The 1,142,758-nt window shown below is 43.2% G+C and overlaps 15 protein-coding genes across 50 annotated transcripts; 10 read left to right on the top strand and 5 right to left on the bottom strand.

Annotated features, from left to right (window-relative positions):
- Window positions 1–36,333: 36,333 nt before the first annotated feature.
- On the top strand, window positions 36,334–89,646 carry LRRC56 (leucine rich repeat containing 56; the record flags this gene model as incomplete). Its single annotated transcript, XM_080618202.1, has 12 exons — window positions 36,334–36,492; window positions 46,681–46,768; window positions 53,187–53,247; window positions 74,011–74,107; window positions 74,499–74,696; window positions 78,672–78,849; window positions 80,974–81,174; window positions 83,482–83,546; window positions 84,743–84,873; window positions 85,564–85,757; window positions 88,991–88,997; window positions 89,457–89,646. Exons 1-12 carry the CDS (start codon window positions 36,337–36,339, stop codon window positions 89,644–89,646), a joined length of 1,566 nt encoding a protein of 521 aa, XP_080474328.1. The 5' UTR covers window positions 36,334–36,336.
- Window positions 89,647–141,906: 52,260 nt separating this feature from the next.
- Window positions 141,907–145,759, top strand: RASSF7 (Ras association domain family member 7; the record flags this gene model as incomplete). Its single annotated transcript, XM_080618773.1, has 5 exons — window positions 141,907–142,009; window positions 142,178–143,076; window positions 144,065–144,233; window positions 144,918–145,028; window positions 145,728–145,759. 5 exons carry the CDS (start codon window positions 141,907–141,909, stop codon window positions 145,757–145,759), a joined length of 1,314 nt encoding a protein of 437 aa, XP_080474899.1.
- Window positions 145,760–156,433: 10,674 nt separating this feature from the next.
- PHRF1 (PHD and ring finger domains 1) lies at window positions 156,434–188,021 on the top strand. 9 transcript variants are annotated; one of them, XR_013957077.1, is made up of 19 exons: window positions 156,752–157,044; window positions 162,954–163,068; window positions 163,399–163,515; window positions 164,946–165,178; window positions 166,128–166,211; window positions 167,174–167,295; window positions 171,058–171,155; window positions 171,663–171,835; window positions 173,250–173,472; window positions 173,834–173,973; window positions 174,802–174,989; window positions 175,692–175,811; window positions 177,607–177,761; window positions 178,620–181,424; window positions 182,150–182,301; window positions 182,829–183,089; window positions 184,221–184,349; window positions 185,531–185,860; window positions 186,564–188,021. XR_013957077.1 is itself a non-coding variant. In XM_080619793.1 (18 exons), exons 2-18 carry the CDS (start codon window positions 162,978–162,980, stop codon window positions 185,696–185,698), a joined length of 5,259 nt encoding a protein of 1,752 aa, XP_080475919.1. In that variant the 5' UTR covers window positions 156,434–156,519; window positions 162,954–162,977; the 3' UTR covers window positions 185,699–186,277. The 9 variants fall into 9 exon arrangements, 7 of the variants coding, with proteins under 7 accessions (XP_080475919.1, XP_080475921.1, XP_080475916.1 ...); XM_080619793.1 differs by lacking the exons at window positions 156,752–157,044; window positions 186,564–188,021 and adding an exon at window positions 156,434–156,519 and having other exon boundaries at window positions 185,531–186,277; XM_080619795.1 differs by lacking the exon at window positions 186,564–188,021 and having other exon boundaries at window positions 173,834–173,961; window positions 182,150–182,226; window positions 185,531–186,277.
- Window positions 188,022–188,654: 633 nt separating this feature from the next.
- LOC308221215 (malignant fibrous histiocytoma-amplified sequence 1 homolog) lies at window positions 188,655–196,421 on the top strand (the record flags this gene model as incomplete). Its single annotated transcript, XM_080618201.1, is given in 12 exon segments — window positions 188,655–188,796; window positions 189,712–190,442; window positions 190,446–190,591; window positions 191,272–191,563; window positions 191,985–192,175; window positions 193,178–193,373; window positions 193,474–193,781; window positions 193,783–193,947; window positions 195,112–195,223; window positions 195,227–195,269; window positions 196,046–196,132; window positions 196,237–196,421. Coding segments are annotated over 12 exon segments (2,598 nt in total).
- Window positions 196,422–196,698: 277 nt separating this feature from the next.
- IRF7 (interferon regulatory factor 7) lies at window positions 196,699–200,423 on the bottom strand. 7 transcript variants are annotated; one of them, XM_080619069.1, is made up of 11 exons: window positions 200,365–200,423; window positions 200,120–200,282; window positions 199,723–199,885; window positions 199,571–199,650; window positions 199,349–199,394; window positions 199,112–199,225; window positions 198,868–199,023; window positions 198,595–198,714; window positions 198,080–198,460; window positions 197,828–197,946; window positions 196,699–197,340 (listed from the first exon to the last, which is right to left on the bottom strand). In XM_080619069.1, exons 1-11 carry the CDS (start codon window positions 200,376–200,378, stop codon window positions 197,194–197,196), a joined length of 1,503 nt encoding a protein of 500 aa, XP_080475195.1. In that variant the 5' UTR covers window positions 200,379–200,423; the 3' UTR covers window positions 196,699–197,193. The 7 variants fall into 7 exon arrangements, 6 of the variants coding, with proteins under 6 accessions (XP_080475195.1, XP_080475194.1, XP_080475193.1 ...); XR_013956988.1 differs by having other exon boundaries at window positions 196,699–196,929; window positions 197,103–197,340; window positions 198,595–198,736; window positions 199,349–199,885; XM_080619068.1 differs by having other exon boundaries at window positions 199,571–199,885.
- A 5,606-nt stretch (window positions 200,424–206,029) lies between these two features.
- SLC25A22 (solute carrier family 25 member 22) lies at window positions 206,030–255,811 on the bottom strand (the record flags this gene model as incomplete). Its single annotated transcript, XM_080619588.1, has 10 exons — window positions 255,741–255,811; window positions 235,804–235,919; window positions 231,561–231,686; window positions 228,531–228,586; window positions 223,031–223,121; window positions 211,108–211,226; window positions 209,282–209,453; window positions 207,967–208,121; window positions 207,063–207,138; window positions 206,030–206,183 (listed from the first exon to the last, which is right to left on the bottom strand). The coding sequence occupies exons 2-10, from the start codon at window positions 235,821–235,823 to the stop codon at window positions 206,030–206,032; spliced, it is 969 nt and encodes a 322-aa protein (XP_080475714.1). The 5' UTR covers window positions 235,824–235,919; window positions 255,741–255,811.
- Window positions 255,812–264,343: 8,532 nt separating this feature from the next.
- Window positions 264,344–281,352, bottom strand: PIDD1 (p53-induced death domain protein 1). Its single transcript, XM_080619135.1, has 16 exons — window positions 281,196–281,352; window positions 279,256–279,627; window positions 277,158–277,571; window positions 276,238–276,441; window positions 275,351–275,405; window positions 274,955–275,156; window positions 274,159–274,287; window positions 273,670–273,849; window positions 272,944–273,091; window positions 271,817–271,952; window positions 271,427–271,577; window positions 269,755–269,878; window positions 268,466–268,584; window positions 267,902–268,009; window positions 266,756–266,961; window positions 264,344–265,985 (listed from the first exon to the last, which is right to left on the bottom strand). The coding sequence occupies exons 2-16, from the start codon at window positions 279,518–279,520 to the stop codon at window positions 265,748–265,750; spliced, it is 2,679 nt and encodes an 892-aa protein (XP_080475261.1). The 5' UTR covers window positions 279,521–279,627; window positions 281,196–281,352; the 3' UTR covers window positions 264,344–265,747.
- A 1,692-nt stretch (window positions 281,353–283,044) lies between these two features.
- On the top strand, window positions 283,045–288,322 carry RPLP2 (ribosomal protein lateral stalk subunit P2). 2 transcript variants are annotated; one of them, XM_080618842.1, is made up of 5 exons: window positions 283,045–283,201; window positions 283,742–283,865; window positions 285,852–285,900; window positions 287,675–287,773; window positions 288,201–288,322. In XM_080618842.1, the coding sequence occupies exons 2-5, from the start codon at window positions 283,743–283,745 to the stop codon at window positions 288,275–288,277; spliced, it is 348 nt and encodes a 115-aa protein (XP_080474968.1). In that variant the 5' UTR covers window positions 283,045–283,201; window position 283,742; the 3' UTR covers window positions 288,278–288,322. The 2 variants fall into 2 exon arrangements, with proteins under 2 accessions (XP_080474968.1, XP_080474969.1); XM_080618843.1 differs by lacking the exon at window positions 283,045–283,201 and adding an exon at window positions 283,404–283,649 and having other exon boundaries at window positions 288,201–288,318.
- A 4,624-nt stretch (window positions 288,323–292,946) lies between these two features.
- PNPLA2 (patatin like domain 2, triacylglycerol lipase) lies at window positions 292,947–323,793 on the top strand. Its single transcript, XM_080618772.1, has 10 exons — window positions 292,947–293,016; window positions 293,385–293,981; window positions 309,778–310,010; window positions 310,197–310,262; window positions 313,363–313,572; window positions 314,491–314,551; window positions 315,474–315,641; window positions 316,092–316,224; window positions 317,108–317,230; window positions 318,063–323,793. The coding sequence occupies exons 2-10, from the start codon at window positions 293,795–293,797 to the stop codon at window positions 318,325–318,327; spliced, it is 1,446 nt and encodes a 481-aa protein (XP_080474898.1). The 5' UTR covers window positions 292,947–293,016; window positions 293,385–293,794; the 3' UTR covers window positions 318,328–323,793.
- A 7,896-nt stretch (window positions 323,794–331,689) lies between these two features.
- CRACR2B (calcium release activated channel regulator 2B) lies at window positions 331,690–369,736 on the top strand (the record flags this gene model as incomplete). The annotated part of the gene is given in 20 exon segments (XM_080618705.1): window positions 331,690–331,725; window positions 331,727–331,816; window positions 331,818–331,840; window positions 343,883–344,138; window positions 345,607–345,718; window positions 347,882–348,053; window positions 350,192–350,338; window positions 350,642–350,732; window positions 350,860–350,952; window positions 353,828–354,015; window positions 354,679–354,750; window positions 355,156–355,210; window positions 359,275–359,354; window positions 361,982–362,276; window positions 362,456–362,597; window positions 362,821–362,902; window positions 365,440–365,554; window positions 367,769–367,876; window positions 368,600–368,676; window positions 369,652–369,736. Coding segments are annotated over 20 exon segments (2,319 nt in total).
- A 10,826-nt stretch (window positions 369,737–380,562) lies between these two features.
- Window positions 380,563–414,423, top strand: CD151 (CD151 molecule (Raph blood group)). Of its 4 annotated transcripts, XM_080619941.1 has the most exons (10): window positions 380,579–380,633; window positions 391,326–391,392; window positions 394,540–394,659; window positions 399,627–399,730; window positions 400,859–401,050; window positions 405,665–405,739; window positions 408,169–408,273; window positions 409,160–409,315; window positions 411,432–411,518; window positions 412,306–414,423. In XM_080619941.1, exons 4-10 carry the CDS (start codon window positions 399,647–399,649, stop codon window positions 412,363–412,365), a joined length of 759 nt encoding a protein of 252 aa, XP_080476067.1. In that variant the 5' UTR covers window positions 380,579–380,633; window positions 391,326–391,392; window positions 394,540–394,659; window positions 399,627–399,646; the 3' UTR covers window positions 412,366–414,423. The 4 variants fall into 4 exon arrangements, with proteins under 4 accessions (XP_080476066.1, XP_080476067.1, XP_080476069.1 ...); XM_080619940.1 differs by lacking the exon at window positions 391,326–391,392 and having other exon boundaries at window positions 380,563–380,633; XM_080619943.1 differs by lacking the exons at window positions 391,326–391,392; window positions 394,540–394,659 and having other exon boundaries at window positions 380,589–380,633.
- A 16,031-nt stretch (window positions 414,424–430,454) lies between these two features.
- POLR2L (RNA polymerase II, I and III subunit L) lies at window positions 430,455–435,451 on the bottom strand. The gene is made up of 3 exons (XM_080617785.1): window positions 435,120–435,451; window positions 434,536–434,643; window positions 430,455–430,936 (listed from the first exon to the last, which is right to left on the bottom strand). The coding sequence occupies exons 2-3, from the start codon at window positions 434,628–434,630 to the stop codon at window positions 430,828–430,830; spliced, it is 204 nt and encodes a 67-aa protein (XP_080473911.1). The 5' UTR covers window positions 434,631–434,643; window positions 435,120–435,451; the 3' UTR covers window positions 430,455–430,827.
- Window positions 435,422–914,726, top strand: TSPAN4 (tetraspanin 4; the record flags this gene model as incomplete). Of its 15 annotated transcripts, none has more annotated exons than XM_080617776.1 (11): window positions 435,422–435,541; window positions 502,979–503,096; window positions 508,851–508,942; window positions 607,494–607,575; window positions 694,353–694,432; window positions 830,822–831,013; window positions 847,034–847,108; window positions 889,983–890,084; window positions 909,185–909,316; window positions 911,155–911,238; window positions 914,086–914,726. In XM_080617776.1, the coding sequence occupies 7 exons, from the start codon at window positions 694,370–694,372 to the stop codon at window positions 914,152–914,154; spliced, it is 717 nt and encodes a 238-aa protein (XP_080473902.1). In that variant the 3' UTR covers window positions 914,155–914,726. The 15 variants fall into 15 exon arrangements, with proteins under 15 accessions (XP_080473902.1, XP_080473896.1, XP_080473909.1 ...); XM_080617778.1 differs by lacking the exon at window positions 502,979–503,096 and adding an exon at window positions 454,186–454,304 and having other exon boundaries at window positions 435,499–435,541; XM_080617771.1 differs by lacking the exons at window positions 435,422–435,541; window positions 502,979–503,096 and adding exons at window positions 495,961–496,011; window positions 497,321–497,386 and having other exon boundaries at window positions 830,826–831,013.
- A 24,121-nt stretch (window positions 914,727–938,847) lies between these two features.
- On the bottom strand, window positions 938,848–1,074,768 carry CHID1 (chitinase domain containing 1; the record flags this gene model as incomplete). The annotated part of the gene is made up of 12 exons (XM_080619788.1): window positions 938,848–938,946; window positions 942,090–942,132; window positions 950,442–950,522; window positions 1,030,769–1,030,924; window positions 1,033,276–1,033,377; window positions 1,059,025–1,059,117; window positions 1,067,816–1,067,877; window positions 1,069,329–1,069,435; window positions 1,070,759–1,070,803; window positions 1,071,787–1,071,919; window positions 1,072,777–1,072,926; window positions 1,074,643–1,074,768. The coding sequence occupies 12 exons, from the start codon at window positions 1,074,766–1,074,768 to the stop codon at window positions 938,848–938,850; spliced, it is 1,197 nt and encodes a 398-aa protein (XP_080475914.1).
- A 9,266-nt stretch (window positions 1,074,769–1,084,034) lies between these two features.
- AP2A2 (adaptor related protein complex 2 subunit alpha 2) lies at window positions 1,084,035–1,134,186 on the top strand. 4 transcript variants are annotated; one of them, XM_080618953.1, is made up of 23 exons: window positions 1,084,035–1,084,189; window positions 1,100,487–1,100,555; window positions 1,110,024–1,110,166; window positions 1,110,682–1,110,875; window positions 1,113,314–1,113,443; window positions 1,114,305–1,114,406; window positions 1,115,170–1,115,278; window positions 1,115,769–1,115,916; window positions 1,116,360–1,116,528; window positions 1,117,647–1,117,784; window positions 1,118,929–1,119,111; window positions 1,120,288–1,120,385; window positions 1,120,563–1,120,794; window positions 1,121,576–1,121,749; window positions 1,123,702–1,123,865; window positions 1,125,514–1,125,591; window positions 1,126,472–1,126,554; window positions 1,127,329–1,127,413; window positions 1,128,183–1,128,326; window positions 1,129,105–1,129,221; window positions 1,129,421–1,129,490; window positions 1,130,136–1,130,270; window positions 1,131,077–1,134,186. In XM_080618953.1, exons 1-23 carry the CDS (start codon window positions 1,084,123–1,084,125, stop codon window positions 1,131,152–1,131,154), a joined length of 2,910 nt encoding a protein of 969 aa, XP_080475079.1. In that variant the 5' UTR covers window positions 1,084,035–1,084,122; the 3' UTR covers window positions 1,131,155–1,134,186. The 4 variants fall into 4 exon arrangements, with proteins under 4 accessions (XP_080475079.1, XP_080475078.1, XP_080475077.1 ...); XM_080618952.1 differs by having other exon boundaries at window positions 1,115,766–1,115,916; XM_080618951.1 differs by lacking the exon at window positions 1,125,514–1,125,591.
- The last annotated feature ends 8,572 nt before the right edge of the window (window positions 1,134,187–1,142,758 follow it).

The raw sequence follows: 1,142,758 nt of genomic DNA, 5'->3' as shown, positions 1-1,142,758 counted from the left end.
GGCCCGCCGCCTCGCCTGGGCGTTTGACCTCCCCTTCCGCGCCCCTGCTCTTGGGAGCCGCGGCGATCTCGTTGTGCGCCGTTGGCGCCGTGTCTGTGCTTCCCGCCCCTCCGCGGCTCCTCTTCAGCTCCCCGTGCTCGGGGTGAGAGGAAGGCCTGGCGGCCGCTGCCCACCCAAGCCCTTCAGCCCGCCCTTCCCATGGCGGCGGGGGTGTTCTGCGCGTGGGGGTACCGACAGCTGCCGCGGCTTTCCCGGTAGCCAGCGGGCGGGCAGCAAAAGCTGCCCAGGCACGGCGCGTGGGGCGGGAAATCACCTCAACGCCCCGTTTGTCCCGGGGCCTGCGAGCCGCCGCTCGCCTGCCCCTGCCAGCCGCGGAACAGGGCTGCTGCCGTCGAAAGGGCACGGCCCTCCAGGTAACGCGGCAAGCTGAGCACCCGCCCTGCCGTCGCCCTACAGGCGATGCTCCGCGCCGCACGCTGGAGGCGCTGCCCTGGGGTGAGCTGCCGTTCTCGGCTCCCTGGGAGATCTGGCGAACAGCATGTTTTAGGGGAAGAATACCAGAGACTGCTGAAAAGCAGTGTTTGTTACCAGTCACAGGCCCTGATAACCTTTAGGCTAAACCCAGCTCACAGAATGGTTTTAGCTGGCCCCTGGAAATGCCTAGGAAAATAGATGACTCCAAATTATCCAGGTGCAATTTAGGCCACAAAAAGAAAGACACCTGAATTGTCTCTGTGTAAGACAGCTGGGGTCCAATTAAGCTTAGCAGCAGAGCTATGCATCTTGTGAACAGCATTGCTCCAATTACAGGCAAAGGTCCAAGTGTGGCAAGAAGGACTTGTCTGGTCGTATTTGGATCCCACAAGAAGCACCGCTAAGTCAGAGCTAGTAAACCTTGATGGGCTCAAGCTTCATTCCACTAATACAGGTCTATTAGTGGGGTACTTTCAGTCCTATCACAGTATGCTTATGTTACCTATGCTTATGTTTTCTACCATCAGGCTCCATGATTGCCCTGTTACTTTGGAGAGTGGATAGTGGATTGCATAGTCACCTTGTTAGCCGGGAGCATGCAGAAGTGATCAAGCTTTGAATGCAGAATGGTACCAAATAAAGTATACATTCATGGTACTGGAAAAGCACTGTTCGCTCTGACATACGTTTCAAGCACACTGCCACAATTTATTGTTTATGTTAGAAAAATAGTAATCTGAAAATGGATCTAGAAACCAGTGTTCTAGATACCACACTTGACACATAATAAAAAGAAAGCTCATGCCCTGCAGACCTGTTAGCGAGTGTAGATTAGGCGAGTTCTAAGGATACCCATTGAGAGAGCTGTGCAGGTTTTTTCAGGTCTTATAGACACGTTGCACCAGCACAAACAAACCTGCCAGAGCACTTTCTAAAAGCCAGCATGCAAACAGGCAGATACAAACAAAAAAGCTGAAGCTTTAACCTACCTCAAAACTCTTGCGTGCTTCTAACAAGCCCTCCTGATTCTGAACAACCTCTCAGCTCTCCACAGATGCAAGAACCACAGCTCACAGAAGCACAGCATCTCTCCTGACCAAGCCAACAGCAGGAACATTAGCACACACAAAGGTGATGGTTTTCTTCACAGGCAGACACATGTATACACAGAGCACCGCCTCTCTGCACTACCTGTCTTGTCTTGTTTTAGCCGTTTTTGGCGAGCCAGCAGGGTACTGGAGCATGCAGAAATTCTGCTTTTTGAAGCACCTTGAAAGCGGGCTCATATTTTTCAGTACGTAGGTGACCCTAAGAACTTACCAGGAAGCAAGAACCAAATATGTAGTGTAATAGACACAGCTATGGGTGAACCTCAGTTTCATGCTTTTTGGGCTTCTCAGTGTCATACAAGAACCAAGAAACACAAGAAGATGCAGCCAAAACTGCCTCTTTCTTGCTCATTCTTCAATGCCAGATCACATCAGGATATAACATACCTGAGGACTACTTGTTTGCAGACTGCTGGAAGATGGAGGCATAATCACATATTGGTGAGTCTCATGACCACACAATTGTGTAGGGGTGATGACACAAACTTGCAAGGACAGAAGGAGTGATACAGCTTAAAGATGTCTTCTCCCCATTCTATTTTCAGATTAAAAAAGCAAAATACAGAAGATACTCAGTTGTTGCAAAGCTGCATAGCTCCTTTGCTTTTGGCAAAGCTGAGCACATTTGAACTTGCTGAGGTTATAGGCCATTCTGTCTGTAAAAAAAAACCCAAACATTCTGCTTGGACAGATTCTTCCTTCCTTTCTCTAAACTTGAATTTAATTCTAGGAAAATGCCTAGCCTGTCTAAGGCCTCTGGAAGACGGAACTCTCTCTTTTAAACATGGGACGTGCAGTGTCACAGCAACAGCGGTGCAAATGCCATCAGGAGAAGATGGTTCAGTCTACTGACTAGCTACTCTGCTATCTCATCCTATGGTGTCTCCAGCTGGACTGCGAGCAAACTCCTCCAGCTACCCATCAGGCATCAGTGCAGCTCCTGTGATCTGTGGCAAACCTCAAGGCAGGGAAAGAGAAATGCATAGAGCTCTAGAAATCCTGCAGTGCTACTAACTGTTGCAAGCCTTGCTTGACAGGAGAGGAAAGCTAATCAAATGCTGGGCTCACTGGCATGCAGAGCACTGCAAAGGACATGGAGAGAATCTCAGAAGATCCTTACTGCCACAGTAATACTGCCAAAGTAAAATCTGCAGCTGGTTTGAGAAGCTGTCCTGTCATTTCCATGCCTTGAGTTTTTCCTGATAGTCTTCACCAAACTGACCAAACTGTACGTAGCCTGCAGGTGGGAGGCCATAACTCGTGGACATGCTTTTACCATCATGACTTTTCGTAACAACACTCTAAATTCACTCTAGGAAGTTATGTAGCTGATTTTTGTAGGTGCTGTGACCCAAAAAATAACTCCATGTTGCTGTTCCTACTTTAACCTCTGCAAGAGGGAAGTCATAGACAAAGCATGGGCTTTGCTCTCCAGTGTATGACATACGAACTTATGCCAAGGGCTTAGTTAGCAACTGAACTTGATAATCAGCTACAGATCAAGGCTGTCCCCACTGGTTTTGAAGTGTTAATCTTTTTTAGAGTTATTTCTAATAGAAACACCCAGGCAATGGCCAAGTTGCACTATTCGTTCTTTCCCCTTAAAAGAAAAGAAACAAACAAGCAAAAAAAAGAAACAACAAAAAAACCCCAAACAAACCAAAACAAGCAACTTTTAAGTACGCAAATTGCTTCCTGGTTCTTTCCATGGCTTTGAGTGATCCATGCACTCAGCCAGTCCATTTTCCTGGATGCATACTTTCTCTTTCTTTCTTCTGAAAGGAAGACTGTATCACTGTGTTCTCTTTAACATTGTCCCTGAGAGCGTACTGAGAGAAACAGAGGTCCTCATGAGTTTTCTTCCCCACAGCACCATGTTCTTCATGACTTTTTCATTTATTCCTCCTGCAAATACACCAAACTCAAGAGACCTGCAAGTACTTCTCCCATACTGGGGTGTTTTTCTTGCTCATCCCTCCCTGAGCTTACAGGATGCATAGTGTCATGGCAGAAAGCTAGCAGATACTCAGCAGACTTCTTAAACGCTGGGTTTTCTAGAGAATGCAAATTGTTTCCTCTTAGTATTTGACAATGTAACACAAGTAACTTGCCATGGCAACCCACTTATGAAACAGACAAAAAATTATTGTCACAAGGTATTTTGTTGCTATAGCAAGGAAAGAAGCTGAGACTTTATCCTTTTTGTTCACTGGTGGGCCATGCACCATCTAAGTAGCAGAACCTGTGAGTAGAAGTTTGTGTTATATTCAGTACAAGTGAGGTGCCTCGTGGGCCTATCTGATACTTGGATCAAAACTGAAGTACAGTCAGAAGGAAACAAGGAAGTGTTCAGAAGAATTGAAACAAGGCTGGATTCTCAGAAGTACAAGGCCAAATCCATTTCCGCACCAAGCTGATGCAACTCTGAAGATGCCAGTAAGGGATGAATGAATTTCATCAGAAATTAAATTGGCTTCCATCCTCTGACAGTCTCCATCCTCCTCCCTTGCCTCTTTCTTTTTTTTTTTTTTTTTTTTTTTTTTTTAGTGGAATAACTGCAGATATGAGAGTATTATGGAGTTACCTGGAACAGAGGATTGAATAGGCTTGCAGTCTTCAAATGCATTCTCTTTACAGCGATGCTTCTGAGAAGGCAGACTTACTGCTATGCAGGTTACTTCTGTTAGTGAGTGAATTTAAAAATGGCAAAGGGAATTGGCTAAGTGCAGAGAGGGGAAACTCTTATAATTATCACTGTGGGAAGAAATAAAAACTGAGCTTTGTTAGCTTAGAAGAGGACAATTTTGAAAACTGTTATATATGCAAGTAGCCACAGAAGCCAGTGGAAATACCCTGTGCTTAAGACAGGCTTATTTGTACATCTGGAGTGGGTCTGGGTTATACACAAAATGTTTGCTTTACTCCCAAGCTGGAAAGGGTGCCTTCTGTGGAGTAGTCTTGAAAAACTGGAAGTTTCTTAATCTCTAGACTACTGATGTGAGCTACAAGAAACACATCTCCAACTGTGTGATGGAATGAAGTGTATGCTCACCCTTTTTGTTTTAGAAACACTCCCAGTTTTCATTGTTGATATAGTAGTATCAAGCTTGAGAAACAGTGGCCAGCTGCCTGGGGGCTTAACTGAATTTACAGGTAAAATTATTGTGACTCATGGACAATCCACTTTAGCTTCCTGGTGAGGCTGTAGAGGAAATACTGCTGGATCACAAACCCCAACAATAGCATGACTTGGAAAGCAGCCTTTGAGAGAAGCTCTTAATGTATCGGGTAAACCTATGTGGAGATGCAAGGCTGGAATGTACTCCTGACAATGAAGTGTTATACTGCAAGTGACTGACTATAAAAAGACTATGGGGAAAATCTGAGTCTTCCGCAGCACAAAGAAATTATGAGATAAAATAAAGTAGTCTCAAAGAAACTATGATAAAACTATGCAATGCTATAATTTAACACAGTCTCCTAGAGACTGGGAAAAGTCTGTGGGCTAATCCTTACTTCCAGTCACACCAAGAGAGACATAGCCACAAGAGACATTGCAGCTGTGAAATTCTGTAGGCATGTACCATCATCCCAAGGGCCTGGAACTCTCAGAGATGCTTAAGATTTGGCAGCTGAAGTCCAGCTGAGAGACCACAGAAGAAAAGAGAAGACCCATCAGTCCCAGTTTCAAAAGGCTTTCTAAGATGGACACTAACTGGAGAGATCTCTTGCAGTAACCAGCTAACAAAACAGACCCCTGAATTAATCAACACTCAGTCAATAAGGGGGAAAAGAAAAATCTTCCTCTGTATCATCTCTAAAACATCACTTTGTTTCGGATGACCCAACCAGTGAGTGGGACCACTTGGTTTTTAGTGCCCCAAATAATGACATTAAGATTGGATTAAATTCTACTGAATAGAATGCTCAGGCTTCTTTAAACACATTGCACATTAGACACATTTCGAAAGACTCTGAGTGGACAGAGTAAACTCATCAGGTATGGAGAGTTGTCTAATCAAGGACAGAATCTTTCTCATCACAGATTTCTTTCTCAAAATAAGCAGGGAAACCAGGCAGTGCCTTGCCAGATGCCTGGCCCATGTTCCACCAGAGCTAGAGAAAGCAAAGATTCCTGTTGACTGAAATGAATTCTGCTACCAGTTGGATTTCATCAATTATGCAGTGAAAATAGAAGCTTGCAGAGATGAGATGCTCTGGAATCACAGAAGGGAAAGACTTTGTAATCAGAGCTTGGAAGTGGAAGGAGGTCTGCTTTCCACAATTTAAAAATACTGCTGATTCCTTTTTTCTACTAAAAAAACCCCAACCCAAACACACACACAAAAATGACGTAATTCAAAGACTGGTCATTTCCACTGAGTCATCCTCCTTGTAGAGACACGATAGGAATGAACAACAATCACATCTCTCTATACTAATGATATGCAGTAGTAAGTAATGTGAAGCCCTCACCTGAGTGGATGGTGGGATGTTTGGACCCAGATTTTGCTGGGTGGTGGGAGACATAAGATACAAGTTACAACTCGGAGACAGTATTTATACGCAGTGTTGCTTTCTACAACTGCCTGCTAGTTTCACTGTGATATGAAGCACACTGCCCTCTACAGAAAGTGTCCTGTTTATTCCTATGGGTGTTTGCTTAAGTCTCCAATAAATGTTCTTTCCTCCTTTTTCCCAGGAGTTATGGCTGATCAGATGGTGACTCTAGAGCCTGAGTTGCTTAGAAATGACACTGATTCTTTCATGAAATGCCCTCACCTGACCAAGAGTGACTACGGTTGGTAAGGCCCTGTGTTGTCTTCCACTGTCTGCTGAGCCTGCCAATGTAGGTCAGCAAGGGCCAGATAGGGTGGAGGTCTAGTAATGCAGAAATCTGCAAGTTGGGAGCCACACTGATTTTCCTAACAGAGGTTTGCTGGCATATGTACAGGAGCTTTTGTTACCTGTCAGCTTGAATTGAATGTCTATCATTCCCTTGGAGCCTGATCCTCACATCACTGCACTCTGAGAGGTTTATGCCTTTGTCTTCATACAGTGGTAACTCAGGTCTTTAGAAGTTGAAAGCCTCATTCTTTCTTAACAATCCCTTGTGATATTTAGGTCCTGTGTGATTTTCATTTTCAAACTGTACAGAAAAGTTTGAACACTTTGCAGTTTGTGTGCTACCAGTTTCTTAATTGTACAGTTTGGATCATTTACTGTGCTCTGGGTTATCTGTCACTTTTGCTGGCAGGAGCCAGTATTCCAAGAGTGCAAACCACATAAGTTGCTAAGAGATGTCTTGCACTCTGTGTCATTTCTGCAGTCACTGATGTGTAACAGATTTATCTGTGTAGTTCAAGGCCTCTCTATACCAGATGACAGAATTGTACAGAAATCTCAGACCATCCCATGTGTTCTCCTGGAGGAGACACTAAGGTTATTCCTATTCTTTTTAAAAGAATCTTCTTACTTCCTCATCAGCTAATGCAGATTTTCTTCTCCTCAACATCAAGGAACAATTGCCAATTACATTTGTTTCTTGCAGAAATTTCAAAGCAGTATTACGCTGCATGACTCAGGCATGCACACATGGTAGAACTAGATAGAATTAAAGACATTTGTGTTTAGTTTGTCCAGGTAAAGTACGGGATTTTTTTTCCTTTGATTGCTTTTTAATGTATTGGGTGCACATTGTCTCTATCCCTGCCACACAGCCCTCCTTCTCATCCTCACAGTCAAGCTACTGAGCCTTCTCTTCTATCAAGTTCTTCACTAAATTTCAGTTTTCCTTCTTCTGTAATGAACTGCCCTGAACCTCGGTTCCTGTCTTTACAAGCACGTAAAGCTGATGCAAAGCAGTACTCACATAAAATGTAGTTACTCTGTAGACTTAAAGATCTTTAATAAAGAACTTTCCCAAGCTGAAGCCATAAAGTAGACCCCCAGTGTAATTTTTAGTCTGCAGTTTAGTCATTCTCTTTCTTCTGCTGCTTCTCTATCAGGGAAGGTGAAAGGCAGATGAGGACCTGCAGCTATTTTCATCTTGCAGGACTGGTGCGTATTTCTAGGTAACATTTCAGGCATGTGTTTATGAGCTCAACAGTGATATAAGTGTGTGTGGACACACAGATCAGTCAGATACTGTATGATGGCTTTCAGAGGGCAAACGCTAAACATTTCTGAAGTCAGATGTCCTGCAAGATTCCTAAACTAAGATGGCCAAATCAGCATGTTGCAAATTTCTTCTCTGGCCTCAGACTTTTGACTTTGCCTTTTCCACTTCCAGTCAGCGAACTTCAGTTAGGGAAATACTGAGACTAACATACCAAAACACTGATCAGAAATGTTACAGGAATCCAAATGATTGATGGAATTTCAGCCATTGATTACAAAAACATGAGTAAGCTAATGTTAATCTACAGATGTATTAGCAGTGAATGATTTCCCAGTCCTCATTAGCAATATGCTTTGATGAGGGTAGAAAGCGTTAGCTGTAGTTTCCCTTCAGTAAGCTGTTTAATCATCAGAGCTTACTGGCAGTGGGATTCGGGAGACTTACATGATCACAAAGTGAATTAAAACAATACCTTCCCTCTAGCTTCTCTGGGATAGCACACAGGAGAGAATGGTCTCTGAGCTGCTCTCTTGTCCCATTTAAGTGGCACTGGCATTCTCCAGCGAGGACTAGGCAGAAAGCTGCTGCCTCCTTAGTCAAGATCTTCCTCATTTTCAGGAGCACATTTAAACCACCTCTCCTGCAATGATCAGCACATGCTGGTGAACTTGTTATAGCATGTTCAGGAGCATGTTCTCACTGGTTTCCTGAGGTCTCATCCCAAGCTTACTGCAGATACAGGGAAGATTCATGGACTTCTTCAGTGGCCTTTGGGACTGCTCTGTGGAGGCAAAAATACAACAGCAGTAGAGACATGGGTGAGAGGACTTTACATTAGCATCATATTTCACTCTGAAAAGATGGCAAAAGAGATTCTGCAGCCCAACCGTGTGCTTCCCAGAGCAGTAAAATCAACCTGAATCCTACTTAGTAAGTAATTCAAAATTACACTCTGGTTTGTGAATCATCTGCATCTCAGCCTTTCTGAAGATCTTAGGTAATATCTTAGGTAATGAGATGAGAACAGTGCAGCTTCTGTGGTCATCTCTACCTGCTCACAGGGCTGCTAGCCTGCTGTGGCCCTGATTTCCAGCTGCTGTTTTAAAACACACTCTGCCACTGAGCAGTTTGCATCTAGAGATCTCAGACATGAAGTAATCCTCCTAGCTTTCCTAGAAAAAAGCCAATCAACATTAAATCTGTTTTACAGGTAGGTAGGCTGAGCTCCAGTCTGCTTGAGATCACAAAGTGTTATTTAGGGGCTGACACGTTCCTGCAGTAGGGATGATCTCCTAGGAGGAATATTAACCTCTTTCGTTAAAGGAGAAGAGTGCCCAGGCAGAGGACAGGGCTGGCCACACAGACTCTGTTTACATGCATGCTTTGCACATGACTACAAAGCAAATAAACCTCACTGGCTGCGTGGCTTTGAATCCAGGTGTCCCTCAGATGAAGACACAAGCATAGGGTGAGCCCAAATGCTATGCTTGGCCCTTTGGCTGAGCCATCTGGCAGGTGGGAACGTAAAACTTGCTGATTGCTTTATGCCTGAGTCACCTCCTTTAGCATTTGTTATTGCCTAGCACGTTAGCATGCTGCCTGCTGGATAATAAATGACTTCATTCGCTGCGGCAGTGAGGACACTATTAAAAATTAACCCTGGCAAATGGTCCTGCATATTTTCTTTTTTTCAGTAAGAGCCAGACAAGGGGAAGAAGAGGAATGCTGTTGAAATCTGATTTGCAGAAAAGGCAAGTGGTGAGTTTAAGTAATGGGGATGGTTCAGGCTTCAGTTTAATCACTGCAGTTGTTGGCAATCAGTGATCAAAATTCAGAGGGCTTAAGGCACTTGTTAAAGTTAAAAGCAATGCAAGTAAAGAAGACGTAAAAGGCCTATTGCAGCGAAGGTCAAAGAATAGGATATATGGGGATTACTATTCTGACATGTAAGGTATGACTAGTTTGCAGAAAAAAATGAATTTATCACATGAATGTTATTACCACATGTAAAGAATTTGGTCCACAGCTGAGAAACTCTTCAGTTTTGATTCATGTATTGCACCCTTTTCTCACAGTATCACACTTGCAACCATACCATATCTATAGCAGCATGCAGAGTATATTTACAGAAGTGAAGGGTTTGCATTAAATATCTGAGGGAATAAATCAGCTGACAGACAGATCCCTCATTTTCTTGGCTTCTCTTGCCTCCAGCACCCACACAGTATCCATTAAATTGTCTCAAGTCAAACCCTCACAGGCTGCATTTGAAACTTGGGCAAGGAGCCAGGCAGGCTTAGACAGCAGAGACTTTTCTGTCCACACACACTTCCCACCATCTGTACGCTGCAGTCCAGATCAGGGGAGCTCAGCTTCACGCTCAACAAAAAAATCTCTCTTACCCCCTTTGCGTCACTCCAAAAGAGGGATTTGATCTGAAGCCTGCTGACAGTCACATTAATGATCCTCTTGTTGACACAAAAATTGCACCTTGTTCTGAGACGTCATTCAGCTGGCTTTGTCACAGCAGTGAGCAGCACGCCCTATCCTGAGCCCACAGTTCCTCAGGTCTGTCCCAGACCCTTAAGCAGATCCACCCATAGATGTCTGATACCCGTAGCTAATCTAGATGGTAACGTAAGCTGTGATGCCAGGTGCAGTGACAGTGCAAGCAGATCTATCCTCTGGCTGGCATGCTTTTTTCCAGAAGCATATCATAGCTGAACTGAGGTATGACGGCATCCGTCAAAGGGCCATGCTGAGGTCTGCATGCTAGTACTGAATCACCTGCACATCTCCATGTGGCAGAGGTATTTTAAAATGTTGGGCTTAAGCAGACATTATGCTGCAGCAGGGAAGATCATATAAAGTTCCTGCATAAACAGTGTACATATTTGCTGGCTGAAAGGTACTTGGGTGTTGCTATGTTCAAGTTGGAGATGTTTCTTACTCTAAAGATCTTTCCTTCTCTTTGGCATTTCAGGGACTGTGATTGAAATATTCCTCAGTTTAATTCCTGGGTTTCATTTATTTTCTCTCTATCCAGACAGAGCTGTCACTAGCCCTAGTCCCTGGCTATCTTGATCAGATACCCAAGCCCCAAAGCACAAAAATCCCTCCTGATCCCTGGTCCTGCCCATCGCATCAAAGAGAAGTGCACCTCCAGAACAAGCAGCCCTGTTTCCCATGTATCTGGGACTTGGCCGTGCATCAGGCCACACAGCAGGAAGACTTCCAGACTTATCAGCAGGGTAGGGCGATCCAAGGGATCTTTGTTTCTCAGCATCTAACATATTTGACTAATGTCTTGGTAAAAAAAAAAGGCATATCGGAAAGCTGTGCTTGCAAGTGCTAGAATACTCCCTGAGCGTTTCCTAGATAGCTGCTGTATAAATGATGAGGAAGCAATTCAAGCATGTGACCACAAACAAGAAGGCATGTGGTGTGGTACGGGAACTGCCCTTGCTGGGATGTTCACTCTGTGACAAACGGGGTTTCAACTCTATGTTTTAAGATCCTGTACTCATTGCACGCAGCAGGCAACAGTTTCACTGAAGTCTTGCTGCAGCCAAGCATGCTGCTGGAACAGGGATTCTATTTTAATGATCACTGACTGGGAGATATCACAGCTGTTGTGAGTCAACACAACAACATTTTATAAATACGGTCTTTCTGGAGGTGGTAGTTTTGGAAAGCCCAATATCTTAAAGTTAGTTTGGCACTTCTTTGTAGGCTAGATGGTGGATGTGATCTGAAATCACTTCCTTTAGCTGTAGTAGGTCTGGGTTCACACTCAAAAGGTGTGGTTATTTATGTATATAGTTATTTCCCCTAAGTCTTTATATTTTACTTGCCAGGCCTCCAAGGGCTAGATGTGTTGTGAAGCAAGCATCTTGAAGGAGAAAGAAGTGTTGTATGCAAACATCTGTAGGCATACATCCAGCTGCTCAATTCACTAGAAAACAAAGTAGTAAACTGCACCTGGAAAATCTGCCTTCCACAAACCAGGAGCTAGCTGGTAAACACTGCATACATAGTTGAGTGCTGCACACTTGTGTTTCCACTGGCTTTTAAGGAGAATGAGAAGCAAATGTATTTTTAACACTAATTGAACTTGTACCCTGATCTACTACTGCAGACAGTGATCAACTGATAGCTTAAAAATTAGCCATCTGCAAGTGTTTGGTCCACAACATTACTGCCAATGGTCTGTTAATGAATGTCCCTGTGTTAGCACATCTGCAACATGACAAGGGGAGTAACCAGTGTAGGACAGGACAGAGGAGGCTTGTGTGCACTCCAAGAAAGACAGGTTCTGGCAATGATAATCTGTTGGGAGTTGTTGTGGGGGGGACCAGATTTTACCGCCCTGCTTGGTAGGACTTTAGACGTATCTGTCTACATTGGCCTTTGCTACAAAACAGCAAGACCCAAATACTGCACAGAGTTGTGCTATTGTAATGCTAATGCAATGCATGAACTTCTGCTTGTCTCATTACAGCAATACTTTTGAATGCATGAAGTCTCTGCATCTCATCATACTAGAAAAGGCCAAATCTGGCATTAGCTTTGCCCCCTTTATGTTTTCCAAAAATTCAGATCCAAATTTGTCCTGGTTTAGCAGTAGCAGTCATTTTTTCTACTGGTGCAGTGCTGTGTTTTGACTTTTGGCCTGGGAATAATACTGATAAAGCTGATGTTTTCAGTTGCTGGTCAGAATGTTTACCCTGAGCAAGGACTTGGTGAGTCTCATGCTCTGCCAGGGAGGAGGAGAAGCCGGGAGGAAGCAGGGACAGGACACCTGACCCAAACTAGCCAAAGAGGTATTCCATACCATAGCACGTCATGCCCGGGATGTAGAACTGAGAGTTCCCGGAAGGGCTGGATCATGGCAGGTGGGGGCGAGGTACCAGTTGGTGAGCGGTTGTATTCTCTTCCTTGTTATTTCCTTTATCATTATTACTATTAGTGGTAGCAGTAGTGATTTGTGTTATACCTTAGTTATTAAACTGTTCTTATCTCAACCCGTGGGAGTTGCATTCTTTTGATTCTCCTCCCCGTCCCTCCAGAAGCGGAGGGAAGAAAGGTGGAGGGGGAAGTGGACTTCGTGGCTCTGATTTACGGCCTGGGCTTAAACCATGACAGTTCTTTTTGGTGCCCAACGTGGGGCTCGAAGGGTTGAGATAACGACAGAACTGACCAAGGCACAATGCTGATTTATTGGCTCTCAAAGTTGTTTCTCTTGATGTCACAGTTTCAGTATGCTGTAGCTTACTTAGAGCTGATATTTGCTGTGTTAGTGTTTATCAAGTGTGGGTCTTGGGCTAAGGTTCTTGTTTCATTGTATTTTACGGTAATGGCTTGTAATACGGGGGGGCTCCGGCAGCAGGGCGGGATGGACGTGGCCGTGGACTTGTACCTCGCCGTCCCGCTGCTCTCCACTGTCCTGGCCCTCGTCCTCGCGTCCGTCTTTGTGAGGCTGCGGGGAGCTGAGGGGGAGCGGCCCCGGGGGCCGGCGGCGGCCGAAGCGGCCCGGGAGAGGGGCCCCGGGGACCAAGCGGCGGCGGGAGCGGGGCCGGAGGCCGGGAAGGAGGCGGCTGCCGAGCAGCGGGAGGAGGCGGCGGAGGAGTCGAGCCCCACGGCCGAGCCCAGCCCCGCGGCGGCCGAGAGCATCCCCCAGCAGCCGTCTGCCGAGCCCCGTGAGCCTGAGCCGCAGGAGGATGCAGGAGACCCCGCAGCACTTTCCAGCAAGGCAAAGGAGGAAGATCTGGACTCAGAAAAAGAGAAGCTGGTGGTGAGAAAGCCTTCAAGCACAGCAGCTACAGCCCCAGTGACAAGTACAGCAGCAGCATTTGAGAGTTTTGAAGGTTTTGAATGGCCTTTGGGTACCCTTGGGACCTGCCTGCTGATTGTGATGGGGATCACCATGTTGGCACACACACAGAGTGTGTTCTACCCACGGCCATTTTGTCTGATCCCGAGAGTTAAGCAGAGTCAGGTTTGGGTCTTGTCTGGGTTTAGACAATACAGGGGGACCGAGAGGTTTTCCCCAAGGCTGGACAGCCATGAGTGTCACGGTGTGTGGGACAGCATGGGCGAGTATCTAATCCACTGGGCCCCTCCAGTGCTTTGGAAGCATCGGAGATGGAAGGCAGCTGTGTGGAGTCCCCGACGACAAGTTGCAGAGACTGCTGCAGGGGAGGGTGAATTATTTTGAGCCTGATGGGCCCATGACACTTCAGGCCATCAGGGCAGAGATGCAACATAGAGATGGACTCATGATCGAGGGGTGGACTTTGCAATGGGCCTCACCTGCTCTGAAAGACTGTTACAAGAGATGGAGCCCACCATCATGGACCGAATGGACTCAGCAGCTTTATAGGGATTGGTCTGTGCACTAAGATAACAGTGCACTGAGATGAGAGTGAGGGTATATTGAAAATGTGGGATCTGAGCATGACGTGAATGGTATGGAATAAGGGGTGGATACTGTCCTGGTTTAGCAGTAGCAGTCATTTTTTCTACTGGTGTAGTGCTGTGTTTTGACTTTTGGCCTGGGAATAATACTGATAAAGCTGATGTTTTCAGTTGCTGGTCAGAATGTTTACCCTGAGCAAGGACTTGGTGAGTCTCATGCTCTGCCAGGGAGGAGGAGAAGCCGGGAGGAAGCAGGGACAGGATACCTGACCCAAACTAGCCAAAGAGGTATTCCATACCATAGCACGTCATGCCCGGGATGTAGAACTGAGAGTTCCCAGAAGGGCTGGATCACTGCGGGGTGGGGGCGAGGTACCAGTTGGTGAGCGGTTGTATTCTCTTCCTTGTTATTTCCTTTATCATTATTACTATTAGTGGTAGCAGCAGTGATTTGTGTTATACCTTAGTTATTAAACTGTTCTTATCTCAACCTGTGGGAGTTGCATTCTTTTGATTCTCCTCCCCGTCCCTCCAGAAGCAGAGGGAAGAAAGGTGGGGGGGGAAGTGGACTTCGTGGCTCTGATTTACGGCCTGGGCTTAAACCACGACAAAATTGAAACAGAGATTGTCAAAGGTCTATCTCCACTGCTAACAGTGGTGGGCAAGTCTGGAACTGCAAGGTCTTTGCTCAGACCATAGGAAGTGAATGGAGATGAGCCACAGTACTACAGAAGCACCATGACTCCTCCAGGTAACAGTAGTTTGTGGTCATCATTCTGTATTTCTGTCTTCTGCTGAAGGGATTTGCTCAGTCAAATGCAGACCACTCAGCTCAGGCACTAGGAGTTTCTATTAAAACACTATAAAGGTTTACCCCAGGGTCTCTTCTAAGATCTTTCAAGGAAAGAGGATACTGGGATGGAGTGTTTAGCCAGAAGTGCAAGCATGCAGTGATGAAGTGCAGGTTTTCATGGCCAAAGAGCTGTCCTACTAGCACGGCTGAGTCCTGTGTAGCGTACAACATGCTGTGTTCACTGCCATGTGCTGTCACCAGCCGGTGGGGCTGCTGACAGATCCAGGCTTGAAAACAAATTGTCAAGCAAGGTGTTTGAGGTAGGAGTAAGATTTGTGTGGACCACCATGTGTTTTATTGTTTTCAGCAGTCTGAAACACTACCTAAGCATCTGCCTTGGTATCGCTCAGCATGCTGAGCTAGGTAAATGAGCTGTATTTTACTGAAAATGCAAGACAGTGTATAAAAAGTACAGAAGCATACCAACAATCCATCTTCTCTCATCACTAATCTAACTTAGCTGCTAAAACAGCAAAGTACATAGTTCTTTTTCTAAGCACACATTATGCAAAATCAGAGCCCGAGTTGTAAGGAGAGTATTTGGAAATCAGGCTCTCCTGTCGTTTTGAGGACAGGGAAATATCCTTTCCTCTCTATGAGGAGAGGATTCCTTCTAGTAGTCTACAGGAAGTTACACACAACAATGACCCAAATGCAGATGAATCCTAAGGCTTTCCAAAGAGGCTACCCATGGAAAAGGCAATTTGAGCCTTTTGAATCCTAGCGAAAATCCCAGTTTAGGATGGTGGTTTGTTGCATCACTTCTCATTCCTGCGTAGTACCTGCTGGACTAGAATCCAGGCTGCACAAAGCAGAAGCAGATGTGTAGGGTCAAGGGTTTCCTGTCACGTAGCAGACACGACCATTTTTGTCTTTGCTCAGCTCATTTACCGATGCTGAGCCAGAAGCAGGTACAAATCACCTAGTAGGCCATGAAGCTGAAACACTACTGGGAGTACTGGGGATGGGCAAAGCACTTCAGGCAAAAGAAGTACTTTGACTCTTATCATGTTAGGACAGAGAGCCATGTCATATAGGCTATAGATGCTTGCCCTAGGATTACATAGGTGTGTATGAGGGTGCACAGAATATGCAGTGCTTGTTCCAGTTTGCAGAACTTTCTGACCCCTCATCTATATGCTGATCTCCTCCATCCACTACTGCAGACTGTGCCTCAAACACTTTATTTCCTCCGCTGTATGACAGGGATTTATGAAGGACTTTTCCAGAGCTGTTGTCTATAGCGTGGCTCGCAGTGGTGCTATTGCTGTGATGGCTGAAAGCCTTGATGTACATGAGTTGCATTCAGAGTAAGCTTTGAACTTACATGTGCAAAGTGCGTGCAAAGTATTGTGTAAGGCATGCAAACTGGTGCTTTGTCCTGATTAATTTTTTTTAAAGTCCTGGTTTCTCCACTGTTTCATACATGGATGGGAAGTGACTATAAATCAACACCTTTCTGATTTGGCAGCTGTCATGGTTTAAGCCCAGCCAGTAACTCAGAACCATGCAGCCGCTAGCTCACTGCCTCCCTTCTCCCTCCCCCCACTCCCGGAGGAATGGGGAGGAGAGTTGAAATTATCCATGGGTTGAGATAAGAACAGTCTGGTAACTAAGGTATAACACAAAACTATTACTGCTACCACCAATAATAATAACGATAAGGGAAATAACAAGGGAAGAGAATACAACTGCTCACCACCCACCAACCAATACCCAGCCTGACCCAAGCAGTGATCTAGCCCTTCTGGGTAACTGCCCCCAGCTTATATACTGGGCATGGCATGCTGTGGTATGGAATACTCCTTTGGCTAGTTTGGGTCAGGTGTCCTGTCTCTTCTTCCTCCCGACTTCCCCTCTTCCCTGGCAAAGCATGAGACTGAGAATGTCCTTGGTCAGAGTAGATATTACATAGCAACAACTAAAAACATCGGTGTTATCAGCGCTGTTCCCAGGCTGAAAGTCAAAAACACAGCACTGCACCCGCTACTAACAAGGAGAAAAATGACTGCTACTGCTGAAACCAGGACAGTAGCATTTTGTGATGGCTTTGCACTGGCATAAAAAGCAAGTGCACATTGTAAGGCTGCTAGTTCCCCTGCCTGAAGACAGCTAGATGAATTTCACAACTAATGCTTGCTTGGCAAAACAGACCTAAAAGCACAGCGAAGCCACAGGTTTCTTTACACTGCAAAGAACAAGTGATGCTCCTGAGAAACAGTGGTGAAATGGTCATTGACCTTAACTCCTTTCCAACATCAATAAATTTTTATCTTAGTTTGATGTTGAAAACAAAGTTGTAACTCAATCATTGGCTGTGGAATTCAACCCAGAAGAAATAGAAGGACCACCAACAACGTGGACTAGGTGTGAATTATAAAGAACATCAGCAAGAAACCTTCTGTATCCCAAGGGCATTAATCCCGCAGCCAATGCTATTCCTTTTATATTTTCCTTTTAAGCCTGCCATTTTTAAGCCCTTTCAGCAAGACGTTTTCTTGCTGAGGATTTCTACCACAGCAAGCACTAATGCCCCTAAAATGAAGATTGCCCCTAAACTGAATGAAATCTCTATAGTGGTACTACAGTTGTAACGATGTTGAGTTTTGTACCTGCTAGTTCTTTAATAAAAATGACCATCTGACAGCTGTAGAGAAGCTTTAGACTTGCCCCATACACTGGGACAGGGTGCCATACCTTGGAAGAGCAGATGCACACAGTTATCACTCTTTCCCAAACCAGGAAATAGTTTGAAAAGAAACTGAGAAAGGTAGATGGCCTTGAAGAGACACACAAAACAATCATCTTTATTTATATACACAGGCATTTCAAGTCACAATTGATTCAACTTTGAGTCAGGAATGATACAAACAAGGGACTGCAAGCATGCTTTTCTGGTTCTCAGTATTTTTTTTTTCAGGTAAGAAAGAAAAACTTTTTTACTTTTTTTTCCTGTAAAAATGGAAAGGGAGAGAAATCCTACATTTTTTAATTAATTTATTTATCCATTTATTTACAACTCTTCATTAAAATTAAAGCAGAATTAGGAGATAAACCCCTCTGGAATTAGGAAATCCTGCCTTGGTGGCTCAGATATTAATACAGTACACTGTTTCACGTTTGCTACCTCGTGTCTTTCATCCTGATCAATTATCTGGACTGCACTGTTATGCAGCCACTTTTGGGTAGAATCCCTTTGTCGTGAACCTGCCTTTTTAAAGCAATAGTACAAAGGAAAGAAAGAACCCTCTGGTGTGCCATCTACACTGGGTATTTCTTGAAAGTAAGTGGGATTCCACCAGAGTTCTTTCCTCCCAGTACAGCTGAATCAGGGCTTAAGCTAATGAGATATCCCAACACAACTGAAGCCTGCCTTAAGCTTACTTTTCTTTAAAAGACCCTTTACCATCGGAAGGTGCCATTTGCTGTTTTTATTGCCTTCTAGTACCTCCACAATGTACCCCAAAACTCCACCAAGACAAGGAGGGGGGCTGTTTTCTTTGAGTGAGCATGCAGCAGTGAGAGAAGACAGGCTCTGTCACTCAGAAACTAGCTCAGGACTGCCATCAGACACCACGCATAATTTCTGTATGACTTTGATGGCTTCAGTAGTTTGGTTTACTTGTTCACAGAAGCAAGGACAAAGAAAAATGATGGCCCATATTTCAGTGTGGGTTAAAATACTCTATAAAAACTGTTAGCAGAAGTCTTTCTAGGTCTAGTTCAGCTTGAAAAGATACACCTTTGTACAAAATGCCGTACGTTGCCTGATAAAGATGTCCTTTTAGATTGCAGCTTATGAATTCACGTAAGCCAGTGAAAACCAAATGCTTGATTCAGTGACTCAGAAAAGACACTTCTTGTTTACTGGATCTTCTCATTGCCCTTTCTTCTCATGCCAGGTGCAGTGTCAGCAAAATAAATCTAATTCACAGACTCCTGTCAACCTCTGGATCTTTGGATAGGTTCTTTCTCCCTCCTGGCCTCATTCATTGCTTCTGAGGATGAAGTCCTACACACCTGCCATGGTTGAAACTGTTCTTATATCATGTTCTGAATGCAGGGACTTCAAGCATATGAAATTGTGAGGTTAATGCCATAGCCAAGGCTTCAACCGAAGCTGTTGCTGCAGACCTGAGCTGATTTTTTTGAGAATGCCATGGTAGTTGCTAGTTCTTAACAGATAAAGGAATTGTCAAAGATAGTGTTCTGCTTATCATGCAATACAAGTGTGAGTTTTCCAGCAGAACAGCAGTCTGGATGGGGGTGGCAGTACCATAGGATGAATTCCTCACTTAATCTCATATTAGTTTTGATTTTTTCTCCATTTGTATACAATGGATATAAATATCCTTGCTTTGTATTTTCTACTTCAAATTATAAGTTTCTGGAGGCACGTCTTTTACCACACATTCATGTACTCATCTAGTAGGGTTAGCTGTATTGAAACCATTTGTGTAAAGATTAAGAATCACTGAAAATAAAAACCAAGCGGGGCAAGCCTGAAGATCATCTAGATCATCATCTGGATGTACAACTAAAATAATTTCTGTTCCTCTGCTTTCAATAGAGAATAACACAGTGGCAGTGTTATTGTGTTGGATGTGTTAGATGGCTAATGAAAACTGCACAGAAATGAAAGTTATCCAAGGGAAAGCAAAATTTCAGGAGTTTAATACACTTCACTTGGCAAATGAGTAATTTCTGCCTTGCTGTGCTGAAAGAACAAAATTGTCACATTTGTGATGATGCTACAGAAATAAAGGACTAAAAGTGCATGCCAGTTCTGAAGAAGTTGAGAGGCAAGAGAGAGGAGATGTAGACCAACACACATCCATGAGTCTAACCCCTAACTGCATGCAACATTTAAGAACAAATGTTGACTGTGAGCAGAATTAAAGACATGGGAAAATATGTCAAGAGTTTACCAAAAGGGTATTATAGCTACCTCTGGTAGCTATATGAAAAATGAAAAAAATACAACTAGTTTGTGACTTTAGGACAGCCTTCAGTACTGTGTCCCAAAGGAAATTGATAGTTCTGCTGGAAAAGGGATTCTGACTAGACAAAAATGCGATTACAGGGCTGGTTAATGGGGACTGTCAGGCTGCATGCTGCAAAGGAACTGTCAGGCTGAAAGATAGTTTGTAGTCAGGGTTCTTTTGGACAATACTCATCTTAGTTTCAGTTAGTGCCATTTGGAAAAGACAGAAGCATGCTAATGACATTTCCTAATGATTAAGGGGAATTATCAGAGGAAGACGGGAAGAAGGGGTTGGTGTAATAGGAATTAGAATAGAATGTAGTGGTACACAGTGCAGGATCATATGCTTACAAAACCTTTTTAGTACAGTGGGGACTTCCATTCCACTTGCATTTGCACCTGGGGAGGACAAAGAAAAAGAGGAACCCTATCTTAATAATCAATTTGATATGACCTTGATAAGGTGACTCAGGATATACCAGACATTTACAGTACAGAAAGGAGAGTATTTATTCCACTGCACAAGACATATGGAGTAAATTATATAAAGAAAAAATGGGATGATAAAAAAAATTGCAAGCCTGTCCTTAATGACAGGAGATTTTGAGCTTGGCTTGTATTACTTAGCAAAATAAATGTCAAGAGGAGATGACAGTGGGCCCTATAAATATATCAGGAATGCAAACATCAGAGGGTAAGAGTTATTTTAAGATGAAAAATAATTTGGAAAAAAAACCAAGTAGGTATGACTTGTCAATAAATAATTTTGGCCTATAAATTAGGCAGTCTGTAATCTTCAGAGAGAGGTTTTCAGAACAAAGAAGGAGAGACTGACAGGTATCTAAATGCATCTGATGTGATTACCTGCAATAGCAGAAAACTGGTTCCTCTGATCAGAAAGCCCCTTCTGGTCCTGCATTTCTAGGTTGTAGCACAATGGAGTTCCTATATGTTAATAATGCAAGTGACAACAGCAATGAGCTCTTAATCAATAGTATTAATCAGGATAACTGGATGTTGCTTGTGACGGGATCAAACCGGGAGGACAGACAAATGTCTTCTTTGTAAGATAAAAACCTGAAGGAAAACATCTCCATCCAGGCTTGGTTTTCAGAGAAATTTACCCCTGATTCCTATTCATTTTGGTAGTAGCAATGTAATTAATCAAGACTAACCTGTTTTGTGGAGTTTCTGTGATGGTGAGATCAGAATCAGGTCCAACATCTGTGAATAGGTCCTGGGACTGAGTTGTCAATATTAAGATTTAAAATTTTTAAACATTTCTTATAAAAACTGAAACATAAATTTTGTCTCCTATAAAGCTTCATGAATGTACAATGTGATTCCTGGATAGAGATCACATCAGCTCCACACTTACTAATTTACAGGTTTCTCACTGACCTTAGCTCAGCTTTGGGAATGATGCCAGCACAATTACAGTAACTCTGAGCAGGGCAAACATAAAGCTCCTCTATCTACCCTGAAACTGTGCCAGATCTTTCTCTTGCTCAATAAAGGGAAGATGCATTTCTTCTTTGTTTGGTTTCAGATAGTTCAGGCTAGGTTGGCCATAACAAGATTATTTCCAGCAAAAGAAGTGAAAGAAGTAGACTACCATGGAGATGGGTACACACACGATACACTTACTCCATGGATAACCTTTGGGAAGTGTATCTCAGGAAGAGGTGTGGAGGAAAACTGAGTCAAGGTGACCTGAGCTAGTTACCTGGAAGATAAATGGCAGAGTCCGGAATAAAATTCAAGGGGCAGAATCTTGATTCAGTGTTGTTTCCACTGAATCATGTTACCTCCCTGGAGCACGTCAAGGCCCATTGCTTTCCTTCCTGTGAAGATGGGCAGCTGGACTGCAATGACACCAGGTGGAGCTGAGTGAGTTCATCACCTTGAAAAATCAGGCCTCTGGTGATTTTCTTTGATGTTAATTGGGCATCAGACCCTGCAAGAGAGGAGTCAACACGTTTCCTGATCTATGGTCTAAGATAGCGCTTTCCAAACCACAGGGTAAATTTAATGTTGCTGCAGAGGAAATGCTGATGCAACCCACCAACAGCTGCTACTCTCCAATATCCTCGCAAAGGTACGGTATATGTGGGAGGTGTGAGAGGGTAAGTGCATGTAAATAGGGCATTTAAAACCCCAGCCTCTTCTACATGGCAGGTGAGACTCTGTGTCTTCCCTCCAGGCCTCCAGTCTTCCTGCCCCCAAGAGAAGCACTGCTAAGGACTGCTCCCAAGAAAACGCTGAGTGCCATCCTGAAAGTAAACCCGTGAAAAAGCAGGCTTTTCATGTGGGAAAACCAAGGGTGTGACCGCATTTCCTATGTGCTCAATTTATGAATCCTACATCTAAAGTGTGCAGATGTGGATCCCTCCTAAGTGTGAGTGAGAATGGCAAGAGCAACGTTCAAATATATTGTGATAAGTCTAAAAGATCAGGTAATGCGTGTGTTCAAATAGGCAAATCTAATTTATGAACAGATGAGTCTGGATGATTGAATTAACCCGGTTTAATGGATTACTGCCTCTCAGTGGAGCTGTGAAAACTGACTGCATTGTGCTTTAATCCCTTGCTTTTTAAAATAGATCATCTTAAGAGAAAGCAAACATGTTTGGTTTAGACAGTGGAGAGTCTGCATGGTAACTCATCAAACAGGACAAGGTTAATCCTGTGCGTTAGCCTGTCTGTGCCATGGGTGTGCATTTGGCACTGATGGCTCTATGTCATTTTCTGCTGCCCAAGAAAATTCCCCCAACAAATCAGTGAGTATCCTTTATTTGTATCGAGGTTGAGTAGTGGAAAAGGAATATGATGATGCCATGGCAATCTCCAACCAGGAAATGGTGGACAGGGAAAGAACAGTGCATTGCCATTCACGGAGCTGGACTAGAGTTGTACTCTTGCACCAAAAGAGCTGTCTGATCGTGACACCAACAAAAGCTGAATTATGTCCTAGTCTTTCGGCCACTCTGATCTGGAACTTTAGTCTTTTAATCTGTTTCTCATTTTTAAAAAATGCAAAGCCATTTGCTAAAACCAGCCTTGTTATACACCACAAGTTGTATTTTCCAGTCCTCAACACATCACAGGAGTGTAGAGTCACCTTTCTGCACGATGGCAGTGTTAATTACCTGTCAGCCCACAAAGAACATTTCAGATGCCCTCAACTCCCCTCCTACTGCCACCCCAACACCTTCAGCTGTATGGTCACTTGCCACCCAGATCCTGCTGTCTTTCCCGTTCCGTTCCTATCCTCCCTGTACCCACCCCTGCTTTCCCCACTCGGGCGATGACATTCATACTCCTCCTTCTCCGGGCATCCATCGCCCCACGCTCCTTCCACACAGGGAGGGGGGGTGGGCGGAGCATCTGAGCGGTAGGCGGGGGCTCGGGGCTGTAGGCGGGGCCTCGTGGCGATAGGCGGGGCTTGTTGCGGTGGGCGGGGCCGGGTGAGACTACTTGGCAGAGCGCCGCCGCGGCAGCGGTTGCCGGGTAATGGTCGGTCGCGGTGTGCCTCAGAGGTTCCGGCCCGGCCGGTAGGTAAGTGCCGGCCTCCCCCTGCCACCAGCAGTCAGCCCCGTGCAGAGGGGTCGTGCTTCTCGGGGCTGGGGTGGGGGTACAGCCTGGAGGTGGCTTTGTGCGTGTGGCAGGGACTGGCTGAGGGGTGGTTTCCCCTTTGTTACCCAGTGTTTGCAACTATGTTTAGGAGTCTTTAAGAAAGGCTCTTGTGGTGAGTGACCATGCTGAGCGATATGATACACGTCCAGTGCGTGCCAGGGCTTGAAGGTCCCGAGTCGATGGAAAGCACCTGGGGGTCTTTGTTCATGTTGTCATTGATGTTGGAGATGATTCTGGTAGGTTTAACAGCGTGTTTAGATTTTGTGCTTTGGTATAGCTCTGAGGAGGAAAGTGCTGATGAATAAATAGTCCTGGGCCCTTGCAAGCTGTAGAAGCATCCCTGGGTATTTCATGTTGAGAGAACGTGGCACCTCCATGGTGCCTGCTCAGCTTCTCCAGAATGATGGGAGAGCCTTGCCAGTGCCAAGATTATAGGCTTCAAGCTTTGTTCAGCTTCTTGCAGAAAGGGCTCAGGTATGGTCCTTGTCCTACTTATGGCCCCTCTGTGGGATGGAGAACGGTTTGGAGATGAACCCACGATCAGCAAGACAGTCACAATACCTGCCCGTAGTTTTAGCAGACAGTAATTGGTTAATTGGATATCTTAAGCTCTCCCTTTGGCCTGTCTGTGAGGCTCTGCATCCATTCTTCTATAGGGATTGTTTTCTGATGTGAATGTTCCTGCTCACCTATCACTTTCCATTCTGACAGCTTTTACAAGGCAAAATTTTCTGATGAGAAATACAGTGAAAATGTATTAAATGTTGACTTCAACCTATTACTCCTTGCTAGTTTTCTCTAACACAGATTCAACTTACTCCTACAGCCAAGGAAATAACTGTTATTTGAGTAAATAATTTGCCAATGAATAACTGCTTTTGCAAATATGTAGATTCTTCTGTATCAAACCCTTCACATTCTCATGATCTCCTTGGGGAACTGCTTTCAGTTACCTTTTCATTAAGCTCTTCTGGGCTGTGCAGCTTCGCATCCTGTTACACTTCTAAGATCTATTGAGCATGGAGTTCAACTGCTACAGTGGATGAAGTACTCATTATTAATTGTGGAACACTCAGACTCTTTGGATTTGGTTTTGGGGGGTTTTTGTTTGTTTGTTTCCTTTTTGCTTTTATTGTTGTGTTTTTCTATTGAAGGTTGTGTTCTTATTATTGTTTTAGCAGGATATGGAGCAGCCAAACGAGAAGTTGCACTGGAGATGAATGGCTGTGACTAGTAAATGAAAATCTTTATAGGAGAGGGATGGGAAATAATGCTGAACAGCAGTGGCATTGGAAGAAAAGGTAAAATAATTTCAAATATACAGAATGTTTCATAACTTTTTTTTTTTTTCAAATACCCTCCTATACTCTTTTATTTCACAAAATCATGGAATGTTTTGGGTTGGAAGGAACCTTAAAGCTCATCCAGTTCCAGCCCCCTGCCATGGTCAGAGACACCTTCCACTAGACCAGGTTACTCAAAGCCTTGTGCAACCTGGCCTTGAACACTGCCAGGGACAGGGCAGCCACAGCTTCTCTGGGCAACCTGTGCCAGTGTCTCACCACCCTCATAGTGAAGAACTTTTTCCTGATATCTAATATAAATCTACCCTCTTTCATCTTAAAGCCATTGCCCCTTGTCCTGTTACTATATGTCCTTGTAAAAGTCCCTCTCCTGATTCCTTGTTTAGATTTTATTGGGGAAGGAAGGGTGGTTTGTTTGGTTTTCTTCCCTCTGCTTGGCCTTTGCATTCTCTGTCTTGGCTTTAACACTGAGAATTGCTGTGCTCCTGTAGGTCTGACTTTTCAAGGGATTGATATGTGGATATGTCCACCTACAGGCAATTAAATTTGTTCTTTTAGTTGTACTCTCCACTCAATAGAAGAGAGAACAGGCCTGGGATGCTGTCAGCCTGTTCTTACACAGCTCAAGGGACCTGATCCTATATAAAAGCAGAATTTTGATTCAGTGTGAGACCAGATGAGAGTTTAGCACTGAACTGGAGTGATATTATTGTTTATTTTGACAATGAAGCATGTGCTTATCTAACTGAAGCTCCTTAGAGAGCTTAAAGAAACCACATCTATTGTCTGAGTTTGAAGTCATATAATTTAGTGCTGCAAAATAGTAACATTATGTAATATACCATAAATTTGGGATTGCTATGTTTGTCACTGATTTAAATGGTTTAATATCTATTCAGGAGGAATTATGAAGAGTTTTTTTGTTTGTTTAAATTAGAAAATTCATGAGCTTTTCACAGAAATAGATTTAGTTATATCTGCATAATTTTAATTTGCTAGATTCATATGTTGGCTTGAAAAACAATTGAGAGCAAAACCTAGGGCTAAATTACTTGCTATAATAAGTAGTATAGTACTTGCTGTAATAAGTACTGGCTATAATACAAATCAGAAGACCAGATTTGCCATGGCAGATACAATAAAGGCTAATATAGCTGTATTGAAAAGAAAAGACTGTGGGCCCTGGCCAGTTCAAAGGAGCATTATCTGATATTTAAAAAGAAAAAAGTCAGAAGGCACTCATTTCTTTGATTGTAGTGTCTCACATCAGGAAGCAGTGTTTGAAGTATAGAGTAATGCTGGCTGTTTATCTTACGTTTTTTGCTTCTCAAGTTTATATTTTTCAGAGTTACTAGCGTAAGTAGTCCTTCAGTATATTTTTGTTTTTGTTGGTTTTTTTTTTTAATAAAGCACCCACCCAAGTTCAAAGTGATGAATGTGGGGGAAACAAACATATATAGAATGGGGAGTTACATGTAAATTATTGCTATTTGGGAAAGACCATTAAGCTACTGTGGTAGTTCTCTGAAAATATCATCTTGCAGCTAGCCGAAAGACAAAGAGTGTTAAAATTTTGAAGAAGAGGAATTGAAAACACTGATAATTCATGTACTGTCTCTCTGGCCATTTTCTTGAATCTTGCATTCAGTTTTGATCATCCTGGAGGGTAAATGGCAGGCCTGAAACTGTTTCTGTGAAATACAACAAGATGGGAAATGGGAAATGGACAAAATATGAGACTTTCCAGCTAGGAGAGGAGATTAAAAAGGAGGTGGTGCAAAAGAAAGCTATGAATTACTGGATAGCATGGACATGTGGATGAATCTGCCATAGTTCTACCTAATTGCTTTTGACTTCATTTATAATTTTAGCCTCCACAACAACCTATGCCAGTGTTTTCTATGATTTAAACAAATATAAAAATGCACTTTCCTCATTTTAGAAACTGATTTCCAATAAAATTCCTGATGTTTCTTTAGTCAATGGATGACTATTTGTCATGTCTTGAGGCATGACAAATAATTGCTTCCCTGTGTATCTGCGCAGCTGTCAAACACAACACACCTTTTGGCTTGGTAGCTGATTGCTAGAAATTAAAACCGTGTGTCAGGGGAATTACCACTTTGGACTACTTCTGATCCTGTTTTTTATGTATCTGTTTCTGATTATAGTAGCTAGGTGGACATCTGCCTTGATCTAGGAGGACAGCTATAATTCAACCTCATTAATAGCCTATATTGAATTTGCAAAGTTATTTTTCTGCCCTTGCTAAAATTTTGGGAGTATTTGTTAGTAAATAAGCTCCTGTGCCATCTTCCACTGTTCAGTATTTTCCTATGAGTTCAGCTAGAATTAATCTCTTTTTGTACAATGTATTCCATGTGAGCAACACATTGGTACTTGGAAACATCCCAGTGTTGAAAATGGCTCTTCAAATGGCTTTGTAGGCCGTGGAATCTCTTGCTTCTATCATATAATTACCTAATAAAATGGACTGAAAATTGTTTGGGGATAAGAGAGCACTTTGAAACTCAAAAATGCCATGTATGATGAATTTTCATCCTAGGCAGAAGTTTGGATTTCAAAGGGCTCATAAAAGCAATTCAACAGTAGCCAGAAAAAAAAAAAAAAAACCAAAATGGGTTTCACTGTCCTTTTCTTAGCTGGAATCTGGAAATGCTTCTAAATGGTGGGTACTGAAGATGCTTTGAAGACCAAAAACATGGCTTTTCTTCTCTGCAGCTTTGGACTGTCACTTAGCTCTGAGTCCATGGGTTAGAGTGGCCTGCGAATGAGCAGCCAGCACTATCGGATATGAGGATGTGCTCACCTGTGCAGGGAGACAGTCAGCTCTTTGTGTCTCAGAAAACTGAGCTGCACTGTTGTATTATCCTAATGAATGGAGAGAGCCTGCAAGATCTTTGTGCATGTGGGAGACATGGGGAAAGGTGCTGGAGAGAGATCAGTATACAGGTGATTTATTCAGTTTCTTCATGATGAGATGGGAAAGTGTCACCTGATGTGAAAGCCTCTTGCTGCTGGTAAAGACAGCAAAGCCAGGTTAGAAGCAGTATTTGTGCAGGGTGAGCAGAATTTACATGTGACAGGAAAGGATAATTAGTGTAACACTAAGGCAAAACCAAGTTTGCAGTGAGAGAGAGAGCTTCTTTTTTTATTTGTCCCATCTTTGCAAGAATTGATCCTGCCTTGTATATAGTATTTTTTAAAATGAGTGAAATCTTGAGCCTATGTGGGACATGCTAACTTATTCTTTGGCTCTCATCACTTACAGAAGATTAATCTCAAACATTTTGTGCCATGTGGCCACCAGTGGAATATGGTACAATCTATGCAAATAAGTTGAAAAATTTGTTTATTCACTTGCAAAAGCTTTGTTCAGTAAGAAGGTATCTTTACAGTGATACCAGAATAGATCCAAAGGCCTCATCCACAAGCACTAATCCAGGGAAATTATTGCTTGGGTGATGAATTAGCCCTAAGCCACTCAAATCTTGATTAATTTTTTTTTTGTTCCCCCCTAAAATATGATTTCATCATGCTGCTTCTTACTGTTTAAATATATATATTGCAGGCTTTGTGCTGAGACAGTATTGATTATTTTTCCAGATGTTAAATATATATCATAAGTGGAGAGCTCCCTGAAGGTAACTTTTAACACACTCAAACTTGCATACAGAGTGGTTGTAGGACGTGCAGTGCGCATCTTGGGCACGTGGGCTCTCTGACTGCTTTTTTTTTTTTTTTCAGCAGCAGCTCAGAAATAATACACTGGGATTCATGTTTTCAACTCTTCTCAGTTAAATTGGAAGCTAAAAGAGATACAATTTGGGCAAATTTTACTTAAGTGTGAGCCTTGACCTATGGGACTTCATATAACATGGCTGATGAAGAGCCGAGAGATGTTCTACCTGCTTGTGGACCACCTCTTGCATAGGTGTGGTGGTGAAATAATACACATCTGGAGAAGGCTGTTGGGAATGCTTTTAATAATACTGTTATAATATACCAGTGGTCTTGGATTAGACACACGATGAACTTCACATTTGGTTCATCTCTCTATTTGCTCTGTGCAAAGTTCTTCGCGTAAATGACTCTTTCGCAGGATGGGGACCTAAATCCTATGGTGCGGACATAGATTTACATTTTGAGCTTGAAAAGTATAGATGCCTGCCCATGACATGAAGAGGGACTTGCGTGCCTTAAAATTTTTCTTGTTTTCTTAAATGTATCTGTTGAACTTAAAAAGATGCTAACTCTGCAAACCCTGACTTTGTTCATGTCCTTCCTTGATGTGTACAGTAACACATGAGCATCTGCAATTTAAGTAGTTGCTGAATTAGGCCTTTTGAATGCAAGAAAGGTAAATGAATGACCTGGCTGATGTTTTAGAAAAAAATAGTTGCTGGGGTTATATAAAAAATAGTTGCTTGGGATATTAAGATAACCTGTGGATTATTAGACATGAGATCAAATCCTAATTCAGCCTGGCAGGATTCACTTGCCTGTACATTCTATCTTCTGAAATGAGACTAGAATATCGTATGTAAAGCCCCAAAATAAGGATATTAAGCATTTCCTGACAAAAGACTTCATTGAGCAGGTGCTGTGGTTTAAATTAGTATCTATACCTTGGCAATAGTTTAAAAGAATAACATTATAGTTGAGTACTTTTTATTCTAGCAAAGCTGAAAGTGTTATGTTAGAATTGCCTAAACTAATTACTTTCTCTGATCTTCTGCTCCAGTGACATCTACATTTAAGGCAGGATCTATGTCTGTGACAAGCACAGGTATGCTGGTTCCTGTGTACCTTTGCATTAGCTATCTGTGACAGGATCCCTGTGTAAGGACAGGAGGATTTTAAACAGAGCATCCTTGTTTCTCCCTCGTTTAACATGTGAACACTGCTGCATTAAAACTTATGGTCATAAAGAACCAAATGTAGCTTCCTGATCCCTGGCTAGCCTGCCGAAGTTAAAATAGTGAGAGACTTATTCTTATCTCTCCCACTAACTGAAATGATAAGATCATTTGGCAGCCTTCTAGGCACATAAGGTTCACACAAGGTGAACATAGGCACCTTGGAGCTCTGTTTTTCCATAACCCCTGCTGTTCATCAGCTATCCCCCAATTTACCCCCTACTTTGCTTTCCTTAGGCTGATTGTGGGAAGGAGTGGGAACAGACAGCAGAAGAGCCATTTGAGATATTTTCTTGCAGTAGGAAGTTCAACTATATAAGAAAAAGAAAATCATCTCAGTCTGTAGCATCTTGCAGCTTCAGCAAAGGTTTCAGATAATCCATGCTCATTCATAGCCGCTGTCTGGAAGCTTGCACTGCAGAGAGTACCAATGAATGTTTGTAGCCAGGCAGAAATTGCCACTGATCCCCTCACACCACAGGACTCTAAGAACCAAACACAGTTGTTTGGATACTGGTCTATTGTTTCATTGACACCTAATAGCACATAAAATAGAGTGATCTGCTTTTTACCCTGCTGTTGGACAGCATTTGACAAGCTAGCTTCAGAATTATTTAATTTAAAGGCATATCCAGCTCACATGATAGAGAATTTCTCATCACCTTACAACCTCCTCAGCAGGATTTGGGAAAGTATTATATATCCTGCTTTTTTAATGCATGTAATTTGTAGATAAATAAAGGAGAAATGGGTGGCATTTAAATACATTGCCTTTTTATTTATTACTGCTATGGTTTTTTAAGATTATGAAACACCTTCTATTTCAAGCTTGTTGGCTCAAACCTAGTCTGGGTTTATAGCATGCATTTTCTTCTGCATGATCATGGCTGCTTTAGTTTCCAAGAATTTTCACCGAGGACTGTGTGGGACATAGATCTCAAGGCTCACCTATCATGGTCATGGCAACTGTAGAGTAGGATTTGTATGTAGTACCAAGGGACTTTCTGGCACTTAAATAACAACAAGACAAATTGGTACACTTGCTTTATATTTGCAAATTTGGATGCTTGAGCTAAAGCCTCAAATTGGCTGAAGTGTTAAATAAACCAAACATTGTAAGAATTTGAGTCATTCAATGACTTTGAGGTCAGTGAATTTTTGATTAAACAGGATAGTGATATCATGATATTTCAGCATTCTTATAAAATCTTTTTTCTTTAGTGGGGCACACAAGTGGAATATTTATATGTGCTCTTTATAGTGTTTACATGATCCCTTGATATTAAAGTAGCATTACTGAAGTACTCATTACCTCCTTCTGCTTAACAAAAACAGAAGATTAGAACAAGATTGTTTTGTCCTATACAGAAAAGATTCACACTGGTATCAGGTCAGATGTTTTATTTTTCAGCTTTTTGGAAATTACACCTGCTAAAATAGATTGATGTGTTGTAGGATGCTTTGTATTACATAAATGTAGCAGGAACTGGTTTTGCCATTAGGGGTGGATTATTTTAACAGCAGTTTCCTGATGACATCATAGTAAATTCCAGCTGCTCAAACGGTTATTTTCCAGAAGAGGTTATCTGTAGTGCACTTGCACAAGATTACACTTAAAAGGGCACTCATAGTTCCCTTGGGACTTATAAACCAAACCTTTTGTTAAATCCTTAGTCAACACAGAATTCTTTGTTTTCCTTCCATGGTAGTGGTATCAGTATAGGCACTACTGTAATTTGTGATTCTGGATTAAAAAAATAAAAATTACATTATGCAGGGCAAGAGAAATAGAAGTCTGCAGTGCAAGCTTCTTGTTATGAAGGAATAGATAGCGTAATGGCTCTCCAATGTTTTTTTCCTAGATAATTTTTAGGCTGGTGACAAAGCTAAGAGCATACAGATTGCGGTACGTTACCTGCACTGGCAATCCTCCCTGTCCACTGAAGCTTTTTGAAGGCATGGGAAGCCACAGAAGTAGAGGATGCTGGTTGAGAAGCTGGCCTAAGGGAGTAGAGATTCATTCTTGTATGGGATGTTAATATATAGAGGTATATGTCTTTCCTATAGTGAATTAGATTGATTACTGTTGTTGTTTTCATTTTTAAATGGCAATGTATTTGCTTGGACAAGCTCTTTAGGTAATGTCTTGGCTACATTAGAAATTATCATGCCTAGTCACACTACTCAGAGGGTCTTTCCCAGACTCAAGAAACCATAATTAATATGAAGTCAAACATTTCTGGCAATTGCTGTATTTGAAATGCATATTAATATATATTTAATGAGAATACATGATCCCATCATTGACTCTTTGATAAATCTTGTAGCAGGAAAAGAAAACCTTGGAGTTTTACCAGTTTGTTAGACCCTAAGAACATCAAATAACTATGCTCTGCCAATTTCTGTCTAGCAAATTACAGTATTCTGCAGGATTTTGAATAACATGTTCCAAGGATCATATAATTTTGATAATAATCTTTATTAGCTGTATTACTCTATATATGTTGACAATGTTGCACAGTTTTTGGTGAACATTCACAACATGTATGTGAATTGAATAGCTTACCATCATCATGCTTGCTTTGGGATGTGGCAGCAGTGGGGGAAGTTGGTAGATTAACTGTTTGTAAAATTCAAGACACTGATTAGCTGCTTCTAGTCATCCACATGTGCAAGAGGCTGCAAAGTCTAGACCTATGATACAAAGCCTGCAAAATCTAATTTGTTGATTTCTTTCTCTTATTCTTGTCAATGTTCACATGCAGGACAAAGCACCATGGTTTTTTAATCCATCTTCTTTCCTGACACTCTCATCTACTCACTGATGTTACTTTGCTCTCCCATTGAATTTATTGAAGGTTTTTGTTAGGTGCAGTTAGCTTCCATCCTTGTTGGTCCTACAAAGTCTTGCAGCAATTGTCTGCATTCCATTGAGAATATAAATCCAATGTATATCCAATGTGACTGTCTTCTCTGTGGAGTAAATCTTCAGTTTCATGACTTCTCAGACCTCTTTAATGACAATGAAGTCTTTCCAGTCCCTGTAAACTGTCCCACTGAAGCTGATACTAGTTTGGGTCAGTGATTGCTTGTCCTGTGCATTTGACAGAGCCATAGATTTTTGTTGTGGTTTCACCCCAGCTGGCAACTAAACACAATGCAGCTGCTTGCTCACTCACACACATACCCCCTCACACCCAGTGGGATGAGAATTGGGAAAATTGTTGAGATAAGAACAGTTTAATATCTGAAATAAGGTATAAAACACTAATAATAATAATAATGAAAGGGAAATAACAAAGAGAGAGAGAAAACAAACAACCCCCCCAACAGAAAACAGTGACACCCAGTACAATTGCTCACCACTCACTGACTGATGCCCAGCCTGTCCTTGAGCAGTGCTTGGCCCCTCCTAGCCAACTCCTCCCGTTTTATGTGCTGAGCATAATATGCTGTTGTATGGAGCATCCCCTTGGCTAGTTTGAATCAGGTGTCCTGTCTCTGCTTCTTCCCAGCTTCTTGTGCCCCTCCTCACTGGCACAGCATGAAAGACTGAAAAGCCTTTGATCAGGTAAGTGCTACTTAGCAACAACTAAAACATTGGTGTGTTATCAGCATTATTCTCACACTAAATCCAAACACAGCACTGTACCAGCTGTTAGGAAGAAAATTAACTCTATCCCAGCCTAAACCAGTACAACTTCTCATTGCTTCTTGGCATTTTAAGTCAGTGAGTGAGGTGGCTTTACAGGAATGATTTTACCTGTCTCAGAAAATCAGGTGGACCTGATAAACATGAGCAATCTAACTCCTGTATTTGTAGGGGGATAAGTGTTGTGCTACGCCCCTTTCTCACTCCTATGCAGTACAGGAGATTTTAGAGGTTTATGGACTTTTATGTAGGATTGGTACCTTACTACTAGGATTCCTGCACTCTTAGCTTTTCTGTATTCCTCATTTTGAGGATGTTATTTTGATCTACATTCAGGAGAAGATTCCTCTCTGGAGAAACTTCTAAAGTGATGGAAGCACGTGAAAAAAAACTAGTTTTGTTTGCTGACAATAACTCAATTTGTAATGAAAATACTTTTCTCCTCACTAATCCAATGTTACAATAATTGCAAGCAGCAGATCAATAGCGGGAACTATAGAACTGGAAGTGTTACTGAGATATTAAGCCACAAATTGATCCCCCTGTCAAACCTTAAGTAAGTGCTGTATCAGCACAAGATTGGAGAGTGTTCTGAAATGTAATAGTGATGGACTGAAATAATTTGTTTTATGAAAGTGTATCAACTTTTCACAGCCTGAATCTACACAATCCTGCTGTTACCTCATTATGTTTTGCGCTCACACATTACATCAGTGATTTCTGACTGTTGCTCCACTTGACTCCAATAACATACGGGATTAGTTCTGGATAATCACAATCCTCACTTGAATTAGAAAGAACCACCAGTACTTGCACGGGATCCAACACAAGTCATGTGCAACTGTCGAAGTATTCCAGCATTTATATGGCAGATATTCTAATCCAAGTCTATTACTGACCAAAATAATTCTTTTTTAGGAAAATAAAGACAACACTAGAAGACCTTCATAGCGCATAAGATTCCTGAATTTCCTTGGGCAACTAATGACTGTTGCAGCTCAGTGTGCTGACTGATCTGCTCTAGAGAATGTAGAGGAAAACATCTGAGAAATTATAGAATGCTTTGGAAAAAGGAACAGAAATCTATGGGTTGGTTGTAGTGCTTCTCCCAAAAACTAAGACACACAGTGTTTTTTAGATCTTTTTCCCTCTTAATGGGCAGAAGTATGAAAGTTGTCCTTATACTACTATAGGCATGCTGAGGTTTTAGAAGCTGCAAAGGTCAATGCTCAATTCACTTTATGGTGTTTCTTTTATAAGCCATTAAGAAAGATTGAAAGGAGTAATGTGTCTGAAGAATTTCTTCTTGATTATGTTTTAAGAACATTTAAGAATGTTGCTGTGGCTCAGACATCGCACATTTGAGAAGTCAGCTACTCCTGTAGGAATGCTTGCAGTGATCTGAGAAAAATAGTTGTTGCTTTCTGTGGGTTGCCTCTTTCCTAATGAATGAGAAGCATGTGGAGTGTGAGGTTTTGGTTCCTCTCTTCCCAGTGCTAGTAGATCCCGCAGGGAGAGGTATGGTGGCTCATTAATTTTTTGTTGTTACTCTTCTTCAGATAAGGGCTGCCTTTTTTTCTGATAGTACTGAGTCTTTTGAATTTCTTTTGTTAGTGCAAAATTGAAGACTTCTGACTGGACATGAGTAGCCAGAGCAAGAAGTCTGTTTGGTGTAAACCCCTCTCACCTGCTAACCATTCAGTCCTCTCGAGTAGAGATGACTAGCTGACCAGTCAGAACTTGTATTTTACCTAACAGATTTCACTCCTGCATTTAACTATTAGTATAAGTGGGAAGGAAGGTGGTAATTCTCAGGGTCTGGCCACCACTGAAGCCCCGTCAGCCAATTATGATTAGCTTGATTATTTAATTACTTTTCCAGCATGAAGAAAAAGTATTGCTTCACAGTGGAGAACAGAGAAAAACTGCAGGTGTCCCTTCAGCAGTGAGAAGGCTTTTCTCTAGTCTAGCCTTTTGTTGTTACAGCAATGTTTCCAGCTGTGATACTTCCTTGCTGCCAAGTAGTACTGAATAGCTGTATAAATCATAGTAATGCTTGTACCATTCGGGTGCAGCTGATTTGCTTTTTGACTCTTAATGGATGTACATACACTTATTCTCATATTTCAAAGTTAATTGTTAATATTTCTGTGAAAGTAGTATCTTTAGGAGTTGAAGATTGAGCATTTCTGAACTGCTTCATCTTCAACTTTGTATTTAATTCTCACTTGAAGCATAGACGGTTTTGTTTGGATTGTATTTTAGTTTTATTTTCTCCAAAACTCTCTTCAGAACATGAAGTCAGTAGCCATGGCCTGCCTGATGAGAGGGCAGTCAGTAACAGTGCAGGTATGTTTAATTTAGGACAGCAAATAGAGACTGCTGTTGTCCATGCTACCTACAGGCAGAGCTCAAAACTGCAGAGAAGTGGTGACATGTCTTGATGCTGGCACTTGCAGCCTAGAGCCTGGCAGAGTTTTGCTGTGTGCTATTTCCAGAGAAGACTGGAAAGGACTGGTGTCCTGGTTTGCTTGTTCTTGACTGCCTTCTTTGTAGAAAGACATAGGTATGCCTGACTTTTTGTATAACTGCAAATGATAGCTTGCTGTAAAAGCTTACACTCAAAGCTGAATGAGATGTAGGACTACAATAGCTCTTGAAGGTAAAGGACAGGAAGGATATATGTTACATAATGCATTGGGTTCTTTCTGATTAAAGAAACCTATATCTCTATGGCCATTTTCTGACTTGCAGTGGGAGTCAAAATAGATTTTGCTGAAGGGAAAATAATAAATACAGGAAAAAAATCAGACCACATGTTATTCTTTTATTCAGAGCATATTGAGATGGACCTGAAGTGGAATACTGGCAGGGTTTCTCATCCAGACTCAGCTGCAGACCAGGTGACTGATTTGAGTTGGCGAGGCAACCTAAATCCCAATTCACTGATTAAAGATGATGGAGAGCTACTTGTGGATGAATACCTTTCCCCCAGGAAACTGGTGAGTAGACATCCAGCTTTTTAATGAAGTACAAGAGGCAAACTGGCATATACAGAGCTGTATTAACTTTCCAACTGCCTTTGTGATGATTGCAGATTGTTGCATATCTGACAGTTAGACTTCTGCATAAAGTAGATTCTGTCTTATGGAAATTTATCAAATGCTTGTCCTCCTTTCACCTTGTTTCATATAAAAAAATACTCCCAGCATGAATGCTGCTGTCTTTATTGTTAGGTTTCTTGAAGCAGCATGAAGAAAAGTAAGGGTAGCATAATTATAATTTAAACAGATCTCATTAATGCCATCTGAAGCACCTTGAATCTTAGCATTAGAAAAAGCCTTTTGCATTAACCTTGTTCTAGAGATTGGAAATGTAACTTTAAAAGCACAACTTTTTTCTGAATTAGTGAAATCTTCTGTCCTCCTAAGAAGCCAATTAAAATATTCTGCAAGTGCTGGAAGTACTTTCTATATATATCAAAGTGTGTGAAATTTCAAAGCACATTTGAAAGCCATGTTCATTTTTGACAGGAGGGAGATGATTTTGGCATGCAGCCTGTTGAAAGAGAATAACATGCTGAAATCTTCATGAAGGAATTCACTTCGTGAAATACTTGTGAAGGAATACTTGGTTGTATATTGTGCTTTATTTGCTCAGGAGTAATTAAGGATGAAATCCTTTAGGATGAGTAGGGGCTGAGAAAATAACCTCATTTATTCTTGCTAAAGGAAGAAAGAGGTGAGAGCAGCTTTCTGTGTTGCAGGATTGTGTAGAGCTTAGTGAGGAAGAGCTGGGGCCAAGCCTATGGTTCAGATGCTCCCAGTAGGCAGGATGATGATCCCTGTAACCACAATCCTCTGTGCATCCATTGCACCAGTGGAGAGACACTAGTTTCTGCAGGGGGCGCATTCCAGGTGCAGTTTTACACTGCTCCCTGACTAGATACCAGCCAGAATTTTAACTGTGTGCTGTAGATTAGACAGCAGGTTCTTCTCAGAACTACTTTTAGCAGCTAAGTTTTCCAGTGTTTATAAGATGGTTGGAGATGTAGAAGTCATTTTCTGCAGAATGTCTATTTAAGCATTCTGAGGAAATCTGATATATGGTCTATGCCGTTCATTTTCCTTTGGCACATATGAACCTCTGACAGCTTCTTTGTCTTTTGCTAAAATCTGGCATACATTTTGGCCAGTCTAATGTGTTTGTGGCCTATAATACCCTGTATAAATCCAATGGGAAGCTCTCAGATTAATTTGTTTTCTTGGGGCATGAACCAAAGTCCATTAGAGTAACTAGAAGAGCTGCCCTCTGACTTCAATAATCTCTGAATTAAACCCTTAGGAAGTTCTTTCATAGGCATGAAATTCTTCTTCAAAAGCTCTGCTGCTTTTAGTTCACAGTAAGTTGTAAGTGTACATAGGGCGATGTTACCCACATCCTATGAAGTTGAGTTCATTATTTAATAATATTTTTCAAAATGCAGATCAGAAGTTAAATTCTCCCATAATTATAGGCTGTTTTTGAAAATGGAAAAAACACATTATTCGTATGTACCCTCTTGGAATTAATCAAACCTTGCTTATTTAAGGATTGTGTACATTAACGTTTGCACTGAATTCCATTTCAAAAAGCCTTTTAAATGGATATCCACTATCCTACCTATTTTTCTAGACAGAGCTATTTGCTGGCCCTGGAACCCAACATTTGTGTTGGCACAGTGGGGATACTTCCTGCTCAGAGGAAAAATTATATGACATCATCAAGGAAACATTTGCAATTTTTATAGCTTATTTTAATAACTTATCCAATATATCTATTCTTTGACCTTTATATTGATCAAATGGAAACCGCTGCTTCCATAAATTTACTTCCTCTGGATTTGCAAATGTAAAAATAGAGACACTGTTCAAACATTTAATCAGAAACAAGTTTTCACATGCGTATTTTTTAAGGAGCCACATGCCATTGGTAGCCAAATGTTTTGAATGGTTGTTTTGCTTGAATCAATAGATTTGCTTGCAATACCTTCTTGATTGTCTTTTAGTTGTATTTTAGGAGTTATTGATTGTATTTACTGAAATGCTCTAAGAAGGAAATTAACACACTTTTAAAATACAAGCTCACTAAACTAAAATTCTTTTACATTCAAATAAGGACATAGGCCTCAGTTCTGCAGTGTTGTGTAGGCAGATATGTAGATACCTAATAGAGGTTCCCAAGGAATGTTTTTGTCCTGAGGTATACTCAGCTTTACTTCTTGCCTTTGCAGTGTTCTGTCTTGTACCAGTTCAGTTTAAGCTCGGGAAGGCTAGAAGGTCTAGCTGTGCAGAATCTGTGAAGACTGGGCACCTTGAATTGCAGCCTGTGGCCTCATCTCTACCTGCATGTTTCACTAATTTTGCCCTTTTTTCCAGGGATATGGCAGTCTGTTTAGTAGTGAAAACATTAGCAGTCCTCATTATTAAGGTCTTTGTGAAAGGTATGATACTTGTATTCCTTCTTTTTACTCTTTCCATTTGCCAGGTTGTTTTCCTCAAAGCGAGGAAAGTTTGGCTCAAACTGATCCTCTTCCTTTTTTTTTTTTTTTTTTTTTCCCTTTTTGCCTCCTTGGATCCTGTTGCACATTAAACAGCTCTTACAAAACCATTGATCCCTTTCCTATTCTCTTCCTCTGAGTTGTAGATCCTCACCTTACTTAAATCTTATGCTCACGCACTACAGGATTTGTGGTATTCTGTGGCCTCATTTCAGTAGAAGGTTCAGTTTAAAGTCCTGTGTGATTCCATATTTCCATTATGTTAATCACATCTTGAGTAGTTTCTGCTTGTTGCCATTTCTCTTGCTCCAATGTCACGTAATGTCCCTTTATATCTGAATACTCTTCATCCAGGCTACAGGTCAAAAGCTTTTGATGCAAGGGTTGGTACCATTAGATGTTCTTTTTATTCTTTGTGCTATTATCAATGTCAGTTTTCTGTTGTACTGTGTAATCTTCATCTATACGAATAGGCATTCCTGCTTTTCCATTTGTGCCCAGCCAGTTAATACTTCCAGCTCCCTGCTCTGCCTGTACTTGTTTTGTGCATTCATGTTATTGACAAATGATGCAGAATACCAGAGTGAGCAAATTCACCATTCCCCCTTTATTCTGAAAACTGGCTATTAATGTGCAATACATTGCAGATAGTTTTTAACTTTGTTAGGGCTGTGGCACGGATTCCTCATTAAGTGTAGAGGAACTGAAATTAAGGGCTTCACCTGTCTTGAATCAGATTTTTTTGTTCTATTAACCCCCATCTCCTTCCTGCCATTTGCAAAGGATCTTCTCCTGACTTCCACAAAAAGCATTCCAATTCTCAGAATAAACTTATTTTACAAGGTCAAATGATCTTCCAGATATTGTCATGTTATCAAAACTAATCACATTTTTGTGTGATCTTTTGAGAAGAAAGGAAGTAGTATTCTGATTTCACTATTTATTGATCCTGCTCCAATTAATCATGTTTTCTAAACTTACGAACACGTGTTCGGATGTGGTGTTTAGTTTTGTTGCTCGGGAGGTTAGGGTGTATTTCATATGGTATGCACTCATCCTCAGGGGGACAAGAAAATCCTGGAGGGTCCTGGAACAACAGACTGGATTCCTGCTGAAATGACTCAGTCATTTCCTTTTTTCCTTTACAGAAAGTTTTCCTTTCAGTTTTAAGCTAAATGGATTTGAGGAAAAAAAAAAGTTAATCATGGAAGCAAGTGCAAAATCATGTTAAATGGAGTCTAGGAGATGGAAGTAACTGAGCAGATTTGGATCTGCTGAATCCTGTATCAGAATTATTAGAATTGTATAATCATTTAAAAAATAAAACTGAAAAGATTTGAAGGGACCTCTGGAGGTGGTCCAGTTCAATCTTCTGCTCAAAGCACAGCTAGCAAGTTTCAAGATTAGATCAGATTGGTCAGGGCAGCAGATAGTAATAAACATAATACTGTGAATGGGAAAAAAATTACAAAGCCTCATTTAGTTTCAGAGCTTTTCTTTTTTATGTTCTTGTACTAACAAAAATGCCTTTACTATAGTTAAGGCTAGTAGTTGTTATATTGGTGTTCATCCTGCTACCTCAGATGGTTTATGTTCAAATTGTCACATCAGAAATCTTTATATGTATACACACACATTTGCATGCCTTTATATGAAAAACCCAGATTTTCATTTGCACACAGTCACAGCCTCTTAGCTAACGTAAAACTCAAGACTAATCTGCTATTTTATATGTTCAGTGACACAGCACTGAGCACTGATTGCAGCTACTTATGCATCTAATTGCTAGATAGGAAAAAAGAATTAATGTTAGGTATGGCTTTTTTAATATGTATGTAAGGGAAAGTAAATCTTTAAAAGGAATTTAGAGCAAAAATTGATGTCAGAATATTTACCATCCTGTCCACTCCTCACCTGTGTATTAATTCAGCACATAGTTGAAACTGAGCTTGCTTCCTCCTACCGAAATGATACAGGCTATTTCTGGGAGATCAGCAAACCTCCCATATAGTTTCCCGTGCCCCATGTGCCCACTGAGGTTTGTGACAGTTAAAAGAACTATCATCAACTTTCAACATCAGATCCTTAATGCTGGTTTAAAAAAGGTGTCAGTACTGTGAATCCCCAGCATGAGTCAGTGAGGAGCTGAACTGGAGATGGCAAGACTACGCAGAGGCCCGTCCATGCAGATCTGTTGGTGTAACCTGGGGGCTTTGGCATGAGAATAAGGACATTTTTATTAATGTATCCACCATTTAAGTTTCATAATTATTGCCCTCATCTATATTTTTCATACAAGCCAAGAAGATTTCTTTATCACAGATTGAACACCTAGCTAATCTCTTCATCTGAGCTGAGAGAAGAATGTATTTGTATGTGTATGTAGAAAACAGTGAAATATAGCTAAATATTGTAACTATGGACATCTGCAGCATTTTAGCCATTTTGAAAAGAAGGTTGCATGTTGGGACCACAGGGAAGTTCTGCTCCCTCTCATTGAAAATCCCTTACTTAGAATCACTTAAAACCTTGTGAACATCCTGGTAATTTTCTAGTTAGAAGCAATATTTTGTCATACTTTCAGCAACTTTAGGAGTTTTGTGCAGGGAGAGATGGGATTTAAAAATAAATTTACTGCAAAAAGCAATGAACACATGAATGGACATGATTCTAGTATTTGCATACAGGTGTAGTATTAAAAGAGAATAAGCTCACCACTCAGGAATTCCTTTCTTAGCCAAATTAACCAGGATCAGCAAAATAAATGAACAGCTGGAAATGCTTCTCTAACAGCTGCACACAACATGCACTTCAGTAACCTATCCACTTTTCTTGGAGTATGTGAAAAATCTAGGGAAGAGGGAAGAAAACAGTTGTGTACACCAGCTTTAATTGAACAGATATTATTTACCAATTAAGGAATTTACAGAGAGCTGCAAGTGGGACTTGAACTGGGTTTCCCAGCATCCCCAGGTGACTGTTCTGCCAGTTGGGAAGCTTTGCAAGCACACAAGTATTTTTCATTTGCTATTCTTTACAGAATATTTACTGGCTTTTCTTGCCAGTCAGAGGAAAAGCTTTCCAAACTAGTGCACAGTCTCCTCTGAGATGTTGGCCAAACATTTTGCACGGTGGGAATGATTTGTGAGCCATTGTGCAGTTGCTTTTTAAATTACTGGCTAAATTATTTACCAATATGTTCTGCATGATCTCCCATTAGATAGTTTTACTCCTGTTTTGAAGGAGATGCAAAAATATAAAGAGAACTTTATCTGTTCTTGTTTTACTTATCATGTATTCATCTTAAAGGAATTGTGCAGTGCTTTACCATGGAAATTTATCTTCTCGAATAAACAAATTTAGGGTGAAATATACTGCTTGCTGTCAGGCCACATTCTCAAACATCATGTGCCAGAAAGGATTTGATGTTTGATTCTTCAGAAAACATCTTCCTTCTCTATCTTGCTTTGCAGGCAGTAGATCGGTGGCAAGCAGAATCCTCTTTGAACACCAACAATCAACCTGGAATTATAGTTATTTTTTTTCAAAGTATCTTTTTGGTGTAAGATAACTCTGAGTATATCCAGTTCTTTGCCTAGAACAGATCCTTGGTACATTTTGTCTGCTCTACATTGAGGCTGAGCAGCTGCTCACAGACAAAGAAATCCGTAGATGGCACAGCACCTTCATGTGTGTAGCATTCCTTGGGGACATGCAGAGGGACATTCTGTTCCTGGCTGTCAAAACAGCCCTTTGAACTGTGGGCAGGCAGTCATTACCTGAAGCCACAGTGGGATACCTCTGAATTAGTGCAGCAGCCTGCCCTAGGCCTGTCATGGCCCTAGGAATGAAAAGATTTAGAGCACCTTAGCATCACTTCAACCTTTGTGGTGCCAGGTGTCTCTGTATCCAAGCTGATGATCCCTTCAATGTCTTTGGAGATTTTTATGTATTTTTTCTTTTTTCTTTTCTTTTTTTTTTTTTTCTTTTCCCTTTTCACAGTATCACACAGTATGTTAAAGATTGGAAGGGACCTCAAAAGATCATCTAGTCCAATCCCCCTGCCAGAGCAGGAACACCTAGATGAGGTTACACAGGAATGTGTCCAGGCGGGCCTTGAATGTCTCCAGAGAAGGAGACTTTTACTACTCAATAGCAATAAAATTACTCCTAAATATCCTTCCTTTCAAATTTTGGTGAAGGTTCCTGTGCTTTGGCATTAAACAACAACATAAAAAGGAGATCCTGCTAAATGTGTGTCATGTTTGTTTAAATGTTTCCACATCCTTCCCTAAATCTCCCTCATTCCTGCTGCCATAATTTTAGCTATGACACGAGCCATGTCACACTTCCAGCTGCACCAGTATGCCAAGAAAGATGTCTGGGCAGTAGGAGTGTCCTAATTATCTTCCAAAGGAACCAGCACCACAAAACTTTCTCTAGCTGCCGCCCTGGCCTTTTGCTTGCTAACTAGCTTGTAGTCAACACGTGGGATCTCTGTGCTTCTAGTGCCTTTCAGTGAGCTCACCCCCAAGAGCATTTCTTGTTTCCTTCATGTAGTATGATAGCTTTTGCATCCCATGGCAAACCTGGTTCCACACTTTCCAGCCATCTCCTCAGCATCAGCAGGTGGAAGGACAGTGATTTTTCACAGAGACTTTTGGAAAAGCAGAACAGGGAAGTGGGGACTGAGCACATGGTGTCTGGTTAGCGCATGCTTCAAGGCAGCTGTCTATAGTTCAGAGTTGGTGATAGCAGTCAATAACCCTTTTCAGTGCTGGAGCCACAGCTGTGCCTGTTGCAGTACAAAATGCAGATGTGCTAAGATGCTCATCTCTCAGACAGGGGAAAAAGTACAAATGGTGGATCTGAAAGAGGAAAAGGAGGGCAAAAAATCACACTAATATCCCTGGTATGAGGAAAAGGAATAGGGAACCCTAGAAGAGAATATATGCAGTTTTTATGCTTAGATTTTGAAAGAGGAGGACAACGAGCAGAACTGTGAGAGGAGGCTGTCTAGAATACAGCAGCGGGAAGGACAGCATGCAGGGAACTTGCAGACAGCAGAGGAGAAAGGCAAAGCCAGGAGCTTTTGCTACTCTACTTAAAACCTGTATGAACCTAAGCGTATTGCTTGTTCTGAGATCTTCCTATTCTGTCTTCTAATGATGTAGGCTCTTAAGACTGTTTTGACGGTGAGGGGGGAGATGTTTTTCAGAAGCAGCTTCCTTTCATGACCAAAGCTTGTGTCCAAGTCCAGCAATCCAAGTGTGTGCTTGTGTGCCAGGACATCAGCGAGCTCTCATTTCACACGTAGTCTTGTGCTATATGACAGACAGTGTCAGCTGCTGAAAAGAATTACTGCAAAATATATCTTGCAGTGAGGGATTTTGTGTTTACTTGGGGGCAGAAAGCAGTCTGTAGTTGGTGAGCGTGGCTTCTTTGCAGGAGCAAAACTGTTTTTGTGGTGGCTGCATCTGGGGATAGAAAGTAAATTTCTGAATGCCATTGAAGACTCACAGGTTTTCACCTTAGGCCTTTGTTTCTCATACTTTAGGGGGAAAGCAGGAAAGTAAGAAGACTTCTTAGGTTCAGCCTGCTTAAAATCACAGGTTTTTAAAAAATAAGATTAAAAATAATTTCAAAAACAGTGTTATAAAGACAATTCAAAAGTAAATGAAGATTTTTGATAATTCTGTTTCTTAGGAGTCCAATTCAAAACCTTACAAAGGGAGCCAGATTTTCAGGGAGAGATGCTCATCCTTTTCAAGAAACCATGCCCTTTTAAGCTGTTATCTCATTTACACACAGATTGTGTTTGATCCTTTGTAAAAGGATGAAGAGCTATCATAGAATCATAGAATAGGGTTAGAAAGGACCTTAAGATCATCTATTTCCAGCCCCCCTCACACTCACACTAGACCATGTCACCCAGAACTCCATCCAACCTGGCCTTGAACACTGCTGGGGATGGCGCATTTACCACTTCTTTGGGCAGCCTATTCCAGTGTCTCACCACCCTCACAGTAAAGAACTTCTTCCTTATATCTAACCTGAGCTTCACTGTTTAAGTTTGAACCCATTATTCCTTGACCTATCACTGCAGTTCTGTCAGGGTAAATGAAGTTGTAGTTGCTTGCATGCAGTGAGCAGGAACGTTGCAACTGCTGTTTTTCTCTGCAAAATGAACTGGATGTTCTTGTGGTTATTTTTACTTCTCCAAACTCATAAACTGAAGTGGTCCTACACATTCCCTTCTAATGAATAATTCCCCCCTTATTAAACAAAATAAAGAATGTTGTAACTTTTAATAGGAAGAAAACTTGTCTCCTGTATGTGGAGGGTGTTGAATGACTTCCTGCCTTCATCTTAAATAGAGGGGCAAAAGGCAGGTGACACTACTGACCCATGCTATTGATTTCATTATTGAGGGGGAAACGCTGATGCCAGGGTCGGTCAGCCATTTCTTTGAAGTGGGTTTTTTTTAGCCCCACATCCTAACTTCTTTGGCATGGAAAGGTAAAAATGTAGCAGTTGTATCACTACACAGAGCCACCGACTCTTTCAGGCAGTTATTGTGACACAAAAGCCTTGTTTTTCATCTTTCAGGGAGTGTTTCAGGCCCCTTCATGAACCACTAACACATCAGGGACAAAATATATAGTTCCCTCCTGGTCTGTTTTGATGAATCCATGCATGGAAGGATCCACTAAGCACCCAATGATGATGCAAAGGACATGGTGGAACATGTAGCCTGGATGAGGGAAACTGGGGAGAGAGGATCTAGTCATAGCAGGAAGGAATAGGGGATAAAATCAGTGGTAACACAAGATTGCTTCAGCTGCTTGTGGAATTGCAGCCTGGCATCTTAGGACTCTATAGCCTTGCTGTAATTTTCATTGGCTGTCCTAGAGCTTCCCTCTCTCCTCTGTGTATAACTTCTGCTTGTTTCTGTCTTCCTGCTTACCTCTGCCAAGGCAAAACTTACATGTATACATCAATGCAGACTTTAAGATATTAGGAAAGATCCTGCATTCACACACTTACTCTTGCTTAATGCAGTGGTTGACCCCGTTACTAAGATTTTGCAAAAATAATGGAGTATTTTGGAGGCTTCTGTTTGCATTGCCTAGATATCGAAGGAATTTGCAATTCTTGTAATTAGTGCTGTCTTCTTTCAGAAAAGTGAGCTGCTTGTGCTAAAATCATGTCTTTTTTCATGATTTTGGATTAAAAGGCTGAACAATGTGTTTTGTTGAGTGTTGCTACCTAGTATCTTTTTGATTACAGGTGACAGAGTAACTTTGTATCTGCTGAGGATTAGTACAAGACTTATGCAAATCTTAAAGCTTGGACATACTGTTTAAATGAAGTTAATTGGCATGTACGTCTGTCGATTTGCAGCTTGAATGTAATCCTCAGCTTTGACTCGAAGAGACTAGAATAATTTGGAGCTATGAGGAAGAAATTATCTTTGAATGCTAAATTTATTTCAATGTGATTGCACATCTAGCCATTTTGACCTGGCGTATATCTAGACAAAGCACTGGTTGAAAGCCTTTCTACACCTTTTTACTTCTCATCTGGTTTATTGCATGTCATCTGGTTTATTGCAATGAAAGTATACATATATTTCTGCTTATCTTTACAGAAAATTTTGACAGGGGTAGATGATCTGCAGCAAGTGAATGCCCTAGAGGTGCGAGTAGATACAAGAGAGAACAGCTTGGGGAACTTCGGTAAGAAAACACTTTATCTTCTGCTCACTGTCTCAAATTTTCCTTTATTGTGTCTTGAAGCATGACTGGGGACTCAGAAACTAACAACCACTGTAAAGTACTTTCCTGCTCAAGAGCTCCTGATACATGGTCTCCCTGGAGCCTCTCATTCCTTGATCTCTGTTTTCTGTGAAGCTCTAAACAGGACTGAAAACTATGGCAGTGGGATGAGTGATGCCGTTTCTGTCTAAAGCAAATTAGTTTGAACACATTCCTCTTGAATGACACGCTTCCAAGCCCTAAATGAGCATTTATTAACTACCTTGCCCTCTAACTACTTGACACTCTAACAAAGCAGTAGCCAAAGTTCAGCTTCTCTCCACTGTAAGGTTTTCCTGTGAGTGGGAAATTGCTAGTGGTATCAGGCTACTCATGCTGCCAGCGGCCTGTCTTTGCATCCTGTACTGCCTCATCGAGCTGCGCTGGATTATGTGACAGAGGAAGGTCCTATAGATACGTCATTTTGATAAGTCCTAAACAGCCCTAATGCTTGCCCTTAGTTTCTATGTTGTCATCACTGCACTGGGGAAGTAAGGAAGTACCAAAGGAATTACCTGTATAGCAGAGTTAACACTGAGAATATGAAACCTTCCTTTTTCCCACTACTGGCAGTCGTTTTGTGTCACGTGGATGCCCATCACAACCAAGTCTTCTGCAACCAAGCCTCCTGCAGGGTAATATTTTCTGTGCCAAAAGGAGTCACATCCCCAAAAGTGGGTGCTGGTATTTTCAGCCAAGCAGTTCATTTTTATATGCAAGGGACTACAATGTAACAGCCAATTAGCTTTAGTGGATTGATTGATGTCTATTTGTCAAGAATGGTGAAGCAAGTACAGTGAAGGGGGCTTTTGTCTTGAATTATATAACCGCTTTGCATTGGTTGTTCTGTTTATTTTGTAAATAGTTCTCTTTATGACAGGCACTTGATAATTTAAGGTAAATTACATGCATTTCAGAAATCGTAATCTATTCAGGCATGTTTCCTCCACTTGATAAGAAATTCTGATTACGCCTTTTCTGTAATGCTTGAAAGTGCCGCTCCCATTTCAATGCTGTTTCACATAAGCTGTAACAAGCAAGCAAAATATTTCACTCTTTTCACTCTGTACTTCCCTTGCCTTTCCATTACTGGATATAAATCCCTTTCTGCTCCCTGTGGTTAGGCTCTTGCAACTTTTACAGAATGTGGAGTGCTATTCCCATATTTCAGACAATTTCCATCTTGTTTCTATCCCACCATTTGCACCAAGACTTGGCCCTTAAGGGCTATAAAACTCAGCAGCTGCAGGTGCCCACTTCTGTTGAGAATAACAGAACGTCAAGACCAAACAAAATTTCTTTTTTTTACATGAAGCTGATTTTTAGGTGCATGGAGTAAGGTCTACATTTTTAGGGGTACCACAGGACAGTTTGCACCTTCAATGTGAATAGTGTAAGCAGGTCTGCTGTTGGAGGTATTGGGCTTGTCGCATGCTCCTCGTCTGCCTGCCCCTAGAACTCTGCTGCTGACCTGGTCTCTACTCACAGGGGTCTGGAGGGAAGGAGGAGGGTAAGAATCAGCCCAGCTGGAATGACAGAAGTTACAGTGTGACAAGAAAGAGAAGCTTTTCCACCATTAGGACAGTTAAGCAATAGGGGCATCCAAAGAGGTTTGAGTCTCCACCCTTGAAGGTTTTCAAGATCCAGCTGGGTGAAGACCTGAGCACCCTGGTCTGATCTCACAGAAGACCTGGCTCCCAGCAGGAGTCTGGGCTTGGGACCTCTGGCTTTCTCCTCCAGACTGCATTGCTTTGCAATTTGGTGGTTTTACTTGCATTCCAGACCTAGCTAATTAACTTTCTTTATAGCCATATTAAATCAGTTAACTTTGCTCTCACTGTGTTCCTCAGTTGCAGAAGGTGGGTAAGAGCATCTCTGTCATCAAAGAGTTCTTTATTTCTATGATCAGTTTGCACTCGATAAACAATATTGTTTGACTGGTTTTATATGTAAAAATAAAATGGGCTGTGCAAGCTCTTAAATGGCCAGGTAAAATAGTTGCAAGTTACTAGACTGCACATAACTCTGGGTCACCTGGAACCTTCCAGCACTCAAATCCCAAATTTACACTGCAATTTCTACTTGAGAAACATTTCAGTGTTTGCAGCCATACACAGACTGCAACACAAGCCCTCAGGACCTACATCTCCGTTAGCATGGTTTCCAGAGTGATTTAAAACATGTGACTTGGGTTTTTCTCATGAGCATTCCAGTTTGGGATGTGCTAAACTTCAAAGCTCCATCTTGCTGAGCTTTCCCAGTTTGTCAGATCAGCCTCTATACAATGCTGTGACATAGTGGGGAGGAACAGCTGCGTTTCTTAGGGGTAGAGTGTGGGCTAAAACTCAAAAAGACCAATACTACAGTATTTTCATGTGATCAGTTTTAAAATTAAGGAAAGGCTTTGTGCCAGAACTGGAATCGGAGTCTCAACGCTTGGGATAATTGCTGACATCTTTAGCTGTTCGTTTTCTGTGCACCCTGCTGAGTGACAGGTAAAACACTGAATCACCCTGGCAAGTCTTGTATCCAACTTCGCAGATCTTGGACTTCACTTCTGTGCTCTTCAGTTTGCATGTAGGCTTTAGTTCATACTAAAACAGATGGACTATTTTTCTTTTCATTAGCTGATCCCTTCAGTTCTGATTGATTGCTGACAGATCTGGGACTGCATTCATGCCCAGCTCGTAGAAATTCCTGTTGAAAGTAATGGTGGGATGCAGTCATTTAAGACACTACATAGTCTTCTTCTTTCTAAGTGATTTTAATAGCTACAAATCAAGTTACCCACAATGCTGTTCTCTGGTACTTATTGAATTGTTGCCTGCTGGTGGCCAGGCTAAGTTGATTATGTGTCTGAAGACTGCTGCTTCCTTTGCACGTATTTTATCAAGAAAAAGCTCTGCTAAAGGTTCAGAAATAGGCACATGCTACTTTTCACTCAGAGTCATCATCTCTCTTTCCTCTTGTTCTATTTGTGGATATTCCTGATGTGAAGCTGAGAGACATTTGTTGGCGGCTAGCGTTGCAGCGGCAGGTACTTGTGTGATCAGGAGGCCAGTGTGGAAGTAACATCAAGGTGATGGATCTTACTTGATTAAACACACCTTAAGTGAATTAAATAGCCTGTTTAATTTACGTATCATGTTGCTGTTGCTAGAAGAGTGCAGCCTGTGTTCACATGTTCTGTAGGATCACATGTACTGTAGGATCAATAAAACATATAGGAGTCCTGGTAGCAATGCAACTATTTGGCAGTAATTTCTTTTGCGTATATTTTTCTCTAGTCCATATTCCAGAAGGCATAAGAAGTCAAGCTATAATGATTTTTTTTTGCTAACAATAGAATACATTGTAATGTCAACAACAAGTTTTATAAAAATACAGCTTGTAGAATATAATATAACCAGCATCTTGCCTATATTTCTCCTTACTTCTAGTCAGTTATCTAAACTTCATCTGCTGTACCAAAACAGCTCAGAAAGACATCTGCGTTGTACCTTGCTTGTGAAATGCAGCGCTTAAGGCAACATTGTTGAGTGTGCATGTATCACTTCTATTCACCTGCCTTACACTTCGATTTCTTTTGCTCTTCATTTAGTTTTGTTCCACTGGGATAGTACAGTAGAATAGTTTAACATTAGCACATTGTTGGTGGTTAGTAGTTTCAGAGACATGTAGCAAAAAGGGTATTTAGTGAAAGGGGATCTTAGACCTATGCGATAACATTGTTCACCATTCTAAATTCTCAGCCTTGTACTGTGGTCGTCAGTATTTTTCTGGACCATTCTTATTTTAGAAAGGCAGTTTCAAGATGAGGAATATATTGTTTGTACTTTAAAAATTATTGGAAGCTAATATTGTTGATATTTTAGAGTATATTTATGTTAGTATAAGAATAAATTTCATCCTTGCCCTCAGGAAAGATGCCATGAGGGTTAAAATTAAGAAAATTAGAAGTATGTTGCTATATTTGGATAGATCTCTTATATCTGTCATCTTCATTCTGCAATATTCTTTCAACTTGATCTTGCAGTCTCAAATATATATATATATATATATATATATATGGATGGAATTGGGACTATAAAACCATGCAAAATTAAGTGGGCAATGAATTCTTAGCAGCAAAGAGCAATTATGTATCAAATATAAACCTTAAAGGAGAGAAGAACCTGCAGAATTGGATAAATATGCAAAAATCTTGTTGGTAGAATTTTGCACCACTGCACATAGCATACTTTTATTTCAGTCTATTAAACAGCATATTAGAGCTTAACACTCTACAAGTTCCCAGGAATAGATTGTGCCAAAATACAATAAAATGTTTGAGATGAAGGATCAGGCTACAATAATGAAATAACTAGATGTGAAAATGGTGTTGTCAGCCTGTCACTCTGCCTCTTTGTGTTCTTTAATAGTTGCTTTTTTCCTGAACCAACTCTGAATGCATTCAGTGGGAGGCTTTTTCTTGAGCAAGTCTCTCTTTTTTCTCTGAGGTAGTCTTGTCTCCTCATTCAAATCTTCTGCTTGATACTAGTTTTTAAAACTCATTTACTTTGTAATGCTTTGCAATAGCTTTTGCTTGGTAACCCTTTAACCTCTCCAGTTGAACCTGTGGCAAAGCTCTTACCCACTGCTGTGCTGGGACTAGAGAGGCTACTGCATCCTTCTTGTTCTTTCCTTTAACGCTTTTGGGGAGGTCATTTCGTCTCTCTGCACTTGAGGTTTTTTATAGAAACATGGTAGCAATCTAGATTAATTAACAGAGATCCTAGTATCAACCCTGTCAGGACTCCAAATTGTTTTGTTGCCATACTTTATAAAACTTATTTGATGTAAGAAAGTATGTCCTGCAGGATGAGGATGGTATGTTATAATTTGTACACTTTTTAGGGGTTATGAAAAATTATAAAAAAAAAGGCTAGAAATGTGTTTTGAATTTTTAGTATTTTATAAAGAGCTTTGCAAAGACATGAAGTTCAATATCTGCAGTATAGCATGAAGATTTATATGTATTATATGTGTTGTAATCAATATATGTGTGAAGGTTGATATGCATTATAATCATTCCCAACTAGCATTAGATATACATAATGCTTCTATTAAACCATGATTTATTAAAATCTTTTTGCTGTAAATGCTCTTGTTATGTTTGGGGAAATGGGATGAACAACATAACCTGCTTTGTTTGCTTTTGAAATCCCATTCCTCTTTTCATTTGTTTGTTTGTTTTGTTTCATTTTGATCCTTTGCAAAGAGCTGGAATGATGTCCCTCTGGACACTGCTAAGTCAGCCGTGCTAGAGAAAGATTACTCAGAAGACTTATAAAAATATTTGCTTAGAACAGATTTTAATGTTTTAGCAATGATCCAGTTTGTCTGAAATTGCTGTTACCTTTACATGGTTGCATGTTATAATGGAGGGTGCTCACCAGCCACAGGTAAACTCCTCTAGTGGGAATGGGTGAAATTTTGCTGTTGTCAATACCTAATGTTTCCCAGGACTAGACCTTATGTCTGAGTTACTTGGTAGCTTGGAGAGATTTTGTGTATGATTTTGGTTCAGAGATACCTGTAGAAACAACCAAAAAGGGAAATCTGTCTTGGGAACAGAAAAAAGCATGAATCAAAATAACAACAAAATACTGAGGTGTTCATAGATATGAAATTTGTACAGTTGAATAGTAAGCAATAGATGAGATCCAGAAAATTAGAAGGAGATGACAATGCATATCAAAACAAAGTAGGATTTTGGGGACCTCTGAACTATAAATGGTGAAGTTATGACATGAGAAATTATACTATTGTTGTTTGAGTCAAAATTATTTTGAAGAAGTGTTACCCAGCTGTGTATCCAATAAATTCATCACTACTTGACATTAAATTGGTAGAAGAATATTTCTGAGGAGAGGAGCAAGAGCATTATGTAGAAATCAGAGGTCATGGATTGCTATACCCTGAGCATCCCTTACTTCTTCAGAGGAATCAGTCAGTTAACAGGCAATGACTGTTGGGAATCAGACCAAAGAAAGCATCACCCATCAAGCCAGTTTCTGTTGTTGTCTGTCTGGAAAGGTGTTCTGTCAGAATTGTCAGAGCGGGGTTCCAAAAATTATAGCAGGGTAGTCATGCAGACAATACGTATATGGTGCAAAAATGCGAAGGGTAAAATATTTTTTGAGTGAAATAATCTCATTAATTTTCTTAGAAGAGTTCCAGCACAAGTCTGGGAGAAACAGGTAAGAAATGCATGTAGAATTAGATGCTTCAACTTGTAATTTTCAGCAGTCTCCTTTACTCCCAGATCTGCAAAGTGATTTTTATTCTGTTCCCATAGGTGCCTATCTACCTAATCTGAGAGAACTGAAGTTGAATAATAGCTTGCTTATGTCTGTGAGGTAAGGAATTAATGATAACTGAAATAAACATAAAGAATAACAGTCCTCTATTTTATTTAAGTGATAAAATCTTCATTTGTGCTGCTGTGCTGCTTTCATTTCTTCCATTTCCCCATGCCATGATAATGGATTAAGTCATGAATATATGATCCACAAGCACATAAGTTTAAGGACAAGACCTTAGCTGGAATGAATCAGTGTAGCTGCAATGGTACCAACGAATTAGCCCCAGTATACCACCAGGGAAGTTCCTGCCATGCTGAAGCCCATGGAAATTTGTTACAAAGAGCTAGAAATTCACCTCTTACCCATGTCTAGGCACTTGGATTTTGGAGTGTTTCAGCCTTTGGGCTTTTATTGTGCACAGTAGTGTGTTCTGTACAGGTCAGACCAGTTCTTCAGCTGATAAAAATCACTTTGGCTTTATTTGAAGTCAATGAAGTTGGGTTTATGAGAGCTGCTATGAAGACTGCGTGTCCCTGGCTTGCTGAGCTTCACGAAAACATCACACATTTTCTTGCAGAGAACTAGGGAGCTGGCAGGTAGAGAAGGTAGAAGTGAAAACCATCACAATGAGGAGGCAGACCTGCCTTCTCTGTCGTGTGCTGATATCTGTATTACCCTTGCTAATTAATGCATAATGGAAAAGTACAGTTCATATCCATAAAGGGCTGTGTAAAAGGCCATCCTTATATTAAATAGGACTGCTTTCTGGCTTTGCATAGCTATCTGCTAAATTTTTTTTGGGAAAAAATAAAAAAGAAAAATAGTGCTTTTATAAATTCTTGTTAAAGAGAGTATGTTCCCTGATGGTAAATAGCAGCAAATTCTTCCCAGTCGCATGCACCATAACTGAAGTAGCTAATGAACTTCAGTTGTCACACTTTGATCTTATTTTCTGTTGGTCTGGCAATGAGATTAAGTATTTGCAGTGTAATTTTTTTTGCTCACCTTCTAGTCCGTAACATGGAAAAGTAGTGATTCTACATTGCTGTGATTATTTTACTGGCAACCAACCACTATCATAACCATGAAAGTGATCTATGATTGCAATGGAGGAGTAAGTAGTGGGTGAAAAAAATAATTTTTACAATATCAAAAAGTATTTTAGTATATTAAAAAAAAAAAAAAGGTGTTCTGTTTGGTCAGAAATCCATATTCTTTTAAAATGTGTCAATGGAAAATGTTTTGATAAGTCCTGTTGGTCCTGAATACAGGGTGCAGTTCAGGGAAACTAAACTGTTTTGTTTGACTTATGGCTTTAGTAGGATTTTGCATATCCCTTTGTATTCTGAGACGCTAGTTTCTATCATGAAAAGTTTTGTTAAACCATTTTGTGACCTGTCATCCTTGTGGTCCTCGGTGCAGGTAATATTTGATCTTAAGTTGAGTTTTGATTTGATCAACTATAGTGTAAATATATGCTATTTTTTGGTTTGGATATCAAGTCTAATATTGTGATAATTTCCAGGCACACAAACCCTAGAAGCTATCCATTCCTCCTTTAAATAAGCATGCTTTTTGTGTGCCAGTTGAATGCAATTGTCAGAGAACAGGTAAAGGAAGAAGATAACTCTCTTAGGTCTCCCTGTCCAGAGCTCAGTCAGTATAGTTACAGCAGTAGCTTCCCTTTATTAATTCCTACCTTTGACAATCTGTCATTGATAAACACAGATCACTTAAAGGCACAGTCCATGCAAGCACAGCCTGGGTACTTGAACTTTATTTTTGGATGTCTGCATCATGTCAAATTAATGCCCATTAAAACAACACTGCAGCCATGGCAATAGTGATGTCTGGTATAGCTAATGTAACTTAGCTGCTTCCATTGTAGCAGGCTGTTGCCATTTACTTAATAAGGTTTAGAAATCTTATTTCTAAATTAACTTGTTGATGGTTGAATTCTGTCAAAAAGTGATTCTTTTGTTGTATTTGACTAAACCCTGGCAACTGAGGTTTTTGATGATAGGAAAAATGTTCTTTTCACTAAAAGCAATTCCCACAGACTTTCTGAGCCATAAGGTCAGAATCATTGTGGTTGTAATTTGAAAATGGGCAGCAGATAATAGGAAATGTCTCGTAAGGACAGACTGGAAGATTGGTTTGTTTACTGAAAAGAAGGTAAGGGCAGAAAAGCAGGCAAAAGGTAGAGATTATCTCGTATATACTTGGGGTGTTGAAAGAAGACATTCTGTTCATGCTATATTACGTGAAAAAAAATTATTATGATGAATCATTATAAACAAAAGACTGTCAGTGTGTATGCATGAGTGGTTAATAAGATGAGAAACTTGCTTTTTGTCACTTTAGTTTTGTTTTGTTCTGTCTTGCAGAGTAGAATTTCCTAATTATTTTAGGATGAAAAGCAATTAAAACATCGTTTTCAGTTCGAAAATTGAGGAAGAATTCTCTTAATAGTTAACTGCATATAGGGAGATGTCAAAATAAGGATTTAGTATCCTGACTTTGGTTACTGATTTTTTTTATAATTTTTTATATATTTTTTTTTTGGAAACATTTACTCCTGTCAACCTCACATAGGAACTGAAGTTGTGAGGATGCTGAGGTGTGTGTTGATTCGATAGAAATCAAAGGAGGGATGTTCTGGGCTTGAGGAATCAAGGTACTCGTGTATTACAGTTTTGCATGGAAGGGCAAGGCTTGCTACCTCAGTGAGTTTGGATATTGGCTTTTCCTGGTAGTTCCTGAAGGAGCTCTGATTTCTTTGACGGGGAATGTAGTGGAACTACTTTAGTTGTAAATTCATGGTCCCTCCCCAACTCTCCTAAAGCTTGTGTTAATTTCGAATACTTGAAACTTTGAAAGGTTATATATAAGTGCAGGATATCATTATCAACTACTTCATTTAATCTATAAGGAAAATGTATCCAAATTTATTTGCACATAATCCAGCCAGGCAGTTGAAAAGGAATTTCTTTTCTGGCTGTTTCTGGGTTTTAGTTTTTACTAAAAACTAAACTAGAGGAACAACTCCGGAAAATCTAGTGTACTGTGGAAAGAAATTAGTTCAGATTGTGGTTAATTTTCCAAATTGCACTAATTTTATGACGTCCTTTTTTTGGTGACCTTTGCCCATCTGCTAGCAGCTAAGAAATTCTAGATTGATGAACTGATAATTGAGGGTGAAACATGGAGCCTATTCTAAAGAGTGCCTGTTAAAAATTGCTCCCCTTTTTTTTTTGTGATGACACACGGTCCTCATCTTCATCTCATCTTCGTAATGTTTCCAGTAAAAGAACTATATTTCAAGGCCAATGAATTACTACTTCTGTTTTTGGCATGTAGCCTACGTATTTTTTTATCAGATTGCTTTTATCCTCAATTCAGGGATGAATTAAAAGATCTGTTCAAAAATGTTAGAGAGATACCTTTATGAAAGGGCTTTTAAATCAGATATGGGGATCTCAGGACCTGGTTCCCATAAGTTTATAGCACAAGCTGTTTCACCGGATGAAGTTCATTTCCCCCCATTCAGCTGTATGCATTGTAGCCAACAGAAGACTGATCGGCTCCCAGGACTACTTAAGCAACTGCTTGTAACAGGGGGAAGTTACTGTATTTTAAGTCAGATGAAACGCAGAAACTACAGAATGTGGGGACAAAAGTAAGTATGAGGGATATAGGAAAAAGAAAGCATATTTCCTTCATCTAGACAGAGTTAACAATTCTTTCTGCAGTATGTGTTGCATGCAGTTCTCAAATTGCTCTTGGCCTATTGCAGAAGAGTCCCCCAAAACAAGAGGACAGTAATCCTGGTCCATCTTAGTCAGTAAAGTCATCATGGAAATGGATAGCTCTCCTGAAGGCTCAAATGACCAAGGTGCAGAGTACATTCAAATTCAACAGCTCTCATGCTTTTATGAGTCTTAGGATAGATTTTTTTACTATTATTATTATTTTTTTTTTTTTTTTTTTTTTTTTAACACCAGCTCCTGGGGACAAGATTAAGCTACATTTTAGGATGTAGCTAATCTCTGCATTCACTTTTCAAATCTCTGCATTCACTTTTTGAAAGTTTCAAGCCCTCTTAACTATGAAAAAAATTACTGCAAATGTGAGCCAAGTGATTTGAGTAGGGATTTTACTGATCATTTCATGACTCTAAGAAATCAGAGCCAAACTGATTCTTTCTTAATTGAGGGTAAGGGCTTTAAACCCGTGTTTAAAAATATTTTGGAGACCTGAATTAGGATCTCTAGGAATTCGAATAGAGCAATAATACTCCTTGGTACTTATCCAACAAAGAGTTTAGGCAAATGCTCACCTCCTGAAGTCACAAAAAGTTTGACTTCGGTGGAACTGCTCACAAGTGGAAAATAGAACATTAGCCCAAGTGCTTTGCTGGATCTGGACCAAGTTATACCATCTTGTATAAGGCTAAGCCATGATACTGATCAGCCCAAAATTTGGTGTATTGTTGATAGCGTGTGTCTAGACATCCACTGTTTGCTGCATAGTTTTCTTTCAAACAGAAGAAATTTAGGGCCATTTTCCCCTTAAGTTTCCTCCTAAGTTTGTTTTTTCCTTGTCATTTTTGCTTATTCCTTTTCTTGCTCTTTTTCTTCTCCAGTTTGCTTTTTCTTCTGCCTGTCATTTCTCCTGGGTTTTCGGTTAGTGTTTTGTTGTTTGGTTGTCTTTTTTTCCAGTTACTGGACTACTATGTCTTTAGCATAGGTCCTACACATAAATGCAATGAGTTTTGTGCAACAGGGATCAGCGTTATTTTGATGATAGGTAAAATCCCAAGATGTTATCTAAAATCAATTCAGTTTAGTTTGCATTAAAGATGCAAATGTTTGTCAGGAGATGGTTTATTTGTGTTACAGTATTTGCCTATATTGTTTAATGAGGGATCAGGTGCTCTTGCTCTAAGCTGTGCTTAAACATGCAGTCAGAGAGCCATTGCTCTCATTTGGTCTGGGTGAATCCCTTCATGTTCTTATTCCAGTGCCCAGAGCATCACTGTTTACTTTGGCGCTTGCTTTTCTGGATGGGGAAAGCATTTAGTTTCAAATGCAGTCTAGTTTCTTTAGGAAGAAACTGTTCTGTTATTTCTTCTGTGTAGACAACCTGAAAGTCCTTCAGTGGTTAAGATTGCTATGAAGTCTATCTCAAGAACATGTTCTTTGAGGACTTTGGGTGCTTGCCAGGAGCTAGGAAAGCATTTGAGTTGATTCTTAATCTCTGTATTAATAAGCCTTCTCTGTATTAATGCCTGCAGACCCCTGGGAATATTACAAACCTTGGCTACATTATGGTAGCCTCAGGTTTTACTTACCATTGACAGCTTTAAGGACATTCGTATCATTGATAAAACGTAGTGATCTGGGGACAGAAATGCAGCTACTTTTAGTTGAGTGGATTATTTTCAGTAAAGCACAGCCTGTCTGCATTAGGCCCTAGGGAAATCTGATTGCTTTGACCATTTTATCTGTTCTGGGTAGACCTCTCTGAGATGCCTAGCTCTCCCTTGACTAGGAAGGCAATGTGTTGCTTCTGTCTTTTCTTGCTTTAATTTCACCAGGTCAGGTGCCCAAAGTAGAGAGTGTGACTGTCTTTGCAACTTTAGATATCAGAGAGTCAGGCTGATTCACCAGCAAGGAAAGCTGAACTTGTTTTCTGTACAAATACACCGCTGTGGTTCTGGAGGTCAGGCTCCATTCTACAGCAAGCATGGAGGACACCAGCACAAGTTCATGGCCTTACAGTACCTTTCCATGGTTCTTGCCTTCAACATCATGTTTTATGCCACCTTCCCTAGCTGAAATTCTCCTGCCACTGATTTCAGGCTGCCAGGTACAGAGCATACCTGTAAGGAACAGGGTTATACAATCATAGAATCATAGAACAGTTAGGGTTGGAAAGGACCTTAAGATCATCTAGTTCCAACCCCCCTGCCATGGGCAGGGACACCCCACACTAAACCATGTCACCCAAGGCCTCATCCAACCTGGCCTTGAACACCGCCAAGGATGGAGCATTCACAACCTCCCTGGGCAACCCATTCCAGTGCCTCACCACCCTCACAGTAAAGAATTTCTTCCTTATATCCAATCTAAACTTCCCCTGTTTAAGTTTGAACCCGTTACCTCTTGTCCTGTCACTACAGTCCCTGATGAAGAGTCCATCCCCAGCATCCTTGGAGGCCCCCTTCAGATACTGGAAGGCTGCTAGGAGGTCTCCACGCAGCCTTCTCTGCTCCAGGCTGAACAGCCCCAACTTTCTCAGCCTGTCTCCATACGGGAGGTGCTCCAGTCCCCTGATCATCCTCGTGGCCCTCCTCTGGACTTGTTCCAACAGTTCCATGTCCTGTTTATGCTGAGGACACCAGAACTGCACACAATACTCCAAGTGCGGTCTCACGAGAGCAGAGTAGAGGGGCAGGATCACCTCCTTCGACCTGCTGGTTCGACCCAGGATACGGTTGGCTTTCTGGGCTGCGAGCGCACACTGGATCCGGCTCATGTTCATTTTCTCATCAACCAACACCCCCAAGTCCTTCTCCGCAGGGCTGCTCTGAATCTCTTCTCTGCCCAACCTGTAGCTGTGCCTGGGATTGCTCTGACCCAGGTGTAGGACCTTGCACTTGGCATGGTTAAACTTCATCAGGTTGGCATCAACCCACCTCACAAGCGTGTCGAGGTCCCTCTGGATGGCATCCCTTCCCTCCGGCGTATCAACCGAACCACACAGCTTGGTGTCATCGGCAAACTTGCTGAGGGCACACTCGATCCCACTGTCCATGTCACCGACAAAGATGTTGAACAAGACCGGTCCCAACACCGATCCCTGAGGGACACCACTTGTTACCGGTCTCCAGCCGGACATTGAGCCATTGACCACAACTCTTCGTGTGTGCCCATCCAGCCAGTTCTTTATCCACCGAGTGGTCCACCCATCAAATTGATGTCTCTCCAATTTAGAGACAAGGATGTCGTGTGGGACAGTGTCGAAGGCTTTGCACAAGTCCAGGTAGATGACGTCAACTGCTCTGCCCCTGTCCATCAGTTCCGTAGCCCCATCATAGAAGGCCACCAAATTGGTCAGGCAGGATTTCCCCTTAGTGAAGCCATGCTGGCTGTCACCAAGCACCTCCTTGTTTTTCATGTGCCTTAGCATGCCTTCCAGCAGAATCTGCTCCAAGATTTTGCCAGGCACAGAGGTGAGACTGACTGGTCTGTAATTCCCCGGGTCATCCATTTTCCCCTTCTTGAAAATGGGGGTTATATTTCCCTTTTTCCAGTAGTCGGGAACTCCACCTGACTGCCATGATTTTTCAAATATGATGGCCAGTGGCTTAGCAACTTCATGAGATAGGTCCTACTATTGCAGCTCCAAGTTAAAAGTCTCCTGGTCATGACAAGGTCAGTGGGGAGGGTCTAGTGCATTCATGTCATCTTAGAGCAGAGAGGATCTGCTTTCACTGTCACCTGAGCAGTTCCATGGAGGTAGTTTTCTTCCCCAGGGGCACTGCTATCATGTTTCTGTTTTGTGATCCAAGCTGTGGTACAATACAGGGTATGAAAACCTTAACAGGATCATCAGAGACTGAAACACTTTTTACAGAGTGAATGTGGCTAGTGAAATAACAAAGTAAATAAATAATAGATAAAGTATGGAGCAAGTCTGCCAGTAAACATCTGCAAGTTAAGGTAAACCCATCGTTTAATAAGTAACTGTGCCCCTTTTCTCTGCCCATCTAAGTAAGCACACCGCTTTGAATATGTTTGATAAAAAGTGTCCTTTCCTTTCAGGGTGCTTTCTTGTGCCACACACCTATCTGAGATGAGAGTTCAGCTTCTCTTTACTGCTGCCTCAGCCACTACCTTGCCAATGTAGCTCTGTTGAATATTTGATCAGTAAACACCTCTGCTGGAGCCTGGGCTCGTTGACATGGATGCCTCAAACGTTTTCCATGTATAATTTTCTCTGGGGTCCAGCTTCACTTGGTGTTGTCCACCCAGCAGATGTGGCTCATCTCAAAGCAAGAAGTCCCCAAGTTGTGGATGTGGTGACAGTAGGGTGTATTGCAGGGTGTCAGTGAGTTAAAGGGAAGACCTATAGTTCTCAGCTTTCCCTTTCTGAGAAGAGAGGTTTCCTGCCTTCCTTCTCTGACATTTGAGGGTAGACTCTTTGGTCCCATGGGAAGGATTCAGCCCTCACTCTTTTAAGGTCAGTGAGCAGAAGTAAGTGCATGCATCCACACCAGTGAAAGCCACATCTCTGTCTCCTCACATGCTCTATACACCATGTCTCATTTCCTTGATCAAGAAAATACATAGATAAAAGCTTTTGTCATTTCCAAAGGGAACATATGAAGTTCTGTACAAATACTATTTGCTTACAAGTAGTGATTACTTAAGATGCACCAATTTGTTTTTAGTGAATGAGGAACCTTTTAGGGGTCCATCATCTCACCTGATTCCAGTCTCTGGGATTACAGGGGCAGCTTTACTTTTTGAACCAAGTGGATATAGCAATGGTAATGACTAGGGGCTTTGTGGTTGACTAGGCTTTGACTAGACTAGGTTGTGGCAAGACTTGGCTTTGTGGATGAGCCGCTGAACTAGGACTTTAAAAATATGACTCAGTTCCTGTGTTAGCTATTGTTTCTACAGCATCCTGTGTTAACTATAGAAATTCACTGTATTTTCAATCCCAGTTTCAGTCTCCAGGGCAGACACAGTCTTTTGAATGAGTTTTGTACAAGGCTTTGCCTGATGGGATCATGATCTCACTTACATGCTCTGGATGGCTACTATAATATGATAAATAAAAACATTGGTAATAACTAGTTGATGTCTGCGAGCAACTAAGTACTTCCAATACTTCCATACATATTAGGGTTTGCAGCTGCTCTGATTCAGCTGTCAATGTCAGGGATCACTAATGAAAATTTACACCTAAATGTTCTTTTTAGTCAATGATGAGAAAGAATGGTTATAATTGTCGTCTGAGAAAATCCGAAGAACTGGGATGGGAGGGAGTAGTAATTACCCAATTGCCAGTGGAGCTATCCAGCTGTGGAATTGTCGTCTTCATGGAAATAGGTAGGAAAATAATCTGAGCATTGGTTTAATGGGTTTGTAAGTTGCTTCAATTCTCTTGTACAAGAGCTGCTTGTCTGCAGCTTGGTTTTGGTTTTTTTTAATTGAAAATAATTACATTCAGTGGGAAATTATGTTCTTGGAATGCTGATTTTAAAAAAGCAAGAGTGTCAGGTTGGAGGGGAGAGTAAGCTGTGTGGTTGTATTCATCAGTTGTTAACTGCCAAGCAATATGAATAAACAATGAAGAAATAAATAGAATTTCAGTGTGCAATCAGTTTTTACAATCTAATTTCTATAAAATATTCTCCTAGAAGTGAATTTATTTGTTCTTTTTTTTTCTGTGGACACATCACGGCACGCAAAGGACCTGCTGCTATTTTTTTCCTAAAATACATGCACACTTTTTCGATAGATTTATTTCTGATTTGCTGTTTGACACAGTTTTATCTTTCTGTCTTGAGATCTTTACAGGGTGCACCAGGTCTCTCAGGGGTGGATCAGTAAGTGCCAAAGGAAATTAGAAATGCCTTTGTGTTTTAGGATAAGTTTGCAATTCCATCAGCAGGTATTAATGTGTGTACATTCTTCACCTTTGCCTTAAGCTGCACTTTATGTTCTTCTTGTGGAGGTGAGAACCTGAAAATAATGTCTGATAATGAAGCCTGCAACCCACTTTTGGTACCAGAAGTTTTACGAAGGATTGTATGTTTGAAAGACCATTTGGTCCCATCTCCTGGTTCGAACTTCATCAGCCTCACAGTCCTACTCCTCACTTTCCTCACTTCATCTCACCATAGGCAACAACTTACAGTGCTTTGTGTTACTTTACTTGTTGTTTAGTTTATCTTGCCCTTATTTATAATTATAGTAATTATCCCTAGTAAGGTCCCAGACTTTAAGTTCTTGCTCCTAGCATCCCAAGGTAAACCCAGTTTTTAAATGTAACATTTGTTGCATAAAAACTTATTAAATTAAAGAAAAGAAGGGTTTATTGCCACATGTTAAATTTTGATCCTAGAAATAATAAGAATCAGTAGCATAATTTTTCTCCTTATAGAATAAACACATTATAGTTGCTGAATCATACTGGAGGATCTTAAAAATAGTTGAAAATGTGCTTATTTGTGTAATGAGTCTTACTTTGTCACTCATATGTGTTTAAACAATACAGCCGCCATTGTTGAAAATGCCTTCTGTAAGGTTCATCTATGTGAATAAGAAAATTTTGTATATTTTGAGTATTTGCTCTCATCTGCAATATACAATGATTCTTCCCATTGCTTTAAGGTAAAAGTGCATTTTGGTTTTTTTTCCTGAGTGGATTGGGGTTTTTTGTTTTCAAGAATCTCACTACTTTTTATTAAACAGTTTAGGTTAACTGGTATTTACTTCTAAACTCACAAAGCATCATAATCAGGGGGAGTCATCTTTCTCTACCTTTTACACTCATTAATATTAAATACCACTCATAGCCATCATCACTGAGGTTTCTTTTCTTTTTGCATTCCCAAGCTAACTTAATGGAGTGCAAGAAATTTTAGTCTCAACATAGTTTGAAAGAAAACTGTATATGTGTATATCTGTATATTTGTTTCTTGTGAAATAGTTATTTCATTTCCTACTGTCTGTACTTAACAGTGATACCATATTATTGTACAATACATTTCAGTTAGCATATGTAAAAATTGGTAGGTATGTCAATTTGGAAACCTTTGTCTTCACCGGAGAGATATAGAGAGCCACCGAAATTCATGGTATGAGTGTCTGCTTTTGAATAATGTGGCTGGGGAGCTACTGTACTCACATGTGATGAGGTTTCTCCGTTGATCAGGGGAACTTCTGTGGCAACTGGAAGCCCTTGTGAGGGTTTGCACCTCTGCCATAAGGCTCATCTCCGTGACTGAGAACATGTTACAACACCCACTGCTAGATCCCGCTGGAGTGGGAATTAGCTTGAAAGGAGTCAAGCTACGGGGTGTGGAATTTACTGTATGTCCAGTTAAAATACCAGCACCAGATCTGAGATGTCTATTGGTGTGCTGTGAATTAATGCTGAGGTTCTGTGTTGTAGCAACTCTCTCAGTATGGAAACCAATAAGGTCTCATCTGCTTCAGTAGTCAGGCTGATGGGCTCAGGGGTCCCCCCAAGCTTCTTTTCTGCATCATTCGCTTGTCACAAAAGAACATCAGGAGGCCAGCAGGAGCAGAGAATGTCTCCCTTGAACCTATCATTTAAGGAAAAAGTCTTGACCTGAGAAATATGTAGACAAGTCTATCATGCCAAATCTGGGGTGAACATTAGAAGCTGAGAGAGAAAATAAATTCGGAGGAAATTAACTGGCATTTGCCAGCCATTCACAGGCACAAGTTGTTCCTGTATCTGTTCCTTGCAAGCTTCTGTGTTTATTCTGTTTTTTTTACAGAATATATGCACAGATAAAAAAAGAAAGGAAAGAAGAAATGCTCATCAGCCATGGAAGAAAATCATTAGTATCTTACAAATGTGCCAAATCAAAAGAAGCTTAAGAACCTGCATTCCCATCACTGTACATTCAGACTAAATCACTTTAATTTACTTTTTTTCCTCTAGGTTTTCATATCAACCCATTTCTGCAGCATCTCAAGTTTTGGTTGTTTTTCCCAGTGGAAGCTCTATAGCCATTACCATGACAAAAGTTGAATAGGAGCTCACAGCTGATCCAATTCTTTAGTTCTGTATGGTCAATTAATCTAGAATTCAAATTTTTTTTGGTACTTAGAAGCATGGGTTTGGAGGCTTTTTTATTTGTGTGTCTTAGCATCACTGAATCTGTCAACTGATTTGGATCTTTTACAGAATATTCCTTCTGCTTACCCTACAGAATTTAAAGTTTCAAGTGTTGATTTTGAAGGATGAGATCTATACTAAATCAAAGCTGCAAGATATCTGTCTTACTCTGCCAAAGCTCTGACCTGGAGCATGCTGTGAAACAGGCACACAACGTGTGGGAGACTGAAAAGTTATTCATGCAGGAAATTTTAAAGCACTGTGGGATTCATTCCTTTAATGTAAATAATTCATTCTGTAACCACAGTTTCATTATCTTTTATTTTTTTAATATGTAGACTTTTAACAATGAGAATGAATGATTGCCAAAGCTGTAGGAACTGTCAGTAGCTCTGGGGCTAAATTGAGGAGCAATGGATATGTGGGTGTGAGAGTTTTATTTACTATCTCAGCTTTATCCTATTTGAAAATTCACTTGCTGTTGTGGAAGATGGAATGCACCCAGTGAGATGCAGCACAGTGCAGTGGGTTTCTACAGCATTTCTGAGGTGCAGCTTCATGCCAAGGGCGGGAGCTGGAGTAGGGTGGAAAAAATAGATCAAGGGCAGGCCTTGGCCCACAGAACCACACTTTGACAACCACTACTCCTTTCAGACTGTGGGACCTGAGTTAAAGCAACTGATCTTTCATTGTTAAAATGCTACCAGTAAGTAAGCTGACAAGAAGTTTTAATGATCAAAAGGAAATTAACACAAAATTACGTTATCCTTCCCACGCACACTGTATATTCGTGTGTTAGGGAATTGCTGTTCCTAACTCCAAGCACATCAACTTTGATCAAACCCATTATTCTGCTTAAAGTTTTTTGACAGCAACTAAAAATGAGAACACTTGAAACTGAATCTATATTTCATGTGTATTAACTTTAACAGAAGTGTCTGGGTTAACTTAAGCGTGATTATGAGGAGTTGCAGAAGTGTGTGTATCAGCACTCAATTTAATTTACAAATACCTCTCTCTTCTTGGTCTCAGTAAGCACTTTTGGTTTAAATGAGGTATAATCTGACATGGAAAATAAAGTGCTTGCAAGTAGCATAGCACTTAGTGTAATATTGTGGTTGCTACAGTGAGTTCAATGAGGCAATGAAAAACAACGATGAGTGAAAATGTTGTAAGTGAAGAACAGCCCAGAGATGTATCTCATTGGGATTGGATTTTTCCTTTGTTGTCGTCTCCTGTCTCTAGATGCCATCTTAGCCCGCTGGCACCAGAGAGGGAGATCTCAGCCCCACTGAAGGCAGGTGGAGTTTTGGCATTGGTGTTAGTGGAACAAGGATTTTTATGGAGTGTCTCTGGTTGAAGCTTTGGTCACAGATGTGTCACGGCAGAGCTCAAGTACTCTATCAGGACCACCAGCATGGTATCTGGCTCCAGTCCTCTACAAAAACCAAACTGCCTTGAACCATTTGTGACTTTGCTGTAGTTGGGTAGTCTTCTGTCCTTCCTTTCAGGCTTTCACTATAGAGAAAGTGCTGGCCAAAAGCATGTGGCTCCTTGATAATCACAAGCTGATTTAGCAAGCCCATGAAAGCTGCAGCAACTGGCTTTCCCTTTGGCATAATAAAACTGAGAAGGCAGAGTTGGGGGCCGGACGAAGCACGAAACCCTGACTGCTCTTTGCAACTTACCCATTGTGCAGCACCATGGGAGTTGCATCTCCTGCTGTCAGCAAAGTGTGCAGCAGAGACCCACAGGTAAAAAAGCAATATGCCAGTCCTTTGCCCCTTTCCAAACTTGAAACTTAAAACAAAAGCTACCAAGGAGCAACAAAACCAACCAAACAAAAAAGGAATAAAACCATAAAATCCTTTTGTTGGGAGAAATATGGCCAGTAGCATCACCACTGCAGCCCATTTGGGAAACAGCTTCTTACTGATGTGAAGGTTGCCTCAAAAAGATGAGACAATAGAGACACCCTACTGCAAAGACTTTTGTCAACAATAACTGTTCATTCACACAGAAATTCTTCATTTGCATGTAAAAGGGAGTTATTTAAAAAGACATTTTGTAAATGGATGCTTTCTGTTCAGCCCCAAACATGTTTGCCTTTCGCTGATGTGTTTGAGCTTAGGAGCTGAGAATTGCCTAGCAAAGTTTCTTTTTGCTTAGTTTTTGAAGTCTCCAATAACACATCTCAGCAGGGTTAAGAACCCTTACTTGGAAAAGTGGAAAAGCTGCAGAGTTCAGAATGAAGCCAGAATATTAGGTGCTACATTTCCATGGCGTTTCAGCCTAAAAGTGGGCTTCTGGCAGCAAAAGATGGGACATGATCCTTGTTAGCTTACACCTTGGGCAGTGGTTCATATTTGCTCAAGTAAGCTTAAAATTCTAAAGGCAGCCTATGTGCCGTGACTGTGAGGTGCAAGACAGAGGAGACCCAAGACAATGGTATTTATTGTATTGCTACTTGAATTTCGAAGAGTAAGTACAAAACCAGCCAATGCTGCAATACTGCAAAGCCAGTCGGTTCTTCACATTCAGATGACATTCGTCTGACTGCAAAAGGACACGGGAGGGATATAAGGACTTGGCCTCAGCACTGCTTGATGACTTGGGGCCTGTGTCATGGTTTTGATCAAGTACGAGTATCACATGCATACAATCAGTTTTACAATTTTGAATACAGCTATTTGAGAGTACAATGAAACTATTATGTAAGCTTCCTATTAGGACATATGTTACTGATTTAAATAACATTCAGGCTTTTAAAGTTTTTGCTTCTGATGTCAGAATTATCTACACAACCAAACCATTGTGTGCTGACATATGGACCGGATCATTGTTATCACAGTGCTGCTTGATAAATTCTACTTGATTTCTGTAGATCAGAGATGAGATTTCTTTTTTTCCTTTATTTTGGAAGAGCGTAGTTTGGTCACTTTTTAAAAATCCGAACCTCTTCAATTACCAATGCATCTGTGTTCAGAGCAACCTTAAAACCAAAAAATACCCACATTAATGGCTATTTTAGATACGTTGCTACTGAAGATTTATTCAACAGATGCATGTGTGCTTTGAGATAGTTTGCAAGTTCAGTGGATTTAGTGTTTTATTTCAAGGTGAATGATTCAAAAACAGCTTCCAAAAGAAACTACGATTTTAAAGCTGATGAATGTGTTCAGGGTTGTGCTGTTGTAAGTGTTTACTGGGTAGCTTGATCTCAGTGGAGCTATTCAAGATTTATTGTGGTCAAACCAAGAGCAGGATTTGGCTCTCTAGGTCTGGTCTCTGTCCAGTAAAATTTTGGCTGGAACGAATCAATCCCTGAAGAACAAGGATGTTGGATTAATGGAAGAACATATTATTTCTCAAACTTGTTATTAGGTGTTGTAAGCCAAACTGTTCCTTGCCCCTCTGTTCTCCCCCAGGCTGGGGGAGTGATGACAAGATGGGAGCATCAGATTTCATGGGAAAGAAATCCTAAAGGGTTGTGCACAAGTGCGGAGGGTGTTGCCAAGACCCTCTCAGAAACGCAGAGTTGTTTGATTTATTCCCACCCTTACAGCAGTATCTGGAGATAGTCAGAACCCAGGTTTCAAACTCTTCAGTTTATTATTATTACTTTTTAAAAATCAATTATAAATGCAAAGTTATGGGTCCAAGGTGAAACTATATGTTGGTTTCTTGGCACTTTTGGATACTAAAAACATGGTCTGGTATTCAGTGTGTGTTCTTCAGGCAAGTGCATAGGTGCGTGTGGAGTAATTGCTCCGGAGGACAGTGGTTTGGCAACCTCAGAGGCTGTAATCCTCTGTTGATCACAACTGAAAGATGTGACATACGCATTCCTACCACATGCCCTGTCTCTGCTTCAAATCTGAGCTGCAGGATATGCAGTTTCTTTACCTATTACTTCCTTGCCCTTCCTGTAAAGTTCTCAGCTTCCACGTCACTCAGGACGGGAAACTTGTCTACTGGAATTGAATTATCCGTTGTGTATATTAATGGGAGCTGTATTTCCTCTACAGTGTCCTCTGCTTCTTTCAATATGGTCTTTGTTGTTTGCACATCACTGGGTCACTCCTGTGCTGCACCATATGACCAACTGCCACCAGCTTTGTACAATGCATCATTTTTTTCCTATTTCAGCTGTCAAACTTCTCAATCATATTCTCAACCCCATTTTTTTAATAGGAACTGTCACTTCCTATATATTTGTGTCATGCCTAATACAGGAGGGTTCTGATCTCTGACTTGTGTCTCATTAACCTTTGTCTCAGTCAATGATTATTTTGGGGGGAGTGTTTTGTTACACCACATATAATTTTAGTGGATTTTCTCTCTTGCTAACCTGGTAATCTGTTATACAGAGTTTATTACTGTAATTAATAACAACATAAATAACAATTTACCCTGGTGAATTATTATCAGGGAGATTCCCGTTGATTCCATTTCTTGTTAAAAAGTCATGAGATGCATCTGCCTGGTTTGATCTGATCTGACCCTCTGCACTCGACATAAATGAAAACATACCCATGTGCACACTTGCATGCACATGGCAGTCACGCGTGCTCACACAGCTCCTTGCTTTGCTCCAGCCCCCTCCGAGGTGGACGTGCTGGATGCAATAGGGCTGGTCCCAGAGGAGGCACTCCTGTCTCTTGCAAGCTCTTAAGTTCCCTTCTCACCAGCCAGAATATTTCAGAAGTATTTTCAGAAATGCAGGTGCATGGGGCTGCGGGGAGCAGCTTGCTTTGACTTACATTGCCATTTCACCTTACAGCAGACATGCTTTTGGGAGCAATTATCTGTGCAGTAATTAACAAGGGAGTTTTTTTCTGATGCTGCAGCGTGATTCACACAGATTCCAAAAGATTAGTTTGTTAGTTACCGAATAAAATACTTGCAGATGTACTTTGCTGTGATAACATCTCTGACTGGAGATGACTTGTTATGGACGCAGGAGTAAAGATCTGCAGGGCCAAAATGTGACTGCATGATCCAGAATTTTAGGCTATTCCGGCAGCGAGCATGACCCCAGAGTCAGCGAGGGGAACTTTGTTCATGGCTTTAACATGCAGCAAAGTTCTGTGATCAGGGCTGGGCACAGGAAAAAGTCCTTTTGCCTCTTCTTCTCGCTGCTGCTTGTCTACATCACAGGGAAGGAGAGACAGCAGTCATTTGCCCTTCCTAGGAGGTGAAGTGCTCTTCTGAAGAGGAAGAGGACAAAGATGCCTTGGCTTGCTAGCTCCCTTTCCTGAAATAAAGGGCAAATGTGGGCTGAGTGATACCAAACAGTGCAACCAAATTCATGCTTTCCTAGTATATTGTGGCATGAGTTAAAGGGGAGCTTGGGACAGCCAACTTCTGTCTCATAAGAAACCAGTTTCCATTAGCTTCCTTTTTTTTTTCTTTTCTGCAGCATTGCCTGTATAAGCATTTCTTAGTAACGAGACCATTATCAAACACTGGGTTGTACTGCAAACAAATGCAGCAGTTCTGCCTTTTGCAAGTACTCAAGACGTGGGATATACAACTGAACTGTTTTCTCTGCAGTACTGATACTAATCAACCAGTTTAAAAAGTTTTAATACTTTGATTAGTATTGACCTTATTAAACAATGCTGCCCCTGACTTGTGCTGAAGTTAGCTGTAGGAGTCAGAGCTGCAACCAGTGAATGAAAATGGTACAAATTTGAGACTGTAGCCATGGCAGTGTAAATTGTAAAGAATAAGGTAAGTATGTTTTAGAAGTAATTTAAATTAGTGTCTTCTGATGGTGTCTGCGGCAGGAGAATGTTTGAAGACTTGTTGGCTAACAATTCATAGTGAATATGTGCTGTGCGTGACTTAGCAGGTGCTGTGAGTAGGTGCTGTGACCCCATTCATGTGCACTGGTTTAGCCATAGCCAGCACTGAAACTGAAAACCATAACACACAGAGGGAAATATGATTTAACTGTGTGAGTCTTTGACCTCTGAGTAGGAGGAGGGAACTGCTTCTTCAAAACCCATGAAGTGATACAGGTTTTAGCAATGGAGGGGATAGCTGTTTCTTCTCAGGGCCTTGTATAAAATCTGCTTGGGAAGTAATCCATTGCTTTATTTTGGCAGCCTTTATATTGACAGAGAAATGTTAAGAACAAGCATGTTGCTGAAAGCTCCTTCTGTGGCAAAAGACCTGCAGTTAGGAAGTACAAGACAAACAAAAATAAAAATAGAATTCATTAATCATAGCTTACCATACACATGTAAAATAATCAGGTTAGGTTGTCTTCAGTTTTGCTGGCCTAATAAGCAGAGCGTCTATCAGAAACACTGTTCCAATGATACAAAAATGAGCAGGACCACTTTCTTTAGCTATGTTCAGCCGTTTACAGAAAAGAAAATTCTGCACCAAAATTTGCCTGACATTTGAAAAACTCATCAGTGGTTTAAGTGGGTTGTAAAATGAGCAATGTAGTTCCTTCACATTACTCCTAATGCCATATTTATGTTTATGGATGTGTTGGCCTTGGTTGGTGGTAGGTTCTACTTTTGTAATTTAATTTAATTTCTTTCCTATTATAGGCATGCAGCTTGCAGATCTAATAATAAATTTATGTAAATATTACTTTGGAGACATCTGTTCCTTAAGGAAGCCTTAGGAACCAGTGTTTGTTTTATTTATAAGATACACGTAAATAGTCCCTGGAAGATCTTCTGCAAGGCTGGGTATGTGGTAACATACAGGGACATTACAATCCTTCAGGACAGGCAAATCTGAATGAGTACTTTGACGGAAATGTGATAAACTCCCATCTTTTTAGGTCCTTATCTGGTCACAGGTTCAGTGACACAATGCCAAGTGTTCCCCTTTGCCCTGATAGCTGTAAAAGGTACAGGTAAAGTAAGCTTGCAGCAAATTGGCAAAGGAGCTGTATTGTTTATACATGAAGGGAGTTTCTGTGTGTGCTTGGCTTGCTTTACCCATGTGTCTCTGCTAGACAGCAATGTCCTGTGTCAGTACGGGCAAGCTGCCTAGATACACAAAATTCAGTTGTGGTTTATGTCAGTTGAGGGTTTTCTCCTGTAAGGAGGAGTAGCCTTAGACAGAAAGAGATGTGCTGTGTGACTGAGATTTTTCTTATTGGTTTTGTTCTGGCCATTAGATAAACTGCACTGTTTGTACTTCAAAGGCTATAAAATGCTATGCAAACACATTGTATGATGTATCTATCATGAGCTTACTTAAGTTTGCAGCATCTGAAGAAGAGACGATCAGAGGCACTCAAAGCATGGAGCTCTGCAGTGGTGGAGGATGGATGAAGTGAGATAGGTCTGAATGATGCCCGTGGACAAACCCAGAAGGCAGAGAAGTGAAAATCCCCAGTTTCACGCTAGAAACTCCTGTTCAATCTTGTGTTGGGGAAATTGCAGGAGAGAGGCATCTAGGCATGTTTTTCCATGCATCCATGCTTTATGCAACCATTCATTATGCATCCATTCAGCTTTATGCAGTCTCCTTGCTCCTGATGTGGCCCTTCCAAAGTGTTCAGATAGTGGAGAAACAACAAAAAAAAAAGCCAGGCAAGAATACAACCCCACTTGTAAAAGTACTGTTCCTGGCCTCTTGGCCTGGCTGGCTGTGCAGTATCCCTGAAACAGGCAATTTGTAGGGTTATTTTCTGCAGGGCTGCATCAAAGCTGCAGGAGGTTCTCAGGGGGGAATGCAAAGCTGCTCTTTTCCCCCATGATCCATAGAGAGAAGACATGAGTAAGGGAACTGTATTCCAAGATTAGAAGGGACCCCATGACCATATTATTTTCTCTTCTTCAGTTTTGCCTAGACAGTGCATTAAAGTATTATTTCATTCTTCTTATTATTTATTTATTATAACATACATTATAAAGATTGATATTATTAAAAAATAGCTAATCCACCATTTTTAAGTCCAAGAATCTCTATTTAAGAACTATTTTAGCAGTTTGAATGTGGTCCCTGGGCAACTGACCCTGCCTGAGAAGGACTGGACAAGATTACTTCCAGGGGTCCCTTCCAACATTAGCCATTGCTGTGATTCTGTGAACTCCTCTCTATCTCCTCTGATAAACTGTCCTCATATACAGTTCCCCACTGATTAACTGTTTAGTATTCAGGTAGCCTGACATGATGGCTACAGTAGAGAATTCTGAGTTTCTGATTGGTTTGTTATTTCATAAAGTGTTGTATTTTGTTTGTGATCGAGTAGTGGCTTTATGCAACTTAATGTTGCCAAAACAGAAGGTGGTTCAGCACCACTGTGATTTGCCACCATTTTTGCATTTTGCATTATCTTTGTATTGCACACTGTGGCAACGGACTTAAGCAGATCAGTATGTGGTTTTCCAGGTTAGGACCAGAAAGGTTGGAATTTGTATAAATGATCTTTTATTTATATTTTGCTAGACCTAAAGGGTAGGCAAATATGATGGAAAGGATTATAATTTTCTGCTGATTCAAAAAATGTTATTTGGCAAGAGTGCTAAAAATCTGAAAGAAAGGTAACTCCATCAGAGAACAGAGTGTGGTGACTTTGCAGTCAGATGAGATATGTTAATTTGGGTTATGTGTGTAGAGCAAATGATGCCAGCATAAACAAACTTCACTTAATTCTTAGCAGTTAGCTGCGATTTATGACAGAATTACTGTGATGTCGGTCTTGGAAGAATCTTAATCAAGCTGAACTGGAGCGACATATTGTCATACAAGAACAAAGATGTCTGAGAGAGAGGTAGAGAGGGGTATAATTTTTTTCTCCACCTTTGAAGGTGAACATTTTTAATGACATTTATTGTAACAATGTGAAATTTGAAGGAAGTAGCAATGGCCTAGTCTTAGGAAAAAGAAGCAAGTTTTGAGTTCCTTCATCCATTCAAATAGAGCTTGAATTGTTTCTTTTATAAGGGATCTTGGAACCACATTGTCCCATCTCTACGTCCTGTGGATGGCTCACTGTGGGCTCTCAGATTTAGATGGGATCTCTTCCTGCAGCTCTCTAAGAGTAAGTCTAGATGTGTCCTGCCAAATGACAATCTCAAAACTATCTCTTCAGTTGATACTTTTTACTTGTAGTCTTTTTTCTCTTCTGACTCTTTGTTTTTCTAAAGGACTTTAGTTAGATGCCTTGAATTGCATATGTTAAGAGATGCCACAGTATTTTTTTTAATAAGGTGTGATATTCAGGTCTGATCCTGAAGATGCCTCATGCAGAACAGTGATCGTTGCCATATTAGCCCTAGTTATTTAAGGTGGCAACAGCCACACTTGTTCACTTGCATGCTAATTTCATACTGTCATGTAGTATTTCAAATATTAGAAAACATTTTGCAAAGCTTAGGTGTTGCTTGTGCAAGCCTATGGTTTACATATTTATTTTGTCTACTTCTGCTGAGGAACTCTACATAGCCTATAACAATATCTCTGACCTGAGCCAGCTGCCCTGGCTGGATCACCTTGAGGTTTTGGACCTGGAAGGGAACAATATTGAGGACACCAACCAGATGCAGTACCTGGGACTTTGTTGCAAGTTGAGCCGCCTGACAGTGGAGGGCAACCCTATCTGTCTGAAGCCAAATGCAGAATCTGCAGAGGTGAGGAACTTAGTTTACATACATTGTGTTAATGTTTGGCAATGTATTTTTAGTTTTGAGTTGGAAATTAGAAATTTTTTCTTCATCTTCTTATTGTATCATTCTGAGTGATGGTATGGGATGTATTTCCCAATTTTCATTTCTGTTGATATTGTCTTCTCATGGGTATTGTCTACAAGATGAGCACAAATGAAATACAAAGAGTGCTAGTGAAGACTCAGGCCTGTTTCCTAGCAATATGTTTCTTCTTACCTATGAGAATGGGATTAAAGCTAGAAATGAGCTTTTACTGATCCATACAGCTGTTCTGTCTACTCCCAGCTTGCAGTGCAAACAGGCATCGTAAAGGAAGACCAAGGACAGCATGGACCCCAGCTATTTGGATCTTTCTAGCTTGTAGGGATCTTGGAGCAGGTTAGAAGGTAGCCAATATTTTTCTTACAAGATGTGCCAGTTGCAATGTCTCAATTACCTGTCTGTCTTTGGGCTTTTACATTTCTTTTAGGAGGCTCTCTGGTCCAACAGCAAGTACTCCAGGACCACCACACTCAAAAGTTGAACCCTCAGACAAATAAGCTTGAGATAACTAGGAAAAACAGTATTGTAGGAACTGTTACTTGTCATTTCCCCTAAAAGGTTAAAATCAAATGACCAAAAACTACAGTAGTTCACCCCTTATGTACTGAAACGATATAACCTTTTCTGTGGAGGTTCTGTGGAGGTTGTTGAGAGCATGAGATCCTCTGTGTCACAAAGATGAAAACACAGTGATAAATGATCTGTTGGGATATAAAAACAAGCATCTTGGCATATACTAAAAAGGTAATTGGAGGAAAAGCAGAGTTTAAAAAACTTGGTTGAATTAGGCTGTTCCTCATTTTGGTCATGTAATGTCTAATGCATATCATCAGATGACAGTTTATGGCCTGTTTAGTGCACAATATATTGTCATCCACGTCTTTTGGAAGGTCACAGGCCTATGCACATACACATAGGTATGTAATACACAGCACTCACTTTGAATGCTGCAATCCCCAAAAACAGCTGATAATGCAGAGGTTAGAAAGCAGAGCAGGTGTTGGTGCTGTAACTCCACTGTGCCATGTTCCATAGCTTTGCTGTGCATTTCAAAGTGATCATGCCCATGCTACTAATTTTCATAAAAGGCTGGGTTTGATATTTGTCCTGGATTTAGACTTGAAAACCGAGGTGCTGTCACTAACAGTCAATTGTGTAGCAGGCATACACGTATTTTAAATATCCTCACTTCTTAGATACATGAGTTGTTCACATTTTTCAGATTTAATTGTTGGCTTGATCATATCCCTCAGTAAAATGAGCCACAGAAGGCAGTGCTTTAGCTATGATAATATTCCTCTCTGGAATCCAAAAGAAAATATTGTACTCTTGCCTTTCTGTTTTGAACTGGTAGAAGTATACTTCAGAGACTACACTTGTAACTATTTGTAACCAAAAGATGCAATCATGAGAGGAAAACACATATTCCTACACTAAGGAAGCACTGCCTGCTTCTGATGGACAAAGTATGCTTAATTTTTTTGCTTTCATGGAGCCAAATACAGCTTCCGACACTTCCTTATCATAGCTTCCTGGCATGAAAATGGTGCAGTATATCCCAACAGCATAGAAAGTCTATTTCTATTCTCTCATCATTCCTGCTCAGCGAAAGTGGTGATTTTGGAGAATGTCGTTTTCACTTGGCATCTTCAGTCCTTACGTGTACTTGTAATGGAGAAATGTCAGATTGCCCTTGGTTTGTTTAGCTGAGGAAATGAGTCCTTGGGATGCCGCTGCATGTTGTCATGTAACAGAAGTTCAAGAGGAGTGGTATGTGGAGGTGTGCCCTACTGCTTTTCTCCGCGCTGAATGGCTGTCTCTACTCCTGTACTATCAGTTGCATTCAAATGCCAGCCAGAATTTGTTGAGGGGTTTTACACAGAACAGTAACAGAGACAGACTGTAAGTTCACTGTAGTCCCTTACCCAGCCTCCATGCTGGGAAGCTGCTCAGCTCCAGGGAGGTTACAAAGGTGGCCCTTCCCCTCAGCTGCTGAGAGCTTTTCCGCGGACTTTGCTGCTTTCTCGGTTCCAGCTGAAGTTTGTATCTCTTCAGGGTATAGAACCTGAAATATATAAAAGAATAGATGTGGGCTTATTTTGGTGTGCCTTAGATGGCCAGCTCTAATTCCTCAAGCTCCTTCTTGCAATCTGGCCCTTGCTACAGCCCTGTAAAAAGCTCTTCTATTTATTTACTTTCAATCTACAGAATGCTCTAGCTAAATTTACTGCTTTTTTTTTTTTTTTCTCAGACAGCCTGTTTGCTCTCTGTAATTTGATTTTCAGATGAGCTCATCTTTCCCTGTTATCTAAACCAAGAGCACCAACCTGATGATAAATCCTGCAGCCTCTGCTGCACTAATGTAACACGAGTGTAACATGACGCCCCTCTCCAATAGGACATGGCTGGAAATTGGCTGTAGCTCAGACACTGTTTGGAGTACGTGTGGTACAGGGCAGCATGGTGATTGGTTGACTCATTTTCTAAATTAAGATTAAAGGCTTAGTTAGAGAACTCCAGTGTTTGCCTCTCAACAAGAAAAAAACACACCCTCTATTTGGTGAGTTCCCCTGCCAGCCTCAGTGCTGCATTGTGCAGAAGGAGGGAGCGTACAGCCAGCCAGGTCCCACAGAAACATTTCTGTTTGTGACAGCTCTGTACTGAATGAGGACTTGGCTTTGTGAGGTTTTCTAATATTGCATGCAACGTCTTGAAAAGCATAACATTTATCTGGATGAAGCAACTGATTTGCAGGGAGCTGTCCATTCATATTCTGCCACTCGCAGTGTGCTCTTGTTTTATATTTTCTTTTAGTATCATTCATCATTGTTTACTGCTTTTTGTAATCTTAGACTATTTTAACCAGAAATATTCCCACTGCAAAGCAGCACAACCCAGTCAGCCCTGCTGTATTGCTAACTTTTCCCAAAGACAAAGGTGCCACATGAAGGTGTCTACACCACCTGAACCCACCAAAACAGCCCAATTTGCAGTGTGCTCTGAGCACAGTTGTAACTGTTCTGGATTGCCTTGCTGCTCAGGGATCCCAAAGCATTGGCATGTGCTCATGAATCATATTATAACATGTCAGCTCCCCACATATATGCAGAAGGGGCTACACCCGTGCTTTCCCCCATGGCTGTCACACTGAGTCTGTGTGCTTTGGAAGCAATGGCATTGTTTTTCCAGCACAGAGAAAAGAAACCCAAGTGCAGTCCATTTTAGCCTTCTGTGTACCTGCTGTTGGTATGTGACTTTTTGCAGAAGCAAATGGAGTGTGAAGTAAGCCATCACTTCTAACAGTGTATAAAATCACACACCAAGCCCCTGAAGACTGCCCCAGAAGACCAGTGCAGTTCACTCGCTGTACCTGGTTTATGGGTGTGCCTAAAAACACAATCCATGAAAATGCTCTTTTTCCATCAGCAGGTGTAGCGACATTCATCACATGTTTTCAAGTCTTCCTATCACCCAAGTATTGATGCAGCAACCAGAGAATCACAAAAGCAGGGAAAGAGGCTGGCTAAATGCTGAGGGTGCCCAGGCTTTCCATGGACATTAGTAGCTTTGTACACTTTCGTACATTATACATAGTAAAACAGAGACAAATGCCACAATCACCAATGGGTAAACAGCAAAGGAGCCTTTGGGCAGGTGTCATGTGTTTGCACTGCTCAGGGCATGTTCACAATAAATTTTAGTAGTAATTATGCAAGGAGAAAGCACAGTGAAACAAAAGTCTTGACTATTTATTTCTGTTGAATTAATAGGTTTGCCTCGTAGAAGGCATTTCAAATTATATGGCAGTCATACAAATTGAACACTGCTGTGCTGCTGGTGGAAGTCCACAGCCGGTTAAATCAACTGTTCAAGTGACCACTTTCTCAATTTCACCAGGAACCAGATTATAATTACAGAGCTGAAGTAAAAAAACTCATTCCCCACTTGGAATATTTGGATGAGATACCAGCAAGCCAGACTGCTCTCCTTCCTTCCAATAAGATGAATGAGGACTGGCTAATCATCAAGGAATCCATCAAGGAAGGTGGTTTAGCTGGAGACATTTCATGGTTAGGTATGTCAGGTTTCCTGTCGCGGTTCATTTTTCAGGCTATGATGTGCAAAAAAGAAAGATGAAGAGCAAACTGGCCTCTTCAAAGCCAACATTTAATTACAGTGAAGGGACAAAGGATGTTGTTGTGACTCGGAAAGTGAGGCAGCTAGAATTCAGCACTGTGTAGGCTTAAATGAAAGCTGTCCAAAGCTGGGCATCAAGATCAGAAAAATGCAGATGACTTCTAGAGCATCAAGCAAATCCAGTAGTAGCTGGGAGTCTGTGCTTAGCATTAATTCTGCGTGACTGGAAAAAGCAAAGCTTGGAAAGCAATGTTTCAACGGCAGCTCTTCATAGCCCTTTCCATAGCAGCAGTCAATCCTACACTGGGTGGATGTAGCAGGATTTCCTTCTCCAATTTAATAATAGGAAAGGCAATTTGGTCACCACCCGCAATGGTAGCAACGTCCTAGCAACTGAGATTGCATGGAGATCTGTTCCATTTTCCTCTGCCTCTGTGATTAAGTCCGTTACATTCATTAGTAGGGAGTAAATGGTTTGAAAAAAAATATCTGTTGTCCCCTTGCCTGTAGCCTTGGTTATAGTTCAGTTATCCAGGCTTTTATGCATCAATCATCCTACATGCATTTTACTGCGTACCATTAAATATTACCAAGTATTTCCTAAAACTGCTCTTGTTGCTCCCCATTAGTGTGGGCAATTCACTTGGCTTCCCAGCCCTCTCCCCCACCCCCATTGTGGTTTGCCTGCCAAGTGTATTCCATTAAATATTTAATTTGTTTTGGAATAAGTACATATATTTGTCATTTATTTAATCCCTATGGGTACAAATCAGTAGTTGTAATAGAAGTTATTGTAGGAAAAATAATCCATTAAAATCTGATCCCTCAATGATCCTGCTTTGGCAAACATCAGCTATGGTTCAGAAAACTGGTTAACTAAAGTAAGCTGCCAGAAACACTAAAGACAGGGCACAAAATTGTAAGTTCATATTATATCCTAGTGCAACCAGACTCATATTCTTGCCTTCAGCTCTAAACTGATGAGCTGGTATGGTTAGGTGGGAACATCCTCGTATTTGTTTCTTTCCTAGAGCAATGTTGACTCGAGTGCTTTTAACGCACTGTGTATTTCATGAGTGTGTATTAACAACTATGGCCCGGATATTTTACAGGTCCCGAACACTCTGCCCTTAAGGAAATGGCCATATTATTACAGAGCTGATTCCTCCACTGTTAAGCTGGTAGATGCTCAACACTTTTCAGTGCCTAGATGAATGGCATGCTTTGTAATGAAATTTGCTTTCCTATGGGTTGTTGGCTGCACATGCTGCTCTTACAGCTGTGATGTGCTCCCAGGGCAGCCAGTGATTGGGCAGGCAGGAGGACAGGGCTCTATCTGCCTCAGTTAGCTTCTGTATTATCCCCCCTGCCTGTAGCATTATGAAACCTCAGTTTTCACCTTTCTTTCTATGGTAGAGAAGTATCTGTCTCTGATGCAATACTGGAAAAATCTGTCACTGCCATTCTCAGATTTCTATAACTCCTAGTATATAGTTTGCCCTGATTGTTTAATAGCTCTGGTAGCAGTGTCACCATCTGCATTATGCCTGGGCATTTAAGCAATATATTTTAAGACCCGTAGCAAACCCACAGTGGTTCCCCCGCAGGCAGATGGGCAGCAAATGAGAAGCAGCATGCTCTTACCCTGGATATGCAGACAGGAGAAGTAGCAGAGCCCTGGATATGTTCAGGCTCACCTGTGGGGCAATTGGAGTTGAGTGGTGAGCACAGAACAGTTCCTGACCCCGTCCGTATTCAGCCAGCAATCGGTCTCTGGTGTTCAGAAACAGGAGGAGGGCGGGAAGGCACTTTGGCTTAATTGGGGACCCCCCGGGTTCTACTGTCTGCAGAGGATGGATGGGGGACTGCATGCAGCACCAGGAAGCCTTCTGTCCCTGGGCTTGACTCATTCCAGCATGTTTCTTGTATCTGCAATGACATGTTTTATCGTCTCCTACAGCTCCAGGTGTGCAGCAGCAGTCCTCGTATTGGCAGTGTACAGTGATGGTGTGGTTTGAAGCCTTGAATGACTGTGCTTACTCTAGCAAAATCTCTCTCTTAGATCCGTGTCTTGGGACAGTAGCAAGGCAGTCTAGATGGAGCCCAAGACCCCCGACAACTTCCAGACCTGGCACTGCGCAGTCGTCTGCTCATGCAGGGAGATCTAGCAGTGTCTGCCTCTTGTATGGTGGCTGTCCTCTTCCAGATGCCACTGTTTCTGATGAGCTGTTCACAGAAGATGACCCCAGTGATTTGATAGATGGTAACATATGTTTTTTAATCCTGTTCTTTCTCACACCTCCACCTCCTTCTGATTATTATTGCTGATGAAAGCCTGAGTACGTTGAATACCACCTACCCATGGTGCTGCTAATCAGGTTCAGCACATGTTTTCTTCCGTGGGACTCACTTGCTTTAGCATGGGATTTCCTTTATTTCCTCCTGCAGAAGGAGGTGCATGTCATCTGGGCTTCCCCCTCCTCAGCCCCTCACCCCCATCTATTATGTGTTGCTGTGCTTCTTTAACAGCCCTGAACTGCAGTGCTGCTCCCTCACTGAAGTTGCCTTTCACACCTTGTCAAAAGCTGTTCTGCTCAATCCTTCAAGTTACACATCAGCCTAGCTGGAGCTCACTTAAGTCACATCTGGCACATCTCATTCAGTCACAGGAATGTGGTCCAAGGTAGTACTCTAGAAAGGCACGGTGATGCATCACTCCCTGTGGGATCATGTGCCCCAACAACAGGTACTGCAGTCTCATACTGCAGCAGCCTCGCTGCTGTCAAGGAGCACTTTCTTTTGGGTTTCCAGGAGTGGGTCCCTCAGAAAAAGGGGTCAGTTCCTTGACTTCACATACCTGATCTACAGGCTCACCCAAAACACAGGTGTACCACTTCCCTTTGTGCCCTGGCTACCTGGAAGTTCTGCCAAGTTAGCAGCTCCTGGAGACAGCTGGATGGAAAGGGAGCTCACTTCTGGTACAATATTTGGCACTTGCCAAAATGTCTTTTCCTGGCTCCTGAAAATATCTTGATGGTGCAACTCCACTGGTCCATGGAGTGCAGACTAGATAGGAAGATGGTGTTTGCTTTCCCAGCATTGTGAGCTGCTTCTCTCAGATGCCAGTCTCAGCTCAGTTCTTTGCTGTAGAAAGACTCAGGATAATGAACTAGATGAAGTGATGTAGTGTCAACTGAGTGCTCATTTGGAAAAGAACATGGAAACTGAATGCAGCTTGCCAGGGAATGAGACCATCCAGAAGCACCTTGACAGGCTTGAGAGGTAGACCCATGCAAACCTCATGAAGTTCAATAAGGCCAAATGCAAGGTCCTGCACCTGGGTCAAGGAAATCCCACAAACAGATATAGGCTGGGTGGAGACTGGATTGAGAGCAGCCCTGAGGAGAAGGACCTGGAGGCGTTGGTCAATGAGAAACCGATCATGACCCATCAGTGTGTGCTCGCAGCCCAGAAAGTCAACTATATACTGGGCTGTGTCAGAAGAAGTGTGACCAGCAGGTCAAGAGAGGTGATTCTGCCCCTCTACTCTGCTCTCATGAGACCAAATCTGCAGTACTGCATTCAGCTCTGGAGCCCCTAAACAAGCAGGATTTGGACCTGTGCAAGTGAGTCCAGAGGAGGCCATGAAGATGCTCCAAGTGCTGGAGCACCTCTCCTATTGAAGACAGTCTGATAGAGCTGGGGTTGTTCTGCTTGGAGAAGAGAAGGCTCCAGGGAGACCTTATAGCAACCTTCCAGTGCCTAAAGAAGCCAACAAGAAATTTGGAGACAGACTTCTGACGTGGGTCTGTAGGTATAGGACAAGGGGGAATGGTTTTAAACTGAAAAAGGATAGATTTAGATTAGAAAGAAGGAAGTTCTTTAGTGTGAGGACGGTGAGACACTGGCACAGGTTGCCCAGAAAAGCTTTGGACACCCAGTTCCTGGCAGTGTTCAAGACAAGGTTGGACATGACTTTGAGAAACCTGGTCTAGTGAAAGGTGTCCCTGCCCATGGCAGTGGTGTTGGAACGAGATAATCTTTAAGGTCCCTTCCAACCCAAACCATTCTATTATTCTACCACAATTTTACATGCACTTTCAGGTAGCTGGCACTACTGACAGAGACAGTTTCACCCTACACTCACTGCTTCTTCCTGCCCCTTTGTTGCCTTGCGTCTTTTTTGGCAAGAATATCTGCATAGCCACATGGGGAACCTGATACTGATTGAGATCCAGCTGAAAAATAATCCAGCAAAACAAACACACACCCCACAAAAACCAAATTTAGTTTTGATCTGGATCTGTTCCCTGATCTGACTCACCGTGTGGCCACACAAATGTTTGCAGCAGCACAGTTGAGGAGGCAGGGCAGAAGCAGAAGGAAACAGATTCTGGCAGAAGCAGAGAAATGCCTCTTAGCAGTGGTGTCAGGCCATACCAGCTCACACCGTGAACCTACACCGTGAAATATTACATCTTCCTGTCTGTGGACATGATATTGACTGATTTCAAAGACAGCACCATTTGTTAAATGCTGGAATAAAACGTTCTTTTTCCTTTTTTCTTAGGACTCAGTCAAATTACATGTGGGAACCACATCAAGGCTCTTTGTGCAAGGAGGCAAAAGCTAGGTGTACGTTTTTCTTCTATATGTCGTATTCCTGCCTGGTAAACCCCAGGATCCTGGGACAAACTGAACTCACACTGTGGCTTGTGGCAGCTTACTCTCTTCTCCACCGCAAAAGCCCCCCAAGATGCAATTGACCTTGAGGAGGACAGAGTCTCTTTCCCTAAGGTTACAAATGCTCCCATGTGCTAGCAACAATTAACCATCAGCCTTAAAGGAACACATGGAAATAAGGCATCAGCTGATGGTGGTGCATTTCATATTGTCCTGACTGAGCAGAGCACAAGGCAGGATTGCAAAATTTGACAGTATTTCTGCAGCAGCTATTAAGCAAAAGATTTTTTTTCAGCAGTGTTTTTTTGATGTTGGTGTAAATAGCCAAATTGCTGCAGTCATTCCTGTGGACTAAACAAAGTTTGTTCCTCTTGGCAGTGGGGTGATACCTCAGCCCTGTGGGTCAGCCTGCTCACTTCAGTGGTAACTTAGTGAGAGTATGCCCATGTGTGTAAAGGGGTGCAGTATGGGTCATCACGGTTAGCTTCTATGGGTCATCACGGTTAGCTTCTATGGGCCATGAGGTTCAACGCAGCACAAATGCACACACACGTTTTTAAACAGGCTGTACTAAACCAGGGAAACAGCATGCACAAGACACCTGCATCACTACATTATCAGCAGCCTCACTTAATGCTGACAACAGATGTTAAAGAACCACTGGAAAAAAAGTGTCCCTCCCTTGTCTCTCCACTGCCACTGCACAAGCACTGGGAGCTTTTCTGAAACAAATTTGAACATTGGAAATAGATGATCTTTAAGGTCCCTTCTAACTCAAACCATTCTATGATTTGAGTGAATTACTGTGTTATAAACGAGGATGTGGAAGGGACTGCAGTCACATGCTGAATGATGCAGTTTCTGTGGTACTGGTCTTAATGTGCTTATTGTCATAGATACTACAGGCTTATACACCAGTGAGATATAAGTCAACATCTGTCTTACTGCCACCCTGGGTTCCTCAAGCTGTAACGGCGCACATGACTGAGGTGTGGGGCTTCTTAAAACTGAGGAGCAAGAAAATAGTGAGGTGTGATCTGAAGATTCAGGAGTAACAGCGGACTTTGATGCCTTCTAAAATCCACAATCTAGAAGCAGAGTTGGAGAGACCTCCTGAGGTTATCAAAATAATTTCTGTCATTTTCCAGCCACCTGCAGTGAGCCCTTTGAAACTCTGTGATCTGAGGACTGAAAACCTTTACAGCTCTGCAGGAGAAGGAAGTCTGCACCAAGAAGATGTGTTCTCTGAACTGAGCGCCAAGAGAGAGCAGCAAAAGAGGTGAGACTGCAGGAGAAATCTTCTCGTGCAATAAAGCGGGCATTCGTTTTCTGCTGTAATAATAAAATAAACTCCTTGGCCACCTGGTGGCGGTTTCGAGGGATAGTCTTGGCCTCCTGCCTTCCTGTCCCTGCGGTGGCAATCCATCCATCAGTCCTCCTCACTGGATCATCTGCAGGATGGGCAAGGGAGAAGAAACCTCTGACTTTTCTCTAGAGCAGGCTGAAGACCTGCATAGTCAGGGTGGGCTCACTTGCTTAGTGAGAGCAAGGAAATGACTTTTCACAACTAATGAAACATTCTTGGCCCTGACAGTGCCTACCTTCAGGCACTAAAAGAAGTGAAAGTGGATGAGGTTTTCTGCAAACATCACATTGGCCTAACCAAATGAAAGGCTGAAAGGATAATAAGACCCAGCTGAAATTCTCCCACCTCATAGACAATTAATGGTTGTTTTGGAAGGAAAAACAGCTTCATATCTCTGAGCTTACTTCACTGTGCAGTTCACAGCTTAGATGGCTGATCCATTTAGAACGATTTTCCATTTCTCTGGGATAGTGGGAAATCACAGTGACTGACTAAATCCACTTCCTGGGTGTTTGCCCTTGTGGCCATGCCAAGCTGCACGTGGCTGGCTCCGTATTCACAACTCAAAGGCTAATTAAAGGTGTGATATTTGATATTGTCCAGGTGCCTGCGTAAAGGACAGCAAGAGAAAGTCACCCAAGGACTGAGGATAACTCCCAGTGATAAGGAAGAGAGTGAAGACTCCAGCCTGACTGACAGTTGTGAAGGTGCATTGAGTGAGACCTCTGATAAGGACCTCATTGAAAGGATTTCTCTTGATTCTTCTTGCCACTCCTGTCTCTCCCAGTCTTCCTCAGGTACTGGACCTAAACCTCTGGGGAAGGATCAGCATTAGGTAGTGATACTTGCAACTAACCATTTGTAGATTGGTATATTAGTAACTGCAGTGTTTTAAGAGATCTGGCTTCTGTGCTCTAGAGCAGCAATTCGGAAATATCATTGGAGAGCCAGACCCTATGAAATCCATTCTAGTTTTTAAGCAGGACATGGTGGCTGCTGTGTTCACCATCAGTTGATCCATCAACATGGGTCTGTAGAATTAAGAGGAGCAAAGCTGATCTTAAACCAGCTTAGCATCAAGTCTAGAGGAAGGACATGCCTCTGTCTTCTACCTTGTATTGTTAATTTATGGCAGTGACAAGTAAGTCTAAAACACTGGTGTTCCACCTGAGCTATATTTTAACCCAGTTGGCACTGGTGGAAGTATTGGCTGAGCTAATGATTAAGGTTTAACTGGGCAGCTGGGAATTCTAGAAAGACATGCACCCAAAGGGATGCATTCAATAAACAGTTTAAAAATTAAATGTGTTCTTCTGCTCATCAAAAACAAAGCCAAAGGCCTCTCCAGAATTGCACTTACATAAATGAAAGCAGAATTCCTGCTCTTCACCACTTATTGAATGTTATATTTAAGAATATTAGAAACATTAATAATGATTATTCCAAATACATATTAAGTAGAGTACAAAAGCACAACTTTGCTACTGTTGTTAATGATAACTTTTTTTTGGGTCTCAGTAAATACTGGCATGTGAGGTTTTGCTTTATGTTTCTTTCAAGGGCAAAATTGAGCTATTAAAATTTAGAAAAACAAATGTTTTGGAAAAAACAGAAGTATCATTAAACCATTCAAAGCCTCTGTGTACTAACGGTAATATAAGCAATATCTCTTTAATAAGAACAGAAACGGTTTGGAAAAATCTAAAGGCATGGCCAATTGTCCAGTGACCACAGAGGTCTTAGATTATGATCTTGTGGTCTCTTTAGGTTTAATCAGATCTTTTTTAGATTTAATATGATTTCCATGAATTGAGTATGATTTATTATGATCTCATCATCTTTGTAGATTGAGTAAACAATGCCCCAGGTATCTCACAGTGCAGCAGGGTAATGCCTTATAGGACTATTAAAGTGAATGCTTGGGCATAAATCTGCCCATCTGGTAACCAAATCTGCTAGCATTTGGTTACAAGATTGTTGGAGTGGTTTGAAATCTAGTATTACATAGGGGATGGGGGTTGTGCAGATGACCCAGATCCCAAATTACAAGCAGCTGGCCATAATAACCAAGATTCAAATAATCACAAGCACAGTAGCCTTTGTCTGCTGTCACCAATAGACATATGTGTTTTGCAGAGCAAAATACCTGATAAAACTTTAGCAACTGATGGATTTTATTCAGCAAGGCAATTAAAAATTTACGTGACCTCTGTGACTTGAAACTGTGTCAAGGTTTGGAGAGGCATTTAAATGCCTCAACACTTAACTTCAGAAATGTGTTCTACCCAATGTGATTTTCTCACAGAAGAACTTGTTGCTGAAAACAGTCCTTCTGATCAGGAAAGGAGAAGTCATTTGAGCAAAACCACTGTTATTTAAAAGTAGTTGCAGCAACACATCCATATAATCTGCACCCTTTAGAAGCTGTTGAGTGTTATTTTGGACTCTTGAGTCAGGCATACCAGTCTTTCGGAATGTCTTTACTTAAATTAAAACCCCTGTGAAATTTAGACATTTTTAAAGTATAGCATTATGGAAATTGTTCGGTGAAAATTTTGCATCGGCTTTAAGTTGTTACCTGAGCAGTAAAATACATGCCCATCAATTAGGAGCTATGAAGCTGAACTCTCTGGGCTTGGGCTTGGTGGCACATTCTTTAGACTGTGTTCCTGCCCTGGACCCTGCACATCAGGCGCTTAGGTACAGTTGATTCTTTTAATAAACAAGAGGAATTAGACCCCTGCTACATATAGCATCATTTTAAGCATGCATACATGCATGTTATATTCATAAGTCAGGAACAAGACTTTTCTTCTCTATACGTTGCACCTGAGATTATACGGGCTAACATATGAACAGCCAGGTAGTAGTCCTGTATGTAGGACAATATTTTCCTTATTAGTCAGGCAATTTCCATAGTTTTAAGGCTAATCTCAAGATCTTATTCTTACACCTCTGCCTCTGATTAAAAAAATCCTCTGATTAAAAAGTGAATCCACTCATCTGCAGTTATTCCTGTACCTTGAACTTCCAATCACTGGATGAGATCCTCAGGTATTTAAACAACTCAGTGCAAATGCTGGCCAGGAGTGATGCATATACGATCCTGCCTGAGAACAAGGGGATGGGTGAGCTGGTTTGCTCCACTTGAGCTGTGCGTGGCTCATGAGCAGTTCCAGTTCCAGTTCCAGTGCTTGGCATGTCACCAGCAGGGAGGCTGCCAAGTAACCCAAACCCCTGGCTCTCAGAGGAAGCAATTCAACAAGGCCAGGGACACATCTGCCCACCCATCTCCATCACACAGCATCCTCCAATACATTTTTCTCACCAAGTCAGTCATTTAGGAATAAGTTGAACTGGTAAATCACTGTGCTTCCCTCCCTGTTTCAGGTTCATCACAGGCTCAGGAAAGTGCAGTGTTCTCCAACCCAAACCACTGCCTAATTCCGTCTCCTCCAAAAACCCCTTCACCTGCATCTGTAATAGGTGTTGCAGCAAGACCCTGGAAAAAAAGGAACCACAGGATAAGATGCCTAAAAACACCCAGCCAAGAGGACAGGCAGTGGATACAGCAATGCCAGCCAAGGACTCATCAAGAAACTTCAGCCCAGCCTCTGGTCAAGAACTTTGCTCTTCTGAACCAGCACAGCATGCTGGCTGCCTCTGGATCTCCAGGGCAGCACCAGCCTGCTGGGACCACCGGCTGGCAAAGGCCTATTTCAATGCCAACAGCTGTTGGATCAACAAGCATTAGGTATGCACACTGCCAGCAGCAGTGCCTGCAGTGTGTCTGGGGAAAGCGGAAGGGACTTCACAGCAGGAAAAAGCAGACTCCTGTGTTGTCTCTGGAGTCGCCTGTCTGTTCTGTAAAAAACCCTCCATTTATTTGTGCTGACATTTACTTTTGTGCATCTAGTGCTAAACTAAACATTTCCTCATGTAGCTTGAACATTGGAAATTTTGTATATTCTTAAATAATAGCCCAGAATTTTCTTGTGTTCTTACTGACTGATGCCTATGTCTATTGCAGAGTTCCTGTAGTGGCAGTTGTTCAAGACTCTCCTTAGCTAAACGCCAGCACAAGTTCCTGACATCACACTTCTTATTTTTTTCTCCCCTTAAAACTTACATTAATTCATGTTAGAATGAGCTTTGGAAAATAAAGTAGGTATTAGAGAAGTGTTACATGCACCAAAACATGGTTATTTATGAACCTGCTTACTGTAAGATTAGCATCTTGTTGCTTCTTTGAAGAAATAAAACTGAGGAGCTGTGAATGACACTTTGATTTTGAAGTTAACATAGGCATTATAGAGCAGTATAGGCAGAGAGTACATGCCTTGTGTGGGAAGCTGGTGTGTCTTCTGCTGCTCCCAAGCCTGGCAGCTTTCAGTTGAGTTTTCAGAGTGAGAGACAGCAGAGCTGGTGGGGAGAATGCAGATATCCAGACCCTGAGTGCAATTTCACCACAGTGTTTCTTCTCTCTTTTCTCTCAGGCCCATCGTGGATGAGAGCCCTCCTGGAAAGATCAACCACCACCAGCCAGCTGTCTGCTCATCCACAAAAGCCTCACAGAGGTCTGGACTGATGAACATTGCTTGGCCCCTGACTGCCAGGGCCATGCTGCAGCCATTGCCACACAGACCCACTTCCTCAACATCCCAGAAGAGAAGTCCTCAGTCGTAGAAGTTACCTAGGTGGCAGTATGTGTTGGATCTACATACACAGCACAGTCTTGAAGGACTGAGGCTATCTTCTTTCAGCTTCTTCTACAAGCTAAATGCAGAGCTGTGCAAGTAGAGCAGTTCAAACAAATGACATGATTTGCCTCAATTAAGGCTACAGCTGGTCCAGAACTGCTTTCTTCAAAGAGCACCTGCTGACCAACAGAAGAGCTAATAAACCTCTTATTATAGACAAACATGGTTATTTTTGCAGCCTTCATGCACTAAAACAGAGCAAGTCCTAGTGTATTTCCTCTCATCCACACTACGCTCTGCTCTGTGAGTCAAGCAGGGACACTGAACCAAGCAGAGCATGGAGCTTGCAGTTTGTGGAGTGGGCTGGAGGAGGTGAGGGACAGAGAGTTCTCTCTCATTCCTATCCCCCTGATCTAGCAGCAGTCCGCAATGCATCTTATACAGCCCTGGATGTTTAACATGTAAGGGACAAGCCAAGGGCTTGAGAGGAAGCAATGTCTGGAGCGGGTTGTAAGGGAAGCATGCGTGGCTTGAGGAAGAGCCCAGGAAGGTTGGGTGTTTGCAGAGCTTACGCTCCCCCAGGAGCTCTCCTATTCACAGACATCTGAGAATCTTGTTGCCTACATTGCTATGGGAGACAATGCTAACAAAGTGGCTTGCAATATTAACGTGTTTGTTTGCTCCATAGCTACCTGGAAGGATTTATCTTGTTTCCTATGGATAGAGGCATACTAGAATGTCATTAGCATGTAAGCAGATGTCAAGAGCATCCTCTGCATGTGCCTTTAGTGTCAGGCATCCCATCTCTAGCTTTTTAGACCAAATAGACTTTCTAATTTCATAGAACTGAATAATTTTAAATAATGCTGCCACAAAGACAAGGCAGGGAAGTAAGGGGAAAATCTGGTTTTGTTTGTTTGGTTTTTTTTTTAATAGGGCATTTGTTTTACATTTGGGTGAGACTCAAACCATTGGTTTGAGTGACTGCAGACTGAGATGCTGATCCAGATGACTGTGCCTTAAAGCTTCATTGATGTTGCAGTCTGAAACCATGCATCATTGCATTTTGTCCAGTTTAAATTACTACGTTAGAGATATATTTTTAAATTGGTTGATAAACAGTGATTACATGATAGGTTAATGAATTGGTTTATGTTTTCTTTCTGCTGGTCAGCTTAATGTAGAGGAGCAGATTAATGCAGAAAACACCAAAACTTTGTCTCATCATGGTTATACTTGTACCACTTTTTCCTACAAAATAGTCTGGAGCTTTAAGCTAATTTGTCCAGTTTTGGCAAGTCCTACAGGAATTCATCTATCAAAAATCATTAAAACCTATGAGATATGTGATCCTGTGCAATACTATGGACGCAGGCAGGATTTCCCATCAGGTGTCACCCAGCACCAGTGCCTGTGTCCCTAAACAGGCTCCTAAAATTCACTTTTTGCCAGTGTCACTGACCATGACCACCACCAAAACGAAAATTTGGCACAGGGAATTGGAGAAGACTCATTAGTTCTAAGCACATGAAACCTTAGCAGGTAGCAGAGCCAAGCATTGGTGGACAGCTCTGTTCCAGGCTTGAGTTTTTGTGTACCACCTTCATTGTGTCCTTTCTGGGTGATCTGGCCTGCTGAGTAGTATGTGCAAGAGTATGTGCTCTGAAGCTAAACGCATAACATGACTCAGTGCCAGGCTGTCATGCTTGGAGCAGCAGGGATGCCTGTTAATACAGCAAGCTTGTTATCAGAGACAGACCCGATGGCTGGAAGAAGGGCTGGTTGTCTCCTCTGCCAGTAGTGGGTGCACCTCAAGGCTGCCACACCGTTGTTTGTTGCAGTTTCCAGGACAAGCAAAATAAATAAGGCTGTTGCAGATCAGATCTGCACAGCTGTAACAGATCCACGGAGGAAATTGTTCTCTGGCTTTAGCCTCTGTTCATCCGCCTTCCACCTTTTTCATCTAGAAAATGTAAAAGCCAGCCAGGGCTTTATGTGCTTGTTAGGAAATGTCAAGCATGATGGGCTACCCAGGAATTCTGTTCTCTTGTCCCAGAAAGGAAATATACGGGGAGTTTCACTCTGAGTTTTCTTGTCACTTGTTCCTCTGCTAAAATTCTGTGTTGGTCTATTGAATATGGACAAAATCCTTTAATGAATGAGCTTATTCCTATCCCTGCCTTTGTAAACTCTAATAATTTGTCTCAGTAGGATCCTTGCTTTCGGTTGGATGCAACTAATTTCATATGTACATTACCGGCATCCATCCCCTCATTCTTGTAAGGAGTTGCTGATGGCTTTAAGTATCTCACTGCCTTAATGGGATTTGCTGCCAGCTGTCAAATTGATATCGAGAGTGTAAGCAGGAGAGAGGGGTGAGAACTACTCCCCCCCCCCCCAGCTATTAATAAATCAGCACCGCAGGGAAGTGCTTTCTGCCGGGAGCTGAGTCTCATCAGCACATGCTGCTGAGGGAGGGAATGGTTAGATGGGGCAGCTGCCCTACAGTGAGCAGGGCTAGCAGCAAAGGGATGTGGTCCAAAGTGATACTGCTGTGGCGTTAGCAGAAGCACGGTCCACCCAGGAGGCCTCTCAGCCTCTTAGCTTGTGTCCTGCGAGCCCCTCTGCTGGAGTGCCTGGTAGCGCTCTGCATACTGAAAGGCTCTGCTCAGCCAGAGCTTTAGAAAATAGCTGAGAAAGAAGCATGGACTGCATGCCATCCAGCCAGTTACTGCAGTGTCTAACAACCCTTCCTCATCCTGAAGGGAGCATGGCTGGGACAGCATCCCACCCAAATGGGCTCTGACCCGTCCACCTAACAAAGCATCCACCACTGACACATCCTCTCCCCATAGCCATCAGGAGCCTTGCTGTGCCTGCACATCCCCAGCTAAGCTCAGCCTGATTGTGCTAAAATTAAGGGAGTAATTGAGATGATTTTTTAAGCATGTCGGGGGGGACGGCCTTGCAACAGGATCCTCCCGCATGGCGCAGTGTAAACCAGAAAATGAAATGTTGAACTCCTGGGTGGAGAGTTGCAGTATCATTTATAATGTAAAACCTGTGCCTCAGGAAGAGAGTGACTGCACATGCGATCAGGCGAGCCGCCGCTTTGCTTGAAGAGCAAGAAGAACGTCTTGAAATGGACGCTAGAGGGAAGAAGAGAGTCTCACAAGTGTAACTTTCAAAAGACTCGAAAACCAACCGCAAACAGCTCCAGAGCGTTTGGGAGGTGTTCGGCACTCCCTGGGCTCAGCATTTTCTTTCGTACCTTCTCCAGCATCCAGTGTTCTGGCCTTGTATGACGCTCCTGAATGCACCGTGCTGTATCACATACGATTTTGATTTATTTGGAAATACTTCCTTAGGAAACCGGCAGTGCCCACAAAATGTAATGGAGAACATCCTGGGCCCTCCCTCGGCATGGAATAGCCGTGGTGCTATAGAGCATCCATGGTGCTACGGGGCATCTGATGATGCCATGTGCAACCCTTCATGTCTTAAAGAGATGATTTTTGTCACAGGCCATAGCTGCAAGCAGGCTCTAGACTGCATGGCTTGATCTCAAGCCATATCCTCATCCTGCCTCTTGCCATGCCCAGCTGAACTGAGGTGGTCTGGGGAGGGGAAGGGGGTTATCCACACAAGACCTGGGTGCTCCTACAGTTGCAGCAGGAGCAAGTCCCTGTTGAACCCGTGGCTCAGCAGCCGGCCTGGCCATCTCAGCTGTCAGGCTCTGGTGGACAATGCTCCAGGAGCACTACACAGTGTGTCAGGCTGTGCTGCGCTGTGTCCCCTCCTAGGGAGATGCGTCTGTGTGTCCAGGCTCTGGAGCACGGGGCACATGGGATGTCTGCACGAAATGCTGCCGGGCCTGAGCGGGGGGGGCTGCGCTGCCCACACAAATGGGCAGGGACGGAGAGGGGCTGTGGTGTCATGCTGGCATTTGGGATGGTGGCCAAAAGTGCCAGAGGGGGACTTTGTGTGCGCGCATGTGTGTGCGGCTGTGTGTGTACGTGCATCTGCTCCCTGCCAGGTATTGAGCCCGGATGAGAACTGCTCTGGCATCACTGCCACCGTGCCCTCAGCCAAGAGCAGAGGGCATGGGAGGTTGAACCAGGGCAGCAGGGGGGGTTCAGGCTGCAGGAGGGCTTACCCAGCAGGACGTTGATTATTCTGAGTCAACCATTGCCAATCCGGGGCCAACGTGGAAATAGCAAAGAGCTGCAAAAGCACTCCTCCTCCATTTGCGGGTCTTGGCAGGATTTGTGTCTCCCGCTGCATGCTTCAGCCGGCAGTCCCCCAGGGAGGCTCTGGCAGAAAGGCTGTGAGAATCCTTTCATGTGAGATGCCCCAAGAGCTGTCCTACCTCAGGGCACAGTCCCCATCTGCCCTGCTGCAGCCCTTCCCTGGCTCTGGGTCACCATAGATGGAGGCGATGAGGACCAAGCAGCTCTGCAAGTCGCAGCCTCACTGCTTCCCTCTCCTTTGAGGTGTCAGTGCAGTGAGGAGCACCTCCAGGGTCAGCGGTGTAGTTGGGTCATCCCAGCATCTTCAGTGGTCAAGCAGCATTTCAGCCTCACAGGAAGGCAGCAGGAGTCCTTTTCTCCTGCCTGTGGCCAAGGTAAGCTCTTGAGTAGCAGCCTGGGGTGCATGGGGTTGGGGTCAGCCTTTCTGGTTTACAAAGCCTCAGGCCAGATTCCCAGCTGGTGCAAACTGGTGTTGTCTCCCCAATTTTCACGCATATGTGCTAGCTGCAGAGCTGGTCCTTCCCTCTCTGAGCACTGTGCCCATCTCAGCAAGGATCCTGGAAGGCTGGCAGGGTTTGACTGGCTTATTTGATGGGCACTGGGGTTGTTGCTGCCACATCAATTTATTTCTGTTCTGGATCATGGAGCTTGAACCATCTTTGCTATTTTCAGTGCCTCTGCCATGGCTTCATTTGCAGCAGCATCGCTGTTCAGCAGCTGCCTGTGCTGCGTGTCCAAGTAGGGCACCAGAGCTGAAGGGCAACTCCCAGGCTCCCATGGGACCAGCAGGTTTTCAGCAGCCACCCACATCTGTGTCCTGCCCACCTCCAGGAGGCATTGCTCAAAGCCTGTAGCTTCAGTCCAGGAGCAGTGTGCTTTGCTCCTGGAATGTTGTTGATCCAGTGGGTCCACAGTTCCCTATCTGCTCAGGCTTTTCATGGAGGCAACCAGCTTTTTGTGACGGGATCAGGCTGGCTTAGGATGAGAGACCCAGGGACATGCTGGTGTTGATCTAGGTGAGGAGGCAGGTGCCAATTCACCGGCTCTGAGGGTATTTGTGATGCTGTCAGGGAGGAGGCAGCAGACAGAAAATAAATACAGCTCAAACACAGAAGAGAGGTGAATATAAGGAACCACAAGAATACCTCTGCAGGGTAAATCCTAACCCCCTAAACCCTCACCTCTGGTCCTGTGTCATCTCCAACTGTAGCAACTAGCAGATACCCAGAGAAAAGCCGTCAGAGCATAGGAACAGGACAAGTAATTTCTCCTCCTTGTCTTGCCCCATCTATCAGCTAAGTGCCTGTTGCACATGACAAATGAAAGTCAAAATGGGCCAAAAATGCTCTCCTAGCCTCCAGCAATCTGTGAATTTAATTAGTGAATTTGAATCTTTGCATTTAATACATGGCATTGGTTAGATATTGTTAGATTGGGCTGGTTTTGGGGGGAGCATCCTTCCACAGCTCCTTGTCCCCATGCCACAGCCTGAGGGTGGGATGCAGCTGGCATGACTGCCAGTGGCTCTACATTTCCAAAGACTTGGTGTCGTTTTGTCTCTTTTTGAGTAACAAAAGCCCAGAATAACAGCCAGGAGGGGACACAATGTGTGTTTGCCAAGAGGAATGGAAATCCAGAGAGGCTGCCATTGCTGCTCGTTCTCAGACTGTTAATCACCTCCAAGTCTCCCCACTCCTCCCCAGCACTGCCGCATGCCACCTCTCCCCTGCTCCACGGCTTCCCTGAGCAGGCTGTCCCGTGTAGGACCCGCCCCTGAGGCTTTCCCCTTTCTGCTCTGCTTTGGCTTGCTGGGGCTCATTGGCGCATCCTGCCAGTTTGCTCTGGCTCCGCACACTTCTGCCTTGTCTTGCAGGGGCTGGTGTGAGCAGCTATGCTTCATGCTGCCATCACTGTCTCCCTGCGCAGCATCCCTAGATGAGAAATGTGGGTGCTCTCCCTTCAAACTGTGACGTGCAGGCAGTTTGTGCTCCAGTGTTATCACTGGCTGCCTGCAGCCCCGCTGCCCAACTCGTGCACAGTAGCTGGTATCTCCTGCCAAACTGCAGAGCGAGCAACAGAATCATGCATGGGAGAAGGGAAAAGCACACCAGGCTCCATCCCTCTGTAACATCCCAGCAAGTGTCACGCTCTCCCTGGCATGCCCATGCCCCTGCATGCGCAGCAGGCGCCGTGTCTGATAGGTGAGTACCTAGGGCTGTGGGTGCAAATACATGCATCCAAATTCCTGTCAGTGCTGCAGAGGGTAAGAGCCGTCCCAGCCACATCCCCCGATGACCTTATCACCCGGTGAGGACCTGCCACAGTGCCAAGTGCTGCTCTTCCCCGTGGCTCAACCCTGCAGCGTCCCGCCTTTTCCTTATTTGTTTTTCTCCCCTTGAGAGCTATTCTTTCCCTCCCATATGCTGTAATAATTACAAGCGATAACTCAGCAGCTGCTCTGCTATTCCAGGCTCAGCAGAGCCACGCGCCTCCGCCTTCCCTCCCTCCCACGGCTCCAGGTCAGTGTCTTGGCTCTGGCAGTCAGGGATTCCTGTGATTTCTGCCACTTGGGAGGATCTGGACCCTTCTCCCCTCCGTTGCCATCTGGCTCCTGCACGCCCGCCCCAGCATCACCAAGGGGGATGGGGCTGCGACATCCATCTGTTACCATGGAGAAAGCTAAGCCAACAAAGGGATGCGCTCTGCCTCCTGGGTGAAGGCTATAGTGGAGTGGGGGCAAAAGGGATTTTCTTGTGTACTTGTTTTATTGTCATGTGTCAGTGTCACCCGTGAGATCTGCTGCAGCTGACAACCACCACCATTGCTCGTGATGGACGGTACCTCCTAAGATCTCCCACTGGAAGAGGCCGTGGCCTTAGACGTGGTGTGGCAGCTGCCACCATCGTAGCTGGTAGACCAAGTCCCCATCTCTCAGATGAATGCGGTGCCTCCTGCACAACACTGGCAGTGCAAAAGTGATTACAGGAAAAAACAGCTTCTTGGGTTCAGCTGCTTTGGTAGCAGCCCAACACTGCAGGCTGCAGCCAACTGAGCTAAAAATGGTGCAGAGATGGAGAGCAGAGCAGGGCCAAGAAGGCCAAACGCAGCTCTTTGGTGGTGAGAAATACTAGTTGCAAAACCAGACTCGTGTAATTAAAGGTTGCATCTTGTGTTGGCCTGGGCTGACCCCAGAGATGCCTTTGCTAAAGAGATAAGAGAAGAGCAAGGAACCTGCCCATTGCCTGGAGGTGCTCTTCACTGTCCTGTGCTGCATGCTGCTCCAGCTGCACTGACACATGCACACACAGCCCATAGCCCCCGCTGGGCGTGCCATGCTATCCTCAGCACTGCACCACATCACATCCCATCCTGGCAGACTTCCAAGGAGGTGATTGCCCCTCATGCAGCATTCCTGGGGCCCAGGGTAGCATCCGGCCCTCCTGCTCTGGGTGTGAAAGGGGTTTTCTTCTCCCTTTACGAGAGACTTCTGCCTATGGACTATCCGATTGCTGAGAGCTCAGCGTGAAAGCACGGCAGGAAGAGGTGTTTCTGCCTGCTTCCCTCCTCAAAGAAATCTCTGCCTCTCTGACAATCCCAGCCTCCCCCCAGTCAGTCAGGCTGCCGAGGCCAGAAGCTCATCTCCAGCACGGATGAAGCTTCCCAGAGATGTGCCAAGACAGCCTGATCTGTGCCAATGGCAGCGAGACGTGAGAGTCTGCTTTCCACTCACCCATCCCATGGAAGGCTGCGCTCCACTTCCCAGGAGGTGCAAATCCGATGCTTGCCTGCTCCTGTGTGATCCTATACCTGCTGCTTCTCATCTCTCAAAGGTGGCATTCCCAGCCCAGTTACAGTGGGCTTGGGACAGTGACAAAGCCTCACGGCAATGTGAGGCAAGTGTCTGCAGCGTGGCCAGCACCTGAATTCATTCTTGGGAAGCTGGGGTGCAGGCAAGCTGCCTGTTCTTGCTTCCTCTTGTGTGCTTCTCCTTACTGAGATAGCAAAATGCTGGGAGTTAAAGACAGGGTTTTACTTAGGGATGGGATTTGCCACAGCCACCAGTTCACAGTGGTCCTGGCTCTTCTCACCTCGTTTCCACATGGAGATGTGTACCACAGCAGTGACATCAGCCAGCCTGTCCCTGCAGGCAGTGGATCCTGCAGGATGCATGGGGCAAGTCTCTCTAAGGGACAGGGGTGGATGCTCTTTCTCATGGTCCTCCCGAAGCTGTATAAGTCTGCAAGGAGGAGGGTCTTTCCAGGGATTTAGCTTCCCAGGTTGGGAATGATGCTGCTGAAACCACTTCAGTGTGGCGGTGGGCAAGGTCAGGGTCTGTGGCTGAGGATTTTGTGCCACAGAGGTGCAAAGGTAACCATGAAAACTGCATCCCTCTGCTTTCGGGCCAGCAGCCACAATGAATTCCTCTCCACCCAGAAGAAGCCTTGAATTCCTCTCCACCCAGAGGGCGCTTGGAAGAGGTGACATGGTGCTTGTCTGAGCTGGCTTTGATGCCTCACACTCTGCGAGACCCAAGCACAGTCTTCAGCGCCGGCGCTGGTGGGACTGGGACGTGCTGGAGAACCACTCACCGGGGAAGCGACACGTGCCTCAGTTACACCTCCCACACAGGAGTAGGCAGCCCCAGGAAGAGGCAGCTTGAGCAGCCTGTGCCATCTCGTACAGGCGAGCTGGCAGCTCCATCTGGCTCCGCTTCGGTGGAGCCGCCGAGGGCGACCGGCAGCGGCTGTGGGTGACGTGCCGGGAGCGGGCGAGGAGGAGGAGAAAGAGGAGGAGGAGGAGGGACACACGTGCCCCACACTGCCAGATTCCTCTTGGTGGGCGCTAACCCTCCATGAAATCACCTGTTCTGCCCCATGAGAGCGGTGATGGGATTAGGGGCCCATTTACGGTGGGTTGCTGGAGCTCAGCTGGGCAGGAAGGTGCTATAGGGGCCGCAGCTGGCCCACACGCAGTGACCCGGGGCTGGGCTTCTTGCCCAGGAGCTCCAGCTGCCGCGTGCATTGGCCATACGGCGAAGTCTCTTTGTGGCTCTGCTCATTTTTGCGGGTCTCGCACTTTGCTTTTACTCTCCCGAGAGGCGGTGAAGTTTTTGCTTGAAGCTGGAGATGCGAGAGCAGGCTCCTCACTGCAACAGGGCAGCTGGGGCGCTGATTAGGATAAAACCACACAGGGTTAGCGCTGCATCCCTTGCCTTTCTGAGCCCAGGCTAATTCACAGCAAAACTACAGCCCTTATCTCCATCCAAGCTTTGCAGCAGGGTAACTGCAGCCGCTCGGTTATTGGTTTCTTCATTTCAATCTCTTTGATCATGTGCCACGATTAATCTGATCTCCACGAGGCGAGATGAGTAGGAGTCAAAAGAGAAATTGCAGTTGTCTGTGCCTTTGGCATGCCAGAATGGAATAATTCCCTAGGCTCATCTCCACCCTGGTAGCTGTAGAAAAAGCCCCATCACTTTAATGGCCAACAACACTGTGCAAGGCTGAGAGACACTGATATAAATGGAAATACTCGATCCATCTACTTGTGTAGCTCTCTTCAAGGGTTTCTTACCTCTCTTGAAAAGCATCACCAGCACAGAGCAGAGATGACCGTGCCTGTTTTACACTGACCACCATGACGTGATTAACCCATATCATGGATTATGATCCAAAGCATACTCTGTATAGAAATTCTTTCTCTTATCCTGTATTTATCCAACTGATTATTCCAGCTAGGACAACTCTGTCCACCCTCCATTTGTCCAACTGATTATCCCATCTCACCTCACCCTCACTTCTGTTGAATTATGTTCTGTGGGGTTTTTTCCAGCTTCTTTCTCTGATTTCTCAAGACCATTTTGCATTATAATCCAATCCTCAGGTGTGCTGGCCATTCCTCCTGTTGCTGTTATATCCAAACGGAGTACCTGAACGGGTTAACAGTCTTGGGCCCTCTCTGTTTTGACCTGAGCAACCAATATTCACTCTGTGCACTCCCTGTATAGTATTTTTCACCTCTGTAACCGTTCCCCAGGCTTACCTACGAGAATCCATACATACATACATTGTTACATACATACATACATACAATCCATCCATACATACATTGTTATCCATAACAAAGCCTAAAGTCTTACAGCAAAGTACATTGTCTGCTGCTTTTCCTCCCTGCAAAGCTGGTGGGTCCACAGCGGGAGGACGTTGAATGAGTCTGACACAGCTCACCTTCAACAAATCCCTGTTGGTGATGACAGGGGATAGTCTACACTTGTTCACTCGCTGGAGCAAAAGCAAGAATCAGGTAGAATACATGAGCAATGGGGGCTGCTGTTCATCCAGTGCTTCACTGTATGGTCTTGGTTGCATTGGAGAGTAGCCCAGCGTGTCATGCCCGTTCTGACCAGCCTTGCTAATGGGGCATGATAATAAGATCTGCTGCGGATTGCACGTCCTTGCAGTCTCCCATGCACTTCACTGCCACACCAGCACCCCCCTGCCAGGCAAATGCTGCGTGGTCTCAAAAAGAAGTATATCGCAGGGGAAGAGTGAAGATGAAGGCTGTCCTGTCCCTCTGGACCTGTTCCCCAGCATCTCTGTGGTGTCTCTTGCCACTTGCCACCTATCATTGCTGGTTGCCAATAACCCTCATCTCTCACTGCCCCCAGAGCCCGGCTCTTCTGGGGAACAGCCAGTACATTTCATGTCCGTACTTTTTCCAGGAGCAAAACCTGGCTCGTTGTCAGCCTCCTCAGCGTCCCCCACGTGGAGCAGACCTTCTTTGAAAAGCAGTTTTAGAAGGAAGCCCATTGAGAAGCAGCTTAGGCTGAGAAGCCCAAATGGGCCCTTACAAAAACACCTTCAGAGGACGATTTTCACAAAGAACCTGACTCTCACCTGGGACTTACCTGACACCAGAAGCAAATACAGAGGAAGAGGCTGTTAATGCAGGTTTACTGGCAGAAGGGTGGCTCACAAGTCCCTGCAGCCTCTTGTGTGGATCAGGCTGGGCTCAGCCCCGCTCCTGGCTGTTCTCTGCCCTCGGCCTGCCCGAAGGCTGATGAATGGGGCTGGGGCTGGCTGCTCCTGTGCCCGTCTCCACTGTGGAGGGATGGGCGGGAGCCGAGCAGAGCCATGCTTCCTCCTTTCTGGCATTGTGGGACACAGATGTCGATTGCTCCCTTTCTGTTTCTGGCTGGGCTAGGGTGCCCAAATATCCCAAGCTGATGCTGGCTTCAGGGAAGAAGCCTAATTGCCTTACAAGTGATGATGGACAGCTACCTAGTGATTGGCAAGGTACAATTTTGGGGTTTGTATCTGCTGTGTGCAGTAAACTCCAGCCCTGGGCACATGCATAACGTTAATGTGCACCCATGCAGTTCTGAAAAAACTCTGAGAACTGATCCCTGCCGTTCTGCGTCCCTGTGGGGATGGAGGGTGAGCTCCCTCCCCACACAGCCTTAGGAAGTGAGCAATTCACTTCCTAAGCCCTGTCAGAGGACAGCAGGGACCAGGGAGGTGGGAAGATGTTGAGACCGGAGAGCCCAAAAGGGCCATTTCTCTGCTCAAGCAGTTGCGCTTCTGTTTGCAGCACCAGGGCTGAAGAAAAGACTTGGATACTTCACCAGTGCCCCCAGGTCCCCCTCACAGAACAGAGGATTTCTTGGCTGCCCAGGGGAGCTCCCAGGTGATCGTGTTCTGCTGTGGTTATAACAGGCAATATAAAATCAGCTGAGAGTTGTACTGGCAGCGTCATTTGGAACATAATGGACTAATGCTCCCTTTAGCTTGATTGAGGGTTTTTCTTTTAATGAATTAAAAGTTAACCTGCGTTAAGAGTGTTTATTCAGAATTTCAAATGACAGTCGAAAAAGACTATGGTTCCACTAATCCAGATCTGCAATCTTACTTATTTTGGATTCGTTTTCCAACATATCTATTGGTATAAAACACCAGTCACACATGATGCGGTGTTTTGAAAGTGAAACATTTTTGTCTGTTAAGGCCTGCAACACTTGATATAAACACCTCTTCTGAGCATCTTGTACCAGTCCCTCCTTCCCCGGCAAAATAAGCTATGCTAATGTGAAAGGTGCTGATTTAGTTTTACAGGGAGATAGATACATGTGTGCACAAAGAAATGACTGAGAAAGCTGTTCCACTTTAGCTACTCCAATAGCTGTAAATCAGTGCAACTTCTGAGCGCTAACAAGGCTTGAAGCAGTGGCCAGAAGGCAATGGCAGAAGTATTTGTGGTAGTTTATGATCTGTTTTAACTCCTGTTCCCTTCCCTCTCCCTCTTCTCCAAAGCTACTCCATACTCTTCTGACTGCTTGGGATTGATGCATCTGTAGCAGAGATGGTGGGAAGGGCTGGGGAACTTTTTCTCATCTCCATAACACACTCAGCTGGGTTTAGCTTAGACAGCCCTGCTCCCCTCTGAAGCTCCCCCACTGCCCAGCTGGATCCTCTTAGGAAGCAGGCCCCACAAGTGACTTTTCTGCACAGGGGCAGCTGCCCCAAAGCCCTCCATCCAAAGCAGCTGCTGGGTCAGCACTTCACAAGGTGTGTGGTAATTGTGCTCATCAAACTCTGCATTGCAAAGAAGAGCTTTATAAGGTAGCATGTTCTGCTCTACTGTCCTTAGTGCTGCTGATGAGACTGGGTGGGTTTGGGTGCAGGCCGGTGCAGTCCACATCCCCCTGCGCAGCAGCGCCAGGAGAAACACCCCACTGGTTGTGTTTGAGCTGCGGTACCGCCCAGGTGACCAAACAGGAACCACTGCTCCGCTGGGGACGTCACCATCTCGGCATGCACCACAGGGGGGGCAGGGGGACGGGTGATGACCTTTGCTTTGGAGAAGAGGCTCCAGAGCCCGGTACAAGGAAGCGTGCGGGTGGCTGAGTCAGTCCGCGAGCAGCCTGCCTGGCATCGTCACCAGGGCACCAGCTGCGCAGCCAGGAGCTGCAGCCTGCTCGTCCCAGTGCAGCTCGGGTGCCTGCAGACACTTGCAGGCACGTAGGAGTGAGCTCTTCCTGGGAAAGAGACCGGTGGACTTCAGATGGGAGAACAGCCGTGGCTTCCCAGTGATCCCACATCCTGCCAGCCCACGGCAAAGCAGCGACCAAGGTGTCCTTCAAACCCAGGGCAGCTCATCTGCAGGAAAGGGAAAAGGACAGAAAGAAAGGAGAGCTGCCTTTTTAAAAGTGCTGGCTCTGGGTGATCCCCCTGCCTCGGGGTCTTGGGGCTGAAAGGCAGAGAAAAAGGGCTTGTTGACCTGATGTTAACCTTCAGCTGTCAGCCATTCAGCTCCCTGGTCCTCACATGCCGCTGCTTAATCCAGGAGGAAAAAAGTACAAAGCCTGCCCAGGGCCTGTGCCATCTCATTAACATTTGGCTTAAGTGCGATTTCTATCCTGCACTGCCAGTGCAGCGGCTCCAGCTTAAGGAGTGTTTTCCTCTGCCTTTGGCTTTCCAGGCTGTGCTGGCAGCATAGAGGTTTATCACAGCTTCTGCAGCACCATGCGTCAGGGCTGGGGTCCCCGAGATGAACACTGGATAGTGAAATGTAAGCCACGTGGAGGCACTGGCATCTTTTGGCTTCATGAAAACTTGAAAAGAGCTCTCTGTGAGGTTGCATCATCCTTCTTTTGGCCAAGGTGAGGTGGTTCCCAGCAGGTACAAGACACAGACCAAATGGGTTTGGCTGTTGCTTGGTACCTTTTGTTGGGGGTGGTGGTTCCACAAAGCCATAAAAGCAAAACCGCAGTGTCTGGCTTGCCATCATGTCCCTCATCGTGTGTATCCAGAGGAAGGGAAGGTCAGAGGGATGGTCAAGGAAAGCATCACATGGGAGAGACAGCAAGGAGCACATGGGCATGTTGAGCTTCAGTCAGCTGTCTCCTGCCCCCACACCTGTGCAGACTTCATTATACATTAAAGTTCTGCAGCTGCCTGAGCTAGCAAGTGTTACATGTGGTTCAGCACTCGTGAAGCTGGTGGGGGGACCTGCTGCCCTGGGGGTTGGCATGGGGCTGGCAAAGGTTTCCTTTTCTTAGCCAGGAGCTGGTGCTGCTGAGGGTGCTCCCATCTGACAAGCGGGTCAGAGGAGGAAGGCTTTATGCTGTCTAACATGAGCAGCGTGCTCTTAGTGGTGGAGGAACACAGCCGCGCGCTGAATAGGGTTGCACGAGCTTGGAGACGGAGCTTCAACCCTATAAAGATGGATGGCTTCCTGTAGGCTTGATGAAATTCTTCAGTGGAAGGACCTCTGTTTCTGTTGAGTATAACATAGTGTCCTATAGCAATAAGTCTTTTGGGGCTGAAGCTTTGTTTCTTTGGTGTAGGTTAGTTCTACATCAAAGCCTAACTGAGGACGCACACTACATGAAGAAATCACTTGCTGTCAGGCTTTCCCGGTGATCAGCTGTAGAACAGCTTTGAACCTGGGAAACCTAATGGGACAAGACTGGAATCCACATTGCTGCTTAGCCATGAGTAAGGAGAAACCCCTGTACCATGTCAGCCCAAGGATCTGGAATTGCTGAGCATCCTAGGGAGCCTTCAGGGAGCAGTAGGTGTTCCTAAGGGCATGTTCCTCAGCACTCCCTTGATTCCACCGCTTGTCATCTCTTCTCCAGGAGTGAGACCCGTATGTCCCCTCACCATTCTCTACTAACACAGGTCAAGAGCAAAGCCCCCAGTCTTCCTAAACAGCATGCGCCTGTATTTATTAACCCAGGTGATTCTTCATTCCCCACCAGTTTGTCCAGTCTTGTCTTGAACCCATGCAAATGCTCACAGCTGATGGCATCCTTGGGCAAGGAGTTCCCAGGTCTGTCTCCCACTACACAGGGACCTGAGTGCTTTGAAAGTAGCCCCAGTTTTGCACTGGGGAGAAGCAGGGAGCCTTCTTTGGGCCATGCATGATTTTGTAGCCCTCTACCGTAACATCTTCAGTCATGTCTTTTCTAGACTGCACAGGTCCTTGCTTGCAGGGGAGCTCCTCCAGACCTTTGATCCTCCTTCATCCCGTTCTCCATGTTCCTCTGTTGTATTTTGGGTCCGAGGCAGCAAAGAGGAGCCTTTTGGGGCACAGGTCAACGCAATGGCTTGGCAAGCATGCCTGCTCCACAGCGCGTGTGCCAGATGCTGCTGTTTCTTGGCCGCAGGCTGTGCCAGCTCCTGCAATCCCATTTGCTGAAGCAATTGGCACCACACACCATGCATAACCTGTTTGTTATGATATAGAGAGAGAGAGTCTCTTTTTTGGTACCCAGGATTCTTTCTCCTCTGAAGGGTAGAGGTGACATCTCTGAGGTTGTTTTATGTGCATTGGGCTGTTTCCTGACCACAAAGTCATCCTTCCAGTGCTAAATCTCCTTTGTTTTCCTGCAGAGACCCCATGGTGCATAAGGACCTTAGGTGAGAGCCTGGTGTTACCCAAGAACTGAGAGGAGCATGTTTAGTGCTGTACCAGCTTCCGCCCTTTGCTTTTATCCCAAGTAAAATGTATTTACAAGACAACACAGTAAAGCAAAGCAAGCAAGCAAACAAACCTCACTGTGGTGAATTATCTCCTGGCTTATTTCATGCTGATAAGTCAGATGGACTCCAACTGGAACTTCAAACTTCTTTGAAGGCATTCAGACTATTACAAAAGCAAGAACACAGTTTGGGTCCTGAGATGAACTTTGCAGCAGGTAAGGCTGTAATGTGATTCTGTCTTAAGGAATGATAACATTTTTTTCCCCCGGTGATTTTTCCCTCCTCTTGGCCCCACCACAGTTTTGCTCTCACCACTCAGCTCTAATCTTTTCTTTGGCAGCTGAAACTATTATCTTTATTGTTTCGGGGCTTGCCTTCTTCCTGTTAGATCTCCTAATTGGATTTTTACTCTCCGATCCATTTAATCTCCTCTTTGCATTCAGTAAAACCTTTTAACCCTTTGGCACCCCTCCACCTTGCTAACTGGTTACCCTTGAAGGTGCTGTTCTCCTCATGCCACTCTGATTCACCTTATGTCCCTGATTTGCATGGGTACAGGCTGCCATCTCCAGTCTCACTGTCAGTAGATAGCGTGCTTCACCACCATCTCCTTCACTCTTTGCAGGCTGCAAAGACTTGTTGGGTTTTAACCAACACTAAGCAAAACAACCCACATCACACTTTAAAAGAAGGTTTGAGGTCACTGTAGGGCCAAAATCATCCAGAAACTGTGACATTTTAGCAGTGGCTAGCAAAAGGCTGCTGCTACATTTGATTGCCCAAAAAAGCTGTGGCTGCCCCATCCCTGGCAGTGTTCAAAGCCAGGTTGGACAGGGCTTGGAGCAACCTGCTCTAGTGGAAGATGTCTCTGCCCGTGGCAGGGGGTTGGAGCTGGATGAGTTCATTTCAACCCAGAAATTGTGATTTGCGTCCCACCTTAGTGGAGAGCCCAGTCCATCAAGACCAGGTGTCAGTTCTGTGTCTCTGGCTGTGTCTTAAATTACGGGCAGCCACAAGAGGAGTGATGGAGCAGGGGGACTGCATCCACTTCTGGCTCTGGCATGGGCATCTGGGCTGACTGTGGGCATGTTGCCCAACCCTTCCACTTCTCTACGTCCTCTCTGGAAATGCAAATCATACAACATGCTTTCTTCCACCTCCTATCAATCTTCCTCCTTCGGATCTCAAGCTCTGCAGGATGGAGTCTTGTCTATGCAGTGCCTCACGTAATGGGGTCAGGGAGGCTTCCTTCACTGGAGGCTTCGAGCATGCCAAGAATGATCCAGTTGGTGCTTTCTGTACAGCTGCAATGATCTCAGTCCTCCATACCAGCAATTTGTCCTCTCCATGAGTAAATTGATGCAAACACAGGAAAATTGTGCTCTGATTTATCCAGGCAGAAGGAGTGCTCAAAGCTATCCTATGAGCACAGGTGAGATGGTGATGGGGTCTGGCATGGATGGGACTTGGGTACCCCCATATCCGAAGAAGGAGCTGTTTAATTTCATAGCCTGAGCCATGCAGCTCAGCTCACAGGAGGAGAATGGAGCTGAGACAATAGCATCATGCCACTGGTCTGCTTTTAATGTTAGGCCACGCAGAGATGCAGTGCTGTGATTTTCACGCAGCTGGGATTTTCAGTTGTAACACATCTTGTTTACAACCCAGGGCACAGTGGAGCAAGCTCTACCCCAAGTCATTTGAGCCTAGTGGTGGAATAAGACCTCTGCTTAGCAAAATGCTGAGATGTAAGTACAAAGGGAGGAAAGCGAGGCAGAAGGGGTACCAACATCCCTACTACCTGACTGCTTAACCTAGGTCCAGGTGCCTGGCTTCTGACAAGCCTTGAGGGACCTGGTCTCTCTCCTCCTTTCATGCTTTTTTCCAGCTTTTTTACAACCTTGGTGCCTTTGTTTTTGTAATGTTGGTTGCCATGGTTAAAGCTGTTATTCACAGCAGGGTTTGCATCTTACCCATGAGACAGATATGGAGATGGAGATGTGCATGAATACAAGTGTTTATCCTCATTCCAGTTGCCCCTGGACATGTGGAAAAACAAATCTGATGGGGAAGGAAAACCCTTCAGGGGAATGGAAAGAGAGAGAGAGAGTTACCTTGGAGGATTTTGTCCAATTAAGACATAGATTAAGCCAAAAGTATGGTAAAGAAGAGATATCACCTGAGAGCAGTGGATGCGGGAGGGCAGAGGCTGGCTTAGGTTTGTTGGAGGTATTATTGGATAGGGAAAATACACAACTTCAAGTCTATTCTAAGGGTGCAGCGCACATCTGGAAAAGTGGGGGTCATGGTTACCTTCCTGTACACCATTCCCCTGTTTGGCAGAGCCAACATGATTCTCTTCCTCATCCCTGGTGTTTTCCTGGTTGCTCCAAGTGCTAAAGGGGTTTGAAAGGGTTTATTTGTCTTTTTTCCGAATGTGCTTGTCAAATACATATATTCTTGGTTTTACTTTATTATTCTTCTTCTTTTGTAATATTAACTATCCAAGGAAAGGGGGAGATGTGGAATTGGGTCTTGGGCACAATTCACATAGGGTATGTTTCTCCAGAGAAAAGTGATAGCAGAAACTTTGGCTTTTAGACTTTGAGAGGTTTTGGATTTGGTGTATCAGGCCGAGATCATCTTATTGTTGTAACTTAGGGATTGATTCAGAAGAATGAATCTGTTAGGAAAGAGGGACCAAGCTCCTGAGTTTTGTGGCTAATGTTCTTGCACAAGTCTGAATTGATGGGACAGTTCTGAATTGCTTCACTCAAACATGCACTGAACGAAGAATTGCATCAATAACTGCTGGGCCTTCTTCCAGCCCCTCCAGAAACAGCTCATTTATTTCTCTCCTTTCACCAGCTCACCAGCTCTGGTGTTGTCTAGCTGGGGATTTTGGGCAGCTCCCAAAGGAATAACCGATTGTAGGGAATTCACACTTCGCTGCTGCATCCAGATGCAGTCTTATCCCATCATGCCACTGCATCAGTGTGTGTCCCGTCCACAGCCACTGATGCTGGTGCACATCTGCACAGATAACAGGTAGAGAAGATCTGGCTTAGAGAAGCAAGAAGGGGCAAAACTAAGCCACTTGACCCTGGAAAAAACTACCCGCTTGCTGGCCCAGATGGTAAACTGGCTGATTTCACTCTGCCCCATCACTGAGTTGGTTTAGCACATTTCATTGCTATTTTTTAGCCTTGTCATGCGATGACTCGTAATGACATGGTGGAGGAGGTTTCTGCTGGGACCCTTTTCCATTGTAACCCTTTCAAAGGGACCACTGGTCAGATGACCCATCTGTCCTGATGGATGTCTGTTGTCCAGCAGCACAACAGCTTTGCTGACAGCTGAGCTGTGGGAGAGCTGTGCAAAAGGGGATTTTGTGCTCCCTCCCGTGCTGGCAGCAGCATCAGCGTTGTCTTCAGCGCTGGAAGTTGCTGGTGAGTCCTAGAGGAGGGAGCTGAGCTCACTCACCCAATCCACCAGTGATGCCCATACCTGGACAACATGCGTGGGGCTGGTCCGTGGTAGCTCCTAGGTAAGAAGTGAGCCCAGGTCCTCTGGGAATTTTGGTATCTCATATCCTTTGACTTTGCCTGGAGGCAGGACTTGTCTCTCGTGTAACATGAGGGGCTTGACTATGCCTGGTTATCCCTGGCTCCTGCCTACCCAGAGGAGGGAGATGGCATCCTCAGGAGCTGAGTCAGCCACTTAAGAGACGAGTCACTCTCCAGTGTGCTTTTATCATTGACTGGAAATCTCCCCAGGAGACTGGAACCCAAGGTTAGCTGCTGACTTTAAAACCTGAGATAAGAGATCCTGAGTTGAGGGGCTGGAAATTCACTTCTGGCTTGGGTGGGGACAGGTGGGTAGAGGATAAAGGGGACTACTCCTAAATCGTATGCAGGAAGTGCAGAAATGGCTCTTTCTCCACCAGAGCAATGCTGGTACAACCCCAGCTGAGCAATTTCGACAGCCTCAGCCTTATGTCCAACTGCTGGCCAGGGCTGGCCATTTGCCTCTTGATCGGGTGCAACGTTGCAGCTCACTGCCATGTGTTTCTACACCACAGCGATGCCCAGCCAGCCAGGTATTAGTGCTCTGCAATTTTGTCCAGCCCTCATAACCTGCTGCAGCAAGCACTGACAGCACTGGTGAGGATGTTGTCCATACTCACCTGGCTCCGTGCTGATAGGCACCTGCTGTCTTACCACACTGTCTGTTCCCTTTGGGAAGACCCCCAGAAATGTTGTTTTCTCACCCTCCTGCACTGTGTGTGCCGGTGGGGCTGCATCCCTGCCTGACAGCTGCCACCCTCCCCAAGCTTTGTAATTGGGATGATGGAGCTAATGAGAGAGTGAAATCCATCCCATAGCTTTCTGTGATTGTTTTTTCCCTTCTCCTCCATTGAGTAGAAATGGAAAAATCTGATATCTGAGCCAAACAAGGGATGTCTGTAACCATGGTCCTACCAGCATGGGTGGAGGTTGATGCCAAGGAAGAGCAGAGCAACCGCAGAGCCACATGGACACCTCCCTGTGCTTTTGTCTTCTCCATAAAGTCACCACAAATTAACTGTGGGTATATCCTGAAAACGAATGAGTTAAAGTCATTTACAACCTCACATGGGCCATCTTCTGCAGAACGTGTCCTTAATTCAATCCTACTTCATTCCTGAGGTGCTGTATTGAGCCTGATGGCAGAAAGGCAGTTTGATTGCCTGGAGCTGTACAGGCAATAAGCAGGTCCACTGGGAAAAGCCTGCTAGAGCTCATGTGCATCCTTCTGCGGAGCAGAACAGGGTGAGGAGCCAGCCTGGATTCATTAATGGTTGTCAACACTGTGTGACAAGCAGGCCAGCCCAAGTGCCAGCCACAGGAGTGGATCACACCTCGGCAGTGTAGCTAATTAACGAAGTGAAATGAGTGTTTGGGAGATTCTGTAGTGGAGATGTGACTCAGGCACAGCACCACACGTAGCTGATCCTGTGGTTCCTTCCTCCAGCATGCTTTTCTGTTGGGAGCAGGCAAAACCTCAGTTATCTTCTTCTGGGGAGAATCAGTGGCAGGCAGCAGGGTTAGCAGGAGCCAGGTATGCTTATCCCAGAGGCTCACATCTGCTTTGAGCATGGAGGACGTTACCCTGCAACTTTGCCCCATGAGCAGGAAGGAGATCCACATAGATTCCTGGGTTGGACAGTTTAAGTGGCTCGAGGGGAGGAACTCTGCCAGGATACCTGTGTCCCTGTTGTCATCCCTGCTGTCCATCCCCCTACCAGCACCACCAAGGTGACGTGGAGAGCTCTCTTCAGTATCAGCTCTGGCATCTGCACCTACCCTACCTTGAGAAGAAGCCTGGTGGGTCTAACCCTCTCCACCTGTGGGCAACCAAAATGCACTGGTTCCCACCACTGGCACTGAAGGAGCAAAGACAATGCAGCTTCTTTCACCCACGTGTGCACCTTGGCAGCAGCTGAAGAGCAGGTAAGACAGCACCAAGGATGGTCTGTCTGCATTATGCACCTGAGTCCCTTGTGCTCATCAGGGGCTTAGGGTTCCAGGTCTGGGCTCTATACAAAACATCTTGTAGGACCTCGCTAGGACAAAAAGTACCCTTATGGCATCTGAGCCTGAAAGCATCCCTGAAGCTGTGAGTCTGTGGATCCATGCCCATGCTCCGTGGTCTGGAGCAGAGCTATGCAGATGGAAGTGGCTGCACTGGGGGCAGAAGGAGCCCCCTGCCAGCGCTGAGGAAGCTTCATTGCTCCTGGACAGAAATGACCCGGGTGCTGTCTCTCCCGGGTGAGGTGACCCCCAGGGTCTGGGCTGGAGCTGGAGAAAGAGCACATGCAAAGAGCGCTTTCCTCTTCTCTTCGCCGCCGCTCTTTTGTTCTGCACAGCCTGGCAGAAGAGGCTTCCAGCAAGCGGCCGGGGCGGGGGCAGCCCGGTCCGCACAAAGGCAGCGCCCCACGGGCTGTGTGACCGCTGTCACGCTTTTTCGCTCCGACAAACGCCGGTGGCGGATGACGTGGGGCTGGTGCTCCCCAGCCCCGGGGCTGATTGGTCCCAGCTCAGGTTTGAACGCCAAGGTGTCCTGGCAACGAGAAGCAGAGGAGCCAGACTTCCCCGTCCCAGCTGCCCGTGCTGGGGAACGGCAGTCGCTGCGGAGCGAGGAGCGGCGCACGGGGCCACCCGCCCCAGGTACCCCCAGCGCGGTCCCGGCGCATACCCCATTCCCAGCGCTGGAGTCGGGGTGAGTTTCTCCCAGTGTGGGTGCCGTCAGCAGTGACTTTGCAGGTCGCTCAGCCGGCACCTGCACATCCTCACAGCTAAGAAGCTTGTTTTAAGTGGGAGAAGGGCAAGGGCACATCACTGAGGCTTTGGGGGTCTTGAAAGTGGGGCATGCGGGAGGGGTGCTCGGGGAGAAGCTGGGGGGGGGAGGGGAGTTGAGGGGCCTTCAGACAGTTGTGGGATCAGCTCTTTTGCCCCAAGAAGGCGGTGCAGGCGATTTTGGGTAGGTTTGGCTTTGCTTGATTAATCAAACTCAAGAAAGCTCTGCAGGGCACCTAGGGCTAAGAGCTATGCTAGAAGAAGGTGGCTTTAAACTAAACCTAAATTAAAGAGGTTTTCCTGCTGATAGAGAACTGCTCTGCTTTTGCCTCAGTGAGAGATGCCTGCATGTCTGTTCCCTGGAGCAAGGGGGATGAAGGGAGAAGGGGCCTCACGGCTCAGCTGTGTGCAGGGAAGCAAGGGGCATTTTTGGAGGGTGTGCTATAAAGAAAGGGGATTTTCCTCCATTTCAGAGGTGGGAACAGAGGTGCAAGGAGCTGGCAGCGGATGGATGCTTGCCTGCATGGGGAGGCAGTGCTCAGCACAGTGCATTTTGCACCCATCGCAACTATGCCAGCTGTTAATGATGGGTCAGGTCTGAGAAGCCCCCTCCACAGGGTAACATCCATCCCAGTGGAGCCTCCTGGCCCAGTCGCAGGTCATGAGCTTCAGAAGGGCTGGCATCCTGCATGGGTGCAGCGGCACGTGTTGAAAAGCAGAGCCACGACTCAGAAAAGTCTTGGTGCCACAAGTGGGGGACAGAGAGGGCTGGCAATGCCAAATCATTCTGGCTTACAGCATACGGTATTTATCAGGGCACAGGCCTGGGGGCTGCCTGAACAAGCCTTTCTCATAGACTTGAATGCGCAGGGAGACTTGGAGATCCCTAACATCATGCTTGTGGCAGAAGAGCAGTTTCTTGGCACCCTGGTGGCAGGGGAAGGCAGAGGGACATCACAAAAGGAGCAGAGAGGGGTTTGCTGACAAGCGTGTCAAGCAGAGCTGGAGCAGCAGGGGAGGATCCTGGGGCTGAGGGGGAATATTTGATTTGCCTCGTCCTTTAAACAGCATTTGGACGCTTTGCCCAGAGATCCCCTGGGAGCACACCTGGCACAGGGCACATGCTTTGGCAAAGTGACTGCAGCCATAGATCTGTTTCCCTCCACCCCCCAGCCAGATGACAGCTGGATCTGTCCCTGGGGCGGGGTGATGGAGCATAGAAGCCATCCCAGACCATTTTCCATACAGAGGCACAGGGCTTTGGGAGCAGGAAGTGGCAAGGTCTCCTCTGGCAAAGGAATTTCCAAACCAGTGTTGCAATCACCAAGTAGCCTTGTGATGGGGAGCAAACTGCCGATTATCGCTGACCTGGATTTGCACTGGTGACCTGGAGGTGTAAGATTAGCACAGACAGCCCATCCCAGGGCTGTGGGGGGAATTAGAGAGAGGGAAAGTGTCGTGCCTGTTACATAGATCATTTTTCACTGTTGCAATGGGAATACGTAGCACAGGTTATCAGCTAAAACATAAATAAATCCTGCAGCATGCAGTGTTGCCGAAGTTTACAGTTTTAGGCAGAGCTTTAGAGCAGGATAGGCTTTGCCTTGAAGACCCAGTTACTGGACCTGTGAGAATCAATGACGCCTTTTGTATCTCAATAAAAGCTAGGGAAAAACACCTGTCCACGTTAGAGGAGGTTTGACCTGGGTGAGCCTGGACATTCAGAAGCCTAAAGGTGAATGAAATGAGTTGAGTATTTTAATTTATGGTTTTTCAACAATCGTGTTTTTAGAGCCAAATTTTAGAGTTCAATGACTCCCACTTGGACCAACAGCTCTCCCTGCTCCAGTTACTTCAAACGAGCCTCGTTTCTTTGAAGGGCTAAGAAAAGCACATTCTTTAGGCTTTATTAAATCCATGAACAGTAATGTCAGTCTGAAACCCAAGAGAGAGGAAAACATACCCACACCTTGCAGGCCATAAACAGGAATAAATTCAGCTTTTGCTGTATCCCCCCAGCAGTTCTGTTGAGGCAGTTTATGAACTGGGAACGCTAGCCCCAACGAAGCAGGACTTTCCCAGATAGTAATTAAATAACTTGTCTTTCCTGGTGTTTCATGGAATAAACACTGCCTGTTGCTTGCTAATAGCATCTGCTATGAGTGGGATCATATTTTATAACAATCCTTCTGCTCAGTTTGCATGTTTGCAGTGACCCCAGCAAGTAATCACTCTGTGGCTGGTAGTAAACTCACTCCCAGATGTTTAATGATAGTATTTACTGTCAACTGTAGGAGCTACCAGTTTTAGGGCTGTAGCAATGATGTAGCTATTAGGGTGGGTTGATGGGACACAGGCAGTTGGGTAATTGCTAGCGACGAGCTAGTGAACTCCCAGGTAATTGCGCCTTACCTGAAGAGGTGTGTTGTTATGAGTGGTGTTTTAAAGGCAAAGCTGTGAGGTGTATAAAGGACAGTCACTGATTCCATATGACAGTGCTGAATCATGACCAGGAAATTATCCCTTCTCCTCACCAAGAAAAATAATGCTTGATCTGTTTTCTTTCCTCTTGCTTTACTGAAAAAAGAGACACTCATGACAAGACTCATGTGCCTGTCAGTCTGTGCCCCTTCCTTTTCTTCATACCCTTGAAACGTTGTTGAGAAGTAGAGATGCCTGTGGCTGGAGATCTGAAAGTGTCCCAGAAATGAATCTCTGGGGAGGAAACAGAAACACAATCTCACTCACTGCCCCTAGGAAGACCCAGCATAAACCCAGCCTCTTTTAGACACCACGAAGTCGTTGTAGCAGAGGGACCCTGGCAAAGCTCACTCATCAGAAGGTTTCAGCATAAGCTCAGATCTTCTCCACAGACACAAGCCCCAAGCAATCCTTGTTGCTAGGAGAGCAGACATCATTAATGAGGTTATTAAGGAGAGACATTTATTTTATGTTTAATGAGTATGGGATCTGCAGGAGTTTGAGTGGTCACTCACTAGAGCCTCGCTGGCCCTTGGGCAAGATTTCCCAAGTCCCAACCATCTCCGTGGGCATTTGGGCTCCTTGGGATATTACTCAGCCTGAGCATACCCAATGCTGAACTAGCCCTAATGTCTGGGGCTGCCTCCAGCTCTGCATCACACCAACGCCTGTGGTCTCCAGCCTTAGCACACTATATTTGGTCACCTTGTGTAGCCATCAGTGGAGAAGCCAAAATTGCTTTGACCTCCCTGTTTATGGAGGAGAAGGCTGGAGACTCAATTCTTATAATTGCCACCTTCTCCTACCCCTGGAAGGAGTAATCCCCAAAGCAATGGTGATACTAAGGTCCTCTAATGCTTCTGGAGTCTTCATCAGCAAGTCCTGGATGGCTTTGGGAACGGCACTGTATGCATTATATACGTTCTACAGCTGAGAGAATGGAAGTGGGGGGCAGAGACTTGACACACACTGCCAGGAGAAGAGAAAATGGGAGGTTTAGCTGGGGGCTCTCACCAGTAGAGCCAAGGGGCTGATAGTGTTGCTCTCACTTCACCCATGGGAGCAGCTTGTCAGGTGGGTCTGGTACCGGGAATGCCCTGGTTGAGTGGCTCATTACCTGCTAGAGACTTCATTTTGCCTCATGATTAAGAGACAAAGACAGAGCGTGTGTCTCTTCTCTCCATTTTAGTGAGCTTTCCCCAACCTCTGTGGCAACAGAGAAAAATTGCAGGAAAACCAGCAAAACAATCTTTAGTAAGAGGTAGTTCCAATGACAGGGAGAAAATAAGTAGTTTATGAGCCCAGGACCACCCAGGAGAGGCTGCTGTTGGCCCAACAATGATATAGTAAGTCAGGAATACTGATGATAAGGCTGTGGCAGGGTTATCAATATATTATCAGCTTTGGGCAACTGGACCAGATATTTCCAGGTGCAGGCTGATACAAATGACAGTGCTGGTCTGGGTGTCTGGGTTGCTGTAGCTCCATCGACGTGACTGGAGCTGCTCTACTGCTATGGTTAGCAACGGGAAAAGTGTTCTAAACTGTTCTCATCCCCCAGCCTGGTCCAAGCACTCGCTCTTCCACCTTTTCCTTTGTTGGCATCAGCATTTCCTGAGCTCCTGATGCAGAGGCACTGTCTGACCAAATAAAAATTAACTGTTTTTTCCCATGGGGTTTTTCTACAGCTGGACCAGCCTTTGATCTGGTCCTCTGCGGAGTAGTGCCAGTGTGATGGAGGGGGCAGCGCAGGCTGCCGGGCCACCACTGCCTGCTTTAACCACTCCAAAATATCGGCTGGAATGAGAGGTCACAAAAGGATCATTTCCCTTCTCTTGTCTGTGGTGCTGTTAAGGGAAACACTTGCTGATCGTGTTTGCTCTGTCCACTGCTAGATGTTTGAAATTGTTTCGTTTAATCACTGGTCCAGTGTCTGTGACCGCAGGAGTGCTGAGCTGAAGCAAATCCCTTGAAATCTGCTCCTTGGTACCAAGATGAGCACCAGGCTTCCCGACACTATTTTTAAACCTGAAGGCAGTGAGGTACAGGCAAAGATAGGAGCATGAAATTCAAAAGCAGGCGCTGCTGAGTGCTAATCCTGGCTCTACTGGTGGCTCCTTTTGTCCCGAGGCAATTTATTTAGCTTTCCTTTGCCCTGCCCCCTATCCATCCCCTTTCCAAAACCTTTGTCACATGAAAGTTAGGGAGAAGTGTGCAAAACATCTGCTGAAGTGCTTTGAAGATGGAAAGCAATATGCACAAATGATAAGTTGCACAGCCAACATAAACAAACCTGGCTATATATCTCCTAGGCTAAGTGAGGAAGAAGGAGGGATTAACTGGTGGGTGGCATCCACCTTCTAATTACAAGGCTTGTCTCTGGATCCCTTCAGTGTGAAGCATCCTCTTGGCTGAAAAACAGCTGACACGGTCACACATGAGCAGAGGTAGGGGATGAAAAACTTGTCCCACGAGTGAACTGGAGTGGCCGGAAATTTCCTTTGGGAAAAGGAAGTGGGGGAGCAGTGGGTGCTGGCAGTGGGTTGGAGATGGTATCCCGGACCACCTCCAGACATACTGGCTCTGCTGTATCTCCTCTTGCTGCTTGTCTGGTGAGTTTTTCCAAGTGGTTGCTATATGGTCCTGAGAGTCCCATAGGATCTAGCAAAGACCCTCCTGTAGCTGGCATTAGACTCCTTTTATCCTCTCTGGCACCTGATATGGGGCGGGGGGATACACCTCTGGTATTTCAGTACTCTGTTGTTCCCACATCAGTCTGGCAACTTGGAAAGCAACACACTGCTGAAGTGTAAGATTTAAGAAGTTATGGGTGTGCTTTGCTTTCTGAACCTTGGCAGTGTTTCTAGGTCACACTTCTAATGTGTCTTCGCAACAGTGAGTTAAAACCTGATGGTGCTTGTACATGTGCTAAGAAAAGTGAGATACCCATGTAATCAGCTACTGTTGGAGTGACAAGAAACACAGCAGATGCCATGAGGGCTGCTGGATCTTCTGAGATCAGCCCCAGCCAGATGCCTTGGTCCTCTTCCACAGTGCCTGTGGCGCTCTCCTCACTGCTGCTGCTTGCATTTCACACGTGCTTATGACCTTGCTAAATCTAAGTTATTCTTGCAGGCGTAGCACCCTCTGAAGAGCACCTGGGATAGGTTTGCAGGTCTGGCCCCTTGTTTCGGCCTAGTGCAGCAGCAGTTTTCTGCACAGGCAGGGAAGTGCAGGTTTAGCAGCCTGGGACCAGGGAAAGCAGTTGCAATTTGTGTCTCTGCCTTTGATGCTTTGTAGCTTAGGCAAAAATCAGTCAGGACCAGTTGCGTGAAGACAGGTAAGTACCTAAAAGTGCAGGTTGATGTCTATGTACTGGTTATTTTGCTTCTAAGCTGAATCTGAGAATTTTATCCTCTGTTTGGGAGATAGGAAGAAGTATCTTTTCTCTCCCTGTTTATTAGTCTTCTCCAGCCTGGAAGCTTCTGGGCTAGGACATGTCCGCATATGTGTGCAAGTGCATGTTGCTGGCCCTGATCTCAGCTGCAGACACAAAACCAGCTCTGGAGCTCAGCAGCCCAAGGTGCTCTTTAAGCCTCACAGAACTACATGCAGTTGAGGGTATTTTTTCCCTGCTGAGTGATTCCTGCAGCACTATGGGAAGAAGGGGATATCCGCACCACTTGGGTGTTCCTCCATCACTCGCTGGGGCAGAGCAGCACCCGTTCACAATGGCTGCTTCACCTTGGAAACCCCTGAGGGGTGCCAAATCTATCTGCTGCCTAATATCTCTCTTAGTCTGCATATGATAGCCTGAGAGATTATTGCCCCCACGCATCCTGCTTTCCAGACAGATGTTAAGAGACAGTGATGGATCTATTTGCTCTCAGATTAAAAAGCTGTTTAGAATGCATCCCCAGCCAGCTGTGGCCCTCTGCCCTGTTAGCTTTCAAGTGCTCTCTTGAAGAAATCCTCTTTTTTTAACTCAGCCTTACTCTTTCCTACAGTAGTCTGCTGATTTCTGCCTGGCAAAGCCCCAGTAGCAGCCCCCGAGCAATGTGGCACGTGTGGTGGAAATGACTTTGGCTGACTAGGATGCTTTTGCAAGGGAGCCCAGGTGCTGCACACAGCACAGTGGGTAGGAGAAGACGCCTCCAGATGGAAGTTAGAGATCTCCTTCTCCTCCCTTTTCCCTCCTGGATCCAGCAATTCAGTGGTTGTGTCAGCATAACTCAGCAGTGTGGAGATAGGGAGGAGCTGGAGCTTCCACCGCATCAAATAAAAGCCTCGCTTTGCTCTCAGTTGCCTTTTGCAGGCACCTATTTATGCCTCCTTACAGTGGGAGAAAAGGAGCTGCATGGAGAGGACACATTAGGACAACTCCTTTATGGGGAGGGTAGACTCTTTCTCCCCTGCATAGAGGGAAAGGTAATCCAGCTTGCCCTGCCCCGATGTGTCTACACAGGCAAACTCTCCCTTGGTGTGGATTTTCCTGCCTTTCCCCAGGGACCCTGAGAGCTGGTCATCCCTGGGCTGCCTTTCCAGGGCTTTTCATCCTGTCAGTGACTGTAACAGCATGGGCTGTGGTGCAGGTCTCATTCCTTCCCTCAATTTGCCCTGCCGTGTGAGCAGAGAGGACTTGCTGGTCCTTTTGCCTAGGTGGATTTAAAGGTCTAAGAGCAACAATCCTCAAAAAAAAAATACCTCTTCCCTTGATAGGAAATCTGGGTAAGAAATTCTGACTGGGGCTGATGCTGTGTTGAGACAGGGATGCTGGGATGGCAGCATTAGTGGGGGATGACCCGGCAGGGGTGAGGGGAAATCCTTAACCTGGAAAAGAAACATGTAAATTAGATGTGTTCTATAGATAGATAAAGTATTATTTCTATCACTACTGTAAATTCAGCCATTTCTCCCCACCTCCTCCCAGACTTTACCAGGCTAAACTGGAATCTTCTGTGCAATATTTATTTTCCCCACTAACACTTGAAGGAATTCTATTTTCTAGCAGCCAGGGATTTTTTTTTTCTTCTAAAAATCTCAATTTTCCCTCAGAGCACCTGTCTGTTGGAAAACCAGGCCCCTTTAAGATGTCTCAGGCTGCTTTGAATCACTAATTGCTTCTGAATAGGCAGGCCAAATGTTTTATCACTTCAAACTCCCATAGCAATGCAAATCTATACAGCTGAGAAGCCTCTTTCCAGCAAGGGGGTGATGGGTATAGATAAGGATTAAAAATGGAAACAAATTCAGCCTGGGGGTCCTCTTTGTTCCTCCCTGCCTCGAAGGGGTTGCCAGGGCTACATTTGTTCCCCTGCATCTTTTTTGGATGGGATCCAGCCACCCTTGAATGCAAAGGCAAGAGGTACAGTGGCTGGAGGGGGCTGGATGAGGTCCTAGGTACATACATATTTCATTGCCTGTGCCAGGCTCTGTATTGACTTCTCTCTCTGGTTTCACAAAGGTGGTGTTTTCTAAAACTCCCCCTTGTTGGGGGTGACTGGGTCCAGGCTTCATCCTGTCTAAAGTTTCAGGCTGTTCAGTTGTTTTCCGCCTTCCCTGAATGCCAGCCAGGCATATTTCCCATGCCTGGTGGGAAAAGGGGGGGATGCTTGGTGGGAAAGGCAGGACCTGCCAGAGAGCCATTTGGAAGTGGCAACACCTGCCATGGCACCTCCTTCTCAGGGTTGTTGCATGTGTTTTGAGGCTATGCTGGTTCTTGCAAGGTACGGGAGATAAGCAACAATTTGCAGAGCCTCCTGGGTGCTGAGTTGCCCCTGACCCTGAAGGCAAATCTTGATCATTAAGAGGTGGAAAATATCTGTGAGCAAGGGCAGTCTAAATCCTCCTTTCTGCTTAGATCACCTGTTATTAGAGCTGCTTGCCATGTGCTGAGTATGGCTGCACTCAAAAATTGTCAAGAGCTCAGCATTATGGAAGCAAAAGCCAATTTACTGATTTTCCGATAGAAAGGAAGATACATGCTGAATATGCATCTGTTGGATGATATTTCTATTTCAGGCATGCTGCTAACATACAAATGGAAAGACAACTTTGTTGGCATTATTTATTTATGTTACTCGAAAACCTTGGGTTAAGAATACAGCAATGCTTTGTAGGCATTGGGTACTATTTATTTTTAGCATAGTAGGTAATAAATCTATTTTCTCTTTGGCTTTCCAAATGAATTCCAGTTGAGTGAGACACATTACCTAACCTAAATCATGTACTCTGGATGTGGAGAGCAAATAAAGTATCCTGAAAAACAGTATCTTCACAAAAAATCCATAGCTAGTAAGAAATTAGTCCCTTGAAGATAATAACAATTTACCTTTAAAATTAAAAGAAAAACTGCAGAATTTTGACAAAGAGGAAAAAAAAAACCCCATTCTGCTCCTCTTCAGGTGTTATTCTTTCTGTGTTTCAGGTGCATATAAGACCCAGTTAGGACTTGAAATAACTAAGGGCAACTATTGTTACATTCATTGTACTCATACAAGAAATAGCTGCTTGGATGTTTTCCCAGCAGACTGGGATTTCCAGGAAGGCACAGCTGAAGCGAGAGGATGTGCCAGTCACCTCTCCCTGGAGCAACTTTAGGCCTCCATTCACACTTGTTCACTGAAGAGCTTTGACTCAACAAGACTGAAACCCATGCTTAAATCCTGCAGGGGTTTAAGTTTTTGATGATGTGCTCCAGACAAGGCATAACTATCTTGCTGAATAGGGTCTTCCTACATAACCCTGGGCTTCCTAGCTGGAAAAACATATGAAATAGTCACGAGTATAAATGTAATACAGGATAATTAGAAACTAGAGAACTTGTCTGTCCTTTGCAGGTTTGGTGTCTAGAAGTGGTCTTGGATGTCCAGGTTAGTACCCAAAGCGATTTGGGCTTGGGACTCTCCTCATTTCTGTATGAGGTCCCCACTTGGGTACCATCAAGGGACAGGCCTGATGCAGGACTGTGCTGTGTTCTAATGCCTGGCATCAGCAACCGCAGCAGAGTGAGGCTGTGGGAGAGGACCTGGTTTAGGTGGCATGAGAGAGAGGACTGTGAGGCTGGAGATGTGGGGCTGGCCATCTGTAACATGGAGTTTTCTGAAAGCATAGGCTGGCAGGTGGCTTCTGAGGCATGGTGTTGGAAAAGCAATTTGGGACCAACGGGAATGGCACAGGTAGAGAGCAGGAAAAGGTGTCCCAAAGGATGGAAGCCAGGCTCCTCCCAGGCTCAGGTGCCCTCCCAGTGTGAAATTAGGAGCCCAGGCAGGGGAGGAGGGGTAAAGTCTGCAGCGAGAACCAGAAAAACCTGCTCATACCAGCCCTTGATTCACATTACTCACACTGGTTTAAAACAGGTCAGGCTCTCTGGTTTCAAGGCAGAGATGGTCAAACTGCCTGAAGACTCTTTTCAGCCCAGCTAAGAGCTCCTGCGTGCCTGTTTGCTGTGTCACTGACCCCATGCTCTCCTAACCCATTGCCAGTGCAAGGTCTTACAGAGAATTTAAGCCTTTCTAAACAAAGGCTGGGCTAGGGACATTCACATGTGCGTGTTTGCCAGCCCCTCTGAGGGGAGGTGACCATGAGCACAAGGGATCACATCTGGGCGCTCACACCTCCTGACCTGCAGTGGGCTTTGAAGAAGCTCAGCCAGCAAGCTTGCTGGTTGAAGCTGGATAAGAGTCGACTTCTGGGAATGCTCCCCATTGCAAAAGAAGAGTGGTCTGTCTCCACCAAATACCATTACAGGTGAGAAGCTCATGGCGGTGGTGGAAGTTGAAGCTGCTGTACTGCAGGTCTCATTTTTGCTATCGCTGAGGTTGGCTGCATCATCCTTCTTTCCACCAGAAGATGGGAGAGATGGGTCAGACCCATATGATTTATTGGGTTATTATATTCAACTGGGTGAGAGTAGCAGGGGTGAAACCACACTCTTGTGGGGAAGGAGATGAAAAGAAGCTAACAGAATTAGAAATCAGATTGACCAAGGCTAATGGCTGTATCTGCTTATTAAGCAGCAATAACAATAATTTACCTTTGAATTGCAATAATTCATCATAATGCTTTGCACCTACCTCATGAATCCTTTCTGCTTATCTCACCTTTCTTGTTCACAGATCTGAAAGCACTTCATAAACATTAATTAAACAGTCTTCCACACCCCTGCAAGCAAAGTAAACATTATCCCCATTTTGCAGCTAGGGAAGCTGAGCTCACCTAAGGAGATAATAACTGAGCAGGGTTTCAGGAGCCCAGAGAACAGGTACCTACCCCAGCTTCTACCACAAGCACCTTTCTGCAGAGAGCTCTGCAGCGTGGATGCTCGGGACATAAACCAGGGCAACTGAGACCCTCACCCATGCACGTTTCTGTGCTTACCACCGGTTTCAGGTGGCGGGACAGTTGTAAAAAGGGTGAGGGCTGCTCCTGCTCTGGAGATGTCTGCAGGAAGGAGCTCAAACCTTCAAGCCTCCACCACAGGGACCAGGCACCTGCCAGTGTGAAGCGCCTGTCGTTATTCACAGCAGGACTCTCCCTTTTTTAATGACTGTGTTAATGACCCTTATGTGTTGGTGTGAATGTGGTTAATCCCAAAACTCTAGGGACTGGCAATTCAGAAACTTTTCCTCTCCTGCCTCCTCACACCTCATTTTGCATCCTAACTTAATGCTTTATCACTGGGTTGGGCTGGTGGAACTTCTGCAAAGCAGAAAGCTCTGACCCCTGTCCTGCTTTGAAATCAGGCTGCTGTGAGTAAATATGCAGGATTCAACAGTAATGAATCAGGCCTAGCTTCTCAGCTAGGGGATGCGCGACGCACAGTGTTATCCTGAAACCAGACGCTTGAAGTTAAAACTCTGCTCAAGTGCTTTGCTGATATTGGTCCTTGAGGAAGGGGATTCTGGCACCATGGATGCAGTGTGTGACAAAGATATAAATTAAGGGGAGTCCTCTGAAAATAATGAGTCTTGACAGTGGAGGGGAGGATGAAGCACCACATGTCCATGTGAGCCCAACGGTAGCCTGTTGGGAGGGAGTTTATACTTACATTTTTTTTTTCAGAAACCAACAGTTGGCTTTTGAAAGCCAAATGGATGCCAGCATCAGAGCAGGAGGAGGGTCATGTTTCATAGACAAGTCACAGTGGATTAAATGTAAATGAATCTGCAGCTTGGTGGACAAATGGGATCAGTGCCGGGAACCCCAGCCCCTGGTGGGGGATGGATTAGTAACGGGTACCAGTGCCTTTGCATGCAGGGAGGGAATGAATGGCAAGGCAGGGAGGTTTCCAGCATTGCACTGCCTGTAGCGCTGCAAGAAAGAGACATCTCTGCGCTCAGAGAAGAGAGGTCAAGCCTCGATAAACACCAGTTTGGTCCCCCATCAGAGAATCACTGAGGCATGAAGAAAAACTTTAACAGCTGCAATGCTGCTTTTGAACCTCCTAGTAAAAGGGAAGGTCAGAAGGTCAAAACTTTCAATGCCTCTGGGAAGGAGAGGACTTTTTCTGGCAAGCCTTTGAAAAACCTGAACTAAATTAGCATGACCGCACTGCTAAACGCTTGGGAAACCCGGACAGCTCGGGTCACAGGCTCCGCCAGCAGCAGAACAGCAAAGAGCTGCTGCATTCCCATACTCAACAGCCATAATTAATGGGGCTATTTCCTAGGTGAAAGGCAGATCTTGAGAATCCTACACAGCACATGGACAGGAAATAAAGGTCTACGGGATGTGTCCTGGGCATCTTTTCTCCTCCTGACACTGTTGCCATTTCCCTTTCTATTTCTGTTCTCCATTTTCGTCCATATTTCTCTTAATTTTCATCCACTGTTGTTAAGGCTGTTTCTTCCTCCCCTGTTGTCACACAGCTGAGCTGCTGTTGAAGCGGGGAATGGCAATGAAGGTGTAATAACCCAGCCATACTCTCCCCTGGGAACACTGGACAGGAATGCAGGAGCTCCAAACTAATTATATCCTTTTTTTTATTTTTCTATTTTTTTGCTGCAAAGGTGTAAGTGGGAGCCCTGCTCCACATTTTGAGTTATTCCCTTCCTCTTTAAAGGTAGATTTTGCTGATCTGGACCTTTCGCAGGAGCCATTCTAGCAAAGGGCAGGCAATGCAGGTTTCTGGAGGATATACGTTCCTAAGATTTCTGGGCCTGACCCCATCATGGTTTTTTACAATGCTGCCTTTCTACTTGGCTCTCATTTGTCTGCACTGTGAGTTTCCTGGGCACCACTTTTCACGAGACCCTTTGCAGGTCATCACCCTTCACAGCTCCCACCACCATCGGTGTGGAAAGCAGACAGACACACACTGCTGTTATTGTTTCCAGAAAACCGCTGTATACCTATGAGGTGCAATCCAAATACATAAGAAAACCAGTGTAGCCAAAAAGTTTGCTGTCTGGGGCTGCAATCCCACAGGATGCTGTTGAGCATCCCGGCTCCTACTGCAGCTGCAGGACACAAGTGCTCAGCAACTTCTGCAGGCTTGCTGCAGAAGCAGAATGAATACTTCATTGAATAAAGGAGGCGGACAGGAAATATACCAAGTTTCATAGTCCAGAAGGCTTGCCCTTGAAGGAGAATGGCTAGTCTTCCCACCAGACCAAGGTTTTCCCACCAGACCAAGGTTTCTCCTTCCTGCAAGTTCTAACCCAAGCAGGCATGCAGGAGGGAATGATGGGGTGCAGTCCATGGTACACTGGCAGTCAGCTGCAGTGGCTTTGCAGTGCTGAGCCCAATTCAGCTTTCTTGTGATGCTGCAGCATCTTTTTCTTTCTCATGTCTCTTGTTGTCCTAGAAACAGAGGAAAAAATTCTTCCAGACAAGCCCTTTTGTTAGACTCAAGGCAGCATCTTCTGTTTCTTGGTAGAGCAGTGTGTGATTGCATAATAAAACCCTTGCCAGAAAAACAATGGTGGGTTCGAAACCTTCCAAAGAAACCTGTAAAGACTTCACATCCTCCAAACTTTCCTGAAGTCCTAAGACTGCTGCAAGGGTCAACAGGCACTTCCCAACGCTGTTACCAGTATATGCTGAGCAACAGGAGGCAGTCCTTCCCTGGAAATGCTGGGATCTGGGGGGCAATTGTTTCAATTTGAGGAGGAAGCTCATCTTTTGGAGGAAATGCGCCCTTCTGTGTGCTGACTCAGGCAAGGGTTATTTCTCTGTGGTGTATTAAACGTCATGGCTGTGTTGGGAAGGGGTGATGACTGACAAGTTTCTTGGGGCTCACAGGGTCCGGAAGCAAATTCCCAAGGTTTCAAGGAACCCATGGCAAGGGGAGAAGGAGAGGAAAGCACAGTGAGAACCATGCAGCGCTTGTTCCCCAGGAGGAAGGGGACTGCAGCTCCTGTCTCCAGCAGCGCCTGGTGGGAGATAGTGAAAGAACAGATGACCTTCAGGCCAGCAAGAAGGTTTGATAGCCTGATAGCTGGGTGATGCTGACCACATTCAGCTCCTGTGGATACCAGTGGATGTGGAGCACCTCTGACTTTCTCCTTTTTGAGATGGGCTTGCAAAATTAACTTTCCTCTACTCTCCCCACCCTGCCTCAGCTCAGGCGGTTTTAGTTTTCAGCTCAAAAGCTAAAACCCAGCATCTCTGCAGATTCTGATGCCTCAATTGCCTGTTTTCCCCTTATTCCCAGTGCTGACTATTCAGTGCTACGTTGTATCAGGGGCTAACACTGCTGTGCTTCAGCTGGCTCGAGTGGCCCTCTCAGTGGAGGTATGCTTTGTTAAAAGAGACATCAGCTGGTCACCAAATGATGACTTGCTGCTAGCACACAGTACGTTTGTATTCATGAGAGGGGGTTTTGTGTGAACAAATTCTGTATGTTAAAGAGCATCAGAACAAGGAGTCTTCTCGTTGCACTCCTGAGTAGATCAGCAAGACAGCATCACATTCTTTGGGGAAACTCAGATAGGGTTACTATCTCATCTGCAATAGGGAGGCTGCTGGAGAAACCAAAGGACCTGTTTGGTTATAATTCAGCTGCTCAAGACGCTGAGATAGCTCCACTCTCCTCCTGAAAGCAGCTTGGCTGCTCAGTGTACAAGTACACCTTTAGAAAAGCCAGCGAGGAACCAGTGAGCAGAAGTCAGAAATCAGCTCAGCCGCTGTTACTAGGTCTGTCCCTGAGGATGGCCTTGGCACCACAGGAGCTTCGGGAATAAATCTGGAGGTTGGGCTGAGACACTGCAAGTGTTGGAGAAGGTGGTCCATGAGTGGCTGGTCTGGAAGGGCTCACCAGTATGAAACTGTCCCCTGGAAACTTTCATCCATCTCGGCCGATGGAAGGCATGGAGAACTCTTTGTAGGGTGGGGCATCAAGGGTTCATGTAGACGCACAGGTGCAGTTTGAAGTTTATTTTAGAGTAATAGCTTTACTTTTACAAGCGAAAAGAGATTTCCCATCTTTTTACAAGCTGCTAAAGGTAGAAAGATTTAAAACTCAAAATCTTTTCATTAAAGGCAGACAGCATACCTCACTAGTGGCAAATGAACCTCTGCTCAATTTGTGTCCGATTAGGATCTCAGAAGAGTATCCAAGCTAATAAATAAGATATGTATCTCCTGAGAACAGCTTTTGTTGTTTTTTTATAGAGATCTTTGTTCCTCCTGTGCTGTAAGGTCTCCAGGGCATGGCCCGTGTTACGGAGCACCAGATCCATTATCTGATTTTAGGAGATCATAATTATGAGGAATACGTCAGGACAACAGAAAACTTCATTTAAAAACCCAATTAAAGCTGCCGAGTGACGGCTACATACTCATGTGTTGCATCACCTTTTAATCCCAGCATCTTGGATGTGGAGAAGCAAGTAGCTAAGGTTGTCATAAATATGGTGAGGTCCACATGAGATGGGGATTTTTCTGATTATACGTAAAAATTAACACACATTTCATGATGGAGCAGCAGTTTTGAAATCCGTTTTAGAGCAGCCACCTCGGGACCTGTGGCCTGATGGGTAGGTTATTCTTTCTCATGAGTGGTAGGACATTTCACAAGAGCTTCTGGATAAAGAAATATACAGTGTGTCCGCCCCACTGCAGGAAATGTTTGGCACTGGGGTTGTACCTGCACAGGCATGGCTGAAGCACCTTTGCTGTGGAGACATCACCATCACAGCCACCCTCATTGCTCGGTGGGCCATTGAGGAAAGGCATTCTCGTGCAAGGCATGAGGAGCTTTTGAGTGGGTTTTTGGGGAGCTAGAATGGGAAAAGCAGGTGGAGGCAGGAGGTGAGGAATCTCCGAAGCCTCAGACACTGCAGCAGGCACCTGCTTCTTCCCAAACTGGCTGAACCGGTCTCCCTCCCATTTCCTCTCTGCAGTTTTAGGGCGTTTGAAGCCCCTGGACAACTGAAGGGCACCGGGTGCAGGAGCTATGCCCACCTTCTTGCTCAGGCCGAGCTCTCCCTCTGTGAAAAGGGATTGCCTCCTGCTGGGGCAGGTGGAGTCCTGGGCCCTGCCACTGGACAGGCACTGGCTTTTGGGTACAGCTGAGCGCTTCCAGATGAGAATGAGCCTGTCTGCATGGCCCCACGGGGCCGGGAGCTGGGGGTAGAGAAATACAGTGTGGCTTTGGTTGGTTTTCGTACTAAAAAAGGAGAATTTGAGACTTCTTTTAAAAATACGTGATAATGATTTAAGTCTTTTTTATTATTATGTTTAAGAAAATTTACGACCTCTTTTTTAAATGGAAGGAGAATTTGGTACTTTTTTTTTTTTTTAAAAAAAAAAGAGAGGATTTTTAAAAGGAGAATTTAAGCCTTTGGGGGAAAAAAGGAGAATTTAAGAGTTCTTTTTTGGTAAAAAGATGGGAGAATTTACGACTTTAAAAATAAAAGAATTTAAGTAGGTTTTTATTAAAAAAATAAGAATTTGATACTGTTTTGTTACAAGAGAATCAGCGATTTCCTTTCCCAGCACCCGGGATCCTGCAGGACTTGGGGTGCTGGGAGCGGGGGGGGGGGATGGGGCTCACCTGCCGGGGGGGCGTGGCATGAGGAGGGGGCGTGTCTCACCTGGCGGGGGCGGGGCCGGGGGCGGGTCGCGCGGCGGGAAGGGCTGTGGTGGCGGAGCTGCGGGTCGCTGCGGCTCCGCGCTGCGGAGCGGAGCGGCGGGGCCAGGCTGGGCCGGGCTGGAGGAGAGCGGCCGCCTCAGAGGAGAGGAACTGCAGCCGCGTAGCCGTGGCTGGGCCGGCGGCAGGTGAGTGCGCACCGGTGCGCTGGGGCCTGGCAGGGCCTCCCGCCTAGGGACCGCCGCTGCTTTGCGGTACATGGACGCGGCGAGGCCCTGGCCGCAGCAGGGCCAGCAGCCCCAGGAAGGGTGGTTGCTGCGGCGGAGGGGTCTCCTCGGATCGAGCCCCCCCCCCCACCGGGGACAGCGGGCGCGTCGCTCGCCGGGTAGGGCCCACCGTCGTCGGTGATAACCCCATCCTGTCGGAGCTGTGAAGTGCCACGATGTGCCCGGGTGTACGGAGCAGGGCAGGGATGGCGAAGAGGTGACTTGGGGGCAGAGTACCCCCTGCAGAAACCCAAAATCCATTAACGAGAGCCCGGGCTCGGATGACTGGGATCAGCGTTCAGCGTTACGAGCCCCCGAGTCCTTGTGCTAACTGCCCAGTGCTGTGCTGGTTGTGTCTGAGCCGGTCGAGCCCTGAGTGGCTTTGCACCGCGAGCTGGCACCACATCCCTGGCAGCTTTGCCACCGATATGGCACACCCAAGCCCAACTTGAAGGAGCAGCATCACGGTCCCTCTTAGCACTGAAAATGCCGGCCAGAGCCCACGGTGGAAGAGCAGCCGAAGTGGTGTCAGGTCTCAGCTATCCGTGTCAGGAGTCTCCCCTCACAGTCTGCATCCACAGAGCAAAGCTGTCCATCCTCCCCCCGTTCAGAGATGTCTCCAGCTCCCTGAGGAGAGGGGTTAAATTCCTCGATAAGAGCCTGGTTCCTGGCTGCATACTTCTGATGCTTTCTGTGAACTCTGCCAGCAGGTTGTTTCGTAACTCTGCTTGTGGCCCGCTGCTGGTGGGAGAACAAACTCCTCTCCCTGTTTTTTTTTCCCTGCCCTGTAACAGCACTTCGTCATTGCATGTTAAAATCCCAATGGCAGGTTAAAAACCCAAATGTGGGTTCGATGGTGGCATTACATGGAGAATGGGGGCATGCACCTTGCACTCAGAGCCGCTGCCTCCAGCAAAGCCCATGGCACTCACCCCTGGATGGCCGATTTCAGGAGAAATAAGGAAAAGGCAGGTGAAAATGGATGAGAAATGATCCAAGGAGGTGAGATGGGAGCTGCGGGTGCTCGTTGCAGTAAGCCAGGGCCTGTTCCCAGGGGTGCCGGTGCTAACGGCGCACTTGCGGGCCCTGGCTTGGTGCTCTGCCGAAACTTGCCGGGCAGGCGCCGAGCCCCGGAACATGTGGCAGCACGAATATCAGAGTTCAGCTGTCAAATGGTGGGGCGCTGGATACAGCCAGGATGGGACAGGGATGCTACATGCAGTTGTCAGCTCATCTTGCAGGGTAGCTGTGTGGGGCCACACTGCTTGTGCAGCAGGAACTGCAGCTCTTCCTAGGGAGAAGAGAACAAATGCATGTGTGCACATGCTCTGTCTGCAGTAGTTATGAGCAAGAAGCATATCTCAATGCTGCTTGCCTTCCTTACCGGGCAGTGCTGGCAGTGTCTGCTTGGGAAGGGGTTTTGGGGAAGGGGGGATTGCTCTTACTTTCTGCTGGTGCTGCTGGAATGCCAGGAATCCTCCCACGTCTTGGTTATCTGCCTCTTATCTGTTGAGAGAGCCTGAGAACAGTGCCTGGTCTCCCTCTCACCATAGCTCTGCTGGCTTCTCTATGCCCTCTTGAAACAAATAGCATTGAAACCAAGAAGCACCCCCCACCAAGTGCCTGCATCTTCCTCTTCCACCTTTTCACAGGCCAGGGAATACTGCAGCTTGAAGAGCCTGCAGGTGCCCAGCACCCTGCAGCATTGAGCACTGGGAGTCCAGGGGTTCTGCAGTCTTGAAATGCCCTAGCAAGCGTGTGCCAGTTGCTCTAAAAATTAAGACTCTTTGCGAATGAGTGCAAGAGAGATGTGGGAGTTAGCTCTACCCAAGGCTTGAAGGGTGGGACCTGTTCAACAGTCTGACCATGAGATAATAAACCAGCTTAAGAACTAAATCTGATTTATTTTAAATGCCTTATCCTTACGATTAAGAAAAAGTTAGAGCTGTGCTCAGGTGCCCTGTAGCTTTGGCTACCTGCAAGCCCCAGTGAGCATGCTGGGGAGCTTGCCAGGCTTGACCAAACCTTTTGGCAGCAAGTGGTGGCTGGCCAAAGCCATGCAGCAATGGCTGGTCTGAATCATCCCGGGGTGCTCCTGTGCCTGCTCTTTGAAACATGACTTAACCAAAAGAGGTAGTGTGGTGTAATTGCTGAAGATGCACGATTTACTGCATCCAGGCAAATAGAGGGGCTTCTGTGATGAAGTGTTTTGGGGACTGAAGGTAAAATGGGAGCTGGTGTGCTTCGACAATGTATGTTGTCCACCTCTATAGTGGAGGCGTGTCGTGATTGCCTTCACCATTGCCGTGCGCTGCAGACAAGTATTGCCTTACTAGTTCATCTCATCCATGTTTTAAACATCTCTCTGCCCTGTCCTGTGTGTGTCCTGCGCTATGGAAAAAACCTCCAGTGGTGGTTTGCCAGTGACCCGAGCCATTCTGCTATATGCTTTGGGACCAAATCCAGACAAGTGGTTAATCCTCCCTGGCTGGGAGGCCATGGTGTGTGTGCCAAGGCTTCAGAGCAGAGTCTGTGATGTCGGGTGCTGTGGTGAGCTAGGAAGAAGTCCAGGTGCTGCTTGGAGATGGGTTGCTCCATGCCCGAGTTTAAATAAAGGTGTGAGGGATGTTTAAAGTATTAGCTGTGTTTGTATGCATTGTTTTTAAGAGCATCTTTTTAAGGGATATTCCGTGATCTGTCCCAACTTGTCTATGCCCTTGTAAACCTGTGTAGTCAAATTAAGGCATAAGCGTGTCTCCACGGAAAGTTTTTAACAAAATCCTATTATTGTAAATGATTGCTAAAAATTTCATGCCCTTCCATTTTTCAGATGCCAAGTTCATGAGTGTCTAAAAGCAGCTGATTATCTGCCTTTTTGTGGACTGGAGTCAGCACTTTCTTGAGGGCTGAGGTGCTTCCAGATGCCCCAGGCTAGTCATCTACAATAAGAAAAAAAAAAGGGGGGGGGAATGCCACAACACAACACTTCTTACCTGAAGACATGAGTGGATCAGCCGTGAGCTGGGGCAGCTGAGCGCTGCCTCGATTTGGGAAGGCTTCCTCTGCTCTGCTTTGTAACCCTGTGCAGCACAGGACCTGCTGGAGCTCTTGGTCTTAAAAGTCACATGCACAAACTTTCCTATGTCTCCCAGATGCCTTCTGCATAACTGGCAGGATATGCCACCATGTATTAGGGTCCCCTTGGAGGTCCCCCATCTTGTTAGACCTAGCACTGTGCTCCTGAGCACAGGGACTTTAGAGGCACCTATAGCATCCTATAGACGAGTAGCTGTGTCAGCAGAGAATCCTGATGAGCAGCAGCCTCCCCTTTGCTCCCTGCTCTTCCTGCCATTATGGGGAAGCCATTGGCAAGGGGTGGAAGCTCTTGCTTGTTTAATGATTCCGGCTGGGAATATTGCCTTCCCTGGGAGGTGTGAGCATGCAGCAGGGAGCTGGTCTCTGCCTCTGGATGCTTGCCTGAGGCAGTTGTTGGTGTGCAGGGTGTTGAGTGAACACCACAGACATATCTAGATAAGAATGAAAATGAGTTGGGTTGGTTTTGTTGGAGTCTCTGAGGTTACTGTTTTCACTTGCTGATTTTTACTTTTTTCCTCAAGTTCTGACAGTTTTGGGAGGTGGCAGTGCTCCTCTCTGCAAAGAGCCAAGCATACCTGCAGTGGGAAAGCTGGGTGGACCAGGCTTTTTCCTCTTAGCATGTTGTGATTGGTGCTGGCTAGTTCCTGCAAGGTGATGCACCCCTTGCTTCTCTGAGGAAACCCTTGAGCTTAATTGTCAGCAAGCAGCTTGTGGTCTCCTTGACCAGTATGCTCAGGTCTTTGCCTAATGGTTTGTGACTGTAGAAAGTCAGGTATTTCCTAGGCTTGCTTCAGGTCCCTTCTTCCTCTCCTCCTTGGCCTCATTCCTCTGGGACAGAGCTTTCTCAGGGCAGCTTGTCGAGTCCTCAGGGTCCCATCCCAAAGGGGTGGCTCTGTGAGGCTTTCCCAGGGCTAACCCAGTCCGGGCACCAAGTTGTGCCACATCCTACCTGGTCCAAGGTATTCCCATCTGCACTTCCATTGGTGGGAAAGAAAGCTGTATCTGAACAGGGATTTGTACCATGGGAAGTATTCCTATAGGGTTTATTTGTTTGGCTTTTTTTTTTTTTTTTTTTTTGTGGTTGTGGGTTTTTGTTCTTCTCCTGTTGCTCTTTCTAATCTTTTAAGAGTCTTACAAACTCAGTATCTCACATTGTGAAAGGATGTTTGCTCTCCCACTCTGGAAGGGAAATATCCCTGGGATTTGGGATTAGATGCGCTAGAAACAACATAGCTTTGCATCTTCGAGGTGCTGCACGCTGAGGATTAGTTGTCCCTCAAATCTACTCCACCTTAAGTAATTATTGGAGTGTTTTAATGCGGTTTGAGGGTTGCCTAGGATGTGACATTGGACTTGGTGTTGTCCTCTTTGAATTCATTTGGCTTTTTAATGACTTGCTGGGAGTTTAAAGAAGTTTGGGTAGGAGGTTCAAAAGGCTGAATTTCCCCAAAGCAATCCCAGGTGAGCATGAGTTGCATGAGGATTAAGTTCCTCAATCCTTCTGGAAAACACAAGATATTTTTATAGCATCTCCCTCTCCATGCAGGCAAGAGGGCCAGTGCCATTCCTGGCACCAGTTTCCATCCCATCTTGGTCCTCCAGGTAACACCAAGTGCCAGTGGAGCTCTTGACCACCAGCATTTGTGAGGAGAACACCTATGTGTGGAGCGAGAGATAGAGACCTTTGCCAGCATCAAAACCCCTTCAGCCAGAGATTCACCACCTCCCAGCAAGGTGATTTCAGGGGTTAAAGTTGGCCATGCAGCCATGATATCCATCACTTATTGAAGGGCAGTGACTTGTACCATTCCCTGCTGGTGGATGGCCCCTTATATTTTAGTGCCAGATAGGGGATTGAGTTGCCTCTCCAGAGATATGTCTCCATTTTAGTGCTTTAAAGGGCTTATTATCTCTGGGTGGGTTCAGGCGGGGATTGATAGCACCTCTGCCTAATTAATCATGTGCCAGGTAGCGTGAAAGCAGAGACCTCTAAAATACCTAAGTGTCTTATCAAAGGTTTCAGCCTGGATTAATTCTGGGTCTCTTCTTTATTTGACTCTGTGCCTCTGTGTGTGAGAGAAAGGAGTGACTTCAGCTCTCGGCAAATGGTCATTAAGGGCCTTTTTAATCTTACAAAGTTATAAATAAATATCTGTGGCAGCATGCACCTGCATATTCATCAATGAATCCTCTTTTCTGGAGACCCAGCAGTGTGTTCTTGATGTGTGACTGCTTTCCAAGGCAGAGTAGGAACCTGAAAGCTATTCTGGAAATGGAAAACAAAATCCGGAAGGTTTATCCCCAGTTTTGCCTTGCTAAATTGTTAATTACCCTCTCCCCTAGGATGAGAATTGGAGTGGAAAGAGGTTTGCTGCTGGCTGATGCCAGCTGTTCTGAAGAAGGCTGGAAGGCAGGTTGAGGAGGAGAGTATTTGTGGGCCCTTTGGCTTTTTCTGGTTCTACTCAGAGGAGAGGTGCAGAGCCTGAAATTTCCTGTAATCCTATGGAAATAAAATCCTTGATCACTTTGAGATGAGACAGGGAAAGTGGCAGGTCAGTGTTTGTCTCTGTTTGGCTTGTAGGTGGCCAAGGTGTACCTCATCCTCTGGGCTGGACCAGGCAAGCATCACAAGCTGCATTTTGAGGGTCATTTCTGGCTTTTTGGAGGCACTGGGAAAAACAGATCATTGATTGGGCTTTCCCCATTTTGTTCTCACCCTTGGATTGGGGAAGTGGAAGTTTGCAGAAAGTTGAAATGCTTCCTCTCTTTGGCTGGGGAGGAGAAAGCAGGTACTCTGGGTATTTCAGACTATTTCCAAGGCTCGAACAAGCTCTTGCGCCTCCAGATTTGCAGCATTTCTCCTGCGTGACAAGAAATAAAAGCTGTTTTCTGACTTGGGGAATGGGCTGTTTATAATAACGGGGGAATAGTCACAAACTGCATCATGCTTTCCCTGATGACTGCTGTGGAAGATGAATGCTACAGAGATGCTGGACCTGCTGGCAGATGTGTGGATGGGTTGTGTTTGCATGTGGATGGTCTGGCAAATACCCCTCAGAGCCTGGCTTTTAGGAGCTGGATTGTGAGTCTTCCACTGAAGAAAATGAGCATTTGGGCATCCCAGCGCTGCTGTGCTGGAGCTTGCAGCTGGGCCGTGGCTGCTCAGTGCAGCAGTGCCTGGAACTATGAGGCAATAGTTTTATGGAAAAATTGTGGGGTGGACTCAACCCTGAAAGGTTTTCAAGTACAAGCCCTAATCCTCAAGCCTAATCTAGGTCAGCCTAGAGCCCAAAGGTACCTACACCCAGCCTGGGTACCTACACCTTGCCCCTGTGCTGGGAGCTGGGCACCCAAACACTTCCCCAGCCCTTCCTGGACAGGTTCAATTGCACAAGAAAAAAGGAGCGTGGCAGTGCAAGAGCCTTTCCTCTTTCCCCTCTAAGCTAAACATTGCTAATTTTGCTTCACCCCCTTGAGAAGAAACTGTGAATTTACTCTCGGCTGTTTCCATGAAGTTGCTCTTCACTCACGCATCTGTGGTTGATGGTAATGGTTACAGCAATAGCAGGTGCTGCTATTCATCTTTACAGCAGACTGTACTAGCCAGCCTTGCCAGCTCTACTCCCCCTGTGGACAGTAGTGCTTCAAGGGAGAAATACAATGTAATAAGGTGAGGAAGATGATCCTTCCCCTTCCAGGCTGAAGTGCTGTAACATGAGTGTGTGCAGTAGGTGAAGGGGGTTTTTTTGCTTCTTTTAGTTTATAATGGGCTTTTAGTTGGTTGCTCGTTTGTGGAGTGAACTGGCTAGTAAACATCCCTGACATGCCACTGCTGCCCACAATCCTTGATGTTTCAACGTAGCTCTCAATACTTGCCTGCCATGGTCACCAACTGTGGTTTAAGACAGGGGAAAAAGGTCCCCCAGCTCCTTCCCAGTGCTGTTTCTGAAGCCTTCATGTAGGTCTAATGCTGTAGCAGAGCCAAAAGCTTGGGTGGTAAAAATGGTGACAGAAGTCTCTGCAGGTAGAGCTGGGATGGGGTGAGCTGCTTCTGCATCAGCTGGGTTGTGAGCCTCCCTGCCCTAAATCCCTATGAAAGGCCATCACCCGAAGGCCAGTCGCCATCCTGCATCATACTGAAGGGCAGGATTTGTCACTGGCTCTTCCCACCCTGCTCAGCTTTGGCCAGGCTTGCCTGTACACGCTGGGCATGTTAACATGGGTCTGTAATTTTGGGGAGGAAGTGAAGCAGAAAATACATAACCCTCTAATTTGCTCTTAATGGGGGGTTGCTGGCATGGTGCTTATGGCTCTCCAGAAATCTGTCTCTTCAGGCATTTCCTGCAAGATCCTAATACATGGGACATGTCTGCCTTGGGATGCCAGGGGACTTCGACAGTGATCTGTGGCTTCAAGCTCAAGTGATTTTTCTTGGTAATGCAAGTACCACAGGACTTTGTTTTCCTGGTCTTGGCCATTCAATCTCCTTCAGGTTCAAAAAGCCTTTGAAACATGAATGTAACTTCTGGAGATGCCAAGTGTGTGTTATGCATCATAAGATGCCTCCAGCAGGAGCTGCTTGCTATCGAAGTGCAATAGGGACTGGTAGTGCATGTGGGTTGGGATCCATCTGCACCTTTCTGCTAAAGCTGCACCTTCAGGGTACATTTGCAGTGATAATCCCTGTCCCCAGCTGAGGCTTCTCCAGCTGAAGGAGGAGAAAAAAGTGGAGTTCTCAAAGTCCTTGTGGTTTTAAAATTACTGATTTCAGTACTTGCTGATTTTTAGGACTTGCTGTCAGGCATGCTGTGGCAGAGCAGGGAGCTGGATGGGACATGATGGGTGGACCACAGATGCAGGGATTATTATGGCTACCCCTAAATAAGACGTTTGGGTGTGAATTAGAGCCCTGTGTCTGCTGCTTCCTTGCTCCTGGGTGCTTGTGGCCACCTTGCGTAAGAGCTGGTGGCTTCAATAGGCCTGTGGGGTGAGTAACACTTGCACACCCTCCCTGTGACAGGATGCTGCCTCTCTGGGCTGTGACTGCTCTGGTAGGACTTGTTTGTCACCTCTTGAGTTTTTTTAACCCCTGTCAGCTCTTTGCATGGGGATAAAGTAATCCATTTGCTGGCCTGGGCTGGAGCCCCGTGCCTGTGTCCTGCTTGCACCCTCATGGCCTCCACACTGCAGAAGATGATGACCTCTTTTGGCAGGTGGTGCTCTTGGCTGCTTTGCACTAGGCTACGAGATGGTGTCTGCTTAGGATTCCAGGGCCAGCATCCTCAGTATGAACATGGCTCTGTGGAAAGGTCCTGCACCACAAGGCTGGGTTCTGCCTGGTGCTCTCTGCTGCAGTGGCAGCAACCATCAGTGGTAGCCAGATTCTGTGGCACAGAGCTGTGGATGATCATCTCTACCCAGCATGGGACCTGCCAGCCAAGGAAGAGCCACAGTGTCAAGCTTTGCCGTGGCTGATCTTTGCCCAGCATTGAACCTGCCAGTGGTGTCAACCCTTGCTGACGGCCTCAAGCTTTGACTTTGGTCACCTTCTGGCCTGGAATGGACATGGTCTAGAAAGCTCAGCAGAGCTGCTCTATCCCTGCAACAGCCCAGCCGAGGGCAAGTGATGCCGCTCCAAAAGAGGGACCTAAGACGGGAGGACACTGTCAATGGGCTGGAGGAGAGCCTGGATGAAGACCCATCGCCTCCAACCTGCTGCAGGATGAGCACCATCAGGAGGATCTTCTCGATCTTCATCTTCTCGATCTTCATCTTCTCAATGAACCTCTCCACACCTGAGTAATGGCAAGGCTTCTGCCCCACTAGAAGGTTTCAGCATGTGGGCAAGTACCATCTCTTCCCTTTGGTGTCCGTGCTCGGGGCAGGGAGAGACCTCAGGAAGCATTAAATAGCTGTTGGATGCATCACCACAGCAGCTGATCCCAGGCAGTGAGTCAGAGCCAGCCTGCCGGTGTTCGGGCATGCAGGATGGTGGCACGAGTGACTCCTCCCCTCACCACTTGCTGTTTACTCATGTATTGGGGTTTTTTCTTTATCTGTGTGTCTACACATGGCTGGGATGAGCATACCCCCAGCGCAGGGCAGGAGAGGAGTGAGAGGGTCAGATTCAAAGCAGGAATAAAATGACCAAGAGTACCCCAGCATCTGCCTGGAGCACATCCAAAGGGATGCACTGCTGCTGGCCCTGTAGACATCTTGGTCCTCTTTGGATGGTGAGCTCATCATAGCCTGCTCTCAAGTACAAATACATCTTTATTTATTAGTTACAAGTCTTTAGGCTTGCTGGGAAGCTCTTGCTGTGCTTCCTGCCTGCCCAGTGCTGTACCCAGCCCTCTGCCAGGGGTGGACATACCAAGTGAACCCCCCCAAAATGGGTGAAACCCCAGCACTGGTGGGATGCTTGGCTCAAAACCTTCATGCTGGTACCAGACAGTACTTGTTAGGAGGCCTGTTAGAGGTGTTTGGGATGCAGCCGAGAGGCATTTGGGATGCTTTGGGATTTGGGTTGCAGCTGGCCTTGCTGTTGCGTGCAAAACTGGTAGTTTTTTTCCTCCTAACCAAATATGATTCTTTTTTCTTCTGTGTGAGAGAAACACACTTGCAAACTGTTTGCAGTCCTTGGCTGGAAGGTGCTGTCTCAGCTTCTCAGAATTCCTGTGGAGGATATAGGGGGAGTCCCTGCAAACTGATGGTGGTCCTCACTTGTGTAAGGAGGATGGCTGGCCAGTTTTCTTGGCTGGCCATATATTATTTCAGGTTCTGGGACATCACCAAACCCTTGTGAGTCCCGGCAGCCATTAGGATGGTGGTTTGCAGGAGCTGTGCAAAATGTGCATCCCCCTCCTGCACATGCAGAAATGCTCCTTCAGCTCCTCTTTAGCCCGACAGCTTTGGGGAGACTGGGAGATGGCAGTGCCAGGAAACAAAATAAAGCTGCAGGATCTGAGATTGTTAATTAAAAAGCACTAACAACAAATAAACAACAACAAACAAACAAAAAAACCCCTTCCCCTCCCCCCTTCGTCCCCCTGCCAGTGTCAGCATTTGAAATTCCAACTCCCAGTTAGGAAATTTGGTGAAATTGTGCTATGAATCATCCTTACCCTCAATTTTAGGACCCATTGCATGGGGAAGGGAGCAGAAAGTCACTGTTAATCTGTTTCCAATAAAAGTTATTTATAAATCTATGGAGGGGGGTTGCAAGAATAAAATGAGAGCAGCTTTTGGGCTGCTTCCTGGTGCCTACAGCCACCTGCTCACTTCCCTGTGCTGGTTTTGGGACAGCCAGCAGGACCTGGCAGCTGCCTGCACTTCTGGTTCATGGTCAAAGTGACCTCCTAGGGCAACTACAAACAGAGGCAGCTGGAAACCGTCCTCCTGCTGAGAAGTGCTGCTTCCCCAAGGAAAGTGATTCTTGTCCAAAAACCAAGAGCCCATTTTGCTACCTCGTGGTGTAACAAAGGCACTTGCTAATTAAAGCAGGGGGTCAGCAGTAAACCTTGGAGAGACGAGGGTCATGTTTGTAAATGGAGGAATAACAGTGCCCCCCAGCTGCTTATTATTTTAGAAGTGATGGTAAAGAGCTGAGTGCGGCTACAGCAGAGGTGATGTTGGTGTGATGGGTTATTGGAGACAAGATGCTGCATGCACGTTGTGATGTGTGCAGGGAGCATTGCTATCCTCCCATATGAGGATGAGCCGTCGTCCTGTCGGCTCCTCTATGAGGGCCAGGGCTTTGAGGGAAGAGGGGCAGCCAGGCAGATTTTGGATGGGCTGGGGGAACAGATCCTGAAATTCTTCATGATGAGGGTGGCGAGACACTGGAATAGGCTGCCCAGAGAAGTTGTGGATGCCCCATTCCTGGCAGTGTTCAGGGCCAGGTTGGACGGGGCTTTGAGCATCCTGGTCTAGTGGAAGGTGTCCCTGCCCATGGCAGGGGGGTTGGAACTGGATGAGCTTGAAGGTCCCTTCCAACCCAAAACATTCTATGATCCTACCCTGGAAGGGGTGAGGAGGGCAGGCCGAGGAGGCAGCAGCTCCCAGCCATATTTACCACACCCCTGCAAGGGGACTGATAACATCTCCTATCTGGCTATGAGCTGGGGACAGCAACCCCCAAGGAAAACTTGGGTTACGGTGAGCAATTGGTTAACAGGGCTGCCCTATGCTTGCCAGGATTTAAGGACATAGTAATAAAAAGACTGGATTTTTGGGTGCCTGGGGATGTGTCCAGAAGAGGTGCACCAGCTGCTTTTTGGGTGGTTTCCCCTGTATCAGGAGAGAAGCTGCTACTCCCAGCTCTTTGGCAGCAGTGCTGCTGGTAAATGATTGCCGAGGTGGGGCCGGAGGTTGGTGCCGGGTTTGAACCCAGGCAGGTGCATGGGACTGGTGTGCCAGCAGCCATCCTGCTCCCACACCCAGCAGCGTTCGGCAACCACTGGAACTTCCAGGCTAAGTAAGGCTGTTCGATACCTGGGTTATTGCTTTCTTATTTCTTTCCAAGCTCCTGGCCTCCCCCTGTGGTCAGGGCAGGAGAAGCTGTGTTTGATGTTGGCAGGGTCCCTGGCTGGGGTGGGGGTGCTGCTCACCAGTATGCGTTGCCACCCCAGATTTGGCATTAGGGTGCTGTGTTGGGAGGAACCAGTGTCTTCAGGGTGAGCTGGGTGGTGCCGTGGAGGTGCTTGAACTTTGCTCTGTACCAGGGGCCACTTGTGGCTTTGAACGCACAGGGTATGGGGTGTGGTGGCAAAGCCCAGCTTTGGGATGAAATTGGGCTGAACTTTGCAAATCTGAGTGGGTTTGGGCTCACAGGGAGAGCAGCCGAGCACAGGGTGCCCTTCACCCCCACCGGTTTTCCCCGGCCACCCAGCCAAGGCAAACATGAGCTCAGCACCAAGGTATTTGCGGCAGCCACTCTGTGCCCATGTTTCAGAGGTGAGCAGAGGGGGTGGCACCTATGAGCAGCAGCCTCGACAAGCTGCGTCTTCCCTGGTTTCTCCTTGGTTTTCTCACGTTATGGCTAAACTCCCTCATCACTGGGAATGAGACCCTGTGAGCCCTCCCTTTGGTTACTCAAGCAGGCAGCAAGCAAGAAGTGGTGTTTAACCTGAGGCCAAGCTTTCTTGCAGCCTGGCTACAAACTTGGGAGAGCTGCAGCTGAGGGATGGAAGGGCTGCAACCAGCCAGGTTAGGTTGAGGAAGTGGTTTGGGACCCTCTGCGCAGCAGGCCTGAGGATCTCCTGTATACAGCCCTCTGCTTACAGCTTTCATATGAGCCTGATGCTAGAAAAAGAGAGTGTTATAGAAGGGAAAAATGTACATCTTTGTTTGCACAGTGTTTGAAAACACCATAAGCTCAAATATCTGAGTCCTTTACAGATTGTGCTTAACTTTTTTTATTAGGGGCTTTTTGGGGGTTTTTTTGAAGGCTTTTGCAGTTGTTGAGCTGCTGGAAGAGGCAGGAGTTGGGTGCATCCGGGCTAACGGGTGTTATTTTAACACAGAACAAGAAACTGCTGGGTGGCAGTCGGGCTAGGCGCCAGTGCTGGCAGATCATCCCCCCGGAAGCCCGGGCTTTGCCTGGCTCCACCTCTCAAACACTACCTCCGGTTTTGTGCAGAAAGGGGCTTCATTTTAATCTCTTAATCAATTGATCTCAATCAATTTCTTAATTAAACTCTCTGATAAATTGAGATGGAAGTAAATAGTTTAAAATGTGCACTGTCTGCACCTTCTCTCAATATCCCATTGCGAGCATGTGCAGCCAGTGTTTTCTCTGCCTTTTCTACTATTGTTTGGTGCTGTGCTGCTAAATTGTAAGAGAAATCACAGTGAAAGTCCAGCAAACCCATTAAAGATCTGTGCTTGCAGATGAGATAACCTGGGCATCTTCTTCTGGGCACCATGCAGGCACACAAACCCCATCATTTTCCACCACAGGAAGATTTGAACCCACTGCTCAGACATGAGAAGAAAAAGAAATCAAACAACTTTCTCTTTTTTTGCAGGTAAACACCAGTGTTTTAATAAAATCAACGAATATGCAATCTGTGTGCAGGTTGAGCTGCAGACTGAAGGAGGGCAGCAGCGAGCGACTGCTTGGTCTAGGATAAACCTTAAGGGATGCTGGTGTTAAACGATGATCATTGGCGTTGCTCGTAAAGCTTCTCATATTCCTCATTAGCAGCTTGGGTTGGAAACCTGGTTTCTTTTCTCCCTACAGACCATCCGTCCTGCAATGACCCAGTGCACCTGAGGCCCTGCAGCCGTGGGGATGGAGCTGAAGGTCTGGGTGGATGGGATCCAGAGGGTTGTCTGTGGTGTCTCGGAGCAAACCACCTGCCAAGAAGTGGTTATCGCCTTGGCGCGAGCCATAGGTGAGCCATGTCAATTTGCTGGGGGGGAGGAATGCCCCTTTGCAGGTGCTTTCTGGGAAGAGGAGACCTTGGGTGGGTAGGGGTCCTGCTCTGGGGATGTCAGCAGCCTCAGTACACCGCTGCTGGCCATGGCTTTCCCAGTCTGACGTGCTCACCTCCTCCTGGCAGGTCAGACGGGCCGCTATGTGCTGGTGCAGAAGCTGCGGGAGAAGGAGAGGCAGCTGCTGCCACTGGAGTGCCCATTGGAGTCGCTGGCCAAGTGTGGGCAGTATGCCAACGACGTGCAGTTTGTGCTGCGCCGGACAGGCCCCAGCGTGGCCGAGCGGCCCTCCTCAGAAGGTGCTCCCCAAGCCCCCGAGAGGACGTTCATCCGGGCCAGCTTGCCCATCAAGCCCAGGCCTGCCAGCACGGACGCACCCCGCTCCCGAGAGCCAAAAAAATCCATGACCTTCAACTTGGGTCCTGCAGGTGACCCGTTTGCCATGAGCCGCTGGAGGCACCAAGCACGGGAAGGGATGGACGTGGAGGGTGGTGGGGTCCTCCAGCCCTCCAAGGAGGAGCTGTTTAGGAGGGTGCTGCGGCAGCAGGAGCAGCTGCATTCTTTGGAGGCCCATGGGGACACCCTGGAGATGGACCTACAGCTCTGGGAGCGTGGCCGGTTCACAGGTCAGGAGGATGAGATCCTCTACCTAGAGCACCTGGTGCGGAGGAATGAGACAGAGCTGGGCGAGGAGGAGTTTTGGCAGACTGAGCTCCGGCTGGAGAAGGAGTGCGAGCGGGAGCGGCAGGAGCGCGTTAGGAGCCTCCGTGCCAGTCTGGAGGAGTACACCCAGAGGATCTATGAGCTGAGTGCCCGGACCGAAGCCCTGCAGGAGGAGATCCAGTGGGAGATGGCAGAGAGAGCCAAGAGGGGGAAGGAGATCCCTGTGCCCAGCCCCACAGAGCTGGAGGATATGGCTGCCAAGATGAAAAGGGACCTAGAGGCCAAGGTCAAGCAAGGGACCCAGCTGGAGAGCAACCTGGCCAGTGTGGAGAAGGCCCTGGAGGAAGCTGAAAGGAACCTGCAGGTAGATAGGACCAGGTCAAGCAGCCCCATGGGGGTGGTATGACCTTTGGGAGGTGATGGGACCAGCCTTCCAGCAGCCTGGGGGCTGATGGGTTGTGTGGGGTTGGTCTTGCCACACCTGGCTGGTGAGCGTGGGTCTAGGTATGTGGAGGTGGCTCAGTGGCAGTAATCAGTGTCAGGGAGACACCACTGCTCTTACCCAGCCAGCACAGGGTCCCACACAAATGCAGCTTGACCCTGTGCAAGCTGCATCTGTGCTGGAGCTCCTCCTGGCTGGTGCACAGGAAGCACAGCATCACCCTACTACCGCACGGACAATGGTGCCAGAGCAAATGGTCCATGTGCAGGGTCAGTGGCGTTGGCATAAGGGTTAATATCATCTTGGATAAAGGAGTCTCAGAGGGGGATAGGACAGTGTAGGTCCCATGGTGCCTGTGCATGAAACCTTTTGACCATGCGGACTGTGCAAGGGCCTGCGCAGTGTGATGATGGCAGCTGTGGGGCTGAGCCGTGATGCTTCCTGGCTTGCCTGCCTCCCAGATTCAGGGTGTCCAGATGCTGCATGACGCCTGCTTTCTGCCCACCCCTCCCCTTCGGTGGAGTAAAATGGAGCAGCTTTTGCTCAGCCAGGGAGTGGCAGCTGCCCTTCCCCAGGGTGGCCGCACTTCCAGCATCTTGTCTTGAGCATTTCATTTGTGTCTGGCACCTCCCAGCACCGCAGCGGCCGCAGTTTGATGGCTGCTCACACCCTCTTGTGGAGATGCAGCAAAGCAGGGCTCTTCCCAAAACAATGCCTTCCTCATCCTTTCTTCCCACAGGCTCTCAGAGAGGGGTGGCTGAGCCAAGCCTACCCCCGAGGCCTCTGCTAGCTCTGGCAGGGTAAGCCCCAGCTAGGGGAAGCAGCCCCGGGGTGGGTATGCCAGCTGGTTTTGGGGCATGGGAGGGACATGCAGCTCACCCTGTCCTCCCCCTCGGTGTGTGTTTTGCAGGCCCAGACCCAAGAACTGGAGGAGTTAAATAAGGAGCTGAGGCAGTGTAATTTGCAGCAGTTTATTCAGCAGACGGGGGCCACGGTGACCGTCCTGCAGGCCAGGTCCGAGGAGGATGCCCAGCCGGAGCCGAGCCAGTGCGAGCTGCCAGCCTACCGGAGAAACGGAGGTCAGCACGCTGCCGCCGGCTCGGCCGCGGGGGCTGCTCCGGGGGACTCCTGCCCGCTCCCAGCCTCCCCCTTCAAAGGGGTCAGCACCCCCTCCAAGGGTTCGGCCCCAGAGCTGGCCAGTTCTGCCCTGGGCACTGCGGTTAGGCAGCAGGAATGGAGTTTTGGTGCTGGCACAGCGCCTACTCCCCACCCCGGGGGTCTCTGAGGTTTGCCAGCCTTGGAGCTCCTTCCTCCTCCCCACTGAAGCCTTGGGGTTGCTTGTAGCCACGCTCAGTGGTCAGATCCTGCATTGCTGTTTTGGGGGCTGGGGCAGCTGCAGGGAGCTTTCCTTCACAGCATTGCTGCATGCTGCCGCCACCGCAGGGGCAAAAACGTTGCTCAGGGCCAGTGTCATCCCCCATTGGCTGTGGCCGGTGGGGATGGGCTGCAGCCACCGATGACCTCTTTGTGTTGGGGATGGGTGAGCATGGTGCCTGGGGCCACGTCCGCATCCTCACAGGGGTGAGAGGAGATGGTGGGGGGCTCCTGTGGAAAGGGACAGGGAAAAACAGGGACCTGGTCACTTCTCCTCTGGAGTACCCAGAGAGGATGATGTGGTTGCCCCATAGCACTGCAGCAGCTGTGCCCAGCAAGCGCGGGAGGTGCAAGCCCAGCCTGAGCCAGGCATTTTTCTCCATCTGTAGGTTTTCCTCCCACTACCGGCGCAGACTCACCTCCCCAGGCCAGCACCAAACAGCTCCTCCGCCATCCCAGGACCCTGCCAGAGCCACTGGTGTCCAGCCTGAGCCCTGAGGGTGCGTATGTCCTGTCGGGCGCCCAGGAGCACAAGCTGGGCTGGGGAAGGATGCGTGGGAAGGAGGGGAAAAGGCTTTTGCTGCCCCAAATGAGCTGCAGAGAAAGCGTGTGCTGGGAGCAGGAGGCCAGAGCTATTTATAGATGCCATTAGGAAGAGCAAAGCTTACACCCTGGCAGCCTCCACTCTGCTGCCAGGGGCTCGCGTGCTGGAGGTCCAGCTCTGTGCCGTGCCAGGAGCTGTGGAGAATGCTCCGCATCTCCTCTCCTGCCACTCTGCATCCCCCAGGGCTAAGACCTTGCTAAGGTTAGGGTGGGGAGGATTTAGCTCCCATCTTATACAGGAGTCACTTTTGCTCCATCACGGGGACCAGTTTCCCCCAAAACTCCTCCCACCTACTGTGATCCTAATCCTAACCCTGCACCACAAAAGGGCAAGCTATGATGTCCCTGCTTGCCATGGCAATGGTGGCTGCATGCCGGTATCCCATTCCCACCCACACCACCATTCGTTCAGCAAGACCCTATTGCCGTCCTCCTCACAGCCCAAAACGTCCACCCCTGTCTCAGCAGATGCACTGGCATCTGCATATCCATCTCCCAGCCCAGGCTTTGAGCTCATTTACATCCTGTTTTCCATTCCCCTTTTTCCTTCCCTGCTGTAATGGGGTTGCTCAGGTGGTTTTTGTCTTGTCTTGCAGTTGTATCAACCAGGCAGAACATCTGGAGGTAGAAGGGCCTGGGCAGCGGAGGATCAATTGCCTTGCAAGTGTAACTGTATAAATAAACCATATTTTATATATATATTTTATTTTTTTTTTTTACTGCTTTATATTGTGAATGGATGTGGACGGCCAGAGTATTTTTACAGACTGTAAAATAAAACCAGAGACCAACGACACAAAGCGACCCTCTTCCCTGTGGATGGAAGCAACCTCCTTCTATTTTTATTTTTTAAGAGCTTTCTATGTTCAACAGAAAACAGCGGTGCTCCCTTTCCATGCAGCCTCCTCAAAAGACCCATCGTCCATTTGGAAAAGTCTTTGCTTTTTTGGCTAGAGGAGCGAAGCTGCAGTGGAGACCTGCCTAGAGGCTCACCTGGATGGAGCAAGTTAACAGATTTTACAGCACCTCTCCGCAGCAAGCGGGGCCATGACAAACAACCTTTTCATGGGCTACAGGGGATGCACAAGAGCAGCTCTAAGACAAATTTTTGCTCCCCTCTTTTATAAAAAATCTGTAGTAGAAACCCCCTTATCGCGGTGCCATGGACCAGGCGTCAGGGGAGCAGGGAGCACACAGCAGGGGCTTGTTTTTCTTAAATCCCCTCAAGTTTTCAACTTGTTTCTAAAATACAGTCCTTGAACGAGCCCTTCCCCAGTGGCAGTGCAGACGGGGAGCAGGACCAAAGCGCACTTGGTCACGTTTCACTGATTTATATTTGGTTTTCCACTTGATGGCCAGTAGTTACTTTCGGGTGTTGTTCATCTGTCCCAGTGGGTTGCCTTGTATTTGAATTGCAAAACCAAAGTGGTCTGGGGAGGGGATGGGTTTGTCAAGGAGGTTTTCAACACATCGTATGCAAAAACTGTGACTCGGGCACCCCGCTTTCCCCTACGAATGTAACCCAGTGTGCTGCGGTTTCCGTCTTCAATAAATCTTTGGGAAACGATTTGAGCAAAGCAAGCGTGAGCGTGCTGTTATGGGCCTGGGTGAGTCCTCTCTGATGGCTCCTGGTCAGGTGCCCCATGGGCACATCGCACTCTGTGGCCACCTCTTTCATTTCCAAGCCGTCTCTTCGACTTCGCTGAATTGAAGCTGGAAGTATTTTATGACTGAACACATCTTATGCACATGCTGCTCTTTTCCTTTGTTCTTATTTATTTTTATTTTATTTTTAATCACAAAGTGCTTTACAACCAGTGGATGAAGCTTGTCTCCGGTGAGAGGCCGGCCGTGTCTGGGATGAAACATGGCAGCATTTTAATAATGCACAGCAGCAGCTTGGAGCATTTTAGGACAGGAAGTGAAGGGAATAGCACTTGGCTGCAGATAAAGAGCAGGTAAGGGGGAAACCTCTCATTCGCCTTCAAACACCTCTGTCTACCCCTCATTAACTGCAAGCAAGAACATCTGCTCTTGCTCTCCATGAGTGTCTCCCTGAGACTGCTGGGCTCTGGGCCCTGGGGATGTGCCCCTCTCAAAGCTGATTTTTGAGGTGCCACTGCAGCTCAGCAGGTTGGTCAAGTGATATTGAAGGATTAAAGTGTGCTTTGTTGGGAGAGTGCTGGCGCAACCAGTTACGATGGGAGAGCTCCTGCAGCGAGGAGATGCAATTTCAGAGTTGTCTTTTTTGAATCATGGGTTTTGGGGCTTTTGGGCTGGTTGGTTTTTTTGTTAGTTTTTTTCTTCCTCCTCCGTAAATCACATATATCATGGAAAATAAGGTAAAACTGTTTGCTCCATGCAGCCGCATCTAGGAGTTTCTCTCCTGTTTGCTTCCTTTTGAGGCTTCTTGTGGTCAGCTTTTTGGACTCTCTTGCTTTTAAAAGTGAGACTCCATCTTGATAGGAAGAGCAGCAGAGGGTGATGGAGGTTGTAAAGAGAATTTCAGTGCTGCTTGGGGGGAAAACACCCAAAAAGCAGGTTCAGAAAACCCACTTGCCTTGGACACGGCCAGATTTGTTATGTTGCGAGAAGTCCTCTGTGTGCCCTGAAACGCTCACCTCCACAGGCTAAAAACTGGATCTTCTGGTCTGGGGGCTAAACCTGTAGCTTTGCCTTCCCCAAAATAGATGGGAATAAAGACGAAAGGGTCATTGCTTATGGCACCTCCTGCTGGGAAAAACAGGGCAGAAAATTAATCTCAGTCTCTGATTTTGCATAGGATTTTTGCCCTACACTTCTGCTTATATATTTGATGATTGGTTTTGCGGGTCACTTCCACTCAGCCGTGATCTGACAGGTCAGACCAGCATCAGTCTGCCTTGGGGCGGGGGAATAGGAGGGGAAATACAGGTTTAAAAAACATGCATCACTGCAGATTTTGGTCCTGAGTGCTGGGATGCAGAATTCAGAACTGATGTGTGGGGCGGGGGACAGTGTGACGTGGCTGTGTCTCTCCAAGGTTTAGTAATCACACACGGGGTTAGGGTGAGTGCCATGACACTGAGCTACCTCTGCTTGTCCAGCGCAAGGCTGTGGCATTTTGTGTCCCGTAAACCATCACCCAGCTGCTGCAAAGGAGGCCGTGTTTTCTAAGGTGATAAATTACTTTGATTAACACCTCTCTCCCTGCTGTGGTGCACACCAGAGTGGGGAGAGGTGTTAATCAAACTCATTTATTACCTTGGGAAACCCCACCCGCGGTGATCTATGTTCCTCCTGGCACTGGGGGTGTGCAATGGCATGGTGAACGTGCAGGTCCCCACGTGTTATTTAACCCAGTGAGGCTCGATACCTGCTCTGGCTCCCCTGCCTTTTTCTGCTCCAAAGGCTGTGTCAATAATACATTTCTGCCATTGAATATTTTATTGATGGTTTGACTTTTTTTGCTGCTCGCAATTCCCATTTCAAGGCTGCGTGATTGTTCCTAATTAAAATTTTATGCCCTGGGAGAAGCCTTCTTGCTACAGTGGAGATGATGCTGTCCTTTTCTAGGCCACTACAGAGTGCTAGGAAGGAATTACTCATTGTTATGAGATTAAAACAAAGCAAATGAATTATTGTTTTTTCCCTTAAAAACAAAAACACAAACCAAAAGCCCAGCGTATGATGCCTACTGGAGAGGGAACAACCAGCTGCCTGTGGCTGAGGCAGGGATCCAAGCATACCAGGTGCCTCGAGGATGCTGTGCTTGGGTGAATGGAGGACAGCCATGTCCCCATGTCCCTCAGGAGCTGTGGACCAGCTTCTTCCTTCCCTGTGGCAGGCAGGAATGGGCTTCAGGTCTTCTCCCTCCTTGAATGCTTCTCACCACCAGCTCGAGTGGCACCCAGCAATCACAATGCAAAGGACATACCTGTTTTTTCACTGATGAACAGCCCCAGCATCCTTTTGAGTTTTTATCCAAAAAAACCTCTCAGGCCAAGGCACCGCTGAGGAGAACAGTTCGGCCACCTCCAGCCTCCCTGGGCCTCTTCTCCTTTCTGTGCTACACAATTACTATAATTTCTTTTGATATTGCATAAGCAAATAAAATGGCTCCCAGCTCCTCACCCATCTAACCCTGGGCTGCGCCAGCTCTTTGGGTCAGGCATCGTCTGCAGATGGTGCTGCCCCAGACCAGTACTGTTCCTCAAGGGCAGCACAGCTGCATACATCTGAAAGACACCCAGTTCGCAGTCAGGGGTTTGTACGAGTTCCTCAGTGTCTGCGTTTAGGTTTTTTTCACCCTTAAATCTCACCCAGAGTGCTAGAAGCAAGGATTCGTGCTGCCTCCCAGCCCCTGGACTTGGCAAGCAGCTTTTAAAGCACACGCTTCAGCACCAGTTACATAAGGAAAGGTGTGAATGACTGGAGGAGAAAATGCCTGTTGGTTTTGCTCCCCAAGCTGTGTACAGATGCTCTGCTGCTCACTCCTGGGCGCACGGTTCCTACAAGGGTAGTTCACTGCAGAGAGAGAAGAGAAACTCCTTGAACTGGCACGTGTGTCCATGCAGGGAGCACTGTCTGCTCTCCCTATGATGCTTTTTCCTTTCTCTGTCTCAGGGTAAAGACTGAGTGCATTCTACCTTGCCCTGAGAAAAAAAACAAAACCCTAAAAAGATTTAAAAAATCATAAAGCACTAGAGGAAGCTGGGAAATTTCCTTGTTTATGGATGAGCAAGTTCCTCTCCCAATGGAACCTCCTGCCAGCAGAAATTTTGTTCTTTTTTTTTTTTTAGGATGTATTATGTAAGTCCATGCTTGCATTTAACTGACTGACTCCCTCTTAAACAATTCATGTACTCCTTCTATTCCTCACAGGCCAGCTTGCTCTTTTGGTGAGGCTCGCCACTGACCTGCCACCGGCACACGTTACAGACAGAACAGGGTAGGCACTTCCTAGCACAATGCTTGAAGCGTTAGGCCTGCTCACTTCCCTCTGCAAAGAGCTGAAACAAGAGAACAAAATACATGAGGAGAACAGAGAAGTTCCTTCAGTGTAACGGGCCTGACAGTCAAGCGTCTTCCACTCCTGTAAAGCACGCCCCTGCCTCTCCCCAGAAATCTTACAGCATCAGTTCTGAGCAAGAGCTTTTAGCACCGACTATTCTTGTTACCAGGCTAAGCATCTCCTTACCAATCTGCTTATTAGCTACCATAAACCATGAAGTTAAGGGGTATCTTAGCCCTGGTGCTGGGCTTTCTGCTTGAGAGACAACCAGGTAGCACCCCTTCTGCTCTCCTTTTCAAGCCACCTTCACTGGCTGCAGAGGTAAAATAATAGATAGGAGGCACGGGGCATGCAATGCACATCAGACGTGTCACTGAGAAGGTACAGCTTTCCTCTTCACCTGGTCTAGCACCCAGTACTACAGTAATAAGCACTCAAACACTGGTTTTGCATTATTTATTGAAGACTTCAGGTGACAACACAGCAGCTTAGTTTTGAATCATGCCACAAGAATGTTAAAAACAGGAATTAAGCTGTATACTTACCACCGCTTACTGGAGAGAGACACAAAATAAAATCAAAACCAAACAAACTTCAATTCAACCCCTTGCCTTTGCTTACTGGAGCTGAGCAGGATGGTTCCATAGGTAGTGGGAAATTCATACCACAGTGCTGCTCACGGGAACTGGGATAAACCTTGCCAGGCAACCCACAGAGCTACTTCTGCCAGTGGCATCTCCAGCAACTCCATTCCAGTGGCATCTAACTCCGGTTAGTCATTGGGCAGCACAGTCCCAGACACAGGGATACTTCTTCAAAAAGAAACAAAGCACTTTCATTTTCAGATGCACAGTTACACATGCACAGTTACACATCCTGATGAAATGGGGTGGTAGGGGGCGACGGGGCTTCAGTTTGTGCTCACAGACACGCTCATACACAGGTGTATCTTGCACCAGCTTTCCCTCTCCTTGCTCTCCACGTGGCTACGCTGTGCTCCCGTCTGCTAGGCACTAGCAGTGGGGAGATGCTGTAAGTGTAGCTAGGGAGGAGGAAAGGCTTCTGCGCTGAGAAAGCCGTGAACTTATCTGACCCCCCAGTCAGAAAAGGCCCATCTGGCTTCTGAACAAGTGAGAAAGCAGCTTTGGTGAGTTCAGGTGGTTTTCCTCTCTTTTCACCCTGTTTGAGTACCATGGACTCACCCAGTCTGCGTGAGGCACAGAGGGAGCTGATTTTTTCTTGCAGAAGAGCAGATTCTCATCCAGGACCCAAAGGGAGACACAACAAATGAGTGCGGGCAGGAGAGATGGGGACAGGCAAAATTACTCCGTGACAGTGTGACAGTCTCTATCAGCGCAGAGGACATTGCTCTGCCTTCTGAGGAATTAACTACTTACTGACCAGAGCACTGCTGGCTCTTCCAGATCAAGCCTTTACAACAAGTCCAGGGCTACATGTGAGCAACAAGGAGAAGACCTGAGCCCTTTCAGGAAACCTCAGCAGGCTGTGGTGAATCCTCGCTGGTTATTATGAATTTAAGCTGCTGGTAAAGCTGCTCTGTGCTTTAAAAAAGGTAACTTTCAATTACCCGGCTTCTTCATCAGTCTAAATCTGCAAGAGAGAACTTTGTAGGAGAACCAATCTGCTTCGTCACTTCCTCCGTTTCTAGTGACAGCCACTCTGGGCAGCTGGAGGAGTCCCTGCCCAGCTCGCCTTCCTGCTCCTCGGGGCCATGAAGTCAGAGTCCCCTGTGTGACATCACGGCGTGATGGCACAAGGCAGTTCTGCCAGCACCCAGCCAAAGGCTGGGGACCCAATAGAGCCCTGGTGCAAAGCTGGGTGCAAGGATGAGGGGCTGGGTGGGGAAAAAAATGGCCACAAAAAAGCAAAGTGAAGCTCATCTCTGTTGTTAATTTAACAGACCAGAGAGTCTCTCTTTAAAGGTGACTCATCCGGGGCAATACCAGGCAGTTTCTTCTGTTAACACACCCTTGGCAATAGCAGTTCAGTTAGTCACTGACTGGGTATCAAGACGTCACTGGCTGGGATGAAGCGCCTCTTTAACTTGGTACGGAGTCCACTAGCACTTAATGACTTTGGAGAAGAGCAGGGAAGGAGAAAGGGGGGCACAGCATCCCTCCGGCGCAACTCCACCACCGGCTCCCAGCACCCGCACACCGCCACGGCCCGTTCCACTCATCTCCGTCCGCGCTGGACACACCAAGCCCTGCTGCATGAAACCTTAAATCTTTTCACACTCCACCACGCCGTGTGGCTAACTGCAAGGCGCTATCTCTGCACGTCAGGGGTCTGCCGTGCCAAGGATGGGAAGCTGCTGGAGGCAAGACAGTGGCGTTTCACGGGGGGACGACTTCTTCTCACGCCGAAGCCCCTCACCTGGGTGGCACGGAGGGGATGCAGGCGTCGCGGCACGGGTCCGTGCAGGCGAGGCGGCCGCACAGAGGTGTCCGAGGAGCAGGTTAGCCGCTGTCACACGCACAGTGGAGTCGCCGAGAGCACAATGTGCGTTAGTCAGTGGCTCACCTGCTCCTGGAGGATGACGGGGAGCGGCGGGGCCCGCAAGCAGCACAGGAGACAGCGCGAAGGATGGGTCGGGCGCCGAGGGGGGTCGCGCCGTGCCCGGACTCCGCGACGCATCCCGGCACGGGGTGTTGCAGCTCCGCGGACGCACCGCCGGGACGGTCCCCCCCCCTACCGCCAAAGGGTAGAAGTGCCTCCTCCCGCCCGGGCCGCCGCTCACCTGCGCTCCGCGCCGCCGCGCTCCCACCGCCGCCGCCAACTTCTCGCTCTGCCCCGGCCCGGCCCGGCCCACGCCGCGCGCCGAGGCCCCTCGCCCCGCCCACCGCGCGTCGCCTGCCAATAGCGACGCCGCCCGCCCGCCCGCCGGCCCCACCCCCGTGCCGCGCGGCCCAATGGGGGCTCCGTCACCGCCCGGCGGCAGCGGCCTCCTCCGCCCCCCCGTCAGTGACAGCAGCGGGCGCGGTGCGTTCGCTTCTGCACGTCGCTGCTGCGGGGAGGAACCATTTGTACCTGTTGAACCGCCGCCCGCCTCCTGCTCACCCCGCCCCGCCGACCCCCTCCCCGCCCTCGCCGCTAAGCCTAATGCCGGCGGCCGCTGGCGGCACCCCCTTTACCCCGCCGCCGCCCGCGAGGAGCCCCTTCCCCGCTACACGGAGCCCCGTTGCCCCCCTACTTCTCTCCCTCCTTCCCCTCCGTCCCCTTTCCGCCCCCGCCGCAGCCCGGCCCATGGTACGGTCCGCCGGGGCCGTGCCATCAGGGCAGTGTCGGGGCGCACGTACGCGGGGAGAGGGGGTGTGCTGCGGCTGTGTCCCCCCCGCTACCTCCCTGCACGTCGAGGTGGTGAATTTCACCTCGTTGCATTCATTTGTTACATAGTTGTTACCGTTGTTCCTCTCTAGGTTGGAAAACCTGGCCGCAGAGTGCTGCTCCAGGGGGTCCAGCAGCCTGGAGCCCCCGCTGAACCCCCGGCTCAGGGACCAGACGACCCTGGCGTCTTCTTCCAGTAGTGTCTTTCCCCCCCTCCAAAAAGCACAGCTGGCAGCTTTCTGGACATCCATATTGTGAGAACTCACTCTTGTTCATCAACGTAGAAGCTCTCAGCCAAACAAACGGTTGAAACGCTGACAATGTTAGGGTGCCCCAGCGAGGGTTTTCTCAGCACCAAAGGTAGTGCTCTGTGGATGGACGTAGCACTGTCCTGCGGAGTTGAAGAGCCTTGCTGCACACACACGGAGAGTTGGGTGTCTGGCTGGCTCCCATCTGCCCAAAGGCACACACCTTCCTCCAACAGCCCAGAAACTAGAGCGCGTCTGGGGAGCGGGCACGTGTAGTGAGACCCCCGCCCCTTCATTCACACTGATGGTGTTCAAGATAAAGAACACTTCGGGTACAAAAGTGGCTGCTGACCAGACGGGCCAGACACCACATCCCTGCTGAACTGGTAACACACGCTGTCTAGCAGAAGGCACTGGTTCTGCATCCCTTGAGGAAACTGTCGCGGCTCTGATGGGCGTTCTGTTACCTGGTGCTCTTCCTGCAAGGTGTGGTGCAAGACTTGGAAGCAAAACCTAGTGCGGGCTCCCTGATAGCCGGCGGTGGTTACCGACGGCAAAGGATTCCCCTACGTGTTTTGCTGGAGCGGGTACCAGCCATCCGCGGCTCTGCTCTCCCGCTGCCGGTGGGCAGGGGGGGATGGGACAGCCCCTCTTCTGCGTGACAGCCCGCACAATGACAGCCTCTGTGGTAATTTCGGGAGCGTGTTGTGTGGGGCTTTTTTGTTTTCACCCGGCAGCCATAGGGGGAAAAGTCACGTATTTTAACGTCTTCCCCAGTACAGGGCTGACGCCCAGATTGGAGAGAAATCGGCCACGGCGCACACAGGCCCCTGAACCACCACCGAAAGTGAGGCACGGCCGTGGAAATTGTCACTTTGTTTAAAAACAGGTGTTTTGTGTGGAGCAACGTGGCTGGGCGCTGTCCGGCCGCCCCCTTCCCGGGCTGCTCCGCGGGGCACGCGTGCCGTGGGCTGCCATCTCTTCTTCCAGGCGGTGCTTGACATTTCATGTTTGGTTTTAAAGTAAATAAATAAATACGTTAAATCCTTCCTCCCTCGGCTGCGAGCAGACAGGGAAGGAGTGTGCTTCGCAGCGGTGCTTGCACAGCTGGCTGTCGGCACGTTGCTCGGACCTCCCTGTGCGCCGCATTAAAACGTCTAGCGCGGAGCGGGGCTGGCGGGGGTCCAGCCGAGCGCGGCTGTGGCGGGCGAGCCGCTCGCCTGCTGCCCGAGCGAAGGGTGAGATGGGCCGCTGTGTGTTCCAACGAACAGCAAGACCCCGCAGGGCTTGGAGGAGGGGGCCTGCCATTGCCCTGGCGAGGCTCCGGGCTGGGGTGCTTTGCCCCTGCTCTCCCGACAGCTCCGAACGAGCTCGTGGCTCAGCGCTTAATCTCCGGGATGAAATTTCCTGCTGACGCGGCCGGTGCTTCCCTGGGGAGAGCCCCCACTTATTCCAGCCCTGCGGCTCTTCCCTTTGTTCCCAGCTGGCCGGTGTGAGCGGTGACAGTGAACCGCTCCCGCTGACTACGGGGAAGCGCCGCGGACCTCCCGGCAGCCCCCGGCCCTCATCTCAGGTGCCGTCGTTCAGCAGGGACTGAGCCCGCAGGTTCGGGGAGGAAGCCGAAAGGGGAAACATGACCCCGGGGCCCAGCAACTGCCGTGACATTACTGTGCAATGAAAAAGTTGCCCCCCTGACAGCGCAGATCCCGTCTTCTCAAACATAAGGCGGGTTTTGTTCAGTGGCAACGGCTTCAGCAGGATGCTAACCCTCAACCCCGCCTCGCCTCGCTCCCGAAGCCCTGAGCGGGCAGGCAGCAGCACGGCCGGAGCAGGGGTTGCTCCGCTCTGCGCGGTTAGAAAAAGGCCCTTGCTTTCAACCCTGGCCCCCATCTGATTCCTGACAATGGCCCGAGTGTCTGCGAGGACGTGCGCGCTAGCGCTGGGTCACGTCCGAGCAGACATGGCTGTGCTCCCCGCCCGGCGGAGAGCCGGGGCTTGGGCAGAACACTGCGGCTGGTGGGACACTGCAAGAAGGGGAACAACCCTTCCTCCGGTACGTGCGTGCGATCACCCAGCAGAACGGGAACATTTGGGCTTGGATCAGCCACGCGTACTTAGAGGGAAAAAAAACCAGCCGCGATCTGCATCGCCTGACAGAGGTACTTAAGGCTGATGCGCGCCCGCACGGACCGCACGCTTTCCTCCTCCGAGAACAGCGTGTCTCGGGCGCAGCCTGCTGGGGTGGCAAAGTGCGCTCCACCGGCCTTCCCTACGGCTTCTCTGGGGACCGTAGCCCCGACCCCGATGCTCAGGTCGGGCTGTCAGGGTGCGGCAAGGGAAGGCAGCACCCAGGCCCGGCCCAGCCAGCTCCCCGCCAGCCTCACAGCCTCAACACCGCAAGCCTGAGAACACCGACCGAAGGGACAGCGAGCACCCGGGGATGGCGGGGGGGTGCCCCTGTCCGCCCGGCTCCTGTGGGACAGTCCAGCCCCGCTGAGCGATGCTGCCCACGGAGACTCGGCTCCTTCCCCTCAGGGCTGTGCGGTGGTATAGCCCGGTGCACCCCTCCTCCGATGGTTCAGTCCCGCGGCCGTTCTGATCCCCCCTTCTCTCGAATGGTTCACCCTGTCGCTTCACTCCTTTTCCGCTCCCCCTCCTGCACGCAGTGGCACCGCTGTGCCCCGGATGTGTTCCCGCAGCACTTCCGGGGGGGGCGGTTTCCTGCCGTGCCGTTCACGGTGGTGACGCGGCCTGTCCCTGCCCGGCCCGGTGACGTGAGAGCTGGAGCCTTCTCCTCGTGTGAGTGCCCGAGCACGGGGCGGTAGCTCTGGGGCTGGCCTGGGCCGGGGGAGGGCGAAGGGGCCAGGCTGGGCCTCGCCGCGGGCTGCAGTTGCGCGGGGCCGCCGTCCTCCGCCGCGGAGGGCTGCCAGCTCCTGAGGGGACAGCACCGCGTGCCCGGGCTGTTTATATGTGTTTAATTGAGTCCCTATAGAGGTATTTGCGTAGCGATTTACTCTGAGCAACCGCTGGCGGAAGATGCGGCTGAGCGGGGCCGCTGCGGGGGGGCTGCCGCGGCCTTCCGCGGGGCTGCTTCCGCTCTGTCCGCAGCCGCCTTTATCCCGGAAACGGTCCCAAGAAGCCGTCGAGCAAGCGGTGGCGGCGGCATCCCTCTGCGCGGGGAGGTCCTGCGCGACGGCGGCTCCGTGCTGGGGAGCGATCCGGAGCCGTGCAGCAGCTTCATCTAATGCTGCGAAGACTTACTGCATAAAACCGAGTGTTTCTGGCGTCCCTCTCGCTCCCCTTCCCGTTGTTTGTGCTGCACGTGTGAGTGTGTTTGAAGAAGTTGTAAGCTATTTCAGCCTTCTACAAGGAAGTCAGTGGGTCCCTGGCTAAAAAGCAGAAATAAGGCTTTTTGTGCGAGCGTTTTTTTAACAGATTAACTTATTCCAAAGCATGTTTGGGCTTGAAGACGTAGGCTAGAGGGACCTGTACTTACTGACAGGTTTTAAAGCTGTGTAGCCGGTGCCCCTCATTGTGTGCCCCGTGTTCAGTAACAGTCAGGTGTGGGGCTTTTTGTAGGCTTGGTTACTGTTCTTCCTGCTGGTTGTGATATAGATGTATTGCTGATGTGTTGCAAAGGTGTTTGCTGTGTTATTCCCTTTCTTGAAGGTCAGTAGATCTTGAGACCTTTTGTTGATGGGAATGCACAAAAGACCCCACCCCAGCACATAAAAGTGCAGCGTTTTGTTTTGCTTTTCCCCACAGGCCATAAACAGCAGGGGAAGCTGTAGTTAAAGATGGGAATGGTATGAAAGACTAATGCTGAAAAGGAACTCGCCAGTAAGGGTGACTCTTCCTAAGAAAAGAAGCCTGCTAAGAAAGAGGATGTGCAGCATTGGAGAGTGTTTGATTCCCAGCTGGAAATGGAGCCAGTGGCTTCAGGGAATTGCAGGCTGGGAACTGTGTACATGTTGGCTGCTGCTTTGAATACTGAGGTACAAAACACCTAGCCGCTCCTGGGGTAAAATGCTGCACTTCAAAAGTGCCTTTGCAAAGCCTGTGCTTTGTTTGCATTACAAACATACATACACCCCCGAAGAGTGGGGAGCGCATGTCAGTTCCTGGGGAAGCTTTGATGGACAGTTTTGATCTTGGAATTTAGGGTGGCTAAATTTTAGGGCAGGACCAGGATGGGGGAAAGATAAGTGCCTCCTTACCTACCCCAGGATTAATTTTCTGTGCCTTATCTGCTAGGTTCTTAGGTACATCCATTATTTAAATTGTTGCATGGACAATTCTAATAGTGCTTTTTAAGAGATAATCCTTTTGTGACTTAAACAGGGGAAAGTCAGATCTAAATTTAGATTTAGAGGGCTTTTTTAAAACTCTCTGTGCTTGAGAGGTTGGCACTGTATTGGTTCTAAGCTGTAGGAGACTTGTTAGTTTGAATACTTTCCCTGCTTAGTTCCTCTTACTTTTACCCTTGGAATGTGGTGGTGGCAGATACTAGTCACACCATATCCAGATGTTTTGCAACCAGGTACAACCATGATTTTACAACATTTTTTCAGTGTAGCCTATGAAATTGGAAACAAAACCAGATGCTTTCTGATGTGTGACAGTGGTTTTCCAGAGGGGCCAAACCAAAAAACAGACCGACAAATAAAGCAGATGTGTCAACAAGAACTGAAAGCTTAGGTGTCTGGATATTTAGTAGATTTAAATTTAGTTATAGCTGCTGTTTGTAACATGACTGCTCAGTAACTGCACATTAGATCAGTGTTTAAAAGTACCCCGTGAGAAAGTCCATCTGACTTGCTTCTTTGCCTGTGTATAATCCTAAACATTACCAAAGCAGATTAAAGTAAATGTCTTGTCAAGCAGCTCTTCTGTTTCTAAAAGCTAGACACTACTGTGAGAAGTTGGAAATGGAGGAAAAGGGGTTGGTGCTGGAAAGGAAGGCACACGTGACTGGAAGAATCGCTCACTGTTGTAGGCGGCTCTGTCAGCTTCGTGTCGGAGTGACCCAGAACTTGAGTGTGTTTTGCAGGCCATGGCTCCTCTTATGATTCGAAACCTGCACTTGTCTTCTAGCTGGAACATACTCAAAGTATGTTAAAATACTGGCTTGTGGTAAAAGGATTGTAGTTCAAAAACTGAATGTTTCCTTCAGAACAAGCATTTATCAAACAAGTACTTCAGTAATCAGTCTTCTTTGTTCTTAAAGCCTACAGAAAACCCTGTTGTTAATACAGCTTGAAGAAAGTATTTGTAATTGCTGTTTGATTGTACAGTTTAAATGGCTTAAGACAGCTTGATGTGAAAATGTAATCTGTCTTAATAGCAAAGCCAAAGCTTATGATGTATACGACTGCCCATGCTGCAGGAGGCACAGAGTGCTCAGTGCACATGCCACAGGCCTGAGCGAGGTTGTGCCTTTGTGAAGGGAACCTAGAGCTGGGGAAAAGCGCTGGTACATGTGAAGTGATCAGACACCTGCCACGCACTCACTGGGTTTTTGCAGTTTAATGTTTGATTAAAATATTGTGAGACTCTTCTAAATGAGGATCTGAAAACGAGGATGTTAAGGAGGAGTATAGTATCTGCCTTTAGCAGATGTAGCGTGCAACCTGTAATTCAAACACTGGATGTTCTGTGTGCACACTGCACACTTGTGAATGATGCACCTGCCCAGGGAATTGAAATAGGTTTTGCTGTAAGTGGTGATGTCTTGCATTAGTGTTATTGAGCCCAAAGACAAGGGATCTCTGCCCAAGTTATCCTGCATCTGTGTTTGTGAGCTGCCTGCTGTGGGCGCATCCTAAATTACCCTGAATAGGGTCTTCAAAGTGGGATTCTCTCAGATGAGGGGACAGCGGATGTGAGAGCCTCTGCTGCTGAAGGGCTGCATACAGAGTGCTGCACACTTTGGATTTTCCAAGTGACCAAGGAGTGAGGTGTTGGGTACAGCAGTGAGGGCAGTTCCTTAGTACCCCCCAAACTGAAAGCAGCTGTAATTGCCTCAGTCAAACGGCCTTCAGGGATAACCGGCTGCCTTTTAGCAGTCCAGGCTTTTGTGTTACAGAAGTGCATAGTTAAGGTTTGCCTCAGAGGAATGACTACAGTCTCCTCCTTAACCAAACTTCTTGGTTTAAATAATAATAATAATAATAAAAAAAATGCTTCCTATGTATTTTGTAGCTACTGGTCCTAGCTTTGTGGGGAATGGAAGAATTCTGATGTGTAAGTGCTGGAACAAACACTGGGCTATTGTACAGGTGGATGAGCTCTCTGAAGTATATCATGAATGTGTCTCATAGTGGTGATTTGTCTGAAATGTCTCCCCATAAGAGGAAAAAAAAACCCAAAAAACAAAAAAACCAAACACAAAAGCCAAACACTTGGAAGTACTGCTTATTGTTCTTAAAAAATAGGAGAACAAGCTCTCATTTTAGGTGTGTAGTCAACTTGGGTTTTCTTCTTTCTTTTTTTTCTTTAGAGCAGCTGTCTAGTTTGGAAAAGGTTATTTGTAAAGTAAGATCTGTGATGTTCTTAAAATCTCAAATTTACTTCATCTCTCTTGGTTTCTCTTTGTCTATTCCCAACTGTCCACAAACCAGACTTTACTGACAAGATTTGAAGACTTGATTACTTACTGCGTTACCAGATTTTCTTTAACTCCGAGTTTTGCCTCTGAGCAAAGTACAAGCTTGCATTTGCAGCATAAATGTGTCAGTTTAGATTGTCAAGTCACAAGTGATGATTTGTTTGCCTCTGTGCTTAAAGGATATCTTTCCATGGGGCAGCAGGGCGAAAATAACATGGGTAGTTGTTTTATTCCACAGCAGTGAAGAAATGCATGCTGTTTGGCAATGCAGTTAAGCATATGTCGATCAGAACTGTAGTTTGTGGGAATCGCTTTTAAAAATAAAAAGGTCCTTTCCTCACCGTGCCGATTGCTTTGCTGTAAGGAGAACTAGGGAGCTGGGAAATGAAGGTTATTGTGATGGTGAAGTGGAGGCTCAGCCACAGTTTTACCACAGTGTCTTTGGGTTGGTCTGTGTTGTCCCATGTGGCTCAGGCAGTGATGGGTCAGCAGGAACCCCCTCTGATTCCACAACATGCCAGTGGGAAAGTGGTACAGGCAGAGGTTCTGCATAAAATCCAAATACACGATGTAAATTCACACATAACAAACATGCCTGCTGCTGCCCTGCTGTGGGACTGGTGCTGGCAGACTCTGCCCTTGTGGTGGTGTTACAGCTGGGATACATGAGTTTTGCGCTGCTGTGGCTAGCTTAGCTTTTTGGAGGGTGTTACATAATCGAGTTTAAGTTTGAATAATTCATACGTATGCATTGCTGAAAGTTGAAAAATTCATGATGCTTCTGCCAATTTTTTAAATTTATTTATTTTTTAAGTTACATCATAGAGTCCCTGGCTTTTGATGAGTCTGTGTGTTTTCAGCCAGCATAAACTGTTTTTAAGCACACTTGTATTAACAGTCACAAATTCAGCTAAAAGTTTAAACCTCTTCTTAGGCAAGATTTTTCCTGAAGCTACAAGAAATCTTTACCAGGGAGTTTTTTGTGTTGAAGTTTGATCTTTTTTTCTTTTTAGCCTTTTTTTTTTTTCCCCGAGCATTGAAGACTCCATTTGCAGTTCAGTCTGGTTTAGCGAAGTCTGCATTTTTAAGGCTCTTAAGTGTAGAGCTGTGCTACGTGGCTCAGAAAGGGAGTGTGCAAGTAAAGACACAGATCAAGAGCACTTGAATAAAACATAACATTTTGTTCCAAAGTTTCTGTTAATATGCAAGATGTGTAATGTGGAGCAAGAAGAGTGGGAGAAGAGCACCTGATTGAAACTTCTGTGCTGTGCTTGTTGGAGAATCCAGGGTTTTTTTTCTTGTATTGAGATACAGTATCTAGCTTTATAAGTGTCAGCTAGTTATATTTTTTGAATTACTTGCTTATAGAAGCTTGCAGGGATCTGTCTGTCTGAACACTTTGTAGTGTTATGTATTAAAAGCTCTGGTTTAATTGTCATCATGAATTTAGATCATGAGGCATCTCTCAGTATTTGTCAGTTTTATTGCCAGTCTGTGCTAATGCACAGCAATTAATGTGATTGCATTAATATGCACCAAATCAAGTCTTCTCCTTTCTGTGGGATGATGGTTGTGAGATCTGAGACTTCTCTGTTTCATTACAGCTGTGAAAAGGCCCTTTTTAAAAAAAGATCTAAAATACTTAATCTTTCATAGAATCATAGAATGTTTTGGGTTGGAAGGGACCTTAAAGCTCATCCAGTTCCAACCCCCCTGCCCTGGCAGGGACACCTTCCACTAGACCAGGTTGCTCAAAGCCCCGTCCAACCTGGCCTTGAACACTGCCAGGGATGGGACAGCCACAGCCTCTCTGGGCAACCTGTGCCAGTGTCTCACCACCCTCACAGGGAAGAACTCCTTCCTAATCTAGGTCTATCCTCTGTCAGTTTAAAAGCATTCCCCCTTGTCCTTTTCCTGCAGGCCCATGTCAAAAGTCCCTCTCCAGCTTTCTTGTCAGCCCTTTTAGGTAAGGCTGCTCTGTGATCTTCCTGGAGAATTCTTCAGGCTGTACAACCCCAGCTTTTTCAGCCTGTCTCTAAAGAAGTGGTGCTTCAGCCCCCAGAGCATATTTGTGGCCTCCTCTGGACATGAACCAACAGGTCCGAGTCCTACTTATGGTGGGGGCCCCAGAGTTGAACATTGTTCTTCTTGTTTCTTTTTAATTGGGCAAGACAGTATTTTGATTTGACACACATGCTATCATCCTGTTAGGGCCTCTGATCCCTCTCAGTTCTTTGTTTTGCTGATAGTCCACAGGATAGATGGTTTTGGTGTTTGCAGGTTTTCTATTCCTATTTTCAATGGGGAGTTCTGCTTATAACTTTTTCCGTCATCCAGGAGCCCAGGATAAAGCTGAATCTTGTACCTTAACTGAGTTTCATGAGCTGCTGGCTTCATCTAGCTCAGTAGGGGTGTGAAACTTCATGTAATGATAAATGCTTACTGGTAGCCACCTCTGACTTGAAACTGGGAAAACTGATCAGTGGTGTGAGGAGCCTTTGCTGTAGAGCAATGTCCCCTCTACTGTTCACATCTCTGCAGATGCATTGGGTGCTCTTTGCTGGGCTGATGCCTGCTCTGCTTGTGTAGGTGATGCACTGCTTCACTGAAGTCTGCCTTCTTGCAGAGAGCCAGTTTCCAATGTCCTGCCATGGATGATGACAGCCAGGATGAACTGATAAACAAGAATGCTGCACTGGGCAAGAGCAAAAGACAGAGTCTTGCGCTCCTCAGTGAAACAGGTAAATGAAGCCTCTCTACATGTGCACATCTGTAGTTTAAGGTTGGAGAACCTATTTGGTTTAACCTCCAAAGAGAAGTAAAGATATATTAGTGACTATTTGTTTCTTTTTCCCTGAGAATTGTTTTTGATTTGCTTCCTAAATTCTGTATCTCAGACTGCTGTCATGCTTCCCTTGAGTTACTCAGAACAGTCAGCCTTGATACCAGGCAGAAAATTGGGGTTTCACTTCATATATAACATCCTGAGCAGGAGTTCTGGTGTGACCTTCACTGTTCTGTCTGTCTGCATCAAATAGGTATTTCCTCTCTTCTTCTCTTTTCTTTTTAAGAAAGCAATGGTGGAAATAGTGGTGATTCAGAAGATGATACTGGAAGTGAAGAAGATGCCACTGAGGAAGAGGGAGGCGAAGAGGACAAGGAAGAAAGTGAAGATGAAGAACTAGAAGGTAGGTCTGTTAACGCACATTAACATCCTTTTTTTAATAATTGGAGGAAGAGTGGTAGGAAAACTTTTCCTCCAAAAATTAACCATTAAATATAAATCCACAGATGCTGCTGTGTCAGGCTGATGCTTAAAGCCTGCTGTAGTAAACAAGTAATATTCCGTAGTTTCTAAGCTCTTAAAGCATTTTTCCATTTGAAGACTATCTGCTAGCCAAAGTGATGTATTTATAGTCAGTAGGAGTGAACTCTGTCCCAGCAGGAGTAGAAAAAAAAAAAAAAAAAAAGCCAGAATTGCAGCAATGGCTGATGCTGGTTTTTCACTTGTGAAAAGCAGGTTTGTTTGCTTTGGCATGGGGCTTTAAAGTGAATGTTATGATGAGGAGTTTTGGAAATAAATTGGTTTTGCTTTAAGCCTAGGGAGGAGGGAAGAAGATTTGACTAAGTTTTCTTTGAAAAAGGGGTGTAGATGTTACCTGGATTTGTTAGTTTTACTGAAAACGTACTTTCTAGATGATGCACTTCTGGAACTGCTGCACTCAAATTATTATTTGAATAGACAAAAATAGGTTTTTATCACGTCTTAAAGCTTGATGGGAAGGCAAGAGCCTAGTTAGACTGATTTGAACACAGACTAAAAACTGCATGCCAGGTGCAAAAAAGCTTTATTAATCCTTCATTTAGAGTATTTTCTGCTATGGCCAAACAGGAGAAGGCAAAAGACAAAGACAAAACAGCACCCCCTTCAAAAAAAAAAAAAAAAAAGTATTTTTTTTTAGGTAACTTTTCACTGCTTCTTGAAAATGTCAAATTCATAGGTTTTAGGGAACGACTAACAGACACTTCTGCATTTTGCACTGAAAGTATGAACACCTTTCAACAATGTGTGCGGAGTGCTTAAAATTAACTGTATTCAAACCCAAGTTTTTTTAAGCAGTCTCCACCTAGGCCCCCAGATCTCTTGATTCTTAAAATCATGATTTACTGGTGAAATCTCAAATCCGTTTTTCTGCGGATCAGTGTATTGCTGCTGCTTCTCCTCTGGAGTGCGGTTAAAAAAAAAAAAAAACAAAACCAAAAACTTGCATATATGATAACTTTATTACTTTTATTTTTTAGTGTTTAGTGGTAGCCTGATATATCCTACTCTCCTGTTTTTCTGCTGTCTGTCCTTCTAATCTCTTGCAAGACTAGTCCTGTTATCAGGCTTTATTTTCCACCAGACTAATCCATCGCTTTTTAGTGAAGGGATTTAGGAAAAAAGAAAACAGCAAACATTGTTGCCTCAAACTTGGGAAGTTGTGCTTTGCTCTTGCAGCTCTATAAAATAAGCTTACTTGGACTTTTCTGTGAACTGGTACCTGCCTACCCCCTCTGCCCAAGCTGCTGAAGCCCTGCAGCAGTGAGAGCTGTTTCTTGTCTCTAACTTTTTAAGATTGTGAAGATGATGATGAAGAAGAAGAAGAGGAGGAAGAAACTGAGGCCGGTGGGGAGGGAACGACCGATGGTCTGAAAGCAGAGCCACGCATAAATGGAGCGAGCGTTTCTTCTGATGAGGATGGTGAACACTGCCCCATTTGCCTCAACACGTTTAGGGATCAGGTTGTTGGGACTCCTGAGAACTGTTCCCATTACTTCTGCTTGGACTGTATTGTGGAGTGGTCTAAGGTGAGCTGTTTTGTCCCTGACGTCCTGTGGCCTTCCAGTGTGCTCTGCTCTTTCCCCTCTGATCATGCTGTTTTGCTGTAACGAGAACAAAACACTGTAATATTTATATTTGCTTTCTTAAACTTTTTTACACAGACTTGGGTTACTGCTGCATTTGGCAGGTTTCACATTTGTGAAGTGTGGATCTGTTTTGTACCCATACTGATCTGTTGGGTTTTCTGAAAGCTGTGATGTTGTAAGCAAGTGTGTTTCTAGGCCATCTAAAATTATTTTTTCAAGTCAGAAAATCAGTAATACTGGTTTTCTGTGTATTTCTCTGTATATCTCTTGTTGAATTCTATGTTTTGACTGTTGGATTGGGGGGGATCTGTTGCAGCAGTGAATATTTAAACATAGGAAAGATATAAGAGAATACTAAATCAGCAGTTTGCTCTGAATTCAGTTGTCAGCTAGAGTTCCTTGCAACCTAACTGTAATTCCTGTAATCGTAAACCAGCGTGAGATTTACAACAGAATTTCCTGTGCACACAGCAGTACCAGTGGTAATTAATTAGTTAAATAAACAAATAAGTCACTGTTAATGAGTATATTTGTAAGCCATTCCCACTTGCTGATTCGTCCAAAAGGAAGAAAATGCCCTAATACATGAGCAGTATTTCTAGGCAATGTCTGGAAGGACTTCAGTGTTACTCTGGCAATTGAATAATAATTAAATGACTTTGGTATTATAAATGCTTTTCTGAAAATGCATGTTTTCTCTGATGCAATAGGTTGATTGTAAACCAGATAAGTTGAATTTAAGTACTTAAAGTGTCAAGCCCAGTAGCTGTTAAAATGAGTACTACATTAATGTTTATTGCATTAATAATTGAAGATGTCCTTTTTAAGAATTGAATCAAGAGATGTGCTTATTAACTGTATAGGGATTTATTTTTTTTTATCTTTCTAGAATGCAAACTCCTGTCCAGTGGATCGAATCCTCTTTATGAACATTAACATTCGCGCACATTTTGGTGGTGAAATCTTAAAAAAGGTAAGCTTTCTGCCGTAGCAAACAACAGGGTCAGTTGCTATGAAATATCTGTTTGAAGGTTTACATTTCTAGCATGTTTATCTGATATTTGCTATCTGGATGTATTTTATTTCTTTCCTATTTTGAGATTGCCTTTTAAGGAACTGTTACAATTTTTCTTCTTCCCTAAACACATTTCCTGCAGTACTGTGTGTGGACCGAAGTGTGGCATCGTGTCTGATGGCAGAAAGGGTGGTTTTCATAACTGCCTCTTTTGCATAATGGACATTTGACTTTGAGCTGTTATGCGTTGATAAGCCTGTCTCTGTGGGGAAAATGCCCTCTATACTGCAAGTGCTGCTGTAATATGAATAGGAATAATTAAGGTTATGCATGATCTTTTTCTTATGTCTTGCTGCCAGCTATCCTGTGTATCATTTGGGCTTGTAAGGGGAAGGAGACAGAAGGCAATAGGAGAGCTCTTAAAGGCACAGGTTGAGTGTGCTAATAGTCACTCACAAATGAATATTGAAGAGTCGTTACCACTCTTAGTATCAGAAACATGTTGATTTTCAAGGGACATTTATGAGCTTTTTGCTCTGTTTTCATAAAGTGGTGGTTTATTATTGTGTTTTAACAGAGGTGCAAATTAATATTTAAATCATGCTTAAAGAGGAAAAAAGCTAAGCTTGCTCTCTTTTGTCTTGTTTTTAGTTTATTTGACTACTTTTGATGTTATCAGGGACTTTGTTTTTTGCCTGTTCTTGAAATGCAGTTGGTGTCTGACAGTAAACAAGTTCAGATAGCACATGATCAAATGCTTGAAAACATCTATGTGGGTTGAATGAACTAAATGAAGGTTCAAGTATGTACCAGCCATTTTGGTTCATTCACTTTTAGATTTTGCTGCAGGTACCAATAATGTGACTGTGTTTTAAGAAGTTATACATTCTGCATAAAATGTGAATCCCTTTTTTATTTAGATTCCTGTTGAGAACACAATTATTCAGGGTAATTATGGAGAGGATGACCCAACCTTCTGTGAGGTGTGTGGCAGAAGTGACCGTGAAGATCGCCTGCTGCTGTGTGATGGCTGTGATGCAGGGTAAGAAAGGTTGAAACAAATGTAGCACCTGCATGATTGCAGATGGCACTGCAGGGCTGGCTGGTGTTCGGTCTACGGGCACTATCTGGGATGTAGACTGTCGCTTGCTGGTTTCTTGAAGCTCATGTGGCCAGACTTGTATCCATATGCTTATAGTGCAAACATCCCCATGATGTGATGGATCCTTTTCTGGTCATCTAGCAGCATGTGTGTGGAGAGTCCTGCACACATCAGGCCACTGAAACAGGTGATCATACCTTCAAGTGATGAAGATGTTGCATGGATGAACACAAAAATCTGGCTGCCTGGAGGGTAAAAACATGTATCCTTTATGTCTTTTTGAAAGGTGCATGATTTATCCCAGCTGACTGGGTACTAGCACTGTGCAGGAGAAGTGCTTAAGCTTCACAGTGTCATGAAATTTTGAGGTCTTTTCTTTATAGCCATAGTTATTAAATGACATCCTTACTCTTGCTTACTTCTGTCTCTGCCAAACATGTTTTTTCCCCTCCTTGATAAGTAAAATAAATATTTAAGTAGAAGCATCAAGATACTTGAATGTAACTTCAGGCCTACAGTCTTCTGCTAGAATTTAAAGGTCTTATATAATCACTACTGCAGCATTGTCAGTTTCATGATGTCAAAAGTTACCCATTGAACAAAGAAAGATACTTGCTTGCAGTGAATACACAAAGTAATTTAAAGAAAATACTTCTAGCAAACTAACTAGAGATTTGGTAAGTCTGGTTCTGTCCTTGTATTCTTCAGAGTCTATATACTCTGATTCACCTTTGGGAGAAGAGGCAAAATCAGGAATACTAAATATTGTTAGACATGTCGTGAGAACACTGAATTTAAAATACTTAACCAAAACCAGTGTTTCATAGGTCTTATCTGAAGCCATGTATTTCAGGTCTTTCTGGACTTTCATAAGCCTTATCTCAACCCAAGGTATTGCTTCAGATACAGTAGTTCCCCTGTGACTCCCTGGAAGCATCTGTTCATAACTTAAAGGTACCGGAAAAGTTTGAAATCCATTGGACTTCATTGCCAGTCACAGAGCCCAAGAGACATCTTGAGGACTTGATGGCCAGTGTCTCTTGCCCCCACAAATAATCCTGGCCAGACCACTTAGTTACACAGTCTTCGTGCTTCCGAATGGGTGGCTGCAAGAGCACAAGTAAATGAACCTGAGGGAATGAGTGTGAATAAAATCAGTTTACTTCGAGTGTTTTGATTTTTGTTTGTGTTTTTTGTTTGTCTTTTTAAAACAAAACAAAAAAAAACAAAACCCAAGCAAAACAACCAACAAACAAGTATCACCTTATCCTTCCATAAGATCTGACACTGAGTTTTGTTAGGATGATTTTCTGTGTGATGAGGTTCCTTTGCTGTGCACAGAACTCTAGATATGTGTTGTAATAGATTCTCCAGTGTCCAGAGTTTTAGGGCTGAAAGTTTTTGCTAGTCAAGTGGGTTATAACATGACATCAGAACTCGCAGAGGTCATTTGAAAAGTACATGATTAAGTTGTTGCTACAAGTATCTTTATTATGACTTTGGCCTGAATCTAACAATATTCCTTGTCAGAATACTACTGTGCAGAAATGATCTCATTCCTGATAGCTGGCAGTTGGAGAATAAATTCTCTTTGCCCAGAGAAGGAAAATACTTTGTTATCTTAATTTTAAAGTAATTATCTGTTGCAAACAGAATTTTTCAACCTCATTTCAAGTCTCTGAAAGAGTATAAAATCTAATCTATGTATCTTTAAGTTGAAGAACATGATACTCCATTTTTTATATTGACAATCTATTTTAGTATAAACATAAACTCAATTTGCAGCTTCACCAATATTATCACAACATGGTTGGGAACAGGTTTGGAAGACAATCTGAAGTTGGGGTGATGGGTGGAAAGTAGGTTAACAGCTGTAGTCTCTGTGTGGGTTTTTCTTTTGTATTGCTGTAAAATTGTATTAAAGTGTCAGATGGATGTTCCTTCCCTTTTTCTCTGTGGCCAGCACTGAGATGTATTATCAGGCAGTGGATTTTGGTGTGTGAAAGTGAAACAGAGCTTTACTCTTTTTCCTTGTATCAGTGTTAAATACTGTACTACATCAGAAATAACAGTAGGGTTACCTTTGTTAGAAAAAGAACAAAGTTGGTCATGGAAAAGGTTGCTAATTTGAAGCTGAAACTCTTACTTAGGGCTGTGGTCTCTGTGTTCCTTGCTGTCCTGGGTTCAGCAGTAGCAGTCATTTTTTTTTCTCCTTCTTAGTAGCTGGTGCAGCACTGTGTTTTTGACTTTTGGCCTGGGAACAGAGCTGATAACACCAATGTTTTCAGTTGCTGGTCAGAATGTTTAGTCTGACCAAGGACTTTCTGAGCCTCATGCTCTGCCAGGGAGGAGGGGAAGCTGGGAGGAAGCAGCAACAGGACACCTGACCCAAACTAGCCAAAGAGGTATTCCATACCACAGCACGTCATGCCCAGGATGTAACTGAGAGTTACCCGGAAGGGCTGGATCACTGCTGGGTGGGGACGAGGTATAGGTCAACAGGTCGTGGGGTGTTGTATTCTCTTCCCTTGTTATTTCCCTTATTATTATTGGTGGTAGCAGCAGTGGTTTGTGTTACACCTCAGTTACTAAACTGTTCTGTTCTCAACCCGTGGGAGTTGTATTCTTTTGATTCTCCTTCCCATCCCTCCAGGGTAGGGGGGGAAGTAGACTGCGTGGTTCTAATTTACAGCCTGGGCTTAAACCATGACACTTGCCTTGGGAACTTGATCTGAGCACTTGGTTTTCATTTCATTTGCTTGGAGAATCTGTTTTACTTCTTTTTAGCAGGAACATGAGTTGTTTTAAAACTTCTGTGCTACTAATACATATTGCTTTGGCTGGGCTTTGATTGCTGAAAACAAATTACAGCACTGAAGTTGGCTAATGTTGAGAGGCTTTTCTGGGTAGCTTCCCTGTAAGTGGTTGGTGAGACTGTTAGTCTAGCTGCTCAGCTTTTTGGGTAGAAAACACTGCAAAAGGCCTGCCTCGGGGAGCATCATACCGTTTTCTTTCCCTTTGAGGTATGATAGGGACAAGCACATATCTTGGGTGGTGGTTGGAAGTCAGTGTCGTTAGTCTTCAGTCCTGCAAGCAGCTGTATGAACCCAGTGTCTGACTAAAGCTCTACAACCTGGCTTGTGCAGTTACGCAGACATCCTTATCACCAGTTGTCTTCATTATGCCAGGTGTATGTGTGATACGGTGCATTTATTCAATGTAACAAGGCTTTGCACTTGAGCTGTGTCTGGTCATGCAAATAAAATGTTCATAAGTACCAGTGAGGTTAATGCTATGTTGGTTTGCAGGAACTGATGTTGTTTCCTGATTTTCTGTCTCCCCAGCACCTCAGTACGTCTCTCCTTTCTCTTTGTCACCGTCAGTTTTGTCTCTGCACGTTTCTTGCAGCTTAGGTTCAAATGGCAAGCGATACATCAAACAGCGAGGGGAAACATGCTCACTTTTCTGAGCTTTATTGATCGAAATAATCACCCAGAATTGAAGATCTTTATATAACTATCGGGTAGCATTGTTTCTCTGGAGGTTGGTAGAAGCAGATGGGTAGACCATAGTTTGAAACTTCAGAAAATATGGCTGCCTTATGCAGTGTGTGGATAGAAGTAAAAGGCTCTCTTCCCTTGTAAAGGAGCACATCCTCTGATTTTTATTTTACTTTTGTTTTTTTTTCTTTTCCCCCTTGAGGTATCACATGGAATGCCTTAATCCACCTCTGAGTGAAATTCCTGTAGATGAATGGTTCTGTCCAGCCTGTGCCCCCATGGGTGTCAGTGCTGCTGCAGGTAAGGGTTTTGTGATATCTAATCAAAGTAAATATTTTTCTCCCAAGTTAGATGATGTGAAACATATGCTGTTTTGAAGAGGTGTTTAACCCATGGGTTTATCTATTTTAAATAATTGTTTTGATAGGTATTCTCTCTTTAGGTTCAAAAGTTGACTTGAACTCTTGACTGATAAGAGGGTCTTGTTTATTGAAATTTTCATCTGCAGTTACAACCTGTGAAGCGTATGCATTCTTTAACCTTCATGAGGGAAGCCCAGCACCTTAGTGCAACTGCATGGTATTACATTGGAAAGACTTTGTTAGTATCCTCACCTCAGATTGCCAAGGTAGCAGCAATTTCTGTCACCTAGAAAATTGTCTTTCTCTCTGCAACAGACTTAAGCAGTGGTGTCTGTGCTCGTTTCCTTTTGAGAGGATAATGGCTGCCTTTGGAAGTGGTTGGTTTAAGGAAAGGAATACTGCTCGATTCTCAAAAGACAAGTGACATGGCATCTTTTCTTTCAAGACACAGATCATGTCAGTGATGAAGAGGTTGCTGCCATCATGGCTGATGTTACTCCTACCACCAGCAGGCTACGCCCCCAGGCCCGAACGCGAGCTATTGCTAGAACTCGGCAGAGTGAACGAGTTAGGGCAACAGTGAACAGAAACCGGATAACAACAGCCCAACAAATTCAGGTATTCTGGAAGAACCTTGTGGGAGAGTTGAAATAAGTCCCCTCTTAAGTAGCTCAGCTGTCTGTGTTGTGCAAAGCACAATAGCTAGTAGTTGCAGAGTTCTTTTAAACTGAAATGTAGAATATGTGCAAGTTGAATGCAGCACATGACCAGAACTCTTTATTTTGAAATCTGCAGTAGCTTCCTCTTAATCTACATTTTTATCACCTCGGGTGTGAGCAAAATTGTGTTTTTATTCCCAGTGGCTGTTACGTAGTTTGTGTACCACTTCTGGTTTTTTTTTTTAACATGTTTTTTTGCGGAGACAGGGCATGTTTATTTGACTTCTGTGCATTGGCTTGTTTGTTGTCCTGCCCCCTTTCCTATAGCAGTAGAATCTGTTGGCCATCACTAGCTAAATGGAAGAAAAAAATGTCAGTGTTTTTAAGGTTTCTATGTTTGTGAAAATCAGCGTGTTACTCAAGAGAAACCCAGATGTTAGTGTCCTCAGTGGTGTCGCAGTGTGAGTTCAACCACATTAATAGGCTCCAGAGAATATATTCAAGAAAGTATCCCAAATACCCAAGGTCCCTCAAATCCTTTACTACTTGATTTCACTGGAAATTTCTGCAGCTGTTTGTGGATGTTTCTGCTGACAGGGATAATTACAGTCCTTTAGGTAACTAGTATGCTGCAAGCTGAGAACTTTCAAACTTTGAGATCTCCAGCCTGCTTTGCCCTCTGTCTTTAGCCAAAGCACTCTACTCATCACTTGCATAGATGTAAGAGGCTTTAAATTGCAGAGGAGCACATGGTGATTTAGTGTGGAAGCAGAGCCTGTAAGTAACCTTCATGCGGCTAGTAATGTTACTTGGTTTATTCATGCTGCTGTTGAATTTGGTAGAAGCATGTGAAATTCTACAACTTTTGAAAGGAAGAATAGGATCTGACTTAAAATAAGGAAAAATCTAGAAAATGCTTTCTAGAAAACAATCACAATATCCTAGAATGATTTGGGTTAGGAAGGATCTTAAGATCATCTAGTTCCAGCTCCCCTGCCATGGGCAGGGACACCTTCTACTAGACCAGATTGCTCAAGGCTCTGTCCAACCTGGCCTTGAAGACTGCCAGGGATGGAGCATTCACAACCTCCTTGGGCCGTTCCAGTGCCTCACCACTCTCACAGTAAAGAATTTCTTTCTTATATTTAACCTAAATTGCCCCTGTTTGAATCTGAGACCATGTTCTCCGTAATATGATAGTCAATAGGTGAGAAAGGTGACATAATTGCTTAACTGGCAGCTTGGTGACAAAAGTGCTTCTCATTTGAATCTCAGATCCTTTTTTTATCTTTTTTTTCATTGAATGCTTTTATGACTAGCTTGTTGCTGACCTTTAAATACCTGTATCATATAACTTCCAATCCCCCATGCAGAACGTGCCAGCGTACCTCATGCCCTCTCTTCTGGATGAAACAATTGAGGCAGTTATTTCAGGCATAAACACAGCCATGTATGAGCGTCCTGTTACACCTCTCCCTCCGCCGGTTCCTGATCCCCTCCCTGCACCGCTCTCTACACTGGCTCCTGTGCTGGCTCCTGCACCGGCTCCTGCACCAGCTCCTACACTGGCCTCTACTAGGCAGAGAAGAAAAACAGGTAAGGGCATTGGACACCTTCTGTGTTTCGCATCTGCAATAATAAAATCTTTGGGTAGATGAGCCCGAATCACACAAAATACTCTAGATGAGCTGTATGCTGCCACAGCTCTGCAGCTACCGAAGTATACCACGTGTTTTCTTCTTTCCCCATCCCACCTCTTCCCAGAAGTGTCTTGATGATTGCTTTTGCATAAATCCTAATGGTTTCACTTTTTCTGGTCTGCTGTTTTATACTGTTGCAACACACTGTAGGACTCTGTGAGCTGCTTTGAATGCCATGGGAAGGTGAAAAGAGGAATACCGGGTAAAATGCAGTGCCAGCACTTAGCCAGATACTTGGTTGTCTTTTGTCCCATCAGGCAGGAGGAAGAAAGTAAGAGGCAAAAAAAGAACTCAGACAAAATCTTCTGCTGGGAAGAAGAGTTCAGGGGCACAGCTGAAGAGACGCAAGATTCTCCTAAAGAAGAGAAGGGGGAAAAAGATGAGAGTAAGATCACGTGTGAGTTTCTGCCAGTGTCAGCATCTGCCATTTTTCAGCTATGTGTAAAAGCACTATAATGTGGGATTCAGTGAATAAAATAATTGTCTTGTAATGATTGCTGCTAACTTAATTCTGGTGGGGAGTATGTGCGGGATTTCTCCAGTGTACTGGAGAAAGATGCTGTACATGGAAGTGACTTGCAGCTTCCAGGCAGGCCTGCTGAGTTTGCTGACAAATCCTGTTACCTGAACTGCAGGGATCACACTGTAAAGCATGTCCTGCAGGCTTTGTATTATGCCTTGCCATTCAGCTGTAGTGTTTACTTGGTACTGATGCAAGCTAAGTTAAAATTGCCACCATCTATTTTTTTTCAATAGGCTGTGGATGTTTGTGTTGTTGTAAACCCAGTTAATCAACTGTAAGGGCTCTCAAAATCTCTTTCAGTTGTGGATAATTTTTCGCATGAACTATACTGAATGCTCTGCACCAGCTGCACTTCTGTCTTCAGCCACCTTAACTAGAGTTTACATCCTACAGCCAGAACTGTCCCTCCAGTCTTTAATAAGGAATTAACAATTTCGAATTACATTATTAAAGATTTTTTTTGAAACTTACCTGGTCACTTAAACAGAGACATGCAGTCTCTGTTTGAAGTGACATACAGGCCATAGCTAGAAGTTTCATAAATGCTTTAAAGCAAATATAGACAGTAAATGCACACTGCTGCTGCTACCAGTGGTAGTAACCTGATGACTGTATTTGGCTTAAGAGAAGAATCTGAGGCTTTAATAACAGGGTACATACCTGCCTGAACATGCAAATAACCCAATGTCTTTATCTGTGCAGGTGAAAAATGAGGTTACTACTCGCTCCCGTATTGCAAGAACTCTTGGTCTCAGTAAACCTGTGCGTGGGGCCTCACTTCCTTCAATGTCCAAACCAGCAGAGCCCTCACTTGGCCTGATGAGAGCAGATATCGGTGCAGCTTCTCTCTCTGTGTTTGGAGATCCGTATGAGCTGGATCCTTATGAAAGGTAAGGTATCTCTGGGTTATGATGGGGGACCTAATATTTCACAAGTGTTGGGTTGTTTGTACATATAACTTTCTGCAGAGTGTAGATCTTGCATCTGAAGGCAGCTTTGGATACACAGCTTATAGCAGCATGTTGTCCTGTTCTTCTTGGCTGAGTTTCTGAGCTTTTAAAGAATCAGCCACCTTTAAAGAGGTTTGCTGAAATAATAATCCTCTTGAAAACCTTTAACAAGATCTGCGGGGTTATTCAAAGGCTAGAATTTGAAGGAGTCAGATCCTAATCAGTTTCTATTTATTTATTTCAAGTGAACATAGCTAGTGTATTTGGTATACAATAAAAGGTGACTTCACATAGAATTAAATGGACCTGTGGAATCCTCCACGTTTCTCCTTTTCTCATCTTCACTTTTTCAGATACTTTAAATTCAGGAGGAATCTTACTATACCGTAGTTTGTGTCATTCTTAAGCTTTGGGTTTTGGGGGAGGGCGGTGGAGGGGAGGGTGCTTGGACATCTGAAATTATTATTGGTGAAATTTAGTTTTCCACAGGAAATAAATATATTGCACAAATATTTTGTAATAATAATAGATGACAATCTCTAACTTCATATCTGAAGTAGTAGTATTATCTACTTCATCCATTTGGCATGAAAAGCATTCAGACAGTTTCAGAGTTTCTGTGTGTATGTATCTTACCCACAGTAATGAAGAGGCTTCAGCAAATCCAGATTCACCAGTGAGTGCCAAAAGGAGAGTTCTCTCCCAGTCAGCACTGAGGTCGCACCGTCCTGTAGCTAGACCTATTTCAGTGGGACTTCCCAGGTAAAATTCCATCAAGTTACTTATTTTATTTTCCTTAATTAACTAATGACTCTAACAAAAGAGCAAACTGTTTGATCATCCTGGTTTAACTCTTTTCTTACCTTGAGTATTTTGAAAAGAGTGTGTGTGCATGTGTGCATGCTCATGCATAGATAACTAACCATAGCGCTTTTTTTTTATGTTGAAGGGCACATGCTCGGTCTTTCAGAATAGCTCTAACTATTGTATTGCAATTTCAAATTGGTATTTCTACCTTAACCTGACTTTTGTTCCTTTCTGTTTTGGGATTGTTTAGTAATCCCAAAGTAATTGGGATTGTTTAGTAATCCCATTAGTATGCTTTAAACCTCAGTCTCATTAACCTTTAAAAACCCTCTTGCTTATTTAAGAGGGCTGCAAATCTAATTGCACATTCAGAGGAGGAGATGTAGGATATACCCACCTCAGCCAATTCCTCTGCCATTTGTTGGAGCTCAGAAAACTGAGAGAAACAATTTGTTTGATCCTGCAATTTAACAGTTACTTTGCTGTGCTGGCAAGGGAGCATTGCTGGGTGCCTCCTGCTGACAGCCACAGTGGGTTTTCAGGAATGGGGTGAAGGACATAGGGCAGAGGGATAGGACACAGGGAGCATGAGCGTGATGGGAAGAAGAGGGATGGGGAAAATGACTGAGGCAGGTACCAACCAAATTGGAGGACTGCAAGGCTGGGGGAGCTGAAGACTAGGAGAAGTAGAGGAAGCTCAGCTTAAATAAAGGTGTGAGAGGTTTACATGGCCACTCTGTAATGCGTCTGACTTATGGCGAAGGTTGGTTTCTCAGAATTAAGATAGTACTATTTGAGTAGTACATTGTGTAGAAGGTAGAACTGTTCAGCTGAAATGCAGCTTTTCTGTAGGCTTGGTTTGCCTGCTTTACAGTGAGTTTCCTGGACTGGGCAGCCAATTCTTTTAGCATTCTCTTTTGCCTTTCTGTTGTATCTTATGACAGGTTTTTGGTGTACATTTTTTAGGAAATATGGCTTTGTTGTCATACAGTAATGAAATGCAGCTCCCTCAGAGAGCTGGGGCTCTTGATCCCTTTTGAGGTTTTGGTGGTTTGTTTTGTTTTGTTTTGTTTGTTCTTTTTTAACCCAAACAAAACAACCCCCAAAATCCCACAAACAAAACAAAACAGCCACAACCCAACACAATGTGTTTGTGTTGTCCTGTGTGTGGGAGCATTGCTGTTGTTTTTTCAGTGTAACTCCTCCTATGCCATGCTCTTAGCTGCCCTACCGATAGTCACCTATGTGTATTCTGATTAGTACTAAACACTGGTTTAAGCTGCATCAGTTGTTTTTTAGATAGTGGTGTGTAAGCCTGAGGAATACACTTGTGATTGTGATTTGGTGGGGGTAAGAGAGGCAGCTGGGACAGAAATATCTCTGAAGTGATGAACAACGGTTTACGCTTCAGAAATGCATCTTAAATGCACTGGAAAGTTAACCTTGATACACAGCGCCATTCAGCACCACTCCTATATAAGATCAAAAGCATTTGCTTACCAAAGGTTTCTGGTATGGTTACATGATTTCCTATCTTGTGGTGTTCCTGTGAGAAGTCAGTAAAAGCCTCACCTGCTGTTTATCAGAAGGAGATGAAGGCTGAATGGCTCTAATGAAGCAAAAAATAGTAGTGAACTTCCCTGGCTGACCTCTGTTTATGCCCTTGATTTTGGTTTCTTTTGAATGTAATGTGTGTGTATAGAGCAAGTGCTGTAAGAGTAAAGGAAATATAACCCTCTGAAACATGCAGAAACAGTGTCCCTGCTGTGAGTCCTGAACAACAAGAAGAAGCTGCCCCTGTGCCTGATTTGTTGGGAAGTATCCTGTCTGGACAGAGCCTTCTCATGATGAGTAGTTCGGATGTGGTCATCAACAGAGATGGTTCGCTGACGGCGAAGAAGGCAGGTAAGGGTTTGGCACTTCATAGTGCAGCTGGCCTCTCTGTTTCATCTACGTCTGCCCTGGTCCTACAGGCTGCATAGTTTCAAACATAAGGATGCTTTTATTTGAATATGTAGGATAGATTCAGTGGTTGCCAGCAGTAAGCCAGCTAATAAGATTCTAAGGTATGCTCTGAAATAGTGTTACTTGTCCCTGTTTTAATTGCAGAGCTGAAATGTTACTGGATGATTTTGGTTTTAATAGATAGTTTTCTTCTTTCAAAAGAACTACACTATAGTTTTATGCTTTGTTATAATAAAATGGAGGACTGGATAGAACAGAGGTATCTTAATACCCAGTTTTTATGGTGTTTGTCATGCATTACTGCCATGCCAGTGAACTGTACTTTGGTGTGAAGAACAGTCATGAGGACCTTGGCATGAAGTTTCTTTGCAAAAGTAGAGCTCTAGAATATGTGCTAATATCTCCAGCTTCCAAGCTTCCCTTGGCATGCTATTATTTGGAAAGAATCTCTTCAAATTGAAACTTAGAGCTTTATTCTTAAAATAAATACCTGTAACAGCCTCTGTTGCGGTCATTTTTATCAATCAGCGACTGCAGGATAATAAACACAAATCTGGTGATATCCACAGACCAGAGTAATTTATTTCCAAAACATTTAATGTTTACCTCAAAGATGAGGTTGTCTGGCATTAAGCCCTGAGCATCTGACCGAAAGAACTGTTGGACTGACTTATTACTGTGGTATGTCTGCAAACTAAAATGGAACTTAAAATAATTAGCTCAGTATTTCTTTTAATGTTGGCAGGAAAATGTCCAGTTACATACTGAAAAGCTTAATTATTTGCTTGTATGTCATAGCTCCACTTCATAGAAAATCGGCGAATGACTCAAGAGCAGATGATAGTTCAGGACATAGCACTCAACCAAGTACAGTGCATTCAGGGACCACAGCAAGCAGCTCCACTCCTGGACCTTCAGTTTCCTCAGGGCTGAGTACTCAGACCAGACCCTCCTCCTCTTCCTCCTCCTCAAGCTTGTTTTCATGGCCTTCACCCTCACTGAGCAGGATTGAGCCTGCAGCAAACTCAGCACAGGCCACATCAGAAAAGGCAACTGTAAAATCAGAATATTCAATGACACCCAGATCTGTTCAGACTCAAGCCGTAGCTGCTCTGAGCAGGCATGGCTCCAGGCTAGATGAAATGCCCAGATGTAATGGAAACTCTAAAAGCTTTGCAGCCACTGACTCGTCATCTTCAGAGCCCCTGAGCTGTAATTTGAATTCTGCCTCAAAAGCTGTAACTGTGAGGCAGCCATTAAAACCACCTTCCAAGAGAATTGACATCTTTGAGCTTCCCAGGATACCAAAGATTAAAAAGGAAACCAGCAGCAAGCAGGTGGAGCCAGAACCTGCAGGAAGCCAAAGCTGTGACATCCCCAGCTCCTGTATAATCCAGCTGACTGGCAAAGAGAGCACTAATCAGCCACGAAAGGGTAGCAAGGTGGAAAGTCAGAAGTCAACTGCCAAGGAATATCATCAACAAACGCGTACAAGTGGGTTGTCTTTTTCTACCAATACAGGTGTTCATGGCAGTTCATTGCTACTGGGCACTTCAAGGAGCAAAGGCCCAAGCTCTTTTGAGAGTTTTAAAATCAATATTCCTGGAAATGCAGGGCATCCCAGCAGACTCTCTAACCCAGGATTTTGTAACACCTTCCGCCCTGTGGATGACAAAGTGCAACAGAGAGAGAATCCTTTGCCTCTTTTCTCAGTTAAGAAAAAACAGGTCAAAAGTGAGATATATGATCCCTTTGAGCCAACAGGATCAGACTCGAGTTCAGCAAGCAGCAGTCCTGAAAGGCTTGGCTCAGGGATTCCACTAACTAATATTACCAGGACTATTTCCATTGAAAATCCCAAAGTTCAAACGTTTCAAACTGTCCGTCGTTTCACCCCTTACATGGTAGAAAATGTATTTGGATCTGGGGCTGACTTTGATGTACCGTCTAGTAACACAGAGTCTCATGGTGATGTGACAGTAGAAAGCAGGATTGTAGAACCGATCTCTGATACGGAGGAGCGGGACAATATGGATGAGGAAGACTTTATAAGCAGTCCTTGCACTTCATCTGCTGTTAAAATTTCTAATGCAGAGTGTTTAAAAGGGGAAAGGAGAGAGGGTCCTAATGTGTTCTTTAATGCTGAAGAATTGATTAGACCTAACATTAATGTGAAAGTAGAACCAGATAGTCCCTCAAAGAATGATGAGCAGCAGAATGTCCAAAAGGTAGAACAGACAGACAGGCGATCACGTTCCAGATCCTGTTCAAATTCCAGCTCCCGAAGCAAGAAGAAGTTAAAAAGGAAAAAGGCACTTGTCAAAGAGCATAGGAGATCCCGATCAGGGTCTAGGGATAGGGCACACTCAAGGGACCGAAGCTCCAGATCTGCCTCTTGGTCAGGTGGAGAAGAGTGTAGCAAAACACAAACACCAAAATCCAAGAGCAGGAGGTCTTCTACCGACCGTTCTAGCAGTCATGAAAGATCTAAGAAAAAGAAAATGAAGGATAAAACCAAGGATAAAAAGGCAAAAACTTCTTGGTCTAGGGAGAGAAGAAAATCTAGGTCACGTTCAGGTAGTCCTGGAAGTACTTCTGAGTTTTATGAAAATAAGAAGAAGAAAAGACGGTCTCGATCAAGATCAAGACGGAGGGAACGTTCCCGATCGAACAGCATCGAGAGGACGAAAAGGCGGAAACACAGAAGAGACAAAAGCTATGAGAGGTATGATAAAGATAGTAGCTTGAGGTCAAGGGACAGAAAGAGATCAAGATCCAGGTCTCGGGAGAGGAGAAAATGGAGGTCTCGGTCTCGGTCTACATCTCGATCTCGGGAGCACAAAAGCAGCAAATCAAAGGAGAAAAGACCACGATCAAGATCACGTTCCAAAGAAAGAAAACACAAATCAAAAGAGACATCACTTCCTCCTCCACCAGAAAAGGATCAAAAACCTCCAGTTGAAAGTGTGTCCAGGTGCCTGGAGCAACCCCATTCCTTCAAACAAGAGCCAGAGGAGGAGCTAGTACTAGAAGAGCTTTCCATAACCATCCAACCAAATGTCAAACTTGAGGAAGTACAAGCTGAGACCCCAGTTCAACTCAGAGAGGTCCAAGAAATTATAAAGGTAGAGCCCATCTGTCAGGAGGTGACCTGTGAAACTGCATTCCCTGTGCCAGAGATCACAAACATTCGTGTTCCAATTGGCAATGTGGATTCTTTTGCTGAAACAGAATTAATGGGTAGCAGTGATCCAGGAGTACTTGGTAGCTGTAACAATACAAACCTTGAGATAACAGTTAAAATAGAAAATACTGCATTATGTCCATCTCTGATGGAACCACCCCCAAAGAAGGAAGTTATCATACATGCTCCAGCTGAGGCTGCACCAATTCAAAGCCCATCCAAAAGCAAACTAACAGATTGTGTGAGGGAGCTTAAAGATGAGTGCCTTGTGTCAAATGAGAAAACTGGTAATTTCAGTAAGCCTGAATTGGAGGTGGTGCCTCAGGGTCCTGCATTGAAATCAAAAGCACCAGTGAAAAGAGTTACCTGGAATCTTCAAGAGGAAGAAGGCGGCACATTGTCTGCTGGAAAAGCTCCAAGTAAGTCTCTCATTTGGAAAACAAACAGCAGTTGAAGCTGGCTGTATATGGCTTAGGGTTTCAGTGCCCTAAGTTTCCTAGCTAAACCTGGTTGTAGTGTAACAGCTCTGTCATGTGAGCTGAAGTGTTCCTGTGGTTTCCAGTCCCAAGAGCTGGCATTTTGCACTTGCTGAAATCATGAGGTGAGTTGTGATAGTGAATTGGAGAGGACATGCGGTCAGCACAGCTCAGTGAGCCAACAGCAGCTTGTTTGGCTATGTGCCTATTGCAGCCAGCTCTCTGAAGTGGCAGCCCGTGTTCCACCCTTTCTGCAGTTAGCTAGAATGATGGTTTTGCCTTCAGGACTTATGAAGGTTTCTGGGAACTGAGGAACATGACAGATCTCTGTAGCTTGCTCCTCTGAGCTCTGCTAAACCAAAGCTGCAAGAAACAGCTTGGCTTGGGACCCTCTGCTGCTTCTGCTGACAGAGTTGCTTTTGTGGTTCTCATTGGTTACTTATACAGAAACCCAGGAAAAAGCAATTGCCTCAAGAATGACAAGTCCTCTGTTAGCAGAAGCTTTAAAACATTGATGACTGCTAAACAAAACCCTTCTATAGCTAGCTTTGTTGTTAGATCCTTTTTATTTTAATTGTTTAAAATATAATTGGCTTTTAATCTTTGACCTGTTTATTTTATTCTTAAATGTTCTCAAATGTTTTCCTTTCCTTCTCTTGGGAACCTAGGGATGCCGTTTTACAAACTTCAGCGAGCAAAAGAAGGGGCCTGGAAAGCAGAGGACTTGAACCAAACATTAAATCAGGTGCAGTTAAATGAGCCTCCTCCAACCAATTATATGATTCCTGAGCCTATGTTTCCTGATCTAGATTCTTCTCAGGTTGGTTCCTGTTCCAGCACCCAAGTTTCATGGAAGGCATCCCACCTCATCTGTGCTCTCGTTGTGCAACACCCTCCTCTCATGGCAGAGTTCGCCTTCCTCTGCGTGTGGTACATTTCATGTAGCCCATACACCTCAGCAATCACTCAGTCTCTCAGGTGGCTCTTACTGTTGAAGAAGCACATTTTCTTTAAGTCTGCAGTATACATGCAGCGTCTGTTTTCACTGGTAACTTGTGGAAAGGTGATGCTGTTTGAGAAGCTATGAGCTTCTCCCTGAATTGTGATCAGGCTGTAAAAATTGGCCTGGTGGCATTGGTCCTTGCCATCAAGACTGTGCTGTCCACAAGGTAAAAGGTGAGTGGAGCTGGTGTTAGCTCCTGATGCACAGAGACCTAGGATGTTCGCCTCCCTGATTTAAGCTAGTAATTACGTGTCTGAGTGGATAAAAGATTCTCTGAAAATCATGGTCTCATGATGCTCTGTCTTGTAAGTACAAGCATTTACAGAATTATATCTGTTTCACAGGTGTACTGTCAAAATACACCTTTGACTCCATCTCTGCCCTCCAGCCTTCCCCCCTATGCCCCTGTCAGCCAGCCCACAGTTCAATTTATCATGCAAGGTAGTCTCCCAGCGCTTGTCTGCATGGCAGGACAGAGCCTGACTCCGGAGCCAGGCAGCCTGGCAACTGCATCTGAACCAGGAATCCAAGCTGCTTCTGTTGGAAACGCAGAAGAAGATATCAACGCACCCAAACCTCTTGTGGATAAAACAAAAAATGAGGAAGTGAGTGAATGCTACCAAGTGGCAAATGCATAGCGTTAATGAGATGTCTGAACTTTTAAAGTTGGGGGGGGGGGGGTGTTAGCTTTCTTTGTGTTCTGTTTTCCCAGCCCCTCTTGTCACTGTTGGTTTTGGTGACTGACTGTGCTAACCCAGTAATTGCAGGCAATCCTTTCTTTGATTTCTTTTGGGATTTATTCCGTTTGATGATTCCACTTTCTACTGCTTCATCACAATAAGGCAGAGAGGGATTAAAGCATCTAAAATACATTATTAAAGTTCTGAAACTTTCTTGCGTGAATGCTTGGAAGGGACTTTTCCAGAAGTCAGAATGTCCAAATTTCTCTCAAACACCTGGTTTTCTCCTTTCCCCTCCAGCTTTGAAATTAATGTCAATTCTCAAAACAGTCCTACAGGGAGGTAGGACTATATCTTGCTACTTATCAGCACTGGAAGTGCAGCTACAGTAAAATACTTCGGAGACTTTGCAGTAGTAGTCACTTGCTGCTAAGCTTGGGGTTTGCTGTAGAGACCATCTGCTTAAGCATAGTGGATGTTAACACAAGAACAAAAACTTTCTTGGCCAATTATTTTACTTTCTACCAGAAAACAGTAAGATATTTTCCCCACTGAACCTCCATTTATGAGCAGCAGTTTTTATGAACTTGTCTTTGTGGAATACGTTCTGATGTCATCTACAATCCTTAATTTATAGGCAATTCTGTAGTTTTCTGGATGCTTTTAGAGCTACCTGAATCTTTATATTCTCAGCTATGTCTTGCTGCTTTTAGAATCTGATGCCTCTTGATGGATGTATGTTTACTTCACAGCTATTGGAAGGGAAGGAGGAGACCAAAATTAGTAAGCGGACACTGTGCTTAAGTCACTTGCTTAAAGCACATTCTCTAAGGCACAGAATAAATGTTACATAAAACAAGAGTTCCTTGTAGCGTGAATTAGTATTTGTTTCGATAATGCAAGTTGCAGGAAGGGAAATCATTTGAGGCTAGCTGTTACTTGGGTCATTGAAACCGTGAAATGAGTATTACCATTGTTAGAGCATTTCTAAGAAAAATAAGTTCAGAAACCATTCCCAAGATAGCACAAGTTAATAAACTTCTCTTTACTGTGCAGTATATGAAGAAGCTTCACATGCAGGAAAGGGCTGTGGAAGAAGTGAAACTTGCTATTAAACCCTTTTACCAGAAGAGGGAGATTACAAAGGAGGAGTACAAGAGCATTCTTCGAAAAGCAGTACAAAAGGTAAGGTGACAGTAAAATGGAGAGGAGGAGCTGTGCAGATCGTTTGGTAAGTGCACTTAAGATTGCATTTGCCAGCTTCAGCAATTATGTGCTGTAACTGCATAGCACATCTTTGGACTCATACTCTGCAGTCTTGTGGTAATGTGGTAGTTGCTTTTAGCAGACTGAGTAGTGCCATTGATCAGAGCTGTCAGACTGCTCCTTTTAGAAGATCCTGTTTTCAGTGGTCTGGAATATTGCTAAGCTTAAACCGGCCAAGCTGAAATGTTAAATGGTACATGCCTTGGGTGAGAATGGTCGGATCTCTCTCATTAAGAGCTTAGGTCAGTATCATCAAGCTGTTCTGATTAAAGCGAGAAAATACTATGTGCATTAATTCCTTGAGCATGGGTTGTGTCCCTGAACTTTGGAAGAGGGCCTTGCAATTTGGCTGATGTTGACTTTTGTCTCCAATCTTAGTGCTGACCAGATCGTGGCTAAAAAGGACCTGGTCAGCAGGTAAATGTTGTCTTGTGAGAGCAAGTAGTGCTGCTGTGGCCAAGACAGTTAAATGATACACTGCTGTGCATTTCTGCTATCACTGAGAAAGTCCATCATAAATCAAAATTCCTGAGATAGTGGCTGCAATTTCACATCTTCTACGTGACCCATATGAGCTTCCAATGTGGTTTGTAGGAGAGCTGTGCAACACCAATTGCCGCTGAAGTCACTGTGAACTTATTTCTGAACACTGGTAAAGTTCTTTGTAGGGTCTGTTCTCTTCCCCCATATCTCAAAATGGGCCCTTAAAACTGCCAGAGTCTTTTAATCTGAGCATCATTTCCTCAAAACCATCAGAAAAGTTGAAAATTAACAGTTCCTTGGTTTCCATGGATTGTGTAAAACTGGCTGGGCAGAAGAGCTTGTAGTAAAAATAAATCTCCTTTCAGAGATGCTGCTTCATTCATTCAGTTGGTGCTCAGTAGATAAACTGGTCCATTTTTTGAATGCTTAAAGTAAAATACTACTCTTACCCTCATCAAGTTTTCTGCTTTGTGTATTCTGCCATGAGACTTGAGGGCCTATGCAGGAATCGATTCCTGTGAGAAGCTTAGGGCTTCTCCATCATTGATCTGTTGCCTGCCTGAACTGCCGTAATACTCTGCCGTAATTGACCTAATGCCTTTTCTGATCCCTTGTAGATCTGCCACAGCAAAAGTGGAGAGATCAACCCTATGAAGGTGGCTAATCTGGTGAAGGCATATGTGGAAAAATACAAACATATGAGGAAACATAAGAAATCTGATGGTGATGATACGCAGGAAGTGGAAAACTTAGAGCAAGCCACAGCCAGCACAAGCTTGGACTGAACTTACTTTGGCTGCGAACACTATGCCAGAGAGCATAATAGCTCTGCAGTTGCATCTCATTGAAAATAAAGTGCAGAGAAGCAAGATCATAATAAGACTTATCTGTGGAACCTTCTTCTGAATTGTTTCCATGTGGGAATGAACTCGGGTTTGGGGTTTGGGGTTGGTTTTTTTTGTTGCTTTTTTTTTTTTCTTGATTACCTACAGTTGTAGAACTAAGTAACAATCAAATGTCTCAGACCAGCAGAGTAATTCCAGGGGGAACGCAGAAGAGATTAATGTTTGGGACTCCCGGATTGCTACAGTTTTCAGGGTTACTTTGATCACATTTTTAGGCTGTGTACCCGTCTTGCTAGAAGTTTGAATCTCACACCACTTTTCATATACAGTACATTGAGAACTGTATACTGTTCCCTTGTGTTTATTTATCAAAATATGGATTGTCTTTAGAAACTTCTGATTTAATACTTGAAATGTTGTATTTTTAGCCCGTTTGATGGTGAGCGAAGCTTTACTCGCTCTGTCACTTGGGGATTGCGGAAATGAGTTAACCTTTATAAACTGACTTCAGAAACACTGCTCAAGCCGTGGTGTTTATTTATGTTCTGTTGGAAGCATCTTGTTAGTGAAAAGTTGAGTTTCGGGGTGGGAGACTGCATTGCACTTCTGTAAATAATGCACTGATGGCTGGTTTTGTGTATGCCTTTCAGGAGAAAAATAAACAGAAAGCAAGCATTGTGAATTTTCAGTAGCGGACTGAAGGGATGAGGTTGAACTGATGTACAAAGCAGAAATGTGACAGAATTTATAAAGTTATTTTGAATGGTTTTAGTCCTATAGCGGGTGTCATTTTTTTGTCTTACAGCTGCCTCTTGCCATGGCTGTTCTGTATAAACTGCCACACTTGGCCCTTGCATGAGGAATACTGTGTTTCTAGAAGAGGATGGGAACTGGATAAGGAGCTGTTCCTCCTCCCCTGCAGGAGGACTCGTTTTCTTGTCAAGAAGCAAAGGAGTCCAGCACACACACACACACTGACCTCATCTTGCTTGCTTTAAAAGCGCTCCTTGTCTATAGGTTCTGCAGAGCAATCAGTCTTTAAGTGATCTGTGTACATGACTGAAACAGTCATGTACAGATACATTCTTAATCCTTGCACCTGACAAAAAGCATCATTCCCCATCTAACTGTGTTAGGGAGAAGACAATTGGGTAAGCTGAAGCAAAAAACAGTAACTTACACAATGGAAACTAATTTTCCATTCAGTGAGAACTTGAATGTATGGGGCCTGTTGGAGCAGATGGCAGCAGCATAGCTTAGGTGAGGGCTTTCCCAGCCTCTTAGAGTGCACTTGGAAACTGCTCACTTGGAGGATATCTTGCTGCTTCTCTTCGAAGAAAACAGGCTCTCTGGAATAAGTCTTATAAAGCAAGTAGCTGCAGGTTTGGGGTTTTCTTTTTTGCTTGCTGAGTGTAGGAAAACTCACAGATAGCAAGATGCGTAGACATTCGTTGCTGTGACTCAGAACCGTGCAGCTGCTCACTGACTTCCCCCCCTTCTTGCTCCCCCCGACTCCCCAGGGGGGAGAATCGAAAGAATGTAACTCCCATGGGTTGAGATAAGAACGGTCCAGTAACTAAGGTATAACACAAAACCACTGCTGCTGCCACCAATAATAATAATGATAAGGGAAATCACAAGGGAAGAGAATATGAAACTGAAAGGGGAAAAGGAAAACAATAACTGGCAGTGATGCACAATACAATTGCTCACCCAGCCTGACCAGAGCAGTGATCTGGCCTTCCGGCAGAGCATGAGAGACTGAAAAGTCCTTGATCGGGGTAAGCACTACTGAGCAACAACTGAAAACATGGGTGTGTTATCAGCGTTATTCCCAGGCTGAAAGTCGAAAACACAGCTCTGCATCAGCTACCAGGAAGGAGAAAAATGACTGCTACTGCTAAGCCCAGGACAACCTTTGATCCCTTGTTGGCACTCCTAACTTTTCAGTGAACTTTCATTTCAATCGTAAGATTTTTTGGTCTCATACTGTAATTTTGGCTGTGGTTCCAAGTAGCTGGTGACTGTCTTTTGAAACAAACCGAACTCAGATACCAGTACTATCTGGACTGGCAAAAGACTCCCAGCATTTATGGGTGAGCCCTGAGCATCCTCAGCTCTGTTTTGCTTCTTCTATGAAAGTGCAGCCTGTAGGTACTTCAAGGGATTGATAACTTCAGGCTTTCTCAGAAGATTTTGGAACAAAGGCTCACTAAGACTGCAAAAGAATAATTGAGAGAGAAGCTTTAGTTTTAAAGCTAAACTTGTAGCTGGAGTATATACCTAATAAATGGGTGGGGGTTGTGGATACAAACACTGCTGACAGACTTCTTGAGAAAATGAAGTTCAGAAACTCTGCTGCACTGGTGGCACAAGAATAAGAGAATGTGATCTATCTGTGAATGCGTGTGATCTGGAAATGGGACACCTTCGCATGTATCAGGGCAGCAGTTTACAATGAGAAACTGCCTAAAATACCTAAATAAAATACCTAAAATACCTAAAGAGAATACCTAAAAATGCCTCCTCCACCATGTTCTATAAACCAGTTTTTTCTAGTATACTGTGTACACTACTTGCATTCTGGCTTTTGTTGTTTTTCTTTCTGGTTGACCCTCTTGGATCATGTGCTGCCACTGATTTAAGGGAAGAAAACTTACTTATTCAACACACGTTCAGCAGTAGCATAACTTCTTGTCAGTGTCCTTTCCCTCCTCAGCAACAGTGGTAACACCAAAATCTCCTTTAGCAAAAGCAGGGACGCTGCTGTAAGAAGTTGACTTTGGAGCTACTCTGCCACCATCTTTGTCTTGACCTCCAGTGCTGCTTTTGCGACATACCCATGGCCCTGGTATCTGGCCAGAGGTGCTTGGGGTGTTGGAAGCTGCTCCTGAGGATGGATGGATGGAGAAAAGAGGAGGTGGGGTTCCTGGGTAGAGCCTGGGGAAGTGGGGAACAAAACGAGAGGAGGAAACGAAAGGGGGAGGCCGAAGGACCTGAAGGATCCAGCTCCAGGGCCATGACCCAGCCCAGAGCCTGTGAGTAACTGCCCCAGCTCTTTGCTGTTCTGGTTCAGAGCGGTGGTGGGAGCCCTTGGGCTTGTCTCTGATGGTGCTGGAGGAGAGACTGGGTGTTTGGGAGAGGGTGAAAGCTTAATTCCTGCTGGGCTCATTGCATGAACCAGGTTTGGGTGGTGAGGCTGAGATCTAGTGACAAGTGGGTCCTGAGCCAGCTGCCTTGCGCAAGGCGATGCCGTGATCTGATGAGGAAGTGAAACGAGAGAGAGGAAAGGAAAGCTGACCATGTTTTGTCCCAGTACCATGCGATCCACTTCCCCCCTGGCTCTCTTTTCTCTCCTGCAAACCTCTCTACTCTAAACACCCTCTTTTTTTGGGGATGCCCTTAGCCATCACTGGGTCCCTTCTTGTGCACCTTGTCCTGTGGGAGACATGCTGTCCTGTGTTATTGCCCTGGTCTCCTGGGGCTGGGAGCATCTCTGTGGGGAATTGCAGCATGCATCTGGAGCAGGAAAAGGATGTGAGAGAGGAAGTGTCTGAACTCACTAACCCTGGCCTCAGTGCATCTCTCTCTGGCTGTGGTCAAGAGCTGAGGGCAGGCTGGAGAAGTTATTTGGAGAGCAGCTCTCCTCCTGACGTCAGCTCGTCCCGTGCTGGGATTGGAAACCTGCTGGTTTTGGGGTACACTCATCTGTGGCTGGAGCTCTTGTGGTGCTTTACTGAGAGCAAAGCTGTTAACCTGACACTTTGTCTGGTGGGCACTGTTTCTCCCTGTGTCTTCAGGCCCAGCTGCTCAAGCAGCTCCTCTGTTTTGTCTCTGCTTTTTCTTGCTGGCCAAAACAATCCCAACGTTGCGCAGAGCTCAAGAGAAAAATCAGTCTGCAATCCAAAGGGTGAAAATCTCTCCTAACCACCTTCCCTGTCCCATGCATCCAGGTCACGAGCAGGGGGATGGTTTGCCTGAAATGACTCTCTCTACCCAGATGCTGTGTGTGCTGCCTCCAGCAGTCCTGAGCAATCCCATGCTGGAGAGCCTTGATCTCGACAGGAACAAGCTCAGGAGCATCATCGGTGTTTCTAAGCTTTGCAACCTGAAGAAGCTGATACTGTCCAAGAATGAGACTGTGGACTTTCCCAATGAAATCCAGAGCCTGGTCTGTTTAGAGAAGCTCGAGCTGAATCAGAACCAAATCCGGGTCATCCCAGAGGGAGTTTTCTTCCATCTCCCCAGGCTTAAACACTTGCGGCTGAACAACCACCGTCTCAGTGCCCTCCCCAGGGACCTGGCAGCTTGTCAAGGCAGCCTCCTGTGCCTCAACATCTCCAACAACCTGTTCCGGACCTTCCCCCAGCCTGTCCTGCAGCTGGCACACTTACAGGAGCTCCACGTGCAGAATAATGCCCTTCGCCAGCTCCCCAAGGAGCTCTTCCAGGGGCAGTCTCTGAAAGCGTTCAGGGCCAATGGGAACCCACTCCAGGAGCTGCTCAGTGAAGTGTGCACTGGTGGCACACAGCAGATCCGGAACTACTTCAACCAGCTTCAACACAGTTTGGAGCAGGAGGGGAAGAGAGTCAAGACCACGTTCCTGGGGGCCTCGCTGGCAGGGGGGTCCACCATCTGCAGAAGCCTGAAGCAGGGGCAAACCAAACTGGTGCCCAGGGAAAAGTGAACGGTTGGGATGGAGATCAGCAAGTTCTGGATTGAGGACTTCACGTTTCTCTTCTGGGACTTTGCTGGCCAGCTGGAGTACTGCATGGCTCACCACGTGTTCATCACCCCACAGGCACTTGTCATCCTTGTCATCAATCTCCATATGTAAACGCTGAGCTGGTCTGGATTCAAAGTGGAGCGGGAGAATCAAGAAGGGGCTGGGGAAGTTTTCCCCTGCATGAGTTCACACCATTTCCATTGGACCTCTGTGCTGGTCTTCTCACTGCTGGAGTAGCTGGCTATCCCTTCACTTTTCTGCAGATCACTCTTTCAATTAAGCCACAAGCTCTATCATCACCTTACTGAAGTCCTCTGTTTCGAGAAGTTAGATGAGCATTAACTCCTTATGTGACAATTGATCCTCATCTAAATGGCTTTGCTTTCTGCCTTGGACATACCTCTACAAGCCATAGAATCACAGAATCATAGAATAGTTAGGGTTGGAAAGAACCTTAAGATCATCTGGTTCCAACCCCCCTGCCATCTTGTATCTTGTGGTGCTCCCTGAATGTGGAGGGAGTTATCAGGCTGGGGCTTTGTGCTACAGTGGGATGCTCCTATCCATAGCAGGGACAGACTCTGCTACACCCATAGCTTTAACTGGCTTCGCTTATTGATGGGAAACTTAAGGGTGAGCTTGCATACAGCTTAGGAGATCTGAGCTTTTCTCCAGTAAGCTCTCTGGGGCAGCACAGGGTGCCTGGTCAGGTTTGTGCTGGTGGAACTTGGTTGGAGATCCAGAGGGTTAGACATGAATTTGGGATTTCCTTTCTCTTCCTCCCCAGATACCAAACTGATGACAAGGCTTTCAAGGAGCTTGTTGGTTTCTGGAGCAACAACCTGTCCATGCACATCCCAAAGTCGGTGGTGCTTCCTGTGGGAACCCATGTGTACTGCTGCCAGGAGGAAGAGGTGGAGGAGAAGAGGCGCGACATCATGGCCAAGATTGCAGCGATGCAAGCGGAGGGAGAAAGCAACCTTGCTTACTTCATCAACCACCTGGAGGGCAGTGAGGAGCCCAAGTTCTATGTGGACCTGTGGGAGAGGCTGAAGGAGATGGGGAGGTGCACACTAACCATAGGGCTGAGATTATGGGGGCTCCTTGCTTTCTGTTGTCTCTGGCAGCCAGTGTGCTACTGGGGATGGTGACCTGGTGCTAATGCATCAGACTGCTACTGCAGCCACTCCCTGGGGCTGGGGTGGACATGGTAACTCTTGGCTGTGGCCTGCTGGATGCTTACCCTTACTCGGTGATGGGCATCTTCTCCTGTGGCTTGTAGCAAGAGCCTGAGGAGGAATATGAGGGGTATTTACCATCCGCAGGTGATTTTCTGGAAACTGCTGAAGAGCAAAGGCGTGAAGGAAGCACCCTCCAAAGCTGAGCCAGCCGTGTGTCCATCCTTGGTGACCTGCTTGGCAGTTGGTCCCTCCTTTAGCTCACAGGCTAGGAGACTCCTCTGGATGTGCTTTTGGCAGATATGTGCTTTCTCTCTTCCAGATCTTAAATCTAGTGGCTGTCAACTGCACAGATCACCACGATATCGAAAAGCTCGGGGCCACTGTTCTGGAACATACAAAGAATGAGAAGCAATTCCCCGAGGTCGTCTGGGTGCTGCCGCCTGTCTACGGGCAGGTGGAAGCTGCCATTGTGGATATTGCACAGGGTGAGGAGATGGCAGACCATGGTGAGTGCTCCATCACCCCACTGCACCTTCCTGCACCTGCTGTCCTGCGGCAGGGACAGGGTCCCCAGTGCTTGCTGCACCCTCTGGCCCTGCTCATGTGGGGGCTGGGTCACTCCTGAAGACCTTGCAGTGTTATTGCTGGACCATTAATTGCTACTTGTCTCTGTCATTATGAGCCTCTGCCCCCAAGGCAGGGGAAAAGCATAGGAAAAGGCCAAGTGTGTCTTCACCAGGAGGCTCTGCCAACACCTACCAGCCTGTGGCTGGAGGCATCCTGAGCTGGACACGTTGCCTGGGTTGCCTCTTTCCGGGAGTGGTTTTTTTCCCCTTTGCCCTGTATAAGCAATTAAAAAAATTGCACGGAGGAGCTCCACGGCTTTAATGCTTCTGAGTGGTTCCCAAACCTACATCCTGACAGCTTTATTTAAGGGCCCCTACCTCTTTCTAGCCCCCTCCCCGTGTCCCCTGCGACTTAACAAGTCTAGCAGGCAGCCCCAGCTCCTTGCTTATGTACCTAAAGCAGGTATGAACACCACCAGTGCCTTGTGTCATCTCTGGCTCCCCTGGCCACTGTATGATTAGAGGAAGGGGAGCAAATGGTTTTCTTTTGAGGAGATAAGCTAGGGTTTGTTGCCTGTCTCACTGCATGACTGGATGACAGTCTGAGGTTTTCCAGCTGGAAACAAACCTGCTCTCTCAAACAATGAAACAACCACTACTAGCCTCATTTTTGCGATGCTCCACTGAGGTCCTGGCAGGCTGCTGGCACCACCGAGGTAAGGCAAGACCGTGGGAGCTGCAGGGTGGCAGCGATACAGCTGAGGATGTGGCAGTGATACAGCTGAGGATGGGCAAAGCATTATAGGCTGCAGCACTGGTCCCAGATGCTTCCTGGGCTGGCATGTGTGATGCTGGGTACTGCTGGTGTTTGTTGGCTCTCTAAAGCATCTCCCTTGGAATGCTGGTCCTCGAGAGATGTGTGCTGAGCTGCCACATCTCCCTCTAGGCATGATATGATGGACCTCCAGTACCTGCTCAGCGGACTCTGGCAGTACAAACACCTGGCCAACCTGGGCAGAGAGCTCCTCCAGGACATCTTCAGGTTCCTCCACCACATTGGGCTTGTCGTGTGGTATGAGCAAATCCAGCACCTGGAAAGCACTGTTTTTCTCCAGCCCACCTTCCTAATAACTATGTTCAAGGTGAGTGTGGGGATCAGGCCCATCTTCTCTGCAGGGCCTATGCTATGCACCTCTGCTGGGCTCCTCTCATTGCTGCCTCTTCTCTCCTCTTCCCACCCAGCTCCTTGTGAGGTACCACCTCGTCCAGCAGCTCGAGAGCATCTCTGTGGACACACTGATTGGGGAACATGCCACCATCAGAGACAGGTCCAGCTGGGTGCGGACCTTCAAGTCAAAGGCGATGCTGTGTCACTGGGCTCTGTGTGCCTTGGTGAAGCACCAGCTCTGTTCAGAAGGGATGCAGGACGTCTTTGAGGAAATCATGGGACGCAGGCCCCACAGAGGGAGAGGGAAGCTCTTCAGCCTCCTGAAGCACTTCGGGCTCTGCCTGGAGGTGAGGCACAGTGAGGTTCTCAACCCACAGGCCAGTGAAGCCACGGGAGACAACGTGGGGCCAAGGCGAGTCCTGGTACTTGTTCCCGACCTATCTGAACCAGACCAAAGAGGTCTCTGAGGTGTGGGGAGGAGACGACCTCGAGGACCTCCGCATCTATGCCTACTTCTCACCTGAAATACCTGAGGGTTTCTTCCAGAGGTAACCAGTGGTTTCCAGTGCTCTGTGAGGTTGCATGGGTCAGGGATTGCTCGGCAGCACCAGTAGAATTGTCAGCAAGCCCTCGACTGTTGAGACTGCATCAGCTGAGGAATGAGGCTGGAACCCAGGAGACCAGGGCAGCTTCTCAGCTCTGCCATGACACATGAAGCCCTCGGTGAACCATTTCAATATTCACTGTCTGAATGTGAGCAAGGACCACGCTCCTTCTGGTTCACCTTTCATCTAGGGTGGGTTTTGGCTGGTCTGTGCCCACCCAGCAAGTCAGAGGTCTCCCAGTCCCACCTGCTCCTGTTCCTGCATGTGCTGGGACAGTTTCTGGAAGGTCTCCTGTTCTTGTGCGGTTCTTGACTTGTGCCCAGGGTTGTGTCTGGTGGTGCTGAGGTTTAACCCCAGCTGGGTATTAAGCACTGGACAGCTGCTCAGTCACTTCCCCCCGCGGGGATGGGGGAGAGGATCGCAGGGGTGGAAGTAAGAAAACTCAAGGGCTGGGAACAGTTTAATAATGGAAGTAAAATTTGAAACAACCCAAATGTAATGAAAAGGGAAACAACATGAAGAGAGACAAATGGAACGTGAGCGATGCAAACAATTGATAAACCATTTCTCACCACCCACCAACCGATGCCCAGCCTGTTCCCAGGCAGCAGCTCCCCAGCCAGCTTTCCCCCCAGTGTATTTGCTGAGCATCACGTTCTGTGGTAGAGAACATCCCTCTGGCCAGTCGGGATCAGCTGCCCTGTCCCTTCCCAGCTTCTTGCGCACGCCCAGCCCCCTCGCTGGCAGGGTGGTGTGAGGAGCAGAAAAGGCCTTGGTTAGGGCAAGCGCTGCTCAGCGACGGCTGAAACGGTGGTGTTTTATCAACATTATTCTCAGGCTAAAGCCAAAGCACAGCACTGTACCCGCTACCAGGCACGACTTCAACTCTATCCCAGACAAAACCATGACAGATGGAAGCAGCTCTTGGCTTAAGAGGCTGCTCCTGCTGCCTGAGCTTTCAGTAGGGCAGGTCCTCATTTGGTGTCTGCCCCTGTTTCTGCTGGTGCTGGGTTTACGTTTCCAAGCCCACACTGAAAGCCACGCTTTCTCCCAGCGTGGGAGAAGCAGGGAGGAGGCTGGTGAAAGCCGTGGGCAATCTCCTTGCAGGTTCCTGGTGAAAGCTTGCTCCTTCTACTCCACACACGGGGTGGCCAAGGCTATCTGCCTGCTTGCGTGCAATGGCAAACCTCTGCTGATCAAAGAGTATAACCAGAGAGCCTGACGCTACTTGGAGCTCTGGTGCAGAAAGCCAGCAGGAAGGATAGGTAAGGATCCTTATTTCATGACTCCCAAACACACGCACCCCCTCAGCTCCCCGCTGCCACCTCCATCCCTCTGGACAGAGTGTCCCAGAAAGCCCTGCCACACATCCTAATCTGGCCAGGGCCCACCAGCAGTTCAAGTAAAGATTTCTTTGTTCTCCATGCAACCTGGTCAGATTCCTCTCAAAGTATCACAGGGAAGTGGAAAGTCGAGTTTTCAGTCTTCTCATGGAGCAAATCAGTCATCCTTCCCCATGAGCTCCAGCAGGCCCGGGCTGGGTCTGCAGGTGATCAGCAAAGGGGCCGTCGGAGTTGGGGAGCTCTTACAGCATAGCTTGGACTTCGTGCTGCGTCTTTGACTGGTGTGCTGCGTCCCGCCAAGGGGCCGGGTGGTTGCTCCCGCTGTGCTGGTGGGGCTGGTCAGCTTCTAAAGGCCACGCTGTGAAGTCAGCAGTGACACTGGCTGGGCACTACGGTGCCCTTGTCCTGACCATAGAAGTTCATGTCCAATATGGTGTTAGCAAACGCTTGTGTGAGCAATTCGAGCATGGAAAGGAAGGGGAAAACCTAGAGACTGGGGCTCGGGCACAACATGACCGCTCTGGCTAGGTGCCCACGTGTCTCCTGGTTCATGAAGAACTGAAGGAGCTCAGGCGGCAGCTGTCCCCATCAACAGTGGGACCGCCGGTCAGGGTGGAAAGAGGGAGCCTCTTCCATTGCCTGGCATTGTCTTCCATGGGCAGTGCTGAGGGCAGCTCCTGCTGCTCCTTCCTCTCAAGGCTTTTTCCTCCACAGGGTGAAGGAAGATGTAAAAACCTGTGGGACATGTGGGCACCGCTTTGGCGCAGAGCTGCTCCTGCCTAAAGGTGAGCCCTATGGCCCTGGCTTTGCACTGCAACTGTGCTCAGGACAGGGTGGGAGAAAGGCTGACAGAGCTGAGGTGCTGATCGTGTCCCCCCCATCCCCACAGTGCCCAGGCAGCTGGAGCAGCCCCCAGAGCAGCCCTCTGCTCACCATTTTGTGACAAGCTATGGGACCACCACCTTCGGGAACGGCAGCATCCAGGTCAACCACCAGGTAAGGAGCCTGCCACCTCCCCTTGCCCAGGGTCCAACACTGATGGCCAGACTCGTCTTCCCCTCCCTCCCAAAATGAGGGTGTGCGGCCGCTTCCAGCCCAGGCAGGGGACACCCTCTCTTTGGGCAGTGCTCTGGTTACCACACTCCTCCCTGAGGTACCACCACCTCTGCACCTCAAAGCTGAGCTCTGGGTGCTTCACGCTGTAGTTACTGCCTTGTTGTTCCAGAACATCTCCAGCGAGTAACTCGCAGGCCAGCGGGGAGGGACTTGCTGAAGACCTGTTCTCGTTTAGCCAAGCTGTCCTGAACACACTTTGCCTCCAAGTCATATTTGCAGCCTTAACACACGGAAATAAATGCATCGATAAATGCATCCTTTAATGTGTGGGAAGACACCTCATTTACACAAATGTAAGGGGGAGAAGCTGGTGAGAAGCACTCTGGTACAAGTCCACTGGCAGCAGGGGCTTTGCTGGGATAAGGCTGGCCACAGATCCCATGGTTTTGGGGGTGGGAGGGTGAAGGTCTCAGAGTGATAGTGAGGGCAGATGTCCAGGCAACATCAGCAAGCAGGAAGCACCGTTCTACACATATATATTTAAACTTAGAAAAGTTAAGAAAATAAACCTGAAAATGACCCCCGTCCACAAACACACGCGTTAGCAGCTGATGGAGGGGAAAAGCAAGGTGTCAGCTCCAGGACTGGCCACCGAAGCCGCCCTTGGGGTGCGGGATGCAGAGGAGGAAAGGTCCCCACCATAAGCATCCAGCCGCGGTGTTCCAGAGGGGATGCTGGTTTGCGCTGCCCCTGACGCGTCAGGCTCCGGCTGGTGCCTGTCCCGGGTGGGTCAGTCCAGCTGCATGTTGTACTGCTCGATGAGCTCGAAGAGGCTGAAGGAGTCGGAGAGCTGCAGGCTGACACTGCCGCTGTCCAGGGAGGACGCTCCCTCCCGCAGGACCTGCTCGTACCAGTACTCACAGAACTTGGGCACCAGCTGTGGCAGCAAAACAACCATCAGGGCGAGGGGCAGCTGCCCAGTGGTGCTGCAAAGCCCTGCACAGCCTCGGTGCAGGGCACTCTGTGTCTCCCCCAACCCCTGAGGTTCCCCATCCCTGCCCAGCTCCCTCCTGACCCATCCTGCTGCCCCCTGTCTAATGCGGCACCCTCTGGTCTCCCCCTCCCCAGGCAACTGGCACCCCTGTATGTCCCTTGCTTCCTAAAGGTTCCCCTCCCTGGCATGCAACCACCCACTCCCCCCAGTCCCGAGCACCCGAAGATCCTGCTCCTTGGGCCCCCCTCCCCTGTCACTCAGCTCCCCCATCTCTCCCAGTCCTCAAGGTACCCCCTCCTTGAGTAACCCAGATCCCCACGTGTCCAGACCTCCAGGGTCTCTTTCCTCAGGCACCCAGACCCCTGTCTCCCCTGGCCCCCAGGAAGCCTCCCCTCCCCGGCAGCAGCGGGGCAGCGGTGAGTCCCTGCACCTTGACCAGGATGAGCTTGGACTTCTTGGGCTTGGCCACAGATAAAGACTGCCCAAAGCAGAGGTAGATGGTGAAGTCAGGAGACTGCTTCCTTTTGTCAGTGCGGAACTCCCTCAGCTCTGCAAAGAGAGGCAGGGCTCAGTTTTGGGGTGCACGGAGGGGCTGGGAAGGGTTCAGATGCTTGTGACATCCTGGCGCTGGCTCCCAGGAGCCCCAAAGCCGGCATAGACCCACCCGGGCACCCCTGCCCACCTGTGCAAAACTCGGTGAAGTCAAAGATGGGGGTTTCCTCGTTCCGGCCGAGAGGGTTGGGCGGGAGGTCCCCAATGCCCTCAAGCTGCCGGGACAGGGCCCAGAAGACCCTGCACTGCTTGAGGCGGGTGGCGAAGAGCTTGTGGGCGCGATGCTCCAGCTGCAGCCCCGCGCCGCGCAGCAGCTCCTCGGTGAACCACAGCTGCTTCCGGTCGGGCAGCCTGTCGGGGCTGGGGAAGTGCACCAGGCGGCCGGGGCGCCCGGCCACCGCCGGGTCAGAGCTCTGGTACACCAGCAGGCACCGGCTGCCCGCCACCTCCTCCTGGTGGACGAGCTTCCCCCGGTAGTAGATGCTGACATCCAGGTCGGGGATGAAGCCACCTGCACGGGACAGCGATCAGCAACCACATTTCCCCAAACCCAGATGCCCCCCCGTCCAATATTAACATTATACAATATTTGTTATTAATAGTTATAATACTTATTTGCATCTATTAATAATTAATAACCCTCACCTGTGTTATCCTCCGGTGGCGGCACAGGGGCAGTAGCGGCAGCAGTGAGGAGCATCACTTCCTGTGTAGTTGGCACAGGAACAGGGACCTCTGGCTGGTGGCATGGCAGTGTCATGGCCTCTGCAGCAGGAGACAGCCAGCACTGACATGGTGATTTGGGATGCAGCAGGGCGGAAGGGCTGCTTAGGAGTGGGGTGCACAGGGCAGCTCCCCAGCCCCTTCCCACCCCAATATGGTGCCCAGGGCTGGATCCTGCCCCCCCCCAGCACCTACCTTGCTGCTCCAGCAGCATAGGGTCTGGGGGGCTGTAGGCACCCAAGGGGGGCTGCTCCACTGGAGGCACCCACTGCTGAGGGGGAGGGTGGAGGCAGTTGTTTTGGCTGAGGTCTGGATAAGGCTGGAGCAGGACGTTCTGCTGCAGGGCATCCCCTGCAGAAAAATCACCAGTGGGAAGCGGCCAGGGTCACCCACCCATCGTGTCACCCACCCTGCACCCTGTAAGTGGGGCTGAACTCACCTGCAGGTGCCCAGGATGGGGTTGGGGGGCCAAGGTCACAGGGGGAGATGCCACACTGCTGCAGCACCAACTGCAGCTCCTCCAGAGATAATGGCTGTAGAGGGTCAGCACAGCCTAGTAGGGGATGGGGTAAGAATGGGGAGACAGTGGGTGGGAAGTCTCATAAACCCAAAACCATCCCGGCCAAGCCTACTGGAATGCTCCCCCCAAAAAAAATCCTGGGGGACCAGCACATACCTGAGGGAGCAATTTCTGAGCCCACGTCTTGGGGGTTGAACTCCAGCTGTGGAGGGAAGTGGGATGGGGTCTTACCGCTGCGGATGGGGTCACCCAGCCTCCCCCTGCCCCATGCTTCAGCCAGGTGCTGAGCTCCAGCTCAGGAGCACCCCAAGGACATGGGGGTGCAATGCCTTTCAGTGGCACAGGGGATTCTCCAGCCTGCCGTGCCCACCCTGTTACCTGCAGCTGCTGGTGCAGCGGCTGCTGGTCCACCGCAGGGTTGGGGCTGCTGAAATCTCCCACCTTGCCATGCCAGAAGTCTGGAAGGAGAACGGGTGAGTGGGGTGCCCTGAGATCGCCCCAGCAAGGCCTCCCCATGGGGCCAGGCTCACCTGGGTTAATGGCAAACACCTTGTGTGGGTCATCACTACATTTGGAGTGGTCCTCCAGCTCCACGAACATTTGGGTGCTCTTCAGGGCACAGCGGAAGTTGGTCTTCCACTTGACCGGGTTCTCAGAGCACTCCTCATACCGTCCGCTCACCTTTGCCCAGGCCTGGGGGTGAGGGGAGGTGCACATGGGCACCATGGCTCCATGAGCATAGAAGTTTCAGGGATACCCAGTCGCCAATTCCCACATCCCACCCATCTTAAAGACCTTGAGGTAGCTGCAGGCCACTCCTCCCACCCCACCCGTTTTGGATACCTTGAGCTTGAGGCTGGTCACCCCCTCACCCAACCCACCCTGAGTACCTGGGGGTTGCTTCTGGTGAGTCCCCATCCCACCCACCTTAAAGATCTCCCGGTCGCTGCTGGTGACATCCTTCCTGGAGTTGTGCTTCCAGGGGACGCGGAAGGCGCCGCGGTTCAGGTCTGTCCAGCAGAGCCCCTGGTAGATCCCGCTGGTCACGGCGCCCAGCAGCCAGGGCACGAACCGCAGCTTCGGGGCGTCCCTAAGGATACGGGGCCGTCACCGGCGGGACCGGAGCCACGGGGGCCGGTGATCGGGGCGGGGGGTGCTGGGGCGCTGCTTACCCGTCGCTCGCCATGGTGCCGCGGCACGCCCGCTGTTCGGTCCGAGAAGGGAGCTCTGGGCCGCCTCCCGCCCGGCCCCTTTATAGGCCGGGTTCCTGGAAAACACGTCACCATCCCGAAAGTGACAAGAGACCTTTTCGAAAGTGAAAGCGTGGCCGCCGCGGGGCTGGGGGAGGGATGTGTGTGTGTGTCTGTGTGTGTGTGTGTGTCTGTGTGTGTGTGTGTGTCTGTGTGTGTGTCTGTGTGTGTGTGTGTGTCTGTGTGTGTGTGTGTGTGTGTCTGTGTGTGTGTCTGTGTGTGTGTCTGTGTCTGTGTGTGTGTGTGTGTCTGTGTGTCTGTGTGTGTGAGTCACGTTCCGCTGCCAGCCCGGGGGATGCCCCAGGCTCAGCCTGGTCCCACATCCCCCCGCGGGTGCTGGTTGCCGAGCCCCGCGCTGCCGGCCTCGCGTTCCTGCCTGCATGAACGTGTTCGGCTGGAGGAGAGGGGGCTCCGGGAGACCTTAGGGCAGTTGCAGTGCCTAAAGGGGCCGACAAGAAAGCTGGGGTGGGGCTTTGGACATGGGCCTGTAGGGACAGGACAAGGCGAATGGCTTTAAGCTGAAAGAGGGGAGATTTATATTAGATATGAGGAAGAAGTTCTTCCCTGTGAGGGTGGTGAGGCCCTGGCACAGGCTGCCCAGAGAAGCTGTGGCTGCCCCATCCCTGGCAGTGTTCAAGGCCAGGTTGGACAGGGCTTGATGCAACGTTCTCTAGTGGAACATGTCCCTGCCCATGGCAGGGGGTTGGAACTGAATGAGCTTTAAGATCCCTTCCAACCCAAACCATTCTATGTGTCCTGATCACTGCTCGGGTCGGGCTGGGTATCAGTCAGCAGGTGGTGAGCGGTTGTATTGTGCATCACTGCTGGTTATTGCTTTCTTTTTGCCCTTTTAGTTTTATATTCTCTGCTACCCAGCAGGATATCCTGCTCCAGCCTTATCCAGCCACAAAGAACTGTCATGGTTTAAGCCCAGGTAGTAACTCAGAACTACGCAGGTGCTTGCTCACTTCCTCCCCTTCTTCCTCCCCCCACTCCTGGAGGGATGGGGAGGAGAATCGAAAGAATGTGACTCCCACGGGTTGAGATAAGAACAGTTTAGTAACTAGGGTATAACACAAATCACTACTGCTACCACCAATAATAATAATGATAAGGCAAATAACAAGGGAGGAGAATACAACTGCTCACCACCCGCTGACCAATACCCAGCCCAACCTGAGCAGTGATCAGGACACAAAGAATGGTTTGGGTTGGAAATCAAAAATCCCTGCACGGGCCTGGGACACAGAAGTGGCAGCAGGCCCCAGGCTGAAGGGAGAAGCTCCCAGAGCCCCACACTGGGGCTGCTGTGGCCCCAAAAGTGCCGCTGCAGGATGGCTGCATCCCAAAACAAAACCACACTGGTTTGCAAGGAGCGCAGGGCAGGCAGGCACTGGGGATGTGCCTGGGCTTAGCATGAACGCAGCTGCGCCCACCGCCGCTGGGGTTTCCCAGGGTGCATCCAGCAGCACAGCTCGGGGAACGAGTGGCTGGCCTCCGGCCTGGAAACTCCCGTGCCTGCATTAAACGTCATAAATCAGAAACTATTTTAATCCTTCTCTCAGGATGCCTTGGTTTTCGCTCTCAGGGCATGTGGTAAAACAATGGGAAATGAAAGCAAACCCCAGGAGGGTAGGGCTCCCTACCCAGGAGCCAGTTTTCCAGGTGCTCCCTTTCTCTGTGAAGCCAGGATGCTCCTGGCATCACGCCTGCTCTCTATGCACTTAGCACCACAGGCCCAACAGCCATGAAGGCGAGGGTGGCTCCGTAGTTCTATGCAAAGAAGAAGAAGGGGAAAGAAGCAGCAAAATCAACCTGGGGGTCATGTATCAGCCCCACATACATGTGTGTTGGTGCTGCAAAGGATGCCTTTCACATCCTTGCAAAAGGATGAGAGCCCCGTGGGGGTCCCCACTGGCTATGCCAGTCCTGAAAAGCAAGGAAGGGGCAGGCACAGCAGCCTTTGGTTGGGCGGAGAAGAGATTCAGAGCAGCCCTGCGGAGAAGGACTTGGGGGTGTTGGTCGATGAGAAAATGAACATGAGCCGGCTTCAGTGTGCGCTCGCAGCCCAGAAAGCCTGTTCAAAGCTCAGAAATCCTGGGCTGCATCAGGAGGAGTGTGACCAGCAGGTCGAAGGAGGTGATCCTGCCCCTCTACTCTGCTCTCGTGAGACCTCACTTGGAGTATTGTGTGCAGTTCTGGTGTCCTCAGCATAAACAGGACATGGAACTGTTGGAGCAAGTCCAGAGGAGGGCCACGAGGATGATCAGGGGACTGGAGCACCTCCCGTATGAAGACAGGCTGAGGAAGTTGGGGCTGTTCAGCCTGGAGAAGAGAAGGCTGCGTGGAGAACTCATAGCAGCCTTCCAGTATCTGAAGGGGACCTACAAGGATGCTGGGGAGGGACTGTAGTGATAGGACAAGGAGTAACGCGTTAAAACTTAAACAGGGGAAGTTTAGACTGGATATAAGGAGGAAGTTCTTTGCTGTTAGGGTGGTGAGGCACTGGAATGGGTTGTCTAAGGACGTTGTGAATGCTCCATCCCTGGTGGTGTTCAGGGCCAGGCCGGAAAGAGCCTTGGATGAAATGGTTTATTGCGAGCTGTCCCTGCCCATGGCAGGGGGGTTGGAACTAGATAATCTTAAGGTCCTTTCCAACCCTAACTATTCTATGATTCTGGGAATTCCCCTACTGGTTACCAGGGAAGTTCCCCTGTGCTTCGTAGGGATTTCCCTTCAGGGATTTAGGAATTCTTCTTACTGTATTGCAGGTAATTCCACCAGCCCAAACTGACCCACCTGCCTAAACCTATGACAGGGTGTACAGCACCTCCACCAAACTGTATTTAAGAGCAGTAAACAGCACAAAACCCGAACACAAGAATCACGGTCAGGGCAGGAGCAAGGGACAGGGTTGACATGGGACAAGGTATGACTGCAAAGGGCCTGGGCTCAGTGGACCTTTGCCAGAGGGATGGGGACAGGGTAGGATGCACAAGGAATTGAGCCTATGCTGGTTGTTGTTCCCTGCCCCAGGGACAAGTGGCACCCACAGAGAGAGGAGCAGAGATGAGTTTCTCCATGTGTATTTAGCTACTTTTATTCCTAAATACTGCAACCAGTGCTTAGAGGTTTCTGTTAATCCAGGATTAAGTTGACAGATATTCTCCCAGTTTAAACTCTTTAAACTCCTGCCTGCCTGCGGGGCTCCCATGGGGCCACAATGACTATGCCCTGACACAGCTACGTGTCCTCCTGGATGACGGGCACATCCAAGCAGCTAAAAAATCAGCCCCTTTCAGGTCACCAGCTCCAACGTGGAGGATGAGTCAGTTTTACAAAAGGTTTTTAAAAGCATCCAAAAGCACAAGAAGAGCTTTCCCTGGACCTCAGCCCTTCACTACACCAAATTTTCCTCTGAACATAATCCCACAATACAAACCTGCACCCCACACACCTCTCTGCAGCCACATGGCACTCAGCTTCAGGGGAAATCCTTGCAGGCAGAAGGGCAAGCAGAAACCCTACTACTTTTATGAGCCAAGATTTTGTGTAAATCACCAAGCAGCAAGGAACAGAGCACCTAAAAACCCCCAAACCATCACCCCCAAGAAACCCCTTTCTCTTCTAATCCACCCAAGGGAAAGGCAGAGCAAGAGCAGCATCACAGCACTAAGCACAGCACAGACGTTTATCACCGTCTTCACACAGATACCTTCCCAGATACACAAAGCCATTAAGAAACAAAGAAAGAAAATGATTCACATATGCAAACTGACAAGTAACAAATCAGCCACAGAACAACTTATTTGAAGAGAAAAAGGATGCATTAGGGAACAAGGCCCTCAACATGGAGGTCTTGCAAAAACCTAACCCAAGAACATGGAAACAGAGGTGGGTTTTGTATAAACATTAAAAACAGGGATTTTTTTTCTTTTTAATTAATTTAAATATACATTTGAAACACAAACACCAAGCAAGTGCCTGGAGAACAAAGCAAAAAGAAGGAATGAAAAGTTAATTCAGCCAGTTTAATTTAAACACCAAAGTCAGGTCGATTGCACCAAATTGAATAAATAATGGAGAAGATCACACTGGGTTGGTAGATCTCACAATATCATTTAAGCTAGAATTAATTACACAGCTCAAGAGTACTGAAACAAGGAAGTCCTCTGGCAAGTGGTGCTAGCTGGGGCAGTGTCTCTTTGACACAGGGTGTTGTAGATGTGGATTTGCCCCCAGCCACCCAACAACGATCACCATCCAGAAGCAAACAGGATGATAGTTTTTATGATGCAGAGAACTCGACCCAGCAATCACGTACACACAAACAGCTCCTTGCTTGGGTGCATGAACCCTCTGCCTCTTCGGCACCAGCTGGGTCCAAACACATCCACATCAAACATCAAAGCACAACCAGACCCTGTGTTTTCACCCTGCAAGGTGCACACACAGGCACAGCATTTCTTGCACTGCTCCCTGAGGTCGGGCACCGCAGAAGAGAAGCAGGCATCTCCTTTCACACACCTGGGGCCAGGCTGGAGAAAAAAAACAGACCCAAAATCTGCTAACCTACACTTGCAGCCACAGCTTTATCACCCTAGGGGTGGGCAGGCTGAAGGAATGTAAGTGGTTTCTTCGTTTGGCTTTGACACCCCACAACCCCTGCATTAAAAAAAACCCCAAACACCCAACCCACCCCCCTTCCCTGAACAAAAATAACTTGATCCCAAGTTCCTCTCTCCACCCTGCCTGTAGCCAGGCAGGAAAGCACCTTCAGACTTTTGTGTGATCCCACTGATGTGTTCCCTACAGAGCAGACATCTCATCCCTGTACCTCACCTGGATGTGCCTGTGACACTCAGTTAGGAGGAACATCCCTTTGCTTTAAATCAAAAATGATTACAAAGTCAATAGTAACAATGCCCTTTACCTTCCTCTAATCTCCTAGAACATTTAAGTCCAACTCATTTTTGAGAAACAGAGAAAGGAGGGGTGAGGGTTTCCAGACCAAGGAACTTGTCAGATCCAGCACCTCACCCCACGGTGCCCCTGGCTGCGGTGAGATGAGCCCCTTCTGCACAGTGCCTGCTCTGCTCCCCAGGGGCAACAGGGCTGAGGAGGGGCTTAGGGGAAAGGACACAGCTGCTCCTCCAGCTCCTCATCAGATAGCTGGCAACTGGAAGAAAGAGGGGAACCGAGTGGATGAGGATTCAGACTATTTCTTTCCCATCCCACTTCCTCCCCAGGCCTGGGAGGAGAATTCTGGGTCTGCAAGCCCAGCCTGTGTTTACCAGTGTCCTTAAGAATAACAAGTAAAAAACAAAAAAAAAGGAAAGGAGAAGAAAAAAAGACAATGCATAATTAGGTATTGTCCGTGGAAGGAGCAGGAGTGGGCAGGTTCCAGACTGAGACAGAAAAGGGACTATCTCCCTCACTGCGTTTACTCGTCTAGAGAACACATTCCCTCGGCATCCCTGCGCGAACCCTTTGTGCTGTTGCTCTGACGTCAGTTGACATGGATGATGAACACGGGGATGAATTCAGCGCTGCAGAGGGCAGGAGGGCACACAGAGGTGTGCTGGGGCTAGGCCCGATGCTTGGGGAGCATGTCAAGCAGGAACTCCGCGATGCCGATGAAGTAGACAACTTGTGCAATGCCGAAGAGAGGAGCAATGACCAGGGCTCGGCAGTATGCCCCTTTCAAGAAGGCCATGGGCCCTTCCTTCTGCCAGATCTTCCTGGGGAGAAACGGCACACACAGGTCAGTGTCCATCCCACCACACCAGCAGAACTTCTGGCCATGCCCTGGCTTTTTTGCCTCCTTCCAGAGACTAAACCCAGGCAAACACTGCCACCTGGCGCTGCCTCCACAGCAGATCATTCACCATCCCCAAGTGCTCTGCAAAAGACTCTGCAAGAACGTGCCCCATCCCTGCATCTGGTCAGGAGCAGGAGTGCCTGCCTGGGTCTGGATGGACAGCTAAGACAACCACATGCTTGCATCAAGAGGTTTCCCTGTTCAAAAGGTGGGGCCAACTCCAACCCTCAGCATGGGGGACAGCCAGATCGCAAGAGACTCTGACAACAGCAGCAATACATAGAAGCTGTATTGAGCACTTGTGTTTTGAAACTCCCTTCATGTTCTGAAGCAGTCAGACCACAGTTTTGCAAACGGTCAGAGGAGAGTGCAGCTGAGGACAGCCCACTCACACAGGGCTCCTGCAGCTACTGTTTGGAGTGGTCCCAGGAGGAGTATGAGACAATGTTGTAGGATTTTCAGGCAACAGGGCCTTAGGAGAGACAACCTCAGAGATTTTATTTCTGCCTCCCTTTGCAGAAATAAAATCTCACTGTTACGACTGCTGGGGTTTGGATAGAAGCATTTAAATATAAATGCTGTATTTACCTTGTTCAAAATAGGAAAAATATACATGAACAGTATATCTGGTCATATCTATATATCTATCCATATAGATAGATAAAAGCATATGTTCAGAGGGAAATCAAAACAAAGAAGCTGCTGGTTGGAGGTCTAGAAGCTGCACTGACTGCGTGGCAGCAGGCAGCAGCAGATGCCATACATCTGATATAGGAGCCTGCTTCACAAGGAGGCTTACTTGGTGCAGTCCAGGATTCCTGAGTAGGTGTCCTCGTTCACCCCCCTCTGCAAGGACTGCAGCCGTGTTTTGATCACTGGGAAAAAAGAGAGAAGAAAGACAGGAGTGAGCACTGGGAATGCTCTTCAGCAGGGAAGAGCCACCCTGAAAGTAATGTCTTTGAAACACAGTCAAAACTAAATCACCAAAACCACAGACCATTTTCATACATTTATCAGCACAAAAAAATGAAACCAAACCATTCCTTTAAAAACTGATAAAAGAAAAACACAGCCACCCAAACCCCAACCACGTCCTCTCACTGTGACCAAGGTTTCCAAGGCTGACTTAAGCTTTAAACACTTCCGAATTCAGATATCCTTCTGCAAAGTGGGAACTGATCTTCAAATACTCAGTTCCTTCTCAAGAAGTATCTAAAATATACGAAGCTGCTCTTACATTTCTTCATACCTTGGAGCATCTGCAATGTTGCAGAGAGGATTTACTTTCTGATATTTTTCACATCAGAGAAACCAAGGTGGCATCTTAAGGCAAATGCTGTGGAGCAGGAGAAAAGGCCACATATCTGAGGTCTGATTCTTATTTGCATACATGGAAATGTGCCTTTTCAGGGGCATGTTTGCAGCCATTCCTGTGAAGAATGACTGAAATGGATGACACCCTCTTCCTGACCTACCTAGTGAGTACTGCAAACCTCTGTGTAAGCTGTGGCCAAAGGTATAGCTCAGCTGAAGAAACCACCATCTGAGCTGGAGGCAGCTCGGACAGCAGAGGTCCCCATCTGCACCTCCCTGTGTGCTCATGCTGCGAAAAGGCTGGTACAATCACCCTCCTCTTCACCTAGTCTGCTTCTGTCTCCTGTCACCTGTCACCAGATCACCAGCACAGGCTGCTCAGGACTCACCATCACAAGGATTGACAGCCACCGCAGCTGTACTGCCAGCCACGCATCCGGAGAGGAAGGACACATAGAATGGAGCCTTGACATTGGGGTCTTTCTGGCCCAGCTTGTTCAGGTTTGCAAACAGTGGGAAGTAAACAATAGAGAACGGGACATCCCTGTGGTGGGGAGTGAAGAAGGGAAAAAAGAATAAGGATGAGCAAAGTCAGAGTGGGACACCAGTAAACTGAACATCAAAGGAAGGGCTGCAAGCATCATGCATTGGCAGCACAGCCGCAGGTGCAACACAGACAACCCAGCTCTGCAACTGCAATGCAGATAGGAGCAAAACTAACTGCAAAAATACAACAGGCCCATGGGAGGGATAGAGTCCTGTTGAGTCAATGGCCTCTCCCGGATTTTCAACACTCAAACTGAAAACCATGGCATAGTCAGAATCAATTGTTTGCCCATTTCTGTTATATCAAGAGGATTGCATCCTGCCCCATCCCACTGAGCCTTGCTTTAGCTCTGCCTTTAGTAAGAGGAGAGTCACTCTGTGTAAGGGTAAAGAGTGTCAGAGCAGATACCGACCCTTGCATCCAACATACTCCACAGGCCAGAACCTGTTTTGCACTCTGGAGATTCAGGCTGACAGTTCTGATTCGATAGCTCACAAGGACTTCTCTGCATTGTTAAAATATGGGCCATGTGGGAATAAAATAAAACCTTCCAAAGAAAGCAGCAGACTTAAATCTTCCTGGAACAAAAAGGCAGCTTCCCTCGCTTCCCTGACCTTCCTTTTGTTAATATGCAAAACCTGCACATGGAAACTAAACAAAATCAAACCCATACCCCCTGAAGCAAAGCCCCTTTGCAGGCTCCTCCCCTGGATGGCTGGTGCTTTACGTTCAAGACTGGGAACACTGCCGCGCTCAAACCCACGCCATACTTCCAGTATCTGTAGGGGGCCTATAAGGATGCTGGGGAGGGACTCTTCATTAGGGACTGTAGTGACAGGACAAGGGGTAATGGGTTAAAACTTAAAAAGAGGAAGTTTAGACTGGATATAAGGAGGAAGTTCTTTACTGTAAGGGTGGTGAGGCACTGGAATGGGTTGCCCAGGGAAGTTGTGAGTGCTCCATCCCTGGCGGTGTTCAAGGCCAGGTTAGACAGAGCCTTGGGTGGCATGGTTTAGTGTGAGGTGTCCCTGCCCATGGCAGGGGGGTTGGAACTAGATGATCTTAAGGTCCTTTCCAACCCTAACTATTCTATGATTCTATGATCTTAAGGTCTTTTCCAACCCTAACTATTCTATGAATCTCTGATTCTATCCCACCTTAGCAGTGTGGCTCCCAGGCCCTTGTAGAGTCCTGCAATGCCTTTGCTCCGCAGCAGCTCCCTTGTTATCTGTGTTGCTGTGGTGCGTGTTTCCACCACTGGCTCTGCCACCCTTGTCGCAGAGGAAGAGGAGAGTTGGGCCTGTGCTGCCATCAGCTTCTTCTGTGCCGCTGGGGAGGAGCAAAGAGAGAAGTGATCTGCAAGATGCTCAGCAGCAGTCTCTTGCTGCCTGGTGCCATGGGATGAGGAGGAAGAGGCAGACTGGCACATCAAGCATGCAGACTGAGGCCAGCCAGGTGCCCTGAAAACTTCTGCTCCCACTCTGCCCATCTCCCTCCGCCTGTCCCAGTGTGGGAGCTAGCTGCTGCCACACAACACTGCCCGCTGTACTCTCCTACTGACTGGTTTTACCTAAGCAGGAGCAGCCTGTCACACATGACTTCCACAGTGCAGAGAAAAAGAAATGCCATGAGCAGGCAGAGGATGGTACCTGCTTCCAACTACGTCCCTGAGCCCCCAGTAGGACAAACTAAAGATATTCATAAACAAGAAAGGTTCAACAGTTTTGTTCTTTGCCTCCTTCTCTTGAAAGCAATCATTAACCTGGGAGTTCCTCAGTCACGTTTATAAACTCGACCTGGTTTTCCCAGCCTTTTCACACTGATGCATTTCTGCTCTTTGGACAGAAGATGGAGAGCACATCAACCTGTAGGCAACCCGCCGGCTGCCACCAGCACACCACAGGCCTCTTGCCGCATAGGGAACAGGCTGTTCACAGCAGCGAAAACCTCTTCTGAACCCTGAAACCACAGCTTAATTCCTTCAAACATTTTAAAATAATGCATACAAAGAGGATAAGGTCTGCATTAAAAACAGGGAAGACAGAAAAAATAAATCTGTGATTATTCAGGAATGCCCCATCAAAGAGAGATTAAAGGACAAATTGGCCCATTTTCCAGGAAAGGCTACAAACATGGTATCTGAATGGTGTCACACAGGGCCTCCTGGGGAACAAGGCAATACCCCACCCAGCTGACCTCTGGAAAGGCAACAGCAAACAGCCCTTTGCTCCGGAGACCTCATGTCAGACTCTTGTCTCCATTCTCACCAGAAATGCCCCACAGCTTCGGACAAAAGGCTCACACTCCCTCCGGTCTCTGGCTGCCAGCTCCTGCCCACAGCCCCCACAGCCTGACCCTAAACCTCTTCCAAATCCAGTGAGGTGGGAGAATTTTGTCTACTCTTTTATTTACTTCATTTACAAAAGCTGCTGCTTTTGTCAGGATTAAAAAAAAAAAAAGAGTAAGAGGGGAGACAAGTTATTTGAAAAGGACACATCCCATTGGGAAGCTCTTAAGGAGGTGCTACAAGGAGGCAGAAGAGAGAACAGACATCAGAAAACATGGAGATGGAGGAACTGCCACAGGAAAAGCACTGGAAGATGCTAATCCCTTCTTGGCTGCACAGTACCTAACAAGTTTCAAACACCTGCAAGCTGACCACCCAGTCATCTCTCCCGTCTCTTCCCATCCACCCCAGTATTTACTGTTTCACTTGACAAGGCTGTTGTTTTGACAAAAAAAAACCCCAAACCTTTTACAACTGTAAGGGCTTCTGTAAAGCCAGATGAGCAAAGGGTGGGGGAAAGTGAGCTGGGAAGAGCAGGAGAAACTTCTGCTACAGCCTGAGATACTTTTGACTTAGGAGAGCAGGTGGAAGGCAAAGGGTTTTCTCCACCCATTACCTCCCCTTCTGCCTTGACAGCCCAGTCCCAGCCCTTTTTCCAAAGCTGCTCAGCACCCCAGGGAAGAGAAGCCCACGTACCAATTCGCCCTGCATCCTGCAGCTGGATTTTGAGCATCTCCATGGGAGTGGTGACAATCACTTGGCAGGTACCTGCGCCGCAGCCCGCCAGCATCTCCCTCAGCAGTGTCAGCTTCTTCCTGCCCCAAGAAAAGAGAGAAAGAGTCAGTCGGAGGAGGTGGCCTGGAATAACACTGGGGCAGCTGCCCTAGCAGGGGCTCGGGCACATCTCTGACCCTGGGGGTTATAGGAGAGGCAGCTCGGGGAACAGGAGAAGCTCCTAGGCTTGACAGGTCAGCATAGCCCAGGCTTGGAATCTCTGCCAGCATCACCTGTTCTGGAAGAAGAAACCGATTTTGGCCCCAGAAACAGAACATTGAGAAAAAGCCACAAGCCCAGCCAAAACAGCCTCAGAAGGGAACACACAACCCTCTCCATGCCCAGGGAGAGAACTGCAGCTCTCTTCCAGCACAGTGTTGCCCCTGGTTAGGGCACAGCCTTTAGAAAGGGTATCACTTCAGAGGGCAACAGAGGACCTGAGAATTAGGGGGGATAAGCAGCTTTCCTTCTGCCAGCCTAGTCCTCTAACATTGTCAACATCCCCACAAACAAACAAACCAAATGGCAAGAAGGGAAAATATTGGAGTTGTTGCTTCAGAGTTCTTTGACAAAAGCAAAATAAATAAACAACAAACATGAGAGTCAGGGAGGCATCTGCCCTGTGGTTAGGACCTTCTTTACCTCATCAGCCTTCCCAAATCTGAAAAAGTAGCTTTTGTATTAAACTGGTCCTGCCTGAGGGATGAGGGATGGGATGGACCCCCATCACTGCAGCTTTGTGCATCCTCTCTGCTAGAGAGCAGGCATTATCAGTAACATGTTCTTGCCTAACAAAATCCAGCATTTCAAAGCTCCTTCCATATCAAAGCCGTGGAACAGCCTGGCTAAGACTAAAGAGAGGAATTTAGGATGTAAATGCTCAGAAAGCCTCAATTTTTAGAAACTGATGAGTTTTCACCCTGTTAAAAAAAAATTAAAAAAATCTCACCCTTTGGCACCAGAAAACACTGACTTGATTAAAAGAAGTGCCTCTGACCTGCTCTTTTCTAAAAAGGGAGGAAAAAGCAGCATATATAGATCACACAGCCAGAGGGAAACAGCCTCCTCTTCTTCTGTTTTAAATGCAAGTACTATTTTTACTCCCTCCAGCCCTGCTGCTGCAGCAATACCTCATCTTAACCTACTCAAGGCAAGTCCCACGCTTTGGCAGAAACAGTCCCACAATGGTATACCATGTTCCCTTGCAAAAGGAATAGGGTCAAGTCATACTACCTTACCAGGGGTTTCATATGCACACACAGCAGAGCTGTGGCACTGTGGGCCAGCAGAGAAGTTTCGAAGCCAGCCCTATAGGAAAGGGAGGGGAGATGTACTGTAATCCTGCTGACCTAACCACGTCAGCTGGACCAATTTCTACACTTCTCATCTTCTCCAGGGAGGATACTGGAACAGGGGATTAGAGGCACAGAGCCACAACAGAGATTACCAGCAACTAAATATAGAGCTCTTCTGCGATGCTGAAGGGAAAAACATTTCACAGTCTCCCCTTTCTAAATCACCCCATAGATGAGAAGCTGCAAAGAACAATCCCTTCTGTGGAGTCATCCAAGGGGCCACTGAAGTGTGCGCAGCAATCTCTCCTGAAGGGTATGCAAATATCAGGGTGTGCAAATCCAGACATCCCGGAGGTAGCCAGGACCGAAGGAGCTGGCTGCCAGTCCCCCTCTACAGCACAACAGGGCAACTTCCACTTTAGCAAGAGCTGTGGAGCATCCCTGGAGTACATACCTCCCAGCTTTCAGCTGGGGCAACTGCTTTAATACACAGTTCATAAGATCAGGAAGATCTGCCCTATGTGTTCATCTGTGGACCATTATGTCAACCAACAAAAGTCAGCCTTGATTGAACTCTACCGAGCTATGCCAGCATGACCCAGCAAAGGATTTATGTGCACGGGTGTATTTTAGAGATGTCAAACAGATACATCAAAGCATCTAGAATAAGGGCTTGCAGCTTTTGGTTTGCACATCCTGGGAACTGCAGGGAGTCCAATTAAAAAAAACAGCCCAAGGTAAGCACATCTTTTCTCAGGCATTGCCATACAAGGGTCAAACTCCCTTTGCAAAACATCACCAGTCTGCACATAAAACGAGTTTGAAAATGGTTCATCTCTAGGGGTTTAAATATTTAAGGCACCACAGGTCTTATCCTCAGTAGTTCAAAAACTGGCACATCTCAACTAACTTCAAAAGCTGCAACAACAGAAGCTGGCCCTACAAACGCAGAAACCGTCTTTTACCATAGCAAGAGGGTGTTAAATACAACATATACGCAATAGCCCCAAATTGTACACTGGCAGAAATCAGTTGTTCCACTTTTTAAACTAACATGTAATTAATTAGTGACAAATTAACAATGCCAAGGGGGAGGGGTAGAAGATTCATGCTTGATCTAAATGAGAATTTCAAACTACAGTTGAAAAATAATAAAGTCAAAAAGCAGGAACTATAGGCTTATGAAAGTTTTTCAAGAGCAACATACCATAACATATCATAAGAGGAGAGTTTACAGGTCATGGAAGGAGGGGCTGGCCACTCGGGAGGAATATAAGGCTGCTGCTAGAGGATGTAGGAAGGCAGCTAGGATGGCTAAGGCCTCCTTAGAATTAAATATGGCAAGAGGGGTCAAGGACAGCAGAAAGAGCTTTTTCAAATACATGGCAGATAAAACTAACACCAGAGGCAAGGTAGGCCCACTGGTGAATGGGGTGGGTGCCCTGGTGACAGAAGATACTGAGATGGCAGAGTTATTGAATGCCGCCTTTGTCTCAGTCTACTCTGCAGGAGGCAGTCCTGAAGAGCCCTGTACCCCTGCGACCTCAGATGAAGTCAGGTCAACGGAGCAGTTTGCCTTAGTCGATGAGGAATGGGTTAGAGACCAGTTGATCAATCTGGACATCCATAAATCCATGGGTCCAGATGAGATGCACCCACGGGTACTGAGGGAACTGGCGGAAGTCATTGCTGGACCACTCTCCATCATCTTTACCAAGTCTTGGGAAATGGGAGAGGTGCCTGAGGACTGGAGGAAAGCAAATGTCACTCCAGTCTTCAAAAGGGCAAGAAGGAGGACCCGGGTAACTATAGACCGCTCAGCCTCACCTCCATCCCTGGGAAAGTGATGGAACACCTTATCCTTGGTGCCATCTTAAGGTATATCAAGGATAAGAGGGTTATGAGGGGCAGCCAACATGGCTTTACCAAGGGGAAGTCATGCTTGACCAACCTCATAGCCTTTTATGAGGAAATAACATGGTGGATGGATGATGGCAGAGCGGTGGATGTGGTCTACCTTGACTTCAGCAAAGCATTTGACACAGTCTCCCACAGCATCCTCATAGCTAAACTGAGGAAGTGTGGTCTGGATGATCAGGTGGTGAGGTGGACTGTGAACTGGCTGAAGGATAGAAGCCAGAGAGTTGTAGTCTATGGGGCGGAGTCCAGTTGGAGGCCTGTATCTAGTGGAGTGCCTCAAGGGTCAGTACTGGGACCAGTATTATTTAATATATTCATCAATGATTTAGATGAGGGAATTGAGTGTACTGTCAGCAAGTTTGCTGATGACACTAAGCTGGGAGGAGTGGCTGACACGCCAGAAGGCTGTGCTGCCATCCAGCGAGACCTGGACAGGCTGGAGAGTTGGGCAGGGAATAACTTGATGAAATATAACAAGGGAAAGTGTAGAGTCCTGCATCTGGGCAGGAACAACCCCAGGTTCCAATATAGGTTGGGGAACGACCTGTTAGAGAGCAGTGTAGGGGAGAGAGACCTGGGGGTCCTAGTGGACGGCAGGATGACCATGAGCCAACACTGTGCCCTTGTGGCCAAGAAGGCCAATGGCATCCTGGGGTGTATTAGAAGGGGGGTGGTCAGTAGGTCGAGAGAGGTCCTCCTTCCCCTCTACTCTGCCCTGGTGAGACCGCATCTGGAATATTGTGTCCAGTTCTGGGCCCCTCAGTTCAAGAAGGACAGGGACCTGCTGGAGAGAGTCCAGCGCAGGGCAACTAAGATGATTAAGGGAGTGGAGCATCTCCCTTATGAGGAAAGGCTGAGGGAGCTGGGTCTCTATAGTTTGGAGAAGAGGAGACTGAGGGGTGACCTTATTAGTGTATATAAATACATAAAGGGGGAGTGTCACGAGGATGGAGCCAGGCTCTTCTCAGTGGCAAACTATGATAGGACAAGAGGTAATGGGTATAAACTGGAACACAAGAGGTTCCACTTAAACTTGAGAAGAAACTTCTTCTCAGTGAGGGTGACAGAACACTGGAACAGGCTGCCCAGGGGGGTTGTGGAGTCTCCTTCTCTGGAGACATTCAAAACCCGCCTGGACACATTCCTGTGTAACCTCATCTAGGTGTTCCTGCTCCGGCAGGGGGATTGGACTAGATGATCTTTTGAGGTCCCTTCCAATCTCTAGCATACTGTGATACTGTGATCACTCCAAAGTCAGGATTTCTGAAAGCATTGGAATATTGATGTCACATGGAAATAAATTAGGATTTTTTTTTGAGTTTCTGAAAAATGTTTTCTGTGTTCACTGTGCTTGAACAGGGACTATTTCCATAAACCAGCCATTCTAAAGACAGGAAATCCCTGACCTAAGGAAACATTCACACAAAGCCGCATGTTTCTATCTGCTACCCAAGAGGCTACTGCCCCCAGCTTCCTCACTCACAAAATTACCTCTGCTTCTGGTCTCTTGTGCTGGTTTTGGCTGGGATAATTTTCCCCACAGTAGCTCCTATGGGGTGATGTTTGGGATTTGTGCTGAAAAAATTGTTGATAATACAGGGAAGTTTTAGTTACATTTGAGCAGCACTTACACAGAGTTAAGGCTTTTCTGCTCCTCACAACACCCCACCAGTGAGTAGGCTGGGGGTGCACAAGAAGCTGGGAGGGGGCACAGCTGGGACAGCTGACCCCAACTAACCAAAGGGATATGCCTGACTATGTGGTGTCATGATCAGCATATAAAGCTGTGGGAAGAATATGGAAGAGGGGAAATATCCAGAGTGATGGTGTTTGTCTCCTCAAGCAACCACTACATATGATGGAGCCCCAGTTTCCTGGAGATGGCTGAACACCTGCCTATTAATGGCAAGTGGTGAATGGATTCCTTGGTTTGCTTTGCTTGTGTGCAGCTCTTGCTTTACCTATTAGAGGTAATTATATCTGTCTTATCTCAACCCACGAGTTGTCTCACTTTTCTGATTCTTGCCCCATCTCACTGTGTGGGGGAAGTGGGCAAGGGGCTGCATGAGGCCAAGCTGCCAGCTGGGTTAAACCACAACATCTGTCAATCCAACAGATTGTAGAAGGCTCCCCAGAAGCTTCAAACCAGAGAGAGTAAGCTGCTTTCAAACAATTTAAACAGTGGGTCTTTGGTATGGATTAGGGGACCAACACACGGGAGATGTCCTTCAAAGGGAGGGCAACCTGTCTGCAAAACATGCCTCAGACAAGCAAAAGAAAGCACTGATGTAGGACAGATCCACTTCAAAGTAATGCCACCAGCTCTGGCAGATGTTACTACAGATATGGTACAACCTACCTCTGGCTACTCTGTGTTGCCATTTCGACTAAGCCAAGAGGAAGGTGACTCTGTGTCTGCACCCATTAGATCAGATTTGCTCTGGCAGGAGATCCCAAGTGTTTCGTTCCAATACAAATGTCTGTGGAAGTGAACAATGGACAGGGCAACACAACTGGGGCATCCTGAACATGGACATAACCCGTGTTTTGTTCTAAGACATGCACCTGGAATGAAGACAAGAGCAATGCTCCTTTCATGGGTGTATTCTGTGATCAAACAGCCCATCTCTAGCTCCCTCTAGATTAACAGTTAAAAGTGCATTTACTTTCTGGCTTTGATGACCTTTGATGCCTACAACTTCAACCCACTGCAATTCCCTGAACCTGTGCACTAAATAAAAGCGTCCCACACACCTCTAGTAGCTATCCCTGAACAGGCATAATGAGATTATCAGCTCTGAACTGGCTCTTTCTCTAGGGGAAGGGTTGGATTCCCCCACCTAAAGTCCCAGTGGGTTGGATGAAGGTTATCTGCGTTAAGAAGTGTCCAGGCATCCACTGGTAACTACAGCAGAGGCTGCCTTGGCTCTCAAGGGTTCCTGCCCAGAGAAAGACCTAAGCACAGTGCATGCACGGTAACACAGCAGCTCAGCACCAGGACAAGCAGCATCCTCCCTCCTTCCTATAGGGAGCCTCACTTTATACCCTGTCTGAGTATTCAGCAACTCAAGGATCAACGAGGCTGTGCAATGGCTACCTAAAGACATGCCACAGAAGAGATGGGCAGAATTTTTTTCAGAGAGCCTGAAAGAGAAGCAGACGAAGGAAGGAGCTCTGGGTAGATGCATCAGCTGGGAAGACAATAGAGAACAAGCTCCAATCTCCATGTCTGCATGGGAGAAGTGCCTTCATTGTCTTAGGATTACAGCTGGCTATTTCTCATCTTTACAAAAAGCTACAAGGCAGGGGGAAACAGAAAGTAAGAAAACCTGCTGGCATCAGCAAAGACACCATTAACACAACTGTGCTGGTCTTCCTAGGAATCTGAGCTGCTAAGTCAGCAGATTTCCAGCCTTTACTCCAGAACAGCAAACGAAGTGAAGGTCAAAACTGAAGAGGACAGGAGATGTAAGGGTGTAAACATGCCTTGGAGAAGAGCAGCAGCAAACTTATCCAGGGACACTTGAGAGTTTTTAGGAGCAAGAAATTGCTTTTATAAGAAGCCATGAGACACTTTTTACCACAGCCAAGGCACAGTACTTAACCAAGAACCTGAAAAATGCCCACAAAACCTGGAACACATGCCAAACACAACAACTGTCTGGCACCCACACTTTGGAAATAAACATGAAATCTTGTAGGACACTTTAAAAGGATTGTTTTTTATCAAGTGTTTAACACCCAAATTCAAATGAGGACATAGATGTAAGTATTGACTACTTTCTATCAAAGAGGCCTCACAAACTGAGCACCCAAAACTCAACAAATGCACGCTGGTGTACCACTGATTTGAATTGCTTTGTTAGCTTTATAGCCAAATGCTTCACCTACCCCTAGTGACTCCTTATGTCCTCTGCTCTGGACAACAAAGCTGCTGCTGTTTTAACAGTAGTTGTGAGATTTTGGGTCTCTCAACACATTCAGCTTCAGAAATCTAGAGAAAAAAAAAAATCCCATCTGTTTCCAGCTGCCTAAACGTTTGACGTTTCCCCTTCTCTTATATTCTGCCTTCCCCAGCCATGCAGTCTATCCAGCACAGAGCGCCACAAGAACCAGGACCTGCCTGAAGACTTTTTTGTCTGTAACCTCTTCTACTTCTCTTGGGAATCACAGAGGCTCTCAGGCCAAAATCATTACAGGATAATATTTGACCTTTATTGCCCTTTTCAATCAGGGTCATGGGGTGCCCTTCATGTTTTTCAGTATTTTGTTTTTCCTCCTTTTCTCCAAGGCATAGCAAGGGGGTTTCCTGCACTCATACAACTTGCCCATGCCTCCCTTGTTCCTAAATGATCAGGACACCTTGGGAGGACCAACACAGTCTTGTTTCCTCATAAAACAAGAAGCTGTACCAGTAGGCTGTCATAATGGTCTTGACATCAAAACAGAAACAGGTAAAGAAGCAGAAATCCAGTCCCCTAGCCTGTGAGCACATTCTTCCTGCACCAAAAGGAGAGGAAAAGCCTTTCATGAGCAGAAATGTCCCCCCCAGGCTGGTCCCAGGGCAGAGAGAGCTGCAGGAATACACATCTTCAGACTGAGAGAGATTGGTGCACCAAAAGGGCACAAAGTCCCATGTGAGGTCCTACTGCCCCACTACTCTACCTCTAGCAGCATCCTAGAGCATGGCCAGGGAAAAGGGAGTCTAGCACAAACCTGCTGTGATACATCCCCAAAATACTCTTCCAGCAATTTGCAGCCAGGAGCTTCCTACGCCACAGATGTTGTTTTCAGTCTGGCCTTTTGAAAACACACTTCATGCCACTTCTTTTTTTTCGTAACAGTTTAAAAGCAAGTTCATTTCAACTCTTAAGTTTTAAAAAGGATTAAAAAAAATGCACACTAGAAGTTGTTGTGTAACTTGAGGCTATTTTGGGTTATGCTGGACTTGCCATACTCTCTGTAGTCCTTCTTTCACTTGCACATGGAGGACATGCTCAGCATATTTTAATTAGCAAATACTGGTAGAACATGCACGTTTTATCAGACAAGGATCTCCAATCCATGCAATACATTTCAAGGAAATCAAGTGCTAGAAGCTTAGCATCAAAGGCATTCAATGTCAGAAGGTCTAGAAGACTTCTGCAGCTCTCAGTCAGAAAAGCACCAGAGCATCCTTTGGGATGCTGGCCTAAGAGCACAGCATACTGTGAATGTATAGCAGATAGTCCGGCTTGTGTAAATAGCACTTTGGTGGAGCTATTTGTGGAGCGACCAAAATCTTGGTAGCTCAGCATGAAAAAAAAAAAAAACCCAGCCTTACACTGAGCTTAACTCCGTCAGCTGTGCTTTACACCATATAACACCTTCCCTGTTACAATTACACATCCAGAAATTAAACCGCATTGACATGCCAGGCAGCTTGAATCTTCACCTTTCTAACCCTGCACTCTTTTGTTATTCATACCTAGGCTTTGACTGAAGTTGTGAAATAGGTGGCCCAGCCTTGTGATGTGCTAGCAGGTATGTACCCAGTTTTGCCATGGGTAGGAAATGAGTCTGGATTCCAGCACTGCTAATCCTGCCCTGTCTTACAGAGACAGCTGAGGAGGAGGGGACAGAAGCATCTCAAGGGAGAAACTGTCAGACTGCAAACAGCTTGGAAAGAAGGTAAAAGCAAGGCAAACCCTTGGGGGGGACACAGCTTCATGTGTCAATTAAATGGCCCCTCGCCATCACTTCTATTTGTCATGTGCAACAATAGGAGAAGATCTTGTGAACTGCCAAAGGCAGCATGCAATGACTGCAGCATGGCCAGGCACAACCCTTCCAGCAGGTTACATTCTCCATCTCCAGGCCTGGGATTTCTCTAGCATGGAGAAAAAGGATTCAACAATAAGCAGCTGCCCTACAGTTTCTAAGGGCACCTATCCTCACTGGTAATGTCATGGCCTTTTCCATCACCCCCTGCTCCCAATGTACTAAGCAAGGTCACAATATGCACCAAACCTTCCAGCTAGATCATGGGTTCATAGCCTACGCCAGTCACAGACAGCCTGCAAGGCATTTTCTTTCTCATCACATCTTGGACTGACATTTCTACTTAGAAACACCTCAAACCATCTTTCACAGCAGTACCACAGAGAAGCTCTGCCTCTTCGTCCAGCTCATGCTGTCAATCCTCGTAAGCAGAGCTGACAAGATTTCATTCATCTAAGCCCCTCATAGTAGATGAATGAGATGAGTGACTCTGACTCCACATGCTGTATAGCTTTTGTCATCTAACTTCTAAAAGTTGGTGGCCCAACCTTTATTTCTCTAAAGGAGTAAAGAATGCTTAGTGTCAAGACACAAAGGCTCCTGACTACCTGAGTGGTATCACGCTCCTGCTCCAGGTCACTGTAGTGCCAGTTCCATCAGTGCATGTTTTAGGAGAACAGGGTGTCTTAGTCTTGCCAAAATTCTCTCTCCCCTTTATTGTGATCAAGCACAGCACATCATCTACGTCACGTGTGGATCAGCCAGGAACCCAGAAGTCAAACTGGAAGATGCCTGGGTGAAGACCTCAGCTGCTTGAGGCAACAGCTGCATCCCACTTATCCAAACACTTGCTCAAAGCCTGCCTCAGCACTGACAGGCACAGAGACACGTTTGTCCCATGAGGAAGTCTATACGTCTCATGGAGCAGAACATGTCATGTTTTAATGGCTGAAACATCACAGGAGTGATTGCTCTCATCACAGAACACCAAATACATTGTCATGGTGGTCTGCTCTCTTTCATGAGCCACTCTCTCAGTGGTGGTACAAGGAAAGGCAGCTTTTGTCTTTCCAGTACCATCGACTAAGCTCTCACCTTATACGTGGTGGTAAAGAGCTAGCTGTGCTCCTGTTTACTGCAGTATGCCAAGGCCCATCGCGTTGTCTGCTGCAGGGATCACACCCACCACTTGGTAGAAGTGAGGAGCAACAAGGACACTGTTACCTCCCACTGTCTGAGCAGAGCACAGAAGAGACACTATTTGAAGAGACAGAAAAGTCACGAGCAGCTGCAAGCTGGTGAGTCATACAGGCATATGGTAGCTGCTCCTTTAAAAGACTCCAGAACAAAAAAAGTAGGTACATGAAAAAACTAGATCCCCAACCTGTGTCAGTCCACAGTCTCCACTGAAGTTGTTCAGCCACTCATCTCCAGCAGCCGAGACTGATGTGGTATGTTACGGGAAGCTGTTAAACCAAGTAATTGTGGCAGAGCTTAGCGTTTTCAGTGAGTCAGGATCATATCCCAAGGAGGCTGTTTTCTAACTACTGTCACTGAGAACTGGAGACAGTGCCCTTCACTGGCTGTTTCTGCAGAGAAATCTCTGTCTGAAGGGAGATACAAGTGTTCTCCAAATTGCAGAGAAAATGTCTTGGTGAAAACAACATTAAATATTCAAGGTCCAGCTCCTCTCAACTGCTCAGCTAGCACCTTTTACTCTGTTGTGGTTTAAACTCAGTCAACAACTACGTACCATGCAGCCACGTGCTCACCCCACCAGTGGGACAGGGAGGAGAATCAGAAGGTGGCAAAAACCCAAAGGCTGAGGTAAGAACAATTCAATAATTGAAATAATGTGAAACATGGTAAGAATAGAAATAATAACAATGAGTAACAATAATAATAGGAAAAAAGAAGAAGAGGAATAAAACTCAGGAGACACAAGTGATGCACAATACAACTAACTGATGCCCAGCCAATCTACCGAGTAGGGATCAGCCCCTCCTCGCTAACTCCCCCCGGTTTATATACCGAGCATGATGTGCTGTGGTATGAGTATCTCTTTGGCTAGTTTGGGTCAGGGGTCGTGTCTCTGCTCCCTCCCGGCTTCCTGTGCCCCTCCTCACTGGCAAAGCATGAAACTGAAAAGTCCTTGATGTAGGGTAGGTACTATTTATCAAAAACTAAAACATCAGTGTGTTGCCAACATTATTCTCACACTAAAGCACTGTACAAGCTACTAGGTAGACAATTTACTCTATACCAGATGAAACCAGGATATACTCACATTTTCACATTTAATTTATATGAACTAACCCCCACTTGCAAGCTAAGCAGATAATTTTATTCCTTCAGCACTTATTTGCAGGTCAGCTGCTGGGCAACACTGCAAGTGCCCTTTGTCAATTCAGATTCACTACCTCTCTGAAACTGTTTTCAAGCTACAAAAGGACAAGAAAGACACTAAGTTTGGGGTTTACAGAACTTGACCTTGCCATCTGTTCAAACCAGAAAGAGCGTAAGAGAATCCAAGAGGATGCTGAAAATAAGGGTCCTCCCAGCAGCTGTTTGAGGAGTGATCAGTGCCAGTGGGTTCCTCTCAAATATTCTGCCTACAAATTCTGGACCTGCTAGCCTTGGCTTAGATCTCAGACTATTTTTAGAAGCTTGAATAAAAAGCAGTCATCCAGTGGAATGCTTTTCACTTCCCATTTTAGACATTACATCCTTAGCCCAAATGTAATCACCAGCTGAGCCATTCAAGGTCCACTCGTATTTCAGTCATCACATCACCCCATTTGACCTTTGCCCTGACACCTCACCAGACTGTCTTTCAAGTTGAACATGAAGGGTTTGTACTCCCTACTCACCCGTCCTGGGAGAGGTGGTGCCGGAAGAAGTCATTGGCTGCCAGTTTGATGGCCTTTTCTGGTGTCACAAGAGTCAGGTTCACTGCAGCCCCTGGGCAAGGAAAAGAGGAAGAGGCCATTGGAGAACAAGCATAAAGGAATCATTAACCAGATCTTTCAAGAATGCATTGTAACTCCAGCTCAAACCCAAGGACTTAAGAAGGAGAGCTCTCAAAGCACCAAAGGGCTTCACTACTACCTCCGCACCATGCATACCTGCATCCTCTTTTGTCATCCAAGGATGCATTCCTAAGAATCCAGAAGGATGCAGATCAGACCTTCAGGAAAGGAGCATAAGTTGGTTTAATAACCACTCCCAACTCCCTTACAAATATTTTGAGGCTGAGAAGTGAAAGCCCCACAGCCCATGCTCTTGCTAGTGCTCCTGCACCACTACCACCAAAAGCAGAGCAATTTGCCTACCCAGCAGCCAAGAAAAGGCAGAGCTATTGAAAGACCTGGAGGCTGGTTAAAGTCAGCTGGCTCATCTGCATAGAAGTCAGTCAGCTCTAGATCAAGCCTTGCAGTTAAATGGCTTCCCTTGTATATCACCACTGGGTGTCACCCTCAGAACAGCCACCGCTGAGAAGTGGCTTTTTGTCCATCACAAACTGCAGGATGCAGAAATCCCCCTCTGAGCACCATGGCAAGGCTTGCTGGGGGACCTGGAGTGTAGACAAGCCTTGGCTTCACCACCAACTCCTGCTGGAATGCTCCTTTGTCAGGAGCAAATTCCTGTATTGTGCCTGCCACAATGAAAGGTCTGCGTGGCCTGGCTGGCTGCTGTGGGCCATGGACACCAGTGTTAGTGCAACACAGTGGCTGGGAGGCAGCTTTCAAGCTGCCCTCAGGAACATGTGGTGAGGAGAGAGCCAGTCCCTTCTGAACGTACTAGGTTTTGCAGCAATATATTAACACTCCAGAATATTCTCCTTCCTTTAGATCTTACAGCTTAAAAGGTCCTCCAGTGGATGACTGCAAGATCTCTTTGCCTTCACTGAAGCATTCTGAGTTCTAATGCCCCCGAAGGAGCTTTACTGGAGACTAATGGCCTATGAATACCTTTGCAAGGACAAACAGAAATGTTAGCACACACCTTTTGCCATTATGATTATGGTAGAGATTTAAGCAACTTGTCCCAAACCTCCGTTTTCCAAAAAGAAGCAGAGAAACCTGCACTTCCACTAGGCTCTGAACACTTGCGATTAATTTTCAGAAGCTCTGAATCTGAGCTGACAGGAGTTGTACGGGCTCAACACACCTAAAGAAAGGCAACTCAGTCCTCTGATCGTCAGGATGGACTTCCCTCCCCGCTCTAAAGAACACCTAAATTAGACATGGAAATACATCGGTTTTGGGAGAACTTTCCTCAGATTAGGTAGCAAAATTGCAGCTGGGACTTATGGGACCAGTACAACTGGGACCAAGACATGAGAAACCTTGGCTCCCCATCCTCTGCTCAAAGGACACATCTCCAACATGTGGGAAATTGCACAAGAAAACATACAGCTCTGCTGTGCAGGGCTGTGCAGCCCAACACATTTCCCCTTCTTCCAACTGCCATGTTCAGATTACACAGAAAACAGAGTAACCCTGCCTCGCAGCAAATCAGGTCAGTGCATTCATTCCACACTGGCCATGACATCCAACAAATGCCATCATCTTCTACAGGAGCCGAATTACCTACCCAGGGAGTAGGGTAGCCCTCTCATACTCCAGAGACTTGCAGACTTCAAAGAGTACCAGTGACTGCACTGCTTTAGTTTGATGTGTTTCCTACACATCACATGCCCCTCCAAGGCTCTTGCATGTGATGAGAAGCCATACAGACATGACCCTCATGCTCTATCTCCATTTTTAATGTCAATCACATCAGCATCTACAAAGCAAATCCATGCAGCCTGATATTTATGTGGAAGTGGCTACCCATGAAGTGTTTCCTGGAAATGCACTTGAAAACAACTTCAACCCCACTCCTAATGGCTACAAGGTAAAACACTGGTATATTACTGTCATGCAGCATGAATAACCATTTCCTTGGCAAAACAAGGAGAAAAAGAGAGAAGAATAAACATGCTAATCTAACACCAGTGCAAAGGGTTCGCTGAAAGAAAAAACAAACTCCAAAACACCAAGAAAGAAAGGTAAGCAAGAAGTACACTTCCATGTGCTGACCTCCTCCAGGAGCCAAGAGGCTTTCATAGCAATTCCTCCTTCAACTGCAAATAATGTAGAGGGCAATAACACACAACATACAGAGGAAAGTTAATGAATCTGGGTTTTCTACTGGATCTTTGATATTTTCAGTAAGCTGCTTAGCAGAGAATGGATAATCCCTGTCCTCAATAATCCATAACAGCTTCAATTCACTAGAGGAGGAGAAACAGATACTTCAGCTGATGGCTATATGCTTTCCATGGCATTTTCTACCTTTTTAATAAATCTCCTAGCTCTCCAGTTCTCACTATGCCAATGACTATTTCCCTAACTAAAGCTAACCTTGGCCTATAGGCAACACTACAGGTACCAGAAGCAATGACATACAAACAGAGCGCAAAAGTAAATTACAATCATTAAAAAACAGAAAATATTTTGCAAAGAAGTACAGAAGCACTACAAAGAATAAAATCAAATACAGTCAAAACCAGCTGTTTGCCAACTGAACTCGTAAGTGCCCTCTTCGCACCAAGCCTTGGGTTTCGTTATTAACACACATTTCTCATAAAAGGCATATATGCCACCAGCAACCTACATAACAGGGGAACTGATTCATACCCAGCATAGCACTGGTGCAATATGGAAGGTATTACTAGCAGAAGCTGTGGAAGGCTGCCACACTATGGTAGCTGAACTGTAGCTACCCTCCAAATGCCACCAACAGCAAAGGGCATTTCCCCAGCCTCATTTAGGCCTTTGACTTGCCAGCTAGACTAAATAGCTGGTCTGCAAATAGCAGTGGGACTTCCAGGATGCCTGCTGGGATCTGTAAGTGGCTTCTGGATGTACTGTAGCAGGAAGCAGTGGACTTCTCCAAGGTACCCTTCCACTGATGTCCACATGGTCCAGGAGCTCACACGCACCATGGATTCATTTGCTTGGCATCATGCCTGAAGGCAGCATGCTGTCATCCCCTGAGCACAGACAGGGCTAGACAGCACCACCCAGCTTTGCAGCACTGCTGCTACATAAATGTTATGGAAAAAAACATGAGAAAAACATTCTTTTTCCTCCACCAAGCAAATGTTAAGAATCCCCGTAGCTTGTGAGAAATATTGGGACTGCCTTATGCATCACACAATTCACTATGGCTACTCATACAGAGCAAGGACTGTCTGCCCACATACCCCCCCCCTTAAGGAATGATTTGTGAAAAAGCATCCTACTAGCTCAAGCCTCTCTCTTCTCTATACTGAGGAGCTTTGATTCACAGGTGAAGGAGACCTGAAGTCACACAGTGGGAATGGCTGCACACAAGCAGACCCCTTCTGTCCTCCAACAGAGGCCAAGTACCCTGTGGGGAAGACTGACGCAGTTGTGACTCCTCCATGGGGCATGGCAGGTGGCACTTTAGCACATTAACATATAATCCTCCCAATTTCAGCTTAAAGGCTGCAAATAAGAGCTTATGAGTCATCCCTAGCTTCTGCTAGGGAACTGGGACAGACTGAGGGAGCAGGAACCAATCCACAATCTGATTTCCATCTTCCCCTGCCTGCAAGTCTGAGCTGTCCCTTTACCTTCTTCCAAGAAAATTACTCACATTCTTCATGAATACTGGATGTATTTTATCCACCTATCCTCTCCCCAAGAGGGAGGGAAGGGCTGCTAATGTCAGCTCACAGAACTGAGGCACAGAACCAGGATGGCCGTACTTGGAGGACTCACCTTTGCACCCTGGCCATTGTGAGGTATCTATGAATTTCTGGAGCTATTGACAGAAGCCCTTCCCAAAATCCAGCTCCCCATTTAATCCTAGGAGGTGACAGGTAAATCCAAGCTACTCTCAGCTCCCTGAACAGAGAGGTACAAAGTTAGTGGGACATGCACCAAGCTGACCAGACTCATTATGGCTCCCCACCAATCAGCCTGCCACTGCATATTTGCACCCAAAGTTAATGCAGGCACTGTTCCCAGCTAGGAACAGAGAGGCAGTCAGCTTCTGGGAAAAATCAAAGGGGAACATGTCACTGCTAGCGCTGAAGAAAGACCTTGCCAGGGTTCCTCGGGGTTATTTGTCTTGTTTCCTGCTCCCACGAAAGCTGGAATGAAGCAGCCAATCCATCCCCAGCATCCACTGCACTCCCCGAAAACGCCCACCAGCAAGTTGGGCAAGAGACACTGCCTCAACAGCCAGCACCAGCTCCAAGGCTGGCTGGCTGCAGAAGCTGTGGCTCCTGAGGAGCTATGGAAGAAGTGGCAAGAGATGACAACAGCAAGGTACCAGCATCGTTGGACTCCTGCTTGAAATAACAAAGAGCAGGGACTCAGTTAATCGAAGCAGTACTTTAATCAGGCTTTATCAGTGAATGAGTGCCACAAAGAATGCTACCAGAATGACTCAGAGAAAAAAAAAGCATATTCAGGCAATTGAATACGAGTATATAAAATGAACCAGAGCTCAGTGCTGATTAAGCCAGTTGGACTGTGCCGAAAGCCAAGAAAATATTCCACATTTTCCTCTCTTACAAGTAAAGTCAGAATTTGGCCTGCTGTTCCGCTCTCCTCAAAATCTTCAAAAACTTTCAATGACTTTGTGTTTAAACTAGAAAAGGCATAATGTCAGCTGAGGAACTCACTCCTGCAACAGACAGCCTAAGCCAAGGAGCCAGGAAATTGCTAGCACGTTGGCATACAACAACCAAACACCTGAAGCTCTACCATGAGTAAACCTCTGATTTTCTTATCACCCCAAGGGAGTTTCTTTCTGGGGGCAGGTTAACTTTATTTAATTGCAGCTTATCTTAATACTTGAACAAAGCAGTCAGGCATGCTTGAGAGACAGTTAGTTTTGGAGATAACCTACCAATGAGATGGGACAGCAGGCCTGACCATGTTAGTGGTGGACTTTGACATAAATTCAATCATCAACCACAAAGACACTTCAAGAGGTTTGCTACTGCCCCTCTGACAAAAGTTACTATGCCCAAACTGGGAAACACACACAGAGTCCTGAAACAAAGCCCAGCAGCTTCACTTAAACTGCTAGGAAAGATTAACTTCAGTAAGCGGTTAGGTTTAACACCAAAACAGCCATGGGGAGGACTTAAGTACTCAATGTTGGAGAGCTCAGCAGACACCTAGCATGGAGGAGTTTATTTTCAGAATCAGATGCACCTTCCAACGTCTTACAATATTGCTAGGTTATTGCTTTGTAAGCCTGAGAACATGCGCTTTTCCTCCCACTTACGCACAAGTGCTTCCACCACAAAACCTGCGCCATGCCTGACTCAGCTTTACTTACCTCTGTACATGCCAAAGTAGCCTTCCGACCTAATTGTTTTAATGAGGCAGTCAGACCTGCGGACAAAACAGAGAGAGATAAACTACAGGGGCTCAAAGGTGGCTGACAGCAGAGAAAACCAAAACAAATCTCTTGGAGTGGTTTTTGTTTCTGATCTGTCAGCAAAACCCTGAGCTGAGAAGAGAACCGCTTCAGCCTCTGAATGCACCATTGTTCAGGCCCCAGTCAAATTTTAGCCCCTAATTCACTGGGGCTTTGAAACCTCCGGGTCGCCCTGCATGCGCTGTCTGCTTTCTAGAAACACAAAGGGGAAAAGTGTCACTGCAAGGGCTGTTTATCCAGGGTCTCCTGTGGCAAATGTGCACGAGATGCTTCAACAAGCAGATGCCCATGCACATGATTTTAAATCCAGTTCTGGAAGGGAAAAAAGGGGGGGAGGGGCGCAAAACTCTCAGTGCTGACTTTCTTGACTTACTCCGTGAAATTCGACACAAGCACTAGATGACCCGAACACTCAGTCATCTGTGACCTCCCATGAAGATTAAAGCACTTAGTTTTAATACATCAGGTCCCACAGCAGGCAGAGAGCACTCAAGCTCTTGCCCTGGGGAGAGTGAGGCAGAGTGCTGTGGAGGTGCATTCCAAGGGGAAAACTGTTGCTTTGTTTCAACTACATTTACTGCAATTGGGAAAACTCAAGACTTTTTGAAGGCACAGATACACATCTAACAAGTCTAGAGGCATAGTTCAGGAAGGCAGTGCAGACTCTCTGGCAGTGTTTCCCCCTCTCGGCCACACCTGCAGAGGTTTGGGAACACAAGGAGTAAACTTCATCTCTGCTTTGTAGTACTGCTCATGTGGGAGAGAAGGAAATCAAGGTTCCATGGAGGGCTTTATGGCCTACTTGGGTCAAGGCTGTTCTAGGGTACTCCATGTTATCTGGGCTACAGAACTGATGGATATGGGCAGAGCATGGTCTACCTGGACTTGTGCAAAGTGTCTGACACTGTCCTCCTGCATGCCATCCTTGTGTCTACACTGGAGAGACATGGATATAATGGATGGACCACTTGATGGATAAAGAACTGGCTGGATGGCAGCATGCAGAGAGTCAATGGCTCAATGCCCAAATGGAGACCAGTAACGAGTGGTGTCCCTAAGGGTTGGTGTTGAGACTGATCCTGTTCAACATCTTTGTCAGCAACAAGGACAGCAGGATTGAGTGCACCCTCAGCAAGCTTGCTGGTGACACCAAGCTGTGTGGTTCGGTTGATACGCTGAGGGAAGGAATGCCAACCAGAGGGACCTTGACACGCTTGTGAGGTGGCCAATGCCAACCTCAAGTTCAATCAACGCAAGTGCAAGGTCCTACACCTGGGTCACAGGAATCCCAGGCACAGCTACAGGTTGGGTGGAGAAGAGATTCAGAGCAGCCTGAGAAGGACTCAGAGTGTCGGTTGATGAGAAAATGAACATGAGCTGGCTTCAGTGTGCACTCGCAGCCCAGAAACCAACCATGTGCTGAGCTGCATCAAAAAGAGCATGACCAGCAGGTTGAAGGAGGTGATCCTGCCCCTCTACTCTGCTCTTGTGAGACCCCATTTGGAGCACTGCATTTAGTTCTGGTGTCCTCAACATAAGAAGAACACGGAACTGTTGCAGTAAGTCCAGAGGAGGGCCACGAGGATGATAAGGTGGCTAGAGCATTCACATCCAAGCTTTGTTGCAGATTCTCAGGAGGAGCCAGCTCAAATATACAAGATAAATCCTATGTATTCCTTAATGGTGCCTCATCCCACACCAGCTCCTGGCTAGGGACCAGATCTGCACTTGACTGCTGGAGGTAAAAAGCCTCTCTCCTACTGAGCCCCCCTCCAGAGAGAAGGATCCTGGCATGCACTCCTAAGGGGACCCTACATCCTGCCCAAACTCCTGTTGCTGTTGCCAGGGGGAGAAGTGATCCTCAGAGAGGAGAGGCAATCTACACCAGCAGCAGGAACAGGACAAAACAAAAAGGAGAGGCAAGGCAAGACAGGAGGCTGCGTTCTGCCAACATGCCTGTACACACGAACAGTGCAGGGAGCAGAGAGGGCTGTAACTGTCAAGGGAAACAACAGCTGCTGTGACATGCCAGAGCTTACAACCTAAGCTCATGCACAATTACATGTTGTCAGCCACAGCAAGGAGGCCTGGAGACTCAAACCATCAACGTACAGAGCATTTCCTTCCTATTCTCAGTCTGCCTAAAATTCTTCTGGGCAGGAACGAGGAAAATATTGGTAACACTACTTTTGAACACAGTGGCAGGAGGACAAGACAAAACTTGTCAGTCCCAGTCCCTTCTCCCCCCTCAGTGACACCAGTTCTTTTGGAAAACTAAGGCCTGACTGTGGTTCCTACAATAAAGCATCTTGTGCTGAGTGTGGTGCACATTCCCACAGCAGACACAAAGCCCTAAGCATCCCACACAAATCCCAGGTGAATTTGACAGGCTGTATATATTTATGCCTTCTTTTCACACTGCACTTGATTATTTTGGATGCAGGACTGCTGGGATAACTACAGCATGTGTCAACCTTTGAGCCTTCAAAAGATCTGCATGCAGTGCTCTAGATTGGGAACGAGTGACTGCTTCCTCTTTTTAAAACTGACACAGCAAATGAAGGACCTGCAATAAGAAAGTGATGGAAACAGAAGACAGGCAGAAATTCCCTCATGCACTCAACTGTGGCCCAGCAGAGAAACAAATCAGCTCCTATGTGTTTTGGTCCTGTGCCCTGATCATGCCACCCCTAAAGCAAGGGATAAAGAGATGTGCCCTCTGCACAGATCTCACCTGCTGAGCTCCACAGCTTGAACAGCTGCTTTATTTGCTTTATCTGCACTAGCACAGCTTGGTCCAAGATTGTCCCGTCTTTCCTGAGGAGAGCCCTGTTCCTAGAAATGCTGAACTCACTTGAAAGAGGTAACAAAGTGGAAAGCCTCCCCGCTAAAAGCCCCGAGGGATGCTGCCCGTGCAGGGGTACTCACATGCTGGTGTACAGACGCTGGCCATTCTGCTGGTTCTGCAGGCGAGTTTTTGCCAGGTCAATGGGAAATACACAGGTGACCCCAATCAGCCCAGCTATCCCTCCATTGATCAGCTTGGCAGGTAAACTGTAAGGGGATGAGACATAGAGAAACAGATTTCTTAGCACTGGGATAATGTCAAGGGAGGGAAAGAGGAAAGAATGGAGCTCTTCTGGATGACAAGAGTTAACACATCTCTGTGTGACAAGGCTGTCCTCCTCCCGTAGCATGAAGGGAGCTCTCAAGGCAAAGCTTGGCTCCTGCTGTACACAGGTGGGAAGAGGGGAAAGCAGCACACAGCATCAGGACAAACCACTGACTAGTGGAACGGAGGCAAACAGAGAAAACTAAGAACATGAAAAAACCCCGTTCGCCAGGACCCAAGGGTTTCTGTTGTCCCTAGAGGAGAAAAGAAGACTGCTCAACCATCTTACAACATAAACCGGCTTCAGTTAGGGCCTGACGGCACCCAAGCCCAGAAGGTTTACGGGCAAATACTTTTTAGCACCACAATCAGATATGCATCTAATGAGAGGTTCATGACACATCAGCTGCTCCATCATGTGGGAGTGAGCCCAGAAGCGCCCAGTTGGCAGCTGAGGAGCAGACGGCTGCAGCTCCAGGAAACTGTTTCCAGACCCATTGCCCAGGGCCAGGGGAACACACACAAACCAACAGCACAACCAAACCATCAGACCAGCAGTCTGCATGGCTGCAGACACAGAGGCATGAGCTCATACCTCTCAGGGAAGTCAAAACCTGGCTGGCTCCATGTGCTTCCAAAACAGGGGGTCTTTTCAGCTTGCCTTTGTGTTCTCACAGGGAATTCTTGCAAGTGGTGTTGACTGAAAGCCAGATCAGCTAAACATGGGTTTCCAGCAAATTCAATTACGAAAAGTGTTCAGCACTTTTATGCTTGACAAACCACTACACACAGAGACAGACGAAGCCTGTTTGAGTCAACTCCCTCCAATAAAGCACAGGATATGGCTCCTTGAACACAGGATGTGTCAGATATCAAACTGATGGCAGTCCTAGATTGCAGCTGGGAGAGTGGGCAAGGCTGAGGCCTCCCATGGCAGTAAGGGGCATGCTGCCTTTCATGACAGTGACATGATACTTTGGATGGGGACACAGACTGCATTACCCACTGGTAGCAGCAGTGGCAAGGCCAGCCATAGCATGGTGGGGTGAAGCTCTGCAAATACATTCCACCCAGAAGCACTGCAGAAAGGATCAATAAGCAGCCATACTGAAAGAGCTGCCCCTCAGCTCCAGGCAGGGGGGTTGGAACTTGATGATCTTAAGGTCCTTTCCAACCCTAACTATTCTATGGTTCTACGATTCAGGGTTTCAACTTGAGGTCTCCCTGGGGGAAGCAAACAAAAGAGGGGTGGGGAAAAAAAAAAAGTCTTAGCCCACAGGTGCTAAGCATGACCTTGACGCTCCAGGACACTGTTCAGCCTCTGCTCTCGGCAGCCAGAGCTCCTTCCTCCTCAATGCCTGCACCAATATAGCACACACACGTGGCCCCAGGGCTGGCACAGCTGGAAGAAGAGGAGCCAAAGACAGGCAGACAGACCTGAGCTCAGCCCACATCCCCAAACAAGACTGTGCTGACTGAGATTAAATCAAGCACAGTACATTAGGAAGGCAGGCCCAAATCAGTGCACGAGCTCAACACAGGGCCAGACTGCAAGATCTCACCAGCTCGAGACTCTGTTGCCTCAGGGATCTCTGCACCACAGTCTGAGAAAGGAACAGATTTGCCTGCAAACTCCTACGCTCAACTTCTGAGGACATGGGAAAATTCCGAACAGTGAGCTTCGTATCATGGCACTCTCCTTACTTAACCCATAGTCATACTGAAACAGGAGGTTAGAGACCAGATAAAAGCATGTCAAGACGGAGGCACCACTGGGAAGGAGGGTGTCTCAAGACAAGATCACATCAGCATCCCCAAATTCAGCTCTGAAGTCACCGCTGGCAGGTCACAGACTGCAAAGCACAATCAGCGCCCCTTTCCAGCCTCAGCACTGTCTTTGCTTCTCTAAGTGTCCCTGAAACACCTCGGCCCACAGACACTTGCCTCTTTCAAACCTGTTCTAACAGTAAAATCATCACAGGGTTTGTATCAGATCAGGTGGGAGTGAGACAGAGACACTTGGCAAACATCTTGTCTGCTGGCACCGCAAGTGCAAAAGATTCCTCAATTTCAGCAAAGACCCCAGAAAATGAGGAAATAGCCTGGTGTGCCCGGGCAAGCCAAACATTTGGGCAATGGGAGCTGCAGAAAACCTTTCACTCTGCGGGTGAGAAACCCTTGCTGAAGACCTGTATCACGCCTAAACCCAACATCCAGGTTCCCCCAAGCGCACTATAGAGGGAGACTATCATAGGTGGACTGTGCAGCAGTGTCTGGTGAGACGCTGAGATCAAGTTCCACATGCACTGCTGCTGAAATGCAGTGCCCTTGATCTTACCTTGCAGCAAACCGCTGCTGTGGGTTTTAATCTTTTGGTATCAGTCTCATCTTGCTAAGGGGTGACAGATGCATGCTGCAAGGGAAGAGGGGTTCAGTAGATCCTCCAACCTTAAACACATCTCCTTGGCTCAGCTGCCTGTGACCACTGTAGATTTGTAGTCACACAGATGGGAGAGATAACTTAAGGCAGGAGAACTAAGGGATTTTGAGCACAAAGAATCTGCAATAGAGGGCACTGCACCTGAATCAGAAGCTTTCTCCCTTGTGACCAAGTCATCCCACTTTTCACGTCAGTGTTCCCTGCTCTCTCACGGGGTAAGAATCCACTGTGCTTTGTCTCTCTGTCCTATTTAGCTTCTGCACAGCTACTGCCTCTCACTGCCAAGGTGCACAGGGCTTAGTGTAACAGAGACAACACAGGCTAGCATACAAATAAAGCTGCTTTTCAGTTTAACACAAGAAGGCATCCCAGTTCTAGTGCTCCTCCTCAGCCCTTTTAACTAGTCCCTGTAGCCAGCACGGTCCTGTTTACATTGCTGAGAGCATATTGGAGGGGATGGGGGAGATCTTGGAGGATGGGTCTTCCCTTCCTTCAAAATACCAAGCTTCAAATGGCCATGGACAGGTGGTCCTTTTGGTCTTCCAGGGCTATCAGGGACATGCACTCATCAGGCTCCATGGAGGTGAATCTCAGCATGCCCTTCATGGGTGTTTGAGAAGTGTGCCAAGTACTCTCTAGACTGGGTAGCATGATGAGCAAATAAACACTCCACAATGCTGTCTTGTTATCAGCGCAGCTCAGGATTGCTTTCACTTGCAGAAGGCAGGCATGCAGAAAGATATCCTTATCATAGTAAGCACTAAGAAGGGGCAGCCCTCTTGCCTGCAGGATTCAGGCATTGCCAAGTCCTGGCCATCTGTCACCAGATTTCATTCACCCACTGACCACTATTTGTCTTGAGCTGGTAACTTGGAAAAGTAGATATTAGAAGAGGACCACAAAAAACCCACACAGGAATCCTACAGCATGTAAGAGTCATTTAACTAAAGCAGCTACTCAAGCAGCAGAAAGTTAAACCCACATGCAGGACTGTGCAGATCCACCTAACACAGCTCTTAAGAACCTAAGGGTACAACTCTATCTTTCCAGAAAATGCATCCCAATTCATCTCCAGGGAGGACTCAAATCCAGCCTTTGCATATGCAAGGACGAATGCTCTTAAGTTCCTGCTGCGCACTCAAGTGTCACTAATTATTGTTGGTACTTTATGATCCTGCAAGCACTCAAGCTTTAGAAGAGGGACACAAAGCTGCATCTATGTGGACTTACATTACGAGCACTGCATCCTCGCTGGTCAGGGAGCTGGCTTTGCTCCCCTGATGTCAGCAAGCTGAAGTCAGCAGGTAAAGCTAACCTTTGAAAGAGGAAGCAAAAACGAACAGACTTGTACAGGGTAAAGGGAGAGGGTAGAAAGAAAAAGGCAGTGAGAAAAGAGAACTGAATAAAGCAGAGATGTGACAACATGGCAAAGACAGAAATATAAGAGAAGGTTACAAAAACGCAGGTGCGAAAGGAGCAGAGAAGAAATCAGAACTGTTTAAGGCCAGAAGAGATGAACAGGTGATCTTGTCCAACCTCCTGTATCACAAAAGTGATTGAAAGATTTTAAAAGAAAAATCCAAAGCACAACCAACAGCCCAAACATTTTTTAAAGTTACCTGATCTGTTTATCAGCCATTTAATTCAAACTTGATCTTGTTAAGAAATGAATCTGTTCCTTCAAATTGTTCCTCAATTTCTTTTTCAGTCACTTCTTTTTCACTTCAGTTTCTTCCTGGGAAAGGAGAGAAAGACACCAAGGAGACAAAGTTGAGATACTTTTACTCTTCCTGAAGCTCAGGTCCTCCTGGGCAGCTGCAGGGTGAAGCCAGCTGAGGAACAAGTGACTTAAGGAAACACCTGCCCTCCTTGGAGAGGAGACGTAGCTTCCCAGGGAGCCTTATAAATACGTGCATGTGTATAAATATAGCAGCACATAGGAAGGAAAGAGTTGTCAGAGTGATCAGGCTCCACCAGCACATGAGGAAGGGCAGCAGCCAGACAGTGCACGAGCTCTGCCCAGCATCCAGCACAGCAGTACCCATCACAGCTCTAACTCCAGGGAGCATTTCAAACTGCGCTGTACGGATCTCCAACCCTCTGTAGGTCCACCCAGCCACCCCAAGATAATCACACGCTATTGCAACACCCATTCACTTCCCTCCAACACATGTACTGTCATCAATCTTCAAAAACCTGCTCTTCCACTGATTACGATCCTTCCTTTACTCTCCAGCCCGAAAGGACAGCCCATCCTCAGTCTTGTGCCAACACTGTCTTTAAGCAGCGACTCTCCCTCCCCAGGCTACTGAATTCTGACCTTTGGACCACTCCTTTCAGCTCAGTGCCTACTGGCACAACACTGCAGTTCCAAGTCTGCAAAAAAACCATTCTAAGACTCTCATTTGCTACTGTTTATCAAGAGCTGGTAGAAGTCACCACACAAAGAAATCTGGATGCTGGAGAAAATTTCAGAAGCAGACACAACCTTCAGATTTCTGAAGGCATCTTTGTCTCCTCTTCACCTCCAACCTGGGAATCAGGTGCCCCATGCTTTCTTCAGGCATCTCAGCAGCACCCAGCCACTCTCCTCCCTCTCCATTTCCAGATGACATCTGGGTGGTGAGCCAGAAGCAGAGGAGATATATTGGCCCTCTGCCTCTGGAATGTAATTTGCCCCTTAGCTGCAGATCTCCTAAGCCACACAGAATCTCACATCCAGTAGTGTGGCTCCCAGGCTGACACTTCTGCTCTGGAGATGCAACCTGAGGGCTAGAGGCATTCCTGAGAATAAAAGGACTATGAAAGTGTAAAAAGCTGGTGATGGTACAAACAGGTATGGGAAGGAGAGCAGATGAAGTTACACACAGTTCAGCAACGACGTGCTCCCCTCCCTGTTACATTAAGTGCCAAGGACAGGGCAGCATGAAAGCATTTGTGCAGTCCCACACTTGGACAATGTGAGACTAAAACTGCCTTTTCTGGAGTCCTACCTTTAGCTAAAGCCGTGAGAGACCAGAACATGAAGCTTACTAAGGAAAGGAGCTTCTCTCCAAAACACTGCACACAAACCTCATCCACTGCACTACTACACCTTCCATCCCTTCTGCGACCACCAGGGAAGGGATGCTCCTGCTGCAGCTGCACAGCAGGAAGGGGTAAAAACAGTCTTCCTGGGTTTAAAATCAGACAAACAGGCTGCCTGTGTGGCCAGCAAATGCCAGGACTAGTGCCATCTCCCCTAACACAAGTGACTCAACTCACGGACAAGCGAGGAGAAGAGAACAATGTGATCATTTTACAGCAGACACTAGCACTTGATAACTGTTTATACAGCATCTGGCACAGCAAAGGCCTGAATGTGTCCATGATCAGGGGATTTTAATGCATTAAGGGATTTTAATGCACTGAAGTGGAAAGTTTATTTGAACTGTTTGTTTAAACAGAGCTCCAGCAAATGACCATTTGCAAAACAAATTCGAGTCACTGCAAACTCCATCTGAACACTTTGCTGCAATCTACAGAACTCCCCAAGTCCAAAGGTGAACGCTGAAGCCTCCAGCACCCTGGGAAAAGCTGGACCCCAGAGTCTCCCAGGGCAGGAAAATAGCTGCTGCAATCCTGTAGCCTGAAAGGACGAAAAACACAGGCTGGGAAGAGAATGGCATTAATTTTATAGGATATTCAAAAAACAAATCAAGAACAAATCCATTTAATCTAGAAAGGAAAGAGATTTAGTAAAGAACTGAGTATATCTCCCAAGGAACACAATGCTCTTGGGAACCAGAAAATGCAAACAAAATCAAAGCTTCTGCAGCCAAGCAGCAGTGTTGTCCAGGGCTTCTCATTTGAGCAGGGTCAGAGAGCAGGGCTTGCATTTTCCCAGGAAACCTCCCATCAGCATTTGCACTGGGGCAGCAGACAAGCCAGCAGTACCAGAAAGGTGCTCATGCCTGTTCATGTGGTTAAACTTCACAGCCAGGCAGACAGCAGCACTGCTGGAACTTGGAACAAGAATGGCACAAGGAGCAGAGGAGCTGGTAGGAAACTGATAGTAGGTGGGTAGGGGAAACAAGAGCTGCCAGAGATCCACCTCAAAGCTGAAGAGGCTGAGCAGCCTGCACAGAAGGGGGGTCCTGAATCAAACATCTAGTAATTAAGAGAGTGACAGCTGCACGGGCGATGAATGATGTGGCATTAATTCCTTCCTAGAGTGCTGTTAACACAGCTGGGCACAGATTAATGCCCCATTACTTGCACACCAGGATATCCCTTCTACATTTATTAAAATGATCAAGCAAATTTAGTTTCAGAGTGATGCACACACTGCAGCACAGGGAATCGCCTTCATGCAAGGCAGAGAAGCAGCGTAAACACCCCAAAGCTCACTCTGCTGCACACTGACACCCCAGGACTCCTCTATTCAGCCTCTCCCTTTTCGCAGCTCACAAAATCCAGCTCCAGAGAGTAACAGAGCAGCCAGACTGGATGTACCACACTGCAACCCAAGCCAGCTTTGGATGGTCCTTCATAACCTCAGCACTGCCAAAATGGTGCTGTTTTGCTTCCCTGCCTTGCCATGCACCACACACACTCACGCACCTACGCTACCCAGATGGCAAGATCTTCTTCAGTATGACCAACCTTTGCAGACTGCAGACCTGCTGCACTCCTGATCAGCCCGGAGCACGGGGATGGACTTCTAACCTTCAGTTCTCACCTTATCACCTGAAGGAAAAGTGCTTAATGGAGAATCACAGCCCAGCCTGGGGCATGGAGGAGACAACATATGGAGGAGACTTGATACATGTGCTGATGGCAAGCTTGGATGGAGATATATGCACACATCATCTCCACAACCGGAGACATCACAGGAGAAGGAACAGATTAAGCTTACCCACACCTCTTTGACCACACTGATCACATCTACAGTAACTGCACAGCTCTATGGCTGTAGGTTGCCACCTCCACCCCCAGATACCACTGCTCTGCCCACAGTCTGGCCCTGGGGGTCCCCACAAGCTCAGAACCTTCCTTCTTGTCCTCCTTTCCCTCTACCAGGCTGCCAAAGCCACCACCAGCATCCTCTAAGCCAAGCCAGCCCACCATCTCCCCCAGTCCTGCCAACAGCCCCCACAAAAAGGCCAGCTCTGTGCTTCTGCCCTCTGCCAACCCTCCCATTTCCAGACTCCCCCCTCTCAGCAGCCCAATGCTGCAGCTGAGCACAGCCTCTCAGGCACAGGCTGTCAGACATGCTGATTCATCTGGGTGCACACAGACTGCCATTTTGACAGACCTTTAGCCAACTGGCGCTGCGGCCGAAGGAAGCAATCGTGTCCTCTCCCCACACCCAACCGTGTGTTTCCATCCTGGCTGTCATGCCAGCACAAACATTTGTGCAGAGCGATCAGGCAGGGATGAGACGGAACTGGAAGCCAGCACATGCTGGAGCCATCACTGAAAGCAAACACTCAAACCACAACCTTGACTTGAAAATAAACAGCAGAAGGGGAAGACAGGACTCCCTTCCACATATTTCCATTTGTCTTGAGAAAAGACAAACTCGGTGCCCAGCCAGAGAAGCAGACATCAAGAAGCCAGACTCAAAGGGTGAGAAGGACGGAGCAAAGCTGTGCCAGCATTCACTATGTCAAGAGGACACAGCCATGCAACCGCTCACAATGCAGTGGGCCAGCAATCAGCAACTAGTCCCTGCTGGGAGAGGAAAAACCCTCTGGGACCAGCACACTGTTTTCCTTCACAGACAATGCATGTGAAGGTGCAGACAGCCTGCCAAGTTTTGCTAACGACTGAAGCAAAGCAGCCGTTTCAACAATAATGTTTAAGGAGTGCAAACTGAACTGCAAGTATTTCCTGAGAGAAGCTACCCCATTTACCATCACATAACAGCAGTCAAGAAAACAAAACTGGCCTTGGAAATGCAGCTACCTCCACCAGCCATCAACAAGGGAGAGGGCTCAGCACTCAATAGCTTCTTCTGAGCTGGGCCAACCAACCCTCCCATCTCAGGGACATCAAAAGCCGCATCATGTGCTGGAGACAGCTCACTCTTTCTCTCAAGATTTGCCTGTTGGCCTCAGTCACTGCAAAAGAATTACCAAAAGACATCAGACAGACACTTTACTACACCTAGCAACAGTCCCCCCGCCTGCTTAGCCTCAGCCGCACTGGGAAAAGCCAGCCCACCTGCTGCCTCCAAAGTAAGGACCAGAGTGAGTGGGGGAGCAGGTATTACTGGAAAGGAAAGGCACAAAAGAGCAGAGAAGGAAGTGGGAATCCTCCTGCCTCTGAGCAGTAGAAGCAGAAGGAACACATCCAGTTCTCCCAGTCTTCCTGTGAGCTCTCCATCTTGCTGGAAGTTACAGCTTGGCCCCTGCTCCCAGTACAGTACTTTCCCTACTTTGCTGAGAAACCTTAAGCAGTAAGTCAAGACAACAAGCATCTCCTGTTACTTCTGTGAGAGCTAAGGCTTGGACAAAGGCCTCCAAAGGGCACTGTGAGCAGCCGTCCTGACCTGGAAAGCTTCTCAAGGCAAAACACCCAGCAACTCTCTTAGATTAGTGCAGAAGCTGTTTGCCCTATTGCTTAACAGGAGAAGTCCCGTGGAGGCCGCTCCTTGCATCAACATGGTGTTTCTCCCAGACAAGTCTTCTACCCCTCAGTTCTACTCCAGCACAGCTCAGGAAACAGAGACCAGTTCATAGGTCATAACACCAGATCACACTTCAGTTACTAGAGCACATCCTACTTTGGCTGGGCAAAAAGGTTTGCAAAGGGCAACTGCTCAATGCCAAGCCATCTGCATTCAGGTCAGATAGAAAAACTTGAGCAAGCCTGTGCCAAACTAAAACAAATGCCAGATAATGCCCTTTGACTCTACATGTCTTGGGAAACTGTCCTGGATCAAGAGCCAGAAAGTTGATGTTCACCTTGAAGTTGGGCCCAGGTATCAGCACTGCAGCACAACAAGAGACCCCAGTGCATATCTGGGACCCATTACTTTAAGGGCTGGTCTTTCAGTCAAGAACAGTCCCTGTCCTGGAGGTTTTGCAGCTGAGCTGCAGGATGGGATGAGTGAAGACAGCCGTTAAAAGTGACTCATCCAGGGCTCACGCAGCAAGTCTTGCTGTCCAAGACATCAGGGCTGCCAAGTGGAAAGAATCAGAGGGAAGGTTTCAGAAGGGCAAATGAGTTTGCAGTTATCTCACTGAGAACACATAGCAGAGTCCTGTTCCATAGGAGGGCACATGTTAAAACACTCTCATAAAGCAGTAACTGTGTTATCTTCCCTCACAGGAGAGAGGGAGACAATGGGTCTAAGAGTGCTCACAGCACCCCTGGCAAGACTGAGGGGAGCAAAGGGAGGGGAGCTGTTGGCACTCTTCCCATCTGAACCTGCCTCCTCTCCAAGTTCTCAAAAAAGCAACTGGGTCTAGCGAAAGAGACCTCAGGAGACCTAGCTCTTCTGCTCTCCACAAATGCCACATAAAGCATGCTACAGCCCTCCTCTCCTCATTCATCTGAAACACTTGTAACACAAGTAACAAGCCTTTAAATTATGCTCAAAGACAAACTCAAACTCAGTCTTGTCTCTCTATGGCTTCTACAGAAACATGGACCAAGAGGCACAGGAGCCAGAGGGCCAAAAACCCTTTCCATGCATCTCTTACCATAACATCTTCAGGTATGTGGTGGTACGAGGTCAGAGCATGGCCGCAGCAGAAATTCAGGCCCAGCATTTTGCTTGAAAAGACTACTGTGCTCCAGCCTATGGTCTGTTGGAACCTGCAAGTCTCTGCACTATTTCAAAGGGATCTGTAAGAAGTAGCTACAGAACAACTAATCCATATGCAGACAAAATGAACTACATATATGTGGCAAGTTCTAAGGAAAATTATTACTTAAATTAAGTTTATAATGGTCTATGTTGTTTTGCAGCTGACGATGCAACAGTGGAAGCACAAGTTAACTGACAGATAGTAAAACTGCCCACACACGATCATGCTGGTGTACAAGCAAGTTTGCAGCCTGAACATCTTTGGATGACGTAAGTGGGTGCTTATTGCCAGTGATGCCCCTTTCCAAGTGCCACTTGAGAAATCATGTAGTCACACACAGACCTGGTGCGATTCAAACTATTTTTAAACCCACCTTCCTCTGGATCAATTCTCCATACCAATTTTCACGAAATTACAGATTCAGAGATATGCAGCATTAGCTGGAGAAAGAAGACAGCTTTGCTGAGAAGCTGGAGTCTAGCAGATGGGAGACAGAGCTGGGAAAACAAACAAGAACTTATATATAGCATTTCCTCTTCAATAATCAGTAGTGGTCAAGAAATAGCAGAGCCAACTGAAGGTAACAGACAGACCTGTCTTTGAGCTAAAAGGACTGACCAACCCTTTGATCCAGAAGGACTAATCATGGAGAAACTAAATGGTGCAAATCCCTCACAAGACTGGCAGAGTAGAAGAAAAGGTTTCCCCCTCCCAGTTTAAAATAATTACCATGTAAACAGCAGTAATTAAAAACAACCAACCAGGAAGCCCAAGGGAAAGTGAGGGTTGGATTCTGGATGATGCTTCAGAAATGAGGCAGAGCTCTGAGCTGAGATCCTGGGGTGCAAGACTAATCATTCCCCACCAGCAACCAAACCAGAGATCCTGGCTCTCAGCAGAACCATTTCTTCTGAATGAAAGGGGCACCAGTGGCCTTGCTGGGCATCTTTTTTGGACTGAATTGCAGCAGTATCTCATTAGAGCAACACTCAAACACCCACAGAGCTGTTCCTGTTAGACGCATCCTCCTGGGTTAGTGCCAGCTCATTGCAGCCAAACCCAAGGCTGCAGAGGGGAAGGGCTGACAGTGCAGGTCAGTGCTGTGGCCACTGAGGAGCTCCTGCTGAGAGCTGGTGCTCCTGCCTCAGGGCTAGCACAGGGCATGCAGAATGAACAGGATGCAATTCAAAGCCTCTGGGAGCATAGCGCATGCAGGCTGGACATGAAGCAGATCAAGGCCTCTGGAACCCTGATGATGGCCCTCAAGTCAGAGAGCTTGGCAGCAGCTGTGGCAAGGACTAACTGTTAAGGATGACCACCATCTCCATGACACAAGATGAGTATGGTTTATCTCAGAACACTGCATGCAGACCTGGAAAAGGCTTTTTCTTCTTGAAGAGGGGTGGGGGTGTTGAAATAAAAAAATTCTTCTTCTTTTGAGAAGAAGGAAAAACAACCAAAAAAATCCAGGTTTGCTTCCCCTGCACTGTATTCCTTCAGGCAGATATTGAACGAGACACAAGCCAGAAATAGCCCCAGCTTCAGCTACTCCAGGGCTATAAATTAAACTTCATCCCTTCCAGCCCAGCAGCCAGCCAGGGGCCTGCTGAGCCGACCCTGACATATGGCTGCTCCCACAGTGCAGTGAGAGGGACGGCCAATGAAGTCACTGGGTTAAATTTCAGGTCAAGGTTTCTCCTTCTTTCTCCAAATTCATCCAAGCCAATGAGCAGACAGAATGAAGAGAGAGGGGAACACAACTCTTCACTGGCTAAAAACACTGCCCTGGAAAATGCCCTCTGTTTTGGTGTGCACCAAGCAGCCCACAGATCTGAGTCACCGGGCTGCCGTGATCCTGCACAGAAAGCCTCTACCCACCAAGCCAAGCAGTGTCCCTTACCTACCTTTGAAAAAAAAGGCGGAGGGAAAGGAAGCACCACCTCCAACCAGCATCTGAGGTACCCAGCAACCGTTTCTCCTCTTGCAGACTTTCATTTTTTTTTCATCTTTTATTATTTCCCCACACACCCCACAACGCACCCTGTAGGAGCTGTACAATGTAGACTATCACAGCTTCTCATCCCACTAGCCGCTGACAGTACCTTCATCCAAGCATTGGGCTGATGTGGGAACAGGCTTTGAGGAAGGAGAAATAAATGTATCTGCTCCAACCTACTGCAGACAGATTTGTGTGCAACCCTTGTCACTCCACTGAGACTTTAATTTTCCTACCGTCCCTCCCAGGAGGGCCAGGTCTTCAGCAGATGCAAGCCAGAAGAGCAAGATGTCTCTGCGGGAGTCTGGGAGCTTGATCCTCCACCAGCTGCAGTGAAGACGGCACATTATTACATACACCGTTCTGTCCAGTTTCATGGGATTTCCTTGCCTGTCTGTAACAGCCTCATCTTCTCAATGATGCTTCTGCAAAAGCTCACAACAACCTGGAACAGTTCAGAGCTTTATAGCCCAAGATTACTTGGCAAGGGGGAGAAACAGCAAATGAGGAAAGTAGAAAAAGGGAGCATGAGCAGGAAGGACACCTGCATCTCACCCCAACAGCTACTTGCAGAAAACCTGAGCAAGCTGTGCAAGCACATCAGCTGCTTTTCAGCAGATTCTTCCTACACATCATCACCATGAAAAGCATGACCTGTGATTGTTGCAGGGAGGAGGAGAAGAAATGCAGGAAGCCTCCTTTGTACACATACTGATCTTGGCTGAAAAGAGCCCCCAAAATGCTTAACTCACTAGTTTTAGAAGCAGTACAGGACCTTACTATCCCACATGCAGGGCTACAGGAACACAAACACATGCCACCATCCTGGACTTGCAGACTGCATCATTCCAGGGTGGTGGAGCACAAACTGTCATTTACCCCATAACTTGCATCTTCTGAGAGGGAAAAAAAAAACAACAACAAAAGACACACACACACACACACACACAAAATAAACAATAAACCCCAAACAAACAAAACAAGCAAACAAAACTACCTGGTGGCAAGCATCCCATGGGACCTGGCTAAGCTCTGTATGTGGCAAGACCCAGAGCAGCAAAAGGGACCAAGCACTGCAGAGAATGAAATTGCTTACAACTATTTTTGTTTTTCAAAGAACTTTGCCCTTTCACAGTCTCACTTATGCGCAGCACTAGAATACACCAGCTACTTCCCCTGCCTCAGGATTCACCAAGGGGAAACAGGTTAGACAAAGAAGCAAAATTACCATCAGTACCTAGTTTATAAATTGATTGGAGCAGAGTTCAAGCACAGTTTGCCAAAGTTTATTTCTGTACATTTCCACCTCCCAACCTATGTCATATCATGCTGATTCATTATATAGACCCTTTCCTACAGGCACTGTAGAGCATAGGAAATATTCAGGGCTGGCTGGCTGGCAAACCTCACTGAAAGCTTCCTTCCATCTACTGTGCCTCCTGCTAATTCCCTTCACAGCTCTGCTCATTAATAAAAATACAACACAATAAAAGAGAACCACACACATACACAACTTGCCCAAATTCCCTCCGTACTGGCTGATCCTGAGTCACCACCAGCGATTAACTGTTGCCATGTGCTGAGGAGGACACGGTTATTAAATTAATAGGGGCTGCTTAACCTGGCTACAAATATACATGAGTTCTTTGTGCCTTAGTGAGCTAATAAGGCATGTGCTAATTACATTAATTCAAACAAGCCTAGTGTGCCCTTAGGGCAAAGTGAGAGAAGGGCACAGCAAACCCAAGCTCCTCCATAATAGCTGTGCAAGAGTGGAAAGTACTTGCCTTGACAGAGCTTTCAGAAGAGAAGCATTGGAGCACTGCAGCTTGCACTCTGGAGTTCGCTCAGCTCAGCTGCCTGGCTCACATGAAAAAGCCTTGCTCATTCACCCCTCTCTGAAGGGCCAGCCAGCTTGTTCCCTCCTACCTCTGTGGCCCAGAGCACATCACAAGGCTTGGGATGGGAATGTGCTGCTTTGGGACTGTGAGCATGGGACCGTGAGCATGGGACCCTGCAGGCAGCCCCTTTCCCACAGGCACCACATGGCACGAGCAGCCTCCTGCCACGAAGGAGCACCAGGGGCTGCAAGCCACCCAGCATCCTGCCACATGCCACTCCTCACGCTGACCCATCTCCTCCATGACCCTAGAGTCAGCCACGGGCAGCTTGGTAGGACAGGCTGCAGTGCAAGCTCAACCACGTTAGGCGATCCCAGTTGGCTTCCTAAACCCATCTGCACTGGGGACTGGTGGGACCATGTGCATCTGCCATGTCAAAATAGGAACAGAGACTTCAGAAACAGGAGGGAGAAGGAACAGATCGTGGCAGGAAGGAGCAAAAGGACAGCAAGAAAGACACATGCAGCCCCAGCAAGGTTCAGACATGCTCAGAGAGGAGCCTCCAGTCCCAAGGGAAACCACTTTCCTCACCTCTGCCACCCCTGGCAAGGAGCCTGCCTCAGCATCAGCTGTGCTCACAGTAGGAGTGCCTGCTAGGCACTGCCACCACCTCCTAGTACGAAAGGGAGGGAGAGGAAGAGGAGAGGAAGTCGGTCGTATTTCTTTGCATCTCCAAGGATATGTGCTCACTGAGCACTTTCTAAAGCGTGCACTTGTTCCTGTGAACACTAGGGGAGTGTGCCACAGCAAAGCAAAAGATGGGTTTCCCCCCTCTCTGTTCCCACTTCCTCCACGCACCTGGCGGTACAGAGGGCCGTCACCAGGAGACCTGGAAAAAGCAACCACCTTTCGCTGGCAGCAAGGACTATGCCATGCACATTGCAGAGTGTTCTAAAGACACAATGCTGACTCTTCCCCTCAAAGAGAGACTCTACAATCAGGCACTAAGCAAGACCCAGGGCTGTGAAGGGGTAATACAACACGGCTTGTCCTGCATAGACACTGGTCCAGACTCGATGCAGTCTTGACAGTGTAGTGGCAGAGAAGATGCAAATATTTGCATGAAGGAAATCATACTAGGGATTTTTAGCCCCTGGAAAGTGGATCTCTCTCAAACCATGTGATTCTTTTTTCCCAGCAAAGGCTGTGGTTACTCAACCACTAGTCCAACTTAACTTCAGGCTACTTCCAAAGAGTAGGGAACTCTTCCTTCCCCCAGCAACCAAAGGAACTCATTTCAGACCAGGCCTATTCCCAGGTCAATGCATAGCTGTGAACACGCAAATGCTTGTGCCAGCACAAAAAGAGAGAGGGGCAGGAGTGAGCAGCAGGGCTGCCCCTCCAGCAGCAGCCTCCAGCCTAACTGTTGTATGTACTGGAAAAACTAAAACCAATAAACAACAACAAAATAGAACAAGAACCCCTCCAAGGAAGCCTGGGATATAAGGGCTTCGGGGGCCTAAACAGAATTCAGAGCTCTGGGAGGCTGTATGTCAACCGATAGCTGTCATTTGGAGTCCTCAAGAGGGACTGCACAAGCCTGGCTGGAACAGCAATGAATCCAGCAAACCTTTCACCCTGCCCCTGCAGCAAAGCCACAGCGCACTGACAGCACCAGCCACCAACGTGGGTGCCAATGCCAAAATATTGTAGGTTAATGAAACAGGTCCCCACGGTCTGGAAGGACATAAACCCTCCTGTGTCACCCTCTGGAGTTAGGAGCTGGGCTACACCTAAGGCAATGTGACAGAGAAGCATCAAGCAAGAGCTACCATGCAAGCATACTGCTGTACAGGTTGCAAGCTCAGCTGCTTGCTAGAGCCAAGTCTGTATTTCAGGTGCCTTTTGTACAAAAGACCAGAAATGAGAGTACACAGGATAACAAAAGGACATCTCCCAGCCTCCCAAACACTGCAACAGCAGGTAGACACCTTCCAGAGGAAGGAAGCTTATTACTAATCACTGAAGGCAGAATTTGACCAATGCTCCCAGTACACTAGAAGAATGTCAGTTAAATGTCATGTTAATCAATATTCCTTGCCTCTCAGCCACATGAAGAGCAATACAGGACACTGCTGCTGCCAGTTCCTTTGCTGCAGGGATACATGAATGTACCTGCTCTGCTCCTGCATCACAAACAATTCTCTCCTCCCACCTCAGTTTGCTTTCGCCAAAGCTGTCCAGATCACAGCAAAATGGTTCCTTGCTAAATGCACATCAGCGGCCCCACACTGATGTTTTTGTTGCTCCTAAAGAGGTTAGCAGCTCTTCCAGGGAAAGTCATACATGCTTTGTGACAAGCAGTGGAATTGTCTGCAAGGGGACTGCAGCCACCACCTGACAGCTCAGGAGTCTGTGGCATGATGCATTTACCAGCTCTCTGCTCACCCAGAATACTGTGAACCAGCGGGAAGGCAGGCAAGGAAAAGAAAGAGAATGACAGGTGAAAAGTGAAATAGGTCAAACTTTGAAAGTCATTCTCTGGACATTAAATGTCTTACTTGGCTACCCTGCATGTGTGGTGAAATGCTGATACCTGCCAGATGCATCCACAAGAATTTACCTGACACGGTAAGCATCGTCAGTAAAGCAATTCATTTTGCACTGCTTAAGAATTAGACCTGTTTTCAGAAAGTCAAAAAACCTTACCTGACAGCCCTGCTCTAACTACCAACCAACACTGTCTCACCAAAGAGTGCATAGCAGGAAGAGCAAATAGCATTAGACACAACAAAATTGTGCCAGCGAGCAATGCAACAGGCACATTGTGTGGGAAGACTAACAATGGTTTGGCAATACAGGAACCAGACACACTGCTCTGCTCCAGAGGTCCTTGGACAAGGATTTCTAGGCTCTAATCCATGATCCACACCGGAGACAGCTTTTGCTACTGGCATGGGAACCTGACTGCCCCATAGCAAGGCCCACAAAAGAGGTGGCACAGTCTACTGCTGCTGCCAAAGTTGGTGTCAGGACCCCAGGTCTGCTACCAGCTGAGGAAACCATGTTCTCCTTCCGCTGCATGAGCAGAACCTCATCAGGAGACAGGAGGTTACCCACAGCAGCCAGCTCTGCTATTGCTCTGTAGAGTCCCCAGCCATGACCATGTAAAGCCTCCCTCATTTCATGCCCTCTCAGGCTAACAGCAAGTTTGTCAGCTCACATATATGCATAGGTGTGTCCAAACAGCCCTTTGCCACAGCTGATCAGTTTGCTTCCACCTCCAGACCACCTCAATTTACACTGTCACAGGTAGAGGTAATCGTGTCAGCGCAAGAGACCACCTGACTGCCGGAAGACCACAGTGTGATCTGACATCTCACCTTATCCCATGCCTCTGCAAAAGTAGCCACAGCTCACCTCCACCAGAGCAGCCAAACCTCCCGACAGGAGAAGCAGGAGCTTGCTCAACACCAAGGACCTGGCAGGAGCTGCAGAGACTGAGTCAGCGGTGCACAGATGCCTCCTGAGCAGGCAGGGGCTGCGGGAGCAGCCTGCTCAGCCTCCCCAGGAGCATGCAGGCAAGCAGCACGCTGCACAGTGCACGCAGGCATGCACCCACATACAGTGCAGCAGCGGCCTGGCATTTCTTCCCTCCTTTGCAGAGCCAAATTCAGACCATCTGTTGAGGTATTTCTGCAAATCATCCCTCTTTCAGGAAGGGCCGGGGGCTGAGTTTAGTTGTTTATATAGTGTCTGGCATTTCTGTAGCACTTATCACTTCAGTATTCAAGCTATTTCCTTCAGGCTCTCCATTAGTTTTGAAGAACCAGAGCAGGGCACCAATGTATCTGGATTGTAAGTTTCTGGAGAGATAAAAACAAACAAACAAACAAAAGCAGGACAGTTCAGGGAAAGGGTCAGGCCAGCACAAGGTAGTTTATGTCCTTTAAAAGAACTACCACCCTTACAAAATAGCTATACAAAATAGTTCATAAACAACAGCTGCTCCCAAAGGATGAGATGAACCAACAAGTGCTCCTGTTGCCTTACAGAGAAGGGCTCGGATTACACAGGTCATGGAAAATGAAGCTACCCCCATCTTTGAGGAAGCCAACACAAAATGAAAAACGAAAACGAAGCACCCAGAAGAGATCACTTATGACACCAGATGATATCTTCTGCAACAGCTTGCACTGCCTTTGCTTACAAGTGGCAAAACCCTGGAAGTGCTGCTGTCCCTATTCAATTGTAGGGGCAGGTCAGAGACAGACATTTTACTGCTTATTCAAGGTCATGCTCTGGATCTGTGGCAAAGGCGAACACTGTACCCAAATTCACAGTTAGTCCTGCCATATCCCGTTGCTAAAATATGCTTCCTTCTTTTTTCTTTTGTAAATCCCTGCCTATGACAGATCACAGCACTGAACAGGACATCAAACACACCCCCAGTCCGCATGTGGCCTTGGCGAAGGTGTTTCCATCCCACTCTACCCTTCAGGCAACAGGGAATTGCCCTCATCTCCTCGGCCAAGGTGTGCAGGGAGCACACCTACTAAAGGAAGGAAGGGGTCAGACACCACAGTGGAACGGACAGAGTAATCAGCAGCAACAGAAACAACAGACTAAGGACACCGCATGCTACCACTCCCTTCCACACATTTATCCACGCAAAGCCAGCACTTGCTGGGCACAGCACACAGCACGGACCCTCGATGAAACAAAAAGGTTTCACTATAAGATGCAAATGAATGCAGAAATGAAGGATCACGGCCATCGGCTAGCCTTCTGGGCTGATCTGAATGAAGAGCTCACCTGCACAGCATCTCTCTCCCACTAAAATGACTTGCTGAAAGTCCTGTACCTCCATGTTCTAACCAAAAAAGAAAAGCACACATCTCTCTTGCCAAAGGCCTCCTCCAAGCCAGTTAGTCACTCAGTGTAGCAGCACTGCTGCTCTATATATGAGAGGAAGTTTTCCTTCTCCTTGCCTCCCCTCAATTTGTCCATGAAGCTGGGACAGCCTTTAAATCAAGAGTGTGAGCCTCAACCATGGAGTCAAACTCTGGGTGGGGCAGGCAGCACCTTTGGTGGGACTTCAGTCATCTGCAGCTGCTTGAATTCATGCCATTCTGTGAAACACAGCTGAATCAAAGGAAAAAATAATAAATCCAGACAGCTCTCCTGATACACCACACACCAACATCAGTGCTAAAAGGAAACAGCAGGGCATAGGGAGGTTTGACAAGGCGTAGCCACCCACCCACAACAGCACCACCAAACTGAGAGCAAGAACTGGTTATCAAAAAGTTTAACAAAAGAAGTGTACAACTGCATTGCTGTGAGCAGCTCACCACAGGCTGCATTAAATCAACAGAGACCCCACAAATTAAATAAATGGTATCCCATCACATTTATCCTGACACAGAATAAGCATTGCAGACCAGGTGCCCTTCCCTTCTCCAGGCGCATAATCTCCATGTAGGCGGCCCTCCTAAGACAGCAAATACTGAAAGCTTTTATATTTGCATATGTGTAAGAGGAAACTGCCAAACAGAAATCCAAACTGCCCAGAGTGACAAGGTCTTTTCATGGGGTTGTCTGGGATTTTGCCTTGTTTTCTAAAGCTTTTGTACTCCCTGTTAACTTTATCTTCACAATTGGAGCTACCAATAAAAACTGAGAGGTTAAAGCAACATCCAGTTTCGCGTTGGACAGCTCAATCCACCTCCTCCTTCCTGCTACGTTTGCACTGGAAGGCAAACAGAAGAGGACAGGAAAAAGTTATTTATCTGCTGCTGGGATTAACTTGAGCAGCACAGCATTAGCTCCAGCAACCCACTGTGCTATTAGCTGGATATGGCCAAATGATGGTCCCCACTGCAATCAGGCACAGGCCAGAAGACTCAGCCTTGCAGAAGAAAGGCAGCTTCATCAAATCACAGCACTAGGGAACAAAAACCACACTGTCCTGTTAGACTGCGGGCACCTCTTCAGCAGAGGAGGGGATGCACTTGCAGTCCTGTCCCCGTCTCACTGCACATAGACAGGCTAGAGTCCATGAGAGAAACTGTGCATTTATGAGAAATGCACCATGAAACACACACACTGTGTATGACATGTTCAATAGTAAGAAATTAAGACAATGCACTAGCTCACACAGGCAGCACCCATAGCTCATTGGCCATGAAAGCAACCGATAATTCCAACTGTCCAAAATTCCTGGTAGCGCAGGAAAATGTACAAACATGGGCATTAAAGCAGTCTTCTGCATTTCCTAAAGACATGGTTAAGAATTTAGGTGAATACATACATGGACGTAAAAGGAATAGTAACTAGTCTTTATGTACCCGCAGTAGCAGAAGGCAGGATGCTTTGACCAGGCAGATTCTTCCCCATCCTGCACTGTTGCTATTGAAGGAGCAGCGCAGGTGCTGGTTTTTACACAGTACTGCAGATTTAAACGGGAGCAGAGGCAGCTGGAAGAGAAGCGCGTCCAACTGGAAGCCTAACGGGACATTTACCAAACCTGTAAATGACAGGCTAAACAGGCTGAGTGCCCAGGCGCTTCCTGTAGCTTGAGGGCTTCTACATGACAGCCCAACCTCAGCGGCTGCAAACCAGATTTACTCTGCTGCCTCTACCAGAGCAACATCAACTTACTCCAATCACGGGTGAAGGCACACAGCTCTGGGACACTGCTGAACTGCCAGCAGCTGTGTAGAACAAGGAAAAAAGTTCAAAGCAAACACTCTGAAAAAGGACAACCAAGAAGGTATTAGGAAGAAATGCCTCTCTGTTCTGAAACAGCCTAGAAAAGGGGAGATTGCAGAAACTCCCTTCATAGAACATGAGCATCCTATCATAATGTACATGAACTACAGTACTCTCGATCATAACGAAACTCATTTGTCCCAGCCATTCCAAACCCAGTTTGGTTACATGTCATCTCCTCAGCATAGGATCTCCTAACAACTGAACAAAAATATTTTACATTTTTCCACCTCTTTTCCTTCTTCCTTGGTGCCTAGTTCAATGATTTTTTATGTCATTCTGGCAGGACAATTTGATTTGACACAGGTAGGAACAGCCCATTAAGAGATACACCTGTACAGGGCATCTTACTGACACTGGAAAATTGGCAGTGCAAAAGATTTGCCATTCCCTGCCCTCAAGTGAGCCCAAGGATCAAGTGACAGAATAAAGCATCACACTGGAACAGCCATCACCAAGGGACACAACTCCGCCACATTCAACGCTGCTAACCTTTTTTGGCCACAAACTTCACAAGGACACACCACCTTCCAGCAGCTACTGTGAATATGGCAATTGCCCTCCCAAGAGTGTTTTACTTCCACAGTGGGGTGAAAGAGAGTCAAGAGGCTATAAAACAACTAACCCCCAGTCTAGCAGCAAACCCAAAGCCTGGCCCTTTGGAGGACCAGAGATAGATCACACAGCCTACACCACACCTATGCGCTCCTTGTTGCGGGACAAGGAGCAACTCACTGCTCCTGCCTCTTAAAGCCTCCTGGCTGCAGATTATTCAGATAAAACCCTAAGTGCCAGAGATAATTAACTACTTTTACAGCACTGCATGGTCATCACGCACCCTGTAACAAGGGTGTTTCTTAAACCAGTGTTTACCCCTCATGGAAAAGCTGCTCTTAGGGGAATCTGCAAAATTGCTACCCCAGTCAGGGATGCTGACTCTTAAGTGTCTCTAGCTAAACACAGTACAACATTTTCCCACCTTAAAATGCTGCTGCCCTACTCCAGAAAATGTCTCCCTCCTACTATTTCACAATTCTCAGCATGACAACACTTACGCAAGAACAACTGTATAGGCACATGAAACGCTTACGGCTCCTAAGCAAGACTTTCTCCATTATAACACCCTCACCAGAGCACAGCTCCAAATCCTCACAGCTCCCAGACTTTGAGGCACACCAAGTTCTAGCCACTGTGTCTCAGTACCTCACACCTCTGTCCTGCCAGAGACCAGAAAACAAAACACGACACAGAACCGAGCAGGGGGGCTGCTTCCACATGTACATGTTACTGTCACTGTGGCCAGCCATGTAGGTATTTTCCCTGGTCTTGCCCACTAATTTAAATCTTAGCAGGCAAGAGGGAGCAAACGGCCCTGTCAGGCTATCAGCGATTTCTACCTTCTAGTGACCTAATACAGCACATTCCTACTTCTTAAAATGACATCAGGAGGATCTGCTAGGGCCCTGGCAACTTAGTAAGACATTAACAAGATTCTTGGGCATCAAACAAGGCTGCAGACTTTCCTTTAGAGCAGTGCCAGGCTCCAACTTATGACACAGATTTGCTCCTTACTCCTACTTGGCTCTGCCACGGATCACCCTTGCCCTCAAAACATCACGTTCCTTACTATGATGGGCACTCGCTGAACAAACGAGCCCAAGGGCACAGAACCAGGAGAAAAACTTTGTCTGTGTGAATGACAAGAAGCAGTAGTAGTGCACAGTTAAAAATCTTACAAGCAAGACATTCTAATGGATAAATCCTCATTAAGTACTGGTGTTTATTTTCTGGTGAAGAGGTAAGAGCAACTCCTCCTGTTAGACCTCATCTATACCTTTGTTTATAACAGCCTAAAAAGCATTAACACAAGCTGAGGACAAGAAGATGACCACCCTCCAAGTTCCACATGATACATCGTTATCAGCCAAGCACCACTCTAGTTCAATTGCATTTTGCTTGCCATTGCCAAGAAGCAAGTTTTTGAGAGGCAATGCCACAGTGACTTGCAGTGATAAAAATCACTGCAGATACCATCCCAGCAGCAGCAGCCACACCACAAGAGGTCAGATCCTAACAGCAGAGAGACTAACGGAGATGAACACACTGTGGTAAGAACAACCAACCTTTAACTGTGAACACCTAATACATATTAGGCTAAATAAATATAGCTGAGATTGTGCCCTGATGTTTGTTACTCTGACAGCCTGTCGAGGTGTGGAAAACAAAAGCTGAGAAGACCTGCAGGACAGAGGCCCTGGGCATTGGAAAATCCTATTTCCACAACTGCACCCTCACCCAGCAGGAGCCTAGCTCTGTGGGGGTTGCAGAGAGGAGAGGATGCTTGGGGTCCAGTTTCCAGGGTGACCTTGAGGAAATCCCACAGCCTATCCACATTTTCACATTCCCCATCCACAGGAGGAAGAGCACATTAACCTTGACCTACCTCAGAAAAGCACAGATCTGCCTTAGGAGGGCCTGGAAGGAGCTCAGAGGGGCTTAGATGCAGGATCCCGAGCTGTGACCAGGGTAGCCGGAGGCTCTGAAACCCCGAAGGAACGTGCAAATCGCTTACAATATAAAAAGCGGGAGCTCCGAGGCACTAAAGGGCACGGCTGGGACCACACACGTGTCACCCGCAGTCTCCCCGGCGCGGCAAGGGGGAGGACGGGCAACGCCGCTACAGCACCCAGCACCCGGCAAGGGCAGCCCCGGAGCCAAGGGAAGCACGGGGCGATCTCCCCCAGGCTCGGCGCTGACACAGGCGGACCTGCGCCCCAAATCCAGGCAGACGGACCCCCACCCGCTGGGACCGTCAGGCGGGAGATCGGCACTTCCCAGGGTGAGGGGAGCAAGTGGAGGGCTTACAACCCTCGGGATAAGGGAGGGGAAGTGGGATCCAGGGGAGCCTGCGCCCCCCGGGGTGGGGAGGGTACAAGGGGGCCAGGGAACCCGCAGCCCCCGGGGCGAAGGGCCGGCCCCCCATGGACCAGGGATGCAGGAAGGGGGCTCGGCACAGCCCTGAGGCGAGGGGCCGGTGCAGCTGGAGCCAGGCCGGGGGAGGCGAGCTGCAGCCCGGTGGCAGGAACGCTGCCGGGACACCCAGCAGCACCACCCTAGAGCCGGGGAAAGGCCGCGCCCGCACTTACCGGTCCGGGGCGGCGGCGGCGGGTTCCCGCCGGGGCCGGAGACCGGTGCTGCGCGGGGTGCGGAGCTGCTCGGCGCGGCGCGGCCCGGCCCGGCTCAGCTCTGCCCCCTCTGGCAGCACTCGGCGCAGGAAAAACCTCCGCCGCCGTCCCCGCCGCCGCCGGGCCCTCCCCGCTGGGGCGGCCGCCGCGTCGCCACGGCAACGCGGGCTGGGGCTGCCGGGCCTGGCTGTGGTCTCCCCTGGCGCGGGCACTTCCCGGAGCGCCACGTCACAGGGTTCGGCAGCCGCGGGGTGCCCCGCCGTGCTCGTCGCCTTTCCCCCCGGCAGCAGACACCCCTCGCCCCGCCGCAGGGCGAAGTGCGCGTTCGCTCAGCAAACCCGTCAGCCATCTTGCAGGCACCTGGCGAGGCGGCCCGCGGGTGGAACAACGGGACAAGCGAAAATGGGGGGGTGCGGGGGGCGGTGGTGGTAATAAATGTCATTCCCTTCACAATAAAGATCCTTCAAAATAAAGACCAAGCTGATTGTGGTCAGTTGGGCCACAGTGCTTACTGCGTGCTGCCCCGCTGGACAGCCTCCAGGCCACACGTGGGCATGGCTTTCGGGTTTAATAGGCTCTGTCATGGTTTCCGGAGCGTAATGGGTCCTTGCACAAAAACATCCACAGAGACCATTTCAGTGGCTTTGGAAACTAAGCAAGAAGGTGAGGAACACAGCGGCAGCCAGCCTGTTCTCTGTGTGCCTCTTGGGATGATGTCCCCGGGTGTGACGGCACCAAGGAAAGAGGGGAAGATGTCCAGGGAAAGGCTTCTGAAGAGCATCCTTCACGGTTCACGGGCACCAGGCATGGTGAGCGTGGGGTTACCAGCTCTGTGACAAAGGCTCACAGTAGCCAGCAGGGCGTTAATACACGCCTGTGGAACGAATTGGAGATGGTGGACAGGGAGCAGGGATGGTGGACTGCGTCAGGCTAATGAGGACATCGTGTACATAGGAGAAGCCACAAGTATAGGAAATCACAATGAACAGCCCAGAAACATGACAGATGTGCATACACCTGAAAAAGAGAGGAGCTTGTTATCACAGTTAGGGATCTGTAACCCAAGGGGAGAAGATGTTCACCAGGTATTGGCAAAGCATCAGGGGCCAGTGCTAGTGAGTTGGATGTAGGTGAGAAAGGGAGCAGCATATGCCCTTTTCAACCTGAACTGGGCAAAGCATGAGAAGATAGAGCATAGAAGGTGGAAAGCTCACTCCAGAATGACGGTGCCCGACCAAGGAAGAAGACCTGTGCACCATGGCCGCTTTTTTGGCATGTACTGGATGAGCACCCATCATTGGATGAAAATTCAAGTGCTGTGTGCAGGGAGCCACCGGCACAGTCTGCCCAACCCCACAGCCTTGTCTCCACCACGTCCTTGGGATAGCAGGCAGCAAGGCACGGGTTGCAGGCAGGCTGCTGTGGCAGGCACTGACGAAGGGCTCCCCCAGTTTGAGGAACAGTGAAACAGTGCATGGGAGCTGCAGTCACCCCTTCTCATTCCCCAGCTGCAACAATCCTTCCCAGCCCCTTCCTTGGTGGTGGCAGGTCCCCACTGCCCTGTTTTGCGAAGGCATCAGCGGGTTTCAGTGAGCTGTACCAACTTGGACAAAAGCTGAACTGAACTCGGGGTGAATTGAGGTGCATAGGTTTTACCATTTATCATAATGTGCCATCCCATAGATGTGCAGGTATGACAGCACTATCCCCTGGCAAAGAAGAGGTTAACACTCTCCAGTTTTGTGCTGAGTTTTAAGAGGACTGCAATCACCGGTCTTTATTTTTGGTTCTTCTGCAAAAAAACAACTGCTCTTTATAACCCGCGTGGCACAAAGGAGCCGTTTCTTCCGGCAGCCTTGAAGAGATGGGTTAGAAACAAGCAGAAGAAAGTTCTCATTCAGCGAGTGCCAGGTTGTCAAGGTTTCCTCTGCTCTCAAACACACTTTTTTTTTTTCATCTGGCAGACACAAGAGGGATTTAAAACTGTTTAGTACAAAATGGAGCTTCAAAAGCAGCAATGTCTGTGTCAGACACAAGGTGAACAGCAGAGCTCAGGACCTTCTGTATTGAGGCAATATTATTGTCATCATGGCTCACACAGGAGCATTATACCAGGTTTGTGCTTGTCTTGTCACAAAGCTCCCCGTGCACGAGTCTCCAAATCCTGTGCTGTGTTCAGCCCAGCTGCTGGAGAGGCCATGGGCTCGTTTAGCCCTGCCAAGGATGTGGGTCAAATTCAGTTTGCTGGCAAAGAAAGAGGCTTTCACGAGGTCGCGTTTTTCAGCTTCCTTCCCCATTTGCATTACTTTCTATTTTAATAAACTGTGGCGTGATAGTGACGTCCCCGCGTGCCTGATGAGTGTGGGTATTAAACCAACGCTTAACAAAGCCAAACTGGGCAAGAGTAGTCACTGCTTCCTTGTCCTGGTGGCCATCCTGCAGGCGATTACCAGCTCGCTGATAGACAATTTAACTGATAAAGATTGAAGAGGCAGTAACATATAATTAGCACCGTCAACATCGTTTTCTGGAAAAATCAATCTCAACCGGGCCTGATCTTTTTCTCCATTGGGAGCACAGGATGGGTTACCAAAGGTAACAGCACAGAGGTGATAGGGGAGGCATCCAGCATGCAACTGCTGAGAATACAGCCAAACAGGATGAATAAAACGAACAGATTCACATTTTAAATGCTGAGAATCACCCAGACACTGCTGACCCAGTAGGTCTGGTTTCATTTTCTGTGCAGGCACTTGACATTACAGAAGTGAGAGCGGATGTAGATGCAGCTGGAGAGTGAAGGAGATGCACAAAGGGGACAGCTCCACCTCAAGCCTGGCTCTGTTGTCTCTGAGGGCTCAAGGCCGCAAGATCATGCAGGTGAACCAGCATACATGGTCTGGCTGTCCCCTCCGGCCATCTTCCCTTGGAAGGAGGCTGTGGATGTCTTCTTAGTAGCTATGTGATTTAAATGCCTAACAACTAGTAGGAGGGAAGCCTCTGATGCTCAAGGCACACCAGTGTTTACCACATTGTGAACCACCAGTCACAACCCTCTGAGACTGGTCATTCAGCCAGTGCTCAGTCCACATCACTGTTCGCTCACCCGGCCCACACTTGCCTGATGTTGTGTGAGACAGTGTCAAAAGCCTCGCTGAAGTCCATGTAGATGACTGGTAGACAGCAGATGGAGGCTCAGCAATATTAGCCTCTGAAAAAACAAAAACCAAGCAAAAAGCTTTCAGGCTTCCATCATTAATCATCAACAAGCTAAAAAGGCAACATGTCCCACAGGGCTGGCAACCTCCAGTAAGCACCAGCATCTCACCCTTCCTAGCACCCACAGGGCTCCAGCCTCAGGGCTACCTGACACCCAGCAGCCCTGTTTCCTGCAAGCCCTGGCTCCTTTGGCACCCAGCGCAGGCTCCCACACTCAGCACAGAGAGCACAAGGGAAAGCTGTTCTGTGCCATGCATGCTTATCTCCCGGATAAACCAGCAAGGCACTTTTGTTTATTGAGTGCCGATGAATGGCCGCTGTCTTGGCTGTGAGATCGGCCTCCAGATCCCACTCTGAGCGCAGCTGCTGGCAGGGAGCCCACAGCTGCAGCCACCTATTGCCGCAGGAGCCCTTCACCAGAGTTTACCTCTTCATTCCAGGGAGAAATTGCCCCACAGCATCCCACCATCTGCGTCTGCCCCTGTGCAGAGGTGGCACCAGGTTTATAGGGCACTGCAAGACAGGGAACATCACTGTCTTTCCTAGGGGTATGTGGCCAAGCAACACCAAATGGTGCCATTTGCTCCAGGATTTTATGGTGTTCCCCACTCTCCACAGCATATTTGTTCATCTGCTCTTCCAGCACTGGCAAACAAGTAAGGAAAATCTGCGGCTGCACTAAGCTGCTTTTTGGGCAAGAAAGGTGAGATGGCTCCATGCCACCAGGCTGGAGGGTGAAGTGGACACCCAGGACACTGTCATCCTGCCTTGGGTCAAAATAAAATGGCCTGACATGCAGGGAGAGTCATGGCTTCTTGGGCTCACAGCCTTACAAAGAGCTGCCACAAGCTTCTTTCAGGGCCATGTTATTTTGGGCCCCCAAGAAACCGACGGATCCATTTATGACTGCCTCTGCCCTCCAGCCGTCACTGATGCACAACAGTTGTCACAAATAGCATGTTTCATCAGGAAAAAAAAGGTTTTCTGCATAAGGAACGAAGAGAACTCAACATTTTCTGAAGCTATTTGCGCTTTCATTAGAAATACCAAGGTTTACCCTTGATGGTTCAAGCAGAGAGCTGACAGGGTGGTGAAAGCCTGGAAACTTACAGCAGCTTGAGCAACTAAAAGAAGAGGAATATTAGCTTCCTGTTTTCCCAAGTCACTCACTCAGTGTCTGCAGACAGCATCCCTCAAGTTCTCATGTCCCATTAGCTGAATCAGACCTACTCAACTCCTCCATGTGAGGCTGTCCTGTACCCTTGTGATCAACCTGTGGCCTCCTGTGACCCAGCATTTTATGGCCACACAGGACCTGTGTGGTTCCACCTGGTGACCCACTGCGTGGGAGCAGTGACCCAGTGCTTTGGACTTGGTGAGTCCACAGGCCTCTGATGAGATGCAGTGAAAACAAGGCAGAGTAGTTGTTTTCAAGCTTATCATGTGTAGGGCTTGTCTCTCTCTTTGGGCAGTGATGTCTGGTTTGTTATGAGTCACCACTGATATTGTCAATCCAGGAGCAAAGCTCAGCCACATGGGGTCTAGGTAACAGCCACCCCTGACCCATGAAGGCCTGGTCTCCTTATCCATAGGGTAGCTTCAGCTTCAGCGGAAGCAAGATTGTTTTGTTTTCCTACAGAATGCAAGTAGAGATGTCTGATCTTCCTCCTCTGCCTGCTTTGTTTCTCCACATACTCTGTTGCTGCTGTCTTATTTATCTCCCACCTGAGAAAGGCAGCCTCGCTCTCTTGCTCTTTCCATGTAGGAATGCATTCAGCTTTCTGTATTGGTTTGCTTTTTAGAGGATCTTTTTCCCACCAATTTAACCAATTACTTTCTGAACACAGTATTTATATTTTGCTTTCAAACATGTCACAGCAATGAGTCAGCATTACAAATACGCACAGTGGGGGAAAAATGTATCTCCTCTTGCTTATTTGAAGGTGATGTTGGAGTATTTCATTCAGTGCCACCTAGTTGAGAAGCAGTGGACAGCAAACAGTCTATTCACAGTCTTCATCCTTTCCCAGGAGATGTAACACTCTGCTGTAAAAGTTCCAAATACTCTGTAGTACTTGTGTCTTGGCATCCTTCCTGCCCCTTGCACATTTTCCAGTTTCACTATTTCCTATCTGGAAAAGACAAGAACTGCACTGGTGTTCAATGAGCAAACCAAGCAAAAGGATCTTAGTCCCAGCTTCCTAAAGCAGCCTTCTGCGTGGGCTCAAGCTACAGACCTACAGTGAGGCAGGAAGAGTAGAGGCTGAATTTTCCGTCATCATGATGCCAGCCTGGTTTCTGCATTACCCGGTCACCAAGTTCCTTCACGGGAGCTGAGCACTGAAATGAGCATCAAACTTTCCCCGTGAATTTTCAAACCACACCAGTTTACAGAATAATCATGCTTTAAGGACATACAGTTTATTTCTGTGAAGTTCAGGAAACAGACACATGCTTAATTGTAGCAAAGGCTATTTTCTGCATTTTAACAACATCAAACTGATAAGCATGGTGGGTTCACTTCAAGGCAGCCCTGGGCTGGGGCTCTGATGCACCAGTGGCTGAAAACCAGCCCCACACCCTTCCCAGTGAAAGCAATTCTTGTCTTTAAAGGCTCAAAACACGCTGTGATCCTCCTTTTGGGGGAAAACAGTGAATTTAAGGACCATCAGATTTCCCTTTCAATAGCAACAGCAGCATGATACTGTCAAGTATGGACACTATAGGGTTCCAAAGAGCAGGAAATCTTATAAATTGGCAGGTTATCTCATGATGCTTCCTCAGGTTTGTCTCAAGCTCAGTAGGACCATCCAGCCCTCATTACACCACAGGTATCTCCTTCTCCTTATCACAGCAATCCTATGGATGTGCTGAATTTTACAGTATTGTTGTCTGGCCACAGAAAGCAGACAAACTGAACACAGCCCCTGCGGGTTCCCTCCCACCTTCATATTTCCTTCAGGTCGCTTAGTGGGAATTGTGCATATTTTACTGCTGGGATCATGTAAACAGTTTAACCTCCTGCAGGATACTGTCAGGCTTTGCCTTCCTCTTTTTGTTTTATGGAATTAACACACTGATTTGAGCTTTGCCTGGCCTTTAATTTCTCAGCAATTTCTTTTATTGGTCTGTGCAGGGGCTGGAAGAGCCTTACCTGAATCTGTCTCCAGGCAGCTAGAGGACTGTTGTCATTAGCAGAACCTGGAAGTGGAGAGTGGTGTGGGGGAAACACACTATTCACCTCCCAGGGCCACCTGGTCATTCTACTGAAGATCTGCAAGTTTATGAAGTAGGAAAGGGTTTAACTATGACAGTTAGAGAGGTACAGATGTTACAGTCAAAAAAGGAGAAGGGTAAAATGTTCCCACTCCCAAACAATTTCTCCTTCTATTTCTTTTTTTTTTTTTTTTTTTTTTTTTTTGTAAGGAGGTTTTTCCTGTTTGAAATTTATTTGGGGAAAATTTGGATGCATCAGGATCATGCGCAGTAAAATCCACAAAATCTGCCAGATCATCAGGTAGGACACTGCAAGGTGCTTAGAAGGCACCAGAAAAAGCCAGATAGCTGGCTGGTATGTGATGAATTGATGAAAGAAGCCAGGAAGGAAATCAGTCCTTTAATTCCAAAGAATACATGACACATCAAGGGGAGGGGCAGTTCGCTGCTTCAACCATCTACTGCAACTGTAATCAGTATTTCCTGACCATAGCAACTACAGGCTTATGAAGGAGTTACTGTGCCTCAAAGAGGTTATTGACAAAGATAACATCTGAAAACAACATGCTTTCCTTTGACTTTCATCCAGCTCAAATATTTGCTGCCAAGTCAGCTGAAGGAAAGAGCAGTCGTGCGGTTGCTCTGATTTCCCTCTAGCACCTCTGTATCATCAGCTGGGTGCTTGCTTCAGTGTTTGGCAAGAAACCCAGATGCCAGTGAGGTGGCCCAGCCCAAGGGCTGCCACTCAGCAGTGAAAGACTGGAGATAACAATACTTGTCTGAGGTAGTTACTTACCCTTCCTTAAGTTACTGGCCCAAAACCTGACTACTGATGATACTGCCCAGGGTTTGGTATCCCCTGTCCCTTGGCCTGGTTGCAGCCCATACTCAAAGCAATCTAAACACCTAGCACTAACCTTCTTCTCTGCCAGCCTGATCTATTACCTGGAAGAGGGGTAGCTCTGGCGATTCACAGAGTCCAGCCTAGACATCCCCTATTTTGGCACTGGCTAACTCAGCTGTTGCCTGGCCATCACAAATGGAAATCTAAGTGCAGCCTAGCTTCATCCATGTGGATGCTACCTTATGCTACCTGTAGACTTCCTCAGCCTAGCTTTGCCTAGCCAGAAGCCTCCCACACCTTCACTAGAGGCCAGGCTAAGCCTGTGCACCATCCTCTCTAGATTAGCCTTGTTGCTCCCTACACTTGCACCACCTGAGCCCTAGTCATAGACTCAGCTAGCCAAACCCATGCCCTGAATGTTCTGTTTCCTGCCTTATCCCCACTGCAGGAAGGTCTACAAGGATACCATTAACTCCGCTGCAGTCTGTCCTGTGTTTTGCAGGCAGCAGTACCTCAGAGCTCTTCTCCCATTTCTGTGCAGCACAGCCAAGCTCGCCCATGTCTTTCTGTCAGCAGGTTTGTCTAATACCTTGAGGCATTTATGGGTTAGCAGACCACGCTGTGAAACAGTTAAGTGCTTGTTTTATTCCCAGTGGGAGCAACATGCCCAAATGCATCTCTCCAAAACTGGATGAAAGAACAAATACCTATTGCTATACATCAAAATTACAGACAAGAACACATAACACAGACTACCAGAGAAAACATACATACAAAAGAGACCTGCTGACTCGAACCCAACATGAGACTTGAAGGGCAGCACAGCCTAAGAAATCAGATCTGAGGGAGTCCATATACCCGAGATGACAACTCAAGTCTGCAAGTCTTTGTCCAATGCTCCAGATTGGACACTATAAACACTCCATGGGCTAAGATGATAGAATGGCCTAAAAAACCCCAAACAAACCCAAACCCAAATCAAAACAAACAAAGAAAACCCTAACCCCAAAAGCAGAACGATTTTATGCTTCTCAACAGTCCTGATGGCAGGTCTCAAACACAGCATCAGGGAATTAGAATCATAGAATCGTAGAATAGTTAGGGTTGGAAAGGACCATCTAGTTGGAAAAGATCATCTAGTTCCAACCCCCCTGTCATGGGCAGGGACACCTCACACTAAACCATTTCACCCAAGGCTCTTTCCGACCTGGCCTTGAACACCGCCAGGGATGGAGCATTCACAACCTCCCTGGGCAACCCATTCCAGTGCCTCACCACCCTAACAGTAAAGAATTTCTTCCTTATATCCAATCTAAATTCACCAATGATTCTTCATAGGGGTAAGAAAACACCAGGACTTCTCGGACCTGCAGCTCTGGGTGTTGCAACCTGGTATTTTTATGCAGACTTCTGTTTTTCAGACTGAGAACAGCCCTTTAAACACTGCTTAGAGAGCTACGCTGCATCCAAACCTGCCTTGAAAGAGCTGAGGTTACTTAGATTACAGTAGTCTTTCAAAAAGCTTGCATGGCATTCCCCATTAGTCATTAGTTGAGGCCCATTATGATATGAGGAACAGGAAGAGACAGGCATGTTAGTAGTCAATGACTGAGCAGTTAAAAAGCAATAAACACTTCCAGCCTTATACAGATTGTTCAGACTGCAGAACTGGGAGATTAGCTCCACACTGTTAAAGCCAGCTCCACAACAGTGCCTATTCCCAGCTGGCCAGACCAGTTTCTAAAATGCAAATTTAAGTCATGCTTTCCACCAACCTTCACTACTACACCGGCGTAGTTCATCGGGAGGATGTGAGGAATATCCCTTTGAAGCTGCAAGGGAAATTTTCCTTTCACCTTAATTACAGTCTGTCTCAGAACAGCAAAGTGATGGATTTTTACTTATTTGTAGAATAAAACTAGAACTCTCTCACAGACCAGCAGCACGTAGGTCTCATCTAAAAAGCCTGGCAGATGCAGCAGCCTAGAGACACTGAGGAGTTTTATTTGTTCCAAAATAGCTTTTGGAAAAAGACAAAAAACCAAGAGCGATTCTGCTAGAAATTTGTTTCTTCTCTTTTCCCCACTAATACTTTGGGCTTGGTTTGGGCTTGAGGGAATTGGAAGAGATTTGGCAGAAAACAGAAAACATGTTCGTGATGAATACAGTTCACATTTTCATGTGAGCAAAACATATCATTAACAGAAATAGCTGAACAGTCTCCACTGCACCACAACTCACATCACGACTGCACCTCCCGTTTCCCACCAAGCACTGGAGCACAAACAGACCCAAATGCTCCCATGCAGTGTTTCCAGCAGAACAGAGTTTCAGGAATAAGTTACACATAGATATACATATAACATGAGTATTAATTCATTAATGGGTATTTTAGCCACTACTCAGCTGGCAGACACTTCAGTCTCTGAATTTTTCCATGTTTCTGAGATCTAAATCTCAGGGTCAAGAAATGGAATTGAAGTCTCATAAATGCACTGTAAGCTGCCTGGGACTGGCCAAAGTGGCATGTGAGTATAGACTCAAGAAAGCTCAGTAGTCTGTTCACAAGTAAATCCATGTCCAGCTCCCCAGGAAGACACTGACCCTTGAGGTGGAAAGAGCCTCAAGACATTGTCTCTCCAGCTACGCAGACAGACTTCATATGGAACCCAGTTCCTTGTGCTTGGTGCTACACCATAGCTATTGCAGAGTCCTCAGTGCTGCTGTCCTGCTCCAAGCCCACCCGACGGATGGACTCCCTGTATTTCTGACGGCCCAGCTCAATGATGGTTTCAACCTCATCAGCGATGTCCTGGCGGCCACTCTCTTTCATGGCTGTAATCAGCTTGCTCACACAGTCAGGATCCTCTGAGTTTTGCTGAGCCCATGAGAAAAGCATGTCCAGGATCTGCTTGTCAAGGTCCTCTCTGAAGAAATGGAGAAACACAGAAGTAACCAACACACTTTCCTGACTAGCAACCCAAAGAGGCCTTACCTGAGTCCTAACCCATGACTGGAGGCCCAAAGAAGCCATCCAGACATACAAAGCACTCAGTGGGCCTGCTTTTTCCCCGCCTATACAGGACCTGCAGTTCCTGCACTAAAATCTCTCTATAAAATGTTTTCCTAATGGAAATATCAAATTAAAGCATTCTGCTTTTGAATGTAAATTCCCCACAGGAACAGTACTTTGGTTGTAACAAGTCTAATACTCTCCTACTGCTCTGGCTTTTTGATCAGACTGCATGTCCCATGATGTACTGCAAGCTCTTTTTGAATAAAAATGATATTCACAATTAATACCATAGACCACTGCTCATTGTCAGAGATGGAGTCTGGCCAGGAATCCAGATCACAGAACAAAACAGGAATGTGACTCATCTGAACTACAAAACTCATCAGGTTTGTTATTTCCCAATTTTGTTTTTCAAACATGCAGCTTTGTTTTATAATGGCAAGATAAAACAATCAGTTTTCCATTAAAAAAAAATAAAAGGTAATGTTTTGAGAAGAACCATTAGTCAACCCATCTTTTACTCAGTGAAACAATTCCAGTGGAAAAACTTTGAACCAACCAAGCACTAATTTATACTATTAGATAGATAGATAAATAGATAGATAGATAGATAGATAGATAGACAGACAAACAGACAGATAGATAGAATGCATCACTGTTTGTGTCTGTGTCCTATCTTACCTGTGATTATATCCTATGCGCTCAATCTGCTGATAGGTCAAGCCCAGGTTCAGGCCGATGGTCTGCCAGTCAGCTCCCACGCGCCTGGCAATACTCAGCAGGTTGGCCTGTGTCAGGTAGCCAGTCTCAGCATTGCCCAGGTTCAAGGGAGGGAAGGAGAACCCATTCAGGGCACCAGGGTTCTCACCCCAGCGGGGCTTCAATCGCTGTGTCATGGAGAAGAGGGAGAGAGAATATGCTTAAACAAATTGTTTCTGTAGAGGACAGTGTCTGGCCATTCAGTCTCCTACTAGGGAGGAAGGAAGATTTGTGGCTGAAGAGTCAGGCTTTAAGAAGCAAGGAGCACTCACACTGGCAATGACCCGCAACGCTTACTGCCTCTGAAAAGCATCAGATCATAGTGTTCATGGTCATAGCTCACACTGGAAATTTCCTTTCTTGTCTTTGCAGAGCATTTTTCAATGAACCATCTCCTCAAAGCATATTTGTCTAAGTGGTAACAAAGACTTCGTCTAGATTTGTAGTTGAGGTTGCATGTGTCAGAAAGAGATGTGAGATCATGGCACGTGATCTGAAGGGAAGCATTCAGCCTACAAAGGTATTTATTGTTTTAAGCTTCTCAAAAATCAACTAAATTCCATAAGCAAAAGTTGTATTTCTCACTGTAACATACAGCCTAGCCTTTAAAGCCCGGTGGCTCATACCAGAATACTTACACTCAACACCTATATTCAAATCCAGTCTACCTACCTGACTCTAGACCTTTCTTTTTTTCCTGTTGCATGAGCTGTGTGACTAAGAAGTTTAGAAACAAAACAGACACTTCCCTTAATTACAGACAGCTTCCTCCTGTTGTACATCCCTCATTCATTCAAAGGATCCACCCTCTCTGACCACCTAGCCAACAAGCCTGTGGCTGACAGGCAAGATGAGCAGGAGAGGTGGAGACCACTCCCAACTATTCATGTTTCTCTTTTCGGAAGAGCTCACGGAGACTGGGAAATCACCATGACATGGTTGGGCAGCCATTTCTCGCAGTCATTCATTGCATCTGTTCTCATGGTATAAGACAAAATTAGCTGAGCAGAAAGGCCATGCTCTTACCCTATCTAGATTATTGTTTCTATAGGAGACAAAACAACTCACAGGCAGTTTGATGGGCAAAGTAACGAGCCAGAGGGAGTCTGGTCCTCTCCTCCTCCTGCTGGCCTCTTCAGGGATGCTCTCAGGAACTGCCCCTCGGTAGAAAGAGACCTTTGCAAACAGAAAGCATGCAGTTAGGCTCAGATTCAAGCACAGTGGCCAAGCCTGTTTGCACCATGTATTTTCTGTCTGGGAAAGAATGAATTCAGCATTTCTCACCTATCCTCAGTCCACAGATACGGCCTTCCAATTAAGCGCAACTGGGAGGAGCACTAGGGTTCTGCCGTAAAGGCTGGACTTACTGCCAACACCCCAAGAGTTAATGGCAGGAATGTAAGTCAGAGAGTTAAGTGATGAGTGATCCTTCAAGACTACTATTCTTGCTTATTCAGGGTTTAGTTGGTGCCATGCAAAGCCAAGGGAAAGAGGAGAGGAAAAAAGTCATTCCTGGCACTCAGAGATTATTATGAGAAGCATTGTAAAAGCAGTGATGATGATGATGATGACGATGACGACGACAATGATGATGAAGGAGGAAACAAAGAGTCAAGGTACTCGGTTGCTCACCTGTCCTTTTACAGCTTGGTCCTTCCTGTCCACAGGGGAAGTCACATAGATTTCCTTCATGTTCTTCAAGTGGGAGTAAAAAGTAAACGAGAGACGTCCATCCACGCAGTCAGGGCGATCTGTGCAGAGAAGCAGCAAACACTCAAGTTGTGCAGAAAAATGTGCAGCTTTTCAAGCCTGACCAACAGCCCATCATCCACTAGCAGCCTCTATGCTACTATCTACTGTTTCTACTCATCCCCGAAAGAATTGTAAACCCCGCTCCCCTTCCTCACTGGGGAACACCAGAAACCAGAAAACACGCTGTGGAGAAAGCATGTCCTACAGGTGAAAAAGGAGAATGGCCACAAGGTGGAGATCGAGTTCAAGAATGGAAAGCAAGGCCAAGCAAGACATTCAGATGGAGTCAAGTCCATCCGACTTCCTTCCCATCCGTGGTCCGTTCTGTCCTTTGGTCCTTTGGAGGGGAGAATCAGCAGCAATAGCATCCTGTAATGCACAAACCTAGGTCTGTCTTCACCATTTCTGCAGTGGGTGCAGAAATAAGAATAGAGCTAAAGGGAAAAAATACAATCAGGTACAATATTCATGTATGTAATAGAAATAACTTAAGAGTCCAGCCTAAATCAGGGCAGATGGACAGACTCTGGCCTCATGGCCTCATGAACTGAAAGAGGAGCACATTTTATTATTCTTCAAAGAGTTTTGCTTAGTTTACTGCAGTGAAACTTAGCTATATGTTCAGGTTTTGCAGAAAATGGTTCGATTTGCAGCTGTAACAGGTCTAGACACACTGGGGCATAAAACATCACCTTGAGTTTTGGTCCTGCTCCCTCTTCCCCTCTCTTCTAGTGGCTCCACTACAGGGAATTCTTTGGATTATTTCAGAAATACCTTCTCAAAAAAAAAATCTTAAAGTGCTCTCTCAGAAATGGGCGACATTTAATTGGATCACTATGTGCATTCCATTGTGGTGTCTAAGATGCCAGGAAAAGGGCAAAGCTGGCTGCAGAAGTGGATCTGTCATAAAATAAACACACTTGGCTATTGCCCTCTGCAGGCTACAACATGAGAGGAAATGAAAGCCTGCAAATGCCACTTTCGTAGAGAAAAGTAGACACAAAAGCTGCCTGACTAGAGAATATGACAAGTTCAATGTCCATGGGCTGGCTGCTGGGAGTTGTGGGCAAGCTGGAGACAGAGAGGAATGCTATGGGAGAAATGAGTACAGCCCCCAACAGAAGCACGCACAAAAGGCAGGAGCAGAAAGGAGCCCACTAGTACCATACCCATATCGATGCTGATGCCTCCCTCAAAAGCTGCAAAAAACTGCTCTCCCTCAAACATCTCCACCATGTCGGATGGCTCAGGTCCTCGATAGCGATCCTGCAGCTTCTTCAGCACTGGGTCAACCTGACAAGGATGACAACACAGGACCCTGTGTTTGGTGTGAAGCATGTCTGTCCACTGACCAATGTCCCTATGCCCATGATGTTCCCCTCACCTTCAGCAGGGGAGGTCCATTTTACATGGAAAGGATGTGAACAAATGAATAAACACCCACCCCCTCCTACCCCAAGTACATTCTCTACACAGACAAGGAAGTGGTGCTCTGAGTTTTGTGGCTTCCATATTTCTCTTCTCAAGCAAAAAGCAGAAAAACCTATGTGGACAAACAAAGTTAGGCCATACCAAAGCTGCCATTCAAAAAGCATTTTCAGCAATGTCTCTATCTTTTAAACAGGACAGTAACCTTCAAAGACAGGGAGGGATTTACTTGCTACCTTATCCCCCTCACAGTATGCCATTAAAGACATTTTCTCTGCAAAAAGGACATGCTACATAGCACACAGCTGAGAACACCAGAAAAATAATTTCAGCTTTGCAGCCTGTGATCACACTGGCAGACCTGGGGTCTCAGAGGCAGTGCAAGGGTCAGCCTAGAGCCAAGGTGTTTTTTCTTCTTACTATTTGTATCAATAAATCTTCTTTCTCACCCCATGACCATCCCTGGCAGGAATACAGACACCCCCAAACCCCGATCTCATTGTGAGTGCCATTGCTGCCTTCTCTGGAAACAAGTTTAGCCCAGAACATGAGATAAAAAGAATCCTTACAGGTGTCTTTGCCCACAGGTAATTTCAGTACAGGAGAACACAAAAAGAAAAGAAGTAACCAGACCAGAGGATTATGCAGAGTTGGGTACGCAGCCAAGTTCCAGCAGTCTGATAAAATAACCCTCACCTCACTGAGCTGCACTGTTTGCCAAGCTGTACACACACACATGAACACCTACTTTGTTAACGTCTGAAGCAACACTGCTGAGGGCAGATACCGCTAGGGCAGAAGCGGCAAAAGAGAATGCATGAGCACTTCCCATTTCCTTCCCATCTTCTTTCATACAAAATCAGCCAGATTAGCTCAAACTAGTAGCATTAAACTAACCTGGTGTCACACTGAAGCACATTAAGGAGGGACCGTATGTTCTGTTCCTCTGCTTGAACTGTAAACAGCAAGGAACATTGGGAAAAGTACCATTTCTAACCACTCCAGCTGAAACCAAAGCAGTGCTTCTGCCCACACTACTAGCCCATGTCAGACAAGTGATATGTTAACTTTAGTATCTTTGGCGGAAGTTTAAGTCAACATGTTTTGCCTCATGTTCACTGGATGCTAACAGCACACACATGGCCATTTACTGTGGCTCAGCTGATTTTAGCAGCCCAGTCCTCAGGGTTTGCATGGGAGGAAATCACTGCCTGCCATGCGCAACTATGTAGAATGAACTTTCCTTCCTCTCCCAGACCCCAGTGACCCAGTATCACACTACCAACACAGTGTGATGACAGCATACCCCAGCCATGACCCTGGGGCAGTGAACAGGACCCACTGCTGCCCTTACATCCTACAAAGGGAAGCCCAAGAAGCTCAGGAGCAAGGCAATGCAACCTAAGACCAGACCTTGTGCTTGGGGACACACTGTAGCAGGACTTGCTCGGGGTCCTTCTTCCTCTGCAGAGCAATAAAGTTCACCTGGTACATACGCAGACGCTCATAGACTTTCTTGGCAATGCCTCCAATGTAGGTCTTGGTGGTGTACCACAGCCAATACCTGGCAGAGAAGGAATTAAGAAAAAGGAGGGATCCTGCCTAGGAAGAGAATCCAGTGTCACACCCATGAGACTGTAAAGAATGGTGGGTAGAGACAAACAACTAAGCTAGGTCTGACTGGCAAAGGGAAAAGGGAACAGGTAGGGTTAATAGCATGAACTATGAATTAGAAGTCAGAGTATGGGAAAAGCAAGACTGAAGAAAATCCCATCTTTTCCTCAGGACTAATCCTACACTTACCAGGAGAAGTGGGTGACTTCAAACACTGCATAAAGATGAGTAAATTCCAGCACCACCTGACTGGTAATGTCATCCCAGGTTTGGCCCTCCAGGTCACCATGAAGAAGATGCAGCCTTGACTGATCCAAATTTATGCCTAAAGACAACAACAATCGAGAGATGCTAGATGCAGCAGAAGCCTTTATTCATGGCTTTACAAAGCCAGCCACACTTTTGGGTGATTCACTTTGTAAAAGCACCAAATTAAGGCTCGTGGCCTTCTCTTCAGCATCCAGGACTGAACTTTGGTCAAAGAAGAGCAGCAATAAAAGAATAAGGTTACTCCAATGCTTCCAGGATATTCTGGCAGAATACGCAGACTTAAACTGACAGTGTGCTGATTTCCACCAACAGATTCATTAGATAATTTGCATCACCAATACCTAGGGCTATTAAGTTCTCTCTTTCTAAACATTCATTTGACAGACTTTCCAATGCAGATGCACTTCAGATATAAATACTAGGTAGTGTTACAATCAAGGCCAATCTGTACCTGGAAAGATTTTACATCTTCACAGGAGAGCCAGGAAAGGTCAAATAAAATAGGATTTAGGAGACACAGGGTATTCAGCACACAAACACAGGAATCCCTGGCAAGGGATTGTGGCTGTTTGCTGTTTATAGCAGTATTCAGAGTGGGAAATGCACTTCCAACAGCAGTGGCTTGGCAACTGATTCATGAGCAAGAAAGCAAGAGAGAAGGAAGACCCCTGAAGGCAACACCTTCATCACCTGCTTCAAGCTATTCCCAATCATGAATCAAAGCCCTTTAACAAAGCATCTCCTCTGTTGGCAGGAATGTCTCTTCAATGTATCATATCAAACCCAGCAGAGCAATCCATATGCCAATCCATTCTCCCAGCCTGTGCTGCTGGTCTGTGAAGCCCAGTGCTGATCTGCTGGATCTGAACTACCTTCAGCTGCCACCACCCTGCACCACCATTCACTCAGCAGACACACCTTGCTGTTCCCACAGGAAAAGCCGCAAGCCTTATTATTAACAGGAGAGGCAAACAAAATTCCCAGCTTGTCACTCATGATTTTCCACATGCGGCACTTCTCTTTGCCAATTTTGGGAATAAACTGACCTGTGACCCCGGGTGGGAGGGGCAGCTGAATTCTTACTGGCCTGAGAAAGTCCACCAGGGAGTCCTGGGAGAGGCAGAGCAGGGGACTGGCTCTGCACCCTGCATTGGCTGTGATTTCCTCTAGCTCTCCTGCAGACACTGGCAGCACCTGGATGTGGAAGACAGCACGCTGAGCTGAGCAGGCTAGCACCCAAATTCCCACATCACTTACTCAGTCCCTCATTACCCAGATTGCAAATGCTGCTCTTGGCTCAGGGCACAGTGAGAAATGGAAACGCAGTGAACTCTGGCTGAAGTCTGCTCTGGTGTCAACCAGGCAAGCTGGGACAGATCAAGGAATTACAGTAGCATTTAGCACTATCTAGCAACTCTACAGAAGTTTCCTTTAGTGGGTAACTTTAGAATCAGACCCACATGAATAACCCTCCACCCCAGACTCATTCATTAAGCTGTTCTTCCACTCACAGTATGTTTTGCAAGGGAACAAGAGGCAATATATCCTTGTGTTTCCTTCGCAGCAGCTACATGCTTATCTGCCAGAGATCCCTTTCCCACACAGGGCAGCTTGGAGCAGGAAAGCTAAAGCAGAAGGTGATCTGAGACTGGTCAGCCCATGTCAGACACAAATTACCCTAGGGCAGACATCTCACCTTCAGCCCTGCTACTTTGCATAGGACAACACCTCCACTAGAGCTTACCAAAGTTTGTTTTTTAAAGTGTGCATACCTGCATCTTGACAGTGCGAGTTTGTTCAGTGACTCCAGGAGGAAAAGTCACTTTGATGTTTGGATCCACACTGGAAAAGAGCAATGTCCCCTCTGTTGGCACTTGGCATTCATTTTGCACAAGTCGAGACACAACGAGGAACCAGGAGAAGTGAAGGACACTGCAGTGAGCCACATGCTTCTGTAACAGAAGACAGGGAAGAAAAGAAAACATATAGACATATAACATAATACAATAAAGGTAAGAAAATAAGTGCCAGTAGCAGCAGAGCAGATGAAAGCACTAGAACAGGGATGATGCGTGGTGGAGAGCAAATCATCGTCTTCAGGAGACACACCTCCATGAGAGGAATCCCGGCGCTAAAATCCACATTTTATAGCAGCTGGTCAAAACACAGCTCATGAGATGTTTCAAACAGGCTCACTCATGGCTGGGAAAACCAAAGAGGGGAACAGAAACGTGTGTCACTGGTTGTTCCAAATTGCTTACCTTTGATTTTCTCTTCTGCTCCACTCTTGTTCTCAAATCACTCCAGCTCTGCCCACTGAAGGTCCGCACTACCACCTCGCGCTGGTGAAGGGTTTGAGGAGAGGCATATGGCATCGAGATCTGCACCTCCTGGCAAAAAAGCATTCCTGTGAGACACCAGGAGAAAAGGATAAAACCAAGCCTAGCTCTGCTCTGTGGCTTCCTATGCAGACGAGAAGGTGGAGAACATGGCCTGTATGCAGGGAGTGAAGAAGGAGATAGGAACCTGCTCTGACCTGCAGCTGCAAGGGAGGTGTCATCAGAGATCAGGCCCACTATGTAGTGTGATGGCAGGAAAAGTTCTGTAGCTTGTGGACAGTAAGGGCAAAGCAACTTTTGCTGTGAGTTGCTGTCAGCCATGATGGGGCTGGTGTTATAAGTGCTCACCAGCTTGAATGAAAACCACACAATCAGACTTTTAGAGAAGGATGTGAACTATTCTCCTTGCAGGCTAAGACCAAATGCTGGAACAGTACTTATCTTCCAGCACAGGAGGTGAGTGAGGAAGATTATAGCTCAGCTCAAGCAGGAACAGTGGGGAAGGCAAAGGAGTCAGACCAGCACAGTGCCAGAGAAGCTGGCTGTGTTATTTCTGACTTTCTGCAGCGGGGCTTCTTTGAAAGGCAGTCCTGCAGCTACTTAAAAGCAGTAGTAATGAGGACAGTACTCTCAAAAGTCCCAAAAGACTCTCTCAGAAGACTCTGCCAAGCTACTGCAGAGGCGAATTGATCAGAAGGAAGCCTGGATGCATCCTCACCTGCTGGAATTTGACCCCGTGAGGCTGCAGCTCCAGGACTCTACTCAGCAGGACATCATGGTGTCGCAGCTTTACACACTGAGGGTCCGGTGCAAGAGTTCGGAAGTAGATCTGCAGAGGGTCAGAGGCAGCCCCCGGTGGAAAGTAGAAATGGATGCCACAGGCCAGGATCACTTTGCAGCCTTCAGAGGTGACAGTAAAGCTTCCAGAAAAAATGCATGAATGTATGCAATGACTTCAGCCCTCCAAAAATCAACACAAGAATCTCAAACCTTTCATTTGACTGGCCTACCGAGGCCATAAGCTCCTACACATATGTGCAATACCCACCGTGCACCAGTCGTGTCTGGGACCTTGTTACATGACTGTTATATAAGCTCTTGGTAACAGTCTTACCTGTCCTCTCCTGATGCAAGGAAGATTCTTCGTAGTCTTCCAGCACTGGATTCATCTGTGGCAATAAGAAGGTTTGGGTAGAGGGAGGACACAGATGTTACTTAGATCAGGGTAGACAAGAAAGGCTTAACTTGTATATCAGCTTTGGCTTAACTCTAACCTGACAGAAATAATTAAAGGAACTCTGTTCACACTGCAGCGGGCTTCAGATCAAGCAGCAGGATATGAAGAGGCCTAAGGATCCCAAGACACACTGGAAATGCTGACTCTCCCCCAGAAAAACTCAGAACCCATGTTTGATTGCCTGGGGCCATGTTTGATTGCCTGGGGCCACCCCTGGGAATCTGTGCTTGCTCTTGTGAATATGAGCACCATTAGGAAATCCTGCTCAGATTCCTGCTCACTCATTACCTGCACCTTGGACAAGGAGCTGCTCTTCTGCACCCTGGGAACCACAGGAAATCAGGAGGTAACTGCACAGCAGGATGACCTCTTATTGCTCTCTGTGCTTCTAGCATGAGCCACCACCACCTTAGGGCCATGCAGCAAGTCCAAGAATGGGTGCTTGCCTTCTTTAAAAAGGCTGGACCCCTTTAGGCGCCTCTCCTGATCCACCTCCTGTGAATCCCATTTTCACTTCCACTGTAAAACCTTTCTGAGTAAGACTAATTCCAGGGACCACTGAGCCCTTCAGACTAGGCTTGGTCTTGTAAAAAGAGAACTAGTACCGTCTGTATCCTTACAACCTAATTATTATTACAGACAAATAAATACTGATCTGATTCCCCCCTGCTTGTGTTCTCTAATCCAAACCCATTTACACCATGCTGGGCTGAGTGAGGGAGCAGCTGGTCAAGAACCCAGAGCAGCAGAAGCCTTGCAATTACCAGCCTGTGGGGATGGCTCAGTTTCTCCTAAGGGATTGCCTCGGAGGCGCACGAATGGCGAGGTCTGGATCTCAGGGGGGACAGCACGGAGGCAATTATTCTGCAGATCAAGTCTGGACAAGTTGGGCAAGCTGGCTAGCGAGGCAGGGACAGTCACCAGGAGATTGCTGTGGAGGTGCAGCCGCCGCAGACACTTCAAATTGGCTGCAGGTTAGAACAAGAAGTGACCCCCCTCATCCATGCTGCTAATTGCATTGCACGTAAGTTCTAACACCCTCCACCCCTATTCTCCTCATCACATGTACACAGACACACAATAAAAAACAAGCACACGAGCCCAAACATCTCTTTAGCTCACAAAATAAAGGGGTGCAGGGAATTAGCTAAGAGGCAAGGCAGCCTCCTCCATCCTCTGCTTTTCAGTACCCAGCTACAATTATTGATGTGAGATGCTCCCGTAACAGCACCAACGACAACCCCAGGCACAGGGTAATACAGGACCCAAGAGCCAGGAAGCTGGGCAGCAGAAACCAGAGCCTGGTTCTGTGGACTGGTCCACACCAGACAGCATGATTTCAAGCCCAAATTTGCATCCCATGAAACTCCAGCTCTTCTGTTTCCAGACTTGTGTACTACCCAAAACCAGCCTGGCCAGATCTTCAGTTACTGTAAATTGTATTGAAATCTTACCAGTCTTGCTGATCCACAGAAGCAGAAAGCATGGTCCAGAGGGATTTAATGCTCAAAGGGACTGACTGAACAAAGCATGCTTCTTCTGGATATCCCTCCCATTTGGCTCTAACGTAACAGATGTCTTGTGCTAACAACTCTGGGGACAGAGACCAAGGTCCTCAGGGGTCCTAGACTGTACCAAAAGCTTGGCAAGCCCATGTCCTTCTTTTCCCCTAGAAAATACATACCTAAGGAGTCTGGGATGCACGATAAGCGATTCCCGGAGAGATCCAGCTCTGTGCAGTTATGCAGATTCCCCACTTCTTCAGGGATGAATTCCAAAGCATTTTCAGAGAGATCCAGGTCCTGCAGCACTGCTAGGTCCCCAATGCTCCGAGGTAAGTCCTTCAGCTGATTTTTCATAGCAGAGAAGAAAGTCAGCTTGCTCAGAGAGCCAAAGTCGTCAGGGAGTGCCACAAGTCTGTTGTGGCTCACCAGGAGCACACGAAGGCTGGAGAGATGAAGGATGCAGCTGGGCAAGGTGGACAGGCTGTTGAAAGTGAGATCGAGGTGGGTGAGACACCTCAGGTTCCCCATGTCTGCTGGTAAGCTTGTCAGAGAGCCATGCTGACATGAACCAAACTCATCCCTGGCATGGCCACCTGGGAGTGGAGGGAAGTGAAGGAAGAGGTCAATATGCTACAGGGATGCCTCAACAGCCTCACATGAGACTCCTTAGCACAGAGACACAGAAAATGGGGAGCTATGGATCCCAATGAGCAGCACTGATTACAAAGTACTCATACAGAAATGGGGTTTCTGCTCCTTGCCTCTGTTTCCTGATCAGTGAAAGGGGTATAATGGTGAAGACCTGTTACGAAATCAAGAGATGCCACAGGCAACGAGTAGAGCTCTACTAAACACATCTGGAGTCGAAGCTCAGAAAGAGCCAGGCCACTTCATACATCCACCACCCCTCAGCAGTGAGGCTCATATTCCTCCAAGCCTCCTTCCTACTCACCTTTCCCACCAGCATCAGTGTCCTCTGTCCCTCACCCATACTGTTGAGTGACAAACAGCTTTGAGGACTGAGATCTGCCCTTCCAAGACTGGAGACATGAGGAAAGAAGTGAAAACGTGGGGAAAAAACCCAGGTAATTCAGTATTGCGTAGGCCAGACAGGGCCGAGAGGAAAGGACACAAGCTCCCACCCCAGCCTGTGACACTCAGGCTGGAGAAGGGCTGCACCCATGGAAAGTAAGTCAAGCAAACAAAAGGAAAATTTCCAAAACGTTCCACTTCATCGTGCCCCCTCCATTGCTGTCTATTTGTATACACATACAGCAGAGGGCACCAAACATTTTTTATGCTGCATCACAGTAAAAATTCAGAACAATCAAACTAACAGGCACATTTCACTTTGTACATAAGGAAATCTTAGCAAACTATTTTATTGCCCTTCAGGATGCTCAGGGGGTGTGTACATGTCACAAAACAAGCCTGATAAAAGGTACTGCTGTTACCCTCACCTTACTAAAAGAAGAAAAACAAATGAAATCATTAACATGACAAATCTCTGTGGCAGATACAGAAACAAACCTCAATCTTTTCAGTTTTCAGATAGAACCCTAACATCTGGCCACAAATTCCCCACTTTCTCTCATTTTTATGTTTTTCTTTTTAAAATTCCACCTCCCAAAGAGCAAATTATTCAGTCTGGTACAGAAATTATACCACTTGTATTGAGATCCTTCTATAATAAAGAGATGAGGAAGTCAAAGAATGATCTGATATTTATAGCTATTACAGTTATTACACCTTGCCAAATTACATGCACACCCTGAGTCATACTTTTGATCAAATGTTGAGTAGCCTCTTTTGGTCTGTCTTGAACTCTGTTAAACCTACACCCACTGAGACTAAGCAACAACTAATCTAGGATTGATTCAGATGGAAATGCATCAAAGACAGCTCGTTATACTCCCACAAATTAAAGAGAGGCTGAACATTTACCAAGATATCCAACACCTTTCAATGCCCCTCTTCTTGCATAACTGTACAAAAAATGCTCTTCTTCTAGAGGATGACTTAACAAAATGTTGCACATCAACACAACCAGACTCCAAAACCAGCTTCCCAGGCAGCTGTAGAAACAAAGGAAGGAAATAAAAGTCTAGAAGCTATATCTTGTGGAAATCTGTACGCAAATCTGAGCAAGGCTAAGAGCCACAGCTGTAGTAAGGGGCACTAGAACAAAACAATTCCAAGGGCAGTTTGTTCTGTAGATGTGCAGAGCAGGTTTAAAATAAGAAAAAGCTGAGCCTAGAAAAGTTGGACGGAATTTACCTTTGATCACCAGGGATTTCAGGTGCTTCAGATGAGGAAGGATGTCCAGTGTGGTGCCAAGGAGGCGATCATTGCTGCTGAGCCGGAGGAACTCCACCTGGAGCACCTCTCCCTGTCGCCCCTCAAACAGCTGGAGGAACCTGCGGCAGCCGTCAAGATACACATCCAGGTTCAGCTTGTTGTCTGCAAGGCAGGAGGCAGCAAGGGCAGGAGCTCCTAAAGCCCCCTCCCTGCACTTGTCTCTGAGCCCCAGCAGCTCTGCCATCTTCTGCAGCTGGTCCACAGGGTCCGGACATGCTCTGACTTGCCAGGCAGGCAGGCACCAGCGGCACCACAATGCAGCTGGGACGAGGAGGAGGAGGAAAGATGGTTCTGAAAGAGAACATAAGTGCACAATGAAGGCCTCCTGCCCCAATCCAGGGCAGCTGAAAACAGCTGATAATTACAGCAAGAGGAGAGGAAGGACTGCACACACATTATTGAAAGCTTTGTGGGTACAGAAATGGAGGGTGACAGATGCCACAGAGTTTTCTCCTCCAAGGGAAAACCTATGAGTTCTCCCACCTGGTACCTCAGCAGGGAATGGAGCAATTACCCACCATCAAAATAAATAGCAATATTAACCTTAAAAGATATAAATGTAAATGTGTATGCCTTATGCAGATTTTTAAAGTGCATCAGTGGGAATCTTTACAAGTGTAGGGGGGAAACAGGGACAGGGAGAGCTGAGCCAAGAGGAGAGCCCAGAGGCTGCTCACAGGCTGTGACGGATCCTCATCGAACCCAATTGTGAAACTGGGTACCAATGCGATAAAAGTGAGCATAGATGAAAACAGGCAAAGGGCAGCAAGAGCAAATGTGGCAGGGCCAAGGAGGGGGGGTAGAAAAGGCACGTCAGTGGCACAGGAGCACTGGACTGCCAGTGGGACTGGGGCTTTTGCAGATTTGCCTCCACAGGGATACTCTAATGCAACAAACTGGGCACAACACCATGGCAGGCTAGTTACCAGCTAGTCCTTGTTTCCTCTTCTCACAGCACCCTCCATGTATAAAGAGAAAGGGGAAAAGTAGATAACACATAGTGCATGCTAATAAGGATTTGAACCTGAAGGAGCAGAAGTATGGAATTTGAATATATTAATTATTCCTCTGCCTTCTTAGTGTAAAGAAGCTTTCATTCACCTTGGACTTTCAAAATCAGCCACTACCATCACAGTACACCATAATGCAAAGATAAGCAGAGGCACCACCCTTGTTTTTATATCAGTACTCACAAACTTCCAAGTCCACTGCTCTTCACACCTCCTTCATCTTTTGCAGCTCCTCCTGAGCTTGGCAATTAAACTAGCTAATGGTGTGAATATCAGGAGTTCTTTTTAAAGAACTTTGGATCAAATATGCAAATAGAAGTTTCTTTTGAGTGCATGATTCAGAACTACAAAAATTTCTAACGGCTTTACCATACAAGGCCAGCATAAGCAAGCTAATGTCCCCGCAAAACCCTGAGGAGCACTGCTTTCTACTGGGAACCTGTGGGACATGGCAGCACTGATGTTCCAAGGCACTGTCTGGGGGGAGGCATCTCACCTGGTTCCCTGAAAGAGCAGCAACGTTATGGACACATAAGGACAGGAAGCACAGTTAAATGGAAACTACTGCTTTGGTAAAAAACTAAGTATTTCTTACAAAAAGGCAGTACACAACACATACACCGTGCTCTTACAGATATAGGTAAGCAAACAAGCCATCTGCTGTAGCTTTGTAAAGCTATTGATGGTGAAGGAACCAGATAGTTCTGGTCTGCTCAACTGGCCAGGCTGGAGAGACTGAGTCCACCAATGCAGCCTTAGGCATGTGTACGGGACACGGGCAGGCACCCTTGTGCACATACACACACATGTGCACACGCTCCAACACGCACTCGCCCCGGCTGTCCTCACCTGCTCCCGTTGCCCCGCACCCCGCCGGGCCCCTGAGCCGAGGCTCAGCCCCGGGGACCCCCGGCAGGATCTACAGCCGAGCCGCCAAGCACTCCCCCTGTGCCCCACGGAGCACGGCCACGCTTGTCTCAGCCCTCCGCACCCGGCCCCTGGCACACAAACCCTGGGTCCCGGCAGCCCAGCTGTGCTCGGTTTGGCTCGGCCCGGCTTAGCCCAGGCACTTCCTGCAAAGTTTGCCGTTGATCCGCGCTGCCGGGGCGGGACGAGCCGGAGGAGGTGCCGGATGCAGCGGGACAACGGACAGGCGGCTCTGGGGAGCCAGGCACTGGCGTCCCGCTGTCACGGGATGTCACACAATGAGATGTGTCCAACCCGCCATGGCCTCGGTACCCCGGCTGGTCCCGGTGCAGTCTCCCCGGGCTCAGGCATGAGCTCAGCCTGCAGGAATGGGGGCCACGGGCAGCTGCTGGTGGTGTGCTCCAATTTTCCTGCACTTGAGCAAAGATGTTTCTGGTAAGCCATAGCTGGCCAAAGGCTGTATGTTGTGCAGGTCGGGTCTAGCATCTCTTCCTATAGACTGCTGTCATTGTCCTTGGAAGTCCTGAGCTTTTTGCTTCAGAAGTTCTCCCTTCAGAGAGAGCCTTGTTTGTTGTCAGCTATAACTGGAGGCGTCTGTTCTACTTGTGTTTCTTTTAACTGTGTTGTATTTATCAAATGTTTCCTTCTTGTAAGGAAGAAACAATCCAAGTGCTTCCTGAGCTACATCCATGACTGTCTGTGATTATTTCCCTTTTTTTTTGCTTCTTGCTTTATGTTCCCTTCCCACTTTTATTTGTTACCGCCTTGGTAATAAGAGGCAGGATAGCAGGAGCAGGGGCTGTAAACACCACTGGGTGCTCTTGGCCTGCCCAGAGCCCCGAGGCTCTGCCACTGCTAATCTGCTGCCCTGTGCACTCTGAAGGGTGTCGGACTCCAGCCTTGGAGTGAGGGACAGCGTTTGGTCTAACACTGCATCCTGGTGAGGCCCCGCAGCGTTTGTGCTGCTCTCCATTTCACTGAGAGGGGGAAAGCCCCTTTTCCGTAGCAGCGAGCTTCCAGCTGGTGCCTCAGTGCTGTGGCACAGTGGTCCCTTGGGAGACGTGCCCCTTGCTCAAAGCTGAACACAAGCTGCAGTGCCCTCAGTGAAATTGCTCTTCCCATGAGGAGGAGACAGTAACTGCTGAAAACTGTTTCTCTGAAGCACCTACTTTTATAACTCTGAAGTTATAGAACTGGGAGCATGCTTGTCTTCTGGAGGCACTAGAGAACTGGAGAGCACTCTCACCCACCCCTGGGCTTTCTGTGCAGCCTCCAGGGCAACAAGGCAGGGGCAGCCAAAGCCTCCTCAGAGCCCTATTGCTGCAGCACTTCTGGTGTATTTGGGTCCAGTGGATTTTGGCACAATATGAACTTTACACTTTCATTCATTTCCTTGATCCAGAAAGAAATAACTCCCGTCATTGCCCCTCTACCCTGCTCTGGTGAGACCCCACATGGAGTACTGCATTCTCAGTTCAAGACATGGACATTGAAGAGCAGGTTGCACTAGACGACCTCTGAAGGTCCCGTCCAATCCAAACTGTTCTACGATTAGATGTGACGGCACACAGGCACTACTACTGAGGCGATGTGCTTTACACAGTGAAGTCTATTTGGTCCCCAGCTCTATGCCAGACCTTCCCGCAATGGTTACTAACTCCCGGCACAGGGTACACCTCCCACTCCTTCCTATGAGGGGCGCCCCCTCAGGGTAACGCCATGTGCCTCCCGCCCTGCGCATGCGCCCCTTTCTGCTGGCGGCAGCGGCGAGGCGCGCGGCTCGCTAGGTCGGTCCAATGATAGCGCCCGTTGTTGCGGAGTGACAGGAAGAAGCCGCTGCCGAAGCACCGCCCCTTCCTTTTCACTGCTGTGCAGCCATCGCGAGCGCACGTCCCAGGCCTGTCTCTCGAGCCGCCGCCGCCAACCAAGTAAGCCGGCTGCTGCCCCTTCCCCTCCCCCACGGGGTAATGGTCGCTCCTGGCCGACCAGCTCCAGCCCGCGGCCGCCAGCGGGGCTCGGGCGAGACCACTTGGGGCGGGAGGGGGTGCGGGAAATGGCGGCCATGTGCTCTCCCGGGCTGGGCCTGCGGAGAGAGGGGACAGGGCAGGCTCAGGCGAAGGCTGCGGTGAGCCGTGGTGACGAAGAGGTGTTCGGAAGGCCGCGGTGCCGCTTTTCTTAGGGAGAGGTGTGGGGCGCCGGCGGTGTTAGACCGAGCAGGCGGCTGAGGGAGCAGCGCCCCGGAGCCCGGCGCAGGGCGGGAGCCGCCGCGGCTTTGCGGTGTTACGTGCTGTTGTGCGCTGGCAGGAGGTTGGTACGCTGCCTAGCGTGCCGTGCGGTTTCCTTTAGAAGCAAAACAAAAGCAGTTATAGCGAGAAGGTGAGGTTTGCTTCCCTGCGTGAGGAGATAAACTTCTTCCGAACATGTAACCGGTTCACTGGCACTGAAGATCCAGTTCTATTGTTTTCCAGGATGCGTTACGTCGCAGCTTACCTTCTAGCAGTCCTCGGTGGCAACGAGTCTCCCACGTCAAAGGACTTGAAAAAGATCCTCGACAGCGTCGGCATTGAGACAGATGATGAACGCATGAACAAGGTGGCGTTGCCTCTTAGTTGTTCCAGATGGTCATGGCCCAGTCGGCATCAGACATTGGAGCTGTTTCCTTGGCTTCCGTGTTTTTGTAGTTGCTTTGTTGTTGAACTAGTATTGATTTATTCAGACGTTCACTGATCATTACATATATGATTCCTAAAACACTGCCTAACTGATCAGAACTATTTTTGCAAAGTTTTTGTGGAAGTCTGGCTTTCTTATTTAATGCCTGCCCTCTGCAAAGATTCCCTGTCTGTTGTTGCTGACTTCACAGTATCACAGTATGCTAGAGATTGGAAGGGACCTCAAAAGATCATCTAGTCCAATCCCCCTGCCGGAGCAGGAACACCTAGATGAGGTTACACAGGAATGTGTCCAGGTGGGTTTTGAATGTCTCCAGAGAAGGAGACTCCACAGCCCCCCTGGGCAGCCTGTTCCAGTGTTCCGTCACCCTCACTGAGAAGAAGTTACTTCTGACCATTCAGTCTAATGATTTTCAAGGGTATGGTGGCTAACACAGATAAATGTATTGAAAATAAGTTCTTTTCAGCACTTAACATTTAATGTTTTGGCGTTTAGTCGGTACTGATTAAAAGCTAGTGCTTTCAAAGGTGGTAATATTAAGTTATTCAGTAATAAGTTCTTACTTAGTGTACTGCAAGGAAACTTCTGTTTCTTCACCAAGAAACAAGCAAATTATAACATGGACATTTAAGGTAATAATAATAAGTAGGAAGATTTTGCAAATGAGTGCTGAAACGGTTGTGCTGCAAAACAGGCATTTTAAGAAGAGAGTATCTTAATTAGAGTGTATCTTATGATATAATTGACTTTCAGTCTTGAGGACTTAAAAATAAATGGCCGTTGGCGGGGGAGTGGAGGCAAACCAATAAATGGTCTTACCACCTGCCCCGTACTTGTACATGGAGTGTTTCCAGAGAGGTGGAGGCAAAACCAGGTTACTTTCCCAGTTGGAGACAGTTTTTTACCATAGGCCTGACCAAATGATGGATTGACTGAGCTGATAGCATCCATGTTATGGTTTGGGATGTTGGTTTGAGCTGGTGGTGCTCCTGTTTAATGCCAGGTCTTTCAGCTTTGGCTTGTTTACATTTGTCTTATCCCTTCGTAAATCAGTTGTTTTCCCTGATTCTCCAATATCCGGAAAGCTTCTCTGGAATTTGTTTTGGTCATAATTAATCCTTTTTTGTTTGTGCTGGCTGTATCTTATACCAGTGTAAATCTAATGAAGTCCTAAACCCACCTTCCTTCTGCATGAAGCAAGCACCCAGGCCACTTGCTCTGTGTAAGCAGACGGTGCCTGTTAAAAAGCTCTTGGTTAAAGTCCTTCGGCGACCCAGCAGTGTTCAGCACTGACTTGTGGTAGCAGGGACTTACCAGTAAGGTCTGTGGCATTTCTTTTTTATTATTTTTTTAAAGCGCTTCTTGCTTTAGCAATTTCTGTTGTGTTTTGCCTTTCTCAACACTGGTTATACAACAAAGGTAGTAAAATTGAAGTTGAGACTGCCTGTTCCAGTGCAAGGATACAATAGCCAGCTCAGCTGTAACATTTGGTAAGGCTAGGAATAGAACCTTGAGGTTTTTGGTCTAGCGCCGGGTGCTTCAGAGCCTCCCTGTTGGAATTAAGCAAGAGATGTTGACAGTCCCTCAGTGATTTACAGACCATCAGTGGGGTTTCCTAATTGGCTCCCCAGCATCTGTGTATCCTTCTTTCTGCAAGGTCTTTGGATTTGTTATAAATTGATGGTAACAGATTTAATGAAAAAGCTTTCACAGAAAAGTATAAAATACTTAGCTGAAGTTTTAGTTCCAGTGTTCCATTCCTTCCACTGAGAAACAAGGAATATTGTGGCTGTATCAGCAGCAGGATGGAGGCATTTCACATGATGATTAATCAGTACCTGTTTAAATGTAGCTTATAGTCACGCTGGTTTGAAACTATTAACATTCTAAACTTAATTTACACAGGTTATTAGTGAGCTGAATGGAAAAAATATTGAGGATGTCATTGCTCAGGGTAAGTACAGTCTCTTGAGCGTCACAGATAATTAATTACCTCTACTACTTTGGTAACTTAGACCTGAGAACACAAAATTGCTGCCAACTCCCTGATTATTCAGTTTAGCTCTGTGGTTGAGGACTTCCATTCTGGATCTCGGCTGAAATGCCTGAAATCCAGGTCCATTCTAATTCCCTGCAGGTCAGTGCTAGTACCTGCTGGGTTTCGCTTGTGGACCACATTAAACTGGAGAACTTAAGCATGCATGAGCTGACTGGTAGTCTGCTCATGATGTAGTTTTCTGGACATAGAATCATAGAATAGTTTGGGTTGGAAGGGACCTTCAAAGGTCATCTAGTCCAACCCCCTGTAATGAGCAGGCTCAACTTCAACTAGACATTGGTCAAAGAAAGAATTAGCTGTCCTTCAGGTTCTCTGGGAGGTCTTTTCTTTGTGTTTAACTGATGCCCACAAATGGGTATGTAAAACAGGAAGTACAGACTGTTAAGTAAGTGTCAGCTCCCATTAAGGGTACAGTTACACCCTCTGTGGTTAACATAAGCCTCTCCAGTACACATCTCTTCTAGAGCTTCCCAAGTCTGGCACATCCTTTTCTCTAAAGCAGGACTCTGCTGACTTGTGTAGAAGCTTGTGCTCTTTACTTGCTGGCTTTTGTCAAAGCTGGAACTTTTAACATCGAGTATTAGGCCTAAAATAAAGCAGAGCTGAGGTGGTGCAAAGGTTTCTGATTAATGAATTCCTCTTTTTTTCTTTTTTTTTTTATGCAAGGGTATAGGCACAAGGGCATGTATTTGCTTAAGGGTGGTCAGGACTTTGCCTGGCCTTGCTGTTACGAGCAGTAACTAGATACCGCTATGCATGTGGTCTCAAGACCTCAGAGAGCCATTATATGTGCTTACAACACACTTAAGCTATCACTTTCTGTAATACTTAAATAGTTTTCCTAGAACATACTGACATGCATATGAAACATGTTTGTTTACTTGGCTAATTTATTAGAGCTTGAAGTAATGGAATTATTTAGAAACTGATTCTCAGAAATTGGGATACAGGCAAACATACTGTGTACGTGACTTCTGAGTGCCAAGGGACCTTTGGTATGTGAAAGGCAGATGCCAGAGAATTAGCTAGCTTTCCAAAGACAAGCATAAATCAGAAGTCAGTTTGTTAATCTCAAAGGAGATGCAGTAGGGTTCATAGGGTGCTGGAGAATTTGGTTAAAATACTGTCCTCTTTGCCATAAATAAATCTTTTCCTCTATCCCCTCGTCTCCTGTAAGTAGGATCCAGTCATACCCTCACAGTTCTCTATACCCTTAAAAAAAGGGGGGCAGGGGAGGGTGGAGTGGGAAGCCAGTGCTGCCTATATGTTATTTTTGAGGTATATTGAAATTATAAATTTCTGGGCTATTATGCTGTATTCAGAAAACATACAGCTTTTTCTGTATGCTTAAAATTGGATGTGTTTGACACTATTTTTATACAATAGGTTTGGGGAAAAAAATAGGGGCCTTTGTACAGCAGTAAGCTTACTAATAACATGCTTTTGGTGTTCTTAGGCTAAACCTTTGTGAATCTTAAACTCTTGTTTTCCACAGAACAGTTTATATTTTCTTACCATGGGTGCAGTCTCTTGTTCCTTTCAGCTAATAGTGACAGGTTCAGTCCATGAGTCATGGTATCTTTTTTCTACACTCTCACGTCTCTTCCTTTCCACCTTACCTCTGTGATTGTGATGAGCATTTAAATACTTTCTTCTCTGACCCTCTCAGGTAATGGAAAACTTGCCAGCATGCCGGCTGGGGGAGCTGTGGCGGTGTCTGCTGGAGGGGGCTCTGCTGCTCCTGCTGCAGCTGCTGCCCCTGCTGCCGGTGAGTATTTGTGGAGAGGCATTGTTACATGCAGCTCCAGTTTTCTCTGTTAAAATCTTAATAACTGAGTCCAAATTTCAAAGCTTTCCACTTTGGCAGTTAACTATGTGATTGAAGTGTAAGCTGAAGAGTTACTTCTCTTTGGGTAGTCGGAAGCATTTGATCTTTATCCATCTAAAGATTGGTCTGGCTTAGAACCAAGAATCAGACTTCACTGTGTAAAGCACATCTCTTCAATAGTAGTGTCCATGTCCCCTTAATGTTTGTATTTGGCTATTGAAAGAGAATGAGATGAGCCATGGAGGCTGAAATACCAATAGTATGGAAGCTGAGAACACCAAAACCTTTTTTTTTTTCTGAAACAAAAAATTTGTGGTGCAAAAAATTTAAATACTGACCATTGGCTTGGTCTTTTGTTTTATTTCAGCTGAGGAGAAGAAAGAAGAGAAGAAGGAGGAATCTGAAGAATCTGATGATGACATGGGATTCGGCCTGTTTGATTAATTATTTGTTATAGAGAAATTATTAAAATTCTTTGTTAAAAAGGTTTGTTTTTGGTTTTTTTTTTTTAGTTTATATTATAACTATACAAGTGCTATTAGATTCAGACAGCTGTTTGTAAGATTGCTCTGACACAGCTTTGATTTTTCTGTCTGAAACAGGTACGTGAATTTTATGACAAGCCACGGGACACAGTTGTCTTGAAAGTCCTTATGAAATGGCTATGTTTGTGTGAACCTGGGTGCTTGTTTTGAGACTGCTATTTCTTAAACATTATGTGGAAGCTGAATCTACCTGATGTTAATTGAAGTTCACCTCCATAGTATTTTGCCATCTCAATTACACAGGAGAGAGTCTCATCTATGGAGCAATAAAAGGACTTTATTTTTCAGGATCTGTTTAATCAATTCAGAAACATGTGAAACTAAATGGACAGCAGGTCTGAATTAGTCTCATTATCATTTCAGAACTAGTTATAGTAATTAGTTTTTGTAAATATCTAAAAGTACTGATTCCATTGCTGTGTTAGATTTCCAAGATCTAGGGGCACCACTAATGAAATGTTTGGCTATGCTTGCATTTCATATTACATCTGCATGCTTACCATAGAATCTGTAACAAGGAAAACCTGCATCCTGCTCTTCATGGGCCACTGAGATGAATGCAAGGGTGCTCCTTATAATGAATGGCTCATCTGGGATAGCTGAATTATCAGGACATGAATCACCTTGATCTGAAAAAAAACTGTTTTGAGGAGAATGGTGTTTTGGGATTTTTTTCCAAGAACTGCGTGTGTGCTCAGAGGAAGGGAGCAGTTGAAATGTGGATCCTCGGACCTCAAAAATCAACTAACCCTTGCTGCCCTTAGGTGCCTGCTGCAAGAAAGAGTAACAGGAGATAACAGTGCCAGTACCTTTGATCTACTTTGTCTCCTAAGTTCTAGTATGGTGATATTTGTGGGAGTAAGGAAACTGCTCCTTGTTCACACTAGTTCTCTGACAGTTGTAGCAGCTGTGGTTTGACACTGGAAGGGATGCAGGTATACTTGTGTTTCTTCCCTTGCTGACTTCTCCATTTCACATCCCTGAAAAAGAGCGTTTCCTGGATGTGGTTTTACCGGGAGGTAGCCCTCCTACCCACTCTGATACTGCCTTGTTTAGCTGCTGCAAGAGCAGGGTCAATGTTTTCACAGGAAAGAACTGCCCTGTCACACCACTCAGCAGGATTTTTCCATGCACAAAGGAATTTGTTTCAGTAGCATTGAGCTATTTCATGAGCTTTGCTGTGCCCAGGCCTGTGGGTTGAGACTGAAACCTGTGGTGCCAGCTGCTGGCTACTGTGATGAGGGGAGGACTACATCCAGAAAAACTTCCCCGTTTTTCTCTTCTCCCTGTGACCTGTTAAGTCTTGAGTTATGGACTTGATACTGTGCTGGGTGTCCTCTTATCGCCTTTAAATTCCTTTCTGAAGTGCATAATTTTAATAAAAATGCTCCTCAGTCAGCTTTGAGAAAGACAGCTCATTTGATAAACTCTTTAGAGAAGAAACTTTCCGGGGCAGCTCTGGGAGAAAGCACTGAAAATACAGCACTTGTTGCACTGCCCTGGGGAGCCAGTGTATTTTACATAAGCACCCTGTAGGTGTTCCTTGTGAAGGTCAGGGGCAGGTCTACTCCAAGATTTCACATGCATTTTACAGAATTTGCCAAAACCTCTGCATGATGAGCATTTCTTCTAAATGTAAAATCAAGGTATGTTAAGCTTCTTTCCCTGTATGTACCTCTTTACATTGGCTTTGTACGTGAGCAGTGATGTGCCTGGAAGTCTGTTGCAGACTTGTTCAGTGCTCTGGATGGAGTTCACCACTCTGTTCTGCTGATCTTAGTGACCTTCAGCTATGAAAGATTTGGGATTCCTGTTCTGTGGACAGCGTTCTGAATTTTTAAGTGTCACTGATGCCTTTTCAGACTTAGCAATAATTTCCAAAGGCAAGGGTAGTGGTGGGGTGGATGTGTTGTATTCAGTGATGCTCTCAGAGAAAACTAGGGCCTATAAACACTTGGAGTGGTGGCCTAGTCCGTCCTCTTGCAGAACCAGTATTAGCTAGGATAGATTTTTTCTGACTTCATAAAAAAAGGCTCAAAGGCACTGAAGACAAAGGAAATGATAGCCTCGTGTCTGCAGGTTATGCTGATAACTGATGTTAGGGGAGAGTGATTTAGTCATGAGTTTGATGTTGAAACGTGAGCTTTCCTCACTAGGGCACAAATGCAGTGCCATCTCGAATCGGCTATGACTGAAAATCGTTCCTTACAAACAGCATGGGGCAGGGAGAGTGACATGACATCTTCACTACTTGGAAAGCAGGAAGAACATCCTGGATACTACTGGAAAGCAATAAAAAAAGTTCCCTGGGGGCACTACTAAATTAACTGGTTTCACTCTTAACTACTGAGGCCCAATTTTGCAAGCTGCTACATGGAGGCAGCCCTGTTGAACTCAGTAGGTTTGACTTACATAGGGCAGAGGTATCTGTAGTAGCTTTCCTAGAAGTAACATTCAGTCCCAAGTGAGCAGGACAAGGGGACTGCTGCATTGCCTCAGAAGATGCTCCTATGAAGCAAGTCCCAAGTATTTGCCATGGAATTGTCTGAATATGCAAACATCATAGATAAGATAAAGATGTCAAAGACAGGCTTTCCAGTGACGTTAACAGCACTCAAATTGGGCTTCATGGCCAGTGCCTGGCCTTGCTGACCACAGGCAGCAATACTAAAGTAACATACTGAAGACAAGAGTATAACAGACTGCCTCTCAGCTTCTCTTTAAAATTAATTCCTGTTGGCCACCAACAACCTGAAAAAGAGGTTGTTTGCTTGTACAGTATTATTTTGTATGTACTATCCGCTGACCATTCACTAGACTGGAAGACAAGTGCAACAAACAGATTGCTTGAGAAACTGTCTCTGGCATCACAACATGTAAGGGCATGTGTGAACTTGTAGTGTTCTGACAGGAATTTGATACACGTGAAAAGCTGCCATGTAAATCTTGCTGACCTGGCTTACTGCAGAATTAGAAGCCATTGCAGGATTGTGGCAGCACTTTCTCAATCAGAAGATTAGTTTGGGGGGGTTAATTGATTTTTGAGAAAAACCTGTTTGTGCCAGCCTGTTAGCGCCAGTACCGAGGCAGCCCTCCACAAGAGATTACAGTTCATGTGGTTTATTTCATTAACCTGTTTCAATGGGGCAGCATTAACCTCCTCAAATAAGGTACACTGAAGGCCAAGACAGAGTGATGTAAACAACTCAGGACAAGATCGCTGTTGAGAAGTCAAGTGAAACTAACCCCAGCATTGTCGCAGCATTGTTGTTTCTGTTTTCCAGACACAGTAGGAGCCTTAAGGTTTGTGAAATGCTGAAAGAAGAGGAAGCAGTGCTGGCTCAAGAATGAATCTGTTATTGTGGTTACAAGTGTTAGGGAGGTATCTGCAAACAAAGTTCAATATTTCAGTTTTGCCACAGACTTCTGCTAAAGTCACCGCCCATCAATTAGTTCTTCTGCAGCACAATCCCTGTTCTGGAAAATGAAAGACACAATGTTTTATTTGGTTCTGGCTACATGGAAATACCCTTCTGCATCACCAGAAGCATGGGCTGAAAGCACTATGATTGTCTCAGTGTCAAGGGTCTTTAAAGTGGTCAAGGCTCAGGTGTGCCAATGCTCACCTCTTCAGGTGGAGGAGATGAGGGCTGACAAGGGTTATGCAATCACATCAAACACAAGGAATGAAGGAAATTACAAAGGTAGAGGTATGACAGGAAAAGAAAGAAGGGTGGGTATAGGGCAAAAAGAGAGGACTTGCGATAAATAGGGTTAATTGGTTAGTAGCTGCAGGATGGAGTGAATATGTATCGAGGGTAGTTACTGGCAGCTAGGTGAGGTGCTAGGCTGCAGGATAGGACCTGGAGGAAAGATAAGGCTGGAGTCCTCTCTGTCTGACAGAGGGAAAGAGCAAATATTTAATGAAAAAGTGCTCTGTCTGGAAAGGCTGGAGTACAAGGCCTAAACTGAGCTCAAATACTGGATTTATACAAGGGTTGCTTGCTAAATTGGGGTTGATTTGGTCAGCTATGAGGCAGTAGAGAGCTCTTCTTACAACCTCTATGGGATGTGTACTAGCCTTTGGAGTGCTGGTCCTTTGAAAGAGCACATGGAAAGAACAGGAGATGGGCTACTTGGATAACCACTGCTGACATAAGTGGTGAAAATTCCTGAGGGGAGGAAGGCCGAGCTTTGATTAGTCTGAGAGCTGTTAAAGACAAATGTCCCAAATGAGAAACTTCTAACCAGTTATAAGAAAACTAATGCAAACAGATTTATGACAAGATGAATTAAGGTTCATTAAGGTGAAGGTAAAAAACAAAACCCTGTTGCTTTTTGGTTTGTACCCTTCCAAACCTCCTTCCTGCTGATCTTGCTTCCTTGCTTTGAGTTGAACAGCTGCTTCTCTTGCTGTGCTGATCCTCTTGATGTCCCTGTAAATTTTCACATTTCTAATTGTTTGAATGACTATAGTCTGCACTGTTTATGACAAAGGTATCTTTCCAGCTTCTGCAACCTATTTTCATCTCCTAATAGCACTGGCCTCTCACCCAGTGCTGCTCTGTGGTGAGCTGATATGGTGCCGCCTTGCTTGTGCAGAAGCACCACTGGAAATTGCAGTTGCCCTGACCGAAGGTAAGTGTTTTGGTGTGCTTAGAGCATGTAAAGAAAAATAAGAGGTTAGCAAAGATAAGTTTTGGTGAGTTTAGAGACAGAGAAAGCTGTGAAGAGAGAGGGGTTGCTTCTCTGTTCTTGCGCTGTGTCTGTGGAGAGCCATGCCTCCCTCTGGCTCCTCAGCTTTTTACAAAAGGGGAAAGGTTTTACCTTCCCCTCATGTTTCTTCCCCATCTCCCGAAAAACAAAGGACTGTGGGAAACTCTAACTTTGAGCAAAAGCTGCCAAGAAACAGTATGTTTTGCGAGGGGAAGACAGCCCCAGTACACAGCGACGTTTGGGGTGCTGCCAGGACCCTTAATCCTCTCCTTTCCTCTTTCTCCTCCAAGAAACCTCTGACACTGCAGGGTGGCGCTGGTACGGCTGCTGCGCTTGAACGGGCAGCGAACAGCCGCAATGCCCACGGGGACCGCGGCTGAGAGCGGGGTTCACCGGAGGAAGGGTTGGAAGGAGGAGCCGGCTGCTTCCCGCCCAGGGCCGGGGCCTGCGAGAGGAGAGGCCGAGCCGCCCCGCCCGCCGCGCCGCCTCATATAAGCTGGGCAGCCGCTACCGACAGCCCCGCGGCAAACGTCGCCGTGCTAGTGACCGTCTCGTTTGGCAGCAGCGCTTCTCGGCTCTCGCCTTCCGTCTCGCCTGTCCAGGGCCGTGTAACTCGAGGAGAGCCCCGCGGCTTTCCGTCGCGGCTGCTTCTTCCCCTTTCAACCCCCTCCCCTCCCGCCTACAGCGGGGCGCGGAGGCCATGTTCCCCCCGGACTCCACCTGGAATATCTCCTTCGCCGGCTGCGGCTTCCTGGGGGTCTACCACGTCGGGGTAGCCAGCTGCCTGCAGGAACATGCCCCCTTCCTCGTCGCCAACGCCAGGAAGATCTACGGTGCATCAGCCGGGGCGCTCACCGCCACCGCCCTCGTCAGTGGCGCCTGCCTCGGTAAGCAGTACACCTTGTTGTTACTAATTTATTAATTACCACAGCAGCCGGGAGGGGAGGGGTGGTGGAAGTAGCGCTCCGCCCCCCTCCTCACCCTTCCGACATGCGAGCGGCGCTTTGTTTTTAAGGCCTTTACCTCAGCGTCCCTGCTTTCTGTCTCTTCGCGCCTCAGGCTGAGGTCCGAGGGAGTGATGCAGGGAGGGTGATGCAGGAAGGTAAAGTGGAGATGCAGGGGTCCAAACTGAGCACCTGGCCTCCCTGAGATGAAGGGGGGGAGCAGCTGCCCTCCTCAGAGCAGGCGTCAGGAAGTTAGCAGTGGTTTTGACCTCCACCGTAATAAAAAGTGGACTTGTGGGGCTTGGCTCGGGAGTTTGGCTTGCTTGAGCTGTTGATGAGGAGGTGACCTGTTGACCTGTGGGCACCCACTCTTAGTGGCTGTGAACAAGAGAGAAACAGCTGAGGCTGGAGATGTTGAGCAGTGTGTTGCATGTGTGGATTAGAGTTGAACAGTGTCTCCAAGAAGCCAGGAGATCTATCTTTAGCCTTTCTTAGCATCTTTATTTCTAGAAGAGGGTTATTCCTCAGGATGTAAGGCATTAGGGAATTTTCCTGCCCTCTGCAAGAGCTAGATCTCCAGTTTAGCTAGATGTTACTTCTGTTTTCAAGTTACAGAAGAAGCTGTAAAAGTTACCTCTGAAGCAGGCACACGATGTAGTCTGTCCCTGCTTAGGGCATGTTTAGAGAACAACTGAAGAGAATGGTGTGTGGTGCCTCCTGTTCTTTACTGTTCAGCTGTAAGGTCAGCTGTTTTGCGTGCTGGAGGAGAAGTCAACAAACATGCTAGAGTCTGTACTTGGAAGCTTTCGAGAATAACCAGTTCAGAAAAGTATCTTGAAAGGGGAATGTGGTGTGAGAGAATCAGGCATATCTATTTAGTCTCAGAATTAAGAGCTTCTCCTAAAGCCAAGTGAAACCAGAGCTGTTTACTACTTGAACTCCTCTTGCCTTCATCATAGGTGTCTTTCTGCAGCACTTCCAGTTCTTTGGGGACAGGTGGAGTTTTGAGATGTAGCCTTCATGCAGCAGAAGCATTTTCTGTGTACGTAGGTTTGAAGTTTCTCTCTCCTTAGCATTTTGTTTACAGAAATGTCTGGTGAAGTGTAACTGCTGCTCCTGGAGCTTGATGGGAAGCCATTCAAACCCCAGGCTGGGATCTCAAAGGTTGTAGTCATGCCATGGTGCTAGCTTTTATCATGGACAAGGGAAAAGGCCTCCTCTAGTCCCTTCTCATTTGTTGGTAGCTGCTGGGGGTTTAGTTGCTTTACTTGCTGTTCCTTACGTTAAAGAGGTGGCTGCCCAATCAGTTCCTTAACTGGGTGGTCCCTGTGCTACTCAGGGGTATGGCATGAACATGAGACAGGCTGGCAGTAATGCCCAAATCCTTTGCCTTGCTCAGAAGCCATTACTGTTCTGACCAAGTCTGTTGTTACGTCTGTGTTCTTGCTGTTGTATGTCCAGAGCACCCATGGTGTGCTAAGCGTTGCCCTTGAGGGGGGTTAGTCAGCCTGGTAGAGATTGTTCTGTGAATCCGTGTTGGAATAGGTTTTTCCCACTCGCTGTGAGGTACAAGGAGAGGCATGATAAAGAGGACAGAGTTAGGGGTCACCTAGGCAGCATTTGCTTCCTTCCTGGAAGAAAGCAAAACATGCTGTTTAAAGCCAGCCAAATCTTGGATCTTGGGTGTTCAATTTCTGGTTTAAGTTTGGCTTCTCTGTGATAGTTTCTTTTGACTCTGCCTGTGTGGTTGGCATATATCTTGGATAGAGAGCAGCTCTAAGCAGCAGAGCTTCTGAAAGTAAAAGCAAACAGGGTGCTCAGTTGGGGCATGGGATCACTGTACCTTGTCCCTGTGTAAATCCTCCTGACAGGGCAAATTCCAGCCTGAGGTCCAGGGGTTACAGTGAAATCATAGGGAAGAAGAGAATGATTAGGTGGAAGGTACACCTGCAGCCTGTGCTAGGAGAGCAGTTCATCCTAGTACAGGCTGTTGTAGGATCCTGAGTATATGTGTTTGCTGTGCAGCTGGTTCTGCCTGAGAGTAGGCATTATAGTCTGTGGGCTTTGAAACTTACGGCAACTGCTACCCCACACTGTCTGTTGCCCTGTCCATTAAACTGAAATGCTGAATAGTGTCTCTTGGTGGATGCCAAGCAGAGGGAAGTTTTGTGGAAGCATCGCTTATTTAGGTTCATGTAGATGGGTTTGGCTACATCTGTACTTTGCTCTGAATTCAGTGAGACTATGCTGTGCAAAGATGAATACTTCCTGAGGGGAGGTGTCAACAAACCTCTTTGGGTTTTTTCTTTGGTTCTGATCCTTTGAGAGCCTGATTAGGAAGAACAGAAATTTTCCTGGACTTTAGAGTGCAAGATCACACCTAGTGGTTTCGTTTCTGTCTTTTTTCTTCTTGCTTTTGCACCTGTTCAGGTGCCTTCTCTCTGAATTAATACCACACTGTCATTATTTGTATATGACAGTTAGGCTTTGCTATGGGCTAACACTGAACTGAAAGCTCTGACCAAATGATCTTCAGGCTGATATTGGAATACCAAATAAAACATTTTTGGGCATACATGCTAGCTAGGCAGAGGATATTATTTCTAAATTAGAGGCCAGGAGGTATTTATGGTCTGATGTGACCACACCTAGCTCTTGTTAAACACTTTACTATTAAGCTGTAGTGATCTTGGATTTATTCTCTGGGGCTGTGACAGTGGTATTGTCCCACATCTGAAGTACTCCCTCCAGCCTTGAGATTCTTCTGTTCACTGGCATGAAAAAGCGTTGCTATTTTTCCACTGGAATAATCTCTGTGGCTGTTGAAGTGCATCGGGCAAAGTCTCGCGTGTTTGTATAGGAGTTGCTTGATTGTGCATACTGCAGTATTGGAGTATGAATCACTTACTGTCCTGAGGGTTTTCTGGAAAATGGCCTTCTGTCATGCCTGTGCCTTCTCTTGTGGCTGTTGGAGTCTAGCACACCAGGAAATGCACCCCTATATGCTAAGCAAGTGAAAAAGTCCTTTTGTGCTTACTTTGTGCTCTCTTCCGTAATGCGCACCTCAAATCCTGCAGCTTCTCACAAACTGTAGGCTTGGAGCTCTGAGGATATTTACCTATCTGGAAAAAAAAACCCTTAAGGCACTGGCCAGGATGAGTAAAACTGGCATGTGTGACATGACTAGACTGTCCATTTTCAGTCACAAATAATGTTAGTTAAAATGCAGTCACTGTTGGACTCTTACATCTTTAATACAGAATAGGGGATATGTTTTTTTAAGGATCTTGAATCACATCACTCTAGTGAGCTGCATGGGATTTGGTGTGCCTGTTTTTGAAGTGCAGCAGCCTGGATGAATGATGGGATGTGAACATGTAATCACTGAAAATCTGATTTTAAGTTGATGAGAAGGTCCTGGACTGTGCTTCCTACTCACAGTTAACCAAGAGCGTCTGAATTGTCCGTGTAATGTGTAAATATTGTCCTATACAGCCCTCATCCGAGGGTGGGTTGAACTGCTGAAATGCTGCTTTTTTTGGGGAAGAGGTAGGTTCTGCTGTCAGAGACAAAGCTGGCTATGAATCCTGCATCTGTGGGAGCTAGCTGTTCTCCTAAAGCATGACAGTGTCATCAGAAAACAATAAAGCAAGATGAGGGAATGTTTCAAGTACTAAGAGTACAGAAAGGAGGCTGTATGTCTGCTAGATTGAGAGGTGTTGTGTAGGGTGTTCTTTGGAGAGCTCTTCCTGTGTTGTTGACACGATTTCCTATTTTTTAAACTAGTGCCTTAGCCAGGAGTTGTGTCGGGCTCAACCTGGGATGAAGTAATAGTTATTTGACATTTGGGTTTGCTTGTCAGCTGTCACCATGTGACCACCAGGAAATATGCTGCTGAACTGCAGCCTTTTTCCATTAAGTAGCAGGAGGAGGAGAGAGGAAAAAAAAAACAACCACAACAAAAAAACCAACAACCAAACCCTCTTTTATCTTTTGAAATTGAGACAATGAACGATAGCAGCATCTTAAATGTTGTGCTCCTGAAATTTGGTTATGTGCATGCAAAGGCTTAGGGACTGGCCATGGAGATTATTTTCTTAATGTGTGTGGACTCCTAACACCAAATCCCAGACTGATAGAGGGAAATAAATCAGCTTAGTCTCTATGGAGTCCTCAGAGCAATGCCAGTTTAGGCTGTTCAAAGCGTGACTCATGAAGCTTATCTGAGGGGAAGTATATGTAGTGCAGTCTCGCATGGCTGTGTGAAGAGATCCATAGGTCTCCCCAGGTACGTGAGGGAAAGCTTTATCGCGTTTGTGGCCTCTCAGAACTCAAATTCTTCCCTGCACAAGAGGTTCACTTGCATCTCCTCCAGAGGCCCTAGCTGGGGCAAAAGTTGTTGAGCTCAGCAGCTCCAGCACTGTCAATGAAAGTAGAGGCACCTTTATGTACATACATGGAGATGTGGATGTGATTCATGGGGAACCTTCTGGTGCTCCCTGGAAGCAGTAAAGCTGCTCCTTCCTTTCTGTGGTGGAAAATAGAGGTGCGTGAATGTTCCGTGCTGACATAGTTGGAAATCTCCATTGGCTTGGCGGAGAAGCTGCTGTGCCTGGGTGGGTGCCATGAGTGGTCACAGGGCTGCAGGCTCAGATGTCCAGATGAGTAAGCTGGCATCCGGCATACTGTGCGGTGCCTTTTGCTGGGAGGGAAGGAGCTTGTTCCCACTGTCTGCCTGGCTCTTTTCCATGAGGAGGGGTGCTCTTGCAGGTATCTTGTTGAATGAGTGCAAGGGAAGCCATGCAGCTGCTTTCAGTGAAATGCATATTCCTAGCAGTGCATGTGTTTATTCTTTTGTCACCTCACGTAGACAGGAGGTGTGCAGAGCAGCTTGGTGCCCAGCCTTGCTCCTTCAGCCACAGCAGCAGCTGTGCAAACAGCACAAGCCATCTTTGCATGGTCATTCTTCTGACCCATCATTTCAGCATCTCTCATGAACCTGTAGCCTGTCCAGGCTATTTCGCTTCTTTCTACCTCTTATTTCCCAGACTCTTCAAGGTACCTGCAAGTTCTCCCTATAAAATATGAGAAACTTTTGAGTGTACTTCAGAGTCCTATGTCCAGTATTGATTATGTTTGGAATAAGGTTAGTCCTGATAAATAAAAAAACCATCCTCAGGTTCCTTACTCTGTCTTAGTTTCAAACTCCCACTGCTGTAGTGGCTACACTTCAGTTGCCCATACTCTGCCTTGTTCTTTCTGCTAAGTGTTCCTGGGACTTGAGGTGAATGTCAGGATGTGCTGTCAAGAATCTTGGAGTCAAACCCCTATATATGTATTTGTCTTGGGGTGTCTTTTCTTGTCAAGCAGGCATAAGGCACTAGAGAGGGTGGGAGCTGGTGAAAAGCAGGGGTAGAGGAAATGACTCCATGTAGAAGGTCCTAAATAAATGTGTCCTTGGGAAAAGGCAAAATGTGTCCTGGAAGTGATAAGGTCTGGGGCAGTAAAACATCCTTTTCAGGGAGCATGTAGAAGGGAGGGAATTGATGAGCCTTGGAGTGTAGGAAAGATACCTAGAGGTTGTTGTAGCTCTACCTATTGTAGCTACAAAGACAGGAGAAAAGGAGGAGAGAGTTTGGCATTTCTGGTACAATAGCTACTTGTGACAGGCCTGATCCTGTCCCAGGGGTTGTGCTGCTCTTTGTACAGTGTGTCTGGGAGAGCTGCCTTCAGTGTTCCTGGAGTCCAGGACTCTCCTCAGCTGAAAGGCTCAGAACAAGCCAAGCTCCATGCGATCCCAGAGGTGACGGGTCCGTGCAGGTGGTGTGCACTTTGTTCTTGGTGCTTGGGATATGTCAGGTGTGGAAGCTGCTAGTTTTAGTAGAACCCAGGGCTTTGTGCTGCCCTCTGGCACCTGCCCAAGCCTGAAGCTGTGGTGCTTTCTCATACAGATAAAGGCCAAATCTGCATTGATGGTTTCTGCCTGACAAATCCGCTGGAATCTGCAAGCTTTGTGAAATGTCTTTATGCAGCTGTTTCCCAGGCTTCTGGCTATGCTATCGCTGGAGAACTGAGAATGAGCCATTCTCTTCTTCATACACTATAGCTTGTTTGGATAGATACTGGTTTTGGAAGCCTTTGGGTTAGGATTTAGTAGGATCTAGGGGACCAAGTACCAGTTGAGCACTGGAGGCTATGCCAGTGTCTGAGCTGCCACTCCTGTGGATTATCTAGTTTAGCATCCTGAAGTACAGGAGATGGCATCTGAAGGTGTAGATGGATCGGGAGCCCTTTACATACGTTAATTACAAGAGCTGCTCTTGCCAGCTTCACTGAATGCTGCTGATTCAGGGCTGGGCCTAGCAAAAATTGTTATTCCAGTGTATGGTGGAGGAAGGGTGTGGATTCAGCATGCTGTAGTTATGCCATGCATGGAGAAAGTTAGAGCCCTGTTTCAGAGTGGACTGGCAGCACAAGAGGAAATTGCACTAATTTATTTAGCCCAGTGTTCTTATTCAGCGAGACTGGTAAAAACTCTTTTATAGGAACACAGTAACCGTTTAACTACCAGCCATACTTCTGCACACAGAAGGGTTAATTCTCTGTGTGTGAACTTCAGTTGGACATTGCTACATCTGTCTTGCTGCTCTCCTTGCTTGTGTGCTGCGGGAAGTATTGCACAGAAGCTCTTCCCTTGCAGGGGTCTGTGCAACCTCTGTGAGTCCTACTTTTGGTTGGTTTTGGAATCTGAGTCATCTTGATGGCTAGGAGTTGTGGCTGAGGGACCACTGCTGATATCCATAGAAGAAAGGTAACATCAGTCTCCAGATATTCTTGTGTCATGGCTCCCAAGTAATGCAGCCTGCCTTGTGGTCTGCCAGAAGATGTTTCCCAGTTAAGCTGCTTCTAGATTCCTTCTAGAGCAAAATACCCATGCCCTTCTTCTGAGAACTGCTTTGGGACAAAGCTTCTCATTCTCACTTCCTTGCTGAAGCCTGCTCCTCTCATGCTGTGGGTGGTGGGGGAGAGTTCAGGCATGTAAGGTGACACTTCACATGCCCATGTGAGATGGAAGAAGGGCAAAGCAGGCACAGCAAGCAGCATGCTTGCATGTGCCTGGGGAGGTGCATGGCATGGGTTGGAGCAGTTGGCTAGCTGTGCAAGCATGAAGGAGCTGCACACGGTGCAAGCTAAAGGCCAGTGGGGGGCTTCAGGCCTATTCCTTTTATTCTGTGCCAGGACTTTAGCAGCCACACAAGTGTATAGTGGGAAAGGACAGAGAGAAAGGAGACAGGGTGCTCTGCGTGAGAGAGCCAGCTGTATTTCTGGTAAACATCTCTGATGATCACAAAACAAACACTGCCTGTAAGTGTGCAGGAGAGCGTTCAGCAGAAGTTAGACTGTAAGCCAGTAAAAGCTGTGTGTGGGCCTTGCTTTGGTGTTGGTGAGGGTAGTGATTAGTGTGTGATAAAGCCGAAGGGGTGCTGGAGTGGCAGCTATTTCACTGGGCTCTAGACATACAGATGAGGACTGCTCACTCCACTTTTTCCTCTGTGGATCTGTAGTGCAGGTGCCCGCAAATGTATCTACTGCCCTGTAGCACTGATCTCTTTTTATCCAGAACATCTTACTTCTATTGATACCTCTCCTGTGAAGTGGAAACAGTGCACTCTTTCTGTAGGTGCATGGTGCTGTTCTGAAAACTGACCCTGAGAAGCGAGTATGGAGTGTGTGTACAACATTGTGCATGTGGTTGAGACTTGATCCTTCTGCACCCGTTCCTACTCAGAGTAACAGCCACTGAAAGCTTTGTGTTGGTGGTTTTCACTTGGATGTATAAAGCAAGAGTTGGATGTGGTTCCACTTACGCTGCTGTGCAGTGCAGAGGAGAAGGGCAATTTTGCATTATTACAGTATGGGTTTTGGTCTGTTTCTCCTCCAGTTGCCTTCTCTCGCTGAGTACTTGCTTTTGAAAAAATTACCCCAAACCTAGCATTGCTGTGGCTCAGAGTGAACAGCAGGGATCTGAGCTGTACCTTCTGTTACTCTGTGAATCCCCTTTTCTTGTCATCCCACGCCATTTGAGTTGCACTATAGCATTGACAGGATTGATGACTGAATGAGGACAGGACATGGTTTTCAGTATAGTTTGCCTGGGGTCCTGAACAGCTTTTCCTTTTCATGCACTGTTATACTATATATATTATATATGTTATACTCTCTCTAACGCAGTGAACAGAAATGCAGCATTAAGCCTCGTATTAAGGAATTACAGTGGAGAAAGATTAGGCTAGTGGGGATTGTTGTTGTGGTTGTGGCAGAGAATGATCCTGGCTGGCAGCCTGAACTGAGCTGCCTCTTGGCCTTCCTACTGATTGTTTTGTAATAGCAGCTGCACTGTGTTCTGATTTGTGTTGCAAAAATAAATGCTCCTGTCCTGACCACAGAAACAAAGCGGGCCTCAGCTTGCAGAACACCAGTCACCACGTGAGCCTTTGGTATGCCAAAGCTACGTTAAGTCTGGTGCAGCTTAGAGACATAATCAAGCATGGCAGCTCTTGTGCCTGTTTTCCCAAAGGCTTTCTGCTTCTGTACAAAACAGGAACCTGCCTTAAGGTGAGATGAGGTATGAGCTGTGCTTCTGTGCTTTTGGCTTGTGTGAGGGTCTTATCCTGTAGATACCAATGAGTGGACAGGCAGGCAGCTGTCACTGTGGGCTCTGTGGTGAGCTGCACTTTGCAAGAGGAAAAAACTCGGGCAACTTGAAAGCTGATCTTCTCTTTATGCTCCCCATATCCAGGACATGGCAGTAGTTCTGGTTCATCTATTAACTGGTATCTAGACCACACAAAATAACTATCTCTTTGTCTCTAAGGGGGAAAATTCCTCCTTTTGGTTTGGCTTTATCTAAGCAGAGAGTGACCAACAGTGTTTTGGAGTGTTTTACCCAAATTTTACTTGAAACAGAAAAGCAAACATCTTGGGGACAAACATGTTAATAAGAGGGAGGCTTCTGGCTCTGAAGCAGTTGCAGGTGATTGCATTTACTTTACTGCTGCAGGTTGCGTTGTGGCATGGTTTGTGTCTTGACTTCGCAGTGCTGAGCACTGAGAATCTGAACCAGAAAGAGTTGTGGCCAGAGCCCTTTCTTCAGCATGTGCATCTGGCTGTGAGAGCTGGTGCTGCTTGAAAAGCTGTCACTTCTTGGTGTGTCTACCTGCCCCACCTGTAAGGTGCTTACCACAGTCTGATAGGGTTCCCTAGGAGTTATTCCAATAGAGTACATATCAGTGCCGCTCACTGTTGAAGAAAAGGTGGGAAAGGCCATTATTTACACCTGATGGCTAGGCTTTCTGAGGTCTCCCCTTGGCAAAATCATTAGCTTGATGAGCTCTGGTGTTAAATCCGTGCATAGAGCTCCTGATGAGAAGGGTTACCTGCCACAGAGAGCAAGCGGTAGGGCTGTCTGTAGGCTCAGTGGGTGTATGTTATAGGGGGATTTGTGTTTGCTAGCTGCGTATTGCCAGAAGAGATACAGAAAGGAAGGTTTTCTTATTTGAAGCCAAGTCAGCTGAGCTGTTTCTTATCTGATGGCAAAATAGTCAGAGTGAGGCTGAGTGAAAACCTCAAAACAAATACACCTCAGAGCAACAAAAATTGGGGAAGTCACAGAAGAACAGCTTGTTCTGGGACATGGAGTTTCTCAATATTACTGGCTTACATGAATGTAAATGTGCAGATGTAAAAAAATATTGGTGCCTTTAAAGGCTCCACTGCTGGCTGCCACCCCCCTGCCTCAAACATTTAAAAATGGATAGTTTTACTGTGTTAAATAGTAGCAGTTTTACTGCTTCTGGAAAGTGAGGGGTAAATATCCTTTCTATATCAATGCTTTTAGGCATCTCTCCAGGATTTCACGCAGAAATTAAAGAGCTGTCACAAGCTGTGGGATATATCTGTCACCTGAAATGTCTTACTAGGGCAGATCATAAATCATTACTCTCACTTTATTTCCTGCTGGTATGGATTTCGCCTTGGACCTCCCTTTGACATCCATCCAGCCTCACTTAGAGGCTGTTGGAGAATGTCTTGGGTCAGTTTCCCTTTGGGACGAGTCAGCTTTTGTCTAGCTTAGCTCAGCTGAAGGTCTGTCTGGTTCTTGCTCTCCTGGGAAAATGTGTGGAAACCAGGTTGCTTCAGCATGCGTGTGGGAAGAGGAGCATAAGTCTGGCCAAGCAGTGGGATCTTTCATAGACTGAAGGCACTGCCCACAAGAATAGGGGTTGTCCTTTGGTCACTGGCATGTTGCTAAAAGGGGTGAATGAATGGGCCGTTTCTGGTGGTCTGAGCTCCTTGTGAGGAAACATCCAGTAAAGTTCTCTGTTAATTATTGTGTATATGTCAGTTCCAAACTTTTGTTTCAGTGCCTCTTGTTTACAGCTTTGCATTTTTGGGCTGGTGACAGGACTGTGTTATAATTAGAACTTTATCATCCAGGAGAGGCCAGGCCAGAAAAGCATGTGTTGCTGACTCTCAGTACTTAGAGAAGAGGCAGGTGCAGGAGCTGCGTGTGCTTAGCTGGAGCAGCTTGGGGATTTGTGCCTAGGAAGAACAGATCTCCTGAAACTTGTGCTCATCATTGGAAACTGGCTTTTAGATGAGATACAGGAACATCTGAAATAGTGAGGGACAGGCAGCCAAGTTAAATTAACCTTGGGGGAGACGATGCTGGTGAATTCCTTCTGACTCAGCCTATTCCTAAATTCAGCTCTGGACTGAGATTTACCAGTAGGCAACATGAGAGCTCCAGTGGTGCTCAGCAACCATCTGCGTTGCAAGTGGAGTGTAAAGATTGTAGCTGTAGACTTTTGCAGGGAGCATCTATGCTGAGTAAGGCAGAAACATAGCTTGAACAAATAGCTAAGCAGAACTTAACCAGGGACCTCATTCTGGGGCTTGATTATGCTGAGGAGGAGCTGTCTCTTGTGCTGAAGATCTTGCAGTCAAAATAGCTTGGTCATGGCATCCCAAGCTGACAGGCATTGAGCTCTCATGGTGCAGAAGGAATGCCAGAAACACGTGCCCTTCCTTCTGCTAGCTGGCTGCTTTTCAAAGCTTTTGGTATTGGTGTGTCTGGCCAGTCTGGAGCCATAGCTGGGTAATGGGACTGAGGAGAGAGGAGTGGTGCCACCTTGCTGAGGTGTAGGAAGGAGTCAGTTTGGATTCTTGCTGGTGTTGAATAAGAACAGGTTTAGTGAGGATCTGCATAGTTTCCTTCCTGCCCCACTAGTCCAGGTAAGGTATGGCAACTGCAGTCGGGGGTGTGACCTCTCAGGCTGTGCTTCCTACCATCAGGAACAGGAGATGCTTTTCCTGCATTCATCAGCTGTCTGTGCTGTTCTCTTCTCCATCCCTTTTGAGAGCCCTTCCTTTAAGCTTGCATCATGTTTACTGCTGCACTAGCCAGGGGCAGGAATGTCCCTGGCACAGAGCGTGATCTTTGTGCTGATGTGGAGCTCTCCCAGAGAGAGCTGCAGTGTCATGGCTGAGTTGCAGTCACAGGAGCTGCTGGGTGGAATGTCCACAATACCCCTCTCTCTCTTCAGCCTGTTCTGCTCCTATTTTTGGTTGTGCCTTAGGCTTTTTTTTCCACTTGTAATGCCTCATGGGTCAACTGTCCTTTTGCTGGCTGGCCAATGGCAATCAGTGTGGTCTAACATCAACAGGAGAGCATCATAGTGCCCTTGGTGCAAAAGCCCTGCTGCTGAATATTCGGGTCTGGAGGGGACCTTCTTTCCCCACTTGTCACCCCTTCTGCTGTGGGGTGTTTAACCTTTGGAATGGTTCTCATCCTTATGCATTGCACAGGCTTGAAGTAGCCTTCCTGTTTCATCTCGGAGCTCTTAGCTGCAGATATGGGTCTTCCCAGCAGCCTGGCTAACATCAGTTTTAGGTGGCTGATCTTCAGTTCTTCTTTGCCAGAGGCAGAGTAGCAACATGCTGCTGAGGCTGGAGGTGTTTGTATACAGTTATAAATAGTATGTACTGCTTGAATGCTTTTCTGATTAGTGAAAGGTAGTTTAAGGAGGACGCAAGGCAGTAGAGACTGAGATACTGGGTTATTTTGGAGCTGAGCATGATTGGTAGTGGTGAAAACCAGTCCTTTAAGGGAATGACCTTGCTCTGTCAATAAGCATAGCATAGAATTATATAAAACTGGCTTCATATAGCTTAAAAATTAAATGCCAATTAGCACTGCCTTCAGGTGTTTTCCCCATGGGTAATGGTAACTTGCCCCTTGTAGCTGCTGCATAAAAATCACAGGATGAACCAGCAGAGGTGGAGCAGCTAGCCTCTTTTGTCTGGAAAGGGACACATTGGGATGTTTCAGGACATAACTGCCTGCTGCTCATTTGTGTCATCACAACTGAAATTTGGATAAGGACAATGGTGGTATTCAAATTTATATATAACACCACCCACTGGGGCAGGATAGAAGGGGGATATGGCTTGTCTAATGCAAATGGAATATTCCGCATATTAATATGATTTTTAGAGAAACATTGGCTTAGTAAATCTGTATAAGAGAAAGTGTTGAATTAATTGGTTGGTGAGAGAAGAACAAAATGTTTTCCCAGCAAGCAATACCAACTATTATGGGTTGTCTCTGCCTCTTGGCATGTACTTCAATAAAGGAAGAGAAACTTAATTTAGCTTTTTCACATGACCCAATGTCCTGAACCACCAAATCTCTCAAAAATCATGGAGGACTTTTCTGTGGGCTGGAATTGGCACTGGACTAGTGGTAATTGACAGCTTGTGGTTGACCCCTGTAGGACTCTTCTGTTGACCGTGTCTCATTCAGCTGCTCCCTCTGGCAGGCTGTGGGCAGAATTTGAGCTGGTACTCCTAGAATAGCATTTCTGGTAGTAATGGGATTAAAGCAGTCTTACTGCTTCTGTCTCCTCCCAAATGTATTTTCAGGAGGGCTTGTCATCTGTCGTGGATCTAGCTACATAAACCCAACTCCTTTGGCTGAACCCCTAGCTAGCCTTATTTCCAGGAAGGCTGGTGGTGCTGCTGCAGATCATCCTGTGCCTGTCTCTTCCTGCAGTTCTGCACTCAGCTTTCATAGAATGGGTTGGGTTGGAAAGGACTTTAAAGATCATCTAGATCCAACCCCTCTCCCATTTTCAGGGACACCTTCCATGAGACCAGGTTGGTCCAAGTCCTGTCTAACCTAGCCTTAAACGCTGCCAGGGATGGGGCATCCACTTCTCTGGGCAACCTGTGCCAGCGCCTCAGCACCCTCACCACCTTGCTTTGGTGCAAATGAAACAGCAAGTCCAACAGAATCACAGGTGCCCTTAAACTGAAATACCTCAGAAGCTCCTCTGTGTGTGCATGTATGCAGACATGTACTAAAAAGAACCTAAACCAATGAACGCCCAGAAAGTATTCAAATAATGAAATTGCTAAAATAAGTAATAATTCTTATTTTGTTCTCTTGGCTGTGCAGTGTGATAGAGCAGGCAGCTGCAACTCCAGTCTCCCCTCAAATGCTGTGAGACAGTCTGTTTCCTCTCATAGTTGGGACTTTGCTATTTTGTTTTCCTTAAGTGAACAAAACCTTCCAGCTCACATTTTAGCTCAAGCAGTCAGTCATAAGCTCCATGTAATTGTGGTTGTTTCCAGTATTGCTATCAAATCTTCCTGTACAGTGAGATGCCAAGTGTGAAGGCATCATTCCCTAAGCATCATCTCCTGGGTGATACACACACCTCCACACTCCCACCACCAGAGCTCTCTGTGCATGCAGGCTGTCTCCCTGCAGCTGTGTGCTCAACACCCAGCCTCCCACTGGGTTTTTCAGCGAAGCCAGCAGCTCCCTGCAATGCACTCAGTGCAGTGGAGTTTCCTGGGGTCATGCGGCCAAGGAGCTGGGCTTGGATTCCCTCAGGCTTTCGCTCTATTGCTGCTTCTTCGTGTGCTTTTCCTCACCTTGTCAGATATGAAGATGGCTTAGGGAGCGTTAGGAGTGCTAATGTCATGGTGCTTATAAAATGTAATTCCTGCAAGGCTTGCTTACTTCATATTGGAAAGGATATCAATCCATGTAGCTGCTGTCTGGAACAGGTTGGGCTCAATAGCTTACTGCTAATTCAGTAAGTAAGATCAGAATTAGACTGCTAAACATTGCTCTAGGACAGAGCAAAAGACTGGGATTACAGTGCTAAAAATTGCTACGGGGCGGAACTTTGGATTTTCTGCAAAGTTGCTTCCTCACAGTGCCTAAAATCCTCACCCAGAGTCTCTGGTCATGTTCAAGAGTGCAGTTCTGTGTATGCTTGAGCTACTGGTGCTGATGGGTTTCCAAAGCACAGAATTGCATTGCCAGGCTTTGTTGTTGGAAAACATGTTGCTGACACACATGCATTGCGAAAGAGTGGGATGTGTCAACATAGTATTGAGGGTGTTACTGCTCTTATCTCCATTTTATTTATTAACCTGGGTCTAACTTTGCTTCTTTCATTCTGCTGCCTCCTTTCTGCAGTTGCAGGTTTGTGTGGGAGAGCAAGATGGAGGGATTTCCAGCTGGCTTGAGCTGGTAGTCTTTCCTCTTTCTTCACGAACTGAACTTCAGTGTGATTGAAGTCTTAATGAGTGAAAGCATGTATTTTTTTTCTCCTGTTTCTTTTATTTCCCCCCAATGATATTCTCATGTGTATTCCTGATGCCCCTGGGAGTGCAGTGATTGGCTGATTCTTAGAGGAGCTGTTGCCTTGTGTCTCACCATGGCTAGATGTATGTGGCAGTAACAGTCAGTGTGTGCAAAGAGCAGGATGCTGGCTGCTGGGGTTTGGCTTGGGTTGGTGTTTTTGCTTTGTTTTCTGCCATCCCTCCTTTCCCACTGGAGAGCTCTGATGCTGTTGCCAGGTCAGGCTCCTAGTGACCATGAGATAATGATCTTAGCAGATGCCTTCCCTTTTGTGCAGATCGGATGTCTCCTCTCCTCCAAACCCAGCTGGGTCACTGTGTGAAAGGGTAAAGCAGGCATGGCTTCATGAGTTCTACTTGCCATAAAGGCCTTGTTTAGTGCTGTGGAACTGGATGGGATGGGATCCAAAGACTGCAGGAGGCACTAAGTCACTCATTCCTTAATGGAGCACGGTGTCTGTCTTGTTCACCTGAGTGGTGGCTGACATTTGCAGTCAAGCTGGGAGCATTTAGCTCTAAAGTACAGACATTCCTGTTTACTGGCACTTTCGCTTACAGGCAGATGACTTTTTCATGTCAGAAAAAAGAAGATGCTTACTAGAAAAGCGTTAGTGGAAGATGTTTTGAAGTGGATTTAGCCATAAGCTCAAAGCTGTTAAAGCATCTCCCTTGTTTTCTTTGCTGGTCTGTGCTTTCACTAGCCCTGCATTGACCAGTGAAACAGGATCTAAGAAAAAGTGTGAGGCTTTAGCCAGATGCTAAGGTCTTCCTTGATTTTATAAAACATATGTCAGATGAGAGTAGCTCTTTGCAATGGGGGAGTGTGAGGGCCAAGAGAGCAAACTTCAATGACTCCTGTAACACTGCCTGTAATAGCTTCTTGTCTTGAGTTATATATCAGCCGGTGGGGATAAACCTCTGAGTAAAACTGTGAATGAAGCTTTTTTTGTGCCTTATTCTGTAAAGGAGAAGGCTGTTTTTTCTAGGATTTCATGGTGCATTTTTGTTTCTTTTGTTGCAGGTGAGGCTGGTGCCAGCATTATTCGAGTGTCAAAAGAAGCCCGGAAGAGGTTCTTGGGACCTCTCCACCCATCTTTCAACTTGGTGAAGATCATTCGGATCTGCCTGTCCAAGACCGTGCCAGAGAATGGGCATGAGGTTGCAGCAGGACGCTTGGGTATTTCCCTGACACGGGTCTCTGATGGAGAAAATGTAATACTGTCAGACTTCCATTCCAAGGAGGAACTGATCCAGGTAAATAGAAACTTATTGCAGAGGGCTAGGCAGGAACTGCATGCTGGTTTGTTTTCCCTTGGTCTCCAAATGTCCTTAGTATTGGAGCATAATTGCCAGCACATGCTAGTGTGATGTTCTGAGAAGAGTAATGGGGTAAGTAGGTTTTGATCTGCTGCTTACATTCTGGATCTCTTTCTCCTTCAGGCCTGTGTCTGCAGCGCCTTTATCCCTGTCTACTGTGGGCTGATACCTCCAACCTTGCGCGGAGTGGTAAGTAAGACTGTAGATGATCCTTCATTAAATCATGTGCTAATGAGTAAGAAGGCAGAAATGTTAGTACTCTATTTTGCCTGTCTGCTGGCAGCAATTAGCCTGATGAAGCACAAGAAATTCCCAAATGAACAGTTTCAGCAGTGGATGTGCCTTCTTTCCACTGCTGCCTGCTGGCTATAATATCCTGAAGACTAGAGGATTTAACATGATAGTAATATACAGCAATCTGGGCAGGTACTGACAGACTTAGCTGCTTGGTACAGTGCTGTCCATCACTGAGGCTCCAACCCTCTGTGTGTGGAGAGAACTTGGATCCAGGACAGAAATCATGAGTGCAGTCCCTCTCCCACAAGCCTGTCACTGTTGGGTTTTAACTAGTAGTGTTGATACCTGGCCTTTTGTCCATAGAGTTCTTCCTGTCCTTTCTCTGAAAATAATGTTCTACTGCCTGATAGAGCTTCTTTAACATCCTGTCCAAGGCTGTCCAGAACACTGTCTACCTTCTGTGTTTGCATGTTAGAAATGAAAACATTTGAAAGCTATGAGGAGCTGCAGCATCTCTGAATATTGCAGTTATGCTTAAGGGCCTCAGTTGAGCTTGGACTCCCCTTGTGCTACGTAGGTTAATGCAGACATTAAAAGGAAAGTTTGTTTGGAAACTAGATAGTCAAAAGGGAGAGGGAGAACTGCTATTAATGTATGTGTGCCCTGGTTTCCTGTAAGTGACCTGACCAAGATGCCTCAGTCTGTCAGAGCATAGCATCAAATCTGATCCCACTGCTACGTGTGTCCAAAAAGTGAGGTCAATTTTGCTCCTGCCTAATATATAGCTTGGCTGTCTTTGTCTTGTGCAAGCATTTTGGGCAGAAAATCACCTAGAAGAAATGTCCAATCTGCATGCAGGTTTTTTGTCCCACAGCTGGAGGCTCTTGCCTGATGCTTCTCTGGGGCTAGTTGAGGGCAGTGTGGATCAGGCAAAATCTCAAAATTCCAAAACATCAGGGTTTCTGGAATGTGCAGCTGCCTTGGCACACTGAGGGGTGACTTCTCTTGTCAAGATTCCTCATGGGGAAAGGTGGGGAGGGAATATGTGAGATGAGGAAATTAATTCCTACCTCTTCCCCAGAAAAATCATTGTTCTTTGTGTCTCTCAAGGGGGAGGGTGGTGAGGGCAGAGGTTAAATTAGGTTGGGTATGAGCCTGTGAAAAGTTTTTGAAATGGGACTGCATGGTTCCTAGCATGCCTCTGATGACTGTGACTGTATTTGCCACAGGACAGACTGATAGGCCTGGCATGAGGACAAGTTTTGAAGGCGGTGTGATTGTGTGAAAGGTGTAAAATCTGTATTCTGCCTTCCTCCTCATCTTTTTCCAGTGTTCACTCTCTTGAGCTCTGGTAGCCCCATGGAGTGGATAATGAAGATAGGTGGGGGGAAGGAAAAAAAAGGGAATTCTAAAATACTCAGAAGAGTCAGTAACTGACTTGTCAACACACGCTTTAGCCATGAACAACAGTTCATGTAGCATGTGGATGAGATGAACCCCTAACAAGGGTCAGAAAGCTAAGTGTCAGTTCACGTGAGTGAGGGCCCCTGTAAAAAAAAAGAGGACATGATAAAGGAATGGAACTGGGCAGCCCAGAAATTACCTCAGTCTGCGAACCATCCCCAAAAACTGCTGCTGCTTGCGCCTGAAGCCAGCTGGTGACTTCAGCTTGTGGCTCTGTGCAGTTAGGCTTTTCAGGGGTTTGGAGAGTGGTTAGGCTTGGGTTGCTGGAGGTTCAGGCAAATGCAAAGATGTGGCAGCTGATCTTGAGTCAAGAATGGTAATTGGCACTGCTTGGGGAATAGTGGACCAGAGAGCAGGGTCTGCATGTGTATTCCTAGATTTCCATGCAGTGAGAAGGCTTTGCCTGTCAGATTTATGTAATTAAGCCTTCTTTCTAATGTCATCCGTGTACTCATGCTGCCACCCTGAGGGAAACGTGTGTTTCTGCATCCTTACCGCAAAGCTAGTGTCCTCTTGTGAGACAAAGCAAAGCATGATGCAGAATGGAGCACCTCCTCTTCTGATCAGCAGTTCCATGCTCTGCCTGGATTCAGCCTCTGCCAGCTCAGCTCCTGACCCAGCAGAGAGCTGAACGATGGCACAGCTGCTACTATGGGGCTGTGTAGTTCCTACATGATGGTTTGCATTTGAACCTGTATGAAGGGACAGGTTCCTGTCTGGCAGGATCAACCCTGACACGAAATCAACAGGACGTTTCTGTAACTGAGGTTAAGAGCTTGAATTGTTGCTCTGCAAAGGTTTCACACTTCCTGCTCTTTTGGCTTGACCAAGGCCCTCTCCCTTTTATCTTCTGCATGTTGTTTACACTGCCAAAGGCCTGTGATAGCAATTGTCTTGCTCAGCTCCTTGTGCAGTTATGGTACACCAACAAATACTCTGAATTGAGTACATGCTACTGGGGTTGTCCTTCCTGCAAGGCTAATGCAAATGTGTTTATGGTGTGGAAGTACAGAACATTCTCTGATAAGAGAGTGCCTGTTAAGTGCAAAACACTGGTCCCCTGTGCTCTGTTATCACACCACAGAAAGTAGATTCCAAATGTGTATACATGTGTTGGAATTGCTGCTTGGTAAGCCTGCTAGCAACAAATCAGATCTTAGGTAACAAACCTTCCAGTGGGAAATCGTGTTTGAGCTTATTCATTTTAAACACAAGTGAAAAATGGCACAATGTCACAGTGTGACAACTTAGGTCAGTGCTAATTTGCACTGTAGGTGGTGGTGGTTGTGTCATTTTATTTAATTGGAAAGCTGTCAGAACCCATAGGAGATTTAAGTCAGCAGTCACACAAGTAAATATGCCTTTCTTGTGGAATGCTTGTGACCAACACACGTAACCATAGGAAGAAAGGCACATAGCAAAAGGAGATTATAGACAACACAGCTGTGCTATCACTGGCTTTGACTCCTTCTGTGCTGGTGGGTGTACTCCAATCTCTTCCCAAGTTGGCACAAATATGAATACTGTAAAAAAGCTGCTTGATCAGTTACGAGAATTGAGAGGGCTTCATTTGTCTTGATTTTTTTAGAGATACGTTGATGGAGGGATTTCTGACAACTTGCCACGATATGAGCTGAAGAATACCATCACGGTGTCTCCATTCTCAGGAGAAAGTGATATCTGTCCACGAGATGGTTCCACAAACATGCATGAGCTGAGAGTCACCAATACAAGCATCCAGTTCAACCTTCGCAACCTTTACCGCCTCTCAAAGGCCCTGTTTCCTCCAGAGGCGCATGTGAGTTTCCTGGCAATATCAGAACTTGGACAGTAGATAGGCACTGGCTATACTGGGCACTTTAGCAGAAGAAGATTCCAGACACTATTAGTTTTGTATCTCTTGTTTGTTTTTTAACCTTGACTTTATTAACCCAGTGACTTGGCAAACCTTGACCATTTACACAAGGTTGTATAGGTGGCTTGGTTTTCTTTTGCTACTGGGAGATCTTGAATTTAGGTGATGGCAGTTGCTTGGCAAATATTTTCACGTTGCTGTCTGGAGTAGTTTGCCAGGAGGTTAGGCTCACTTGTAAACAAGGGTGTATCAGCCATCAGAACCGATATGCTCTTGAGTGTTTTATTGTCAGGTTGGACCTAGTAGCCTGCAGCCAGTGGCTGTCTCCTAAAAAGTGCCAGTGGACCAGGTGTGGCTTCTACCAGCTTTGTGTACTTTGAGCAAATGCAACCTCAGATAGCCTTGGTATTTCAGCATAAGTGTGCTTGCATGTGCTGAATTACTTGGACAGGTTTTTTCCTCCCCCTCTCTAGTCTTGTTGACTTTATCTGCAAATGCAGTGGCCCTTCCTGGCACTGCTGAGAAGTATTCTGATCTGCCTGTCAGAGTGACTTGCTGAAGGCTGCACACAATAGCATAAGCTCTAGATGTGGAAATGAAGTTGATGCAAGTCTAAGCTCATTCTTGGGTAGGATTCCAGGTGTCCCTTCCAATCTTGAATTATCATGTGATCCCCATATCCACTGCATTTATGTTAAACCTCCCATATCTGCTCAAAGGCTGGGAAGAGCTGACAAGGATGAGACTTGGTTTTGGGATAGCTCAGGAGTCAGGAAAATTCCTCTAAAGCCAGCATTGAGCTGGTGTTTGCTCACCCAGGGAGTCTCCAAATGACTTGCTGTTGCCTTCCTCTGCCCACAGGTGCTGCGGGATATGTGCAAGCAGGGCTATCAGGATGCACTGCACTTCCTAAAGAAAAATGGTAAGGCTCTGTGTTTGCAGGATACACTGATTTGCTTCCTCTGTGGCAGGCTTGGTATCTTGGGTTTGAGAATAGTCAGTGGTGTGGATGAAAAGTGGAAGGGCAGAATTGAGCTGTGCCTCAGGAACTGGAATATGGGATTTATATTAAGCCTATTTTAGCACTTCAGGATGCAGATGTGGAGTGAACACCTTTCTAGTGCAATGCAGAAGGATTCTAACCATTCTCATACCAGAGTGGTGGTTTTGGCAGATCTAAGTGTTGAAATTACTTAGCATGTACTCTGTGCTACACCGACACAGTTGTTAGGCACTGGTGCCATTTGGACCTTCTGCAGATATCCTGCTTCTCCTTTTTATGTGCAGCTACGGTACGTCTAATGTTGCACAGCAGTGGCAGAGCACAGGCATGCTCTCAGAAGCCCCTCTGCACCTGGCAGTTTGACACTGCTGTTTCACTGCAAGCCACGGACTTCGTAGCTTCTGTTGTAGCAGGTTACGCGTGTGTTTGATGCCACCTAGTGTCAATTTACAGCAGATCGAGCACATCTGTTGGCTCTGTGATGCATACCTCATTGGGATAAGAGCTGTCAATACAGCTGTGTTTGTGGATTAAGCTGCAGGAGGGAAACCCTGCCTGCAAGATGGGTGACTGGCAGATTATAGCAACAAAACACTGCCAAACAGCACCTTGCAGTAATTAAAGGGGAAAAGTAGAATTTCTAGTGGGGAAAAAGAGGATGATCTTAAAGCAGCAAGGTTTCTAATTCATTGTGGTAAGAACTACAATAGGTGTAAGCTAAAGAGGCTGGGTATGATGTCTTTCTAACTGAGGCATGTTAGGGTGAGGACTAACACTAAAGGTCAGGGGAGGCAGGGCACCTAGTTTAAATCAGCCTTATGGTATGACTTCTTTTCCTCAGGTCTCCTTAATCGTCCAAGTCCTGCCCGCCCTCTGCTTGCCATAGAAGCCTCCCCAGTAGAGAAGAAAGAGGAAGAAATGGAAGCTGAGGACCAACTAGAGGACGATACTGAACTTGCTGAAGTTGAAGAGCACATCTTGGAACACTTGCCTCCCAGACTGAACCAAGGTATGATCCAAAGGGAGAGATCTCAGGCAATCTCCCTGTGCTGCCTGGTCCACTTCAGAGGATTACTGGGGATGTGTTGGGTATTGCTTGTGGGTGGGCTTGGCCATACCTAGGGATTTAACTGACACCCACTGATGATGAGATGGAGTTGTGGCCTCTTAGGTAAACTTGTGGCTTGCCCTTTGGAGGCTATTGGGAGAGGTTGACTCATTTGACATTGCTCTGAATGGTAAGGAGAGGATGGGACCTTGTTGCTCACTTCTTTGGGAGTCTGATAAAGCTAAAACCTGCTGTTCTCGGCTGCGCTGGGACAATTACTACCCTGGTCAAGACTTCCTTAAGAAGTGGAAGGTGCAGAGGGGAATCCTCAGGCTAGATAACTTCTGGGGTATGGCAAGGAAAGAGATAGTCCCACTGAGGGGATTCAAGCATATCCTCTTCTGCCTTCAGCTCTTCTGGAGGCTTGTGCTGAAAGAAAAAGTTTCTTCACTGGCATTGCCAACATGCTGCCTATACGTGTGGCCACAGCAATGATGGTGCCCTATATGCTGCCTCTGGAGTCTGCAGTTTCCTTCACTGTCAGGTAAGCCATTGGCTGGTTCCTTTAGTGGTGTTCTTCCTAATGCAGTGAAGTTTTGATGTAGTGAAACATAAATGGCCAGAGGCTAGGGTCCTCTCTGACTCTGCTGTGACCAAATACTTGGAGAAAGAGTTCCTGCCACTTACCAGACATATTAAAAACTTTAAAAAATAAAAGTCCTCCCTACCCCCCCCAAAATAAAAAAAAGGCAAAAGAAAGCAACCCAACAAACACCTCTTCCTACCGTTGTATGTGCATATAGCTACGTATAGCTATATAGCATATGTATATAGCATATATATACACATGTAGCTATATGCTATATATACATAGCATATGGCTACAGCAAATACTTCCAGCTTGAGGGAATATGGCTGTGGGCTGGAACTTGTCTTAGAAAATGGTGATAAATTTTGGAGCCTAGGGAGAAACTTGTGAACTAAGAGCACAGGGATGAAAGTGGGAACCAAATGAGGGGAGGTTCCCCTCTGCAGTGAGGAGTAGAAAATTCCCAGCCATTTCCAGTTCTATGCTTAGTGGGCTAAGAAGATGAGTCTGTCAGACTTGTTCTTTGTACAAAGTACTCTATGAAAAGTTTCTGGAAGGAAATAGCTTGTGATAGAAAAACTTAGAGAAAAACACTTTCAGAATCTGAAAATGGATGAAAAATATGGAAAGTGCAGACAAACCATAAAGAATAAGTTTCTGGGCTGTTTTCAACCTTCATAGCTTCTCCCTATTAATTCTGTGAATGGTAGTGTAAATGGCTCTTTATACATTTGTAATTAAAAATAATGAGTGACCATTGATAGGATGCAAAACTGGTGTCCTTTTCATCCTGCTGTTTGTGTGACCCAACTAATGGTTGTCTCCTGTCTCCTCCCAGGTTGCTGGAATGGCTCCCAGATATTCCAGAGGATATTAGATGGATGAGGGAGCAGATGACTGAAATCTGCAACTATCTTGTGAAGAAAGCCAAGAAGAAACTGGGCAGCCATCTTTCAGCCAGGTATGGCTGCTTTCCTCCACAGAACTGCTCTGGAGCAGCCCTCCATTTCCCCTTTCACCTTTGACTTCTACAGACCCTGCTCCAATGGAGCTGATTAATAACAGCACAAATTGACCAGAAATTGATCTGGTCCATGGTCTCTTGGCTTCCTTAACTGTTGGATAGACCCAGCACATGGTCTCCTTCCTTCTTCTCATTACAGGGTAGACCCTGTAATGAAGCTGTTAATACAGGGATAGGGCAGAAGACGTAGGTCTAATTAAAACAATATGCTAGCTTATTCCATGTTTCCTTTGGAAGACATAGGTGCTGTCTTTGTGGCATTTTCTGGCCCAAAGTCCCATAAAATTCCTTCCAAGAGGTACTTGTGTTCAAATGACCTTTTCTGCCTTGAGATCTAGGCCTGGTTTATGGTGGGGAGGCACTAGGGTGGTCAAGAAACACCAGAAGGTTTCCAAATGAGGCAGAGTACTTAGGTGTGTGTTTGTGCCTGAGCTTCTGAACTGAACTCCCTGCAGTAGGCCGTGGCTTGAGGCTGAGGTAAGACTGTGTTGTGTGGATGAGGATAGACAGCTGAGTATTAACAGGCAGAGGGTTCCAGCTGTGATTCAGATCCTAGTACAAAAGGTTGATTCTTACCCACAAGTGCTCATGGTCTTGAATAATCAAGAGATGTGAGGGGGGCAAATGGGTGCACACAGAGACTTCTAACTCTGCATAAGATTATGCAGTCAGTGGTAGAACAAAATAGCTCTATGGTTCTGGAGCTCTGGTCTGGTGACCTGCTCAAGTCTTCCCATGTACTGATTCTTTGCATGTGTTTGTCTTTCAGGCTTTACTATCACCTCGAGCTTGGACAGCCTCAGAGCCTGCCAATTTCTTCTGCATCAGCTTGTGGTGAAGCATTGCCTGTGTGGATGAGAAGCAACTGTTCTCTGTCGGATGTCATGATGAAGTGGGAGGAGTACCAGCGCCAGCTCATGCTGGGCTTACTCTGCATCAACATGGACATGCAGGCTTCTCTCTTCCCTCGGGAAGGGCTTCAGCTAAAGCTTCCACCCCTAGACTGTGCGAAAGAGTGCCTGCCGCTCTTCTGAGCCTGCTGCCCTGAGGGGATGAGGGTGGGTGGAAGGGGAGAGCATGTAGGGTGGGCCCAGTCTCATCCCTCAGCAGCAGGCTGCCCTGTGCTCATCAATATGCTGCAAAGGGGATTTCCCCGGGATGGAGACTGGTAGAATTGACTGTAGTCATTTTTTGCCCACTGGGCCAGGCAAGGGATCTCTGTGTTCGAAGACACACACGGGCTGATACCTTGCTCTAGGTTTGTGTTGAGGCGTGGCCATTGGTCATGGCCAGGCTGATGCTGACCCAGCTGGGCTTTCCCTGGTAGTGCACTTTGAATTGCCTTTGGCTTTTTACTGCCAAATAATCAGGATGTAGATGATGCTCTCAAGTTCCTTCAGTTTTTAGCCTCCTTTGTTTTTTAGAGAATGAGTCTTGCTTTTGCTTAAATCATTTGACATCCTTTAGCTCTTTGTGCTACTGAAAGATGAAGTAGCCTCTTGCCAAACCAATTTTTCTTGTGGCTTCTTTGCTGGAGTCACATCTTTTCCTCTGTCCCTGAACTGCATCCCCACTGGAAGCCAGAGCTGGCCCTGCTGCAGACTGCACTGGGACTGCAGAAAGGTAGAAAAGTTATGTATTTACTCAGATTTATGTTGTTGTGGTCTCTCCTTTTTGTTTTTTGTCTTCATGGAACTGAGCTCTGAGTGTTACTAAGTAATTGAGCTTATTTGAAGAAGTAATTTAGACAGAATTTTTTTCCAGGGAAACATGTTGAGTTAGAGGCCCCATTCCTGTCACCGTGAATGGAATTGGTGTTGAGTTGCTCTGGGAAAGCTTGGCCTGACCGTTTCAGGATCAGCTTAACAGCTGAAGCAATGCAAAGTGCTTGTAGGAAGGTGAGATTGTGCAGGGCATGTTATTTTTGAGTGGTTGTGGTGGAGTGTCACAGCAAGTGCTGGGGAATGGCTGCCTCTGACAGGGCTTTGTTCCTTAAGGGACTGTACAACTGGAGGAAATTCCAAGCAGATGATACAGAAGGGATCTCTTGCCAAACTGGATGGTTGGCTTTATCGGTTTTTTATTTATTATTTTTTCCTTAAAGAGTTTGAATGTTGAGGCTTTAGAGTGAGAAGGATTTAGGCTTGTAGCTATACCAGCCCTGCAGCTTGCCTGTCTCCTGTTTTGACTCACGGGTACAGCTCTGCAGGTAGCAATAACAGGAGCATGTGAAGTGGAAGTGAAGTTAGGACTGTTGGTGCATGTGCAGTCTGCTTGGAACGGGCTACTTGTGTTGTCCCTTAAAAGACCACAGCTAGTGGGTCTGTAGCAGGGCAGGACTGTGCCTTCTTAACATATTCCTTTTTCAGTGGTGGTCTGGTTGTGACTTGCTGTGCAAAAACATGAACTCTGTTCTTCACAGGGTGAGACACGGCTTCCCGTGGGGATTTTATGTACTTAAGCTTAAATCCTTGCACTATGGCACAAAATCAGCTCCTGGTTTCTTTTTTTTCCTCTTTTATTCTGCAGCATGTCTAGCTGCATGAGGCATCTTCTACCTCTCCTAGCACAAACAGTATGCAATTGGCCAAAGCAAACGTATGCTGTCTTTGCTGGGGAGCAGGACAGGGTATCTGAAGCTGACTACATAGCCTATACAATAGGGTAGTGATTTATAATAGACTCTTTCACACCTTTTGATTTAGAAAGGGAGAATAACCCCAGAAGTTCTACTAACAGCTGGAGAAGGCAGTGAATCTGCTCCATCACGTCTGCATGCGCAGTGTGGGTGATATGGTGAGTGCTATTTCCTACCAGCACAATTGTACTGATAGGATGTTTGTGGTGGAGACTGTGATAAACATCAGGACTTTTCTGCAGTGACCATTGCAAGCTGTGAGGCAATAGACTGGGCAGCTGTGGTGCTAACCAACTGTCCAGGAGATGCTGGTGCACGGATGAACTTGTGACCCGGAGTATCACCCCACTGCCCTTCCTGGGTGTAACCTACATGCGTAACACAAGGGCCTGCTCGCTTATGAAGTGGGCCTGCACTTGGCAGTCAGATGTAGTCTTAAGCTTTGCATAGTTAAGGCATTTAGGGAACAGAAAAGTCATTACAGGAAAAGAGAAAAATTGGAGGATTCTGAATCCAGAATAAGAATATTGGATTATAAAACAAGTCAATCTTGTGATTGTCTAAAGCTCACAGAAAAAGCTTACTCCTAGATATATATAACTCCAATTGAAGTGAACTAGCAACAAGCTACTGTCAGTTACGGGGAGCAGGATGAATTTGATGAAAACTGGAATTAAGAAAAGGTGTTTATTTTGTGGTTTGGTGTGGGATTTTTCTCCCACTTCTCTCTGGGCTACCTTCTCTGGGGTAATGGCACATGCACAGCTGCTTTGTTTGCCAGATGCATTTCTCTTTGTCAGTTACGCACACAGAGCAACTTGCCAGAGCAACTGGCAAGAACCTATAAATGCTTAATGGCAAGAAATGAAGGCATTTCATCCAGAAGCAAAACATCTGTGAGGGTCAGAGCTGGAAAAGGAAAATCTTGTGCTTAGAAGCTGCTGCCCTTTTGACTCTGCCTTGTTTGTGTTAATATATGGGTGGAGAAAATGATGCAACTATTTTTTTTATCCCTTCTTCCTGGACTGGTAAAACCACTGAGTGATTATGTAAACCACTAAACTATGAAACAAAATTCTCCTGGCAACAGAGCATGCTAAGGAATTGCAGCTTGGCACCCTTATCCCCTGGATCTTTTCTGTTTTCCTTTGGCATCAGAACTGACTGGGCTGGTGTCACTGTCTTCCCATGCTCTGACTCAGAAGGCTTGCTGGTTTTGGTCCATGTATTTCAAGAGATGAACCCCTGTGTCTGGTAAAAGGCCTGAGTTTCTTTCTGTTTCACCTCATTTGTTGTTTAGTTAATTGTATTAAACTCTCAAAGAGAAGCTTTTGCACACTTTAAACTGTAACCACAAACCAAAACCTGGCTTTAAATATAATGGTCTAACTCTTAAGGGAGGAAACTCCTGTTTTCCCTATGCTGATTTGCAGGGTGTGAACGGATACTGGGAAAGCACCACACTGTATTAACCCTTTCTTCGTGTTTATTCCTCAAGTCATGAAATGGCTATTGTATGATACTTGTTGGCTTTATAGATATAAGCTCTGATAAAGGAACTGCAGGTCTATCAAAAATACCTCAAATCTACCCTCCTCTTTCTTAAGAGAAATTTCATGCATTTGCTTGAAATCCTTCCTGCTCATTTATCACAGATTGCAAAGGATGAAGAAAGTAGGAAGATCTTGCCTGCTGATACAGAAAAAGGATGTGGCTGCTTTGGAGAACATCTTTTTGCTATGCAGTTCTGCCTCCTCTAGATCAGGGCTCACTTCTTTGAAATCTCTGGAAACCTCTTGATAGGCTCTGGATTGGATATGGAGGGCTTTATTGTGATAACTGGAATTCTTTGAGCCCTTGCTCCACATGTACATCATGGCATGTATTATCTTCTGGGCAGGAGTTGCTGATTAACCTCCCAGTTGTCAAGTTCGTAGGAACGAGGCAATTATCTGTAGCAGTTGGCCCCTTGTTCAGGAAAATGTGTGGCTGGGCAGCCCAGTGGGTAGTTGCCAGGGCCTGTCTGCTCTCCAGAATATGAGGGTTGAGACGTCAGGTTCCAAGACCAACTGTTCAACTCGCAGTCAATGTCCAATTGTCCTTACGGCATTCATTTGAACGCTGCAAGAGTGCCAGCCCTTGCAAGGGTCTTGCATCCAGGAATCCACTTTTTTTTCTCCTCTCCTTCCTGTGGTACTACTTGCTGCTTTTAACAAGGCTAATGGTGAGCTTGTGCATCTAACCAACCCCTAACCTGAACAACACTGGAGTTGTTTTATGTTGCCTATAACGGTCCGTATCTATGGCATGCTCTGTAAGCCATAGGCGTGTGTGGTATATTGGGTTTGGTTTGCTGCCTGCCCTACTGCTAATTTTGTTGCAAGCTGATTTTTCAAGGGGTAGGAGAAAATACTTCACTTTTGACCACTATCTATAGGACCTAGGAGGTGTTTTCTCCTGGCTTTCTGGAAGGCGGTGCACCTGTAACACTCGGACCAGAGGGTAAAAGACAATCTGCTGTCTGCCAGCACTGGGGTGTCCCTAGAACTTACTGTGTATTCACCAGTGGTTTTGCCCACTTTTAAAAATGAATCTAGTAATTCACTGCTTTTTCAGAGAGAAGAGCTCTCACTTTTGCCTGAGTGGTGGTGGGAGAAATACCTGAAGCTCAGTGTGTGTGTTTCCCTTAAGGGTCCATTTCTGCTAAACACACACTAAATGTGGTGGGTAGCAGGGCTGAGTGTTGCCAAAGTAAGAGAGGGCCTTGCCAACAGTTTTCTCAAGCTTTGTTTCCATCTTCTCCTTAACTCAATGAGGGAACAGACCACCTCACCTGGCTGCCACATCAGCTGGGTCGCTTGTGCCAAACATGCCCTGTGCCTTCATGGTGGGCTCTGGCCTACCTGCCCTCTGTGTCTCTGTGGTGGCTGCCGCTTAGACTGCAGCAGTGCTTACTCCCCTCTCCTCTCTCGCCTTCCCCTTGCATGTACCAGTGGGACATTGCTCTGGTTCCAGTCTGCAGGCAGCTTCACCAGGACAGTCTCTAACTGCATCCATCTCGCTATGTAGATCCACATCAGCCCTTCTGCACAGGGAGGGGAAACCTCTAGTTCCAAACAGAAGACTCAGAAAAGTAACTTTGAAATAAATACCTCTTTCTTCTGTGGTTTTCTCTTGCTCTTGAAACCAGCATCAAAAGCAGCTCTTTGAGCTCAGTGTGTCCTGAGGCTCCAGTGCTGTCATTCAGTGTGAGAAGACCCTTAAGCACACAATGCACGTAGAGATCCTGTGGAGATTACTGATGTCAGAGCAGCAACTAGACCAGCAATAGCATACACAAGTTTTGTATTTACTCAGCACTGTCATTAAGTAGTGTTCACAGTCACTTTAAAAGTTCAGTATTAATTTGATGCTTTTTTTTCTCCTTTTTTTTTCTTTTTTTTTTTTCCTAATGTTTTGCTGAAGTAAATGTACCTATTTATTTTGGCAGAAATATAACTTCTAATAAAAACTTCCTCAGTTTATTTACCTGGCTGTGGTAGGTTGCTTGTCTTGCTATTTAAAGGCTTATTAAATATTTTTGAATGCACTTGATGCTGTGGGTTTGTTTTGCTGGGCCCTACCCCATTCTAAGTCCTTTCAGGGTAAATGTGCATCCACCTGTGATGAATGGGGCATCATCTAGAGGTGAAAAATGGAGCATTTTGGCTCAGTTCTTACTCAAGCCAAAATGCCTGTTTTGTTGGAGCTTCTGGGTAGACCCTGGTTTCCAAGAGGAACTGAGCACCATCTTGTGTGAATTGCAGGTGCTTGGCACCTGTTGGTAAAAAGTTAATCACAAAGTTGAAACTTCCCCAATCCCCAGTCATCTTTTGGGGGAAACTGAACCCTGTCACTTATGCCCCTGTTTATCAGTAGGTGAAATGGATCAAACTGGCCGTCATCTGTCTTTCAGCTGGATGCCAAGGTTGCCCTGGTTAATTTCCAGCTGGGCACATGGAAACCACCAGCCCTTGGATCTTGGAAAGCTGGGAGTTTTCCTTGGTGTGAGTCCCTGGCACTGCTGGGCGGGCTGCGGAGCAGGGACACCCAGGACAGGGACAGTAACCCCACACGGGCTGAGGTTTGCTACTGCAGATGCCCGACAGGCGCCGCAGGACTCGGGCTCTTTTTCCGGTCTGTTGACAGCAGTGAACTGTAGAAGTCCACTCTGTTACGTGCAAAAAAAACCAGGACAGGTGCAAGTGCTGTAATTACTGTAGCACGCAGCTGGTACCGCAAACAGCTTTTGTACCTCTGCTGCCAGCAAAGGACGAGCATCCCCGCTCCGTGCCGGCAGCCGCTGAAGTTGCTGTTTCTCCCGTCAGTAGGGCTGTGCTCTGCCGGCGGAGCGGCAGCGGGCAGGGCTGGGTGCGCACGCCGCAGCCTGCGGGCTCCCCGCCTTTTGGGGGCAGTTTGAGGCCGGGATCGGTCCGTGTTGCTGCTCGCCCCGGCCCGGTGCAGCCCGGCTGTGCGGCGGGTTCTCCTCTCGCCCGCCCGCCCGCCCGCCCGCGGCACCGCTCATTTCCGGGTCGGGGCCGCATCCCGCTCTAGCGGCGGCTCCGCTCGCCCGCTGCCCCGCGCAGGGTGGCCGCAGATGCCCGCTCCGCTCTCCGTTGGCCAGACCAGGTAAGCGGTGCGAGGGGCTCCATGGGCCGGGCGGGCTGAGGGCGCGCTGCCCCTGGGCACGGGTCCCCTCACCGGCCCCTCGCCATTTTGTACGGCCGCTGGCGCCCGCGCCGCCGGACAGGACCCCCTCAGGAGCCGGCAGGCGAGGTGCTGGGCAGCGGCCGCCGCAGCGAAGGGCCCCGGCGGTGCCTTCACCCGCGCCTTGGCAGCCTCCGCAGTCCCTCCGTGCGGCCGTGGGGTGAGGGGAGCGGAGGGCTGGGGGTCCTTGCCTGTCCGGGGTGACATACCTGCCTCGGCACCAGCTGTCGGTGGCCCTTGGCTGAGGAAGGACCGGTGTGTCCCACTGCACACTGCTGCTGAGGAGTAGCTGTCACCGTGGCCATGGGATGGGGCGCGCTGCCATGGTAGGGTCTGGGCTTGGGAAGCTGCTGTCTCTTCGCTTCTCCCCTCCTTTGTGGCTCTGAAGTCTGCAGGCTCCTTTGAGATGAGGTCCAGGGACTGCAGGCCTCTTTGAGATGAAGTCCTGTGTGCTGGACCTGAATGGAGATCTTTTATTTTCCTGTTCATTTTTCAGCATCCTCTGCTCAAGGAATGTGCTTTCTTGCCACAACGCAGGTGCAGATGACACTGCACGGTAAAGATGCATCCCTATGGCAGCTGCATTAGTGCTGCTTCTCCTTCTCTTTGGAAGGAAAAGAGAGCAGAGATTTCCCTCTCCTAAGGCTGCAGTGTCTTTCTCTTTAACATCCCATGCATATGGGATGCACTTTGGTGAACTTGTGTGTTGAACCGCAAGTCCTTCCTGTAGGACTTCCTGAAAACAGCAAAGGGGAAAAGAGGCCAGCGACCGCCAGCCTCTGAGACAGGGAGATGGCCGTGTCCGGAGCACGCGGGATAATCCCAACATAGCGTGTTGTTTAGACGTAACCTGCTGAGTCCCTGCTTGTTCTGATGGAGATGATGGCTGTTGTGCATCAAGGGGCTCTCGGAAAACTGGCAACTTGTAACCTTGCCTTACCCGGGTTCAGGGGCAGTGGCATCTTATTCTTCATATTCTAGAGCTGTGTTTATTTCTGAGGATTGTATAAGCAGGTACATACAGATGAATATATATATCTATATACATACACATCTGAGGGACACTGAAATTGCTTGCCTAGATCAAACTGATAACAAGTCTAGTCTGTACTATCACTGGCCAATTTAGGTGGTCCAGAGGAGATTCCGATATGGGCTGGAGTGGAAGAATCCTCTCTTTGCCAGGGCCTCCTGCTGCACAGAGACTGATATGAGGCCTGAGGCATAAAATGTTAGGATCCTTCACCAGACAGTATAAAATCTCCCTGAAGCTACCTTGCCGGGCAAACAATGTTGTTCTTATTCACCGGAGCATCACTCTTCTCTTGGTCTCTCTGCTGTGGCAAGCTAATCTGGATAGTATGAACTGTCTGATTGGAAAGCCTGCTTGGCTCTTTTGTCACCATCAAATATGAACATTTCTCCTCCCACGGCAATTTGATGCATCTAATGAATCAAGACCCTACCATCTACTGATCTAAAGATTGTATTGCAAAGGAGGGCTCCATGTGGGGCTGACTTTGGCAGTACACAGGCAATGCTGAGGGACTGCTGTTAACTCATGACTTTGCCAGGCAGCCTCAGAGAATAAACTAATGGGATGAGGACAGTTGGCAGTAACACAAATCATATGGGCACAGCTCCATGCACAATGTTCTTCATGGTCAGAGAGCTTGCAGATATTGATGCTTCTGTGCAATACGTGAGGTTTGGTTTCTGTAATATAGCCCACATGCTATTCACTGTCTGAATCTTTTTTGGTTTGATAAGGCTGCTCTGGGGACTGAATCCTCCCACCTCTCCTCGCCTGCTTGCGGGAGCTCATCTTGGATTTAAAGACAGCGACAAGAAACTTCAGCTGTAGCAAATGTGTTGTCTTCCATGAAGCAGAGCAGCCTCTTCCCTGTTCCGGCCAGGCGCCTTTGCCTGCCGTCCATATAAAGTCTGAGGTGGAAATACTCGGTTTACTTTGAACGACTGGATCTTGAATGCTCTATATTTTTGTCACATCAAAAGAGCAGAATTGCAACAATTAGCAGGGCTTCTGTCCTTTGTCACTGTGTATCCTTTGAGGTAGGGATAGCCCAGCTGCTTGAAAGTGAGATGCTATCCAAGTTCTGATCACTCCTCTTCATATTTTTCTAGCAGTGTTCTCTTTTCCTCATCCTGCATCCTAAAGCTTTAATTTCTTGGCTGATGCCGAGAAGGATTTCCCTGTGCATGGGCCTAATAGCACATTCTGCTAAGCAAACCTGACCTCTGCTGCTGTGCGTGGACCACTGGGGTGGACCCACTAAGGGTTCCCTGCGTGCGCCTGCTGAGGCAGGGAGCACAGTGTGCTCTTCTCAGGCCATATGCTCGAAAGGTTTGCAGCATGTGTCTTTTCATTAAGAACAAATAAAACCACACACACAAAAATGAACTGATGTTATTAATTTTCTTTCTCGTGCTGATTTCCGATTGTCTTGGAGGTTTCTACGTGTCTGCATAAGCTGCCAGGAATGCTTGAACCTCAGTATTTCACTTGACTGCAGGAACTAGGGCCTCAAGTGGAATAACAAATACTGTGAGCTTTAACCTAAAACCTCAGGTTAATAGCTGGTGTGGATTGTGTGGCCGTGAACTTCCAAATGAAGTTTGGAGCCATGGTGAGTTTGTTCGTGCTTTGTTCAGGTTGTGGAATTGTGACTGGGAAGTCCTGTGGACTTCTCAACCTAGTGTTTTCCTCATAACCATGCATTGCAGAGCCCTGAAACAGGAACAAATACTGTCTTGTGCTCTTAGAGAGTGTGACTTTAATCATAGGTTTGTTTGGGAAGCAATGGGGTATGGTATGATGCTCTGGAAGGGTACAGTGCTGTCATCTGGTTGGCGTAACTGGAGGAAAATCTGTGAAGTAATAAGATTGAGAGCAAAGAGGCTTGTAACATCCTGCTTTCTATCTAATGAAACGTGTGATTGCAGCGAATTTAGCAGAGATGAGATCTGAAGGAGGAGCTGTTGTTCCTGCTTCTGTAGTTCTGAACCTTGTGCTAGTAGAAGACTTTGTATCACTTTTCTGCATCAGTTAATGGCCCCGTTTATGTGGAAGCGACTACCTGGTTTGTGAGGGTGGTTGAGGATTACGTACACCTGAAAGCCCTGCAGGAAAGGTCTGTTTTGTTACAAGGATGGCAGGAGACCTCTAAAAATGTGACTGGCAGCTATGAACGTACTGATATCTATTGTGGTGGTCCAGCACTGCCTGGGCATGGGGCTGGCTGGTGGTGCTGGTGAGATCCTGGCGGATGCAAAGATGTTGCTGTTCACAGCAGACCATGTATCATGGGCTGAAATGCAGAAATGCAGCCTGCATTTCTGAAGAGGACGTGGGAATATGAATAAAGGGAGAGCTCTAAGACATCTTCTATAGCTTGTTGAAAGAATTAGCCTTTATCATGTGTGCTGGATGAAGGCTAAAGCAATGCAGTGAAGGCTTGAAAAATGTCAATTGCAGCTGTGCAATCAAGGTAATAGTGTCTGGCTGTTTATTGCTTCCTATCTCAAGCTCTTCTAAAGAATAACAAGCAGGACATTTGCAGACCTTTGGGGGAGTAGGAGTGGCAGCTGTGTAGTGTTAAAAATAAGATTGTGGAATGTCCAGGTATGTTATTTAGGCTATGGAAAGCAAACCTTTTGGGAAACATCCAACTATGTCTGGGCACAGGGAGGTGAGTCCAGCCCCTGGAAAAGGTGGGTTAGAAGCAGACTGCAGGCTAGCTGCAAGCAGTAGAATGGGTGTAGAGGGAGTTCAGGAGAGGTGCAGGTGCAGAGAGGCAGATCTAACATGTAATACGGGAAAAACTCAGTGGCCCTCACTGCTGTAGTAGCCAAACATCTCTCCATCTCATTCACAAAATCATCTCTATGTAAGAGTAGTGCTTTTATCTGCCTCAGTTTCCACTCTGTAAAATGAAGAGGAGGAAAGCAAGCTCATCTCCAGCTGGGAATTGAAGCTGTAGGTGGCCTGTACGTTGAAAGCATGCTTGATGTTGAAATTTTCTCTCTGGACAAATGGTCTGACCCTCTGTAAAATAAAACTGACTGGCTTATCTATTGGCAAGGACTAGCACGGTTGTGCAGTGCCTAGGGAAGGTGAGCTGTACGCCCGTGCAGGCAGCTGAGGTGAAGGAGAGATGTGTAAATATTGCTGAGCCTTATTTTCCCCATAGCTCTTGCATATGGCCCAAATACTGGTTGTCTGTGGGGTGGGCCGGGCAGACCAGCAGAGCCATCCCGCGCTGCTGTGAATCGCTGCAGGCTGCAGCTCCTGGTCTCTGCCCAGCTCCCCTCCTCCGCAGGTGCAGAGCTGCCGAGCTTTGCCCAAGGAGGAAGACTAGCGTCATCATCATTGCTGAGATAAGATAAAGTGTGCCCGAATCCTTGTTACCCTTGGCAGGAGTGGCTGGATGCTGGCTGGGATTTGTGCAGCTCTGAGGAATAGCCAGGCGCTGTGCCTGTGGGGAGGGTTACAAAGCCTCTTTAAAACATGCAGAGTTGATGCTTTACCTTCTTAGAGGAATTTGCAAGATCTCTGCTCTACCTTTCCTTCCTCCCAACACACAGCCAGAGGAGTAATCCTCTGGTTCAGTACAAATGCAGACACCCCTTTGATTTAATGCATTGCCTATGGCACAAGAGGAATCTTTCGCTTCCCATGCAAATCTGTTTGCTCACTCAAAGCTGCTAAATGCAAATGTACCACTTGTAGCTGTTCTCTATGGGAAGAGTAATGTGGGCTTTATGTAAAGCATGAAGATAAGACCTCAGGAGCATGGAGAGCAGAGCAATAAGCAGATTTGCACTGGAGAGAGGTCAGCATGGCTGTAGTTCATTCACAACCTGTTTCTGGACTCGTGAAGGAGGATATTTCAAGCTGTCAGTATCAAATAAATAAGCATTTAATAGAAACGTATTAATATTTACTAGTTCTGGGGTGTGGGAGCTGGTCAGTTGTTCTCTCCCCACTCTCCTTACCAGCTCCCTGCTGCACCGAAGTGCAGAATCCGTGGTGACTGATACTTGGTGACTCAACCTGTTCTGACGCCTGGATCCCTTTCCTCTATTCAGGTTGGGCAAATAATGTTCAGTCTGTAATCATGCTCGAGAGCTCTTGCTATTGCCCTGGATAATGATACTTAGGTTGGCTTAATCCAATACGATCTGAAAATTTGCTTCTCTGAACAGTAAGTATTGCATGTGAGGGGTGTTATTCAAGTGTCTTTACTAATCAAAAACCTTTTTGGCATCAGTGGTTGAAGCCTTTTTCTTTGTGTACTGCTAAATGCACAGGATATTTGAATTAGCATTACTATGGGAACTGTAACTTTTTGTACTTCCTGACCTTTATCCATGTAATTTCATTATTTCATTTCATTAAGGTGGCTCCAAAATGCTATTTATTTTGTTCTGGTCAGTACTAAGGGAAGCTTTATAAAGGAGCCCAGGAGGAGATTAGAGACAGGGCAGGCTGAAAGGTGCAGAAAAGCAGTTTGCTCCGGGTTTTGTGCTGTTCTAGCAGCATCCCAGCTGAGACCACAGTTCAGTGTAAGCATCGCCTCTGCAGCAGCAGTAAACAAAATGGTGAGTAAACTCTTCTGCTCAGGGACAGGTACCTGGTATGGGTTGGTTTGGGGTTTTTTGTTGTCTCAGCTACACTGCTAGAGCCTCCCCCAAAGGATGTAGTGGTCCCGGGGCTGAGGCAAGGCTGAACCCTTGAGCACTGGAGAGGAGCAGAGATGCCCTCCAGCAGCACAGAGCCCTCTCAGATGGGTTGGGGAAGCTCACTAGCCCTGTTAAAGCTTCATTAAAGACAAATGTGACAGTTTGTAGTAGTCCCCATGTGCACGTTTTTAGTCTGGGTCTTGAAATAATTTAAAAATCTTTAAAATTGGGAAGGACCCACCTTCACCTTTGCTTTCTGCAGGCCTCATTGTTGCTTGCTGCTGGGAGGATGGGGCTATTTGGAGCTCCTCTGTTTGCAGGTTGATGAGGTCTCTGCTGTTCAGACACCAGGAATCTCAGTGGGAATCAATGGAAGACTGAGTTGCTCTCTGTAGAGGCTGGGCTTGCCTGCTCATGAATTGTATGGTATGGCAAAGCTTGTTTGCTGGGCAAATATTATCCTTGAGGGCTGACACAAAGAGGCATTTGGGGCAGGGTTGAGCAGAGGGGACTCTACCCCTGCTAACCATACTGCTCTTCATACCAGGTGATGAAGAGCCAGCTTGCCAGGGTCTCAACGTGCTCTTTTTCTTTGTCACCATCCAAGAAGTCCTCAGGTTTAACTAGTGAGAGCTGACACAGCTCAGGGGCAGCTTCATGCTGCCTGGAGGCTCTGGAGCTGCCACTGGGTGTAAAATCCCCATCATCATCTCCGACTGTCAGCAGGCAGGGGTGGTTTTGCTTCCTGTTGATGGTGCTGTGGGATAGAGGGGTGCTCTGGTCGGTGGCAGGATAGAGGATGACATCTCTGGCTGCTTTAGTGAGGAAGTCCTGGGGTCTGCACCCCACCCCGGGGTATGTTTTAAGGTGCTTTAGAAAGATGCTCCTTGTGCTGTCATCTTTCACTTTGCCTTTCTTTTTTCCTAAGCTCTCTGTGCTTCACTTTGTGAAATAGGTTGCCAGCTATGTAGATGTTGAAGCAAACTTGAGACAGGATTCACAGGGGTAGTTGCCAGCTCTGTCCCTGTTGACATCAGGGAGATAGGCAGCTAGTTACTTACAAAAGAAGGTAGCTGCAGCTACAGGTAGAGTTTCTTAGGGAAGGTAAGGTCAGTGTGAGATGAGAGATCATCTGCTTTCTTACCTCTTCTTTCCCTCTTGCCTAAGGCAGCTCAGAAACCAGCCCTTCTCCTTTACAGCTGCGTTCAAGGCAGGATTACAAGGACTTTACCTTGAGAGCTTAGTGGCAAGTTTTCTTGCACTGCTTTCTGAAGCCGTGGCTGCTAGCCTACATTGGAAGAGGGATGAGATGGGTAGGGAGCATTGCAAACCACACCTCCTAGCTTGGACCTGCTCTGATACTCTATTTACAGTGGCAGTGTTTGTTCTCCACCAGTTTTGTGCTGCGGAATATACTGCTGGTCCCAGGGAAGGGAAGCGATACTGTCCTGCCGCTCCAGGTATCTGGGGACACCTGCAGAGAGAGCAAATGGAGTGGAGGGGGGGAAGAAAGTCTCTCTGATTTGGGCAAGGAATTGCTTCAGAAGGAGGTCTGGACGACTTCGCGAGTTGCGGTGTCTCAGCACAGTTTCTCCCTAGGAACTTTCTGTTCCGACTTCCTGCTTTTGCTTTAAAGCAGCAGAGTAAACCTCAGTGCAGTGTCACTGTATGCTACTGCAGAGAAAAAAATGGTCATTATTCCCACGACAGACGAAGGAAAATTTATGGATTGGTTTTCAGGAGCTGGAGGTGCTTAATTAACAGAGGGTTCATGCTTCAGCCCGGATCACCCAAGGTCTTTGCAAAGTGGAACTGAAGGAACTTGCTCTCAGTTCTGATGTGGTTCTGCAGGTTGCTTAACTAATTCTATTGACTCATTGATTTGGGGAACTGCTGTTTTAGAGTAATAGCTGCAATGATTACATTGCAATGTAAGGATTACTCAAAAGTAGAGGGGGAAAATAAGGGCTTATAATATGTGGGGTTGTAATGTTTTCTTATGAAACGGATGTCTTGAACTGCTTAGAGTGAAAACTAAGGGTTTTCTGCTGCACACTTTGTGAAGACTTAGAAAATTTTCTTTTAAAACATTTGTCAGGGATTTCTCCACTGTCTCTTATAAGCACACCTATGCCTCTGCTCTCCCCCCCCCCCCGCCCACCCCCCTTTAATTCTACATCAGTGTTTCTGCTGTGAGCTTCTGACTCAGTGTAAGCTTTTGTCAAAGAGGGGAATATTCTGCCTTTCACCATCTCTCCTTCTCCCACCCCCCGGTAATTTCTCCTTCTCCCAGAACAGTTGCACAAGTTGAACAAAAGCACTTCTCAGACAGTGTCTGCTTCTGAGTTTGCTTCAAATTCTATTCCTTAATTTTGACTGCTCCTTGCCCTAAGCTGTGCCTGGTATGCAGGAAACATGTGCCTTTCAGTTGTTATCCCACTTTGTGGAAGAGCAGCTCAGGGCTTGTGGCTGCTTAGAACATTCTGCAGTTTTCTGTCTTGTAGAAATCTGAGGATTTAGTATCCCCTGAATGAGAGGGGATGTTTCTGGTATCTTGTATGAGATCCTAGAATTCTTGTACATTAAGACCAATCCCCTGTTCTTTTGGGAGAAAGAGTGGGAATGTTGACTTCACCTGTGATCCCCTCAAAGGTCTGACAACCAAGAGGTGCCTCTACTCACGGCATGGATTTCATCCTTTTCCAGTGCACAGATTACGCTGGTGTTTCAGGAAAGGTGTCTTGCCCAGCACAGCCAACGTCTCCTCAGCTCACAGGAAGGGGCAAATCGTTACCTGTATAACCACTGTTGTCAGGGTAGATCCTTAGCTCAGAGGTAACCAAGTGTCACACACCTATGCTTATGGCCATTTTCATCTCTGTCAGGCAGAGAATGGGTTAAGCATCTTCTTGGAAATTGGCTTCACCCAGCTGCCTCTGCTCTGTTTGTTGTTTTAATAGCATTTGCAGAAAGGTCAAACTGTCTATGGGTCTCACACATCGCTCCTGGGCAAAACCAATGCATCACCAGCCACGCAGAGGCTTCTCCAGGGAGCTGAGGTGCCTAGAAATCCTCTCCATACTCGTTCCTACTCGTTAATCTTTGCAAACCACTTTTGTCCTTTAAGTGCATCTTGCAGATTCAGAGTAGTGATGTAAAGCTTGTCCTCCTGGTCCCATTGCTAACATACAGCCTAGAAAAGATTATGGGAGTGAGATCACTGTGTCCAGTTCTCAAGATATTGGAGGTGAATTTCCTGGGATGAAGAAAAGATGCCTGAACTTCATACTTTATGCATCCCCCTGCAGTTGTGACCCTCTGGTTAAGGAGGTTTCCAGTGCTGCAGAGAACTTGCTGGCTCCACTGGAGAAGAAATCACTGCCTATCACTTGTATTCAGTAAGCAGTGTGAGCGGGTGCTTCTCCAAAAAGAAGTTTCTCCTTTGAAAAGGGATTGGGTGGTCTGATGTTCTGGTTTGATATTTCATCTGTGCATGTGTATGGTGGGGGAGCTATTTGAAGACAACATAAGGCTATGATTATTTTGTTTGTATGAGGCTGATTTCAAGACCAGGGATCTTGATCAACAAAGATAAAGCTCTTGCCCAGTTCTGTGGTACTTCAGCTGAGATGGGATTGTCACAGGATTTTTAGCCTTTGCGCAAAGAGGACACTAAAGTGGCTGAGGAAAACTTGCAGCTGGCCAGGAGGGGCTTGAGCTCAGGATGGTGGGTGGCTGTTGCAAAATGTAATGAAGAAGTGACAGACAAGACCGGGAACTAACTGGGGGCAGCAGTCAACTTTTCTCATTCAGCACCCCAAGGCTGGGTGTCAGAAAGATCATCCTCCATGAATCCAACACCACTTGTATCCCTCTCTTACAACAGAGGTGAAAACTAGTGACAAGATGCCTAGAGAGGGCGATTGACTTACATGATTCTGCTGGATGAGTGTGCGCAGGTAACAGCAGCCCAGGAGGGTTCCTGTTGAGGTTAGACAAGGTGCATGGCTTGTCATAAAGAGATTCAGCTTCTTGCTGGAAAGGAAAACCTCTGTTCTAGTATTGCGTAGCTAGAATCTGAGAACTCTAAGGATGGAGTCTCAGTTGAGTTTGGCACCCAAGTTATGGGTCTGATGGCAGTGATAGTTGTGGGGAGAAGCCTGACCTTTGGCTGATGGAATACCATATCTAGCTCATAGGACTGTCCTTGGTGAAAATGTAGCAAATGCCGTGGTCCTTTTAGCGGAAGACTTTGAGGGTGGTTCCTGCTGTTGAGGAAGGAGCTTCTATTCATGCTGGGGAACAGCCAGGCTGAACCAGCACTGTGTCTCCAACAGCAGCCAATGGCTAATACCCTCATCTTCCCAGCATGAATGTGTAATGATATTTTCCCAGTACACTCTTCTGTCTGTTTGTGGTGCAGACCAAATTGTTTTCTCCCAAACAGACATTTTGTGTAGTAGTCCTTTATGGACAAACTTGGGGAAGAAGAAAACCAGCCACTTCTGCAGCCCATGAACTCCTGTGACAGCCTCAGCATCCCATGTCAGCAAGCCCCATGTTTTAATGGTTTGCAGAGAAGTGCCTCCTCCTGTTTGATGTGCAGCTGCCACCACCTATTTTATCTTAGGCTCCTGGGTTCTTTTCTTAAAGATGACAGTGACTGAGGACAATTCTTCACCATCTCTGCCATTCAGGAACTGGATGCACAGGCAACTCACAAAAAACAACCTTTTGCATTTGAAGCTTTGTGTATCCATTAGAACCTTTTACCTATTTGTTCAACAAAAGGCTGTTTCTGCATAGTATAATTTTGCCCTTGAAGTGTTTCAAGGACACTGGCAGAGTGTCTAACTCACCACCAGCAAGGGCTCAGGCGTGCTCCTGTCAGCCTGAATTTTCTCTGCGGGACACCAAGTGTGATTGCATTCTGAGGGTTGGGGGAGAACCTCATACACCTGTGCCTCTGCTGCTCTTGGGGTGTGAAAGGAGTCTCCACAGCAGCATTTCTGCTGACGTGTCCTTCCTGAGTTGTAGCAGCCAAGGTGGTGCTTGTCATGGGTTGAGTTTTCCTGAATAACATCTTCGCTGTTCAATAACCAGTGGCATGAGCCCAGCAGAAGACTTCTGATTGTTGTCTCTGATACAACCTGCTCTGCACCCGAGTGTTTCCTTTGCTAAAGGGGCAGGTAAGGCAAGAGGAAGTTGCCAGCAATGTTCAATTAAACAGGCTGAGGAGCTGCCCCGGATTTATGTAATTTCCTGTAAAGACTATTTGAAGAGCTTTGAAATGCCAGCTTAGGTCGGAGCTTGTCTTCCTTCTGGGACCTTCCTGCCTGCCACACCATCCCTTGGAAAAGAAGGGTTCCCAGTCCTCAGTTTTCACTTTGATTCAAAAATCATCCAGAGTGTCTGATGTCAAGAGCCAAGCCCTTTGTCTTCTCTTCTCGTTTTCCCACATCTCGGCTGGCAAAGAAAGTTTGTTTGGCTCCTGCCTGCCTGGCCTGTAGGTATCACCAGCAAAGCAGAGCACTTACTCTGCGGTCAACATGCTTGGTGTTACACAGGTGTAATCCTCCTACTTGCAGCATCTGACTGCAACTTCAAAACACTGTTCCACTGATGTGAATCAAGGCTGTATTACCTCTTCACAGCTAAAATATCCTGTCTTTCTCAATTGTGTTCTAGAGCTGATTGTCTCTGTTCTCTAACAACCACATATTTGTGGTAGAACATTAACAGCAGTGGCATCAGTGGGAAACTCAATACTGCTCAGAGCGTTTTCCACTTGGCTAAGTGAATGATGTTTACTTACAGCTGACTAACCATGTCCTTTGTGGATGTGCAGCACGATCTCCAGCCTATGAAAATACAATGAATTCTTCTTCTTGACGCCAAAGGTTTTTCCATTCCTCTGCTGCTTTGGTATGTTAGATGAATCCTTACGTTGTGTTGTATGCGATGTTGCAATGCTCTGTTCTGTCTCTTAAGAAACCTGTAAGCTGTTATAAAAAGTGAAAGGATTTGCAAAAATTAGTTGTTTTTAACCTAGCTGTTGCTATTTGTCATGTCTGATTGCAGACATGCTCTGTATTTTCTCAAAAATCAGCTGTGTACTAGTTGTATTGACAGATCCCAGACCATTTGCTGTTTATGGAAAAAATATGGTTTGGATTTTGCTTTTAATTGCTGAGAATTAACTCTTGGCCCAAATACTGTTAGAGGAAGAATTGATGCTTCCTCTCTGCACTCCCCAAGCAAAATAATCCAACAAAACCAAAACCCCAATTAGCAGGAGCAGTTCCAGTGCAAACACACACCCTCAAGGTTTGCAGCGCCAGTGCTGTGACACTGCCAGTGTGAGAGAGCTGAGAAGCGTCACTGGCTTGCGATGGGCATAGCTGGGGAACAGCATGTGGGTGTGATGGAGGGCTTGTGGCAAAGTTCTGGGGGAAAGAGTGTTGGTTTGGTATGTTGCAGTTACCTATCTGTGTTGAAGCCTTCTTACCTTGATGGTCCTTGGCATGTGTTGGTGCTTTCTGTTGTTCTGTTGAATTGGGAAGCGTCAGTGAATGCAGTTTTAAGAATTTTATTTGTTCACCTCTTGAAATAAGAACAGAATTGTTACCAATCTCAAGGTGCTTGCAGATAGGAGCATAGAGTCCGCATCAAACAAGTGTCTCTGTGACAAGTTTTTTCTAGCAAAGATCAAGAAGTTGGTATGATAAGTTTCTCCTTGCTGAACTTCAGTGAGGGAAATGGTGAACTGCAGCAGAGCACCTTTCTTTAAGATGCTAGTCGGAATGACTGAGCCCCTTGCAGCTGCTGTGTTTCTGGGATATACCTCTGTATTGTACTGGCATATCTCATGATGCAGTCATCCATTGAGATTGCAGCATGGGTCAGCTCAGGGCTATCAAGCTGGGCTAAACTCCTGATGAGTAAACAACACAAAGGTTCCTGGATTTGTTCCTGTTTCCTTAAAGGGATACAATGAAGTGCAGGCAATTAAAAGAGAGAGAGAGAAAGTGAGTGAAGTGTAGCTCTAGATATTACACCTGATTTCAGGCTCTCTGCCCAGGGTGTGGATGGGTTTCTTAGGATTTTTTTAAAAAAAGAAAAAAAAAAACCCTCATAAAACAATCGATGTTTTTCTAATTTTTCAGTGTATTTCTTTTCCTGCTATTCCCTTTGGGAAGGGAGAACCCAACAACCACCCAAACAAATTCCAAACAATGGAAACAAATTTCCTAGAGAAAGGAAAGAAAAAAAATTAGTTTTGAGCAAAGTACACTGTGGAATAACTCTGCTCTGCTCCCAGCCTTGTCAGGCACTGCGCAGAGCCTTTTAAAACGATTTTCACCTAATGGGTGCCCTGTTTCTTTGAGCAACTTTTGGAAATTCAGCCTGTGTGGAAGCCAGTGTGACACAGGGATCAGTGCCATTCCTTGGCAAGACTTCTGCTCTTCACCTGGTCAGATTTGTATGGCTGTGATTTTGTCAATGCATTTAGAGTATGTGCTTTTGGACACTACTAGGATAGTAATTGTAAATATGTGTATTTGATCACTGAATCTCACAGTACTGTAAAATCCGGGATGTATAGATGTGACTGTGTCCTACAACCAATACTTTTTATAGTAATTATTTGCTTTCAAAACATTGGGAGGGAAAGGAAGGTAGAACAAGCAGAGCAAACGGCATATGTTTGATATAAAATGGTATAAGGGCCTGTGAAGCTTTTATTGCCCTTTTCTCTTGAAACATACTTGTTACTCAGCTGCTCCTGAGTGATACTCCCATTCCATGATCAAGCAACAGATGCTTTGTAGTACCGTGTCTTGGCATGCTTTTGCAGTGCATTTGTAATTTGCTGAAGCAACAGGCTTCTGCTGCAGGGATCCCTTATCCCAGCCCTTCATCTCCTTCTCTTTGTGTCATGCTTTCTCATGCATAGGATCAAACCTGTCTCATGCAGCTATGCATCAAGAGCTGATAAATGCACACATAATCACCTGGTGAATTCCTTCCTTTAAAGTTGTAAGACACTTTTTCTGCACCAGGACTAGAAAGGAAAGGGGGAGGAGGGAGAAGTTCTTCTGATCTGTTTAAATAAATGGCTTAAATATTTAGCTTTAGTATGGGGGTGGTTTTGTTGTTTCTCATAATATTGTCTTAGGCAGAGATACAGGAGGATGTCTTCTGGGAAACTTCCTGGCGAGTATTTGAACTAAAGTTTGTGGTATACCTTGGACACCTACTATATACCTATAATGATTCTTCCTTAATATTCCTTTCTACCAACATGTCACCATTAATTCAATGGTACAGGAAAGCGAAAACCTGCTTTCCCTTACAGCTCTTCAGGATCCAAGTGCTGGAATTGCTCTGTAATCTGGGTAAGCCACTTAGCCAGTTGTGCTTGGTTTTTTCTGCCTTGGTTAACTGTTGCTTCATTGTCTTGCACTGGGGCATGACTGCTAGGAATGCTGTGTGTTCAGTGTGTCTACAGTGCCCTGGGGTGACTGGGGTCATCTAAGGACCAGCTGTGGAAAATCTGGCAGCACTCCTCACTTTCCTTTCCTCCTTGTCATTGGGTTGTGGAAAAAAACATCAGACAAATGAAGTTGTCATGTGCACATATGGTGGTGACAGTCACCTAGATGAGGGCTTGGCTGTTGATAGCATTTTAGCCATGACTTTTCTGTACCTGTTTGACACTGCTTACTGCTACAAGAAGCAGCTTTCTGAGACAGTAAATTGGTACTTTGAAAGTAGAATCTCCACTTTTCAGGAAAAGCACCGTGGGTCTGTTCCTCTGTGCGTTGAAATTTGCAGTTTTTTCAAGTTCTGTGTTCAAGTTTCTAGTTCTTCAGTTTTGAGGCTTTGAAAGTATTTTGATGCTTGAGTTTCATGTGTAATTATCAGTCTCCAGGAACTGAGTCTTAAAATAAAGTGCCAGCTGTCACAAGCATCAGAACCAAACTGGAGGAGCTGACAATCTATAAGCATAGGCAGGTGATGTGATTTACCCAGGGCCATACAGCAAGCTGAATCAGGATTAGAATGCAGGTCTTATGTTTCCCTGAAGAATACCGTGCCCATGGGATCCAGCTGACTTTCTGGCACAGTTTTGCATAGGATACTGCGGTTTATGCCTCAGGTGGTCAAAACACACGTTTAAGAGTGGTCTTAGTTACCTCTGTGTAGAAATACAAGACCTGGTGTTAGCTGTCTTTACTGGCACTTGCATTTCCCATTCTGTGCTGTGTCTGAGAAGATCTATGTTTGCTTTCGAGGCTCTGGGAAAATTGTCTTGCAGGAGCAGCTGAATCGCTGGCCCCAGCACACACCGTGGCAGGAGATACCTGGTGTAATCCACAGGTCCCGAAGACTGGCTTTCTCTCAAGCTGTGTATCAGGTTGTTCAGATGTTGGACACTGCCCAGATCTTGACTGTGCAATGTCAGAGCTGACCTTGAGCATAGACAACCAGACCTCTGGGGGTGTGGAAAGGGTGCTGCAGAAGAACATTACACTCTGAGGCTGACCAGGGTGATTGGAGCCCATTGGTGCCCCCATGGTGCTTCCATCTTCCTGGTAGATCTCCCAGGCCCTGGCAGAGGCTTTTTTCGTCTGTGGTGTGGTTTTGAGCTGTGAAGGTGGCAGGAAACATTTGTTTGAGTTGAAGCTGGGACTCTCGTGGAATGGGTGCTGGTCAAACCGTGTACCCAGACATTTGGAATAGTCCCATGAAGCTTTGTCAGGACCCACCGATTGCAGCAGGCACCCTGTGTCTATCAGTGTGTTCATATGAACAGTGGATGTTTTCATACAGATTCAAAGGGAGGCTGGGCAAGTGTCTTTGAGGATGACAGACGAACCCCGTGGCTCTGAAATTGCCCCAGGCTGACAGTGGTTAGAAGCTGGCAGATCTCTTCAGGGAAGCCTCGGAGCCTCTGTGCTTGCCCTGCTGTAATTTTTCCCTCATCAGCCATTCATAGCCACTGTTGAGGGCAAAACGCTGGGCTAGATGAGCTCATGACCCATTGTGGATGTTCTTATGATGGAAGTCAACAGCCCAAGATACAGAGATTGTCCTGACTCCAGGCTAGGTGTAGAAATTAATTCTCAGCTGGTGCTGACTCAGTGACTACCTTGTCCTGCCACAAGAGACCTTGAAAAATGCATCCTATCAGGAAGTTTTGTTAACAACCCCTGGCTTTGTCACTGGAGGAGGCTTAGCTACATCTCACTGGGGAAGCCTGGCAGGCTTGCCTGACCAAAAGCATTAGCTGCCCATACCTATCTTTGCCTTCTCCACTTGTCCAGCAAGAATGGCTCTCCCAAGCTATCTTTCTGCACCCAAACCAGCTCTGCTGGCCTCACTTTTGGTACCAGTCTACAGTTTTAGCACTCTAATGACTTCAGCGTCTTTCAAAGTTGTCTTTCAGTGATGTTCTGAATCTTGCTGATGAAGCTGCTTCCCCAGTAGTTTGCAGTGATGATCTGTGACTGGGGAAGTTATGACAGTGATTATTAGACTGAGATTTGCTTTGTGTCTTACCTGCGTTTATATTCTGCAGTGCCCTTACAAACGGCGATGGAGATGAAGAGCTTCTCAGTAAAAGACCTCTGGGAGAGAAGCCCATCAGAGCTGCAGTCTATTTTGATTACTGGGGATCTCTCTTATTTGATGTTTTGTTTCTCTTCTAATGCTGCCTCGCCATTGAAAGAGCCACATCTGGCTTGAGGCCACTTGAAGCAGCTTGAACAAGTGACTCTGTCCTCCAACCGTTCAATTAATGGGCTTGATCTTTCCCATGTGAGTGAAATCTTTTCAGACTCTTGTCCTGTCAGGCTCCTAGCTCTTCCAATTAAGAGTCTTTTAGCTTAGCCAACATTTGGAAGCTACAGTACAGCTGGGCTTTTGATAAAATGAGGGAATGCTAGAGGTAGGGATGTAATGGGTCTGATTTCAGCTTGCAAATATGTCTTGGAGAGAACAGAACTTCCTCCTCGTACAACCTCTTGTTTGCTGCAGCAGAGCTGGGAGACATCAACTGCGTGGGCTGCTCTGGCTTTTGAAATAGAAATTATGAAGCTAATAATAAGAAAGTAAGATTATCTCTACTTCTGGGGACCTCAGTGTCTCTTGGGCAGCCAGAGCGATGTTCCAGAAAACATGTCTTACTTGTGCTTTCTCTTATTCTGGCTGTTTTCTGCAACGCTGTCGTGGCTCTTGCTTTGAACTCCTGTTTCATTTCCTCCCCTGCTGCTGCCTGTGCTCACCATCTAGTACAGGAGCTGCTTGTGCTGCGACTGGGGCTTTGCAGAAGGAATGGGTCTAGCAAAAAGCTTCAGTGAGGTGGCCTGTAGCAGCCAACAATTATCATTCATCGGTGTGGCCATGTGGTTCCTCCCTGTAATCACCTGTAAAATCTATGCAGCAGAAGGTATTTGGGTTTTTATTTTTAATTTCAAGGCCAGTTTTGCAACTTTTACTTGAATGTGAAAAGTAAGCTGGGGTTCTTTCAGACTTACCATGAGAAGCAAGCTGACCGTGCATCTAATGGATAGAATCAAGTTTTAGTCTCCAATTTTGCTGCAGTGGCTCTATAACACGTAAAAAAAAAAAGCTTGGTAGGAGGATTTGTTTGAGAAAGAGCAGAAGAGACACCTGCTGCCTTCTTGCTGTTTATGCTTTCTTCCCTCTTTTCCTCTACAGTATTCCCCAAGGCTTGGGACCAGCTCTGTGTCCATTGCTTGCCAGGGATGTCTACTTCACTAGAAACACATAAAAGTACCCATTTATTGGTAGTCTTATGCAGAGTTTCACATAAATATCTTCTCAAGTGACAGTAAATGGAGGTGCCCTGAAAAAACACTGATTTTAAAGGGGGAGCAGAGTGTTCTGCTTGTTCTCTGAAGCAAAACCACTCTCTGGCTCACAGACCAGCAGTAATAAATGGAGTCAAATAGCGTAGTACATAATTGCCTTCGCCTTTTGTGTCAGCTTCATATAGTTCTTGCATGTGACATTCTTCCTGGCCATCATGCTCTTTATCCTCCCATTGTACTAAGAGTGCAAACAGAATTACCTTGTTTGTTATCACAGCATCTGAACGTGGCTTTTAATTTCTTAGAGATTAAAAAAACCAAGCCCACAACCCTCAAGCCCTCTTTGGCTAGCACTGTTTAAATCTGCTCTCAGCCTGCTTGCACAGCTCACTTCTGCCCTGCAATGCAGAACACGATCTGCAGAAGGAGAAGTCTAAAGCACTCAGTGCATTGAGGTTTAAGGAATGTGGTGGTGTTGCTGAAGAAAAGCTGTCTGGAGGGTGTTAACGTGGCCTCAGTAAGTCTGAAGGTGGGTTGGGGCAGGGAAGTGTTCTGTGCATCTGCTCAATCACAGTGTTGTGCTTAAAGGGATGCTCTCGTTCCTAGGCTTTTTGGTTTAGGTACTTGTAAGAATGGGAATTATTTTATTTGGCCTGTGAAATCTCTCTCTGTAGTTTTGTGGTTTCCTTCCTATAAAGGTGAACATTTCAGATTAAAATTCTATTTGGCAGCTTATGAGCGCTCAAAACAGAGGCTGGAAGGCAAGGGCGGCAGGAGTGCCCAGCTTATTAAATTTTTCCCAGTGGAGGCATTGCCTGACCTTTCTTTGTGCTGTAAAAACATGAAAGGATATGAAGTTTTTATTTGGGGAGTGTTAACAAGAAAATGTCAGAGGGAGAAGGCAAGCCAGGGGATCTGGGTGGGAGAGGGCTGGGAGAGACATTCCTTCTCTTTCCTCCATCACTTGCACAGACCTTTCTCCTATCTGCCTTTGTCCTGCTCCAGGTTCTTGTAGTTGTGAGGAAGGTTTAGTCTTCAAAGGTGGTGCTGAAAAGCAACAGGAGGAGGAAAAGCACGTTATTGCCAGAGGAACCAAGACCAGAGAGAACCATCCTGGTCAGGGCATTCAGGAAGCTGTGCAATAGCTGGGAGCAGGCCCTGCTCATGGTGTTCTAGGCCCCTGTCTCAGCCCTTCTCCTATGCAGATTTACCTGCGGGCTTTAATATTCCCCTCTCATCCTCTTGTATCAGCCGAAACCTTCCCTTGGCATCTGGCTTTCACCACCAGAGAACTTGGACTGCCCTGTAGGTCTGAGCCAGAGGAGGAAAGATGGCGAAAAGAGCATCCTTGCTCCATTCATGGTCTGGAGGTCATCAGTATGGAGGGTAATGGCTGTGTGGTAGGCTTGGTGACATTCATGTTGTGTACTGTGTGTACCTATGTGTGGTATGTACCTCTGACACAAGCTCCACACCCCCCCGGTAACAGATCATAGAATCACAGAACGGTTTGGTTTGGAACGGACCTTTAAAGATCACGTAGTCCAGATACAGATGCTGAATATTGTTCTTTCAAACTAACAAAGCATGTAACCAGATGATGCATGGGGTGGAAGTGGAGGGTCATGCTTGACTGGGGTTTCTCTGTTTCCTGCCCTGCAGCTCTTCCATTTGCTCTTGCCCTGGGAAAAAAGACTTTGAGAAGATGGAGAACCAGAGTGGAGCGCTCCTGGGATACATACGATGGGAAGGAGAAGAGGAAGGGGATGAGGAGAATGGGGTGGCTCCTGGTGCTTCTCCTTCCAGGCAGATGAGCAAACTGGAAGATGTGCAGGTGGAGATGCTCGAGAAGGCAAGGGAGCTCTTCCAGCTGTGTGACAAGGATGAGAAGGGTTTTATCACCAAGGTGGACATGCAGGTGAGGGAAGAAATCCTTCCTGTGTCCTGGGAGGAGCTGTAAAGGCAGGGGTGTCAGAAGAGGGGAGAATGTTGCGTATCTTTACTTTTGACAAGGGTGGATATGCAGGTGTGCTGTGTCTCATTCAGGTTTCTGGGAGCAAAACTCTGCCACAGCCAGCTGCTAGGAGCCAAAAATCCCAGGAGGGCCTTGGACCTGCAGGGAATTCCTGGGACAAGTGGGATAGCCATTCCAAATTTTTAAGGAATGCATAAAACTAAAAAAAATTGCAACAGTTCCTATGAGCATTAAGCAAGCAGTGGATGGGAAATCTGGGGAGGGGAAAGCTTTGGTTTAATTTGAAAACCTGAAACAACAACCTCCCAGATCATCCCACGATCAACAAGGGGAAAAAAGCCCACCAACCTCTCAAAAAAAAGCTGTATATCTTCTTTGTCTCAATCATAGCTAAAGCCTGACCTCAAAAACTCACTTTAGGCCTGACCTGTAACTTTGCTGTAGAATGATGTTTTGCTTGCTCCTGTTAAAAACAGTATTTGTTAACAGAATCTCTGTAGTTCTTTCTTCGTTTTGTTTTAATGGTTTATCAGGAAGGTTACATGTGGATTGTTTTTCTCCTGTCCCATCTTTCCCACCATCTATAATAAACACTTGGCAGGCCCATGCTGGTTTAATTACTGACTCACTTTGGTTTGGGTTGTTTGATACCTAATTTTGTGTGGTTACATTAATAAATATTTACTAAGCTTTCACCTAAAGCTGCATATTCAACAGACAGTAAGGAGGTTTTAGCCTACCCATCTCGTTATTTGGAAGCTTTTTTTGGTGCCACTTCACATTATGTGTTCTGCACATGTATTATGAAGGAAAGTCTCTCTCTGCTCCTTGTCTATGTTGGGGGAATAATGATGTGGTCCTAACAGGCAGAAGATGACAAAAGAAAGCTTATTCTCTGTTATGGACTGAACATTTTGATTATGATTTGCAAAAATTCCTGCAAGAGCTGGGAACTAAATCCAGACACACGCAAGTCTGTCCTCCCTCTCTGGCCAAAGAGATGGAGCTGGTACCTGATGTGTCCAAAGAGAGCTCTCTTGGTAGCAGCAGTAGTCACAGGAGGCTGGCAATGCCCCAGGGAGCAGCAACCTTTGGGTAGGGGTGGAGGGAGGCAGGCAGTGAGCTTCAGGCAGTGGCTGTGAATTGCAGGAGGAAGAGGGTTGAGCTCCCTCCAAAGAAAATAACCCAAAGTTCCCTCTCTGCAGTCCTGCTTGGATCACCAGTAATGGAAAGTGTCGCCATATCGATGGGTATTTGTGTCATCACTTGGTTGTACTGGCAGACTACCGCATCCTGCCCAGGATGCAGTGCTGAAAGGGCACATCACTGTGGGCCAGAGCTGAAGACGGCAGGGACAGGAGCTAGTCACAGGGAAGACTTAAGTCTTTTGTTTGTTCTTTTGTCTTTGCAGCGGCTCCAGAGTGAACTTCCCCTAACCCTTGAGCAACTGGAGACTGTTTTTGACAGCTTGGAACAGAACAATAAGGGATACCTGACACCCGTGGAGTTCAGCCTGGGGCTAGGTAAGGACTGCACGGAGGCAGAGGAAGGAAAATGTCCACCTGTGACATGATGTTTTATGTTCTGCTCTAGCTATGCAGGGCAATGTTCCGTGCTTATGTGAATATCATTGGAGAAGATGTGTGTGCTATACTGTTATCCCCCTTCCTAAGGCTTTGTGTTGCCTTCTTCCACAACTGTTACCTGCCTACCTGGTAGAGCCAGCTTCTGAACACCTCCTACTGGAGATGGTACATACTTCAGCCTGTATCTGGCTGTATGATCCACAGTTGTTAATCTCAATAAGGACCTTTGCTGGATGAGAGAACAGAAATATGCCTTTTGGTAACTGTCTCCAGCTGGTAACAGTGCTCTTCAAGAATAGTAGAAGTCCTATTAGTGGGCCTCTGTGTTCCCAAATCTCACCATCTGGCACAATTGTCCCAGCCATAGCCATAGATGGACATCATGAGGGTGCCTGCCTCAATGCCATTGCTGGTAGAGATAGGCAAGATTTCTCTTTGTGTCAACCCCCAGTTGTCAGGTACCACCTGTGTTGGCAGCCTGGCTCCATGGGACTTGCTTCAGTCTAGGTAAAACACTTCATTTTTTGCATTCATTTGTGGTAATTTTTCTGTGTCTGGCTTAATTGAAATCCTTTTCAGACTTTGCCCCTAACTCAAGAGTTTGGCTTACATACTGCTGTCTGCCTTCTGGAGTGTCTGGGGGCAGAAATCAAGGGAAGCTGCAATCAAGTCTATTTCTTGAGAGGGCTTCTTGCATGGACTCTGAGAGGTTACAGGGTACATCTGCACTTCTGACAAAAGAACATGCATTTAAATTGTTCAGTTTAAAGCAATCTGAAATCCTTCTAGGATGTCAAAATAATCTTCAGGCCATTCTCTACCTCAATTTTCCCAACTGTAAAAGAGATAATGAGACATAATGACTCTTTCTTTAAAGCAGACACGCAAAGTGCCTAATCTAAGCCTATCTTCTTAATTAATTGTCTGAGCCTCAGGCCTACTCTGAGCTGAGTAGGGCCCTGTATTTCCATATAGCAGTTTTTTTCTAACAGCACATTTCAAGAGTGGGAGAGAAGCGGCTAAATCCTGGACATACAGAACTAAGAACCAAAGAACCATAGAATAGTTTGGGTTGGAAGGGACCTTAAAGATCATCTAGTTCCAACCCTCCTGCCATAGGCAGGGGCGAGAGTGCAAGATCACCCTTAGTAAAATATATCTATAAATTACACTTTGAGGTACACAAATAGTGAATATTTTTTCCCCTTAGAGCAGCTTCATGTTCTCATCTGTGCTCTGAACATCCTTGGCTCTTCGCCTTGTGGTTGGGATGTCATTTATGCTTTTTTAACTAAGCAGATATGTTTTGGAAAGGAAAAGTAGCTGCTGATGGAGGTCTGACCTCTGTATGCAGGAAGGGGGCCTGCATTTTGAGTAGGATTGCTTGATTTGTTTCTTTGAGAATTTGTTCCCAGCACCAGTATTTGTCACGTGCCTTGCATAGCATGGAGTTCTCATGGCGTTAGTGTCTCAGCATGAAACAGGATACAGATAGCTGGAAGCCATCCATACATGGGATGGGGCAGGAGGGAGTGCTCAGGGAGGAAGTTCATTTTGTTCAGACACTATACACAATCCTAGCAAGAGGCGGCCCTTGTCCGGTAGCACTTGAATCAGAACAGATGTAGCACATGAGAAGAGACGGGTAATGATTTCCTCACTTTTTTAAGCTGGGGAACTGAGGCATGGTGTTATTCAGTGCTGGGCTTGCAGTCACAGAAGCAGCTTGTGGGACCATTAACAACTGAACCCTCAGTGCTGCTCCATGGGAGTGAAGTGACCTAATGCTAATGCTTCACATGCACCTAATGCTGCATGCTTCACATGCAAGGGTGGTAGATCATCTTCACACAGATGTGAGCAGAGCCCTAACAGCCTGTTGTTGGGCTGAGAGCCAGTTTCAATCCCAGCATTGCAGACTGGACACTGACATCACCCAGGATGTCAGAACAGAGGCTCCTTACTGATCAGGAGCTGTATTCTACACCAGCAGCAGGCAGGCAGCTTCTCATGGAGCTCTGTTGAGCTGCCATATAAATAGCTTATTAAATGACATCCAATTTGACTTTCTTTATTCTCCTTCCCTCCTTCTTCCATTAGGAAAGTTAATAGGGATTGAATTGTGTCAAGGGGCTGGGAGAATGGATCGTTCCAGACACGAGGAGACCTTTGAATCAGGCTGGTCAGATGACTTGGACCCGGCAGATGATGATGAAGAGAAACGATTCTGTTCCATGATGGAGCAGCTAGGAGCAGTCCAAATGTTTGAAGAGTAAGTAGTCACATGGCGTTACTTCTAACATGTTTTGATCTTGCAATACTAAAACTTCAAAGTGCCAGCAAAGACCAAAGAGGTGAACTGAACTGATTGCTCTCTGAAGCACTGCTTGGGATTTCTGTACTGCTATCTTGGGTTTTCATATGCTTGGTAACGAATGCAGCGAATCTGGGTTTTCTCATCAGTTATCAGTTACTTTTAGTGCAGTGCTTTTTGCAGAGTTTCCCAAACTGGAGTTCATATCACAGATGTAAAATGTAACAATGGCACGGAAGCCCATCTGCACACAGCAAATGAAAAGGAGCATGTGAGGGTTAAACAAGGTAAGGAGGATTAAGTGCGCTGTCTGTTCCAAAATGGTGTGTGACTGTTCACATATGTTCAGACAATCTTAGTTCTGAGAATCTCTGTGAAGGATCTGTGCTCAAAGTGCTGCTTGTGTCTGGGTTGATCTTGAAGAGTGTGGAAGGCTAAACTGGGCAATGGAGCCCTGAAACTTGATATTAATGCTCTTGCATGCGGCCTCAGTAAAGTCTTTTGGCCCCAGTTTCATCCACTGTTTTTTTTAGGGCTTTCCCAAGTGAAGTATAACTGGTCCTTACTGATGCATGTCTGCTGGGGCTGGGGTGCCCAACTGCATCTGTGGGAACCCTTTGTTTCAGATATCATAGTCTGACAGTGTTGTCAATTTGCAGGGAGCAACCCAGGTAGGGCAGGAGACAGACAGGACTGGAGACAGAAGCTGGGAGTGGAGGAGTTTGCTGCTTACAGAGCTGCATCTCTCACAAACCAGATTTTATTTTTTGTCTCGTTTGCAGTGTGATACAAAGCATCTGCATGTGTCTGTTAATGCTAAACAACTTCTGTCCTGAAGAATTCTGTAAAGCTGCTATGCCTCAGATAATGAGATGACACTGTGAAAGGCCATGTTACTGTCCTGGAGAAACTCTCTGCTGTTTATAACTGCTTTGAGAAGCATCAAGTCGTAGAGTGGAATTATCCTGTGGGTTTTTTTGGACCACTTACTTGCAATTTTATGCAATGAGTTCAGTAGCTACTTCATGTCATGCCTTTGTGCCAAGCCAGCTGTTGTAAAGAAGTAATGTAAAACAGAAGCTAATTGGGGTCAGAGCAGGAATCTAAACTACCTTCACTGGTTTTGCTAGAAATAAATTGTTTTGTTTATTAACAGGATTAAAAACGTTCTTTTATCTAAACCATGAAGTTTTTATGAAGTGCTGTTTCAATTTGGGACAGAAAAAGGAGGCTATCATGCAGTGGTGGCAGGGGGCATCAACAACTTTTTGGTTGGAATTTTTGTCTGCTTTTTCATAGAAAGTATTAAGAGAGACACCTAGAAAAAGAAAAATATCTATAGGTATAATTATTCTGTGTATTTCAAGATATATTTCATTTCCTCCAAAGTACTCAATGGATTTAATAAATAAATAAATAAATAAATAAGCTCTTCCCTGAAAAGAAGCATGAAGTGATGTCTGCAGGCTTATAAGACTCTCTAGGAAAGAGTAAGTTCATAAGTGCTGTGTTCAAGTTGCGATGAATTAACTGCCAAAGCAGTGTTGTTACTTCACGTTCAGAAAAGAAGACTTTGGGTTTCCAAGGCTTCCTCCATTGTTATCCTGATGAGACACCTAGGGAAATTTGCTTCTTTTGTTTTTGTGCCCCAGTTTCCATACCTGTAAAATAAATAAATACAGTCCTGAGAAAAAACACCTACGTGAGATGTGCTAAAAGCCCTGTGCTATAACAGTTTGCTGCTTGACCATAGCTCACAGCAGAGTTGCTGAATGTTCTTCTCCAAGTCTTGGGTTAGACACCAAACGTGTTATTGCTGAATACTTAGAAAAATAATAATTCCAGGTTTGTTTCTAAATTTCTTTCTTCATAGTCTTCTTTCAGATGACTTCCTTTATTTTAACCTTACAGTAGATCTCACTTCACATGCATGCTCCATCACTGTCCAACTTCCCTCTTTGCTATGATGATGTAATGGAGGTTGTTACAGGAAAAGAGCAGTTTGTGTCTCCTGAGTGCAGGTTGGAGTTGGAATAACAGTCCATAAGATGACACAAACTCATTTGCTTTCCTTCTCTCCCACATGCTTGCTCCAGTCCACGAGAGATTCGGGAGCTCTGGGCTCGGCTACGAAAAGAGCGTCCGGAGCTCTTATCCAATTTTGAAGAGTTTCTGTTGCGTGTTTCATCATACATAAGAGAGGTGAATCACGAGAAGGAGTCTATGGAACAGGCACTGAAGCGGTAAGAACATCATGACCATTTGCTGTCAAGAACCAGCTGATGCTTGGATGGTGCGTCAAATGCAAGTTGAGGCTGGGTTAGAGGACACAGAAATTTTTCTTGCTTTAATAAAATTACTCCTTATCTTGACCTGATCCCCACAGGTTTGTTTTGCATCAGTGTCCACTGATAACATTTGGTCTGGTTGAAATCCTACTCAATGCTACACAGCTGGTAGTGGGAATCTGTTTACACCCTCCTCTCCTGTTTCCTTTCTGTATTCTTTTTCTCTCTCCTGACCTGTGTGCACCATACCTTTTGTAGGAAGGAGACAGACCATGACCGAGAAGTCAGGTGCCTTTATGAAGAAATGGAGCAACAGATCAAAGCAGAAAGGGAGAGGCTGATCTGCCAGGTACCTCATCTCTCTTGGCTGAAGTCAAACTTTCTCTGTTCTGAAGCAGACATGATGGCCTATCTGGCCAAGAACAGCTCTTACTGTGCTGGCTGTTGTATGCACAGCTGTATCTTTACCTCTGCAGGAAGCACTGAGACATGAGAGGAGTAACCTGCTCCAGAAGGAACTGCGCAGCAAAGAGCAGGAGCTGGAGAAAATCCTTTACCGTCAGAAGAAGGTAACAAGACCTAAATCCTTTCTAAAGCAGTACATCTCCTTCTACTGTCTTCCTGCTAAGGTCTTTCCTGACTGAGAATGGTTTTCATCTGCTGAGGGTTTGTACAAGCTAATCTGCTGCTAGCTACTCTAGTTCTCTGTCTCTGAAGGAGGAGTTGAAGTGGTTTGTCAAGTAATTGGTTTGTCCTCTACTGTAATGTCTTAACTGTGAATGTTTTGATCACGCATTTTCTTATCTGCTTTGTTTTCTCTTAACACAATCCTCCTATCAGTTGTACAATAACCATTTGGCAAGGAAGACCGGGTTTTTACACTTACATTTGGAAGTTATGAGTTTGGAGCCTTTTGTGGTGTGTAAGAAGGTTGTGTATGGACATACAAGAGCCAAATTTCTCTAGTTTGTGTTTTCTGTCTGCTCCAGAATAACCCAGAGTGAACAGTTCTGTGATGCTTAGAGCTGTATATACCATATGTTTGCATTCCAGCACCTAATGACATACTGATTAATCAGTCACGGAGAAGATCAAAGCAGAAACTTCCCTTTATCCATCCCTGGCATAGATACTTGTATGGGATGGTCCATTCTGGAGGTCTTTTTCCTTTTGGTCTGAAGAACTAAGACATGACCCCCACAAAAATAAGTCATGGGAGGTACCTGTAAGATTCTGACGACTGGGGGTATCCAAGTTGGATACCTAGCTGTGATGTGGATGAAACAGCACTTCTCTGAAATAATCAACTCACCGTGTAGCAGCTGGAAAAGCCAGAAAAACTTAAGTGCCATCAGGAAGGATAATGAGAATAAGATAGAGGCCAGAATTTTCCTGCTACCTACACCCTTGATGTACCTCATTTGGTATGTGCAGTTCTAGTTTCCTCTGGCTCCATTGTGTCCTTCTTGAGTATGAAGGTACAGAGAACTAATATGAATAAGGAAATGGGCATCTGCATTAGGAAGAGAAAGTAGGAAATCTTAGACTTGATTTTGAAGAGGAGACTGGGGGAAGATATGAGTGAACTTTACAGACTTGGGAAGGTGGTGGATAAGGTTCATATAGAACTGTTACTCCCTAAATCCTGCAATAGGGGAGGTTAGGGACAGTCAGTGAGACCAATATGAATTTGATTTAGAAGAATGTATTTCTTGACACAGAGATTAGTGCTGGATTTTTTTTCCACAGGAGGCAGGAAGTGTCAGCATTTAAAAAAGAATGGACAAAAAATATGGAGAACAGGCTCATAAGTATTCATCAAAAGAAAGAATAGTCATGGATGTGGCCTCTAACGTCCCCAGTCCAGGGACCATAGATGCTGGGGATGTATCAGGAGGAATGGGTCATAGGCATGCTCTTCTTAGGTAGCACCTCTTCTTGCTATGGGTCAGGGCAGAGTACTAGGCTACATGAACAGTCTTACTCGAATGGTCATTTCTGATTCTCTTAACTCTGAGACTTGCACTAAGCTATGCAGATAATCAGGTCCCTCTTGTGGTGTAAGACCAGTACTGTGATCGTGTTGCTCCACAGTATCCCTTCCAAGTACAGACAACACAAATGGGAGACTTGTGTGTAATAGAGGTTTCTTGGGGAGGAGCAGGTGTTCTTTACTTAAGCACAGTCCCCTGGCTTATTGGAAGATCCAAAGGCTTTGGGTAAGGGTTGCTGTTTCTTAGTCTCAACGTCACTGCCCATCGTTATGTGGTCATGCTGATGTCCAAAGGACTGGAAGTCTTCAGGCAAAGATGGGTGCAACTTACACTTGCAGCCTCAGTGGGGAGAGATGTGGGGCTTGTGGTTCAAGGAACCTAGGAAATGCCAGCTCTGTTCACTGCTGCTCACAACCATTGTATCTGTGTGCTGGCAGAGAGCAGAGACCAAGAAAAAAGCACTTTATTTTGTGCTACAGTGTGCTGCTTTACTTACCCTTTGAGAGGGGGACAAGGTACACTGAGAGAAAAGGCAAGCTGGAGGTATAAATGTGGAGGCTGACTCTGCCACCTACCACACTGATCAGAACTGGTGCATGGTGCTTCTCTCTGTTCGCAAGCATGGGCTGTATAATTTTATTTTGGGAATTCATAAATTCTTGGATGGGTACCACCATTTCTGCATAGCGCCAGCTTCAGCAGATGGCCCTGGTTAGCTGGTATGGCTGAATTGCCAGTATCCTTCTTGTGATGCCTTACTTGTCATATGAGATGGATGGGTTTGGCTGCTGCATGGCTTTGACTCTTTCCCAGACTATGCCAGTCATTTGTGAGGAGTCACATCACCAGTTGAGTACATGACAATAGGCTTTGAACTTCCCAAATCAGGCTCGTTAGTTGTGCTGGGGTCTTGTGCTGCCTAGAGTGTAGCTGTGCCCCAGTGGCATTTAAACAATATCTCTAGGCCAAGGGTCTGTCTCCAGCAGTGGTTAAAGGCCACCCAATCACTTGACTTTCCAACAGCTATGCCTGGTACCTCGATGTATCCCCCTTTCAGCTGCCATGGGCTCAGGAAGGCCCCAGACAGTTCAGCAGCTGTGCTTAATAAGTCCTCACGGATACACCCCTTCTTCCACCCAAAATTTCCCAGTCTTCCTTTGACCCTTACTTGCACTCTGATTTCTACAGTGCCTGACAGCAGAAGCTTCTCATGCTGCCCAAAGCGCTTCCTCTGCTATGCCTGATAATTGCATTGCTTGCTCCCCAGGGCTGGCATGATGAGAAATAATTGCTTCCAATTCACCCTCTCAATGCCACTAGTGGTCCTGTAGACCTAAGTTGTGTTTACCTCCCTTCTGCCTCGTTAATTACATCTGCTTTTTCAGCCAGTTTTTACAGGCATGATGGTGTCACAAAACCCTGTGTTTAAGCAGCCCTCCTCCCATTGCAGCTGGAACATCAGCTACAGTCGCTGAACTCGGAGCAGCTGGAGACCCGTGTGCAGAATGAAAGGCTCCGGCACCTGAATGAAAACCTGCTGGAAGAGCTGGAGAAAAGCAAATGGGAGCTGGAGGCAGTGAAGGGGCAATTACAGAAGCTCCAGAAAGAGGCTCAGCTTGAGCAAGAGCAGAAGGACAGGTGAGAATGAGCAGGGAAGGGGGTGTCAGGACAAGAACTCAGGGAAAGAACGAAGGATGGGCAAGTAGTTAAAGAATAAACATCTCTAATTAGAGGCCTTAGCCTCATCAGAGGATATCCTGTTTCTGCTTGAGTAAAAGTAGTAACATCCCAGTGGTCTTACGGGCCTCAAGAGGGAGTGATAGTGCTACCTCCCACCTGCCTATAGTGGGAGATGATTATGTTTATTGCTATTTGGCTAGTAAAGCAGTGTAAAAAATACAGCTGATCTTCAACCTAAAGGAGGCTTCTCCTCCATGTATCTTCTAGTTCATTATTGCCTCCGTAAAGTTCCTACAGATCCTCTTGTTATCACTTGTGTTCCTGTTTCTGGGCTTAATCTAATAATGTGTAGCTAAAACACTGGGATGTTTCAGATCCAGATGGTAGTAAGCATCCTTCCCATCTCCAGCAGCTGAGGAAACTCGAGTGTGAAAGGAGAGAAGGAGAGCTGACATACAACCCAGCCATCCCAGCTTCCACAGCAGTGCTGCCTCCTCTGAATCCTCCTAGCATAGGGCAGGCCCTTATCTTTAAGAATACCATGAGTGTCTCTGAGAAAGAGATCTTTGTATTTCCTCTCCCATTATCTTACTTCCCCTTTTATAATCCTCTTTGCCCTAGGGATGTGTTTAGAGTCTCCAAGAACATGCAGAAAGAGAAACAAAGCCTCCTTCGGCAGCTGGAGCTCCTCAGGTAAGAAGAGGGCTGGGGGAAAACGCTGAGCCCTTGTGCATGGAAGCGGATGAACTTTCAGCACTATGTTTGTTTCTCCCACAGGAAGCTATGGGAGTGTATTCAAGCAGTGCTCGACACTGCTTGTTTTTCTAGGTCCAGAGTTGCACAATCTGGCCAGTTCTGGCATAATACAGGCTGTGTAACCCCTCCACTGGAGAAGTTTAGTCTTTCCTGATGGTTAAGGGTCTATGTGGAGCCCATTACCTGAGCTGAGATACATGGAAAATCCAGTACGTCAGGCAGTAAATAACATCTGTGTTTGTTTCCCAAGCTTCCTTTCTGTTCTTGCTTTCAAATGTTGGTCTTTACTCCATTGCTGATGAATGCTTCATTGTGTCTCTCCTGTGTCTTCCTTTGGAGCAGAGAGATGAACAAGAAACTTCGAGATGAGCGAGATGCTTTTGAAGCCAAGAAGCTGGTTAGTCTAAGAAAGAAAACCCTAATTCCCAGCCACTCTCCTTTCATCTGCTGCTGTTGCTTTCACCACTCGGGGGCCTGTCACTTCCACGGAGGACAATGACCTGAGCTCAGGAGGCCTGGTGTGGTGCTTAATACAGACTTTGCAGCACCTTTCTGCTGGTGCTGGGGACAAGCTCTGCAGGTTGCTCTTGCAAACCACCGGGGTTTAACCCAAGGTGTATTAGCTTGTGACTGTCACACAGCCCTGTGCAGGGCTGCAGTGGGTGCTGCCTGCTGCACACATGGGATCTGTGTGTTGTAACAGCACGGGGCATATGGAAGGAGGGGAGTGAAGCTGGATGCATCCCTGGACCTGGGTGGTGCAGAAGATGATGGATTCCCATATGTGCTGCCAGCTAACTGAGGGTAGAGGAGCACAGGAAAGTTTTAGAGTTTCTGTGACCCCTCGAGGTTGTAGCAGATGTTTGCAGATGTTCCTCTGGGGCAGCTCCCCATTTCTATGAACTCTGCTGGGGTGGAGGTGCAGCAGTAAGCCTTGTGTCAGAGGGCTAGGGAGAAAGCGGGGGGCCTCTGACATCTGGAACAGTCAACTCCATCTCTGGTCTTTCCCAGTCTCCAAGATAAGTACGAATATGTCATCTATTTTTGATTCTTCTTTCTTTTTTTAATGAAAAAAGTCTCTGTGTTCCCAAATGTCACTGGCAAGGCTGCCCTGTGCTCTTTTTGGACCCACCCCTGCCACCATTTGTCTTTTCCTGCTCTGCCACCATGCCCCACTTGAAGATCCGGAAGTAGCTGTGAGGACAGGCAGTGGTAGGCTGTGAGATACTTTCTGGTTGGTGTGTAAAGAAACATGGAAGGAAGCACAGGGATTGTGCACAGGTAGGGGACAAGATGTTCTGCTGGGGGAGATGCTGGAGTTCTTCTCCAAGTGGAGCAGCAGCTATGTAAAATAATGTCAGTAACTGTTTTGGATGGGGGGGGTGTGTGTGTATGTGTGTGTGTGCCTTTGTGTGTGTGTTTCTGAAATCTGAAAGATTTTTTTTTTCTTTATTTTTTTTCTTAATTTTTTAAGCTGCTAAATATGTGTATGTACAACAGAGCTTCCTGCTTCCTCTTGGAGAAGTAATAAACACAGTCACTGTGTAGCAGAATCCAGTGCAAGCAGGCAAGGAAAATAGTTCGTTCTCCTCTTTCCATGCATAGTGCTCCATCAGCTTCTGGGTTCCTGTGGGTGGGGCGGGTGGCCCGTGGAAACCACAGCTGAGGTATGTACCCCTGTGTATGCAAAGTTTGTCTGCTCCTCCTCTTTTCTCCTCTCTTTTTCACCTGCTCAGGGCTGCTCTGAAACGTAACAGTTGCAAGGAGACGTGAGAGCCTAGCAGAGCGAGTCTGGGTACAAAGGAGCTGCTTTCTCCCTGTGCTGCAGGGTGATCTCCTCCTACCACCATTGCTCATCTGGCAAGGCTATGTTGTGCTGGGCAGATGAAGCCTGTACTAGAGTAAGGGTTTTTTTCTTTATCAGCCAGGATATCTTGTTGGTCACTCTTGCTTCAGTCCGCAAGAAAGCAGGACTCCAAGGGATTACAGAGATGCTGCTATTGCCATACACCTGCAGAAGATATGCTGTCCAGGCTGTCCCACTGCAGGGGGGCAAGAAAACAGCAGTAGTTCCCTACAGCAGCAAAAAGGAGAGTCCAGCTTTCTGATGGGGTGTGTGGCACACTCTTTGCCAGAGCCTATCAATGTTTTTACTGGCTAAAAAGAAACCCAAGGCCTTAATTCCCTCTGTTAGTGCTGGGAGGAGTTGTGTTATTTCTGTGAAATGAGGGCGTGATGAACAGTGGTTCTTTTATAGGAACTAATTTTGAAGTGGTTGCATGTCTGAGTTGGGCTATATGAGGCTGACAGTAGCCCAGTCACTGCTCCTTTGCACTTCTCAGTGCCCAGCTTAATACCTTGCTCTTCATAAGAGTTTCTGGTCTTGCCAGGGTAGGCAGACCCTGGCCCCACAGCACCATGGGGCACTGTTTTGCCCCAGTGGCTAGGTCACAGGTAGCAATGTGTGGCTATTTAGGTCTGTGTACAAACCACTGTGGGGTTCAGTTTCACACCTGTGATCCGTCTGGCTTATGGAGTTATGCTTGCATGCTCTATGTGACAGAACAAATTTCATGTCTACTCATCATGAAGAGTGTTTTGGGACTCTGACTACATTGGACACATATTTGTATTTCACTGATAAACCAGAATCTTTCCCATACAAATGCTTGTACACCTGCTGTTGTTGTGGAATCCTTGCCATTGTGTGTTGTATAGCTGTGATGTTGTGTCTGTCTCCTTGCCATTCTGGCAAAAAGCCACGTGTTACGCAAACCTGGCAGGCCAATAAAGCATGGCAGAACCAATGGCAAAACATGCTCCGTTGTTTCTCCTTTCTTACCCAGGTACGTACCCCACAGGCTGTTTCCTCTTTAAGTAGGGTCATGCCATAGCAGATTGCCTGGGATCTCCTTTGCTCCACAGGTGACTTCAAGGTTGTGACTTGGCTCCAGTGGGCTGTAACACAAGTTCCTTGTTTCTGTGTGTCTAGAGGATGCCCCTGAGTGAACATGCTCAAACTTTTTCAGGGGTTCCTTCTCCATCCACACTGGTTGGCTGAACCATAGCCTGATACTACTGTTGACCAAAGGGGGTCTCTCTGCACTTGGGAGTCCTTTGCCCTGGAAGATACATGCTCCACCTTTGTAAGACTCTCCATGCTGGATTGTTTGTGTAGCTGGAACTTCTCCTGAACATCACTTTTATATGTAAAAAACATTTGGAACTTTTCCCCTCAAAGTTCCTAGTTGCCTGAGGCCCTCTGTGCAGTCCAGAACATCTCCTTTTGTTGGCCTGCATTGTGGTAAAGGTGTTCTGGGAGTTTTGGCCAGCAGAGCAGCTTCTTAATCTTTTGCCTTTTAAAATAAGCCAGGGGTTATTGAAGAAATAATCTTCGTAGTCCTCTCCTGGGCTATGGGCAGCACAAAGTCTGCCTGTCCAGAGCTGCCTGCAGGTGTTTGGTCAGTTCAAAACTGCTACCAGAGGCAGATCTGGCAGGCTGCAAACTCTTCTTTCACCATCTTTACCCCCAGAAATAACTTGTGAGGACTTGTCAGAAATCTCCAGACTTACAGAGCAAGTACATCTCCCTTTCCCCCAGTGCTGAGGTGATGGGCACCTTGCCATGCTGTCTCTCACTTTGTGTTCAGTGTGTGTAGCCAGAGCAGTTACCCAGTCCATTTGGGGCTGAGCGGGAGGTTAGGCTTTAGCATAGCCTTTGGAGGAGCTGGCAGGTCAATCCTCTCTCTGCCACAGGCTTTCTGTGTGATCTCAGGCAAGTTGCTCATCTTTGACTCTGCTGGGGATGACAAATCTGCTGTATAGGGGGAAGATGGTTGCAGGGGGAATTGTCCTGCTTTCTCCTTCTCTGGGGAGCTGGTAAACACTGGATGTAGGAAGTGTGTAGTCTGAGATAAGTATGAGGAAAGCATTGAGAGGAATGTTAGTGTAAGGCAGAGCATGTGTGTTGCCCTTTGCAGAGCCGTCTTCCTTTCCTATGGTGCTTGTGCAGCTCTAGGTGAGTACTGATGGAGAAGGGGTACTAGTGCCTTCTGAGGAAGGGGCAATAGGTGGGTCCCACAAAACATCAGCATAATAGAAAGGCAGGAGGGGAAATAAAAGATTCAGGTGTTGAGACCAAGTGGAGAACAAGCCACAGAATCAAAAGCTCTGGATGGAGTTCAGTTTGGGGCACCACTGGTTTTGATGGATTTTGTCACAAAGGGGAAAACAGTAACGCCTTCTTGCATGAGTTAAATGAGCTGAACTGAGAAAGGCAAGCCCTGTGCTCACCTCTGTTCAAGCCTGCTGGCAGGGTACTACCACTGTGTGGTGTAGGGCTATGAGGACTCCAGCTCTGCCTCCCTGAAGTGGTCTGCAGAGGTGGCAAGTGGTTAACTGGGGTTATCAGGTTCCTGGGTCCTAATCACATTCTTCATCCCTTTTCTTTTCACCTTCCAGGCACCTCAGAGCAAAAAGCCCCTGTTGAAGAAAGGGTCAGTGCTAGGCAGTTACCTGCTGGACGACAAGCCGGTCAAACGGTTAGATGGGCATTTGTGTTGTATTCGTGGTGTCAGTCTGTGCCTGCTGGAGTACCCTGTCAGTCAAGCTGTGTCCTGTGTCAAGTTCTCCCACATTGGTGCTGGCTGGTTTTGGGAGCATGGGGGGGTGCATCTCGACTGTGGCAGTAGCTCCTTCTTGGCATCAGGTGGTGGTGGCTCAGCATGAAGCTGAGGATGCTGTTAGCTAATTTCTATGTGGGGGTGGGAGGGTGGCCCTGCTCTGGGCTGCTTCTATATGCAGCAATGGAGGAGCAAACCTAAGTGCCATCTTAAGCTATGGGAGTGTTCATGGGATGGGAGTCACGAAGGCTGCCTCTCACTGAATCAGGCAACTCTGTTAAAACGACTGGATTGTCTCCCAAGTGTGCCAGTTCCTTCCCAGGCAGAAATCCTGTCCACTGACACCTTATGCCGGAGCCCATATCCCTGGGGCATGAGAGAGAGCAGGAGCTGCACAAGGCTTGTGTTCTCTCTGGCAGCTGAAAGCCCTGAGGAGAGGGCCCAGCTCCAGGTGGGTTCATTCTGCCCATCTCCCTCCACACCTACGCAGATGCTCACCTGGCACACCAGGTCTCTGCAGAAGGTTCCACTGCTCCCCAGTTTCTCCTGGTACAAACCAGAGACATAGGTCTAGGCTGAGTTTCTTCGAGCTTTGACTCACCCTTAATACTTGCAAATCTGGTAATGGCATTTAAGAATAAAGTTTCAGGCTCCTGGGCTCACGGACTGATGGAAAACCAGGTGCACTGTGGAGCATGGCTGATTCTTGAGCCCAGCTGGGAAGCTGAATAGCTCTGAGGCAGAGCTCTTCCATGGCTGTGTGACTGCCAGATAGGCTATCCATGGGATCAGACAATCAAGTTCTCCCATCTTCTTCCCCAGCTATTTCTTGCAAAAATGCTGTTAGCTGCTGCTGGCGTAAACCCCCCAGAAAGACTTAAACAGGTAGAGAAGTCTGACAGTGAGGGTGATGTGAGGAGAGAAGCATTTGTTAGTTCTGTCTCTGTCCAAGTGCTGTGTCACACCACATTGCTTGAGAAACATGGGTAAAATCCATTAGATCTGGAGCTACTGTTCAGAAAGTTTTGTGTTTGTCACCTTTTTCCCTCCCAGAAGAAGAGGCTTTTGAGTCTCAGCCCCTTCATTGTTGTGACTCCTTCCAGCCTGGGAGATGGGTCTGTTCCCCAGATCCTGAGCCTGGGGGGATGTGTGTATTTTTAACAGCAGCGGGTCCAGCTGGCCTGGCTCTGGGCTGGCATGTGGGACAGATGTAGGGAGGACAACCCGGAGCGCAAGCTCCCTGTCATGAAAAAAGTGTAGGCGTGGCAGCAAGTGAACTTTGCAGTCCCGGTTGGATGTACCCGGGGTGAGGGAAGAGAGTCATTGCCTTGATTTCTGCACTAGTAGCAAGAGAAAAATGTTGTGGACAGATGGGATGTGCTACCTCTGAAGAGACTGACTGTAGTAGCCTCTGGTCTCTCTATTTGCTTCCAAATGCAATCTGTTGGCCCATTAAGGCAATGGAGGGTGGATAAAGCCCTTCAGTTGAGTCCTAAGCCTTCTCACTCCCTTTGTCTTGTTCTGTAACTATGGAAAGCCAAGGCAGAGCTAAGATGCTGCCTTGCTCCTCAGCAGTGATTCCAATAGTTTAAATTGGTTATTCTAGCTGCTTTTTTGGAAGATTGTTCACTGGGGGTAGAGCTGATGTGGTAAGTGAAGGAACAAAGTGCATCAGCCTGCTCTTGTGCTGCACAGTCAGTGCAATACCTATTTCCCTGCTGTCACAGCTTGGGCAGGGGTCCTGGGAATTTCTTGCTGTCGAGAGCACAGTGGGGCTGGTTGTTGGAAGCATTAAAAGATAAACATCTTTCGTGTCCAGGCTCCCTTACCTCGGCCAGCTGTGGATACAGGCCAGAGCAGAGCCAGTGCCAGGCAAAGTGACCCTGGTGTGAGCATGTTCACTGCAATTTGCACGCCTGTGGCAGGCTTCTGCTGCCTGAGCTCAGAAGGACTCCGCTGCAGTAGTGCTTGGGAGTGAAGGGCTGGTTTCCTGAAGCATGGCTGTGTGCGTTCAGCAGAGGGCAGTACCATGTCTGCACACAGCATGCAGCCTCCCAAGGGTGGTCAGCCAGCCCTTGCCCTTCTGCCTGCGGGCAAAGCCCTTTTCACTAACCTCAAAACCTTTGTTAGTTCTTTTTGTGTTATATTGGATACAAAAAACAGAGGAGGTGTTGTTGCTTCTTCAAGAAAGAAAAGAAAGTTTTTCCTTTTGCCACCTTTGTGTGCTTTGCCTTGGTTTTTTCAGTACTGGGAGGAGTGGGAGGCAAAGGAAGCTTGAAAAATTCTGAAGGTTGGAATTTTTATTCAAATTAATAAACTATATGAATACAGCACAGCTCAGGTGAGCTGCCTCTCTTTCCCTAGGAGTGCTGTTGATGCCTTAATCACAGGGACTATGGGAGTGTACATATGAGGTAGAGTTCCTGCAGCCGCTGCATATGTACTAATTGGATTGCATTGGTTGTTTTGGGAATTTGCAACCTCCTCCTCTTCCCTTCACCCCCTCCCCTCCCACCCTATTGTGGTGCCTGTGGGCTTTAATACAGACAACTGGCCTCTGAGGACCTTCCTTTCACCTTCCCGGTGGATGTGGCAGTGGAAGAACCCAACAGAAAGAACTGTAAATACTTCCCAGGCAACAGGACGTGGTTGAAAACAGGAGAAGGAGGCAGCACAAGCTTTGGAGAGAAGAGCAGAGACAAGGAGAGATGGCCACTGGCAGCAGATGTTGAGTGGTTGAAGATGACTTGGAAGGGTGATGCTGACTGTCGAAAAAATGCAGATGGATTAGATGATGCTCCCTTGCCTCCTAGAGAACAGCCTGTTGGCACCGAAACCAGGGTGAGTCTAATTACTTGGGTTGTTCCTCAGACACTTGCTATCAGGGACTTTGGGAATTTCTGACTTTCTTCCCATCTAACTTCAGCTCCATAGGTTTGTAGTGGAGGGGTCCAACACCTAAATCAAAGCACAGTCTGCAACCAGGCTTTTCAAAACTGCATCCCTTTCTTCCATTGTAGCTCCAGGCACGGGAACCAGCCAGCTGTTCCCCAGACCGCATCTTTAAAGTGGTGTTTGTAGGGAATTCTGGTGTTGGGAAGAGTTCCTTCATCCACCGTTTCTGCTATGACAGGTTTTTGGCTGAGCTCAATGCAACCATTGGTAAGTAATAGTGTTCCTGACTCATCTGGCTAAGAAGGGTGGGAAGGTCAGCCTGGACACGTGTTTTGCCTGTAATTTAGCCCACCTAAAGGTAAAGGTGATCCCTTTCCCAGTTTCAAATAAGTCTTGCAATATCCCTGAACTAAATAGCATTGAGCTTGGACATTGCCATGGCAAGCTGCTCTCTCCCCTTCCTGTCTTACGAGCATTGCTATCTTGACAGGTATCGATTACCAGGTGAAGAGTCTGGTGGTGGATAATACCCATGTTGCCTTACAGCTGTGGGATACAGCTGGACAAGAAAGGTAAGCAATTTCTGTGAGGCTGCCCTACTGCCAGGCTCAGTGCAGGAAACAGGAGGAAGGAGTGCATGCACTTCTTCTCTCTGGGAAAATTGTTAGCTTGAGAAGGACCAGAGAGGTTGCAGCAGATATTCCAGTGCTGAACCTGCAGCAAAGGTCTATTTCAGAGATTTCTAGAAGCTGTAGCTTCTGGGGCCTGGGGAGATTGCTCTAAGGACTGATGGAGAAGTAGTTTTCCATATGTCTGACCTGCATGTTGTGGCTTCGGGCAGTCTATAGTAAATCACAGTATGGTGTGGGGTTCACAGCCCCTCTAGCCCTCAAAGCTCTTCTGCATCAGCCTGTGTCTGGGAAAAGCTGTAGGAAAGGGCTGCAGATGAGGACAGAAAAGAAGGCTCTGGATAGGCATCCTATTCTCAGATTCAGTTGTACTCCTGCTGTCCCCAGCTGCTCACCACCACTTGCTATTCAGAGGGTGGAGAGAAGTGTGTGAACCTTTCCAGGTCTGATTCAGACAAAGCCAGCTTGACTTGTGGGGAAGGTGACTTGAACTACTCTGCTGTACTCTGTCACTGAGGTTATTGGCACCTTCCACTGTCCCTTCTGCTGAAAGACTGGTGGAAGTGATAATCCTTGGTGGAGGGACAGCTTGGCTTTTTGTGACAGTGAATACAAGTTCCCCATTTGAAGGCCTCTAGTTTCAAAAGCACAGGCCATCACTAGGTGTTACCAGCACTGTTGGTGAGGGCCAGAACAGTAAAGAACAAAGTAGTAAAGGACACACTTGACCCTTATCTGCTACCAGAGATGAAGGCCCACCACTGCCTTCATGTAAATTAGAATTTAGTAGGCTGAAGATGAAAAGCTATTTCAAGGGGGCCATTAACCTCAAGAGCCTGGCAAAAATAAGTACTGGATATTTTGGGCTAAATTTGTTATGTGGGCAGGCCTTCAGGAGCCAGCTAAGGTCATGGGAATACTATAACCTTAAACTGTGCCAATGGAGTAACGATGCTGTCTAGCTCAGTCAGCTAGACCATGCAGACCTGGTGGGAATGTACTGAGTGTCTGTTGAAAAGCAAACATTTCTTCCAAAATCAAGCTTCATGCTGAAGAAATTCTTTTTGAAATAACATGGTTATTTCAGTGCTGAAGCTGAGCAGTGAGGGGAGTTGTTATAACTTGAAATGTGACATTTTACTGAGGCCAGATTGCATCAGAGGCCAAATTCAAGATATTGCCCCTGCAGAAGGACCTTTAGCATAGGTCCCTGCAGCATTAGCAGGTCTTAGACATGTACTTGCAAGACAGAACTTGGCTCATTGCTGATACTGAGTAGGAGACCTGAGAAAGAAGCAAAAGGCTTTCTTATTTATAGAGAAATACCAATTACTTCCAACTGGAAGTGTCCAAATATGAATATCCTATGGAAGAAACAGAGGAACTCCTTGAAGCATGCAAGGAGAACTCTTTGGTGACTTCCCTAGGACCACTGCATGCTACATTTGATGTTTCTTCTAAAGTACCTAGCCTGTCCTGTAGCTCCAGAGATGCACCTTGCCTGCCAAAGACAGAGCCTGTGCTTTCTCAGTTGGGTAGTTGCCAGAATGTTATTGTAGTGAGAAAGAACAGGCTTCAGGTAATCATCTGAAGAGTTCAGGAGGGTCACTACTTGCTGCGGGTTTTCTTGGCTCTTAACAGAGTAGGATAGCTTGTTATCCCATGCAGGGCTGAAATACAGAGCTCTTCAGTGAGATCTCAGTACTTGTGTTGCATTTAATCCCACCAGTTTGCAATCAGTGTGATTAAACCGTGGCCCTGTCACAAACTGCTTACAGATTTTAAGGTTTGGATGTGTTTTTTGGTTGGTTGTTTCTGGGTTTTTTTTCAATTTATTCCCAAAATACAAGTCTGTGGTTCTCATTGGTACCCACAGGACAAAGTAGATGTCTGGGAACTTCTCCTGGAAATTGTGTCTAACTGCTGATTTTAAGTATGATGGCATTGCTTTATAGATTCAAAACTGGAAACAGACAGTTTTGAAAAAAACAAAACAGTATTGATGCTGAGATCTTAATTGCTGTTTTGGCAGCACCGAGGCAGACTAAGCTGCACATCTAGTTTATACTGTGGTGCAGCTTAGTCTGCAGATTCTTCCAGACTCTAGAGAAAGGTCTTGGTTTTTTTTCTCCATCCATTTCCCTTTTCATAGGCAATTACCTCTTCCTGTCTCACCTAAACTGATTCTTCCGTTTCTTTCCTTCTGACCTGCAAAGGTCTTCCTTCCTGCTTTCTCAGCACCATACATTTGGAAAGACTCCTGCCTTACCCATGGCTGTCCAGCGTGCCTCAAAGGTGCAAGGATCTGGCCTGTCTGTCACCAGTCTGTACACACCAGCCCCAGGGTGTACATCTCACACACAGGGTCTGCCGGGCCTTGCAGAGAGCCTGCACTAAATAACAGACAGTCCCATCCTGTTTCTTGTCATTAATTACACAGCCCTGGTTCTGAGGGTGCCTTTCGTTTTGTTTGGGCTCAGGTTTCGGAGCATGACCAAGCAGTACTTCCGGAAGGCGGATGGGATTCTGGTGATGTACGACATTACAGCCGAGTGCTCCTTCATGGCAGTGCGGAACTGGATGAGCAGTGTCCAGGTGAGAGCAGGGCCTTGGCTCTCTAATGCTGGTGGTGCTGCTGCTGTCTTGCTCCAGACCAGCTCCAACAATATGTCTGGGAGTGATGTTCTCCGATGCCCCAAGAGGTCCTATTAACCTTGAGAAGAATTATCAAAGCAGATGTGATGGGTACTGCCTGTGGTAGTCAGTCGGGGACCAGGGTTGTCTTGTTGAAGATATCAAAGCCAGTGATAGTCCATTAAATGAGGGAGGGCTGTTTCTATGGCAGGAGGTGGTGGGACCAGCCAAAACAATAGTGTGTGTTTGTAAGCAGCCCATGTGCATTGGCGGCATCTCCTAAATGTGGTCATGTCAGACCTGTACTCAGGCAAGGAGATCTCCTGGTGTCCAGCTTATTGTTGTGGTTTAAGCCCAGCTGGCAACCCAGAACCACACAGCCACTCGCTCACTCCCCCTCCTTCCTCCCCCTGCTCTCAGAGGGATGGGGAGGAGAATCGAAAGAATGTGACTCCCACGGGTTGAGATAAGAACAGTCCAGTAACCAAGGTATAACACAAACCACTACTGCTACCACCAATAATAATAATGATAAGGGAAATAACAAGGGGAGAGAATACAACCGCTCACTACCTGCCAACCGATACCCAGCCCGACCCAAGCAGTGATCTAACCCTTCTGGGTAACTGCCCTGAGCTTATATACTGGGCATGACATGCTGTGGTATGGAATACCTCTTTGGTTAGGTTGGGTCAGGTGTCCTGTCTCTGCTTCCTCCCGGCTTCCCCTCCTCCCTGGCAGAGCATGAGACTCACAAAGTCCTTGGTCAGAGTAAATATCACTGAGCAACAACTAAAAACATCGGTGCTATCAGCGTTGTTCCCAGGCTGAAAGTCGAAAACACAGCACTGCACCAGCTACTAACAAGGAGAAAAATGACTGCTACTGCTGAACCCAGGACACTTATGCATGGAAGGGAGAAGGCCCTGATGCGTTTAGGCTCAGACCTGCAGCATGCATGCACTCTGCTTTGAGATGGATTTCTAGATGAGACTGAAATATCAGTGATAGCTTATTTTTCTCCTTCATTTGCTTCAACTTTCAGAGTTGATTTCTTTTTGTTTTTTTTTTTTATTATTTTTAACTATGTATTAATACTGCAATCTTCTCCCCTGCTTTTTGTTTTCAAATTCTAAATAAAAGCATTCATCTGGGGCCTGTATCTGCTTGGGGAGACAAAAATGCCTGTCTGTATAATTCCAGTAAGTTGTGCGTAGGTGGCTCAGAGCTGAAGGAAAATTGTCAAGGTTGATTTTGTTTTGACTGTGCTGAGTCTCAAAACCCAAGATCTGAGTAAAATGAATAAGCATAAATTGGAGGTTTCTAATATTATTAACTTCCGCAGTCCTGCTCAGGAGGTGGGAGGGAATCCCAACAAGGACTTAGTAATTTATTTGGACTCTAAAAGATCAAAGGTTCAGATATTCAAAACTACCCAGCCTCTGAAAATCAGGCTCCTTTCAGGAGCACACAGAAAATCAAAGCACCCAAAATCTGTAACTTTTAGTAATCTCTCTTCCTTTCCCGATCTTAGTAATTATCTTGCTTCAAAGCTGGTCAGGTACTGTAAGTCATTCAGGGCAGTCAAGTTTGGACATAACTTCAAGTCCTGTTCTGCAGTCTGATGATGTTCTAGTGAGCCAGTGGAACTAGAGAGTTTTACCAAAGGTAATGGGCTCCAGGAATCCCCTAGGAATAACAGTTTCTGCAGAGACCCTATACAAGAGTTGTAGGTTATTCAGCTTACTTGGCCAGTGGATTTTCAGCAAGGGATCCTTGAATTTAGGACAGCACATCAGACAAATAGTACTGCATGTACCTACAAAAATTATTGGACTTACTAAGAAGCTCTGCCTGTACTTAAAGTCGCAAGAGCTTATGGGAAAAAACTGCTTTTCTTTAGGCTGTTATTTTCCAGAGAGGAACTTACGTCCTATCTCCGCTCTCTCAGTATCCCAGCAGTACAAAGCAAATATTTGAAATACATTCCCATAGTTTAAGCTTCCTTCCACAAATCCATGGGGCTATTTGAGGAATGGTCCTTTAATGAGCTAAAGGGCCTTATCCTGCTGCCACTGCAGGTCTTGTCTGCATCAGCTGGAACAGGCACAGATCCAAGATAGTTCCCTCCCTCAGCTGAGTCTCTGGGGTGCTTTAGTCTGTCTCTTTTTGCAGGAAGGTATTGAGGACGGAGCTGTGGTCTTTCTGCTTGGAAATAAAACGGATGCTGCTCAGAGAGAGACTCGGAGTGTGCCCAAGATGGAAGGTGAAAGGCTGGCAAAGGTGTGACTGTGTGCTCTGCTGCTCAACCTGCTCTGCGGCCTCCCTTCTGCCTGGCTGGCAGGAAACCTTTCTTGGAGCCATTTCCCAGTATGATACCTTCCCTCTCCCCTTCCACCCCATCTCTCCAATGTAAACATGTACTGAAGTTCCTCTGGTACCAGGGAGGATGAGGTGGTGCTCACCACATGGCCCTTGAGGCATGCTCATGTATCTCTTGAGGCTTGACGCCTCCTTACAGTGATGCTCAGTCTTTCTGAGGGGAGCATGCATGGCTGTTTTCCTGTTTGAGTACCCTCCTAATGCATGTTCTGCAAAATCATCCTGCCTCCTTCCTCGCTGCCTGTGTCTGCATGCCCACTGCTACCTTAGCCCCTGGGTGGGAGCAGGCAGGGTTTCAGAGGTGTTCCCCATCTTCTGGACTCCGCCACAGAAAGGTAAGGGAATCCAAGACCATGGGCAGATGTTTGCTCTCCCCAGATAACCCAGTCTTATTCTCTTCCCCCAGTATTTCCTTTTGGATACTCCGGCTGGGCCCCCAGTGCTGAAAAAGCATTTCCTTTACCTGTGGTTGGTGAGCAGTGTGTGAGCCCCAGGAGGGTGGTAACAGCCACCCTCCTGGCCTCAATTGCTCTCAGCAGAGTTCCTGGTGGTGAGGGTGGACCAGCTCCCAGGGCTGGGGGAGAGCTGGTAACCAACATGGGTGCTTGCTGTGCTCTCTGGCAGGAATACAAGGCTGTCTTCTATGAGTGCAGTGCGATGACTGGCTATAACATCACAGAGCCCATGCTGCACATGGCCAGGTCAGTGAACAGCAACGGTCACCCTGTGATATTTCCCCAGCTGTTGGTGAGTGGTGTGGGCTCTCCTGGGGAGTGGGCGAGAAGAGAGTGTTGCCAGATGTCATAAAAAATACTTGGAGCAATGTGCTCTTCCCCCTGACTTCCATGCCTGGAGAGCACCAAGTATAGGCTGGACATCATCACATGCGAAGCTTTGTCTGGCAGAGATGACTGTTCAAAGATTGGGAATTAAATTTGAATACTTTATCACAAACCCCATGTGTAGTATCCAAGATTTTAAGTAGGCGTTTTCAGTTTGAAGTCTGCATGCATTTCTGAGGGTTTTTTCTTCCTTAACTTATTAAGAATGTGATAGTTTGGTAGCAATACTTTAAAGGCAGATAAGACACTTTGTAAGGCTGAAAGAATTGTGCTGTAGGATTTTTAGTTTTTTAAAAAAAGGCAAATAGTTTTGAAAAAGCTCTTTGAAGTCTTGCAAGAAATTATCCTTTTGTTTTCTTTTATCCTTTTACCTGCTGCATCATCTCTAAGTTCACAACAGGACTCAGCTGTTCACTAACTATGATAATTTACTTACAAGCTAGGTAAATCATGTCTCCCACAGCATGTGCCTTCAGCATGCTTTAGTATGCTACTGCTGCCTGAGATGGCCCAGAGAGGTGAAACGAACAGCCTGGGATTCTGTCACTAGCATGACAGTTTGGGAATAAGGCACAGACCACCCACCTCTGTCCGGTGCTCTGACTACTAAGCCATGCTGTCCCTTCTTGTATGTGTCCAGTTTCTTTCCCTGTTCCCTGGAAATTCACGCTCATTTTCTATGTGTGGTTTATCTAGCCAAAATCCAGGGAAGCCCAGCCTTTGGGCCAGTCACTTTTCAGAATCCTAAATGTCCCTGGCTGATTGGGAGCAGTTGCCTTGGCAGGAAGAGCTCAGTAACCAGGTTGTGGTCTTGATCTGTGCTGCTTGTTCCAGGTTGCTGACAGCCCAAGAAGACAGGCAGAGGGAGAATGCCCTTCAGCTGGAAGATGTCAGCAGGAGGAAAGGGTGCTGCGCATAAGGCACATGAGTGTGTCAGCAAGCGACGTGTGCCAACACTGCTTCATGAAACTGGGGTTCCTTTCAAGCAAGCCAAATCTAATGGTATCAGCTCTGCAGAGCCTTGGGGAAGCTGAAGCTTTTCCTCATCTGGGAATTTCAAGGCACTAAATGAGACCAAAATGTGCATATGATTTGCACTGTTCCATTTCCCAGCTCTGCATGCAGCCCTGGTCTCTGGAGGCCCCTGCTTCTTTGAGGGAATTTGGCTGGTCTCGGCTAATAGCACAAACTGGGCCTTCTGTCTTGAAAGGCCACTTTCCTGTAAAAGGATGAGATTTCTTTCTGGCAAAGGAATGACCTAGCAGCGAAGAGTGGAGGACACAGTAGGTGCTGTGTTAAACAGAATTTCAGTGTAAGAATAAAGAAATTACTTTAAATTTGGGCTAGTTATAGGTAGTGATCCATCGTCTCAAAGAGCAGCATCTCCTCTTGGTCCTCTAACAGCAAAGCCCAGCTGAAAGCCTGCCATGGTAAGCAGGAAAACCTCCATCAGCTCCTGTAAGAGGTGGATCAGCCACTGTATTTACAGCAAAATTTGGTTTGACTGGCCAATATTGTAGTTAACTGCTTCCATATGTGGATATAGTATGAACTGATAAGTGAGTCATCCCAAAGGCCTTCTTCACTTTGTTACCCTAATGGAATGTTACTGCCCCTCTCGTACTGTTTACAGAACACAGAGCAGTTGCCTTGGGACTCGCAGGCGCTGGCACGTGCTGCTGATTCATAACCTGTTGCAGGAGCTGCACTGTACATACTGGGGAGGGGTAATATACAGCCTGTTTTAAGGCTTAATGCTGCCAATTTCCTCCCATTCTCTTATAATTTCCTGAGGAAACCTCCAGCAATTAGGAACTGACAGCCTTGGTACTGCAAGATCCCACCCTTGACCACAGTGCTTTCAAATGTATCTGCGGTGGAAGCACAAGGCAGTTAGCCGACTGTGTGAAGTGTACCTAGCGCAGCTTTTTCTCTTGCAGTGACTTTGTGCAATAACCTCACTTTCTTTGTGAAGTGCCTGAGAAAGAGCAGGACAACCTATTCCTGTTGGGAAGAAGGGGCCTTCTAGTCATTAAGGAGTGAGGTAAAGCAGGGTGAGAGGAGGTGAAGTCTGAGTTAGGAACTGGCCCCAAGTGTGCACCTCTCAGCATAGCTACCATATTGCCTGGGCATGAAGCTCCTGGTGTTCTCTGGGTGTGCTGCTTTCTGTTCTGTAGTTCGGTTGCTCTTAAAGCCTTGTGGGATTAAGTGAGCTTTTTTGAAATGCCCTCTTGCCTTCCTTCTTTGAGCCTGTTTCCGATGGTGACTTTGACATTTTAGGTGCAAGATGTGATACTGCAGCTGTCAGGCAGTCCCCCAACCTTGCAGCATAAGGAAGGCCTGTATTTATCCACTGTCTTTCCTCTCTTGGGATAATGTTTGAATGTTTGTTTATTGCACAGATTTCTCTGGGAATATCCCATGCAGGAAAAGTGCTCTGAGTCACCTACAGATCATCAGTGCTACAAATAGTTTCCATGGTTCCTCCCAGTGCCCATTATTCCTGATGGGAAAGAGGAAGTCTTTCTCCAGAAGAGCAGGACTCCTGATTAAAAGGAATAGCTAAAAGTAATATGCTCCTGCTCAGCCCTTACTGCCAGCTGGCTGTGTTTCATGCTGTGTTTAACTACAGTAATGCCTTTCAGAGTCTGAGAATCAGAAAGCTAGAAGAGGTCCAGAAGAAACCAGGGCAACTGTGCTGCTGGTGGAATTGCTTGTATTCGCAAGAAGTAATGTTTGGGAAGGGAAGTCCTCTGTTTTTGGAAAACACCTGTAATCTGAAAATAGACATGACTTTTTGGCTCTGTCGCCAATGTGGGTGTAAAGGAACACAGCCTTTATTACCTGCTGAATAAGTTAAACCCACTACCTGAGTTGGGGGAGCTGCTGTCAATGATTCCTCTGCACCATGCTTCAGTTTCAGGTTAATAAGTAGTGGCAATAACTAAGAAATGGCATCTTTGGTCAGGGCACATCAGTAATGCTAACGTTTACCTACCCACGGCAGAAGGATTTGCGAAGTTGCTGCAGAAGGAAGAGAGCAGTACCCAGTCTGTTAACGTGGTTTGAACACACACCTCCCACACTACATAGAGAGCACATGAAAGACAAAGGTGTGAAATACAGCTGACACACAAATACAGGCCAGGCTGTATATTAGCTTTGTCATCAGCACTGTCATATTGCATTGGCAAGAACTACCACTTTTTTTTTTTTAATGTACAACCTTAAGCATGTTTTCTTAGTGTGCAAGCAGACTACGGGCAATAAAGAAATGCTGTCTTACAAATGGTTGTGTGGAGAGATTTTTTCCCAGGCACTGCAGGATTCAGCCTCAAGAGAGTTTGCTCGTTATGGCATGACCTCCCCTTCTTGCTGCTCAGGAAATGCTGAGAAGCCTGTCAGTCATGGTATCACAGTATCACAGTATGTTAGAGATTGGAAGGGACCTCAAAAGATCATCTAGTCCAATCCCCCTGCCGGAGCAGGAACACCTGGATAAGGTTACACAGGAATGTGTCCAGGCGGGTTTTGAATGTCTCCAGAGAAGGAGACTCCACAACCCCCCTGGGCAGCCTGTTCCAGTGTTCTGTCACCCTCACTGAGAAGAAGTTTCTTCTCAAGTTTAAGTGGAACCTCTTGTGTTCCAGTTTGTACCCATTACCCCTTGTCCTATCATTGTTTGCCATTGAGAAGAGCCTGGCTCCATCCTCGTGACACTCACCCTTTATATATTTATATACAGTAGTAAGGTCACCCCTCAGTCTCCTCTTCTCCAAACTATAGAGACCCAGCTCCCTCAGCCTTTCCTCATAAGGGAGATGCTCCACTCCCTTAATCATCTTTGTCGCCCTGCGCTGGACTCTCTCCAGCAGGTCCCTGTCCTTCTTGAACTGAGGGGCCCAGAACTGGACACAATATTCCAGATGCGGTCTCACGAGGGCAGAGTAGAGGGGAAGGAGGACCTCTCTCGACCTACTGACCACCCCCCTTCTAATACACCCCAGGATGCCATTGGCCTTCATGGTGGTACCAGTGGGAGATTTGTAAGTAGGAAGGAAGAGAGTTGATCAGGAACCCATGTCTTGGAGGCAGCACAGGAGCAATTCTTCCCCAGTCTTATCTTTTTTACCTCTTTCAAGCAGCCAGAATCCAGCTGACCATGGAAGACAGAACAAGAAGGAGAAAAAGAGGAGATGTCTATAGTGTTTTCAGAGGGGGCATGCTCTCACCTTGTAGTTTTTACTGAACTAAACATCTATTTTAATAATGCCCCGTGCAACCTTTTCACTAGAGTTAGGAATCTGGTTGTTTTAAACCCTTGTGGCCTGGAATGGCTCCAGCTGGATGTTTGTGCATTATGGAACTAATTTATTTTGTACAGAATAGTTATTTATTTTTTTTTTTTAGCAGGAACAGGATGGACTCTTGTTTCAACCATGACAAAGTGACACGGACTTTGAGCAGGTTGCACTTGGGACAACAGTAAGCACCAGGGTGGGTTTCGTTGCTAGAGGGTCTGTTGTCTCTCTGCACAGTATTTAAATGTCCTGTTGGAAGACCCAGGCACAGTCTAGAGGGGCATGTTGTTAGTTTTTAAACTTGTCTGGTACCAGATCCGAACAAGACCAAACTTTCCATAATACTCTTAACTTTACTACATCTCTGTTTTTGCCAGAATCTCTCCTGCCTCTGAAGGGAAGCCCTGGGAGCAGCACCCTTTGCTGCTGGAAACTGCAGTGTAAACAGAAAGCAAACAATGGGGATATCCTGAGCTTGTCTAAGGGAAGACACAAAATAGACTCCGCCTGGGGGCTTATTCCTGTGCCTATTGGCTGCAGTCTCTTAGTGGACAGGTGACTTTTTGCGCACAATTTGTAAGGTATTTTGGTATCACAAGAAAGTACTCTTCCTAAAGCCTGGGAAGCCTTATCCTGGCACGTGCAACAGTACAGCTGTGTACACAATCAGATCTAGGGGCAAAGGCAAGCAAACCAGCTGCTCTGATAAGCAGCCATGGTCCCACAAAGCTCTGCAGGCAGGCAAAGGGACCCCACTCTGCCTTGTGTTTCACTTACCCCTTTCATGTTAATGTGCTAAGGATAAGCATAACAGGATTAGCCTGACAGCACCTCTTTTAAAAGCCAGAAGAGGCCTGAAGAGAGATCATTAAGCCATAAGGTTAGGTTTAAAGCTTTCCCACAGAATAAATGCAGGAATTGCAAAAGTTTGCTATACTGTCGTCTTCTGCCGTTTTTATTCCAGCGGCCTGAACTCCAAGGGACCATTTGCATTTACACACATTTAATCAGTTCCTGCTATGGGGATCACGCAGTCTCTCACAGATCATTTTCCGTCCTGTTGTTATAAATGTGAGTCTCAGTAAAGGGCAGAGACTGGCTATTTGAAATGAATCAATTTATTAAGCAAGCAATAGTAAGCAAAACAGCGCTGGGCGGCCGGGGAGTCTCCGCTCCGCCAACGGCGCGCACCCCCTCCCGCAGGTTCTGTCCTTTTATATCTTTTTTCCTCCGGCGTACGTGTCCTTCTTGTTCTTATCTTCGCATGTGGGGCTTGTTGCTGGAGGCTGTATTCTATCTCTCGGTGGTCGCAGGGATGAAGATAAGCTGACTTTCGGCCTAGTTTCACTCGGTGGTCGTGGGGATGAAGATAAGCTGTCTTCCTCCTGACTTTTTACCTAGTTTCAACATATCTACTCAACACATCCCAGCTTCGGGATATCTTGTTTAAACACCAGATGCCTACGGTTACAATTCTGCATAAGCAGATACAGAGCTGTTACAGTTGGTTTTCTTTAAGCAATACTCTAAAGTTTACAAAAGTGTTCTAAATTTTTACAATATAATTCTCTCAAATTGTAAGACCAGTTTGATTGAACAGACTCCATTTATCACACTGTCACCTTCTTCTGTCTGCGTTTTCATACTTTTCACTTGTTAATTCCTCAGTGCATATATATATATAGACCAAGTACTTTAACTCCAAGTACGAAATGTATCTCATAGCTCATGCTATACACCTTTAATTGCTCTGTCCGGAGATCTCCTGGGCACCAACAGACCCACATTTTGACGGCTGAGAGCTTCACTAGCTCTCTGAGCCTCCATCAGTCTGCTCATTACTTATCTGGCTGTTTATGAGTCACTCGGAAATTTCAGTTGGCACAGCTACAGTAATCCGGATCCAGTCTCTTCAGGCCTGCAAGGCATGTTTTATATGCGTATCAGGCCATGTGGTTTAATAAGGCCCTGATCCTGCAAACACAAGTGTAGCTGTGCACTTCACAGTATCACAGTATCACAGTATCACAGTATCACAGTATGTTAGAGATTGGAAGGGACCTCAAAAGATCATCTAGTCCAATCCCCCTGCCAGAGCAGGAACACCTAGATGAGGTTACACAGGAATGTGTCCAGGCGGGTTTTGAATGTCTCCAGAGAAGGAGACTCCACAACCCCCCTGGGCAGCCTGTTCCAGTGTTCCGTCACCCTCACTGAGAAGAAGTTTCTTCTCAAGTTTAAGTGGAACCTCTTGTGTTCCAGTTTGTACCCATTACCCCTTGTCCTATCATTGTTTGCCACTGAGAAGAGCCTGGCTCCATCCTCATGACACTCCCCCTTTATATATTTATATACACTAATAAGGTCCCCCCTCAGTCTCCTCTTCTCCAAACTATAGAGCCCCAGCTCCCTCAGCCTTTCCTCATAAGGGAGATGCTCCACTCCCTTAATCATCTTAGTTGCCCTGTGCTGGACTCTCTCCAGCAGGTCCCTGTCCTTCTTGAACTGAGGGGCCCAGAACTGGACACAATATTCCAGATGCGGTCTCACCAGGGCAGAGTAGAGGGGAAGGAGGACCTCTCTCGACCTACTGACCACCCCCCTTCTAATACACCCCAGGATGCCATTGGCCTTCTTGGCCACAAGGGCACAGTGTTGGCTCATGGTCATCCTGCCGTCCACTAGGACCCCCAGGTCCCTCTCCCCTACACTGCTCTCTAACAGGTCGTTCCCCAACCTGTACTGGAACCTGGGGTTGTTCCTGCCCAGATGCAGGACTCTACACTTTCCCTTGTTATATTTCATCAAGTTTCTCCCTGCCCAACTCTCCAGCCTGTCCAGGTCCCGCTGGATGGCAGCACAGCCTTCTGGCGTGTCAGCCACTCCTCCCAGCTTAGTGTCATCAGCAAACTTGCTGACAGTACACTCAATTCCCTCATCTAAATCATTGATGAATATATTAAATAATACTGGTCCCAATACTGACCCTTGAGGCACTCCACTAGATACAGGCCTCCAACTGGACTCCGCCCCATAGACTACAACTCTCTGGCTTCTATCCTTCAGCCAGTTCACAGTCCACCTCACTACCTGATCATCCAGACCACACTTCCTCAATTTAGCTATGAGGATGCTGTGGGAGACTGTGTCAAATGCTTTGCTGAAGTCAAGTCAGACCACATCCACCGCTCTGCCATCATCCATCCACTGTGTTATTTCCTCATAAAAGGCTATGAGGTTGGTCAAGCATGACTTCCCCTTGGTAAAGCCATGTTGACTGCCCCTCATAACCCTCTTATCCTTGACATGCCTTAAGATGGCACCAAGGATAAGGTGTTCCATCACTTTCCCAGGGATGGAGGTGAGGCTGACCGGTCTATAGTTACCCGGGTCCTCCTTCTTGCCCTTTTGAAGACTGGAGTGACATTTGCTTTCCTCCAGTCCTCAGGCACCTCTCCCGTTTCCCAAGACTTGGTAAAGATGATGGAGAGTGGTCCAGCAATGACTTCCGCAAGTTCCCTCAGCACCCGTGGGTGCTTCCCATCTGGACCCATGGATTTATGGATGTCCAGATTGATCAACTGGTCTCTAACCCATTCCTCATCGACTAAGGCAAACTGCTCTGTTGACCTGACTCCATCTGAGGTCTCAGGAGTACAGGGCTCTTCAGGACTGCCTCCTGCAGAGTAGACTGAGACAAAGAAGGCATTCAATAACTCTGCCATCTCAGTATCTTCTGTCACCAGGGCACCCATCCCATTCACCAGTGGGCCAACCTTGCCTCTGGTGTTAGTTTTATCAGCTATGTATTTGAAAAAGCTCTTTCTGCTGTCCTTGACCCCTCTGGCCAGATTTAATTCTAAGGAGGCCTTAGCCATCCTAGCTGCCTTCCTACATCCTCTAGCAGCAGCCTTATATTCCTCCCGAATGGCCAGCCCCTCCTTCCATGACCTATAAACTCTCCTCTTCCACTTGAGCATACCCAGCAGTTCCTTATTTAGCCACGCAGGTCTCCTGGCCCTCTTCCTTGACTTCCTACGTGTCGGGATGCTCTGCTCTTGAGCTTGGAATAAGCAATTCTTGAATGTCAACCAACTATCTTGGGCCCCTTTACCTTCAAGCAGCCTTGCCCATGGGATTTCCCCTAGCAATTGCTTGAAAAGGCCAAAGTTTGCCCTGCTAAAGTCCAGGGTTGCAATTCTACTTGCTATTCTACTGGTCCTACCACACAAGATCCTGAATTCCACCATCTCGTGGTCGCTGCAACCAAGGCAGCCCTCAACCTTTACTTCTTCGACCAGACCCTCCTTGTTAGTGAGGATGAGATCCAGCAGCGCTCCTCTCCTGGTTGGCTGATCCACCATTTGCATGAGGAAGTTATCATCCATACACTGGAGGAACCTCCTGGACTGTGGCTGGGTTGCTGAGTAGTCCTTCCAGCAAACATCAGGGAAATTAAAATCCCCCACGACGACCACGTCCTGTGACTGTGAGGCCGCTCTCAGCTGCCTGTAGAAGGCCTCGTCAACTTCCTCACCCTGATCTGGTGGCCTGTAACAGACACCCACAACAGTATCGCCCCTGCCAGCCTGCCCCTTAATTCTCACCCACAGACTCTCAACTCGCTCGTCCCCTGTCCCTGGACAGAACTCAGTACATTGCAGCTGCTCTCGCACATAAAGAGCAACCCCACCACCCCGCCTGGCTGGCCTGTCTTTCCTGAAAAGGACATAGCCCTCCATGACTATATTCCAGTCATGCGAGCTGTCCCACCACGTCTCTGTAATTGCCACCAGATCATAATCTCCTGACTTAACACAGGTCTCCAACTCCTCCTGCTTATTTCCCATGCTGCACGCATTGGTGTACAGGCATTTCAAGGAGGGAGCTGAGCTCACCAATTTCACCCTAGGATTATAGGAGGCCTCCCAGTCTTCATCAATCCTAGAGTGCTGCCCCACTGGGGCAAGCCCAGTTACAACCCCGTCCCCCTTCGAATCTAGTTTAAAGCTCTCCAAATGAGCCCTGTTAATTCATGCCCCAGCATCCTTTTGCCTCTGTGAGTTAAACCTTTCCCACGTGCCATCATCCGGACTGGAGCCTTATAAAACCAGCTGTTATCAAAGAACCCAAAGCCCTGCCTGCAGCACCAGTCTCGTAGCCAATTGTTTACGGACTGAATTTTCCCATTCAGTCCCACATCATCACCGGAAGATGGAAGAACTGAGGAGAAGATCACTTGAGCCCCAGACTCTTTCACCATCCGCCCCAAGGCCCTGTAGTCTTTCTTCATCCCCCTCAGACTGCGGGAAGCAGCTTCCCCCCCACCTGTCTGGAAGACCAGCAGCGGGTAGTAGTCTGTCGGGTGCACCAGGCTGGGGAGCGCCTTGGTGATATCCCTGATCCGGGCTCCAGGCAGACTACACACTTCCCTATGATGAGGGTCAACTCTGCATATCGGGCCCTCTGTTCCTCTCAGAAGGGAATCGCCTACGACAATGACTTTTCTTTCTTTCTTGTCAGAGGCAGTCTTGAGGCGTGAAGTTGACCGCCTTTTCCTATGTGACCTTGTAGTCTGGCCTTGCACCACATCCTCACTTACCTCTCCATCAAGATCCAGGGCCTCAAACCTATTACTGAGGGGCACCTGGGGAAGCAGGGCAGGAAGGGAGGAAGGTTGCCCACGGTTCCGAACTGGAACTCGCTTCCAGCCCTCATCGTCTTTTTGGTCCCTTACCTCTGCGCGACAGCTACAGAGCAGGGGCTGTCTCGGGTCATCCCCCTCTGTCTGAGAGGACAGGGGTCCATCCCCTTTTGGGGGGTATCTCCCTGGAACCGTTCCTGCTGGCACGCCAGGGAGTTACTCCACCAGTCGATCTCCCTTTCACAGTCCCTGATGGTCCTCAGCGTCTCGACCTCCTCTTTAAGTTCTGCCACCAATCTAAGCAGATCTTCTACCTGCTCACACCTCACACAGGTGGAATGCTGGCCTCCCTCCCTCGGCAGCAGCAGGCTCTGGCACTCCCTGCAGCCAGAGACCTGAACAGCCACGGTTTGGGGCAGGGTCTCTGTCTGAGTTGCTACAGTCTCCTTACTGCAAGCTCTCCTTCTGGAGGCGACCATATTGGTCAGCAGTCTGGGACACCAGCAACAGAGTCCACAACACGACCTGCTTGTTCCTCCCTGCGCCTGGTGCGCAGCGACCGATCGCTGCCCTCCCAAAGGCTCTTTCAAGGTAAAATTAGTTTTTTCAAGGTAAACACATATCTCCAGTAAATATGTATTACTCCAGCCAAGGATGGGGAGGTGGGGGCCCTGTGGTGCAGCTCACCTTTACCTGCAGGCTTTCCCAAGCACATGGCTGCCACACAGGCAGTAGTTGTGCCTAACCATGCATACCTGCTGACCCAAACCTGACAAAGCGGGGAGGTTACGTTCTCTCCTGTTTGTACATGAAACCTCTGGATACAAGAAGGCAGCAGCTCAGTGTGGCTGGCTACCCAGGACTCTGCCAAGGAGGCCTGAGGCCTGGGATTGGCATGGTTTTGCATCCTAGCTCTGCCACAAACTCCCTGCAGGAAACCTCTCAGTGTCCAAGTGTGAGCTGGTCCCCTAAGGCTCTATTTAATCATTTGGCTCTCCAGGCGGTCTAAGCTACAGCAGAGGTAGGATCCCCATAGGCTGAGTGAGGAGGTCGGTTTCCTCAGTGGGAAGGGTGAAGTGGTTTTTGAGTTGGGCACAAGGGCAGGAGAGATTAAGTGTCCCAGTTGAGGTAAACACCCAGGAGGGCCTTTTCCGTCCCTCCCTGCTCACATCTTCTCTCTTCCCACACATCCCTAAAAAACCATTCTGCCAATGGGAGCAGACGAGAGTTCTTCTCCGAGACCAGTCCGTGTGCAGGGCTGTCGCTTCGCATGGATGTATTTGGGCTGAAGTTGAAATGAGGTAATGGAAAGATGAGGCAATGTGCCAGCCGGGGCTTGATCTTGATCTACTGGGAAACTCTTTAACAAGCAGGTCTCACGCCTGAAAAAACAAGAGAGAGAAAGAAAGAAGCTGCAGCTCGAGTTTGCAGTAATGTGTTGCCTGCAGCAACGGAAACCCCAGCGTGAGGCCTAGGTTAGTGGAGGTTGCCCTACCAGAGGCACGTTTGGCCGCCTTGCACAGCACCGGCAACACCAAGCGCCCCTCAAGCACGGCCGAATCCGCAGGCCGCGTAAACCCCCGCGTTTTGGGGAGCTCTGCTTTGAAGGAAGCGAAAAGAAACGAGGCCAGCCCCGGCCGAGCGGTGCGGGAGGACTCCGCTGCCGCAGGGAGGCGCCCCCGGGCGAGGCACCGCCCCGCGAGGTCGGGCGGTGGTGCCCGCTGGGTGTCCCGGGCTGGGCTGGGCGCTCCGCTCCGCCTTCCAGCCCTCCCTCTGCCGGCACCTTCCCTCCCTCCGTCCCTCGCAGCGCGGCAGGTCGGGGCGTGAGGAGGCGCGGAGCGCTCTGGTCCGGCAGGGCTCACCGCGGAGGGGTGAGGCGGGCGCCCCGAAATGGCGGCCTCCCGGGGAGGGCGGGAGGGAAGGCGGGTGGCCGTTGGTGAGGCATCGGGTCCTACCGTGGGGAAGCGGGGTGGGAGAAGCGGCTGGGTGTCGGCAGCCGTTCCCGGCCTGGAAGGGAGAGGAAAGGCGAAGCGCTGCCCGTGGGCCCCGTTGATGGCAGCGGGATCTGGCGCTCTCCTGCCCGCCGCTCCCTCGTGGCTGCGCCGCTGTGGCCCGCCTGTACCTGGCCGCGCTCACCAGAGGCCAGCTCTGTTGTAGCGCTGCTTTGCTTCCCCATCGGCGCCCAGTGGCGTTGTACGACTTTACAGGGGCTTGGCGTTGGCTTTGGCTTCTTTCGTTTTTCTTTTTTTCCTTAAGAAGTTTGTTAACCTGTTGCGAGAGGGGAGGTGTTTGCTGGTGTCAGAAGCTTAACACAGTCGAAGCATTAGGAAGGCTGTTCTGAATGTTTCCTTCATCTTGTGAAACGATATGTATCTTCCCCTGCCTTTTGTTTAGTTGAGTCTCACTGTTGTAAGAGTTGTCATTTACGTTGGGCTCATAGGACTGTTGGAGGTGGAGGAGGGGGTGAACGAGCCCTTGTTTACCGCACAGTCTAGGCGATGTTCCATTGCTTTCATTTTGTGGAAGCTGAGTCAGATAGGAAGCTGGTGGCGATGGGTTATTGTTGCTTGCCATGAGGGCTTTCCCAGTAGCCTTTGTCCCATGTTATCTCATGAAGAATGTAAACTGCTGTAAATTTGGAAACATCCTGGCTCTTTCTGAGGGCTTTTGTAATCAATCTGTTGCAGTATCCTGTTGAATTCTAGCAATGACGTATCTTTACTTCAGGCTACTCTACAGCATCCCTTAAGTTGTGCTGTTTCACTTCCTTTGTCTCCCTGCAGCACTTTCTGGCTTGCTCTGAGAGTTCTCCTGGTGTCTGCGAGCACAAGGGTTGATTAAAATGGCATCACCCATCAGAGGTAATGCCCAGTGGTGGCCATTTTGTTGAAACAGTTTTAAAACAAGTCCCTTTTGCCAGAATGTATTTCGTTTGCCATCTGCGAGGCCATTCATTGCCTAGGTTCCTAGGGAAGCTTTTGGTGTGATGGCGTATCTACCACCTGGTATTGTTGAGGCTGGACAGCCTCTTGGCATGTCACCAGCCAGACAAAGATCCATCCCATCCTCCTGCTACCAAAGATGACTGCCTGTGTTGGAGAGAGCAGAGCATCTGTCTCTTCAGAGCTGCTGCTGAGCTCAACAGAAACTAGAAAAGCTGATGCAAAAATTTCCATTTATTTAGATCCTCTGATTTGTGTGCCTAGGACAGGCAGTTCCCAATCAGCAAACTGCTGGAAACTGGGTAGTGTTTGAGGCAGCATCACTTATGCTTTACCTGAAGTATCTGCTGACAGGTCTCCGTCAAAGGTGTAACGCTGGCTTGCATAGTTGGGTCTAGGCTCTGGTTTCCTACAGCTGCTCTTAGGTGCCAGTATGTTGACTCAAATGTCCTTGGTGAAAGCTTGGGCTGTGAGTCGGAGGAGTTGGCAGCTTTTGAGCTCCTCCATGTCACTGTTCTGAGATCACATCCTTGCTCTGTAGTTTGGTGATGATGTTCAAGTACCTGACCTGGATGTATTTCTGTCCTTCTGCTGTATTTCTGCAAAAAATATATTTTATTCCGAAGTGCCACGTATATTGGTTGGCCTGTGTCTTATTTAAATAATGGCTTACCTTTCTGTGGAGTCTTTCTGCAGTGGAGGAGAATGACTCCCCCAGTTGCCTGGTAAAAGTCCTGGCAGTCCCTGCTGTATTTTGATTGCAGTAAACCATAAGAACATGCCTTTTCTGTGTGCTTGAGATGATGTCCCGTCTATGACATCTCATTTTACTTGAGAGCTGAGGTGGTTACGTTTTGTGGGAGCTTAACACTCAAGTCTTCTTTCTCTTCTCTCAAGGCAGGTGTAGAGCAGAGCACTAAGAGGAACTTCAACAGCCCAGATGGGGCTGTGCCTTTCCTTTTGGATCTAATATGAAAGTCATCTTCTGAATAAGCAAGGATACTAGCCCAAGAAGATTTTTTTCTCAAATGATTTAGCTCCCCAGGCCTCTTGTGCAGTCTTATACCCGTTTGGAAGTGGGCAGGACTTGGAGGCTTCTCTTCAAGCTCAATAAGGCACACACAGCCAAAATCTTGGCTCTGTGAAGGCTGTTTTTCAGTGTTGCCTCTAAAAGTTTGTGTTGATGGGTGTGAGAGATTCTTCAGCAAGGGGGTGGAAGAAATCTGCTTGTATTCCCCTGTCAAGCAAAACTGCTAGGTGGGAGTGGCTGATGGAGTGCTATTTATCCCTGTTAGGAAGTTTCCAGCAGGCATATTGTGTTATTCCCAGCTAATAGAAGTTGCAGCACAACTCTAGCTGTTCCAGTTGCACGTACACAGACCAGGCAACAACTCCTTTGCTACTGAGACAGCCCTGAAGGGGTTGCCTGATGAGCTCTGTCTCCTCTAGTTGGGTCATCCCACAGGTAAATTCTCTTGTTGCTTCTATGAAGTTTGGCTTCTGCTCTAAGGAATGTGGTGCGCTACTTATTTTGTAGAGGAGAGAATATGTATTTACATAGAATAATAGAATACTTAGGATTGGAAGGGGCCTTGAGATCCTTAAGATGATCTAGTTCCAACCCCCCTTCCATGGGCAGGAGCGCCTCACGTTAGACCATGTTGCCAAGGCTCTGTCCAACCTGGCCTTGAACACTGCCAGGGGGAGCCTGTTCCTGTGCCTCACCACCCTCACGGTATTTGTACATGTAACATCTTTGTCACCATGTATACCTGTATGTGGCAAACTATCCTGCCTGATGTTTCCAGATGATTTGGTCACTTATCAAGTAATCATGCTGTCTGCTTTTCTTGTGCCTTCTGTTTAAGACAGAAGTTTAGAAAGATAAAGGTGGATGGACTGACTCTGAAAAACAAAGGAGCAGCTTTACTTTTTAATTTCCTAGTCTACTACTGCCATCCCCAGAGGCATCATCAGTCTTGCTCTTGAAACCTCCTGAGAAAATGCTCTCCTACTCCCCATCTCTACTCTCTGCTTCTGGGCTCAACACTAGGTTATCTCCAGCTGTCCTTGAGCATGTGAACTGACAGCTGAAGTCACAGAAAGCCTGAGGGAGGGTGACTCCTGGAAGTTAAAGCTTGTGTTAGTTTCCCTGGCTGTGAGGGACAGACAAAAACCTTCCACATCCTGAAGGTGAAGACCAGGTCTCCTTTTGTCTCACTTGTTCATCCTGCCTTTCAGACGCTGGATGTGATTTTCCTTTTGCCACAGTAAAGCCAAAATGAAATGAACAGTGTAACTGTAAAGTCGCCTCATTTCCCCATTCTTCTTTTGCATGTGCCTTTTGGCAGAGTGTTCGCGCAGGACAGTGACCATCTTCCCAATCTGTAAGATAGGCGCTTTTCTTTGCCACCCCATGCCTGAAGCCAGGATGTGGAGGAAGAAGTGAGGAATGTCAGAGCTGCAGGATGGAGTTGAGCTGTTTTGTCAGTTCTGCAGAGAGCACCTTGTAATAGCCCTCTCCATGGCACAAAACCCATTCACTGACAGGCCTTCTTGGCAAGGATCATCACTGTAATAGCAGCACTACTGATGGGCATCTCTCTCGCCAGTGCTGTGCTCTATCCTGCCTGCCAGACTCCTCTGCTTGTGATCTCAGCCGCCTGGCATCCTGGGGAATGAATTCAGTGAGTCCTATTAGTCCTGCATCCTGGCTGCTGCACAGTAATAAAACTCTTGACAGAATGATCAAGAGGATAATGACTGTTTTGCACTCCTGGCCTTGCATGGCAGAGCAAGAGGTGTGGTTTGGGGTCCGGGCCACATTTGGGTATGACCAGGTTGGTCTGTGTTTCTAAGTTAAGTTCTCTTGCTGGTTAGGTGGTCAGGGCTCTCCAGTCTGAGGCTAGAAAAGCGCTGTACAGCTCTGTAAGTGCATTTCAGGCAGTAGTGCAATAAGCTCAACATGGGCGTGAAAGTGTAGCCAGCTCCTTAGAAGGATGCAATTGTGAGTAGCTGCCATGACATGCCAGCTTCAACTTTATGGAGTTATTGATATATATATATATATATAAAATGTATGGGGTTTATGTATAGTTTTGATCCCAGCAGTGCTGGGCACTGTTGGAGGCAGGATACTGGTCTAGTGGGATAAGAAAGGACATCAGGAATTACGTTCAGTGGAGGTTAAGTGAGGGTACTTGGCAGCTGTTTAAATTCATTTGAGTGTTGACCCACAGCCACTGTCAGCACGGTACAGCCAAGCAAATGCAGTTTTAATCATGCAGGGAGTTGCACAGTGTGTATTGCCTGAATCCATGTAGGCTGCCGGGTAGTCACTTTTCTGCCTGCTGAGCATGGGTGTAATAGGTGAGTGCATCTGAGTGAGGGAGCATGGAGGATGTTGGATGTGACAGGGCCTCTTAAGAGGATTGGAAATGAGACGTTTGGGAGGTGCAAGAGGGAATGTTGCTCAGACCCACAGGTTGTTCCTGGCAGCAGTAATGAGGTTTTGTAAGCTAAAACTCTGCTGCCAGAAATGGGTGACGTAAAATGGTTAGCACTTACTGTTGTTTCTTATCTATTTCTGGTACCAGATCTGAATGCAAAAGGAACAAAGTTCACTTTTCCAATACAGGTTCTCTTTCCTTTTATAGGAAAGAGAACAGAGCAGCCGGAAGCTGTTTTTAAATAGAGCAATGGGGAGCTCTGGCAGTGGAAAGCTGTGTGGCTCTAAGTGCCTATGCTTCAGTGGAGTTTGTCCCTGTAACCGCAGAGTGGAAGATGCACGCTTCTAAGAAGCTGTGGAGTTGGGCTGAAATCTGCAGCATGTTTCCCAGATGTCTTTGCCACTGTAAGAGAGGGACAGGTTGAGAGGAAGAAACACATTCAGGAGATGCTGTGGAAGAAAAATCTGGCTGTGGCCAACTGCACAAATGGGTAAGGTGAAAGCATGTCTGATACCTTGCTCTGGAACACAGCTGCCCCAATGGGGGAGAAGTAGACATGGGGAAGACCAAGCGCATAATGACTGTTATGTACTCGTGGTGTTGCATGGCAGGGCAAGAGGTGTAATTTTGGGTCTGGGCCACATTTGGGTATGACCAGGTTGGGCCGTGTCTCTAGCTAAATTCTCTTGCTGGTTGGGTGGTCAGGGCTCTCCAGACTGAGCTAGAAAAGTGCTGTACAGCTCCGTAAGTGCATTTCAGGCAGTAGTGCAATAAGCTCAACATGGGCGTGAAAGTGTAGCCAACCTCTCTGTAAAAGGATGTAAGCATGAGTAGCTGCTAGTGGGGGCAAGGTACTAGTCTAGTGGGGGAAGGAGGGGCAGTCAGGAGTTAGCTCTGTAGAGGTTAATGGAGGTGTCATTGGCAACTCTTTAAATTCAAGGGTGTGATTTACCGCATGGCTGGAGTATAAATGACAGATTTTGTGGCTCCTTCACGAATGAAATCTAGTCAAAATTAGGACCAGGAGTGGTTTGAGGTAGGAGCTTCTGGGGGAGAGGTTTTGTTTTGTGTGAAGTGGCTCATGTTTGAGCATTGCTGGCCTGTTATCTGCCAGAGCAACAGTCATTATGCCTGAGTGGTTGTGTTTTCAGCGAGCACTCGGATCCTCAGTGATCACCACACTGTAACAGTAAAGAAGATAAAGTGGAAGGATGGTTTCGGTCAAATTTATACACTAACAAAGCCACCTGGCAGATGCTAGCCATGCTGGCATTTCTGGCATGACAACCAGTGAGCAGGACTTCTGGAGTTCTGGACAAGGCAGTTGTGAGTCATGACTTGTGAATGTCAGTATTTCTTCCTAGCTTTGGTAGAATCCAGAAGGGAGGAATTCATATCCCATATCTCCCCCAGCCATTGCCCTGGAGACAAAGGGGATTTGTTATATTTCTCCATGGCTGCACACAGAGCAGGGAGGTGATGAGGAGCAGTGTGTGCAGTCCAGCAGCATACGGCAAGCATAGAAGCTGGGTACACAGACGTGTATGGCAAGCACTGCCCTGGAGCTGCCAGCTGTGGAGCAGGAATGGATCTTGTGTTTATGTGTCAAGTATTGTGCACAAGGAACATGTGTATGGGAAAGTGTTGGTCTTCAAGTTTGTGGGTTTGGCTGTTGTAGCATGGAAGGGATGAGTCCAGTCCTGTGTGGAAGTACAACTTGCTGAGTTGAGCTCCCAGCAAGCTGGAAGCTCTGATTAGTTGCAGGTCCCCAGCTGCTATATGGACTAGCACTCTTCCATCTTTGCATAGATGAGAGGTCTGCCAGAGGTGAGATAAGAAATTTGATGTGGTCTCTGATTTACCTTTTCTACTCAGAGGGGTTCTGGAAGAACAAATTTCCAGTTACTGGCAGGACCTCTTTCTGTGTTTGGGGAGGAGGAGCTGTCAGTCTGGTTTCTGTGCCTTTGAGTCCCAATTTGCTGGTTTTTCTCTCCTCCCAAGCAGGGAAAGAGTACAAGCATCCTATCAAGCTGCTCTGCTGTGAGTTGGGAATGAAGCTGTGCTCAGCCTCAGGAATGGGCTCTGGAGAGCCTAACAAAAGCCTGCTCTGTCCATTTTGTGCTCTCCAGGGCTTACCTCTGATGTATGCACATATGCCACTGCAGTGACAAGTTTTCCGAGTGGCAGGAAGGTAGCCCTGAGTGGTCAGGGCTACCTGCATCTGATGTCAGTAATGGGAAGATTATTTTCTGTGCCATTTTATTCTGTTTATTCCCTGGTTACTTCCAGCATGAATTTTAGAGTTTTGTCTAAGTTCTTCAAAGCATGAAGTGACTTCTATTTTCTGGGTTCCTGTATCCCTTGATATACTACAGGGACCTAATTTTCACAGTGGGCATCTAGTACTGACCTAAACTCAGGTCAAAGTGAAGGTATTTACCCAGTTTCTTCAGAATTTTTACTTTGTTGCTCCTAGATTTTCTCTGAATATATTTTACTTTTAATGTTTAAGGACTTTACTTAAGTGTCTTAAATAACCTACAACTGAGCTATGCTGTGGACTGCTTTTCTCCTCCTGCTTACTAATGGCATGGGCTGCATTGAGAGATGGATAGTAAGTCTGCCCAATGTCGAATGTTTGCCATGTTCCTGCCTCTACAGCTGGGAGGAAAATTCTCTGCTGCTTTCTGCTGAGCTCAAAGAAGTACTCTCTGAACTCTGAGTATGTGCCAGTAACATTTGGAGAGGCTTCTAAGGGAAAAAGTATGTAGTTTCTCCCATCTCCTGAAGTCTTCTTGAGTATTCCTGGTATTTGAAGGTTAATCCAGGGTGTTCCAGGATTGTAGAATGGAGTACTTTTAGCCTTGAAAATTTTAACCTTTAAAATAACAGGCCATCAGATGAATTGATATGGTCTTGGCTTGAAAATTGACCTGTAAATCAGGTGGAGGGGGGAATTAAGTTTCAAACTCCTTTTAAGCTTTCCTTTAATGAAGCTTCTTCATATAGGGCTACGGTAACCTGAGGGTGGGTTGGTAGAGAAATCCCCTGCAGGATTTCCCGGCTTCGTTTGAAGTCCAGCTGGTCTGTGCTGGCATCTGTTAGAGCAACCTTTTTCCAGTTACTTGTGCGTGCCAGCTCTAAATGAAGTGGATGATATGCTGAGACAGCCTTGCCAAAGTTTCTGTCCTGATTATAGCTCTGTACCCTTCATGGAGAGCTGCTCTTTGCCTGTGTGTTCATTTGAAGTCATGAGGAGGAGCCAAGCAAGCCCCGCTCCTGGTGCAGATCTGTGTACAAATCAGCAAAGAGAGGTGTGTCAGAGAAGTGGTTGATGGCTTAGGGATTTCTTTAGAGCTTGTTGGCATGTGCTCTGGGGTCAGGGGCTTCTTTTTATCTGCCTGCCCCCTGCCTTGGAGAAGGGCCAGCAAGTAATTGCCTTGAGGACAGCCCTTGCCTCCTCGTTTATTCACATGCTGGTGCCTCCCTGGAAAGTTTGCAGCCTGGTCTAAAAACAGCTGCGTAAATGGTTTTGGTGAAGTCATTAAAACCTGCTACACAAGAGCAGGCGGAAGGGGGGAGGAATGTTTTATTTTTGGCTGGGGGTTGTTTAATTTTTACTGGAAGAATGGGCCTTTTCAAGGCAGCCTTGATCAGCATGGATTGAGCATTGTCTGCGGCATTGCTCCTATAGCAACAGGAGAGAGACAGCTCCTATGAACTTGGACTTACAGATCTGGGAAATGAAATGTCATTTAATTTGCCCTTGACTTTGCTTGATATTTGATCTGAGGCTAGTAAAGTGTTTTTAGCTCTGGAGAGGAATATAGCTCCTCAAAGCATTCAATGATCGCTCTGAAACACCCTAGGACACACGGATGTTGGGGATATATAAGGAGCAATGGTCAGAAGAGACTTCTTGGCCATTCCTGGCGCTGCTGTTAGCAAAGTGGGTAATTCCAGGTGGGAGAGTGTTCCTGTGTGAGGTGGCTGTCCTGGATAGGAAGGGAGGCTCTGGAGGATGTCACTGGTATCTCTCTAGCTGCCATGCTAGAGTGCGAGCTGCTGTCACCCCATCCTGTGGCTGCATGATGTTCTCTTTTCTTCAGTGCGCTGGGGCGCTGCAGAGTACGTTGCCCTGTTCCTATGACTGCAGGTATTGGTTCTGACACGAGAGATTTTCTCTGGCATGGCTGACACCAGTCGTGAGCTAATCAGCAACATGGCTGAAGTGATAATACTGTTTCCACTCTTAAATCCCTTCTCAGCTGCTTTAAAATATGATCTTTGTGACAGGCTACCTGAGAGAGATTCGTAGGCTAGCTCTGGGGTCTTTTGCTTTGCTTGTTTACACCACAGAAAGTGTGAACAGGAACAGACTACTCAAAGCAAAACAAGTTTTGTATAAAAGCTAAAGCTGGTGACAGCTTATTGTGCACTTCTTGCTTTGTGCTGTCTGCAGTCAAATGTCTCGGGCACGGCAGGGCAGTGCTAACAAGTGGCTTGAAAACTGCATTTTACAGCTTTGTGCTCTGCAATGTCTTCCAGAGGACAGAACAGTTTGGCAGATGAAGGATGGATGTTGAGATGTGAGGAGAGCAAATCTACCCCTTTTCTCTGCTAGGAGAGTCACTTGATTTCTCTCTGCTCCTATTATAACATGCCACCTTTTTTTCTTCCTTGGGATGCTTTGTGGAGGCAAAGGGTCTTTCAGGCAGTGAGATTATAGAACATTGTCACTGGGAGGCTAGAAATGTACCCTGTGGTGACAAACCAGCTGCCTGCCTTCTCTTCCACTACTGCTGCATGTATTTTTTTGACAGTGAGGTTTCAAGTCCCGCAATTCATTTGTGAGCTTGGTGAGGTTGAGGTGATGGCCTGCCATGTGATGTGCACCTGATGCTGGGGATAGGTAGGAAATCTGCCCACTTTCAGCTTGTCACTTTTTCACTGCAGGGACTTGTAGGGAATGAAACGGAAAGTACCTCTGCAGTGAGACTGCAGCCAAACTTTGAGTGACTGTGCACTAACTACAGCACAGCTTGTGTTCTTAGGTTAGTGTTTGCCCTGAGCTCAAACTGCTGTGTAAAAACCCAGCTATTTGTAGAGAGTGAACAAACGGTTATCATTGCTGTGTTATTTGGAGAGTGCTTTAAATTCATGTAACAGAATTGCCTGAATAGGCTTTGGCGGGGCTGCGGGGATTTTTAGTGCTTTTTGGCTTGGTCCTAGTACTGGCATGGCTATTGGGCAGGGAGGTTTTGTGGGCAGTCCCTGAAAACACTGAGGGCCCAGCAGCTTTGCTGAGAATGAATGTAATGATTAGGAAGGGATCAGGCAGAAAGCTGATTCTGCCCAAAGTGTTTTGTTCAGAAATGTGGATGAATGCTGCTGGTAAGTTCTCCAGGGCAGACAAAGCCCTGTGTAAAAAAAAAAAACAACAAAACAAAACCAAACCAAACCCACACAAAACCACAAACGAAACAAAAATGCCGAGAGACCCCGCAGTGCCCGTGAACAGAGATGGGAAAATAGAATTTAAACTACCAATGGAAGGCTGCAGTGAAGAGTTTGTCTTGCCTGTGGGCTAACCCTGACCTATCTGAACTATTGTTCCTTGCCATGGCAAACCCTCATTGCTGTGAGCTCTCTGCAAACACACACCAGGCACTGATTTCTCGTGCTATGAGTGGGAGAAAAAGAGACAGTTATTGTTCCTCTCCTCGGCTCAATGACTAGTGAAGTGCCTCCTGTGTATAAATAGTGTAAAGTGCTTTGGGATCCTTCAGGATAAAGGAGGCCTTATGAAATACAAGAGCATGTTGTTTGACACAGAAAGAGTTCCTGTTGGTTGCACAGTGCATGCCCATCTCTGGTCTGCTTTCCACTTCAGATGAAGACTGGGTGCTTGGAGAGGCCGCTTACTTCCCTGATTATCAACTTCTGGGAGCGGCAGACGGGGGCTTTCTGCTCTCTGGATGTGGCTGGATGTATATGTTTTGTGTGGACCAGAAAGCCCTATGAAGGGTTTTTGTTTGCTTTGTAGTGGAATGGTGCTGGAGCACAGACACACGCAGCCCCAGGCATGCTTGATCACTCTTTCTCTCTCATGCTTTCTTTTTCTGAATGGTTGTAAAATTGGTTTTACACTAAGGTCCCTTTTATCCCCAAGGATCCTGAGGCCAGCCATCACCTTGCCCAGGTTTGACTAACCTCCTCATAAAACATTTAGTTCACAGGTAAGTGTCCAGTAAATCCTTGCTGAGTTTGAAATATACGTTTGCTGTTATTTATGCTTCAGTAAGCCCCTCCCCTAAGAAGTAAATAGTCTTGAAAAACATGAGTGGAAGTGCTAAGTGCTCTTCTCCTGAGAGACAGGTCTTTTCTCGAAGAGCAGGTGGCTCCTCAGGTGTGTTAGGCACACAGTTCTGTGCTGGATACCTGCCTCTCATCAAAATTAACAGGAGTTAAGGGTCTTCATCTCTTTTGAGGGGTCTATTCAAAACACAGCAGCTCAAACCAGGGTAGAAGAAAGGAGGGATTTGGCAAGTGTTCTGAGGGGTGACAGCAGGACTGTGACACTCGTGTGGAGGTGATGCCTAGACCAAGAGAATGTTGAGGCAAGATCTTCCCAAACTCCCAGGCTGGGATCTTGCTTAACTTAAGTTCTTCAGGAAGGTTTCATCCTATTTGAGACATAGAGCCAAGTGGGGTCTGCCAGAGATCTTCAAGAGATCTTAGTACTTCTTGAATGTAGCTGGCTTTCCAGGTTGTCTCCACCTCTCCCAGAACCACTGTGCACATTGCTAGTAGGAGCAGGTGATGTGGCTCTAAAGTACTGCTTTGTATTTCTCACTTCTCAGCAGCCCCTAAAAGGCTCAGGGTGAGATCCTTTTGTGCTAGGCACTGTACAGTCAAGGAAGATGACTCCATGCCCTCAGGAGCATTTAATCAGTTTAGACAACAGGCAGGAGATAAAGGCAGTTTCCAAACTGTGGTCTGGGAAATCTCATTCAGCAGTGCCAAATGAGTTCAGCTTCCATGTGAAGGTCAGGGAGAAGGGTTTTGGACAAAAATCTGTTCTGTGTGCCTGCTACGCACACAACTATAAATGACAATTCCTGAGAAGGAGCCTTCTTTGCCTCACTGGGTGTCTGGTTTGTGTCTTGCCTTCGCCCCAGCTCTAGAGGCACAAGTACTTTGACTTTCCAGCACATTCCAGCATGCTGAGGTGGAAAGCTTTGCATCCTGGATGGGCTTTCTCTTCTGGAAGGACAGGACTGTGGGAGCAGCATGAAGCAGATGGATAAATGGGAGGGTACAGAGGCTGCTCAAGAAGAGTTTAGGCCCAGCCTTGGGGCTGAAGGTGCTTCAGACCTATTGCGTGCTTTGCAGGTGACCGCACTGCCTGTGCCTTCCCTCCTCTTCCCAGTTTCTCAGAAAACTCCGTTGTCTGATCCTTAATTAATGATTCCAGGATTGTGTTTAGCCTGTTTCTCAGTGGCTCAAGTGTTGGGATTTCCACTGTTTCTCTCAAGAGATGTTTTTGTGGACTAGAGGCTACATAGTATGTGAATCAACAAGTTTCTAGCTCTTTTCATAGAGAATGGAAGCAGGGGTAATCCAAGCTGATTATAAATGAAGGTGTATCTCCCATACTATGCTCTGTAAAGGCCTGCAGGAGCCTCCCTTTGAAAGTAATAGGAAGTTAATGAGTTCATGAATTATGTTAAATTTGATCTGCTAATTAGAAGTAACTTTCTCTTCCTGGTGGCTTGCAAGTACCTCATTATGCCACGCAGGCAAGTCGGGAAGTATTACTGCTTCTATACCCTGCTATGGACAATCGATAAGAAAGTTAGTGTCAGGGTGTAGCTCAAAGGATCATTAAATTCTGTATCCAAACAGGTTAGGGAGGAAGAATGCTTTTCTCTTACCCTTTGCATTCTGCTGCCCACAATGCCAATGGAAGCATTGCAGGGAAAATTGAACCTGCCTGCTGTGGGATGAAGGTGGGATGGCTGAGGATGTGGTGGTACAAATGATTGCAAAAAATTTGGGACCCTCTATTGTAGAAAAGCAGGGGACAGAGGGGATGCTAGAGGCCATTTTCCCATACAGCAGCCTTATGCAGTGTAGTTGCCTCCACTGAAATGCCTGGGTTGAGATCAGTGATGAATGGTGTCCCTCAGGGGTCCATACTTGTCCATCAGTGACATGGACAGGGGGATCAAGCACACCTTCAGAAAGTTTGCAGATGACACCAAGCTAAGTGGTGTGGCTGACACATCTGAGGGCCTCTCTGTTCTGCTCTGGTGAGACTGCACCTGAAGCACTGCATCCAGCTATGGAGTCCTCAGTATAAGAAAGACATGGACATGTTTGAGCAGGTCCAGAGGAGGACCATGAAAATGATCAGAGAGAGGGAACACCTCTCTTAGGAGTAACGGCTGAGAAAGCTGAGGTTGTTCAGCCTGGAGAAGAGAAGGCTTCAGAGAGATCTTACTGTGGCCTTTCAATAATTGGAAGGGACTTCTAAGAAAGATGGGGACAGACTTTTTAGTACGGCCTGTAGTGACAGGAAAAAAGGTAATGGATTTAAACTAAAAGAGGGCAGATTCATACTAGATTTAGGGAAGAAGTTTTTACAATGAGGGTGATGAAACATGAACAGCTTGCCCAGAGAGGTGGTAGATGCCACATCCCTGGAAACATTCAAGGGCAGGCTGGACAGGACTCTGAGCAACCTGATGTAGTTGAAGATGTCTGTGGTCATTGCAGAGGGTCAGACTGGATAATTTTCAGAGGTCCCCTCCAACCCAAACCATTCTAAGACTCTTTATGATAAATGTAGTAAGGCTGTAGAGAAATAACTCCTGTTCAGTTCCCACTCACTTTGCTGTGGCTTTTTGCTTATCTGAGGGAGGTACTGTGTGTTTACACTGCGATGTTGAAGCTTGCTCTAGAGGGGCTGGCAGTGGCAGGTGAATTCAGGGAAGCTGTTTTCCAGCAGTGCCTGCCATGGTGCTTAAGACCTGTGTCTTGATTATACTTGAGCAGGGATAGAGCATGAAGGAAACAATTACTTCCTAGTGTGCTTTTTCTTTGCAGCCGCTCTGTGTTTACAGAATGCAGCAGTGAATATAAACCTGTTCTGATAGCTTCCTACCATCAGAATGTCTTCATGCTCCTAGTGCCACAGTTTGGCTCTTCTCCCTACTTATCCAGTGCCCAAACTGCAGTTTAATCAAATGCACTCATAAGGTATATTCTGTAGTCATGTACTTTATTAAAAGGAGAAATTTACGGCAAAGTGTGTTACCAAATATTTATTCCCAAAATAATCTTTTACATAGTTAATGTTTTTCTGCATGTCTCTTTTTCAGCTTTCTGCTTTCCTGAATCCAGCAGAGGATTGGGGCAAGCAAGAAGAGGGGGGTGGAAGAAGGCACTTACAGAAGATAGAACATTTGCACTGGTGGTGTGAGCTGCTTTAGTGGCGAGAGGTCAGTGCAAGACCCTTGACCCGTATCAGCTATTGGTCTGGGGTGGATATTTGCACTCAGTAATTGTGTAAATTGGAGCTTTCCAGCAGTAAGACTTAGAATTCCTTTCCTGGGAAGGCTTTACTGAATCACTTCTGGCTGCATTCTGAGCTGTGTGAGATGAGCTGGCAAGATGATAAGCAGCTGGAGGCCTTTTCTGAGAATGTTCAGTGGGGTAGGTAAGTGATGGTCATGGTAATATTTTGCTCTTACAGAAAGGGAACTTAGATCATGTTTTCAAAGGTTGGAAAGGTTGGAGTTGCCTTACTGGAGAATGAGGTCTTCACTCATTTTGCTGAAGATAATAAATTATTGGCCCACACCTACATTGCACATACTCAAGGGAGGATGTCTGCCTTGTGTGCGTAGACCTACCTTAGGGCCAGGGTTATCCAGCATAGCTGAGCCTTGCCCTCTAGGCCATCAGCATGCCCACTGTGTGTGTGAGGTGGCTTTATTAGCAGGGGACTGACAATGTTGGGTTTGCAGCCCTTCGAAACTGTACTTTCATGTCTGTGTAGGTGCAGCAGGATTTCCTGCAGCAAGTCTTTCTTCTGTGTGTTGGCAAAGATGTTAGAAGTTACCTAACTTCTGGCTTACAAGTTATCTATGAGGTAGGCATCACTGATGCATTGGATACCAATTTTATTGCTATCATTCAAAAATCAATGCTTAAAAGTAATGATGCTTTTAATGGCCTGGGAGCTATTTCATTTGTTTTGGCATTGTTTCTTCCCCATCCATCAGATGCTGCCTTAGGGCAGGTTGTGCAGAAAAAGCCTGCAGGCCTGACTTTCTTTGCTGTTTAATTAGGTACTGTTACTGTGCAAGTTGAGACAAATGTACCAAGCAGTGCCTGTGATGACTAAATGAATGTCTATCCAGCAGACGCATGCATGTGTGCAGGCCACGTGCATTCTGAGCTGGGATGTGGGTATGTGCCTGTATGTGCCTTTGGGCCTGCAAATAAAAATACTCTTTTGGTCAGTGCAAGACTGTGGTCTGATTTGGGATAGTGGTCTGATGTGGGATAACCAGAGCGACCCTTGCCGTTGAGATTTTAGGTGGCTCAGCACAGCAAAACAGCTGTTAGCACAGTGCTTGTGTTCCCAGGTGCTCAGCATCCAAAACTGAAACTGAACTGCTCAGCTTCTGGTGCATTCATGTTGTCTGGTTTGACATAAGGGTTCAGTCCAGTAGGATGAGAGCCCAAGAAAATCAGGCTGTGGAATGGTTTAACTTCTGAATTGACCCCTGCCTTGCCTGGCAGTCATGCATTGTGTGTTCTTACACACCTGCAAGGTTGTGGCTTGCAGTCAGACAGGGCAGAATGAGTATGGATTTTACTAACCCCAGAAGATGTTGTTCCAGTTGACTGGCTAAAGTAGCCTATACTGACAAAAGCACTTTTGAGGCAGTGAAATTGTGTTGCTGTAGGGCTTTTGCCAATACACCAATAACCTGGAGCTTGTCATGCCTTGCAGCTGGCATTATTCTGTCGGCAGGGGTTCTCTGTGCAGATCCTTGCAACATCACTGGATTTAGGGAAAGGTGAGGGTCCTGCCCTGAGGAGGAAGAGCAGAGGCAAGGGACACACTAAGGGACTTGCCTGAGTTCATGCAGAAAATCTGTGTCAGAGTGGAGATTTGGCTTCATGTGCAGGTTCTGTCACACTGAGTTTGTCCTTGGTTTTTTTTCCTCTTTGTGCATTTAGTTTTAGAGTATTATTTCTCCTTGTTACATACATTGCAACTGGGGGGGAATAGTAGTAACCTGTTGTTAATTGCTGGTGAATTACATAGGAATACTTCTCCCCATTCTGTAGCAAAATTTCACAGCCTGTATCCAATGACTGCTTGCTTAAATATGACTTGCCCGTGAGGCTACTGTCTATTGGACTGGACCAAGTGAACTTCATTACAGAAGTACTTTTGGTCTTGTAACCACTTTTTCAGTTAACAAAGCACTTCCCATTATGAAGCTCATGTATAATTAATATGTTGTTATGCATTTGTAAATACACTCCTGTGGCATAGCTTGCCATTTTCTGTCTACTGGAGAGATAATTCGTAATTATCAATGTGATTCAGAATAGACCTTTGCCTCAGTGTTTTAAAATAGAGCATAAGTGTGTGAGTTACTTAATGTTGCTGCTTCATGTCTGGTTTCACAAGTGACTTGTCTCATTTCTGGAGGTCTGTTATAAAGATGACTGAAGCCAAGAGAACCTGGTCATGTCACTGAATTCAGTGATCAACACCTCTGTGCTTTTTGGGACCATGAGGCTCAGAGCCCCAGGTCACCCTTAGCCCGTGAGGCAGATTGTGGCTCCCCCCTCCACTGCCTGGGCTGTCTGGGAGAGACATTTCACCGGGGTCTCCTGCTCTCACTTGCTTTCCTTGAAGACTAGCGTAGCTCCCTAAAGTCAGACCCTGTCTTTGCAGGTGAGGGGAGGCAGCCCCACTCTGTGGGAGGCAAGGAGCACAAACACATGACTTCCGAAAAGAGGGTGTAGAGAGAGCTGCCTTTCCCTGAATAGATCACTGGGTGAGTCATTAAGCATGCAGGGGCAGCCAGTGCCACCAGCTCTGCTCGTGGCTAGGAAGGATAGATCAAACAGGAGACAGCCTTGATTGCTTTCTGATTCATGGCCTGCCATCCCTGTGTGAATCACCGTGCTTTATAAACCTGCAGCTGTTGCCTGCCAGCTTTCTGGAAACAGACAGATCCTCTCGTCCTGGCAGTGAAGCCAAGCTGGCCTGAGAGACCTGTATGTGGTGCTCAGTGGAGCAGGACCTGCAGTCTTGAGGGGAATCTCAGACTGTTTGCTATCTGAATGCAAGTGCAGTCTCAGCTGTGTGTCTGTCCGGTTGTCACCCAGAATAAGATGCAGCGCAATCTCGGTCTGGGATTTCTGAGCTTTCAGGTCAGAAGGAGGGACAAGTTAGCATCCCTTGCTATGGCCTGGCACCTGCTCTGTGCTGATACATGGAAATAACTGTAGTGGCTTCTTCTTTATTTTTGTTTTGGTTTTTTGGTGGTTTTGTTTTGTTGTGTTTTGTTTTGTTTTGTGGTAGAGGATGTAATTTGAGGGGAAGAAGGAAAGGTTCCTGAAATCTTCTGCAGCAAGAGGATAGCCAGCCCAAGCACAGTGAGCATTGTTACCATGCCGTGGCTCTCAGTGATCTGAACCAGGGTCAGTTTCAGCAAACCTGTGGTGCATTTCCCTCTAAATGCAGCCCTGATGTTAGAAGGGGTGGGCAAAAAGCCAAGCACAATCCTTAGAGGGTGTTACTGGAAGGCATCTATCTGCTCTGGGCAGATGTACCTGTTCTAGGTTGTGCAGGCGTGTGTGGCTGCAGGAGCCTGCCTCGCTGCTGCTGTACCTGTTCTGTAGCTAAATGAAGCCTCTGGGAGCTGTAAATCTGTCACCTCCTGTGAGTGCTGCATTCACAGGGCATCTTCTCATTGAGAATTTACAAGTCCCTTCAGTGCACACAGTACCACCAGCATCCAGCCCTGCTCACTGCCCTGGGCCTTTTTGTGCTGAAGCATGGTAATTCATTTGAGCATTGCTGGAGGTTCTGATCTCTTTTGAAGATAACTGTGAAGAATTATTCTCCTTGATATATGCCACCATCTCAGAGCTGCCCCCTTTGGCAGTGAAATAGCCTTCTGCTACCAACTGTTGTTGCCAGATGTTCTTCTAGAGAAAAATGTTTTCTTGTGGTGACTGGGGACGGGCATGGGTGGGACTGAAGCCTGTTCTCACCCTTGCCTTCCATGTTAGCTTGATTTATTAGTTTCTGAAGCACAGGCATGGCTGAGGTTTTTGAGTGGTCTGGCATGAAGCAAAAGGAAACAGTTCCCCGCAAATAAAATACATTTATGCTGCAGAATGGGCAGCTGCTGTTCTCAGCCTTATTCACCTGGCTCTAAAGCCAGATGTTAGCAATGTAGCAGCAAAGATAATGCTGCCTGACCCAACCTGATAGCCCCTAGATGTGCAGCCTGTGACATGGAGCTGCACTTGTTGCAGCCCTAGTCCTGAGAAACCTGCTCAAGAGTGTAGCAGATCTGGTACGCTGCACGGGGACTGACCCACAGTGGATTCCCATTCGTTATGTATGTGCAGGAGAAATAAGCAAAGTGAAAAAGAAAATTACTCCAACACATTGGTGGGGTTCAGAAAGTATAGGGCATTTGAGTGGATAACAAAAACATTCCCAGTTATGGTTGTAAAGATTAAAAATACCCAAAACTTAGGGAGGGATCTATTTAAGGCAGTTGTAACTAATGCCAGTGAGGAGAGTATTCTTTGGAGACAGATTATTCCATAAATGTTAAGGACAGAGGTTTCTGTTGCTGCCTTCAGAAACAGCAGTTACAGGCTGAAGTTAGGAGCCAGATACTTGGATTTTCTGGATGACAAGTCTGGGATTTCATTTGTTTCAGTTCAAATAGGGAGAGGTCAGCATGAACTATGCTGAAGTTTCCTTACCATAACATTGATCGTAATTCTTGGTTTTGACTTCACCACTCAAATGACAGTAGGTCTGATTCATTCACTGCAAGTATTGATCTGAAGTGAAATGAGTCTCCAGGAGTGACAGCAGGATAGGGAGAGAAAAGGAGGATGAAGGCACTACAGGAAGGCCACATGCTGGTGCCATCTGTCTTCCTTTCATACGGTGTGAGGTCTCACACTGTGTAGGTCACCCACATGAATACAGGAGCTTTTTGTCGATGCAAGCACTGTCTAGCACCCCTGAAGTTAGTTGAATGGCTTGCTCACTGTCTTGCTTCAGGAAAAGGTCGGAAGTGTGAGCTCTTGCAGGAGGAGAGCAGTAATGCTGACCTTTTGGGAGAAGGGGTGTGATGACTGATTCAGGCTTTTCTGATTCTCTTTTTTTTTTTTTTTTCCCCAGGAACTTGCTGAGCCAGGAAGATGCGTGAGTATACGGAAAAGAAGGAAACATGTGGGACCATCTGTCTCAAGTACCTGCTCTTCATCTTCAACTTCTTTTTCTGGGTAAGAAACTTCGGTCTATTTTAGAGGCATGGAGATGGCACTTCAGTTTTGGTGTTGGGGCACAGAAATCTTGGGCTTGATGAAGTCCTTGGCGAAAAGGACAGAGGTTTCATTGTGTGCAGTGAAACCCCATCCTTTGGGCTTGCCTGCCCAGCCTGCAGAAGTTACGGTTTGACATGGTAGTCTCTGTTGTTTCAAGGTCATGTTGCCAAGTATAGAAAATAACAGGGAATCTGAAAGCATGCTTTGTTTGTTCACCTGGATTGCTTTTCCAGGGAGCCTGAGGACTCCACTGGCTTGCCATTCCGCCTCACAAAATGGCAGAGGGAGTCCTGGCAGTGGAGTGGAACACCTAGAGCAAGGATAACAAACACCTTCTTGCAGCTGGGTCCACACTAGAGCTTCCTAGAGTTGTCCTTTCCACCAAGAAGTTACCAATAACAGAGAATTGTTTTTTCCTTTGCTTCCTGGGCCAGAGCTTCCAGGTCAGACCTTTAAGGAAAACTAACTGAATTTACTAGAAGCTGCATAAACTCTCCAGAAACACCAGGCTTGCAAAGAGAGAAGGGACCTCTAGGAATCTGGGTGGCTTCTCCATGTTCATTTGCTGCAAGGGTTAGAGTTTAACCAGCCAGGCTGTTTGGCTGCTTGACTGCTTTCTCCCCAGATGTATAGTCTAGGAAGCGGGTGTAGGGCATGGCTGTCATTTATTGGTAGCATTGCTCCCTCACATTCAGTATGTGGAAAGCCTGCTGATGTGAAGCTGTTTCCCCTGTAGCACCCCAGTAGATTTGATACTTTTTTCATAAGTTGCCCAAATAGTAGTGTAACTACATTTGGGAAGGCTCAGGTGTGAATTGCTGTACACAGATGTTTCAGATGGCTTGCATCTAAGGCTGCCTGGGGTGCTAAGCTGGCTGCCTTGAAGCCCTGTCCCTCCTAGTGCACTGGGGCCTGCTCCCCATCCCAGTGAGACCTCTGGGAGTCGTTCCTTTAGTGTAGATAATCTCTGGCTCATTTTACGGAGCTAAACCACATCCTGGCATCCCAGTCCAGTTGCTCTAGGAGATTAGGAAACTCAAGCATCAGATGTCCTTCATTTGCTTGCTTCTCTCTCTCTCTGCCCAGCTGGCTGGTGGGGCTGTGATGGCAGTGGGCGCCTGGACTCTAGCTGAGAAGAGTGACTACATCAGCCTGCTTTCCTCCAGCACGTATTCTGCAACTGCTTATATTCTGGTGGTGGCTGGGGTGGTTGTGATGGTTACTGGCATCCTTGGTTGCTGTGCCACCTTCAAAGAGCGTCGGAATTTGCTAAGAGTGGTAAGTTTCATTTGGTTGTTTTGCTTTGGGGAGAATTCACCCCATTTTCTCTTGAAACATGCTGAGAGGGAGGGAAACATCTAGGTTGTGTTCTGCGCCAACCTTACTTGTCCTAGAGCAAATACCACTAAGGCCTCCAGCTCCTAACAGCAGTACTGTCTGTGTCCTGGGGGACAAGCAGAGTATTTTCTTTCATCTACATAAAGAATGTGCTTACCACTGCATGGTTTGAAAGTGCAAAGTATAGTCATAATACTGGTATCTTGTGTAAGAATGTCTGTTTGAAACTATTCAAAACAAAATCTTGTGCCTTTTCTTTCTTTCTTCTTCCCTGCCCATCCCACATTCTCTTTGGGAAGACCTGTAGCAAAACTGCCTCTTAATGAAAGTGCGTTCAAGCCAAACAAACACACTTCCACTTGGCTGTCAAAAAGCAGAGCGTTTCCAATGAGTATTTTCTTTAGTTGCAAAAAAAACCCCAAAACAACTTAGTTTTGCTTCCACAAAAAAGCCACACAGTTTTGCTAATCTGCTGCTGCTTGTATGCCATTCCCTGTGTTACTTCCTGGGCAAACTGCTCGCCCACCTACACTGAAGATTTTGACCAGCCCTAGGATTTCTTTTCTGCTTCCTCCCTCTAAATCTCCCATTAAATCTCAGTGTAGCAGCAGATGTTTTTAGTTTCGGGGCTAAAGTGAGTGCAGTGACTTAAGTAACTATCAGTGGCTCTTTACTTTCACAGTTAGAGAAAAAGGTACTGCAGCAACTCTTGATCAGCTCCTTCCTTTGCAAGTGTTCATTCACCTGACTGTCCTATTTCCCCTCTTTGGTTTGGATCTTGGAGCAGAAACAGGAGTCATGAGCAAGCTTGATGCTCGTACCACTGCTTTGAAAGCCTGGTAATCTGTATGAAAGGAAGAGTAGAGCCAAGAAGGGAGAATAAAACACAGAGGAGGATGCAGTGAGTGCACTGCTGGTGCTTGTTCATTAGACTCCTGGTCTGTAGCGGTCCTTTTTGGCCTTGCTTCACTTACTCTCCATGCCAAAGAGATCTCCCTTTGTCTTTCTGCCTCAGTCAGAAGCTACAGATGAAAATCCGGTGGGGTTTTCTTTGTTATTCTGCCACAGAAAACTAATAATTGTCTCTCGGGAACAAAAGGTCACTCTGTCTCCTTACACCATGCATCCTTTTGGAGTGGCTGGTTGTGACAGGCCTATTGTCTCTTCTTGCTTGTGCTCTGCTTTGGCTGCTGGTGAGTAATCTGCACAAGAGCCAGGGCTGTGCTTGCCAGGGCTGGGTGAGCCTGGCTGGTGGCCTTTGCCAGCTCTGAGCTCAGACAGTAATGTGATAGTTTCACAGTCAGTGCCTCAGGGACTATGTCAGCCTTCCCCAGTTTCAGTCTGTACCAAAGGCCCACATAAATATGGGAAGGAACTCTGTAAGCAGCACTCTCTGCTCTCCCCGGTGCCTTTTTGGTGCTTTAGTTACTGACAGCTTTGGGTGCTGTTTGTAAAATGCATATCTGGTTTTTAGTTTGTTTTCCTGCTGAAGACTTGGGAAGCTGTGAATTTTTTTGCTGCCTTTCTATCTGAGTTTTATAGGCCTACTTCAAGGCTCTTAATAGTATTTAATTGCTCATCGCTCACAGCTATGCTGCTTTTTATGTCATTGCTTATTTGCCTTCCTCTGTCCCTCCTTAGCCAGGTCATGTGCTGAGGCTTGGGCAGTGAGTGTGGAGTTCCTCTGGCTCCATGAGCAGGCATGGCAGTGTATATGCAGCCTGGCTGGCTGTGATGCTGCAGTCCAGTTCTTTACAAGCACACAAACCACTATGTATTGTGCTTCAGTCAAGGTTTATGTTTTCATACACAGAAGTATGCAAGCAAGAGTCTTTGGGAAAGGGCTCATCAAATAAAGACCTTGCGCATAAAGAAAGAAAGTGGCTTTCTTCAGGCTTGGCCTCTCATGCTGCCACTTCTAGTTAGCTGCTACCTTGGATAGGGAGAAGGGAACACCCATGGGTTATGATTTCTGTTCTGGCTACATTTCAGCCTGGAGCCGTCTCACTGAAGTGAGATTGCTGACTTATGAGTATAGGCTACGTATCTCTTCTTCAGGTAGTAGAAAGAGCACTCCAGAAAGTGATTTGGATAGTAGGTGGGTTGAAGCATTCTTTGGGTTAATCACAGAAAACAGACTAAAGCTTGGTGCTTCACTCAAACTCTTGAAGGTGGATGGAAGAAACCTGAGCTATGTAGATCTTGAGGAGACATCAGATTGCCCTAACTCTGGCTGGGATCCAGAGTAAGAGTGAATTTTGCTCAGAACCCTCCCAGGCATGTGTCTACTACAGGCATTTGGGTGATCCCACATTTCTGACTTGTTCCGCAGCCTCTTGGGAAGCGAGTGGAGCATGTCCCTGCAGCCTCATGCCAGAGCAGACCTACTCCTCCCAGAGCAGACCTCTAAGAAAGCCCTACAACTCCTGATGAAGAGCAAGGGAAGCAGCTCTGTGCTCTGTGTGTGTCCAGAGTGAAAGCCTCTGCTTCCCTATGTCAGCGGGATACTTGGAAGTAGCCCTGAGGGAACGATGAGGCAGAGATAAGGTTAATGATGCAGTGTATCTGCAGAGACAGGTTGGATTCATGGGTGGCAGAGGCACTAACCTCCCTTAGAAAGTTTCACAAGGGCCTTGTGACTCAAATTTGTTAAGGTCTGCTGGGTACATGTTTGTTTCTATCCACTGTAAGCCAGCACAATGAGCTGAGCTGTGGTGACACAATTCAGCTCTACCTGAATGCCCCTGACATGATGACACAGAGCAGGGAAAAATAAATAAACTTTCCAGTTCATTGGTTGTTGTCAGCAACCTGCCACCCTCCTGTCCCCTCCTTGGCAGAGGAATGATGTCAGAGCAGTTAGGGTATAACTAGGTCCCAACAAAAGAAAGCCAGCCTTTGTGTCAAGGCATGCTGTTCATGCCCCCTTTCAACCTCCTGTGAGTGTGAGTGTTGGGACCAGCCTTCAGCTATCCCACACTCCACTGGGTGACTCATTCCCCTGGTATGAATGGGTACCTTGTACAGGCGTCTGCAGAGATGGTCAGTGTTTGGCTGTGGGGGAGAGTGTGGGGTTGGGAGTGAATGCCTGAGATTGTGTGCTTCGATTAAAGCCCAGTCTGCAGATAAAACCCAGCTGTCCATCCTTAGCAGCTGCTGAATCCCAGCAGGGTGAAAGAGGAAGCCCGAGTGTGTTGTTTTACTCCTGCAAAGGGGCTTGGACACACCTAGTGAAGAAAATGCATAGTAGGAGCATTACCGTTGTGCAACAGAAGGCATCTGTGCTGTGTAGGTCAGCTTGCTGTATCCGGGCCTTCGCTGTCCTTCTTTGTGCCAAGGAGAGACAGTTTGATGTCCACTTACATTTGCAGGGATCTGTTTGCTTCATCCCTTGAGAACAGCTGTTTCCTAAAGTTGGGGTAAAACAGAAAATGGGAACTATTCTGTTTGTTCTGTCCTGGGGAGGCCACCTCTTACAGAGACTTAACATGAGGTTCTTGTTATGGCTGGAACTGATGTCTCTTCAGCTTTATATACAGAGAGATCGGTTTAACACCAGTCATAAAACAGCCTGGATCTGTAAAGAAATTGTCCATTGCTGATGAGGAGCAAGGCAGGTTCTCTCCGAAAAGCTCTCTTTTACCCTGAGGAAGAAGTGCCGCATCACCCTCTGTCTTCAGGCCTGCCCAGTCCTTGAAATCTAGCACCCATGGTTTGGCTTTCCTCCCTGTTTGTGTGTAGGAACAATACTTCCAAACAGTTTTCTGTACTGTCCATTCAATTTTCCTTCTGGTAAGCAGGGTACATGGCTTTTCATTTCACTGCCATTAAGCCTTTTTAAGAAATAGTAATGTTCTCCTCTTAGTTCTCTAAGACCTCTTCTTACATTGCTTTGAGATGCTGAGCTTTTCCCCCTAGATTCTAGTTCAGCAGAACATATATTCACAGTTCTGAGTGTGCTAAAGTCCATCCACTTCAGCCCTTCAGCCTGTGGCTGAGCCCCACAGAAGTCTCTGGGAACATAAATCTATGGTTTATGCTTAGCTATATCCTTGGTGAAATGGGACCTTTGTTGCTCTATCAAATCATCATTATAATATACATTGTTCCTTAATAAATAGGTGAAATGCCCTGAAAAATATCGAAACAAGCCAAAGTGTAATTTTTTTAAAGCATATTGATGTCACAGTCAGATGTTTTCTATGATATTGAGTATAGTCATCAGGTTATCCAACAACCACTTTCTTTTGTCCAGTGATCTTATCTCGGTTGCCTGCACTTTTCCATTTTCTATGTCCCTCTGGCTCTGTGAGTTAAACTTATGCTTGCTGCTGCTTGTCTTCATTTATCCTGTGGTTAGTTTGTTGTTTTTTTAACCTGTGGACTTGCTCCTTTCCTAGCTGTTGAGGTCTTAATCTCAGCCCCTGCCTTTGTATACTGCTGCAGAAAAACATCAATGAGGACAATCATGCATTTTGCCAGTTAAGGAAAAGCTGGTTCTCAGCATCTCCTTACATCCTGTTTTAATGTTCTGCTTTTCCCATTATTTTACAGTACTTTATATTGTTGCTGTGCATCTTCCTCCTGGAGATCATTGCTGGAATTCTGGCCTATATATACTACCAACAGGTGAGTGGACTTAGAGACTCAAATCAGGGACAGAAGACAGCAGGTTATCATCCCATTTCTTGAGCCGGAATTGGGCTTGGAGGCTTGGGACCAAGGGTTTGGTTGTGGTTCACCTTTTCTCTGTACTCGCTCCCCTCCTCATACAGAAGACCTTGGATTATTTACTGGTTTTGACAAAGTGGTGGTGGTTGCTGTAGAGAGGCTGCTCGGCTCTTTCCTGCGGTTCACCTTTGTGTCTGCTTTTCTGATGCTTTTCTGCAGAGCCTTATACAAGACAATTTTTGACACTTTGTCAATTTAGAAACTCTCCTAAGGCCTCTCAAGGCATACTGCAAGCAACTGAAATTATGTTGGTGCCACTTAATATATTCAGGACATAGGAACAGTTCCTGCTGCATCGAGCAAGCAAGCTGCTGTACTTTTGAACTGGCAGAGGTAATAAATGGTCCAGCTGAGAGGTCCTTTCAGATCAAGAAGTTTTCGAGATCTTTACTTAGTAGCCCAACTGAGGGACTGGAGAACAGCACAGACTCCCAGCAGCTGCAGTTCTAGCTTGGCACTTTTTGCAGTTGCAGAGACTTAAGTCATTGCTTTGTTTTCGAAGGGAATTTAACCACCAAGGCACAGACAACCTGCAATGTCTGGAATCTGACTGGGAATGGTAATGACTTTCTGAAAAGCAGCTGGACATCCCATCTTGATGGCTTCAGTGCCAGGATTCTTTGCTGTTTCTTTTTCTCTTGGGCCTTCTGTGCTTGGCCTCTCTAAGATGGGCACTGGCAGTTCGTGAGGAGCCAAAGAACTGTGCTGACTCCTGCCAGAAGGGATCAGTGATAGGAGTGTGCATATTTAACAGGGAAGGACCGATCCTGGCAGTCATGCTGAGAAACCAGGGTCCGTCCATCCATCTGTGCAAAGGCAAGAGGTTCATGCATGACAGTGGATGAAGATAAGCTGATCCTTGGGTTGAAATAAGGGACAACGTATTTAGAGCTGTACCCTTGAGTGCTTTAGATCACTTGGGGGCATCTCTGATCAATAACTGCACTTCCCTTTGCTCTCTTGCTGATGAATCCCCCTTCTGTCCTAGTTGCAGGCTGCTTGCTCTGTTTGCCTCCATTTTTATTTCAGACCTTGCTTTGGTCTCTAAGGCTTATGCACGTGTGTCTAAACTATTTCTTATGTTATCTCTGTTCTATGCTGCAGTTCTTCCCAGTGAGCCTGCAGGTAATGGCTTTTCTCCCAAGGAACAATTCTGCTAATAGACTCTCCTCTTTATTTGCCTGTGCCTTCCAGCTGCTGAACCTTTTCCTTTCTTTTTATTATACTAAGTCATTTGCACTTCTGTAGAGCTTCCCAGTCCAGAATCTCAAAGCACTTTGCAAATATTACTAAGTGAAGCCTCATGTCATTTCTGTGAGGTAGGTGTTGTCCCCATTTGACACATGGGGTTGGAAAAAACAGTGTTTCAAAGGGAGAATAAACTGCAGACTGTATTCTGCACAGTTCAACATAACCAGGTGCTTGACTTCTCTTTTACTACTTTGCAGAATAAAAGGTACATAGAGAGGCTACACACCTGTTTCATTCATTGACCCCGTCTAAAATGCATGTTGATGTTATTTATTGGTATAGGAAACTTAGAATTTCACAGGTGTTAGGCTAAAGCAGTATTGCTGTATGAACCAGGATGACAAAAAAGATGTGGCTCTTTGGCACTTTTTGGCTGTCACCAGGATGGGTGAGAAGAATTCAGCTACGTTAAAAGAGCCTACACAGGAATAAATATCTGCATCCAGTCACCTGAACATGCCAGTGGTTTATGATGATGCTTTCAGAAATTTTGTACTTGCAAAATCAGACTTTGTCTCTCTTATCAAGAAAGGCCTTGCAGTAGTTTTGCAATTGCACGCTTGATTCCCTCCTGTAGCATCCTTTTTGATGCTGATACAAGAGCTATTCAGACTATAGAGCTTCAGTCCAGCATGCCCAGGACTTCTTACTGCTCCTGGACAGAGTGATTTGGTTTTTAGTATTTTGTCACAGGCTTCAGAGGACAAAGACTGCACATGGTCTCATAGGCATATTCATATTTAAGCGGGCAGTTTTGTATTCTCTTTTGATGCAGGCATGGTTTGGCAATCTTACATATTCAAGGTTAAGAACCACATGGTGATGTGTAATGCAGGCTGAAATTCGGTCCTGAGGCACTTCCTTCCAGTTATTAAAATGGAGGCATCATCTGTAATCACTTGGAAATAAGCCTGTCCGGTACAGCCTTGGAGGATGATCTCGGAGGAAGCCGTAGCTTCTACTAGGCTCTTTGCTTTCCTGTTGGAGCAAAGGCAACAAAATGCATGCAGGGCTCTGGGTTGCTGTGAGGGGTGAGTTTGTGTTGTGATTTTATCCCACTTATCTCTTCCATTCAGCTGAGCATGGAACTGAAGCAAAATTTGAAGAACACCATGACCCAGAAGTACCGGAAGGAGGGAGAAGAAAGTGTTACCAGTGCAGTAGACAAATTGCAGCAGGAGGTAGGTATCTTCACAAGCAGGGAGAATTAATTGCAGGGCCTAAAATCAAACACGCAAAAGGCATTGTGGGCTCTTGACATCCAGCATACAAGTGTTTCTTCTGTATGCTGCTGCTTCTGCTGCTTCTGATTCAAGACAAGGTTGGGTGGGTGCAAGGCCTGGGCCGTGCAACTGATGGAATTGCATGGTGTGATCTCTGAATTGGATGCCCAGTAGCACAGGGGAAACAACATCTGAATTGCTCCCAGAGTGAAGCTGCCAAGTCACTCTGGCAGCTGTTTCTACTTCCCACTTCAAACCTTAGAGAAGTTGCTGACATTTTTCATTAAGCTTCTCAGTACCCTGGAGACCAAGATGTAATGAAAGAAGAGCATCCTGCTGCTGTTGCTAATTTGCCTGGCTCTGGGGTGGTTCAGGTTAGGGCTGCTGCAGTTCTCAGAGGCTTTCCCACAGAAAGGACCCTTGTGCACAGGCACTTTGAAAGCATGGGGCCTACTATACACATACTGCCATAGCAAGTGCATTTGTACTGGATCTACTCAGTTAGTTGTAATACTAACTGATAATTAAAATTGCCCTGTTATCACTATTAACACTCTCCAGTCCAATGGTTAAGAGCTGAGGCAGCTGCGGGTGTGCTCTGATCACAGTTAACCCCAGCAGTAACCAAAAGTCAACGGCTACTGAAAGATGGATGAAGCTGGTATTTAGTGGCCACTTTGGGACTCTTTACAGTCACTAATAGTAGCCTAAAAAAAAAAAAGCCCATGAGATAGCTGGAGTCTGTCTGTCAATGAAGGTGAATCCCAGGGCTTGGTGTGGGAGGCTGGAGTGAGAAGGAGGTTGCAGTGCTTGCAGGTTCAGCCTTTGCTCTGTTTGCCTGCAGTTCAAGTGCTGTGGGAGCAACAACTACACAGACTGGGCTGACAGCCTGTGGATCAAATCTCCAGAGGCCAGTGGACGGAAAGTCCCAGACAGCTGCTGTAAGACAATAACCGACCTGTGTGGCCGAAGAGACCATCCTTCCAACATCTACAAGGAGGTAAGGAGCAAAAGGGCTTCAGAGCTGCGTGTCACTAAGTATGTAAAGGAGGTGGGCAGGGGGTGAGTGTGTTAAGTTATTGCTGCAAACTGTCAGTAGGTTTCAAAGTCAGTAGGATTCCCTGGAAAGCAGAGTTCATTTCTCTAGTTGAGCATTCAGCCATCTGGGCTATTATATGTTGATATAGAGAAAAAGAGTAAGTTGTATTTGTTACTCCAGAGTATGCTGGTGATAGGGGGAAGTGGGAGAAGTTGTTGATTCTGACAAGAGACTTTGGATGTGAGCCCTGCATTTGTTAGCTGCCTGTTATTGGAATTACTCTGTGAGGTGCAAATGGAGATACTTCTGGTACTTCAGCGTACGGCAAAGAAAGAGGGCCCCAGAGCAGACAAAATAGACCAGTTCCAGTGGGCTGCAGTTTGAAAAGAAGTCTGGAGTTGAGATAGAGCAGCTTGTCTGTATTGTAGAAGAAGCAAATTGAATCCCAGCCTGGCTGAGTAAGCAAACATGTAGCTCTTGGCCATTTATTTGTCCAGTTTGCGTAAGGCTGGTGAAAGTTCTTCCATTTATTTTGTCACCCTCCAGTCCTGTCACCTAGCTATAAGTTGGTCACTGTGATGCTCTCTATGGGGTAGCATGGACCTTTTTCGTCTTCAGTGAAACCATCACCTTGGCTGGTTGTACTGAGCCTGGGGAGCAGAAATTTGAGCTTTTTCCTTGTTCCTGTCTCCCTGACAGTTAAGGAAGGCTGTGGATAAAGAGGTGGCACCTTCAGACCAGGTATTTGTTCTCACAGTCTGTGCTTTGAGCAAGACTTGAAAGAGGAGCGTGAATAACATTTTCATTAAGCTAAGCAATGAACAGCTAAAAGGAAACTAATCATCTGTCTTTGTGGAATGAATAGGGAATGAAGTCCAGTCTTTCTGATCTACCAAAGGTCCTCTTACGCCCAGCTGCTTGGCTGGTGTTTTGCTCTTCAGGAAGAAACTGTAACGTTTGTGCCTTCCAGACAAGACCCAGTGAGGAATTGCAGAAAAGAGTCCAAGGACTGATGAGGTGTTTCTGAGAGTGGAACCATTTGAGGGGCAGGGCTGGCAATTCCCATCCCCTTTCTGTGATGCATGAAGCTGGAGGCAGCTGCCCAGCTATAAGATGCTGCATATCATGATATGAGGTCTCAGTCAGAGTTCAGATAGGATTTTAGTGGCTTTGGGGAAGAAAACTATAAAAGTTTCAGGTGAAGGAACAGGAGTAACTGCTTCATATCAGGACAGCTGGGGCTGGCTCTAAAGCCTAATGTTGGCATGGGAGAAGTGAGGTTTTTGCCATCCCTACCTGGAGGGTCATGTGCTCACTTTTTCCCTCTGCCTGTTAGGTGTCTGTGTTCACTGTAAACTCCTGGGGCTGGAGGGACCCCAGCACCCTTGCAGGGTAGCAGTAGTAAATCTATGCAGTAAATCCCCTTGATGTTACCATGGAAAACTTCCCTCAATAGATTGAACAGCTTAATTATTTAAAGGACACTCTCCCAAAGTTAAAATTTTAAAACCCAAAACCAAACAAAAACCCCAACAAACATAGAGGATGCTTTTACTGATTTATTTGTGCCTTATGGCAACAAAAATGGGCCTGAAACAGGGAGGGAAAGGTCACGCAGCCAGCCAAGGACGCGCTTGCAGGGCAGAGGCGGGCAGAGACTGGCTTTCCAGATTCACACTGAAATCAATTGCTGTCATAAATAGTGGGAGGAATTTACTCTTCAAATGCTCCTGCCATGTTAGAGTTCTTGGTACTGGATCCGCTTAGCTGCATTTCCATGGCCTTTTGGCCTGAGCATATCCTGGAGGGAAAAATGACACGCTCCCTCTGTGTGTTGTGACCAGTTCTGCATTTCTCCTGCTCAGCTAGCAGCTGTCTTGGGTTTGTTCAACAGCTCATGAGCCAGTAGGTCCAGAGCAATACAAAACATGGTGCAGCTTTTCCAGTGATGTCAGGGAAAGAGCCTGCTCACAGGCGGCTTTTGTAGCATTTCTTTCCAGGGTTGCAACCATTGGATTAAAGTGAACAAGAGGTTAAAATGAGGCTGATTTTCCATGTCCCTCCTTTCACCCTGCAGAGCGGTTGCATTACCAAGCTGGAAAACTTCATTCAAGAGCATCTGAAAATTATCGGGGCAGTGGGGATCAGCATTGCTTGCGTGCAGGTAAAAAGGCTGAGTGGAGTTTTGGGGGTGCCAGGCAGAAGTTAAAGGAACCCCCAAGCTCAGGGATGGAAAAAAGCCAGACTTTAGGCTCTTCCCTGCATGGCAAGAAAAAGTTGCCAAGAACTTCGGTACCCAAGGACTCACTGGCTTCAAAGCAAAAGCCTCTTCTGCCGGTCTGTAAAATTTGCTTCTGATGACAGAGGGCATCTGGGCAAGGGGGAGAGACTTCTACTCCAGGGTTGTGGGAAAGGCAGTGCTGCCCGTGGCAGGCGGTTCGGCAGCCTGAGGGAGACCTCTTGTGGGGATGTGCCGCGATTGCCCACGCACCTGAAAAGCCAGTCTGGAGTTCCCTATCCTGGTCCGTTAGGATTATTTTAAGCCATCCAGAATTTCTCCCTCGGCTGTGTCATATTGAAGAATGGCACTGTGCTCCTGCAAAGGATTTGGGAGAGGATGACAAATAAAGAGGTAGGATATGGATGTCTCTCCCTTCCATTGTAGAAGGCAGGGCACAGGATATTCTTTTCTTCCAAATGCAGATGTCTCTCTGGGAGTTCCTCATCTTCCCCTTTGTTCTGGCAAGTAGCCACATTACACCCCAGAGAATTTGCTGGTGATTAATTATGAGGATTGGCACAGACTGTGTTATCTCCAGCTATTTATTGCAAACTGGAATGCAGTATCCCCAGGCAGGAGCTAGTTGCTGGGTCCAGACTGTTAGTTTGCAAGCTCCAGTACATCCATTCTGTTTTTTCATGCATTTCTCTCTTCTCTTTACACCCCGTAGATCTTTGGGATGATTTTCACCTGCTGCTTGTACAAGAGTTTAAAGTCAGAACCATATTAGTAGCTGTGGGAACTCTGTTGCTCTCCCTCTGCCTCTTCCCTTAGTGCCTGCCAAGCTGACCACTCTCCTCCACCACCACCACCACAGAAGTGTCTGTAACCTGAGGACTGGCTCTGTAATTAAATGCCTTTCAAACCACGCAGCGCCGTACCTGCCCCTTTGGGGGAAAGTTACCCTCCTTGTTATGTAGAAGGCAGCTAAGAGTTCAGCTGGTCCTCTTCACTATCAAGAAACAAAAGAGCTGTGGATCTTCTGCTAGAAGCTTTAGCGAAACAGTGCCTTGATACAACTATGAAGCAAGATTTATCCGTGGCCATTTCTCTTGAGGTTTTTCCTGAGTCAACATGAAGGTATCAGGATGCTATACAAGAACCATGGTTTGCTCTATGAGAAGTGGCTCAGCAGCACCAGCCATTGACTGTGAGGACAGATGATGTTTCTGTGCTGAGCTGGAGCCAGAGCTGAGTGTCTCATACATGGAAGATTTCTGTCCCTCCTCCCAGGCGTGCACCAGTGTCCTCGGCTGTTCTCCACCTGAGAAGATGCCTGCCTGGTTGCTTCGGGCAGGAGCTACTCTCCCTCCTGATTGGGAGCACAACGTGGTGCAGTTGAAATCTTGTCATGACTGGTGTTGCCAAGGTGTGGGTGCCTTAGGATTTCTCAGCAATCCTTCCTCCTCTTCCTTGAAGCTTCCTCCAGCACAGTGCTATTAGGAGCCACAAGAGGGCTTTTGCCTACTAGTGATTCTGGAGCTAAGATGGTGGACTGCTGTCTAATTCTTTTGGGTCTAGTCTGTTTTATTGAGTGGCTTCCAGTGTGAGTGAGAGAACGTCTGTTTCCTCCTACCTATCCCCTGCTGAGATTTGGTGAAGAACTGGTCTGTTTCTGGAGCTGGCATATATTGCTACCCTTTGGCGGAAACACATTCTCACATCTCTTAAATGTTGAGAGATGCCCTTGGCTTGATTTTTCTAATTAAAACTTCCAGGCTTGTCTCTCTTGTGCAGGAAATTAACATACACAAATGTTTTATCAGCCTCCAAAGAGCTCATTAATCAGTTGAGGGTTGTCTGGCTTTAATGGGATCTGGAAGCCCACTTGACTGGTCACTGCTGACAAGGTCAGGAGAGTTGACATCAGCCACTTGCCCCAGTGTACTTGGTAAATTTGCAGTGCTGGGTTAACTGTCTGTTAATAGATTTTAATTAATTATTCTCTCTACACTGGGATTCTGGATACCTACAGGACATAAACATCACCACTGCCATGGACTTGGTGCCATCATGATGCCAGCAAGGTCTTAGCATGTCACAGGATCTTATGTGCCTCTTGTCTTGCCCTCACCTTCATTTTAACCCATGAAGCAGAAAGAGCTGTGGGGCTTTGGTGTTTCTAGGCAGTGAAGACAAGCCCTTTTATAAATGGCCTGGCCTTTAAGTGGTGCTGGCTGAGCCCTGACTCTTTGCAGCAGACAGCTAACATGAGCAAAATCATCCAGACCCCTAAAGGGTCTTGCAGCATCGTGGGGTTTTTAGTTCACAGAGCAGAGATCTTGAACTAACACTTTAGTGTGACAAGTTAAAATTCAGAGCAGGTCAATCTGAAACTCCCCATCATCAGCCCCATGAAAGAATCCTTAACAAATGCAGAAAGAGAGGTGGAAGAACTGATGCGTATCCTTGGTTCCACAGCAGAAGGAAAGAGGAGAAAGAAATCTAAATTATTGTATAATGATCTAAAGGAGAAAACTCTAAATTATTTCTTGTTTTATAATCAAGTTCCTGATAAGTATTGACTACTAACTAAGAGGAAAATATTGAGCATGTTGCTTGAGGCAGTATTTCTAGTTTCTTAAGCATATTTTCACAGCTGCCTTCTCCTATTCCCTTCATATACATTGTACAGGGTTGGGAGAGGCCAGAAATAATGAGATATGAACAGTTAAGTTGGCTTGTGTCCATTGAGTTGTTTTATACTTTTTCTCTGTGTAATAATATTCATTGCTGGTTTTTTTTTTTAACCAGTTTATGTTGCTGGCCAATAGAAAAATAAAGCTTAAGATTCTGTACTTACTCTGTGTACCAGAAGTGAAGGGGTACCGTGAGCTGGTGGGTTATATGGATTCCTCAGATCCTGGTCTGAAGGACCAGGCTGAGAAGAAAGCTGGGGGAAGAACCTTGTTTTGTGTCACTGATCTTGCCAGCCTGGTTGTGGTGTGCTGCAGCAGGGTGCTGCAGACTGCTCCTACCTGTGGCACCCTGAGAGCTGAAGTTGCAGCTGTGGTCTGTGCATGGAGGTGTGTGCTCCCAGCAGTGCTTCAGGGTCTGTGGTACACCTCACTGCGCTCACTGGGATGATTAGTGACCTCTCTTAGCTTTGTCACACAGGCTGCACTTTCTCATCATGTGCAGAGTGCTGAGGCAAACAGAACAAGGCCTTTGCCACCAGGTAACTTCCATTCACCTTGCTGACCCAGCTGCTGCCTGATTACCAGTCAGGCCTGCTTAAGAAGATCAGCTGGAGGTATAAATTGGCTCAGAGCTTTACTGTGCTCTCCCTATACCTGCTTCCACTTACCCCAAAGATAGTAGAAATCTTTCCCTTTTCTGCCTTGCCTATAAAGACAGAGGTGGGCTACTGCAGTGGTGTTGCCTCTTCCTATTACCCCACACACCCCCTGTTATCCCACAGTATTTGTTCTATGTGCTGTAGAGTAGCTTGTCTGTCTTGCATCATAGACATGTCGAAAAGAAAGCAGGTGTGTGGCCTTTTTCTTACCCTGTAGGATTTAAGGTTGAAATTTACACATTACCAGTTTCAAGCATGCCTGTATCTGGCCGTACGAAAACATCTGCTTGCAGCTAATGGACATGGCCGCTCGGTGGCTCTCGGGGCTCAGCACGGTGTGCTGTGAATTCAACTCTTGTAATTTAAGTGAGTCTAATTCAAGCTGCTTGGCTCTGTGGGCAGCGGGGCTATGGTGTCACCAAGCCCCAGGGAAGTGCAGTACAAGACACTCCGGTGTTCCCTTGCCTAGAAAGGAAGGTCTCTCCTTCCAGCCCCAGCAACATGCCTGATTTTCATGCTGCAGCAAGGCACTGGTCCTGCAAGACTGAGGCTGAGGGCTTGACCCTGGCTCAGAGCAGGGACTTCAGCTAAAAAACCCACAAATATGTGCATATACCTAAGAGACAGACCTGGGTGGCTCAGTAGCAGTTTGATGAGACAGTGCCACTGCTATGGTGGGGAGGGCACATGCACTCCTGGGATGCACTGGTTATGGGATAGTGTGGTGCCCGTTTATGAGACCTTGTCTTCAGACCTCTGTGTGGCTCTGGCTGCTCTATTTCAGGAGATGAGAGATGAAGGTGGAACGTGAATTAAGACAGGAGGGCTCATCCTGGAGGGCTGTTCACCAAGGTGGGACTGGAGGAGCGGGGTGGGCTGGGGTCCTGTGCTTGCAGCGGCAGCACAGAAAGTGGCATGGATGGCTCTGTGTTAACAGGGTGTTCCAGACAGCTGTTGTGCCACCACAGTTGTTTTGCCACATCATAAAGAGAAATGCCCACAACTCCTCTCCTCATGCCTCATCCCATTCCCTTATGTGTTATTATGGGTGCCAAGTGGCTCCAGTCACCCTTTCCCACTCCTAAAAGGAAATTAGTTCCCCTTATGCAAGACTGTCATGGGGTGGTGCCTGTGAAGGCTGTAGCACAGTGTCTTTCAGCATGAAGCAATTGCTTAAAAGCTATTTCTCTTGTTTTAATTTGCTACTTCTGCAGTGTCTGTGATTAGGGTGCAATTACTGTCTTACAGCATCCCCATGGGCCACACAGCCTCAGCCTCTGGGTGCTGCTTCCTCTCTCAGGCAGGAATGCAGATTTCTTCCCCTCTGGACCTGGAGATGTGGGCTGTGCTAATTGCCCTTTGCAGCAATTAGCTCAGCTGGTGGTCTGCTCTCTTGGAGTGCTTGGGTGGTCAGTGCAATTTGACCAGGAATAAAAGGAAAACTGAGGTAGTAGTAAATAGTTTCTGCAAGGGTGCAACTTTGGGGCGGTCATCTTGTTGCTGCAGTTTCAAACAAGACACAAGTATTTTGTGCTCCCCTGCACGATGACTTCTAACCCAAACCAGTTCACAAACATGCCCTTTCTGTTCCTCCTGCCGTTTAATTGGGAGGAATTTTCCCCTCAGGGAGGCTTTAGTGCCTCTTTCACCATTTAAAAAATCTCCCTTCAGTGGTGGTTGTAATGTCCTGGTTTTCCTGCTGTGCTGGGACTGAGCAGGGCTGCAGCAATGGAGAGAGAAAGACAAGGAGCAGACAGTGAGACTCTCCTCCCTGGCAAGATATGACTAATACACTGTGCTTAGGAAATGGCAAAGGAGAACGCTCTCTCCTTTCCTGCCGTGAAACCTCTGCAGGTTTCCATGTGTATGTGTGTGTGTGTGTGTGCACCCCTGCGAGAAGATGCCAGGTGCCCTGTGCTGCTTCTTGCCACTCTGTGCCAAGCAGCAACAAGAGATGCCTCGGGCAGTGCTGGTGCTGAACTGGGGCACGGGTGCATGTGACCAGAGACCAACAGCTTCTCCTGGTGTGGCAGGTTTTGCTGTGGGATCCCGGGCTGGCTCCTGTGCTATTAAAAAGCTGCTCTTTGGGCTGCTGGCCGTGCGAACTGCTTCTGCCAGAGGTGCTTGTCTGCCTGCTGCTGCGCTGTGCTAAAGCCTGGTCAGGAGGAGAGGTGGTGATTGTGCCAGGGGCACTGCTCAGCCGGCCAAGGAGGCAACAGGGAGCAGATTCATGTGGTGCGTCTAGAAATGGCAAATTCCTTGGTGGGAGAGGGCATGATCCTCTCAAGTGAGCTATAATCACATGAACAGCAGAGAAGCTCGTGCCCACCAAATTCATGCAGTGACTCATTCCATCACAGCAGATCATCAGGCACACTGGGGTTTTAAAGTCCTCTTACTCCCTGCTCAGGAAGCTGTTCCTATTGCTTTCTTGGCTGCCTGCATTAGCAAAAGGATACTGTGCACTCTGAGGCCATCAGGATCAGCAGCTTTCTGTCTTCTGATTACTGCTCCTGCCTGCAGAAAAAGAGCTGCTGAGCATCAGACATTTCCAGGCTTCATTTTTTTAAGTAGCAAACTGATGAGGGGAAAGCAGTTTCTGCCTACACAGAGCGTAGAGAGAGCCCAGTGTCCGAGCAGGGCCTGATCCTGCCAATGGCTGCTGTGTCCCCCTGTTGGGACAGCAAAACCCAACCCTCCCCCTTGCAGTCCCGGAGGTGGCTCTGATGGCTGTAGCACATTTACAGCAGCTGCATGGAAGCATGAGGGTCACACTGAGTCTCTTGCACCCCTCCGTGGTTAGAGGCCAGCCCAAAGCAGTCATTGACCCTGGGGTGCAGGGAGTGTGGAGCGACTCTTCGTGACATTGGCCATATGTGTGTGTGCATTTAACTGTATCAGTGTATCTCCTCCTGACATGCTGGAGGGTTTCCACTGCCTGCAGGAACTTTTACAGGTACAGTCTGTATTTCTTACTTTGCTGAGAAATGCTGGAACCCCTTTACCCCAGAAACCTGCCACCACAGAAATGTGCTCTTCTTTCCGGAGTCACAGTCCCCTCTCTTCCCAGGCAAAGACCATCCTCTCCCCTCATAGGGAGCCAGGGGTGCTCTCTACCTGCCAGAAGGCACAACCTCAGCCTCCCCTCTTCTAAAGGGCTTCTCAGCCTTGGATTAATGAGGAACCAAGGGGAATTGTTGTACCACACAGCAAATGGCTTTCTCTTTAGAGTAGCAGTGCCCCCTTAACATTCAGCTGTGTGTCCTACCTGCCACTGGCTGTAAATAAATAGACATATGTCTAATGGCACCTCACTAATGGCAGGAAGCAGGTGCCTGCATCAGTGCACAGCCATCTCCCTCTGGGGAGCACAGGGCAGTACCAAAAAGCTTAAGCTTAAGCCTCTTGCTTTGTTTTACAGGAGAAACTGAGGCAACTGTTTCATCCACACTTACATGGCAAGTACGTGATGAGTGCTAGGGGACTCCCGGTGTGGGGTGTCCATACAGAGAGCTGCCTGTGCTGCTCCTGTGCTCATAGAACATATTTTAATTACAGTCAAGGCCTCCCCGTTCCTGGAGAACAGGGACGTTCCTGGGACAGCTGCCTGTTTAATCACCTTTTAAGCCGCCCAAGCAGTCCTTACTGACAAGTTGTTTTCCCAGGTTGTTTTACACACTGATGTTTTACACACAGGTGGTTTGATTTCTTGCTGCCCATTCTGGGATGCAGTGTTAAGCAGTGATGGCCTGAGATGTGAGGTACCAGGCTCTGGTTTTGGGATTAGGACTGCAACTGCTATCTCCACTCCTAGAGGATGCCAGCTCGGTTCCCCCCGGCCAAAATAACAGCTAGTATCACTACAAAATGATACCTGAAAGCATGTCCCTCCACGCACAGCTCTTACAGCTCCTCTTGCATGTTATTCCTCTCTTACATGCTGAGCATTGTCAGGTGCCATTTTATATTTATCTAAATTAAATCATGTCCCGTTCAAATGTGCCCAACTTTCTGAGATATCCCAGGCTAATTCACATTTTGTCCTTCCTTGTGTTTTCTATCCCTCCTTCATCGATCCACGGACGTGATCGAGGTTATAATTTATTTCCTTTTCCTTCTCCCTCCTTCTCCTGCTGCTCGCTTCCAGGACTTTAATGAAAGGTTTTAATAGCAGTCAGTTGAAGGCTGACCTGTTCTTCCATTTGCTGAGTGCCTTGTGCTCTGCGGATGGGCTCATGAATGATTCAGTTTTTTGGGATCTAGCTTGGCAGCCTGTGGCAGAGTTACTCAAAGGAAACATTTCTGAGGTTTGTCCACACTTCCAAATGGAACAGTCCTGAGCCCCAAAACAGGAAGTGGAGCCCTAACTCGTAGAACAACTGCAAAGGTGGCTGTGTATGTATTTTTTCAACCAAAAAAAACCTTCACCCCCAAATGTAAAACATATAGGTCACTTACCATAGTGAATGGCACTGGATGGGGCTGTTAAAATCACAGTCTCAGCAAATGTGGGCTCTTGGTGTCCTTTTCATCAAAAAACAATGCTACCTTCAACTGGAGGTAAATTGACTTTAAACAAACATGGGTGAGAAGCAGCAGCATTTCCCAGGCAGAGCTGTGTGTCCCTGGGATGTGGTTAAGGTGCTCACTGGGAATACAGGAGCCTGGTGTCGTGTCCCCAGTTTGCCAGGAGGTTTGAGGACAGCTCTTGCATCGGGGTTTTTGGCAGAGCTCAATGACCCGTTTAGCGAAGTGACGGGATACTCAGAGGTTCCTGGTGCTGGATGTCAGTGGATGAGCACGCAGCACTGCAAAAGCTCATCCTGTGCCTGCCTGAGTGAGAGCGGAGCTCCCCTGCACCTGCGAGCTCAAGGTTGTTAAGCATGGCCACCAAATTAATTCCTATCAGTGTTTCTTTTTTCCCTCCAATCATACTTCCTTTTCCTTGTCCCCTTAGATTGAAAACTTCCTTTTAGTGTCTGTACAAGCTGTGCCAAGCTCCACACGGTCCTGATGGCACCACTTAAATTCTGCGCGTAATCTAAATAACAATAAAAATACTGCTTCAATGGAGTTATGACCTGACAAAATTGCTGAACTCTAGTGCACTCCTCTCCTGAAACCAACAATAGGAAACACAAATCGGTGCCAAACTGCAGCCTCTGATGTAGCATCAGCAATTTTTTTTCTAGCCTGGAGCTTTGGGTAAACTTGATTCTGCTCTTGCAGCAGAGGTTTCTGGAATGTGAATGCAAATAACTTCTGCTCTCCACGCACCACTGGAGAGATGCTCTTGTTTCACTGCTTTAGGATTTAGAGTCCTTCCAGGAGACAGGAACCAAGGATGCCTGTCATCTCCCAGGGGGGAAAAGTGCTGTCAGCCTGTGGGTTAAGTAGAAGCAGGGACTAGCCTAAAGTAGAGAGGGGCTTGGAGAGAGGGAGGCAATTCCTGAATTACCTGCTTAGAGCCAGCTCAGGGAAACAGGTTCACTTTTCTGGCCCAGATTTTAATGCCACTTTTACCCAGGAAAGGGTCCCGGAGGGAGGAGGCAGGAGCCACAGCACCCTCAGGCACTTCCACCTATCCCGTGCATGGAGCTTGCAGGCAGAGGCAGCCCCGCTGACACCGTCTCCTGGGCAGAAAACCAGGCTATAATTATGGCAATCACACCTTTATACATAAGTTTTGCCTTTATTTACATAAATGAGCTAATGGATTTTTTTTTTCCAGGCTACATCTCCTCTCCTGGATAACCTGTAAGCCAAGCTCTGAGCTCCATGTCAGGGCTTGTAGGAAGCAAATGTTCACTCCTTGTCTCCTCCAGCTAATTAAATCCTGTCCCTAGTCCCACTGGAGGTGGCAGGAGATGCCCCAGTTTGCTCTTAAGGAAACCACTTGATGTATGAGGGGAGTTATTTGAAGGCCAGAAGCAGCTCTCAGGTGGCTCTTTGCAGGGTTGAGTCTTCCCTCTGCACCTCTAGCCCAGAGGGGCTCTGTCACCAGCCAAAACAGAATGGGTTGTGGTCGAGACCAGTGATACTGTCGTCAGCAAGGTGGCTGAGCTGCAGCAGACATGTGCTTTGAGACAAGAGTAGTCCAGACCGACAACAGAGCTGTGTGATAAAAGAAAGGCTGCAGGATGGGAGAAACGAAGCTGTTTTGTTCTCATTGTAGCCCATCCTGCACTGCAGCAGTGCTCATAGAAAGCCAGAGACGTCCTTGACATGCCACCACCATCAGCTGGCTTATTTGGCTGAGGGCAGGAGTAGCCTCCTCCCTGGTGCCCTGCTCTGGTGAGATGCATGTCTGGCCCAGCCTGGCACATACCAACAATTGCAGCATCCCTGTCCCTACATGGGGGAAAAGCAGCAACTGCCACAGCCCTTTTTGGGGTGGATTTAGGTTTTGGGGGCTGCAACACTGCAGGTAGCCTGGCTGGTGTAGGAATGAAGCCTTGAGATAGGTGGTGAAGGAATTAACAAGGTGTGGTCATTTCAACATCCTGATGGAGGTGATTAGGCTATCAGGTGGAGGCCTGAGGGCTCTTAATGCTCCCACCTCAGCCAGGTAGAAGAGGGAGAGATGTGATTCACCATTCTGTTCTGCTCTTGCACAAGACCCAGGGCCCTTGAGCAGCCTGACCAAAGGCAGTTAAAACTATCCCTCATTTACACATAAAAAATACATCACAGTGAGAAAGTGTCTGCCCCCCCCATCACCTGTGACAGCAGCAGCAGGTAATTTGACTACAGTCTCATTTCCACTTCTCTCAAAAGCATAAATTTGGCATTTGAGCCCCTCTGTGGTAGAGGATGAGAATATGACTCCACTTTATGGACAAGTTGATGCGCTTGCTCCTGTCTCCTCCCCAGAGCAGGGATTCCCCTTTAGTAAGATTTGCATCTCTGACTATGTTGGAAGATACTTGGGTGGAACTAAGCTTAATGAATTACCAGTCATTGGCTAGCTTTGGATTTTAGTGCTGCTGCAGTAAGTGAATTTATCAATGGCAGCGTTGTATAGCAGCGGCAATACACACTCTGAATCTGTTTCTGTTGCTTCAGTGAACCGCACTATTTGCGAATCTGTAATTGTTAAAGTTCTTACTGAACGTGACTGGGTCTATAGTGTCAGGTTGGTTGTAATCAGAAATTAAGCCCAGCTGCACCCTGCCCTCTGATCTCTGAGGACTGACTGGAACAGAAGGGGTTTATTTTCTGCCAAATCTCTATACTGTCAACGTGACAGAGCTGTCAGGCTCAACTTGGGCTGCTGTTTGCTGCATTGGTGAAGCTAAGGCTGAGGAATCACCTCTAAATGAGGTCAGCCCTAGACCTGGTGCTCCCAATTCTGAGCAATTTGCGGTGGCCCTGAGCTTGTGGGGATGCTGGCTTCTTCCCGCTGGTGAGCTGCTGGTGGCTTCCCTTTCTTGCAAGCCTGCTTGCACCAGTTGCAGTGGCAGCTTGCTGGTGGCCTTCTGGGAGGCTCCTGCCTGAGGCTTCAGGGTGAGTGGCAGAGCCAACATCAGGCACATGGCATCTGGTCCAGCACCCTGTTGGTATGCTGTCCCTGTTTGTCACCAAGAAGCACCGTATCCCTCGCAGGCAGCTTGCAGAAGCATCTCGTTGCTTTCTAGGCATCCAGCCCCATTCATCTGGTGGGAGTAAATCCAGCCTGTATCACATGTGCCTTAAAGTTTCCTGGGGACCTGGGGCTCAGCTGCTCCCTGGAGTAGCATCTCACATTGCCTCTGTAACTCAGGCACCAACATGACTTTAATACAACTTTTTAAAGTATGCATTTGTATCTAGTAAGCCCCTGAGTACTGCAGAGTCCCTTTTATATTGAAATTTGGGCTCCTCAATAACATTTTATTATGAGGCTTTCTATTTTTGGAATTGCTGTTACTCTGTTATGAGCAAGGCACCTAACATCCTTCAATATGAAATCATTAAAGGCACAGCAGAGTTCATTACAGGGGCATTTCTCTGGATTAAGAACAAATCAATACCACGTACTAATATCACAGCCTGGTACCTGGCTTCGGTTGCAAATAGCACGTCCAAAGGCAGGTACTCTTCTTTTGGCCTCTTGTGCTTTTCTTCCAATATCTTATTTACTGTTTTCCCGCAAGCTGTTGTGATGGATTTATGAACAGACAAAATCCAAGGGTTGTTTTTTCCTTGAGCTACCTGAATATTGTAGCTTTTAAAATAAAGAAGAAAGAAATAACCAGCTTAAGTTTGTGATATTGCAGTAACCTCACATGCAATGTGACTTCCCCTCTTCTGCCGGAGGAGCCCCCTGGAAGCAGATGTGCAGAAGGGAGCAAAAGCCTGAAGCTCTCTCTGGTTACGTTTAGCTGATCACATTCAGAGTTTCAGATGTTCGTTTGGTTCAGTAGCAGCTCGGGTAGCTGACATGAAAGCTGCTAAGGCCAGTAGTGTTTGTTTCTCTTTATTTATTAGAAGTAATTATTCATCAGTGGAATTTAATTATTACTTTTTTGCCTTTTTAAAATATTGCTTAATGGAGGGAAGCAGCCGTTTGTCGGGGCTGCATTTGGTGCTGAGTGGATCCAAAGGGGGTTTTCTTCATGCTGTTTTGACAATTATAATTAAAAAAACCAATCAAGTTGGTGACGTGTGGAGCCGTCCCTGTAATGATGTGAAGTACTCAAGCCCTTATTAACTTTATGCTTTCATTTACTAGCGTGCTCCTGGAGGAAGACCTCCCAGTCAAACTGCTATTGCTTCTTTAAAAAACTGAAGTTAGTAGTGGCTTCGGCTGCACATCTCATTATGAGGAAAGGCCTACAGCTGGGAACAGCACTCATTTTTGGTTTTACATTTTTAGGGGGGAATATAGCAAAATGTCTTGCTATACCTCCAGCCCAACCTTTAGCTATTCAATTGCTGCGTATGAATTTATTAACTCAGTTATGAAAGTTCTACATTTCTACAGAACTGGAAGGCTTCAGGGCTTGGCTTTATCACAGACCATTACTGTATTGATGAAGAGCTGCGCACAGCCTGTCTGCTGGTGTGTAGTGGCTGATCAGCGTAGGTAGGAGCACATCAGTGCAGCCTTTAACACTGAGCAGTTGACACTGCTCTGATTGCCACTTATTCTTTATTCCATTAAGTGGACATTGTCCCTTCCCTCTCTTAGCACTGTCTGGAAAGGAGCATGCTTTCACACATGCTACCGTAGGGAAGACTTAGTTAAAAAGAAAAAAGGAGGGGAGAGGAAGCACTTTAAGGCAGCTTTGAGTAGCTGGAGATAATTGGGCTTTAGCTGTGTTCTCATACCTTACAGATTGCCAAGAACAATGATGCTGCTGATCTCTGAATTGCTGCACAAGCTCAGGGCAGCAGCTTTCCATCAGCAGTTCCCACACTGGGCTCTGCTCCCTGGCTGGGAGAAGCTGTGTGGAAATGGACCTGGGGGTCCTGGTAGACAAGTAGCTTAATATGAGTGAACAGTGTGCAGTTGCAGCAAAGAAAGGTAACAGGATGCTGGCTTTTCATTTTCCCACTCAGCGCTTGTATGGCCACATCTGGAATAGCATGTTCAGTTTTGGTCCCCACTATACGAAGAAGATGTGGACAGACTGGAGAGGGTCCAAGGAAGGGCAGCAAAGATGATCCAAGGATTGGGAAGCTTTGTGAGAAAAGGCTGAGAGAACTGTGTTTGTTTAGCCTTGAGAAAAGAATCTTAGGGAGAGACCTTATCACCATGTTCCACTATGTAAAGGATGATTGCAAAGAAGAGACTCTCTTCAGAAGGAGTCACATGGAAAAGATGAGGGGTAATGAGTACCAGTTACTCCCTGGGGGAGATTCTGGCTGGACACTAGAGGAGACTATTTCCCAATGAGAAGAACCAGCCATGGGAATAATCTCCCCAGGAAAGTGGTGCATTTCCCAACATTGGACACTTCTAAGATTCGGCTGGAGAGGGTGCTGGGTCATCTTGTCTAGACTGTGCTTTTGCCAGAAAAGGTTGGACCAGATGATCCCTGAGGTCTGTTCCAACCTGGTATTCTATGATCCACAGTGAAAAAATACTTTAAAAAACTCTATTTAAAGATATTCCATTAGGATTTGAGGGCAGTATATGGTGGAGGTGCTTGATAAGAGGGAGGTAAGAAAACACCAGCGGTTGGGTGAGATTAAGCTTTTCCTTGTTGCCCCAATGGTTTCTGAAGAGTGGGATGAGTGCCATCGCAGAAGTACAGGCAGGGAAACTGAGGCACCACACTGGTAGCTCGCTCAAGGCTTGTGTAGCGAGTCTATTTGCTCTGTCAAGGCCTGTCCCCAAATATACACCTTAAGGTGAATCATTTTTCTGTCTTTGAAAGACATAAGCAATAATGTTACATGGAGATGAGCAAAGGGAGTCCCCATTGCTCATATGGCTAGCCTGGAGAAAGCAAAGAGAGGGTGGAATGGAATGGACCCAAAGTATACCAGAGCTGAAGGAAAGATTCTCATTGAGCTTTGTGCCCTTGGATCAGGTGTCTGGAGAGATGTTGGTAAGGACAGTGACATATATGTTAATCTCTGAAGTAATTCAAAGCTTGTAGATACCACTGTGGTGATCCACTAGGAAATGTACAGAGCAGCAGCCTAAGAAGAGGTTAGCAGCTGAAGGTGGGTGCTGAGCACAGCTGTCCTACTCCTGGCACTGATTTATTTCTACTTTTTTTAAAGCAATTCATCCCTTTGAGTGCTGCAAGTAGACCTGCCTTTAAAAGGAGGAGGTCTGATTCCCAAAGAACGGGTATTCAGTATTCATTCTTCCTAGCTCCAAATCCAGCCTGTGGGGTGTGGGTTAATTCAACATCATCAGTGCCTACAGAAGGTTTTGGCCACAGCCTTTGCTGCTTGCTATGAAGCTTGCTGTTAACTGTCAGTTTCTTGCACTCCCCAAAGCATACAGGCTTTTAGCTTTTTGTCTGCTGTTCCATGCCTGTCTTTGATCACTATTTGTTCAGCTTCTGAAGGCAGGAAATAATGAACCACTTTTATTACCACACTTCCTTTGTATTTGGGAGGGAAAAGTGAAGGACTTTCCTGTATTAATTTTCTAGTTTGGCTGTTAAAAGACACAATGTTTGCTATGGGAGCAGATGCATCAGGAAGGAACCAATGGGGAAACCCATGTGATGCTTGGGAGCTCCGTGTCTTCACCCCAGCTATGTGTTACCTACAAGCACAAGACAAGATGTAGGTCACCAGAATGGGTGATTGACAAAGTCTGAAAGACATGCTTTTGTGAAGGAGAAATAAGATCAGGGGTGCAAAACCTAATGCTTTCTGTGAGTCTTGGCTCTACATCACCTACATATTTCTGTAAGGGAGTGTCGAGGAGAAAGAGATGGAGGCTTAAATGAGACTAAGTCCCATGTAAATACTGTATTGCTTCTAAGCACTAGCCCAAAGTGAAATCAGTTGCCTCGCAGCTCACCCCCAGCTGGAGTTACTGAAGCCAAAGACAACTTCTTGCCTGTTTTTATAGCCTTATGTGCGTGAGGCGCATGCACCTTACGCTACCAGGCCATTTTAAGTCACATTGAAGTTAATGAAAAGACTCCCACAGACGTCAGTAGGAAATAGATCAAACTGTGCACATCAGCAGAGCTGAAGTCTCAGCCACGAGCTTCCTGTCCTTGGTTTTCAAACATCTCTATTGTGCTGTCCCTATTGAACAATTAAAACCACTTTCCTTTCTGGAGGAACTGAATAAAAATTGGATCTGAAAACAAAACCACAATGTAAATCATGGCACAAATGCACTGAAGGGGAAATCAAAGCTGTGCTCATCATCTGGGCAGTCAGGGCCAGGTGGAAATAACATTATTTTGGCGATGTCTCAACTGAGAAGTTCCAGGAGTAAGAAAATCTCACTGGCTAACTAAGACTAAATGGATGTACATGAATCTGCCCAGAGAGGGGACTAAGTAGAAGTGCTACTTTCTTACTAGGATGGGTATTGAAGTTAGAAACTATTTTGGAATGCTTTTAGAGGCAAATGGGCTATTTGGTTGTAGTGGTGTTGGGTTTTTTTTCAGCAGGGAGGGCCAAATTGTATATTTCTTTAGAGCTATTTGCAGGTAAAGAGGTAGATCATGTTCTGGATCCTCATAGTTCATTACCAGAGAAATGTGGATTTGTAGTCAGAGGGCTAGTTAGGCATTTCAGTGTAAACATACAGCTATGGGGTTTGTGCACTGGTTGCAATCAGGATTTTCAGAGTTCTGTTTTACTTCATATAGACAAGAAACATATACAAGAAGTCAGAATTCAGTATCCATTTGGAGGCTGCATTTAGGTAGCAAAATGAGGATACATTTTATGTATCCTCATACAGGAAGACAAAAACCCAGCACAGATGTCTCAGTAAATCACCCTGGGGTGCGACGCTCATAAGGGGTGATTTTTTGGAGCAAAGCTTTTGAAATATAAGGCTTGAGGCTCATTACAGATGGGCACGAAAGCACTTCCCTTCCTTCCTGCAGATGGGCTCAGAATTGTGAGCAAGAGGTTTGTTTCTTGTTTTGGTTAAAACTGTCAAGAAATGTGAAGCTTTCCAGGCACACACATACCTGGGTGCTGATCCTCCAGGTAGAAGCCTGACTCTGGACTCCAAGAGCAGATTCCTCTCTCCTTTCATGACCTCAACTCCCATCACGTGTTCCTTAGGCACTACTTCATTATTTTTATATGATAGTGAGGTGTGAAAGTCCTGCCTGATGCTGCCCTGGCCTGGGAGGCTGCAGCCTGGGTGCTGGGGGTTCTCCTGATACACTTCCGGTGGTGCTTGCTTGCTTCTCCAATAGCAGGTGTGAGCCCTGCAACAGTCTTTTAAAACAGACTTGAAAAATTCACGAAATGCTTTATCTATGAAGTCACTGAATGACTGCAGAGCACTGGTGGGATTTTGTTGGGTTTTTCTTTCAGCAAGCTTCCAATTGACAGGTTTCCACATGTAATTAAAGGCTGCGTATTCAGTACAATTTCTTTCTTTGCCACTTCTGCCTGTCTGTTGATTCTGCTAAGGGTTCCTTTTTATTAGGAGTCAGTGAAAACCAAGGCTTTTTCTGTGTGTGTGTGTGTGTATACACATGTCTTTCACATTGGCTTTAAACAATATGGTTGTTGTGAGCATATTTAATGGCTCTTCTCTAAGAGATCTGGCAGGTTAGAAAGCAGATCCAATGCACTTATGTTATTAACAGCTGCAGAAGCAAGCACAGGATAAATGACAGCAGAGAGGGAATTACTTTCTTAGTTACCAGTGAGCAGGGGTGAAAGCTGGGATTTAGAAATGCACTGAAAAATTCAGTTCTTTACAGACCAGAATTTAAGCTCTGCTGCTGCCCCTGACGCTTCCAAGGACAAAACTCTTGAGACCACCTTTCACATGAACATGATAAACTATTTGCTTCTCCACATTACAGAAATGCCTTTTTTTGGTCAATACTGCATGTGCAAACTCCCAAGGCCGTGATGCAGAGAAGTTGCCATGTGCAGCAGGAGCTAATATTACTGCCTGCTGTGGCTTAGTCTTGCTGCTCAGGTTCTTTTCCTGCTCTTTGTGTAATGTCTGTCTGACAGAGCGATACCAGACTGCCACTGTCTTCTACTGCACCATGTTTTCTGTCTGAGAAACAGTAATGAGAGCGACCAAGGCAGTTTTTATTTTTCCTTCAATTTTTTGAATGAGGCCTGCTGTGTTTTTTGAAAAATTGTGTCTTCATTAGAAGTGTTTAAGAGCCATACCTTTTCATATTGGACAACTTGGCATCAGCTTTGAAAAGAAACATGTTATTCTAAAGCAGAAAATTGCTTTTGCAGATAGAAGCACAGTCCTGTCAGCTCGTCTAATCCATCTTTGGCACTGATGCAGGACAGCTTTCCACACGGCATAACACACGGCTGCCTCTGCCAGACGTACCAGCCTGGGCTGCTGTGCTTTCTCAGTACAGCTCACGAATGAGTGCTGGGCCTGGCATTCTGATCTTTCTGTGAGCAACCCGGCACGTATCTCCATGTAACGCTCCACTGGAACATGGAAAAGTGTCCTACAGGAGTTCAGTTTGGAAAGGTCATCCTATATTTTATAGTGTCCCTTTTATAAAATAGCCTGAAAGAGAAGTTTTGTTTAAGTGCATTTAACTAGCTAATACAGCAGGCATGCAGAACATAAGCTATCCAGTCAACTATGAAACAAATACTAGATTTAATTACTTAATTCTCTTTGCGTTAGGATAAAGCATATGGTTTTAAAATGTCTTCAGTGAACAACTGCTGAATTTGGGAAACATCTACTATTGCCTTGTACTAAATTGAAAAGCAAGTTCAAGTGTAAAGATTGGTGGGGTGATAGCCAAAGGCAAGCTGACCTGCAACTTATTTTGTGAGACAATCTAGTTATAAGGTTTGTGTGTACATGTTTGACCTAGTAAGCACATTAAATAATTAGTATCTTTGGAAACCCAGGTTTTGTTCAACTTCTCTGTGGTTCTTCAACTATGGAAAAAAATCCAGATATTTCTTACCCAGCAGCTGATACGTGAATGCCAAAAGTTTTACTGTACTAAGGAATAACAGGCTGCAAAGCTGAAGGATCATCATCTGTTCTAGCCTGTTTTCTACAAGGCTGCTGTAACGATGATTTGTCCTACATTTGCATATGGGCTAACGCTGCATTTGAACAGAATCCTGAGCATTCACAGATGTAGGAATTGGCCTCCTTCATTTTCAGGTAAGGTGGGTGTGTCTGCCTGTGCACACCACCCCGAATGATGCGTTTTATGGATGTTGGAGAACAGCGTGAAACATGCTCAGCTTTCATGGCGACAGCACAACAGGAAGGTGAGACTTTTTGGCAGGGTCAGCGCCTGTCTCCCTGTGTAGGCAGCCTTCACAAGCCCTGTATGTACAGCTGACCTCTCTGTGTTTCGTTCTACCAGGACAGCCTCCGTTTGGCCAGGCGGTACTACACCACCTGCACAGAACAACATGAAGACAGTGAAATGACAAGCAAGTGGAAAGCTTGCATGTGTACCAGCTACAGGGAGGTACAGGTGCTTGGCAAGATCAAGACTTTGATCCTGTTCACACCAGCATGCGTAAATTCTCACATCAAGTGCTTTCCATAAGAACACTCATGCATGTTTTACCTAACTGAAGGGCACTGCACCATCTGATGCCCTGTTTTTTATAATACAGCAGCTGCAGTGTTTCATAAGAATTGGGACAGAGACCACACGTTGACTTTAACTGCAGTGGGAAGTACGCCCTGCTAGCTCCAGCAGCTTTCAGGAGTAATGCCTCATTCTTAACCAAACTTACCGACTTCCCTGTTGCTGGAACACTGAGCTTCAGTCCCATGTTTCTAATCCCTCCACCTGCCTAGTGCAAAGCACCAAACTTAATAGTACTCCTAACCTCAAAGAAACCAGCACAAGCAAATGGCAAGATCCAAGCACACACTCTATCCACAAACTGTAGGAAGTCTACAGGGGAAGGCCTCCTTTATTTCAACATTTTAATGAAATATAGTAATTTCTCTATATGAACAAACACATTTTTGCTGGCAGCTGCATCTAAAAGTTCACAAAACAACTCCAAACACAGATTTAAAAAAAGAAGCATCCAAACATTTAACTTCATCTCCAAGTCTTGGTTAAATGGACTTCATCTTTCCTTTGTTTCCTTGAAAGAGGTTAATGCGTCGGGGCAGTATTTTCTCCAGAAGGTAAACATCTCTCAATGGCTACATGACAGGTGGCTTTCATCTTTTACTACCTAAAGTCCACTTTCAAGTTTAGCATTAGAGATCCATTCCATGTAGTTTGCGGTGTAGTACTTTTTTCATCTATCTCATTTCTCCAGGGGTGCATAATTCAAAAGCTTCTCAATCAGATCCACATGGGCCAGGAGCATTCTGCGGCAGCAGTATCTCTTCAAACCAAGGGCATCCAGGGCATCTCTATTAATGAACAGCAACAAAAAAACCATAATGGATGAAGTGTGTCAGAACCACTTGTAAGTGTTCCTAAGCAACATACTGACTACTTTGAGCTTAGTCATAAAGGGAAACTTGTCTGCAGTTCAAACTAAGAAACAGAAATTTAGCATGTGCTGTTAATGTTCTTTTCAATTTACTGCTGTTGACAGGGTGTTTGCCTGTTCTCTGGCCTGCAAGAGCACATGATTTCTGTTGAAGCCAGCATGTGGCTGACACAGCTACCAAACTTTCAGAGGTAAGTCTGCAGAACTCCCATAGGAACAGAACCAGAACAGACTTAACTCTTACAGATTTTTTCTTCTAAGCCATCCCACTCATGAGGGCATATGTGGTCATGAAACAGCAAGGTTAAGTAAGATGCAAGTATTTTGATTTTTGGAAATAAAATTTTAGTCTTCAGAGCTGGAAAGAGACTTGAAATATGGTACATTTGTAACCTCAATTATTTAGTTACAGTAACTTAGTCTTCCTTTTACAAACACCAGTCTGTAGAGAAGAGAGGAGCTGATCTGGTTAAAAACAGGATTTATCAAGAGGTGTGAAGGTTTCAGAACACAGTTCTGAAACATGGGAAGTCATTTCCACTCCTTAGCTATGGTCTGTCTAGGATTTTACCTGCACTGGTTACAGCTCCTGCTAGTTGCACGGTAGAACACAGCACAAAGGCACTAGACAGTCTCCAGACACAGGAGTAGGGAATAGCATCTCTGAGCATCATTATCCATGCTGTTGTTAGCATCTCTAAGCACTGTTATAACACTTTTCTGTAAAGTGAGGATGATACTTGACTACCTCATGAGATAGATAAATTTGTGATCTAAGCCATGTTAACAGGGTGAGAGATAGAGAAACTAAAATAACTCAAAATGCAAACTAGCCCACATATGGATGGGATGTTAACTCTGTGGAAGGCAAAAATCCCTTCCAGTTCCCATATAAGAAAGCATTCTGTGATACAACCTGTTCCCCACAAATACACAAATAAGGATGTGCAGACTGCTCAATACAGTCTTTCCACTTAATTCCTTCTGAGTGACTGCTCGAGACTCTTATGGTTGGGTAGAGAAAGTATGAGTCATCCTAGCCTGAACAACTATATATGTCTTCAGTGGCTATTGCTATCAGACCTCTTAAAGATAAGTGACATTTTCCAAGCTCTTTAGCTCCAACCTATTAACCATAAAGCCAATCTGATACTCCTTCAGAATCTGAAATATGACTCAAGTCTTTAGATCTATATGATGCAGTGCAACAGTCCAGCATTTGCTTAAAACCAGTATTATTTCCTGAAGCCTGTAATTCTGCTGTGGGAAGAAACTGACAGTTCTAAGTACAAATGACTGAAAAGAAGGCTCTGCATAAGCTGGGCCATGGAAAAGGTTGTTTGGCTACAAGCAGCTTCTCTGATGACGTCGATTAGTCCTTGTACCTATCAACAGTTCTTCAAGGGCGTAAATAGCAGGGCTGTTTGCTTTAGGACTAGCACGTGCAAAAGTTATTTAAGAAGGATATGAAGAGTATATTTTTAGAAAAGGTTTTTTATAAATAATATCTAAATGTTCCAAAACACTTGAGAACAAAAGCATCCGACGTCTGTTGAGATGTAAGTTTTTCCGAGCTATCTGATAAATTCTGAACTTTCAAATGCAGCTATCAGAGATGCAAAATACTGATATTACTCACAGCTTCAGAATTCATACTATATACACATTTCGGCTAAAACAACTTCAGTCGTGTTTCCCTTTTTCTTCTAGCTTCTCCCTTCTAGCTTCTCTTTTTTCTTCTACAGCTTTTGGAAGAAGAGCAATTTTAAGGGACAAATGGAAAGGTGTGGGTCTTTTTTAACCACATATTACTTAGACATGGTTATTTTTTCCATTTTGTCTGTCCATTTCTTAGCCACCATTAATAGGGATGCTGACACTGCACTGCAAGTTTTTAACTGTTCAACATCTGTAAACTCTGCTTCTGATCTGACAATCTCATAAATGCATTAGTTTGAACAGGCATCCCAGAATCGCACCAGTGACTATAGCAATAGTTCTCAAGTGAGCACGTATCAATAACAATGTACATCTTCCTGTCCCACACAAAAGCAGAGGAATAATGAAGACAGGAAAAATATTAAAATGTAATAATTGGAAAATAAGTCAAAAGTGCTGCCAAAATAGTTCTGATCAGTTTCAGTATTAGTGAGAAATGACTTGCTACCCACAATATTTAATGCTTTTAACTCCATGAATGAAAAGAAAAATAAAATTTTTTAGTAGGACTTTCCAAATACCTTTAGTTTAGCCACTGCAATCTTCTACTCAGCTAGGTTTGACAGGTTCTGGGGTGTAAATGCACTCTAAAAAGCCACTCACAGAAGTAATGAAATTTAGGAGAACTACTGAATGATTTTTCACTGAACAGTTTTTAATGAAACTGGTGGGGGAACAGGACATCTTTCCGCTGCAAACTCCACATCAAGCAGTAAGAAGCTATAATCACATTATAATGAGAATAATCACACCTTCCTACAACTTTAGGTTAGGCTCAAAAAACTAAGCTTTGTTCTGTGCTCCAGTGTTTAACATTTGACAGAACAGTATCCTAAACCACAAGAATGTTTTCAGGTTTACTTTGGAAAAAAGGCAGTGAAATCTGTGTTAGTTTACACTCTTCTGAAAGTTCATAAATATCAGTCCATTTAAAAACCTATTACTACCCCTAACCATTTGAATGCAAAGCAAATACTCCCTTCTACTTAAGTTTCAACATCACTTCAGGAGGTTTACTCAAATTTCTAACACTTTCTTTTTCCATTCCTTTGAATTGCAAACATCTGTATTTTCTTTCATACTTAGTAACAGTGTAAAGCTTTCTCAAGAGCTACATTCTGAAACCTTTCTGAAGTAGTCCCACCATAGCTAGGCCCTCCTTGAACTATTATGACTTAAAACCATGGTAGACTCTGCCACTAGCACAAGCTCTGGCCAGCACAGATTAAAAGTCTGGCTATGCAAAGCCCAGACTACTGAAAACAGTTACTGGGAGTATCGGTCAGGCATCTGGAGCAGCTGAACTTCTCCTTCCCCCATCTGCAAACCAGTACTTTCACGTAAGGTTTGCAGTTCTGCATAGCAAACACAAAATGCTTTGAAGAAAACCTAAAAGGGGTATACATTTTTAACAATGCTACTTCTTACACTTGCGACTTCTTTCTCTCACCTTTTTAAAAAAATCCCAAAACATAGTGGTGTCATAGTTGGCAATACTGCTTGTTACTTTCCTTCCTGTTCCATACAGAGTTAAGTATTTGAGATCGGTTTGAGTGTAAAAGTTATGACTTGGCAACTTCCATCCTACTACACAGAAAGATTCAGTAAGGAAACAAGTACTTTCTCACCGATTATAATGTTTAACCACTGGTTAAATAGCTAGCTTCAGAACTTATCTGTAGTTTTTAGCCTCTTTAAAGCTACTTCATAATGCCATGACCCTGCACTTAGGTATCTTATACGCTGTGCGATCTCATCTAACATCTGACTCAAAGACCATACAGAAATAATACCCACCCTTCTGTATATTCTGCTTGCAGAAGGCCAAGATAGGCTTCCCACTTGTTTCCAACTATTTTTCCACATGTGAAACATCTGACTGGGATGATCATTCTTGCAGTGTAACTGTAACGTTAAAAAATACAGTATCACACCTCTGCAAAATGACTACCAGTTAAAATTCAAACATAAGAAAGGAAACACAGGACTTGTCGACGCCTCCAGCAGCAGCTCAAGGCACTACGTGACAGCGAGAGTACAGCCCGCAGTACGGACGTGCCGAATTACAACGGTGCAACGCCATCAGGCTGCGCTTCACCACCGCGGCCAGGCCCGCATCGCTCCTGCGGAGAGCAGAGCCAGGGCGGCGGGGGCTAGACACCACGCACCCTGCGGCCGGGAAAGAACCGGCCAGGCCCGAGCCCGGCCGCGCGTTACGCCTGCCCCGCGGCGGCGGAAACAGGCCCGGGCAGGGGCGTAAGAGGCGGGTGTAGGGCCAGGGGAGGCCGCTCCCGGTTCGCCGCGATCACCACTCCATGGCGGCGAGGAAACTCCCGTCCTGAGGCACTAACAGGACCACAGCCCTACGAGGCGGTTCTTACCGTAACCGAACAACTCCTCCGCGCTCCCGTAACGCCTGCCGGGCAGTACCAGTGCCGCGAGGCGGGGGCAGGCGCTCCGCTTCAGGGCGGGCGACGCAGCGACCGGGCGGGAGGCGGTCCGGCGCACCCCTCTCTCTGCATAGGGCGGGCAGATGGTAGCGGCCGAGAGTACGGCGTCCCGGACAGCTCAAGACAGTTGGCGCTTGGGGCGGGCTTGTTTTCGCGTTTCGCGTGTGGCGCGCTGAGCGGCAGCTGGGGCGCCGGCAGCGCGGAGCGGCGGCACCGGCTGCGAGAGCTACCGAGTGAGGGAGCGCGGCGCCCGCCCCGGCTCCTCCTCTTCCCCATCCCCAGTCGGGTGGACACTTGTTGCATTGCGAAAGGGCTTTTGTAGCGGCGAGACTTCTCATCCCGTCCTGGCTGAGGTACCAGAGCCATCCGGGGCGGGAAGCGCAACTGGTGGCTGTAGCCGGGCACCCGCCAGCGCTGCCTGGCGAAGGGGGAGAGCATGAGGAGAAGCCTGGCGGGCAGGGTTGTGGGACGGGGCACCACGCCGGGGTCCGCTCTCTCACGGGCAGGGGCGGCGGTGCCCGCCATGGCTCCGCGGCTGGAGAGCCTGTCCCCCTGCAGGCAGAGCCCGCTGGGGAGGGGGTGGGGGTGGTGTCGTGAGGGGATCCGGTCGGGACGTCCCCAGTGTTCGGCTGGCGGCTGCCTTGTCGCCGTGTCGCGCCTGTCGGAGCTCCCAAAGGGCTGTTTCTTCGCAGGCGGGAGGAGGCAGGAGCGCCTGTGTGCGACCCGCTCCGCTCTCCCGCCGCCCGTCCCAAGGGCTGTTGGGTGTTCCGTCGTTCTGCACAGCTCGGGCAGTGTTTGTTTCTTTGAAGGCAAACTCGCCCTCGAGTCCCGGTCGAGTTGTGGGGGCTGTCGTGGCTGTTGGTTTGCCTGGAATTCTTAACTCTGGGGTCAGATTTGGCTTAACGCTGTCCCGTTTAACTTTGAGTGTTGCTCCGTGTCGCTGTGCCCTGTGCACGGCTAAAATGAAAACGAAGTGTTCAGCAGAGGTAACTCTGCCCTCGGGGCATCGCCGCTGCTCAGGGCAGTGCCACAGGCGCAGCCTGCGCGAAGAGGAGCGTTTCCCCCTTACGTGAGGGACGAGGAAAGTTCCCCTTGCTCGGGAGGCAACGGCTGGTTGCAGGCAAAGCAACCGGTTTTATTTGGCACCCCAAGCAGGGGAGGTGCATCTTGCACCCAGCAGAGGATAATGCATCTTGAAACTGTTTACTTGTATTTCGTTAGCCTAAGGATTGGGGAAGCATTAGGCGTAGGGAGGCTGTGTGTGCTTAGCAGACATAGGGAAGCATGCTGCGCTGGCTACAAACTTCAGGGACAGACGCTGCTGTTCTGGAGGCTCTGGGATGAAGCATTAGTCTGAACGCCATCAGTCCTTATTGCTCTCTCGTTACAGCGGTAGCGTTATGTTAATTGTCCTTGGGCAGAGCAGAAATTCTCCAAAAGTGTTTTATTTTCCTGCTAAAGTGTCTGTGAGTTGATACAGTGCGCAGCCCAGAGCCATTACTGCCAGGCGTATAAATAATTGTGTCTTAATGCACAGCTTATGTTAATACGTCTTTCGTGACTATTTTTTGAATGACTGGATTATTGACCCTCTGCACAGAAATGCCAGACCTAACTTGAACTGTAAAAGAGCACATAGTTTGATAAGGGTTCGAGGCTGTTTGAAAGCATTTTTACAATTGTGATTGCTACTGAAAAGACAGTAGTTTTTGCAGTCCCAGGAACAATTATACACAGTTGAGAATGGAGAGAATTGACTTGGCATGAAGGGTAGATGAAACCTCCTGCGATCTCTAGATTATTATAATTATTGTTATTGTAGGCCAGAGGGAGCCAAACTGTCTTTTCTTTTTCTCCTTTGGTTTATTTATATATTTATTTATTTGGGGGGAGGGTGGATTTTGGAGATTGTTCTTTGATGCATTTTCAGCACCAGGGCTCTGAAGTAATTTTCTTACTGAACTCTGCAGTGAAAGACATTTGTGTTTGGAGATGGGAATTTGCAAGTGGGAGTGAGAAAGAGGGGCTTGTCGTGGAGGCTTCGTGGCAGAGCCACATTGTGAGATGTAGAATAGCATCTTATTGGCCGCCTTGTAGAAACGTGGTTGCTTATTTCTTGAAAACAACTGGATTTTAACTTTCAGACCTAGTTCTTGTATCTGTCTTTGCTTTGCATCTTTTTCAAAGAAAAATTTACTCAGCTTGTTCTCACAGTAATGACTTTGTTACTTCTTTCCTGGATAACCTGCTTTGGCTGTGTGATGGACTTAATGAACTAATAGGTCTTTCATGGCTGTAGCTTCTTTGATCCTAGAAAATGTAAGGATTTTTTTTATGATGTATGACCTGGAGAGACTGCTGCATACTGAGAATATTCTCTGCTCAACTTCGTGTACCCTCTGCTTAATCTGACCTTTTGCCAAACCACAAAAGTCTGTTTAAAATACTTGCTGGGAGAGGATGTGCGTGCATGTGACTATTAGGAATCACAGTCAGAGTCTTATGGGCTGTAGCTCACAGTGATTAGGGTGACTCTGCAGAGTGAGCTCAGGCGAGCTGGGTACTGCTGACACTCAGCTGTTGCAGTTTAGTATTTAGTCAAATACTAAATATACAAAATACAAAAATATTTAGACTCTTCAACCATCCTTCTGAAGAGGGATGAGGACTGGAAGAATTGGAGAATTAGGTCTCTTTAAACATTCTTTGAAGAACTGCAGGAATTGGAGTCCTATCTCCTAGAACTGCTCCTTTCTAGGTCTTTCTCACAGGAAGTTTTAGTTCCGTTTCTGGTCTCTTGCCACCTTCAACAAGCAACAGTCCCTGAACTGCTGATTCTTTCTGCCTTCAGACAGCCTGCTGCTCAGGAAACCCATCAGAGCGCTCCTCAGCATTGAGCAGAAAAGGCTTCCTTAGAACTAACCAAATAGAAGTATGTTTGAGAACAGTGGACTGCTTTTCTGATACGCTTCTGGAACAGCTTCTGTCATGTGAGGCTTTGAGGTGGGGCATTGCAGATAATATATCCCACTTATTGCTTAATGCAGTACAGGACTTTTTACTGTGATCTGAACAACTTTTGAAGGCTGATAATGTTTTGTCCCACCGTCACTGTTGGGTTGAGGCTTGGCATTTCTTGGTGGATTTAGATCTACAAAAGTCAGCTAGGCATGACCGCTTTGTGGCATTGCTAGTGATGGGTAGTGAAATCCTGCATTGGTGACTAAGGAGTAGGTCCTGCTTACTCTCCCACCCATAAAATGTAAGGGAAAATATTGCTGCATGTTTAAAAACTGAACAGAAAGTCAGTTAAGTGACCTGACTGACTGAACTACTCTTAAAATACTTGAATAGCTTGAGTGGCCATATGACCTCCTGCAGCTCGTGTTGGCAGATTGTGTCTTTTGTAACCTTGTCTCTGTAATTAGGGCTGTAGGAAGGAGTCATGGGATCTCTGCACTTGTACTGGTAGCGTGAGAAACCAGTGGCGGAGAAATGTATTTATTTATTTATTTATTTACTTCATGGGTTGCCATAGGTCAAATTTTGGTGTGCATCCTCACGAGTCTGGAGGCTCTTCACCTTTCACTGCTTTTCACCTTCTGTGATTGTTCCCCTTCTACTGACTTTGCTTGTTTCTGCATAAGTGTAGATCATCAGATTATCAGAATTTAAGACTTGAGGCTTTTAAGATCTGATTTGCCAGTTAGGTAGCAGTTGTGTTCAGAGGTAGTGAAATGTTATTTAAATTCAGGACTTTTTAGTAGAGCTTTTCAGTGAAGGATTGCTTTGGTACTATTGATCGTGTCTTGCAACCTTCTATAAACCTGTGGGTAGCTCTGTTGGCTCTGTTTGGAATCAAAAGCCCTGTTTTCTGTTACTTCCTGTGGTCATTTAGAGAAAGAATGTTATCGGTTTTCTCTCCATCTCTGGCTAACACCTCAGGATCCTGTACATGGTGGCAAGTTCGTGGCACCATGTTCAGTGTGGTCCTCCTCGCATCTCAACAAAGCCAGGGAGAAGAACACGAAGAGGAGGACGTGCATGAATCTTGAAATAAGTGGTTAAATGGGACATTAGCCAGGAACTGAAACGTGACATGGAAAAAACTAACAAATAAACGTGTAGCAGCAGAGAGACAGTGAGAGGGGAAGATAAAAAAAGGCAAGACAAAGCTTGGCTGCTCTTTTCTCAGGCACATTCTACACTCCAGGTCTACCAAATCCTGCAGATTTACTGTTGGGCCTTCTCTAGTCCCAGTTAACTACTCAGAAGTGTCATTCATTGCGTTCCACAAAACAAAAAGGAAGCTGGCTCCTTCTGGAGCTACCTAGCATGCTAGGCAGCACACGTGACTTTGGAAGGACTTCCCTCCTTTTCCTCAAAAGCTTGCACGCTCAAGGAACAAAGACTAAGCTTGTTTTGTTTCCCCCTTGATATTTTTGAGTGGGTTGCTCTCAGCCCCGGTTATGTGCCCCCCCAGTTGTTTCTAGCTGGTGGGAGGAAGGTGGAGAAAACCAAGAGGGAGAGGCAGGGCTGATGAAAGGAGGAAAGATGTGTCTACTCTGTAGAGCTGTGTGTTGTTTAGTTGTCCTGCAGGTTGCCTAATAGCTGCCGAGGCCCCTGGATTTAGTGAAATGAATACAGAAGCTGCTAAGCGAGTAGAAATGAAGAGAAACCTCTCTAAGCTGGGGATGTGGCTGCAGCTTCACTGTAATACCAGACAAGCCTGATGCTGCTGATTTCATTAAAAGCAACATTTGGAGCCTCAAAGCAGATTTTAATACTTGCTATATATTTTTTTTTTAAATATGCTGACCTTATCTGGTAAGCCTGTAATATTTGTTGCAATGAAGAGCAGCTGCTGCATAAATACATATGTAATATCAGTTGCCAATTCTGAGAGCTGTGCTGAAACTGTGACTTGTTTGAAGTGGGGTTGCTATTAAAAGGCAGGTGGCAGGATGTTTATTTTACACCTTGTTAATTGCTTGTTTTTCCTGCTGTAATTGGCTTCCTAATGGGGGCAGAATGCACTTGGTTTTGCACACAAAGCTTCATTAGTGACAACTGATGGAAAGGATTCAGAGGGTGAGATTTATGTGAAATATATATATTGGAGTAACAGATGTCTCTGCTAAATAGAGTGTCTGAAGAAATCCCACAGATGCATCCAAAAACGCAAATGTTTTTCCATAAAACGATTCATAAGGTGTCCTTGTGTCAGATGTAAAGATAACTTCCTGTTACTTGAGAAAGGCAAAGAGACTTTATCTTGCTATTTTTGTGGGGCAGAGACTTTGTTCTGCCTCACTAGACAGGAGTTAGGATACTGGGATGGTGCTCTGTACCTGAGGACTCTGACGGTGTAAATATATTCATAAAGATATCTTCAATGATCTCTGTGGCATAGAATCCTAGAATGTTTTTGGTTGGAAGGTGTGTTAAAGATTACTTATTTCCAATTCCCTGCCATGGGCAGGGACACCTTCCACTAGGCCAGGTTGCTCAAAGCTCTGTCCAACCTGGCCTTGAATGCTGCCAGAGATGGGGCAGCCACAGCTGCTCTGGGCAGCCTGTGCCAGTGTCTCACCACCCTCACAGTGAAGAACTTCTTCCTAATGTCTAATCTACGTCTCCCCTCTGCCAGTTTAAAGCCATTCCCCCTTGTCCTATCCCTGCATGCCTTTGTAAAAAGCCGCTCACCAGCTTTCTTGTAGGCCCCCTTTAAGTACTGGAAGGCATCCATAAGGTCTCCCCAGAGCCTTCCCTTCTCCAGGCTGAACAATCCCAGCTCTCTCAGCCTTTCCTCATAGGAGAGGTGGTCCAGCCCTTGGAGCATCTTTGTGGTCCCTCTTCAGGCTAACATGTCCACTTCCTTCTTATGTTGGAGGCCCTGGAGCTGAACGCAGTACTTCAAGTGGTGTCTCACAAGAGTAGAGTGGAAGGGGCGAATCCCCTCCTTCAACCTGCTGGTCACGCTCCTTTTGATGCAGCCCAGAACAAAGTTGGCTTTCTGGGCTGCAGGTGCATGCTGCTGGCTCATGTTGCGCTTCTTGTCCACCAACACCTTCAAACCTTCCTCCTCAGGGCTGCTCTTAGTCTAGCATACCTAGTGATTGCTTCTGCTAATGAACTAGAAGGAGATGCTGAGCAGTGGTGGTGTTTGTGGTGATGTTTAGTAGGTTTCTGAGATTTATGGAGCCTTCCCTGCTTCTTGTGTGCGTTAATGCTATTTCAGGTGTCCTCCCATTTGCGCTGGGCCCATGGAGGCAGGGCACTGTTGTGGAGAAGCGTAGCTATTCCATTTATATTTTCAGGGTCATCCCAATTGTGCTTAGAAGTGAGAGGTGAGGTGTTCTTCTGGCTAGAGATGGGTGTTCCGCAAAGGCAGTCCTTGTTTTAATAATGACCTTTTTTAATGTGGTGTGAGGTTCCTTAGTGTAAGAGACCTGTCTAAGGGCCGTTTGTTGATGTTCATCATAATGATCATGAGATACCATTGCGTCTGATACCATGTGCTGTCAGGTCTAATATGTTGTACCTGTAGAGGCTGCTGTAGGTGGCAGGTGAGTGTAGTTTTGTGTATGTATATGTACACATATATGTACATGTATGTAAAATTAATGCTGAAAAGGCAAGAAAGCCCTTCACAGAAAAGTTTTATCATGCTTAACTTACCCTATTGCCCCACTTTTTTCTTTTTTAAAGCACTGATATGGGATTGGAAAAAAATGCCCATCTACTCCCTCATTCTCTGCTTCCTAAGATGCCAGTGTTTAACTAGTTTAGGATTGATTTTATCTGTCGTGTTTGTTCTCAGTAAGGTCACTTCAAGGCAAAAGTAAAATGTTTGCCAGTCTTGGATTGACATTTCATAAGAAAAAGCCTTTATTACATGAATGTATCACAGCCTAATTGTCTGTTTCGTATGGGGGGGTGGGGGCATGGTAATATCCTGAGGCAGCATTTTAATCAGAAAGATCGCAGGAGCTGCCCATCAGCTCTACTCTTCCATGCAAGTGTCCTCAGATGACAAAATAATCCCCTTTCTTGGGATAATGCTTTTCATTTCTGCAGAATCTTTCCTTCCATAGTAAAGGATGAATTGTGAAGTTGAGATGAGACCAGGACACATCAATTATTAATGCTTGAAGGGAGGAGCCCCAAGGTGGCGTTCTTCCATGGTGAAAGCACTATGTGCATTCCCGTTTTGCTCATGGAGATACTTTTGTTCTTTGACTGGGAAATTTTTTCTTGGAGGTATGAGCAAGTCCTCTCCCATCAAGATTTATCTCTATTTAAAGAGACTGCAGCAAACCAGTCCTCATGTACTAGTTTGTCCTGGCATCTCTGAGTCTCTGAGCTCCAATAAAAAGGAATGAGGGAATTTTCTAACTTTTTTTTTTTGAAGTCTTATCTTTGAGGCTCTTGTAAGCAATGATGGATTTATCTGGAACAAAGAATTAAAAATCAGGCTCTGCTAAAGGCTATCCTTTGGTCCTTTAGGGATGCTCATATCTGTATTTAGACTTGATGCTTTGACTTTTCCTGCTGTCTTCTGGCCAGTCTTGTGTCTTGCAAGCCTCCATTGGGGTGGGAATAAGAGACTGTTGTTATAAGTAGGAGCAAAGATCCCTCCTGCTGAGTACCTTGTCTCTGACAGCGGCTAGTAGTGGCTACTTATGGAAGCAGGTAAGCTTGAAGCAAGTGTGTGGCAGCTGTACAGTGTGATGCTTTCATTTTAGGTTTCATGAAAGTCTGTAACTATAGGTTTTTTTCCAGAACTGATCAGGTAGGGAAGAAAATGAAGTTTTTCTGATCGAAACTACTTACTCAGCTCGGGCATGTCTGCTGGTTGTGTCCAGGTTGAGCTGCTGTATGGAACCTGGATGTCCTAAACCAGCTCCAAAGCTGCCCCTGCTGTGTGCTGCATCATGATGAAAGACGGCTATTTCTGGAAAAGCCCCTGTTGGTGTGCAGAGCTTGAGACCTTCTAGTGTACAGGGTTTCTTCCAGTATGGATGTGGGGAGGAGGGCAGAGTTGATGCACAGGATATCATGTTATCACTCAGATGAATGGGCTGCTGTGCACCTATCATTGTGCCATCCACAGAGAACGTTCCATTGCTTTGTTTATTGAGCTGCTGTTTTTAAAATTAAAAACAGCCAAATGTTTCATAAAATATTAAGAGGCACTGCTTTAGTGTCTCTCATCAGATTAAGTATGTCGCTTTTTGTGTCCTTCGGGTGATGAAGCCAATCAGCTTGGTCGTTCTCTCACCTTAAGGATGCATTAAGGTGACATGCTTCATCTCACAAGGGATGCTGAAGCTATCACACTGCAGAACTGGTGACTGTAGGGGTCCTGCACTTTAACTGTGGATTCTCAAATGAAATTTTGCAGAAGCAATGCAGTTTGCTTTGTACAAGTGAATTCCTTTTTGTTAGAGAAGCGTTTCTTGAAAAAAAATATTGAGGTAATACAGTGGTAGACAGATGCACTGCGACTGCTCTGCAGGAAAGAAAGAAATTACAGCAGGTCTTGTATGAAAGACCAAGAACTGTTATATTTCAGTGGGTAAAGGGGGAGAAGCCTCCACAGTCCTCAAACATTCTTTATGAATATGGATTTTGAAGCTGTTTTGCTTGCAAGTGAATTTCTTTTTCATTCAAGAGCCAGTTCCAACGTTTTAATCACAACACACGGGTGCTGGAGAAACAGGGCTGGGAAACTGGGGTGTGTGTAATCTCAGGACTAGACAGCTGGCAGAGGGTCTCTAGCCTGCTGCAGAGAAGCCCTGAAGCCTGCATGCTGGTAAAACACAGTATTTTGGAGTTGGGGCCAAGCTGTGGAGAGCTAGCTTTCACTGAGTTTTCCATCATCTCTTGCCCAGGAGTACTCTAGTACTCTTCAGCATTATATTCCCAAGCATATAATACTTGGGAATGCTGCAACATACAGGTGAAGTTGTTAAGTTTTAACAAGATCCAAGGCCAACTTGACTTCTGAATGTCCTGGTTGGTTTTGACTGTGTTGGCTTTTTAAAATCAGTAAGTAATGGCGCATGTAGCATGTTATTTCTTGCATTCCTGCTGCACACAGCTAAATCGCACATGTGCACATCAGGGAGCAGTTATTCAGGAGCCTGTTCTGAAGGGCAGCAGTTTCTTTGTCTGATCTGATAACGCTGCTGCTGCTTTTCTTGGTGGTGTGAGGGAATAATAAAGTAAAGCCTTCGATCATATGACCTGATCAGCGAGGGTTGTCTGTAGTGATTGATAAGTCCTCTCAGAACAATAGGCTGCTTGAGCTGTACCCAGGGACTGATGGGTTTGGTTGGTGTTATGCATTCATTTTTGGCCTAAGTAACAGTGAGACCAAGGTTGCAGTTTTGTTTGCAGTTTGCCTGTGTGATCTAAATGGTACTTAACTGTATATGCCTCTACTCTCCCCAAGGCTATTTGGAGAGCACTTTTCCCATCTCCTTTAGGATATGCTGAGTATTTTAAGGACCCCAACTTATTTTGATTCCTTAAATTGGCTTTCTTCCTAGCAGGCATAAAACAAAGACATCTTTCCGCTCCTAGTGAGTTGTGCAAGTTTATCTGTAATATGGATGAATGTTAGCCCTGTGCAGTGTTAAACAAAGGATGCCACCTGTCTGCATCTGGGCTGGAGGTGCATTTGGATGTATTTACATTTCTGCAAAGGAGATGTGTTTTCCTGCTTCTCTGTTAAGCTACATCCCCAGTATGTAGGGTAGTTTAAAGCAGAGATGTTCTATCTTGAGATGCATGCTGAACAAATATACTCTCCCTTCTATCCTGAGAACAAAATGGTTTGTAGGTGAAAGAATGGCTTTTCCCCCAGCACCTGTGCAGCCACTTTATGAATCAAAGAACAGTTTGTGGAGCACAGATGAGCTTGTTGCTGCTGTAAGGAAGTGCTAGCTCGATGCCCTCTTTCAAGCATTCCTAGCTTCAGCCACAGTGGTAGTGGGTTACAGCTGTGCTGCAATAGCTCTGCCTGCACTCTATTACTGCTTAGGCGTTCTGCTTTTGTCAGAATGAATCAGGACATCTGGAGGGAAGGTGGGATATCTTTGAGTTTTGTCACACGCACAAGAAAATTTCTTGTTTGGAGAATGGATAATGGAATGCCTTCATACCAGAAAGCAAGAACTGCCCAGGAGATCCTGCTCCTCTCCTAGAGGTGAGGACAGAGAGAGCTATGCTTAGAAGAGATTTCTTCATATTTATGCAGTGATAAGCTTGAGAAGCATTTGTTTTCTGGAAGTTGTCTGTTATGTCTTAGTGTTCTATTTTGGGTTTAAGTTTATTCGCTCTCTCTGTCAGTAAATGACCATTTCATTTTGGCAGTGCCCTATTGTTTAAATTATGGTTAGGGCTAGTTTATTGTGGGCCTGTTTAGCATCAGTTTTATTGCTTGCCTTCATTCCTGCTCTGCTGTGGGATTGTCATTGCAGTGCCTTTTGGGCATTTTCTTTACTGTCAACTGGCCCAACTCCTAGGGCTTGAGAAGCTGTTTGGGGATTCCTCTGGGAGCCTAAGGGAGTTATTGGAAAGAAGTCAAATTCTCATAAGTTCCTGAGAAAGCTGTCATAAGCCTTGTGGCTGCTGGGGTATTGTGAAGTCCTTTGTTCATGGGACCCATGATGAGCCATTGCTAGACAATAAAGGTTTCAGGTTCCTTTATGCTGTGCTTTGAAAGGAGAACCAGTTCTGGGCTGTTGTTTTGGCAGATGTAAGAACACACAATGTACTCTGTATCAAAGCATTTACAACTTAATTGTTTTCTGCCTTTTTTTCCCCCCCCTTTTTCCTCCCAGGGTTCTTTCTCCATGCACCCAGTTTACCTATTCCAGTTTCAGTCCTAGCAATGATGCATCCAAAGTCAGATTGCTTTTCCAGTCTATGGCTTTTGGCAACTGGAAGCCCCATTTACCATCCACAGTACTGATGCTGAGGCAAGTGCTGCTGTAGATGAGGCAACTGTCCTTTACTGCTGCCCAAGGTATTTGTTGCAGCGAGGAAAACGGTTTTGATGACCCCTCATGGTATTTCCTCAGTGTATGTATAACTATATGTGTGCATACAGCATGTATGTGTTCACCCTGCCTTTGCCTGTTGCTGGCTTCTTCTGTGGGGCAGGCTTCTGTATAAGTTGCAGCATTGCTCTGCCCCTGCATATTTGCCCCACATCCTCAAGGCATTTAGCAATTTGTTCCTTCTATCTGCCTCTGCAGTGAAAGAGGTTAAACTAGCTTATTTTCCTCAGGGAGATCACCTTTTGCTGCTGGCTCATGGCTTTGTCCTGCTTCGTGATGGACAGTGTTTGCTGCAACTGAATTTTGAGTAGCTAGTGATGAAGTTTTCATTTCCTATGGGAAGGTGGTACTCCACCCAAACAGCTTTCATCCTCTGGATGTCTGTCTTGGAGCAATCTTCTGTTTTTACTTTAGTCCAATTGCCCTACACTCTAACCACTGAGCAAAAAATGGGTGGGTTAAAAAGCTATCCAGAATAGTATTGAAATGTCAAGAATGTGCAAAGTCATTTCAAATACTCAAATTTAAAATGAAATATGTTGGTGCATTGAAATTGTTTGATACATCTCTCTGTTTGGGACTGAGCTGGGATAGAATCCAAACCAAACCATGCGAGATCCCTGGAGGGAAAAGTGCAATGCAAATTGGAGGTAGGAAAGTCAGACTGAGCTTTGGTTTGGCTTTGTCTTTGCAGTCTCTGAGTGTGTGCCAGCTATGGATGAACAGCAGTAGGACAAATATTTAGGCGCTGCTGTACAGCCTATGGAAGCTTTTATTCAGTGGCATGCATTATGGATTTCATACCAGATCTGAAAAATAGTGATTCTGCAAGAAGCCACACCACTTAAATTTCAGCACTATGTGCTGCCAGCCCTGAAACATGTCTGCATTTGCTTGCAGAGAGCTTGCTCAGATGCAGGGCTTGGTTCCATCTATTTCTCCTTTTCTTGGCTTGCTTTCTGTAGATATAATAATAGTAATAATAAAAAACCCCAGAAAAATCCTCTCCAAAATGTTGCTATTGCAGCTGATGTAGATGACTGCTAAAATCATCAATATATTTTTTGTGTGGTGGTGTTTATTGTTGTTTGTGTTACTTAATTTGGAACTCTTCATTTCAATTTGAAGTAATTGAAAACTTAGCTATGATAGCACTGTAATACCTAAGCATTTGTTCAGCTGCACGGATGTCGACAAACAAGTCAGGGGATGTGTTTCAGAGCCAGCCTGGAAGAGCTGGGGTGTAAGGGACTGAATGGGGAAAAAGAAGCTTTTCTGAAATGTGATATGCCAAGCTGCCTTAGTGTTTATTAAGTCTGAAGAGTCAGAGTGGGCACAACAGAGGGACTGGAAGGGGGACGAAGGATCTTTGCAGAGGATGCAAAAAGCCAGCCTGGTATTTAGCACCTGTGAGTATAAGAGATGTATGTGTAGATGAGTGCAGAGTGTGATTTAGTAGTTTCTAGATTTACTGTGGAACAGTTTGTATCACCACTGATGCACAGAAAATTGCTGCTCACTAGTTTGGCCTTGACTTGCAATAGCTGCCTATGAGCATTAATGTCAACATGGGTCCCTGGAGTGTGATGGATCTGGTACTGTTTGCCCAGGACTCAGGCTGCAGCTTGTGCTGAGTGGCACGGACTGGACTGGGTGTAGCAAGGAGGAGATGATGTCAACAGGGTGGGAAAATCCTCTTGTGATCTTCATAGGGCAGACTGCTGTTGAAATACGAGGGAATGTGGAGTTTATAGTCATGAAGGAAGTCAAAACAGGGTGTTATTGTGATGTAGCGGCACATGGATGATGGGAAATGAGAGCTGAAGGCTCTGACTGTTGATGCTTCAGTTTATCTTCAGAAGTCAAAGGTCTCTCTTGAAAGGTTTCCTTCTAAGACAGAATGTGCATAATGTGTTATGACTGTGTGATGTACACATGTAAAATTGCCTTTCAGTGTCCTGCTGCTGCAGAGTGAATCTGACTGGTTCTCTTTCTCTGCCTCTGCCAATGAAAATAAATCGCCCAATCATAACTTGAGAAAAACAGTGTTCTGTAATCCTGTGTACAAGGCCACTGGCCAATGGTGTTTAAAACAAAGCCAGCCCTTCCTGTGGTGTTGGATGCTGCTTCTAAGCAGGTTGGAAAGCCAGCTGGGCAGGGAGGCAGCGAAGCTGTCAATTCTGCAACTTTCTCACTCACAGCTGCTGAAAAGGGCTCTTCTCTGAACTCTGGACAGTGTGTGTTTTTTCTTGCTCCTTTCCTTTCCCCTCCCATCCCTCAATTACTATGACAGTCCTTTTGCTCTGTCAGAGAAGGTGCTGTTTTCTTTTGTGGCTCACAGAACAGAAGAGGCTTTGTACATGACGTTTTGTCCCAGACACTCTTTACACCCTTCCCATTTAATTTAAGATCTGTTTTCTCTTTTAAAAAGCTTCACAGAGAAAAGACGAGGCTCTAATGACGAAGGAGGAGGGAGGGAGAAGGAGCCTTCCCTCTTAATTTTTTTGCCACTTATGTGTGTCACTGATGAAGTAGAATAGGGTGTGTCAGTGTCTCTGTATGCACAGTGATGTGGAGCAAGTGCCTCAAATTTAAGTCATGAGGAATAGCTGAAAGGAGATTGCACAGGCAGGGCTCAAGAAGAGTGGCAAATACTGGAAGCTGGAGGTCTGAGTCCCTTACCTGTTTCTTCTTTTTTGCCAATTCTGATCAAGCACAAGAGCAGATACCGAGTGTGATTTAGGGGGGCCGGCAGGATCCTCTGCTTGTGAGAAGACCTCAAGCCTTTATAGCTTGCTTGTGCTGTCTCATTTCACACTAGTCATGTGATGTTCTTGGTGATCAGCCTTGCCTGCTCTCTGTTCTTTCAGGTTTATACAGCTGCTCTGTCTGTGGTTTTTCCTGCAATACTTGGGATGTTTCCCTCGCTTCCTCTCTGTGTTCATTATGAGTACTAAGCTCAGGGGTGTCAGAACATGCAATGTCAGACTCTGTCATCAGTGTGCCATGATCAGCTTATATAGAGAACGCCTACTGGTTACCAGTAGTGTTCATGTGTACGTCAAACCTCTGCTAAAAGAGGACTTATTTTATGGGATGTGAGAAGTAAGGCAGGAAGTAAGGTGCCCATCAAGTCAGTGAAAGGAGCTATGGCTTAAGTCCAGCTTGTGCTGCCACATTGCATCCACTTGGCTAGCCTGTGTCCTGTTTAGTGCCTTCATTGTTTCCCTTGAGCATCTGAGTTGATACTTGGTTGAGCGTAAGTAAGTCACTGAAGTGTTTCTGGGTTACTGGTGCGGCTGCATTTCTGAGCTTTCTGTCAGGGAATGAAACTGTTCTGAAGTTCCTTATGGTAGAATGATCACAGTAAAGTCACCTCTGCATGCACTTGACCTATTACTTTTCCCTGATGTTTGGGCTATGATATGATGTAGCTGCTATTTCCAAAAGCACTGTTTCTTTAGAAAAATGACGGTTCAATTCTAAAACCCCAGAGCTGTCTTTGCTGAAATTTGGCTGAAGGTTGAATTTGCCTTTGCATGTGGTATGGGTTGTAGACAGAGTTTGCCCTGCTGTTTTTCAGAAGGAGCTACAAAGAAGCTTAAAATATGCATTTCTGTGTCTCCCTGGAGATTACTGTGCTTTCACCCTTTACTTTCATCTGAATTGAGCATTGCTATTCAAATTTAACAATAGTGTAGACCAAGTAAAGGAGCATAATACTAATCTTGTTTAGTTGGTGGTGTGTAATCCAGCTGTTCCTAACACACTGTCTTGGATTCATGCCACTTGATGCGTCTAAAAGAAGAAGTGGAGAGATGCTTACGTCTAGATGATGACCTCTATGTTGGTGGAAAGAGGTGTCCATCTCTCTCCATTGACGTTACAGGAAGCTGACTGTGATGATCAGCTTAACTTGGGTATTTCGTGAGTGCCTAAAGGTGGGTCAGGTAATCAAGCCTAGTGTTGGAGAACCCATGCAATGCATGGGAGACCCATTACATGTGCCACCTTTTGCAGCTTTGCTGCTACTTGGGTTAAAGGAAATTCTGCTTCTACTTTTGTAGAGCTGCTAAAAGCTTGTTTCAAGTTGATTTTGTTTTGTGTTTTTAGTAGAGTCTCATCCTATGCTGCTAGTAATGGGAAGGGTGATGCCTTTTGATTTGCACATGCATCTGGACTAGTAGTGGTTAGTAGTTAGTTTCCTTTAAGCCAGGAGGTGTAGTTGCTGCTGGCAACTCAAGCTACTGTAGCAGCTCAACAAGGAGCATTTAGCTGCAATTTAACCTTCAGTGGTCATAGTGCTTGCCCACTATCTCAGACTGCAGCTTTGGTATCTTTTCCTAACTATATGGCTTTTTTATTTTTCCTTTAGCTGTGACAAGCTTACTCTTGCATACACACTCAAGTAGATAATTAACCTGTCTCTCAACAGGCTCTGCTAGCCATAGTATTTTATTCAATTCCATGGAAAGAGTTACTTTTTCATTATGATGCTGGAAGGGTAAAAGGCAGCTTATTCTCTACTTCAAAAATGCCATGATAGAACATAAAGCTTTCATTAAACATGCCTGGGTGAATTTATACGCTGAAGTATCTGAGCTGTGTCTAATATTTTTTTGAAAGAGAAGGAAATAACACAGCTGTAATAGCCAGTGTTTAATTTTTGGATGGTTAATCAGTAGTATAGAAAAAATGATTGCATTAATTCCTTCATAGTTTTAGGGGAGGAAAAATAAAAAAACAAAGAGAATGTCTGTTGCTGTAGGGTAGTTCTCCCCTTCTTTCCATCTTACAACCTTTTAGGAGTGTTGGCATCTCAGTGGTTCACAGGTGATTGTATCCACGTTGCAGTTCTTTTTGCTGTTATTAGCTTACCTGGTAGAATATTTGCAGTGTAATAGCTGGTGAATCAGCCGATTTCTACCAGGAGATCTTTCATGCCGACTTGGCTTTGAATGGGTACCTGGTTATGCTGGATAGTGTTTTGTCCTCAAATAGGTGAACTTGCCAGCAGCTGGACATGTTGTTTTGTCTCTTCTCTTGCATGTGGGATTGTCACAGACTTCAGCACACCTTTCAGGTGCATACGTGGACTCAAGCTGAGTTTCGAGCCTATCTGAGGTGTTAAGTTTGGGGGGGTGGTCACAGTATTACTTAGTGTTTTGCTAAGGGATGTCTGGTGGAACAAGCCCTGCTCCTGGGATTAACTGATTTTATAGATTTCCAGCAGCAATTGTAGTAAGCTGAACAAAGGCAGGGGTCAAGACTGTATAATAGTAGTTATTTTTTTTTTTTTTTTTCCTGAATTGGTTTGGTGGCAGCACTCAGCTACTGCAATGGATAGAAAAAGCACACTGCAGATCAGCTGCTGGGTAATGACTTGCTGTACCACCCAGAGCAGCTTTACAATTGTATGGGAATTGAGAGCTGTCTCACTGTGCAAACGTAAAAAAAATCTGGTCAGCTGCTTGGTGGCTTGTGTACAGGGCTTAGGCTTGTGTAGACTGAAGCTGTCTTCATAAATTAAGCACTTAGCTGTGATGTGTGGAAAAGTGTTGTGCTTATAGCTGGCCCTGCCAAAGATTCAGTACAGACTCGGTTGCAAGTTGATACGTAGAGACAGCCGTAGTGCTTGGCTCAGATAAATATCCTAGTTCTGGATATGTGGGAGAAGTGGTTTGTGGTTGGGCAAACTTCTTGGAGGTAAGATAGAGGTTCACAATCTGTGGCAGAAGACCAGGAGCTGGGAATCACACAATGCTATCATTTCCATACTACAGGGTTAGAAGAGGATGTCTGACCAAATAAGACAGGGAATCCAGGACTTAGGGTTGAAAGCCAGGAGTCTGGCAATTGTACTGCAGTTTCAAAAAGAGGTTTTTAAATCTGTCCCTGTCTTGCCTTGGAAACTTTGAACACTCGACCACGTGCAGGCACTAATATGAGTTACAAGACCTGACACTGGTTTCTGTTTATTCCTCGTCCATATTCAGTCTATAAAGGTATTTCCCTTCCATGGAGGCAGAAGCTTACATTTTACTGGCGCCAACCCATGTGGCTGTCTGCAGCTGTAATTGGGAAGGAAGTGTTACGCTGCCGTATTTTCTTGTCACCACTGCATCTCAACTAAAGGACTGATTTGGCTGCCGGCGGGCGCAATATAAACTTTTTTGTTTAGGTAGTTGAAAATATCACATCATGACGAAGACTGTTTATTGTAACAACAAAATATTCCTTGTATCATCTGCCAAACCAAGGGTAACTGAGTAGAAGCTGAGATAAACGGGTCTGCATGGATTTAACACGGATAAATAGCCACTGCTGAGGGGGTGAAAGAAAAGGGAACTGGGAAGGACTTTCAAGGCACAGAAAATATAGATCCTGTATCGTTTACTCTCCTGTAACCTGGCTCCCTATTCAACAAAGTACTGACAAATCCCTTTTCAGCTAAGTATTCAGAGGTGCGTTTCCAAAGGGTTTCAAGTCTATAAAGACACAGAGAGCAGCACTTCAAAGGGGTTTCAAAATCTGTGTTCTAGATGCCTTGTACTTGTGAGTCTGTGGAGAATTTCTTCCTAGTCCTCGCTAGTCGCTTTCCTTGAACACCTTGGCTGTGAGACCTATCTTAGCCAAGGCAGAGCAGCATTTGTCAAAATATTTATCTGAGCTGAGGCCTTTACAATATAACAGATAAAAAAAAAGAATGATGGGAAATGGTGACCAGAACAGGGTTTGTTAGGCCCAGATGGCTGTGTAAGCACGCAGATAAATAAGGATGCCTGAGCCTGCTGCTGTCTGGGGGCGGGATTGCCCATGTGTTCAGCAGCTCAGGAGTTTGGACCGGGCTGGTTGAAGCAGACCCATGAGGCTGCTTTACTTTCTGCAGACATTCTGCATGAAATACACTGTAGAGATTTGAAGGTGTTACAGTGATTAACTAAATGGGAACTTGAATGACAAAATGATCCTGTTATGCTGCTTAGGCTTGGCAGAAGGAGAGGTGTTGGGGTGCTGCTGCAGTGCATTTCAGAGCAGTGGGAGTTTGTGACAGAGCGGAGCAGGTGTGAACACTCCAGATCATGACTAAGTGATGTCTTGGCTGATGAAGAGTGCTGTTTTATTCCTTTCCCTTCGATGTTTTCTTCCAAATGTAATTTGCAGCAGTCGCATATCTTTCTCTCTTATTTACTGTTACTGGTGGCTTGCAGTTTTGTGTCAGCCTGTTCCTGTTGCAGGCATGAAGAGGAGGGAATTAGCCTTTGCTCTGCTGGTTATTGGAGACCGTGTGGCATTGAGGCACTGCACAAGGAAGAAGGCTTCTGTCCTCAGGAACATGTCCTCTGAACGGAGGAAAATGTACAGGGAGTATCTAGCATGCCTGGAACTGGGAACAGAGCCCTGGTCTCCTATGCACTTAATCCAACCTCCCAGCTACTGACTGGTACAGAGGCTTGCATGGCACTCTGGCCTATTGATTTTTCATCTTTTGTGTGTGTGTATTTTAGCTGCTGCTTTCTGGAATTCAGCTGGGGAATTTCTGAACTTGGGTGTGCAAATAAATGGAATGAAAGTAAGTGAGACCTCAGGTTTCTAGTAGAAGCTGGGATTCTCTTCCTGCTGCTTGAGGATTCCTGTGGGTTGACAGGAAGTCTGGAGGAGGAAGGGTTACAAATGCCTTGCTTTGATTTCCAAAATTGCCCCAGGCTGCAGATTTGACTGTTTTTGAAAAACATATTTCAGTATTGAATTCTCATGCAGAGGGGCCACTAATGCAGCTGACATCTATTTTCCTAAGCCATTTAATAGTTAGGGAAATCAGAAAAGAGTAAGGTGAGGAGGACCTCATAAAGGATTTTTCTTGCCCTTTTGGCTTACAACCGCTTCTTTTGAAAAGTACCTTTCTTGTTTCTTTATCTATAAAGGTTTTCTGGACACTTCTCAAGTCATTGGGTCAAGGCATTTGAAACAGCTGGCCCAAGTCATTAAGAATAGATGCTCCTTCATTATGCTTACAGTTGGGATTTCCCACTGCCTCTCACAGGTATGTATGTATTCACAGATAGGAGAAAAGCTTGCCTTCTGCATAAACAGAACTATACTTATTAGATGAGGCTTTTCAGTCATTCTTATTTTCCTCATTTAAAAATACATCCATAAAACCAACCATGTGCTTATTTGAGTGTATTGTGTTTGTGTGGCAAGGTTTTGGTAGCAGGAGAGCTACAGGGCTGGCATCTGTGAGAGGCTATGGAAGCTTCCCCTGTGTCTGATAGAACCAGTGCCATCCAGCTCTAAAATGGACCTGCCGCTGGCTAAGGCCAAGCATGTCAGTGTGGTGGTAGTTCCTCTGGGATGACATGTTTAAGAAGTGGTGAAAAACCTGCACCACTGCAGCCAGAGAAGAGAGAGTGGCAGAACTACCTCTGGAGATACAAACGTCAGAGAAGAAGGAGGGGAGGAAATGCTCTGTGTGCTGGAGCAGATTCCCCTTCAGCCCAACAGTGGTGTAGACTATGGTGAGTGAGGCAGGCTGTCACACTGCAGCCCGTGGAGGTCCATGGTGGAGCAGGTCTCCACCTGCAGCCTGTGGAGGAACCCATGTTGGACCTGGTGAATGCCCGAAGGAGGCTGTGACCTTCCCTGCGGGCAGCAAGTGCTAGGAGGCATGTCTGGCAGGACCTGTGGCCCCATGGAGAGAGGAGCCATGCTGGAGCAGGTTCACTGGCAGGACTTGTGACCCAGTGGAAGGGACCCACACTGGAGCAGTTCATGAAGCCTGTGGAAGCATTTGTGTTGGAGACGTTTGTGGAGAACTGTCTCCCATGGGAGGGATCACACACTGGAGCAGGGGAAGAGTATGAAAAGTCCTTACCCTGAGGAAGAAGGAGAGGCAGAAATAATGTGTGATGAATGGACTGCAGCTCCCTTTCCCATCCCCTGTGCTGCTGGTCAGAGGAGGTAGAGAAAATGAGAGAGGGAGGGTGGGAAGGTGATTTGAAGATTTGGTTTTATTTCCCATTATCCTACTCTGATTTGATTCGCAATAAATTAATTTTCCCCAAGTCAAGACTGTTTTGCCCATGATGGCAATTGCTGAGTGATCTCCCTGTCCTTATCTCCATCCATGAGCCTTTTGTTACATTTTCTCTCTCCAGTCCAGTTGTGGAACAGGAGTGATATAGTGGCTTTGGTGAGTGTCAGCCAGCTCAGCTGCAAAGGACCATCGTGACCACAAAAGGACCTCTCAGGTGTGGGGATTATATTGTGCCTGGCTGAGATGGAGTTAATTTTCCCCAAAGCAGCCCTCACAGTGCTGTGCTTTGTACTAGTAGCTAGAAAGGTGCTGAATAACACACTACTGTTTTGGCTATTGCTGAGCAGTGTGCACACAGCATCAAGGCTGTCTCTCCAACATTCCCCCTCGCCTGTGGGGTCTGTGGGGTGGGCAAGGTTTGAGAGGGGACACAGCCAGGACAGCTGACCCAAAGTGACCAAAGGGATATTCTGTACCATATGGCATCTGCTCAGCAATAAAAGCCAAGAGAAGGAGGAGCGGGGCATTTGTTATTATGTGCTGAGGTCAACCCACCAGATTGAGCCTTGTAGATTTTCAAAGATGGATCTTCTTATTCACGTGTGTAACTTAAGAAGCACTCTGTATGCTGAATCTAGCTGTTGTACAAAGTCTGTCCAGTAGATAGAACTCTTGAAGACCTGGCCTTTGAGCATGGAAATAGGTACCTGATTTTTAGTTAACTGTATAACACTGTGTCTATGAACACAAACTGTGCCCCAGATACATATATGAAAATACTTTTCCTACTAACCTTAGCCTTTGCACAGTTAGGAAAGTGTACAATAGTGTTAATTTTTGTCTAGTCAGAATGCACACAGAAAGCACAGCATTTACCTTAAAGCTGTTTGGCAGAATTTCCTGTAAAGAACCTAAGCAATATATCTGGTTAGAGAACAGGAGACTGTATATTAGCATATGCATCTTTGTGCTTGCTGAAGTGTTGCCGAATGCTGCAAGTAAAACACTGGACTAGTGGCCAAAGATTTATCTTTATTCAGCCTGACTTCCAGTTAATGCACCTGCTTATTTCTAATCTGATTGTCCCTTTAATGTGTTTCAAAGCCAAGTACTTCTGTGAAAATACTTCAGATACCATGAGGTGGAACAATTAAAATATACTACTTGGTATAATTTTTCAGTCACTTTTAAGCAAGCATTTTGGAAGAGATACCAAGCCTTTTGTGTTTTGGGGGCTTTGAAAAAATACTTCTGGGAATTAGGAGAAGATTTGCTTGGGTTCAGGTTGGGCCCACATTGCTTTCTGCAGAGCACCTTGCAGCTTCCAAGTGTGTAGTACTGGCCCTTTGCAGCAAATACGGTGTGAATTAAACCGTGAATTTCTGTTTCCTTACCAATGCTGGACAGTTAACTTGCATTAGGAGTGCGTTTTTTGAAGCTAATTCTCCTGATTGTTCCACCTTACTGCACTTAAATTTGAATAATGTAGTAGCTTAAGAGTGTGTATTTTATTCCTTTTTGGGTAAAACTTAACTGTAAGCTGTGTTCCAGGAGCACACGATGCTCATAGTCTAGTCCAGCGTACCCCATTCCAAAATGCTAATGATGATGGGGGCCCTTGGGAACAACTTACTTGCTTTACAGGTTTGTTCTTATTGGGCAGCATTTAGACAGCTTGGGAATAACTTGGGTAAGGCTAGTGGTGCTCAGCCGGAGATGTGCATGCAAGGGGAAAGGAAGTGGGGTGAACCAGCAGCGTGCAGAGTGAAAGGGGAAGACATTCTGCTTGCATATGTAAAAACAAGGAAGGTTGGGGATATGTTGGCTGGTTACAGCCTTGGCTGCAGTGGTTATGAGATGGAGCTCAGGATGCTGAGTGGAAGAAACAAGACAAAAAGCAGGATTGCAACCCTGGGCTCTAAATGAAGTGCCAGGAGCTGAGCGGGGTTTTGGATATATTGAGCACCAAGAGAACATTAGATTAGAAACTAAATTGGCAAACTCTTCAATTCACTGGAATATATTCCTCCATTTTAGTATCTTCATATTTATGTCATTCATAATTTTCTTGGGAGCACTGCTCTTTTACTACTTTCTTCAGGAAAATCTTGTTAGAGTTTGGGACAAAATATGTGCTTTGTTGGGGTCAAATGCATGTGAAAGGGTACGGACTCTAGCGGTTGCTAGGTTATGCTTATGTTCTTACACAGAAAAAGAAATCTGTATATGGGGGGAGTGTCATGTGATAGGTCAAAATGTTTCTCTTGCTGCATGATGTCAGTCACTGCTATTGTGTAATGAGTAGATCCTGTGGTTAACTTTTCATGTGATTGGCATTAGTTGAACTCACCTCTGAGTCAGTCTAATATATGCAAGCCTTTCTTGATTCACACACTGGAAGTGTATAAAGCATTTTTCTTATGGGAATTTGCATTTCTTATGAACTACAATAGGAATAACAAAAAAATATAAAAATATATAAAATATATTTCAATTAAAAAAAAATTATTGAAATAAATGTAAATTGGATGTCTTGTTTGAAACTTTTAAAATGTGGTATGTAGGACATGTGTCATTCTTTGTCCTAGCTTTAATGTGAATCAGCACAGGAATCCTGCGTTTAACTGTCTTGCCTGTATTACTGCTATTTGTGTCTTTAATCAGGAATTCCAACTACGGTGAGGGCCAGCTTGCATCCTTTACACCGGCAAGAAGGTGCAACAGTGCATTGAAGGCAAAAAGTCTTACACAGTCTTGTCTCTGCATGTTCTTTCATCTCATGCTATTGCCCTTGAAAATCTGTCCTGTGTAATCACTGGAAGACTTGCTAGAGGTTAGCCTTCAACATTTGGGACATTGAGAAGCAACTGAGCAGTCCTGCTCCACAAACTGAAACAGCCAGTTTGTGCAAGTCTCTTACTTGCACTGTATGGGGATAACTTGAATATCTTCCAAACATAACTGCTATATTGGCTATGTGTGTCTTCCAGGTGATGTTCTGGGAAAAGCCTGTGATTTCTCTGTGCAGTCCTGTAGCTTTTTTTTTATGTTTTGGTTTCAGTTCTGCAACAGTGGCGTTGTGCAAGTCATTGCATGTTTAAGCTGAAAGCTGCATCAGGAAATACCCGTAGGTTAAGCTACTGATAAAACAGTAGGTTTTACTTCTTCTGAGACTTCTGGGCTTTTGTTCCATTCATGGGCTTATGTCTGTCTGGAATAACTTGTGGTGCTGGGAGAACAGTAATGCAGCAGGCACGACACCATTAAGTAGCATGGGTTTGTTTTACAAGGGGGTGTTTTAACTTTACCATAGGCTGCACCTTTTACTTTCCTGCCAGTTCTGAACCAGGTGGTGTTTTCTTGCTCTCAGTGATCTAATTTGGCTTTGAAATTCATCTGTAAGCCTGAAGCTGTAAGCGAATCTCTTTGGGAACTATCATGCCTCTTCTCATTCCTGCTTAGTGCATCTAGTAAAATAGAAAATAAAACCCTGTCTAGGAAGCTGTGTATGCTGGGGCTCTTGAGCATCAAACTTCTGCTTTTGCTTGTTGGACTCAGCTGGGCCTTGAGGTGACATCTGGAAGATACTTAAAGCTGTTCAGCTGAGAAATACAGTACTGCTGTGTTTGCCAATAAAATCTTTTAGGGAGGTGATGAAGGACTGTTAGATGCCTTAAATGCTTTGTGGCAAAATAGCAATGCCTCATGTGCTGGAAGAACACGTAATCTAGAACAGCAAGTCTTTGCTGACCCTGCTTTTTAAAGGAGGACAGTGAGCAGGAAATCCCATAGAAGTTCAACATCATGAAAGAAAAAATTCCAGTTGCTTCCCAGTCTCTTTTAAGGGTGATTGTTTCAGGCTTTTGCTTTTAAAAAGCTAGCGAGAACACTTCAAGTATGTGATCTCTAAACTATAGATATTCTTGGTAAGTAAGATTTTAATCTTTAATTCATTTTTCTACTTGCCTCCTTTTGGTATGGGTAGAGGGAGAATAAACTGACAGCTGTAGGAATGTGGATAGAAGTGACATTTCATGTAAATTTTGCTTGAGGATGGCTAACAGCTTTATCCTCATGCATTGCTCGAGAGATAATGGGACTGTCACAACGTTAATATCTACTGCTGTTTGTTTTCATTGTTTAACGTGCATGGTCACTGGAGCTCATAATTAGAAAATAAGTTCCTTTTAGGAATATGCCTTGTAAAGCAGAACTCAAAATTAGTATTCATTATCAAAGCCTCTGTGTATATGACTCAAACAAATATGAACACCTAGCCATTGTTTGGTTTTTTCTTTGGCAATCACTGCATTATTCCCCTTGTGGCCCTGAAATGTTGGCCTGATTTTTGACGTCTGTAGATGATTGTCTAATATAATTCTTTGGGTAGGGAAGCTAACCACCAAGTTAATTTTGCTCTCTGAAGCATTCAGCTTCTAAAGCAGATCTGTCTTTAAAGGCTTCTTGCTGTAATGACTAAACCATTGGGGAATATTGCACACACAGAAGTGAAAATGTTCCTTCACTTACTCATTCTGATTAACCTTCTGTGTAAAGTTGGATTTCAAAATGCAGCCTTTTGGTGGCTTTTGTCCATCCACTTCTGTTTAGCATGTTGCAGAACTGAATTCGTGCTTTGGTTTATGTTTGTGTAGGCTAGACCACTCGGTAGTCTGGTGTGTGTCCGTATATCTGTATGTCAGCTCGCTGGTTTTGTGTGTAGATTTTGACTGCAGGAAATTCTCTTGGTACATGCATTCAAATCCACTGTCCGTCTTGCAATTACTATGTTGGCTCTTTTGATAAGAACCAACAGCATCCTATGGGACAAGTGTTGGCAGAGGAGGACTTTGGATGCCTGTAGCAGGGCTGTTTGTGGTGTTATTCCCCTCATTTCTATTTGATGGCACAGTACCAGACATGTTCTAAGACTTTGATGGTCAATTAATTTGTTCTCTTCTGTTCTTGAATTGGAAACCAATTGAATACTTGTGAAGGGTGCCAGATTAAACTGTTTTTTCTTGAAGTGCCAGTGAAAATGTCTTTCTCTCCCATGTTTCCTTAGGAAAATACACTTGAAAAAAAGAGCTTACATGATTGTGCTGTGTGTGAGGTTGTCAGGCACCTGTAGACAGTCACCCCATTGTAATCAATTTTGTCAGAAGGTGGAGGGTGTACCTTCCCACCCAAGTACTCTTCTTGTGTCCTTTAGCTTTGTGAAAAAACTGACTTCAGTGCACTGGTGCTAGCACAAGAAACCTAATAGGTGTGAGTGTCATTGTCTGTTTTGGACAAAGGTGACTCAAAGTTTGATTTCTCCTTCAGACCATGTTCTGTGGATGTGTGGTGTGACTTCCTTCCTCCTCCCCCCCCCCCTTTTGAAAATACAGTCCTGGCTGTAAGGAATAGGTCTGAGGCTGCAGTTACTTGAAGCTCTCAAGCAACATCTTTGTCAGCATTTTAACTTTGTTTTGTTTCTGCTGTGGTAATGATGAGTAATTTTAGACTGTGGTTTTGCACAGAAGGAGGGGAAACATTTTCTCGTTCAAAACTCTCACCAGGATCTGACTGTGTGCTTTAATCAATGAAGCTATTTTGGTGAGTGACGATTCTCTTGCACTGCCTTAAGTTCTTCCTCTTTCCTTGAGATAAAGAATGTTTTCTGATTTTCATGGATATCAACCACCACTTTCCTTTCTTCTAGACTCTGGAATGTTCTGGCATGGTGACAGAACAACAGGCAACATGTGTACAGCACACCAGACCAGTGAAACAGTTAAGGAATTGCAGGATCCACATGTTTCCTAACGTAGACAGGTCTGCTCCCTTGCAAGCTTTATGGGACATGCAGGGGTACACACTCTAAGATGTAGGAATCTTTGTTATTCTTTGTTTTAGTAAAGTATGGGATTTTGCTTTGTTTTTGGGTTAAGAAGAGCCTAATAAACTGCAGGGCATGTTACTTTAGAATTGGGATACACTCTGTCTGGAAAAGGAAGTACAGCCTTTCTAGGAGATGGTGGGGTGTTGTAGGGTGCCGTCTTCCCCTTTGCATCACAGTGGGGAATGATTAGGAAGGGAGTAAAGCAAGAGGGTGGTTAGGCTTTCAGAATCTTACGGGTTTACAAATAAAAATCTCATGCTGTATTAAATATGCAATAGTGTTAATTTGCAGTACGGGACATCCCATTTCTTGTTCTGCCCTCGCCCCCTTACTTTCATACTTCAGTCTCTTTGCTAGGAAGTCCAGGCTGTTTGTTGGTTTTTTCATTTAATGTAAACCAGCTTCCTTACCTAGATATGTTATTACTTTATGAAATGCTTGAAAAATATCTGAAGTTCCTGTTTGCCTAAGATTAAATGAACAAGCTGGAATAAAGAGTGTAAGTGCTGTCTTCCTGCTTTCTGAAGAGCACTGATATATTTTGGTACCTTGTTATTCCATCACCAATACATGAATTCTGCATCAGTTGCTCAACAAAACCCATTGCATTTATTTATTTATTCACTAATACGTTCCTTCAATTTCTGGATTCTTCTTCATTTCACTTGTGGGAAAACACTGTACAATTTTGTAATAGAAAAATATAGAGGAACCTGAGAACTATGAGAAGAGGCAGATATTTGTTAGCTTTGGGATCTGTGTTGCTGCTTGACTGGTGAACTTGCAGTTTGGCTTTAGAAGATTCTCCATGGGTGAGATGTATTTCTCCAGCCCATCAGGTTGTCCCATGCTAATAGCTGACTATTTCTTTACCAAGGCCCTTTTTTGTGGACTTTTGTTCTGGGGAAGATGTTAATTTTAATAAAACAGGAATGCAAGCAGCCATGTAAAAAAGAGTTTCTGGGAGCAGGAGTGCGGTGCGGTGAAGGAAAGAAGGGTATCTGCTTTGGATAGCCAAAAGCAGAGCTTTGTGGTGGCTTGCACTGGTACCTAGAACCTGCCACTCTCATGTCTGAGTGGGATGTGTCTCTTGTGAAGATCTGGTAAAAGGGATCTGGGCTCTAGTAGTAGTAGCAGCTGTCTAGTGTTAGCTATGGTCCCTTTCCTATAGGATTGACTACAGGAAGCTCAAAGTGAGGCTGTGTCTTGCTTCTCTTGAGCTCTGAGATTGTTTATTTCCTCGACACCCCCAGGCAGAGGTAATGCTTGTTTTTTGGTTTTGCTTTTTAAAGAAGGAGAGAGAGAAGCAGAAGCTGGTGTGGAGGTATTGCAATATGACTTTGAGAAAGAAGGTGTCGGGGGAGTTTGTAGGATTTCCTCTGCGCCCCCACTTCTCTCCTTTCTGTTTCAGAGGTGATGTTTCCTGGCCTGCCTGCTGGTTAACTGGTGTGGGATGGATCAAGAGTACAATAGAGCAGAGTCTGTGGAAGTACTGACAGCCAGTATCAAACACATCAAAAAAGCAGGACCAACCCTTCTGTCTTACCGTGCATTTCTCTTGAGTTCTTCAGTGTTGCATTGCTAATGCCGCTTCTTCCTAATTTATGTGATCTTCTGTCAGACAGTACAAGACATGACAAATGAAGCAGTAGGAATTTCCTTGAGCAGTGTTTATTTTAGTGACTAACATGTTCTTGTAAACCCATTAACTTGCTTGCAGATCTTGCTCTCTAGCTTCATTGGATAACTCTGTGGTCATATAAAGTTGCATGCTGTTCTGATTTAAAAGTGCACATCCCAGTGAAGTGAGTAGGACTGCTGCCATCTAACTAAGGAGAGCCTGCTCCTGTCTTACCTGATGGTAGGTCTGCTTTCGGCAATCATGACTACTGAGGACAGAGCAGCCGCAGACTGGCTGTTTTTATACAAGTGTTGTAGTGCTAGTTTTCTGGTTATCCCTGAGGCAGACAGGATGTTGCTTGTGCACTGTGATAGCTCGCTCTTCAGAGGCAACTGGCCCAGTGTCAATTGTTAACAGCTGTGGCAAAAGTTTAGAGGAAGAAGAATCTGATAGCAGATGTATGAGAAGCTGCCCCTAGGAAGATAGAACTGGACTCCCAATTTGGTGTATGTGCTCTGTGCCTCACTTATTACTATTACAACAGACATAATAATGAAACTGGAAGAGTATTTCAGCAGAGAAATTATGGTATAAAGTAGGAGCTGATGAACTCAATATAAAGCATTTTGATCCATTACAGCCTTTGCCTTCACTGGAAATATTCCTATTCTTAAATTCTTTGTTGTATTGGGGTAATATCCTCTACATAACCTGGCTGATAGAACAAAGAAAGAGAACTATAGGAAAGCATAAGCAATCAGCAGAAATAGTTTTGGTGTTGGTTTTGTGGGGTTTTTCTGTGTTGTGTTTTTTCTTTCAAGTTTGCTTCTGAGGTTAAAATAAGAGGAACCAGATGTAAAATAGCTGATACATTTAGGACTTGACTTCACTTTGTGTGAATTACCATGTCATGGTTCAGAGAGAGGGAGACAGAAAGAGCCCTGTAGTCTGCCAAATGGGCAGGAATTTTAATTTCTCTTCTGTTTCTCACTTCTGAGAATCTGAATCAAAAATACCTGTTGCTTATGTACATTTATCTGGCTCATCTACTTGAAAATAGTTTCCCAAAGGAAGGGTAGTGTTTGTAGCAATCTTGGAGCTGTTGGAGCAAGTCCAGAGGAGGGCCACGAGGATGATCAGGGGACTGGAGCACCTCCCATATGAAGATAGGCTGGGAAAGTTGGGGCTGTTCAGCCTGGAGAAGAGAAGGCTGCGTGGATTCCTCATAGCAGCCTTCCAGTATCTGAAGGGGGCCTACAAGGATGCTGGGGATGGACTCTTCATCAGGGACTGTAGTGACAGGACAAGGGGCAACGGGTTCAAACTTTAGGAAAACAGGGGGAGTTTAGATTGGATATAAGGAAGGTTCTTTGCTGTGAGCATGGTGCAACACAGGAACAGATTGCCCAAAGAAGTTGTGAATGCTCCATCCCTGGTGGTGTTCAAGGCCAGGTTGGATGAGGCTTTGGGTGACATGGTTTAATGGGAGGTGTCCCTGCCCATGGCAGGGGGGTTGGAACTGGATGATCTTAAGGTCCTTTCCAACCCAAACCATTCTGTGATTCATTAGATAATGCATTGTTTTTATCTACAAGTAATTCTATAAACGTTAAGCAGAACAACTTTAGAAATTAATAGGCAAACAGCCATTATATTCAACAGAAGCCTTAAATAAAAGCTGTAGGAATTTCTAGGCTATTCTCATTTTAATTATACTATAATTAATTTGCCATTTCCTGCCTGTTTTCTAGAATTTGTAAGCTCAGCCAAAATATGTTAGGAAGATAAACAAAAGGGTTTGATTTGTTAAGGGATATAACCTCTTTTGGGGCAAAGAGTGAATCATTGCTTCCTGGTCATTCTCATGAAAACCACTTCCTTCTCATTGTTACAGGTCTCACTCAAACTACTTTCCTGCCTCTTTCTGTCTTGCTAAAGTTTGAGTTTGCAAATTATGGGACCATAATAAATTACAGTGGGCTGGAAAGTAGGAACGCTAATGGAATTGCATCTATCAGTGGGATGTTGTGAAAGTGCCTCTTCTACGGCTGTTAATCTGAATTTTAAGGGATTTTCCATGAAAAGGATGATAAATATTCCTTATGCAAAGAGATCTTTTTGCGTTAAATATCTGTGATGCCTGTCTCGGTGTGTACCCCACAGCAAGCTAGAGGTCAGAAAGATACTCATAGTGTAAGTAAGGTGTTTTAAAATCAACTCCCTTTGTTGGGGATCTCAGAGTTCTTTTTAGACCAAGTCCTGCATGAAATGCAGTTGCTAGCAAGTGGAAATGAGAAAGACACAGTTTGTGTGGCAGTGAGCAGCACAGTAATGTGGTGGAACAGCAAGTGTTGCCTTATTGCTTGCAGTCTAGTCATTACCACTCCATCTTCTCAAGCTGATGAAGTAGGAGAGATGTGTTTCATTCCCTTGCTCCTGAATCCATGTGCGCTGTGGGAGCATGATGTTGTGTCATCCTGCAGCAGCTTAAACTGGCCACTTAGGAAAAGACTATTAGTGAGGAAGCTGAAACTGAGATGAGGCATGCTATTGGAAAGGGGATTTTAATGAGAGATGAGTGCCTTCAGGAGTGTTGGTGTTGTCTGTATGGCAAAGAAAGGAGGGGAGAGGACTTCTACTGGGCTGCAGGACACAAAGCGTAGTGTTTCTCTAGAGCAGCTAGATCTCCAGTTGACTGAAAAATGTGCAGAGCTTTGTTTCTTGGCTTCTCTGGGCTTCCACCAACCCAACTGTAAAAATTACAAAGCAGGGTCTTGCTGAGGAACAAAAAGCTGCTAGTGAAATGATGTAAGTACATGTGTAACATGCTGTATTAGAATAGTAGCAGTGTAAGAGTGTAGCAAGGGTTAGTTCCTAAAAAGAAGTGCATGTTCTAGTCTTGGAGAGGACATGGGAGCTGGATTCCATTCCTAAGGGAAAGAAATGGTCTATTTCTAAATCCTGTTAGCTGAAACAAGGGTACTATTGTGGAGAGTCTCCCTGCATTGAATCAAGTTTGTGTTCTGTCTTTTCAACTGCAAAGCTACAGATGCATCCCTTCCAATCTTTGTGTGCGAGATGGCTCTCTGGGGACCTTAATGTTGTGGTTACCATGGGAGCCAATTCAAAGTGGATTGTCATGCCATCATAACCAGAAGATATGTGCAAACTCTGTTGTTACATTTTGCAGAGGCTTGGGATTTTGAGTATTTCTTGCAAAAAAAAGTATTTCTATTATTTATATGTGGGTATAACTTCTTCTGTGTTAAGCATTTCTGAAATCAGACTGGCTCTGTGGCAGAGAGGACAGCTTGGCAAAACAAGTCAGCTTGAAGTGGCTACAGGTACAAGTTTCCTCTGGGAATTGTTGTTCTGTTTGGTTGCAGTGTTTTTGAGTTACCTTGATCCCATTCATATAATGCACTCATCAAAATCCAAGAAGAATCTTCTTTCCTTTCATATTTATATCTCTACCCTTTCCATTGCTTTCATTTCAGTGTCAGTTGGCTGGCACTGTTACCTGCTGCAGTGCTCAAGAAAAGTCCTCAGCTGAGACTTGGAGGTGCTCATCGGAGAGAAGAGCACTGTGATAAGAGCAATATGCTCTTGGACCCATTTTTTCGTCCATGAAATGGTCGTTATTTATGAAAATCGTTATTTATGCAGGACCCCTGCGGTTTGAAACATCTGCTTGTCACCAGAACCTGTTCAGTGACTTTGGACTTAACAGCTTGGGAGCTGAGCTCTAGACCTTCAGGATCTCTAGGTTCTTGTGCTGACAGTGCTTCTAGCACTCGCAGTATCTCAGTCCACCAGCACAGCGGAGATGGCAGATGTGCTTCTTTGGAAAATTTCTTTGTGTGAAGTTAAATCAAATCTCTCAATTTTAATTGCTAATTTCTTTTAGAAAGAACTGTTTGTCTCTGACCTACATATGGGAATCAAATGTGACTTTCTAGTTCTCAGAAGACTTTTTATTGTTGAAAACCTGAAATAGTGTTAAAACTGCAGGGATGCTGTTGTCTCTTTTCTTGTGACTTTTGTTTTCTGTCTTTTCTGCTGGCAGTGTGGACTTGAACTCTTCATGGAGAAGAAAACTACATCAACAAGTGGAAAGTTAGGAACTGCTTTATCAGTTGCTGTTTGTAGGTCTGCTAGGGGATTATAGGAGACATACATTTTGTGCAGAACAGATTAGTTTTTTCTTATGTCCTATCTGTAGGAATATTGTTTGAATAGCTCTTTTTTGTTTGGGTGGGTTTTTTTTTCTCGTTACAGAAAAGATTCTGATCTGTGAATGAGAATTTTTAGTATTAAAGCCTGTAGATTTTGATGACTTGTCAAAAAACAATAACAAAACCCTCAAACAACTCTGGAAAACAATCTTGTTCTATGCAGAAGTTCTGCAATGAATAATTAATTCTTTGTTCCAGTGTTATTGGAATTGTTTAATCTGTTTTGCTTATTTCTAAGGAGGAAGCACTTTCCATCTATTGAGTTCACAAGCTAGTAAGAAAACTTAACTGTATCATTCTGTAGAGATATGGCATTTTCAAAATAACATCACTATTAAGGTAATTTCATTCAGATTTTATAAAATATTCTAGGCAGGCCTGTTTCAGGAACCAGATGTGAGGATAAAGATATGCACAGCTGAGGAAGTTAAATTGGAGCGAGAAGTAGAATATTGCCAAGGAACTCAAAAGGAGATGCTCTAGTTCAGGAAGAGTATAAGCATTTGGTGAGGTGACCTGAAGATGAGTCTGCAAAACAGAGGGGAAACAAAGGCTGATATCCTATATCAGATAATAAACTGATATTTCTCTTATTCGGGGATTCCAAAATATTTCACAAGCAACAGTGAATGATTTAGTTGTACAGTTATGGTGTTGTTCAGCACTAGTATGTTTAATAAAATCTTCTGTAGACATTTATGGTAGGACAGTGGGTAATGATTTGGCTTTTGGTTCAGTAGACCATTGTTCCAAAAAGATAGAGCCATTCTTTTCAGAAGAGACTTTTAATGGGAGAGGAGGATATTGGCACTAGTCTGTGAAATGAACTTCTATTGTGCATGATGTGCCTGAGCGCACCTTTCGTTCAGGGCATATGCTTTCAGCTTCAAAAAGAAGCTGTTTGTACCTGTTTAAAACCCATACTTGCTCAAAACAATTCATACTGCGGTGCATATGACTCTCCCTCAGGGAAGAGAAAGAATAAACTGAACATCAGATATTAGCTGCAGCACTTAGTGCACTGCTGGGAGGCACTTGGATATGACAGTGATACAGGCAGTGTCAGAAGCAGTGCAGTGCGGAAGAGAAAGTGTCTGTGCCAGCAAATTATGTTCCGTGTTCACTACAGTATTTTTCTAGAGCACAGCTATGTTTAAATGTATAAGCCAAAAGCGTTTTTGCTCCACACCTACCAGCTACTCTGCAAATACAACACCTTGTGGTTCCAGCAAAAGCAAGAAAGTAAGGAGTTAGCTCATTTTTAAGATTGAGGCAAGCCATCTCTGCCAGGAAAACTCACCTCAGCATAGCTGGTAAGCTCCTGACATCATTGTGCTGTTTGCTGAACAAAGCATGAATCCATGAACTAATAAAATACATTTTCTCAATTGATTTTTATGGACAGGATTTTTCCAAAAGTCTCTTTGGGATTTAGGAACCTACTTGTCACTGAATTTCCTTGGGGCATAAGCATTGATTCTCTGAGGCTATCTGGAGAGCATCTGGATGCTGTTGCATCATCCTTCTGAAGATGCTGGCAATGCAGTATAAGCATAAGTTCATGAGGCCTTACAATCAAGGGAGAGAAATGGGTTTACTTATCAACTGTGTATCTGTTGGGAGGAAAAAGGCTGCCTGCACAATACCTGCAGGGTAGACCATAACAAGAGTTAGGGACTTGAAATGAAAATTGCTGCCAAATGAAGAAAGTGTGTTGCTACTGCATAGAGTGCTGGTATATATGCCTTATATACCAGGTTCTTGGTGACTATTTTTATCTAAAGTTCCCATGCTTACTCTGAAATCAAATGTAGATTTTTTTGTTGTTGTTGTTGTTGTTGGTTTTTTGTTTTTCTTTCTGGACAGCAGGAAAGACGTTACGAGTCTATGGCTTTCCCATCTCTTTTTATTTTGCCATAACAAAGCTGCCCTGTTCAATTTATTGTTTTGATTTTTGAATTAATTTCTAAAAGGATTCCTGATAGAGAATTTTATATTCCTAGCAATGAAAGACTGAGCTGTAAAAGCACTGTTTTAATTTAAGAAACTTGATCTTTAGAAATGCTATGTCTGCATGGGCACTGTATGTTAGTACTTTGGGCGCATTCCTGTGCTGATTTCTTGTCAAAGATAGGCTTCTATGCCTCGTTCAAAGAGACTTTTACTTCTTTCTGAGGCCTGAAGCCAGTACTGTCATAAAATATGATAATGCCTTCAAACTGACAATTACCTGGAGATATTTTTTCTTGGATAAATTCCTTTGCCTTTATTTTCCTGTCCTGTGTGCAGAAACAAGGCGGTGTTATAATTCTCATCTACTTTCTGTTTTGTTTGACCCTGTTCTATGGAAACCCTTCTTCAAAGGTCACAGTCATGCATTTGAATTGTGACACTGTACGATCTTCTCTGCTGTGCTGGAAGGGCAACATAAAAATGACAGAAGCAATGAGACAAAGTGCAGTGCGAACCAGCTCCAGTGGCTTAGTTTTGAAAAGCTTTGTTCAAGGCATCACATAAATATGACAGAAGATAGTTTTATGATTTAAAAAATGAAGAGAGAATTATGTAGGTAATCTTTGCAACCTAGTAAAAATATCATAGTACACAGAAATTGAAGTGTTACAGCTTCCTGTGATCTAAATTGGCATCTAATCTTAGTAGGTGAAGCAACACTTGAGGATGTTGTTTATAGTGATTGCTTTTTTATCATTTAAGAACAAAGTGGTGTTTTGAAAACCTTCATTATGTGAATCAGGCAAATGAGGCAATTCAGGTAATAAGTAAAATTTCTGAAGATGAAGGAATCTCTGTGCTTTACTTTGTATTTATAATTGGCCCAGACCTTTATTTTTATGTTCTGAATCTCAGTCTGAAAACTACACTGGGGGAGGAGGGGGAGTAGTCTGGTTATGAAGAGTAAAATCTCTTTCTGCTTAGAGCCTAAACAGTATTTTGCCTATTATCTCTCTACCACCTCCCCCATACCCCAACATCCCCCCACCCAAATCAACAAGTTGCTTTTCCTGCCAAGGAAGTGCTTTGCTGCTACAGAGACTGCCTCAGCTGTGGAGCAATTTTTTTATGGTGAAGAGTGAATCCTTCAACTTATGTTAACTCTGTGCAACTAAAGCTGCCTAAGAATTAATCATCTAACCAGTCATTTAGGGCTTCCTTCTGCAGATGACAGGGGGAAAAGAAGGAGAAAGGGAACTTGGAGAGGAAGATTCATCCCACCTCAAATAGGGTTTTCCTCAAGATGGGATTTGCTGTTTCTTTCCTTTGGTTATACAAGGACCTAAGACTTGCCTTTAAGAGTGCATCTGGCAATTAAATGGTTGCATACAGGTATTTGTGTGTGCAACTTAAATCCCAAGCGTAGTCCTTAGAGCAACAGCTGTCTTTGTTGCAGAGGGTGTACCTGGAGATGATGCAGCATTTGCAACCAGAGACATTTTACTTTGAAGGCTGATGCTGAGTTTGTAGGGTTCTCATGCTGGTAGCTTACATGTGTTTAGCTGAGTGTGGTGATAGTTGTCTGAAGGAAACTCAGCTTCAGGATCTTCTGCTGCTCAGACAGATTCTATTTGCTAAGACTTCACAACGTGCTTGGAAGAAGCTCAGTCTGCTTGGACAGTCAACTGCTTACTGTAGTAATGATGAAGAGTGGATTTTGTCAGCATGTTACAACAAAATTTTCATAAAATCTTAGAAGAAAAAAGGGCTTTTTGAAATAGGAGCTCATGTTATGTAACATAAAAAGTTGGGAGCTGGGGGTCAATTATTTGGGTTTTGTGGTGTATTTCCCTCACTTGAATTCACTGAGTAATTCCCTTGTTGTCCAAGTTTTACAGAGCTTTCAATGTCCAGCTAGCATTCCTTCTGGTAGCTTGTTATTCATTTGGAAGATCAGCTATAGGAGTGAGTGGTTACCTAGCTGTTCTACCAGTTCTTGCCAATGTAGGTATATTCTCATGTCCTGGAGCTGGTTAAAAGAAGAATGCATGAGGAGCCTGCTGTAAAGGTTTCAGCAAGTTATAGAATCATAGAATAGTTAGGGCTGGGAAGGACCTTAAGATTATCTAGTTCCAACCCCCCTGCCATGGGCAGGGACACCTCCCATTAAACCATGTCAACCAGCGTTGAACACCCCCAGGGATGGAGCATGCACAGCTTCCTTGGGCAACCCACTCCAGTGCATCACCACCCTTACAGTAAAGAATTTCTTCCTTGTATCCAATCTAAACTTCCCCCATTTAAGTTTTAACCCATTACTCCTTGTCCTGTCACTACAGTCCCTGATGAAGAGTCCCTCCCCAGCATCCTTGTAGGCCCCCTTCAGATACTGGAAGGCTGCTATGAGATCTCCACACAGCCTTCTCTCCTCCAGGCTGAACAGCCCCAACTTTCTCAGCCTATCTTCATATGGGAGGTGCTCCAGCCCCCTGATCATCCTCGTGGTCCTCCTCTGGACTTGTTCCAACAGTTCCATGTCCTTTTTATGTTGAGGACACCAGAACTGCACACAATACTCCAGGTGAGGTCTCACAAGAGCAGAGCAGAGAGGCAGGATCACCTCCTTCGACCTGCTGGTCACGCTCCTCTTGATGCAGCCCAGGATATGGTTGGCTTTCTGGGCTGCGAGCGCACACTGAAGCCTGCTCATGTTCATTTTTTCATCGACCAACACCCCCAAGTCCTTCTCTGCAGGGCTGCTCTGAATCTCTTCTCTGCCCAACCTGTAGCTGTGCCTGGGATTGCTCCGACCCAGGTGTAGGACCTTGCACTTGGCATGGTTAAACTTCATAAGGTTGGCATCAGCCCACCTCACAAGCGTGTCGAGGCCCCTCTGGATGGCATCCCTTCCCTCCTGCGTATCAGCCGAACCACACAGCTTGGTGTCATTGGCAAACTTGCTGAGGGCGCACTCAATCCTACTGTCCATGTCAGTGACAAAGGTGTTGAACAAGACCGGCCCCAACACCAATCTCTGAGGGACACACACTGGTCTCCAGCCAGACATCATGTTTTAGCTTGAAAGTTCTGAAAACATTTCACTGACAAATTATAACTTTGAATAGAGATGAGATTTCATTTGTTTTGCTTTTTCTGTTAAATTTCAAAGAGCATCACAGCATTGTAGGCTGCTAAACTGACAAAAGGAAGATCAGTAAGGGAGTGAGTTTCTCCAGGCAAATTTCCTGACCCAAGACAAAGGCAGCAAAGGACTGTCAGGTTGCATTTTTGTCACAGGAACAGAAGAAGAAAACTGGACACCTATCAGTTGGTCTTCACAAGTGAGTTGCTCTGAAGAAACATGGCTAATTCCAGCTGGAGCCTGGGATCGTGTGCTGGGCCTGGAGTAATAGTGGAGAAAAGATTGCTTTCAGGGACTGTTATATCATCCTTCCCATGCTGGGTGATGGCAGTGCAGTGTCTTGATGGCAGATCAAGAAACCTGATCTTTGCACTGAAACAGCCAGCAAATGTGATCTCTTTTCTGAGAGAGGAATGTCTTTCTCTTCTCCTGAGTTTTTGATGGATGAATTGCATTTCTACAGAGCCTTTCCACCCTGGCCTAAGACTGTCCAGGCCGATCACTTGCTCTGTAGCAACATGAATGAGCTAATTCTGCTTCAGCGATGGATAAGGAGTTCTGCTAAATCTGCACTTGATTACCATCTCTGTTTACCACAAGGGAGCAGTTATTAATGTGCTCTCATTTTTAAGCCTATTATAACTCCTTCACTTTGATTAATCTTATTGTAGAGCTCTTTACTCTTTTAGCCTATTTAAGATGTAAGTCTGATTGTAGAAGTGCTTCTGCTGTTTCCCTCCTAGCTGAGGGAGGAGGCAAAGGGCTATTGATTTTTATATAAAAATGAGTTTAGTGAGACTTGGAAGTTGGGTTTGATCCAAGTCTTGCTGGAGTTGGTGGTGATCAGTCATTAGGTTTCAGTGGATTTCAGGCTCTGGTGTCTGACTTACTGCCATGGTGTTCAGCTGTCTGCGTAGCAGGGGTTTTGTGGGTCTTTATAGATTGCTCAAAAGCAGCAAACTGTCGTGGTGAGGGAGGGCAAGTGGAGCACTCTGACCAGATATTTATCAACTGTTTATTTTATTCTTGTGATCCTATTGTCTCATCTTTCTGCACATTTCAACCTTGAATGTGTAGTCATGGTGCACGTGATAGCAGTTCATAATGAAGCACACAATGACAGATAATACAGCAGAACTTTAGCAGCAAGGTTTCAGAGAGAAAAGATCAATATCTTTGAGATGAGTTGTAATTTAGCATGCATTAATGCATATATTTTTAAAAAAATATTATGATGTGAAGGCCAGGGAGTCAGATAAAGATAGGAAGGGCACAACAGGCATAGACATGAACTAGTGATGTAATTCAGAGGTTCACCTGTGTCAGCAATTGACCTGCAGGCCAGTCCTGTTACTTTTTTCTTGCACACTTGTTGATGCTTTGCCTACAAGCTGCTGCCTTTTCTTTTAAGAAGGAAAGGTTTCTGTGGCGTGGAACAGAGAATGGTCCACTGCAATGCCCAGCTTGTGGAAGGCATCCCCAAAAGATGGGACCATCTTCTCAGACATAATTCTTTCTGCAGATGACTGCTGCAGCTCACGCTTCATTTCTCCCTCTCTCCCTCTGCTTTTTCTCTACTGGCTTTTGATTGACTGGTACTCTAGGTCAACAAAATGCCATCAATTTCCCCTGACAGAAAAGTGTGTGAATAGTGCATCACTTTTACCTCTTCAACCTCCTGGAGCTTGTTCTGTACAGAGGGAGGCTTTTTCTATGCTTTGTTCTTGCAGATGTCATTTTTCAGGCTTCTTCACTATACAATGTTGGGTAATGCATTTTCAGCTGAAACAAGTTGGTGTGGCTGTCCATTAAAGTTAAGAATAAATGTATCACCACAAGGTGCCATTCATAGAAATGGGGAGAGGAGAAATTTATCCATGCATCTGCCTTTGAAGAAAATGCAGCTATTTCTAAGGTCTTTGTAAAGAGAGATTTAATCTGTACATTTGAAATGTAGTATAACTTAAAGAAAACAGCAAAATAGAGTATCACTTCTTCGGGCTTACTCTTTTCTGTCAAGCACATAGAAGGAAGATGTGGATTTTTTATGTGAGAGAAAGATCATGAAGTATTGTTTATCACAGTGTGTACTGGTAACAATGGAACTGTACAAATGGAGGGAACAAAGTTCATGTACCCTGTGAATGCTAAATGGAAGTAGGTCCTATATAGTAGCTATTGTAAAATTCATCTATTACCTTTGCTTAAAAAGCTGCTGGTCGCCCTCTCAGATACATCATTCAGTTTAGTGATAATAATTTACACTAATAGCTTTAAAACTCAGGACAGAACTAGTACTTTGTCCTTGACTGTCTTGCCTACTGCTGTTATACCCAGTAAGTGCACCTGGGCTCTTGTTGTCATCAGGGACCACGTGCAGTGGCATCAAAGGACAATGTAGCCAGCAGGTTTCTCCAAGGCAGTCTGCCTTTCTGAAGAGGCTGTTGTTGCTCTGTACCTCAGTTTAGTTCAACCTGAAGCATTGGTTGAACACTGCCTGTTCAGGCTTGTACTCACAGACTTGTGTTCGGGTGAAACCACAATGCAAAATGCCTTTTCTGTTGAGAGTAAACTTACTGAGGGGGGAATTTCAAAACGTCACACCTGAGCTTTTCAGTTTTGTTATGCTGGATTTCAATGAGGTGCTGTGTGCCTGGTAACTTTGTCTTACTGCTTGTTCCCAGTTTACAGGTGCAGTAAGTCAGACTAGAGGTCAGCCTGGAGGAGAGGAGTGAAGCAAGTGGTCTACCAAGGCCTGCTTGTGAAATAAACTTCACACACAGCTGGTGAAAGTGAGATGAGCAAGGCGGCTCTGAACTTCTTGCACATTTTCGCTTGTCATTTTAGAGTCATGCATTTTTGTGTAGAGACTGTATGCACCCTACCTCCTCCCCCTGAAGACAGCAAAAAGATTGTATAACTGAAGAACAGAGAAAAGGGAGGGGGAGAAGCCTGGGTCCATATTTTTTTCCTCTGTGTAGAAGACCCTGACTTGGAGAAGTAGAGGGCACCTGCGGGGACAGAGATTTTGTACGTATGCTTGAGATGTGTGCAACGGGTTAACATGCTAAAGACAACAGCAGCTGGCAGAAGTAGAGATAGTTGTGTGATGGTCATGCGTATGAGGGATGTCTCTCCATAGAACTGTATGAGTGCTGTTGTCAAGACAGTATACATTTTCCTGTGAGTGTAAAGGGCAGCAAACCTGGATGTTGATTTGCTCTGGCTACATTGAGAACTCAAGCTGCAATTGTTCCGTGAGTGAAGGGAGAGGCGGCTATAAATACAGTTGTGGTTTTGAACTGGGGAATGGGGAGGGGAGGACAGAGAAGAGGTCTGGGTGATTCCCAGTCTACTCATAGGTTCCGCATGCTCTGAGGATGCATGTGGCTGCATGTGACCTGCAGGAAGACTTGCTTTTCCATGCCATGCAGTGCTGAAAGCCTTCAAGGAGCGGGGCCCATGGCTGCTCCTTCTGCCTGAGCTGCCCACACCTGCAGAAAGTTGTTAGAAGTACCTGGCAGTGTGGAGAGTGCTGCTGCTGATCACTTTGCTTCCAGCCTTGTGAATTTTTACAGTGAAGGTATTGGAGAATAGGTTCATCTCACTTTTGGGATTCCCTTGCTTCCCTCATACATGACTCCTGCTGGCTTTTGCTCCCCTCCAGCCCCCCACTTCAGAAACAGTGGCAGAGGTCCTTTGGTAGTGCTCAGTTCTGTTTGTGTCCAGTGATGCTTTTTGTCCTGTGGTAGCCTTGAGTTGTGGTGAGTGTGGAAAGTAGGATGTACGGTCCAGGCAAAATAACTTGCTGCCTCTTTAGCCTGTAGGAAGGAAGGCAGATGGGGTTTGCCAGCCAGCCACTGCATAACTGAGTTCCTGGTAGCTTTCTGCGGGTAGAGTACTGCAGATCTGTGGGGCACCCAGTCACTTGCGTGGGGTGTCTTCTGCCCTCTTGCATGAGAGATTAAGCTCAGCTGCCTATACCCATCTGTGGTGTTCTAGAGGTGTCTTCTTTTGAAGGTGGTGAGGCTGCTGTATACCTGTTCCTGGCAGCATAGCCCACCAAGCAGTGCCTGTGAATATGGATCTGGAAGTACAAAGTATTATGTTTAAGAGGCTCTCTGCTGATTAAAGTAGATCTTAAGTTTATGGTTGTGCTTTCTTAGAAGGACAAGGCTGTTGTAGGGAGAGGACACAAGGACAAAGTGTATATAAGAAGCGTGAGTTAATTATCATTAATAAATAAATTAATAAAGCGTGAGTAATCAGTTATCATGATCCAGGTAAGTGCTGGTAGGATTGCAAGGTATTTACAGTGCGAGTGACCTGGCCTGATCTGGTCGTAGGAGCGCTATGCTGTCTGGTAGCTAGTTTTTCTTCAGAGCATGTTCTGGATATCTGATTGCAAGCATCCATCCATAACATCCCTACTTTCATCGCAAAGCTCTTACAGTGCCTGCTGTAAGTTTGCCCAACTGTGTATACTTTACTGTGTATTTGGTCCAGAAGTGCTGTGTGGGTGGTGGAAAAATGTTGTTGCGAGGAGAGGCTTTTTGAAACAGCAGAGATGCATCTGTGTTTTTCTGGGACTTGCCCTTTTAGTAACTGTGTAATTAATAATGACCTCCCAGGTTTTATATCTCTCTGGATTTATTTATTAAATCCATTTGTGTTTAGGTGGCAAGATGCCTCGCCTCTGACCCTTCATGCTTTTGATATCTTTTTACCTAGTCAACAGAAGTAGAGAGAAACTGACATCTGGAGACACGGGAGATGGCAGCATAGAAGAGCTGAAACCCTTTCTGATGGACTTGTGCTTTTTCTGCAATAAGAATTGGCATGTGGGAGCTGCTTTGATAGATTGCTTTTTCAGGGAGTGGATTGCTTGGTATTTTGGATATGTTGAGAAGACTTTCACCTGTGGCTTGCGGTACAAGCAAGTGGATTTTTTTAGTATGAGAGTGATAGATGGGAGGAGTACATATAATTGCACTAGGTGGGATATTTTGGGGGGTTATTTTCCTATTCTTTGCCCAAACATTATTGACCATATGCTTCTTTTTAAGAGCAGTATTATGCTTTCAAAGACTTACAGTCTAGACATACATTAAAATACACAATGTTAGAAAATTTCTTTCCTTCCTCTCCAGCCATTCACCACATACATCTTTTTTCTTGCCAGTGAAACATCAGCATTGAACACTATGGTGTGTATCAAGACTATTATTGTAATCTGCTGTTTGAAATCAATGGCATTGAGAAGATGAACTATATAAATGTGGTGGTGTATTTTCTGGACCATCCTTAATTTGAGAACAAGAGACATGCTTTGTTAGTTTACTTCCATGTTCAGAGCAAGATATTAACCAGCTCTGATATTAACCAAATGAGAATATTGGTGAAACCATACTGAAGTTGTAGTTATAGTAAAAGAAAAACAAATTCTTAAGTAACATTGCTAAATGTCAGGTGCTGTTTCATAGTTAAGTTTGCAGTGGAAGTTAAAAGCTTTGAAACCATACTATAGCAGGCAAGATGTCAGGCTAGGAGTTTAACAAGGTACTGTCAAAATTAAAGGCAGTGTATTGAGAGTCTGTCCCCAGTGACTCATCTTTTGAAGTATTTAAACTCATTAGTGCTTAAAGGCTCTCTTTTTAGAACTGTTCTGTTATTTACCTCTATTTTTTTTTTCCTCTTCAGACAGGAAGAGTTCCATGTTCCCTCTGTTCCCCATGCATCCCTCTCTTCTACCCCCTGTTGTTATTTCGTAGCTTTTCTGCACTTTACAAAGATGTTTACTTTTCCAGTAATGGTGTAACTCTCATAACTGCATTTAAAAAGAAACAAAAAACCCTGCTCAAACCCCCACCAACCTATATAAAACACCACAAGAATTTATTTCATCTGTGTACAGTGATTAAGTGTGCGTTTAAAGGGAGAGTGAAGTGTCTTTTACTGATTTGGAGCTCTGTAAGCTATTGAGTTTTACTGATGTTTTCAGTATGTGATAAAGAAAAGGTTGCCTTTCATATTAAGGTATTTGAAGAAAAGGTACTGCATGAAATGGTAGCACTGCTGAAGTTCTTGGGTTTTTTTTGGAGGGCATTTCTCGTATACCTGTACATTTAAAAGTAATCATGTTATTGTTTGGTATTTCTTCCTTGTTAGTATAGTACCTGAGCAGCCACTAACATGTTAAATGACATGAGTTAACATGTAGCTTGGTGCAGCTCGTTCCCTTTTTCCTTTGTGTGTGTTTTTAGTTAACAAACAAGCAAATTGATCTTATGCCAAATGCCAGCAGTTGAAAATCTCTCTAAAATCAAATTGTCGTCTTACAACTCATTGGGAAGCATTTGCTACTAGCAAAGCAGGGCTCTCAGGGGAGTAATATTAGGATTCACAATAAGGAGCAGAAATATTGGAGTGTATCTTATAAACATCTTAGGTCATGTAGATAAATAGCAAACATCAGAGATGATATTGTGTTCTCTTCTGTGTCTAAGGCTAATGTGGCTTTATTCCAGATGACATATTGAAGAAATATTTTTGACCCAAGAAGAAAATGAGGGTCAGGTGCTTTAAGTGGTGTAAACACCCAGAGCTCCGGAGAGGGCAGGAGTGCTCTTGGTTTAGCCAAGCAGATAACTACAAATTTTGTGTTAAGTGTTTTTATTGCCCTATTGGCTTAAATGAGTGTGCTTTTGGTTTTGGCATGTGAGGATCTGGTAGGGCAAATAAATTTAAATTCTAATGGGAGCATGACTAGAGCTGCATAAATGACATCTGCCTGCACATCAGAGTGGTCATCTCTGGCAAAGAGTGCAGCACGGACTCTTACCTTGCAAGAGAACATCCCGACGGCTGGCCATGTTCTCATGTTCTTCTTTCTCTCCAGTTTCCTCCAGCCACCAATTATACAGTTGTTTATGCCAAATAGCACTGTTTCTCTGAGAACAATTGTGAGGCTTACTCCAAACTGGCCAGTTGTTAATGTACTCCTAAATTGTGGGAGACTGGCTCAAGTTCCTGTTCTGTGTGGATATGATATTAACATTTAGGTCAACAACTGTCCTGGTTGTTGGAAAAGCATCAGCTTGAACTTTAAAATGCTTGAGAATTGAACAAGGCACATCAGGGACAGAAAGGGGGCTTTGCTGCCCAGAGATTGATTGTTTGTTTGTTTTTCTAAACCAAAAAAGCCTGACAAATTTTACTTAAAAACATCAATGGTTTTCGGTTAGTCAGGTGTTCTTTTTACCACCTTATTTTGGAGGAAACATTGTTTGCTTAAAACTTCAGAGATTGTGCTGTCTCTGTACTTTTCTGGAAAGAATTTACAAGAAGACAAGCACCAGGTGAATTAGCAGGAATAACAAGGATTCTCATCCTTAGCTTCTGACAAGGATCCTTCAAAATAATTTTATTTCTTCAGGAGAGAAAAGTCTGAAGTTAACTTTTCCAGGCAAGTGAAGAGACTGACAAATGTGCACAGGGATGTGAAAGGTAATACAAATGTGAACTTATGAATGTATGTATTGTATTTTATTACTGACATATATGTATCTGAAAATACTAGGGGAGGATTTCTACTTCTGGTTTTTATCATGTAAAACTAAACCTTTATAATTGTGTATATGCAGCCTGATCTAATGAAGTAATCCAGCTTCTTGTTAAAGGTGACTATATTTTCACCTTTTATAAACTGTGGGAAAAAATACTTTTAGGAATCAGTGCCTGATAATGAAGTTATATAGTTTCATCAGCCATACTGACCCATAGCTGAAGGCTTTGATCTGGGCAGAGCTCAAAGACACTGTCTCTCTGTGTCCTGTTCCTCTCTCTACCTGATCTGACCAACTAGCGTAATGAATCATCTTTCACTCGTTGCAAATCACAAGGTATTTATGAAGATTTATATGTGTGCATGTGGTATGTTGGGAGATACACAGATTATTTCTGATCCTCCCCCTACCCTGCCTCTCATTTGCAAGGAATCTGTCATGTGCCAGAAAGCTCTCTGATAGAGCACGCCAGATTGAAAAGAGCATTGCAGCATCCGAGGAAGGGCAGGTCCTAGGGAACACATTTTCGAAGTGACTGTTGTCCCTTGTTGAGAACAGGAACAGACGCTGATGTCTTGGCTGCATATAGTTCAGTGACTTGCAGTGAATTCATTCACCGCACTGAGGGATCTAATTAAATATGTAGAGCTACTGAGAGGACAGAAATGTTCACAGCAACATGGGAAATGCAAGGCTTCTCTGGCTGTCATTTTGGTGTAAATTGGCAGTTTCCCAAAAAAATCAGTAACCTCTCAGTAATCATTCAATAGGATCTGGCCTACACTGCATCTATGTGCAGAGGGTGGTATGACTCCAAAATATGATGTAGTTCCTTTGCAGGAGCAAAGTTTTTAATTGCTTTAATTGGTCTGGAGGGTAGATACCCGATTCTACTGGTATGTCTGCTGCTAATGAAATCTGATAGGGAATCGTTACTTGTAAGTAGTCTATTTTTAACAGTGCTGCTGTAACAATTTAAATTATCTGAGCCCTATGTACAGAGCATAGACTCTGATCGGCTTTTTGCCTGTTTATTAGGTGGGAAAAGCTGTGTATCTGCAAACACAATTTGTTATCAGCGTTTGTCTATGTGGTTAAAGGCAGTGGCTCTTCCCCCCGACTCCTCCGATGTTTGTAATTAAATCAAACCCTGATGTGTGCTATTCATAAGCAAATCTGAAGAGGGGAGCATTGTTTCCCTGGCTCACCAGCCATCTCGGCCATTGCTTCTCTACAGCTTGACCTGGCACTGTGAGATGGAGAAGCTACCCTGAAGCAGGAGGCTGCTTATTGCTCATTCTTTTACTTGTAGGTTATCTGTCAGGTTTGTCCAGAACAGAAAACAAGAAACTTTGAAACATTATTTCCTGCAGAATGATGAGTTCTCTGTTTTGTGTTGGGCTGTCACCTTTCTTTCATTCTGTTTCTGTGAACAACATGTTTAAATAGCAAGGTTGAAAAGCCACGTTTGTAGATTCGCTTCTTGTCCTGATGTCAGCGCAGGGCACGGTCTCCTTGTGTGGTTTTGCAGATCTCATGATAGAAAATGCAGCCGAATTAGCCCGGTGTAACAAAGCTTGACTAAACATTATAGCTGTCTGGTGTTAACTTGTAGCATGTGATTTATAGGACGTGGGGGAAGTGGTAGTGTTTTGTATCCTTTTCAGCTGGGAACTGTGGAACCATTTGTGCTTACTACCAGGACAGCTAATCCTCCGCCCTTGGCTGCTTGGTGGAAGCGAATCCCACCGCAGGACTTCTTTCCCAGTTTTTCTTCCCTCTCTTCTTCATGTGAGTTCACAGGAATAAAAATGGTCTCTCCAGAGTGCGTGACAACCCTGGGACCTAAATAGACATGTACAGGATAGAGTATCTTAATGCAGCTGGGATGCTTGTGTTATGCATTGTCCTGGATTAAGGAGAGCTATAAGCTCTCACATGCTTCACCCTGTGTCTATTTTGTTGCATGCTCACAGCAAGCACGCAAAAATGTAATGGTTGAAATTACTTTGGCCTTTGAGGATTTTGGCTGGCTTATTACTACAGGATTTCTTCTGCTGGGTTTGTGCTAACATGCATCAGCACAAAGGGTCTGACTGAAAGGTTGTCATTGCCATCTGAAGGCCTGTATAGGCTAAACTGTGAACAGTTATTGTCACAAGCAAGACTTGGAATAGTAAAAGCAGAAGCTCAGAAGCAATAAACTGCTCCCGACATTTTTCTATTTTATTGTTATTAAAAAAACCCCCCAAACAACTAAACCATACAAAACTTGTGACAAACTTTTCTAAGAGAATTGAGAAATGACACAATCATAGAATGGTTTGGGTTGGAAAGGACCTTAAGATCATCTAGTTCTAACTAGAAGTGCCCTGGGCAGGGACACTTCACGCTAGATCATGTTGCCCAAGGCTCAGTCCCTGATGAAGAGTCCCGCTCCAGCATCCTTGTAGGCCCCCTTCAGATATTGCAGTTGATTTTCTCTGTCTTGCTCCAAGATCAGGTCCTCAAAGTTATTTTGAAAATGCTGGCTGTTGTTTAAGGATTTTATTAAAGTCCTTGCTTTGGAGAGTTTGGATAAAAGTAGTATTTAATTTAATTAACCTTTACTAGTCTGTTTTTCTGCATGAAAAAGTGACCTTTATAAAATGCCAATTACATACCCAAAAGCCTGCTGCTTGCATTCTTCTAGTCTATATATATTTAAAAAAAAATATAATTATCTGTGTATATGTAAATAAAGGGATGTGAAAACATGTTTAAAATTGTGTGAGGTATTTAAGGACTCTTTACTTTGAACAGTGGTGTTTGTACACAGACATAAACAGAAAATCCATAGACAGTGGTTGACTCAGGGTTGTTCTAAATATTAGGTGGTCAGCCAGATTCCTGGCAGACAATGGGTCTAGAGCTGAGTGTGTGTCTGTGTGTGTGTGGGGGGGTGTTTGAGAGCCATAGTCTGGAAATTGGGTTGTGTATATGTGAATTAATAACAGTGCTTAGAGGCATTGGTAGAGGTCACGATGGCTATGGACTAGCCCCTGCATGGGTATATAGTAAGAGAGATTCTCTGTCCCAAAAGCCATGTGAACTCGCTATGCTGAAAGATGTTGGGAAGACTGTGGCTCAGAGTGGGAAAATGGCCAAGTCATGTTGCATGACTGCATTTCATCTAAACCCCTGCTAAGCATGGTGTCCCCTAGACCGACCTGTCCTTTCTTGTTCTTCGATTCATCACTCATTCACATGCACAATTTTTCCTGTTTTCTCATGCCAAGCAGTCTAGAAGAGACATCTAAAAAGCTTTCGTCAACTAAGACAAGTATGAATAAACACAATTTTTGGAGAACATGAGGTCTAGTATGCTTGTTAAATTCCCCAGATTGAATTTGCCTTTAATATGCTCTTGGGGTTGGATTTCAAATGTGTTTAAGTTTCTAAAGATGTGAACAGATGCGTAGTAAAATTTTCAAAGGCTTTTAACTTGCTTAGGTGCTTTTGAAAATCCCTTCAGGTGTCAGTGTGTCTTTAATCTCCTCAATAAATTTGCAGATCCTTAGAGCCTGTTGTTCAGCATTCAGGACTTGAACAAGGTCTGGAGTCTCTGCCTTCTGTCCATGTTTCTGTAGGTATATTTATTGCAGCTATGGAATGCGACTGTAATTGTGTAAATGCAAACGGGTCCCAGTTTTAAATCTGACCCTCAGTCGTGTAGATGTATGATATTCTTGGAATAATTGTTTTAGACACAGAGGGCTTGTAGTATTTTGTAATCCTGTTGCAAAGATGAGATTCTGCTCTCCATTCTTTGAGAAAATCCCTTCTTCAAACAAAGCTTGTATAAAAGAGAGGTTACTTAAATGTTAAAATATACTTACACTCATCTGTAGCACCATACAGCTTGCACACAATTACAACCTCACTTTCTTCTGCCAATGGAAACATGATTGTAAATAGATGTGTATTTTAGGGGAAGGGATTCACCTTAGTGTTTGTATCTCTGTTTCTTGGATGCTAACTGAATGACAGTGGAGATGGAGGGCAGAGCTAGTGCAAAAAAGTGCACTGATTTATCCTTGAAATCCAGCACGCACACTGAGATTACTCAGAAATGTTCCTTCGTGGTTCAGAGCTGAAATATCTGTCCTGTTGTGATGATAGCTCAGTGGTAGAGAGAAAGAGCTCTTAAGTTTCAAGCAGAATGAAAAGTTGATGCATTTCTTTCCCACAATGCATTCTCTTTGAATAACTTGCTTATGGGCTGCTCATTTTAGGACCTGACTCCATTTTAGAGCCTGATTTTTGAAGCCCATTAGCTCCAGTAAGCTTTGGAAGAGGTTGCCGGAATAAATATGCAAAAAATACTGCATGCCAAGCAGTGAGTGTAACGAGGTTTGGTGTGATAGCTGGGAACTGGTCGATTGCTCTAAGAAAGCTGCATCTCATGTTAGAGGCTGTCTCCAGTGTTTCTTATTGCCAAATTACTTTTTTATCCTTTGGTGAGTTATGAGGATGATGTCACTTAACATCATGGAGGAAATTCTAGCAAACTTACTAATTTAGTATATAGGGTGAAGGATCTCCACTTGCAGCCTGCAGTGTGAGCTTTTATTTGTGAGTGGAAATGCTAAGGACCTCGGTGTCAAATGGAGGCAGTGTGTGTGATAAATCTCCTTGAGAAAGCTAATCTGCCAATTAAATTTTGTTTTGAGAACCAGTTAGGTTGTTACTTTTTCCCAGTGATTATTTCTTCTTTTTTGCATTTTTCAGGGCTCTGTTTGCATAATAAAAATGACTATTGACCCAATGGAGTAAAACCTTGCAAATGATGAAATGATTGCTGGAAAAGAATTGTCTCTGAATTCTGTACCATACACTTATTTTGTTCCTGACATTTGCTCCATCATGTTTTATGGGTGCTCCTTATAGAAAATGAAATTGCCCTCAGCCAGCCAGCAGTAAAAAATAATGCATTCCTTGTCTAAAGTATGCACCAGATGATTAAAGGAGGGACCTTTGGAGGCTGAATTTAGTGATGTTGTAGCCTATTTCTGAAGTTCTTGGTCTCTTTCTTGAGATAATGCAGTGTATTCATTTCCCCACTGCTGTTCCTGCGTAACGGTTCGTATCTCTAGTATCCAAAAGTGGGACTTTTTCAGAGTTGGTGACAGTTTATTTCGACAGCTTTGGGAAAAAAAAAAGAAAATATGAAAGTACTTGAATCAACTGGAACTTTCCATTGACCCGTGTCTCTGCTGAGCTTTGCATTAGGCCGTGGAAGGGGCCTGTAGTGGGACCACTGCACTTGTACCCAAGTTGTTGTGCAAGGTGGGATTAAATCCTGGCACTGAAAGGATGCTGTGCCACTTAGATTTGCACTGTATCAACGAGCTCTGTTACTCAATTGTGAAGGCAAGCAATTCTACAGTATGGTGAGAAGCGAGGCTGCAATAATGTCTGGGATTGCAAGGGGGGCTGTAAATGTGGGTCAGTGGAGGGAAAGAGGTTATGGGAATGCTGAGCAAGGTCAGTCAGATCTGCTGATTTTGAGTAGATGTTTGTATTTTAAGGGTGATGTGGTATTCCAATAAATTCTCAGCTGATTTCTGCATAATGTCAGTGTATTTGTAGCTATTGCTGTTCCTGAGACATAGGTCAGCATGTTGGTTTGATGCATGTGCAGAGATACTACTTTCTCTGATAGCTCACCATTGCATAGGAGGAGAGCTGTTCAGATCCTGCTACCCAATGATTCCCATGTTTGCTATAGCCTTTCTGGTTGAAAAAGGTCAATTCAACTTTTTTGTTTCTTTCCCCCTGCCTCCCACCCACCTCCCAGTTGAATCCACTTCCTTCTGTCTTGAACTATTCTGCAGAGATCTCTTGATTTCAGATCCTAGTATATTTGGTTTGTGTAGAAAGGTTTTGGTAGTGGGGGATGGCTTCTATGAGAAGCTGCTAGAAGCTTCTCCTATGTCTGGTAAAAGCCAATGGCAAGCAGCTCCAAGAAGGGCCACTGCTGGCCAAGGCCGAGCCCATCAATGAAGGTCGTAGCACCTCTGGGATAACATATTTAAGAAGGGGAAAAAGTTGCTGTGCAGCAGCAACTGCAGTCGAAGAGAGGAGAGAAGAGAATACCTGAGAGGAACAGCTCTGCAGACACCAAGGTCAGTGAAGGAAGAGGGGAGGAGGTGCTCCAGGTGCTGGAGCAGCCAATTCCTCTGCAGCCCGTGGTGCAGACCATGGTGAGGCAGCTGTGCCCCTGCAGCCCATGGAGATCTGTGGTGGAGCAAATCTCCACCTGCAGCCTATGGAGGACCACATGCTGGAGCAGGGGGATGTCCAAAGGAGGCTGTGACCCTGTGGAAAGCCTGTGCTGGAGGAGGCTCCTGGCAGGACCGATGGAAAGAGGAGACCATGCTGGAGCAGATTTGCTGCAGGACTTGTGACCTTGTGGATGACCTATGCTAGAGCAGTCTGTTCCTGAGGAACTGCACCCCATGAAGGGACCCATGCTGGAGCAGTCTGTTCCTGAAGGACTGCAGCCCTTGGAGGGACCCTGCTGGAGCAATACATGAAGAACTGCAGCCCTGTGGGAAGGACTCACATTGGAGAAGTTTGTGGAGAGCTGTCTCCCGTTGGAGGGACCCCATACTGGAGCAGGGGAAGAGTGTGAAGAATTCTTGCCCTGAGGAGGAAGGAATGACAGAAACTATGTGTGATGAATAAACTGCAACCCCCGTTCCCATGCCCCTCTGCTGCTGTCAGGGGGAGGTAAAGAAAATGGGTGTGGGAGAGTGGGAAGTTGTTTTTAAGATTTGGTTTTATTTCTCATTATCCTACTCTGATTGGTAATAAACTAAATAAATTTTCCCTATGTTGAGTGTTTTGCCCATGATAGTAATTGCTGAGTGATCCCTTCCTTATCTTGATCCACGAGCCTTTTGTTGTATTTTCTCTGTCCTCTCCAGTTGAGGAGGGGGGTCATAGAGCAGCTTTGTTGGGTACCTGGCATCCAGCCAAGGTCAACCCAGGAGTGTGCTGCTGGAATACTGCAGGCTGTCTCTAGTACTTCATCTCTACCACATCAGAACCTTACTGAAGAGACTGGTCTTGCTGATCAGAGCTGCTGTTCCGGTTCATCTGCCTGCCAGTGCAGCATCCCTCCATCCAGGGTCTTTTTCTTGGCTGCCTGCAGCAATAACTCAAGATCTGCCTGCCATCTGGATGACACTTCCCACAATATAACCTAGCGTTGGTTTTTATGTTGGTTTATTGTGTAATGCTGTAAATACATATGGCTGTGTATATCTTTTGCATAACTGCAGCTGTAGCAGTGAGAATGGTGGCTTGTGGGGCTGAGGAGACTTTGAGCTCTGCTGCTAACTTTCTCTGTGAACTAATGTGTAGGATGCTTGCTCTCCTTGAATGTTAAATTTATTTTAAAATCTGATTTGAAAACTCTTAAGTTGGGGTTCATTTTTAAGTACCTAAATACATTTTGAAAATGCCCCCCCCTCTTATAATAGTCCTTTTCTGGTACCTGTCTTCATGTTGATGATGTTTTTAGACACAGCTGCATAATATGTTCACAATATGCTCCAAAATCCTATGGCCTGCAACACCAGAGATTTGTGTATCTTAATCCAGCTGCAGATCAGGGCTCCAGCTGTAAAGATGGGGGTGTTTCGTCCCAGCTGGGGTGATAGATTTACTGTTGGCAAGGCTATCAGTCACATTCATGGCAGAGGTTCTCCAAAGCTGGCAGAGAGCATGGGTCACTGCATGGTTTACTGCAAGACACATAAAAGCCAAAATGCTTGTACTGCCATTTTATTAAGCTGTCTCTGGAGCTGTCTTGTTTTTCTATTGTGCTAGGTTACATCCCAGCAGACTTGGAGAACATGTGGTGCTCATTAAGTATTTCTCAATAGGTCAACAACAATCCCGAACCAGGGAAGGTCTATGCTAACAAACAGAGGTTGCCAAATCACTGGTGTCTGACAAAGCCAAACTCCTTGCAGGGTAGGAGCCAGCTCACCTGTCATAGTCCTCTGTATTTCCAGTCTTGGAGACTTACAGATTACACTTCATCCTTATTATTTGGAGATGTTGTATTTGTTTCCTCATCTCTTGGTGTCCAGCTTGGGGGAACGCTGTCAGATGTTAGCAGCAGCAGAGATATTTCAGGGAAGCAGAGGTCCATTTGTACCTAGTTATGCAACCATGGTGTGAGTGCATGATTTGAAAAAGATAACTATGTCTGATCCTTCAAGGACCCTTGGTTGTCCTCAGTTTTAATGTGAAACATATGGGTGTAGTGTGGAGCTGGGGATAATGATTCGAACTAGAGAGACAGATCCCTGATGGTGACTGTCATCTCTGTTGGCAACTAGAAAGCTTCAACACCCCTTTTAAATCTTGGGTTGTATGGGTTTTTTTTATTAGCTTTGTCATTGGTTGCTAGCCAAATTGATTACTGAGAATTTAAATATATGTGAATAGAAACTGAAATGACACCCATATAGTACTTTAATTTTAATTTCACTGTAACCCATTTTCCCTGTGCCCTTCACCTTTCAAATTTTGAATGCAAGTTAAGAAAAGGGGTCTGAGAGGAAGATTGAATGTCTTTTGTGTATAACATTAAATTTTTAAACAGAGCCATTCCAAGGTGGTTGTTTCTGGTCACTGGGAGCTTGACTTACAAAAAATATTTTGACAGTAAAAGATGCAGCTAGGCACTAATTTAAATAAAAGACAGGTCCTATGACATTTAGGCTCCTAGGACAAGTAAATTTCTGAATTTTCTGCCTTGTTTGTAGCTGTAGAGCAGGACAGAGAAACAAACTGTCCTGATTTTTCAACTCTCTATTTTTCATGTGAAGTATTGACATTGGGGAAAATGCAAATAGGAGCATTTGCTCTTCGGTACTTACTGAAAGCAGTATTTGACACTGTGCTATATTTATAAAGCTTGAGTTAACCTCAAAAGTCAAAGCTCTGTTATGAGTGCAACTTTAAAAAGAGCCTTCTAACGCTAAAATTTGGGGCAGGCATCGTTCTCTGCAATACTTGAAAGGTTATTTGAATGTCCTAAGTAAAGTATGGAAGAATTAGGCTGTAACTTAAATTCCTTTTGAAAAAAACAAATCTTAGATTTAAAACCAGGTTTGCATTCTAAAAATAAGAATTAAGTAAAGATACTTCATGTTGGTTTAAGATGATAAACTAACTGCTTTTTACTGATCTTACAGAGGAGACCTTGTTTGTTTGTGTTTTGGTACAAGCTCAGAGGAGAAGGAATAATAAATGCCTCTGTCATGGCTTTACTCCAACAAGATACATGAAAACAGCATTAAAAGCCAATGTTTCAGTGCCTGTCACTGCCACACTGTTCTGCTGTTGTATGGCCATGCTGGGAAGATGAATTAAGCTGAGTCAGGAAACGAGTTTCTAGGATATTTTTCCCCAGTCAGCAAAGTTAAGTGAGATGATGGCACTCAACTCATTTTGCTGTATTTAAGGTGTGAGGTGTCTAGAGCTTGAAATACTCAACACACAAGCTTGGGAGAAGCTGGTTTGTATTCTTCAGGTTCTATTAAGATGTGGAGGAGGAAATCAAAGCCACATGTAAAAGGTCATCAACAGGGACAAGTATTTCCTTGTAATATACTTGGAGCACTTCATACACAATGGCTGTAGCAGGATGTAATCTGAAAAAGTATCTTGTACTGTTCCAGTTCTCTTGTTTGCTTGAATTACAAATTCTTGCCCTTAACATGCCAGAGGTGTGGTTTGGGGTTTTCTGTAATTCTGAGCTGAGATGTTGGACCTGGTTAAAGAAAAAAAAGGTCTCTGTCGGAAGTATCTCACTTGCACTTTTGCACAACTGATGTCAGCTTAGTAAAAATGATTTCTCTTTTTCTTTCCTGCATATGTTAACTGAGGAGTCTGAACCGGCCTTTTGGCATTAGCAATTTATAGCAATAAAAATGGAAAAAGAACAGGCCCTTCCTCTTGTACCACCACACAATGCAGCAGGATTCATTTTCAAGACTTACTATCCAGACTGCATTTGAAAGAAAATTTCATTCACCAGCTGCATAAAATTGTACCAAATGAATTTAATTTGCTGCTTCCAGTTATCAGAGTCTTTGATCTGGTGTGTCAAAATCTAACCTCTTCACCCCTCTTCTCAGAAATGTTCTTACGTTACGGAAGAGGTGGTAGGCAGAGCTGCAGAAAGACTGATCTTCTGTCTCAGTCAGACACAGCTAGCACAGTCTGTCTCAGTCAGACACAGCAAGACCCAGATCTACCTGCAAGGTGCTATGTAGCCTCAGCTGACCTTGTAGTAAGCAATTTCTCTTGGCAAGGGATGGATTTGATGAGTTAAGTTTAATAGTATGTGACCTACCCTTAAGAGTAAGTCACTTGTGTGTTTTAACCTAAGACATGAGATGCAGGCATCAGCTGGAGGAGCGCACTCCTGCCAGAAGGATTGCTTGGGCACTGGATGGACCATGGTTGTGCTGTGTTTGCTTTGGAGTTATTAGTATTTTGGATTTAATTGATGAATTGCCCCTTCTGGGAGCACTTGTGAGCCCAGCAATAAGCGCCATCAGCCGTGTACAGCTCATAAACTATCTGTTAGGCTTCTCGTTCTTTTTTTCTTGGCTTTTAAGTTCTTCTCATTTGAATTGCAAGAGTGCTTAGCAGGTCTGAACTGCCACATGTAGAAGGGCCAGTCCCTTCCCCAAGACAATGTACAGTTTAAGCAGCAAAAAGATGGGGAAAAGGAGGCATAACTTATCCACACTATATGAGTACACTGCAATGAAAGTAACTAAGGAATTAGTGGCGTGACTTGTGAAGGGCCTGGGTTGGTGGGGTTCTTGGCTTTGTGGTGCCAGAAGGAGTTAGACAGCAAAGCGATCACAGAAAGTATCATTTCCATGTACAGATACAGATTTCAGTCTTCCTTCTGGCAGCTCATGTATAAGAACCTGAAAGCCACACAGCGCATCTGTGCACCGCATACGATAATTGAATTATTAATGGAAGTGAAGACCACAAGAGTTGAACCCAGGTTGCCTATCCTATTCAGAGCCTTCCAAGGGCTTCCTCATTTTCGGGATTAATTGAAGGCCTGCACTTTTCTCTCATTTTGCTTCAGCTTTCTTTTTTTTTTTTTTTTTTTTCCTTATTCTGCATGGTATTTTAAGGCTCAGGTGAAACGAAATTTTTGTGCTGTTCCCTTTCTTTACCAGAAAGCCCATTTTCTTGCAGTTCAGTTGTAAGATTTCGTGTAGGTCAGTAATGTTTCAAGATTTTAATTGTCAATTAGTATGTTTAATATTAAGTTGCAAAGGGAAATTTTTAGCTGAATTAATGACCAGTGGCACTATTAATGCTAAATGAGTCCATCAAGATCATGTTATTATCATGAATGCCAGGAATTAAGCATGATTAGGCCATTAATTTGCAGGTGCTACTGTGTTTAATATTTATTGCTGTTGATTGAAGGGGATGCTGCTAGGACTGGCAGGTGAAAAGCTTGATCTCTAATTTTGTTAACCTGTTCACAGATGTTTGGCAAATTCCTGAAGACAGAGTTTGAGTGCACACATGATTTTTTTCTTTTTTGAGATCTCAAGTAGTGGCAATGACAAAACCAAAACACAGGCTAGCACCAGCTTTGAACTAATGCTTTGACTTACATTTCAGTTAGTAAGTTAGTTGTTCTCCTGGTTTTGGCTGCGATAGGGTTAACTTCCTTCCTTAAGTAGCTGGCTTAGTGCCATGTTTTGGTTTAGGATGAGAATAATGTTGGTAACATTATTATGAGCAGTGCTTACACTAAGTCAGGGACTTTCAGCTTCTTGCACTGCTCTGCTAGTGAGTAGGCTGGGAGTGCAGAAGATGGGAGGGGGCACAGCTGAGACAGCTAATCCCGACTGACCAAATGGATGTTCCATGCCACGGAACAGCATGCTGAACAAAACAACTTGGGGGGGCAGAACTGGTCAGGGTGGGGTGGCAGCCCACTGCCTGGGGACTAGCTGGGCATCGATCAGTGGGTGGTGAGCAACTGCATTGTACATCACTTGTTCTGTGTGCTCGTTTATTATTTTTCCTTCCTTTTCTGTCCTGTTAAACTGTCTTTCTCTAAACCTGTGAGTTTTATCTTCCCCCCTCCATGCCCTGATTCTCTCCCCCATCCCACTGCAGGGGAGTGAGCGGACAGCTTGTGTGGTGTTTAGCTGCCCGGTGGTTAAACCACAACAGTTCTCTTCACTGAATACTTGTATAATAATCTTACATTTGCATGTTTGGGTTGTGACCTTTATATATTGGGGATTGTGATTATTTTCCTTTGTTATATAAAGTGTAGGAGTGTTAAACCAGGCATAAAGCCTTATTTGAAGTTTCATATATGCTCTAAGACTCATTGAGTGATACTTGAAAACATGCTTGCATTGTAGCTCCAGGGATTACTTTCTGTAATAAACTTAAAATGCTTTTGCAATATGTATCTAGGGTACTGCAGAAAGGAGTTGTCCTGACTTCCTCTTGCCTGTGGCTGTTTCTCACTGTTTTCCTTATGCCAGATTTAGGGTTTTTTTCCCAGAGTTTTAAACTTTGCAGCTGATTCTGAATGATGGTGTCAGTGTGAGAGAGGAGACAGGTGAAGAGCGGGTAGGTGGAGTGGACTGTGAGCCAGGTTGCCTTTCAGCAGCAACCTATACGTTGGTTAAAGTGGCCATGTAACAGCTTCAGACCCAGGCTCTTCTGGTTGTGTCTGTGCCCTTAGCTGTACCCAAGAACAACTGAGCTTGTTGGGAGTATGTGGTATGTTGGTTGTTTAGATGATTTGAGTTTGTACCAGCAAACTGGTGTGGGAAACCAGCATTGGAGGCAGAGTAAGCAATAAGTGTGGTTGTCTACTCTGAGGCTGAACCTTGAGTGAATACGAATGTATCAATATCTCTGTATTATCTGGTCTTCATAATGATGAGAACCCATGCCTCGCAGGTGAAAAAATCTGCAGTAAAGACTAGGATGTACAAATATCATAGCTTGTGGGTGAGGGAGATACAAACTAACCCACACATGTTAAAGGTGAACAGGTACGGTGCCTTGTGTGAAGGAGTCATGTTTTTTCCTGATGCTGATTTTCTGTGTAGTACCTGTAATAAAAAAAGAGATTTTAATAATGTGTGTGTATACACATGAACACGCACAGTAGCAGTTCACATTTCCACACTGTGATGCCTGCTTGCTTCACTGCTTCGCATGGAATAACTGAAGTACTGTGGACCTAGGACTGGTCTGTGTCAGAAGGTGGTCTCACTGGAGTCTGTTGCACATGCATACAGAACAGATACCCTATTATCCAGTGAATGTCTTTAATTGCTGGACATCCAGAACTTTTCCTGAGGTGAACGTTTTGTTCAGTTGAAAACCTTTCTGGTACTTCTGAGCAGGGTTAGCTCTGCTTGGAAGAAGGTGCTGACAACTAATGTAACGGGCTTGGAAAATATGCTATAATGCACTTAAAGGGAGAGCAAAGCTGAAGCTGCATGGATAGTCACAGAATTGGCCTGGCCACCTTGTGAGCTGGTCCGAAGTCTCCTTAGCTTTGATATGTATAGAGGGTAGATGTTATCCTAGGCATGTGCTCCTGTAATCTATGGGTATTCAACAGAAAAATGTCACTTGGTGGCTATGCTGTTTAATGTGTGCCTGATGCTGTCTGCAGGGCTTGCAGATATACTTACAATGCAAGGGGAATCAGAGGAGCCACCCACAGAACTGAAATGTTTTCAGGAGATAAAGGCTATTAAACTGCTTGAAAAGACCAGTTGGGTCTCTAGAGGGTGAAAAGCCAATTTTGACCTTATGGAAACTTTACTTGCTGATCTTACAAAGGAAGTGTTAGCAGAAGAGAGAGATAAATCTATAATAGAGTTACTTACTGCCTTACAAAATGTGCCCAGTAGCAAGATCCACAAAAGTTGCATGCTCCTTGAAAAGAAAATGAGAACTAGAGGGTAAAGCGCACTTTCTTCTCTTCCCCAGTGGCCACTTCCTTTGTGGAATCCAGCTCTTCACATCCACACTGTGTAGCATTCCCTTGCCTTGCTACGGGACTATCCCACAGTATGTGATGGTGATTGCATCTGTGATGAAGGGGGAGGGCAAATACTTTGCTGAATTGATTATAACATTTACTATCCCTGTTGGAGTAGTATAAATGTACTACTCTAACTTCTTGTAGAAGTACAAACTATACCAGTATCAGGCTTTCTTATTCTGGGATAATAACTGTGGTGACTATGAACTAGAAAGCTTTTTATGTGAAATGTTATTTTTCAGTAATTGAAATGCTTCCACAAGGGCAAACTGACTACCTGATTAAACACTGCTTATTTCTTATCTTAGGGGAAGTACTGCAATATATTTGCTCTTGTTAAACTAGTATCTTTATTTAAACATATTGATGCTCTTCTGAAAGGACTATTTCTGACACCATTGCAACCCTTCGTTTCATTCCTCTGACTCTCCTTATTGAAGAGAATTTTTTTGTGCATCTTTACTGGCACAGTGGTTAGATGGATGTGACTAATAGGGTAAGGGAAGTGTTTGCTCATAAAATATCCTTGTTATTCAATAAATTGGCCAAAACAATGCTCACTTTTATATTAATTCCCTGACAGATGCAGCTGACCAGTGTAAATATCGTTCCATTTAGCGTGTAAGAGATGAGAGGAACTTTATGAATTTGGTTTTTATGTTCTCTCTGCCTTTGCTCTGGCTTTTAAACTGGAGTTGTTGACATAAGGGTAGAACTGAGGCATGTGAAGTGTCTCCAGTTGGTGACTCAGGGTGTGTATGTGTGTGCTGGTACTCTAACAAAGCCTCTAACCAAGGGAAAGACTCTGAAGAAGCACATTATGGTTTTTTAACATGATGCAGTAAATGCCAACTGGGAGGTTATAGAAGTTGTCCTCAGATTTGGTAATTTGGTAACCTCATTCCCAGTTTAAAAGTGTGTCATAGTCTCTGTAGGAGTTTATATGTAAATTATGGCCAGGTAGAGCCGCTGAGAGGCTTCTGGGTCTGGAGATGAAGAATATACTGCACTGCCTGGCTAGTTCAAAGTGAGGTGGCTTTTACATACCATGGCAAAAGCTTGACTGGTAAAGCAGATTCCTTAGTCTTTACTTTCTTGCAGGTGCAGGAGTAAAGGGATCAGAGCTGTAATTAGAATCAATTTCTCTTCCTTGTAGCATGCTGCCCTGCAACCGTAGCTTTATAGCACAGGATTTATGCCTTTACAGTATCTGTTGCTACCACAGTGGGGATTAGGGAGCAGAGGAATGAGCGTTGCGCTAGTCTTGTGAAGTTGTTTTAGTGCTATCAGAGCACAAAATGGGAAGAGCTGTCCTGAGTCCTCCTGCTGTGTTCTATCAGCGTAATAACAAAGTGGCAATGGGCTTCAGTCTCCTATTTTTTTCTTGTTTGCTTGATTCTTCTACTCAAAAAGGCATCAGGCCTTGGGTTTGTCCAGATAGCTTCCATGGGGGGATAAATGCAGGGCTTTTTCAGCTTGTTTTGCTGTATTCTTTTTCCACTCACGCATCTGCCTTCCATGGTTGGTTGGTTTTTTAATTCTTCTTCCCCACAGCCTGTAGACTGTTAGTTTATTTTATCTTGCAGACACAGTTGAAGGCATTTCCAAGAGGAATTATTGGGTTTGCAGGAATTATTTTCACTAGTCCTCTTTCTTGTATGTGCCTAAGGTTCCATATATTGATATACATTCAAGTCCATTAATTCAGAAGACAAAGAGTCAGGCAAACGAGTCTGGGACACCACTGGGGTGTTTTTGTGAGGGAATTTCTTATGTTACTCCAGAGAACTGTTAGCATCAGTATGAACAGGACATACCTCATTTGTTGTAGGTAGAGCTGTAATTTTTTGTGTGTGTGACGTTCACTTGTGCATTCGAGTCATGAAGTCCAGGAAAATATCATCACTTCTCAGGTGAGGGAGAATGAGGGAAAAATGCCTGTCAGTAGCCAGAGTCCTTCCTGACCTCCAGTGGTAAGAAGTGACTGGACACACTTGTCTGAAAACCTGTAAATGACATAAATTGTTTCTCTTTTCTCCCAGCCTCATCTGTTTTAATCTACCCCCCACCTCTCCACCCAGAGGCAGGGGCAGTGCATGTTGTGCAAATGTACCGGAGGTGAAAGGGCCCAAGCTGTCCTATCCTGTCTGCTCTCTTGTGCCAACCGTTTTGCAGTAAGTACAGCAGCAAGGGCATGGTACATTAGGTACATTAGATGCAGAGATGGAGTGACGCTTTGAGGACTGTAAAGAGGTATTTGTGTAGAGGGGCATAAGGGAGTATCTTTAAATATTTAGAGTTTGAGACATTTCAGAAGGTTTAGGGAAACTGTTTTTTGTTCTGTCCTCATGAATTGAGGCTATGCCTTTGTGTGCCTTTTTAAAGTGAGAGAAATGCAACACTATAAAGTCAGAAAGGAGAACTGGGTGGTTAATGGAGGAGGGAGCAAGGATGTCAAGCTTGGCTTTGTCAATGAGAAGGAGATGAAAGTGGTTTTGAGTTTACTTTCACTGAAAGGAGTACATGTGAATTTGTCTTAGCAAAACCTTTATGCTGTGTGTTGCTGCTTTGTAAATGCTGGCAAGTAACACTTAGGCTGTACAGGGTGCTGATCTATAGATGTTTTTTTCCTAGTAAAGGACATGCCCAATGCTAGCTGCATTTGAAGGCATAAGATAGAATTTTGAAAAGCTACACACAGCAGCTGTCACAAATTACTGTAATATCCTGCTGTTTAGGATAACTGATGAGTATGTCAGTTCCTTGGATATGTTGAGCCATATCATCAGTCAGTATAAACTGGCCTTGCTTTGTGGATCTGGTTAGAGTGTCATGCATTTCACCCCATCTGAGAACCTGTGTCCTAGGCAAGCATGGCAGGGCTGTGAAGAGCTGAGGGGAAACCTGAGGACCCTGGTAGCTTTGTTAACATATTGAACTGGCACAGATGCATCTTTAGGGTAATCTGTGCTTTCTTTGCTGGGAAGGAGCTTCCAAATTATTTGAGTTTCATCCTCCTCTCTTTCCACACTCTTCCTCCTCAGTGGTTGGATTTCCTTCCAGGTGGAGGGCTGCAGGGTGGACACAGCTATGTATATGTTTGTGTGGTTAAGAAGTATCACCAGTTCCTTGTATTAGGAACTGTCATGTAGTTGTAGGTTTCTTAATAATATTTGCAGGAAAGTGAAAGTGAAGTGGAAGAGGTAATGGTTGATACGAGTCATCTGTGTTGTGAGATTAAAGTGTAGAAAGGAGATAGTGTGGAACTGCTGGCTGCATTTGCATTGACAGGAGATGAAATTGGCTTACTGTTTGGAATATTCTGGTATTGGCATATGGAAAGCACAGATCACGTACGAGAAACTTTTATTTCTCAGTTTAGGTGGTGTTTCTTAAGCCTCTCTCATGCTCTGTAGAACATGAGCAAATTTTATCGGCTTATACTTCACAGCCTGCCCATAATGAGGAATTATTTTCTTCTAGCCAGTTCCAGACTTTGCTTGACTTCCTGTGGCTGACTTTCGGCTCTTGTTCCCGTCCAGCTGTGAGGTATCATCCCTCTGCCTTATTCTCCCGTGGACTACCTAAAGTTAAAGCAGACCAGAAGCAAGAGGATGTTATCTTCACAGCAGGAGTTTACTTATACCTTAAGTGTTTCAAAGTTTTGATACAGCTGCAGCATATTTCTTAAGTATAGTCTTACTGTAGGTAGCAACAGCAGCAGTTCTCATAGCTGAAAATTAAATACGTGCTTTGGTTGGCCACCTGCTCAGGGCAGGGACCATCTAACTCAGACTTCAGACAACCCTGGTGCATCAGTGATGCTTACAGTGCTGTATGAGCAGGCATTACTGTAAGCAGCCTGCTTGCTTTTGGGTTCTGGATTGGGGGTGTTTTGTCTTTATTAGAGTAGTGCATGCTAGTTGTAATAGATGGGCACCTGCCAAGCATTGTGTTTGCAAGAGAGTAGAGAACTAGCTGTACAAAGTGAATAACGGCATGCATATGGAGTGTAAGCTAGAGAGTGGTTTTAGACTGTGCCAGGCTCAAGATGAGACAGCAGAGCAAAGGCAGATGGCAGAAACTGCTGGGGAGAGGTAAAGATAGACATTGCAGTTGTTATTGACTTGGGTCCCTAGTGTGGTTGTAATGAGAAATATGCTGGTTAGCCATAATGCTGTTAGAATACTAGTGGCCAGTAAACAGCTGTTATCCCTGCAAGTTTAGTCTCCACATGTAGCGTTTCGTCTACTTGACCAACTCTTGTGTGATAGCAGAAAACCACAAGACAGAAGGACAATCCAAGTGAGATGGTTTAAATTCGGATTTTCCCGGAGAGGGATGATTTTTGTCTTCTATACGTTTTTAAAACTTGAAGATAGACTTTCTATTTTGTCGTAGACTTCTGTGGAGCTTTGCATTTTTTTATTTTTTTTTCATGATTTTATGTATATATGTATTTTTTTCCTGTTTTCCCCCATTTTTTAAAGTGTACGCAGGTAGTCAGTTATACGCTGTACTGCTGTACTGCTCAGTTTGCCCCAAGAAACACGAGAAATTTCCTGAGCTAGATGTAGCAAATAGGTGTTGAGGGATGATTTCTGCTGTCAAAGGGCAGATTTTGGTCTAAAGACATGTCAGTTAGTCGGCATGTTCTCTGTATTGTGTTTGAGAACTGAGGGGCAGAGAAGTGAAGGCTCAAGTCCTATTGATAACTTCTTTGCCTGTAGAAGAGGAATCAGGAGAGGAGGTAATGGACTGCATCTTCTGTTGAGTTGCTTTAACCAATATGGTGTGATGTGGCTTTACTGTAACTGACTTGGCATAAAACTTCCAAAACCTGTATAATTTAAAGGTGTTGATTCTGAAGCCATTTGGGGTCTCTCACCTGACTGTAAAATACTAAAAAATATTTGCAGTGGTTTAAGCCAACCTTCATTTCTACACAAGCAAGTGCAGAAGGCTGTATCGATTCTTCATGAGATGCATTGGGTTATCCTGAGGCCTCGTGGTGCTAGGTGATCCCATTAAATAGGTTTCTTAAAACTTTTGCTGGAGGGAAGATGTTTGAAGTACCAGCAACGTGTATAGTTGTTTAGTATCTTTGGTATCAATACTTGGTATCTAGGTACTGGTTTAGATACTTTCTAAACTTTGCAAATAAGTGTGAGTTGGAAACTGGTATTGATTCTGTCTGAAAGGTGATGATTGGACTCCTGTTTAGACCACAAATGCATTTTCAATATATTCTGTGCAGTTATCACTGGGACTGTATGCTTGAGAGAGTTACCCAGGGCATCCAAATTTTTGCAGAGCTTAAGAAGGTTAGGGCAGCAGGTTGTGAAGTCCTGGGGATGCTCTGTGGCAAGAATGGGGGTGTGTGTCTAAAAGGGTTTGGCTGGAAGCAAACTGAATGTAAGTGCTCACCCCAGACAGAAGGGGACTTGGGCCTATGAGTCTGTGAGGAAATCCAGTGGTTAAGACTGTCAGAAAGTTCCTTAGAGCAACACTTGTCAAAGGGAAGAACTCTTTGGACTATGTGAATGCTGCTATCCTGGCCCAGATACATCTGAGTTGTGCTTTACTTCACCCACTTAGTGCGCACACCATATTGCCAAACATTAGTGCTCTTAAATTACTGCACAGCAGCTCTTCAGTTGCCACAAAGTGCCTGCCATGGCTGCCGTGATTCTGGGCCAGCAACAGAGTGTTATTTTCTAATAGCTGGCTGAGGTGCTCACAGCCAATGCTACACAGCTCTGCCAGCGCGGCGGCTTGTGGCCAGATGGAAGATCAAAGCAGAGTGATTTGCTACAACCTGACATGGAAAACTTATTTGATTTAAGAGAGCGAAAAATCTAGTCTTTCCTCAAAATTGGGAATGTGTTGTTTTAACTCTGTGAAGTTACCACAAAGGACAAAGATAGGATAGGTGTGTCTTCTCCCTGGAAAATACTGTGTATTAAATAAAAATGTCTGAGGTAGTTTACTGCCTCAGAGATTTTCTGTGAGCAAAACAAATGCTTTGGTGTATTGACAGCAACAGAACTAAGATAACAGTAATTTTAAGTCACTAGCTTAAAAGGAAAAGCTGGAAAGCTTTAAAGGAGGAGGAGGTGTGTAGAGTAACTATTTTTCAGACATTACAGCACTAGAGAACTCAGTGCTGTCTCCTGAAGTGCTTCACCTGACTAATTCAGTTGGAAATAAAAGACATGTAAACTGTTGTTGTTACTACCAAAATTTCCTTTCCTACTCTGGCTGCTTTTTCTGTCTACCTTGCTCCTCCACGGATGCTCCTGAGTGTTTGCTCATTTACCTGGCTGTTGCTCCCTGTGAAGCTGGGTGCTCACTGGGAGCATGGAGGTACTTGGTTCATCTCCCAGCTCAGCAGCAGACTCCTTGGGAAGGTAACTTCTGTCTTCCTGCATGATGTCAAGTGTTGTGGATGATCTCAGGGCAACTTGAAGTGTTGCTATGATTCAATGTCATGCCGTGATATTAGGAGTGCCTCTGAAAGAGTATGATGTGATTCTGAACCTAGCTAGTAAACCATCAGTTAGCTCAGGCACTGCTGCATTAACCCTTGCCAGAGAGAGCTTGGAGAGCGGAGAATATTCTGCTGGTGTTGCCTTCATCATAGTGTCTCGAGTGCATACCCATCACAGCATGGGAAGGATAATGCTCATAAAGATGGCAGAGGGAAAATGTATGCAATATTGTGATATATAAGAGATGTGTCAGCTCTTTGGGAACTGGAATAACTCCTTTAGAAAATATCTATGATCTCTGCTTCAAGGCTTACAGTGAGAGACAATTGGCTATGTCCATTGAGAATATATTTCAGGAGAAAGGTACCTGTCATATTTTAAATATACTCTATGTTTCCCAAAGCCCTGGAATGGTTTCATGTTCAGAATCACTGGGCAAGTATTGGAATCAATGCATGTAACCAGTGCTATGTCTAAATCAAATTTGTGTGTGTATAATTGTAAATACGAAATTAAATATATTCTCTGAAAAGAAACCTCTTCAATGGTAAGTTTGAAATAATGACAAATCTGATTAAAATTTAAACTTTCCCTGACGATTTAATAGCACTTAAATGAAAAAGTATTTACCAGTGGAGGTTTGGCTAGGGCTTTAAAGGAAAATGAAAGTGCTCTAACCACAGGAAATCAATGGCTTAATTGTCTGGAAAAAAGAGTTCACTGCTGTGCCAGGATAACCAGTGAGAGCAATAGCCTATTCTGCAGGTATAGGGAGAATATTTGTCATTTAATTTTTACAACAATATCAGTTCCATGACAGGTAACTTGTGAAGTTGTGAAACTGATTGAGAGTTGAGAATTCCCTGTAGCTTGGGCTGGGGAGGGGTTGAAGAAAGACTAAATGAAGGATGATGAGTTGTTCTCTTTACTCTGGTAGAACCAGTCAACTTTCTTTCAGTACAAACTATGCTATTTCACAAACAATTTTAAATGTAAGGTTTGTTAAATCCACTTTCTTCTCTCAGTAAGCCATCAAGTTTGGGGCACTTTAGGTAGCAAATAAATGCTGATTCTGCGGATTTTAACTGGGTTTCAGTTTTCCTTCAAGGACAGCTTGATGTAAACGTTAAACAGAAAAAAGACAACAAACCAAAAGAAGAAATAATGAAACAAAACCCACCCCAACTTCAGTAAAAGGAAAACCATCATTCATTCATCTAAAAATGGCAAAAATTGAAGCTTTGAATGAATGTGTAATTTATTACATAAGTGCTTAATTGAATGAATGGTGATGTATCTTTGGCAACTTCGCATGCTGAACTTTAGTGTATCTTCGGTAGCTTTTCATAGCTCCTAAGCAGGGAGAATCAGTCCTTTTTCAGGCATAACAGCTAAAAATAGAAACCAAGTTTAAAGCTGTTGACCTTAATCAAGGTTTCATATTTCAGACTTCTAATCACTTTGATGCAATTACAGCTGTTGAAACCATTAAAATATTTGTGCAGTTTGTAATAGTGTCTCAATTATGAGTCAGCATCAGGCAGCCTCTGCTGCCTGGCAGACACAGAAGGGTGTTGTGGGAGCTGCTCCTGTGCTCTCTGATGAGATGTAGCATGTCCCACATAGAACCTCTACTTGTTTCTGTGATGTCTGAAGTTTTGGTGGCTCTGTGTTTGAGCTGGTGCTGTTATCTCTAGTTGCATGTTCAGTGCTGGGTATTTGCAGAGCTCCTTAGCCTGATTTGTGCAAGAGTTAACTAATGTTGCAGGAATATGGTTGTCAGGGTTAATGCTGATGTAAAGAAGATGAGATCAGTGTAGAGTTCAGGAAAGCCTAAAATAGGAGTGGGAAGGGAGTAACTATTGATGTCCAATGATTGTTTTGTATTGTTTTAAATATATATATGTAAAAAAACATGGCTGAATCCACAAGGGTAATTCAAGTATTGAATCTTGTGCATATATTAGCTGGAGGTAGCTTATCTGGCAGATTTGCTAGGTTTTGGGTACATGGTGATGGATATGGGCATGGCAGAGTTGTAGCCTTTTCTGTGGGTAAGGAGACACCTTGTATCAAGCAATAGGAATTGAAAGAAGAGACTTAAAATAAATAGAATGATTGCAAGTTGTGGAGTTTTGTTTGAAGAGAGAGCATGTGGGCAAGAAATACAATGTAACCTTAATTTAAAACCCCCAAAATATAGGGGTGGGTGGTGGTACAGACATGAAACTTGCTGACGTTTCTTTTTGGTATTTTTGTCTTAAAAGCAAGAGTAAGCATATCTGCTTTAATATATATTATTTAATATATAAAATATATAAATAAATCTATGTAAATATAATTATCTATAAAATATATAAATATATAAATTTATGTAAATATATACAATATGTTTAAAATATATTTTCAACAGCCTCTTGTGTTTAGTAGGACTTCAAATATAAATATATAAATTATATATAATATATAAAATATATAATATATAAATATAGTATTTATATGTATACATTGTATATAAATATAAAATGTAAATATAAATATATAATATAAAAAAGTATATTTAAATTTATATAAATATATTTAAAATATATTTTCAACAGCCTCTTGTGTTTAGTAGGACTTCACAGAATAACATTTTTATTTGTTACAGGCACTATCTGCTAATGCAAGAGTAGAGGCAGCAGCTGAAAGCAAAGATGAGACTAAAAAATGCCTCTTACCACTGGTGGAGGTGGCTGTGCCTGATCTGTGTGCATCAGGAATTTTCTGTGAGTTCACTTCAATATAGGGAAGTTGTGAGTAGTTCTACATTCGTGTATGTCCTGCGTGCCCTTGTGACATCAGGCACGATCTATCTGTGATCTATCAGGGCAGTTCTCTGCTTCCTGCTGTCCCTGGTAATATCTGACCCTGGGTAGCTAGCTATGTGGGCACTAGCAAACAGAAATCACTTTGTAATGGCTCGTGGGAAGACTCATGCAGCAAAGTCTTTCCTCCTTTTCAGGGTTATCATCAAATGCCTTTGGTCATGTCTCTGTTGATAATGGTTTTGTTTCTTGGAACTACTGCCCAAATGGGTGCAGCTTAGTGCCCTTATCACATTATGGGTCTTGCCTCAAAATAGGAGGGGGTGAAGCTATTTTCTGTCTTAAGGGAAAGGAAAAAAAAGTAACTGTTGACTGGGCTCAGAAGAATGAAAGCTCAGGCAATATTAGCACATCATGGTCCTATCTCCTAACTTCAAAGTTCACTCTGCCTTCAAACAATCCAGTAAGTCTCACCTCAGTGCCCATCAAGATCATGGAGCAGATCCTCTGAAGAACAAGAGGTGATTTGTGACAGCCAGCATGGCCCTTCACTAAGGGCAAATTGTGCCTGACAAATCTGTTGGCCTTTTACAGGACAGTAGGATTGAATGTACCCTCAGCAAGTTTGCTGATGAAGTCAAGCTGAGTGGTGTGGGGGCTTACAGGAGAGATAAGGAGGAACTCTTGAGATAGATAGGTAATGGTTTTAAACCGGCAGAGGGTAGATTTAGATTTAGATATTAGGAAAAAATTCTATACTGTGAAGGTGGTGAGACACTGGTGCAGGTTGCCCTGAGAAGCTGTGGCTGCCCCGTGTGTGGAAGTGTTCAAATCCAAGCAGGATGGGGCTTTGAGCAACCTGGTCTAGTGGAAGGTTTTGGAACTAGATGGTCTTTAAGGTCTCTTCCAACCCAAACCATTCTGTGATTCTATGAAGCAGCAGTAAGCTCTGGGCAGTGATAGGACACTGAGGTTCCTGCATCTAGAAACCAGATTCCTCCATCAATTTGCAGTACAATATAAGCCCCAGCAAACAGCCATCCTGGGACACAGCAGGAAGTCACCTGGATCTGTCTCTGACAGCAGTGCCCAGGGAAGAATGCAAGAGTGGGGGAAGCAAGTACAGGTGTTTCAAAGCAAGAAAATCGGAGAGCAGGACTCCTGTCTAGCTCAGGGTGTCCAAGCTGAGCTGTCTGTGACAGGTCTTTAATCAGACGTTTTGACTTTGGGCATTAGGATCCATCAGTTATTTGCCGAGGTGAGGAGCTCCGCAGAGGATGCCTTCAGCGCCGGAGCGTGGGGAGGTGGCAGCGTCCAGGAGCCCCGCTCCTGAAGGACCGGAGCCACGAGGAAGCCCCGGGCCCCGCCTGGCCTTGCCCAGACCCGCAGTGACCGACAGGGGGCGTTCAAACACCACCCAGGGAGCGCGAGCGGCCGAGTGCGGGAAGCCGGTCAGGGCGTGAGGCGGCCGCCGTCACCGAGGAGGTGCGCAAGGGTGCAGCCTCTCGGCAGGCGGCAGAGGAAACCGAGTGCTCTCTGCTGGGCAGGCCCAGGCAGAGGTCCCTCAAAAGCATGTGGTGTCTGGCTGTAGTGAGTGCCAGCGCCTGTCGGTGATGTCGAGTGGTGGTTGTGTAACATGTGACCAGGGTGGTGATTTGCTCTGTGTGGTGGCAGAGCTGTGGGAAGAGGTGGAATGGCTAATTCAGAACTCAGGGGAGTCTGAAGAGGATGTTGACTGGTGGAGCTGTTCTCTACCATCTCTGTGAGAAGCAAGCCAGCCACCCGAAACAAAGGGGCTTAAGAATCTCCTACCCTCTTTGCCACCAGGCGGATGGAGAGGACCTGGGAGACAGGGGAGGCTGGAAGCAGGTTACTCCTTGGAGTAGGTGGCATTAGCCCCCAGCTTATATCACTTCCCAAGTACAGCAGACTGGATGCCCTGGTATTCGAGGATCAGGAAAATGAGGAAAACGATGAAGTGGACAAGGGATCATCCAGGTTAGAAGAGTCACCACGGAAGGGTCAGAGAGTTGCCTTGTATTGCGACCAACTCTACAGGGAAAAAAGAAGAGTGGCTGTGATTAGTGACTCCATCCTGAGGGGAACAGAGAGCCCCATATATCTACCCGACCTGACTCACAGGGGAGTCTGCTTGCCTCCCTGGGGCCAGGGTGAGGGATGTTCCTAGAAAACTCACTTCTCTGGCACAGCCCTGCGACTGCTATCTTTTATTAGTCTTCCAGGTGGGCAATGAGGAAATCTTTCCAACAGGAAGCCTGAGGAGACTCAAGAAGGACATCAGGGCTCTGGAATGACTGTCCAGGGCTCAGGAGCCCAAGTAGATTTCTCATCCCTCCTGCCAGTCACAAACAACGGCAATGATAGTGTCAGAAAAACCTTGCAGATTAGTTTCTGGCTTTGGGACTGGTGTCAGCATCAGAACTTTGGGGTTTTTGGCCATGGGTCAGTCTGCATGGCACGAGGCCTGCTGGTGACCCACAGATCATGCTTGTCCCAAAGAGGGAAAAGAATTCTAGCCCAGGAGCTAGCAGAGCTCATAGACAGGGCTTTAAAATTAGATTCGAAAAGGGAAGAGGATAAAATCAGGCTCACTAGAAATGAGCCAGGGGATAGCATGCTGCTGTTAAAGGCCAGATCCACAGGGCAAGTTAAATGCATCTATGCCAGTGCCCACAGTATGGGCAACAAACAGGAGGAGCTTGAAGCCATTGTGCAGCAGGAAAATCATGACATAGTCACCATCACAGAAACATGGTGGAACGATTTGCATGATTGGAGTGCTGCAACAGATGGCTACAGGCTTTTCAGAAAGGATAGGCAAGGAAAAAGAGGTATTGAGGTTATGTTGTATGTCAGGGAGTGCATCGACTGCCTTGAACTCGGTGTTGTGAGTGAGAGGGCTGAGTGTTTGTGAGTGAAGAACAGGGGGAAAGCCAACCAAGCAGATAGGAGTCTGTTATAGACCACCTACCTAGGATGGAGCTACGGATGAAGGAGGATGGAGAGGGGAGGTGGCTGGTCTCTTTTCCCAAGTAACAAGTGATAAGACAAAGGAAACGGCCTCAAGCTGTGCATGAGGAGGTTTAGATTGGATATTAGGAAGAATTTCTTCACTGCAAGGGTGATCAGGCATTGCAGCAGGCTGCCCAGGGAAGTGGTGGCATCACCACGGTATTTAAAAAACATGTAGATGAGGCCCTTGGTGATACGGCTTAGTGGTGGTCTTGGCAGTCCTGGGATAAAGGTTGGACTTGATCTGAAAGGTCTTTTTGAATCTAGTTGATTCTGTGATTCCAGTTCACACTCTCTTGCTAAGCTGTAGTTTGCCCCCTTAAGAACCTTTGAAGTTAGCCTGAAAAAAACATCTAAACAGTTGGGACATGTCAGAGACTTCTCTTGAGATGGACTCCAGGTCATTGCATGCCAGAGAGCCAGGAAGTATTTGACGCAAGGCAGGACAGAAAGATTAAACACACGCTTCTGGTCTCTGGAGCATGATGTCTTGTGTAGCTGGGTTTGAGGGGAGCCTTGTAGCACTAATTGGAGTTACACTGCAGCTGACAGTTCTGTTGTTATTAAAGTTAATGCTTAGAGGCCCTGTTGTGCTCAGCAACACATGAAAAATAAACATCGACATCTTGTAAAGATGGTCCTTGGTCAAAAGAAGAGACAAAAAAAAAAAAAAAGTCAACCTGACTATGAAAGTGGGGCACAAGCAGACAAAATGTTTTGCTTGGGGTTATAGTTCATTTGCAGTTCATTTGTGGAGAAGGAGGTGGAACTTTTGTCTCTGCTGGTGGTGCCGGCACCTTCTTTGCTTAAACTGTAGTTTCCTGGGCTCCCGTGTTAGACAAGTCAAGGGAAATCTGTGCAATGACCACAGTACTCAAAGAGGAGGATTTTTTTGTGTCTTCTGAACTTGAAGAGTAGATTTAGATGTAGCCTACTGAGATCACATCCTCTCATCAGTGTAATGCTGCCACTTCTGATGGCAGTGACAACCTTTGTTTCAGGGGGCAGGATTGCAATCTGAATAGCCATATGTGACTTAAGTATCGTTGATGTTGTTTAACAGGCCTGATGAAGATATGGTGGTATTGGGTTATACACCACTGTGCAGGCTCACTGAAGGCAGTGTTGTGTGTATGCTTCTGCATCTACTCTGCTTTGTCTCTTGTGCTGGTTGTCAACTGTGCTGAAAGCATGTTTGACTGCAGTGTACATATGACTTCAGATACATGCTTCCTCCTGCATTGCAACATAATTAAGAGATGAAATGCATTCCTGTGCATCTGTGCTTGTGTTTATGGTACTGTACTCTCTAGGGATGCAAATGAATGGTAAGACTGGGTCAGTCCAGTAGTCTGTCTAGCTTGTTTTCTTTTTTGCAATAGCCAAGAACACCTGCTGAACCAGCCAACACCGATCCACAAAAGTCAAGGGAAAAGAAGGATTCGTTTGCATTGTTATTACTAAGGCTTCTAGCTTGTTCTTGCTTTATGATTGAATTTGTTTTTCTAGGAAGAATCTTTGCTGTTATGAGTCACCCTGGCTTAAAAGAATGATTTCACTTTCAGCTGCCTTTTGCCTTAAAAGGTGATGTTGCTTCTGGTATTTGTCAAGTTAGGAGGAAAAAATAAAATCCAAAAATCATCAGGCAGCTCTCTTCTCAACAAACACTTGATATCTACCTCCTTAGTTCTTTGTTTTAGGAAAGCCAAAATAAAGCTATGTTTAGGGAATGCATTGCCGATTCTCCTTTGGGGCCTGCTCGATTTATGTGGCAGTACAGTCTTGGACAGCAACACTCCTGCACGTAACAGGGATGTAGCCTGCTTTCTGTTGTGCTAGATTTCTACAGCATCTGGAAATTAGTGTCATTAAGCACCTAAGCAAAAGCTACGAGTTACTCTTTGGCAAACCATGCACGGTGGTTTGCACAAGGAAAAGGGGTTGTTTTTTCAAAAGGGCTTGTCTACAGTGCATACTTTACTGTTGCTTCTGTAGGTAGAACTAAGCTGATGGTTGATTATGCATTTGAGTATAGTTATAACCTTACTTTTCCCTGTGCAGCATCACTTCATGCAATTTTACCATTCCTAGCAGAAGGTGCTTTTCATTTGCATGTATTTGTTGCATAAACTGCTCCCACCAGCGGAGCTTGCTGCTTTGGCATTTGTCAGTCATAGAAACTTGAATGATTAGAAGTATTTATTAATTTTACTCTCCTTTTCCAAGACCTTCTCCCTGTACAGGAAACAAGCTTATGCTCTCTTCTGAATGCTTTCTGTCTGTTGTTCCCTGGGAGCAGCAGAGCTTGATCCTTGGGATGCTGGTGGAGCATAAATTACAGGGTACTGTTCTGTAGGCACTCTTTACCTGGGCTTTCCTCTGCATGCTGAGCATGCCTTAGTCTCTTTCCATTTTATGTTCATTCTCACTTCATTAGTTTGTGTGTGGATTCAGTGAGAAGTCACCTCTTTTAAATGTTATTTTTCCAATCTTCATTTGTTGACCTGAGTTTCATTTTAGTAACAAATTTCATTGAGGTTGAAAAGTATGTGGAGTAGTACAGAGAGGAGAGGATTGTGAAGTAGGGAGCTGTAATCTTGTGTTGAAAAATCTGAACCTAAAGTGACTTCTGATCACTAGCTGCCTGTTTTACTCATGAATCTGTTGGTTTCTGTCTTGCAGTGGTATTGCTGAAGCTGGCTGTTACTGCTGTGGGGGATCAAAAGCTACTTCCAACTGCATCTTGTGTGTCAACTGCAAAACCACCAGTCAGAGTGAGTTTCTCCTACATGCACTCTGTTTTTGCCAGTGAGGATTTGTTAGCTGTTGTCTGTGATAAGAATCGTTTTCTCTATTTATACTTTGTCAGTTCACGTAATACTGCAGAAAGATTTGATTTTCCAGTCCCAAGCTAAATGCATACATACCTTTCCCCACCCACCCAAAAAGCTCATACAGGAAGTTCAACATTGCTAACTCCTCTTTCTTGGCCACCTGTACACCTTGTGGAGGGATGACGACTGAAGACTGTGTGCTTTGATTGTGTGTTCTGGTTATTCATCCACTGGCTAAGATGAGAATTTGTGAGAACAGCTTCAGAAAGAAAAAAATATATAAATAAAAGGAGGAAAGAAAATTATTGTTTGGGTACAGAAGATCAGGCTTCCCTACAGTTCCTAGTGCCAGAAGCAAACACATCATACGAGTGTGGCATCTAGTCACAGGCAGTGCATGTGAAAGGGGAGGGTGTCTTGGTGCTGGAGTGTTCACAAGTCTGTTCCTAGGTATCTTCTTAAAACCAGAGGTGGGAATTCTGTCAGCAGTGTGCCAGAGCTAGCTAATTCAGAGCTATTTGGATACCAAACGGAAACTCCGGAAAACCTTCATTCCCACAAACTCTTTTATTTTCTACTTAAAAGAAATACAGTGAAGAAGATGCTTCCCTACCCTTACCAGCTACCTGTGAATGTCCAGATAACTTGCCTGTGATTCTTCTGTCAATAATTCTCTTCTGCCAATAACTCAGTAAAATACACTCAAGTGATTTTAATATTTCTCACCCTTTAAAATGATGGCATAAGAATTTCTTGCAAAGTTGTCTCTGGTTTTTGGACAATTATTTACCTATCTTGTCTTGATTGGGAGAGCTGGATATGTCAGTCATGTATCTCCTGTGAGGAATCCCTCTGTAAGTCTGGAAGGGCAGGAACAAAGCTATGTATGGGCAAGTGTTTGCTTGGAGGAAAACTTGAAGACTCAATAAACAAAAAATATTGGTAAGTGCTTAAGGGAGCATAGGACACTTGTACAATTAAATGGCATCGAATGTTGACGTTGTATAGGTTTTGTGTTATGGGGTTGGACATAAGGGAAGTAATTGTGCTAAGGTAAATGATTCTGCTAAGAACTAGTAGCAATAGCAGGAGGAAGCAATGCTTTAAAAGGAAAAGACTCCAAAATCACTGTTGAAAGGTTATAGAAAGAGAATTGGACACAATGTGTATTTCTAGCCCTTGTCAATATTACTGATGCACAAATTATATATGACTTGTAAAATAAGAAAGGTTGCTTCTAGTGTGCTGGTGTGTTTTGTCTGGAAGGATAAAGCCAGGCTGCAGCATACGTAGAGAATAATACCTGTCAGAAATTGAATATTGAATGAAAGTAATAATTTTAATCAAAAGTAGTTAAAAGTGAGGCTGAGTTGAAGGAAAAAACAACTGCTTCGCTGGAAGACTACTTCCAGTGTTACAGACATGGCTTGAGACACGTTTTATATATTAGGAATATAGATCAAGGCCATGGTTTTACTGTGCATTACAACTGTTCTTTCTGATCACTGTGATCAAAATTTCTTAACTCTTAGAATTCCACTCCATTCTCTGTGGCCCAGGTACAAAGCGCTTGGTGCTGGTGTGATGGGGAACTCCACAGCGTATGAAGTGGTTAGCTTGTCTCTTCTTTCCTTCTGATTTGGTATTGTGCAGAAGTGACTTATAATTGCAAAAAAACCTAAAAAGCTGTGGGGAGCTCAGTCTCTGTACTCTCCTCTGAGAGAAAGTAAACTTGCAAGTGAGCTTTGCTGCTAAAGACCATGATTTTGTAGTGGAGGTTGCCGGTGAATTCCCCTCCCTCTCCTTTCCCCTGTTCATCACTTAGATTCTTGATCCTATCTGCAGACACCTTCTCTGATGGATGGATCTTACTGTGGACCATGAATTTTGGTTGGGTGAAGTGCAGGAAGGATAAAGGGTTTAAGTGAGATGTGTCTTGTGTCAGCTGACAGAGAACACTGCTCAAAGGAGAAGCTTCTTGGTGCATGGACAAATAGTTGGCTCAGTCTACTAGCTATGACAAAGACATGCTGGTTTATATCAATTAGCATTCCTGACAAATCATCTCAAATGACTGTGGTTGTCTTAAGAGAGTCATTGTAAGGGGTGTCACTGGGATCAGTGACTGTACACACAATCTCAGATACATTAAGTGCTGTAAAGGAGCTCTAGACATTCTGTTTCTGCAAAGAAACAGCCTAGGCTGCTTTTTGAAGATTTTCCCTTTCAGATCAAAGGCAGGGTTGCTTCCACACACTTAACCCTGCTTTCTCTTGAGTCAGTGTCCATTCCCTTGTGATTCTTTTCAGTCCCCTGAGAAAGCTGAATCCCTGTTCAACCCACAGAAGCCACCTCTACTTGCATCTGCTAAAATTAGCTGGCAGCAGAGGGTGAGGTTGCAGAAAAATTATGTCAAAGGCTTTTCCTGTGCTGTAACATTTGCCTCCTGCACCCTTGACAAGGCAGGAGTCTGCAGTTGTACCTGCTTGAGCAAAGCTTGCTGTGGAGCAGCCCTAATATGATGCTTGGATGCATAGTAAGATGCTGCACTGACAGTCCTGCTGGCAGTTGCTTCTGACCTTGACCCACACCATCCTTGACTTTTATCTCTGACTTGCTTTTTCTTTTGTTAGCCGCCAGACTTTCAGTCAGCTGCACAAGTGCATGTTGGCTGGTATGCCTGTTGAAAGGTCTGGCAACTAATTTAGAACTCTGCAAGTCCAGTTTCAGCTCCGTGGTCTGCTTGTAGATTCCCTCTGAGATTCCCTCTGAGAATTCAGTAGCATAACTTGGTCTTCGTGCCAATGTCCTTTCTGTTAAAGGACACTTTCCACCTTGGAAAGAAACTGAGGGTAAACATGGAGCCAGTGAATGCTCCAGTGAAATGGTTGAAGAAGTAATGTACGTATTAACCAGAATATCTTTCTTTAATATTTCTCTACAGCCCAAATAGTATCCTTGAATTCTTTCTAGCAGTCAAAAGGAGATGATGAGCACTGTGTATAGGTGGGAAATGCAGCCATGCCAGAGATACAGAGGTGTGAGCGTGAGATCCTAGCATCCCCTGTCCCACTGGTCACCGAGTGTGTCTCGTTTCTGAGTGAAAGTGCTTGCTTGGACCTGGGACACCAGAGGTTGCAAACAACTTGGTTGCATGTTCCTTACCAGGGTTCCAGTAGCAGGTACTGCTTTGTTCTTCATGTGGCTTTGCCTTGTGTAGACAAATCTGCTTAACTCAGCTGGCCTACCTGTGGTGTGTTGGCTTTCAGCATTTACTTTAGGATCACCTTGTTTTCCAGATGTCACCAGGCAATGTCTTTCTCTGACCCTGGCTATTTCGTGGCTGCACAGCCTACCTCAAAATAGTTGCTGTCCCAGTTGTGTCAATGAGTAGGATCTTGATAGGATTGACAGCTATAAAACATTCCCTCTGAACTCTGAGATGAAAGTGAGGCATTTCCTTTCTCTTTCCAGAGGGCTCATCTTCTGTAAGAGGAGGGAGATGGTTTTCTGTTTTAAAATGTAACTCATATCAGGTATCATAGCAGTGTCTATAGCACTCCACAGCAGCATGCTGTGATGCCTCATGCTATGGGAAACCGGGAATATGGGAATGAGAGGCAACTCTGCCAAGAGGCTTCTGTCTGCATCGACAGAGTAGTACATGTGACTCTTATGGCATTACCTGAATCTCACTGGCGGTGCAGTGGAAAAGAAATAGGGTAAAATCAAGTTAGGGTTCAAATATTCAGACTGCAAGGACACTCCCTGGGGTTTGATGTGCTTGTTTGCTATGTTGGTGTAGTGTGGGGAGCAGAGTAGATTGAAGAAGTTTGGCTCTGTGCTGCAAATATATGAGCCAACCTTGCTTTGGCTCCCAGCCCAGGGTGAAGAGGATGGCTGATCACCATGCTCTTTCAGTGTTGACAGCTATTGCTGTCAGGCACAGATGTGACTTGGGTCGAAGACAGGGATAACAGTGTGACTGCTTTTTAGTGAGAAGGTAGATCTTAGGAGATAATCTGTTCCACAGTAAAGGGAAACAACAGAAATGTGTTTGTGTTCTCTTGATGCATTTTTCTTAATTCTTTTTTCATATTTGTTCCTAGGATGCAAGGACATTGCTCAAATATGCCACTATTTGACAATGTTGTACTCTATCTTTGTTTAACAGTCTGATAACCTGTTCCTCCTTATGCCAAAGCCAGTTACCTTACCTGCAAGGAAGCAGGCAGTTCTGGGATACCACTGGCTCTGCAGAAGCAAGTCTGCGTGTTTGATCCTTATGAAAATATTTTGAAGAACTGAACAAGAAAGCAATGTAGGAATTCAGTGAGCAGATTAATTGCATTCCTGTTTCAGGCTGTTTATTCATAGCTTTAACTTTTATAAGGCAAAAAGGAGGCTATTTTTAGCTTGCTTTTTTTTCCTCCATATTAACCTAAACAACCTCTGCTCTTGGAGGAGAGGGTGGAGTTGGAAGGAAGGAAGGGTGGAATTGAAACTGCTTCATTAGATAGTTTCACGATCAACACACAGTTTTGTTTTGACATTACGGTTCTGAGCACACAAGGGTCTCTTTATGCTTTCCAAAGAGGGAAAGCTTTGTGTACAGAGGGGGAGAGTGAGGGCATCTGAGACAATGAAGTGGTTATGGAAAGCTCATGACTTTTGCTTCCTGAATACTTTTTTCCTAGTTACTTCTGTTAAGGTTAGTCTTACTTTCAAGGAATGGTGTAGCTTGGTGATACTTTATTCTTGTGTTTTCCAACTCCCAGCAAATGCCTTGTATTACAAGACAAAGATTCTGCTATAAGCTTGAAAGGTCATTCAGATGTTGCTGAGCTACTAATTATAAATGTTCTCCCTGATATCCCCATGTATGTGTGGTAAGAGATGGAACCTGACCTAAAGAAATGAGACTAAGGATAGGAGGTGAACTGTCAGAAGGGTAACCAAGCTTTCTTGAGTCCTAGTATGTATGTTTTGATAATTTTATTGTAGGCTGCTTCTGAAGTAGAGAGAGCAAGAGCAACTCCAACAGCTTCCTTACTAGGTTGATGTGACTTTGGCTTTAACTGTCATATGATTACTGACTTCAGTGTGCTGCAGAAAGGGTTGTTGAATCCAGGGCCTGTGGATCTAGTCTCTAGAAAGGATACATGCTTTGAGACTGGCCACTGCAAAACACAGCTGCTTTATTATTTATCTGAATCTCTTAGACCTTAATGTTGGTTCTTTGGCGCCTGTTAAGTTTCCTGTCCCTCTGTTTTTAAGAGCTGAAGGATCTTTACAGTCAAGAGGAGGCCATGAAGATGATCAAAGGGGCTGGAGCACCTTTCCTGTAAAGACAGACTGAGAGAGCTGGGCTTGTTCAGCCTGGAGCAGACTCAGGGGAGACCTTAGATCAGCCTTCCAATACCTAAAGGGAGCCTAGAAGAAATCTGGAGAGAGACTTTTTAGGAGGGCATATATTGTTAGGAGAAGGCGGAATGGCTTTAAACTGAAAGAGGGGAGATTTAAATTAGTGGTATTATGAAGAAGTTCTTTACTATGGGGGTAGTGAGTCAATGGAACAGGTTGCCACAACAAGTTGTGGCTGTTCAAGGCCAGGTTGGGCGGGGGCTTTGAGCAACATAGTACAGTGGAAGGTGTCCCTGCCAATGCAGGGGGGTTGGAACTAAGTGATCTTTAAGTTCCCTGCCAACCCAAACCATTCTATGATTCTGTGAACTGTGAAGTCCACCTCTTGTGGTGGCAGAGTGGAGAGCTGCTTGTGCCGTCCTGTCTGACTGCACAGGCTACTCAAGGTTGGATCCTAAATTAGCTCTTTTTACCATGTGTTCCTCTTATTATGTGTTCTTCCAAGATGTTGGAGAACTGATGAAAAATAGAGGTTCCATTTGTAAAGAAAAAAAGACTTTTCTGTTTTAGAAAGAAGCAACAAAAAAAAATAAACCCCATATAAATCCTAGTTTTCCAGTACTAACTGGTTACCAAGTTATTGAACTCTGTGTATGAGCTCAGAGCTGGAAAGGACAACCTGACTTTCCAAGCGCCAGTCCTAGAGAAGACTGCCTGATGCTGAGGGGCAGGCACCCTGCATGGGGCAGGAGCTCTTTCTGTGCACACTTAGGTTCTCTCTTTATCTGTTTTCTTCTCCTCTTCGCACTGGAAGACTGCTCCAGATCATGAGTGCTCCATACCCAGATTTTTCTAGAAGCATTCATGGTTGTTATTTCTCGACCAAGATAATTCCATGGTTGAAATGGCTCTTTTCTTGCTGCTCCGTTCCTCGTGTATTTGCAGGCAGTGATCCTGTCCCTTACAAGGCTGTGGTTTACCAGCTTAAACAACCTACATGTTCTTGTGGTAGAACTTTTATTCTTACCAACATTTTAGTGTGCCTATTCTTGATTCAGTTAATCATCTTTGAATTTTGGTGTGACCAGAACTGCTCACAATATGAGTGTTTGGGAAGGGCTGCTTTCCATTAACACTAGTTTACATCTAACCATTAACTATGGTTTAAGCTAGATCATATATTTGAGAAGGATCTTCTGGTCTTGCTTTGAAGACATCAAATGTCTTCAAATGAATGGTGACTCCCTGCTCAAGGGGAGTTCTGTCACTGATTGTTTACTTTGATGTTTAAAGAGGTACTGATGCACGGAATCAAACTCTACAACTCAAAGAGAGTTATAAAGCAGGTATGTTTATTACGGCGCCGGGTGCAAGGAGGATTGCTCCTCCTAACTTGCACGCTTGAGGGGTAAAGCGAACAGACATTTATTACACTCAAACATACATATTCATTAGATTTCTGGGAATAGGCGAGAAATATTACAGCTAGTTCCAGGAACTCATTATCGTATGTCTCCTCCTCTTGGTGCTTGCTCACTGCCCTCCGGTGGCCGTGGGCAGGGGTCTTGAGGATGAAGTAAGCAGTCTTCCTCACTATGTGCTTTTCATCTGTGGCACAGCTGGGTTCCTCAGTAACTGCAAAACTAGCTGAAATCAGCCATATCAGGAATTTCTGAAGACATCTGTAACTTTATGAAGAGCAGCTCCTGTAATTATTTCACAATAATTATCTAGGACTAAACTAGTGATAGCTGACATAGTTTTAGAACCTTATGACCTTTGTATAAAATTTATTGCAAGCAAAATGGGACGTGAAGACAAAGAGTATCCGAAGTTAGCAGATGTTCAGGATGCACTGTATCCAAAGCAACTGATAAGTAGAAGGACGGGAAGAAATAATTCACTTATGTTAGTAGTGTTAATAAACTGTTATCTTACCACAGACTTACAACACAGACATTGTTCTCTATCTTAGACCTAAGTTAAGCTAAAAGTACTTCAACCCTATGTTTTCCAGGCACTACCTTTCCTCATATTAGTACCTTAATTTGAATAGGCTGCCTTTAACCGCTGCATCTTGAAATGCCTGACTTTTTTAGCTTATAGAGGCTTTTGTTATCAGAAATCTGTTTTTCCTTAAAAGTGCTCTTATGCTTGAAGACTGTGTAAAGCAATTAGTAATTTACTAGGAGTCTGAATTCCAGAAACTGAGCATTCCTGTTCCAAGAAAAGGTCCCTTTTAAGGTACCTTTGAGTATCCAAAAATGGCTCACTATCAGCTTCCATCTCCGGATGACACTGGGCACTGCACCAGCAACCATATATGCAAAGAATGAAAATAAAGTCCATTATTTATGACCCTCTCTCTGAGCTTCCCTGCCTTGTGCAAGGAGAGTGGAACTACTTGGAAATACTTTGCCTCCCCCTGGATTTCTGGCTTCTTTGAAGGTTGTCTTGATCTTTATGAATAATCTTTGGTTTATATGTTTGATTTCTTGCCAGCAAACTAAATCCTTCTATAATGTGCATTCCTTCAGGCTTTGTATATCATGAAGATTTGAGGGATTTCTCCCACTGTTCGGTGTAGTGCCGTTTTCCTTCTGTTAGCACTGAAGTATAGCAGAATGTGGTTTTGAGCAAGGCTTAGCCTGGCATGCACAAAGTCAGGGTTTGTCACTGGGCTGTGCTGCAAGCACTCTGTCTGTAAATGAACTGCGCAATTGTTCCCTCTATCTGCCTTTAAACTGGGGGCAATGACACTTTGCTTGGCCCAGCGGAGCTCTTGTGCTTTCATAAACCCTTCTGATGACACACTCTGACTGCTTAACCATTGCACTTACAGTGATGGTAGTAGCACAGGGCTGCTAGTGAAGGCTGCTCATGGTCTCCAAAACCCACCTGAAGTGATGATCTGGCTGAGATTAGTAGTCTCACAGTTAGGAGTGCTCACCTTAGGATGCTGGTCAGGGTGGCTGTGGTTTTCTTTTTCATTCCTTGTGTTCTCCCAGTCTTGTTTTTTTTTGTTCCACACTGTCTTTTGTAATATACTCAAATTCAGTGACATCTAACCTTTTTTGGAATAATGGACTGCAGCTAAACTGCTAAGTTTCTGGCAGACTGAGCTCCTCACTTACCATACATTACTGTTCTTCTATTCAGGATGCAATTAATTTTGTTTATTGCAGAGGCTGCAAACATTTATTGTGGCCATTTATATGTGAACCAATGTGTTACTCTTAGCATAGCTAAGATTGACTTTAGAAGGTCTGTTTTTCTTCTGCTTCACAGTGCCTTACACTAAAGTCTTGATTAAAGGTATAGTAATACAAATACATCTGTCCTAAAATCAATTGAGTGAATGCCCCATACCTCTTAAAAACTTAAATGCCAATGGAGACAAGCTGCCTTCTGGATTTTAACTGAAATCCTATGAGAAAATTAATTACTCTTTCCTTACTCTTCTCTTGGTGTTTTAGTTCAGAGCTAGATGATTTTGGCAAAACACTTCCAGGTGTTTAATTTCCATGATCATAATTTTATTTATGATAATTAAGAAATCTTTTAAAGCTTTTGCCTTTAGAAAGCCCCTTCTGCTAGATTACACTGCTAGTATATGTATATGATTTATCAGATATTTATGTTAAGAAAGCACATATCTTTAAGTGCATCCATCTTCACTAAGATGGAAGCCACCGCTGTGCTCCAGGCATCCTTTACATCATGTGAAGTATATCAGAAACTTAGCATTTAAAATAACTTTCCATACATCCACTGACCATGAATGATTTTTCACATGTGCAATTATAGTGCCTTCTGCCTTCTCTTTCCAGGATTTTTTTTGAGGAGAAAATGCTCTCTGCTTTTGAAAGTATTGTTTTTGTGCTCTGTCACATGTAGTGTTAGTTCACTGTGCAGTTCTCTCCTAGTCACTTGCTATAAACCTTTTAAAGTGCAATTACATAATTTATATACATTTGGAAAAGGAAATATGAAGATCTCTGTACCAGTCTATTTTTGTTATCCTCCATGGGAGCCAGGAAAAAATCAGGTGAGTATACTGGAAAGTAATTAGCATTTGAAATGAAGGTTGAGATTCGAGACTTTCTCATGTGTGCTGAAGTCCCCTTGCCTGTCATTGATAGGAGTAAACTCTCAGTTTTAATAAATGACTGCTTCTGAGTCCTAAAGCAGCTTTGCCATAGCTATTTGTTCTTGCCAAAGGAGGTCAGTATCTGGTTTACTTTGAGTTGAGAGGTTAGCCCAGCCCTCTGTATTTAATTCTGGAATGTGGGCAAGCAAACAGCCTCTTCTTTGGCATTTGGTCTGAATAAAGCTTATTTTATTTGTTTGTACCACAGCAGTGTTCAAGAGCCCCATCTGGCAACTCATGCTATGTAAACACTGTACTTCAGGACAAGCAAATGATCCCTAATCAGACAGGCTTCAGTCTGTGTGGAATAAATGACCACTGCATTAATAAGCGCTCCTGCCTGAATAGAGACTTTGTTCTAGTTGTGCCCAACCCTTCCAGATGGAGGGAAGACACAGTTTATACTACAGGCTGGTGAGAGCTGTATTATTTGTGGACACAGTACAGTTGGTCTATCTATAGTAGTTGTCTAACGTTTCCTGGTTGTGGACAATGCACACAGGATGCTTCTTTTCCTGAGTAAGACATGGGGAAAGATAGTGACCAGCTGTGGGCTGCTGGCATCCTGGTGAAGGTGGCCCAGTCCTGCCTGTGCTTTTCCCAGAGAACCCTTTGCAAATGAACATGAAGAGGAGCTGTGGTCTCTGTGAACTGATCTTCAACCTGTTCACGACCACCTGTATTATGGGACAAAACTTGACAGGAGAAGGGTAAGGGTTCCCCTTCTGTTAGGGGCTGGTAAGTTAGAGCTATATGAGCTCTTCTGCCAGACCATGGATTTGAACACCTGCAGTCTTCATCATTAGTACTGTTTTAGGACTCATTTGCCTTGTTAACCAATAAGGTGGACACAGGGACTGTAAGAATGAAGACCCTAGGCCCACTGTAGGAGAGGATCTGGTTTGAGACCATCTTAAAAACCTAAACGTACACAAGTCCATGGGACCTGACGGAATCCATCCGCGGGTCCTGAAGGAGCTGGCAAATGAAGTTGCTAAGCCACTGGCCATCATATTTGAAAGATCATGGCAGTCAGGTGAAGCTCCCGATGACTGGAAGAAGGGAAATATAACCCCCATTTTCAAGAAGGGGAAAACGGATGACCCTGGGAATTACAGACCAGTCAGTCTCACCTCTGTGCCTGGCAAAATCTTGGAGCAGATTCTCCTGGAAGGCATGCTAAGGCACATGAAAAACAAGGAGGTGGTTGGTGACAGCCAGCATGGCTTCACTAAGGGGAAATCCTGCCTGACCAATTTGGTGGCCTTCTATGATGGGGCTACGAAACTGATGGATAGGGGCAGAGCAGTTGACATCATCTACGTGGATTTGTCCAAAGCGTTCGACACTGTCCCACACGACATCCTTGTCTCTAAATTGGAGAGACATCAATTTGATGGGTGGACCACTGGGTGGATAAAGAACTGGCTGGATGGCCGCACGCGAAGAATTGTGGTCAGTGGCTCGATGTCCGGCTGGAGACCAGTAACGAGTGGTGTCCCTCAGGGATCGGTGTTGGGACCGGTCTTGTTCAACATCTTTGTCGGTGACGTGGACAGTGGGATTGAGTGCGCCCTCAGCAAGTTTGCCGATGACACCAAGCTGTGTGGTTCGGCTGATACGCAGGAGGGAAGGGATGCCATCCAGAGGGACCTCGACACGCTTGTGAGGTGGGCTGATGCCAACCTTACAAAGTTTAACCATGCCAAGTGCAAGGCCCTACACCTGGGTTGGAGCAATCCCAGGCACAGCTACAGGTTGGGCAGAGAAGAGATTCAGAGCAGCCCTGCAGAGAAGGACTTGGGGGTGTTGGTCGATGAGAAAATGAACATGAGCTGGCTTCAGTGTGCGCTCACAGCCCAGAAAGCCAACCATATCCTGGGCTGCATCAAGAGGAGCGTGACCAGCAGGTCGAAGGAGGTGATCCTGCCTCTCTGCTCTGCTCTTGTGAGACCTCACTTGGAGTATTGTGTGCAGTTCTGGTGTCCTCAACATAAAAAGGACATGGAACTGTTGGAACAAGTCCAGAGGAGGGCCACGAGGATGATCAGGGGACTGGAGCACCTCCCGTATGGAGACAGGCTGAGAAAGTTGGGACTGTTCAGCCTGGAGAAGAGAAGGCTGTGTGGAGACCTCATAGCAGCCTTCCAGTATCTGAAGGGGGCCTACAAGGATGCTGGGGAGGGACTCTTCATCAGGGACTGTAGTGACAGGACAAGGGGTAACGGGTTCAAACTTCAACAGGGGAAGTTTAGATTGGATATAAGGAAGAAATTCTTTACTGTGAGGGTGGTGAGGCACTGGAATGGGTTGCCCAGGGAGGTTGTGAATGCTCCATCCTTGGCGGTGTTCAAGGCCAGGTTGGATGAGGCCTTGGGTGACATGGTTTAGTGTGAGGTGTCCCTGCCCATGGCAAGGGGGTTGGAACTAGATGATCTTAAGGTGCTCTCCAACCCTAACTATTCTATGATTCTGTGATTCTAAGAAAGTATGTTGTTCTAACAGAAATTTGGGACTTATAATCTTTCTCTCTGCTCTTTAAGCTGCATTTAAACCTAGGATTAGGAGCTGAGGGACAGCTCTGTTGACATTAATCTAATGGAGAATTATTTTGTAAAAGCAAAACTGTCTTGTGAATTTTCCTCCAATGACTGTTCATGCTCTTAATCATCACTGAAGTCCTCTTTGTATCAGCCTGCAGGCTCAGGAATACATTGTTGCTCTACCTTGCATTTTGCTTGCCCTTTAAAGGCTATCTGCAACTGTAAGGGCTGCATCTTGATTCATTCTAATTGGTGTCATAGATTGTATAGAAGCTTGAGACATGTATTTGCATTCTCCAGAGTAAGATTTCCAGTTGTCATAGTGAGAAGTGGATTCGTTTTTGCAAACCTTGTGTCTGTACTTGAGTTTCAAGTGAGGTACTGCAATCACTTTGATGCTTCAAGAAGTAAATCCACCACTAGGTTCAGATGCCTCCAAACTAGCTGTCTGCATCTGAGTTATATGGACTCTCCTTCCAGTCAGGAAAGAGAAATACATATTTTAGGACACAGTTCATCTGACCCTGTTTTAGACCAGTGCTTTAAGAACAGATGAACCTTGCCCTACAAGTGCCTTTTTCTCTCTGTTGACTGTAGCAGCAGTCTGGGTAGCTAGCACAGAAGTTGATTTCAACATTTGCTCAAGTGATTCACTATGAAGTATTTGCAGTTTTCAGTTTAAATGATTAAGCATTTCAGTAAATTGTAGTCCCCAACAAGCAAATACATCCTGGGACCCAGGGAGCTGGTTGTATGATTTAACTTTTTCTACTTTTAATCTCCAGCTCTTTATCTACAGAATGAAAATTATTCCATCATGACAGGAGAACTGGCCTTTAGAAAGCTTCTTTTATCTACACAAATACTTTCTGTGGTGTTTTTCCACTTTTGATTATCCATCGTAGAGCTGGATTGACTTCAGAAAGGCCTTGTATGGAACTCTGAGGCACATTTATTTCTCTGACCAGTAAATCAATCTTATAGTTTCCTGGGGGCTGGAAAAGAGGGTATTATTATGGAGTTATACTAAGTCCACTTTCCTGAATGCTGAATTTCCAAGGAAAAGAAATAAATCTCCTTTGTGAAGGCAAAGCAGCTACATGAAACAGACTTCAGGGGCCTCATTCTCTTTGTGCTTATGCTTGCTTGCCTCTCTTTTCTACCTTCCTCCATTTCCTCAGGTGCTATGTATGGTATATTATTTAATCTCCTCTGAGGTAAGTTGAGCTTCTTTGTCACTTTATGGAACGCATCGGTATTCAGAAGAGCTTTTTCTTGTGTCAGAGCCAATATTTTGTTTCTTTGTCACACAAATCTTCTTTGAACTCTTTGGCTAATATTGTTCTTTTCGAATGTCTTTTATAGCCTGTGGTACATTGAGTGTTGCTTCCCTCCCCAGTAATTTGGGGGGTTTTACTCATGACTAATACATCCATTTTATGAAGCAGTAAAGCCTATTTACAAAGGAAAGTGAAGCTGGTTACAGGGGCTTGATGGAAGCAACAGTAGGAAGCACATGCTCTCGCGTCATGTTTGTTGTATAGATGAGGTCTAGCATGGAGCAGAGAGCCACAAACTCTGTGGCTCTCCAGGTTCCTTCTGGTTGTGCTTAGATGTTCTCTTCTACAGTCCGTGTGGGAAGAGTTGTGCTGAGGATAGCTGGAAAGGGTTTAGCTGAGCAGGGCTGGGGAGGAAGAGGTGGCAATGAACCATGGTCCTGTTCTCCTTTCTGGTGCTAGAGGACTGGAAATCCCTGCAGCTTTTCACATCTGTGTGTCAATACAAACGATTCTCCCCACCCCCTGTTTTTTGGAAGGAGCTTCTCTCTGCATTCTACAGTCATTTTAAGAGACAGAGGTGGAGTTTCAGTGACTGCATCTAGTTTTCGTGTTACTTTCCTTCCCTTCCCTCATCACCTTAGTCATATAGTTTTGACATGATATTATTGTCTGCATGTTTTAGAAGGCTAGAAATTCATGTGGCATGTAAGGGAGGAAGGATGATTTACCTGCATTTCAAGTATTTATCAGTGTTTTCACGTGTGGAAGCTCTTGTTCCATTTCTGCCAGGATCTTATCCACTTCAGATTTTGACCGTAGAACTGACATTTATTGGGCATAATAACACTGAGCACGAGGGTAGTTTGGTGGGGCAAAGAGGGGATCTGAGCTGCTGTTTTGATTCTGGTCTGTACCCCTTGAAGTTCTAGGGAGAAAATATGCTGGGTTGCCTAGTTATTATGGTAGGGAGGGATTAAGAAAAGTGGACAGCTCACTGTGGCTGTCAGAAGAAATGTTAATTTTTGTTTGTCTAGGAATATTATTCTGGAGCCCCCTTGCTTTTGTCATAGATTAAATGTGACTTGACATGGTTCTGTGATTTTTGACATAGATTAAAATGTAGTCTCTCTGGGTTTCATCTGCCATGCACAGGGCCTGGGTAAGATGTTGACCTGTGTTTCAGGACTGGTGTTGTGAGTGTGTCGTGGCATCTCGTTAGCAGAGTTGTCTTGTTCACAGATGTTCTCTTAAAGGGTACATCTAACTTGTCACATCTGGGCCAGTGGGTCCCTGATTCAAGAGCTTCAGTCAGTGCTGTTGGTTATTTGCAGTGCAGTGCAAAACACACCTTTAAAATAACATCTATTTCACAGCAATCCACATTCTGATAACTCCCAGCCTTCTATTTAATCTAATCTTAGTTTTGCACCTCCCTGTTGGTGCTCTCCTGGCCTTACAAGAATGCTGTCCAGCCAAAATTGGGAATGATCACTCTTTGTGATCAGTGAGCTGTTCAGCAAGTTTTGATTCTCTGCTTTGAAAGTGATAGAAATCTAGTGCATAGGTGGCAAATCCAGCCACTTAAGCAAACAAAACCACTCAACACAGCAGATTTTTCAAGATGAAGTAAAGCTCTGACGGGAAGGGAGCAGAAGGAGAGAGTTGGTGGTGGTAAAATCTGACAAGTTAATTTATTTTTGATGTTTTAATTAGACAGGTTGGGAGACAGGGGAAAAAAAAGATGGTGCTGGAGACAAGCAGTCCAAAGGAGTCCTGGAGTCCTGGGAGAGGGGGAGAGAAAGCAATTGTAAACATGACCAGCAAAATAATCTACTTCACCTGAAAGGTCTATTTAAATGTAAATTACCCAAAGTGATTTTTTTGTGTGTGTGTGTGTGGAATTTTTAGCAGCACAATGTAGACAGACAGAAGTACTTTTCCGCTTATTTAAATATGTGATGCAGATAGCTGTAGAGAGCTATAAACATCCCCATCTACCTCCTCACACCCACTTCTTTCCTTTAGGCTCCTTGGAGCTGTTCCCTGCAGCAATGCTTCCAGGTAGTGACAGTTCGGATATTCACTTCAGTCACCAGAGCCCTGTCAGGGCCAATTAGCATCCTAATGACTGGCATGTACCATCTTGATAGGAGTTTGTGCTCTGTACCAAGGGACCTCCCCTCTTAAGAACCCATCTTGTCTCAGCTGGCCCATCCTGGTCGTATAAACCTGGTTTAAAAACGAAAATTTCCATTTCATCTTGTCTTCTGAGACCCCGGGGCTTCAGCACAGAACAAATATACTGTCCTTTCCTTTCACTGGAAATGATGAATCTTGGCTTGGGGGAGGGGACTTAAATGAAACTGTTGCTCCTACAAGTATTGCGGACTTCGGGAGCAAGTTTCAAGTAAAGTTAAGCAATGCAGTACTCATTCTTCAGAGCTGTGCCTAAATAAGAGCAATCAACGCCCCAGCTTACATAGTCTTTTAAATATTTGGTGCCTGGCCAGGATGAAGACTAGGTTGGTACTTTCTTGAAATGACTGCTCCCTGTTGTTGTTTGGAGGTCTGCTGCAAAATCCACTTCATGGTACACTGGCGCCTGTGGTCAGAACTGTGACTTTGTCATTCAAGCAAGGGCTGAATGCTGTGCGGAGATCCTTTCTGTAGCACTGACCAGGGCGTGCAGGTGAGGAGATTGAGGGGGGGTTTCACAGCTCCTCAGCAAGGTCCTAGCGTGGTGGAGTGTCCAGGGTGTAAACCTGCCACTCAGGCACCCTTTATCAGCGTGGAGATTCTTGAGGCTTTGTGCTATGCTGCTGTGCCAGCCTGGAACGGGAACATGTCCTCTGGTAGCTGCAGAGTTAAATGCTGCAGCATTGAAATCACCCCATTTCTATGCCATGTTTTATTGTTTAGTGACAACATACTTTCAATTTATCCTGATTTCCAGCCCTGAAAGACACTATTCCTTCTCGTTAACATGGCATTGCTGTCTAATCCTGCCATGTCCTAGCTCTTCAGTGGCTTTAATGAAATGCTGTGGTGCCAGGGCCAGCTGGTTGGCACATTGTGTTACAGCTGGCACAGCCATACTGGGTCATCTGGAGGAAGAGGTCAACAGTTTAATGGTCCTTAGGAGAAGCCAAATTACCTGCAATGCTAAATCAGGCCAAAGAGTGGCTGAAGGGCAGTGTATCATGGTGGCAGGAGTGAAGGTGCAGTAGGGAGGATTTCAGTTTATGGGGCTGTGGAGATAGCACCTTTCACAGGGAGCATTACAAATTGTATTATTTGAAACAACATTGCAAAGATTCTGAGGACAAAAAAAGTTTTATTCCCCATTAGAGATGGAAATCCTAAGTCTGAACTCTGGAGAGCGAGTGAGCAAGAATTACTATTAAGGTCATAACTATTCTTGAAACATACACACAAAAAATACCTCTGCCATCCCCCAGCCCAGCCTGCGAGGCTGAAAGACAGCACATTAGCATAGCCACATGGTGCATATGTTATTTTTAACGTTGCCATGAGAATTTTATCTTTTCCTGAAATTTTTGAATGGTGTTTGCATTTACTATCAGAATGCTGTCATAGTGCTATCATGACTATTTAAATTCTGATCTGATTTTTTTGATGTCATCTTCCACGATGTCACAAGAACTTGATGGCTAAGAAGGCTGCAGGTACACAGGCAGGAGCACTGGTGTTTGTCTGAGTATTTGCATTTACCTCTTGTTTCTTCTGGATGTGTCACCAGCAGACCTAAGCCTGTGTTCTACAGCCCTTTTTCAGAAGTGCCACTTCAAATGCCATGGTATCTGTTACAGTCTGGTTTGTATGCACTGAGCCTGCTCTCATTGTGGACAAGGTGTAGTAAACCAGCAAGGCTGACATACTGCATGCACACAAAGTGCCTAGGGCTAGAAGAAGCTCTACTAAAATGGCTCAATGATTTGAACTCTGCCTCTTGTGTTCTCTTATGTGCATGACTTTGTAGATACCTCTAAGGCTGAAGACTTCTGTCCCATTTTTGTAGTCCCTGAGCATCCCCAAATCTGACACTATAGGTATCACAAGATCACAATATGCTGCTTTTTCTGGATTATCATGTGTTAAACCCTACTCAAGGTCTCACTTAGTTTTTCTTTACAAACGTGAAGGTCAAAAACTTAATGTAAAACATAACCTCCAATGAAAGAGTGATTATAGTGATTTATCTTGAGAAGCTTAGGTGCTTAGTTAAGTGTAGATGACATGGGGAGAGCTGGGAAAACTGATGTAACAGATGATAACATGGCAGTTTTTCCCCACATTAGTCTGCCTATATGCCTAATCCTGACCAAGAACTATTCTACCTCTCCCTTCAGAGCAAGGACGTGGCTAGGTTTCTGTGGGCTGTTTAACAAGTGGATAGTGCTCTGCAGCTTTCTAAAATATGTAGGAGAAGAGAGTGTGTAAGATCTTAGGTAAGGGTTCAGGGCCTCTGACACAGGATTTTGTCAACTATGCACATATATCACCCGAAAGCCATGGACTGGTTAGTTGGCCATGCTTCAGAGAGGGGCAGAGCCACAGCATGAGCCAGTCCTCTTGTACTGGTGGAGCTTCCCAGCCTTCAGAGCCACGTGGTTTCTTAGAGGTGAGAGTTAGGTATACAGGGCTCAGGCTTGAAGTTGATCCCCAACTGCCCTGAAAAACACAAATCTCATTGGTGTGACTGTAGACATGTCTATTGTGGCCAGATCTGCAGAAATTGTTTCGATCTCTAACTCTCACTGATCTCAAGAGGACTGGGTTTCTACATGGCTTTTTATAGCAAAGCTCTATTTGCTTCAGTTATCCTTTTGCAAAATCAATAAACCACTATTTCCTCTTTTCACCTCCCAGCCTGGCTGTGTAAAGATGCCACGTATTTATCCTGAGGATTTGTTTTTAAAACAGTGGGGACATGCTCTCAGTTGGGTAATGATTGCATTATGTCAGAATGCAGAGCTGTCACTCAAGGGGTTTCTGCTGAAGCACATAGTCAAAAGACAAAGTCTGCAGCTCAAATACTGTGTGGTCAAATCAATAATCTGAACACTCTGTGGTTTCCTGTAGTGTAGGACAATTCCCAGAGATTAATGTAAATACAAAAGCCTTTCTAGTGGAAGCAAACCACAGGACGGCGTGATTGCATTAGACATTTCAAATGGCTGTGTAAAGACTTGGCAAAAGCATATTTTTGAAACACGTTTATTCTTGGTGCAGCTCAAATCTATCTCAGTGATGGATTACTTTAAACTTGAAAATGAGCTCCTTGTCCTGGTGTCAGGTTGGATTGTAATCTTAAAGGTGACTTGTAACGGAAAACAAATATTTATTTGGCTCGTGACTATTTTCATCATGTAATGTGTAAAGACAGCACAAAGAGCAGATGCTTATTGAAAGAGTCAGTGATGGCTGAAGGGCTACTAAAATAGTAATTCTTCCCCATCATTTCCAAATATCAGATCACTGCAGTTCTTTGAGACTTGTAAAATTTGCTTCTGAGTCAAGTTCCTTTTCTTTCATGTCCATTTCAATTAAATTTCCAATTCTGGAAAAAGCCTTTATTTGTTTCAGAGTTTCACTGTCCTGTCCAGGTAACGTGCAGGAGTCTGCAATGTCTATTCTCATGATACTTGTGTAGGAGACTTGCTGTTCGCTTTGCCAGTTGCTAAAGAGGTAGGAAGTGGAGAGCTTAGGTTTAAATTTAAAATTTCTCCAAATACATAGAGGGAAGAAACCTGCCATCACCTCACTGCACACAAAACTCATCTATTTCAATTGCTGAGACCGATTTTAATCTCAGTTGTTGTCCATGTTTTTTGTTCTGTACAACTTGTTTTGTACACAGCGACTAATAAGGCCTTGTCCTAGCATTGTTAATGTAAATTAAACTTAGGAACCACATGGCCTGATATGATGGCTGATTTTTGTCCTGAAGTAAAATATCCACCCAGGCGTTCACACTTTCTGAGGTACAGAGTAGGATGTTTTGCATATTGTCCCCTCCACCCCCATGCTTATTGGCTTTTTTTTTCCACTCACTCCGTGTATGTATTTGAAATATTTGAGGGGTTTTCATGATTCATTGTGGAGTTAACGGGTGTACCTTGTGGTTATTAGGATAAATGTTTTGTCATCAATAATCTTGAATATCAATAGTGGATTAATAAGCTACACTCAAGTGTTTTATTGAATTTGTGGTCCACATAATTCCCACTGTGGTGTTGGTGCGTGTATTTAGATAAAATCTTTTGAGGACTGAAATGAAGTCTCTGTCTAACTTTGACCTTGGGCATGCTGTGGGCAGAGCTGTGGTAACAAAGTCCTTGGTCTGCTCAGCTGAAAGAGTCTACATCTACATAGCTTAAATTTCCTGTGGTTGCAGCAGATTAAGAGGACACATGAAATACTACCATCACGTACCATGACTTGACTAGCACAGTCTAACCTGCTTGGTTTGGTGTAATTTGCTGATGGACTTGACACCCTGACATATATCCTTTGGGCAATCACATCTGCATTGTGATGGAAGCTCTGGGACTACTGTGGAAGCTAGCAGTTCTGCAGTGATTTTGCATGAAGTAAAAAAGAATTGTGTTTTGGTTAGGTACAGAATAAGCAACAAGTTCCAGTGGGTAGGATTACTTTCCTTATTAAAACATAGTCATGCTCTGGTTTGAGTATTTTCAACTGCCTGTGGATTTGTTGTGAAACAGTATGATGCACTTGTAGCCAGCAAGGAGAGGACTTCTGAGCTTGGTATGGGGATCAGTGTACAAACTGGAGGTCTCTGTGCTGGGGTTCTGGAATAGGATTGGTAGCAGGACTGCCATGCAACCTGTGGTCTACTGATATCTTGGTGAAGATCTGCCAAGATATGGTGATCATGTCACTAATGAACAGCACGAAAGACTGTACTTTTTTCCTGCTGTTCTTACACTGCTTGCGCTTGTGTCATCCTGAACAAGGGTTCTTGAGTTTAGAGTCAGATGGACTAGTTCCTAAGCCTCACTCTGTGCAGCTCTGGGTGGCCTGGAAAACAAATGGGAGCATGGGGGAATGGTGGCCAGAGCATGAGCTTTGAGGACCAAGCTTTATTGTTTCAAATTAGATGAAAGTAGATTGGTTTCTTTTCTGTGTCTGGGAGGGACAAAAAAGAACTTCAATGCTGTCACTGGGTGCCTGGAAGGCAGCTATGCCCTTCAGCTCCATTGTGGCTGGCTGGCTGGCTGCAAGCTCAGACATAACTTAAAATGCAGTCATCCTAGGTTTCCCAAAGTTAAGGCTCCAGGGCACAGTTCTGTAATAGTGATCCACAAAATTTCTAGCTGTTTAGTTCTTTCTAGTCTGTGTGGCTCCTGAGATGGCTCATTGTCTGTCAGAGCTGCATGTTTTTTCTCTGTTCCAAGAATATGGTTACAAATACTGTATTTCTGGCTTCTTGCTTTGAACATTTTTACTGCTGCCTCACAGGGCTTCCCTTTCCACCACCCAAGTGCAAGGCACTCATCTTCATTGTCATATCCTACCCCTGCTCTGCATATCTTGTCCAGTGCAGCACTGAGCCATCACCCCCATCTGCTCTGTCAGTCTTGAATGCTCATTTGTCACGCACTTCCACAAAACCTTCTTCATGATTTCTTCCATGTCACAACAGGCATCCAAGACAAGTGCTGTTTAAAGGTCAACAAAGCCGACAACTTTTCTTATTCTCAGTCTGTGTTAGTAACAAGCTAGCGAATCATGAGACAGCTGCTGCACAGGGTCAGAAGCCATCCATATCCCCCTTTGCCTATGTCAGTACCCTGTTGCTGCCCAGGGAGGAGGGTGTGGGGGGAGTATGAGAGCACTGCCTGCCTGGACTGGTATGGTCCCTGCTGAGCCATGCTGCTCCTGTTCCTCCAGCGGCAGCAAGGCTGCCTCTGCTCAGCTCTCCTCAGTGTTCAGTAAGGGCTGCCCTGGTAAGACGCTTTGAGCTGGCAAGTGATGCTGTCATGACAGTCTCCGTCATGAGCCTTCCTCACAAGTGCCTTCATCTCTTCCACTCCTGGAGACTTAGATGACAAGCCCTTTTGGGTCAGGGACATCATCCGCATAACCGTGTGCCCACTGTTTGGTAAGGTGCGTAGCAAGATACGCAGGAACTCTGAGGTAGTGCTGTGGTTTAAATGCTCAACAATTCCTTCAGTACTTCTACTCCTAGTCATTACACGTTTGATTCAGCACTTTGTCCTCTTCTCTTGCCCCCCAAAATCATGCTGAAATTTAAATTTAGCATAAGAGGGAGTGCGTGTTTCCTTATCAATGAAAGAAATAGTGCCAGCTGTGGTTTCAGTACTAATAGCAAACAAAGCCTCCCTATAAGAGAATTTTTCTCCCTTCCTCTCCCTTGGCAGACAATTTTATGGACTTATTTTTATCTCATTATGTTTTCTATGCCTCAGTTGTTTGTATACTTTATAAAGCCTCTAAAGTAGAATTATTGCATAAACACCCTAATGTTGGACCCATGTGTTTCTCATGGCTGGCTTCACATGGATTTTGTTTTTTTAATCTTTATTTACAGGACACAGTGTATTATACCCCTTCCCAGTGCCTGCACTCCCCCAGAAGAGCCAGAATCTGCTTCTAATGCTTTTAGTTTAGCTGACTGCTGTTCTGTTCTAACCTGGGAATTACTTACTTTTAGTCTGGCAAAATTATATGTTAGCTCTGTTATTGATATATGTGCATCAGAACTAAGGGTCTGATTGAGAATCCGCATGGGACTGTGAATCTTTCAATCGATTTTTCGATGGGTTTTGACTGTACCTCTAATTGCCTATCGTTCTCAGTTAATCTGTGCTGCTGTGTTTACTTTGCTTGATAAGGATCACTCTGTTCCTTGGTGAGATGTATTCCCAGGAGTCTTCCTTTTTTTTCACCTGTACAATGATCACTTCAGATTTTAGCAACCTGATGCTAGAAAGTGCTGCATCATTAGTTGAGCCTTGGAGACAAAGCTGCTGTAGTGCAGAACCTTCGTGCCCATCGGTATTGAGTGTTCCTCTTGAGCAGGGTGTAAATGGGTAACTGTGGCTGCCCTCAATCAACATCAAAGCTCTCACAGTATTACTTTTGTGAAGGGATGACCTATCACTCTACCTTTTGCTTATCTTGCCTATCTTTTATAGTCCATCCTTGTCAATTGCTAGCTAGTATTGTGAGTTTTCCTGTGCTCCTCTATCTTATGTTTCATTGATATTTTTGCAGTTTCTTTTTGTGTGTGTTTGTCCTTTCTGTCCCCATTGATTCGGAGAAATTTCTCTTGCCCCCCAATTTCTCCGAGTCACCATTATGGCTTGTTTTTTATCTGATGTAGCACTGGACAGGCAGCCAGCCCTCCTCTGTGGAACTGAGTGGATGCTTTGGATATGCATCCAACTAGACAAAGATCATCAGCTCAGTCTTCCCTGACAGCCAGAAGAAAATTGCAGGAGTAGGATTTGTGTCACAGGGTGGTTTACTGGTGTAGTCACAATTGAGGCCCTTGCTTAGGTAAGAGTTCACAGGAATAGATTACAGCCTGATGAGCCAAGCAGCTACACCAAACGCAACGATGCAGAGCCAAGATCCAGTGACATGTGCTTTGTGGCCTTGTTGCAAGGTTCTTGCTCCCATCTCAGAACACCAGGACTCTCTACTTCTAGTAAACAGTTTAGGTTACAAAATGTTAAGTATTGAAAACAGCTAGCTGCGCGCTGACCTGGGCTGCGTGACTTGCTGAAGCTCTGCGAACTTTCTGTCCTGATCCCTGAACATATGCCTCTACTTGGACAAACCAATGATTCGGAGAAAACTCCAGGAACTCGCCAACAAAGTTTTAAGTTGACAAGCAGGTATTCTTTATTGTGGCACCGGGAGACACGGGGGATAGCTCCTCCAAGCGTGTCTCTGCCAGGCATCAACCAGGCTGTGCTTATATTGTCCTTGAACGTACATATTCTTTAGATTACATACATTACATCATACTTTTTAGAGAATGCCTCCTGTATGCATGCAAAAATGTGGTAGTGCGCTTTCAGACCCCCGGTGGTTATTTCTTCATCATTTTGTTGTCTTATCAATAACCACCAGGTGGTTCTGGCAAAGCTTATCTTAGTAATTTTCTTTTCTCTACAGTGGTTAACAAATCCTAATGTTCTTGAGGTTACTTATTTACAACCCTATTCTTCAATCAACCCCATTCTTCAATCCCCCTTTTCTTGTCCTATTGCAAATTCTTTTGCAACTGAGTTATTTAATTTTTATTTGAAGTTTCCTGAAGTATTTCCTTGTTTCTACTTGATGCTTAATTTTGTTTCTCTTCCATTCGTCATACTTCATCATGGTTTGTTTGCAACACCAAAAGGAGCGTTGAACCTTTATACATGTAATTACAACCATTCCTATTATTACAAATACAGTAAAAACCCCAACTGTCTCAACTAGGAGAGATTGGGTACCCATGATGTTAATTTTCCCCGAATTTCCTCAAATCCCCATGAGGTGTTGTCCTGCGCCACCTCATGAAATATTTTGTTTCCACATTTCCTTTAGGTCAGTAGTAATTCTTCCACTTTGATCTATATAGAAGCAACAGCTATCATTGATTACAGAACAAACTCCTCCTTAGGATGCTAACAGTGTATCTAATGCCACTCAATTTTGGAGCACTACTTTGGACAGGCTGGTTATTTCTTCTTGTAATGCTGGAATAGCATCAGCAGTTTGATTTTCCATTTCCTCAATTGCAGCTGAGATCCTCGTTTGATTCTTTTAATAAAACTTCGAACCCAGGTTCCAGAGGGATGAATATCAATTACTGTAAAGTTTGGAACCACTACACCTAGTGTCCCTTTCCAGTTAGGAGGCAAAGCCTTATAGGCATTTTTTCCACATAACAAATACCACCCTTTCCCTTCAGGAACATTCCAATAACCAGTTCAAGGTTTTCGAAGGTGAAGTTGCATTGCCCAGCTGCAATATGGGTAATTTTCTACTGACACGTTGCCTTGATTAAGAGTTTTGTTAGTGGTTACACATTTAACTTCTGACATATTTGAGGCTTGTAGCCTTAAAACCTGTAAATTTGTACGGCCCTTGTCAGTATAAACAGGATTTCTCCATAATCTATTCCAATTTGTCTTAAAGGGGAGAGGAAGGCCAATTAAAGGAATACCCAGTCTCTCTCCTGATTTAGCTAGCTGAGTACAGATCCAACAATCACTCTTGTTTAAGGCATTATTAACATTTTGTATCCATCTCAGATATAGATTTTGATTCCATGCTTCTACACCTATTAGTATACAAGTCCAAATTATGACCGATGTAGTCTCATGTGTGTGGGTCCTGAAGACTCGATGCGCCATACTTTTTCTCGGTTCTGATGTGTTTCTGGTTCTGGCGCCTTCTTGATTCTTGAGTAATGTATCCAAGCAGGCTGTTCCTTTATCTTCACTGCTGTAAAGGTAGTCAGTAATACCTGGTATGGTCCACTCCTCTTCTAGGGGATCACCTGCAAAATTCTGAATAAAAACCCAATCTGGCTTAGAAGGATGAATAGGATAATCTAAACCTCTGGCCCTGGTCCCTAACACTCTGCCATTTATTTCTTCTAACTGTTTTCCCATGTTTACCAAGAACTGTTGAAGGTATCCCTTCTCCTACTTCTTGAAGGCTCTCTCCTTCAAATTGAGATTGATATGGCCTTCCATATAGAATCTCAAATGGGCTAATTCCCTCCTTTGACCGAGATTTTGTTCTGATTCTCAATAAGGCCAATGGTAATGCTTGATACCAATACAGCTTAGTTTCTTGACAAATATTCCCAAGCTGTTATTTAATTAAGTGGTTCATTTTTTCCACTTGCTCACTGGCCTGAGGCCTATATGGAGCATGTAATTGCCAATCTATTTCCAATTTCTTGCTGATTTCTTGTAATAATTTTGCACTGAAATGTGTACCTTGGTCAGAGGAGACAGTTGCTGGTACCCCAAAATGAGGTATTATTTCACTTAATAGCACCTTAATCACTTGCTTTGCATTATTTGTCCTGCAAGGAAATGCTTCTGGCCACCCTGAAAAAGTATCTGTCAATACCAACAAATATCGATAACCTCCTTTTCTGGGTAATTCAGAAAAATCTATTTGGCACTGTTGGCCCGGATAATTCCCTTTTCCAATTGTCCCTACCTGATTCCTGTTTTCAGTCTTAGGGTTATTTTTCAGACATAGTTGACATTGTTTTGTCACTAATTGCACTATGGTATATAAATTTCTTCCTATGATCTGTTTGTTTAAATGTTTATACAAGGCATTACTTCACCAGTGAGTTTTGTTATGTTCTTCTTGTATCAACTTCCATAATTGATTATAGGGGATCACTACTTGCCCATCAGGTATTTTTATCCAACCCTTTTCATTTTCCTGTCCCTCTAAGTCTTCAGGTAGTTTCATATCTTCTTTAGAGTACCTAGGTTTATTTTGCTCAATTACCAGTTTACCGTCAGGAATTAAGGATATCACCTCAACTCTTTGTTTCTGCTGCCCGTTTACCTCACGATCAGCCAAATTATTTCCAATCTCTTGATCAGAGTTACCTCTTTGATGCCCTTTACAATGTATGATAGCCACTTCATGGGGTAATTGTACAGCTTCTAACAATCGTAGAATTTCCACTGCATGTTTAATTTGTCTTCCCTGGGTATTTAAAAAGTCCTCGTTCTTTAAAAATTGCTCCATGTGCATGAACTACACCAAAGGCATATTTGGAATCAGTCCATATGTTTATCTGCTTGTCCTTTGTCAACTCCAAGGCTCTAGTCAGGGCTATTATTTCTGCCTTTTGTGCTGAGGTGTTAGAGGGTAATGGTTTAGCTTCTGTTACCTTTGAAGTTGTAGTTATGGCATATCCTGCTCTCTGTTTACCGTCTTTAACAAAGCTGCTGCCATCGGTGAACCAGGAATCTGCACCCTCCAGAGGCTCCTCCTTCAGATCTGGTCAGCTCGAATATACTGTCTCTATAGTGGCCAAGCAATCGTGAGTCAACGGTTCAGTAGGGGTTTCCTGAAGGAAAGATGCTGGATTCACAACATTAGTGATCACAATTTCCACATCATCCAGTTCTACTAGGATGGCTTGATACTTCAAGAAACGTGATGGCAATAGCCAATGTGTATGTTTTTGTTCTAGGACTGTTGATACTGCATGTGATACTAACACGGTGATCTTTTGTCCTAGTGTAAATTTTTGGGCCTCTTGGATGTTTAAGATAACTGCTGCCACTGCTCAACTGCATCCAGGCCAGCCTTTACTTTGTTCATCCAGTTGTTTTGAAAAATAGGCCACTGCTCTTTTATAAGGTCCCAATCTTTGAGCCAAAACCCCCAAGGCTATTCGCTGTTTCTAGTTATGTCCAGGAGCCCCAGAGCTGGAGCTCTCATGAGTTCTGTCTTTAAACTTTTAAACGCTTCTTCAGCTTGATCTGTCCATTTTAGAAAGGTTGACTTCTCTTTTAGCAGCTCATGTAAGGGTCTTACCGGAACACCATAATCATGGATCCAGAGTTGACACCATCCTGTCATTCCCAGAAATGTCCGGATATCTCTAACTGTGGATGATCATGGTGTTTGACAGATTGCTTCCTTCTGAGCTGCTCCAAGTTCTGGTTGTCCTCCTGTTATTTTGCATCCTAAATAAGATAACTCGAGTTCAAATTGGTTGAGCCTTCAATTTAGACACCTGGTGTCCGTTTAGCCCCAGAAAGTTTAACAATTCTACAGTCTGTTGAACACATTCTGTCTCAGTTTTGATAGCAATTAACAGGTCATCCACATACTGTAGTAAATTTCCTGTCTGGGTGGGTGCTTCCCAGAATTCTAATTCTTGTGCCAATTGATTTCTGAAAATGGTCAGACTGTTTTTAAATCTCTGAGGTAATACCATCTAAGTGAGCTCTGTCCTTCTTCCTGTTTCAGGGTTTTCCCATTCAGAAGCAAATAAATTTTGACTTTCTTTGGCCAGGGGCAGACAGAAAAATGTATCCTTTAAGTCCAGAACGGTAAACCACTCCTGATTAGTATTCAATTTAGTCAATAAGGTATAGAGATTGGCTACTACTGGATGAATATCCTCCACAATTTTGTTGATTGTTCTGAGATCTTGAACTAATCTGTAACTTTTCCCATGGGATTTCTTTAATGGCAAGATAGGAGTATTATATTCTGATTCACGTTCAATTAATAATCCATATTTTTTAAAAAAAATATTTTTTTGTTTCCCTTTCGATCCTCCAATTTTAAGGGATGTTGTTTAATTCTAATTGGGCAGGCCCCCCTTTTATTTCTACTTTAACAGGCAAAGCATTTTTTCACCTTACCTGGAACTTCAGATGCCCATACTCCCAGATATACCTGATTAAGGATTTCTTCTGCTTCAGGGAGGTCCTCCTGTGTGCTTTTCTGTTGAATTAAAGATAAACTCAAAACTTCAATTAATTGATAGGTTTTGACTCTTAATTCCATTTTGCCTTCTTTAAATGTTGCTTCTCGCCCTAATAAAGATTTTGGAGAATTTGGCATGTATAAAAATTTATGCATTCCTATTTGTCTTCCCAATTTGTTCTCTAAAGGTTTCAGAAAGAATGCTTTTCTTGTCGGTTTTTTTCTTGTCGGTTTTCTTTCTTTTTTTTTTTTTTTCTTGGTGGCCAGTAGCTCCCACATCTGTAACAAATTCTTTTCCTCTGATTTAACGCTGAATAAGTTGCTCCTGTATCCACTTAAAAATTCCACTTTATTTCCTCTAGTACCTAGTTTTAATTTAATCAGTGGATCTGCTAGGGTAGATTCCCCAGGCCCCTGTCAGTCTAGTTTCAATTCAGTCACCGGAGCCACCCATGGCACTACCCCCAGGGCAGTCTCACTTCCAACATCCAAACTCCTTACAGTGTGCACACTGATTCCATCCCACAGGAGAATTCAGTCTCTCACCTCTGCCTCATCCTCTCACATTAGTCCCCCCACCAGTTTCTGCTTGTCCCAAAGCAGTCACTGTAGCCGTGCCTATAGCACGACTCAGCTCTTTCTTCTCTACCTGTTCCCGATTCCTATACGCTCTCCACACTTCTTTAACATTCTCAAGTCCTTCTGCTTTGTTGCCAGTGACAGCAACCTCTTCCTCCTTACCAATAACAGATGGGGCAGATGTCGAGAGTGCTCCTCTCGGAGGTACCTGTGATACATAATCCCCCAACCTATCTTCCTGATTACTCTGTTTGGGTTTTTTTTTAACTTTAAACATCATTCCCCCAATATCACAGGCTGAACAACATCTCTCCAGCTTAGCTTTCTGTTTTTCCCTGTCCTTTTCCAAAGCCAAAATTAGGAATCTGGCAGAGCTATATCAATTTCACATTCCGTCTGCCACTCCGGTGGTTTCTTAAAGTGAAAAACGTATCTGCATAAATCACTTCATCCCATTTTCCTTGTTGTCTTAAAAATAACATTAATTGCAACAATGCATCATAGTTCAAAGTTCCATTTTTAGGCCATTTTTCCTGATCTTCCAAAGTATACAAAGACCACCATTGGTTACAGTATTCTATCAACATTTTCTAATTTACCGAGCCCCCAGGAAACCCCCCCAGTTCTTTCCAATGTGCCAAAATGCATCCTAAAGGACTCTTTTTCAAGATCTCTCCAGTCTGCTGATTTCCCATTATCAATCTTGCATTCACACACACACATGGGATCCCACAGATACACTCCACACTTGCAACACTTGAGACAAAGACAGAGACTAAAATTGTATCAAACTAACAACAATTAACAGTTATAACAGTCTGTCACCAATACCAAAATCGCAAGACCAAGACCATCACTATAACAAGCCACAAAATAGACACACGCCACACAGTTACAACACTTGAAACAGAGACAACAATTAATAATGCAGTTATAAAAGTCTGTCACCAATACCAAAATCACAAGATCAAAATCGTAACTGAACAAGCCACAACATAAGTCAAATACCAGTAAAATCCAAAACCTTTTCTACAAGATGCCCATTCCGTCTTGCAGGACCCAAACCACAAGATGCCCTCTGCTTCTTGTGGGTGTATACCAGCAAAATAAAACCTTTTATACAAGACGCCCACTGTATCTTGCAGGACCCAAACCACAAGATGCCCTCTGCTTCTTGTGGGTGTATACCAAACGGACGCTAGCAGCTGGGTATACGCCTTTACCCATGAGATTTCCTATCTCGATTTACGGAAGGCTTCCAAACCTTGCGTGCGCCTACCAAACCAATTTACCAAACCAAGATGCCCCCTGCATCTTACAGTCTATATAAAAGAGAAGAATACCTTTTATGAAGATGGTCCTTGGCTGCTCCCGCAGTGATCTAAATGAGTCGAGGGGTCCCTCCGGGAAAAACTCCGGAGGGCCCTAGGGAGCCCTGTCCTCAGCAGGTCCTGCAGCCGAGCAGAGAGTGTCCCATCTGGGGTGCCAGACTGATTCAGAGAAAACTCCAGGAACTCGCCAACAAAGTTTTAAGTTGACAAGCAGGTATTCTTTATTGCGGCACCGGGAGACACGGGGGATAGCTCCTCCAAGCGTGTCTCTGCCAGGCATCAACCAGGCTGTGCTTATATTGTCCTTGAATGTACATATTCTTTAGATTACATACATTACATCATACTTTTTAGAGAATGCCTCCTGTATGCATACAAAAATGTGGTAGTGGGCTTTCAGACCCCCGGTGGTTATTTCTTCATCACTTTGTTTTAGGATCATTGTCATATCAGTAACCACCAGGTGGTTCTGGCAAAGCTTATCTTAGTAATTTTCTTTTCTCTACAGTGGTTAACAAATCCTAACGTTCTTGAGGTTACTTATTTACAACCCTATTCTTCAATCAACCCCATTCTTCACCAACCATCTTCAGATACCCTAGTGTGCTGCTCACGGTGGAAAAGCAGTGGCTGTGGTCATTGTATCTTCCAAATCTGTCTTTGTGACTCTCCTGTGCTGGAAAATCTGCCCATCAGCATGTGAGTGCCCCAAATGGCAAACCTAGCCTTGGATCAGCAACCTGATCCTTAGTATCTCTGCTGAGGCTTTGTTGTGACATCATTACCTTCTGGAAGGGCTGAACACTTGCCTGGGTGCCCATCTTCTGTGGTTTTGTCCAGGGAAACAGCGCTGCATTGTTTGCTGCTTGGAGTCATAGCCAGCAAATATTTGTGAGCATTTTGGGGAGCAGCAGCTTGGAAGTCTCTATTATTTCTTGAGAAAGTTGAGCTTCTGCAGAATCTGAATCTTGTCTGTAGCCCACATTAATTTATTGCATTTATGCATTGAGCAGGCTGCATTCAGTATGTCGATTGAATGGAGAGATGATTTAAAAACATGAAGTGTTCTGGAGAGAGATTAAACTATTTTCTTGTTCAGAATTTTGTGTATCTCTGCGTGCCATGAAAATTGAAACTGCAAATATTAATAAATTTGCTAGTCTCACTGTAATGAGACAGCATTGTAATGACACAAGCAGTCAAAAGATGAGTCATACATTCAAGAGCAGGAGATATTTTTTAAGTCATAAGGTTATTTCACGGTATTGGGATTTGTTTTTAATTAGAGTCCTATGAGGACAGGCTGAGAGAGCTGGGTTGTTCAGTCTGGAGAACAGAGGACTTCAGAGAGATCTTGGAGCATCCTTCCAGTACCTAAAGGGGGTCTACAAATGCATGTAGTGGTAGGACAAGAGGGAATGGCATAAAACTGACAGAGAGGAGATTTAGATTAGACATTAGGAAGAAATTCTTCACTTTGAGGGTGATAAGACACTGGTACAGGTTGCCCAGAAAAGCTGTGGCTGCCCCATCCCTGGCAATGTTCAAGTCCAGGCTGGATGGGGCTTTGAGCAACCTGGTCTAGTGGAAGGTGTCCCTGCCCATGTCAGGGGGGTTGGAACTAGATGAGCTTTAAGGTCCCTTCCAACCCAAACCACTCTAATTCTGCTTTATGAACGTAAAGGGCTAATATCGTTAGGCTTTCTTCTGTCTTCTGCAATTAGGAGGAGCAGAAATTTTAGTTCAGTAGTGTTTGGTTTTTAAGGAGAGGGCACCCATTACAATTCTCCTCTTGAACCTAGTAGTTAAAGTTGATAGATCTACAGCTTCTACTGTATCCTTTCAGCTGTGATTTAAAACATCTTAAAGAAACAGCTCCCTGTGACAGACAATGAGTAATGGTAATTGAGGATTCTTGAAGCAGGTGTATAGTATAGTTGGCGCTTTTTCTCCTATCTTTCACTTTTTCCCTTTTGCCAAATTCAGAAGTTGTTATAATAGCGTCAGTCACTGCTTTCTCAGTGTCCGTCTACCAGGTAAGTAGGAAAGTACCAGGAAAGCACTATAGTGCTTTGGACAGGAAACCTGAGCAGGGTAAATTCCAAAAGCTTCCTCAAAGGCCCTGTTGACCTTTCTTTTCTGTGTTTTATTCTAGCCGTTTGTGTTGCAGAATTGTTTTCCCAATATTTTGATAGCTGTGTTAGAGCTGTGGTACTGTACTAAGGTCTGATACTAATAAAACATGATGATATTATAAAAAGAATCAGGATAGCCAGATTTAAATATGTTTGCAGTGTTGTAGAGGTTCTCTCAATACTCAGAGACCAGGTGATGAAGTGGCAGTTAAAATGCATCATTAGTAAATGCAGAGTATCACACGTAAAAAGACAATAACCTTCCCTACCAAAAACCCCACAAAGTACTTGAGGATAGTGGCGATGAGTCAAACCTCAGCTAATGCTACTTTGGGAAAGTTGCTCCTAGTAAGTCTTTGGAAGCATTAGCTGTGTTCAGAGATGATTAAAGAAGCAAATAAAATGAAAGATTTTTTTTCTACTGTGCATGAATTCATCAATTTCTGGACTCATCAGCCTGGAAAAGAGGTGAGAGGTCTTGGAGAAGCCTAATGAAGTCATGAAGAAGCGAGAAAAGATGAATTAATGAATGGTTGTTCACCTTTACATAAATCGGGCATTAGAAACCATCCAATGAAGTAAGTAGTAGTTTTTAAATAAATGAAAATATGTTTTCCTGCATGAACAGAGCTGTGGAACTCATTGCTACATCGTGTTGTTGATGCTAAAATGCTAAAAGCATTTACAGACTAGAGAAATTTCATGAAGGAGAGGTTTAATAGCCCACAAACAGAATAGTTCAATCTCAGCCTCTGGCTGAGGAGCCATAAGCTTCTAATAGCCAGCTGGAATACTCTAAGGAAAGCGATGCACCAGAAGGAAGGTCATGCTACCTTCTCCTAACTTCTGACTCCTTCTGTCTTCACTCCCACCGTGTTATTATTTTGGGAGTGGGTGGTGGGCTGGTTACACTTGTGTTTTCCTGTGGCCTGGCTTCTGTTTCTAGCTACTTGGTTTGTGTAAGTCTCTGTATCTGAGCAGCTTTACCAGATTGGTAAGAAACAGCTTTGAGTCAGGCGAGTACATTCACATTCCCCATGTCGTCACATATGTGTACCCACTCTTTCTGGAAAGCTTTTCTACGTAACTGGATTTCAGTGAAGCAGGATCTTGACGCAGATCACATCGTGAAGTCCACAGATGCACTTATGAAAACCTCCACTAGTTGTCACTCGATCCCTATTTTAAAGCTGACTTCAAGACCGTTTCGAGTTGTTTTTAGCTTCTGTGAAAATGATGTCCTGGACCCCAAATAACAAATATCTGTGACAAATTTTACCATGGAGTCGTTTTGAAACGTAGTGATAAGAATCAGTTTAAATCCAAGAGATGGCAGTCTCTGCAAGTGTTCTGTGGTTTTGGCTTTCTGAATGACCATTCTCAACAGCATGTTGTCCAAGGTCCAAACTGTTCTGGAGCCTGGTGTATCAACTGCTGCATGCACACTGCATGATAACTCCCCTCTCTGGAGAGGTGAGGACATGTTCGCTGTAGGAGGAGAAGTTACAGAGGATTGAAAAGGCTATCGGAGCACCTCAGCCAGCTTGGGTTTGGCTTTGGTCAATGTTTTTTTGGATGGAAGTTAGCAGGACTGAAAAGGAGTGTGTTGAAAGGGTGCTGGCAGTGATGAGCAGGAAGGGGTTCTGTAGAGGCGTTATGTAGCTCATTCCCAGGATGGTCTCCTTTCTCTGTTTTCTTTCAGTTAGAAGTCCAGGTGCTTGTTCATTGCGAACTGTTTTACAAGTGCATGTTTTGCTTGCTCTTATTTCTTTGGTACTTGTATTCAAAGCCAGTGTGAGTTTGAGAAAATGCCAATAGAATTTCATAAACTTGATAAGCATCCTGTCTCTTTTTCCCTCTTTAGGTCTGCCTGTCACAGATTCATGTTCAGAGCAGGTGGGTTTTATTGTTTGTGTTAGAGGTAGTGCTGTGTTGAGCAAATCATGTTCTGTGCCAGTTGGTACTTGACACTGTGAAGTAAGGAAGGCAGAAATGCCAACTGTCTTGAAGAGTTTATAGTCTGCCTAAATCACAGGAAAATGCAAACATTTCACAATTGAGGTGTTTAATTTATCCTTATTTTATCAAAATTCTTTTATCCTTTGTTTTGATGGCTGGCAAGCCTGTCTTGTGATTTGTCTCTTCTACCAGACTTGTGCTTGGTCTGCCCCACTCCACAAAGAGTAAAGCTGGCTGAAAATACTTGGGGATGATGCAGATCATCACTGTAAGGAGAGCGTTATTATCAGTGCAGGCAGAATTGGCACCCTTTGCTCTATGGAATGAGAAGATTGACAAGGAGTTGAACTCTTGGCAGGCTTATAATGAAAAAACATTACTGTCTCTCCATGCTTTGGCTTCAGTGAACATACATTATTTGAGGTAGTAGTCAATGATGGAGTCAGTGAGCAAGAGCAATTAAGATGTCCTCTACCCTCCCCTTGCATTCTCACTTTGCAAGAACTGTTACAAACTACCATGTGCACTCCAGGAGCAAGGATGGAATACAGAGCAAACCAGCCTGTGCTGTGTGGCTGGCATATACTTGTTCCTACAAATCAATTACTATTTCCAGTCTCTCAGTGCTTAAGCAGTGTGCAAAGCCACGTTTAAAAGGAAAAAAGAAAAAGAAAAAACCCAACACACCACAACAAAAAAACCCCAAACAACCAAAAAACCCAAAGAAACCCAAACCAAAACTTAAAACACACACACACACAAAAACCAAAAACAAAACCCAACCAAAACCCACCCATAAAACAAAATCAACACCCTCCCATTTTTCAAGACTTAAAGGAATTTAATTTTATCAAAATTCACTTTTTAATGTAATGAAATGGAAAGGATTTGTTTTTCAATGACTTGTTTGTTCACTGTAACAGTAAAGTTGTTGTGCTGAGTTATTGCTATAAAATTTAATAGGAGGTATTGTTCAGTCCCTTCTCTCTTCTTCTGAAAAAGAGGAAGGAAAATCAGCACAAACAGAATTGCTCTGAAGGTGTTTCTTCAAGGTTAGAGAATGTTTCCTGCTCCAGCTACCCATTTGCTTTGAAATAATTATGTTTTGGAAATGCCATGAGCCCAGGCCATCAAAATAAGAGTCAAAGGAACAAGGGATTGTTTGAAGCCAAGGGGCAAGGTGTTGACACATTTGTATCCCAGGACTTACTATGTTTCATTTATGTACTGAGATAATGAGATGGAGATTTTTATTTACATAAGAAATGTGTGACAATCTCTATTATCATTTGATTGCTTTGTTGAAACCTTTATTACACATCTTAGTCTAATATTTTCTTTTTCATTTTCTAAACGCAGTTTGAAAACCGTGGAGATTGGGCAATCTCTTCCCCCATTTCTTACATTTAATTGTAGGGGAAAATTATCAGAAACATCTTATTGCTCTTGATTGCCTTTTAATTATTTTACACTTTAATTAAATCTCACTATTCTTTGCTAAGGATATTGTTTGGAAAGCGTTTTAGTAATCCTGCACAAGCATCTGTGGAAGCTTTTGGTAGCTGTTTCCTTGGCAAGGAGGATCTTCACTAATGTAAGCAAATAGCACATGATGGGGTTTGCTGCTGCACTGGGAAAGCTTTGGGGAAGTTGTGGGGCAAAAGATAGGACCTCAGTTAATACAACACCTAGGAAACAAGTTCCTGAGGCTGGAGCAGCCTTGCCTGGAGATAGTCATTACACTCATAAAGATACCATTTTCCTGGTTTGTGCTGCATAGCTCAGAAACTTTATTAACCAATTTGATGGCTTCCTTGGTCTGAGCTATTCTGTAATAAAATCAGAGGTGCCAGACAGTGACTTCTTGGGTGCTTACATCATGTCTCCTGTGGTGGTAAAAAGTCAGAGGTAGGGGTCAATGCATTATAATGCATGAGATGGTTTACACCAGCCTGCATACATGCATATGAGAGGAAGGTGTTGCTGCCATGACCAGAACTTCAGGAGCTGAGTTAGTACTGTGTGTGACACAGAGGTAATTTGACCTGGTGGGGGTCCTTCAGCTCCGTCACTGGTTCTTCATTTTGACAGTTGCACAAAATTTGATTCTACAACAACCTTACCTTGAACTCAAGTGAAAAATTTGTGGCACTGTAACATGAAGAATGAAGTATGGGCTAAACTGAACAACTACAGATGAGAAGAAGTCTGAAGTGAAGCTGCTTAACAAAACTTAAAGCTTAAGGATAATTTTTGAGAGAGTTTGGAGGAGCAATTAAGTTTTCCAAGCAAGGTCTATGCAGAGACAGTATCTAGATTATGTGGTAGCCTGGGAAGATGTAGTAGGATTGAGGGAAGTTTTACCAGCTTGTCCAGTTGCTGAATGTTTGTTTAGTTTGATAGAGCACTGTTGCAGGATTAGTCAAATGAAAGTGCATCTTCATATACTGTAGTTAAACTCTCAGTGAAATGAGCCTCTATATTTTTGTTTGACACACTTAAAGCATTCTGCTTTTGCAAAGGGTAGCATTAGCCATAAGACCTACCCATGTAAATAGCTTAGCTCAAGGCATTGCTACAAGCATGCTATAATTTGGTTGAGTACCTCATGGTGATCAATCTCCTGTGGGGTCAGTCTCCTCTGTCTTGCATGGAGAAACAGAGATGATCTTCAGTCTTTGTATACATGTCTGCAAAAAAAATTAAAACTGAATAGAGTAGGGCTGAAGTTGTGTACGACACTGTCTCAACCCTAGCTAACATTTTGGGTATTCAGCTGTGAATAAATGAGTCTGCCTATCAGTTCATCAGGGAATCTAGCAAATGAGGAACTGCAGTAATTAAAACCTTGCTGGTGTGAAATCCTACTGAAAATACTTAGCATCTGCCATCCAGCAATTTTTAAATACTTAACAAGCTTTCCACTTTCCTATGTGAAGGTAAACATCAATGTCTCCCATTTTACAGAGACTGGTATTCAGAAGAGTCAAATGACTTCCCATGTCATATGCAGTGAACCAAAGCAGAGTTCTTTGATTAGGATTCTAGCATTAATGTTGGAGGTCTTTCCATATATGCAATCATAGTTATTATAACTAGTAGAGCAAATATATGAGTTTTAGGAACTTGTCAATTGAGGAGAGATCATGTGGCTTTCTTTGGAAGAACTGAAGAGTTATGCTGTTGTGAAAGAGAAGGAGCTGTGGCTGTAAACGCACTTCTTGCTCGCACCCGTTGTTTTTTCATCAGGGGAAGAGTAGAACTGATTGTTGATTCTTAAGGAAAAAGATTTTTCCTTAATAAATAGTGTAAGGACACTTTAAAAATACAGGTTAGAGGCTTACTTACTATATAAACCATATCAACATGCTGTATACAATGGCTTATTGCAGAAGCATGATACTTGAAAGCAGTCAGATCAGTAATAAATTATAGCTTGACCAAGAAGTGGTTGAAAAAATTGAATAATTGCTGCACATTGTAAAGTATTTCAAGTGGAACATAACAGTCCTTCACCTTCATGGCAATGTAATTGCATTTCGCCTGGAAACTTGTAGCCAGAACCTGCCTTTAAGCTTAGGTTGGATACTGGTAGAGGCATTAGTAAGAGATTTTCAGGTTGTATATTGATATAGGCTCTGAAAGGCTATAGGCAGGAGAGAAGGCAAAAATGATGGAAGAACTGAAAGAAATTTAAATTTAATGTTAGCAGAAGTCCCTGCTACTTCAGTGTATTTTGGTATGCTTTTTTGTCACAACCTGCTTACAAAGCTGTACCTGGAAAACCAAGTTTGTTATAAGCATATCTCTAATTCTGACTAAAACTTATAGCTAAAGTGGCTGACAGATACATGTATGGTTTCCCTCATTCTGACTTCTAGGTTTGCAAAACCATTCTGTGATTCACTCACTTGGAGTATTGTGTGCAGTTCTGGTGTCCTCAACATAAAAAGGACATGGAACTGTTGGAACAAGTCCAGAGGAGGACCACGAGGATGATCAGGGGACTGGAGCACCTCCCGTATGAAGAGAGGCTGAGAAAGTTGGGGCTGTTCAGCCTGGAGAAGAGAAGGCTGCGTGGAGACCTCATAGCAGCCTTCCAGTATCTGAAGGGGGGCCTACAAGGATGCTGGGGATGGACTATTCATCAGCGACTGTAGTGACAGGACAAGGGGTAAGGGGTTCAGACTTAAACAGGGGAAGTTTAGACTGGATATAAGGAAGAAATTCTTTACTGAGAGGGTGGTGAGGCACTGGAATGGGTTGCCCAGGGAGGTTGTGAATGCTCCATCCTTGGTGGTGTTCAAGGCCAGGCTGGATGAGGCCTTGGGTGACATGGTTTAGTGTGAGGTGTCCCTGCCCATGGCAGGGGGGTTGGAACTAGATGATCTCAAGGTCCTTTTCAACCCTAACTATTCTATGATTCTATGAAAACTCCATTGTATCACCATTACAAGAATCTTAGAATTGCCGTATTTTAAACTCTGAGTTGACTTCACAAGGAAGTTCATCATGAAGCCACTGAAATACAGTTTATTTCTAAGTGGTGTGTTTTATGTTCCTAATCCTGCAGATGAAATCACTGTTCCCGTACTGCAAGTCTTAACTGAATCTGAAACAAAATAAATATAAACCAATAGGATTCATTTAGCTTCCAACTGAAATATAGCTGAGAAGGGGGACTGTGATAGCATTTTGGATGGTAAAGTATGAGCCTGGAAGGTGGGAAGAGGAAGTGATAAGACGGTCCTGTGAAACTTCAGGAAAACTGTAGACAAAGTGTTTTTAGTGCCATGACAAAGAATTTGTCCAAGATACCTGTATGAAGACCCATTTGTTGCAATTTATAGACTTTCATTTAGATGTCTAGGTGGCTGAGTTCCAAGACTTCTGTTATCCTTAAAGAGTTCAGTCTGGCAGTCGAAAAGTGTGTGGTGATGATTCATCAGGTGTAGTGAGCACGAACACATTTTTGACAGATGCAATTAAATTGTGTGCCTTAGCAACATTTTTCTTAGCCACAGGTCAACGTACTCTCCATTTATTCAGGCTTTCTCTTAAGGGACAAATGGTGCAAGACAGCTGTTTTAGAAACAGGACTCGTTTCAGTGTCAGAGGTGAGAAAACACTTTTTGTTGCACGTAATGGAAAGGCCAATATCAGAGTCCTTGCAGAGGGAACTTTAGAAAGCACTGCAGCTTTATACTACGTGGGAAAACTTTTCATTTGTGAAAGCAAGGGGTAGAGAGCACTCGTTTCTTCTACAGACACTGGATATTGCAGCCACCTACCACCTTGCTACCTTCCATGCAAATGCAGGGGTCTGACTGTTCCACATCACCTGCAGGCACAGTGCCAATGTCATATACCTCCTAACCTCTCTGGGACACTGTCTACTGTTTATTCTAACATGCTTTTACATCTGACAGCTCCCAGCCCTGCCTTCTCTCGCGTTGTCCTCCTGTTGCCATACCTGTTTTCTGGTTGCTTGGTGAGCGACTATTATGCCAGAGTATCTTTGGGTTGAAGTCCCCATGGTAGCCCTGAAAATCTCAGTCCAGTTTGAAATGTGGAGCTCTCTTTTTGTAGCCCTTTGGATACCAGACTGTTCCTCAGCATTTCTCAAGTCCAATTGCCTTTTTTGCTTTGCACCTTGAACCGGAGAAAAGTGGTGGATTAGCCCGTCTGGGGGGCTGAGGTCTGCTTGAAACACTAGACTGGAAATGTATAGAAAGACAGACACTAGATTCTGTTGTGAACCATGGTAGCAGTTCCAGACCTATATGGAATCTTGTCTTATGGGGGGTGGGGAAAGTTCAGCCTTTTTCTCTTAGCCTTCTGGTAATAGAGAATAAAATAAACCAGACATTGTTATAGCATGTGATCCCTTTATTAGGAGTTTATTTTTTGACAAGGGTAAGAAGATTCTTCTTGCTTAGTCTGTATGCATGCTGCCCACTGAGAGCTGTATGAAGCAGATGACTTCATATCTCACCATAGCTTTCAAGCAGTCTTTGCTCTTTTGTACCAGTCCTGCTGACCAGTGTGAGTATACAGAAAATGGCAAGGAACAGGGAAATGCATGTCCTCTCTGAGCCTCTGTTTCTCAGTGTTCAGGAGTTAACAATGGATGGGTTGTCTCTAGTAATTATATTTGTAGCCATTGAAAGCCACAAAACACGATTTGGTGTTGACAATTTGGGTCATTTAAAATAACTGTGTTTAAAATGCCAAGCCTATGGGAACTGAGTAGATTAAGAAAGAAAAATGCCAGATGTTTCAGGTACAGTAGATGTCAAGAAGGGTTTAATTAATAATTTGTATAAATATGCATTTTCTGTGACTAAAGCTCCTATACTGAGAAAAAGTGATTAGTTTTGTGTGCTAAGGGTTAGCGAGGAAAAGTTGTTGAAAAAGCAATTAATGATTTTTTACGGCACTGTTTATGAATAACACAGTGATAAGCACAGTGAATTCCAGCTTTCAAGGTCTGAGATTAGATGATTCCCATGATGCCTTTCCTGTACACTTTAAAGTATTTCCCTAAGAATATATATATATACACATCTGTATAACAAATAAAATAGAGCAGCTTCATAGATGTGGTTTTGTAGAACAAAACAGTGCTAAAGGACTCAACACCTAGGTTTGTGTATGTTTCAGGGATGCTTACTTCATACTGGCTCTAGCTGTAGCTCTGCTGACTGCCAACGTGGTGTGCCACCTTGCACTGTCTACTGAGACTACTTGTCAATCTGTGTGGCTATAATCCATGTGTGAATGGGAGCAGTAACTGTGGAGGTGTGGTGTTTGCAGACAGGCAGCTTGTGATAACACTACCGTCTTTCTCTATGGACATTTATACAACATGTATCTGGACAAAGTGGCAGCTGCTCAGATGCGCATTCCTAGCTGCAGGCCGAATTACTCATCTGCTGACATACAAAGTCATCTGCGAGGCTGACCAATTGCAGTGTAACACAAAAACTTTAAATTTAGTTGATTAATTTTCCTTTTTTTTTTTTTTTATGTAAATTTTTCTTCCTTAATGTGAATCATTCTCATTTCACAGTTGCCAGCTCTATTTATTTTGTTAAATGTGGCATTTCCCTTTGGAGCCTTCACAGGCTGCTCAGCTCAAAGAAACTGCACACTCCGCCTTCTGAGCCTTGGATGCTACTCTTGAGTATAAAGTTTCTTTGTAGTGTCGTCTGTGTGAGTTAAGTTATACCATTAGTTAAAAAAACTAAACAACCCACCTTTAAATTTTGAGTGTCTGAAATTTCTTCTTAATTACCTTTAGAAACCAGCCCACCTTTCTTTCTCCAGATCCTCATGTAAAACCAGTTGATGCAGAAGCATGGGGAAATAGCAGTGTGGAGGGTGAAAGGCCAGTTTCCTCTGGCATTTGGACATTTGTTAAGGATTATCTTTCCTACTGGCTTGGAACAAAACCTTAAAATGTTGAAAGACTCCACAAAGGAATACTTTGTAGCCTCATGTGTGTGTAGGGAGATGCTTGACTTGCAGTCTGTACTTTCTGTTTCAAATTTCAAACCCGAACTACTTCATTTGGATTCTGATATCTGAAGTGCAGATGTGATATGCAGGAAAAAAAGTGTGGAATTTAAAATAAGGGCAAGTAATTTAAAAATGAAAAGTGTGCAAAACCCTCTTTCTTTAGGAAAGGTTGTTGGGTGGAATGACTTGCATCCTGTAGTTTTAGTTTTTAATACTGTCAACATTGTTTTGATTTTGTTAAACACTAACATTTCAGCAGAAATGCTTTTTCAGATGAATTGTGGATCTTTTGAAATGCTGTGGTTTTCTGTTGTTGCTGTTGCTACCACTGAATAATTCTGATGCACAGAGGCAGAATTTAGATTAGGTTTTCATAGTGCTCTGCTGGAATCCTTACAATGAACAGCATCCCAATAACATTAGTGTATTTCAACATGTAGAGAAGCTAATCTTGACCCTGTTGATGTCATTGGCAAAACCACAGTGAACTTTGCCCAGTTGAGGATTTCATTTGAATGATTCAAGGTTTTGCTTTCTCTGATAAGCTGGAGCCCTTTGTTTTTGAGGCACTTGATGAAGCAGTTTTATATGGGTTTGTTTAGGCTTTGCTTTAAATGCCAGTTTCTTACATGAGTTACATATCTTTTTTTTCTCTTTCCAATTTTGTTGGGCTTTGTTCCTTCACCATGGAGCCCAGATGCAATGTGTGTGAGTTGGGAGGAGGCAGGAATGACACCTGTTTTGTAAGTAAATGAAAATTACCACCACCCGCCCCCCGCCCTCCTCAATCCACCAGTTTCATTCACTTCCTTATTATCATGGCAGAGTTATGACTCTGAAGCCTCTTCAAAGAGGCTCTCCTTTACAGTGACAGGTTTTGGCCCCACTAGACTATGCTTAAAAAGAAATAAATAGTAAAATCTGAGTATTCTGTAAAGTCAAACACTCTGGAGCATCCCTTTCACACAAAGTTAGCACTCTCAATGCCTTTAGTCCCTAAATGAAATAAATAAATCTGTCTTTTCTTATAGCTTGTGTTGCTTCTGGACTTCAGTCATTTTAGCCTTGTAGTACCAGCTGAGGCTCTCTGGAAGAGAGAAGGTTCTTTTCTATGCCAGAGTTCATTTTACACATGGATTTTGCGATGAAGTGGAGCTCTGTGTTATGCTTGAGTTCCTTTTCCAGGATGTTCATTGTGTTCAAAGAAAGGACAGAATTACACACAGTTTCATTAAGGCCAAAACGTGAGTTCTGCGTCCAAAACTGCCGTAAAACTGGCTGAAGGTAGTGCAGGATTTGGAGGTCACATCACGGTATCGGTGTGGCTGCGCCTTTACTGACATTGCTTACGTTAACGTGCCCTGCAGGAAGCTGGTGGTTCTTTATTATCTGAGCTTGCCTGCACTCTGCTGCTGTGTGGCACAGGCATCTCTCGGGTAACCTGTGGAAATTTCTCTGGTGGGTGTTATACTCTGGAGGGGATTCAGGACCTTTGTAATTTTTGCAGCTGTTTCTTTTGTAAGTGTATGTATTCTGTGCTAGCAACGGGGTTACACTATATCTTCCATGTATACCAGGCAGTTGAGGTTGCCTATCATGCGGTCATGTAGAATTATAATTTTTTGCATAAATATTCATGATTCCTAAATTTTAACTCTGCTCTGTGTGGAGCCTGGTTGTAATTAATGACTTGATTGTGTTTCTTGAGATTTAGTTAGAAAACTTTTGTTAGAAGCCTATTGCTAAACAGCATTCAGCAAGTTAAATGCGGTTGCTGGCTTTTATTATCAGAGGCATAGTTACCTAGGAGCAGTTACAAGATGCCTGATTATAACAACATCTTTCATATTATCCATGTTTGTTTTCTGCAAATGCCAGTTTCTTCTTGGAAAGCACCCTAGAATTTCATAGCACTCATACATGGTCTTTATGGGAGTGCAGGTGAGGCTGTCTTAATGCAGTGCTTATACGTAATCCTAAGATGTTTGGACAAACACCTGGGCTGTACAAATACACTGTAAACTGTAATTATGCACCTATGTAGCTGCAAGAACTGAATGATTCTGCTGTCACTTTGACTTGAAGGCATTCTAATGCTTGCCTTGGCATGGCTTGGTGGCCTCATTCCTGGTCAGGATGTCATTGCATTGTGCTCCCTACGAACACACTGTGATATTGAAGAATTTACATCTAGAATGGGCAACACAGAAAGGAAATACCATCATACTCCTTTCAGAAACAGGACTTTTAAAATGGTAGGCTTGGGTCAGGTCTACGGGAAAGTTCAACTTGACTCAGCTGTGACTCTTAGGCAAAGGGCTGAGGCTCAAGGCTGCCTATCCTTTGCAGATGGCTCCTATTTTGAGTTAGGCATTTCCCTGATATGTTGTTTCAGTGGTCATTTGCTTTTTCATCTTGCTACATAGTTTCAAAAAATATTCATCCAGATGGGGTGTTTGATTTTCCGGATGTTTCACTCTTTTATGTTTAGTTAAGTCAATATATGTCAGTTTTTCATCTGTAAAGCAGAGCTAAAACTTTCATATTTAAATACTGTGAGTGAGGATAAATTAAGAGGTTCATTTCTTTTTTTTTGCTGTGTCAGGAAGAGAGTTAATATGGCTTAAAGATGAAAATAAGTATTTCGGATGCAGTCTTTTCCTTCCTCCTTCTCTCCTGGCATTACTTGTGTAATCTGTATCTGAAGCTTTTGCTTACACCTGCCCATTTATGATTTAAGTAACACACATTCTAAAGGCATTATCCCATTTGGATTGCACAGGGTAATGCCTGCTTGTTCAACTTTCTTTGACATTGTTTCGTAAGTGTGAGAAGGGATGTTGCTCTTTGGAAGCAGCTTGTTCATACTACATCTTAATTATTAGGAGAGTGTATTAATCATGACGTTGGGTGACTAGAGCTCGGAAGTCAGGCTCTAGTTCTCAAAGAGAGAAAACATAATCTTGTGGTTAAGATCAAAGGCTGAAGATCTTGCATTCAGTCCCTTTCTTTGTGCATCTCTCAGTATCCCAAAATCATTAAGTTCAGGAGCTTAAATTTCCCTGTCCAGCCTAGGTGTTGTAAGAATAAATTGGTATTCTTGGTGTAGATGAGTCTCTTGAACGCTCTGGGGTTGTGGTTTATTTAAAAACCTAAATTTATCACTGAGGCCAGGCTTTTCTGAAGGGCACATCTTGGCTTTTAAGCTCATGCCAGTAGTTGTCTTACCATTGTCATTTAGGATTTGTATCACAGTTTTGCCTAGAAGCCCACATGGACATCAATAATGTATAACACAGAGTCTTATTTTGGAGGTGCTCTTGCCCTAAAGAACTTTCAGTCAAGTCAGAGGCAATAAATGGATATGAAGAACAGGAGAGAAAACGTGGCAATGGGTTACACTATATATATGTGTGTGTGTGTGTATGTGTCTGCCCAACCACTCACAGATTGCTATTTGTAGTTACTTTTTGGCTTTTCTATTTGTTGAGATTTGATACTAGGAGGAGGCTGTGAGTATTTTTAACAGGTATTCATATGTACAGGCAATTCCAGGGGAGAGGAGAGGACAAAACTGGTTACTGAAAAGCTTTGCAGATGAATGACACAGACTTATTTTGATATAGTGGAACTGGGAGTCAGTGTGTAATAAAAGATTGAGTGTAGTGAGAAGCCAGGAAAGACTGTCAGCATTAAAGCAAGCAATGGAGAGCAGGTGGAGAGTATTGTAGGAATTATTGTAGCTTTATGCTGGGGAGAGATTTCTCCAGCAGTTATTTTAAACAAATGTAAGTAACACAAGATTACATTATTGAGATTGGAGAGGAAGAGTTTTCAGTAGCAAATTTCCTAGCAAGATCGTTGCCAGATAGTGTGCAGACACCAGTCTGTCTGTGCACTGCAAGGTGTATTTCTGCCCTAAACTGAATTATTTTAGCTGTCAGCAAATGCTTGATAATATAGTGGTCTGTGCTTGTGAGATTTGCTCTTTATATTAGTGTTGTATTGCATTCGGTGTTGAGGCTAGACAGAGCCACTCATCTTTACCTCATGGTCCCACGTGGCCTCACTTAACTTAGTCATGAGTGGGCAATTAAATAAGAAGAGAGACCTTGTCAGCTCCAGGCATTAATATAAATCTCGGTGCTTGTAATACATTTACATGGCTCCCCCGGGCCTATCTGGACTTAAAATCATCTCTCTCATTCACTGATCTTCTGGGGTATTGACTACTCACTTTTGGTTTATAGTTCTCCAAATCAGAGTTTGGCCCAGGAGGAAACCAGCAATGAGTTTTTCTGACAAGCATTCAAAAAGCAGACATTTGCTCATGTTGGTGTGCATAGGCATTGCCTCAAGTAACACTAAACACTCTGCTGGGGAAACAGAAGTTTTCTTCAAGTTGGTGTATTCAAGTATTCAAGTTGGTGAGCAACTGCCTCTAAACAACATTGAATTGTTTATGCAAAATCACACAGAAGCAGGAAAGGTACATGGCTGGAGTCTGATATGTGTTTCACTTTTTTTCTCCTGGAACATTAGAAGACATTCTTTTTTGCTCTCAAAGTTAGGCAGAACTCTTCCATTCATTTCTGTTCCAGCAATCCTATGTTACTACAAATAAATAAATGTTGTGGCATAATTTTATAAGTAGTCTGCACTTGTGCATTCTTCCAAGGAGATGCACATTGTACTGGCTTTTATCAGGCAGACTCTCGAAGCTGCAGAGCCTTAAAACAAATGTAAAGTCTCAGACTTCTTCCCTTCCACCCTTCCCGTAGAAAGCACCAAGGCTGTGTCCACCAGAACAGCTGGTACTGTTGCTAGTTATTTCCATTTCTAGTATAGATGTGTTGTGAAATCCAAAATAAGCGTAAGAGATAACATTAGCAGAATCAAATATTGTCAGAGGCTCTGTAGCTATATAAAGGGCATTCAGACTGTCAGTGTTTACTATGACAGTGAGAGACATGGATGCTGTGACCAAGCTTTGTTAAGGTGACTCTTTCTGTTATTCAGAATGATTGGTGTGCATTTTCTTCTTTCAGCTGATAAATGTTGGTGCAGAGGAAGAAGCTGCCCACTCTGTGTCTTCATTGATCTATTTTTCATGTGCATTTTGAGAACCAACTCGTAGCAGGCTGCAGCCAGTTACAGACCAGCTGGATCATGACAGTAAGGATCTGGATGGATGATGGCAACTGGGTCTAGATGGCTGATACGATTTTCAAATGTAGCTTTCAGCTCTGTGTAACCAGGCATTTTCTTGCAGTGGCTGGTGCAGCCATTCTCTATCACTTTGGGCTCAGTTTTGTCCTCATGTGCATGTGAACCATTCGCAGTGAAGATTGAGTTGTGCATGTGTGACTGTGAAGGCAGGATTTAATTCAGTCTTATGTTAAAGCTGAGTGGCAGCAATTGGTGAGAGTCAAATGGCCTCAGTTGCTTTCTATTTTATTACCTAAACCACTGTAAGCTTTCCATGTTTCTTGCCGTTTTTCTCTCACCACCTTCCCCTTCTGCTCATTCCAGGTGCGTGCTAATACAAGTGCCACACAATCTGTTGCTTCGGAGTAACTTCGAGAGAGAAACTGCCATGTTGATTTGTTTTAATGTTTAATTACGAAGGACCCAGCATTAAAGGCTGGAAACATTCCCAATTGATGAAAGATTTATGTGTGTGTGTGTATATGTATATAGCCTAACTGGTTGGTATTTGTTTGTTGGCTTTTTTGTTTGTTTTTAAATTTCATTTGGACTATGAACACAAAACATCTTCTGTTTCTGCTGCTGCAGACGCAATATTTACAGGTGAAACTTTTGTGGTGACAGTCCCTCAGCAGCACACATTTCAGAGCATTGCTGTGGTGCTGACAAAAACCTTTCAAGTCTCTGTGGTAAGAACCACAGTAATATTTTCCTTTCCTTTACTTAGGTCTATCATGCTTGAGGTCAGTTACAGCCTGGTCAGCAGGTCAGAAATACTCTGCCTTTCTTGTACTGTCAAATGAGAGGGAGGCTCCCAGCATAGTGCTAATAGTCTGCCATTCATAAATGAGTACAAATTAATTAAGCCTTTGCTCTTTTTTTGCTCATTTTGTCATTTCCTAAAGGAAGGTTTATTATCTATATGCTGAATAACCAGGCACAGAGCTCCTTTTCAAGTACTGTTTTGTTACCTAGCAGTTCTGAATCATGGACACGAACTTCTGCTGGGGTGCAATGCAGGCCAGAAATGACAGCAGGAGTTCATAGTGAAGTCCTGCTGACCCACAGCTCCTTGCTCCATTTCTGGACATGAGGTTGTAGCCAGCTGTCTCTCTGTGGAGAGGGACGTTTCAATATTCACACTGCAGGTGTGAGTCTGTATGAGACTGATCTTCAAGATTATACTGCTGAATTTGTTTTATCATGCAATTGCTTGGCCCCAGCTCCCCAGGACTCATCCTTTTTTTCCCCTCAGCTAATCTTCAATATGATCCATGCCCATGGGTCTGGTTTCCTCTCATGAGCAGTCCCGTTAGAGTCCATAGAGGGCCTTGGCATTAAGCAAGCATAGGAATGTGTGGAGAGCAGGGGCTTGCTGTGTGCTGAAGCCCAGTGTTAATGTGCCACACCTTCTAATAAGGGATGATCTAGAATGAAGGTGCTGTCATGCCCATGCTGAGTAAATGGGATTTTTGTGCTTGACCCATAAGTGAGTTGTCACCTAGTTCATCAGGGATGCAAATAAGTGATGTAAGCTATAGCTAAAATGTGCAGGGAATATCTAATGTAATAAATGTGTAATGTAATTTGAAGAGTTAAACATAGTTTGCTGCCTTCTTATTCCTTCTGTAGACTTACAGCAAAAGAGGCTTTGTTACCTGCTGTCCTCTGAGTATTGGGCTTTGAATATTCATTCAGCCAATCTTCCTTATTGACTGACAGTCCCAGGTGGCTGCATATACACTAACACCAGTTCTTGGAGTAGGTTTCCTAAAGGCTAATGCTGCCTGCCTTTATCTGCAGCTGAGTAGCCACTTGTCCTCTAGCGAATGTGGAGGCCCATATGAGTGATTTCACATTGACAAAAATATAAGATATAAATTCTGTCATTTCTTTATCTTTATGTAACTGAGTGCTCTTTTTGAGATGCTTTGCTAGCAGGTTGCATGCGAGTTTGTTGACAGAAAAGAAGCAGTAAGACTTAGGAAGCATTCACTCTGGTCAGGAAGTGGATATTCACTGGTGCACAGGATTTATGTGTGTGCCTGTTTTCCTAAGAGCGACCTCTTTTTCTAGATTATTCTTGTTCCAAGCCTGTCTTTGCGTGGTGGCCCTGCAGTCAGGCCCCTTCAGTCAGGCTCTGCTTCAGTCCCTATGGCATTGATCACTTAGCAACTTTTGAGTATCTTCAACCTGCAGTTTCTCTTCTGACCCCATCAAATACAGTATGTTCTTATCAGTTTCCCTGCCTTTGCCCAGCCAGTTGCAATTTTATGGGCCCCTCTTTATTCTTAAGTCTTGGTTTGCTTTTCTCTCAATCTTTGCTGCCATGTACAAGCTTTTAAAAATGCTTGTCTCTGCATTCATCTGCCTGTCCCTCTCCATGTCTGGTGCTTGACTCTTTTCTCTGGTTCATGTGCTGCTTTCTTTACTGTAGTAACAGCAGGGTTTGCTCGGAGTACTCCCATATGCTTCTCAACTTTCCAGTTTTGAGATCCAGGTATTGCTCAACCTGGAGCTGCTGTTGCAGAGCATACTGCCCAGGGCCCCAGCAACCTCACTGCAGCTGGACTCTTCAGAGAGAACCTGTCTGGGGGTAAAGATCTGGAGCACTTCTCCTATGGAGACTGGATGAGCTGGGCTTGTTCAGCCTGGAGAAGAGAAAGCTCTGAGGAGACCTTATAGATGCCTTCCAATACCTAAAACGGGCCTACATGGAAGCTGTAGAGGGGCTTGTTACAAGGGCATGTAGGGATAAGACAAGAAGGAATGGTTTTAAACTGAAAGAGGGTAGATTTAGATTAGACACTAGGAAGTAGTTCTTTACTGTGAGGATTGTGAGACACTGGAATAAGTTACCCAGAGAAGCTGTGGCTGTCCCATCCCTGGTAATGTTCAAGGCCAGGCTGGATGGGGCTTTGAGCAACCTGGTCTAGTGGAAGATGTCCCTGGTCATGGCAGGAGGGTTGGAACTGGATGATCTTTAAGGTCCCTTCCAACGCAAACCATTCTATGATAGACGCCTAATGAATGCTTGCAGAGCCTGTGCAGACTGCATCACTCAGTTGCAGGTGTGAAGGTGTAGTGTAGCAGCTGGATTATTCCAAAGTGTGTAAATTAGTCATATTTGGGTGGTTTCTGGCTGCACACTGTTCCTTTTTAAAAAGAAAGGAAAAAAAAAAAAGGCTAAAAAAAGCTGAAATGCTACATGTATTTCATGTGCTGCTGCCTTCTGAGGTAACGCAGCACTCTGGTGTGTGCTTTTGCACATTGTCTCCTTAACATTGAAGTTCTGTCTTCAAATGCCAGGGAGAAGAGGACCTGAGGTACAGTAAATTGGTGCTTAAAGTTATCTTTTCCTCCTTTGTTAAATAAGATGATGACATGATAGCAATTCTTTGAACAAGAAGGAGGATAATGCAAGATTGATCAGTGTGAAATCAGCTGGTATCAGCCCAGTGGATAGAACTTTTAAAACTGCCCTAAAAGAAGGAAAGAAGTCAGAAACCAACAAGAAGGCTATTTCTGTGGAATTGTCCTTATTTCTTACTTATGGCAACAGAGAGGAGGATCCTGTGACCCCTCTTTATCCAATTCAAAGAAAGATGAGAGTTTAGAGGTTCCAGGCAGAGATTTGCTAATGGCTAATATATGTCTCGGGGATGATAGGTCAGATATCCGAGTTGGTGGTGCCCATAGGTATGTATAAGTTAAGGATCTTGCTAGCACACTTCGTTTCTGTAGTGAGACATAAATAATTGAGGAGAAATTTGTAACTGAAGGGCAGCTGCAACCAACCTGCATCCTGCCTTTAGTGGCTGTGCTCTGCAGTCAGGAGTGCTATTATTGCCATGGGTAATATCCTAGGAGAGCATCATCAAGCCTTGACAGGCTTCTTGGGGATTAGAGTGCCTTCTCAAAGGAAGTCGTTGTTATAATCAAAAGTACTTTCCCCACTGTTTCCTCATCGGAGTGGATCAACAGTGACCCTTGGTGGTTAGAAAGACTTGGTGCCTGTGGGTCTGTTGTGCATAGCCTTGTGTTACTCAACTTGTGTATTTGTCTTCTGAGACCTTGAATGTGGGCATCTTATTTCACAACTGGTCAAGCTGATGTTTTAAGACAAAAATCTCCTCAAGCCAGTCTGGTTTGCATGGATTCTTAGTCTTTAAATGGAGGATTTTGTAGGACACTTCAATTGTACTCTTGGATATTCAGGTCATCACTTCAACGTATAAATTCCTCCACTGCTACTCTGACCATAGATACATAGCATTGTCCTGTTCAAAGACAAGCACAGGAACTGATCCCCCGTTCCTCACTCCATACAAAGAGTTTTGGAAAGACATATACTTTCAGTGCTCATATGAATTCATAGAAACCGGCTTGGTGAAATTTAGCATCAGGCCACAACCTGTCTGTGATTTTCTGTATAGACATCTCTCTGCTGTAACAGACTCCCTTGTATCACTATGTCTTGGTGTAACTAAAAGGTTACTGTGAAAGACTCACGGTGAGCTGTTATGCTGATGGGTATAAGTGATGGCGATGATGCTATGTTTTTACAGCTCAGCAATCATTTCTATTTGTTCTTGAACCTGGGCTGTGCTTCAAAACAGAATTTAAGTGAAGTCACCACCTGTTCATTTTTCAGCCAGACAATCTGCTTTTTTAATCTTGTAATAATAAAAATCCCCTTTCAATTTGTTTCTCTGGCTGGCGTCTGATTCCTGGCTTGTTTTCCAGCCAAGTGGCATCTCCTCCTCCTCCTCTTTACATCTTTGCTTCTGGCTGCTCAGTGTAACACTTAACACATGACGCGGCGTCACTAGAAGCTGTAGTAGAGAATCCGACTTAGTATGAGTGAGAGTAGAGATATGGACTCACGAAGAAACTGGATGCTTAGGGAGAAGTAATTTCTATGACATTTTCAACTTGTTCCTGCTCCTCAAAAATAAGTTGCTGTTAATTAATGTGTATAATACATTTGTATGTTGGTAGAGATTACACTAAATATAGATAAAAGGCACAGACATAGTGAATGTGTATAATGGTGAATTCTGGGGCCCAATTTCATACACTTAAAAGGAGCTGCAAAGCGGGCTTGAAATTCCCTGATGGTGTTACAGGATAAGCATTTGCTGTTGCTGCTATTATTTGAGGATACAGTTTTTGTGTTTTATCTTCCATATGTATGGGTATTTACATTGTCAGGGAGCTGGACAGGAAAATTCATGAGACCTTTTCAACTCTCACCCAAGTAGTGCTTTGGGTGTGAACACATGCATGGCAACTGTATATTGATATAAAAACTATGGAGAGGTTTGAATAAAAATCCATGGTTTTCCCTGACTTTATTTAGCTACTGCTAGATAATTTTAGATGTAACACAACCTAAGCAGCCATGGAGCTGGCCTGCATGTATCTACTCTTACTGAACTGCATTTAGAGAGGGCTTTGGGGCAGGTGAATGGGTAACTCCTCCACCCCCCATCCCTGGCAGCCATGTGAGTAATTAGGAAAAGCTTCCAAAGAGGCTTGAAGAACAAGGGCCTTACCACTTTAAAATTTGGTGCTGGTTTTCAATATTTCTTTTGCTATGTTTTTTTGCACTTGCATCTAAACTCTTTCTGCTGGAGCTGGCTACAGCAGTTGGATCATGGAAGAAAATTAGGAGTTTTGGGACTTCGCTGTCTGAGATTTGTATTGTAAGCTGCTGTTTGCATTGTTCTATAAAATGCATGTGTATTTGCTGTGGCTGCAATGCAGGGGTCTACAGAGACCTGTGAGGGTGGCCTGTATCCTGTTTTGAACAGTGATTTCCAACTGTGCCATTTGGAATTTGTAGTTTTGCTGGGTTTATTTTTTACATGAATTAAGCTGTTGTATGGTAGGGAGCCACTTAACTTTCAAATCTACTACATCTTAGAATAACACTTGACCACAACTAAAATTAAACAGAGAATGGGTATGCGAGGAGTGCTTTCACTGAAAATTAAACAAGATAAAATTTTAAGACCCTACAGTGATGTAAAAATAATTGTCCAGGCTTTTAGTGGTATGAAGTGCTTTTATAGGACAGTGTGTATGTTAATTATAGAATGAATCCTTCATATTTATGTAATGCCTGTTGTCTAAGGCTATAAAAACACTTAACAAAAGGTGATCAAGTCTTTTTCGCTAATTTTACGGAGAGATATCTTGCTCTAGATTACAGAGCGTGTCAACAGGGGCGGCTCTTTCTCTGGGGACACATGGTCCATCCCCACCGCAATTTATAACCTTGGGCCTTATCTCCCAGCTGTGCTAAGGACAGATGACACATACCAGCTTGGCTTCTGACACCTCAACACACTGGAACAGTGATCACTGCACCTATGTGGTAGCTCACAGTGGCAATCCTTACCAGCTAAAAAAAAAAGCATTAGAGCTCCCTAATATCCAGCAGTGCCCTGCACTGTGTGGGCATTAGTGAAAAAACTTAAAATTTTTGTGGAGGAATAATCTCAACAACTGGTAAACCACAAACCTGGTCAGTTTGGGAGCTCAGGTCAGATATGAGCTGATGATGTGACATTTGTCAATGGGACGGTTCACTTTCAGCCATTTGTGCACTTGAAATCACCCCGTGAATCTTAGCTTTCAAAGAAATAGGTAAATGCTAAGACACAATGTAGCCTTGCAGGTCCTCTTTCTGAAAGAATTCATCGTTCGGCCTCACATGAACAAAGTGATGTGTGGGCTTTCATAAAATTGATAGGGTGCCTGTGTAGGTCTATTGTCCTTAAGGGAGTTCCTGCAGTTTCTCACCATCTTCAAACAGAAAGTGACTGGAAGAAATGTCGATTAAACTGAAGGCCCTCCAGGGCAATGCTTTTGTTTATTACAAAGTGCTGATGTATGAAATAACAGTGCTATAATCATCTGTAAATGAACCACGAGCCAGAAGAACATCCACGAGCATTTTATAATGAGATGTGTTCTCTAAAGTTGCAGTTGACCAGAATAAATCAATAGCCCATGGAGTGCACTTTAATTTTAGTCCTAAATGTAAAAATGCAGTTTTAAATGTCTCTGCTTTTGAGAGCACAGACTTTAAAACTTCCTGACTCTAGCCATTTTCGAAGTCTTAAGTTGTGCACTAAGTAAGTAGTGATAAATTTCCTGAAAATGTAGTAGGCCTTTCATCTTTATCTGCCGTGACTTATTCAGTTCAAGGAGCATTGTTCAGTGTACCAATGTTTAATGACTCTTTGGTTAAATACCATTCCCAGCTCATCACTTTTGGGCCATTTGTTGTTTGTCCAAGGTGCTAAAGAAGTTAGCACCTTTTAGAAGTCAGCACTCTTGTTCTTGTTAGAAGTTTACACTTTTGAAGTTAGCACTCTTGTTCTTGTTAGAACAAGAAAAAGTAGAGGTAGCTCTAAAGTGTATGTTGGTGTTTCAGCACAAAGATTGGACAGTGGAGGAATTATTAGGTTTTTTTGCTTTAGACATCTGCAAAGAAGTTGTCATATCATCAAGACTGTAGAAGCAAAGAATCTCCCATACTCTCTTGTGGGTAGTGCTCACTTACCAAGCTTTCTGTTTCTGAAGGATGAGTATCTCTTGCAAGCCTTCACACTGCTCTGCTTATTGTGATCTTTGACTGCTTCTTTCCCACATCCTGTTCCTTCATACCACAGATTGCTTCCCATAGCTATATTGGTCTCTGATTCATCTGTCTCTTTTCCTATCTCACTTTAATATGGTCCTTTCATTTTGCATCTTTTTATTACAAGCTACCTTTGCTTAGGTCTAGTGAATCCTTTCCTCTTGATTGAAAGTGCATAATAGTCTTGGAATACCCCACCCCAAATTAATTCCTTCTCCCATGCCTTGTGATTGATTCCTGCTTTGACCAGTAGCCCTGCCCCCTGCTAACAACTCTCTGTTCAGGGGGAAGCTCCTGTTACACAATCATCTTTTCAGCAGGAAATTTTACCATGGTCCCCTGAGAGAAGTAAAGCAAGAGAGGTTGATTTATAAAGCTCATCTGCATGGTACTTTCCTAGGACTTAGTCTTACATAAGCCTTCAAACTTCTGGTGGCTACAGCTGAATTCACTGCCTAAATCATTTCTACTACAGGCTATCTGAAAGGGTAGGGAAACAGTCTACTCTGGATGTCTGGGGTGGTCAGTAGTGTTGTATGTGTTAGATTTCAATCGGTTAAGGGAGATTGTTCCCCTTCATGTTATTTGAAACAAGTCAGATGGACTTGCTTGTACCCATGTGCCATGGTCTCTTTTTTTGTGTCATGCATAGGAAGCTCCTGTTTCTCCTCAGAGTTGTGCCGAAGACTGTCTCAACTTACCCTATGCTGACAGGGCACCTGGTGCATGAAAGGCAGTAGTCCTACAGTGGTGTTGGGTAACTGCACTGGTTTAATGTCTCCTAACCTTAGAACAAGCTTTGTGCTGGACTGACGTGTGTGCTGACAAGGGTGCAGAAGTGCACTTTAAAAAACTGAGAGGCTGCAGCAGGTTCTAGTTGTATCCTTGGTGTTGCTGCATATCAGGATATTAAAGGTTTTAAATTATGATGAACACTGCTTCATTACAATTTTGCTTTGCTGTGTTTACTGAAACTGTAAGGGGCCTACCTAGGATCTGCCTTTAACCAGTAGTGGTTCCCCCTTGATTGCTGAGGTCTTACTAAGTTTAAAGGTGCATAATGTTTATGGTAGAGATGGTGGCAAGTTGCTTCTTGTCCAAACAAGAAGCACAGATGGCACAGATTTGCTATTGCTGGGTCATTGCTGGGGGAATGTAAATCAGAACAAGGTTGCTGACAATAAATAAATCAATTGATAGAGGAATTTATGGTCCATCACAGAAACAGAATGGGAGCTGTGATTTATATATTTATTTGCTTTAATAAATATGAAAAAAAATTGTGGCATTATTCATAGGAGCCCTGGTGGTGAGTGCAATCTGTATGTATTTGCTCAGTAGATGAGTTTTTCCTTGTGGACAGTTGGCAGCATTTTAAACATGCAGGTGGTTTTTAAAAGTGTGTCTATGGGGGATGGTGTTTGCATGACAATATACCATGACAGTAAGTATAAGCACATAAGAGTGGGAGACTGGTCACCTCTTTCTCTCTCAGACTTCTTAGGTGATCCTACTTTTGTTTGTTGCTTGGCCATTGGTGTAAGCCAGTGTGATGTTCCCAGTCCATGGTAGTTCCGTCTTCCTTATGACACAGGTTCTCATCAGTGATACAGCATACCTGGACACTGAACCATTGGCCAGAAAGCAGAGGAGATGGAAAATTCCCCACCACCACCACCCCTTGCCATAAGAAAATTAAGTTGCTCCAATGTCTAGTACATCGTATGGGAAACATGCCAGCTCATGGACACAGATTACATCTGGACTGCAGGGACTTGTCTGATAAAGGGTTGTGGGAAGGCTTGTCATCCTTTTGGTGCTGGTGTGTGCACTCTGAAGTGTTGGCTTTTTGGAACATTCTGGGGCAAAGCATTCCTCTTCGGTGAGAAGGGCAGAGCCATTTTCCACATCCTTGGTTTCTGTACTGGTGTGGGGAGTGAAGGCGATAGGATTTGCATGAGAAACACGGTGGGAACAAGCTCTGAGGCCTTGATACCGAGCAAGCCTTGGGGAGATAAATTGGAATGTTGAAAGACAGGAAATGTAAACAAGCAAGCCTTGGGGGGATAAGCCAGGATGTTGTTGTAACAAGGAATCTCTGCTGGAGGCCAGAGGATGTGGGGGTGGTGAGGAAGACCGAAGCAAGAAGATGAAACTGTCGCTGTGTGAACAACGCGTGATTGGCATTGTGACTGGACTGTTTCCCTGGGAATTTTTACAGGGGCCAATGAGATTGAACGTGGCATGCGTGCGCAGGTTGGGAAAGTACGGAACAAAGAGATAAAAGGGCTTGATTGTAATGAAGTTGGGTCTCAGTCTCAGTATCCTCACCGACCTGCATGGGTGTCTAAATACACCACATACTGGTACATGGGCAACATGGCAGTTGCAGAGCAAGGGTTTTGGGGTGGGAAAGAGTAGGAGAGTGCTACTTTCTTCTAGAAGCCTGTCAACCCCAAATGTATAGTCTGTTGCCTAGCTTTGCATTTTTACACTGTTGCTGAATTATAAATGGGGACATATCTGTGATATTGTATCATACCAAGAATGGAAGATATGAATTCACATCTCCAGCTGCGTGCTGTGATTGGTTTAAGTTCTCATACCCAGTTTTCTTGGTAAAAATCTATTTAACCTGTTTTTTCTGAAGTCTGAGAGAATTTGATATTTTTTGGCTCATCTGTGTGTATGTCCACATAACCTGAGGTGGAAGAGAAGGTTGGGAAAATTTTAAGATATGGATAGTGGAAATCACAGAAAAATCATATGCTGGGAGTCACTCTAGAAGTGCTATAAAAAATTTGGGGCTTATTTCCTCCATGCTTAACTGGGATAAAACAGCTTAGCTTCACTGATACCAGCTGTAGTAGCAGTCAGTAATGATCTCGTCTTTTATTTGGGAGAGGCAGAAAAGAAAATAGAATAACAACCTTTACTGAAAGGAAAAGGGGATGCATTTGTTAACAGGGAATGATCTCAAATGATAGGGAACATTTCAGTTGATGTATTGGCTTATTTTTGGGTTGCCTTCGATACCTGTTTTCAGTCAATGATCACAGCAAATTCCCTCTGAGCTGATTCTGCAGTTTCTTGAGAGCTGCCCATCACAGATATTTCTTCTTGGACTATCTTTAGCAGAGACATTAAACAGGGTAACACATGTAAAGACTTTGCAATTCTCTAGATGCTAATGCTCTGATGGTGTGGTTAAACAGCAGAACTGATACATTACCTCACCTTGTCTCTCACTCTGTATGTGTAACCACTGAAATAATTTTATTCAGTAGCAAACAAAAGGCAGGGGCTGGTACTTGGAGAACAAATCAGACCATGGGACCAATATCTTTGTTGTGACAGGCACTCAGCACTGTCTGCTGCAGCAGCCAGAGCTTTATCACAGTGTGAGACCATCTCATCTGGACCCTCCCCATTTATTTCTCCTGTGACGCCTTCTGATATTCTTTGTCTTTATACCCAGCACCATTTACTAGCTTGCTGTCTCCTGGGCATGAGATGGGACATCGATGGTTTCCGGTGCTGATGCATAGTTTAATCATCAGCAGTGCAACTGAAATTAGGGAGAGTGAGTGTTGTTTTTAATTCTTGATTTGCAACTGTTTTGAAGGCTTAGGGCTTGTATCACAGCTTCAACATGTGGCTTTTTGTTATAAAAATAGTGAAGACATATCCACCTGTTGTTCTGTGTCCAAATGTGGGCTGACTACATATACTCTCTCATGGAACTTATTTCCTGGGGAATAATTTCTTATGTTAATAACTGCTAATGAGGCATCAGTCCAGCAAGTGCCATGTGTGTGCTGCATGGAGAAAATACGGGTGAGAGCTTCAACTTTTGAAATGCTAACTCTGAGGTGACCCAAAAGAGCTGATAACCTCAGCTTTGGGGTGTAGCAGATCATAGAATCATAGAATAGTTAGGGTTGGAAAGGACCTTAAGATCATCGAGATCCAACCCCCCTGCCATGGGCAGGGACACCCCACACTAAACCATGTCACCCAAGGCCTCATCCAGCCTGGCCTTGAACACCACCAAGGATGGAGCATTCACAACCTCCCTGGGCAACCCATTCCAGTGCCTCACCACCCTCTCAGTAAAGAATTTCTTCCTTATATCCAGTCTAAACTTCTCCTGTTTAAGTTTGAACCCCTTACCCCTTGTCCTTTCACTACAGTCCCTGATGAATAGTCCATCCCCAGCATCCTTGTAGGGCCCCTTCAGATACTGGAAGGCTGCTATGAGGTCTCCACGCAGCCTTCTCTTCTCCAGGCTGAACAGCCCCAACTTTCTCAGCCTGTCTTCATACAGGAGGTGCTCCAGTCCCCTGATCATCCTCGTGGCCCTCCTCTGGACTTGTTCCAACAGTTCCATGTCCTTTTTATGTTGAGGACACCAGAACTGCACACAATACTCCAAGTGAGGTCTCACGAGAGCAGAGTAGAGCGGCAGGATTACCTCCTTCGACCTGCTGGTCACGCTCCTTTTGGTGCGTGAACTGCCTTGATGGGTGAAGTGCCTAAAAGGTCTCTTAGGCACTAAAAATCAACACAAACCTTATTCGTATTTTTTTCCTCTTTTTTGTGAAATTCAATCTAATCTTACACCCACTAGAGCACACCTTACATTTGACTTGTTTGAGATGTCCCTGGACCACTCCAGTGAGAACAGCAATGGGTGAACTTGTGGATGGGCAAGCGAGAGACTATGTGTTCCATACTGTGCTTTATGGAGGGATGCTCCCCTGCTTGCTATACGAAAGCTGTAAAACAGTGCAGTGGGTTCTTTTACCTTCTGTACTAATTGAAAAGAGGCAGCCTCTGAATTGCATTACCTATTGCAATAATGTTTGTAAGGTACTTAAACGACACATTTACTATCACTTCTTTAAATGTAAATCTTCCCCATTCAAATAGTCACAGCTCAAAAGTTCTGCTCAAGGCAAAAAAATGCAATAAAAAAACTAATGTAAGATAAATGGGCCCTCCTGGCTGATGAGCCGTGAGGGTTGGATCTATTTGCATAGTTCACACAGACTGCATTTTTCATTATCTTTAGGCACCTCTTACAGATCTTTCTTTTTTTTTTCTTTTTTTTTTAAATGTTGCTCCTTATCATTGTTATTATAGCCCCAAAAAGTTAACCAGTGCTTTTCTAAGGTGCAGAAACTACTGTAGACAAGGATCTGTTGAGTTTCCCTACCTGCTTTGACCAGGGTTATTGTGTACCTACATACGTGTTTTAGTAGCTGGTTTTGCAGTTGGCTCCAGTTAGTCCAAGCTAGCTCTTCAGCATAGGAGATACCAGCAACATAAAGATAGGTGTTGCAAGTGTACCACTCCTTATACTGAGAGTTGGAGATGATTAATGCTAGTAGGCTGACTGCCCAAGTTCATGTAACTCCTCAAATCCACTGGGATGGGAAGGTGTTGGGAGGAGCCAGCTAATCAGTGCTTTCCAAGCAGTGGAGAACTTTGTGTGCACTTAATCTCTTTCTCTCCTTTAGTCTTGTTTCATGCCAGGATTATGGGGGAAAGGTTTTTGGAATTTAATATGAGTGGTTCTTTATGGTTCTGTGAAAACTCTGAAGTTTCTCGCTGCTATTAACTAGTGAAAACTGTGACCAGTGATTTAAAATCCTAAAATCTTGCTTTCCCCAGTCTCCTGTGTGCACGAAATAACTTGGTACAAAACCTGATGTGGTACCCTTAACAGAGATTTTTCATGCATTTCTCTTCTGTACATACATGGCCTTTCACACCCTTAGCACACACGCGGGTGCTTTTGATGAAGCAGGCAGCTGTCTTGGAACTATTTGAAATAACTGAACAGATGCGTGACTCTGCCACACATCAGCTCAGTGCAAGGCATCCCTCCTGTGCAGCATAAATCTTCAGACTTCAGGAGCAAACATACAGTGCTAGACTTCTCATTTCCTCATTTATCTTTGCCGCATTGTAGCCCCTTGGGGGGGATAATATTTTGATGGGTGAATAAAGTACTATTAACTTTAACATTATCATCAATCATTATGACAAAGGAGGACAAGTAGTCTTTGTACCTGGTCTTGCTACTTGTTTAGTCATCAAACCCTTTGCAAAATGAGTGTAAAAAACTGCTTTATTAAGGCTGTGGTTCTGTGATACGGTTTTTTTGACAGAAATACCTGTTTTAGCTACTGCCACTGCTACCTTGCACCACTAAGGCATAGCAGCATCTCCATCTGTTGCTCTGCAACTACACATGCTGCCACCCTGCTCAGAGTGCCAGCCTGGCTCACCTTCTTAGAGAAAAAAACATCAGAAAGCACGTTTTAGGAAGGGAGGTGATGGAAGGGTGGTTTTTCTAAAGCTGTCTCAGTTCCCTGGTCCTGATCAGTGGGCTGGGCTGAGGACAGGCACACCTCTGGGGCAGGAGAAGAGGTGGAATGGTTTTCAGCCAGCATTTCCAAAAAGAACTGGGGAACTGAAGTCTGATGTAGTAACCTGTATAAGTGTTGGTAGTGCTTCAGCACCAAGGACGTAGAGTGGTCAGGATCCTTTGTTGACAGCTTTTATAATAGTCCTTTGTTTTTAGCTCCTTGAGACTACTTGAGGGGATAAAAATCATCGCAAGCAGCTGGGTGCGTAGCACAGCAGCAGGGCACAGGAAGGGTGTGGGCCAGCACTGTCAAGGGAGTGTGAAGTTCGGGGGCTCACTCCAGGTCTGCTGCCCAGGGGAGAATTGAGGCAGCACCAACCAACTGTTATCAAGTGTCATTTTCAGCAGTAGCCTGTCATGATGATGTAGATGAAATATTATTCAAATATCTTTTCTCCTCTTTTTCAGAAAGTCACTGCAGGTGTTTCAGATTATGGCTCTGCTTTTCAAAGGGGTTACCGTGCCTCAGAGAGACAGATTACTCACTGTCTGTCAGCCTTGGGGTTTTTGGTGGTGTTTTGTTGTTTGGGTGTTTTTCATCTGTTTTGTTCACTTGAACTATCATTTTCCACAAGCATAGCTTTTATTGCCATGAAAGTGGGGCAAATGATGAGTAGATTCTACTGCATTGGTGTTTAATAAGTTACTGCTTAGATACAATTTTCTTATTTTCTTGCTTGCTCCTTGGGTGAATGTGGTGTGCTGGCAATCTTTAATCTGGGGCACAAACACAATGTCATGCTTCCCCAAGCTTCTTCCTGGAGAGTATTATTTTTTGCTCACTTAGGTTCTCAATGTGCACAAACACTTAAAGAGCCCACGCAGCAGAAAATTTTTCCAAAATAATGCCCTTTTACAGTATGTAAGGTCAGGATTTGACAACTGATTTCCAGGAGGCCCCAGTGAGGAAGCACTGTTTACCTTGCCATATAATTTGCTTATGCTGCTCACAAAGCTCATTCTTATGCTAAAAAAACAACCAAGGAGAGAAAACCTTCTGTGGTAGGTTTGGAAATTTTAAGGACTATTCTAAGAAGACAAATAAAGTGGGATCTCGCCAAAAGAGAAGAGAGTAATTAATGGTATAAAGAAGGTAAATAGGATGAATGCAGGCACCTGACCACCTGGCATAAGGGATGGTCAGTGAAAATAAGAAACTGGAAAATAATGTCAAAAAATTCATTGCCTTGTGAAGCAGCTGGCCTCTGAAGCTCCTCACCACCACCAGAAAAGGAGGCCAAATAGCTGAGGCTCAGAAAGTCATTAACCATGCTGGGTAACATGCATGTCAGGATATAGTGGGGAATACTATAGTTCACCAGGACTGTTGGAAGGGATACAGTCTCCTAGTTTTCAGAAGCTGAGCTAAAGCCTTGCTGCTGTGGCTTCAGAGGACCCTCCCTGGGAGCAGGTTATGCTCTAATCGAAGAGCTCTGGGATCTGCTTGTGGTAGCTGCTGGTGGAGGCAGAGTGGGAAGAGAACTTTCCCCAGGATCACCTGTTAAGCAGTCAGTGGGTAAGGATTAAAAAGCCTGGGACCTACCACTTCTTTCACCACTGCCTTAGACAAAATCAAGGAAAATGAGTTCTCCCTTAAGTGGAGGTAAGTCAAGCGAGAAAGTCAAGGAGGAAAGAGGCTTGGTAAAAAGAAACAGTAGGGTGACCTGATGTAGCTGGATCTGCTTTGAGCAAAGGGTAGAGCTAGGTAACTTCCAGGGCTCCCTTCCAACCTAAATTATTTCACACATTTGAGCCTGTGAGTTACCACAATACTTTGGAAATGCGATCGCTGTGACTTCTAGCTTGTGACTAGGTTTGGGTGTTGCTTTTTGTTTCTTTTCTCTTTGTTGTTCTTTTGAGGGATACCCAGTTTGGGTCTCTCAGACTAGCCAGGTTAGTCAGTCACCACATCTCCCTTGTCTTCCTTTACTATTGAGTGAAAAGGGTTCTTCTTTTCAGAGTGTGAGGTATTCAAACTCCTGCAGCTCCTTTCTCTGTGCTGATTATAGAGGGTGTCTAAGAAAGGAAGACAGCCAGCTGAGAGGCCTAGTCCTTTCCTCCCTCTTCCCCTCCATCAATTTCTCTGCTTTTGAGGCACATTTTGTCTGAATGCTTTCTCTGTAACAGGACCATTTATCAGCTGAGCCATGTCAGACTTGCCATACTCTTGCTTTCTCCATGCTTTTTCTTCCTTTCCCCTTTCTCCTTCTCTTTCTCTTCTAAGCACACTAATCAACTAAGTTAATATCAATTCTTAAATAGGAAGTGTTGAAATCTGTGGGTTTGTCTTATGCTGCTTTGTGTGCCTGGACAGTGCATTGCACCAGCTGACCAGGTTTTGAAATCTTGAGCACTGGGAGTTGATAGAGCAGCCTGGCTGAATGGAGTGGCATTAATCTGCCAAGGATGAGCACAGGTTGTAACCTGATGGCTTTGAGCAGCATTTTCCATCTTGGCTGATTAAGTCTTTAAGAATTTACCTCTAAGAGAGGAATGGATCCATGACAGCTCTTTAAAAAAAAAACCAAACTGAACCCATAGAGAGAGATTTCCATGCCCAAATGTCAGTGTTTTAGGCACCTGAATTTCCATGGTGAAGTTTCTGAATCAGCCTGCAGAAGGCTATAGCCAGTTCCTATCTGGCTGTAAAATCCAGCCTTTGAAGCAAATCATGCAGCACAAGATCCATCATATACTCTCAGCATATGGCATGACAGCATTTTGCTGTTGCAAAAGAGTATAACCAACCCTACAACACCCTGCTTCTTTCCTGAACAGTACAGTTTAATATGTAGCAGAGGGGAGTTCGCTTCTCAGTGAAGATTTGGAAGAAAAACACTGGCCTTTCTGGAGGTGCATGGGCAGTGATCACAAATGTGCCTGAGCTTGGATATTTCTCTACCGCTTTCTGCAAGTGCACCAGGGCAAATCTTGGCAAGTGTTTGCCTGCATTGAGATTCTGAACCAGACTCAAAGCCATTGCGAATGGATGATCCCAGTCTCTGGCTGAGCTGGCAGTGATGAATTGAAGCCCTTGAGATACAAGACTGAGCAGATGCAAGTGACCTTAACTGACACAGAAATGAAGCCTTATCTGCATGAAAGAGGGGTTCAGCTCATCATTGTCTGCTGTTATAAATAATAGAAAAGGAGAGAGACACAGAAACTAGCCCAGGCAAAGTTCACCAAAAGAAGGCAGTTAGGAAGAAGCCTGGCCATTTTTATTTTTATTTTTATTTTTTTCTTTAATTAAATCACCAACAACCAGAATGCCAACAGGCATTAAAGATGTCATGTGAGTCAGGTGGGGTTTTTCAGCTACTCTTCCTTCAAGTACTCTTTCCCAAGGATAGTCTTTGCTCTGTGCCTGTTTGGGTTTTGTGCTTTTTATGGTCTCTTACCATCCCTTTTCAATGTTTCAACTTCTGTCTTTACCTTCTCTTTGTCCTGATGTGTTTAGGGCCTAGTTCTGCTTATAGATGGAGAAGTGGGTTTTTACCCAGGTTAGTGGGTTGGTCAGTCAGTACTGGTCACTGCAGGCTACCCTTTATCCACAGGCAAGAAAAGAAAAACTTACTTTTCCATCCCAATCATGCTGAGACCTTAACCTCACAGAAATCAGGGGGATTCTCACAAGTTTCCAGCTACAGAAATTGTTTCTTACTGCATGTGCCTAAATTGTGCCGAGTAGAACAAGATGTTGAACTTGATTGGAGTTGTTTAGTATAATCATGGTAGAAAATACTTTTCAGGCCTGAAGTATGTTTGGGATTTCTACATGTTGATGGAAGCTGTTCTTGAGTTTGCAAAGGGTGAGGTATGGAGACTGGTGGGAAAGACTGGTTTGTGTCTTATTTTCTCTGCACATATGTGAAGGAACCAGCCTGAAATACTGGAATGCAGGAAATTACACATGTGGTAACTTTAAATTTTTGGGTAGTCTCATTACCTTCTAGAATCTTCCCACAGGCATAAAGTTTGGCTCAGACATTAAGATTTGCAGGAATGTTCTTCTGTTTAAAGTGTGCAGTGGAAACTGCAGTTTAATTTGTTAGTGTGGCTATCCATCCTGTGGCTGTTGGAGACTGATGATTAATTCCCACAAGCGGTGCTTTCCTGTGTTTTCTTGGAAGATTGGCTTGCTGGCAATGGCTCTCTGGGATAGTAGGTCCCTGTGAAATGCAGATACTTTCTATGGTCTCATCAGAAAAAGGCTGTACCTAGGTGCTTGGTTATAACATTAAGTGAGGGAAAGCAGAGGATAGAAATGAAATGTGAACAAGACTGTGTTCAAAGTGGAAAATGTTAAAGGACAGCAGTGTCAGGAAAGCACCACTGCCTTCAACGATTGATTGCTTTTCAGCACATGGTCATTCAAGAGCATGTCTCCTGTATCACTGTGTGCTTTCCAGCACTGTGAACTCAGATGAGTTAAATCTGGGGCAATTCTGTGACAGAGATGCAATCGCCTCTGTTCTACAGATGAATCTGAGGCAGTAAAGTTCAGGTGCCTACCCAGAATCAGTAACTCAGTGACAAAGGTAGGAACTGAATGAGAGCTCAGACTCTCAGAGAAGTACACAGAAATGAGCCACAATGAAGCTATTAAGCTTACATAGTTGAATAAATGAAACTGTATTTTTCCTGAAGCATTGAGTTCATGCTAGTTCCTGTGGAAACCTGCTGGAGTTGTGGTAGCTGTTCTGTAAATCAGACTTCTGAAAAGCAAGAGATGTTGCACAATTGGTTCTGTTAGACCTATTGATTTTTCTTTAAATAAATGTTGCATTATATAATCATAGAATCATAGAACAGTTAGGGTTGGAAAGGACCTTAAGATCATCTAGTTCCAACCCCCCCCGGCATGGGCAGGGACACCCCACACTAAACCATGTCACCCAAGGCCTCATCCAACCTGGCCTTGAACACCACCAGGGATGGAGCATTCGCAACCTCCCTGGGCAACCCATTCCGGTGCCTCACCACCCTCTCAGTAAAGAATTTCTTCCTTATATCCAATCTAAACTTCCCCTGTTTAAGTCTGAACCCCTTACCCCTTGTCCTGTCACTACAGTTCCTAATGAATACTCCATCCCCAGCATCCTTGTAGGCCCCCTTCAGATACTGCAAGGCTGCTATGAGGTCTCCACGCAGCCTTCTCTTCTCCAGGCTGAACAGCCCCAACTTTCTCAGCCTATCTTCATACAGGAGGTGCTCCAGTCCCCTGATCATCCTCGTGGCCCTCCTCTGGACTTGTTCCAACAGTTCCATGTCCTTTTTATGTTGAGGACACCAGAACTGCACACAATACTCCAAGTGAGGTCTCACGAGAGCAGAGTAGAGCGGCAGGATCACCTCCTTTGACCTGCTGGTCACGCTCCTCTTGATGCAGCCCAGGATACGGTTGGCTTTCTGGGCTGTGAGCGCACACTGAAGCCAGCTCATGTTCATTTTCTCATCGACCAACACCCCCAAGTCCTTCTCTGCAGGGCTGCTCTGAATCTCTTCTCTGCCCAACCTGTAGCCGTGCCTGGGATTGCTCCAACCCAGGTGTAGGGCCTTGCACTTGGCATGGTTAAACTTCATAAGGTTGGCATCAGCCCACCTCACAAGCGTGTCGAGGTCCCTCTGGATGGCATCCCTTCCCTCCAGTGTATCAACCGAACCACACAGCTTGGTGTCATCGGCAAACTTGCTGAGGGCGCACTCAATCCCACTGTCCATGTCACCGACAAAGATGTTGAACAAGACCGGTCCCAACACCGATCCCTGAGGGACACCACTCGTTACTGGTCTCCAGCCGGACATCGAGCCATTGACCACAACTCTTTGCGTGCTGCCATCCAGCCAATATTATGCACAATATTAGACAGGAGAAACAGCCTCAAAAGGGTGGAGTATTGGAAGTTTTCTGAGGCCATTTGGAGTGCATGGAGCAGAATAGAATCAATATTGATCAGAAGAAATAGAAAATAAGGATATGACTGGGGAGAAGGTGAGAAAGGCAAATGAAAAATAGTGGAAAATGGTGGCACAAGAGGTCAAGTTTGGTCTCAGTGGAGAAGAAAGTGGGAAAATGTGTGCATGATAGCCTGGAAAAAAAGGCCAAACTCCTGTCTTTAAGGAGGTGCATGAATTACAGAGTAGAATAAAAGAGAGTTCTGGTGAGGCAGCACAGCCCTGAAGATAGGAAGGCTGCTGATGGGCGCAGGACCTTGTGTTGCCTCTTCTCACAGTGATTTACCAACATTGTACCCTGCCTGTACAGTGTGAGATGGTGCTGTGACCTTGGCTGAGTCCTTCAGGTACTGCTCTAATAAAGATCAGTCATTTCGCTCAATCAGCAGTCAGTGGATTGAAAAAGGAGGAGGAAGATTGAGGATGGTGAGAACTGTGTAGCTTTGGTTGTGTTCTTTGTTCTTATAACCAAAATTTTACCCTGAAAGTGTTCCAGGAGTGGATCCTTGTCAGCTGACATAAGTCAAAAACATCTTGTTCCCCATTCTTTCCCTTTCCCCGCTCAACACTAATGTGTAGCAGATGTTTAAAGGAGACAGAATCATAGTTCTTCATGTTATACAAGGCAAATCAGGTATTAGCTGGTTTCAGACTGTATTTTGCCATGGCCTGGGCTGAGATACATTACTATCCTTTGTGAAGACTGTTGGAAAACTGGTTGTTTGGTTTTGGTTTTGTATTTGTTGAAAACAATGAAATGTATGTCTGTGAGAGAGAGACAGACTGGGTGAGTGCATGTGTCAGGTGGAGGGGAAACTGAAACCTGTTGTTTGTTCCTGCTTCTGTATCAGGGTTAAACTCCTGGGCTCTGATGGGAACCTTGAAGAAACCTCCTTTGAGGACTTTCTATTGGAGAATGCTCAGCATCATCCTGTCACTGGTAATTTTTCACTTGGATGGAAGTCTTGTGTTTCTGCCACACTTCAAATAGACTCTCTGAGCTTTACCTACCAGGAAATCCCTTTGTGGGAGTTACTTAATAGACAAAACAGCCTCAGGAGAACAATTGCAGTGTTGATGATGCAAGAACCCTAGTCTAACATTTTTATGTTGTCTTGGGTTTTCCCATATGGCCTTGAATATGTCAAATGGACTCAGTCTGTATCAGTATGCCAGGAATGAGATGAGGAAAGTGGTACTACTTGGCATGGTGGGGATATGATGATAAAGGTATTGAAACTGATGAGGTATCCAAATATAAAAGCTTTTATCTGAGCCAGTAAGTACGTCTGCCCACTCCCACGATGTTTATGTTGTATTCCTTGTTTAAGTTGGGCGTGGAGGCTTTTGTAAACCAGTCCTTTGCAACCTGTGGAAAACCTCAGCAAGGGAATGGAAAGCTGCTGTCTGGCTCCCCAGCATTCAGTCCTGATGATGAAAAACATCCAAGGGGGTTTCCTGCATCAGGATTTATTTTCTTGGCTCTTCACATGTGGCAGACATGCAGTTTACTATTCTGGTTAGTCCTGCATCTTGGAAAACAATTGCCAGCATCAAGGATAGCTTACAAGAGAGGAGACAGACTTACTGGTCATTGAGGTTGAAGATCAGAGGCTTCAAAAGACAGATCTATGTTTATCTATGGATCAGTACTGAGGATGAATCCCTCAGGATCCCAAAGTCCACAGTGAAATGCATGTGCAGCATTGCCTGAGTAACTGAGTAATGCACAGTAAGTGGTGTTCCCCACAGCTCAGTCTTGGGGCCAGCTCAGTTTAGTGTCTTTATCAATGATCTGGATGAGGGGGTCAAGTACACCCTCAGTAACTTTGCAGACAACACCAAGCTGGGTGGGGGTGTTCATCTGCTGGAGGGTAGAAAGGTTCTATTGAGGAATCTGTACAGGCTGGATCTATGGGCTGTGCCCAGTGGTATGAGTTTCAACAAGGCAAAGTGCTGGGTCTTGCATTTGAGCCACAACAACCCCAAGCAACACTACAGGCTTGGAGAAGAGTGGCTGGAAAGCTGCTTGGCAGGAAAGGACCTCAGGGTGCTGATTGGGAGCTGTGTGAATATGGCCTGGCAGGGTATATGAGTGGCCAAGAAGGCCAACAGCATCCTGGCCTGCATCAGAAATAGTGTAGCCAGCAGGACTAGGGCAGCGATTGTTCCTTTGTACTTGGTACTGGTGGGGTCACACAGTCAATACTGTGTTTAGTTCTGGGCTCCTCACTACAAGAAAGGCATTGAGGTGCTGAAGCATGTCTAAAGAACAGCAGAGTTGGGGAAGGGTCTAGAGCACAGTTTAGGAGGCTCAGGGGAGGGCTTTATTGCTCACTACAGCTACCTGAAAGGAGATCGTAGTCAGTGTCTTTTCCCAAGTAACAAATGATAGGACAAGAGGAAATGGCTTCACGTTGTGCCAGGGAAGGTTTAGATTAGATATTAGGAAAGATTTCTTCACCGAAAGGGTTGTCAAGCACTGGAACAGGCTGCCCAAGGAAGTGGTGGAGTCACCATCCCTGGAGGTATTCAAAAGACGTGTAGATGTGACATTTAGGGACAGGGTTTAGTGGTGGACTTGGCAGTGTTTGGTTTGTAGCTGGACTTAATCTTAAGGGTCTTCTCCAACCTACATGATTCTATGGAAGTATTTCCCCCTGAAAATGCTTGATGGCCAGTGAGAACTGAGGAAGAGGGTGCATGGGTCTTGTAAATGATAGTTGAGCCTGCCCAGTCATTTTGTTTTACAGGTAAATTGGGGAACATACCCAGACCTCATAATGACATTGACTGTATCCCAGTCCTTCACTGTGACTTGGATGTTTGTTCTCTCTGTACTGTTATCAGGAGCTTGGGCAGTCTTTGTGAGGAGAAGATCAGGCAGCTGATGGAGGTACTGCAGAAAAGCAGAAGCATCTCACAGCTACAACATCAAGGCATATATAGGAAATTTGGATTTCCTGTGGCTAGAATCTCTGGCTCTGCTTCAGATCTGTCATTGCCCCCTTGGGCAGATCTCTTTATCCCCCTGAATGTTTCTTTTCTGTCTTGTTTGTTCATGTCTTATTGCTGGGGGTAAATGCATTGTGCCTTCTGTTTGTACAGCACCAGGCTGTATGAGCAGCTGAGGTCTCCTAGCACATCCATCATGCTAATAAAAATAGGAAGGAGAGCACCATCAGAAATTTCTCCTTACCTTTTAGTTATTAATACATCCCCCCCCTCTCTCTTCTTGCTTCAAGGGAAAAAATAAGTCACCTATCTTTTATTCCTTCCAAAAGAAATGAATCTTGACAGGTCTGGAAATGTGTTTCCTGCAGTTACTCCATGCACACGGGGCCTTGCTGGCTCATTTATACACCCACATGCTATAGCTCAGACATTTCATTAGCTTGGCATATATGTTTTGTTTTGTGGTGATAGGCACATGAAAGTACATCAGGAACAGGGCCAGAAGAGAGAAGAGGGGAGGAAAGGGAACACGTTGCTGTCTGAAAATCACTGTCTCAATGTTTTATTCCTTGTATAAGGAGGACAGTATTTTTTTTTTATTCTTGCTGTTTACTAGCAGTGCTTTCTGTGTACAAGATCTGACGTGGACCCAGATGACTGCACTGTGGCCTGGATGGCTGCTCATGCCACTCAGACAAGGTTGATTTGTGATCATGGCTGGCAGAGAAAGGGAGTAGGGCATGTAGGGGATTTGCCTGTTGGTCAGGAGTGAGGATGTACCCCAGAGAAAGGAGTATGAGGCAAATACTTGGCCAACCCTCTTCTCCTCCCCAGCCTTGCCTCCGGTTACTCTTGCTTCTGGGTATCTCCTCCAGCAGGAGCTGCTGTATGTTTGGCTCTGCACAGGGACTGATGGCTGCATGGTTACAGGCAGGAGGAGAAGTGAGGGCAGTGCTGCTGTACGATTTACTTGCCCACAGCAGGGGATGTCCTTGGCCAAGTGCATTCAGGGTGTTTGTGTGAGAACTGAAATGCAGTCAACGCTGGTTAGATCAACATAAGACTAATTTTAAATCCCAGACACACTGCCAGTCTTGTGCTGCATAACGTCATCCACTCTGCTCCCTTTCGTCTTGCTTCAGCTTCATCGTTCCCTTTCAGAGTTGTCCCTCTATTGCTCAGTGGAATTCCTGGGTGACTGGTTTTTGTCCCTAAGCCCATTTGTGTGCTTGCAGTTAGTGTCCTGGAAATGTTTGCCCTTGTCAGATCTGTCCCTCTCATTCAGCCAGCTACAGAGCTTGGCAGATCTAGGCCTCTTGCCAATGCTTTTGTGGTGCTGTGGTCTCTCAAGCAAAAAAGCCACTCTTTCCTGTAGGTAGCACAGGCTGACAGGTGTTCTGAATTCTGCTTTTGTCCCTGCCTGGCTGTCTTGGAGACAGAAAAGGCACACTGAATCCAGTGCTGATGGAAGAGATGTCTGCTGGGTCTGGCAAAGGTCACACAAAAACTGTGGAAGGAGGATATTAGTGCCGTGTTTATTTCATCCCTACCTCCACCCCCAGCTTGAGATGATACAGGGAGGAACCACTCTTGGTATTTCAGATCCTCAGAATGTAAACTAACTTTGTTCTGTCCTGGCTCTTCTTTCTCTTGAAGGCTGTGTCAGCACTTGTGTTCTCCACACTTGAGTTTAACAAAAATTTGTGGGTTTCAGAGTTAGCAAGATGCTCTGAGGAGCTGTGACTGTTCGTTCTTGTCATTGCTGCGGGAATGACTGTCCACTTGGCTAATACCAGGGCTGGAACTCTGGTGCTTAGCGAGAGCCTCTGGGTTGAGCTGAAAAGACTCCGTTTTGCAGATAATTTTTGCTGGAGTAAAAAAACCCAAACCCCAAACATCCACAAACAAAAAGAGTTGTAATAACCTTGTGTCTCCTGTGAATACAAGGGGACCTACAGCACAGTCAAAAGAGCAGGTGTTACTCCAGAATCATTGCCACAGCTTGTGCTGGTTAAACAATTTGGAGCCAATTTGCAACCCCATCCCTTTTGTTTGCTGAATGCAGCTGAGATATTGGGATTCTTCTTCTGATGCCGTGCTGTGGAGTGTCACTTTTATGCTGTTGTCTTTGACCAAAAAATTACTGACCATAAAACCAGCTTTATGGTGTGGTGCTGTTTGTTTGTGGAGTTGTTTTTTTTGTTGCTGTTTGTTTTGCTTTGTTTTGGTTTTGTTGGTTGGGTTTGTTTTAGTGGTTTTTTGGAAGCTTGCACCATAGTACAGCAAATGAAATAGGGGTGTTCTGTGTGCAGGGGATTATTTAAGGTGTTAATGCCTATTCAAAGCTGTTGGTTAGTTGAACATCACAGAGTTATAGGCCTGATCTGCCAAATGCAGACAGGGTAGTAGTTTTTATTTATTTCACAGGATTAAATTCTGACCCTTGGTCATATTTATTGAATGCATGTCTTGGGGCTCAGGGGTTTTAACATTTGATAGTGAAGTCTTAACATCATGCTTAGAAAAAGAGGGAAAAGTAGGAGTTTTAAAATACTTCTCTGTTCATCTTCATCATCCTTCTGCACTGACAGCGTTTGCTTGTTCACCAAATTGTTGTCATTCTTGCACAAGAAGTCTATTTCCAGCAGATATCTAGGCAGTGCTAAATTGTAGCAGGTCCATTGCTCTTTGGTAGTGTTTCCTCTTTAAAGTGCTAGACAAAGAGTGCTTAAACCTTCAAATCATGGAATGGTTTTCAGAAGTGCTTAAATGATTTAGTAGTGCAGTTCCTTTTGGCTTCTAGTCAGACTTTGTGGTCTTTAATCTTTTTAGGTCCTTAAAAGACATGATTTTTTTCACTCCCTCAAGGGTTTGCTGAATCTGTCTCTCCTAAGTACTAACATGGCCCCATTAACTATAGTTTTGAAGTACTGTCCAGCCTTCAATATGTTATCGCAACAGGCTAGTATAGAAGAGATCAGTGTCTCCATCTTACAGGTGGGCTGTTAAGACATGAGGGAGTCAAAGTGATTTGCCCCTGGCTATACATGGTGGGTTTTGAAGCATAGATACCTAGGTTCAACACTATATCCCAGAGCAGGAGATTGCTTGGCTTCTTTGCAGGAAGGTTCTAAGTGTTCTGTGACATGCTTTGCTGAGTCAGGGCATTGGGCTTCTCCTTATGTGGTCTGTTTTTCCCCACGTACAGATACTTGCCAAAATTGCTAAGGTTTTGCTATAAGCTAAAATGTTGGCATCAAAACCTCTCAGGATTGCAGTCTGATGAATTATTCTGTGTGCTGAGAAAAGGAAGATAAGGAACAGGCAGAGGAAGAGGCATTTAAGTACAGTATTCTGCATATATCATTTGTAGTTTCACTCATGATGATACTTCACTGCTCTGACAGTGGAAAAGCATACAATGTACAAACTCACTGATGTTAAGCTTTTTCGCTCGACAGCCCTTCCATTAATGATGGCTCTGTCGTAATAAGATCATGTTGGATGAGGTTTAGACCAGCTCTGAAGGGCTCACCTATACAACTTGGGATCTTTGAGTGTGGGTGGGGATTATAAGGAATTTAATCAAGCAAAGATGGAGTGAATTTGAAAAGATTCTTGCTCGAATTTTCTTGAGATGCTGCTGCTTTGGGATGCAGGGATGGGTTGTAATTGTTTGGAAGAGCTGTAGCCTTGCTCTTAGGAGAGTGGTGGGGTTTCTGAGGAGAATTTCATATTGGGGCAAAGGGAAAGCCTCAGCACTAGCTTAGATTTTATGCCTGGTGTTTGCTTTCTGTAAAATATTGTCTTTCTGCAGCTTGTGCTGTGAACAGTCTTCACATGGGAGAAGGACTGGGTGGAGCATAGGAACAGTTTTTCAAATAAGAACTTAATTAAAAATGTTTAGAAAAGAAATAATCCAGAGTTAATTATTTCTTGGCAGTTTTTCACAATAGAATCAATGTTCAGTATTTTGCCTTTTGTGCGCCTTTTACCTTGGTGTGTTTTGTTCTGTTTTTTTTTTTTTTTTTTTTGAGATTTTGGTTGCTGCTACTGCTGCTGTTTCTTTCTCTTTGCGCTGATGGGTCCTTGGTTAGCAAAGATGTTTTGTGTTGGCTTCACAATGGTGTGTGTCCCAGGGACCATGTGTTTCAGTTATCTGGTCTGGGCCAATTGAACAGCTGTAGTGCTCTGGCAGGATGTGTTTCTGAAATGAAAAATATGGTTCTAATTTATTTTTATTTATTTTAAATCCTGTTTGGCAGTCACCATTTTATACTTATCACAGTCCGATTATCGATAGTGGCAAAACGAATTTGCTTGAAGTTTAAAAAAACCTGCAGTATGGCTTTTTTTTTTTACTAAAGGAAAACATTCTTACTGTTTTGAAATATTTTAGAATGCTTTCTGATTGTCTATTGTATGTTGCTGTGTTTGAGATTATCAAGTTTACTCCGCAGAGTTGTTCAGAGGATGTTCTTGCATGCCAGAGCTGAGCCCCTCGGCCATGTTAGTAGTGCCTCTGTAAAATATATTTAAGAAAGGGCAAAAAACACCACATGGGCAGAGGAGGTGGTGGTGGTGATGAGACAGTGAGAAACAGCAGAGAGGGCACCAAGGTCAGGGTAGAAGAAGAGGAGAAGGTGCTCCATGGTGGAGCATGTATTACTTGCAGCCTGTGGAAGATGCACATAGCAGCAGATGAATATTGCCAAAATAACTGCTGGCTGTGCAGTACCCATGCTGGAGCAGAGGAGAAGTATGAGAAGGAAGGAACAGTAAAGAGGATCTGTTGTGTACAGACCATATATTTTCATCAATAGCAGAGACAGTGGGATCGAGTGCACTGTCAGCAGCTTTGTGGATGACACCAAGCTGAGTGGTGTGGTTGACACACCTGAGGGATAGGATGTATTCAGAGGGACCTGAACAAGCTCAAAAAGTGGGCCCATGTGAGCCTCATAAGGTTCAACAAAGCCAAGTGCAGGGTCCTGCACCTGAGTTGTGGCAACCCCCATTATCAGTAGAATCTGGGGGGTGAAGGAATGAGAGCAGCCCTGAGGAAAAGGACTTGAAGTTACTGGTGGATGAAAAGATGACATGAGCTGACGATGTGTGCTTGCAGCCCATAAAGCCAACCATATCCTGGGATGCATCGAAGCAAGTGAGACCAGCAGGTCAAGGGAGGTGGTTCTGCCCCTCTACTCCATTGAGAACCCACTTGGAGTACTGTATCCAGCTGTGGAATCTTTAGTACATTAAAAACTTGGACCTGTTGGAGCAGGTCCAGATGATGGCAACAAAAATGATCAGAGAGAGGAAACACCTCTCCTATGAGGGAAGGCTGAGAGAGTTGGGGTGGTTCTGCCTGGAGAAAGGGAAGGCTCTGGAGATACCTTATTGTAGCCTTTCACTACCTGAAAGGGCCTTATAACAAAGGTAGAGACAGACTTTTCAGTAGGGCCTGTAGTGATAGAACAAGGGGTAATGGATATAAACTGAAAGAACATAGGCTCAAACTAAACATAAGGAAGAAGGTTTTTTATGATAAGGGTGGTGAAACACTGGAAGAGGTTTCCTGGAGGGGTGATGGATGCCTCATCCCTGGAAACAGTCAAGGTCAGGTTGGACAAGACTGAGCAACCTGATCTAGTTGCAAGGAGAGTTGAACTAGATGACCTTTAAAGGTCCATTCCAACCCAAACCATTCTATGATTCTATGACCATAGTTGCCATACCCCTGTGCTGCTTGCGGTAAGGCATGGAGTCTGGAGAAAAAGAATGAAGTTGACCATGGGAGACAGGAGAGGAAAGGTGGTGGTTTAATGAGTGTCTTTTTGTTGCTTCCTACCTGAATCTATTTTACTTGGCAATAAGTTCAGTAATTTTTTTCAAGTCACATTCGTTACTGCCTGCAACAGGTATTGAGAAGCAATCTCCCTGTCTTTATCTCGACCCATAAGCTTTCTCATTCCTTTTCGTACTCTTTTGTCCACATCCTTCTGAGTGAGTGCCTGCCTGGGTGGGTTGTTTGGCTCTTGGACACGGCTAACCCACCACAGTGGGCAAGAGGCTTAATATCAAACTACACTGGTCTCACACTTGAACACTGTTCTCCACTGCCGCTGTGCTGGCTCATTTAAACGAACCTCTGTAGCAACATGATGCTCAGTGCTGCCACCAAGACTTCACCTGATTGGTTGTCCAGTGTCCTAAGAGGGTTTGCAGTGAAAGCAGCCTGCCCCTTCACCCTTTTTTGCGCTCCTCACAGCTAACTCAAGTTATTTCCAATAATGTCTGTATCTACTGAGCTTTACTTATGGTATTCTACCATGTATGTGCTAACACTGTATCTCTTGCAAATTGGATGCGAATGGTAGACTTGCAGTCTTTTGCACTTGCAAATAGGTGAGAGGAGCTTGCTGGCTTAACTGCAACCAGAGAGGTGCATCTCTCAGGCAAATAATTTGGTAAGATGCTGTCTTTGTTAGGAAGAAGGGTAGAAGCTGTCCTTGGCTACTTAGAAATGGGCTCCATACAGCATTGCTGATCTCAGGAGATCAAATCAAATGAAATCATGAGATTGTCTTAAAAAAAAATCTTAAAATACCAAGCAAATTTATCTCAAATATAATTTCTTTTTTTTTTTTTTTTTTCCTCTGCTGTATTTGCAGAAGAGGGATGTCAACGATGCTGACAGGGAGTGCACATAGAAATTTATTCACTTTCATAGACTTCCCTGCATGCTGAGACTCCTCCATTATTCTTTCTCCACCACTAAAGTAAGTGCCACCCACCTTCCTTATGATCCTGAGTTTTGACTCTCCTGACCTGGCACTTTTTGTCCTGTCTAGCCCTTTGGTAGGTGGAATAAAAAACCTGGGAACAGTACAGAAGGTGCAGGACAAAAATGACAGAGCTTGAATGTGTTGAACACAGGTGTGTCTTAAGATAGAAGAAAAGATCTTTGTCGGTCCCTCATGGAAAAAGAAGATGTCCAAATCAGATAATTAAGGTGTATTTTGCTTCAGAGTTCTACACGGAACTCTACTTGAATTAGCAGGCCTAAAAATAATAGAGCTGGAGAAGCTACTCACTTCACTTCAAGGACTCTTGCAGTGTCCTGCAAGTGCTAAATGCTGTGATCCATGATTTATTTCTGAGAGCTGGCAATGCTGTTACGTTGTTACATCAGTCATGGTCTCTTGTACTCCCTACCATGACTTCCAGCTGTGACCCTCCTGTCAGGAGAAAGTAACCATGTACACGATCCACATCCAAATACAGCAGGGATTTTTCCTTGTGAGTTATATTGATTTTGCAAATATGCACTCAATTAGCACAGTCTGCTAATTCTAAAAATATGTTTATTTAGCTGTCTTTGCCCTTGTTGCTAATGCATACGGTATGGCATTGCGCTAGGAGTTGGGTGACCTTTGATTTTCTGTGTAGACTATAAATCGGAGCCATTGTAGGCTGGTTACTTATTTTTCTATATATTAAGACAGCTCTGTTGTCCTCATAATAACATACTGATTTATTCAGCAGTAATTGCTTCTCTTAGTAAAGTAGACCGTCTCTATAATCTCATAAATACAAGCAGGCTTAAATAGATTTCCAGGAGGAAGTGTACATTCACCTAGGCTTACTGGTTAACTTGGTCTGAAGAGCCTCAATTCAGCAGTTCCTGGGCCTAGCCCTTAATTTTTGGCTTCTGCTGGAGTACGTTGTCAGAAATTATAATGCTTTTGTTGAGGGTCTGAAGTGACAAAGTACCATGTGGTTTATTAATTTGTGGCAGCGATGAATTAGTCTTTGTAATAAATGATGCAGCTTTTCTTCAGTTTTGCATTTTTTTCCCATCTTTAGCCTCAATGTGCCCTTTCTGCCATTTTAACAGTTCCTTTCCATTAATGGAAAGCATGTTCCTATATACAGTGATTATATCTGGTAAATTAGGCTGTTTAAAGTTTGCAGTATTAAGGTTCATCATATGAAGGCGAACATATTCCATAGGCTTCCAATAGGACTAATGGTCATCAGATTTTTTTTTTTTTTTTAAAGATATTTTAAAATATCTTTGACATTGGAGAATGTGACTTTTGAATTTCCTTCTAGTAGATTGCAGCTCTTGGGCTGATTGACCGTGGCTGCAAGACCTAAGAAGACTTGAATGGCTTAAAACTTCCCTGGCAGCCAAACACTACAGATCTGTTTTAGGGTTGTTTGTGAGACAAAAATTAAAATTAAATGAAACCTAATTTTCAAATTCTTTTTTTTTTTTTTTTTAGTTTGAAAACAGTTGGTTTGAGAAGGGAATAAAGTAAATCTCTTTGGGCTCACATCCTCATTTTCTATTCTGTAGCTACCTTTGTTCTTTAAGGACATAAAAGTCAGGCAGCTTGTTATGTAATGTGGCCTTAACATATGTGTATGTATGAAAATAAAATAATTTGCCTTGAAACACTTTATGAGCATTGCCTTTGCTGTAGATCAAGTAAATGGTGTTAGTTTTCTTGATGTTCTCTGTTAGTGGCTAATGCTGTATATGTCATAGAGAGTTAATAGTCTGTTGCAGTGGGAGTATCAAGGACTTTTGGTTTGACACCTTTACTTTCCTTTTATAACAAACCCCAAACAAATGGAGATGTGCATGTACTTTGTCAAACTACTCCAAAAGAGTCGAGGATGTGGGTGCCGTAACATTGTGTACCTGGGACACAAAACCTGCTGTGGTGAGACTGCTGGCAACCAGCCACTCTGTGCTGTAAAGTCAGTACAGCTGGAGGCACATTTGAGGGGAAATAGAGTCCCTCCACACCATGCAGCTGGACAGGAGAGCTTACAAGTGAGAAGACTTTCAATTAGACATCAAGTCTTGTCTAGTTCTAGTGTAAGGTGGAGCAACTACAGGGCTGACTACAGTGCTGCTGTGGTTCTTACACACTTGGCAGCACTATCTCTCATTCTTTAACAAGTCCCTCCTTGCAGGTAGATGTCTGATGCTGCAAGCAGTGTTGCCTCATGCAAGGTATACAGTTCTTACCAGACCCAGTTGTTATGACTCACCCCAAAACAGCAACTCCTTGATTCAGACTCTTGACTTGCTGCTGAATTTGCATGCCACAGGCTTGGCTGCCCATGTCTGGCAGCATCACGTGTCTGATTGCTCCTCAGTTGTTAGGGGTTTGGTAGATGCTAAACTCTGAGTAATGCGCTTGAAGTGAGCAGACAGTTGCAAGCATCCCAAGCATGTGAAAATCTGCTTGCCAAGTGTTGCAAGTGCTTTTGTAAGCCCCAAGCATCTTGCATTTATATTCTTTCTGTGAATACAGAAAAAAAAAAAGCTAAGATTTGGATCTGATTAAAAGAGAGAAGGAATATAGTTGTTTAGATAACCAGGTGTATTCAGCAAACCCATTTACTAGAGTTAATTTTGCCCATAGCCGTAATTGTGCTATTGGCAAAGTGACAGTCGTATTACAGGAAGGAGTTTTTACTCAGCTCCCACCTGAGCACAGGAGCTGTATGAGAGCAGGAAGGACAGGAGATAGTTTTTGAAAACAGAATTTGCAATGGTTAGGTGTTCCCGTACTCTTCGTGAGTGGCTGCTGTGCTTTGCAGTGCTGCAGAAGCGGCACGTGATAAAGAACATTGTGGTCATTTGTGTGTTTGTGTTTCTTTATTTTGCTTGGAATTTTGAAATTCTTTAATGCTTTCAAAATATAAAGAGCTGTGCAAGTTGTTCAGTTGCGTTGAAATTTAATGTCATGATATATTTTGAAACAGTTTTGGGAAAGAAACCTAAAATCACTCAGTGAATGTAGGTATTTTGTTGCAGCCCTCAGTGCTGAATCCCATCATAGCAGGGCTCAGTTCATCAAAGTGGAATTCATCTGATCAGTCTCTAGCTGTCTAAACTTAAAGCATCTAGGCCAGAAAGTGCTTCAGTCCAGCTATTTCGGATGCCTATTTTAGGTTTGGTAAGTCATGCTCTGATGATGTCTGTCTCCACTGGCTGCAGGGTACATAGGGAGCTAGTTTGGATGCTTTGCCTGAGTTCAGCCTTGGGGCAGCCCCACAGTCCAAGAGAGCTTGCACCCTCATGGTGTCATGTAAGACAGCATTGGTGTGTTGCTGCTTGATAAAATTTCCACCAGAACAGTGCTTGGGCACCTCCTTCTACCCAAACAGGCATGTGTTACAGGAATAAGGCCTTCAGCTCTTAACAGATGTCCCCTCTGGCTCCAGCTGTGTCAGCATTGCTTCTCAAGGCCAGTGATGATCCCACAGGGATCTGACAGTAGGGCAGTCTGTGGTAAGCTGGATTGATCGGTTTAACATAAACAGTTCGCAGCTTTTAGTTTAATCTGTCCTGATGGATTTTACCCAAAGTGGATCCAGCAGCGCTTGCAAGAAAGCTTCCACCAGCAGAGAGAAAGCAGCAACCACTGGACAATAACTTCAGTGGCATGACAGCATGTAAAAGGAATGTCCTTCTGCAGTCTGAACAAAGGAGATGAGGAGTCTCAGCCTGGTTTCCATCCACTGGACAGTGCTGTTCTCTAGCTCATGTCTCATCTGAAGCCTTCAGCGCTGTTAAAACACTGTTGCCCATCAGCTGTGGATGCGTGATAAGAGTGTTGACCTCTCTTGCTCTGCCAAGCTGAGTAAGATGAACCATCAGGGTATGGGGGCAAGTGTAATACATACCAAGGGGGACTTCAGACAGGAAAGCACTGAGGAGAACTACCTCTCTCAGATGTAGTGAGCACATGTAGACAACAAAGTTGGTTTTACCAGGGGGATTTGTGACAACAAACTACAAGTTTACCATGGATGTTAGCAGATAATTTCTGTGCTTGTACATATTCCTGCAGAGTCATTTTGATTTCTCGGGCTTTACAGTCGCAGATGTAGTGAAGCTATAAACACTCTAATCTCTCTCCTTCTTAATTCAGAATTTGGACTCTTCCCTGCTCCATTAAATCCCACATTTTAACTTTATTTTGAAGAGTTTTAGTCATAGGAACAGTGTTGGGGACAGAAATGGTACATTTAGTTCTGCTGAATGGGTATGGTATTAGATTGACAGTCCCTGTCAGTGTGTAATTGCAGATTAATGGGATGTAGTATGTCATTATGGCAGCTCAATAATGCAAGTTTCGGAGCTGCGCACAAGTCCAGGCTTTCATTTCTTGTTAGAGTGTGCTACTCTGACCTGCCTTGCACCATTTTCTCCCAGATCTCTTGTGGCAGAGAATAAGGATGTTTACAGCTCAGTTACTTAATGACCCCAGGAATATGATGCAAGACTAGCAGTGTAATTTAAAGTGTATGAGGAGATGGGGAAGAACTGATACAATATGGGAATGGTGGAATCCAGCAATATGCTATAAGGAATGAGGTATGTATAAAAAACTTTATATTGTGAAATGAGCAGCCTTCTGCACAACATCTGCCAGTGGATGGGAAGGTATTATTTGTGTCCAAAATGAACAGAGCTGCTAAGCTTTACTAACCAGACCATGAAGTCAAGGGAGGGACCGTGTTAATGGACTAGAAAACAAGGACATTGCATGAATCAGTTATTGAAGTAACTTTCCTAGTTATTGCCAAGTTGAGCTTCTGTCAGCTAGTACTTTAATACTTCGTGTCTTGCAGCAGACACCTTGTGCTGAGCTGGTTGATTTGAAGGTGTTCCCACTGAGGACCACCTTGAGACATTTACCTACCTAAAAAGAATGTTACACTACGATCAGCCTCCCTATGTCTGCAGATGAAAATAATGCTGCTTGAGAATTGAATGAATTGTAGTTTGACCCTGACTAAGGAACCAAACAGGTGTTAGAAAGGGCTTCATCACTTTAAGATGTAGTTGACCTTCAATTTGTCTTTGCTTGTAAAGTAGCCTGTGCAGACAATGCGGTGTGGACTGACTGTCATAAGACAGAATGGATTGTTTTTGCTTTGTGGGAGTGGGCAGAGGGGAAGTATTTATCCCCCCTGTCTGATTGAAGTCACATGGAGAAAACATTAGCTATGTCAGACTGAAAGAAATGGCTTGGAAACCTCTGTGGCAAGCACAGAAATGCTTCCTGCTTGATAGATTTCAAGGCAGCAGTTATAGTGCTAGTTAAAGGACACTGAGGAGAAGAAAGAGCCCACAGCTGGGGAGTTTCAGATGCATATGACAGATCTGCTGAGAATTTTTCTTCATGCTATAAAAAGTATGGCTTCCACTACATTTGCTTGTGGTACACCATTTTTAATGTTTCCAATGCTAGGGTATTTTACATGTCCATTTGTTTTCTGTCATAGTGAAAGTGGAAACCGGCAGGGCTTATCAAGTCATTACTCAGAGGATACCAAGTCTGTCATTAAAGCTGCTGACCCAGAGGGGCTGGGGACGCTCCTAGGCAGAAGCAGCATGTCTCTTAATAATTTGATCTAGTATGACCTTGACTGTGCTTCTATGTGAGAGAGTGTTGAGGACATGTGAAGGGTTCCATTGCTCCTGTGCAAAGAACAGTACCATGCCCAAGCCTCCATGTCAGAGTAGCAGCCTAGGGAGAGTGTCATCTATTGCTTCCTATACCCTACAAGTAGGTGAAGATGGAGCATGAAGGTGTGGAGAGTGGGGTAAGCAGGCTCTTCCTCCTCTCTCTGTTGGCCTACATGCCTAAGTCACATCTGGGGAAAGGATAGTGAGCAACCAATCCATCAGGGCTAGATGTGATGCCACCCATCAGGTAACAGGGACATGTTCTGTGATTCCTACAGGGCCCAGGGCCCAAAGGTGTTCCTTTGGACATAGCCATGACAAGAAGGAGGCAACTGTCCACAGCCACCTGCCGGAATTTACTGCCTTATTGGTCTGTGTGTATGAGTACTCCCTTCTCTGCTCCAGGCATGATCAGATTGCCTAGGTCAGGTCAACAATTTGTGCTGTTTTATGCTAGCACTGATGATATATTTTTCCTAAATGTAAGTAAGCAATTTTGACAAAAACAGCTTTTCAGGGGAAAAAAAAATCTGGGAAAGATGTCTGTGATGGCCTCAGATTCAGAACTGCCTGCTCTTTGCTCAGGGCTTGTTTGACAGCAGCGGGTGAACTAAATATTTGTGCATTTACAGTTTGCAGAAAAGTAGTAAATTCTTAGGCATAATAAATATATGTGGATAACACCACAGAACCACCAGCCTACTTCAAAAGAGTGGTAAGATCCTAATAATGTCTTTATTTAAAAGGACCTCAACACTAAATCACCCCTAGAACTGAGGAAAGTATTTATCATTTAGTACCTTGCTGCCAGATTTAGTAGCATGAAAATAAGTCATTCATCTGTAATGCAAATGTTGATGTCTGATTAATAGAGAAAATAATATGAGCAATTAATCTGCAAAGGAATAGATCATTATAAATGTAAATTAGATCATCAAAGGATAAGCCACACAGAAATAGAAGTACCCCAAAACATGATTAATTATTTAAGTTCCAGTAAAAAAGTAATCTGTAACAATAGAGTCCTTGGAAGACGTGTCATATGATTCATCAAAATTCTGGACAGGGTTATTTTTACAACCACAAAATTTATTAGCTTCATTATAAATATAATGGGGGCATTTATTCCACCCAAGATAGCTTGCTATTTTAGGGGCAGAGCACAGCCTTAGCCCTAAACTGACTCAGTTCTGATTTACGCACATCTGATTTTGCTGTAGAATATAGTTTGCTTGGGTAAGTCAGGAAATACCTGCTTGCATTTTTCAGGGAGGAATGTAGGTTTAACATTAATACATATTTGTAACTGCATATGATCTTAATCACCCCAAGATACAGTGTTGGAAGAAAGACTGTCTTTCTGGTCAGGGCATAGGGTTTTGTCAAAAATTAGTTTCTCTTTTTGCCTCTCAGAAAAATTTTCAGGGGACCTTGGGCAGATCACTTTATCTCTCAAGGCTTTGTTCTGTACCTTGGTTTTGAATGCTTCAGCTTAATGGTGTACATCATGAAATTACTTAAAGTCTTCATTTCAAGTAGTGCTAGAAACCTACCCTTGTAAAATCCTGGTCACTTTTTAAAAGCTCCATTTAAGATGTTATTATTTTCTAACAAAACAGGGCTTACTGCCCATCAAGTGCTGTTAAATACTCGAGTGATTTCATACTTTGAAGGTACACAATATTTCATCACTGTTTGTAAATTAAAGGCCAGGATCATAATCTGCATCTTTTCTGAGGTTCAATTTTACATCTTGCTATTAATAGAGACCAACTTGGGAACTTGGCAGTTTTCCCCCTTTCTATTAAAACTAGACTTGATATGCTTTACTGCAGTAGTTTAAGTGCATCTTGTATGGCATCATAGTGGTGTGCTGAACACTGCAGAACTGGCCTTGTGCAGCACCCTGCAAGGTCAGTTGGAGTCTGAGAGCTGTTGCTGGAATGAGTACTTGAAAGAGTGTCAGAGGGAAGAATGATATGAGAAACATCTCTGAAGCTGGTGCTGGCAAGGCGGCCCATGGGCAGCCTAGGAATTCCATATAGCAAGGGTCCAGAAAAACCTAAGAAGAAACTTTTGCATACAGGGCAGGTTGATACGAGCATTGAAACTGAGAAAGAATCCAAACAACTGTCTCTTGCTGTTCAGTTTTTTTATTTGAGGAAACAAAATTTTCTAAGTATTATTTTGTGAATAAGTATTATCCAGGAAATGCCGTATCTGTCCTTACTTTCATTTTCTTAATAGAAACAAGTCTTATAACCCCAGTCTAGGTTAGCCTCTGGGTTAGAAAGTGTCTTGAAACAAATTCTGCGTACTGCTTGACTTACTAGACTTATACGCTGCCACATCTTTATGTGTATGACAGCTAGCAGAGAGTCCCAAGACCTGGTTACATTAGGAAGTTGCATGGTCACCTCTCTTGAGCTTCGGTTTTCTTCTGGTTTAGCACCTTAGTGTTCAGTTTTGATAGTTTTTCCTCCTTTGAAGGGCATCAAGATTGAAATCTCTCTAAAAGATGGGTCTCCTGGCTGTCAACAACCACTGAATATTGACAGGTTGCATACAGGAATCGGCACTTCAACCATGGCTTGAGATTGTTCTCCAAAAAGCGTGCCTTCACTGTGAGCACAGTCAGTATCTTTTATTCCTCCTGAACGTTATTTTCAGCCCTGGAAGACTTACCTTTTGCAAACAGCACTGGAGTGTAGATGCTTGTGGTGCAAATTTCTGTAGCTGAGAAGGCCACCTGATGGTAAATGTTTCTGCTTCTTCGTTCAGTGAAATGGCTTTGAGGCGTTTCTTACAGGAATTTAGTTAGAATATTGTATTAGGTACCTTTGTGCTTTTGAGGCTCCAACAGCTAGAGTTAAATGCTGTAGAACAAATACAGGAAACCCAGGAAACGAGGAACAGTAGCCTGCCAGGAAAAAACACTTTTGCATCTTTATACTGTCATTATCTCTTAAAAACCAACCCTTCAGGCCTGATTCTTGTGTACTCCACTCCTATATAGGAAAAAAAACTTGGCTTTGACTAACCCTTCATTTGAGCTTCTGAGCCTTTAGTGGTTCTAGCTAGTCACTTCTATTACTGTAAGCATCTAAGTTTAAATAGTAGTCCTTTTAGCCTCATTTTGAGGAAGGATGAGTGCAGTGCCCTATTCTAAAGACCTGGCAATATAAACAGAAATTGTTGAATATGTGTTTTCCTGGGTTTCCTCGGTGCTGTAGAGAGAACCCTGAAGGGAGAAGGGCAGCTGAGAAGAAATACATGTTGGTAACTGGTATTAAAAACTAGCATACAGGGAGAGATATATGAATGCAAGATACATAGGGCTGTTAAGTGAGGGAGCAGACTGTGAACCCAATTTATGCCAGTGGCATGAGGAATGAAACGAGAAAGGTGGCACTCAGTAGTTTCCCTTGGCTCTTCATAAATTTCAAAGTGTCTGCCTTGCCTTTTTTAGTAACCTGTAAAATGCAACCCTGAGATTTTTAGAAGATGAGCTGGTGAAAGTGATGGGGAATGAGAGAAGAAATTTCCTCATTCTGGCCTTCGTTTCCCAGATCTTCAATGATCTGTTAGTCAATTAACTGGAGGCCAGATATATCAGTAGGCTTTTAAAGTGTTACAGTCCAGGAGAGTGTATTATTCAACTTATCTTGCCTGCATCTTTCGAACCACGCTTGGTGTGACAATATTTCAGGTTTGCAGTTAAAGGGTTTTAATTTTTCAGTGCCCTCTGTGCAGAATGACATTTATGCTTTTTACATTTCTGTATTTTTGGTAGGAATGTAAATTGCTGTTTAAAACAAGCACTTGGAGATTAGTTGATTTCTAGAAATTGTTTTAATTAAGGGGAAGAGGAGAAAAGGAAGGAGAGGCAGCCTTTTGGTGTTCCTACTGTGGATTAGTTGGCTTAAGTCTGGAGGGCTAGTGACTGATACTTGTGACGTTCCTCGTCAGCATCCTCATCCTCTCCCACGTTATCCAATGCTTCCTCAGTCTGGGGGCTTTCACCAGTGTTGTCATCTCATCAGGCTGCAGACCACTGGGGGCTGAGACTTTTATAGCTTTGTGCTCAGCACATATGCAATGCAAAACAACCATGTGCTCCCAGAGAGCAAACATTAAGTGCTAAAGAGAAGTTACCAGTGAGGCATGAGGAGTTGCTTTGCAAAGCAAGTAGTATGAACTGGTTTTTAAACTTGGGCAGTCCTTTTCCACTTCGTCCTCAAGGTGATATGCAGCCCTCTAAAAACTGAAGTCTGGGTTCATTTATCACTGATTTCTCAAGTCACTCAGGAGGCCTGTTGCAGCTCTGTACATTGTATGTTTTGATCCATCCTTGTAGGAGGGTGATGGAAGCACCAGCATCATGTATGGGTTTGCTTTGCTTTTAAATAGGTGAAGGTTGTGTCTTGCGATCTGGTTATAAATTCTCTGGAGCTTAGTGGGGGAGTTTGATAAACATCTTGGCCTTTCCATGGGGATTTCTACATAGCCAATAGCTCATTTGAAGTATGTACTTTTGACCAGTTCTAAGAGTGTCCATTCTTCTTCTTGACAATCTGAATTCCAGCCAGATAAGGTCTCAGCTTTTCACTGTCCTCTCTGCACCTAGTATGAGATAGCTGTTTTTCAAGATGGTGTTTTTAAATGGTGTAGTCAACCTACACAAACCTGTCAGGCATAGTTATCTATGCAAGGTAGGAGAAATCTCTTTTTAAAAGCATTAATGAAATTTATTAACTTCAGTAAACTGTCCTCAGTGTTTGTATACGTAAGACCTCGTTACCTTCAGGACTGCTCAGTAAATGATTCTCAGGCCAACATTAACGTTCCCATTTCAGTGACCTGCTGGATTGGCTGTGTACGGATTACCAATGCTCCTGTTTCTTCCATGCCCACTGGAGACCTTTCATTCCCCAGGTGCTATCTATTTCTGCTTGCCCTGAGGCAGTGAGCGCTGCCAGCCTTGCTCTAGCCATTGGTCCTGTACGGGCTTTGGTGTACCTCTGTGTTCCTCATTGCTCCCAGAAATTAAGGATTTTTGTAGCCCCTTTTCACAGAAAACAGTGCAACCCTGACTCTAGCTTTCAGGGACTGTACTCTGGAGGCTTCCCAAACCTCCGTGTGTGGAACTCTGGCTTCCTTCCTGGCTGCAAGTGCAGCATCTCCACTCTCTGTTTAGTTGCAGATAACAGCATCTCAAGTTGAGCTCTCTCTGTTTATTAGGGAAACAGTCCAACTCTCTCTCAGTGATGATTGACCCAGGCCTTCTGATTGTCTTTGGCTGAACAGGAGAACTTTGGTGGGGGTGTTGCGCTTAAAGGTAAGAGAACGTGCTGTCATGGGAGCTGCTGAGCTGCTTCTCCAGGAAGAGCTGCTTTCCATTGGCCAGGTGATTCTCTGGGGAAGGCAGAAAGCTAGGAGTCGATGACCAGAGTTGCACTGCAGCACAAGCTTGAACGGGTTACTTAGGTCCACCCTGATGCTATGGAGTTTTTGGTGAGTATCTGAAATGTCTTAAATTCAGTGCTTAGGTTGAGAGACACCTAGGCTGGCCTTTTCCCTCCTGTCTTGTGTATGCCATCTAGTTGTGTACTTGTTAGTGAAAGTGCTGCCTCTGGATGTATGTGCATGTGTGAGGATAGTCAGCTCTCACTAAAGTGGGAATGTCATCCTGTCCAGCACTATGCCCATATTAGTAGTAGTCATGATAAAAGGGGGAGGCAGGAGTTAATTTATTGATTTCTAAAACAGTTAAACTCTTTTAATATGAGGGCAGCTGCTTAAAAGCTGTATGTGTCAACTCTCTCAGTTTCACTCCACTGACATCACAGCTTTCTAAAAACAAAAGCCTTGTGCAGTCTAGGGACTTTTCTGCTGAACTTTTAATAACTCTGTGATGAAGTGCTGTTCAAGACAGCAGGTAATTGGCTGCTGTGTAACCTAAAATGTTTCTACAGGAGCATGTGAGTGAAAAGCGGTCAGTACTAATTAAATAATTGCTTCTATTAAGGTGAACATAATTAATGCAACTTAGATAATAGAGGAAGGTATGTTTGCAATTTAACTGCTGTGGGTTTGGGGTAGAATTTTCAGTGATTTACTTTGTGGCCAGGAAGAAAGCTTCAGGAAATACTGCCACAAAATAACTGAACTGAAAAGGGATCACCTTGCAGTGTTCATGACTGCGTATTAAACTGGCGCTGAAAGCTTTTTATACTTCCACAAGGTTGTATGGCAGATTATAGTTAGAGCTGGGAGGGAGTAAGTTTATTGGGAGGGGTTGTTTTGTTTTGTTTTTTTAATTATTATGTTTGTTTGATTATTTATTTATTGCCTCAAGAAGCTTTTAAGACTTAGAAAACTTGAATGTACTTACAAGGTTGTGTCATTGCCCAAAGTGTCCCAGTAGTCCAAAGACTCTCACCTACTCCCTGTAAGAGTTTTAACTACCTGGGGCTAAGGCCAGTTCTGATTTAGGGCAGGTTCAGGGCCAGGTGCTTAGCTCCAAGCTTGAGTGTAGATTCCTTTGCAGTGGAAGGGGAGCCAGGAGCCAAAGGTCACAGCAAGGCAGGCAGGGCATTGCCCTCATCGCAGATTTGGCAAGTCCCTCTGCACCTGAATAAAAGGAGCAGGCAAGTCCAGTGATGGTAACCAGGGCTGGCCAAGAGTGCAGTGATTGGATGCATAGAGGGCAGGTCCAAGGTGAAGCTAGGATGTTGCAGTCAGGATCAGCAGGGTGGAGGGCCAGGCACAAGCTTGTGTGAACTCAAGCAAAGGGGGGAAGGCCCTGCTGGAGGTATCCACAGAGCTTTCTCGCACGTGGCTGTTTCGCAGCAGTCTAGTCTGAGCTTGTGTTTATGTTGTTCTAGGGCTGGGCTTGAGCGTAGGGAGCCAGACCCTCAGGAAAGGGGAGAGAGGTTGCAGAGCCTCTTCTGCACCCAGTTAAAAAAGCCAAAAAAACAAACAAACAACTTTCTAAGGTCTTCCCAAGCAGAAAAAGAGAGCTGCAGCCTTTTCACCTAATGTTGCCAGTGCTGGGCTGTCCAGGGCATTCTCTAGGACTGGAATAACCACATTCAATACTCTGCTTGTCAGACTCAGAGATCTCAGCTTGAACCTGTCATCTACTCCCAAAACTAATATCTTGCTATTCCTGACATCAAGATCTTGCGTACGAGGGCTTTGGTGGTTCTTGGCTGGGGTTGGGTTTTTTCCTATTCCTTTTTAATTATACCTGAAATTCTAGCCTGGAGCTGGGAAAACTTTATGAATGCCAGGCAAATGACAAAACTCTCTTTAATTTAGCTCAATGTTTGTGAGTGTTGTGGTCATCATGGGAAAGAATGTGTTCATCTCCTGTGTGGTACTGTAATGCCAGTGAAATTGTGCATTCAACCTTAGGTTGAAATTTTCTGTGTTTTAAATGCTTGTATCTAGTGAAGAAAGCCCAACTGAAGCAGGCATAGCTGGAGTGGCTGGGGCAGGATGAAATCTTTATCACTAATGAGGACAACCAAAAGGGTGTCCCTCAGGCACAAGCGGAAAGCATCACAACTCCTTCATTTCACAGTGCCTTGTTCTTGAGGGATTCCCTAAAAACTCCTGTTGCTGGCAGCAGTGCTGGGTGTTGTGGGACTGATGCTCAGTGAATTCCTGGTAATTCTGTCCTTGCCATTGCTGCTGTTGGGGCTGAATCACTATAGTTTCGTTGTCAGTGGAAGCTGGAGAGGGGGACAGGTGTGGTCCTATGCTAATTTCCTCCTTGTTCTTACCTGTATATCTGCCCCCCGCTCAAAGATCTGGAAACCTCTGAGAAAACTCAGCTGGAGTGAAAGATTTACCTGCCTTGTCTTGTTATTTTGAATGTCTTCTAGGTATCAGCTAAGATCAAAACCCTTCAAGTGTTTTTTAGATAAATGGCTTGCAGTTTGTAAGCAAAAGATTAAATTGTCTTGACATTTTATAATCTTTCTGTTTTCACATGTTGAAGCTTAAATGTATTTCAAAAGGCCCCTGTCATTTCTCTGAAGTCTGATGGGTCTCGGTGGACAGGAATAATATCCTCACTGCCTTGCAGTCCCTTTTCTGTATCTGGTCCTGCAACCTTCAGGAGTCTCATATAAAGCTTTGTTTTCTTCAGGACCATGCTGGCTTCTGGACAGTTTAGGCATACCTGTTACTAAGTTATATCCAATGAGAAAATATGAAAAGATCAAATATGGCTTTATTCTCTGGAATATCTCAGCTACGAGAGTTCCTTGAGGGTGGAGTTGGGTGATTTCTCAATCAATACTGTCCTATTTTCCCGTGGTACTGCATCTCTGAGCTGCTGGAATTTATTACTTGGGTAATGAGTTTCTCAGCCTTAGCTCTAATCTTATTTACTTGTGAACTGTATACAGCATTGACACAAATCATTTCTATGCCAAGCTAATATGCAGTGCAAGGGAAAACATATTTAGATGGCTGTGTTGGATTTTGGAGCCTGTGAAGCTCATCATTCCTGCCTTTTCTTATCAAATAGGAGGCTGCAGTATTCTGGTACCATGCAGACCATCAGGAGTAGATGTATTTCTGTCAAGGGAAAGAAAGAAAATTCAGTTCCTTTCTCTTTCTGCTCTGGTGCTCCAGGAGATGCAGAGAAGAGAAATGTGATCCCTGAGGATCTCTGCAGAGAGAGAGAAAAGAATATATAGAGAAGGTGAAAATCAGCTACAGAATGCCATACCTTGAGGAGTTCCGGATTCAATTGACTTTTGATACCTCAGGCTTTAAACTGTCTTTTGGTAGTAGGCATTATAGATGATGCTCTCTTCAGGCAGCAGACAGGACCACAAGGGCATTACCAAGAACTTGGGGGTGTGGTGTATTGCCAATGATCAGTCAAGTTCTTATACCAAAATGACATTTTTTATATTCTCTTTTCCCATATTAATGTCAGAATTGTTGATTCTTTACTGATGGTAGAAGCATTTTGTCAACCTCCTCCCCCCACCCCCCCACCCCCCCCACTGAAAAAAAAAATCCAATTAATAAAGCTGAAAGGAAATGTTTCACAAAGGGCTGGAAAATGTACCCGTTTTGAATCCTGGTGGACAGATAGACCCTTCAGTGTGCCAGTATGGGGTTTTTTTTTTAAATCAACTTTTGACAAGCCTTCTATTGATAAGGACTCTCACACATCAGGGGAGGTGAGAAGGCCATGACTATCTGGCTGTGTGAGATTGTGTGAGATATGCGTGTGTATGTGAGAGACTGGTGGTAGTGGTACATAATCCTTGTTGTTTAAAAACGTTCTCAGGTGGGAGCTACCTTCAAAAGGCTGCTAGTTAGAGCTTCTCTCCAGCTGCAAGTGCAGTGACTGTGGCGTACATTGCTGGTGTTCAGATATTTCATAACCCAGGTTTGCAGTGTTCCCTACTCATTTTGGTTGCCTGGCTGAACCTGTCAGCTTGCTCAGACCTGCTCTTAATCCTGAATTTCAGCCGAGGATGAACCTTGGGTAACAGATCAGGGAAGTCTTGAGCTAGAGATGTCTTCCCTCACAGGAGAGACAGTGTCCTGTTAGCTGCCTTTAGGGCATAATGGAAACGATCTGTTTAATCTGATCTGTTTAACCTTGGCCATACTGCCACTGCCCTTCAGTTTTCTGGTTTACATTTGTGACACTTTTTTTCTTCCACCTGGAAACTGAACTTGCTTCATCAGTTGGAGTGGCTGCTGAAGAGCAATGAATTCTGCCTTTGTACAAGGCTTTTAAAGAAATTATTTATGATTCTAAGATGATTGGATATGTTTCAGTGTCAGCACTGGGTATGCATTTTTAAGAATGCTATTGAGACTCTTATGTAAAATATCAGCTAAGTGTGTTCCTAGGATGTTAATTTATAGTATTAAAGAAAGTATTGAGTTCTCTGATATGAAATAAAACCTTTCAATTAATTTATCAAAACCTTTTTGGCACTTTCTTCCTTCCAGGACAGGCAGAATTTAATAAAAACACCAAGCAAAGGAATAGAAACATGTTCTGGACCTTACATCTTGCATCTCTTTTGCTTTAACTGGGACTAGTTAGGCAGAATACATAATCATAAGCTCACAGGCTTAATTTTTGTTGAAGGGAGTTTCTGTAGCAGGGTTTGAAAAGTCACCATGTGATTGATGTCAGTAAGCCTGAAATTGCATAGGCTTTGAGCTTGTTATCTGCAATAATGTGAATTAACCTCAGTTAACAATGAGCAGCCATAGTAATAGGCTAACAGAGCATCCAGATTTAAAAAAAAAAGTAGATGATGATAACAGAGATATTGATTTATTTTTTTTTTTAACCCTTTGAAGGCAAATGAGAAGTTTTCTGACCACCTCTGTGCTTAACATTGGGGTGGAGACAGTAGGGTTTAAAAATTTTTCAACAAAATGTATGCTGACATTCCTTACTAGTCCAGTTTTCAGGCAGACATAAAAAAAAAAAGTTCATAAACCAAAAAGATTAAAAACCGTGAAAAGGGAAGAAGCCATTTCATTAATGTTGCCTGTAGACACGTTCCGTTAGGTGGGCAGTAGAGCTGCTCCTCTGCTTCAGGCAAGAGTCTGGAGTTGATTTCTGGGCTACGTGCCTGGTCAGTTGTATCTTTGTATTTTGATCTCTGTGCTAAAATGCAACAGGATTTACAGCAGAGGAGTTAAAGTTGTGGTGATCTTTAAGAATATAAGTCAAGCAAATTCTGTCTCTAAGAATGTAAGTCAAGCTACATCAAGCGATACATAAGACTTTCTTGGACTGGAAACAAGGCTGAAATTTTAGGTAGGTACATTGCAGAAACAATTCCTTAAAGTTTAATTTTACTCAAATTTTTGTTGTTTTTGCTTCTTTGGCATTTGAAACTAGAACAAGCATGGAATTCTGTTTGTTCTAATAAGTTGAAAATGAAAATAACACATTTGTCCCACTGAGGTCCTTTATAGTATGTAGAGTTCTCTCAAGATGTCCTCATATTCATCCCTCACTTCTATAAAAACCTCTGTTGAGAGCTACTGGGAAATAAGAGTTTGGACATACTCTTCCCATTGTGAATAACCTGTTCCTGTGCTGTGGATGCACTTTGCATTGAAGACACTGAGGGGGAAAGCAGATTTTGTATCTTGCATGACACTTTGAGTTCATGCCTGATGCAGTAATACTGTTCTAAGCACCAGAAGTTTTCAAAAGTGGGTAAAGACCCATCAGTGCAATCAGTGTTTCACAGTCTCCATTCTCTTATAGGATTACATCTTACTTGAAAAATCTGCTAATGCTGTACTTGAATTGTTTAATTTATGAAATAGATTTTACCTTTTTTCCTTCTCCATACTTCTCCTGAACTGAGTATGCTTAAATGGGAAGGAATGGCCCTATTTCTTCTGCATGTCTAACCTAATTAATCCGTTTAATTTATTCAGTAATTGGAACATACAGATTTATTTTTTTTTACTCACGAAGTAGAAGATGGGAATGCTAAACATCCGTGTTTGTTCTTGTAGAGTCTGTCTGGTTGAATAAAGCACATCCTCTGGTGCCATCCTCTTCACTTGAAGCAGGTGCTTGAAATTCACCATTTTGGATGGCTTTGAACTGAAGGCAGGGAAAGCCTACTGGGAAAATAAGTGCCAAAAGCCTCGTAGGCCTGTTGGAAGAGTTAAATCACTCTCTGATCTCAGTGGTTTCAATCAGGCTATAAAGTCTTTAAGCATCCTGTCTTTGAAGATTAGTCTGAACTGTTAATTGTCCATTCCTGATGGTTTCTGTTGCCCCAGGTTCACTAATTCTGCCTTAATAACTACAGCAGTCATTGCAGTGGCATAAAACCTCTTGTTATTCGCTTGTAACATTCTCTGCTTTAAAAGCTTTCCCTTCAAAGCCTTTCAGCCAGTTCAGAATTGGGGTGATGAGGGTGAGTACACTGGACAAAGCTAAGCAGAGCCATAGCACTTGGTTCTCTGGTCTCTTGGAGGAAAGGAAGTGTCACAAGCCAGCTTTTCGCTATAACCTGCTGGTAGCAAGCTGGTGGAGTGTCGATTTCTAGCTGGTTTGCTTTAGAATGGGATCTAACATATAGAATCATAGAATAGTTAGGGTTGGAAAGGACCTTAAGATCATCTAGTTCCAAGCCCCCTGCCATGGGCAGGGACACCCCACACTAAACCATGCCACCCAAGGCCTCATCCAACCTCGCCTTGAACACCGCCAAGGATGGAGCATTCACAACCTCCCTGGGCAACCCATTCCAGTGCCTCACCACCCTCTCAGTAAAGAATTTCTTCCTTAGATCCAATCTAAACTTCTCCTGTTTAAGTTTTAACCCGTTACTCCTTGTCCTGTCACTACAGTCCCTGATGAATAGTCCATCCCCAGCATCCTTGTAGGCCCCCTTCAGATACTGGAAGGCTGCTATGAGGTCTCCACACAGCCTTCTCTTCTCCAGGCTGAACAGCCTCAACTTTCTCAGCCTCTCTTCATAGGGGGACCTGCCAAGTGCCCTGTGGGCTTTGAAAAGACTTCTTGTGTAGTTTAGAAGCACCACGCATTTGTATCTGAGTCTTACTGTGACACCTTGGAGATCTTGTCCAGGAGCCTCGCTCCTGAAGGACCGGTGCCAAGAAGCAGCCCCGGGCTCCCCCGGGCCTTGCCCACAGCCGCATGACCGGCAGGGGGTGGTAAAGCACCACCTGGAGAGAGTGAGGGGCCGAGCGCAGGAAGCCGGTCTGGGCGTGAGGCGGCAGCGGACGCGCACGGGGAGGGCACCTCAGCAGCTCAAAGGATCTGCTCCATCGTGGTTATCACCCTCACAGGAGGAGCCGAGCAATGGTACCTACCCGGCGCAAAGTTCTCTCCTCTGTTCGCGCCAGGAAGGATGTAGCAACCCAGATGGAGCTGCCATGAAAACATACAGCCACCTGGATCTGAGGCCGCAAGGAGTGCCAGGGCTTCCTGCTGGTATCAGATGGTGTTAGGGACAGCAGCTGTGTCAGATGTGATCAGGTGGACAATCTGCTTAGCCTGGTGGCAGAGATGAAAGAGGAAGAAGAAACATTAAGAAGTATCAGGGAGTTAGAGAAGGAGATAGACTGGTGTGGCCAGGCTCTGGCCTCCCTGTGACAGCCAGCAGAAAGAAAAGATCCAGGGGCTCCTGAATCCTTCCCCTGCCAGAATGAAGGCAGTATCTCAAGGGATAGGAATGAATGGATGCCCACTCTAGGGGTGGCAAGTGAAACCCCTTCTTGCCCACCTCACCCTCCCCAGGTGTCTCTGTACAACAGGTATGAGGCTCTGGATGTGGATGGCCAGTCAATGGATGAGAAGGATGAAGGTCCATTCACACCAGAGGTGGTGACAAGGTAAGGAAGGCATATGCCCCGTATTATAACCACCTCCATGAAGAAGACAAGAAGGGTTATAGTTGTAGGCGACTCCCTCCTGAGAGGAGCAGAGGGTCCAGTATGCCAAGCCCCTCTCACAGGGCAGTCTGCTGTCTCTTTGGGGCCTAGGTTAAGGACATCGCTAGGAGAATCCCTAGCCTGGTACTGTCCTTGGACTACGACCCATTACTGGTCTTCCATGAGAGTAGTGATGAAACTGCAACCAAAAGTCCAAGGGAACTCAAAAGGCCTTGTGATGGCTGGTAAGGGCATGTGAGGCATAGGTTATCTTCTCTCTTTCCACTTGTGTGCAGCAACATTAGAAGAAATAGATGGACTGCGGTGTGCAATCATCTCATTATTTTGTGCAGTATGGTCTCACTAATGACACCTTTTGATGTTCTACTGATTTTTTAAAAATTATTTTTGATTTTTTAGTTTATTAAAACCCTTCGGATTTCTGTATGCATGAGATTTTGGGGAGATCTCAGTTTTCATTTACAAATACAAATAGAAAACTAGTCTTTGTGGTTATAAAGAAAAAGATCAAAAGCATAACATTCTGGAAAGCCAATATATTAGGTAATGAGATTCTAATGCTCAGTGTTTTATGACAACATAATGTTAGTAAGCTGATTTTTTATTTTCTTTAGATTAACTTGGCAGTATTAGTTTCTTTTATTTTCTGTTCTTCCAACAAACTTTTTTTCCCCAAAAATAATGGATTTATACATTGCATATTCTGAATGTGTGGAATTTACATCTGCATCTTTTTGGAGTCTGAAGTCCATGAAGTGCTCCTATCTGATCCAGTGTTTTATGTGATTCAAATTCTGCAAAAAAGCTGATAATGCTACCCTGTTCTAATTAAGTGCTTGAACATGGGCCTAAGTGGAAGCATGCTGTGTGGGTTGTTTGGAAGTGCCCGTGGGAGAAAGGAGCTTAAGTCCCATTGAAAGTGAAGAGCTTGATCCCACCAGCTTGAGAACGTGATATTTCCCTTATGCTCTGCTTCTGCTGCCATCGGCAGGTGTCGTCATTCCTATGACTTCATGAGCCAACCTATGGGCTTTCACAGAATCACAGAATCCCAAGGGTTGGAAGGGACCTCAAAAGATCATCTAGTCCAACCCCCCTGGAAGAGCAGGGTAACCTAGAATACATCACACAGGAACTTGTCCAGGCGGGCCTTGAATATCTCCAATGTAGGAGACTCCACAACCCCCCTGGACAACCTGTTCCAGTGCTCTGTCACTCTCACAGTAAAGAAGATTTTCCTGATGTTCACATGGAACCTCTTCTGCTCCAGTTTACACCCATTGCCCCTTGTCCTATCACTGGACATCACGGAGAAAAGCCTAGCTCCATCATCCTGACTCTCACTCTTTACATATTTGTAAACATTGATGAGGTCACCCCTCAGTCTCCTCCAAGCTGAAGAGACCCAGCTCCCTCAGTCTTTCCTCCTAAGGGAGATGTTCCACCCCCTTAATCATCTTAGTTGCCCTGCGCTGGACTCTCTCCAGCAGGTCCCTGTCCTTCTTGAACTGAGGGGCCCAGAACTGGACACAATATTCCAGATGCGGTCTCACCAGGGCAGAGTAGAGAGGAAGGAGGACCTCTCTCGACCTACTGACCACCCCCCTTCTAATGCACCCTAGGATGCCATTGGCCTTCTTGGCCACAAGGGCACATTGCTGGCTCATGGTCATCCTCCTATCCACCAGGACCGCCAGGTCCCTTTCCCCTTCACTACTTTCCAGCAGGTCAGCCCACAACCTGTACTGGTACATGGGGTTGTTCTTCCCCAGATGCAAGACTCTACACTTGCCCTTGTTGAATTTCATCAAGTTTCTCCCCGCCCAACTCTCCAGCCTGTCCAGGTCTCGCTGAATGGCAACACAGCCTTCTGGTGTGTCAGCCACTCCTCCCAGTTTAGTGTCATCAGCGAACTTGCTGATAGTACACTCAATTCCCTCATCCAGGTCGCTGATGAAAATATTAAACAGCACTGGTCCCAGCACTGACCCCTGAGGGACTCCACTAGTCACAGACCTCCAACTAGATTCTGCCCCATTGACCACAACTCTGCCTTCTTCCTTTCAGCCAGTTCTTGATCCATCTCACTACCTGATCATCAAGCCCACACTTCCTTAGCTTATCTATGAGGATGCTGTGGGAGGCAGTATCAAATGCCTTACTGAAATCAAGAAAAACCACATCTACCGCTCTACCATCATCCATCCACCTAGTTACTTCCTCATGGAAGGCTATAAGGTTGGTCAAACATGACTTCCCCTTGGTAAAACCATGTTGGCTACTCTTAATGACCCCCTCATCCTTGATATGTCTAGAGATGGTGTCAAGAATAAATTGTTCCCTCACCTTTCCAGGGATGGAGGTAAGGCTGACCGGTCTATAATTACCTGGGTCCTCCTTCTTACCCTTCTTATAGACTGGCGTGACATTTGCCATCCTCCAATCCTCAGGCACCTCTCCTGTTTCCCACGACTTACCAAAGATGATGGAGAGTGGCCTAGCAATGACCTCCGCCAGCTCCCTCATCACCCGTGGGTGTATTCCATCTGGACCCATCGATTTATAGATGTCCAGATTGCTTAACTGATCCCTAACCCAATCCTCATCTACCAAAGCAAACTCCTCCTTTATCCTGGCTCCTTCTGGGGCTATAGGAATCTGGGGCCCCCGGGGAGAGTCTGCAGGAGTAAAGACAGAGGCATTCAGCACCTCTGCCTTCTTTATATCCTCTGTCTCCAGGGTACCCACCTTGTTCAGCATTGTGCGCCATCCTTTTACAGTCACACTAATGAAAACTCTTACATCTCACCGAGTTTTTCTCTATTATGTTTCAATCCAGTGATTTTAGTCCAGTTAATGAGAGGGTCTCTTTCGTACTTCCTGAAAGACATGGTTAGAGAAAGCTGCTTTCCCTGTATTATGCAAAGGGCATATGACTTCTGACACACAGGTTCCTGTTTTGCAGGTCCACAGTTTACTGATTGCGGAGAGGCTACCTTGTCAACTGGTATCACATCGAGTGCACTGAGCTCCTGTTCCTGCATCAGGTACATGAATTGCTGTGATCAATTTATTGATCTAAAATAAAGTTCTGAATGCGTAATTGCCTTTGAACTGAAGGCCTCAGTGAATGGCTTTTTAAAGAGTAGAAAATACAATCTGCAGAAGCTATTATAATTAATAAAATGGGTTAGGCTGCTAACAAAGGTGTTGCTTACTGATGGTGTGGACTGTGTTTCCTTGTTTCCCTCAGAGTGTTATGGCCTGGAAAGACATTGTGTTGAGCCCTTTGGGTAAGGAGACTTGAAGTGGTATTAAATTATTATCCCAGAATCCTATTTTTTTCTGTAGGATTACTGGCAAACTAATCTAATTTGAGTAATTTTGGTACTGTTTATGTGAATACTGAGAGCAACTCTGTTCTTTCCAAGCCAGCTCAATTATTTCTGTTTATGAAGAAGGCTTGTATATTATGAGTCTTCACTGTTTAAGAAAGAAAATAAATCCTGTCTAACGAAGTCATGTGTGAAATCTGTCCATTTATTCTTTCCCCCTTGAACCTGCTTTTTTTTGTTGTTTGTTTTTGTGCACAGTCTATGTATTTTGAATAGGGGAAAAAAACCAGCCCAGTCCTCCTAATCATGTTATAAAAATGGTAGAGGTGTTGAAGAACATGCTGCGGGTAAGGGAAGGACAGATAAACAGAGTGAAAAAGAGGAGGTGCTGCAGCATCTGGCACAGTTGCTGCAAGCACATAGTTGATCACCCAGCAACAAATGACTAAGACACTGAGACGTATTTAGGATAATCTCACAGAGTGCAGCCCTGAACAGGGGAGAAAGGAAAAAGGTGAGACATTGGAGTCTGGTCCCCTCTAAAGCCTTTTTCTGAATCTTCTGCAAGAATAAAGCTACAAGTATAAAACACTGTAGTAACTTTGAAGCAGATGGATCTGAAGTGTTGAAGTATTTAAATGGAGGGTTAGTCTTCCCCCTTTCTTTTATTTGTTTTAAATACTTCCTAGTTTGGTCTCTTCTAAACAGTTGCAGTGGGCTCAGTGGCCAGCCTCAACCTGAGTTGAAAGTCAGATTTTGTCAGAAATCTGGAAAGAAAAATCATGTCTGAAACAAAAGTCTGTGTCGTAGCAAATAGCAAGCACTCGTCATGGACAAGCTATTGGAGATGCTCAGAAACACAGTCACTACTGCATGGCGTGCCTTTAACTGGGAGTTGCAGGTTAGTATTTAAATCTATATAGGTCTGTGGACTTCTGTGGCTTATGCAAACTGAGGATTTGACCAAGGCCATGAAATGAAGCAGGACTGAAGTCTGATATTGATGGGTACTAATTTTTGACTCTGCTTTTCTCATACCTTTTAGAAAACTGGTGTCTATCAGGAATTTTTATGTTGCTTCATTTTCAGTGACACTTCTCCTCAAGCTCCTAGCTCTCTGCTTCTTTGCAGGAAAAGGTATTTTCTTTGCTTTTTGTATGTATCTGTGACTTCCATGTTAGTTACAAGTGGAAGATCTGTGCTAAATAGTTAACATTACCCTGGGTCAATTGAATTGAATCAGTCAGAGCTTGGTCATTTTTGCTAGAAAATTACACTTTTTGTCACTTTTCTCGCCTCTGTGTTGTCTGTGAAGACTAAAATATCTGTTGTTCTTTCAGGCCCCTCAGAAGGGCTATTCCATCTATGTTGGTTTTACAGTTAGATGGAGCAGGTTAATTTGGTAGAGAGGCCATAACTTACCACCTAATAGAGTCTGTAATTGGGCTCGGGGTTTGTTTTGTTTTCTGAATTACTATGTCAAAACTTGAGCAACTTTGCTTTTAATTCTCAAACTGAATTACAGGTTTAGGACAAGATGTTGCAGCAAACACAGGCTTTCAGCAGCTGGACTGATCCAATTTTCTGCATTGCTAGTGACAGTCTTGTTGGTTTTGTGTGATTTCATATTTAATTCAAGCAGAGCTTCCAATAGGCAAAGATCAGAGAAGAGTAGAAGGCTTCTTTGTTTGCTTTGTAACTGTAAATAATCACACAGCATTGCTGTATAATTTAGAGGCTACAGCTCTTAGGGCATGTTTACTCCCTCATCCTTACAGCCTTGTGCACAGCACTGCTGTATAAACTCTGCAGGGGAAAAAAAATCCAAGCTAAACAAAATCCATTTCTCTGGAGTAAATTTTTACATTGAATCTTTAAGATTGTCTTTACAGACTAAGGACAACCCATTTTTTCCTGTGGTATAAGGGTTTCTGGTGAAACATGGTGAATGAGTGCTGAGGCATCTGTTTGGGCTGATAGTGAATATATTTGATTATGGATGGACTGCTTGTACTTTAAATTATAAAAAAGAAGCATGAGTTTCCTAAGTAGTATTTCACCATTGAAACCAGGTGGTATGAATTGTCAGCTCAAGTGCAGTGTCACCGGAAGTGAGATTTAGCCAAAATGGTCGCTTCTACTATAGAGATAAGAAGATGGAGTGCTAGAAAAATGGCACACCATCATGTTCCTTTCACTTGCAAAAAGGGAGGTGAAACAACTGCCTGTGTCTGTGCAGTATTTACATTCAGACAAGGAGTCTAGACCAGAAGCTGTCAGGTTGTAGATTTTGGAGGATTAAAAATGACCTTCGTGCCATGAAAGGGCTCTTTGCCTACGTGCCTGATGGTAGGAGTGGAGTCATTGTGGAAGGAAATAATGCTTTGCTTTCCCCACAAGTTTTTGTTTTTCTTTAGTTCTTCCTGCTTCTTGCCTCACTACTGACAGGGAGCCTATTTTGCCATGCTAAACGCCTTGGGACTGACAGGATGGAGAAAACCTACAGGCACCTTTGACAGCTGTAATCAATAAGAAATGAAAAATCTCACTTTGAGAAACCCTTTTCCAACTATAAATGACAGCAAGAGTCATGAAGTTGAAACCCTGATTTTAGACCAGACTGTGAAAGCAGAGGACCAGGAATCCAAGCCTAAGGAAAAGGTTTGCAAACCAAGAGTTTCTTTCTGCTACTCGCTGTGCATCCAAGTCAAGGAAAGAACCACACTGTTCCAGTCAGTCCTCAGAAATACCTTCCTCAGGCGGCTCATAAGCTGGAGCTTTGCTTAGCACATCCCTGTGCTCTCAGGGCAGACACAGGGCTTGCTGCTGTGGGAGCTTTCATTATCAGATTGCAATCTTCTCTGAAGATCCCACTCACCTTCTGAGAAATGCTGAATTTCTCAAACTCTCATGAGAGTCGCTGGGAGATGAGGAAACTTCATTAATAGCATCTAGTCAGGAGGAGGGATCAGATGAGCTTTTTAACCTAACAGGTCTAGTTCATTTTTTTAAAAAAAGTAAATTATTTCTGTGGAAGCAGAGAAGTTGTTTATTTCCAAATAGATTTAATTGCCAGCAAGCCGCATTGAAAATGGGAATAACAACTTTTAATTATGATTAGGGGTAGACAGAAATTCCCAGAGCACCTGGTTAATCAAAAATAGAGGCTGACGAGTGCAGTGTTTTTCATGCTGTGTTACTGTGGCAATGGCAAGTTATTCAGAAAGCATAATAGGAAAAGTTAGGTCTAACTGATATGTTCTTGTTTTATGATGTTGAGTAACTATTAGTATGGGCTCTTACTGTCATCTTTGTTTTGCAGTAAGCAATGCAAGCAAATAAGTATGCCTGTGTCCCATATTGCTGTTTTACACCTTAGCTGCTTATTTGGTTGATACGGAGTTTTTATTCCCTCTATGTTATGGGTGCAGCTGGGGAATTCAGTAGTAATAAAAATACAGAGCTCTTTACCAGAAGCTTTGTGCTGATAGTTCTCAGTGTTCTGTGAAGTATGATTAATCATACATTGCAAATACATAACCGAGAATCAAGTTTGCCCATGGTCACTTGGCTGGTAAGAGAACTGGGGTGAGGATCCCTGCCCTGGAGTACAACACAGAGCTCCCTCTGTGCAGAATTCCTCTTTGGTTTGTTGGTAGAACCGTGAGTGGTGTCATTTCTCGTAAGGATGTGGGAAAGGTTTTATGTTCCCCAGATATTAATCAGTATCTTTTTGTCAGCACTAGATTCATTTTAAGGAAGAGATACAAAAATATCGCTTCCTTTTGTATTAGCTATCGTATGTCCTCTGGAAGCATCTTTGCCAAATGCATTAAAATATGCAATTAATGGCTACCCAAGAGATTTATTCTATTATCTTGACTAGCTTATTTCTAAAGTAGTTTGACATTTTATTTGTTTGACTTACCTGTTGTTGTAGGGAGATTTTGTTTTATTACCCTTGAGAAGGCTGAAATGTTAAACAGGAAATATGGGAGTTCCTTTCATTTCACATTCATAGTAAAAAAGTACTTTCAGTCTGGAGTGTCAGGTCTGCAGTATAGGATAAATCTGGGCTTGTGGTTGGGACAAACTGGTGCTCAGGAGACTTACATTTTATTACAAACAGTATCGCAGACCTCTGTGGTAAGCTGGTTGTACCTCAGTCCTACAAAGTAGTTTTAAGCCCTGCACACCGTACCCCTCAAATGTGAAATTCAGATTGAGCTTTGTCTTCCTCTGGCACTGTCAACATCCCAGTGTCTGCAGTCGGTGTGAATGGGCACTGTAGAGAAGGAGTGCACTGGAATGAAGTCGGGTTGCTGCTTGCAGGGCAGACTTAGCTGTAAACAGTAGGACGGATGTAATTTGAAGTAGCCACTGGTGTTGCTGCTGGATGTGTACTGTTGGTAGTGTGAACTATAATGGTAACTGTAACACATTAACAAAGATTTCATTTATCTGGAGGAGTAAGAGCCGTTTTTATATGATCATCTGTTAAACTGAACTTGTTTCTTCTTCAGCCAGTCCAGACATGCTTGACATCAGCTGAAATCTTTTAAATATAATAGTTTTGGGGTGGTTTTGTAATCATATTCTGGTGTCCAATCCTCTCAGCTATGCTTCATGATTTCCTGATTTCACCTTGATGCATGCATGCGTGCACGCACACACACACTCCATTTGGGAACAGAAGTTAAATATTTGATTTGATTATGATCTTTGGGAGGCATTATAATTAGGAAGGGTTTTTTTTTTTGAGGGGCCAAGAGAAAGCTCAGTCAGATCAGAAGCAAAGAAAACCAATTGAGACTGGATTTGCAACTTTCTATATGTGAGCACTCTATTTTACTTTGTATTGCCATTCTGAGTCAAAGATGATGAAAAGCATCTGATTAATAGAAGCCTGGATGAATAGAGATGCTGTTATATTGGTTTTGGAGTCCTGTAGATCTTGGGCTTGGCAGCTGAAAAACTAGTCCCTTTTTATCTTCATATTAGAGAAAACTGTAAGGTAAATAAAACAAGCAAGTGGAGCAGGCATATATTATTAAGCATGTTTTGTGTGAGTAAATGAATATCCGCACTTCTTAAAGTGTAAAACTGAGCTCTGCAAAGATAAATTGCTTTATCTTAATAATATACAGCATCTAAGAAAGCCTCTGCTTTTTGAGGAAAAAAATAGGAAAATTTAGACCTTTTTGGAGCAAAGATAATTACACACTGACTTATTTTAATTACATTGTCTTAAGTAGGTCACTCACATGCTTAAAACTGACAATTTAGGAAAGCTTAGGAACCTGGCATAAGCACAAAACCAAAGGACCTTGGTTCCAATCTCATTTTACAGATCAGTCCCAGTATTGCTCCAGCATTTTAGCATGGACTGCCTACAGTCAGAAAGAGCATTACTGGTATTTGTTTTTCAATCCAGATCGGTGTTCGCACTTATTTTCTGGGTCAACTGATTTAATTACAAACATGTTCATTACAGTCAAGCTGTCTTGTAGCAGCGGTGATAAAAAGATAAAATCAGGCTTCTGAAAGCAGTGGTGACAAGATTGGCTCAGAGCGGATACAGAGACTGAAAACAGGAACAACTTCATATGGTCAGAGATGGTACTGAATGTTTGCTCTCTGATTTAGAGTGTCTTACGGCTCTAGGAGAATGAGGCAAAAATTACCAGGTCAGTTAGCTCCTAATTCCTTAAATGGGTGGTCCTGTCTTGCAGGTGCTTAGGATGCTGCATGTCCCTTCAGTATGGAAAAAATCAGAGCTTTAGTGCCGTCCCAGGAGCAGCAGAGCTCCAAGTGTATTTATAAACTGCTCTTCCCTTCTTCAGTTACCTAGTGGATAGACCAGAGCTCCTCTGAAAATTTGAGTAAAGGGCTCTTTTGGAAATATTTGGCTTCAGATGTACAGTGTGGAAAGTACTAAAAGGAGCGCTTGTGCCTGAACTGGCTTTGCCCCTACTTCACTAGTGCTTATGCAAGCTGGTCTTTAAACTCCCTAGCACTCCCCCCCCCCCCCCCCCCCCCAGAAATATGGTTATGAAGATGGTGCTAATGGGTGTAATACATCTGGAAAATACTAGCATTTCTGATGTGATGGGGTTTCAGGCATGACCTATGTTCCCAAAGGCAGTTAAGTGGGAATACAGTACACAAAACATCTATTTCAGAAAAAAATCTCTGCCTCTGCTTTCTACACATCTGCTGTGCCTTCCATACTTGGTGAGCTTTTGGGAAGTCCCCAGGGTGAATTGTGCAACCTGACCGGTATTGTCACTGTTACATTTTTTGTTTCTGCTTAACTCTGCAGTTAATGAATAGGTCATGAAAACTTTTTCCTTTAAACAAAGGGACTGAGAGGCTGCTTTACACCGTTGCGTGTTTGCTAGCTGGAGCTCTGCTGGTGTAAGCTGGGGAGGTTATGATGGTGGGGTGTTCAGGAAAAGATAGGGGAAGGAAAAAGAGCTCTGTGCTGTGAGCAGAGGAGTTTGCATAAAAGAACACACTGGTGGAAACAAGTCAAGTGGAAATAAGCCATGCAGGTTGGTTAGAAGTTTAACTATTTCTTCCTCTCTTCACTATGAAGCCCAGCCTGCACCCCCCTTTAAAAGAAAATGGCAGTTATTGACAGCTTGAACTTCTCAATGGGGTTCAGGGTAATAGGGATAAAGTTAAAACCAGATGAGCAAAGCTGTGGAGAAGGTGAATTTGATTGAAGTCTTCTTTGTGTGATCAGGCAAATCCTGATATCTGTCTACTCCTGGACTTTTCCTAGGATAAACTATTTTAGGTTAATTATATAGATATTATCTAATGAGCACACTTGTTCTAGAGTAAGAGTGTCTGTGTAGAAATTGAACTCTTGAAACCACTTGAAAGTATTTATTCTGTGGTAGTTACTTTGATTAATTTCTAAGCATATTGTGACCTACACTGATTACAGTTGGCATTGCTTCTGTACCTCACTGCCTACTTAAAGTAGTTCAACGTGCCCCTAGTAATGAGTCAGGTTCAGAACTGTGCTCTTTCATTTTATTTAAGCTAGACAGAAGCAAACAATCTTCCCAACTCTTCATCTAAAAATGTGCACCACAGATTGAAACACTGCATGGTGTATCCATGTGCTGGCTCCACAAAACTCCTACCTTTTGCTTCCATCTCTTTTGTAACAGTAGAGTTTAAATGTGGAAACATCTCTTAAGTCAGTCATGGATATTTGGTTCAGAAAATGAGGAGGTCAGTGCATCACATGAAGCAAGATGTGAGGGGATGAGACGTGTCTAATGGAAAAAACTAGAAAAAGGCAAAGAAAGAGTACTGAGGGAGAGAAAAATAGAAATAAAAGGAGTGGAAACAGAGTAGAAAATGCAGGGAGGGGCTGCAAGATCCTCATGCAATTCAAGTGAGTAGTTGTTAACACACAGGAATTGCTCAGTGACTTCGGATAGGCTGGGCTCCCTGCTCTGCAGAGCTGGAGCTCCACTGGCTTGCCTGTCACATTGTCCTGGATTGCTTCTGCAGAGAACTTGGCCTTCATCACTCAGAGGCTGCCATCTGTCACAATCACGTCCACTGGTCTGTGAATTATTTGTGCTTGTCTAAAGGCACTAACTGCTGAATGTGTGAGTTCTGCTGTTGCTCCAGGATTGATGCTGTAGCTCAACTGGGGGCAAATGGCAGAGTCTCAGCCCTGCAAAAAGCCCAAAAGCAGATCCCACAGCTCTCTTCAAGGTGCCCAAAGGAAGGGGGCAGCTCTCAGCTGCACTGCAGCCAAGGCTGTGTGTGGGCAGAGTAGCAGTCTTTAAAAGTGAAAAAGTTAAGTTCTGTTCACCTCTGTGGTATTATTCATTGAAGGGCCTTACAGTTTTATTGTTGTCTGGATGAAGCTTCACAGAAATTTGGTGAGATAGCTCAGGCATTTCCAGTAGGAATGAGAAAAATACCAAAGGCAAATATCTACTGAATAACTAAGAGCTAGGGATAACCTTCAACTTGCCTAAGCAGATGGCCCCTGCCCCATCCCCTGGGCAGAGTGTACAGTTGTTTCATCATCAAAAAAGTCTTTCCTTCATTCATGGGGCTCATGAACAGCTTTGTGTTCTTTGGGGTGTTACACCACCGCATGTTCTTGACATTCTGCTTGCTTTCAGTTCATTGCCTGCAGTTCTGGTGTAACAACATCTTCTACTTGGCCAAGAACTGTCCTGGCTTGGCTGTGTGCAGATGCCTGTGGTCATTTCTCAGAGGATCTGGTTTGACTCCAGATGGAAAATGGAGCGCTTAGTCTCTCACTGAAGGTCTTGTCTTCAGGTCAGGAGCTTGATATTGCTCCTTTTTCTGGAGTCAGCAGAAATTAGTTATGTATGTGCTCCTGATTGCTTCAAAATGTCTTCCTAGTCCAGGAGTGTTTGGCTGGACAGGAGATGGTTAAAATTAGCTGCCTGCAACCATGTGTGTTCACCTTCACCTTTTATTTATGCTGAGGGGGAAATATGATACATATATTTGACTATAGCACTGACCAAAATAACTTCAACACTTTGCACCCAGTGAGCAGCTGATGAAGGTGGTGGTCTGGTGTCACCTAGATGTCACTGTCTCCCTGCTGTCACTGTATAGACCCAAATGACAGAAATACAAATTGCTGAAATCAAGAAGTAATTACAGTTAATGAACAACGCAGAGTCCGATTGAAAACCGGTGGAAGTTAGCATAGCTTCATTAAAGTTTCATTTATTTGTGTTTGCATTATTTTAGCTGCCTAATTTTACAGCTCTAATTTAGAGCGTAGCAATACATGTAACTGAATCAGCTTAAGTAAGGTGGCAGTGGACTCTACTGTGAGGAGAGCAGAGTTGCACTGGCAGTGGGAGAGTTAGCCCTCTTAAATCAGATGTGCTGTCGGTAAAAATAATCATGTGGAGCTACAGCCTTGATAGATTGATGTAATTTTATACCAGCTCCTGACATGACTGGTAAATGGTAGCTAAACTTTAATTTACCCACCACCCCCTGCTCTTCATGTTGAGTATCATAATCATGAAAGCTCCTCTCATCTGAAAATGGTGTAAGAGTTATCAGTATGAGGGCACCAAAGGTAGGCCAAAGTCATATACTCCTTATCTTCCTTTCGCAAGCTAGTTATCTCCTGCCAGTGGAATCAGAAAATGAAATTAGCATTCTGGAAGTCCTTTCCATGGTGCAAGTGCATATTGCCTTTCTATTAATTTAATTATTTAAGCCTAACTTGTAAGGCTAACCTTTAATAATTAAAGCCTAACTTTCTGAAAGTTCAGAGATGCTGTTTATGCAAGGTCTGTTTATGGGCTTGGTCTCAACATGTCTTTCTGTTGTTATGTTGTTCATATTTAAATTGAGGTTAAAACTATGCAATTCCTTCATATCAACTGAATAATACTTATAGTGTGTCTGAGCTTCGGTATTTTTGGTAAATTTTGCCAATTTTTTCCTATTGCTTTACAGTTTAGTACAAACTTCCTGAAGGAGTGAAGAGAACTTCAGGTAGCAGTATTTCAAAAAAAGAAAATAATCATAGTGTGCTGATGAAAGATACTTGACCTGAGATGAAGGGTTGTCCTGGCTTAAGGGGTTTAGTCAGCCCTTAGTTAGGATTTCTGGACATGTGTGTGTCAAAGATTTTTAGATCTTCTTTGCCATTTTGAATTTCTTTAAGTTTTGTTTTGACTTCAGCATGTATGACATCTAATAAGGCCAAGCATGTCGCTGTAAAATTGAAGCAGAGACAGGAAATAGGCATTTGTCATATGGATGAATTTCAACAAGCTTGAGTTCATATTGCTTTTTGAAAAGCAGCCTGATATGATAAATGACAGCAAATGAAATTCTGCTTAACAGTTGCTGACCTCTTATTTATTTTATTTTACTTTTTATTATCAGTAGTATTCCTGCAGAAGCCGCAACACTCAAACCTAAATACAGAAAATAGACTGCAAGCATGTTATGAAGCTTTCCACATGTATAAAGAGTGTTCTCCAGAGGACTTTGAGTAACAAGGTCTTGCTAAGTACAGGCAGTTTTCCCATTGTATAGTTCTGTCACAAATGTGAAAGGGTAGAAAAATGGAGATTCTTATGACAGATTTTAGCCATGTCCCTTAATGTGTATATGGAATGTCCCTGGACTTTCACACATGTTGGTTGGCCAGTGATTCTTCGACCCCTCTCTTGACAAACACTTAAATAATAATGTTTATCTCCTGACTGCAGTAGATCATCACTATAATTTTAGAAGTATTTATTGTGGTCAAAATGAAGTGGCCTGCCAGAAAAGCTGAAGCAGGGGAATTAGCTCTTCTTTGAAAAGAGAGACAAGTATGGCCAGTTTATTTAGCGGAGAGTGTTTAATGTTGGCTGTCTTCATACCATGCCTTCATTCTGTGACACAGAAAAGGTCATGATAGGGAAGACTTTCACTGCTAGAAAGTCTTTCCAGCCATGAGAGAGCTGTCTTGCACTGTCTGGGTTACAGAGGATACAGCATGTATAGGAAAGTACAGATTGTCTCATCTAGTGCATGTGAACAATGAAATCAGCAAAAGTAACGCGTAATCTAGGGAGAGCAGCCCATGGAGCTGTTACTTCCAGCTGAACCACCTCCTTTAAAATCTTTTGGGGGCACATTGTTAGATGCACATTGGAAGAAATACATTAATTAGTACAAGGACAAAGAAAAAACTTTGACTGTTCTCATCAAGGTCATTCTGAACAAGTCCAAGTTCACAAGGCACAATCAATGACAATGGCTACATTAGAAAAATCTCATTAATTAATTCCTGCCTCCGTGATTGGTGTCAGCATCAGAACTTCGAGGTTTTTGACCATGGGTCAGTCTACATGGCACCAGGCCTGCTGATGGCAGATGAGGTACTCCTGTCCCAAAGAGGGAAAAGGATTATAGTCCAGAAGCTAGCAGGGCTCATAGAGATGCCTTTAAACTGGATTTGAAGGGAGAAGGGGACAACACCAGGCTTGCTAGAAATAAGCCAGGGGGTAGCTAGCTGCTGTTGGAGGCCAGATCCAGGTTAAATGCATCTATGCCAGTGTCCACAGCATGGCTAACAAGCAGGAGGAGCTTGAAGCCATTTTGCAGCAGGAAAATCATGACATAGTCACCATCACAGAAACATGGTGGAACGATTTGCATGATTGGAGTGCTGCAACAGATGGCTACAGGCTTTTCAGAAGGGATAGGTAAGGAAAAAGAGGTGGTGGGGTTGTGTTGTGTGTCAGGGAGTGCATCGACTGCCTTGAACTCGGTGTTGTGAATGAGAGGGCTGAATGTTTGTGGGTGAAGAACAGGGAGAAAGCCAATCAAGTAGATAACTTGGTAGGAGTCTCTTCAAACAATTGTGAGAAGTTTCATGATTGCTTGCCCTTGTTCTATTGGGGGACTTCAACCTACCAGGTGTCTGCTGGAATCACAGCACAGCAGAGAAGAAACAATCCAGGAGGTTCTTGGAGGGTGTGGAAGATAACTTCCTAACCCAGCTGGTAAGTGAGCCAACAAGAGGAGATGCCCGGCTAGATTCGTATACAGAGGACTGGTGGATGATGTGATGGTTGGAGGCTGTCTTGGGCAAAGTGATCACAAAATTATTGAATTTTCAATCTTGGAAACCTTGACTACAGTGGTCCCTCATGCCTCTTATGGTTTCCAGATGTATTATTTCTTTTATTTTCCTCTACTCTTTTGTGCCTCTAATGAAGAGGAGCAAAGGTCAGCTTTGGCAGCAACCACCTTCCTTTTGAGAACCTCTGTTCTTTGCTGCATGTGAGATGATGTTATGGGATAGTTTCTAAATCACATTAATTGAGTTTAAAGAAAGTTGCCAAGCTTTGCAGAAACTGTCAATTTGCATTTCTTTTCTTCTTTTTGACACAATCTGGTGTCAAAAAGAGTTCAGTTTCCAATATGACAGCATGATGGGAAGGTGTTTTTCCTTCTTTCCAAATTAGAAGAATTGCTTTCCAAGTGGGAAGAACTTCAGCATCTTCTAGTGCTGTGAAGAATTCAGCAAGTACAAAGATGCTTTGCAGTATCTATCTCCAGGAGACCTGGTGAAGCCTGAATTTGAACATGGCTGAGCAAGTTGAGACCTTCCATAAGAAATGTCTCTCAAGGTGGGACTACAAAGACCACGTAATCTACTGTTATATCTAATTTACGAACAAGAAAGCTATATTTGGTAATGGCTAACGTCTTGTTGCATTGTGTTTCCTTGCAAATGTTGGTCTCCTGTCCAGTATTGGCTTCCTCTTGGGAAAGCCACAAGTATGAAGGGAAATGCAGTTCCACACAGCACATTGTGTCTGGTGAGTTCTTCCCCTTGGGCACAGCTGCAGAACTGTGCTCTCTATGTATAGTATTAGTTCCTATCTCTTCCTTTGAGTGGGGTTTAGATCCCTTCCAGGATGCACCTCCTGTTCATTTCCGTCCACCTACAGTTGTTGCTGTGATGGGGCATTTGGGCATAGTTAGGCCCACTGAAGGAGTAAGTAAAGCTTCCTACAGGTTTTGTCAGTCCCTCATGTATGCTCAACAAGATAACTGCTCACTTGACATACTGTTAGTCAGTCTATAGACAATTTTGAAATCTCTATAGCTTTAGATATGGGTTTCAGTGAAGCTGTATGTGCAGTTTCTTAACCTTGAACTGTTTAAGCTTGCACTTCCTTAACAAAGCACAAAACCAGGCACTTAAGTGGTTGTAGGCCTGAGTGTCTGTCAAATCAGAGTGAACGGAGGGTCAGTTTTGGGAAGAATTGAAAGACAGATTTTTACTTACTTTTTTCCCCTCAAAATCAGTATCTTGAAAATATAAGACTAGACTTAAGGAAAGGTTATCGTTTTCTATGAGTTTACGTTTTTGAGAGACTCATGATGGAAGTAAGGAGGGGAAAGTGGTGGGGTGGTTGCTTTTAATTTTGCTTTTGAACTTACATCTTCCACTACAGGCTTCAGACTATAATGACAGAATCCATCAGGTGTAATGAAGTACCAGCAGGTCCCAGCTATTGTATTTGCCTCATGTCCCCTTGTGCTCAGTGTTCTGAACCCTTAGCTTGGTAACAGAAATGCACTGTTATCTCACTGACTGGTCTTTACTGCACTTCATCTAGTTTTCTGATTTCATTTCAGATTTGCTAACACCTGGTCTGCAAGTAGCAAAGACAGTCATAGGTGTTTATAGGCATGTAGCTGTATATATATATATATATATATGTTTAAATGCATGTATATATACATACTAAATGTTTACCAATTCTATTGCGTTGTGAGTTACTATCATCTGTAGGAGTGAGCTGCCAGTGTTTTCCTCCATTGCATTGATTCTCAAGGTGCCCTAAATGTAGGAATGAAAATGCATTGACTCAGAAGACACACAGTCTAGAGATTGTTCAGAAGTGAACCGGTTGACTTGACAAGTTCAATTTTGAAAGCAATCTTTTTCAGGGCACTGAAAGATAACAAGTGAGAAATCCTGCCCAGGAAACAAGGGAGACTCAATTTACCAACTGTCAGACACGTGGCATTAACTTTGAACAAAATGAACAGCAGATTCTCTGAGGCTTGAGGCTTCAGTGGAGCCCAGAAGTCAGGTGGATGTATTTGAATGATACAGAGGAGCAGCCTTGGTGTGGCAAGGTTGTTTTTACCTCCTAAAGTAAAATAATGGCATCCATAAAGGTGACTTTGGTACAGAGAGGAGTTACAACCTAGATGTTGAAACAAGTATGTGGAAAGTAATGAATTTGAACTGATACCATTCCTCTTTTCCCTGTGAAAACCTCCTCCTACATTTCATAGCATGTTTCAGTGCAAATGCTGATCCTATTTGAGTGTGTTTACAATTTAGTTTGAGGAAATAAAAAGTATTGAAATACAATATTCTCTCTTGTAGCCTTCCTGTAGTGCTTTGATATTAGAATTAAAACCCCACAAGTTTGGAAAGGTTCGTTAAATTGTTGAGCCAGAACAAGTAGAAACAGCAGTCAAAGCTTGAGAGCACGATATCAGTTTTGCATTTTTTCTTGCTTGTTTTTTGGGGGTGAGGGTTTTATTTTCGTGTTTGTTTGCAATTTTTTTGGTTTTGCTTTTTCTTTTTTTTTTTTTTTTTTTTTTTTTTAAGCCTCTGCAGTCTGGCTGCTGTGTTGGATCTGCATTAAAAGCATTTTGGGTAAGCTGGCACATTTATACCTCCCAGCTTGAAAGCTGGATCTGTACTGTTGCCATCAGTTAGGGGATTTTGAAGAAACTGTCAGGCAGATACTTTGCTGTGGTACAGGAGATGATGGCTGTAGGGGATAGCACACTGCAGGTAACAACAGATGCAGAATAGTCCTTATCTCTTCCTGCCCTCTGTGGCTGGTGGACATGTTGCTCTTGCTTTCACCCCATGGTGCTGCTCCCAGTGTGTGCCAGGCCTTGGCGCGAACTATGTGTTAAGCAAAAACCTGAGTAGGAGCTGAGTAAACAGTCACAATCTGCCTCTAAAAATCATACAAGCATGCTAATTCTGCCAATTGCATTCTTTGAAGTATTGACTTATATGATGAAATGAGAGGTTTACCAATAAAACGCCAGATTGACCACTGCATAGCTGCACTGAGGACAATGATTCTGCACCTGCATGTGCTTCCTGGAGGTCTTGTCCCCAGCGATATCCCCATCTATAAATAAGGAATAATTACTTGCAATGCAGGTGGCTCCATTTCAAATTCCAATAATGCGTTAAAAATGACATTTTACAAAATTAGATTTTAATTAACGGTTCAAACCAAAGTAGACAAATACAAACAGAGAGAAATGGGGAGAAAAAAAGTGATGTTCAGTGGAAGTTAAGAGTATGTTTTGATTTTGATACATTCCTCTGTTTTCAGCAGGAAAAACCTCCTACTCACTATGGGGGAAGGTGTTTTTCAAGCTCTGTCTTGCAAGATGGAAATTTAAATGCAGCATCATTGTGGGTGACACTGAAAAAGTAAAACAAGACTTAAAATATGGATATAAAAGACTCTTCTTTAAGTAGAGTTATGTAAAAAGTAAGACTCCAATCCTGTACGCTGCCACTTTGATCTTTCTGATGGAAGGAGGCAATTTTAGCAAATTTAACATAAGGATCAGATTTTAATCTATGGGGCTTAATTTACTTTGCTGCTTAGCATGTTGTGCATCTTGTTGAGCTTAGCATCTCATTTCAATTTCGATGTGGATATAGGAGCTACAAACTGGGCTTGTTGTTAATAGGTTAGCAGTACAGGATGAGTGAAAGAGAGAAAAAGCTTTAATTAGTGATACATGGGAGTATGCTACAAAGATTGTGTGATGTGGTTTAAAAAGTGGTTGTGTGTTCCTCTACTAGTTTCCTATGAGGACTGGTTAATGTTTACAAGGTATGGAATAGTTACTGCAAATCAGCAGTAGATTAAAAAGGTTAAAGTATTTGGTGCTTCTACCCATTTCTCTGAGAATGAGTTTGAATTTGGGTAGAAAGTTTCTGATAAAAGGCTGTATTGGCTCATGGTGTTAGGGATTCTCTCTGGTGGCTTTTACTGTGCCATGTTGAAGAACCTTTCCTGTTGTGTAGGGATTAAAAGCTGGGATGCAGCTGCAGGGAATGACCTGTGTTGGTAGGTAGAGTGGAAGTGAGGGAGGTGGCTAAGTAAGTAGATATTTCTTCTTCTAACACCGTTTAACCAGCCAGTCAAAAGCGGTGATTATCCCACTGTATTCAGCGTTGATGCAGCCTCACCTTGAGTGCTGTGTGCAGTTCTGGGTCCCACTACTTAAGAAGGATGTGAAGGCCTTTGAGTGTTCTCAGAGGGCGACAAAGCTGGTGGAAGGGCTGGAAGGAATGTCCTGTGAGGAGCGGCTAAAGACTTGGGGTTCATCTAGTTTAGAGAAAAGGAGGCTGAGGGGCAACCTCGTAGTTCTCTACATCTTCCTTGGAGAGGGGACAGTGGAGAGGGAGGTTTCCAGCGGTAGGATGCGTGGGAATGATTCAAAGCTGCGTCAGGAGGAGTTTACACTTGACATTAGGAAGCATTTCTTTCCCGAGAGGGTAGTCAAACACTGGAACAGGCTTCCTAGAGAGGTGGTCAGTGCCCTTGGCCTGTTAGTGTTTAAGAGGCATTTGGACACTGCCCTTAACAGCATGCTTTAACTTTCGGTCAGCCCTGAACTGGCCAGGCAGTTAAACTAGATGATGATGACTGTAGATCACTTCCAACTGAAACAGTCTATTGTATTCTATACCACTTGGACGTTATCTCTCTCCTCTTATGAACGTATCAAGATCAGATCAGATCAGATGAATTGTCTGAAAGGTGTTCATTTCTCAGTACTAACAAGAGGAAGGGGAATGGACTGGGTAAAGCTTAGACTGGACACAAGAAGTTAGATGACAGGAGACACCCTGTCTGTTTTTTGAAACACTTAAGATGGTCAAAAATGGGAAAAGAAAACAAAAGCAATGAGGCAATGTGCGTAGTCACCAAATGAGCAAAGGTTTGAGAGAGTAGAGCCTAGTACTTTACTCCTTGAAACATGCTGTTTTCGTGGAGTTAACCAAATCCCTTACAGCAGCTGGGCAATCTTCTTCAAACCATAAGTACACATGAAGGCTATGCCAGGGGAAACTTAAATGAATTATCCAGACCTGTGTCCTGATTGAGCATAATACTGTCATGAGAGCTCAAGGTTTCTTGAAAGAAGGTATCTTTTCAGCCATTCTAATCCTGTATGTTCAGCAAACATTTCTGAGAAAACTCTGTCCTCTCCGCTTTCCTCCTCCATCAATGTTTATTTTAATATCCATTTTCTAGAGAGAGATGCTGTATGCCTTGGCATTGGCAAAATATCCAGTGACTTTAGTGCAATGACAAAGGTAAAGGAAGATCTGTGGAAAGATCTGCCAGAATTGGACAGAAATATGAAAACACCTCCATGCCTTGTAAACCTGAGCTTGCTGATACATGCAGGAGTCTAATAGAGATGGTGTCAGCTGGGAACTAAAAAGTCATTGCACCTTAATCACTGGTTGCTGGCTTTGGGGGAAAGAAACAGTTCCTCAACTGGTCGTCAGTTTAATTTAACAATTTGTTTTAAAGAAAAAAAACCCAAACAACAAACAAACCAGAAACAAAGAGAAAACAAGGTTTTTCAGGATTATTCAGATGTTTATTGGTTTGGGTATTTGCTGTTTTGGGTGATTGTTGGTTTGGATATTCTAGAAGTAAAAAGAAATCCCAGCACAGAAAAAGAGGCAAATAAGCACAGATCTGTTATTGAGGGAGAAGATGCATGTGGCTCACTATCAGCTTTTTGCTTATGGACCAAAGAATCTTCTTTTTTTGTTAAATGAATGTGGTTAGTATGTGACAGCTATGGCATTGTTTTGTGAAATATAGCTCTTCAGCTTCTTTTTGAAGGGAGGAAAAAAAGCATCCTGCTTGATTTATTGAGAAAAAAGCCTTAAGCTGTAGGTGACATTAGCAATGAAAATGTCAAGCTCTGTACTGTTTAATACATGACTGTGCTGTGATTTCACTCTATTTAATGTTACGGGACAATAACCGGACTTCTGCTCTCTGATTACTCATTTTATATGCAGCTTTTCTGGAGAGTGATAGTTTCATATTGCTAGGGAACGAAGTGCAGCTATCTTAGGCAAACTTCAGCCTTCCTACACAGAAGCCATCAGGATTTACTCATCTCCTATGGGAGAATGAGAAAACCTTAAGAATATGTGTAAAGAGGGAATTTTCAGAGAAAACTTATTTTATTTGCATCATCTGAGTTACTGAGCTGTCTGCTAGAAAGCTCTTCTCTCTTCCTGATTACGAGGATTGTCTTTCATTTTCAGCCAAAATCTGTTTATGTCCTGCACAAATATTTTGGCCTTCTACTCTTAAAAACAAACCAGACCCAAACCCAATGAAACAAACAACCCCACCCTCCCAAACGTATTTTTTGTATATATCAAGAAAGAAAGCTTTCAACACAGGGCAACAGCAAGAACGCTTTACACTGAGAAAGGATGACCATGGCACTCGTAAGTGCATTGCATGATTTACTTTTTTGCATTATATGTTTTCACTTCTCAGCCTCTTCTTAAATTATGGCTCAGATGCTGTTGAATATCGTTGTTCTTATTCACTCATACATCAATGAATGATGAACAAACCCACGCTTGTTTTCCCTGGGAAGACATCTCCTTGTTCTTTAGCAAGGATTGAGGTGGCTGGTGCAGATCAAGTCATTATATGACCTCACATTAGGTTAATAGGAGATTGTGAAAGTGGCTTAACACTTCAGCAGTTTTATTACTGGAATTGCTGAACGTTCAACAGCAGGACAAGATCATCTCAGTCTTACTCTGACTTTGCATCCACTCAGAGGTGGTAGAGCATTGGCAAGAACAGGGGAAGCTGCAAATGGATGTGGCAGAATTTCATCATAAGCAAGAGACCATGCTTACATAGGAACAGGCAAGTGACAAAAATAACACCAGTAAGTAATACTGGTGACTTTTTGGAATCAGTTCTGACTGTCACCTGCTGACTTCATGGAGGTTAAATGCGTGTAACGGATGGCAAGTTACATCCAGCTGATTCTACTCTCCTAACTGGCCTTGCTGCTTTAATTTTTAGCTTTCCCCAGTGTCTTACATGGCTATATAACTACAGTAGGAGTCTAGTCCAGTGGTTTAATACTTTTGTATAAGTTAGTGCACAGAGTTACCATTAAATCTGGTTTTATTCCTGTTTTTTATTTTGTTATTAAACCACTGAAACACTGGTTCAATTCTGCTTGTTCATTAAACCCTGATATGAAACAAGAGCTAGGCTGTAATGAGTAACTTGGCCAAGACATTTGCAGATATCTTTTATGGGAGCAACAATGTGAGTGGGAAATAAAATTTCAGTCTCAGGCTGCTGCCATGGGCCAGTCATTATAAAGGCAGTTTAAAAATAATGAAAACATTCCCACTGGATTAAAGTTTTGAATGAGCTATGTGAATTGTAAGTGGTAATGCTGGGTTTCCAAAGTCACTTAGGATCAGTTTTATGAAGATACTGCAGTATGTAAAGTTGTAGGTAGGCATTTTGTGGAATTAACAAACTTAAATGTCATTGAGGACCTCGAAGATAAGAGATTTTTCTTTCTTTTTTTTTTTTTTTTTTTTTTTTAATCTAGCTCTTTTGACACTTGGCCTTATTTTTTTTAATGAGACCTGATTTTCTATGGGAAAGGAGGTAGCACTTTCGAAAGCTGAAGTCTGCAAACTGTTTGAAACTGTACATGAAGAATAGAGAGACATATCACTGCTGTACTTGTTTCTGAAAATTCTACATTTAAGGCACTTCTGAAAAAGGGAAAATTGTATCTGCTTAGAATAGTAGCAGTAAGTTTAAGACCATTGGGAAAACTCCCTTTGATGTAGTGAGGAGTAGTTATATGACCTGTGAAATTGGGATGAGATTTCCTTATTCCTTTGCCTAAAACAAATGTTTGGATTTCTTCTTGAGCTGAAAAAAATGGAAACTTCCCTCTTTTTGCATTTCAACTCAAACTATGTAGCACAGCCTTTGAATAGAAAGTAGAATAATACAAATGAAAGAGGACTAAAAATAAAAGTAATTTCCAGCTAGGTCTATATAAGCACTAAAAACAGAAATAAAGGAGATTTCATGCCTTCACTATAGCATCCAGCCATGAAAATCAATCAATTTGAGCCAGGTTCTTAGTATTAAAACAAACCATTGACTTGTAGTAGGAAGTAAAACAAGAGATGCAACATTCACAGTAAAGAAAGTGGATGGAAAGAGTGAGTAGATTAATGGGACTATTTTAAGTACAATTTTGTGTGTGTGTCCATGATGTCTTATTACAAGTGAAAATCCAGTCGATTAAACTTGCATTGTTCACTGAAGTCCAATTACATATACTACACAGTGGGAATGTGTGATGGATTGACCCCAGCCACCAACTAAGCACCTGCTAGCCAATTGCTCACTGCCCACTGTCTGCCCTCCTTCCCCCTAGCAGGATGGGGGAGAAAACTGGAAAAGCAAAAATGAGAAAAAAAATCAGTTTAATCAGTGCAGCAAAGCTCTGTGTGCAAGCAAAGCAAAATAAGGAATTTATTCACTACTTCCCATTGGCAAGCAGATGTTAGCCGCTTCCTGTAGGCCTCAGCAAGTATAATGCTTACTTGGGAAGATGAATGCCAAAACAGTAAATGACCTCCTTTATCCTCCTTTCCCTGAGCTTTTATTGGTGAGCATGACATCATGGGGTATGGAATGATATCCCTTTGGTCATTCGGGGTCAGCTGTTGTGGCTGTGTCCCCTCCTGACCTCTTGCCCAACACTCAATGAGAACATTGCCATTCAAGCCTACTTTTGTCTGGTTTTACTTCAGAGTGTCTAGTTGCTGCTGGAGTTACCGTGCCTAGTACTGGCCGTTCATGCTGGTCAGAAGAAGGTGCTGCTATGACTGCAGCTCCTGGAGAGTACTGTACCCTGTCATTCTCAAGACATCTCAGGGTTTCACTTGGCCATTTTGCTAGACTTCAATTTCCCCATTTTCTCAGATCAAGTGAGTTCTGTAATAAATCTATCAAGAAATGTATTTCTCTGGTCACAACTGGAGGAAGGTGCTTTGTCTTTTTTACTGCTGGAGAGGCTTGATTTTTGTTGCCTATTTATTTGTACCAGATGAAATTTTGGAGTCTTATTAGAAATTAGTTCCCAGTGTGTACATTGCTAGTATGGGATGGCAATGTTCATCCCTTTGGCCCTCAAGAGGCAGTCTGGCTGTACTCAAAGTTAGTTTAACCTGTTTTGATTGCAGCAAAGGACTCTAAATCCTCAGCACTGTTGTTGCCTTAATTTGGGCATGCTGAAATTCACATGCATGTGAATCTCATGTTTTGGAATAGCTTAAGTCTGGGAGTTATAAAGATGCGCTGTCTTTTCAGTGGTGGTTGCCACTTAAGATAAAACAGAACTAGGCACTCAGTGTGGTTGAGTACTTTTGTTTCCAATGCGTAGGATGTGGCTGTATTCAAAGTGCAGGAGTTCAGACTTTTGATCAGTATTGGAAATCCGCAGGAGGCAGCTCTGTGAGTTGCACATTGACGTTGCATTTAAATGAGGCATTTGATATTTTTTCTATTACTGCTGAAAAAGCCTAACTCTATTGGTAGCTTTGGTTTTAAGTGTTTGGATTTTTTTTTCCCCCTGTAATTATATACTTCTGGGTTTATATATATATATATTTATATATTTAACTTGAGTGAACATATGTGCCTATCTTTAGCTTATTTCTTCCTGAAAATTCTTGTTGTAGAATGATAAAAACATAAAATAAACAGATTATTCGTAACTGGTACAGAAAATATCTCAGAATACCAGAAATACTGAGCTCTTTAGAACTGAGAACTGTCTTTATACCACGACTTTATTAATATTTTACCCCTGCCCACTCTTTTAATGGAGAATATGTTTTTAAAGTTTTAATGATGATTAAAGTTGCTATTTAGGTATACATTTTTGTATTTTCCTTTTCTTGAAGCAGCTGATGTCCCCCTGAATTCTGAACAGGATATTTGTGATACTGAAGAAGCGTTATAGCTCTGCCTGTGTAAATACAGTTCCAGTTGCTTCTGAATGCCCTAGTAGTGTGTCAGCGTTAGGTAAATAAACTACCTGCATTAATTGCTCTTATATCCCTTGAGTGCATCCACTTTTTGAGTTTTGCAGTAATGTTAATGTATTGTAATCCATTGTTATCTGCAAAATTAAAATTTTCTTTCTTTGCCTGCATCTGCCGCTGTTAATTCAGAAGCTCTAATAAATGCATTTAAAAGAGAGAAGTAATAAGCGAAACAAAGTATAATTTCATTCTTAGTGCTGGCTTGTAAGAAAATAAATAGTGAAAAAATGCAAAGTTAGCACACCACTAAAGTGAGACTACAAAGCAAAGTCATAAACCCCTTTTGTAGCTGTTGCAGTTGCATTTATTATAGAAATGGGAAGAATGAGACCAAGTGCAGTGATGTACTGAAAGTAGGACTTGGATTCATATTGAAGGACTGGGAGTCATGGGGAAGCTGTGAGCAGTGTCATTTACTGGAATGGGAAAATACCCAGATGGGCACACTGAGACAGTAATTTTTATCAGTAAAAAACGGTAAACCATCAGAAAGCTGGGAGTCATGAAGAAAAGAAGCAAAACCCCAGAGGGACCTGTGTGTGGGCACAGTGTATCAGTAAGGAAAAAGGTGGCTGAATGAGCAGATGAAGCTTCATCAGACGCAATAGTTTTGATTTGAATATAATTGCTTTACCACAATTTGGGAGCTGGCTGATACTAAACATGCATTTCTCCTCCTAATTTTAACTGACAGAGAGCATTAGATGTCAGACACAGATTCTTAGTTTAGCCATTCTCTTGAGTAGGTGAGCATGAGGCAGCCCATGACATGTTGAACAACTGGGATCAGTAAGAGAGTTTCAGAGAGATCCAGACGAGCAAAAGAAGAAATCAGGGTGGGATCAAGATGGTGAAAAAGAAGGAAAGAAAGTGGAGGGGGAGTGGATGTTTTGGGAAAGCTTTATAAAATGTTATTAGCAAGGCTGAGCTCAGGCAGAAATAAACACTGAACTGCCTGGAACAGGAGAAACATCTGAAAGCAGCATGGTCACCCAAGAGGAGCCAGGAAAATAGCTATATATAGGGAACGTACACAGAAGTGTGTGGCAGAAGAAGCAAATATGCTTAATTCCTTTTGCCAGCATTGTACTATATCCTGTTGGGAGTTCAGTGGCTCTTCTGTGGAGTTTCAGAGTGGATGCTGGTTCTACACTTTACCATGCGTGGCACATCTGGCAATTGCTACCAGCTTAACAGATTGTCTTGCAGGACCCTGGCCTTGCAGCGGTGGTTCTGTCTTCTCTGCCAAGGAAGCAGCTGCAGCAGCACTTGCAAGCAGAGGTGCCAGGGCACAAGCTGTTTAGGGCAGGTAAACAGCAGCCCAAGGGATAAGAAGTGGGCTTTCCCTGTGGGTAGGATGTGACAAATGTCCTGTTGCTTCAATGAGATAATCTTGTGCTGTTAGTCTAATCACTGTAATTAGTCATGCTGTGCTCAGTGGTGATGTCCCTTGGGACACGTTTCAAACATTTCCTCTTGTTTTGTGCTTGGAGGGTGCTGGATTTGAGAGTAAAGAACAGTGATGTTATCCACCACAACAGGAGAAATCTGAGCAAAGGAGGCAGTTGCAAAGCATGACTTTCAGCAGTCACAAAAAGATATGCATGGGGGAGTGTGGGTAAAAGGAAAGGAATAAGCTCATTGTGCTGAATGGGGTGTATATATTTATACAGGGACAAGCTAGCCCCTGTTGGGTTATTGGTCTCGGGAGGTTTCTGCCTTTAGTACATTTTAGAGGAAGAGTGTCAGTCTGGAGCTGCAGGGTACTTACAAATCCAGGAACAGGCATGTAAAATTCAGTGATATGGTTTTTATAGGACATAAAGCAATTGCAATGAAATAAAGGTGGTTCTTTAATTTCATGAGGTTTAAAAATGAGTATGGCCCACAAGGCTGTACAAATCTCTCTTGATTTTCTAACGTGCGGCAGCATTGGGCTTCACAGAATAAATGGAGCTAATCATTTCTAGGAGTTTGTCTGATTCATTGCTTGAGAAGCTGAGAGCTAGGACTTGTTCCCTTGAGTCAGTTGTAACTCCTTTCTTCTGTCTTAAAATGTTAATAAACAGAGCTGTGGAACTTCATGGGTGTTTGTAGAACTTTGTGAATTGCTGCAATGAAAGATTGTCCTCTCTAAAGTATATGGTGTTATTTCTAGACTCCTGTGGGGTAGAGTATCCTCCCTTTGTGTGTATTTGACTTCAGTGCTGAATAGTAATTGTCGAGGCATTGAATATTTACAGTTAAATTGTGGTAGAAGAATGGAAGAATAGATAAACTTTCCATTAATGTAGGTAAAGAAACAGATATGCATTTAGTGAACATAAATGTGTATTTGCCAGTCTTTCAAGAACGGTCAAAAATACTATTAAAGTAGAACAAAGAAACTAACTAACATTAAGTAGAGAGCTTCTCTGTAGGAATAAGATAAATATCAGGAAATAGCTAACTGCAAAGCCCCTCAGAAAAGCAGTGCTACAGAAATACGCACGCACTTTGCTACTCATGTCCCACATTCATTAAAAACCATCAAATGCTGTGAATTAGCAACAACTGTTTCCTGAGTTCTTATTTATTAGGAGATGATTATCTACATTTAGTTATATTATTGCCTCACTTCCAGAAACCTCAAGTTTCTGCTCCTTTGAAGAGCGTACCAGCAATGCTTTTGGTTTCAGAACACTATTTCATCATTCTGTAGTTTCTCTGCCCCTCCAACTGCCCTGTACAGATGATGCAGGATGTTTTTTGCAAGTTCAGTGACTACAGTGGTTTATGTGCAGACTGAAGATTTTAGTAGGCAGAGGAAGTGCCTCTAAAGAGGAGCTCTGATTTTTAAAAGTAGCTGCAAAAGTGACAGCAAGGTTATATTTATTGTCCATATTGATTTTCTCCCAATGGTGTCTTAGTTTATCCAGGAAAAAAAGATATTCTCATCTTTTTAGTACATTATAGAAGTTTTATACTAACATAATTCTAATGAAAACAGTAACAATGCAGTGCTCTAAAGTAAATATAACATAATGGAAACATGCATAGTGGTCTTACTTATTAACTCAGAGCTAAACCTTTAGTGGAAGCATGAAGTTTGTTATTTTAGGTCCATCAATGACAATATTGTTTATTTAAAATTTCTAACATTAGACTGCTGTAAACCCGCTGTAACTTCTTTTCATATCCTTGGCATTGTAGAGATCTGATGCTGGTGTCTAAGTGATGAATTAGACACTTCTACATCATCGTTAAATATATACCATTACTGGTGCTCTATCTGTAAGAGTAATTCTGGCAATAAGGATTAAGTGGTATCATCACTCTTCCAGATAGTCTCAAGAGAAGCCGGAAGATGATGTCATGTCTAAGCAGCCCTTTAATCCTAGATGTATATTTTAATATTCTGATTTACATGTGGTTTTGCTATAGTGAGAAGAATCACAGTCTATGCTGAGACTATATGGGGTTTTGTTGGAGGCTGTCAATTTCTCAACTTCAGCAGTACGAATAAATATTTTCAAGAAAAACTATGTATTTTTTAGATTGTATCTGCCTATATATATATCATACTCATGTATGTTTGGTTTAGCTTTTATAATTAGGCTGGTTTTTTCATACCTATGTCAGAAAAAGCTTAGATGAGATCATGTCAGAAAGGTTTATTGGATTGAGTGAGCTTTATTGTGATTTGTTTGCTTGTTTATTAGAACTTTTTTGTACTAATAGCAGCTTTAGCACAGCTGCATTTCTACTGCTAGAAATGCCTTTGCTGAAAGAATTGACTTTTTTTTTAATTCTACACATTAATATAAATCATATTGACAAAAGATAATGTCATTGCTATAGGCTGTGCCTGTGAGACCATTAGCTGCTCCAGTTGTGCCAAGATGGGTTGTACTTGCACAATGATACCAGCAATCCATTTCTGAAGTAGACCCTGCCTGAAGCGCATGCTTAACTTTGCATACTGCAAGTAATTTCACTGATTTCAGAAATTATTTATAAGACAAAATCTTGGCCCCCACATTCCACGGATTCCAGTGCAGCTAGAAACCACCTGTGGGGTATAAAGCATTTTCAGACTCTGGACTAGAGCTGATAGAATCCCAGGGGCTACAACAGAGGTAGAAATTGATCTTTTGATACTGAAGAAGTGAGACTTGTGGGTAAACTGTGGATAACTTAACAGTGATACGTAACTTATTATTGACATGAAAGAGAGAAGGGAATGAGCAGAGGCTTGCATAGAAAGTATTAACATTGTCAAAGGGCTGGTGTAAGAACATGGTCTTTAAAGCAGCATAAATAGCTGTGGAATAAGATTGCATTTGTCAAGAGAGTTTTATCTTTGCAGGTGAGAGGAATGGTATGGATGGCCTATTAGTGACACTATGTGGAAACCATCTGCCACAAGTCAGAAGAAAAGATGATAATGAGCAGGAGATTCTTGGGAAGAAAATGAAGATATCCTCTTTAGCCATGATGAGTTTGTGGTAATTGCTAAACACACATATAAACATACAAGAAACAAGCTGAGATTCCCGTTTGAACAGAAGGTGTGTCATATTGTAATTCATCAGGATAGCTGAATTTGTGTTTACAAACCAGTGGAAGAGTGGAAGGGAAAGGGAAGAGAGAGGACAGAGGCCAGTGTGACTAAAGAAGAAGACTGAAAGGTGGGGAGCATGAGGAGAGTTCAGTAGAGGCCACACTAAGGGAGCTCTTGGAGGACCAAGAGGATTCAGGGAATGGTATGTACAAAGCTGTGAAAAGAAACAGTACAACATCAGGAGCATGGCCAAAGCTACTGAAGGCCTAATTAAGAAGTTGTAAAGGTATTGCTAGAAGTTGTTCCCATTGACTGTAAGAACATAACCAAGTGTTTCTAGACTATATTTGTTTGGAAGGAATGCCAGATAATTATTGTAGTGATCTCAGAAATGGGTTATGTGTTTTGACATGGATTTTTCAAGATGGGGTGACTAAAGCATATTTGAAGTTTATTTGTATTATGGAGGGAAGAGCTATAAAGAGATCAGGTTGCTTGCAGTGGAAGTCTGAGAACAAGAAGAGATCACCCTCATAAACAGAGTTGGTTAGAGGAGGAGACTCTTCCCGTGTGATCATCAATGAATGATCCCTTGAACAAGAAAATTAATGGCTTGGAATGTAAATGAGACAGTTACATTGGACTACTCATGTAACCCTATGGTCTACAATGTATATTTAATATTATTTAATTATTAATATTAATGAGAACTTGGCCCTATAAGGTTGACTACTTCTTATGATCTGTTTGGGTGATTGTATGTCTTAACTCTGAGTGCATTTGAAAGACCTTTATTCTAGCATTTGGAAGGCACGATGGACATGTACGTGAGATCCTGAGGGCTAAAGCAGGGTGAGAGCAGTGCCCTCCTGATGTCATGCGTCAAATATTGCATGGGACAGGCTGAGCTGCCGCAAATGCCACATGAAGCTCTTAACCACCCAGAAATTATTCTATGCCTTTCTGGTATACTCGGCATGCATTCATGCCTCAGCTAGGAATGCTTGTCCTGTGCTGCAGGAGACACTTGCTCCTGGTTCTTTTCAGTCGGTTTTGCACTCCCTTTGCAGTGTCACTGGTACAAGTTAGAACACTTATTTTGCTGCTGTTGTCCTTTTAAAGTATGTGTTGCAGAGATTTAACCAAAATTTTTATTACCTCTTAATATAGTCATCTTGCTGTATTCAGATGGGCCAACTGAGGCATTGCATCAGTACTAGTACAGATGGGGACTTGTTGAATGATGGTATAGTGTGAGTGGTTTCAGCTAATTAACACCTGTGTTTCTGTTCCATTTTATTTTCTTTACATGAATGGCAGCTACTGTCCCTGAAGTTGTTGGAGATAAGCAGATAGCAAGTGTTTCCTGTTATGAACACTGCTGTGAAAATGCAGTGACTGTTCTGCTCTTGCTGAGCATGCTCAATGCCTGTTAGCATGAATGGGACCCTGTAGCCTCTGGGTAATAGAAACCCTTATCTTGCATTTCCATATTGCTTCGTGGAACAAAAGCTATTGTGAAAACGAATCCACCCCATTCCTCCATGAGTATTTTGTCTTGCTTCTCTCTTCATGAGAGCCACTTTCCAAGTGGGACAGACCAAGGCTGACAAAAGAGAGATTTGTTGCTTTCTGCTAGCTTACAGAGAGACAAGGGGACTCTTCTTGATGCACTGCTGTCATTGTCCAGAGCTTTTCTAAGCTTTATCTTCTCCGGCTGCAGAGTTTGTGAGCTGAAAATCACATCTACTGAAAATGCTGTGCAGTTTCTGTAGGAAAAATCACTGTCTGCGGGTTAAGCTGTGGATTTAAATGAGTGTTGCTGTATCCAAGTGGCTTCAGACAACTCTGAAGTCTAAAAGCTAGGATATGTGACAGTATCAGCAAAGAAGCCAGCCTGAGCACTTACTTGCCCTACACCGCTGTTTGCTGTCTCACATTTGTGTCAGTGTGACTGTAAATGTGGCTGCATCATGAAACTGGAACATCAAAATGATGGAGAGTCAGAAACATGGCAGAAAGGGAGAGGGCTCTTTTGATCTTCAAATGACCCCGTGTGTCACATGGCCAGACAGACATTTGTATGTGCATAATTAAGGTGCTAAGCACAGGAAAATTAATGAAGGAGCAGGGACTTAGACAAATGACAGAACAAGTGACCGATGAATTTCCTGTAATACTATTTAATTCTTTTAAGGGAATTCCTGCCAGCATCCTAAGCCTAATTCAGGAACCAGTTTATTCCAAGTACTGAAGCATGCGTTTAAAACCCTCATCCCTGCACCTCTTGTATTGTGGCTTGAAACCCAAACTGGTTTTGCAGCACTGTAAGGTGTGTCAGTAAATGTCATCTGTTAAAAAAATCCAAACCACCCCACAAAATCCCCTGCGACAAAAATTTTGCACTTTGTGGATGAGGCTCCAGAGGTTGCCGGTGTGTATTTGAGCTCTTTGAGAGAGTTGCTTTGGAGAAAGTCTCATTTCTTTTACATAGGACATTCAGTCTCCCAGTAATTATGTATTTGATATAGCTGCGACTCCTCCTCTGTATTCTGTATGCTGACAATCTCTTGGGACTGAAACATTCCACTTGTTCACCCTTTTAGTATCAAGATGTGCATCACACTGCTGGCTTTCAGAATGACGGAAGAGATGGCTGGGAAAAGTAAATGTTTTCCTTGTAGATATCCCTATGGGGAAGAGCCATTATGAATGTCTTTGGTCTTCTGGTACTTTCCACAGGCATCTTAGTTATACTGTACTTCTCAAAGCATTTCTAGGTCGAATCAGTCTTTTTTTGTAATAGCTTTGACTTTATTCTTATTTATGTGTATAACCAGCTATTCTCCAGATAACTGGTACAAAAGAGGTAAGGAAAGGAGAAAAAGAGCAAAGGGAGCAGCAACTACTTTTCTGTCTCTTCCACCACTGTGAAAGAAGGAGAGAGAAAAAAGCACAAGACAAGGAGGACATGGCTGTAGTTGCTTTCCCCTCCCACTACTCCACTGTGCAGCAAATGACCTGAAGTATTGTTTGTACTTCCCCCACTAACTAAGCTGCTACTGGCAATGTTGACAGTTGACAGGAATAGTCAGTCATGACTGCTAGCAATATTTCTCTCCTTCACATTGCAGGGAGTGGAATGGTCCATAGCTACCGGGGTCCTGAGGGTGCTGTCTGAGTTGGGGGCAGGCAAGTGATAACTACCCTTGCCAGCCATTACGTTCTTGCAGCTGTACAGATTATCTCAATGCTTTTCAAATGTTCCTCATATCATACTGTCATCAGACACATACGTCATGCTTTGAAGTTTAAGAAATATGCTTGTAGTGCATGGTCTTTAAACCATATTATAGAACCATGTTCCTCCTTCATCTTGTACTCTTGGAGAATCTACCTTGGCAGAAAAGTCCACAGTTTCCTCCTACAGAAGTTTCATGCAACTTTAAAATATTTACACTGACACTTACCTTGATAATTCCTAACATTACAGCCATCCATTCATGGTGGTCATCTTAGTAGGTAAGAAGAAATGGGCATCACTAGAAGTCCACAAAAGAGCAGGAAGCTTCAAAAACTGTCAGTTACTCTGTGGATGGTGAAATTAGCCTCCAGAGAGCTATGTGCCACCCAAGATCTCACCTCTGTGCCTGACGAAATCTCGGAGCAGATTCTCCTGGAAGGCATGCTAAGGCATATGAAAAACAACAAGGTGGTTGGTGACAGCCAGCATGGCTTCACTAAGGGGAAATCCTGCCTGACCGATTTGGTGGCCTTCTATGATGGGGCTACGGAACTGATGGACAGGGGCAGAGCAGTTGATGTCATCTTCCTGGACTTGTGCAAAGCCTTTGACACTGTCCCACATGACATCCTTGTCTCTAAATTGGAGAGACATCAATTTGATGGGTGGACCACTCGGTGGATAAAGAGCTGGCTGGATGGGTGCACACAAAGAGTTGTGGCCAATGGCTCTATGTCCAACCAGTAATGAGTGGTGTCCCTCAGGGATCGGTGTTGGGACCGGTCTTGTTCAACATCTTTGTCGGTGACATGGACAGTGGGATTGAGTGCGCCCTCAGCAAGTTTGCCGATGACACCAAGCTGTGTGGTTCGGTTGATACACTGGAGGGAAGGGATGCCATCCAGAGGGACCTTGGCACACTTGTGAGGTGGGCTGATGCCAACCTTATGAAGTTTAACCATGCCAAGTGCAAGGCCCTACACCTGGGTCGGGGCAATCCCAGGCACGGCTACAGGTTGGGCAGAGAAGAGATTCAGAGCAGCCCTGCGGAGAAGGACTTGGGGGTGTTGGTCGATGAGAAAACGAACATGAGCCGGCTTCAGTGTGCACTCGCAGCCCAGAAAGCCAACCGTATCCTGGGCTGCATCAAGAGGAGCGTGACCAGCAGGTCGAAGGAGGTGATCCTGCCCCTCTACTCTGCCCACGTGAGACCTCACTTGGAGTATTGTGTGCAGTTCTGGTGTCCTCAACATAAAAAGGACATGGAACTGTTGGAACAAGTCCAGAGGAGGGCCACAAGGATGATGAGGGGACTGGAGCACCTCCTGTATGAAGACAGGCTGAGAAAGTTGGGGCTGTTCAGCCTGGAGGAGAGAAGGCTGCGTGGAGACCTCATAGCAGCCTTCCAGTATCTGAAGGGGGCCTACAAAGATGCTAGGGAGGGACTGTAGTGACAGGAGAAGGGGTAATGGGTTCAAACTTAAACAGGGGAAGTTTAGATTGGATATAAGGAAGAAATTCTTTACTGTGAGGGTGGTGAGGCACTGGAATGGGTTACCCAGGGAGGTTGTGAATGCTCCATCCCTGGCAGTGTTCAAGGCCAGGTTGGACAGAGCCTTGGGTGACATGGTTTAGTGTGAGGTGTCCCTGCCCATGGCAGGGGAATTGGAACTAGATGATCTTAAGGTCCTTTCCAACCCTAACTATTCTATGATTCTGTAAGATAATGTCTTGTATCCAAGCTATTTTACACTATTCCCTTAGTGTAAGAAAAGACAATAGGATTATCCTGACTACAGATTAGATTGGGAGTAGAGTAAGTGTCAATTAAATGATTTACCCGAAGTTAGAGAAGTTGGTGTCAGAGCCAGGGTTTGAATCATAATAGTCTGAATTATGATTAGCCTCCAAAGTAGATTGTTGTTCTGGAAAAGAAAAGCCTTCAGTCAGTCACAGTTGCAGCTTTGGGGAAGTGACTGGCCAGAAAAATGAGTGTTAGCCAAATGTTTTTCATTTTTGTGTTTGTGTGAGATAAACTGTGCATGCTCTAATTTGGTAAAAATTCAACGTCATCTCTTAATTAGAAGTTGTTGTTATCTAAAAACTTTACAGCCCTCCCACATTTCCCCTGACAGCTTGGGCTGTGTGGCTCAGAGAAGCTGGTGTGGCTTTAAACGTCAAAATATGTTTTTCATTCTTGTATGTGTGTATATATATATCAACGCATTATCAAGTAAAATAAAACCCTGCAGTGTGACAGATTACATTTCTTTAATTGTCATCACTTTTTAAATGAATTTATGGCTGTCAAGAGAAATTTTTTCTTCTAGAAACACTAGAAATCTGGAATCATCTAGCCTGAAAAGAAGGCCAGGACTTGCTTTTCATGTATCTTGCTGGAACATTGCTGGAGATGGCTGAGCTGATTTGGATGTATTTGGTTTTGAATACTTTCTCTCATTTTGCTAATTACATACCAGGCTGTATTTCCCGCAAAACTCTGACCATTTGCCTCAGCTTTATCAGTGACTTATATTGTTTGTGGGAAGAAAGAAGCTGGAAGCTCACCTCTTGAGAAACCTGTTTCTTCATGTTTTCCTGCTGGGTGGCCCGTGCTGCTGAGATGTTTATGGAGAAAAAAGTCTGTGCACCCTTATGAATTAGAGAAGGTTTATGGTCCTTGTTCAGAGGCGGATGTGAATGAGCAGTGGGCTGAAGCTGAGAATCTATTAGCTAAATTGTGATAAACCTGGGCAACCTGGACTGGCTTAGCAGAAGTTGAAGGTAAACTGGCTTCTCCTGGAGGCTGCTCCCAGATGATTTTCCACATGACAGCGTTCCAGCCACTCTTCCCCAGGCCTGTGGCATTGCATGGGGTTGTTGTGACCAAAGTGCAGGACCCAGCACTTTGCCTTGTTTATCATACAATTAGCCTCAGCCTGTCCAGACTCCTCTGCAGAGCCTTCCTACCCTCCAGTAGATTGACACTCTCACCCAATTTGGTGTCATCTGCAAACTGACTGAGGGTGCCCTTGATCCCCTCATCCAGATAGATAAGAAAAGAACTGGCCCCAGCACTGATCCTTGTGACTGACTGCCAACTGGATTTAACTCCATTCGCCACACTCTCTGGGCCTGGCCATCCTGTAAGTTTTTTACCCAGCGAAGTGTACACCTGTCCAAGCCATGAGCAGCCAGTTTCTCCAGGAGAATGCCCTGGAAATGGTGTCAAAGGCTTTACTAAAGTCCAGGTAAACAAAATCCACAGCCTTTCCCTCATCCACTAAGTGGGTCAGATGACACAGTTAATTTAAAAATGTCACTTTTTTACCAATAGAAATGGTTCTGTGATTCAGCTCATGGAGAAAGAAGGGGTTTTACCAAAAAAGCTTTCAAGTCAGGTGTTTGGCCTATGAAGTAGGTCTCCAAAATAAAGGCACTTCAGAAAAGTTGATGGCCTTTGGTATCTCTCACCCTTGCACTAGGCAGGAAAGTATAGACTCCTCCACTCTACACTGAGGTGTAAGCTATAGCTGTTTACAGCTGTAGGACATGGCAAAGGATGTCACTGCAGTTATTCTCAAGCTGAGATGTAAATACAGTATTTGATACACAAGTTCAGTCTCTGGACTGAGTCCAAATAGCCATAACTTTTAAGTACTTTTCACATTAGTGTAGATATTCAGGTGAACAAAATTTAAGACTGTATTCAGACCTGTCTGAAATTTTCTGATGTGACTTATTGTTTATTTTGGTGTTCTTATTTCCCTCCCTGTCCTTTTACAGAGGTTTGCACAGCATGTGTTGCAAGGCATAAGCAAGCAGCAGAAACAGAGGTGAATATTTTCTCTTCTCTTTGACAATGTATTCCTTTCTAGCTCTGTCTTGATCTTGATATTTCTTTTTCCTCATTGTTGCATGTTTGGAATAATGCATAGTTATCAGACCTCTCTCTGCTGTGGTATGCCAGGATGATGGAAAGGCATCTCCTTGAAAACATTTACAAAGGCAGCCCAGCATCTGAAAATTGATGTATTGCACATAGTAAAAGCTGCAGATTACATGAAATCTTGTCTTACCAAAGCATGCATGTGTTAACTAGTAGTTTGTAAATATTTCAGATTAATTTATGGGGAAAGATTGGATTTTCATGTACTGTCGTTTAATCAGATGTTGCCGATTCTGAGAATGTAGTGGGATAATGATAGTCATAAGGCTCTATGTCTCTCACTATAGAATGAAGAGAATATTCTGAGGCTTAATACAGTGTTGTGGAGGATCTTTGCAAGTTAGGAATATTTAAACTGGTTGTATTATTAGGCTTTGTAGTATTGCATTTCATGTGTGTTCGACAGGCTAAAGAGATGCATGCACATTGGCATTACATTACTATGAATCTGCTACTAGGAGCCTCTGAAGAATGTGAGAATGGGAAGAAGGGAATAAATAGATGCAAATGGAAACAAAAATGACTCATCTGATACCTTAAACATGAATGTCACCAATAATTTCTAGCTATGCAGAAATCAACAACTGCTGTTGCAGTTAGCTTTCTGCCTTCTTCTAAAATGATTTGATTTTGAGTTTTGTTTACTATATCTTTTTGTGTGCTGCATAGATTTAAAGTCATATGTTGTCATTTACGGGTGTCTGTCAGGGATACTGGAGGTGCCAACCTTGACACTAAGATTTTTACTGTGGTTAACAAAGCTCAGACTCTGGAAACCTTAAAACCTGTGGCTTTTGTCAGCTGGATCCCTGGGTTGAGACTCATTCTTCAAATGGCAGTTTCAGGTAGGAAATTATGGACAGAGAGCAACAGAGTCTCAGGATCACACTGAGTTCCACTTAAATGCCTGGTCTGCTTTGCAGCAGATGTATCGCATTAGTCAGGGATTGTTGTATTTTCTGCCTTTTGGTTTTCCCAGATTCATTTACCTGATTAGATACTCTGTTGCCTTGAGAGAAAAACTGTGAATTACATGCCACAGATAGAATTGCCTTTTTTCTTCTGTGCTGTCCTTCTGGATGCAAATGGGTGCTCTGTGTCTCCCCCCATAGCAGCAGCAGCCAGACAAACTGGTAGGTCACAGCACTTCTGTTCTGCCTAAAATGAAGAAGAGACTAGTTCTGATTAAAATGCAGCCAGAGCCTCTAATACTGTAGTATTAATAGTGATGTTGGCCTTGACAAAAATAGCTGTTAAATGGGGAATAAAAAGCTTTCTGTGTTTGCCAAAGTTGTAATGAAAATGGTGGAGCTGTCATAAATACGATGTTCTTAGCTAAAATGATTATGCCTTAACAATTTTCCAGTGCATTGCATTGGGTTATTTCCAGCACATTCAGATCTTAGCGTTATAAAGGTTTAATAGAAAATCTTGACAGTGAGACTTTATCTGTGCCAGAGGAAAAGATAGGCAGTGTTTATGAAATCCACTCACATTCTTTACTCACCAGCACCAGTGATGTTGCTCCCATGCTTACTTGTTGTCATCTTTATATATGTCTAACTCTCTCAAAAAACACTTGATCCAGTGTATGGCTGTGGATTGCTAAGTTTCGTTGCTGGTGTGATGCAAACTACATGAGCCCAACAATCCTCATAGCGTTTAAAAAACACAGGCTGACTCCCCAGGAGAGATTTCAGTTTGTAGGAGAAACTTGGCTCAGCAGCAGAAACCTTGGATGGCTCCAGCTTTCGTTATTTATTGATTGTTTCTTATTTCTTCAGAACAGCAGCTGAACCCTCCTTAGCATGTTTTCGCTGATCCCTAATGGGCTTTTTAAGTGGAGGGAGAAACATGCATGTTTGTAAGTTCTGTTGGCCTGCAGACATATATATTACTTTCTTTTCATTTTTGTGTATTCTGGACTAAAAGGAGAAGAACAATTAATTTTTCCTGAGGCCAAAACCTGCACAGAACCTAAGGTGGCATCACGATCATTGTAACTGCAGAGAGCATGTTGTTGAGTATGCAGGACACCCCAGAAACTGGGTTGCTTGTTTATCTCATACTGAAGAGAGAAATTTGGTCTAGAGAAGCATTCGCATTTGCAGTTAGTGTACCTGGAAATATCCTGCTTTTTTTCTTTGAGTATCTCAGTTGAGGAAAAAATGCAGCATAGCCTTGGCTAGCCTCATCAGAGAGCAAAGAGAGCCCCCTGATTCTCATCTCCTGTTTTGCTGGGCTGTGTATGAACTATTCAGTTGCTTAGTTAAGTATATGCTGAAGTGTCTTTCTGAATCCATAGGCTTCTGTGTAGATCACTTTAATAAAGAAATCATAGTAATAGTCATAATAAAGTATTTTCTGCACTGCTGTGAAAAGTATGTGTTTTTTGCAGAGAAGGTGTATGACTGCACAAGCTAAAGAAATTGGATGTGTATTTTATTGCCTTCAGTGGCTTTTCCAAAGCTTATGAGTAATCTACATAAATAAAAGCTTTGGAATCCCTATGTTAGTAGTAGTGTTTATTACTAACACCTTAATTATTGTGTGTTGGTGCCTTTGGTGGTCTAAGGACAAAATATTTACAGGGTGGAGTGTTATGTTTTAGTAAATCAGCTGATACATGTAGAGAGAACAGGCAGTAAACCAGTAAACTTCAGGAAAAAAACAGTAAGTTGGTGGAGAGTAATTGTGATATGAGCACTTCCAGAAATTGTCTCCTAAGAACACCTTGATGCAGATGGCAAACACTTAGAAGATGAGCATGTACATACATATGTGCCAGAATAAAGTCTGTAAGCTGATGTTTTGCTGGTAGGTACAGTGTATGACTAGGTAAAGCTGGCATGCCCTGTAGCTGTGTGCTGCATGGTGACATTAACTTCTAGGTACTCGTTCCAATATCTGTTTCTCCCACTAGCTCCATTCTTCTCCAGGGACCTGATGTCTTTAAGTGACAGCTGCCTGTCTGATCACCTAAACTGACTGCTATTGGATCTGTCTTGAATCCCACCTCCAGGTGATCGGACTTTTGCAGAATCCTGCTGAATGTTGAGTATGTGTCTCAGATTTCTTTCTTGGGTAGTCAGTGTTACATTGTGTGCTGCTGAGAAACTGGTGGGATCTAACCTATCATGTTGGATAGATACCCTTTTCAGATTTGGTCTATCAGATAAAAGATGTCTCACTGTGATTAACCAAGGTTCAGCTGTCTCCTTTGGTCACAGCTTCAGTTATTGGTCCCTATGTCTACACTGTACATAAACCATTTATCTTTCCCAGATAAGGGCATCTTGACCAGCTACCATTCTGGTACCCTTCAGACAACCATTAGCTGTCTTGTTTTAGAACCAGACCTGATAACCCACAAAAAAGTGGCAGTTTTGAGCTAATACTGTAACACCTTTCTACCTTGTACTCTGAAAAACACTGGGCTAATCACATGCTACTGAACTTACTGTGCATGCTGGATAAGGTTAGGACTCCCAGATGTGTGGCAGCCTAGGTAAATATTAAATATTCTACTGGATTTACCTGGGGAACAGTTGAAGTATGGAAATGCTACACTGAATCAATGGCTGAGTCTCACAAATAGAAGAAAGTTTATTGCTTTCTTAGTCTTCCTCTCTGGAAAGCCTGGAGGTGCTGAAAAATGTTTTCTCATAGGCACTGCTACTTATAAAAGGAGACTTTATGGTAAGGAAGGCACTTGCTACAAGTCATTCAAGCAAAATAGCATTTTTACATGCACTTCAGAATTCAATTACCTGAGGAAGAAGAGTATTTTTTTTTGGTCTGTTTTCTGTAGAATGTGCATGTGTAATTTCACTCAGAAAAGTTAAAATGCTGAACGTTTATGTTGCTGTCTTGTTATGATTATATTTGGTAGTCCATTTCCTCCCAGTTTGCATTCTGAGGAGCCAGAATAGAAGCAGTTACATGAATGTAGTAACACAGGAGATTATTCTTTTCAGAGGGTGCTATGACATTCTTTATTTGTATATATTTTTAAAGAGGTTGCTGACATTTTAGCACTTGATATAGGAGAGTGCAATAAAGAGAGGGGGGCAAGGGAAGAAATGAAGAAGGAAAACCCAGTCTGTGATCTAAGAAAGAATTAAGGGAGAGTGTCTAAAAGAATTTCTGGGGAAAAAAAAAAAAAAACAAAAAAAAAAAAAACAAAAAAAAAAAAAAAACAAAAAAAAAAAACAAAAAAAAAAAAAACAAAAAAAAAACAAAAAAAAAAAACCCACACCAAAAAAAACCCCCACCACCCTGGTTTGATGCATTTTGCATTGTCAGACAAGTAACATGTAACAATAAAATAAGCCAGAATTCAAGCTAAACACATGGGAGGTGGGCTTTAGTACTGAATTTAAAATGTAACATTTTCTGTTGCTGATTGGACATTTTATTGTTGCAAGGAATTTCATATTTCTGTTGCGAGTAGAATTAAGCTTTCCTGCTAACATATGTGACCCTACCACATGCACACCCTCAGATTTCATTGATAGACAATGTTTTGTGCACAAAATGAGTGCCCTTAATATTACAGACACATTCAGTTTCAATAGTTGCACCTCTTTTTGGCAAGACGATCAGGTAATTCATGTATTAAATAGCTATGTTGCAAGGTCTTGAGTTCATGAAGGAAGGCAGTTCTGAGTCAGAGCAACGTCAGTACAATGTCTTTTAAACTGTAGTTCAGAGCAAATGCTTAGGACATGTAGTGATAATTCTTGCATGTCCTGAGCATACTTAGAAGTCATTGAGCGATATAGCTGCATCAGTGTAAGCCCTAAGCAGAGGCCGAGAGATACTATTTCCAGTTTTGCTCTTTGAAACATGAGTAAGTGCAAATGTTACAACTTGAGTTTTTCCTTGTTTGTAGTCTGGATTTACATCTTATCCCGATGAAGTGAGTAAGACTTCTTAAGGCATTGGACATAATGTTGCAATGGTATGAACACAGGTTAAGTCTGAAGTTAGCAACTGTCCTGCACTGTGAATCAAACGTGGCTCTGAGTACAGATCTTTGTCTCTCTTGCATGTGCATATTGGATGGAGTCTTGATAACTGTTTATGATTGCTAGCACTTGAGGCTGCTGAAGAGAGAAAAAGACATACATGTTTGCGGGTATCTTTTCCTGTTTGGCTTCTGTCTGCATGCAAATGCAAAAGGTTTATCAGGCAGTTAGCTTGGGACCTAAGATTCAAATACACCTCCTTTTTAAGAAGCTCTTCCTTTCCCCTCCTGCATTTGCAGTCTCCCCAGAGTAGTGATAGGAAGTGGCAGCAAATACATCAGGTGTCAGATCAGTCCCCTCGCTTTCTGTTTAAGCAGGATCCACAGCCTGGCTGTGTTTCTCGAAGAGTAACAGAAAGACCTGGAGGAGCTTCTGAGTTTCTGTATTATAACTACTATTCAGAATAATTTGATATTCTCTTTGAAAATTGAAGCTGTAAAATTGATTAATTGGTTTTACATTCATTTTTCTGTTGGTCTTCAGTTGCATGGACTGTTTAACACCAATGATTGATAGTTTCATTATAACTCTTCTCCTATAAGCACATAGAATCTTTATGAAAAATTGATTTGGGATTTCTTCATTATGCCTAAAAATGTCTTAAAAGATGCCTTGCATGGTGCTAATTCTCAAAAGTCAGATGAATAGTGTGGATTTTCTGAGACAACAAAACCATTAACATTTGACACTCTAAATGGCTACTGTTTTCATTTGTTTCCCCTCCTTCCTCTTGTCTTACCTATTAGAGCCTCTTCGGCAATTGTCATGGTGACTGCTACATTACTTTTGGTGATTTCTTCTTTTGATACCAAAAAGCCATTTGTGCACCTTGTGTAGGGTTTGTGGGTTTTTTTGGTGTTTTGTTGTTGTTGTTGGGTCTTTTTTTTTTTTTTTTTTACTATTGATCCCAAGCTGGTGCTGCTTAAAATCAAGGACAGAGGGGACTGGCTTAAAATAAATATTTTAAGCTGTTAATTTAGAAGAGAATCAGCAAATATTGAGGTCCTCATAGATGGCATTGTGTTGCTATTCCTAGACACTTCTCTGATCATGCCTCAAATCACTATATAAGCCAGTGAGTTTAGCTGGGAGAATGGTGAAGATTTCTTGTCTGGTATTGGCAGTCTCCAAGGGAGCCTGGTTCAGAGTTCAGGGAGGTTATCTTGGCTCTTCACCCTCTGGTTTTCAAACAGCTTGCTGAATAAGGTATTAAAAGCAGAAAGCATTATCAGAGAGCCTCAGGTTTTTATTACTGTAGGTTTTTGGTTTTTCTTTCCCTTTTGAATTCTATTTGGTAGTATACAAGGAGAACCTTAAATATTCTGTTGGAAAGGAATGTGTTTTATACCAGTCTTTTACACTTTCTCTTATTTGTAAGAGCCAATAGTTTGAGGCATTGTCTGTTCTTGAGCTGATAATAATTTAGCAGGTGGGAAACATGTACTTCCTAATTCTTAAGTGAAAAGTGATAGAAATTGTGAAGCTACTTACGTAGGGTTTTTGTTAGCCAGGCTTACTCTCACTTGGCTTTTGTAGTTGCTGGGGTATCTGGTGTCTCGCTGCAAATAAAAGGGACTTCTGGAGAGTCAGCTCATTGCAGAAATAGCAGGCTGTTCACTGAGAATAATCTCTCATAAAGACCGAAATTCACAGCAACAGCATTTCTTCTGCTTTATTTCCCACAGCACTAGGCTAAAGTGGCTCAGCCTTCTATACGTTACAAACATGTATTGCTCCTTTATTTGTTTAACACCTTTTCTGAGCTTTACATCATTGATGTCGAATCTGGCCCACTCAAGGTATGTTTCATATTCTTCTACACACTCTAGTTGTAGCTTTCTCATTCCCCAGAGGGTCTCCTTCATTGCTATTATCCTCATACTGCCCTTACACTTTCTTATTAGACTCTTGGTGAGTATGAAACAACAAAGGAGAGAATCCCACTACAAGGTCTTGCTTAAAAGGGCCAGACCCTTCAGAGCTGCAGAATCAGTTTGTGTGATGCCAGAGGTTCTCAGCTGTGAGCGATCTGAGAAATACTCCTGTAATTATTCCATTACTTTTCCATAAATGGAGTATCTCCAGAATGCCAATTGCCACAGCTTTACGTATATCTGGTCAGGAATTTGTCTTTAAGTTACATGTAGCGTTAAGATTACTTCAGGTATATGTGGGTACTATAGGTTCCATTGCAGCTGCTCTTTGAAGGGACCTTATAGGCATTGCTGCCCCTGAAACTCACTAGGAAACTTGGTAGGTTTTGGCGTCTGCTGTTTAATGGTTATCTGTCTTCCTATGAACTTGGCAGTCTCACTCCTTGCGTGCTATTTCTTTCCTCATCCTGAAAACTCTAGATGGCAGGCACCATTTTTAAATATAAGATGTGATAATGTTGAGATGTTAATTCTTACCTAATCATTGGCAGGTTAAGAACTAGTAGTTCACTGCTGGTGGTAGTTCTCTCAGATTTGTATTGTGCCTCCTGTGTTTTAACCACATATTTCTGAGAAATGCCTACAGTTAATTTTCATTGCCTAAAGCAACATATGAGCAAGTTAAGAACCAGCAGACCTACCAACTTAGGTATTTGAACCCCTTATGTATGTCCAGTTACAGACTTGCTTGTGGACTGTTCTCTGCCAAAGTGCTTGTATATAGATTATGCAAAAAACCAATTACTTTCTTATTGTTATTTATTCCTCCACAGAAGGCTAGATTGCATTTTTTACTTCTGGAGTACACTTGTAATATCCTGTAGGTTCAAACCAGCACAGCTGTAAAAGTTTCAAGTGGTCAGTATTCTCTGTATAGTCTTGAAAATTTAGTTCTGGTGTCTAGCTCTGATTTGTTGCAAAATTATTTATTGAAGGCAGTTCTGTGTTTCAGGATGTTCTCTATAAAAAGCCATTGTTGTCTGTATTGTGAATTTTTTTGGGGGTTGCCTTGGCTTTGTGGTTTTCCTTAAAACACAGTGATTTTATTCAATATGTAGTGATTTTTATTTGTGTCTGTAGTCTGTCAGTTAGCTGAAGATGTTATTACATATTTGTTAAATGCAGGCTGGGGTTGGTGGTGTACAAGACAAACCATATAGATAGATATTGCTTAGAGCTAATCTTATCTCCTGGGGCAAAGCATTTCTGAGGAATTTCTAATTTTGACAACTGGGATCAAATGTCTGACTTCTGAGGGCTGACAATAACACCAGGGGCTGAGCTGCTTTGTCCTGTTGATAGCAACTGCTGAGTTTAAAAACTGCAGTAAATGCCAGGGAGCCATGCATCTTAGCTGGTTAGGTTCAGGGTGTGTGTGTGTTTAGGGTAAGGCATTAGCTTTAGAAGTCTCTACAGGGCAGAAATGCTGTGGCTGCTCAGGGGTAAAAATAGTTCTGGGTTTTCAGTGACTGCATTCCATGGCTGGAGCCTGAAATCATGAATCAGGGCTCAGCTCTCGGTCTGTGAGAGCTCTGCAGGCAGACGCAGGAGGGGAGCAGCTAGCTGAGATGAGTCTGAGCCCAGCACCACTGATACTCTGGGAGGGACCTGTGTTGCTTGTACACTCTCAGCAAGGTATTGTACATTAATATTTTGATTTCCAGTGGGAGTGTAGTTACTTGAGTGTGAATAATTAAAAATCCACTGAACCATGCAAAATTTCCCATTAAACCAAAGATGACTTTTTAAAAGTGTCTGTTCTGTGCAAATTCAACTTCACAGAGGCTAGCAGCTTCATACCTTACAAGCTTCCAGAAACCTGGGATGATATATTGTGGTTGGAAGGGCATGCTGCTTGTTGCCACCTGAACACTCTTTTGTGTATTTGTCCTTGTTTTTTGCTTGGCAGGTTTTTCCCAGAAATTTTCTAGCCTGGAAGTTCCTGGGAATTCAGATCCATGAATAGTTAGGGTCTTTCAAAGCCTTCCTGCAATAGTGCTTTTCAAAAATAGTGCCTAAAACATGATTGCTTAACTCAAAGATCTCTTTAAAGCTTTAAACTCTGTCAGTGTTGTGGCATGAGGTCTGTGAAGATTTAAATCCCATTTTGGCAGAGTTCACATTGTTATCCTCAGTGGTTTAAAACGTGGCACAGTTTAATGAAAGAGTTGTACTTGGTCTTTTTGCTTACAACATTTTGTTGAAAGTGTTCCTAGGATGCTGCCGAAGTTTTTGTGATTAACTTTACCACTAAACAAAAAACTGTCTGGTTGGGTTGTGGGTTGTTCGGGTTTTTTTATTTATTTGTCTCTGAGACATTTCAAGTATGTATCCTCCAGGCCACTACTTAGTAGCACCTTGATGTTCCTGGGCATGCCCAGTGAGTTGAATAACTCTATGATCCTCCTTCCAGAATGAGCTGCTAGATTTCGTGTTGCTAGAAGTACCCATGCCAGCTGCCTGTGCAGATTGTCTGTTCCATTAGTGCTAATGACAAAACTGTGCAAAACCACACACAGTAACCTCGCAGCCAGGCACAGCATTCAAGTGCATTCATCTGTTTTCTTTCCCGGCCCTGGGATGCAGCTGCACACGCTTGTCGGACACTCTCAGTGTATCTGCTTGTGCTGATCTGCTCTGTGCTACCCCGATGTGCCTGGCGCAGCTGCAGACACCTCGTTTGCTTTCCTGGCACTTTACACACAACACAGGCACCTACAGCTGTGCTGTCCCCAGGTACTGCTGAATGGGCTTGTGTTAGAAGAGCTTGATAGCTCAGCATGGTGCTGTGTATCAGTGATCTTGCTTTAGCAAACCAGTTGCCAAAGGCATTTGCACCTCGTTTTTTTCTCTTCTAGCGTGTTGGCACAACTTACTTCCCTGAACATGGCTGATATTCAAAGTAGAAGATACTGTTTTCTCATGCAGCTCCCACATTTTGAGGCTTATCTGTAACATATAACTGAAGTAAATTTGGGAAATTTCACATGGAATAACAACTTTGTAAAGTGAGAAGCATATTGCTCTAACACAAGGAGTAAAACTGTAGGAGTCAAAAGAGTTACATGCAGTAAGCTAGGTCAGTGGGGTGTTAGGTACGGTTACAGAATGATTAGCAAACATCAGGAATTTTTAAATCTATATTGTTTTATTTTACTTGAGACTTCTTAGGGTGTAAGGCACCGGGCTGTTGTGTAGGACCTGAATTCTATTTCAGCCTTGCTGATAGAATTGACTCAGCTAATTTTCTTGCTTTTCAGTTCCCAGACTGTATAATGAGGATGATTTTACAACAGAGATGTTATGGGAATAAAATCTCTTTATTACAAATGTAAGTGCTAATGCCATCTTTACCCTTTCGGAGCTGCCAAATTAACTGTCAGTGCACCACCTCTGAGAGACCTGTCCCACTTCTGAAACAGGAGTTTTGTGTTCTCACTAGTGCCATTTTGCAGAGGGTGAACATGGACTGTAGATAGCTCAGGATATTCCAAGAGTTGTATGAAGTCCGAGGACATGAACAGATGCTGTAATCCTGCCTATCCGTGTCCTGTGTGCTGGCCTCACTGTATGTTCCCCTTTTGGGAGGTCAGTAAGAGTTAGAATTATACTGTAGGACATTAGGTTAGTCATCAGCACTGCACAAAAATAGTTGTATGGGTATTTTAAAGAAGTGACATGGCAAAAATGTTGGTATAATTGTACCAATAGTAGAGCTGCCTAAAATAACAGGAACATGAGAAAGTCCTTTCTAACAGCAGCAGTTTATCTAATGCCATTTTCACTTATTGTGATTAAAGCAATGAGCGGTATCTCAAATATTCTGTCAGTGGTCCCAGATATTATGTGCCCTTTGTGTTAGGAATTACAACACTTCAAACCACGTGCCAGAGTTGTCAGCTAAGGTGAATAGCTGAAGATCTGGCTGTTTGCCCAAGCTGTCCGCATTTAATTACCCTGTGAAACCTCATTAGAGATGAGCTGCACCTGTGATAATAAAAGGGAATTATTTTGAAGGTAGTTCAGATCCCAATTCATAGCTCAATTTTAAAAATGCTCCTTTAGAATCTGAAAGTTCTTGCATCCCTATGTGCTTTGTTACACGTAGTGCTCAGACCTGATCTGATTTTCTGAGGGGGCAGGAAATAGAGAAGTTGCATTTCGTAGCTAAAATTATATTAACAAATTGGAAAGCCTGAAAAAAAAAAGGATAAATGCAATATATTTCACTCGAGAACTATTCAACTACATAAGTACAAATAGGCCTATAAGAGAAGATCTGGGGGTTATTGTGTTCACAATGAATTTAAGTCAAGAATACTGTGTTGTTTAAAAAAGCAAAGCCATCTTGCAATGGAAAACCAGAATATATCACCCATGAGACCTGGGAAATGATCCATTTCTTTAGCACTTAGTACAGTCTCAGCTGGGATATAGTTCAGATTTTGGGAGCTGCAGTTGAAAGATATGGATCAGCTGGACAATTTGATGCAAGTGCAGTGAGAATGAAGAAGATTAAAAGAAGATTTAAAGGGAAGATTCCATGCAGTCAAGTTTTTTTGGTAAAGAAGAGGTTGCTAAGGATATTTAACAACATTTTGCAAGCATGTAAATGGCTGCTGGAAAGAGGAAGGGAAGAGCTCTTCTTTGTAGGCATGGGGTAAGAAGTAATAGGGTTCAACCACAGATTACAAGATTCAGGCTTGTTAATAGATGAAGTAAATGTTTGTCTCAGATGACACAGATATGACCTGTTCTGCTGTCATCCATGTCATCCTGAGCCTTTTCAAGTCTCTTCCAATTCTATGATTCTACAGTCCTGCATGATTATGTGCTTTGAGTTGGAAACTAATGTCCTTAATCCTCTCCAGCAATGTGCTCTGTCTCCCAGAGAACCTGTTCCTGCAGCCAGGGCTGATGCTATTATAGATAATAGCAGCTGGGCAGAGGGAAGGGATTGGGTTTGTATGTAACCTTTTAGCAGTTGTAAACAATGTGGAGACATGAATCAGGACTGATTGCTTATTCCCAGTTTCTCATAGTACAAAAACCGTAGAACAAGCACTTGAATTGTCAGGTGGCAAATGCAAAACAGGGAAGGACTTTTTGCCCACCATGTTTAGTTAACCTGAGGAATTTATTGCTGTTAGATGTGCTGGGTGCTGAAACCAACAAGGCAGTCTTATGCCAGCAGATCTTTCAAAAGCATTTAAACATAAATATACCAGTTCTAGTTTGAGAATTTCCTGAGACCATGTTGCTAGAGGCTGGGATTACATACCATGGAGGCTATTGCTATGTTTGTGCCTTGCTCTTATACTCTTAGCACTTCCAAGTGGTGTCTGTCAGAATTTGAAGGGAGAGCCGGGTCCAAAATTTATTGAAGGAGGGTTTTTTTCTTTCTCCAGGCTGCAGTGCACAGCCTATAGAGGAATCTACATGCCTGATAATAAGCACATTTAAAATAGCCTTTTGCCTGAGAAGAGCTGTGACTGGGACAAATTCTGTTCCCATCTGAGAAGTATTCTGTCAGCACTCCCACTTCAATCTGAGAAGTGCAGTGGAACAGCTGAGGTGGAGTGGGAAGAGGCAGCAGAAATTCAGTCCTGGGCATTGGGCATTCCCATGTCTTTGCTGGGAATTTCAAGGCATGTACTTCTTAGATTATTTCTAGCCAGAACTTGCTGTTAAGTATCAAGTCTTTGCTGTTAAGGATAACTTAGGAAGTGCCATCATGAGAGATATTTCTGCATACAAAGCTTGGTGTGGGTTATAGGAAGAATCGCAAATAGCCAAGAGGTATGTGAGCAAAGTCAGATAAAAACTGCGTAAGTGCTATGTGTCAATTTTTTCTTTCCCAAAATTGCCATTTCTTTAGCAGGACGATATTATGAATGATCCTAAAATAATTTCTGTAGCTGACATGCTGCCATTCTGTTAGGATTACGTGTTGTGAGGACATGACTGTGTGGGATTGATATACCAGGAGGTGCCATGCAAACAGCAGATTCTTGGTGCTTTTTTGCCTGTAAGCTTTCCTCTGCCAGCACTAAAACCACTGTGTTGACAAGAGTAAGCTATAAATTTTACCTGTGGGGCAAACAATTCGAAGTGTTGACAGAAGAGGATTGAGTACAATGGCAGAGGCTGTCTGCTAAAAGAACACAAGGACAGGAAAGGCCATGAGAGCTAAGCACTTCTGGTCGTGTTCAGATTGTTATAGAATAGGGTCTGATGGGTCAGCCTGCTGGAGCAGTCACTCCCACTACTGTCAGAGGGAATATTCCTTGCAGCCAGTGTACAGATTGATAACCAAATGGAAATCAGGCAGAATAATGTCCACATGAGAAGTCCTTAGACCAACAAAATGCAAGCCATTTTGTACCCAATAAGGCATACACTGATATGGAAGAGTATCTTTTAGTTCTAGAGCACAATGCCTTGAGCAGTGAGCAAAGACTCATGTTTATATTTGGAAAGGTGTTGTGGTATCTAGTTCTTATTAGGAAGCTAAAAATAATTTTACAAGCCTGGAACAAAGCTATAGGAGGCAAGAGTCCTTTGAGGGTTGACTGCATTGTAGGGGCAGTTGTACTTGACCTAGAGTAATGCTTGGAAATAATTTCAAGTCGAAAATTGCATACTCGTGAAATCCTCTTCAAAACTTTGTTAATATGTTTCTAGGTGTTGTCTCAAGATCATCTGTTCTATTTTTTCTAACATCATCTAACCTTTTAAGGCAAAGCAAAAGCATCCCATAATCTACAGGCCTTGAAAAAAGATTCCTCAAATTAAAATTGAGAAAAAAAAAGAAAACATCACTTTAACATTTCTTCAGCAGATTTCACTGCAGATGATTCCCAAATCATTTTACAAGTCTCCTGAATTAAAAAGCAGCAACACTTTCAAAAGAGGCTGTACTTTCTAGGTGTGACAGAAAATTATCACACCATGCCAAAGCACCGACCCAACTAATATGGACGTTGGCCAATGTTGCATGGTTTAGAAGCCCCTCATTTAGTGGTCGGCTTCTCTCATCTTTTAGAAGTTAATTTTAAGTCCTGTTTAACATAAGCACAAATGTTCTTATGAGCCATACAGAAATCCAAACCCAGTGCACATCCTGCAGAGGTCTTGGAAAGGAGGGCCTGTGATTGTGGTCAGGTGGAGTAACTATAGCCAGAACTGATGTTGCACAAGAGGGATTTTTATCCTTTACAGACCTTTGAGGAGCCTGTGAGCTAATATAAATCATTACTTTCTTAATTAGTACCTGCAATGGGATCTCATCATAGACTACTTGGCTCAACACACCTTAACAGCACACCCTCCTGTGACCAACCTGGTTCTCCTTGCCTATCCCTGCCCTTAGCAGCCTCTATATCCGTTTTGGACCATCTATACCAGAATACTGTCTGGGACAGCACATAGATGTGCTTTTTTGATAGCAGCTTTGGAATTGCTTTGTGTATTCTGAACAGCCAAAGCACTCAGGTGAGGAACTGAATAACTGACCTTTTACATTACCATCATGTGCCCACCTAAACAAAAACAATCACCCTGAAGGTTGATAAAATGAAATAAATTTAAAAAGAAATAATAGAAAAGATATTTTTATGCAGCACTTTTAACTCCCTTGGTAGTCCTTGTGGAAGTGATAGATAGGCCCTCAGGGTTTGCAGCATATATTTGGTGTTGCATATACCTTATAATGAACATTCTAGTGGCTATTCCACTGTAGTTATTTCTGAAGTCCCAACTGCAATGTGGAATTTTTCTGAAGGATGTCATACATGGTGCACAGTAATTCCTTCTGAACTTTTGATCCACTTTGCTGAAATGGAATTTCCCTGCAGAATAATTTGCCTTCCTGATATTGAACTAATAATATGAATGTGTATGTGTTTCCATTTGAAAGGGTTGGTAGCCACAGAGCACAATTCAGTTGTAATAATACTCAAGTTATTATTGTGAAGTACATGTCAGATTGTTTGTTTCTTTTTTCCTGAAGCTGTATTTAATGATATTTTAAATACAGCAAATTTCCACTCAAAATGAACAACAGCTTCTCTCAGTGAAACATAAGGAAATTGTTCCTTATATTCTCTGTTTCATTACTAGCTTTTCTGCAAAGTTTATTCGTTTTTTTTTGTCCCCCAAAGCTGTTTTGTTGGTACCTATGCCAAACCAAAACTCACTGGGCAGGTAAGAAGAAAAATACATATTTGTACAGTGACATATCTGCAGTGATGTCATCTTCTTCATGGAGAAACGCCTTTTAGTTCATCTTGTACATGTGTATCCTTAGCAGCAGGTGCCACTGCCAGACAATTCATCAAAGTTAATGTGATTGCCAGGAAATGCTAAGGCCTTTCTTTTTTATTGCTGTGGGAGGTGGTGTAAAGAGCTTTGTTTTCTGTGGGAGAGGAAAGAGACTAAGCTGACAAGCTAGAAAGGTGGACTTTTTAATTCTACTTTGTTACATACTAAGTGTAAAAAACCAAGAGTGTCCTCTGTGAGGCTTGTGGTGGGGAGTGAATGTGGAACACCTTGTCCCAGCAGGAGATGGGAGCACAAGTTCAGCGCAAAGGCAGCCATCTCATAGCAGGGTGGAATACACTTGCAGGAAGGACAGGGATGATAAGTGAATAGGGAAATGCTGCCAAGTTAGCCATGCAGTCAGCAGAGGCTGGACATGTACATTCTTCCCTTGGCAAGCGGCCTTAAAAGCAGCACATGCTGCTTCACAGATTTGTATGGGGCAACTGTACCAGCCTACCCTACCAAAGTTTTGGCTTTACTACCTCTAGCTGCTGATGTCTACTAATGGGTGAGCGGCAAGATTTGCTAACATTTAATGTCTATCTGAACTTTTGCCCTGCTTTGACCAGTATGGTCTGGAGACCAGTGGGAATAATAAGTTTGCATATGTATAGCTGCATAGGAAGTAGCCAGGTTTGGGAGGAGGAGCCTGGAGCCATAGTAAACAAATGCCAAGAGCATAAGATGACAAATGGCCAATAAAGGATGCTCTGTGGCATAAGAAAGTGGAAACGTTAGAAGAGAGCTGATCTACAGGAAAAGAAAATGGCACAAAGCAGAATCATAGAATAGTTAGAGTTAGAAAGGACCTTAGATCATCTAGTTTCAACTCCCCCTGCCATAGGCAGGGATGCCTCACACTAGACCATGTCGCCCGAGGCTCTGTCCAGGCTGGCTTTGAGCAGTGCCAGGGATGGAGCGTTTACCACTTCTTTGGGCAGCCTGTTCCAGTGCCTCACCACCCGCACAGTAAAGAACTTGCTTGTGTCTAGCCTGAACTTCCCCTGTTTTAACCCATTACCTCTTGTCCTATCACTAGAGTCACTGGTGAAGAGATAATGATAGAATTAACAACAAATTGCTAGTAATAGATATTACTATCAGCAGGCATGGAAATGAGGAAGGATTGTGTAAGTATGAATGGAGGCTTGCACATACATAGACGGTCCCTTTGGTTAGAAGTATACAACGCTCAAAACCAGGACAGATCCTAATGCTAAGATGGATGCAAGTTTAGGAGATGAGCTACATACTGCAGAAGCATCTGTGTTATGGAAAGGACAAATGAAGTACCTTTTTCTTACATCAGCAATTTCAGCCACAGAAAACAGCAGCAGTGAAACATCTGAAAAGTTGAGCATGAGCTAAGCTTAGTGGCAGAACAGCGATGCTAGGTAGTTTGGAGAATGTCAAGCAGGAGTGTTGAAGCCAGGACAAAAGTAGCCATGAGAAGGTGAGTTCTCATGTGTTTCATGGGACAGAAAGCTCAGGCATGTATAGAGTAATACAGTTAAGAGCTCAGGACCTGCAATATGATGATATTAGTAAGCCACGGGATGATTAGATTAGCCTTCACAGAAAATTTGTAAACAGTATCACCTTGCAATTCTGCCTCACTCTGTGCAAGGCTCTGGCTGAATTAGGAATCAGCTTAGTCTCAGGGCACTGGATTTAAATTCTATAACTCAGTTTAGTTGCTGTTCATAGCCAAACTTTTTCTGAATTCTACAGTGATGCCAGTGCAATGTTCTTTTCCTTGTCCTTTGTATAAACTTTCCTTGTCCTATTTGAAAGTGGGAAGTCTGGGTAATACCTATGGAAATAGTTTGGTTTACTGATTGATTTTTTTTTTTTTTTTAATGCCCTAAGGTGAAAGGGCTATCAGCAAAGTAACTTGGATATATGAAACCAAGATTTTAATTCCAATTTGTTCAATATTTTAGAAAAGCTGTATTTTCATCTTTGTGGTCAAGTTCTGTCTGTGTTTGAAGCACAGGATCCCCCATAGAATAAACTTTGACTTCCTCATTACTTTGTGCTTTTAAGTAGTTTGAGGTGGTCTGATGCTTACCTAGGTGATAATAGTCTTTGTTGTTTTTTCAGGTGCGAGTTTTCTTTCCTGAAATGGCCTGTAGCTGGGATTTTGGACCCAGGAGTCCAGTCTCAGAATGTTTTCTGTAAGAACATATGTGAGAGAGTGCCTTCTTTTGTCAGAGGAGCAAGAAGTGGCTATCACCTTTTGCTGAAAGTGGAGCATTATTTATGAAAGCTGATTAAAGCTTCAAGCATGTTGGTCTTGTGTTGAGTTGTATTCGTTTGTGCTTGTATATACCATTCTTTCCCAAAGTTCCATTAATGACTAGATTGAACTCAAAAAGGGTCAACATCCTAATGTTTTTTCACCTAGCATCAATTACTAGGGCTATCTTATTAAGGCAAGTAACAACATTCTTAATGGTAAATTCATCCACAAGGTAGGACAGGTTTTTTATCCATCTACTAGTAAAATCTGACCCTTTAGAAGTTCATCTTTTCAAGTGTTGTGTGTGTTACAAATTCTTCTTGAGATTCTCAATTGGGTTTCATTTTTTTCCCTATGTTAGATTGCATATGAATCCTCATGGTTTGGGGAGCTTTCTTTTCTTTCTAAATGGAATCTTACGGCCAAATAAAGTAGCGTAAACAATTTGAAATGCAGGAAGCGAAGTAGGGTTTGGACATGTAAATTCAGTTCCCTGGTATAATTTAAATAAACAACTCAACCAACAGAAAGTCCCATAATCTAGTTCACATGAGCAGATGTTTGGCAGGATTCAGCATGTTGGGTTTGCAGTCTTTGCTTATCACAGAACCAGTAATGCATGCATCACTGCCACATGCTTCTTCCTTCCCTTCATCCCAGGGAAACTAATTTTCTCAAGAAAATAAAGTGGGAGGAGGAAATGTATCATTCCAACACAAGCTGGATACAATTCCTGTGCTCAATGTTTGCTAGTGGAGGCTGCACTGGGGGATGTGTTTTATCTTCCAGACAGCCTATTGCAGATACAAATCTCAATGTCTGCTCTTACTTTTAATGGAGATATTTTTTATTTTTTTTTTAAACCGTGTATGAATTATAAAGCTATTTTCTGCGGCAGACTCAGACACTAAAATGTTTGGCACTGTAGCATCTCTCCTTTGTGTAGTATATATAAGTGGCTCATGAAGTGTCCAGTAATTTCTGTTTTCTCATAACTGAAGAATGGGAAAGACATGTTGGCACTAGAGTCATCTTATAAAATGGAAAATTTACTTTAAGATGCCTAAAACTGCCATTAGATTTAGAAGCATTTCCTTTTTCTCCTAAGTGGAGAAAATTTTTCATTAAAGTTTCAACCATGGTAGTAATATGGTGAGTGTTGGTATAAATAGTTTGTTAATCATTATACAATGGTCTATCCTGTTAACCTTCTTGGACAAAATGTTCAATTCTTATTACCCGAGCTGTAAAAACCAGGAATTCACATGAAGTATTGAAGTAGCTTTTGATGGAGAAGTTTCCCACTTAGGGTAACCTACGAAGAGTCTCTGGCCTGAGCAATGCAGAAGATGGTGAGGTGCTGTGAATACAGGGTGGACAAGCAGAAGAATTTTAATTTGTGAAGGAAACTTAAATGGGCTCATCTTCTTCTGGGTGTATAAGGAAATCAACAAAATTTAGTGGGAGGTCTTATGGAAGGGAAAACTAGTATTTATTAAAAAAAACCCCAACCTTTAAATAAGGTTGATGATGCCATAGATTTCATTCATCTGCATACTTTTACCCATGTGCCAACACACACCAAGCGTATGTTCAAGTGGTCCGGCAAGGATCACTTGTGTGTGATGTAGAGGATGACGGTTGCCAGATGTTAAGTCTCTGGGGTTCTTCCTGATGTGACAAGCACGGTTTTGGACAGATCTTTTGTGCCTTTTGTGATTCAGCAGTGGTTGCAGGGGGTGCTGTGCTGCAGAGCCTTGCTTACTCCGTCTTTCTTAAATCATAGGCCAGGTTGCCACCCATTGCCTGTTTTCCTCATAGGCTAAGGAGGATACGAATGGTGGATGTGGCAATTCCACAACCTTTGTGTGATCTTTGGTAGCAATACAGACCCTTCGTTTAACTCTTTGTTCTGATGCTTGCACCTACGCATTTCTGTTCAGACTGCATTTATGCAGTCTTCATATTTCTGTAACAAATCTCTCAAGGTGAAATTTTTAAGTGCACCCTTTGTTGTCCAAACTCTTTTGAACTGAAGTTAGCGGTAAAATTCTTGTGGACATTAAAGAGGGAGAGTTATGTCACTGCTAAGTACTTCTGCTTTGGAAAACTAACTTCTTAAAATCCAGTTGTATACCACCTCTCCCCAAATGGGGGCGGCATCCCCAGCATGAAGTTTAGACTAGATAAAATAATGTTATAACCCTGCTGTAGATCTAGAAACATAGTGTTGCATGAGCGCAGAGTAGTTACATGAGCACAGAGAAGCAGTTCAGCTATTGCCTGAAACTGAGAATGCTTTTTTTGTGTGTTTCCATGTAACACCCATATATTTGTCACATGAGAACAATTTTGCTTCTACATGCTTAGCAGAAAGAAAAAAAAAAGTGAACTTTGCTCTGGTGTTACTGTGCTGTCAGGGCTCAGCACCAGATTGCTTATTCACCCAAATTGTTTTGCATGGTTGCAACCTTTTGCTCACCTTTAGCTTTTGAATCCTTTGGCTAACAGCAGGAGATGACCTCACTTCTCTGAAAATCCAGAGAATAGCTAGAAGAGAGACTGCTGTGATGCAGGGCATCAATACTGAGAAGTGCTACTCACATAGCTCAAGAAGAATGTAGTTCCAAGAACCAGTTCAGTGAGATTCACTCCTGCATATGGAAAAGAGGGATTGACCCTGGGCTTTTGGGAAACTTTCTGTACCACCCTCCCTTTTTCTCACCCATTTAGTGTCTCCTGTGGTGCACCGTATAGTTGGTGGTCTTCTGTGGAGAGTCCCTGGTGATTGTGTTGCACTAGTATTTCAGCTTTTCCATAGCATATGTGAGTTTTGTCACAAGAGTGCTTGGTTATTGAAGCTGTTGAATGAGCCTACCTGCACTGATTTGAATGCTTGAGTAAAACTTTGATTCCTCTCTCTGTGCTGAATATCCAGTAAAATGTCTAAAACACCCCAGTGGAGTGTTTTGGGGGGTATGGGAAGGGAGAAGTGCAGAATGAGGGTAGGGGCAGAAAGCAGCTGCTCAAAATGTTCTGCACGCACTTAGAACTACAATTTAAATTCAGTATCATTTCCAGGTTAAAAAAAATCTTTTGCAAAATTCTCAACTTACGCTACATGTGGGTGGCTATGAAGGATACTGCCTTTTAAAGAGTTGGCAGTGGGGTTTGGCAGAGGGGATGATATACAAAGCAAGTTGTTTTTGCATACAAACTAAGTGTTGATGAGGTCTCTGTAACACAGCTACTGTAGAGAGGATTAAAGAAGTATTTGTAATACCAACTTTGAGGTGGGATGCTGCCCTAGGCTACCTGATCTGGGAGAACACGTGCATGATTCCCTTTTCTCCACAAGCTGAAGAAGAAGCCAGAGGCTGTGGAAAAAAGTGGGAAAGGAACTAAAACTGTTATGAGTGTTAGAAAGAAACATACTGCTCCTTAATGCAGTATCTTGAAAATGTAACTCAGTCTGGAAACAAATTTAGTTGGTACTCAGGTGTCAACTCTCTGGAAAGCAGCAAGTTTCCTAAGTCCTGAGGAATAGTTTTGGCCTTAGCCTGTGGCAGGATGCGTGTGAGGACTCTGGTAAGCTCTAGTGAGCCCTCCTAACATCAGCATGGAAAATCCCAAAGCCCACAGAATAGGTCTCAGTGAGCTCCTGTGTGAAATTTCACACATGGTTTATTATGTGCTTTCACCTGTTTGGCTTTTTCATACTACTGCACTATCTGCAGATGTTTTCCTGTGACTCACAGTGCAGCACCAAAGGAAAACACCACTAGGTTATCACACAGCTGTATCTGAATAAACCACGTTTGGGGGCTGGATGGACAGCATTGTAATCTTACAACACAGTTGTTAGTGAGCCTGGAGCATACTGGCCAAGCCACTGCGATGTCAGCTCTTCAGGGATCCTGGGGGCAATTCTGGTAGTTGGTTGGGCTCCATCAGATCTCTTACAGAGTCTGACTTGGTCCACCCTCTTTGCATGAACTGGAAAATCTCTCTCAGCAGTACCAAGGAGCTCTAGTTTCCTTGGAAATTTAACACTAAGTCTTATTTACAATGTGGAAGGGATGCTTGGAGCAGCAAGGTAGGGAGAGCATATTATCAGACCAGCCGGTGCCTTGGATCTTGAAGTGTGGGAGTGTGTCAGTGAGTGCTGATGGAAGGGACAAGCCAAAAGGCTATTTTCTTAACTCCCGCTGTTCCCCTCCTGCATCCCCCTCTGTGTTCATCATGTGATGAAGATAGCAGATGGGCTGCCCCTGAAGTGACACATGCTTACCTGCAGGGAAGAGGAGCTCTTGTACCAAGTCCCCAATGAAAGTGTTGCTGCTGGCAGGCAGGAAGTGCTGTCACTTGGCAGCAGGCCTCAGAGAGAAGATTACTTTGTCCTTGTTCTTAGTTCTGTTTGCCAGGTTCCCTTCTGATTGCCAGGCTGGTAGTGCATGGGGGAGATAACCCTGGTTCAGTGAGCAGAGTTCAGTCTGTCATCAAACAGAAAATACTTGGGCAGAATTAACAGAGCCATGTGCTAAACTAATTTGGTATCAGGCTTGTGAGTGTGGTTCTTTGGTACAAGTGTGTTTTTGTTTGTCTTTCTGCAGAGAGGACTGAAATCTTTGATCCCAATCTCCCTCTGTCTCTCACAGAGACATAGACTTATGAACAGGTCTCTTACAGGCCTGTTAACTTTTGTGGTCTTCCTCCTCACTCTGTACCTTCAAGCTAAGCTGCTGCCTCTCACCTCTCTCCAACAGGCTTCCCAGCAGCAGTGGGTTTGTTCCCTTTTCCCCAGCTCTCCCATCACCAGCTCTGCAGGCTGGGAGACTTGTTTGTGCTCTCTTCTCCATGGTTTGCTGAGTTTTCCTGCCACTTCAGGTAGTTCTGCCACTCGAGTCCCATCACTCCCCACCGCTGAGCCCCCACCCCAAAGGAAATACGAACATTGTTGCTTTAGAGTGATGTTTCTTTGTGAAATTTGGCTGCTTTCTCTGTTGAAAAACATGATATATCTTTCCTATTTTGATGTTTGTCTTGTAATATTTCTCACCTTCCTAGCTGCTGCTAATGGCTTTGACTGTGTCTGAGTGTGATTCCTAATCCCAGAGGGCATAATTGGTTGAGATCCAGGTCACAAATAATGCTCGTGTTTACAGGATTTTGTCTAAATAACTTTCAGTGCAGATTCTTGCTGTATTGCTAAGTATGGAAGAAAGTGTATTACTGTGCCCTGAACACGTATTAAGACTTCATTATATCTGGGAACGAAGATGCCTGTGGATTTTATTCAGTAATACAGCTGCAAAGGATATCTTGATGCACTTTACCACACAGGGATACTCTTGCAAGCTTTGCACACACTTGCAAGCATTGCATACCACCAAATTGTTTTATTTGAATATGACAGAGCAGACCTAATGTCTCTGTTACTTGAATTACTTTCTTGTCTGTCTTCTGTATGAAATAGAACAGGTGATGCACACACATGGGAGTGTATCCACCTAATCCATCTGTTCTCTCTGGCCAGAGTATCTAGCTGTGAAGTCACTGGGTTCATTATTTGGTGCAAGGGTCATAAGAAGAATTTACCATAATATTAATGTGTTTGGGATTTTTTAAGCAGTAAGTGCAGCAGAAAATAACTTGTTGTTTATTTGGCCATCTTAAGTGAGCTTGGGAAAGCAATGTTTTCCCCAGTGTTTCAATTTAAGATATGAGTTAGCTGGTCTGATGTTATGAAGAAGCCACTCTTCCCTCACCGTCTGATGTAGGTATCAAGCAGCAAGTGAAGGAATAAAACTGGATGCAGAGGAATGTGAGGCGATTATGATGGCTGCGTGAGGCATGATAGACAGCAGCAGGGTTCAACAAGGAGAGAGGTTTATAGCATCACAGCTGCTGGCTGCATCTTTCCAATGCCTAAACCTGGGTGGAAATCGCTCTGTGCACTCTGAAGTCTTGCTGGTGCTGAACTTCAGGAAGGCATCGTGTTCATAAATGCTTTATTTATATGCACATACCAGGCATATAGAGGGGATGAAATTGCTAATTGAGTGTGCTGTTTCAAAGCTGATCTTGCTTCTGTACCTTTTCATGCTTTGGCAACCTAGTACTGGGTTTTGTTACTACTGTGTTTTTCTGTAGCCATTTGTTGATGAATGATAATTTCCATGTGTCTGTCACAGCAGAATCCTGTGCAACCACAGCAGATGCACAAGGGCCAGATTATTCACACAAAAATGTCACATAGGAAACAGTAACCCAAGCAGAGCAAGGGTCAAAGGCAGTCACAGTCTTCCTTATTATAATCTGTTCTGGCCAGTAGCTTTCTATTTTGGCACAAAAACAAATACAGAAAATCAGACAGATCCTTTTATAAGGCACTGGCTCTATTTGGCATGCTTTAATATGCAGCAGTAATGGTGACTGCTCTGAGCTGTGCTGGCTGGCTTTTGCAGTGTGCTACTGTGTTTCACTGAAGCAGACACTGAGGTAGTTTTAATGCTGTTTGGTTAGTGTCTAACCAAATATCCAAATATTTGACAAATAACATCCCAGACCACTTGGGTTCTTAGCATAAAGAAATGAAGTGTTTTCACCCTTGTGAAAAATAGTTTGCATTCTCCTTTAGTAACTTGCTGCTGTAGGCTCTCCCACACAGCTACTGCTTACTTGGTGTCACTGTTGAGTTTATCCAAGGTGACACTGTCCTATTGTTTTGACAATAACCTTAATCTATTTGTGGAGTTCAAAGTAAAGGCTGTGTAGCTAGAGATGGAAATGCATGGGTTTAGGCAGCTTATAATGAAATAGAGTCTTTTACTTCAGCTGCTTTGAAGCCACTGCAAATCAGATGTTGGATTTGATGTGTCTTCGGGGATGTGAAATGAATTTAGTGGCTTCTAGCTGGTTGTAGTGAATCAGGTGTTCATCTCATGAAATGCTCCAATATAATAAAGCTTTGTGGGTGGCAGGCTTAGCAGGTATGCCAGCAGCTGTATCAGACTGGACTGTACTGACAAGGATTTTGATAAACCAAGTTGAAGGCAATTTAACAGACAGATCACTGAGTAGGAGCCATGGTAGTACATGATTGCCTGTACTTGTATGGTTTGTAAACACAAAGGATAGTAGGACATTGAACGGAAGTCACTACAGAGCTGAGTTAGGTGGTAGGACCAATAGTTTCCTGTTAGCTGGTGTCTCTTAGTGCTGCTGGGGTGAGGGAACTGCCTTGGTACAATGAGAGCACTGTGAAATATCCAAGTCTGGGCTGTCAGTCTGGTGCCTTTATAGTAATAGAATCATAGAATCACAGAATAGTTAGGGTTGGAAAGGACCTTAAGATCATCTAGTTCCAACCCCTCTGCTATGGGCAGGGACATCTCACACTAAACCGTGTCACCCAAGGCTCTGTCCAACCTGGCCTTGAACACTGCCAGGGATGGAGCATTCACAACCTCCCTGGGCAACCCATTCCAGTGCCTCACCACCCTTACAGTAAAGAATTTCTGCCTTATATCCAATCTAAACTTCCCCTGTTTAAGTTTTAACCCATTACCCCTTCTCCTGTCACTGCGGTCCCTGATGAATAGTCCATCCCCACCATCTTTGTAGGCCCCCTTCAGATACTGGAAGGCTGCTATGAGGTCTCCACGCAGCCTTCTCTTCTCCAGGCTGAACAGCCCCAACTTTCTCAGCCTGTCTTCATACAGGAGGTGCTCCAGTCCCCTGATCATCCTTGTGGCCCTCCTCTGGACTTGTTCCAACAGTTCCATGTCCTTTTTATGTTGAGGACACCAGAACTGCACACAATACTCCAAGTGAGGTCTCACGAGAGCAGAGTAGAGGGGCAGGATCACCTCCTTCAACCTGCTGGTCACGCTCCTCTTGATGCAGCCCAGGATGTGGTTGGCTTTCTGGGCTGCGAGTGCACACTGAAGCCGGCTCATGTTCATTTTCTCATCGACCAACACCCCCAAGTCCTTCTCCGCAGGGCTGCTCTGAATCTCTTCTTTGCCCAACCTGTAGCTGTGCCTGGGATTGCTCCGACCCAGGTGTAGGGCCTTGCACTTGGCATGGTTAAACTTCATAAGGTTGGCATCAGCCCACCTCACAAGCGTGTCAAGGTCCCTCTGGATGGCATCTCTTCCCTCCAGCGTATCAACGGAACCACACAGCTTGGTGTCTTTGGCAAACTTGCTGAGGGCGCACTCAATCCCACTGTCCATGTCACCGACAAAGATGTTGAACAATAATAGACTCAAAGTAGCTTCATAGAAAAGGACATAGAAAGTTATCTGGGAGAAAGCAAACTATTTCTGATGAACTCGAAAATGATTGATTTGCCCTTGCTCAGGAATGGGAGCATTGTTGTCTAGCTGAAGCACCCTCCCAGAAAACTTTGGCCCTTGTGGGAGTACTAATGGGGGTAAATGGCTGCAAACCCTCCCATCAGAAATGTCTACTGCAAGGGTGAGACTGGAACAAGGCATGTTGCTTATGTTACATGGTTATTTAGATCAGTAGTGGCTCTAAATTGTAGCCAGTCGCATTATACTTTGGAACATGTTTTTGTGGAGATCCTAGGACTCTGGCTTCTCAAATGGAAGGAGCACCAAGTATTAACAGGCAGCAAATGCACAGTATTTAGCCTATGCTTGGCAAATTTGCTTCCTTACTTAATGCCAGAGGTCAGAAACAGTACCAAATTCCTTTCCTTTTGCCTTTTTGGCCTTGAATTCTTTGGACTCTGTAAACTGATACTTAGCTCAGCATCTGTTTCCGAAAGGCATACATTCCCCTTGATTTACATGGCTTAATCAGTGAGGACGCAGTGGATGCACATACTGTGAACAAGACAATCTTTATTGCAATCACTTTTCTGACTGCAAGCCTCAGCTTTCAAGGCAATTAAAAGATAAGCTCACAGGTATGTAAAACTGCCTTCTGCTTGTCACAATGATAGTGTTTGCTTAAGCTATTTTCTGTTATTCTCTGCTGCCATCAAAGCATTTCCTGCTAGTAATTCCTGCTAGTCACCAGTAAGTTAACTATATACATTCGCCTCCTCTTCCTTCCATTGATCGGAGTCTAAGCCAAATCAAGAGAGATATTCAAGTTCTGTCTATGGATTAATGAGAGTTGAGCATCCTGTTGGTGGAAGCAGTTCCTGTGTTACAGGCAAAATACTAAAAATAAGGAGTTTATCTGCTATGAAGCTTTTCAATATTAGTGCAGCAGTAGAGGAAAGAGCCTAGTCATGTGGGATGTATCGGTATGCACTGGATGAAATACAAATGCAAGCCAAAAAGATAAGCTGTTGTTGAACTGTGTTCAGTCTGTGTTCATTGTGGCTCTAGACTCACGACAAAATGATGAACAATCAAATGTCTGTTGACCTTATTCATGAAAAATGCTGCTGAGATACATTCCTATCTTTCTCACTGCTCTGATGACTAATCTTTCCTTATTTGTGCGTCAATGCCTTTATCTGTCAGATAGCAATAATGATAATAATCTGCATTTTAAAGCTGATTGGATTATACCAGTGAAGAACATACATAGGATCTGGACACAAGTGTTTTTTATTTTATCCTCCAGAGTCTAGAAGTGAGACGAAGGAAGGCATAGTTGCTACTTGAAGGATGAGCATCAGGGACCTTAAATGCCTTCTAAAGTATTTTAGAGGCTTCCTGCTCCATAGTGCTTTTTTGAGGACTTGAGGTCAAATAATACACCAGTTTGTATTGTGCTACTGTGATCTTTCTCCAGAAGATTTCAGTGCTTTGTAAGCAATTGTCATTGTGAATTTTAGGCCCCCAGTCAGTTGCATCTAATGGCCTTCTCTTATGCTTTGAATCACTTTATTCTCATGAAGTGAAAGAGAAGAGTTTGTGATGAAACATTCTTTCCTTTCCATTTCTTATGGTCACTGTGTCTGGTCTTTTACAGATGCTTCAGGAGTGGAAATGACTTAAAAATCCTGTGATACTTGTACATCTTCTCTACAGCTCTCTCTGATCTATAGTGGTATTACTTCTCTGCTATTTATAGGTCATACTTTTGCAGAGTTATCAGCTCACAATGCTTCTGACTTTGACAGTTTGTACTTCATATACATTTCAGGTCAACTAAAGTACATCCATTTGTAATGTGATTGAAAGTCCTTTGGGCCTGACCCCTCATCCTGCATTCTGGGACTTCAGCTTTTCCACCATATATCTTCTTTTTAACGTAACTGTGTAAATAGCCTGTGCCTGTGTGACCATACTTAAACTCTCTATGTCCCTTTTGTGACAAGCCACCTATAATTTGTAACCACATTTCCATGAATTTTTGTAAAATGTCTCTGTATACTTTTCCCCTTCTGCTTAGGTCTGCCAGAGTATCTCTTGTTGTCTGTCGGGTTAATTCTCTCTGTAAAAATATATTCCTCATTTCATGTTTGGAATGCAGTGTGAGACACAGTAGGTCAATCTCCTGTCTCTTAGGGAGACTGTTTGTTGTCTTTTACATTCTACTTTCAAAACACTGTGATTCTTGTAGTGTTTCACATCCTGCCTTGTTCTCAATATATAGCCTGAGTTCTGTCACTCTTGTTACACAGCCCTGACTTTCCTGTACGTTGTGGAATCAGGGAATAAATTCGTGTTGGAAATGGCATCTTGAGGTCATCTGGACTGATCCCTTGTGCCAAGCAGTACTAGCTTTGAAGTTATATTGGGCTGGTAACCCACGGCCTTTCTAAATCTTAAGATTTGTCTTCAGCTCCAAAGATGGAGATTCCACATGCCTCAGAGCCCCTGTTCCAATTCCTCCTTCCCCTCCCCCCTCCAATATCCATTTGCTCTTCTCCTAATACTGTGCAGCTCTGGAGAGACTTTGGTTTCATCTTCTGTATACCTCCCTTTTATGTAGTTGAAGCCCGCAATACCATCCCTTAACCCTCTGTTAGGACTGCTCAAGCCCAGTTCCCAGCCTTTCATTTAGCACTTGCTTCAGCTTCTTAATCATCCTGGTGCCCCTCCATTACTCTTGCTTCAGTATATCAGTGTTCATTTTGTACCGGGGACCACTGAACTGGCCCCACTACTGCAGGCACAGTTTGCAAGTGTTGGGTGGAGCAAGCTAATCGCTTCCATTGATCCTCTGGCTTCCTTTCTTTTAAGACAGCCTAGTACACAGCTCATCTTCATCCTTGAGGGCAACTGCTGAGTTATATTTAATTTGTTGGCCACTGGAACCCCAGGTTGTTCTCCACAAAGCCATTTTCCAGCCAATTGGCTAAAACATAAATTACTGTGGTAAATTATACAGAGTATAAGAAGATGGTGTTATATGTTTAAATTGTCTTAACCATATTTTTGGTCTTTGAACTTTGTTTTCAAGAGATTAGTATTATTCTCTGATGCTCCTTTTCTCAGAATTTTCTGTATCTCTTTATTTTTAACCCCAGGCTTAGTAAATACTTGTAATATCCAGAATAATTATTATCCTCTTATAAAGTATTTTAGCATCTTTATTTTCCAGGTACGACTAATCATTCTGCAAAGGTCAGTATCAGGAAATACCTGTCAAGTGCCTCTCAATATTTTGACCCCGATGTCAGACAACTGACCAGGGCCTGTTTTTCAGATTATGTAAAAATGTCCTGAAGATACATCTTTTAACCTTAGTGTCAGATTTTATTGGAGTTCCCCCCCCCCCCGCCTTTTGTTTTCACTGCAGAAGAAATAGAACTAGAGGAGTGAGCTGTATGTTGGTAGAACTTGTTGTATTTAGTTCTTGTATTCTGATCTACTATTTCTGTGCAGGTCCCTTGAAATCTCTTACCAAGAAGGGAAGAACCCAGCTGGAGTTTTGGGACTCCCACATATGACAGCATTATCATTGATGTCAATAATAATGACACCACAGTGAATTTACAGGATTTGGGGAATAAGATATTCTTTTTTTGCAAATTCAGGTTATTTGATTTGAAATTCCATGAAAAGCGTAAGCAAGAGTATACCATGGTGCTGCTTTAGAAGCAGCTTTTGAATGAGGTGTCTTTACGCAAATCTTTTCTGAAGTATTTGGTTTGAAATCTTGTTTTGAAATTAGTTTTCAGTGCTCCAGTTCTTGGTTCAGTCTTTTTTCTAGGGCCTCTGCCTGTGTTGCTTTCAGAGATGTAAAGCTTGGAAAGCTCCAGATATCACCATGGTGGGAGGAAGACCTGAAAATGCAGCAACCTTGTCTTTGAGTAGAAAACAGTATTTTGCAGGCTTTTTTAGAGGATATTGTTATTCTGCTTTACCACTGGTATATTTACTGAACTGGAATGTATTTTGTATCAAAATGAAGGCATGTTGCTGCTGTTATGTTTAAGTGCCAGCTCTTCTCCTACTATCCCTTGAATCCTGGCATTTTCTATGCCAAAAAAGACAAACGTCTTTCTAGTGTTGTGCTAATGATTATGGATCCCGTTTGATAAGAATGTGAAGGTCAAGTTAATTTCCCCTCTGGAAGCAGGTACCCTGCAGGTTTCTAGATCAGATTTCCCTATCCAATCGGAAAAGCACTTGTAAATATGGCAAAGGATGATAAAATTAAAATGTCATCCATACAGATGCCAAACTAGTGCAAATCAAAAAGGTAGCCCAGTAGCCACTGTATCTGTTCCACACCAATAACAATGAACACTAGGCTGAAACAGCTTTTCATGGATGGCCTGAGGTGGTTTTTGTTTTTTGTTTTTTTTGTTTTTTTTTTTTTAAGTTTAAACAGCATTCCCTGTTTAAACAAGGGCGATCCATGGGGCCACCAACTGCAATAATAGAAATCAGAGTCTGTAAAGGTACAGTCAGTTCCTGGTCCTGAAGCAGTAGCAGGCTGAAGTGATCTGTCATTAGCAGAATCACTCCTGTCATAATACGTTACGCAAGCAGGGATTTTAAGGTTGTATCCATGTTGCTAAGCATGGGACCAACCTTATTTTAGAATCCTCTTCTCTGGGTTAATTTGAGCTGGATTTTTTTATAGGTTCATCAAAGATTTCTTAAACATAATAAATGCTGTAGTATTAAACTTCAGATGTACAACACCAAGGAAGTGCCTGTTTTCCTGTCTAAGTAGTAGATGGCAGAAATGTCATTACTGAAGTTCACTGTTGGATAGGACAGAGCTGGAGCTCTGCCCCTATTTCCCTGCAAGGAGTAGAGGAAGCAAGGTGAAGCTAATGGGCAGAGGCTGATTAAAATTTATTCCTGCCTGAAAGCAAAAATGTATCCCTAGTAAAGCGTTGTCCTGAAGTCCTTTGGTGTGTCAGTGAAGGGAGCACAGAGGAGCACGCTGCCAGCAAAAGGACCCTGAACCACAAGGTGTAGTTGCTTATTCTTTGTCCTAAACTAGAGCAGTGCCATGTCTGTCCTCTTCAGTTCATGAGTGCAATGACCATTACTTCATGAAGGAGGTTTTGACATTTTTAGCCAGGGGTGTTTTATTACGTATTCCTTTTTTGTGAACACCGTGAGAAGCAGAAGTGTTCCTTCTCTTCTCTCAGCAGCCCTTGTTACCAACTATGCTTGAAATGCTTTCCTCCCTTAGAGTGCTTCATGGAATATAGGTTGCTTTGTCAGGCCCATGCCTTCAACAGCTATACCTTTGAGAAAGCTCTGCCATGAAAAAACATAATCATCTCTTTCAAGAAGTCAATGATCGCTCCAGGATATGTATTCCTGACCTGTATTATTGTTGGTCTCTTCTGATACAACTGTGTAGTTGTTAACATGGAATTGAAACATAACTTTAAAGTACCATCAGACACAATGTCCTCATGTAACTGAAAGGTTATGGTAAAGGAACAGTAATTCACAGAATACCAAGGAACTGTAACATGGCTTTCTTCCCTACCAGTTCCTAATGACTTTTTCAAATTCCTAGTGGATGGTTAAGGGCAATGTTGGAAATAAGATGGTCATTCCATCATGCTTGGAAATTTACTAGATCCAGGTTATTTTGGGCAAAATGGAGAAAATAATTCCAAAAATGTCTAGCACTTTGTGCAACTGTTATAGCTGTATCCCTGTGCTGCATCCAGTGTCCAAGGTCTGGTGCACCTGGGGAGGGGCAGCCTTGGTTGCTGTGGCTGTGTGGTCGTGACTGTGGTATGGCACTCATTGTGACGGTTGTCACCGTGATGGCTGTGCTGTGTGTTGTGAGCCAGCACATCACTGGGGATAAAAATCCAGCCAACCAGTTCTTTCCTGGATCCTGCAGCAGGAGGATGGCTGGGTTCCTGCAGCCTTGTACTCAGTGGGAAGGTAAGAAAAACTTCACAGAAGCTTCCTGAAAAACAGCTGGTCAAAATAATGAAGGTGATGAACCCTAGAAGTGGATTTGATAATTTTTTCTGACATATTTTCCATCTAAATGGCAAACCTACCCATGTTGTTTACAAGGAGAACTGCAGCACTTCAGTTTCTGTTGTTGGTTGAAACTAAGCAAACTTGGCCATTAAAGCAAGTCTGTAAGAAGGTAAAATTATTAGGGTGAATGTAAACCCAGGGTATCATTAAAATTAGTTTTCTGAAAGGCTCGTTAGGAACAGGGTGAAACTCTCAGTAATATTGACAGGTACCAGCAGAGGGCATTCGGAAACTTGGCCTTTCTGCTCATTTCTCTTCCAACAGATCAGAGCCTCTACGCAATTTCTGTGTGAGGCTGATGTTTTGCAGTGCCGGTGTTTTCTGTGTTGGTACAGGCTTATGGTGAAGGCAAATTTTCTGGGTTTGATATTTGGTTGTGGTTTTTTTGTTGTCGGTTGGTTGTGGTTTTTTTTTTTTTTTTCTTTTTGTTTGTTTTGGTGGTGCTTGTTTTTTGTTTTTGGGTTTTTTTTTGGTTTTGTTTTTGTTTGGGTTTGTTTTTTGGTTTTGGGGTGGTTTTGGTTTTTTTGGTTTTTTTTAGTTGACATATGTAATATCATCAATAAAATATGTATCTGAGTTATTTCCAGATTTGGATAAGTATTGAGCCAGAAATCTCTGGCTTCTATCAGTGCAGTATTTGGGTGTGAGTGGGTAAAAGGCCAGAAGAAAAGAAGTGAAGAAACAGTGTATTCTCTGTTTTCTTTCCAGTGTTTGTTATGTGTAAATCAGCAATCTAAAGTAAAGCCTGATTACTGCATAAGAATTACCCTGTTTAGATATTAATTACACCTCCTCTATCCTAATATCGTTGGCACAAGGCTCTCAGCAGTGACCATTTTAGCTCAGTGCTCTGTCTTGAGTACTGAGAAAATTGCACATGTAGGAACAATAAAAAAAGAACAACTACTGACTCTTTATATTCATGACCAAAAATCCAGTTGCATTTTCTGTTGATCAGTGTTATTGTTATTTGCATGGGGTATGTAACATGGTGCAGTACAGAACAGGTCTCTCACCAGCAATATATTTGGAGAGAGCTGTTGTTACATCATTGAGTAAATGTGCAAAGATATTAAAGCATAAAAGCATTTAATAATAATGCTTTTCTGTTCTGGGGCTTTGAATCAAGTGATTCCTATCCATCAGCTCTGATTCGGGCTCTGGCAGCAGAGACTTTCTTGAAGAGACTTTCACCAGACTTTTTTACTTAAAAGAGAGTCTCAAGGCATCTAATAAATGAGGACAGGACTGAACCTTTAGACTGGCTTGGCCTTTGCTATTTTAGATCTACAGGCTGAGGTCTGAAGAGATGGAAACAGACCTAGCTTTAAACCCATATACACATAGGAAAATTTCAATGCATTTTGCATAAAGCCTTTAGTAAAGCATGTAGCAGAAGTGGCTGTAGGACTTAAACCTCTGAACTCTACATGCTGTGCTTTGTCCCACATGCAGAAATCAGCCTTTGTTAGTTTTTTTTGAAAGGCAAAACACTGCCAAACATGGGGTGTGCTTGTGAAACCAACTGAAGTGCATTTCACACCCTTGCAGTACGATGTATGGCTTCAGCACTGTGAGGCTATTAATGCTTTCAGCTTTTTTAGCTCTTTGGAAAAATGTTAATGAAAATTAAGGAAACTTTTTTTTAAGCAACATAAAGATGCATTAAATGCTCCTGTTTGTGGTTTCTTTGTTTGCTACCATGCATACTGAAATATTACAGGTGTGAATTTTAGTATAAGGGGTGGCTTTATTGCGTACACTAAGAAGCTACATTTGGAGATTAGTTCCTCTAAATCTTATTTGTAGAAAGATATGAGTTATGCTGCCAAATATGATTTATTTAGTATGGCTTGATAAAGTGGCTGGAACAAGATCTTTCTGGGAGCCAGAAAGATATTGATTTACAATGTAAGTGTCAGTAGCAAAGACAGAGTAAAAAAAGAGGAGCTGAAGGGTACATTTATTGATATATATTTCATATATTCTTCACTTCTTATAACATCTACTAACAAAATGTATCTGACATGTCCTTCTATTTTGTTGTATCCGTATGTCAGAGCTTTCCTTTACCTTTGAAAACACTAGCTTGTTAGTGAATGTTAGTTTGTACTGCAGTACCTTCCTACATTGCTTTGTGCTTCCGCATGCACATGTTATAAAAGAACTCATTGACTTCACCTGAAATACCTTGCAGAACCCCTAAACTTGATTATTAATGTTGGATGGTTGGTTTTAAAGGTGTTTGGTTGCATCCTTTCGGTATAGATATCTATTAGCTGTAAAAAGTGTACTCTTCCTTTGTGGAGGCTTGTCATTGTGGCTGAAAAGTAACTTCTTCCTTTCTTGCAAACATGCTTGAATGATTTGAGAGAGGGGCTGTGGGGGGAGGGAAGGCAGAGGAGGACATGGGCTCTTTGCTGTGAAAGGAGCACAGAAGAAGGGAGCAATTTACTCAGACCTTGGACAAGTGGGTCCAATGCTGTAGTTTTGCATCAGCATGATGGGAATGCAGTGGTTACCACTATAGAAAAGCTGTAAGGTTTGGAAATGCAAAGCTGTTCAGTACTGCATGCCCAAATCCGACAAAATTCTTGGCTCTGACTGAGTGGCTAGCAGCTTCTTTTGGTATGTGAGAAATGATTTCTGTAAGCAAAGCTTCAATACTCCCTATGTGATGACAGTGTGTCTCACTCCTTTTCACTACCACCACCTGTCCATATTGTATTTCCCCATTTGTGTTGTCTTCCCTTGCTTGTACTGAGTGGTAGCTGTTAGTGAAGTGCTTTAGAACAATGTCAAGGTTACCAGAAATGTGGCAGACCTCCATTTCCATTTGCAGATGTGTCTTGGAAGAATCAAGTCAATACATAGGTTGTAATACGTGTTCTGGTTGAAGTGAGCCAGCGTAATGATTCAACACAGAGTGGATAACATTGGAATCACTGGCCACAGGTAAATGCTCTTCTAGTAAATGCGAAAAACATTTTAGTAAAGGCTGGTTGTTGTTATACTGATAATTAACAGTAAAGTTAACCTTTTGCTCAGAAAAGCTCTTTCTTGATATCTACTAGGTATGAGGGGAAAAAAAAGTATCTTAGCATATGTTGTGCATTGATGAGTTCATGTTCCTTGTGCAAACAGTCAGATTTCAGGTTTGTGTTGGGTACCTTGTCCTTATCATTATGCTGTTATTATGACTATCATAGAGCATGTCTGTCACCAGTAGTGTTGCACAGATACCTAGAAACCTCAATGAGCTGGTGAGAGATGGTATAAAAAAAACGGCTGGAGAGCAAAATTGAAGCACAGGGATTGAATCAATCTGAGGTGGACCAGAAACTCTGTCTGAAAGGCTACTTAATTTTCACGGACAAAGTCTTAGTCCTTCTTGTCATTTTATCTGTGAAGTAGACTGACTCCCATCTTTCCCTCCCTTCTTCTGGGAAGAGGATGGATCTAATCCTCTCATTCAGCACATCAGGAGGCATATCAAGTTTTTTGAACTGTACAGGCTCATTGTAGAAGGGCAGCTGTCAGTAAAGTAGCTGCACATGTCTCATGTAGCTATTTCACATCTACAGGGTGATGGCTTTAAATTGTTCTCTAAATTAAAAAGTTTCTCTGAAGTTTGCCTCTGTGCTCTTCAGACCTGTAGGTAGATCTCCCACTGACTTCTGTGGGTGCTGGATCAGCCCACACAGGAAGAAGGAAGAGAACATTTGAATTCTGTAATAAATACTAGCTGAGCTGATAAATCCCAAGGGCTTTCTCACTGCCATGGCTGCGTGGGTCCCCACCCCAGGGAGCCACTCTGCCTCTGCATATCTTCTAATCTGCTTTAGGGAAATTTCCATGCAGTACTGCACGGTGCATTCAGACCATGCCTCTTCCAAAAACACATTGAAAAACAAAAGCAGGGTTATGATGAACAACCTGATACAGAATAAACTATGGCATTCAGCAGCAATGGGAGGCTATAACAAAACGTATTCAGCAGCAGTGTCCTGGTACTCCTTTGCCTGGAAGGAAAAATAAATCTAAAAGCCAGATTCTTAAATTAAGCTGGCTTGTGTATATGGATTGGCAGGTAGCAAATAACAGTGTGAAGTGACTTCTGGCCCTTACTGGCAGCTTGCCTTGAAAGAGAAAGGAGCCAGCCGTGCTCCCAGATGGAGGAGCCAGAGGGAGTCTAACATTGTGACATGTGAGGTTCCTCCATAGATACCGAGGCCCAGCTGGCAGCTGATTCTCCAGCAGGGCTGGTGACAGCTTGAGGGAAGGGCACCTCACCTGTGCCATAGCAGGATAAATTATACAGTTGAGCCTGGGCATGCATAGCTCAACTGAATCAGGAAAACAGAGCCCCTACTCAAAGAAAGGAGGAAAAGTAAACAAATCCTAGGGCACGGTTCAGAAATGCTGCTGCAAATATTTTCTAGCAGAAATGAAAAAGGCAGCACATACATGGGGGAGAAATACTTCAGTGGTGGCACTTTGACTGAGCTGAAGCCTCTGCAGTTTGAAGACTGTTGTCTGGTTTCACAATTGGTGTAAACCCATCCAGTGCTTTTGATTTCCTTGTAGTTATTTTGCAGGCTGAGAATCTTGCTTATATATCTGATTCATGACTGAGGAGCATGAGCCTCTGAGGGATTTGTATCAAAACCCAGTGGTTATTTAGCATGTAATGTTAAGAGTAGATCTAGTTTAAGCGAACAGTGCTTCAGTGTACCTATCTAGATAGAGATTTGATCCTTAATTCTAAAGAAGAAAGTTGAGCTGGCAGGTCACAGCTTGGGCTGTGACCATGGCATGTGACCTGTCACCCAAGACTGTGCAATCTGGTCTTGAACACTGCCAGGGATGGAGCATTCACAACATCTTTGGGCAACCTGTTCCCGTGCCTCACCACCCTCACAGTAAAGAAATTCTTCCTTATATGTAACCTAAACTTCCCTGTTTAAGTTTGAACCCATTACCCCTTGTCTATCATAAAATGCTTTGGGTTGGAATTGACCTTAAAATTCACCTAGTTCCAAACACCCTGCCATGGGCATAAACACCTTCCACTAGAACAGATTGCTCCAAGCCCTATCCAGCCTGGCCTTGAGCACTGCCAGGGATGGGGCAGACAACTTTTCTGGATAACCTGTTCCTGTGTATCACCACCTTCAAAAAAAAAAACTACCTTCCTTGTAACTAATCTACTCTCTTTCAGTTTAGAGCTATTCACCTTTGTTCTATCACTACATGCCCTTTTAAAAAGTCCCCCCCAGTTTTCTTGTAGGCACCTTTAGGCACTGGAATGCTATAAGGTCTTCCCTGAAGTTTTCTCTTCTCCAGGCTGAACAACCCAACTCTTTCAGCTGGTCTTCATACAGGAGGTGCTCCAGCCCTTGAAGCATCTTCATGGCCTTCTCTGGACTCACTCCAACAGGTCGACGTCCCTCTTGTGTTGTGGGCCCTAGAGCTGAATGCAGAACTGCAGGTGCAGTCTCATGAAAGCAGAGTAGAGGAAAGGAATCACCCCCCTCAACCTGATGGTCGCTCTCCTTTTAAAGAAGCATGGAGAGACATAAGATTTTCACATGTATAGGAGGGAAACAGGCTCCCATCTTCTACTGAAACCCATCTTCCCTATTTAATACGTTCCTTGATCCTTTTTTCATAAAAAAGGATATACTGGTAAAACCCAGTCATCTCATAGGTGATCTGTAAGTGGTAACATAAGACTTGTAGTCACCATTACACATACAGTAATTGGCTGCATGAAAGTCTGCCTTGTAAATGCAAGATCATAGTTTATTTGTTGTGTAATGAATTGTTTCTTCTGCGATGCCAGAAGCTGTTGCCATGAACACTACAAAGTGCTGATTTACTTGCTGTCAAGTCACTGGTTATTTACTCTCCTGAAATCCTCGCTGCTTCGTCCCTTCCCTTTGCATGCAAAGGGAGAAAACTGCAAAAGTGGGAGCGTTGGTTTTTCACCCAAAAGAGGCAAAAGCTGTGTGAGTGAAACACTGATTTTCAAAAGCAACCATCAGAGAAGTCTGCACAAGTGGTGTGTGGCAGCAAAAGCCCTTTGCCAAAATTCCCCTTCAATGATGAGGTAGAGGAGCAGCAGCCTTCAGAGTAAATATGCAGGGGATTCTGGAGGCAATGCATTTTTGGGTCTAGCCGGTGTCGAGGCTGCTGGGCCTGCCATCACACTGGACAGGACTGATTGTGTTTGCATGCATGCCTGTGACCTCTTCCTGATGTGGTGTGACAGAGTGCCTCTTCCAGCCCCAGTGAGAGCAGATGGTGGTGCTGGCTTCCCCTGCTGCTTCATGAGGGCCAACTGTAGTCTGGAGAAGACCCAAGTCTTCCTCTGTTCCAGCCTCCTTGCAAGGGGGGATGGCCTGATGATGAATGTGAGGCACAGGTGTAGTTAAGTAGGTCCTTTTCCCCCAGGATCTTTTCTTCTCTTTGCAGTTGCAGTTGTGAAGCCTGTAGGGCTGTCTCATTGGTTCTATGCTTTCATGACAGCTCAGGCTGTTATGACAGTTGCACTGCCTGTTGCAGAGTTTCTCCCTTGAAAGATCCTTATTTAAAATCCTAGCCATCAAGCAGTCTAGTTAGCTAATTGTCAGAGCTTGTCATGCCATGTAATTAATTTTTGGACAGTGTTCAGATGCCTCTTCAGGAGTGTGTAAGGGTATGTGTGGAACTGCATCTCTTCTGCCCTGTTACTGCAAGAATTGACTTGCACTTCTTGCTGGTTCAAAGACAGCTGCAGACATCATCACAGTAGGCTTGGTGGAGGATTTAAAATAAGGAGCTTCTGTAACCTGCTCCTAAGAAAAATCTAGCTAACCTTGCTGCTAGTGCAGGGATTTGTTCACAACTGGCTGGGGATGACCAAGGGGATTCCTTTAGTCTCATCAACTTGCTGTTAGGAGCTTGCTTATTGTAGCCTAATAATTCTGTCCTGGAAGCACTGAGATGAGACAAGCAGCCCTCAAGCTAAGGTCTCTGTCTTGGATAGGAAGGATAAGGCTTCAGCATCATAGATTTAGGAGTGCCATGCTGCTAACTACTTCTGATGCACATGCACAGTTGGTCAGGTGAACAAGCTTCTTCTCATGCCTAAGGTTTCATGCACTGCAAATACCAGCCTGTCCCTGCCTCTGGCTGAGTGAGGTGGGAATAACCCCCAGAGCTGCATTGATCTTGTGAAAAATAAGAAGTGCCTGTACATATACATACAAGTATATATTTCTTTTTCTGGGAAAAATGCCAACATGCTGCTTCTGATTTTGAGCCATTGCCATCCTGGGTGCAGTTTATTGAATTTTGGGGTTGTTTTGTTTTGAAAGCTGTGTTATAGAAATTAATGTCAACATGGAAAGTGGATTTTTGTTTAGAGCATAATAACAAAAAATCATCTTTGAGGTTCCCTAACTGCTCAAACATTATTGCAGCAGAACGTTTTGCTTTTAAACTCAGTGTGCAGCACCTGTGCTGTCCTGATTCATCCCAAGATTTTCAACAGCGTCCTAGTGGAGGCAGAATAAAGCTTGGCTCTCACTGGAGCCTCTCTTCTGTCAGAGCTCAGCATGGTAAAAAAATAAACTTAAATCACAGCAAAGTTGTTGAAGCCAATTCTTTAAGCTTCTCTCAAGCTGAGAGGAAATAGTCCTATACACAAATATTCATCTGCTTTTATGGTATTTCAAGAAGTGTAGATAAGCAGAGATTCAGGACCAAAATGTTTCTGATACAGGAATGCCGACTCTATCAACAGAGTCGTTGTGTGGATGAACAAAACAAGATTAAAACATGCCAGAATTAAACTAGTAAAGCCTTGTAGTGTCTTCTACTCAGCCATTTCTGTTTGTCATGCACATCTCTTACTAAATATTGGCTGCTGTGCCCGTAGCTGTGTGCCTTTCTCTGCAGCCCCTTTCATAGCTCAGGAGGCCCAGGTGAGATGATTGCTGAGTTATACACTCTGCTCATCGCTTCAAGTGACAAGAGCTGCTTGTCTTGAAATTTCATTGTCTTCGTCTAAAGGAAATTACCCCTTTCTCTTGATTGCTCTCCAGCAACCTCTGATTTACAACATTTCAGACATCCTGGTGACCTTTGGAGTTTCCCTTTTTGCTTTTGATTTAAGACAGCTCCTAGAAGTGCAGTTCGTCTTCCTAGGTGATAAGTGAAAAAAGGACTTGGAAGCAGGCTGTGCCCTGAAAAGTGCAAAATGTGGATATGAAAGGTAGAGGAAAAAAATGCTTTTCTGTGTGCTAAGAAATAGGGCCACAGAGAGACTGATAGCTATGCCGCTGATTACAGGTGGAGCCAGGCAGAGGTCTGGCTGAATAGCTACAGTAGCTCTCAGTCTACCAGCAATGGCCTGCTCTTGTTCCCAGGAGGCAATGTTCTTCCCCTGTCCCTCAATGCTTAATGGCTTTCCGTGGCTCCAGTCCCATGTAGATCACTTCCCAGACAGCTTTCCTACGATTTGAGTTTCTCCACTACTTCTCAGGAACACGAGACATTATGGTTTCACATACTATTTTAGCTGACTAGTGAGAACCTTACCATTTTGCAAACTTGAATGCAAGAGTCTCTGCACGTTGATCTGATGGGGGGATCAGATGATCTTGACATAATCTTTTTGACAATGTGGGTAAATCCTGCTGTTTGGCAGGAGCAGAGGAAAACCTGCAAGTTGGTATTTCCCTGCTGGGCAAAGCAGCCATAGGGGAATGTTGCCAGGTTGAGTTCAAACCAGTTATCTTATTATTGAGAACCACTGGGACTGTAGGAAGAAAAGAGGATGCTTTTGAAGTCATGTCTGTCTGTTTATGAGCTTCAATAAGCAGCAGAGACCAGGCTGTCCCAGGGGCCAAGAAAGGGGAACCTCTTGTGTAATTACTCTGATCTGCAGGTTTTGCTATATGGATTTTGTGATTTGTAGTTTAGGATTAAAAAGACCAAAGACCTTTTAAGTATGGATTTTATTCCGCTGGTTGTGTCAGCGTCCAACAGATGTGAAGCCATCTAGTGTGCATCAGACCCTTCATCAACTAATTAACTCAAGTTGTCAAGCTGCAATCAGTGAGCTGCTCTCAGACTAAAATAATAATGATGAATTCCTCTCATCTGAAGCTGTCAGCTTCCAGCTGCACGAGTTTGCAGGATCTGTAATTTACTCCATGAAGGAAAATCAGATTTGCACCTCTGTCTTGCCAAAGCCAACTTTGGCTTGGTTTCCTTTCTAGGAGAGTTTGGTGTTGGAGGAGCAGCTAAGGCCAGGCCAGGATTATGTCAGGACTGGTAGTGGAGCTACTACCTGCCATCAGACTGGCCGATGCGGTGCACTCCAGCAGCGTGAGTCTTGCTCGTTTCACAAGGGACAGAGGAGCAGAGAATGTGCGCCCTCTCTGGGCCACGCCAGGGGACTTTCACGCTGCTAGCACTTGTGTTTTTCCAGTTGCTTGATAAGCTGATCTTTGTCTGTTTCTTTTGGGTTGCATTTTAAAAATTTCTCTGAAAGGAGTATGTGTCTGTTGAAATTCTTTCCATGGTTATTTTGTAAGGCAGGAAAGGTGCTGCACATTTCACTATGGGACAGGTTCTAAGACCTGGCTGAAAGCATAAATGTGGAAGAATGCCTTTGGGATCACTTGTCTGACCCACAGAGCTGGCAGGCCAGCAATGAGCCCTCACAGGCTCTGATGAGGATGTCAGCCCTTCTTCCCTCCCAGTTCTTGGAGCTTTAATACCCTGTTACATCTGTCCTGCTATACCTATCCTGTCTTAAATGCAATGAAGAAATCCCATTCCACAGTGGTGAAGGGAGTCCTGGATTCAACCTTCCTGCCTTTCTGTCTTGCATAAAAAAATTGAATGCCATTTCATCTGAGTATGACCAATTTACAGCAGTCCTGCTCACAATGATGCCCATGCATCAGTGAGGAGAGAAGCTTGCTCTGAGACTTGCCTGGACTAAGAGCAGCTAGACTTTTGAGGCGTTGAGATTGGAAGAGCACCTTGCAATGATTTCAGTGTGTTTTGGATCAGGCTCCAAACACATTATGCTGTTTGAGCTAGGCAGTGAGTATAATTGTCTTCTGGGTATTTTAACTTTTTGCTCTTGCAAATACATTCAGTATCTTGATTCTTGACATGTGGAAAGCAGCAGAGGTATGGTTTTAGCTTTGTAGTGTTTGACGCCTGTAGGAATTTTTACAGTTGTGTTACAGTTTGTTTAGCTTTTCTGCTTCCAAACAAAATGGAAGCAAATATAAATAACTGTTTGCTTTATGCAGACTTCTAACAGGAGATTTTTATAGTCTTCTAAGAAATAATAACTAGCTGTTACTGTAATGAATCTGTTTGCACAGTGTAAACATAACAAGTAGAAATTAAAAGTACACTTTACCCTACAGCATAGGTTTTGGTGACAATTATAAAAGGCTATAAAGCATCTTAATTAAAGTTTTATAGGCTCATAATTATGCATTATTTGAGAGAAATATCATTAGCAATATCAGAGCTATGCAGAAACTTAATATGGTCGTCAGATAGGTGGAAATATGTGTAAAATATGTTCCTAAGGAGGTGGTCTTTCCCCATCAACTAAGAAATCCTGTCTGAAGGCAGAAATGCAGAACACAGAAATCAGGAGGGCTGGCTCTTCTTTCTACTTTCCCTGCCATTCTGAAAACTGTAATGCAATAGATATCCCAATCACTTTTCAGTTGGTTTCTTGATGATCTGATGCAGAAATCATTTTTAGTATATAAATCTGCCTTCATAAAAAACCCCATAAATATAACACAGTAAACAAATTGCTTGGAGGTTGGACTGCAGAAGAGGTTGACCTTGTATTTTTAGCAGTTTAATGCATGATAGGGCTTAGATTTAGCAGGATTAAATTTTGCAAAGGTCCTGCGCCAAGTATTCCTTAGAGAGTAGAAATATCTGAAAGCCAAGTGTAAACCAATAGGAAATCCTGCTCAGGTGAAATTTAGGCATGAATTTGGTTTTATTAAATTCAGATTCTTACCCAGTGTGCAAAATGGGTGATGACTTTAAAGACTAAACTGATGCTTTGGAAGTACTTTTTCAATGAGGACATCTAAATTTCAGCTCCTCTTTCATTTTATGTCATTAAAGCTCTAAGTTATGTCCTTATTTCTGTCCAAACAAAGCCTCATGATTAGACAACTCTCATTAGGGCCTCTGTATTATCTTTGGTAACAGAGTTTAGGTATGTTTTGCAAAAAGGGAATCATACCTGTGCTGTCTTAAAATACAGATGCCTCTTCTTTCTGTGTAGATGGATGGTTCCTTAGGGAAATGAGCTTATTTACAGATTTTGATAATGAATTGTAAAAAGAGCCAGATTGTAGTGATGTGAACAAGCAAATACAGATATATGGTTTCCAGAGCAGGTGATACTTTTTCTTCCAAAAGAGCATTTTTATTTCAAGCATTATGACTATTACATTCACTAATATGTTTTTTTAGGAGTGTAAATCCTAGGCTGTTGTTTTAAATTGCTTACCTGTATGTGTTATCTGTTCAAAAAATATAGTTGAAAGCATGTCTGCTGGTAGCACTCCTGAAGTTATTTTTGACTGTTCATTGTTATGGATGCTCAGAATGGCAAAACAGAAAGGCAAAGCTTGTGCTCCTACCCAGAATTTCTTTCTTTATTTTTTGATAGCAGAAGCTCCTCTCGTTTTGCCTGAACAGTAACAGAGATGTCAGGAATAAGAGATCTGCTGCTGCTTACTTTTATTATGTGAAATGATATAAGCCCTATGATTCTTTACAATGTCAGGAAAAGGGATAATAGCTGATAACATAATATATACAAATATATGTGGGCAGTTGCATTTTGTTTGTACAGGTACACTGCATTTTAATATCAATATTTAATCATTACCTAGGGGGTTTGTTTGTTATTCCTTTCAAATACTCTTTTAATTTGTTGCATGTTCTTTAATTTTAACTCTCTTCAGCACAGCTTGCATTGTAAGAAATGCATTGTGTCGTAAAAAATAATATCTGTTTGCTTATACCAAAAAGTTGTTATCTTTTGAGATGAAAAGGACATCTACTGCTCCCTTAGGAGGGTTATTTTCAGTCCTTTTACGGAAAAAGAAGCATATTTGTCTTTAAGCTAGGATTTTGGAAGAAGCCTAAGGGAGCTACGAGCAAATTGAGGTCTTTCAGCTATGAAGAGAAAGATACAGACCCAACAGTGCTGCAGGGGAGAAACTTCTCCATCCTGCCCTGGGGTCTTTGTGTGCTTACTCACATTTGTTGACCAAGTTGCTGGAAGGAGAGCTCCTTGCCTCGTTTCAAGCCACCTGAACTAACTTTGCTTGTTTTGGCTGGAGGCACCTCCCAGCCAGCTCTGCAGGTAGCTCTGCAAAGCAGTAGCCTCAAAGATGTGTGCTCAGGGAGTAATTCCTTCCACTAGAGTAGCAGTATACAGAGTCCAGCTCAATCTGCAGCCTTTTAAACACTGCATTTCTCATGTTTATGTACAGTCCCACTCACGAGAGCATTTAAGGGTGTGCTTACATGAGTATCTCAATGCAGTGAAAACTATGGTTGGGTACTTTGCTGAAATGGGCTCTCCGTGACCTGATTCTCAAAAGTGCTGAGCACATGGATCCCTGTGAGGTTAGGGAATGCTGCTGGGCCTTCACTGCTTTGGAAATGGGAATGAAATATGGTTATATGAACTTGATTTCATGCTCATATGGTTGTAAAACCTGAGCCCTGCTTTTAAGGATGCGAGAAAAGAAGAAAATCTCTTTTGAATATTCAAGGAAAAAAATCCTTGAAGATGCCCAAGGAAGCCGTGAATGCTCTGTCCCTGGCAGTGTTCAAGGCCAGATTGGACAGAGCCTTGGGTGACCTGGTTTAGTGTGAGGTATCCCTGGCCATGCTGGGGGGGGGGTGGAACTAGAATCATAGAATCATAGAATAGTTAGGGTTGGAAAGGTGAGATGATCATCTAGATCTTAGGGTCCTTTCCAACCCTAACTATTCTATGATTCTGATTCTGTGTTAAAAGGCAGACACTAGTTAGGGAACATTAATGAATCTTTGAATTTTTCTAAGTCATTGTTTTGTTTTGTTTGCTTCTGCTTTAAAATACTTGCTTGTGTAGTTTAAAGATTTTTGTGTCTGATTGACTGCTTTGTACTTGACAGAGATCTTGAGTATCGCGTGTGTTTGAAGTGGTATTTCTTTGAACGTCAGCTTTTCTCAGGTTAAAGAAAGTAACCTGATTTTAAGAAAACTAGCACATAAATTGCATTCGAGCTGCTGAGACCTGCTGACACTGCAAAGATGGGTCTTGACAAAGATTTTCTTTGGGCTACAAGTCATCTTGTATGGGGTGTCAGATGGATTCTTTATTTCTGTTCTTTCACTCTATTACTGAGGGCATTGGCAGGAACAGGGCTTGTGCTTCTCCAGGAGTTCAGTGACTGACACTACTTGTCTTTCATCTGCAGCAGTAATCCTCTCTATCCAAGACTTAAATATGCAGGGTAAACAGGGAATATCTTTACCTAAAATTTTTATTATTGGCAAAAAGAAAACCTTAGTAAAGAGTAGGATGACAAAAGCCCAGAAAGCACAAGTGCCAAAGGAGCTCTCTGGTGCACAGGGGTTTGGGGCCCATCTCAAGTAATTTTTTAAAGAGTTCTTTGGGGTTTTTTAACCCTGACTTGGTGCTAGCTGTTCTGCATGCATTTACACTCTCATCACTGTTTGAACATGTAGGTGCTGAAATATGGGTGAAGGAAATGCCTCCAGTGCAAGTAGCGCATGTGCCAATATCAGCATGTCTGAATGCATGAGCAGAGGTGATGAGAACCATTATGCAGATGAGAGCACATAAAAAGCAGTGAGGTTTTCTGCACAAGTAACTTGTGCACAGGCTTAAATAAAGAGCATTGCAAATCATACCCAAAGTATTTTCTCTGCATCTCTGATTATGTTCTTTCCACAGCAACTAATTATGCCATAAACCAAAGATCATGACTTCAGGTGGCATGTGAGCAGAAGGAGATGAGCTATTAAGTATTGAAGGTCCTTTTTTTTCCATGCAAATTTCCTTATTTATAAAGAAAAAAAGAAAAAAAATAAAGAAAATTAAAAAAATAAACCAAGCCCTAACCTTGAAGTCTGCTGTATGAGTGAAATTGCTTCTGCCTGGGATATTTTTTCAAAGTTGTGTTGGAGGCATCAGTAAATCTTTAGAGGAGTTGCAAGGGAAGACATGATCTTATGTATGTGGTAAGTTTGAGGTTTCAGTTAAACGTGCTCCTTTCTGTTTGACCTGTTAAAAAATATTCATAATTATTTCTACAATAAGAGGTTCTTGAGAGATCCGTAGCTTAGAACTCCATGGTGTAATACTCCTTGAGCTGAAGGACCTGCTGCCTGACTAGGGCTGATGGTTATTTGATTTACTTGTTTCTTTGACATGTCTTGCTTTTGGTTCAGGAACTGGCTTTACGACTCCAAGTCTGACCTACTTGTACCTCTCTGAAAGAGAAAGAGGTACTTTGGCCACATGTGACAGCACAGGCTCTTTACACTACAAAATCTTATAGCACAGAGCAGGATTTAGAAAGGAAGTCCTTTGATTGCTGCTGCCTCGTTCTGTGTGGGCTGTCAGGAAGGGGGTTGACATGCAGGGACACTGTCACCAGATTTGTGCATTGCTTAGCCTGTAGATGGTGATTGTACAGCCCTGGCTCAACCCCTAGATTCTTCAGTAATGTTCATAGAATCATAGAATGGTTTGGGTTGGAATGGACCTTTAAAGTCATCTAGTTCAACCTTGAATGTTTCCAGGGAGGGGGCATACACCACCTCTCTGGGCAATCTGCACCAGTGTTTCACCACCTTCATTACAAAAGATTTCTTCCTTATATCTAGTCCGAATCTCCCCTCTTTTAGTTTAAAACCATTACCCCTTGTCCTATTGCTACATGCCCTGTTAAGAAGTCTGTCCCCATCTGTGCAAATACTGAAAGCCCACAATAAGGTGTCTGTGGAGCCTTCTCTTTTCCAGGCTGAACAATCCCAACTTTCTCAGCCTTTCCTCATAGGAGAGGTGTTCCCTCTCTCTGATGGTTTTTGTGGCCCTCTGCTCCAACAGGTCCTTGTCTTTCTTATACTGAGAACTCCAGAGCTGGTTGCAGTACTCCGGGTGGGGTCTCCTGGGAGCAGGATCTCCTCCCGTGACCTGCTGGCCACACTTGCTTTAATGCATCCCAGGATATGGTTGGCTTTCTGGGCTGCAAGCTTACACTGTCAGCTCACATCCAGTTTTGCATCCACCAGTACCCTAAAGTCCTCCTCACAGCTGGTCTCAATCCCTTCACGCCCCAGCCTGCATTGATACTGGGGAATGCCCTGACCCAGGTGCAGGACCTTGCACTTGGCATTGATTAACCTCATCAGGTTCACATGGGCCCACTTCTTGAGCTTGTTCACATCCCTCTGAATACATCCTATCCCTCAGGTGTTTCAACCCCACTAATCAGCTTGGTGTCATCTGCAAAGCTGCTGGCAGTGCACTCGATCCCACTGACTCTGCCCTTGATGAAGATACTAAACAGAACTGGCCAGGGCTGAGCAAAGGCTGCAGACCTACAGCAGAGCAAGGCTGTCAGGTTAAAAATATCACGTTCTCACTCTCTTTTGCCTTGCACTTTTAGGTGTTTATATTCATGCAATGAATATACAAAAGCAAACAAATCAAAGACTCCATCATGAGTTTGCCTTTTTTTTTTTTCCTCCCTCTGAGTCAGAATAGCCAGCCTGGCCCTGAACTTCAGTTCACTCTCCAATCGAAAGAGGCAATGTTTCTCAGTCTATGGAAGAGGTACATTTTTTACAAAGCCTGCATCACTGAATGAAGTGTAAACCAAACAGTAGCTGCAGAGTGCGCTAGGGAGGAGAGAAGGAATTGCTCAGTAGGCATGTTGCAGAAGAAGGGGACAGGCAGTGCCAAACAGTTTTGATTAAAGCTATTATGTGGTGATCTCTGTATGTACATGAAATTAAATTTAACCATTTAGACTGTATTTATCAATTGATCACCCTTAGCTGCGGTGTGGAGCAAAGTTAATAACCACAAAAAGCTCCCACTCTTGTAGTAATATTTGATCTTAGACATTTTGTTGCCTGAAACTGCAGGGAATGACTTATCACCTCTCATGGGCATGCCTTTGCACACACTCCTGTTGCAGAACCAGAGCAGTTGTCACATACATGCCCTGTTTTTATATAGTATATTTCAGTAATAGCATAGTTTTTTAGAGTTTATTTTATTTCATGGATCACTTAACAGTTTTTATGAGATGCTTGCAGGCTACTGAAGTTAATGCAAAGTGGGTTATTTCATTAGGAGGATGGAGCTATGCAGAGTTTTGAAGGCAGTGACAAGAGGCATTAGTAGAGGAAAAGCCAGTGCAACCAATAAAGGACTAATGAGACTAATTAATGAGGTTAGCAGCTGCATTTTGTGTGATCTGAAGGGGCTGGTATTTCGTGATCATGAGAGTTAAATCATGGAGCAGGAAGAGAAAGCAGTATTCAAAATGGATAAAAGGAAGGCCTGATACCCATTGCTTTCAGTTGGTGGTTCCTTTGGGTCTAGAGGTGTCACACAAAGCAGGACATGAGGAGCGGAAGCCCTGGGCATGGAACAAGGAAAGCAGCAGCTGGGTCTGGAAAAATATGGTGCACTGAAAAAGGAGCCAGAGGCGAGCAGCTGGCTGAAGAGCCCTGTAAAGCAGCTCTCAGTGAAACCATGGGGATAGGCACGCACTTTAGGGATCCTCAGTATATGGATAACATGGATAATATGTTTTGACATGTTATCACCACTAGAGCTCAGAGTACACAGACAAAGCTCACTCCAGCCTTGCCTGCCCTGCAAAGTGGTGTGTGTGTGCGGGGAGGACCGGTCACTGCAGTGAGAACAGACAAGGGAACTGGGAGTAGATTTTCCTGTGAGAGGTAGGAGCAAGGTGCAGGACCTGTGATGACTGCACCTGCAGGGTGAGGTGGCAAGTGTAGGTGTGGTGTAGGTATGTGTTTTCAGGTGTTAGTTAAAGCTTTGATGAGGTGGTTCTAAGAGAGTGTATGAGGGCTAAAGCAGTTTAACAGTTCTTCTGCTGATCCCTGACCCCTTTTACAGTTTACTGCCTGCAGTTCATCTGACATGGTTGGAGTGCTGCCTCTCCTCTTTCAGGGATGATTTGGAGGTTATGAGCCCTCAAATCAGAGCAGCAGGGACAGAGTTGTTACAACGTAAATGGTACATGCCACCAGAATCGTTACAAATTGAACCACTGCTGGCAACACTGCACAGTGCTTGCTTTCTTGTGTGCAGTGATCAATATGAATTGGCCACAGCATGGGAATGCACATGGGAATATAGAAGTAGTTGGGGAGAGATAAAGTAGATGGAAAGCTGAGGTGAACAAAGGTCACTAGGTCCAGGCTGTGGTCTTGGGTTCAGTCATTAACAAACAGTTTTGTGAAAGCTGTAATTCACCTGCCCCTTGAGTCACCATTGTGGACATAATGGCCCAGTGCCACAATGCTTCTGATGTTTGTTCTTCTTAGTTCATGTAAGTATTACTTTATCGTAATGGCTTAAATGTTGATAGGGGTCCCAGCATGTCCCTGCCCCTTTCATCCACTTTCCACCAGGGATGAACAAAAGTAGACTACATCAGCTCTTCTCTTTTTATTACTGCTTTTCCCCAGATTCCCTGCAGGGTTTTATCCATCATATAAGCATGTCATCCAAGCCTGCTGGTGTAGTGTTGCTATCTCAAGGATTTCCCATTTAGGGGAGTGACTGACTGGGTTTCCTAGTGTGGAAGATTTCATAAAATGACGATTCTGAAGATGTGTAATGTCTGTATCCCAAATGACACTGTTTCTAATTAGCTGGTGATATTGGTGTGACAAAGAATAGCAGCAATGACTTGAGAGCTAAATTTTACACTAACATGCATTTGAAAAGTTTTCATTTCAATGAGGGGTGCTAAGAGATGGTGGTGAAAGGAGGCTGGGGTAGAAGTATCTTTTATTTGTAAGGGTCGTGTGGGACCTCAGCCTTCCCCGTGTGTTTTTTCTGCATCTGCCTGAAATATACCCACTGTGATGTTTATTATTTTTTATTTAAAAGCAGCACTTAGAAACTCTGCCTCCCGCCTCAGACCTTGGTTTTATAAATTATTCCACCCATGTTTAGGACTGCATTCTCTTGGGAATTTATGATTTCTTGCCTTAAGGAAAGGTGAAATCAAGTGATTTCTATGCCTTTTCTTATCCAGATAGCAGTAAGTGAGCTGCTTTTGAGCCTTCAGGTGTCTAGTTTACAGTAAATACGCCAAATTGGCCTCTGTTACATGCTTGCAATACTGTGGGCACCCCTATTAAATATCAATTATCTGACTTGACAGTGTTTCAACATAATGAGTGTACAGAGCTGTACCCGGGCTTTCTTTTTACCATTTAATATGGAGCTTTGAACACGGATATTTCTGTATATAGACAGGGGACATAGAAAAAATTTGAATTGCCTTTGGGTTTCCATTGCCAAACTGGTCTAGTTGCTATAAAGATCAGGATGATTGGAGGCAGAATTATTTGATGCAATAGGAGAAATAAGTGATGTCTTGGAAACGCAGGCTAAGTGGCCTGGGACCATCTTTTATGTCCTAGGAAAGGAGAACTCCTTTCTGGGGACAGAGCTTATACCATGCAGGAAAGCAGGGAGGAAGAGCAAGAAAGTGAGTTCCATCGTGGCTATGAAGTACCTCTGTTCTTAGAAGTAGGGAGATTAAAAAGTGGAAAAGCTTTAAGTCATCCAAAGTTGTTGAAACAGATGGTGCAGGAGTTATTACCCTTGTGTTTTGTGCTCAAGTTATTTCTCTCTAAAGCTTGCACCAGGTATACCCAGTATATTTATAGTTTGTGGAGGAAATGAAAGGAAATAATTAGACTCTAGCTTTGCAGTTTGTAAATTAACAGAATTAAAGGGTGGTTTGTGAGGATGACCTGCTCAGCCTACATGCAAAACTATCTCATTTTACTTTTACTAAATTGTTCTTTAAATAATTGGTGCCTACATCTCTTGATTTGTGCTGAGACTGGCAAGATGCTTAATGCAAGAAAACTGTTTTCATCTTGATTAAATCTCTGCTGGGGCAAGCCTTTTAAGAAATATTAGCCAGCCATCTTCTTGCTTAGCTCTGTGAGCTTACATTCAAAATCATAAGGCAGGCAGAGGACAAGAGAAGGAAAGCAGAGACAGGCTGGCCTGTTGCACAGATAAGGAAGTGGCATACACAGAGATCAAGCGCACAGGGAATTTAGGGCAAAGATGGTAAATGGATCTTGTTTTCTTGAGTGTTAATACTGTCATTACTATAGGTTCAGTCAGATTTTTCCTTTCTGAAAAAGTGTGTGGCAGATTTTCAACTCTTTGCTGCTATGGGAGTAGCTGGATTTTAGGGAAGTGCTCCCCAATTTATGGAGAAAATTAGTGGGTTATCTGAGAGGGGGACATAAGCTGCTAGAGAAGAAAATGAGCTGGCTGTACATTTTGCTAAGTGACGATTCCGTGGGACTGTGTCAGGAATATCCTGGTAATGGATCTGCAGCAGGACAAGGAAGCCTTCCGGCAGGGAAAGCATGGCCTCTCCTGAACCCCACACTCCCAGAGCATCCCGAACGCTTATGCGTAAGACATTTTTACGGCAGTTACTTATTCCTGTTTCTTTCGGCAGCACTGCCCGTGTACCCGGCAGCCCTTTTAAAACCAAGTCAGGCTCCATCTCCGCGCGGTTGCTCCGTGCTAAGAGTTTCGGGGTGGGGGGAGGGACACGGCCAGAGGCTCCCTCCGCCGTCCCCGCCTGCGCCGAGGCAGCGCCCACCGCATCCCGGAGCCGAGGAGCGGTTTCTTATCGCAAAGGTGGAAATGGGGGGAGCCGGAGGGGCTGCGGCGGGCGGGGGAGGGTGCGCGGGGCCGGGCCGGGGCGCGGCGCTGCGGCGGGCGGGGAGCGCGATTGGCGCGGGGCTGGGGGGGGAGTGGCGGCCGCGCTGTGAATGGAGCTGCGCGGCTCGCTGGCCATAGGCTTCCTCCGCTGGAAGGGGCTACGGGCATCCTCAAAGTGATCCGAGCGTCTCGGGGCAGAGCGATGTGGCAAAGAGGAAAGGGCCACGGGGTCTGCTGGTCTTTCGGATAATTGCTGCCCTTGCCCGCGAGTCTTGTGCAGCGGCACTCTCTTGTCTGTGTGTGGCATATGGAGCTGGGGTTTTATATGGCGTTTGCAACCCAAGCGAGGTCACATTTCCTTTTTTTAAAATTCTTTGCTTTGGGTACAGTATATCTCTCTCTCTTTTTTTAATTCTCTGGTAGTGGGGTGGGCCGGGAGGGACGACTGTGACACCAGAGGGAATGTTTACTTCTGCAGAAGTCTTTCTCATGTGGAAGCACGCTGCTCCCTAACTCCTGGCTAAGCAGACTTCAGTTCACCAACTTTGCTGCTGCACAGCACATGTAACTCCTTGACAGGATGGCAGACAAAAGAACAGCTGGTGCAAAGCAATAGGGGATTCATAGCAAGGAAGAGGAAAGAAAATCACAAACCTTTCACCCACACCGTTGACATCCAGCGATTGTCAGAGCAGCTGTTGAGACGGGACAAGCTGAAGCCACCATGCGCAGGTCTAGCACCGATGAGTCAACCTATCATAGGAGCCCATCCCTGGACAGCAAGGATTACAGTTTCCCAAATGGCACCTTTCGTCGCTACAGCAGCATGTATGGTGGCCAGTTTGGGGCTGCCAGCAACTCTTTCTTTGGATTCCACACCAACCCAGGCCCTAAGGCCACCAAGGCTAAGTACACGACCCCCAAGGGAAACAAGTACGTTGTCTTTTACCTGGATCTCTCATTTATTTTTCTCCTAGAACTGAAGAGGTGCAGCATGGCTCACAACTGCCTGCAGTGTATCAAGTACCTAATGTTTGTCTTCAACCTTCTCTTTTGGGTGAGTACATGTTTGAAACTGTGAGGCGGTTGCATTTGTGTCTGCTTACTAAGATGGAAGGTAACTTGTTGCTGCTTTTGAACTTAAAAGTTCAAGCTTGGAAGTTGAACAAAGTGGTGCCTAGGCTGCACTTTCTGTGGCCTTGTGAATTGTGTGGACAACATACTGTTTCCTTCGCCTTTTCCTAGCCTTCAGCTGTATTTCAAAACTGTGATACAAGGCAAAAGAATGTGTTTAGAGACCAGTTGCATGAATATCTTTATCACTTTGCTCCAACGAGAACCTTACACTCCTTTTGTTGTGCTGATCTTTCATTTTTGCATGTGCTTGCCTCAAAAGTCATGCATAGTCTTAGAGAAATCACTGCGACCATTCACAGTTTCAGAGTTGAGCACATGCTTACATCCGTTGCTCGTCACTACGAGGATTGTGTGTGTGTCAGCAGGACACCATGATGGGACGTACAGATGTGCATCTCCTCATCACCTTTTTAATAAATGAGTGGCTGTTGACAGCAGGGTGGTTGGACATTTTACTGCCATGAAACAGAGCATTGGCTGTAGACAGAGACTAAAGAAGCTCAGTGGGTGTTTTATGTATAAATGCTGCTTGTCCTGTAAAAAAGGGAGTAGCATGATTGCTGGGGGGGCGGGGAGGGGAGGAAGTGATTTCTAATTTAAAGTCTCCCATCCAGATTTGTATGTGAGGGTTCTGTTGCGAGGTCCTCAGGAGGTGCCTTTAAATGCTTCATTCTTCTGGAATGATTTAATAGCTTGCTGAGGGAAACAAGGAGTATTGGGAAGTGACATGGTTTCTGGCCTGGCGCTTAAGGAGGGGACGGGTGTTTGCAGTTGAATGTTGCCATTTCTGTATTACTGATCGTGCTGTCATGAATTGTTTGAGGTACATGGAGGGCTGAGCGAGATGGAAAGAACTGTTCTCTAGTGTGCGCTGCTGTACAGCTGTTTAAAACCAGGCATGCTGCAGTGCTGGTGCACCAGAAAGCACAAAGTGCAGGCAACTTCTGCTGACCTGAGTCATACCGAGGAGTCAGGATGTGATAAACTAGTGCATAAACTGGCATGGTACTAACAAGAGCTATGAAGCACAAGGAAGGTGTTGTCTTTATACCCTTAGCTGGTAGAAAGAGTACTGGTAAGGCTGCAGTTGTCTTTCAACTCTGACTCTGGTTGCTTCTGCATTCCTAAATATTGTCTGATATTTGTTACAGCTTACTCCAGACCTTTCTGAAAAAGATAAACACTATCTTTCTTGCTCAGTTAAGCCTTGTGCCTCTGCTGGCTGTCCCTAGTTGAGATTATAACACTGACAGCTAGTTGAAGTGTGTGCTAGAGAAATGCAATAGGATGCTGGTGTTAATAGCTCTTTTCAGGGCTATGCGTGACACTGTCACAAAGGATACTCATTGCATTCTGATTGCTTTTACAATATTAATCTTCCACTGAAGTGTATGCATATGATAAGAAGAAGTACTGCTGCAAGTAATGTATGTGTATTTACAAAGGCAAGATGCCACGTAGTAATAATCTTTGGCATGCTTTTCAGTAGGAAAGTCTTATTCCTTTGAGAAAGAAGGAAAGGTCTTTATCTTTCCCCTGAATCCATCAAAGCTATTCTCAAACGCTCGGAGGGAGAGAAAAGAAGGGGTCCCCAAAAGATAAAATAACCATATGTTAACTGGACTCTTCGTGAACTAAAGCATCCAAGCAGGGGAGTGGGTGTTGTCAAATACTGCAGCACAATTTCTGTTTTGTTTCCCTTTCACATGCTACCTGCACAGCAGGAGTGATTGATGATGATCATGTCCAAATGAGGTTTACACAGCATGGGGTTATAAGAGATGCAGCTCTTCACTGTCCAGAGTGGAGAAAGTAACTAAAAAGAGATGATTTTTTAGAAGTACTGGCTTAAGCTGACTATCTTTAATAAAGGCAGAAAAAAATAATCCATTTCTAATGATTAAAAATCTTAGAATGATTACAGGTTGATGGTGCTGGTGGTATTTTGTTTTTTCAAGTTGTTGTGAGTTATCTGTCATAGTTTACTTTGTGAAAATAAAGGAGAGGCATATCTGGAAGAAGACGGGATTTGTCTTTGCGTACATGCTCACAAGTTTTGCTGTCTCCACCTTCCCCTCCACCCCTTCTCTACGTAGTTGATTAGTGACAGACAGTAGTCTGGAAAAAGAATAGTTTCTTTCATGCTTTGACCTCCACATACTAACTGCAGTTATTTCCATGTATCGAGAGCAGTCATTGCATTAAATTAATTAAATGCCTATTGTAAGTTGTTTCTGCTTTTTACTCTATTTTGAGCAAATGCTTTGATTTCCTTCAAATATCATATTTTCATTTTCTTCTTCCTGTTCCTATTCATTAACTTCAGTCCATTTTGAGTATCTTTACAGCCTATTTCCCAGTACTTTCAGCTATCTTTCCCACAGAGTGGCAGAAAAAGTCCTCAGCTTTGTGCAGCTCTGGTGGGATTGGTGCTGCATGTCTGAGGAAAAGATCCTTTTCTTATAAGTCTAGTGAATTTATAAGAAGCAAAATCTCAGAGGTTTTGGTTTTAAATGTTCCTGGCAAGCTTTATTGGATTAGATGCTGCACTCCTGCTGTAAAATCTTTAAAAGCTGTCATATAACTGTGAAAACAGAGCAAATTTATCCTCCCCTTTCTGATGTTTGAAGGGAACAGAAAGCTCCTTCACTAGTGACAGAGGCTGAGGTGCCTTGTCAGAGTTGATGCTGAGTCAGTCCATTGATACAGTAGACCAACAGCTATTAATGTAGAAAAAAACATCTGATAGTCCTAGAATAATAACTCTTTTCTCCATGAAAAGTCCTGCACAAATTGCTCTTGGTGCATTTGCAACTACTCTGGCATATTAACGTACTGAAATGGGGGCAAAACATTATTAGACAGTAGTGCTGCCATTCTAATGGGAATTGCCATTCAGAGGACATTTCCTGGAATACTGCCAGATGCAGAGGAGCCATCACTGTATCACTGCACTGGTTTGTAAGCTCCCAAAATAACTTTTGTCACCTGATAGATAATACTTGCCTGACTTCATTCATTTTTATGGACTTCAATTTTCTTTTGTTGAATTGCTGAACCCTTGAGACTGAAGATTACCTCAGGTGATTGAAAAGCAGAATATTTTCATTTCATAATGAAATATCTGTATTTCACTGTGAAATACCCAGAGAAGAACATTTGTTTTCCACATTCAGCCCCCCCAAACATCCAGAGTTTCTTTCTGTCAGTCAGCAAAGTGAACTGTTCTCTTTCTGTGCTTGTAATCCTATAATCAAAGGGTCTGCTTGCCTTGCTGAGAGAGTGCCATAGAAAGAAAAAAGGCATTTCCTTAATTCCCCTTGGTTTATGCCAGCATTCCCACTTTCTCTAACTTCTGACTCCCAAACCTCCAAGACTGAAAAGAGGAAATGCACAGAACTGTACTTGTGTTTCCAGTGTTTCTTGCTTTCCTTCAGAGATTCTGGATTGGTAGCTATTTGCTCATCAAAGAACTGGATACCTATATCTGACTCTTTGGGTAATGCTTTCACCAGTAAATAAATTCAGTAAAGCATAGCATTTGCAAAATGCTGTTGGAAGGCTAGTTATATAGAGGAGACAGCAACAAAAAGAAAGGAGACAAAGAGGTTTATTATTTGTCAAACTTATAATTAATAATTTCTATGCGTGTGTCTCCCTTGTTAAAAAATACTAAATTTGTATGCTTTATGAAGAATTCAGAGCCTTCAAAATTGTATGTGAAGACTCTAATTGCAGTGGATAGGCTCCCAAAGACCCAGGGGGAATATTCTCTCAGAGCTTGAAAACCTGGGAGTTGCCACCTACCAAACACACTAGAGCTGGGATGAGCAGCTGGAGCTCTGCTTTCTACCTTCCTGCCCAAAGACAAAGGCAAGGCACTTTGCTTTGTTTTGCTGATTGGTTCTTATAAAATTCCCAACTCATACAGCCTTAAGAACAATGTGTCTTGGCTCTGAGACACAAACTGCAAATCTAAATGTATGGAAACACAGAGCCAAAGAAGTGGCAGGTAGTACTAGCAAATGCACTAAGATCTGTGTGAAAAAAACCAAGAACCTATTTAATCCAGTTCCAGGACCACCTGTGCATCACTTGCTCTGTTTTGCTGCTGTTGATAGTTCGTGGGCCACAGTTTGGGAATCTCTACTTGAATGAGTACTGCTGGCCTGGTGCACTAGTAATACTGCCAGCAGTCGATCTTCATTATTTGGATGTAATTAGAAAGAAGGAGGGGAAATAATGAAAATGATAAATGCCTCATTACCGCATAATTTCCCTTCATGGCACTTCAAATTCAGTGGTACAGGTATGTCTTCTAAGAACTATGCAAATGTTCAAAATATCTGGAAGACTGAGTGTGCAGGGCAGCTAGAAAAAGGGACAGCTTCATCTCAAATGCACCATAGGGCACTGGATGGTCTTGAGTGATCCTGGCCAAATCTGGTCAGAGAGTGGAGGCAGAGGGGTACCTCTTCATTTCTTTCTGTGTCAATCAGCTGACATTATTAGCTTGAGGAGAGCTGTAACTGAGCTTACTCCCAAAGCTGGGGAATTTTGTGAAAGAAGTAGCTGATTTTGTTGGGTTTGATTCCTTGTCCTTCATCTGCATCCTCTGTCAGTCAGCTGAATGAGATTGATGGCTAAAACAACGGGAAACTCTGTAGATTGTTAGTGTCTGAGGACAGCAATCATTTTATAGTTATACTTGGCTGCAGTCTTAAGTTGGTGGGAAAAAAAATACCAATAGAGCAGTAAGCCATTTTAAAGTCAGGCCAACCATTTCATATAATAATGATTTGTGCATGTTCTCCTCTGATGGGCAAGGGCTGCCACACATCCTATGGAGCTGAGCTTATAAGTTGGAGCTGCTGCATACTGTTCTGCAGGGAAGACAGTCACATGTCTGCCAGTTGGGTGATGCTCCGAGAAGATAGTTTGATTGGAAACAAGACAGGCTGTGTATTTTCATATGTCTAACAGGTGGATAATTATGACAAACAAACATTTGATTAAACAGCAATACGGATTTTGCTTCTGTGTAATTAAAACATGGGAAATTTAGCCTAGAATGTATTTTTTTGTAACTGTCTCCATGTCTGTGATTCTCCTTTGTTACTTACCTCCTCAAGAAGCTGATCACTCCGATTGACATCTTATCTCTACTTCTGAGTTTGTGAGGGCTCTCAAAGGATGTATTTTTAAGCAGTATTGCTTTTAAAGAAAGGAGAGTCATTTGATACGGGAATTACAGACTTCAAAAAATGGCATTTCCGTGAGAAGCAAAACTATTGAGCTGATAGCAGGTGTGAGAGATATGATTGTATTACCTGATGTCTGATTTATATGGGCACCAATTAGAGCTTTTCCCATAGCAGAACCATTCATACAGTCTCTTTCCTATGTGGATTCTGATGTCTAATAGGAGTTGGGGGTCATGCTGGAGTCTTTATCTCCCTGTGAAGGCATTGCTAAGGGCTGCATTTGGTACCTAAATGCATTCATTTTGAAAACCTTTAGGAAGTTAATGACTTTGAAAGGGTGTGTATCTGTCAAATCAGGCTAACAGTGACAAATGGACTCAGGAGTTATTTGTGGGATACTCAACCAACACATTTTCATGATTTTCTTTTCCTTAGGAATCCAGGCTTAGAAGGCTCTTAATACAGGAGAGAAAATATAGCTTTAAAGTTGGCTATATAATAGACAACATCTTCATATTGTATGCTGTGGGCCAGTTTCTGCTTCCATTTCACATGACAAAGAGTAGCTTCGTTGCTTTAGGTAGATTTGCTAACATTAATATGCTTTTAGGCCATGAGTATAGGCAAGGACTAAGCACCTTGCCTTACAAGGTTTGCTGTCAAGTATATCTACTGTACCTAATTCAGACTTACTGGTAGAAGAGAAAACCTGAGGAAACCCATCAGTTGATAAACCCACAGGATGTGGTATGTTGCAGTTTTGGAGAAAGTGTCCAGTACTTAAAGGGGGCCTACAAGAAATCTGGAGGAGGAGTTTTTGCAAGGGCTTGCAGGGATGGGACAGAGGGAAATGGCTTTAAACTGACAGCGGGTAGATTTACATGAGGTATTAGGAAGAAGTTCTTTCCTGTGAGGGTGGTGAGGCACTGGAACCAGTTGCCGAGAGAAGTTGTTGCTGCCCCATCCCTGGCAGTGTTCAAGGTCAGTTTGGATGGGCCTTGAGCAACCTAATCTAGGGTAGGTGTCCCTGTCTGTGGCAGGGGGTTGGAACTAGCTGATCGTAAGGTCCCTTGCAACACAAACCATTCTTGATTCTAGGAAACTGGCCTTTTTAAAGCAATGAGTGAAATTGCTGCAAACATTATTCCGTCTTCTGGACAATGACAGATACTAAATCTGTTGCAGCCAATACTTTGAACTATACAGAGGAAGGCAAAAGGCAGATGAGATAATTTGCATCATTATTCTTCCTCTTCTATTTCTTGGCTTGAAGATTTTTGAAGACTAGCCAGTGCTTCTTTTTTATACATGATTTCTCATCAAGGGGACTATGATCAAAGTCAGAGTAACTGCCACAGAATATGCTGTCACCTCACTGTTCACTCTGCCTGTTTCACCCCCTTGGACCTTTATTGTAGAATATGAACCTTTTGGCCAGAGGATCATTTGCAAGTCTGTACCTATAGAGTATCTAGAAGAATAAAATCGCAGTCTCAGTTTGTCTCCAGGTACTACTGCTTCAAATATGATAGCTAGTAATACTGCTATGTGATTTATTTATTTAGAACATAACTTCTAGCTAAGGTAGCAAATCTGTACAAGTTACTATATGACTAATATGCAGTATCTATATAAAATATAGAAAGACACTGCTCTCTGGTATTTATAGTGTACAGTGAGCACTGCCAGGTCAAAAATGAAATGTGGAGTCTGATGGAATGACTTGTGCATACTCATGCAGGTTGGAGACAGTAAATTGTATTTCTTAGTACCCTCCTGTAATTGTTTCTCCAGGAAATCTTAAACCATCACAAGATGCAACAGGAGTAAATGAAATTGAAATTGCAGTCTGTAATTAGACTGTCATCCTGTAACGTGTCTTAAATCTGTCTTCAGCAGAAAAACTACCACCCTCCAGAAACACCTCCCAACCTGCCTCAAGTGTGAATGCATGCCGAGCCTTATAATTTAACATGATTCAACTGAGGTTTGTTCTAAAGAGGCCATGCATTTGAAATAGTAGTTTGCATGAGATGGAAGGTTGAGGTACAAGGGCAAAGGAGCAGAATGGCTAGGTTTTGTAAGGTTTTATACACAGACTTTCAAGACTTTTGGATGTTTTGTTGGGTTTTTTTTTTGTTTTTTTTTTCCGCTTGCTTTTCTGGATTGCTCATATAGTCCTTTTTATTCTTTCCTTGGCTAGGATACCTTTGTCTGTTCTCAAGTACTTTCAAAATAGTGCAGCAGCAGCTATTGTTCTGTCTTCTTGGACTCTTGGAGTCCCTCTGAGCTGTATGCTTTAGGGGTGGCTCTAAATCCAGATCAGCTTGATCCATACTGGGTTATTATATTATTGCTTTGTCTACTCTTTTTTTCTGCTCTGCACGTTATGCTGGACTTGATTATCTGCTCTTCCCACAAGCATTTTCATACTCTCATCCAAGTCCATCCTCTACAGGAAAATCCTGGTTACTGAAGCTTCCCTTTCCCCTGAAGCTGTATTTTGTAAACTCCTTCTTGAGAGATCATCTGCTGTGATGCCTGTAAACACTGCATATGATGACCATGAAATGATAGTGATTTATTAGTGCTGATTTTGTTCAGTACACATGTTCATTGCCTCTAGTGATTAATCTGTGCTGGCTCTTAGTTAATGCTTTTCCTCCTCCAGCACACTATGCTAACACATTTCTTTATATGAGGTGTTCTGGGAGGAACGTTTTTCTGCATATCACTCCTGGTTCTGCTGGTGGGGACTTTGATAATATAGAGGCCTCTGGATATAACCTACAGTGAACTTTCTTGCCTTCCACTTGTAGCCATTACTAAGTGCTTTGTAGGTAAAACTACCATGTGTCTGCTCCCCCTTCATTCAAATAGACAGATGTCTTCTCCCTGCATCTAACAGGATTTAGTTTCAGGCTTTGAGAACAAGGAAAACTACTGTGAGGAAGGGAAACTCAAACAACCACCTGATTTTCGTGCAAATGTCTGTTGGTGCTTTATATGCCAGTGTGAAGTTCACTTTCTTTTTCCCTCTGTTACTTTTCTTTGTCACAGAACAATGACCAACTTTAATGATCAAACAGCCAGCATGGGTTACAATACATGGAATTAAACAACTTCAGTCTCTTATTTAAAGCAAGCTTAGCACTTAGGAGCAAAAATCTCATAGACTTAAAAAAAATGCCTGTGTGGCAGGCCTATGGTGGGATTACAAAGCTGTCATGTAAATTGCAGTTACACCAGCAAAACTGTGCTCTTGCCAAGAAAGCTTGTTTTGTTCACAGGACTGATGTAGACTGTAATGGCTAAACATGCTTTTTTGCTACTATTAGTTGTTGCTCCAGTAAGGGCTTTGCTGGTATAACATGCTGACAGATTTTTTTATTAGCCTACAAGACTTAGGAGCAGTGATGCTCTCTCTGTGCTGCTAGCAGACGGCATTGGACCCAAAGCAGCAGAATGGAACTGGGTGAAGTGGGAAGGCAAATGTTGTCTGTAGGAAATGAAATTTTTTGTTGCTCAGTGGCTGTAGGCTTAAGCTATGCAACAGCGTGAGGAGGCACTGCAATCTGAGCTGTGAGCAAGGTGCATCTTCCAGGAGCAGAATGGAGGGGTGAAAGCTTAATCTAAGGAAAGATTCTATAGGGATTCTATAGGTACGTAGCAAATAAAAGACAGACTAGGGACAATGTAGGCCCCCTCCGGAAGCTATCGGGAGAACTGGCTACCCTGGATTTGGAGAAGGCTGAGGTTCTTAATGACTTCTTTGCTTTGGTCTTCACTGGCAAACGCTCTGACCACACCACCCAAGTCTTGGAAGGCGAACGCAGGGACTGTGAGAATGAAGGCCTTAGGCCCGCTATAGGAGAGACCTGGTTCGAGACTATCTTAAGAACCTGAACATGCACAAGTCCATGGGACGAGATGAAATCCATCCACGGGTCCTGAAGGAGCTGGCGAATGAAGTTGCTAAGCCACTGGCCATCATATTTGAAAAATCATGGCAGTCAAGTGAAGTTCCCGATGACTGGAAAAAGGGAAATATAACCCCCATTTTCAAGAAGGGGAAAATGGATGACCCGGGGAATTACAGACCAGTCAGTCTCACCTCTGTGCCTGGCAAAATCTTGGAGCAGATTCTCCTGGAAGACATGCTAAGGCACATGAAAAACAGGGAGGTGCTTGGTGACCAATTTGTTGGCATTCTATGATGGGGCTACGGAACTGATGGACGGGTAGAGCAGTTGATGTCATCTACCTGGACTTGTGCAAAGCGTTTGACACTGTCCCACATGACATCCTTGTCTCTAAATTGGAGAGACATCGATTTGATAGATGGACCACTCGGTGGATAAAGAACTGGCTGGATGGGTGCACACAAAGAGTTGTGGTCAATGGCTCAATGTCCGGCTGGAGACTGGTAACGAGTGGTGTCCCTCAGGGATCGGTGTTGGGACCGGTCTTGTTCAACATCTTTGTCGGTGACATGGACAGTGGGATTGAGTGCGCCCTCAGCAAGTTTGCCGATGACACCAAGCTGTGTGGTTCGGTTGATACGCCGGAGGGAAGGGATGCCATCCAGAGGGACCTTGACACGCTTGTGAGGTGGGCTGATGCCAACCTTATGAAGTTTAACCATGCCAAGTGCAAGGTCCTACACCTGGGTCGGGGCAATCCCAGGCACGGCTACAGACTGGGCAGAGAAGAGATTCAGAGCAGCCCTGCAGAGAAGGACTTGGGGGTGTTGGTCGATGAGAAAATGAACATGAGCCGGCTTCAGTGTGTGCTTGCAGCCCAGAAAGCCAACCGTATCGTGGGCTGCATCAAGAGGAGCGTGACCAGCAGGTCGAAGGAGGTGATCCTGCCCCTCTACTCTGCTCTCGTGAGACCTCACTTAGAGTATTGTGTGCAGTTCTGGCGTCCTTAACATAAAAAGGACATGGAACTGTTGGAACAATTCCAGAGGAGGGCCACGAGGATGATCAGGGGACTGGAGCACCTCCCGTATGAAGACAGGCTGAGAAAGTTGGGGCTGTTCAGCCTGGAGAAGAGAAGGCTGCGTGGAGACCTCATAGCAGCCTCCCAGTATCTGAAGGGGGCTATAGGGATGCTGGCGATGGACTCTTCATTAGTGGCTGTAGTGACAGGAGAAGGGGTAATGGGTTAAAACTTAAACAGGGGAAGTTTAGATTGGATATAAGGAAGAAATTCTTTACTGAGAAGGTGGTGAGGTGCTGGAATGGGTTGCCCAGGGAGGTTGTGAATACTCCATCCCTGGTGGTGTTCAAGGCCAGGTTGGATGAGGCCTTGGGTGACATGGTTTAGTGTGAGGTGTCCCTGGCCATGGCAGGGGGCTTGGAACTAGATGATCTTAAGGTCCTTTCCAGCCCTAACTATTCTGTGAGTCTGTGATTCTAAGATAGCAGCCATCAACCGCTGGGCAAAATTAGATAGTAGCTCCAGCTTGTTTTACACCTCCTCCTTCATTCTTTAATTGCCAGTTGTTTTGCCCTTGCTCTCTACACATTAGTGAGAAGGGAGCACAGAGAGAAGGAGCTAGATTCTCAGTAAATACATTCATTCACTTTTCTATGATCATCAAGACTGGGTACCTCTTTGCGCTGCTATGCTTGGAAAGGTTCATCTGCTGCCTTCCTGTATAAGAAACAATCTCTTGGGCTTTAAATCTTCTAAAGTGTTTTCCCCTCCCATGCTGTGGCCTCCCACTAGTGGTACCTGAAATCTCTGGTCTTGTCAAGTTTCTGTGACAACCTGGGAGTCAGCTATAGTAGCAGCAAAGGTACAAGTCTCCTTGGGAAGCATCATGCAAGAGCATGTTTGGTTCTGTTGAGCATCTGGATTTTTCTCTAGGTCATCTTACTATAGAGTATTTCTGTGACATTGCTGATGTTCTTTATTCCCTCAGTATTCACCATTGGCTATTACGAAGGTATATACTGGGTGAGATGGACTTATGGCTCTTCTGTAAAACATAAAACAGAGCTCCAGTTTGTCCTGAACCTCATTTAAGGATTCAAAAAAACATCTTGATTGTATTTCAGTAACAATTTTTAGTATACACGCACACACGCACTGTCAGGTGTGGTTATTCATGGATATCTTTTTACATTACTTCTTTCTAAAGTCCCTCTACAAATTGACCTCAAGTTATATCCTATATACCACATTGCTCCTGTCAAGTTTGTAAATGTTTGTAAATTAACTGCCTTCATATCGGCCACTTGAACATTTGTACTCTTGTTTTGTAAGTGACATTTACCCAGGGTTGTAGAACAAATTGTTTACTCATGTCTGAATAAATCTTTTCACTAATCCGTTTGTGGCAGCATAAGAAAGAGCTGAGGGTGACACATTTGGTACCATTTTCTTCAACAAAACAACTGGAACTCTGGATGCGAATTGTGTTGCACAGCTACTTGCAATCTGTTACGAGCTCCCATCTTTGAAGGCCAGATTTTTTAACACATCCACCATCTGCTCTGTACTTGCTTTATCCATGCAGAATACTTCGTTGTTTTAGAATGACTTTGCAAACTAAAGAACCCAAAAATGGTCTAATGCAGCCCATATACACATGCTGCCATTACTAGAGGATACACTGAGGCATCTTTTGGCATAAAAAAGCAGACACTGTTTTGTTATGGGTCTCTCCATGAACACCAGCCACAAAACTCTTCCACTTTTGTAGTGAGCTAGCACTTTTCTGATATTTGCAAGCCCCAAACTGTGTAGGAAGAACAGTCTAGCACAAAGGAAGGATACAAACTTGAAAACAAAAGGCCTTGAAGGCAAAGAAGAAGTATAGCAAGTTAGGATCTATTTATGTGAAATAAGCTTTATTGAAATCCTTTGTGTGATTTATGACAACTTCCACGTATTCTTCAGGTAAAATCACTCAGGACCTGAAATATTTTTACCATACTCCTATCATTCTGTGATCTTGAATATGCTCTTGTGTGTTAGTTGCAACATTTACCCCTTCTCATTCTCCAATTTCCACTTGTAAATAGGTTTTAGGTAAATAATTCTTGGAGAAAAATCTACTAACAGTCACTGAGAAAAATGTCCTGTTCCTGAGGAGACTGCATGTCTCCACTTATTATACTGGTTAGATTGTAATCCTGAAAAAACACAGACTGGACAGTCCCATTTTTTTCCACTCTGACACTAAAGGGATGTTTCATTACCCTAGTAAAACCTTAGATAAAATTCTGGCATTTTCTCAGTACTGAATTTCTCTCTACCTTCATTTCTCAGGAAATACTCCATAGGCTTTTCAAAATGAAGGAACTGGCTCTCCTTCAAGAACAGGTTTTGTTTACCTTTGCTTTCTTACCTACTGGTATCTTCCTTGAAGATCCTACTTGCTGTGCCCCAAAGTTGCGGTCAGTTATTGTTTTCAGGCTGGAGCTTCGAAATACTTCATGCTTTTGTCACTGCAGTTGAAATTTCTCTCCCCAGAATAATAGCCAACCCATTCAATTCCCAGCTTAGTATTTTTAGCACAAGCTGCTTACAGTTATATGTAATAGTAACTTTCTGCAACAGCAGTGTGGATTTTCCTCTGTGCATGGTAGGAGCACTCCCTTTTGCAACCTAATCCATTTTAGTAACTTGATAATTCTGATGTGAAATTATGAAAGCAGTAGAATGCCCTTAATTTTAAATCTCATCCCTACTAGCTGGCGCACTGTATATATATAATAATTTGTTGTCCCCTGTGCTGAGCACTTGGAGGCAATAATAGGATCCGCCCTACTTTCCATGGACTTCAAGTGGAACTGTCCAACTAAGAAGCTGAAAGTACTGTGGCATGTTCTTCTTCAAACTGATTTTACTTTCTCATGTCACTCTCTGTTGCTGAAAGAACATGGTTTTCTTTTTGTTTCATGAGGGTTTTATGAGATCTATAAACCATTTTTCACAATCCCTACAAGAGTTGCCTTTGACCTAGGGCTCGTTTATTAAATTGTTTGTGACACCACAAACACACCCTAATATCATTTTCTTGTGCAAAGCGTTCGACACTGTCCCACATGACATCCTTGTCTCTAAATTGGAGAGACATCGATTTGATAGATGGACCACTCGGTGGATAAAGAACTGGCTGGATGGGTGCACACAAAGAGTTGTGGTCAATGGCTCAATGTCCGGCTGGAGACTGGTAACGAGTGGTGTCCCTCAGGGATCGGTGTTGGGACCGGTCTTGTTCAACATCTTTGTCGGTGACATGGACAGTGGGATTGAGTGCACCCTCAGCAAGTTTGCCGATGACACCAAGCTGTGTGGTTCGGTTGATACGCCGGAGGGAAGGGATGCCATCCAGAGGGACCTTGACACGCTTGTGAGGTGGGCTGATGCCAACCTTATGAAGTTTAACCATGCCAAGTGCAAGGTCCTACACCTGGGTCGGGGCAATCCCAGGCACGGCTACAGACTGGGCAGAGAAGAGATTCAGAGCAGCCCTGCAGAGAAGGACTTGGGGGTGTTGGTTGATGAGAAAATGAACATGAGCTGGCTTCAGTGTGCGCTCGCAGCCCAGAAAGCCAACCATATCCTGGGCTGCATCAAGAGGAGCGTGACCAGCAGGTCGAAGGAGGTGATCCTGCCCCTCTACTCTGCTCTCGTGAGACCTCACTTGGAGTATTGTGTGCAGTTCTGGTGTCCTCAATATAAAAGGGACATGGAACTGTTGGAACAATTCCAGAGGAGGGCCACGAGGATGATCAGGGGACTGGAGCACCTCCCGTATGAAGACAGGCTGAGAAAGTTGGGGCTGTTCAGCCTGGAGAAGAGAAGGCTGCATGGAGACCTCATAGGGTCTCTCCATGAGAGGGGGGGGGGGCTACAAGGATGCTGGGGAGGGACTATTCGTCAGGGACTGTAGTGACAGGAGAAGGGGGGTAATGGGTTGAAACTTAAACAGAGGAAGTTTAGATTGGATATAAGGAAGAAATTCTTTGCTGAGAGGGTGGTGAGGTGCTGGAATGGGTTGCCCAGGGAGGTTGTGAATGCTCCATCCTTGGCGGTGTTCAAGGCCAGGTTGGATGAGGCCTTGGGTGACATGGTTTAGTGTGAGGTGTCCCTGGCCATGGCAGGGGGCTTGGAACTAGATGATCTTAAGGTCCTTTCCAACCCTATTCTATGATTCTATGATTCTCCCTGTCATGCTTTTGTTCAGTAAGCAGGCATGTGAGGGAGGGCATTTTTCAGCAATGGTACCACAACTTCCTGGCATGTATGTAGGACGAAAAGTTACTAAGAGAATAAAAAAAATGAAAGTTGAAAGCAGTAAGGGCTGTTGTACTGTATACCACTTCGTGCAACATATGCATTTGCCCTCCATCACGTGGCCAAGTTGCAGCACAAATGCTCCATCCTGCTGGTGAGAGCTAAGCCAGACATTGATGCTTTAGAGTCACATTTGATCCCATCAATACCTGGTTTTGAATTGCTTCCCTTTGCTTACTGCTTGTGAGTTAATCCTCTTTGTGCATCATCTCATTTTGTCCTAACTGACAATATTCTGTTGTTTTGGGGTTTTTTCATTCCAGCCACATGTTGAGGTTTGGGTTCCCCCTCAGCCCCCCTTTAAGCATATCTGTGAAAGTGAAAATGGTCTGTGGTCACACAGTGTTAGTGGTCTGGAGACTCTGTAGGATTCACACAGTCTTGGCACATGGTTCACTGTCTGCTGGTATAATAGGAGCTGTTAGGTTGCACAGCAAGTTATAGGCTTTAGTCCCCATTATGCTCAGTAAAACAGCCATCTTTTTCTCATCACAGATATCATTAGCTATTATGTACTGTTTCAGTCACTCAATGGAGGTGTCAAATCTTCCACTGAATTACCAAACAGGTCCATTTTCCTCAAGCATCAGTCCAATTTAACCCTTTTTCTGACTGCATGGGAGGTTGCTCACAGATCCAGTGCTGCACACAGTAGCTTCAGTTTGATTTTGGTTTTGTCTCTGTAGTTACACCCTGCTTTGTTTTGTTCCCAAATTAGGCTTTTGCCTCGACTGCCAGATGCTTTGTCCGTTCTTTCTAAAGAGCACTCATAAAGTGGGCAAGCTGCAAGGGCACAGTTGGTTTCCCAATAGCTGTGATGTGTTAATTAGATGCAAACCTTTAAGCCTCAGCTACCCATGGACTCTGCTGCAAAGTTATGTGGCTTCTGCTGCAGAAGACAGGGCAGAGGGCTCAGATGGTGCTTAAAAACTAGTCACTGCTGCACTGGGCTGTCTAGCCTGTAGCTCCTGAGCCACGATGCCTTATAGTTTCTACTGCAGTTGTCATGGGGCAGCAGGGATGCAAGCATTGCTAAAGTGTCTCTGGGACACCTGCATAGCCTCAGCTCTGCCCCAGCCTCCAGAAAAGCAGTGGGACCAGGTGGAAACCCGTGCCATTGCTGTGGAAGGTGGTGTATGTGTTGTGGCTTTTGGGCTGGTGCCAATTGATGCTGGTATGTCTGCACAGGCAATGGCAGGAAGGAAAGAAAACAGCCACCCTGTGGTATTGCAAGTGCAGGACCAAGTACAACCTCACCCATCGTGGCGCTAATGTGCATTTGCACTGAGAGGTTTTCATGGGAATATAGCAGTGTGGGATAGTATCTGTCTGTATCATGGAATGATGCTGTTTTCTAGTATACTGGAAAGTAGGATTCATGAGGTAAAGCTGGGCTTTACAAAAGACACTGTAAGAAGCTTTTACAAGGTTGTCAAAGTCTTAGATGCATGTTCCAAGATCTCCAGAGCCTTCCAAAAAGTTTACAAAAACTTCGTTGTGACAATTTAGTGCTGCTGCTTTGTCCTCAGCTAGAAAAGCAGATGCTTAACAAAAATCAAAGAGCTATAAGAAACAGTAGTTGGATATTCACCCCAGACATACTCTTGTTTTGTGTGGAATGTAGAAAAGTTTTATGTGTATGGTTTCATCGTTGTGTGTGTGCATGTGTATCAGAGAGTAAGATAACTGAGTTTTTGTGAGTGGGTGTTCAGTTTTGGCTAACAGGATCCTATTTCACTTAGAATTTGGAATAACAAGTGACATCTGCAGGACTTAAAGATCTATCAGGTTTGAATGTTATAATGATTACACCAATACGGTCAGGCATATTTTGTTCAGGGGGAGGGAATATACATCAAGTTATATGAATATTTAGGGATATCAGAGGCAAATAATATCAATTTCTTTGAAATAAATAGTACAAGATAAGAGATGGGAGTTGGAAGAGGCACTGTGTGTATAAGAGGGACACAATACAAAATAATTACTTTACCAAGATTATGGAATAGGAAGTCACAGCAGACATTTTTAGCAGTAGACCTGTTAGGAATTCACAAACCAGGCTATTTACTTACTGTGGAGCTATATTTCATATTCTTTTTGATAAAATAGAAGATTATCTCTAACATTACTGGGGAAGCCTGAAAAGATTAGAAGTGCCACTCTTCTAGCCAATTAAAAACAATACCCAAGACATGGAAATAAAATACTTTCGTTCTCAGAAAACCACTTGAGCAATTTCATCAAAAATCCTTGTTTCTATTATAGCTGCTTTAAAATCAATATAGTGAGCTCAGTTGAGGGCTTTGCACAGCCACCACCACCACATTAGCTTATGCTGCAGGACCTGATGCTCATCTCCCTTGCTGAAGAGGCAGTTAGCTTGTGGCAGATAGCTTAACTGCATGTTATTATGTATGAAACTGACATTGTGTTGTTTAGTACAGTCATTGGTTTTAAAAAAGTTGAAGGCGGATTAAATAGAAAGGAAATACGGTAATATTTGAGAATGATTTTACTAGTAAGATTTTCTTAATTTATTTAAAATCAAAGACATGATTCTTAAAATTTTCTCACATATAAAATGTGAAATATTCATCAGAGCAGAAGTTTTAGTCTTTTGGAAAACAATGTCTCCTTACAATCCCTATTATCTAATAGCAGCTGTTCCAGGCTATTAGGTGGTTAATAGGTGTGCCAGAAGAGAAAAAACATTGTCAGATGTTATAGCTGGAAGTGAAGGGATTCCAGCTTCCACAAGAGTTGAGCTTTGAGTCTATGCATTTAGAGTTTATAGTTATATACATGCAGTAGGAGGAAGGAAAAAGAGGATGTTTGAAGAACCTGTGTTTTTCTTACTTTTTTCAAGAAGTTTCCACTACTTGGTCATTAATTGCTATGTAATTTCTGTGATTGGGAATGACTGAGTTATGTGTACCAGGGAGATTTTATGATAGTGACAGTTTCAAGCCTGCTGTGTTCAAAAGGATTAATATGACTTAAATATCCATGTCCTGTTGAATCTCTGTTACAGCTCAACGTATTTTAGGTCCTTTGAAGTTTTATTCCAATTCTCTCACATCAGACACTTCAGTCAGTTGCAATTGCTTCCAGTTTGTGCTTGCTGCTTCTGCCTGTGGAAGACAGCAGGCACTTTGCTCTTGAACAAGAGCATTTGTGACGGATCCGAGAAAGCAGGTCCTCACCTCTCACACCAGACTCATGTGATTCTCTTAGCAAAAGTCACGACTGAGTAGAAGCGTTAACTGTGTCGTGTTTGGTGTCATATAATCCAGGATTTATGTCAAAGGCAGAAGGCTGAAGTAATTTCGGTAGTCTTAGATGCTCTGCTTCTAGCTGTCCAATCAAGCGCCGTTTTCCAAGTGAGCAAAGCCCTGAGAATGGCATAGCAAGGCTGAGGGCTGAGTTTTCTTGCAATACTGGGAAAACCTCTTAGCAGATTGCATTTAGTTTTCTGCTCCTATCTCTGTGCCTAGTGCTGCGCCACATATTTAGATTGGTTTTCAAAAACTGGAAAATAGGCTCTGCTTAAAAAAATCCTAAAACAACCCAGTTTCAGATGATCTGGGCTTCCTTTGTCTCAAATAATCTGGGTAATTTTTATAATCGGAGAGAATAGATCTGCAATTTTACAAAATGACCTAAAATGGAGAAATGCCACTTTTGGACTGCATCTGCAGGTGTTGCTGGGCTGGCAGGCATCCATATACCCTTCCACAAATGCCTGCTGTGGGACTTGCCCATTTTCACCTTCGGTTTTCACTCTTCTGCCTCTGTTGGCAATTTACTCTGTCTCTGAAGCTACCCGCACACATACACACTGGTGGGCTCATTCTTTAGATGAATGTTGCAATGCGTAAGTGGTGTTGACAGAGATTTTCTGGTTTTATTTTTTCTTACTTCATTTGTATAGATGTTACGGTCTTCAGACGAGGTGCCTGGGGCCATTGAACCAGAGGACCTGTATATCCATCCCCAAGAGGATTTTATCACTAAGGAAATGTTATTAACGAGCTGCCTCTTAAGTCTTCCACTCTGTCCTGGTTATTTTTCTCTGTAATTGGTAGGTGTACTCTTCCAGGGAGCCCTAAGCTTGCTGTCTGCTTTTTCTGAAAATGTTATTAATTAAGCAGGAAGTTGGATTACTGGCTTGAATTTGTAGGTGCCCTTGACACTCCAGAGGGTTTGTGCAGTGATCTAGGTATTGTTTATACATGGAAGTCTTTTTTAATTACCTTTGATCCTAAGTTTTCAACAGTTCTTTCTTATCTGCTACCTGTAAGCCTGACAGAAGGATCATACAACTGGGAAAGTGTAAATTTGCTCTCAGGCAGAGCTGAATAAGCTATTAAAGATGTTTACTTATGAGTTGTTTGACCAAAGTCATAAAATGTGAAAGCAGCTTTACAGAAACCATGTGAAAATGTAGCATAAGTTTGGAAACCTCTGCTCTTGTTGCCCCCACTTCAAATCGGGTGTTTCAAAGGAGCACATGCCTGTTAAATAGCATACCGGAGACAGAGGGAGAGAGGCAGCAGTACTGTTATATTTGCTTAACTTTGACTGCAAGGTTCCTTTTTTTTTTTCTTTCCTGCAAGTCAAATGGTTGGTGATGTGCCTGGGGCTGCTTCCATCCCTCCTCTTATGTGGTTTGTATAACCTTTAGAAGGTAAGGGTGACTCAGTTGTGAAAGGCATCTGTCTTGTCTTCAAAGGGTTAAACATGCCAGCTCCTGTAGAGCATTATTCCTGCTCCTTTTAGTGATGTCATGTCTGGGAGAAAGTGCCATGGAAAGGACTGTGATACCAAATCATGCTCTTCTAGTTGCACATATGGCACAACTGTTGATTACGGAGAAATTATGTCACTAGTTAGGGCTGTTGGAGCCAGACCCTTTTACCATCACTCACTGCCTGAAGAAACTCATGCCTGGGCAAACATATGTGTTAAGTCAGTGAGGGAGGACAAGAGCACTGAGGATGTGTCTGGGGATCATTCACAATCAGAAAGTGTGACTTTCATTTATATGTCTTACAAAGCATCATTCTTATTTATTGTTTCCAAACCTTTCACCAACAGTACTTATCACAGATCTTGCCTGCACAGTGATTTCCTTTCAGCAGATCTTTGAGCAGAGCTAATGCTACTTCTACAGTCTGCTCAGATGCCTGCTCAGTGCTCCAAATTGTCTTGATTCTGTGTCTTTTACCCAGCATTTTCCCTATTGACTTCAGCTTCTCCTTATCTTCTTTAGGGAAAGGATCCTAAGGAAGTTTTGCTGCTGATTTTGCCTTTGCAGTAGAGGTCGCCCACCTGAATGTCTCCTTTCTCTTTCTTTGCAGGAGTAAATTTAAATATTTCCTTTGGGTGAGTTTATTGCAACAACTTAGGATGATGAATCCAAATAAGCTATACCCTCAGCCTCTTACGTTTTATTTATTTGGCATTCATTTTTCATCATACAAGCATTACTGCACTTGATCACACAAGCATTATTTAATCCTAAGCCTGTGTCAGACATTTCAGGAAAAGGTGCAGAAAACCTGAAGTGGGCAATTACTTTGAATCATTTACGGTTGTCTTATCTGGGGATGTTAAGTCCATACACATAAAGCCAAGAGCAGTGTTTCAGTTCTGTTGAAACCAGTGTGGGAAACGCGGACTCCAGTGAGATCAGTATTTTGTTGGCAATTTGTGCCAACTCTGGAGGTTAAGATAGTAATTTTTCTAGAAGACATGTATTCCTATAGCTTGGAGACTTTGTAGCTCTGTAGTTTTGAAGATACAGTTCTCTCTGTTCAGTCAATAATGTTATCTTGATAGGTTACAGGGATCTTTCAGTAGTGTAACCTTCCCAGTGGTTATGACCTAATCTGTCCTTCCTGAATGTCATCCCATTGATTTTTGTGGCTCTGCTGTGCTCAGAAAATGCTGCTTTTGTCAAAGCCTTCTTTTACTGGCAGGTATTCCAACTCATCTGTTTTAGCGCTTGAGGTTCTCTTATTGATATATAGGCCCTTATTGCTTCTATTTCTGGGCTTGTGCCTCTTCCCTCTTTTCCCCCCATTCACCTTCCATACTCTCTCCCCCTTATTTGTTTTGTTTTTTTTTTTTTTTTTTAATTCAAGACCTTTAATTCAAGACCTGAAAGTAACTAAAATTGACCTCTTCCATTTTGGTCTGTTTTCCCTGTAGTTCACTCCTGGGTGTTCAGTTATCTCTTGGTTAGTGGCTCAGAATTCTAGAAATAATCTTTTCTTTAACATTATGCAGTAGGGAATGTGTTGGTAAACAGGACACTCTACCCATAAACCCATTCAAATATCTTACCAACTCGGCCCTTAAAAGTGAGCACTTGCCTAAGCTAGGAAGAGTTCTACCAACCCTTCAATGAATGCCTGTTTTGCTGGAATACACAGGAACTCTGATAGAGTTATCTGGCAGATACCTTCAGTTGGTATAATCAATTGCAACATTCCTCACAGAATCCCAAGGGTTGGAAGGGACCTCAAAAGATCATCTAGTCCAACCCCCCTGCAAGAACAGGGTAACCTAGAATATATCACACAGGAACTTGTCCAGGCGGGCCTCGAATATCTCCAACGTAGGAGACTCCACAACCCCCCTGGACAACCTGTTCCAGTGCTCTGTCACTCTCACAGTAAAGAAGTTTTTCCTGATGTTCACATGGAACCTCCTATGCTCCAGTTTACACCCATTGCCCCTTGTCCTATCGCTGGACATCACTGAGAAAAGCCTAGCTCCATCATCCTGACACTCACCCTTTACATATTTGTAAACGTTGATGAGGTCACCCCTCAGTCTCCTCCAAGCTGAAGAGACCCAGCTCCCTCAGTCTTTCCTCCTAAGGGAGATGTTCCACCCCCTTAATCATCTTTGTGGCTCTGTGCTGGACTCTCTCCAGCAGGTCCCTGTCCTTCTTGAACTGAGGGGCCCAGAACTGGACACAATATTCCAGATGCGGTCTCACCAAGGCAGAGTAGAGGGGGAGGAGAACCTCTCTTGACCTACTAACCACACCCTTTCTAATGCACCCTAGGATGCCATTGGCCTTTTTGGCCACAAGGGCACATTGCTGGCTCATGGTCATCCTCCTATCCACCAGGACCGCCAGGTCCCTTTCCCCTTCACTGCTTTCCAGCAGGTCAGCCCACAACCTGTACTGGTACATGGGGTTGTTCTTCCCCAGATGCAAGACTCTACACTTGCCCTTGTTGAATTTCATCAAGTTTCTCCCCGCCCAACTCTCCAGCCTGTCCAGGTCTTGCTGAATGGCAACACAGCCTTCTGGTGTGTCAGCCACTCCTCCCAGTTTAGTGTCATCAGCGAACTTGCTGAGGGTACACTCAGTTCCCCCATCCACTCATTCCCTCACCTTCAAACTAATCGGACCTGATTTCATGTAAACCCCATGTATCTGGAGTCTAAATCCAGGGTGCACATGAGAATCAGGTCAGGAAAGATTGTCCACAGTGGGTCTGATTAGCACATGCATTTTAGCTTGATCAGTGCTCCTGGACTTGTAGTGGAGGTTGTGATTGATATACTGTTCCTTGTATGTAAGAGAGCTTGTCTATGCAGGTCCTTGTCTGTGAAGGCTTTTATTTTCAGACTTTTGCTGCTATCATCAGATATGGTTTCACTAAATGTGCTCAGTTATAGTGAAAGATGTATTAAAATGCATTTAAGCAATAGTTATGTTTGACTCTGCAAAATCTAAAAACAGTTCCTTATGTTTGCCTCTTCCTTTCCCACATCTCCACCTTCATTAAATATCACTGTTATGCACCTATTCAGGAAATAGCAATTAGGCACATCTATTTGGTAAGGCAAGGAGCCCCTGATCAAGCAAAGAGCTGCATGTCTGTGAAATTCCAGGTCATGCGAGGATGGTGAGTCCTGTGCAGCAGCCCATGTTGTCATGATGCTACTGTGGTGCTGTTTGCTGCCTGGTTGCACAGGGGGGATGTGAGGGACATTTTCCTGTGGCAGCTGCCTGTCCTTATCACGTATCAGTCTGTAATGAAACTGCATGTCAGAATGCACAGGAATGTTGCAAAGGGTCTCCAGAATTTTGCAGTACAGACACCCACAGGTGGCAAGGCTGCCTGTAGCTGCAACAGGCTGAATGAAAGGGAAGCCCCAGACTCCTTCTTTGCTCTTCCACAAACGTGATTCCAGAAAAGAAACTGGTGTTCTGGTGTTGTCTTCAGCCGTTCCTTTTATCTGTGTTCCCATTACAGTGAGACACTGTGTCACACAACAGACAAGTCGAATCTGATATAGGTGGAGAAAAAATCAACAAGCTTTTTTTTTCATGTAAGTCCCTAATGGAGAAATTGCATAGTCAAAAAGTAATCCGTGGAGGTTTTGATTATTTTTTTTTTTTCAGCCAACTTTATCAATTGCTCTAATAAAGGCTGAGTTGTTTTCTTACACCCGTAGACTATTATGGCTGTGTTACCCACTTTATTATAGTAATGCCTTCTACTTCTGCATACATAGGTAAACTGGTGCAGAAGTTGTCTTGCAACATATTTTTTCTAAGTTGAAGCCCCCTCTCTCTGGGGACTTACTGAGGTTTGCCAGAAACATGTTTGGCAGGGTCCTGGACAAGACTCCCTTTCTTTTTCCCTAGATTACTGCCTGAAAGATGATAGAAGAAAAACCTCACAGATGCTCACTGCATTAAATAGTGAGCTTTCACTGTGAATTGAAATCTCCTATAGCTTACTTTTTATGATTCAGTAGTCAGTTATATTTGGTTTGTATTTTGGAATTAGAGGGCAGAACAGATGGCAAACCCTCTGTTTAAGCTGAAGTGTACCAAGTAACCCACAGTGCCTGTGCCTTGTATCTTGCTAACCAGAATTAAGAGAAAAGTTGCGCTCACTTTTCTCATCCTCACTCCCAGAGCTTTATGTGGAAATGGTGTTAGCAGAAACATTCATCAAATCTCACTTAATGACAGCACCATTCTGATGGTGCTCAGGCCAGCGAACTAAATCTGGTTTAGAGTAGCTAACATCAGGAAACATCAAATATAATGAGGAGGGCATCAGGAAACATCAGATATCATGAGCAGAAGCATCCTTACGAGACAGACACTATAAAGTGTCCATTTGAGCAGCCTGGGCATAAATATGTTATTAGAAGTGAAGGCTTTGGCCAAAATATGAGTCCAGCTTAGAACACTTCAATGATTCTTAAGTGACAGTCTTAGTAAAAGAATGATCTTGGTCCCTGATGAATTTCAGTATGCGATACAGCTTGACCACTTTAGTATCCCTGTATCTTTCAATGACATACGGAGGTTTTCATTCCTTTTGTGTTGCTGTTTTGGTTTGTTCCATGGATGAGCTGCAGGCAGGACTCCATTTCAGCTGTAGGTAAGTTTTCAATTTTCCCTGCTTCAGCAGATTATTAGGAAACTTCTATTAATAAAATATTTGCTTTTACTATAATATTTGCTTTTCTTTCTACAGAGAAGTATAACAGAGCTGGTAGGGTATCAGATGATGCAGTACCTTGCCTTTGCTTTTTTAGAAGAGATGCCAGATGGACAGTCATTCCAGAGATGTAGGCACATTCCCTTTCAGAGTAAGCAGAAGCAATGAAGTGGGAGAAGGCAATGGAAAATGTGTGATGTAGAGTTCCTTGATGTTGACTTTCTGAGATTCCTTTCCCTTATCTCCCATTTAGAAGAGAGTTTATCTGATGTCAGCTGTAGGTTTAGACAGGTGTGGGCACTAGCTGGCAGGTAGGAATTATCACCAGAGATGCTCCTGCATTCAGAGTTTACCTATGGGACAAAACAAAGACTGTTTCAAACCTCTTCTTTCTCTGCCTCTTTGAATTCTTCTTCTATTTTTTTCCTTCTTCTTTTCTGTCCTAACATTAATCTGGCTCTTTCACCACCATCCATCTATTCTCCTGCCTATGCTCTGTATCTTTTTAACAGCAATTGTGATCTGTGAAGTCTTTATGGTATCATGATGAGAATTCAGAATGACAAAGTGCTATTCTGTACTCCTTCCCCCTCACCCCCTTCATTAATTTCTCATTCATTTTCTTCTTTCCTTCTGCCAGTCTTTCTTTTGCATCCAGTTTTCCATTTGAAGCTAAGCTGATCCTGCTTTGAGCAGTGAGTGGGACATGGTGACAATCTGTATCATCCTGTTCACTGAAAAGCATTCTTTAAACTGCAGAGTCCACCACCACCTTTACTAATCATAATCATTTTATGTGGAAATACCCACATTTTCTTGTCACTGTATAATGGTCCTATGAAAAGACAAAACCCCCAAACCTGGAATTTGTTTTGTGCTAAAGTGGCATCTTGGATTAACAACAATAATGTTAGTTTAATGCTATACATCAGCCTTTATATCACAGTGTATTTTGTATGTCTCTATTTAAAATTTAGGCCTTTGATACATGATCAAATTATCATGTTGGCTGAGTGCTGATGATAATCTATGTATACACTTATAATCCATGATATATTTGAGGTAAGCCTTTTTAGCTTCACTCATAATAAAAGCTTGTATTTCTTGGAGTTACTGTTGCTGAAAGCACAGAGGCAGTGTAACAGCAAATAAATTGACAAGTGGTAACCATTTGAACCAAGGTGGATTGAGACCTTAGTTCAAAGGTATCCTGAATTGATCAGGGCCAGGCTTTCAGTGGCTGAATATCTGTGGACGGATACTATTTTTTTTTAAATCTTCATTGAATACTGCTGTGTTCAGTTGGTGGCCCTGTTGATATTTGTGGTCTTTTTTTTCTAGTGTGATTTAGTAATCTGTGTGAAAAGGCATCAGAATCTGGTCTGACAAACAGAAGACAGCAGTAGAGGCTCCCTGCTTCCTGCTCTTGAGTTCAAGACTGATGCCACTTTCCTCTGAAAGTAAAGTATTTGCTGTGTTTAAAATTTCAGTTCTTCCAGAGACTCCTCACGCAAACTGCTAGGTCTTGTGACCTTAAAGCCCTAAATCACTTACTTAATACACACTCTTTTTGGAAAATCTGCCTCTAAACACACTTAGCCTTGAACAGAAAGGATCAAGAAGCTCATAATGGTAAGCAGACGTGGCTTGGAAGCTAGGTGACATACTCCATGATCCCATCCCTTACAAAGCTTCAGTAGAAATGTCCCAGTTGTATTATTGTGTTCACAAATTAGACTGTCACTGCCAGGCAGATATACTTCCCCCAGCAGCCCTTTGCTTTTTATCCTCTTTTTTTCTTTCCTTTTTATTTCCCTTTTTTTGGGGGGTAGGGGGAAAGGGGCAGCAAGGGGAAAATGTTGTAGCAGCACTTCAGTCTGACATTCATGCAGCTGTAAGAACTGTGTTTTGTCAGTTGCTCTCTGAGCTTCACTTTTTACATAACACATTCTCAGGTTAAGAGAAGCTGGGGGAACAGAAGAGTGTTTCAATGATTAATATCACTGCTGGGCACCAGGATGTCAGAGTGCTGCTGCAAAAGAGATTAAAAAAAAAAAAGAGGAGATTGAGGCCAGTTTTCTGCTGGATACCCAAAGGAGAGAAAGCCAATTTTTTAAAGGTGTTGAGGAACCAACATATAAAGTAGGTGTCTTCGTATCTGTGCTTATCTTTTAGGTCCATAATTATTTTCAGATTGCAGCCCCTTTTTACTCTTGAAAGATGCTATTATCCTATAGTGATTACAGAGGTAAGTAATATTTCTGACTTCAAAGAAATCTGGTCCTTTTTTATGGTGAGGAATCAGCATGAAAAAAAAAAAAACCACATTATTGTAGAAGCAGGCAAAAAAATCCTTAGATCTGGACAAAGAGAATAAGGAGCACAATATGCACAGCTGTAGTGGTCTTAAAAGCAGTGATGCTCTGCTTTGAACTAGTTGTGAAGGTTCTTGTGCACCCTGCAAGGCAAATGCTGAGACCCATTTAAAATGGTATCTTGCAGGAGTACCTCCCCTGTGTTTTCCATGTTTATCTGTGACAGTGCAGGTAACAGGAGATGGAAATGGACTTGCATGCTCAAACCTTCTTCATGTAGCTGCACATTTTCTGCTGTATGAAGTGGTTAAAGAAGTTGGAAGCGACTTATTGATGTCTTTTATTTTTAGCAAGTAATCAGAACCAATTTATTCTCCTTGATCGGGTAGTGTATAAGAAAGCACAGGAGGGGCAGCCTAGGGGGGTTTGATGAAGCATCTTACTGAGGATGTTTCCCCTGGTATCCTAAATGTATTTAACTGTTTGTAGTAGTGTTTCTGTTTCCCTTCCTTCATTTTGTTAGAGCCGTGCTATTAAATATTTCTACTGATCTGAATACTGTTAGGATCAAAAGTATTGTAAGCTTCAAGAATGCAGTTATGACTGAAGCCCATAAGAAGTTTTTCTGTGACACCATTCTTTACAGACTGCTGTTCCTGGGAAGGTGATCTAACTTCCAGGACAGGGAATCCTCTATGAAGGTGACAAACTCTTAAATGACTCTTCAAGGTGCTTATGTAGGAGTATGATGTTTTTCAATTAATTAACCAGTGAACACCTGCAGACACCCTAGTGCTTTCTGCCAGTTGGAAACTGTTCATGGATGGGAGAAAGAAAATTGCTTGTACTGCAATTTTGCATGGACTTGGAAGGTGTGGGACTGCTCAGCTCTCTAGAGGAAAGGCACTGTTCTCTGCTTCATTACATTCATTAAACTTCATTACAGCCCTTAAGTGTCTGCAGCAATGCTAGGGAATCAATACTGCTCTGCGTTTCCTCTGCAAGAGTTGTTTTCTGAGCTCTAGTGCACTCTATGGTACTACTGACCTAATCCAAAAAGGGTAAGAGATACTTAATCCAACAGCTTCTTTGTCTTTGTTTCTCCCCACTAATCATGAAGGCCAAGTTCAGTCTCAGGTTAAAGATTGAGTTTACAGACAATTTCTCTGGGAATCCAGCCATTGCAAAGAATTGATTTCACCTGCCCTTCCAGAACCCTGGTATTTGCCTGGGCATGGGCATTCTTCAGCCCTGGTAATCCTGCTCCTCCTCTCCAGCCTTACGTCTCATTGCAAAGCTCTTAGTTTCTGTGATGAATAATGCTGCCCACATGCTTGAGTTTTCTCCTGTCCGTGTAATAAGCAATCACTTAGTGCTGATGAGAGGGAAGTGCCTACAGAAATCGATAGCTGACGTGTGGCAGCCCTCTTCAGGTGAAGGCAGCAGTGAATACAGATGAGAAGAGCAAGTCGCTTGATATGAAGAGGATTTACAGACTGCATTCATGTGGCTAGAAAGGAATGGGTTTAGGAAAGGGTGCTGTTTGAGGTGAAGAGGTGAGATTGTGCATTTCAGTGTCAGTAGGTGTAAAGGCTAAACAAATAAGGTAGTGTAGATTTGAATATGTACCTACCTAGCACGTGAGACTCAGGTTTTATTTAAGAAACTGTTGCAGAAGAATTGGCATCAGCCTTCTTGATTATGGGTGTATGTGAGAGTATGGATTGGTTAAGGATTCTGGGACAAGCACTGAAAAAAATTTGAGGCACTTTCTTTCTTAGCACAGCTGGCATGGTGTCTGTGAATGTGAACCTTGGAGAGTGCCACGTTACTTGTTTTTGGCATTACACATGAGTTCAGGTTCTATGTAGTTGTAATGATCCCTCCCAGCCTTTAAAAATAGATCTCTGCATGCTTACTGAAATAACTGTTTATGATACTGATCAGCTAGTGTAGAAGGGGAGAGGAGCTAGAAAGCAGTGTTCCCCTCTTGTAGAATTGTTTCTGTTGATATTTTGATGCCATTGGATTATTTCCATCAGGTTGAATGCTTGTTATTGTTGTGAAGGAAAAAACTTTCAATCTCCACACAAAGTTGCATTCAAGCCTGCTGGTTTTTTAGCTCACACAAGGAATAATTCTCTTATTCCGCCAAACTGACCCAGTCATGTTTGACATTGTTGGATTTTCTTTTACCAATGCTTTTTCTCTCTCTCCTCCTCTCTAAGCCATTTCCTCTCTACTTACCGTGCTGTAAAACTTTATCGTTCCCTTAGGTTGTGATTGACTCCTTTGCAGCAAGGTGATTTACAATACTCTGCAATGAGCATGTTATATAAAAATTAATTGTATTCTGCTCTACAGTGTGGGTTGGGTGCTTTGTTTTGGTTTACTTCCAACTTGCAATTCTTCCTTCACCTTCTAACCTATTCTGTTGTACAAAAATAAATACTAGTATGAGTGCATATCATCCACTCCAGATAAGATCTTGTGGACTTTCCAGAGGACCCCAGCAAACTATTTTGTTGTCTCGTGCAGTGCAGATTGAATTTGTTCTTGTCCCCTAGATTTTTTCCTTGACTTAGGGACCAATCTAATCTTCTCTAGCTTTTCAGCGACTCTGGTCAGGTTTTCTCCAGTTCTCTGATTAGATCTGACTGGGGCATTGTTTGTTCCACAGTGACACACTGTAATTTCATACTCCTTTTTTTATATTTTTTTCCCCTCCCAAGATACAGCATGATTTCCTCTGAGGTCTTTACATGTGGCTGCCATGCTGTGAACCAATAATTCAGCTGGAAATAAGAATGCCCTGGGGCTTCTTTAATGCATATTTATGCATATTTTAACCAACACAAGGATTCATGACATATCAAGAATTTCACTAAAGTTTCATCAGCTTTATCTTAGATTTTGATTTGCTCATTTCTTTGTTTTGATGTGTTGGATAGAGAGATTGGCATGTAAATATTTTGAAGTCCCTTGAAAGCACTTTTCCTCTGTGATATTACCAAAGAATGTATTTCATATTACCTTGCAGTAACACGAAGCAGTTGGGACAGCTCTGTCAGATTACGCATGCTATTTTAAAGACTGTACTGCATAGCGTAAGTGCACAGGGTCTTACCCTTGACCTGCCTGTGCAGTTTCAGGGAATGGGGAAGGTCACAGTGACTCTATTTTACTTTATGCCCTGCACCATTCAGTGTACAGCTTTTCTCAGTAGCTTTTTGATAGCATAAGGCAGCTATAGCAGAAATATGTTTTCCCTTCCTTTGGCCGTGCCTGGCTTTCAGGTGGCAAAACAGCAGATATGGTGCCGATCACTGTAAATTATTCTCCAGTCTTTTTCCTTACATACAAGGCTTTGACAAGAATATTGTTGAGTTTGTTTGTGTTGTGCCTAAAGCAGTGGAGTTCCATTCTTGATTAGTCTTCAAGCACTACTGTAATGATCCTGACTATTAGGAATACTAAGATCTAGAAGTGAAGCCTCATCAAAAGCCAGTTAAAGCAATTGGAGAAACGCTGACTTAGTTAGCTTTACTGTAGGCCCTTCTTCAAGTCTCCTATCTATTAAATAAGAAATGGTAGAGAAAAGCACGTACAGATTATTTTGTTCTTTTCTGTCTTTTGTTTTGGCCACCATTTGCAAGTGCTTACCTGTCCCAACTGTCTGTGCTCTCGTTGCCACCTCCTTTCAGTCAGAAAACCACACACAAACTTGCAGATGTTTTGCTTTATTTTTTTGCCCCCTCTGGAGCCCTGCAGGTAAAGGCTTTGTAAACCACTATATTCTTCTTCCTTTACATGGCTCTTCCCAAGTGCACAGTGGATATTTTAAAGGCAATTGGTTTACTTAATGTAATGGATTTTTCATATATTCTAGAACTTCTGGAACAAGTACATTAGAAGTTTGATCCTGCAAGTCAGTAAAGCTAGTTGTGTGCTTGCACACTTCTATAGAACCCAGAAAGAGCAGGGCGGGTGAGAGAGCATCTTCTCTGCCAGTGGAAGGAAGGATTCTGTTTCTGGCACTGAAGTCTCAAAAAAGTTATTTTGAGACCTAGTGTTGTACCACTGGTTTCAAGGATCTTTTTTCAAATGCTTCAGTGGATGCACAATTACACGTAGTCTTTAGATTCTGTTTTCCTGCACTTCAAAAATCACTTAAGCCTTTTAGTGCCTCCCATTATGACAGTACAGTTCTAAATACTGAAAAAGGGCATAAGTGGGCATCTGGGGATCTTTACCAATTCTTGAAGACCTTATGATAAATGAGGCAGATTACATTTTAATACCAGGCATTTTTAAAGAAGAAGTATTACAGGAGTAGGCTCATTTGATGATTCCAGTGGGATGACATTTTTGTCTGCTGTGACAATTTTGCTTACAAAATTGTATTCCTAATGTCTTCGTCGTCAGAATTCAGCTAAGGAGATGTCAGAAATTTGAAAGGCAGAAAGAAGATCCAGTTGCTCTGAGAGTGCTATATTTAGCTGTGCATTAATGCATGTAATGAATGAAGACTTGTTTGCATCTGTGAAGTAAGCAAAGATGCTTCGAAGATGTGCGTGGAGCAAGCATATGAAATTGCTTCTCAAGAGTTAAGTCCTGTTATTTTCAATGAGGCTCATGCAATAAATTACCTGTCAGTGTAAAGAAGATTTTTTTGATCCTCCCAAGGCATGCTTTGGGCTTTCTAGGGAGAGTGGAAAACCAGGATTCCATGTGAACATCCTCCACACAAAGAGACTGCTAGGTTGTTATTGTTGATAGCAAATTGACTCTTCTCATCAATATTCTGCCTTTACCAGAGGAAAAACATGTTTCCAGTATTTCATGTGCTGACTTTGTAGTGAATTTATATGCAGTCTCTGTATGGTGTTTGAATTGTTGTGACTGGCTGGATCCTGAAAAAAAGGCTTATGAGAGAGTGCAGTTGGTTGACGTCAGTAGGAGAGAGTGTACTTCACAGTCCTATAGTGTTGTCTCTTGTGGTGCCTTTGGCTGCATGAAAGTAGCTATCATGCTATAATCATGTAAGAAGAGCTTTGTACTCACAGCTCTCAACATTTCCAACACTCAAAATTAATCAGGCTGGATAATATATTGGTTTTGATGATTGGGAAACAACTGAAAGAAACCAGAACTTCCTAGAAATGCATTGATTAGGTCACCCAATGTCTGCTACACCTTAGTGACTGCAGAAGGAGCATCCCTAACAGAAATGGGAAAAAAAGGCTTGTAAGTTTTTGGACTAGCAGGCTCAGAAGCATTGACTTGTAGGAGGTAACGATGATATGCCACCCTGGAAAGTACTGAGCAAGAAGGCAGCTGTGCCAGGGCAATGTGAACCACTGTCTAGTACTTCCCCAGGAGGTAGGATGGCAATGACCATTTTAACATAAAGAGAGCAAGCCTCATCTGACTGCTTTGAGATTAGAAATTATGTTGCTTTCAGAGACTTATTGGTGGAATCTAATTAAACTACTGCAGAAAAGGAAGTAAAAAAGTGCCCTTAAGTGGATTTGTTTGCTGGCAATTTGATATGAAATCAGGAGACTAGGAACAGATGATGAGCTTTTTCTTTTTTCTTTTCTGTTTTTTTTTTTTTTTTTTTAGTTTTTAAAGATTAGGAACTACAAAATGCATAATACAGACTTCTGGCATCATTAGCAATTCCTCCAGCTTTATTTTCTCTGTCACTCTGTAATGAGTAATGAACTAAGCTGGCATTAAAGCAAGCTTAACAAGCTATTGCTGTTTAAATTGCAAGTCTCCCAATATGTCCCTCTCCTTGTTATTAATTTTAAATAACTCTCATTTTTGTTGCTGCCTTTCTGTTCCTTGTGAATTTTGCATAGTGTTTGTATTTACGTACCTTCAGTCCTCCCAGCAAAAATGTGGTGATTAGGCTTTCTCTGTTACCAGCTTCCAGGACAGAACAACAAAAGACATTCTTAGGCAATGAAAACTCAGAAAAAATACAACCAAAGTCAGAAATCTACTTTAGAGGCAAGCTAGTCTGTGAAATTCACTACTGCATTGAAATTGCTGAAATCCCTGAAAGGCACTCAAAATTTCACATCTATTACCAGCCTTTGTAATTAAGCTGCTGAAAATATTGGTGAGAGTAAGCCTGAAGTTTCTCTCTCTTGAAAGCTATCTCTGGCCACTTGCCTATAAGGAAGCAGGGGTTGAAACTTTGGAACTGGTAAACGGGCATTTCCATGCAGCTCCAAAAGGGTTTTATTGATGAATAATGCAGGTTGAGGTCAGAAGACATTTTGTGTGCAAAGAGCTCAGCATAGTTTGATCAAAGAAGGCATGGTAAGCGTGGGACAGAATGATGAATGCAATCTCCTGTGCTCATATTTTCAATTTCCCATAAAATAAGAACAGATGATGACCAGCAAGGGTGGAAGGTAACTTTTTCAATGATGGAGAATACTTGGAAATTAACCTACTTTCACTTGTTATCTCAATGAAGATAGAAAAGCAGTGTCGAAGTATGAAATGTGGGATCCTGTATTTCTCTTTTTTCCAAAGACTTTGCATTGAGGATACTTAAGTTTCTTGAGTCTCTTTAATTTCTGAGTTTCCTGCACATAGTAGAAATTTAAATCTTAATGTGCAAAGAATTAAAACACCTATGGGGCTTAGAAAATGGTTTCTTTGTGGCATGTATTATTTCACACTAGAATTTACTTTGCCTTCTCTGAAGCATTTGTCTCTGTTGGAGATAAGTTATAAGAAAAGGTGAATTGCAGCTCTAATTTGAAATTTCTCTACCTAAAAAGATAGTAAAGCTAGCAGTGTGGAAAAAAAGTGCCTTTCTAAAAATACAAGTGAATTAAAGCGCAAAACTTTTCAAAACATATTTAGATGCTTCTGTTGTGCTTAACATGTGAGCCTCCTTTGAAGGGCATTGGTGTCTCAAAAATAAGACGCTTGTATCTTGAATGTTGTGTAGTGTTCTGCTGCCTCATCTCAGAAAGCCTCAAACAACTGTAAAACGTACAGAGAAGGGAGATGGGAAGTTCAGAGATAGGGAATGGCTTCTATTTGAGAGGTAGTTAAATAGAATAGATCTATTCAGTCTATGAAACAGGTGGCTGAAGAAGGACTTAACAGATTTTGTAAGGATAAAATTAGGTGTTGCATAGAAAATGGTGAATAAGGAATGGTTTCTTGAGGAACATGTGGCTAAGCTTGTGGGTGTTGTTGCCACAGGGCATACTGTTGGCAGCATGAGTTAAAAAATCAGAAAATTGGGAATAAAGCCTGTTAAAGGCTATGAAATATGAAGACACTTCAGACTCTGGAACTGCCCAAGAGCTGGAGCCTGGGGCAGGTGGGGAAGTGTTCCTGTATGTCGCCTTCGTCCTTGCAGTTTTCTTCCCTCTGGTGTAGGATGTGATTAGAGATTCACCACTGTTCTGGTGAATGGAAGCTTGTTCCGACTAGATGTGGCCATTCCTGAGTAAAATGTAGGGCTCTCACCTCCTGAGAAAGAGGCTATGTAAAACTATCTCCATTTAGGCACGAGAGAATGGATGGGTTCAAATCACTCTTTGTGCTCTCGGCCAAAAAATGCTAGATTTCAGAGGTTTAATTGTAAAGAATGTGACCTTGCTCTGTGCCTAACCCCAGGAATATTGGATAGCTTGTAAATTAAGGTATTTGCTGCAGGCATAAGGATTGGAATGTAGCCATTATTTGAGCTAAAGAGAATACTTTATGCCAAGTGACAGTGTTAGGTCAGTGATGCCATCTTATTTCTTGATGAAAGTGTAATCCCATCTAGAAATGGTTCTATGTGTTTACTTGACAATCAAGTAAATAGAATGTATTTAGAAAGAAAAGGGCCCAGCAGCTTGAATAGTTATTTACCCAATGGCTTAGTGTATATAGACAGAGGAGTGGTTGTCCTGTCAGGCTTTCTATGTACCTGTCAGAGTGTTTTGTTTCACAGTATACTTATTTATACATTCAGATTGAAGACTTAAATGCAAAGGAGCTAATGCCAGCTGTGATACGTATGTGCTCTCTGATGACAGGAATGTCTTTTGAAATAGAAAAACAATTCCTTTAAAACATGCAAAGAACACCTGTGTTTTGTCTTCACAGCTTTAGGCAAATGTGAAAAAGGAGAAATGGGAAAAGGAGAGGGAGGGTTACTCTTATTCTTGGGAGAGTTTTCAGCTTTCAGCCTGGCTTGCCCCTGGTCTAATAGAGCTTTCGCTACATAGCCCCCAGCAGCTAAAATGCCAGGAGCACCTCCTCAGGAGCTGGATCCTTGGACTGATGTCTTGCTCAAGGTCTCTGATTCTTTCAAATTTCACTTTTCAAGAAGGACAGGGTAGCAGAAGGTATTTCACATGTTCCTGGGCATTTTGTCTTGGAGTTTTGTTGGCCTTTCACTCTGCAGGAGGGTTATGCCTGTGCAGTACCTGCTTGTGTTAGAAGTAGACTCCACGCATGGAGCAGATTATTTTAGAGTTGGGGGTTTTTTGTGCATTGCAGCATCACTGGTGTCTCAGCCAAAAATGGGCAGTGTTGTGAAACTTACAGCACAAACACTTAGGAAGAGAATTTCTGCCCAGAAAAAATGTAAAAGGCAAGAAAAATTAGAAAAGGAAGTTCCCTCATGAGGGAACGGACCCTTGTGAGGTTAAATACCTTGCTAAGTATTAAATAGGGAGCATGTTCCAAAGAAAGCTTCAATGCAAGATTTAAATGCAATGAAAAGGCAAGTGCTTGTTTCAGGTTTGCTGTTGGGTGTAGGCAAAGTAACCTTGCTACATCTGAACCGCTTGCATTAGAGATCTAAGCACCAGCATTGATCTCAAAGGCTCTAGAGAGATCTTGGCCTAGCACCTTCCCTTGCATCATTTTTCTACACTTCTGTTGGGTCATTTGACAGGTTGATACGACTCTCAGTCTTTGCTCAGAAGAACCTGAAGTGGTTGCAAGAGTTGTCAATCTGCGCTAAGGGCTTTCAGCAGGGTTATATTTACAGCCCTGCACAAATGCTTCTCCATGTTCTGCCTGTTCTGCCACTCTGTTTGGCCTCAGATTTTGCAAAAGCACTTAAATTTATTCCCATAGAGAAAAATATGCAAATGAGAAAAAAGTAGGTATCTACTTACTCATAAATAATGGGGATCATCATTAGTAGCAATTTAGCTTCAAAGTTGCTGTGATGCTGGCAGAGGCAACCTCAGTCTCCAACCTGGATCAGAGTGGATTCGAAGGCACGGGGCTGCACTGTGGGGTGGCAGTGACAGCAATCTGTTGTGTCACTGCCTGGGCAGTGTGGCTGAGAAGCAGCCTTAAAGTTAGAACACATGCTGGGTCCAAACTGGTTTCTGCCAGTTTTCCCACCTGCCACTGTTTTCTGTTTTTGCAGGTGGTGTGATTTTGACTTTCTGCCCAGATATTTAGAGGTATCGGTACAGTCTCCTTTCAGTGCTGCTCTCCCTGATGAATTATGTGCTATATTTCAAAGATTTTTAAAATCAAAGAATATATATTTTAAAGTGTGGTTTTTATCAGGGAAGTGACTAAGTAAAAATAATTCCATCCTTATAGCAGAATGGTTCCCTAGTGTATTTTTGAAACATTTCATTATTTTGACAAATGCAAGTGTTTATGCTACTTCTCCCTGCAGACCTTACAAAACTATGGGAGAGTGGCCTGCAGTCTTTTCTGCCTAGAGTGTCTGCTGCTTAACTCATAGGCACTGTCCTGAATATGCAATTTAGAGTCTTTATTACCTGTGCTGCTGTTGGAGACAGGAGAAATGTAGCATGATTTTTGCAATCTCAAAATGAGATTTCTGAACTCTCAGGAGAGAAACAGCCCATCACTGAGTTGTAAACTGAGCAACAACAGAATGAATGCACGCTTTCTGCTGTCACTTCTTTATAAACTGTTTACTCCGATGGTGGGCCTGTTCGTGTTCACAGAGTTGAGCATGGGCCCATATCAGAAGATAAGGGTAAAACCTATGTTTTATCAGAGCAAAGCAGTGCATAAAAAATATATCTGTGGTGAAGAATTTGCTTCTTCCTCTATGTTATCTTCTTGCTCCTGTCACAGAGGCTGGTATTTCTGCACCTGTCAAAGTCTTGTGCTTCTGGAGAATGAGCATCCGTGTCCATGGTTATATTGACAGTAAGCAGAGCCGGAGAGACTACACTGTGCTTTTTTTTTTCACTCCTGCCACAAAGAGTGCAGGCGCGCTGCAGCTTAGAGGCTGCATTGCTGATTTGAGACAGAGCTGAAATGTGAAATCTCAATTTCAGCCTGGATTTCAAGCCCCAGAAATTGGAGACTTTCTTGATGAAGGGTTTTGTTTCAGATCCTTGTGCAGATGTGATACAGCTGTAATGTCCGAATGACTTCTGGGTTGGAGTCTTGGCATGACCCTTCTGCCTGTGTGTGAGCAGTGAGGCAGTTGTCTTCTGTTGGCAGCAAATTTGGATCCAAAACTTCCCGACGCTAATAACAAATGCTCATTTAATGTGTCTCTGGTAACAGAAGTTTGCTTTTTTTTTTTCCTCTACTGATTTAGCAAGCTGCTTCCAAAGTTTTTTCCGGGCTGGGGAAAGGCAGAGCTGTCAATTCTGGTGTGGATCAAGCCAACTGAACACTGTAACTTAAAGTGCAAACTAGGGCAAGATGCTGTGAAGTGGGTATGTAGAGGAGCTGTTTGTTTTAATTTTACCTTCTGTGTTATCCCTAGATTTTGAACTCTGAAGCTGATTGGCAGCTTTGTTCATCAACATTTGGAGATAATATGGAGAGGATGCATGCCTCTTGCACTATCTGAACTCCTTCCTAAGAAGCATTTGTTAGAGCTGGTCAGGAAGGGGTTTTTGTTCTCATGAACAGTCTCAATATAGATCAAACAGGTTTTCATTTACATTTACTTTCCTGTGCTTTTCTGTTGGAAAAGTGGGGGTAAAGGGTTTTGGTTTTGTTTTTTTTTTTTCTTTAAAAAGGAACTTTTTAGGTTCTGTTTAGACTATGGCTTAATGCTTTGCTCTGTTAAGATACAGTGTAATACTGAAATCTCTACAATCCTGCTACCTTCCTCATATAGATGGACACTACTGTCCTGATACTCCTGCATCTACATGTTTGTGAACATAAATCCACTTCAGACAATTACAGAAACAGAAGTTGCATCAAGCTGAGATGCACACTCATTATTTAACAGATATCTAGTCCTTTAGGGACTCTGACTGCATCATGATGCAGGGATTTGGAAATCTTTTTTCTGGGAGAAGGTTTCCAGGTCTCAGCATTTGGATGACACTTACTCCCCTGGAGTCATTAGTGCTACCTCAGGGAGATGACCTTACCGATTTAAACTGCATTCAAGGAACAAAATTCTGAAAGAGGAAAGACCAGAACAGATGCCAGTGTTTTCTCAAGAAGCCTCTGATCTGAGTGTTAATGATCGTGGCAAAATAAACTGCCTCTACATCTGCTGCTCACAGGTTCTTTGGTTGTTAAGAAGTGTTGAATTTTCAGAGAAATCAAACAGAAGACAGAGTTTCACTCGTGTCGCTCAATAAGTATTAGAAAGTACAAGGAGAGAAAGAGTTACAAGAAAGGGAAATTATGTTCCAGATGTGATTCTGTCACTATTAGCTGGTATATTTTTACAGATAGTTATAAAGTCCTTTCCAGTTTAGCACCATTTGTTTTAAGGTGAAAGTTGTTTCAATGGCAAAACAAAAATAACTTGAGTTATGTTTGATGCCAACTAATTTGTGAATATTTTGACAGTTGAAAACCCCAGTCAGAGACCAACACCTCCTCAGGCCAGGCTTTCTACATCTTTAACAGAAAATCAGTCCTTAACTCAAAAGTGTTTGCAGATGAAGTGTCAGAGAGACAACAGAAATGACAAACAGATGGGAGGGTGTGCAAAGAAGCAGCAAGCCAAGTAAGATTAGCATAATAAGCATCACAGTGAGGTTGTTGTAATGCTCAGTAATTACACCCAAGTAAGAAACTGATGGGTGGTGAATTTCTTATTTTCTGCTTGAAAGTGACTGAGTTGTTTCCTGCTGTTCTTTGCTGTCTGTGTGCAGGGATGTGGGTATTTTCAAATACCCTGCCTACTTTTTAGGTGTGGGAACTTCAATGCTCAGGCATGTTTCCTTGGGCTGCCAGATACCCGGCTTGATGGAAGTTCTATCCAGAACCATGGGTGCTCTCAGCTTGTGGAAAGCAGTTCCCAAGATGATTTCAGACATTCTTTTGAGGCTTATGTTTCAATCTCTGCATATTTTGCCTACTTACAAGTCAGTGTTAGTGAACATATGAAGAGTCTGTTGCCATTGGGAGAGGAATGAAATGCCTAGAGTGATCCGGAGATAAATGATATCTACTCAAAATGCAGCCCTCCTTTCGTGGTCACATTTGGTGGTGTGATATGCCAGAGTGATGTTCTGCTCAGAAGGCAGCAGGTCCAAGAAAGGAAGTCTGTCCAGTAAATGAGGCCAGGCATGTGAGTGACTGCAATCAAAATGTGCTTTTTACCCCACAGACATCAGGACAGATGGCACTAAAGTATATGAAATCAGGTAATAGGCTCTGGTGGAGAGAAGCATGTTAAACATGTCAATTAACCACAACTTGGAAAGCCCTCATTTGACTACTTGAATAATTAGATCAGGTTCTCCCAGTACTGACAAGTTGAAGGTCTGTCATAATTTCCTCTCGGAGTATAAAATGCATAGTAGTGACAAAATAAGAGGGCAGGTTTTTCAGAATAAGATGGAAGTACATTGATAGTTCCTTTGATAGATATGGCTGTGGGATGAGTTGCCTTCTGTCTACATGCTCTGCTGTGGATCCAGCAAAGCCTGACCCCAAAAATCCCAAGTTTCCTGCATGCATGTTTTAAGTTGACCTTAGTTCCTTTGAAGTAAGGTTGACCTGCACTCTTAGAGTCTCTGCTCCTCAGTTTCCTTGGCTATGCTTGGCTGCAAAATGTGCAGCTTATAGCTGTGTTTTAGGAGAGCATTTTTTGAAAGAGGGAAAGCTGTCATCCTCTCTATTTTTGGTTGTATTTTTGTACAGGTGGCTAATGAGTCCCATCTTGTGCAGTTGTTATAATAGAGACCTGCAGAGTTGGTACCTCTGTCAGCTGCTAAGCTACTGCTCTTCACAAAAAGGAACATTTTCTGAAGTTCAGCAAATTCTTAGAGACAACAGGAGTTCTCTAAGGAAGTTCTGTTGTCTCCAAGGCATGAAGAGTTTTCTCTTCTCTGGTGGTAGACTCTCTTGGCTTCAGGTAGCTGACTGCCTCCCTACCAACTCCCTGCAAGCCAAAGAGGAGGCAGCATTATAGAAGAGGTACAGCACAGAAACTTCATAGGACAAGTCATTTGAGAATTTCCCTCTAGTGCAAAAATAATATCTGAAGCATACCAGAGGTTTTCTTTCTCACCTTCTGGCATGTGAATGTCTATTTCATCCAGTTCTTTCTTAGCACACAGCTTGGGCTTGTCTTGTTCATGTAATAGATAAATTCAGGGTATGTCAACTCTGACATAAAGGTTGGGGTGCAATGAAGAGATGAGTACAATAACACAGTGGGCAGGGGTCTGACTGGCCAGGGTGCACCTCCACTTTACCCCAACTGAAGGAAGCAGGGCCAGGCTGGGGATAGCAGTCAGGGTCAGCTGAGAGTCCAGATCATTAGACACATCCATTGTAATGAGGCTGGTCCAAGGGCAAGCTGAGAGTGCACGTCAGGGTCAGGACCATATCCTGTGACACCAGGTAGGCTCACAGTGGTGAGTGAGGCAGATCTGAGGTCAAGCTGAGAAGTTGGTGCACAAAGCAAGGTCCGCATCAACAATGTCCATTGCCAGGCATGGCTGGGGCTGGAGACAGGCAAGAGTGGAGGCAGGGACTGAAGGCTTGTGGCGAGCTTAGAGTGAGGCCCTTGGGCAGAGGAGGTGGGGGGATGCCGTAGGGGAGCCCAGGAGCCTTACACCTTGGCCTTGAACTTGCAGCATTTTCTGTTAGAAAATCTGAGTTTCACACCCTCTTTGCATCATTGTCAGGTGAAGATGAAAGGTTCAAAGCAAATTGTGGGGCCTTTGTAGTTGGTACAAACTCCACAGTAGTGTAGGTGAGAGGCAAATGCTACTGTCAGACTGGTGAGGGGATCATTCTCTTACATTGAGTATGGGCTGGCTACATAAGGGAATTAGAATAGCTCTGCTGATTCAGATGGGCCTTGCATCTGGGAATTAATAGAATTTGCTGCTTCTTTCACAGGAAAAAAAACCCCAAAACAAACCACCTTCCGATCTCCTTTCTTGATGTATTTGAGATAGCAGACTGACAGAGCTGTTGCCCAGCCAGTTGGCGTTTGAGAGCAGCTTTGGAGTGCCTTCACATGCTGCTGCAGCAAGAGTTTAAGTTGGTCCTCCATTTCCATTCATCCATCCCTCAAATGCAGGAGTAGTTGAGGCTTGTTGCTAGCAGCCAAAGCAGCTTTTCTGTGGTTTGCTCCAGGGGAAGTTGGTAGGCTAAATGGAACTCTGTGTGTGCTGCCTGGTTGGGGATTTTCAGTAGTTTCGTGCTGTTTTAGATGCTGATGACTATTTTGGCTGGCTGTAAAGGCTGATGTCTTTAGCTTGAATTTCTTTTAGAGACATTCAATATCCTCATCCTGTTCAATCTCTCAGGAAAGGGAAAACAGGCACTCCAGGTAAGTGGTGTGTGGCAGAGATAAATCAGCCATAAATTGCATGGCTTCCTTTCAGAGAGTAGCTGCTTTTGCATGATTTTCTGAAAGAATCTTGAAGGGGCATGAGGAGGTAGGGATGATACCACACTGTTTCTGTAGCATGGAGACATATTGCCATTTTTCAAGACTAAAATGCGGACTTGCATTTTGTGCTGCATTGCTCAGGAGCTGTCTGCACAGGTTTTACATGAGCCAGATGAAGGGAAGCAAACTACAGTCTGATGGATGACCTTGAAAGAGCCAGCCACAGCTTCCTTGCCTGTGCAGCCTACAAGCCCATGGCTGGACTATATTCATTACTCTTCATTCTTAAAGTTAATCTTCCAGGGCTCCCCAGCAAATCTTGTTTTCCTTCAGTGTTTTTTTGGGTAGGATTTAAGGGGCAATGGGCAAATAGAGGAGCTTAGGGAAAAATAGTAGCCCATTGCCTGTGAGCCTCTGCTCTTCAGTGCCTTTGCTGAATTTGTCCTCAGGGTTACCAAAACAAACCAATGTTTATTTATTTATTTGTTTTAATGTAGAGACTTGTCAGCTAGAAATGTGGCCTGAACCAATAGTCCATTTCACACAATAAGTACTGCACAGCAGTAAGTAAGCTAACTATCTGAGCCTGGTGATGGTAGCCAAAAGCAGAGAGTAACACTCCATCTGCCAAGAATTCAAGAAGGGGAGAGGGAACCCAAAGATGAGCATCTGCAGACATCTAATACAGAGATGGAGAAAGAAACTGGGAGGGATCCATTATGAAACATGAATGAAACATGTTTTCTTGTGGTTTACCGATGTTTCTTGTTAAAGTAGGTGTGCAATGAAGTCTACCTTGTGGTAGCTCTAACCTGACAATGAATAATGTTTGGCAGTGCAAGTCATGTTAAAGGTACAGTCACAGGTTAGGTTTCATTAGCTGTAAGATTCTCCATTCCAAGTCTACGTTAGCTCTTCATTGGGAATAAAGAGCTAAAACCCCTTCCCTTTCCATAGCTACAATTTAAAATGAAATGTCTGTTGAAGAGGGATGATGTTGTTGAATAAGAACTATACTTGCACCGTTCCTAATTCCTCAGGATCTTGAAGTCATTTTGGTTTAACTGAACATTTCTACTCTGGTCCAGTGCTTTTATTATCAGTGCTTTTAAATGGTTAACCATTGCAAGCTCTGTGTCTTTATAGACATAATGGGAAAAGTATGTCTATGAACCAAAGTGGGATCAGTACTTTTTTGTGTTGTTGGTTACCTCAGAAGAAAACCCCAAAGGAAGGACCTTTTACTTTACCTAGTTAGTAAGGTAATAAAAGTTCTTGGGATATGACTGGGTTTTCAAAAATGCAAAGGGTTGGATAATAATGTACTTTCTACATTTCTAAAACATAAGATTATGTTGGTTTGTTTTTTTTTTTTTTCTTTTCATAGAACACAGTTTGAGTGGTTTCAGAAGGAGGCGCTACTTAGTTTGGCAAAGTGCAAGATCCCCTGTACTAGTGGAAAGCATAGTGGTACAGAATATGATAGGCTTTTTTTTGGCCTTTTTGGGTAGAAAAGCTAGAGCTTGTCAGCAGTAATACAATATATTTTAGGAGAGGTTCTTCAATGCTTCAGAGGCATCCCAAACCACATTTTAGACACCAGCTGCTGTGTGTGTCTTTTTCTACTTTATAGCATATGTCATTTGAATTTGATGCTGAATCTTCAACTAGATGTATGGGAATGTTTTTCTGCCTTTTACACAGCAGCAATACTGTTATCCCTGGGGAAAATAACTTGCCTTCAAACATTTGCTCCTGAGAAAGATGCTTTAGGCATTTAACACTTCATATTTGGGAATGTCAGTTGTACTTCTGGAGCTCTGTAATTTTTTTTTGGAGTGTGGAACCATGTGAGAAGGAAAATGAAGAGGAAAAGTTACAGCTGTGACCAATTCTGGTTGCAAAGGCTGAATGATGAAGACTATGTGCTTCTGTTGATGGTATGCCAGAGGGAAGAGCTTCATCCCAGAGGCATCTTGAGAAGCCTGAAGATGGTCCAAAGAGACCCTTTAAAAAGAAGTGCAAAATTCTGCTCTTGCAGCTGAGTAACCCTGTGCATCTGTCCAGGTTGGGAATCAAGTGACTGAGTTGGAATCCTGCTGTGAGGGCCTTGCAAGTTAGATGTCAAGCTGAATATGGACCAACAGCGCACTCTATATGTGAATAAGGTGAACTACGTGCTGGGCTACGTTCAAAGGAGTGTGGCTAGCAGGTTGAAGGAAAATTATTATCCCTACCTATTTTAGACCGGCGAGGCCTTGCCTGATATGCTGGGTCTAGTTTTGGGTTTCCCACTTCATGAAAGACATCAAGAAACTGAATCAGGACCCGCAAAGAACTGCTGGGATGGCTAGGGGCTGAGCACATATGTTATGGGCAGAGTTTGAGAGAAATGGGTTTGTGTACGCTGGTGAGGGGAAGCAAAGGGGTTATCAACTAACAACCTACAGCTACTTGAAGGGAGAAACAAAAATGAAAGAGGGAAACTCTTCCCAGTAATTGCAGGTGGTGTGTCAAGGGTGCTGTGGCCAGAAGTTGCAGCTTGGAAGCTTCAAACTACTTAAGAGCTTTTTTATTTGTTTGGTATTGCAGCTCTGTAATAAGGTATCTGGAGATGATGTATCTCCATCCTTGGACATTTTCAAGACTAGGATAGACTAAACCATGGTTGAGCTGATCTAGTGCTGGCAGTAGTCTCTCTTGGAGAACAACATTGAGCTAGAGACCTGCAAAGTGCCCACCAACACTTCTGCTGGTCTAGGTAAACCCTGAATCCTCGTCAGCTCCCTAATCTAGAGAACTCCAGTGAAGTGGGGTGTAACATCACTGAAGTCATGCTCAACTTGGTCTTGGAGCACTGAATTGTTCAAGGTAATGGATGAGACATTATTAAAAACCACTCATCTAAAACTAGACAGTAGTGAACCAGACTCCCTTGCTTCAACTGACAGTGTGCCCTGCTTCCACCTCTTGCCATCATCTGTCTATTTTTTTCATTAAATCTGTTGTGTTGTCCAGTACCACAGGGCTGTGTGTCCTCTGGGCTTTCAAAAGTATGGAGTTACTTGGAGTTACTATGGAGTTACTATCAGTGATAGGTAGCATTTTCAACTGGCCATGATAAACTGTGGTTTCTGTGATTCAGTCTCTAAAGTTTCCTGTATTTTTAGTGCTGCTTGAAACTTCCAGGAGATTGTATGATTCAAGGATAGAGTTAACAAAATGCCTTGCCTTGTTTTACTGTGGTCATACTCAAGTATTTAATGGCGCTTGTGACCAGCAGTTTCATCTGAAGCAAGATATGTAGCTGTCAGTTGGTTAGACTCCTAATGTACTGTAAGAAAAAGTGTATCTTTAACAAAAATAAATAGGAACATATTCTCAGCTTGGCTAAACTGGCATAGCTTGGTTGATTTCAGTGAGGTTATAATGGTAGAAATGGTAAGTTGTATCTTCCTTTTAGATCTCTTTAACACTGTATTGCATGTTGACTGGCACTGAGGGAGAAAAAAGAACAGGTAAATGTCACTTTATTATAGTGGAACTGTTGGTAAGAGACTTCAGACAAGACAACTTGCTGCACTGTTATTAGTTGGATTAAAAATTGCTTAAAGAGAAATGTGGACTCATAGAATCATAGAATAGTTCAGGGTGGAAAAGACCTTCAAAGATCATCTAGTCCAAACCCCCAGGCATTGAGCAGGGACATCTTCAACTAGGTCAGGTTGCCCAATACCACATCCAGCCTGTCCTTGAATGTCTCCAGGGATGCCATAGGTAAGTGCTAATAAGCAGAAGCTCGATACGACTTAGATCTCTTGTCTTCCATGAAGTTTTTCTATTAATACATAATTTGTGTGATTTAATAGCTGAAATGGTATTATTTGGAAGTTCCACTAACTCTCTGGAAGATGTGATAAGGAAGATAGAAGTAGTGAGGTCCCCTGAATAGTAAGGAAGATAAAGAAATGTTTCTGAGAAATTTGGAAGGCTGAATGAGGTAGGAATGAGAATGAGATTCCTCATGATAGAGGTCAAGCACATATGTCTGATAATTTGCACTGATGTTTGAAGGAAACAAGTAATTTCAGAAGTGGCGAACAGGCTATATCAGACTGTATGTGTCTGCAGCATTGTATGACAGTAGAAAGCACATGGAGTGCAGGCTGGTTACGTCCCATAACAAAGAGGTGACAGCTTCTTCTTTATCTGCCTTTCAAATAGTATCTAGCAAATCTGGTTCTGAAACCTTCGATACCATTGGGGATTCAGATAGTGTATGCAAAGCTACAGGAGAGGAGTGGGAGCATAAGAAAACAAGTCACTCAGGGTGAATTAAATAGCTTGCACAAAGTGAGTTCAACAGTGAAGTTCAAAATGAAAGCAGTACTCAAGCCTCAAAGAATAAACAAATCCAAGATGTGTACCTTGCTATTCACATGTAAGAATTAGTTCTGAATTGAGTCTTTGTTTCTGACTTTGACTTGAGGGCACTGGGTCTTGCCTCTCCATGAGGATGCAAAAATAATTGCAGATCATTTTCCACTCTGGAACACTGTGACCTACCTACTATAGATCTGGTGACTTAAAATAACTCCACTCGCTACATGCATTTTAGTACTGTCAGTCTGAGAACGTTTCTCAGTCTCCACAAATCCAAAGAGGTACTTGCTGCTACATAAAAACCATGATGTTAGCGCTTGCATTTTTCCTGAATTCTAATGAGTCTTCATGCTCTGAAAAATGTCTAGGAGGTGTCACTTCACTAAAAGTATAAATACTTCTTAATAAGACCAGAAAATGTGTTACAGCTTTGCTTCAGATAAACACTTGCTCCACATTCTTTAGTTAGTGCTGTTCAGAATGAATATGAAAGGAGCTAAGAAAACCTATTACTTATGGTTTCTGCATTCACATTTTCTGTTTATAGTATTCAGTATAAGGGTTTTTTTGTACACATCGGTTCAGAATCCTACATTTTTTGCTTTGTTAGACAAAAAGTATATGTAAGAAGTTTGAAGTTCGGAGTTGTAATTCAGGCACTATATATAAATTATTTCATTTCACATGCTGGACTTTCTTATGTCTTATGCCTCTGAGATCTTCATATTTTTGTATTATTATCTTTTATATGTCCAGCCAATTTTTGGAAATGGTTTTATCGTGTTCAGTACCAGCAGATTTCATAGTCTCGTATTCAGGGAATTGGAGCTGGGCCCAACTGAATTCGATGTGAGGCACTGAGTGGGTCCAGTAAAATCTGACTTAAATAATGGGGAAACTTCAGGGCTTCCCGCTCTAGCAGGGGAAGACAAATGACAACCGTGTTCCCCTGCTGAAGTAGTTGTGTTACCACTGTGAAGCTGATTGCTTAAGGAAGAAGTGCTTTCAGCTGCCTTGGGCTGTAGAAGAGCAATGTAAGATAATCAATTGCAGAATCAGAATAACTTGGATTCCTAAGAATCTCTGATGATTATGTAGACCAGCTGAAAGCAGTTCTCACTAGATCAGGTTGTTCATGTGCTTGGCATGATTTTTGAGTATCTTCAAGGATGGAGACTCCTTATGGTCTCTGTGGACCTCTTCCAGTGGCTGACCAGTTTCCAACACATTAATTTCTGTTTCTATTCAGAAAATACACAACTACAAAAAGAATGATGCAACAGAAAAGCTTGGTCTGAGATATCTGAAAACCTAATGAGAACATAATGATTTTTCTTCCTCTCATTATTGTAAACAAGTAGTAAGAAGCTGGCTATGAGGCAGTGGGAAATGTCACAATATTCACAGTATCTTCACTAATTCATTTCTATGAAATGGTGTTTTTCTTCCATCACCATTTAATTGGATGGAAGAGTTGAGAAAGGGCTTGGATGATTTTTACAGTAAATTTATTACTTTTCCATCCATTCTACAGAATCACATATGTGGTTAAAAGAGGGGAGAAAGCTCTTACAGCTTATACCAATAAGACAGGATCAGCGGAAGCAGAATATTCTCTTCACAATAAGAGAACCTTCCCTATGATTATGTGCAAATCACTTAAATTTTGATGTCTTGTCTTTTTTACGCTGCTTGGAGTTCCTTGAAGTAATTGTTGATGGCTTCATATCTACCAAAGTAAAAAATTATCTATCTGATCTCCTGTGTATCCCACCTTGAAGACTTTCACCAAGGCAGTGTGGCTTTGAGCTTGTGTTTCTGTAAATAAGTTGTAAAGTGCCTTAGGCAACTTGGTGGTAAGCCTTCTAGGAGGGAAGGGTGGGAAGCCTTGCATTTTCAGTTCCTCAGTGGTCCACAGGAACAGGGGGTGCCTGATCTAATATTCTCATTCACTATCTTTTTTTAAAAATTGTTCTTCTTTAGCTATTAAAACAACTCGCTTTCCTCTTCCTTTGCAAAATGTTGAGCAAATCCCAAAGTCTCTGGCTCTCCCTTACATCTCCACTTCACATAAAATAACCTTCCTTTTTCACACAACTTAAAATCCATCTGCTTGCAAACCTGTTTAATTATATTACCTGTTAAGCCTGATTAACAGTTTCTTTAGCTTGTGGAACTATCAAGTTTTGGGGCTCATGTACAGTGACTATTAGTAAGCAACTTTGTGTCTGAACTGACTATAAGCCTATGTTATCAAGGAGAAGGATCCGGTGTTGATTTAGTCAATGTACCCAGAAGGATGGAAGCTAGAAATCCACTACCAGAACAGAAAGATGGAAAGCTATGGAGACTATGAACCATATCAATACTGAAAAATAACCTTTAGGGGCCAGGTTTCTTTCCACCTGATGGAAGAGGAAAAATGAGCCACGTGCATATAAAACAATAAGACTCTTTAATTAAAGCCTGTAACAAAACCAAACAAAAAATCCTTGAGCTATTTTTTTTCTGATTTTACATATGCTTTCTCTTTATTTTGTTTCTAGGATCTCCCTACTGCCTTTACTCTTCTACAAGATTTTTCTTTCCTGATATTTGCACTTAGAATTAAATTTTGCTTCCTTCTCCCCTGGGGATGCAGGAGAAAAAGCAGTTTTATTGCTCTAGCTGGTGATACCTGCTCATCAGTCAGATGTGAAAGGCCTTGAATATTTGGCTTGCTATTTTTTGTTTCCCCTGATGCCTTTTTTCTGTGAATGTCAGACTTTCAGCTGTAGACCAGGCTGGTGGAAGAGAGGCTGCTAGAGGGAATTGTGACATGGAGTAGGACTGAATTCTGCATGCTAAAAAGCAACTACCCTGAAACCCCACAAACTGAAACCCCAGGTGATTTCCAATTCTGGAATACCTTCCCTTCTTTACTGACAAGGTTAGCACTTGGAGGAGACGCAAAGCTGAGAAAACCAAATGTGTTCTCCAACTCATACAAGGTTTTGAAATTGTGTTTCTGTTCTGGAAAATAGCTGTGTAAAAGATGCATGGCTGTATTTTTTGGACTGTATTGCTCCTGATGTCAGAATTTGAGGTGCTGGATATAAAGAGACATTCCTTTCTTTTTACCCTTGTTGTTTTTACAAGATCAATGTAGCAAAATGACAGCATTGTCCTCATGGAATTTTCCTGTGGTACTTACAATATTTGCTATTTTTCCTAAAATCCAAACCTTTATATTCATGTTAATACTTCAGAATATTAGCTTTCATTTTTCTCTGAGCACATTTGTAACTTCATTTTTCGAGAGGAAAAGGTGTCACTCAAATGTCATACTTTCCAGAGTCACTCAGATGTTCTGGGAGATTTAGACTCCCAACATTCAATAAAAGAAATGTATCCTGCATTTTAATCCAGATTTAGGAGGTTGATTCCTGATTTCTGTATGCATAAGATTAGTAGTATTAAACTGAGCTGGACTTTATTCCTCTTATATCTACAATGCTTTTAAGGAATACAGTGAGCTGACTCAACTTCAGTCACCTGTAAATCAGAAGAAACTGTCGGAGATAGTGAGGTTGCCCAAACATCATTTTGGCCGTCATGGGAAGTTGTCAGGTCTCTGTTGTTATTGCTTTGGGTCACCTACATGACTAATAATGTGAAGAATGACTGAAGAGGCTATTCCTTCTTAAACCTTCAAGGAGCAAATGTCCCACTTTCTGGGATAAATTGCAAACTGTTCTCTCAAGAGAAGTTGAAACAAAGAGGGGGGACAATGTGTCAGGTTTGCAACATCATAATTCGTGACACTAGCTGGCTAAGAAATCCACATAGTCAGTTTGGTGATCAATTCCTTCTTCAGCTCTGACCTTTTGCAGACATGGTGGACGTTGGAGTCAGGAGACAAGAATTCAAGGAAGCACTTACTTGACACTGAACTTAAGCATACATTAGTGTTTTAAATAGAGGACTGTATTGCACCTGGGTCTGAGGTCAACTGATCAGGTGTTCTGCTGGGTATGTACTTTGCACCTGGTTTTATCTCTCTCTAGCCACCTCACATAATACAGTAGTTCTTGACCTGCTTCTTTTCTTCCACCATGTGATCCCTAGCTTAGACTAAACTGTGTTCAGAGATGTGTTTGATCTCCGCGACAATGGTTAGGATCCCTGAAAGTCATTACGAAAAATTAAATCTCTTGGATTATCCACACGCCTTGTTGCTTTTGTCCTGCCTTGACTAACAAGTTTTGACAAGCAAATTATCAGGTCAATAGCCCTTGTCAGATGAGGCTGATCGAGAAAATGGGAAGCAGCTTCAAAGCACGAACGGTTTATTGTCACAAGAAACATAGCGGATCTTTAGGGATGTTGAACCCAGTTATCCATATCCTCCTTGGATAATGCCGAGCTGTTTCAAGCTAATTAACCAGAGTTTAGACCAATCTGGATATGAATTTCATCTAGTTCTAATGAACTTTTCTTCTTTGGCTTTGCTCATCTCAACCACAGTGAATTTTGCTTTTGGGTTAATGTTGGTTTTGTTTTAATTACATTGCAGCAGACTAATTGGATGGCTCGGGACTAGAAGCTTAATAGCTTGATATTGCATATTATTAGGGCTGTCTTTTAATATTAGAGGATGAAAGAAAGTTATTACCAAGTACAGAGGTTTTGGAAATTATTCTTCCAGGAGAAGCAGCTTGAATTTTTCCACTTCTTGATTCATTCTCCTTTGACTTAATGACTGCTAAAGCTTCTAGTAAGGCCTACAAAAAGATTCCCATTGATTTAACGAAGCTTTTATAGACACCGATTTATGTCTCAATTTTGAGAAGTACTTTAGCTGGTGAATAAATAGATTTCCCTATCAACAGGACTTGTTCACATGTTCGAAAGCAGTACTGAAGCATGAACCGAGACTTTGAAAAGGTAATTTGTTCAGAAATACTTACCTTCCAACTCACCAGAGGAAAATACTAAATCACTTTAAGGGAGGTCTAACCTTCTAGCATTCGCTTTTCTTTTGAATTTTGACCTTATAGTCATGACTGATTTACCTTTCCCATTTGTGTCTTAGCTAATTAGGGAGAAACCTGAAAAGCTCATTTCCATTTTGTCTGCTACCTCATTCACCAACAGGTTATATTTTTCAAGTCTCCTTCTATTCTCCTCTACATTTTTACTTCAGTTGAGTGGCATTTGATCTATCTAAACTGAATGGGAATATTTGTATGTAACTCACAGGGGTTCAGATTTGTACCTGCTAACTTCAGAGAAACATCTTCTGTTATACAGTTTGCTGTGAGGATCAGGTCTTTGTGGTGCTGTGCCTCCATTTGAGCGCTCAGTCTTGCATTCAGCAAGGCACTGGGAGTGAAGCAGACTTTTAGGAAGCATCAAGGAAGTCAGTGGGACTGTTCACCTTCATTTAATTTAACATGCAAAAATGTTTTTGAAGATGATACTGTTTTTACAGAATGGGGCTATATTCAGTGCCTGGTTTTGCATCTCCCAGATTATTTTGTGTCTTCTTGTAATAATCCAGCATTTACTGCAACTGGTAAGGCACATAGTTATGTATTGAACTGTTCCACTTGCTACTTCAGCATCTCTGTGGAAAGTGCAGATGGTCCCAGGGAAGGAAGCAAGTGAGAAGACAAACAGTTGCACATCACTATGCTCTTGTTTTTGTTTCTTTACATTTTAGGTGTAACTTTTGTAATTTAAATAGAAGTTCTTATATTAAAACCTGTTTATTCTGGTTATTATATTAAAATTTATTTAAGTTTTAGAATGTGTGCATTATTAGTAGTCATTAAGATGTTGGAAAAAACTAGACTTTTAGGAAAAAATGCTCTGCTGCTTTGTTTTCTGCACGTTTCTTATTCTAAGAATTTGCAATTTCTTAGAAATTGCTTAGTCTTCTAGACTTTGTCTTCTAGACTAAGACTTCTTAGTCTAAGAAATTTCTGCAATTTTCTTAGTCTAAGGTAATAAAGCCTAGTGGGTCAGTTACAGTTTTGTATCTCACTAGATTGTCTCAGTGCAATTTATTTGGAGTTTTGGAAATAGGAAAATTATGTATTTTGAAGAAGCATTTCTTTTCTGGAGGAAAGAAGTTAATGTTTCTGGTCATATAAACTTTAGTAGCATTTCTCTTAAATTCAGTCTGCAGCTTAAAACTTGCAATGTGTGTTAAGACCTGAAGATATACAGCAAGTGGAACTTAAGTCCTTTCATATTTTTCTGTTTGTTGGAACTTACATTTCGACAAAGCTGGTCACAAGATTGTATTGTGGTTTCTTTAACTTATGACAATGTGCAAAGGCTCAACTTGTTTGTGGAGTCAAACATTCTAGTCTCTACCCAAAAAATTATGAGACTTTAAACAGACATCTGAATGCTTTTGTTCCCATCTTATTTTGTTAAGTCTTAAAAGTCTTGTATTTTCTAGTGATTCTTTGAAACCATGATTGTAATTTAAAAATAAATAACAACTTTTGACGTTAGCTGAGACTCCGCTGTTATCCAGGGTTCCGGGAGCTAGAACTGTAAGGAAACACTAAACAGGTAGCAGATATTAATAATGCTGATAAGCTGCAAGTACTTGTTTTATAAGTTACTAGAAGCAGGGGGAATCTGTATTTTCACACATAGTGCTATGTTGTTTGTGGATCCCTTTACATTGGCGTGACTTTATTATAACTGCCTCTGTTGCTGTTACACTTTTTTCTGCAAGCGCTGTCATTTGCACCTAAGATAGAATCTGAATTTATATTTCTAGACGTAATTGAAATTATTGTTGTTTGAATTCAGTAACATAATTAGGGTTAGGAAAATGTGAACAAGGCATGCAGTCAGTCCCCTGCCTTCCCATGCTCCGGTGCTGTTAGAGTAAGAAAGATTTGCAGAGCTGTGACTGTATAGCAGAGGTGACTGTTTAACTGTCCTCTTAAAAAAAAATAATAATAATGATAAAAATCTCACAGGCATAAACAAACCAGTATAAATGAGATAAAATGCTGCACTGCAGAGTTACTTCAAATAGGAGGAAATATGAAAGACTGAAATGTAATAATACATTGCCAGAATGTTTTCTCTTAGAGGTTCTTGGCAGGTAATGCACTGAATAGAGTGCAAATAAATCTATTTTAAATACTAATCAATAGATTCATGTGTTGGTGTAGAACAAATTTACTATTTGCATCATGCATGGTGCTTCTGCACTGTGTACCTGTTACTCCTTAGAGAATCTTCTGCAAATGCCTCCTTCAGTGGGAAACCATGAGAGGTTTGCATGCAAATGCATATTGCATTCACATCCAACATGCAGCTAGAAATATGGACATTTTGTAAACAGTGTCTTTTATCAGTGTCTTCTCAACTGTAGCTAATGTTGGAAAATCCTTGCTTTTTGAAGCGATCCCCGTTACTTAACATTTATACCAACCCCTTTGTGAAAGCAGCATTGAAGAGATGATTTCAGAAGGGTTAAGAGCTGTGAACTCTTGTGCCAAACAGGTTACCAGACAGTGGCCATATACCAGGTGGATTTTCAGGAAGGCCAAGAGGCCATGCATATGCTGTTTGACCCAAGTGAGGCAACACTGAGAACATCCATTTGGCAGAAATGTGGGGACATGTGAACATATTTCCTTGCATTTTGTTTCTTTAGGTGAGGTATTTTGTAGAGGTTGGGAGAGAGTGTAATCCAAGGGATAATTTGGTTAGCATTCATATATATATATACACACACTATATGGCTGCTCAGTGAGGATGAAAGAGGAATTAGGTAGAAGATTAATTAGAGTGATGGGTGAAATTCTATATCCAACAAAGCACAGGAAATCCATAACAGTCAAATACTGAGCCCTAGCTTCAATTTTCTGAGTGCTCAGGCCAGTTCTCTAAAAAGAAAATATTGTAAATGTCACCACAACTAGTTTTATACCAGATAGACAATGTTAGAAATTATTCTTGTGTAGCACGTGGTACCAAGAGTAAGAGTGAAGCCTCTAAATAAGACTTTTTTTAACATGCCTTTCAAAGCATAATAGGAGCAAGAATAATTTTCCAACCAAGTGTAAATACACTGCTGTTACTTTGCATGTTTTTCAACTCTTACTGCTATTGAATTGAAGGGGGGGAGGGGTGGGAGAGAACTCAAACCTTTTCTCTACTTTTGTATAGCAGTAGCTATAAAATATGGGCACTAGTATGAAAAAAAACCTCAATGTTTTAATCAGCCAGCAAGGAATCGTAAAATGGACTGGAAGTTTTGTATTTCTGAGAAAGCAATTACTGTAAATTAAGTCAGGTTTATTTATGAGACTTATTAATGTGAAATATAGAATCAGTGTTGTATGGTTTTCACAGACGGCTAATCTCTTAAGAGAGAGACTAATTATGGTCATAAATATTGCGTGTAATCCTGACGGGTGAACGGATTTTGAGGGGGTGTACTGTTGCCAGCAGGGGTTAGCAGTCTGACTGGAAACCTGATTAGAAGTACTAATGCAAACAAATCTGCATCACCAGCAATTAATTATTACAGATTTCTTCTTAGTAAGTATTTTGGGGAGAAAAAGATGCCTGAAATGGGTCTGCTTCAAAGGAAGGCAAGGTGAAAATTGCAATGTTCGTCACAAGCACTCTTCATGAGTCTGATGCCCAGTGAAGGCTCGTGGAGCATCCCTTGGGGATTGCCTGGCTGGAAGCTGAGGTGCAGTTCACGTTCCTTGCAGGGGTGGCACAGCAAACGGTGGCCAAAGCCTGGTGCCCTGCAAATGTAATACAATTTTCAGAAAAGCGGACAAGTTTATTCTGACATGGCTGAAGGCAATAAGGAGAGTTGCTGAGCCACTAATCCAGTAACTTCAGTTCTGGACTCGCTGCTGCACTTGTTGGCTGCTATAAACAGAAAGCTCCAAATCGTAACACACCTCTCAGTGTGTGCACAAAACTTGGAGGGAGGCACTCTTACGATAACTCTGCATCGTATTTTGAGACCAAAGCTGCTACAGTTGTGCACAAGGTTTATTTGTGTGGGTGCAGAAGGGCACCAGGAGGTTCTGCTGGCCTGTCCAGCCACCCAGCCCCATTTTGGCTGGAGCCACCACACTGGTCCCAGGCTAGTGCCCAGCCTGACAGACTGATTTTCATATCTGGGAACTGGTTTTCCTTATAAGTGATGTTGGTAGTGGTTCCCAAATCCTAGCTTCAGCATAGCCCAGTGGGTGCCCCTATCTTCAGCTCACCACCTGTAGGTCCTGAGTGGACTCCCTAAGCTGACTCCAAGCTTCTTTCATCAACTGACGTCGTTGGGAATGGCCAATGGCACCCACTTGGTGTCCCCACCCTGCTCTGCCCACCCCACTGGGATGTGATGGGATGGTGCCGAGGGCAGTGTGTGGCTGCAGCCAATTGCCCAGGTCCCCTGGCCAGTGCCAGTTCCTTTTGTGCAGCACCCTGCTGCAGTGAGTGTAGCACAAACCACTGTTGTTGTGCTCAGTAAATGTCAAGCTCTAGAAACAGGTGAGAATTAAGTCTGGCAGTGGTTCCTCTCTGTGAGCGCATATGTATATTTGTACCCCTGAGGCTCTGACCTTTCAATGATCTTCAAGTATGGGAGATAGCTTTTGTGTTTAGGTGTTGCCCAAGGTACCTGTCAGTAATTAGTGTTGCTCTTACAGCATCAAAAGTGCTTATTGCTGAAAGCATCCTGTTGTGACTGTCATGTTGTTCTACCCATTTGCCAGCAAAGTCCAATGGCCATGTACTGGGGAGGAGTGCAGGCTCCAAATACGTCAGGATAAAGCTATACAGGAAAAAGAGTGTTATAAAGATATATTTCAGTGAGAAAGTAGCCTCACAGAAGCTGCTGTTAGTCAGGCTTGTAAAAAGAGAAAAAAAAAAAGGGAATTTCTAGCAGCCCTTCAAGTTTCTTACAGTAATGCCACCTCCTTCAGAAGGAGTTTGGGGTTTTTTCATGTTCTGCTGGTGAGATTGCTTTGGTATAGCTTGACCATGATGATGTGGTGGTCTCATGTGTTTTATCCTTTCATTAGTGCTGATTTTGGATGGATATTTAGTTGGCCATAAATTAATGCTCCATACAGCGTGACTTATTTCTAGCTAGTTTCTTATACACTATTAAATAACCTTCAGGGGATAACAGACTCTCTTTTGGTTTAGTCTCAGGATTTAGTTTGAACTTGTAGCCCAAAGGTAAGTGGGTCCTCTTTTTATCAGCCTGGTTCATGCCTTTTTCCCAGGCTTTCCAAAAAGGTAGGGAAAGAGTAAGAGACGCTATTGGCTCTCGCTAATTGCCTGCTTGCAATTTCCGTTTGCTGCTTCTCCAGTCCTCTTGTGGCTCATGCAATACCATTTAGTGTTGGATGATTTTTTGCAAAAGATAAATGTGGTGAGTGCAGCACAGCTAGGTTATAATATATGGGTAAATGGAGATAGGGGAGCAGTATTCTTTCTTGTGGTGCTTTCTGAGCACAGCCTGTCAGCAGAAATGTGCGACGAGGAACTTGCCACACAGCCATTAAAATGCCAGAAGGGAAACTTCCTTCATCCAGAAGAAAAATTTTCCCTAAGCTGCTGAGTGTATGACTGGCTATTAGTGGCACTGTCTTCTGATGATGCAAAAGTGCAGGAAAGTGCAAACCTTAGCACAATAAGTACTTCAGGGCATAATCTGACGAACAGCTAGGATCAAACTGAGCTTTCCCACACAGGTTTGTATTACACAGGACATTTGACATAAGGTAGTACAATAGTGGCTGACTCTGAATGCTGGCGCTAATGCGGGCAGAGAGAAGGATGAAGGAATAAGGATGACTAGAACTGATACACCTAATAGACAAAGAAAGGTTGGCGGTTGTGGTGATCATAATGGGGTGATCTTTTTGGCTTTTTGCTCTGGCAGTTATTATAGATGTTTAGCAAGGGAACTCTTGGAGGATGGGGAACAGATGCAAGGCGTGATTTGTTAGCATGATCTTGCCTAGTGCTCTGCCAAATACAGAAAAAAAAAAAAAAAGGGCAAATTCTGTTCAACATGTCAAATTTACCTATACATTATATAGGAAGCATAACCATGCGGAACTGAAAGGGCCTAGGTTGCTCCTGTGGTGATATTTGTGGAATGGGCCATGATGCCAACCATTATCTTTCATCCTTTTTATATCCCTTTTCTATACCTACCAAGAGGGGGTTGAAATGCGTAATCACCTCTAAATCCACCCTGGGTAGCAATTTCACGTAAGCCATTACTTTCTGAAGGTGGAAAGCTTTATAGAACATGGGACTAAAGACCACACAACTGAAACATTTATGTTTTTTCTCTGTGATATGGAAATTACAACTTTGTGTTTTAGCCTATGCAGCATCAAGCTTATTGCCTTTAAATACTTGTTAGAACTAAATTGTGTAAAGAAAGAGGGTTTATCAGAATGTTTAGCAGCAGCATTGTGAAAGATAGAGACTAGCAAAAGCTCTCTGGGCATAGTGGGGTCTGGTTAGCGCTTAGGTACTTCTATTTAATGCTGACAGACACTGTGCTATCACAGTGTGAGGAATGGAAAAGATGTGTTGCGAGCTTAGGGAGCTGGCTTCTCTCTCTGCTTGCCCATCAGAAAAATTTGGTGGTTTTTCCTCCCTGAAATCAGCACTTGAATGTTAGGAACATCCCAAATTGTCAGACATGTGTTAGCTGCCTACACCTGTTGCTGGCTCCCTAGCTGTGCAAACTTCACTGCATGTCACTGTTGCAAGTCTGTATGTCCCAAGCCACTTGATACCTGAGAGAAATTCATGTATGTGTATGGGACAAACAGGAAAAGATCTACCTAATGCCCACAGAAAAGCATGTCACAATGAGTGGTAATGCATTGACAAGTCAGAAGAGGAGGATCTGAGTGTCACAGTTTTGCTGAGATTTGTCTTCATGGGCTTCTGCAGTCCAGGGGAGCTATGTAATCATATTTTTTCCATGTTAGTGTTAGTATTTGGTTACATGGATCAGTGTTGATGTGACTCAGTGTGGCTTGATCAGATGATCTGCTGTCTTCTGTCTGAGCTTAGTGTCTTGATGTGTTCATATATATTTAGTTAGCATCTAAATAGTGGTTCTTCAAACTTCAATGGAGGCATTCCTATTTCAGAAAATCGAGACTTTTTTTAAAGAAAAAAAAAAAAACAAAGGAAAAGAGCAAATTACTTTCCTTACACATGACTTCAGGGTTGTCTTTGAAATTAAGGAAGGGAATTAACTGTGATTGTAGCTGGGAAAAAAATTTGAAGTTTCCATAACGGTAGGAATGCCTGCATTTGAATATTTGAGTTTTTTCCAGGTTGTTACTAAAATGTGAAATAGGACACTTTAACACTTAATTTGACTTTTCTTTAATTAAAATGAAATATGTGAATGCTTTTTAGGTTTAAAATAGCTAATTTTTGTTATTGATTGGCTTTGCAGCATTTAATTTTGAGCCTGTTTATTATTTAAGCTATGTACAAGATGGGGATTGCAGTTAAGACATATGATGTGTTTTCCATTCTCCCTTTTGGGTTGGCCTGCTTTTCTGGACTACATCTCCAGGGATTATTCAGAATATTACAGTTTCAATAATGTATCATACAGATACCTCAGAGGACGATCTGCATTGCATTACAGGAAATTTAATCTTCTGGGCCATTCAGTTTGTGTTAGAAAATGTGGGCATATACTTCAATTTACAAATATCATCATGCTGTAGGGGAAATGTAGTTTAGTGATTTCTTAATCCAAGTTCAAGGAGACATTTTGGGTTAATTCACACTAAAAAAAACCCAACACCCTAAGAACGCCTTTTAAGCAAGGATCTCTGTAATGAGGTATTTCAGCTAATTTTTCCTTGGGTAATGATAGTAATAGTATTTAGTATTTTTCAGCAAATCAGTTTTCCAGTGGGAAATACTTGTTTTGTGAGGTTGCATATTTGATTAACAAGCTTTAGTATTCCTGAAATTCGTATTTCTACAGGTTTTATTCAGTGACTGAGGTCTTTCCTCTACTGATGACTCTACAATATACCAAGAAGACCCTATAAAATTTTGCTATATTGCTTCTGTGTTACCCGGTTTCCTATTGCCTGCTGAGATTTACTCACTAAGATTCAATAATGGTTTGGTTTACATCTGTCAAATCAAGAAAGAAGAAATCAAAAAAACCTGCTGAACAGGGTGCTGGGATAGTGAGGGTAGTCCTAACCTTCCATCCCTGCACCAGATCGGTTTATTATTAAAGTAATAATAGCTCAGGGTCAGATGGGTTAAGAAGAAGGCTGGAAAAAACAACTGCCACCTGGTTAGGTATCTCATATCATCTAGTTTGTGTTAGCCTTGTTAAGCAGCTTAGCTTATGTATTAGTATGGTCAATCTTATGAATGTATCAGTATAGAAAAGACTTGGACCTGTTGGAGCAGGTCCAGATGAGAGCCACAAAATTGATCAGAGGGATGGAACACCTCTCCCATGAGGAACAGCTGAGGGAGTTGGGGTTGTTCAGCCTGGAGAAGAGAAGACTCTGGGGAGACCTTATTGTGGCCTTTCAGTTCTTAAAGGGTGCCTGGAAGAAAGATGGGAAAAGACTCTTTAGCAGTGCTTGTTGCGAGAAGACTAGGGGCAGTGGTTTTAAACTAAAAGAGGGGAGATTCAGTCTGGATGTGAGGAACAAATTCTTTACAATGAGGGTGGTGAAACATGGAAAGAGACATTCAAGGGCAGGCTGGATGTGGTTATGAGCAACCTGATCTAGTTGAAGATGGCCCTGCTCATTGCAGAGGAGTTGGACTGGATGACCTTTGAAAGTCCCTTCCAACCCAGACCATTCTATGATTTCTTTAAAAATTTTTGTACTTCTTTTGTAGATGCTGCTTTTTAGTTCTCTCTTTAAACAAGGCACTGGCCAACACACACACAGGCGATTGTGGATAAAAAAATCCTAACAGCTTTTCAGGGTGCTGTAAGAAATTGGGATGAGATTTCCCTAGCTAGCTGCAGTCCGGTGTTTTCTTTTTAAAGCTGTCTTTGAGTGTTGTGCTGACACCAGTTTTCGAATGAGATTAAAAGAGGGTTTTAATTTGAAATGAAATGTGGTTTTCACTGCCTGTGTTGGCAGAGGATTTACTTCACGTTCAGTTTTGTCCTGTCTTCTCAAAGCAAAAGTCTGAGGAATTTCTTTCCATGTCTCAGGTATGCTTGTACACAGTTACTTTTTCTGAAGGTTGTCCAAGGTCATTGCTCTCACAAGGCAAACAAAACCTGACTGTTTCCCTCATGTTGTGGAAAGGATGAGGGATGCGCTGCAAGCTTCCTTATGTTAGGAACATAGCAGGAAACAATACTCTGTTAATGCCGACTTTGCCATATTGAATTAGCTCATTACCTCCTGTGGCGTATCAGCACACTGCCTGTAACAGCGATGGAGCCACATCAAGGTGACCTCCAGCTCTTTTCAGTAATTTATCTAATCAACTATGCAGTAATTTACTTAAGGTCAAAACGGCAGAGGAGTTACTTCATGACCTTTGTGTCTGTCAGTTCATACACCAGTGTGATTTTTTTACTACCCATTTTATGTGAGGTTGCATAATGATAACACTGGATCCTTCTTAAAATTCATTACCCGCACCTGGCTTTAACGAATTCTAGCAATTATGTATTCCATGAACTCCCTCTCTGTTGCTTTAAGAAGTCTACCTTGTATTGATTTTTAATTCACTGCCCTTTAGCTTTATTGATGAACCTAAATATTTCAAAATATAGAAATGCAGATTGTACCACCCAAACATACATAAACCTTCTGGCACTCCCTGGGAGCACTCTTGTGTCAAATTTATTCAGACACAGTAAACACGTGTAACTCGTAGCGACTACAAAGGCTGGGCCTGACAGTTGCATTGAAGTCATCTTAATGCCTGGAAATATGTAGTCCCCCGCCCCAAAATTCAACTAATTCTTCACCTTAGAATTAGTAAAGTAATTATTTTCCAGACTACATTAAGATCCCACAAGCCATCAGTTGTACCAGTCTCATTCATCAGTAAGCTAGTTTATCTAGCTGGACAAATTTTCAAGGCTCCATTTATTAAATTAAGGGCAGTTCACAAAGGGAATAAAAGGGTAGTGTAGTGATGAAATGTATACTAGAAATACTAAGATGAAAGCAATATTTTATACTTCATGAAGTATTTTATACTTCACAGCCTACTTCATAGCCTATATTTATCAAAATCTATAGTCTGGGCATATCTCAAATCGCATCAGGCAAGCATTCCAGGAACACACCCATCAGAGAATTCCACCACAGCCTGCTGCTGGTAATGCCTCTGCAGCCCTTTCACCCAGGAGCTCAGTGGCCAGAGCTGCTGCCCAGGGTGCCAAAGTTCACTTTTCTTCTAAACCTCAAGGGCTTTGTATGTGCCACAGACAGCACATCTTGTGTGATGACATGCTGTGTTTTATAAGAAAGGGTTGTTAGAAACTCATCTATAGGGTGCTAGTGTGCTGGTTACCTCACTGCAACTTAAAGCTTCATATTCCTAACGAGGAGTAATGTTTCAGCTGTAATTAACATTTCTTATTGATCATGTTGTGTCCTTTCTGCTTGGCATCTAGTACCATTGTGAGGTGGTTAGGTATTGTGGTAAGCAGGTGAGCAAAAACTGGCATGGGAACTCTGCAAGCAAACACGTGCCTAAGAACTAGCGTCCCTTATGGCTGTGCGTTAGGTAATGGGGGATAATGCCACATACACACACTTGCGAAAATGTATTCCTCACAGTGTAAAGTATTAATCCTGTATGTTTATCTACTGTATCCCATCAAGCACAAAAACCTGGTAATGAGACAAAATAGCCTCATGTTGATACAATGCGTAGTCCCTTAGAAGAAGTTATGGCTACCATCTAAGTATGCTGTATTATCTGAATAAAGAAAGACTGGACTCCTGGCAATAGTGTATGATCTTGAAAGGAGTCATATGCACTCACTGGAGACGGCAAAGTAAAACTGCATAGGTTCAGAGATTTTGTGTTCCATCAGAAGCACAACTGTTACATGGTACTGGTCAAAGTTCTCCAAAAGCATGGAGTGGCTCAGTCTAGTGCAGATCTGTCAGGTCAAGTCCTCTACTGCCTGGCAGACAGGACACAAGTAAGGTTTTACCCCCTTAATCAGTTCAGTATAATGAAAATGATAGGCTAGTCTAAACAGAAATAAAAGCTACCCAGTGAAGAATAATCACTGCCCAAGCTTTTCTGAAACAGTCATTTTACTTAACTTGGAATGTTTTAAGAAAAGTTATTGTGCCTCTTTAATCTCTCTTCACCCTCACCCTGGTCCAAAGCGAAGTGGCTGTGGGCCTGTGCATAGATAGGGGTGACAGGGCATTTGAAAACACATGGTGTGAGAGAGGAGAGTATACATCTTGGTTCTTTATTGCTGAAGAGGGCCAAGTCATTTGAGGCCAGGGAAATGCTGTGTTAACCAGCGTTTTGTCTGAACCTTCTCATTAGCTCCGTTTCCTCCAGTTAGAACATATTAAGTGAAAATGGGAAAAAAATTTGCTAAGTAAGAGAATGCTTTTGTCACAAAGTGCATCTCTGTCTTCTGACTGTACTTTCCATGACCTTGCCGCACAATTGTCTCACTAATTTGAAAGTTTGTGCTTTATAAGTTTTGAGAGGGTGCAGATAGCTGCCATAACCTCAAAGAGCCATGCATGGGCAGTTGTGCCACATTTCTATTTCTGACTTGCTCAGAGGCATCAAGCAGTCTCTGACATTGATGTAGCATCGTATAACGTTTAACACCTTCATTTTCACTTCAGACACGCTCCCACTGGCCCATTATGACTGGCTCCAGTGGTTTTTGTTATGATGAGCATTAGCACCTCATTTCCTCTGCCCTCTCAACCTCCCTTCAAAGCTCCATAAAATCCATCTCATCTCTGATGTCTGACAAATATTTCTGGACACCTTGAAGCACTATCTTCTGAGGCAGGAAGCAAGGCTCTGGTGCAGCTGCCTCTGTAAGCCAGCTAAGGGCAGCATTAACTCAATGTAAAACCTGTGAATGTGATATCCATCTCTCCCTGCCTCCTCCATTTGTTGTATCATTCAATCCTTCCCTTTCTCTTGTTGCTGATGTTTGGGTGTTTGTTTTTTTTAACTTGTTAATAGAGCCTAAGGTGCAAACTCAGCTGGGCCCCTGTACATTGCAGAAGCAAAGTAGCTCTTCTCTAATCTGCTTGGATTTTATTTGTCTGTGACAGTGATGGGGACTGTTGTCCTTAGCACTAGGGAAGCTGTTAGTTGGATGCGACTATCACTGCTGTCATGAAGAGGAACTGCTCAGCCTATTTCAAGGTCTGAACATACGTTCCGATTAGATTTTATACACTGTCTCTTGCAAATGCTTGTGAATTAAAGGATTCCTGCCTGTTGTGTGTAGGTAGTGGTTAGGGTAGTAGCAAAAGCAGTATTTACAGGTCTGTAGAAGGCAGGAAAACTTCACTGTATCTGAACTTCCACTTACTGGCTTTCTGATTGTATTTGCCTCTTAAGAGGTTTCTCTGTTATGCAGTCAGCAGGCGGCTGAGTCTTTGCTGCAGAACTTTATGACGCTTTTCCTGCACATCCGTCTCAGCTTATTCCCTCTCTGCTGTTCCAAACCCCTCTGTATTATTACTGTAATTACTTATTTTTATGGTGTTGGTGGCTGGAGATCTGCAGATAGTGTCACATCAGACTATGGATGTTAGGCAGATGAGGGTTTGTGGAGTTGGTTTCTACCCAAAAAGGCTTGCAAACTGATGCATCTTAAGACTTGTAGTATCTTAGCCTATGAAGCTGCACTGTACTTGAGATGTGCTTCCTTCTGCTCACTCTAAGACCCATTAGGAGCAATAAGGATCTTATATTTACAGTGGCCTAATTTTGTCTTTCCATCACATTACTAATGTTTGATGGCAACTAAAATTTCCATCAGTTTCTTCATCCTCTTGTGTCACGTGCTACTGATAGAATTCATTTTCTGCCGAGACCGAAAGTAGGGATGATTTGGAGATGGGGCAGGGTTGAAAGCAAAGAGGTAGGAATGATCATGGATCCTATGCCTTGTTATTTTAAGGGTGTACTTACTATGTATGGGAAAGGAGGCAGGAATAGAGAGCAAGGAGCAAAGGGACAGAAAGAAGGAAACAAGGAGGGTGCCATAGAGATTAAACTATAGAAGAAAATGGTGTCTGGGCTTTTACTTGTGACATTAGCCTGTTGACTTCACTAGTATTCGTAGTGACAGACAGCTCATACACTGCTCAGTATGTGCTCTTGGCTAATTCTGCAGAAACCTCAGCTGTTTTGAAGAAAGTACACTATTCCATTACTCTGAGGGGACAAGAAAGGCCGCTGCACACCCAGCCTCTGGTGAAAAAGGATGTTGTGCTTTCAGACGTCTACTAGATTTTGACATGAGGGAAAAGGAGGTCTTTCTTGCTCCAGCTTCTTTTCATCTGAAAGTACAGTAAACTCTTCAAATCCCTTTCAGATCCTCTTCAAATGCAAACTGAGTTGTTATCCATTTTGTTGAACTGTTTTAGCAAGCAGATAGATGTGCATTTAACTTTTAAGTTGCAAATGATGAAGTGTAATTTTCTGTATACAAAGTGTTGGCTCTTTATTAAATCTTTGAATAAGTTGCTAAGTGCAGGTATCCTCTTGATTTAGTATTGGGAAAAGGTTGAAGGGGTTCTGTGATGTGGTAGATCTGAAAATGTGTAAATGCTGTTTAATGTAGGATAAGATTGACTGGATTCCTTCAATACTCTGGATTGCTCAAGGTGAGGACCCTACAGCAGCCAATTTAGAACAGTAAATCAAAGTATGATTGGAGGTTTGAAATTTGCTATTGTCTGCTGTGTTTCATGTCTGGGAAAGAGTGAAGCATGTCCATGGTCAAGAATCATGGTGTAGTGTAAGGATAAGTGAGAAAATTTCCACCCTTCAGTTTTCTTAGTATCTTAACTATCTTGCGTGTAAAAAACATGACTATCTTCTATGCTATTGTTTTAAATTCAGCTTTGTTGACTGATCTCAAGAGAATGGGAAGCGTGCAGCTCCTACAGAATGTCAGTAACATTTGGACACTTGGTTCTTTTCATCCACTTCGGAAATCTCAGCCGAATGCAAAGACATTGTGCCAAGCCCTCAATGCTATGCTTTGAAGGATGCTCTAACAATTAATCCTCTTTGTGGATTTTGGTTGGTGATTTTATTCCTAGGGGTTCAGGTAACTGCACTGTGTGAGCTATATCTGCTGTAAACTGAACAGCTTTAAACTGAACTTCAGAATTAGGATAGCTTATAAGGTAGATTAGGTGCATGCCCTTCTCTGTGTGACCTTTTAAAAAGCAACCAAGCATCCAACCCACCTTCCTAGTGCTGTGCATGAATTATGAAAAAGGGGGGAGTTCACATTTTTAATGCTGAAGACACATCTGTGTCCTTAATCAGACCTACAGAAAACCAGCTATAACTTTGCAATTTACTTTGCAGAATGAGGTATTAGCAATTTACTTGATTAACGATATATACTAGCATTTGCTCTGAATTTGAAATACCATAAAAATCATTTGACCTCTTTTTACAAATAGCTCTGTAGTGACATTGGAAGCCAAGCCAGAAAAATGTGTGTGGTGTTCCTGAGAGTGCTCAGGGCTCCAGGGAAGCTTCCTGTTTCTGCCAAGTATAGCTGATGGGTCCTATTGAGCTGGGCATATTTCTGCTCAGTGGTTGCCTTTTGTATTATGTTTTGTCCTAAGATCATTATTGTCTTAGCCATTTAAAAACCAAAGTTTAGCTGTTGCTTGGACTTGTCTTCATTAATTAGGTCTGCGACAAAGTAAAGAGTGCTATTTTATCTGTTACTAAGCTCATGTCTGAGCATGCTGTTTTGTGGCAGAAACTTTATAATCTAATCAATTGAATAGAAACAGAGCAAAAGTATTACTTTAAATTAATTAACAGGAGACTAAAAATAAATAAGAATGAAAAATATTCCAGGATGTTCCAGCAAAGTGAGGTGTTGCTCTGTAGAGGTTTTTCAGGACTCCTGATTAACAGTTTGGACCAGCAGTTTGGCTGGTGGGCTGATAACGCAGTACAAGACTGATGGTATCATGCTGTGTCCTTCTGCTGTTTTCTTCGGTTAAGGAACATGCAGGCCCTGAATTGAAGGAGGCTGTTGTAAAAGAAAATAGAGTAATTTTATGGAAACGGAGATCATGAAGACAAAAATGCTACCTCTGTTTTTCAAAGGGAACTTTGTTAGTCAATTGTATGTCTGAGCCAGAGAGGAAGGTATATAATGCCAGTGCTTCTGGCCAGGGAAATGAGAGTTTCTGGGTTTTTTTGCTTTTTCTTCCTCCAATTCTGACTGACTTGCCTATATCTGCCCCAGAGCTACCTCTGATTGTTTCTAACATACATGTTTCTCCATACATATTTGTTTATTTCAAAATATGGGCTCTAACTTCAGTAATTCAATACATGGGCTTATATTTCATATTCATTATCCCATAACCAATCGGAGCAGGTCAGGAATTAAGATGCCAGTACAACAGTTTTAGGACTTTATTTGGTTAGTTGTCTTTGAAGTGCTAGAGTACCTTCCAGATTAGAAGTCACAGGCCTTGTTCTCTGCCAAATTTTTCCGTATGTATAAAACCAAAATTGCTAAGGAATGCCTTTTAAAAGCAGTAGTCAGTAAGGGTGGAGTTTTCATACGAGATAGCTATGTATCCCCCGAAGCTTCAACTGTGGCTGAGACTTGTGGGAGTGGATTTTTTCTGTCATTTGTTTTAATGGCTAAATGTCGTTTCAGTAAAGTAAGGAGGACTAAGTGCCTCCACTTGGACAATCAATAGCAAATCTCAAATCCCATCAGCAAGCGCGCAAGAGGCTGGTGTTGCTCAAATCCCTTTATTTTCACCTTTAATGAGGTAGAAAGTTATTTGATTGATATATTGTGCCCTGGCCTTTTCTGAGTAATTGACCTGGACTGCTGGGCTGTGCCTTAATAAATCTACTGTTTGAAAAGAGGGAGGGAAGAGGAGAGGACCAGTGAGTTTGGTCTAGACTTGTCCTATAGCTCTAGCTTTCCTCATTAGTAATTTCAAGGATCCTTCTTGTCTGAACAAGTTTGTTATCATAGAATAAAACTCACCAAAGTACAATCTGATTTGATATCTAGAATATAGTTTTGCTTTTACTGAAATTGCTGTATATGCAGGGTAGCAGTTAAGGTCTTCTTGATGGTACAGTGAAGACCCTTATCCTTTTGATGATAGCTATTTTTGGCAAAGGACTGTTGCCTGTCTTCTCTTTAAACTCTTTCTCTATATATACAGGGGGAGAAAGAGTTGCAAGGCTTTTTCCATGCTTATAGATATCCATATTTTAGCATAGAAGACTGTTTACAGGGAAGGTGGGGTTTGTTCATACATTTTCAACCAACTACCTAACTGGATTGGCAGTGGATACACTGCTTTACTGCCTTCCTCCCTAGTGTGTCTGAAGTTCCAGTTGTAATTTCAAATTCTCCAGATCAAACCGTAATTGGCACAGTTTCCAAATTTGCCCTTCTTAACGTTGTTCATGGGGAGGGACAGATGTATGACCCAAAAATCAGGGGAATCTCTCTTGTCCTTCAACAGTAAGTAATGTTTCTTCTCAGAAACTTGGCCGTTAGTCAACTGTAGGTGTCTTTCCATAGTAAATGAACTGTTGTAAACCCAGAGGTTTTAATGCGAGCTTTTGGATATTGATTCCATTTGAAAACCAACTCAGCTGTATTTATATACCAATGCAGAGACTAAAAGGGCATAAACTGTTTTCAAAAACTGAACCACTTTAATTATATTCCTTTGAATATTATGTACTCTATTTTGAAGATCTTAGTTAAAGCATGCTTGATGGAATACATAAGATAGGAACAACACTGAATCTACCTTCTCTGTTTCAGAATAAGCAGTGTCTACATTATAAAATACTAGTCAGTAGCTGCATAGTGACATTCAAGCACTGAACTGTCAGTGTACTTGCATGTGTTCATATAGACACATGGAACCATAAAAGTACTTAGAACTGCTAAGAGTTTCCTTAAGATTGGAGGCATGTTAGAGGGGACTTGCATTTCAAGTTTCTCTAAAAGTTAGTGAATTTATTTTTTATATATATATATATATATATATTTAAAAAAACTCACTAATGCATAAATGGCAATTTCAGAATGTGACATTGTTATTGTTTCACACCTCCTGCTCTTAAAAGCTTTCAGCAGCTGCATCTTTCACATTAGCTCTAGGTGTAAAAACCGTAAATGCTTGGGTACATGTGGCTGGCACGCTTGAGGAATTGGGTGCCAGACACCAGCAGATGAGCTGCAGATAACTCAGAGGTAGCCAATTTTCCCGTTTCATAAATACTTGAGAAAAAACACTAAGTTCTCCTGGGTCCCATAGATTTGGTCTGACTTCTGAGTTATGCTTCAGTCCTTTAGTTGGTTCATTTCTTGCCCTTTTAATTGGAATGACATAAATTTTTATTTTTATCTTTTTGGTGAATATTCTCTGTCTCAGAATAAAGGCAAACAGGATGCTTTCATTATAGTCATAAAATTGTGCATAATTACCAACAATGTCCATGTGTATTTATGTGCCAAAGAAAGAATCCCAAAAGACTTGTAATAGAACTGCAAAGTGCTTTAAAATTAGGAAACACCAGAATTGGAGTAACCTATGTGTCATGAGTTTGGCATTTCTGTGTTAAATGACTCATGGTAAAGATTTGGTACTTACGTCCTATGAGCCTATCATACGTTACTGAGGAAGATGCTTCACATTCACCCATCAGTTTTCTACTGATTTTGTTAATGGAGTAACTGAAATAATAGTAGGTTGGGTTTTTAGTGGAAATTGGAATAAGACATACGTTCTCATACATGTTACATAGCTATTTACTATCAGGAAGGATATTTCTGAAATGTTGAAATTCAAATTTTACATTCCATTCCAGGCTTTGGAGGTCCAGGGCTCTTTTTAGCATGTAAAAATGTTTCCCTATCTCATAATTAAAATTATTTCTGAATATTTATGACTTCTCTGCTTTCCACGCTAACCACTTTCTTAGCCCACTGTTTATACCTTTACACCTTATAGTTTTTTCTTCACTCTGCCAGAGCCTGGGGAGAAACAAGAAACCATTTATGTGCTTTTGGATGCTGAGATTGAGTGAGGAATCTGCATTTGTAGAAAAACTCAACTGGCCTCCTGCAACCCTGCTCAGGGTGAATGGAGACTTCAGCAAAGTCAGCTGCAACAAACTTCAGTATCTTTGCTAAGTAAGAGTTGGCTCCAGTTTTTCTTGGCTTATTCTTGGGAAGCTATTTTCTTGCCAAGTTGCACTTCCACACTGCAAATCTAGAGCTGCTTAAAGAAAATATTTATTTATTTATGTATTTATTTACTTTTGTTGTTAAACATGAGCAAAACAATGTATTTTTCTCTGACCTCCTTCTGGGAAATGTCTCAGCTGCTGAGACAGATGTTTTCCAAAACAGCATAGCTAGAGGCATGCTCCTAGTATGTTAAAGTCTCTGGGATTTGATGTTGTTAGCTTTGGTGTTCGAAATAGTTGTGTCCTGCGCATGCTAGACTTTTAAAACCTTTCAGCATCAGTTCCTCTGAGGTTGCTGCTGCTGACATTGTCTGTTGGAAGTGAGCTTGGTAGGGCAGACATAGATTAATAAAGCAAATTTCATTTAAAGTTGTTACTCATGCTTCTGTTACCTTTCTAAATATGTACAGATAAATATCACGTTGGCCTTTTACAGAAAACTATCATTTTGGCCTTTATCAGTGCTCTGTTGCACAAGACATTTATTGTTTGCCTGGCAGACCAGAGGTCTTGCAGAGGGTGTCAGCAGTCACTCTGGAATTAAAAAGTAACTTTCTGGCCAGAGTATGCAGTGAAATCAACAGAAGTTATTAGGTAAAGAAAGCTCTAAGTTAGAAAAGGACAGTCATAAATATTCAGAAATAATTTCTTGCTTCCATCATCCTTATCTGTGTTTATTTTATTTTCTTTTTTCTGCACTACATTGTTTATTTTGTAGACGTTCTCCTCTGTCTTTTCTGCTTGAATTCTCCAGCTTTACCGTTTACTTGGAGTCTGAAAATTCTTCCAGTTTACAAGTTGACAATGCTTATTTTTAGCTTAGGATTGTTAGGGTTGGGTTTTTTTATCATGTAAGTACTGATTCTCATATGTGAGATAGAAAATACATTTTTTCTTGTAAAATACTCTAAAGTTTTTCATTAAAAGGAATTACTGGACTTTAAGTGAGGACTTGTGCTTGTGGGAGCATTCAGAAGAAGAGAATTTTAGTAATGAATATACTCCAGGAATGCAGACCATTTTCATTTCTGTGTTCCCAACAGAATTTTGTGTATCTCTCTCTATGGCATCATTACCCAAGAGTAAAGAGTGACATTCCAGTTTTCTTCTGTCCATCTCTGATTATGTAGTTGTATTTTTAAGATTTTGTGGAATGCATCAAAAAGGTAAGTAACAATATGGGTGTCATCCTGCCAGTCTTAATCCACTCAATGAAACAAATTGTAATGTCAGTAAATCATTTTCAATAGAAACTTCTTTATATTCAGCTGAGTGAAATATACTTGTTCATAGTAGTCACAGATCTGTCCCGAACTGTATCTGTTCAGTGACAAGCTGCATAGAGAAAGAATGTGCATGAACAGATATAAAGATACTTAATGTGTTCCACGAATGCATTTTGAAATGGATTCTCTGAAGTTTCAATGGGTCACTGTCAAGGAAAATCAAATTTAATTGTGTTCCAGAGACATGAGTGAATGTATAGGACAGATTGCTCAGAAGCTGTGCCTGCTGTGGTGGCCTTAGTGTTTACTCTGCTACATGTTTTTCTCAGCTCTGCCTCTCCGAGCCTTTTTTAAAGGTCAGGCATCAATTCTGTGCAGGACTAGTTTTTAATCTTTTCAGAAGAGGGTTCTGTCCTTGGTCAGCAGGTACAGACATGCTGAAAAGTGGTGCAAATGTGTATAGGGATAGCAACAAAAATCTCTGTGCATTAAAAAGGGAAGAGTAGATTAATAGATTGGGAATAATTTACTAAATTTTGTTAAGCCCAAATTAGATATTTGGTTATTGGACTATGTTGGTAGTTATTAGATAATTTTTGATCCCGTGGTCTCTACTGCCGGTGTGGCAATGTGGTAGTTCTTGTAAAGAGTTAAAGAGCTCTTGCTTCCTCCGAAAGTGTCTAAAATTGAAAATTGCCTTCATAGTTTTTCTGAATCCAATCTGGTGAGGTTAATTGTCGCCATTAGGTGGAAGGCCAAATCAAGGTTGGTGTTTGCCTTGCATGCTGAAAAAAAAGTATAATTTGGGCCTTTGGTGGCTTGTAAATTTTGTGGTGATTCTTCTGAGTTCATTTAAAAGTGAATTGTTACTGTTGTAGAGAAGCAGAGAGTGTGTTAATCACATGTGTAAGCATCTTGTATTCAGAGTTTATTCTACCTATTACCATTGGTTCCTGCTTGTTGGAATTGATACTGTGAGAAACATTAATATACTGTTGTAAATGCAAATGACAACCTACTGGTCTTCAGGCATGTTCCACCTACCATCAAGAAACCCCTAGATCTCCATTACCAATTTATTCCATACTCAAGATTAATTTTAGCAACATCTTTTTGATGTAAGGATTACTTTGTGGTTTTGTTAGTTCCTTGTTTAACTTTGCAACCTGAAAATTCAAGATGGTACAAGGTAGTGAGCTGGATTCTCAGTGTGCCGCATTGCATCCAGACAGTTGGAAAAATGTCCGTTAATTGTTTGCTGAATTAAGACTGTTTTGTTGCAATAGAGACAGTTTTATGTTACAAACTCCTATGAAGGCTGTGTTCCTGTATGTTACATAAGTCACCTACATACTCACAGTCAGGGTTTGGCCATTCTAGAATCAGTAAGATGAGAATATTTTCATACAAATTAATGGACTGGGGGTGAGAGAGAGTATGGTGGCTTAACTTTGCCTAAGAGCCAGGCACCTGCACAGCCACACCTCCTCCTCAGTGGGAAAGAAAGTAGGAAGAGTACAAACAAGAAGGCTTGTGGGTTGAGGTAAAGGCAGGGATATTGCTTATCAGTTACTGTTGTGGGCGAAACAGGCTCGACTTGTGGAAAATTTAATTATTGCCAGTTATAATAGATTTGGGTACTGAGAAACAGAAAGACCTTAAAAGACCTTTCCTGCCACCTCTCCCAGGCTTAACTTCCTTCCAGACTCCAATCCCTCCCTGCCAAGCAGCGCAGGGGGGCAGTGAGGAGAGGATGGTCGGTGGTTTCTCTCTGCCACTTCTTCCTTCTCACACTTTTCCTCTGCTCCAGTATAGGCTTTCCACAGGCTGCAGATCCGGACAGGAAAATCTACAGCACAGGTCCTCCACAAGCTGCTGGGAATGTCTGCTCTGCCATGGAGCTCCTCCTCCTGCCATGGTGCTCCCACTGCTGTTTCCCATCTCCTTTTGTCCCCCACTCCTGTGCCCATGTGCCTTTTTCTGCCCTTTCTCAAATGTATGTTCCCAGAGGTGCTACCACCTTGGCTAATGGGCTCAGCTATGCCCTTCAGTGCGTCCAGTGTGGAGCCTGCTGGAACCAGCTGTGTCCAGCACGGAGCAGTGTCAGCCTCCCCTCACAGTGGCGGCCAGGCACATGCAGGACACATGCAGGTGACTTTGTAAAAATGGATCTAAATGCTTAAAATATTCAGGAGCCCAGTCATTTATTCTTACAACAAATAGTTCATGTTTTACACCATCTGCATTTATATGATTTCTGAGCATTAGTGCTTTAGCAAATAAAATTTTGGAGTGATTTTTTATGTATGCCGAGTACATCTCCATATAGCACCTGCCTGCCTATAGAGTGGGTGTGTTGTGCCCAGGCTGTGAGAACGAGGCTGGAGGGTAGCAGAAGTCTCTGCCCTGTCTCAGGAGGCCACATCTGATAAAATTCAGAGATAAATGCATGCTTTTTGGCTACCCAGCGTGCACATTATATGCACATACTGATTTAGCTGCTGCCAAAAAGACTGACTAATGGCTGTTTTTCCATCCTTTCCATCAGTGCCACCACAGGTATGACTTTCCTCTTTAGAGCTGTGGATATTTACAAAACTTATAGGAACTTTTTTATGTTATAGAGACTTCTACACTTGCTGTCTGAATTTGACAGGCAGAAGGCTTGAAAGGTGAATGGATTTAATAATTGCTGGGGATGAGGAGCAAAGATACATGAATGGACAGGTAGACAGTGTGGTCACCACATAAGCCTCATCTTCTTAGGAAACCAAGCTGACTAAACAGTGGTAATGTAATTACAAACTGTTTTGTAAAAAATGTTTTTCATCTCCTGACATTAAGGAGTTTCACCTGGCAGTTTAGACATCTTCTAAGTGTGCATAACCTGTACTTTGTTCTGGTCGTAGATTACACTGTGCTGTTGTGTCAAGCATCCAGAGTTCACAAGTATACCATTAAACAGAACAAGGCTGTTGACAGCTGCATTTGGCTTTGACATCACCTTTCATAGAATCATAGAATCATAGAATAGTTAGGGTTGGAAAGGACCTTAAGATCATCTAGTTCCAACCCCCCTGCCACGGGCAGGGACACCCCACACTAAACCATGCCACCCAAGGCCTCATCCAACCTGGCCTTGAACACAGCCAAGGATGGAGCATTCACAATCGCCCTGGGCAACCCATTCCAGTGCCTCACCACCCTCTCAGTAAAGAATTTCTTCCCTATATCCAATCTAAACTTCCCCTGTTTAAGTTTGAACCCATTACCCCTTGTCCTGTCACTACAGTCCCTGATGAAGAGTCCCTCCCCAGCATCCTTGTAGGCCCCCTTCAGATACTGAAAGACTGCTATGAGGTCTCCATGCAGCCTTCTCTTCTCCAGGCTGAACAGCCCCAACTTTCTCAGCCTGTCTCCATACGGGAGGTGCTCCAGTCCCCTGATCACCCTCGTGGCCCTCCTCTGGACTTGTTCCAACAGTTCCATGTCCTTTTTATGTTGAGGACGCCAGAACTGCACACAATACTCCAAGTAAGGTCTCACGAGAGCAGAGTAGAGGGACAGGATCACCTCCTTCGACCTGCTGGTCACGCTCCTTTTGATGCAGCCCAGGATATGGTTGGCTTTCTGGGCTGCGAGCGCACACTGAAGCCGGCTCATGTTCATTTTCTCATTGACCAACACCCCCAAGTCCTTCTCCGCAGGGCTGCTCTGAATCTCTTCTCTGCCCAACCTGTAGCTGTGCCTGGGATTGCCCCGACCCAGGGGCACGGTTAAACCTCATAAGGTTGGTATCAGCCCACCTTACAAGCGTGTCAAGGTCCCTCTGGATGGCATCCCTTCCCTCCGGTGTATCAACTGAACCACGCAGCTTGGTGTCATCAGCAGACTTGCTGAGGGCGCACTCAATCCCACTGTCCATGTCACTGACAAAGATGTTGAACAAGACCGGTCCCAACTCCGATCGCTGAGGGACACCACTCGTTACCGGTCTCCAGGCGGACATCGAGCCATTGACCACAACTCTTTGCGTGTGGCCGTCCAGCCAGTTCTTTATCCACCGAGTGGTCCATCCATCAAATTGATGTCTCTCTAATTTAGAGTCAAAGTCTTTGGAAATGAAAACAGTGGAATTGGCCATTTCATCATTCAATCTTCAAATGGAGAGTTTTAGTCTTTAGAAAAGCTGATCAGGTTTACAGCCAGCCATTCTTCCCCCACATCATGTCATCACAACAGGACATACAATGTCCTTCTGGGACATTATATTACACACTTTTCCTAATGTGTAATTCCTAATATCTGTGAAGCTATATAAAGGCCATCTTGTAAGAGCTATGTTTGTAGTTCAGCATCTTGTGCCTGGCTCTGGATCCCCACTGGTGGTTAAAACAGTGCTCTACATTATATAAGGAACTTCAGTTCCCAAATCTGTGCAACTTTTGAGACAAAGGAGAGCAATGGGTGGGCCAGTTTGTGTTACACCAGTTTGAGTTAATGGTAGTACTTCACCATCTTCACTAAAACACCAAGTACTTCCTGACACACCTGGGGATTAGCTTATTTCTAGATCTGTAGGACCTATGATGTGACAAATTAAAGCAGAAGGATTTTTTTCTATCCTGTAACATAGTTACCTCAACATTTGTCCCTTCTCTCCTTCATCTGCCAGGGTAATTATTTTCCTGTTTCTCTCACCCTGCCTCTTTGGCAGTAAGTGCATCATAATTCCTGAATCACTATAACCTTGTCTGACTGATGAGGACAGAACCACTTAATATTTTTTCCTCCTTGGGATGTTCCAGCCTAACATTTTCTGAAAGCATAGCTCACAGGGAAGAAAACCAGGACGCTTCTATAGTGAGGAAATCTTACTCTAATGGGACTGCATCAGCACTTTTGCTGCATTAATATTTTTATTGGACCGTATTGTGAAGTACTGAGAAGTAAGTGCATTAGTGTGTATCAGCATTTCTGAGCTATGGTTGTGTTTTATGAAGGTTATCAACAAGACAGTGCATTTGAAAGCTTTGTTGATCTGGATCAGCAGTTCAGTGCATTAGTGATTTATGCAAATGCTTAGGCCCTGGGACCCAGGGAGAACAGTGATGTGTTGCTGTGTGTCACTAATCCAAAAATTATTATTAGCCTTTGGCTTGAAGCTGAAGTTCAGAATTTGATGGATATTGATTATCAGATGAAAACTTTTTGTTTCATTTATTTTATAGTGAAAATAGCAGAATATACATGGCAGTAATTATTTTTGCCTTTGAAATTTACTTTATTGAATAGGGAATCATTTTGGAGGAAGGTAAAATTCAGTTCTAATAGCAGCTATAAAAATCCACTCAGCTTTTAATGACTGTATATGGCACGCTATCAAGGGGAAGCAGAACCAAAAATTCAAGAAGAAATGTTTCCTTTACATTGAAACAGCAGTATAGACCTGGTGTAATCTCTTGCCTTCTACGTCTTATCCCTGTTCCCACTTTTTGGCTGTTCTTGTTGTTCATCCTAAAACACTTGAAGCATCTCAGTCCTTTTTTCCTAGTTGCCTGCTTCTTATGTCTTAGCTCCTCCTGACCTGATGGGTTTTCTGTATCTCCCTGTTCATTGTTCCCTTTGGATTGTAAATACATTGGAGCTAGAAAAGGGATAAGCATCATGAATAGAGACCAGGGGGAGTTGGGCTTTGGTCTTGAGCAAGGGAAGAAAAGTGATAAAGGAGCACCACAGCTAAAGTGTGTGGAAGTAGATAGCTGAAGTAAGAGAGACAAGTAATTGTTAAGGTCTGAAACTGAGGGACAGAGTGAACCGGGTCCTGAGTCTTATTTGTCTACAGTTAAAGAGAAGATGCAGAAAGGAGAAAAATCTCATTAAATAGATTATAGGGGAGGAGGCAGAGATGATTCCTATCCAAAAAGAATCTGGTTTTAATTCACACATATGGTCTGATTGTTTGCATCTAGTAATAAATATAAAGTTATACTCTTTTTAATTTTTTTTCTTTCAGCTGTTACAAAAAAATGTGGTCATACAGGAATGTGTATTTCAGACCAAAAGAAACTCAGGTCATTTTTGTTTTCTGATGGAAGAGATGCAGTGCACTGTTAGGGATTCAGGGATGCATAGCACTGAATTCTGTCCCCAGGTATGGACATGAAGATCCCATTAACAAGGATTTTTTTGTTCGTATCTTAAAGTTGTTTACATGTTTTTAAGAAGTGCAGCGTTTTGTTCTGCTTTTGCTAATGGCTTTGACATATTGGGTCCCAGTGAGCATCACATTGGCAGAATGTGATGTGCAAAAGAATAAAATCCACTGAGGGTGAGTGCTAAAGATCCTTTACTCTTTGCCTACCCAAATGTGAGGATGCACTTGCAACTTCCGTACAGATTTTCGACACAGGAGAAAAACAGAGGAAATAATTTTATTTTTTCCTCCTTTTTCAGTCAGCTCTAAAGGTAACATTGCTATATTCTGTGATTTCTTCAGAAGTGCAGTACAGTTTCACCTACACCCTGGTTCAGCTTGTTTTAAAGTCCCAGGAGTGTCACAGGACTTCAGTATGAATTTTAATTTAAATGTGCTCACAGTGTTTGCTGTGGTTCCCTTTACCAACTCTTCCTTAATAACTGCCAATTATGTTATTTCCATCCTTCCTTTCAACACCCAGGCAAAAAAAACCCCAGAGGATATTGACTTGTACTTTGTCCATATTCTGATACTATAAACTGGTGCACAAGATTTTTGTTCTTTTTAAACTTCCAAGTTTGTGACAGGGGGAAATGAAAATGTTTAGGCTATGTACAGAAGGCATACATATAGGCTGTCATATAGGCTACATCTTGAAGTGATTGCATTAGTACTGCTAATTTCACTTGCAGTCTGATCCTACTAGAAACAAATTAACTTTTGGGGTCAAGACTTAAAGAGGTACCTAAGAATTGAGAAGTTACTAGTAGAAGTTTTAGAAAGTGCTTTCTCAGGTGCCTGTTCTGGGGCACTGAAATCTAGATGTATTGCTTCTTTGTTGTAAACAGAGAGTTGATCTGATGGTCTTGTCTCTAAAGCAGCAGTCATCTGTGTGTGCTTTTCCCTCGCGTATCACCAGTCAGAGGTGGCAGCAGCAGCAGCAGCAATACTGTCACTCGGTGTTTTCTTTCTCTTGAGCCCCCCTTTACTGTGCTTTTGGAATATCATTTTCAGATACATACTGTAGATTCAGAGAAAGATTATGCTGCTGTTGGCATGCTGTTCAAAAAGGTAGAATGAACCAATGTGCTTGCCTTCATGTGTCTGTATCAGCATGTTGCCTGCCTCTGTGTTGTCAAGCCATGAACAAAATAAGGAATGTTCTCTGGTTCTTTGCAGTATCTGGTTACGATGCTTGTCATTTTAATGTGCTAGCAAATTAATTCTGTAGACTGAAAGAGTCTCTGTAACCCTCCCTCTAGTGGGTCACTTCTGTTTGGGCATCTCTCACTGTGTGCAGAGACTGTGCAAGGAGAATATATGCAATCTAAGAGTACACAGTTATAATTTATCAACTAATACATGTAGTAGTCAGCTAGGACAAAAGTGCTACTGGACTAGCAGAATATTAATGCGTTCTCCATTGCAGATGCAGAGACCTAATGGGTGGTAGGTTAATTGCTGGGTAGTCATCAGGCAGGTGGGAAAGGCTACTGCTCCTTCAGTCAAGCTGATCCTTGACCATTTGTGTTGAATTGCTGTCTCTGAATTTCCGTTTTTCTTCTTATGGCTTTATAGCTTCTCATGTCAGTGTTTTGAGTCACTGTCTGGTACTATCTCAACAGTTTCATTTCTGTATTGCTTGGATTTAGCTTATTGAGTCTCACAACTCAATAATCATTTTTTGCAATAAAGCTGAGCCAGATTCTCATGTCCTGCAGCATGCCAGGTATTGGATCTCAGACAACTGAACCCCAGGGGACGTGGTTGGTCTTTGGGGAAGTGCTGATAGTCATCTGTGATGGTGCTCCTTTCCTCTGGAAGGGGAGACACAAGTGTGCTAGGACTAACTTAGTTTTAATGTTTTGCTAAAATGGAGATAAAACTCTTTTCTGAAACCAGAGGTGTGGGTGAACTGAGCTATTGGTGGTGTGCCTGCCTGTGCAAAACACAGCTTCTGTTTCGCAATTTGACTAACAAAACCATTGTATGCTTACTGCTGCTATCTCTTAGCATTGGATTTTAAAAATGTCCTTTTTTCTATTTGATTGGGCTTTGGTTTTTGGTTTTGAGTTTGTTTGTTGGGCTTTTTTGTTGTGGGTTTGTTTGGGGGTTTTTTTGGGGGGGTGATGTTGGGTTTTGTTTATTTGGTTTTATTTGTTTTTTCCCCCACGTCTTGTGTTTGGCAGTATTTGGGGGTTAGAGTATCCTTCTGTCCATTGAAATGATTTCCTGGTAAGTGTGTCCTTGTTCTCATTCTAAATGAACTGCATAATCAAGCCTCTTCTGATGTGTGTGGAGGAAGTGTTTCTACTATGAGTTTCTACTATGAGCAAAGAGGTGGAGGTATAAATGGCATGAATATCAATAACGGGAATGAAGGACTGAAGTTTAGCAGATCATGGGCAGACATGAAAAGGGATGCTTTAAAGTGTGTGTAGCAGTGGGACTGGAGAGAACCTTTGAGCATCTCAGATAGGAAAAATCCATTGGAAGTGCTCAGAGACTTGAAAAGGAAAAATACTTAGGGTTCTGTACTTGCAGAGAGAGGCTGTCCCAGGTGAAAATTCTGAGTGAAGCCCTCCAAATACAGAAATCAGAATCAAACCTTACTTGTTTCCCCTGACTTTTGCCTTTCATATCTACTGTTGTACTTTAAGAATGAAAAAATACAATGTCTTTCACAGCCGGAGGTGACCTTGAATACTTAAGCACTTTAGCATTCTAGTTTATCTTTGCCATCACCCATACTTTGTGTTTTTTCCTCCCAGATGCATTTTTTACTGAAGCAGGTTTTGCATCTTTTGAGCCAGGGTTCCCTGAAAAGCTGTTTGTCTTTTATTTTGGGTCCTTGTATCGTGCCAGTTACGAGCACAGCCTGCTCTTCCATGCTGTGGAAATGTCAGCTTTGCAAAGGCAGCTCTCTGATGTCATTGCAGGCAAGGGTGTTCCTGATGCTGCCACACTTCTTAAGGGGAACATTGCTAGTCAGTCACAGGGGAAACGATGATACAGAACAATCACATGATAAGAACTCGTATCAGGAGTGTTTGGCAGCTCTAGAAAGTGTGTACAAAAGAGCCACTGAGATCTTGAATGAAAAACAAAAATTGAACTCTGAGTTTGTACAGTGTGGTTTTGGCTGCACTTCACCTGTGTGTGATAGGTCTGAGCTTATCATTTGGCTTGGTGTGAACTGTAATGCTGTTGCCAGGAGTCTGAAGCTCATGTAAATACTTGTAGGCACAGGTGCTAATATACACATGTGCACACACACACTAATTAATGTGAGATGATTTTATATGAGCAGACTGGAGTTAATTAACCACGACATTGTGGTTTATATACATGATTACAAGACTAAACTTCAGCACTTACATGCTTAAAGCCAGGCAGTGTGAACTTTGCAGGTAGACCAGAGAGATCACTGTGTTTCAGTCTGTAGGCCATGAGTATGACTTATGAGAAGGGGACTGCTAGCCCACAGAAGCGTACACACCTTCTAGACTTGTTTGGTTGGTACATCAGATCTACTCCTTGCTCATCCTGCATGCTTTGTTAACGCAGAGAACACATAAAGTGCCCAAAAGGAGGTGGATAAATTGAGTTGTGAAGCAGTGATTCTACTCAGCCCAGTCTGTTGTCTGTTTTCTGTTTTTCATGCTGTTTGTGTAGTAAATTGAGTTTTATTTATGTGCTCAAGAGCACTGAAGGAAAAAAAGAGACAATAAAAATCATGGTAAATAATTTTGTACTCAGATGCTCAATCAGGGTTCCCACCCTATAGTAAGGCAAAAGACCATGTAGTCCGAGGAGCTGCTTTTCTCGGGACATTAAACTATGCTCCCAGCAGATAGCAGCAGAGATGAGAAATTTATTAATTAAAGTATTTGATTCTAGAAGGCAAGCTGGTCACTGTGCAAGAGAGAGAGGCAAACAAAAAAATCCTCCAAGGCCCTCGGAAAATTCCTTCTTAAATCACATTAAGTGGTCTGCATGCTCTTGATCCAACACTCACCAGCTAGCCCTCAAGAAAAAGGACTCTTGTATAGCACAGCAGTAGCTCTCCGTCCAGTGCCTGTGACTCTAGCTGCCGCTGCTCTGATGCCTTGGAGAAGGAAGTATTCAGACAAGTGAAAGACAGTGTGCCTGATCAAGCATGCATCAGTGGAAAAATCCTTTCTGATTCCAGCCACAGAGTACCTAAGGCTGTGCAGTAAGATTTGATTTTACCCATGCTGCAATGCAGAGCTGCAAGATGAGGACAGTGGAAGTAGACTTAGTCCACTTATGGAAGAGGATTCATAGAGGTCAGGGTCAGGAGGGTTCTCCTGGAGCCTTTAGGCCAACTTCCGTCTTTTCTTTCCCGGCTGTTTAGGGCATAAAATTTCTCCCAGAAGCAGCATTAAAGTATATTTATTTAGAGCTCCATATCTGGGCAAGTCTATCACCTTTCCTGGTAACCAGTTTTAATAATTATAATTTCCCTAGAAAGTTTGCCTTATTTCTAGGTTAAATTGGCTCACTTTAGTTTCCAGGCAATGGATCTTGCTATACCATTATCAGCAGGATCAGGAAAGCTAACCTGATCTCTTTTGTATGAAAACAATGTTTCACATTGTTCACATCACCTCTGGGTTTACTCTTCAATATCCTAAATACATCAAAAGTTTCTTAGTCCTTACATTGTCAGGGTGAATTTGTCAGTTCCTGGGACACTTCTGTGATCTTCTTTCGCACTTGCTTTAAGATGCCCACAGCCACCTTAGTATGTATAGACCAGAACTGCACACACCAGTCTAATAATGATTTTTCCAGTGCTGCATACACAGACCAAGGAATTGCTTCCATGGGTCTTACCTTCTTTAGGGCTGAAGTTGCCCTTTCTCTAAGTTTGTTGTTCTCACAGGTTGCTGTCTAATAATTGTCTTTTAAAACCACCAACTTCTTTGCTTAATTACTATTTCTGCAAACAGTCTCTCATGATACAGGAATAGTTGCATTTGTTGTTCCCATATGCACAATCTTCTTGGAGGGTTCACTTTAGACATGTTGAACAGTGACCCATTTATTTAGCTAAGGGCCAGCTCAAAGCTATCTGCAGTCTGGACAAAATTGTTGCCCCAAGAAGAAGGCCTGTGCTGATCTTGAAAGTGAGGCTGGAAGAGCTGTCTCTGTTTCTCTATGCCTGGAACAGGGCTTGCTGGCAGCTGTCTTAGGTGAGGCTTTAACTGTTTAATCTGTGTTTCTTCCAGGTCAAATGTAGGGAATAAAGTATAGTAAGGATAGAAATACAAAGCAACACATCACAAGTCCATGAACATAAAGAATAACTGCACTTGCATAATGCTTGGCTGTCTTCCAGAATATATGTATAATACATTGAAAAGCAGCCGAAATAATGGGGAGGAGAGTTAGGATGAGAAGACATACCCAGTTGCAAATCAAACATTTAAAGGTTCAGGAGATAGGGAAACTAATCACTGTTCAAATTGTCTTACCCAAACCTGTAAGAATCATTTATGCAATGATAACACATGGTTGGAATCCACTATGAAGCAGAGATGCAGTTTGCCAGATTTAATACAAACGTTGAACAACAAATTTCTGTGCTGAGAATTTTTTGATCTCTTCATCATATGATAATGGGAGAGAATGGTCACAGGTCTGGAATACAGTACTGGCTGAGCTGTTTCATACTCATCTCTGAATTTTTAAGTAAGGAACAGGAGGCACTATATGGTTATTGCTAAACCCACACACTCTCATGTGTTTACCATGCCGTATGTTTGCAGTCTTAAACTCACTCTCTTTGTGCTCATGAACTATGATACTGTCTTTAATCAGGTGCTCACATACTCGTTCGTTCCGCAGAATGCCTTCCTCATACAGGACACATGTAAAAGTTGCAAGCTTATACAGGGAATGAGTTTGATCTTTGTATAGCACTTAACCTTGGAAGGTTTGGAAAGGTTTGGAAACTATACAGTGAATATGGCCAGGGATTGCTGACAAGGAATGGATGAGCCTGTGCAATGTAAAAATACTCCATGCTGCAGTTTGCACATTCTTAATTATGCAGGTACTTGGTATGGTGTATATTAGGCCAGATTTCCATAAATGCTGAGCATTCCCAGCTGCAAGCATGCCCAGTTGGATCTATGCTCTGCATGTACAGGTGCCATAAAAATGGTAAGTACTTTGGAAAAAATGTATTCTGAGGATCTCAAGTTTTTTTCCTTAAATGTAAAGTTTTAGCTGCTTCAGCTTTGCCCGTGGGTAGCTTTAGTTTCATGTCTGCCAAAAAAAAAGAGATTGTAATAATGCCAAATATTATAAGAATATTGAGGCAGAATGAGATATTTTCTGGTGCTAGTTAGTGTAACAAGGAAAGGCCTGAAGTGTGATGCAATCAGGGTTTATAAGCATGCAGAAAAAAGATGTGATGCAGCACACTGAATGTGGAGGTTGAGAGGAAATAGCTATTAATGAGCCATAATCCTATAGAAACATGGGGTTTGGCAGTACCTCCCGATGCGTGTGCACTGGAGAGAAACCTGAAGTCCAAGCTATTATTGTCTGGCTTTGCAGTCCTAGCTTTCATGGAGGGGTTTCTGGTTTGTTTTAATTTAATAAAAATATGTTACTGCACTTCACTGGCTACTTGTTTGACAGCAATGAAGACATCTGAGCCATTAATGCCTCAGGAAGGCTAGGTGTGGCTATAAGGTCGTATTTCTCTGTGGGCCTAATGAGTCATTCAGGGAGATCACTGTACACAGTGTCATTCAGCATCACCACTGATGCCTGGTGGAATTAATAATGCTATTTATATCAACAAAATTAGCAGCAGATAGGTTCAATGTTATTAATAGTATAATTAGCAACTATGAATTTGAGTCCATGTCGTGTAGTACCTTTTACATTAGCACATCATAAAAGATATCACTGTTAGGAAGTAGGTGGCGGGTGCTTAGTCAATGAAGCACCTGCTTACAGATAACTGTAATTTAAGCAGCCACATTTAGTTTAGTGAATATAGTCTTTTCTCTGCCTAGGGCTTACCCTAATGTGATGGACAGCAAAAGTAGCACCAGAAAAGACACCTTAGAAACATCTAGTCTATCTCCAGGGATTATGTAGGTCTGCTCAAGGCATCTTTCCCACTAGTATCTGATTTTACCTATTCTTGAATATTTACAATAATAGTTCCTAGCCAGCTTCTGTGGAGATGCTGTTCACTTACCAGTTATTCTTTTCCTTAACTTACATGGCCAACTTACTTACCAACTTCTGAGACTGAGTAATTCCCATCTTTTATATATACATTTAAGTTATTGCCTTGAAGTTATTTATAGATGGTGATAGCATGCCCTGTGAGTCATCCATCTCTTTTCAAAGCTATTAGTTCTTCCAGCATTGCCATATGCGTGACCTGTTTGTCTGATTTTATGGGTCACTGATGGAGAAGAGGAGCTGTCTACAGTACTGAAGTAGAGTATGGGTCAAAGGAGTAGAGACCCTATCAGAATTCTTGTAAGTGTGAGATAACTGAACTTCCTATCTCAAACCTTTTGTTTCAGTCCCTGCTGAAACTGATGTAAATTGAACTCCGTAACTGCTGGTTCACACTGTTGGTTCTCAGTATAGCAAAGTTAAACATTAAATGGCTTTCAGCTATTTCAGTTCATCTGTGTTGGGATAGGTGTCCACAAACACACTGAGCTCAGTGAAATGGTGTACTGAAAAAACCCACACAAAATTAGATTATCATATTCTCAGGACTCTAATTCAAGGCTTAACACTGAACATATGCCTGTTTTGCTAAGGCTGTTTTTCCACTATACAAACAATGTAGTATAGCTAGTAGGTGCCTGAACAAACTTCTTATTAGTTAGGTTGGGTGCCTACTGCAGTCAATCTCAACACAACTGAATTATTCTAGAGTGAGCTATGCTACACACATAATATATCTACTTGCACACTGTACTCTGCCTAACTTTATGTTAGCACAGCGTTTTGACGGGCATAAATCTTATGTAAATAAAATGTACAGAGGGAGAGAGCAAGATCTATTTGCCTTGTAAAAATCAGATTTTAAGGGCACATATTTTAATGTTTAAAGGTGTACTAATTTACTCTGGCATCCCTTCATTGCGTCTTCACTGTATGCATCCACTATGTTCCAAATAAGATCAAATCAAAGCAAATCTCTATCATCCTTCAGTTAAATATTTCAAAAGAATGGGACAAACATTGCATTAAGCATGTCATTTAGTCTGATTCTGATGAGCTGACCTAGTTTGTTATTTGCACAAAGTTACACTTATGAGGCATCCTAAATTACAAATATGTTTTACTTTGGAAAACTCTTCAGTGGCAGTATCCTGTTGAGTACATTAAGATAATATGACAGCTCATATGAGATGATATTGTCTTCGGGGGACTCGTAGAACAATGTCTGCTATAACATTGATGCATTTTATACGCTGCCTGTTCCTCCTTTAGTTCCAGTCTGCTCTTGTGATAGCCTGCTGGAAGATCAAATGATCATGTACCAGCCAGATAAGTCACAACCTCTACTTACAGCTGGCTCTTTCAAAATGGCTACTTCAGCTCATGCAACTTCATCTTAGAAGATTCTCCAAGTGATATTTTCTCATATTTATAGCAGAATATAAAGTAATTTTTCTAGCCATGGCTGTATAAAACATTTCATGCATGGTAAAAAAGCTGTCTCACTTGTGCAATAATCATCATTGGGCATTACAGTGTGCCATAATCCTGGTACTTGTGGTGCCCCTCAGGCAGAAACAGCCATTGCCGTCAAAACCATTCTGAATCTACAATATGTAGAGAGAAAACTAAATGGCTGGTAACTGCCCCCATAAATTTTATGGTGATCGTCTTTATGGTTGCAATTTGACATAAAGGCAAAAGCTCAAAATACTGGAATCAACAGATTTGTATTTTATCAGTTACTTATCTTAGCATGTGTTAGATCCTCAATATTGTTTCTAGACAAGCTTTTGCTTCAGTCTGGTGTACTGCAGAAGTTGGACCTAGCCTGAATTCTGGCTTGCATATGGACTTTATAATTGGCAATTCTTACTAACTGGTGGAAGGGAGAGAAAAGAGTCCTGTGAGGGCAGTGTCAGCACTTTGTGATTCATTGAGGGGACCTTTGGGGATTATCAGCAGGGAATAAAGAGAAGTGCTTAGTGAAGAAGCAGTGTAACGAGAGACATTTTCAATTCATTCATCAATGTACTAGCAATCTCTACTTCCAGACAGGTGAGATACTAATATATGGAGCCAAGAAAATCAATCTGCATCACCAGAACACTTTCATAAATAAAATGTTGCAAAGAACAACAGCTTTAGACTCTCCTAACAAATTTTATAATAGAGTTTACTTTTAACTGAAGCATTGATCTTCATTTCTTTAGGCATGTATTGTCACAGCTTAAAAGTACATGTAAGCATAAATGCCATTATTGTCATGAGTGTGTATAATGAGTAGATGAAAAACATATGTCAAAAACAAATGCTGTGTACACCCTTCAAGTTTTACCTATTGTGTATTAACTTCTTTTGCCAATTAATGCTCTCTGTGTCCTGATTACAAGTGCAGCCTCATAGTGTTTCTTACATAGGTTAGGGCCAATGTCTGAGAAAACTCTACAGAGAAACTGCTCACACAGCCACACAAAATGATAACAAGCTTCTCCTACCCTCAGAGCAAGAGTAACATCAATTGTAGCCTGCTTATATGGATGTTAATCAGAGAAAAATATCACAACTCTTCACACTGTTATTTTCTCTGCATTGAAACAGATCTAATTTAATTCTGTCCTACTCTTTCCATCAAAGGAAAATTTAGATTTTTTGAGAGCCTTTTCTTTTTACCTACTTATTAAAATACATCAGCAAACTTTAACACTGTTATAAACAAACACATTTAAGTCTGTCTTCCTCTGGAAAGGATTAACACATGCCAGACATTCTTTCTTTGTCTACAGCTGCCTGAGAAAATGGTCTTTGCAGCAAACCTGTAAAAAAGTGACTCAGGCTACAATGTGCTGTACCTCCCATTGCATTATGTGGAAGCCTAGCCCGTAAACCCGTTCCTGCTTCTGCAGAACTACAGCAGGGGAGAATCATCTTTAAAGTTCTCATGGACAAGGTGGCAGTATCAGTAGCCCAAGCCAACAGAAGAATTATTGAACAAATTAATCTAAGCAGAGCACAATTATCTGGAAGGCAGTGCACATCCTGGGATCTGAAGGTGTAGCGGAGACTCTGCAGAAACATTAACGTGCCTTCCCTCTGAAAGGGCTCAAGTTGTTGAATGGCCTTCATATGCAGCACATTACAATAATTATTGCAGTCAATCATTGACCTTGTCAGTGCTGCAAGCAGTGTCAAGCATGGGGTACAGCAAGGGGTGACAGGGCTGCTAGGGAACTAGATGGTCTTTAAAGTCTCTACCAACCCAATCCATTCTATGATTCTATGATACCTCAGCACCAGCAGAAAGGCAAAGCATCAGAGGAGTCTAGAGACACTGTGGGCATTCTCTGTTGAGGTAGAAAACAGTGAGGTGAGCTGAGTCATCTTTGTAGCATCAGTGATGTAGCAGATTGACCACCCCAGGGAGCCAGAGCTCCTCCCTCATTGTTGTTATGCTCATTTTGGAAAACAGTCCTGGTCAAGAAGTAGATGGAAAAGGGGAAGGTGAGGAAATAGCTGGAAAATTTTGCCAAGTGTGGTTCAATCTGCTGCTTGTTAACAGGGTAGTAACCTGAGACTCCCACTCAGATGTTAGTTGTAAGCAACAACTGCAGCTGTATGCTGGCGGAGACATTAGTGGATCCACACATCTTAACTACCAACCATAAATTTTTTTAATATTAAGGAATAAGGTCACTAGGGGCTTTTCTAAGGTGCTTTATGGTGCTTTTCAATATTTTGGAGTCTCTAATGGGCTATTTAAGCCAAATAGTCTAGAGATGCATCAGTGAAAGTAGAAAAACAGTAAAAAGGGGAGGAAAAAGTTGCTTGTAATTACAAGTTGTAGTGAGAAGGTAATGGGCTTACATTACTTTCTGAACATCGTTGTTTTTATATTGATCAGATAAAGGCCTCTCAGGACAAGGAGAATCCAAAGATGATTTAGCTGTGCAGGACAGACTGAAGCAAAGGTTTCTTTACCATTTTACACTTCTAACAAGTGTGTGACATGTTGATGGTTTGAGAAGAGTTCAGTTATCAGCACTGAACTCGTAAAACCTAGTTCATTTCTTCAGACTGTTGGTTTCTTTTGGTTTAGCAGAAGGCTGCTCGTATTCGATGTCTTTTCTGGGGAACTTGCAAATGGGCTAGGACTAGTCAGAACAGCCTAAAAATTTCATGCACAAACTGAGAGACAAGGAGCGTGGAAGCCACCCAAGGGAAGCATCACTAGCAGCATTCAGTAACATGGCTCCTATGAATACAAGGAGGATTCCTTGCTCACTGTGATGGCAGCTCACAGCAGAAGGCAGAAATTGAGGCATGAAAGTCCCTTTGTTAGCTGAGCAGATGGAAATGTTTGGCCACTTTGTGGATTTCTTCTTGCTGTCTGGACTGGAATTGCCCTTGTTTTTATACCATCCAGCATTAATGTTTCCCAAAGTTGTGCCTTAAATGGAGCAAAAATACTCTGCAGCATATTAACATGAGCATATCACAGTAAATGGCTTTATACATAATACAACATGGTCATTAGCCAGCTGTGCCCATAAAGCACCAAGAGGAGGCAGCAGGATGTAAACCAGGTTCTTCAGCTCTGAAGGCATTAGACTCCACTCAGGGCTTAGCAGAGCTCTCCTGGCCTTCATGTTGCAATGGAGAGTGCTTTTCCATCAGCAGTTGTCATACCTCTCTAGGGTCTTTTATGACATTTCAAAAAGCCTGTAAGCCATTGGCTAACTAATTACATAGCAGGCATCAACTACTGAGTGATAATCATAGATCTGTTGGCCATGATAATTTTTAAACCTTCCTTCCTTACTGCCAGTCAGGTTTGGACAGGTTTGTATCTTGTGATTTATTGAAGTAGAAGCATCTCATATGGCCTAATGTCTGTATCTACCTGTTCATCATTTTACTGTATTTCTAGATAATTAGAGGAAGAGAAAATATTTATATAGTATAGAATATATATATTTATATAGTATAGAAGGTTTTTATTAGCAAAAGTTTAACCACAAGTTTTATTGGCTGAAGTTTTATATCCACACCAAGTTATGTATGTCATCCTTAACAAGTGCCAGTAAAACTTTTCTATTGTGCCACATATGCTATCACATATTCAGAACCACCATTTCTGTTTTAATGTCTGCATTGCCTCTTCAACACAAGAAATGGGTCTGATGGGCCTAAAAGCTTCCCCCGTGGGCTCTCTTACAGAGCTGACACACTTCTGCTGGTGAAAACCAGAAACAACCACTGGTGTGGGTTCTCTTTGCCTTGTTCTCTTTGCCACCTAAGATCCTTGAAGGTCTCAGAATTGAATGGTAAGGATTAGTATATTCCAACTAAGGGTGAGGTTGAATGCTGAAGATGTGGCTGGCTGGTTTCTGAAAAGTGAAGTTGTATTTTCTGTTACCCAGTAGGGGGATTGAACTAGGCAGGTAGAAAAAACACAAATTAGGATATTTGAAAGACTGATTTTTCAGCAATGTTTTGGCTTAGTTGGTTATTGCTTAAAGTTGAATTGCAGGGAGTCAAGGAGAGATAATTTTTGAAAGCTCAGTGTAAAATCAGTGAACAGATAAATAGCACGAGCAGATAAATATCTTTAAAGGAGAAAGAATGTTTCCTGATAAATACCTGTAAGCAGTAAGTGTGGAAACAACCACACCTACTGTAAAGAAAACGAAGCAAAAGCTTTTGTGGTTGTTTCATTTTAAGAAGACAAATGATTTGCCCTTCTCACTTTAAAGCATCGGAGCTTGTGCAGCACAAGTTGGAGAGGTGACAGCATCAGATTCTGTAGCATTTGAATCCTGGAATTTGCTATAGTCTGAAACAAAGATATTCTCAACCCTCTGATACGGAGGTGCACTTGCTTTCACACCTGAACTGCAGTGGAGTTAAGTTAGATGGAGTATTCATCTCAAGCAGAGACCTCTCTTTACCCTGGGGGAAAAAAGCTCTTGGAACTGCAGTTCCATACTACAGTCTCTGAGATAGTCACAGTGTATGAGATCATTGTAAGAGGGAGAAGAAAATAAAACAGGAGCTGGCTCGGAGATTGGCAAACAACAACAAGCTGCCAAGTGATCATTTTAGTGCTGCAGTAGTTTGCCTCTGCAAAATTCAAGGACACCCATCAGAAAAGCTTGTTGGGGAAAATCTTTTTAAACGGGGCACTCTGTGGTGGCAGGTTCAGTTTAGAAGAGCTGTGTTTTGAGACAGTGCAGTATTTCTTTACCAGGGAAAAAAAAAAAAGTGCAGATTTTATAACAAGCAATTCTTCTATTTAGTGTGCTACTATTGTATTACGTTTTTTAAAGTGCTTCTGTTTAGGGTTAGCACATACCAATATGGGCCTAGTAGCTCTATACGAGTCTGAGATAAAGTTTACTGTGTATTCACTGTATTTTTTGCATCCATTCTCTCTTCCCTTGAAAAGATGCAGACAGTGAGTGGCTTTCCAATAGGCAAGCTGTTGTGCTTTCTCATTGTAATGACAGCAGAGGAAAAGCAATCAAGAAGGGTAAAGCAAAATGCCTTTTTTATTTAAAGGATAGTGAATACATTCCCCTTTATCAGTGGTAACAGGCATTGCTTAGAGAAAAAGTTTCCAAGTTGAATGATATGTTTCCAAAAGACATGAATATGACTTAGTTATAAGCAGGAGTTCCCTGAAAACTACTTTCAGCCCCTGGGGTCTGTATTATTTTTCTTGCTGGTTTGTCCTATAATACTTCCCCTTTTCCCAAAATCAACTGACTGTTGTGTTCTTATGTACCAACACCATCTCAAAGCCTGAAATCATCTGACCAAATACTTGTGGCAGAGGCATTTAATTTGAAAGTATTTGAATCCAGTATCATAATTCAGTCCTGGTTCACTGCTTTGGCTAAGACACCAAGTCTTGAAGTGAACTTGGTTTCCTTCAGTCCTCTTCTTTTCAGGTATTTATTCTGATGCTGTCATCTTTGCATTAGTTATTGAATGATGAAAAAGAGCAAAACTATTGTGTTGTTTTACAGTGGCAATTTTACATATAAATAGCAAACAACTGGAGAGGTCATTAACTGACATTATACTTCAGTTGCATGATAAGTATATGCTCTTGGAGACCTTTTCACAGCAGTCCTGATGTGAAAGAGCATAGGGATGGGGCAGGGGGTTATTATTATTGCTTTGTTTTTCCTTTAGCTGTGGAATGTCCATTATAGGATAGAGTAGTCTTTCAGATACCAAGAATACACATTCTTGATTTTGATTGTGTTATGAGATGGGAATTGTAGCTTCTGGGGCCAAGGACGGCAAAAGATTTGGTTTGTGTTGTGAAGAGTGCAGTCTTTGCTATTGATCTTGGTGCAGTGTTCTTGTTGGCAAACTAGGAGAATATAATACCCCTGCTCTCTTAAATAAGATACTGCATTGGATTAGCTCTGCTTAGTACTGTTAGACGAAAACTCACTATCAGTTGTCTTGTAAGTCCATCACTGCAAAGTATAGGCATTGGCTTGCTACTGCTAAACTGTTTAGTTATAGATGAGTAAGAGTCTGCGTAGGTCAGCTTCCAGAGGACACTACCTGTTTTATACAGCTATGGACTTCTGATGCTGGAGGAGGAACAGACTCCTTACAAAGCACCAGAAGAATTAGCTGCTTTATCTAAAAATTCTGAGACTTTTGCTATTCAGAGCAGGTTTGTAGCCCATCACAGTACACCCATTTTTCTGTATCACAAGGCTGGTTTTTGCCTGGGCATCTACTTCAGCATGCAGTAGCTGTCTCAATTCTACTGTGTTACTGGCCAGCATAACCAAACTTCTCTTCATACCTAATTCTGCCTTTCAGGGGTCAGGAGCTGCTGCTGAAATATTCTTTCATAATCTTTGATGTCCTCTTATTGCATACCACTGTACTAACAGTATAGCCTGGGGTTTTTGCATACTGAGCTTGCTGAGATATCAAAAGCAGAGATTATGGGGTACCATGTGGCAGTGGCAGCAGTAATAGCTGCAAATAGCTTTTGAGTCCATATCAGGCTATATGCAGAGGCAGATGGCTGGTTGTTCAGACAATACCCAATTTTCTCAAGAGAAAAAGATGGTCATCCTGATTCCTGTTTGTGTGCCATAGCCTGGGAGCCTTTCATGTAGCCATAAGCACAAACAACTCATCACAGATCCTAGAAACTTGGATTGGCAGTGGCTGGAGTTTGCAAAAGGAGTATTGCGATTTGTCTCTGAAAATCTTCCCTTGGTAAGTCAGCAGTGATGGTCAGTTACCTTTTACAGAACTTTTCCTAGCTGCTGCAATACTGTATTATTGAAAATATGCCAGAACAACTTATTTTATGTCTCTACACCCCAACTCTCAGCTCCACTTTGGTATAGACATAATCTGCTAATTCATTAGCATTATTGCTAGATCTATGCAAGCCCAGAGTCATCAGCAATGAGAGCGTAAAACAAAGCAGCCAAGCAAATTTCAAATTCTGTTTTGTGGAAGGAATATAAAAGTGAAGCATGTGTTTTTTTCCTTCCTCCATTACAGTATTTTGCATAAACTTTAATTACTCCCTTTGCTTTTTTGCCACCCCAAGTTCAGTAATGTACTAGAGATGAGTACTAGGTCCAGTATGTCACAATGAAGGGGATAAGGTTGTTAGCAAATTAAATTAAGTGAAATTTCTGGTAATTGTAACAGCTGTTATTATAACCAAACTGAAAACTCTGAATTAATGTCTTTTTAAAGTATTGAAAACCATCTTGAAGTGCTCAAAAATATCCTGTGCATGGGATGAAGTTCTTTGTACTTGATGGAAGATTGAATCAAGTTGGACAGTGCTGGTACCTTGTTTCTTTTGCTTACTCTAAGAGTAAACTTATCTCATTTTTTCAGACCATGTATAGTTTGCTCAGGAGTGTGCTTGGCTGACCTTTGGCAGGCCCTTGTTTTGAAGCAGCACTTATTAAATCAAGTGTGTTTCTATTAGAAGCAGAATATTTAGACAGAACGGCCCTTGTTATTATTGTTCCTGTTTATATGGAACCTACTTATTAATTTTGATTGAATGCATAAACGTTCATTTTTTAAAACGACTATCATTAGTTGTTTTCTCTATTCTTCTCCCGGTATGGGGCTAGTGAGGAGAGGAAGGGTGTTATTTTCTGTGCTTCTACAGGAGAATTATTTTCATAGATGCAGAGAAAACTGCACTGTTACTGTTTTTAACTTAGGTTGTTGGAAATAGGAGGCATTATCCACATACTTTCAAAAATTCAGAAAACATGCAGATCCTTTTCCGCAACAATGAATTAAACACAGGTAATATCTGTCTCAAGAGGAGATTTTCCTCCACAGATGGGACCTCAAAGAGCAGTTAATACCAAATGCACTTTTAAATCTTATTATGCAGTACTGAGAAGGACAGAAAAATAGAGGCTGAGAGCAAAAAGAGGTAGTTAGCCCTCTCTGAAGTCTTCTTGCTGGTAGCTGTTTCTTTCAATTTTAAATGTTTCTTTTTCTAAATGCTTATTTTTCTGATAAGTTAGTGGTTTTATTAGGTAATCTCTATAAATAATATAGGAGTTACCTGATACTAAAAATAGAAATTGAGAAGAATTAATTTTTGTATTGTTGAAGAGGGTGAAGTGTATGAAACACGCTGCTAATTTTTTGTTTTTCATTCTGTGGAAAGACAGTTCAGTAAAATGTTTCCATGTATTACATTACATGGGCTGTTTCCTCCCACTGCATATCGTTGAGTAAGTCACAGAATCAGAGAATCCCAAGGGTTGGAAGGGACCTCAAAAGATCATCTAGTCCAACCCCCCTGCAAGAGCAGGGTAACCTAGAGTACATCACACAGGAACTTGTCCAGCCGGGCCTTGAATATCTCCAACGTAGGAGACTCCACAACCCCCCTGGGCAACCTGTTCAAGTCTTCTAATATCGTCAGGCAGACTTAGGTGGGCTTCATATCAGGCCACAGAGAGTGACTAGACCTGATGGAAAAGAAATGAGCAACAACATAGTAAAGACATGTCAAAATAAAGTAAAAATTAAAACCATCAAACATATAAGCCTGTGAACTGTTTGGGCTGAAATAGTTTTTTGATAGCTACTATTTAGTAGCAGCTCCTATGCAAAGCAGAAGATCCAAATTGCAGTTTCTAGTTGATGCTCTGTTGTTGCTCTCTCTGTTGCTCTCTCTCATTTAAAGTAATTTTCTGTTTCTTTTTGATATGTTCACACTGTGATGTAGGGAAAATAGGTTTTGAAAAAAACCCAAACAAAACCAACAAAACAACCTAAAGATGTGGCTGCCTTTCTTCATATTTCAAGATATAGCCCTTGTCTAGTTCAAGTTGCTATAATTTACCTCATGCAATACACTGATATCTGTCACTGTCAGACTGAGAATGTGTAATTCTGTTTATACTTTTCCCTCTGCAGCAAGACAGTTGAGATGCAGGACAATGTTGGCATCTCCAGCTCTCAGCAAAATAGGAATACTTGAAAACTAAGTCTTGTTAGGAGTCAGGGAAAGTCTTTGCAGGGTATTCTTTGGATGGGATGAGTAAAAGGGGCACATGGTGTTAGAATGATGCTATTTGGCAAGATACTTGAGGAAAAGGGATAACAGAGCTCTGTATTCCACTTGGCTCTAAGAGAGGGGATAAGGCGTTTCACAGTATGTTTGCTCTTGTGTTAATAGCATGAACATGATTCCTTTGAATAATGTTTAATGTTGCAAGCAGCAGCATATGCTGTCAGTGAGGCGCACAGGCAAATGTTTACGTGCAAGAGTACTATTTTTAAAGAGGGATTGCCTGGAAAGCCTAAGGTTGTCCTTGTAGGTTTACTGGGACACATGGTTGGTGAACACTGCATGAATGTTTAAAATTACTTATACGGAATCCTTTACAAGCTTCACTGAATTTGCAGATGGGGAGAAAAGTGGCTTTGGATTATATATGCTAACCTACTCAAGAGTATTACATACTGGTCTACCACTGAGAAAATGTCATGCCTAAAGTCAACAGATTTTCTCACCTGGTCAGGCAATAGGGCTTCCTTGTATTCCTGAACCTAGCAATGTGCTTGACAGTCATCCTTTTCCTTTTCTGCTAAGTCAGAATTAAGATACTGCTGTGATTTAAGCATTCTCATCTGTTTCTCTTATCACTTCTGTTCAGACCCTTGCCCCTGCTTAAATGCCTTGTACCTTTCAAAATCAATTCCATTACAGCAATGTCATCATTTTCATGGAAAAGGCTTCTCAGCTTTTTCGTTGCCCCATGTAAGGCTTCTTGCATGCTAAGACATGCAACAAAGGCAGTTTACTCGTCCCTTCCTCAGCCTCATGAGAAGAGGAAGCTTTCAATGTGAAGTTGTATTTTGAGTCCCATGAAATTGCATCTGGCTGCTGGCTGTGACTGTCACACTCTGTGCGGTGGCCTCCATGCACTAGATATAGCTAGTCAGCAGAGCCCATCAGGAACAGTGGTGCAGGATATTTGGTAGTAGGGTGCAGCAGGGCTCCCATTTTCTAGGCACCAGGTATCAGAGCCACAAAAGTTGTGAAACGTTTCAAGCCTGGAAGAAACATGTTCATACTAAACAGGCCTGGTATTACAGCTGGGAGCTCAAAAGTGCAGTCTGTCATTTGCGTTGGTCTTTTGGTACTGTGGCTGTAATTTCGTTGCATCCATACATGCTCTGCAGATATTAGTTACAAGTTTCCGTGTTGGTTGCCTGCAGTACAATGTTACTGACGTAAATGGCAGAGCTACGAGACCAGTGGAGAAGGTCATGATGATGGGGCCACAGCAGTGCTCATTGGGGAATAAAGTTGTCATAGGCTATATCACATCATTAAAAATGAAGACATCAGATGATAACATATTCAGATACCATGGGCCACATTTATTTGGATTTTCACTGTATTTCTACTTGCAAAAAACAAAACCCCACCCAGAATGCTGTCTGCTGCACAGTGGACTTTTGACAGTTGTTTGAAAGAAGCAGTCAAGATTTTCCATTAATTTCCCAGCGTAACAGCCTGGAGATTATACTTTGTGGCAGCCTGTGAGTTTGACCTGTGCAGTCTCAGCTGTTTTACTCGTGTTCCTGTAAATGGGATGGTTGAGTCAGGGGAACTGCTTGGCTGTGGGAAGGAAATCACACCTTCCCTGAACACAAGCTGAGAAGGAGCAAGGGAAGGGACTTTTGGAGGTATTGAATATGGGAGGTGGGAGAGTCACTGCATGGAGCTGGGAGCAGCCACTCGGGAGACAGAGGAAACTTTTTTAAGGACCATATCCTTTAAGGACTTTTTTAAAACTGGGCATTTTGCTGCAGATACTGATGCTTGGAATAAAGCTTGGGAACAAGAACCTTCTTGCAAGGAGACCATGGGTGAAGGGAGTATTTTTATTTCTCTTCTTGCCTTTCTGTGTTAGACCTTTTTTTTTTTTTTTTTTTCCCTCTTTAAATTAAATGCTAATGATTCTGTTTTCTACTTTAGCAAAGCCTGGCTTTTTTGTTTAAAAACCCTTTCGTATTTTTTGCAGAACTGTCTACAAAGAAAAGGCTTGAATCTTTTTGCATGTTAAGTATAAGTTAATCCTTATCTCCATCCCTGCTTTCTGCCACATGGAAGTACTAAAGGGCAAGGTGGAAAGGGATACAGGTCCTTATGCTGCAAAATGTGAAACAGCTTTGACCTTATGCTTAGTAGTTCCCCTGAGCATGCAGACTGCAACTCAAACCACAAAACTCAGCAAGGCTATTAGGAGTTTGCAGTGTTAAGTATCGAGGAGATCATCTGAGGATATAGAGAAACTCAAAATGGTGTTCAGTGCTCAAGGACCAGTTAAGCCATGCCTCTGCCACTGGAAGTGATGCTGCTCAGCCATCTCCCGCAGTGGGCATTGCAGGAGGGCTACTGCTGGGCATGAGATTTAAATGGCATCTCCATGGCAGCTCGGCACCCTACACACAGCACCAGGTATACACAAGTTGGCATACAGATGTATCTGTAACTGCAAATACATTACCTGTAAATCCTTTCAATTAGTTTCTGCAATTCTTCAGAAGTGCTAAGAGAGAGTTTAAGAAAAGGTGAGATCAGAATTACCAAAGCATTGTTTTCCTTTTCTTGTATCCTTGTCACCTTAAAAAATCCAGGCCTTGAGTTTCTCTGTTCTGTTAGATCCTGGAAAGGTGTAAATGTTTTCAGGAGATCCCTAGAGACAGGGTGTTGTGGTTTAAGCCCAGCTGGCAACCCAGAACCATGCAGCCACTCACTCACTCACTCACTCCCCCTGCTTCCTCCCCCCACTCCTGAAGGGATGGGGAGGAGAATCAAAAGAATGTGACTCCCACGGGTTGAGATAAGAACAGTCCAGTAACTAAGGTATAACACAAATCACTACTGCTACCACCAATAATAATAATGATAAGGCAAATAACAAGGGAAGAGAATACAACCGCTCACCACCTGCCAACTGATACCCAGCCTGACCTGAGCAGTGATCTAACCCTCTCAGGTAACTGCCCCAGTTTATATACTGGGCATGATGTGCTGTGGTATGGAATACCTCTTTGGCTGGTTTGGGTCAGGTGTCCTGTCTCTGCTTCCTCCCAGCTTCCCTTGCTCCCCGGCGGAGTGAGCACAGAGGCAAAGCACTGAGGTTGTAAAGTTGTGCTGTTTTAATTTGAGGAGGCAAAAAGACAAGTTAGATTGAGAGTTTAAGTACCGAAAAAATAAACTAAATGCAGATTCTGTGTCCAAGCCTCTTCTGCTTTCATTTCCCACTGGGATACTCAGTTCCTGTGCCCTCGTTGTGTTTGACTTTCTTGAAGAGGAATTGGAGAGTATCCAACTTTCAAAATTACCTCAGCTTTAATTTATTCTGCTTTTGATGCTCAAAGCACCATATATCCAGTGGTTCCCAAATCTTTTCCTTAGTCTCAGGCTGTAATTTACCTGGCCAATGTCTCAAAGGCAGATACCACTTACTTTAAAAGTTACGGATAATTTTAATATCTGTATGTTTACATAATAGATGAAGTTTGTGGGGTGAGTAAGGAAGGGGAATGATTTAATGCTTCATGAACATTTCCAGCCATTTAAGAGACAAATGAATTTCAGTTTTACAGAGGCATCTTAGCAGAAACCTGCACAGGTCCAGCATATTTAATGTCACACTTGGCAAAAAAAAAAAACAATGAACAAAGTGTTCTCCCTTAGGACTTACTACCAACCTCACAGAACTAGGCGTGATCCCTGAAGTCTGAAGACTTGCCACGTAAAGGCACAGCATGGCTGAGGAAGGAGAATCTGAGCAAATGTCCCATGATTGCTGCTGGCGAAAGTAAGGTTTGGTCCAAGATGAGCACAGATTCCGGAGCCCTGCAAACACTCACCTGCTGACTGCCACATTACCCCTCGTGGCTCTTTGTGGCTGGTCAGGGCAGAGCATGGCTATTGATTTCCTCCTGTGTCTAAGCCTGGTATGATCTCTGTGCACTTTTGCTGCTCTCTTGGCATTACGGAGATCAGACATGATGGAAAAGGATATTAACAATTTGCTGCAAAGCATGTTAATACGTCCTCTGTCACACATCTACTAGTTTCTAATGTATCTTTTTTTTTTTTTTCAGTTGCATATATATGCTCAGGCAGAGCTAAATGCTCGTGTGGTTCATGTTGGTGTAACTTAAAGCCTGGTTCTTAAAGCAAAAAAGAACTATAGAGATCTAGAACTTTATCTGATCTTATGAATTCTGATTTAAACAGAGGCAATGAATAAAACTTAGTATCCATTAGTAATAGAAACATAACCCTTCTTAATAATCCAACACATATCTCTATTTCAGCCTATGCTTGAAGCAGCTGGTGAGGCTTGTAGAACAGGTAACTCTTCTTACCATCCAAAATTGACTGTTTTTTAAGGGAAAGAGAGGATGCAAAGACGCTGCTTGTGCCATGCCTGCACTACCCAATAGGTCATCCAAAACAATGTGAAATGTCTTGTGTCTTTCTAACAAGCTGTTTCTTCCTTTTTCTTTCTCCTCTTCCTTTTTCCTCCGTAAGTGATGAAATAAATTGGCTCCAGCTCTCGCCTCCTGGTGTGCCATATGCGCTGCATGATGCCCTTCTTTGCTAGATTGTTCCAGCCTTTGGGGAGGTGGGAATTTATTCCTGGAATCATTCCAGTGTCCAGATCACTTTCATTGTCTTTATTAGTATGGGCTGCAGCCTGTCGTCATTTGGGAGAGTAGTTGGTAGGGAGCATATGAAATAATTGCCTAAAATGAACCCTGCCTCCACAGGGTACAAAATCACTCAGTGGCATTGCAGGTTTTTTATTCCAGTTTAAATCACCTTCCTCCCTCTAGGCAATAGCTGGTTCTTACATATGTTACGGGGACCATATGCTCAGCCTGTACCCAATCATAGGCTTAGTCTGCCTGTAAAGCTATATATGTTCTCTCTTGCAGACCTTTCTAGGTGGCATCCCATCCTTCAGGTGCAGAATGGCTGGAAGCAAAAGAAATCGGCTTTTCTGCATGATCACTAACTGAGCAAAGCTCCATGGGTCCAAAGAGTCAAATTCTTCCTATTTGCTCATTCCCGAGCCTGGCGTGGTTCTTTGTGGTAAGGCCAGCCTCTTCAATATTCCTGCATTTCATGCAAGGGTATACGACTTTCATAGAATCATAGAAAGGTTGGAAAAAACCTTTTCGATCATCGAGTCCAGCCGTAAACCCAACACTACCAAGTCCACCACTAACCCATGTCCCTAAGTGCCACATCTACACATCTTTCAAATACCCGTAGGGATGGTGACTCCACCACTTCCCTGGGCAGCCTCTTCCAGTGCTTGACAACCCTTTTGGTAATGAATTTTTTCTAATATCCGATCTGAACCTCCCCTGGTGCTACTTGAGGCCACTTCCTCATGTCCCATCGCTTTTTTTTTTGAGAGGGGAAAAGAGACAGACACCCACCTTGCTACAGCCTCCTTTCACATAGTTGTTGAGAATAATAAAGTCTCCCATGAGCCTCCTTTTCTCAGCTCTTTTTTTTTTTCAGCTGCTCCCCATAAGACTTATGCTCTAGACCCTTCTTATCAGCTTAAAACAGAGTGCCTCACTGTTTCATGTGGGCTTTAGGATGGTGATGGGTCATGACTGTGAAAGTATGGTCAAAGTCTCTGAAGTTTCCCTTTCCTATATTTGTAATAAGATGAACCAAATCCATGTTGTTTTCTCTGCTGGCTTATTGAATGGATAGTGTGGTGTACCAGAAAAGGTAAAGGAAGGGCCAGGCTGGAGCCAGTTTCCTGTTGAGAGCTAGGGTCTGCAAACTGCGGAGGAGGAAGAGGTGAGTGCCAGGAGAAAGCTGGAGGTACAGGCTTTGGAGCTACAAACTGAGAGGACCTGTGCAAGGAAAAATGTAAGACGGGGAAGGGTAAAACCAGGTGGAAAGATTCAAGATGGATGGGTAGGACTATTGGTGGTTAATGCATGGTTGCTGGGCAGAAGGGCAGAGTTGGGGCTGGGCTTTCTATTCCCTGCAGAAGGGCAAGAAGCAGCCGTGGAGGCAAATAAGCCACAGAAAAAGGGAATGTCCCGTGCTTGTTTAGATAGTATGGGATTTTGTTGTTTGGAAAATGAAGAGACCCTGCTGTAGCCAGGGAGAAAGGTTCATGTCTGTCGAGTATAATGCTTAGAATTCTCCAGGATTGGGAAACGTTGAGTAGTATGGTTGTGGTATTAGAATACTTCCTGTGGGTAACTTTACTTTCCTGATAAACTGTTTATGTTAACCTGATAGAGGTGCTGTAGCAGTGTTTAGCAGGCTTTCTGTGCCTGTATTGGCTTACTGAAAATTAGCTTTGCTGAATTGCACCATGTAACTGCGTACAGGGTGTTGAGGGGCGTATGTTGTATTAGTGGGCACAATGAGCGATCTGTATCACCTGTCTTGTGGTGACTTACACCACATTAATGTTTTTGAAATCTCTTGTTGAGTGGAGTTTTCAGTTGAGGTTCCATCTTGGTACCAGTATGGTTTATGGTTTAAGCAAAGAGACGTAGTGAAAACTTTTCTCTCAGAAGTAGCACAATCCCACAGCTCTTTTCTGCCTTGGGTCAGCTGTGTCCCATCACTGGTTGTTAGAGCAGCTGGAGCTCCTCTCTTGATCCTTTACGGGGAAGAGAGCTTGGCTCTTTGTTAGCTTCATGTCTGCCTTCTTGAATTTGTCAGGGTGGGGTGAGAGGGAGAAGACAGTAAGTTCTTGCATTCAACACGCTTCTGGACATAAAACTAAACTGTAACCATGGCCTGGACTAGAAGTATCAGGACAAGAGCAAAACCTCACAGACCAGTGAACTATTTTACAACCTGCTGTAAGCATGATTTTTACCCTTCTAAAGGGAAATAGCCACCCATCTCTGCCATTTCAGCAAGCTGGAAGCTTTACTGGAAAATGGTTCCTTGTGTTTGTGTCTTGCTTGGTTTGTTTTGTTCTTATGAGTTAGTAATTGTTTCATTACTGTAGAAATAGATGTCATGTTACTTTTTCATGTTTGTGTTGGGGTTTTTTTCCACTCTGTTGTGTGAACATTTCCTACAGTTATTTGCTGCAGGGAAAATATGAAAAGAGCTGTGTAACAGTAGGTAGAAACTGAGAAATTGCCTTAGCTTTGTAAGAACCTTGCTTCTTGCCCTCCGCTGGCACCAACAAACCCATCAATATTAGGTGTGAGCCAAAATGAGCCAGCTTTACAATTACAAAGGAAGGGGGATTGGGAGGTTGAACCATGGCAGGTCAAGGTACAGCAGAAGAGTAGTTTGGAGGTTTGTGCAGCTGAAAGTGCATCAGTTTCTAGTCATTACTGGTTGAATCAGGGAAGAATGGAAGCCCTGGTGTGTTTTATAGGGTCCTTTATGCCATTTAGACCTTTACTCTCTCAATTGCTAGTGGATCTCTAGCTCGTCTTTGACTGACTGCTGGCGCAGCCTCTGCAACAGGGTGGCATGAGGAGGCAGTGTCAATGGGTGAATGTGAGTCTAATGTTGCTCAGAGTGATGCTGGCATTTCTAGGTTTTAGAGACTGAAAGAGACTCGTATTAGCAGCAGCTCTAGCTGTGTATCAGAGGCCGTAGATCCCAGCCAGGATTGGCTTTCTGCCAGCAGCTGCAACTGCAGTGCTGGTAAGACACATGCAATATTCTTTATGGTGAATAGTAGAATACTAAATAGTTTAATATATTTTATGCTGATACTGGAGTTACGGAAATTTAAACATGTGGGATAGGGGTTAGAGAGGACTTATCAAAACTGGCCCTCATCCCTCATCATCTCACAACCTCAAAAATTGTCTGCAGCAACTGAACGACAGAATATTTAGGGCTTTTGGAGGGAATGTATTTGAAAGAGAGATGTGGAAGAGATGTTTGATGAAGAACGTGAGGAAGCTCCAGACTCTTGCAGTTCAAGGGAATGGGAAGACTGTGCATGTGAGGGTAGATGTGAGCATTGTGTGCTCTTTGGCTGGGGTGGAGCAGGCAACTAAAATGAAGCAGGCAGAAATTGTCAGTTGGGTGCACAGGTGGTTAGCAAGTGTCCTAAAGCAATCTGAGGCTATACCGGAGGCTAAAAATAGTTAAAAGTTCACGGCAGTCTTTATGTGGGCAGAAAATGTTGTTCCATTGGAGCCTTTGGGAAAACACAGAGAATGCTGCTGGGAGTGCTTTGCTCTCTCCTTTGCCCTGTGTATCTTGACAGCAAAGGCTTTCAGGCTTAAGATTTCTATGAAGGATTATTTTTTAACACAGTTAAGTGCCTGGCAGTACAGCCACAGCTGTATTTCCTATAGCAGAGCTCAGTCTTATATCCCTGTGACCTTCTGTGACACTTCAAAATTCAGGTGTCCTCTTAGTATTTCAAGCAGGGGCTGGACAGACACTTTTTTCCCCCAGATAACTTAAATACAGAGAAAAGAGCTGCAGAGTAGAGCTTTGTACATTAAGGAACCTGATGAATTATGCATGAAGTACAGCAGTCTGGTATTGGCAGTGCCTGCTTTATGAGAGGAAGGGAGTGATAGTAACAATTTACACCATACACAAGCTGTAGTTTTTCATACTGAAGTAGTAATGTGGGCTGCTGAGCTGAGAATGAACTCCTTTGAGCCCCTGGGGGCTGAAAAAGGTTATTTGGCAGCAGGAGCAGAAGACCTGTTTTGAGCAAAGCATGGAGAAAGAGAAGGCAAGGTGGGAAGGACACGTCAGCTCTGTAGTGGAGTCGCTGTCAGGTTGACAGGCCCAGCATGTGCACATTACACTCTGCCATGTAATGAGACAGTAAGACTGACACTGAAAGCATCGTATCAGATGATCTATGCTGCCTGAGCTTGCTGTCCTGTGAAGCAAAGGTAGAAAGAGGAAGCAGTGGTTAAAAAAAATCTTGTTAATGGTAAAGGTTGACTGCAGAAAAATAAAGGGGTGCTTTAATGTGAAGTCTGTTGCTATGCATGACAGCAGACTTGCAGAGTTATTGCGTGTCAAAAGACACAGAGGTAATGCTCTGTAGGTAGCTGGTTCAGTTGATCTGCCAGGAAATGTAGTGCAAAAGAACTTCTCCAAGCCTTTTTGATTCAGCAGCAGTATGCTTGCCACCACATATTTATGAGGCAGCTACTTCCTTGGTATTAGCAGTAGCAGGAACTTGGATTTCCTTGTAATTGTTTGTTGTTCTCTCTCAACCAGGTCTGCATGTTCCATTGCTCTCTTTAGTGTGTTTTTTGTTTGGGTTTTTTTTTTTTTTTTTTTTTTTGGGGGGGGGAGCATTCATGAGTTTGAGCCCTTTTTTAGGAAGAGGCACTCCCTAGAGTGATGAAAGTGGGCTGGGTTGATATGAGGCATCTGGATAGTAATATTGATTTTTCTTTTTTTATGATGTTGGTTATTTCCACCTTTCAAAAGAGCTTTGCAAACAGCAAGGAAGCTGTACACTACTCCTTCATGATGGGAGAGTATTTTCATGCTCAGCTTGCAGATGGAGAGACTGATATACAGGGAAGTACTGTCCAGCATTTTCAAAAGTGTCTTGTATTAGGAGGCAGACATTTCTGAAGGGATCATGTGGGGCCTCTCTGAGCATCAGCTGCAGTGCTTGGCATTTAAGAAACTGAAAGCATTTCATACTGGGCAAAATCTGAGGCTACTCTGAAAAACATTGGCCTAAGAGACTTCCGTGGGCTAAAGGGCTCAATAGGAATCCTGGACATTGCTGTGATTCCTACTTCTGTGCTGCTTTACCATAGATTGTTCTTTATACTTTTTATTCTTTAGATGGTGACTGTGTTTGTCTTGGCACTGTCTTACCAGTCTCTGTCAGAGCCCTTTCTGTGATGAAGTTGTGTATTTGAGTCTCATTTTGGAGTTGTTCTGACTAACCTCAACCATGAGCAGCACAAACAGATTTTGGTTTACTTCAGCCTCTCATAGGACACTCAGATGCAGAAGAGAGGAGGAACCCCAGCACTCTTGAGAGAGCTGTTGCCCTTGCTCAGGTTCCTAAAGAATTTTAATTCACGGCTGTCCTCAAGGTTAAAAATGTTGGTTTAACCATTTTACAAAATGGTTAAAGAACACTGAACAAGTGAGAGCTTTCTTGCCAAAGAATTGGCAAAACTTTGGTTCTGACCATGTAACGTTTCTGGTACACACATGACATTGCAGTATCTCATTACTGTATTTCCAGGCAGGATTTCATTGAGTTGTTCTGTGTTTACTGGTGTGGGTATGCATGAGCAATGAAACCATCCTCCTTAACTGTAAGCAGTAAAATATGTATTGTGCTTGAATTGTTTTAATTTTTGGCAGAGCAACTTTATAATACAATTATGTTTGTGCCCAGGGGCATATGGGATTGAATTACTGGGTATCTGCCTTTCAGTACTCACTATCTTTCAGACACCCCGTATTTAAATTATGCGAATCCTTTGGGAACCAGGTAATTATATAAATGTTAGTTAGCAAAAATCGTCTGAAGTTGCATATAAACATAACTGTCTCCAGAGCCGTTTTGTAGGTAACTTTTTTTTTATTAATATAAGTGCTTTTAGTTTGAGCTTTAGATTTCCACTCAAGCAACTTCTTATGAAGATATTGTTCTGTGTACTAGGACAAGAGACACCTGGGGAAATTGTGAATCACCTACTCTAGCCAAGCATGAAAAAAGGAAAAAGGAAAAACAAGTCTTTTGGGAAAAATAAGTCTAGGAGCTGAAGTGCAAATCTGGTAATCCTGAGTCAGACAAGGGGTTTTTTTTGGTTTGTTTTTTTTTCCTAAAAAAAGTATGCATAATTAAGCAGAAACAAATTTTGCGTGGCCATTCTTATCCTTGCTTTATTTCAAGTAAGTGTGTGTTTACAATAAGTTAGAGAATAACTTTGATCCAGCTTCAGTATGGATTTACTACACAAATTACACTACATTATCAAAAAATGGCAGTAACTTGTAAATGAGAGCAATACAAAAAGATTTGATAAAGGTTCTGACATCTCTATAACCTCAGCTAAGTTGACTGATGCAGACGTTTCACCATGCAGACTTGATCTGAAATCTGATCCAAACCATGGTGGTATGTTCTACCTCCTTTAGTGTTGAAAATGGCTACAGAATGTGTAAAGGAACAGTGAATGCATATCCAAATTTCTGCAAGGTAGAATATATATATTTACACACACACACATATATCTGTATCTATAGAAATCCCTTGTCCTCTAACTGGAGGGTGTTGGTACTGCTTCTGTACTGGACCTTCAGGCCTTGAGCAACCTGGTCTAGTGGAAGGTGTCCTTGACCATGGCAGGGGGATTGGAATTAGATGCTGTTAAGGTCCTTTCCAACCCAAACCATTCTATGATTCTGTGTAACTGTTTAGCCGGTTACTCCTTCATTGTTTCTTACTAACTTTCAAAGATCTTAACTCCTCTGTTTTAAATATAAAATGCCCTTACTCCATGTATGTTCAGAGTATTCTCCCGGTTACTAAAATGTTTCTATTTCCTTATAAGACAGACTAATGATTCAATCTCAAGATTTTTTCATGTCTTGGACAGAATTTTTCCCTCCTGGTGCTGGTCCAAGCTGAGTTTCTGTTGCTGGATCTTTTCTTATACACAGAGGTGTGCTTCTGATTGCTGAAATTACACATTGGTATTTACCGAAGGATAATAACATGAACTGTGTACAACCTCTTCCTTTGGCTTTTATTTAAATACTAAGAGGAGAGAAATGATGTGCCTAAAGAGGTTTCCTTTGTGTTCCCCCTCTCACCCTCCTCTCTCCTTCAGAGGAGAAGGAAAAAACCAACAAACCAACTGCCGTGTTCTCTAGCTAAAACCCATTCAAACAAAAGACTTAAATCCATATTAATCACCGCCACCTTTAATTTTTCAATCACTGCTTGATTAAATTGCTGCCTAGTTTCATCCTTTCAGTGATAGGGCTTGGCGAGTACTCTGCAGTGAACTCAAACAGAGAAGTAATAAAGTGCTTTCTGTCATAGGCACTCCCCAAAGCGCCAGACACAGCACAAGTTATTAAAAAAATATCAAAGACTGAGCTCCTATAAACTGAGTGAAGAGGAAAAAAATGATTGTCCAGGGAAGGGGAAGAAGATTTTAATTTTGCATCTGCAATTACGAAGGCAAATACATCTGTAGAGAGGGTATTTCAAAGTCAAAAAGAAACGAACAAACTCAAATGCTGGGGCCCGTGTCAAAGGCTAGGTTTATAATGGTTTTACCAGCCAAAAGGTAAATGTCTTTCTTTTTCTTTCATTATAATTGTTGTCATAGGGCATGTCCATCACTTAAACTCAAATTGATCCACAACCACCTGCCTTTAAATCTTCCCACTGGAAGTGCAGATGTTTCAGCTCCAGATATGTCCTGATTCCAGTAAAGGTGGGGTTCTGCTTAAGCTAGCTTACATTGATGAGCAACACTTTTCTGATGCTCAACAACCATTATAAAAATGGCTTATGTTGCTATAGGACTCAATGGTAGACCTATGGCTTTTGAGCAACCTTCCATTAGTGAGCAGTCAAGGTGCCATTCACATGCTGAGCTGTTTGTTGTTTGGAGTCCGAGGAGCTAGCTTCGACGTTCTGTAGCCTGATGTGAGGCAACAGGTCTTTCCTGGCCATTGTCCTTACTCTGCAAGTGAGTAAAGTGAGTTATAAAGTTGGGCTTGGTGCTATGTTATGATACAAGTGGGCTTCCATGTGTTACAGGATGACTGCTGTTCAAAGCACATTAAGTCAGTATAAGTGTCTACTGGTGGCTTAGCACTTAGACATAGTCATAGAATAGAATCATAGGATCATAGAATAGTTAAGGTTGGAAAGGACCTTAAGATCATCTAGTTCCAACCCCCCTGCCATGGGCAGGGACACCTCACACTAAACCATGTCACCCAAGGCTCTGTCCAACCTGGCCTTGAACACCGCCAGGGATGGAGCATTTACAGCATCCCTGGGCAACCCATTCCAGTGCCTCACCACCCTCTCAGTAAAGAATTTCTTCCTTATATCCAATCTAAACTTCCCCTGTTGAAGTTTGAACCCGTTAACGCTTGTCCTACCACTACAGTCCCTAATGAATAGTCCCCCAGCATCCCTATAGCCCCCCTTCAGATACTGGAAGGCTGCTATGAGGTCTCCACGCAGCCTTCTGTTCTCCAGGCTGAACAGCCCCAACTTTCTCAGCCTGTCTTCATACGGGAGGTGCTCCAGTCCCCTGATCATCCTCGTGGCCCTCCTCTGGACTTGTTCCAACAGTTCCATGTCCTTTTTATGTTGAGGACACCAGAACTGCACACAATACTCCAAGTAAGGTCTCACGAGAGCAGAGTAGAGGGGCAGGATCACCTCCTTCGACCTGCTGGTCACGCTCCTTTTGATGCAGCCCAGGATACGGTTGGCTTTCTGGGCTGCGAGCGCACACTGAAGGCAGCTCATGTTCATTTTCTCATCGACCAACACCTCCAAGTCCTTCTCCGCAGGGCTGCTCTGAATCTCTTCTCTGCCCAACCTGTAGCTGTGCCTGGGATTGCTCTGACCCAGGTGTAGGACCTTGCACTTGGCATGGTTATTCGTAAGGTTGGCATCAGCCCATCTCACGAGTGTGTCAAGGTCCCTCTGGATGGCATCCCTTCCTTCCCTCCAGTGTATCAACCAAATACACTGAGTAGTCAAAGTAGGGTACTTCAGTAAGTGCCTGTCCTTCATTTGAGTGTGACAGCTATCAGCACAAGTGCTGATTATCCAGTAAATACAGAATAAAATGGACAAACTGAAGCAAACAGCAGGGGCTGAGAGTGCACACATTTGGTTCAACTGGCTTCAGTTGAGAAGTAACTTCCAGATTAAATGGGTTATTTTCTTTAAAATAGAGACTATGAATCATTTGCCGTTATGTGGGCATCCTCTCAGCTTTATGTCGTCTTTGATAAACCCGTACACCATCATGTTGATGAAAGCACATATTGGACAACCTTGTTCTTCTCATTAGGATGTTTCACAGGACACATTGCTGCATTCTGAGACAAAGAACACTTTTTCTTTGTGGTTTTTTTTCCTTACTATGGCCACAACCTGAGTCAATAGAGAGTCAACATAAGATAAATCATTATAAGTCAATTTTAAACCAATTCAGGAATGTCCACACTGGGGTTTGTGTAGACAACTATTTAGTGAAATCAATTGAAAAATCAATATTAGGCGTCATCTCTGTCAGTTTAACTACCTTTCTTCCCATTCAGCTCCCAGGCAGCTTATAGCTGGCAAAAAAACGTGCAACATAATGTTATTTAAGGTTTACACAGTCTTCATTGGCAAAAGGATTTAGAGGTTGAACTTACTTCCTGAAGTTTGTATTGTGCAGATCTTTACCCAGATAAGGGAGTGATGGAGACATCATCTTTCTTTTCTTACTATATTTTTCTGTCTTTTCTCTCCCCAAATGGCTGCAATATTATAATCTTGTGCATGAGGTATGGAGCTTACTTTCATTCATTTATTCTTGGGAAGCTTTTAAGAGTTGGTGATTATTGTAGTCACTGGATGTTTGGAGTGGTGCTGGAATGTTAGTAATATTCTGCCATCGTGCCTGCTTGTATTGGCATGCTCCGATGAAAACCAGGGGCTGCTGTTTCAGTGATGAGGTTGGTCTCCCGAAGAAATCTGTCATCACACAAAACTTCATCTAAGTATTTAGCAAATACCTTTGAAACTTCAAAGTTGAACATGGCTTCTTCTGGTTAAGGTTGTAAATTCTGTGGAAGATAGATTTCTTTCCTTAGTTTTCATGTACTGTAGAAGGTATCCTGCTATTGCAGTTGTTTTGGTGAGGTGCTGAGTGTGATTGCAAAAGCAGCATTGCCTCCATGAGAGTTACAAACTCTAAAAAGGCTCACAACGTTAAAATTCCTTTCTGTTCCTTACCTGTTGAAAGATTCAGGAGTGAGGTGTGTTTCTATACTGTGTTACCCATGCACATTCATTGGTTGCCCTACATGGGGCCTCGTGGCCCTCAGCTAAAGTTACTGCAGGTGTCTGTAGGGTAGAGACAAGGAGTTAGGGTGGGTAATTGCTGTTATCTTGCTGCATATCAATGCATGCACTGTGAGCCTCTACAAAATAAACACATCTCATACTGCTGTGCAGGAAAATGCGGTCATTCCACAATGAGCAATAACAATTCAAAAACATTTCATAAACACTCTGGGTTTGTTTTGGTTTTGTTTTTTAAAAAAACACAACCCACAAGACACCAATGGTGTTTCATTTTCACAAAATGACTTGGAGAGCTCTTTGTGGGCTGCAGTAGAAATATTATTGGAGCAGTGGACCTGAGACTTTCCCTCCCTTGCTATCACAGAATCACAGAACATTAGGAATTGGAAGGGACCTCAAAAGATCATCAAGTCCAATCCCCCTGCCGGAGCAGGAACACCTAGATGAGGTTACACAGGAAGGCATCCAGGCGAGTTTTGAATGTCTCCAGAGAAGGAGACTCCACAACGCCCCTGGGCAGCCTGTTCCAGTGTTCCGTCATCCTCACTGAGAAGAAGTTTCTTCTCAAATTTAAGTGGGACCTCTTGTGTTCCAGTTTGAGCCCACTACCCCTTGTCTTACCATTGGTTGTCACCGAGAAGAGCCTGGCTCCATCCTTGTGACACTCACCCTTTATATATTTATAAACATTAATGAGATCACCCCTCAGTCTCCTCTTTTCCAAACTAAAGAGACCCAGCTCCCTCAGCCTTTCCTCGTAAGGGAGATGTTCCACTCCCTTAATCATCTTAGTTGCCCTGCACTGGACTCTCTCCAGCAGGTCCCTGTCCTTCTTGAACTGAGGGGCCCAGAACTGGACACAATATTCCAGATGCGGTCTCACCAGGGCAGAGTAGAGAGGAAGGAGAACCTCTCTTGACCTACTAACCATCCCCCTTCTAATACACCTCAGGATGCCATTGGCCTTCCTGGCCACAAGGGCACATTACTGGCTCATGATCATCCTCCTATCAACCAGGACCCCCAGGTCCCTTTCCCCTTCACTGCTCTCTAACAGGTCGTTCCCCAACCTGTACTGGAACCTGGGGTTGTTCCTACCCATATGTAACACTCTACACTTACCCTTGTTATATTTCATCACATTTTTCACAGCCCAACTCTCCAGCCTGTCCAGGTCCCGCTGGATGGCAGCACAGCCTTCTGGCGTGTCAACCACTCCTCCCAGCTTAGTGTCATCATCAAACTTGCTGATAGTACACTCAATACCCTCATCCAGGTCATTGATGAATATATTGAATAATACTGGCCCCAGCACTGACCCTTGAGGCACTCCACTAGATACCGACCTCCAACTAGATTCCGCCCCATTGACCACAACTGTCTGGCTTCTGTCCTTGAGCCAGTTTGCAGTCCACCTCACTACCTGATCATCCAGTCCACACTTCTATCTTTCCATTTAGCGTCAAAATATGTTTGAGCTTCTTTCTCTGCTATAATACTGTTGTTCACAAACCTGTGTTTCTTGTTTACATTCTGAAACTCTTACTGGGACAGCTTGTGCTCTTAGTTGCTTGCTTGAGAAAAGGATCCAGGGTTGAACCCTTCCAAAAGGCAATAGGTTGGAGGTTGAATATGTCAGCCCGCAGATATCTGTGTGCTCACCTCTGTTTTTCAGAAAGCACCGTCACAGTTCTTAATTTCTGCAAGTCCCTGAGGGTATCCTACCAGAAGAAGCTGATAAGGGAAATTGCTTCTAATTCTGCAGCATTCTCTGTCCTTTTATTTGTCTAGTTACCACTGTGTTGTGCCAACAGCCCTGGTGACACATGCTCATTGCTCCCTTGTCCCATCATGCACTGCAGTTACTTCAGACTTTTCACTAGAATAACAACCACAATTGTCATTTCCTGGAGATGTAATGTCTTAGGATACTGAGGTCTTTAGGCAGGCATGGGGTTAACCTTTGCATCCCACTGAAATGATGTCAGCTAGTGGAAATTATTACAAGGCCTGAGATACAAGCTTTGAAATAGACAAGCACCTGTAGACAGCATTTTTTAACCTCTTGGGCTTATCCCAAGCAGTCAAGTATCCTACAGCCAAGTGGCAATGTCCACTCTGTCAGTGAGTCATTAGTTTAGCAGGGAGGTGATTTCTTTGTGAGCAGGGTATCTTCTAATTTAGACAAGTGAAGGATTAATAGAAAATGAGCTTTAATAGAAGCAAGGTCGTATTTTTTTCTATCACAAAAGCTGGAGTTACAGAATGGATCAAGAAGGGGCACAGCATGCAGAAAGGTATGAATGTGTTGATCCTTTGGGCTTAAATTGATTTACCTCTTTGCTGTCCTGACCTTTCTGGTGAAGTTTTCTTGCAGATAAATGCAGACAGATGAAACTGTTAGAAATAGAGAAACTTGCAGAGCAAGAAAAGAGGGATCTGAGGATTTTCATCATGAGCACACTCACCCATCAAATGCCAAAACAGCAAGTTATATAGCATGACCAGAGTGTCAGTAGAACATCTCTGCTGTGATCTGTCAAGTTATGCAGGTATCTGCAAATGGCCTTTTGGGCAGGGCAAGGGAGTCTGTAAAGAAGTGCTTTATCACAATATAGCATTAGCCAGCTACAGCGGCTGATTGCTCTGAATTCGCAGAAATGACTGTTTTAGGGATACCATTCCCTTGCATCATATGTGATCGTTGTGAAAAGCAGCAGTTTCACCTTTTGCATTTGCTTGACAACCTTTCAGCTTTCCAATTTGGCTGTTGACGAATGCTGGAGTTTTTTATGAGAACATATGCTGTCAGCTTCGATTGGCTTCCTTTGTAATTTTGACAGACAATGTTCCCTGAATGCATGACACAGATGATTACTCTGTGAAGACTCTGTCATGTACCAGGACAAAGGGATTTTAAGAATAACGACAAGTAAACATCTGTCTTTGGTGGACTGTTGTTAAAATCCTTTGAGCAGACAATTCATATGAAGGGTATAATCAGAGTTTTAAGAATTGCTGATTTCCAGAATGAGGAAGGGTAAATATGATTTTAAGTGAGTAAGGTAATTAAATATGATACTTTTTGGCGCTTTTTTTTCCCCCCACCTTTTTTTCTCCTTTTCTAACAGAGGAGGGAGAGCTGAGCAGCGCTGTAAGGAAGATGCATGTAGGATGAAAGAATCTAACAGGATGCAGAACAACCAAGAGGTGACAGTTGTATTTGCAGAGGGTAGGGAAACAGTCAGATGATGGCAGGGAAAGCTCGCCTGTACAGATGAGAACTGTTCACCTAGATGGACAAAGGAAAAAGTATGGGCCTGGAACAGAAACCTTTAGCAAAGGAAGCTGATGAACAGCAGTGCCAGACCTAAATTTGATGAAGTCCATGGAGCTGCATGATTTATACCTGTGGAAGATCTCACCTGTTACATGTATATCTTTATGTATCTTTTTTCTTTGGCCAGTTCAGGTTTGTGGTTTTGATGTCATACAGATTTTCTCTCGCTTGTTGTTCCCCTTCAGTTGATCCCTATATTTGTATGTTGTTAAGTGTTGAAGGATATCACAGTTATTTCAGGCTTGCTGGTTTTCATAATATACCATCAGAGTTTTTTGAGAGCATGGCATTTACTGAATGGCTGAGAGCATTTCTAAGGCTGTGAAAGGACCTTTGACACACTCAGCTGTTAACACCTTTGTTCATGTAAAGCCACATACTTTGGAGTTCACAGCTCGGTGACACTGGTGTCTGTCTAGAAACACAAGGTTGCAAAACTTGGGTGTGCAGAAAAAAAGCTGAACCTCGGCTCTAAATTTGGCCAATTCTGTTTTGTTTTCATGTAACATTCTGTGAGCTGCCAGTTTTGTCAGGGTTTTTTATTTTTTTAAATGCCATTGTTGTGGCAACAAAATGAAGAGCCTTTCTGTCCTTCCTTACTGACCTGTGCTTTTTGCAGAAGGGAAGGGAAGTAAATATTAAAAGCAGAATCAACAATAGCGAAAATATGAGATAGAAATAAAGCCACAAATGGTTGTTTACTTCTTTCTCTCCCTCAACAAAAAGAGAAGGTGAGCCAAGGCTGAACAGACTCTGCACTGCTGTGGGGAGGCATGGCAGCCTTCTGGGCCCATCAGCTTTTATAGCAAGCACTAAATAGTCATAAAGCACTTGAACATGGCATATTTATCTGTAAGTAGATTATGTATTCAAAAATGACAAGAATTTGTATGATGTAAAAAACTTCAGAGGAGCCTGACTCTTCAGTTGTCTGGAGACATTTTTATATGTGAAAAACAGCCCTACCAGCTGAAAATATCTGCAATGGCAGGGGAAGGAAGGCAGGTGTTAAAGCAGATTTCTTCAGCACTAAGGAATTTCTTCAGCATTAAAGAATTTGTCATCATTGTCACCCTTTTATTAACAGGTTGCTTTGAAAATACTACGTAGTGGTGTTAGGACCGTAAAGGATTGCTAAGGTTAAATGACTGGGAACCTGAACCAGAACTCTTAGAAATCAAAAGTTTGGGAATGACTCATGACCATAAAGAGAGCAGGGGGTATTTCATTGGTTAAGAAGGACACTCACACATGCACAAAAAAGTGAGCTCTTATCATCCCTTATTAAAAATCATGTGTTTAATCTCAGTAATAAAATTTTACAGTCAGAATTTCTGTACATTTGTCTCTATTGTCATGCCAAAGCTAAGGCCTCTGCTACAAGGTTTTGCAGCGTGATACAAAAGGGTCCTGAAAGTGGCAATGTTGCCTCTTCCTCCCTTCCTTCCCTTGTAATTTGGTCATTCAGTGAGAGACATAATTGGTGAATAGCACTAGAAAGGGGTTTTCATACTTCCTCTCTCTGGTCAGCTGAGATATGCTATTCGTATGTGTGTCAGTTTCTCACACCTGCTTTGAAACAGCAAGGGAGGATAATGTGAGAAAAGACAGAGAACAGCTGTATGCTTCATATTCATGCAAAACTTTATCAAGAGCCAGACTCGCTGTTGCTTTTACACCCAGCATTATAAATTGGGCCCCTGTTTTGGATTGATATCATTCATGAACAAACTCTGAAAGTGGAATTTAAAAACAAAAAAAAAGGGATTCAATTATTTTAGCTTCATTACACTTCATGCTGCTGCTGCTCCTCCCCCTGGAGAGCATTGAAGAGACTCTTTTGCTGTTCCAGGCTCTTCTCATTTACAGAGTGCGATTGTACAAGTTGACCAAATTTTCTAAACCAGTGATCTCAATGCAAATGCTCTGCTGACTTCTTTCTGGCTTATGTGCAGAAAGTTAGTGAGTTGTATAGAATTGTCAATACTTCTTTTAGTTGGAGACAGTTAAGGTATCTGTATTTTGCTTTTCTACATTACTGGCCACTGTTTCTTACACATTGGGTGGAAGGGGGAGATATAGCATATGGGAAAATATTCTACTTGTTTGCATAGCTTCTGAAAAGTCTGTAGGTCTGTGCTGTTTTGGAGGAGCTGGATTTGGCTGTCATGTGACTCATGCTTTTAGACAATTAAAATACTTTACATCAGAGATTTGGCTGTGAGTAGCCCATTAAAAGTATGCGTTATGTATCATGTGCATGTGAGTAAGCATGTATGAGGGCAGACAGCTTGTTCTATTTATTTCTACTGTAGCAATTCTTTTTCCTTTCCCTTAACCCCTGTTAAATCACTGTGGTTTTATCTGATAAGTTTTGCAGCCCAGATAGACTTAAACTAGTTTCTTTCTCTCTCATCTGCTCTGCCCAACTGCAAGCATACTCCATTATAACACAGACATCAGAGATCACTGGTAGCAGATTAGGATTAGATAAACTTTCCTGGGCATGTTCAAGTCCTGTCACCCATTATAAAGCAGCTGCAGACCCAGGGAAAGAGGCATTTCATTGATCAAAGGTCTACCTAGCGGGCTCTAAACCTTGGGGTCTGTATATATATTAATACCACCCCACTGGCAGCTGTCGTGGTTATTCCCAGCCAGTAACTCAGAAACACACAGCCGCTCACTCACTCCTCCCTCTCTTCCCCCCACTCCCAGCAGGATGAGGAGGAGAACTGAAAGAATGTAACTCCCACTGGTTCAGATAAGAACAGTCCAGTAACTAAGGTATAACACAAAACCACTGCTGCTACCACCAATAATAACAATGATAAGGGACATAATAAGGGGAGAAAATATAAAACTAAAAGGGTGTCCTGGGTTCAGCAGCAGCAGTCAGTTTTTCTCCTTCTTAGTAGCTGGTGCAGCGCTGTGGTTTTGACTTTCGGCCTGGGAATAATACTGATAAAACCGATGTTTTCAGTTGCTGGTCAGAATGTTTACCCTGACCAAGGACTTTGTGAGTCTCATGCTCTGCCAGGGAGGAGGAGAAGCCGGGAGGAAGCAGGGACAGGACACCTGACCCAAACTAGCCAAAGAGGTATTCCATACCACAGCATGTCATGCCCAGGGATGTAACTGGGAGTTACCCGGAAGGGCACGTTCTCTTCTCTGTCGGGCTCTTTTCCGGCAGGTGGTATCGTATTCTCTTCCCTTGTTATTTCTCTTATCATTATTATTATTGGTGGTAGCAGTAGTGGTTTGTGTTATACCTTAGTTACTGGACTGTTTTTATCTCAACCCGAGGGAGTTACATTCTTTCGATTCTCCTCCCCATCCCTCGGGGTGGGGGGGGAGGAGTAGAAACTGCGTGGTTCTAATTTACAGCCTGGGCTTAAACCACGACAAAGAGGAAGGAAAAAACCCAACAATAGACACAAGTGATGCACAATACAATTGCTCACCACCTGCTGACCGATACCCAGCCTGACATGAGCAGTCATCTGGCCCTTCCGGGTAACTACCCCCAGTTTATATACTGGGCGTGATGTGCTGTGGTATGGAATATCCCTTTGGCTAGTTTGGGTCAGGTGTCCTGTCTCTGCTTCCTCCCGGTTTCTTGTGCCCCTCCTCACTGGCAGAGCATGAGACTGAAGAGTCCGTGATCAGGGTAAGCATTACTTAGCACCAGCTAAAATCATCGGTGTGTTATCAGCGTTGCTCTCAGACTAAAGTTGAAAACACAGCACTGCACCAGCTACTAAGGAGAAAAATAACTGTTACAACTGACCCCTGGACAGCAGCTGTTCACTAAACCTAAGCAGGGAACAGAGTTTGTAGGTGCAAAAAGTCTTTCACAAATTCCTCATCTGCAGTTGGTCCAGAAAAGACACCATGTGAGCAGAAGGCATCAGCAACATGTGGAATTTAGCTGTGAATAGAACGCTTGTGAAAAAACCTCTGCCTTCACAAAGGTAAATGGCATGTCTTGGTGTAAAGCATTATGTGTAAACAGTTCTTCTCTCTCGTTGTGCTCACCTGGCAATGCACAGAAATCACCTCCTCGGAGATGAACCTGTTGAAGTGTCTCAGATGGGCCAGATGAGACTGAAATTACTACAGACTCCCTCTATGTGCTGCCTGGGTGATATTTTTCTCCCAGCCTATGCCAGAAGGACTTTGGCTGCCCTTGCATCAATCTGTTTGATGTGGGACAGGTGGTGGTAAGCCACTGAGGCCCCCAAGCATGAGCTTTCCTCTAGCCAGTGCCATCAGGAACAGACTGTAGTGAGCATTTGTGGAGATACAATTTAGTGGTTGGGCTGGATATTGCACAGGATGCAGCAGAACAGTATTGTAAAGCAGCTCAGGGATAATAACCTTAAGGCCTGGGGACGGGCAACAAGCACTCTCAGATCAGCACTCCAGGTGCAGAGCTGGGACTGCTTCCTGGTTCCCTGTGGCCATGCTTTGCAAAAGGTGATGCCTGGGGTTTGCAAAAGGGTTTGGCAACTGTTTAACCCCAGATCGAAATGCTTCCTCCTTAACTTCTGTGCAGAGCTGTTGTATATGTCAGTACTTTGAGAGGCACCTGGAGAAATGTTGGACTCTTTTCTTGCTAGAGACTCAGAGGGTGCATTTTACGAAGGAGAGCAATAAGGGAGTTGATTCTATGATTCTATGTAAAGAGAGAAGAACCATTTCTCATTGGCAATGCTGAACATTTCTCCTTTTCATACAAATATTGCCACTATTTAATTCTGCAGTTTGAGTTGGCAACAACAATAAAGTCAGCAAGCAGATGCTTTGCAGAGAGGAATTATTTCTCTGCCATTGGTTTTCTTGCCCTATAGCAAAGTTTTATTGAGTCGATTGTGTCTGTAATAAGCCTGGCTTTCTGAGAGCCACTCTTGGGTAGGAGACATAAAAGTCTTGCTGTAAGCCTCTTGTCCCCTTTGCCAGAGTTAATTTCCTATTTCTAGCTGGCTTTAAGGTAATGGTATGCTTGTTTTGTCAATTTAGCAGGAAGCTGAAAGTATTACTTGTCAAAAGCCCTTTTAGGGGAAAGCCCTGAAGTGTGTTCAGGATGCTAAGTGCCAACTGCTGTTTGTGCCACCAGCATCACTGGAGTTTGGGGATGTTGTAGGCTCACTGTGTTCTTTGCCTAGGATTGTATTGGTTTAAAAAGGAAGGGCCTGACATTGAAACTATTTAGAGTAAAAAAGTAGGATTCCTGCCTGAGCCAGGGGGTTTCCTCTTCAGTCTGAAAAATGTTATATTGCCTGCAAGCCTTTGGTTGGACTTCTGTACTGAGTGAAAGCAAGCATGGCAAAACCAGACCTCTACCAAACACAAACTTCTTTCAATGGGAGCAATGACTGGGAAGTCACTTCTGAAAAGAGTCTCACTCAGAGCAAGCTGTTTCTGCTTTCTCTCAAAAATCTCTTCTGCTCTGCCTGTTCTAATGCGTGAGTTTGTGCAAGCATGTCAAACATGCATAATTGTACTTACAAAACTGTTGGGTAATATTGATTCTGCTCTTCTTGGGCTTGGGAGAGCAGGATGATATTTTATATTAGAAAATCTGAAGAGAGTTGGCTGACACAGGATTAAGCTTGCTGAAAATGGTGTTATACTCTGATCACAGCTCCTTGGAGGTCCTGATGGGAACATTTATTTATTTCAGAAACTAGCTCTAGTTGCTTGTGCCAGCCATAGCTATTAAACAATACAACTAGAGATAATTATTCCTTATAAAAAGTAGTTTCTGTTAGAGGGGACTAATACACAGCCCTGGTAGCCATGTACGTCTTGGTGGTGCTTTAGCACTTCCTCATAATCATTCACACTAATGCTACCCAACTGAGCAAATCCCATGGCCATTTCATCCAGATAAAATATATAAAATGGATGAGATTTTCACTACTCCTGGAAGGCTGACAACAAATCTCAGATTCATCAGACCAAGAAGGAAGCAATTACCTAGACAGCAGCTTGCCAATAGCAACTTTCCTCTTAAAATAAAGGGGCACAGTGACATCATCTTTTCATCAGCTCTTGCTGTGCTGCTGCAGTGAAGGGAAGGCAAAGAAAGCTGCCTCTTCCTAAAGAGCTTTCCTCTGACTCTTCTCCTTCTAAACCCCTGCTTTCTTTGTTACTGTATGTCCTTCTACCTTAAGCACATTTTATTCCCTTACACCAGAACGACAGAAAGACAGACATTCACTTAAATTTCACATTTTCGGCAAATTGATCTGCACTGGCACATAGACTTTGTTTCCTTTTCCATCATCTGTTGAGATCCAGCATAGAACAGCTCAAACGGTATAGATGATGCAAGTGGCATTTGAGGGAAGTGTTCTTCTGATGGGAAGAGAGGTAGTTACTGAAAAATGAGGCCATGCATCCCACATGGTCACTCAGAGTTAATGTACATGAACCGGAAGAGATAGAGCAGCATGTCAACAGCTGTGTAGAGAATATATTTCACCAACAGTTGTGATGTGAACAAGATAGATAAGAAGGCTGTTAGCAGGTGTGTTTGTCTTGGAGACTGTGCAAGTAAAGTGGAAAGATGAATTCCAGATCTGTTCATAGCATATAATTGGATGTGTAGTATCCAATAGCTTGGGTGGCAAAAGCCCACAGTGTGTAAGTGGGAAATGCCTTCTAGTCTCATGTTCATTTACCTAGTCTGGAAATGTTGAAGCTTTCTGGTTTGGGGGGAGGGAGATCGTTTTTTTTCTGGGTTTTTTCTGTGAGCTTTTTTTTCTGTTTTTGTGTTGTTTTTCTCTACCAAGCATGCAAATAGTTTTTCTCAGTTTAGAACAGACTATTTCAGTTGGAAGGGACTGAGGTTAGACTAACAGATCTGTAGTTCCCTGTATCTTCCCTCACGCCCTTTTTGTAGATTGGAATAATACTGTCTAGTTTCCAGTCAGAAGGGACCTCTCCAAACTCCCAAAACCTTTCACAGATGGTCAAGAGGTGTTCTGCTATAGCATCTGCTAGCTCCTTCAGAACTCTGGGATGAATCCTATCGTACCCCACGGACTTGTGAACATAGAATCAGAGAATCATAGAATAGTTAAGGTTGGAAAGGACTTCAAGATCATCTAGTTCCAACCCCCCTGCCATGGGCAGAGACACCTCACACTAAACCATGTAACCCAAGGCTTTGTCCAACCTGGCCTTGAACACCGCCAAGGATGGAGCATTCGCAACCTCCCTAGGCAGCCCATTCCGGTGCCTCACCACTCTTATAGTAAAGAATTTCTTCCCTATATCGAACCTAAACTTCCACTATTTAAGTTTTAACCCGTGGCCCCTTGTCCTGTCACTACAGTCCCTAACAAATAGTCCATCCCCCGCATCCCTGTAGCCCCCCTTCAGATACTGGAAGGCTGCTATGAGGTCTCCACGCAGCCTTCTCTTCTCCAGGCTGAACAGCCCCAACTTTCTCAGCCTAAAACGTGAAACGGATACAGCTGGTACCCTACCATTTCAGTGTCTACAAATGGAAAGTCACTGTTCTATGCTTATGGTTTCTGACTTAGAGGACCAGACAGGCCAAGATCAATCAGTGTTATTAAAGATTGAGGCAAAAAATTAATTGAATGCTTCCATTTTTTCTTCATCCCTATTAGTCAGATGATCATCTTCAACAAGTATCGGTCAGATCTTTTCTTTAGACCTCCTCTTGCCATTAACATATTTGAAAAAGGCCTTCTTGTTATCTGAATCAAAACTGGCCAGTTTCAACTCTAATTGAGCTTTGGCCTTTTGTGCCTTCTCCCTGCATACATGAACTTAAGCTTTGTACTCTTCCTGCAAAGCTTGACTTTGCCTTCCACACATCATACAATTTCTTTTTCCTCTTGAGCTCCACAAGGAGTTCCTTGTTCAGCCAAGCTGTTCTTCTGCCTCACTTGTTTTACAACATAGTGGAATTGCCTGCTCCTGGGCTTCTGAAAAGTGGTCCTTAAAGACTAACCAGCAGTTGTGAGTTCCTAAGCCCTCAAAAGCAGATTCCCAGGGTACTCTGCTAAATACTCCCCTAAATAGCTTAAAGTTTGCTTTTCTGAAGTCCAGGATAGCTATTCTTTTTTCTCATTACACTGAAAAATTTAAACTCAACCATTTCATGATCACTATGGCCAAGAAAGCCACCTACCATCATGTCCCCCAGGAGTCCTCTATTCACAAACATCAGGTCTAGGAGGGCATCTTTCCTAGTTGGTTCACTGAATACCTGTGACAAGAACTTAACTCCTATGAACTTCAAGAATTTCCAAGATCTGCTTGTCACAGCAGTATGATGTTCCTAGTTGATGTCTGGGAAGTTGAAATCTCCCATAAGCACTAGGGCTACCAATCCAGAAATTTCTCCTAATTGCCTATAGAATAACTCATCAGTGCTTACATCCTGGCTAGGCAATGGGTAGCAGACACCCATTATAACATCTCCTTTGTTTTCCATCCCCCTAGTCCTTACCCAGAGGCTTTCAACCACATCATCACTAACTGTAAGGGCTGTATAATCAAATCTCTCCCTTTCTTAGAGTGGGACACATCATCCTCACCTGCTGTGCCTATCCTTCCTGAACAGCCTGTAGTCCTTCATCCCTGATGTCTAACCATGGGACTCATTCCAGCGAGTCTCACTAATACCAATGATATTGTAGGTCTGGGAGCTGACCAACGCTTCCAGTTCCTCATTTGTTTCTTAGAGTTTGTGTGTTTGTGTACAAACATTTAATATATGTTCCTGAGCCCTCTGTGCTCCCAGGAGCAGTGCAAATGTTCCCACTAAGATTTCCACCCTCTGGAGATGCCATGCCAACCCTTGCCTTACTTAATGCAATCCCATTGATATCCCCTTCTGCCATCAATTCTTTCATTCACCCTCCATAAGCAAATTGGTAGACCACAGTCATTGAGCAGAAAGGAGTTTTGGTCCGGTAAACACAGAAGGTCTTCAAATTAGGAATGAATGCAGAGCTACTGTAGGATAACAAAAGAATTGTGGAGATAGCATATCTCAGAATGAAGGTCAAGGATGGAAAGGGAAATTCACCCAAATTGCTGAGTCTGGAGGGAACTAGTTAAGGAGAATAGGCTATTTACACAAAGGATTTTCCTTCATCTTTCTCTACTTTATCTTTCTGCTTTCATTTGAGGAATCTCATTCATCCTGCTATGCTTCCCTCCTTTGCAATATTTCAGCTGTATAGTTTTGATACCTGTCTTTCCCTCTTGTGAGAGAGCAACTACTAATGGCCAGTCATGCCCTTAGAGCCATGGGAAAGAGAGATGTACTGAAAATTTGATGCTTTTTTTGTTGTTGTTTTTGTCCTGGCAAAAGCCCACTGTATTAGAATAGTTCTTGGGAAGTGCCACATGCCTAATCAGATCTCATTATTCTAGGCTAACCACTAAGCATTGCTGTTACTGGATAGGCAAAGCTCACTTGCCCTTGGGAGAGCAAGACACCATGCTGGGACTGAAATGCCAGAAAAAATACTGAAGTGAATGCCTCCTGTGGATTCACTTCATCGTCTGAAGATGAGCTGTTAAAGGCAGGCTCCAAAAATGAGATCTTTCTGCCCTTTGGTTGTGTTTTGCCTGTTAAATGGTTAATGGAAGGGAAATGGAAACAGCTGAAAACATCTTGAGACACTTTTTTGTTACTGAGCTGTTCATTTATAATTTGAAATCAGTAATTTATCTTTAAGTGGCTCAGGTCATTAATTGTAAGCAGTTTCTCTACAGTATAGCTGCAGACGGTAAGAGGTCTCATGGTAAGTTATTAAATAAAAGTTTTCCCTTGATTCATAAATATAATTTTTGGCCTGACCTGAACCTGGGCGATTTCTTACTGAGAGTCCCGTTGCCACCTTCCACTTTGCTATATATAGAAGCTAATTCTGTAGTTAACCCAAGACTATGGTTCACTATCCAAAATACCCCCTTTTTCTTGTTTGGATAAAGTTATGCTACTCAAAGTTTTACTTCCTTTTCTATCCCTCTCCCATGTCTGTCTCTGATTCTGTTCTCTAGTCAGACCTGTCCCACCCAGCACAGACACATCGTGACAGTCTGCCCTGAAGCTTATTTATTCTCTTGCCTGTTAAATTTGCATTAAATTCCACCATTTTGTTTTGGGGGACATCCTAGAATTAGTAGGCAGCTTGATGTCACAAGGCTGTTCTGTAGATTTCCTTTCTTTGCTGAAGGCTGTAACATTTATATTTGAAAGCTTTTTATTTTTCCACCTGTGGCATTTGAATTGCAATACACCCTGTGGACATTTTAGCTTTGTCAGCTTGACTGTTATTAAGCTGTAATAATTTATCATCATTGGCAATGATTTTATGTCTGGGATTTTTTTAGCAGGTATTGCAGAACATTTATTGGTAAACTGCTGTGAGCATGCAAAGACTTAAGATATATAATTTATAAAGCCATATTTATGTAGCAGTGCTTTATGATGGAAGGTTGTGCTGAGAAAGCATTTGAGATGACAGGGTTTTTTTAGATGAGCCAGAAGTCTTTGTTTCCATTTCATTTCAGGCCTCAGCACAGAATGATTGAGGATCTCCAGAAACCCAAAAGCTTTTTCTCCTCTTATAGCAAGAGAGAGTGTGTAAATAAAACTGACAAACACAAAAATGCAATAAAATACAACCATTTCATGAATTTATAACATAAGGGGCAAAGTAATAAAAAAAAATATAAATTCGTGTCAGTCATACTCCTTTATTAAGAGCTACTAAGCAATACATGCACTGGGCAGTGCAAGAAACGTCAGTGGAGCTGAATGCTTTCCATGAGCATTGACTGGAAGGGACTTGCTAAACTGAGATAATTTGATTCTTCATGCTTTCTGTGTGTATTTGTACTCACAGGGGGGTTTAGTATCTATGCAACAGCATGTTTTTATCATAAGGAAGAAAAAAAAACAGTATGTAATTTTAATTAGTAAGGGGAGATGAGTTAATTTCCAAATTACCTCAGGAAGGATTAGGAAGTTTCATGACCTGACATTTGGAGAGAGAATCATCTTTTCTGACTTTTAGGTAACAGAGTGAGTGAGGGATTTCATTTTTAAGTCTATGCGCTTTCCTCCGGCTAACCTACAATTGCTGCATAGAGCAGGTTTTCCAAAGGGTGATTTGTCCTATACACATATGCTAGAAGTGACCTTTGAAGATGCCTGTTTCTTTCTAATGACAAAGGAAGGAGAGTTTGGGCAGACAGATTTGATCTGGGATCTTGGTTTCCCAAACTCTAGGCATCTGGGCTACTGTTGTGGTCAGCGAAATTCTGGTCAATGCCATTAATGATGTCTAGGGAGTTATTCAGCCAGCCAAATGCAGGCTTGAACTATGATGAGACACACTGATTTCCAGACATCACTAATAGCGTTGACATCTATAGGTAGGTGACCTGAACCCCATCGTAGATGTCTAAAAGCTAGTCATATAGACTTGAAATCAGAATATTTGCAATCCTTCTGTATTGTATCCTGAAGCATTTGACAAAAGCACGTGGAGTTTAGTCCCAAAATCTTCTGGGGTTCAGAAGTTTCAACGCTACTTACACAACCAGAGCGATACTTATAGGTAGCCCTTAGGGTAAGCATGTTGTTTGTACAGTCCCAATGGGAATGTTTCTACTCATTTTTACTTCATAGTCTTTGCACTCATTTTGATAGATCTAGGAAACATTAAAAGCGAAGTAAAATGCGAAAAGCAAGGGATTCTGTGGGCTGTCCTATCTGTACATTGCAATGAAGCTGCTGATCACAGGTCTGTTTAACTAAATGTGTTTATTCCAAAGCATCTGAAATGCTTCCAAAGCAGATATTTGGTTGGTGATAAGAAAAGACTGTAGTGTTTCCTTTGGGGATAACTAGGGCAAAATAAAAGATTATTTGAGGTGGCATTCATTACTGATGGCACACTGCCCATGCTTGGAAGTGGCTTGGGATACAGGCAATCATATAGAAATAGAACAAGTAAGAGTGCCGAAAAGCCTCAGATGTGCTATTGCATAGCAAAGCCTAATATAAATAAACGATCATTAAAAATTGCTAACATAAAACAAGGGAATAATCTTTGCTTTCTTTTGTACTCCCACCCAATTAATATAGGGATTTTGATAAGGCATTTGAAATACTGAAGTGAGAGATGCTATTCCAGTCATAACACTGTGTTATGGGATTGCTTGCATGGTATTTTAGGCAATTGAGATGGTAGTAAATACTTTGCTTGCCTGTACAAATATTATTAACAATCCATTAAAAAGAATCCATAAAAGATTCAGGATGCATTTTACTCAGCTTTCTGATGGTGTTCAGTGAAAGAAGATGAGCTTTGTGATGTGAGGCTGCTTGTTATTAGGGTGCAATTACTGCTCACAAGTCTGTTATTGATCAGGGGATCGATACTGAATGTGGTAGAAACCCTTCCTATGACCATGTGAGCCACTTACTGATAGGACTGTTTAAAAAAGACTTTTCATTAAAAACCGGTTGTGGTGTACAAGTTCGGTCATTCTCCTCATCTCTGTGGGAACATGAACCTCAGAAAAGGAAGGTCTCTCTGCATTTTAATCACATTTTGTCATTAGTATAGCTATTGCTGGTATGCTTAGCTGTATCCCATGGAGCTATGTTTGCATTTACATCTCAAATACCCCTGTTGGTTTTGGTGTTTGTTGGTTTGTTTTAATCCAGGAAAGAACACTAAGACAGTGAGTGTTCATTTTGCATGTGAGCTCTTCTGGAAGTCAAGGGGTTAAGTTGCATCCTGGAGGGTAACAGATGAAATGTGCCAGAGAGGCTGGTGGTGGTGAGGGAAAATAAAGGGAGAAGATGGGAAATTGTGTGGAGTGATCTGAACCAGTCTTTCATTGCACAATTTTCTTTCATCTGTGAGGCCTCAGCACCCCCACCTTGTACTCCAGTTGTTTCCCAGTTCGTTTTATTCCCAACACTAACCTCATACCTTATGTTAGTTCCAGTGATTGATGCTGTAGTAGTGTTATGATATGAACGGGAATGTGTCTTTAGCTCTACTGGAAGCATGAATATGAAGAAGCCTCTTAATAGCAATTAGAAGGTTTTCATGCCTGTAACTCATTCAGATAGGTGGCTTGTGTTGGAGTCATGCCCCACAGCTTTCTAGGAGTTGAGATATTGCGTAAAAAGTCTTGCTGTTTCCCAAAACCTTCCTATGCCTGCTTGGGATGGGCTTAATTCCTGAGCAGGGCTTGGGTTCCTCAAGGAAAGTTGGGCATGCCAGGAATAAGCCTGAGAATCCTGTGCTTTTTCAGGTGGGACTTGGAGAACAGTGGGAAGGCACTTCCTGTGATATGGAAGGTTTGTCTGTCCTTAGGTATTGCCAGCACCTGGTCAGAAAGAGCAGGTCACAGGCATGGATTCTATGTGGGACTGAGGGAAGGGAGTGCCACTGTATTACTGATGTTCCCACTGACACCCATCTCCAGCCCTCTGCTGTCAGCTGATCAGTGTAAGAGCAGTATTTGATGGTGACCATAGATGTTCTTGTCAACACTGTTAATCGTTACTGGCTGCTGAGTGAACTTCAGAAAGGTGAATGGAAGGGCAGAATGTGCCATAGTGGCATTGCTACTGCAGGAATTGGAGACGACTTATTATATCATGTAGACCATGCATTTGCAAAGAAAACCGATTTCTCTTTGAAAAGGTCTCCATAAGGAAAAGTAACTGTAATCACAGTGGAATGCATCAGCGCGATTTGGGACGTGTGGGAAGGACACCCTTAAAATCAACCTCAGGATGTAAAAAGCCGAACACATTGGTAAAAGCCACCTGCCCCCAATTCCTGGAATGTAATCAGAGACTCTTTGTGATCTGACTCAACTTCTAGAATTAAGTTCAGCTTCTGCCAGGGTATGTTGCAGGAGATTCTTTGTTCAGAGTATTGAATCAAATATTTGTTTATATAGTCAAGACTTAATTTTTGAAAGCTTTTGTGAGGGAAGATAACAGTTTTAGCTGTTGCCTTTTTTTTTTTTCATGGTATCAGCAATTTTCTCTTTTAGATACGCAACTAATTTTGCATTTCAACTATAGTATCTATGTTCACTATGGATGTTTCTATAGCAACCAGCTTTGTGCTATCTGCATAGCTCTATGGATGGACTTAATATGCTATATAGAAATGTTTTTCGTTGTATTTTTCCTGCAGACTGTGCCTGTTAGCACATTTCAAAAAGTTTCTGAGTAGTATGAAATAGAAAAAACGTCTTCTGTCATCTTTGTACATCCTTAAAAACCCTGATTATATTTCTTTTTTTCTTATGTGACCCCTGTCATCTTATTATTTCACTACCTCTTACTCTAAACCCACTAATGTCTCTAGCGGAGAGAAAAGTGATAAAGACTCCAAATAATCTGGATTTTATCCAATGGAAGATATCTGGGGTAAACCAGGGAACTGAGCCATGGCATCTGGAGTCATTATTTGATGCTTGTTATCATCGGCTTCTCTCAGCATCTCACCAAATGGTTTAGGTGAAATTCTTCATCAACAGTCTCCTTTATGGAAATCACAGGTTTTGGGTTGTGTAAAAGACCAAACTTTACCATTTTATTTGCTCCTGTTGTTTTCTGTATTTAGTGCTATATATGTAACAAGTGACTAAAATTGCATCTACAGCTCCAGACCTGGTCTCTTCCCAGTTTATGTTACAAAGTCATTAAAAAAGTTGTGCATTATTTTATGGGTACAGAACAGAGACTCCAGAGCACACCCAGCTTTCTCTCATTTCTGCTTCTTTGTTAAAAGATGTAACTTCATTTGATGGATTCTGATTCTGGACCTCATGCGTGTATTCCTCTTTGCAACTCTATCGATTTCATTACATTCATCCCAGGTGGTTTTAGAAATTACATTTGAGGAGCAGATGAAAAAGCTTTAACGGTTTCAATTTGGCAGCAGTTAAAACTAGAACTTAAAAAGAGACATATTCTTTTCGTTGTCATGTATTCATCCCTTGCCCTCTTCTAACTCAGCTCGTGCGTTTGCTCTATTTCAGTGAGTTGTCATTAACTCAGTACTTTACTCATAATCCTTAATTTGAAGTAGAGTTTAGGCAAGTGTCCAAATTAGATGCTTATGAAACTGATAATAACAATTTTTTAGCATTCTGTGATCATGTTTAATCTTTTATCAGCAATGCTGCCATAATAGGTCATCTCACCTGTTCTATTTCTGCAAGTTTTTGCATCCTCAGCGATACAACTTTGCAGTATGGGACAATTAAGTGCACTACAGAAGTGGCTAATTAAAGTCTGCGGCAGTTAAGCACATGCTTTAAATGCTTTGCTAGATAAGGATGCAATTGAGCACTGGTTTAAGTGTTTCAATGAATTTCTGGCCCGTGAAAGGAAAATATCACTTTTAGATTGGGTGTATTAACTCATAAAGTAGTTCTGTTCTTTTGTAACTGTAGTTGATAGATAACTATGATTTAGAGGAGCAAGTGCACAGGAGAATGCTACTCATAAAACAGCAGGAATTAACGGAATGACTTTTTATTCTCTTTTCCATTAGCGGGGTGTCAGCATGGTACTCTGGTTTTTTGACATCTTCAATTGTCCTCAAATTTACTTGAGTTGTATGAGACTGCAGTGTAGTGGTGGAGCTCAACTGGCAAAGAATAATGTATTTCTTAAGGCTTAAGCTCTTGAGGCTCAATCCTCACCAGGGTAAATGAAATAGCAGCATTTTATGTTTCTCTTATTGACACTGTGGAAAATAATGCCCTTCTTATGATTTTTTTTTGCCTACGTACAGCTCCGAAGTCTTGTTTGTAGACTTTCCTGGCTTGATAAAAATGCTCTTGGTATTTGTCAGGCTCATGCACTGGGTGAAATATCCTAAACCAAAACCTATGTATAGGAGAAACGCGTCTAAAAGGAAGGAAAGCAACAACATGAGCTATTGAAGTGTGTTTCTGTCAACCTGTGAAAAGACTACAGTGCAGTTAGAGGGCAGTGAAGGTATGAATCCCAAGATGTCATGCTGGCAGGCAGAACATGGGTTAGGGTTGTAACTTGCAGCTACCTGTGCGCGTGTAACAGTTGCTTGCCTGTCATGCAGGCCTGTGGAAGATGGCATGTCTGTCTACTTTGAAATCATGTTGAGTACTGTACACTGTGTTGAAACTGACAAAACAGTGCTTGTAAAGGAGAGACAGCATGTTAATCAAGTCATAAGTTTAGCATTGTTGCCTGCTTGAAAGCAAACTCTCAAAACACACTCCCTTTACAAAGGAGACATTGTTTATTCTGCGCAGGGTGCTCGGTGATGCATTTCCACAAATCAAGCACACCTACCAGGATCCTTCTTCCGATACTTATACACAAGTTACGAAGCTCCACTTAACTAATGCAATTATTCTACCTACATAGTACATATTCACTGTGCTGAACAATCAAAATTCTCTATGCCTATGCGGGACATTGTGCTGAGCAACCAAAAGTCTTCTGCGTGGATGTGGGGATCTCGGAGGGTCTCCAGTGGTTGTTTGGGGAAGAATACCTCTACTGTTTTTATCCTTTCATAGCCATGTATCATCTGAGGACAACAGTCTTCCTTTACTTTGCCAGCTTCTTGCTAATTAGATATATGTCCTTGGTCAGCGGATATTATCCTCCTCTTCTGGGGCCCTTTAGCCTTAATTCAGTCACCAAAAACAAGACAGTAGTTCTTCTAAACCCTGACAGATATTTACATAGTTTCTTCTAGGGTAAATTTTGACCTTACTGCTGCAAATTCAGCAGCAGTATGACATTCAGGCTAGACCCTTGGCTGTTGTTGATGAGGATTGTTACTGATCAGTCATGCTGACTGCCATGGAGGGGAATGTAAGCCTGCAACTCTTGGAGGTGTTTGCTGCTTGTGTATGTAACAGCCCATATTGCAAGATGAGATTTTTGTCTTTGAAACTGATTTTTAAGCAAAATGAAAAGAATATGGAATGGCAAGGCCAAACAGCTAGTTTCATAAAGCTTTTAATTTTTAACTGCTTATAATCAAAGCTGAGGATATTGGCATTTGAAATTGTTATGGTTTAAACCCAACCAGGCAGCTTGTTCACTCACTCCCCCCCCTTCCTCCACCCACTCCCGGAGAGATGGGAAGGAGAATCAAAAGAATGTAACTCACACGGGTTGAGATAAGAACAGTTTAGTAACTAAAGTATAACACAAATCACTACTACTACCACCAATAATAATAATGATAAAGGAAATAACAAGGGAAGAGAATACAACACCTCATGACCCATCGACCGATACCTCGCCCTCACGCAGCAGTGATCCAGCCCTTCTGGGTAACTCTCAGTTACATCCTGGGCATGACGTGCTGTGGTTTGGAATACTTCTTTGGTTAGTTTGGGTCAGGTGTCCTGTCTCTGCTTTCTCCTGGCTTCCCCTCCTCCCTGGCAGAGCATGAGACTCACAAAGTCCTTTGTCAGACTAAACATTCTGAACAGCAACTAAAAACGTCGGTGTTATCAGCGCTGTTCCCAGGCCGAAAGTAAAAAACACAGTGCTGCATCAGCTACTAAGAAGGAGAAAAAAATGACTGCTACTGCTGAACCCAGGACACTAGGGTTCCTCTGATTGCTCCTGAGTCTTAGCTTTCTTCTGGTCATTTCATAGAACTTTGAGGGGTTGTTCTCATAGAACTTTGAGAGATTTTTGCCAGGTGCTCCAGTTAATGGTTTAAGGTCTTCCCCTGCAAGGTCTGCATGCAAAATACCATTTTTCATAAATGCTGGATACCTTTGCTTTCTGTAATTTTTTTTTCCTTTTGAACCTGTTTATATTTTGACATCCACAAAACTCTGTGGCAATGAAATCCAGAACTTAATTAAATGTTTTGTGAAAAACTACTTGCTTTTATTGGTTTTCAGCTTCCAGACCAAATAACCTCTAGCTTTTTTTATCTTGAGAAAAATGAATAACAATCCTTTATTCACCTTTTCCATCTCACTCTGGCATTTCTGGACTGTTACTGTTCCAGTTTCTTCACTCTTAGGAATGTAGTCCGTACTAATTGTTCTGTTTTCGAGTATTTTTTCCTATTTCTTTTTAAATTGTTGCTAGAAGGACACAGCTCAGATCATGGCCACTTCGGATGAGATGGATGAGATTGTGCATATCCTTTAGCTCTGCACTGCAGAGCTCTAGAGCCTCCATACACTAAGGGTAGAAATATGCTTCAGTTACCCATTTACTACTCCATTTAACTTTCAAAATCAGAGGCATACAGAAATTACATTTTATATCATCCTGTATTTGCTAGATTTCCATATACCATCCCATATTTGTTAAATTTCAGACCTCTGCCTAGCAGGAGAAATACAGCTTGTGCTACCCTGAGGTGATACTGCTAGTATATGTCACATGAGCTCTGCTAAATTATCCAGCCATGTGGTGGGACACCATCTGCATATTCAGTCATCCTGTGTATTAGTAGTAGCTAGTGGTTGTGTGGTACAGTTGGATGTCTACAGGGTCTTCGGTAGTCTTAATGGCCATGAACTGCTGGCTTGAAGGTGTGTTCCGGAAGTAGCTAGTGTCTTTGAAGGTATTTTCCAGAAGTGGCTGCTCCTTTCTCCAAGATAGGCAACAGCTACACCAACAGGTTGTTTGCATTTGTTTGTATATGCTTGCATAGAGTGCTGCAGTCTGCATTAGCACATGTCTCTGTTTTTTCCATGTAAGTTCCTTGATTCATTTGATCCTGTCAATGCATATATGCATTCCATTTTCACCTCTTCTGTATGTCTAGCTGAAAGAAACAGCAATTTAAGTATGCCTTACATTACAAGAACATCTGCTGAATGATGTTCACATCGCTATTATTAATGCTTGGATGTTGATTTTCCATTGTATACTCTTACTCCATAGTTAGAGGAGGAAGCATATTCATACAGAAGTAACTGAATAGTAAGTGGGATTGAGAAAGCCCTCCTAGTTTGAATTATGTGGAGGCTGGGGAGAAAAACCCTCAAGTAAGTTAGTTTAACTACAAAACAACTGGTCATACTTCCCACTTGGATTCTTTTATCAGTGTATTTTTTTTATCTAAAAGAGGAAGTATGATGGGTAGATTCTAATCAGATACAATCTGAGAAGCCTCAATTAGATGCATTTTCTGTGTAATAAAACCAATAAAAACCCACTTAAAGACACCAATACCATTATCATGAACAATAAGGCAATTTCTCCTGCAGTATTTTAAGTGCATAGCTGTAACTTCAGAATAATTTTCTCCAACAACATGCATATATCTAGGGCTGTTTGGGATTACTCTGTTTACCATACTGTAAGATCTATTCTAAATGTATGCACTGAAGTTTGAATAATTTATTTTCTAGTCCATTAGAACAATTTGGAGGATCCAATTCCATAGGCAGCTTTTGTGCCAAGAGAGGGAGTGCACACGTGTCTGTGTATCCCTTGGGGAAGGCGATACAGACTGAATCTATGCTTTTAGGGTAAACCACGTGCTTTACTGCTCGACTCCGCTCTATAAGTGCCTATGAGAAATTTGTCTTGAGCAGAATAAAATACTCCTTCAACAACCAATTGCAAAGTCCGGGGTTTGCAAAGAACCCACTACTTGTGTGTCTGTACTCACTATTTCACAACTCAGGCATATTTGAGATTTACACTGAGGTCTGTCCTGGAACAAACACTTAAATCTCTTAAGTCTTAGGGCTATGATAACTATCCTTTCTGATATCCCCCTATTTTGACCTTAGAGTAAAAGATTTTACCAGAAATGCAACATTTATTATAAAAAATTGTTAGAAGCCACATTTTGTTTCAGGTTGTGCCAAGAGCTGCCTTGCCTGCAGGAGAGGGGATTATCATGAGCAGTTAGGCAAATAATGTGTTAAACAATTCCCAAAGGAATTAAAAAAAATGCTGTTGTCAGTAGCCTGACATCGTTGAGAAGGATTTGTTTTTTACTTTTAAAAAGTCAACCCTGCACTCACCACATGGAGTCAATACAGACTCATATTTTACTGCCAATAGATGAGGTTCAAGCTCCAGACTTCTTGCTCATGTTTTCGGTTTCATGTTTTCTCTTTTAACCATGATAGCCTCACTGTTTGCAGGGAAACACCCAAATTGTCAAGAGTAGCCCTGTTAATGGTTTTGATTTTGTTTAATTTCACATCTCAGCAAGCCCTGAAAGCTGTCAAGACATGTCGTCTCGTCACTCTGCTTCTGACTGTTTGGCACAAACAGGGACTTGGGGCTTGGGGATGGGGTAGGGAGAGAAAAAGTAGGGGAAAGGGAACATCATAAATAACTAAGTAAAATTATCTGTAACTTAACAGCTCCTTACATAGCAAGATGAAGAAATCAAAACAGATAGGCGGCATAGAACCAACTACAACAGTTTTCTTTTGCTCTGATCCAAAATAAATAAATGTGATCCCTTTGATCCCTGCACCTTAGGCTGGGAATTACTCTGCAGTTCAGTTCTGCAGGGGTGGGAGGAGGACCGAGCTTTTTGAATGTTTGGGAAGAGAAAATATTCTGCTATAGTTGGAAATGCTCCTATGCCTCTCTTGGTGGGTCTTGGTTTCTTTAAGCTTTTCCTTAGCCAGGTGCTCGAGTATAATAATAGTCATTGGACAGAGACTTACAGGTGTGCTTCACCCCTTGGCAGAAAGGGGGCCTTAAGGAGCAGTTTAGACTAGAGTTGAGGGTAGCCTCTGTTTCCCAGGGCCTGGTGTGACTGTTCAGTGACTTTAATCAAGAACCATGAAGGGATGTTCTGCTGTGGGAAAAGAAACAGGGCTATACTAAGGTGGAACAGCCCTCAGTAGTGTGTGCTGACGTTTCCTAAGCAGCACTTCATGAAATCCAGTTTCAGTTGGATGATTTAATGCTCAAAGAATCCCTTTGTGCATTTCAGGATTTGGTTAATCAGCCTAAGGAAGAGCTGTGCACTAGCTCTTCAAAAATAGGAAGATAATGAGCTTCTGGAGAGCCTGATGTACATTGGATTATCTCTGAATTAAGGGCAATGTAGTGAGATACTCCTGCTGACCAGCTGACCTGAAATATTCAGCCCTGATCTAAATGGGTACAGCCAGAGTCACAGCATTTTGAATGGACCATCTCCTGGTTTTGTGATGTTTTGTGCCATGCGTGAACTCCCAGTTTCAGCAGACAAGAATTACTTTGGAGGGAGAAGACGCTGGAATCAAATGTCCTAAGGGCAATGATGTCTCAAGCATTATGCATTGTACATCATAAAGAATTTAATGGGCAATGGAGGGGCAGGCAAGCAGGTTTTGCCTCTATTGAACACAGCAGTGTCCTTGGTGAGACCCACCTTCCATAACAGGAATGATAGTTGTAGGTGTCACTATCACTCAAAGCAGTGTAGCAACACGGGGAGCACAAAAGGTGATGAAATAAGCTGCCTTTTATTGGTGCTGTTGAATTGCTTCAGAACAAAGAACTAAAGATAATAGCTAAACATATTGCAAGGTGATATCTCTGCTGCCACTGGGCACCTGCCCTCATTAGGCTTAACTGGCCCATTTGTGCGGCCTTACTGCCTGTGGCTTTGAGGTAGAACATCCACCAGGCTGCAGCAGCAGAAGTGCAGTTGTGCTGTCCAATACCATTCTGCCAGTTTAGTGATATGTATGTCTATTGTGTGCTTGTATGTCTATGTATGTCTAAATGTACCATTCAGTGCTGACTGTATGTCAGCACTTTGACCAGTTTGGTTTTAACTTGAGTGTTTTGCACCTCTCCTTCAATGCTATTCTGTAGTCCAATAGACCTTGAGAGTTTTATTCCATTTTAAGGAATTTGTTTGGGGTTTTTGTTGGTTTGTTTTGTTTTGTTTTGTTTTTTAACATTTTTCCCTTGGGCCATCTTGATAGCTTTTGTTTATACCCCCTCAGTTACCCTAAATGATTTTCTGTGGATTATCTGCTCTAAGTATTCTTCCTCCTTCTCTCCCCTAGTTATTCTTCAGTTATGTTTCAGATCATGGTCCGTAAGTGGGCATAGAGGGGAGCTATTTCCAGTGTATATGGCCAGGCAACAGACTGTCCCTCTGTAGTGTTTATAGAGGGTACTATGCTACAGGGTGAATATGGTGATATGAGATGCCTGTATATGAAAAGGCTTCTGAATGAAATGATTTGAGTCCCTGTATGCTGGAATCTGCCTTCTCTCAGTGGAGATCCATAGATTGTTGCAGCTGAGGTACATTTCAGTGAGGTATTGTTGCATTCTTTAGTTCTGAACTAATAGACCGGTTTGCAGCTGGGGTGAGGAGTCCTGCCTTGAGGCACAGCTGCCTTTATTGTCCTTATTGAGGGGGAATTCAGTGGCATGTGGAGGGAACCTTAGCAATTAGTACAAGAAATTGCTTTGGCTTTTGTGTTTCTCTTCCGTGTTTCATTTCTGAGGCTTAGCTCTGCCCCAGGATTAGCTCTATCTTTTTCCTTCCCTGATTCATGAGCTGCCTTATGTTCATCCACTTTATGCAGACATTTAATTGATACGCTCCTATGTCTGGCTTACTACTCTATGAACACAATTTCTTTCTTAGCCTTTAATTGATTTGGATAATAAAGTCCAATTATAAAACTCAATAAAAATTGCTTATTTTAAAGGGAGAGCAAGAAAGAAAGAAACCTAAGTGATGCTCTGCTGTGACTGTATAATAATGCAAAATCCCCTTTGGTTTAATTCTATTTAATTGCTCAGCTTTACTCAGATTGTTACAATTCCGCAGGCTTTCTCGCAATTATAAGCAGCATGCTCATAAATGTTTGCGTTTTTTAAAAGTCTTTGTGTATATAATAATTACAAATTTTATGGGTTACTGGTGGCTGCTGCCTGCACTGGCATCCTCCCTTCTCCTTGCTCTGTGCATGGGGAGCCTGTATGACTGCTCTCAAACCTTTCCTAAACCAGCCAAGTCTCCTTCTGAGGATTGAATTGCCAAACTAGTGGCCACATTAGGAGTAAACATCATCTTTGGGTTTTTTTCCTACAGGAGGATAGTCCTTCCTTCTCTGCCCCTTTACACTTAAATGCTCTTTTGCTTCCGAGGGAGGCTAGACCTTGGACAAGAACTAAGAAGAGGTGGGAGGTGTCCTACCAGGGGATGCTCTGACAAGATTTATTTATGGCATGTGCCAGGGATGGGAGAAGATTTATTAGATGGGAAGAACAGGGCATCGAAAGAGCTTCACGGAACATCTCTCTGAAGTACCGATAGAGAATATGGATTTTTTTCAATCCCTTTGGGATCTGACTCTTCGGGAATTTCTCCTTTACCCAGTGTCTGCTTTTTCATTAGAGAGAAAGACCTGATATTTGAAGGTGTGTCTTCAATTTAGGAAATTTGCGTCTTTTTCTTGAGTGTTACTGGTGAGTTCCCCCTCCGTGACTTTTTTTTTCTTTCTCTTTTGTGTGTTCTCCCTACTGAATGTGCCTTAGGGAGAGATTATTTTCTATTAAGTGTGACTGCTGCCATATTGATATGGATGAATATCTGGGGTTGCTTGGATACAGTAACTTAATTTCTTTGTTTCTTTTTATTTTCCCAGTTAGGAGGCTGTGGAATCCTTGGAGTAGGCATCTGGCTGGCTGTTACCCAAGGGAATTTTGCCACCCTCTCTTCTTCTTTCCCATCCCTGTCAGCTGCCAACCTACTGATTGTCACAGGGACATTTGTCATGATCATTGGCTTCGTGGGTTGCATAGGCGCCATCAAAGAAAACAAGTGCCTCCTGCTGAGTGTGAGTATTAAGCCACTATGCCATTGCAGTGTTTGCTGTCTTAAGGTTCTGGTGCTATTCACAGTGCATGTCACAGTGTCCTGTATTTCAACAGAAGTTGCCCACTTGACATGGATGAGATGCCAGTTATGTTTGAATAGGTCTTTAATAGCTCTAAGGAGCTGCTAGATCATTCCTAACCATGCTTTCAACTTGCCCTTGGAGGATGAGACCTGCAAGAATGGAATGGTTAGTGGTGGTGTGGGTTTCCATGAACTCTTCAGGGAAGAGGGAGGGGTCTATGTAGACATCTTTTGCAGTGTACCCTTGAATTATTTTTTACTCAGCTTTGGTAGCTACCTACTCCAAGTGTCTACCCTGGAGGTACTGATGATCTGAAGTCTTGAGTTGATTTGAGTTTAAATTGGAAATAAAGTCCTTCAGATTTGGCAATGCTTGTTTTGCCAATCATTAACTCTCAGAAGACTGAGATGTCAGGAAGTAAAGGTGCCAGCAGAAGGAGACTGCTGTGAAACCAAAGATTAATAAGGTTCCTGCTGTTCAAGATTTAACAGAAGCTTGAGCCATATCCCTGGTGTACTTTATCGAAATGTCATTTTATGCCACTCAGAGCTGACTTTGAGTAGTGGATGCCTTCTGTAATTGGTGTTTGTATATTTTGGGTCCTGTTCAGCTGAAGACCAGGAAGTGAGGTGATCTTGCTGCTCAAGTCCAGGATTTCACCTTGATGTTCAGCAAACCTCAGGGTGAAGTGAAGCTGGGGTTTAGTTTGGTGGGCTGGTGATTGCTTTGTAAAAGGCTGTTCCTCACTGTGCTTCACCTATTCATTTTGCTCCCCTGGGAACTACAGAATGAGTTGAGGCACACAGCCCCCAGGAAAAATTCACCCTGTAAAAAAGAGGACTCTCTGCAGACCCCTGCAGTTGTTTCTGCTGATTTTTAACCAGTAGAAGTCAGGACTAGTCTGTGTACGCTAATAAGGGCTATTTATGTGGCAGGTAGGTGGTTTGAAACTAAAATGAACACCATAATCTGAAATCTAGGAAATTTTGTGAATAGAAATTTACACTGGGAAGGCTGAAGCTAAAAGCCCTTGACAATTTTAACAGTCTTATCAATACCCACTTTGTGTAGGAAGTGTCTGGTTGACCAGATGTAATTACTGTATTACAGCTTCAATGCCAATGCAGCAAGAGTCCACAGGGTGCTGAGTCTAATCATATAGCTTACACATGCAAAATTAATCACCTGTTTTGTGCTTTTCTGATTGAAGTCTAGCTCAGGTGTGGCCAGCAATGAATGGCGTCTTCTTATATGTCAGGGTCAGGTCAGGATCTGGCAGTCAGTCCTTGGTACTGGAAGAGTTTCAGCCTTTTATATCATATGGTTTGTTGGCCCTCATTACTCATTTGGGCAAGGGCAAAGCCTCCCTTGATCAGCTGTCATTGCTGCAGCTAGGGTGAATGTACTCAGCCAACCTCAGGATACCCAGGGCATCCTTTACACAATGCAAATGTTTGTGTTTACTGCTCCACATAACACATACTGCACAATACTAGAATCTAATGCCCTTCAATGCACAGTGTAAGGACTAATCTCATACCCTTCAGTATTTAAAGATTATATACCTTTCATGATTTAAAGACTGTGATTGATGGTTTGAGTTAAATGATGCAAAGGAATCCAAATTCATGCTGTGCTTATGATGCCCTTAAGGTCTCCTTGAAGACACTTCATGGCATTATAAGCATACAGACCACATGGATATGCCTGGTTTAATTAAGGACAATTTGGACCTCCACTTGCTGTTATCTCCTGTAATGCACGCCATTGTAATGATGGGTTGGCAGTAGTCTTTAGACCTGCAAGACCTGGAAAGACAAATTTCCCATGCGTTAGGAGCATCTCTTGTTCTGCTTCCTAAAAGCAGAAGAAAGAGGAAAGGATGTGGCAGTTACATGTTGGGGAAGGATGTAGTTGAGAGGATGTGCTGCTGCTACTAGGATAGATGGTTTGGAAGAAGACACTGGAGATATTGCAGTGGGCATGCAGCACCACTGGAATCCTAAAATGGACTGGGAGGGAGCAGAGCAGAAAGAACTCCTAGCACAATCCACCTGCATTAGAGGATGTTTTAGATGGTCTTGCCTTATGAATAGTGCTACTGCTCAATGATGTGATAAGAGATGAGATGTCCTAAGGGGTCTGCTTGAGTGAATGAGAAATGAGCAGTATCGGAGACATTTTAATTTATTTATACTTCATACACTCGGTTGCAGAGCAGATAAGACTCTGATCCTGTAACTTTGTGTTCTCCACATATGATATTAGTATTGTGTTTTGTAAGCTGTGCATTAGGCTGCTGTGATGTTAGGTGTCAATGATAATAATTGCTTATCTTAGGCATTTGCCAAAAACTTGTGAAAGAAAAGAGGATGGACGAAGTGTTTTAAGTACCAGAGGACAGATGGAGAAAGGAGGTCGAAAGCAGAAGTAAAGTTTAATTTGTAAATGAGGTGTTTGCACAGCTGTGTGCAGTAGTCAGGAGTGATGCACATTAACTCTCTGAATAGAGAGCTTAGCTTAAAGCTTCACAGTTTTACTGACTTGAAAGAACTTACCTGGTGTCCACGGGCCAAGGATCTGGTAGATATTCTTTACTCAATGGCAATGTATAGTCAGGGGACAATGCCTCTTTAATCTCTCAAGAAACAGGCCCATTCCTATTTCTCTTTATTCAGAGGAATAGAATAATATGAAAAGCTAAAATATAGTGGAAAAAAATGTAAAAGGAAACCTCAACCATCCTGTACGTTCTGCAAAAATATGCAGATGGGGTGTGTTGTGCAACTGTTGTTCTAAGATCTCGGTGAGCGGAGAGTAGATGTTTGCAATGATTCTTATTTGTTGCAGCATGAAAGTAGATAAACTTTTCCATCATTAGATTTCTCTAGGTAAATCAGAGCAACTAGGATTTCTTGAAGTGTACAACCTGGAGTATATAATCTTGCATCTGAATGTGGATGCACATTGATGAGCGAAGTGGGCAAACAATTCTTTCTTGCTTCAGTAAGATTCCTTTGACATTTCTGCTATTCTTGTTGCTCAAGATTGTTTATCAGAGGTCCCTCTGCTACAAGCTTAGCTGTAATTAGAAAATGGCAGCTTTGTTCTGGTGGGTTGGGTCACTGTCCTGACCAGGTGACAGAGGTCGTAATCTAAGAGTCTGACTTGAGAAAGTTAGTTTATAGACTTCCATTGATTTTTTTTTCATAGGTATTTGATCCTGCATTGCAGGTTTATCTAGCTGTACTGCATATCTCTATAGGCTGTCTTGATTGTTAATCTATTTTTGTTCTATTCCCCATTGCAAATGTGTTATAGTTCTAATGTCCATCAAAGCTGTTAGCTGTAGCAATCATCTTCATGAATTTTAGCAAAACATATAGCTTGAGTGCTCTTAACCCCATTGTAATGAATGTGCTTTTCAACTGAGGGCAGCTCCTTGCAGAAGATGAGGCATCAGCTTGCTTTACCATTCAAGCACAACCAGTTACGCCGACTTAGTACTGACTTTAGACAGGTGCTGTATGTATATGTGCATATGTCATTGCTCTATGCTAAAGAAATTTATGCCTGATTTTCTCTTTCATGCTCAAATGTTGACCTTAAGCTGATCTTAAGTGTCTGTGTAAACACTGTCTTCTAGGTTAGTTGCTTAACATCTGTGTTTGAGGAGTTAAATTGTCTGAATTATCTGCCTTTCGTGCATATTTAGCAGAGATCTGTATTTGTCTGCTTGCACTGAAAAAGGTTGTTATTCCATAGATAGTACAGGTTAAAGATCTTGGTTCTAGATGTTAAATCAGAAGGGACTGTTATTTATTATCTGTATTACAGTATCCCCTGCAGGCAGCCCATAAGATCAGGATGCTTGTTCTGTATAAAATTCCTGGTAAGAGGAGGTCCCTGACCAGTAGAGCTTGTCATCTAAATAGATAAGACAAATGAAAAGTAGTATTATCCTCATTAGGCAGATGGGGAGCTGCAGCAATGTGAAACTAAGTGCCTTGTATAGGTTGCCTGGGAGATTGTGGGAGAGCTATGAAGCAAACCCAAATTGTCTAAATCTGTACTCAGTGCCTTTATCATCTTTCTCTCATTGCAGCAGGACATGCCTATCTCTCCTGTCCTTTAAGAAGTATTTAATCCATGTTTCTATAACAGGAATGATAATTTTTATTTCTTTAATCATATGTATTATGTCCAAATGATAAGTAAATATCCCAAAGCAAAGCTAGTTCTCAAGTTTTTATTTTGTCAAAAGTGCGTAATTGGCACAATTAGCTGGTTTCCATGAGCTCCACTGCAGCCTGTCCCAGCTGAGCAGATCAGCCTAACTGCAACATTACTTTCAGTTAAGTGGGAAACAGGACATTCAGAGAAGCTGCCAGAAAGGGCATGAGAACATGGTCGAATGCAGATTTTTTTGCAAATATGAACTTACTTCTGGTCCAGGAAATCATAGTCACTGGTAAAAACCAGTATTTGGGCTCTTTGTGAAGGAAGGATTTTTATGTCTATTTGGTTGTTATAGCATGTATGTATAGACAACATGCTTCCAAACAGTTGCAACTTAATAACCCATTTCCTAGAAGCAAATAAGATCCATAGGCAGTTATTTATTTCACCCTCTGATTTTGTGACACTTTTTCTTTTTTTCTTCAATGAGTCAGTATGAAGAGCATGTTGTTCTCCTGGTTGGAATGTGCAACATAGCCAATAATCCAGTCAAAAGAGGCCTGAAGTTGACATGGGGGATTCCTTGCCACGTATTGCCCATAGAGGAATATATTAGAAAGGGGAAAGGGCTTGAAGTTGACAAAATGCTGATTCCTCTGTGATTATTCAAAGCCAGCTGCCTTCTTATAAAGCACCAATGTTGGGTGTGTTCCATCAGATCAAGGATTAGATAAAAAGATGGTTTAGATGCATTCTTTTTCCCCCACTTCCTGATTTGTAGAGAAGCCTGAGTTTTGGTGGGTTTTGGTGTGGTTTGGCTTGGTTTTTTGTTTTGTGGTTTTTGGTTGGTTTGGGTTTTGTTGTGTTTCTTTTGTTTCTTTTTTGTTGGGTTTTTGGTTGTTTTTTTTTTGTAGCAAAGCTGAAATGATTAATGAGAAGGGGAAAGAAAATAATCATCAACAGATCTGTGTTCAGCTTAATTTAAATGAGAACCTCATGTTAATAAGCAAGGAGTTCATCACAGTTGCTGGAATTAATAAGATCAGAATTAAACCTTGATACTAGGTCAAGACCAGCTGTGGAAAGAGCTGTTACTATATATGTATATGAATTACTATCCTTACATCAAAAGGCTCTCATTTATGAAATAGTCCAAGGGGAAAGCGAGTGCCCGTGATGGTTTGTACTGTGCTGTTTGGAGTTTTCTGAACTTCAGCCAACTCATCTGTAAGTGAAATAGCAATAAAGAAAATGAGCGAAAAGTTAATGAGTGGGAAGAAAAGGAGAATAAACCCCCCTACTTTTTTCTATAGTGTCACTGGATCCAATCAGAGAGCTGACATCTGAAACTCCATTGGTGACAGGGAATTTATTTCAAAGCAACTAAATGGGAAAGAAATAGCCTGTAAATGACTTCATCTCAGTAATTTAATACTACAGACCAAACAGTAGATTCTCATTTCAGTTTAGCACACGAGTTTGTGTTCTTTTAGCAATCCAAGTAGCAAAATCAGGGAAATGATGGCTGCAGCCACAGCAGCAAGCAAGCGATATGAAGACCAGAAAGGTACCATACACACAGCCTTGAGAGCATTATATGTTATGTGTAACACTTCTCTGTGTAATGCTGTGTTGCATATGGGAGCCCTAACTTGCTACCTGATTGGACTGTAAGTACTGAGCACCAAACTCCCCTGGTTTTGTTGCCTCTCCTTTATTATTAAGAATCTGCTCCTCATTGCCTTTCAGTATTTAGCTCCTTCTGCTTGGCTGACAGTGAAACTCAGGAGTGGATGGGACTCAAGTCTTCCCCTTCCTCCTTTCTTTTCTTCAGCTCTGGTAGCAGTTAATCAAAGGGCTACCAGAGGAGAGAACAGAGGACAGAAAGAGTAAAGCTGTTTTCATTCCATCTTGGCTTTAGACTTGAGCCTAGGATCAATTTGTAAGAAGGGCTTACCTTATAGTGTGGTATTTATTTTTCTAATATAAACTGATGCAATACCACTAGTGATATGCTGTCAATCATCAAGTTGGAAGGGACCCATAAGGGCCATCAAGTCCAACTCCCTGCTCCTTGCATGACTACCTAAACTAAACCATATGACTAAGAGCATCAACTGGATGCACCTTGGAACTCTGACAGGCTTGGTGCTTGGACCACTTCCCTGGGGAGCCTGTTCCAATGACTGACCACCCTCTCAGTGAAGAACCTTTTGTTAATGTCCCCATAGCTTTTTGTATTGCCAAGATGCTGCTTTATGTCAGTCAGTGTTACAGTGCCATGTGCAGGAGTCAGTGGAACTATACTAACTATACTAATTAATATCAGTTGAAAGGTTAATCTCATGATCACTCTACCTTGTCCTTTTTTCTCTTCTTGACCATCTGCTTCTCACCATTTCCTTCACTTACACACATACAGTGTATTTCTAGAGGCTGTTTTGAGACTCCTAGAAATATTCCTATGATTATAATTAGTAGGTGAGGTCCCACTGCAAGCTTAGCTCAGGGTTTGCAAATAAATGTAAAGCAAGGGCTGCAGAATTTCAGAGTAATCTTTTTCCCCTTCAGCTCACTGTAGGTCAGCTGAACAGCACGGTCGTGTCATTTGCTGTTATTGTCTTGGGGGAGCTTCTGTCAGTTTGCTCAGAACTTGGGGTCAGCCAGATGTTCAGTGTGAATATGAGTGTGAAGCCAGCCCTGCCAACTCACTTGCTCCCCAAGCAGGCTGTGTAGGGACCACTTGCTATTCTCTCCTCCTCCTCCCCGGGCACTGACTGTCTGATCGCATTTCATGCTGGAGCTCCACATGACAAGAAATATCCTGGGGATAGCAGATTCAGAAAGAAGCTTCATTTACTAAGTACACAGGTGATGTTAATGTCTGAATAAAAGGTTTAAGTTTAGCCATTAATTAACTTTGCATTTCTTTGCCATAGATGGAAAATACTTTAACCTGAAACCAGAGCCTTTTAGTTGTATTTGTAGTTCCATTAGCTATGTTAGATGGAGTCAGGCAACTGCTTTGTTATTAATGGAGTGGCACAGGGACATGTAAGAACCAGTCTAATATTTTAGTTCTTTTTCAGTATTTTACTTCACAAGTAGGATGAGATTCTGTCTTGGCTAGGGTAAAGACTGACACCAGATCATGTCACACCTTTGCATTCTGTTTGCAGAAGAGACAAAGCAACCCTTATAGAGAGTCAAAGGCCAGTGAGACCTTTATTTGTGCTAAGAGATAATAATCTAAGATCTGTTAAATAGGTCTATAGCCACCTACTGCTGTGACGCGAGAGTGATACCTAGCTAATATTTCATGACACTTCATTGATTTTGAGTCAGTTTATGAAGAAGATGACTAGAAGTGCTATACAATGCCAGTAAAAATCCTATGATGTAGTACAGGAATGTCAAGTCCCTCAGCTCTCACTAACACAGTAAGACTGAATGATTCCAACTGAAAGGAGTAATAAGACTAAAAAACACTGTTTATGTGTTAAAATTGCGTATGTTGTATATATTCCCAGAATTAATTACTGCAGATTTCTTTGAGCCTTACTGATCAGCAGGAGTTTTTGCACATTCATAAAAAATATAGTCCAAACATAAACAAAGCTGTACTATATATCCAGCAGGAATAAAACACGCACAGCTTTGTCACAATCCCAATGAACTAACTATTAAGGCTTTTAGAAAATAATAGCTGATGCTTGCATACATTACTGCCTTTTTACAGTTTATGGGCAAACTTACATTTTTTCTGCTGAAAATTAGAAATAAAAAAGATGGAGAGGCTAAAGAGATTTACTTCCAAGAAAGTAGTAAAAGAGCTTTCTGCACAGCGTGGCAGAAAGAGGGCTCAGATGGGATATAAGTCCATTTAGATTCAAGGAATCTAAATACTACAGGCAGAAAGGAAGCATGTATGGTGCTACAAAGGATGGTTTGTATGGAACTAACAAGAGAAGAATTCAAACCAAGTATCAGCAAAAACTTTTCTGAGATGTAGAATCAAAATCTACTATGATGGAAGAAAGCTGCCCTTTCCCTTTTGTTGTGAAGTTCATGTGGTAGATCAATAAGCTGGGATTTTATTGACTGAAATTCAGTTGTGTGTCTGGGCACTGTCTTGTCATTTCTCATTCGTTGCCCTGTCTCTTCCTGTATAAGTCTTCCAGACTACTGAAGAAGTCATTTCTAAGATCCAAGTACAATTCCCATTGTACTTTTTCTTCTGTTCTCTTCTCCTTGCTCAGTTCCTTGGAAAAGAAAATTTAAGAATATTTAAAAAAAACTAAGTGAGCCTTTCATAATATTCCTACTCCCTTTTAATAGATCAAACTGTCTTTGGGGAATTGCGTTAAATCAAACTGCATGTGAGAACTAGTGATACATTAAACACTTTTGCTTTCAGAAGTGTGGGGTTTTTTTAGTTTTTTTTTAATGCGGGTAAAATCTGTACTGTATCAGTTTTTAGTCTGTGGAAGTAATGTACCAGTATGCAATAAAAAAGCTATTCTGGGAAACCTTTTCAGCTGCTTGGGAATGATCTTTGTATTGCTGTGCCTAGAAATCCAGAGCCAACACTGGCAAGCATTGATGCCTGAAAGCAAGTACAGGACCCCTATAAAGAGCAGGTGTTTCTCCAGTACCTGGAGTTCTGTTTTCCAGTACCTCAGTGGGAATTTTTGCATTGATTTTGACTTTTCATAAGTGGCTTGATTTTTTCCAAAGTGTAGAATATGCAGTAAATTTTACAATAGTTTATAGCATTCAGGACCTATGACACTGTTACTTACCCGTTTTGGTGCTCAACTTCATCTATCTAAGTTTGTTGCGTCTATTTTAATTTGGTTAGGCGTGGGGATGCTATGCTTTGGCAGGGTAGAGATAAGGTTTTGACAATGCCAACCATATTAATGAGGCATCTCCACTCACTCTAGTAAGTATTATTTCAATATAAACAGTATCATCTATGATGAGAGAACAGGAAAATTAAAAAGCTTATTAAATTAAAGGGAAATTCTTAATTTTCCAGCAGCTTGGTGTGGCTGCTATAAAATCCATTAAGTTCTTTCAACTTTAATGGAGTTCTGTGCATTTGTAGGTAAAGGTTTGATATCATTTATTAAATGTGTTTACACTGTTAGTATTAAAGCTAAGATGCTATCCCTGCAGAGGGTATGAGCAGAATGTGATGTGAATTTTGATAGTATTTCTGTTTATATGAAAAAATCTAAAAATCAATTAAAAATTATTTTCAACAGATAGTTTGGGCCTGAAGCACAGTAACACAATCAGGTAATCCTCATTTTAACACAAAAATGAAGGACCTTCTCCGTTTGATTAGAACAAACAGGGATCTTTAAAATGTGTGAAGAGCCTGCATCTTAATATGTGTCTTTGTCTTGAATCAGAATAAAAAAGATAAATTTAATAATTCGGTAGTTGTGGGCCATACCAAGCCCCATATTCCTGTATATGTCTTGACACAGAAGAATATCAGAATAAGGTAAGGCTACATCTGGAGTGTTTAGCTTAATTTGGGGCTCCACAGAAGAGACATTTATATATTAGAAGTGAAGGAATCCAATGGAGGGGCACCATTATGATTATGGGGCATATAGTGTGCAAGGCCAGACTTAGCAAGCTGGAGTTGTTCTGTCATAAGAAATTAAAGCAAGGAGGAGATCTTATTTCTGTCTTCAGCTACCTTACAGTAGAGTCTAAAGAAAATACAACTTTTGGAAGGATTCACAGGAATCGGACAAGAGGTAGGAGACAGAAATTACAAAGGAAATTCCAAGTAGAGATCCTGAATATTTTTGTTGTCATGAAAATGGTCAAGTGTTGGGAAAAGGTGTCTGGTGAGGCTGTGGATGGCTATCCATCTTTATCGTTGGAGATGCTCAGAAGGTGACTAGGCACAGCTCTGCACAGCTTCATGTAGCTGACTGTGCTTTTAGCCAAGTGGTTGAACCAGGTGATCCCCAGAAATCGTTCCCAACCTCTAGAGTCACAACCTGTGACTGTCACAGAGGTTGTGACTCTAAGGCACTCTGTCCTCTAGCAGCCAGAACTGGACTATTCTTGAGGACCAAAGTTATATATGTACACATTACAACCAGGCAGGCAAATTAAAATCCCTCCCAGGCTATGAAGTTAAAGTTCTCTTGGAAGACCAACAATTTTATCCCAACAAATTCTTTGTGCCTTCTTCTACTTGATGTGCTTATTAGTTAGGAAGTGAAATGTAATACTGAAATTAAAACTGACCAGTGAGGATTTGGTATTCCAGCCCAACTAAAGGGCAAAATGCGTGACTCTATCAAACTTGCAGTTTATGTGGCAGAGGAAAGATTGCCTCTAACTCTTCTGTGGGTTTTTTTCTCTTCATTCTGGGAGCTGCTGCAGACTAAGAGCAGTTAGTTTGCTGGAACACTTTCACAGGGGCAGCGTACCTGCTTATTTATTCATATTTTTTCTGTCAGAAAAGAAGCTAACTGTCCCGCTTGCACACAAATTAACAGCGTAGGCATAACACAGAACACACATGATGCAGCGCAGGGTGACTGTTGAAGTTATTGTCCAGTTTCTTAGGTAGGTTATGCTAATCTGTTTATCTGTTACAAATTATTTGTCAAGCCTTGAACTTTAAAACTCTTTTGGAATGTGTCACTATTCCAAAGAGACTGCTTGCTTTTTGGTCTTCCTACTACCTTCTTGCTGCTTGTTGAAGAGGATTTGAATACTTTTCAGGAAACTTCTGTTGCTTATCATGAGCTAAGTTGAGAAGAGGGTTTGGCACACTTGAGATCTTAGTGATTCCTGAGGGATACTCCCATCAAAATAAAAGAATTACTGCAGCAAATAGTCTAAACACAGCATTCTCAATTTTTCCATTAGTTATATCATGTTTACTCTCATAGCAAAATGTTAGGAGATTCACATGACAATTACAGCTTGGGTTTCACTGCAACTGGTCACTTTTGTCTTTAGGAGGCTGTGAGAAGATCAGCTACTCCTGACATGGAGAGATAGGCAATTTGAGCAACATGATAAAGCTTTTGAGAAGACTTGGGAGGGAGAGGCAGTGGGAAAGCAAAAGATCCAACCCTATGTATTAGTATGTGATGCTCAGTCATCAGGCAGAGAGGCAAGTGTCTGTAGCATCTGAGAAAACAGAAAATCTGTTTGTTTGGGAGGAAAATAAGATTAACTTGTTACTCTGTGCCTTTGTGAGCATGATGGAGACATGATGATGTACATTGGTAAAAGTTCTTGATTCTCCCACTGCTATTAAGAGGCTGGATGAAGGCTACTGGAACTAGTGGGTGAAAAGCCTAATACAGCTCCAGTGGAGATGGAGATGCAAGTTAGGTCCTCGTTTGCTCTAATTTCTCTCTCTGATAGTGGGAGGGAGATGGGTTAGCTATAAGGTAGGCTTGATAGCAATTGCATACTTCATTTTCTCTGCTCCTTTAATGGGAACCTGTGGGAAAGTCACGGGCTTTGTAGAATATAAGGGTAACTGCTGAGAAACTGAGTTTCTAAAGGGGTGGAAATCAGTGGTGGTAGCTAGACAGAAAGGTGTCACCTTACCTCCCTTCTCCTCAAAACTTCTGTGGGGTTATTTCGGGTACAATTTATGAAAGGTTGTGTAGTAGGTACCTCTCAGTGAACCTCTACTAGGTTGCATCTAATTATTTGACAAGTAGTATGGTAAAAATCTCTCTGTACAAGGTCAGATTAATCTTCTTTTTTATGGGGTTTTACATGAATGCTTTGCTTTGGGATCGTTTTTTTCTCCATGCATAAATCTTGATTATACCAACAGCCTGCAGCCCCAGTGAACCAAAGCAAAACTCGTTTTTATTTTTCTCTGCATTTATCACCACAGTGAGAAAATTCATTTAAAAAGGAGCTGTGAGAGTTTCCAGCAGGTGTGTGTGTGTGTGTGTGTGTGTGTGTGTGTGTGTGTGTGTGCTGTAAGCCTTCAGTAGGCTGATGTTTCTCCCTTTTATATTTGAATGGGATATGCCAAGCTGGTTGTGGCCCCAGATCAGGCATCATTTCCTTTGGGATGATACTGAGGATGGAACTGAAAGTGAATTTTTGTTGGAAGATGCTATGGGAATAGAGGAGCAGGTTGTGCATGCGTTCATGCGTGCACTTTAGTCTGGTGGATCAGAAGACGTGCTGCAGCATGCAGGCTCAGCCAGCTCAGTCTGAAGCCTCAGTTTTTACTTTCCCACTTTTTGGTTTGGGTTCAGGTAGGGTTCTTCTTTAGAGGGAGACCTGCTCATGTAATGTGCTGACCTGTAAGTGCTTGTAACTTTTACTAGGTGGTGAGTTTGAACTCTCCACCTTGAGGTTGACCTCACCTAATTTACCTTTGCAATAAAAGATATAGTGTGTGTCTCTACTGTCTGCACACAGTAGGATTACTAATACGTGTTAGTTACCTGTGATATAACAGTGTACGTTTTGTCGATGAATGCAAATAGTAAGAAAAATAAAACTAGAGTTTTTATTTAAAACCAAAAATATTTATCTATGAAGAAAAAGCAGAATTCTGCTTATCTAGGTTTTGAATTTCTAAACAGCATACCTTAATTTTGGTTCACTGTATGACTTCCAAAATCTACAGTGCATGAAACCAAATTCCCACTAGTAATAGCTTTGAGGAACCTCTGAGCCTGAGTAGGGAAAGACTTAGACATGGTACATGATAATCACTGAGAGGATTTCTATTCTGAGACTAACTAAATTTTGATTGCTTGTCTTCACAGTTTTAGCATCTTTTACGATGGCAATGTCATACCTACTGCTCTAGTATGAACTGGAGGAAGGTAGGAGCACCATTATGGTCTGGCTGGAAGATCCACCTCCATAAATTCTTAATTACTGATTCTGGTGGTGAGAAGTAATAGCACACACCTGAAAAACCAGCTTTCTTTCCTCCTTGCCAGTCTCCAGTCCACTCCCGGCACATTAGACTCAATCATGGGGGTCAGTGCAGGGTGCTGTCCTTTTTCAGCCACTCTTTGTTTCTTGCCTTTTTTTTTTTTTTTTTTTTTTTTTAATGCAGCTCCAGCATAGGATCCCCCACAAGCTACCTTCCTCTCAAAGGAGTAGCTCCTCCTTGGTGTCTATATGCACAAGCATCCTCTGCTGCTGTGCAGACCTTGCCTTACTCTCTGGTGTCTCCTGCCCCAGTTGGCTGCCAGGAGGTCCAGTTTGTCTAAAACTGGTAGCCAGATTGTATCCTAAACCAAACTATTGCCCATATGCTGTTAAAAATGTTCTTCCTTAGACTCCCCTTTCTCCCGCAAAGTCATTCCCTGTCTTTGTCTGTAATGTCTTCATGCTGTGAGTGCAGAGAAGGGAGGAAAAGCTTTCTTGAGAGCACAGGAAAAACAGGTCCCTGAATTTTACACTGGTTCCTGGCCATACCCGCTGTTCCAGGTCATGTCCTGTGAAGCCAGACTGGAGGACATCAGCTCTGAGGGGATGGCAGTAAGGCATTACAGAGGTGCGTGGGCACCACAGGAGCAGAGAAGATGCTCTGTGGGATTGTTTGTGAGCTATCTTGTCACATGTGAGCTGCAGGAAGGATATGACTAGGCTTTTTGTGGTTGTAGACTTTGAAGGTTTCAGCTGTTGAGCCCTCTCATCTGTACTGGATGTGTGAAATGTAGTCTTTTGAAGGCTAATAACTTTCGCACAAAAGCCCACTCATAGCTGGGTAAGACAAAAGGTGCATGCCTGGAATAGAGCCATACTTTGTTTCACGTCCCTGCTCTGAACACCGGAGTGTGAGAGGATTTCAAATTAAGCCACCACATTTTTAACCTGGGCAGAATAACATATTTTGCCCTGCTTCATTCTTAGAAATAATTGCTATTTTTGAAGTTCTTCCAAAAGCTTTTATCCTTTAGCAGAAACAAGCTCAGAATATACAAACATAGATAATTAAAGTTTGGCAATATTATAAGCTGATGAAATTGGGGTCTTGTGGTAGGAAATAATGCTGATCACAGTTTATAAAGGATATGAGTCCTTCCTTTGTTCTAGGAATTGCCTAATGTAATCCAGACTATGCCAGTGAATTTCACAGGGAGACAGAGGAGTTCATATGCAGATTTTGGAATAGCCATGCTTTATGGATGAACAAAAAAGTACCTCACAGCCAAATAAAATATAGCAAGGTGTTTGAGCATCTTTGCAAAGAGTGATATGCTTTGTCCTGTTTAAATTAATGCTATGCAGCAGGCTAAAATTGTAAATGTAAAAAATAAGCAAGTTGCATCAAGGATGGTTTGCAAAGCCATACAGAAGGTCAGTGTTTGATGGTAATGATATGGAAATAAGCTTGGATCAGTAGCATGAATGAGTTCTGTGATTCAAAACTGGGCAGTAATAGGATCCAGTATTAGGGTCAGGCAGGTGTGAAGATACTAGTGCTGAAGATTTGAAAATAAACTTTAATTTAAGATGTGCAGGGCAAAATGCAATGAGTTCTGTAGACAGTGTAATTGTACTAGTGGAGAAAAGTATTTTCCCCTTCTTGACCTTTTGCCTTCCATTCAACTGAAGAAATCCATAGGTTCAGAGGTTTGGGTTTGACCTACCAGGCACTGAAGAAGCTTTGATAAGGCTTTGTAGCTATTAAACTTTCATAGGTTTGCAGCTTTGTGTTTGAAGTTAACAAGATTGTAACTGTTTTTTTCTCTTGGGGATAGGATTTCAATTAAATCAGTGTTGCTCAATATTAGAATTCCAGCCTTACAGGTTAAGCGTATGGAGTTTGTGTTATAGGGAGCGGGACCTTCGCCTGAGCCTAAAAAGTTCTCTCCTTCACTCATCTTTGCAAAACTCAGTTTCATTTAATGCTCTGATAATGCTTGTTCTAAAGTCTGTGCAACTGCTGTGCTGATGCTGCTGCAGAGCTGTGCTGCAGATCCATCTAGCATCTTCACAAAAAGCAGGTTTTTCAGACGTGTTTAGTACTGCCAGGAGTTCTCTTGCTTAAGTTGATTAGAGCTGAGAGCTTTAGACAATCTATGTGAAATTACTGTGTTAAAAGTTTATATCCACTCCTTTGAGCTTTTGATTACTGGGGTTTAGCTGGTTCCATAGCTTATGAGGAGAAAGAGATGGGCTGGCTTTGATGTCTTCACTACAAATCAGCCTCTTTCAATTGAAACCCATGTTGATCTGTGTAACTACCCAAAAGCTACCTGATTTACTACCTTGCTATGCCTTTCACTTCTTCCACATTTCCCCCTGAAAGGAGCTATGACTATGGTTTATGGACCAGGCTACCTTCTCTTGCAATGGGAAGTCTAAGCTGTGGATTTTGCTGATATTGTTAATAGGAACAATCTGATGGGGAAACAGATAAAGAAAACCTAGCCTGGGAAGAGTCCTCAAGGGTTCCTGTCTAATAGAGCACTGGCCTGCTGGGGGAACAGATCTTTGTGGTGTTTTATGCTGTTCTACTGAAATCAATGATATAAATGACCCATATGTATGCCCACGTACTGTTGTGTTTCCTGACTAGCCCTTTACCTGCTTTTTCAGTTGCTGCATGTTGCGTGCCTTCTGTTCTGCTGTAACACTGCAGCTTTGCATCTTGCTGCCTGTATGACTCCCACTCCCCATTCTGCATGGTCTGCTGAATGTACTTACTGTGCATCCAGAAAAAGCTGACATAGTTGTTGATGGTTTTTGCTTTTTTGTTTTATCCCCTGTCCCTTTTTCTCTTGACAGTTTTTTATCATGCTGTTAATTATATTTCTGTTGGAGCTCACTGTTGTGATTCTGTTCTTCGTCTACACTGACAAGGTAAGTCAGATTCTTAATTTTTCTTTCCCCTTCAGCAAATTTTTATGCCCCTTTTCGCTATAAATAAATCATGAAGCACATGACTTGGTATGCACATCAGGCTTCTGTCTTCCTTGAGACACCCCTCTCAGAAGGAGCTCTCTCAGAATACATAAACAGCTTTGCAGGACTGGGATCTCTTGCTTGCTCATGTGTACAGCTCAAGGTCACAGATATTGCCAAGTGCATCTGCCATTAAAAAAACAAAAACAAAAACAACAACAAAAAACCACCAAAACCAACCAACCAAACAAAAAAAACCCAGAAGAAAACCCAACAAAAAAACCCTAACCAAATAAGAAAAAATAAAGTACAGAAAAGCAGAGCAGTCAACGAGCCTGACTAGGAGCATGTAGGAAGAGACACCCACCAGAATGAATAGGATTTTTTTTTAAGTATGTTTATAATGTAAGAGCCACATTAATGTAGCAAAGGAGGTGTCCTTAGCACTGGCAAAGGCACACTATTCATTATCTTTCCAAGTTGCTTCTTTCAGCACATGTGTATTTAGATTCTAGTGGAAAGCCAAGGTAAATGCATAAAAGTTTAATGAGCAAAGGTTTTGTTTGTGGTTTCAAATTTTACTTAAGTTTGACCTTTGTTCCTGTGCTTTGTATTCTGTTGTAAGGGCAAGATTGCCTCTCTGAATTATCTTTATCTTTATTTTAAAACAATTTTTCAAAAAAACAAAAAAAAAAAAACAAAAAAAAAAAAACACAACCAAAAAAACCCCTGACAAAACCAAAACCAAAACCAAAACCTACACGAATAAACCCAAAACAAGGGCATAACCTGCCCATTCAATTGAAATTGTCAAAGTATAGTACAACCGAAGACTAAGGGAGCTTGAAAATCACAGGGAAGGTGGCAAAATTTTGCCATGAATTAAGTCATCAGGTACATGACCAGTAAACAGCTGCTTCTGGAATGGAAGGACAAAATACCAAAAACCAAATAAAAATTAAAAATTACTACACAAGATATAGAGTAAAATGAATATTAGCCGTAGACCTAGTCATATTCAGTATGTTTAGCAATAACCTGGATGAAGAGTGGATAAGACATCAGCACTGCTTTCTAGAAAGGCTCTGAATTAATGAATGAACACTGTGAGTGATTGTCAGGCGCACTTCTGAAGGACTGAAAAGAGCTAGGTTGCCACACAGCATGTTGTAGCTAGAACATGAAATTAACTTGCAAAGTAATTAAAGTAGAAGGTACAATTTAAAATTACTTGTATGCATTATTGGGCTCTGAATTACTGGTAGCTTCTTGGGAGAAAGATCTACATGTCATACATGACAGCTTAATAAAGGCATCTACTTAATATGCAATGGGCCTCCAAAACCCTAATACACTTGGCTATATTTAGAAATGGAATCAGTTAGAAAAATTACCACATCATTGTATAAATTGCCTCATTGTAAATTAAATATTGAGTTTTGTTTAAGCAAACAGAAGTGCTAGAAAGGTGGGAAAAAGCAGTATGAAGAGGTATTATGGAGACTACCCTGATTCAGTTTGGGAAAGACATACTCTGCTTAAGTTATCTTAAGAAGATAAATGATAGTTTCTAAAATAATGGCATACTAAAAACTTGTCCCAAACACAGAATACTTGAAAATATTAAAGAGTGGATTTAAAAGGTAAATGTTCCTTATGTTCTGCATCATCATCATGTAGAATTCCCTGTTGCTGGCTGCTGTTGAGTCTGATAGTTTGATAAATGTGTTTGTATGGAGGAAAGAAAATGTTACATTGATAAGTGTCTGTCTGAGAATGTTGGTCCTCACTTTTCAGAGGTGAAAAAGTGTCAGGGAGGATTCCCTCCCTCCTTCAGCCTGTTGGTTTGCAGTAGTTTTTATTTGTTCTTAATAAAGAGATCAGGAATTTTAACTTTCCTCTGAGAAACCACTATAGGTTGATGCAGGAGATACAGTATAGTTGTTTGTAAGATCTAAACAGTCTAAAATACAGGTTCCAGTTCAAGTGCAGTTTTACTGAGTTAAGAAATAGCTGTAGTCTGTGTATTGCAGTAATCAAATTTGAGGCTCTTAATGTTTCTGTATGGCTCTATATGCATGGTTTTATCCTGAGGAAATCAATAGTTTGTCTCCATATTACACTTACGGTCCTGCCAACAGAATAAATAAAACAGCAGCAACCTAAACCAAATATTTTCATAGAGCATGCTTCGAATTTGTGTGCTGGCTTTTCTGATGTGAAGAACAGTATTGCCATGTGTGCTGGTATAGGGAAGTAGCTAACCCAGATAAGACCACCACATTAATTCAGTTAATGCAGTTCCCTGAAAAATCAGCAAAGGAGCAGTCTACACTAACTCTTGCACATCAGAAGAAAGTGACATTAGTTTTGTGTGCAAAAGCAGAAAAAGACTCTGAAGATTAGGACTTGGAGGACTCCTGTATCATTCATATATATACACATATATATATAATCAGCAGTTTTTTTCAAGTACCTGGTAGCCTTCTGTTAATTAGGAGTATATATACATATAAAATTATTTCCAGGATAAAATGGGAGCCAATTGTTATTTTCTGTTCCTGGCTTGAGAAGAGGTCAACAATGGATCCCCTTGCAGTTTTCATTTACTCCTCCTGCTTTGTCAAGTGGAAGGACTTTGGAGTGGATACTTCATCCCTTTGTCACGAAGTTGAATTAATACTCTCATCTTTCCATGAAGCAGGACAGTGTTATTACCCTACTTAGATGGAGAGGCAGGTGCCAAGAGAGTTCCCTAAGACTCTGCAGGCAGCTGGGGCTGATTCTAATTTTAGAGCTCTTGGTGCTTGGTCTGATGGCAGGGGATCTGAGAGATTAAGCTGTGCTGGCAACAGGGCTGGGTAATGCAGCTGACTTAATAGTACTTTTGCAGTGAATGATGTACATTTTGTGCCTTCTGCTGTAGAATGGTCACAGTTGCAAGCTGCTGCCTCCACCACAGGGTGCAGGTATCAGCTGCAGGGTGGGTGTGCATCCAGGTGCATGTGGACACGACCCATGGGCTCCTCGGCTGGTAACAGGGGTAATGTGCTGCCATTTGGAGCTGCACTGTGCATCTCTTTGGCAGGCCCTGAGCTCATACCTTGTTTGCTCTTCCTCCAACTGTCCTGGCTGTCCTTACATTGCAAAATATGAATCTCTGGAATTCTGCAGAAGTGAAATGTGGCCTGTGTGGGAATAGGATGAGGAAATACATTCATACAGGGTGGTTGTCAGGAAAAATATATAGCACCTCTGTTTTGTCCTGGCTGTTCTCAAGGCAGCAGGGTGACTGATTCATAGGCTGTCTTCAGCTCAAAATGGCACCCGAGGTACTTGGGAGCTTCTATTTTTGTTTGTGCATGTTCAAATGCAAAGTCCTAAAGTGTGGCTTTACATCTTTTTGAGGGCAGGAATATCAGCCTAAAAGATGTGGGCATTGAACAGAGTTTGTGTGATTATGAGAACTAAGGCAGGTTGTTATTACACTGACAGCACTATTTATTCAGGCTGAACTGATGTCCCTATTTGAAGCAGTCTAAACTCCAGCGACATTGCTAGAGTCATATGAATGGTTGGTTATGTGAATGGACACCCATCTATAGCTTGAATATTCTATTTAATGTGTTTTATTTTGATTCCATTAATACAGAGCAACGTTTGACATTTTCTTAAGTTGGTCATTTCTATGTGAGGCTCTATATGCATTTATGAGAGTTCCATGGAGTACTGATAGGGTTAACCTTAATTATATTGTGATAAAGAGAAAGCAGCAGGGTCCTGTGCTGTCAGAGGCTGGATACTCCTTATTTTTCTCAATACCAGATTGGACCCTGTTAGAATGTAAATTATGCTAATAAAATGCATAGTCTTGTACCAGTTCTAACTTGCATAATCCTTCTGGCATTAGCATCTGTATTTATTTATACTGTGATGATTCTTCTGGAGGCAGAGGAAAAAAAAAGGCCATATTTACTTTTTTGCAGCTGTAATACATTATTTTTTTCAGTAGGTTTGTTTGTTCAGATGTCTGCATTTTTTCTGATTTATGGCAGAGCTATGGAGTCACTATTTAAAGCCCACAAATGGAAGAACATAACCACCATAATGTGCTTTTTTTTAACTTTTGTTTTTGAAACATCAAACTGAGTAGCATAAGCCAGTTTAAGGAATAAAAGCACTGAAGGATCACTGACTATAATATTTGATTATGGGAGCAGTTACTGCTATTTGCAACTCGAAGTTAAGACCAGAATTTTCAATGAAGATTAGGCCATTAACTCACTTGGGGTCCCTGTGACAATTACAGCCTGAATTCCATGCCTGCTTAGCTGTTTTGAAAATGACCCACAGAATAGTAGAGGATTGAAAAATAATGGCTACTTCTGTTTTTCATGAGATGTGTGAAAATGCTCTTGCTTTCCATGTCGCAGTAAATTGTAATGAGTTCTGCTATAGCTTTTAGTGCTAGCTGATAAAAAATACAGTCTGTAGATTTATGCATTTCTCACTTTGTTTCCCAAAACATTTTTCAAATTATTGTAATTCCTGATTGATATTTTGCCTGGTTCCATACAGATTAGGCACCACAAAGTGGAATGTAGTGTGTATGGTTTCAACTATAGCTCAGTCCTCACAACCTCTTTCACATTTGGCTTTAACGACAAAGTGGAAAAACTGAATCCACCTTCTGCATTCATGAGCAGCTGTTCACAGAAATGATCTGATGCTGCTGAGCCACTTGACAATATGAGTACGAGGTTCACAATCAAACTGAGGACAAATTATTCATGCAGAAAGTTTAGTTCAAACCTACTGCAGAAACTGTTGCTCTCATTGAGCTTCTGTCCAGAGAGCTTTGAAGTTTTCAGTGTTTGACAGAGCTTCAGCAGAGCAGGGTATCTTCTCAGATAACAAAATGCTTCATGTTCCTAGTCAGCCTAGCACACAGGGCTGTCCAAGGTGCACACAAAGAAGATGGAAAACAGCAGCCTTTGGAAAGTCCTGCAAGACTGCCAGGGTGGTCACTCTGCACCACTTTTCAGTCAGATAGCCTGCCTTTTCTAACAGTGTTTCTTCATCAGCATTTGACTGTCCTATTGTCATACATTTTAAAACTTATTACTTTTGACAGTTTTGGGTGGTGGTAGAAATATTGGGTCCCTGTATCCTCCTTTGCCACAGTGAACACAGCTGTTCCTGCTGCTGTGCAAGGCTGGGAGAATTTCAGGACGTTATCTGTGTGGGTAGTGTCTGTGTTTGTTGGCATGCAGGAAGGCTCTCAAGAGGACAAGGCTATTTTTAACTCTGTGGTATTTCTGTGGGGATGTGCTGCATTAACATGCTTCAGAGTGTGGAAGTCCTGGTATGTGTATGCAATGGTTTCTGAGCAGCCTGTGTGTCAATGCTTTATTTTTCAGCTAGAGTTCCCTTTGTTTTGTTTTTAAGAGACCTGTCCACGCATTGAGATGTTCCTGGCATGTAGTATCTCTCTGGCAGTGTTCTTGAGTTGGGTTTTGCATAAGTGCTGACATTACTAAAAGCTATTTCTCAGATAGACAGGAGTAGCATTGCATGGGAATGTGAAGGTGTCTAGATTGTCTCCTGGATTGCAGTGCACTGCTGTTATTGCTTTGTGAGTTTGATGCATTCTCCCTGGTCAAGTATTTTATTTCTCTAATGCAAAATAATGTTATATAAATGGTGATACAAAATTATAAAAGAAGTGTCTCTGTGGTTTATTTTACTTGGTAATAAGCTTAATTTTAACTAGTTTATTAGCATTTCAGTGCTGGTGTCACACAATAGGGAGTTGCAGAAATTTCATCAAAAGAATTTAATTATAACCAATTCGTTGTGGCTTCTTTTCAGCAAAGCATTGAGGCATAGGTTTAAATTTGTCTCTGTGCAGCAGCTAACTTAAGTGCATGCTTAAATCTATGTGACTGACTTAATACACTGAAGTCTTGTCAAAGTTGATATGCACCTTTTGTATCTTTCCCTTAAAGGAAAGGGAAATGCTAATGACAATGAAAAATTTTGGAGATGGTAAAGATCCATCACATCTTTCACTCCATAGGGAATTCAGTGAAAAATAATGAATGTTTGCTTTACAGCATTATTGGTTATCTTTTTGTATTTGTTTTGAACAGCTTTCTGTTTAGTATCCTGAACTCCAACACATCATTTTGACCTTTTTTTTAGGCAGGAGGAGGTGAGGGAGATGGAATTTATTTGCCAGTATGGCTGAAAAAAGCACACACACCGAAGGAAATCCCAATAGCTTCATTAATTCATTTGTCAAAAGAGGATTTCATTGAAAGTGCACCTCCAAAATGCTATTAAAAGGCTTGTTAAAGGATAGCACAGTATTGATGAAAAGAGTTAAGTGCATGCTCAGAAATAGGTGTTATTTAGGAATGGTAACTGCAGATAAAATGCATTAGGGCTCGCCGTTGAGAACTCTTGATCAATGGCTGATGAAGGCCTAATTGATTCCTCGAATAAAGTGTTAGCAGGGGAATGGGTGTGGGGAAAATAAAATCAAAGTTTGCTAAATTAAGCTGCATGCCTAACACAAATACTCTTACTGAAGATCCAATGATGCAGTAGCCTCTGAGATCCTCATGCTGCATGTCTTCCTATTTTGGCTGAGTTCAGAAATGAAGATGAATGTAAGTGTCGCATCCTAGTCAGTATGGATTTTTTTTTTTTTTTCCCTTTATATTGTGCTGCTGCACAGTTTGGGATAGTGCCTTTTCTCAGGAGAAATACAGTTCTGACCTCTAACCTGGCTGACTGGGAGATCAATACATCTATGCAGATCTGGGAATTAACACTCTAGAACAGAGTAATGGTGGTTATTAAATACATTGCACAACATGCTTTTTGTCCAGGTGTCTTAGAACATGTTACAAGTGTTGAGTAAGTAGTTCAGCTCTGCTTTTGCTGAGTGGGAGAAGTGATGTTGAAGGCTAAATCCTGAAGGTGCAGTGTCTCCTCTGAAATACTTAGTGCTCTCACATCTGGATGGATGTAACGACCTTACTATTCCAGAGGACAAGTTTTACATGACTCACCTGTGATCAATGAGAAGTTATTTCAACATCTGGGTGGATCAGGAACTGAATGAATGTTGGTGTTCATTGCTGCTAGAACTCAAGTGACCAGCACTGCTTTACATGCATCTGATCAACATTAGTTTTGGCTGGTGGCTGACCCCCAGTTTTGCATCTGTTTTAACTAACTGCTGGTACACTTTTTATACAATTTTATTTGAAAAAGAGAAGAATAGCAGAAAGAGAAAAGAATGTTTTAGAAAGTTGATAAATAAGGCAGCTTTAGACATTTAAATACAAGCACCATCAAATGCAGAGGAATGACTGAGGTAATATATTGAAACAGACAGCACATTTTTTATTCATGCTACAAACATTTTTGATGTGTCACAATGTATTTCAGACAACATTAGAAAATGGCAGTAAACTAAATGTTTAACATTTTTTACATATATGAAAAGAGAAGGGAAGATTATTTTTTGTGTTACCAGACTGCAAGCAGGCCAGTAGCATAAGATCCTTGTCTTGGATTTGTCGGATGCAGTTGAAGAATAATGTGGTGAGTATACCACTTTTTTAAGTATAATTTGCAACTGGAGTTCTTTCAACTACTTCCTTTTATTTGACTCAGCAACAGTATACACAGAATGACTCCTAGTTGAAATGAGGAAAGACAGATCTGTTGATGAGCAGCTCTAAACCATTACTAGTGCTAGATTCTCTTAGGGTGGGGTGTGTTGACTTTAAGGCCACAAATGTTGAGGTGCTTTATATTACCCAAACTCCATAGTATGTATAAGGCATCCACTTTATAGCATAGCTTCTCATTGGAAATATTCCTGCACTGCAAAACGGTGTTGTCTTTGCAGCTGGTAATTGTGGGTTGAATCCTTGCTGTGAAATTCAGGTGTAGGAAGGAGGTGCAAGTGTTCTAGACACAAATATATTTTGAAATATAGTCCCAAACTTAAAAAACCCAATATAATCAGTGGCAAATACCAATCAATGGTAAACTATATCTGCTTCCTATTTTGCTGTCCATGGCAGTAAACCAGCAACCAGGTATAAATAATAGTCTCTAATATGGACTAATTATCTTAGTTATTTGGGATCTTGAACTCTGAATCTTTTTACAAATGATCACCAAAATCAGTGATTGACTTGACAATAGGAAATGACTGACCTGGAAGAGAGAATTAGATTTTTTGTAAATGGATATATCTTAATAGGAAGCAGAGAGAGAACTTTATGTTACAATTTCTGAGTGCACACATTTCCTACTTGATGCTTTTGGTGCCTCTGATAATTTGGATGGTGGTGGTGTTACACAATTTTGCTGAGGTGTCCTGGCATTAGCAGTGAATGAGGCATGTACAAAATTTGTTTTAAGCATGGCACAATCTTAATCCGCTTTGTTGTACTGCAGTTATTCTCTGTACCCTCTCTATGCCATTAAATTTGGGGGAGGCATCCTTAAGAACAGAGAATTCTTCTATAGGTTCAGTTCTTTCTTGTTGAAAGCCATTCATCTACTTGCACTCCCCTTCCTGCTACTAATTGTCTTTGATACAATTTCTTAATTTTTTCTGTGACAATTATTGAATTATTATATGCCAATTTATGTTTTGATTTCCTTGTTTGCTCCGTTTTGCACTTTACTACTGTAAGCCAACAATGCTGTTGCTCTGCCAGATGTTTTTGCTGTCTGCCCCTTACCACTCTGAACCACAGGAAAATAGAAAAATACATGTCATCATCTTCAGCTGTGCTGATGTTGCCTCTGTTGACAAAGTCCTAACCTCAGCATTTAAGAAACGTTTCCAGAGGTCACCTTGAAGGGGATATTGAAGTGCAAACTGAGCTGAATGCTAAAAATTGGTAAATTATGTAAATGAAGCAAAATGGAAAAGATCGGAGGATAATTTGAAGATATTTAAAACAACTAAAAAGTCTTTCTCTAGAGAATAATGGAAGTGGAAAATCACAAAGCATGTAAGAGAAAAGACTTTGATTCTAAATCAGATGTATGTTAGATTTATCGCACAAGACATTTAGTTATTCTTATGAAAATTCAGGACCAAAGAAGTTCAAATAAGATTTGAATCAATCAAAATTAGAGAACAAATATTTAAAAGCTATGAAGAGAATCAACATTACTTTCGATACAACACACGCACAAAAAAACATCCTGCAGATTTCTTTCAGGTCCACCTTTGTTTTCAATGAATAGGGAGTGCATTGTAGTTGGCAGAAAAGTAGCTGAATGCACGCAAACGAAGAGAAGCAATGTGTTTTTTTTCAAAATCAGGTAGCTTGGGAAAAAAAAAATAATTTTAGAGACTATGAAGAAAGCAGGAGAGGAATGTGTTACATACCTTGAAGTGTGTTGAGTTTGGACTAGTATTGAAGTAAATGTCAGTGCAATGCCCTTGCAGCTATTACCACCACTGGTGGCCATTCAGTGGCCAAGTGTGGCTTCCCATAGCTGGATTTTCTCAATGGAAACCTGGTTCATGCTGACTTTGACACTGATTCATGTACAAATGGCAGGGGCAACTCTTTCATAATGCCTGTTGTTAACACAGGAGAACAATGAGCAATGGGGATTGCTTTTCTGATCGTCTGTCGTTATTTCTCTCTCTTTCAACCCTATTCATTCTAAGTGTCAGTTTTCATGTAAGAGAGTCACTGAGAGACAATTAGGTGAGTAAGACTAGGGCACTGGAATGGCTGGATATCACAGTTTTGCCATATCTATTTTAAGCCTTTTAGGGGTTTGGTTGCATGACACCGTATCAGGTGTCAGCACATAATGAATACATAAGTTACCGCTTTCTGTGTGATAAAATCCTGTCCTCAGTGAAGGCTGTGTGTTGTCTTCCATGGAGCCAAGCTATTATCCTTAATTTCAGGATATTTGAAATCTCTTTCCCACTTACCTACATGATGATTCAAATAATGTTTGCTGGAGTGTATGAGGTGGTGTATTCCAGTGCTATAGGCAAGTAAATCCATCCTTTGTAAATCCATTCTGACTACTCCCAATGATTTTGTCCTCTCCGTGTTTGGAAATGGTTTCCAGGATTAGTTGCTCCATCACCTTCCCAGGGATTGAGGTGAGAATGACAGGCCTGTAGTTCCTGGATCTTCCTTATTGCCCATGTTGAAGACAGGAGTGGTATTTGTTCTTTTCCAGTGTTTGAGATCTTCTCACCATCCTCTGGTGGGACAGAGGGTTCCTCTCTTGGCTTGTATAGTATTGCCATTTTTCGTCCACTACCAACCACTCTGCTAGCAGAAAACCAGACCAAGTGCTGACTCTATATATTCCAGAGCAGAAAAAATGTGTATTTACACTCCCATTTCAACTTTTTTTTCTCCTTCTGGCTACTAATTTTGGGTATCTGCTGCAGGCTAGTTACGAGATTTCACGAAAATTATGGAAATGGAGTGTATCTGAATGGTCTACCAACCATTTGACTTCATTTTTTTGCTTTATAATTAGTTAAAAACACATATTGGCAAAAACTTTCCAATGACAAAATGCTCCCACTGGTGCATGCCATAGGTTTACAGTGATTTAACAAGAGGAGAATATTTGAGTTAAAGGCGAATATATGAGTCAAAGCTTTCTGTCAGTGTTAATTACTGGAATGAATGCTTTTTCAAGTAGCCTTTCACTGTCATTTATTTGAAATTACTTTTTTTTGAATACTTACTCTGAATTCCTGGAATGTGTTTGATATCAAACTGCTAAGGGGGCAGCAGGGAGAGACTTCATTACACATTGAGCTGAACTTCTTGAAGACTTAATGTTCCTTTTCCACATGCTTATTTATTAGACTTTGTGACTGGGTATGGTTAGGTTTTTGTATTCATCTCATAGGATCAGCTAATGCCATGTAAGATAAAATGGAGAATGTAGGGGTTTCTTCCACATCTTTAGTGAGGCCATACAGAGTCCATAGGAGTCAGATTCTGGTTTCCTTGGGCTTCTCGCTTCGGATCCAGGGGTACCTGCTAGCATGCTCCTTATACACCATGGAACTGTCAACATTACTGTATAGCTCTTTGAGGAGATCCAGCTCTGAGATGAAAAACTACTCTCCTGCTTAATCTAGGAATACAAAGGCACTTTTCTAATTTAAAGTCCATCCCAGATAAGTTTTGAGCAATGTTCCACTTAAGTAGCTGGCCATTTGGAATAGACGTGTGCTGGGTGCCTGGAAGAGCTATAGTCTTCCCTGTGAGGCTGGGGTGACACTGTAGAGAGGCTTGTGGCACATCCTGGTGTGAATTTTCCTGTTTGTGGTCCCTGCTATGTCCTGTTTAGCAAAAAACTGCTAAACAAGTTTAGAGATGGACAAATGAACCCTTTCCACCTTTCCACATGTCTTTATGAAACATTTTTGTTGCAAATGAGCAACATGATATTTTAAATCACTGTTTCACTGACTGTGTTTATTTCTAGTCTCAGTAGGGTGCCATGCAGAGTTACAGCCTGTAAGGGTCACTCAGTAAGTCCTTATTTATTCCACAGCTTTTATACTTAGAGGTTGTACATCTCATTAATCTCCCCTTCCCCTTTTTTAATAGCATATTAAATTTGAGGATTCCAATATCATTCTTTCTCTCAATCCATGTGAGCCTTTCTAGAGGTTAGTTTATTAGAGAAGGGTTAAGGAGTCTGTTCTATAGAGATTTCTGTGAAAATTGGCATGTTTGGGGACTAAAACAAAGCTGATGAGGGTATAAAATGCACTACTGGAAGCATGTTTCCTCAGTCACAGAGTTATTCTCTTTCTCCTCAAAGACTCTTTGCCTCATTCAGCTTAACATCATGACTCCACAATTTAAATAGTGTGAATTAAGAGGATTAAGTTTCTGGTCTCTGAAAGCTTGTAATACCCTGATTACTCTAACCTTCCAAAAGAAGAGGACATTGAGATGTCCCCGTATCAATTCTGGCTTGCCAATCACTTCACCTTCTATCCTTGAAATAATTATCCAGTGGGAATTTTAGGTTGCATGCAGACAACTTGTGTTCTGATTGAGCAGGGTTAAATGAAGTTGGGAAGAATTTGACAATTGTTACAGAGGTTGTTTTTATGCAACTTCTAAGTCCTCTTTTAAGTGGTGGTGGTGGAATCTGATAAAGAAAAAGATTAATGCTAAAGGAAAACGAGATTTAACAGTTAACTGCATAATAAAAACGAGGTTTTAAGAGAGGGATTTAGATGTCTGTCCCTTGTTGACCCACTTTGCGATAATTTAGAGAGGCTTGAATTTTGACACTTGATGAGAATTAGATCTGCCAGGATCTGAAGTGGGGTGCCCTGAATCCCCTTTCATGTTTGTGAGTCATCTCTGAGATAAAGTGACACTGTACATTGGTGACACGTGGTTCAGTGCCTACCACAGCAACTCCATTTACAAGGGAAGAATTCCTTGGGTAAGAATGAATCTTAACATTCCCTTTTTTGTGCCCTGTAACCACAGTGCTGAGCCTTTCTTATTCTTTTTGGAATATGGTGGTGCATGGATGGTAAAGATGCATTTGTGTTAATAAGCGTATAGGCTTGGATCACTTCCTTTTGGTTTATCAGGCCACCTGGTCCTCCATTTCAGGCTGAAATAGAATAAATTAAACAAGTCTTTTGTCTGAGCAGATTTTATGAAAGTGAGTGGGGAATAAAAGATGAATTGCATTTTATAAGGTAGGAAATTAAATTGTTCTTCCACCCTCTATCTCAAAAATCCAGAAGAAGTCAGGAAATGTTCCTTGCTTTCTGAATGCACCAAGATCCCTCCCCATGTTTGGGCTGTCTCAGAATGTTCAGGAAAGGCTTTAGGATTAGAGGATTGTGGCTGGGTGTGTCTTTTCCTGCATATAAAGCTATTTCTTGTAAGAAGTATGTATGGCACCTGAAAGTGACTTGGTTGATTTGCAACAAGAGAAAAAACACCTAGACTGATCCTGCAGTGTTCTGCTGCTTCACCTCACCAACAGGGTCTTCCCTTATGGTTCTTATCAGGGATGACTTCCTGTTTCGAATCTCTAGTCAGCAACCCTGGGCAGCAGGATTAGGTAGGGGGAAAGCAAAGTTTTTAGGCTGACGCTTTTTTCTGGGGGAGCACAGGCTGCTTCACCTTCCCACATCATGTCTGGATTGAAGACTGGTGTTGCAGATGAAGGAATGGAGTAAGGGACTATACTCTTTGCCAGAGATTAATATAAAACTGATTGGTCCCCAAGCTGTGAGTAATGTTTGTTAGTAAACATTTTGCCAATTGTGTCAGAAATGGCTGTTCAGGATTCTCTTGGCAGCATTTGTTCTCTGCTGTCCCTCTATTGTAAGGAATGCAGTCTGACAGCATAAGTAATTTAATGCAATTAAAAGCTAGCCACAGTGAAAGGAGTGATGAGGAATATTCTTTACTTATTCCTCATTAGTCCTGAGCAGGCTTGCTCATGAATCCTGTAACCTTGGCAGCAAGAGAACCTCCTTTTGCTTTGCTATCTGCAAGGAAATGAATTACACAAGCATAGAAATTCATGAACGCTGAATACTGCAATTAATTTTGTTAAAGCCTCTTTATATATTTAGTTTCGGAAGAGGAAGGAAGGAGAAGCTTATCACTAGCTATGAGTCTGAAGCCACAAATCTTGCACAGCTTTCAGTTTAAGATAAAAATGAATCTATAAGGAATCCAAAAATCCTTTGTTTATTTTATATATTGTAAGAATGAGAAATTATGAAGGCAGTAATATAAAGTAGTGTTAACATCACAATCCCCACATTGAATTCATTAACATGGAGAAAACACATTAATAGCTTTTTTATTGCTAGTCTGAAAACTTTATAATGGCATTTATTGCAATGGAACTGAAATGTGAATGGCAGAACTTCATAAATCTCAGCTCGTATGTGGTGGCTTAAACAGTGTCTGAAAATGTTAGTGGGGTTTTTGGTTTGTGGGTTTTGTGTTTTTTTTTTTTTTTTAAAAAGGTCTGGACTTTGAACTTTGCCAGTTTTTCCTATTTAATCTTGCTTTTGCACATATTAAGGAGGTCATCATGTTGCAAAGAAGCTGCATGTAAAGCTGGGTGTATTGGATGTGGAAATTTTCTCTCCTTATGGCCAATACAGGTGCAAGTAAATGTTTCATCAGCACACCCATTAAGTTCCCAGTGGTAAATTTAGCCACAAGCATTCAAGAGATGCTTACTTTGCATTTAATTTAGATCTAAAAAAAAGACATAGCAGATTGCTTTAAAATACATTACATTCAGTTTATTTAATGTTCTTATTCTCATATATTCTTATTCATTATATGTATATGTATATAAATATATATACATATATGTATATACATATATGTATATGTATATAAAAAATAAAAAATGAAAATGAAAAAAAATGAAAAAGTTACAGCAATACCCACACAGCTCAAAGCGATGAGGGTAGTTGTCCTAAAATAGATATAATCTGGCTTAGCCACCAGCCAGTCATTTCATGAACTCTGTTTGAGTGAACTTAGAAATAACCTCACTGAAGTCAGAGCTTCTCCCAGACAGAGCAATCCCTTTATCTTCTCTCTTTAAGTTGCACCAAATTTTCCTCTTTTTTCATGCTGCTGCATAGTGCTAGCACCGTAGGGCGTTGTGGTTCTTTTTTATCCTTTTTCTCGTTCTTTCTCATGGGCAGTGTCAATCGACTTGCAAATTACAGCATGCTCACATATGATTGCAGTGGAGGTTTCTGTACCAAGTACTTACAGGCTTCATAGTGTTAACTCTTGCTGTGGCACAGCCTCACTCTGCCTTTAGGTAAGAAGATGCGGGACTTCTGCTTGGGCATCAGCCACCTTTCCATGAGAGCAGTATTTTGCACTGCATGGGGAGTTGTGTTTTGTTAGGAAGTTGCACTAAAAACATTTAATATGTGAAATGTATTTTTTATCACATTTGTTCAAAATGGCTGGCCACAAATCATAATTGCTGGACAAGGAAAATGATGGTATGATAAATAAAGTACAGTAAATAAAACTGTTATCTGGAACATGTCAGTTGCTGAGGTGAGTAGCTCGAGAGAGGACGCCTTCAACACCTGAGCCGGGGGAAGCTCAGCGTCCAGGAGCCTCAACTCAGAGCGGCCAGAGCCACCGAGGGAGCCTCAGGTCCTCAACAGGACTTGCCCAGGAGCCGGCAGCTCAGCTGACGCGAGCAGCTGACTCACATGGGGCGGAGCCAGGAGGGGCGGCACCAGCCCTGACTGGGTAAAAACCCGCACCAAGGAACGTGGGCGACAGCGAGCATGGAGAGCAGAGCGAGTCGGGATGGTTTACGCGGGCAGGCGAGCCTGATGGTGAGCGCTCGCCTTATGACAGGGGCCCGGTCTGAGAGCGCTGCGCTGGTCTTGTGAGGGTAGGGTGCACAATGGACAGGGCTGCACTCAGTGCTCCTGGTGGAGGTCCTCCTGCAGCAGGGGCAGAGCTGCGGGGCGCTGTCAATAGGCTGCAAGATGTCAGGGAAGCTGAGAGGAAGCAGGACTGCTTGCTCCAGGTCCGAACTGTGCAGGGGCCTCAAGCGTCCACTGTAGTTTATGGAGGAAACAAGGAGGCCGCTAACCCAGGAAGCTGGGAACTAGTAACAAAACAAAACAAAACAAAAAACAACAACAACCACCACCAAAAAAAAAAAAAAAAAAAAAAAAAAAAGGAGGAAGAGGGCAATTAAAAGCAAGAGGCTTCCTCCTAAATCTGTTGTCCCCACCCAGAACCACTTTGCAGTTCTGCAGGGGACTAATGAAGAAGCACACTTGCACCATGAACGACTGGCTGGTGCACTGCTAAAGAAGATCACTACTTTTGCTGCCAGGAAAAAGTGGCAGATCATAGTGGTAGGGGACTCCACTTTGAAAGGCACAGAGACACCTGGCTGTCAGCCTGACCCAGTCTCAAGGGAGGTGTGTTGCCTACCAGGGGCACGGATCAGGGATGTTGCAGAGAGGCTGCCTGCTCTAGTAAGTCCCACGGACTATTACCCACTTCTAGTGATCCGTTTGGGTACTAGTGATATAGATAACAGTAGCCCAGAGAACATAAAGGAGGACTACAGAGCCCTGGGAGAGGTGGTTAGAGGCTCTGGAGCTCAGATTGTCTTTTTGTCAATTCTCCAGGAGAAAGGGGAGGACCTTAAAAAGGCTAGGAGGATTGGGCAGGTTAACAAATGGTTGGAATAGTGGTGCCATAGTCAGGGGTTTGGGTATTTAGAACATGGGACTCCATTTGGGAGGCCATGTCTACTGGAGGCTGGTGGAGCTGGTCTGACAACGAAGGGGAAGAGTGGTTTTGGTAGGAGGCTTGCCAGACTGCTCAAGGAAGCTTTTAACTAGATGTGTTGGGGGAGGGGGGCATCGTTCCATCCCAACACACCCAGTCAGTTGCCAGCACCTATAATAAATGCTTAGAGCAATGTAGAGATATTCCAGCCACTCCAGCCAATGAGCCAGCTTCATTTGGAGCTCGGCTCAGATGCCTCTATGCAAACACCCATAGCATGGGGAACAAACGAGGAATTAGAGATGTGTGCACGCCTACAGGGGTATGATATAATAGGCATCACAGAAACATGGTGAGATGGCTCCTGGACTGGAGTGTTGGAATGGAAGGTTACAGGCTCTTTAGAAAGGACAGGCCCGGCAGGTGGGGAGGGGGAGTTGCTATTTATGTTAGGGATAGGCTAGAGAGTATGGAACTCTGTCTGGGGATGGGTGAGCAGTCGACAGAGAGTTTGTGGGTCAGGGTTAAAGGAAGAACAATGATGGGAGACATTACTGTGGGGATCTGTTACAGACCACCTGATCAAGAGGACTCTGTGGATGAAGCACTCTATAGACAGATAGGAACAGCCTCACACTTGCAGGCCCATGTTCTCATGAGGGACTTCAACCACTCTGATACCTGTTGGGGGGACGGTACGGACTGGCACAAGCAATCCAGGAGATTCCTCAATTGTGTGGAAGACAACTTTCTTCTGCAAGTAATAGAGGAGCGACAAGGAGAGGTGCCATGCTTGACCTCGTGCTCACCAACAGGAAAGGGCTCATTGGAAATGTGACGCTCCAGGGCAACCTTGGTTGTAGCGATCATGAGATGGTCGAATTTGAGATCCTCAGGACAGTGAAAAGAGCATGCAGCAAGCTCACTGCCCTGGACTTCAAGAGAGCAGACTTTGGCCTCTTCAGGAACCTGCTTAGTAAGGTTCCATGGGAAACAGCCCTATAAGGCAGGGGGACCTGATACTGTTGGTCAATATTCAGGGATCACCTACTACAAGCTCAGGAGTGTTGCATCCCAACTAGAAGGAAGTGCAGCAAGAGGGCCAGGAGACCTTCTTGGATGGATAAGGAGTTGCTGAGAAAACTTAGATGGCAAAACAGAGGCTTATAAAAGGTGGAAACAAGGACAGGCGGCCTGTGAAGAATACAGGGATGCCGTCCGGGAAGCTAGGGACCAGGTTAGGAAAGGTAAGGCCCAGTTAGAATTGAACTTGGCTAGGGATGTGAAAGAGCCCTGCAGAGAAGGACTTAGGGGTGTTCGTCAATGAGAAAATGAACATGAGCCGGCAGTGTGCACTCAGCCCAGAAGGCCAACTGTATCCTGGGCTGCATGAAAAGGAGCATGACCAGCAGGTCGAAGGAGGTGATCCTGTCCCTCTACTCTGCTCTCGTGAGACCTCGCTTGGAGTATTGTGTGCAGTTCTGGTGTCCTCAACATAAAAAGGACATGGAACTGTTGGAAAAGTCCAGAGGAGGGCCACGAGGATGCTCAGGGGACTGGAGCACCTCCTGTATGAAGAGAGGCTGAGAAAGTTGGGGCTGTTCAGCCTGGAGAAGAGATGGCAGCCTTCCAGTATCTGAAGGGGGGCTATAGGGATGCTGGGGAGGGACTGTAGTGATAGGTCAAGGGGTAGTGGGTTAAAACTTAAACAGGGGAAGTTTAGATTGGATATAAGGAAGAAGTTCTTTGCTGTAAGGGTGGTGTGACACTGGAATGGGTTGCCCCCCAGGGAAGTTGTGAATGCTCTATCCCTGGTGGTGTTCAAGGCCAGGTTGGATGAGGCCTTGGGTGACATGGTTTAGTGTGAGGGGGTTTGGAACTAGATGATCTTAAGGTCCTTTCCAACCCTAACTATTCTATGATTCTGTAACATAGAAAGAAATATATTCCTGAATGCCTGACAAGTTGAACTGAAGGGAGATGCCTACAAAGCATGAAGGGCATTTTTCTTGGTAGGATCAGATATGTGTAGGCTTCTGTATTAATGATGAGACTCTGAGAAGTGTACTTAATGCTGTTTGTTTGAAAACTACTTGGTGAAGTTTGAATTAACTATCTATTGTTTCCTTAAATATCAATCAAAATATAATCATCATCTTTCTACTGTTTCAGTGTGTCCTCAGCCGGAACCATAGGAGTCAGCATGGTGAAGGATTAAATTGATAATGTCTGCACTTCTTTGTTGTATTTTGTTTGCTTTGTCATGCTTTTGTTTATTCCTTTTCAGAGGATGAAGTTTTACTGCACTCCATCCTTACAGTATCTCTGTAAATAAGAAGAAAACAGAAAACTGGCTTGAGTTTAGCTTGTATCTTCTTACCCAGATTTTAGAAGATAATTTTAGCAACTCCAAAACTCTTCTTAATTTGCCCATTAGGGGGTAGTGGGGGGGAAAAAAACCTTTTTTTTTTCCCTGTATTTTTTTTTCCCTGTCTTTTTTTTTTGTCCCCTGACAGAATGGTCTCTTGTGGCAGAAGGGATCAGATTTTTCTACCCTCATCCCTTCCTATCTTATGTCATCACAAGTCACACTCTATTAGAATACCAATGTTTCTATCAATAAGCGATGAATTTGCCAATGGTGATTTAAGTTTAAAATTACTTGTGAAAATGTAATGAAGCCTGCAAATCATGAATCAGATTTCAAAGAAATTATCTCTGACAGTTAAAAACTACAGGGCCAAAGTAATTTCGAGGGTGGAATTTTTACCCTCTATAAATTATGCATCAGGTCAAAACAGAGGTGGCTCTGTAGGAATTACCTTTGAAGGCAAATCACAATTTGTTTCTTGCTGCAGCAGCCTTCTCTTATTAGTGTGTAACAGGGTGAGTAATGTGCTCCTGCAAAATAAAAATTGTCTCTGCTGCAACAAGCTGTTGTGAGCACCAGTCTGCTTCTGATTATATTTTCCATTGATCTGAATGACAGTTTCTAATCCGGCTTCCCAATCTTCTGCTCTTGTTACCAGACCACTTGTCTACTATGGACAAAAAAATGATACCCTGAGGCTCTCTCAGCCTTTGTATTTCTAAACAGGGCTACATTTTTATGACCCAAAATGTTCTTTGCAGGTTTAAACTGTCCCATTTGGCAACCACTTTCCCTGTGTAGGAGCAGATGCCTGATGCTGGTTTGCAGTTTCACAAGGAAGAGAATCCCTTTACTCAAAAGTACACATGGGGAATTTGCTGTTGCTGGAGCATATTCATTTAGTTAATTAGATTTGTGAAAGATAATGAGAAGGTTCCTGTCCTAAGTTCAGAATATTTAGTGCAATTTGGAAATGTTTGTAAGTTTGTTTAAAATAATCAGAAGAACCATAGCTGTCCTATTGATTCTCTCCTGTCTCCCTGCAAATTAACCCTTTTTTCATCAGACTTCTGGTGCACCTTTTTCATTATTAACATTTACATTGGTGGTTTCAGAAATTGTGGGATGTTTAAGTCCTCAGTAGTTTTGATGAAGCAGTCATCCACTGAACACCCAGCTTTTGCAGTTTCCCACTATTTTGTTATATTAGTTTTAATTTGTTTCCCTTGTGTCTGCATAAGCTTTCTTGGTGGGAGGAAATTCAGCCCTGGCTGATTAGTCTTAGTATTTCTGTTGTCCTGTTTATGTTGGAGAAAGAGGTGAGTGCAATGGGATTAGTGATTGAAACTTGTTTCAGTCTTCTCAGTTAAGGGTGCCAGGACTCATTTACTTCATGTATGCTGGGTGTAATTTTTCATCTGCAAAGCTGCTTTATGAAAAACCTCTTTATGCAAAACCTAAATATCCATTGCTTTTGATTTGCATGGTTTCAGCTCTGTTTCCAAGATTAGATTGTCTGTAGCACATTTATCTATCAACAAATTGTTTGTTTACATGATGAGACATTCCCTTTTGCAAACTGGGTACTGTTCTTCATAGCTCAGCCTCTAGCTTACAGCACTTGTGATTCTTGACTGAATGTGTCTCTTACAACCTTCTGTGTGGATTTGTCTGTAAGTTCAGTTGTTACCACTAATGTGAGGTTAGCAAAGAAATCATTATTTCTTTGCATTACTTGGGGAAATCTGTTCACAGGGATGTGACCTTTGCAGTTTCAAAACAACTGGAATCCAGCCTTGGGTTCAAGACTTTGTGTAATGCTGTTATGGTCCTGGTCGTTTTAATCGTGCAGATCTCTTAGTGGTGCTGATGGGCCTTGTCTGTGTTGACAGCAAGAGAGCACTGTCACATTTCTGCTTCAACTGAGGCATTTTGCACTTGCATATTTGCATGTCGTGTTCACATAGCCAGTTTCTCAAAGCCTTTCATCCGTCAAGTACACTCCGACTCCTATGGTGTTTATGCCCCAGATTCTGTCCCACTGATTTCTGAGGTTTTCCTACTGTCAGAGTTGTTGTCACCTTGCTCTTTTAACACAGTTTGAGAGATTTTTGTTGTTAATATGCTACAGCACTTCCAGTGACACTGTGTTTCACTCTTGTTAGTTATCTTGAGGACTTCCAAATCTTCCAAAATCTGGAGATGCAGACTCTGACTACTGACCTGAGTAGCATTCAGAAAAGTATTTAATTTATTTATGTCCCAAAGCAACACTAGGTTAGATGATATCTTCTGAAATGACAGTCAACACATTTTCTGTGTTAATTAGAAAGGTAAGTGGAGCCACTGGCTTTTCTTTTTGCTACATTTGTCTTCACACGTGATGGCAAAAATTTCAGCAACGTTATGTCAAAAGGTTTAGTAGTAGGGGAAGAATGATGCTGTAACTTTCTGTTCTGTTTTGGAAAAGATACCATAGATAAAGAGATTCCAATAAGTTTTTAGTATTGCATTTTTGCAGCAGTCAAACCCAACAAAGGTGAAAGTTGGCATGGCAAAGACTTAACTGTTGTCAGGCTGTTTTGCATAGTGTCCTGGTTTCAGCTGGGATGAAGTTAATTTTTTTCCTGGGAGCTGTTACAGTGCTGTGTTTGGATTTAGTCTGAGAATGATGTTGATAAGACACCTTTGTTTTAGTTGTTGCTAAATAGTGCCTTCCCTAAGTCAAGGACTTAGTTTTCCGTGCTCTGCCAGTGAGGAGGGGCACAAGAAGCTGAGAAGGAGCAGAGACAGGACACCTGACCCAAACTAGCCAAAGGGGTATTCCATACCACAGCACATCATGCCCAGTGTATAAACCGGGGAAGCTGGCCATGAGCCACAGACCACTGCTCAGGGCCTGGGTGGGCATCGGTTGATGGGAAGTGAGCAATTGTATAGGGCATCACTTGTGTTTCCTGAGTCTTACTCCTCTTCATCATTATGATTATTGCTGTTGTTGTTATTGGTTTAATTATTGTTATATTTTACTTTATTTCAGTTATTAAACTGTTCTTATCTCAACCCATTCTTCCAATTCTCCTCCCAGTCCTCTCGGGGGGAGAGGAGGGTGGTGAGTGGCTGTGGTGGTATTTAGTTGCCAGCTGGGGTTAAACCATGACACGTAGTCATGCAGTTCTCATGTGACCACTGAAGAGCTGGCTTCTGCTGATCACAGAGGTACACAGCTGAGAGGATATGGTCAAGCTTTGTAGAAAAATGAGATTTAAATAGGATCTGATTGGAAAAAGATATCACAGGTGTATCATAAAAAGGAAATGGTCTTTAGTAATTATTAGAAGTGCCTTCTTACGCTCTGGTGGAGGCACTGTATATCCAGTACTGCTTATTTTGTTAGAGTCTGAACTAATGTAAGTAGTCTAAGTACCTATAGAAGCTCTTAAATAGTCATATCATCAGCCTATGGAGCTATGCCAGAGCTTTACCAGAGTTGAGTGGCTGCCAGCATTCAGCATATGAAATCATGCAAGAGGACATTGGTGGTGAGGCAGAATGACAAACACAACTCTTTCTTCTTACTAAGTTGGGAGGGGGGGCAGTTGCCTTTTGATGTTTAATACTTTCAAACTTTTAGCATAAACCACGAGTCCTCAACATTTTATAACCCATTTTTAATAAAAGTCAAAATTCTCAACTATGGCTGCTGGATTTAGTAGCTGGAATATTATGCAAACCCCCATGCAACTACTGTGTGACTTCTCAAGTATCCCAAAAGCTGGCAATATCAGTAGAAGTACAAGATTGTTCCTTTGGATTAGGAACTCATGTGCAGACTAATCCCAGCCTGCAATTTCTTTAATGCTGCTGGTTTAGTTTGGGGTTTTAGGTTTGGGGTTTTGGGGGTTTTTTTGGTTGGGTTTTTGTTTTTTTTTTTTGCTACCTACAGGTTTTTCAAAAAGCATTTTCTTGACTCTTTGCTATTTAACACTTAGGTTCTGCAGTTTGTCCTCCTGGCCAAATCGGGTATTTTGAATTCCCCTAACAAAATGAAGACAAAGTATTACAGGAAAATGATCGATGGTGAATAATGAATAAACAGCAGAGCAAGTCTCATATTTTTGTTCTCACTAAAAATACCTTTCCAAGCATTCATAAGCTCCTTACAGCCTTTCAGTACCTCAAAAAAATCTTCACAAGGCACAAACCCCCTGCACTTTGCACTTCTGAGTGTATGCGTTTTATTTTCACTACAGCAACACCTGGGGGCCTGCACTGTTTATTTTAGGCCGATAGGATCATGTAAGGTAAATTGTGATTCCAGCTCCAAACATCTTTGAATCCCATAGGAGATTTATTACTATTGATCAAGGTCTATCTATATTAAGTTTTGAAATAAGTATGAAAGCATGTCACAGTCACAGCTCAGTGAATGTGAGCTTTTATTGTGTTTTGGGTCGTGAACAGCAGGTCGTGTCACTGCAGCTGATCACGGTGCAGTGTTTCTGAAATGGTTACAGTTTAGATGATGGATGTTTTTCAAATAAAAGTTAATGGGATTCTGAATAGCAGGTCTGCACACAGGGTCCTTCTTTATACGAAAGGTGCTGCAAAACGGTAGCACTGGTAGTGAGTGACTGCAGCAAACAGCACAGAATCTGTGGCTGGAATTGGCCTTTGCGCTGTGTTCAACACAGCCTGTGAATCCCTGCTGTCTGCATAGATTGAGATTCAAGGATGAGCTGCATAGATTGAGATTCAAGGATGCGCTGACTTTATGAGTATTAATTTGGTATAGACTGGTGATACCTCACCCTGCCAAGCCAGTGCTGTGATATCTCAGGGAAGACCAATTTGGTGGCCTTCTATGATGGGGCTACGAAACTGATGGACGGGGGCAGAGCAGTTGATGTCATCTACCTGGATTTGTGCAAAGCGTTCAACACTGTCCCACATGACATCCTTGTCTCTAAACTGGGAGACATTGATTTGATGAGTGGACCACTCGGTGGATAAAGAACTGGCTGGATGGGTGCATGCAAAGAGTTGTGGTCAATGGCTTGATGTCCGGCTGGAGACCGGTAACGAGTGGTGTCCCTCAGGGATCGGTGTTGGGACCGGTCTTGTTCAACATCTTTGTCACTGACATGGACAGTGGGATTGAGTGCACCCTCAGCAAGTTTGCCGATGACACCAAGCTGTGTGGTTCGGTTGATACGCCGGAGGGAAGGGATGCCATCCAGAGGGACCTTGACACGCTTGTGAGGTGGGCTGATGCCAACCTTATGAGGTTTAACCATGCCAAGTGCAAGGTCCTACACCTGGGTCGGAGCAATCCCAGGCACAGCTACAGGTTGGGCAAAGAAGAGATTCAGAGCAGCCCTGCGGAGAAGGACTTGGGGGTGTTGGTCGATGAAAAAATGAACATGAGCTGGCTTCAGTGTGCGCTCGCAGCCCAGAAAGCCAACCGTATCCTGGGCTGCATCAAAAGGAGTGTGACCAGCAGGTTGAAGGAGGTGATCCTGCCTCTCTACTCTGCTCTCGTGAGACCTCGCTTGGAGTATTGTGTGCAGTTCTGGTGTCCTCAACATAAAAAGGACATGGAACTGTTGGAACAAGTCCAGAGGAGGGCCACGAGGATGATCAGGGAACTGGAGCACCTCCTGTATGGAGACAGGCTGAGAAAGTTGGGGCTGTTCAGTCTGGAGAAGAGAAGGCTGCTGTGGGGTGTCCCTGCCCATGGCAGGGGGAGTTGGAACTAGATGATCTTAAGGTCCTTTCCAGCCCTGACTATTCTATGATTCTATGAAGTATTTGGGAGGACAGATAAGGGACAGGAGCAGTGTTAATACTAACGAAATTAAAGGAACCAAAAGGACTCAACTGTTTGGACTAACAAAATCATGTGCCATTGACTACTGAAAGTTATATTGAAGGCATTTTTTGTTGTTTATCTAGGAGTCCTGACTTGCCTGTACCAAGGGAGTTAAGGCAGCGCAGCTTAGAGCTGCTCACCTGTGACTACTTAGGCTGAGCCTTTCCTGTATAGCCACAGTACTGGGTGGTGGCTGCGTGCAGGCTCTCACACAAAGAATGAGAAGCCAGGTAAAAGCAGCTTCTAAGATGAACGCCATGAATGTGCTGCAGGGCAAATGAGCCTGTGTGTGGATGGTGACTGTGGAGCAGCTAGCCCCAGTAACTTGGAGGACATGTTTCCCAGAGGAACACTTGCTCTGTCACACAGTCAGCAGCAGTGCATTCAGTACTTGAACCAGCACTTCTGTATGTTGACATGGGCTGAGAGATGTGGATTTGGCAGATAGGGAGCTCATTCAGAGAACTTGGGCTGTGATCTAGGAGAATTTGTGCCTCAGAATCACCAGTGCCAGTTTAAAAGGGGCAATGCCTGTGTCTCCAAGATTGGATGTGCTAAATAGAGTGGTATGTTTCATGTCAGCTTTTCTTTCAGGATGGATTTGAAGTGAAGTTCAAGGTGCAGGGCACAGGTGATGAATAGGTCATGATAGGTGTCACGAATAACAAAGTCCCTATCCTTGGAAAACCTTGTAGTCTTCTTGAAAGTTTATAAATTTTAAGACCAGATGAAGTGTTTAAAGTCATCTTTGGTCCATAGCATTTCAGTGTTCTTGTCATCAGACTAATGTCTGAGTTATAACTTCTAAAAATTCTTGAGCCTTGGTTTAAATATTGACCACACATCATTCCTCATTATTTGTTCCAAGGATTGTTTTTCCTTCACAGTTCAAATTATGCCTTGTTTCAATCTTGTGTTTGTCTAGCTTAAACTTTGAACAGCCCTAGGGAGCGCTCAAATGGTCCCGGAGGTGTAATGGACTAGGAGCATTAAGGGTCAAGAGGGAGCAGCAGCAGGTTGCACGGGAGGGCACCTGAGAAGGGCTGTGCATCCTGGAAGTCATTCAGGATGCATCCTCTTCATCCAGGGAAGTGCTCTAGGTTTCTGCCGTAATGGTGATGGGCATTCACCTCAGTTAAAACCAGTGTTTCTACAGAGAAAGCTCCTGAGATGTCTGACACTTTCACCCAGAGTGTTGAGGATGTCTTCTCAATGTTGTGGGTGACTAATTCACCTCCCTTGCTGCAGTGATCACAGTATTGTGGAGTTTGGGATCCAACTGAGTATGCTGAATGTTAGTATTAAGACTAAGGTTTTAGATTTTAGAAAAGGGAACTTCAGCTTCTCAGAGCTCAGCTGGGAAGGATTCCATGGAGGCTTCCATGGAGGGTAAAGGAGCCAGCGAGTGTGGGAGTTTTTAAAGAATGCTCTCCAGGAAACAAAAACAGTTCATCTCCTTTAAAGGTAAGGGAAATAGGGGAACAAGAGATCCCATGGCTTAACTGTGAGCTTCTCAGTCTGCTCAAAACCAAAACAGAAGCATACAAAAATGATGGAAAAGCAGACAGATACCCTTTGAGAACCGCAGGGGCATTGCCATGGTGTGTAGAGATGCAGTTAGAAAAACAAAACCTCAGCTCGAATCAAAATTGTCCAGAGACATCAAAAACCACAAGAAAGGGTTTTTCAGGTACGTAAACAACAAGTAGAAACGGAAAGAAAATACAGGCCTGCTGTTAAGCAAGAGAGGTGAGTTAGTCATCCACAACACTGAAAAGACAGATCCTCAACACTTTCTTCACCTTTGTCTTTACCTGCACTGTTGAACCCTAGGCGTTAGGAACAAAAATACAGAATCTTATGGGGAGACCTTATCACCATATTCCAGTATTTAAAGGGTGACTACAAAGAAGATGAAGACTCCCTTTTTTACAATGACTCACATGGAAAATAGGGATAATAGGTGCAAGTTACTCTCTGCAGGGAGATTCCAGTTGGACACTAGAGGAGACTTCTTCCCAGTGAGAACCAGCCATTGGAGTAATCTCCCCAGGGAAGTGGTGGTTTCCCCAACATTGGACGCTTTTAAGATTTGGCTGAAGAGAGTGCTGGGTCATCTTGCCTAGACCTTGCTTTTGCCAGGAAAGGTTGGACCAGATGATTCTTAAAGTCCCTTCCAACCTGGTATTCTGTGATTCTCTCCATTAACTCTCATTATGTTGTTTTCTGGTAGATTAAAATGCTGTCTGCTGTTGGAAATTGCTTCTCCATGTAGGTACCTGAAGACTGCAATTAGGCTGCTTTTTAACCTTGTCATTTTATTTAGTTTATCCAGGAGTGTTAGTCATTGAAATAAATCATGATTCTCAGTGATTTGCTTTTTCGTGTAGGCCTTCTCCAAAATCTTTTCATATTTTCAGTAGATTTCTGAAAACATGGATATCAGTTCTCATTATAATGATACAACTAAGCCTTTATACAGATTATGTTGAATATACCCATGACTCTTTTCTCTGTAAGTTGGAAGAGTTGCCCTCAGAGACTTTCCATCTCCATTTCTTCAGTCCTTACACAGATCTCCTGCTTTCCATAATATGATTTCCAGTCTTGTAGTGTGACCTCTTGTCTTCGTTCTTAAATGTCTGTTCTGATATTTGGCTATATAAGCCCCGAGGCTCTGTAACCAAGCAGGTCAAATGAGATTAGCAGATTACTTAATGCACAGCAAGTTTTGTGTGTTATCTATAAAATTTCATTAGCAGTGATTTTTATACTTCCTTCGCTAGCAAGTAGAAAAATACCAAATAACTGTGGGTCGAGAACTCACTAAAAACCCCACTGAATGAATCCTCTGTTTTTAATAAAGTTCCATATTCGTAAATTTTACTTTTTCAAATACATTCAGTGTGGCTGCCCTGACATTTCGTTCTCTTGTGCCACATAAACCTAGAACCTGATGGCTAATTTGAACTCTTTAGAGATGTCAAAAGCAGTAGGTTTACATGGGTGGAGAGACCTAGATGAATGCCACATGCAGAAAAGAGTTTCAGACCACTGGTATTACATACTGGAGAATCCAAGGAGAATGAGAGAGAGAAGATAGTTTCCAGCTTTAAGAAGAGACTTGGGATCAATGCTTCTCTTTGGCAAAAAGCCGATCTCTCAGTTAGGAAAGAGGGGCTCATTTTGAATAGATAGAAGTGCAAGCAGTAAACACAAAGCAAGTCAAAGGCAGCTGAACAGCATCCTCAGAGGTGTTCTTGAGACCATTGTAGTATGAGGCAGATTTAACTTTTCATTCTGTTTTCTGCTCCTCTCCAAGGGATAACTCACCCTTCTAATAGAGATTGTTTCTGATTCGTCATTGGTGATTGCTTAGTCTGACTGGAGTACTTCCAGAACCTTGATGCCATTTCTAGAAGGGGCACTTCCATATGGCAGAAACAACTTCTAGAAGGCTTCTGTACCGAGTGAAGTCAGTTGCATGAAAGCAGAGTGCGTGTAAACTACAAAAAAGAAAAAAAAAAAAAAAAAAGAATAAGAAAGCACAGCAGTTTTGTTACTGACAGAAGGCTTTTAAGGCTTGAGATTTTATGGAAGAGAGAGAAAGGGGATGTTTTAGCATAGAAGGTTCGTAACAGGATACAGCTCATACTTTATGCTTGTACTTACTACAAGGGGCAGGTTGAGCTGTAGCTGATTGACAATAAGCTTCAGACGATTTGCACATTTTTAAAGGCAATTCCAGACACTAGCTACTGTAGTACGTAGTATGTTTGAGCCAAACTGCTGTAGTTTAATCCCAGAGGCAAAACCAGAGGTGTTTGGAGATTAAAACTGGTTAGAAGTGATTGCCATCTGAAGAAGAGGGTGGTTTGATCAGCAGTTATTTGATTGAGTCTAAATTATTGTAGACAGTTCTCTATATACTCTTAGATGTGACCTTGTTCAGTTCTTGTGAGGGAGGCAGGCTGAGAGACACCAATTTTGCAAATTTCCTTCCTTTTTTCCAAATGGCGGCTCCTTTGGATTTGGGCTGGGACTCATCTCTGACATGACATGGGTGTCCCATTTCACTGGGGAGTCTGCTCTAGTCCAGTTACATGTGGTATGTGATCTTCAAATACTTACTAGCATGCTGGGTTTTGTGGGGTTAGGTGAGGATGACTCAAATCATAATCTGTGTTGTGTCCCTTGCTGCTCACATGAACAGTATGTGCGTTTTTTATGCTGGCTTTTGTCGACTTTTCCGTTTGCAGCTCTGAGTATCCTTTCCCTTCATTCAGGATCACCAGGTAATTGAGGAACTGAGACTCCTTGGTGTCTCCTGACTCCACTATCAGGAGTGGATGGCCACTGATACCCAGATATACAGGCTGTGTGTCACCATATACCTGATGATGCAGTTACAAAAGAAGTTGGCAATATGCCCTGGGTGGTTTGAAACACTGCATCTGCCACAGAGTGGTGGTGTTGATGCCATCTTCCACTGCTCACTCCATGGGGTCTGGGAGGAAAGAGAAACTTCTTGCCAATTTGCAGCTGGGTTTGGCAGCTGGCATGTGCATTTATCATGTTCTGGGATATAGGATGGCTCCTCAACTAGCAGCAGTTTGAGGTGAACCTTTCTTCAAGATTTTTGGTTTCTCCTTTTATCCAACTTGGCTGCCGTTTAGCAGGATGTCTGCTGTTCATTTGATAAACGCCACTTTTCATGTAAAAAACTTAGCATCCCAGCATATATAATTCTGTTCTATATGGAAATATCGTAGTCCTCCAGCACCTTACTCAGTTGAAGGTACTGTCACTTATCTCTGTTTAACACCTGGGGAAACAACCATGTTTCCTTTTCCATTCAACCAGTGTGACTTCCAAGGAGAAATGTGGCTTTTTTTTTCTTCTGGCTTCATTAGAAGTAGAGAGGGTGCTGGAAACTTGCATTTTGTGCTGTATAAGTGTGACTGGCAGTTTGTTTACTTGCTTGTTTTCTGTTATTATGGAAAGCAATCTCCATGTAGTTTATTCATTTGCAGTGACTTGAGTCCTAAATCATTCCATTCACAGTAAAATCTGTTTTCATTGAAGTGCAGTGAAGGGCTGTGATTGTTTGTTTCATTAAAACAAGGGAGGCATTTAATAGCAGTAATTCACTTAAGTTGCTTTTGTTGTCTACTAGCTTTCCAAGACATTTTATTCCAAGACATCCAGTTTACAATATCTCCACTGGAATGCTTACCTGAGGATTATAAACAGTAAGTCCAGTTGCTGAAGGTCAGAACTCCCAGGGTGTCAGAGGTGTTGTTTTGCAGAGGGAATTGTTTATGAGCTTGAATGAATGTACCCTAATAAAAACGTGGTTTCAAGCCACTGGAGACACCATGTGACAAATCCAAGTTGCTAGAAATGTGCGCAACTACATTGATGTTAGTGGAGCCAGGCAGATTTCTACTAGATGAGGAGATGGCATTTAGCATAATGTGCAGTTCTTGTGAGTACACGTCTATGTGATTGGAAAAAGTGAGCATATTTTCAAGGTAGAAAATACAAGTAAGGAGATGATCCCTTGTCTGGTGTACCACAGTGAGAGCATAGGGTATGTTTTGCCTTAGCTATCCCTTCTCCCCCTGATACTTTAGTGGTGCTCTCTCCTATTTGAAAGCTCTCTCATTCACCTTTAAACTAACTAAATGAGTATTGTAAATAATTGAAGCAAAGGTTGATCCCATGGGATGGCTGCAGCAAATAGATTAGTGGGCAGATTGCCAAGGTCTTCATCTCTGTGAGTAAACTGCTGGCTTCCCCTTTCCCAGACCACAGCATCTGCAGAGGAGTCTGGGTCCAATGTCACTGTTTTGCCTAATAAATAATCACACAATGGTCGTTAGTTCCTACACGGGAAACAGCTTATCTCACTGCTTTGATTTACCTCTGCACGTCCCCAAGTCTTTGTGATAGCCAATTGGATCTCAGGCTCTATTGACATGTGCATCCCTAGGTGGTTGGGAGGGGGGTTGTGCTTTTTTTTGGTCTGAATAGATGGAGATAACAGGTTGTTAGCATTTGAAACACAAATGCAACCCACCTTTCATGTCTATTGGCAAAAAAAGGCTCAACAGCAAGTATCATATTAATTAGCATCCCTCCCAATTTGCTTATCTGAGGTTATATTGATGGTTGTTGAGGACAAATGAAAGTGATTATCCTTTTTTTTTTTTTTAAATAATGAGGAAGAAGGCAGAGGCTGAATACAGATACCCTGGGAATATCCTAAACCCAAGCATGGGTTTTGAAAGAACAAGCATTTATTTCCCTTTTCTGCTGGCCTGGATTCAGTGTACATGAGATTTCAATACATAAGCATAGCTCAGATGAGTCTTTACACCCTGATAAAAGTGTGGTCCTGTAGCCACTAGAGATCAAGGCAAAATTACTGTTTATTGGAACATGCAAGGAACAAATAACTATTACAGGACCCTGTCTGGGGAAGGATTATTTGAATAAGTTGGAGAGGTGGCACAGGAAGGAGATGATGGCTCTAAGGAATAGGTTGTGAGATCTGTGGGACACAAGACTAACGTATGAAGACAGAGGAGCATTGCTGAGAGCAGCAGTTGGTGGGATACATACCTGGAGACAGGGGGTAGAAGCTTTCTTGTGTCAGTTGTCTTTGGAGTAAGAATATGAAGAAAACGTTCTACAAAGGGAGTTTTGTACTGGAAAGAAAATGGTGATGTTAGGTCATGATGGCATCCAACTTTGCTGGTGTCACTGTTATTGAGGATGTTAGTATAATTTTTTTCCCAACCAGTTTAATAATCTGAAGAGGGGTTTGTTTATATGTAAATAAAAGGTTTCTTCTACGAATCAGCATATGAAGTATCCTGAATGCTATATAAATTATTAGATCTTTCATAAAACACATGCACTTCAGTGTTCACTCACCTGAAATTCCTCCAAAATGCTGGTAAGGCTTTTGACTAAATATCCAGGTAATTAATTTGCAGTGTCAGCCCTCCGTGCATATAATTGATTTGATTTGCCTACCTAGTTTTACTCAGCCCTTTCCCCATGTTTGCTGCAGCATTCCTTTGAAATAAGAAGCAGCAAGCCAAGAATTCATGTTTAAAGTTTTTATTCATAGGTTCACTAGTAAACAAGACTTGTTTTTAAGGAGGTCTAGGACTATCTCATTGGGAAGTGCCCATGCATAGAGTGCCATACAAAACAGAGCTGGATATACATACACATGCTCTTGAATAAGCAGTCAGCTGTGCTATTGACTTCATTCTGTATGCTAACAAAGAATCTGCATAGCTGCGTCTAAACATTTTTAGCCTGTATCTCTGAGCTGGTTATGATGTACTTGATTTAAACAAGCTTGGGGACTTGATGCACAAGTTATTCAGTTGTTGCTGTGTGTAAGAACAGATGAGATGGCATTGGCTTCTCTGGCTACAGGAAAGAGCACTTTCCCCTTATTCCAGCAATGATCGGAGGCTAAACATTCACTTTATATGTAACAATGATAAAATGCCTGTTTTTCCTGTGAACTTTAAGAGAATAATTTGGACAAAATGAGGTGCAGTTTGCTCTTGCATAAAAATTTTGTAGTTGCAGAGCTTAGTGACTTGTCATGCTTGTGATCTCTTGTTTAAAATAAAGCAGCATTAATGCTGCTGTTGGGATTCATTAGCATTTTAAGAGTATGAATAGTACTGGAACATTTCAGTGTCTCCTTCCTTGCAGCCTCAGCTGTCTGCCACATCAGGTGCCTTGACGCCTCCTTTTGAGCAGAAACAGGTGCTTGTAGACTGAAGACTGACTGAAAGTGCAATTAATTGTATACACAAACCATGGACCCAGGAAAAACTGATTTGGAAGTTCTTTGACTTTCTTACTAGTTTTTTTCTAGGTTCTTCTCAGAGAGTATGGTGGGAAACACTTCCTCTTATTGCTTCACCAGTTGCCTACTCCAGGCCAATGCAAGATATACTTGTCCTTCCTTTTGCTTCCTGATGAGCCTTAGTTTTACCCCCTCATTGCCAGGAATGTTACTGACCCTTTCATGTTAGTAACTCCATTTCTTGTCTCAGATTCTGTACAAGGCTTCATGTCCCAGATTGTTTTTGGTATTCAGATACCTAACCCTAATTACATTATTAATTTTATGGCATGAGTGGAGTCAAATCGTTCCTGTTTTACAAATAGAGAACTGAAACACAAGAGGAATTATGTAGGAAGCCTGTGGCACAGCTGAAAGGTCTCACCTCAGCTAAGTCAAACCATTATGTTCCAGAAATGTTCATTCTTCTTCCTGCTCTCAGACAATTTGCTACAATCTGCTGTTCGTGGAGTCTCCAGGAACTTTTTCCTCTGAAGTTACACAGCCAGTGCACCTCTCTTGGTATCAAACACTGCTAGAGCCAATAAGCATTTCAACTAACTTACAGAATCACAGAATCCCAAGGGTTGGAAGGGACCTCAAAAGATCATCTAGTCCAACCCCCGTGCAAGAACAGGGTAACCTAGAATACATCACACAGGAACTTGTCCAGCTGGGCCTTGAATATCTCCAACGTAGGAGACTCCACAACCCCCCTGGGCAACCTGTTCCAGTGCTCTGTCACTCTCACAGTAAAGAAGATTTTCCTGATGTTCACATGGAACCTCTTATGCTCCAGTTTACACCCATTACCCCTTGTCCTATCACTGGACATCACTGAAAAAACCCTAGCTCTATCATCCTGACACATCCTTTACATATTTGTAAACATTGATGAGGTCACCCCTCAGTCTCCTCTTCTCCAAGCTGAAGAGACCCAGCTCCCTCAGTCTTTCCTCCTAAGGGAGATGTTCCACCCCCTTAATCATCTTTGTGGCTCTGCGCTGGACTCTCTCCAGCAGGTCCCTGTTCTTCTTGAACTGAGGGGCCCAGAACTGGACACAATATTCCAGATACGGCCTCACCAAGGCAGAGTAGAGGGGGAGGAGAACCTCTCTTGACCTACTAACCACACCCTTTCTAATGCACCCTAGGATGCCATTGGCCTTCTTGGCCACAAGGGCACATTGCTGGCTCATGGTCATCCTCCTGTCCACCAGGACCCCCAGGTCCCTTTCCCCTTCACTGCTTTCCAGCAGGTCAACCCCCAACCTGTACTGGTACATGGAAGATCTGTAAAATATTTGACTCCTGACATGGGCTTTTGCAGTCATCCTAGGAAAAAAGAACTCACTAAGCAAGTGTTTTGCTGTGTTTAAGGAAACAATCATAAAAAAATGTTAAGTCCTGGAGTTGTTTCACATTTGGGGAGGAAGTGAGGAAGAGGGAATCCCACAGAGCTGAGCAAAGTGCCCTGGCAGTGCTGTTTTACACTGATGACACTGAGAAGAAATGACCATATTGTCTCTTAAGTGGCAAACATCAGCAAAACTTACATGATTTCTCTTACTAAAATCTTTTAAGATTTCTATCTATAGGCAGATGGCATAAGGAGGATATCTGCCGTGAGGAGAGCATGTACTGCTCTCAGCTTCTTATAGAAAGGCTTGGGGACATCTCATTTAAAACAAGCCTTACCTGTTGGTACAATCAATCTCATCTCTTAGCAGGCAAGAGGGCTTCCACAAATGACCTTATAGATTAGGCACTTTCTGTTTACATTCGATTTCCTACTCCCTGCTATTTGTAGAGAATGATTGTCAAGGCATTAAATTAAAAGTTTTGCCCAGTGGGAAACTCTTGGATATTTTGTCATTTCATTAAAGCCTCTTCTGTTCTGGTGGAGAAGCAGAGAGGTAGGGGAAACAATCACCAGAAAGGTCAGGAATATTTACTTACCTATATTGAAACTCTGCTGAGAGGCTTTGTCCAGTTTAGGGTACTGGTGGGGTGGAATTTTTGTTCATGATACGGTAGGGAAGCACTGAGGCTTGAAATTTAAATTCTCCATTTACCTGCAGATAAGAAAGCTGGGGACACTGCTGGCATCCTCTGGCCTTTGCCTAAAGGTTATAGAATCATAGAATAGTTAGGGTTGGAAAGGACCTTAAGATCATCTAGTTCCAACCCCCCTGCCATGGGCAGGGATACCTCCCACTAAACCATGTCACCCAAGGCTCTGTCCAACCTGGCCTTGAACACCGCTAGGGATGGAGCATTTACAGCGTCCCTGGGCAACCCATTCCAGTGCCTCACCACCCTCTCAGTAAAGAATCTCTTCCTTATTTCCAATCTAAACTTCCCCTGTTTAAGTTTTAACCTGTTACCACTTGTCCTACCACTACAGTCCCTAATGAAGAGTCCCTCCCCAGCATCCTTGTAGGCCCCCTTCAGATACTGGAAGGCTGCTATGAGGTCCCCACGCAGCCTTCTCTTCTCCAAGCTGAACAGCCCCAACTTTCTCAGCCTGTCTTCATACGGGAGGTGCTCCAGTTCCCCCTGATCATCCTCGTGGCCCTCCTCTGGACTTGTTCCAACAGTTCCATGTCCTTTTTATGTTGAGGACACCAGAACTGCACACAATACTCCAAGTGAGGTCTCACGAGAGCAGAGTAGAGGGGCAGGATCACCTCCTTCGACCTGCTGGTCACGCTCCTCTTGATGCAGCCCAGGATATGGCTGGCTTTCTGGGCTGCGAGCGCACACTGAAGCCAGCTCATGTTCATTTTCTCATCGACCAACACCTCCAAGTCCTTCTCTGCAGGGCTGCTCTGAATCTCTTCTCTGCCCAACCTGTAGCTGTGCCTGGGATTGCTCCGACCCAGGTGTAGGATCTTGCACTTGGCATGGTTAAACCTCATAAGGTTGGTATCAGCCCACCTCACGAGTGTGTCGAGGTCCCTCTGGATGGCATCCCTTCCCTCCGGTGTATCAACCGAACCACACAGCTTGGTGTCACCGGCAATCTTGCTGAGGGCACACTCAATCCCACTGTCCATGTCACCGACAATGATGTTGAACAAGACCAGTCCCAACACCGATCCCTGAGGGACACCACTCGTTACCAGTCTCCAGCCGGACATCGAGCCATTGACCACAACTCTTTGCGTGCAGCCATCCAGCCAGTTCTTTATCCACCGAGTGGTCCACTCATCAAATTGATGTCTCCCAATTTAGAGACAAGGATGTCATGTGGGACAGTGTCGAACTCTTTATGTGAGAATCTAAGTGACATCTCAAACTGTCAGCAAGCTGGAAAGGAGTTAATGAGGATTTCCTGAAGAGTCTTCTTTTGGCCTTTCTTCCAGAGAGGACTGCAGCAATGCTGGCTTCCCTCCCAGTGTTCTGGGACAGTGGATGGACTTGTCTCTTCAGTATTGATATCGCTTCAATTCAGTCAAAGTCTTGCATCATGTTAGCTATAAAAACTGATAATACACATTCTGCACAGATACAACTTTCTTGTTTGACCAAGAACTTTTGCTCCAAAGCACTTCCTCCTCCTCCTCAGCAGCAGAATTACAGAATTTGGCTTCTCAGGGAACAGTACTTGTCTTCTGTTTCATGCCTTAACAGTAAGTAGATGTACTCCAAAGCCTGTCATTTAGACAGAGAGTGGGAACTGTCAAATCATCTCCAGGAAATGAGGCGGCTACTACAATCCCCCATCTGTAATACAGACATGAAAATAATTCTGAGCCTCACTAGGATTTTGCAGTGCAGAATGTTTATGTGGTGCTTTCAGCATATCTGTGTCTGTGCTAAGCAGAGGGTTTGTTGTTGCTGCTGTTACACAGTTTTTGTCTCAGCCTCAATTATGCCTACCTAAATTGTCTCATTTGAGGAGGCAAGGTGGAGTCTGACAGCTCATGGTCCTCTTGAAGGATGGTGGCTTCTGTAGCTGGGCTTGACAGCCAGCCAAACACAATTCTGCTTGGAGGATCTGGATTTCCTAAACAATGAGGGGACAAAGCTGACAGAAAAACAAATTTTACATGTAAATTGCTACAGCATAAATAGCTGTCTTGAGGGAATATAGACTAAGAAGGAACCAGTTTTTAATTTGGCCTAGATTTATTTGCAGACTTCAGTGAGACTTTTGATTTATTTTTTTTTTAAGGGGTGTTTTGTCACAGCTGTAGTTTAGATGAGGCTCAGATCTCTGCCCATTCTCACTGCAGCAGCTGCTTCCAGCCTTCCAGCCACTTTTCCTGACCTCTTGTGGTAGTTTCCCTCCAGTCCTGGTGCATCTCATGTAGCTTCCTCTTCAGTAGTTCAAATATTGAGTTTTCTTCATTGCCTGAAACTCTCTGTACATGACTTGTCTGTCTTAGAGTAGTATATGTTTTTACAAAGACTTTTTAATATAATAATGAGAGGTTTACAAGCCAAATTAGGGCCTTCTGGAAATCAGTGAGAAAGTGTGCTCATTGCAGTGGGAATAGGATCTTATCTTAGATAAAGTGTGATATGCATGCCCCACTCTTAAGAAGTGGTTATTTTCCAGTTGTGAACTGTAAACGGATTACCACACTAAGCAACAGGACACGTTTAACTTATGTTAATAGAAACACCACTGAAATCTGGTGGTGCTGATAAGCGTGAGCAAGCCTCCAATGTGTCTGAAGGCAGAAGTCATAGGAATGGACATGGATGAGGTGTCAGCTTGAAGCTTACACCTCTCTCATCTCTTGATTAATGAATCCCAAGGAGGGAAGGTATTTTCCTCTGCTTCACTTTCAGATTGATAAAAGGTTCTTAACTGCCTAACCTTTCAGAAACTCTTTCTTCTAAGGAAATCTCTGGTATTTGACATGACTTAAAATAGGCATCTCATTTAGAATAATGGTTTGCCTGCTGAGAGTTTTTATTATGCTTCATTGTGCTCCTTCACTAGATAGAGTTGTGCTTTGTGAAAGGCCTGGCTTGTGTATGGGCAAACACAGCAAATTACAGAATATTTAATATAGTTGCTGTGGTTTAACCCCAGCTGGTTGATAAGTACTACAGAGCTGCTTGCTCACTGCCTGCACCCCTGGTGGGATAGGGAGGAGAATCAGAAAAATAGGTAAAACTCATGGATTGAGATAAAAACAGTTTTAATAATTGAAATAAAATAATAATAACAGTAGTTGTTATTATAATTAAAATAATAATAATTATTGTTATTTTAATTATAATGGAGAGAGAGAGGAATAAAACCCAAGGAAAAAACCCACAAATTATGCACAATACAATTTCTTACCACCTGCTGACCAGTGCCCAGCCTGACCCAAGCAGTGATCTGTGGCTTATGGCCAACTCCCCAGTTTATACACTGGGCATGACGTGCTGTGGTATAGAATACCCCTTTGGCTAGTTTGGGTCAGGTGTCCTGTCTCTGCTCCCTCAGGGCTTTTTGTACCCCTTCTCACTGTCACAGCATGAGAGACTGAAAAGTCCTCTATCAAGGTAGGCACTACTTAGCAACAACTAAAACATTGGTGTGTTATCAGCATTGTTCTTGGACTAAAGCCAAAACACAGCACTGTGCCAGCTACTAGGAAGAAAATTAACTCCATCCCAGCCAAAACCAGGATAGTGGTACTTACAATCTCTGTTTTGGAATAGACACTTTGCCTGGCTAACAGCTGGTAGCACAGGGACAAACAAGAGGAGCTGGTGGATTGGTGAATGCTGGGTGGGATCATTTGTCAAGAGCTGTGATGAATCACTGTGGTGCAGCATTTAATTTTCAGAAAGATCATTTTCTGAAAAACTCAAAGGCAGAAGAGCCAGCTGGGGGTGTTTTGTGAGTTTTCATTTAAATCAAATATGCAATTAGAATAAAGGCATATTGAAAAGTTTCTAAAAATATTTTGAGGAAGAAACAAAATTGAAATTAGGGGGAAACAGAATAACCTGGAGGAGCATTTGCTAGCTATGCTCCACAAACAGGTGTTGAGTTTTATTTACCCGTTTCTGGTCAAAGCCAGTAGGAATCATATGTCTAGAGCTTCCAACAGTGCTTCAATTAGGGAGAAAATATCCATCTTATAACCTTGTACACAGGTTGTTTGAAGTACAGGTCAGTGTGCCTTTAATGGGATTGTTTGTAGACAACTCCTCACAACATGAATGAGAGAAGTGGTCTTAATATCATCTGTGCTCTTAGAAGTCTAAGGCTACTTCTGCAACAAAACTGATTAATTCATGCAAGATAACACATCAGTAAAAAAGGCCTTATGTAATTGACTAAAAACAGGGCAGACAGACAGAAGGGGAGTTCATGCTGGTACCACAGCTGCAGACACAAGTGACAGGAGACTGAAGACTGATGCTGCTTCCCCCTTCCTCCTGGTGACAAAGGGCTGCAGACTCAGCTGTGCTGCACAAGGTTATTTCTAGGTGGTGATGAAGATCTTCCTGTTCCTAGTGTAAGCAAACCAGGAGTGTGAATGCTTTAAGGAGTAGCTCTGTGAAAAGAGGTTTTAAATCAGCTTCTCTTCAGAGAATAGCATTCTTTGGTGCATTTACAGCACACCTGGTTAGAAGATCAGTTAGAATCTTTAGTAAACGAGAATTATGTAAAATCCTACTTTTACAATCACTCAAATAAATACAAAGCTCTGTGTGTGTGTATGAATAAAACTGTGTGAGATTTCCAGATACCTTCCCATGTCAGTGGACATGAAACAAGAAAGAAATCTGGAGGTAGATTTTCACAGCAAGAGTATGCCGCTTTCAAGGTTACAGCCTGTGTAGAGATGAGAGAGAGAAGGAAATGAGACACACACATGGTGTGGGATTCTAAAAAGCTTATATGCTCTTCCAAGCATGATTCAAACAGGCACTTTACTTTTTAAAACAACAAGTAAAAATGGTTCATACAGTGTGCATGGCTTTATGTTGAGGGGCTTGATGTTGAAGCTTTTTGAAACAGCAGTGAAAGAACTGGTCACATAGTGCCTGTTTTCTTGAGTTTCTGAAATATGGAAATCTGCTGCCAGTTGTGTTCCCAGTATAAAGGTCTTGCACTCTTTGTGCAGGGAAGAGTGATTCATCTCATGAGGAAGAGAGGACTTACTTTCAGTTTTGCCTCAGCAAGTTGCGTGGTAGTGTGTCTTCTCTGCTTAAAAAGAAGAGCAGGAATGCTTGGTGAGGCAGTCTCTTGGGACCATGTTAAAGCACACATGGACTAACAAAACTGTTCCAGATCTTGAAGTACTTTATAAATGTTGATTGCAAGTTATTGAATGTATTATTGTTATTGTTACTCTCAAACAGGACACGAAAATTTCATTTATAAGGGCAGCCTTTGAGCCTTGGTAAAAGGGGTTATCACGCTGAGCCACTGCAGTGGTTTGCAAAGCAAAATTTGAGTGAGGAAATGCAAACTTTGCTTTTTGCATCCTTTTGGTAGCATGGCATTTGCCCCTCAGATAAGAATCACTGTTTCATTTGACCTTCTCCCTTGTTCCAGATTAGTGGTGATATGAACTGTAGGCTGATGCATAATCCTCTCACTTGGCAGATCTTCTCAAGTGTGATAAATTAATATTCCAAATAAACTTTTCTCTTTTGTCTTCAAGGCAACAAATCTACCTGATAGATTTCTGTCCCCACCTGCCCTCAGCTAGGCTGTTTCTCTTCCCTGTCCCTTTCTGAGTAAGAATTAGTTTTTCAACCATTAATTTACCTCACTACCTCTGTAGGACACTAAATTTCAAAGCCTCTCTCAGACTAGCAACACAACTGTGCCCTTCCATCCTAATTGATGGCTCTGCTCCAGACCACAGTGGGTCTAGCTGAGACACAGGGAGCTGAAGGAAAACGGCAAACCAAAACCCAGTTCCTTCTAATTCTTAAATGAATGCCAAGAATCCCACACACATATAAGTTTATCATTATTGCCTGTAATTTTCACAACTAATTTAACAGTTAATGATAGCTTTCAGCTTTGGTTTTCTCTTCTAATTAATGTACCAGTGACTATGTATAATCTCTGTGTAAAGTCAAAATCCACTTACATGTTAATTACAGTGGGAGCACAGCACCTACTGTTCAAGATAGTCATCCACAATAAAGTGCTTGCATGATAGTTAAAGTGCTGAGATTAAGTTGTACATCTTTCTGGTACTGTCTTAAAGTTATTAGTGGATCAGCTTGATGGTGGTTAACTTCTGTGAAGGAAACACACTGGAAAGACCAAGCACAACCTCCTGCACGTACAGCAGAGATTTCTTGGACATGATGAACTTTTGAGGTCATAGGTTTTTCTGGAGTCATATTGTTGAGTAATGTTACATCTACCCCATAATAACTATGATGAAGTAGGTTGAAAATTCCACTTTCATACTGTGGAAGATGCTTTGCATCCACTTTTTTTCCCAGGAGCAAATAAAAAACAATTCTGACTCAACAAAGCAGCAGGAAAATCCAAGGGTGGGTGTCGTGGTTTAAGCCCCGGCTGTAAATTAGAACCACGCAGTCTACTTCCCCCCCGCCAACTCCCCAGAGGGATGGGGAGGAGAATCGAAAGAATGTAACTCCCACGGGTTGAGACAAGAACAGTCCAGTAACTAAGGTATAACACAAATCACTACTGCTGCCACCAATAATAATAATGATAAGAGAAATAACAAGGGAAGAAAATATGATACCGCTCGCCGGAAAAGAGCCCGACCAAAAAGAGGACGTGCCCTTCCGGGTAGCTCCCAGTTACATCCCCGGGCATGACGTGCTGTGGTATGGAATACCTCTTTGGCTAGTTTGGGTCAGGCGTCCTGTCCCTGCTTCCTCCCGGCCCCTCCTCCTCCCTGGCAGAGCATGAGACTCACAAAGTCCTTGGTCAGTCTAAACATCAGTTGTTATCAGCTCTTCCCAGGCCAAAAGTCAAAAACACAGTGCTGCAACAGCTACTAAGAAGGAGAAAAACTGACTGCTACTGCTGAACCCAGGACAGTGGGGTAGAAGCAGAATACTTCTGTTAACTCAGAATTAAGAAGGAGAAAAACTGACTGCTACTGCTGAACCCAGGACAGTGGGGTAGAAGCAGAATACTTCTGTTAACTCAGAATTAGCATTGGTTACTTCATTTTAGATCTCCCCCTTAGCTGGCACAACTGGTGTCAGAGGGGGAATCACTAGAGAATTTGCCATGTCTGTCTGTTTTCCAGTATGCAAGACAATATGTATTAACTTAGCCTGTCCCCATGAAGCAAGTTGTGAATTTAATTTAGGTGGTTTTTTGACTGTTACAGCAGAAAGATCTCAGAGTGGCACTGTATTCTGCAGTCAGATTTCTAGCAGGTCGATGGAGAACAAAATGAGACAGGTCTGCTCGCCCTTCTTGACATACCTTTGGTGTCAAACAGAGGACTAAGCACCTGGGGGGGAGAAACTTAGGGGTGTATTTGAGCAGCGCTATTCAGTGCTTTTCATTTGCAACAGAAAAATCAGGTTAAGCCATGAATATCCATTTATTATTTACTTCCTTTTTTGTATTGGCTTGATTCTGTAGAAATGTGTATGTATGGTTAGACTGAAAGACAGACACTTGCAATCATGTTGGATACTACCTGGTCGTGACCAGTGGATCCAACAATAGCCTGCTTTACTAGCAGAGACTCAACAAGAAAGCCATCTTCAACCATCTCGAATTGCAGAAGCCTCTAAAGAGAACTTTGTACTTTCATTAAATCAACAAAAATGTATTTATTTAAGAGCAGCACAATTAAGAGAGATATAAACAATCCTGTTTGTCCTGAATGTTGGCTATCTCATTGCCTGATGCTGTAATACAACTCTGTCCATCCTGCTGGAAGAACTGGGGTACCCTGGCTGATATAATGAACACAATTCTGAGCATCAGTACAATGTTGATGCTGATCTCCCAGGAAGCATATGGAAGATACTGAGAGGTACCTGGTCAAAATTAAAGATATTAAGCTAAAAGGAAACGCTGTGGGTAGGTGAATATCTTCATAGGCCTCATTTGCAAAAAAAAAAAAAAGTGATTAAACACAATCCAGTCTCTCTGTAGTACTTCTGTGGTCAAATGAGAAGGGAAAAGGTGTTCTGGAAGTCTGTAACAGAAAACATGAACATTAACTCAGAGCAGGAACTCTTCATGTTCTTTACAGAATAGACATACCTGCAATGGATACCAGCTCTACTGAAGAAAAGCTTTAGGAAATGTCAGTTAACTTTTGATTCACTTCAGTGTAGGAATGTTGTCCAATATCTCCCTGCTCTGTGCACTTTGATTCTGAAATGTGGTACTTGGCAGATTTTGAGTTTTGTTCTTTTGTTGTTGGTTGTAGATTGACAAGTATGCTCAGCGGGATCTGAAGAAAGGGCTTCATTTGTATGGGACAGATGGAAATATTGGATTAACTAATGCATGGAGCATCATTCAAACAGATGTAAGTGAGCTTTTTTTTGGTTTGTTTTTTTTTTTTTCCCACCCCTCTTCTCCTTTACCCCTGTGTTCTGTAACAGCATATTCTGGATGTGAACCTGATCAAACCTCTAGACCCCAAGCCAATCTCTTCCTCCTAACCGGGCGACACATTAGCAACTAAACTCTGCTTTTTGTAACAAATGGTAATTTTTATTTATTTTTCTTTTGGCCGTGATAGCTTATTTCTTTTAAAAAATTTGATTGTGTTGAAGCCTAAATATCATATAGTTCTGTGCTGTATGGATGGTGGAGGAGATGGCCAGACAGGAAACAAGCAGTACCTTCTCTTTAAAGTCAAAGCGACAACTTATGTTGGAATGAAGAGTGTAGTAAAAAAGAACTACTTCAACACGTTTTCATTTCTGTCCTGCCTCCTTTCATTGCAATTGTTGGTTTCTACTATGTAGTCAAAATGGAAACCAGCCATGTCATTGAAAATACTCTCCTATAGTCAGTACGTTTCTCCCAGCAGAATTCAATCATCTTCCATCACAGATGGGAGGGAATGCTTTTTGCTATGTTACAATCACTGATACATCCTTCTGATTCTCTCTGACAGTACTTTGCCGGTGTTTGTCTCATAAGGGCTGGTGAACACTGTTGCTGGCTTCCTGCTCTTGTCCTTGTCTGGCTTGCTGAGGAAACACCATCACTGACAGTTCAGGTTTATTAGCTCTGTCCTTTTCATATTCAGTTCAATCAGTTCTCTTGGGGGTGATCATTCTGATTTGATTTCCTCTGCTTCTTGAATGAAGAAAAGTGCTTCAACTTTGAGTTCTGCTTTAGGAAGAAGCACTCATACTGCCTTGGCATCACTCAAAATATCTTGCATAGCTTTTTCAGAGGCTCCTCCAGAGGTACTAGTGTGGTACAGACAGGAAGGGCTTTAGACTTACCTCTGATGTCTTAAATTGGCCGAAAATGAGTGCTCCAAGTTCATCCAAGGCTAACAAACTATTCAAGAAGATGGATGGGCTACCTACCGCATTCTGATAAACCTGCTAATTTACCCTTTGCTTTCTCTCTTGCCATTTGGGCTGAAATCCTGAACATCCTTCAGTCTGGTAGTATCAAGATTCACATATACTCTTCTATATGATACAAGGTAACAGGAGCAGTAGGCTGCTAAGAAAAGGTCTGAGAAATTAACAATTGGGGGTCACTAACAGAACGAAAGAACTGGTTGGCCAGACTCCCCCTCTGTATCTTTGAGGCCATGGGAGCTGTCTGAATTGAACGTAGTAGGTTGACAGCAACAGTACTGTGTGTGAAAGGCAAACAGCTCAGGTCTAGCAAACAAGACAGTAAGTTTTCCAGTTCTACATCCTAAGAACTGCATGTGGAAGGTCCTTTTCATTACCTTTAAAAGCCCTAAGCATCTTGCAATATTGTAATATTTCTCCTCCAATACTATGATCAAATATGCAAAGTTATCAGTTACTGATAAGAGAAGTGCGTTTTGTGGTGCTAGCCCAAGAGTAAGCCATGTGAAATACAGATAAATTTTTAATAACATTGCTTATATCAAACAGTGTTAGAAGTTTTACTCTGTTACACTAACTTATCTCTGCTTAGTAAAAATGTAGTAAAAATTACTAATATTAAGATGTTTGCGGTAAATATTAATCTGGTTTCAGTTATACTGCAAGAACTGTTAAAAGCATATAGCAAAGGTGGGGGGAAAAAGGACTTACGGGATATAACCCCCATACTTCTGCTCCCCTTTGTGTAAAACAGGGGTAACAATACGTAGTACGTGTAGTTCACCTAGGCGCATTTTTTCAAGATGTTTACAAGTCGGATTGGATTCCAAAAAGATGTAGAAGAATAATGAGAATTTTGGAAATTTTCATTGTGGTGAGACATTTTAAAAGCTTCCTATAGCCATGAAGAGTAGCGATGTGATTGCCGTCCTTTAAAAGGGAGCAGGCAGGGGAAAGAGTTTAGAAAGAAAAAGGCTCTGTAATTGATGCAACAGCCTAAACCTCAGGATACAGACATCTGCTGGTAGGATGCCATTGTACAGCAGGATGGTGGATTCTTTTTCTCTGAAGTTAAACCAGGCTTCTTTGGGGTTTTTTTGTCTAAAAGAAATGGTCTTGTTCAATGACAAGCTTGGGTTAGAGACAGCCCTCTATGGTCTGCTCTCTCTGTAGTGCCATAGATCAGGCTTGATTGTCTTAATGATTCCTTTGTCCTTGAAACTTATGACAGTTTAGAGAGTGTCTTATAAGTTTCAGATGAAAGTAATGTTAGCTAGGTCTTAGAACCTCAAAAGATAATAGGAAAGTGCCATCTTGCAAGCCATGTACAGTCATGTTACACTACTCTCTTTTCTAACATGGCAACCATGAAAATTACCAAGTGCTGTCTTGACAGTACCAGAATGTTAAAGTCTCTTTGCTCCCTGTGCTGGGCACTGAGGAGAAAAGCAAAGAGCTCCCACAGATCCATTTTTACTGCTCTGCATAACTGGTTTTCACATGAATCTTTCAAAACTATTTAGGAATAGACTATTGCAGTGGTGCAGTGAAGGCAATCCCAGCATGCTTAATTATGTAAAACACTTTGCAGTTGAATAGCACTACGTAAATGACAAGTGGTATTTGTTGTGTTCAGTAATGATCATTATCCCTTACATTCCTAATCAGTAGAATGTAATCACTGATAGGAGGATTAGAGCAATGCAGAGGACTTTCTGAAAGGCAAGTCACAGCCCACGCTTGCTGATTGCATTCTGGCTCCTAAGAGACAGCTCTCAAAACCCCCCACATTAGAGCTGACCACATTGCCATATAGGACAATGTCTCAGCACTGACTTTTCTAATGAGCCAGTAGACATCAGTCACTGGTTGAGCTATGTGCCATGACTATATATGGGTAGAAAACAACAGCCTTGGAAAAAAGCATGATGTGAAAAACATGACAGTAACAGAAATCATGAGTCCTTTTCACTTGACCTCTCCACATTCACATTCCTCTCTTTGCAAAAGTATTTCTCTGAGTTTGAGCAGAAGGATGGCACCATGGTTAAAGAAGTAGGCTCAGGAATGAGGGATCTAAGCTCTGGCATAGTTCTTAATTTCTCCTACTATTAGCTTAGATATAGACCAACCCACCCCGTGTGACTGTGTATGACAACTTTTTCTTGAGGGGAGGAGGGGGAAGTTTTTCCAGAAACACAACCACATTTAGATGCCATTTGATTTCTGTGGGACTGGTCAATCACAAAGCAGAGAAGAGCTTTGACTGGGAGTATGGATACCCAGTGTGCACACAGTGTCTTGCGAGTGGTGATTACTGTATTTCTTCAAGGGTGAAAGGCCTGAGCACCTCGTTTGAGGGGCTTCTCTGAAAAATGGTTTTCCTCTTTTTAACAGAAGCATATAATTCCTACAAGGGAAAAACAGGGTCCATCAGGCCTGTCCTTAGAGAGGAAGTCGTAGGTTTGGGCCAGGACTGATCTGTTCATGTTACTACTAAAGGAGTTGGTTTGAGCCACATGCATGCAATGCATGTTAGAGGCAAGCACTAGACTCATTTTGCAGTCAGATTAAGTCTCTAGGTTAGGGAGCTACTTCACATTAGAGCATTTTATTGATTTCTTTTAATACCTTCAGATAACCAACTGACAGCCTTTCTCCTCAACAGCATTTCAAACCCTAAAAGGATCAGAAACACAAGCAGGTGACTGTGCATCGTGACTGAAGACTACAAAAGCTCGCAAAGTATTTTGAACATGACTAAAATTCCAATAGATTAGGAAGTAGGTTACCCTGAACTGTATCACACTCCCTACCAGCCAGGGCTGGTGAAAGGTACAGGTGAAGATCGTTTGGAAATGAGAAACAGGCATTAATATTTAAAATGTTGCTTCAGTGCCATCTCTTTGTGATCAATATTTGAACACTTCTCATTTTAACTAACCAGGCAGTAATTCAAGAGGCATGCAGAAAACACGTTAGCTTCACTAAAGTGAGCAAATTCAGCTCACTTTTACTGCTGTGTAATGCGTTTCATGTCTATTTAGACCATGGTAACTGAGAAGAAAATTTGACCCATGTCCTCTACCCCAGTCATTGATTCTGTTAGATCAAACCACACTTCAGGATTACTACTGAAGTAATCCAAACCACCAAGTAAAAACACGCTTTTAGAATAGAACTGTTCTATTCACCACTTTTTACAGTGATGAGGGAAAAAAGAACATAAAAGGCACCCTCCCCCTGTCCCTAGTTCTCTGTCACATTCACAAAACTGGCAAACCAGGACTTGCTAAAACTTGTCTGCAACAAGGATTGGGTGTCTGTTTATTTTCATGAACCTTATCCCAGTCTGGCTGATTCTGAAGGAATTCGGTTATGAAAATAAGGCCTACTTAGCCTTCAGTACTGGGATTGCCTGTAAAATACAGAGAAGAATCCAGCTCCCTAACATTTCCATTGCACCAAGATAGAAACTTTGAATTGAACATTAATAACCAGCCCTAGATACCCCGTGCTAGAGCAGCAATTACTTGTTAACACAAAAATCAAGCTATTTACAAGCAGCGTTGAGCTCCATAAAAAACAGCACAGAGACTTCAGTGCTGTTTGGTGCTGCTTGGCTGGGAAAAGCTCTCCTCAGCAGCACAACCTTCGACTGCATTGTTGAGCTGAGCAGCCCCTGTGTGTCCTGAGCTCTTGGGAACCAACAAGCAGCTTCAGAACACCACAGGAAATCAATAGTGAAGTCACGTATGTCTCTCTAACAAAGGAGGGAAAAAATGTGTTTGCCATCTTGGGAGACAGAGCCTCCTACATGAAACATGTGAAACAAACAGCAGCATGTTGTCAGTATTCCTGGGAATGTTCAGCAGCAGGAGCTTAGATATTGGAGGCATTTGCCAAGCTTTTGCTTGTCTGAGCAACTCTTGCCAAATACTGTACAAGTGTCCCCAGAACTACTGCCTGATTGTCACCTTATGCCATACGTCATATGGGCAGGCACAACTGCACCTAATCACACATGCTCTTTCACAGCAGCAAGCATAGAATCAAGAGACCTGTGGTGTTCAAGTCAAGGTGTTTTGAAATTAAGCTATTCTAGGCAATAGCTGACATTTTCCAGCAGATTGCTCCTTTTCAAATTGGTCAAGGTACCCCAGAATAAGCACTGTTAGTTTGTAGTTGTTTCTGTAAGAACGTAAGTGTATTGTGCCCTGTTGTAACTAGGAACAGGAACAGCTAGGCAACCTCATCCAATTTTATCACTTAACTAGCAAATGGAACAAGCCAGGACTGTAAATGTGACCAAAAATGAATGTGGTTGTAGCAAGCATCAAGTCTGCAGTTGCTTTGTTACAGTCAGGCAGTTTAACTTTCTGGCATTGGCAGAACATCAGCCTTTGGGAAAGGATGTGAAGTAACTGGCTACAACAAAGTGCTGGTGACAGAAATTATCCTTCATGTGAGCTGAGCTTTCTCCATCCTCCAAGTGCAGGACTGTCTCCAACTATCCTTACTCAGAAACCTTGTTCTCAAACAGAACATTGCTCTCGAATCTGAGGACTCTCAAAAATCCTTTTGTTTTGCTTTGTCCTCAATATTTTCCTTTTCTTCTAATAGCCCCTCATCTCCCTCAACAATTTGGCTAAGTATTGTTCAGCTTCATGTACAAGGGATAGTTTAGTCACTTGTCACATGATCCAAAGTCACTCCCACCCTCTCTTCTCTGCTTGGGCCTCCATAATGAAGTCTCTGAATTTACTGAGCTTATCTGTGGTTTTGGCTTATAGCTGGACCCCTTTGCTGAATCTATTCTGCTGACCCATTCAGTCCCACTGCTGGTTTCCTTATTCTTGCCTCTGACCTACTGCCATGAGTCAGTGCCTTGCTCCCCAGTGGACTTGAACTGCTCCCTCACATGTGCCCTCTCTGGTCTCTGTGGTGTTAGAACATACTCTTCTATATTTGTCATCTCCTTTCTTTTAGGATCTGTTGCTTAATTCCATTGCTCATCCTTCCTTTGTCTTCCAAATACATGACTTCTCTTCCAGTTACAGTTCTAGGCATTATTTCTTCCAGTCCCAAGACTACTGATCCTCGTGCTACTTCACTGGTTTTCACCCTTGATTTTTTCTTAGCCCCTTTTCCCAATGCTGGGACTGCCTTGTCTGCCAGCAGTGGCAGGCAAGTATCAGTATTTAATCCTCTGCTCTTGTACAATATACAGGGCGGACAATGTGTGTCCAACTGCAGCTTGTCTTTGCAGCTGTATCCCCTCCTATTTCCACTTTCTGGCTTACCAGCAAGTTTTCCTCTTTGGAATCCCAACCCTAGATCATGGCCTAGCCACCCTCTGCTTCACAGGCTTCATAGGAACAGCTGTCCTCAGCCTGTCAGTGAGCCCTTAAATACAAAACCTGTACTTCATCTCCTTAGTCTGTCAGACTTTGACTCCCTCAGCCAAGCAATATTATGGGGAGAAGGGATCTGGTCCTGATTTATGCAAACTTGTGTCACTTGGTTTTGGCCAGAACATCATTCAAATGTCTCAGTCCTTACTGCTGCACTCTTTGCATCACAGATGAGCCACATTTTCAAGGCTTGCTATTTACAAGTTGTCACTTCTCACTGTCTATCAAAGAGCTGCCTCCTGACTCTAATGATGACAGCCTGCAAGACCTTCTTGTTAGATTTCCAGATAAACCAGCCTTCCTCAAATACGTGCCATGTGTTCCATGCTGCTCCTATCCACTTTTGGGACCTGTTACTCACGAAGCTTCTGTCTTGTGTGCAATAACATAGAGGGGAAAAGAAAGTCACAAACTATTTTTAAGTTGGTTTGCAGAAAATGAAGCCTGTGAACTCACAAATCAAACGGTTGCAAGCTAAGAATTGATTCCTGCCATGGACCAAATCAGAATTCTGAGCAGAATCTTTGGGGACGGATGTTAGCCCGGGAAAGATTTCCGACCTTTGCTTGGCAGAAGAAAACCAGTGAGTGAGTGCTGTGAGCACTGCAACGTCTCTGTGGCAGACTTCTTTCTGCAAGTGCTTGAAGAATCGTATGATGCCATGTGGCAACGTGTGACACCTCTGCCCTCTGTTGGTCCAAACGCTCAAAACACCTACCCCTCTGTGCCCAGAGACTCTGCAACTATTTTATACATATTTATATACATATACGTAGGAAAAAATCTCCCTCGGGCCAGTGTAGACATGAGGATCTGAATTAGGTCCCTGGTCCCGGTGATGCAGACATCTATATGATTACAAGTCTATCAGAAACAAGAGGAACAGTCTCTATAGGAATGCAAAAAATACTGTACAGGCTTATATAAAATCACATTTAAAATTTCTTGGCAAGTCATTTTGAGGCTAAGTAGGTGGCTAGTGTAGTCTTGAATAAGTGTGAAGTACTGGCAATAGAGAGCAGTTCTGCACCCCAGTGTTTTCTTCTTTTATTCAATTTTGGTAAAGTGTCTGAATACCCACAAATTCATACTTTGGAGTTAGCACAGGAGTGACAGATGGTGTATACATCTATATGGTAACGAGTCTTAGCTTATTTTGTATCACAGGAACATACCAGTTCCCTGAGGGGGAAGATGGTTGCAGGGCCATTCCCCAGATCTTGCATCCTGCTACCAAAATCAAACAAACCTGATTTAGCACTAACATAGTCATTGCACACTGTCATCATATGCAGACACTTAAAGTAGACACTTAAAGCACCACTATTTAGCAGCATCAGATGGTGGCATTAAGGAACTGCACCAAAAAGAGGAGGAAATGCATCTTCAGCCTTGGTTGCAGTGACCACGAGATGGTCGAATTTGAGATCCTCAGGACAGTGAGAAGAGCGTGCAGCAAGCTCACTGCCCTGGACTTCAAGAGAGCAGACTTTGGCCTCTTTAGGAGCCTGCTGAGTAAGGTTCCATGGGATACAGCCCTAGAGGACAGGAGGGCCCAAGACTCTTGGTTGTTATTCAAGGATCACCTGCTCCAAGCTCAGGAGTGTTGCATCCCAACTAGAAGGAAGTGCAGCAGGAGGGCCAGGAGACCTCCTTGGATGGATAAGGAGCTGCTCAGGAAAATTCAAAGGAAAAAGAGGCTTATAGAAGGTGGAAGCAGGGGCAGGCGGCCTGGGAAGAATACAGGGATGCTGTCCAGGAAGCTAGGGACCAGATGAGGAAACCTAAGGCCCAGTTAGAATTGAACTTGGCTAGGGATGTTAAGGATAACAGGAAGGGATTCTATAGGTACGTAGCGAGTAAAAGACAGACTAGGAACAACATAGGCCCCCTTCGGAAGCTATCAGGAGAACTGGCTACCCAGGATTTGGAGAAGGCTGAGGTTCTTAATGACTTCTTTGCCTCGGTCTTCACTGGCAAAGTCTCTGACCACACCACCCAAGTCTTGGAAGGCGAACACAGGGACTGTGAGAATGAAGACCCTAGGCCCACTGAAGGAGAGGATCTGGTTCGAGACCATCTTAAAAACCCAAACGTACACAAGCCCATGGGACCTGATGAAATCCATCCGCGGGTCCTGAAGGAGCTGGCGAATGAAGTTGCTAAGCCACTGGCCATCATATTTGAAAAATCATGGCAGTCAGGTGAAGTTCCCGACAACTGGAAAAAGGGAAATATAACCCCCATTTTCAAGAAGGGGAAAATGGATGGCCCAGGGAATTACAGACCAGTCAGTCTCACCTCTGTGCCTGGCAAACTCTTGGAGCAGATTCTCCTGGAAGACATGCTAAGGCACATGAAAAACAAGGAGGTGCTTGGTGACAGCCAGCATGGCTTCACTAAGGGGAAATCCTGCCTGACCAATTTGGTGGCCTTCTAGGATGGGGCTACGAAACAGATGGACAGGGGCAGAGCAGTTGACGTCATCGACCTGGACTTGTGCAAAGTGTTCGACACTGTCCCACATGACATCCTTGTCTCTAAATTAGAAAGACATCAATTTGATGGGTGGACCACTCGGTGGATAAAGAACTGGCTGGATGGGTGCACACAAAGTGTTGTGGTCAATGGCTCGATGTCCGGCTGGAAACCAGTAACGAGTGGTGTCCCTCAGGGATCGGTGTTGGGACCGGTCTTGTTCAACATCTTTGTCGGTGACGTGGACAATGGGATTGAGTGCACCCTCAGCAAGTTTACGGATGACACCCAGCTGTGTGGTTCGATTGATACGCCGGAGGTAAGGGATGCCATCCAGAGGGACCTTGACATGCTTGTGAGGTGGGCAGATGCCAACCTTATGAAGTTTAACCATGCCAAGTGCAAGGTCCTACACCTGGGTCGGAGCAATCCCAGGCACAGCTAGGGACTTGGGGGTGTTGGTCGATGAGAAAATGAACATGAGCCGGCAGTGTGCGCTTGCAGCCCAGAAAGCCAACCATATCCTGGGCTGCATCAAGAGGAGCATGACCAGCAGGTCGAAGGAGGTGATCCTGCCCCTCTACTCTGCTCTCATGAGACCTCACTTGGAGTATTGTGTACAGTTCTGGTGACCTCAACATAAAAAGGACATGGAACTGTTGGAAAAGTCCAGAGGAGGGCCACGAGGATGATCAGGGGACTGGAGCACCTCCCGTATGAAGACAGGCTGAGAAAGTTGGGGCTGTTCAGCCTGGAGAAGAGAAGGCTGCGTGGAGACCTCATAGCAGCCTTCCAGTATCTGAAGGGGGCCTACAAGGATGCTGGGGATGGGCTCTTGTCCTGGGTTCAGCAGCAGCAGTCACTTTTTCTCCTTCTTAGTAGCTGGTGCAGCGCTGTGGTTTTGACTTTTGGCCTGGGAATAATACTGATAAAGCCGATGTTTTCAGTTACTGGTCAGAATGTTTACCCTGACCAAGGACTTTGTGAGTCTCATGCTCTGCCAGGGAGGAGGAGAAGCCAGGAGGAAGCAGGGACAGGACACCTGACCCAAACTAGCCAAAGAGGTATTCCATACCACAGCATGTCATGCCCAGGGATGTAACTGGGAGTTAGCTGGAAGGGCACGTCCCTTTTCTCTATCGGGCTCTTTTCCGGTGGGTGGTATCGTATTCTCTTCCCTTGTTATTTCCCTTATCATTATTATTATTGGTGGTAGCAGTAGTGGTTTGTGTTATACCTTAGTTACTGGACTGTTTTTATCTCAACCCGAGGGAGTTACATTCTTTCGATTCTCCTCCCCATCCCTCAGGGGGTCAGGTGTGGGGAGTATACTGTGTGGTTCTGATTTACGGCCTGGGCTTAAACCACGACAATTCTTTTTGCCGCCCAACGTGGGGCATGAAGGGTTGAGATTACGACAGATCTGACCGGAGTGTGTCTAATCGTATTTGTGATAAGCATTCAGTGTTTTGGATTAATAGTCACTCGTCACAATGCTGATTTATTGGCTCTCAAAGTTGTCGTTTTTGATGTCACAGGTTCAATATGCCGTAGGTTACTTAGAGCCGGTATTTGCTGTGTTAGTGTTTTTTAAGTGTGGGGCTTGGGCTAAGGTTATTGTCTCATTGTATTTTATGGTAATGACTTGTAATACAATAGAAAAATTGATCATGAAACTGGTCTGGCTTATGTTCCCAGTGTGGTCACCACCTTTATACTTTGGGAAGTTTATAATACAAGTGCTTAGCAATTACACATCTTTTTTCTCCTTCCTGGGTGGTCAACCTATGAAGGAGACATTCTCTTACCCTCCCAGTGCCCCTCCCAGACCGTTTACAGCATCGTTTGAGTGTTTTGAAGTTTTTGAATGGCCTTTTAATATTGTTGAGACCTGTTTGCTGATTGTGATGGGGGTCACCATGTTGGCACGCATACAGAGTGTGTTTTGTCCACAACCATTATGTCTGATCTCAAGAGTTAAGCAGAGTCAGGTTTGGGTCTTGTCTGGGGTTAGATGACGATATAGGGGGACCGAGAGATTTTCCCCGAGGCTGGACAGCCATGAGTGGCAGGGTGTGTGGGATAGTATGGGCAAGTATCTAGGTCAGTGGGCCCCTCCAGTGTTTTGGAATTTCACCACCAAACAAGTGCAAAATCCAGAAGAATTAGTAAAACACTTAAATGAGGTGTGTTGTCATCCTGGTCATACCAGAGAGGGACAAATCATGTCAACGTGCTGGGGCTTGGCCTATGCTTACAGGGCCTCGTTCAACACAATCCAGCACCTTCAAAAGGGAAAAAATGTCCCTGGATCTGAGGGCGAAGCAACAGACAGCGCAGCTACTCCAGCTCCGAGCACAGCAGCTACACCACCCCCAGCGACAAGTACAGCCACTACTCAAACTTTGACTGCAACAGACAGTGCAGCTACCCCAGCGACAAGTACAGCAGCTACACCACCCCCTGTGAAAAGTACAGTTGCTACTCAAACCACAGTGATAATGACTGCAGCTAAACCAGAGGACCAATTCGTACCAATATCGGTTGCCCCTGTACGCAAGAGAAAAAGCAAAAAAAGGCAAGAAGGGTGAAGCAAGATGAAGAAACAATGTATTCACCACCCGGGCCACCATCTGATCAGGAGTCATCATCACATGACGAAGAAGAAGAAGAGGTGACTTCTCGACCTCGGACCTCAACCAAGCTACGGAATATGCGAAAAGATTTTACTCGTCAACCAGGGGAGCACATCATCACCTGGTTGCTCCAATGCTGGGACAATGGGGCCGATGGTCACGAGCTAGAAGGTATGGAAGCCAAGCAGCTGGGATCACTTGCTAGAGAAGGGGGAATTGACAAAGCAATTGCAAGAGAGAAAAAGTCCCTCAGTCTTTGGAGGCAGCTCTTGGCAGCTGTGAAAGAAAGGTTTCCATACAAGGTCGATGTTATGAGTCGTTCGGCCAAGTGGACTACTTTAGACAAAGGCATCCAGTCTCTGAGGGAATCAGCCATCGTAGAGATGATTTATCACATCAAACCGAATAACGGAGATATACCCATAGACTCAGATGAAGTCGAATGTACACGACCCATGTGGCGAAAACTTACACGGAATACACCGTCATCATATGCCCATTCACTGGCAACAGTAACCTGGAATGACATAGTACCACTAACAGTGGATGAAATGATTCATAAACTCTTGAGAGTTCGAAGACAATCTCACCCCTTCCATCATCTCAGCTGTGGAAAAACTGTCCCAGGATCTCAAACAACTGAGGGACGATCTATCTGATTTATCCAGCTCCTCACGTGTACCAACACACGTCTCAGCTGTTAACAAAAGACGTCCTATTGTACGAGAGAGAAGATATAGAAGGCATACACCACGGGCCACCCTATGGTTTTACCTGCGGGATCATGGAGAAGACATGATGAAGTGGGATGGAAAACCTACTTCAGCTTTGGAGGAACGGGTGCGTGAATTGAAAATAGGAACAAGGATCAAGACTAATCATCCCATGAGAGCTGCGGCTTCAGTCTCTGGTGAGCAGGTTCCCAGATGGAGCAGAAGAGCTGATTTTACTCCAGCAGCTGTGATAACGAAGAATAATCCCTTTCAACACGACTTAGGTGTCCAACGTTGTGATGACTGTTAGAGGGGCCCTGCCTCCAGCCAGGTGGAGGTAGGGAACAATCGGATTTACTGGACTGTGTGGGTCAGATGGCCTGGCACATCAGTCCCACAGAAGTATAAAGCTAGTAGAGATTCTTTGTGTCTGTCTACTCTGCCGGAGGCAGTCCTGAAGAGCCCTGTACTCCTGAGACCTCAGATGAAGTCAGGTCAATGGAGCAGTTTGCCTTAGTCGATGAGGAATGGGTTAGGGACCAGTTGAGCAATCTGGACATCCATAAATCCATGGGTCCAGATGGGATGCACCCACGGGTGCTGAGGGAACTGGCGGAAGTCATTGCTGGACCACTCTCCATCATCTTTACCAAGTCTTGGGAAACGGGAGAGGTGCCTGAGGACTGGAGGAAAGCAAATGTCACTCCAGTCTTCAAAAGGGCAAGAAGGAGGACCCGGGTAACTATAGACCGGTCAGCCTCACCTCCATCCCTGGGAAAGTGATGGAACACCTTATCCTTGATGCCATCTTAAGGCATATCAAGGATAAGAGGGTTATGAGGGGCAGTCAACATGGCTTTACCAAGGGAAAGTCATGCTTGACCAACCTCATAGCCTTTTATGAGGAAATAACATTGTGGATGGATGATGGCAGAGCGGTGGATGTGGTCTACCTTGACTTCAGCAAAGCATTTGACACAGTCTCCCACAGCATCCTCATAGCTAAACTGAGAAAGTGTGGTCTGGATGATCAGGTAGTGAGGTGGACTGCAAACTGGCTGAAGGAGAGAAGCCAGAGAGTTGTAGTCTATGGGGCGGAGTCTAGTTGGAGGCCTGTATCTAGTGGAGTGCCTCAAGGGTCAGTACTGGGACCAGTATTATTCAATATATTCATCAATGATTTAGATGAGGGAATTGAGTGTACTGTCAGCAAGTTTGCTGATGACACTAAGCTGGGAGGAGTGGCTGACACGCCAGAAGGCTGTGCTGCCATCCAGCGGGACCTGGACAGGCTGGAGAGTTGGGCAGGGAGAAACTTGATGAAATATAACAAGGGAAAGTGTAGAGTCCTGCATCTGGGCAGGAACAACCCCAGGTTCCAGTATAGGTTGGGGAATGACCTGTTAGAGAGTAGTGTAGGGGAGAGAGACCTGGGGGTCCTAGTGGACGGCAGGATGACCATGAGCCAACACTGTGCCCTTGTGGCCAAGAAGGCCAATGGCATCCTGAGGTGTATTAGAAGGGGGGTGGTCAGTAGGTCGAGAGAGGTCCTCCTTCCCCTCTACTCTGCCCTGGTGAGACCGCATCTGGAATATTGTGTCCAGTTCTGGGCCCCTCAGTTCAAGAAGGACAGGGACCTGCTGGAGAGAGTCCAGCACAGGGCAACTAAGATGATGAAGGGAGTGGAGCATCTCCCGTATGAGGAAAGGCTGAGGGAGCTGGGTCTCTATAGTTTGGAGAAGAGGAGACTGAGGGGTGACCTTATTAGTGTATATAAATATATAAAGGGTGAGTGTCATGAGGATGGAGCCAGGCTCTTCTCAATGGCAAACAATGATAGGACAAGGGGTAATGGGTACAAACTGGAACACAAGAGGTTCCACATAAACTTGAGAAGAAACTTCTTCTCAGTGAGGGTGACAGAACACTGGAACAGGCTGCCCAGGGGGGTTGTGGAGTCTCCTTCTCTGGAGACATTCAAAACCCGCCTGGACACATTCCTGTGTAACCTTATCTAGGTGTTCCTGCTCTGGCAGGGGGATTGGACTAGATGATCTTTTGAGGTCCCTTCCAATCTCTAGCATACTGTGATACTGTGATACCGGTGCACAGTGTACCCTGATGCCGTCAAGCTGTCAAGGGGTGGAACCCATCTATATCTCTGGAGTGACAGGAGGATCCCAAGAGTTGACTGTACTGGAGGCTGAGATCAGCCTGACTGGGAGGAAATGGCAAAAGCACCCCATTGTGACTGGTCCAGAGGCTCCATGCATCCTCGGCATAGATTACCTCAGGAGAGGGTACTTCAAAGACCCAAAAGGGTACCGATGGGCTTTTGGTATTGCTGCTTTGGAGACTGAGGAAATTGAGCAGCTGTCCACCTTGCCTGGTCTCTCAGAGGATCCTTCTGTTGTGCGATTGCTGAAGGTTGAAGAACAACAAGTGCCAATCGCGACCACAACAGTGCACCGGCGGCAGTATCGCACCAACCGAGACTCCCTGATTCCCATCCATAAGCTGATCCATAGACTGGAGAGTCAGGGAGTGATCAGCAGGACCCGCTCACCCTTTAACAGCCCCATATGGCCAGTGCGAAAGTCTAACGGAGAGTGGAGACTAACAGTAGACTATCGTGGCCTGAATGAAGTCACACCACCATTGAGTGCTGCCGTACCGGACATGCTAGAACTTCAGTATGAACTGGAATCAAAGGCAGCCAAGTGGTATGCCACAATTGATATTGCCAATGCATTCTTCTCAATTCCTTTGGCAGCAGAATGCAGGCCACAGTTTGCTTTTACTTGGAGGGGCGTCCAGTACACTTGGAACCGACTGCCCCAGGGGTGGAAACACAGCCCTACCATCTGCCATGGACTGATCCAGAATGCACTGGAAGAGGGGCAAGCTCCAGAACACCTGCAGTACATTGATGACATTATTGTGTGGGGTGATACAGCGGAAGAAGTCTTTGAGAAAGGGAGGAAAATAATCCAAATCCTGCTGAAGGCTGGTTTTGCCATAAAACGGAGTAAGGTCAAGGGACCTGCACAGGAGATTCAGTTTTTGGGAATAAAATGGCAAGATGGACGTCGCCAGATCCCCACAGATGTGATCAACAAAATAACAGCAATGTCTCCACCTACTAATAAGAAAGAAACACAAGCTTTCTTGGGTGCTGTGGGGTTCTGGAGAATGCACATCCCAAATTACAGTTCGATTGTAAGCCCTCTCTATCATGTGACCCGGAAGAAGAACGATTTTAAATGGGGCCCTGAGCAACAACAAGCCTTTGAGCAAATTAAACGTGAGATAGTTCATGCAGTAGCCCTTGGACCAGTCCGAACTGGGCCAGATGTAAAAAATGTACTGTACACCGCAGCTGGGGAGAATGGTCCTACCTGGAGCCTCTGGCAGAAAGCTCCAGGGGAGACTCGAGGTCGACCCCTCAGCTTTTGGAGTCGGGGATACAAAGGATCTGAGGCCACCTATACCCCAACTGAGAAAGAGATAACTGGCAGGCTATGAAGGGGTTCGAGCTGCTTCGGAGGTGATTGGCACTGAAGCTCCTCCTGGCACCCCGGTTGCCCATGCTGGGCTAGATGTTCAAAGGCAGGGTCTCCTCTATGCATCATGCAACCGATGGGACATGGAGTAAATGGGCTGCACTAGTTACACAACGAGCTCGAATAGGAAATCCCAGTCGTCCAGGCATTCTAGAAGTCATCATGGACTGGCCAGAGGGCAAAGATTTTGGAATGTCACCAGAGGAGGAGGTGATGCGTGCTGAAGAGGCCCCACCATATAATAAACTGTCAGAAAGTGAAAAGCAGTATGCCTTGTTTACTGATGGGTCCTGCCGTATTGTGGGAAAGCATCGGAGATGGAAAGCAGCCGTATGGAGTCCTCAACGACAAGTTGCAGAAACTGCTGAAGGAGAGGGTGAATCGAGTCAGTTTGCTGAGGTGAAAGCCATCCAGCTGGCCCTGGACATTGCTGAACGAGAAAAGTGGCCAGTACTTTATCTCTATACTGACTCATGGATGGTGGCAAATGCCCTGTGGGGGTGGTTGCAGCAATGGAAGCAGAGCAACTGGCAACGCAGAGGTAAACCCATCTGGGCTGCTGCACTGTGGCAAGATATCACTGCCCGGGTGCAGAACCTGGTAGTGAAGGTACGCCATGTAGACGCCCATGTACCCAAGAGTCAGGCCGCTGAGGAACACCAGAACAACCAACAAGTGGATAAAGCTGCTAAGATTGAAGTGGCTCAGATGGACTTAGATTGGCAACATAAGGGTGAATTATTTTTGGCCCGATGGGCCCATGACACTTCAGGTCGTCAGGGCAGAGATGCAACATATAGATGGGCCCGTGATCGAGGGGTGGACTTAACAATGAACACTATTGCCCAGGTTATTCATGAGTGTGAAACATGTGCTGCAATTAAACAAGCCAAATGGTTAAAGCCTCTTTGGTATGGAGGACGATGGCTGAAGTATAAATATGGGGAGGCCTGGCAGATTGATTATATCACACTCCCACCAACCCGCCAAGGCAAGCGCCATGTGCTTACCATGGTGGAAGCAACCACCGGATGGCTGGAAACATACGCTGTGCCCCACGCCACTGCCCGGAACACTATCCTGGGCCTTGAGAAACAGATTTTGTGGCGACATGGCACCCCAGAAAGACTTGAATCAGACAATGGGACTCATTTCCGGAATAACCTTATAGACACTTGGGCCAAAGAGCATGGCATTGAGTGGGTATATCACATCCCCTACCATGCACCAGCCTCTGGGAAAATCGAACGGTACAATGGGCTGTTAAAAACTACACTGAGAGCAATGGGTGGGGGAACTTTCAAGCATTGGGATACACACTTACCAAAGGCCACCTGGTTGGTCAACACCAGAGGATCTGCCAACAGGGCTGGTCCAGCACAGTCAGAACTTTTACATATTGTAGAGGGGGACAAAGTTCCTGTGGTGCACATGAAGAATTTGCTGGGGAAGACAGTCTGGGTTATTCCTGCTTCAGGTAAAGGCAAACCCACTCGCGGGATTGCTTTTGCTCAGGGACCCGGATATACTTGGTGGGTAATGCGGGAAGATGGGGAAGTCCAATGTGTACCTCAAGGGGATTTGATTGTAGGGGAAAACAGCCAATGAACTCAATTGTACGCTGTTGCCTGCTATAGCCCATCAACTAGAAGTCTGCAGGGCACCAGCGACTGGCCCTGACTTCCCTCCAACCATCATCCCAACAGAGAATGAACTTTTATAGAACCAGACAAGTTCTACAGTAAAGGAATGATCAGCATCAGCAGGCAACAATCCAACACTGCACACAGCCTCTCCTGCCCTGAAAGACTGTTACAAGAGATGGAGCCCAACATCATGGACCGAATGGACTCAGCAGCTTTATAGGAATTGGTCCATGCACTAAGATAACAGTGCACTGAAATGAGAGTGAGGGTATATGGAAAATGTGGGATCTGAGCATGACGTGAATGGTATGGAATAAGGGGTGGATACTGTCCTGGGTTCAGCAGCAGCAGTCACTTTTTCTCCTTCTTAGTAGCTGGTGCAGTGCTGTGTTTTGACTTTCGGCCTGGGAATAATACTGATAAAGCCGATGTTTTCAGTTACTGGTCAGAATGTTTACCCTGACCAAGGACTTTGTGAGTCTCATGCTCTGCCAGGGAGGAGGAGAAGCCAGGAGGAAGCAGGGACAGGACACCTGACCCAAACTAGCCAAAGAGGTATTCCATACCACAGCATGTCATGCCCAGGGATGTAACTGGGAGTTAGCTGGAAGGGCACGTCCCTTTTCTCTATCGGGCTCTTTTCCGGTGGGTGGTATCGTATTCTCTTCCCTTGTTATTTCCCTTGTCATTATTATTATTGGTGGTAGCAGTAGTGGTTTGTGTTATACCTTAGTTACTGGACTGTTTTTATCTCAACCCGAGGGAGTTACATTCTTTCGATTCTCCTCCCCATCCCTCTGGGGGGGAGTGTGGGGAGTAGACTGTGTGGTTCTGATTTACGGCCTGGGCTTAAACCACAACAGCTCTTCATCAGGGACTGTAGTGATAGGACAAGGGGTAATGGTTCAAACTTAAACAGGGGAAGTTTAGATTGGATATAAGGAAGAAATTCTTTACTGTAAGGGTGGTGAGGCACTGGAATGGGTTGCCCAGGGAAGTTGTGAATGCTCCATCCTTGGTGGTGTTCAAGGCCAGGTTGGATGAGGCCTTGGGTGACATGGTTTAGTGTGGGGTGTCCCTGCCCATGGCAGGGGGGTTGGAACTAGATGATCTTAAGGTCCTTTCCAACCCTAACTATTCTATGATTCTATGACTGAGTCTTTCCAAGGTGATCAGTAATTACCAGTTTAGAGATAATTTGCCTTGTTAACTTCAATCATGATTTCAGAAGTGTGCCATAGAGATCCCAGTATCTTCATCTCCTGAGTGCTGTATCGGTATCTTAAACAATTTTTTTTGCTGACAACAAGCTGTAAACCACCATTAGAATCCTGCTCAGCCACATCTACTCTTAACCTCAGTACTTGGCTGGGGTTGTCCCGTTCCAGTTCCTGCAGTGTCCTGCTATTGCAAATAGGCACCTTTGCTTCTTGTGTCAATGTTAGCTACATGCAAGACCATATTGGAAAATAATAAAAGAGTGGGGGAAAAGGGTCTATTTGGGTAAAGCTGAGGAAATAAATACTTTATTTCTATAAAATTTCAAGCCTCTGCTGGTGCAATCAAAATACACTGAACATCCAACTCCAGATCATATTTACAGTGTCATCTTGGTTCTTCTTTTTCCAGTTCAGATGCTGTGGAGTCTCCAACTACACTGACTGGTTTGAAGTGTACAACACAACTCGGGTGCCGGACTCCTGCTGCTTAGAATTCAGTGAGAACTGTGGGCTCCACTCCCCAGGGACCTGGTGGAAAGCGGTGAGTAACTCTCCAGCAACAGCTCAGCAGCTGCCTTGCAACCCAGGTAAGGGGCAGGCACCTGGGCATTGGCAGGCCTAAACAGATGGTAAGGTATGATGTACCCTTCCTCATCTTTAATCAGGTGCTTTCAGAAGGCTTATGTTGAGCTGTTGCTTTTGACCTCCAATGAAACTGCTAATTTAATTATTTTCACAGGCTTTCCTTTCAGTAGGCTGTAAGCTGTTGTTTCACATCACAGACTTGTACCTTCCAACACTGATCACAAGCACAGTCTAGCAGATCTAGCTAGTAAATTACAGGATTGTCCTTTTTAATGTCCCATCTACTGGAATCAGGCAGAGATCAAGGCAAATGGCTCATCCACACATGCAGAGCACAAGCCCTGGAGCTGCAGCCACAGCTTATCATGGCCCAGGCAGCAGCGAGGCAAGAGGACTCTGTGACCCTGCAGTGCTCTGCTCCTGCCAGGAACCCCAGTTCAGGGGCTTCCACTGCACAGCAGGCAGGTGGGAATTGTGCCACTGAATTGCCAGCAGCACTCTTTTTTACAGTGAGTTTCTGCACTTGCCTGTAATCAAATTCAATACTCCATGGGGTAATTTCTGTACAATGTCTTCGGCAAAATTCTTCCATAGCAGATAGTCAGAGCCTAAATTCTTCTCTGAAATTAGCTCAGCAATTCTTTTTGCTAATTACATGTAGTGCAATTACCCGGGAGGAGTGTGGAGTAAGGCCATCTGATGAAGTGGAATTATAAGGAAGTTTTGCTGGTTCTAAAGGTTTGTGAAGACAATAAGTAAAGCTTTCTTGGCCACTTTCGAGAGATTTCATATACATGGATTTTCACTGGCACAGGCTGACTTCCAACCAAACAGGGCTCCCTTTACCTCTTAAATAGCTCCAGGTTAAGTTTTGAATTTAAGAACTTAAAAATTCTTCTATTTAGATCTAGTTCCCTTCTACCTCCTAAATAGCTCCAGGTTAAATTTTGAATTAAAGAACTTAAAAATTCTTCTATTTTATTTGGGGTATAAAGGTATGAAGATGATCAGTGCAGGTCAACACCATGTCTTCTGGTGAGCATTAATAAGTTTTCCTTTAGCATATACATATGTTAAAGCCACTAACTTAAGGCTGAATGATTCTTGGCTATGTACATTTACAAGACAGAGGGCACAATTTTTGTACAAGGTTGTCTTACAGATATTATTTGTTCTTTACACATTATTTAAAGAAAGATGTCACTTGGATCAAGTCAACCCTCCCCAAAACTGGGCCAGGAACATGAGGTTACAGTTACTGCAGAATTGAAAGGAGGAAGAAGATATTCGAGGAGAGCCCATACTGCAATTTGAAATTATGTGAAATGGTACAAAATGGGCCTGTGTGCAGCAGGAGTAGCTGCTGAGCAGCTCTCACTTGATTATACACACACATATATATATAGTGTAAGAAAATTTTGTTTTTCTGAAACATGGAGAAAATGGAAGGCTCATGCTGAAGTTCCGCTGCTTCTGGTTGGTTTTTAGAGGGCAAAGTGGGCTCAAATCCACTGCTTGGTTGTTTGGGTTTCTTTTTTAATTACTGGCCTAATTTATACAGAGCAGTGCTCATGCAGCATTTCAGAGGTCCACTCTTTTATGTCATTAGAATGAGTACTCCATATCCAAGCTTCAACCCAGAAATACATGGTAGTTGCTCCAGCACCAAAATGATAACCCAGACCTACCTAGCAGCTTAGTCTGATCTGGCTCTTTCCTGGCTGTATTCCCAGGGGAGTAGAACTGTGCATTTATGGCTAATACAATACTCTTTTGTGTTTTGTTTTTTTCCAGCCATGCTACGAAACAGTGAAAATATGGCTCCAGGAAAACTTACTAGCAGTGGGAATCTTTGGATTGTGCACAGCTATGGTGCAGGTACAGTTTAATATCAATCAATTTTCAAATCCTAGTTAATTATAACCAAGTAACTGTAGATCCAGATATACTCTGCCCAAGCCTGATTTAGTCATTCCAAATTTTGCATGATACTACTGTAAAACTCTGCAAGATTTAGGTCTTTTATGTTTTAATTTAGTTAAAATACTATGCACAAAGTACAGAACTAGGAATACTGCACACTTTTTCTGGTTTATGAGGAACTTACAAAAAGCAGACACTTTACCAAGTGGTTTATCTAAGGCTTAGGCTAGATTCAGTAGAGTGATAGTCCCTGCCCTCCAAAGACAGAAGCGTAGTCAGAGTAGGGTGAATTGCCTTTTAGGGTACTTATATTTGTCCAGCGATTCTCCAGAGGGGACCATCTACTTAGGCTAAATATCTACCTTTAAGAGAGCCTGAAAATAGACTTAAGTCTTCAACCCAATTCTCTCAGTCCTAGGGTGAGTTACAAGCTGGGATGTTGGTACTATTACTCAATCTTGGCAATAGAAACATCTTCCTTTTCTATTAATTGCTGGGAAATAGGGTAGGTAAGATGGGCATAGCCTTGTCCGTCAGATTTTTGACCTGCAGTTATTTCCAGCATAACTTTGCTCAGAGAAGAATCAGTTGTCAGTCAGTGTAGTACCTTGTCTCTTACTCTTACATACCTGCGTCTTTACACCAGCTTGCCATGGTTGCGGACGTAGTGCCGCCGCAGTGGCACAAACGTTAGCCTGAGGGTATGCAGGCGAAAGCTGTGCTGGGGGAGCTCAGGCTGTACATCAGCCTTGCATTTATGTGCCCAAGGTCCCACTCCTGAATGCAGTGAAAACAGAGCTTTAGTTTCCAGCTCCGCCTCCTTCACACTCAATGCATAAGCAGAAAGGAAGGATGCATTGCTAAGCTAATTAATATCCTGTCATTCCAGATGAACATGGGGGGTTTGTGTGTATGTAATTTTGCATGGTATACCACTAGCAGCAAGAAGAGAGAGCCTGGGATCAACATGCCACTTGTTCCCACTAATGTCAGATGAGGCAAAATGGCATATGTCATATATTGGCTACAACTTATTAATGCAAATGCCTGACTGCTCATAGGCTCGAATTCATAGTTTTGAGTTTTGTTTTCCAGTATAGTAAGCAGATATGCTTAGGAAAATAGATAAGCACAACAAGATCGTATGACAGAGACACAATGTAAGACTGTTGTTAATATATTACCATACTTTAAGAAACAGCTATTGAGCATCTATTCAGCATTTAGGGAGTCTTTAAAAGATATATTAAAAGCCCAGCAGCCTATGTCGGCCTTCTCATTGACCTTGATTGTATTTAGGTTAATTTAAGAGAATACAGAATTCTGACAGAAAGCCATCGCTAGTTTGCGTGTGAGAAAACACTTCAAATAATTTTAAAATGCTAATTAATATTCCCAGTAAATGCTGGGAAGTACAGAGAAAACACCTTAGAACACTAAAGAATTTTTAGCCTGTCTTTTAACTATGTGATCAAATCTAATTGATGACAAAAGTTTTGATGCACTGTCATCTAAAATGAATTGGGCTCCCTCTATTGTTGCTGTTACACTGATGTTCTGGTCCCAAGCATGTGACAGCTTTTGTTTTTCATGTTAACAGTCTTATAGTTAGAATTATACCCAGTGACAACTTGGAGGACATACAGCACACATGATGGAAGAATCTTCTTTAGTCATGCATGCTCGAACTCATAAAACAAATTCAGCCACCAAGGTTTTATTATGCAGCTGTCATTGAAGGTGTTCCTTTGCTAGGAAGCAGAAGGCAATATTCAGGGAATACCCTCAAAAGGCACGTGGTTACTATAAAACAGCACTCTAAAGCCTAGCAGTCTCATTTCACTGTGGAAGAAAAGGAAATGAAGGTGGTAACAGCTTTATTACCATTTCTTTATTTATAAAGTAGTATGTGTGTTATTCATGTACTCTTTCAAAATACTCATTAAGAGGTACTACAATTTATATAAAGACTAAATCTGAAGTGGTCAAATTAAATGCTTAAAATACAATTCATAGAAAAAAATGTCTCCCTGGCAAACTTTTATTTCAATGACGATTTTTTATAGTGGGGTTGCAAAAGAATAGTAAAAACTACTTAGTACGTTCACATAAATACTTCTACTGGAAGGAATATATGACACTCTTCCACATCCCTTTCTGATGAAGTAATCTACCAGAGGTGGCACAGCAGGTCAGCATTTGGGCTGGGAGAAGAACTACTACCTCCCTGCTGAATAGGCTTAGTAGAAAAAGACACATATATCGTTGATGAGGCATTCATTGATGGTTATGATTAATGCATGGACAGTCTCCAGTAATTTCCCCATAGAAACCTGTGCACACATACACTTGGGAAAGTACAGTACAGTAAACCCCAGGATCCTTTGGGTCAGGGATGAATGTCATTGTCTTTCAAAGCAATAGCTACAGAGATAACCACACAGCCCCACAGCTGTGGGTTGCTATTATAAAATAATTTTGAGGAAAAGTCATCCGAACAGTTCTTTTCAATATACCTCTCTTCCCAGTAACTGGAGGCTGCTTTTCATGGAGAAATCAGCTCTTCCATGCCTTCATTGTTCATTCTGTAAACCAGCAATACAGGTAAGGACCAAAGGCAGGCAGAAACTAGGAATAGAACAAAGGACATGAACCGGTAGGAAAAGCAGTATGTGATGAGTCTGTCTGTGCGTGAACAAAGCCAGTGTAGGCACATTTGCCTCTCCTTTTTTTTTTCATTTCAATTAATAGTGGTGGGGTTTTTGCTTACTGAAAAACAATTGTGGTTTTTTTTTTTCTTAGATTCTTGGACTCACCTTTGCAATGACCATGTATTGTCAGGTAGTCAAGGCAGACACCTACTGTGCATAGATACTGTTTCCACTCTTTCTGCTCCTCCTCCAAAGGACACAGGAGAAATCTCCTTCATGCTCATCCATCTGACCTTCCCCCCCCCCCCCCCTTTGTACTATAAACTGTGTATAATGCTATCTTTCTGAAGATTTTGTGAATCATCCCACTTCACTGAAGGAGGAAGAAAAGAAAAAGTCAGTACTTGAACTGGTGCAGGTAAGAAGGAGCCTTGTCTCTAAACAGAAGAAAACTTCCGAAGAGCAATGGTTTCTTTTCCATGGCCTATGGCAAGGCAAAGGAGGCTGCTGATGAGGGGCTGATCTGCAAACCCATAGTAGGAAGATTGCAGTGAGGCAACCTCTGTGAAACCTGCCAGGTTGCTTTCCTGCATCCCATGGTCTGGAAGAGAGGGCATAGAAAATGAGTATTCTTCAGCAAGAAGGTGCAGAGTAGCTAGCACAGAATGCAATTGTAATTTTACTACAGTTTGCATACAGCTAAAACATCAAGATCAAGCAGCCCTGCCTCCAAGTGTCTCAAGATGATTTTGTGGCCAGGAGAGGATCATCTTCAGAAATATGTTATTTTAAAGGAGTATTTTTAATCTTTTGTGCTGCAAAGTTGGGCTTTTAATCAGAATCTGTACAGTGAGATCTGGCTGTTAAGAGAAAACAATATTGGACATTGTCTCACTTATTAATTGCCAGTGGCATATAGATGGTTGACTGTATATGTAATATATATTACATTCATATATATATATATATATGTTCTGAAAGGAGGTAAAAATACCCAGCATCTAACCTCAGAAAGAGGAAACCTTTCTATCCCATTTTACATTCCAACTGAAATAACCAACTATTATTTCTTGTAGGAGGCACTATCACTTATACCTCTGGGAAACAAGTAATTACTTTCAGCTGTATCTTCATTTCAGTAAACAACTTGTGAGTGCGCTCTGTCATTCTACTATGGTTTTATTTTTTATCCTCCCTGTTGCAAGTTAGTCTGCCAAAAAATATCACTCATTTCCACACTTGAAGATCCGTACAAAGCTGTCAGCTGTTCCTTCCCTGAATGTCACCATTTCATTAATTTACTTTGGAATATCATCATCTGCAGGTATGACAAGAGTTTGCCTTGCTGAAGAAAAATCTTTTTGCACATTGCTTACTTTTGAGAGTTATTAAAACTTCAGATGTTTTTATGCTTAGGGGTTTTTTTCCCCTTGGCTGCATGCTTGCAATGGCCAAGACACATCACTCTCTATTGGAACTGGGGTCACCTCTCAGTTATGTTTTTCAGACCCATCTCCCTCTGCCTGACTGTTGGCTAGAATTTACCCCACACCTTCTGGAACTTGCAGAAATTGAAATCAGAACTTTCCTTAGCCAGGAAACAGCCACCAATTGTCCAATTTCCCCACCCATTGGTAACTGAAGTAATTTATGTAGTACCCTTATGTGCACACCTTGTAGTGATGAGGTTAAGAATCAGATGTTTCCTGTTGTTCAAACACATCACTCCCCATCAGCAAGCAACCCTAGATAATGCACATGTGACAGGGAGATGCTAAGCACTCAGGGAAAGAACACAGCAGGGAACAGACAAAGAGAGGAATGCATCTGGCCCACTCCTCACAGCCAGCCTTTGAGGACCTCTCGGCCACTGACAACAGACCAGAGACAACCATAGTGCCCTGTTTTCCCAGGAAGCTCAGTGCAGCCATTCCTACTGTGACAGATGAGAAGCATGCATCAAATTTAGGAAAAAGAAAGTTACCCTGTACCTTCAGTGCTTACAACTGCAGGTCTCAGCTGTGAGTGACATTTTGCTTGCTTTGATTTAAAGGCAATTTCCATCAGTAAAGCTGAACTTGCCAAGGCCCAGACTATTCTCCATGACACCTGTAACTAAATCTTTCCTGGACCTGCAACATTGACAAATACTACTCTCACTGCTTAGGTTTTGGGGTATTTTTTTCCTCTTTGCTGATTTCCTGCAGTGTTCTCACCCTCAGGCATGAACTACTCAATGTTTTGTGCGAAAGTGCTTCGGAGAGTCTGGTGTGTGGAACAGCAAGTGTCTTCCAAAACCATTACCCTCCACCTTTATGCATGGTGCCTATCTGTAGCATCGGGCATTTAGCTGCGCAGGCCAATCTGAAAGTAATGCATTACTTGTGTGTGTTTTATGTGGCTTCCCAATCACTCACTATCACAGCTACCTCACCACCACTAAAGGATTTTACTGCCATGTTCACAAGCCTTGAGAAATATTAATGCACCTGAATCCAAGACAAAGCTTAAAATAAGTGAGTAGGCCACACACAGGCACCCTGTACCCCAACGCAGGAGACCTACTCTTGGTGTTACAGCCACCATAGTCTCAATGCTCTCTGCTTTCTGAGCCCAGGCTGACCTGTCAACAGGCCTGCTCTTTGGAAGATGCTGTATGTTTGATCCTTCCCTCTCTCCCACTCTGTTCCTTTCTTACCTGCATGGACATGATTCCAGGTTAGATGCAGCATTAGTTCTTGCCATAGTTTAAAGTTCATACGCACAGGTGCTCCTGCTGACAACTCAGAGTTTTCACCGCGGAAAAACAGCATAACTGAGTGATGAATGTGTTAATAGAACATTGATTTTTAAGAAAGATAAAAGGTGGGCAAGTCTATTTGTAGTGATCCCTGCCATTAGAAATCAACAGAGACAAGAGGCTGATGATGGCTCAGTTGATAAGAGCAAACCATTGTGCAGCAGAGCTCCCACAGAGGGTAACTCTCATCAATTTGCCTGATGGTGGTGTAGGGAAGAGGTCATAACGCCTCATCCTGTGAGTCTCCCAATAATGTGTGCCGAGCTCTTAGATGCCAGGCTTCAGCTAAACCTACAGAAGACACAAAATGAGAACCAGACTGAAGACAAGTCATGCTTTGTGGTTCCCTCTAATCATTTTCCACAGTTTAGGCATCTTTACAAAATATACTACCTTGGTTTTCAAAAACATGTATCTGTAGGCAGTAAAGGCAACACTCACTTTGTAAATTGCAGTCACTGCAGCAGAAACATACGGCACTGACTGCTGAAAAGAAAGAAAAAAACCCCAGATCACACATTGCTGCTAATAATTCGTTTTTTAAACACTACCAACTGACACTGCCAACTGAGATGCTACTGCAACTTGTTTATAATTTGAACTGGCCTATTTTCTATATTTGATGTTATTAGCTGTCTTCACAGAGGCCAAACAAATGTTATGGTGCTTAAAGCATTACCAGCACAATCCAACTTCAAACCTCGGAACATACTGCAGATAACAAGCTTCAGATTTACCGTATTTTTCTTTTTAAAAGCATTGTAGCTTTGCTTTGCTGACGAGGTCAGAACATTCTGCAATATGTAACAGCAACAATATTTTTTTAAAACCAAACAAGATAGTTCCATATTATGCATAAAACTTCATGTTGAACTGGTTGATTATAACTAAATACCCTGTAATACATAATACCCATTCAAAAGGCTGCTTATACTGTATGTAATGCACAGCAACACTGAAGTCATTCCAATTGCTTCCATTAGTGTCTTGTCACTTTTAGTAAAGTGTTTTATGTTATTTTCACTTCTTATCTTTAAACATGAAGGAGGACTCAATACATTTAAATGAAAGGGAACCAAAGGCAACAAAGACATTGAAGGAGAGCACTCCTAAGTAATACTCCTTGCTCTTTCTGCTTAATGACAAGATGTGAAGGCACAGGGTGCATGGCTGGACCTACTGAATTGAGCAACATCAGAATTTAGCTTTTAGATTCAGTCCAATATATTTCTGGCTTGTCGCCTTCACAATGATGGTAATACATACATACATTTAATAGAATATGGTTTATTTTCCTTTATGGTAGCTGTTGGTAGCAGCCAAATCTTATAGCTTGTACAAATGAATTATTTAGCTCCAGATCTTACAGTGCACGATCACTGAAATTCACTCCATTTTCTGTTCTATGAATACTTCTTTGTTCCTTTCCCTCAAATAATCTAAACTCACGAAGGTTTATTCTACCATTTAATAATTACCATTTAAATGCAGCATTGTATGATTTGTAATATGGAGAGGAAGAAACTGCACAGAAGCTGCAAAAAATATTTTATCTTGCACCAGCAGTATGGCTGCTATGTGAATCCATGCAAAGCCCGCACTTCTCACAAGCTACTTATGAACCTTTCACATCTTTTACATCTTTTGGTATACGTGGCTCCTGGCTGCCGCTTCCCCCATTCACAGATAGGGCAGGAGGTGGTTGGCATAGAGAAAGTTGAAGCCTTTCACTTACCCCTTAGCTTCATTCTTGTGCTATAAATGTGGCACCAAAGGTAAGCAACAGAAACCAGCAGTTGATTGTGACATTTATTAACTTTATTAACTTCGTCGGCAAGGATTCTTGCGAAGCATGAATGTCTTCATACATACTGAGTTAGACAATTCACAGAAGGAAACAAGTCAGGACTTGCCACAGGAAATTTTGTTTGGATTCCGCTGTGAATTCTCCTAGATGATTGTCACCGGTTTTTTACCACAGCGGGCAGGGCTCCTCAGTTCTTTGCATTTTGTTGCTGCAACTACAATGATACATTTCTGTGCATTCATATTAAGAACAAAATCTAAAATATACATTTTATTTTTTAAAAGTTATTAAATATTATTTAAAGTTTACAACAGAATGTCTTTTGTATTCTTTATAATCAACTATACTACAAGCTATAGAGTGAATATATACATACCCAAAGATGTGTGTGCAAGTGCACACACACACAGTGAACACAATTAAACAAAAATAAACCCAGCATATTGCTTTTTTGTAATTTCTCATTACCTCCCTTTGATTTGGCCAACCCGTCCTTAAATAATAATAATAAAAAATAAGTATTTAAGTGGCTTACCCATCCGCAGGTAAATTTACACTCCTTTCTGTTTTCTCTTTAGGGCAACCCGAAATGATGTGGTAGTCAATAACAGGTTAGAAAATACTGGGAGATCAGGTTTACAGTGTAAGCAAATACTTAGACTGAAACCAATTATCTTCAGTTTAGAACTTGTCAATAATTTTGCGTCATCATTTAAGCTCTGACCTTCAGACTTCTCTCTTCCTGAGGTAGCTGCTTAGAATCAGAAAGTGCATAGAAAAAGCTGAGAAAATTAACACCAGACTTTTCAAACGGAACCGCTAGGTTCCTGCTATGTCAGATCAGGTCTGATTTGCCAAGTATCTTGTGTGATGTCATGTCTAACACTGCGTTTTTCAATACAATTTATTACACCCTCTGGGTCAAACAGCTTTGCAAGTGAATTTGCCTGTAAACTGGGCACATTCTGACCACCACCACAGGCATATTACTGAAAGTGTGAGGGTAGAAGCAGCCTGAAAGTGGAGACCCAGAAATTTTAGAGGTTGTTGCAGGGAACCTAATAAAGGATAACCCCAGCCTTTGGTGGAAGTTTCTTACACCTCCCTCAATTCACTAGGCACATTTATATTACTTGATTTTTCTTCATCCCATTAAGTGTACCATTAGATGCTCTCAATAACCATATCTATCTTTAATCCCTTTCTGATTCTGTGAGACTTTCAATTTCAGTCTTACACTGTAGCAGTGGGTTTCACAATTTCATCATACTGTATACATTTAAAAGAACCATTTCTAATATGGATTTTAACATGTTGCTTTTCAATTTGATGTGTTCACCATTGGTTCTTATACTTCGGGAATGCTATCTTAATGATTCTTACAGAAATGTACGGGCATAGAGCAGCTGTATTACCTTTACAGCCTAATTTTGTCTTTCCACTAAAGCTTAAGCCTGGGCAGTACAGTACGCTATTGATTTTAAAGATCCCATTGTTTCCAAGCCCCGAGCCCAGCGTAGCTTCCCCCAGCAGCTATCCTAGTTCAGTTGTCTTTGCTTTTTGGTCTACATGTTGGCACTGACAAAGGTGTTTCTATTTTAATTAACAAACAACTAGGCTAGTATTTCATCTGATATCCTGCTATTTTTGCTCAGATGTACTTGACACAACCTGGGTGTATCAGGCTTAGCTGATTATACTAGCTGAGTAATACAAAGCACTTTCTGTCTGCATGGCGATAATTTTTGAAGAGACTCAAGGGTAACTTAAGAAACCTCACCCGAACTTCTGTCTTAACGGACCAGAAGTGCAAAATGCAGAACCCTGTGTTTCTTACCTTCCCATGTGTTAAAAATCACAAACAAATAATGACTCTATCATGATTAACTCACCCAGTGAGTGCAGTTTGACAAGGCTGTTTTTCTGAAATCCCATCAGCTGCCTATGTAGGTCATTTTACCCTAGGCCTTGCTTCCCTCTCCCTCCTCCCAGTAAAAACGTTTCCCCATAGAAATACTGTATGTTATTCTGTTCACTAGAAGTAATGGGGTTTGTTGACCTGGAAGAACAGGTTAGTTTACACTCTTCCCTCCATCAGCCAGACAGAAAGCATTCACTACCAAATCTCCCCCAGTGCATGTCAGGCAGCTACACAGAGGGCCTGGAAGTCATCTTGTAGTGCGCGGATTTTTAATGAAGAAATGGCTGAGGGGTTAAACTGGTTTCTCAAACAACTCCCTAGTATCTTCTATGAAGAAATTGTTTAGGCAGAACATTTTGTTGCTACAGAGTTGCTTCACAGAGACTTCCCTGTACTTCTGGGAATAACTTAAAAGGATGGGGTCTTTATCCACCATAAGCCTCCCCTTACATTCCCCTGGCACTGCTGTTACAGAATATGATTCAAATCACAGCCAACAAAATAAAATATAACTGTATGTAAATCTATATAAAACAAAGTACAGCATCAAAAAACAAAAACAAAACCCAACCTGTTAATGTGTATTGTTTATGTGTTTATTTTTCCATATGAACACAGTGACGAGTTTCAGGTGGGAGGCATTCATCCTGAAGATACTAAAACTTACTATAGAAATAAAGGCATTTCAGGAACTGGTTTGTGAAAGTCTATTCAGATGCACCTCATAATCTCCCTTCTCCATAAATTCCTTTCCACGGATATAAAGCTTAAGCTCATCACTGCTCCATCCCTTCCACCTGTACTGTACCATTTAAATCTGCTGTTCTGCATTCAGGGGTATGTGGTTAATCAAGGTCCCATCTGCCAAATGCAGAGGGGACTATGTTATCTGTATCTTCTAACTTCAAGTGCCCGAAGATAGATACCTCATATGTCTTTATAAAGTTCAAATTTGATTTTAAGGAGACCACTGTCCCTACATAGCAGAGATAAGTGATACAACCAAGTAATTCATGTCAGCCTAGTTACAGACCTAACTAGTACCTAAATCTGAACTGCTCTTCTCAGTTCCCAGAGGCAAGCCTGCGGATGGCTAGATGAGCTCTGCTCTCAAGCAGGACTGTCACTAGCTGTTCAGCATTCTCCAGCAACTAATGCAGCAGGGATGATTTTTTTTTTTCCTTTAACCCAATTTACCTTTGAAACTTGTTCAGTGTTATTGTGTCATCCACAGGTGCAATTAGCTGATTCTGATATCTCAGCTTGGATAATAAGCACATAGAATATTGAGCTAAAAATGCCTCAGCCTAGAAATTTTGTTCTGTGACAGCCTGACTGTCTGAGAAAACTTCCACCAAAAAAACCCCACAACAAAACAAAACAAAAAACCCAACCAAAAAAAACCATCCTGGGGGGGAGGGCAGGAAGGGTTGTCAGTTCTTAGTGTTCTCATTTTCAGGCTCTTATTTCTCAAGGAATTAGACCCTCCCCCTCAAGGGAGTTATAGCTGTTTACAAACTCAATTATGATGAAGCATTTGCAAGTACTCCAGGAAAAGAGCACTTCACCATGGTGCTGCTTCCAGTGCTTTCTTAGAACCCCCTCCTCTCACTCTGTGAGCCTCTACCAGATTGCTTATGACAGTCACAGTCACTAAAAGCTTCTTTCTGATCTTCAGAGCACCACACAGCCCTCCTCCCTCCCCACCAACAGCCACTCTCTTTGCACCTGTATTAATTTCATTTGAAAGTCGCCTTGGTATTAGTTGAATAGGGAGGCTGCATGGAGCTACAAGCGCAGGTACTTCAGAAAATTCTTCACACTGCGAGCTCAGCTGCAGGAACCACACACATAAATATGTTGGAAAGAGGAAACAGGAATATTTCCCCTAGAAGCCAGAGGTGCTTTGACTGTTCCTCTGGTCAGCAGCTAAGCTATGCTACTTGTTCTCTTAACAACAGAGATGTCTCAAAACCTCATGGTTGAAAATACTCCTACTTTAGAGGGAAGAATAGAAATTGTGAACTCAGACCTGTGCACAACTGAAGGAATTATGGATTTGCAAATGCTAACACAAAAGAATACATGGAATGAATTGATGTGTCATATAATTACCAACTCACTTTCCCTAAATAAAATAACTCACCAGCTTGGAAGTACAGCTTGTTGTCATGGAACTTGCTTTATATGTGGTGCTAATAAAAATTGAAGTTTTAAATCTCCTTCCTGTGAAGTCCGTGCGTGAAAGTTCTTCCCTATTAAACACCTTCTTATATCCAACTCTGCACCACAGCTGGTTGCCCTGACACAGTACAGTCTTCATTTTCAAAAGGTCCTTTGAAGTAAGTGTTCACAGGTTTAAAAGAAGAACTATCACTTAAAAACTGGCACAATTAAAAGCTTGCTGCAAATCACACTCTCTCATTCCTGATGGAATCAAGAACTGATGTACATTCAAAAATCTATGTACATATGTTCTTCTCAGAACTAGGATATTCCAATGCAAGCAATCTTTGCTATGGATGACAAAGGACTCCAGTTTATCCAGAATTCTGCAGTAGGAAAGTGGTTAAGAAAAGCAAAACTAAAAAAGACAGGTATAAAAAAACATAGATGAAAAACACGGGAGAAGGTTGGAAATGGACAAGAGACCTGGGCAAACAGCACCTGAGCAGACTGTTTTTTCCCTACTGTAAGGTACAAAAATACAGCAGTAGCATACCATGAAATACGTGTCAGCTCATTCACAACAGACACAGTGTTCTTTTAGGAAGACACCCCCAGAAATGAATCAAGGCTTCAGTGTGTATAAATTCTTTCTATAAACTGTTCCTCCTTGTCCCTGTGATTTAGCAGAATGGGAGAGGGGTGGGGGGTGAGTCTTGTGTAGATGGTGGTTCCCTCACTTCTAGCACTACAGCAGTCCTTCTCTGTAGCATGCTGTGAGTCAGATCCGTATGATAAAAGCTGTGATGCCCACAGTCCACCCCTTCAATAGTCTTCATCTTACTACCCCCAGCAGCCATACAGGTAACTTCCTACCAGAGGAACTGCAGTGGATACTGTCACCAGGAGAACGGCGTGAGGGGATGTCACCAACCCCATCTAGTGTATACAAAATTAAAGATACGCATATACATACATGTTCAGTGCAATCTGTTTACCTCTTTTTCCTTGACCCTGCTTTCATCCTCTCCTCTTCAGACTGCAATCCCATCTACTCCCCTTCTAAGTGCTGGAGGTTCACAGAGCTACTGAAGGACACTGGAATACTCAGAAAACAGTTACAAGGGGTTCACAAACAACGATTTCTCTTACATCCTCCAACCTTCAGTACTTTCAGCCTCACAGGAGACAGAGAGCAGTGGGGGTGAATTTATGTGTAATTTAAACGTTCCTGAAAATTCCGTGACATTTGAGAGAACTCAGCATGTCACAGCTAATGTGTCACTGGTCATATGGAGCACCTCCTGCAAGTGAAAAACCTCATCAGTTTTTCACTGATGTGCAGAACATCAGTGCAATTACACAGAATGTAAGGGTGTTCAGCTACACAATCAGATCTAGTACCCAACAACTGGTGCCTTATTTGCACAAGCAACTCTGGTGAAGTATAAACAGAAATTTGTGAAAACACTGCCATTCTCAGTGCTGACAATGCAAGCTTATTTCATTTTCATTTTAATTTAGTGGGTTCTCACTGAAAATTAAAGATTCCCTGGGAGCTTCCTAGCATAAAGTGAAGTGGCAAATTAAACTGAAATTGAGATAATCCCCAGAAATGCGTACACACATTCGAGTAAAACGACTCGAAGTCCAGACACTTTTCATACTTCTAAGTTCTTATATAAATAAGAAAAAGCAATCTCCAATAAAGATAACATTTTCAAGCCTTTCCATTTGCCTGAAGACATCCCAGAATGTATCACATGATGTATACGCTATCATTGCAGTAGGACTACTCAGATCTCTATCATCCTGAACCAGAAGCACCACAGAATTTCAGAAAGGAGTCTGAAAAAAGCCAGTCTTTTTCAAATTTCCCCTGGCTACCTTGTGGAGAGCACACATCAGAAGCCTCAACTTAATTTTCACTTCAGTATTTTCAAATCAACACATTTGCTTGCTTGAAAGCCTAAGAAAGATCTCTGTTCAGGCAGGAAAGTTGCTCAGTTCTGCACCTCTAGTTTTTCAGGTCTGTGTAAAACTGTTCCTGTGGCAACAACATAATAAGAAATGAAAACCCACCAGGAATGAGTGTACAGATATACACAAAAGGAATTTTAGCCCCAGGAATGAAAGTAGATTTGCAGTAGGCAAGAATGCACTATAGTTTCAGTTATGTCTTCAGTGCAATTTTCAAAGCAGACAGTATGATTTCCCAGGGAAATTGCACAACCACAATGCCTAAGCATATTTAAAGATTGTCATTCAGGGCTTTTAAGTCCAGCTCTATGTTTCCATGAATCCACTGAGCTGCCAGCCAATATCACACTGGCAGGCTCACTTGCTCTCTAACAATAGAAGGCTTATTAAATATTAAGGACTTACTTAATCTTAAGTACTTCTGTTTGACTGAGAAATCCTAAACAGCACACAGAAGATAAACATTTTTCCACTAAAAATATATACATACACATACACAGTGGTATTAGATAAAGGCAAATGTCCCCACACTAGCAAATTGTGTAATAAATCCATACATTTTAAAGCAGCCCATGTGTCCCCACAGCCACATTCTTCCCAGCTTGTCTAGACCCAGGGTTCACAGGCTTACCTCTGAAGGACAAAAGCTCACTTTTCTCCTGCTTTGAAATGTCAGCTTAGCAATTAGAAAGATGCTCACGGCAGGATTCACACTATTCTGATAATGCTGATGGGACACACTACAGGTACAGACCATTGCTTAAAGGTAACAGGACCAGTAGCATGTCTGATATTTCATCTCTACTACTTCCATTACATCATTTAAAAAAAAAAATTCAGCCAACATAGCTTTTGATTAAAAATTAGGCTAACTAAAATGCATATCCAATACAAGATTTTCTGAAAAATCATTTTTCACCTAACAGGAAAGAGGGAGGCATCTAGTCAGCTGGATTACCTCCTCTTGTCTTTCAGCTGGTTCACTTCAGATGTAGCACAACTCAAGGTGGAGTGGTAGAAAACAGGAAAGCTTTTAGCTAAGATTTTTAAGCTTTTCAAACTCTTATGGTGTTCCACTGGACCCTACAGGAAGGCAGGGAACACCATGAGCAGCAAGCAAGAGTCCTCTTTGGAATCTCTCCTGTGGAAAGGGGCCAGGAGTACCCACAAAGGATGCTGAAACACCACTTACCTCTCAGAAGATCTGTAGTGCAAGCAGCCCTTCTGCCTCTTAAAGCAGCCCTGTAAGCTCATGGGGTGTGTGGCTTGCTAGGCTGCCTGAGGAACTAAGACCTTCCCAGATTAGATAATTCTTTTATCTATCTTCTTTCTCTGTGCCTCTCTCTCCAACCCAAATTTGCTACTACAGCCAGACCCACTCTGCTCTGCACAGCATCACCGTTCCTCTGTGGGCTGGCATGCTGAAACCCCTCTGCCAGGAATCAGAGGCACGGCAGCTTCTCTACAAACAAACAGAAATATAAACTTGAATTTACATTTCTTGACAGGCTCAGATATCAAACAATGGTATATGACAGGCCTACACTCACAGGAGCAAAACTTGGATGTTGCCAAAAAAATGAAAGAAAAAGCTTGGAGTCTGTGTGCACACATGCAAACCTAGAGATGAATAAAAACTGTAATACTGGATTCAGTGCTGAGGTAAAACATGATAAAGCAAAACACCAAGCAGTGGCCTGCGGTTCTTCCAGCATGCCTATGCCAGGAACCTTGGCACAGGCTGGTGGAGACACTGCTCTGGCCTGTGCTAGGAGAGAGACAATTTTGACACGGGTAGCACATGGGCATTCCATTTTCCATTATAATATGTGTATGTGGACCCAAGAGAGTAGCTGCAAAACTAACACACTCACAAAAATTTTGCATGATTTTGTCAGATCTCAAAACACAAAGTTACCATTTGGATGTATTTGGCTAGAGGTTCAGCTGAGGCTGAGCCTCACATTTCCCTGATGTATGTCACCTACAGGCCCGTCAGTACAGGACAACATAAATCATTATTCATGTTTGAGTACCACAATTCACATTTCATAAAAACAACTACTGCAGGTACTGCAGTCAAGTAAGGAAGCACTGAGGGCTAGAAAACACTGAAGACTTCAAACCCCTTGGAAGGATTAATAATAATATAGCATGCAGAATTATGCAAATCATTTTGAACTGCAAGTCAATCCCTTTATTAACTGGAGATTACAACAATCACAGCATTTGGTGTCATTTGCACACACACAACCCATGTATTAACTCCTACATGTGCAAAATTCAATTCACCGATATTCTGCAGTGTACTTTCCCCACCCTGCCCAAGCTTTTTACCTGTAAGAATGTACCTCAGACTTAAATTTCCAAACCTGTCTTGAATTACTGCAGAGCATGGCCTGCACAAGAGCCCAGAGGAATGCAGTTTCTGCATTTACCCAGAACCCCATGAATTTTTGTCCTTCTTCCGCTAGTGGCCCATATGACCACCCCAGGAAAATGGTGAGATCTGCAAAGTGACTAGTTTAAAACAAGCCAACAATACTCAAATTCTGTTGTAAGACCTACAGGCCAGTCCCTGAAACTAATACAGATTTGGTAATAAAATGATCTTTCACTTATCAGTTCTTTTTGTATGTGCACTAGCTTAGTTCATGCTTTGTTCCATACTGAACACCGATTTTGTAAGAACGGTCTTTAGAAATGCTCACTGTGCATGCTTACAAATGCTTCCTTATGCAGAATTAACAAAAACCAAAACACATAGTAATTTTTAAAAGACAAACCAAATGTGTTATTGTGGTAAGCACAGGAAGCAATTATTCCAACAATGTGCAGAACTATTCACGAGGCATTAAATAAAAATAAGTGGTTCAGCTTCTTTTGAAATAAACTCTTTTAGAATCTCCTGTCTTGATAGGTAAGACAAGTTTGCCTTGCCATAAATTCTATTCCAATAGTAATGCCAAAAGGATTAGACTTATCAGAACACAGATAATTTTGAAACTAAAACAAGTATCCTTCCTCAGGGTGATGCACATTTGAGGGGCTACTTACAAAATCCTGCCTTTCAGCTAAGCATCACAAGTTTTACTGTCTGACAGAAAGCAAAGCTTTACAGTGAAAGAAAAGCACTGCACAGAGAGATGCCATTATAGAACAGAAAGGGCTTACCAGGTGCTGCTTACTTTCACTGCTGTGGTGCCAGGCCACTCCAATACAATCAGAAATTCAAAAACATTTTCATGTGCCATTATCTTCCTGCTTTGTTACCAGCTGCAGTCAGTCTGGGTGACATCTCCCCATCATCATCATAAAGAACATACCCAAATTTAAGTGCCTAACACCTGCACGGTAGAATGCTTCTTGCTAAGTAAAGCTTTCATTATTTGGAGTTTGCTCTGAAATTAGAAGTAAATTCTTTCAGATACAACCACTTACTTCCACACAAGCCCCAAGTAAGTTATTTGATGCTGCCAGTGGAAATACCTTAGAAAGCAAAAGGGTAGTATTTCAAAAGTAGCATTATCAATAAAAACTGGCTGAGCTATACAGCTTCACAGCATAGTTCTGTCCTCAGAATTGTTCTTCTTTTCATCGTTCAGAACCACCATCTACTCTCCCCTTCCAAACAATGGCTTTGTAGGCAGAACAGGGGAAAAGCACTATTACTTCTTTTGATTCCTCCCATTCTCACTGAGTCAACACAACTACAGGAGATGTTTTCATTTGAGATCATTAAAAGAGCTGCAATCAGGCTGCAGCTGCACTGCTAGATTCCGTTTTAATTATAAACAACAAAAATCCTAGAAAACAAATGGGCTCCAGACATGCAAATCAGTGACAAAATAGGGCCTGTGGAATCTTTAAGCAACGATGATGCCTGAACACCAACAGCTCTTGAATTTGGGGGGGGGGGGGGGTGGAACTGAGGTTAAAAAAAAAGCTTTCACTTACAAAGAAAATGACTTGGAAATGAAAGCTGAGCAGCAGCTTGACTCAGACATCACACAGACACAAAGACTACACAGTCACTATCAAAGGAGAGAAGTATGTCCTATATCCCCTGCAGTGTGCATACAAGCAAGATTCGAAAACACAAGGTTAGCCATGAAAACATGATCCACTACAGATCACATGGGTGGAGGGAAGATGCCCCACAGGAGTACACAGGTTAGTTAGCCAATGGCAAGAGAACTAGAACACTATTATTTTCCCTTTAAAACGCATAATCAGTGCTTTCATGACTAGGAAAACATTCAGGCCTTTTAGGCGATCCAGCTACTTTCTGTACCTTGCTGACTTACTGCCATAGTTAATTCCTCCACCTGACTGCACGCTGTGCCAATTACTAGTTCCATTTATCCTTTGTAAAGTTACTTGTCTTCATACCTACAAGCAAATCCATTTCCCTTAATCTGTGGTGGAGAGGGGAGGGACTCATCACTTTTCATGGTGTCACTCAGAATGGCAGAATGCTCTATTCACTTCAGCAAGCACACAAACCCAACTTGCTGTCACAGCATCACAGTATCACAGTATGCTAGAGATTGGAAGGGACCTCAAAAGATCATCTAGTCCAATCCCCCCGCCGGAGAGGAACACCTAAATAAGGTTACACAGGAATGTGTCCAGGCGGGTTTTGAATGTCTCCAGAGAAGGAGACTCCACAACCCCCCTGGGCAGCCTGTTCCAGTGTTCTGTCACCCTCACTGAGAAGAAGTTTCTTCTCAAGTTTAAGTGGAACCTCTTGTGTTCCAGTTTGTACCCATTACCCCTTGTCCTATCATTGTTTGCCACTGAGAAGAGCCTAGCTCCATCCTCGTGACACTCACCCTTTATATACACTAATAAGGTCACCCCTCAGTCTCCTCTTTTCCAAACTGTAGAGACCCAGCTCCCTCAGCCTTTCCTCATAAGGGAGATGCTCCACTCCCTTCATCATCTTAGTTGCCCTACGCTGGACTCTCTCCAGCAGGTCCCTGTCCTTCTTGAACTGAGGGGCCCAGAACTGGACACAATATTCCAGATGCGGTCTCACAAGGGCAGAATAGAGGGGAAGGAGGACCTCTCTCGACCTACTGACCACCCCCCTTCTAATACACCCCAGGATGCCATTGGCCTTCTTGGCCACAAGGGCACAGTGTTGGCTCATGGTCATCCTGCCGTCCACTAGGACCCCCAGGTCCCTCTCCCCTACACTGCTCTCTAACAGGTCATTCCCCAACCGATAGATTGTTCCGCACCAAATGATTTTGAGACCCTCACCATGTCAGTGAGGAAGAGAACCCACTTTGCTCTGACCTGTTCTGGTTTCTTATGACCCAGTAGCAGGGTCTAGCCAGCATGTGATGCAAGAGAGAGTCAGACACGCTGGCTCCCATTTGACTTTCTCAGAGATTTACTGCCCAACACTGAAAAAGCAAGTTTCTCTTTTGTTTCCCCTTCATCCTTTGCCTGTGTGCTCTCTGGAACACTGTTCTCTTTTAACTCTAGGAATCCTACCTGTTTTTTCAACGCAGTTGTTACCGCTAACTCCTGAGAAGGAAAAGGCTTCTCATATACCTGATAAATTAGTTTAATACTGCACACATTTGAAATTCAAATTGCACACCAATATGTGTACCTGGGAAGGCAGGTAAATATTGTAAATGAGTATTTATAATATTCATGTTGTCATTTGCAAAAATCACTCAATAACTTAATTCTCTGCTAAAAGCACCAGGAGAAGCCATCAGAACAGTAACCTTAGTTTTACAAATATGTATGCCAAGGATACAGCATTGACTCTACCAAAGTATTTCATACTCCCTGCCACTAAGCCAGCCAACTGAAGAGGGATGATCTTAGGAACAGAGGGGTTTGGGTTTTGTTCTGCTAAGCTTAGCTGTCTGCTACTTCTACAGGAAGGAGAAAAGGAGAAAGTGCATTTTTTCCCGAAAGCAATTGCTTTGCCCTGTTCCTTCCCTCCCATTTCCCTCAAGCAGCCACAAGCACTGTTTCCCTTTCCTGCCCTGCCCACCACCATAGAGGTAGATAAGCTTAATAGCTACTGCCAAGGTGAGAATATGAAATCTGAACACAAACCTGGGACCTTACTCACATCAAAAGTTTAAGCACTTGTCTGGGTTCAGCAGTAGCAGTCGTTTTTCTCCTTCTTAGTAGCTGGTGCAGTGCTGTGTTTTTGACTTTCAGCCTGGGAACAACGCTGATAACACCGATGTTTGTAGCTGCTGCTCAGTAATGTTTACTCTGACCAAGGACTTTGTGAGTCTCATGCTCTGCCAGGGAGGAGGGGAAGCCAGGAAGAAGCACAGACAGGACACCTGACCCAAACTAACCAAAGAGGTATTCCATACCACAGCATGTCATGCTCAGGATGCAGAACTGGGGGCAGTTACCCAGACGGATTAGATCACTGCTCAGTTGGGCTGGGTATCGGTCGGTGGGTGGTGAGCGGTTGTATTCTCTTCTCTTGTTATTTCCCTTATTATTATTATTATTACTGATGGTAGCAGTAGTGGTTTTGTGTTATACCTTAGTTACTTGACTGTTCTTAACTCAACCCATGGGAGTTACATTCTTTGGATTTTCCTCCCCATCCCTACGGGAGGTGGGGGGGAGTGGGGAGGGTGCGAGTGAGCTGCATGGCTGACTGGGCTTAAATCACGACAGCACTCTACATTACAGAGAATAGCAAAGTCTTCATTCCAGAGATGATGAATTTTCCCCCTGAAACTTTATGTATTTTTTTAACTCTCTTATTAAAACAACTGAAAAAATCTGGTTCATTTAAAACTTCCTGCCTGTTTCCTCTTGTAGCAAAGGCAGTAATCACAAATCCTAAAATTAATACTAAAGGTATAATTTAACCCTCAGTGCTTCAAAGTAATCAGTAAGCTTCTAAACTAGGCTTTCAAGGCATGAGCTCAGCCAGTCTCCTGCATGCAACTGCATCCTTGCAGCAACCACAATTTTAGGGTTGATGTGAATGAAGAAAGTAGGAATTAGACAGAATTTAAAATCCTAGCTCACTGTTTGACATCAAAAGTCCACCTAAAACAATTTCAAGCTAACAACAAAAGCACTTCAATTTTAATAGTTCTGAGTTAAAAAGCAGAAGTGGTACATAAGGCCTGATATAACAGCCAGCCATTTAGTGCTAATGGCATCATTGAATAAAACATTTTCCAATTTCATTTCAGCTAATCATACCAGCAAGCTAGCCAGACTCAAAAAAGACAAATTGATTTTAAGTTGTATTTACAGTTGCAACACACAAGACAATGTATTTGCAAAGTGGGGTGCTTGCCATTTATGCAGAACCAGTCTGCATTAATTATTCCAAACACCTGTCCCTGGTTCACCACTAAGGCCAACTCTAGTGCAAAACAAAGGTACTTTGGTTTTCACTTCTCCAGATTTATCAGGTGGTTTTAATGAGAGAAAAAAAGTAAAAAAAAAATTAAAAAAAAAAAAAGGCACAGAGGTTTTTCACATTAGGACACGAAATAACAGAGCAAAAATAACACGACTGCTTGTTTTACACAAAAGCTCAGGAACTGAAACAGCACCTATATACAAGGGGGAAATCAGCCCAGAGGTAGCTGTAGGAACAGAGCTGAGCTTTGTGACCCTACCACAATATCACTGTAGTAACTCCAGGGACTAGGGAACCAGCTTTACAAATGATATAAATTGCTCTCTCCTTCACTCTCACAGTGTGGTCACACAACACCCCCAGGCATCTCTTCCCCAGCTTCCACAGGACAAGAATGCTGATGCTGCTACTGCTGGGCTTTTATCTACTCATGATATGCAAATGTGTCTACTCAACACCATTTGTTTTGTTCAGCCCTCAAAAGAAGCAAAGGAAAACACAAAAGGGTTGCAAGCATGGTTATATAATATTAAATAGTCAAATAATCTACGGCAGCTTAACTTTTCTGCCCTACGTGAGTTCATCGGAAAAATCAGAGAAGAAACATTAAAGATTGGGTGAAAAAGGATATACACAGTCCTGAATAACTTCCTACATTGGGCTGCTATTTTTAGTCACAGTCCCATCCTCCACAACTGGAAGCAAAGAGAGCATAGAGCAGAGTATATGCTTTCTGCTTGTGCACTGGAAGAAAATTCACTGAAAATAACAAAACGTGTATGTATGCCATACCTAAATGCAGATCATAAGCAAGAACAGAAAAGTACTGTTTAGTGAAAACTGGCAATGTCTGCAAGGGTTGGGTTATTTTTTTTTTTGAGTTACTTCAAAGCTTGAAATTGCATGCAGTAAATACAGGAAAACAAAATTCAATCTTACCTTTTTGAGTAGGATGAGCAGCAGAGGTAACCATAACCTACTGATATTACATACTGGAGGAAACCAGTGAAACACCATAATCTTCTGACTTCTATTCCATATTGTCCTGGTTTAGCAGTAGCAGTCATTTTTTTCTACTGGTGCAGTGCTGTGTTTTGACTTTCGACCTGGGAATAATACTGATAAAACCGATGTTTTCAGTTGTGGGTCAGAATGTTTACCCTGACCAAGGACTTTGTGAGTCTCATGCTCTGCCAGGGAGGAGGAGAAGCCGGGAGGAAGCAGGGACAGGACACCTGACCCAAACTAGCCAAAGAGGTATTCCATACCATGGCACGTCATGCCCAGGATGTAGAATGGAGAGGGCCCGGAAGGGCTGGATCACTGCGGGGTGGGGGCGAGGTACCGGTTGGTGAGCGGTTGTATTCTCTTCCTTGTTATTTCCTTTATCATTATTACTATTAGTGGTAGCAGTAGTGATTTGTGTTATAGTTATTAAACTGTTCTTATCTCAACCCGTGGGAGTTGCATTCTTTTGATTCTCCTCCCCGTCCCTCCTGAAGCGGAGGGAAGAAAGGTGGGGGGGAAGTGGACTTCGTGGTTCTGATTTACGGCCTGGGCTTAAACCACGACACATATGTAGTGACCTTTGAGGAAGGTGAGGTATATCACTCAGGTAATCCCTGCTGTAGCCTTACATACAACAGGAACTTCACAGAAAAAGATGTCAGAGCTGGAACATTAGATAGCCCTGCTCCAGAAACTGTGACTGGATTTGCAGAAAAATGCAACAATCCAGCAATCCTTACAGCAAATCACACAAAACCCACATGGCAGGTAATCTAGAAACTGGAGGGTCTGTGCCCTTCTGCCATTAAATGGACATCTGCTGTAACTAGTAAATGAAATTAGGAGAGTTAGGAAGTCTCTTGAAAGTCAATATACTGTTTATATACACTGAACATGAAATATGGTAATTATGTGCCACGTGAAGGCAACTCAAAAGTGGCGCTCTGCTTTACTCTCAGCAGTTGAGTGGAGAATTGGTTCTAATGTGTTGGAAGTCAGAGTAAGAACCTATTTCATTAAGAGCTTCTAATAAACATTGATTTTGTTTCTATGAAAATACCATACAGGTTTTCTACAGTATTTTTAAAATACATTTTTAAGTAACACTGTAGCCAAAAAACCATTAAAATGTATAAAGAAAAGGTAACTGATATAAGTAGGAATGTAAAATTTCTAGTTGTTTTCTGTTTTCAATTTTGAGTCTTAGATTCCATTCATCCACCTTTTTGCAAAATAACATTTTATTACAATGTTCTTGTTCAATTTAAAGGCACATTTCAGCTTCTAAGCTCAAATGCTAACAAGATAAGTGATTTTACTTGTTTTGCAACTTTTTCAATAAGCAGTGTTAATCAAATTCTATTTCAATTATATTTCATATAAAAGATCATTTTTTTTTCTAAAGAGAAGATGGAGAGCAGACTTTGGCCTCTTCAGGAACCTGTTTAGTAAGGTTCCTCTAGGGATACAGCCCTAGAGGGCAGGGGGGCCCAAGACTGTTGGATCATATTCAAGGATCACCTACTGCAAGCTCAGGAGTGTTGCATCCCAACTAGAAGGAAATGCAGCAGGAGGGCCAGGAGACCTCCTTGGATGGATAAGCAGCTGCTCAGGAAAATTCAAAGGAAAAAAGAGGCTTATAAAAGGTGGAAGCCAGGACAAGTGGAAGCCAGGAAGAATACAAGGATGCTGTCCAGGAGCACCTCCTGTATGAAGACAGGCTGAGAAAGTTGGGGCTGTTCAGCCTGGAGAAGAGAAGGCTGCGTGGAGACCTCATAGCAGCCTTCCAGTATCTGAAGGGGGCCTACAAGGATGCTGCTACAAGAGGGACTCTTCACTAGGGACTGTAGTGATAGGACAAGGGGTAATGGGTTACAACTTAAACAGGGGAACTTTAGATTGAATATAAGGAAGAAATTCTTTACTGTGAGGGTGGTGAGGCATTAGAATGGGTTGCCCAGGGAAGTTGTGAATGCTCCATCCCTGGCGGTGTTCAAGGCCAGGCTGGACAGAGCCTTGGGTGACATGGTTTAGTGGGAGGTGTTCCTGCCCATGGCAGGGAACTAGATGATCTTAAGGTCCTTTCCAACCCTAACTATTCTATGATTCTATGATTCTAAGATACAATTTCCACACACAGAATACCAAAGTGATTTTCTGGTAGACTGCAAAACACCAATTCAGGCTTAGTTAATTTGCACTTACTACATAAAAAAGACATCACTGAGGGAGTAGTATTTTCACAAAACAGCAACATACCACCTCATCAAGCTACAGAGGTAGAATCCATCTGCTTTTTGCTGCCATTTGTTTAACTGAAGTAAACAGCTGCAATGTGTATTAATCAAAACAGTAAATGTCAAAAGACATGTCCCAAATTCAGGAAAGTCTGTAATTACAGTTCCTATGAACATCATTAAGTTTGCAGTCTCCACAGTGAAGTATGCACAAAACACGATCCCACCATCCCCACTCCTAAAAATAATTACCACTAGTAGCTCTTAGTAGAAATAGATATTTTCACCCAAGCACAGAAACAACTCTAAATTTTTACAACTTGTTCAGCAATACTTTATAACTAAGAAGTCGTTAAAGAAGCTATTTTCCTATTGTCATCCTTCGGTTTACCCTACCTCTACCTTTACTCCCAGCTTTCTTACCTGGAAGCTACAGTTGATTCTGGAGTCTGGCACCTACCTATGATAGCAAAAAGGAATTCTAAAACAAGGTACAGAAGGAATTTTCCTTAAAGAAGTAGCATCTCACAATGAGACAAGCTAAACAATTTATTTTCCACAATTCTCTTTCAAAACTGTTTCTGATTACAAGGACTCTATGGCAGCTCCAGTTTTCAAGACAGATACACTTACCACAGATACGTAATTCCTGAGATAAGGTGCAATACTGTTGTTTTGGAGATGGTCCATGCAAGTAGTCTCTTTTTCTGTCTCAATAAGATACTTAGTTGTATACAGATACAAGAAACACTTTGCTAACCATTAAAATCATGTGTGTGATAATTGATGATAAAAACACTAGCTTCATATTGAAGTCAGCTGCAACAAAATCAGCTATTTCTTTTTCTTAGTGAGTGCAACAAAATTTCTGCAGAAAAATGCATTCACCTTAACCCTGCATGAGTCTAACTCAAAACAGTAAAACATGGGGAAACACAAGAGCAAAGGTAAGTTGGAAGAAGGCTCTGCTTGGCATCAGGTAGCTAAAAGATACCTTTACATTCATAGCACTGAAATCTTACCCTAATATACAGAAACTTTTATTGCAACTGAACAAGATTATAGAGCACAGCTCTTTTTTTTTTTTTTGCTTTGTTTTCTTAAATATACCTTAGAAAACTGAATGATGAAATATTCTGTTGAAATAAACACACTTCATTTTCACTGCTTACTATGCTAGATGTAAACCATTTTAATACGAACATTAGATAATTCCCCCCACCCATACCTTCAATTTTTTAAGTGCAATATCTTTGGTCTTGCTCTGTCAAGTACCTGGCAGTACATTTAAAAAGTACTTGCTTCTATGGGAGAACACACATACTTTTTTTTGCTTTCCAGAAAAATGTTTCTTTGCATTGTAAACCAGTGCTTTGTACTCTTTTTGAACTGAGCAAATGAAAGCCACCTGCCATGGTCCTTACGGAAGTCCCACTCCTGCTCTTCCACGCATCTTCTGCCCTTTGCTCAGTTTTCCTCACTTGTCTGAGGAAAAGTCATAAAAATAGATGCTCTGCAGAACCTACTCTCACACCAGCATCTCTGTCCTGTGTAATCTTTTCTTACATGCAACTGAGGTGCAAATTTCAAAAGAAACATTTTTTCATGATGGCTCACTGGTGAGGTCAACATCATTGACCTCAAGCACCTATATATCATGGTTGGCTCAAAATCACAATGTACTTCTCATCTGATTTTTCATGATACAGCAAGGATGAGTGTGATCGTTTTGACACACAGGTATTCATTCAATCTCTAAGGATGGAAACAACACTTCTTTCTAACATAGCTGTATTCACAAACAAACAAGAATCTTCAACATCAAAGAGAATCATCACAGACTATATAAAAGTCATGAAAACTGCGATAAATTACATGTATAATTTCTAGAGAGGAAACAAGAAGCTAAAATGAAATATTCTTTTCTTCCTCCACATCCTGTTTGAAAGCTACCTACTAGCTAATATAAAAATGGATGCCATTTCAGATCACAACCCATTCCATTCTTTACAGACTTTTCCTGAGGCATTCTGGTTCAGTAGTGCCACTGAAAGTACAAAAATCAGTGTAACAGAATTTAATTCTTGTGCTATTATAGGTACTATTGCCAGAGTTACTTTAAAATGCTTTTGAACAAACTAAAAAATTCAAGTTAATTGAACACAAGGATTCATGTAGCAAATTATCTTCCTATTAATGGTATGGAAGAAAGAAGCCTGATTAGTAAACCCTGCTGGATACTTGCAATGTGAGAGGTTGAGAGATGCCAGAACTAAATCAGAGAGGTGAAGATCAATAGTTCTTTAATCAATGGTGGATTACAGTGGGATTTATTCTGCTGAAAACAGCAGGGGCAGATAAATTGCCCACTGAGATTAATTACTGGGGAGGATGGATGCAAACAGAGGAGTGCAGTTACCTTTGTGACAACTGTAAAGTGGCAAGAAGAACATCAGTGGTAGTACTGAGCTACTGCCTAAGTCTCTGCTGGTGACCAATGACATCCTCATCAAATTCCCAGCACCCCTTAGATCCTTAGAAGAAACTGCCTTGAAGCCTGTGTATTTCTACAAACATAAATATTGTAAGCCAAAAAGCAGGAACACATTTTTTTCTTTGTTTTTAAACTGATGTGTTGTTACAGCCTTTGGGTTCATAAAAGTTCTGTATTATGGAGACAAAGGCATCAATGTGTACAGCTGAAGAATGACAGCTTCATGCACAGAGATGCTGATCACATTCACAGCACCTACTTAAGCCAAGGACTGTCAAAGCAGCTCTAGGGTGCTGTCTACTGTGGCTATCCATGTAATCCATCATTACCATCATAGCCTTTGGTGCTAAATGTTACAATTCCCACATTACACACTAATGCATCACACACTAGCACTAAACAGTGTAAATGGAGACACTAAGCAGGTTAAGCAGAAGAAAGAAATCACAGAGCATCTCTTGTAAACAAAACTGATTTAGAAACAAGTCATAAATAAAAATCACTGTGACTTTGAAGTACTTAAGGAATTTACTAACATGAAAAAACCAAAAAGAGCTAACAGCTTCATTTGTCAGTGCTTGATTTTCTACCAGCTTAAGGAAAAGATATCTAACTAGTTTCCTCCTCAACATTTAACACTGACTTACCTTATCAGAAGACAGCAGAGGGTCCAGCAGATATTAAATTTGCTGGACATAATCTGATGGACTTATTTGTTCACTTACTTTGGTTATTACCCGCAACTGTTTGACAGGTCTGTGTCTCAAACCATGATCAGATGGCAACAACTAGTTCATTTTATTTCTTGAAAACATTTTGGAGAATACTTTCAACTCTGATGCCATCCGAGCTCTGTTGGTTTTAATGACTGAATTCAGGAACTTTGGAAAAAAAAAAATGTCTGTTTTGGTTTGGTTTTCCTTTCATTTTATAAGACACCAATAATCACATCTGTGTGGCAAATCAGAAAAGGTTCTTTATTGGGAAAAATGCAAGTTTAATACAGATGCAATATAAATTACAAAAAATGTTTTAAAAATCACCTCTCCAGGTTATCCAAATTAATTGAAGTGGAGTCTCAGTAAAGCAAATAAAGTCTTTCCCAGATCATCTCTTATTTTAAAGCAGGTCATAAAAATAGTCCAGGCCTTGTCCCAGTTCCCAGATGGATATTCCAGTGCCCAATTCCTTGGCAAGTTCTAAGCGCAACTGGATGGACTAAGACAAAGACACATAAAGCAATTATCTTTTAGTCAGAGACATTAGACACTGTGCTGCCATCTCTTCATGCCATTAAAAACATCTATCCTTGAATGAGATACTGAAAAACCTAGTCTGTATTTCAAATACTCTCTGGTTAGCAAGCAATCATTCAGTAAGAGGCAGTTAACTGCACCAGTTAATTCAATGACCTAATAAAAGATAACCAGCTAAACAGACAAAATGCCACAGAAATAAATCAGATTTATGAACTATGCAAAGCATAGGCTATCATTTCACAAGGTACAGAAATTCTAACTCTTCCCAGAAAGGTCTCAGGGGTAAAATAAAACTTTATCACTGAAAACAATTAGAACAACTTGTCAAATACCATCAAGATCTCTTACCTACCCTTGCCTTCACCCACAACCTGGTTATGATTTTCACTAACACAATACTATTTTAAAGAGATTCTTGGAGATTGATATTTAAAAGTATCCCTATTAGAGCTCCAGCCATTGATTTAGAGTTAGTTTAGCCACTGGTTTCCAAGGGAAGCAATGCCACAACTCATGTTCTGCACTTCCTCCAGTTCAGACAACAAAAATATTTTTCTGTCTTTTACTTCACATTTCCTTACTTTGAAGTGCAACACTTCAATGTTTAAACTGATCATGCTAGGGATGTGTTTAAAACTCATTTCCACAGAAAACAGAACACAGTACCAAGGCATCATTAACAGAGCCATTGGGCCTGGTGTTCATGACTGCTTTTAACTAATTCTGAACAAAGCAATTCTGAGCAACCTGCCAGTGATTGTAACATTAAAAAGGGGAAGAAACACACTTGTCCTGGGACAATAAAACTAAGTGTTCCCTGATCATCTTGCTTATTATTATATAAACAATTCATTGATTTGTCCCAGCATAATGTTTCATTACAAGCTTGCTGAAATCAGAAAGAAAACCAGTTTCCATAAATTCACCAACTTCCACAGTTGAGTATCTGTTAGAGAAGAAGGAGTGAAAGAAATGTACAGGAATGAGTGGTTCTTAACCTGGTTCGCTCTGACAACAGCAGACTGAAATCCTTCCACAAGGCCAAAAAGCATGTAGCATAACAACATGCAGCACTATCTCTTTTCTCTGACAGGTTCACAATAAAATTTTCTAACACTGTAAGACATCTCCTACTAGCAAGAACATAGTTAAATATGGTAATTAATATCCCATGCGTGCTAGTACTTCCACCAATATTAGATTAATGAAGGGAAAAATCCTTGTACTAATGGAGCTTAAGATAACAATCCTGTTCAGAAAAACAGAGTTTTGGATCATTTCACACTAGTTTAGCCATACAAAATGTGTCTGTTCTCTGTAAATATGATATACTTTCACTACAGAAGCAATTCCCTTCCAGTATTAAAAGCCAGCAGAGACTTAACATACTGCCTTTAGCTTATTTGAGAAAATCTAAAGATAGCTTCCTAGGAACTAAGTCTGCAAGTAACCAATTTATCCTATATTGTGGTATACTGTAGATATTGTCTAGACAGAAATGATATGTCCTGCCAAAGGACTTTAGTAAGGCCAAATGCTTAAGTTTTCAAAACACTAAAATACATTCCACAGAACCAGGGCGATGCCGGCTGACAGGAAGAATTAGGACTTGTCCTGGGTTCAGCAGTAGCAGTCATTTTTCTCCTTCTTAGTAGCTGGTGCAGTGCTGTGTTTTTGACTTTCAGCCTGGGAACAACGCTGATAACACCGATGTTTTTAGTTGTTGCTAAGTAATGTTTGGTCTGACCAAGGGCTTTGTGAGCCTCATGTTCTGCCAGGGAGGAGGGGAAGCCGGGAAGAAGCACAGACAGGACACCTGACCCAAACTAGCCAAAGAGGTATTGCATACCAAAGCATGTCATGCGCAGTATATAAACTGGGGGCAGCTACCTGGAAGGGCTAGATCACTGCTCAGTCAGGCTGGGTTATCGGTCAGTGGGTGGTGAGTGGTTATATTCTTTTCCCTTGTTATTTCCCTTATTATTATTATTATTGGTGGTAGCAGTAGTGGTTTGTGTTATACCTTAGTTACTGGACTGTTCTCATCTCAACCCATGGGAGTTACATTCTTTTGATTCTGCTCCCCATCCCTCCAGGAGCAGGGAGAGGAAGAAGGGGGAGTGAGCAAGCGGCTACATGGTTCTGGGTTGCCAGTTGGGCTTAAACCATGACAGGACTCCATTACAGAGGAAGGCAAAAGTTCCCCAAGCTTCCATCCAACATGATCCGAAGGAGAATTTCTTCAGTCTCTTGTCTGACAATGAGTATGTCTGTTAGCACTTGAACTGCGCATTTGAATAGATGCTCTTGAACAGATGCACTTGAACCACACTGGTGTGTCCTGCTGTGTCTTCTCTCTAGACATGGCTTATCTTTAAAGACCCCAAACCCCCACTATGCGTGAGATGATAGGAAAAAAAAATCTTCTTGTACGGGCAGCAGAATCTTCGAATCACAACAGCTACGTGAGGGTAAACTTCTTTCACAGAAGTTTGTCCTGGGTTCAGCAGTAGCAGTCAGTTTTTTCTCCTTCTTAGTAGCTGTTGCAGCACTGTGTTTTTGACTTTCGGCCTGGGAACAGAGCTGATAACACCGATGTTTAGACTGACCAAGGACTTTGTGAGTCTCATGCTCTGCCAGGGAGGAGGAGAAGCCGGGAGGAAGCAGAGATAGGACACCTGACCCAAACTAGCCAAAGAGGTATTCCATACCACAGCACATCATGCCCAGGATGTAACTGGGAGCTACCCGGAAGGGCACGTCCTCTTTTCGGTCGGGCTCTTTTCCGGCGGGCGGTATCGTATTCTCTTCCCTTGTTATTTCTCTTATCATTATTATTATTGGTGGCAGCAGTAGTGGTTTGTGTTATACCTTAGTTACTGGACTGTTTTTATCTCAACCCGTGGGAGCTACATTCTTTCGATTCTCCTCCCCATCCCTCGGGGGGGGTGGAGGGGGGAAGTAGACTGCATGGTGCTAATTTACAGCCGGGGCTTAACCACGACAAAGTTCAACATCTTCTGAAATTCCTCAATAATGCAACAAGTCAAGTAAACATTTCTTTCCTCTTAGAGCCCTCTAATATGAAAAAGTTGCACTTACTTTCAGTGTTGGGTAGAAGACAGCATGTTTTCCTCCTTTATTCCTGTAAAAGAGGAAAACCAAATAGTCACAATAGCTTTGATAGATTCCTGCAGGATTTTCAGCTGAAGTTAGAAATCAAAATCAGCTTTATTCCTTCCCTCTAAGAGGAAACACAGAGCTGAAGAAATCTGCCAATTTAATTTTGCAGAAGTTATTGCTACTAAAAATAAGATATGCTAGTATGCTCAGCATATGAGCATGAATACATCATATCAAAGATAGAGACTACTTGCCATTTAGCAGCTCATCTCTTTGAGATTTCTTACCCAGTGCTCATTTCACTCTAGAAGCTGAGGCACTGTCTCTGAAATCATTGTTGCCATTAACCTCTATCTACTGAGGGCAGGGTAGGGCCAAAATCTTCTTTACTTCCCTTCCTTTTCTACTGTAGATATGAACTTCTAATCCTGCCATTTTTCAACTCTAGATAGAATCACAGAATAGTTAGGGTTGGAAAGGACCTTAAGATCATCTAGTTCCAACCCCCCTGCCATGGGCAGGGACACCCCACACTAAACCATATCACCCAAGGCCTCATCCAACCTCGCCTTGAACACCGCCAAGGATGGAGCATTCACAACTTCCCTGGGCAATCCATTCCAGTGCCTCACCACCCTCTCAGTAAAGAATTTCTTCCTTATATCCAGTCTAGACTTCCCCTGTTTAAGTTTTAACCCGTTACCCCTTGTCCTGTCACTACAGTCCCTGATGAATAGTCCCTCCCCAGCATCCTTGTAGGCCCCCTTCAGATACTGCAAGGCTGCTATGAGGTCTCCACGCAGCCTTCTCTTCTCCAAGCTGAACAGCCCCAACTTTCTCAGCCTGTCTCCATACGGGAGGTGCTCCACTTCCCTGATCATCCTCGTGGCCCTCCTCTGGACTTGTTCCAACAGTTCCGTGTCCTTTTTATGTTGAGGACACCAGAACTGCACACAATACTCCAAGTGAGTGTCTCATGAGAGCAGAGTAGAGGGACAGGATCACCTCCTTCAACTTGCTGGTCACGCTCATCTTGATGCAGCCTAGGATGTGGTTGGCTTTCTGGCCTGTGAGCGCACACTGAAGCCGGCTCATTTTCATTTTCTCATCAAACAACACCCCCAAGTCCTTCTCTGCAGGGCTGCTCTGAATCTCTTCTCTGCCCAACCTGTAGCTGTGCCTCGGATTGCTCCGACCCAGGTGTAGGACCTTGCACTTGGCATGGTTAAACTTCATAAGGTTGGCATCAGCCCACCTCACAAGCGTGTCGAGGTCCCTCTGGATGGCATTCCTTCCCTCCGGTGTATCAACCGAACCACACAGCTTGGTGTCATTGGCAAACTTGCTGAGGGTGCACTCAATCCCGCTGTCCATGTCACCAACAAAGATGTTGAACAATACCGGTCCCAACACCAATCCCTGAGGGACACAACTCATTACTGGTCTCCAGCCAGATATCGAGCCATTGACCACAACTCTTTGTGTGTGCCCATCCAGCCAGTTCTTTATGCACCGAGTGGTCCATCTATCAAATTGATGTCTCTCTAATTTAGAGACAAGGATGTCATGTGGGACAGTGTCAAAGGCTTTGCACAAGTCCAGATAGATGACGTCAACTGCTCTGCCCCTGTCCATCAGTTTCGTAGCCCCATCATAGAAGGCCACCAAATTGGTCAGGCAGGATTTCCCCTTAGTGAAGCCATGCTGGCTGTCACCAAGCACCTCCTTGTTTTTCATGTGCCTTAGCATGCCTTCCAGGAGAATCTGCTCCAAGAGTTTGCCAGGCACAGAGGTGAGACTGACTGGTCTGTAATTCCCCGGGTCATCCGTTTTCCCCTTCTTGAAAATGGGGGTTATATTTCCCTTTTTCCAGTTGTCGGGAACTTCACCTGACTGCCGTGATTTTTCAAATATGATGGCCAGTGGCTTAGCAACTTCATTCGCCAGCTCCTTTAGGACCCGCGGATGGATTTCGTCAGGTCCCATGGGCTTGTGCATGTTCAGGTTCTTAAGATGGTCTCGAACCAGATCCTCTACTACAGTGGGCCTAGGGTCTTCATTCTCACAGTCCCTGCGTTCGCCTTTCAAGACTTGGGTGGTGTGGTCAGAGCCTTTGCCAGTGAAGACCGAGGCAAAGAAGTCATTGAGAACCTCAGCCTTCTCCAAATCCCAGGTAGCCAGTTCTCCTGATAGCTTCTGCAGGGGGCCTACGTTGTCCCTAGTCTGTCTTTTACTCGCTACGTACCTATAGAATCCCTTCCTGTTATCCTTAACATCCCTAGCCAAGTTTAATTCTAACTGGGCCTTAGGTTTCCTAACCTGGTCCCTAGCTTCCTGGACAGCATCCCTGTATTCTTCCCAGGCCGCCTGTCCCTGCTTCCACCTTCTATAAGTCTCTTTTTTCTTTTGAATTTTCCTGAGCAGCTGCTTATCCATCCAAGGAGGTCTCCTGGCCCTCCTGCTGCATTTCCTTCTAGTTGGGATGCAACACTCCTGAGCTTGGAGCAGGTGATCCTTGAATAACAACCAAGAGTCTTGGGTCCCCCTGCCCTCTAGGGCTGTGTCCCATGGAACCTTACTAGAGCAGGCTCCTGAAGAGGCCAAAGTCTGCTCTCTTGAAGTCCAGGGCAGTGAGCTTGTTGCACGCTCTTCTCACTGTCCCGAGGATCTCGAATTCGACCATCTCGTGGTCACTGCAACCAAGGCTGCCCTGGAGCATGACATTTCTAACCAGCCCTTCCCTGTTGGTGAGCATGAGGTCAAGCATGGCACTTCTCCTTGTCGGCTCCTCTATTACTTGCAGAAGAAAGTTTTCTTCCACACAATCAAGGAACCTCCTGGATTGCTTTTGCTGGGCCATACCTTCACTCCAACAGATGTCAGGGTGGTTGAAGTCTCCCATGAGAACAAGGGCCTGTGAGCGTGAGGCTGTTCCTATCTGCCTATAGAGCACTTCATCCACAGATTCCTCTTGATCAGGTGGTCTGTAACAGATCCCTACAATAATGTCCCCCATCGCTGCTCTCCCTTTAACCTTGATCCACAAACTCTCTGTCGACTGCTCACCCGTCCCCAGACAGAGTTCCATAATCTCCAGCCTATCCCTAACATAAATAGCAACTCCCCCTCCCCGCCTGCCAGGCCTGTCTTTTCTATAGAGCCTGTAACCTTCCATTCCAACACCCCAGTCATAGGAGCCATCCCACCATGTTTCTGTGATGCCTACTATATCATACTCCCGTAGTCGTAAACTACAAACATATCACAGCACATAAAGCCAAAGTGATGGACAGATAGTAAGACAGTTGTGCCTATTAAATGTGCATCTGAAAAAAAATGAAGACATTTGGTTGTCAGATGTGAGAATATACACAACATATTTAAAGGTCAAGTATGCCATTGTGCCACTGTCCTGCAAGTATCAGTTACAGGAGTATTTGTCAGAAAGGTCATCCGGGGAAAATCATCCTATTTACATGGGCTTTGACAATACTAGGAGCTGGAAAGTTAGAAGTTCAAAACATGACTGTATTGAGTCAAAGACCTGCTAGTCTTTGGATAGGAACTGCATCATGCCACACCTAAAACAAGAAAAATCTCTGGTTATCTAAAGAACTCCTTAAAAGGCTTAAGGCCTTTCAAAATATCAAAAGAACAGAGCACAGTTTCCCAATAACTAACACAGAGTTTAGGAAGAAATCAGGTAAGATTAAGATGAAAATCCCAAACTTCTTTGGGCACAACACTTTATCCAAGAACTGGTCACAACAAAATACAACATAGGCAGAGTCAGACAAGTTAATTATCTACCCCATACTATTGGCCTTTAAGGAGAACAACTCTTAAAAGAGGTGAAAAGGCTGACACTGAAAATATAGGATGCAAGAAGAGATCTCACAACAGAGATGGTTTGATACTAGATACAAGTAAACACACTGCAATACCTTGTTGCTACTGAGTTTCTCAGAGAGGTGGTAGATAATCCCACTCCTAGAAACATTCCAGGTCAGGTTGGATGGGGCTCTGAACAACCTGCTGTAGTTGAAGATGTCCCTGCTTGTTGCAGGGGGGGTTTGGACCTTTAAAGATCCTTTCCAACCCAAACTATTCTGTCATTGTGTGATTATAAAACTGTCAGACAGTGAAAGACAGTTGCATCTAATAAATGTGCATCTGAAAAAGATGAAGACATTTGGTTGTCAGAACCGTGGAAGATTTTCCCCAATTCCCAAATGACTATCTTTCAGGTTAGATTAAATGCTAGCAGTATAAAATATACAGACAAAGGAAGTTACACTCGGCACAAACACCAAGACTGCATTTTAAATCCCTAATAATGAGAAGGATGAGTTATAAGTGATTTTACAGCACCACTTAACCAGTTAGGATCAGAGGAAATGAAGAGTAAATAGACAGACCAAGCAGGAATTGCTCCTAAATTTGAGCAATTTAGAGACTCTGGCCTCTTCAGGAGCCTGCTTAGTAAGGTTCCTCTAGGGATACAGCCCTAGAGGGCAGGGAGGCCCAAGACTGTTGGATGATATTCAAGGATCACCTGCTCCAAGCTCAGGAGTGTTGCATCCCAACTAGAAGGAAATGCAGCAGGAGGGCCAGGAGACCTCCTTGGATGGATAAGCAGCTGCTCAGGAAAATTCAAAGGAAAAAAGAGGCTTATAGAATGTGGAAGCAGGGACAAGTGGAAGCCAGAAAGAATACAGGGATGCTGTCCAGGAAGCTAGGGACCAGGTTAGGAAACCTAAGGCCCAGTTAGAATTAAACTTGGCTAGGGATGTTAAGGATAACAGGAAGGGATTCTATAGGTACGTAGCGAGTAAAAGACAGACTAGGGACAACGTAGGCCCCCTGCAGAAGCTATCAGGAGAACTGGCTACCTGGGATTTGGAGAAGGCTGAGGTTCTCAATGACTTCTTTGCCTCGGTCTTCACTGGCAAAGGCTCTGACCACACCACCCAAGTCTTGGAAGGCGAACGCAGGGACTGTGAGAATGAAGACCCTAGGCCCACTGTAGTAGAGGATCTGGTTCGAGACCATCTTAAGAACCTGAACATGCACAAGCCCATGGGACCTGACGAAATCCATCCGTGGGTCCTAAAGGAGCTGGCGAATGAAGTTGCTAAGCCACTGGCCATTATATTTGAAAAATCATGGCAGTCAGGTGAAGTTCCCGACAACTGGAAAAAGGGAAATATAACCCCCATTTTCAAGAAGGGGAAAACGGATGACCCAGGGAATTACAGACCAGTCAGTCTCACCTCTGTGCCTGGCAAACTCTTGGAGCAGATTCTCCTGGAAGACATGCTAAGGCACATGAAAAACAAGGAGGTGCTTGGTGACAGCCAGCATGGCTTCACTAAGGGGAAATCCTGCCTGACCAATTTGGTGGCCTTCTATGATGGGGCTACGAAACTGATGGACAGGGGCAGAGCAGTTGACGTCATCTATCTGGACTTGTGCAAAGCCTTTGACACTGTCTCACATGACATCCTTGTCTCTAAATTAGAGAGACATCAATTTGATAGATGGACCACTCGGTGCATAAAGAACTGGCTGGATGGCTGCACGCAAAGAGTTGTGGTCAATGGCTCGATGTCCGGCTGGAGACTAGTAATGAGTTGTGTCCCTCAGGGATTGGTGTTGGGACCGGTATTGTTCAACATCTTTGTTGGTGACATGGACAGCGGGATTGAGTGCACCCTCAGCAAGTTTGCCAATGACACCAAGCTGTGTGGTTCGGTTGATACACCGGAGGGAAGGAATGCCATCCAGAGGGACCTTGACATGCTTGTGAGGTGGGCTGATGCCAACCTTATGAAGTTTAACCATGCCAAGTGCAAGGTCCTACACCTGGGTCGGAGCAATCCGAGGCACAGCTACAGGTTTCGGCAGAGAAGAGATTCAGAGCAGCCCTGCAGAGAAGGACTTGGGGGTGTTGGTCGATGAGAAAATGAAAATGAGCCGGCTTCAGTGTGCGCTCACAGGCCAGAAAGCCAACCACATCCTGGGCTGCATCAAGATGAGCGTGACCAGCAAGTTGAAGGAGGTGATCCTGTCCCTCTACTCTGCTCTCATGAGACACTCACTTGGAGTATTGTGTGCAGTTCTGGTGTCCTCAACATAAAAAGGACACGGAACTGTTGGAACAAGTCCAGAGGAGGGCCACGAGGATGATCAGGGAAGTGGAGCACCTCCCGTATGGAGACAGGCTGAGAAAGTTGGGGCTGTTCAGCTTGGAGAAGAGAAGGCTGCGTGGAGACCTCATAGCAGCCTTGCAGTATCTGAAGGGGGCCTACAAGGATGCTGGGGAGGGACTATTCATCAGGGACTGTAGTGACAGGACAAGGGGTAACGGGTTAAAACTTAAACAGGGGAAGTCTAGACTGGATATAAGGAAGAAATTCTTTACTGAGAGGGTGGTGAGGCACTGGAATGGGTTGCCCAGGGAAGTTGTGAATGCTCCATTCCTGGCGGTGTTCAAGGCCAGGTTGGACAAAGCCTTGGGAGGCATGGTTTAGTGTGGGGTGTCCCTGCCCATGGCAGGGGGGTTGGAACTAGATGATCTTAAGGTCCTTTCTGACCCTAACTCTTCTATGATTCTATGATTCTAAAATCTCTCAACTTACTTACATAAATGCATACTTACCTGTAATGTGCACGTGGACAAGCATCAGAGACAAGAGATTTCTATAACTCTTGGTAATGGTCCCTCCCTGCTATATAGAAATGATCAGCTGTGCTTTGCTTAAAGATTCATGATTTGATTTCTTAGCAACCATTTTCATGTGAGATACTTGTCCAGTGAAACATATTTTAGGCTTGGCTGCCATCTCCATCCAATGTAACTCAACCTTTGCAAACTAAAATGGTAACTGAAAAGAGTTCCCTTAAATAACCCTCCTGTGCAGCCAACTGAACCACTACAGACATGCTGAGCCACACGGCTGCCTGCCAAGCACAGCACAGCAAGTGAAGTTGAGAGTGATTTTTAGATGCAGTGTGCTTTATGCATCAAAAATTCCTCCAGGATGTCCAAGACCAAGAATCTCTAAAGATTAGGTTTCAAAGGCAAATGATGTAGTACTACTAACAAGCTATCCATTTCGCACATGTTCAGTTGCAAGGAGATGTTTAGGAAATGTATTTCAGAAATGAATCCCAGAACTATGCCATTCACACAGAGCCCTTACATTTACTATTTTGGTGGTCACTGTGTCTCCAACTGGACAGTGCATTGAAGACCAATAAAACAAACCTTATAATTTACTCCTCTTCAGTTAACTCAAAAAACTTTGGGATTGCTTGGCACAAAGTGATTTTGCAAGAGGATACCAAAGAATTAAATATGAAGGAATGTAGATCCCAGTCCTTTCATACAAACGCAGAAAAGAAATTAGAACACCACTGACAAGCAGGTAATTTTATTTTTTTTTCCCTGAGAAATGATGAAATGAGTGTTGCTCAGAAGTCAGGAGAAGATTACAGACTGAGAGAAACCTTGAAAACTAAACTAAGAATATAGAAGTAGGACATCTTAGGTTTGGGGGTTTTTTGTGTATGTTTTTTTTTTCATATTTAAAAATATTTAAACCAAAAGGTACGTTGAAAATAATATTTTTTTTTTATTAAAGCACCCTAAAATGTATTTTACTCCCTTTTTCACTGGTGTGTCTTCACATTACCAATGCACTGAGTAACATGAAAGACACAGTTTTGTAGAAGTAGTAGGATTACCGTATTTTTGTATATTTGCATACAAAAATTGCAAATTACCAGAGGCTAAGAGGTTGCTGGGGTTTTTTTAAAATATTTTTTAAATGGAATTCTCGTAGCATCAGGAATCCTCTTGTCATTTCATGATGAAAAAGGGAGGACAAAAATTTAGTTGAATTCTGTTGCTTGACCAATCTTATCACTAGCACTTGTAAAACCAGTCTCAGGTTACAAGAGTATCACATTTTTCTTGAAACTATTTTTGGTCTAGTTATTGGTAATTACCCAACAGCTCACAACAGTAATTTCAGAGCCTCTGATTAACTGACACTCAGCACATAACTTTGATGGATAATTTCTAAAGATATGACTCAGACTTCTCTTCTAAAGATTGTTTTAGCTTATGTTATTTCATTAATCCTTTTCTGATGTACTTCTCTCGCCTGAAGCACTCTTTTCTATTGTAGTTCAGTGTTAATATACAGATCAAAGCCATCAGAATTTCCGTTTGCTGAATTTAGTTGCACACTATAATTACTTCATTGTGTACTGGGCAATGCCTAAAAATATTTGCAGAATAGTAAGTTAATAAATGTAACTCACTTTTTGTATTCAAAGTAGTGTTCAGCAATTTGTTCATCCCAGACAATTTTCGGTTTGTGCTCCTTCAAGGTTTCAATGTACCTACAAATTAAAAACACAGATATGACATTAACTTTTCTGAAAAGTAGTTATGAAATTACACTGCAGAAATCTCTGGGAAACAAACAAAAAAACCCAGTTTTACTATGTTCAGATGTTGAATACTGCATCAAAAGTATCTTCCTGCTGACAACTTTCTCAGCCACTTTATACAATTCGCCATGTTCATATTCTTAAGTTGTTTTGTTTTTTTTAAAAAAGGAATGAATTAATTAATGTCCATCAACTGACAAATCTATAAAGGCACATGAAAGCAGTGCTTCAATATTTCTACAGTCTGATGCCCATATGCCAAAGCACAGGAACTGTAGTCATCCTTAGGCTGTAACTAATTGTGTCCTCCAGTGCTAATCAATGCAGTTCTTGATCATAAATAACTATAATGTGATCAGAAAAGTTCTTCTATAAAAAAGGCTTAGTTACTCTTCCAAAATGAAATTAAAAAAGAGCTCATTTTCAAGGACAAGTTACTGCTAAGTAACCAAGTAACTTTTACTTAGCAGTAACTAAGCAGTAACTAAGTTACTGATAAGGACTGCATATGAATTTTCTCCACCATTAGTTTTGTTCGCATTATTCTCTTGCAATTGCATTTTGAATGTGGAATTAACTACTTCATACCTCCTTGACACAAAGTGAGGACAGAATAGTATTTGTATCAAAAAAAACTGTACAGGGGACCACTGTGAAATAGTTAGTATGCTGTAAATTCATGTTCTTGGTTAGCTCACAGTATTGTCTCAGTGTAGAGACAGTGTCTCTTTCTGCTTGCATTTATGATAGCACAATGGAAACCAGCTGCTAGCTGCCTCATGTAAGAAGACCAGAAAACAGCAAGCTACTGCCAGTGGTAGAGATCACATAGATGTCACAGGAAGTCTCTATCACATATTCCTCTGTTTCCTCTGCATCTTTTTAACCTGAATCTTTGGCCACCAAGAAGGCTGAACTTAAATCTGCTGACAACTTTCCTGACTAAACATTAGGGTGTTTATCTGGCCACAGACCAAGCACAATCAGTTTCTTTTTTCCTTGGGGATTGTATCAGGAACTTGAACTCCAAGTCTCATTATCAGTACTTTATCAAGGTTATATAAAGCCATCACAGGCAAACACAGTGATCATAAGTTACTAATAATTTTCTTTTATTTTTGCAAAATCTATCAAAACCATCACTTCCACAATACAGAATCACAGAATAAACTAGGTTGGAAAAGACCTTTTAGATCATCAAGTTCAACCATTCCCCAGCATTGCCAAGGCCATAAATGGAAAGGTACTGTCGTATCTTTCAAACATAATGCTGTACATGAATGTCTGATCCTTGCAGTAACTTCTCTCCTCAGCACAGGATTTGCATGGAAAAAATTGCCTTCAGATCATCTTATTTTTAAATAAGAAATTTCCATCTCCTATGTAAAATGTTATAACTGATTTCCACCAGCCACTACCCTGACTCCATCAGTGCTGAAATTCCACTTCACTATATGCTTCAAAAAACAGCGAAAAAGTTTGTATTTCTCAGTTTGAAAAGATTTATTCTGTTCTTTGGTATTAATTTAAACATAATTGTAATACTGAGCATTGCAGGGAATATCTTCTCTCTTCTGCTGTGGCTTGCGCATTCATATATTGGTAAATTGCTGCCTGCTGCCTACTGCCAGCAGTTTTAGAAAAGATTTTCATTTTGCATTTAAGTCAAATGAACCTGAGCCAGGCATGCTATTTAAGTATTTACATGGTAGCAACTATTGCACTCTTCCTCAATGCAGCTTTTCAAATAATGCAGTTAAAACCTTGGGACCTGCTCATCCCTTTTTACGATATAAAAAAATTTCAGTTGCCCCACTAGTGAAATATGCAAAGAGACCTCGTTTTGTATATTTAAAATTTAAGGATAGCTTTTAACACCTTTGTCTCATTCCAGAATGGTGACTTCAGTAATGACAGGAGACAACACTCAAGTAGAACATGGGACCAAACTGTTATAAAAATTAACAGCCAAGACATCCTGGCATGCAGTTTTCATAGAAGCACTGAATCAGCTGGGTTGGAAAAGACTTTTAAGATCATCAAGTCAACTGTTCTCCCAGGACTGACAAGTCCACCAATAAACCATGTCACTGAGGGCCTCATCTACATGATTTTTGGACACTTCAAGGGATGGTGATTCCACCACTTCCCTGGGAGGAAGCCTGTTGCAATACCTGATCACTCTGTCTGTGAAGAAATTTTTCCTAGTATCCAATCTAAACCTCCCTTGGTGCAGCTTGAGGCTGTTACCTCTTGTCATATTACTTGTTACTTGGGAGAAGAGATGTATGACTTTAGATGGGAAATCACGTGCTAAAAATCCCAATACAATTAAACAGTCTTCAACATACATATGAGCAAGCTTTAAAATTAGAAATGCAACCTGAAGCAATTATAGCCTATTACATACAAGGTATATTATTGTTTTAAAAAGCTGTTCAGGCATGTGCTGCACTTACTGAAAACCCATCCTGACCGGGCATAGAGAATTTATTTCCCTTTTCTCCTTTCTCCTCTAGGCATGTATCACAATGGTATGTAAGAGCAATATGAACAAGTTAGTTTGTCTTCAAATCACATCTATTTTCCATCACACTGAAGTAGACAAGCATGAAATATCAGTATGGCTAGGGAACAAGAGATCTAGATTCACTTCCAGGCTCTCAGAGAGAGAAAAAGGATGGGCAAGGTGCTCATCTCAGCCAGCCTTCCTTCTTCCTTCCACCTCTCACCTCACTCTTCACATTTCAACTCATATTTATTGCTATTTTTCTCTCCTTTCTTACTAACTTATCTCTTTCTACTGCCACTGTCCCACTTCACATCTATTTTTGTACTCCTATCAAGACTAAATTATTTGCTTCCTCATCCATCAGCTCCTAACTTACTAGCTTTCTTCTTTTACCAAACTGCCTCAGCAGTTAAGGGTATGATAAACACTGAAAACACCTTTATTGACAATTCAAGTATCTGGAGTGCTGATGCTAGTCTCTAATGAAACACAATGCATCATGTAGAAATGATAAATATGCATGGACTATCAGGAATAGTAACTAAAGGCAGATGTCACCTGCATGTCCACCTTGCAAATACTTGTTCTTAAACAGAGAACTGACATTCTGGCTCATTTAAATAGGCCTTGGCTTAACTTAACCAAAGTAACATCTTTCTCTCCCAGAACATTTCTTCTCGACGATAAGTAAGCAGCTGAAGCATCAATTCAGTTGTCACAACTGGGCTTTGAAATTTATGACCAAATAAAATCATGGCCACATAAGGCATAAGCGTTTGGAAATGATTTGAAGTCTGCCTGCTACCTGTCATACAAACTTCAAATCTGCACTTTCCTGTCATACCTCTGTCCAAAAGGACAAAGAGTTGGTGTCTACAGACACCAAATATTATCCTTACGACTGCTACTCCTGGTTACAAACCCCTTGGGCATGGTTGGACTAAAATAAGCATTCACTAACACAGAGTAAATAAGAAACCAAAGCGCACATATAATGGAGTATCTGTAAAGTCAGTCCTGCCAATGATGTGTATCTATGTACAACACTAATATGGCTATACCTACACTCTATTGCACTTTGTTGCACATTCAACTAATAAATAAAGGATCCACAGGAAAGGTTCTCAGGATTTACAGCTGGTGTTCCTGTTCCTTTTTTAAGACACATTTTTAATTTGCCTATTTGCCATCCTTATAAAGAACAAAAAAAAACCCCTTTTCCTCAATTACTTAAAAATATTGCACCACAGAGGTTCACTAGCCCACATGGCTTGATAAAACCACCAGTAAGTATAAAAACATACTTAGAGCACTGCATGCTGTCTCTGTTGATAACCAAGTTGATTCACATGTTCTATATTGTCTAAACCCTGTATTATAGCTTGATTATACTACGTAGAAAAGGGGCAGTTCAAGTGTTTGATTGTATCAGCACAAAGTAGCTATTCCTAGCAGGGCTGATCAAAAGCCAGGTGCTATTTTGCGAGGTATTTCACATCTGCATGCATGCAAATTGTTGAAAACATATTGTTATGATATTAATGAAAAGACAATTTCAACAAAATATATAGATGTGTCAACAGCAGTACTTACTATACCATTGCATGTCAAACCATATAATCTGCACTTAGTTATTAAAATACTGTATTAATTTTATATTTTAAAATCAATGTAATGTTTCAACTATTCATTATGATACCAGGAAAAAGTACAAGAAAATCTCAATTTTACTAACTCTAGTCACAAAAGTATTAGGGTTAAAAAGTATGAAGAATACTCAGCAAAAAATACTTTGTTAATAAAATACCTAAGTTTCTGGCAGGATGCAGAATTTAAGCAGAATTTCCTCATTCTGACAAAAAGAGAAGATCACAGCTTTCCTATTTTTTTTTTTTTCTTTTAAAACCCCTTGGCCTCATTATATCTCTGTATAGATATAAACCTGGGTTTCTTTACTTTTGTCTCTCTGGATAGGATTTGTAATCCAGATCTTTTGTAGCATATGGGAAAAAAAAAGACAGGATATGGAGGTGTGTATCAAACTGAAATCTTTCTAGACATCTCCATGTAGTCATGGATAAATGTACTGGAAAAATAACCCTCTTCTCAGGACAAGTCGCAGACTACCAATGCTGTTTCAGAATGATTATACCAGAAGATGCTATAGTGCAGTGCCAGAATTTACTTTGAGCAGGGAAATGATTGCTTACTCTTACCATATTAAGGTAGTCTTCACCATAATGCAGGATAAGAATCATCTCAACACTAAAGATTTTGGCATATGAATTCCCACTAGAGGCTAGCAGTAGTAAATGAAAGCTTGACAAATTGTATTAGATAATAAAGAAACAATTGTCCTGTCAAAATTAAAAATACATAATGTGTAAGTTACATAACAAGCACATACTAAGTGGAAGAGAAGAAGCTTAGTCACAGAAAAGTCATCCTTACAGAACTCTGAAATACTTAAAAGTGCAGCCAGGCTTCTACAAGAATGCCTATGTCTCAATGAGAATTCAATATATGCATTGTTGAGAAGCCAATAGGTGATTCTTTCTGCAATCAGGTTCAAACCACCACACTGACATTACTGCAGCTTAATGTATATCTTTCACAGAAGAAACACAGGTCCTAGTAAATTCTTATAAGGCAACGTATCATCATGTAATGGCAGTGATATTAGTCCCTAGAACATACAGCATAAAGGCTTAAATTCTGTTCCAGCTCACTCAGTAATCTGGCCTCCTGCAGAATCAGAGACAAGACACAGTCCCTCTGTCTAAAAATACTTCTCAAGATGATGAAAGTAATGCTTGTTTATCCCTACTGGCTTGTTTAAAGAATCAGCAGGTTCATCCTCCTAAAACAAAAACAAAACCAACCAAACAAAAAGCTTTGAAAATAAAACTGCTAGTTTTTAAGGGCACATTTTCTGAAATACTTAATTAATCTTCAGCTGAGGTTGAAGTATTTTCAAATACATTAAGTACAATACTGTGCTCCATTATTCCAAGAATTGACATAATAGGCTATGCATATGAAAAAGTGAGGCTGTGTATCTTTGGATGTGAGGCCGAACAAAGTTCAGATACACTAATACATCTCAACTTCCAAGTAGCCCCAGCAGAGTGTTCATATTACTTAGATGACAATCACATCAGGCCTACAATTTCCACTAAAATTATCTCTGCCTACTCCTCCTCGGCCTCATGACTAGTGGGTTTTCAGTAAAACGACATGTGAAAGCAAAGTTGATAAAAAATACTAAACCATAAAAGTGATCCAGTTGTTGAACAGCCCTCTCCCTTCAAAGCAGTAGAATATCCATATTCTTGAACTCTCTTGAAGGCAGCCTCTGCTACCATTGCCCTACACTTCAGCATGTAAGACATGCTGCATTTTCAAACTATTGAAAGAACAGTCCAAGAAGCAAGAAGGCAGTATTCACCACTGCCTTGTGTAGTTCTGCTGCAGATCCTTGAGACCCAAGCATCCTGTTGAATACAACTGTCGTGGTTTAAACCCAACCAGGCAGTTCGTTCACTCACTCCCCCCTTCCTCCCCCCACTCCCGGAGAGATGGGAAGGAGAACTGAAAGAATGTAACTCCCACAGGTTGAGATAAGAACAGTTTAGTAACTAAAGTATAACACAAATCACTACTGCTACCACCAATAATGATAAAGGAAATAACAAGGGAAGAGAATACAACACCTCATGACCCGTCGACCGATACCTCGCCCCCACCCAGCAGTGAACTTGCCCTTCCAAGTAACTCTCAGTTACATCCTGGGCATGACATGCTGTGGTATGGAATACCTCTTTGGCTAGTTTGGGTCAGGTGTCCTGTCTCTGCTTCCTCCCGGCTTCCCCTCCTCCCTGGCAGAACATGAGGCTCACAAAGCCCGTGGTCAGACCAAACATCGGTGTTATCAGCTCTGTTTCCAGGCCGAAAGTCAAAACCACAGCGCTGCACCAGCTACTAAGAAGGAGCAAAAATGACTGCTACTGCTGAACCCAGGACAAATGCCTTTGAGAATGGTCTTAACGTCAGCACAACAAACAAATCCATGGTATTATTTCTTCCATCAAGAACACTCCTATACTCCCAGCTATTAGAGTGCTAAGACTATAATTTTCAATGCTGCTATGACAAACATGGACAAAATACCCACTAATTACTTGTACCTATTTCTGTTCATTTGAAAAGTATATATTAAATGCTTTCAAAATGCAAGAATATTTACTAAAATAATGGTATTTAAGTAATTCCTTACAAAAAAAAATCAATATTGTAACAGCAATTGTGAAAAGCTATCTAAAAGAAGCTATGAAATTACAGAGTTGCTCAAGCTTTATGTATCTTACTGTGGTGCTCTAATTTGCTGATAAATGGTCTCTTAAAACTAATGCACTCAAAATCTATTTCAGGTTACATTCCTAAGTGGAAGCACATTGTATTATTCCTACAAAGAAAACCACACAGCCTCTCCCCGCAATAACTCCAAACTAAAACCCACAGAATTCAGAATAAAAATGGAACAAGAGAAATTACAAGTCATGACTTTTAGAGGTAGCAAAGACCAAAATCCAGGAAGTTTTGGTCTTAGATCTGAGCGTAATCTGCCAAATTCTCATTGCTGATAAATCTGACTACGATTTCTGAGTTATCACACACATAATTTTTGAAATTAGCTGTCAGTTAAACTTTGCTATTTCAACCTAGCACTCACAAAGCAGAAAAAATGTTTCAAAGCTACTCCGAGTCTTTATCACCTGTCCTGTCTGAAGTTCAACCTCTGAAGACCTGATGTTCAACCTCTGAACACCAAACACTTCCTATGAGATTAAAGGGATAGTTTTTTAGCATGAAGTAGTCATAGATGCACATAATAAATTTAAATGATCAAGCACAATACAGCAGATAGTTTTACCTTCATATGAACAAAATCATAAATTCAATCCCCGACAGAGGACTGTAACTAAAGAAAACAACTACATTAAAGGAAAATCTATGGCAGAGCAGTAAACTACAAAACCTCCAGTGTCCTATGAAGCTATGAAATACTCTTTTGGAATGAAGTGAAGAACAAAAAACATTTCTGATGATAATTTTAAGTTCATTTTTCATACTTAGCAGAGGGATTTTTCTCCTCTCAAATGATCATGCTTTAGTCACAGTTATATATATTTATTCTGGATTTACACCAGTAGAACTAATAGAAGACTTTCAGCCTTTTTTTTTTTAAGATAGAATGATGACAAATTCATGCATATGACTACTAATCTCTCATAAAAAATGCAAATCTCAATGGTTTAGTACGTTTTTAACATGCCTTAGAATAACCTGGATGGCATATAATTTCTCCATTTTTGGTATGACTTGAATTGAAGATGGGCTATGCAGTAATAAACTATATCCTATCCAATGAGAGTGAAGATTTATGCGCTTTTAAGAAACTTGTCTTCAATTGGGCAGTAAATACTTGAGGACACGGATTTTAAATCTCTTGATATTTAGTTAAACTAATACATATTCATGTGGCAGCCTTCAGTTTTAAAGAAAAGCCTGGTACTTTTCATCCTGAAAGAACAGCTGAAAGTCTTCCATATCTTTGCTGTAACTCCAACAAATATTTGTATATTTTTATCTGTTTAGTTTCCACTGAACAAACATATCTGTGCCAGCTGCTAAAATTTGATAAGGTGAAGACTAAATTTTAAAGCAAAAACCAGTATGCATATATTTATTTGAAATGACTTCCAGAAGAACTGTTACTTAAATCAAATTGCAACACTTGGAATGTAAATCAAGGGACAAATTGATGGCCCCCACATTTTTTTTCCCTTTGAATTAACCAGAAATTTCAAAATGCAATACTATTTCACCTCTAACAGGTATGCATATAATTATATTTTAAAAGTCTTTAAATTAAACAGCACTACTTTTCACATTAACCATAACTACAGCTCTCTGCCAGGAGTACAGCACTTTGTGCACAAAGAGTCTTTGGTTTGCTGAAGAAATTGTTTTAGTAAAGGGGAATTATACTCACAGCATATGTGGAATTTGTGGACATTTTAAAATTTTGTTAAAAACTGGTAAGTTAGAAAATAAACCATTTTGCTGTGTTTAAATGACGGAAGTTTGCTTTTTGCAATTATTTGAGTAAATTTAGACAGCAAGTGTTCACAATTTACATTAGTACACTGCTAAAGAGAAAAGAGTAGGACATGCATGTATCTGAAGTAGTTCCATGTGCAAATATATTAAATTGTAATAACACTTGCAAAATACTATCACTTTGCATTCTCTGCACAAGTCATCCAACAGAGTAATCACCAGTATAGCTGTGTAATTAATAAAAGAAAAATGTCCAAAAATGTCCTTTGAACACTAACTGTAAATCTAAACAAGTTAATGAATACTATGATATACATGTAACAGAAGATGAATCCAGAAAGCCCAAAGCAAAATTAGAGAGCAAAAAATCCAGCAAGGCACCAATTACTAAAAGCACAGAAGAAAAGAGACTGATACAACATGGAATTAAGAAACATCTTAGGGGTTTTTTAAATATATTTAAAAAAGCACAATTTAGAAACAACTTTTGGGGAAAAAAGTTATAATTTTCCTTTTTTTCATTCCATTTCATCAATGGACACTGCTTGTTTCAAAGGTTCAAGAAAAGCATTCATTCGCTTTAATTTTAAAAACGGATTCCACTGAATTAAGTCTGGCAAGATACTGAATAGGTTCATTGCCAGAAATAAGTCAACTTTTCTACCTTAAGGCAGGCCTGAGGGGAGAAGTAAAGCTTTACTTTTCATTGCAAAGAGCCATTTCAAAACCATATGGAAGAGGTGTCACCTGGGAATAACTCCCTGTGCCCCACCTATCTAATTATCACAAGCTCCTGCTACAGTTGTATTCACAGAGATGAGCTATTAATCACCTTGTTAAGTAAAGAAAACATAAAAAGAGGATGATAGCAAAGCTAGAAGATGAAGAGAAACAGATGGAACTGTCAACTGCAAGACTTTACAATGCAAGAGCAGGAATAACATGGAGAATAGTATTTGGAATAGAGAAAAAAGTTCCAACTGCAGTCACTGAAAGACTTAATGGCCAATGTTTGGGATTGATAAGGCTTTTGCTGGGTATTATTTTAATTGTGCTTACTTTTACATAAGGTGGAGTGCTATAATCTGTTCCTCTTTAATTTGCCATTCTAGCTATTGCAATAAACCTCTGTACTGTTTTACACACATTGTATCCTACAATGTAGCTATTGCACCACTTCAGAAGCTCTTTTATTTCAATCCCAAGATTGAAATAACAGGTCAGGATGTGCTCAGGATAGTATTGTCTTCTCTTTAAGCAAAGATCTATTACTGCCAGATGATGGATTCTGTACTCAGCATCAAAAAATAGTGGGTGAATCAAATTTAGAAGTCCTGAAGAGAAATATAAATTACTTCCTCAGGCCATAAAAAAAAAAGTGAGGCTCTTGGCTTTTCAGTAAGCTCTGACTCCATGACTGGGTTCAACTAGTTTTTCTGATTGATTTTGGCACTTGCTGACTTGAAATCCCAAATACTATGTTGTGTGCAATCTTCTGCCCACAATGCTCTACATTTGTGGATTGTGATGACTGCTGCCTTTGATCAAATGCTCAGAAAGCTTCCACACAAAGGACCAAACTAGGAGGAAAAAACAAAAGAACCTGCAGCAAGATACGACTGAGAGCCAAAATACAGAGAAACACACTGAAAAGGCCGAAACATATTTTATTGGGCCACTGGTCTATGTGGGTATCACATCAGAGATGGTCTGAATACATCATACATGTTCTAGGTTTCTTAAGCTGACAAGAAGAGACAAAGGGGAAAAAAAAGAATGGGGCCAAGAACTAATTTTTTATCCATTAATATTTCTGAGCAAGCAACAGCAATTCAACTACGCTGCATATTTTTTTGGATCCGGGGAAATGAAAAGACAGGTTAATAGACCTGTTAATTTATATTCACAAAATATATTCCAATTACACGTAGTTTCTGACCCTCTCTGGCCCCACAGCCATTGCAAGAACCTCTTTAATTACTTGCCTCTTTTGCAATAAAATACAATTAAGCACTACTAATTATTTGACACAATATATTTTAAGTATGGAAGAGACTAACCAGTTGCTATAACAACATAATCTAATAAACTTGACTGGCAGCTGTTACAGATTCTCTTCCCATAGCAGAAGAGTTTTGAACTATACCCCTGCTTTCAAACTTATCATCTTTGTTGCATTTTCTATCTGCAATAAAATAAGAACATATTGAATAGAAGAGTGCTGAAAGAATTCATAAAACCACCAAATTGTCACAGCACTTCACACTTCAGGATGATGCATAAACATTAAGCAATTAAGACAGATGTGGAAGACAAAGAATCTATTAGAAAACAAGTTCTTCCTGTGAAAGCCAGAAGTCTGAGATAATGTTATAAATCAAACTAGATAAAAGCAATACCAGTGCAGTCAGTAACTGTGGGCATTTAATATAACAGTGATTTCTCCCTACAACAAACTAAATATGCAACTAAATATGCCACAGCATGTAAATATTTCTTCAGAAATACTGCAACAGCTTTAGGATGTCTAGAAAAAATATCAGAAAATCATAAAAACCCTTTAACTATCTTTACATGATTCTAGATGATCTTCACTGTGACCCCCAATGCATGTCTGGGGAAAACAGAAGATAAGAAGTTATCAAGTTGACAGGAGAGCAGTTTTATGGAAGTATATTATTATAGGAGAAGATTGTGCAACTTCAGGAGCACTTTGATCTAGCTTATAGCCAATGCAAATTACACTGTTTGCCATTTGAATTTGGCCAGTTTCTCAGATTCAAATTTTAACACAATGAAAGTATGAGTAATTACACAGGAATTCTGAAAGGTTTTTACAGATAGATAAACACCATCCCATAAAGAATTGGTTCCATACTTTGAGTGAAGAAAGACAGTATACAAGCCTTCCAGAATCAGAGATACTGTTTCATTCCAGCTAATAGATCTATGTTGTTCATAAAAAACACAGTTAATCTGGCCAAGTTTTCTTACCTTTTCATTTGAGTTACTGGTTACTCAAAATTACATTTAAACCTAACAGAGGGTATTTATGTTTGGTTTTACCCAGAGGGCAAATAATTTCTTGAAAAGGTTCAGCTCTGATAAAAAAAAAATTACTGGAAATCACTAGAATTGCTTGATTGTATTATCTGTTACCAACTAGTTACCAAGACTCACAAGTGCTTTAGAAAGCCAAATGCACCTACCATTTTGCCAGTATCAAATCAGTCTCTCCTTCCTTCAACAAATAGGCAAATCCTACTTCTGCTTTTCTGCTAGTCAACTTAGCAGAACACAAATCCTTGCATTTAGTTCAACAAATCTTTCCAAAAGAGAATTTAGCTAAATCATAAATAAGAAAGTAATAAAAACATTAAAAATATCTTAGTAACATTTAAGGAAATCCAGAAATATGGAAATAAACCCATTATGTTTATTTATTAGTCAAAATTATTTGTCTTTCATTGCCTAAACAGCAACAGCTTTTTTTTCTGTTTGATTTTCAGATGCATCTCAGAGAATATACAAGTAAAATTGTGTATCTACTATTAAGCAGAGCATTCTGATTCTGTAACAAAAAATATCAAGGCTTTGCTTTGTTCTCAAAAGATTTTAAATTTTACATAAACCCAAGCTTATTTTAGTCTTAAAATGTGCGTAGAGTTTTAAAGATTTGTATCTTAAAATCTATGAAATATTTCAGTGTAATATACTTGAATATTTTCATATGAAAGCTCTTAGAAGGCCATATTGTATGAACTTCTGGGGGCAAAATTTAGGGCAATATTACCATCTTTACCACCCCATTAATATGGAAGAACAGCTGACAGAACAAATGCATCACAGATTTAATTAGAGGATTAATAGAATTAATCACAGGATTCATATACATACATCATATTTAAATAAAGGAAAATAAATGAAAATGATCAAAGAAGTGTTTTTAAAGGACAAATACATTAGGTTTAAAAGCAATTCATAGACATAAAATAGATGTCGCCAGAATGAGATGCATATGGGACATTACCTTTTACCTCCAGTGTTACTGCTATTCTACAAAAGGGTAATACGTATAATACAAACATCTTCCATTTTTCCATGCAGTACTTGTCTACTGGCTTCGGAGTTTCACAATTATTTAAACAAGCATCAACTACTATTTGACTTGCCTGTTGAAGTGTTTTCGAAGGGGGATAGAGGACTACATGTTCTGCTGTTTAGTTTGATTTTCACAGCTACTAAGAAAACAATACAGTCATTAGTCAAGAATGAAAGTCATATTGCAGAGGTAAGATCTGTTAGACTGTAGGATACTATTAGTGATAGTACTTCACATCCACATACACTGAAGAATATAGTCTTTATGTGTGGAAAGAACTTTTCTGCATGGGCCAGTACTGAAAAATTGAAACTGGAGCGTTACATCTTTTTCTGAAAATATCTGAGATTATGATTTTCATTAACACAAGCAAACACAGAATAATTTAACTTCAGTACCTCTAATACTTGACTAATTGAATGCTTAACTTTGAGTGCACTGAAAGTGTATTTTAATAGAACTATGCAATTACTGCATGCAAAACATAGTAATAACTTCCGTAATTTATGTATTCCAAAGCATTACAAAGGCTAATGAACCTTGCTGTTTTGATTTATCATGAAAAATAACCTGGTTAGACAGTCATTAAGAAGCTGTTTTCTCATAACATAAAACATAAGTTTTTGCTAATAGAGAAAATACTATAAATCTTACAGGTAGATAAAGACTACTTTACCCATTCTAGAATTTTCTATAAAATGACAAAAAATTCAGAATTGTGAACAATTATTTGGCAAAGGTCTCCTCAGATTTTTTCAAGGTCAACTGGAGAAGCCCTTCTTTTCATAATGCTCTGGCATCTTCTATATGCCTCATAGGGATTATCCAATTAACCTTCTGAGCACCTCATCTTCCACGTGGAGTTAAAATCAGAGATGTTAACTTCTGTCACAAGAGCCATGTATTCAAAATCATCAGAGGAACAGAAGTCTGTCATTGTAAAAAATGCTGGGGCTGTATTGGTAAATGACTGATTACTATCAGTTTCCTGAAGCAGATTTTAATACAATTATTAAAAAATAAATTAACTACGCACTTGATCAGCATTTTTTCTTCCTCAATATTTACAAGAAGCACAACTTGATTAATCCCCAGTTTGAGTATCACAATAAGAAGCCAAGGCTGTAACTAGATTCCAGCTTACAGAACAAGCTTATTTCTTTCTATTGAAAATGAATAAGGTGCTATGGAAATTTCAAGAGTCTGTAATGAGGTTGGCATGTTCTGTAGATAAAGTTATAGGTGGATTTCAATTTAAGCAACAAAGTTGCTTAGTCTTTAGATAAGTTTGAGAGCTCTTATGATAACTTGTAAATACAGTTAGTAAAAATGAACAGACATAATAAATAAACGAAATAAAGCAAATTTGCTGCAGAACATAAAGCTAGAAAGTATTTTAAGGTTTTGCTTCATAAGTAAAAAGGGCTGAAGTCAGTTATTTGAGCCATACTTTACTTTTATTTGGAACCTGCATCAAGGGAGGTGGAGGGAAGGACATACAAATCTTTAAATTACTTTGAATCTGTGAACCTCAAAGGGCTGCCTTGCTTTGATACATGTAGAAGATGACTGCAAAGTAATTTAGAATTTTATCCGCCATGTTCCAGAGCACAGCTGTGAGAGATGCCAAGTGCCTTATGACCTTGCTCTTTTCATGAGTTCAGAGGCAAAAAGCTCTTGTCTTTCTTGGGTCTCCACACACACTTCCAGAAAAAGATTTATTAGGCTTGTCACCAACACATCAACATCCTGCACAGTTGCTTCAATGAAAAAATAGGCCCTTCCTTCCTTTGCACAGTGAAACAATTGGCGTTAGGTATGTTCACACTGTGTGCTTCGGGATCAGTTACTCTGGACTAATCCTAATCAGGTTTCGTGGACTCAAGGTTCATGGCAATGAACTGAATGTACTCATGCACCTCAGCTTCCATTTCAGTATCGCCCAAAAGGAATTAATTTTGTATATTCCAAGATTGCTCTGCAATGTGGATTAAAGTAACAGAAATGGGAGATCACGTGGAAGACTGATTTAAATAGTGCATTCCAGAATCAAACTGAAATACACCATACTATTTTAAAATGTTGCTCACTAAAAGAATGATCAGTGGAGGGTTTTTTTGTTAAGTGATTTTTTTTTTTTACAGTATCTCCAAAACAATGCTGAAAAGTCAGATTTATCTGCTTTACAGGAAAGTGAAAAAAATTGTTAAGTCTGGAAATATGATACACATAACAATGGTGATACAATAGTACATCTGACATACTTGGGTTTGGCACTCCAGTAGATTGTAGTTCATAAATAACAGTGACATTTTCAGCAGTTCGTAACACTTACATATTTTACAAAGTTCAGAAATTGTATAGAAAATGCATAGGCTGACATATATGCAAAAATACATATTTCACTCTTTTTCACATAAAATAAAAAAAGTATGCCCTAAGCACATTTGCTTGTTTTATTTCATAAAGATACAAACTTTCAAAAAAGCTTCACAGAAAGGGTCAAAATGTAATTTCAAAAAGTAGTTTTGTACTTACAAGAAGCCAACCTGATTTCTATGAAACTAAAACATCCAGGGCAATGGTGGCAGTATATATTTTAGGTATGCTCTATTGTAAAATAAATGAGCGCATATCCCACTGACTTCAAATTTAAGTTTATCCACTCACTGATAGAAATAATGTGTCCTAAATGTATTAGTTACTAACTTAATTCTGCAAATTAACTTCATTTGACAAAAGCCTTAATACATGCTTGCTTTCATGAATCTTTTCTTAATTTATCCCAAGTTCTTAAGATTCCTGCAGTTTTCACTCACCCAGTTGTATGTTTCAATGCTTAAGTATTTTTTTATTTTTTGTTTGTTTGCTTCTGCAAATCAAATGGGTAGTTATATTAATCACTATTTGCTGGTGCAAAACAACCAACTCAAAACCAGTAAAATACAGCAGGGTACAAATGTTCTTGTAACAGTACACTCCTTTATCTCTCCTGTTCCTGCAGCCTGTTTTTAAACAAAACCAACTTTGATTCTCACAACTCCAGATACATTCCAAAGTATTCTGTAAAATTTCAGCTTCTTTTCTCATGAGAATTTTGCTAATTCTCTCATCGATTTTTCTCATAGTGCTTTTCTAGGTTTAAAGAAAACACATTTTCTAGTTCTAAGAATGTATGCATGACACGAACCTTAAGTTTAAAATGATTCTATATTTTTAATGCTAAAATTCACAAATCACTAAGCATGTCTTGGGAGAATCTAGAAGAACTTAAGAGTTGAGATCATTAGGAAAGCATGTATTAGAAAACAGATAATGTGCCTGCATTATTCTGAGTTAAATTTTGCATGTAGTTAATTCGGAAAAAATAAAAAAAGTGTTCTAAAAATAAACACAGAGAAAAGCATAGTATGAAACCAAGGTCATTACATTTGTAGTAATCTAGCAGGTATTACATTTGTAGTAATCTAGCAGGTATTACTAGCCTGTAATCAAGGAGAGAGGAAACTCATGGACAGCGATTATATGGCATCATCCTGTGTATCAGGAAAGGATAAAACTGAGAAACTGAAAATTGCAAAAATCTTAAGAATTCAGAAAAGATTATGGAAAGATGAACTGCATACAAGACTTAAGGACCAACACAGACACATTAGGACTGAAAAATAACTAAAATACCAACGAGCACAGTGATTAAAATAGTAGAACTAAGTCAATATACATACCCACATGTATTAGAAATGGAATAGAAAACAAATTCATCATTATTCAAATTCTGTTTCATTGCAGATGTGAAGATAAAATATCTTTTTCCCTATACTACTCGTAAGAAACATTAATACCTAGTTTGCATGCTGAAACTTGAAGTTCATTTTACAAAGCTGAATTAAATGTCTGAGTTTAGCTTGAGTCAGTTTAGTAAATCTTGAGGGAGCAGGACCTAGGAATTAGCACATAAGACAGCTATCAGAGTTGAACACTCTCTTTTTGGTTTGCCACTCCTACCTTTCTTTTAAGGTTACAGGCAACTCATTTATGAACATGGAATATCTCCATCATAAAGCAAGGTTTTACCTGCCTTTGCTAGACATGTTGAAACTTTAATTACCTTATTGCAGACATACATTGATATTTACACTTCCATAAATCTATGATTTAGTATCTTGAAATACCAGCTACACCCTTGAAACTTCGGAAAAATTCCAAAAGTAAAATAAGACATCGGAAAAATCAACAGTCAGGAAAGTCATGCTGTCTAATGAACACCAGCACTTCCATTTCCCATTAGAAAGGACTCAGCAAACAGACATTCGGAAGCCAAAGATCAAGAACACCATCAGACACAACAGTACTAAGTTCAGTCTTCTTAGTTATGAGCCCACTACCATGTAACTCTAAAGTCCAGTTGAGCCAGTAACTGAGACATGAGAATTAATTTTGATTAAAATTCTGAAACAGAATCCCAGCATAGAAGGTTTAACAGAAAATAAAGATAAAATCTAGCAATTTATCCACTTGCATTGTGCTACATTCTCTCTTAATTTCAAAGGTATTAGGAATAGATTAAATGCCCCACAAAAAAAGACAAAAACCATGAGGCACCTCATGTAATGCTTGATGGTAAGATACTTGTTTGTTATAAAGCTTTTTAGCTTTTCTTTGGCCACAAACAGCCAAATAGACAATCTTTCAAATGAGCATTCCAAGAAAAAGCTACCAGTTGCTGATGAAGCTCTTCACAGCTGGAGTCGAACAGTAAAGGGGTCTGGTTAAGTGCACTTTCACAGCAGAGGGAAGGATGTCTGATTCTCAGCAAGTCTTCCAGATGATGTAAAACAGAATTAGACAGCAAAAGCCTTGTTACAATACCTCAAAGTGGCCCCTAAGACATTCATTATGCACTGAATGTCAAATTCAGCTTTAATTCACTATCAGAACACTAAATACATGAAAGAAAATGCTGATGAGTGACACTTTGGCATTGGCCATCCCGGTGAGGCATGTGAGCAAAGAGAATTAAGTAATTTGTGGAACGCCTCCCTAGCTGAACCAGGTCAAATGCAGAAGAGGACCTTGTAAAGCAAATATGTGGTCTGCTAAGACTGATGTGTCAAACACGACAATGGCTGAATTTAAATATGATTTCAGGGGAATCAAAAAATTACTTGAGAGGGCACACTGTAATCTAGTGTTTACACTGTTTTCAACACTCGTTCTGTGACAGCATTAGTTGCTGCATTTGAATAATCTATACATGAAAATACTACACAACTCCCCTCCTACAGTGCCAGTGCATTGAGTGAAAGGAGCATGACCAAAATTTTTAAGAAAAAACCCAAAACTTGTTTCATAAACTCCCATGTACAGGAATAAGTGAACAAAGAAATTTACAACTATATAGGTTATCAAAGCCCAGAAAGCAGTCCAGCATAGGTGAGAGAAGAACACAAGCCCACCAGAAGAATCTTGCTGACTGAAGGAGTGCGCAGTTCACAACTTTGTCTCAGAAACTTAAAACCAGCAGGTACAAAGTTAAAAATGGTTACACCCGTATATCCAGCAAAATATCTTGCTAAGTTATTTCAGGCAAAACAATTCTAATCATCATGGATAAGTCGTAAATGTGTGGTTGCTGAAGTGTGCATGTGGTCAGTTTTGGGGAAAAGAGAGCAACGGCAGGCTGCTAATGACAGCTCAGCAAGCTGAAGAAAACTTATCCTGTATTTTGCAATTGACTGTTTCAAAAAATTGATTGTTTCAGTGTGCACAGCCTCCAAAGAACTGTCAAAAATACCAAGTCTTCTAAATTGAAACATCTAGAAAACGGTGTCTGAAAGACATGTTTGAGGATTTTTCTCAGAGAAAAACCTGAAGCCCTATAAATATCAAACATACATTCCTTCATCTCACTTTTTGATTACTCAAAATGGTAGTCAGTTCAATTTTCGCTAAGTGTCCTGTTTAGAATGTAACTATAAAACATGTAACTTGTAAAGCATATGAATTGCACAAAACATAGTTACAGGACCTAGCGCTGTGCTTGTAAAGGAGATCTGAAAGAAAGTCAGAAGCAGCACTTCTTCTTTATTATTTGGATGCAACAATCCAGATTGATAAATTATGACTTATTACTGTTTTTAATTAAATCTAAATTTCTGCTCCTTCATGTCAGTTACCAAGATAAAGGTCCTTTTAAAAAAATCAAAATACATAAATAAAATACTGACTATAAAGGTATATATATATATATATATATATATATATATATAAGGCTGAGAAACACAAAATGAATGCTTTATCTCCAATTTGCACATGGCACAGTAACACAAAACTTGCACGCTAGGTCTAACCCTCTAACACACTAGCATTGCCTTCCAGGTGGTTAGGCATGGATCAAACATTTTCACAGGTTTCACTTCTATTAAGATCCTTCGTTACGAAAGACTTCAGTAAGCACTAAATGCTTAAATGCTTTGGGCAACTTGGATTGCCGACTCTTGAGTGACTGGGAAAAGAGAAAGCTCAGGCCTTATTTGGTCCAAATCTATCATATTTTATTTCAAGGGTGGGTAAGGGACTGGGTGGTCATCTATCATGTCATTTAAATACACCTACAATCTTAAAAAAGCACTGAATAATTAAGATGATCATAAATTTTGCACTACCAACAAAATGAATGCACTTTACATTTTTCAAATATAAAAGAAATGCATATTTCATTACAGAACAACATAGATTGTTGGTGGCAGTAAGAGCTGGGTTTATGCATTATTTATTCATGAAAAAAAATCATTAATTCAAAGCTTGCCTGATGGTGTTCATGCCTTCTGCAATACTAAGCCTGAGGAGGAGTGAAGGTGTTTCAAACTGCAAACTTGTGGGTCACATGCTTTAGCTGGCAGTGGAACACTGGGAAATGCCTGCACACCATCCAGTCACTTCCATTAAAAGGCTGATCTGCAGTCCACAGAGGGAGCAAAAGAAAGCATACAGCAGAGCTACAACTGGTGGGCAGCATTTCTCCAAGGTTCTCAGCCCAGCCCATACACAAACACAGGGAAGAGCTGCATAAGCATTGCGCAAGATCTGAGCATTCCCAGGTTCAGCACTCAAGCGGGTATGCAGTATCACTTATAAAGAACTATAATGCGTGATACCATCAGCCTGCAATTTTCTGCTATTCATTTTCCATCAGCAGGTAAACAGGAGCAGAGTGTCATTACAGATTAAATTGTAAGCAGGTGAAATTCCAGAATTGGAAGGAAGCAACAGCTTTAGCATAAAGAGACTAATCAGTGTGACAAAAGGATGCTGGAACAGACCTCCTACTAAGGGCAGTGCAAAGGCAGATTGCAAGTAATATTTGCCTTAGTGGGTCATCACTGAAAGAGAGAAAAACTGTTGTATGAACTTCTGCCATAATTTGATATTTCTGACTTCTCAGAAGCCTGCCTTTTTCTGACTTCAAACCCTCTAAAGATGGAAAGAAGACACCAGTAGGAATCCAGAGTTCTGCACTGAATAAGGCTTTTTTCATAAAATTAGTAAACATATGGGCTTGTTATCTGGCAATAGTAAGTAGGTTGTTTTACAACAGAAAGAAATAAGCTACAGCATTTCACAAATATTTGTGTTGAAACCTTTGCTGTTCAATCTATATGCATAAAAATCTGAAAAGGGAACAATAGCAAGGGTGCAAAATCTGCTGATGATATGAAAACATTCAGAGCCAATTAAAACCAAACTTGACTGAAATGAGTTGCAGGAGTTCAAAGTGATGACTTATGTGGCAGTAAAATGGCAACCAAAATTTGATGCCAGTAAACACAAAATAATAACTACAAGTACAGTACTGGTTCTGAATAAGCCGTTATCACCCAGAAAAAGACCTTGGTGTTTCTGTAAGTTGTTCTCTGTTAGCATCAGTCTAGCACTCAAAAGTTGTCAAGAAGCCAAACAGAATATTAGAAGTCAGTAAGAAAGGACTGCAGAAACATGAACTACAAGTAATAAACTATTTCCCTCCCTTTATGAAGTCTTCTGAATGCAGTGACCAGTTACGGTGCTTGGAAGCCTATAGTATGTATCAAGTGCATTTTAACAAATCATACAGCAACATTATGAAGTTTAACCATGACAAGTGCAAGGTCCTACACCTGGGTCGGAGCAATCCGAGGCACGGCTACAGGTTGGGCAGAGAAGAGATTCAGAGCAGCCCTGCAGAGAAGGACTTGGGGGTGTTGGTCGATGAGAAAATGAACATGAGCCGGCTTCAGTGTGCGCTTGCAGCCCAGAAAGCCAACCGTATCCTGGGCTGCATCAAAAAGAGCATGACCAGCAAGTTGAAGGAGGTGATCCTGCCTCTCTACTCTGCTCTCGTGAGACCTCACTTGGAGTATTGTGTGCAGTTCTGGTGTCCTCAACATAAAAAGGACATGGAACTGTTGGAGCAAGTCCAGAGGAGGGCCACGAGGATGATCAGGGGACTGGAGCACCTCCTGTATGAAGACAGGCTGAGAAAGCTGGGGCTGTTCAGCCTGGAGAAGAGAAGGCTGCGTGGAGACCTCATAGCAGTCTTCCAGTATCTGAAGGGGGCCTACAAGGATGCTGGGGAGGGACTATACATCAGGGATTGTAGTGACAGGACAAGGGGTAATGGGTTAAAACTTAAACAGGGGAAGTTTAGATTGGATATAAGGAAGAAGTTCTTTACTGTGAGGGTGGTGAGGCACTGGAATGGGTTGCCCAGGCAGGTTGTGAATGCTCCATCCTTGGCGGTGTTCGAGGCCAGGTTGGATGAGGCCTTGGGTGGCATGGTTTAGTGTGGAGTGTTCCTGCCCATGGCAGGGGGGTTGGAACTAGATGATCTTAAGGTCCTTTCCAACCCTAACTATTTTATGATTCTATGATTTAGCTAAGAGTCACATTTAATCAGACTCTGACCAACTCCAGCCAATGCCTCTGCATGATAAACATCCCTTGAATCAAGAAATAAATAACCAACCAGAAATAATTTGTGTTACTTTGCCCATAAATACTGCAATCAGTTAGGTGAATGTAAAAATTATCTTGATTTGAGCACCTATTTAAATTTTGTTTTCCCACAGGGCCAGTAGGTGCCATTGCAGTAGATGAGGGAGACATCCAGGAAATCAAAAATTCTGGAGCACAATTCCCTTAGTCATGGTTTAATCTCCATATGTGAACAAGCACTAATAGAACCTGTCAATCACCAAAAAAGAGTGTGGGCTGGGGAGGAATTAGAAAAAAGCACATGAGATACTGAATCGTGTTCCAACAAGTACTGATACAGTGCATAAACCTTGCTAGGAGACATGCTAATCTCCAAGGTAAATTTAAGTAAGCATGTTAATTTTACAGTATTTAGAAAAGCATTAGAAATAGAACTAATTTTAATTGCAGCAAACCTGGCATCTTGATGATATAATTTGCCAACTTTATTGCACAATAAAGGATCAGGGGTTTTGAAATTTGGTAGAATATTTGCTTTTTAGAAACATACACCACGCAAATATGCTGAGAAGCATCTACAAAAAGATTAAGCTCATTTATATACAGGCTCTGTAACACTAACTAGTGTTAATATTAAATATTTTAAACATGGTATTTTATTTATGGAAATTTTTTTTTTTCCAAATTATGATGAAAACCTTAACCTTTGGAATTTAAGATCACTGATTAAATGGCCGTTATTTTTAATCGCTGTTACGGTATTTCAGCAAGTCAACTGCAGATAGAGATGAGGTACATTTTCTAATTGTTTGCTATCTTTTTTTTTTAATTTATTTAAATTTTGCTGGAACAGCTGTGATGGTAATAGGCGCGATTCTTTTTCAGTATTTCTCATCTGGTAAGTGAGGAGGTTTTTTTGTTTTAACAGTATCTTTCACATACTTTACACTGGGAATGTTTTTTCTGGTAACTATACCTATATGTATTTTCAGTGCCAATTCCAAACATTTGTAGACTGTAACGAGTATTTATAAAGCACTCAAGTAAATACTTACAAAAAATAGTCGGCGATCATCAGTTACTTTAGGTGCAGAAAATTTCCATTAGAATGCTGTACCAATGAGGAAGATAAAGAGAAACTTTCCAGGACATGGAACAAGTCTGTATTAGGGACATTGCACATTACTCTTAATGTATGGGCTTTATGTTACAGTGAGGTAAACATTTTTTATGCGTAGAGCTACAAAGATGACATAAACTAAGCAAAATTATTTTCTGTCTTCAAGTGCATAACAGGATGTACATACATGCACACATATGGACTGGGGCAATTTTCCTGAAAAACAGTATCACAGTATCACAGTATGCTAGAGATTGGAAGGGACCTCAAAAGATCATCTAGTCCAATCCCCCTGCCAGAGCAGGAACACCTGGATGAGCTTACACAGGAATGTGTCCAGGCGGGTTTTGAATCTCTCCAGAGAAGGAGACTCCACAACCCCCCTGGGCAGCCTGTTCCAGTGTTCTGTCACCCTCACTGAGAAGAAGTTTCTTCTCAAGTTTAAGTGGAACCTCTTGTGTTCCAGTTTGTACCCATTACCCCTTGTCCTATCATTGTTTGCCACTGAGAAGAGCCTGGCTCCATCCTCGCGACACTCACCCTTTATATATTTATATACACTAATAAGGTCACCCCTCAGTCTCCTCTTCTCCAAACTGTAGAGACCCAGCTCCCTCAGCCTTTCCTCATAAGGGAGATGCTCCACTCCCTTAATCATTTTAGTTGCCCTGTGCTGGACTCTCTCCAGCAGGTCCCTGTCCTTCTTGAACTGAGGGGCCCAGAACTGGACACAATATTCCAGATGCGGTCTCACCAGGGCAGAGTAGAGGGGAAGGAGGACCTCTCTCCACCTACTGACCACCCCCCTTCTAATACACCCCAGGATGCCAATCTGAATTTTCAGCTGAACTGACATTTCAGTAATGGTATCACTGAAGCAATAATGCTAGACTTAACTACAAGAAAATGTGACATCAGAAATTAAAAATTGCAAAGTATTAACATTGACACAGTCTGGAAATTTGACAAGAATCTCCCAAGAACTCCCAAGTTACATCTTGTAACAGTCTCTCACTTGATATACTAGGAATCCCAGTGAATTTAGCCTAGAACAGTAAGATGGATTAAATACTTTACTACATATGGTATTCTTAAGTTTAAGCAATACCTCACCTTTCAACATTTTACTTTCTACAACTTCTCGATCCTTAAATATCTCCCTATTGTCCTTCTATTTATTTATCCTTAAAAATACCAAAATGCCTGTGTGCAACATTAAATAACCATTTTGTCTGAGAAAAATAAGAGTCAGCGGGTCAGATAAACAATACAGTACCACGCAAGTAGTTACCTAAAGTCACATAAGCTCTGTTAACAGTGTTTACCCTAAAGATGGTTTTGAGTCACATAGAACTATAGAAAATACCTCCCTATTCATACCAAACCTGTCTGGTTTTATCAGCTTTTCTGTAATCGTGCTGTAACTCCATGACTGGAAGTCTCATACTTGGCTTAATGACATGGAAAGCAGAAAAAATGCTCCCTTCCACCTTTCCCATCCCCCCCCGCCCCCATCCTCCAACCCACCCACTTTTCAAAGAGATTGCTTTAATCTGCTTAAGTTAGTTATAAATATTTCCTAAACTACCAGAATTTATTTGCAATAATGTCTCCACTCTTACATTCGTCATACAGTCCACTTACTCCTGTTTTCAAACAATAATGTTACTTAGAATTAAAAAGTATTGGTTATGATCCAACCTGTTAATACCAAGACTGAACCACGGAGTGCTTTATAGCTTTTTAAAAGTTTATTAGCTATCACAGATCATCAATAAAAACTGTTTAATTGGCTAATTGCTACAGCTGCTGCTGTCAGTAATGCTTGTGATTCTACCCATGTATACAGCAGGATCTACTCCTGTACACCACCTGGCTGATAATCTTTTTACAGGGTACTCTTATTGCAGTTTTGTACTCAGTAGTAACGCAACAGTTTTTACTTCTTAACAGTTCCTATGAGAAACAGTGAGATTAGGTTACAGCTGCAGCCAGAAAAATCTTCTTAAAATGTGTGGAAAATTAAAGCCTTTCATGTGCTTGGTTTGATAAGTAGTGATCTGTGGCGTTTCATGACACGGACTCAAGTTAATAAGAAGACTCGAATCCCAATCAAGACTCAAATCTAACTTCATTACAACCAAGCCCTTTTTATCCCCTTGTTTGGTACTTTCCCAACCTGCACATACATACAACGTTCAATCTCATTGGCCCCTGTAAAGCTCTCCAGGTAAATTGTCCAGTCACAATGCTGCAGACCCTCTCACAACCCCCACATCGTCAACTGAGACTCCCGCCACAACTACATCCTGGCCCATCCCCCCAAGGCTTGTTTTTCCACCTTTCCTGTCCAACAGTCCAACTCATCATCCCAGGGCTTGTCAAGCACCAAGGCCTCAGAGCTCATTCCCAAACTGTTTTTCATGCAAATCTTATTGCCTTCATTCCCCACAGTGACCTCAGAAAGTGAGCGCTCTGCTGGGCTGACTAGGGATTACTACAGCATCTTTGTTCAAGTCTTTACTACAGCTGTTTCACAACCTCACATGGCTAAGTAGGCATTTGCACTGAAAAACATCTAGCAACCAGAACATTTGGCCAGCTGGAATTATAAGAATAATGATATTTAACAATTATTAACAGATATGATATTGTTTTATTTGAATTCTGTTTCAAGAGATAAAATTATCATGTTTGATGTGCAGGACTTTTCATTTTCTCCATAACTTATTCTAATTGCTTGTAATATGAAAACTGTGTTTAAATAATCCAAGAGTGTTTTTTTCCTCACTAAACCAGCTCTTAACTATTGTTTATGAACAGCTGACTGCCATGCTCTACTGCAGATGTCCATATGAGATTATCAACTCCTCCAAAGTTCTCAGAGCAACTCTGAAAGACAATATGACATAAGGAATATCATCAAGATTTTCCTTGTTAGAATCTGTTGTATATATTTCGGGGTTTCAAACATACACTAATCAAGTACAGCTATTTTATCAATATGCATTCCAGCAGCAGTACCCAGGCTTTCACTAGTAAAGAGCACAGATCAAGTAATCTTCTGAAACAGGGTTATACCTGGAGAAGTTCCTAAGAAGTAAATGCATATAGTGTTCGTTCATTCATCCATTCATTCATTCATTCATTCATTCATTCATTCATTCATCTATTCCTTCAACAGATATTCAAACCCTATATGCCTGAATAGATGAAGCCCTCAAGTACTGCTCTAAACCAGGTATTTCTACAGTACTCCTCCTTAAAGGTTCTGAGCGAAGAGCAGTAGTACAACAGCTGCGAATTTCTTTCTTTATAAGTATGCCAGATGAATAGCGTGTGTGTACGTATATTTCTAGCAATAAGTACCTCTAGACCTTCCTGCTGCAAAGGGTGAGACAGTGAAATATACACACATACACACACGAAGGATGTAATTTCAGTTACTTGTATAGATCTAAGTTTAATTTTAAAACTGTATGCCCCTTAATGCAGCAAAACTGTGCATTCCTGACACTTAAATTCTAAAGACAGTGTTATACATAGGATATTGCATTTTACTTTGCCTTCCAGTACCAACTTGGTATTAATACAATTAATAAATATCACACTTTGAAATCCAGAAACACATTATCTTTGCTTGTTGAACAACAGCAGTGCACTTAAGACAATCTTTCTCTTGTGGCCTCTCTCTGCCCTGGATTTTGTGAGATATTAGAATAGTTATGTCTCATCATAGCAGACTGTTCAATCTGCTTGCTAATCATACATTAAGCATTGATAAATGCTGAAAGTGAATTAATGCATCACAAATATATGACATGTATCTTAAGCCACTATTAAGGCCACAGTCTTCTGAATAATGAAGTAACCAAGAATTTTAACCACAGTTCAACAGCATAATCACATTTCAGAATAATACTTTATGGTATGAAAGCTTTGAGTGCTTTCAAAGCCAGTGTGAGCTTATCAAGTCATAAAAAACTAGGTTAACTGCAATTCATATTACTTCTTTAGAGTCTTACATATATTACTTTAGATCATCTTTACCAAAAAATGTAAGCATTAAATTTTTAATAGTGTTCCAATACTTCTTAGAATTCAAAAAGGCATCATTTAAGCCTACTTACATAGAAGGGCAAGGGAAGAAGATGCAATAGTTAGATATAGGATTAGCACTGCCGCCTATAAGTTGCAGATAAACCAGATTCATTTCTTGGTGCAAAGCTGCTGCTTCTACTTCAACCCTCTTATACTCTCACTTGTTTTCTGATGATTTCCTAGAATTCCATCAGTGCAGTGCACAAATTTCCAAAGATCCTTACGGTACTAACTCTGCATAGGCAGAATGTATCATCACCTCAGAAGAGAATATTGTCTACAGTTCTGCTTCTCTGAGACAGAATTTACATTCCTGGACCTCAGTTCCCTTTGTGAGATAAACAAAAACTTTGTGAGATAAACAAAAAGCTGTGATGGTGGCTTGATTTAATTAATCCCATGCAAGGTACCAACGTCTTGAGGCACTTTTTAACAGCTTTTGGGATAATCCAGCCAATCAATATCCTCTGTTCCATCCAACTAAAATAAAACATATCCTGAAGTTTCCTTTCCCCTTGTACTTTGTTTCCAAGTCTAGTAAGTCTTCTGAATATTCAGAGATGCAAAACTTGAAAAAAAAAAAAAGAAGAGAGAGAAAGAGTGTCAGCTCCTGATTACAGCACATCAATACTGGAATGCCAATAATAAATTCTGAAGCAAAACGACGGTCAACAGAGCTTTCAAAAAGCCAGATACAGAACAATGCTGAATTCATAAAATATCTGATTTCTTTGTGGGGAAATTTTAAGAACAAAAATTGAGAAAAAGACACAACTTCCAATGAAAGTTTTTCTTCTAAGACAGAGTCAAGAGGACATGTCTGCTACAAATCAAAGGCTACAGATAAGCTCAGAGCAGAGCATGCAGTCACTGACTGCATGGGCTACACTGCAGTCTGTCACCTGCCCTTTTAGGGCAAAAACTCCCAGAGCTTTGTGATTTCCAAAATCTTCTACCAACGAACTGAAACCTGAAACCTGAAAACAAGGATCCTGGCAGATGGTATCAGATAGAACAGCCAGCCTTATGGTATGTGTCAGAACCATGGTTTTGTCAAACTTCAACTTTTAAGTCAAAATTTCTTCAGAGCAAGTTTTGCCAAATAGGAAACTAAGCAGAGAAAATTTTCTAAAGTAGCAGTCAGCAAGTCTTACGAAAGACCATACTGAGCCTCTTCTACCACCATCTGTTAATACCAGATGAAGATGTGAGTACTGGGTTTACGCTGGCAATCATTAGTATGTTTTCAGTTGTACCTTGATAAACACTACATGTTGGTTAATCACACAGACTATTTGAAAACTGAGTAGAACCACTTGGGCTGATTAAGAAAACCCAGATGGAGAAGCAACTTTCATACTACTGTACGTTTTAAAAGGCTACTGTTTACTTTAAAGGCAAAGAACTAAAAGACCTAACAAAATTTGTCTAACAAAATTTGCTACAGCAGATGCAATATCAACTATTCCGTTAGGAACACAAATGCAGTATGAAAACTGAATATAGATACAATTAACAGTGAGCATGTTATAGAAAATTCTCCAGGTACCAGTCTAGTAACATTTAGAATGAAAGTTTAAGGCATGCTATTTGGATGTATTAACTAATCTTAAAAGATTACAGTGTGAGAAAGATCACTGCCGTCCTTGGTTATCAACATAAAATATGTACATGCTTCAAAAAGCTAATTCGGGCATCGTATAAATATCCAAATTACCCAGAAGTTTGTTATGCAGCCTCAGGACAAAAATCAGCACAAATCATTTAATCATCTTGACCTAAACCACTGATGAACATGCATGATCTGTTCATAAAACCAACCAACCTCATATGAATCAACAAGTTTGAATCAGTATTTGTTTTTTAGTCTGTAGCACTGCAACAGTTTTTGTTAGAATGCAAAATTAAATTTTCATGTAACCAAAACAAGTCAAGCTGGTATTTTTCAGTTCATCAATCAAAGAGGCTTAGTATACTGGGTAAGAGATGAAATTACATTATACCAATCATTATCTGTGCCCCAAATGTTTTTATTTGGCATACTGTAACTTCAGCATTACTGAAACCCCTTTCCATCTTAGAAAGCCTTGATGTCCTACATAGTTGGACAGTACCATCACCAGTAAATGACCACTGTGCGACAGTGCTGCCATCAGCTTTGTAATACCCTCACACGCTAGAATGTCGAAGTCTTCATATACAAACAAACACTTCAGGGCCTTGTGGGGTTTTATTGTCTTTTTGTTTGCACTGAGGGAGGAATGGGGAACCTAACTTCATGCTTGGATGTCAAGTTTATAGCTGGAGCATGAATTTCACAAATTAAAGTAATCTGAATTGGTTGCAATTCTCTGTGCAAGCATATAATTAATAAAATGGGAATAAACCTTGCTGTACAATTTGTGCCAGCACTTGCTCTAATTTCCCAGATAGCCATAGCCTCATTACCTCCAGATCTGTGCATCTCATTATGATGCTGACTCTCACACTTGTGTGATTAGTGCCGAAATTACAGATTCATCCTGATTTAGTGTGGCCTTTATTGCTGTTAATTAGGCAATGAAATGTGAAAACTGTTGCAGCATTTTAATTATCTGAAGGCAATGAGATGTGTATACTTAAAAAAAAAAACCAAAAAACCAAAAAAACCCAAAATCCCCCACAAACAGAACCAAAAAACCCAAACACCAAAACTCCAAAACCTAGAGAATGCAATCTTTTCTTTGAAAGAGTTGCTGGGTTTGATGGGAACAGCTGATTGAAAGGAATTTGACAATTTATTTTGCTGCTTGTTGAGATGACCCCTCCTGTCTGCATCTGCCACAGTTATGTGGCACAGTCAGTATTTGTACAGTTCTATTTTTTGCAAAAAGACAGATAAAAAATGCCTGTTTAACAAAGGGCATCAAAATGTGCAGTAACAAAAACTTGAATGAAAAACTGACAGATGAATTGCTTAATCTAGGTAAAATTTTTCTATTATTTGGGCCAAGATCCTTCCAAAAAAACCTGGAGGAACAGCCACCAGTAAGCACAACTTATGTGCGGAAACACAACCTCAAGGGAGACAGCATCAAACCTGCATGAGAAGAAGCACTGGAGTCTCACCTTGTTGCTGGATCTAGGTTGATGTAATTTTATATGCTGAGTGGTCAGCATGACTGCATCCACATCAGTTATCTCATTATCTCAGCCAGCATGGGAGCCCTCCTGCAGTCAGTTGTTACAGAAGGTGCATGGAAGCACAACTTCTCTGGTGTAGCCATGGCATGGGCTATATGCAGCACATAACTGCGTGAATAAGGTATGTGTCTGAGTGTCTCTTACTATTTGATTTTTCTCACTGTTTAAATAAATGCTTTATCACTCATTAAGTGATTAATCAGAATTAGTGAATAATCAGAATTAAGTGATTAATCAGAAATAGTGAAGCAAAGTGATGCTTTGCTTCACTAGTTTTACTTACTACTGGTTTATCAATTTTTGCTAACATATGGTACTTATCAATTGCCATAGCACATTGTGAAGGAACTTGGTTCAGGGGCAGAAGAAGCCTTTAAAGAGATGGAGAGCCACATATCCTTGCATGCCAGCACTATGGCTGCTCTGTGACAGCTTGCAGGAGAAGGAGGCTGCCCCTCAGGCAGAGGACTACTAACCTAACTACCAGCCTTCCAGTGGCTGTGTACCTCTAAGCTTCACTTACTAAAATGATATTTTAGGCAGACGTATCACATGTGGGCACTTACATGCACACACAAACATAGAAGTCTGAATCCTGAACTGCACCATGCCTTGTGTGTTTGTATTTCTGTAAATACTTAGCTACATCAGAGCCTGTCTTTACAAGCATCTCATAAGGCAGAGCCCGGCAATCCTGCAGACAGCTGCTCACAACACACGTGGAATTTGTCGAAAACCACTGTCATTCCACTTTCTTTTTTTATACTCAAATTTGTAGGACATTGTTTTCACTATACCCATTTAAGTCTTTCTTCAACAGCGTAACTTCAACTACTACTACTACAGCCCCACTAACCTTCATGATGTAACAACATCACATGCCTTTACCTTTATCTTATTTGATCATAAATAATTTTCTGTACCCAATACATTCAGTAATTCTGATTAAGCACTTTTAAACCTGTCCACTCCTTTCATTACACGCAGAATAGAATTTTGTTGCTTTTCTTTTACAAGATCACACACACAAAAAGAATAATGTGTTTATTTGCAAAAAGGCAATTGAACTGGTGTCATAGTTTGCAAAAGGGATGAGATTTCAAACAGATTTTAAACAGATAGGCATCAGGAAATTTGAAAAGGAAGGCCCTCAAGGAAATGTCAAGTTTAATAGATTTTATGTATATATAGATATCTCATGCATATGCATCCATAAGTAGTCCATAACACTAAAGCATAACTGGCATGGTACTCCACTGGGAACTTCTCTGATCTCTCATTTACATTCTCAGTTGAATTTATGTACATTATACATTTTTGGATTGGTAATTGTCGTGGTTTAAGCCCAGGCCGTAAATCAGAACCACGCAATCTACTTCCCCCCACACACCTTTCTTCCCTCCGCTTCTGGAGGGACGGGGAGGAGAATCAAAAGAATGCAACTCCCATGGGTTGAGATAACAACAGTTTAATAACTAAGGTATAACACAAATCACTACTGCTACCACTAATAGTAATAATGATAAAGGAAATAACAAGGAAGAGAATACAACCGGTACCTCACCCCCACCCTGCAGTGCTCCAGCCCTTCCGGGAACTCTCAGTTCTACATCCTGGGCATGACGTGCTATGGTATGGAATACCTCTTTGGCTAGTTTGGGTCAGGTGTCCTGTCCCTGCTTCCTCCCACCTTCTCCTCCTCCCTGGCAGAGCATGAGACTCACAGAGTCCTTGGTCAGTCTAAACATCGGTGTTATCAGCTCCGTTCCCAGGCCAAAAGTCAAAAACACAGCGCTGCAACAGCTACCAAGAAGGAGAAAAACTGACTGCTACTGCTGAACCCAGGACAGTATCCACCCCTTATTCCATACCATTCACGTCATGCTCAGATCCCACATTTTCAATATACCATCACTTTCATCTCAGTGCACTGTTATCTTAGTGCACGGACCAATCCCTATAAAGCTGCTGAGTCCATTCGGTCCATGATGGTGGGCTCCATCTCTTGTAATAGTCTTTCAGAGCAGGAGAGGCCCATTGCAAAGTCCACCCCTCGATCATGAGTCCATCTCTATGTTGCATCTCTGCCCTGATGGCCTGAAGTGCCATGGGCCCCTCAGGCTCAAAATAATTCACCCTCCCCTGCAGCAGTCTCTGCAACTTGTCGTCGGGGACTCCACACAGCTGCCTTCCATCTCCGATGCTTCCAAAGCACTGGAGGGGCCCAGTGGATTAGATACTCGCCCATACTGTCCCACACACCGTGACACTCATGACTGTCCAGCCTTGGGGAAAACCTCTCGGTCCCCCTGTATTGTCTAAACCCAGACAAGACCCAAACCTGACTCTGCTTAACTTTCGAGATCAGACAAAATGGTCGTGGGTAGAACTCACTCTGTGTGTGTGCCAACATGGTGATCCCCATCACAATCAGCAGGCAAGTCCCAAGGGTACCCAAAGGCCATTCAAAACCTTCAGAACTCTCAAATGATGCTGCTGTACTTGTCACTGGGGCTGTAGCTGCTGTGCTTGAAGGCTCTCTCACCACCAGCTTCACTTTTTCTGAGTCCAGATCTTCCTCCTCTGCCTTGCTGGAAAGTGCTGCGGGGTCTCCTGCATCCTCCTGCGGCTCAGGCTCACGGGGCTCAGCAGACGGCTGCTGGGGGATGCTCTCGGCCGCCGCAGGGCTGGGCTCAGCCATGGGGCTCGGCTCCGCCGCCGCCTCCTCCCGCTGCTCTGCAGCTGCCTCCTTCCCGGCCTCGGCAGCCGCCTCCTTCCCGTCCTCTGGCCCCGCTCCCGCCGCCGCTTGGTCCCCGGGGCCCCTCTCCCGGGCCGCTTCGGCCGCCGCCGGCTCCCGGGGCCGCTCCCCATCAGCTCCCCGCAGCCTCACAAAGACGGACGCGAGGACGAGGGCCAGGACGGGGAAGAGCAGCGGGACGGCCAGGTACAAGTCCACGGCCACGTCCATCCCGCCCTGCTGCCAGAGCCCGCCCGTATTACAAGCCATTACCATAAAATACAATGAAACAAGAACCTTAGCCCAAGACCCACACTTGATAAACACTAACACAGCAAATATCGGCTCTAAGTAAGCTACAGCATACTGAAACTGTGGCATCAAGAGAAACAACTTTGAGAGCCAATAAATCAGCATTGTGCCGAGTGACTATTAATCCAAAACACTGAATGCTTATCACAAATACGATTAGACACACTCCGGTCAGATCTGTCGTTATCTCAACCCTTCGTGCCCCATGTTGGGTGCCAAAAAAGAACTGTCGTGGTTTAAGCCCAGGCCGTAAATCAGAACCACGCAATCTACTTCCCCCCACACACCCTTCTTCCCTCTGCTTCTGGAGGGACGGGGAGGAGAATCAAAAGAATGCAACTCCCATGGGTTGAGATAACAACAGTTTAATAACTAAGGTATAACACAAATCACTACTGCTACCACTAATAGTAATAATGATAAAGGAAATAACAAGGAAGAGAATACAACCGCTCACCAACCGGTACCTCACCCCCACCCTGCCATGATCTCGCCCTTCCGGGAACTCTCAGTTCTACATCCTGGGCATGACGTGCTATGGTATGGAATACCTCTTTGGCTAGTTTGGGTCAGGTGTCCTGTCCCTGCTTCCTCCCACCTTCTCCTCCTCCCTGGCAGAGCATGAGACTCACAAAGTCCTTGGTCAGTCTAAACATCAGTGTTATCAGCTCCGTTCCCAGGCCGAAAGTCAAAAACACAGCGCTGCAACAGCTACCAAGAAGGAGAAAAACTGACTGCCACTGCTGAACCCAGGACAGTAATTTTTTACTGAAATAACCATGGAAAATATTCTCAAGTAAGACTATTTTTAACTGTTTTGCATATCTTCAGTGAAACTAAACTCAAAACACTGTGGTGAAAATACTGAAATACTTCCTTTACTGCTACTACAGCTCCACTAACTTTCAAGATGTAAAAACACTACATGCCTTTATCCAGATACATAGTGCTCAGGAAGCACAGAAAACAGTTTCAGAGACACTTCATCTACTGTTTCTCTCTTGCAGATAAAAGTATTAGCATCTTGTCTAACAAAGGAGTCAGTTGCTTTCCAGGAATGCTGATTAGGCATGAGGATCAAATTTTACTCCAATTAAAAATCAAAGGCCACTACTTTAATATTGCTTTAAAATCCTCCTTGAAAAATTGTATCCTCTTACTTTCAAGCCAGTATACTTCCTAGTGTGTTTCTGGAGTCATAACACATCACCTTTTCCTTCCATTGCCATATGCCTGTTTGGGCATTCTGCTATAAAACGGAAGTACCACTGCATTTGGAGACAAGTTCTGCTCTACTGGGGGACAAAGTGTAAGTGAAAAAAATAAAATAAAAAAAAAATTTCCTGCCTCCTACCTCCTCTATACTTTCAATACCACAATCAGTCCCCTGAATAGAATTTTGGGAACTGTACCAGAAAGAAGATATTACTGAATGGAGCATCTGCCTGAGGAACTAAATATGGAAGAAAACCTAGACTGATGGGTTTAATATACAGAAATAAACATGAATTTATCTAGCAATTTTTCACTCCAAAGCTAGCTTCCCCCAGAAGCATTATACAAGAATACTGACATTTTTCAAATACTAGAAATGCAAATATTAGGCAACTTGCCAAAGGCTACACAAGTCAATAAGAGAATTATGAGCAGAGTCCAGTTTCTCGCTGAATTCATTAAACTGCTAATCAGTAAAGTCCTTCAAGTCAGGGTAAGCAACACATCTTTCTAATATAAGCAAAGTGATGGTGTTGAGAGATTATATATAAATACATGCAGACACTCAGAGTGACATTACTGCAGCCCCTTCAGCCTCTTGAAAAAGCAGACATCAAAATCTATAAAAATAGATTCATCTTTATCTTATTTTCTACTCAACAATACTGCACAGTTGCCTGTTCCATTTAAAGTGCTCAAGTTCACTCCTTTATGCATTTATGCATTGGGATTTATCTTCTAAATCCCAAAAGTAGATGAGCTTGGTGCAAATATTCTTAATAAACATCTTTTTCCCCTTGACCCTTTAGTATTACTACCTTGGAATCATTTTACTTGCCAGCCAACCCTTTTTGTGAGCATTCATTTGCACACAAATAACAAAAATTCTCCAGATGGATAAATACTTAAGGGAAAATTTTACAGCTGTCACAGAACAGTAGAAAGGATGGTACTGGCTGTACTAGGCCACCTGACTGTCCCAGCTCAGTGCACATGATCCCAGTGAAAAAGATACATCTTCCTAAGAATATGCCCTTTTTGGCATACAAGGATGAGTGCAGCCAATTAATGTAAACCAGCAAGACAGACTCCCAAATTTGAAGCCAAACGTACTGAAAGGTCCACCCAGATTAGTTTCATTAAACCAGCTCAAAATAATGGGTATCTTTAAACTGAAAGCTGAATTAATCCTAAATAATTAATAAAGCATATTTTACCTATAACTTAATTTTCAATGACAACTATGGAGAAAAGCAATGGAAGTTATTCCTGTCCATCCCCTTATTTCTTGGCTCTGTATGGAGAATGAGACAGTGAACTGTTACTTTCCAGGTTAAAAAGTTGATGCGTTATATATTTAAGTCTATAAGATGCTTGCCTTGACAAATTTGCAAGTTAATGGCTTACATTTTCATACTCTAGCAGATGCTATACAAGCATATTTTCCATACAATGCTATCTAATTGGTAGTGGCTCATGTCATTAAATATTTTTAAGTGACACAAGAATGGGGACACTTACATGAATTCTAAAACAAGCACACTGAAATATGATAAAGCAGTTGGAAAAAACCTACTGTATTACCTGGCAAAATTATACATATTATCATTAAAACGCATTCAGCACCTGAAATGTCCCAGTCACACCTGAAACAGACATTTTGCTATTACAATATTCAACTTACCTCTCACAAATTCTGGTTACAAATTCTAGTATGTATTTCAGCTATGAATATAAACAAAGTTCTCATCTCATCCATACATAATAAACAATTCAATTCCATTTGCCAAGAAAATGAGTCATTTTATGAAGTTATTTTCCATTAATAAAAAAACAACTAAGCTTTGCTACCAGCAGCATGTGCTGGAAAAACACTCCATTATAGAGTAATATAATACATAAGGCCATTAAGGAACATCTTAAAAAGAAACAAAAACTAAAAAAAATGTATACACAAAAAACCACAAGCCAGCTTGGGTTAATAGTGTAACAGTAGGTTGTCACTCCTGAAACATTTCATCCCTGAGCTTGTATTTCTTGTATTACCAGATGTGAGGTCTCCTCCATATTCTTTGCTTGTTAAGATTCACTGATTATGCCATTATTTGGAAAAAAGGAAGGTGGACAAGAAAGTACAGGAAACTTGTATGATGGAAAAAGTCAGATTTATTGAAGAAACATCATCCAAGAATCTAAATACAGTCTTCTGCCTAATAAGAGGGACTGTCGTCTTACAATGGCTCACAGATCTAGAGTCAGTGGAATGCTAACTTGACTTGAGATTACAAGAAGTTCTGCACATAGCAGAAATACAGCAATGTCATAGCACTCCAACAGAAGTATTAAAAACAACAAAAAAAAAAGAAGTTGCATGCACTACCCTGCACTGATATTGCAACTGAACACTGAAAGAGCTCAAATTAAGTGTAGAGAGGTCCACTTTTAAGAATGGCTGTAAATGATGATGTGTACCTCTGCCCCTTTCCTCAGCCCTTCAACATTATGCTTTGGCATCACCACAGAGCACACACATGCATACTTAACAGAGTGCCTATCATTCCATCAACCAGCATCCTTGTACCCAGCTAATATTTCTTCAGAGGAAGGCTGCTTAAGAGTCTATTTTAAATCTTAGGCATACATGTTCTGCCACTTGTCCTCAGCCCCAAGATGGCTGCTACACCTTTCACTGTATCAATGAAATTGAAAAAAAAAAAAAAAAAAAAAAAGAAGGAAAAAGCATTTAAAGGCCGTGATTTAAAAAGAAATCACTCAGGAGTAGAAGAGACGGGGACGCTGCTAAAAAGCAGTCAAGTGTCAGTGCATTGCACAATCGTTGCCAAGGCAGCCAAGAAGGCACTGAGAATATTGATGAACCACAGCAACTACAGGGATTTAGTACACATGAATTCTTCGTAGGTAAGCATCATGCTTAGATCATAAAGCAGTGGTAATTGTCACCTAAATCTTTTTATGAACACACTAAGTTTCAAAGGTTGACTTACAAAAACCACTGTGTGATCATGTAAAACACTCTGAATACCTAACAAGCATCTCAGACACCTGAATGATGTAAGCCAAAATATCCTAACACATAGGAAGCTTAGATAAAATTCTGTGGCCAGTGTTACTCAAAACGGTGATTCAGACGCAAGAACCTGCTGTCTCTTGTAAACCACTTATTACCTGAAGGCAAGCTAATTCTTGTTTTACAAAAGTCAGAACATTGTGCCTTCATATTATCTCTTGGATCTTAAAATACTCTCTTGATGTGAGATAGTTATGCTTCTGTTGGTACACCACTAGGATTATGCCCTTCTGTCTAGTACTGACTCTTTGACACCACTCAAGGATCATCTGCTTAACTCCACTTAAGAAATGTTGATCCACCTTTCCCTGGATAACACTTCCAAAATTGCATAATCTTGAAAGAATACAAAAAATGCCAAGTATACTCTCTGCTAATAGCCGCTGTTAAAGGAAGTATACATACTATTCAGTGTAATTAGCTACAAGTTTCTGAATGTCAAATCACCATGAAGAGCTGAACAGTCAGTTTGACCACTGAGGTCTTTGCAAATTGCAGACATTAGCAAATCTCAGTAAGAAAATGCCCTGAAATGTGTATTTGCAATTCCACTGCTATTAGAGAGCGTTAAAAGTTATTCATATGCCACAGCTAGAGTGAGACAAAAATAGAAAGCTTACGTAAGCTTCTATTATGAAGACTGAGTACTGAATTCAAAAGTAATTGAAAAGGAGATCATAGGCAGCCTTGCCTTAGCTCTATAAATAAACAATAATGTATTTGCTGGTTAGTGGTTGTAAAGGACATACAGCTGATCCACATACATTTATAAATTTATAAATACTGCACATGACCTGATTACTAAGGTAGTTACTTTATACAGACATGAATTTGGCTCAGCATAAGAGCTGCTCAGAAACTGCACAGAACCACTCCCGGGGCCGCTCCCCCTCAGCTCCCCGCAGCCTCACAAAGACGGACGCGAGGACGAGGGCCAGGACGGGGAAGAGCAGCGGGACAGCCAGGTACAAGTCCACGGCCACTTCCATCCCGCCCTGCTGCCGGAGTCCGCCCGTATTACAAGTCATTACCATAAAGTACAATGAGACAAGAACCTTAGCCCAAGGCCCACACTTGATAAACACTAACACAGCAAATACCAGCTCTAAGTAAGCTACTATATGCTGAAACTGTGGCATCAAGAGAAACAACTTTGAGAGCCAATAAATCAGCATTGTGACGAGTGCTTTTCACAAACAGAATTAGACACACTCCAGTCAGATCTGTTGTTATCTCAACCCTTCGTGCCCCATGTTGGGCGCCAAAAATAACTGTCGTGATTTAAGCCCAGGCCGTAAATTAGAACCACACAATCTACTTCCCCCCAGCCTTTCCTACTCCCGCTCCTGGAGGGATGGGAAGGAGAATCGAAAGAATGCAACTCCCACGGGTTAAGATAAGAACAGTTTAGTAACTCAGGTATAACACAAATCATTACTGCTACCACCAATAATAATGATACAGGAAATAACAAGGGAAGAGAATACAACCGCTCACTGACCAGTACCTCGCCCCCACCCAGCAGTGATCCAGCCCTTCCAGGTAACTCTAAGTTACATCCTGGGCATGATGTGCTGTGGTATGGAATACCTCTTTGGCTAGTTTGGGTCAGGTGTCCTGTCCCTGCTTCCTCCCGCCTTCCCCTCCTCTCTGGCAGAGCATGAGGCTCACAAAGTCCTTGGTCAGAGTAAACATTCTGACCAGCAACTGAAAACATCGGTTTTATCAGTACTGTCCCAGGCCAAAACTCAAAAATACAGAGCTGCACCAGCTACTAAAAAGGAGAAAAAATGACTGCTACTGCGAAACCAGGACACAAAGATATGAGAAAATGATTATTGCTATTTCAGAGTGTCAAGTATCCTAAAGTTTTCCTTAGGAAACCTCTCTTCCCTAGCATTAAGCTTTTCAAATGTTCAATAACATATATGGATCCACTAGCATGGATTAGTCATACAGGACTTAAAAATGTTCTGTGCAACTAATTAAATGACATGCCTGTTAACATCAGTATGTTCTCGGCTTGCCTAATGCTTAAGAGAGTATGTATGTAACGAAAACATTGATCTGACAATTGCTTAAACTAAAAAGATATTTTGAGATGACAACTCTTCTTTCTCAAGCCTCTTAAAATAATTGCTACATAAGGGGTCATGATGCCCACCCACATTCTATGTAAAGTGGATATCGCTTTCATGGAAATTAATAACGGCAGATACAATGTCTGATCAGCAACCTATACTTTCACCAAATTACACTGTTCATTGTTTCACTACTGTCAGTTAAAGAACCTTCCTAGCTGCAACAAAGTGCTAGAAGGAGAAAGAAAATTACATGGCCCTGTCATATTCAGAGGTTATGGCAAATTTAATCAGCATGTGTCACCATCAGTGCTGTATTCAGGAGTTCAAGGCATCTGGAGGTGAAAGAATATAAAATTAAAACTGAACTGTGACTGCAGAGAGCTCAGGAAATACACTGTGTGCAATGGAGATTTTACCCATGGAAGATGATGCAGTAGGAAACTGGACTAATTTTTTTTACAGAATGCATTAAGGAATCCAGATATTTACTGCATTTTAAGTGTATCACTAGTAGGCACTGTGCCTTGTGAGAATACTCCATGCATTTTAAAAACCAAGTTATGTGTTCATCAGTGGTACATTGATTTGTTTTGTATGAAAACGGAAAAAAACCTAAACCTCTAAAACCCAACAGAGAACCCCATCAACCTCAAAAGTATCTCTTCAGTGCCAAAAATAAAGAAGTAGAGCACCAACAGGTGTTTGCAGTTAAATACTTTTGAGATTTAAGGTCTCAAAAAAGTGTAAAAATCCCTCATATTAATGATAACGTCATTCAACATCAAATCTCAATTAGCTTTTTCATTTTCAGTCTGAAATGCAGCACATATCTGTAAATGAAAACATTCAAAATAATATACATAATCATGTCAACCCTGGTGGAAAAAGCCACTGCCCACAAAAATGCCACAGGATACTCTGTGTAAGTGGAAAGCAGCTTCGCTTTTCAGGTCTGATGACACCTCCTGGTAAACTGCATTTTCTAGAAAGTTACAAAGTTTCTATTTGTACATAAAAGTAGGCAAGTATTATTATAGTGTGGATAAGTACGATTTTCATATGTGAGTATTTTTAAGCAATACGCTCCATTACCTCTGGAATTAATCTCTTGAACTAAAACTAATCAAAACCTTATGGCAGTTCCACTTAGGCATACAAGGGCACGCCTCACACATGACTTTCAAATCATGCAGATAAGGAATGCCACATAGTGAAAAGCACACACACAACTAAGAACCACCAGCAGACAGAAGAGGGCTGACCATTTATAGCTATTCTACTGAAGAGCTGCTCTTCAGCTCAATATGCTAGGAAAAAGTTTCTTGGCTTTTTGTAAAGAATACTACTAAAGTTACCCTTAAAACAAAACAAAACAGAACAAAAAACCCAAACAAACGAACAAAAAAACCCCACAAATAAAACCAAACCCACCCCTCAAAAAAAACCCCGCTACAAACCCCAAACTACTGAACAAAGAATTATCTTGGTTGTTCACAATAGAACCCAAACATCTCTCAACAATCATGGCAATTGAAATGTATTTTCAACCTTTGCTTTATTAAGACAGGTGCAACTTTCTGTTGCAGAAATTGACACTGCTGCTTAATCTGTAAAAAAGCCCTGAATTCCTGCCCTGTATTTTCTTTGCAGAAAGCTTCTCTAACCTGAACTCCAAACATAGCCCAAATTTCTAATATTCTAACATCTACCTCTTCAAAGTAAAATGTCAAAGTTAACAAAACTTAAAATTATACTGACAACAGTTTGTAACTGGAAGACGTATTTAAAACATTTCTTCCCTACTAAGTGTGATTCTGGAATCATTCAAGCATTTTTTGGAAAAGTACGTTAAAGAAATCACCCTGCTGATAGTGTTTTATTCTATACATGATTGTTTTGTTGCTATTACCTCAATGACTGCCATTCCACTTAACAAGAACAGTTTGACTTCCCTACCACTATTTTTTTGATACCTCTTTCAAACAAGTCCAGCAAGAGAAAGGTCACAGTTCACTCTTACAGAATCTGTCGTGGCTATCCTTTTGTATTTAAGAAACCTATTTTTTTCATGATGCTGCTACATTTAATTCCTGTGGAAAACACTTCAATAAACCCACTTCTTTCATGTTTGCTATTCAGGTAGTGCATTCAGTCTTGCTCTTCCAAACCAACCCTACTCAATAATATAACCAAAAATGCACATTTCACATCATTCCAGTGACTGAAGATAAAACTTCTTCAGAGTAGACTGCAGTCATCTGGTTCTGATATGACTAACATACACTATTGCAAAACTGACATCCTGAAGGCGACCAACATAACCTCTGGGACCAGGCACCAGTGGCCAAAAGACTTACTGAAATACAATAAGGCAATACATTAGAGAGTGTCAAACATGTCATCAGTTGTACCAATGCTTGGTAAACTGCATTCCATAAACTCTATTAATGGATACCAAAGTACTGACATAATCTCGTATCATTCCCTTTCGTTGTCCTTACTTCATCCTCTTCTACAGTCAGTGTCTGTTGATTTGCTCCCATCTACTCCATTACATCAAGAAGACATGCCAAGACTCTCAGTTGCCTCAGAACTGACCGTTACAAGGAAGTTAAGCATTGCCAGCATACAAGACATGCAAATTCCACTATCTCCTGGTTCTCCTAACAGTATTCACAGATCTGATGAATACAAGGCACTCAAAGTCATGAAAAGATCTTTATACGAATATGAACACAAAAAGAAAAGGCCGTCTTGAGACATGAAGTTATGCTGAAGATAACACATTTGCCTAGAAAAACAGGGAAGAACACAGTGCTCACACACAAGTCAAAATACATCTCTTTATCAAAAGGTGGGAATGAAAATAATTACAAATCAGTGTTTAATCACCTCAGTCAAAACTTCGAAAGTCTACATTGTCCTACATTTCTATGCCCTCTTTCAAAGATAAAAAAGTGTAACTTCTAACAGATGTTAACTGGACATGTCAGACATACTTCTTGGCATAGTGAAATCCTGGTGAGTAATGCTGAAATCTCTAAGGTAGTCTGATGAGCTTAATACAGGCAAAAACATCCCAAAACTCCATTATTTTTAAAAGATTGCTCTGCCGTCTCATCCATGTTCTAAATCAACAAGTTATAGATTCTGAGTCAAAACATGTATGTCTACCTCCATATCTAACAGCTAATTAAATGCATCGATCATGTAGATATGGCACTTAGGGACATGGTTTATTAGTGGACTTGGAAGTGTTAGGTTTATGGTTTGGCTGGTCAATGATCTCAAAAATGATTCTACGGTTACATATACCTGCACACCAGTTACTTGGAAGAAGCCAAGAACCCCAATGATCTGAGCATGTCTTTGGAACAAAAAATATTACTTCACTTCGCAAGCTAAGAAAAGAGGCCCTCATTGATTAAAAAATTGTCTGGTTTTGATTCTTCTCAGGGGCTTGGTGTTTCTTATTTTATCTCTTAACAACCCTGAGAAATCCCACGAATCACAAATACAAAAATCAGTCTTAACACCTAAACTTAGCACCTCAGAAATCTGTCTGCTTATTTTATGAAATAGGCTTCAAAAGTGACATAAGCCAATAAATGCAAATTCAAGCTTCCCCAACGGTTTTACAAATGACTTACCAACCAAGTTTCATGAGTGGATTTTTAAGGTTTGGACCAGAAAAACAACAATATATTTCAAGTTTGATAATACTGTCTCTTTTGCTCTCTGCTCCTCTGCAGTAATGTAAGTTTGTTAACAGAAAACATAAAATGGCATTTAAGGTTGTTTGGCAACTTCAGGGGAAACAAAACATCCTGGGATGCCACTTTCATTTGCCTTTTTTTCGCAGTGGACGTGAAAAGGCTACATAACTAGTCAAATATAACCTTACCTGCCCTAAGGTGAATGGTTGAAATGATCTAAAGTGCTGGAGGATTAATCCCAGAAACAATGGAAAATAACGTGAATTTGCAGAATTGATTTGCCCTATGTCTTCTGGAATCAACTTACATACTTAGGATTCCCTTTTTTTTTTTTTTTTAAATACAGGTGATATGAACAGAAGTAATTGGTCTCTTAAAAGTAGCAATACAAAGTTCCTTTAGGCACTCAGTTCCTGAGCTATAGAAATAAAATGTTCATTTAATGATGTATATGGATTATGCATAGCAGCATACTTCACAAAAAAACTGAGTTTGCATACACAAAGGCATGTGTGTACAAATGAATGACATTTGCATGTTAATACTTTGGTCCAGCAAAACCCTATCAGCCCCCACTGACTTTTAAATATATTTCTTTAAAGGCATTTCATAGAATCATAGAACAGTTTGGGTTGGAAGGACCTTTAAAGGTCATCTAGTCCAACCCCACTACAATGATCAGGGACATCTGCAACTAGATCGGGTTGCCCTGTCCAATCTGGTCTTAAATGTTTCCAGGGATGGGGCACTGACCATGTCTCTGGGCAACCTCTTTCAGTGTTTCACTATCCTTACCATAAAAAATTTCTTCCCCCTATCTAGTCTGAATCTACCCTCTTTTAGGGATAAAACCATTGCCCTTGTCCTATCACTACAGGCCCTACTAAGAAGTCTGCTCCCATTTTTCTTGTAAGCCATTGTCAGCCACAGTCCTATCATAGATTTGTCCTACCAAGCCAACGGCAAGTAGGTTGTAGCTACCATGTAGCAACATGGTGGCTTCCAGCTCTTCCTGTTTGTCGCCCACACTACCTGCATTGGTGTGGAGGCACTTCAGCTGGGCTGTTGACCATGTCATTTTTTTAGTGTCATGGTTTAACACCAGCTGGCAATTAAGTACCATGCACCTACTGTACTGGGCTAGGAAGTTTCCTAGTGAAAGATCCTAGTGGGGTCCTTTAGCTCAGACCCCAGGGAGGCAATGCATTTCCCTAAAAGGAGGTTCTGTCCAGCATATCAGGCCCTTTATTCCCCTCAAGAAGAGAGCAACCTACCACTATAACCTGCCTTTTCTTCCTCATAGAGTTAGTCGTGATACAGAGGGTAGTCCTTTCAGACCTTCACAACACCTCTTGAGTAGACAGACCATCATCCACATCACCCACTCACTGCCCTTCCACATATAGAACCTCATATCTGTCGTACAGAAGCACCCGGGAGGGTGAGGTGGGCAAGACACAGGTTCACCTGCTGCCTCTAGTGTGAACTTGCTTACATTCACTCTTCTCCTTTAAGCTACTGCCTTCTGCCTGGTGGGGGAAGAATACAGGATCCCCTTGATTATTGTGTTTTTTCTGGTGTCTCTTCCTGTTTCTGCCTCAGGGAGAGCAGGGCATGGTTCCACCAGTATAACTCTCATTTCCCTACTAATGACCCTCTGTTCAACTCATACTTTGAAATAGCAGACAGCTGTCCTAATAATGGTGGCTGATAAGTGTAGCTCTGCATAACAAATTGCAATGTCTTTGAAAATACTGTTTTCCATTTCAAGCAATGACATGAAGTGATTCAAAAGCATTATTTCATGGTCCTTATTAACCACACATAATGGAAATTTCTTTTTTTGCTCTCAGTAGCAGATGAATACACACAAGAATGCATTGCAAGTAAAGGGACATTTGGTACTTGTGTTATGGATTTTAACTGGCATTTGCACCAAGCTTGAGCAGAACCTGTGTAATGTGACTGATGCAAAATGAATTCCATCTTACTCAAATTATTTTGTCATGCTTATTCTCACTAAAAGAGAAAGCTCCTTAGGTCAAAAGGCAATGGAAAAGATGCTTAATCCCACCTTATACTCAGAACTCTACCTGGAATTAAACACAGTGTTTTAATATCTGGATGCATTTAGATCTGCTCAAATAGGATTTAATATCCTTATATAAATAGTAGGTTCTTTCTAAGGTAAGATATCACTGGTACAGAGAACTCTTGCAAGTGTTACTATATTTATAGGTAAAATATATAGCATACTCAATACATACAATGCTTTCTATACACATGTAGAAAATTTAATAATGAAATAAACATTTTTTTACTGCAAGTGCTTGTATTTCCACTATGATAAAAGCTTTTTTATCAAAAAATTCTACCTGGATTCATAAAATTTCTGCTAATTCTAAAGAAAAAAAACACCTAACAGGTTACATTATCAATTAAATGAAATGGAGCCAAATGAGTAATCTGCTATTAACTTCTGGAATAAAAAATGTTAAGTCTTTTATGTTAACTGGCCTTTTGGGATTTCTAATAGGCTGAATCTAGGATACTGTGGGATTTTAGCATTGACATGTTTCTGCTGAAAGGTTAATGAATCTAATCTCTCATACCATAATAAAACACAAGAATGGGATTCAGGGAGCCAGTTCTGATAGTGTTTGGCTGTGTTCCAGTTGAGTTCATGTATTCATGAAGAAGTTTCCATCAGATGCTCCACTTCTTACTAAAACATGAAGTGAGTTGGAAAAGAAAGGTCCCCGTGGTGTAGAAGGAACTGTCAGCAACCCAAAGAAAAGGCCAAATTAAAATTAATATAAATTAACCTTAGCATCTGTCAAACAGTTTTGACAGAAAGAGGGAAAGCAGGAAAAAAAAAGGTAAATACAGTAGCCTAAGACAGAATTACCATGTTTTAACTGTTTCTCGGAATACTACCTACTATATCAATAGCCTTAGTTTTCCAAGAACAATGTATCTTTGATAAATAGAAATTATGTAACCTAACTACCATTCTTCACTGACAACTCGCTTCACATACCTGGCATTTGAATGTGACGAGAATACCTTTTCCAGTATTTTTTTTCCTGTGTTGTTTTTGTTCTGGTTTTTTTTTTTTCTTTTTTTTTTTTTTTTTTTTTTTTTTTTTTGGGGGGGGTGGGGTGGGTGGTTGGTGGTTTTTTTGATTGGTTGGTTGGTTTTTTGTTTGACTGTCTTCCTCAGCCATTGAAACATGAAGTCTGTATCTGACAAACCAGCTAATAAAGGAGGCTTCTGAGGTCATGTTGTGCTTAGCTGCACTACACCAGCTACTAAGAAGAAGAAAAATAACTGTTATAGCTGAACCCAGGACAGGTCATCTTAACTGCAATTACTGACACTGGTTACCATTTAGACAGGCTTGCAGATCTGGTCAAATTTGGCTTAAAGTAGTTGATATATCTGAAACGCACTGCAAAGAAAAACTGCATGGACAAGCTGACCAGCAGAGACAATGTGAGCAACAAAACCTCTTAAGAAATTAAGAAAAATAGTAATAATCTGGATGAGCAAACGTAGAATATTCAAGATAGTTAATTTATCAAAGTAAACCCAAACATTGTATTTGACACTAATATATATGAAACATGAATAAGCACCTCAAAAGTAAATAGAACACAGAGGAACTTCAAGCAGTTCATAAAGAAATACTAATTTTCATTGCTAGTTCAAAATTCACTCCTTCGCATCTCAATACATAATTTAGTTTAGCTCTGTATTCAAAACAGCCAATTTTTTGCAGACTACTCTAATGAATACTTGGAGTTTGTTTTTAAACCTTTTACATTTCCCAGCAATTGGAAGCACAATTCTGCAATTTAATAGTGCAATAACATGGGTAAATAAATCAATATATTTTATGCAAGTTATTCAACCAGGCTTACTGCTTTTCAAATGTCGTTATATTTCTACTATGCAACTTGAATGATTAGAATCCCTCCCTCTCTGCTTACCTTCCTTTTAAGCTTGCTCTTGCCTAAAATAAAGCCTTTTTACCACACAAGCAGGTCAAGGTGATCTGTAATACTTCAAGTATTCGATTTATATTTCCAATTTAATTTAAGATTAACATGCTTTTCTGCTTCCGTCACCACATTTTCAGTTGAATTTCACATGTTCCTCTAATTCACTTTCTTTAGAAACTCTGGTTCCTTATTTAGGTTACAAAAATTCCAGCTCTGGCAATAGGAATGTCCCTTTTTGGTGCTGCAATACTCAGAGAAGGCTTAACCTGCTCTGAAAGCAATATGTAATACCAGCTTGGATATTCTTGAGAATTTTTTTATTTCAATATGTCAAAGTTTGTAAAACGTGTAGAATTTGGAATTATGAATAGAATCGTATTTTAAAAATATGCTTTATCACAGTATAGGATAAGAGATGGGCGCATGGTGAACTTTCCATGAAGTGAACATATAAATTAAACATATGTAGTAGAAGTAGTAAAGATTTTGAATAAATAGCTGAAAAATCAGACATCAAATAAAAGCCTAAACAGAACTACATGGCAAGTATAATGAGATTTACAGCCCTGGTAATGTTATTGGACTGCTGTTTCTGGCATAGAAGAAACCTATTAAAACGGACATCAGGTACTGATACAAGACAGTATTATGTATCATTCTTTGAGAAAGATTATTCTTTCTTGAATGTACAACATTCAGAATTTTTATTATATACTCTAACATGGCAGGGGGGGAGGAAGAGACAAATAACTTGGAATCTCCTCAAAGTAATTTCAAATTAGGTGAAAATATTGTAACATCCCCAGATCATCCTTGAACATACCGTTTTGAGACAATCTTCTACTACAAAGAGGACACTATAAAACGGCCTTCCTTGTTTGGCTATTACGGAGGAAAATGCTGTCATTTAATATTGTGAAGTATAAAATGTCAACATTTTCAAAACCACATTTTCAGAATCCAAACCAAGATCCCTTGCTGCACAGTACTCGATGACTATTTTTAATAAAGGCCAAAACCCCCTCCGCAATAAAACAAACTCTATTTCATTCCAGTAAAAAATGTTGGAGCTTTTTGGGGGCCTTTTTTTAAGATAAAGGCTCCCCTTCAGCAGGAAGCCTGAATATTCTATGACTTCCCTTTATTCTGTCCCAGTACTCTGGTGACCATGAAGAGAAGTGAACAGAGGGCAGAACTGTTATCCACTGGAGGGCTGGAGAAAGGCTGTGTTCTCTGGCTCATTTTGTAAGATGATCCTTGTACTGTTATTTGCATGATAAAAATTATTTACCTGAACCATATGTTTAGGAAGAAAAAGTTTCATTTATTTGCCATGAATTATTTTTTTCTTTGACTTTACAACAATCCTGGTAGACGTTTTGCTTATTTATTAGATTCCACATTTTCATGTCAAAAATCTATCCTCCAGACAAACTGGGACTGTGAGAATGAAGACTTTAGGCCCACTGTAGGAGAGGATCTGGTTCAAGATCATCTTAGGAATCGGAAAGCGCACAACACCTTGGGACCTGATGAAACCCATTTGCAGGTTCTGAAGGAGCTGGCAGATCAAGTTGCTAACCACTGTCCATCATATTTGAAAAATCATGGCAGTCAGGTGAAGTTCCTGACGACTGGAAAAAGGAAAATATAACCCCCATTTTCAAGAAGGGGAAAATGGATGACCCGGGGAATTACAGACCAGTCAGTCTCACCTCTGTGCCTGGCAAAATCTTGGAGAAGATTCTCCTGGAAGGCATGCTAAGGCACATGAAAAACAACGAGGTGCTTGGTGACAGCCAGCATGGCTTCACTAAGGGGAAATCCTGCCTGATCAATTTAGTGGCCTTCTATAATGGGGCTACGAAACTGATGGACAGGGGTAGAGTAGCTGACGTCATCTACCTGGACTTGTGCAAAGCGTTCGACACTGGCCCACATGACATCCTTATCTCTAAATTAGAGAGACATCAATTTGATAGATGGACCACTGGGTGCATAAAGAACTGGCTGGATGGCCACACACAAAGAGTTGTGGTCAATGGCTCAATGTCCAGTTGGAGACCAGTAACGAGTGGTGTCAGGGATCGGTGTTGGGACTGGTCTTGTTCAGCACCTTTGTCAGTGACATGGACAGTGGGATTGAGTGCGCCCTCAGCAAGTTTGCCGATGACACCAAGATGTGTGGTTCAGTTGATACGCAGGAGGGAAGGGATGCCATCCAGAGGGACCTCGACACGCTTGTGAGGTGGGCTGATGCCAACCTTATGAAGTTTAACCATGCCAAGTGCAAGGTCCTACACCTGGGTCGGAGCAATCCCAGACACAGCTATAGGTTGGGCAGAGAAGGGATTCAGAGCAGCCCTGCGGAGAAGGACTTGGGGGTGTTTGTCAATGAGAAAATGAACATGAGCCGGCTTCAGTGTGCGCTCGCAGCCCAGAAAGCCAACCATATCCTGGGCTGCATCAAAAGCAGCGTGACCAGCAGGTCGAAGGAGGTGATCCTGCCCCTCTACTCTGCTCTCGTGAGACCTCACTTGGAGTATTGTGTACAGTTCTGGTGTCCTCAACATAAACAGGAAACAGAACTGTTGGAACAAGTCCAGAGGAAGGCCACAAGGATGATCAAGGGGGACTGGAGCACCTCCTATATGAAGACAGGCTGAGAAAGTTGGGGCTGTTCAGCCTGGAGAAGAGGCGGCTGTGTGGAGACCTCATAGCAGCCTTCCAGTATCTGAAGGGGGCCTATAAGGATGCTGGGGAGGGACTATTCATCAGGGATTGTAGTGATAGGACAAGGGGTAATGGGTTAAAACTTAAACAGGGGAAGTTTAGATTGGATATAAGGAAGAAGTTCTTTACTGTGAGGGTGGTGAGGCACTGGAATGGGTTGCCCAGGGAAGTTGTGAATGCTCCATCCTTGGCAGTATTCAAGGCCAGGCTGGACAGAGCCTTGGGTGACATGGTTTATTGGTAGGTGTCCCTGCCCATGGCAGAGGAGTTGAAACTGAATGATCTTAAGGTCCTTTCCAACCCTAACTGTTCTATGATTCTATGATTATATGAAAAGGCAAAGCAACTCCATTCATTAATATTATATTTAGCAACAAACGAAGACTAAGAACTACCAAGAGTATGAAAGTGAAGGATACAAGGCAGTAAGTGAGGGTAATACAAAGAGCCTTTAAGAGAAATTGGACAAATCAAGAAGAAGAGATAATGCCATGGACTCATTATATAACTTATTAAGTGTATATGAATAAAGTAATTCAAGAAACTGGAAAATTTGAAAAGCTATTATAGAGTAAGGCAAAACAGATCTTTGCCTTCAGTGAAAAGATCAGATGTTCCTCCTAACACCTGAAAAAAACCCAAAACAAACACAAGTAAAGACTAGTTAAATTCTCTAGTTGACACTCAAATATAATGCTATTACCGCCCAGTGTTCTTGAATTTTTGCATTGCCTATATTCACCATTGCTCTGAAAAACAAACCAGTCTTTTTATGTAAAATTTTATCCTTCCAATTTTAGATACAGAATCACTACAAAAGCACAAACTGCATATTGAAATTAATTCCAAGATGTTTCATCTGTACTAAAAATTTCAACATCTGCCAAAGTTCAAATGCAGATTTCTTACTTGCAATACTCCTAGAACCAAAATACAAACATGTTAACTTTTCTGCTAGTTCAAATAAAGGGGACGTCGTTAAATAAACTGCTAAGGTTTCACAGCAAATTCAACAGCAGAACTGAGAAAGGAAATGAAAAAGAGCAGTTTTAGTTTGATTAAAAATTCTACCTTTTCGCCATCATATCCTTTCTTTTCCCTTCATAAACATAACCTTGAATCTTTATCTTGCTAGGCTAAAGAACAAGGGTCTCTCTTCACAGATGCCTTACTGTTTTGAATACAGTTTCCTATCGTTTGCTTTCCAAACTGCATAACAGTTCTAGTGTTATATTACAGTTTGCTTTGAAGCGGATGGGGAGCTTTGTTCCCCCCCAGCATAGCACCCTTAGTTATCAGGCATATTGACTGATTTAGCAAAATACAGACAAAGGAAAGAAAAAAATTTACACAACATTTATCCTCAGATACCACATTAGCAGCAACCAGTAATGAAACACAGGGGCCTCAGTCTCAGAATCCCAGAGGGAAAAAAACCCCCACCCAAACACAAACAAAAATAACCAAAAACCAAGCAAAAAACAGACCACAAAAAACCCTCAAACATTCTGAAGGTAGAAAGTCCTATGTTACCAGGTCAGATTATTTAAAGGATGGCTTCAAGTAGAACAATAAAAGCTGTATTAAACATAAACTGCTCGATGAAGATGCAAAAGGCAAGGCAGGTTACCTAGTTAAAAGCGTAACTTCAAGCAGTGTGATTCCAAAGTTCTAGTCAAAGGTCACAAATGCATTCCTTAAATTAGATGGCGACTTCAGGACAAACTGATTATTTGAAGATGTTCATTTTTGTTAAAATAGTGGAACAATAATCCCAGGTAAAGATCTGATTGATGAATGATTGCTTTATTATTCTACTAAACTTGGAAACACAGCTACAGAAATGTAGTCAGTACATAACAATGATTAAAATGGCAAAACACTAAAGGAAAAAGGGAAATTAAAAACATTTTGCACCACTGCACTAGAGCATTACATCATGGTCATCAATAGTGTATGTTACACTTAATATCCTAATAATAAAACTACTTGGGTTTTATGCATCCTTAAAAAGATAATCATATTAAATGTCCATAAAATGCTCCAACCTTTAACAGCTATGAAAACTGAATACAGAAAATCATTGCTCCACATACTGAAATTAGCAGCTTTATGAATAAGTTAAATTCAGAATTTGAGCATTTTGCAGTAAATAAGTATAGATTTCTATCACTAATGCCACAATTCTATGATTTTTATTTCTTTCTTCAAGGTCCAAAACCAGTGTTGAAACAGTTGCAGACTTACTCCTGCAAGGACTTCCACCCCCCTCCCATATTTCTATAAATACTGCTAGTTCAAAATACCTTCTACTCACTACCAGAGAATATGGACTGGGGAAAGTAAAATCAGCTTTAAACTGATATAATAGTACTGAATAAATAAATATACCAGCATTGTTCACATAAATGAAGGAAAGTCAGTGTCAAAAGCCTCTTCTCTTCCATTACTCTTCTTGCCTTTGTGTCTGATTATGTGCCGGCCAAAGACTCATTTTCATGAATCAGTAGTTTTTCAGTGGACATGGATTATCTGAGCTGCAGGCTTTATGTGTAAAATATGCTAAAACAGATAAATCTTAAAATGTATTTCTCATTCCTAATAACAAACAAAACAAAACAAAGCTTTTCAAGCAGAAAAATAAAATGTGAAAATAAACGTATTATCCCGTGAACAAAAAGGTTTTATTGTATAAATCTGCAGCTCTTTAAAGTTTTACAGCTCAAGAAACATCCTATTATTAGAATTCAGATATCGAAGAAATTAAAGCTGCCAAAACATTTTAATTACAAAGATGTCTAAACTCATGCAAGGAGGAACAAAGACATTTAAGCAGCAGATAAATAAATGTCAGAATCCAAGGAAGATTCAGCACAGTGGACAAAATATAAACAGCCAAGTAGAAAACATGATCTAGATTAGCTAATGCTACTCTAGTAGCCTGTGAGCACATTTTGTTATTCGGATTCTACGAAGGTGCAAAAATATCTTTTTTTTTTAAAATAACTAATTTCTAAAATTTTAAACCCTCTATAAGTACCACAATGAACCATATTAGACTGCTTCAATGCTTTTCCTGCATAGAATGTACAGAAATAAAAGCTCTGGAACTCCAAAGATAACTTCCCATCAGACCCATGTGAACAGAAATATTCCAATTTCAAATGAGAAGCTGTCAACATGTAGCAGAGCAGAGAGGATGATCTTAAATTGTGCCCACTGCTTAGAAGGAAATTCTAGTAAGTAACTGCAGTGAACTTTGAGAATTCGAATGGAAAAGAAATTACTTGGACTGTAATTCTGAACAGCACATGTGAAAATATGCATATTAATGTCATTTGAAACCAATAGCTCCATGTCAGCTCCATCATTTTTTTTTCCATGCTCCAAACCTACTGCTATATTTTAAGACATTTACTTTTCCTTACTGCACCTAAAAGATCACTTGTTTTCCTATTCAAGTACAAAATTATTGAGGAGTCCTTTACAACAAATTGCTTCACATGTTGCCACAGAGCCCAGATTGCTTAAATCTGCACTTGAAGATTTTAAATTTATGTTCCTAATACATGTAGGGATTGGTGCACGGAAGATCACGTGATGTGACAGGAAGTTGCCAGGAGGGACAGGAACCAGCTGACTCTGGGGAGGTGCTTAGGCAACAGATATAAGGATTGTAACTGCGCAATAAATTGTTGTTGACCCGCATTCCGTGAATGCTCTATGTCTTGACCCTAGTTCGGAGGGAACTAGTGCTTCCGTCCCTCACCACACAAGTAGTGAGAAACTACAAGTGGTGACCCCAACGTGACAGCGATGGATGGGAGCCACGTGGTACAGGTACTGGAGGCCCTTGTGCAGCAAGCGGGGTTGCCGAAGGCGATGTATGCCGGGCCAGCGGGCCACTGTATCCAATGGTTGCGAGGCCAGGGGGCGGTGGAGGCCCTCGTGGATGTATTAGATACCTCCCGATGGGGACGGATGCGCCAAGAGCTTTTGGAAGCGGTCTTGGCTGGGGAAAAGAAAGCAGGAGATCTAGGGGAGACGTGGGGTGCCATCGAGAAAGTTATCTCCAGGAGAGGAGCTGCTGGAGCGGCTGCGGGACACGGAGGCGCTGCAAGTGGAGGATCTGCGGGTGCAAGCGTTCGCATGGGAGCTGTGGAGGAAGGTGCCCCGGGAGGCGCGGCCGGAGCCTTCGGACCGTGCGGCCAAGCGGGCAGTGCTGGAGCTGCAGCGCGACTGCTGGAAACCGCAGCCGCGGCAACAGCAACAACGGCAGCAGCAAAGAAACGGGAAGTGGAGCGTTGTGAGCCCTGGCAACACTCCCCTTTGTGCGACAGGGCAGGGGACAGGGGGTTCCCAACAACGAGAGACAGCAACCCTCAAAGCCTACCCTGGGGGAATCCTCCCTACTAATGACATTGTCTTTATCCTTGGCTGCCAGGCCGGAGTGTTGTTTGTTTTTGATTTTCTAAAACAAAACAAAACAAAACAAAACAAAACAAAACCCCAGCAATTTAATGTACCCTTATAGCCTTTTGAACACGTTCTATGACTGTGGACTTGGGACCCCATGTACAACTCATTTGATGGTCTCTCTGTGATCCACGTACTAGAAGTTGGCAAATATAAGTATATCCATGTTTCTATCAGCCCTTGGAGACTTTTTATGGATATTGCTGACCACTTCTTCTGATGTAGGCTGGCCACCTGCATCGGAATGAGTGTGCATTTTGGTCAGTGTAAAAGCCCAAGGCTCATGCAATGTGGGGGAGGCAGAGCCTCTGTGGGGACGCCTGCTAAAGTTGAGCCTGCCACCTCGCACTGCGATGATGCTTCTTGGAGCTGATTTTTGATTGTCTTCACAGGGTCCTTACGCCACATTCTGTATGAGGGACCGTGTAGTGGGAGTAATGATTGTCTGGGTTTTGTGTTTCAAATACTTTAATTGTATGGAGTTCGCTTGTGGGATCCCATTTGTGTGTGTGTGTGTGTTGAGGGCGGACAATGTTCTGTATATTTCTTGTTGTTGGGTTTGTGTAAAAGTTTTAATGGGCAGCAGATTAACATTTTGGACAAGAAGGGGTTAATGCAAACTGCTGTTGCTGGCAGGTATTTATGGCTGCTGCTAAGCAGGCAGGCAGCTGTAGCTTCACATTCCTTTCCCATCAGAATGCCTTTGAATCACTTTAACCCAGCTCCTTCTCAAGAGCTGATAGCATGGGAGAGGGGGTATGTTTGTGTCCTCCTACCTACAGGTCCATGGCAGCTGCCTGCAAAGTTTGCCAAGCCTTGCCATCAGCTGGACAGACAAGTGGAGGAACCCAATGCCTCAGCTACAGGAGCTGACAGTGAATACCCCGAGCAGAATAAGATAGAGGAGGAGAAAAATAAATGATTGCAGGACATCACTTGGGGGCAACCAAAAAGTAACAACTTGAATATGTGTGCTTGTAACATAGCTATTATTAGAGGCTGTGATTTTGTGTATAAAACCACTTGTATTTACTAGCCAGTTGCTAATGAGAAACTATACCTTGTATTGTGTGAATTTGTTACTTGTAAAAGATGTTAGAGCATGCAAATTTGCAGCAGCCGCTAGAAAATGCTAAGACAAAAGTTAGAAAGATTCTAATACGATGGTAGTGTTCTAAAGCAGGTAATGGAACAAATTAAGAGGGTGGGAGAACTCCACTGGTAAGAAAGTTCTTTGGCTGGTTTCTCACTGCCATCAGCATTTTCAACATGCTGTTGTAACCTGTAATAGTTACTCTGGTAATGTAAATCTGTGTGTGCTTTGCCACAGTAGCAACTTGTTACTGGATGAAGTAGGTGAAACTCTGCATTGACAACGAGGTACAAGAACTGAGGTTGACCAAATGCCTGCTGCCACAGTCAAGGGCAAGACTGGGTTGGCCTCTGTGTTTGCCACCAAGAAGAACATTTAGCTCTGCTGTTGGCTGCAACCCAGCAGGCATGGAGCGGTGGGGACACATGCCATGCCTTGATGTGAGGGGATGGCCTCCCCTGTTATCAGAGAGACATCCAGGAGAAAAATGGCAGACCCAGCAGCCTGTGACTGGCATACGTTGAAGAAATATGGAAACATGCTAAGATCTTACACATGGTGTATGAGGATGGGCAAGCCTCTTGGCTGGACAATTTATTAGGTGAATGGGGACTGACAGGTTGGCTGGTTGCTTTAGTAAAAGGTGGACTAATGGTGTTTATTGTCATTTTAACAATTTTGATTTTGTTGCTGTATATTTTTATTATGTGCGTTAGTTTTATTTGTATTAGTAGCAAGTTATATGTTGCGGTGTGTGATATCTATGGTTAAGAAAAATGTAACAGCCGTCTGGTTTGCTCAAAAACAAAAAGAGGGAATTGTGGAGTGGCTAAGGGATGGTGGACAATTCGTGACCAACCCAGACGTCTTAGCCTTAGGAGATGGTGGTTATGAAGAATACAGCTGAACAATGGACATGTGAGCAATCCCAGCTGTTTGGTCTTAGCCAAACTCTGAGTTAAGTTGCAAGGCCTGAATTCAAGTTACCCAGGCTGCAAGGCCTAGCCTTAGGTTACTAAAGGACAGTTACGTGCAGTAGAATAAGGAACTTGGCGTTTGCTCAAGGCTAACAAGATGTGGGAGCAGGATGGTGAAACTGCAAGTTATGTGAGAAAGGTAGCGAATGGATAATTTTAGCTAGCTTGTTATCTGCTTCAAAAATGTGTGGACTGCACTTCTGAGGCAATCAGAATCTATATTGGTTACATCTAGCCAATAGCAGTTCAATTTCTGGAAGCATATACTGTAGCTACTGTACTATGACAGTGGTCTGAGGACCCCATTAGCCATTGAGACTACGATGGAGTGTGTGCAAGTCCTTTTTCAGACTTTGTCTGAGCGAGCTGCTGAAATTTGCCCAAAACACTGTAATAGTCATTCGCACATCCCTGGACTCCTAACTGAAGGTAACAATAGTGCAGACCGTGTTGCACAAGGTCTGCCAGTCCCTGACTGCTGCGCTCCAGTTTTTATGAGCTATTTACATGTCACAGTTGATACCTGTAGCAGTGTCATCTTGGCTACGGCACAATGCAAGCAAGACACTAAAGCACTGGCGCGAGGTCATGGCGATTTTGGGAGTCCCTAGCCAGATAAAGACCGACAACGGTCCAGCATATTCAAGTCAACTGGTGGCCTCGTTTTTACGACAGTGGGGCATTGAACATAAGACCAGTTGTCCTTATAACAGCACTGGCCAAGCTATCGTCGAACGCGTGCACCGGACTCTGAAAGCTCACCTCATGTGTCTTGAGGCGGGGGAGCCCATACCCGGAGAAACTCCTGCAAGCAGCGTGCGCCGACTTTAACTTTCTGCTCTGACTAGTTTAAATCAATTCTCGCGTGGATCAAGTGAACAATCCCCGATGAGCTCGCACTTTGCCCCACGTCTAGACAAACCTCCGTATCCACAGGTATGGGTGAAAGATCCGGAAAAGGGTAAGATAGGTCCATTTGCCCTACGTGCTCACGGGCGGGGCTATGCCTGTGTAGAGGGTGAGACTGGGCTACGCGGGGTACCGGCAAAATGGCTATTAACGTATTTGTAGCTGTGTCTGTAAGTTTGTATTTGAGCTCTGTTTTACAGGTGGTGATTGACGCTTGGCTATATCTGGGAGAGAGTGATACAACGAACCTGTGGAAAGAGGTGCGAAATGTCATCCATGACCCTTGTGCGTCCAGATGACTTCCCTCACGGATCCAGTCACAATGTGCCTTATGAACTTCATCGCCGGCCATTGAATATGACAACACTCAGGCCGGAAACACCTGCGTCTAGGTCCCTTTAGGCTGACGCTCTGTTTGTTTCTTTCTTGTTTGATTATGTAATACGCACCGTGTGTGAATACTTAGTGGCACAAACCTTTCTTACTTGGTTAATTAGAGTTATGAGTTATGCACCATGTGTGAATGCTTAGTTACACGAACCTTCCTTATTTAGTTAATTAGAGTTATAAGTTGCTATCTGGAATAGCTGTTAAAACCCTGAGTTTTCTAGTCTTGAGGCGGGGGAGATGTAGGGATTGGTGCACGGAAGATCACGTGATGTGACAGGAAGTTGCCAGGAGGGACAGGAACCAGCTGACTCTGGGGAGGTGCTTAGGCAACAGATATAAGGATTGTAACTGCGCAATAAATTGTTGTTGACCCACATTCCATGAATGCTCTATGTCTTGACCCTAGTTCGGAGGGAACTAGTCCCTCACCACACGAGTAGCGAGAAACTACAATACACACTTTTTTAGACATCTCTTTCAGATTGTTACAAAATATTACTTAGATATATTGGAAGATCTTACTGTACATAGCAATACATGTCATCACTCCTTTATTATGCTGTTTGATAATGACCATTTCACGAAAGACTAATGGCAAATGGTTTCTTTGCAAATTATCAGTATGTTACTTCAGGCAAGCTCATGATTCCATTTTAAATTTTTGCTTTAAAAACACGCAGATTTTCAATTATTTTTAACACAGTTGCCAAGTAAATGCTGTCAGACAACAACAGGGCTCCCAACATATCTTATGCTTAATATTCCCTTTATGGATTTTTTCAAGGAAGACTCTAGAGGCATGGAGCAGGAAGAAAACTCTTCATTTATGAACAGATTCTTAGATCCAAGCAAAATTTATAGGTAGGACACTCTGTAACCTTGACATATATGGTATGGGACTTTTTCTTTTTTTTAAGCTGGGCAGAGACTAAATTTACTTTACACTTATCAAGCACCTTAGTTAAATTTTAATTTCTTAATACAAAGCTGGTTTTCACTGCCAGTTTCCATCACCAGACTGATTAGTTTTCTTTCGTGATTAGATTTGCATGGAAGAATAAAAAGAACAGCTAAAATATTCTTGAGTATATTTGTTTCTAAAGAATCACACATACTACTATACTTCACTATGCTTTTAAATGGAAGCACTGTGTCTACTGCCCTCATCAACTCTTAGTTCTAAAATTCTTATAACCATCATCCTCAAGTAAGGCTTACAGAGACACTGACACTTAAGATACAAACATCTGCAATATGATACCCACTTTACACATATTCTTATAATATTGGTCTCCAGGGTCAAGCATAAAAAACAATCAAAAATTACATACAATATACCATTCATCTTTAACTGTTCTACCCATTACTCCATCTTCAAATTCACTTTCCCAAGGATACATACATCAGGAAAAAGAGAATTGTTCAGCTGGCCTTCAATATGCAAGCTCAAGTACAGAATTAAAACCAGGATAAACTAAACACTTCAGAATGCCTGGGCCCAGGTAAGAAAGTGTCAAAAAACCCCCACAAATCCCAAACCCACAACTCCAAAACAAAACAAACAAAACAACAAGAAAATATGTACCCCAGTGAAAACCCAATACAGAGAAAACAGATTTTAGATTTTTAAGTAAGCAGCAGTCAAGATGATATGATACACCACATCATATTTATAACTCCAAGTTTCAGTGTTAATTGCAGAGACACTATTATCCCCATAGTTAACATCGTGTATTCACTGGGTAATAAGGGCTCAGCAACGCCAGTTTCCAACAAACAATATATTTTCCCAGATTTGGTACATAAAGGTGTTCCTAAGGATGCAACTCTCTTTGATTTCTCTCTATATGCTCATAATCCACAAATGCTAAAATCTAGGAGCAATTCTACAGATTATTATTCCCTAGAGCAATCAGAACTTCACTCATGATGTCCATGCAAAAATATATGCCACTTCTATGTTGAATTTTTTCACACTGTAGTGTGAAAATGTACTATAAAAATAGTGAAAATTACTATAAAATGTAGAATCAAATGAAATGTACTGAGAGGGTGGTGAGGCACTGGAATGGGTTGCCCAGGGAGGTTCTGAATGCTCCATCCTTGGCGGTGTTCAAGGCCAGGTTGGATGAGGCCTTGGGTGACATGGTTTAGTGTGGGGTGTCCCTGCCCATGGCAGGGGGGTTGGATAGATGATCTCAAGGTCCTTTCCAACCCTAACTATTCTATGATTCTATGATAATATCTAAATCCCTTAAAAAAAATTCAAAGCAGTGCAGGAATATGGAAAGTGGCAGCTTCATTGACTTTAATCTTTCCACGTTAGTGGCTCAAAATGTTCAGCATATTAAGCACAGACCTTGTCGTGGTTTAAGCCCAAGCTGTAAATCAGAACCACGCAGTCTACTGCCCCCCCCCCCCACCTTTCTTCCCTCCGCTTCTGGAGGGACAGGGAGGAGAATCAAAAGAATGCAGCTCCCACGGGTTGAGATAAAGACAGTCCAGTAACTAAGGTATAACACAAATCATTACTGCTGCCACCAATAATAACAACGACAAGAGAAATAACAAGGGAAGAGAATACGATACCGCCCGCCGGAAAAGACAGCCCGACTGCAAAAGGGACGTGCCCTTCTGGGTAGCTCCCAGTTACATCCCCGGGCATGACGTGCTGTGGTATGGAATACCTCCTTGGCCAGTCTGGGTCAGGTGTCCTGTCCCTGCTTCCTCCCGGCCCCTCCTCCTCCCTGGCAGAGCATGAGACTCACAAAGTCCTTGGTCAGTCTAAACATCAGTGTTATCAGTTTTTGTTCCCAGGCCAAAAGTCAAAAACACAGTGCTGCAACAGCTACTAAGAAGGAGAAAAAAAACCTGACTGCTACTGCTGAACCCAGGACAACCTTTAACCCACAACTCCTCCTCAGCTGGAAACAATGTAAGAAAGTAAGTTAGTGGGAGTCACTTACCTTTCACTCAAACAGGAAAAAAAAAAAAAAAAAAATCAATCTTGTAAAACACTGATGTCCTAAATTTTGCTAGATACAAGGAAACACTAATGATAAGATTACCTCTTCTCGCCTTTAACAACTGCAGTAGATAATTTTACATTTAAGACTGCAAGCACTACCTGCCATCTATACCTCTAACCTGTATGTGAGGCTGGCAGTATGACTATCCCTAATCTTACAGAACCTGCGTCACAGAACCTACAGACTCCATTTCAACCCTCTTGCCTGATCAATGTCCTCACTCACGAACAGGTAAGTGCACGTACCTGCTCTAAGTGTGGCAATGCAGCGACCTTGAACTTTACATGAAATACTATTCTAGTGGAATTTTTTTTTCCCCTCCCCAACCTTAAAGGCAGGTAAATGACAAAAGGCAGAAGCTATTTGCAAAAGGTTTACAAAGATGTGGTTTATGAAGATATTTTTACTTTTCTCAAAGACAGTTTCTTTTTAAAATAGGGTAACAAAACAAACATTTGATTTAAACATGGAAATGACATACATAAAACTGTCAGAAATAAATAACTATTTAGGATATGTGTCTATATTTTGGGCATAATCTTGTAAATTTCATCGAGTTTACAAATGATTTATTTGAGATCATTTTCATAATACTGTATTTTTTTCTTAAATGTAGATTAAGTATCTCAGTCTGCCGTGATTTCTATTTTAGACAAAAACAACAGTGTGTTCCAGAAACATTCTGAAATGCAGCTGTCCTATTTTTAGAGCACAAAATCCAAGAACTACTTTAGCTAAAATTTATTACTCAATATTTCTTGATCCATTTTCCTAAAACAGGCATGAAATAATTTAGGGAGGGAAGCCTCCTCTTCCCTCTACTTCCTGGTGTTAATAATAAACTGAGATATCCCGTAAAAATGTAAAAAAAATAATTTATTGGACCTTATGCTGCTGCTGAATGTTATCACCAGAAACCTCCTTCAATCACCTGCTGCATAACACCAAGTGTAAACAAGCTGCTTGCACATATTAGAAGCTGTTAATGTTGTGGAACACACTTGCACTTCAATTACTTCAAAAACTGCGTAGCTATACGCTCCAGTACTGTTTTCTGTAAGTATTACTTCAAGGCTTCAAGCCTGTTCCTGAGTTACATATTTCCATGCCAGTTCGCGATTTGGTTAGCAAGTTCTTCCATCAGAAATGAGATCATTGCATACTTTCACGCTGCAATTACTACTTTTCTGTATAACTGTAATGAATATGCACACTTATTGTGAAACTTAACAGCATAAAAAACAGCCTTGAGAAATGTTAAAATAATTTTACAGAATTATTTCCTGTTCCCTTATCTTATGCTTTGTAACTTTTTTTTTTTTTTTTTCCCAGTGTACCATTTAAAGGCATTGTGTCAAAAAAAAAGGAGGCATTTAGATTGTATCACTGTGCCTACAGACATTTTGGTCACATCAGGACGGAGATTCTACAAGAAAAGCTAACACCATACTTTGGTCTGCCTCATGCAGCAGTCTCAGAGTGCATGAAATGGATCAGGTTTGGGTTTTTTTTTGGATAAGACAGCAGAAGAGGCACACTAATGGCTGACGAGTTTCAGTACACAGGACCAGGTTATAGTCATGCCAAAGAAAAAAGCCCCAAAGTACTGGGTGCACAGCACTTCTTCTGTGCCAGCCTGCCTGACAGCATTCACATAGCCAAGTAACAAAGACATGACTTTAGCAGACTTTGGGGGGAGGAAGGGAAGGCAAGGAACTGCTTTATCAAGATTTAACTAGGTTTCAGAGCTAAATAAAGCTTTGAAAATGGTGCTCTTTAGCAATAGCAAACTGCAATTGTCTTCCTATAAACTCAACCAACTGAAATTATATTCAGTTACCAAGAAAGTTCATTCAACTTCTATACTGATGATATTGAGATTAGCTTCACTAGGCCTAAAAAAAAAAAAACAACCCAAACCACTCCCAAGTCCTTCTCTGCAGGGCTGCTCTGAATCTTTTCTCCGTCCAACCCCTAGCTGTGCCTGGGATTGCCCTGACCAAGGTGTAGGACCTTGCACTTGGCATGGTTAAACTTCATGAGGCTGGCATTGGCCCAGCTCTCAACTGTGTCAAGGTCCCTCTAGGTGGCATTCCTTCCCTTCAGCTCATCAACCGAACCACACAACTTGCTGAGGGCACACTCAATCCCCCTGTCCATGTCACTGACAAAGATGTAGAACAAGACTGGACCCAACACCGATCCCTGAGAGACACCACTCGTTACCTGTTTCCAATTGGACATTGAGCCATTGACCACAACTCTGCATGCATCCATCCAGCCAATCCTTTATTCGCCAAGTGGTCCATCCATCAAATTGATGTCCCTCCAGTTTAGAGACAAGGATGTCACGTGGGACAGCATCCAACGCTTTGCACAAGTCCGGGTAGATGACGTCAACTGCTTTGCCTGTATCTATCAGGTCTGCAGCCTCATCATAGAAGGCCACTAAATTGGTCAGGCATGGTTTCCTCTTAGTGAAGCCATGTTGGCTGTGACCAACCACCTTATTGTTTCTCATGTGCCTCAGCATGCCTTCCAGGAGAATCTGTTCCAAGATTTTGCCAGGCACAGAGGTGAGACTGACTGGTCTGTAATTCCCCAGGTCATCCATTTTCCTCTTCTTGAAAATGGGGGTTATATTTTCCTTTTTTCCATTTGTCAGGAAATTTACCTGACTGCCATGATTTTTCAAATATGATGGACAGTGGTTAGCAACTTGATCTGCCAGCTCCTTCAGGACCTGCAAATGGGTTTCATCAGGTCCCAAGGTCTTGTGCACATTCAGGTTCCTAAGATGATCTTGAACCTGATCCTCTCCTACAGTGGCCTTAAGGTCTTCATTCTCACAGTCCCTGCATCTTACTTCCAAGACACGGGCAGCATGGTCAGAGCACTTGCCGGTGAAGACTGCAGCAAAGAAGTCATTGGATTTGGAGACCAAATGCAGGGTAGCCAGTTCTGCTAGCTTTCAGAAAGGGCCCACATTATTCCTAGTCTGTCTTTTGTTTGCTACATAACTACAGAAGCCCTTCCTGTTTTCTTTCACATCCCCTGCCAGACTCAGTTCTAACTGGGCGTTAGCTTTCCTGACCTAGGCCATAGCTTCCCGGACAACATCCCTGTATTCTTTCCAGGCTGTCTGCCCTTGCTTTCACCTTCTATAAGCCTCTTTTTTGCCCTCTAAGTTTTCTCAGCAGCATCTTATCTATCCATGGAGGTCTCCTGGCCCTCCTTCCACATTTCCTTCTAGTCAGGTGTCGTGGTTTAAGCCCCGGCTGTAAATTAGAACCACGCAGTCTACTTCCCCCACCCCCACACTCCCCAGAGGGATGGGGAGGAGAATCAAAAGAATGTAACTCCCATGGGCTGAGATAAAAACAGTCCAGTAACTCAGGTATAACACAAATCACTACTGCTGCCACCAATAATAATAATGATAAGAGAAATAACAAGGGAAGAAAATATGATACCGCTCGCCGGAAAAGAGCCCGACCGAAAAGAGGACGTGCCCTTCCGGGTAGCTCCCAGTTACATCCCCGGGCATGACATGCTGTGGTATGGAATACCTCTTTGGCTAGTTTGGGTCAGGTGTCCTGTCCCTGCTTCCTCCCGGCCCCTCCTCCTCCCTGGCAGAGCATGAGACTCACAAAGTCCTTGGTCAGTCTAAACATCAGTGTTATCAGCTCTTCCCAGGCCAAAAGTCAAAAACACAGTGCTGCAACAGCTACTAAGAAGGAGAAAAACTGACTGCTACTGCTGAACCCAGGACAGTATCCACCCCTTATTCCATACCATTCACGTCATGCTCAGATCCCACATTTTCCATATACCCTCACTCTCATTTCAGTGCACTGTTATCTTAGTGCACGGACCAATTCCTATAAAGCTACTGAGTCCATTCGGTTCATGATGTTGGGCTCCATCTCTTGTAACAGTCTTTCAGAGCAGGAGAAGCTGTGTGCAGTGTTGGATCGTTGTCTGCTGATGCTGATCATTCCTTTACTGTAGAACTCGTCCGGTTCTATCAAAGTTCATTCTCTGTTGGGATGATGGTCGGAGGGAAGTCAGGGCCAGTCGCTGGTGCCCTGCAGACTTCTAGTTGATGGCTATAGCAGGCAACAGCGTACAATTGAGTTCATTGTCTGTTTTCCCCTAAAATCAAATCCCCTTGAGGTACGCATCAGACTTCCCCATCTTCCTGCATTACCCACCAAGTACATCCGGGTCCCTGAGCAAAAGCAATCCCGCGAGTGGGTTTGCCTTTACCTGAAGCAGGAATAACCCAGACTGTCTTCCCCAGCAAATTCTTCATGTGCACCACAGGAACTTTGTCCCCCTCTGCAATATGTAAAAGTTCTGACTGGGCTGGGCCAGCCCTGTTGGCAGATCCTCTGGTGTTGACCAACCAGGTGGCCTTTGGTAAGTGTGTATCCCAATGCTTGAAAGTTCCCCCACCCATTGCTCTCAGTGTAGTTTTTAACAGCCCATTATACCGTTCGATTTTCCCAGAGGCTGGTGCATGGTAGGGGATGTGATATACCCACTCAATGCCATGCTCTTTGGCCCAAGTGTCTATAAGGTTATTCCGGAAATGAGTCCCATTATCTGATTCAATTCTTTCTGGGGTGCCATGTCACCACAAAATCTGGTTCTCAAGGCCCAGGATAGTGTTCCGGGCAGTGGCATGGGGCACAGCGTATGTTTCCAGCCATCCGGTGGTTGCTTCCACCATGGTAAGCACATGGCGCTTGCCTTGGCGGGTTGGTGGGAGTGTGATATAATCAATCTGCCAGGCCTCCCCATATTTATACTTCAGCCATCGTCCTCCATACCAAAGAGGCTTTAACCGTTTCGCTTGTTTAATTGCAGCACATGTTTCACACTCATGAATAACCTGGGCAATAGTGTCCATTGTTAAGTCCACCCCTCGATCACGGGCCCATCTATATGTTGCATCTCTGCCCTGACGACCTGAAGTGTCATGGGCCCATCGGGCCAAAAATAATTCACCTTTATGTTGCCAATCTAAGTCCATCTGAGCCACTTCAATCTTAGCAGCTTTATCCACTTGTTGGTTGTTCTGGTGTTCCTCAGTGGCCCGACTCTTGGGTACATGGGCGTCTACATGGCGTACCTTCACTACCAGGTTCTGCACCCGGGCAGTGATATCTTGCCACAGTGCAGCAGCCCAGATGGGTTTACCTCTGCGTTGCCAGTTGCTCTGCTTCCATTGCTGCAACCACCCCCACAGGGCATTTGCCACCATCCATGAGTCAGTATAGAGATAAAGTACTGGCCACTTTTCTCGTTCAGCAATGTCCAGGGCCAGCTGGATGGCTTTCACCTCGGCAAACTGACTCGATTCACCCTCCCCTTCAGCAGTTTCTGCAACTTGTCGTTGAGGACTCCATACAGCTGCCTTCCATCTCCGATGCTTTCCCACAATACGGCAGGACCCATCAGTAAACAAGGCATACTGCTTTTCACTTTCTGACAGTTTATTATATGGTGGGGCCTCTTCAGCACGCATCACCTCCTCCTCTGGTGACATTCCAAAATCTTTGCCCTCTGGCCAGTCCATGATGACTTCTAGAATGCCTGGACGACTGGGATTTCCTATTCGAGCTCGTTGTGTAATTAGTGCAGCCCATTTACTCCATGTCCCATCGGTTGCATGATGTGTAGAGGAGACCCTGCCTTTGAACATCCAGCCCAGAACGGGCAACCGGGGTGCCAGGAGGAGCTGTGCTTCAGTGCCAATCACCTCCGAAGCAGCTCGAACCCCTTCATAGGCTGCCAGTATCTCTTTCTCAGTTGGGGTATAGCTGGCCTCAGACCCTTTGTATCCCCGACTCCAAAAGCCGAGGGGTCGACCTCGAGTCTCCCCTGGAGCTTTCTGCCAGAGGCTCCAGGTAGGACCATTCTCCCCGGCTGCGGTGTACAGTACATTTTTTACATCTGGCCCAGTCCGGACTGGTCCAAGGGCTACTGCATGAACTATCTCACGTTTAATTTGCTCAAAGGCTTGTTGTTGCTCAGGGCCCCATTTAAAATCGTTCTTCTTCCGGGTCACATGATAGAGAGGGCTTACAATCGAACTGTAATTTGGGATGTGCATTCTCCAGAACCCCACAGCACCCAAGAAAGCTTGTGTTTCTTTCTTATTAGTTGGTGGAGACATTGCTGTTATTTTGTTGATCACATCTGTAGGGATCTGGCGACGTCCATCTTGCCATTTTATTCCCAAAAACTGAATCTCCTGTGCAGGTCCCTTGACCTTACTCCGTTTTATGGCAAAACCGGCTTTCAGCAGGATTTGGATTATTTCCCTCCCTTTCTCAAAGACTTCTTCCGCTGTATCACCCCACACAATAATGTCATCAATGTACTGCAGGTGTTCTGGAGCTTGCCCCTGTTCAGTGCATTCTGGATCAGTCCATGGCAAATGGTAGGGCTGTGTTTCCACCCCTGGGGCAGTCGGTTCCAAGTGTACTGGACGCCCCTCCAAGTAAAAGCAAACTGTGGCCTGCACTCTGCTGCCAAAGGAATTGAGAAGAATGCATTGGCAATATCAATCGTGGCATACCACTTGGCTGCCTTTGACTCCAGTTCATACTGAAGGTCTAGCATGTCCGGTACAGCAGCACTCAATGGTGGTGTGACTTCATTCAGGCCACGATAGTCTACTGTTAGTCTCCACTCTCCGTTAGACTTTCGCACTGGCCATATGGGGCTATTAAAGGGTGAGCGGGTCCTGCTGATCACTCCCTGACTCTCCAGACTACGGATCAGTTTATGGATGGGAATCAGGGAGTCTCGGTTGGTGCGATACTGCCGCCGGTGCACTGTTGCGGTTGCGATTGGCACTTGCTGTTCTTCGACCTTCAGCAACCCCACAACAGAAGGATCCTCTGAGAGACCAGGCAAGGTGGACAGCTGCTCATTTTCCTCAGTCTCCAAAGCAGCAATACCAAAAGCCCATCGGTACCCTTTTGGGTCTTTGAAGTACCCTCTCCTGAGGTAATCTATGCCGAGGATGCATGGAGCCTCTGGACCAGTCACAATGGGGTGCTTTTGCCATTTCCTTCCAGTCAGGCTGATCTCAGCCTCCAGTACAGTCAACTCTTGGGATCCTCCTGTCACTCCAGAGATATAGATGGGTTCCACCCCTTGACAGCTTGACGGCATCAGGGTACACTGTGCACCGGTATCTACTAGAGCTTTATACTTCTGTGGGACTGATGTGCCAGGCCATCTGACCCACACAGTCCAGTAAATCCGATTATCCCCTACCTCCATCTGGCTGGAGGCAGGGTCCCTCTAACAGTCATCACAACGTTGGACACCTAAGTCGTATTGAAAGGGATTATTCTTCGTTATCATAGGAGCTGGAGTAAAATCAGCTCTTCCACTCCATCTGGGAACCTGCTCACCAGAGACTGAAGCCGCAGCTCTCATGGGATGATTAGTCTTGACCCTTGTTCCTATTTTCAATTCATGCACCCGTTCCTCCAAAGCTGAAGTAGGTTTTCCATCCCACTTCATCATGTCTTCTCCATGATCCCGCAGGTAAAACCATAGGGTGGCCCGTGGTGTTTGCCTTCTATATCTTCTGTCTCGAACAATAGGACGTCTTTTGTTAACAGCTGAGACGTGTGTTGGTACACGTGAGGAGCTGGATAAATCAGATAGATCGTCCCTCAATTGTTTGAGATCCTGGGACAGTTTTTCCACAGCTGAGATGATGGAAGGGGTGAGATTGTCTTCGAACTCTCGGAGTTTATGAATCATTTCATCCACTGTTGGTGTTACTATGTCACCCCAGGTTACTGTTGCCAATGAATGGGCATATGATGACTGTGCATTCCGTGTAAGTTTTCGCCACATGGGTCGTGTACATTCGACTTCATCTGGGTCTATGGGTATATCTCCGTTATTCGGTTTGATGTGATAAATCATCTCTACGATGGCTGATTCCCTCAGAGACTGGATGCCTTTGTCTAAAGTAGTCCACTTGGCCGAACGACTCGTAACATCGTCCTTGTATGGAAACCTTTCTTTCACAGCTGCCAAGAGCCGCCTCCAAAGACTGAGGGACTTTTTCTCTCTTGCAATTTCTTTGTCAATTCCCCCTTCTCTAGCAAGTGATCCCAGCTGCTTGGCTTCCGTACCTCCTAGTTCGTGACCATCGGCCCCATTGTCCCAGCATCGGAGCAACCAGGTGATGATGTGCTCCCCTGGTTGACGGGTAAAATCTTTTCGCATATTCCGTAGCTCGGTTGAGGTCCAAGGTCGAGAAGTCACCTCTTCTTCTTCTTCGTCATGTGATGATGACTCCTGATCAGATGGTGGCCTGGGTGGTGAATACATTGTTTCTTCATCTTGCTTCACCCTTCTTGCCTCTTTTTTGCTTTTTCTCTTGCGTAGAGGGGCAATCGATATTGGTATGAATTGGTCCTCTGGTTTAGCTGCAGTCATCACTGTGGTTTGAGTAGCAACAGTACTTGTCGCTGGGGGTGGTGTAGCTGCTGTGGTTGGAGCTGGGGTAGCTTCGCTGTCTGTTGCAGTTGAAGTTTGAGTAGCGGCTGTACTTGTCGCTGGGGTAGCTGCACTGTCTGTTGCAGTCGAAGTTTGAGTAGTGGCTGTACTTGTCGCTGGGGGTGGTGTAGCTGCTGTGCTCGGAGCTGGAGTAGCTGCGCTGGCTGTTGCTTCGCCCTCAGATCCAGGGACATTTTTTCCCTTTTGAAGGTGCTGGATAGCGTTGAACAAGGCCCGGTAAGCATAGGCCAAGCCCCAGCACATTGACATGATTTGTCCCTCTCTGGTATGACCAGGATGACAACACACCTCATTTAAGTGTTTTACTAATTCTTCTGGATTTTGCACTTGTTTGGTGGTGAAATTCCAAAACACTGGAGGGGCCCACTGACCTAGATACTTGCCCATACTATCCCACACACCCTGCCACTCATGGCTATCCAACCTCGGGGAAAATCTCTCGGTCCCCCTATTTTGTCGTCTAACCCCAGACAAGACCCAAACCCGACTCTGCTTAACTCTTGAGATCAGACGTAACGGTTGTGGACAAAACACACTCTGTATGCGTGCCAACATGGTGACCCCCATCACAATCAGCAAACAGGTCTCAACAATATTAAAAGGCCACTCAAAAATTTCAAAACTCTCAAACGATGCTGCAAATGGTCTGGGAGGGGCACTGGGAGGGTAAAAGAATGTCTCCTTCATAGGTTGACCACCCAGGAAGGAGAAAAAAGATGTATAGTTGCTAAGCATTTGTATTATATACCTCCCAAAGTATAAAGGTGGTGACCACACTGGGAACACAAGCCAGATCAGTTTCATGATCAATCCTTCTATTGTATTACAAGTCATTGCCACAAAATACAACGAGACAACAACCTTAGCCCAAGCCCCACACTTGAAAAACACCAACACAGCAAATACCGGCTTTAAGTAACCTACGGCATATTGAGACTGTGAGATCAAAAACAACAACTTTGAGAGCCAATAAATCAGCATTGTGACGAGTGACTATTAATCCAAAACACTGAATGCTTATCACAAATACGATTAGACACACTCCGGGCAGATCTGTCGTTATCTCAACCCTTCGTGCCCCACGTTGGGCGCCAAAAAGAACTGTCGTGGTTTAAGCCCCGGCTGTAAATTAGAACCACGCAGTCTACTTCCCCCCACACACACTCCCCAGAGGGATGGGGAGGAGAATCGAAAGAATGTAACTCCCACGGGCTGAGATAAAAACAGTCCAGTAACTCAGGTATAACACAAATCACTACTGATGCCACCAATAATAATAATGATAAGAGAAATAACAAGGGAAGAGAATATGATACCGCTCGCCGGAAAAGAGCCCGACCGAAAAGAGGACGTGCCCTTCCGGGTAGCTCCCAGTTACATCCTCGGGCATGACGTGCTGTGGTATGGAATACCTCTTTGGCTAGTTTGGGTCAGGTGTCCTGTCCCTGCTTCCTCCCGGCCCCTCCTCCTCCCTGGCAGAGCATGAGACTCACAAAGTCCTTGGTCAGTCTAAACATCAGTGTTATTAGCTCTTCCCAGGCCAAAAGTCAAAAACACAGTGCTGCAACAGCTACTAAGAAGGAGAAAAACTGACTGCTACTGCTGAACCCAGGACATCAGGACACAACACTCTTGGTAGCAGGTGATCCTTGAATATCGACCAACAGTCTTGGGTCCCCCTGCCCCCTAGGGCTATATCCCATGGAACCTCACTAAGCAGGCTTCTGAAGAGGCCAAAGTCTGCTCTCTGGAAGTCCAGGCCAGTGAGCTTGCTGCATGCCCTTCTCACTGTCCTGAGGATCTCAAATTCGACCATCTCATGATCACTAAAGCCAAAGCCGCCTTGGACTGTCACATTCTCAACCAGCCCCTCCCTGTTGGTGAGTACAAGGTCAAGCATGGCCCCTCTCCCTGTTGGTTCCTCAATTACTTGCAAGAGCAAGTTGTCTTCCACACAATCAAGGAACCTCCTGGATTGCTTGTGCCAGGCTGTACTGTCCCTCCAACAGATATCAGGATGGTTAAAGTCCCCCACGAGGATAAGGGCCTGCAAGTGTGAGGCTGCTCTTATCTGTCTATAGAGAGCTTCATCCACAGAGACTTCTTAATTGGGCGGCCTGTAACAGATCTCCACAGTAATGTCACCCATTGCTATTTTCCCTTTGACCCTGACCCACAAGCTCTCTGTTGACTCATCACCCGTCCCCAGACAGAATTCCATACTTTCCAGCCTATCACTGACATAAATAGCTACACCCCCTCCCCATCTGCCTGGCCTGTCTTTCCTAAAGAGCCTAAAACTTCCATTCCAACACTTCAGTCATAGGAGCCATCCCACCATGCTTCTATGATACCGATGATGTCATATTCCCATAGCAATGGACACATCTCTAATTCCTCTCATTTACTGCCCATACTATAGGCATCTGTTTAGAGGCATCTGAGCTGAGTTCCAAATAAAGCTGACTCATTAGCTGGAGTGGCTGAAATATCTCTGCATCGCTCCAAGCATTTAACAAAGGTGCTGGCAACTGACTGGGAATGTTGGAATGGATCGGTATCCCTCTCCCTCAACACATCTAGTTTAAAGCTGCCTTGACCAGCCTGGCAAGTCTCTTACCAAAGCAGCTCTTGCCCTTCGTCAGACCAGCTCCACCAGCCTCCAGCAGACCTGGTCCAAATCGAGTCCTGTGTTCTAAATAACCGAACCCCTGACTATGGCACCACTGTTCTAACCATTTATTAACCTGCCTGGTCTTTCCAAGGTCCTCCCCTTTGACCTGGAGGATCGATGAAAAAAGCTATCTGAGCCCCAGAGCCCCTAAGCACCTCTCCCAGGGCTCTGTAGTCCTTAACGATTCACAGGCTACTGCTGTCACTATCACTAGCACGCACATGGACCACAAGAAGTGGGTAACAGTCAGTGGGACTTACTAGATCAGGCAGCCTCTCCGCAACATCCCTGATTTGAGCCACTGCTAGGCAACACACCGCCCTCGAGATCGGGTCAGGCCCTTTCAAAGTAGAGCCTACTTTTACCTGCCTACTATTACTAGAGTGTACTACTATGACCCGCCACTTTCTCCTGGAGGCACTAGTAGTGATCCTCTTTACTGGTGCATCAGCTAGTTGTTCATTTGGTGAGGTGTATATTTCCTTGTTAGCCCCCTGCAGAACTGCAAAGCAGTTCTGGGTGGGGATGCTGGATTTTGGAGGAAGCTCCTTGCTTCTAATTGTCCTCTTCTTCCTTTTTTTTTTTTGTGTTATTAGCTCCTAGCTTCCTGGGTTAATGCCATCATTTTCTGTATGCGCTATGGTGGACACTTGTGGGCCCTGACCAGTCTGGGCCTGGAGCAAGCAGTCCAGCTGCCTATCAGCTTCCCTGGTATCTCTTAGCCTACTGACACTCCCCCGCAGCTCCACCACTTGCTGCAGGAGGATCTCCATCAGGGCACACAGAGTGAAGCCCTGTCCACTGTGCACCCTTGCCTCAAGAAATAAGTCGAGTCACTTTTCACACTTTGAGGTCTGTGCTGCAGCCTCCCCTCTCGTCAGGTCTGTCTGGGTGCCTAGGAGAGACTGATCTGAAATCAGTCTCCACTGTCCACAGTCCCAAAGATTGGTATGAGAAGTTGAGATGGGATTCCACAGTCCATTGTCTCAAAGATTGGTATGACAAGCTGAGATGGAATTCACCTATCTTTTGTCTCAGACATGGTCGGAGGGAGTTAAGACTCCAATGTCCATTGCTTGGGAAAATGGTGTGAGGAGCTGAACTGGGACTCCACCAATCACTGTCTGAGAGATGAGTGGGAAAGAGCTGAGATAAGACTCTTCTGTCCATTATCCCAAGAATTGCTGCAGACACGTGCAGTTGAAGAGCTGGCTGCAAGACCAGGGAAACTGGTCCGCCAGAAACACATAATACATGACATGAAGAACAGAGGTACTTTCCCTCCCCCTCCTCCCCCATGATAAAAGGAGGAAATTGCAATCATGAAGAGGAGCCATTGCCATGAGGATGACTCCAGAAGGAAACCTCCATGAGGACACTCTCCACCAATGACTGCTACAGACCCTGAGGGACACCCTTCATAAGACATCACCATGAGGACAACTCCATGACACACACTACACAGGGTACCTTCACAGAGATGACTCCAGATGGGCACCTCCACGAGGACACCTACCTCTGACAACTACTATGGACTCTTGGGGACACTCTGCTCTGACACTGACTATGAACCCTGGAGAACTCCCACCACCGACGATAACGGATCCCTGGGACACCACTGGAGAAAGTCCACAGTGGTGACTCAATCTCTCTCTCTGCACCCCAAATTCTTGCTTTTCTATCTTTTTTCCAATCTGTCCTATCACTATCCCCTTTATTACAAAAAAATCCCATTTTTATAATTGCTTTTTCATAATAAACCAACTGATCAATTATGGTGCTTGATCTCATTCGCATCTTAATTTCACTCTTGGGATCACTAACAAAACAGGGTCCGACACTGGGGCTTTCTCCAATTGTACCCTGATACTGCCAATGCTGCCACCACCAGGGCAGACAAAGCAGAGCTCCCAGACCGGGCCCTGGCGCTGGCCCCGGCCCTCAGGTGAGTGCTCACCATTCCACTCGCCTATCTGCAACAACTGCTGGCGCCAACTGCCAACTGCCGGCGGCAACTGCCGGCCGCGTTCCACCCCCTGTGAGTTCCTGCTCGCCTCAGGAGAGCTGCGGCTCCTGGGCAAGGCCTGGCGAGGGCTTGAGGCTGCCTCGGGAACTCTCGCCGCTCAGAACTGAGACCCTGGACACGGTGTTTCTCCTCGCTCCAGTGCTGAAGGTGTGAACTTCATCCACGTTGCTGTCTTTTGGCTCAAAAAGAAGAGGAATTCATGCCTTCAGAATCAGAAGCTTCCCAGAGGAATCTATACTGCATATGATCCAACAAGTCAGCACAGCGCACTTAGCCAGCTCTAGGCTAATTCATAAAGGGACCAAGCATTTATAGGAGGCCATTTTCACACTCCTCCCCAGTTCATTTCCAGTGGAACTGAACACAGTATCTCATGGGTGATGGTCAACAAGGCAAACACAATCACTGTTCTCAGCACTGAGCAGGAGAAGGGATGGGGCAATGGGAGCTAAGGAATTGATAGTGGATAAATCTGGATACACACATAGTGGTATCTGTTATATGTTCTTTGAAGGGAATCAGTCAGGGCTAGTAATGGGTTTAGGTCTGCCACTGGTGAGTGATCTCACCAGCCCAAATAAGGCTTCCAAAGCAATGAGTTTATTTCACTTTATACTGGCTTCATACACCCACATGCAGATTTATGAAAGTAAGTAAACTTAACTTACAATAAAGGTTTCTGGCTCTTCCCTTTGTTTGTTTTAAGCTAAAGAAGTAGTCTTTTCCAATTACATCATGCTATCTTATAATGTTTAGAATACAACAAGGCAGTGAAGGACTAAATCATTATTATTTTGTCAAAATTTGTCTGCCTAAATATTGCCTGTACTAAATTTACCATTAAAAAAGATCCTGAGACAAAGAGCACATTTCACAGCAATATGCTCACCATTTAAAATGTAGATAACTGACATTTTTTTTTATAAACAGATGCACTGAGATATACATACTCACCCACAGCCAATAAACCATTGTACAACTGAACTTCAGAACCAGTCATGTGCCTTATAAACCTTTTCCTCAATTCTAAAGATATAAGGAATGCGTTTTATGTAAAACCCAAATATAGCAGCTTTTGTATTTAACATCACATTTACAACCTAAACAAGCTGAAATATAATCATAATTTTATTTCATAAGATATTCTATCTACTTTATATGAATTAACTGGTCTTTTGCTTTCAGCCAACAGCTCACACCTTCCTTACGTCAAGGAAGGGAGGGACAGATATACAATGTAAGCCACACAGAATATCCTGGGAGAGAGTGGAATTTAGTAGAATAAACCTCTTGAATCACCCCTGAATTATTTAGACATTTGTAATACAGAAGTAACTCGTCCCAGTTCCAGGCCCAATTGTAACTTCCTCCTATGACTGCCATGATTTTACCATCTCACCCAGCAGCACAATTTCAGAAGAAAGAGCTTAACAGTTTCTCCAATTAAGGAGAGTGGACAACAGATCAAGAGGATGTTCAATCCTGCAGAACCAACTGGCCCATCAGTTTATTTGAAATATTAGCATCTTCTCAATATTTGAAATATTAGTATCTCCATAAACAAAATGGATTAAATCAGGAAACATAATTCTGGTATACACTGAAGAAATCAAAATCCTGAGAGAATTACAGCATGAAGCAAAATGCTGTAAAAGCCTTGAAACTTGAAGAGTAAAAGCATCCCTTGCATAAGGTGTTTGCTACCTTCTACAAGACAAAAATCTGTCACAGTTGGCCCAAAGTTTCTTAAATTTCTACTAATAAAGACAGTCATGGTAATTCAGGGATAAAGCTCACCTCTAACTACTTCAAAGTACCACTTTTTATTACCTGCTATTTACAGAATGGCAGTCAGCCAATAAAATTCTCAGTAGAACTCTACATTCTCACATAGCTTTCAAGTCATCTTATTTTCAATCCCTGAATAGCACAATGCATTGCCAAATTAGTTTCTCCCTTCCTTCAACTGGAAATGTCTCAGTCTTCTTGAATGTTTAAAAATAAACATTAAAATCCCTATTCAGATTCCTTTAAGTAAAAGGTAAGCACACACAGCACTGAATCACAACAATGGAGTTATTCACACACCTATTTTCAACAGCTATGTTTGGAACAAAAGCAGCCTGGATGCAGAAAATATTCAGAAGTTAGATACAGCCAAGTGGAACAGCAGAGATGTATCTCCCCTCTTTCAGCACTACTCAAAAAAAAAATGTCTTTAACACATTAAACTTAGAAGGGATATGCTCAATATAAATAAATCTGATTTATTAAACAGAAGTGGCACCATTCCCACATGATAGCTTTTGATTTACACCGCTTTCAGTTCACAGCTAACAATTTATTATCAGTTCCCTTTTGGTCCAGGTCATAATGGCTCCGGATTTTAGATGGCATGTAATGGAAAATGCCACTGCACTGTTGTCTAACCTCCCATGAGGAGGCAAAAGAAAGCAATGGGTAAAACTGAAATATAAACTCGCAATGATTAAGACAGATTTTGAAGAGCAGATAGTTAAAGCAAAAAACATACATCAGAAGAAGCTCATGAGATTGAGGAGCTTGCTGAAAAAGAACTCAAAGCTGAAGATTCTGCAGAAATGCTGAACGATTTCTTAAACTTCAGTGTATACTGAGGAATTATTTACCCAAGACATACACTTTTGAAGTGAAGAAGAAATACTGTCAGATTCCAGTATCAATAGAGGACATGCTGGAACAAATTGATCATTAGAGCAGCAAGTCAGCAACACCAGATGGTTGTGTTCTAACAGGATTTTAATACAGTGGTAAAATTTAATGACTACATCTTATCAGTACAGACACCTGATTCTTGACAGCCAGAGGGCAGAAAACATTGCCAGAAGCACCAGAGGCAATTTGGGGAATCACAAGCATACCACCTTTATTTCCTCCTTAGGTTTTCATATAGATTATGTCAGAACAAAATATAGACAGGAATGTACCTTCCCTGCAGCTAAACAATACTACTTGGTTCATTAAAGCACCAGGATGTACTATCATCTCTGAGAGTGACAAGTAATACTTGTAACTAAACTGCAAGACAAACACATTGTTACTGCAAATATAAGCTGTAGTTCCTACTGTAACAAACAAAGACAAACTACATTTTGTTGTAAAAGAAAAACTGTTTTCATTTCATTTAATCCTGGTATTTACATATATACACAGGTACACAATCACAGAATCATACACATATACATGCAACTTTTTATAGCATGTATGAAGAAAAAGGATATTACATGTAAAGGTTGTATATCTTTTCAGCAAAATGGTAACCAAGCACTTCTACCTTCAGATTACATTCTGAATTTAAAAAAACACTGCCAGATAATATTTTATGCAAAGAGGAATTCTATTGAAAGTTATTTTATGCACTTCCTGACAGCAAAAATATTCAGTGAATGAAATCTATGTTTCAAGCCTCTTTCCATCACTTAATTTCTATCTTAAAAGAAAAAACAAACACGAGACTCGCAAAAGTTTTTGCACTCATGAAATCCTACGCATAAACTATACTAATAGTTAACTTAAGTGCATGCTACCTTGACATCAAAGAACTTGAGAATATACAGTTTGCCACTAAAGCTTACAATTCTCCACCTCTCTTATTAAATATGATCAGATTCTGATAAATATATTTCAGCAAGACAGTGTGCACCTTACAGTGTGCCAAGAAGCACTGGCACATTGCACATGGAATATATTTCAGATGCAGTAACCTGAACAGAAAGTACAACAAAAAAATTGTCACACCATACTGCACTTAAAATTCATTCAGGATCTATTTAGTTAATACCAGTACCTTCTTTTAACATCACTATCACTGCAACATATGGAGGGTGCCTTAAGGGAGCCATGACTCAATCCTGGAACACATTTTACAGTCCTGTAACACTGCATTACAATCACCAAGGAACTGGAAGCTCACACTCACCAAGGATTCAAGGTGAGAAAAATAAATAATCAAGCCATCCACTTCTACACTGTACATAGCTTCTGAGCAGCCTTTTGTGTAGTATGAAGCAGATATAAAAATTAGAAGGAATAGATCACCCTCAGCCATTTGTCTTATTATAGAACAAAAAAACCCCTGACACAGCCAGGGAATATGAGGGAATAGTGGAATATGAGGGAAGCTTTTTTGGAGGAAGGGGAGAAAAGCATCTCTGAACAAGCTGTACCCACTGTTTTCTTTAAGTCAGAAGCTTGGCCTGTTTTGAAGCTGTTGTACCTATTTTGAACCTGTTTTACATTACTACACAACACATATAGTGAAGACTAATACATAACAGTACATGCTCAAAAATGTACTTCTGGAAAAATCAACTTAAACCATTGACCAATGTTTAATGGGTAAGGCAGCAAAGTGAAAATTAATGTGTTTTATGTATAAACTCTTAAAGTATAAAGTCTCTTAAAGATTCTGTCCAGAACCCTGCTTCTGGCAGATACGTGAAAGATTACCATATCATGGTCTATCAATGAAGAATATGTTAACAGGACCATTCTCTTATAAAACATTGTCTTGTACTCTGCACCAGTGGCCAACATCCAAGTAAACAGAGCCTCTTTCATTAGAAGTTAACCATAGATGAGTCTTAGCTCAAATATTTGTCATTAATTAAAAAGCATAATGAATTAACACTATACTATAGTCAGAAGAATCTATGAAACATAAAAGTAGATGCTATCCCAGTATGCAGTATGTTTTCAAGTAGAAACTTCATTCCAAAAGTTGCAGTTCAGAAAAAAACAAGATCCTTTTATTCTGCTAGATAGTGCTATACTCCTACCTCCAAAAGGAACTGTAAATATGACAGTGAAGCTACATTAATCGTGCTGAGCTTGTATAATTAGGCTCGTAAATCAACAATACTTTGACTATTATTTTTCCTGCCTAACCACTACAACTAACTTTACAGAAGCCATTTGATATACTCACTATATACCTTTCACTGAACACAATGGCTTTATTTTTCCCCACTCATTTTCTATTTTTCAGCCTGATTCAAACACAGTTCAGCATTGGGATAAAACTGGGTCTACAGTATTACACTCCTGCAAACAGCCAAGGTGAAGCTGGAAGACAGCAGAGGCAGCAAGTGCAATGATGACAATGTGTTTGCTTAACTGAAGGAATGGACATAAAAGATTCAGGCCTTTAGCTTATACAGTCCACCTCAGATAATATTTCAATGCCTAACATGCAATCTGTTACTATATTGAAATATTCTGGTGTAATGAATTTAGTAACCTGTGAAAGTGAGAACACTCACCTCTTATGCTTTAGGTTAGTTTCCATTTGGCTTGGTTCTACTTGATAAATTAATGACAAGCTTCTGAATAAACTTGATTTTCCTGCCAAATTCAAACTGGTTTTCTCGCTTTAATTCTGGCTTGATGTACTATACCCTGACTTTGTATTTGTACAAAGCTCACTGTCATTATAGGTGGTTGTTACCCAAAATTAAAGAAACCATTTTCCTCTGAGAATCAATATGAAATTTCAGGCTGGCTTTGGAATACTTCCCTTGATCTTGTCACAGATTTTTGTCTCCAGGTGAGATTATTGCAGCTTTTTCTACTCAAAAAAACTTGGTGGCGTATTGCTGTTTGAAACCAGTATCAAGTTCCAGAGTCACAGGTAACAACTTCAGGAACCAAGAGAAACAATCTTTTGGTCAACTGCGTGAATCCCAAAATGATACACAGAGTAAGAGAATACTGTAGAACATTTTAACACACAGATGGCAAACTGCATGTACAACCACACACAGAGGAAAGAGAGAACACAAGTCATTTTCCCATAGAAGTTCTGACAGGATAACTGTGCTATCTATCTGCACTTTTCTACAGTGAAGAGAAGCTGCAGGTCTTACTCTAACTACCAAGCAACTATTTTCAAGTGCAGATTTATCACTTTTGCCATTTCTTTGTTACACATCCATATTTCTAAACAAGAATACTTGTAAATTTCTGAGTTCTGTGAGAATATATCATACATAAGTACTTACTATTCAGAGAAGCCTTACCTGCTACCAAGGATTGGCTCCCCAGAGGCTCCCAAAGCAGAATAGTCCATGCCATAGAAATTCAGCCCTAAAAGTATTTTATTCCTCCATTTTGAATCAGGATCCAGTACTTGAACACAGGCTCGTACCCAGGGAAGAGGGGAATTTGGACCAGGTCTGTCAAGTTAGCAAGAAACAAACAGGTTGTCAGAAAAAGTGCACATTCATTCTTGGCCTAATCTTTTTGCCTAGTGTAATTGTAAAGAGCAAACTATGGCATATAAAAATCATTGAAGGTTAGCCTACAGCCGATAAAGGTTAAATGTACATTCTCTAGTGGCTTGAAGTGCTGAAGTACAAAACATGCTTGCCCCACTCTTGACTTTGTGATTCTCTTCCAAGGTGAAGGGACACAAAATGTCTTAAGAGTGGGTAAGAAAAGGTTTCCACCCAGCACATTTTCTTTGTTACTGGGCCTGGCACAATGCCTACACAGTAATTCACAACTCCATATGACTTCAGCTTTCTCTCAGTAACATCCTCAATGTTTTTACTGTAAACTGGCATAACATACTGCAACAAAATCCACCATTTATTTACAGAAAGAACTAAAAATCAGTGATTGGTTTCAATAATTGTTTTAAGGCTTATTTATGGACAAAACCCTAAACAGGCAACTACTCAACAAAAACCTAAATTAAGAACAAAGGTAGAGCCTTAATTCACAGAGTAAATGAATTGTCATACATACAGCATGAGACATGGTACTCTTTCCACTCCTCTCTCATCAGAGAGGAGAGCAGACTTTATCGCAAACACACGCTAAGATGGTAGAAGGAAAAGCATATTCTAGTTTTACAAATAACAACAACATCTACTCCCTTCTAAATACCTGCCTCAGAGCCTTTCAGATATCTGTGCCATTAAAACTCAATCTGCTAATACAGTACAGGAATGTTGCTGGAAATTGTGTGCATATTTAAAGGAAAAAGAATTGTGAGAAAACAATATATATTATCCTGCATTTCACATACTCAGACCAATCAAAGCAAATTCAGGCAAAAAAAGATTTTAATTCTTTCTATCAAGTCCTTTCTTAGACTAAAAGCATTACATGTCATAAACTATATAATGTCCTTTATTTCAAATACAACGAGTATGAACTGAAGAATGCTTCCCTCCTCCTTTCAGGTAAAAAAGATTAGGAACTCCAAGTCAGGTCTAAGTAATTTAAAGCACGAGTGAAAGTATAAAGATGTGACTGTACTACAAGCTGTGATTTTAACATGGCACAAAACATGGTGCAGCTTTGCCACACAGGAAAGACGCAGCCTACAGCACAGAATTTTGAAATGCATTCAGGGTTCCAGATGGGTTTGTATAGCATGTACAAAAGCCCTTATCACTTCATCTTCATAGATCTCAGATTTACCTAGAGGAATCCTAAAGTGGATACATCTATGCTGCATATTCCAGCAGAAGAGTAACAAAAAATTGTTTTAATTTCAATACATATTACTGTCTATGTTTGTTCTCCTCTAGGTTGCTCGGCTTGAAGATGTAGACAGGCCTGGGGAAGCAGGTATACAAATTCTTTTCAGAAGAGACTAAAGTTCCTTTCTGCTAAACCTGTCTAGACATTACCAAAATGCTAACATGCTACAGGTGACAAAGATTTTAGTGATATAATAAAAACCAAAAATGATGGCATTTCTAAATCTGTCAGTTTACCACAAATACTAACTCTGGACAGTCACCTTGAAGCAAGACACGCAGAATCTAACAGGAATTCCGCAAGCATGTCCTTTACCTACAATTTGAGGTGAAGTGAACCATGCTTTTGGAGAACAGTAATATAATGAGTCCCTGCAGAGTTTAAGGACCTCAGCTACACTGCTGTTCCACTTTCACTCCGTTAAAAGTATTAACTAATATTCCTGAAAATTAGTATTCATGTACAAGAGTGAGGTTCTGTACTATTTTCCAGTCAGATCAGTTCCCTGATCTGGTTTGATGAACTGCTGCATAAGCAACTGTATCAGTACAAGGGAGGCACTAGTGGAAGAATGGAAAAACATATTCACATTACCAGTGTTGCCAAAAGGCACTCTGCTGCCTAGGATGAGGCAAATGAGTTGTCATTGTTGAAAAAATGAGCTTTGAAGCACAACTGACATGTATTAGATGATGCATGTACCTGTCCTGCAGAACTGTGCTAAGAAGTAATAACAAAAGAACCTGCCCTCGAAAAGAGTAAATATTGTGGAACTAGTAAAAGAATATTTTTTTAGCTTGAGTACAAAGCCTTTCACAGTATGTGGGTGCCAAATATATTCTCCCGTTAAACAATGTCCTGAGCTCTTGGCTTGCACCTATCCTAATTACTAATCCAAAACCCCATTACTGATACAGTTACAACACACTGTCCACTTTACTAAAATAAAGACCTCATACTGTAGCTTTAATAGTGACTTAACTGGGAGTCAGTTCCTTCAGCAATCTTTTTGTAATGTTAGATGGAGTCTTACCGTTGTGGTGTTGAATAGTCGTATGTCATGAGACTGAAGCAGTCTATTGCTGAGGCCAACTGATCAAATTCTTTCTTTGTAAACATTCCTGGCTGGTTAGTCCTTTTAAAACAAATGAAAACAAAACCAGGAAGAGATAAATTACTACAATAACCTGGCTTATTCTCTCCTTTGAGATTTCATACCATTTGATCAGGTAAGAAAAATCTTTCATTCCAAAGGTGGCAAAACAAAGACACTGCAATGCCATTCTTATAATAAATGTCTAAGAAAAGAAATAAAATCAATAATACTTATATTGCCAGTGGGAAGAATCAAACTTCCACACCATACTTACCAAATAAGCATTTCCAGCATGGCTGCAATAGTGATAAGGAATGTGATATCAATCAACTGAACTCCAACAGCTTTTACAAAACCTGTATTTGCTTGGCTTGTCATGCTGGTTTTGATACTTGTATGACTAAGTTATCTAAGCCATACTTAAAAAAATGGATGGGTGCAACTGTCAATACAAAAACATAAACCAAAGGTAATTTGTTTATTCATCTCAAATACAACAGTAATTTCAGCTTGTACTGTACTTAAGACATCTTCTCTCGCTGGTAAAAAACATTTCAGTTTCTTTCCATTCCCTCCCCAAAAAAGTCCTAAAAGCAGAAGGCCAATACAACTGCCTGATTTTAGCAAAAGACTACAAAAACCTTTCTTTAGACAAAACCGCATCCGTTTCTTTCACTGCAGGGGAGGAGAGGAGGGGGGAAAGAAGGAAGGGGAAGAGAAGAAATCTATTCAATGACCTTCTCTAGACAGAAGTCTAGTTATGCCTTCTGCATGTCTTTGCATGAAATATGAAACACGATTTTTTTACTTTCCCCTTTTTTTGCTTATTCTTGATTTACAAAATCTAGCATTGGGTCAACATCTACTTTAGCTTCATGGTTGAGGGGTTGTATTTTTGACAGTTTTGGACTTGTAGAGACTACTGATTTCCTTCAACCATTCAGCTCAGAAACAATACATGCAAGTTGCCTGAAAACGCCGAATCTGTTTCGAAGAGAATTCATTAACTTTGAACTAGCAGCACACATAGCACAGCAGGGAATGTAAGGCAGTCTTAATCACATTGCAAAGATGGGACTGAACAAAAAAGGAGAAGCTGTTGTCAGGATGATGGCTCTAAAGCACATTAAGCATATTAAGATGAGAAAGAGAAGTTACATATTGTCCTAAACAGCCTGGGAGAGCAGGGTTCCTAGGGGAACATAAGGAAAAGAGAGGGAAAGGATACAGGAAGAGAGAGATTAAAAAAACCCGTGGTTTAACAGCTACAAACTCTGTGGTGCCACTCTGCCATTTAAGGGCAAACACAAGATTCCCCTAGAGAGCGAGCAGAGACTGAAGAACCCAGACCTTCCCAGTAGTATCATAAGCTGCTATTTGATACAGAAGTTAGTAGGCAACCTCTGTCTAGATAAGGTACTCATTCAAATCACTCGTGTTCCATTTTAAATGTTAAAACCAAAAAAGATGCTCAGTGACAGATGCAAGTAATAAACTGGAAAAAAAAAAATCACTTCTTTTTTTGACCTTATCACTTTTAGATCAGTGTGCAAATTCTTCATCCAACAATACGTGCTGAATAGATCCTCAGAGCATAGCAGTGTTCATTTATCAGTTTACTTTCTGTTCTAGCATTCTATCACATTAGAAGAGAGGATAACAGAATACAAGTTACACAGTGGAGCAGATTAAATTATTTAACGTGCCTGTCATATTATAAGGGAGCAAAGCATGAATGATATTTGCAAGTCAGGTCAATAAACCTGATGAAGCATACACTGCATTATGCAGTTGTAATCATGAAGCATAGTGGAGTTCTGGAAGTCTCAAGTTTTCGGAACCACTGATCTACTTGTCTTATTACAGAGAAATCCCATCCTTTTCCTTCTTGATTTAACAAATTTCCTTCTTAATTTAACAAATTAAAACAGACCTTCACTCTGGAACCTACTGGTGGACCTCATTTTTTTTTATAGTTATCTGCTTGTCATTTACTGCAATTGCAAACTACAGCTGTTCTACAAGAATAAGGCAAAGGAAAGACATCTTTGAAACAATGTCATGGCAACTGTAGGCAAAGGAATTCCTCAATGCAAACTAGCAAACTACATTTTCAGTAAATTGATTGTGATTACTCATGAAGGGAAAAGTATAAAAAATAATTATTATGTGTACTAGATATTAGGGCAAGTTGGATTGCTTTACAGATTAAGCTGGGTAGTACTTTAATGAAATCTGTATGTGTAACTTGCCCTCTACATCCGTTTTTCATATACAGTGTCAAGGACTAGGAGAGGGAGAAAGAACGAAATTAAAGCAAAAACAGAACCAGGTTGAAATCAATTATTGCTATAATTTTCTCCATTTTCTCCAAAGCAAGCATGTAACTGAACTACTTCCAATACACAGGAATGCCATCTGAGGAGCAAGGTCATAAATTTTCAACTTGGAACAAACCCAGCAGCAATGAATACGCTTCATCCATTCATGGACAGTGTTACACCACTCTTCACAGAAAGCAAGTACCACTCACCGCTCAAGCAGCACCACCAGTCAACTCTGCTCTAGTCAAGCACCTTCGGAAACTGTTCACTGGAGCAAAACAGTCTTTGATTCATGCACTTGATTGGCACTCAAGGATAAAACCGAAATATTTTTCAACAGCTGTTATGCTTCTTATCTGAAGTTTTCCAATCATTTTGATATTCAAGCATAAACTTAACTCATGGGCAGATATGCTATTGGCAGAACTGGCTACCCTGGATTTGGAGAAAGTTGAGGTTCTTAATGACTTCTTTGCCTCAGTCTTCAATGGCAAATGCTCTGACTACACCACTCAAGTCTTGGAAGGCAGCCGTAGGGACTGTGAGAACGAAGACCTTAGGCCCACTGTAGGAGAGGATCTGGTTTGAGACCATCTTAAGAACCTGAACATGCACAAGTCCATGGGACCTGATGAAATCCATCTGCAGGTCCTGAAGGAGCTGGCAAATGAAGTTGCTAAGCCACTGGCCATCATATTTGAAAGATCATGGCAGTCAAGTGAAGTTCCTGACGACTGGAAAAAAAGAAAATATAACCCCCATTTTCAAGAATGGGAAAATGGATGACCCGGGGAATTACAGACCAGTCAGTCTCACCTCTGTGCCTGGCAAAATCTTGGAGCAGATTCTCCTGGAAGGCATGCTAAGGCACATGAAAAACAACAAGGTGCTTAGTGACAGCCAGCATGGCTTCACTAAGGGGAAATCCTGCCTGACCAATTTAGTGGCCTTCTAGGATGGGGCTACGGAACTGATGGCCAGCAGTTGATGTAATCTACCTGGACTTGTGCAAAGCGTTCGACACTGTCCCACATGACATCCTTGTCTCTAAATTGGAGAGACATCAATTTGATGGGTGGACCACTGGGTGGATAAAGAACTGGCTGGATGGCCACACGCAAAGAGTTGTGGTCAATGGCTCGATGTTCGGCTGGAGACCAGTAATGAGTGGTGTCCCTCAGGGATTGGTGTTGGGACCGGTCTTGTTCAACATCTTTGTCGATGGTATGGACAGTGGGATTGAGTGCGCTCTCAGCAAGTCTGCCAACGACACCAAGCTGTGTGGTTTGGTTGATACGCCGGAGGGAAGGGATGCCATCCGGAGGGACCTCGACACGCTTGTGAGGTGGGTGGATGCCAACCTGATGAAGTTTAACCATGACAAGTGCAAGGTCCTACACCTGGGTCGGAGCAATCCCAGGCACAGCTACAGGCTGGACAGAGAAGAGATTCAGAGCAGAGAAGGACTTGGGGGTGTTGGTCGATAAGAAAATGAACATGAGATGGCAGTGTGTGCTCGCAGCCCAGAAAGCCAACCATATCCTGGGCTGCATCAAAAGCAGCGTGACCAGCAGGTTGAAGGAGGTGATCCTGCCCCTCTACTCTGCTCTCGTGAGACCTCACTTGGAGTATTGTGTGCAGTTCTGGTGTCCTCAACATAAAAGGACATGGAAGTGTTGGAACAAGTCCAGAGGAGGGCCACGAGGATGATCAGGGGACTGGAGCACCTCCTGTATGAAGACAGTGAGAAAGTTGGGGCTGTTCAGCCTGGAGAAAAGAAGGCTGCGTGGAGAACCTCATAGCAACCTTCCAGTATCTGAAGGGGGGCTAGAGGGATGCTTTGGAGGGACTATTCGTTAGGGACTGTACTGAAAGGACAAGGGGTAACGGGTTAAAACTTAAACAGGGAAAGCTTAGATTGGATATAAGGAAGAAGTTCTTTACTGTGAAGGTGGTGCGGCACTGAATGGATTGCCCATGGAAACTGAATGCTCCATCCCTGGCAGTGTTCAAGGCCAGGTTGGACAGAGCCTTGGGTGACATGGTTTAGTGGGAGGTGTCCCTGCCAATGGCAGGGGGGTTGGATCTAGATGACCTTAATGTCCTTTCCTACCCTAACTATTATATGATTCTATGTTCTACTGAGTACATCGTTGAGAAAACCAGCACAGAGAAAATCAAGAGACTTTACATAGAATATGCAAGAATTCATTGAGAATAGAAGTTTCCAAGTCTAAGCCTATAGCCTGTCATTCTTCTGCGCCCTTAGCACTATTTCCAAAATACTCAGTGAAGTGGCAGAAACTTCATCATCATTTATTACCACTGTACAATATACATACTAAAGACAGCTTGTTATTAAATTATCAGATGACTAAACCCTTGGTAACTTTATCTGCTCATTATCAACATTACAAGTGAGAAGGAGCAGAAGTCAGGTGTATGAATATGTATAATAGCAAAAGCAAATCATTTAATATACCTGAAAAGTCTCTTTGCACAGAATTAATCCTGACCTCTGAACTGCTTCATTTGCTTTGAGTTCACTATAAGACACAGTTCAAAAATTACATCTCATTTGGAGTCTAACAAATGTAGTCATTAAAAGAGCTAAACTGAACACTAAATACAACAGAATCTGCTGTTAAAGAAACCCACTCCTACTGGTCTAAAAATACACTGAAATTATGCAACATGTACTATAAATGTTGAAGAATGGTACTGACTGAAGAATAGGGTTGATTGAAGAATAGGGTTGTAAATAAGTAACTTCAAGGACGTTAGGCTTTGTTAGCAGCTATAGAGAAAAGGAAATTACTAAAATAAGCTTTGCCAGAACCACCTGGTGGTTACTGATATGACAATGATCCTAAAACAAAGTGATGAAGAAATAGTCACCAGGGGTCCCAAAGCCCACTACCACATTTTAGTGTGCATGCAGGAGGCATTCTCTAAGAGTATGATGTAATGTATGCAATCTAATGAATATGTATGTTTAAGGACAATATAATCACAGCCTGGTTGATGCTTGGATGAGGCATGCTAGGAGGAGCGATCCCCCGTGTCTCCCAGCGCTGCAATAAAGAATACCTGCTTGTCAACTTAAACTTTGCTAGCGAGTTCCTGGAGATTTCTCTGAATCGACATGAAACAATTTGGATTCAAGAAGTAAATTTAAGCAGAAAAGGGTATGTTTTTAATCTTAGCATATACTAAATCCTTTTATTGCTTTTCTAAGAGCCAGACACTTCATATATTCTTTGCATTTGTATTCTTCTAACTCAATAGCTTAAGCAAATGTCATTCAGTTTCCCTAAATTCTGCTCAAATGCACTAGTGTTCTTGTGCGAATCTTGTATCATTGTTCAACAGTTAACTCTGAAACTTAATACTTGCAATATCCCCAACTATTCACACAGAAATTCACACAGATGTAATTTACAGCACTTTACCTGCAGTAAAAAAATACCTCTGATACTATATATACACAACAAATCATTAATTTCAGCTGAGGTCTGGCTATCATGTCCATTATGATGTGTATAGGACATTATCCCAGATGTTCATGCTGGTTGGCAGAAGGGTCAATGTGAGTCAGCACTGTGTCCTGGCAGCCAAGAGAGCAAACCATATTCTGAGGTGCATCAAATACAGCATAGGCAGCCAGTCAAAAGAGGTGATTTTCCTTCTGCATTTTACATTGGTGCAGCCCTGCCTTGAGTTCTTGGCACTACGATTTAAGAAGGATGTGAAGATACTTTAATGCATCCAGAGGATGGCAACAAAGTTGGTGAAAAGGCTGGAAGGAATGTAATGAGAAGCAGCTAAGGACTTCGGACTTAGTTTGGAGAAAAGGAGGCTGAGGGAAAACCTCATGGCTCTCTACAGCTTCCTGAGAAAAGGAAGTGGAAAGGTTTACACTTGACATTAGGAAGCATTTTTTTACGGAAAGGGTGGTCAAACACTGGAACAGGCTGCCTAGAGAGGTGGTTTGCGCCCCACACTTGTCAGTGTTTAAGAGGCATTTTGACAACGCCCTTAACATGCTTTTTTGTCCGGTCAACTTTGATGTTATGAGGCAGTAGGACTAGGCTATTGTTGCAGGTCCCTTCCAATGGAAAATATTCTATCAGAGACTGTGAGAATGAAGACCTTAGGCCCACTGTAGGAGAGGATCTGGTTTGAGACCATCTTAAGAACCTGAACATGCACAAGTCCATGGGACCTGATGAAATCCATCTGCAGGTCCTGAAGGAGCTGGCAAATGAAGTTGCTAAGCCACTGGCCATCATATTTGAAAAATCATGACAGTCAGGTGAAGTTCCCGACGACTGGAAAAAAGAAAATATAACCCCCATTTTCAAGAAGGGGAAAATGGATGACCTGGGGAATTACAGACCAGTCAGTCTCACCTCTGTGCCTGGCAAAATCTTGGAGAAGATTCTCCTGGAAGGCATGCTAAGGCACATGAAAAACAAGGAGATGCTTAGTGACAGCCAGCATGGCTTCACTAAGGGGAAATCCTGCCTGACCAATTTGGTGGTCTTCTAGGATGGGGCTACGAAACTGATGGACAGGGGCAGAGCAGTTGACGTCATCGACCTGGACTTGTGCAAAGCGTTTGACACTGTCCCACACAACATCCTTGTCTCTAAATTGGAGAGACATCAATTTGATAGATGGACCACTGAGTGGATAAAGAACTGGCTGGATGGCCACACAAAAAGAGTTGTGGTCAATGGCTCAATGTCCAGTTGGAGACCAGTAACTAGTGGTGTCCCTCAAGGATCGGTGTTGGGACCGGTCTTGTTCAACATCTTTGTCGGTGACATGGACAGTGGGATTGAGTGCGCCCTCAGCAAGTTTGCCGATGACACCAAGCTGTGTGGTTCGGTTGATATGCCGGAGGGAAGGAATGCCATCCAGAGGGACCTTGACACGCTTGTGAGGTGGGCTGATGCCAACCTGATGAAGTTTAACCATGCCAAGTGCAAGGTCCTACACCTGGGTCGGAGCAATCCGTGGCACAGCTGCAGGCTGGGCAGAGAAGAGATTCAGAGCATCCCTGCGGAGAAGGACTATCTTTCCTATCTCTTTGTACGGAACCACTGAGTTACTGATTTAAAAAAAAAAAAATGCAGTCTACTTTTTGAGCATAATATTTAAGATACAGAAAAATTTCCAATAAGTGACAGTCCTTTTTTTTTTTTTTTTTTTTTTTTTTTACAGAACACATCTGTCCCTGAGACCCATCAGCACTTTGGTTTTAGACCTTTTAGATCAGCCCATTTCCTGGACAAAGCTTCCATCAAATGCTTTCAAGAGATGCTTTTTCTTGGATAAAATACAAACTTTCCTGCTGAAGCCTTGTTTATGCAGTCCAGTATTAGTATCTTCCCATTCTTAGCTATGTCACTTCTGATTTGATCAAGAAGTTTCTATACTTTGTTGAGAGATTTGCCATTTCCATTTGTAGGCTTCTGACCCAAATTTTTGGTGGACAACACAGGAAGACAGGAACAAATATTCCCTTCAGAGCGTACGTCTTACATGCACATATTCCTGACAATTTGTCAGTATTTTCCTATGGCATGCTTCTACGTTTATATACAGAAACTATTATAGGGACAAAATCACAGACTTGAAGAAATCACCTCCTTACCTTGGTATTTCCGTATACACAGCTTAGAGTTTCACAGTCCCTTTCTACCATTCTATTCTTTCACATCTAAAATAACTGCAGAGGAGTTTGCTTCATACCCTAGAATATCTATCACCTGAATCTTCCAAATAGCATGTGGTCATATGTATCAAAATTCCCATTAGTGATTTACTGGTAAGTATTTCTGTAAGGTTTTGACTTTGTAGTCTTTCATGTTGAAAGACTAGAAAAAACACTTCAAGCATGCAAGCTGCATTCATTTACTTTCAAATGAATCTACTTTCTCAATTACTTCTTGTCTCACTATGATTGCACTCAAAATGAAATAAGAAAAACAAAACAAAGAAAAAAAGTCTTGTAACTGACTTCTATTCCCTGTAAGTTTGAACTGCATTCTTGTTCAGTTATCTCACATTCTCCTTCCCTTATAAAAGAGAAATTTTCTGTATCCTCACGTTGTTCAACAGTCCTTCATAATGGAAAGCTGATTGAATTTCTGTTTCCTGTACTTACTTATTTCAGAAATCATCTTCTCGGTAATGACCTAATTTTCTTGTGGTGTATATTTCTCCATTTTTTCTGTAAAGCAGCTGTTTGTAAATCTTCCCTTCTCCCATCTTTCTTCATCATCATATATTATTGGTTTTCATAGCTTCTTCCAGTAAGGAGCATTAAAGTATAATGCTATCGCATTTTATGAACACAGACCAGTGAATTCAGTTAAAGCACAATCACTGAATAAGAATTCACTGTTTCTTCCTGCATGCAGTCTGTCCTACAGCAAACAGGAAAAAGAACTAAAATCTCTACCCTGTGTATGACACAGTTATAGGAATTGATAATGAAGTAGCCAAACGCATAAACAAACTAGATCTGAAACCATTTTCTTTCCAGGAAAAATCCTCTTGGCAGTTTTGTAGCTACACTATCTCTTTTTATGTTCTCAAAAACTCTGTAAGGATGACAGCTCACTGAAGTAATGCTCCACTATCAGTTTTCAGAAAACAGCTCTATGTGGATCCTGGTTCCAATGGATGCTTTGCAACTAGATTCTCTGATGTCTTACATATGTTCCATTTACAAGTCCTGCTCACTGCTGGATCCTGGGAAAAAAAGATGGGCCATCTTCATCTGCCCAGCTGCCTATTTTCATGAAGCAGCAAGGACCAGACTAATAAAACTCTATGCCTATGTCAATTTGTTTGAAACTGGTGACGTGCTAAAAAACCTTTTGCAGAGAGACGAAGAACAGAAGAGATAAAGCTTACAGACAGCTTGGTACCTCAGGAATTGTGCTAAAAATAAAGTAGTAAGAGCTGTCTGCAGTAGAATTGGAAGAAGCAGGCAAGTCAACAATGGGACCTTGACACAAGACTGCTCTTCAAAGCCATGAACAATAATTGCAGATTTAATCCCTGATGCTAAAAAAAGAATGTGATCATATCAAATGATTAACCAAAAAAAAAAAAAAAAAGATTCTCAGAGAGATGAAAATAAATATCACACATAGTGATGGGCTGAATTCCATGCAGCTGATTGGAGATTTTACAAAGCACAGCATGATCTCCATCTCTGACCTCTCTCCCTCAGTGAGCACATCCTTGCAGACAACAATGTATCAAGGCTTTCACAGAGATGCATATTACTCATTAAGCATTTCAGAAAATATGGATGCTCAGTATTCAAATACATTCACAAGCATTTCTAATACAGCATTTTTTTTTTTCCATTTCCTTTGTAAGGACAACAAGTTGCAAGAGCTGAAGAACTGGATGCAATTCTATTATCCAAATCTCAGTTAAATCAGAGTTTAAACGCAGTGTCATGGTTTAAGCCCAGTTGGCAACTCAGCCACACAGCAGCTCGCTCACTCTCCCCCTTCCTCCCCCCACCGCTCCTGGAGGGATGGGAAGGAGAATCGAAAGAATGTAACTCCCACAGGTTGAGATAGGAACAGTCCAGTAACTAAGGTATAACACAAACCACTACTGCTACCACCAATAATAATAATAAGTGAAACAACAAGGGAAGAGAATACAACTGCTCACCACCCGCCGACCGGTACCCAGCCCAACCCAAGTAGTGATCTAATCCTTCCAGGTAACTGTCCCCCGTTTATATAGTGGGCATGACGTGCTGTGGTATGGAATACCTCTTCGGTTAGTTTGGGTCAGGTGTCGTCTCTGCTTCCTCCTGGCTTCCCCTCCTTCCTGGCAGAGCATGAGACTCAGAAAGTCCTTGGTCAGACTAAACATCACTGAGCAGCAACTACAAACATTGGTGTTATCGGTGTTACCTTATTGTTAATAAGTCAGAGAAACATCATCCCCAGAGATAAAAATTATGAAGGAATGAGCAAATGAAAAAAGGGGAAGTTAATGAAAACATGACAATTTAGCAGTTCATTTCTAATGAGTTGGAACAGCCTGGATGTCCCAAGACAATTTCTGTAGCAAGCCTGGGCTATATATCAGGGAGAATGTTGCAGATAGTCTGGGAACACTACAATAACATTCATTCATTGGTAGATTTTAAGAGTTTGTTAGACAAACTGCTATCAAAAGACACACTGTTATGGTTTTTTTTGCATTAGGATAATGCACCTTCCAATATTATTGGAAGCACCATCTACTATTCAGAATAGTAATTTAAATTCAGAAATAAAAACCTGCAACCCTACTTTTTTACTTGTCTTTTGCGGCTGCACCAATTTCATGATAGGAATGGTACAATTTAGGTGCCTTCAAAGAGCACAAGGGCAATCTGTTACTTGTCCACAGAAAAGATCACAATTTAAAATTAAAAAAATAGTACCTCTACCAAATGCACTCTAAAAACACAAACCTGGCTGATTTTATTAGCATTACCGAACATGTTGAAGTTTTCTTAATGGCAAGAATCTCTTTACAAAATTATCAGATTATGATAGGCATTTAGAAAACAGCGACAAAACCCAGCCAGCCTGACAAGCAAGGAAATTGTAACTGACTGCTACAGATTCACAATACAAAAGAGCTGGGAGTGGCTACTTCACACAATGTGCTTCATATCACTAGGGGGCTGTAAATGATAACAGATTGACAAGTAAAAACTTGCTGTATTTTCATCAGGAAACAAAATGGTATTTATGTACCAAATGAAATTTTTGCAAAGCATTGAGGGTTGGCACTCTTCCTTAATATACATATTCCATCCCAGCTGTTGCCTTTGCAGTACTTGCTCTCCAAATAGGCAGAAACACGGGATCTGTTCTTGTCATGGAATAGCCTACACAGTTTTCATAAAGCCAAACTAATTACCTGTGGTCCATGTGGTTTAAACCAGTAACAGAAGTCAAGAAGAAACATGCCAAAAATTATATGTCCTGAAAAGGAAGTATGAAATCCCAGCAGACACCTAGGGACAAACGAGCCTGAAAACTGCTGTCCTCAGAGCTGAGGACACTTACACCGTATTTTTCAAGTAACTTAAGAATTGCTATCTGAAACTGTTAAGCAAACATCAGAAATTCACCTGTCTGACAAAACCAGACAATCTGAATACCAAGGAAGAAAAAGTTTCTTTCAATAAGTTGTCATTGTATTTGAAGTTTCCATTTTTGAGAAGTTAACTGCTCTCTTTAATGCCTGGTTCCTTTATGTTGCTTCATCTTCTTCAGGGGAATAATTTAAGCAAGACTATGCATAGATAAACATCCATTGTGTCACCATTTTGTTATCCTAATTTCCAAGCTATTCTTGGAAATTTATCCTAAATTCCAAGTGTATTTCATGCCAGGGCTTAATGCCCAGGCAAATCATGCTCCAATAGCAGAACATCATGCAAAAACAAGCTTGCATCCTGGAGCATATGAGCCTAATTTGAAAACTCCATAACCTACCAAATGTAGGCTTAATTCCTCCTTGCGAAGATTAAAATGGACTTTCCCCCACTCCCCCCACCCTGAAACTTACACAATAATTGCTCTACAGCAACTGGCTCAGAATTGGTAGAGCTACAAATGCCACAGTGAGGAATACATACCACTCCTTCTTCTCTTTGTATGTCATTAGTTGACTGATAGATTATTCTAATGCCTTTCCCTAATGAGAATTCAAAAACTGATGTGCACACCTGATTCAGCACATATATGTACAGTCTGATCTTGGCTGCATCAATTTTATATAGCAAGGCATAAATTTGTTCTTCACAAGTCCTTTCTGAATCTATAAAGTACACTGAACCTTTTTCATGGCTGCAGTCAGTGTCTTGCTGTACTGAGCTGGCAGCCCACCAAGCAGCAGCAAAACCAGGGAAGTCATTCGGAAAAGAAACAGAAGTAATTTAAAGTCACATTTACTGCAGCTAACAGAATTCAGTTTAAAGAGAGATGTGACTGACAGACCTATGCTTTAAGCATTTATACAGGAAAGAAACAAAACTCATGAGCCCAAAAGCATGACTGAGTATTACTCAATAAGATTACTATAATTTGAAGAGGTTATTAAACTTTCTCTAGTAACTGTTACTCAGAAGTAGTCAGTAGTCATTTCCTACCCAGTTTTCTGCTCCTCTCAGTATAAACTCATATCTCAACCTGTATGTTGTGATCCAAGTCACATACATTTTACAGGTTCTCTAATATGCAATAAAAACTATTATGCCAGCCAGCTAGCCTAGACAGCTCACTTGAGAGCTCTGGAAAGAAGGAGATGAAGCTACTTTAAGACAGCCCTTCACAACCTCAATGTTTTTGCAGCAAGAATTAACTGAGTAGCTAAAATCTTAATTTTGAAGAAGTAAAGTTTAGAGGTAGAAAATACTGACAGCACATACCTACAGAAGCTTTAACAGGGGGAGAGGCTGTAGATTTATTTTTTTTACTCTTACATGTACAAATACGAACATCTGAAGTTGAGGAAGCTTGCTGTATTTTGAATGAGGAGCATGGATTATGTTCAAATATTTGAAGAGAGAACAGTGGTCTGGATTCCTGCAGCTTTCAAATGAAAGCAGCTGCACTCTACTGCTGTGCATTTCAAGAAGCCAACAAAGACAGACAAATTTGATATGGATTATCTGCCAAGACTGTAGTAGCTTTACTATGCTCTTTTCCAAGCTCAGAATCTACAAAAGTGAAAAACAAAAGCCATGCTCAACTACAGATTTAACTGGACATTTCACGAGCCAGGAACAACTTGTGAGCGAGAGTGCTGCACACCAGAGAAGTATTTTGCAAACTTCCTGAACAATAAACAGGTTTTAAAACAGTATTACAGTGGAGTAAGCTGAAGAACCTGAGAATCAAAACTTCTAGTTTGCAGGATGTTTTTGCACAAACTGAAAATCCTGCTTTTCAGCCATTTTTTGTTCCAGCTGCTTAACAACTGACATAATTCAGTTGTCTGGCTTTCTTCTAAATTGCAGAGAGCAAATATATGTTGTTTGAGCATTTCCTTCTTATATTTATCTTCAAAGATTATACTAAGTTTAGCATAACAAAGGTAGTAATAACTTCAAAACTTTAGCAAGAACGTTTTAAGAAGATAGATCACTTCAAAATGCTGGGTGTTTCTGTCCTCCAAATCCATTGTTACATACCTTGCTGACAGCATACAGAACAATTCTAAGATTCCCCCTAATACAAAGCTGGATCTTTATCAATAAAACTTATAGTAAGGTCTAAAAGGCAGCTGATTCTCAGAACAGATGAAAACCACAAAGAAACATCCACATATTCTGAACAATCAACTAGTGGTCTAAAGGAGGAAAACCCCGTTACATAAATGTATCTCCATAAATAGCAGAGACACTAGGAAAAGCTTCCCAATTTCTCCAGAAAAGTTTTCTCTTCACTTTCTACTCCACTAAAAGGTTGGTGAGGTACTGGTACAGGAAGCCCAGAGAAGCTGTGGATGTCCCAACCCTGGAAGTGTTCCAGGCCAGGTTGGGTGGGGCTTTGAGCAACCTGGTCTAGTGGAAGGTGTCCCTTCCCAGGGCAAGATGGTCTTTAAGGTCCCTTTCAACCAAAACCATTTTGTGATTCTATGACAAGAACTGTTTTCAACAAGATAACATCTTGTTTTCTTGGAAACGTATTTGTTACTTCCCAAATAAAGTATTAGCATATTTTAACCTTTATAGCCCCCATAAAGTCCTAGAAGGACTTCACCTAAATGTTTTTAGAAGAAGACTGAATACTTGTCCAGATTGTTCACAATATTGGAATAATTCTGCCTAAACAACATGACATGAATATGTAATAGGAATAACTTTTAACTGCCTCTTCCCCCCTAGTAATTTCCTAAAAGAAGCTAGGTTAACTCCATTTATTCACATCTCACCACAGCAATCCTTACTGTTCAATGAATGAAGAATGCAGTTTAAAGCTATCAAATAAGATACCTAGTCTCTTCATGACAAAAATGCAGGAATTCAGAATTAGTATTGTCTAATGTCTCTGCCCCCACTACTACAAAACTAAAGCAAAACCAGTACAGAACATTGCTCCTGACCTTGTTCAGGAATGTCAACAGGTCTAGATCCTAGAACAATGAGAATAATACAATGGCGATTTTCAAAATAGTACTAAGTGCCATTTGAATATAAAATGAATTATCTTTAATGGCCTAAATCAAAACCACTTTGAGGCTGAAAAGCAGAAAGTTGCTGAATCACAGTAAAACACTGTCAAGGCTTTATAGTCTGCCTACTCTAAAACCAGCAATGCAGTAATGGCTTGAGATATTTTCAGTTTTTCTCAAAGTCCCTTGTCTGATAATGCATATGTAAACCAAAAATATCCTCCGCCAGAAACTTCTCATTGCTTTTAAAAATATGTAGTGTCAAGAATACTTAACTTCAACATAACCCAAATAATTTACTGGATCTTAAGAATGCAGACTGTTTGAAATGTAAGAAGTGTATACATTTGTGATTTTCAATTTCTTTTTCTCTCCAATCAAACAAGAGATCAGCCAGAGCAAGAAGAAGCAGTTCAAAATAATAGTTGGCATATAACTTCACTTATCTGACAATGGATAAGGTGTATGCCCTGTACAAGGAGCTGTCCACAGCTCAAGAGAAACAGGCGGGAGATGTATTTGCAAATGTTTGAGTTGTTCCTGGGACAGCAGAAGAAAAGTTTCACAACAGAGTGTACTCTTTTTCTTCTTTTTCCCACCAGCTCAGCTCTGCTTCTTTCCACTTTTCTGCTGAAACAGCATTTATAGTGCATTAATTCTGCCACCCAAAGAAATTAATAAAGGTGACGCTCTTTTCTCCTTGCAGAGCTGTGCATCACCTGCTACCTAGATATGTACCATCAAGTTCAAAATGTGTATGAAGATGCCAAAATTTTCTTCTGTGTTTTACAGCGTTTTGCCTTCTGAAATTATTCTTTTTCTAGTGTTCAACCTAAGAACTCTTTATCATGAACTAAGAGTACTTCTATCCTTCTGAGCTGATGTAAAGACCACTCTATCACTGTCACTTATACAGTCCCTGTAGACGCATTTGAAGACTTACTATGTTTCCTCTCTTTAATATACTAACCATACACAGTTATTCAAACTTTCATCAAAGGACACATTATGTGTACTTCTTGTCATTTTTCTGTTTTCTTCTGAATAATTTTTCTGCATCCTCCGTTAGTACCGCAGACTCAATTTTCTATGAGTCCTGCCTAACACGGAGAACAGAGCAATTACCTTTTGTCACCAGGAAAGTTCTCTGCTAATTGTCTCAAAATGAAAAGTGTCCCTTTTCCCACATCTCAAAAGACTCTTGCTCTGGTATTTTGAAATTGCCTGACCCCCTTCCAACACAGGTCTGCCCAGAAAGTTTCCGTGCATTTCCATGTTTTACTTCTCCTTCCTTTTTTATTTTTAATGTTTCTGGAATAACTTCAAGATCTGATCACCTCCTGTTAACTTTTAGCTACCAATCTGACATCTTCTACAGGCTTAAAAATAACCCATCAGCCTTACTGTTTTAGGAAAACGCTTTAGGTCACTTCCATATGAAATATATTCCCTTACCACTTCTTTGGCCCTGATCTTACAGAGGACCAGCAAAAACTGATTTTTATACTGCATATACAACAGGTCTAATGTATCCAAAATATACTAAACTTGCTAGGTATGCGCCACACAGTTGATTTGTGATGTTCTATACATTCTGCTCTATGCCATACGAACACATATTTCTTCCCGGAAAATCTAAGGGCCATGGCTTAAAATATGTGGTTCAGGGAACCATCTAATAAGGACAATGTGAGAAATTTAAAGAGAGTCCAGAAAAAACAATTCAAGGTCTAAAAACCATGACCCATACTAAAACATTAACAGACTTGGGTTTATTTATTCCATACAAGATTTGCTTACGTGTCCCACCTGAAATATCATTCTAGTCCAACAGTTGCACATCTGCAGCATGGCCTATTTAATGAAAGCTGGCACTTACACCAAATTCATACTGAGAGCTTTTGTTTTAGAGATGAGGAACCACACTTCATATTTCCACTAACGCTTCACAGTCCTCCTAGCAGATGTGAAACACTGAGGTTAAGTGCACCTTTTATCAAGAAAAAAAAAAAAACCCACCATGCTTGTTTTTCACTTAAATAGTGCTTTGATATATACTACCAAAAAACGGGCAGGAGATAGAAAATAATTCTAGCTAAACAAATGTAACAGTATTATTTTCAAGAACTTCATGAGGACAGTGATAGCACCAATGATTTACTTACAATGTGCTTTACTCTTGCTAATAATCCCAAACACCATGTCCTGTAAGGTGAAATGAAAACATACTGCTCAATGACCTCTGTTTTGTACTGGTAAGCATGTTACTAAGACATATGAAGACCAGCAACTCTTTTGCATACTATTACCTAAACCAAGGATCAAGGCCTGATATACATCTAGTACTATCATGCTAGACTTAACATTACTGAAGTACAAAGCTGCCTTGTGTTACCTGGGGATTGTTAAACAGTTGAAGCAATCCATTTTAAAAGTGTCTTCCATGCATATTAATTGTGATTTATACATACAAAACTCTAACATTTTGGTGGTTTTAACCAGATTTTTTTTTTTTCCCCTAGAAATGCAGCAACCACCACTTCAACAGGTTTTTCATCTGTAATTTTAAAACTGGTAACTAATAAAACAACTGGTACTTTTTGTAATTTCATCATATATTCAAGGGTATGATAAAACAAGCTCTTAGCACCTTAAATGTGATCTTACTTAAAGACGACCCCAAAAAAGTTCTCAATGGCATGTCAAATGAATCAAGATACTTCATAGAATCACAGAATCATGTAGGTTGGATAAAAGGACTTTAACATCAGTGAGTCCAACCATAAACATAACACTACTAAGCCCACTGCAAAATGCCTCCAGAGATGGTGACTCAACCACTTTACCTGGGAAGCCTGTTCCAATGCTTGACAATGCTTTCAGTGAAGAAATCTCTCGAGGCACAACTTAAGACCATTTCCACTTGTCCTATTGCTTATTACTTGGGAGAAGAGACCCAACAGCCATCTCACTAGAATCTCCTTTCAGGTAGTTGCAGAGAATGATAAAATCTCCCTCAAGCCTCCTTTTCTCCAGACTAAAAAAATCCCAGTTCCCTCAGCTGCTCCTCCTAACACTTGTTCTCCAGACCCTCCACCAGCTTCACTGCTCTTGTTTGGACATGCTCCAGCACCTCAATGTCTTTCTTGTAGTGAGGGGCCCAAAACTTAACACAGTATTTGAGGTGTGGCCTCATCAGTGCCCAGTCCAGGTGGATAATCACTTCCCTGGCCTTGCTGGCCATGCTATTTCTCATACAGGCCAGGATGCTATTCACCACCTTGGCCACCTGGGCGAGCTGCTGGCCCATGTTCAAGTGACTGTCAAGAAACATCCCCTCATCCTTTTCGACCTGGCAGCTTTCCAGCCAGTCTTCACCAGGCCTGCAGTGTTGCACGGGGTGGTTGTGAAAGAAGTGCAGGGCCCAGAGCTCAGCCTTGTTCAGTCTTGTACAATTGACCTCAGCGCATCAAACCAGCCGATCCAGATCTCTCCGTAAAGCCTTCCTACCCTCCAGCAGATCAACACTCCCACACAACTTGGTGTCATCTGCAAACTGACTGAGGGTGCACTTGATCCCCTCATCCAGATCATTATTAAACAGAACTGACTCCACACTGAGCTACCAACTGGATTTAACTCCATTCAGCACCACGCTTTGGGCTCGGCAATCCAGCCAGTTTTTTACCCAGCAAAGTACGCCTGTCCAAGCCATGAGCAGCCAGTTTCTCCAGGAGAATGCCAAGGAAATGGTGTCAAAGGCTTTACTGAAGTTCAAGTAAACAACATCCACAGCTTTCTCTCATCCACTAAGTGGTTCACCTTGTCATAGAGATCTGGTTAGTCAAGCATGACCTGCCTTTCATAAATCCATGCTGACTGGGGGCCTCATTACCTGGCTGTCCTGCCAGTGATGGCACTCACAATGGCACTCCATAATTTTCCATGACAGGGGAGGTCAGATTCTCAGTTCCAGCCTGTAGTTCCCCGGATCCTCCTTACAGCCCTTTTTGTAGATGGGCATTATATTTGCTAACTTTCAGTCAACTGATTAGTCAGGAGTGCTGAAAATGATTGAAAGCGGCTTTGTGAGCGCTTCCGCCAGATCCTGCAGTACTCTTGGGTGGGTCCCACCTGGCTCCATAGGCTTGTGTGTGTCTAAGTGGTATAGCAGGTCACCATTTCCTCTGGGATGGGGGCCTCATTCTGCTCCCTGCCCCTGTCTCCCATCTCAGAGGGCTGTGTATCCTGAGAAAAACTGGTCTTATTATTAAAGACTGAGGCAAAGAAGGCATTAAGTACTTCAGTCTTTTCCTCATTCTTTGCCAAGTAAACATGGTTGCCGAGCCGAGCAGCTCTGATCCCAGCATAACCCATAGCAGGGCACTCTAGCTTGGTACACAGCAGGGTTTCCTGAACAGAGACAGGACAGCAGGAAACAGGAGTATTACAGATGGTCTTTCTGATGATAGCACATCTAAATAAACATAAGAGTTTTCTTTACTCATTGTTTTCTTCACAGTAACTGGGAAGCACCATGGATAAAATGGCTGTTGAACATGGACAAAACATGTAATGATCATCAGGTTAAATTCAATTTACTTGCAGATAGGAATGAGTTACTCTTCAAATTCAAAGCCTCACTTTGTCTTTGAGAAAGCATCCCTAACATACTCTAAAGCATATATATAAAGAGATTCAAATAAAACAATCAATCCTTGTGATTCAGAGAACAAGTGCAACGAGTTTCAAGCCTCATTTGCCTTTTTTTTTTTTTTTCCCCAAACTTTCTCTCAACAGAGTATTTGGTCTAAAGGTATTTCACTGCAGCACAGCTATTCTATTCAGAAAGAGGCTTGTGATATCAGTATAAATACATCCACACCAGCATAATTTCTGCAGTAATCACTGAAGGGCAGAGATTAAGCCAGGAATTTAGTCAAGCCCAGGATTAGTCAGCAACTGGAGCTACCCACCATTGTCAATAGGCAGAATATGCCCAGCTAGCAGTGCCATTTTAGAAACAGTACTTCGGTAGTTTATACATACATCCGTATCCATGCATGTTAAAAGCAGCAATGCTCTAACATTTTGAGACAATCTATTGAAAGACAGGGTGGAAGTCTTCAGGAAACCTGAAGGAACCATCTGCTCTAGCAAGCATTTACATAACCCAGCAATTCTAGCACCTCTCTTCAAACATATGCAACCACAAGTCTCCCATCCCAAAATATAGTCACAGTAGAATACACACACTTTTTAGATCATAGCTTTGGCTCCTGCTGCTCCTTTGTCTTGCAGATCACTTATGTCTGCAGGGAAATCACACAATTCCTGGATACCAGGTAGCTGGAAATACTACCCATCTCAATCTTGCACTTGATCTCATGTACAATGCTGCATTTTCAGTCTGTTTTTTGCTAAGCAAACCAATGTTTTTAGCTCTCAAAAGCATCTCCTTTCAGACAGCATTTGCTGCTAGACTGCTTTGATCTTAATGCACATCAAAGGAGTCTAAATTACAAATTCCTAAATAAACTGCTTATATTTAACTATGCTCTAAGTTTTAATCAGGGTAGAACACAAAATGAGCGATGTTTGAGCTCCTAGCATCCCAGCTGGTTAGGGTACTACACATATAGCTCATGTCTCCTTTATCAGTCTTTTACCAGCTGCTGAACTGTAAAATATTATTCTATTCTTGATAGTACTTATTTCCATGCCTTTTGCTGTATTTTTGATTAACAGTGTACAGTGATTCCAACAAATAAAGAATACAAGACTCATTAAAGCACACTTTCAACCATGTCTAAGCGTTGAAACCCAAAGTGAGTTTCAGGACATGAGATATGTAAGGCACAGTGGAAAGCACTTTTCAGTTGCGGCCATGTTATCCTATAAATCAAGAATATTTTTACTATCTAAAAAGTCAAGTAAGGCAAAAAATGTCAGGATTTTGCTTACTGATGCCATTAAATCCAATGTACTTCTAAGCTCTACAGCATGCATAGACATTATGAACATTTTAGGATGTTTCTGTTACTTTATAAGTTACTTTCAGCTACCTATTTACTCAGGAAGTGAAAATGTTTTTTCTACTTAATGCAATAGGAAGACATAAATGCAAGACAGACAGGTGGCATATATAATAGAATTAATTGAAAAGAATGTGACTAATGCAATCTCCTGGGCAATAAAGGTTTATGAATAAATCCCAGAAACTTTAGGAATGCATAAAGAAACAAAATAATTGGTTTAGAGGAATGAAACATTGGGATTCTTTCATAGAAACTACAGGTGTTATTTCCCACAGCTAGAAAACAAGAATACTTCACTACTACTCTAGAAATAAGGCCATTTAGGGAGAGGCATATAACACATTTCAGATTAAAAACTGCACTTTAGATAGCCAGCTCTTCCCAGCTGTAATAGGGCATCTCTAGATCCCAGTTCAGAAAGGTTTTGGAACTATGAATCCATTATCCCGTCAATATAAAGGACTGCAGCAGGAGGGGCAATGACAACACAGGTCCAAACATCAACGTGGTGTTCAACAGCAAAACAGTCCTGAAAAATATAGTTGCCGTAACAAAGCAAATTCCGTTCAAGGCAAAATATGTTTACGAATCCAGAGGGCTTATAGTGACTTCAACTCTTAATTTGGGATTTAGAAAAATTAGTTTGTAAAGCCCCATGTGACTGTACATAAACAAAACAGAGGTAGGTCCTTCTGGCTATGAGACTGAATCTAATAATGTCAATAGGCACCACGATGAAAAGGAATCTTAAGGTTTGTACTATTCTCCACTTTCTCCCTACAAGCAAAAGGAGTAAATGCACTTTAATGTGAACGCTGTTTACAGCAATTACTCAAATTCTGCCAGAGCATGCATCAGCATTTTAAAAAGCATCTGTGTGATGAAGTGATAAAGCATTTTAGAAAAATGTTTTAAAGTATTCTCCTTTGCTTTATCTGTAATAGACTACAATTAATAGCAACAGAAAATTGTTTTAAAAAGGAACTACCAATTGGGATGAAATGTAGATCATAAAAGGGCATGAAAGATTGAAATAAATGACAGACAGGAGAGAAGGCATAGTAATTTCTCATTATTTTTGACTTAGCCAAAGCACAAGAATCTCAAAGTATCCGTTATCACCATACCAGCAAAGGCATACCAACCCACAACTTTCCAGAGAAATCTGCAAGAAATGAGAGCATTAATGTCCTGTTAATGTTCAAAGGTTATTCCATTAGACAAGAATAGATTTTTAAGGACTTAGCTTCCATGTCTTTATTTTTAAAGAAGTATTGCAGTTATTGCTCTGTGGTGCAATGAATTAATACAACAAAGCATGTAACACTTTGGCTTACTGGGAGCCACATTAGCATTTCAGAGGGCAATAGCCAATAGCATGGTTTAGTTCCTGGGACCTTACCTGTAAGTAAGTTTTATCAGCAAAGACATCCATGCATCAGAAGCAGCTTCTAAGCATTTATATTCAGAAGCAAATCTGAATGACTCTCAACCTTCTCTTGACAGAGAAAGGTGGCTTCTTAAGACTCAACTATTATCAGTCACAAATAAGAATAAATTCTTGACCCCATTTATATATTGCATTCCTTTTTGCACATTTTAAGATTTGGGGTGTACAGAGCACCAAGCAGTCTCAGGATTATAGGGTGTGCCTTCTGAAATGGAAAGAACATGGAAAATACAGAACATAGGGAGAAAAAAGGAACAAGACACACCCTGCCTACAGAAAAAGAAATAACAGCAGAAGTCTAGTGTTGTCCCAAGACATGGATCTACACTCTTAATGCCATAATGCACTAGAAACTAGTACTGCTCTACGAATAAAGTGTCTCACAAAACACGACGTAAAAACCACCAGAACTGAAGTAGAAACAAAGGGGTTGGAGTGATAAAAAGGAATCTCCTCAAAATGCAGCTTGGCTGTCAGACACCTTCAGTCCCTATGGAAAAGGGCTCTATGCAGATATTATTTTACAGGACTGTCTACCAATTTACATGGAATTTATTTTGTTTGCTTTTGCTATATACTTCAATACATTGCTTCTCCCTCTGCCTATCAGGTGGTGGCCAGCCGCATATGGAAGCAAAGAAATTATTGCATTAAACTAGCTATTTCATTTTAAGGACATAAAATAGTTGTACTGTGCAACAGAGGAAAACAGAAAGCAACAAAAACCATCCTGAAGTACAGAGTTTTACAGAAAATAAACTTCAAACAGATTTTATGCAGCTATTGAAGAACCACATTACAGGTAGATGTTGTTCTGAGCTTAAAGTCTTAAGATGATAAAAAGTACGCAACCTATATTCAGAAATTGGTTTGGACAGGGTTATATTACTAACCTACAGAAGAGGTGACATCACAGTTACAGTGCTAACTCATAGTTACAAACACTAAAACTCATCTCAGCACATGGGCAACTTTATAGTCACCTGCTACATGGTCCCTGAACCTTTTCAACAGGCAGCATTTAAGCTCTGCACATATATCTGTAAGGGGAAATACTTTGTTTTCCCTATAAAACTTAACAAAAACTTGAGACCATTGCAGAGAAATGTCTTTTCTGTGGCTACACTTTTACAAGCCTGCTCAGGCATTCCATTTTTTCATGCCTTCATTATGGCAGTCAGGTGAAGTTCCTGACGACTGGAAAAAAGAAAATATAACCCCCATTTTCAAGAAGGGGAAAATGGATGACCTGGGGAATTACAGACCAGTCAGTCTCACCTCTGTGCCTGGCAAAATCTTGGAGAAGATTCTCCTGGAAGGCATGCTAAGGCACATGAAAAACAACGAGGTGCTTGGTGACAGCCAGCATGGCTTCACTAAGGGGAAATCCTGCCTGACCAATTTGGTGGCCTTCTATGATGGGGCTACGGAACTGATGGACAGGGGCAGAGCAGTTGACGTCATCTATCTGGACTTGTGCAAAGCGTTCGACACCGGCTCACATGACATCCTTGTCTCTAACTTGGAGAGACATCAATTTGATGGGTGGACCACTGGGTGGATAAAGAACTGGCTGGATGGCCACACGCAAAGAGTTGTGGTCAATGGCTCAATGTCCGGCTGGAGACCAGTAATGAGTGGTGTCCCTCAGGGATTGGTGTTGGGACCGGTCTTGTTCAACATCTTTGTCGATGGTACGGACAGTGGGATTGAGTGTGCCCTCAGCAAGTTTGCCGATGACACCAAGATGTGTGGTTCGGTTGATATGCTGGAGGGAAGGGATGCCATCCAGAGGGACCTCGACATGCTTGTGAGGTGGGTGGATGCCAGCCTGATGAAGTTTAACCATGCCAAGTGCAAGGTCCTACACCTGGGTCGGAGCAATCCCAGGCACAGCTACAGGTTGGGCAGAGAAGAGATTCAGAGCATCCCTGCAGAGAAGGACTTGGGCGTGTTGGTCGATGAGAAAATGAACATGAGATGGCAGTGTGCGCTCGCAGCCCAGAAAGCCAACCGTATCCTGGGCTGCATCAAAAGGAGTGTGACCAGCAGGTTGAAGGAGGTGATCCTGCCCCTCTACTCTGCTCTCGTGAGACCTCACTTGGAGTATTGTGTACAGTTCTGGTGACCTCAACATAAAAAGGACATGGAAGTGTTGGAACAAGTCCAGAGGAGGGCCACGAGGATGATCAGGGGACTGGAGCACCTCCTGTATGAAGACAGTGAGAAAGTTGGGACTTTTCAGCCTGGAGAAGAGAAGGCTGCGTGGAGACCTCATAGCAGCCTTCCAGTATCTGAAGGGGGCCTACAAGGATTCTGGGGATGGACTATTCATCAGGGACTGTAGTGACAGGACATGGGGTAACGGGTTCAAACTTAAACAGGGGAAGTTTAGATTGGATATAAGGAAGAAGTTTTTTACTGTGAGGGTGGTGAGGCACTGGAATGGGTTGCCCAGGGAGGCTGTTAGTGCTCCATCCTTGGCAGTGTTCAAGGCCAGGTTGGATGAGGCCTTGGGTGGCATGGTTTAGTGTGAGGTGTCCTTGCCCATGACAGGGGGGTTGGAACTAGATGATCTTAAGGTCCTTTCCAACCCTAACTATTCTATGAGTCTATGATTCTGTGATAATGAAGTCACATCACCGCGCTGGAATACTGGAACACCTTCCATCCTTGTATTTAGTTGTATCTGCTCACTCGTACACAGATGTACTCACTGATCGATCATACGAAACCCTGAAGTACTAGACACTATCTCCCTGAAATAACGAAATACTGGAGTGTGATTTTTTTTCATTCCAGAGAAAGACTAGAGAAAGAGTAAAACTGTGATTTTTCAATTTTACAATACATCTCTTAAAGACAAAATACAATCTTTTCCTGAAAATGTACAAGTTTAAAGAGGATTCACATTCCTTCCACATCTAATGAAATTACACACTAATTTTCCACATGGGTTTTACTCTTTAGACAAATACAATCTTAGGAAGTAAACATTTCTCTGTTACAAACACTGAAAGGTAAGAACTGCCTACTGCTGTTGAGCCAGAAGAGCACATAAACCAGTACATCCATCAGATTCAAATCATTGCACAAATAACAGAAACCCTAACAATTCTAAACACTTTTCTTACTAAATGCATTTTCTGTACATATAAAGATATATATTATATATATTATAGATATTATAGATATGTATAGATATATAGATAGATATAATTCCTTCCTATAGCTCTGTTTTTCTTACTTAAAGAGTAACTATTATCTCTCATAACTGAAATTGTGCCCAGAGACTCAGAAAGTTCTTTTATATGCTACCTTTATGACACCTTTTTCACACCTTGCCAACAAGTCATTAAGCTCCACTACTGCTTCTGCTCTTGTTCTCCTGGAAGCTCTTAGCAGACATTTTGGGTTAACACCACAATAGGAGGTCCCTCTGCAAGTTGTCTTGACATCAAAAGTTTTGAGGTATGAATTAATGCACGTAGTTAATAAGATTATTCAGTGCAACACGCATGAAGATCAAACTCAAGTAATTTCTTATTCACTTAAGCTGCACAGCTATAAACAAAGCTTTGAATTTATTGTATACGAGACAAGAAAGTATTCCTCACCTGGAACCTGACATCTTAATAGAAATACTCACCCTGCTGCAACTGCAGGAGGAATGACCAGTATGAGTTTAAGATGTGCTTCATGCAGAGCCTCAGAAAGGTGAATGAGCAAGTGTATCAACTCCCTGAAACAGAATATATTAGTAAGAGGGAAAGGCAGTAGAACTGGTGCTATATATTGGCAAGGGCAAGGTAACAAGTAATACAGAAATAATTGAAAAGATGAAAAGAAAAGCGAAACAATTTGTAATGCATGAACACAGCAGAAAAAAATTTAGGAAGACTGAGCAGAGGCTTACTCTCTTCAAGGACTAAGAACACTGAACTGCTGGACACAGTCTAAGTTTTACTGCAACTTGTGATCACCTTGGAGCTAAAAGGTTTTCTAGTTTTATTCTAATCTCAGTACACAGTGTTAGCAAGTAAAATTAGCATATCTTATCAGAGCAGGTCACCTCTTGAGGTCATATTAAGTAAAAAGAATTAGATCAATAGAAGAATGAAACACTGATCTGAAACAAGTGGCTGTTGAATAGATTCAAGTTGCCATCGTGTTACTGCACATGAGGTCTGAGAAGCTGTAAAGATGCTTTCACAGCAATATATGCTATCTTCAAGGGGTATTTCCAAGCACTGTGTATAGAAACATCTCTGCTGCTTTTTCCTGTATGAATAACCCTTTGTTTCTAAATACATTACTGGATAGTTACAAAATACACATTTGACAATGTCCTATCTGGAAGTCTCACCTTCCATATGCCTAATTTTAAGATTTTCACATCCAAATTCTAAACACTTCAATAGGGAAATAACCTCCAAAATTCTCACATAAACTGTTTTCAGTCTTCCTTATTTGAAGGGTGATGTTAATAGAAAATCCTCCAGAGACAGACTGCAGAAAGAGAAAAGGTTTAATAGCTATTGTTATCTTAAGAGGAGTCCAACATCACCTTAAATTTGCACTATAAATATAACCCTGCCGTATGCCTGCCTTAAGTCACTTGACTCTTCAGAACAAAGTCAGCTTTCGTATTTACCCACTGGCAGGGTGGATCATGAAGGCAGTCAGACAGATCATATTAGCACAGAATTCTAGATGTGTTCAGAACTATACTTAAACCTGAACTAAGTAGAAAGTAACTTCACGACCCATTCCAGTAGTCTAAAAATGTTAAAGCAGGAAAGGCAGGATATAGACCTGAACTCTCAGAAAAAACTTCTGGTACTGTCATGCCTTTCACAGTACTACCATCCTATTCTTCTGAAATCATCTTCCATTATAATTATCCATCACAGTAATTATGCTTTGTTTGCACAACATAGACACTATCCAAAGACAACCAACTATTTTGATTTTCCCTGAAATGGCTTGATGCCTGATCAAAGCTTCTTAAGGACACTACAAAAGTCATTCTCCTCAAAATCCTGGCAAACAAAGCAAGGAAGTTTTACCATTTTCCCAATACCATCAGTATTTCATGCTTACAATTTGAGAGTTGGCTGCATTGAACAGCTCTTGACAATGAACTGCCACACTGCCACCTATATTTCTCTTCTGTGGGAAAATATAACAAGAATCAGCTTTTGGCCTGTCTGCAGCATGTACTTCTACCATTCTTGCTCTGGCAAAGTAACAGCTTTCCCTCCCATTTCCCTATATGCATCCCACATTGATTTGCCTGAATAGTGACACTCCGAATTATAGCAAAAAAGAATCCTTTTCCATAGGAACACATTAAAAAATTACAAGACTAAAGTAAACAGGTATTTATTGACTCAAACTAAACATTACAGTTCCTACATGACAATCTTACCAAAAGTTATAATCAGTATTAAAACTAGCTAAGCCTTCTTTCCCACTGATTTGTGTCTCATGGCTAAGTGACCCTTTTAATTAGTTAATGTTTGATGACTTAAATTTAATTATTTAAAAGGTGAGTAGATAAAAGAAGGGATAAAAATCCTTCTTTTATCCAGAAAAAGGTAATTTTTAATTTAGAAATGTGTTTAGAAATTGTGTTGGCAAGGCCTTTAAAGATCATCTACTTCCAACCCTCCTGCCACAGACAGGGACACCTTCCACTAGATCAGGTAGCTCAAAGCCCTGTCCAGCCTGGATTTGAAACATCAGGGATGGGGCAGCCACAGCTTCACTGGGCCACCTGCATCGATCGTAAAGAACTTCTTCCTTACATCTAATCTAAATCTACCCTCTTTCATTTAAAGGCAGTACTGCTTTTCCTATCATTACACGGCCTTGTAGAAAGTCCCTCTCCGGCTTTTTTGTAGGCCCCTTTCAGGTACTGGAAGGCTGCTATAAAGTCTCCCTGGAGCCTTCTCTTCTCTAGGCCCAACAACCCTGATCTCCCTCAGCCTGTCTTTATAGGAGAGGTGCTCCAGCCCTCTGATCAATTTTGTAGCGCTCCTCTGGACTTGCTTCAACAGGTCCATGTCCTTCTTACAGTGGTGACCCCAGAGCTGGATGCAGAGCTCAAGCTGGAGTCTCATAAGAGCAGAATAGAATAGGAGAATCACTAAATCACTTAATTTTGGCTCTTTCCCATTTTTCAGCCAAGACAGCTTATATAAATCAAACGTGCAGCCTTCGCCTCTCCCCCAAACGGCAATAGCAGAATGCTCATTTATTGTGCTATAAATTAAAACTTTACTATGTCCCAACAGTGCTTTCCAGTATTTCAAACACAATATTCTGCTGTATTACCACTAGCAATTTTGAAAGAAAAGTTACTGACATTTTAAACATTATAATGAGGTGCAGGAAAGTGGGAATAGAATCAATCTTCCTGAAAAGGCTTCATTAAATATTTACCAGAGACTTCACTATTGTCAAACTTAACTTCAGAGTAGCTACTAAAACACTGGCACCTTTAAGACTCTATCTTGAGCTAATTAAGGTCTATTTCATTCTTACTATTTTAGGCCTTCTATCATCACTACCATTTGGTAGGTCAGTTTTCCAAGTCTTCATGATGTATGCAGACCTCCAAATTTTCATCACCCAAAGATTGCAGGAAGCTTATTTTTTCAGAACTCCACTTTTCTGGCATTGCTGGTCTACTGTGTTGGGGACACTTTGTAGTACAGTTTACTTCAGTGCATAGAACTGGACTGTATTGTATTTGAAAAGCCTTGCAGAAGATACGTAGGACTGTTATAGCCTTCTCTTCAGTTGTGTGACCCTTCAGAATTCTGCAACTTTCCAACTTCAGCCACATTTTCTGCACAAGTTGGTAGTCAGTACTCCCTAAAATTTATGCCTTATCAAGAAAATTGGTTAGAATAAAGCTGTCTGCTTCAAGAAGAAATTGCCCTTTGGTGCCATTTCACTGCCTAGTTAATACTAAGAAACTGGAGTGAATTATAGCAAAACTTTGATTAATAGATTAATTTTTCAAGGACTAAAATGAAGGATAGAAATGCCAGAAGAGCATTGTGCTCCTATACTCCTGCAAATGATAAGATGTCTGAAGATCATCTTCTGCATGATACCAAGTGCCTACAGCACATGATGACCAAAAAAAAAAATAAATCAGGTTTTCAGACTGGTTCTGTATGATAGCAGTGCCATCTGTCAGCTGATGCTAGACTGATGAGAACAATGTGTGCACTTTTATGTACGCTGTGAGATTCTGATGCGTGCATTCACGCCTTTTTCACATGACCCAGGTCTCAGAGGGAAAAACTCACGCCCAATGAACTCACAAGCAAGATCAGCAAGAAACACCATCCTGTCTAGTTGTTAACTAAATAATCAGGATAATAAAGCTGTCTCAGTTTTCTCAATATTTCTGCCATGTACATTTCTAAAGTTAAACACCATAGGATTAATAATTTGGGATTTTTTATTGCAAAAATCAAGGAAGTTTTAACTAAAAGGAGCAGGTTTAAACTGTAAGAAGTGGCAAAACACATTAGAGTTGAAGTTATCATCCGCATAAGATATTTGACTGATTTAGATCTGTGTTAGAAGACTGATTTCCTACGTGTTAGAATAACAGTTAGGAAGCTGAATACTTTCATTTTTTATCTCACATTAAATCTGACCTCACTGTAATTTGTATATCAATAATTCTATTCCTACTATCACAGGAAGGAGGTAGGCAGCAGTATTATAGAGGGTACTATATATCTTATCTCTATTGGACATCCACAGGAGCCTGAACTGGTCAGTATAAACCCCCTAAAAACTTAGGTCCACACACACCTATCATGACAATTCAGGTTCTTCAGATGGAACAGGTAGTATTTCAGCATCTAAATATAAGAACCTAATGCCATTTTATACATCCAAAGGTATACAAAGCATGCATACAGCATTAATGTATACGACTCAAGGCATCTAGGAGCCCACACTAACAGCTAGAGACCAGACAGCTACATTTAGGCATATAATTTTTCTTATATAAAACTTACACTGTTGGTACAATCATCATTTAAATGAATATGAAAAAAAAAGACAGCATAAACAATTGATATAATCTAACACTTTACCATGCATTACAGAGCAAATCTAATCCCAAACCAGAATGATTAGAATTTTTTTGTTCCTGAAAACAAACAAAGTTTATTTTCCACACATAGATTAAGTTAGTTCTGCTTAAGAAGATGTAAACCAGAAGATACATAATAAGCCTGAAACCACAGAACTGAATGTCTTGGCAGATGTCAGCAACATAACTTCTTAGCAAAATTTCACCTCATCTGTAATGCAGCTAGGATAAACAGGAAACTGAAGGCTCTTTAGATAACTCCTCAGACCTTGCATGAAGACTTTTCATTAATTTCTAATGTTGAAGTAGCCCAAAACATCAAGATTTTTCCAGAAATACATAAACAGCTAACAGAAGTACTTAAATCTGCCCCATCTTAAAAATGTTCAGTTATGACAGGTTCTTAAAGCAGGTAGTTACAGGATTTGTGGGTTTACAGAAGCCTTGCACAGAGCTAACACTGTTACCCTGCTATGTGGAGATTCTTAGAAAATTTGTTACGACGTCTTTAAGCTATGCAGTGTTTCAAGCCCCAACATCAAGACAATGGGGAGAACATGTGTTACGAAGATGTCATCATGCCTCCTCAATCCAACCAAAATCCATGGTGAGCTATCTAAAAAGGTATCTCATGGGGACACTTGCTCAGCTGAGGTCTACTGAGATGGGAGCTTCAGCTGCAATTAATCCATCTTTCTGTTATATGAAGTGGTATTTAAATCATAATCCAATTTCTTAGTGAGTTCGGACACCAATTTGCAGCTTTTCAGACTCACCTGATTCAAGAAATACTGATGCACTCTGTTAAGAAGTATCACTACACATTGTCTTTAAAGAGCGGATGCTGATTTCGTAGTTGAACTGTTATATCAAGCATAAATGTTCTTTACGCAAATCCCTCTCTCTAGCCATTGTATGTCTGATAAAGAAAACCGTGCTGTATTAAGTGTTGCTGCACCACTAAGGTAATGCACTGGATGGGATCATGGATCTTTTCCATAACATCATTAAAAAATTAACAGGAATCATCTCCACAGCTTTCCCCTCAACAAATATACAAAGAACAATTAAAATAATAGAGTACCATTTTATCATTTATTAATTTAACAGCTAGGCATCCACTTACATTTTGGAAAGCCTTAATGATTTTAAGTAAAATATTTTTTTACTTAAGATCCACACTACAGCTCATTTCCTAAGGCAAGCTGCCAGCTGCAGCATAGCCCCAGATGTTTTTATGCACCCATGCTGAGTGTCATTAAATGCTGCCAACTGCTATGTGAGACGACTACTTGTATTTCAGAAAGTAATAATAAAAAAAACCCCAACTGATTTTTAATTTTCTTTTTAAACTAAGACATAGTCATACTAAAAGACAAGAATCAATTGTGTTAGCTAGGCTGGCCTCCTTGTATTGTCAGACAGCTCTGAAAGTAATTTGCATGTGTTCCTAGGAGCATCATTATGATCTTCTGTTCCTTTATCTAGGAGTAACTTAAGATACTTTCAGCTGTTTGACCTTGAAGGATCCAAGTCAGGAAAGCCTATACTATGTACCTAATAGTTAATACAGATGTTTTAGATGGAGCATACACGATGGCTGTTCTACAAACACTTGACATCTCCAAAGAATCAGAGGTCATCTCTGTCTTGACACCTACCCCTCAACCGATCCCCACCCTTCCAAAGTTAAAAACATGCTTTACTACTCATGTTTGTCACCTTCGACAGAATCTGACAAGGAAGATGAGGCATGTTACAACACTGCCACTCTGTGGGCTGAAGAGGCCATGGGCTGCTCCACTTTTCTGGGAGGAGCAAGTGAAGCAAAAGACCATCTATGCTTACGCATTTAACAGGAATAACTCTGCTCTGCTATTCAAAAGGAAATTAGCAGATCCCATAGTAACATCACTCGGTGGGCAATAAAAATACAGGCTTGCCAACGTGCCAAGTTCACTTTATTCTATCTGTTAAGATCTGTTCAAAGCACATGTTCACTCAAAACAATATTGATAGGGAAAAACTCTGGGGCACTGGATACCCAAGCCATCCAGTTTTTGAGTAACTGATAGACAAAATGACTTAATCTCAGTATGAAGACACTGGTCCCATAACTTACAAGCATCACAAAGCAACATTTTTAAATAATGATGCGCTTCTACATTAACAGAACTGTTGTTCCACACACGAGCCTAGCTTCAGCTTGCTTCCTAAATGAGCCTTAGTCGGAATCCTTGTCTCTGAGGAGGTAAGCCCAACACAAAGTATTTTGCAACTTAAGCACCTTAACTATTTCTAGGGAAGTGGCAATAAAGGGAGGAAAAAAACCACAGATGAGTTTACAATGAAGCACTTAAATCCAATCTGGTCTTGAAGAGGAAGAAAATCTGCAGTTCATATCTTTTGCTTCTATTCATGTTTTTGTACCAAATACCGTATTTCACTTTTTTAGTTGGGATAACCCTAAATCATTATTCATAAGTGGACACATATGATCAAACACTGCTGACTTGGAGCAAAGAAGGCAGTTAGCATTCTACTCTACGAGTATGACCCTTCTCTGAAGAAAAATACTTCCCACTCCTGTTTATCAATAACAGATAGACAGTGAGCATGTAAGCAGTGCTTCTATACTTCACCTAAATAACACTTGCCTACTAAAGGCTAGAGCAACTACAAAGCAGTACCTCCCCTAAGACAAACAGTTATTAGGACACTAAATAGGACAAGCAATGCTGTTTTGAATCAGCATTACTTCTGGCAAAGAGTAGCATTTTTACCATGTCACAAGTAAACTTACCCAAGGAGCTAATAAAAAAAAGTATGCTTTGTTCATGTGTGTCATTTGAAATACAGAACTTTGATGCTAGTATGCTTAAGCTGGTCTTCAGTGAATCTTAAAATTACAGTAATACAGTCTGTCTTACATTCATGTAAGTTAACTAGTAAGAAAAGCATCTATTATACTGAAATACAGGAAACACAATACATAAACTGACCACTACACCCAACTTCTGACTGGCAGCTACTAATTGCTTAAATCACCTTGTTGGCTGTCTTACTGCAATAGATTCAGAGCTCAGTATAGAGATCAACTCTTAAGAACAACCTGGCAAATTACCTAATTGTGAGCAAGAGCATCTAGTTTAAGAATTATCTGTTTCAGTACAAATGGTGGATCCCCTGACAAAGCTACAAAGATGCTGCAGTTTCAATTCTTTGCTCCCAAGCATTGATTTTCTAGGGAAATGGCAGGACTCTGTTAATAGCACACTCAGTTCCAGTAGCAGCTATTATGTGCCAGTCAATAACATTTGCCTTGAACAGAATAACCTGAAGTAACCATTTTTAAAAGATTAAAGTCTTCAATAATAAAGTCCGCATTCTGTGAAGCTTTCTTCTGTTTTTCCCCAGACATTTTAGGCAATAGAGAGCTGGTAGGAACATGTGCTTTAGGAATGGATGCCTGAATTTCCTGAGGGAAATAACACAAAACTGCCAGATTACTGCACTGAATCATTCATTTCAACACACATTCTGCCTTTTCCTCTTGAAGTAGCAGTCTGGAGATCGACTTACCTTGAATCTTGTCCAAGGTGTTAAGACAGCCAAGGGGCTTTTGCTCAAGGAAACCAGTATGTCAGGCAACAGCTTAATATGGATAAGCCCTTTAGTTTTAGCAGCTACAATAAATGCAGGCTCACTGAAACTTCCTAGCAGAGCTACTAGGTAGATTAACTACTCTAAAATACAGACCTTATATATATTGTGCCTGCAAAAACCCAAAGCCAGTTTCTCCCTAGGTTTACTTCTCGTTGGGGATTTTGGTTTTAGTTTCAGTGTGTCTAAAAGATCTCTATAAAAAGGCTTGGAAGGTTTCCTAATTGGCTCAAATTTGGTGGTCTTGAAAGCATCCCTCATTTGCAAGCTTCATGGAGTAACCCAAACCAGTCAGTGTCATAATACAGGCTGGGTCAACATCTGAGTAAGCATGCAGTGAGGTACCCTCTTCATCCTTGCACACCAGTAACACCCTGCAGAACTCAAGCATGAAAGGCTAATGTGGTCTGCTAGATCTGCTATGAAGACTATTGTGTAATCTTTGTACTCATGTAGAGTGAAGTAGAATCTTCTACTTCATTCTAAGATAAATGGAACACACTTTAGTTGTCCTAGAATGTATACAGTATTTATAGTATGAAAAATTCCCAGTATTTATAATGAAAAATTCAAATCAGTATGGACAAATTAAAAAGATACTTTAAAAGAGCTAATTTTTAGGTATTGCATCCTAGAGACTTATACTCACGTCTGTTTTTGATTTCCCAGCTGACTCCAAACTTCAACTACAAAACCATCAAAATTTTCATTCTAAGTAAAGGGAATCAACAACAACAACATAAATTAATCACCATGCTTATTCATTATGCTTTTATCAGAGGTTATAATGCAGTATCAAAGCACACAATTACTGTAGGTTTGCTCATACTGTTACAGATTGAACATGCTTTGCATTCCTACACCAGCTTTGTCTTTAATGCAGCATTTCATGAAGAAGTCAAAAAGAAGCACAAATTATTTAACAAACATGCAAAAGTTGAAGACCTCTATTAGTTAATCCATGACTTCCACTCTTACAGGATAAACTAATATCAGACTGGGAAAATTCAATCATTAATGAGCAATGGTTGTTAAGCAGATCATTTAACACACATTTACATGTATATTGGTAAAAACCTCATGAGCTCTTGTGTCTAAAAAATGTAAATGGTAACTTGGCATAGGTATGATTCCAAACATCTCCCACAATTAATCTCACTTGTGATTATTTATGTTTAGCATGATCAAGGATATTGCCAACTTAAGTACCCTTTCCTTAAGGGGCCAACCCTTACCAAGGAAGCAGAATTGATGTATCAGTTACAAATTTTAACAAACTATTCCGTTTACTTCTACATCCACCTTCCTCTAGAGTACAGTAAGATTTCTTTACATCATGTAGCAAGTGAGAAAACTTATTCTGACAGTAATGAAGCAGACAGTCACGAACAAACCAATAAAGGTGAATGTCTTTTAGTGCAACTTCTTTAGTCCCACACATGCATAACTCTAAAGCTATGAGCTAAGGGGCTGCACGGAGAATCTTAGTAACCATTCCTCAAAGGAAATCCTCTTCTTCTCTCTCCAGCCTCTTAATATATTAAGCAAACTGGTTTATCAGACCTTAGCAAAATTGCACAGTAACAGACATCCAGTGAGTTATTGTTGCTAGTAAAAGTGACTCATCAGCTTTATCACACTGAGCCCAAATATGCTCCCATCACACAGAAAATAGCACTCATTACACTCATGACTCTTTTTCTGCCTATCAAAAAATGCTACTAACCAGTTTTAACCCCTGCTTAATATGATTTATTTTTTAAAAGAAACTTAAAAGAAAGCAGTCTGCTCACTAGGCAACCTCCATGAGATGTTTATCAAGTATCCACTACTACCCCAGTAACAGTCTGACAGCTGTTTGGAACAAGTTTTATCAATCATCATTTACAGCAGGCAAAAGTCACCTGTGCAGCAGCCAACAATAACATAACAAGGTTATGTTGATCAGACTTGCACAGTCTCACTTTAGACTTGTAGTTAACTGCACTTAAGTGTATAAATACTTCGTATTTATAGGAATCGGGCACATACTCGGACACACTATTAAGAATCCTCCCACATTATTGTTTTGAGCAGATTTTCTAGAAATGAGAAAACACGCACTCAAAATGCATCAAATAATCTCACACTGTTTTATAAGCATTTTAAAACAGTCTTTTTACCTTGGCTAGCAGAACCATACTCTTGGAAAGCTCCTCTATCTCATCTTCACTGCCAAAAACACTTTCGAAGTCCTGGTAAGTCCAGCCATCAAACAAAATTCGAGGCACTATCAAGTAAAGTTGTCAATCAGTAGTGAAAACGAAGAATTTATTATCTACACTGGAATATTTCTGCAGAAACCGAATACAGCAAATACAGAGATGCCACTAAACAACACATCCCATAATTAAGATCATTGCTCTTTGACCAACTTCAGCAGCACAGATAAATTGACACTGTAGAACATTCTTCTTCATTTTATGTTTAGTTAAAGGTCAGCACTGATGCAAGTTTTAAGAAAAGATACCTTCACTTGATTGAACTATTTGATTCTACTAATTGAGTTTATGATCTTAATTGAGCCTCACATAAAGTCTTAAAATAACACCAACATGAGGCAGCAGTCTTTCTGCAAGTTGTGCATCTATTTTACCACAAGAACAAGAAAAGTTCACCTCAAATTCTAATTTATTCTTTTGTACGCAAACTTGTACACTCTTCTACTAAACTGTTCTACCAAAGACCCTGTGACAAATTTTTATTTTGGAAAACATAGGGACTTGAGCTCATGAAATTTCTTTTTCTAGCAAACCAAAACATTCAAAATAGTCCGACAAGAGTCAGGAAAACTGCTGTTGAAACATATGATAATCATGCACACTAGAAAAGCCAACAACTCATACAGAATTATGTTTAAGCCCTTTATAACTACCAAGGATGTAGAAGTGTATTTTAGAAGAGATTTAAAGGCTTATCATCTGGCAGCTGATTTAAAATATCTGACTGAGCATTCAATTTTTCAATGCATTTCAGTTTCATACTCCATTCTGAATTAAGAAGGGTTTTGCAATTCCACAGAATTCTTGCTACAGAAAAATATAAGTCTACCACAGCATTTTCTCTACAGAAATATTTGGTATTTTCCCTAAAGACACACACTGTGGCACACCCCTTGAGTCCCCAGCTTCAAGGGGAGAAGAGGCAAAGGAGGACTTTTCAGCTATCATGCAAGAAAGTCTAACTGACTCAGAGTTGGATTTTTTTTTTTTTTTTTTAACTGAGCAACAAGTTTGTAGACTGCCCTCCCAGTACTACTGTATATACATAGTGTTAAATACAAACTGCCCCTACAAGGAGGCCCTGTGACCCAGGGTTAATCCAGAAACAAGAAGTTAAGGCAAAACATTAGGGCACCAACAGGATTAACATTTCAGTTACTTAACTATATATTTTTAACTGCTTTTATTTTTCTTCTCATACGTTTTCCTTCATACAGCTATGCTAAGGTAACTTCCCTTTCTCTCATACACATCTGGAGCAAAGACTTCTTTTGCTCAGCTAGCAGTTAAAGATGATAGAAAAAACAAAAAAACATAATACAAAGGCTCACCAATTTTGACGTTTTTGGAGTTTTTTCTGACATCTTTCATCCAACCTGCCAAACAGTATCAAGAGAATAATTGTTAAAATATGAATGATGTTGACAATGACAACGTATTTTCAAGCATTCTTCAAATAATGTAGCCTAGTTCATTGTATCTTTCTGCCAAACTACTAGCTCATAACCAACACAGATGAAACACTCTCTGACACACAGAATTTGAAGGTATTCGCCTCCACCACAGCATAAATAGCATTCACAGCAATTTTACAATAGTCCCTACCCAAGCCCTCCCTGCTGCTCATAGTTCTGCCTGATGATGGAAACTATCTTACTGCCTACTTAGAACAACACTTACATAGTCACTGAGCATTACCTGGGAGGAATTTTTTTTTTTTTTTTAAGAGAGTACTTTTAAGTGTCCCATCCACTCCCCTTGGCAGTCACTGCACTACAATGAATTTGTTAGTAGACACCAACACAGTAGCTGTTTCAAGTAAGATTCCCTATTCAATCGAGTTCAAAACCATGAACTACTTAGTTATTATTTTAAGAACATACTAGCTGAAATGTGAACTTGCCACCAGTTTCTTGAAAGAAAAAGAAAAAAAAAAAAAATCTCTTCAAATTATCTTCCATTCCCAAAACAAATTCACCCAAAGGTTTTTACAAAGGTGGGGGGGGAACCACACAACAGGTAAACAACTGCCCAGTGCAAATACCAAAGACTATTTCTGCCTCTACAGATTCTATGTCCTTTTTTTTTTTAAGAGGGGCTCTGTAGACAGCCTGGTGGAAAAGCTAATCCTTCTGTTCATTCTTTGAACTGATAAGCTATATATGCATGTGGAAGCCGATGGGGACTGAAAGAAGTTCACTTTGAAGAAAACTCCCTCAAATAATTGAATGGATGGAAGTACTTCACTATGAGGCAGAACCAGAAAAACCCACGTTCACATATTGCCAAAGCTACCTACTTTGCAACAAGATCAGTAACCTTACTTGAAATGCATATTCAAAGCAAAATAAAGTAACACCTTTATCAGCATCATGGAGTCCAGTGAACTGGAACCTTTCCTTCCCTCTCCTTTTCACTTGTAACCAGACTGGTGAGATTAGTGTAAATTTGTTTCCAAATATTTTAGCAATGTCATAGCCATGACTGTTCCACTTGCAAAAGAAAGGAGGGAAAAAAAAAAAAAAAAAAAAAGTGAGAGGCTCAAAAGCAAGATATACAGTTCACTTTACTATTGAACAACACAAATTCTTTCATACAAATGTAATCATTTGCTAGGTCCCCATTTGTTACTTTGAATAAACCTTCTGGGATATTCCTTTTACTTAAATAAGAAAGTACTCTGGAAACTGATAGCTACATGAAAGGCGATCTTCAAATTGTGAAAATTCACCTGAACGACAGAAATCTGAATGTAAATTCCAACACAGTTTCAAATTTACAGACTCTATGTTCAAGAGAACTTGAGAAAGGTGAAAATTTATAGGGCACCTACTTCTCTTTTGAGCTGTGTTAAGACTGATACAATGAAATGCATCCTCTAAACAAAAGAAAGCAGCATTTATTATTCAAGAAAAGCTCCTCTGAATAACAGCAAGACTGGACAGCAAAAGAGATCTGTCTGACAGCAGCATAAATCTTTTACTGTTTATTTAGAAGGTTCAAGTTGGTAGCTATGTATTATGAGGACACTTAGTAGTCCTCTTGTTCTGACTTTACTGCAACTTCACATGCGTCATTGAGGACATAAGAATACTATCATCTCTATTGTACCAACGAAGAAAAAAAAACCAGTATGACTTAGACATCCTCCAAGAGATGGATAGGAAAATAAGCATTTGAGACCACCTGAATCCCAGGCCAGCTATTGATAATGCTCTATTTGACTGCATTTGACCAGAAATTTCCATTATTGTAAAAATGCTTTTAAAGCAGAGATGCAAGACTGCAGATTAGTGCAGTATCCTGCATATTTATTCAAAGCATAACTTTATTCATTTTACTAACTTACAGGAGTAATATAACCCAGAACATCTCCCAAGAAATGCCTTTCTCTCATCTTCTTGGAGCAATAGCTTCTGTGTTCCAGTATAATATCCTTTGCCTTTAGATCCACAACTACCAGTCCCCGGTCCTGCACATTTTTATCAGAATGCAGCATCTGGGGGGGGAGAAGACAGTGTTTACAACCAGCTACACATAAGAGCAACTTTCAATAGCAACAGACTTCTAGAAAAAATAAAATAAGAAAATTACATCATTAAACCCTAAACACTCCTTTTAAACAATGTAGAGCAGTTTGATTTAAAACTGAAACAGTGCTCAGACATGATTTTTCATCATCAGTAAACTTTGTCTGCAAGGCAAAAAACACACAAATTAAAAAATAATAATCAAGAATTTATAAGATTAAAGAACATAATTCACCACAGCTGATGGCATTCTGCTCCCTAGCCAATGCTTTCTTACATGTTACCCCCAAAGTAATAAAAAGGGGTCAGGAGTTCTTAACCAATATTTTGAATACTAAAACAGGATATATTTAGACTGATTATGCTGTACTGTGGTCACTGAAGGCCAAGGTTCTTAACACCTTTCTTTAAGGAAAATTTGCTTTAACTGAAACAGCACATAGTTTTAGTAGACAGAAATAAAAAAGGCCTAATTAAATGTGCATGCTGAGTACATAGAAATTATCTATTGATTTAGCATAGGGGCTTTAGGCATAAGACCTGTCTTAACACTTTGCATTACCCTCACTACCTGCAGACTAGAATTTCTTTTGTTCAACATATTTGTCGGTGACATGGACAGTGGGGTTGAGTGCGCTCTCAGCAAGTTTGCTGATGACACCAAGCTGTGTGGTTCGGTTGATATGCTGGATGGAAGGAATGCCATCCAGAGGGACCTTGACATGCTTATGAGGTAGGCTGATGCCAACCTTATGAAGTTTAACCACAATAAGTGCAAGGTCCTACAGCTGGGTCAGAGCAACCCCAGGCACAGCTACAGGCTGGGCAGAGAAGAGATTCAGAGCAGCCCTGCAGAGAAGGACTTGGGGGTGTTGGTCGATGAGAAAATGAACATGAGATGGCAGTGTGCCCTCACAGCCCAGAAAGCCAACCATGAGAGATGCATCTGTATATTGAAAGATTAACTATATTTATGATTTAAGAGAGGGAATTTTTAACGTCTACTTTTTTTTCCGAACATGTTTGGCAACAGTAAGTACACATAGTTGGTATATGCACAGGTAAACGTACTTCCTCTCCATACACACCCATTCTCTTGCACTGCCGTGCTTTCTTGCAGTTTTGAAAGCAAGGAAGCAGGAAACAAGAACATGCTCAGCAAGTTAAGAGAGACTTCAGCATGTTGGCTCCACTTTCGCAGATTGCTATGAGACTGAATTACTTCTGCCTGCAAAGGAACTGCTGCTTAGGAGGCTCTTCAAAATTTCCTGTCAGAATATAGCCTTCCCATTAGCAAGGCTGAGATCACCTTCTCTTCCACCAGTACTCTCTTCACCTAGCACTCCTGGCCCAAACTACTGCTCCCTGCTCCACTTTCTAAAGGGATGGAAATATGTTTCCTTTAGCTATGCGAGAGGGGACAAAAACTTCCTGCTTTTGCAGCTTTCATGGCAGATAAAGTTCCAGAGGTCTCCACCAAGGAGTTGGTTCTAGTAGTGAACCATCTGAGACACTCATAAAAGCTGAAGGACAGTTTCAAGAAGTCTTCTTGGTGATCATAAGCTTCAATGGAAATGTATGATTGCTTTTAACACCATTTTGACAGAATGAGAATCCATTTACCAAAGTTCAATTAGTTCACTGCGCATGCCAAATAAAATTAACATTTCAGTTATTTGTCTTACCTTTTCTTCTAGTTTTTTTGTAGCACCTTTCTTTGCATCTGTTTTTGACAGAGTACCTTCAGCTAGCCAGCAAATCACAGTAAGAGAAACTGAAGTACAGAGGAGCCTCATTATGTTTTTCCCCATGTCAAGTTTCTCCTGCCCTGAAAATACAAAGGTTCAAATCTTTATGAGAAGACAAACGTAACAGTTTAATTCAGTTTTCCTGCCTAAGAAAAATCAAGCTATTGTCTTCTGTCCTCTAGAATCTGACTTATTAAGGCAGTACCATTTTAATAGAGCTTTTCCTCTGACAGCAAAATAAGAGTATTTTACAAGATTCCTAGGCTTGAACATCTTTTTTTTGTCTCTTGCTTTAGTAGATTGATCACAGACAGAGTGGGTTGGACACTTACAGCTCCCCTTTTAAAGAATCTCTATAGCGTAATGGTTTACAGCTGAAACTGAGGTAAATGTCTGCTGTCCAGAACAATTATACTATCACTTTACCTTCCCCATAGCAAATAAGAGATACCATTTGTTTCTGCTCCTGCGCAACCCAGTCAGCAAGTCACAAATTAATTAAGAGACAGAACGAATTATAGCTATATGCTGATAGCTATATGCCTTTAACAGGTGAGAGCACTGTTTTCAGCTCCTTGCCAAATTGGTGACACACACAGAATTAACAAAAAACAAACAAACAAACAAACAAAACACACAACATGCAACACACACACACAAACCCCCCCGCAAAAAACAAAAACACACACACACAAAACAGGGATCTTTTCCCTTTGTTCTGAAAGAATGACTGACAGTTTGACCCTATTCCAGATTTCTGAGCACTTCCTGTTTCAGTTTTAAATCAGACTGCTCCGCATTATTTAAAACGAGTGCTCAGTTTAACTATGTGATTTTCTTGAATTAAGAATTAATAGAAAACATTTATTTCAGCACTATTTATTTAGTTCTGTCAAAGAGGAAAGACTGAAAAAAAAAAAAAAAACAAACCACAGAACACAGAGTAAAAATATTTAGCACTAGGAAAACCAGGGCAAAAGGTGTAAAATACCAGAATGAACAAAAGCAACCTGTTACTAATTCTGAAAGTCCTAAGTATCAAACTGGTACTAGCTTTCATGTATAATAAACTAGTAGCTTTCTATATGTATTAGGCTGTTTCTCATCATTACAAGGTCCTAATGGAGAAAGAAAAAAAGGTTACCTTTCCCAGAATTTTCTGAGGTTTTTTTAAACTTAAAAAATTCTCCTGCTTCCTGTATCACTCTGAAGAATTAACATTTCTACCACTCATTTTGAAGACTTATGATCTTATTTCTCCAAGTCATATTTACAAGACTTGTTCTGTTGGCACTGATAACAAATGCTGCTCAAAGACTGAATATTTTGTTCCCGTACAAAACATAAGGTGATGGATCCCACAAATGCACACTGACCACTCTAAAGGAATACTGTAGCAGAAGCAACCTTAAAGGTTAAATGGAAATGTTCTCAATGGAAAAGCAGCTATTTGAGACCAAGAGTTGTAATGTAGAGATGCGATCAACAACCCATTAAATTGAAGCATTTTTAGATGTGGTTGGCTTTGCAGTTACGTTTTAAAAAGCAGAATTATTTACTGCAGGAGTTAGGGATTCTGTAGTAAAACAGAGAGGAGCACGTGATTAGGGAAAAAAGGATGACAGCAGTAGAAGCGCTTGAAAAGAAGAAAGCTACTAGCACCTAAGAACACAGAGCAGCAAAACCCTCATGTACAAAATTATTTCAAGGCTTTAGTCAAGTCTTATAAACACTGCAAAATAAAAGCAGAAAGCTTTCTTGGATCCAGAGAGGGGGATAAAAGCTAAACTGCTATACCATTTGAAATCCAATATTATTCATAGTTAAGGTGATACGCTTCTACTTTGACTTCAAGGTCGCTGGTAACCCTTTGTTTTCTGCATCCTAAAACATCAGACCAAGCAGGCTGCTCTTGATAGCATCTACTCTGTTCCATTTAGCTTGACAGAATCTATAAACAACTGCAGAAATGAAGAGTTGAAATCCTGAATAGTCAATACAAGTCTTAATTATTTGGACAGAATATCAATTCTTCCAGAAGCTCATATATATTGATTTGGAGGTGTTTGATTTCACTTTCAGAAACAATTAGCAACAGCATCCAGTTCCCTGAAGAGACATGAATATTTAACAGCTGAAGAACACAAGTTTAAAAAAGCCATTACTGAACTCTAGACATCAATATGTGCTCATTTCCTTGACATGATCATATTCATCTTCCCATTACTGTTAAGTCAACATCCGCCCCTAGATCTATAGGACGCACTGAGCCTGTGGGAAAATGGTTTCTGCCAGTGACAGTCCAATATTGACTCTTGGCTAGAACCTTGTTTTAATAGTTTGTTCTTTAACACAATCAGTTTAGTGAAAACTGAGTAGATAGCATTGCTCTACCACATAGAGATTATACAGGTAAACTTTAAATGCTCTTTGTGATAACTATAAGCATGAATTTGCAACTTTACAAAACCAGACCTCCATCAAGTTTTTCTTCTGCTCATTTTCCTTCATATCTGTTTAATTCTCCTCAAACTAATTAAACTGAGTAGAACTGCATGAGCTTGGCACTCATTTCCTGTACCACTGCAAAATGCAAGCAAAAGTGAAGACTCTGCTCAACTGACCCTACAATTTAAAGTTTAATGCATTTTTTGACAAACTGATCTGCAGCTCACATTTGTCTCTAAGCCAGGTTAAAAATGCTGTTTATGTCTCCATATGAGGGAACATACTTTTAGTCAGTGGTTTTAAATGAATCTTTAAGAGAGAGAGAAGCTGGCATAGATTTAGGCTGCCCAAAAGAGGCAACCAAAGAAACTAAATACTCTTGGAGGATGATACCGTAGCTATTTGGAAATCGGAATTGTATATACTTTATTTCTAAAGAAACATGATTCTAACTACTGCTGCAGGAGTCTGCATCACTTAGCAAAAGCAGCCCAAGCATACCGTTGATGTGCTTTCAAGTTAAATCAACAAAAACTAGATTCAGGTGTGAAAAGAGCGAAACCCGCTTACAGCTTGTGTAAGTATCACTCCTTTTCCTCTTGTCAGGTGCTCTACTTTGACAGTAAGAGTTGCCTCCGATACTCGTCTGACTCTCGGGACACCAAAACTTTCCACCCAGTCCTGTGACCGCCAGCAGCCTGCAAGCCTGCCAACCCCAGGCTCCCCCAGAGCCAGCCCCCGCTGCGGCCCAATTCCGAGCTCGTACCCCGTGCAGCCACCGAGGACACCCTCAACTGTCGTGTCACCCCGCCACTCCAACTGTGGCGCAGGCCAAGGGCCGCCGCACCGTCGTTGCACAGCCTTACCGCCCTCCCCCTCACCACAGGCAGCCCTCAGCCGCCCGCTGCCACCACCTACCGCCCGCCGCCTCTTCGGAAGTAGAGGCGGCCGGCACCGCCCTGCCGGCTGACGAGGCAGTGCTGAGGCGGCGAAAGGGGAGAGTGCAGCGTGGCGGCTAAGCGCTGGCTGCGTCAACATGGCGGCGAGGCCGGCGGTTGCGAGCTCGAGGGAGTGGGTGTTGCTTGGTGACGGCCCGACGGGGCGGGGCGTGAGGCGGTGGGCTGCTGGTGCTGCCGCCGGGCGCCGCTGGAGATGCGCTAATGGGGCTGTCTCTGGGAGCGGGTGGCGTCGGCGGTCATCAGTACCCGGAGAAAGCAAGTGTTAATCACGGTCTAACCGTAAATTGCCTAGAGGAGCCTCTTGGTTTATTACAAGCTGTAGCAAATAATGTAAAGAACTTGGGAGTTTGGGCTAAAATACATGCACAAACCAGGAGACGGCCAAGTAACAGCCAAGGCTGTTGAGAGTCAGCAAAAAATGTTGCCAACTCCAGGTATGAAAAAAGGAGGAGTCAAGTGTTAGATGGCCATTAATAGGATTTAAAATAAATGCTTATGGTTTAAATTGAGGTTTTTATTATCTTCAGTTTGTGTTTTCACATACAATGTGACTACTACTATTTTTACTGCAGCGGAAGTTTTGCTGTAACCCTGTTAATTTCATGGGCTGCTTGCAGAGACTAAGTACCATATCAAAAGATTTTGTAAAAACAGATGTGTTATGTCATGATGTAGTGGCAAGCCTAGCATATACGGCAGCCCACTTCCCAACAGAAGCCTTTACTCCCAGAAGCTTAACTGGAAGGTTACCTTATTTCCTCCTATCTGTTCTCTTTCATTCGCTCTTGTGTAAGAAAGATCTTCATGAACGTTCTTTGGCACTGAAAAGAAAAATAGCAACGTTTTTCCTCTGAATGAGTCTTGACAGCGAACTGCATAAATGGTCTCTCTGGCAAGTGCTATGAATGTGAACTAAATCACCCAGATTTAAATTCTAGCAAGGACTTCAGAAAGGAAACTGGTACTCACTAGAACATTTAGACCCACTTACAGACTAAAGAGCAGGAAAAAGGAATGTCTCATCCCACTTCTTTAGTGTTACCCAAACACCTCTGAATCCTTCAGCTTTCACTCAGAAGTGATTTTTTTTTACTCTCATAGGACTGTTTGATAGGCATCTTTGAAACGCAGTACATTTTCATATATTAATTACCTAAGTTTAAAAGGTGCATAACTACAGTACCAAAAGTAATTTAGAATTAATGTGGTACCAGATTTTCTGTTGTTTCATAATATGCTGTTCATCTCCCACAAACTTTAAATGTTTCCATGTTACACTTCTAAATAGGAGGAACAACAGAGATAAGGCACAAGGGCATGAAAAATCAGGTTTGTTTCCAGTCTCTCTGTAATAAAATCTATGATTTCCTGTGTTGCATTTCCATTATACTGTCCTATTGACACTCTTACTTGCAGTCTGAGTGGGAATGCAACTAGTTGACAGGGTGCATGCTGTCATTGAGGAGACCTGTAGCTACCTATAAGGGAATCACAGACCTTATATGTAAGCACACATCCAAACATTTAACATGTCTACAGTAGGTTGGTAATAGGTAGGTATTGGGCAGTCCCTACCAGAGGCTGACATTCCAGTATGCAAGACTAAAAGATAATGGGATCTTTATGCTTCCACATTTTCAATGTTCTCCGAAGATACTGGAATCTGTATCTGTTCTGGGAATCATGAATGTATCTTGTTTAACTCCCATTGTCGACCCCTGCACTGCATACCAAATTCAGTAACTGAAGTTGGCACGATGAATTCCTTGCCTTGAGCCAGGTACTCGAAGGCTGGGTGCAACAGTGCTGGACATCTCAGTACCAAAGTTCCCTATGTGCAACTAATTGTAACTCATTAAATACCGCTTTACTTTTCCTGGAATTATCTCATGCTTCTAAACTTTTTTTTTTTTTCCCTAAAAATGCAAAGTCCTTTGAAGGTATTTTACATAAAATACTGATCAGTTTTCTGTTTATTCCTCATACTCCATCAGTTACTGATTTTGATTATTATTACTGACAATAAGTCTTTTGGTTTAATTACATGCATTTGTGGCTAGCTCAAAGAGGCATAACTAAGTTTAAAAATGGGTTATGGTTGCCTGTGATAGACCATATCAGTTTTATTTCTGTGTCTTCAGTTTGTACATTAGCATTCCTTTAAAAAAGATGTAAGATAGGACACCTGGGGGAGGGTTTGTGTGTTGCTTTCCTGGCGAGTAACTGTGCATACTCAGAAAATAAGAATGGTGTGGCAGCAAGAAATGAGTGGAAGCCTGTAGTTAAGAAGAAAGCAAGCTAAGAGAAACAGCAGAAGGATCTCAGAGGTTAAATGGATAAAACTCTTATGAATTAGAAGGAATTATATAGAGTTTATTGCAACTCACAAAGACACCCAGCTGGCTGACATTATTCTGCCAGCATGCAGATAGCAAACCCTTTGTTTGTAAAGCCTTTATTTACCCATATTTTATCTCATCTACTGTCTTGAAGTTTATTTTTAAAGCTTTCTATTCTATGTTTTAATATAAGCATGTTGTTTTGAGTGTAAAAAACCCTTCTGGTCATTGAGCTCACTGGAAAGAAAAGATTAGGCAGATCCATCCCAAATTTCTGGAAGTTTAGGGTTTCATGATAGTGATATCCTAACTTCATGTTTCTTAATCTTGAAAGTAGCACATCTGGTACTCTGACATTGCAGAAAGCATTGCTGATAAATCTGTGCTCTTTGTTAATAGATAATGAATGTTAGATGTCAGGTACAGAAACATGATTGTGTGTACCTGTGGAGGAGCCACTGATTCTGTCTTCTCTCAAGCTCTTTTTGCTTCTAGTAGTGGTTAGAGTGACCATGAGGAGCAGAAGAAAGCAATAACTGATGGGATGAGGCACAAATCTGACAGAAGTAACAAAGGGAAAGAAACAATTCCCTTTTTGTAGTCCTCACAAAGAGAAAATCACCAGCTGAATCCATTCAATTTAATGGTAATAGGTTTATGAAGGTCAGTGTAATTATTCAAGCCTTTGTACCAAAGTGCAATGAAATTCTGAAAATCATTAAAGCAACTCATATACGACATGGGAAAGATGGGATAAACTGTGGATTTATTTGCAAAAAATGTGCTGCAAAACATCTTCTGTAATGGTAAAGCATTTCTTGAGACTTTAATGCTTACTTTACAGTAATTAAGTATCTTAAAAAATCTCATCCTGGGATGGAACTAATGAAATCTGTTTTTTTCAGACTAGTGTTTTATAGATGTTAAGCTCAAACCAAAATGTTTTCCAGATTTACTAACTCGGTGGTTTTGTAAACGGCTGTGCCTAGTGTGAACTCTGTGCTGTATAACAGCTGAGTTCACATTACAATGGTTCTTTCAGTAAGGATGCATATAGAGACCATTATAGTCTCTCTTTCCTTTCTTTGCATCTTCCCCTTAGCAAAACTGTCTGAAATGGGCTAATAAGCTCTAAACTATGAGGCAGTAAGTGCAGACACATACCTACGCATTTGCCATACTTGCATAAGCAGCTGTTGAGGCAAAAAAGGAGACAGAGGGGAAGGATGAGTATAGTAAAGCCTCAGAAGTCAGTCAAAGGAGGTTGACATAAAATAATCAGGATATGTGTACTGCATACTGAACCACTTCAAATGAAATATTTAGCAGTATAGTTACAAAACTAGAGAGCTCCACATGGGTTAACTACTTGAATTTACCCCAGTTCCTAAGCAGAATTTGCAGCCCAAACTTAGCTTGGTACTGTCACACCTATTCTGGAAGCAGTACTTAAGCCGTCGCTTAAAAGGTAGTTTAAGTGTACCTGCATGACTTGCAGTTGGAAGTACTTGCAGTATTGTCTAGAATACAGCCAGACAGGACACTTAGCCTTTAGGTGTCACTGTGCTCTTAAGAGTAGAAATTAGTTCAACTTTTTGATTAGCTCAAAAAATTATTTTTTTTCCCTGAAACAGAAACTCTTATGTAGTGACATCTTAAGTTTTCAGCTTCAAAGGTAAATGAAAATTATTGTTAAGCATCAAAGTTTGTAAAGCTATGAAAAGAGTTTTATTTATGGAAGCCTACAAATGCAAAGAATCTGAGCTGAATGTTAGACTAGTTGTACATGACTGCCTGTAGTTGCACTTGATTTAAAGAACCTTATCTAGGTGTTCCTGCTCTGGCAGGGGGATTGGACTAGATGATCTTTTGAGGTCCCTTCCAATCTCTAACATACTGTGATACTGTGATACTGTGTAACAGATCCAGGGAGAAATTGGTATATGTGTGACTACCACATGCTGTCATCTTGTCTTTCTAATAGATACTTACATAAATAAAAAGTACTCATTTAATAATGTATCCTGAAAACACGCACAACAGACCCTTGAGAGGTGAGCTGAGGTGTACAGACACTATCAGAGAGATAGTATCAACATTTATGTGGTTCTTTATCTATAAGAGAAAAATGTATCAACTTAAAGGCATTGGAGCTTGATAAATTTAAATAAGATGCAAGCTCTCTCTGAGAAGGATTAACCACGGGAACAAACTACCCAGGGAAACAGTGAATTTGATGGTGTCAGGTGAAGACTGAGTGCCTTTCTTGGAAGATAGGTTGTAGCTAAAAGCTAGATACTAGGCTCAATTTGAGGAGGGATGGAAGAGAACAGGGGAAATGAAATGGCTTTAAGTACACTGGAAAACAGATGAAATGACTGATTGATCACCAGTAGCCCTAAACCCCACGATTCTACTGGTTGTTATAATCCACTAAGTGTACTTATCATTTGCATTATGACTGAAACTCTCAATATACTTTTGTTTAGGCAGACTAACGGTTTTGACACCATTTGAATCTATTTTCAGCTGATGAGATTAAATGCTACCTCTTTGGCATGTTCAGGACAGTTTCAACTTGAAATGTTTCTAATCTTAGAAGTAGATGTGGCATGTGAGTGTGTTGCTCTGCATGTTCACAGCCTCCATGAGAAAGATGCGGCCCTGGGTTTGCATGCCTGCATGCCCACAGAGAGTCAGGACTGTGAATGGCCACATGAAACGCGAGGAACCTCGTCCCTTATGCAGCTGAGGGCAGACTCACAAGGATGTGATAAAAGATGGCTCTGCTCCTGCACTTAAAAATGCTCAGAGTTAACTGCACGAGGTACCTGAAGTAGATCCCATGCACTGTTTTGTAGCCCCTTTTGAGCTGCAGGACTGAGGCACGGCTTCCATCAGTTCACCCTGTGGAAAGCAAGATCATAGAGAGTACCATACCACAGAGCGCCTGTACGCTTCTCTCCACATTTCAGAAATAAGATCCTAGACTATCAGACTGGCCAAAGCTTACCGCTGAAGTGTGATTTTCTTGTCTCCTGATCTGCTGTCCCTTTCCTCCCTCAGAAATGACATCCTCTGAAAGCACCTGCGAATCCTGATATTTCTCCTTCAGAAATCATAAAGCTTCTCGAGCAGTAGGAGCACGGGGAGAGGAAGGGATTAGGCCGCTCCTAAGCAAGGAACGTGCGGTGGATTCACGCGCGGATGCAGCGGTTGAAGCCGCTGTTCCGACCCCTCACTGGGAAGGGCCTCTCGCCTGCCTAGCACCCCTCACGTCGGCCTTTGCCTTTTTGCCCTTGGTGGTGACCGGTACTGAAGTCGTAGTAACGGCACCGCCAACCTTCAGGCCCGAGCCTGTGAGCAGCCACCTCTCCCGCGCCGCAGGATGCCCCAGGCTCCTGCGGAGATAGCCGGGGAGCGGCGCAAAGAGCCGGGGAACATGACGGCGACCTCGCGAGCCGCGGCTCGCAACACCCCCGCCTCGGCCCGGCAGGTGGCGCCAGAGCCTCGCGCGCCCGTCTCCCGCGGGGGCGCGGGAGCTGTCCCGGCGCCTGCGCGCTGCTGAGGCGGTGGCGGTGGCAGCGGCCTGAAGAATTCCGCGGGGAGAGCGGGTGGTGGTGTTTGTGGTGATTTGGCGTGTCGCTGGGCGGCCGTGATCGCGCGCCACGATGCCTGCGGTGTCGAAGGGCGATGGGATGCGGGGCCTGGCGGTCTTCATCTCTGATATCCGTAACTGTGAGTGGCAGCTGAGGCGCTGTGGGGCTGGGGCCTGGGCCGGGCCGGCCGTTGCTGTGGGTCGTTGCCCCATTGGGCCGGGGCTTCTTTCCCTGAATCCCCTCCCCAGTGCTCTTCTCTTCCCCTTTTCCCCTCCAGCGGGCAGCTCGGAGCGCTCTTGCCTCACGAAATGGCGACGCGCTCTGGGGGGGGGCGGCGGGGGAGGCGGCGCGGCGGGAGCAGCCTGAGCCTTTGGGTTGCGGGTTTGGGTTGATTGGTGCGTTTGGGTGGGTTGGTTGGGGTATTTTTCTCCAATCTTCCCCTGTTAGCTTCTCTCCCACGCGTCTGCGGAGGGGCGCTGGGTGTTGCAGTCGTTGTCCCGGCGGAAGGGGATGCCGAGAGGCTGGTGTCCGTAGTTGTTGTTGTTGTTTATAAGGAGCCGAAGCGAAGCTGGCCTATATTCGGGGTGCGAATGTGGCTGACGAGAGAGAGAGGCGGCTCTGGTCTCCTTCCAAATCCGTGAACGCCTCTCAATTCGAAACGTCACTGATGGAAAGCAGGCCTCTGTAAGGGTGCCTGTGAGCAGGGCCTTCTGTGGGTACGGCTAGGCTTGGCTTAGATTGGCTTTAAAATTCTGCTTTAGGACAGATCAGCTCTTAGGATCCATGTGTTTAAAAATGGGATGGAGAGGGCTGCGAGTTAGTTGTCCCCCTGAGGGAGGAGGGGGGAGCATGCCTATGAGTGCGCAATGCAGAGAGTAGTACAAATCTGTTGTTACTTGGGTTGGGAGGGGAAGTGTAGGGGAAGAAGGTTTATGTCTGGAGGTACATTCAGTGCTCAACTTACCTTTTTGACTAAGAATTGCATGTGATAGCAGCTTAATATTAATCTGAGTTAGTGATCTAAGTGTATGATGTGGCAGGAATTGCCTGGGGAAGGGCTAAGGTCACTGTGGTTGCTGTGATGAAACAGTTCTATTTTGTCCACCTTTTTGTCTTTGTAGATTACTTGAGGCTACTTTAAAAACAGCAGCAGTAAGGTTTCCTCGCTAACAGATGAATGTGGATTTGGAGAATTTTTAAATGCAAATTATGATGATCTAATGATGATGGCTTTTACTGAAATAACTTCACCTGCTTAGGAAAATCTTCATGTTGATGACTTCTAATATAAAAGGCTAGGGAGAAAATCGTGCTGATAAAATTACTGTTAAAACGCAGAGTTAACTTAAACTAAATTCAGGTGATTTGGACTTCCAGCCATGTAAACAAGGGCTTTGTATGTAAAATTCAAGGTTGTTAATCTTCCTTACAGTGTAAGCTGTCTTGTTTTGTTTTCAAAATAGACTTGCAGATCCTTAGGTTTCTTCTGACTTCGTTCTTGTGTATGTAGAAGAAGGCTTATAAAATGTGTTGTGTATTAGTTCAAGGTTACATGAATGCTTTTGTGCTTTGTTTGGTTGGCCCAACTATTTTACTGGAAATCTTCCAGTGCCATGGTATTCTATGTGTGTGTAACGTAGCACAGAATCACAGAATAGTTTGGGTTAGAAAGTACCTTACTATCATCTAGTTCCAACCCCGTGTGATGGGCTGGGATGCCTCACACTAGATCATGTCACCCAAGTCTCTGTCCAACCTGGCCTTGCATACTGCCAGGGGGGAAGCATTTATCACTTGTTTTTGCAACCCATTCCAGTGCCTCACCACCCTCACAGTAAAGAACTTCCTTATACCTAACCTGAACTTCCCCAGTTTAAACCCACTGGCCCTTGTCCTATTGCTGCAGTCCCTCATGAAGAGTCCCTCTCTGGCATCCGAATACTTGGTGTCATACTTCTAACACTTGCTGTTGTATCTACCCACTATTTTTTTTAATGATTGTTTTCATTCATTTTGATAGAAGTAGTATGATTTGTTCTTCAGTGTCTTTTGCATCTTGCAGTTGGTCGGCACATTTGTTCACCCTTACTTTCACTGAAATTTAGTAGAGAAACTTAAGTAGAGAAATTTCAGTAGGGAAACAAGAGAAACTTTCAAGCTCTTAGGTTCCTAAACTATGTTTAGAGATGTGGAATAGCAAAACTTGAGGTAGTAGGATTGAACAAATTAGCTACTCATTTCCCTACAAGCTTGTCAGTGCATAGGCAGTGTGGGAACTCTCATGGAACAACCATCTCTCTGTCCAGACTGGACAACAAACCTCTCATCCTCTCAGTGTCTTCAAGTGACAGACATGTAACTTGCTTGTGAAATAAATAAAATATTAATGTTTTCACTGTTTAATCAAATACTGATACTTCTGAAATGTTTTGTCCCTGTCCAGACAGCTATTTGGGAGCTGTAATTGTGTATCTTATCTTCATAACAAAGAATATAACTGTATCTTGCAAATACCTGCAAAGGAGTTAATAGTTCCCACTAATAGGTGATTTACGCAGTTTCCAAATGGCTGTCTAGTGGCATTTGAGTCTTTTTCCTTTAAGGGAGTTCCTAGTGTTGCCAGCTGACCGTGGGCTGGTATATGCTGACTAAGATTCCCAAAAATACTTGAGAGCACTCTTAAGAGACTGTGCTTTGCAGGCACTGGTATTGGCTTAATTTTCATCTATCTCTCTCCAGAATAGGGAGCTACATACTTGTCAAGAACAAAAAGTAATAGCTATTTAGGCAAATAAAGTCTTTTGACTTGTAAATCTAAGATACTGTTCTTCCTGTTCTGAGATGGGAGGAGGGGGGGTAGCTAGACACCAAGTGCAGTGCTTAACCTCTGTGGCCTTAAAGCTGGACTAAATATCGGACAGTTGCACTGATGTGCAGAATGCCTCCTGGCATTCTGAATTTCAGTCTTAATTTTGACTTTGTTGGACTTGTTTATCTCCTTATAATACTACTATAAGGACCTGACATTTTTAGTTTGCCTACAACTCTTCCAGATTGAGTAACGTTGAAACACAGGGATGTGTGTGGTTTTTGAAAGACCTGAGGAGCAATTTCTCTCTAACACACACCCCCCAGCTATGCTTAGGGGGTTGCTGAAAAAATAAAATGGAGTTGTGTGCCAACTATGCCAAGGTGAATGCAGATATGTAAATTTAGACTGTCTGCCTTTGGAAATGCTTGATCTTCTTACATAGTCTTCTTTCTTAGGCATTTGTACCTACAAGGTCTGCAGCACTAAATAACGCTTTCTTCTCTTTTGAGTTTTATTATATTACTGATTTGGGAGTGATGCTTGTCTTGCCTGTTTTTACTAGTCTTTTACAGGCTTACAGAGAAGTCTGATAAAGTGCTAGCAGTTTTCAATGCTTAAAACTCTAGTTGACTGTGGGTGAATGAACAGCTTACACTACCAGTCTGTCTTTAATAGCTAAAAGGTTGATTTTGACTTCTCTGTTGGTTAGCCATAGTTTTGGCACTTGGATTGTCTTATTAAGCTTCTTGATCTGAGTGTTAAATGCTTCTGTGTCACATATGGTGTTGAATGTAAGAATTGCTTTCTATGTGACTTTAAAAAATGCTTAAAATATACTGATTTCTTCAAAGTCTGTAAAGCTATTAAAAAAAGGTTTGCATACTACTTGTAGCAGCAATGTAAACTATTTTAAAGGGCAAAAGTGCTTCTTAATGCTTTGACTTTTCTCTGGCATCTGTGAAACTGTACCTTTGAGTGTCTTTTTCAAAGGAAGATGTTCTTTTTCCACCTAAATACCAACTGAATTTTCAAGCTCAGATATTATAAGAAGGTTAATCATCCTGCAGTTCCTGATATCCCTCCACAGTTTTGTTTCAGGGCAGCTTCTTGTTGCAGGCTCCATATTTTTTGTACATAGAGATCCTGGTGCAGAAGGCAGAAAAAGAGTTTAAAAAAAAAAAATAACTCGTTTAGATGCTTGACAACCTGCTAGTGGGTGTATGGATTCTTCTAGAAACTTGTGTAATTGGATTGTTTTATACCATATATGAAATAGTACTTTCATAGACATCAGAGAAGAGACAAGAAAACTGTAGACTGGAAGCTGAAGTACTTGGCTAAGATAGCCCAGTTAATTAGCACTTCGATTAATGAGGCCCACTGAGAAAACAGCAAGGTGTGGCTATGCTGTAAAACAGATTGTGGTGATAGCGGAGCGGGAAAGCTCTGAATCCTGTGGCTTGCTGAAGTGCCATCCAGACTTGGGAGTTCAGGTCAAGGAGAATCCTTGTCAATGCTTGGATGAACTAACTGCATGAACTAAGACCCAACAAAATTTGCCTGTGTTACAAGCATATGGAATCCTGCAAGGAACACTTATTCTATATTGCATATGCTAAGTCTTTTGTGTGTGTATATGTAATGCAGAGCTGCTGAAGTGATTTGGCTTGTGCAAGATGGTACTTTATAAACTCTCCAGCTGTCTTAGCTGACAGATATGTCATCTGACGTCTTTCTTTTTTTTTTTTTTTTTTTTTTTTTTTTTTTTTTTTTTTCTCCCCAGAATAGCTTTATTCTTATATGGTGATAAAGTACTTTAAAGTCATTTGTCACTCAACCTGTTTTGTTGCAACAACATTATTATCTGCTATTCACCCTGAAAACTAAAAAAGCTTACTTTTTTTCCTTTCTTTTGGAGGTGGTAGTGTAGAAGTAGTTTCTATTACAATATATTAAGTGTACTACTGGTAACCCCTTCCTCCACTGTAAAATCAGGAAGTTATCTACTCTTGGGTTGATGAAATGGATCTGCACAGAGGCAAAAGCTGCTTTTGCCACAGGCTTAGGGGACAAGACAGTTGTTAATTTCCCTCACTGCTTTAGGTAGCTGCCTTTTCAATGTCATTTTAGAAGCTGGACAGGAGGAGGAATAATTCCTTCATTCTCCAAATGTTTCTGTGGGTGTTCTAAGATACTGTTCTCCTCAGGCTATTTTTTTTTTTCCTTAAATAAAACCTAACAGATATATTAAACAAAGGTCTATCTCTTCTGTTAGAACTTAATGCATTAATTTTTCTTTGCACTGAACAAGGCGGATGTCCAGAGGCTGAAGGCTCTTGAAGCCTGACTTCAGTAGCTTTGTTTCACTGAACTGGAACTGATGCATCAGGTTACAAATAAGCAAGTGGGAATTAAAAAAGGCTGGTTCACACAATTAGTCATGTGAATGGATTGTAGATAACAGAGTGCATTACCTGTGTATGAGGGGGGGATGTGCACGTGAATTAAATGACCACAGGGGCATGTATAGTTATTTGTTCTTTGTGAGAACACCCCCACAGTGGAAAAAAAAAATCTCACGCATAGTGAGTTGGGCATATAGAGCTTGTTTTAGCTCTTTAAGTCAGTAATACTGCTTTAGTGTGCAGGGGCACAGCCACTGTGTTGCTTCTCTGAGGTTCAGATTCTTACTTGCATTGGACATGGTTTTAAAGTATGACTTGAGTTACTTCCGTATACAGTCAATGACTTTTTTCATTTGTATTCTTAGATTACTTATCTCTTCGAAGGAACTTCAAGGCATGGTGTCTTGAAGTCCTATTTCTCTTGCAGGGTTATGGCCACTCATCTAATATGGACAGTTTCTGGCCTGAAAAACCCTAAGAGCATGCTGCTTAGAGCTGTAATAAGCACTAAGTCTTGCATCACTTGCTCCAATTTGCAGGAGAGCAATTTAAGGAAAACACTGTTAGTGTGAGATTAATCTGAGGGGGGGTGTGTGTAAAACAAAACTAGTGTTCCTCTGATTGCTCCTCAGTCTTAGCCTTCTTCTGATCATTTCATCGAACTTTGAGGGGTTGTTTTTTGTGGTGTGTTTGGTTTTTTGGGTTTGGTTTGGTTTTTTGGGGAGTTTTTTGTTTGTTTGTTTTTTCGTTTTGTTTTGATTTTTTTAATTTCTGCATGTTTGGCCAAGAAAAGAGGAGAGTAGACAAGTATGATGGTTAGTAGATGAGAAGTTATAAAGAGCTAGAATTTCTCATGTGACAGCCATGTTCTCCGTTGAAGACATTGGAAAATCTAACATCTGCTGAATTGGAAATCCTTTTGATAAAGGCTGCCCATCAGTCTGGCAAGAGGAAATTTAGGACTGTTGTAGAGACTATTACATATCTGCATCAATTAGTGAGCTCATACAGGATTTCTTAAGGCCCCTGAAATAGTAGTTTAGAAGTGATAGCAAAACTAGATTTTGGATAAGCCTCAAACTGTTCTTCTGTTATTTGGATGTGACTAAGGTAGAAGAGAGGCCACAGTGACTTCTAAATCAGTGCAAGTACTGCCTTACCCTGTTGAAGGGAGTATAACTGTTCAGTGTGAAAATACTGTTCCAGGAAATGGCTACTCAGTTAAGGAAGGAGGAAGAGCTGCATTGTGTAGTAACCTTGCAGTTCTCGTTTTGCATATTTTCTTAGCTTAAAGCTTCTCTTTTGATGGGAGTCAATGCCATTTTGTTAACTATTTGTCAAGTAGGTGTTTTATATGCCATAAAGTCACTTGGGTCTGAGCTTCCAGTAAGCTTTCAGCTGATACAGGGAAAGATCTGGTCTTAAGCTAGACCCTCTGACATAGTTACTCTTCAGACTCTTCCAAAGTTTGAGCTGTAATGTTTTTCTTAACTTGTAGTGACTAGTTAGAAAAACCACCCATAGTAGGCACCTAACATTATTAAACTTCTATTAAATTGCTGCGATTAAACTGTCTGAATTGTGACATGATTCAGAAGCTACAGTATGCTCTTTTGCATTTATTTCCCTTCCCTTATGTGACTAAGGAGTTAATGGATTACTGTATTACAGTAAAGTCTATGTCTGCCTGCTGTTTCATGGAAAGTGTTGTTATAGGGGCAAATCTTTAGCAGTGTACCAGAGGAAGAAGTGAGTTCTGTGGATAAAATAGAACTATCTGCTGTGCAGGATATTAGCAAGTTCTTAAATAGGATCAGTAGGTCACTGATCTCTTCGTATAAATGTGTATCTAATCACAACATGATGTCACAAGGCACAAGAGTCTTCAACTGTTTTTGTGCCAGTCGTGATCTCCAACATAATAGACAGGTGTTTCTTTCCTCTAATCAAACATACCTTGTGAAAGGACAGTATGCACCCATGTTGTTCATAACAGGATGTTAATATATCATTGAGCAAAAATCTTCTTGTGCAGCCTTGAACTGGTCAATTTCTGAATAAAACTGAAGCCATACTAACATCTTATGAAGGTACGGTATTTTATAGTAGTCTCTTTGGATTAGTTGCAGAGTGAGTTTGTAAACAATATCACCATCATTATCCTTTGGACATAGCCAGGTGGACATGGAACTTGCATCTCTGTTGTAGTGCTCTAGATAGTTTAGCCAAATAAAGGCTAAAAACTCCTATAATGTGAGGGCAGGCGTACAGCAAACAGGCCACTCTAGTGTATCGCTATGTAACCTGCCTCCCTTGTGACCCTTTCCTGCTGTGCTGAATAACCAGCTGAGAGATGGAGAAGTGGAGGATGGATTTGGTGGTTTACTTTATGAAGCTAATGATCTGCATAGCAAAAGGCTAATCTATACTGAGTTGTAGCCTGAGTATGCATCCTGCTGGCAGGTAAGAGTAGTGGTTTAATTTACTGATACGAGTTTTAAGTACTATAAAAGCTCTTTCCAAAGGCAGAAAAGGATGTGCTGATTACTTTTATGCGAATATTTTCCTGTAAGTGTTTGCACCACTCTTAGTGTAGAGATGCTACTGTTTGTTTTGATTCAGTCCGTCTCTTAACCAGTTTCTTTCTCTGTTCTCTGACAGCAGGTTTAAGAAGGCAGTGCACTTTTACCATCATGCTAATAAGCTGTTCTAGCAATAGGAAAGGGGAATGGGTAATTTGATTGCTTTCTGCCGCTAAGAGTGTGTTTGGATGGTGAATTTGATGAGCTTGCTCTTTACCTGGTCGTGTATTCTGCTGGCATTATCACTGTAGTAAAGCTGATACGATTTACTCTTCGGATAGTAAATAAACCGGTCTTGCTTTTGGCTCTTTGGCTCTCTTAACTGATCTGCAGCAGTACAAAGTAGTAGTAGGAATACGTATGCCAGGAGAAGAGTAGTGCTAAGGAGCAGTCTGGAGTTGTCTTTGAAGAAGTATAGCCTTGAATCAAACTAATTATGAAACTTGGAAATGAATTTTGCTTAAAGGAAGCTAGTAGCAGTTTGACTGTGATGTCTCTCCTGCCCAACTTAGCCAATCAGCTTGGATGCTCCTAATATAGAGGCTAATGAAAACATAACAATGGGAAAAAAATCTTCTGTTTGGAAAACAATGGTTTATAGCTCTGCAGGAAAACATCTGGCAACATCTTTGAGAATTTATCTTTTGTGTAATAACTGTGTTCTTAAGTAGATGTTCCTAGCCACTACAGAGTTCCCAGGAGAAGCTGCTGCTCTTAACCTAGGCAGTATTTATATTACTGCTATCCTAAACAGAAAACTAGACTTGTTCTGTCTTCAAGGCCTATTTGATAATTGAATGTGAACAGAGGCATGTTCTGTTAGACAAATGGTAGCGCCACAATTAGGAACTGACACTACTACTTGCCTTCAAGAAGCATGACAGAATGGCAAGCTTTTCCTTATGCAAATAGAGCCTTCTACCCAACATGCTTTGCAGTTCTTCACACTACTGATGGCACATCTATAATCACAGGATTGTCAGATGGCTACAATTCAAGTAAGGCTAAGAGGTGACATAAGTAATAGTTCTAACCTGTGCATAAATTCAAAACAAATGAATTAAGTGGGCTCCATAAGCAGATTTGAGCCAGATGAGTAATGGCAACACTTTTGTGAAGCAGAGTTTTTTTGCTTTAAATGTTGTCTGTATACCTGTCTCAAGAACTTGCCTGCAGAAATCTATGATGCTCAGTATTTGTGCAGATGCTGATGTAGAAAACTGCTTCTTCGTTCCTTTGGGAAATAAATGTATAGCCTTGGTCAGAAATACACCAGACTCTAAATGGTTTGTATGAAGGCTAAGAACTCTTAGCAGTTCTAGTTAATCAGCATGGAAGTGCTTTGTGCCTCAGACTTGGCTTAGACAGTCTATAGTTAGTATAGCAACAAGTTAATCCTGATGGAGCAGGTCACTGAGCCACAACCAGCCCATTAATTCTAACTTTGAAGGACTTGCCTAGTCTCTTGCAACCCTGCTGCCAAGTTAGTATTAAGATATGTCAAATGTGGTCTTCAAATGGATAGAATCAGATTCCTTTCTGTAACTTTTGTTTTCTCATTCTTCTGTAGATTGTAATGCAGAACTCCAAAGTGACATATGGAGGTGTTATTCTTGCAGTACTGAAGCTCTGACTATAGTCTGGATTACTAGGAGATTTAAGAACAGTAATTGGTTCTCTGAAAAAAACTGTATGACTCTTGGTTTTCCTCAGTCTGTCTTTGTTAAATAAGATGGTAATTAATGATAATAGTGCACTGCAGACTAAATTCACCTTGCCAAATGAAGGCAGTAGGCAGCATAGTAGAGTCTGAAGCCTGGCAAACTGCCAAATACAAAGTAATTGTTCATAAGCACCTTGGATAATGTTGTGGCTGAAGATCTGTTTACTCAGGTACTCATCTTGGAGACTAAGAGCAATTGTATACAAGGGGTGTAAGGCTACAGACAGTATATGTGTTTTGTGCAGAATAGCTAGCCAAAACTTATTGACTTGAAATCAACTCTTTTAATAACTTCTTATGAATATTTAATCTTATTTCCTAAACTGGAAAAAGCCTGAGTAAGTGAAAATGAGAAGAATGTGGCCTGAACTGATGTGGAACATAATCTTATTGTGCATTGGTTTAAGTACTCTCCTGCCTATCAGTTTGTATATGTGGCATGACCTTTATTAAGCGTATCCAAGTTGAATGGCTTGGCTACATACAGCCCATGTTTTTGAAATACAGCTTGAAACTGGGAGCTCTGTGGTAGCTTCAAAGTGAGGCAGAGCAATTGCCTTTGCAAGCACAGTGTTCTGAAGCACAGTGCTCCTCCAACTGTCATCAGTCTTATCTTCCTTTTTAAAAATTTTTAAGGTTACATAAATGTTTGTTGTGATGGTGAAAATCAAATATGCATGTAGAAATTCTAAAGGGACTGTACCATAGAATCATAGAATAGTTAGGGTTGGAAAGGACCTTAAGATCATCTAGTTCCAATCTCCCTGCCGTGGGCAGGGACACCTCACACTAAACCATGCCACCCAAGGCCTCATCCAACCTGGCCTTGAGCACCGCCAAGGATGGAGCACTCACAACCTCCCTGGGCAACCCATTCCAGTGCCTCACCACCCTCACAGTAAAGAATTTCTTCCTTATATCCAATCTAAACTTCCCCTGTTTAAGTTTGAACCTGTTACCCCTTGTCCTGTCACTACAGTCCCTGATGAATAGTCCATCCCCAGCATCCTTGTAGGCCCCCCTCAGATACTGGAAGACTGCTATGAGGTCTCCACGCAGCCTTCTCTTCTCCAGGCTGAAAAGTCCCAGCTTTCTCAGCCTGTCTTCATACAGGAGGTGCTCCAGTCCCCTGATCATCCTCGTGGCCTTCCTCTGGACTTGTTCCAACAGTTCCATGTCCTTTTTATGTTGAGGACACCAGAACTGCACACAATACTCCAAGTGAGGTCTCACGAGAGCAGAGTAGAGAGGCAGGATCACCACCTTCGACCTGCTGGTCACGCTGCTTTTGATGCAGCCCAGGATATGGTTGGCTTTCTGGGCTGCAAGCGCACACTGCCATCTCATGTTCATTTTCTCATCGACCAACACCCCCAAGTCCTTCTCTGCAGGGCTGCTCTGAATCTCTTCTTTGCCCAACCTGTAGCTGTGCCTGGGATTGCCCCGACCCAGGTGTAGGACCTTGCACTTGGTATAGTTAAACTTCATAAGGTTGGCATCAGCCCACCTCACAAGCATGTCAGGGTCCCTCTGGATGGCATCCCTTCCCTCCAGCATATCAACCGAACCACACAACTGGGTATCATCGGCAAACTTGCTGAGAGCGCACTCAATCCCACTGTCCATGTCACCGACAAAGATGTTGAACAGTACCGGTCCCAACACCAATCCCTGAGGGACACCACTCGTTACTGGTCTCCAGCCAGACATTGAGCCATTGACCACAACTCTTCGTGTGCGCCCATCCAGCCAGTTCTTTCTCCACCGAGTGGTCCACCCATCAAATTGATGGCTCTCCAATTTAGAGACAAGGATGTCGTGTGGGCCAGTGTCGAACACTTTGCACAAATCCAGGTAGATGATGTCAGCTGCTCTCCCCCTGTCCATCAGTTTCGTAGCCCCATTATAGAAGGCCACCAAATTGGTCAGGCAGGATTTCCCCTTAGTGAAGCCATGCTGGCTGTCACCAAGCACCTTGTTGTTTTTCATGTGCCTTAGCATGCCTTCCAGGAGAATCTTCTCCAAGATTTTGCCAGGCACAGAGGTGAGACTGACTGGTCTGTAATTCCCCGGGTCATCCGTTTTCCCTTCTTAAAAATGGGGGTTATATTTCCCTTCTTCCAGTCGTCAGGAACTTCACCTGACTGTCATGATTTTTCAAATATGATGGCCAGTGGCTTAGCAACTTCATTTGCCACCTCCTTCAGGACCTGCAGATGGATGTCGTCAGGTCCCATGGACTTGTGTATGTTTAGGTTTTTAAGATGTTCTCGAACCAGATCCTCTCCTACAGTAGGCCTGGGGTCTTCACTCTTACAGTTCCTGCGTCCACCTTCCAAGACTTGGGTGGTGCAGTCAGAGCCTTTGCCATTGAAGACCAAGGCAAAGAAGTCATTAAGAACCTCAGCCTTCTCCAAATCCAGGGTAGCCAGTTCTCCCGATATCTTCCAAAGGAGGCCTATGTTGTCCCTAGTCTGTCTTTTATTCGCTACGTAACTATAGAATCCCTTCCTGCTATCCTTAACATCCCTAGCCAAGTTCAATTCTAACTGGGCCTTAGCCTTCCTCACCTGGTCCCTAGCTTCCCAGACAACATCCCTGTATTCTTCCCAGGCTGCCTGTCCCTGCTTCCACCTTCTATAAGTCTCTGAGTAATGTGTTTAACTTCTCAGTTCATTGAACAGATTTTCTTCAATAGTCCCTGTTTCCCCCTCCACCCTTAGTGGGACAGAAGATCCAGCTGGAAATTGATCCTTGTTTTTTGATACTTCTTTTTTCCTGTACATGTGTCATGGTTTAAGCCCAGGCTGTAAATCAGAACCATGCAGTCTACTTCCCCCCACCCTTTCTTTCCCCCATTCCTAGTGGGACAGGGAGCAGAATCAAAAGAATGCAACTCTCACTGGTTAAGAACAGTTTAATAACTAAGGTATAACACAAACCACTACTGCTACCACCAATAATAATAATGATAAAGGAAATAACAAGGGAAGAGCATACAACACCTCACCACCCGCTGACCTATACCTTGTCCCCCACCCAGCAGTGATCTAGCCCTTCCGGGAACTCTCAGTTCTACATTCTGGGCATGACGTGCTGTGGTATGGAATACCTCTTTGGCTAGTTTGGGTCAGGTGTCCTGTCTGTGCTTCCTCCCAGCTTCCCCTCCTCCCTGGCAGAGCATGAGACTCAGAAGGTCCTTGGTCAGAGTAAACATTACTGAGCAGCAACTGAAAACATCGGTTTTATCAGTATTATCCCCAGGCCGAAAGTCAAAAACACAGCGCTGCACCAGCTACTGAGAAGGAGGGAAAAAAAAAATGACTGCTACTGCTAAACCAGGACAACATGGAACAAACTGAAGCTACTTGCCACTGGTTTTGCTTTGCCATTGTCTAATGTAAGAATAAATTAATTTGAATAAGGTTACCATGCAGTATAACTTCTGGAGTTCAGAAAACTTGTTTTTAGGTGCTTCAGCCTCATTTTAACTCATGAGTTGCCCTAAGCATTCTTATGTGACTGTCCTTGGTGACTCTTAACACCCAATGTGCTAGTGCTGCTCTCTAAAACTGAAATTTCAGGCACTTATAGACTGTAATCACTAATAAGTAGACAAGATGTAATCATTTGACTTGATTTCCAGTGTATGGACTTAAACTTTTATCCAGCTACTTGCTATGCTATTTAAATTTGGTCAGGATCTAGATGAGATTGTATACTGCATTCCAAATAAACCATCCTGAAGGAATTATGCAGGACAGGCTTTTATTTACATGCTATGCAAGTTTTTAACTTTGAGAGAATAAGCCTACTGATGCAAATTTACTGTTTAATATGGGTGTTCCTGTCAACTCATTGCTACAGCTATGTGCACTGGGGGAGGGGGGATTTTTGAGTTTTGGAGTTTCATGTTGCTGAGTCTGCAGTCCATTTCTACCCAAAGGTGCTGACTTCACAAATTCCTGAAGTGTTTTAGTCAGGCTACCATTAATGCACTGTTGCTTGCTTAGGACACAAAGAACCCAGTTTCTAGCAATAACTGATCATCTCTGAGCGTAAGTTCTTTACTGTGAGAGTGGTGAGGCGCTGGAACAGGACATCCAAAGAAGCAATAAATGCTCCATCCCTGGCAGCGTTCAAGACCAGGTTAAATGGAGTCTAAGGAGAAAAAAAAAAAAAAAAAAAAAGTCTTGGGGTTTTTTTGGTTGTTTTTTTTTTTTTTAATCTTTGGTTAAGAAAAACTGGCTGACATGTACTTGTTTCTCTTTTCTGTCCCCATTTTTAATATCTGTGATTATTGCCATGCTTGATAATTCAAAGTGTAAATTCTGCAGTGTGTTTTCCTTACAAACAGGACCGAAAGATACAGAGCAAGAACCTAGCTTCCAAATTTAGGTAACTAAATATCTTACTGAGGTTAGCAGTTTACCTGACTGAGGTTAGTTCTCTCCCTGTTTATCTGAATGAAGTACAAAATCTTCAGACTCAGTGGTAATGTTTTAATGAGATGTGCTCTTCACTTGGTAAAAGGGGAAAGAAATTGACTTTAGAAATTTTATTTTTTTTTCTAGAGCAGGTGAATTGTTGCAGATAAGGAAAGCGTTTTAAGCCTTTACAAAGACAGCTAATATGAGAGCTTACAAAATTGGAGTGTTGTCTGTTTATGTAAATGCTTTCACCCTTGAGGCTTACATTGCTGTGGCCCTCTGTTCATAAGAGTACGGACCCAGGAGCAAAAGACTTGCTTAAGTCCAGTAGTGAATTCCTAATACTGGGAAGTGTCTTAGACATTAACAGTTGAGTATGTCTGCCATGTCCACAGGATAAATAATCTAATGCAATTAAGACAAATCTATAATCTATAGTAGAAGACACTTCAAGCCTTGGATTGTACAAGCTTCTGCTTATTTATATGGTAGTGTTGCTGTTTTAAAACCAGCTTGCTTTACACTGGCAAGTTAAATTAGAAGAAACCCAATAATGTCTTGCATGATACATTAGTAAAAACTGGTTAAACTTTTGTGATCCCAACAGATGCGTCTTTATAAGCTGAGGGGGGTGTATATACTATGATCTCTGGCCTTGTCATTGTAGAAGTTAACTGGAGTTTCTAGGTCAAATAAAAACTCTGGACACATCTCCTGCTTTGTCTGAAAACCAAGATGTGTACAGATAGCAACTACAATTTATGTTTCAGGACAGGTTTGTGAATTACTGAGGTCTGAAAATGCTTAACTTAAAAGCAGTAAATGGATGAGTTGGTACATGTAAGTAGTTTTTCAGGGATGGGTATGGGTTGAGCAGTGCCCCTTATGAAACAGTGTTGTAGAATGGGAAAAAAATCCATTTTAAGCAAATCTGTAGGTATTTTGTTAAAATGACAAGGCAAACAAAAGTAGTTGCTTCTTGTTTGGGCCCAACTTTTTTCCATTTGCACAGTGTGCTAGTCTCGCTGCATGTCTATACTCTTGAGGCCATTGTTACAGGCATATTAATATAAACATTTTTTTCTGCATTTTATGTAAGAATTCGTTTTGGAAGTGCATAACTTCAGTTTCTTTTTGTGTCTAAATCACAAAATTACAAAATCTGGTTTAATTTGGCTTAAGCATGGATTCCCTTATACTTTGAATACTTTATTATTAATCTACCCTGAGGCACTTGTTTCCTTGAGTAACTTCATCTTTCATCTAGCCTGCTGTCAGATAATCTTTGGCATGTGGTAAAGGGGTGATCAGCAGTCACTGGGTGACACAAGAGTTTGGGCATGCAAATGTAGTAGGAGGATGTTTAAATGCTGAGAGTTGTTGCTTTGCTTGTGTGCAAAGTGTGAGATTGGAAGTGCTTTGGAATGCTGGTCCTGATCTGCCTTTGGCTTTTCTCATAGCTAAATACATGCAATGAAGAGTACAGGAAGCTGTGTTTTTCTGCTGGTGGTTGATGTTTTGGAAACTGCTTGAAAGTTTGAGAAGGTACAGGACTGAATTTCCAACATGACTAGGTGGCCAGTTCTGCAGTGGTGAAGTGGACTTTGTTTGCTTCAAGCAGTTGAGTACAAAGCCTGAATTGGTTATTTTGTCCCACCATGCTCATTTATGTAGAAGATAATGGACCCAGATCTCTAGAGTCTCTGTCACCATAAAGTAAAGTGGTGAAGAATACTAAGATGCTCTGGTTTTGAACAATGCAAATATTACTTGAATAAGCTTGCACTATCAAAATTTAAACTGCAGCTTGTTTCTCTAAACACCTAATTTGAATTGGCACCAGAAATCCTAATACCTGTTCTTGGAATCAAAAGTTGATACGAAATATAGACTGTGCTGGGAAGTCTGAGGTGGTAATGTTGCCTAATAAAATGTGAATTTAAAATATTTCTGGTTTTTTTGAAGTGACTTTCATGGGGCATATTGAAAGTCTGAACTTTTGCATGTATCCTGTCTGAGGTTTTTCAAGTCTTTGAGCTACTTGTGAGGTTACTGCTTTTCATCTTCTGTGACTGCTAAGAATTCTTTTAAAGCCGTTGAACTGAATGAGCATTCAATAGAGAAACAGTACGTCGGCTTGTCATTAAGGTGAGGAATAGAACAAGTTGTTATAGAGAAACTAAAGTTTTTGTGAAAGCTAGTAATAAAGGCATCTTGGTTTAATTGTATGCAGCTTGTACTGCCTAAAGTGTGCAAAGCTTCTTGAAACAGGGAGGTCCTTTTAGCTTCTCAAATTCCCTTGTGAAGTGGTGCTGAAGTTACCTCTGTGATGTTTGCCTCCATCCAGTCCTCATACTGAAAAGGGGGAGTAGTAATTCCTCCTGATGTTTGTATGTTTACACAGCATGGTTGGCGTAAAGAAGCTTAAGGTGTCCAAGGGTTGTCCAGAGCATTGTGTTTTGACATGTGTTGTTTTGATTTCAGGCAAAAGTAAAGAAGCAGAGATAAAGAGAATAAATAAAGAACTAGCAAACATTCGGTCAAAATTTAAAGGTAAGTGACTTGATGATACTGACCTATACATGTTTCTTTGCATGACATTCTTCTGTGGTCTTTTCTTTTGTTCTTACATGTTTAGATGGTTTATTTTTTTTTTTTCGTCAACTGCTGATGCAAGCAAAATGCTAGAGCAGGCTGTTAGAATAACTATTGAAAATACTCTCTTAACTACAGAACTTCCTGATAGTCCTGTGATTCTTGGCCATAACAGAAAACTCCCTCATATATCAAAGAATTGAGCTACTGTTCATAAACTTTCTAATGCTTTGCTTCCTAACCATGTGACTGTTCAGCCTGTTTTCTTCCAGAAGGCCATGAACTAGTTTGAAGAAACATGGGTGGATGTCGTTCTTTCCAGTAAATGAGAGTCTTTTTTTAAACTTCTCCCCATCCCGCACCTGTGTGCCTTTAGGGAAGTAATGGGTTAGGCTGTCTTCTAGCAGAATTAAGATAAAAACATGTGGTTGCTGAAGCCATACATCTTGACCACTCCCATAAGCAACAGTAATACGAATTACTCAAATGAAACAAGGGATGTGCAGTGTCTAATTCCATTCTCATGCATTCTAAGAGACAGCAATTCACTTTTAAATGACACTTGATAAAAACTCATGCTGTAACTGTATTCAAATTGTGTATGTGGCGTCAAATATTAAAGATTCTGAGGGGCAGTTGAGATGCTTTTGAATGGAGTTCTACTAATAGTGGCTGTGGCAAACATGGTGTTTAAATAGATATGGAGCTGTGTGTGTAGCTAGATAAGGTATTACAGTGTGGAGGCTGTATATGTGACTTCAGAATTGCTGTATGTGGATTAAACCTGTTTACCTTAGTTATCTATCCTGACTTAGACGAGTATATCTATTTGGAATACTCAATGTGTTACAAAGCAAGTGGTATATCTCTTAAAGGTATATGAAGACCTGCGAGAACTTGAGTGTCAACAGCAGCTTGAAAAAGAAAACATGACCATGGTGCAAGACACTCACAAGTATAAAACTTCTGTGTAAATTGGAAGCTATCGCATGTCTCTGCTAATGTTTTTCTCTTAGAAATTTCAGTGTACTGTATCCAGACTGATAACTTAAGTTGTAGGGTAACTGAGGAAACTTTAATGGCTATTTTTCTACAGTAAATAGGAAAAGGAACTTTCATTTAGTCACCTCCCTGTGCTGTCACATTGTTTTCCAGTTCCTTTTAATTCTAAAGCTTCCCTCTAATACTGATGTTGATCTTGTTTTTGCCAAAAGTAGCAGGCTTTGCATAGTCGTTCTATGGACTCTTCTCCATCACCAATCCAAGTCTAAAACTTGTGTCCCTTTTCCAGACAGTGACCTGCAGATACTGCCTTCATTTACTAAGTATGAGCAACTAACACATAGTTCAAGGCACTAGAAACCTGCATGCAAGAGTGACAACCATTTTTCTGTATGATCAAAGTGGATCATTATATTGCCATTAAATTTAAGCATAAAATTATACCTTTTAAATAAAGCAGTTTAATCTCCAAGTAAGAGCTATACCAGGCAACGGAACCATCTTTCAGATAAAGAGACTGAGTTTATTTGAAAACTGTTTAAGAAGATTTTGTACACTTAAAGTTATTCAGAGTTTTATATTACTCTGCCTTTTCACTAATTTCATTAAGTTGATTTAATCTGAAAGATACAGCCACAAAGGCTGCTTATTTTCTCTTGGTGTTAGTAAAACTGCTTGCTGTCAGATAGCAGCATTATTGGTTATCAGATGCTGCTGAAATTTGTCTCTGCACCTAAATTCTCCATTATTTAGTCAAGGCTGTGTTTTTGGCATCAAAAACTAGAACTAGCTGGAAACCTTGCTGCAGTCATACTAACACAGAAATCTAGTTCTTTCAGCAACTTCGCTTCAGGCTACACTGCTGTTTTGGGTTGGGGTTGGTTTTGGTTTTTTGTTGTTTGTTTGTGGGGTTTTTTTGGGGTTTTTTGTGTTTTTTAAATCTTGATTTAGTTGATGGGCAAGCTTTAGTTTGTTTGCAAAACCTAATCAATTTTTCACTAATGAAACTGGAAGCTTTCATCAGGCTAAGTCTTCAAATTGCAGTGAAGGTCTGAAAACTTCTAAAGGTATACCAAATGAAAGTTACTGAGGCTTCTGTAGAACCTTGCTACCTACTGCGTATTCCAGTGTGGTTGAAGCATGAAGGAGGTTCTGTCAGACCCGCTCACTTCACTGCTAAACATGTTGTAAAGGAATGCAATAAAGAATGGCAGAAAAGTTCGTAATGGTTAATGCTGTTTCAGCACTGACTTGTAGGGATATAGTCCAGTTCTTACTGTTTGGCTGTGATCAAATCTGATTAAGTAATCCTCTTTAGATACTAGCCCAACTCCTTATGTTTGCATCTGACAAGAGAAGCTATAATCTGCAAGCTCAAACAGGAAAGCTTGATTCAAACTTCTTTTCCATATGAAATCTAAGCATTCTACTAAAAATCATAGCTTACATGTTGAGTAACACAAACTCCCATTTAGTTCCATCCACATGCACTGACCTATGTACTTCTGTAAACCTGTGAGCGTCAAGGAAGTGAATCTGAATTGTTTGGGTACCACAGCAATCAATGCAGACTTTAAAATTAATGCTAATAATAATGACTTCTGAGTGCACTTTCTGGTAAAGTGTGGTAAATCCTATGTGAGGAGATCGCAGAATGAATACTGACACAATTCAATGTTTTGTCAACATCTGCTATCATGAGTTTGTACTGTGAAGAGTCTATGAAGATGAGTTCAGAAGGTTGCGAATATCACCTGTAGTGAAAGGCTAACACAATAGAGCTAGTCTTCACTGTTCTTTTCTGTGAATGTCTATAAAAGCATCAGTATAAGCCACTGTATTAATAAACTTCTAGAAAACTTGGCAGTAATTAAGCTCTAAGCAAACTGAATACAAAGATAGTTAAAAGTACATGCACAGTAAATCCTGTGTACGTCACAGTTAGTTGTGATGTGGAGGACAACTGATCGTAGGAAAGTTGGCTGAGTAGAATCATGAATTGGCAATGATCAGAGAGTAGAGGTGCTTTCAGCAAAGTAGTGCAGTAACTTTAGTCTGTGTACTTTGTGTTGCATCCTTTAGGCAGATTTTAAATAGTGTTGAATAAATACCAGTGTGTGCTCATACAGTGGCTTGATTGAAAGATGACTAAAGCTTCCTGTAAGCTGATTTTCACTATGGCTACATCATTACTGAGTTTGTATGGGTTTTAAGTGAAAAATGTTGCTTAACTGAAGACATTAACTTGGTGTAGCCTAAATGAAAACTGGATATAAGTGTTACAATTCAGAAGCAGCTGAGTTTGGAAAACTTGTTATGTATCTGGTTGAGGCGTTGAGAGTGTGAGGAAAAGATAGCTATATATCTTTCTGCTGCAGGAGTTCTGCATGGGCTTTGTGCTGCGTGGTTCTGCCTTGCAGAAGTGCCTTGTAAAAATAAACACACCTTCATAATGCATTTTATTCTTGATTTAAGTGGACATCATTTGGTTGAATCCAGTTTCTTTTTATGTAGCTCTGACTTCTAAAAATATTTTCGATTAAAATAGCTTTAAAATAATTTGGATTAAGACAAATGTATGTCTGTGAACTTAAGATGGGGAGTCCCTTGCTAAATAATTATGGGGAGAACTGCTGCCCTGTGTTAATCACTTGACCAGAGATGTGGCTGTTAGACTGGCTGCATTGCTGTAACCAAAGAAAAGTCTGACTGTAAGAAGCAGTGCTGGCAGTAGTGCCTCTTGGCACAGATATGTTATTGTTTAAGACTAGCATACCACAGGTATCCTTTACAGTCTTCAGCATACTCCTGTTGCAGTATCTAGACCCTGACCCCATGTGGCTTACAGGATGTATTCTTGCACTGTTACAGAGAGAAGCTAAGTATATTTCTACTTTAGTTCTATCATGCAAGTAGCTGGCAAGCCTGTTACCCAACTTATGTGTGGGTAACCTGCTATTTAAAATACCCTTGTACTTAACAGGCTTCGATGGGGCTGCACGTCTCTGGGAAAGTCATACTTCTCCAGAACTAATGGAATGTACATCATGGCTTTGGGTTCTGATCTGGCTTCTGTGCTCCAAGCTCAGAAGGAATCTAGAATCTCTGTACTTAAGGTGACTTTGTCTCTTGTTTCAGCATGAGGAAGCACTGTTGCTGAGGTCAGTGTGTCCTTGACGGTGGCTTTAAATGCTTCTGCATTAACTGAGATAAAGATGCTTGTAGTAGAGAGAAACTACTTCAGTGTGATAAAGCAGAAGTTGTAGGAATCATGGAGAAATACTGTTGCTTTTGTTTTACATGTTCATACTGTAAGCTGATTTTGCTCCTATGCTTGAGCTAAACTAAAAGTCTGGCTGCCAGAGTAGTAATTGCTTTGTGAATGAGTGGAAAAAATACCTGGTTTGTTTAGTTGTCCCATCATTTTGATGTCTTAGTCCACAAATTCAGCTCTAAAGAAACTGACTACAAATCTATAAACTCTTTTTGCAGCCAAAGGAGCTGTTCTCTGCTTGATTGAGGCTTGTTTGTTTTTTCCATCTGTCATTAGATTTTAGTTTTGTTCTGATTGCCTAATAAGGTTTCTGTTGCAAGAGTGGCTGCTAGATTTCAGACATGCTGGTGTATCTTAGCTTTGGCTTGTGCTCCAGTATCAGTTGATAATTTATGCTCCCCCCTCTCTTCTTTTTTTTGTCTGTGAGATTTGGGTTGTTTTGTTGGGGAGTGGTGGTGGTGGTTTTGTTTATTGTTGGGGGGGTGTTTTGTTTTTTTCTTTTTTTGGGGGGTAGGGGGTTTGTTTTGTTTTTTGGTTTGGCTTTTTTGGTTTTGTACTTCAGCTCACTTGTTTTCCCAAATTCCAGCAAGTCTTATCTGTTGTCCCAAACTGCATAGTAACCCTTCGCAGGAAATTCAAGATGAGCCTCTGAATTTTTAAGCAGAAGCTGTGCTACAGTAAATAGGTTTCCTGGCAGGCTGTGAAAGTGTAGCTTTGGGTGTGGTTAGTCTCACTGTCTTCTGATCATTTGAGAGACGTGAAGGCAATTGGAGAGTAAAATAATAAAGTGTCTTCACTAACAAAGTGAATTGTTGGAGGTAAAAACCAGGCTTCAGGTATCACCTGAGTTGTAGGTCTGCTCTAGTAATACTCTGTTCTGGTGGTACTGGTATGGTAACTAAACACTAGCTTATGTATTTGTATGGGTTGTTTGCCACAAATATTCAGCCCTTTATTTAGAGAGCTTGGACTGTCACTCTTACGGAAAGACAACTCTTGTCTCAAAGTGTAGATACATTAATAAAAAACAACTTCATTTTTCTAATCATCTAAGCTAATAGTAGACCTTCTGATACACTATAGCACTGGATTGCTGTCAACTGCATGAATGTAAGCCAGTGTCAACTTAGGAAGGAAGCAAGGACACTGAATTGCAAAGAAACACTTAGGGGTGTTGTCTAATCTGCTTTGCATAAGCCATTACTGCAGTTTTAAAAGCTAAGATTGTCTTGTCTCTAAGTTAGTAATTAACCACCTGGATGCTAGTGAGATGAGACTTGTCAGGCTTCCTTACCCTGTATGCCCCCTGCCTGGTGAACTTCCTACAGGACTAAACCGTCTTCTTTCCCTGTCTGGCTGGTGGCAGGCTCTTTAACTGCAGCAGGATAGTTTTTAGATCTACTGAATTAGATTCAAAGCAGGTGCTATTTTTTAACCAGTGGTCCAAATTAGAGATAGAAAGTGCTGCCTGGGAATCAAGAGGGTGTCGTAGTGCATTTGTGCCTTATTTCTTCCTTTTTGGAAAGCTGCATAAAAGATATCCATGAGCAAGCAAAAATAAAACTTCCCTGTTGAAATAGTAAAGCGGTGATGCACAGAAATATGGAAGTAGTTAATTCTTAATACTATTTGGTAATTGGCTGTTACTAATTTCTTTCTTAGAAAAAAGACTAATAAACTTGCCAGGGAAAACAAGTAACCTTTGAAATGACCACTGGGCTCAAAACCTGCTGACGTGTGTTCTGAACCCTTCCTGTTTCTGCTGACTTGATTTGCAGTACTTGCAAATGTTCCTGAGAGCATTTAAAAATGAGCTGAGTTAAAAGAAATTATTGTGTGTTGAAAGTAAAGATAACAGGACATTTCAGTTTTCCTTCTGCTCCTGTTCGAATGTTTGCTTGAGGCTCAGGGAAGCTGTACTGTTTTAACACTTAAGCAACGAGACTTGTTAGTAGTGTTGAAAATAAAACCTTTATAACTCTTTGTAAATGCCACAAGGGAGGGAGAGGAATAGTTAAATTTGAAATTTCATTAAGAATCTGAATCAAAGAATCCTTCAAAACACAGCTGGAATTAGACAAGTATACTGAGACCTTTGACTGCAGTGCTTTTTTTTCTTTCCCCTCAAATTGCTCAGCTAATTAGATAATACAACATTGTGGGTTTGTAAATTTAATTTTTATTCTTTTTTTTATAGTTCTAGTAACTGTTACTTTGCTTAGTTTGTAAGTTTGCCTGTTACTGAGAGCCCTCACGTTGACTTCAATTCTGCATACAAGGGACAGAAGCTTCTGGAAGCAGTCGGTGAACTTACCCATCTTAATTGCAAGTGTTTCAGGTCCTGAATTTACAGTATTGTTCTCTGATAGCACATGGCAAAGAAAGAAGTTCAAGATCAAAAATGCTTCAAATACCCTAAGGTCGAAGGACCTTGCTAATCTGAGCTCTCAAAATACTAATGTCTTGGAAGGATGTAATCCTTTAAATAGCTGGGTCATAAACCTGAAAAAAGGAATTGCCAAACCATGACAAATACTTAGTTGTGAAAGTTAAAGTGGTTCAGAGTATACATACTTTCATCTGCTTATGATCTTCATTAAGCTATTGTGTTGCAGTATTCTATATCCCCTCTTCCCTTCTGGTATTCCAAAGTCAATACCAGAGTCATTTGAAACTGTGAGAAAATAGGGTTTATACTTGAGTATTGTTATATACTTGTGTATTGCTGATGGATTGTACCCTAACAGGCAATTCAGATGCCTAGTAAAGCAAATGGCCCTTGATTTGTTTGCTGACTCAGCAGGAAAATACCTTATGGCAGCAAAATGTAAATGTGACTAGGAAAGAACATGTCTTTGGGCAGCTTTCTGCAAAGCTAGCTGTTGTCAGGGGATCTTGACAGGACCTAATATAGCAGGATTTTGCTGTCATGAGTAGCTTCCATAACACTGCTTCATGTATCTAAGTAAAATATGACATGCATTGGCTTCCGTGGTACTGGAGGCCTGAAGGCAGCTTTTCTTTTGGTGGTGTTTTTTTTTTTTTTTTTGGTTTGGTGTCCCGTCCCCACCCCACCCTCCACCAGCATAAATATACCTTTAAGATAAAGTTTCTTTTTGTTGCCAACTGATGTCTTATGTGTGCTAGTTAAAAAGAAACAAATCAAACCAAATGAAAAACCACAACATGTATCTAAAGACTCAAATTTCAAAGGTATTGTTGTCCATATTAAAATGGTAGTTGTGTGCTTAAATTAGTTTTCTCAGTTGGAATAAAACTAAATAAAAGAAATTTATAGAGTCAAAATAATAAAGCAACCTCCCACCACCACCAAAAAAAAAGCATAGTTGCAGCCTGTATGCATAACCTTTTATCATTGTCTACTTCAGTGTGCCAGTATGCTTTCTCTTGGTTCACTAACGTTACATGGCTTCACATGTTGATGGTAGTGTTCATTCCTTCACAAACTGTAAGTTATTTTTTTCTTTTTGTTTGTTTGGTTTTTTGTGTGTGTGTTTTGAATATTTTTTTGTTTGTTTTTAATACAATCAATGAATGTCCTATAAAGTTCATGGGAGCTGTAGGCAGGTGCATGAGGCATGGGAAATATAACTTCTATACCAGAGGATGAGAAGGAAGAAACTTGTATACTATTAAGACTCTTTATTACATACTTATCTGCCTATTGTATAAATCTGAAGTAAAAAAAGTGCAGCTTGGAGCTTTTTTTGTAAGGGCAGTGAGTTAGGGATGTCTTATTTAAGCTTTACTTTATAAAGGGCTAGTCTGGCAGAACTTGCCTGTCACTGAGGAATACACACTGATGTGACAGACTAGTTATTCTGGGCCCAGCATGCACAGGCTTAAGGAGCTTATATATCCTTTTGGGCAGTAGCATCTATCAAGATCGTTTTATCCTGACTGAACTCTTTAGCATTCAGGCTTGCCTGGTTTAGTGGATACTCCCTTCATCTCCTGATCTGGTGTAGAAAGAGAATGTTCTGCAAAAGTGTGTTTACATGTACTACTGTTCTTCAGGAAAAGAAGTAGTCTGTGTGATGAGCTGTAAGCTTTCATGCAGATACTGTGCCATATACTGTTCCATGTAGCTTTTACAAGCTTCTAAAATACAGCAAAACTGCAACATAAGGCAAAACCTATTTAGGGTGCATTTTTCTTCTAAAACTTGAACACCTGTGAATACTTTCATTTTATAAATGCTTCAAAGCTCTCATGGTAATCTCATTTCACATGTTTCTGTCAAGGGTTTGGAATTTGCCTCTATCATTCTGTCCTTCTAAAAAGACTTGCTGTTTTTATTTTGTGGTGTTACTGAGTTCTCTACTGTGATGTACTTCAGGAAGTGTGTTAAGACCTTTTACTGTGATAAGGATTTGATAACTGGTTTAACAAGAGATGATGTAAGGAAGACATATAGCAGATCTACAGAAGCAGGATAATATGTATGTACTGTCTCAGCAAGAAAATACTTTAAGGATATAGCAGGATAATTCAGGGACTAGATAATATCATTTCTTGACTGTCCTTTAGAGTAAAGATAATAGTAAATGCAATTGACATGAAAATCTTAAGATTTTGTTTTTCCCTCTAAATAAATTTCACATTTAGATAAATATTTAAAGTAGTATCATGTGAATGTCTTGTTTATTCAGTGACAGCTCAGTGTTGAGTTATGCATGCATCTTCCTGTCCTGGACCACTAGGAAGAGCCACAAGCTGCCTGACTTCTATGACTGGGAGTAATTTTTTTAAAACCCAGTTGTTTGATTGTCTAGCATCTGTTGTTTTATGATAACTGTTTTTATGTGTTTAGTACAAAATGATGTAGAGGCTTATAGTCCCTTTAATCAGAAATGAGTGGATATATTTAGCATTTTGCTCACTGTTGAGTGAATAATAGTTGAAATAATATATTTAAAATTTGTGGAATTCAGGTACTGCAATAGCTGAACCCTCAGTTTGTCCCTCTTCTGAATGGTGATAAACAGTGAATTAAATGTCAATCTTAATTATTAGGTACAACTGTAAGTCTTGTTACTGTAAGATATGATGAGGTACCTCAGTGGAACTAGAGGGGCGAATATAGGAACAACATAAGTTCAATTGTTCTTTGTTTCCTTGCTTTCCAGGTGACAAGGCTCTAGATGGTTACAGTAAGAAAAAATATGTCTGCAAACTACTTTTCATCTTTCTCCTGGGGCATGACATTGACTTTGGTCACATGGAGGCTGTAAACCTGCTCAGTTCTAATAGATACACAGAGAAACAAATCGTGAGTAACTTGGTCTCCATAAAAGATAAGCTGTTCTAATATCCTGCCTCAGCTGTATAGTCAACAAATGATTTGGCTTCATTCTCTCCCACCCTTCCTTAAAGCCTTCATTTGGAGCTAGCAGTGATTCTGAAATGTAAACACCATTGTGTGCACAGGGAATCTTGTAGTAATTGTAAAAGCTAAAATATGTACTCTGCTTAAAATTATTACTCTTGTTAAGAAATTGCCTTGAGCTTTGCATTAAAAGGTAAGCAACCTTCTCTTTAAATCTTACTAGGTAAGGTTGAAGTGCTGGAATAGATTGATGAAACACTTAAAACTAATAAATTAGGGTAACACTAAACTTTATTTTTGTTTACCTCATTTAATCTTTTTAGCTTTTTATCTGCTGTCTCTTTCAGCCCATGTGGTTAGTATTGAAGCAGAACTGTATGTCTCAAAAAATAACTTGTGGCCTTCATGTAAAACATAATTTGTCAGCTAAAGTATTTTCACTTTCTACTGAATCACAGGGCTATCTCTTTATCTCCGTGCTGGTGAACTCTAACAGTGAGCTGATTCGCTTAATAAACAACGCGATCAAGAATGATCTGGCCAGCCGCAACCCCACCTTCATGGGGCTCGCTCTGCATTGTATTGCTAACGTGGGTAGCCGGGAGATGGCAGAAGCTTTTGCTGGAGAAATTCCAAAAATACTTGTAGCTGGGTAGGTATGACTAATGCAACAGCAGTAAACCTTAGCAGCAGCATTGCAGCAACTTAATCTATGCTTAGACCTATACAGCTCTGGGTTTGCAGTGCAAATACAATTTCCAGTAACTCAGATACCTTGATATATTTGAGCATGGAGTTACTTGTATAAATGTACAAGTACGACAGGGAAATTAAGACTATGTTGGTATCTTGAATAGGGTTTTACCAGCTTTGTTGTGATCCGGTTTTTGTTCTGTATAAACGTGTGTGGTGAACACCCTGAAATGTGTATGTTTTAATTTCCTTATCTCTCCTGTTGGAAAAAAGAAACAAATGAACCCAAATACATGTTTACACTACAAATTGTTATAAACTGAAGCTCTTACTTAAATGGTCCTGACTTCATAAGGAATTTGAGAATATTTTCTAGTGTGAGCTTTATTGCTTCCTCTACTAGCCATGTAAACAGCAATTGCTGTAAATGGCAGATAGTCACCACCAGCTTTTTAACTTTACCTTCATGTATCTAGAAGTCTCTTAGAGATCTGACAAATATCTGGAACTGTAGTTAAGTAAATCAAAAATGAAACTTGTGGTTGATTGCAGGGCTAATTTATTTTGAAGTGTAAAATGTCCAAGTGCAAACATTGCATTTAAACTCACTTATGGATATGAAATGTTCTGGAATATGCATGGGTCTTGTTTTATAACTAATGACTTATGCAGCATGTTACGTTTTTATATTAATAGAAGAACTCAATACTCTAAATGTCAAGTACTGGAGCTTACAAGTGTTGGAAATGTGTGTGCTTGTGCCACACCATTTCTGACTGTGATGTGCACTGTCTGAGTTGGTGACAAGAGGAAGGATATAACTTGATACGTAGTTGTGGCAAAAGTCTTAAGAAATCTGTTGGAACTCTTTAAGTAGTATCTTTATAATGCCACACTTGAACGCTGTTACTATTTTGCAGAACTGAAATGTAGTATGGGCCAGAAAGAGAATAAGGAGTTAGCACCTGATGCTCAGTGAGTCTGGTCTGATGGAAGAAGTAGGTGGAATTACAGGATAGATTCTCCCCCTTCGCAGATATGTAATTCCCTATGTAAGGGTGCATGTTCAGAGATGGTATGTTCTGAGGCCCTATCAGGATTGTTGCTGTCCTGTCCTGCCCTTGTCAGGTTCTGTTCTCTATGTAGCATAGGGAAGAAGACACTGTGACGATGAGTCATGGGTTTTGATCAAATTACCTTTAAAAGGTTATGAAAATTTCACATGGGGTCATCAGTTGCAGAAAGAGCACAGCACCTTCAGTTCAGACTTGTTCGAACTTTTGAGATGTGTTTATGTTCTGAGATGAGTTTGCAGGGCCTCATTTCTGTATTTCTAAGAGAATATAAGTAAAATGTGCATGTGTACGTGTCATGTCTAAGTGACCTGTGCGTAATGAGCACTGCCGTTACATTTGTAAGTTTAGTGTTGCTCCCTTAGCTTGATTATAAGTTGGAGGGAGGGAGTAGACAGGGAGAGGAGGAATAGATTTGTCTTTTGGTTTGGTTGTTGGTTGGTTGGGGTTTTTTATGTATGAGGTTTTTTGTTGTGTGTTTTTGTTTGGTTGGTTAGTTGGGTTTTGTTTGCTTGGGTTTTTTTAACTAAGGTACAATTCGATTTCATGGAAAATTGGTAAATTCATAAAGAATAAGTGGACTGAACCCCTACCATGGATGTAGAGGTTTCTGAACATTTAACCAAGATTGTACAGTATAAACTCTCAATGTTAATGCTCTGTAAACTTCTAGCCATTGCTTGTACAACATACAAAAATGCTTAATTGACTCTCTTTGTGAAAGGGAGTTCATTGAACTAGAATAGTAGCTCTTACAGCAGTCCATTTTTGTGCCAACAGCATGGATGGCAAGGTGAATAGATTTGCGGGTTGCATGCTTGGTGGTAGCTGGCTGATTTGCTTGCTAGTTGTAGATACTGAAGCTGTTGAGTAGTTAATGATTTGTATCTGATATGCAGGACCTGTTAGGAGATCCAGGTTTTATTGCATGCATAATAGAATGTACCTTAACTGTTTGAGTCCATTTGGAAGAAGCTTGATCTTGTGGTTAGATGAGCTTGTGTGCATGTAATATATTGCACAAATAATAGATTCATAAATGACTTTCAAATCTAATGGAAAGATGTGAAACATCACTCTAAGTTGCAAAGAATCATTATAGGGGCTGCTAGACAAGTAATGGTTGAAAATTTGGCTAGTTAAACTTACTGAACAAAATTAAGAACATCATAGTAAGAATTTAGTGATCTTCTCTTTCAGCTTGTGTTGAAAAGATTCACTACCTGGCTAGAATGTAGTCAGTGCAAAGACTAGCATAATACTAGCCTACAAGTATTGCTGTGATTTTGTCACTGCCTTTTAAATCCACATTCATGTTGTGCAGAGATACTATGGACAGTGTAAAGCAGAGTGCTGCCTTATGCTTGCTGCGTTTGTATAGAACTTCTCCTGACCTTGTCCCCATGGGAGACTGGACGTCTAGAGTGGTACATCTCCTCAATGACCAGCACTTGGTAAATCAGCTTCCTTATGCTGCTTGGGTCTACTATATAGAGAATGATGTTACTTCTGCTGTGAAATACACTGTTAATTTATGATTCTTCTTGAATCTTTCAAGCAAGTGGGTTTCTGTTTTCTTCAGGCTCAGGGAAGGAAATGGGAGCTGTTGTCATTTTTTAGTTGCTCTGTATATTAATTTTTAGTAAAGTCTTTTAACTTTTTTTTTTCTTGGAAGTGTAAGAATGATATGCACAAGTTTTACTCTGACGGTAAATAAATTAATCTTCTGCCTTGCAATCCTAAATCATATTGCATAGGTGTAATACTAACCTATTGTTCTAGATTAGAGATTTATTTTTTTGCCCCACTATCTAGTTACTTTATGAAGTAAGGCTGTTAAGACCTGTGCTTCAGCAGTAGTAAGTGTGCCTTAGTCTGCAGTAATATATGGTGTTTGTGTTATGAAAAGCCATCTCTATGTTGGATTTTCAGAATTTTCCTGGATTATCTGCTGCATCCTATTTCTTCTACTCATCCTTTGCTTGCGTAATAGAAGTTTGCATCCAGGCTTTATTTTAATGCAGCTCTGTTATTTTAGCTATACTATCCAAACATGAGACAAAGCTAATAGAAACATAACATTAAATGTTCTGCAAGCATGGCAGTTGTGTTGTTGAAAATCCTGTTGGATTTTAAAGATGTGTAATTAGTTTAATTGCTAGCCAAATAAAGGGTTATTTAATGTGGGGCTTTGCTATGGGGATGAACTTTGTTTTGTTGTATATTTAAAAAAATACTTGAAGTGAAAGGTGTTAATGGGCAGTATCTTAAACTTACAAAATTGAAGGTATTGCATTGTTGGGTTTTTTTTCTAGGGTGTGGTTACTGCAGCTACAAGTTTGATCACCACTTTGGCACAGAAGAACCCAGAAGAGTTTAAAACTTCAGTCTCCTTGGCAGTATCTAGATTAAGCAGAGTGAGTCCAATGATAACCCTGATAATACTTCACGGTTGCTTAATTTACTTGGCTTTCTAGGTCAGGTTAGTTTAGTGTACCGTTAAAAGTGAAGATGATTCAGTTTCAGTTCATACAGCTGGTTCAGCTGACCTTCTTAACAATTTTTGCTTACCAGAGCAGAAAACTCTATTAGCTTGCCCAAACTTTGTTGGTAGAAAAGGAGGAAAAAAAATCTATGAAGGGGGGTACCCCAACTGAAACCTAGTCCAATCTGATCACATGTCACTACCCATATAAACTGCTTCTGTGAAAACTATCTGTTCTTTGTTCTGCAGTATAAATATTGTTACAGGTGTTGGCCCTTCTGCTTTAGTTCAGTTTGTCATGGTCTTGTGCTAGAATTCCAAGTTCACCAACAGCAGTCAACTGTACTTTATTTAGGGTTTCTGTTGGCTGCATCTGTGAATTGCTGGACCAAAGAAAATCAAGCTTCCAATTAAACGTTCTGGTATTACAAGATTGTCGTCCCGATTTTTAAGAAAAGCAAGTATGCTTTCAGGAAGACACTTCTTAGACTGTATCTGTAAAACTGTATTTCTGTTGCTAGGGAACCTGATGGTTTAGTCATAGTATGACAACTTGCACCTAATTAAATGAATTAAACGTTGCTATTGAGATAGATCTGTAAGCTTCTGTCAAAGGTAACCTACAGTATTCTTTAGGTTCTTTTCATGATTGAGCATTGCTTCAGTAGCTGATGTCCTGTCTACTTATTTTACAGATTGTAACTTCTGCATCTACAGATCTTCAGGACTATACATACTACTTTGTTCCTGCTCCTTGGTTATCTGTGAAACTTCTGAGGCTGTTACAGTGCTACCCACCTCCAGGTAATGGAGTTGTCATAATGGTGGTCATCTCTCTATGCAGTACACTATCTCCAAAGAGCTGCTGTTCTAGAGTTACCATAACTTGGAGTGCAAGCACATTGTGTTAAGACAAGGATGCTGAAGTCTGTGCTCTTGAGTGTTTCGGATTGTTTAAATTCAACAACAGAATTCAAAAGGCCGTGTAACTTAGAGCAAAGTGTCAAACCAGCATGCATCTTACAAACCAGTTGCAACCACCATTTTAAATATTCTTTAATATTATCAACTATATTAAAGTGTTGAAATGTATTACACTGCAGATCGTGTTTGGCTTTTATTTTCAACTGTGGCTTAGAAATCTTTTGCCAACTGTGTATTGGGGAACGGTAAACTGTTTTTAATGTATCAGAACACTTCAGTTTACTCAGATTTAAGAATGTGAAAGGCCTAAGGTAGCAATTAGGGTGCTGGGCAAAATGAAGTTGTCCAACGGCTTGTTCTTCTCCAGAAGACCCTGCGGTACGTGGTCGTCTAACAGAATGCCTGGAAACTATTCTTAACAAAGCGCAGGAGCCACCAAAGTCAAAAAAAGTACAACACTCAAATGCGAAGAATGCTGTGCTGTTTGAGGCAATAAGCTTAATTATACATCATGACAGGTGAGCTATGAGAACACTTTTGAGAGAATTTTTTAAGTGGAAAGCTGTGGCTTTGTCTTGAACACTAAATGGAATTTTACTGGGGGAGAAGGGAGGGAGAGCAGACAGTGGAGTTGCTTGCTATATTGGAACACAGCCACAGCAGTGGAGTTGAAAAGTATTAATAAACTGTGTTGCTGTCAGCTTATTTTTTTTATCACTTTGTTTCTTGCTGCTCTTTCCCCCCCCCCTTTTTTTTTTTCCGGTTTTGTATTGACCCCACCACTCTAATCCAACAGAGATTATTTGCTCATATTGTCTGATTTTTCATTGCACCAACGGGGCATTCTAGCAGACACTTTGAGGCATTTTAAGAAATTTCTACTGCAGAAATCATATTCTGAAATCATGTTCTAAAAACTTATGGCTTTTAACCCTTTCACTTTCTCTCCTCTTCTGTGCAGTGAGCCAAATCTACTAGTCCGTGCCTGTAACCAGCTAGGTCAATTCTTGCAGCACCGAGAAACTAATTTGCGTTACCTAGCACTGGAAAGCATGTGCACGCTTGCCAGCTCTGAATTCTCACATGAGGCTGTGAAAACACACATAGAAACAGTTATCAATGCATTGAAGGTAAATATTTAAGTGTGCAGTCTGTTTTGAGTGTTGTCTTCTCCCCTGCCTCAATGCCCTCTCTCCTACTTCCCTAAGTCCCTCATCCCCAATTAATGTAATAATACTTGTGGGCCAAATGAGTTATTCTCAGAAGTCTGCTCTAGGGTTTTTTCCCTTAATCCTGCAAAATCTTGCTGTGCTGGTAATGAGAGAGGTCAGCTTCAGTTTATTTCTGCACCTTGCTGGTAAATCTGATACGTGTGGCTTTTGTAACACTTTGATATGTCCTGAAGCTGTAGGCTGAAGAGGAATAAGTCTTTCAAAATGTGGAATTTCAAAGTGGAGAATGCTGGGAAGACTATTATATTACTGTCTTCCTGGTATCAGAAACTATTCCTTCACTGCAGTAGCTTATGGAAAGAGGCAGAGCATATCAGCTTCCACTGCAGGATCAGAAGGTCAAGAAAACAGACACATTCTCAGGTCATGTTTCTATAAATAAGCAAAAGTCAAAAGAGGAAAACTGATTTGTATGTAGATTTATTTGCACACTTCAGTGTTCACATGTATTTTCTTCCAAGCATATTCTGTAGCATATTGGTCTAACTTCAAAAGTAAAAGAAATCTAACTGAGCTTCTGTTGATGCGAGGCAAGCACAACACTAAACATGCTGAGCTGGCTGCTCATTGGCTTGTTGACAGCTTGAGAAATTAGTCCATTTATTAGTGCATTTGTGGCCAGTGGTCCCAGTTATCCAGTGCACTGTGGGCCAAAAACTCGTTCACCCTAGTTAGTGTTACAGTGGAGTCATCTGTACAGACTCCCCCATCCTTTCAGCACTTGCGCAGATTTTAATATGTGTACCACAGAAACAAAACCTGATGATTTAAATTTTGTAGTATTATCTAAAAGTGGGAAGCTGTCTGAGTCTCCAGTGACCTCTTTCTAGGTGACTGAAAGTGAGAATACCATAAGCTCACAGCTTATGTGAAGGGTATATCCAAATTCATTCTGTGTCTGAAAGATTATGAAAATGCATTTGTCTTAAATTTAACTGTGGATAAGTTTCATTTCTTCAGTAAGATGCATGAGCTTTCCAAATAAAGATGAAATAATCTTGCTGTGTCTTTTTCAGACTGAAAGAGATGTAAGTGTACGACAAAGAGCTGTAGATCTACTGTATGCAATGTGTGACCGAAGCAATGCCCAACAGATTGTGGCTGAAATGCTGAATTACTTGGAGACTGCTGATTATTCCATTAGAGAAGAAATTGTGAGAGATTTCAGTTTCCTTATTTTTTCATATCTGTCTTTGGCATCAGAAGTATCATTTATTGATTGGGATGCTGGATAGTCTGTGATAGAGGTTCTTTTTCATGGTGGTTTAAAAAAAATTACCCGAACCAAACAAACCCCCAACCCCCATAAGTTTGTAGTCAACAACAAAGTATATTCTTCATACAGGTCAGACTAATGTCATGGGGGAACCCATGGAAACTAGCAATTTTAAAAACCATTCTTTGTCTCAGAGCATTGTATATATAAAAGTAGTTATGTGCTACTCTACTCAACTGCTTAATATCTTCAAATATTAGTATGATAAATACTTACTTGTAGGTAGAACTTCATACTGTGTATGCTGTGAGAGCATTCTCTCAGTCTAAGGATTCCCTGACACGATAGGGTATCGTGCCTCTCTCAGCTGATTATATCTCCTTCATTCCAGCAGGGAAAAAAAAAAAAAAGCAAAACTTAAAATACTTAACAACCTTCCTAGAATGGTAGCCAAAACCTTTACTTATGGTAATACTTAGCTTAGGCGCTAATGTTTCATTATTGGAGAAGTTAACATAGAATGCAGTGTTAGTTGATTTATCTGTTGATTTACTGTCTTGTTGATGTTGGCAATCTACCCTGACTTTGACAGATAATGTGAATTTTGTTCTGTTCATTTACTACTCTTAAGGAAATAGATCTCTATAAATACACCTAATAAATTATGTGGAGGTTTCTTCCTATGCTGATTGTTTGCTTCAGGGTACAGGAATCTTAGTATCACCTGAAAGCCAGCTATATTTTTGGTGACTCTGGTTTGTGTCTGCTACCTTGTGTTTCCATTTTTTGTGGATTTTTTTGTTGGGTTGAGAGAGGGGGGGCAGGGAGGCAGGAGGGTTGGTGCTTTTCTAGAAAACGAAAGATGTTCAATAAATTGTTCAGATACAACACGCTCAAGTGCATTATAGGGAAAGCATTATGTACCTGGCAACTGGTGTGTTCTAGCACAGAATTTCAATGTTTTCTTTCACCTTCACTATGGGAGCAATTGAGGTGTATTATGGGGTATATCAAAGTTCATTTTGATACACAGCTTATAGTAGAAGCAAATCCACCTTCTTTATTCTCTTACTTGTGCCCAGGTTCTGAAAGTTGCAATTCTAGCTGAGAAGTATGCAGTGGATTATACCTGGTATGTGGATACAATCTTGAATCTGATTCGCATTGCTGGTGACTATGTCAGTGAAGAAGTGTGGTATCGAGTTATTCAGATTGTCATCAACAGAGATGATGTTCAAGGGTATGCAGCAAAGACTGTTTTTGAGGTGAGAATAACTGTTTTCAGTTCACTTTCAAAATGAGGTAGGAATTAAATAAACAGAGTGTGACCTAGCAGGTGTGTGTGCTTCCCTGTGTTAGGGAGGAGTATAAATATGATCCTTAATATTGCAACAAAATACTGCTGAAGCATCCCATAAAACTAGCATCATTGATTTTTTTTCAGAGCGAGAGGCCACATTAAGTTGATGAGAAGCTTCTCTGGCTTAAGTGATATCAATACACCTAGTGCTGGTCTGGTCTTGGTGAGGGAGGGCAGGGTAGGTTATGTTGGATTTTTTGCTGTTTTGGTGGATGGCACTGAATGAAAGGCTTAGTAAGGAAATTGCTATACCTGGAAAATTACTGAAAAGTAGTAAAAATAGAAGCATTTTATAGGGCAGCTTTTTCTTTTTTTTTTTTTTTTTTTTTTTTTTTTTTTTTTTTTTTTGCTGGTTTTTTTTTGTTTGTGGGGTTTTGGGGGGGGTTGTGGGTTTTTTTATGTTATTTTATTATTTGGTTTTGGGGTTTGTTGTTGTTGTTTTGGGTTTTTTTTCCCCCCTTTGCATTTTCTGCATGCAGGAGTCCAAAACACTCAAAATAACTAACTTGGTCTTTCTGGAAGCATATACCCATTCCTTCTGTTCAGGATCTGATAAAACTGGAATTTGAACTATTAAAGGAGAACACTTTTGAATGTCTGGCCTTGTTGCTCTCACTTCATTTGGAGTCTTTATATAAGCTTTCCACTTCTATTTCCCTTCCTGAATGTTTAAGCTGACTTTCAGAACTCATTCTTGCTATGTGTTTCTTCATACTCAATAAACACAGTATTTTTATCTTGGACAACTTCAGCACATTATTGCAAGGTTTATATGAAGTATGGTAACGTCCTTCTGACACCCCTAAAGATGTGAAGGAAACAAGCAGCTGTATCTATCCTCAGAAGTCCACAATGTTGCTAGATGGGCCTAAGAGCCCATTACTTCAGCAAGTTACACTTACGTTAAAGAGTCTTTATAAAGTTGTGCCTCCTATTGTGCTTTTCTTGTAAGTGCTCCATAGTGCCTAGACCTATGGTCTGTTCTTACAGGTAAGTAGAGTAGGCAACTGGACATGGAAGTGACAGAAAAGATCTTTTTTGATACGTTACAGGTCAATGACTATTAATAATGTTCTTATAGGCTCTTCAAGCTCCAGCATGCCATGAAAATCTTGTAAAAGTAGGTGGCTACATACTGGGAGAATTTGGAAATCTGATAGCAGGTGATCCAAGATCAAGGTAAAACACCTTCTAAAATACTGACTTGAAGTAGTAACACTTTTGGTAAAGAATCTTGATGTCTATTTAATAATTCATAAAGGCCACTTAATAAATGATTCAGCTGTTGCTAGTAATGTATTAAGAACTATCATGTCTACATAAACTGAACAAATTATTTTTCTTCCCATCTTTAAGTCCCCTCATCCAGTTCAACCTGCTACATTCCAAGTTTCATCTATGTAGTGTTCCTACCCGAGCTCTGCTTCTGTCTACCTACATCAAGTTTGTGAACCTGTTTCCAGAAATCAAAACTACGATTCAAGATGTGTTGCGCAGTGACAGTCAGCTGAAGAATGCTGATGTTGAGCTGCAACAGAGAGCTGTTGAGTATTTGAGGCTCAGTACTATTGCCAGTACTGACATATTGGTAGGTATAAAGATTTTTTTTTTTTTCCTATGCAGACATCTGTAGCTGTGTCTTCTGCTAACAAGTAAACTTCATTAAACCTCACCTGATTGCTCAGAAATCTTAACACAGAATGCTTTTAGTCTACCAATTCAGCTGCAGTCATCCATTAATTTAGAAGTAAAATCAAAGTTGTTAGTGCTTTAGTAGGACAAATGACTGTTAAAGGACACCAGTCTCGAGCGTGGAAGCCAGTGAAAGCCAGCATGGTGCAGGGGCCTGCAGTTTTCAGATAGCAGACGGGTTCGTGCTTCATTTTGAGGACTTGATGGTGGGCAGGAAACTCGTCTGTAGAAGTTCAGTAGTTTAACCCGATGCTCTTGGGTCTGGCCAGAGCATGGCATGCTTAGTCTTGATAACTAGTAAAAGCTTAGGTCTGACTAGATTCTTGGATTATCTGTGGTTTGAGTGCAGGTCTGCTTGACTTAAGAACCATTAGGTCTGCTATGATCTAATTTTTTATTTTGTATTTTTTGTTTAATAGCACTGTAACAGGGAAGTAATATGCTCCTGCTCTCATAAGCAACTGCTCTGGGAGGACTTCAGAAAGTTTTAATATTTATTTATGTATTAAAAGCAAGTCTAATCTGTCATTGTAAATAAACTGCATGGGCATTTTCTGTGCGGATAATTACTGCTACTTTTCCCTTATGCAGTCTATAAGGGTGTATCTCTTCAAAGATGAAGAAGCTGGTTTGACTTTTTCTGTAAGTTCAACTAACATGCTTTTTTCTGTGATAAGGCTACAGTGCTGGAAGAAATGCCTCCTTTTCCAGAGAGGGAATCTTCTATTTTGGCTAAACTTAAGAAGAAGAAGGGCCCAGGCACAGTTACTGACCTGGAAGAGATCAAAAAGGAGAGGAGCTCTGATATGAATGGAAGTGCTGAACCTGCTTCTGTCAATGCCAGTGCTGTTGTGAGTTTAAAAGCTCTTCTTTCCTGAATTTAGACACTGTGCAAATATGAAAAGAATGGTTTCCTTAAAGTGGCTTTTTGGGGGTTTAAAACTTCTCACCTCAAATTTAAGACTATGCGTGTTTGCTGTAAAGTAGCAGGGGAACGTACAACTGCTTTTCCCCCACTGCTTGCTTGGATGCTGTTCTCCTTTGAGAGTCTTCTCTAAATGGGGACAAACTGCAGACAAAAAAAAAATACCTTTTATGTTGTGACTTTGAAAACATATTGCTGTAAGCTTAGAAATGGGAATTTCTTTGCTGATGAAATTGCAGCTAGGGTGAGATGATAAAATTAACATATTTAAAAGGGGTAAGTTGAATTTCAAACTACCAGCTTTGTCAAACATGGTAGATCTTGCATCTTGTTTTGAGTTGTTTTTGCTAGAAGTGGACAACACTTGACAATGCGGATGTCGTAAACTCAATGTAATGTTACTGTTTATTTGACAGTACTGTTTGAGTTCAGTTGTGGTAGGTAAGGCCAGTTTTGTTTCTTCTGAGTTAAACTTTTTAATTGTATTGTCAATTAAAGCTGGTAGAGTGAGTTGTTCCTATAATGTAATACTTGGTTTTAATGACTAGCATAACTTGTAATTATATTTGAGATGTAGTAGTAGATAACCTAAGAGGAGGAAATGTTGTAGCACACTCCCTGCCCAGTTTGTTGAAGCATAATCCTTTAACTCTTAGTCACTGCAGTGTGTAAGAGTAGATGTTCCAAGTGAAACATCTTTGAATAGACAGAAATACTTTTCCAGCAGAAAAGATGCCAAACTTTCTTCACATGCCAGATTGACTGAGGTGCCTGGCAGTTAAAATTGCATTATGCTTTGAGCTTCATTTCATGGGTTGCAGCCATATAAGAGACTGTTGTTGCCTTCACCAGTGGCTTTGGTGTGACCCAGCTTAAGTGCCAAAAATATCTTCGAAATTGGAGCTCCAGCTGTTTGTTCTCAGTAGTTCTTACCAATTGGCTTCTGAATTTTTTTTATTTTTTTTTGTGCTGGGGAATTTTTTGTTATCCTGCATATTGAATTCAGTCTTTGGAGTATATAAGAACTTTGTGTTGACTGACAAAAACCAAAATTTCAGACTCAATCCAAGTGCATCTCATGTCTCAACTTCAGCTTATTTTGTAGGCTCCAGATGTCTAATACATGAGCATGTTTTTTAACAGTCTGTGCTTTGTTCTTGCACATGAATTGGTATGTATGTGTGGTCTCTGTTGCATGATTCCATGTCCTAGCTACTCAATTTTTTTTTCCCTCTCTGAGGGGATAAAAAAACTTGAAGGTATTGAACTCTCTACCTCTAGTGTTTGCAGCTTGAACTAGTTACAGGCTCAGCTTTTTTTGCTGGTTAGGTTTTATGTTGTTTTTAAGGTTTGCCGAGCTTCAAAAACGCGGGTCTAAACTGACTGTCAGTTTCACAGGTGCTGTGATGTTTTCATTTGGGTTTCTGTAAAAGCCACTGCCTTTCTTGCTGGATTCTTCATGAAAGAAAAGCAACACTTTCTGAATTTTATTCTCTACAGTCATTAATCTCCCTTGAAATTCAGAGGGGAGAAAAGAGGGGGTGAGAAAAATTGTCGTGTTTCTACTGCAGAATCTGATTCTAGACAGATGAATACTTTTTTATTATTATTATTCAATGTTATTATTCAATGGTTAGGTGGACATAGCTCTTAAAAGTGAGGAAAAAAAGAAAACCCCATCTGTAAATTACCTTAAATTGAAATTGACCGTAAATTGAAATGCAAGGTGGTAACCGTGTTCACGAAGCCTCCTACAATCATTGAAAGCTTGATTTGGGGTGGGGAGAGGCACTTTGCCACAGCTTAGTTTTCCGTTCAAGACAGCTTTGTTTTAGTTTTTCCTCTAGTGTTAACACCAAAGTGTATTGTCTTCCCTAGTCTACTCCTTCTCCATCTGCGGATCTGCTGGGTCTGGGTGCTGCCCCTCTCGCCAATTCAGCTCCCCCACCGTCCTCTAGTGGTAGCCTGCTGGTGGATGTATTTTCAGATTCAGCTTCTGCAGTTGCACCTCTTGCTCCTGGTTCTGATGACAACTTTGCGAGGTAATTAAGTCACCCTGTAAGGAACCTGAAGGAGAATCTAAAACAGGATTAGAGACAAAAATACATGCAATAACTTGTGGTTTTGTTTCAGCTTATTGAATGCATTCCAGGGTGGTAGTTGCACAGCAAGAGAGGTGTTCTTGAGCTCTGTGGTGGTTGTGCTATCTGTATTGAATACCTTTGCTCATGGAAAAACTGAGTCTGTAATAATCTGAGGATACTGGGCACACAGTATTGCCTAGTTTTCATGCTGATTTTTTTTTTTTTTTTCTTTGTAAAACCAAGTTACTTGTGCATTTCAGAATGTCTTGGACTGGGTGGTTATCTGGCCATAAAGTATTATTGTGTCTTGTGGAACAGCAAAATGGATTATATCCAGAGATAAATGGTTCTCAGAATTTCAAGATCTATTTAAATTGGTTTGCTACTGTCTGACACACAGACAGTGTGAAAAAACACAAGCCCTTTTTTAAAGGGGTTTTGATACAATATCTAATTACATTACTAAGTATAATGTAGGTTCAGTGTGTTAATACTGAAAACCACCATGGCTACACTCAAATGTTGTTTGGCTAAAATTTTGGAAATAATACAAGATTGAAGAATGTCTTTAAAAATCTTTTAAAATCTTTAAAAATCTTAGAGGCCAAAGAATTTTTGTTGTCCACGACCAGATTTTGAATGATGGCATGACAAAATTGCAATGAATCTTAATATTAAAGGCATAATTAGTGCCTGGATCATTGAGACTCATGAAAATTTTATACTAGGCAATGTATTGTTGCATGTTTGCAGTGATAAAGACTTGATCCTGAGTTTCTTTTGAAATAATCATGGTATGTAAGACCAAGACTTTAAGAAGCCGCAGAAGCTTGTTAGGGCTTTTTTTTTTATTTAAAGAACTAAAAAAAAATCACCAAAACCCAAACCCAGTACTAGTAGCTTCATAAGCAAAAGTCCAAAGTTACCTAAAAGGAGTTTTCTCTTTCTGCAGAAGAAAGTATAGCATTGCCCAACCCCTTGGTCTGTCTGTAGATGATGAAATGCTTCTCTAATGATACTGAGAAGTTGCCTTTACAGTTTCCTGCCTCTTTTTAGTGCTGTTATCACTTTTGTTTCTAATCTGTTGCTTGGGTAAGTCATTTTCTGTGTGCCTGTATATTCTTGCCTACTCTTGTGTGTTTTTGAGAACTGATTGCGCAGCTGTAAAGTGCCACTAAGGTTGATGAGGCCTCTGCTTCAAAGCACACATTTTGTGGTAGCTAGTATACATCTACATTTATGAATTTGAACTAATTTTTTTTTGCTGTTGCAATTAAATTCCTAAAAAGATTTTGTTCTTTAAGAGGTATAAATTAAGCTGCTGAACATCTTCAGCTGTTTCTTGTCTTTGGGAGGAATTGCTGGTTCCTAACACAGTCAGGGAGGGGTGGGGTGGGGGAAAGAAGTGGGGGAAAACATTACCTAATGCCTAAAACCTTTCTAGGTGAACTGAGCTAGGGCAGCTAATAAATTTTTCATGCATTAAACTCAGCAGTGCCATTTTTGAGGAAGGAGGTAAAAGAAATAACTAAGCACTAAGCTGTCTTTACTAACTCCTGCTGTCTCTGTCGCTACTGCCTTTCTTCCTTTGTGCTGCCTGAACTAGCCCTGACCTGGCTTCATCTGAGGTAGTTTCTGAGGAACCAGCTGATACTGTGCATGATGCTGATGAGCTTTTTCACAAGTAAGCAATACTAAAACCTTGCAAGGCTGGGCAACTTCAAGAATATAGTTATAAAGCAAAACTATATTGTGCATTAACTTAATACCAGCAAAACTAGAGAAACATGTACTGTCAGACTTGTAACTGGAACACCTCTAGGTGCTGTGGATTTTATGACAAGCTCATGAATACACTGCCTTTACGATTCAGTGCTGTCACACACTGCTCTAAAATAAGGCAATGCCAGTTGTGTATTAAGTTGTGCAACTCTTTACAAAGAAAAACATCGAAGAGTAAACTGTCAAAAGTACTGATATTTATGTTTTAAGTGCCTCATATGCAAAGGGCTGATGTTTGCTGATCACCTCTTCTACTTTCAAGTGAAGGGTGACAGAAAGGACAGAAACCACTGCGGAATGGGTTTCCTCTCTCAGAATGGAAAAAATACAGCTCTCAGTTGACTTACATGATGCAGAACTGGTGGAACAAGAGATTCTTTTTTCTTTCAGGTTTAAACAGTCAAAGCTTCAAACTTTTCAGTTCAGCACCGACCTAATGAGTTTCGGAAGTTGTCAAGAATATGAATTAAGAAAAACCCTAGTCTGTTGCCTGGTCCTTTAGACTCTGTGTGTGTGAATAGAGCATACTGTGGCTTCCTTCATAGTTTCTGTGACATCTTATCAAATAAGAATTTCAATTCTTTTAGTGTCTTGCAAGTGGTGGTTTTGATTGTAAAATTGTCTTTTCTAACTCTGCAGTTTTCTGCAAAGGCCTCTCTCACAGACTGGTGTATTCTAGGTTAACCACAATCTTCATCCTCTATGTAAACCCTCAATTTTGTGGTTCTAAATATTGTTTAATATAGCTCAATTTAAAACAAGTTTTCCCTCTCTTCCCCTAGGTTTGTGTGTAAAAATAATGGAGTCTTATTTGAAAATCAGTTGCTACAGATTGGATTGAAATCTGAATTTCGACAGAACCTGGGTGAGATCTTTCAGGCCAACTATTTAGCTGTCTTGCATTATCAATCCCAGTGCCAGCATGATATTGCAAATAGGACTTACTTTTCAGCTACTGGAGAGGGAAATACGATCTCAGGCCTAGCCTGTTGTAGGATCTTCACTGCTTGCATGTCCCTGGCTCCTTTGTGGGGTTTTGTCTTGTTAAACTTGTTGGTTGTTTTGATAGCTGAGGTGAAGTGGGAGTGAAGTGGTGCTGCAAGCTACAGCTCTTGCTGCCTTGTTGTAAGGCTGTGGTACAGCCAGGGTTAAAGAACTATTCTCCTCAATTTTTATATCTTACAGTATAGCTTGTCATAATAGTATGATACACAATACATCTCATACATGTCCATCATAATATATTAATCCACAAAATATTAAAAATATTAGGAAAGAGCTGGGAATCAAACACAGGTCAGCACTAGGATTGCTTGCTTCTCCCCTTTTGCTTTGCTTTTGGTGCCATGAAAACTTCTTTATATAAAAAGTAATGTTCTCTGGCAACTGAAAGAATTCCACTCATTATTTACCTGCCTGTGTAACAGCTGCTGTGGGAGAGGTCTCATGGCTTCTTTTAATCTGTTACTGCATTTTTAACTGAATGTTGTAAGATTAAACCATGTAAACTATGCTTTGTATTTAAAAGTTGTTTTGAAAAAACATTGAAAGATAATGTATTAGATGTTTAAAGCACAGGTAGTTCAACATGATTACATGTGACATACCTAAAAATTTTGGTGTCTTTTATTCTTTCTAGGACGTATGTTCATATTCTATGGTAATAAGACATCAACACAGTTCTTGAATTTTACTCCAACAGTAATCTGCTCAGATGACCTACAGTCAAATATCCTTAAATACAGTAGCATGTGTTTGTTCTTATTTGGGTTTTGGGTTTTGTGCTGCACAAAGTTGTAATAAAAGCTGCTGAATGAAGGCATGGTGTCCTTGAACATGGAGAAATGAGAAACTTGCTGATAACTTTCTAAAATTTTTGAGCAGAGATGGAAGATTTTCTCCTTAAAGCTCTGGTTACAAACACAAATTTAACTGTTGAAATAAGGAGAAATTAGGCTTAATAAGTATGTAATGTAACCCAGTAGCTTTCTCCACTGTCATAAAGTGGCAGGAGTATAGATGTGGAGTCCTTTAAAGTCCTGCATTAGCAGATAACTTCAGACTTGAGGTAGAATATATGTACACAAAGATGATGATGATAGTTTAAAATAAGCTTTCAATTTACAATTCATCCTTAATGCTTGGTATTGCAAAGTTAGGTTTTCTGGGAGACTGTGTAATCAAGCTCGTTAGACACAAAGCATCACTGTAATGTTCACATCAAAATGAGATGGTCCAGTGGTTTTTCCTGTGAAGTCTGTCTGTGCCTTCGTACCTTTTTGAAGTCATCTTTCTTTGAGAATATCCAAATAACTGAGAATTGTGGGGGTTACTGCTTCTAGGTGTGTCAGTATGAAAAACAAACACACCAGAACTTTTTTGCTGCACAAAAATCGAGTTTTGAATATTCAGTAACATACAGAGAAGCTAATTCCTCATATAGCTTATTGAGGGTTTCTTGGGTTTTTTTTAAGATATCAATTCATTGCTGAGTTTCCTTAACCACTTCTTATGCCTGAATCTTCAGACAAAACCTGTTGACCCCACAGTGGATGGAGGTGCGCAGGTTCAACAGGTTGTGAACATTGAGTGTGTGTCAGACTTCATGGAAGCTCCAATCCTGAACATTCAATTCAGGTAAAACATAGGATTCTAATGCTAGTGAACTTAATTAGATGGAAGAGGTTAAATTGGTCCTGTCCTCTGGCTGAAGTGTAGAATGTGGCCACATAAAGTTGTCTTGGGTAGATGATGTACTTGAAAAATTGATTTAACTAAGCTTTAAGCTACAAGGGAAATTAGGGAATCCACTTGGAACAATGTGGTTTAAAAAAAAAAAATCAAGAAGTAGCAACTGATAACACGTCTCCATGACTTCTCCTTCCGCTATCTGTATAAAACAGCAGTTTTCCTGTTTGCTTAAGAAATATTGACAGGAATATATGCACTAACTTCTCCCTTCTGGAAATTAAGAACATTTCTGCAAACAACTTGGACTGGAAGTGCATGCAGCCAAAAGTAGAATCTTATGTCCACTAAACATCAGTCTTTGGGAAATCCTGACTTCTGGGCTATGTTTTGTTATTCTACTCTAAACTGGTTCTTACTGGTATGTTTTCACAGGGATATATTTTCAGTAGATGCTATCTAGAAGGATAACAACCTATGCTGAGACAGAGATCCCTATTAGAAGTTCTGCCAATTCACTCTCACATGCCCATCTAAGCAGAGCATATTTATTCAGCAGTGGATTAAAACTGTATCTTAGAAATAATGTTATCTGTAGCTGATGGATTTTAATGATAAACAGTTGCACCTTCACCTTAGTGTTCATCCTAAATTACTTGGTTCATTTAGGCTGAGAGACTACTGGCACTGTGCTGCATACATCATGTTCTTTCTATTCCCAATTCAGGTATGGTGGAACATTTCAAAATCTTTCGGTAAAATTACCCATCACCCTGAATAAATTTTTCCAGCCGACAGAGATGTCATCTCAAGACTTTTTTCAGCGTTGGAAGCAACTGAGCAAGTAAGATATTGTCTGTACTTGGGCTTGGAGCTCTTGTGAGCCAAGGGGAAAAAAAGGGTATACTGGAACTGCAGCTCGTACACTGCCCCATCCCATACATAATCCTGTGAGTTATAAGCTCTCCCAGTGTAATTAGTTGCTGTTGAACAATGCTCTATGTAATGCATATATCATGTATTTATTTTGACTTGTCTTGCAGTCCAAAACAAGAAGTACAGAATATCTTTAAAGCAAAACACCCGATGGATGCAGAGATCACAAAAGCTAAGGTTGGTAGCAGTGTGGTATTTTCAATTTGTAGTGTAAGGGTAGTGGTATAAGCAAACTTTGTTCATCTTGGTTTGTACAGCAATTGGATTATCTTGTTCAAGTTTAAGTCCATGTTGTGTTACAGATGTTTCACAGTGCTAGGTTGAATGGACTGTTTTCTTGGTGTGGCTTGAATAAGATATATAGTTTTCAGTAGCAGCTGGAAACTTGAAGCTATTTAGAAAAACACCAATTCATAAAAACCCAATTGGAAAGTACTTCAAGCATTAATTTATACTACAATTAGTAGTTAGAAAAGAAAACAAGTCACATCTTACAGAACTGGCTGCTTTAGGCAAAACAGAAGTGATTAGTGTAGGACTGGAATGGCTTTATCAAAAAAAAGGAGAGGCTTATGTTGAATTTAAATTATTTCTCGGTTTTTCGAAGAAGCCTGTTTTGGGAACAGTTTGTTATCAGGGTCACTTTGTCACTTCAAAAACTTGTAAAAGAAATGTTACTGGATAATTCTTTAGTGTCTCAAACACTTCAAGTAAAAATTAGCCACCTACTTGTTTTGCTAGTTGGTGGTAGCTGTGCTTTGGTAGATTTTAAATTTGTGTCCCACTGTTCCATCCTCTAAATCTTCTGGGTTTCTTTCATAGATTATTGGCTTTGGATCAGCCCTACTTGAGGAGGTAGATCCAAATCCTGCAAACTTTGTGGGTGCCGGTATCATACACACAAAAACTACTCAGATTGGATGCTTGCTCCGCCTTGAACCCAACCTTCAGGCACAGGTATCTATTTAAGTATCTACAGTTAAATACAAGATCTTGTTTGAATATCTGCATTATCTAGAACTCTAGTGTTTACTTAAATCACCATTGCAATAGCTAATGTGGACTGCAGACTCCAACAAGAAATGAAATTATAGTAACTGGTCCTGGCCCAGTTTGGTAAGCTGCTTGTTCATAGCAGTTCTCTTCCCTATTGGAAGAGATCGCTGTGTTATTCCAGACCATCTGCGGAGTCTTAACCTTCTCTTGAAGGTTGGAAACATTTCATGTTTCTGTATTGTGCACCTTGGACAATTAAGTATAATTCCCTTTGCCATTTTAAATTAATAGCAGAATGATGTTGAAAGATTAAACATAATGAATGCAATGTTAAGAATATTTTTCATCAAGCATTTTGATAGAGGTTTTATTGAAGTTAACTGAGGACTGAAAAGTTTTGGGTTGTAAATCTTGAGTGATGAGTCTCCTGTTTTCTTCAGGAGTGGTGGTAGATTCTTCAGGCTTTCCCTATGACATTTATTCCTCTTAAAGAACGATTTTGGATAACAACTTGCTGTTAAAGCCTAAAAATGCTAGATCAATGGTGCAGACTCTCTCAACCAAGGGCTTGGAGATGTATTCCATCCTATGATTTGAGAAAGCAGTACTACTCAGTGGCTGGCTGCTTTTGAATATTTTAACTTGAGGTCTTTTTCCTACCAAATATGAAAAAACACAGAAGATATAACCGGTAGCTTTTGCTAGTTGACTGTGCATTCATTTAATGCCAAACTGTGTTTAAATAATATTGTATGTTCTTTTTTCAGATGTATAGGCTCACACTACGAACAAGTAAAGAAGCTGTATCTCAGAGATTATGTGAATTGCTGTCAGAACAGTTTTAATATTAACCATGTCAGTTTGGTTTTCTTCCATTTATATCACTGTCATCATACTGCAAATAAATGTCTTGTACATCACTGTCTTGAGTACTGCACTGTTAACCATTATCAGCTCCCTGCCTTATTAGGACTTGACCCTTGTTTGAAATTAAGACTATAAAATGTACAGTACAGGGAAGTGACTTTCCACATTAAAAATGGCGTTTAGTGTGTTACACAAAGGGTGTGTGGGCTCTCTTGTGCTCCTTTTTTCTTTGCAGAGGTCCAGTTTTTAAACTCAGTGAAGGGAAATTTATTTAGATGTAGTAACCAGGGATTTCAACTGGAAAGGGCTAGTAATGTTCTGCCTTAAGGAGCACCTGCTAAAGCACTCAGCTGTGAACTGAAAGAAGCCAATGTAATGCTGCTCAGTAAAGTTAATTCGGATGTTAAGGTAGATTTAAACTTTATAAAGTGGAACATTGCCACAAGTCTTGTACTGGTTGGAAAGGCATGTATGTTTGAATCTGATTCAAGTGAACATTTGTGTTGAGTGTCACCAATCTTTGTTTTTGAAAAAAGCCACAGGACCAGAGTCTTAAAGTATTAATCTTGTAATCCTTCACATCTAAATGTTTTGTGATCTCTGGAAAGTGGATTGAACACAAAAGCTATTCTTAATCCTTCGCTTATCTCAGTGAGGTGAACTGCTCTGGTAGGTGGTGAATGGGTACACACTTATTCATGGTTAGTCAAAGTAAGGTTGAATATTCTCTTCTGTGTTTTTTGTTTCCCATCAGACATAGCAAGTAGTAGTCCTAATGATACGATATAACTAACTCTACAGGGTCTGGTATTATATAAAAGAAGTGGGAAGAAGTGAGCCCCTGAAAGGCTGTGAGGCATGCACTCTTTTAGATGAAAATGTAATTTTAAACAATGTTTTTCTCCAATATACAGTAATGCTAAAACTCAAGAGGTTGAATAACTGGTATTTGAACAGTTTCCTGTCTGTCAATAGTGGTAAAAATACCCAGCATGGTGTAAAAGACTGAGAGCATGCTGAAGGCCCAAAATGGTCAGCTTGTATAGTGTTTTTTACAACCAAAGCCTTTGTAGTATGTTCCACATCAGCAAACTCTGTAGCCTCTCTGCAGAACTAATTGGGCACAACTTTGGCTCACACTGTTCAAGCCTTAAGGTGCCCCAAAGGCTGCTCAAACTAAGCAGGCAAGGTAGCACAATTAGAAACTGGGGGTGACTTGCCAGTGAGTGCTTCAAGTCGCAATGAATGAAGTCAGCTGCTGCTGACTACAGGAGAATTGAACCTCAGATCAAGATTTCCTCATGGTTATTTCAGAGAAGTTTGGCACTGGTGTCTCAGCACATGCAACCAAGTATGTCCATGAAATTAAGAGTTAGAGTGGTAGCAATGAGGCTCCTGTCATGCTACTCAGGGCACAGCAGCGGACAGGATTCTGCTTGTTCCGGTGTGCCTTGCTGTTTTCTTCAGTGCTTTCAGCTGAATGATGGAAGTGGGTGATTACAATTTGATTTGGTTGAAGGCTAGTGGTGATACTTGAGTGCAAGTGAAAAAAAGAGGAGCAAAGGTTTGGATGTGAGGTGTGGATTTTGGGAGATATTTTTGGGGTTTTTTCCAGAAATTACTGGTAGCTGTGGCTGTTGTGACTAGAAATTTGGCTAGAGACCTAGTCTCTCTGCAGAAGTTCTCTTGAAGCACTTTTGTGGCCTTTCAGTGGCTAATAAAGACTCTTGGATACCAAACATTCCTTGAAAATCTTCATAAGCAGTTCCTGCAGTAAGGTCGGGCAGTTGGCAGAATATTAGTGGACTATCTTATGTTGTGTCTTGTTGCTACCGTGTATGTCTCTTCATTAGTCCTGTTATCTTAACCATGCTGTTGACTGCTGCATTAAACATCTGATGTGCTGAACTAAAGGGAGTCTTAGCAAAGACAGGGGAGCAGCTTCTACTTCATTTTTCCCACATCCTGTTGTGTATCTGTCCCCCTGAAAACAGTGTATGCCCTCATTAAAGGACATCTTGAGACACTGCGCTACTTCAGTTCGCTGTGCTTTGGTTCAAGCTGTGCTAAAATGTGCATTTAAAATGTGGGAAGGAGGGGGGTAAGGGAAAGTGTCTTTTTCAGTGGTGACTGTGTTAAGCTTACAGTTGTTCACACATTGTATTAATGTCAGCTCAATGAAGCCATGAGCAGAAAAGTGAACAAATTAAAGACAAATACTTGATTTTTTTTTTTTAATTTTTTTTTTTGTGAATGATGGTTAACTTACCAAAGTGATGTATCCTGTCAAGCAGACAAAGTAATTTCTGCAGTAAACAGTGTTATTGTTTTTAAGTACAGTATTTTCAGGCATTGACATATGAAAATAACTGAATAGCAAAACAGGTAGCATATGTTCATTCTTGACCTACACTCCAGTATGTAACATTAATGGTGATTGTCTTATTTGTATAAAACAAAGTTCTGTCAAATTAAGTGGAGAATTTTCATATAGAAGACTATATATTAGACTATATTCATCAGAAGAACGTATTAAGATTAAATAAATGATTAGAACAGTAATCAAACTGGCCTTTTTTTTTTTTGTCTGGGGGCATGGAACTGTAAAGAATACTTGCACTGAGTGGTTGTTGGGGAACAACAATTGATATGTAATGGCAAATTACTTTCTGCAAACTACTGGTGCGTTGTGTTCGGTTGAGTCTTACCCAGTCTGCAGATCTCTGCTCCCCCAGGGAGGTTGTTTATGGCTTTTTGTGTGTGTAGGGTGGGAAGAACCCACAGCAAAACCAAACAACAAAGTAACCTTGATGTGAAATGATTTACAGTGTTTAACAACAGTAATTATATTAAGAATAGAAGCTGCAATAAAGTCGTGTAAAAGTGGGGTATGGTTGAGGCTAAGAAGTGCACACAGGCAGGACTTGTAAAAAATGTTGATGCTGTAAAAGGTAATCTGAGGTGCTAAATAACCACACTCAAGCTTTAAATGTATGCTGCAGATTCCTAGTCGTTCTCCAAAACTTACTAAAAGAAGAAAAACTACCTGGGTGCTACAAGCTTTTGTGCATTCATATAACCTCATCTTAACTGAATTGCAAACAAAGTAGTAAAGAATACTCTACTAGCAGCAAGTAGAAATAGCTTCTGAGTGAACTACCTGTGTCCTGTTAAGGTACATCGTCTTTGATTCCTTGGAGGGAAAAGCCCTGCAGATCTCTGCTTTGTCCAAAATCCGCTATGTCTGTTAATGATGTTTCTAGAAATGTTCCACCACACTAAGGGTGCATTTAGAAACCTCAAAGTTACATTTTTGTTCAAGTAGCACCTTGCTTTCTGACAGCTGCTGGGTATGGATTACAAGCACGAGTGCTGTGTGCACTCAAAGGACAAGGGAACATACTACCTCAGTGGTCTCCCAGTGAAGCAATGGGCCATTACACAGGCCCTCATTCAACTGTAGTCAACCTAGTAGACTATTTTCTGTTAAAATAATTGGCCAAATAATGAGGTAAGTTTGCAAATTCAGTTCCTTCTACTTTATTTGAAAGTCAAATTTCTGTTACTGCACTATGCATAGGCCAGTTTTTAGCCTCTGGTTAAATATTGTCCTCAGCAAGGCCAAACTGTCCCTGCCATGGTATTCTCTCCCAATACCCACCCTGTCCATGCTTTTTTCCCTCCCCTTCACACTGCCTGAATCCCTTCCTGATAAGGAATAGTTTATCAGTTAAGTTCATTGATGCTGCAGGTGCTTGCTCAGGATGCCTCACTGCAAGGCTGTCCTGTATAATCAATACAAGGGAACTCCAGCAGTGAGCAGTCACTGTGGAAGTAGTAAATCGTGATCAGTGTTTAAAAAAAAAAAAAAACAACCAAAAAAGGTGTCTGAGGCCAGCTGGAGCTCTGGCTAGTGTATGCAACTGTCAAAGTCACAAACACAGCCACTAAATACGATTACTTCTCTCATGAGCCTTTTTCCAGGGTTATCTGGGTCTTGGCATGGTAGTTGAAGTTCCTTCTTAAGAAGCTGAAGTGGCCTACAGCAGCCACATGCTGTGTTGACCACCATCTCCTCAACATTCAACCTGTTTGGAAGAGAACATCAGGATTTGTATGCAGCATTGTAGGCTGACAGCTTTTCAAGTATTTGAAAGTTATTTTTCTCATGTGGAATGTTTAGAGGAAAGAGCACAACCTTAAGAGTCTAAGGTTCTGTCAACTACAGAACTAAAACACTGCTGCAACTGACTGGTCTTGGTTCTCATGATGAATGCTGTAAGAGTTCAGGTGTGCTGAGCTTCTGCCTTCCTGCCTGCCTTTTTGAGAATGAACTTTCAAAGGCCTTAGAGCTATTAGGCCTCAGACCTCACTGGAAAACTTATAGTGTTTGATTTCCCCACTCTTCTTTTGCACTTCAGAAAATCATAAAATATATTGGAATTCTTTTAAGAGCTGTGCACTTGGAGCTTGTGAAAGGCCTCTGGCATATGATTTGTTAACAAAGATGCTAAATGGCAAAATATTTTTGTTAAAATCTCTAAAGGAGACAAGTCTCCTTGGTTTCAATTAAAACAGTTTTTTAACCATAGCTTTCTTAGTGATTGTGATGAACCTTTAACTCTAAAAACACTTCCTCCAGGCTCCCCAGCCCTCTTGAACTCTCAAGATCCAAAATCAGTCATTTGGTTTTCAAAATGCTGGGGAACACCTGAACTCTCTTTGAAGGGGATAGCTTTTAGCTTCAGCATAGATTTAAAGTAGTTACTGCACAAGCAAAACCCTTCATTGCTTCCCTATTCTTGAACATAGTGTTTGTTTGGCTTGTTGGGACTATTAGCTGTTTATTTCCCAAATAACTGAACTCTGTAATACTTCTGCAGTGGCTTTAGTTTCATTGAAGCCTCAATTCTCTACCTGAAGAGTTTCCTAATGAGCAAGCAGAACTGCAGAGACTGTGACAACACATTTTAACTATAAAATATCCCTGAATTACACTATTAGGACCACATTATGAGACAATGGAAGTAACACTACATATTAAGGTGAGAAATTCCTTATTTTGCTGCCTTGGTACTTGAAAACAGGTAGTTGCAGCCTAACTGACCTTTTCTATCTTCTTAAAAAAAACACCAACAAAGCAGCCCTCAAAACCTGCAGCACTTATGTCTGGGGTTATGAAAATTATTCAGGAAGTGAGACAACATTCCTTGCTTAAATTGTAAATCCCTATGTACTAAATGACCTTGTTAGCATTGTTAGTAGTTAGTTGACTTACACTGCAGCATTTAATTACTAGGTAGATGCCAACTGTGTTTTCCTCCCTGAATTATAAAGGAGTGGTAGTTAACAAATACCACTATTTACAGATGGCAAAATAACACAAGGGAACAACTTCAGTACCTCATAATCTCTCAACTTACTTTGTTGAGGATGGACATGATCCTTCACAGCGGCTTAAAGTGACATTTGTAGAACAGCCTTTGTAAGTTATTTTTTCTTCATACTTGATTTCTCTACAGCGCTCTGTCAAATGTAAGAGAAAAATTATAGCAGAAATTTAACTTAGTTTTTCACATGAAAACTTAGTTTTCCAGTGAAAACTTAGTTTTTCACTTAGTTCACAGTCGTGAATGACGTTTGCCTCTGTACTCAGTTTCATGGAAAACGATTCCTACTGCATGAGCCAATTAACAACTTGCAAGTGAGTAACACAGCAAGAGAAGGTTTTAAACTAGGCATTGAAGATGCATGAGAGGATTGCCCTGGAGAACAAGCAAGAAAATGCAAGTCACTAGAATTGCAAATGAGCAAAAACAAAAAACAACCTATTAAGAGTAGAGTGCAAATTCAGACCAGCAGGAAAAAAACAATCTTAATTCACTGATGAGAACACAAAGATGCAAATAAAACAACTAGCTGGCTAATTGTGGTGGAATTATTTCTGGTGCACAGTCTTTATAATAGATCTTACTTATCTGAAAGATGCTGAATGTAAACATTTCAATAATTGATTTGTTTATTTATAGGCAGCCAGAAGTACACACCTTAGATGCCTGCCTGAAGTCTGTCCTTCATTATTAGATAGAATGCGTAATATGATATAGCAGGTAATGATTAGATGTGTTGATCTGGCATTTTCTCTTCACTTGAAGAAAAACACTAAGCCCTTGATGAAGCAAAGAGCTGATGAAAACAAAGGTTTTCCGAAGAGTTTAAAGGTAGTATTTCACATTTAGATTAAGAGAAACAAGGATATGGTGTACTATGAAGGCAACTTATGCACCTCTTGCCTTGCTCCTATACAGTGTTCTGTATTCCTTCCAAGTTACCCATCCTTGCTTCACCCTCAAGTTACATCAGTGTACCTTGAAAACTGAGAAAAGAGTATCCTTCAAAAGACCAAAAAAAGCTGCAGTGGGCAGAAAGAGTTTATGACAGCTAAAGGGAAGACTGACAGGTAAGTTGGGAGATAACCTGGCCTTATAAAAGGTATTTTTCTTACAGTGCTTAACTGGGATTTTAAGATTAAAACCTAAATGATTCTGTAACTCTCCTGAGCATCGTTTTGGCCTCCTTAACATAGACTTTTTCATGTTTACATCAGTATATAGTAGGGAACCTGCTGTTACGAAATTAAAATAACTGGAGAAATGACAAAGAGATGGAACCAATCCATACATATAGTATCATACCAAAGAATAAGTAATGTAAGAATTCATACATTCATGAAAGAAAAGATGTGCTAAAACCAAAAACATGACATAGGAGATGATATGGCTATACTTTACCTTGTGGCACTGTTAATGGTACAGCAGAAGACAAGGATGTTGACAGTCTAGTGGTGAAAGGAGCTGATGTAGTGTGGGTAGTGGTTAGTGTTGTTGTTCGCAGAGAAGTCCTTTCTACTGACTCTGTAGAAGCAGTAGTAACAACATTGGGTGCAAAAGAAATTGTTGTAGACAAAACAGTTGGGATCAAAACTGGAGTGGAAGTGGGAGAGACACTGGTAGGAACTATTAATGAAGATGTTTTACCATGTGGAATAAATGTGGTGTTTGGGGAGGAAAAATATGTAGTGCTCTTAGCAGACCTAAATGTGGAAGTAGTGAGGGGTGTAGGCTTAGGGCTGGTGGTTGGGGCTGATGTGGAGTAGACTGTGGAAGTAGTGGCAGACGGCAGCTGCATACTGGTAGGGCTGCTGAGGACAGGCGTGGGGCTGGGACTTGGAGATGTCCTTGTAGGGGGGACCTTTGTGCTGCTTGTGGTGATGGCCTCCCTGGAGACAGAAGTCTTGAAGGTGCTGCTGGTGGAGGTGGTGGTGGTGGTGGTCTTCTGCGTGGTCAGAGGTGGCACGATGTGTGGCACGGTTGTCTCTGTGTGGGTGAAGACTGTTGGGAGGAAAGCACATGTTGACACAAAGTGGTAGACCAAGACGGGAAAGGAAAGGAAGTAGGCAAAAACGCTGGGCTGGAAGCATGTGCAAGAAAAGCAACCCTGTAAAGTGTGGAGTTTTGTATGGCAAGAGGAAGAGTTGAATTTCTGTTTCCTTCTCTAAGTCCCCCTCTCCTGCTTAGACCCATTCAGCACACAACGTGTGTTCCATTCAGCCAGTGGGTTGGTCCTGGCTTCATGCTAAGTGCTCAACAAGTGCTCAACACCCTCACTTCCCCATCAGCAGGAATGGGGATAGAATCAGAAGTGCAACTAAAGTGACAGCAACTACAAAAACAAGTGCCCAAGCAATTTGTGCTGCTACGAAGAAAGGGTGGGAGGAAGGAAGGCTGGAAGGAAGACAAGCAGGGCAGGGGGAAGGCCAGGAGCAAGCCTTACCAGGCTGAGAGGAGATCCGCCATGTTGAGGACACAGTTGATAAGGGGGAATATGCAGATGAAGACATTAGGCTGGTTGTGGCTGTGGAGGGTGCAGAGGACTCCATTGAAGGTGACTCTCTTAGAGCACTCGTCTGGGAAGAGGGCTTGGGCCACAGAGTTGTAGGTGTTAGCTTGGGACTGGTGGTTGAGGCTGATGTGGAGGAGACTGTGGAAGTAGCAGTAGGGGGCAGCCAGGTGCTGAGCGGGCTGCTGGGAACAGACACGGAGCTGGGACTTGGAGACATCCTTGTGTGGGGGACTTCTGTGCTGCTTGTGGTGATGGCCTCTCTGGAGACAGAGGTCTTGGAGGTGCTGCTGGCAGAGGTGGTGGTGGTGGTCTTCTGCGTGGACAGAGGTGGCACGATGTGTGGCATGGTTGTCTCTGTGTGAGTGAAGGCTACAGGGAGGAAAGCATGGGTCAGTTGAGGGTGACTGGGTAAGAGGGAAAGGCAAAGGCAGTGGGCAAAAGTCCCAGTCTGTGCGCATGTGCAAGAAAGGCAGAGTCTTGCTGTACAGAGTCCTGTCAGGCAAAAGGGAGGAGTGGGTCTCTGCCTTCTGCCTTTGTCCTCCAACCCAGCTTGCCCCTCAAAATAGGGGTACAAAGACCCCAGCTGAAGGGTTCCTTCCAACAAGTAAGCACCCTCTGCCTCTCCAAAGATAGAAGCCTCTCCAAATGTGTGTGTTTTCCTCAAAGGAACAGGCACACTGTAAGCACTGCCCCTTCCACACAGTAGGCCAGGCTCTGTTGGAGAGACCTGTGCCTCATGGCCTTTTCCAAGGCAGGCCATACCATAGTACTGATGCCAAAGGAAGAGGGAACATGGAGCAACTACCAAAACAAATGCCCAAGCAGCCTGTGATACTTGGAAGAAATAAGGCAGGAATGACAGAAGCGTGATCTCTGGGAACAGAAGGCAGAACAGTGCGAAGGGAAGAGGGACCTTTACCAGGCTGAGAGAACCGCCATGTTGAGGACATGGTTGAGGAGGGTGAAGAGGCAGGTGAAGGAGTTGGGCTGATTTTAGCTGTGGAGGGTGCAGAGGACTCTGTTGCAGGTGACTCTCTTGGAGCACTCGTCATCTGGGAGGACGGCTTGGGCCATAGGGTTGTAGGTGTTGGCTTGGGACTGGTGGTTGGGGCTGATGTGGAGGAGACTGTGGAAGTAGCAGTAGGTGGCAGCTGGGTACTGATAGGGCTGCTGAGGACAGACGTGGGGCTGAGACTTGGAGATGTGCTTGTAGGGGTGACCTTTGTGCTGCTTGTGGTGATGGGCTGTCTGGAGACAGAGGTCTTGGAGGTGCTGCTGGCAGAGGTGGTGGCTGTGGTGGTCTTCTGCGTGGTCAGAAGTGGCACGATGTGTGGCACGGTTGTCTCTGTGTGGGTGAAGACTGTTGGGAGGAAAGCACAAGTCAATTTAGAGTGACGAGGTAAGAGGGGAAGGCAAATATGGTGAGCAAATGTCCCGGGGTAGAGCTCCTGTGCAAGAAAATCAGACTTTTAACACACGTATCTTGCGGGGCAAGAGGAAGGTTGGGCTTCTGTTTCTTCCCTAAGCCTCCCCATTCTGCTTAGACCCATTCAGGACCAATGTGTGTGCCAGTCAGCAATGGGTTGGTCCTAGCTGCATGCTAAGTGCTCAACATCCACTCTCTCACTTCCCCATCAGCAGGAATGCAGAGAGAATTGGAAGTGCAGAAGCAAAAAATACCCACATGCATCCAGATACACTCAGTTTTCAGAACTGAAGATACCAAAGAAAAATAAATGGAAACCCCCACAAGGTGCAAAAGGAATCGCCACATTCCCCAAGAGACCAAAGCTCAGTCAGTCTCCCATCAATGGGTATGGCGTTCTTGGTATGGAGAATCAACTTGGTCCCTCACTTTGCCTCAGGATCCTGGCTGTGTCAACAACCAAAATTTTGCCCACCCTTTAACCACATTGTAACAGGCAGGAGAAGAAATGGAGAAAACCTGGATGCTGTGCATACACTCCACAGCAACACCTAAAGCATAGCTGCTATCAACACTGACGAGGACATGCATTTACAACAGGACCAGACAACCTGCTGGAAACAAAAGTCACATCCATCCCAACCACAGTCAGTCTAGCAAGTCCCAAGGTAACCAAGGCAGAGGGAACAGATGGCCAACAGACAAAAAAATGTGCAACTCCCACATGGTTCAGGAGGACAAGGATGGAGGGATGGATGGATGGAAGGATGGATTGAACAAAGATAAAAAGGAAGCATGCATGAGAGCTGGGAACAGAAGGCAGAGCAGTGGAAGAGCCACAGGAGGGGGCCTTACCAGGCTGAGAGATCAACCGCGTTGAGTACATGGTTGAGGAGGGGGAAGATGCAGGTGAAGGCATTGGGCTGGTTTTGGCTGTGGAGGGTGCAGAGAACTCCGCTGAAGGTGACTCTCTCAGAGCACTTGTTGTCTGGGAAGATGGCTTGGGCCACAGAGTTGTAGGTGTTAGCTTGGGACTGGTGGTTGAGGCTGATGTGGAAGTAACAGCAGGGGGCAGCCAGGTGCTGAGCAGGCTGCTGGGAACAGACACGGAGCTGGGACTTGGAGACATCCTTGTGTGGGGGACTTCTGTGCTGCTTGTGGTGATGGCCTCTCTGGAGACAGAGGTCTTGGAGGTGCTGCTGGTGGAGGTGGTGGTGGTGGTCTGCGTGGTCAGAGGTGGCACGATGTGTGGCATGGTTGTCTCTGTGTGAGTGAAGGCTACAGGGAGGAAAGCACGGGTCAGTTGAGGGTGACTGGGTAAGAGGGTGTCCTGGGTTCAGTAGCAGTAGTCAGTTTTTCTCCTTCTTAGTAGCTTTTGCAGCACTGTGTTTTTGACTTTCGGCCTGGGAATGGAGCTGATAACACAGATGTTTACTCTGACCAAGGACTTTGTGAGTTTCATGCTCTGCCAGGGAGGGGGAGAAGCTGGGAGGAAGCAGGGACAGGACACCTGACCCAAACTAGCCAAAGAGGTATTCCATACCACAGCACGTCATGCCCAGGAGGTAGAACTGAGAGTTCCCGGAAGGGCTGGATCATGGCAGGGTGGGGGTGAGGTACCAGTTGGTGAGCGGTTGTATTCTCTTCCTTGTTATTTCCTTTATCATTATTATTATTGGTGGTAGCAGTAGTGATTTGTGTTATACCTTAGTTATTAAACTGTTCTTATCTCAACCCGTGGGAGCTGCATTCTTTTGATTCTCCTCCCCGTCCCTCCAGGAGCGGAGGGAAGAAAGGTGGGGGGGGAAGTGGACTTTGTGGTTCTGATTTACAGCCTGGGCTTAAACCACGACAGTTCGAAAGGCAAAGGCAGTGGGCAAAAGTCCCAGGCTGTGCGCATGTGCAAGAAAGGCAGAGTCTTGCTGTACAGAGTCCTGTCAGGCAAAAGGGAGGAGTGGGTCTCTGCCTTCTCCCCCTGCTCCATTCCAGCATGTGCCCCAAAACAGGGGAACAAAGACAGCACCTGAAGGTGCCTTCTAACATGCAAGCACCCTTTGCCTCTCCAAGGAGAAAAGCCTCTCCAAATATGTGCGTTTTCCATAAAGGAACAGGCACATTGTAAGCACTGCCCCTTCCACACAGTAAGCCAGGCTCTGTTGGAGAGACCTGTGCCTCATGGCCTTTTCCAAGGCAGGCCATGCCATAGTACTGATGCCAAAGGAAGAGGGAACATGGAGCAACTACCAAAACAAAT

Source organism: Psittacula echo (assembly GCF_963264785.1).
Source record: "Psittacula echo genome assembly, chromosome: 5".
In the NCBI taxonomy this organism is placed as follows: Eukaryota; Metazoa; Chordata; class Aves; order Psittaciformes; family Psittacidae; genus Psittacula; species Psittacula echo.
Note: the sequence above shows the minus strand (reverse complement) of the source record. Positions and strands in the feature narration are given on the sequence as shown.

What these genes read in the sequence shown, in the direction of transcription:
- PNPLA2 (XM_080618772.1), top strand. Translation starts at nt 293,795, where the DNA reads ATGTTCCCCCCGGACTCCACCTGGAATATCTCCTTCGCCGGCTGCGGC. An exon ending in CGTCAGTGGCGCCTGCCTCG is followed by an intron (nt 293,982 to 309,777) that starts GTAAGCAGTACA and finishes CTTTTGTTGCAG; the next exon opens with GTGAGGCTGGTGCCAGCATT. An exon ending in GCAGTTTCCTTCACTGTCAG is followed by an intron (nt 316,225 to 317,107) that starts GTAAGCCATTGG and finishes GTCTCCTCCCAG; the next exon opens with GTTGCTGGAATGGCTCCCAG.
- CD151 (XM_080619940.1), top strand. Translation starts at nt 399,647, where the DNA reads ATGCGTGAGTATACGGAAAAGAAGGAAACATGTGGGACCATCTGTCTC. An exon ending in GTCGGAATTTGCTAAGAGTG is followed by an intron (nt 401,051 to 405,664) that starts GTAAGTTTCATT and finishes ATTATTTTACAG; the next exon opens with TACTTTATATTGTTGCTGTG. An exon ending in CTTCCAACATCTACAAGGAG is followed by an intron (nt 409,316 to 411,431) that starts GTAAGGAGCAAA and finishes TTCACCCTGCAG; the next exon opens with AGCGGTTGCATTACCAAGCT.
- PHRF1 (XM_080619789.1), top strand. Translation starts at nt 156,757, where the DNA reads ATGCGGCTGAGCGGGGCCGCTGCGGGGGGGCTGCCGCGGCCTTCCGCG. An exon ending in TGTGATGGCTGTGATGCAGG is followed by an intron (nt 167,296 to 171,057) that starts GTAAGAAAGGTT and finishes TTCCCCCTTGAG; the next exon opens with GTATCACATGGAATGCCTTA. An exon ending in GAGCTGGATCCTTATGAAAG is followed by an intron (nt 174,990 to 175,691) that starts GTAAGGTATCTC and finishes TCTTACCCACAG; the next exon opens with TAATGAAGAGGCTTCAGCAA.
- IRF7 (XM_080619066.1), bottom strand. An exon ending in CCCATCCTGGGCACCTGCAG is followed by an intron (nt 199,024 to 199,111) that starts GTGAGTTCAGCC and finishes ATTTTTCTGCAG; the next exon opens with GGGATGCCCTGCAGCAGAAC. An exon ending in CTTCACCGAGTTTTGCACAG is followed by an intron (nt 197,947 to 198,079) that starts GTGGGCAGGGGT and finishes CTCTCTTTGCAG; the next exon opens with AGCTGAGGGAGTTCCGCACT.
- POLR2L (XM_080617785.1), bottom strand. Translation starts at nt 434,630, where the DNA reads ATGATCATCCCAGTCAGATGTTTCACATGTGGAAAAATAGTTGGAAAC. An exon ending in CAAGCAGAATATACAGAAGG is followed by an intron (nt 430,937 to 434,535) that starts GTGGGTATTATT and finishes GTTCATTAATAG; the next exon opens with AGATGCCCTGGATGCCCTTG.
- PIDD1 (XM_080619135.1), bottom strand. Translation starts at nt 279,520, where the DNA reads ATGGCAGAGCTGCTGGGGCTCAGAGACAAGTGCAGGGAGGGGGCTTTA. An exon ending in ACGGGGTCAAATTCCAGCAG is followed by an intron (nt 274,288 to 274,954) that starts GTGAGGATGCAT and finishes CTTTTTTGCCAG; the next exon opens with GAGGTGCAGATCTCGATGCC. An exon ending in GAAGTCACCCACTTCTCCTG is followed by an intron (nt 271,578 to 271,816) that starts GTAAGTGTAGGA and finishes CTTCTCTGCCAG; the next exon opens with GTATTGGCTGTGGTACACCA.
- RPLP2 (XM_080618842.1), top strand. Translation starts at nt 283,743, where the DNA reads ATGCGTTACGTCGCAGCTTACCTTCTAGCAGTCCTCGGTGGCAACGAG. An exon ending in TGAGGATGTCATTGCTCAGG is followed by an intron (nt 285,901 to 287,674) that starts GTAAGTACAGTC and finishes TGACCCTCTCAG; the next exon opens with GTAATGGAAAACTTGCCAGC. An exon ending in AGCTGCTGCCCCTGCTGCCG is followed by an intron (nt 287,774 to 288,200) that starts GTGAGTATTTGT and finishes GTTTTATTTCAG; the next exon opens with CTGAGGAGAAGAAAGAAGAG.
- AP2A2 (XM_080618952.1), top strand. Translation starts at nt 1,084,123, where the DNA reads ATGCCTGCGGTGTCGAAGGGCGATGGGATGCGGGGCCTGGCGGTCTTC. An exon ending in CGTTGGAAGCAACTGAGCAA is followed by an intron (nt 1,129,222 to 1,129,420) that starts GTAAGATATTGT and finishes CTTGTCTTGCAG; the next exon opens with TCCAAAACAAGAAGTACAGA. An exon ending in CAGAGATCACAAAAGCTAAG is followed by an intron (nt 1,129,491 to 1,130,135) that starts GTTGGTAGCAGT and finishes TTTCTTTCATAG; the next exon opens with ATTATTGGCTTTGGATCAGC.